The sequence below is a fragment of the Rhynchophorus ferrugineus genome, unplaced genomic scaffold, assembly GCF_030347505.1.
Source record: "Rhynchophorus ferrugineus isolate W39M unplaced genomic scaffold, kcgeb_rfMv2 rfM2, whole genome shotgun sequence".
NCBI lineage: Eukaryota > Metazoa > Arthropoda > Insecta > Coleoptera > Curculionidae > Rhynchophorus > Rhynchophorus ferrugineus.
This window is the reverse complement of record NW_027472581.1, coordinates 39,095,488-40,248,920: the sequence shown is the minus strand read 5'-3', so window position 1 is coordinate 40,248,920 and position 1,153,433 is coordinate 39,095,488. Positions and strand designations below refer to the sequence as shown.

General features: G+C 31.1%; 8 protein-coding genes, 1 long non-coding RNA gene and 1 other non-coding gene across 33 annotated transcripts; 4 read left to right on the top strand and 6 right to left on the bottom strand.

Moving 5' to 3' along the window:
* Window positions 1-29,527: 29,527 nt before the first annotated feature.
* Window positions 29,528-29,986, bottom strand: LOC143192071 (uncharacterized). Its single transcript, XR_013004702.1, has 3 exons — window positions 29,847-29,986; window positions 29,682-29,790; window positions 29,528-29,587 (listed from the first exon to the last, which is right to left on the bottom strand). It is a non-coding gene; the product is annotated as an uncharacterized LOC143192071 (long non-coding RNA).
* Window positions 29,987-188,858: 158,872 nt separating this feature from the next.
* Window positions 188,859-788,271, bottom strand: LOC143192070 (ATP-dependent DNA helicase Pif1-like). The gene is made up of 2 exons (XM_076397559.1): window positions 788,201-788,271; window positions 188,859-189,894 (listed from the first exon to the last, which is right to left on the bottom strand). Exons 1-2 carry the CDS (start codon window positions 788,214-788,216, stop codon window positions 188,987-188,989), a joined length of 924 nt encoding a protein of 307 aa, XP_076253674.1. The 5' UTR covers window positions 788,217-788,271; the 3' UTR covers window positions 188,859-188,986.
* On the top strand, window positions 398,276-832,985 carry LOC143192067 (TOX high mobility group box family member 4-B). 20 transcript variants are annotated; one of them, XM_076397549.1, is made up of 12 exons: window positions 470,295-470,321; window positions 569,207-569,255; window positions 654,825-654,855; window positions 818,838-818,915; window positions 824,059-824,178; window positions 824,542-824,712; window positions 824,976-825,212; window positions 825,747-825,862; window positions 829,797-830,112; window positions 830,176-830,547; window positions 830,646-830,818; window positions 830,904-832,985. In XM_076397549.1, exons 4-12 carry the CDS (start codon window positions 818,904-818,906, stop codon window positions 830,968-830,970), a joined length of 1,584 nt encoding a protein of 527 aa, XP_076253664.1. In that variant the 5' UTR covers window positions 470,295-470,321; window positions 569,207-569,255; window positions 654,825-654,855; window positions 818,838-818,903; the 3' UTR covers window positions 830,971-832,985. The 20 variants fall into 20 exon arrangements, with proteins under 20 accessions (XP_076253655.1, XP_076253661.1, XP_076253663.1 ...); XM_076397550.1 differs by lacking the exon at window positions 569,207-569,255; XM_076397540.1 differs by lacking the exons at window positions 470,295-470,321; window positions 569,207-569,255; window positions 654,825-654,855 and adding an exon at window positions 398,276-398,751 and having other exon boundaries at window positions 824,994-825,212.
* On the bottom strand, window positions 742,784-742,855 carry TRNAE-UUC (transfer RNA glutamic acid (anticodon UUC)). The gene has a single exon. It is a non-coding gene; the product is annotated as a tRNA-Glu (tRNA).
* On the top strand, window positions 784,812-788,850 carry LOC143192066 (uncharacterized). The gene is made up of 2 exons (XM_076397537.1): window positions 784,812-785,356; window positions 785,459-788,850. The coding sequence occupies exons 1-2, from the start codon at window positions 784,942-784,944 to the stop codon at window positions 788,788-788,790; spliced, it is 3,747 nt and encodes a 1,248-aa protein (XP_076253652.1). The 5' UTR covers window positions 784,812-784,941; the 3' UTR covers window positions 788,791-788,850.
* A 1,595-nt stretch (window positions 832,986-834,580) lies between the features above and the next one.
* Taf2 (TATA-box binding protein associated factor 2) lies at window positions 834,581-843,912 on the bottom strand. Its single transcript, XM_076397475.1, has 18 exons — window positions 843,732-843,912; window positions 843,607-843,659; window positions 843,384-843,547; window positions 843,096-843,330; window positions 842,713-843,044; window positions 842,495-842,663; window positions 841,152-841,380; window positions 840,842-841,041; window positions 840,578-840,786; window positions 840,283-840,522; window positions 840,052-840,201; window positions 839,890-839,989; window positions 839,667-839,836; window positions 836,195-836,571; window positions 835,781-836,000; window positions 835,401-835,722; window positions 835,055-835,261; window positions 834,581-834,999 (listed from the first exon to the last, which is right to left on the bottom strand). Exons 1-18 carry the CDS (start codon window positions 843,790-843,792, stop codon window positions 834,766-834,768), a joined length of 3,672 nt encoding a protein of 1,223 aa, XP_076253590.1. The 5' UTR covers window positions 843,793-843,912; the 3' UTR covers window positions 834,581-834,765.
* A 16,434-nt stretch (window positions 843,913-860,346) lies between these two features.
* On the top strand, window positions 860,347-1,131,381 carry fng (fringe). 2 transcript variants are annotated; one of them, XM_076397535.1, is made up of 10 exons: window positions 860,380-860,707; window positions 864,714-864,959; window positions 900,188-900,236; window positions 916,419-916,521; window positions 1,002,178-1,002,325; window positions 1,065,883-1,065,968; window positions 1,101,832-1,101,902; window positions 1,113,837-1,113,931; window positions 1,117,826-1,117,908; window positions 1,129,499-1,131,381. In XM_076397535.1, the coding sequence occupies exons 1-10, from the start codon at window positions 860,405-860,407 to the stop codon at window positions 1,129,563-1,129,565; spliced, it is 1,251 nt and encodes a 416-aa protein (XP_076253650.1). In that variant the 5' UTR covers window positions 860,380-860,404; the 3' UTR covers window positions 1,129,566-1,131,381. The 2 variants fall into 2 exon arrangements, with proteins under 2 accessions (XP_076253648.1, XP_076253650.1); XM_076397533.1 differs by lacking the exons at window positions 1,101,832-1,101,902; window positions 1,113,837-1,113,931; window positions 1,117,826-1,117,908; window positions 1,129,499-1,131,381 and adding exons at window positions 1,076,884-1,077,052; window positions 1,077,358-1,077,499 and having other exon boundaries at window positions 860,347-860,707.
* On the bottom strand, window positions 977,540-981,365 carry LOC143192065 (galactose mutarotase). The gene is made up of 7 exons (XM_076397536.1): window positions 981,111-981,365; window positions 978,650-978,820; window positions 978,440-978,599; window positions 978,169-978,387; window positions 977,987-978,117; window positions 977,730-977,927; window positions 977,540-977,671 (listed from the first exon to the last, which is right to left on the bottom strand). The coding sequence occupies exons 1-7, from the start codon at window positions 981,258-981,260 to the stop codon at window positions 977,591-977,593; spliced, it is 1,110 nt and encodes a 369-aa protein (XP_076253651.1). The 5' UTR covers window positions 981,261-981,365; the 3' UTR covers window positions 977,540-977,590.
* LOC143192062 (galactose mutarotase) lies at window positions 982,734-986,548 on the bottom strand. Of its 2 annotated transcripts, none has more exons than XM_076397531.1 (9): window positions 986,282-986,548; window positions 984,281-984,408; window positions 984,071-984,223; window positions 983,863-984,020; window positions 983,616-983,803; window positions 983,447-983,556; window positions 983,215-983,385; window positions 982,964-983,157; window positions 982,734-982,888 (listed from the first exon to the last, which is right to left on the bottom strand). In XM_076397531.1, exons 2-9 carry the CDS (start codon window positions 984,399-984,401, stop codon window positions 982,805-982,807), a joined length of 1,179 nt encoding a protein of 392 aa, XP_076253646.1. In that variant the 5' UTR covers window positions 984,402-984,408; window positions 986,282-986,548; the 3' UTR covers window positions 982,734-982,804. The 2 variants fall into 2 exon arrangements, with proteins under 2 accessions (XP_076253646.1, XP_076253647.1); XM_076397532.1 differs by having other exon boundaries at window positions 986,312-986,452.
* Window positions 1,131,382-1,144,554: 13,173 nt separating the features above from the next.
* Orc5 (Origin recognition complex subunit 5) lies at window positions 1,144,555-1,147,179 on the top strand. 3 transcript variants are annotated; one of them, XM_076397528.1, is made up of 2 exons: window positions 1,144,555-1,144,711; window positions 1,145,773-1,147,179. In XM_076397528.1, exon 2 carries the CDS (start codon window positions 1,145,784-1,145,786, stop codon window positions 1,147,116-1,147,118), a length of 1,335 nt encoding a protein of 444 aa, XP_076253643.1. In that variant the 5' UTR covers window positions 1,144,555-1,144,711; window positions 1,145,773-1,145,783; the 3' UTR covers window positions 1,147,119-1,147,179. The 3 variants fall into 3 exon arrangements, with proteins under 3 accessions (XP_076253643.1, XP_076253645.1, XP_076253644.1); XM_076397530.1 differs by having other exon boundaries at window positions 1,144,587-1,144,783; XM_076397529.1 differs by lacking the exon at window positions 1,144,555-1,144,711 and adding an exon at window positions 1,144,795-1,144,948.
* The last annotated feature ends 6,254 nt before the right edge of the window (window positions 1,147,180-1,153,433 follow it).

Sequence of the window (1,153,433 nt, the reverse complement as noted above, 5' to 3'; positions counted from 1 at the left end):
GTTTACACCCAACCAAATCAAACGGTTTCAAGTTTTCCAAAATAAGCTCCTCAGGAGAATCTTAAACGCTCTATGGTTTGTTAGAAATAATCAAATGCTTAGGAAAACTGACACTCCAGAAATCAAGCACTTCATATCTCAATCATTCCACAAACAATAACACAGTTCAAGCTCTTCTGAAAACGCGCTTGTTCGAGAGCTGGTCGACATGTTGGGAGATTAGCACTGTTGGGAGATTAGATTGTCACCGCCCCTCCTTTTCCAGGCTGAAACGACCTCATCCGTTGCTGCAGTCATAACTTTTGCCCCATACGACAGTATCCGGTCGTGTGTTAACTCAAGTTCGTGAATCAATAGAATCGCCGGGTCTTCGTGCCCAATAACGGCTGCCCGATCAGCGGTTGCCAATCCCCAAATTTAATGCAGTAGCAGTAGTGATCCACAGGGGTCAACTGTGAGGCGGTTTCAGTTTAGTGTATTGGTAAGCCCAGAGGCAGTCCCACATAACCCGGTCCAACTTGTCACTCCAGGGCAAGTCTCCGCGACCAGGTATGCGTCATGCATTCCACCGCCTTTAGGCCAGAACAAAAAAAAAAGAAAACCGGAATGCAATTTACCCACATCTCTGGAACTATCGGACTGAAGACAAATGTGTATCAGTGAATTAAACTACCAACTTGAGCAGGTTTGGGTTTGATCAATTGTAAATGAACTTTTGAGAAAAATTATTAAAATAAAAATGCCTGCTAAATCAAACATATTTAAGTACGATACCACTAGGCTATATTGTGGGTCAAGTGGAGATAACCGTTTGCATGATTCGTAAATTATTTCTGAGACTAACATGTTATTTCCTTCTCAAAGTTAACTGAAATGATAGGAGAAATGAAGTTTAATCGCAAACAATAACAAAAAATACTTATGTTTATTTGTCAGGATATTTCGAATGGTGATCTTTCAAATGAAGATTTTATCAGCTATTTTGTCGTCATTTCCCTCTGACCGGATCTAGTGCCTAAGGGCTCTGAAACACGGTTCTAGCATTAAACCATGAGTAACCAAATTGAAGACCATTAAAAAAAACATTGGTTTTGGTCAGCCTAGTTACCATGACTGAGAGTTCACATGGAATACCATAATTACAGCTGTTAAAAATATACCAATAGATTTCGATCCGTCATTATACCGTCGCGTTTGATTACCAAGGCGAGTTTATTCAAGTAGAATGATACTAGCGGACCCGACACATGTTACCCTATTCAAATATTGGATGGAATAATTCATTTTGAGAATAAAATAAGTGTTATAAGATTATCGCAATTACAAATTCATAAAGATATTCAATTATTGTTATTAATAATATGGCGTTATTTTGACGCTTTATTTTTTTATAATAAATTACCATCTGGTAGCCCACCAGTATTCACTTGTAGTTCTCCATAGAAACATGAAAGATCTTAGGAATAACCACAGACTTTTCTAGTTAGCTTTCTACTCTTGCCAAATGAAATAAAAAATATTCTGAAATGACATCGCAGCGCCTCCAATCGGATCCAACTCTGAATCTAAATTAACCCTAGGACCAGTCAAACATTTACTAAAGATATTATCAAAATAGGTTCAGAATTTCAAAAGTTTAGTGGCATACACATACAGAAGAATTATATATGTGAAGATTATAATATAATATTTAGGGATTCTTTTCAGTTATTTATTTTTAATATATATTTTAGACGTTTTTAATATAGTACCAAACCACATGAAATATTTCACCATTTCCTTATCTAAAAAAGCACACAACTTGAAAAACATACATTATAAAAAACATAAATCAACAAAAAAGCCGATTTAACGCACAACACTGAAATTTGTATATGTGTATTTATAACATTTTCATTAGATACGCTTAGTACAATCTTAATTTACAATTAATTTATTACTACCTTTCCTATGTACTTGGATTAATTCAGAAGCAAGACGAGTGCGAGAAAATAATAAAATGTATTCCTCAATTATAAAATTATAATAACTTATAGCTACAGTTTACACTAAAGGTATACACTTTATATAAGTTCGTATGGTTTTGTTCGCTTCAATCTCCTGACATTCTGCGCGCTGTCCAGCAGTTGTGTTGTTTCCACGTTAGTATGATTTAGCAATCTTCTTTCGTATTTCAAGACGAAATCTTGGACAACTTCGCAAATCCATTTAATTTCCAGGTCATCGTGCAGTTCTTCGTTGGTTACGTAGCGATAGTCATTGGTAATCAAAGAACCTTGTTTTGACAGCGTTGTATGACTAGTTGATTTTAATTTTTAGTACAACCTCATATTTGCACTCTATAGGCCCAAATTGGCGTTATAATTGTATTATAGATCAACCTCTTTGATTTTAGGTCAAGTTGTGAGTATCTTCCGACTAACCAGTATAGTTGCTTTATTTGGGTCCCAATCTGTTTTGCTTTTTGTCTAACGTGATGTTTCCAATTTAATCTACGGTCAAGATGGATTCCAAGGTATTTAGCTGATTCCGCTTGAGGAATCGGGCATCCATTGAGTGACAATGTTAAGTTTTTATTATTTCGCCGCAATACAATATTAACGTGGACAGATTTGGAGCCATTAAGTTGATTTTTCCAATATTTTGTCCATTTGTAGATTTTGTTGACTGCAACCAACTTGTAGTTGTACTTTTTCTATTGTCCTAGGCAGAGATATATCATTTGCCATAATAATTGTGTCATCAGTAAAGGCTCTTTTAAATTAAAAATATCCTTAAATCATATCGCAGCGCCACCAACTAGGTCCAATTGTGAATCTAAACCATCCCTTGGACTACTCAAACACTTATTAAAAATATTATCAGAATAGGTCCAGAGGCTTAGGAGTTTAGTGGCATACACAACGGTAGAATTATATATGTGGATATTATAATATAATATTTAGAGATTTCTTTCATTTATTTATTTTTAATATATATTTTGAGACGTTTTTAATATAGTACCAAACCACATGAAATATTTCACAATTCCATTATATCAAAAACCACACGAATTGAAAAACATAAAATTTTCCAATCTTTCGTCCATTTGTAGATTTTGTTGACTGTAACAAACTTGTATTTGTACATTTTCTATTGCCCTAGGCAGAGATATATCATTTGCCATAATATTTGTGTCATCAGTAAATGTTCTTTTAAATTAAAAATATCCTGAAATCATATCGCAGCGCCACCAACTGGGTCCAATTGTAAATTTAAACCATCCCTTGGACAACTCAAACACTAAAAATATTATCAGAATAGGTTCAGAGGCTTAGGAGTTTAGTGGCATACACAACGGAAGAATTATATATGTGGATATTATAATATAATATTTAGGGATTTCTTTCAATTATTTATTTTTAATATATATTTTTAGACGTTTTTAATATAGTACCAAACCACATGAAATATTTCACAATTCCATTATATCAAAAACCACACGAATTGAAAAACATAAATTATAGAAAAACATAAATCAACAAAAAAGGCGATTTAGCGCACAACTTGAAATATGTATATGAAAATTAAATAAAATTTACATGGGCATATGGCCATTCAATTATAATTTGATTTATTACCACTTCGAGGAATGTGTTTTCTTTCACATAATTGCCACATATTTTAAAGGGATTATACATCGGGTTTAAATTAAAGCAGGATTGCAATCCCTATGGAATCGTCAAATATATCATTGGGTGTTCATACGTGAGATCTATAAATCAATCCGCAGCACATTCTATATAAAGTAATTACGCGATAAAATTTAACCAACTATAAATTTTCAACTCAACAATGTAGGTAGGCTGGTGTAGGTTTCGCTTATATTTTAGATAATGAATATATTGTTATTGCTTTAAGACATTGAATTAATGTCATTAAAGTATGTCAATTTTAATTTTAGAATTGTGTGTATTCCTTTGTAAATTCTAGGTATTTATATCAGAGGGAAAAACATCCTGTTTAAACAATATCATCTACCGTAATGATGTTACCATTTCTATTTTATATATTTGATTTGCTGTTGCGGTATCTGATCTTCATGCAATGAGTTCAATTTGAAAATAGAGTTTTCAATAATTCAATATAGAAACTCTGAGAAGCCATTTATATAGAGATACTTGCAAATTTTCCAACTGTTGAATATTTTGTCTATAAAATTAAGTTTTCTTGTTTTGTTTCAAAGTTTCCATTTTAACAAACTAAAATTTATCTTGACTGAACATGGGCTACGGGCCATAGTCCTCGGCATTAAGCCTACCGACTGGCGAGTGACCAACTTAGAGAACATCTCAGAGAACATCCGGTCTGATTCAGTCTGGTAAAGGGGAAGCTATTCCTTGTCGCATTTTGCTTTTGTTTATTAATGGATATAATTATAAGCAATTACAAAAATAAATTTACAAACATGCTGCAATAGGATTCGAACCTGCAATTATTTCAACAGTTTTGTCGCCTGGACTACTGCGCTAACCAAGCCGGTAGATGGATCTTTGTCATCAAATAGGTGACATTTGGTTTTCAAGGATATTCAATAAGTCAACGGAAATAATTATTTTCGAAATGACTGACAAACCAAACCAATACATTTTAAAAGTGATGATAATGACAGTCAAGGTCTATGGTCGGTCGGTGTCCTCATAACTTACAATTTGTCTCTACAGTGACTTAAAACTAGGTATTTATCTCGGAAGAACCATTGGCCTTTAGTCAGTCTCTAATAAAATAAAAGTTAAGTGTAGTTTAAAGCTTTTACCATTTAGTACACTTCACTAAACAACTACAAGAAGTTTGGTTCTCTTGAGTCTTAATTCTAGTTCAGTATTATCCAAGATATAGCCAAATGTTCTTGGGTGCTTCAACTTTTTTTATAAATTTTAAAAACTTCTTTTAACATCAGCAACTGAAGAGATAATTAAAATTTTCTTCCAGATAACCAACACAATTTTTTTAATTTTAATTCGAGGTCTTTTCTTTTTCTTTTGACATGCTCCTCCCAAAGAAGCTTTGCATAAAGATTTATTGGAATTATTAGTATATGAACAGTTTGAATGTAGGTGAACTTAATATGGATTGATTTAGTCTCATTAACATCTATATGCATATCTGGGTTAGCTAATTTATATTATTACTTGCATGTTATAGTTTTCTAGTTGATTCTTCGCTATTGTCTCAAATAGCAAGTATTGCAGTATCAGTAGCAAATATAGCTATACTAATATTTTCCGTTTCTAAAGAAAATTATCCAAACACTACTTTGCGGTACACCTGATTTTGTTTCTATCATGGTTGAGTAAGTTGTTTCTATTCATTGTTGCTTCTTCTTGTTTAACTCTAAACATTCTGGCTGAGATGTGAGTGTTTCAGAGTTTACTATATTGCTTCGGTAATATTTTACGGAATTTATCGAAATATTGCACTAAGTTGGAGAATATATCTTTTTCAGTAACATACATATTTTCTAAAAGTTATAGAATATGAAGTTAATAATGAAATAAAATATATGTAGTAGATATTAAAATCCGTATATAATTTCCTTTAATTAATTAAAACATGCTATCTGCGTAATGAAATTTGCTGGATAAAGATCTGGCAAATATGGTGGATATGGTAGAATTTAGCATTTTATTACTTTTTTGCATTAATACGAACATGCGGTCAAACGCTATCGCGAGCAGAGATCGCGCAGTGGATTGATTAATGTCGGATGCGTTCCCCGCAATTTTTCCTGTTTTAGTTTTATTTTGTCTGATGTTACAACAGAAGTTTTTACGAAAAAAACATATAATTATAAACTAAGAGAGTTGTTAAGGAGCACACTATATGCAGATGTTCGTATTAAAATATATGTATTAATGTAACGCTTAAACGACAATTTAATAAATCAAAGCAGCCGTCCCTCTTTGAATACAGTTAATTATTCCTTTATAATTTTGCAATTTAGACGCTGATTATAATAATTGCGTATTTATTTTTCTGGAAACATATGTTGGTTACAAGGTACTTGCTTATGACTCATGAAGGTATTAATGTACACCGGTTATAGATAATGGTGTTTCCTTAGACAATGCTGCACTTTTTGTTCGTAGTTATATTACATAAAATATAAAGGTGCAGTTATTTAATTCTCAGATATATATATATATATATATATATATATATATATATATATATATATATATATATATATATATATATATATATATATATAGTTATATTTGATATTGATTGCTTCATTGCTTCTTTCTTGCTTCTAATAAATCAAAAGTGTCAAGTTTTAAAGTTAAAGTCAAGTTTCGGGACAGCAAAAAACAGACAAACAACAAGCTGATCAACTGAAGCATTTCGAAAAGAATGGAATCTAATTTCTGATTCTGATCATAAGCATTTCAACAAGGACCATTGGCCAAATAAAAGTCAATCAGTTTTCAAACTTATAGGGTTTCAAACAATAACAAAAAATTAAAATAAATTTCAGTAGACTAGATTCAGCAACTTCAAGTCTACCTTTTATTGAGTACAGACTTGAACGAAAAGAACGTTCGGGGTCTGCGCGAGACCATGCGCGAAGATTCGGCATGAATTCGGCGAAAATTTCTCCGCTTGAGGTGATCGAAATCAATTCATGGCACGTTCGGTTCATCGTGGAAAGATTCGGTCCCCAAAAAACATTTAACGGTTTTGTCAAGTATTGTTTATAACCATAGTTTTCTCAATGGCATGCCAAAATAAAATGACTTGTGAATCATTTTTCGACGACACGTGTAGTGTTCTTTTCCTAAAAAGTCGTGTTTATTGCTGAAATAATATGTACGATCTAAGCGTTTTTAAAACAATATGAAATTATTGTAAGTATGGCCGGTAACCTAAACAAAGTTATGGCATAGTAGAACATACGAATGATACTGAAATTCAACCAGTTTAAAGATTATGGTAAGAATTTGTCATGAAACTATTATATCTATACGATTTATTATAGATTCCTGAAGAGATTTCAAACAATTACAATTCTGCAATGATTACAAAGAAATCCAAAATCACCAGAAGATATATTCAGTCCCAAGTGAAAATAATGTATATGTGGAAATTTCACTACGAGGTAGACATAATAAAACCTTAACCTAAGAATATTAAAAAAAGTGAATAAATGGAGTCATCAGGCAATCCACCTTTTAATGATAGAGAGAGGAATTATATAAACAGGCGTAAATTTGTATTTATTGCATGGTATATGATTATAGTCTAGAAATTTAATTATCATTTTTGAGGTGAAATATTTGTTTAACCCTCTTCCTATTATTTCAGATATGGCCGCAGTGCAAGATGATTTAGATGGAAGAGCCGCAGTCCTTATAAGCAGATATTATGCTAGTATCTTTTCAAATTATAAAGTAAACAATAAACTTGCAAACTATCTTGAAAAGAATGAAGCAGTAACAACTAAAAACTGTAGTGATATATTTGCTGTCTTAAAAATAGCATAGATAAGTGGCTCTAAAATTACAGTTTTTAATGAGTTTTACTTTATATTTATATAGTCTGAACAATAATACATGGAAAAATAATATTCCAATAACTCTTGGCAAACTAAATATTTTTATGTTATTAATAATTATTTTATTTGAGATTATTATTAAACATCTCTTCTCTCACCAGTTGTGAAATACTTTTTCCATATTATTTGACTAGTTTTGTACTATGGAAAATATCAATTAATATAATTCGCTTCAATAAAAAATAAGAAAAACTAGTAATAGTGTTGACACGTTTTTTAAGTATCATTTGCAAAGTAGAAATCAAAATTAAATATTACTTTATAACAAGGTTTCTGTAAGCGGTATTTATATAACTATATGTATTATTATTATCACTACATAGTATAAAGGAAAGTCGCCTTTTCTGTCCCTATATCCCTATGTGCGTTTAAATCTTTAAAACTACGCAACGGATTTTGATGCGGTTTTTTTCAATAGATAGAGTGATTCAAGAGGAAGGTTTATATGTATACATGCATAATATACTAAGGCAACATTGCTAATTTTAGAGGTTTCTAACGTGATGTCGTAAATTAACCTATTTTTTAGGCTTATTTAGCAATTAGCAAAAACACTGCCTAACCCTACGAGTTAGATCAAATTAATGTACTACAGTATTGTACACCATAAAAAGGTCTACAAAAAAGTCCGCGATGGTATATGTTTATCTTTTAGGGATAACCCACATTAACCATTTTTATTGTTTACTTTTTACGTGAGAAAATGACTTATTTACGAAGCTAATTTAAGCAATACGGCATTAATCCTTATCGAATTAAGTACCTTAAATACAGTGTGCAATTAATATAGATCAATATGGTTCCTTACAGCATGTAAATTAAACAAATATTTTCGGAGATTTTACAAATTTAAAATTTGCGTTTAAAAATGTGTAATGTAATAAAAATTGTATGAATTTAGATATTCCAAAGATAGCCGGAAATCTTCATAGTAAGTATAGGGGAAGAGGAATTGTTTTACTCCAAATTTAATGCGTGCAGGCCAAGGGCAGTAATGAATGAACCAAAAATACTGGATCGATTTTAATCATGTTTTCATTGAGTGACATAGGCATATATATTTTATGCCCATGCAAAGTCGGAGCGGGCCGCTATGTTTTTATATACAACGTTCATATTTTTTCTGTAGTGTATTTAATTTAGTATCAGCATTGCACCCGTGCGAAGCCGGGGCGGGTCGCTAGTTAATTAATATATATTAAACCCATATTTATGATTCAAAACCATCTTTATAGTAATAATTAAAATATAAATCAGGGTTATTTTCTCGAAACAAAAATATATGTCTTTCATAATCCCGCCAATTTTTCCTACGTTCGCTCGAATAGCCCGATCCACGGCTCCTAGAACTGCGTTCTGTTCGTCGACAAGCGCTGAAAATCATTGCTGCGAACCCTGGATCTCAGCAAAGTGCTTGCGCACTACGACTTTGAGTCAATTTTGAAACCTGTTCCTCACTGATGACCTGAAGGTTCGCCGTATTTAGTTCTGCTCATGCGCATTTTCAATTTTCTTACGAAGTTTGCCCCGAATACTCAGGTCTGTAACCACCATTACATTCTCGAACTGCGAGCTTGTGCCAGGAGTTCAAGAATTAAGAAACGACAGAATAGTTATTAATCCAACATCGTTTATTTTTTGATAAAATGTTTCTTACCTTGTTAAGTAATTTGATTCCGGTTAAAAATTCCGGTTAAATGAATTAATAGAGAGCTTATGACTTTTAATTTTTTTTAAATTATTTTCTAATTTAAACAAGAACTTTTAAATTACATGAAAACTGTTCACTGTTTCATTGGAAAACCCACTGCCATATTAGTTTTTTTTTATAAAACATACACTGTTTGTGCTTTTACTAATAAATAAAAAATAATCATTTATGATGGGCATCATCATGAAATAACCATTCAAATTGCTTTTGCATATCAATATATATATATATATATATATATATATATATATATATATATATACTTTTTTCTATACAACAAGAGGTCTAATTTCTATAAAACAAATATTCTCATTCTCAATGTGATCTTTAAATAAGAGTTCTGTATGCTTATATATTATTATAATTTAAACCAATGCATAAATAAATTTCAGCAATAATCTAAAACCTTCCACAAATATTTGAAAATATGTATTCAAGCACGTAAAATCTGACAAGGAACAATTATCCTAGGTATGCCTGTATTGCCTTAAGCAATAGGTTCAGTTTAGATAAACTCTAGTTTATAGTAAGAATGCTATAAAATAAAACATCTTAATATTTATCAAATACATCCTGATTTTTGTTTTATTTTTCTTAGGGAACACTACAGCTAACATTTGTGGAATTTATAAGCAAATATACTAATGAATCCGACTACCCAAAATGGTATGTAAATTTTGTAAACTCAACTTTTACCATAAGTAGTTCTGCACATTGTTACTTAGTATTACAGTACATTAGTACATTACTACAGCTAGTCCTTAATTTTTCATAAATATCTCTTACTATTTAGGTATTACTGAGAAAATACAACACTTTCCTTGAGATAATTTAAATTCTGCTCAGTTTTAGGAAGTATTGATTGAAACACTGATATATTTACACAAAATAAACTAAAATTATAACACGGCTGGTAAGAAGAAGTCACTCAGCGTTCCATCAATTTTAATTATATGGCCATATAATTACCAAAACATCCCCAAACCATCACGTTATCACCAGCAAGTTTAAATATTAGACACTGATTGGAACACAAAAAAACGTCAATTATGTCTAAAAATCTGAAATTTGGACACATTAATTTTTTTCCAATTTCAATTTTATGTATTTTAGGCTTCCAGTCTATTTCTCTTTTGAGTACTAGTTGGTCTCGATTATTGGTTTTTAGGCATCCTCTCAGTTCAGTTTACTTAAGTCTCTTTACAGATGTAGTTGAAAGTAGTGGTAATTTGAGTTAAATGTCGATTTTGTTTCAATTACATTACAACAAACTTGTATTCCGACTTTGTTGTAGTTTTGCGACGTCCAGATCTCTCCCAGTTTTGATCCCATTTAGTAGCTCGTTTTCGGGTAAGAGTATAATATTACAGGAAACTTCAACATTTCCTGGAATTTGGAACAGAGATGTGCTTTCTGGATCGAAATAGATATAGCGCTCCGTCGTTCAAGAGCAACCTGTTACCTCTTTTTCCACTTTATGAGCTAATAAACTGTTGCAACTGTCACATGAACTTCACGAAATACACTGTATTGTGAAATTGAAAACCCATATTTAAAAGTTTATATTCAGTACAATTCTGAATAAAGATTCAATATAAAAGCAGTGACTAAAATCATCAATTCTAAGAAACCAACAATTTATAGTATAATAATAAAGAGACATATCATTGTATAGTATCGGTAGCTAGTAATTTTGTTAATAATGGACTCCATTACTAATATATTTATATAAATATTTATTGCAGTATTAATTATATAAACTAAATATTTTTATCAAAAAAATTGAATCGACATCAAAAAATAAATAACAAGCTCACTAAAAATTAAAACGTAAACAAACTTTGGTAGTAAACTTATAGACCGGTTGGAGGCACATCTTGTGGTATTTTTCCTGGTTTAAGAATCACTAATATATTAGCTACTTTCCAGATGCTAGGGAAGTAATTAATTCGTAACATAGCCTTAAATACATATGTTAATAGTTTTATACCCTTTTCTGATAGTTCTTTTCAAATTTTACCGGTAATTAAGTCATAACCATGAGCTTTTTTAATATTAATCTCTCTCATTATTATTTGTTTAACTTTTTTGACTACAATATAATAATATAATACGAAAAATATTTTATTATTCTCTTTTTAGTATTAGATATTTACTCAATAAATTACCCAGTAATTCTATAAAGTATTACAATGGATAGTTCAAGTAAAAGTGCAGCCAGTATGAGGAAAAATACGAATAAAGAAACAATGATTAAAAATAAGGAACGTCAAGCCTCGGGGTCCGCTAAATAGTCCAGGTAATTTGACAAATTCTTTAACCAAACTAGAACAAAATAGTTGCTGCGCCCGTTGGGAAAAAACCCGCGACCTTCGCGTGTGAGCTTAAGGTTCTAACCATTACATCATAGAAACAGTTGCCAGAAGTGTTTCTACGACTTCTCATATGAGATGTTTAGTGCTCAAGAAGCAAACTGAACGACTTATACACTGAACTACTTCTGATTTTTCGTCAGATCAGTTCAGTAATAACATTATTCACAAATATCTGATTATTTTAGATAAAAAAATATGTGCAAACTTTGTATGTGCCTTTGAAATTTGAGGGTTTTCTTCGATTTCCCCCTTACTCCCATCAGATCCTGACTAGGTTCCAATGAGATCACCTCGGAAATGCACTATTTCGAATAAAAAAAGAATTCTGAAAATCGGTCCATAATTGACGGAGAAATCGGCGAACATACATTAAAACAAATATATGCAGCCTAATATAAAACAAAATTAAGTAGTGACTGCTGTTTTCTATAAAAATAAAATCGTTTTCTAGTAAATTAAAATAAAGTTCTTCCCCTTTTATAGATCATGTTCATGTGTTTTATGAACAAACATTGTCGATTGCAATATCCCTTATTTGTACTCTTACCTGTTGAATAATTGTTTTCATTTAATATGTTTCCAGTTCCTTATCGTGGAATATTTTGAACTGACATTTTTTGAAAAGTCGAAGGTCGACATCACCAACAAATACCCATGTTTCTATCGAAGCAGCATATTTAACGGAAGTTTCCAAAATAATTGATTACTGCCATTATTATTTAGAGTCTCTTACAACTAACAATATTCAAAATATATATTAACAACTAACTACGACATAATATTCGAAAGTTTCATATTGAAATTCTTTCATAATATCAAGTTTACACATTTAAAACCTGAAACGAAACCACCCAGAAACTCCTATCTAAATATTCATCCATCTTTCTCTAGAACTATGCAGTGTATTTTAATTATGCAAAAGCAATTTGATTGGCAATTTAAAAAATGCACGTGCATAGTTCACATCATCGCCGCGCAACGTTCGTTCTCATTAAAATGCAAATTCGCAATCCAATTCCGTTGCTGTTTGTTCGGAATTACTTGAAAAATACTTGTACTTAATTACGAAACAAGAGAGTTACATGTAATACGGCTGTGGAATGGCGCTCGGAGGTTATCCTATTCAAGGGCATTGTGGTTATTTCAATGTTGTTTTTGTTTTTTTGAAAGTACAATGGTACGTCTAAACTGAAAGTTCGAGAGACAGGCAATTATAAACAATCTTTATATATATTAAAACGAATTATGGTTAGTTTTTGTAAATTTAATACATTTCATACGATAACAGGATTTTCTATGTCTGTGTTGCTGAGAGTCATAATTTAAGGTAGGTCAAACGTCTCGATAATGTAATTAAATTTATAATTGGCGATTTTAATTTATAGGGCAGATGAGGAGTATGAGGACCGGCTCGATGAAGAGTAGTGATATATACAAGTCGCACTGGCCAACAATAAAAATATTTTGAACTTAAAATAATAGATAGTCGTCATAGGCAGTAATAATTAAGCTGATCTTTAGAGAAACAAATTACCTTTCTCATTTTCTATATTTTATCATATATTGTATACAGTTTCAATGGAAAATTCATTTTTCGTTGTTGATATACCTGTTAATGGCCAAATAAAGAGAATTTAGCTGCTTGAAGGCAATGAATTATTATAAATTAATTTAAATTATTAAAAATTAAAAAGGAATAATAATGTTTGCTATATTTGTGGTGACTTAAGAAAGCAAGTTGAACAGTTGTTGACAAAGACTGCGATACATCTTGGCTTCAAGATAGTTGGTCCGGTGCTTCTCTAACTTTCCTGTCCTGAAGTGAGAGCCTGGACTGTTTTAAGAACATACATTATAAATTGTGAAGTGTTTCAATAGTTTACTTCAGAAGTGGTGATTTTTATTACTGATGAATATTAAATATATTCAAACCTACATCAAACCCCCTATGTCTAGACGTCTAACACATCATCTCCATTCACTCTTAATATAAATACGTCGCTTCAGTGCCGTAACAGTTGCGCGATATAACACCTCCCTTCTAATGAAACGATCACGGGATGTACGTAGTCGTTGCAACATCTGTACAGCTTATAGTTGTAAAATTATTTGTCAGTATCGCCTGTATCTTCTTCCGCCAGTTTGCTTTATTCTGAATAGCAAATTTTCTGTCCAATATTCTATGATATATAGTATAGAATAGTTTCCCAAATTGGACTGGCTTTTAGTTTTTTGGCTCCAAATTTCAATAGTTTATGGTTCAAAAACGGACCTACTACAATCTGCCTTTGGTGGTCATACCTCCTGATCTGCAAGCTTTTGACGAAATTCCAGTAGACTATTTTAGTTCGCAGCAACAGTTTGTCTTTGGTAGCCTTACAGTCTAAACTGTGCATATGTCCACAAACAAGCCGTGAATTGGAACACTTTGTACTTCGTGGTCTCTGAGTAGCTTAAGTTCACCTTTTGTAACTGCTAACTAAGCAAATGCGGAATAATTTTCATTTCAAAGCCAACCTGTCTTCTTGACAATTCATTTAATTCCGGTTAATTGAATGAACTCAAAATAGAAGCTTTCCTATGATCTTTCCCCTATCCTACTATCTGTGCCAGTTATAAAATGTCAATTATTTTAAATAACAGATACTTTTGATTTACTTGAAAGATGAGATTTTTTAGCATGTCAGACGGGTACGGATTAAATACTGTTTTAAGTGTTTAAAAAGCAAGAAGAAATCTTCCGCTTTATCTTTATCATTCCTAGCCCAGGTATTGTTATCAATTTTAATAGATGGATTATATTGTTGAGGATCTCTTTTGTTACTTTCCAGAGTTTTGATTTTGTCCGTTATTTGTTAGCTCTTTCAGCTCTTTTGTTGCCTTGATGAATTTTTTGTCTTGTTTCCTTCTGTTGTGATTTATTGCCAGGTTTTCCGCGTTTTCTCTTTAATTGTAGATGATATATAATTAAACTTTTGATATGTCTCACTATTGGAAGTGACAGGATGCGTATAGTTTGTCTTGTATAGTTTTTGTTATATTTTTTGCTGCAGTTTCTGTATCTCTTTCTGTTTTGAGAGTTAAATTTAGGGATATTAAACTCTCTAGTTTCTCTCTAAATAATGACCAGTTACTTTTAATGTTATGCATAGAAGGTAGCTTTGTTTGTTGAGAATATTATATTGTATATAATATATTGTTAAATTCGCTGTTATAATAACTGGTGAGTAATCACATGATAGATCAAACATGATTCAGCTTTGCACATTTTGGAATATTTTTCTCGCGAATCCCTGTTGCTGGACATTGTTAAGCGCATCTTTAAATGTGATGTACGTACTCAGCTGAGATCTTAACATAAACATGCCGTAACAGTTGCGCAATGTAACACCTCCCTTCTAATGAAAGGATCAAAGCGATATACGTAGTCGTTTTCCCACCTGTACAGATTATAGTTGTAAAATTATTTGTGAGTATCGCCTGTTGCTTCTTCCGCCAGTTTGCCTTGTTCTGAATAGCAATGTTTCTGCCCAATATTCTATGATATATAGTATAGAATGGTTTCACAAAATGAACTGGCTTTTGGTTTGTTGGCTCTAAATTTCAATATTTTATGGTTGAGAAACTAAGCTAACATAATCAGCTTTGGTCTGATCTGCAAGCTTTTGACAGCTTCTTCAAATATAAATATTTTTTATCAAATGTGATGTACTTGCTCAGCTGAGATCACTGCAACTTCAATCACCTCACATACTTTGACGCTCCGACCGTTCATCTTCATTCCATGGATTGTATCAATGATTTCTGACGTGAACAGTGAATGAATGAATGAACAATTAACTCAGAACCTTGTGATGGATTTTCGGTAATTATTTGTTGAACAAAAAATAATGCTTAATCAGTATAGGTATCAGTAACTTATGTCCATTATTGTTACAATTCAGAAGGTTGCCTGCTGTTATTGACTATGAAACACAAACTAAATCACAAACCTCGCTCTAAACTTTACTGCCCGGGAAATTTAAGAAATCACTGACCTATCCAACTGCCTTCTTATAAGTAAAGTTTCTTGTATATATTTTTCAAACTAATTGTTTGTAAGGATACCGAAGTAATCTTGGATTATGACCAAGGTACATATTCACCGCAGATAGTGGCCCAATGGTGAATTGCCAATTTTGATATATAGCTATTTTGAATACAACTGTTTAATTAAATTAAGTTTTTTGTAAAATTATTTTAAATATGGCCATAAGATATATAGAAAATGATATCAAGGCAAACCAAAATTTTAATAATATAAAAAACAAGTTTTATTAGACTAATATAAATAATTAATGTTAATTTATATAATTGTATATTAATATTAATTAATATATTATCTATTTCCTTGTGCTTGTTATTTGCCTTTTAATGAGCTAACCGTTTAAATTATGTGCGAACCTGTTTGTATATAAGTGCCTGGAAAGTGTATCTGTAACCAAATAGTAAAACTAATTTTAAATAAATAAGAAGAGCAAAATTTACATCTTAATGGGAGTGTTATCTCATTGTATATCTACAGGTTTAATTTTTATATATGCTTCATTCAATTATATAGAATACTAAATTCCGTCTTGTTGCAATGACCATAATTTATTTAATATAGTTTTATTTTATTATGTTTATTGATACTAGTTATAATAACTATGGTACCGGCTTGGTTGGCGCAGCGGTAAAGGCGACAGGACGGCCCTCCTACTGTTGCGATAGTCGCTGGTTCGAATCCTGCTGGGGCATGGTCGTAAATTTATGTTTGTGATTGTTTAACATTTGTGATTGTTCTTAGGTAAGAGTGCAAAATCCGACAAGGAAAATAATCCCAGTCACGCCAGTAACCAAGCTGGGTAAGACCGGATGTCTTCTGGGATGATTTTTAAGTTGGTCACTCGCCAGTCAGTAGGTTTAATGCCGAGGACCGTGGTTCGGAGCCTACGTTAAAATGTAGGTCCAGTGCAGATAAACCCTCGTTGGTAAATATATACAGTTAAATAATACTTGGAAATATAAAAATAAAAATTAAAAAATTTTAAAAATATTAATTAACAATATGATTTAGCATTTTAATAATAATATCTAAAGATAGTAAAAATATAAATTATGTAAAAATATATATTATAAAATTATATGTATGCGTTATATATACTTTGGATAATCTGTAGATACCTGAATAAAACTACATTACTGATAGAAATGTATAGACGACAATAAAAGTAAAGTTATGCAACCGAATATACAGATGCCTGCGCGCCCTCTTATTGTCTCGCGTAAATGTAGAAGCAGGGAATATTTTCTTAAATTTTTTGACGAAGCAAATATGTGTACTATTAAAGTTATATTGATAAACATTTACGAAAAGTACGAAACTATACGTATAAGATATACATAATCAAAGGTTGGGAACATACGTAAAATAAATTAATCTGATATTTAAATATATTATTTAGAATATTTTTTATATTCTATATATATATGATTATCCGCAATATTACAGATGTTATAGATTTGTCATTGTAATCCTATACAGTAATTTAAATTTTAATGGAATTCTAGTTTCCTAATAAATATTTGAACTTAATAAAACAAGGTGACAAGAGTGTTGATAATGCAATTCAATAAACTTCATCCCAGAACGAATGATAAATATTTTTGTTTGGAGAATAACGTTGCCCTTTATATTCAGAAATGATTTATGCAACAATCCCCTTAATCCTACCGAATTCCCATCTCCAACCCGTCACTGTTCTTTATCTAATCTCTTATTTTCCTTTTCCGAACAACATCTTACGTCTTCGTCATTTCGTTTTCTTTCTTTTTCTCGGCATACAGGAGCAGAATCTTTGCTTTATGCCACGGTTCGTTAGTTTTGAGTGCCTGAAATTTATTTGATGTTGATGTAGTTTAATTTTATTTGGTAGGTAACTTTTGCTCTATCTTTTATGTAACTACCGCGAACAAATTAGTGTTTGAGGAAGGAAATGGCTGTATGTGAATATTCAGCGGGTATTTCTTCAAGCTGTTTTTGGATATTCATCGTTTTATGGATATTTTCTTTCGCTTTCGCTAATAACGTTTTGTTAGAGATTTGGTGCTTATATAAGAATTGTTAACACGTTTTTACCATTACCATTTGTTTATTAATCGTATTTATAATATCATCATATTACGCTATACTGTCAAAAGTTTTAATCGAACCTAAGTAGTCCTTCTTAGTCCAATTAAAGCCTAATTAATTTTGTTGTTTGATCTGAAGAAATCCGGAGCCTCTCAGATGTAATTCTTGTTTTCATGTGAATCGAACCCTTTCAACCTATTAGAATTGGAGGGCTGAAAATTATATTTTGTACGTTCATTATTGTGATTCTCGAAGATTATTGGGATTGTGATATTACTCCAGCATACTTCATCTATCGATTTTATTTGAAATAGTTTAAAAATTAATACAACGAGTTCAGTAGTTACCACAGATCGAAAAGAACGAATTACAAGCCTTATTAGTAATACACTTTTTTTTTCAGGAAGGAGCCTTGTATCAATTCGATTTTGACTGATATCTGAAGCTGATGAAATATATTTGATGGGTATCAGAGTGTAGCACATAGTACAAATATTTTATTAATAAATTAGTAATTAGAAAACGACAGTTAACATATTTATCACCAGCTTCAAACTGATCAGTTGGTAGTAGTTAAAATAATATTGTAAATAGATAAATATGTTTAGGTACGTATTAATTTTGTGTATATAGTTGAATATAAAATACGTATCGTATCTTGGATAAATAATATTTTTGATTACTTTTATTTAGTTATTACAACGATTATTATGCACATCTTTTATTCTAAGACGTAAGAAAAGTTTGATTACTTTTTACTTTTTAGTGAGTTTCTTATTTATTTATTGAAGTCGATTCAATTTTGTTGTTAAAATATTTTATTTTTCTCTTTTTAGTATTAGATATTTACTCAGTAAATTATGAAATGTAAGTATTACAATGGATAGCCCGAGTAAAAGTACAGCTCGTATGAGGAAAAATAGGAACAAGGAAATAATGATTGAAAATAAGGCACGTTTCAGGTTCAGTGGTCTGCTACCTAGTCTAGGTGATTTGACAAATTTTCCAAACTAACAGAAGAGAAACAGAGAAACAATTATTATATATATAACGTTTCTACGACGTCTCTTATGATCTTTAGTGCAAAAAAGCAAACTGACTGACTTTTACACTGAACTACTTCCGATTTTTCCCAACACCACTTCAGCAATAGTATTATACATTAATATCCTATTTATTTTAGATATAAATTATGTGAAAATATCGTACGTGCCTTTGAAATTTGAGGCTATCCCTCGATTTCCTCCCCTTCCCCCTCCATATCCTAACATGGTTCCAACGGGACCACCTCGGGAGTACAATCCTTGGAATAAAAAAAGAATTTTGAGCATCGGTCCATAATTGGTGGAGAAATCGGCGAACATCCTCCTCCTTTTTTGAATTCGGTTAAAAATGGTTTCCAGTTAAAAGTTCTTGCTTGTGTGTTGAATATTATAATTTAAAGCGATAATATATATTATAACATTTTTAAAAATGATGATTACATTCCGAGAGAATAAGTATCAATATTAGAACCAAAGCAAAACAAATAATATGCAACCACATTAAGCTACTAATTGCTAAAACGCTATTTGGGTTATTCTATGTTGATATCGATTATTATTGCTTGTAGAAGTGGCGGTATGTTAAAGAAGGGTCTCAAAACCAATATTGTTTTACTTACAGGTAGTTTGAATTTTCCTGTTTCATTTAAAGCAAAGCAATTTCAGATCACCTCCACTCTTATTGACTGTTTTTCAGATACCTGATAAGAAGTACTTCATTTGTAGAAGCCATAGTTTTATATTTCATTTCTAAATATAGTTTTTGACTAAAACAGTTTAGATGTGAAGTATAGAATTGAAATAATTGATAAATGAATTTTAATTATTAAATATGTATCACTTCCAATGCTACTTATAACTAAAGGGGAAAATATTGACTAGCCATGGAGAATATGTAAGAAAACAATAATGTACATGATTTCTCTTGATATATATTTAAAATTACTTATCAAAAATAATGGTCCTTAAAATAGATGTGTGTTATCTGGCTATATGTAACATATGACCAAAATATCAGTACTTAATACACAATTTATATTGATTTTAAATAACTTGTGGTTAAGAGCGCTTAGTTTCTTCTTTTGTTCTCTTGTGCAAAAATTACTGGATCAATATCCATGAAAACATGCTTTTAATTATCAGATCATTCCCAAGTGTGTTATTAAAGGGAAAGAGATAGAATTCTAAATAATCTGGAAATGGTCGAACCTAAGATAAGAGTGCTAGAGATGAGCTCAGGCCGATTAATCGAATAAGTTGATTGTAATTACCATTACCATTACTTCTAATTAACACTTTTTGACCTACTGACACTGATAAAGTCTCTGATTTACGGTATGTTCTACTGCAAGAAAAGTTTCACAACCTAATAGAAATAGAAGACAACTTTGATTTAAAATAAAATTCTTCAGCCGCTACGTTAAGAGGTAATGTAATTAGAAGGGAAGCTAGCATCACATTTAGTAATCAAACTGCCAATTAGAAAACCTTTCGAATTGACGAATCTTTGTACATATTGCACAACATTAACATGAAAATCCCTTTTAAAATAATAATCAAGTACCTTATAAAACGTATATAAAAACACCAAAAGGATGAACAAATATATAAACAATCCATTAAACAACGACACAAAATAATTTCCTAAGAAAACCATAAAAAAAGTTTGATCTCAAATATGTTTCTATCAACTTTATCAACAAATCTTGAGATTAAATGGCACTACTGCACTACCAAATCCATATTTACAATTCTAAATTTACTAATTCAATAAGTATGTATGATGTCAAATTATATGTGAAAAACAATTTTAAGAATTAAAAGTTAGCTGCGCTAAAATATATTTTATTTTGACAGATTTAGTGGCTTCTTGGAAAAAAAACATTTAAATACACAATAAAATTTTTATTTGCAGTTAAGACCTAACAACCGAAAGGGCCATATCATGGGACTGTGGGGTTTCACTTTGTACATTTTATTTATTTCTGATGTAACATATGATATGAAAAATTTTGTCGAGACCTAGGAATCTCTAAAGTCAAAGTAGAAATCAAAAAGATCACGGGGAAACATGAAGCCAAATTACACCTCCATATAAACCTAAAGGCTCCTCACCTATTACATGGAATCTGAAGAGAATCTAATAGAACCTAAAGATTCTAATATTTTATGACTAAAAGGATTAAAGTAATAGAACAAAACTACAGTTTACTGAATAACTTATGGCAGCTAATAATTGTTAGAAATAAATTAATGGTTGGTTTAGGAAACCAGTTTTAATATAGAATTTAAAATAAATTAAACAAGGTGATCTTCCCAGTTTTCCAAAATTATTATAGTGTTGCTCATTATGAATATCTTTCACAGAACTGTCAAGAAGATGTGCCAATTAAGTTTTCGTGAAATTATTCATTTAGAAAGGCCAGAATTATGATTTAATAGCGCTTAGTCTTATATAATTCCTATGATATAGATATTTTCCTATATCACTATAATTCCTAATAGATGGTGGAGTATCTTCGAGGTGTTTCTAATGTAATGTAACCTTTGAAAAATTTGTCATAATTATATTGTATTTAAGTTAGGTTATAAAGTGTTGCGAGACATAGTCGATGCCTCATATTACGTCTCCAACAAACTGATTCCACGCGATATTACCTTAGAACACATAACGAGTGTGATTCGAAGTGTTAGTGCAAAGTACTCTGAAAGACTGTAGTGTGTGTATCCCAATGCACTCGCCAAATAGTTAAATGTGCTCGATAAGAGTGCGTAGGCTCAAACGCAAACTATCATACGAACTGATTAATACACAGAGAGTGAGGTACAATAATCTCTAGAATAAGTTAGAATATTCTTTAGAATAAGTTAGGGTAGCCTTTAGAAAAAGTTAGAATAGTATCTAGAATAAAATTTAGATTATAAATTTGTACAGCAGATCACTTACTGAAGCGACCTTCTACATGTCGGTATAGCTATATTATATAATAGATATCATAAAATTATACTTATTAAAATTGTTGAAGTTCTAGGAGATTAATAAAAAAAAAGTTAGATTAATTTGAAAATAATGCGCGCGAAATGAACTTACTATATGTTGTCACAGTAATACCTTTTTTATTAAAATTTACATAATATTGAAATTGAATTAATTAGAATATTAACAAACCTATAATTTACACCGGAAATATACAATTCTCGCATATATGTATCTCTCATGTAATATCAATCTCTGTAAATACGAGTTTGATTAAATATTGGCTAAATATTATTGACATATTAACGAGAGAAACTCCTAAAACTTTCAATATACCTACATTTACGTATACCCGTATAATAAATGATACAAATTGTTTAATGATATAAATAAATATTTATAACCCGGTTCATTACCATAAGTTGGTAAACTATTACAAATCAATATAATTTATTTAGGTCAATATTTAAATTGATATATTTACAATAGATTTTACGAACTAAATCTATTTTATCCTCTCAAGCGCACAGTACATCGAATGTTAATCAAATTAAATTAAATATAAATGACAGATACATGTGTCGTATTTACTGAATATGGTCTTCTTTGTCTAAACGAGACAAATGTATTGATTAAACTTGGGGCAGTTTTCTATGAATCTATATGTATAGAGCAGTGATACAATGAAACCTATGTAATTTATTGAGTTTTCTATTCTTCAGGGTATAGATCCATCCAATTAATATATTATTTTAAAATGAGAACATCCATTTCATTAGAATGGAAATATAATTTTAATAAATATATATCCTTTATACAAAGCAGCATTATAGCTTTCGGTTGAATATGAATAACGAGTATCGTTTTTTTAGTTCCTTATTGGTAATGAAATGACTGAATATGAATATGACAGGCAGTATAGGATATCTTCTTCAATCCTCATTAGGTCAATTATTGGTGCTTGCACTTGTCTTCATTATGGTTTAGTTTTATTTTTGCCTTTATTATTCGCAGATAAATTAATCCCTTTGATCTTGAGACAAGTTGGAATTATCTACGAACTAAACAGTACAGTTCTTTAATTTTCAGTCTGGTGTTTTCAGCATTTTTCATAACATGATGTTGCCACTTTACCGTTGCTGTAGGTGCCTATATTTTTTGCAGATTCTTTTTGTTCCCATAAATGATACAATTGGGTTTCGCTGAAACGAAAAATTAACATGGAGTTATTTCGAACTTTAAGATGTATTTTTCAGTCTATAAACCTTTCATGAATCTTATTGATTACCAAAAGTTGAATTTCTATAGCTCTAGACAGGGATATATATTATTTTACAATGAGTGTATCGTCAGCATATCATCTATTTAGTACCTGATCTAGTTATAGTATTTCCTTTGTTTTTGAGATATTGGCAGTGTGAATCACAGATATAGGAGTGGTCCTATTGGATAATTCAGCCAAATTAGAAATCTGTTATATTTGTAAGTAACTTAATACCTTTTAACAGTAGTCTTTGAAACAATTTTAGGAAAACTTCCACTGGAGACTCCATCACTATAACTATTTCAAGCTGCCAAATAGGTGTTGTATCGATTGCAAATTGTATAACGTTCGGTTGAAATAGATTAGCTAGACATTGTGGAAATAATCCAGCTTTTTCGTCGCTCATTTATTTTGGTTATTTCTAATGCATAGTACTCGAATAACTGGTCGTTTATCGACGATAGTCCTGATTATATTATTCTAATTACCTCATATTCTTATACCTCTTCCTCTTTCTTCTATCACATCCCCAATTTCCAGGAGGTAATTCAGTTTATGACCTGATTTGTCTCCTATTACTAGTGTAGTTTCTTTTGCAACTGATAATTATTTTCATTAGATATCATATTTGTTGTTCAAGATGGTCTATAGTCTTACGATTAATTTGATTTATTCCTGTGAATTTTCTAGTCATTATATCACTTGTAGGTAGATTTTTTTAGGATTATCGCGGTGATAGTGTGTTAAGATCTTATGTCTTAAAAGCTTCAGTTTTAATATGAATTGTTGAATTGCCTTTAGAGATGAGGAAATCCAGTAGGTCTGGTTTTTTATTATTACTGATGCAATAATGAGTTTGTATGTTAATGGTATGTTAATGATATTTCATTTTCATTTCCAGTTGTTATTAATCTTGAACCTTAAGCTGTATGTTTAATATTAAACTCTCCTCCTATGATAAAATGTGGGTCTAATTTTGCAAATAAATTCTTTTATTATTGTATCATTGTATCGCTTGGTGGACAATGTGTAGCTATACAAAGTATCATAGCTTGTATTTTTCCCCTATTATTTTATTTTGGCGGAAATGTTGAATATTTTATTTTATAATTAAAGCTGTTGCTTCTCGAGCACGGTCGCTAGGCTAGCAGTTAGAATTTTAACATAAATTTTGTTGGAAAAATGTGTTTCCGATTCGAAAGTTATGTCGTTGTATTTTTTGAGGCTTGTAGTTTTCAAATACAGATCATTTTGAACTTGGTCAACTCTTTATCTGAGCAGGGGTTGTACGGCTGCGGTACTTTGCAATTGGCATAGTGCCCTTTTCATTTCAAAATGCGCATGATGCTCCATGTTTTCCTTGCTTTCTGTTTATATTTGTGCGGTATTTACCATGTACACTTCACACATCATGTTTCTCTGCTACATATGTTTTGGATTATCCAAGTCGTTGGCAGTTTGTGATTTAGGAAATTCTAAGTTTCATGCATATTTATGGAATTCCAAGTCCGGCAGTTCCGTTGCTTTAGACAAATTCCAAAATAAAGATAAGCCATTATATTTTTTTCATATTCATGAATTTAGAGTGAATTTTTTAATTATATCTTACATTAGATTTACTCAGTACAATCTTAGTTTTCAAATTAACTTGTTAATATTTTATGTTATACTGGCATCATTACATATACAAAACGAGTACGGGAAAAATATATCAGTATGTATTTCCCAAATTATTACTTAAAGTAACGAGCAACTTATACATTATAAAATCCGCGTGATATAGTTCGCTTGAATCTTCTGATTTCCGTTGTGTTGTCCGGTAACCGTGTTGATTTCACGTTGTGATTTAGTGACCTTATTTCATGTTTTAAAGCAAAACATTGATAAACTTCGTAGATCGATTTAATTTCAAAGTCATGGTAATTACACTTCGAAAATCCAAATACGCTTTATCAATGAACGATAAACCAATCACTCTAATTTTAGGTCAAGTTGGAAGGATCTAGAAAAAGGACTCACCAGTACAGTCCTTTAGTTTTAAATCTGATGAGATTCTGGGTAAAGTTTTGTTTGATGATTAAAAAATGAGGAAGAAAAAAAGTCTAAGGACTTTTATACTAATATTGATGACAAAGTACCCATATCAAGTTAATTAGGCTGAACCTTTTAAATCAAAACTGCATCAATAGAATGTTCTTCAGAATCGTGATCCTGAAACATTTTTCATTTTAATAAATTGAGATCAGAAGATTAACCTAAAACAAGTTCTTGTGATATATTTAATGATTGATGAGCTAATGGTTTCGTTGCTTTCTGCATAGATTTGTGAGGTGTTTACCATGTACACTTCATACATTTTGCTTCTCTGCTCCAGATATTTTGATATATCTAGGTTATTAGCAATTTGTGGATTTAGAAATTCTTACCATATTTTGTAATAAGACTACATCCTACTAAGTTTGTGATATTGTAAACAGTTAATATTTTTTTTAATTAATAATCTCTTATAGTGGAGACCAAAAATTTGTTAATATATATAGGTACGAAATTCTATTTTTGTTTTGTTTTCTTCACTATTGATTTTTTTTCTGAACGATATTACGCATATAAAGTCTTATAGGCTGAGGATACAAGAGAATACATTGAATATAGAAAACATCAATCATTTATTATCGAATGACCAAATTTATTAAATATACGAAATAACGTTTTTGCAAGACATAACAATTCTATTGTTTTAAATTGCAGTTAGTGTTAAAACAAAGCGTATAAATAAGCGATAACTACTAATTTTGTCGCAATACAAACTCAGTGTTTACCACAAAGAGAGAAAAGATATAGAAAATAAATGCGCCTATAACGAATCCAGCAGCAGACAGCAGGTTACTTTAAAAGACTGCACACAAAGTTGGAAGTCAGTATACGTAATAATATGTTTTTTGTCCGTTAGATTTAAATTAATAATAATATCGTCATTTAATATCGTTGTGTTTAGTTCGACTGTATACTACCTACTATGCTCTAGGTACGAAATTCGATTTCATTAAATTTATTGTTTATATAGGCTGAGCTTTGAGGAGAATATATTGACCAACGATTATCTAAATTTGTTTCTTATCGAACGATAAAACCTATTAAACCAATAATATAAATTGTTTGCTGGAGATGACAATCGTATTGTTTTAACATTCAGTTTCCAGTGGTGACCGCCACAACCCTTTACTATTTTCCAAAAATAGTAGTGAATGTTCAGACAAACAATCGCATCGACAGCCACACATTTTGACTGACCAACCGACCGGACGAACATTCCTATACCAGCATTAATGAACAAGTTAGCAGCTGTGAAGATAACGTTAAAATAGCGTAAATAATAAATCTCTACCATTCTAATTCATGTAACCATGTTCTAAAATAATTTTAATTGTAAGATTACCAACGATAAAAACAATTAATATGCAAGCAACCGCAAGATATTATACCGATTGTGTTAAACCAACGGGTATAAATAAGCGGCAAATACTAATGTTGTCGCGATAGAAACTCAGAGTTTACCACAAAGAGAGAAAAGAAAACCAGCGGCGGACAGCAGGTTACTCTAAAAGACTGCACAAAGGTCGAAGTCAGTAAAAGTATTAATGTGTCTTTCGTCCTCTAGATTTAAATTAACAATAATATCGTAATTTAATATCGTTTGTGTTTAGTTCGGCTGTATACCTCCTACTACGCTCTAGGTACGAAATTCTACTTCATTAAATTTATTGTTTAATAGGCCGAGCTTTGAGGAGAATATATTGACCAAAGAATACCTAAATTAGTTTTTTATCGAACAACAAAACATATTAAACAACTAATAAAAATTGTTTGGTGGAGATGACAATCGTATTGTTTTAACATCCAGTTTCCAGCATTAATTAACAAGTTAGCAACTGTGAAGATAACATTAGAACAGCGTAAATAATAAATTTCTCTAATATCTAATTCATAAAATAAATCTAATTCATGTACCCATTTTCTAAAATAGTTTTAATTGTAAGATTACTAACCATAAAAATAATTAATATGCAAGCAACGCGTATAAATAAGCGACAATACTAATGTTGTAACGATGCAAACTCAGAGCTTTCCACAAAGAGAGAAAAGAGTTTGAGAAATAAAAGCGCTTATAGCAAAACCAGCAGCGGAGAGCAGGTTACTCTAAATGTCTGCACAATGGTCAAAGTCAGTAACAGCATTAATATGTCTTTTGTCCTTTATATATAAAATAAGAATGATATGGTAATTTAACATCGTTGTTTTTACTTCGACTGTATACCACCTATAACGCTCTAGATATCAATATAGGCTGAGCATTGAGGAGAATATATAGATCAAATAATACCTAAATTAGTTTTTTTATCGTACGACAAAACATATTAAACAACTGATATAATGTTCTTGCAGGAGATGACAATCGTGTTGCCTTAAAATCCAGTTTCTACTATTAATTAACATGTTAGCAAATGTGAAGATAACGTTAAAACAGCCTAAACAATAAATTTCCACTACTATGATACATATAACCATGTTCTAAAATAGTTTTAGTTGTAAGATTACAAACGAGAAGGTTAAGTAATTAAAATACAAGCAACTGTAAGATATTATAGCGATAGTGTTAAAACAACGCGTATAAATAAACGATAACTACTAATATTGTCGCGATACAAACTCAGAGTTTACCACAAAGAAAGAAAAGATATAGAGAAATAAAAGCGCTTATAGCAAAACCAGCAGCGGACAGCAGGTTACTCTAAAAGACTGCACAAAGGTCGAAGTCAGTAAACTTTCCTGCGAGAGAAATAAAATTTCCCCGTGTAAATCGAACTCGCAGAGCGGTTCTCGACCGACCATTCAAGATGACCAATTTATAGGTACAAGTTCGGTAAGTTATTGTACACGATCGTGCGGAATATTTATTCTGATTCATTCGAGCATAAAAACGTAAAGAATAACTCGGATAATTACTTTATTTCGATCGGGGAAAAATGGCAACCAGTCCAGTTTTTCGATTTAATTTGTTGGTGGGAAAGAAATGAAGGCAATCACACTGCACAGTAAGAAAACATATTTATTTTATGGCAGTAATAATTCGTACAATCAATAATAAGGGTACACAAAAAATGGTTTCTGATGAATAACGGATATTTAGTTTATTGAATTTGAGTTTCTCCCTTGTATTTATCCGTTTCGTATATTTTATGGAAGAAAACTGACTTGTTTAGCTGCCTTAATACAATTTATTTTAGTGGTTACTACCAGGGGTGTGCAACTGCAATGGTAAGTAGTGAGGCAAAGTTTCGCTTAGTCCAATCATTGGCGGCGCTGACAACGCGAATTTGATTGGTTAGTTTAAAATAGTTATGTAGAAACCTGTAAGGAAAATACTTTGCTTTGATTGGTCTGCCATTTCCCCTGATTATTTTGTGACGTCACATTTATTGGCCAATAGAATTTAAATAAAAATCAAATTTAAATTTTAAAATTAATTTATTAAAATAAAATCCTATACAAATATACATAAGTGTAAATAATATAAATATATATAAACAAAAAGCAAAAAAAAAACAATTATGAACTCTATTCTAGGCAATATTAAAATATCTATAATTCTTCTATAAGGCCTTCCCATATATGTTTAGTGCCATCAATTTTATGGGATCTATTAGAGTTCTAACTTATCTTGATATATTGAAGGTAAACTTTAAATCCTTTCCTGTTCATATTACATTAACTTTATTAAACCAAAAATACAATCAAACCTCAGAATAACTTAAAATTTTGTCTTGAAAATCATTATGGATTGAACAGTCGAAACACTAAAAATTTATGTGTTTTTTAAAAATATTTAGATTTTAGAGTATTTAATCTGTGGAACTACTTAATATAGAATATAGACAAATATTGCATGTTGTATCTTTTTCAGAAGTCTTGTTAAATAGCCTGAAATAAGACTAAAATACAATATTAGACTTTTGTTTTCCTCAGAGCAAAATTCTCTGGAACTGAAAATATAGACTCAACTGGTGATTTAACAACCTCAAGTGGTACTAGATCTCCCGTTAAAAAAGAATATAAGTTATCTAACATGTTCATCTTCTTCACAATTTTCTCCGGGAGAATGATGTGAAAAAATTGAAATGATGAGCCCTTTTAAAAATTTCTCGAACATACTAGGGGAAGGATGCTATTTCTACCTCTATGACCTCTAATAGATCCAACAAAAATCTTTAAGCAATCTTGGTTAAGATTTGTTAAACAAATGTAGTAATTTGTAAATTTAGAAAAAAATAGATTTCTTTAAGTTAATAAATCCCCTAAAAGTAGCAATTAAATTTATAATTGATGGCACCATAACAAATATTTTCTTAGCAAGGCAATCAAATTTAAATATATAATTCCTCTACTATAAAATGATTGAACACTGATTGTTCTAAAAAGTTAAAGTATTGCAAATATTTTAGGGATATTTTACAATTAAAAGTAGTATTTATTATTACTAATTATCCAGTTATATTAATTATTACCTTCTTGTAAGACTTCTTTATGTAGAGACATCACACTGACAACATACGCACAACTTGGTAGATTAATTGAATTTTATTACTACTAACATCTTCATAAGTTTTTGAATTTCTGTAAACAAACAATATATAAACAGACATGTAGTAGATAGATAATTTTATATGTACCTGATAAAACCAATGATGGATATGCATTTACCCAAATACCTGTTCGTGAAGGAAGGATAATTCTAAATTTTTCACTAATATGTCCATAACAAACACCATGACGTTGATATATTTGCATTGTGGTTTATCCAGGTAACTTACTACTATTTACTTGATCAACCCATTTTTGGAAAGGAGCGAGATCATTCTTTGGGAAACGATGTCTAATTTCCGTAGTAGAATTTTACCCCGGTACACTACATCTTTTACTACACTGACGTATTGTCATCAATTTTTATATTATTACCCCATAATAATTAATGTAAAACAGAAAATATGCACAACGTAAAACGAAAATTTCGTGATCTAAACAAAAACCATAACCTACAAACAACAAACATAAAAATGGACGCCGATAGAAAATGCTGATTTCACACAATTTGATCGACCAATGACATTTCATGTTAGTGGCGGCACCTGGAATTTAAACTGCCAATCACAATTTGCGATCGCAGCGCTACAGTTGATTGAACTAAACAAAACATTTCCCCAAGGTCGCCTATATCGTGAAATTTCTATTTTTTCTATGGTTACTACATACACTTTCATTCATTTTATTATACTCAATTAGTGTCAGTTAATACATAATTTTTATTAAGAAAATAGATCTACGTTTGTCTGTTATATCGCGCTAAAGATACGGACCTGGTTGTTCAAAAAATTTATTTACACCTCACTGTGAAATGTGATCGGCAACGTTTAATATAAAGGGTTTTGTTTATGTTAAAATAGAATTAGTTCGATGGAATTGTCTGTGCAGTCATACCAAGAAGTCGCCACTTCCATCTTTTAAATTAAAACCATTTTTTTATTGGTTTCTAATAGCCCCTCCAAAATAGCAGTGAACTTGCGTCATCCCGACGTCAAATTTATTGGCAATTACATTACATACACTGCATATATTTGTTTTGAAAGTTAGGCCATATGTTACCTTCTCCTTTCACTCTAGTTAAAAGTGATAAAATGTTGTCGGATGCGTCGGTACATGTAACAGAATAAACCTATAAAATTCGCCTGGTTGTCAAATGTATGAAAAACTACAAAAAAATTATCAAAAATCAGTGAGAGGTTATAAATCCGCAGACGGACTATTGGTACTTGTTACTTGTTTGCGATTTGATAATTTGATTGAAAGTGCCAAAGCGAGTAGTCAGAGTCAAAAACAGATTGCGTTTCTAATGCTTTACTGGCCCCACTGTAAAATGCGTTGGAGATATAGTTATTAACACAATTAAATATTAAGCTGGAACTTTTACTGGAAATATTTCTAGCGTGTTACAGCTGCACTGAATATTAATATGGACAATGTGACTAGAATAACTTAGAAAGTGAACAGTTATAGCGTTAGGATCATCAAAGAAACTGTCAACATGTGAAGTGTGTGACGAATCAATATCACCTTGATTTTCTCTCTATTCGCAATCAAATATATGAAATGTATGGAAAAACTGAATATTTTTTTTCGATGTTATGTCTTTTAGATAATGAGAGTTTAAAACTATTTATTGATTTAATACAATTTTCAGAAGAAGCTCAATCTGGGTCTATTTGGTTCCCCTAAAACTCCGGAATATACAGCTCTTTGAGCGATGCCGATTATCCTTTCATACGCTATTAGGAGATATAAGTATTATATAGACTAATGAAACTTCCATCATTGCTTTTATTTGTATTTAGTATAACGTATATATGAAACATACATATTCCAAAATTGAACATTTTTCCACGCATAACAAGATAATGTTAAAAAGACTGTAAAGAATACAAAAGTTGGGAAAAAATATATAAGTTAATATAAGTAAAAATATATAAGACTGGTTTTTTCAGGGATAATATTTAAATAGGAATTGTTTAGTTTCTGCATTGGAGCTAGTATTTTTATCCGATGGCGATTACCATGGAAAAATTAACCAGATTTTCTTTGGTCTGGTTTTGGAAATCAATTGTTAAAGAACTTGAATAACTAATAAATAATGTTAAGGAAAATGCACCATACCATACAACACCAGTGGAGAATATTCCAATAACCATATCGAGAAATTCTGTCATGAAGGAATTATTTGCAAAATATGTATTAAGTTTTGTATTGTTTGGTACCATAAGTTTCAAATTGTTACTCAATAATGTTATGTCAATAATGTTATTACTAATGTAAATGAAATATTTAAGTGAGTTTTTTGTGATTTATTTATTTATAGAATAGATCTGAAAAAAAATACCATGCAGATCAAATGGCTGAACAATATGGTCACGGCGTATTATACCTTCATCCCTTTTACCGTATTCAAACGAGTTAATATGGAGTGTGGCAATAAATTACTAACAATAAATATGCAGACCCAGAGAGATATCCAGAAATAGTCCAAAATTACTTTGAAAAGTCGGAATGAGCATTGTCTATTATAACACCTTTCGATTACATAAACTTCATCGGACACATGGAAGAAAAAATTAACACGAGAAGAAATCGTGAATCTAGTGTTTGATAGATTGGGAATCTATTCGGATTGGGAAGAGACAATGGCTGAAGGAAATTTTATGAAATAATATATGAATTAGATCTATATGTATGCGTAATATTAAATAAATTATATTTGATAACATTAATTTTATGTTTAATTAATTTGTTTATTGTTTTATATTTTTACGAGAGCTGGCCTACCAATAACATCTAACCTACCGACCGCAATAAACACTACTGTTGCGACATGTGATGACGATATAGCGGTTAAATCATTATGGTTAAAACATGGCGTATCACAGCAAATGAGACAAAATCTACCAATGTAGCTTTCACCCTTTATAGAGGAACTTGTCCCTCAGGAAAATACATTATTATGAATTCCCGTAATCAGACAATGTTAAATATCTGGGAAAGCCTTATGATTGACGTTTAATATTGAAAAATATATAGTGAGAAAACGCAAACAGCTTGGGCTTAAACTAAACCAAATGTATTGGTTGAGGATTGGCGTAAATCTAAATTATCCTTGGACTTACAAGGTTTTGCTGTATAAGTCAATAGTTAGACCCATTTGGACTTATGGTATTAAGTTGTGGCGTACTACTAGCAAATCTGATTTAGCTTTCCTTCAGAGGTTCCAAAATAAAATATTTCGAGTTATCGTCGAAGCCCCATATTATGTCTCCAACAAACTAATTCAGCGCGATTTCCCTTTAGAACCTATAACGACTGCGATTCGAAGTGTTAGTGCCAAGACTATTTACGTTTTTTATATTCTAAAGTCAAAATAAACTGAAATTCAAATTTGATGCGACAACTGTGTGATGTTGTGACGCCATAAATTTTGTTGGTCTGAAATCACTGTTATGTTGGACGAACTACCAAGGGAAGAAGACAGGTTGACGATTGACAATCGTTACGAAGTTATTCGAGGTAAAAAGTCTGCAGGAATTTTGGCAGATATTAACAATTCGGGGCGTGGCGTCACGAAAGTTGAACTGCAGCAAGATCTTCACCCATATACTACTGAAGCATGAAGATACCGCAATTTCAAAAAGGAAGTTTGAGAAAATTTAGGGCAATTCAGAAGAACATCGTCGGCAAACTGGCGGACTTAGGTACACTTGATGCTCTCAAATAGTTTTACTATAAATGTAAGCTGTCCTGATGGGACAACATCATATTTGTTCTTCGCTTTTTTCAACAAAGAAGAAACGCCGTAAATACGTCTGACTTTAAAGTGATTAGAATTAACGGTTTCAGTTATATTAAAATATTATTGATTGATCAGTATTGTTTGTGCAGTCGTTCCATAAAGTAGCCACTTCTTTCATTTAAATTGAAGTAGTTTTTAAGTGAAACAAATGTTTTAGTTTTAGCTCTATTCATTCTATAACTTATCTATATATGTAAATCTACTACTGTTGTCATCGCTGCAACAACGTTAACGTCAGTTTTTTGAAGTTCTCTCGGATTTTGGTCTGAATGTATGGTATTCGGTGTCTCTTTCATCTAATTCTTTTACTAGAACTTTAAAATGCTCCGCTTCGAACTATTGTATTTTTATTGTTTCATAGCTCACTGTTTTAATTGTGTTGTTCGTATCAACGGTTTTCAACAGGTCATGGATGTGTTTTATTACTCCTATCTTATAGAATGTTAATGGTGGTAGTTAGAACTTTTTCAGGGCTTGGTTGTATATTTTCTTCACTTCCTTCCGCCAGGTTGCTAAAGCTGTTTTTTTTTCTCTATTGGTTTCTGTAACCAATAGTCACTGATTCTTGTTTGTTTCCTCGCGATTTCTTCTTCTGGACTTCTCAATCGGTTTTTGTTAATGACTGTAGTCCATTCTGATGGTGGAGTTTGCGTTATTGCTGATTGTTCTAATCTTATATCAAAGTGTGCAGGTGATTTGGTTGAATTGCTGTGGTTTGCCATTTTTAGATTTTTTATATTTTATTTTACTTACTTCCGGAGGTTAAAAAAATAAAATAAATTCCTTGTTTATTTCACGCACTTAATTTTTCACTTACGTTATTTTTTGCACTAATTTTTGACCAAAAATACTATAAATGAATTTCAAAAGGACTGTTTTAAAATAAGGGAAATAAATTTAAAACACTAATAAAAATGAGATGCAGTCTTTTTTTCTGGTCACTTAAACACGTATTCACTACAGTTTCGGTCTGCTGAGAGAAGGATAGCCCCATCTGTTCTGCATGTTTAATACTCAATTAAATAACCGTAATAAAATGCTGGGTTTTTTTAAAGAAAGGTATCTTTCTAGAGCTTGGAGCGTATCGAAAATACGTCTTCACCCTACGAAGGTTGGAACCGAACAGGTGTCGAAATGATATGAATTTAATTTTTGATTTAAAAATTCAGATCAGCTGTGATGAAATAAAAAACAAGTGTGATAGAAGGGAACTCGGGGGAAGGAGTTCATCACGAACAACAGTATTGTTTGCATATTCTATTGTTGTTAAAACACAAAATATGTAATTATCGTTTTAATAATTAATTTGTGATTATTAGTTGATGATTACCCATGGATTTTATGAAAGGTTTTCTTATATGAGTATGAAAATGTCGTTAATTTTCAAAAAATTTAAGCGTATTATCCTCCTTTACAAATGCATCTTAATTAATGTATTCTTCAGAGTAAATTTAGGTCTTTCTCACACAATTTTTGAGATAATCAATTTATGGCCAGAGCTCTTACATTTCAAAATATGATTGTCTTCATTCATAATCGGATGAATAATAGTTAATTAGGTTGCACTGTACTTTTGTCATTGACGGTGTTTACAATGTTAATAGAATGGATGAGTTTATGCAAATACTCCAAGTTAATCATTTTTCGACAAAGAATACAGCTCGAAGTAACAATTCCGAAGATTGTCTAAACACACTTTCACGGCACCTATAACCAATTAAATTTTACTTCATTAAAATTGTTTTCCTTTTATAATTTTTTTTAGGTTTTTAAGACAATCAAAGGGAGTCAAATCTGGTAAATATGAGGGCGTTACAACACTTTGAACTCTAATTTGTTGAAATGTAATTAATTGTTTCACTAGTGTGGGGCTAGTGAAAATGAACAAACCTATTTTTGCATTCTAAAAGACATATAATAATAAGACAAAAATAATTTTACATTGCTAAACCAGGTAGTTCTGTTCCTTTAGACCTTTTCCAAAATGAAGCTAAGACTCTATCTTATTTTCAGATTAATGAACATAAATTGATATTTTTAATCATATAATACATTAAATATAATCAGTAAAACCTTTGTTTACTAATTAATTTCTTATTAGTTATGTTATACTTGCACAAATACACAAGTAAAACTAGCGCGTATATACGTATCGGTATGAATTTCAAAAATACTACTTAAACTATAATTAAGGAGATCTATTGGATATCTTCATATATCCATTTAATTTGAAGATCATTGTACAGTTCTTCCTTGGTGAGTATTGGTAATTAATTAAAAAACTCTATTTTGGTGGCGTCAGAATATCTTCTGACTAACAATACAGTTCTTTGATATAGAATGTGATCTGACTTGCTTTTTGTCTAATGTCTAAAGTTTTGCCTCATGAGCAAAATGAAGGAAAAAAGAATAGAATAATTTTTCACAGCCCTTAGACTAATATTAATGAAATCATTTCTACCCAAACTGAATCAGTCAGAACTTTTTGAATCAAAATCAATCAATAGGATTTTCTCCACCATCATAATCCTGAAACATGTTTCAGTCTAATGAACTGATATCAAAAAATGAACCAAGAAAAAGTGTGCATTTTATAAAGATCGATGAAGTGGTACTGTTTCATATATTGTGATTATTTTCAATATCATTAGTATATTATTGTAATGTAATTGTAACATTTTAAATAGAAATATGATTTAGATAAAATTGCCGTTAATTCTGAAGTTCAATTTTTCCAGGAAATATACTAAAATTATTTACATTGTAATGTAATTAGTAGGTTCTTTCTTATTATTCGTCAGTTATATATAATATACAAACCTACAAAAGGAACAAATAAGGCTTATTGTTAAAACAATCATAAAACTAACCTAACTGTCGAAAATTTCTATTAGGTTTCAAACAAATTGCTGTTACAGTTATTTTTATTATTTAATATTCAGAAGTATTACAAAAGAAAATTACTATTCAATTCATATAAAGCACTTGTATATACAGCAACTTTAAAGTATTTATTATTAGTGTTTATTTAGTTTTATGATGTTTATTTCTTCGTTTTCGAAATAAGTAGATAAATTCACACCGAACCGTTAAGTCACGTTTGCTGTATAATTCATGCGTTCAGCTCGGACTAATCCATTTGTACTGATTAAAATAATAACCAGCTTTAGTTTCTAGTGCTGTAAAAATTTGAAAAGGCAGGTGCGCGATGGATATTAAAATTGGTATGTGAGTGGTAGAAAATATTAACTGTTCTTACACTGTAGGATAACATCAACCTGACTACGAATACATCGATGTTTTTTGCTTCAAAAAAGTATTCTGGATATGCTTATATACAATTTATTGTTGCACAGAATTATAAACAATTAAATTTATATCTCCGATGCACTTATAATCAGTTGGAGAAAAGTAACCCTTTTTCATATTTTTAAAGCGATTTTTTTCATGCTAGTGGTCATCCTGTGCTAAAATATATTTTTACAGTATTTCCAATATAAAATCAGAAATGAATTTCATATATAACATTAGTTAACATAAAAAATGTTTGATTAAAATGTATGCAAACTATCTCAAGAATTAACACTCGCTAACAGTTTGAATGGTATTTTATAAATATAAAAATGGAATAATAAATAAAGGAATACTTGTACGTATATTAAAACAGTGAGTATATGAATAAAATAATTTTGGAATTGATATTTAACTTTAGCATATTAAAAGAATGTATTTACAATCATTAAATTAACTACTGATTTTCCAAAACTTAGGTCAATGAAGTATGTAATCAAAATTATTGATACAAGGTTATTGCATTAATTGCATTAATCGTTAAACACCTTAAAATTTATCAATGCTTTAAAATGTTTACAAATATACTGTCAATAATTACAAATTTCCTCTATATGTTCTATGTGTTCCGTCTATGCAAATTATGTAGTTAGTTTCATTTTCAATCCTGCATATGTTCATTACTTCATTTATGGATTCATATTATTCTTATCTTTTATCCATGTTTTTCACCTAACATATACAATACGAAAACAATCAATACTCCAGGCTGGATTTTTTTATCTATTTTTTTAAAAATATATTTTAAAGTTAAAGTTAAAGTAAAACATTCATTTTAACTTTTGAATACAAATTAACGTATTTATTACCTACAATATTCGGTTAGTGCTTTGTTAAGAATTGCATTTACTAATGAAATTTGAAATTAATCAGAAGTCAATACTACTAAAATCTACAGAAAAATCTTAAAAGGCTTATGATAGGAAAGGATATGATATATTACAATGATATATTATGTCTCTAGAACCATGTCAATTAATACAGTCCTTAAGCAACAAATTTTTTTCTTTTTTATTTTTCATCATTAGATATAAAATTAAATCAATATTGCAATTTATCAAATCTAAATATTTTGTAAGCAAAGCTAATAGACGATTCCTGTTATTCTTGAATTTTGTTAATTTGTGTAGGGATGATATATTCACATTTGTAGAGTTTTTCTTTCAGTCCTATATACAGCTTGCGATAAAGCATGTATATTAATATGTTTTCTTTAAAAATTTTTTTATTATAGCACACAAACTATTTGAATTGCTCACTCTTTGAATCCAAGGAAGGAGCTCAAATAGTTCTAATTTATTCTTACATAGGGAAAGAAAGGAGCCAAATAGTAATAAAAATTGTCTGGTATGATAAATGAATAGTTAGGTCGTTTGCAAACTTGTTATTATCACTATGCGATAATATCAAATCTGACACAAAATAATAATCTCTCAGTAACCACATTTTTTTTGTTATGTTTTAGTGTCCTCTTTTAGTATATCTAAAGAGGGTAATTGATTGAACTCTGTTTAGTAAGTAAGCTATATGTACTTAAAATCCAATAGATTACACCAAATAATAAAATCAATCAAAGAATATCCTGAAATAAGGGCAAAAAAATTTCCGTAATCGTTTTCATTCTAAATTATTTTTAAATATATTTATAAAGTTATACATAAATATGGCTACATTTTAGAAACTTTTATTTATCTATAAATATTGTATGATTAAAATATATTCTATAAAATTTATTTTTCATGTTAAGTAGCACTTAATATTACAGCTCGTAAATAATTGGTAACACTCGCTTAATACCACACGATATTGTAGCTTTAAAAGAGACATCTGCTTTAAGCCATAATATTATCATTATTAACATCATCATTTTTCTTTTTCTAAAAGATATAAAAATAATATAAAGATGATTGGTTCAAGAGATTTACTCAATCTTGGAATGATCCAGTTTGGTATAATTAAAATTAAAAGTTAGTTATATAATTATGAAAATACGCAGGCTAATATTAATTTAAAACTGATAGATGTGGTAAAAGTTCACTTACTTGGGTTACTTAATATAAGGTAGAGTTCTTGATAATTCGAATGATATTTGAACTAGGGATGGCGAAAAAATATCGATATATAGTTTTTTTTTACAATGTCGTTAATTGTGGCCGATATATTGATATATCGATATTTTTGTAAGCCGATAATTTTCTTTACTTTTCCAAAAAAATTTATTATATTTCTTAAACATTACAAAATTTAAAATCATTTGTTGTATAATGATCTGCTTTAGATTGCTCTCAACTGAGTAAATTATTATTTTTATGTATGTTTATATCATGTTATGTCCATTGCCGTATGCCGACGCAAAAACTCGGGTTTATTACGCTTGATCATCTTCAAACACTGCTCCGAATCATCAACTCGTCGCTGTTTTTGTTCAAAAGTGAATTCGCGGGGCACCCACTTTGCATAAAGTTTTCTCATACCCAAATATTCATGAATGATATCATGTACACGTTCAGTTGATATCTTTAAAGTGTCTGCTGTTTAGTTAAATTTTATTATTTTTATATAATTTTATTATTTAGTTAATTTTATTAGCCTAATAACTGATAGCCACTACAGCAAATGCGAAATAGCCGTCTGGAATGCTAATGGATTACAGCAACATGTCAGGGAGCTTAAAATGTTTTATATGAACAAAATATTGATATCATGATGGTATCCGAAACACATTACACGGATAGAAATTATTTATGGATTCCGAAATACAAGCTGTATCACACAAAACATCCAGATGATAAACCACATGGAGGAACATCTATAATTATCCGTGAAAACGTAGGACACTGTGAAAGAGATAAATTCAACGAGGAATATTTACAAGCCACCAGTGTAATTATTGAAGAAGTGCATGGGCCATTAACAATTAGTGCTATGTATTTTCCACCTAAACAAAACAACAAGGCAGAACAATACCACGGTTTCTTTAACACGCTGAATAGATTCATTGCCGGAAACATGTTAGGTGGGGTTCTAGACTAATAACACCAAAAGGCAGAGAATTGGTCAAAGTAATGAAGGCATATAATTTACAGCATATTTCTACTGGTGAGCTAACATATTGGCCGTCAGAAAGAAATAAAATTCCCGATACAATAAACTTTTGTGTTACGAAAAATATTGATACCAAAACATGCAAAGCTGAATCATACTTTCGTTATCACTAAATTTACCTTTCAAAACAGAAAGAGGCACAGAAATAGCAGCAAAAAATATAACAAAAACTATACAAGAGGGCGCATGGTATGCAACACCTAATAGAGCGACATATAAAAGTTTAGTTATACTTATATATCATCTACAATTAAACAAAAAATTACTGAAATGAGAAAACTGCGAAAAACCTGTCAACAAATCAGAACAGATGAAAACAAGAGAAAATTCAACAAGGCCACAAAAGAGCTGAAAGAGCTAATAAATAAGGAACAAAGTCAAGGAATTTAAAACTACTTAGAAAACTTAACGCCAACTGATGCAAGGGATTATTCTCTGCGGAAAGTAATAAAAAAGATTAGAAAACCTCAACAACATAATCCACTCATTAGAATTGATAACAATACCTGCCCTAGGAATGGTAACGATAAAGCGTACATTTTCTCTAAACACCTAAAAACTGTATTAAATCAATTACCGGAAGAATGTTGAAAAGGCTCTCAGAAAAGTGCATCAAATTAATAACATTCATATTTAATACCATGCTAAGACTTAATTATTTTCCTAGCACTTGGAAAGTGGCTCAAATCATTACGATTCTTAAACCAGGGAAAAAATCAGAAGACGTCTCCTTTTATCGTCCTATAAACCTGCTACTTGTCATCTCAAAACTTTTCGAAAAACTATATATTAAGAGATTAAAATTAATAGCAGAGGAGAGAAATATTATTCCAGACCATCAATATAGCTTCCGTAAGAAACACGGAACAACAGAAAAAATACATAGAGTGGTTAACCAAATTAAGAAAGACTTAAACGATAAAAAATATTGCTCTGCTCCATTTCTCGATATTTCTCAGGCCTTCGACAAGGTGTGGTATACTAGACTGACTAATAAAACACTTTTAATTGCTGAAATCATACCTTTCAGACAGACGTTTTATTGTCAAACAGGGTGACGAATACACTGACCTACAGCCCAAATATTCGGGTGTTCCTCAGGGCAGTCTTCTCGGCCCATTGTTATATCTTATGTATACAGTTATATCTTATATATACAGCGACCTCACGAAACGCTACTGTTGCAACATATGTTTTATCATCAAACGAGGATCCAATACCAGCCACAAAAAATCTCCAACTTCATCTTAACAAAGTCGAATTGTGGTTGAAAACGTGGCGTATCAAAGCAAATGAGTCAAAATCTACCCATAAGACATTCATCCTTTGCAAAAGAACATTAGTTGGAATAAACATATAGTGACAAAACGCAAACAGCTTGTGCTTAAACTCAACCAAATATATTGTCATATGTATTGCCAACTGTATAAGTCAATACTTAAGCCCATCTGGACCTATGGTATTGAACTGTGGGGTACTACTAGCAAATCTAACATAGATATCCTCCGGAGGTTCCAGAATAAAGTGTTGCGGGTCATCGTCGATGATATCACGTGTCCAACAAACTGATTCGACGCGATATCCACATAGAATCCATAACGAGTGTAATTTGAAGTGCTTGTGCGAAATACTCTGGAAGACTATTAGTGCATCCTAATGCACTCGCCAAATAATTAGATGTGATGACAGTGAAGTGCGTAGGCTCAAAGGCAAACTGCCATACGGGCTGGATAATAGACACATAAATGAAATTTAACAATTTCTAGAATAGTCATTAGAATTAGTTAGGATAGACTTTAAAATAAATTAGAATAGTATCTAGAATAAAATTTAGATTATAAGTTGTACAGCATATTACTTACTGAAGTGATTTTCTACATGTTAGGATGGTTATATTATATAACGGAAATCAAACAATAATACTTATTGTCCACGGGCAGATTGTTGACGTTCCAAGAGATTAATAAAAAAAAACCGGTTCATCAAGACTCTCGGATCGATTAATGTCACCAGACCGATTTCGTAGAATATTCAATGCATTATTAATCGCACTATATAACAGCCAGACGTATGCAGACCATTCCAATATCTATACTCAATAGCTTCACTAATTATAACAAATTATATGATTGAATTAGCAAACTATATAGGTAAGAATTTAGATATTAAGGTAAAACAGAAATATATAACTAACTGGTTCTCTATAGATAATTATTTAAGTCATTATGAATGTATGATATTCAATTTTTACAGCACCATCTTTGTGTAGTGATAAATGATAGAAATATCAAATATAGTTTTCTTAATGTGGAACTGTTAATGTTTTAAACTACTTCAACCTGGTATCCAGAACGCACATTATCAGAATACTTATGGCGTCGTGTTATCTAAGCGTAATAATTAATGGTTCATTTTCTGGAAGGATAACGATCTTGATGGATGAGAGTACAGTACTTATCAAGTTAGAAAATAGGAATGTTTTCCAATTATTATATTTTTTAAATAAAGGTGAATTTTTGATATCTGTGTTATATTTAAATCGAAATTAAAGATAATAATTGATTACAATAACTTAATAATAATAATAAATAGTTGATTTTCAAACAAAAATGTATGGAATTTAATTAGACTTTTTAACTAATTTAACTAGTTGAAATCTACGAAAGCCTCCTATGGAAAATACTATTATAATTAATGATTATTTAGATATTAAGGATACACTCTCATGTTATTAATGTCACTATTATTTAATGTAATTTTAGTGAGTATAGTTCTTCACACAACACATACTTCTCAATTATATTCGTATTAATACAACACACCGAAAAAAAAATGAACACATAAATCATAACTTCTGCCATTAATTAACCTTTCAAAAAAAATCAGCCTTATCTAAACCGAATTGTTGTTATTAAAATCATCTAACCAACAATCTTCTTTCGCCCAGCCCCGCAATTATCATGGAACTAAATCAACTCTCCTGAGAACAACTGCTCGATTATAGCTCATTTCTTTTTGTAATTCTTCTTCGTTCTGCATTATGTTTTTTTCGTTTTCGTCGTAATGAGATATTCTTTTTGGTTTGCTGACGTTGCCAGCGTTGCCGCATTGATCTTATTTTCTTTTTGATTTGTTACTAACTCTCTTAAACTTATATTTTTATATTTCTTCGATATCTGCTATTCATATTCTTCATTACTTAATATTTCAGATTATTTTTTAAGTGTTGCAATATGTACGATATGTACTGCTTTCAGAGTATCATTTAATTTGTCTTAGATTTTATAATAAGTTACTGAAAATATTTTTATATTATTGAAAAGTTTATATCACAGAAAAAAGTATTTTCCTATTATGTTTGCCTTACAGTATTATTCCACTATAGGCCATCGATAGAATTGCTTAAATATATATCTGGAATTATATCTAGGATTCCAATTAGATCATTTTAGATAAAACTCTAGCGAGAAATTCTCTCTTTCATTTAATTCGTTAGTGCCAAAGTTTTTGGCCATGTTGAATTGAACAGTTGTTGAATTAAACTTTAGATGTGTTTCATCTATCCATTTACTACAAATCAATCTATTAGATATAGTCTTTTGAGATTAGGGGATAGTCAGAAGTCCAATGTGTTGAGAATAGTAGATATGCAATCTTCTTGCATAATAGTGTTAAAAAACGAGGGATTTCACAATTTCAATCTCTTTGAAAGTATTATTTCAGCATTACTATGTCAAACGACGCATAATATCCTTTGTTTTGGCCCAGCGGAAGGAAACCATAATGAACAATATTATTTTTAAACATTTTTAATTTCGTTAACCATAGATGTTTTTTTATATTATAGATGTACATCTTCTCAACGATCTATCAATCACAAAATCATTTAACCCTGTATTCAAGGGTATATTGTGAATTATACGAGAGCAATTCATGATATATTAAAAACCAAAGGGCATTTCTCTATTCTTTGTGCTCTTAAGAAATAGTTAATTTTAAGCTTTTATTTTAAACAGCGCAACCATTACTTTGCATTAAAAAATAAATTAATCATACTGAAATGGTACATTGAAGGTAGATGGGAGTAGTATAAAAATAGTGGGAGTTATGTAAAGTGAGTTCTGGTGAGAATCTCTTATTCTGGATTTGATTAAAAATGGCGATTCTGTTTTGAAATCACTAGCGGCTTCATGTCATCTTAACGAGAATCAACAGCGTTGATCTAATACTTCATTAACTTAAAATTTTCTTAATATACGTTGTTACTCATGAACATCAACCGGCCTGATGCAAGTACGTTGATGATTGTTCTTTGTGGGGTTATAAAAAACTGGTTGATTTGATGGATACATCGACTTTTATTCATCCTCCTCAAGGTCCTATAATGCTCACTGATGTGACTGGGATAGTTGTTCCTTCTCAGGTTTCATATTGTTACCGGTTCATATATTCGATTTCGTTTATAATCATAAACTTAAATGCCCATTCATGGTCCGAGATCCGAGTCCGCGACAACGCAGCAGTATTGTTGTTTTTTATTACTTTTTGGATTTAATGATTAAAATTTAAGACTCATTATGTGCTATGCTATATTGTTATTATTATGTAGAATTTCTATATATGATTCGTTACTTATTTATTCAGGATTGCTGTTTTGCATTGAAATAATATTACATCGAAAAAAGTAAAATGCGTGAGAAACTATCGATGAAGAAGACATGTGTTGAATTAATTGTTTAAATGGAAGCGCACACAATGCTTGTCGAAAAAAAACAGTTCAATACTGAACATGTTTTTGTAATTCTTTGTTGGCAGTTCGACGTAAAACGCCATATGAAAAAGCCGTAGTTTTTGCAAAACTCAACACAACACTAATTCAATTTAAATTACAAGCGAACCTAATCAAAACAAACCGGTTGGAAGGCATCCTCTGTTTTATTGCTCACGCACTAATTTAACGACTTTTTAATCTGTACACAATTAAAATACTTCTTAAGTTCGAACAGTTATTCCACTGCTTTTAAACTCTAATAAAACCATTTATGGGTTTTTAATTCGAATTTTTCGATGGCATCAATCCGGCGTTTTAGTGCCTTTTGGTGCTAATCGGTTTACTGGATATTTATTGCTCGACAAGAGTGCTTTTATTGACAAATATTTCGAGTATTCGATTTTATTTCGAGGCATATCAGACGTTCCAGATTCCAAATTTATTTTCAACGAAAATGTTGCAAATATTCGGTTTTCAATTTAAGAAAAAGCCCTTCACAAACATTTTTTACCAATTCCTTCTTGTTTTTCAATACATTTGAGTAATCATCTTATAGTCAATATGATTATTATTTTGGACTGTCATATTTTAAAGTAAGTTGAGATCCCATATTCGGATTGTTAGGAAAAAAAAATCATTTTAGAATTTTTAGTCGTTCTACTGAGTTTACAAGATATTTAGAAAAATATTTGTTGTTTTATTTATGTTATGCAACGATCACCTTTATAAATCGTTAGTGGTATATAGGCAAGTTATTTTACTATGAAGATGTAAGTAAATACGGTTTTCCATATTTTAGTTTCTGATTCCGGCTATTGCCATTAACACATTTACATTTATATTCCTGGAACTATCTGCACTAAGTGTTATATATTGTATTTAGATCAGCTTAAATCCTTAATCGTCGATAAAGAAGCATCCCACATCATTTTAAACAACTGATATCATGAATTCAATCATGGCCAAATCACGATTGAATACGACATATCAAAAGGCTGTCTAAAATCGATTGTTGCGCCAAAAAGCATCGATGTTGTACGTGATCTTAAGCAAAATTATCATATGACGTAGTGTAAGATATTATAATATATATTATAATTATTATTGAACGCGGCATAATCTGATAAATAGATTCATGTCATGTATATTTTCGATATTCGATTAGTATTTTTTTGTTTGCAAAAACCTTTCTGACCAAAAACCCAAACGTGACGAATGGAACCAACAGAACTTTACGATACTACAAAATTGTTCAATAAAGGAGAGCTTCAAAGCAAATGGTTGACTATTCTTTGGGCACTGGTCACTTAGTAACAGTGGCCTAAGAGCAATATAGGACCTGAATTATGCACGTCAGTTCGTTTGATGAAAATCGGAATCGGTAGAAAAAAATCGGAAGAGTCCAAAGGGATGTGTATGATTTTCTATTGTAACAATGTAAGTAAGTGCTCACACATCGGCCTAAATGATACAATTTTTTACCAGCCAAAAGAGAGAATTAATAGGTCCTCCGCCGTACAATCCTGATTTGGCACCCAATTACTTTTTTATTTTGAATTATTCTCAACATACCTGACAAATACATATTTTGGAGAAACATCAATTGGATTGGAAATTGTACTACGAAAATTTTAACGGCAGATATTTTGAGAAACAACAAATTCAATTTCTATAATCTATTTTTAATAATCAGCCTCTATTTTATCGATCGATATTATATTATATAGTCAGGCCAAAAATAGAAATAGTAAATCTCGTACCCGTATTTCAGTCGAAAGCCTTATTCCACATTTTCAGTTAATATATTTAATTATAATATATGTATTTATACGGGGAACATTTTATTTCTTTTATTATATATTTTAAAGTCTCCTTTACCTTTACCAGCAAGGGTACATCTGGACTGGACCTACTGTTTAACATGGGCTCTGAACCACGGTCCTCTGCATTAAGCCTACCGACAGGCGAGGGACCAAATTGGAGACCATCCCAGAAGACATCTGGTCTTACGCAGCCTGGTTAGTGTCGTAACTGCGATGGTTATTCCTTGTCGGATTTTTTGTTGCCTATACTATATTTAATTTGAATACTAAAAATGTTCTGAAGAAGACTAAGGCATAAAATAGATTAAAAAGCTAAGATTAATAAAAAATTAGTTTCAAATAACAGGTCAATTGAAAAGTACGCAGCCTATCATAATAAAACACATTTTTTGGCAAAATTAGTTTTTTTATTCAACATAATTCCCTTCAAGGGTGATACACTGATTATAGTGACCCTCCATTTTTTGAATACCATTTTTGTAGTGAGATTTGTCTTTTGCTTCAAAATAGGCCTCAGTTTCGGCTTTTCATTCGACGAAAATTTCTTCCAATTGAGCATCCTTTTGAGATCTGAAAACATAAAATAGTTGCTGGTGGCTAGATCTGGAGAATACGGTGGATGAAAAAGCAATTTGACGCCCAATACATGGATTTTTGCCATCGCTTTCACTGACTTGTGACACGGTGCATTGTCTTAGTGAAGCATCAGTTTCTTTTTCTTCAAATGCAGCCGTTTCCGGCAATTTCGTCCTTTAAGCGATCCAATAACACTATGTAATAGTTGCTGTTGATGGTCCTTCATTTTTCAAGGTAGTCAATGAAAATTATTCCATGGGCACCCCAAAAGATAGACGTCATAAACTTGCCAGCTTTTGCGTTTTGGAGCGGGTACATCGTACTCGGATAAGTGGCGATTGGACTTTGGAGTGAAATTATGGAGCAATGACTCAAAAACTCTGGTTTATTCCGCTTGATCATCTTCAAACACTGCTGTGAATCATCAACTCGTCGTTGTTTTTGGTCAAAAGTGAGTTCGCGCGGTACCCACTTTGCACAGAGCTTTCTCATGCCGAAATATTCGTGAATGATATGATATACACGTTCAGTTGATATCGCTAGAGTGTCTGCTATTTGATTCAATTTCAATTTACCGTCAAGCAAAATCATTTTGTGGATTTTTTACAGGTTTTGTGTCGGTAACAACCTCTTTTGGGCGTCCACTGCGTTCACCGTCTTCGGTGCTCATTTCACCGTCTTCGTTGCTCATTTCATCAAGTCTAAACTTAACATACCAATCCTTGACGGTTGATTTTCCTGGGGCAGTATCCGGAACTTTTGCTTGAACTGTATTTGTTCCCTTCAAAATTGCAATATTTTATCAACACGCAAAATTCTTTTTTATCTATTTTTTTTCAAAATAACAAAAGTTTCTTCACTCAAAATGGTATAATTCATAAACTAATGATCCGAGAGCTGTCAAATTTATACACCCATCTTTGGAGGGTTAGGGTTAACTAAAAAGCATATGGATTTAATTCTAGTAGCGCCATCTATGTGTCCGGGGACTTTTCAATTGACCTGTTATGTACATTTCAGAAAAGAACGTTCGGAGTGTTGATCGAAAGTTGACCAGTGAACTGAATCAGTACTTTCCAAATTCATTCAGTGTGCGCTTTTTATTACATTTTATTCCTCTTCATTTTCCTAATTCTTCTCTTTTTCTTAATGTACACGAGCCAGTGCCTTTTTTGTTTTAATAATAATTTTTCACATGCGATTCTGGCAATTCTGTCGTCCATTCTAGAGATATCTCTGTTTCTGTTTCATTCCTTATTTTATCATGCATGTTCTCTTTATATTTTCGCTTCTTTCTCTATTAAAGAATATTTTCAGACAGGTAATTGCATAGGTCATAAACGATCTTATCGCAGCCTTGTTACTCCTTGATTTGGTTTCTATTCTATTCATCATGCTAATTTGCTGCCGCATTTAATCGGCAGTGTACTTTAACCGATGTTTTAGTAACTGTAGATCGTTTTTTCAATCGGTAATACGGTGTCGTCGGTGTAGCACAGAACAGTAATGATAATGGCATATTCTGTAATCTTTTAGATCTGACCTGATAATGTGGAGAATAAGAGGGTTCCGAAGAGGGAACAGGATTCCCATTGAGGAATATCCCGGAGCTATTGGTTCGTCAGGACCTCTTTTATTTTCAAACCGATTTGGCTAATATATGTTATATATTTTCTATCATTTTGATATCCATATATTAACATATCCAAATATACAACAAGATAATCCACATAACTTAGTTTTATTGAATTGTTTCTTGTGTTATCTGCCTTGCTACAGAAACCATAATATCTTCCTCATCTGAAAACTTGCGTTTATCTTCTAAATATGTTATTTGTTTTATTTTCCACGACTTTTGTTCCAAGTTTTAAGTTTTAGTTTAAGTGAAGTACTTGTTACACATTATTTGGTAAAAACATCAAATCTACATTATTTTAAAAATTTCATTAGCTCTCAAGTAGATAAAAATTATTAATTTTTATATGGCAATTTCCTGAAACAACAAAAATGTCATAACGACTATTTTATTGCTAATAAAAGGCCATTTTATATACCTGAATGTATATCCCTGATATGTGACATATGTATACCGATAAATAATTATATTGCAAATTAGACTTAATTGCAAATAGGATATTACATCGGTCTAGATTATTCTTGTAATCGTTTAAAAATGTTAATCGATTAATTTAGAATAACTATATACCGCATTACACATGTTCACTTCTATGCCTTTAATATACATGTAATTACAGTAAAATAGATCGAATGATATCTAAAAACCAGATGAATGTGTACCTATCAATTCCAGTGGGAATATCTTGGATTATATTACAATTACAGACAAGATTTCAACTGTCAGTCGGAAATTGCTTACAAGTTATGGCATAAAATATAATTAAATACTTGCAAACAGGTTAAAAGATGGTACAGTTGTTGCAAATATTTTTAAATTCTGACTCTCAAACTGTCTTCATTCTTTTCTGTTAATTCTAAAATTTGTATCAAGCAATAATCATTTGGTGATTGAATTAAATCTCATAATGGATGTAAATTGTAAAAAGTCTCGAAGGAAAGGAAATATGTTAAGCCAGCCATTTATCATGTTAATGTTAATATGTTAAGCCTGTCATTTATCATCATAGTTATCCATTATCTCCTGTTAATCGAGCACAAGTTAATTAGCAGCTACCTAAGCGGAGGACCAAAGATTCTTAAATTGTGCATTTCACAAATCATTTCAGAGTAAGATTAGCCCGCGAATATTCATAATTGCATCAATTGAATCAATTAAACGCATGTACCATAAGGTAGGTTCTTGGACCAATATTGTATATGCTTTATACTACTGATATTCCTAAATGCGAAGGCGTAGTAATGTCTGTCTTCGCTGATAATACTGTCTTAAAAGTAGTAGCACTAAGACTGTTCATTTTCATGTAAGTATATAATGTATACTTTTACAAGAATCTTAAATCTCTTTTACAACGTGACGCGTTGAATATCCTTCATGGCTAAAAGTAAATATTGTACTCTAATGTTCAAGAGAAATCTATTTTCGTTTTGCCATTTTGAGCCCATATTAACTGTGAAACTACTGTTTATTTTGTGATGATTTTTGCACTCAGTGTCTTATTGTATTGCCGTTCAATAAGTCGTCTTCTTTCCATAAAATAAAACAGTTTTTCAATTCAAAAAAGAGTTTTTTATTTTAAAAATATTTATACACTTCAAAACTTATATAGAATATTGTGGGAATACACAACCTATACAGTTTATGTATGTTACATTTAGGAATTTATAAATTTATTACAGCTACTTCTTTTAGAGTCGGGCTTGAGACTGCTTTTGATGGAGTTAATATCAAAATATTCATAAAATAATAATGAAGTCAAAATCCTTGAAAATTATATGTATAATATGTAACAAATTTTTACATTTTTAAAGCACAAGGAAGCTATATTTATGTGAGGAATTAAAAGTACTTTCATCTATATAATGACATACAGTAGATAGATAGACTAAATAACATGAACAACTGACATATACAAAAATAGATGTTCGATTACCACTTGCTTTTAAAATCGCAATTCTTCGCGGAGTTGATTTGTAGAGTGTATGAATAGTTTGCAATAAAATTTTGTCCCATTCTTGTACCAAAACATCCTCCTATTGCCTATCGTAGGCTAGTATTCGGGTTTTCCATTGTAGAAAACAATGTAAGTGATAATTTATCGGACTATATCACATTATTCCATTCAAGTTCTAGGTTTCATGATAGTTGCACCACTTCTTTCGCAGCAAGGTGCTTTCATAGCAGCCCTTCCGTGACTGTTAGCTCTCTGGGGGCCCAACTATACTATTTTCTTCAAAACAGTATTATTCAAGTGATTATTGAGTTCTTGTGACACTTTTGCAGCGGTGTTATTACCTATATTTGTTACTGTATTTGTTTAGCCGCGGTCTTTTTTAATCTTCGTCGGTGTCTGAAACTTTAAATTAAAGTTTCGCTCAGTATTCTTCTTCTCCCATGATATTTTACGCTGTCTTGTGTATACTGTTATTACCATGGTTACTGCTGCTAGTGAAATATTAGCAATCTCTGACAGAACACATATTTCTTCGATTGCTTGTTTTAATCATCCAAAGCATCGCATTATTTGCACGAAAGCAGTTTTGCCAACATGCAATCAGGAAAGAACGATATATCTTTTGAGGCTATCGATGAATCAATCGATATTCTTGGTATCTTCATAAGAAGTGAAAGACTGCTCAGATAGGTCACTTATATGTCCGAACAAGTATAGTCAACAAGTAGTCAGCAAGTATTAGGAACAAGTAGTCAAAAGGCCTAAAAATACTATCGATTGGGTAGCACTTCCCATTGTAATAATAGTAAGTTTGTATGTTTTCATCGGCATTGTAATATGTGGTCGAGCCTTGTCATGCCTGTATCTTCGTCCGCCTGTCTGCGTTTGTTGATCTTCTAATTAACATTATTTATACCGAAATTTCCACAGTATACCTCTGCAGAGTAATTTCCTAAGTTTCGGTGACTCTAAATTCCAATAATTCTCGAGAATTAGAAACTGAAATACTGCAATCCGCCTTTGGTGGCCGTAGACCCTTCACTGCGATCAGTATGCTGGGAATCCACTGGCTAGGAGATCTATGCAAAGCATGGACTTACTTATAATGGTTTATGGCTAGGAGACTTTGAGAATTTAAAATCTATTAATTAGGAACTATTACCTTCAGGAAACACTGATGCTTTGAAAAATATCCTTAGTTCCTAGCTTCCCGTTACAATCATCATAATTTAGGGTTTAAGGCCACTGACATAGTATCTGACATTTAGACAGGAGCGTTCAGTTCAGGGTGAACAGCCACCAAAGGTGGATTGTAGTAGTTCAAATTGTCAGCTGTAGGCTAAGGCCACCAAAATTTGCAAAAATATTCAATAGCAAAGGATAGGACGACAGTGCGGGCGACATTCAAAAATAATTTTATTAGAACTTTAGGGTATGTTATATGGCTCGCTGAATGGAGGTAAAACGAAATTAAACACATTGTGTGACCGTTATTTATTGTTGTGAAATAAAATGTGGAAAATAGAAGATATAAAAAGATGCGGTGCTGGGCTTACCTGATGATGAGGTTTGGGCAGTAGATGGTGGCACGTCTGAACTGAACTATTTGTGACTGAACTCTACAATACTCCCCCTATCAGAATTTTACATACAATTTGTAACAAAATAGATAAAAAAAGGTGTGATAAAAAATATGTATGCTGGTTAGTAACAGCTTTGAAACATGGATATGATAAAACAGAACTTATTTATACGGTTGACAAAAGGAAATATACTGACGTGTGAATATTGGTACGGTTGTGCGCTGATACGGCTTCGTATCTGGCTGATATATTTCGGTTCTACAGATACCGTTGCTTCAAAGTCCCTTTGGCACTTGAATGTAGTTTATTGTCGACGATGATATCAAACTATTTTTCGAGCAGGGCTCCTGTAATTGACGCTGTGTGGTATTCGATATTGCGACGACATGGTAGCTTATTTTCTTCGACGACGAGACGTTGGCAATTCTGGTACCTCGACGAAGACGTGACGAGTCTACGGTGACTGCAATCGGCACCTAGCTTCTGGGGCTTTTCTGTGACTATTCCTTAGTCATATATGTTATGGTAATCGAGAAGAAACAAATTTTGCCGGTATCCGACCGAAGCTGCTCAAAGCCTTTCAAAACAAAATATCTGCCAATAATAGTTAGACTGTGTGCCAAGGAAGATATTATGATTTAAATATAGCGCCTAAAGAAATGTCTAGTCGAAATGCTGATGATTGGGTAGTGATGTCAAAAGCTCTAAGAGTTTAAAAGATTCTCAAAGAAATACAATTTGGGAAAAAAATTAAAAAATTGAAATGGAAATAAGGAAATGAATTAAAAGCTTTAATGTTCTAGCACTAAAATAATCAAATATTTAAAGGAATGTAATGTTGAAGGAATAAAAGTGAAATGGAAAAACAATCGTATTAAAATTACTGAACATTTTATATAAAAAAAGAGATAACGGTAACATAAAATACACCATTTTGCACGTACTTCTCATTCACGAGTCCCAACCCAATTTCACGAAAGATCATATCGGAATGTCACCACTTTAGGGTGAATATATGACTCGGTGAATGGAGGTAAAACGAAATCAAACAGTTATAGTTTACATGGTGTGACCTTATTTATTGGCAATATAAAAATTCGGAATATAAAAGTGATCAAATATATGGCAGCGGTGTTACCTGTAAACGATGTTTGGGCAGTCTATGGTGGCACATCTGATCTGAACTATGGTCAGTGACTGAATAAATGAAAGTACCCTTCAATAGTCTTCCAGATAAACATCTCGAGGGTCCAAAACTTTGGTTATCGTGTACAACTTGGCGCTGATGGCACCCCGTGTTCAACATCAGGACCCAGAAATATAGGGTATTTTTGTAGACCGTTATTCCACGATGTAAAATTCGACGTGGCTCAAGGTGGCTACAGAAATATAAGCTGTCCAGATGGTACAACGACCACGTCCATTCCTGTGCTCGTTTCTTTAAGAGATTTTGTCTGTTGGCGACCATTACTATAATTATTCGAAGGTGAGGTGGGGTGAATTAATATAATTTGTGTCTAAAATCCTTTTCTATTGTACAACTTACATCCATATAAGAGAGCACCTATTAATCACTGAATGTTAAATTTGATTGATAAATTTACGCGATACACCGTTTTCACTACATGTGGCTTCTACTAGTGGCTATACATAGAATACTTTAGTAAATATATGTTAAGAGAATATAAATTTAAGAAGAGAGAAGAAAATTTAAGAACAGATCCTAGAGAGCTATAATGATTTTTTTTTATTACTCTTCGTGAGTCCACAATCTGCCCTATTGGCAATAAGTATTTCTTCTGTTTATATTATATATACATGGCATGTAGAAAATCACTTCATTAAGCAATCTTCTGTATAAAATATTATCTTAATTAATTAGTCTTATTCTAATGCTTATTCTAAACTCTACATATGTCCAGTAATCAGATCAGGTGGTGTTAAACGTTTTAGTCTACGCACTTCACTATCACGTCGCATATTTAGCTGATTAGCGAGTACATTGGGATGCACTGACACTCTTTCGAAGTACTTCACACAAGCACTATAATGATATAAAGCTCATATAATGCAAATATGCTATCGTTATCTCACAGCAATTAGTGTAATAACATAAATCCGATCTACCACTTTAGGGAAACAGAAAACCAACCCAAAATAATTAACGGCAATGATATCTCTTTCTAATTTCCCTTTTCTGTCGCCGACGGCGAAACCGTAGCAAATTCATAAACGAGAATCCAGACAGCTCCAACCTATAAAACGATCAGCGAGTCCGTTAAAAAACCATGAACGAACACCTAACACGTAGAGCGGCAGACGGTGCACCGAGGCACGCGACGAGTTCGTCCACAAGAGGGTTATTAGGGTCGGGTTACTTCTCGGCGAAGAGCCGCTCCGGGGGATGGGGCGGCACGCGCCGCCTGTACCCTCGGTGTCGGATCTCAGCGTGGAGAAAAAAGGTTGCAGCGGTCGCCCCGATACGACAACTGACAGTTCAAAGTCAGTAGCGCAGTTTTACGCGACAGTAACACGCTCAACGATTTAAGAGTTCAGACAGTAACATTTTGATTGAATATATTTTGCAATAATAAAATTTATTATTTTCTCTATATATTAATCGGTTTAGCGAAATTGCCTCCCTTTTTGAAGAAAACGGGGGAACCTGGAGGTGTGAAATTTGGCACGGCAAAAGCTTATATCGAGGAAGAATTTTTAGGGCTCAAATTTCTTTGTAATGCGCGCCGCATATAAATATATTATAAATATTGTAGCGACCTTGAGCATGTCGAATTTTACATCGTGGAATAAAGGTCTACAAAATACCCAGAAATATAATCCCAGATGTTGAACACGGGCGGGGTGCCAACTGGAACCCGACAACGAATAGGTGGCGGCAACCCCGAGACGTTTATCTGGGATATTATTGAAGGGTATTTCGGTCATTCAGTGCTCAACCCTCGTTTGGTTAAGACGTGCCACCATCGACTGCCCAAGCCTCGTCTTCAGGTAACTCCGCTGCCATCCGTTTTATTATTTGTATTTTCACTTTTTTTTATATTGCCAATAAATAACGGTCACATTATGTAAACACCACTGTTTCATTTCATTTTACCTCCATTCACCGAGCCACATCATTTTACCCTAAAGTGGTGACCCCGACGTGATCTTTCGCAAAATTGGGTTTGGACTCGTGAATGGAGGGTACGTAGAAAATGGTGTATTTTACGTGACCGTTATATTTTTTTTTTGTTTCAAAATTTTAAATATTTTTAATTCGATTCCTTTTCAATTTTACCTTCAAGATTCATTTTCATTTTATTCCGATTAATTTCATTATTTCCAATTCATTTTTTAAATTTTTTTTTTGTCAAAATTTTTATTTCACAATCTTTTGGAATATTTTTGCATCACTGCTTAATCATCAGCGTCTCGGCTAAACATTTCTTTCGGCGCTATGTTTAAATCATAATGTCTTCCTTCGCTCGCCGTCTCCGTCATACTGGCAGATATTTTGATTTGAAAGGCTTTGGGCAGCTTCGGTCGGATACCGTCGTTATTTGTTTTTTCTGAATTAACCTAACGTATGTGACTACGGATTAGTCACAGAGCAGCTCCAGAAGCTAGGTACCGATTGCAGTCACCGTAGACTCGTTATGTCTTCGCCGAAGTACCAGAATTGCTAACGTCTCGTCGTCGAAGAAAATAAGCTACCACGTCGTCGAACAGTCGATCCTCCCACAGCGTCGATTACGGGAGCCCTGTCTGAAGAATAGCTTGTTTTCAACGTCGTCGATGGATCACATTCAAGTGCCAAAGCGACGATGATGCAACGGTATCTGTAGGACCGGAAGATATCAACAGCCGTACCAGATCGCAACCGTACCAACCACAACCGTTTCGAACTATTATATTTTTCAAAGCCCATTTTACACAGCACATTTTGTTTGAAATAATTTTATGTAAAATTCTGGCAGGGGAGTATTGTAGCGACCTTGAGCATGTCGAATTTTACATCGTGGAATAACGGTCTACAAAATACCCAGAAATATAATCCCAGATGTTGAACACGGGCGGGGTGCCAACTGGAACCCGACAACGAATAGCTGGCGGCAACCCCGAGACGTTTATCTGGGATATTATTGAAGGGTATTTCGGTCATTCAGTGCTCAACCCTCGTTCGGTTAAGACGTGCCACCATCGACTGCCCAAGCCTCGTCTTCAGGTAACTCCGCTGCCATCCGTTTTATTATTTGTATTTTCACATTTTTTTTATATTGCCAATAAATAACGGTCACATTATGTAAACACCACTGTTTCATTTCGATTTACCTCCATTCACCGAGCCACACCATTTTACACAGCACATTTTGTTTGGTATATATTTTTTTTGTATTTGATATTTTTTCAAACATTTTTGTATTTTTGTTGCTTGAAATAATTTTATGTAAAATTCTGGCAGGGGAGTATTGTAGCGACCTTGAGCATGTCGAATTTTACATCGTGGAATAACGGTCTACAAAATACCCAGAAATATAATCCCAGATGTTGAACACGGGCGGGGTGCCAACTGGAACCCGACAACGAATAGCTGGCGGCAACCCCGAGACGTTTATCTGGGATATTATTGAAGGGTATTTCGGTCATTCAGTGCTCAACCCTCGTTTGGTTAAGACGTGCCACCATCGACTGCCCAAGCCTCGTCTTCAGGTAACTCCGCTGCCATCCGTTTTATTATTTGTATTTTCACTTTTTTTATATTGCCAATAAATAACGGTCACATTATGTAAACACCACTGTTTCATTTCGATTTACCTCCATTCACCGAGCCACATCAAATTACCCTAAAATATAATAAATAAATAAATTACAGACGTCAAATCGGTGTCAAAATATATAAACAAATATTTTATGGTTTGGCCGACGTCTTGTCAGCTCCAACTCCTATACCGTAGATTATTAATTACCATATCTAAACGAACTACGGACTACGTAAATTTAAAATAAAATCTGGCAACCTTGTACCGAAAAATGCCGGCATGTAATTTTAAATAGGCCGGCTTCGTTGGCGTTGCAGGGCATGGAGATGTACTTTATTTTTGTGAGTGCGATTGTAAATGTTTTAACAGGCAACAGTAGAAAATCCGACAAAGAATAACCATCCCAGTCACGCCAGTAACCAGACTGGGTAAGACCGGATGTCTTCTAAATTGGTCACTGCTCAGTTGGTAGGCATAATACCGAAGACCGTCGTTCAGAATCCATGTTTAACTATAGGTCCAGTCCAGATAAAGTTTCGTTCGTAAAAAGGAGTTTTATGGTACAGGTGCGTTTAGATAAAGACAAAATATTCGACGATTTATTTCGGTACAAATGGAATCTAATTATATGCAGATGAAATATTTATTTTTAGACGAACAGATATTAAATAATAAACAAGATATTAAACACCAAACAATATCAAACTATAAGAATTTAAAAAAGAAAGAAATGTACGTGGCAGGGTTACCTTCAGGTGTTACGAACAGTCGACACGTCTGATCACTCTCAGAGACAGGAACGGAAAGCACCTCGAGGCGTCGCGTCATCCCCTAGCTTCACCACCTGAGGTTGCCACGTCGTACCCTCTGCCTGTACCACTTGTTGCCACCTCACCGTGGGTGCTAACTTCAAATATGTGCAAGGCCTCTAGTAGATCTGTGGGCTGCTACAACCCATTTCTTATGTTTTTAGCGATACACTCCCAAAAGACCGACGTTAATTTGCCAGTCTATATATTTTTAACTTCTTTAGCTTTTCGAAACCGCGTGCCAGTCAATTCAAATTGCGTCGATCTGAAAAAGTTGTTATCAAGAGGCACTCTGTTCGGCGAATTGACCGGTTGTGATAAACTTCTCATTTGCGCTGAAACAGTATATCCTTCTTCAGTTTTGCAACATGTGGTCGAGCGTAGTAATACAAGACGATGGTCTGCTATTCACTATTTTTGGTCTTTCTTGCAACAACGCTTCGTTCAATTTTGTGTTTAGGAAATAATATGGCTCGGTTAATGGAGATATATCTTTTGAGGCTATCCATGAATCAATCGATATTCTTGGTAACTTCATAAGAAGTGAAGCGCTGTTCAGATAGGTCACTCATATGTCGCAACAAGTACTAGTCAAAAGGCCTGAAAAATACCATGGACTGGGTGGCACTTCCCATTGTAATATTAGTAAGTTTGAATGTTTTCAGCGGTATTGCAATATGTGGTCGAGCCTTGTCATGCATGTATCTTCGACTGCCTGTTTGCTTTTGTTGATCTTCTAAATGACACTATTTCTACCAAAATTTCCACACTATACCTCTGTAGAGTAATTTCCTAAGTTTCGGTGATTCGTAATTCTAATAATTCACGAGAATTAGAAACTGAAATACTGCATCCGCCTTTGGTGGCCGTATACCTTTCACTGTGATCAATATCCTGGGAATCCACTGTCTAGGAAAGCTATTCAAAGCATAGACATTTCTTACTTATAATGATTTATGATACTGATAATGATTTTTACGATGACTTAATAATCGATTTATTTTTAACTTCTTTAGCATTTCCAAACCGCGTGCCAGTCAATCCAAATTGCGTCGATCTGAATAAGTTGTTATCAAAAGGCACTATGTCCGGCGAATACGCCGGTTGTGATGAACTTCTCATTTGCCCCGAAACAGTATATCCTTCTCCAATTTTGCAACATGTGGTCGAGCGTGTTGTGGCAAGACGATGGCCTTGCGTCTGTTATTCACTATTTTTAGTCTTTCTTGTAACAACGCTTCGTTCGTTCAACGGAGATAGCACGAAATATAACTCTAAGAGTTACATTATGTGATCATTATTTATTGATATTATAAAAATATTGGAAACACAGCAGAGAAAAAGCATCCAGCATCAAGCAACTTGGGCAGTCGATGGGGGAACGTCTGAACTTAGCGATGGTCAGTTACTGAAGGAATTGAATTATCCTTCAATAATCTCCTAGATCAACGTTTCAGGGTTACCAGTTATTGTTTATTGGACGTCGCTGTTGGCACCCCGCACGTGTTCAACATCTGGGATAATATTTCTGGGTATTTTGTAGGCCGTTATTCCAAGTTGTAAAATTCGACATGCCTCAAGGTCGCCACATTTTAATTGACGTCGACAGACACCTGCAGTAACTTTTTCATTCGGATTTAGCAGCTCATAACATACTACACCTTGCTGATGCTGAACCCTTGCCAACAATAAGTAAATGCGAATATGTTCGTTAGATAAATTGTAACGACCGCTACGACTCCTTAGGCCATCACGCGTACGTCTACATTAAAATCAAAGGTTGGCAACGCATGTGATTTTCTCTACCCCCTTGTAACAGTACCACTTCCATAGCCCTTCAGTGCATCCTTTACCCAACCTAACTTCCTGTCCATCCTCCCGTGGAACACCGGTAGTATTTAATACATGAAAGAAAAAGTTTTTATCCAACCAGTATTTCTGGTCCCGTGCGAATTCCTTCCATAAAAATAGTAGTGAGCGTTCGTATAAACATTCCGACACATTTCGACCGACAAGACCAACATTCCGACAAAACAAGTAGCGCCATCTATTATCGAACACCAATCTTGTTGAGCACCTATTATAGAGTAATATATTTTTTTAATATTAGCTAGTTCAGGCACATTATATAATTGAATTGGCTCTTGTCGGGGTATTATTAGCTTTAATATCGGTTTTCACTTTTTTTATGCCAGTAACCCTTTCGCAGCAGCTGATCGTAGCACGCCTTGACCCTGACCATTCTCAACCTACGCTCCCAAACCTATAAACATTTTCCGGCGGCGATTTCAACAAATTAACGCGTTTAATCGCTGCCGACAGCGGTCGGCGCCGACAAACGAAATCCACGCCATAAATCCGATCGGCCTCGATGTCACGGACCCGAAACAATTGACATCCGCACTCACGCAATCAACGCGACTCGGTCGAGGAGGCGGGCGGCACGCGACCCGATCGTGGGAGGCCTTGATGGATGTTGTGAATGAAACCCTAGTTTGACGTAAAAAAATCAAGGTTACTATGCCAGAAGCGATAGGTATTTTTGGTGTTATCAATGGTCAGTGAAACGGGCAGGGCGGTGTCAGAAAAACGTTGTTTTTTTTTTCGGTCGTTTGGATTTCGAGCCGATAATTTAAAACATTGTGGGTGAACACGTAACAATTTCAATTTTTGAGTATACGCAAACATTGAGCGCGTAATATTTTTATTTCACAAGGTTTTTTTTGTATAATTTAAGGGAGTGATATAAATTATATTAAAAAATAATAAATGAGTCAGTACACTGAACAACACAGTATGGTTGCCGATTAGTTACTGACATTTTATCTGCGTCATAACTGGCGCTCGTTTTTTTTTGGCCTGAAACTGTGTTGAGGAGTGAGACTCTAATCAATCCACTAAATCCCACTCTATCAGCTGATCCCATGATCCTTGTTATCATACCATAAATCTCGCGGAATCTGAGTTAACCATCTGGCGAGAAGAGGTCTAACGATTGGATATATTAGTTAGTCTTCGAAAAATATCGACTTCAATGGAAGAAGGGCCACCAATAGCCGGATGGGTTAATTACGCCAGAGACGAAAAGTGGATAGATAACTGGTTGATTTGAATGATCATGGCGGGTGCAGGTTGGTTAAATGAGGTCAGCTTTTGGACTAACGTCCTGCTCATCTGGTTACTTTACGCAGAGATTCTGAATTTCCTGCGTGCCGGACGACGGCTACAACTTGTATAGTTAGCTGTATGTGAGCCTTCGCAGTTATTGTGATGTCCGGCGCACTTGGCATATCGGTTAAGGGACGCTCTGAACCGAGACCTGGAGTAGCCAAACAACTGGCAGTTATATTACTGTACTGATTGCCCGTTGCCTTTCTGGAGTTCTACTTTGAATCGTATCATTATCTTATTTGTCGTGGGGTTGCTGACTCCCTCATCAAGGATTCAGCCTTCCTCCACGCTTGAGCTTGGAGAGCAGCACTGATGTCGTTATGCTCTCGCAACTTTTCTTTAAGAAAATCTACTTCGCGTTTGAGGTCGTGATTTTTCTTCATCACGTCAACTAATTGGGGATTATGCATTGCCCGTCTTTTTGCTGATTCATCCTTGGAGTCATATGGTGAGTCATCCAGATCCTATCTGGGGATGAACGGGGTTTCGGCGAACGTGGCGCCATGACGGTGGAAAATTTTGTTCAGTACACTACTACTTCTATAGTTCTACTTTCTATAGTTCGTGGATTGACGAATATTTGGCCCGAAGTCTGAACTGTTTCTCTTTAATGAGATATCGAGACATTACTCTTTAGATAACTTTTTATAACAAATTGACATTTTGTGAGTGATCTAATTTTAGAGCGATGTAGTAATCATAAACACTAGTCAACATAAAAACTTAGTACATAAAGTACCTAGTTTTTTAAGTCATCGTAGAGACAAATTCTAAGTTAGTCGGCAACGACTAGTGATATATTAACAATTAAACAATTAGTTTGATTAAAACCTCATTAATTATAACCATAAACCAAAACTATTTTTACGTCTGCTATAGAAAAACAAACAAGCTGAACATATAGGTTTTCAATTTTATTTTCAGTAATAACCTTACCTACGTAACAGTTTTTCAGAAGATAAATTTTATTTTATTTCCTAATCATAACAAATCAACTCAGAAATAAAGCACAGCAATAAAACAAAAACGAAAACGTGAGAAGCAAACGATAAGGGTAACAATCGAAAATTAGCCACAGTTTTCCCGGATCGTAAAAAGCTCGACCGCGTCCAAAAACGGATCGACCGTCTTCTGGCACATGGCTTTAACAGCAGTTAACAGGTGGTTTTGGATTAATGTCCTGTCGTATAAGGCGGGCGCGTCCTGTCTGGACCCAAAACCGGCAAAGTGGATGGAGAGGGCTCAATAACTGACGGCAGGGTTAAGGACGATATCGACTGGTCATCAGCTGACTTCGAAATAGAATCTTCTTATGGAGGGACTTGTATGGATAGACCGTAAACCCATTTTCGATAGTATCTACGTTGAATATATATGAAATAAAAGACCTTTTCAGTGTAATTTATGTCACTTTTACTACGAAGATTAATATAATGGGATGATAATATGATTTTTGAAATTTAAATATACAGGGTTTGTCACAAAAGTTTCCCGAATGTTTTTTTATAAATTTTATTATTCATAAACAACAAGATATATAAAACGCTTTAATATACGTCTCTTTCGTGATATTTGACTCTTCTTTTCACCAGCTAGATTTTATTTTATACTGGACCTACTGCGTAACGACCGGGACCTACTGGGCTCTGAACCAGTTGGGGTGTTTAGCATTAATCCCATCAACTAGCGAGTGAGCAATCATGGAAATCATCCTAGAAGGCATGGGGTCTTACACAGTCCGTTTACTGACATTTATTAGAATTAGTTGTCGCAACTGTTGTTAGAATATTATGGTGGTATATAATATTATGGTACAATTATGTTACGAAAGCTAAATTCCTATTAATTTCCTATTAATTATAATATATTTTTAAATAAATCAAATTAGATATCTCTATATATTAATTGGCTTAGCGAAAATTTTGCAACTCTAAAATTATTTTATAAAATTTTTAAAATCAAAATCTGGCAACGTTTTACTGCAAAATGGTGGTTAGCAGTTGTTAAATTTTGGTGGTCAGTAGAAAGTCAAATTCCGAAATTTATCATTTGAAACTATACTAAAACGGAAAATGAGTATGTTAAAACATTCTTATACGAAGATAACATACTTCCGCCATCTTATCCCTAGCTACTCCACTTGTACCTCTCATAAAATCGTTAATCTTCTTTCCAGAGCTGGAGTTAGTTTGTTGCATCCTCTCCTTATCCACTACCTCAATTTTCCCCCTTGGACCTTCACTACGCCTTTCATAAACACATCATTCAGTCAAGTTTTATAGAGAGAATATTGTCCTTGCCTTGGGATCCACTTTCAATGCATTTCTCCACAACTTACACTAGCCGCAAGGACATATATACCGATTGCTTTAAATCTTGAAGCGGGCTTGGCAGTGCATTTGTGCTGGGCATTCCGTTTCAAGCTCTCTGAACAAGGTTCAATATTAACCGTTCAACTATTTGCTATAATCAAAGCTTTATCCTACATTACAAAATAATACTTCAAAGAATGACTAATTTTTGCAGATTTCCGAAATGCCTTCGAATGCTCTCTGGAACAAAATTTCAACCACCCTGTAGTAATCGACTCACTGCAGGACAAGTTTACATAACGTTTGGCATATCGGGAAATGAGCGAGCGGACAGTGCCGCTAAATCGGCAGCCTCCTCTCCCCTCCCTATCACCAATATTTGCATCCATACTAACCTTATCCCATTAGTTTCGTGTTTTACCAGGAATGACGTCGTTGGGCCCAGCAGGCCAACCACAATAGGTTCTTTGAAGTTAAAGCTGATTTTTTCTACTCTCCACGTTTCTACCATTCGTCACCATGTTGTAGCTCTTGATCGACTGAGATTGGATCATTGTCGTTTCTCGCACGGTCATTTGATGATTTCGAGCCCACCTGCTCACTGTGAGTTTTGTCAACTTACCCTTATTTCATTCTACCAGATACTGAACGACTGTCCACGACTCACCCAGATTAGGCTACAAAACTTTAGAACTTCCTTAACAAGAGCAAACGAGAGAGACTCCTCGGATTTCTATTCTAATCGATTTTCTTCATAGAGTATTAGCTTATGCTAAGTTAAGTGATGCTGACCAAATGAGCATTACCACTTCGGTATGGGTGCTAGTGTGTGCTGGCTGGATAGAGTCTCTACTTCATTATGGTTGTGTTTGTAGTAATGTATTTATGTCCATTTTTAAATTGCATATAAACTATTTGTGCCTTTAGCCCTCCCTCTTGTTGGTATTATTTTATTTTATTCATTAATTTGTTATTTAATATGTACACTTGTCTGTCGCGGTTACCTTTTTATTAACACCATACTGTTGTACAGTCACGAAATGATGACATCCATAAAAGTGACAGAAAAAGTTATTTAATTTTAATTAGTGTCATTTAAGATTTTGTGTTATTTTCGGTTATTCACGTATTGTTGGAACTATTAAAGAGTTATGGCGAGTTTGGTTTTAAAAACGAATACTATGATCACGCTAAATTATATTTTACATATATTGTAGACGTACGCAAAAATTTTATCGCAACATAGATTAACAAAATGAGAATAATAAAAATCATCTGTCCTCTTTGCTTACAAGACAATTAGAATTTTTAAATCCGCTGTTGATTTAATTCGAAGTCTGGTAGACAAAGGAGAGCTAAGAAAAATTGTACCTACTTAAGGACTGAGAATAATTGACACGGTTTGGAGACAGTATGTTATATCAATATACTAGGGGTATTTCTAAAGGTTATTAAAAGTATTTTATAATTTTTAGTGTAGTTTAGTATTTAATACCATTATTATTTTAAAATATAACTTCGTATTTAGCTTCATATTTTTTACTATCAACAGTGAAATTAATGACATAATATATTTTTTTTAGTGATATTATTCCTTCCTTAAATTTTTAAAATATATTTTCCTCGTTAATGTGTATAATATATCCAAATATTTTCAACATTTTCTTATATACCATGTAAACAACAAGCACAAATTAGACTCTCATTAAGTATGTTTATCAAGATATAACAAACAAATTTACGTAATATAATTCAAAATAAAGTAAATTAGATTTTATAAGAAAATATTTTGACTTATTTTAATTAGCAAATATACGAGATTATTTGAATAATAATTAAAATCTTCTATACATTTTTTGTTAAGTGTATTTAATATCCTTAAACTCCTTACGTTTTTTATCTATTATATTATATGGATATTGAAAAATATATTTATTATATTTTATTTTTATTTTAAAAACTTAATTTGAAATTGTATTATGAAATAATTTTTTGGTTTGATTAAAGCGAAACCTATATTCCTGTGAAAGTATTCTATATCCATCAAAACAAGTGGTTACCATAACAATCTAGGTCTAATAAAAAGGGTATGATTGAACTCTTTTGCAAAGAATTGTTCTATACGTCATAGTAATTATTCCAATAGTTACTTGCAAATATATTTTTGACACTGGGTCGTTTTGTGGCCCATGTATTTTTGTTTTTATTGAGTTATCGCTTTTCAAAAAATGGTTACTTTCAGCATTTCATAAGATAACTTCTGATCTTATCAGATAGATCATTTATTTAATAATTCTTCAAATTATTCTTCTGTACAAATATTTATTTAATAGCGCTTTCAAATTCTACAAATTGTTCCGTACTTACATTCCGTAATAAAACTCCTGACAATTGCACATAGTCAGAAATATTTCTTAAAATAAACGCCTCCAAATCCTCATCTATAAACGATCTAATTTTCAACATGTTTTTCATAAATTACAATTAATACATGAATATATTTTAGATAAATTTTCTTCAGAAAACAGCAATGCAGGTTTTACTTGTTGCAACCTATACTCATTGTTGTTGAAGATTACTGAGAATAAAAATACTGATTAGTTTTGTTCAAGTCAAGGTTTATGTTTAAAGGAAAATACAACATAGAGAAAGAGAGATTTTTGAATTTTGGCCCGAAACCAGAACGCATAATTTGTTATGCATGTCCAGCCCGGGAGACTTGCCGTTGAAACCAAGCAATTTTGCCAGATCCCAAATATATTTATTTTCAATTGGATAATAAATGTATGTCAATTATGACGTTCTTGGCGAACCGAACAACGCGTCAGGTTTAGCCTGAGAAGTTTTTTTAGGAAAGTTAAAAATCGTTTTGGCTGCGCAAGAACTTCAAGAAGATTTTAAACCTGTACAGGACAAGAATTTCACTTAAAAACATAATAACAACATAATAAATATTTTATGGGTGCAGGTAGGATTCTAAACCTACAGATGAGTGGATTTAGAAGTTTTCATATCGCGTTATCTCTTTGAATAGTGAGCTGAATTAACATAACATAGATCAACTCAGCCTTCAGTCGAAAAATAGACACAGGCTTTGTCATGCTATGGGATGACCGCCTTGTCGACAATGACCGGTGATACTCATAGGATGTATCGCAACTTACGGAAAATGATGGAATCCATTTTCTGATGGTAGTTTATAAGCTTGCTCTAAATGTAGTGTATAGAATGCGCACATGAAGAAAGTAGTGTCATCTATTAGTTAGGAATTTTGTTGTTGGTCTTCGTGAAGCTTTTGAAGCATACATGATTGCTCTCCTAGTAAGTTTGCATAGTAGATAGTCTGTAGTCGGTGGGTGAAAATTTAGCTCCTTTTTCCAGACTCGACGGCGATGTACATATACTCTAAAGTTGCAGAAAAATGTTGCAGCCCGATAATAGAGTTGACTATGTTAACCAATTCAGCAATTTAGCTGGGTTATGGAAATTTTCTCAAAACCCGGTGCTTTCTTCGAAATGAGCTTGCTGATAGGATCTATTTATTTCGGAGATACAAGGCGGCTGAGAAATTGGACTTGGAGGCATTGAAGTCTGCATTGAACTTGCCATTTTTGTGTCAGTGACCATAAAAGTCAGTGTATCCACTGATTTTAGAGGGACAATAGCTTTTTCAATGTTCCTTGTGAGTGCTAAGAATGAATTATATCTTGCCCAGACACCGCACAAGTTGAAAAGATATTTTGGTTGCAAATTTGCAATAAATGTAATTATCTGCTGTCAAAACTATGCATAAACTTTTAATTAGGCAAAAAAGAATAGTCCACTATTATTATTCTATGTTTATATAACTATTTTATTGTTTATTGATATATATATTTTGAGATATATATTTGAAATTTGTGCTTAAAAATATTTGGTTTCTAGTAATTTACGATATTTGTTTCAAGCGTTTATATAAAAGCTAAAAAGACCAAGAAAACGAATTTCTCTCATATTGTGCTGATACCGGGCCGAATTTAGCTCAGATATTGTGATCGTAAAACTTTCGCAAATAAAAACGCTCTCAGAGCAAAGCAAAAGTTATTTTGCTTTTACTGCAACGGCGTAATTTAAAATTCATTTTAAATTTTCCTTTCGAAAGTTTGTTACCTACGTTGCAACAATTTCTTTGCGAATTTAACTTCGCAGAATATATTCATTTTTAGAATGTCTATATACTTCAATCGACGTATTTTACATACAAATACAATTTTTGATGTACTTTATTTGAAGAGTCTAGAATTCCATTACCTCCCATTTACGTATAAATTGAACAGAAAATTCATAATATTTTAAATTACAAAACACACTCCTGAGCAAAACTGGGTCGCCGGGAAATATTGCGAAAATCGTTTCCCTACCACGATTTTGTTGGCCCAAATTGGATTTGCGCAGAGAACCTTAATTAAAATATCTCGTTTTAGATAAAAAGGAAATTACAACGGAATTTCAAAAAGCCTTGATTTTATTAGCGATAATCTGTTTGAAAACTAAGCTTTAATTCAGAAAAATACACGAATTTCAACAAAACTAATAAACTCTTATTAGTTAAAATATTACCGCTGTTTCTTTATAATTCTATTATTAATCTTCTTACCTTTATTTTGTTTATATATGGTATATCGTCAAAATATTTGTTCTTAGAAAAATTTTAGTTGTTTAAAAGAGATTCTAAAAATGTAATATAACATTATTTTCATGTACATTGTGTGTTCTCAACTATTTAGCACTAAACAAAAAATCGTATATTCCAGTATGTTTAATTTTATTAACATATGTTATAAATACATTTACATAATTAGTTAGCAAATTAATAGAGTAAATAAAAACCATTTATACTTCATCAAATATCTCATATTTTGTGAAAAATAATGTGTTTATGCGATAATTTCTTTTATATTTTTTCTAAAAAAATAACTGCTGTACTCTGTGAATTTTTAACCATTTGAGTGTTGAGTGCTGATATTGAAACGTGTACCCAGTAAGAAAATTTTTTGCTGGTTGATGTGTTAGAGAAAGAAAAGTATGTTTTATTTGTAGTATATATATTATTTATATGTTTGCCTTTTTAACCGACCTCGAACAAGGAGGAGGTTCTATGTTTGGCTGTATAATTTTTTAATGTATGTTCGTCGATTTCTCCATTAATTATGGACCGATTTTCAAAACTATTTCTTTATTCGAAAGAGTATTCCTCCGAGGTGATTCTGTTGGAATCAAGTCAAGATCTAAAAACTTATTTAACCTATATATTTTGTATTCGCCAACCTTCATTGCCGCATGATTTAAATTTGCGGTACTTCTGGCTATTTCCTAAACGTAAAAAATGTTTGGACAACATAATTTCCAATTGATTGAGGAAATTAGTAACACTACTAGATATATAATTATATAACAGAACATAATATTTTTGCTATTAATTTTAAAATATATGGTATTTAACTAAATATACATCATAAGTATACATCTTATATTCGAAGTTGAAAATTATTAGTTCTCAGAATATTTACATTTACCATACCTTATCCATCTTAAAGGGAGTTGGCTTAATATCAATTGCTATAAGCACACCTGTGGCAACGTGCACTAGTTTAGAATAAATTTAATATATCACACAGTATGAAACTTTGTATCCATTTTAAGACATTATATATAACACGACTTAGTCTCAACATCAATATACCGAACAATAGTATTATAGATATTTGTCATAAACTAAGTATTTCTGCTAATTATTACATGTTAGATTGATTTCATGAAATTTTAATATTAATAGTAATTAAAAAATTATTATTAAAAAATATTAATTAAAAAAAAATGAAGATCTTTACTTAATAATAAATTTCAATTTAATTTCAGATAAAAATATTAAGAACATGTTGACTTTTTAGCTTTTTAGCTTGAAAATAAAGCTTTCATATAATATATATTTATAACGCTTAAAATTCGGAGTTGGTTTAGTCATTACTAAAATCCATCAGAGACGAAAATTAGTCAATAATAAACATAAATAACGAATATTATGCGGTATAACTGAAAAGAGAAATAAAAAATATTTTAATTATTTTGTAGTATTGATTAACAATATATCTATGTTTTATAGTTTCACTTTCACAGTAATAAATTAATTATGTGCAGATATTCTGATTTTTTTTTAAATATATATTTATTGAGAAAAATTGGTACAACATATATTAATTATAATATTTTTCATTATTATCAGTCTCTTTCCATCTTCCCATCTGTCCAAATGACAATGTTATTTTTGCAGCAATCCAATCAACACCATTTTCATATTTCTTCAGAAATTTGAAACTGTGTGCCAGCCAAATCATGCCGCTCTGCTCTGAATAATTAGTAATCAAGCAACGTTATGTCTGCTGAATACGCTGGTTGGTTCTATCTGAAGTGTTGAAACAATATATCACAAACCTTGCAATGCCTGATCGAGCGTTGCCATGCAAGTCGATTGTTTTACCTCTTTTTTGCTAACAATACGTCGGTCCATTTGTTCACTTAACATCTTTCCGTCTTCCCATCTGTCCAAAGGACAATGTTATTTTTGCAGCAATCCAATCAACACCATTTTAATATTTCTTCAGAAATTTGAAACTGTGTGCCAGCCAAATCATGCTGCTCTGCTCTGAATAATTGGTAATCAAGCAACGCTATGTCTGCTGAATACTCAGGTTGGTTCTATCTGAAGTATTGAAACAATATATCACAAATCTTGCAATGCCTGATCGAGCGTTGCCATGCAAGTCGATTGTTTTACCTCTTTTTTGCCAACAATACGTCGGTCCATTTGTTCACTTAACATCTTTCCGTCTTCCCATCTGTCCAAAGGACAATGTTATTTTTGCAGCAATCCAATCAACACCATTTTCGTATTACTTCAGAACTTTGAAACTGTGTACCAGCCAAATCATGCCGCTCTGCTCTGAATAATTGGTAATCAAGCAACACTATATCTGCTGAATACTCAGGTTGGTTCTATCTGAAGTATTGAAACAATATATCACAAATCTTGCAATGCCTGATCGAGCGTTGCCATACAAGTCGATTGTTTTATCTCTCTTTTGGCAACAATACGTCGGTCCATTTGTTCACTTAACATCGGTAGACGTCAACAATAACCGTTTCATATGATTTTGCCTAGTGGTAATACGTTACACCTTACTGATCCATCTGTACAGTAAGACTGTTAGCTATGAATATGTCGCTTTGATGTCGATATGGATGGTTCTATTGGACTAGCATATAACTTCTTCCGCTTGGGACTATCGTGGTAAATGTTTTGTGTTGTAATAGGATACTTTTTAGGCACACGAATTTTTGTCCATAGATACAGCTGATTAAAATACATGTAAGCAGATACTAACTTGTCTAAATAACTAGTAACAGTCTAATGATATAATATGGCTGAAAATATCAAAACATAGCTAAGAATTATGACGCCCATTTGTTATTTCAAGAAAAAAAAAACAATAAAAGTGTGTTAGTTAACAACGTATTTATTGGTTAAAATCCCTGAACAGTATAAAATCACTTCTATATTCGTATACCAAGGCTGCTGTAATCCCCTTAAAGTACAACAGTGGATATATACAAATCCTTAGTGGGCCAGCCCGTGTCGCCAGCTGTTGGGAGACAATTGAAAAAGTGGCAGCATGCTATCGAAAGACGTCGTCTCGACGCCTTTGGGGCGTCACTTCCGATAAAGGAAAAGCAAAAGGGTATTTGGAACGACACGAGTTGAGATGTTTTTTGGCATTTTCGATCATGGGTGGGAGCAATTTTATGGACTGTTAAATCTATTGTGCTGATAAAGAGGCGATAAACCTAATTGAGAAGTTTATGTTGATGTAGAATTTTCGATTATTCAATAACAAACCGTTCTTTAAAGATATTAGAGTTTAATACAAACAAACATTTAATATCTTTATATATTGTTGGAATATTTGGAACTATGATATCATCAATTCACCTGGACCAATTCTTTATTACCCTTAGTGATTCAACAATCATATCTTCTGATAATTATTATATATATAAAATATTGAAGATCTCTTTAGTAAGTGATCTCTTGTGTAAAACATTTTATTTTAAATCATGCTCTAAAATAAATATCTGTACATTAAGAAGATTAGTTGTAAGTTAACGGTTTAGTTTACCTCTTTATTGTTGCCATTCACATTGCGGTTCTTTGAAAATCTTTCGAAATAGTTATTACTATATTAGATTTGCTAGAAGTACCTAGTATTAATAATTTCTAGTATTAATTTGTACATCAATATCTTGTTATTTATCATAGAGATAATTTCTATTTACGTCAGGCTAACCAATACATTTGTTTTCGTTTAAGTCCAAATCGAAGTTCGATATATTTGGTATCCCCCGCTTGGAATTGACTATTATTTATATGCACGGGTGGATTGACTGTTCCTTCTAGGCAGGTCAAATGTTGAATTGGTAGATTTAATGTAAATGGTTTTAATAAGCCAAGTTTTCAGGTAGATTTTTACATAATTATGGTGTATTTGGAGTCTCCCTGATTCTGTAATTGGATCCTCATTGGATGCTAAATTTACCGCGTGGTATACGTATGCTGATAGATCAATAACAAGAGGCGATACAATACTAGGCCCAGTACACTATGTTATAGATACTTTTACGGTACTTATATATAAATATATAATGGGTCAATTGAAAAGTCCCCGGCCTGACACATAGATGGCGCTACTAGAATTAAATCCATATGATCTTTAGTTAGCCCTAAGCCTCAAAAGGTACACGTATAACTTAACAGCTGTCGGATCATTAGTTTGTGAATTATATCATCTTGAGTGAAGCAACTTTTGCTATTGGGAAAACTACAGTTGAAGTAAAAACTTGGTTTGATGCCGAGTTTGCAGACACTGCCCCCAGGAAAATCAACCATCAAGGATTGGTATGCTAAGTTTAGACGTGGTGAAATGAGCATCGAAAACGGTGAACGCAGTGGGCGCCCAAAAGCAGTTGTTACCGACGGAAACATTTCAAAAATCGGCAAAATGATTTTGAATGACCGTAAATTAAACTTGAATGAAATAGGAAACACTCTAAAGATATCAACTGAACGTGTACGCCATATTATTCACGAATATTTGGGTATGAAAAAGCTCTGTGTAAAGTGGGTGCCGCGCGAGCTCACTTTTGACTAAAAACAACGACGAGTTGATGATTCGGGGCAGTGCTTGAAGATGATCAAGCATAATAAAGCCGAGCTTTTGGGTCGTCACACGATGAACCCGCTCCAAAGCGTGGGAAAACGCAACAGTCGGCTGGCAGGGTTATGGCATCTGTATTTTGGGATGTGCATGAAATAATTTTCATTGACTACCTTGAAAAAGGAAGGACTATCAACAGCAACTATTACATAGCGTTATTGGACTGTGTGAAGGACGAAATCACCGAAAAACGGCCGCATTTAAAGAGAAAGAAAGTGCTGCTTCACCAAGAAAATGTACCTTGTCACAGGTCAGTTAAAACGACGGCAAAAATCTATGAATTGGTCTTCGAATTGTTTTCTTATCCACCGTATTCTCCAGATCTAGCCCCCAGCGACTATTTCCTGTTCTCAGATCTCAAAAGAATACTCGATGGGAAGAAATTTTCGTGGAATGAAGAGATCGCCGAGACTGAGGCCTATTTTGAAGCAATGGACAAATCTTACTACAAAAGTGCTATCGAAAAGTTGGAGGGTGGCCATAATCAGTGTATCACCCTTGAAGGGAATTGGGTTGAATAAAAAAAAAATTTTGCCTAAAAGTTGTGTTTTACTATGGTAGGCCGGGGACTTTTCAATTGAACTGTTATGTTGTAGTTCAGTCATCTTATTTTGTGGTAATCTCCCTATTTTTATATTTATATTATTAATTATCACATTTAGTGCCTTTTGAGACACGGTTTCTCAAAAATTGTTGAGATTATAGATAATACATTTATAGACCGGTAGTAAATGCTAATTGTAGCTACTTTCCAAATATTAAAGAATTTATTCTTTGGCAATATTACATTAAATATTAATATTATTAATTGTGTACCCTTTTCTCTTCCGGAAGCTCTTTTTTGCTTGATTTCCGTCATATAGATCATGCAGGATATTTAAACAGCATTTTAAATTGTCTCCCTTATAATGTACTCCTGATCAGTCTGGTAAAGTACGAGATTATCTGTAAATAACCTAAAGGTAATACGAATATTGATGATATCTATCTAATAAGATGAAATATATTGATACAAGGAAAAAATCTAGGGCCTATACAAAATAGTGGGATTTTTTAAAGATAATTCTTTAATATTATTTGTTGACTACGTTATATGTCCATAACTAGATATAAAATATTATCAAACATAATCTTTTACTAGTCACTGATATATTCTTCTGTTTGAATCTAGTTTATTTAGTTTGATGTTAAATATCATTATAAAATATAAGTTAAATTTTAATTAATATTATAGGCATATATTATTTTCTAGTACGAAATCAAAATTCTCCTTTTGTAACTGCAATATTTTCCATTGTAACTTATTACTCAACCAGATTAGTCTAAGGTAAAGCTGTAATAAATTTATTAGAGAAGATATATATAAATTTCTATAGAATCAAAAACAAAACTAAAAAAATAAACACACCAAATCTCTCAACATCCGATCCAAAAACTCTCACTATATGTAGTCTAAAGTCCTCAAGACAGCGAAAATTGTAAGGATTTATCAGAATAGAATCGGATTTTCGCTTTTTAATATCTGGATGAAAACCTACCTCTTGAATTGTTAATATGCTTTATTAAATATGTATTTGAGGTAAAATATGGGTGTTTTAAATATTTCCTTATTTTCCTTATACTCTATATGTTTTAAAACACAAGGTTTATTATTAGGTATAAGTTCAGAGGGGCAATGGTTCGGGTAGGTCCGACGAAAAGTTATGACAATGGCATGGATCAAGATCCTATAAAGGGATCTGAAAATAGAAGACTAACATTGTCCAGTTTTCCAAAGTCGAACATTATTCTGAACGCATGTGGTGGAGAGATTTATTGACGGATGTTCGAAGTCCTGCAGCTCCAAGAACGGCGCATTTAACAATAAGTAGACACTCTCCCTGAGTTCCGGTTATGATTTGATGATGATAAACACGGAGAAAATAGAATTTAATTAATACATTTACTGATCTATTTCCTTTAAATTTGTTTTTTTTTCTCAGTTAATTATGTACCATGAATATCCGAATTTTTCTCTTATAGATTTATAACTCTAATCTCCATGTATCTTAAATACTACAGTTTACAAACAAAATAGTGTCTGCAATAGTGTTAGCATATATATTCCATATATATTCTATTAAATCTACATATTTACATACCATATTTTTTAATACCCGCTATATATGTATATATTTCACATTATATTCTATTGTGCAAATTTAATATACTATACAAAATAATATCAGATAAAATCTTACTTTGCCATTTTTTGCTATTATGTTAGATTTGAAAATTAAATTAATTTTGATCATTTTTATATGGTTATTAATAATCCATATATTAATATTAGCTAGGTTTTTCAATGAATCATGTAACTACTATCCAGTAACTTATTTCGCTTTCGGTTTGGTTGGCGCAGTGGTTGACAATGAAAAAATGCCACGCCAGAAACCGGTTTGTGTAAGACCGGATGTGTTCTGAGATGATCTCTAAGGGTTGCTCGCCAGTTGGTAGGCTTAATGCCGATGGCACAATCCAGATAAACACTAGTTGGTAAAAATGATACTTTAACATATGAAAAACAGCCTTTTACTAAGATAATTTATAAATTTTCAATAAGTCGTAGCCACATTTGTATTTTTAATTTTATGTTGTAATTTGGCTGAATTTTAATTATTCGTTCATCTTGTAAATGATTGAGGAGAAAGAAAATGAGCAGTCTGTTATTTCAATAATAATGGTATGCATTTGGCAATTTATTGACTTATTAATTGAATATTTTAAGTAGTTTGAAATAAAACCTTCATAAATTTGTTGACTCAGCTTTGCTTCGATTTCTTCAGTACCTCTTGCTTCTCATTGGTGATTAAAAGTGTGCCTTTCCTGAGTTTCGTTAGATTAATTTTACCATTTATAATCAGATAGTACCTTAAAATATGACCATGATATTAGCACAGGACTAAGTTCTAAACTAAAAGTAACTAAGTAATAATAGAACTCAGATATAGCAGCATTAATGCTGCATACAAAGGAAAAACCAGAATAATTTTTAAAAAGTCGCAAAAATAAATCGCATATATGAATGTATTATATTTCCATTCATATTTATTTTTGTAGGTTCAAAGGTCCAACATATCATATATAACATCATCAAAGGATTATACGAAAAAAATACGATAAAAACAAACTCAGTGATTACAGTAATTTTTGTTTCTTATTCGTCTGCCATCTCGGACGCAATCGTTCGAAAATAAACAATTTCTTTACGGGTTAGTTCGCCTCGGCGGCTCTTTTCTCAAGGATATACCCCAAAAAGTGGCGGCACGCCGTTGAAAGACGGCATTTCCACGCCTTATAACTTCACTTTCGATAACGGAAAAGCGGTCCGGATTTGGTGTTACCCCATCTGAGACGTTTTCCGAGTTTCAACATGCGGATCGTAATGATTTTATGGGTCACTGAACGCTTTGATGCGCTTAAAATATATGAAAAATATGAATTTTATTTTATTTTGAGTTATATATTGTGATAAGAAGTACAATAGCTTTTACTTTATAGTATTTAAATTATATAAAATGCTTGATATGTCTTATGAATATACTTAATTGTAATTACAATGGGTCTTGGTGTATGGTTATTCAATTTTATCTCCTCTTGATATATATTAGATGCTTAAAAAGAGGCATTTATTAAGATAATATTTTTTCCATTCTTTTAGCAACATGACGATACTACATGAAGTTGATTATGCATCATTCAATCAATAACAAATATCTGCACTTCTTCAACATTTTGAAGCCGTATATTAATCATTGCATCGATCTGAACAAGCCGTATTCAGAACACGCCATATCTGGCAAGTATGCTGGATATACCAATTCGAGAGGCAATAGTTCATTCTTCCCAACTTGCCCTCGAAGGAAAGCAATTTCATTTCAGATGAGCAATACGCTTTCCATCCCAAATACTCTGCCGTTATTCAGACTCATAGGCTGGGCGCAAAAATAAACTGTGGTTCCAATCAACGTGACCGACGTCCTAACCAGATGACCTAACCTCTAAATCATTTCTGTCAAGACGATCGTTCCAGGTGAAGATCTCTCTGTGAGATATTCTCTCCAGCCGTTCTATTTATCGACTATCGACGCAAGAGTTCAAGATTCCCCTCTGGCATCCGGTTTATTTGATTTTTTCCTTTCAGATATCCCTAGAAGTTGTTGAACCATAAGTTGAGGTAGCTTTTTACCCGGACGACACTGCTTACTTTGCTTTTTTAAATATACCACGCAAATCCAAGGCAGACTCCAGAAATAACTCGATGAAACATAGCGGTTACTTTTCTGAAGGTTGCAAACCATACAAAACCCAGGCCAACTTTCTCACAAGAAGCGTTTGCCACAATGAATTTAAAATTCTAGGTCTTCTCTTCGACAGAAAGTTTAAGTGGAATTCCCAGATTCAAGGAATCCTCCAGAAAGCTCAAGGTATTGTTAATCTGTTATTTCTGCTCATCAACCGGGCCAGATGGCATCATCTTTCAACAAAATCTCTCCTGTACAAGATGTTGGTTCCATCAGTTATTCTACACGGCTCCAGTATCTATATCAAATACGTCTCACCTAGTGAGGTAGGACGTCTTCAAGTTTTTCAGAACAAAATTAGCAGAAGAATGATCAATACCACTGGTTCGTTAGGAATAATCAAATTCATAGAAAAACAGATGTCGCCCAAGTTCACGATTTTATAGATTTTATAACTACGAGCTCTAGTCGAAATATTTTTCCACATTTAGTTTCTCGGATAATAAATGTATTAGCGAGCTGGTCGGTATTTTGAGCTAATAACAGATCTGGTTTTTCATGGCCTTTTCAATCGCATTCAACACCACCCCGTCATGTTCTTGCTCCCAATTGTCTCGACCTTTCCCATCGAGCGATTAACTCAGATACGGCGAGCTGCATGGTGTGATAATGACGCCATGTCCTTGCACGGCCCACGTGCCTCTTAACACAGTTACCGGTAACGGGTATCCCCCTTATCAACAGTAAGAAGTGTCATTTAGGATCATGGGATCAGTTGATAAAATAGCTTAGTGGGTAGATCAAAGGCAGCCTACACATAACCAGTCCAACTCGCTTATTCCTGCGTGACTCCGGGACCAGGTACCTGTTACAGGATTCCCCTTCCCCGTTTCAGGTCAAAAAAAATGATGTATTCTTCACAACAGTTATCTGTTACTCACTATTGCTGGTGTAAAAGTTTTCGATGGATTTGTTCAAATCATATATAATCAAACATACATAACAAAAGTACAAGTTCAGAGAATGACATTTTGTATATACTGAATAACTTAATAATAGTAGAAGAAGAAAAATAGAGACGAGGATTTGTAAAGAGTACTCGACTTTGCCAGTTTATGTTTAAGTGCGTTGTTGATTTACACAATGTATAAGAGTTATTAGATGTGACATTTTAGCAATGAAGCGGTGACATGTGAACGGCTATACAAAATGACAATGAGGGTTTACAATGTTACCATTTCAAATTTAGCATTGGGGATGGAATTTCGTGTGTCGAGTCATTGAAAATGTTGCAGATTTTTGATGAAGATACTTTACTAAATACAATTACAGTATATTCTAAAGAGATCTATTGATATGCGATGAAAAGCTGCTTATTGATTTGACTGATTATCCCATTTTGTGTTCTATTATTGTTCTTGTGAGAAGGTAAGTTAATATATAACGAATTCTATATGAGTACTGTACGACATTTAAAATAGAAAATTTTAAACATTTTTGTGGGAAAGGCTCTTTCAGGATACTTTCATCACGGCAACTCACCACCTCTCATGATTATTATTGTGAAATAATACCTGCCAAAAACAAAAAAAAAACATTTAGCCAGTGAAACATTTACTTCATATGTTCCATTGCCAAATTCTTCCTATACTAAACTCAAATTATCACTTCCAGTAACCCGTTTTCAATCGACAGAAAACAAAAAGAGAATTGTGGTGGATAACCGGGAATATCTCTAAATAATATATTGACAATTGGATTATCAATATGTTCAGTAAATTATTTTAGAATGGACTTGCGGAATATAAGGAGCTGTATTATAATACATATATTATAATAACTGAATGTTGCCTGAAAAACGAAATGTTGGTGTCATATCCATTAAAATTTAACAGTATTTGGAATATACAAATTTAAAAGCAGTAAAAGAACAGAAAACCACAATAATTGAAAATGGACACATTGGAACTAATTTACAGAATCTGCTCTATAGTGTAAATAGTCTTTTCTTCTGTAGTTTAAATGCATTCAGTGAATCACATTTTCAATCATATAATGTTGAAATTGGCGATCAGGGAGAATATTCTATAGTTGTGAATTCTTTTTCTGAATTTTTGACATAGCGGCCGATGTATTGTCATATAGTACTCATAAATTTCTAACATTTTTAACATTAAGTTGCTGTATTGTGTAACAATATATAAAAAATCAGCTATAGCCCCCTATTAAGTCTTCATCCCTTGTTTGAGTGATATCTCAAATGAGAAGAAGCTTTCACAAATAAAAACCCTTGAAACATAATTTAAGTTTGAAGAAGTCTATACAAATTAAATATGGGACTTAACATCTATCGAGCACCTATATAAATCGAGTAAAATATAACCCCATTTATTTAGGATCTACTCATTAAAAAAAGGAATTAGGATCATTTATGTTAATTAAAAACTGTTGAGCTTAAAGTTAGACCAGAGCAAACTATTTGACTCCAATGAAGAATATGTCCAAACGTATCCATTGCAAATAAAATGCAAATGTGCATTTATTTAAATTGTAATTCTAGAATTGCTAAAATATTGCCTATTATTTATGTATTTAATAAAACACAAATTACCTATCTTAAATTGGCTTTAAGAATTTTGAAAATATGGTAAATCTAATGAAGTTATGCATTGTCTACAACAATTAGATACTATTTATCTTTCTAGCAAAACTAACAACTATCGCTTCATATTAACAAATTTATTAGATTTGCTGCAACATAATATAAATTGTTCTTTATCTCCGACGATCGCGCCGTAAAAGACATAAAGTAATAAAGATGAAAATTAATTACACACCTAATGGAGCGAGTATAAACCCGTTCGCTTTCTAGTGAAAAAAAACCATGGAAAACTCAAGAAACAAATTGAACGACAACCTACAATTGGGCAGGTGTGCAGATCGGTAACTGAAACAAAGCAACATCTAGTCGTGTAAAATTTAATTAAAAATAAAGCAGCGAATGTATAGACGATGTATGGAAGATGTCTGTTGAAATTATATGGCCAAGCACTTCCTCATTGCGGGTGTTTATAATCATGGGATCTCTGATATTTGATTTAATTAATTTCTACCTAATTATATATTTTCATTGTGTGGAATAATATGATTATAAGATTGATGATTGAAACCCTACATCATTGAAAGCTTGGCTATATGTTATTATATAGGCGCATATTATAAGAAGGGCACAATATATTTTTTTAATGTTTCTCTTCTTTATGAATTAGTGTAGATATATATAAGTGCTGTACATATTTTGATCCGATATATATATATATATATATATATATATATATATATATATATATATATATATATATATATATATATATATGTATATATATATACAATGACAAAGAAAGGACTGGACGAACAAAAAAGTTTAAGACAATATAGTGCAGGACTTGTAGCGCGAAAATACAGCTGAAACCCTCTAAGGAATTTCAGAGAGCAGCCTAATGATGTGATGAGAATTATTCAAAAGAAACGAAAATGTCAGTAACATGAATTGACTGTTATTTCTTCTTAACATGAAAAATTTTCAGAATATAAGCATTTAATGCCCAAGTTCAGCACTTTCTAAATCACCTATTATTAACCGACTTCGAAAAAGGAGGAGGTTCTCTATTCGGCTGTATATATTTTTTAATTTATGTTCGCCGATTTCTCTGTCAATTTTTGACCGATTTTCTAAATTGTTGTTCAAAAAAACTGATCAGTTGGAAGTAGTTAAAATAATATTATAAATAGAAAAATAGGTATAGGTAGGTATTAAGCTAAATTTTGTGTATGTAGTAGAATATAAAATTCGTGTATTAGATAGGTTAAATAAGGTTTTTTATTTTTTTTATTTAGTTGTTATAACAATATGGTTTTGCTTATTGAATCTTTCAATATATCACAACCATAAAGTTTCTAGAAATGTTCACTCCCTATAATTCATCATAGTCCAATCACCAGATGTTAAGTGGCTTCTGACAATATTTAACATTGATAAAACATATGCTAGTTATGTTTTTGCACAATATAATATTGAAAAAAAAATTATTAGACTAACTACGTTTATTTCTTTTGCTTCAATAAATAATTGGTAAATAACTACAGCTCTCCATATATAGTCAATTAACGTTTTAATTTGTTCTTTAATTTTTTAATAAATAAATTAGAAAGATGGGAGAAGAGATGGAAGTCTCAAAATTGTTATGAGTTGTAATGAAATAAATAATTGGAAGTTATCTCTTACTATATGCCTTATTCAACAAGTAAGTTATTGAATGGGCATAAAAGTGTGGAAAAGGGAAAAGTCGACAAAAGGATAGAAATTTTATTAAGGTCATATATATTTAAAGTTTAAATAAAAATTAACAGTCAATATTATAAGTAGTGTCTATAAATAACCAGATTATTATTTACAAGCAGATGCTGAAACCAATGTGGCTTTGTATTATAGAATTGTGGGGTTGCACAAGATGGTATAACATCATAAAAAAATATTTCAGATCAAGCTGTCTGTGTCACATTTAAAAACTCATACACTCACAAATGTTGAGAAGACAAGTTCATATCATATATACGATCCGTTATATATCAACAAATTAATCTCATTCTGTTTATGGAATATTATATTATATTATATTATGTCTATATAATATTACAATGAATTAGAATAACTGCAACCAAAAATACACGGAAATAAAATAAAACGAATTGGTTTTATCTGTAAATCTTTTGTAATTTCCATTTTAAATTTAAAAGGGAAATGTAATCAGCTTTTTTATTATTATTATTTTCATACCGTACCATCCTTCATTCGTACAGTAATAAAAGATGTAGGAGCTATAAATTAGAAAATTAATTATTTTGCTTGATGGGCGATACCTGCCTCATGTCTTTACATAAAAGGAAGAAAACGTGACAGCAGAAGAGTTAAAGAAGCAAACTGCAAGAACTACAACTGGACAGGTGTGCAGCTCATTGCTGATACAAAACGCCTGTTAATAATGTAGCAAATAAAATAGAAAATATTCAGCACATCAGTTGGGCGTAGATTATATTGATGATATATATTTAACACGAAGTAACTGTAAGATACGTTTAAATAAAACAGATGGGATTTGGATAAAATGTAGTGTAAATGATTAGATAAATATTATTTTAACTACTTTGATTGAGAACATATATATTAAGTCTATTTACAAACTAAATTTTATCTAAACTATATTTACTGCTAAACGTGAGTTTAAATAAATATAGTATGCCCTTAATTTAGATTATGTAGATTCTTTTATTTTGAGGCTTTATTGTAAAAAAATTGGTAGAGTTATAATGTAATCCGTTGATATACCTGGGCCATTTTAGGGTCAGGTATATCAGGCCCCATTTTTTGGCACCTTCATAAGAGGTGAAGCGCTGTTCAAGTAAGTCGCCACTCATATGTCAGAACAGGTAGTAATCAGAGAGATATATAGAGAGCAAGTACTGGAGAATATGGCAGCTGGGGTAAAACTTCCCATGTTAATATTTGCAAGCATGTTTTCTTCAGTTTTGCAACATGTGGTCAAGCAATGGCATGCTGAACAACAATATTGTTGTATCTTTGTTCGTATCCCGGTCATTTTTGTGGTAGTGCCCAGCTCGAACGTATCAACTGTAGTCAATAACGTCATAGATCCACGTTGATGGTTTCATAAAGTGATGCTTTCAAGTGCTCATGTTCGAAATTGTTTGGCTGTCCAGATCGCTCTTTATCTCCGGTGTCGAAATTACCAATTTCAAAACGCCGAAAACGGTATTAACGTATTCAGATCGATGAAGTATAGTTACGATGCGCTTCACATAGCATTCAATGCTTTCAATTGATTTTTCCTTCAAACTAAGGTAAAAAGGTAAAACTTCCTGCGAATGCGAGCTACTCAGGTACAAATTTAGATATTTTTAACGCAGTGAAAAATATTTTTTGTTTATATTTCGAATAATATTATATATATATATATATATATATATATATATATATATATATATATATATATATATATATATATATACAATAATTCACACACAAAGTGAAGCCTGTTAGTGAGGCTTTCAATCCAACTTAAATTAATTCATAGGCCTGATGTTAACCAACTCGCTACATAATATGTTATACGATAGTTCTATTTTATATGTCTGGTAACTTATAATTTATATTATATTATAGAGTTTCCTGTGGCACATAAAGGTTATATTTTTTATATTCTGAACCTTTTTTACTAAGGTTTACTTGCACTGAACTTATTGTTTAATGTGGTTTCCCAACCATCCTTCGGTATTAAGCTGACCAGCATTTTTTTTTGATACCGACTTTATTAGGTGTGCTTGGTACAATCTAAATTATAAATTAATTTGTTACTACATTTCAATTGTACTTGAACTAATTCACAAGCAAGACGACTGCGAGATAAATAAATCAATATGTATTCCTCAATTATAAGATTATAATAACTTAAGCTATAATTTAGACTAAAAAGTTCGTATGGTCTGGTTCGCTTCAATTTTCTGATATTCTGCACGTTGTCCGGTAGATATATTGCTTCCGCGTTAGTCACGTTAGTATGATTTAGGAATTTTCTTTCGTGTTTTAAAGCGAAATCTTAGATAACTTCACAAATCCAGTCAATATTCCAGTTTATTTCCAGGTCATCGTGCAGTTTTTCGTTGGTTACATAGTAATAGGCATTGGTAATTAATAGAAGAATTTTGTTTTGACAGCGTTGGATTACTAGTTGATTTGAATTTATAGTGCAGTCCCATATTTACACCTCATAGGTCCAAATTAGTTTTATGACTGTCTGATAAATCAATATTTTTGATTTTAGATCAAGTTGAGGGTATCTTCCGACCAGAACCAGACCTTGAACCAGTATAGTTGTTTTATTTTGGTTCCAATATGTTTTGCTTTTTGTCTAACATGATGTTTCCAATTTAATCTACCATCAAGATGGATGCGGAGGTATTTAGCTGATTCTTCTTGAGGAATCGGGCATTCAATGAGTGAAATAATTAAGATTTTATTATTTCACCACAATGTAAAATTAACATGAACAGATCTGGAGCTATTAAGATGAATTTTCAAATCCTCCGCCCATTTGTAGATATTGTTGACAGCCACTTGTACTTTTTCTACTGCCCTAGGTAGACATATGTCGTTTGCCATAATAATTGTGTCATCAGCAAGGTTCCAAATAGTGTTTCTTTTGTTGTTGGGATGTCAGCAGTGTAGAGCTGATATAGGAAAGTTCCTAAGACGCTACCTTGTGGAAATAGTTTTAAATGTCGAGAACGCCATTTCGAGCGAGACTCTAAATTTTTTCCTAAAATATATGACTACGGCAATTGACAATAGTTTCGTGCTAACAATTTGCTCAGCTTACAGATTAATCCCAAATACCGAACCCGATCAAAACCTTGTGAGACATCCAGGAATATTGCAGGGCAGTATTCCTTTTCCTCAGATGCTTTTTCAATACAATCTCAAATACTTTTACTCAAAAATTTTTACAGACCTGTAAGATTCGACTTGTTATGTAGGATTGTCAGGTTTTTTGAGCATAATTATTTCTGCCACCTTAAAGCATTCCTTAACATGTTTGAGTCTTAAAGAGGCATTAAATATATATGTCAGCATAATGATTGCTTCTCGTTGCAGTTCTTTCAATAATCCAAGCGAAATGTTATCTATTTCAGCTGCCTTTTTAGGATTGATGTTATTAATTTCGGAGGCAATTGTCAATGAAACAATTAGATTTAGATCTTCATCAGGTTGCTAAAAAGGAGATTTATCCTTTGTAGATTTCATATCATTAGGTTGAAACATGTTAGCTTGGTATTGTGCGAACCACTCAGCTTTTTGATCGTTGCGTCGAACCTATTCATTTCGATCAATCTTAATTGGCGGTACTCTAATAATTCGTCTTTTAAATATTCGAATTGCTTTCCATAGCGAATAATATTTGTCCGCTTCTGGGTCTAATTCATTTACATATTTTTGAAAGCTATTTTGTTTATATTCTTTGATCATTTGGTTCGTCTAATTCTATTAAGTTTTATTAAGACGTTTTGTCTGCAGCATTTCTGGTTCTGTGTCATACTCTTCTAGCTTTTCGCATTTCTTTTATCATTTCTCTAATTTGAAGGATGTAAGTTACTTTATATTCCGATTTCTCTCTTGCTATTTGGGTAACATTTTTTGCAACCGACCGAATTAGTTCAATTATATTTTGAGTTTGTTGCTCAAGATCATCTATACTTGTAAGTCTTACTTTTAAACTGATTTGTTCCTGCAGTATTAATCTGAATTTGTCCCAGTCAATACATTTGTTGGTAAGATTAGTATTATTTGTTTTTCTTAGTCGACAGTTAAAAATACTGGAGTGTGAACGGATGTTTTTCTGTACTAATTTTATTTAATGAGATTTGCCTTTTGAAATGTGGAAATCGTGCAGGTCTCGGACTTTATTACTGTCTGTGGCGGCAATTATTTCAATTTTATAAGAGTTCTAGTAATCTTTCTAAAAATTTTATTTCAGTTACGCATCACAGAATACACAGAATAGCCACCATCGTCAAATCGATTCTAATTAAATTAAAAAAGGTTATTTGCTTTGAATCCCAAATTTTTTTCCTATTGGTAGCATAGATTATTTTTTCACTGTGAAATATATAATATAAATAACCTAAATAAATAGATAGGGCGCCAATAATTTTAAATATCGAATTACTGTATAATGGTTAGAAAGCGTTAAGTGACATCAAAGTTTAGTAACGCTTTTAATCGGTTAAATTGAAGATTTAATATGGCGATTTTTTAAATTTTCTGCTTTTATTTATAACGGTAGCGTCATGTTGCAACATTATTTAATTTCATCCTACACCTATTCCCACAATCATATCCCTAAGATATTTTCTGAATAACCTTTATAATTTTTAAAGTGATGTTTGATACACCTTTAGATTAGAATTGTTTAACTACATCGGTGTTAGGAAATACGAGGATGCTTCTTTGCCTCTATTAAATCTGTTGAGTCAACGTTTACAGTTTTGTGAATTTTGCGAGGTCTAATAATACATAATAACATAATAACTTTTAAGCTCATCGGTAATTTTGTCTTCGGAAACTGTTGATAATATCCCATATGTTCCACTTAAAATTATATTACAGAACATATGGTATTTAATTAATTATTACTCCTATATCAGAACCTGGAGATGAAAAATTGATGTTTCCAAAACAAATTTAATGACTCTGTAGAAGACAGGTATATTAAATTGGACAGTATCTAATTTCCTGAATTTGTGTGAAGTTAATTTATTTATATTCAAAATTAAAACTATGTCCCAAATTAGCACCTATGACAGTTAGCAACTTTTTTTTATATATTAATATTGATAAACTAATATGTGGTATTTTTCACAACTTGTTTTATTATTATAAAAATATATATCACCTCAATAACTTAAACGGTTGTGTTTATGTAAAGTATCATACATTCATATCATGCATTAGAATATTTAATATTAAATATAATAATAGTTTTTTCTTTTTGGCATTTGATATTTGATACCTCTTATCGGTCAAAGCCACTATGACCGACTTTTCATAATAGCCAATTGTCCTTATCCATAGTAGCGCATTTCCATAGAAAAATATTCAGCCGTTATAAAATGATTTTGTTGAACAATATATTTTATATACTAAACAAAGGTCATATGTATAATTAAAAATATATTTTACTAATGTAGGTTTCATTCTTTTTTATATTAATACATGAGAATGATACAACTGATAAGTGTGAAATAAATTTCTGTTGATTAAGATTAAAACGCTGCTTGATAGCGTAATTTCAATTCACTTCATTCGTATATTGAAATCGACGGAAATATACAATATAATATTGTTTTCAAAATTATTATTACAAATTGCAAATAATAACAGTAATATAATAACATTTATCAGGTAAATATAAATTAATAATTAAGGAATAAATTAAGGAGAAATTATCGTCAGAACAAAAGTCTTATATATAATTAGCTCAACCACATTCAAAAAAATTTTAAAAAGCATATTAAAAAATTGATAATTATATATCTCTAGAAATCCAAATGGTCAACTATAGTAATTAATGGAATTAATTATTCCAAAAAAAACTTGGTTGGCTTCTAAAATAATTGTTGTGACCAATAACAAGTATCTTGCTAAGGACTCTGATGAAAAACTCGGTTTGAAGAACCATATTATAAATTACTATCATTACCAGAGGTTAAACTAATTATGGTAAAGATAATAACACACTTATACACTAAACAAGTTCGAATGGTTTGATTTGCTTTACTATTCTGATTTCCTGCATCTTGTTCAGTAGCTGTGTTGATTCCACGTTGCTTTGATTTAGAAACCTTATTTCCTGATTTAAGGCTAAATCTTGGATCAATCCGTATATCCTTTTGATTTCAAAACCATCGAGCATTCGTTGGTTATGTAGCAATAAGTTAATCTGCTTTGCTTTTTGTTTAACATGATGTTTCCAATTTTACCTACCATCGAGATGTATTCCGGTTATATAGAGGTATTTAGCTGATTCTGCTTGAGGTATCCGACCTCCGTCAAGTGATATAATTAGGTTTTTGTCATTTCGTCCTAACGAAAAATTAAGGTGGATGGATTTGGAACTATTAAGCTGTATTTTCCAGTCTCTAGTCCCATAGTAGATTTTGTTTACTGCTACTTGTACTTTTTCTACAGCCTTAGACAAAGATACATCTTTCGCCATGATAACTGTGTCGTCGGGAAATGTTTTAAGTAGTGTTTCTTTTGTCGGTATATCAGCACTATAGAGAAAATACAGGAGCGGTCCCAAGACACTACTCTGTGGGGGAAAATATTTTGATTAACATATACTGTACGAATTTTTTTTAATAAACGATTTTTTAAATGATCAAAATAATTACAAGGCAAGCCTAATAGCCGAAAGAAATTGCAGATTAGTCGGTAACAACTATTAACAATATATTACTAAAAATGTAATATGAGTGTATCGATCTCTATAAATTAGTAAAATACATAACGTTATCTAGTTTCCAAGAGAATGGATTCATTTAAATGGAATTATTAATAATCCTTAATAGAGTATAATAAAACAGCGGAAAAGTAGTAAAACAAATTCAGTTATCGATGAATGGCGTTCCTTAATGCGATCCCGTTGGCATTCCCGATACTGCCATTAAAATTTTATATTGGAAAACTTAATAATCTAAATCAGATACTGAAGAAGCAAGCAAAGGCCGATATTAAATTAAATCGCTACATCAATTTCGCGGAGAAATTGCCGTGAATTTTTAAATTTCATCGAATTTCAGGCGAGTTAATTTGTTACACAATATCGAATGTTACGGCCGTATGTAAATTGAGTTTGTGAAACTATTAATTTTAATAATTTATCGGGAATATTTTATCGATAACGCTGTTTTACTGATATATAATTAATAAGCAATTTTCTAATTTACTTTTAATTTAATTATGGTACGATCAATGTAACATGAAAATGTATTTTAACATTAACGAAATGGGTAAATAAGTATTTTAGGATATTGCTGGCAAATCGATTTAATACATTTTTATTGGTCGTTACACGTTATTAATTAAATTAAACAAGTATATCGTCGATTTTGTTAGGATTTCAATATAGCTATTGTCTATGTATTATTAAATTGGACGAACGATTGCCGATATAGACGTCTTTGAGCTAATATTTTAAGAGAGTTACATTGCTTTTGTATCATTTGTAATTGCAGGTTCCGGTAAATCAGTTATGAAATAAATAAAATGTAACTGTATGAGGCTCAAAAAATTTGGTGGTTGCTTGGGCGCCGGTCTAAATTAATATAACACAATAAACTGTTATTGTATAGACACAATTTGAAGCTAATATGGACCTACGGTCGGCTAATATGGGGTCGTGCATAGAAATATATCAGCAAGATTTAAACTTACCAAAATAAAGTTCTTCGTAGTACTGTTAACTATCCATAATGTATTAGAAACGAGAAGATCCCCAAAGATCTAAAGGTAGGGAAACATTACATTTGCTCGATAACAGTGGACTTACCCGGAGGTTGTTATTTAAGTTAAGGTCTGATATCTTATGTTAAGTACAGACCTGAACCCCATTTATATAATCCTTGATATTTGTATTGTATATAATCCTATACAAGTTTCGATTGGCTAGAACTGCACATACGCATTTGTTCTAACCTAGCCTGACACTTTTCACAACTACGCGTCCTTTTCTATATACGCCTTGTTTACCACAGTTGTGGTTAAAACTCATTTTTAGGTTTAATTTTATATTTACATTTTGTTAAGGTAATGTAACTACTTCGTAGGTAAAATTAGCGGAAGATAATGTGAAACTAAATGAAAAAATTATGAATTATTAGTAAAATACAGAATTTGAAGATTATAGTAAAGGTACTTATATCTTTTTAATTTTACAGATATTTTAAAAGGCGAAAAAAGCTAAATGTTTATATGAAGTGTCATGAATTTTCACCATAGTGTAAATATAAGGTATACTTAATAGAAAGTGGTTGGAATAAATTGATAACATAAGACCTAAAGCTTTGAGATTTATTATTTCTTTCGGTTTATGTAATTCCTCAGAGCAGATAAATAACGTCGAAATATTACATCATTTAACAAATTTTACTGCAATAAATGGAATAAAATAAATAATAAGAAAATGTAATCTAAGCAAAATAAAAAAAAATATTAAATCAAATATTTGAATCAAAATAACTTTGGTTTTTGTTAAAGTCTCTTAAACACTATCTCTATATTATTAACACTATCGATTTTAGATTCTTAATTGACTGATTTCGAATCTGTATATATTCGACTCTGTATGATTTTCGAATCCGTATGTATTGTGGTTTTTAAACTATTCTCGCAGATTTGATTCATATTTGCATCGTATATTTTGTTCTAATGTTTAACTTCAAATTTGCCTGAGTTCTGTTGAACTATATGTATTTTAAATTTATTTTTTGTACATTTTGCTCTTTTTTGAGCCCTAATAATTATATATTACTAATAGTTGCTAGCGTTTGGTCTTTCAATGTCCAAAATCTTTTTCCAAATTTTCAAATCTACAAAATCATCTATTTATTTTTAATAAATTGTTTAAAGATTCTATTGCCATATTTGTATTGTTTCGCAATATTTTTGAAATATCTGTAAAATCAGGAAGATATAAGTATAAAAACAAATAGACAGAAAACCTATACAGACATGACTTATTTCATTCTTACCTTTACTATAATCTTCAAATTATAAGTTCTGTTTACAAATTATTTAACATAAAAATATACTCTTTGTTCCATAGCAATCTACAAGATTAGCGTTATAGAATGATAATATTTTACTAATAATTCATAACTTATAATTCATTTTCACTATGAGCTAGACATAACAAAACAATAAATTAAGAATATTACCTTTATTTTATCGCACAAAATGTTTAAATGGAGTCATCAGACAAGGACAGAGAGGAGAATTATATAAACAGTTACGAATTTGTATTTACTGCATGGTGTATGATGATATTCCAGAAATTTAATTACTGTTTTGAAGGCGAAATTTATATATATATATATATATATATATATATATATATATATATACATATAAATAAATAATATAAATATATATATAGATAAAATATATATATATATATATATATATATATATATATATATATATATATATATATATAATAATATAAATAAATATATATAAATTTTGTTGTTGATATACGATATGAAATGCTTACATTAAACTAAGTATTAAATAGAATTTAAGTAATATGATAATATTGTATTTTTGCACCTTTTTCCAATTGCTATTTCTAGTATAATATGCTCACCTTCATATATGCACCGAACAATAATACTCTGAGATATGATGTTCCAAAAACCCTTGGCGAACTTAATTTTTTATGATATTAATAATTATTTTACATGAGATTATTATTAAATGGCTTTTCTCCCACCAGCTGTGAAATAGTTTATTCGTTATTATTGGACAAGTTTCGTACTGCGGAGTATTCAGTAATCAATTCAATGAAAATAAGAAAAGCATATGTCATATTTTTAAGATATTAATTCATTTTTATAACACTTTTTTGATAATTTCCATTTGCAAAATAGAACAGGATTATTTTCTTAAAAATCTCTGCCATTCATAATCCCGCCAATGTTTCCTACTCACGCCTAAATTTGTTGGCCCGATCCGCGGCTCCTGCAACATTCTATTCGCCGCCAAGCGCTGAAAGTCATGCGGCTAACTCTGGAACTAAGCAAAGTACAGGCGCACTACGAACCTGAATCAATTTTGAAACCTGTTCGGCATAAATGGTCCCAGATTTTAGTTTTGCTTATGGGCATTTTCAATTTTCTCTTTAAATTGACCCCGAATATTCTGGTCTACATCCACCATTAGATCTGAACTTCAAGAACAATATGAAGGAAAAATTACTACATAGTTGTACTTAATGATGCCGTACGCTTTTAAATAAAATAAATGTTACTGTAATTTGCCCACTAACCCACAATTTGTTACCACAGCACATTAAAAACTTGATACACATCTAGGAAAACCCATGGGTCCTTACATACTCTATCTCATCTGCAGTAATAATATTCATATAATTTTTACAAGCGTTATACAACAGGATATAGAACTCTCTATTCGCTAGTTTTAAAATATATATGTATATATATATATATATATATATATATATATATATATATATTATCAATATTATATTTATTATATAATCAATAAATATGTGTATACGGACCTAGTCGTTGCAAAAAATAGTCGCTAGTTTTTGCCGTTAAAATAAAACAGTTTCAAAGTAAATTAAAATTATTTATTCATTATTATTTATATTATTATTCATATTATTTTTTCAATTGGGGCAGGTTACTGTATGGTTGCCATATTGTGTTGGCATGTATTTAACCTATTACCTATGATGCCAAATCATCATCACAAATTACACGACTAAGCAGCACATCTAAGTGATCATTGTTCGTTAGGAAATCAAAGTTGGCTGAAAAATCCTCTTTATCGACGAGAAGCATTTTCTAATAACTATAAATGTTAAGAAGCATAATTGCCATATATAGAGTGCCCCGAGCTAACGCTACGCCAAATGACAGTAAATTTGTAAGCTATTGATATTTTGCGGATATTTGAGCAGCAATTAATAATAACATATAAACTTTATTATAATCGTTGCTTTCATGTTTCGTTCGTCATATTATAACCGAATATCTAAAGATCTCTACTAATTATTTACTATTTTAATACTTTATATTACTATATTTATATTTAAATTACTTTATATATGTTATTTTAAATATGAATTTTTGCCTGTATTTTTATTTCAACGTATCCTATTTTTATTTTTCTAACAAATTTTTGGACCTGATTTTAAAAGCTAAAGCTGATGTTTCTGATCAGATATTTTTAAACAACTTGTGTTACTATAGACTTATTTCTTTCCAATGAGAACTGTCTGGCCAATAAGGAATTTTGTTTTGTTTAAATGTATGTTTTGTTTTCATCTCATAGTCTAAATTGCTGAGGTTTTTCTAGACTGAATCTATGCCTTTAAATAGAGTGAAGTAGAGAGCCCCGCTACTGTCAAATTGTCAAATTAATATTTAATATTTTATTTATAAAGCTATATATATTTATCTGCTGTTATATAAACTATATATAATAAAATTGTTTCTTTGTTCTGACAGTTGAAATATGAAATAAAGGAAAAATATAACATATTTAATAAGGTATGCTATACAATGCATGTTTGTCAAAGCAAACTACTATATTCTTTTAAAAATGTAATGGACTACATACAATTTGTAATCGTCCATTATTTATAATGTTTGTTGTAAATATATGTATTCGAAGTTTAAATATTTATATATTTATGTTCAAATATTTATTAGAAACATGTGTTTTATTAAAATTTACTTAATTTAAATTAAAAATTCTAATAAATTATAGTTTTTTCAAAAAATATCTCAAAAATATCTGTTAAAACTATACAATTATAAAACAAATCCACCAATAGTAAACATCCTAAAGTAATACATCAAATATAAAACCTTCATGTACACACATAACTTCCCAATCCATATTAAATGTAATTCTCAGTCAATCAATAGTCTATTTAAAATGTACTAAAAGCAAGCACAGACAGAAGGAAATTAATAGAAAACGAATGAAAATATTTGCAAACACATGTTTATCGAGTTGTACAAGTTGACAATTAAATTAAACGCTTATAATTGATAAATACTAACAGGTATTGAAGGTAAATATAAAAATATGGTTGGAGAAGATAAACTGTTATTAGACAAAGTAAATTTGTCTTTCAGCGTCTAATTTATTCCATTATTCAGTATAGCAAATATTAATGTTTGTCTTAGTAAATAATCAATTAAGGAGATACAGATTAACATTTACATTGCTAATATTAATACCAAATATAGGAGCAATCATTGCACATTATGAAAGACGATTGGTATAATTAAAACATCATCATATAACTGATAATTATCAGAGTGATTCAAAACTAACTCCTTGATAATTTATGTTGTTCAATAAATACGGTGGGCAAAATATATATGTAAAATCAGTGAAACCAAATAAAATTGTTTCAACATACAACTTATTTGCTGGATTTTGCTCAAGAATAATTTTCTAGGAAAACTCATTTAACGAAAAGTTATAAGCTGCGGTAGAAGTATATTTTACAGGCTCTTGACTATATAAAATACATAATCATTGAAATAATTATATTAAAGTTACACGAAATGGTATTGAAAACTAAACTATTTTTATAAGTATAAAAGCGTTTTTTTAAGTTCCGTTTTCCTTAGACAACCTTGTTATATGATTCATATTTTTATAATATTTTTACAGTGAGTATGGTATGTAATAATGACATATTTCATGATTTATTTACATTAAATATAGGTTTAAGCAAATAAACGGAAATAGGATTAAAATATCAATATTAGTTTGCCATAAAGTCGCATAATCTATGATGTAAATTTATTACGTTCATTCATTACAACATTATTTATGTTAGGCAAGTTACATACACGCCCATAGAATCGAATGTAAATAGTTTATTATCAATATTTTATTAACACATATTTCTACCAGTTAGTGTCATAATATAAGCACAATTGACGAATTTGACGTGGCGAGAATCCTTTAGAATTTCAGTTATCATTAACATATTAAGAATGCCTAAGCGCATCATATGTTGGGGATTTGTGATTGACTTTGACATAAAATGCGTATTTGAGATTTTGATATACAGGCTCGTTGTTATTCTCTAATATTGTCTAATATTATCTAATAACATATAACATCGACCACTAGCCACAAAATTATAAGCTTATGTAGATAAACTGCGAATTCAGAATGCAATTATTTCTCGTGTCATACTCGATAGGAAAAGGAAAAAATTACAGTACCCATCTACAAGATTACCTAGGCAAAAATAGACGCCACCGACATATAATTTTTCATGTCTGAATGCCTTGAGTATAGTTTAATGGCGATCTTACTATTATCAGTTCTATCGAAGAAGAATAACCCCTTCAATAATCTGCAATATATAATATTCTAATGGAAACAAGGAATTGAATCATCATATGAATGGTTAATATGCTCCATACTGCCAGACCTTCAACTCCGAACCTGATAAGAAAGGAACATTAACACAAAATAAATGAGAACATCCTTATTCAACTGGCAATGGAAATTCTACGTTCATTATGAACAAACCGGTTTACGTCCAAATTATGGAAAACTTCCTAAATGATACTCACAAACTTTTGAAAATGGACCCAATCATAAGAATCAATAAACCATTATCATTCTCCTAAGAGAAACTGTGGAACAGTGGTGAAGACGAAAGGACGGTCCTCCTACTGCCCCAATAGTGATAAGTTCGAATCACACCGAACACAAACGAACTTAAGTTGGTGATTGCTATTCTAAATATCTTTAGGCAACAATTTAAAATACGAAAAAAAATAACCATCTGACTCGAGCCAGTATCCAGTCTGTGTGAGATAGGTGATATATCTTATGGGACGACCTCTAAGTCCGTTATTTGCTAGTCGGCGAACTCGATGGCGAGGGCCAAAATTCAGAGTTCATGTTAAGTTAGGTCCAGTCCAGATGAATATTCCATATGTCTGCCCCAAATGTTAGCAATATCGTTCCAACCTGCGATTTTGTTAAATATCTACCTAAAATTCTTCAAGAACTAACATTCTTGTTCGGTTTGATTCCCTCCTTTTTCCAAAAACCCCTATCGCTTTTGGAACAATTCTTTACTTTCATCCAGATATTTACAGTTCGACAAAAAGTTATATGAACAAACATGCGCCACTGCTACGGATTTCCCCATATCAACGATATCATAGCTAATACAAATTTTACACTTCTAGGTGCCAGAGTTTTCTTCAAAAAGGAAGACAAAAGTTTCGCTAAGCCGATTAATATATAGAAGAAAACACAGGAATATGTTGATTGCATTAGCTCTTGTGTTATTATTATTGTTATTATTAGCAGCACATTCATTCTAAGTTACCAAAGTATCTAAAATATCTGTAATTTTTATATAAAAGGGCAGTTTGATAAGTCACTAACTTTTAGAATTTCTTGTGTCGGATAGCAGTTGATAGCGGACAAAAGAGAATCACCGAAACCAAGGAAACCTGTTAAATACTATGGTCAAAAAATGGTTGTATACCAGCATTAGTGACGCAACTCAAATTGATTATCTTGAATAGAGTAACATGATCACCGGAATATATTATTCAGTGCAATTGGACAGATTTGATACCGATTCAAAGCAAAAACAATAAAATTTGGCGAAGAAAATAGTGTTTTTCTATCAAAACAATGCACTAGTGTACACGCACGGGTGCAAAAAAACATAAATTGGGCTACGAATTGCAACCCAACTCAGCATATTCTGCAGATTTAGCTCCCAGTGAAGAAATGCCTGAGTGGTTAAGGTTTTGGGTCGAGTGAAAAGGTGATCACTGAACGAAAGGCCTGTTAAAGAGCCTTGAGGAAACCTATTATTTGGAAAAATGTTGAAAAATGGTTTGAGTATGAAAATGTATTGGAGTTAAAGTGATGGAAGGAATAATTATTGAGAAATAAAACCCTTTTTGAATAAATTAGAATAAAGTTCTCATATGTATTTTACACAAATGTGCCATACTTGCTGCTAAAGTTGACATCGAATAGGGCACCCGGAAGCATGAGTGATACCTTTGCAACTATGTTGAAATTAAATCAGACTAGTGTTTGTTTAAGGAGCAATAATAATGATAGCTAGGATTTCGTAGAAATTGGTATATGTTTCAAAAACTAGGTTCAATAAGATTGATTTTAATATATAGATATCTAACAGATAACAGTACGATAGATATTTAACAACATAATCAACTGCAAACTATTATATTCTATAAAATATTTATAGATACACTGTAATTTCATTTTTAGTATCATAGGTTATGTAAGAATAACAATTAAATCCATTTTGATTTGCATAATATTAAGTAACCTGTAAACACTTAATCAATTTTCCTATATTATCAGGGCATGTCATCTAAAAACTTCAAAAAGCAAAAAAATATTAGTTAATAGTATTCTATTATTATCATAGTGAAATAGAGATTTAAGGTTCATAGAAAATATTGGCGAAATCGCGTTTCGCGACGTCCAACATGTAGATGTCGCTACCTTTAACATATTACTTGTTTTATTCCCGCGATCCGCGACGGGATCTGATTGGTTCATTTCGTTCTACGGTTTGTTTATTTTGTACGCCATTTTCGATTTGCCCTATATAGAAAACAGTGAAATAATTATTATTTTATTTTATTAGTATATACAAGTCGGTAGTTGAAATGCATTCTCGTTCTAGAAAGTGTCGTGTGCCCGGACGCACTGATAGTGATGAAATGCATCATCGTTTTCCGTTAAAAAAAGTACCCGGGCATCTTTAAGAAATGAGTAGAAGACATTATAAATCCTAAACTGGTTGGGATTAAACATGAAACAGATTTATGATCCTTACCATGCCAGACATTTGTGTGGTACATTTAAATTTTCCTTTAAGTACATATGAACAATTTAGTGATGGCGAAAATAATACCACGAGCCCAGAATATGTACAAATGGAAGTAGATCAAAATCAAAATGATATAGAAGGTAAATTGGTGGAGTCAGTTAAATTTCCGTTCATAATTGTTACCATTAATTTTTAAACTATTTCCATCGTTTCAGGCCCACTATCCAGGTGTTCAAAGGAAGTATCATCGACATTTGAACAAACTCCAGAAGGTAATGGTAAAGTTTGTATTCATTCAGCCAGTATCCCCCTTTCTGCTTATTAATTACTTGACTCTATATCTTCAGTCCAGATGTTCCTATAACGGCAAACAAAGTTTCACGTTGTACCGTAATGTACATCTCAGGTTATTTAGTAAAATTTTTGAAAAAAGAAATTAAGTGTGACATACAATTATAAATAAATCAGTAGATCCACAAATTGAGACTGATTCTATAGAGGCAAGACAATAAATATCTCGTGCACCAGAAAAATTGTTTTATTATACTGTCAGTAGGTTTTTGAGCTATATATGTCTTATTTTATTTAGCCATTTTGCCACGTCGATAATATAACAAAATTTCTGTCAAACGTTTAAAAAAAAGTAAATTTAAAACCGTTCAATTGTACATTCCATAATGATCTTTTGGATAAAATATTAAGAGTACTAACAATATGTGCTATATACTTTTGAGTATAGCAGGCGAACAGAATATTAAGAGCGAGACTCAAAATTTGCCTTCAGTATAAGAAAACAAAAAGACAAATATGAAAAAAAAAAGACGGAAGAGATAATTTTGCTTTGCAATGGAAGTTTTTTGCTTACGGTTTTATATATATGTATATAATATTTATATTTTATAGATATATTTATTTTTATATTATATTTATATTTTGTAGATAAATTTACATTATATATTTATATTTATTGTTATAGATTATATTTATATTTATTTATTTTTACAGATTATATTTATATTAATTTATTATTAAATATTATATTTATATTTAATTGAATTTTAATTAATAAATTTATTTTAGAAAAAAATAGTTTTTTATTTAAATTTTATTGGTCAATTAAACATGACGTCAAGGCTGTCTTAACATCAAAGGTTGACTAAACACGTAGCCATCTTGGAGGTAACCGTAGCAGTGGTTAAGGCGGCAGTGCGGTCCTCGTACTACTGTAATATTGTAGGATGTGCTATATATTAAGTTTGTGATTGTAATTGTAAAGACAACTGTCTCTAGCCAGCAATGTAAAATTGTAAGCCAGGCTAGATAGGACACAAATATCCTTTTCAGAGTTCACGTTAAACAGTTGGTCTAGTCCAGATAAACCCTGCCCTGGTATTCTCCTGATAGAAAGGAGATTTTAAAATATAATTTAAAAAAATTAGATACATTTTCATATTATACAAATTTTAGGGTTTATTAGTATTATATTAAATTATAAAATATTTTAATTACCACCTAATATCAGCGCGTTAAACTTTTTCATCAACGCCTATACTCCAAAATATTATAAATTTTCATATTATATCGAGAACACAATATTGATAGCACGTATATGATTATTATCAAATTACGAGGCAATTTCCCAATTTTGTTAAAATTTAATTAAGGTGTGATCAATAGAATTGAAGCATGTTCAAATATTTATTAAACGTGTTATCATAGTTTGAAATTACCACGCTATTTTAAGACTAATGAATAAATTGGGTAACCATATCAGTGACACTTGCTTTAAATACAAGTATGTTATATATATATATATATATATATATATATATATATATATATATATATATATGAATATATGTATATGAATATATTATTTATTATGCTATGCATTGATAGTTTCCATATATAAAATGAAAAGGAAGGTGTTTCATAGATATCAATTATGAAATGTTTACGGTTTAAAATCAAAAACTTCGGTTTTACTTGGATGCGTGTCATGGCGACTCCGGTTTATACAACACCATTGGTTCAATCAATCAATTCAATACTTTAATGTAAACCAGACCCTTATTATATCAAATCGATTTTTTAAGTATATTTTAAATAAACTACGAAAGGGATGTACGTGTTTGATTTGCCGTCTAAGCAGATTACAGCTGTTGGTAAATTAGCATTATTTTTTGTTATTTCATGTACCAATGTCCGTCAGTATTATTTGGATAGTTTTCTCGATTGCACTGTCTTTACCAAAATTTCCCTGATATAGTCTATGGATTCCTAATTTTTGGTTATAGCGCTATGCAGTTGAGCTAAGGCAATCAGTTTTTGTCGACCATATACCCTGTACAGGTAGCTTCTAATAAGTCTGTCCAAATTCTAGTAAGTTATGTTTCTTTCGTTGCCTTGAACTGTGGTGCTGTGCCAGGAGTCCACGGACTTGAGATATCTTTTAAAGCATTAATTTTTTCTTATTTTAATAGTATGTTCTTAGGAGGCACCGAGAATTTTCAATCCACCTTTGTTGACTTTATAGCTTGAATTGTAATATATCAAGTAGTACCTTGAATATTCGAATCATTCGATCCATTTACTTTTTAATCGCAACATATATGTATTATTTGGTAAGTACGGGGGCAGTAAAAAGTAGAATTGGGTAAATATCGAGTTAGTGTAGATGTGACAAATAATATAAAGGTGTATAAAGTATAAAAGAGGAATGAAATAGGAAAAATCGTGATCAAATATGATGTTCTAGGTTAAGTAATCTATCATCATATATCTACCGGCAGCGCTATATACTATGGAATGAAGTATCTTATTCCAGGATGTTTGTGTATTTTTCATAGAGATGCAAATCTATGACGGTGTCAGTTTTGCAAAATAAAACATTGGTAACTTTGAAGCTTGATGTCAGTAGAGTAGCAACACTTGTTAGAAAAACCGGTAGTGACTTTCCGGTGCGTCTGGTAAATGGAGATTAACAGGTGTTTCTCATTTGTTTACATTATTAAATCAAAATAAAATGCAAGCATCTAATAGAATAATTTTTAAAAAAGTACCCAGCGATGCATAATTAAATAATAATATATATAATCGTTTCAATAAAGGCTTTTGTTTAAAAAGAAATTTACTTGATATTAATTCATATATATTCATATTGATATAATTAAATTGTTCTCTGATATAGAGTTGCCTAATAAATCAAAAGGTAAACTTACTATTAAAGAAGACGGTACTCATTATTTACTCTATCGTCATACAAAAAAATGCCGTGTTAATTTCTATAAATTGTATGTCTTCATCGTGAGTTCAAACGTGTACGTAAACTTTTCCATTAGCGGTTTAATTGTTTTAATGCCTTTTTTCCTGTGATACTGACATTTTCTCCGCGTATTTCATCCAGTGGATAATTGCAAACGGCAAAACGGGTTAACAATTAACACAGAACATCTGAAATTACCGACCTGAAAAACTTACATAGCCAAAACCGCTAACATTGCGATGTTTTCCTTTCGGTTGGAAACGACCTCAATCGTGAATTTATCGCTTCACCTCACAGGCTCATACAAATACAAAATAAATATGTTTTCAATTTCCCGGCGAACAATAAATTTTTCAGTTCCCGAAGTTTTCCCTTATTTATCTCTATACATGTATAAATCAATACAATCGAAAAGTAATTTGGGAAACAGCATTTTCAACTGACGAACTAAAACTTTTAGTTTAAACTGCAAACAAAATCGACCAAATCTTATTTACAAACTTTCTTTGAATGGCTGCTTCTCCCGTCTTCTTTTATCTTTTAAGGCCAGTGGTGTGCTATTATTTCATTTTATCGAGATATTTTTATTTCAGTTCGTTGTCTTATTTTATTTCTAACTGACATTATTTTAGTGCTATTTTAATTTTCATATTTATTTTACCAATTGAGAATCGCTGTTGTTTTTTATATGTATACATTTTATTGTACGAAAGCAATTACCTATTTATTCGGGCAAAAAATGTTTGCAACTACTATACACGAGCTTGAAAAATTTTTCGGGTAAGGGGTAATGTATCTTTTTTGGAGGAAACCCATGAATCAATACAATTTTGAATATCTTCGAAACGACAGAAATACTGTCCTGGCTATACATGATTATCCAAAGGAGCAATATTTGGTGAATACGAGGGGTGGGGAAGGATTTTCCTCTTGATCCTATTGTGGATGGATATTGACATGTAAAAACATTGCAATGACATGCCTATTTTAAAGTAGTGGCCGATTTTCTTTTAATATCGGGCTTAAATTCATTAACTGGGTTCGATAAGGATTGTCGCCCAGTTATAATAACCTATAATATGCTACCCCGAGCTGATCCCCCGTATGCAATAAGACCTTCTCCCCAGCTTGTGTAGTAACTTTCATAGTAAAACCATTTTTCTTGTCTTGTTTCCTGTCGATGGACAGTTGTAACATGTGAGAAAACGCCGTTCAACATATCTTCTAATCGAAGATAAATTCCAAATAATAAATGTAGTATGTATATAAATCCTGATAACTTTCTGTGGTTTCTTAGTATTTGATGATTCATTAAACACATTAGGCTACGGTGTAACACGAGGCTACTTGACTAGGTCTAGAATAGAATTAAAGTTTATTGTGATCAATCCAAATTACTAAATCCATCAGTAAAAGACATTCCCTTCTAACTGTTTATCTCAGTATATAGCAAGTTAGTTAGAATACAATGTCAAGATTTTGTCCTACAAGTCAAAGGCTTCACAGGCAATGTGAAAAATATTTGTCCGGATGTCCTCGATTACGTTGTGGATCATGACGAATACCAAAGTAAACTGCATTAAATTCACACCTACACTTAACCTAATCAATAGTGTTGCTAGGTGTTAGTATTATCTCCAAAACAATATAATATATGTTTACTACCATGGAAAGTATCAAGCGTCAAATCAAACGGTACACCAGGACATAAAATAGCCTTACGATTCGAGCATCGGGAGAATAAATTTAACCTACCTTTCTAACAATTAATTAATTATTATACTAATTTGACACTAACTTCATTTTAATACCTTTGCATAATTTTCCTGTTGTGTATCTGTGTTTGCCCAATTATTTCAATATGAACTTGTAACATATTCTTTGAAAAATGCTTAATTAACCAATAGACCAATATCGAACTCCTCTGGATTTCTGTGGCCCCGTTCTATAGAAGCCGACACTACCCTAATATGCTCTTGCTCCCAATTGTCTCGACCTTTCGTGTCGAGCGACTAGCGACCGCAAGCTGCATGGTGTGATAACGACGCAATGTCGTTGTCTGGCCCTCGTGCCTCTTAACGGTGTTACCTGTCACGGAAACCCTCCTTACCAACAGTAAGAAATATCAGTTAGGGTCATGGGATCAGCTGATAAGGTGAGTAGCTCAGAGGCAGTCCCCACATAACCAGTCCAAGTCGTTTATTACTGCGGGTCTCCGCGAACAGGTATCTTAACAGGATTCCTCTGAAATCAGGTTTCGCGTCCAAAAAACATATGCATGTTATAGGAATGTTCGTTTTTGTGTTTATTTTGAATTGATGTTTCACAAAACTCACTCATTTCGTGGAAATACAGAAAACACTGATTGATTTAAAAATTGTTTATTTTTTGTTAAAGACTACATGTGAGCGATGGGAAAATGAACATGATACTAGGATAGATGAAGGTTAGACGGACGTGATACAAAAAAGGAATTACATAATAAAGGTGAAAGAGGGAAATATTATCCTGTTGGTCATCCGGAACCGTATGGTGTCAACCCTCTGGTGTTACCAACTTTAGAATCAAGCATGGGCGTACTTGTATGTTAGTGGCCTAAAGAGTTTCAAAGGTCGCTACACTATATTTTTATCTGCGATAACTCTTGGTGAAAATACTAAATAGTGGTGTAAACAACTCTTAAACAACTACGGACAATTCCATAGTTTTGATATTTTTCTACATAAAGTGACTGCTTTTCATTTAGTACTAATGAGTTATTTTGACATTTATTACTTTGTTATTTGATTTAAGCAAATCTGATATCAGAAGCCACCAAAAAGTTTTAAAAACTTATGGTGATTCTGCTCCGTCATTTCTCAATGGTCTTTTTTAATTTCAACGTTTTACAAGAACAAAGTAAAATTTCATGGGTTAGGAGAACAATCTACATCAATAGCAAAACAAAATATTTATGATCATAAAGTCTTTAGTGAATATGTTTCAATCAACAAGGGGTAATCTTGAGTGAAATTTTTAAATACATGCAGGCACCCAAAGTTAAAAGCTTGATTCTTTGCACCCTATATTTTTTGAGTTTGGTTTTAGCAAGTAGAGTTTATCTATACTGGGTCTAGATATCGGTATTAACTGTATTGACGTGAATACTTAATTCATAGACCATCTTAGAAGGCATCATAGCCTAGTTACTAGTGCAACTGAAACAGCGCATTTTTTACTCTATGGAGAAGCAATTATTAACATAAAGTTATATCCGTGGTCGTTTTGGATATTAATCGACTAAGATGTTAACATAAAGATACGACGAAATATTGTCCTCATAAATATCGGAAAGTGGAACGCCACTGAATAAAAATAACATTTCCATCCTCCTTCCCCAAAGTACCTCTTATGTTAGATCCTTTTAAAAATAACATTTTTACGAAGTTTCCTTTTTTCTCCTGAATTAAATTTCGCCAGTAAAATTAGATTTTCCAATCGATAGTAATTTAGAATCGGTACAAAATGTCGAAATTGAATGACCCATAAATCGTTTCTATTACCAATATAAAGTTTGATAATAGATATGCAGATGCAGGTGCGTTTCGACGTAGAATAAATTTATGACATTTTAGTCTTCTGAATATAGTGAAATAAATCAATAAATATCTTCAATTTAAAATTAATAGCTTCAATATAAATCATGTAATTATGAGTAATATAGAAAGCATCATTATAATTATATAAATATATTGGACAATATACCGTTTTAAATAAATATTGACAGGAAAATTCGACCTAAATATGTCGAGTTTGGTAAAAAGTAAACATTGCGTTAATTGAAATTTCAAGTCAACTCTCGGTCAAATGTGTTATTAGAGCAATTAAGTGACTTAACTGGCGCAGTCTATAGGATTCTTGAGAAATCATAAGGCTGTACTCTTTTAAATATATTCAGTTAACCGAAATTAAATTAGTTATTGGTTGGTCGGACAGGTTGAGGTTGGAGTGGCAACCGTTTCGCAGTTACTTGAAGAATTCCTTGGTGTAACTAAGTCTACTTCAGGGTAAATTATCGCAGCTAAAACTGTAAGGTCACAAAAGTGGCTTGAAGGTGCTCAAAAACGCTTAGCAATAAACTATTCTAAGTAGGAAGCATTCAAGCTTTCAAAAACACATCACAAAAAACGCAAGCATCACAGTTCAAGATATTAGGCTACCAAATGAAGTTGCAATGAACTAAAATAATCTATTGGAATTTGGGCAGAAGCTCCCAGTTTTGGGGGTATAGCAACCAAAAGCTGCAGTTTCTCAGCCAAAGACTACTGGAATTTGGTGTCACTAAAACTCTATATGTCATGTAAATCAATGCAAATTTGAGCAAAAACAGTGTTTTTCAACTAAACCAAGCGTGACTATGTTTTTGTGTGACTTCATGATGTGATGAGTAAGACGTCTATTTACACAGGTTAGGTTTATATTAAAACAGGTTTAGACCCTTGGAACTGCTTGGAGCTTGTGATTCAATAGGCACCACAACTTTCTATAAAATAAAAGAGTAAGTTTAATGTAAAATGAAAGTTTTCTTTTTTTTTCAACCCTTCACATTACCTTTTTTTATATAGGTAAACAATATTAGTAGGGTTGTTCTTATCTTAGTATATATGTTATGTGATGTTTACTATAAGTCAAATATCTTTTAGACATGCCAATGTAGAATAAGTGCCAAAAACTGGAAATAATACAACATTTTCTTTAATGATATATTTAAATTGTTTTTACCTTAGAATAATAATAATATAATTTTATCTTTTGGTTTTTTATATATGTTAATGTTCTTCACCCAAATGTTGTGCAATTCAGATATTATATTCTAAATGATTACGTTACAGCACAACTCTGTCTTTTAGTGGATATTTATATAGCACTCCAATATAATAAAATTTTATTCATAGAACAGGGCATCAGCAACAAGCACCAATTATGTAGTATTTTCGGTTCGTATCTCCTATTTAGTTATGTAAAAAACTTATTTGCGGTCACATGAAATAAAAATCAATTTCAGATTATTAGATTCATAGGAACTGGCAGGATTACATTTTTAACTATGAGAGCAGACGTAGTAAGACGTAAAGACTACAAAATAATAATAATTAAGTACAATATGTTTGATTAAATGTTCGTATAATGCATCTTCTCGCAATCGCTAGATCTTCGTGATATTGTTTAATCACATGTTTTTATTTACAGTTGTGTCATTTCGCCATTTCCCTATTCACGTGACTTGTTTTCGTCAAGTTTTTATTTATTTCATATCAAAAAAAAAACGCTTCGAGAACGTATTTTTATATCGATGAGGAGCCAAGACAGCTTACAGTAATTCCACAAATCGAAATCGATAATTGGTTCTACTATAAAAAAAAAACATTGTATTGAACAGATGATTTTGAAGGGGACAAAATAAATTTAGAAAAATTAATTAATTAACCTGTTTGCTTTTTATGTTAAATATCTCACTATTTTCTATATGTTTAGAATGACAGAAATGCAGACAGAATAGAAACCGAAACAAACAAGAAAATCTAAGTATGATGTACGGAGCTGCAACACCAGATGATTATTTTTCTCATAAAATTTTATGTACCTAAATACCATATAAAATTAATATAATTTAGTAATTATGATCAATTAGAATATATATTTTGAGATGCAAGGATAAATGTAGCTGTAGAAATAAAAAAAGGAAAAGGAGTCTAAGCTCTAAAGACTTCTTTATGAATAAACAATTATAATCTCAAACTAATTATTTGGGAATTTAGAAAAGTCAACGGTGATATATTCAGTCGAAATTCTTAGCAAATTTAGTTTAGTAGGGAATTTGAGATATAAAATTAAAAATTTTCTCAAAATTATTTTTTAGATAATTAAAAGGTTTCGTCGACTTTTCAATCAATTGTCAATTTGTGTTTTTCTTTTAATTTTGTTGCTAAATCTTCTTTGTTGCTTTCTTTAACGATATAGCTAAAACGGATATAACAGACCATTTCTAATTATTTTTGAAACCTTAATTTCAGTCGAATGACCTCGATTACCTCACTCAAAACTGTTGGTATAACTGTGTTTAAATTTAGCTATCCAGTAAAATCGTGTTACATCAATTGTTGTGAAAGTGTATATTCAGGAGATTTTAAATGATAATAATTTTTACGTATAATAATTTTCAATATATTGACAGGCATATTGCTTTTTCTTAGAATTATTCACATCAGATAAAATTACAAGACACGAATGTAGAAAATTACCTGAGAGTTCCCACTTGATAATTATACAGGGATCCCAATCAAGTCGAGTTGTAAAATAGGTTTATGATGTTTCGTATTGTTTCAAGCTGACTGTCAGATATTTTGAACAGAAGTCTATTTTAGCAATTAATCAGTTATGCAATTACTTACAGATGAAAATCCATCAACTGCCATTGTGGAAACAAAGAGAGATAAATCTATTATTCTGATTTTATATTGTGTTATACCGTTGTTCGTTGATGTACTACCTTTTAACAAGTCGGTGGTAGAACTAACAGGTGGTACAAATCGGTGGAATAATCTCCACTCCACCTGACGTAGACCAGCCCCAGGGGACGCCTATCATGCATCTGTCTCCTTTGTCCATTTGGCTGCGTTTACATCTAACATTAAACTAAAATACACGTACATAATATGAAATATTAAAGTAAAATTTTAACTTTCTTGGTCTGCTTTGTTATATTTTTACTTTGAAAAACATTTTCTTTTGAGGTAATAGTAAAAATTATAATTAACAAAGTATTATTATATTATATTTATATATAATAACTACTTATCTTAAAGTTAATTATGTAACGTAGCAGCCAATGAACAAAATGAACATTATAAGAGACATGTTATGGAATTTATATGTCTGTAATAAATTAAATGGGATTTTTAGGTGGTTAAAAAAACCATAAGGGGTATAATATTCAGAAATCTAGTTTTTAAACTTTTTGTAAAAGAAACTTTATTTTACCTTACTATTTACGAATAGATATTGTCCTAAATATATTAAGGTAAATAAATGTATAAAGTTATTACTTTTGAGTAACTATATCTATAAAATCTACAAAACTAAATGTTGTTCTTGTTGTTGTTCTTGGTAAATTTAGTCTGTGATTTGTTTGCAATTTCGTTTATTAAATGATTTACAAATATTACCCAAACGAAATCTTAGGACTTTAAAACAAATACAAAGCAGTTAGTTTTCTTCTTGTTTGATTATCTAGGCTGTTTTTGATAAGTGACAACAAAATCACCACTTTTAATGAATTAATGCAAAAACCGACAACAAATATATAATAGGGCAGCATCACCTTAAGTACCTAAAAGTGTTTGATGGGTTTTGGCAGGAGATATCATCAAATCAATAGAAATATGAATAACGAAAATGCACTTCTGAGTGAATATGATTAGCATCTGTATACACTCAATCTATAATACTAAATAGAAAATTGTTATTTTATATAGGGAAATATCAAAATCGAATTCAAAAGTTAGATTAGTGTTTTTTAAATATTTATTTACATTAATACTTCGCATTTTCACCAATATATTGATGGCTGATAACAACATATGCAGGTATATAATGTATTAAATAAGTATAGCTATAAATATATTGAATATTTTTAATTTTTTCTTGTTTCGAAAGCTTTGAGGTTATGTCTCAGTTAAATCTAATAATACTTTAGTTAGTTATATTTAGAGAGTGCTAATTAAATTACAAAAATATATTTTCATATTTTTGGATTTTCGCGGCTCTTTTTGATGAATAACTCGATGGATGTTTCTTCTAAGTATATTACAAAGCATACAAATCGCCGCAACTACGTCAATTCTTTAACATATTTTCAATAAGCTCATTCCTTGTTGGCATTCATAACTGATGCAGATTTACATAGCAAAGAATAAAAACTAGTTTTAATGTCATTATTTCACAGCTCGCACCAATTATTACTCATTCAGGTATAATTCAATTATTACTATTTTACCATATTCCAATAATAGTACATGTAATTCTGTTCTATTCTACATATGAATTCGTAGAATTTCTTGGGAGAAAATATGAGAACCAGTTTTAAAGGCAAAACGATCGATCCATTTCTATATTAAAACTTATGGTATTGAAAATGACGAAAAAACTACATAAAACGTAGATTACTGCTACTTACTGGCGACATCTCAATGCTTATTAAATAATATCTTAATTAAAGTATAATGTATTGAGGGGGTTGAATAACTTGAGTAAACATAGCCACCCCTATAACTAATAATATTTGGGCTTTCTCAAACTGACTTCGCACATTTTTGACAGGCAATGTAGTTTATACGGAGACCGGTTCAGGTACCTTTTTTTACTTTTACTCATGTCAAAAATATTACGGGATTTTGGTTCCAGTCACGCAACAATATCCAGTTACATACTGGGTATGGTCAACAAATATTTCGAAGATTTATTGAGTCATTTTATATGTTTTTATATCAGGGAAAGTAGAGTAAAGCGTATACGGCATTATAATGTATTATGCGAGTTCTGGCACGCTATCTTAAAATTTTACAATATAAAAAGTTTATTTTTATACATAATTGGCGTGTGAGTATGGCATTATTTTAAATTTATACAATTGTTGGATCAGTTAAAAATGTCATACTTTTTTCTATTATTAGACTGATATAGTAGTAACGTAACTTAAAATATACAAGTTGATAAAAATATATCTTTGATTTTAAAAATACTGATTTCGATAAAGTAGGTAAATAAATCACACAAAAAAACATTAAATTAGAAATTCTTGAATTTTGATTATATAACAATTTCCAAATTAAAATTCCCTCCATATTATATTACACCGATGATAGAATATAATTTAATTCATTGACTAACTCTAACATGTCAATGGAAAAGTCCCCGGTCTAACATAGTAAGACAACTTTTTGCCAAAATTAGTTTCTTTTATTCAACATAATTCCCTTCAAGGGTGATACACTGATTATAGCGGCCCTCCAACTTTTCGATACCATATTTGTAGTACGATTTCTCCTTTGCTTCAAAATAGGCCTCAGTTTCGACGATCACTTCTTCATCCTTTTGAGACCTGAGAACAGGAAATAGTCGCTGGGGCCCAGACATGGGGAATACGATGGATGCAATTCGAACGTTTTCATTGAATTGTGACACGGTGCATTGTCTTGGTGAAGCAGCACATTCTTGTTCTTCAAATGCGGCCGTTTTTCGGCGATTTCGTCCTACAAACGGTCCAATAACGCTATGTAATAGTCGCTGTTGATTGTCCTTCTTTTCTCAAGGTATTCAAGGAATCAGACGAAATAACCTTGCCAGCTGACTGTTGCGTTTTCCCACGCTTTGGAGCGTGTTCATCGTGTACAGTCTACTTGGTTGAGTGTCGATTGGACTTTGGAGAGAAATGATGGAGCCATGTTTCATCCATTATCACATATCGACGCAAAAACTCGGGTTTATTACGCTCTATCGTCTTTAGACACTGCTCCGAATCATCAACTCGTCGTTGTTTTTGGACAAAAGTGAGCACGCGCGGCACCCACTTTGCACAAAGCTTTCTCATATCCAAATATTCGTGAATGATATGATGTACACATTCAGTTGATATCTTTAGAGTATCTGCTATTTCATTCAATCTCAATTTATGGTCATGAAAATTATTTTGTGGATTTTTTATATGTTTTTGTCGGTAACAACCTCTTTTGGGCGTCCACTGCGTTCACCGTCTTCAAATGCTATAATCCACAAACTAATGATCCGACGTCTGTCAAATTTATACACGCATCTTTTATGGGTTAGGGCTAACTAAAAAACGTATGGATTTAATTCTGGTAGCTTCATCTATATGTGAGGGCGGGGACTTTTCATTTGACCTATTAAGAACTTATAATATTTAAGAGAAACCATTGGTTCCTACTTAGCTTCTGTAGTAATAATGTCATGTATTATTTAACACTGATATTATTGTTCTGTTAAATATACTTTACTACAATACAAGATCAAATGATCTTTATTCTTACAAGTCTGTCTTGCTCGACTGTTATCCAATAGTTTTAATACTTCGGATTAACATGACAATCTCCTCTCAGTCTGTCCTCATGTATATGCAATTCTCTTGATCTCATGAGTAGCAGTCCGTATCTGAATTTTTTAACTGAACATTTTTTAAAATTTCAAATCTAGTTTTATTTATTTTCTTTTGAATATGATCCGGAAAGAATCGTAACTTAAATAATGACTTTGCGGATTTTTAATTATAATGGATTATAAAGTAACAATTTGTACAAAAATAAATAAATAATTTATAGATATATGTATAAAGGTATTAGTGTTATTATAATAGTTATTCTTAATATTCCTAAACATTGTTCATTTAGCTTGTCTCTTCTAAGACATTCTTTATCCTGTATTAATTTTTTATATAATCAGAGAGTTGTTAAGGGATAGGGGATGATTATATTGTGTTAGAAATACTGAAATTAATATAAGAATTTCAAGTTGTTTCAGTTTGCGAACGAAATGCTTAGAGTACTATCTCAAATAAACTCTTATTTCATACTATCTGAATTTATAAAATTCTAACCATATAAAACCTTGCCACTTGTCATCTGTAGATTAAGTTATTAAACAAATACGAAGAAAAAACCTCTGCGCATATGCACAGCCTTTAATGCTGTTGAATCTGATATCCCTTTTCAATTAGCCTCATTAGGTGTTTTACAAGTAGAGAAAAATATATTGCCTACAGTAACTTATTTGCTCTAGATCGGCTCTACTCAGTTTAGTAAAATGGAGAGAATAAACATGTTAGATTTTATATAAAAATAAGGCGTATTGGAGTTTACGTTCTAGCTTTTCAGAATATATTTTGCAGTTTTATTTTCTTAGTTAATACTAGTCGTGCCGACTAACTTTAACAATTTGTCTTTAGAATGATTTAAAACTAGATACTTATCTAGAGAGACCAATTGGCACGTCCTTATTTTCTAATAAAATAAAAGTTAGTAGCACTTTTTAGTGTTTAATACACTCCATTTAATACACTCCAATGCACAATTACACAAAATCACACCATTTGGCTGTCTTGAATCTGCGTTCTGTTTCAGTCTTATCCAAGAATTGTAGTATTTCGGTGTTAAAATCGGAGTCTTGTTGCGAATCTCTTATTATTTTCTATATTTTTATAGTTGGAATCCGAAGGTCTTGGTGTAAGTAATTTTTTCTGTAGTATCTGGGTGCATCTACAGTACTTCTAAAATACATGTATTATAGTAATATTACTTCTCACAGAACAACCCCGTAACTGAATTTCTTTTGATTTTTTTTTGTTCTGACCTAAAACCATGGAATACATGACGCATATCGGGTCGCGGAGACTTGCCCTGGAGTGACGAGTTGGACCGAGTTATGTGGAACTGCCTGTGGACTTACCAATACACTAAACCGAAACCGCCTCACAGTTGAATCCTGTGGATCGCTACTGCTACTGAATTAAATCTGGGGATATGGCACCCGCTGATCGGGCAGCCATTATTGGGCACGAGGACCCGGCGACTCTATTGATTCGCGAACCTAAGTTAACACACAACTGAATACTGTCGTATGGGGATGAGGTCGTTTCAGCCTGGAAAAGGGGGGCTTAGCGGTGACGCGATGCTAAGCTCCCAGCATGTCGACCAGCTCGCGAACAAGCGCGTTTTCTGAAGAATTTGAGCTGAGTTTTTGTTTGTGAAATGATTAAGATAAGAAGTGATTGATTTCTGGAGTGTCAGTCTCCCTATGAATTTGATTATTTCTGACAAACCATGGAGCGTTTAATATTTTCCTTAGGAGGATATTTTTGAAAATTTGAAGCCATTTGACCTAGTTGGGTGTAACAAACTTGAAGTAGACATTAGATCCGTAGAGGAGTACGCACCGAATTAACATTTTTGTTAGGGGTTTGCTATACCCAAATATTTCTGGATTGCTTTCTGGATTTGGAAATGCCAACCGAACCGCCGGTGGAAGTGAAGATCTAGGTACATTATCCAGCTATGGAATTATTGCGGTGTCGATCGTAAGTTGCGAGACGCGCAGTGCGTAACGCTTCTTATAGAAAATGATGGCCTTGTTTTTCAGGGGGTTGATTTGCAACCTCCACAATTTGAACCACTTTACCGCATAATCAAGCTGCTTCTGTAAACGCTCATGGAGGCCATTCTTCGAACCTGGAGGCCGTGAATAAGACAGTGTCGTCAGCGTAAAACGCGACGTCTATGTGCTCTTTTCTCGGCAGATCTGAAATAAAGAGATTAAATAAGGCTGGGATCAGCGGGAAACCTTGAGGTACGCCAGCATCGATTTGTTTTCGACTGAAAAGTGTTTTCCTGATATTGACCTGGAAAGATCTCTCCGAGAGATAGGACCTGATGAGAGCGGGAGGCCTAACCGCACGCGTTTTGCGATCAAACCGTCGTGCTAGATCTTGTCGAAGACTTTGGTTAGGTCCTTTCTTTTGATCCATACAAGTTTTAATATTGGCATCTACAGATACTTCTACTTATTATGTACAGATAATTATTTTTACTTTCCAGTAACCCAATTTTTTTTTGTTATAATACAAGTTCCTTTCTTTTCTTTTGGATAAACTCCTCTGATTATATTGGAAATGTTTTATTAAACTGTTCCAAAGTCACCATTCTGGTACATATGTATGAAGTAGCTCAATAAGTGTAATTTATTATTATTATTTATTTTATGCAAAATAACTAAATATTAAATAACATAATAATTGAGATGGACATTTTAATTATTTGTAACTAGACAGTAAATCATGATATATGAAATAAACAAATTAAGAGATCTTTTAGTTAAAGAAGTTTTAATATCACCTAAAGGCATTTGTGGATATTTACTTATAATTATTGTAGACATACTAATGCAATTCTGTATTTTTTTAAATAAACATGCGAATAAATAGCCACATTCGACATCAAGTACAGCCCTGCCAACATACTCGATAAAACAAATTATATACGCAAATTTGATTATTCAAATCCCTTTGGAAATTTATTTTGAATTTTCCTTTAGGAATTGCAAATAACAATCAAGAGAGAATATAAGCAGAGCAAGGGAAGAAATTGCCTATTCTCGACTCTCTCTTACGTCGAGGTTTATTTCTTTTCAAAGGTAGTCCAAACACGTTGGCGAACCAATCAAAATTCGGAAAGGTAACGCGTATGTTCTGCTTTTATAGTTAAAAAGTCGAAATAATGTATTTCATTCGTTTAAAATGATGTGTGGGTTTTATGTGAGTTAAAGTAAATATTCCAGTTTGGTTATGAAAAGGAATTACATTTACATCGAATGGAAAATGTAATATGGGATATAATAAAGAGTAGAAAAAGGTTCTTGTATTATTATCTGATATATATTATAATTTAACATGTTGTAGGTTTTTTTTGCGTTTTGTAACAGATCAGTTGAAAAGTTCCCGGCTTACCATAGTAAAACACATTTTTTGGCACATTTATTCAAGACAATTCCCTTCAAGTGTGTTACACTGATTATAGCGTTCATCCAACTTTTCAATACCATTTTTGTAGTAGCGTTTGTCCTTTGCTTCAATATAGGCCTCAGTTTCGGCCATCACCACTTCATTAGACGAAAATTTCTTCCCAGCGAGAATTCTTTTAAGATCTGAGAACAGGATATAGTCATTGGGGGCCAGATCTGGAGAATACGGTGGATGAGGAAGCAATTCGAAACACAATTCATGGATTTTTGCCATTGTATTCACTGACTTGTGACAGGGTGCATTGTCATGGTGATGCAGCACTTTCTTTCTCCTAAATTGCGACAGTTTTTCGCCGATTTCGTCCTTCAAACGGTCCAATAACGCTATGTAATAGTTCTTGTTGATGGTCCTTCCTTTTTTTCAAGGTAGTTAATGAAAATTATTCCATACGCATCCCAATATACAGACACCATATACTTGCCAGTTGACTCTTGCGTTTTCCAACGCTTTGGAGAGGGTTCATCGTGTGCAGTCCCCTCGAATGGCTATCTATTGGACTTCGGAGTGAAATGATGGAACCATGTTTCATCCATTGTCACATATCGACGCAAAAACTGGGGTTTATTACGCTTGATCATCTTCAAACACTGCTCCCAATCAACTTGTTGTTGGTTTTGGTCGAAATTGAGCTCGCCCGGCACCCATTTTAAACAGAGCTTCCTCATACCCAAATATTCATGAATGATATGATGTAGTTATGACTATAGATGATATGACACGTTCAGTTGATATGCTTAGAGTGTCTGCTATTTCACTCAGTTTCAATTCGGTCATTGAAAATCATTTTGTGCATTTTTTTAGTGTTTTCGTCGGTACCAACCTCTTTTGGGCGTCCACTGCGTTCACCGCCTTCAGTCATTAGCATGTCAATCCTTAATAGTTGATTTTCCTGGGGCAGTGTCCCGAAACTCGGTATCAAGCCATGTTTTTGCTTCAACTGTATTTTTCCTTTCAAAAAGCAATATTTTATCAACGAAAGTTCATTCAAAATGCTATAACCAACAAACTAATGATCCGGCAGCTGTCAAATTTATACACCTAACTTTTGAGCGTTAGGGCTAACTAAAAAACATATGGATTTAATTTTAGTAGCGCCATATATGTGTTAGGCCAGGGACTTTTCAATTGAACTATAACTTTAATAAGAAAATATTACTGTTCTCATATACGATATATTTTTACGTATATTTGTTTGGCATACGTTCATGAGATGCTCACATAGGGATGTCGACGACAAAGGAAAATATCGTTATTTCGATATATGGGAGAAAAAATACGAATCATTTAAAATTAGGTGCCAAAATGCTATAAACCTTAAAAATTATGTACCAATTTGAAAGGCTTATTAAAAGTAATTATTTCTTTTTATAAATTTAATGTTAACAGTGTTATCCAAGAATTGTTGCATTTCGGTGTTAAAATCGGAGTCTTGTTGCGAATCTCTTATTATTTTCTATATTTTTATAGTTGGAATCCGAAGGTCTTGATGTATCATTTAATTTGTTTGAAAAAATATCCAAAGATATTGGCTAAAAAATTATCGATATTTTTTGAAAACTGATTCTTGCTTCTGATAACAAACAGCTCTACCCAGTATCTACATATAGATCATCCAATATTCCTTTAAGTTTATAATTGTTTCGCTTCAAACACCGTTTCTGTGCTAGAGCAGAATCCTTTAAATAAATACTATTTCAAGTATAAAGAAATAATTTTTACCTCAAATGTATTTAAAATAACAGCATAACATAAAAATTAGGTAACAAGAAATTTCCTTAAAATTATACACAATTGTAGAAAATAATATAATCTAATTATAACTATAAGTTTTTACTAAAAAATATTAGTTCGAAAGATGCTAATTCCGTCAATTGTTCTTACTTTTATACCTACACCACTATACTAACTCAGATACACAGTTACAACATAGTTAGGGGGGCCAATAAAAGTTTCCGTCGTATATACGCATATTATGTGGTTACGTCCATTTAATTTTTGAAATTTGATTGATATGGTGACCTATACGGTCACCTCACGTTTTTTAATTTTATAGATATCAATATTTACTGGAAATACAACTGATTTTCATAGATCTAAACAAGTATTGATGAACAGGATTGGTTGGTGGAAGTAGAATGAAAGAATAATTCATGTGCATCAATAACTTTTAGTATTTCTTGTCTCGATCGTCGAATAATAATATTTGTATTCCAAGTTTGCGTAGATATTCATCATCTTCATTTATTTCTTCTAAATATTCTATTTATATTGAATTATATCAATTTTCTTGAAAAAATCACTGTTATTTTACTCTCAAAACCGATACTCACGCTTAATAATTTTGGTTATGTTAAAAAAAAAGAAACATATCTGTTTCTAATGTAAGTATTTATATTCAATTAATAATTTTTAATAGGCGCATTGACCTTATATCTATTTAGGAAACGGTTATTAACGCCATGAAAAATTCTTTAAAACTAATTACTATGCCTAATATATTGCTAAATTAGAGCAAATAAATTATTTATTCAAAGAAACTTCAAATAACTAAATTTTAAAACTAACATAAATTGTAAGGTCAATATATTTTTAACATTTCAGAAAATAGACTGATTGTAAATGGGCCTCACTATTTGAAATGATGACATGAGATAAGTTGAGATAATCGCTTGAAGAGTTCTCAACTGCCCATTGATGACACAACTATGGTTGACACATGGTTATTTTGATCCATTTTCAATAAATTCATAGGTTTTCATTTTCTATATAACCACTACATAATGAGAACGGAATTTTTATTATCTTCAGACTAGTAGGATAAAGATCAGTACAGAAAGGAGTTATCAGCAACAGAAGAGACACATAATTTCTATAGACGTAGCTCAACTTCTCAGGCATCTCAAAAGAAAGACATATCATTGTAAACTCATCAAGATTATTAAATCAGTAAATTAGAGCATGAATCATTTCAAATTCTAACTTCTTTGTCAGATGCAGCACTGAGTTCTTTGACGCTTTATAAGATTCTCTCTGTTCTCTCCTGGGGAATGATTTTCATTAAATAGATATGTAACAGCAAGCGTCCATTTAACATTATAGTTCCATTTACATCAGTAGACTGTTTTGAAGACCCCTTATATGTACAATACGTAAGTTAAAAGTTTATCTTTGTCTGGATATATAAAAATGAAAAATTACAAAACTTCAATAATACCATCATTAATTATGTAAAGGTAAATTATTAAAGTCCGTTAGTCTTGAAGTATGTTTATATTACAGGCCAATTCTTCAAATATAACATTAATGGATAATCAGATAAAGTACCATTAACGTTAAAATACTTAGTGCATTGTCGGCGGAAATATATCTGTCTATCTAACAATGATCATCATTATATACTTCATCAATTACGTTCTTAAGTTTCTGTTAGAGCATAGATAACTTTTTAATTAAGCAAATGTAAATCTTTATCAACCATTTAAAATTTAACTGCACTTAAATTTTTGAACTTGAATGATTAATTGAGAATGTTGTACTGTAAATGCAGTTTTGCATTAATATAGCATAAATATTTTTGTAGTGATTTTATATGCATGTATTTCGATCAGCGATATCTATTAGTGAAAATGTGAACAGGTGTCAATTTAAATAATTAATAGTTAAATAATATAATCTAATTGTTAAATTCGGCTGTTTTGATATTTCTCTACACAAAATAAAAGTATTCCATTTAGTATTATTGAGTTATTCGATATATACAAACACTAATTTTGAAATCCTCAAAATTGCATTTTCAACATTCACTACTTTTGTTGTTTAATTTGAAAAACACTTTTAGATACTTATGGTGACGCTGGTCCATTATATTCCAAAAACGGGTTTCAATGATTTAAAATATATTATTTTAAAATCAATGACAAAGGACGGCGTGGGGGAGCAAAAAAGTTAGAAATTGGAAGAGTTACAGCGAAAACCCTGGCCAACCTCTTAAAAAACTTTCAGATGACATTTTCAGATACTCAGATAACAGTTGATAATTTACTAATACAAGATCTTTAGATGCGGTGGAGAAATTCCTAAAGAAAAAAAAGCAACAACATGAATTCACTGAAAATTATTTAATGCTCACCAGGAATGAAAAAATCTCTATGAGGAATCGTATTTTAGTCTAAAGCGCAAGAATTATTATGGCACATTATGGTGCAGGTGGGATCAATAAGGTCTAAGATATTATAAGCTGCCAAAACCCATGAATGTTTCGTCATGCTATTTTCATGTCAAAAATATGGGAAAAAATTGTAGAAAATGATGAGAAATATTTTGATTTATGTATATTGTATAACTTTCTCAATTAATGACTTTTTGAAGTGAGAATATGATCAGCACTCAAGTAACTAATAGACCAACCCTACAGGGATCAACAGATGTATGATTCGAACATACAACAGCTTCATTAAAGTATACCGAGCATTTCATTTAATAAAAAATATAATGTCCTTCACACCTTTTACAGTGATTTCCTAAATTTTAATGTTTCCTTTACACAACTTCAGTTTACATAGGCGACTGTATACTATAGACCATGATGATTTTGTTTAAGTTCCAATAGGCTAGACTACGGAGTTTTTATGCAATAATCTAGATAATTATTTTTCAAAAACTGCTTTATAGCTTATACTTATGATACAATTTATTAAATTGATTAAATAGATTAAGTCAAAAAAAAATTGATTTGAAAGAAACATTGACGGTTAATAATTTACTTGTTATATTTATTCATACACTATTTTAATAATTTTGTATTGTAATTAGGCATTCTAATGTGTATCTCTATCAGTGGTATGATGGTCCACAATGTAGTTAGACATCTGATTCTGATTGTGAGGTCGAAACATTTTAGAGAATTGTTGTTAACAAGCCGGTATATTTTGAATATCGGAAATACCTGTGATTTATTCACAACAATAAGACTACTCTAAGGTATGTATTTCCTATATTAAGGACCTTTAATTATGCCTAAAATGTAACTAACTTAATAACGAGGTAAATAAAACTATTTGTTTTGTTTATTGTGTATATGTGTCTCTAGACATTTTGTTGTGTTTCAGTTATCAAATAATATGGAAAATTATACTTAATAAGATATGATAGGTTTAGTCGCACAAGTGTGCATGAAGTCAATATATATTTCTACTTAATCAAAAAGATTTGAATGTCAATCAACAAAACAAAAGAAACGTGATTGAAACACTATTGAACGACCATATATTGCCAAGGTTCAAATGAAATATATTAATTAAATTCACCCCTTCAATAAGAATCAATCAAATCCCATCTCATAGTTAGTTTACAAAAATCCATTATCAAATATCTGATTGCTTATACATCAAAGAATTTGATGCGCTATACTTCACCAGGATGAGGGTAACTGTAGTACCTCATGAAGTATTGCAGTTGAACGTGCTTAAAGCTCGTAAAACCATTATTAATATTAACATATAATTTACAATTTGGGCATTTTTTCTACGCAAATATTAGAAGGTATTATGGATTCACAGATTCTTTCACAATGTTCTATCATCAAATGTATACAATTTAAAACATTTTTGTGTTGCAGATACTATCAAATGTATGTAAAATTAATATTATGGTAGCACTGTCAAATAAATTTGTATATGTATCTGCATCATAACATCTTTTAGTAGGTTTTTCATTGATACTGTTTTGATTTGTATTAAGAAATAAAGAGCACTTGATTTTATTAATACTATTCTCCCATTTGGCCCCTATACAATCAAAGGGTATCTTTAGGAATTATTATCTACATTTATTAATTTTCTGGTCAAGTCTGATAGTATTTTTACCGAATATAGTTTAATATTCTATCACAATTTATGGTTAGTGTGTCTGGAATCACTTCACACACTGGCATCGATTTATCAAATTCTAATATTCTTTTTCAAATTATTATTTAAGTTAGAATCATTATAGACGAATCAATCCTAAACAAATTTAGATGATATTCCTTGTTGGTTTGGCAGCTGTAAATTACGCCAATATTTCTAGCGCTCTTGTGATTGTTGTTTGATTCAAAAAGGCAAATTTTGAAATTGTGTATTTTTATTAATTGTAAGATCTTACCGGTTACTAATTAATTTAATATTAATTTAAAAGTCAATGTAATTTTAATAATCTTCATATACTACATTATTATAAATTCATATTTTTGCGATTAGTCGTTGCAGTCATCTAACCTATTTCCAAATTTAAATAATCTATGACCTAGGATTTTTTATGTTCATAAATTAAAATAGTTTACGGTCATGAGAGAGAAGTGTTGCGGACACTAACGTATATACAACCATATATTACGTGTATATTTTAAAAGAATTTCTGAGAAAAAATGCTTCATGTTTTTTCCACTCCTATTAAAGATTGCGAAACGAAAATGTATAAAAATATAATATCAGGCTACGTACGAAGATGAAAAGAAAATAACACAACAGAAAGGGCATAATTTGATATAGAAGATATGGATGTGAATATTACATTTCTCCAAAGTAATATATGGAAAGATAAATTAGAATAAACATTGGAAGGGGGCATTATTCGTTTTAGGAAGCATTGAAAGTTGGGCCGGTGAGTCGGCTTGTTTACAATGTAAATCACAGTTATTTGTACAACACAGAGCGTTTTATAGCGAACGACCAAAAATAAACTTTTATATTTATCTATTAAAGGGGGAATTTCCAACGTATCGTTTATTTATATTTTATTATCTAAATAAATCATTCGTTGCGGATTGATTTATTGAGGCAATATCGCAAATTCAATGAACATTTAGATAGCAAACAAGGAAATTGAACGCGTTTCTATTTTATTACATTTTAACCAAATATAGAGTTACTATTCTTACCATAATTGGAAGTGAAAGTTATTGGATTTTATGCTAGTATATATAAAAGTATCATTGAGTATTTATGAGCGTTGGGAACTATCGACTGAATATAGTTGAAACAGTCGATAGTCGCAAAACAGTCGAATCAGTCGATAGTCTGAAGCGTCTGAAAATAGCAATTAATATTTTCAGTCAAATGCACGATTCGACATGATTTTTTTCCTGTATAAATTATGAGCGAAGAAAGGACAGAGATAATTGCTTGAAGCAGTTAATTTTATATGTGATTATATTTTCAAACGATAATATAAGCGAGACGTACATATTCCTTCACGTACTAACTTTAAAAAAGGAAAGGAAAAAAATAATTACTGAATACAATTAAACTTTAAACGAAATAGAATTACTTTTATATTTGAATGTTCTGTGGATCTATAAAATTGAATGGATTTTTTTTGGAATAGAATGATACCCCAATGTAAACGTTTACTGCATTTTAATGTTGTATACGCTATTTTTAAATAATATATTATAATAAATATAGACAATTCAATAGAACTTAAACAAAACCTAAAAACAAAATATGTATAATAACCATAAATACTACATAAAAATTAAACCCATACCTAAATATAGAAAAAAAACTAATCCATGACATAATTAAAAGTTATCTGAATCAAATGATAAAAATGCTTAATTTATTATTAAAAAGAAATATTTTTTAACAAAAATCAAGAGATTAATCCAAATATTTATCCAAATATTATTGCTATAAAAACAGACAAAATATTTTAACAATCTTGAAAAATATCGTACCAAAATGCTATAATATTAATATACTATATATTGTTATTTACAAGCAAACCACCAAAAAAATCATAAAACTACATATATTACCTATAAATCTATATAATCATAAGTTGGGTACATTTCTGTCAAGGTCGCGGCTAGGACGACAGAGCCAGAACGTTAAAAATCAGTCGAATGAAACAAGTCGAACCAAAAATAGTAAACTAAAAGTACGACTGAAACAGTCGATAGTACATAGTAACAAAATCAGTCGGGCCGAAAATAGCGACTGAAAACAGTGGACTGAAACAGTAACTGGTAAAAAGTAGTAAAATCAGTCGAAACAAAAATAGCGACTGCAACATTCGATAGTAAAAAGTAGTCAATTACTAAACAGTCGATAGTCAATTTCAGTCGATTGTCCCCAGCACTAGTATTTATCATAAATAAAATGTATAAGTACGTAATGTAAGAAAGTTATAAAATTTGTAGATTATATTACAATATAAATGAAAACTTTAATTCCAAATGCTCATCACATGTCAGTCTTTCAATGTACCACCTCCCTCTTGAAGAAACGATCAAAGCTGTATATGTGGTGGATGTCCCATTTGGACGGCTTGCATTTGTATTAATTTTTAGGGAGCATTGATTGTACATTCCAATACAGTAGTAGCGCTTCCAAATAGTCTCTGCTTGAGCAACTGAGCTAATTTAATTCGCCATTGCTTGACATATACTGCGAAAGGCAAACTTCTGCCCATTCCAGCAAACTAGATTGGATCACAATAACGTCAGTTTGCCTTTGGCAGATTTATATCCTGAAATACGATGCTTGTACTAGAAATCCACGAACTAGAAATGTTTCCCAGAACATGGATTTTATCTAATTATAATTACTCACGATTTGGCGACTTTGAGCAAATTAATTTATTTCTGGCGAGTTTACAATCAGACCTGAAATACTTTTACCAGGACTACAACAATTTAATGTCAATTAAGGCTTTGGATACCTGGAACAATTATCATACCATCCTGTATAATTTTCCTAATTAATTTCTATTTAACTGAATGAATTCAAAATTGAACAGCCTTATAATGACCCCGTAATTCTACCGACTACACCAGTTTACTTGACATTTATTATTTGTTTATATGGATACCATATTATATATAAGTAACAGGATTTATATAATGAACATAACCGAAAGATCCTGACTCTCCGATAGCCTCAAAATACTCATCTTTGACAAAATAATAATTTGTATACAATAAGGCTTTAAAATCATTATTTCTAATTCAATCATCTAAAGCTAAATAAGCTCATCTAATTTTGAAGACAAAAATAATGTTAATTCTTTTCAAAATTAAGTGACCTATATATATTTATCACAAAAGAGAGGCAATTATTGCTTTTATAAGAGACTAATTTAAAACTCGCTTCTATAACCAACCAACCTGTACATTGAAGTATTGCAATATTGTCAGTGGTTCACTCATAACTGCTCACTGTTAGGTCTGATTTTGAGCTTATTATAGATTATGCTTCCTTTTCTTTTTGCTCCTTTGTTGTTCGCGTATTGATCCTGCTCGATTCACCCTCTCAGAAAATTTGAACATTTCATATCACCTCTCCTCTTTTGATTGACGGAGATACAAATGCGCACAATCGAATTAAGGGATTTGTATTAACAACATAAGGAGGCCATGTAATTTTCAAATTTTTATTACATTTAGGATTTAGGACTCACTCAAAACAAGTTCATCAAAGCCTGTCTCTCGATCTCCAGAGGCTCTCGTCTTGCCTTTTTTCTTGTTATAACGATCCACTATTGGACACCCATATGGTAGCAATCGTTTGCTAATATTGTTTCGGGCGACTCCAAGTACCACTGCCCTAGATCAAGAATTCCTAAAGATCCTTTTGGGTATTTTTCTTTAAATCTCTGTTATATAACTCACATACAAATTATTTTTGTCAATGTATTAGGAGATTAAAGGTTTTACCTAAAATTGACACCTTGAATATTTATAAAATTGGATGGACAATAGATCCAAAACTTCTGGTAAATTATTTAGTAGGTCGTTTGGTGATGGAAATCTGGATCTCTCTCAAGGAAAGAATTCTATCTTTCGTTCTACAAGTCAAATTGCTAATATTCGCCCCTTTGCTGATGACACAGCTCCCTTTTGCTCCCTATTCCAACATTATGGAGAATTGTTTTGATAATATTGCTCAATGGTCCGTCTATTGATTATTTAAAGATAAAGAATAAACTTATAGATAAAGAAACTCTCTCAGTTTCATTCTCTTAAGATCCTGAATGTTACAATTAGTTACTGCCGCTCTTGGAAAGAACACATCTTAGAAATTTTCTAGAAAAACTTAAACCAAAGACAGTTAGGCATCTTAATATTAAGTTCCTATCCAACAGGAAACTAATTATCTATTAATCAGTGCTTGAAATCTAAGGTCTATAAATTATGTTCTTATATAAGTTCTAATTTGGTATATAGGTTATAGTTAGGTTCAAACTATATTGTGGATGCTTTCTAACTATGTATTAATGTATAATTAAGCAGCACTTACTTAACCGCAAGATAATTAAAAACTTTGCCTTGAAAATGGAATAGTTGGACTTTAAGTCTAGTGCTATAGATATGATGAATCACATCTAGTGAATCACTTAAATTTCGAAAATGAGACTAGCTCTCAAAGAAAATGTTAGAATCAGGATTCTATTTACAAACTGCTACGTCATTTCTGCCGGAAGAGGAGGAAGCTATTGTATTAATAAAAGTTTTAAATCAGCTATAACGGTCTTGTGCATAATGTATTACTGCTAAAGAGTTTTCCTTCAATTATTGATTTGTTAATTAAATTTTCAAGATTGTTGTTGATAGATAAAGGTCGTATAATTATAAGGATCAACAGGGAAATTATACTATCGGATGTATAATACCTGTTTCAGGTTTAAATAAGTTGAAAAGAAAATTCGCCAAGAGGCCCATTAAAAGAAAATAAAGCACTAATTGACTCGCGAAGTGAAATTCAAAGTCTCTCGAGTTAATAACATCGAAAATTAGGTCCGAATCAAAAACGGTAAATCAGCAGATTTTGTTGGTGTATTTATATCCAACGAATCCGTTTAGCAGAAGCAGGAAAATCAAATTTAATCACTTCCAGTAGAGGCCGGGAGGAATCCAAGACGCAAAGCTTTACAAGACGAACCCAAAGAATAACATCGGCCAAATTAGAACGGATTCATTATTAAATTTCGGCTGCTGTCTCAGAAACTTTGTTTGTATTTAATTACGGAATAAGTTTTCGAAATTAATTTGTTTCATAATGGAGGGTGTTTAGTTAATGTAATAACTGTGTTATTTAAATAATAATTAGATTTTAAAATTTTGAACATTATTCTGTTTCGTGATGTTTTTCGTCCCGCTGGAATTTGATTATGTCTCGCGTATCTACAATGGATTCTGATGCAAATTGGATTTTAGCTCTGTGTTAAATAAACACTTTTGTCAGATACGACATAAGGCAAACGAAGTTCGATTCAATTGGTACCGGAAGTTAACACGTATTTTTCTTTTACATCCTGTATATAACTACTACAATTTGCTAATTTAACTGTACGATGTAAACATGTTTCAACACTATAATTTAAATGTTATTATTGAGGCCTTAATCGGAAATAATGTGCTAGATCTCAAACAATTTAAAATATTCCGTTGTATTATATATTGACTGTATTAAATAAAAAAAAAAATATAATTAATGTAAATAAAAGGTATTTCAATTCAACAACAAGTAATAAGTAATTAATCATATGTAATACAACTGCCTAAAAATTAATAGATAAAAACCAAAGTATTGAGAACAAACAGATTGCCTTGTATTTGCACATCACAATACGATCCACTTACAAGTCAATACCAATCAAGTTAAATGTAGAACTTCAACTAATAGACTAGTGATATAGGATCAAGCCAAATTAAACTGATATGAACATAACCTACCGATCAGAGGATGCGAAATTTGCAAAAAAAAAGAAACTGGGTATGTCTTAAAATCCAGGCAAGTGCTGGAAACGCTATGAAAAAATGCATTAACAAAATTCACTAATTATATTAATGCAAAATTATGATTAAATTATGTCCTGGACGTTTGGCAATCGGTTAAAATTTTCCTGATTCCTAAACCTGGAACTCACCTAATGAACTAATATATTACCAACCAACCAGTAATATCAACCACTCCTACCAGTAATATCCAAAGTGTTTTAAAATTTGCCCGAAGAAAGGTTAAAATCAAGTATGGTTTGTTCCAGTTCACATACTTATAGTTTTCCAGATATAGGATATAAAATTTTTCATATTAGGCTCTGTTTTTTCATATACGCTGTGACGATCCCTACGATCGGTAGGGCCACCATGCATTCATATACAGCAAGTTTACAGATTGACAACACTGGTGGATTGGTACCATGCGATTCCCTGCTATAAAAGTCCACCACGAAAAATTGTAGCGAGTGTTCGGAAAAACCAGACGAACATTCCTACAACGCCAAAATTAAAAATAGGTCTTATGAATTAGGGAAATTGCTCCAATTCACACACCAAGTATTATTTAGCATGCAGATTGCGAAGTCATTCGCCAAATTGAATTATATCTTATAGTTTCCGAGATACAGGTTATCGAAATTTACGACACACACGACAAAATTGAGAATTGGTCTTTTGAATTATAGATTTCGTTCCGGTTCACATACCAACTAATATTCTAAATATGATCCATAATTAAATAATTCCTATACCTCAGCCGGGATGTTTAGGGTTAAGCAACAAGAAACTTAATCAACAATGTCTGAAAAGTTCGATCGTGAAACCAAACTAGACTGTCAAAGTAGTCCGGTTTTCAAACGTTCGCAAAATTATTCAAAATGTTAGTCATAATTACTACAGGTTATAAACCGGCAAATGTTATTTTAGCGCTTTGAATATTTTGTTAAATTTTAAATAGCTGCGTAATATATCGTATTCATTTGTTTGAAAATGCCGAAACCAATAGATGGTCTGGGTCACAAACTTATTGTGTTTTCAGTAAGTTATTTCGAAAAGCAACGATATAATAGAGACCCCCTTTTCCCGTAAATTCCATTAGAATGATAACTATTGATGATATTAAATACTATAAGTTGCTGAAATTTTATTTAATATGTTTTTAGTGTGTTGCTGCTGCGCTGAATATTAGTGTAGATACTGTGACTAATATCGCTTTCAAAATCAAGGACAATATGTTAGATTGAACTGAGAAACCCCGTCTACATACGAAGTGTGTTACAAATCTTGACCTGGATATTGACTCTATTCGAGATCAAATTTACGAAATGTATAAGAATAGTGATTATACAAACTATTTTATCGATATAAACATGTTTTAATAAAATAATTTCAGAGAAAATTGTTAGTCTGGAAGGTATACATAAAAGAGTTAGGGACATGCTGGTCACGAAGGATATTCCATCAAGAATAGTTTGAGTATATGGAAGGAAGCATTGTCGACCATAACACCTTCGGTTTGGATTAACTCGATAAGACATACAGAGGAAGAAATTTACAAATGGTGGAATAGTCAACATGTTTTAGACAGATTGGAAATTAACAGTTTAGTGATTGACTTCGACATTGACTGGCAAAATGACAGTGACTGAAGGAAACCTTCAGGATATGTGATAATATCGTGCGATGCTGAAAATTCCTGAGTTATGAGAGTGGAAACAATTAAAGGTCTGCACACAATTAATAGTATAACTGCAGAGAATGGTATTGTAGGGTGTAAAAGATTTGTGTCCATTCACATTGTTCAGAATTAAACACTAGCATTAGGTTAGAATGTAATGTAATGATGAATAATATCTGTTTTGTAGATATGGTAAATGCATTAGGCAGATTTCAGTTATTAATTTTAATTAAGAATAACGTACACAGGTAGTAGCAGAAGAAATAAAAAATAGAGTGATACCAAAATGACTTGACAACTAAACACACTATCGAAGGAAATAAGAACTAAACGTAAAAAGGTAAATATGCTCTCAAATGAAAGTAAAACACATTACTTTGATATATAATTGTTAATGAAATGGATTAGGCCTCCAGGGGGATACCATTACATAAAAAAGCGACTAGAACTCTACTTCATGGGTGGTGTGGAAAAGAGTACAATGTAAATATAATAAAATGACTCTAACCTAAAAACTATTATATTAGTGTTCTTAATTGTAGTTTAAATCCATCGATAATATATGCATTAGATGTACTATAATGTTAAAATAAACTATATGTGTTTGATAACATTTTTGTTTCATTATTTTATTTAAACTAGAATTTTGTTGTGTGTCAAAGCCAAACTGAACTAAAACACAGAGTTGATGCGGTAATATTGTGACGTTTTGACATCACAAATTTAGATGACGTATGACGTCTCAAGTACCTTTTTTCATGGTTTGTTAATAAAAATATACAGAAATATTTCTATATAAATATAATATACTAGGAAGATATTTTTAGAACATAAAAGTGGGAAACGTGAAAAACAATTTTATAAATAGATTTAGGTCTTTGTAAATATGCCTTAGTTTGGTGCAAGGAAAGCTTTCCCAAGTAAGCAGAGATTAATGATGATAATATTGACTGAATTAATGGGCTGACATAACGATCTGTATATAACATTAAAAAACCATTTTAACAACCATTTTAATAACCATGTTTAAGTTAAATATGGTGATAATGTGTCTCATTCCTTAAAGCTTGGACCTGTTGTTGAAATAATTACCTATATTTAATAGTATATGTGTTGTTCTCCAGTGCATTCCTCTCTTCCTCTTGAATATAACATACTTTTTAAGTACGGGTTTCTTGCGTTGAACTTTACTAACATGTTGTCTCATTATTAAAGCATTCTTTTAAAAATTGACCTATACTCGTAACAAAAACACACTTCTTATTTGACATACTTTAACCACGTTCCGTTTGATTTGTACATACCTAGACTATGTAAGTAATTTCATTTATTAACCGTATTTCACTAACGTTCTTACTTGTTCACGAAAGTTAATTGTACTTTTAAATAATTGTTGTTAGGTTTGGTTCGGAACCTTGTATTCTTTTTTTTTGTAAGCATATTTTTCACAATGGCATGCCAAAATAAAATATCTTGTGAATCATTTTTCGACGGTACGTCTAGTTGTTCTTTTCCTAAAAAGCAATTTTTATTGCTAAAATAATATATACCATCTAACTGTTTTTAAAAGAGTATCAAATTATTGTAAGTATGGCCGGTTACATAATAAACAAAGTTATGATAAGGAAGAAAATACGAATAATATTGAAATTCAACTCGTTTGAAGTTTATGATAAGAATATAACATGAAACTCTTATGTTTATACGGCTTTAGTATTATATTTATAGATTCGTGAAGAGATTTCAAACATTTACAATTCTGTAACGATTACATTAATGATTAATGATCCAAAATCACCAGAAGATATATTCAGTCCTTAAAGAAAGAATGTATATGTGTAAATTTCGTTATGAGGAAGGCATAATAAAACCTTAAATTATAAAAATTATCTTTATTTGGTGGCACAAAATGTATAAATGGAGTCATCAGTCAATTAATTCGTCAAAAATAGGGACAGAAATTCTATAAACAGGTATGAATTTGTATTTACTGTATGATATATTTTGTATATATTTTATTACTATTTTGAATATGAAATATTTGTTAACTGGGTTTAAATTATTTCAGACACAATGGCTAAGTAGTATGAAAAAATAAAAGGTGACAAGCGCAAGATGATTTGGATGGAAGACAGTCCTTACGTTATAAGAGGATATTATGCTAGTACAATTTCAAATTATAAAGTAAAAAATAAACTTGCTAACAAGCATATTTGAGACATATTTTGGAAAAAGTGAAGGAGTAACACCTTGAAACTAATGATATATCTGCTCTCAAATGATTAACATAGGTAAGTGACTCTTTTCTATAAAATTACTGCGTTAAAAGAGTTTTACTTTATATTTTAGGTTGAAGATATGGTTTTTTTTGGAAAGAAGTTCAGAAGCGATTGTTGAGTGTAATGGGTGGTTATTTTTACAAGTTGATGTGTTATCACATTTTTAAATGTTTGTATTTTTCTATGAATTAAATAAAATTAGTGGGCAAAGTTAATATTTTCATGTTGTTAATAATAATTTTATATGAGATTATTATTAAACACCTTTTCTCCCACCAGTTATGAAATACTTTTTCCATATTATTTCACAAATTTTGTACTATGAAGGCTATCAATAAATATAAGTCCCTTCAATGAAAGATAAGAAAAGCAGTTCATAATTTTGTCGCATTTTTTTGTAATTACCATTTGCAAAATAGAAGTCAAATATTGTTTCAGATATCATAATAAGATTTCTGCAAGTAAAATATAAATATTTTAATTTTTCGTGTTTTTTATGGCGTTTTTATATAATTATATGTGTTATTATTAATTATTAATAGATATAAAACACATATTTATCACTCAAAGACATATTTGTAGTAATAATTAAATTACAAGGAAAAACAGGGTTATTTCCTCGAAACCAAAACATATGTCATTCATAATCCCGCTAATTTTTCCCACGTTCGCTCAAATTTGTTGACCAGATCCGGGGCTCCTGGAACTGCGTTCTGTTCGTCGCCAAGCGCTGAAAGTCATTTTGGCGAACACTGGAACTAAGCAAAGTGCATGCGCACTACCACTTTGAACCAATTTTGGAACCTGTTCATCACGAATGTTTGCCGCATTCAGTTTTTCCACGAAATTTGTCTCGAATGCTCAGGTCTGTACCCACCATTAGACTTCATTATGGGTTTTCTGTGACTAAATTTAGTAATGACCAACATTTTTACAAGAACTTTATATCAATAATATTCTCATCATTATAGCTAATGGATTTATTAGTACAGTTACAAAAACAGCACTTGATGTTTTAAAAATTCGATGTAATATCTGGTGAATTCATATGGGTTTTATTTGCGTTGGAATAGAGGTGAACCTGCAGTGTCGTTTTTGTAGTAAAATGTAGTTTTTATACCGATTTCTGTTGTTGAAATAGTCTTTGATGGTCCTAGTTGCATTGTTTTGTCTTGTCTAAGGATTGTACGGCTACTTTAAAATCATCCAGCTCACTTACAAACCATTATTTTTGAAGTAGCAGATTCATTTAATGCACTTATAAATTCAGTATTAATTTTCATAACCTATAAGATATTTTAATAAATAATAAATATAAATAATATGAATACGAACAAGAATACAGAACATACAATGGATAGAGGAAATAATATGAATACCAGCATTATAATGCCATAATACATGTTGGTAACACTATTAAATAATATGACGCGTATGGCTTATCCAAATATCTTCTATGCCAAATATTTTTGGTTATATTTCATTGAATTAGGTGATTTGTTCTGCAACAATGAAATGTATGATCTCTGAATAGTTGTTTAAAGTTTCACGGGATATTATCGATAATAATGACAGCATACAAGAAAAAATAGTAAAACTTCATCAGCGATGAGGCATATTGGTCGAAACCCAAAGTTAACTGTCAAAGACCGGCGACTAATAAAAAATATTAATAATATACAATATGAAACTACCGCGGCAATACTGATAACAGGGCTCAAAACTCAATTGAGTAATACTGTCTCAACACAAATAGTATGGGAGCTCCACAAAACTAAACATTCTGAAGGCTGAGTTGCGGGAGAAGGAGTGCAACGATCACAACATTTGAGTACTTGATGCTTGTAAGACTGTAGTATAGTCCGATGAGTCACCCTTTAGAGTATCTCCTAGGCATGACCGTATTTATGTACGAAGAACCCTAAAGGAATCCTACCACCGGGCTGCCTACTTTCTAGAGATAAGCATGGAAATCCATTATATGTATTCAGCTAATACTCATTTGAACATTAAGGGTAATAATTGCGAATTAATATCTCGATAACCTCAACGATGAATTTTTTACTATAACTAGCATATTGTTGCCAGTCACAGTCATATTCCAAGATGATAATGTGCCCATCCACACAGCCGAAAATGTTCTGTCTTGGTTTGAAGAACATTAAAGTTTCATCGAACATATTCCCTGGTTCGCGCAATCGCTAGACTTGCAGAGCGGAGAGTGAGTGGTAGAATTTCATCTCCAATATCATTGAAGCAATTCATAGAGAATGCGCAAATGTTGGAAACTAATCAGACACAATTTCGAGATGAATTGCCGGTGTATTAACAGAAAATGGTGGCTGAACATCTTATTAATAAATAAATATTATGTATATTCCCTGTATGTCGTTTCTTTTTTACGTTAATTTATATGGCTCGGTGAATAGAGGTAAAACGAAATGAAACAGTTATAGTTACATTACATGTTATTTGTTGAAGTTATATAAAAAAAAGTGAAATTACAAGTAAATAGAAGGGAGCGGCGCTGGATTTACCTGAAGACGAGGCTTGAGCAGTCGATGGTGGCAAGTCTGAACTCAACGATGGTCATTGACTAAATGATCAAAAGTACCTTTCAATAATACGTCTTGGGGTTGCCAGATCTTTGAAGTCGTTTACTAGTTGGCGCTTCTGGTACCAACTTCCGGTCCAACATCTGGGATAATATTTTCTGGGTGTTTTGTAGGCCGCTATTCTAAAATGTAAAATTCGATATGCCTCAAGGTAGCTACATTTTCATTTTTAAAAAGTCACTTAGATATCAGATGTAAATACATGTAAAGAAGGAATTAAAAATATATATTACGTCTTTTTTATCTTCTTATTAAAGGTGAAGTATTAAAATGGCATGGAATTCTTAATTCCAATCTGGAGGAACTTATAGTGCTTCGCTAACTTATTGTACAACCTGATATTATTATGTTGCACAGTAATGATAGAGAATGCACATTTATCGATACTCCGTTAATTTTTTTCTTCTTTTTAGCAATCGAGGCACGCAATCGGAATATCGTGAACACTACTGACTTGTTTCAGGGACAATCGGTAATCGGTTACCGATCTTGCGGTCACCAAATTTATGGCGCCCGGGCCTTCCAGGTCCATCCGCAAAAGGTAAAAACAAGTGTAGTTCAGCTGATAAGCGCTAATGAACCGATGTACTTAAAAGGGCGGTATTTAACGAGCCTGCTCAATTAATAGTTGCGCAGATAATGCACCTTAACAGTTTTCAGTTGCCGTAAAGTTTACACGGGACCGTTTTTTTTTGTTTGTTTGTTTTATATCAGATCGATACGCGATCACTGCAAATGGCAAACTTTATTATACCAAACGATAATATTTATATATGTTAAGATATCAAATATAAGATATCTTGTAGCCATATAAAGCGTGATTTATTCTGCTGGCGTTCTTAATGGAGCAAACTTGAAGGTGAGTATTGTTAAGCGTAAGAAATGTATAGGTGTTATACTGCTATAATATAATGGAAGAAATATTTTCTTATCGCATTCAGTAAGTGCCTTCTGCCATAATATATCAAATGCTTTTTCTCGTTTTCTCTAAAAAAGCTGGTTAGGTTCTTAAAATAATTTGAGAATTGTAATATATTGTTTGCGTATAGTATTTTTAACAATTTTTCTTTAGTTTTTAGTAAAATCGCTTCATCCTTTTCGCTTATTTTATATAATAAAGCTTCAAAAAATAATAACTAAACAAATAGCAAATTACGTACGTAAATTTAACGTATTCTTAGTCAGATTATATAACATTGATCAGAACAATTAATAATCGGAAACTAAGTATTTATATCTATGATTTACAGGTATTTTATAGGTTTCAGAAAAAAATCTGATGCATTGGAATCTTTCAGCATTATTATGTCGTTTTTCTGTTTACATCATAACCGCTTTACTTTCAACGTTCAACTTAGTACAACGTAGATATAGTCTATTTAAATTTTTTTTTGTACACACCTCATCAAGGTGTTTAATGTATTGCTTGCTGCAATTTGTAAATTCGTTTCAGAATCAGGCAATATTTTCTTTCTCGTTTATTTTAAGTAAAAAGGGAGACAATGCTGTCTGATTTATTCGAACACGTTAACGAATGGGCCTGTCAAGGTCGTCCGATTGTCAGGCGTATGCAAAATTCTTGAAAGCAATAGTGATAAGAGGTTATAATTCTAACCTATAAACTATTGTGGCTCTACAATTTACTGTAGTTTTTAGATGTACTATAATGTTAAAACAATTTATATTTAATAAAATTTTTGATCAGTTATTTTATTTAGATTAGAATTTTGTTGTATATCAAAGCTCAATTGAACTAAAACTCAGAGTTGATGTGGCAACATTGTTTTGACGTCACAAATTTAGATGACGTATGTACAAAATAACTTTGAACAGACTATAGTTCGAAACTATAACAACGTAATATTATACCTCTTATAATAATAGTAGATCCATATACGTTCTGGGTAGAAGAATATAAGTAATATTATGAGAGAGACAGAATAAAAATAAGAAAAAATTATGAGGTGTTAATGAAAACTGCAGAGCAGAAAAACCCAACAAGTCTTTAATGTTCGTTGGTTTTAGTTTTGGGGCTTTACTTAGAACTCAGTTACCTCATTCCAGATCTAAAGTCGTCATAGTCGTCATAACGAAGTGACTTATAGAATTAGTCGTTTTTGCGAAAACTGTTAACATGCTGCCTTATAAGAAAAACATGTATTATGTATAAAACATTGAATATGTATACATACATTTTATTGGCATATGTTATATGTGAATTCAATATTTTTGTGTTTAAAATGTCTCCTTTAACTACTCTTGTTGACACAAAATATGTATAAATCGTTCTATCAAGTAAATAAACCATTTTGATTGTTATAATAGTTGGAACATCATTGATAGGTTATAGTACTTTTTGGGCTTTTTTTTTCAAATGTTTAAAATATACTTTTGTTCAGCTGATCAGGACTTTGTTGCTTATAGTAATCACCATATGTAAAAAGTCAACATTAATACACATAGGTTTTTAAGGTAAATTTTCAATATTAGTGAGTTAGTGATCATGACTTTTAACAGCAAATTTTAGACATGAAAAGTAAATCCGATTTCCTGCGTTATAGTCTCGTGATGACAGTACATTTGAGTTGAATAATATATCATATAAAATCCATATAGAGCTATAATTAACTGTAGAGATTGAATAATATTAATATATTGATGAATGAATGGTAGGTAGGAATGAAACAAATATTCCCAATAAAATCAAGGTTAATACAGTTTTGTTGTGATATAATTAAAGACATGTTACTACACTATTGTGATGAGAAAATGTTAAAACGTAAAAATTATGGAGCTCCTAATTGTTTTATTTTTTTCTATTTGTCTCAAAAGGCGGAAATTAGGTGTTGACAAGCCGTGTATAAGCAGTGACTTTATAATCATGATTATATGGACACAATTGTTTTAATGCAGATTCGTCATTCGAAAAATTATATAAAAAATTCAAAATATTGATTCATATCATTTTCAACTAATTTTATCTGATTTAGCTCCTTGGATCATATAATTTATAGTCCATAAATTCTAAATCAAAGCAAGGCCCTCTTAATTATGAGGTGTAAAAAAGTGGTTGAATTGTGCCATGAAAGCTCTTTTCAAGTATTTCCAATATTATTTAAAGCAGTTGGAATCGACTTACTAATACTAGACTTAAAAGGCCTGAAGATTATTATCACACAAGAAAGGAGCTGAAACGTATCTTTGCGACTTAAAGCTGATGAAAACCGAATCCACTATAAGAATTGTGAGCATTAAAATCATGGGTTATGCCGAAATAAACTAGAAATATTAGTTGAGTATCCAATTGACCTTAGCATGATATAATTTTAATCATATTCGACAAAACGACACAACTTATCAAAGTAGAGATTCGGAAATGTATATCCATCGTATCGTATTCTCCATATATCAATCTGCCCATTAATTGTTTCGATTAATATTAAGGACTAAGAATTCAATTCATTTCATATAAAGCTTGAATAAGCTTTTGGGTTGATTTATGGATCATATTTAAAGACAGTTTCTGTTTTTTTTGTTAGCAATGGAAAATATATTTAATCATAGGTTTGAATATAATTTTAAATAAAAATTAAAATGTATTACAACGCCTAGAATATTTCGTATCTTTCTATTCCTTTTACATTCTTCTATTGCTTAACCAGATAGTTACATATGCTAATTTATCTCTTTAAATATAAATCGATCCTTTTAGAATGTTCAGTTCCTAAAATGCATTTACATATAATCTTCATTCAAGCTTGCCTCATTGTCTCCTTCTCGTGAAAGAGGATTGCAATACCAGACATTATACACACTAGCGTTCTAATATTATTTGCCAGTCGCATACAACCTATACCATCAACGTACTTGTTTGCCAGTTAAACATATTATACAAATTTAATAGTGTACACTATCAGATCGCTTAGATTATCCATGTAATTTAACTTACCCAATTCGCTGATATCGATTGCATCAACAAAATTTGCCGATGCAGTCTCTCATTGCATTCCCCCCCTCCCCCTCTCTTACCATCAATGTAAATGTGTGGGGGTAGAAATTTGATGGATTTGCCAGGCAGGCCTATGTTACATTTGTCTTTTTGATTCGAACCAAAATCCGAAATGAAAACCTCTAAAGAGCTTTTATGCTGAACGAATTATTAAGTAAATTAGATTCTGCTGATTAAAAATAGAATAAAAGCTATTTTTTGTTTTCATTTGTAGGTAACCAAATATGGTGTCCAATAAACGAAGTTTTGTGGAGGTGAAAAATGGATAGCTCAGAGAGAATAATGGCAGCACTGATAACGATAACAAACTCCATTGTCTTACAAGTGACAAAAAGACTACCAGTTTCAACCTAAAGACAACAAAAATTATGTTATGTCTATGTAATAGCACTTTAAAAATATATTCAACAAACCGAAATATCTGAAGAAATTCAGGAGAATATCAATTCCTATTTGAATTAACCAGTGTGAAGCTTATGGGGTTGCCCATAAGATTATACATTACTGGGGGTTATTGGTGGATGACATTTAGAATTTAAATAAATCTAGTCATATATTTTATTTTCAAATACTCTGATCATATTCTACATCAAACGACACAGACATACAGTATATATAAGATATATCTGGCAATATTCGATACATTATCGAAAGAACGATGGTAGATAGACAATCACTTTTTACAATTCTTTAGAATTTCGAAATGGCGTACAAGTTAAGCCATTCTACATTCGAATAAGTGTTATTTTAAAGGCGTAATGAATATTGGACAAGGTGGGTGGGGCAGATCTTCTCGTTCGAGATGCATCACTGTATGCTTCACACCTCTGTATGCACTTAATAACTGAATTTAAACGAATTTAATAGTTAAGCTTTGTTGTTTAACAGCCCTTTTTATCGACAATTTTCATCAATAGATATGGCTGCCAAAATAGATACAATTAGATCATACAAAGTATCTAAATAACATATTTGGATCGCATTATTTTGAAGAGATTAATTTTTATTTTTACATTACAGTTTTATTTGTTTATTTTTATTTGTTTTGATTTTTTATGCAGCAACCTGTGAGTCGAGAAATTCTAGTGTTATTGAAAAACATTAAAAACCGACACATGATAGTTTTTTTTGTCATATTATCACATTAAAGTTAATATAACTTCAGTCAATTGAACTCCGCGGAAACTGCCTAGATTGATTAGCGAAAACATCTGATTTCTAAATACTGAATTTCTATGAATGATTTCTAAATAATTTAGACAAGACGAAGAAGATCGACATGTAACATAAAGGTCGACAAGAATATATTTGAAATTCATCCTACCATGAATTTCGTACTCTTCATCTTCAACACCCTACAAACATTATTGAAAAGAATCTAAGCATAAAATATTAGATAGTCTATCCAAAGTTTTTTAAGTAATGCGTCATATATATTTGTGACGTCGAAACATTGCTATGTTGCCGCATCAACTCTGAGTTTTAGTTCAGATTGGCTTTGACATACAAGAAAATTCTAATCTAAATGAAATAATTGAAAAAAATGTTATCAAATATAATTTATTTTAACATTATGGTATATCTAAAAATTACAGCTAGTTATATAGCCACAATAATTTATAGGTAAGAGTTAAAACCTATTGTATTAAAGAATTTAGCATTCGTCTGCCGGACGGCGACAGCTTGTCAGACGTACTCAAAATTATTCAAAATATAAATTATTACTACTACAGATTAAAAACCAGCAAAAGCTATTTTAACGCTTTGACTATTTTGATAAATTTTAAATCTATCGTAATATGCAATATCATTTCGTTTGAAAATACCGAAAACAATAGGTAGTTACGGTCACAAATTGATTGCGGCTTTAATAAAATATTTGGAAAAAGGAACGAGATAATGGAGGCCCCCTTTTGCTTATAATTTCCGTTAGAGAGGTAATTATTGATGATCTTAAATAACATAAGTTCCTAGAATTTTATTGAAAATATTTTTAGCAGGTTGCTGCGATGCTAAATATTAGTATGGGTACTGTGAATAACATGGCTTACAAAATGAAGAATAATAAGTTAGACTCACCCAAGGAAACTCGTCTAGATACAAAGTGGATGACGAATCTTGACCATCTTGACATTGTCTCTATTCGAAATCCAATATACTTGAATATTTCAAAATGGTTTATTGTAGCACTCTTGGCAAGACTGTAACAAAAAATGTGTAAAGAAAACAAAAATTGATGGAAAAAGGTAAAAGTTACAATAGCATTTGGTTAGATTTTGTTGGTTATTATATTTATTAATAATTAATTGCAGATATATTGCTGATAGAGAAGGATATTCCATCAAAAACTATTTGGATATGAAGCATTGTCAACCATAACACCTTCGGTTTGGATGGACTCGATAAGACATACGGAGGAAGTAATTGATAAATGGTGGAATCGTGAACATGTTTTAGACAGATTAGAAATTAACAGTTTAGTGATTGAATTGGACAGTGAGTTGGAAAATGAAAGTGACTGAAGGAAACTTTCAGGATATGTGATAATGCTGTGCGAAGCTGGAAATTCCTGAGACAGAGTAATGAGAGTGGAAACAACTAAAGGTATGCACATAATTAATTGAATATAATTACAAAAAATGATTTTGTAGGGAGTAGAAGATTTATGTGCTCATATATGATTGTAATTGTACAAAATTAAACATAAGCATTAGGTTAGAACGTATGAGGAGAGAATGGAAATTAACTGTCTCGTAAATATGGTAAATGCATTAGACAGAATTCAGTGATTAATTTTATGAAGAACAGTGTACACAGAGTAGCAGAAAAAATAAAATATGCAGTGATACCAAGATGACTTGACAAGTAAACACACCATCGAAGGAAACAAGAACTAAATGTAAAAAGTTAAATATGCGCTTGAATGAAAGTAAAATACGTTTCTCAGATATACTATTGTTAATTAGGTGGATTAGACCTCCAGGGGGATAACACTACATAAAAAAAGGAAGTATCTCTACCTCATGGATGGTATGGAAAAGAGTTCAATGTAAACAAAAACTATTAAAAGCTATGTAACCTAAAAACTATTATACCAGTTTCTTAATTGCAGTTTTAGAGTCCTTCAATAATATATGTATTTGATGTACTACAATATTAAAATTAATTATATTTGATGACATTATTGTTCAATTATTTTATTTAGATTAGAATTTTCTTGTATGTCAAAGCCAAATTGAACTAAAACTTAGAGTTGATGCGGCAATATTGCAATGTTTCGACGTCACAAATATCTATGACGCATTACTAAAAAAACTTTGAATAGACTATATATAACATTTATTATGTTACACATCATAGTTATTACAAAGATTTTTCATATTGAGGCATTTCTCTTTCAAACCAAAACAAATGTTCAGTCTACTTAAAAGATTGTGAAAAATGCGAAAAAAGTTCGTGATCAAGTTAAAGATAGTATAATAACTAAAAATAACAACGAATAAAAATTTAAAGATAAGTTTTTTGAGACCCTTGAAATGTCAAGGATTGTTTGCTTTTGCTTTTTGGTAGTTAGTGTCTGAAGAAGAATTAAAACCTGAAACCCGTAGGTAATCATTAAAGATAAAACAAATATAGCAATAATAATGACATTTAATATCGTTGAATTGACCCTTGTAATATTCGAAATCCTATTAATAATTAACTAGAAAATGATTATAAAGGAATAGTCGAAATTAAAAGAGATAAATATAACAACGTATTTTTGTTTCGACAACTTTTAATAACTTTAGTTATATGACAAGTTAAAAATCATAAAAATAGACTAATATAATGTACATTAGTTTTATATTTAAAAATTTAAAGTTAATTAAAATATTTAAACTGATTTAATTTAAATAAACACTAAAATAGCTCTATAATTTAGAGTAGCATTTGATACTATTTAAAATCCTTTGATCGATATTTATGTATATTGCAAAAACAATCTTTTTAAATTGAAAATCGATCTTTTATAATTTAATGGAAAAAATACTAAGCTATATTTGTTCCGATAGGCAATACAATTTTAAAACATCATGGGGATTATTTGACTTTTTACGATGCCGTAAAACTTGCTTAAAATGTTTTAAAACTGCTATTAATGTTAAGTTCCCTCTTTTATCAGGCAGTACTTATTTTTATTTATAGTTATTTATTTATATTTTTTAATATATGTTATAATATCACTATAATTTCATCGATAGATATAATAGATTAGTTGAGTCTAGGGTTGCTAATACCAGTTTATCCAATTCTTCAATAATCCAAGTCAAGTTACCCAAATTCGGTGAAAAAATTTGCTGATTCCTCAAAATTTCAAATTATTTTAATAAATTAAACAAGTTTCACCCTTTAAATATTACTTATTTATTATTTTTTCGTTCATGACTTGTAACTGTAATATTATGAACTATAACGTTACAAATTTTTCATATTTTTCTATGAAGGATTTTGCTTATGGGCCTTCACACTGCCGCTTCATTTTCATAATAATTTCCCTCGTTGCCATTATGGACAATACAGTGTCTATATTAAGCCGATTACGGTTCTCTATTTTTACACTTTTGAGGACACTAAATTTTCGTTCATCCGGTTCATTGAAAAACAGTAGTATTGGCAATTTTTATGTTTGGGAACAAGTATTGTATGATCGCGTGAAATGCAAACCAATCTTGATCAAAATACAGCATAGCATGAGCTCGCCACTTGTCATCTAATTTGTGCTTAATTGTGCATCTAATTTAAGCTCTGTAAATCGTTCAGCAATGGCATCAGTGACTTCATTTATAGCTATTCAACAGATAGATTTACAGCGGATATAAAAGAAAATAAAGCAATCGTAACGATGACTGAACTCAAATCGCTTGATAATGTCTGAGGTCAATGTAATATATAATTCTTGGAATATTCTACATAAAAATATGTAGTGTATAATATTCTACCTCGCAATAGCAGTGCGAGGCAAACTTTCATCTTGTTTTAAATTTTGCATAATTTCTCCAGCTTTTAATCCAATAAATATTTCGTAAAATTGTCATTTTGTCCACATAATGCCAATCCCCAACCAACAAGTTGACAACGCTGATTGGGTCCTCCTTTTGACTCGTAGATGTAGGAATATTCGCTTATTGTTTATGTGTATTTGTTTATTTGTTTATTTAACCCGTCAGCCTCTTGGGCTATTTATAGTGGATTACAATGTGTTATGAGACATTAGGTGCTATAGGAATATTAAAAGCAGATATAAATTACATAATAAAATATTTAAAATAGTTATTTCTTTAATGGATGTTACAAATGCTGAAACAGATCTGCGTACTTCAGGTAGCTAATTAGCGGGTTCAGTTGCTCAGTGTGGGCAAATTGATCCAATATTCTCGGTATTTTTAGTTGTCTCCTCAGATCACTGTCAGATGTTTGTGACAATCCAGAAGAATGTGCCTGACGCTAAGCTGAGGCTCTCATAGATCACACAGGGATGGGCTCCATCCCTTCAACAAATATTCATAAGTTAGTTACAGTTACCTATTAGTAATCGTGCGAGGATACTTGACTTATATGATGATGTTATTATAATTGATGGACTGATAAACGATTTTCTTGATTTCCCATAATTTGTTATTTTTTGTGAGAAGGTCCCAATCCAGCTGGGTTAACTGCCTATAGAGGTCCTTCATGTAAGTTTTGGCATATGTTTTGCCAAATAGTTTATTTGATTTGATTTACTCCTCTTCCTTGCTTGTCAGGTGGTCGTCTCTTTCATTACCGGGTATACCCCTATGAGAGGGGACCCAAAGGTATGTTATTTTTGCTCCCCTATATTGTCTGTAGCTTTCTAATGTATGTGACCAGAGTGTGAGCTCTGAGACTGTAAGCTCTTAACTGGACTAGTGCGGAATGCTCCCAATATGATTCTCATAGCGGCGTTTCAGACGGGACCCAGTTTCTTCACGTATGAAGGGGTTGCGGTAATGTAGCACTGGCTTCCATAGTCTAATTTGCTTCTGATCAGCGCCTGATATATCTTGCTTAATGATGTTCTCTGTGCTCCCCAATTAATACTGGAGAGGGTATTCAGTGGGCGTATGACTGCCAAACACTTGTCCTTCATATGATTTATGTGTGGGAGCCAGTTGAGCCTATGATTAAACATCAAGCTAAGGAATTTTTGTTCGTTCTGGTTACACTACTACTTTTGTGGAAGGATTTTGCACGAGAACAGAAAACACTGATTGAATAAAAATTTGTTTATTTTAATGATAAATACTAAAAATGGTCGACGGAAGGATGGACATTATTTTATGTTAGGTCAGGGTTATACGGGAGTGTTAAGGAAGAAGAAGAAACAATAAAGAAGGAAGAGAAAAAGAGACGTCTTCATGTCGGTCTTTTGTCTTGGTCTCAAATCTTTGAATCCAGCGAAGATGTATTTGTGGTGGCCTAAACGGTTGTAGCTGTCGCTATAATTCCACAAATTTTGATTATAAGTATTTTCAGATCATCCTTATTAACAACTATTTGGATTATTAAACAATTAGTTTCAATGGTTTTATTAATTGCAACGATCCCCCAATGTTAGGATTACCTTCATGGGATGAAAACAATTTTCCTTTAAAGTATTCTATGAGTTGCGACAAGGGCTTGAAGAGGTTACATCTGGCTATTAAAAAAATCCATACTTTAGTTCAGCTATTTTAGAGATTGCTTTTCAAATTATGTGATTAAGTACATTATATTGATAGAACATATATTTTCTTCTGTAGACCAGCTTTTATTACATATTAAAGCTTACTGTTTCAACAGTGTCATAATAATTCATTAACTTCACCACTAAGATTATCAAGTAAATCAAAATAAAAATCTTCATAAAATTTTATTGAGTAAAATGTGTTTTAGAATAGTAAGCTTGGCAGTTCCAAAAAGGATGGGACATACACTCTTTTCTACAATGAGTTTAAAGGTAAAATAAATTTATTATGTACAGAATAATATAATTTTATTGGCGAAATCGAGTGTGTTTCAGTCACTATATTTTATCACATCTGTTATCCTTATCGCACACTTTTAAGTGGGTGAGAATATTGTTTCTCCATAAAGCGTTCTCGATTTCAAATCGAATCTTATAATTTATTCCGCTTCCAATTCCCACTGGGTGCTTGATTTATGTCCGTCATTTATGTGGAAAAGTATAATTATATTTGTGATATATGATCACTTATATTATAAAAGTCAGTATAGCTTTAATATTTATAATAGCCCATACATTTTATTCCGATTCGAAAATTGGAAATTAATAATTGGAAAATATATAGACATCATGAAATATTATATTAGTTATCGTTATATTAGTAAGAGGTCTATAATTAATATATACATGCGTTATGATTTGTGAAAGGGTTTAAAATTTAAAAATGATTAGAGGCGACTTGTTGAACGGGGATATTAAAATATGCCTATCAGTCTTAAAACATGTGATACTTTGCGCTTGCCGCTATACCTCAAATACAGTCCGTGGCTAGGACCGAAATAGTTGCATGATATATCACATGTATGTTTGTACATTAGTTTTAGTTACGTCAATTTTTTAATTTTTGGTGGCTATCTAATTAAGCCTATAAAGACAAGTGACCAACTAACCAACCAAAAAAATCCACAAAATGATTTTGAATGACCGTAAATTGAAATTTAATGAAATAACGGACACTCTAAAGATATAAACTTATATATCATATCATTCACTAATATTTGGGTATGAGAAATCTCTGTGCAAAGCGGGCAAACTCACTTTTGACCAAAAACAACGACGAGTGGATAATTCGGAGCAGTGATTGAAGATGATCAAGTGTAATAAACCAGAGTTTTTGTGTCGATATGTAACAAAGGATGAAACATGGCTCCATAATTTCGCTCCGAAGTCCAATTGACAGCCATTCAAGTGGACTGTACACGATGAAACCTTTCCAAAGTGTGGGAAAACGCACCAGTCAGCTGGCAAGGTTATGGCGCTTGTATTTTGGAATGCGCATGGAATAATTTTCATTGACTACTTTGAAAAATGAAGGACCATCAACGGCGACTATTACATAGTTATTGGACCATTTGAAGGACGAAATTGCCGATAAACGGCCGCATTTGAAGAAAAAGAAAGTGTTGCTTCACCAAGGCAATGCACCGTGTCACAAGTCAGTAAAAACGATGGCAAAAATCCATCTACCCACCGTTTTCTCTAGATCTGGCCCCCAGCGACTATTACCTGTTCTCAGATCTCAAAAGAATGCTCGCAGGGAAGAAATATTCATCGAATGAAGAGCTAATCGCCGAAACTGAGGCCTATTTTAAGCAAATGGCAAATCGTACTATAAAAATGGTATCGAAAAGTTGGAGTCCTTGAAGGGAATTATGTTGAACAAAAAAAACTAATTTTGCCAAAATAATGTGTTTTACTATAGTAGGCCGGGGACTTTTCAATTGACCTGTTACGTTTAGTTGTCATTTATATCAATGGCCTCGAAATCAAATGAATATACCAAGTGCTTCCAGATTTCGCCTTAAAACTTGAAATAAGGTTATATAAAGTGGAAACAATTCAGGACAAAACTCAGGAAATCAGAAAATTGAGGCGTACTAAACCACTCGACCTTATCTACTGTATAAGCGTTATTCTTCATTTTAACTTAAGTAGTTTATTTTTATTTCAATTTGGGAAATACATAGTGATGTATTAATCCCATACTCGCCTAACTTGTGTATTAATGCAGTAACTAATTTGTAAATTAAAATTGTTCAAAACATATCTACGCATATCTATAGCAATAATGGTTCAATGAGTCCATACTGCAGTATTGTAGTGAAGCATTCGTCTATGTCGGGAATGATTCCATGTTTTTGTTCTGGAAATTTCTATATTAACGATGAAGTTCTCCCTGGCCAATAAGTCGTTAAAAAATTGCTTTCTAAACGGTTTTACAAATTGTTTGGTGCCTATAATATTTACTAATAATAAACAAAGCGATTGAAGCGGGGTTAAAAAAATATGACCATAAATGATCAATAGGAAATCATCATATGTCGTCTAGCGTTGCCTTCTCTCTACAAAAATTGGAACCGTAAAGCTGGTTTCAAAAGAGGCTTGTGAAAATTACTTGATTTCGTTTTTCCCCGACAAAATTCAGAAAATCTACAGCTATGAAATTATGGGTTTATCAGGAAATTGACAAAAGGTCAGCGATATATGTTAAATGGCACATATATTTGGTTATATATTGGTTAGTATCTCAAAATTATGCGAATAAATTTACTTTATTTCCAAAACATTTTAGCAAATTATCGTATAACACAGATAAAAGAAAGCTGTTAATTAAAATATCTGTGTTTAACGCGCCCAATAAATTATCCGAAGTTCCACTTGATAAAATAAAACTGAAATTCTAATATTAAGTACTCAAAGGGAAGTAACATATATAACTAAATATATCTGAAACATGAAAGCATTTAATTACTAAGGCCCATAAATAAGATTTACAATTATCCTTTTCTACATTAACGACAAGACTAAATCAAATGTGCAATTGTAATTGGAAACGGAATTAAGCATAAATCTAGATTACTAACCGAATGGAAAAAGCCCCATGCGAAAGCAATTTCATAGCCCACTTAGACGTAAGGAACACCCGGTAGACGTGAAAAATGACGAAACAAGTCGATATTACGGAAAGGCGTACACATGCGCCGCGAAAAACGAATAAGCGCAAAAAAAGTCGACGGCATAGAGGGGAAACGAATGGAAATTTTATTCGAAATAAAGTCTACTATTAAAACTTTCTCGAGGATTTTCCTTATGAATGTTAATAATTTACTTTGCATATATTCAATGAGATTCTTTGTATAACGTACCATAATCCTGATCAAATAAGTTTAAATATATGAAAATTCAATTGAATTATAGAAAAATATTGTAAACAACAGCTGAATTTGTTTAAGATCCAATTAAAATTCTACCACAATATGTATTAAAATGATAACAAATAAATAAAAATGAAATTTCTATGCTCTAATAAGCAATACGAGGGTAGCTTTTTAAGTCAGTTAGTTTTTATATGAAAGTTATTTTTCGCAAAAAATGCTTTTATTTCCAAACACAGTCTTTTATCTCAATACATTTAGCCCAAAGTTTTTCCAAATAATAAGTTTTCCCAAAGACCTCAAAATAGGTCTTATTTGAATACTAATTTTAGATTTTACGAAACAGTGGTACAGAATATACTACAAATTCTATTTAATTAAAAAAATTAAAAATTTTATATATACGAAATACTTGGCTTCGGTAAGACGTAAGCATGCCGTTTTATTATTCAAATAACCACGGCCTTTTCTGTCACAATAGTCTAATTCTGGACAATCACGGCATATGCACAAGAATTGGAATTTGCAACGTTGACAGCTCTTTTAAATTATACGTATATTTCAAGAAAAGATTATATTCTTCAGAATATAATAAATTATCTTGAATTACCAAATTAACCCAATATTTCCGTCACGTTAAAATTTTATGGTACATTTTTTATCGCCTATAATATAAAAAGTGTAATGTGAAGAAACTTTTGTGAATTTATTTCATATTAAAATAATTTTGAAAGGTGAAAAGAGAAAATAAAACAATATGTATTTATTAATACATAAACATTAAAGTAAGGAACTAAAGTTATCGTTCTTGTAAATTATTCGTATATTTGAAGAGTGTAATATATATTGGCCAATTCACAAATTTACATAATTTTTTCTCTTAGAACCCAATTTCAAATTTAACTAAGTTTATTGGTGCGATGCCCATCTTCCATAATATAAAAATTATAATGTGAAAAACCTTTTATAAAAATATTTACTATTAAAAGGAATATGAGAAAATAAAACAATATGTAAGATACCAAATATAATTTATTTATCAACATATAAAAACACAGGTAAACATTTATCTTTACAATTACTCAAATTAGTGACAAATTATAGATTGACATTGCATGAGAACTCTGTTAAATATATGATTTATGTCGATGCAAGAGCCAATGTAGGAAAGAAGCAGAACAACTAGGGGAGGGGGGTGTGATGATAAGTGTCATGTAATTCATAAGTGATTCGTAACAAACTCCTCTTTCAATACATGTTGTAGTTGTAGTTGTAGCTTATATAACAATACACACACACACTGTATTTTTGATTTCATTTAGTTACTTCAACACTTTGGTTGGTTTGTTTGGTGAATATTATAAAATCTTTATGAGTCAAGAAATTAGGTCTTTCCAAATTGCACTGTATAAATAATCACGGAGTTCATTATCATTGACATTTACGACAATAATGATATTTATTGATTAAATTATTTTGTGGATATTTGACAACAGTGACGACCAGTACCGCCACAAATCGAATTTTATACTTTTAATTTTATACTTTATGCGGTTACACGTTCCGATGCACCAGAGAGTATTCTGTCCCTTTGTAAGTAGGGTAAAATGATAAGGAAAAATCTGCTCCAAGTTTTAAACGAATTTTAGGATTTTACAACTGCATTTGGCAGTATATTCAAAGTCCCCTATGATGTGTATTGGCTGTTATTGAAAGGATCATAAATGTTATGTTATATTGTGCATTATATTATTAATAAACTATTATATAATGTTACTTAAATATATTCGATTCATGTCTTCCTAGATTCTGTTCTTTTAGTTTTTGTAGCTCCTCGATGTCTTAGTAAATCTAAACAAAAAATCAATTAACATCAAACATAACTTTAGTTCTAATCAATTGGTTTAGTAATGATTAATACAGTATATTTATATTTTATAGTTTTATAATTATTAGAGATTTTAAGGTACAACATATGATGTTAGTAAACGCATGGAAAATTGCTTAAATATTTATTGGTATTATTTGTACTATTGAATATATAAGGTTTCTTAATAAGGGCGGATCGACGTTGACAACGTCACGTCGCCATTCTACGGAATTCTTGGAACGACGTACCATGGCTATATTGTCCAATTTAACGCTCAGGTCACTACCTTTTTGTATTCTGTTGATTTTTCCATGTTTTGTGTTTGTTCAGAGAGCTTTCCATTTTTGTTTCCTTAAGTTTATTTCTAGTTACTCCATTTATTTGTAATTTCAAATTATTTATTTATTTATGTATCCGTTTATCTTTATCAATTTTATTTTCGTCTATTTTATTATTACTTCGTGTCTTTTCCATAATTCTTAAATTACTATAAATTAAAGATAATAGTATTTGTTGGCTGTAATTATAAAATATAAATTAATATAATAATATAATAAAAATAAATTAAAACTACTTTAAAATCCATATTAGCTTTTACCTTGTGATTTCATTGTACGTTCACCATAGCCGGAGCTAGGAGAAGAGAGTGCACAACAGCAAGAATGTTACTTATTTGACGTTTTGGCTTTACACTAGCGAGGTTTGCTAAACCTAGTGGCAGCATCTCGTGTTTCCTTTCCTTGATATTTGAGGGCATGCAATGAGAATGTGTATTATTACAATGAGAATGTGTACAGGTACGTTTTCATTTCGTTTTCAGAACTGTCACCCGACTACCCGGACATAAAGCATAATCTCGCACGTTGAGAATTAGCTTATTAATAATTTATTTATTGGTCAGTTATTGTATATAGTAGGTAATATAAAATCATTTATTTAAGATGTTAACTTGTTTTATATTTTTCTATATAATAGAAATATAATTTTTATTTTACACCCTGGGTTTAAATTTAGCCTACAAGTGTTGTACTAAAATGTGCAATATTCAAAGTAAAACTTGAAATTTAACAAATGAAGCTGTACTGAACTTATTCCCATAACACCATTGTGTTCATCTGTCCTCGCTGATGTTTGCCACCTTGCTGACGCTTTCATGAAATATAATGAGTGTTAATAAAATTACTTACTTAAAATACTTTAGTAACATACTTAATAATTATTGTCAACACAATTTTGCTTAATCTAGTCATTTGTTACGGGTATTCATAACGAATCAGTCCTGGCATAGCCATAACCTCAGTGAATACTACATCTGTCGGGATTGTAAATCCTTATACCTTAACATTAAGCTTAAAAATAAATGAGTAATTATATTAAAAAGGGCATCCTATTCAAAATTAGATCTTGTCAGCAGATATGCTCGTATAGCTAGCAGAACGATTTATGCAAACAGATAGGGTTATGGGGATGGTATAAGAGCAAAAAACTAACAACTGTTTTGTTTCTATTCAGTAAAAGTTCGTGTATTTATCGCGGTATGACTTATATTACATTTTATAAATAATGTTACTTTATTTAATATTGTTATATTATTTCATTTAAGAAAGTACAACTTATAGGTTACTTATTGAATATATTACCGCCACCACTGATTATGCTGTATGAGCACTTGCTTTACACACTGTCAATTCTCCATATATCTCTGCCATAAATGAGCTAATATAGATCAAATGTAGTAATACACTTTTTTAGAATATCGTTTAATAGGACTAGCTAACTGATCCCTCTTGCGTTGCCTTGTATGAGCAATGTTTTTTTTATTTTGAATCTTTTGATGTCTCAGCTAGTTACACTTTACAATGGAAACATTTAAAGTAGAATGGCATGTCGTTATTTAATTGCAGATAATTGTCGAATATTAAAACTTCTTTATTTAGTAGACAACGCCATCTTTGTTTCGATCACATCATTTCGATACCTCTGGTCCTTGATTTAGAATTGGCAGGGAATGTAATATATTCCAACAATGTGTTAGCAGAAATTTTGTCATTACATTAAAAGTTGCTATTGTTGGTGTTAACATATGTATACTTTCATCAGTATATACCGACCGATACAACTATTAAACGACATTTATCAAACTCTTACGGTCAAACTATCAAACGCGCAAAGTATAAATATTTGTAAGTTTTCTTAAAATTTCCATTACTTTACGCAATTTTCGCAATTTTTCCGTAAGAATCTCCTATGCTGTATAAGGAAACTTGCAAGAAAAGATAAATAAAATCGGTACAGTCGTTTTCAATTTATGCTGTGGGATATAGGGATGCATTTTTACAGATATAGATAGATAATGCCAAACCCATAAACTAATAAAGAACTCTTGTGGAAATAATTATTTCTATTTAATAGGTGAAAATGAAAATCAGATTAACTGATTTAATAAAGAAAGTTCTTAATCTTCGTTAATGTCAAAAGCGGTAGTTTATTTAATTTTTAACAATAAAATTAGATGAAAAAAAACTAGGAGTAAAAGTTGTCTGAGTAAAAATATATAGAAATAATCAAAACAATTTATAAATTCACTATATCGCGAACACCATACTTACCATACCATAATCAGAATGTTGGTTGTGTATGTCTGAATGATACCACTAATAAATAAAATATTATATATAATTAGTATACAAGCTGTAAAAAATAATAGATAATTATAGATCAAGAAATATTGAGTTAATTTTATGTTTGGTTAACAGTACGATAAAACAAAACGTTATAAAGCAGCTTTATTTTCTTAAAGCACTTCAGTAGTTCATCTGGGGGGGCTTAAGGAAAACGTCTCCCTAAGAGAGCCCGTCAAAGTATGTCTTAGACAAGGTTCCTGACCTGCAACTTCTACGCAAAATATTTATTTGTGAAAAATACAAATAAGGTTATACATAGTTTCATATAGTAAGTATCGTATACATAGAAAATATTATTTTTATATATAATAAAAATTATATATTCAGAAATTAATAAATTAATCATTCAGAAAATGTAATAATTAATAAATCGATGAGGAGGCTTCGTTTGTTTTTTGATATCTCTTGTAGGGAGTTATTAATAACCGAAACTAATTTTCTAATTACTATTAGATTTCTAATATTCCTTCTATAATAATTAATTCAGTGTATGTGGTAGCGTTATTAATATCATGGCTTGATATAGAATAATCAATTTATCACGACCAAGATAAATATGGCTGTAACTTTGTTTTATTATAAAATAATTTTTTATACTTGTAATTTTTTCAATTTGGTAGTATAGAATAGGACAACTGTTAAATTGCTCTGCTATTTAAGCCTCTACCGTAATGCCTGCATCTTTTATAGGTCTATGCCTTTTGGGATATCCAGAAGAAACAAATTTTCAATTTCTTCTTATTCAAGATAATAGAGATTCTTTGAAACAAATATACGAACAAACCTTGAGATTTTACTTAGACGTATATAAATAATGCTTTTTTTATTACTATATTTGCTTATTTATATCTAATTGTTATATATAAATTAGTATAAAATAAATATTTTAAAAATATCTTAACTGATTTTAGTGTTATCAGTACTATTAAAAGTGCTGTACTTAGTCCATAAGATGCATGCGATGAGATAATTAAACTAAGGGCTTCATTTGTATTAAAATAGAACTAGCTCGCAACAGGGTCGTTGCTACTTGTTTCCTTTAAAGTCGAATAGTTTTCAAGTAAATTAAAAATGGTTGTTTCACTCTTAGAATTTATTTAACAAGAAACTAAACAACTTAACAAAAAAAGAATATAGCTTGACGTTGAAATGACAAACTTTATATATTTACTCGAATCACTCATTGCAAAGTTTTAATAGACTTTGAGCAAAACTATCGCAATTCAATCTGTAACGTCAAAATCAAAAATTAGGCAACATCCATGCATTCAGGAACACTTCTCGTTGGTAGATTCCATTGGTAAATTAGACACAAACATGGCTGTTCAGGGTGTAAGGCCACAGAAGACAGACCGAAGTTGCTCTGAACTAAGTATCGAATGATCTTTTGCTGCTGTTACATGAGATTAATGGTATAGACATTTTGGGGGCGGAAGTTCTTTACGAATTGGATGCCGATGGAAAATTCGAGAGGGTTATTTGAGTTCTTTATAAGTCACGGGGTATTGAGTAACGTGCGGATTTTTTTTTGACTGAAACACTCAGAGAAGTACTTTTACCAAACCTGCGCTCTATGGAAGCAGAGTGGTCGCTTTCTGGGAAATGGAAAGTTTGGCTGTTATAAAAGAGCTATTTTTGTCTAACATCGAATATAGCAGATTATACACGCCATTGCATTTGCAGATAGCGTATTTAATGCTGGAAGACCACTGGACTTTATGATTAAACTGTAGACAAGATAGGTGACTTTCTGGAGCCACAGGATAGGGACATTTTTCTATTTGTAGGTGGTACGCACGCTCTCCGACAATGGAATAGAATAGTCTCGGTATTGCCCAGGTAAATCTGTAGTTGCCAGAACTTGTACTACACGATGGAATGGTTGAGCTGAGTTTGAAAGTGGTTTTGTTTGTTCCTGAGACAGTAACTTGAACGATGAAGATTACACGATTTTGTCTAAAATATACTGTTTTCGATTGCTGCAGCAAGGGGAAAATCGGCCTTGTATGAACAGGGTTGGTTAGACGAGTGAATTTTGCAGAACCCCGCCGGAGATTTGTTTCCGAAAAAAAAAAGATTGCCAATATTTACTTGGAAGGATATATCTTCCAAGTAGGAGTGTATTAGGGATAAGGTGAGACCACCATGCCTAACTTGGTCGAGGGCTTTGGAGAAGTCTATGATTACAGCTCCGATCCTTTGACCCTTATAGATAACCGAGTGAGTGGCGACGGCGACGCAGATAGTTTAATAAAGGTTGAAGTTTTGGCGCTGAATCCAGTCTACTGAAATTAGGGTACCCTTAGACAAAAGTTGCTCCACCGTGAGCTATTGGAATTTGGTAAAACACAGTGCTATTCAGAACAGCATCAAAAGCAAATTCACGGATTAAGATAAGGTGGATTCTCACAAATAATTGAAGTGTCAGAGCTGTCCAGGCGGGAAAAAGAATAACACATATTATATTGACCATTTATTCAGGAAGGATTTGTTATATAGCCGAACTTATCCAGCTTGGAAAGTTCGAAAGACGTTTTTTTTTAAATGAAATTTGTGTGTGAAAAAGTGCATTAAGAGTTATGTTTATATCAAATATAATTTGTTCGACCATACTCTGTACAGTGATTCCAGAAGTCGCCAATTATTTATGTTAAAAGGATATCTACTATTCAAGTAAATTATAAGCTTTTGTTTACAAATGTGGGTATCATAACATAAATAATAATGTATCTCCTCTGATTCTTTGGTTGGAGGTGGAATAATATATTGTATAAATATCACCTATATATACTTTATTCTCTATTATAGAATAAGCATATTTCTATGGAATGGAGAGCTATAATAAAAATCTGTCGATGGACGAAAACATTTTTTTATATTGAAATGAATTACGACAGGGAAAATATTTTTAGGCTGTAATTAGCGGGAGCTTATTTTTGACATAAAAATAATATTTCAACTGCCTGGATATAAAATGTTATATTTAATTTAATTTACGTGGACATAAAGCAGCATTCATTCTTTGCCGTTAATAAATTTCCCAATAATTAATTAATAAAAATTCAATCGGCAAAATAAATACTGAAAATTTCATCTGATAATTCTGCCGGCCGTATAAAAGCAGAAAAATATTGTGTGAACAAAATATAAATTTACTTTTTAATTAAAATTTTAATTTAGTATAATTCCGGTGACGACCGACCGAGAAAAACAATATTTTGAAATTTTAATTAAATTTTCAACTCTCCTCTACTGAAGATGCCATAATTATTTTATTTATTAAAAATAAACAACGATTTCACGAGAATATTAAAAACATATTTACTTTAGAGCCACTATCAAACAATAAATGAAGAGAATATTGAAAACAGTACCGATATTCTCCCATTATCTAATAGTCCTATTATTGCTGTCATAATCACATGTTCGAATCACTTTCAGGACCGACTTTGAAAAAGGAGGTTCTATATTGGGCTGTTCTCACATATTTTTTATCTAAAACAATCAGACATAATCAGATATAGAAAATCCGATGTCAGAACAAATCCATTCGGTTTGCTTTTTAAGCACTAAATATAGTATATAAGACCTCGTAGAAATGTTCTAGACCACTGCTTCTAAGTTATAGTGGTTAAAGCGTTTAGCTCCCGAACGGATGCCGTAGGTTCGATTCCCGACGCGGACAATAAAGTTTTGTTCTTCTAGTTTAGTTAGAACATTTGTCAAATCACCTACGGTAGGTAGCGGACCCCGGGATCTGAAGCGCCTTAATTTTCAATCATTGTTTTTTATTCTTATTTTTCCTCCTATAGGCAGCAGCTATACTAAATATTCGATTTAAAATTGTACACAAATGAAAGAGGTTTACCTGAAATAACGAACATTTTAAAAAATTAAGATGGACCGTTGGAAAAAATGCATAAATGAGTATATTTTTATCAGAACTAAAATTATGTGTTAACGATGCAGGTGTATTAAATAATTTTAGAATATTGACGGAACATTTTCACTCACGAAAAATTGGGAAAAAATCAATTAAGAAAAAATATCCGCGGGATCGAATCCTGCTGGGGCATGAATTACTGTTCTGAAACTGTACTTTATATTTGTGATTATAATTGTAAGTATCTTCATAAGCACCAATGGAAAATCTAACAGTGACTAACCATCCCAGTCACGCCAATAACCAGGCTGGGTAAGACTGGATGTCGTCTGGGATTTTCTCTAAATTGGTCACTGATCAGTCGGTAAGCTTAATGCCGACGACCTTGGTTTGGAGCCCCCGTTGTACTGTAGGTCCAGTCCAAATAAACCCTCATTCGTAAAACGGAATTGGAGCGAGGAAAGGTTGAGAAGCTACCAGAGAGAAATAGTAAATATAATAACCGTACGGATATATGCAAATCGTATACCGTACCAAACCAACAGTCAGTAACCACCATGTGTTTTTAAAGAGTTGTTCTTAATAAAGGTTATTATTATGCAGTTTTAAATAGATCTTTTGAAAAAATCTGGATATATCAATATTTCTCTTTCAATGTTGGTACATTTTAACGATTTTTTTATATTCGTATATCATTATAAAATTCCATGTATTGAAAGTGTATTTTTTATATGATATCTTTTTCCAACCTATGTACCTTAAACACAAAACTCTTAATTCAAATGAAAAGGTATTTTACTTAAGTAAGGAAGAGGCGACTTTTCGGACGACAATGTTAACGACGCTAACGACCTAAAAAATATACTGGATCATAAACTGAATTTCTTATGTCTAGATGTCCCTTCTATCACCCCTATTCAGTCACATAAGCATATCGTAGCCAGGCCCGCTAACAAACGCATGATGTTACCTCTTTCCTGAAGAAAGAAACACAACGATCGAGGTGGTCGTTGTCTCGTCTGAACACCTTATAGTTTTAATAAATATTATTTGGTATCGCCTGTACCTTTGTCCTCCAGTTTGCTTTGAAAGATCTTCGAAACGACACTACTTCTGCCCAAATTTCCACTCTATCCTATGGAAGTATTTTCCAAGTTTTGTGACTCCAGATAGAAATAGCCTAGGGCTGAGAAACTACGCTACTGCAATACGCCTTTGGTAGGCTTTCACCCTGAACTGCAAACTTCTGTATAAATTTCAGTAGACTATATTAGCTCACAGAACGTCGGTCCGCTTTTGGCAGCCTTACATCTTGAACTGCGATGCTTTTGGTGGAAATCTACAGATTAAGTGTATTTTTCAAAGCTTGAATATTTTCCAATTGAAATAGTTTATGGCTAAGTGTCTTTGTGCACTTTCAATCCACCCTTTGTGGCCTTACTTCTGCTGCTTTTGCCCAAACTCCACCTGAATACACCAAGGAATGCTTAAAGATATTGCGAAACATTTACCAACCCAATGTAAACTTGTCTTCTTTTTTATAATTAATTTGATTCTTGTTAATTCAATGACTTCAAAAAATAACAGCGTTATGATTTTCTCGAAATCCTACCGAGTGTACCTGTTTTAATAGGGCAACAGCAATGGGAACTACTTTGTACCAGTGACTATTGTCAGTCGCTATTTTCGGTCAGACTGATTTTGTTACTATTTGCTATCGACTGTTTCATTACTTTATTTGGTTCTACTAGTTTCATTCGACTGAGTTTTAATGTTCTGGCTCTATTGTCCCAGCCGCGACCTTGGCAAAAATGTAATATTTATGCTTATGTAGATGTATATGTATATTTATATGTTTATATGTAAAAATTGTGAATGATAAATAGTAAAGTGCCCTTGACTGTTTTTACGGCAATAATAGGTAATATTTCGATTACTCTCTCAATTTTTATTAAAAACTATTTCCGTTCAATAATAAATAAAACATTTACTTTATTTTAAAAAGCTCTAGTAGCTATTGTGCGATCATTTTTAATTATATCATGGATTTTTTTCTATGATTAGGTATATGTTTAATTTTTATTTGGTATTTATGCTTATTGTACATCTTCAATTTTTAGTTTTTGTTTAAGTTCTATTGTATTGTCTATATTTATTATAGTATATTATTTAAAAATAGCAATTAACATATTAAAATACGATAAAATATTTATGTGATATTATTCCATTCCATAGAAAAAATCCATTCCTTTTTGCAGATCCACAGAACATTAAAATATAATAGTAATTCTACTTCCTTTAAAATAAAATTATTAATTGCTTGTTAATAGTATTCAGTAATTTTTTTTCCTTTTCTTTTTTAATGTTAATACGTGAAGGAATATGTACATTTACGTCTCGCTTATATTACCATGGAAAATATAAGCACATAAAATTAACTGCTAGGAACAATTATCTCCGTCCTTTCCTCTCTCATAATTTATACAGAAAAGGATTCGTACATCTTTGTCTGTCATTACGTATTGGAGTAAACCGCCCAACCGCACGTTTAACTGAAAATAGTAATTTCTATTTTTAGTCGCTAGTTTTTTGACTCTCGACTACCTCGACTGTTTTCAGTCGATAGTTCCCAGCGCTAGTAAATAATATAGTTTAGTGCAAAGACAAACTAAAATTGAATAAACTATGTATACTTATAATCTTGAGGACTTATTATGCAACGAATTTAAACATGTACGCTTAATTTCTTGATAAACAACAACTATGCGTTTAATTACGGCCATAAATCCTTGTTTTATGTCTTATAATCGTTTAACGACGACCAGGAAAAATTACTGAAAACGTCATCAAAGACCGTAATCTGTGAGCCATCCCGCGCGATAAAACCGTAAAACAGCGGGCGAAAGTGGTTGTAAACAAAACATTAACCTTCCAGCTGCAGTCCCAACCGCAACTCATCCCAAGAGTCTCTTTGGCGTCCCGCGTCAAGGGCACCACCTGTTCGACATCGGGAACGATGCCGCCGGCACCGCCTGCAAAGTATTCCCGTAATTAACGTTCGCGATGGGTCCCGTGGTCCGTTTCGTGGATGGACACTTCGGGGATTAAGAATAAAATACTCATCACTAATTGGGGTTTGTAAAACGGTTTAGATTTTGACAATCTTTAATTTAACTTTCTCAAGATATTGTGAATATATATCAACAAAATAATATGAGTACCTGACATATACACAATATTTATTTACAAATAATGTGTAGGTATTAATAATGTATTAAGCTTTAATTTTCTTTTAAAATTACTTTTCCAATTACTTAGAAATGCCTTACTTTTTGCTCTAAAACTCCCGTTAACGGTTCAAATTTACTGAGGTTTGGCGATCGTGATGACCATGGAAAAAGGTTTCATAACATTCCCAAACTCCTTAAACCAAGACTGAACGTCTTTTACTCTATTGGGGTTTTCTATACATAAACCTAACCTAATTACGACATTATTCCAATTATCCAGGTTAGTTCAAGTTTTATGATTTTCTTCTTTTGCAATTTACCATTGGCTTAGGGTTGCATCACAGACCTTCCATGACTGCTAACTTTGTGGAGCTCCTGCCGTATTGTTTTTCTCCACAATCCTTTTTAATGTGCATCAGTCTCTCTCACTTAACTTTGGGTTTCGTGTATGATTCCTATTCACCGATGGTATTTTACCATGTTTTTTCTATGGTGTCATTATCATAGATACTGTCGCTCTTGAAACATTAAATAATTCATTAAAAGATTCTGAAGTCTCAGAGATCACACATTTCATTGATCCTTTGTTTTAACCGTTGCAGAACAAAATATATAATATACCAAAATATTACCATCAAGATTTGACATCTAAACTGAGCAATATATACGCATCGCATCGCATTATTCACATGAGCGAAGAGTCACTTATATGTCACAAGATGTACTATACTGCATGTTGTTCATATTATTGCCTATAACCCTTGTAGATATGATAAGAGTCACATATAATCGTCTAAAATAATGTATTTATCTAGTTATATAGAATTAATTATATTCAGATTCTAAGCATTTTGCTTTAAGCAAATTGTTATTTAATTGTTTCACTTGCGTTTATAAAGCCATAGAATGAAGTGATTTCAGACAGATTTCAATTTAAGACACATTGTTGATTATTATGACTATTTTCTCAGTATTACAAATAATATAAAAAAATGTTATTATCAAGTTAACCTAAATGCATTTTATAAATTTAAATTATAATATATATATATATATATATATATATATATATATATATATATATATATATATATATATATATATGTATATGTATATATATTTATTATATAACATAATTTCTATTAGATGGCGTTTGAATTAAGATTAATTTACCTGCTAAGTGTATTCTAGTGGTGAAATAATACAATGCAGTTGTAAACGAAATAAAGTAAAACCATCAAAATGGGCTTCACAGAAAACTAAGTGGTGAATTTATATTGTGATTATTATATTGAAGTGTTTTATTTCTTCGAGCCAGAATATCTTACTATATGGATATGCTTTATCATGTGATATGTAAGGAAATAATTTGTTAGGAGTTTTTTTATAGAAAGCTAGAGCATTAAAAATTGAGTATGAATTTAGATGTCTAAATATTAATATCTTACAAAATGTTACTATACATAAAAACTTAATTAATCATTCATCGTTCGAACATATCGGATAATTATATCAAGTTTTTGACATATATAGAATTTTTGTATTCGGTTTATAACTATAACAATGTTAAAAATCGTAACTATACAATTATGATTAAGTTGAAAGCATAATAACTGTACCAGATCTCGTTTTTATAGGTTATTTAGATGTGGTGTTCATTCGTTTATTTTGCTAATCGTTCACTCAATTATGATGTGTATATTTATTACTTATAGAGAAAGGAATTCATTATAGGCGATTACATTTTTATATAATTAGTAAAAATGTATTAAATATATAATATTTTCGTGTTTCAAGGCAAAATGTTGGATAACTTTGCAAATCCATATGATTTCCAGGTCATCGTGCAGTTCCTCGTTGATTACGTACCGATAAGTATTGGTAATTAAACGAAGAACCTTATTTTGACAGTTGTATGACTAGTTGATTAGAATTTTTAGTGTAACCCCATATTTGCACCCCATAGGTCCAAATTGGCTTTATAATTGTCAACCAGTATAGCTGTTTTATTTTGGTTCTAATGTGTTTTACTTTCTCTCTAACGTGATATAATAAAATGAAAGCATAATAGGTACTAGATATATCAATCCCTTTTCTGAAATATTAATTGCTTTTTGATGATAAATTATATACGTATTCATAATAATAAAAATATGATCGTATACCTATCGTATAAAAGTAGTATTAATCTAGGTAGAATTTAGTATTATTCTCATAATATTATAATAAGTAGATAAATCTAAAACTAATAAAAAACGAATAAAGAAGCGACGAAGAACATGAACCTTATGGGGACAGTGTTCATGCATTTAACTAATGCTTTCAACAAAATTCTACTGCCTTCTTTCACGTCTGGTTTAATGGTGAGTACACACCTGCATGGGTGGGTTGGACTACATTTATATATACTATATATATATATATATATATATATATATATATATATTTATATATATATATATATATTTATATATAAATATATATATATATATATATATATATATATATTTATATATATATATATTTATATATATATATATATATATATATATATATATATATATATTTATATATATATATATTTATATATATATATATATATATATATATATATATATATATATATATATAGAACGCTAAAAAAATCAGGATAAATCAAAATGTTTATATTTTTCTTGCTAGAATCTGGTTATGAAATATGAATTAATGTTTATATTGGATTTCTATTTTTCAAATGGCAATTATTAAAGATTTGACATAAAAATCAAATAATATCTTTAAAATATTTGTTAAAACAAATTATAAGCTATGTTTTATATGTCATTGAATTGAAAGGAATTACATTTATTGATACCTTCCGTAGCACAAGGCTTGTTAAAAATATGGAAAAGCTATCATTTAACAAATACTAGAAATAGCAATTGAAAAATGTTGAGAAAATACAATAATATCCTATTACTATTAATTTTATTTAATTCATATGTTAGAATAAAATATAAAGTAAAACCCATTAGACACAGTAATTTTAGAAAAGAGTCACTTAACTGTTATGTTATTTTTTAGACAGTAGTTATCATATGCCTGCGGTTTCAAGGTATTACTTCTTTATTTTATCCAAAATATGTCTCAAATGGGTATGTTAACAAGTTTACTTTTTAGTTTATAATTTGAAAATATACTAAGAAATAAAGTTTTTCTTCTTCTATCAATAGGAAAACGGGCTTCACAGAAGTGTACTGATTCAACCGTTAAGCACGAAGGTGTTAGCGTGATGGCGTGCGTAAGTAATTAGTAGCGTGAACAAATAATTAGAAATAGGGATGGTCATTTTGAAGAAACCAAAATTTAACGAAAAATGAATTTTGTTGTTTAATTATACTAAATATTAGTCAGGTGGTCAGGTTAACATTCGAGAGTAATTAATCATAATATATGTTCTATTTACTTTTTTTAATTATCTTAATATTTCCAAACTTTTGATCAGCAGAGTATACTGGCAATTTGTAATAAATAGTTCACTACGACATGTGTTAGTTAAACTAGGAACTTTTCAGCCAATATGTTATATGACGTATCTGAAGTGTTACATAAAATAGTTCTTAGGTAATTTCTAATTTCTTGTATATTAAAAAGAAACCTGTTTAATGACATTAATTTTATAACATTCGTAATATCTCCTACAAGTTTACATTTAAAATCATAAATTTGATTTCGTCTTATTTCACTAATACTATTAATTATACCTATTTCAAAAGAATTTGTTGATTTTAATGTTACGAAACGGTATAATTGCATCACGAAAATATTAATGCAGTAACTGAGATATAAAGTGAAAGAAAACTAGTAAATGCCAAAACACAAGCTCGTAATAAATTACTGTAGGGTAAACATAAATAATACATAACGATCTGGAATTAAGGCATCTTGTAATATCAAAAATATTACAAATTAGCTGTTGGGGAATAGGTATGACGTGGTTTTTTGTTTCTCAACTGAAAAATTATACGATCTTATTATTAGAATGGAAAATGTGGCGAATTGTACCTAGCAACCAATAGTATTTACGTTATATCAGGCATGATATTTAATTTCAAAGGTTAATTTATTTAAAAAATATTCGCTATAAATTTTTTACAGACTGGTTCGCTTTCTGTTACACGTTAAGCCATTTTAAATAACCTTAATGTCGAATAATATCACAAGCATATAGAAAGTGTTCGAAAATAGGTGATTGGTGCATGTTGGCAACACTGTTTCCATCCAAGTCTTTTAAGTTAAATTTCAAAGAAACTAGCGACTGATGGAATATGTTGATTTGGGTGAAAATATCGTGGTATTCAACTCATCATCTCATTCACATCACAGACCGGATTACTGAGAATGTATATCTCGACATGCTCGGTGATTCCAAGACGACAATTCATCTTTACGTAGAGTCAAGAAGATTATCTTGAGAAGCATCACAATGTGATCAAACATCTTTAATGTCCAGGACAATCGCTGGACCTTAACATAATTGAACCGTTTTAGAGAGTTTTATGAAGATTTCATTGAAGCAACTTGCGATGTTTTGGTATAAAAATTGAAATTGAACTGCATCTGTTGTAAAATTAAGCGGTAGATCAACACTTAATACATTAGTAAATAAATATTGTGAATATGAGTATTGAAGGTAGGCACGTGGTGAAGTTGACAGAAACTTACGGGATTATTTATTCGAGTAATTGACTACTTACAGTTGACAAAACAGCTACTGGAGGGAGCCCGAAGAAAGAAGACCGTCGATTTTTTTTGGGCCTGATTTACCAGCTGAAAAGGTTTCCTTGTTGATGTTAACTCAATTTATAAGAGAGGATTGCCCGTGAAGGCGCTTTATTTTGGGGTATGAGGACCTTTGGCGGCATGAAGAACCATCTTTGGGGGATAGTCTTTGTGGGGTTACCTGATTGGTGACACCTCTGACAGGAATCTGATGTGGGAATTGTTGAGGAGAGCTGAGGTTGCATGGAATTTCTTGTATAAGGAGAAAACGAACCGTCTTATTTCTGGTGTGTCAGTTTCTCCATGAATTTGGGTATTCCCGACAAATCATAATTTTTCGAACCAAAAGAACCAACCAGAAATTGCCTGAGAAGTTTATTTTGCATTACCTGAAGCTTTTCCACTAGTTCCAGCTTGATAAACCTATACCAAGTGTTAGATCCATATAACATGACGGGTCTGATAAGCAGCTTGTAAAGCAAAACTTTAATCATCGGAAACAATTTACTTTTTCTACAGATGGGAGGGTCAAGCACTGTGGCGACACCGTAGCCTTTGGAGATTGCTTTATTTATCTGTGATGACCATATGAATCTATAGAGATTGCTTTATTTATCTGTGATGACCATATGAATCTATGGTCAAAGATAAGGCCGAGATATGTGGCTTTTTGTCGCCACGGGATTGAGACTTTTTCCACTCTCAGCTGGTAGGCGCGGATGTCTCTCTGATTGTTAAAGATTATGGCCTGGGTTTTTTGGGGGTTGATTTGCAACCTCCAGAAATTTAACCATTGGACTGTGGCATTTAATTAAATTTGAAGTTTTCTTTGAACATCTTTCTTCATTAGAATGTCTGACATGAAGAGGTAGAATAATGCTGGAGCTAATGGGAAACCTTGGGGGACACCTGCTTTGACTGATTTAGGACTGAAGAGTATATTACCGATCTTTACTTGAAAGGATCTATCGGACAAAAAGGAACGCAGTAAAATTATCAGGTATTCGGGTAAACCTGCTTCGATGGCTTTGTGTATTAGGCCGTCGTGCCAAACTTTGTCAAATGCTTTTGTTAAGTCTAAAAAGACCGCGCAGAGCTTGTGCTTTTTCTTCATGGCGAAGTGAATTACTGCGGCCAATCTAGTGGTCTGATGTGCACATGAATGTTTGGCTCTGAACCCGTGTTGTTCATCTGGTATGATATGGTTTTGCTCAGTGAACCGGTTGAGTGCAAAAAAGATCGCTCTTTCAGCAATCTTGGACATTGAACTAAGCAGGCTCATGGGCCTATAGTCTGAAGGCGAAGAATCTGCTCCTTTTTTTCGGAATAAAGACTATTTGTGCATATTTCTAACTTTTTGGGAAGTGTTGCAGCCGATGATGGAATTTATGATGTTGGTTAATTCCGAGAGCTGCTTGTGTGGGAGCTTTTTGAGCTGGAATACTGAAATTTCATCTTATCCAGGTGCCATTTTGGGTGTAAGATTGCTGATGATTTTTTATAACACCTTTAGTTAAACTAGATAGTTTTGGAGATAGTTTGGAGGCGCTATTTCCCCTAGATGTGCCTCTCTGATGACTTTTTTATTTCGAGTGGCACCACTTCCTTTTTTAAAACGTAGGCATTCTATTTGTTGTTCGAACGATTCGACCAGGAGCTCGGCTTTTTCTCTGTATGAGACTGCGAAGTTTCTTGACCCTTCAGATTTCAGGGGAAGAACGCCTTTTTTGACTTTCCCTGTTAGACTTTTCGAGATTCTCCAGATATCTGCGGGTGCGTCAAGTCTTTCATTGAAGATCCGAGCTCAGTCGATCAATATCAACCCTTGCCTGATTAGTTTTGAGGCTGCCCCACGAAGGGTGGTGTGCGTTGAAGTCGCCGCCAGTATTTTGGCTACGTCGCCGTCGAGCACGGTCTGGAATTCGTAGGGGTCGTAATCCGTGCACTTCCGATTCATAGAAGTGACTTTGACTGGCCTGTCTGATAGAACAATTGAGATTGAACTTGATTCAAAACTCTTCGTATGTTGTGACGGTAATAAGATGTGACGGATTCCCTTTTTAATTAAGATTGCAGTTCCATCACCATTACCAGTGGTTGTATCGTTTCTGTAGATTTTATAATTCGGTATCGGAAAACGGATGGATGGTTTGAGGAATGTTTCCTGGAGCAGAAGTATGTCGATGTTGTGACTGGTCAGTACGTCGACAAGTTGCTCTTTCTTGTTGCGTACTGATTGTGCATTCCAGGAAATGATGTTTAGGGATCTGAGAGGCCTAGTGTCCATTCACGGGCATGAACATTGCTGTGATTTGCGCGGAAAGCGCTTTGAAGACGGATTGTTTTAATTCCTCAAGCTGCGATTGAGGAATCCAAATTTTTGCCTGTTGGCTTGCCTGTTCGGAGTTAGTCAGATTATTAGCGAGTCGCCTACCTCCCCCGTTTTCCCAGGCTGACGTCTGGGGTGGAGTGGGCTCGGTAGATGGTGCTGATTTTAACGACCTTGTTTTTGGTGATTTGTTTGTTGATCTGCAGCTATAGCCAGAAAATTTGACTGTATGTGGTTCACCGCAATTGCTGCATTTGGCTGGAGATATCTCTTCTTTTTCGCAGACCCATGTCCCGTGTTCCCCTGCGCTGTTCAGGTATCTGGGGTTTGCGTTTGTGTGAGTGGCCAAAAGTTTGCCAGTCAAAACATTGAATTGGTTTTCCTGAGCTACGTTGGGCTTGACCCTTGATTGATTGGTCCATGAAATATTTTAAGTTGAAAATATGGCGTCCCTCTCTCGGAACCACCATATTTACGATAGGAATTGGGTTGCCTGATTTGGTTTTCCAACGTTGGATAAATTTGTGAAGAAACCCGAGAGCTTCAAGCTCAAATTTAATTTCATCTATCGCTACAAAAATTGCCAGACCCCTGAAGATTGTCCGGAGTCATCTTTCCTCCGAACGATTGGTATTGATATTTCCGCTTGTCTAAAATTGGTTTGGGAACCGGCTGTTTTGGTGTCTTGAAGTTGGCCGGTTTAGCTGCTTCGCTGGTGCTTGGTATGGGAGTTAGCCATGGTATTGACAGTGGTTGGTTTTTTCTTGGTGGATTGCTGGCGTCATTATCTGTCAAAGTCGTTCCAGTTTTCTGTGCTGTTTTTGTTGGTTCCTGTTTGTCCTGTTCCTGGAACCGTGCACTCTCCCTGCGCGGCTCCTCATACATTTGTTTCCAATTGACTTGATTATGATTATTCTGATTATCGCCGGCTACTTCCGGTAAGCCTATTTGACTTGCCATCATTCACCAGTGTTTCCACTGGGTTTTTGGTTCTTTTGTTTCGAATGTTTTTTTCACTCAGAGAACTGAACCGTGCTCAACGCAGGTAGGGTAAATAGGTAGCACAAAGGTGTGAACTTGTTCACGCACTGACGGTTGCTTGTCGTTGTGTGACTCTTTTCCTCGGTGTTCATGCAAATTACTGTCAGACTGTAGACCGTCGAGTATCTATGTCGAGGTTTTTATAAGTCTAGCTCCATCCTTGGGTCCTTGATTGAGGGAGGGACTTGGGTGTTTTCTCTTTTAGTGTTGGGAATTCCATAATTCTGTAAAAACCTTTTGTCTCCTGCATATAAATCCTCACACACACACACATATATATATATATATATATATATATATATATATATATATATATATATATATATATATATATATATATATATATATATATATGTGTGTGTGTGTGTTTTATCTGTATTTTCTATAACTGAAGTTTCAGCATACTTATTTCATAGTATATATATTTCGTCATTAAAATTATCATCAATCTATTGCCGACGCTCAGCGAAAAGTCTACTTCTCTATATAGGTTATATCTATACACAGCAATTGGAGCCGCTAAATCTTCTCCACTGTTGATTATAAACTATAACTCTTTAGATCTCAACTATACACTGATTTTTTCATCTTAATCGAATAATTTAATTTTAATATGATCTCGGAGAAAAATTACTAATGAGCAGGTTAGCATGTTATCCAACATTTAATAATAATTTTGTTTTTTCCCACTTTATTTTCAGGCTATATAGTTTCTCAAAGTGAGTTATATTCTGAGACATACTTTAAACATGAATAACTATGTCAGCAAATATAGGGCCATCGTTGGCTAACATCACATTGGTTAAAAAATTGATAGTATTGTCATCTAAAATATGTTCCTATAATTGCCTTCATTACTACGTGTGAACCATATAGTACCGCTTAATCTCTTTCCACCTTTAGATATATTTCTCGGTACCACCTTATCAGTTCACATCCCTCTTATAATATTAAATCTTCATATTTGGCTGTTTATTGTATTATTCATTGTGTTATTTAATATTTGTCATTTATATTTTAATTATTTCAAAAATATTTTAATATATGTGTTAGAATCGCTCGAGTATTTTTCTGAAAATATACCACTAAACCAAAAAATTATTTTTTTTAGCATTTAATAACATTAGAGGTTATGTGTTTATTCAGTTGAAATCTATATCAGCTAACTCAGCTTTTTCCTCACTTAAATATTTGAAATTTTGAAATGGGGCTTAGCCTAAGATTTACTTCCAAATAATATTTTGACTGGGATCGAAAGAACTTCTCGAAAGAACTAGTGTGTCGATAAGAATAACTTAAAAGATGTGATATAATATGACGATAATTTAATGGTACCAAATTTAAAGTACATTGAAAGGAAAGGTTAATTTAAATATTTACAGTTTATTTTCATGATTTATTAATAGTAACTGTACTGTGATGGCAATCTAATTCAAGAGTTGGGTGGTCTCCCATGTTCATGTTATTATAAACTTGTCAGAATAGAATAAACACAAATCGTTGAAAAACTTTGGTGGCTTTAGCTACCTACTCATATATTCATCAATTAACGTATATTCACCAAAGTAATCTGTCATTAAGGTTATTTTTTATGGTGAATTAAACATTAAATTATTAAGGAATTTATAAAGAGTTAAGGAATCCTATTTTTAATGGTCACTTGGCTTTAAGGAGCAATCTTTATTAATTACTTAATATTATAAATTAATTCACATATTTACGAAAAGCAATGCCTTCGGTATCTAATCTCAAAAAATCCCTAACCCTATATTTTAATCGAATTCATTCTAGCCGTTTTGAGAGAACATTAGAATATAATTGTAAACAAGATTTGCTCATTTAATAGTATAATATAGATTCAACTCATAAGAAATGAGGTTTTTTAATATGAAGTGTTATCTAATTATTAATTATATGATTTAATATAGAAATGTAGAAACAAATATTGTACCTAAAGTTACTTCTAATTACTAACTATTTCTGCACTGTTAAAATAGAGAGTCAAACTTTTAAAAGAATGTCTCTCAATTGATATAGTTATTTACTAAATATGTTTCAATACTTTGTATGTTATGAAATGGAAACCTTTTATTAATATATAGTATCTTAAAAACTCTGATGAATTGAAAAAAAAAATTTTTGCATTTGCAGTATTACAAATTAATATCCGCTTAGTAAAAGTTGAATGCCACTCGATGATAATTATAGAATTTTGTAAAATATATGTTATGCGAAAAATAAATACGTTTCTATTTTATTATTTGGTAATGACTGGTTCTCCTTCATTCAATATTTCACCGATTTTCTATATGCCGTTATACTTTTTTGCAATTAAGTAAAACCTAAATAAAGCTAATTCCATTCACCGCGAATGATTAATAACAACATCATAATTGGCTGAAGGAAAAGCAAGCAAACAACAACACAAAAAGCAACGACCTATAAAAACAATCTCATACACCGTCATTAAGCTTTTAACCTAATCATAATTCTATGGTCGACGTTTTTAGATTGTCAGTCATAAAATGATTTAAAAAATTGCATCTTTATTGAAAAGTGAAATAGTAGGTTGACGTAAACGCATTTGGCGTATTATTGATAGATCTAACTAACATTAACCTTTTTTAATATAGTGCAAGAGAAGGTTTGTGGTCAGTCTATAATTGAACGCTATTATACGGGGGTTTAGTTATAATTATTGATAATAAAAAAATTGCTACAAGATTTTTTATTAAAAATCTAATCTAGTTTGCTCCCTTCCGTCCATAATGTAAAAGCTTTCAGCTAACTGTATTTGCAGCTACTAAACACTTAAGAAGCAAATCGTACCTTGATGTCTATTAACATATATCGCTTGCATTAGCTGGGCCTTTCGAACATTGTATCTTATACAAAATATAATGTTATTTATGTGACTTACTTCTTTTATTATTTCAATTTGTCATCTTTAGTTTATGTTCTTTGAATATTTTCAAGTTTACTAATTTGAACCAACTTTTGGACCCAAAGACCCGACGAGAAGGTCTTAACGTTACTTGAAGATTTGTTCTAGATTTTAAGTTCGCGCATTGTGGTGGTCATCTGATGAAACAAAAAACATCATTTTAACTTATTTTTTTGTTGTGATTGTATTTAGAAACGTGTGAAAATGCAAGGACAAATTATTTATATCGAATCAAAGTGTTTCTGTCACATTTACGGATGTTATATGCTCTGTAAATGTTGCAAAATCATAAAAAATATACTCAAAGATGCATATTTTCAGCACTTTGGTTTTGCTGTAATAAACAATGATAAGTCATGAGTCCACAAATTGCTTTGTCACGCGTATAGAACAAAGCGGTACAAGTCATACTTGGTGATAATATATACTTTTCATTTTCTGTGCCAACATTATGGAGATAACAGAAAAATCATGTAGATGATTGCTAATTTTGCTGGATTAACGTTGTCGGTATTGTTAAGGAAGTAATAGAAATGTCGCTTTGATAATATCTGCATTTTTATAGTGATGGTGGTATTTAGGGTTACTCTCGATTATTGCCGGTCAGCGTTTGATGATATTTTGTTGCCGCTACCTGGCCAATGGTTTATTTGGAACATAGAAACACCTATATAATAGGCCATTGGTTGAAAGACATGGAAATGTAGTATGCTTTCAAAATAGACGTTATACAATACCACCTTAAATACATTGCCCATATTAAGATCGCCCCGGTTCGCTTAAATTGTAATTAACAGAAATAAACTAAGTAGTGGAAAGTAAAATGTTTCATTAATTTGCAAGTAATTTTAGCTGAAATTGTCAGCTGTGAGCAACGAGGATATAAAATGAATCAATAACTTATAAGCAAATAAAAGGACTCCTATGGTAGTTCTCTACGAGAGCTGTCGAAGAAGTTCTCCAACGATGTAAAAAGAACTAGGTATTTTATTAATAGGTGTAGATGCAAAAAAACACGGTATAGATATCCTCACATATCATTAGTGCCAAAACCAATTTCATGTACGGGCAAGTCGTTTCCAAAACTGCCAAACAAAAACAAGTTTAAAAAATGCTTAACTCCCAATGAAGAAGCAGTATGTGCGACGTTTCAAGGCGTTGCTCACTATTTTATTGGCAAAAACAAATCGATAATTTGTCACAAAATTTCCACAAGAGTGGAGATCGAATGCCTCTCAAAATACATTTTCTGTATAAAGATCTTAATTGAGTGGCAGAACTGCCAAGCAAGGGGAGTGGCTTTATCAAGATATAGAGAAACTCGAAAGGATTTTGGGACGAATGCATGATGCGCGATACCTCTGTTCGTTTATTATTTAAACTTTTTAATTCTGTAGCCATCGCTATAACCGTTTACTACAACACGAATTCACCTACATCAAGTTCAAAGGTTATCAACGCTGGTGGATTGGTACCATGCGGTTCCCGGCTATAAAGGTCATTACGACGACGTTTCTCTCTCTCTTTTCTCTACCCCTTATAAGAGTACTGCTTCTATAGCGTTTCCGTACTTCCTTTACCTAACCTAATATACTATCCATTTTCCCGGCAAACACAGGTATCATTTTAGATCGAAATAAAGAAGTTTTCATTGGTCCAGTATTTTCTGTTCTCGTGCGAATTACTTCAACAAAAATAGTCGTGAGTGTTCCGATAAACGACCGCGTCGACAGCCACACAGGACGACCTCTTGGTGGATCTACGAAACTAGAAATTGGTGACCCCGACATGATCGAGGTGCCTGAACATCACATAGTCGACTTTTTCCCACGAGACTAGCGCGATGGAGGAAGACCACAGAAATCTATCATGTAAAACATCAATGCATGAACACCCTTGCAATATGAAACGGGACACGTAAGGCACCACACTTATAGGTACCGTAAATCAAATCAGAATGCCCCGAGACGAACTACGTCCTGCTACTCCTTCGATGGCATTGGACTCCAGACTAAGGTTGGATCCCTATCTAACAAACATTCCCCAGACGAACATTGCTACAATTCAATAAATTACTGTGCATGGTCAAAAATAGCAAAATAATGAATTTATTGAAAATTTCGATAATTAGAAACAATTTTTAAAAACGATCCGTTGATTTGGTTTCTGTCCGCCAATTTACTTGTGATACCTACGCTCTCATTATTGTAGTATTTTCCCTATATTCATGTACCTACATTTCTATATGACTGATATGGCTTTGGTCGTTTTGCAATGTCGGCCTAAAAAGTAATGAGGAAAAATTTGGGGCTTGAGATTAGAGAAGAGACATAGGAAAAATTAGCTAAATCATTGTAAATGTTACTTTCTGGGCTGCAATTAATTTTATAAATATAATGATGTGATAAATTAATTAATAATTTATTTTGTAAATACAACATTTATTGCATGCTCTCATTGTATGAAGTTTTGTATAAGTTCATAATGTTTTGATATCGTCATATTCCTCTGTATACAATTCACAGTTTATTCACACAAAATTAAATAAAAAATATTTAATATAAAGCTCAAAAAACACGTAAGGACTCTTGTTGTTCATATCGGTCTGTTTATAAACTGAAATATGATGAGGGAATTAAATGCTTCCCTCATCATCTTAAAAAGGGTAGTTAATTACCTCGAACTAGAAAGGTTCTCTTGGCCTTCTGCATTGCCCTATATGGTCCTATCAGACTAAAAGTATTAAATTAATACCTTATAGAAAACTTGTTCTACTTTATAATGTAGGGATGTTAGCCGCGAGGAAAAGTATTGATATCTCTAAATGCGTATATATCGATATATCGATATTTTTTCGACATGCCTACCATAGTGTATCTAAGATATGAAATACGAAGGGGCAAATAAAAATTATTATTGAAATCGCAACATTTATTCAATAGAAAAAAGGCGACTTGTTGGGTTTTGATGCAAAACGACAATGAGCGTTTTTATCTCAATCGTTACACCATGCAGTCTTAAAACATATAGTACCGTCCATAGCCCGTGAAGTAAGGACCACAGGGATGTACGTGATCATTATCCCGTCTCGTAATCTTATAGTTCTATTAACATTATGTCTGAGTATTGCCTGTGTTTTTGTCCGCCAGTTTGTGTTATATTATGTTAGGCCACAGCAACTTCAGTTCGCCTTTGGTGACCTTACAGGGATCCACGGGGTGTTTTCAAAGCGTGAAACATTCCTAATAGAACTAATTTATAACTAAGGGTTTTGTTACCGTACATCTTCAGCTAGGATGCCTTTACCCGAACTAAATTTAGCTGCACCAAGGAATGCTTCGTCTGACTGCGGAAAGATTGCCTTGGATTGACAACCTAATAGTCTTCATGTTTAGGAAACAAACCATCTCATCTAACTCGTTACATCATTCAGTTTTAAAATAAATGGTGCCGATTTCCTTGCCAAAAAATGTCTACGCCTTTTTAGATACTTAGAACTTCTTTTCATCAGCGACTATATCGCTCTCATCAGAGGACTAGAGGATTAGATCAATTGAAATGTTTCAAGTGTTATATTAAACGACAGGCCTCTTAAACACAAAGCTTGTATTGCATATTAACTTTAATAATTGTTTCACATGGAATCATTGTAATATGCCTGAGGGTGTTTAACGATTTTAATTATAATTGGTCTGCTTCAAAAACTGCCCAACGTGACCGCCAGTACATACAATCGAAAGCAGAATGTAAATCAATAAAAAGAACAATAGCCGGCTTGGTGGCGTAGTGGTAAAGGCGATGGGACAGTCCTCCTACTGTTGCGATAGCAGCGGTTTCGAATCTACTGGGACATGGTCGTAAATTTATGTTTGTGATTGTTTACAATTTCTGATTGTCGTAGGCACGAGTGCAAAATCCGACAAGGAAAATGATCCCAGTAACCAGGCTGGGTAAGACCGCAGATGTCTTCTGGAATGATTTCTAAAGTCGGTAGGCTTAATGCTGAAGACCGTGATTCGGAGCCCACGTTAAACTGTATGTCCAGACCAGATAAACCTATAGTTGTAAAAGGAGACTTTAAAATATATTAAAAAAAAACGACAATAACATATTTTTACTACTACTTGGTCCAAATTGCTTGCGCTGCTCGGCTTATTTTTTGCGAGCTCTTTTTGACATTTGATAGCAGGCTTATTCTTCGGCTTTTATAATATTTATCTGTTTTCCAATTTTAGAACATTTTTCACCTTATTTCTGGTGACGGTAATCCTCGCGATCGCCTAATTTGCTGAAGCAAATTGTAAAACCCTTAACATAATGTTTCCCCACCCATTTCGATCGTATGAAATAAACCCCTAAGCAAATGTTAATCAACTTAATACCTTTATATTAAAACTTAGCAACCAATTAAAAATTAATAGCATTATTACGCACATTTATTAGCATTTTTATTAAAAAATACTTCTAAAATTCAGAACTAGTTCCAATTAATATTAGCTATAAAAACGTATAATACCTTAATTAAAAAGAATGTATAATCCTACACAATAGGCGTCACGCGAAAACTACGGCTATCTTAACCGAACATAGTGCGAACAGAGGCTTAAATGGTTTTTGTTTTATTTTTATCATGACCTAGTTAAATTGCCGTACATAGAATGTTGTAGATTTTATGTAATTAGCTGCTATTGATTTTTTAAACTAGAATTTTTGTTTCCCTTTTATTAACATGTTTCTATAAACAGCGTGCGACTTAAGGTTCCGAATAGGGATTGCTTTTTAATTATAACATATATTACGACTAAAATGGGTTTTGTTTGGCGTTTGCGTAGTTGTACGCGACCTCGTTTCTTGTTATCAATTGTGAACAGTTTGTACTATATTGTCTCCATCAATTATATTGGGACCGATCAATATGTAGTACTTGTTAATAACTATTATTATGTATCGTGAGTCCATTTGAAATTATCTTCATTGATCTCAACAGATGTTTTGTTTTGAGCTAATTGTTTTATTTTTTGCCGGCTTAGTTGGCGTAGTGGTGAAGGTAACAGGAATATCCTAATACTGTCGCGATAGTGGCGGATTCGAATCCTGCTGGGGCAAGAATTTACGTTATGTTTATGATAGTAATTGTAAACGCCTTTATAAGATACAGTGCAAAATCCGACAAGAAATCTCAATCACAGCAGTAATCAGGCTGGGTAGACCGGATAGCTTTTGGGATGTTCTCTAAGTTGGTCACTAGCTAGTCGTTAGGCTTAATGCCAGTGGCCGTGGTTCAGAGCCCACATTAAGCAGTAGGTTCAGTCCAGATTAACCATCGATGGTAGGATGGCAAGGAGACTTTAAATTATATTTAAAAAAATAAGGAATTATTTTATTTTACATCTGCTAGAAGGTTTACAATACAGGAGTCTACAAAAGGGTCAAGGCTCTGAAAATAGTTGAAAAGGGCATCTTAATCATCTGAAACTACAAATGTTAATCTGTGATGTAGCTATTTGGTAAATGAGAGCTTTAGGGATAAAAAAATATTATAAATCTGGTACTAAACGAAAAATCGAATACAGAGGAAATGGATCGCTTCATATTCCTATTGATATATTAACTTCGGGTCATATTTAAATTAAAAAAAGCTTTTCATATTATATGTATGAACTACATAACAATAATGCATACTTCTTTCTTTTCTCTGCTCTGCTTCCTCTTTCTACAAATATCTAGTTTATTGCTAGTTTTATCTAAGTCATTGCTTGTATCTGTATTTTACTTTGGATGCATATAGATGCAATTTCTTATAACGAAAGAATGTATTTGTTATTATCATGTTATGCAAAGATAGATATGAAGCATTCTTCTACTCTTGTCATTTCTTACATCTTCTCCGTATTTTGCGATTATTAAATTATATGTACCACCATCAGTCCTTCCTACTCTGCTTCTTTTAATACATCTTTTAATTAACAAATTGTATGTGCCATGCCCTTAATTTTTGTCGTCATCGTCATCTCAATGTCTTCTCAATGCAATGCACTGCAACTACCTCATTTTGTTCCCATCAAATCTCATTTGAATACCTCTATCCTATTCTCCTGTTGTCTCTTTCCAGTCCATGTTCTATGTCCACCATTAACATATTACTTTATAATATCTTTACTTTTTGGTCTATTCCTATCTCTTCTAACATTGTTTCTTATTTTTTCGAAATATTTATAGCTAATAAAATTTTATATATGTGGAAAGAAAACAGACAAGCACAATTTTCTTTCGACATCTAATAACGTAGCACCTAATAACGTAACTGACGCGTAATAACGGAAAACGGATAATGAATAACGTAATTGAATCACGTATTTAAATGGCACATTCTTCTTACAAAGCATACAAAACGGTATAACTATTTTTATAATTCAGAGCAATATCTTTAATTTTTGACGTGGGGCCTTTCGTCTTTCCTGCAACTGTTACAACATTTTATGTCTATTCATGGAATAATAACATGCAACTAATAAAATTAAAAAGGCATTTGTTGAGAAAAATGATACAATTTATATTTATCAAAATATTTTCCATTATTTTCTAGCTATTTTGGCAACATGATGATAAACATTTATTCATTTTCATATTTCTTCAGTATTTTTAAAACCTGTGCTTGCCTTGCTGGCCAATTTTTGTGGCCAACCGTTGTCATATAAGAGGGTGACTTTGCATCTGTTAATCGATATTGTAGTTGTTTTTTGCAACATCTACAATTTGATGGATTGTACTATTTGACACTATTTACACACCAATATTTGGCCGTGAATTTTCAACTTCAGTGCCAATGGACTTGGGAATGACATAGCAGATCCGCTTCTCAGCGTCAGTCACACTACACTACAGAAAATAGTTGATATGTTATATAAGTTCAATTCGTGTGGTACCATTTTCCCTCCCTATTTATCTTTCTCATCGCATACAAACGTCTAGCAATAGTTGAGGATTCAACTACTAAAAAATAAAATTTTGAGCTGGATTTTCTTCCAATAATCCTTATGATTTATTGTCTTTGAATACTTTTGGGCCTCCAGACCGTTCTTGGTTATTGACATCAAAATCACTTTAATAATCACTCAACTTTTAAATGGTTGAATCCAAGACCAACAATATGAATATGGCAGAGCAGCATCACCATAGGATTTTAAAAGAGTTTGATGGACTTCAGAAACCGGTTTTGAGTACTCCATGAATACCATTTGTAAATATTAAATAACTAAATAATACTAAATAGAAAAGCAAAATGATTGAATTTTGTATTTAGATTACGTTGCGTAACAATTGTTTATATTGAAATTTCCAGACACAAATCAGTCAATTTTCTTCAAAAGTTGTATTGAAAATCTATTGTCTATTCATAACAGTAGTGACACACGTGATCAACATGTGTCTGCCGAAAGTTGTAAATTCGTTTTACAGTCAGACAATATTTTCCATCTCCTTTTATTCTATTTAAACAGAGAGAGAATGCTGTTAGAGAAGTTCGAGAAGTTGTTTTAATGCTTTATTTTAATAAATTGCAAATTACCGGAGTTTTATTGAAAATATTTCTTTACGCGTTGCCCTGAATATTAGTATGGACACAGTCACTAAAATATCTCAAAAAATAAAAAACAATATAACCTTAAATTCACCAAATAGGAACCGTGTTTATGAGAAACGAATCGAGATCAGCTTAATGTATCAGACATCAAATATACGAAATGTTTAAAAACAGTATGTAGTTTTTTTCAAATAAAACATAATTTAGTACAATTATTTCAGAGAAAATGGTTAGTCTGGAAGATCCATAAAGAGTCAAAACATATACAGCTATTTGAAAGATGTAGAACAGCCCTTCATACACTGTTGAGTAATATAGGATTTAAGTGGTGTAAAGATAAACCACGAAGGGGTTTATTCGATCTTCTAGAGAATGCTTTTAAAAGAACGTAATTTTCAATTATAACAACTAACATATAATTATAACATGTAATAACATTTATAACAAAATCAAGGAAGAATTATTATATCAATTTATATATTTAAATGAGACATAAATATTTCAGAATGGTACATTGGGTGGCTCATGGCAAGATGATAAAATATATAGTGTAAAGACAACTAAACTTGATGGAAAAAGGTAAACGGTGAAATAATTATCAATTATGTTTTGTTAGTAGTTCAGTTCCAACCTTCGTAGGGTGAAGACGTATTTTCAATACGGTCCAAGCTATAAAAAGATACCTTTCTTTATAAAAACCCAGTATTTTATTACGGTTATTTAATTGAGTGTTAAAAACGCATAACAGATGCGGCTATCCGTCTCTCAGTGGACCTAAAGTGTAGTGACTACGTGTTTACGCGACCAGACAAAAGGACTGCATCTCATTTTTATTAGAGTTTAAAATTATTTCATCTTATTTTACAACAGTCCTTTTGAAATTCATTTATAGTATTTATAGTAAAAAACTAGTGCTAAAATAACGTAAGTGAAAAATGAAGTGCGTGAAATAAACAATGTATTTATATGCACACTGCACACTTTGATATAAGATTAGAACAACAGCAATAACGCAAACTCCACCATCAGAATGGACTACAGTCATTAACAAAAAACGATTGAGAAGTCCAGAAGAAGAAATCGCGAGGAAACAAACAAGAATCAGTGACTATTGGTTGCAGAAACCGATAGAGACAAAAAACAGTTTTAGCAACCTGTCGGAAGAAATTGAAGAGAACATAAAACCAAGCCCTGAAAAAGTTGTTCCCAAACCACCACCAATAACAGTCTATAAGGTAGGAATAATAAAAAACATCCATGATTTATTGAAAACCATTACTACGAACTACAAAATTAAAACAGTGAGCTATGAAACAATTAAAATCCAATTGTTCGAAGCGGATCACTTTAAAGTTCTTATAAAAGAATTAGATGAAAGAAACACCCAATACCATACATTCAGGCCAAAATCCGAGAGAACATTTAAATTCGCATTAAAAGGATTACATCACGGGACGGACTTTAACACCATCAAGCTAGCACTAGCTGAAAAAAGCCACGAGGTCGTAAATATTCACAATATACGACATCACACGACAAAAAAACCTCTGCCTATGTTTTATATAGACATAAAACCTAATGGAAATAATAAGGCGGTGTATGAAATCACCAAATTGGAAAATAATATTATTAAATGCGAACCACCACATATAAAAAGAATTATACCACAATGCACAAGGTGTCAAGCGCACGGGCACACAAAGACTTACTGTCGCAAATCATATAGATGCGTAAAATGTGCAGGAGAACATAAGACAGGAGATTGTACTCGTAAAGTTCGCGATGAAAAAGTGAAATGTGTTAACTGTAACGGAAATCATGCAGCGAACTAAAAGGGTTGCGCAATTCACAAGCAACTACAGCAGAAACTCTATCCTGCCTTAAGGGAAAAAAGGCATCAACAAAAACAATCCACTACTGCCAATCTACCCACCAGAACAAGTAGACATAACTTATGCCCAAATAGTTGAAAATGGTTCAGCACAAAAACGAGAGACAATATCTCAACCTACTGAAACTAGCAACATCTCAAGATTAGAAAATATGATGGCCAAACTAATGGATCAAATGAGTACGATGCTTGGTCTACTCACAACCGTCGTAAGCAAACTTGCCTAATGCCTGAAACCAATAGCTACAAAATCGCCGTCTGGAATGCCAATGGGCTCCAACAACACGCCAGGGAACTAAAAATGTTCGTAATTGAACAAAATATTGACGTTATGATGGTTTCCGAAACACACTTTACGGACAAAAATTATTTGAAAGTTCCTAAATATAAGCTTTATCATACAAATCACCCTGATGATAAAGCACATGGAGGTACAGCTATAATAATTCGAGATGATATAAAGCATTTCGAAAAAGAAAAATTCCGCAAAGACTACCTGCAAGCCACCAGTATAACCATAGAGGAAGCCCATAGACCATTAACAATTTCTGCGATTTATTGCCCACCCAAACATAACAACAAGACAGAACAATTTCAAGAATTCTTCCGTACGCTAGATAATAGATTTATAGCAGGAGGAGATTATAATGCAAAACATTTAATGTGGGGTTCAAGAATAATAACCTCAAAAGGTAGAGAACTGCTCAAAGCCATAAGGATAGATAACTTACAACATATCTCTACTGGTGAACCAACATATTGGCCTTCAGACAGAAATAAAAAACCAGATAAAATAGATTTCTGTATTATAAAAAATATTGATCCAAAAAAGTGTCAGGCAGAATCATGTTTCGACCTGTCTTCTGATCATTCACCAATAATAGTAACAATTTCTTCAAAAATTACCATCAAAGATAAACCCCCTTCTCTGTGCAATAATAGAACTAACTGGCCCTCATTTAGAGAAAACTTAGACCAAAATATCTCTCTAAACTTACCGTTACAAACTGAAATGGATATAGAAATAGCAGCAATAAATCTTACAAAAAATATACAGGAGGTGAAACATTTCCAAGAAAAAATACACATATATCATGTACAATACAGAAAAAGATAGCAGAAAAAAGAAAGTTACGACGGAATTGGCAACAGCAAAGGACTGAAGAGAATAAAAGAAAATTTAATAGGGCCATAAAAGAGCTGAGAGATCTAATCCAAATCGAACAGAACCAACGCATTCTAGAATACCTAGAAAACTTGACATCAACTGAGGCTACAGACTATTCGTTGTGGAAAGCAACAAAAAAGCTTAGGAGATCCCAGCAGCATAACCAACCTATTAAAACAAGCGAAAATAATTGGGCGAGAAGCAATAAAGAGAAGGCCGACATTTTCTCAAAACACTTAAAAAATGTTTTTAAACCTTTCCAGTTTCAGCTACATAAAGATGACGAAAATAAAATTACTAGCTTTCTAGATTCGCCATTTCAAATGGATTTACCGCACGAGAAATTAACGGTCAAAAAAGTTAAACATACAATAATGAGAGAGATTAATATTAAAAAAGGTCCTGGTTATGACTTAATTACTGGCAAAATTTTAAAAGAACTATCAGAAAAGGCTATAAAACTATTAACATATATATTTAATGCTATGCTACGAATTAATTACTTCCCTAGTATCTGGAAAGTAGCTAAAATATTAATGATACTTAAACCAGGAAAAATACCAGAAGATGTGACCTCCTACCGACCTATAAGTTTATTACCGATAATCTCGAAAGTTTTCGAGAAGTTATACATAAAAAAACTAAACTATATAATAGAAAAAAGAAAAATTATTCCAGAACATCAGTTTGGCTTTCGCAATAAGCATGGGACTATAGAACAAGTGCATAGACTTGTAAACCAAATAAACGCTGACCTAAATGCCAAAAGATATTGTTCGGCTGCTTTCCTAGACATATCTCAGGCTTTTGACAAAGTATGGCATACGGGCTTGCAGGTTAAACTAAAGAAACTTCTCCCTCATCCGGACTATCAGCTACTAAAATCGTATCTCACTGACAGACATTTTATTGTAAATCAAGCGATGAACATACCGAATTAAGTCCCATATATTTAGGAGTTCCGCAAGGTAGTGTACTGGGTCCAGTACTGTATCTTCTGTATACGGCTGATCTGCCCACCACAAAAATAACTACTGTGGCAACATATGCAGACGATACAGCAATCTTAGCATCCCATGAAGATCCAGACACAGCATCAATAAACCTACAAACCCACCTGGAGCAAATACAATTATGGTTGAAGACATGGCGCATTAAAGCCAATGAATTAAAATCCACGCATATAACGTTTACCCTGCGTAGAAGAACATGTCCACCAGTAAATATCAATCATCGTCAACTCCCCCAAGCAGACCATGTTAAATATCTTGGTATGCATTTAGGTCGACGCCTAACCTGGAAGAAGCACATACTCTCTAAACGGAAACAACTAGGACTAAAATTATATCAAATCTATTGGCTCATCGAGCACAAATCCAAGTTATCATTAGATAACAATATATTGCTGTATGAGTCTATACTCAAGCCCATTTGGACATATGGAATTCAACTATGGGGTACCGCTAGCAAATCTAATATATCCATCATTCAACGGTTCCAAAATAAGATGTTGCTTGCCATTGTTGATGCTCCGTACTATATTTCAAATAAAGTGATACAACGCGATATTCCTCTAGAACCTATAACGAGTGTAATCCAACGTGTTTGTGTGAAGTACTTCGAAAGAGTGTCAGTGCATCCCAATGTACTCGCTAATCAGCTAAATATGCGACGTGATAGTGAAGTGCGTAGACTAAAACGTTTAACACCACCTGATCTGATTACTGGACATATGTAGAGTTTAGAATAAGCATTAGAATAAGACTAATTAATTAAGATAATATTTTATACAGAAGATTGCTTAATGAGGTGATTTTCTACATGCCATGTATATATAATATAAACAGAAGAAATACTTATTGCCAATAGGGCAGATTGTGGACTCACGAAGAGTAATAATAAAAAAAAATGTTTTGTTAGTCATAACATTTATTAATAATTCATTGCAGACATAGTTCTTTATGTTCGAAACAGGAATAGTTTTATTCTTGGTGAAGAATTATTGTTTTCCTCTAAGTCCTAAAGGGGCTACCATAGAAAAATCAACCATAACTTGTTTTTGTAGTAGCTTGAAAAGAAGCTTTTAAAGAACTTGGAGTTATGGTAAAGAACCATTAGTTATTGTTATGTACAATGCACCATATCATAGTACACTGGTGGAGAAATTCCCAAAAATTGCTTCAAGAAAGCCTGCAATTAAGGAATGCCTTAAAGTATATAAAATAAGTTTCGAGGAAACCATGTTAAAGAATGAATTGTTTTAAATTGCCACTCGGTAAATATATATGAAATATTTAATTGCACTTTATGTAATTTAATTTTTTAGAAATAAATCTGAGAAAAGATACATGATAGATCAGATTACTGAACGTTGAGGCCACAGAGTATTACATCTTTCTCCGTATCACTGCATATTTAATACAATTGAGTTGATATGGGTTAATGCAAAGAATTATTGCAATAGACATTTAGGTCGAAAAGGATATTCAAACCACAACTATCTGAATTTATGGAAAGAGGCATTGTCGATAACAACACCTTTGGCTGGTGTGAGCTAGATCAGACAAATTGAAGAAGAAGAAGAAGAAATTGACAAATAATATAATGTTGAGCAAGTTTTTGATAGATTGGAAATAAACAGCTTATTAACTTGATTAGTGTTTCTAAAAGTAACAGTGATTGAATAAAACTTTATGAATGTTGGTTTTTGATTCAATGCTGACAATTACCAAGACAGGGTGATGAAAGAGGCAACAATAAAAGGTCAGTATACAATTAATATACTTTAATTGTAGGAAATTGTATTATAGAATGTGAAAGCTTTATGGGCATGTGTGTTTTTGTTTAGAATATACATGAACGTTTGGTTAAAAGGTATGAGGGGAGAAATAATAATAATAAATAATAAATAATATATCTGTTTTGCTGATATGGCAATTGCCTTAAGGAGAATGCAGTGATTAAATGTATTTCTATCAAGAAATATGTATACAGGTAGTAACAGGATAAACTAAAGAGAAATATTATAATATCATTATGACTTTACAAGGAAACATTGCATCGAAAGAAACAAGAAGTAAGCGTAAACAAATATGCTCTCTAATGAAAGTAAAATACATTACTCTTCAAAATGTACTAAAACTCAGAATTGCTGCGGCAACATTGCGACGTTTTGACAGGTCAAGTGTGTCACTACTGTTTTGAATTGACTATAATTGATGGAGTATAGCAAACGTTCATTCAATCAAATATATTATTAAACAATTTTCCCTATATTAAAATGTATTTAGATAAATAAAAATACTTTTTATAAAGAGGTTTTTAAAAATTAACTAAGAAAATATTAACTACAAACATAAAATTCTTCTGTTTTATTTATACTGTGTATTTTAGCAGCGGATATGCCAAGAACTCCTCACTCAACCCAGTTTTACAAATTCCGTTAGTTTTGAAATCATAATAATTTCCAGTAAACTGCTTTGTCGTATTCCCAAGATTCGTAAACAACGAAAACTTTATACTAAAGCCGCTTTAATATCATCCCAACTATCTGTTTACAAAGAGAAAACTAATATTAAAGTATTTCCTTAGTCCAACACAAATTTGTTTACCATAGCAGAGCGATTTTAATATGTATATTAAATATTCGTCTTGTATGTATATACACGTACATCTACATATACATGCAGATATTTTATTAGATCGCAATGGAATTTTTATTAAGCTCGAAAAAAAAACGATGAGAACATTGTAGGAAACTTATTCCGTTTTTATTACATCATAAAATATATAAAAATGTCAAATATAATTTTATTATGAATTTTAATAATTCTAGGGGAATTCTGAAACATAATTGTTGATACTATAAAATATGAAATATGTTGCTAAGCATTTTTTATGAGTATGTATCATGTTTTTACTTCTGTTTTATATAGAAATGTACGATATGAGTTATTTTTTAGATATTTAAGTTTTCTACATTTTTCGGTTGTCAAGATTCTGATATGAGATGAAGTTATATCATTATTTCAATAATATTATAATGATTTATTGTTCAACGTTACTGTAAATTCACGTTAAATTTTTTGGCAAATTTAAGTAAATATACAATTTTTTAATCTCTCTACCATCATTTATTATATATATATATATATATATATATATATATATATATATATATATATATATATTTTAATGTATCTTCGCCAATTACTCCGTTTATTATGGACCGATTTTCAAAATTCTTTTATTATTTGAAAGTGTGCACACTCAAGAAGGTGGTCCCATTAGAGCTATGTCAGGACCTCATGGTGAAATCAGGGGAAATCGTAGGAAAACCTCAAATTTGGCAAGGCACGTGCAGAGTTTTCTCATATTTATTATCTATAATAACCAGATATTTGTTTATAATCTTATTGCTGAATTAATGTGACGAAAGACCAGAAGTCGTTGAGTTCAAAAACGGATCAGTTTGCTTTTTAAGCACTAACTATATTAAATGAGAAGCCGTAGAAATATTGCAGCCAACTGCTTCTATGGTGTAATGATTAGAGCGTTCGGCTCACATGCGAATGTCGAGGGTTCGATTCCCGGCGGGGGCAACGACTTCTTGTTGCTGTTCTAGTTTGGTTAGGACAGTCATCAAATCACCTAGGCCCGGTAGCGGACCCTGGTGCCTGAAGTTTTCCTTATTTTCATCATTTCAATCATTGTTTCTTTATTCCTATTTTACCTAATACGGACTGCTTGGCTTTACTTGGCTTACCCATTGTAATACTTAATAAAATAATTGCATAATTTATTGAGTAAATTTCTAACACTAAAAAATTGAAAGTCCGCTCAATTTTTTAATTCGCCGGCTTGGTGGCGCAGTGGTAAAGGTGATGGGACATGCTGTAAAATCGGACAAGGAAGATGATCCCAGTCACGCCAGTAACCAGGCTGGGTGAGACCGGATGTCTTCTGGGATGATTTCTAAATTTGGTCACTCGCCAGTCGGTAGGCTTTAATGCTGAGGACCGTGGTTCGGAGCCTACGTTAAACTGTAGGTCCAGTCCAGATAAACCCATAGTTGGTAATAATCCATAGACTTTTTAAAAAAAGAATATATAAATATATATATATATATATATATATATATATATATATATATATATATATATATATATATATGTTTTTAATTGTTCGTTTATTTTTTTAATAAATAAAGAAGTCACTAAACAGTAAAAAATAATTAAACTTAGATTTTAAACACAAAAGAAACATTTTAAACCAAAATAAGTACATAATAATCCTTGTAATAACTAAATAAAAATAAACAAAATTCTTATTTAACCTATCTACTATATGTATTTTATATTCTACTATATACACAAAATTTAGCTTAAGATCTACTTAAACCTATTTATGTTTATATATATTAACATTTATTTATATATTAACTACTACCAATTGATCAGTTTGAAGACGGTGCCGAGCCAAAATAACACAAAAATAATAATATAATTTTGTGATATATAGACAAAATTAAATTACCAAATTTTTTTTCTACCAGCTAGAACCAAATGGTATTTTGCTGATGTAGTTTCAGGTTCGGGATAATGAGTGTTTTGCAGGCGACAGAGACCCTGGGTTACGACTGGGATTGTCATAGTTGGTTTACTACCGAGGCTTGTGGATGGATAGGGATTTAGTCAAGGTGTTGTCGTGTTCTAAGACGCCTATGGAGAACCTTACACTGAACATATCCGTGAAATTCTTCACAAACAGGAGACTAGGTGAATGTTGACGTTCGTCATAAACCATGGGGCATTGAGTAACGCGCGGACTTTTTTGGATTGGAACACTTGGAGTAGTTCAAGTTGTCTCTCAGAGATATACCTGTAGCACACCTGTGCTCCGTAGAGGCAGATTGGATGGACTAGCATTTTATACTTTCTGGGGCATTGAAAGTTTACCTTTTGTACAGAGGAGTGGAAATAGAAGGCTGTGCACCCCATTGCCTTTGCAAATAGAGTGCTGTATTTGAGCTGACCATTGGAATCTGTGGTCGAACTGGAGACGGAGGTATGAAACTTTCTGGAACCAGGGTATGGGACTTAATCAATTTCGAGGCGATAGGCGCGGAACTCCTTGTTACAGTTTATCTGCAGTCGCCAGAATTTGTACCACGCAATCGCCTGGTTTAGCTGGTCTTGAAGTGTGTTGCGGATAGCGTCGGGACTATAACCGGTTGTGAAAAAAGCGGTGTCATGTGCATAAAATCCTGTGTGTGAAAGTTAGTGTAGTGGGAAATCAGCCATATAGAGGCTGAATAGGGCTGGGGCTAGTCGAGCACCTTGCGGGACTCCACCGGAAGTCTGTTTACGAGAGGAGACTGCATCACCCATCCGCACTTGAGAGGACCTACCATCGAAATATGAAACTATCAGGAAGATTAGGAAGATTAGGTCATTCGGTAGACTAAGCTGTTTCGCTTTGAATATTAGACCGTGGTGCCATACTTGATCGAAAGCTTTGGAAAAATTTAAAGACGTGGCTCGAATTTTTCGACTTTCCTTAACGCCTGGTGGATTGCTGCTGCGATGCGGGCAGCTTGATGAAGGAAATTACCAAAAAAAAAACAAATCAAAATTAACATAACTTTTTGGGTTTGAAGCTGTTCAAAGTAATCCCTTCTCACAGGGTCATCACTTGGTACACCGGGAAGTGAGCGCGTTTATAGTGCGGCTAAATTGGCAGCCTCCCCTCCCCTCCCTATTACGGATGTTTGTGTCCATACTGACCTAATTCCATTCGTTTCTTGTTTCACAAAGAATGAGGTTCAACGTCGTTGGGTCTAGGAGGCCAACCACAACAGGCTCTGTAAAGTTAAAGCTGATTTTTGCTCCTCTCTTCGCGCTCCTTCCCTTCGTCAACATGAAACGTTACTTTGAATCGACTGAGATTGGGCCACTATCTTTTCTCGCACGGTCACTTGATGACTTCGAGCCCGCCTGCTCACTGTGAGTTTTTTCACCATGCCACTATTTCAGTCTACCACATACTGAACTACTGTCCACGGCTAACCCAGATTAGAACTATGTATGGGCTGCAAAATTTTAGAAATGCCTTATCAGGAGAAAATACAGACAGACCCCTCGAATTTGTACGAGAAATCGATTTTATCCATAGAATCTAGCCTATGCTAAGTTTAGTGTTACTGACCAAATAACCATAACCACTTCGGTATGGGTTCTAATGTGTGCTGTCTGAATAGAACCCATACTTCTTTACAGTTGTGTTTATAGTCCTGTATTTCTGTTCATTTTTATATTGTATATCCACTACTTATACCATTAGCACCCCTATTGGTATTATTAATTTTATTTATTTATTAATTTATTATTTTATGTATACAGTTTATGTATGTCCTCGTCCCCTTTACATCAACACCGGACTATGGTATAGCCGCGAAATGACGACACCCGTCAGAGCCAAAGATGGTGACGATGACGATGTCACAAAGACGATGCAAATAAATGGATCAAATTTGATATATTTTATGATTTACATAAGTAAAACCTCGTTGGTACAATAAAGTAGAGGTTAATCTAAATTGTGGGTTTTGGTAAAAACATCAAAAAGATATTGAGATTCACAAAAACCAAAATAAATGTAGGTCTAGAATAATCTACTCTTTGCTACGACTTCTATGTTTCCATATAAAACGTAAGCTCTACTCCTATTGGTGTATTTCTAACTTATATTTTTGATGAAAGAAAATATATTCATAAACAAACAGATTCCGTATTCCCAGAAGATTGGGTAAGTATTTTATTATTCAGTTCGTGATTTATGAACCAATGTTTACGAAAATAATTACTAATAGTTCTGCATATCCAATTACTATATTTCAAGGATATTGATAGTGTTATTGATTATACATTACATTATATTAATACAATTCAAACTATAAAGAAAGAAGATATTTTATTACCCGATCATAAACATGTTTATCAAACAAAACGATTCCAATATCTATATTAAATATATCCCGTCTACTTGTTTATGAAAATATCTATGTATAAGTTTGTGTATATTATTAGATTGGAAGGAGAATTTTATTAAACTAAAACAAATAAATGTCGGAGTCAATATATTAAATTTTATTAAATCGTAAAATAATATATAATATTATACGTTAAACATAATTTCATTCTGAATATAAATACGAAGATGTTATTGGGTATTGAAATAAGTTTCAATCAATTTTGATTTGTGGCTGTTTTAAATTATATTAATAACTTAAGTTTATTTACTGGATTATATCAAGTTAAACTAGTTATTAATATCTTCAGGTGGAAATCTATGTTATTTGTGAAAGATAGACAGTATATTTAATAGGTTCCTGCCGTGAAAGAAACTAATTGGTTACTCCAAGGTAGTAATATTCAAGAAACCACATATTCAACACCATAAAGTAACAGTTTTAAGGCAGAAATATTTTGGAATTAAAAAAATTAATTTAATAATGATAATGAATTGTAATTAGATAAAACTGGTGGGATAAGGTCCACTTGAAGTGACTTTGGATGCATATAAGATATATTTTAATCAACAATTTTGGACATGTGTATAGTGACAATTCCATTATGTTTTTTTCACTGTTATTTGCTATGACTATCTTATTCTGTATGAATTTGACAGCAACCTCCAAGGGCTATTTGAATGCAAAATCAATTAATGTTTAATTCGAAATTTCACTCAAGTCGGTGCTGAGCCAAAACAATACAAAAATAAAAATATAATTCCTACCGACTTCAAAGTGATCAGTTAGTAGTAGTTGTAGAATATTGTAAATATATAAATAGGATTAGGTAGGTATTAAGCTAAATTGTGTGTATATAGTAGAATATAAAATACGTGTAGTAGATAGGATAATTAATGTTTTAGTTTATTTTTATTTAGTTACTAGCTGACCCGACAGACTTCGTCCTGTCAAAAAGATTTGTAATGTGGCAGTTTTTGTGCCTACGTATTTTAAAAAATTCTCCTGAACAGAACCATCACCCTGGTGATAGGGCGTTGTGAATAAAAAATAATTAAATAAAACATATATAAGGATTGAAAAGTAAGTAATCGCTTTATTGTTAATCATGTGAATCATAATTATTATTATTATTATCATTGTAGTGCTTTGTGGTATACGATGTTTTTTGTTTGATTACCTGGCGCATAGATAAACAAATCTGATGGTTTTCCAACACGGGAACAGGCAACATAAAATTGACCATGTGAGAAACATGGGTTTTCTAGATTAATACCACAAACATTTAATGATTGCCCCTGGGACTTGTTTATAGTCATAGCAAAAGCAAGCCGCACTGGAAACTGTAGTCGTTTAAACTCAAATGGCACATCAGTCGGAATCATTGGGATGCGCGGTATGAGAACATCTTCTCCTTTATACTTTCCTTTGAGTATAGTTGCTTCTATCACATTGTTTAGTAATTTTTTTATCGCTAACCGTGTACCGTTGCAAAGACGCGGTTGTTTGATATTTCGCAACATTATAACCACCGATCCAACCTTTAATTGAAGATTGTGAGGTGGCAATGCTGGCAAATCCAGCGAGTTTAAAAATTCCGGTGGATAGTTGACTACATCATCTTGATTAGTAGCCGAATCAACTAATTTATATATCCTCAATTCGTCTGTAATTTGTTCTTGAATTTTGAAATTTAATTCATTTACATCTATGTTTTTTGCAGCCAGTATAGCTCGTTCGCTCAACCAATCATGGTTTCTGTAATTTTGAGAAACATCTGGAAACACCTTCTGAATAAGTTCATCTTTTGATCGAGTTAACTGACAAAAACTTTGAGGAAAGTTAATGCAGCCAGTCAACATGTCTATAGGAAATTTGCCATTACCAATGTCAATGAGTTGTTTAGAGAATATGTTTCCAGATTGGTCATTTTGCAACTCGACACGCATATTCTTGCTTAAATGAAGTACTTTGACATGTTTCCACAAATTGGAGGACTTTAGACATGCATTGAGTTCATCAGCTGGCGTTGATCGTGGAATCACTGGCAATGTTTGACGAAAATCTCCTGCTAATAAAATCATTGCACCACCAAATCGGTTATTATTGCTACGTAGATCTTTTAAGGTTCTGTCTAAAGCCTCCAAAGATTTTTTATGTGCCATCGTGCATTCATCCCAAACAATCAATTTACATTGCTGCAAAACAGCTGCAGAGTTCTTCGAAACGTTGCAGGTTGGAGTTTCATTGCTTTGCATATTTAATGGCAATTTTAGTGCTGAATGGGCTGTTCGACCACCTTCAAGCAAAGTTGCTGCGATTCCCGACGAAGCGAGTGCAAGTGCAATTTTATTTTGTGAGCGAATTGTTGCTAATATTAATGAAATCAAAAAAGTTTTTCCTGTACCACCAGGTGCATCTAAGAAGTAAATCCCTCCAGTTTCATCATTTGTTACTTTCATAAGAGTTTCAAATACATACTTCTGTTGTTAATTTAACAGTGGAAGATTTGTTTGAATTAATTCTTTCAAAGCGTTGAGATCATACAGTCTTTCTCGATGCGACTCTTGGTTAAAAGCGTCATGCATTGGACGATTGGGCGCGGTCAGGCCTAATTGAATTAATAGTTTGTTTGACATTATCAAGCACATGTCCTCAATTGAAGTCAATGCTTCATTGTAAATTTCTTCACTGATTTGTATATTTGGATTTCCCATTCTATTCCGTATTTGATACAAAATATCATCACACATATAACCTTTGTACTTCATCCACAAATCAATTGGGTTTGATGGGAAGCATGTAGATATGATTATAGAAAACATTGTTCGTATTTGATGAGCGTGTGATGATATTACAGCATCAATGAGAGTTTGAACCCAATGAGCGTCATTTTCAAGCAATTGCAAACATTGACAGGCTTCTCTGTAGGATCCACACAATTCACCATCAACAGTTCGTAACTGTTGGAATGATGTTGGGCCACGTACATTGACTAATAGCAGTCGTAAATAAAAACATTCATCATTGCTTGGATGTACTGAATAAATCCGGCCAATCGCATCGGTGGAATAAACATCTGTATATCCTGGAACTGGTTTTCCTTGTTTCCGTCGTATAAATCTCCTTGAGGATTGATTCCAGGTATAATATTTTGGCATTTCAGAATATAGCAATGTTTGTGCGAAATCATCGTTTTGGCATGTCTCAAAAAAACTGGTTAATGTAGTAGATGGTGGCTGAGCAGCTCTTTGTACTGCGTTCTGTGCTGTAAAATACACTCTTTGTCCATTTTCTAAATGCACAGCTAAGTGAACAACAGAAGGGTGTCTCTCATGAATAGGAAAAGAAAATATTCGCCAAACTGCTTCATTACTACTGACATAGCGACCCATTTGGTATTGGGTAACTTCATCATTAGAATTCTCTGCACCAATTCCAATCACAGCCATATCACTCCCTTTGGTTACATATTTGCAAATGTATTTAATCGATTTCACTGAATGGCAAGATTCAACGTTGATGTGTGCTTTGAATGTCTTTGATAAAATGGGTGAATATGGAACAATCCAACGATTATCTATTTCAATATCTTGTTGATTTAATTTGACAATTGTTGATTTTCCATTGTCTCCTGTCGATCTGCGACGATACAATGGATAACCGTCATGACCAGTAATTGTTTCCGATATTAATGTCCGTGGATATCGTTTTGAACATTTACCATCCATCATACACGGTGAATTTTGATTAAGAGTTCCACAGGGACCATGTATCATGTTTTTGATAACTACCTCATGCAATCCAGGATCTACTTGTACATTAGGGATTTCAGCTGATATCACTGCATCAACTTCATTTGGCCTTATCTTTTCAACCAACCAAATCAAAATGTGTGCATGTGGCAATCCTCGTTTCTGCCACTCCACAGAATACATCCAGCAGCGTGTCTCACCAAACACATTATGTTTTACGATAAAATTCATTAAAGATTTCAAATTTTGTCTAAAGACTCTGGCTGTAATATCATGACGATCAATGGGTGATTGCCCAGGGAATAACTCCTGCTTAATTTCTATCCATTGGGGATTGCATGTAAATGTGATGAACAAATCTGCTGTACCATAATGACGAACATACGACATGGCATCTTGAGCATATTCGTGCATATGCCGAGGGCTTCCGATGTATGTTGCTGGAAGAATAGTCATCCGACCGACATTCTGTGTATTTCCATCAGTATTAATCGCATCTCGAAGGTGAATATACTCTTCAGATCGGAGTTTAGTTTGATTCAACCTGATGAATGTTAATCTCTCCGTTTCAATTTTAACATACATGTCAACAACATATTTGTGATATAATCGCCGACATTTCAATATGTGATTATCTTCATTTTCCCGAATCATTAGGCGGTATGAATAATAGTTCATTAAACTGACTTTTTTGTTGGTTTCAGAACCTGTAAACAGATTTTGTTTTAATAACATTCAAATACATAATATAGTGACTGAGATATTATCGCCATAGCTAAACTAATATTTTAGTTACTTGTAATGGGATTTATCATTTTTATTGATAAATCGTAGCCATCTTCACCTTGCCAAACTATAATGGGATATTGCAGTGCATCATATGAGCGGTGTGTTTCCTTTATACGTTGTAATTGATCATTCCGACGATGTAAAACAATATCACGGGATTCCAAATTTTCTCCAACTACAACGATAGCAACTTCATCAATAGTTGGTGCATTAAAACGTCTTGTATGTTGACCTGCAGGTGTTTTATCAGCTCTGATTACAATTTTGTGATTATCGGATGGCATCAGATCCAGGGCAGTTTTAAACAATATAATCAATTGATTGTGTTGACGAAATAAAGTTTGTAATTGTTCTACAATAGACCTCTTTACTAAATTGTTATGTGCACAACGCAGATCAATTTCTTGTGGTGAATTGCCCATAAAATAAATTTGCAGGAATTTGTTGTCGCTATCTGACACTGGTAACAGTGAACCTGCTCTGTGATATATTTGCCCTTGTATCTGTAAATAAAAAAATATTATGGTGTGGTATAAATTAATGGATTGTCAGTGATCAAACTTAAATAATATTTGATCTTAAAAAGTATATATTTAGTTTTAACTAATATCTATCAAATATAAAATATAATAAAAGTGTCACTGAACCTGAATCACCATATAATATGATGACTAAGTGATATATTTCGTAATGATTAAGAAATTGAAGATTAGTAACACGTCTTAACTTTGGTGACAGAAAATTTTGTTCGCTAAAATAATTATGAGTAACTGCTATAATACATACCTTGAAAGTTGGCATAAAATTTTCCCGAACTGCATTTGTTGCCCCAAATGAAGTCATTTGAAAGCAATTGTTATATTGTTGGATATGTGTCAAAAAGTGTATAGAATCTGTTCCTATTCCTGAAACCAATGAGTACAATGGTTCTGGTGGTGGATCCAATGGTATCAATTTCACTTTACCATTTGCGCAACACAATCCATTGGCTTCGTTTTTGTATTTTAATGCCTTACAGTGTGAGCAAACCAAGTTCATAGAACCAATAACAACACATTGGTAGTTACTGTAGTCAATTGACACATCGTAACTGAAAGCAGCTCGATTCAAACTTGCGCGATTATTAGTTGAATGTCGCGCTCGCGCTTCACGCGTTTGTGATATCCGAATTCTTTCACGTTCATTTCCGTCGTCACGTTCTTGTGCAGTACGATTAGATCGGTAATTAGCTTGGTTTATAGCATTTCTGGTTCTTCTACCTAAATTGCTTCGTCTTATAGGAGGCATATCAAATATAAATTATTTAAATTATTTTTCACTAATCACGAACTAAACAAACACTAACTAACTAAACACTCTGCACAAAACACGATATACGAATTTGTTTCGTGTATCAGTTGACAATTCATCTGTCATCTGTCAAAAGTCATCTGTAACAGACAACTTTTTTTTTAAATTTGATATGACTTGAACTCAAATCCTTTTAAGCCGTACGAATTATTTTATTTATTTAAAATTTGGATATTAAAAATAATAAAACACTGTTGGTAACGCGATTTTTGTTTGACTGATGTAATGACGTGGAAACTGATGCATTTTATCTCGCGTGCCGAAACTAATACAAAAGAAACGCGAGTTTCGGAACGCGACATTAAACTCCTCCAACTATATATTCTGTGCTCCAACGCACACACGCACATTGTTTTGATAGATATGATCTTTAACGTTAGGAACACACCTACATTGCTTAGACAACAGTGAGTGCTTGTAATTTAATATGAACTTTATACCATAGCAATAAAGCTCAAATTGACTACGTTTTAGTTACAAATCATTTGTATGGGAAAAAGAAAAGGGCTATTTTTAGGGTTTTTTCCAGCAATAATTCTAATTTTTCTCGCCGTAAAAACCATCCTTGAACTTCAACGAACATTTTAAAAAAAGATTTGGCCAAATTGGTCCAGGCGTTGTTGAGTTATGCGCTTATCAACACATTTTGCGATTCATTTTTATATATAAGATTACAACGATTGTTATGTATATATTTTATTTTATTATATTTTATTAAAATGGCTTTTTTGGGTTATAAATCTAAGTTTGATTATTTTTTATCTTTTAATGAGATCCTTAATTATTTTTTGAAGTCGGTTAAATTTTTTGTTAAAAATATTTTATTTTATTATATTTTCATTAATGGAAGATTTTGTAGTCTCATATGTACCCCAATATGAAGACCTGTTCAGCATAAACTCATCTGCCCACAAAGATCTTCATCAATTTATCACTTAGCGTCATCTCCACTAGTTGCCCTCTCTTCTAGAATAAAATTTTCTACTTATAACAGATAATTCTTTTTAGGATCATCTCTAAAATGTAAATTTCCATTATGTGTTTGTTTTTATTTTTTTATCTCATCTCTCCATCACCATCTAAGTCCCAAATATATATTGTGTTTCAGCAGAAAGTTTATGGACAATCGCTGTGGCAATGATGTTTCTCTTATCCATTTGATAGATATAAACCTATTTTTAGGCATATTTTTTCAATCTCTTTTTTATAATCAATATGAAATTAAATACATTTTCCGCTAATTTATATCGATAATTTAAAACTTAATTCAAAACTCTCATAAGATATCATCATTAGAACTTATTCAAATTTCTTCATATTCATTCATTCATTTGTTATTCAAACCACTACTGTTCGGATTTTAAAAGTTCCGTTAACGTACACAGTGAACTGAAATGTATTATTGATGGTAAAGCCGAATCTAGACAACAGTCCCTTTTTTACACATGCTCCTTTGTCTTGTTTTTGCTAAGTTTTGCTGTTTGTATATTCAAATTATCAATATTTATGGTTATCATTTCTTCCACATTATTATAAAATTTAATATTAACAAATTAATTCATGAATATGTTAAAGCACAGGCGCTAATAAATGTACATTTTATAATTTTTCGAGAAAAGTGATCCAAATCCAAGAAACTTATAAAATGCTTCTACACAATCGTAATAGATATGTATTAATTATTAATATGTAATATAATATATATAATTTTCATAAAGGGTCTTGCGAAGAAAATTTAAAGGTGGTTGAATCATAATCGAAAAACTATAACAATTCTTCATTCTAGTAGTATTTCCAATAATAAATTCAATAATATATGCTGAGATTGTCAAAATTACAATTTACGTTTAATAGTTTGTATACATACATATATCCGGACAAAACTCAGAGGAGGCCATCTCCTACCAGTCTATAGTTTTATTATCTGTGATATCAAAAGTTTGTGAGAAACTATACATTAAAACTCTTACTAGATTAATTGGATTTATTCCTAAACGTCAATTCGAGTTTCGTGATAAACATAAAAATAAATGCTAAAGTTATTATTCTATTGCATTCTTGCATATATCTTACGATTCTGATAAACCATGGCAAGCAGGACTGCACATTAATCTAAAGGAGTTTTACCTGGCAGGTAGACAGTTTACTATAAAATAAGATGATGAACCCACTGATGAACCAATCTATTCATCTAATCTATTCCACAAGGCATTGTTGCAATATATGTAGAGGACCAGAAAGCATCAAGACCAAATCAAGTAAACTCCAAACACATCTTAATAAATGAAACTGTGGATAAAAGCTTGGCTGATTAAAGTCAATGAAACTAAACCTACCCAAGTAACTTTTATCTTTAGCAAAAGATCATGTCCGCTATGAATATTAATGATTGTTAGTTCTCACAAGCGGAGAATGCTAAATATTTTGGCTGGCATCTAATTCCATATCTAATTTGGAAGAAGCACAAACTTATTAAATGAAAGCGACCTGAATTTAAAATAAAAAAATATACTCGTATGTTAGGCGCAAATCTAAGTTATCCTTAGATAACCATATATTACTGTACAAATAATAAAATGTTTAGACCTATCTGAACTTACGGAATCCGAAAGTTCACTCAAGTCGGTGTGCCGAACCGAAACAATATAAAAATAAAAATATAATTTTGTGTCATATACATAAAATTAAATTAAGAACAAAACAAATCTAATTTGCTGCTCGTACCGAATTCAAAGTGATCAGTTGGTAGTAGTTATAGAAAAGTGTAAATATATAAATAGGTTTAGGTAGGTATTAAGCTAAGTTGTGTGTATATAGTAGAATATAAAATACGTGTAGTAGACATTAAGATAGCACATATATTGCTGCGCAAATAATAAAATATTTAGGCCTCTCTGAACTTAAGGAAACCAATTATAGGCACATCTAGTATAGCAGTAATTTAACGGTTTCAGAAGTCTATGCTCCGTACTCCGTGTGCGTTTCTGACTTATATAGTAGACTTATACGAGTATAATACTCCGATGAACTGTCAGTGCATCCCAATAGCACTGTCAATCAGCTAAACATGAATAGTAACAGTAAAGTATAGTATATTCAAAAGAGTAGTGAACCCATTTCATCTCGATTGATGACGTAATGTTGCTGCAACAACTCTTAGTTTTTGTATATTTTGACCCTGACATATAACAAAATTCTAATCTAAGTAAAATAATTAAACAAAAATGTTATCTAATATAATTTATTGTAACGTTTTAGTATCTAATGCATATATTATCCAAGAACTTAAAACTACAAATAATTATACAGCCACAATAATTTATAGGTTAAAGTTGTTTTATTATATTTACATTGAACTTTTTTCGGCTCAAATATAGGTAGAGTTCTAGGCGAATATTTTTATGTAGTGGTATCCCCCGAAGGCCTAATCCACCTAATAAGCAATTGTATATCTGAGTAATGTGTTTTACTTTCATTATGGAGCATATTTACCTTTTGCGCTTAGTTCTTGTTACTTTCGATGCAATGTTTCCTTGTAATGTTATTTTAATATTACTATATTTCCCCTTATTTTGTTCTGTTACTACCTGTATATATCTTTCTTGATAAAACTAGATTTAACAACAGCATTCTCCTTGAAGCATTTGCCACATCTGCAAAACAGTTAGAATTATATCCCCCTCATACATTTTAAGCAAACGTACATGTATATTCTGAACAGTTAAACATATTAATTATATACTGACCTTTAGTTGTTTCCTCTTTCACCACCCTGTCTGTTTAATTATCAGCATTGAATCATAAACCAACATTCATAAAGTTTAGAATCACTACTTACTTTTTGTCAATTTCTGCTTCAATGTGTCTGATCGAAGTTCTCCAATCTGAAGATGTTATTGTCGACAATTTTTCTTTCCATAAATCTAGACAGTTCGATAATAAAACATATTTTATGTACTTTAAACCATCCCTAAACAGCAACCATTGTTAATGCATTTGTGGGGATATTCTCCACCAGAGTGCTAAGATATGGTGAATTGTCCACAACAATAACTCATGATTCCTCCAAGTTCTTTAAAAGCTGACTTTCAAGCCATTGTAAAAACAAGTTGTGGTTCATTTATCCATGATAGTAATCCTTGCACTTGGAATTTTTTCTAAAATAATAGTATTAAATTATATTTCGATTGGAAATACTACTTATGGTTTTTATATATTTCGTACATATGATCGCTGATATAGCTAACATCAAGCTGATCTTGATTCGTCACTCGTTTCGCCTAAAGACAGTTTTTTTTTGCTGAATTTGAGGTTATATTGTTTTTTATTTTTTGAGATAGTTTAGTAAATGTGCCTGTACTAATATTCAGTGCAGTTGCAACACGCTCAAAAATATGTTCAATGAATGTCGCGGCGATTTGAAATTTATTAAAACAAAATATTAATACAACGTTTGTCGTTTTATGACCCCTAATTACAATATTTTAATTACAATTTTGCAGACGTTTGACAAACGGACGACTTTTGCAGGCTTATTCGGTTACATGTTACAACTTGTCAAACAGCATTCTATCTATTTTTGAATAGAATAAAATGAGAAGGAAACTATTGTCTGATTGTATAACGAATTTACAACTTTCTACAGGCACATATTGATGACGTGAGTTCACTGCTCTTTTAAACAGATTATATGTATGTATGTGCTACGACATGTATGTATGACGAGTGATTTTGAAGATCCTCCCAGAAGACATCCAGTCTTACACAGTCTGGATACTGGCGTGACTTGGATCATTTTCTTTGTCGAAATTTACACTCTTTCCTAAGGACAATCACAAACATAACGACCATACCCCAGCACGATTCGAACCCGCGAATACCGTAAGAGCAGGAAATTCGTGGCATATACCACTGCGCCACCAAGCAGGCGGTAACAGTGAAACGCGTTACTAAAACGTTTACTACCACTTGATCTGATTAATAACATATATGGACTTTATAGCAAGATTTAGATTAAGATATTTTACATAAGAGATTCATATGATTCCTTATAATCTTTAGTAAAAGTAAGTAGAACATTAATTTTATTTAAATAACTATATATCAAATATTTAACACAAATTTAAGCCCATAATATAAATAAATATAAATAAGAAAATATACTTAATTTAATATGTAATTATAAGCCGTATATGCATTTTATTTAATAGAATGAACAGATGAGTACTGTAGCCATCATATTACATTTTATTATGCTTAGATAATTGCTGGAAGAATATCCAATTTGGAATAAAATATGCAATTCATATAAACACAGATATGTAATAAATTTTTCTACGAGTTGATATATAACTGTTATTTTAATTAGCTATATATTAAATTCTAATTAGGTATTTAAAATATTTTATTATAATATTATATTTATTTAAAAAAATTCATATAAAAATATCTCTTTGCTATTAAAAATATTACAGATTTTTCTTTATTTTATTATGCCGTTAATTATCAACAAAATTAACATATACATTTGAAATTAACGTAAATTGTCTATTATGTAACCAGAAATGTTAATTCTGACCTTATAGTTTTTTATTACCGTTATTAAAAAGTTAAATGCTAATTTTTATTGTATTTAGCTCTATTTCATTCGGTTGAACTAAACTAACTTATCTAAATTGGGCATCTAATTTATGAAGAATTATTGTAAAATATCCGATGCGGAAATATATAACAAGGTAAGACAATTTACTTATTATTATTTTTATATACCAATACTTGGTTTTCGTATTTACGTGATCGTAAGAGTTGTTAAGGGTTTTTTAAGGTCTTCGATCGGCATTGAATTTTAAGAAAACATTGTTTCTATTTTAAACCAAAACAGGGAATCCTACGCTTTTTATATGGACTCAAAATCGTCATAGTCATACATCATCAGAGTCTTCAGTCATAGCTGCGGTTATGTTGTTAGCTGTCGCTAATAAAGAAGTTATATTTACCGTTTATTAGATTAAATAATTTAAATTAATTAAATATTAATTGAAAAATTAAGAGCTTTCCTGAGTTAAGTTAAGTCAAGTTTGAGAAAAAGTATCTCGGTTGAAGCTACTTTGCAGCTTGCAGAAGTAGGATTGATGGTGCTGAAAGACCCGCGGCAATAAACTAATAAAATTAGAAAACCCCCATATTTTAGAAGAACATTCCCAACCCGTGGATTGCAACACATGCACAGTTCATGTATAAGAGTGTAAGGTTGCCAAATGCAGACTGAAATTGCTGTAAACTGACATTGTCTACTGGGATTCGCACATAGAGTCCATCTAAAGTAGCAGTAGACTCACTTCATCCAACTTAATCAACATAAACATCCGCAAGCAGACAACGTTAAATATCTGGGAGTACATTTTGATCGTTTGACATGGAAAATATATATAGTAAAAAAACTCAAACAGCTTGGGCTTAAGCTAAACCAAATGTATTGGTTGATAGGTAAATGTAAATTATAATTAGATAATAAGGTTTTACTGTATAAGTCAATACTAAGGCCTATTTTTCGATACAAATCTAACATAGATATCCTCCAGAGGTTCCACAATAAAGTGTAGCGAATCATCGATGCCTCATGCCCCCCAAGATTTAGATTATAAGTTTTATAACAGATCACTGACTGAAGTGGTCTTCTATATGTCAGGATGGTTATATTATATAACGGAAATCATATAATAATAGTTATTGCCCATGAGCAGATTGTTGACATTCTAAGAGATTAATAAAAAAACTTAATCAAAAATGTCGCAATGTTGCCGGATTTAACTTGGACTTTTATCTTATTCATTCTAACGCAAATAAAATAAAATTATTACATTATAGTTCATTGTTCATTGATACTTTGGATATACTATATGCTTGCTGTTCAAGGTGTACGGCCACTAAAGGTGGATAACGGCAGTTGAGATACTCAGCCGTAGGCTAATGAATTCGAAAACACCTAAACTTCTATGGAAATTTTGATAAAAACATGCAGACGAAGGTACAATCGATATTTCCAAATACTTTTAAGTATAAGCTGTTCGGATGGGATTACATCCCACTTACATCCCTTTGAGCGTCACCTCCTACCTAAAATATATCGCGTAACTGATACGGCACTGTTTGTTCAAAAAACAAGATTGTGTGTTTCTGTTAGATTCGAAGATGTGATAAGTTTGGTGTCTAGATACGGGGTTTATGTTAAAATAGGATTTAGTTTAATAAGTCACCACTTCTTACTGATTTAAAATAATCTCTACGGTGGGAAATGAGCATTTCATATGATTATTATATGGCATTACATTATACGATATTGCACATGACATGTAGATAATTACTTCATAGAGTGATCTTTTATGTCAAGTATTATCTTAATTAGTTAGTCCTATTCTAAATGTTATTCTAAAGTCTTTAAATATGTACTATAACAAGATCGGATTGTATTAAACGTTTTTGTTTGCACACTTCACTATCGCGTCACACATTTAGTTGATTTCAAGTACATTGGGGTGTACTTACACTCTTTTAAAGTACATAACGAAAGATTTTGAATTACACTTATTATTTGTTACTAGTTTATGAGTTACTTTATTAACATCGACAATGGCACAACATTTTGTTTTGAAACCGTCGTATGATGGCCATATATTAGACTTGCTAGCAGTATCAGAGAGTTGGATTCTATATAATCAACTATTATTTATTATTACTTATTGTTTTTAAACCTTACACATTTTTGTAACTTATATAATTTTCTTTTCTTATTATAATTTTTATTAGCATTTACGTACTAAAAGATTATTTTATTTCACGTCACCTGGACTATTATTTACCACACTGAGTTTTATGCAGAAATGGGGTTTTATTAGATTATGGTACTCCAAAACTTAACAGCTATTGTTAACGCATCATTCATTGAAGAGATACGTTTATCTCAACGCTCCTGCAATTTATCAATGCCCTTTCTTGTAGAAAGCTGTATTTTTATTTCTTTTCATTTCACTGATAGTTGCCTACTCAATTGATAATCAATTTGATTATCGTATAATATGTAGGTATGTAGCAGTAGATCCATAAGTCCAGAACTATAATATCCATATTTTTGAACAATGCACTTGAAGAAATAATTGAAACTTTGCTTTTAGACCGCTGTGTGAAAACACACAGTGATTCGAAAAGTTCTAATAGGTAATAGAATACCGATGAAAACTATTTTAGGAACCCCTTAATCTGCTTAATTTAATTAAAACTGTTCAGCAAACACGAATGATTTTGGATATATAATGAATATAGTTTTATATTTTATCATATTTTTCAGAGGAATTCAATATTTTTAAAAATATTTGACCTATTCTCTAATTGTTACTAACAGAGTTGAGAATCAATTGCCTGAACAACTAGAAGTCCCAACAAACTCACACAGTCACTTTCTCCAGCCTCAATATTGTCATTTTAAGGGTTTATGACGGTTATCCCTTGTCTAAGATCTTTGATTTTTCCTATTATCATACATGATATATTCGATTTTATTGTGTTATATTACTAAATTTATTAAGCTAATTCGATTTACCATATTATCTTAATTAGTCAGTCTTATTCTAAATGTAATTCTAAAGTCTATAACAGGTCAGTTGAAATGTCCCCGACCTACCATAGTAAAGCACATTAGCAAAATTAGTTTTTTATTCAACATAATTCCCTTGAAGGGTGATACACTGATTATAGCGAACCTCCAACTTTTCGATGCCATTTTTGTAGTACGATTTCTCCTTTGCTGCTAAAATAGGTTTTTATTGGATTATTGCACTCCAAACTCTACTGCAACTCACTAACTCAACTTTTGGAGTTGCATGATAGCTATTATTAACTATTATCCATAAGTTCAGAACAATGCACTTGCAGAAATAATTGAAACTTTGCTTTTAGACCACTGTGTGAAAATACAAGGTGATTCGAAAAGTTCTAATAGGTAACAAAATACCGATGAAAAATATTTTAGAAACATTTAGTCTGCTTAATTTAATTAAGACCGTTCAGCAGACACTAAGGATTTTGGATATATAGTGAAGCTATTTTATTATATTTTTCGGAGGAATTCAATATTTTTCAAGATATTGACCGGTTCTCTAGTTGTTATCAACAGAGTTGAGAATCAATTGCCTAAGCAACTAGAAGTCCCAACAAACACGCACAATCACTTTCTCCAGCTTCAATATTGCCATTGTCAGCGCTTATGACAGTTTTACATGACTGGTCTAAGATTTTTTATTATTCCTGTTATCATATATCATCTCTTCGATTTTATTGGGATATATTAATAAATCTGTGAACCTATGTCGTTTTACCATATGTAAAAGGTCTAACAGAGTGTGTAGCGAATTGAGGCATGTCGAATTTTACATCGTGGAATAACGGTCTACAAAATACCCAGAAATATAATCCCAGATGTTGAACACGGGCGGGGTGCCAATTGGAACCCGACACCGAATAGCTGGCGGCAACCCCGAGACGTTTATCTGGGATATTATTGAAGGGTATTTCGGTCATTCAGTGCTCAACCCTCGTTTGGTTTAGACGTGCCACCATCGACTGCCCAAGCCTCGTCAACAGGTAACTCCGCTGCCATCCGTTTCATTATTTGTATTTTTTATATTGCTTTTATATTGTCAATAAATAACGGTCACATAATGTAAACACCACTGTTTCATTTCGATTTACCTCCATTCACTGAGCCACATCATTTTACCCTAAAGTGGTGACCCCGACGTGATCTTTCGGAAAATTGAATTTGGACTCGTGAATGGAGGGTACGTGGAACATGGTGTTTGGTATGTATTTTACGTGGCCGTTATATTTTTTTTTGTTTCAAAATTTTAAATATTTTTAATTCGATTCCTTTTCAATTTTACCTTCTAGATTCATTTTCATTTTATTCCGATTAATTTCATTATTTCCAATTAATTTTTTTAAATTTTTTTTTTCTCAAAATTTTATTTCACAATCTTTTGGAATATTTTTACGTCACTGCTTAATCATCAGCGTCTCGGCTAAACATTTCTTTCGGCGCTATGTTTAAATCATAATGTCTTCCTTCGCTCGCCGTCTCCGTCATAATGGCAGATATTTTGATTTAAAAGGCTTTGGGCAGCTTCGGTCGGATACCGTCGTTATTTGTTTTTTATGAATTAACCTAACGTATGTGACTACGGATTAGTCACAGAGCAGCTCCAGAAGCTAGGTACCGATTGCACTCACCGTAGACTCGTCATGTCTTCGCCGAAGTACCAGAATTGCTAACGTCTCGTCGTCGAAGAAAATAAGCTACCACGTCGTTGAACAGTCGATCCTCCCACAGCGTCGATTACGGGAGCCCTGTCTGAAGAATAGCTTGTTTTCAACGTCGTCGATGGACCACATTCAAGTGCCAAAGCGACGATGATGCAACGGTATCTGTAGGACCGGAAGATATCAACAGCCGTACCAGATCACAACCGTTTCGAACTATCATATTTTTTACACAGCCCTTTTTGTTTGGCATATTTTTTTTTTTTTGTATTTGATATTTTTTTTGCAAATATTTTTGTATTTTTGTTGAAGTAATTTTATGTAAAATTCTGGCAGGGGAGTATTGTAGCGAATTGAGGCATGTCGAATTTTACATCGTGGAATAACGGTCTACAAAATACCCAGAAATATAATCCCAGATGTTGAACACGGGCGGGGTGCCAATTGGAACCCGACACCGAATAGCTGGCGGCAACCCCGAGACGTTTATCTGGGATATTATTGAAGGGTATTTCGGTCATTCAGTGCTCAACCCTCGTTTGGTTTAGACGTGCCACCATCGACTGCCCAAGCCTCGTCAACAGGTAACTCCGCTGCCATCCGTTTCATTATTTGTATTTTTTATATTGCTTTTATATTGTCAATAAATAACGGTCACATAATGTAAACACCACTGTTTCATTTCGATTTACCTCCATTCACTGAGCCACATCATTTTACCCTAAAAGTGTATTGAAAGTTTAGTTCCAAAAGTATATGCAGACTGCAAATATATATCATGCTGGGCATTTTCAAGAATTTCATCAACTTTTTCAGTGATGAGACCACCAGAACTTTGCTCATTTTTCATGAAAATATTACAAGAACAAACCATTTCCGCAAGGCAAACCTTAATTAAATTTTTCCGTCGAACACAGTATAAGTGTCCTCCAAATTGTAAGTAATAATAATATTCAGTTTTTTTTCAATATTTTTCTAAATCTGCAAACACATTTCAAGTCTCTAGAGATAAGTTTCTTTGGCCTTTTCTGATTGGCACCATCTCTGAAAATATGTCGCGAACGTCCTATATTCGTTTATATATACTATTCGTTATATATACGTTTATACTATTATTCGTAATTCTAGTTTACTTAATATTTGTACTTAGAATCATAGGAAATTACCTCTTCAATAGCAAGAAAAATACTAAAGTCCATAATAAAATTACATTCAACATTTTATATCCTTTTATGACACAATAAAACCGAATAAATTGACTACAATATTCGTCTTTTTTGGCTTAATAAAAAGTCCATTTCGAACGAGTAAAATATCGGGGAATATACATAGATATTTATGATACGATATATCTAAATAGATATTAATGTGTATATTGAAATAAATCTGTTCACTAAATATGCTTGCTATAAATTTTTTAAAAAATAATTATCTAATGTCATTTCATTTTTGAAAGTAAATACTTTGGATAAAAAGTATATTGAACTTTACCTGTTCTTTTTGTTCTCATTTTATTTTCAAGAACATCGTCTGTCCAAACCCTACTTCGGATTGTACGTTTGTGGTTATTTACCATAAGTAATATTTATTCGAACCCGCGACTATCGTAACAATAGGAGGAACGTCTTGTCGCCTTTACCACTGCGCCAAACAATCATCATTATTGAAGCGTTGATAATCTGAAATGATATTGGCGGTAACTCCTGTTTAAAAATAACAAAAAAATCCAGGATATGGTTTTGAGTTAACAATATATCAAAATATATATAATAGTTGAATAGTTAAAATAGTAGATTTTGGCAAACATGGTCCGAAGAAAGAAATATTATGAAATTGACTTGCAAGATCATGTCTACTATTTTTTAGTGCGCAAAAACAATTACAAAGTTTTAAGTTGGCAATACTGTTTTCGATTAAATCTATTTTGGGTGCTGTCAAGTATAATATGTAAATTTATTTTGAAAATAATGGTTGTATTTTGATTTGATATCTTCCTCCGCCATCATGTATAAAAATTGCATCTGCATCTGTCCATTCTGTGAAAGAAATTGACAGGTTAATTTGGTTTCTAAGGTTATTAAACCCAACTGGTGTTAGAATTCAATCCACATGATTACCAAAAAAGGCGCAGGTTCATAATTGGGTGAATATATGAATTGGCATATTTGTTGTCGCATTTATTAATTAAAATAAGCTTATTAATGTTGAACCATAACTATATCCAGACTGTTTAATAAGCTTTATGGGCTGGTAGATAAATTCGTTCGTATATTCATAAGAAATGATGTCTGCCAAAATGTTTAACGGTGAGGTTATGGTTACCAGTTTTCAGTTCTAGGTTACTAGGTTACTGTGATTTAAAAAAAAAACGATGTGATATGACCCTCAACTTAGCAAAGAAAACATTTGGTAAATGCATATCACGTTTTAGGTAACTACATTGACACCCAGAGGGTAATTTAACATCTCCGTAATCTTTTTCCATCCTTTTTTCTCTTTTTTTTTTATATTGCCAGCCAAAGGCTAGGTGTATATTCTAGTATTCATACTTATCCTCCGGGTTTTTTTATTTATAATCTATCCTAAGAAGTTTTGAACATTCGTCATGAAGATGCTTAATGTATTGCCTGTCGCAATTTGTAAATTCGCTTTAAAATCAGAGAATTTATTCCTTCTGTGTTCCTCCTATTTTGTTCTAGTGCACAAAATGCTGTCAGATAAGTTCGAACATATAACCGAATAAGCCTATCAAAGTCGTCCGGTTGTCAAACGTATGCAAAACTCTTCAAAACAATAGTGATAAGAGGTTACAAACCGACAAACGTTGTTTTAAAGTTTTGCTTGTTTTAATAAATTTCAAATCGCTGCTCATTATTACTCTGATTTAAAATGGCGAAGCCAGATAGAACAGACTGCGTTTCTAATCAGTTGCTTTAATTAGGTTTTATTAGCTATAACGTTTATTAATAATTCATTGCAGAATATATTCATCGACAAATAAAAAAGGTTAATAAATATAATAATAGTTTTTGTTTGGTTAATAAACCGTTTGGATGAACTCTATCAGACACATTGACGAAGAAATCGACAAATGATGGAATTGTGAACAAATGTTAGATAGATTAGAAATTAACAGCTTATTATGAAACTTTTTGATCATGATATGATTCAATGCTGCCAAAGACAGGGTGATGGACTGGTAACAGCTATAGTGTATAAAAAGTATATAATTAATTATTATTACTATAAGAAATGTTATTGTAGAGTGTAATTGATTTATGTGCACAGATATGTGTGTAATTGTTCAGAATATACATGAGAATTTGGTTAAAATGTGTCAGGAGAGAAATAATAGTAACTGCTTTGCAGATATGGTAAATGCATTAAGGAGAATATAGTGACTATATCTAGTTTTATCAAGAAATATGTATGCAGGTATTAATAGGACATATTAACGATAAACACAGTGATATCAAAATGTCTTTACAGGGAAACACTGTACCGTAGGACACAAGAACTAAGCGTAAGAGGTAAATATGCTCTCTAATGAATTACAATTGTTAATTAGGTGAATTAGAGAGGGATACAACTAGAAACGCGCCTAGAACTCTAATTCATAGGTGGTATGGAAAAGAGTTTAATGTAAATATAATTAAACATAACCCTAACCTACAAACTATTATAAATGTGTACTTAATTGGAGTTTTGAGTCCTTCGATAATATATGCATCAGATCTGCCATAATATTAAAATAAATTATATTTGATAACAGTATATTATTGTTTTTGTTTGTATTTTAACTAATGTATTAACATTAGAATTTTGTTGTATGGCAAAGCCAAACTAGTCCAGTTTGAAACTCAGAGTTGTTACGGTAACATAGCGAGGTGTCGCCGGCACAAATTTAGATGACGTATGTTCAAAACTTCTTTGGATAAACCATAAATACAAGCGTTCCTATATAGGTTAAAAAAGGAGATCATAGTTTGAATATACGCCCATTCTAAAGACATTTTGAAATCTTGGAAAGTGGAAAAATCAGATAAGAATTTGAATAAGAAAAGATAAGATTATGTCGAAAAACAAAAATCTATCAAATCAAATGTTCTCATAAAAATCTCAATATATTTTTTGTGATAAATATAGTAGTCTAATACTAGCCCGTTGCTGATTCTAACAAAATCCGGTCATCCACTGGTGAACGTGAATAGAGTTAGAAGATCATGTCGAAAAAAAACTGTCTAATATAATATGCTTGCATTAGTTTCTTTAGTAATAAAATCAATATGAATAATGTAATTTTTAATAAATATAGAATACATAGCAAGTCACAATTACTACTATAATTTTCTAAATTTAAACATATATAAGTGTATAAAATAAAATGTTATGGATGCCACTTACAATATAAAACATTTTCCGTAAAACATTTTCCCAATATTATGTTTCATATCTTTTCTGTCGTTGTATCATAGTAGGCGAGCCCCCAACAGGGGCCAACGCCACCTTTCGATCTCTTCCGAGCGTTCACGAGGAGGCAGCGACGTCTCTCCCGAGATCGATGAGACGGGCGGCGTCGTTGCCACGTCTCGCGGTCGGTGCATTCCTGGCGACGGTGCCTGACGTCGCGGCGCCCGGCAACGTCGGGTGACGTCACCCTAAGACAGGGTCCCATCGGGGCCCTTGACGGCGTATCGAAATTTTTTGAGGTTTACTATGTTTTGTCTTGCGGTCTTAAAATCGACATCGGTAGGATTTATTTTTAAGGTTCCTTCCCCTTTAGGTTTTATTTTACTTTTATTAGGGTTTCAAGATTTTTCGTTTCGAGCTTTTTACGCGAGACTGATCATCGTAAAGAACGTGACGTTATTATATAAAAATGTATTATTGTTGCTGTTAAGAAACTAGAACATTTATTATTGATAATTGTTAATTTAATGTCATGTTCATCATCGTTGTCATCTTCTCCTTTCTCATATCCGTTACTAATTGTCACCAGTGTTGACGTGTTTCCACCGGATTATCTCTATGATCTTGATCAAGAAGTCGGTTCCGCCACAGAATTCTGTAAGAATTCTTACTTCATTCAACCAACATATCGAAACCTTTGTAATCTGCGTTTTCCTACTAGTTCACTGTTTACTGATTGTCGCATCTTGATCGACAAACTTATAGAAAATGTAACCGAAATTGAAATTGCCTATGAAATACTTCAATCTTATAAATAATAAAACTATTACAGCTTTTATATTAGGTATCCAAATAAAACTCTTACATTCAGCGGAAGTTAAAATTAAGTTTATAATAGGGATTAAACTAATAGAAGTCTTTCTAATTTTGTAAATATTCTAATATGTAAAATACAGATGCATGTTTATGGCTTATTTTCTATTTTTTTCATCCTCTCCAGACTGTTTGATAATTATTGGTTCCTTATAATTGTTTTTCTTGAATCCTTTTAAAAATGAAGTAGATAATGTTTCATCGAAAACTCTTCCCGTAATATATTAATAATTTTGCTAATAATTCAGCATTAAATGTATGCTACTGCTAACAATGTTTTCACTAATAATAACTGCCTTGTTTAACGTGAAATTAGTGACGACGTATGGTTCTATTTTATGTTGTTCTTTATAATAACTATCGACGTAAAAATCGGTATTCAAACAAAATTATTACTATTATACCATAATTTTTCCTCGAATTTAATTATTATTAACTTATAGTCTAAATTTATAATTTGTTTGAATAAACATAACTATTAATTTTGTTTTAGTATAACTTCAAATTCACGTGATTATAAATGTTGGCTACTTATCAAGAGATGGTCCCGTTTGTTATAATTTCTAAGTATTGTGGGAATAAAGTAAATTGGTACCACAAGTTGTTATATTTTTATGGAAGTTTATAAAAACATGCTTATCTGTAAGTGTTTGTAAAAATTGTTTCGGTATCTTCAAATATAGTGATTTATATAGTGACGTTAAAAATAAATAATTTTTGGACCAGCAATAGAAATGGAGAGACAAAGCTTTGGAAATATTTCTAAATCGACATCCATGCAAGACGCAAGAATAATGGAAGCATTAATTTTTGATTGATCGACCATTTCCGGATGTTTTTACGTGATCAGCAAAGGCTTCGAATAATACTAAAATTATGATGCTACAGGATCTGAGAAGTGTGTTATATTAAACGACAATCTACAATCTAACGAAGGAACTAATAGTCTAGGCTATAGATAAACATTCACTAGGCTGAAACAAGATCTTGCTGAATATCACATTGCTACTTGTTATTGGGCTTCCAAATATCAGTGACTAATATTCATCATAACAAAACTCGACATCGTGTTAGAAACTATTTGGAACATATCGGAATGGAAGTTCGTACTTACTGTATTAACCAGATCTAGGTGCTTCAATCACTTATACTCCACTAACACTATGGCTACTTGAATAATGTATGAAATTAAATCTATCAAATAAAACAAAATATATGTAATATTAGACCTTTAATTCATTATATTCATAATAGAATGAAATATTAGGCATAAATGAAAAAATGGGGTACTTGGGAAAGATGAGGAATTTGTTTAGTGTCCATAAAACTACGCATATACGTGTCATATAAGTAATTTACACGTAACGTAGCTGGAACTACGCTGGGGTTTAATAAAAAAATATATTATGGCAATTGCCTTTCGGGTACATTTTCTTTTAGATTGAGTGATATGTTAAATGCCGGTCTCACATTATATTATCTGTATTCATTTTTGTTTTCCTTATATTGTTAATTATCCCAGTGGCAATCGCGACGAAAATAAATGTGCGAATGTGCGAAAATGCGATGATACTATTGAAAGACATGAACAAGCAATAGCGGATGAACAACTGGCATAACGTAACTAGGAGGTTCAATAACATTGCGGAACAAAATATATTTATGCTTTAATATAAATATAAAATGACTCTTATTAAATTGTATTCTATATTTCAATTGACCATTAATGAATATTATTATGAAAAGCTACTGTAAAACAGAAGGGGTTAATAGTCGTTATTAACTGGAAATTGTCATTCAAAATAATTTACTTAATTATTTTATTCATTTAGGAAGATTCCCAGAAAAGTGCCCAGTAATCTGTATTTAGAAATACTATCAAACTGAGATATTGGCATTACTGAATGCGAAATCTTCCTTAAACTGAAACCATATCTTTCATATCTTTTGATCTCGAAGACTAACCTGTTATAAATCTGAAAACACATGATGAGGTTTAAAAAATAAGTTTTTATAACTGAAATTGTGTTATTAGCTAAATGCATACGAAAGTAACAATGTATGCTCAGACACATTCTTAGATGTAGCACAAGCCTTCGATAAGGTTTGGCATGAAGACCTTGTTTATAAACTACAGAAAATGTCCCCGAAAAAGTATAGCGCACTACTAAAATCGTACATTACAGCCAAAATGTTGTTTAAAGCTAAACAAAAAGTAACTTACTCTACAATAAAAGAAACTAAAGCAAGTATACCACGAGGAAGTGTACTCGAGCCAATGCTTTATCTACTCAACTTTTGTGATATACCATAAATAGAGAATATGGCTACAATTGCTGATGATCCTGCTGTTACAGCTGTCGAAGACAATAGTGAAGAAGCCACACGACACAGAGGCAATTGACCATATAAATAATTGGACACAAGAGAAAAGAACTGGAATTGAAATATAGGAAAATGTATTGGCTAATGGGAAGAAAATCAAAATTATCAGTACATAATAAATTACTACTATATTAGCAAATACTGAAACCTATATGGACATACGGAGTTCAATTACGGGAATATTGTGCAAAAAGGGACATAAACAAATCACAAATTTTTTAGAGTAAAGTCCTGAGAAATACTATGGGCGCACCCAAATACTACAGGACTGACTACCTACAGCGAAACCTTCAGATACCCAATCAAGTTACCACAGTCAAGAAATCAAGAGAATTGCAAGGGGGCATGAGGAAAAACTCCACTCTCATGAGAATATTGAAGTATTGCAACTTTTGGAAACCACCAGGACAGGACACAGACCCAAAATAATCAAACCATCTGATCTTTTGTAGTGTTGTATAATTAGGTGCATGTAATAAAAAATACAGCAGTGAGATGTATAAATATTATTTCACCATAGACTGAGATAGGGCCAATGGGTCTATAATTTGTAATTTTTATTACAATTAACATGCAAGGTATTGAATAGATCTAAAGTTTGTTTTATAAAATCTTATCTATTTACATATCGGTGTGGTACAAACTGATATTAATAATTACACAGAAGTTGAAATTGTATATTTTCATAAATGGAGGCTTATATATTTCTCGAATGGAGCTCAGTTTCACACACTAAACTAACAAACAGATAAAACTATACTATTTAATAAATGGCTTTTTACAATAAAATATTCTTTGCAATATGTTCCATAAAACGTAATTCTACGCGTATAGAACTTGAAATATATTTCTGGTATATATATTTATACATACCAGAAATATATATATATATATATATATATATATATATATATATATATATATATATATATATATATATATATATATTATAATATATAAATTACGGGCCTGTCACTGCAGCCCTCATTGATTATTTCTATTATAAATACTAGACGAAGAAAAAATGCGTTCCTATACATCATCTTTTTTCTCACCCGGACATGTTTTGCGGGCCGGAAATTTCGTTTTGTAACTTTTCGAGGCGAACTTGAGTTATTTCAAGCTGCATCACAATGGCATTTTTGCATGCCGTCGTCTCTGTGTCGATATTTTTAATTAAATTTTTCAGATGTTTAGACGCGATGGTGTTGTTTTTCCGTTATTCGTTTGTTTGAACTCCATATGCAGTAGAAAATAATTAATATTTGATTGACTCCCAAAGGGCAGTGATGCCTTTGGTAATTACCTTTGTTATTTATTTACATTAAAGCGGGGGTGGTATACGTTGGAGAATATCGTAGGAAATTAAATTATTTTACCTCTTTTTATAAATATATGAATACTTCTAAACAACCGACATTGTTAAAAGATTACATTAATGTAACACAATTTTTTTTATATTAATGGTTCATATTTAAATACTTTTTGCTTGTGTACAGTGAATTAAAATACAAAATATAAAATTTAATGTTAAAGTAATGAGAAAAAGTAAGAACTAATACAGATATTTGATACGAATATTGTTTCAAAGTTATTCGACAGGCCATGGAATAACATAGGCACTCAAATGTCCCGGACATTACAAAGAAAACGCGTTTTTAAAATTCAAAATTGGCTTCATTCTACAATGTAATCTTCATCAAGAGCCACACAATCATTCCAATGCTGCTCTAACATCTCAATACCACCTTTGTATTACGATTTATCTTTTGCCTCAAAATGGGCTTGAATTTCAGCGACAATCTCTTCATTCGAAGCAAAATTCTTACCGCTGCGTCGTTTTTTAAGATCTGCGAATAGCTAGTAGTCGAGACCGGAGCCAAATCTGGCGAAAAAGCGGATGTGGGCGCGATTGTTCAGAGCAAAGTTCAATTCATGTAGTTATGCCATTGTTTTAATTGACTGATTTGATTTGACTTTTGATCAATTTTCACATTAAAAGCTTGTATATATAAACGAAAATGTCTTCATTACATGTTAATAAAAATATTTTACAATACCAATAATCGATCAATTCGTGCACTTCGATATTTCGAAAGTGTGTCTGAGCTAAACCATGATAAATCGATATGAACAAGCGGTAAACAGAAGGCGCAATAAGTTGCGAGTGTGTACGGTAGAATCTCACATTTGAGTTGCTACAGTGTATCCTTCAGAATTCTTGCAACTTGTGACCGAGAGTTGCCTTGCAAGGTCAGGACTTACTCTGTTACTAGCTGTTGATTGACCATTTTGCTTCAATACCTCGTTCAACTGACGTCGGTAGATATGTGGAGTAGCAAATTCATTAAGCTCATTCGGTACACCCTCCTCATCTCATCATATGCACAACAAGATGTAATGGCCATGAATATCCTGCTTTGGTGTCGATGTGGATAGCTCTTTTTAACTAACTCTTTTCTTTTTGCACTTGTCATAGTTTCATCGTCACTTTTCATCGATAATCGCAATACGTCACCGAAAATTGTTTTATTTTATCACGGAAGCAATGACACCGTGATGTTGAAACTCTTTGCAATTTCATTGTTTTTAATAGTTTGGGTAGGGTTTTAATCCAATAAAGCTTGCAACTCATTGTCTACAAATATTCATTAGAGCAAAAACCGACAACTGGAATGGCGGGAGTATCACCAAGTTGTCAAACGTGTTAATAGGCATTAGCAGCAGATTTCTTTATTTCAAAAAACAGGAGGAGCAACGGAAAATCAATTTTGAGCATTTCATCGCTACCGTCTGTATGTACTGAATAATTCTATAATATTATACTCAAAACTATCATTTTATATAGAAAAATGTAAAATATTAATAGTATTTAAAATAGGTATTGATGTCGCTTATCGTGTAGGTATCTAATAGAGGCATAGATATCAGATAATTGAGAATGAACAAATAACAAAAAGTCTAATTACGAAAACCACATTAGATGTGGCAATAAAATAGAATCATTGTAATTACGAACACCAAACTGACGAAGATCTTTGTTTTATAAAAATATTGTGTTAGCTTTCTTTTCTTATGTTTTCGATTTTTTTTTGTAGTAGCCATTCTCTTTCAATGCATTTCCTTTTTCTTTCATACATTTCATTCAATGATTCGAGAATAACATAAGTGTCTTCACTAAGACCATTTGAATTTACAATTGTTCAAATGAGTTGAAATAATAAATAAATTACGTATATCATACAAAGGTGCCTACGGCTACCCTGTAGTAACATTAAGCTTTCAAAAATTATTTAGGCATCGTTGACGCAATAGTCAAGGCAATAGGAACGTCCTGTTAAAACTGCGATAGTCGTTCGAATCCTGGTTCGATCATGGATGTACTTTATGTTTGTGATTGTAATTGTAAATGTTTTTATAGACAGTGGAAAATCCTACAAGGAATAACCATCCCAGTCATGCCAGTAACTAGACTGGGTAAGACCGCATGTCTTCTGGGATGGTCTCTAAGTTGTACACTGACCAGTCGATAGGCTTAATGCCGAGGACCGTGGTTTAGATCCCACGTTACACTGTAGGTCCAGTTCAAATAAGCCCTTGATAAAAAGAATATTTTAAGATCTTAAAAAAAAATTATTTAGATCTGTCGACAACTATCCTTTACACTGGATATTTATTAAGTGATATTTTAGAATCATTGTAACTAAATATGCTATGATTAAATAAATAATTAATATAAAAATCTGTTCTTTAACAGTGATATCTAAGAATATGACGTAAGTGCCTACCAAAATCTCAGAAATAAAATAACTTTTAATCTCTATTTTTAAAACTAAATTTACTAACCAAAAATTGTATCAAAAATATTCGTGTATTTTAAAAAGAAATTTCTTCTTCAAGAGAATCTCCGTAAAGGACACAGTTTTATCGGTCGTTTGGCCTCGCCAAAGACAAAAACCTCTTGGAAAAACACAATTTACCTTAAATAAACTCAACTACAGTTGAGGGGAAGATTCTTCTTTGAACAAAATCTGCCTATATATTATGTCAATATATTAACTTTAAGACCCATACACCGCTCGAAGGGTCCGGTTTTCCTTTTTTTTTCCTTTTATTTTTGACTCTCAAACAAATTTTCCATCGGGGAGCCGTTCATTTGCGACAGAGAAAGAAAAAAATCGTAAAACCCGGAAGAAATGGAAAAGAACTGTGATGTTATATCGGCGAAAGGAGAATCCCGACTTTCTAATTAATATTCTTCTTAGGCAAAGTTTACAGATAAAAGAACCAGCTGAATGGAGTTTTAAAAGATATTTAATTTTGAATGGGAATTAACCCTTTCTGGCTGGCAAGGGATTTTAATTTAAAGGGTAATTATTTTCTTTAATCATTTACATTGTTATTTAAATGTCTATTATCACTGTCGCTTTTTAAAAGAGATTTTGAATATTTATTTAAAAAATATATTTAATCTCATTTTAAAAGAAAATTACAATTGAATTCAATTATAAACTAAATTTGACTTTATTTTTTTTTACATATTTTAAAGTCTCCTTTTACCAACTATGGGTTTATCTGGACTGGACCTACTATTTAAAGTGGGCTCCCCGGCACGGTCCACGGTATTAAGCCTACCAAGTGACGAGTGACCAACTTAGAAATCATCACAGACGGCATCCGGTCTTACCCAGCTTGGTTACTGGCGTGACTGGGATTATTTTTTTGGTCGGATTTTACACGCTTGCTTAGTACAATCAGAAATATTAAAAATAACAAACATAAATTTACGACCATGCCCCAGCAAGATTCGAACCCGTGGCTATCGCAACAGTAGAGCGACCGTCCTGTTGCCTTTACCTCTGCGCCACCAACCCGGCAATTTGACTTTATTAAAGATATACATAGTTAACAAATAAAATATATTAGTTGATCAATTGCTGATTAGCAATATTGTGTATGTGTGTATGTGATAAATATTTATGTAGGACATACAATGTACATACGTACAGTATAATTAAAACTACGAGTAGGGAACTATCGACTGAAATTTACTACTTTTTACTATGGACTGTTTCAGTTGCTATTTTTTGGTTCCACTATATTCTACTTTTTACCGGTATTTTCGGTCCGACTGATTTTGTTACTATTTACTATCGACTGTTTCAGTCGTACTTTTAGTTACTATTTTTGGTTCTATTAGTTTCATTCCACTGATTTTTAACATTCTGGCTTTGTCGTCCTAGCCGCGCCCTTGAAACAAATGTACCCAATTTATGCTTATTAATATATGTAGTTTTATGAATTTTGGTTGTTTCCTTGTAAATAACAATATATTGTATATTCATATTATAGCATTTTGGTACGATACTGTTAATGTAATATTGTAAAACGATTAAAAATTGGAATGATAGATAGTAAGATATTTTGACTGTTTTTATGGCAATAATTGGTAATATGTCCATTATTCACTCGATTTTTGTTAAAAAATATTTGTGTTTAATAATAAATGAAGCATTTATATCATCTCATTCAGACCCTTTTTAATTATGTTATGCATTAGTTTTTTTCTATGATTAGGTATATGTTTAAATTTTATTAAGTAATTATGGTTATTATAGATATTTAGTTTTCAGGTTTTGTTTAAGTGTTTTTCTATTTATTCTAGATTTTATCAATCGAAACTAAATATAGACCAATGCAGTAAATATCTGCGTACCAATGCTGACCCTTTTCTGACCTTGATTGCTATAACTAAATACGCCTTGACTTTGACAGTATAATAACTATATAAACCAAACAGTCAGCAGATAAACATAAAATACATATTAGTATTTTCAACAATTAGTATTACATCTAAATTATGTAAAAGCGAATTTTATATGTTTATATTTTCTCGATATTTTTTTCCTAAAAGGCATGTGCCAAGAAATCACAAATCATTCCGAATTTCAATGTGTTATGGTACTTAGAATTCGATCTGGCAGTTCGATATTTTAGATCTGTTAATTTGGGGTCTTTTATAAATTTTTTTAAAGGTTTGAACGAAAATGTAAAGGAACTGGGTGGGATTGTCCTTTTTTTAATTGTAAAGTTTGTCGCATTTGCGAATACTTATATTTCAGATTCACTAAAGATCTATTTGATTAATCAAATGGTGACTTTTTTTATTGATTAATTGCAGACTGACCTTTAGTTATTTCCTCTCTTATCATCCTGTCTTGGTTCAACCAACATTCATTAAGTTTAAATCAGTCACTGTCACTTTCAGAAACACTAATCAAGTTAATAACTAAGCTGTTTATTTCCAATCTGTCAAAAACTTGCTGAAGATTCTACCATTTGTCAATTTCCTCTTCAATGTGTTTGATTGAGCTCACACAAACTGAAAGTGTTATTTTCGGCAATGCCTCTTAACATAAATCCAGACAGTTCTGATTTAAATATCCTACTCGACCTGAATTTCTATTGCAGTGATATGGAGGAACACATAATACTCTGTGGCCATAACACTCAGCAATCTGATATACCATGTATCTTTTCTCAGGCTTATTTCTGAAAAAGTAAATGACATAAAATGCAATTAAATATTTCATATATATTTACCGTGTAACAATTTGAAATAGTTCAAACAAAACCTAATCGATAGTTATTCCAACGTTTACCTTTTTCGATCAACTTTTGTTGTCTTTACAATATGTTTATTGTTGTCTTTACAATATATTATGTTTCGATTGAAAAAACTACTTACCGTTTTTTACATTTCGTATGTTTGATCTCTGATACAGCTAACAACAAGCTGATCTTGACTTGCCACCTGTTTCGTATCATAGAAAAAATAGAAATTTCATGCTATAGGCGACCTTGGGGATATGTTTTGTTTAGTTCAATCAACGGTAGCGCTGCGATCGCAAATCGTGATTGGCTAGTTTAAATTCCTGGTGCCGCCACTAACATTGAACGTGATTGGTCGATTAAATTGTGTGAACTCAGCATTTTCTATGGGCGTCCATTTTTTAGTTTATTGTTTGTAGGTTTTGGTTTTTGTTTAGATCAAAAAATTTTCGTTTTACGTTGATATATTTTCTGCTTTACATTAATTATTATGGAGTAATAATATAAAAATTGATGACAATGCGTCAGTGTAGTAAAAGATGTAGTGTACCGGGGTATAAATCTACTACGGAAATTAGACATCGTTTCCCAAAGAATGATCTCGCTCCTTTCCAAAAATGGGTTGATCAAGTAAATAGTAGTAAGTTACCTGAATAAACCACAATGCAAATATATCAACGTAATAGTGTCTGTCACGGACATTTTAGTGAAAAATTTAGAATTACCCTTCCTTCACGAACAGGTATTAGGGTAAATGTATATCCAACATTGTTTTTATCAGGTATATATAAAATTATCTATCTACTACATGTCTGTTTATATATTGTTTGTTTACAGAAAATCAAAACTTTCAGATTTTATTTTAATAAATTAATTTTAAAAATTAAATTTGATTTTCATTTAAATACTATTGGCCAATAAATGTGATGTCACGAAATAATCAGGCAAAATGGTAGACCAATCAAAGCAAAGTATTTTCCTTACAGGTTTCTACATAATTATTTTAAAATAACCAATCAAATGCACGTTGCCAGCGCCGCCAATGTTTGAACTAAGCAAAACTTTGCCCCACTACTTACCATTGGAGCTTCACACCCCTGTTTCATATAAACATGATTCCTTTTTCATGAATTTAAGGTTATATTGTTTTATATTTTTTGAGATATTTTAATTAATGTGCCCGTACTAATATTCAGTGCTGCTGCAACGGGCAAAAAATATTTTCAATAAAGACCCGGGCGATTTGGAATTTATTAAAACAAAGCGTTAAGCAACTTTTGCCGGTTTATAATCCATAATTATAAGAATTTAAAGAATTTTGCAGACGTTTGACAAAGGGTTGACTTTTGTAGGCTCATTTGGTTACATGGTCGAACTTGTCAAACAGCTTGTCTCTTTTTACAGAATAAAATGGGAAGGAATATAATGCCTAACTGTAAAATGAATTGACACTCGTGCCACTACTCTTTTGAATTGACTATATTTATTATTTTCCATCTATTATTCTTCATTTATTGTTCTCTATTTGTTATCTATTCGTTATATTCATTATGCTCTACTTAATTATTTATACATTCATCGCTATCTATTTTTAACCGCTAATTTATTTATATATAATGTTATTGCTGATCTGATGTGGTGGAAAATCGATAGTAGTTCAATGCAAAAGTCATTCAGTTTGCTTTCTAAGTAACATCTGTAGTATATACATGTTCCAACCAAATCTTCAAGCTAATTCTGTGGAGTAATTGTTGTAGAGTTTGGTTCTTAATCAAGGTCGCGGGTTCGATCCCAGCTCGGACAACACTTTTTTGTTATTCTAATTTAGTAAGGACATTTGTCAATTCACCTAGGAAACGGACCCCAAAGCCTGACGCGCTTCTTATTTTCAATCATTGTTTCTTTACCCCTAATTTTCCCCATGTGGTAAATAAAACAACTGCGTACTTTATTGAGTAAATATCTAACACTGAAAAAAGAAAAACAAAATATTAAAAAAAATAAATTGAACCGACTTAAGAAAATAAATAACGAACTCACTAAAGTTTAGAAATTATTCAGACTTAACTTAGATTTTTAACGGATAAAAAATTAAAATAAAATATATACATAATAATCGTTGTAATAACTAAAGAAAAAAAAAACAAAAACCTTATTTAACATATCCACTATACGTATTTTATATTCTACTATATACAGACAATTTAGCTTAATAACTACCTAAACTAATTTTGTAACTTGTACTAAAAATTAAATTACCAACAAAACAAATCTAAATTAATATAACTGTTTGAGTTTGGTTGGGTTCTTAATGTTAAATTGCGAAAAAAACAAATATAATTTGTTGTTTTGATTTATGGTCAAACTTCGATGACTGGCAGACCACTAGCATTAAACAAAATATTTTTAACAAAAAAATTGAACCGACTTCAGAAAATAAATAAGGAACTCACTAAAGTTTAAAAATTATTCAAACTTAGATTTTTAACGGATAAAAAATTAAATAAAAGACTGACAGACCGTAAGCATTAAAATATTTATGAAAGTATTTAATCCTAAATAGTTTTACGGCTACAAATTAATGTTACTAAATATATGAATGGTACATTTATTTTGTTTAATATAATAAATTCAATAGAACTGAAAAGCGTATTTGGATCTCGTACTTCTGTAAAAATAAAATGTTAGAAATGTCTGCAAATGCCAGAGTCAGTTTATTTATTTAAATGCGAGGCCGTCGCATAAAACAGAAGTCAGTGGAGCTGTGTGGCGAGATAAAACTAGTGTGCGGTCAAAAAATCTGCCGTCGAATTTGTTGGTTATTATTTATTTAGGGTGTAAAAAAGCCGCGCTGTTTTAATATTAAAATCGAGCAAACGGCAATTTAACTTTTTCAGATGGGTGCATTATGCAGCGCTATGAAAGCGGAAGAAAAACAGTTAATTTTTAATGGACGCCAGTTGACATGTTTTGAAGAGACTATTTTGCCGACTACTTTTTTTAGATTGGCGTCGAAATAAAAATAGAACTGCACAAAAAGCATGGGGTCGGCTTTAGAACGAATATCGAATTTTAACAAAATAGACCAAATACTTAACAATATGTACCTATAATTTGTTCAATAAAACAGTGAACTCTAGTCATCTAATTTGATGATGCCAAAAGCAATGTTGCCGCATTAACACTCAGTTTTAGTTCAATTTGATTTCAATTAAACAAAAATATTGTTATCAAATATAATTTATTTTAACGTTATAGTACATCTAATGCATACATGCATACATTATCGAAGGACTAAAAACTACAGTTAATTATACATTAATATATCTTGTAGGCTAGGGTTGTGTTTTGTTATATTTACATTAAATTATTTTCCACACAATCTATGAGTTAGAGTTCAAGGCCTGTTTTTTATGTAGTGGTATCCCCTGGATCACTACCACTACATGTTGTATACAAATCCATCTATTTAACAATTGTATACCGAAGTAGTATATTTTACTTCCATTAGAAAGTATATTTAGCTTTTACGCTTTGTTTATGTTTCCTTTGGTACAGTGTTGCCTTGTAATGTCGTTTTGACATCACTGTATTTCTCCTTAGTTTGTTGTGTACTACCTGTATACACTTTTCTTGATAAAATTAGTTTTAATAACCGCATTCTTCTTAATGCATTTTCCATATCTGGAAAACAGATGGTATTATTTCTCTCCTCACACATTTTAAGCAAATGTTTGTGTATTTTCTGATTAATTAGACACATATCTGTGCACATAAATATTTCACACTCTACAATAATATATCCTACAGTTATCATATCTTAATTATACACTCATCTTCAGTTATTTACACCCTCATCACCCCGTCTGGTTATAGTCAGCATTGAATCATAATCCCACATCCAGAGAATTTCATTCACTCACTGTCACTTTCTGAGACACAATTAGAGTCAATAGCTAAACTGATTGAGAATTTCTTCTTCTGTGTGTCTGATCGAGTCCATACGAACCAAAGGGATATATACTACGAAGATGTTATTAAACATGTTTTTGGGAAAATGGCGAAGGCGAGGAATTATATCTAATATATAGAATATATATAAAGGCATCAAAGGTTCGCCAATGTTTCAAATGTAACATAATTTAAGTTTCTACTGTCTAATTTTTAATTTATTCCTTGTGCAACAGTATAAAATCAAAAAATAAATAACCATATCGGTGAGGCCAGTAAAAAGCTAGGTAAGTTCGAGCCACGGTCCTCGGCAATAAAGAGAGGTCATTTCAGAAGACATCCGGTCTTACCCAGCCTGGTTACTGGCATGACTGTGATCATTTTCTTTGTTGGATTTTACACTCTTGTCTAGGACAATCACAAATTTTAAACAATCACAAACGTAAATTTACAGCCATGCCCCAGCAGGATCCGAACCCGCGGCTATCGCAACAGTTGGAGGACCGTCATATCGCCTTTACCACTGCACCACCAAGCCGGCTGATGTAATTTTTGTTTTATATGCAAAGTGCTGCTGGACTTTTTTGAGCAAAAGATAAACTAGAACAAGAAAACTCTGTTTTTCGATTTGAAATAAAAGATTAAGTTTTCGAATCGAATATTATCTTTTATCTTCAAATGATTCCCAATTTTTATTTACTCGGAAAACAAAATTACAACACTATCTTTTGTTAAAATGTACTAATTGCATTAGAGTTTAATTTAAAATATGTCATAAAAAATAATGACACTTTTCAGATTACTATATTTGCTTGTCTTTAAAACATATTTCAGCACTCCCGTTACTATTGTAATATGTGTTTGGTTATTGCTTTTTAGTTTCATAGAACTATATTTCAACGTCGCGGAACGATATACCAAGAAAAATATATTAGACTAAAATTTTTCAACACTAGTCACTAAACAATGTATATGCGCTTGCGTAGTGCTTGCCAGAAGAGCGCGTGTTCACTCAAACTATTAATTCAAATAAATAAAAATGCACATGTCTGTAAACTTAAATTATCTTCAGTTTATCGTATCCTTTAAATAGTAGGTGCTGTCCAAGCTAGTCCAGGAATAGCTCCCAATCCCCGAGAAATCGACTCTGTATAAAATGCTAGTCCATCCAGTCTGTCTCTTCGGAGCACAGATGTGATACTGAGGTATGTATCTGAGAAAGAACTTGAACTACTCCAAGTGCTCGAATCCAAAAAAGTCCGCGCGTTACTCAATGCCCTATGGTTTATGAGGAACTTCAACACTAACCTCGAATCAGACATCCCGTTCATGAAGAGTTTCACGAAAATGCTCAGTGTAAGGTTGTCCCTAGGCACCTTTGAACACGATAACAATTTGATAAAATACCTACCCATCCCCAAAATTCCAGTACTTAACCAACTACGACAATCTCAGTCGTAATCCAGGGTCTCTGTCGCCCGCAAAAGTCCATTCGGTTCTAGCTGATCATTCTCGAATAAGAACAAAAAGAAATAACAGCTAGTAAAAAGGATACTCTAAAATAAAAAAATTATCAACACAAATGTGGATAAAGACCTAAAATACATTCACTAATAAAAATATTCGAGTTATATATAAACGTTTATACGGTGTATTTTTTTCAAAAACGAAATATATCTTCCCTTATAAAAATATAGACGATATAGGAAAAAAGTGTATTTTTATTTTTATTTAAATTATAAAAATAAAGCATAATAACGATAAATAAGAGAATCTCTTCGGGTTATGTTTCGTTATCGTGAGTTTTCTGACTATTTCTAATTTCGTTTATAAAAGGTAGTAAAACGATATTCAAAAAACGACAAGCTTCTGTGAAAACTAATACTCCTCTGTAATAAAACGCTCCATCAAAACCCGAAAACGTTTATTCGTTTAGGCAGAATTATTTATTATTGCTCTATATTTCACTAGATAAGGTATATTGGATTTTGCAAGGCCCGATGGAATCCAATAAGTAAATACCAGAGGGTCGTTCTTTCTAAATGAAATGTGTAATTCACGAGAAAAGGAAATCTTGAGACTAAATTTGTATGTTTTTTAGTTCAAGTTTTTGTCAACATTTTATTCTCAGTCACAGTTATTTAAAACATAACCGATTTTACTAAATACATTAATATATTATTTACCAATATTTGAATATAATCATTTTTTTAATAATAATAATAATCAAATATTAATATACTTAACGAATATTTTGCCTCAGTTTTTGAGGAAGACTGAGTACTTGGAGATCTGAAATTTCTTACGGTTAAAGTTTATATCGAGGAAGAATTCTTAGGCCTAAACTTTTTGTAATATAACAGGAACAAATCGAGCAAACAGGAATAACTGTCAGATCAGTGGCAAAATATATAAACAAATATTTTAGGCTGTCGCTGACGCCTTTAGGCGTTGCCAGCTCCAACTCTTATATACTAAATTATTCCTCATTTCTGTTGTATGTAAAGCAACTACGGTCGCATAATTTTTGAAATAAAATCTGGCAACGCTGTACCATAAGAGGCCGGCAGTCAAATTTGAATCGGAAATCAAATTCCTTGATTTTACATTTGAAATGACATTTAAATAGAAAGTGAGTATGTTAAAACATAATGAAAAATGTTAATTAATATTAAGCAATACGATTTACGATTTTGTGCTATTTTAGGTTATTCCCGTATTGTTAGAACTATTAAAGAGTTATTGCAAATTTGTATCAAAAACGATAAAGTATAGTTTGGCCACACAAAATTATACTTTATATTTTTGTAGAGAGAATAAATTATTATGTCCGCTTTTTCCGCGCGAAAATTTCATTCCAATGTAGATTAACAAAATACGAGAATGCCGACTTGGTGGCGTAGTGGTAAAGGCGACAGGACGGTCCATCTTCTCTGCCATAGTCGCGGGTTCGCTGGGGCATGGTCGTAAATTTATGTTTGTGATTTTTTAATATTTGTGATTGTCCTAGGCAGGAACGCGAAATCCGGCAAGGAAGATGATCCCAGTCACGCCAGTAACCAGGTTGGGTAAGACCGGATGTCTTCTGGGATGAATTCTAAGTTGGCCAGTCGCCAGTCTTAATTCCGATGATCGTGGTTCGGAGACCACATTAAACTGTAGTTCCAGTCCAGATAAAATCCTAGTTGGTTAAATGAAACTTTAAAAGATAGAAAAAATATGAGAATAACAAAAATACCTGTCTGTCCTCTTTATTTGCAAGATCTTTAGAATTTTGAAATCGGCTTTTGATTTAATTTGATTGAAAAATTGTTCTTGGTTAAGAACTGATGGTGATTGATATATTTCTGGAGGTTTTTTACTAGATGTATTCTAAAGGTTATTAATATTTTTCTGTAAATTTTATTTGTATTAAATTCTGATTCATTTGTAGTTTCTTTAGTAAATTCATTTGTTAACAAAGGACTATCCGAATATTGCAGGTAATAAATAATTAATTCTGCATCAATAGTTAAATAAATATTGCAGAGAATATTAATAATTTTAATTCCTCAATTGTTGGTGAGTTGTTAGTTCCTGCGTGAAACATAAGACACAGTAGAAAGCAGCCAAAATAAATTAAAGATGAGCTTAATGCAGGGTGAATAGAACAATGTAGGTGATATATTATAGACCTAAGTTTCAAAAAATCAATAGTTTAATGACTATAAATAAATTTCTTCAATATACATTTTTAAATTGTAAAAAATAAATTACCAATTGGGTTCGTTATTATTTTAATACACATGCCAAAGCCAAATATCAATTTCGAAATTGTTTTATTCACAAATTCTTCGTTTAAATATACAAACATTTATTATTCCATATCTGTGCAACAATGTACAACATAAAAGTAAAGAACGCTCATGCATACATATATATGATGCTTTGAAGTTGTTACAGTTCTAAAAATATTCATAGATGTGATACTTTGTTATAATATAATGTTCAGTGGTGTAGCTATTTAAACTTATCAATACTTTGTTGATTAGTGAAACTTCATGAAAATTATATTTAATTAAGTGCCACTTAAAAGCGGTTAATTAAAAATCCGGCAACGCTGTACCACAAAATGCCAGCAGTCAAGTTTGATTCGGAATACAAATTAGTTCTTGAGATGAGTATTAGTTATTTTAATATGTTTTAAAATATAGACATTTATTATTTTAATTAATGTTATATACCAAATATTTTCATCATCCTATATTGAAAAGATCGTGAAAACAAATTTTAGTAACATATTTTTAAAATATTACCTTTATTCTGCTATGAGAAGAACATCATTAACTTAATGTATTATGGTCCAATTTCGACCATAGGTCGATTACTTTTATTTATTAATTTATTTAGAACGAAATCGTGATTAAAATTATTTAAACCAAAGCCCTATTTACATTATCCGGCGATCCTGGGAAATACAATTAAATCCAAGGTATTCGATTCAACGTTGCCACCTCGCCATATTTCCTTTAATTCTGGAATTGGTGAGGCATCTAGTATCACTATATCGTGTATATATGATATAAACTATTACATATATACTTAATAACTGTGTTTTCTGCTATTCTCATCATTTTAAAGATAAATATTTATAATTTTCGCTTAATCTCGGCAGTTTTTATAACCTTTGAAAGTTAGTTATTCTCACTATTTTGAAGATAGATATTGCCTTAGTTTTTAATTAATTTTAAAATTTATAAGTTAACAATTCATTATTATTCATTGATATTATTATTTTACATATAGTTATATTTAAATTAGTAGTTATAGATACACCGTTTTTATTATTTTTGTGTATTATGTATGTACATTATAAGGTTTTGTAGCAAGACACATGATTTTTCTCTAATAAATCGAATATTACACTCCGCCATATTTCATATTCATATCAACTTTAGTGCCAGCGGAATATAAATCCCAAACGAAATAAGTAAAAACCTAAACAGTAAATAGGATTACTGGACTACATGTCACAAGATGTTTATCTCATGTATATCTGGATACACAGGGGGGGGGGCTGCAGGATAAACTAAAGAAGCTTCTCCCTGATCTAAACTTTTAAATACTGAAATCTTATCTTATAGGTTGGTAGTCTATATATCTTGGCATGCATCCATACCCTTGTCTAACTTGAAATAAATACATACCTTCTAAACAACTTGAACTTGAGAACTTGTGACCAAACGAAATCCATTGGCTTTTTGGGCGCAAATCGAAGTTATCTTTGATAAAAATATGCTCTGCAAATGATTACTTAGGCCCATTTGGTCCTATAGAACCCAACTATAGAATACTAATAACAAATCTAATGTAGCTATAAATTCAGTTCCATTATTCTCTATCTTAAAATGTATTTTGTCATTATTTCTATTTCCTAATTACATTCTTGCACGTAAGGAATTTAAATATTTATTTGGGGTAGTTAGTGGATTCTAATAATGGATAATAATGTACAAAAACATATCAGAGGATCAATATATTTTTGATGACCATTTTCTTGTTTTAAAGTTACAGACAAATTATACATAATTTGTACAAATGACCTTTGGAAAACAAGCTAATATTAACATTTAACAAATTTACCGAAAGAAGAAAAACCAAATCAACAAAAGAGAAAAACTGAAACAATTATATCAGAACCGAAATATAAGTATAATAAACTGTTCCAAATTTGGAACAGTTTATTATATCGGATTTACAACATCTAGCATTAACAGAAAAACCAGAACAGTTGCGAAGCAATAATAAATATTACGAGATATATTTTCGTAAAAAGTAAATTTATATTTATGATAGATGAGCTTTACGAAAATATATTTTTTTTCTTGAAAGGCACAAAAAGGATATAAAGAAAGTTTACAAACAACATTAATTTTGAAGGCATATTTCAAAACTGGTTTTATGAGCAGTTGCTTTCTTAAAATATAAAACTGATGTATATAGGGTGATCAAGAACAAAACAGCTTTAACCAAATGTTATTGCCTTTAACTGTTAAATTTATATATGATGATTTAACAACTAGTTTTTTTTGTAACTATTATTTATAACTAGGAAATAAAAATTTGTTTAAAACAAATAAAAATTGCTCTATATTTTTAATTAAAAAAACTTACTATAAAATATTTTATCTCTCAAGGAAATTAATTTACGTACTTCTTATGTAGACTTAATATCTAAATCAATTTTTGGGCATTTTATAAGCATCATCTCTATAATACTAAATATACAACTCTGTGTAAGAACAATGAAATCTACTCGGAAGCAATGTAAGTATCTTTACGATATATCTATATTTGTGATAGGAAATAGAAGTTGTTTTAATTTGAGAGAAAAATGTTTACAGAGCAAAAATTTTACTCCTCTTTTATTCATAGTTGCTGATATTATTGATGGCAAATGTGGATGATTCGAATCTAATATGCTCAACAATAGGTTTATATTTAAAAAATATCGGTCTAACTACCCATTAGTTCTCCAGAATATAATGCAAAAACCGAAATCAGATTAAAATACGATTCAGTAAAATATCTCTAGTGTTATTGTTTTATTACCAAGTAGTTATATTTAAAGCACTTGCAATTTCAATATTGTTAAGAGTACTATAACATAGCTTATTTGAGATCTTCATTGTCAAATGTATCCCATCAGAAATTAATTACGTAACCGCTGAATAACAATACAAAATAATGAAATCGAAATATTCAGTGATATTCAAGGATATGTATATGTTGATTTTGGTCGCCAGTCTCACTTTATTCAGCAGTATAACTTGCTTCTATATCTTATATAAGCTGGTATTTATATTTAGTTTAGTTTCCATACTATATATTTTTCTGAGATTATAGTTGTTTTACCCACATTATTATATTACTCGAGTTTATTGATTAATTTTTCATATTACAAATAAGCTGCAGAAGTTACTGAATCAATGAATAGCTTGTAATGGTTTTATTAACCTCTTTTGGATATAAAGTGAAGTAATATATTATTATTTTTTCTTACGTCAATCAGATTTTAGCTTCATATAGTTGACAGTAAAAAACTTTGTTGTGAATATTGTTAAACCTCCAAACAAGTATTTCAGGAAATTTTATCCAGGTGAGTATTTATTCTATTATTTATTATAATTTTAGAAATTGGATCCAATTCTATAGTAAATTCACTATATTAGGCAAATTTCAGCGGGCATAAATAAAAATTCCGAGGCATTACTCGATGGTCCTTGAACAACAAAACTGAAAATTAAGAAAATTGAACACGAAATATTGATATTTGGCACGACTTAAGATTTTAAAGTATGGAAAAACAATTTCAATACTATGTAGTTGCTTACTAGCGATCAGGTGTCATAGGGTTATATCAGATTTTTAAATTCATTTAAAACTCCTCATAAAAATCTACCGACTTTGTAATACAATTACATCTTGGTTTTATTGTAATGAAAATTATTGTATTTCTTAATATCTAGTTGGTGGAATAAAAATTCCTCGGTATTAACTTTATTAAATATATTATAGATGACATTAATACTTATGAACTTATCAAAATTTCAACTTGAACTTAAAGGGATATCTTAGATTAACTTATGAATCTAAAAAAATTTGTTCCATGTATATATGTATATATATATATATATATATATATATATATATATATATATAATTTTCAGGAACTGGCAATGTTTTTAAATAAATTTAGTAGGGCGTTACTAGTCGTTGCTGACTAACCTACTGTTTGTTTTAAATCTAGGTATATATCTAGAAGGTCCTTAAGACCTTAATTACGACCTTTGTTAACTTATTAATAACGTATTAATACTGCTCTTTTTCTATTAACATCACCTCACTACATTCAACGATTCCACCTTTATTTCATTCTAAAACCATTGCATTAGAGATCATTATTACTTGCAATTAATACGTTTAGAAATGAAAGAAAAATTGTCATTAGGAAAAACAGAAGCACCGCTATGTAGTTATGCGACATAATAACACTAGGCAGCTGTAAATCGTGAAAAGCACAATAAGAAAACTTAAAGGAAAATTCCTATTCAATTCAATCGTCATTTTCATCAAATATTAAATATTTAGATTACGATAGGCTTTGACTGATGCCGTCCAGCTAATAGACTGAATTACACTTCCTTTTCCTTCCATGGATTCAAAAAGTGATCCTATTCCTGAATATCTATCTTTAAGATACGCGTCGTTTTTTTAAAGTAGAATTTTGGAACAATTTTGCAATTAGTTGTTCTGATAAATAATTTTCTAAAATAATGCCAAATTCGATTTTTGACAAAAAAGCTTCTACACAATTAAAGTGTATCTTAAAATTAATTAACAGTCCATGATTATTCAGATAATAAATTCCATTAAGTACATGGCTACTACGGCATTATTGCAGTGGCCATTAAATCAAGAAGCCGATTTTTTAAGTACACCAACAACCAGACTGAGTAAAACATGCGATTGTCTCATGTCTCCATGTTCAATAAGTTAAAATCCAAAATTCTTAGTAAGATACAGCTACTAAAACAACATTTAAAAAACATTAGCCATTATAGTGCCATTACAGTAGGTCCAATTTTTATCAGAATATATTTATATTATTGACAATAGTATATAAAGAAAAAGACAAATATTAATCGAGCAATGTAGGTATGAAAATTGTGTCCTATTCAAAAATATTCATAAAATGTAGATACTAAAATAAAATTTTAAAAAATGTTATCAATTATGCTATATTACAGTAGGTCTAACTCTTATCAAAATATATTCATATTATTGCCAAGAGTATATCACGAAAATGGAAAATATAATTTTAAGCATTCATCGAGCACAATGTAGGTATGAAATTTAATTTAAATGTTGCCAGAAATATATTTTAAAATATAGCGTTTTACCTACGCTACTAGAAGTTTATATTAAGTTTCTCATATAGATACGTCATTCGTTCTTCTATTTTCCTTCTGTCCCTACACGGAATATCACTCTATTCAATAAAGTTTAAATTATAAAAAGCTGCGCTGATGCACTTTACTATTCTTGAGCTTCGAAAATAAAAACCTATGAATTTTTAAATTCGTATCGTTCGATAACGCCTATAGTTTTTTGTATTGTCTGACAACACGATTTTATGGAAGTCATAGCTTTATTTGTATGCAGGTGTGCATTTCATATTATATAGAGTGGACCATCTCTTTATTCTTGTGGTATTTCGCACTTCAATCTATCTTTTTTATTAATTCCGATCTATAGTCTATTCAAAAAAATAGTGAACCCACGGGATCTGAATCGATGACGTCAAATCGTCGAATTTTAGTACATTTTGACTTTGACATATAACAAAATTCTAGTTTAAATAAATTAATGAAACAAAAATGTTATCTAATATAACTTATTTTAACATTATATTACATCTAATGCATATATTATCGAAGAACTTAAGACTACAACTATAGAGTTACAAATATACAGTTGAAATAATTTATAGGTTGTTAGTTTATTATATTTACATTAATCTTTTTTCCACACTAGTTTCTACACTAGTTTCACACTAGGTAGAGTTCCGAGAGCGTTATTTTATACAGTGGTACCCCCGAAGGTCTAATATACCTAATTAATAATTCTATATCTGAGTACTGTATTTTACTTTAATTAGAGAGCTATTTGCTGTTTAACCTTAGTTTTGGTTTCCCTCCATGTAATGTTTCCTTATAAAGTCATTTTTATAATACTGTTTTTTTTTCTAAGTTTGTTCTGTTACTCCCTGTATACATATTTCTTGATAAAACAATATATAATCACCGTTAGTATTATTTCTCTCCTCATACATTTTAACTAAACGTTCATGAATATTCTGAACAATAACACATATACATAAAGCTTTCACACTCTATAGTATAATATCGGACAGTTAAAGTATATTAATTATATACTGATCTTTAGTTGTTTCCTCTTTGATCATTCTGTCTTAGTAATTGTCAGCATTGAATCATAACATTCATAAAGTATTATTCAATCACTGTCACTTTCATAATCACTACTCAAGTGAATATCTAAGCTATTTATTTCCAACCTATCAATACTGATTCATTGATTTGCTCACGATTCCACCATTTGTCAATTTCTTTTTCAATATTTCTGATCGAGCTCATCCAAACCCAAGGTGTTATTATCGACAATTCCTTTTTTCCGTAAATCCAAAAAGTTCTGGTTGGAATATTCTTCATGACCTGGATATCCATTGTAACAATTCTTTCTAATATCCCATATCAACTCAATTGGATTAAATATGCAATGATATGGAGAAAGGCGTAATACTCTGTGGCCATAAGGTTCACCAATCTGATTTACCATGTATCGATTTACAGGCTAATTTCTAAAAAAGTATATTACATAAAATTTCATTATTTCATTTCTATTTATTTTTTCTATTTTCTCTTAACCAGTCAGATCTTCTTAACCAGTGTACTATGATATAGTTGATTGTCCATAACAATAGCTGATGGTTTCTCCAAATTCCTCAAAAGCCGATATCAATCAAACCACTGCAAAACAAGTCATGGTTCATTTCTCCATAGTAGTTACCCTTGAACTTAGAGGAAAACACTAAATTTGCACCTAGAATAAATCCATTTCTGTTTCCAGCATGAAGATGTCTGCAATGAACTATTAATAAATGGTTTGACTAACAAAACCTAATCGCTAGTTATTCTAATGTTTACCTTCTTCCATCAACATTTGTTGTATTTACACTATAGTTATTATTATCTTACCATGAGTGACCCAATGTACTATTCTGAAATATCCGTGTATCATCTAAATATACAAATTGTTATAAAAATTCTTCCTTGATATATATCTTTCAGCTTTTTATGTATACTTTCCAGACTAACAATTTTCTTTGAAATAATTGTATTAATTTATGTTTCGAACTAAAAAACTTACTGTTTTTATACATTTCGTATATTTGATCTCTGATACTGCTTAGATTTTCAATAAAAACCGCAGCAAATAATATTTAACAGTAAAAATGCTTATCTTTTTAACACATTATACTGGCAAGAGGGGCCATTATTATCTAATTCCTGCAAAAAATAACTGTTTACATATATTAATTTATTAAAACAATGCGTTAAACCGACGTTTGCCGGTTTATACCTCGTAATTATATTATTTTGAAGACTTTTGCATGCATTTGACAAACGGGCGACTTCGGCAAGCTCACTCGGTTACAGGTTAGAACTTGTCAAACAGCATTCTATCTCTTTTCAAATAGAATAAAATGAGAAGGAAAATATTGTCTTACTGTAAAACGAATTTACAACTTTCTACAGGCACATATTGATGACGTGAGTCATTGCTGTTTTGCGTAGAATATATGTTAATGTTTAACTTAAAAAATAAAGTTGCTAAAGAAGTAGTTACTATCAATTAAAATTTTGGTAGTACTGTGAAATACATTTGCATCAATATCTTCAAATTGTTATCATAAAATGTTTCGCTAGTCTTGATAATTGAGCTTCACTGGCCATAATTTTGTCTTCATATATACAGTGCTTATTTTCATCAGTTTTTGTCTATTAAAAGACATTTTAGGCGACTATCACAACAATTGTCCACTAGAAATACGGATTAGTAGTACGCGTGGCTTGGTGTGTGCGAACTAGTTGTATGAAAGCACCTAACTCCTATACCTCGTTCTAACTTTATCCTTTTTCTTTTTTTTATTAGAAATTAACTTTCCATCAACGGTGTCGTTCACAGTAAATAATAATACACGTAATAACATAGTAATTATTACTGTTCCTTGTGATAAATGAAATAATATACAAAAATTATGTAGATATAACGCTATCTATTGCAATTATATGTTATATAATTAATATTTCTTGTTTAACTACATATTAGATAATCTAATACGAAATATCAATGTCTATTACGAACATTTTCGTTTATACAACTTAAACTTTGTTGGACGTAAATATATAATGTATAGTTATTATATAAAAGCGGTTTTAGTTTTGGCAATTATACTAAGACGCCACAAATTCCAAACCTAGTACTTTAGAGTATGGCAGTAACTTTATCTTGACTTATTTCCTTCGTTGTTTCCCTTCTAGCAATTAATTTGGATTACGTAGCATTTCTTAATGTGTGTTCGTGTACAGTTTTCCCAGTTTCAATAGAGTTTCTATGGATTTCCTTCTCTTTATTAAATTGGGACCTTGCTTTTTGTACATCTTCTTAATAAGGCAGTATAATTAATATTAATTATCGTGAAAGTAGTCAGGGTGATTTATTAAAACTTGCATAATTTGCTTTTAGTAGCATATTGATGTTATATATGTACGCCATAATTTACGTATGACTTAAACGTTGTCCTTGTCATATATATTTGGCAAACACGTTTATTGATCATATTTATTGTATTTTTATATGAATTTGTTCCATAAATTCAGTCCCAGTTCGTTGTCCGTCCTTCTTGGCTGTATACATGTGATATTAAAATGCAAATACTAAGAAGACAATAAAGCTATTTTAATTTTGAATTAACTTCGACTAATATTTTCTTTTTTTCGGTTTATGTGGAGTTAACTACTATATATAAAACTTATAAATTCACGAAGTAGATATAAGGAATAATGAGTTTTATGATTACGATATTATAATTGGATATATGTTATATCACGCGACTTATACGGTCCTGGCTAAGAAGACCGTGTACTGGAAAGAACAAGGCCATGTATTTATGTTAAGGCTGAATGGTGTGATAAGTGCTACATTTAGAAATAAGAGTTTGGCTTATGTTACAATAGTGTTAAACTCTCAGTATCGCCGTTTAACAAGTCTCTGTAGTTGGAGTTCTAAATGGAGTTGGGAAGTCATTCCTTGCAACAAGACTGCTGAGACTGAAAAACGGAAAGTGACGGACGAAGGAAATAATTGTTTTAAAATTATTAGAACAATGACCACACCATCCCTTAGATCGTTTCTTTAGGAGGCAGGTGTTATATCGCGTGACTGATATGGCTCTGTATATGTAGACTCTGTGTTTATATTTCATTTAATGGAGTGATCAGTGGGTCTGGTTTAATCCTCGTCGTTCAACAGTGGCCAATTCTTTCCCTAAAATAAAATTGTTTTTTTAAAGTAAATTAAGAGTTTTTCTTATTTTAAACCCTTCTTATCTTATGACTCAAGTTAATACTTACGGTGCTATTTTTAGAAAAACTAGCGATCGCTCTGTGGCCGAAATATGACCACAATGTATTAAATTAATCATATTTATCTCATAATAGAGTTAAAGGACTAATGTATACATGATATGTAACTAACACTTGTTTATTATGTTTCACTCTGGAAACTCGCCCTTGCTGATAGCTCATCTTGTCGATATAGTTTGTCTTCTATGGATTTCATTTATCTATTGCTTTCTACTTTTTCTTATGTGACACATGGGAACTAACAATTCAACAACAAATGAGAAATGAAAGTTCTATGAAACTATTTTATAACTGTTAAGTTTAACTCAACCAAGGTTAATATACACGTTAACTTATTTATTACCTGAAATATTCGGTTATATTCGGTGTAGTATACCTGCATTAACAGTCCTTCAGAAAGAACAATTTTTCTTCCTTTTTTTTCTTCATCAGATATCAAATTAAATCAAAAGTTTATTTCGAAAACCTAAATATGTGGTAAGCAAAGAAAACCGACGATTCAAGTTATTCTCGAATTTTATTAATTTATATTGGAATGATATTTTTATTTATTTATTTTTTTTTGGCCCGGAACCGGGTAGGGGAATCCGGTTACGGATACCTGGTCGGGAAGACCCGCAAGAATAAGCGAGTTGGACTGGTTATGTGGAGGCTGCCTCTGGGCTACCCACTAAACCCCACCCTATCAGCTGATCCAATGACCCTAACCGATACTTCTTACTGTTAGTAAGGACGGTGCCCGTAACCGGTAACACCGTTAAGAGGCACAAGGGCCAGGCAAGGACGTGGCGTCGTTATCACACCACGCAGCTTGCGGTACATGAGTTAATCGCTCGCCGGAGAAGGTCGAGACAATTAGGAGTTAGAGCACGACGGGGTAGTATCGGCTGTGATAGAATAAGGCTACGAAGAGCCGAATGAGTTATTGGCCTAAAATATCGGCCAGCTCGGTAATACATCTATTGTCCGAGAGACGAAGAGTGGAGACATTTCTCGAATAAACCTTGGATATAAAATCCTGAACTTGGGGGACGTCTGCTTCTCTATGAATTTGATTGTTTCTGACGAACCAGGGGGCATTTATTATTCTCCTGAGAATTTTGTTTTGAAAGACTTGGAGACGTTCCACCTGGCTAGGGGAGACGTATTTTAAATAGACACTGGAGCTGATATTTTTATATAACCGGTCATGTGAATAGCCCTAATCCTCAAAAGATGCGCGTGTAAATTTCACAGCTGTCGGATCATTAGTTTGTGAATTATAGCATTTTGAGTGCAAGAAAAATGGATGAAAGGAATTTCGCGTGTTGATAAAATATTGCTTTTTGAAGGGAAAAAATATAGTAGAAGCAAAAACTTGGCCTGATGCCGAGTTTCCGAACACTGCCCCAGGAAATTCAACCATCAAGGCTTGGTATGGTGAGTTTAAATGTGGTGAAATGAGCACAGAAGATGGTGAACGCAGTGGGCGCCCAAAAGTGGTTGTTACCGATGAAAACAGCACAAAAAATCCACAAAATGATGTTGAATGACCGTAAATTGAAATTTAATGAAATCTCGGACACTCTATCAATACCAACTGAATGTGCTCATCATATTACTCACGAATATTTGGGTATGAGAAAGCTCTCTGCAAAGTGGGTGCCGCGTGAGCTCACTTTTGACCAAAAACAACGACGAGTTGATGATTCGGGCCAGTATTTGAAGACGATCAAACGTAATAACCCGAGCTTTTGCATCGATATGCGACAATGGATAAAACATGGCTCCATCATTTCACTCCGAAGTTCAATCGACACTCATCCGAGTGAACTGCACACGATGAACTTGCTCCAAAGCGTGGGAAAACGCAACAGTCGACTGGCAAGGTTATGGCTTCTGTATTTTGGAATGCGCATGGAATAGTTTTCATTAGCTACCTTGAAAAAGAAAGGACTATCAACAGCGACTATTTTATAGCGTTATTGGACCATTTGAAGAACGAAATCGCCGAAAACGACCGCATTTGAAGAAAAAGAAAGTGCTGCTTTACCACGATAATGCACAGTATCGCAAGTCAGAGAAAATGATGGCAAAAATCCATGAATTGGGCTTTGAATTGCTTCCACCGTATTCTTTAGATGTGGCCCCTAGCGACTATTTCCGGTTCTCAAATCTTAAAAGAATGCTCGCTGGGAGGAAACTTTCGTCGAATGAAGAGGTGATCGCCGTAACTGAAGCCTATTTTGAAGCAAAGGCCAAATCGTACTACAAAAATGGTATCGAAAAGTTGGAGGATCGCTATAATCAGTATATCACCCTTGAAGGGAATTATGTTGAATAAAAAAAAGTAATTTTGCCAAAAATTGTGTTTTATTATAGTAGGCCGGGCACTTTTCAATTGACCTGTTATGTCGAGTTTTTCCTTCACACCTGTATACAATTTCCTATAAAACAGACACATTAATTTGATTTCTCTGCAAAAAATGTAAAATATAACCTTACGTGCCCATAATAATCTTAATAGTTCTTTATCCAAGTTTACCATAGCTCTTTAATAATTCCAACAATACGGGAAGAATTGAAAGTATTCCTAAATCTTAAATAACACCACTTAAAATTAAATAACATCGTTTACTAATGTTTTAGTTACTTACTTTCCATTTTAACATCGTTTCAAATGTAAAATTTAAGGATTTCTCTTCTGATTCGAAATTTTGCATTTGGGGCACAGCGTTAACATATTTCGATTTAAAAAATTCCGCTTAAGTGGTTGATCTACGTACAACAGAAACGATGAAGAGTCTGCCGTATTTAGCCAGTTAAAACACTCACTTAATTTTAGCTAACACTAATCTTTATTTTATTTTTTAAAACTTAAAAACCGTTAACCCCAGCGACATTCGATCCTAAGACGTTATTGTCAGTGAGCTAAATTTTTAGCCCATACGGCTACCTGCTGAGTTTGTTAATGTATTTTGTGTCACTGATCTGACGACTCTTCCTACTTGCTTGATTTGGACTTTTTTTCGTTTTATTGAAATATATTTATTTTTAGCGCATATAACACAAACATATTAGACCTAAAGTTTCTTCCTTCATATAAGCTTTAGCCGTACCAAAATTTCAGGCCTCTGGGTACTCTCGTTTTCTAGAATAATCAGAATAATGTCCAAAATATCGGTGAACTCATTATAATCACTTTTTAAGATTTGAAACCCACCAGAACATAAAATTCAGTTTTCAATGCAGGTTTAAGATAAACAACTTCAATGAAATAAATAATTTCGATCATTAAAATCATCAAGCACTACTAACATATACTTATTTCACCTCAAAGTTTAAACCAATTTAAATGTATTGCCAAAAAAACTGAGGAGAAATCTGGTTGATTGTGTTATAAGTATTTCGCATTCATTACGTTCACGTGATTCATTTGCGGTTTCGTTAGCAGTGAAATTTTCTTTTGATATGCGATATGATTTTGGTTTATGAACTTATTTTCACATTTGTGGCACCACGAAATTGTCCACGAGGTAATTGACATATTCGTTTCCTTTAGTTACAGTGTTCAGGAAAGGAAACACTATTGCGGATGTTAGAAACGAAGGATAAAAGATATTTTGAATGCCTAGAAAATATACTGGTTTTCTTCCGAGATGTTTAAAAAGAGAAGTTGTTCTCACAAAATTGCTAAAATATTGTTGATTATTTAGATTAACTAATATTTTACCCCATTGTCTAATGATAACGTAACAGGTGAAAACAGGCAAAAATTTGACTTATAATTGATTGTGCGCCAAAAGTTAACTATAGTCCATCCAATAAAACGCCAGTGCACGTCAACCAAATTTATGACGTCGACGGATTTTTTTGCATGAAATTGGACTTTACGTTTACAACCTTTGCTTTGATTTGTGGTTGTATATTGTAACTGGTGATACGTTTATTTTATAAGGGTCTCATTTATATTAGAACAAAATAAAATTAATTAAAATTAAACCGGCAGGATTGCTTATTCGGTCTTTCGTTAAGTAAAATAACAGTTTTAAAATGATCTTTTTAGATGTGATATGATTTTGGTTTATGAACTTATTTTCACATTTGTCCCACGAGGAAATTGTCCACGAGGTAATTGACATATTCGTTTCCTCTAGTGACAGTGTTCTGGAAAGGAAACACTATTGCGGATGTTAGAAACGAAGGATAAAAAAAGATATTTTTAATCTCTAGAGAATATACTGGTTATCTTCCGAGATGTTTAAAAAGAAGACTTGTTCTCACAAAATTGCTAAAATATTGTTGATTGTTTAGATTAACTAATATTTTGCCCCATTGTCTAATGATCACGTAACAGGTCAAAACAGGCACAGCTTAACGTATAATCGATCGCGCCAAAAGTCAACTATAGACCATTCAATAAAACAGCCAGTGTACGTCACCAAAATTTATGACGTCGGCGCATTTTTATTGCATGAAATTGAACTTTACGTTTACAACGTTTGCCGGTTTAGAATTCCTAATTATTATCATAAACGTTTTGAAGAATTTCGTGGAGATTTGACGACATGGTTGAATAGCACCGACTCAAAATCGAATATTGTAGTCTTTTTATCTAAAGTAAAATGAAAAGGAAAAATCCGCTCCGAGTTTAAAACGAATTTTACATTCTTACAAACTGCAGTGGGCAGTATATTCGACGTAATCTCTGGCGTGTATTCGCTGTTTTGGTGGATGCACTGTATTAGGGAAGCAGTTATGCGTCTACTTATTCGTCCGTCGCGTCCAAAACAAAACAGAATATTCTTGTTAGCTTCTAATTACCGTATGACCCCCTCACACTATATTTCATTATTCATTTTATACTGTACTTTTTAGAGGATTTTTAACATGCTACTTGAATAAATTGACATGTATTCAAAATATTTATCTGTCGGCACTGGATATTCTAAGAAATCGCTTTGGTTTGTGGTTGTATATTGTAACTGGTGATACGTTTACATTATAAGGGTCTTGTTTATGTTAGAACAAAATAGAACGAATTAAAATTAAATCGGCAGGATTGTCTATTCGGTCTTTCGTAAAGTAAAATAAAAATTTATAATTTGGTCGTAAAATAAAATAGCTTTAAAGTGAAATAAATGTTGGAAAAATATGAAAATTTTTAAAACCCCTTTCAAAACTTATTTATATTGCAGTCAGTATTCATAAATTAAAAGATATTTTTTTTCTTATAAATGATAAATTTTTCTGGGCTTATTTTTATTTATTTTCAAATATTGATCCACTTTCTATTACTTGTGATAATTGAATCGCTTCCTATTTCTGGAGTAATCTATTAGTAGAGATCGAAAGACTCATTTCAATGTATTGTGATCGAATCAATTATCTTTTTTGGCTTTTTTACAAAAATAAATTTTTTGTATAAAAATATACTTGTGGTCGTTCCTTGTTGTCCAAATTATTGTCGACGATTTTGCTCATCCAGGGCCTCCCATTTCCTAAAATGCTAAGACGTTTTGTTATACCGAAATAGTTAAATAAAACGGCAAACTCTATATAGAGATATAGATAAGATCCATTGAAATAGAGGCTCAAGTCGACTCTATCTTCTGCAATAAAACACTAAGTATAGCTAATGAAAATAATTTAGCTAGTTACAGGAGGGACAATTTTGAAATATAATAACAAAATAATTGAGTCAAAAAAATCTGCCGATGAAATAACTTGTAACGTTTAAAATCAACGAATTAAGAGGATTTATTAAAGTATCTTTGTACAACCAAAGACGTATCTCCAACATTGCCGGTTAAACATACATTCAATTGTAGACCAATTTGCAGTAACTCAGCTACTTGCACCGTTTTGTTGAGTCTCTGTGTTGTTCGCGTCCTCCTTTTTTCCCAATCGATAATTCCCCTCGGACTCAGACGGTGTAACCATTTTGCCCCGGCTGAATAAATAGAGCACTTGAAACCGATTAAACTTACAAAACTTGTTTAATTTACGTCTAATTGAAATTTTAAATTAGTTGCAAAAAGTTTTATTATCGTATTGAGTTATTTCGACGGAACGATGTGGTTTAAACTTTCTATTTTGCGAATATATTAAGAAGTCTATGGAATCGGTCTCCGCATTATCACAAGTAATTCGGGGTTGTATATTCTGGAGTAACTCGGGACCTCTTCGTTCTATTTAAACTTCTAAATAATGTTAAATTCACAATTATTTCGGGTTTAATCTATTCCCATAGTGTTGTTTAGCTAGATCAATGAGTTACGCATATTATGGTATGTGTTGTTATGAATTAACAATATTTAATAAAAGTATCAATGTTCTTCCTATGAATATCACATATTGTTATCAACATTATTTCATCATTAAAATAAATTATAACTTTTGCCCTTGATATAATTGCTCAAGTAAAATAGGTATATTGTGGAGTCGATCAACGACTGATCAACAGCAAAATGTGAATAATAAACAAAATTATTTGTTAAGTAACCAACTGTGTTAAGTCTTGAAGACTTTACACATTTAATCGCTATATGCTAATTTAAAACGCCCAGGTAATAAAAAATATGGAAGCATATAAACATACCTGAAGATGTAAAGAACTATAAAAGGGATTTATAAACATCATCTATATATCTATAAGCAACAATGGTATAATAACAATGTCTCCTACATATTTTGCTACGCAGTCCGAGGATTTCCTAGCTTTCTTTAACACATTGGGTAATATATTTATCATCTGAAGAGGCTATACTGCTTACTATCTAATCAGTATTGATAACACCAAAGAGCAAAAATTATTCAAATCAACATCAAACCTACAATATATCTCTACTAGGAAACTAACATTTTTCCCATCAGATAAAAAATTCTGATATATATAAACATACAAAAGATTTATATATAGATAAGTATCAGTATTTTTTTATTTATTCACTACATTGTTACTAGTAGTTGCTAACTAGCTTACAATTTATTTCTACAATAACTTAAATCTAGGTATATATCTAGGAAGACCCATCAGCTCTTTCTTAGTTATTGTTATGTATAAACACCTTCTGATATCCTATTACATGTGCCTCACTTCACTACACTAAACAATATCAAAAGGTTTCATTTTTTTAGGTTAGTTTATTGTTCAGGTGTTATGCAGAACAGAACACTCACTGTGAGGAGTGACAATCATTATATAAAGGTATCAGTATAAGTAATCAGTTCTATAGTACCTGGGTGCATCTACAATACTACTCAGAACTTGTGTTACTATATATTGTATTTATATTACTTATCGCAAAACATCCCTATAGCTGAATTCATACATATTTCTTCCAACAAAGTCTTGCGTTAAAAACAATAAATATAACAAAAATTTATAGAAGGCTGAGTACTATGCGACTAATAACAGTGAAGTATATTAAAGCGAAAACCACATATCAGCAACAATTTAGCAGAACATTGCAAGAGGAAGAAAGTCAAGAAACTATTGGCAAAAAGTAAGAACCAAAGAAAACATTTAACCAACAATAGAAAAGCTGAAAAAACTGATCCATAGCTAACAAATTAAAGAAATATTTGGATAGTCTGATGTTAACTGAGGCAACAGAACTATTCACTACAGAAAACAACTAGAAAACTCACAATACACCAACAGCATACATGACAATAATTGGGGTACTACGAACAAAACCAACATAATGAGTATCAAGTGCCAGTGTAAAGTACCCTGAAAGAGGGTCAGTGCAACCGAATACACTCGCTAAATCAGATTAATAGACACATAAAATAGATACATTTCAGAATAACATTGAATAGTAATTAAATTATAAATAATACTAGTTTATAAGTTTGTACAGAAGATCATTTATTGAAGCAATTTTCTGCATATCATTGTATAACATTAATCACTGGTTTGTTTGATTTTTGTTTAGGAACGTATTCTTTTTGGTTTTATTTACATCCTACAGTTATTCGTCTTCTAGTTCTTCAAATCTATTGTTGGTTAGTATTACTAGATCTGATCTACCTCTCTGTTTATTGTTGGGTTTGGTTTGGTTTGGTTTGGTTTGGTCGGTTATATATTGACCTTGTTTCTCTCCTTTTGATTCTCCTGAAGGGAGTTTTGTCTTTTTGCTAATTGTTTTCCTCATTTTTCTCGTACTCGATTGGATTTATCGTTGTATATTTTACAGTTAGTTTATCACCTTCATTTGCCTTACTGGTGGTCTTCATCACGTATTTTTGATAAAGTTGACGGGGCTGACATAGCTGAGAGCACGATTGTATTGAGGACATGGTTTTTATATGGTTTATTATCTGAAATTATCTAAGCTAGGCTTTGATTCTGTTTGTATTTCATGCATTATTTCAGACCCGTGACAGTGGTATTATAATCGGTTATTCAAATATTCAAATAATGTATCAATTCAATTCAGTAATAAATATAGAGAGCTGAAATTAGCAAGACATATTTACCAGTTAAAACAATGCATTAGAAATTAAATAAATATTAGAAACAAACATCTCAACGTAATTTTATATAGATTGGACGAAATAAATCTGACAAAGAGACTCCTATAAAGTATTTATTAAAACGTGAAATGTATAAAAGGTGAAATTTCCAACTAAAATATTGGTTCAGATCAAAGAACCAACTTTCATTGGAAATTCGGTTTCGAAAATATCTCTCTTACAAAGCAACTCGATCTGAGAGATGTGAGGGTTGGCCAACTGATATTGCAAGATTTATTGGCATTAGGGTAGCGGGGAAAAAATGAGAAAAGGATGAAAAAAAGGAGCCAAGTTCAATTTGGCCAGGACAAACGGCTGTAGGTTCTTAAAAGTGTTTTCTTTTCGGCGTTTGCCATTGTCGTTTAAGGCTGGGGGATGATGTCTCGGCTGAAATGATGTTTGTATAATCGTTGAGAAAATTGTGTTTAAAATTTAGGGCCTACAGAAAGATGTTATTTAAGAAATGGATTTTTCTCAGGAAAGCGAAAATGTTTATTATATAATTTTCGTAATTTCGTTTACAGTATTGTATACTCTTTTTATTAAAGGACCCTTTGCAGTGTGGTAATGTATTCAGAAGAAATATATTTGAAGTCTACATTTATAAAAGTTATGTGAAGAGATAAATTCAAATTGTGATTTTTATGATATATATTAAAGAGTCGTAACATTTAACAGTAATGTTAGGTACTTGTATGTATTCTCATAATTTTTTGCTTTAAACTGACATAAAAAATTAAAACTTGTAATTTTGCGTTGGTATATAATACATCTACTGAATAAAACTTTCCAGAATATATAGGACACAGCTTCTGAACATCGATCGTTCTAATATATGCGCTTGAAATTCAAACAGCTAAACATAACAATCAAATGGCTGAAACTACAAATTAATTCATACAAAACACAAAGGATATTTTTTAAAAAGTTATGTACCTCGGACTTCATTATGATCGCGACTTAAACTGGTCAGATCATGTCCAGCAAACTATTTCAAAGGATTACAGCGCATCGATAGCAATATTCCCCCTTATGTGTAGAGCAGGTATGCTATCAGTCTCAATTAAAATTAAAATCCTTGTGTATAATGCTATGGTTCCATTTTGGCATTTGGTTCGAAAAAATGATTTTGATTCTTCAATCCTACTAAGATCAAAATATTGCAAGAGTTTTAAAATAATATGTTGAGGAATGCCCCATCGTATACCAGAAACTACCAAATGCATCTAAAACCGGAGGTGCCAATCGATTTCGTTTTAGTTAGTTATGGCTAGAGGGCTTCCATAAACAGCAAAAACTGAAAAAATATCCCAGAACTAAACCAAATTGTGCTTTAATGCTTAAATACGACAAATAATTTTAAAAAAGAAAGGACCAAAATGACAAAGAAGAAATTTTAGTCCACAAGAATCCCTTACGCCTATTTATGTTAGCCTGTTAGTCGAAATAAAAATCGAATTTAATACCGCAATGCAAAAGATGCCAGTTGCAAGCTAATACACAGAAATTCTGCAGAAGAGATGTGTAAAACGTTGAGGCAAACATATCACCACAGAATGTAGAAAACCCAAAGAAGCTAAGGCGAAATCTGTCAGCTGTAATGAAGCGCATCGGGCAAGTTATAGAGGATGTGTAGTTGCAAAAACACTACCAGAGAGGAGAAATAAAGTAGTTCAAATTAAATCTGAAGAAACATTGGCTGAAAAGAAACAACCAAAAATATATAACCAAGCTAATGGTGAAACCACTTATGCCCAAAATATTAGTCAAAATAACCAAAACAGGTACAAAGGAAGATGAAGCAACCACCAACGAATTGCTATATAAACTAATAGCAAGGCAAACAGGAAAAAATGATGAATATTTTCCGAAAGAATAGAAAAACTATAATTGAAAATAATTAGGCCAGAGGCTCCAAGAACCAGGAATTGCAAATAAAGATATCCGAATAGCAATTTGGCATGCTAATGGAATACAGTAACACCACGTTTCCCTACAAGTATTCTTAGATATGAAGAAAATAGATATTTGTTTAATATCAGAAACTCATTTCTCAAAATCCTTTATAAAATTTGGTTATTATTTTAGGATATAAGTTTTATCCTACCATAGATCCAACAAAGACCGTAAGAAAAGGAAGTGCAATAATAATAAAAAAAGAAATTTGCTACCCATTGATACGGGGGTTACAATAGCCGCAATTTATTGTTCTCCAAGATATAATCAAAAAAGGAAAATTATTTGAATGTCCTAAACAACCTGGGAGAAAAATTTATAATTGGAGGTGAGTTCAATGCAAAAATACAAGATGGGTAACCAGAATGACAACAGCTAAATGTAATAAACTGCATAAAGCAGCTGCTGAACTAAGATGCATGTCAATTTGAAAACCAATATATTGGCCGACTGATCAAGAGAAAACACTAGACCTATTAGATTTCTTCATAGTAATAAACAAAACATCCAACTATATAAAAGTCGAAGAAAATTTAGAGCTAAGATCAGATTCGGAAACAAATAACAAGAATAAGCTTACTCTACAATAAAAGAAGCTAAAGCAGGTGTACCACAAGGAAGGGTACTGGGGCCAATGCTTTAGCTACTCTACACTTGTGATATACCACAAATGGAGAATATTACGATGGTTACATTTACTGATGATACTGCGATTATAGCTGTCGGAGACAATAGCGAAGAAGCCACACGAAATTTATAACAGACAAGTGACAATAATAAATTGGACTAAATAATTGGACCAACGTTTGAAAAATAAAAAATTAACGAAAGTAATTATGTGCATGTGCAGTTCACCTACAAACAGACCGTAGAAGTGCCAATAACATTAAATAATATATCATTCAATATAGCAACAACGCTAAATATTTCGGAATGAATCTTGATCCAAAACGTCGCTGGAAGGAAAATATAAAGAAGAAAAGAAAAGAATTGGAATTGAAATATACCAAAATATATTGGCTAATTGGAAGAAAATCACAATTATCAGTACATAATAAATTATTATATAAGCAAATACTGAAACCTATATGGACATATGGAGTTCAATTATGGGGATTTTCTGTCAAAGAGCGACATAAACAAAATACAATTTTTTCCGAACAAATTCCTGAGAAGTATTGGGGACGCACTCAAATCTACAGTCAGTCAAGGAATCAAGAGAATTTCAACTGTTGAATACCACCAGAACAGTACCCAGATTCAAAAAATCAAACCAGCTGATCTTGTGTAGTGTTTTGTAGTGAGGTGCATATAATTAAAAATGTAGCAGTGACATGTATAAACATTATTTCACCAGACAGTGAGATAGGGCTGATGGGTCCTCCTACTTATATACTTAGATTTAAGTTATTAAAAAGACAAATTGTAGGTTAGTCAGAAACGACTACTAACAATTTAATAATAAAATAATAATAAAAATTTTTATTGCGAAAAATTTCTTTCGGTTTCAAGTATAGTATCCAGATATAAAACAAATAATAATAACAAATATATAACGTGAAATAGGATTATATAAGATAATTCCATTTATTATCACGTTTTTTGGAGGAAAGCTCTAGAAAAAAAACACGACGGGAGCTTTTCAAAAACGATATTTTCCGGTATGGGTCTCCCAAAGGCCGCCAGATGGAGCGCGTCTAATGTGCCCAATACGGCGTGACCGTGCGGGACGTTTCCTTTTGCCACGCATCAACCTTTTGCATCACCGAAAGAGCCAATCCGCGCGGAAACAGCCTTTTTAAACAGAAAATGAACTATAAAGCGCGTTCAAATATGATTACCAGTCAGTCAATAACTTCAAACAATGTTTATTTGTTGGCACGTTCGCCGATCGTTCTTTGGTCGGCTCCCAGACCGATTTTTCCGCCTATCTGGCTGGACGCTCGGCCGCTACATCTGACATGCATCCGGTAATTGAATTTTGCAGCTTATTTTGCAAGGCACTTTTTTCTTCGTTGCTGCTGCGCCACAAAGAAATTCCGGTAATGTTAATAGAACCATGCGACATAAAGGCAAAGCCAGTTCTTTTTCATTTAACGAATTTTCCAGGTTCAATTTGTTTGCACGGCTATATTTTTAGTTCGTATTTCCGCTTCGTAATTTTTGGATAGGGATAAAGGAGTTATTCTAAGCACTAATTTGCTGCATTTTTTGATGAAAATACATGTTTATATTATCTGCTTATTTATGATATAAATTCTGAAATCATTTTTTTTGCAATACATAAAGTTCCTTTTATATAAAAGGTACTAAAATCAAAATGACAATAAATTATAACTTAATCATTCTTTTATGATTAGAAAACACAAAACGAGCGATAATAGAATGTATAAAAACTCGGGAGAATTGGTGAAAAAAGGGTTTCTCAATCAATTTTTTTTATTACGAATAGAATTATAAAAGGTTTACCGGGAAACAAATCGATAAATGCAAACTTATTATTGACTAAATTGCATATTTTTTTATTGTGTCAAAGAAACGAAGCCAAAATGTTATTGCCTTTTTTATTGACCTAAAATTGCAGATGATATTCAATATAACCCAAAACATTAGCTATTATTTTTCATATTTTTATTGGCAATAATCATGTTGGCATATATATGCAATATCTGTTTGAGAATGAAGTATGTTCCAGAATGTGTTAAGGCTGCTCGAATAATTCTGCTTAAAAAGCTGACAAACCGGCAAAACAAGTACTTACAGTTGGATTTTACGGGCTTATTTCTCTGCAACCTCCGATATCAGAATTATTTAAGAAACTGCTGTTAAATTGTATTAAACTATTTATAGATATACCAGATTTCCAGTGTGGATTTCGGAATCACCATTCAACAATCGAGCGAGTAAATAGAGCAACAGCGGTTATTAAAAAGACATTTGAAGAAAATAAATACTGATCTGCAGTATTTCTGGATATTCCACAAACTTATGACTGGGTATGGCCTTTGGGATTAATCTACAAAATGAGCAAATTTCTACCGCGGAATTACTGTCGACTCCCGGAATCGTATCCTTTTGAAAGAAAATTTAGAGTCATGTTTTATACTGATACTGATTTATTCCAATAACAAAGAAACACTACTTGGATCATTTGGATAACACAGCTATAATGGCAAAATATGTATCTCTGTCTAAGGCTATAGAAAAAGTACAAGTAGCGGTCAACAAGTTTTACAAATGGACTAGAGACTGGAAAATATAGCTTAATAACTCCGAATATGTTCGTGTTACATTTTAGTTGCTGCGAATTCACAAAAATTTAATTATATCACTTGACGGATGCTCGATTCCTCTAGCAGAATTAGTTAAATAACTCGGAATATATCTTGTTAGTATGTTAAATTTTAAATGTAATGTTAAACAAAAAGCAAAGCATATTATACTCAAAGTCAAAACCGATTAGCGCAAGAATGGTTAGTCGGAAGATATGTTACTCTCCACTTGACCTAAAATGTTTCACCCAAAACAAATTTCTATGCTTAATTACCGATGCATATCGCTATGTAACTTAGAAAGGGCTAAAGAGCACGATGACCTGAGATTCAATTGGATACTTGCAGTCATCCAAGATTTCTCTCTAAAACATGAAATAACTTGGAAGCAATACAGCTACTGGACAACGCACAGGAAATCAGAATATCGAAGTGATTTTGATCAACATCAGTTAATTTTTCTTTCAAATTGTGGAGATCAGTAGAAGATGTTCAACACTTTTCTGCTTGTATTTTATAAATTTGATCCAAACTTAAGTCCATTCTTAGGTAACGCCATGCTGTATAACCAAATGTAACAACAATACATTAAGCAGTCAGGAATTGCAGAATAAAATACTGGAAAAAAATATCAGGGCCATCCATCGAGAGAGATCTTCAGAATTCCCTTCTGCCTATTTTACCATAATTTAATTTTTTTAATCTATTTATTAAAACTAGTAATACTACTAACAATTAACTTTTGTCTGACTTAACCTACTAACAAACAACTACAAATAACATATTTTCCATTGAATCATTTTTTGTTCAACCATTTGCAAGATCAGAAGGGTTTTTTTTGTTTGATACATCTAATTACATTACCCACTTTTAGAAATATGGACGCTTCCGTGTTGACGTAGTTCCGGTGTCTTCTTTGAAGGGAATAAGTAAATCTCTGATATTGTCCATAACCATATCAATTTTTAGGTCGCGATGGAGGTCATAAACGCGTACATACCAAGATGCTTTTACAATACACTATTACATTCATATTCAGATTCATTACTTTATTTTGGAACCTGTGAGTACTTGGATATTGAAGTCAGTCTTCCAATCTATCTAACATCTGTTCACAATTTTATCTTTTATTAATTTCTTCTTCAATGTGTCTGATCGAGGTCATCCAAAACGAAAGTGTTATTAATCATTCCTGTTATCAGCAGAAAGAAATGTATGTCTTATGATTTAACCAATTGTTATTCCAACATTGTGACCGAATGACCCAATATCCCATTTTGAAACGTGATGACGTATGTTAAAATCTTCTTTGGTTAGACTATATATTTTCTCATTATATTTATATCAATTATTTGCAACTTTTTACAGTCTTTCTGGCAAGATGACGATGCCGTGTCAAAACAGCGATGTTGATCTGGCAGCAATCCAATCATCAATTAATTTTTTTATTCTCAAGCACTTCGAAAGGCTGTGCCAACTAAGTCGTGCTGCATGAATCTAAACATGTGATAATCACAAGGCCTTACGTCTGATGAGTACACAGGGTGCGGGAGAATTTATCATTGAAACTCCAACCGCGTATCACTCACAACTCTTAAAACGGTTTGTCCAGTGTTGTCATGCAAAATAATTACTACGCTTCTGTTACTCTTTATTTCTGCCTTCGTTAAAACAATACGATATTCATTCTGTTTAATTGTCATTGGTACACATAGTCAGTAACATTTTTATTCAATTTCAGCAGCTCCTAATACACTACACCCTTCTGATCGCATTTTATCCACAGCAAGACGTTATGAGCATGAATATAGCGCCTCGGTGTCGATGTGGATGACTCTCCTGGACTAACCCATTACTTCTGCGCTGGGAATTGTCGTAGTAAATTCATTTTTTCATCAGTAGTTACAATTCAGCTAAAAATAAAATTTTAACCCAATTCGTCTCGTAACAATTTTCCTCTTTTTAGATATTTTCTATTGGATGCAAATGTTCGAAATCAGTTCATCAACTTATAGGCTGTCTAAAAGTTTTTTAACCGTTTGAGGTGGGTTTTTTTTTCCAATAAGTCTTGCATATTTAAACTTAGAACTATCAACTTTAATTCGTTGAAACCAAAACCGACATGATTTGATGACGAGATATTACTAAGCATCACCACCAAACTTTTCTAAAAGAATTTGATAGGCCGCGCTTGCTGATTTGCTCTAATAAAATATCAATGATAATTAATGTCGAAAATTCAATACTGAGCATGATTGACATTTTTCTACATTGAACAACTTCATAACACTTAATGGAAAATTATTATTTTATGTAGAGGAGTACCAAAACTGTCAAATTTACCAGTTTTACTGGCATAACTAACAGTTGTTTACATTGATACTTTGTATTTTCATCAATAGATTTCATCAATAAAATATATGCAAGCACAAAGTGTCTAAATAATGCAAAATTATCAAATCACATTTTAAAATTGATTTTGATATTATTTTTAGTGATAATTATTCTACAATTAGTTGTTTTATCTATCGAAGATGTAATTATTATTTATTATCTAGTATTCTAATTAAATAACACATATGGCTCATTATATTTAATTTGAACTCACAGCTCCATTGTATGAGTATAAATACTTAATGATTTACTAATTGGAAATGGCAATTAAAACGTATATGTAAAGATGGTGGTACTTAATTACTTGACAGATCGTAATGAAAACATCAAGAGTAACTAATTAATCGGTACCTTCTAACATTAAGCCATATGTGGACATCTGGAATAACACGTTGAAGATAAGAAAAACGCAACATATAAAAAAAGTGGAACAACATTGAAAGACAAAGTATATTATATAAACAAAAAGATTAACAATTAATTATAAGATCATTATTATATTGAATTCTGAATTAATTAAAGTTTAATTACTGAATGACTGTTAAGAAGCGCATTATTTATAGGATTAGCTCGAACTAGGTTAATCAATATTTGATTTCCGTTTCTTGCTTGTGTAAACCTAATTTATATTTTATGCCGGCAATAAATAATTAGATGAAAACGCTATTAGCTGAAATGGAATTGGTTTGGATTAAGCAAACACCGTTTGCATTGCTTTTTTAATTCGAGGCAATGAATAATATATACATAATTGCATTATTCATTAAGTATTAAATTAAATATCTATTTAGTTAACAAGAAGAATGTTTTTTAACAAGAAGACTCTATGGTACACTCTTTGCAATATTACGTCACATACTATTTTAAATATACGAGAAAAAACTTCGTCATTAGGCTTATCTCATTGCGTCAAATTACTGCTAGCAGGGATGGAAACCACTGTCACTAAAACCTCTGTACTAATATAATATGCGTTTTCTTTTAGCGATTTGCCATATCATGTATAATTTATGAATATTGCGTCACTCAATTTTGTAACTATATTTGTGATAATACTGCATCATTAGGCTCTTCCATTACGCTAAATAACGGGGATACTTTCAGGTATCGAACTAATAAATATTTCGCAACGTCCAACATGTAGATGTCGCTGCTCTTAACGTATTAGTTGTTTTAATCACAATACTATGAGCCGCGACGGCATCCGATTGGTTCACTTCATCTCTACTGTGCCTTTATTGTTTATTTGTTTTGGCCGCTATTTTCAGTGTACCTAACCTAAGGAGCAGTGGATTTAGATTTTTATAGCGTTTAGAGATTAAGTTATTAGTTCATTAGAATTTATAAGATGGTACTATAATAAGTAAAGTGAATTCTCGATCTAGAAAGTGTTATGTACCTGAATTCACCGATAGTAAAGAAAAGTAATATCATTTTACTTCGAAGAAGCATTTGGCTGCCATTAAGCTATAGTTGATAATGTTAAAAATTCCAAACTGACTGGATTAACCATCAAAGAAATCTATAATCGTTACAGCTTATTATGTTGTAAATTGAGGTACGTTTATTCATATTAACAGTCATATAAAATATTTAATTAATTAATCATTACATTTATAGCTTCTGAATGCAAACCTTTTAAGAGAGGATTAACCAAAGTTCAATACATTATGAATTTTTGTGCAAAGCGATTCAGAAATTGTGCTTAAATTTTATTGACCAAGTAAGAATAAGTTTGTTAAAGTGAATTAAAAATTTATTAATCACCTTAAAGGGTTTCATTTCATTAAATAAACAAAAATGTGTCATTAACCGAATAAATATATTTACTTAATATATTATATTAGGCTACTTAGTCAAGATAATGTGTATTTTTTTGGACTATTTCATGGATTGAGGAAGTATGTTTGAAGGAAGTTGTGAAGAGGATTAATTCCATACTAACGGGGATATATTACCAGAAGTTGGGAAAATGCAACTTCTTTTTTATTGACATCTTTATTTTTGCTTAGTGCAGTCTTAATTATAAATTAATTTATTACTACATTTAATTTGTATTTGGATTAATTCACAAGCAAGATGAGATATGAAGAAATGAGGCAAGGCACAGGAAATTGTTTTGTTATACTGTCGGTAGTTCTTTAAGATATGTTTTTAATTTTACCTCACGATATTACTCTGTCGATAATAATAACATATATTTTGTCAAACATCTTTAAAAAAATTTAAATTTAAAATTTTTTAATGATTATTCAGATCGAATGTTAAAAATAATATGCACCATATAGTTTTGGATAAAACAGATGAACATAATCTGAATAGAGAAATATTCAAAATTTGCTTTCAGTAAAAAAAACAAAAATCCAGAACTCTAATATATCTTATCATATTGATGGCCTGAAACAAATTTGAGAAAGGGAAAAAACAGAAGAGATAATTTTGATTCGTTCCAAAGTTCTTTGTTTATGATAATAGTTATATTTTATAGATATATTTATTTTTATACTATATTTATATTTTATACATAATTTGAAGTTTTACAGAGTATATTTATTTCATTCATTGAATTTTATTTAATAACGTGATTTCAGAAATTAAATTGTTTTTTAATTAATTTTTATTGGTCAATTGAACGTGACGTTAGGGCACTCATGTGCCAAACTTTATCAAAGAGCTTATCAAATATCTTCAGAGCAAAGTGTTTACCTTACAGGTGTTTGTAATGGAGATTTAAATTGACTAATCAAATTACTTGAAGGGCCGATTTAACCCCATCTGGATGTTGGGCAAAGCAAGACTTTTCTCCAGCCTATATTATGAGACACGACGCTAGCATAAAGAATACCACAATATACATGTTTTCTCATACATTAGAAATATAATATCTTTCTATAAATCATAGTGTTATATTTGATAGTTTTGATATTTATCTACATAAAATCATAGTTTTCCATTTGATATTATTGAGTTATATGTCTGTGTTTGATTTAAAGCAATTTGCTGCCGAACTCCATCAGCACCTTTAGAAAGTGTTTTTAATAATTATTTGAAATTGAAAAACCAAAAGAGTTTAAATACAATGAATTGCAAGCTTTTGCTCAAAGAATCTTCAGATAGTTTATGAATCAACTATTTCCAGAATACTTTATCGGATGGGAAAGAACCAAAAATGAAAGGGAAAATGGCAGAATTTTCCAAGAATTCCATTTCGTATATTTTCAATATCGCGGTTTTATTGCTTGCCAGGTAAAAGTGGAAGAATTTTCTGTGGCTTATTGTTACTAGCAAAACTCTAATATAAATGCTTATAAGTACTTACTTTGATACAAGACTTACTTTAATAGTCTATTTAGCCATTTAGACTTACCACAACAGTTACTACAACAGTCAGAAGAGCAAAAAATTATGGATTAGTCGGAGAGAGAGTCCTGATCAAAACCGAAGTTACATTCATGGGCATAAAACCTTACTGTGCATGCTGCTATTTATAGGTGTAATGCGATCTGCTAAAACGGAATTATTAAATAACGCATTCAAGAAAAGCGGCTAACAGAAGCAAAATCAACTTATTACAATTACTTCTCCAGATTATTACATACAAGATGGGTGATTAAGGTTTAACTGAACAGTATAATTATTTTTATTCTAAAATTAAAATTGTTTGATATCGTGAATATTTATAAGTGATGAATATACAAAAACCCATACAATTAATTCACACTTCTAAAACTAATAACCAAGTTAGAGCATTATATTAAAAAGACTTAATGACCAAAGAAAATAATGATTAATATCCTGAAATACGGTTCAAAATTAGGGTCGAAAGTAAAAGTTGCATTCTCAGCATGAGGGTACGTAAAGGGGATGACTATAAAGTAATCTCAAATGAGAAGCAGAATTAATCTGAGAGCAGGTACCTTTCCTTTTCTAGGAAGTAGCTCCAAGATGTATGTGAATATTGTAACGACAACTCCATATGTCACAATTAAATTTTTAATTACTTGCGTAATTATAATCTCCATTTTCAGCGTCAACAAAGTACTATAACAAAGTTTTAAAATAAAAGATTATTAATATGAATACAAGCCCGTTATTAATGCTATTGATGTCACATTTCGTTTTCGAATAGTGGCATTTACAAATAAGTTTGTTTTTAAAAATCATTAGCCATTATCAAATTGATGAAAGAGCATCATTAATCTTCGAGTCAAATTTAATTAATGAAAAACACTTCCCCTCTGGTACACTTAGTTCTCACCCTCTTTTCTGACAACTTTCGCAATAAAACAATATTACGAACGACTTGCTTGGATTTAACTTTAAAACCTTTTATCATAAACAAAAACTTTTCGATTCTGTTGTTAATGCCTAAAATTGTTCCTAAAAATTTTGTTTTACTTTCTCTTATCGTATATTTTTTAATTGTTTGCGATTAAAATAAGTATTACATTTAGCAGAGCTAATTTAAAATATGTTTTCTAATGGTTTCAATTATAATAAAAGAAATTGTTTAATTTAATGTTGTTGTATATTTCCTATAATATTATGTATTATCAATAGAACGTAATGGTTACAGTTTAAGTAATAAGGATATTAAATATGTTATGCAGATTTAAAATCGGGTTCAATATGTCCTAATTCAGATATAATAATATAGAATGTGGTTTCAACAGCTATGTATCAGCGGATGATATGAAAATGGATCGGTCTAAATGGATCCTAATTGGTTCAAAGTAAACATGCGCATTTCGTTAAAGTTTTATTCTAGTAAATTACTAAATACCCAAAAGGCTACGTCATACTTTAACTTGAGATTCTAGAATATTTTGACCTTCTTAGAACTCTTCTTAAACAAAAAATATAAATGTATATACTCACTATGTGTAATATTGAAGGTTGTAACGACGGTCCATGCAGAAGAAGAGAAATATTATAATTAAGACTGGCCTTGAGATACTACCGCAATAACATATGTAATGATAAATCATTGATTCTTCAAAGAGTGATTGTTTAATGTAAGTTTTGGTTAGTTCTAAACGAAAATTATAACAGCGTTGTCTTATTTTACTTACACTATACATATGACATACCATAAAAAGAAAATGTTGATCTATATATGCTCATGAAAATGCTGTACTTGAAATCAGACTTGCGAAAAAGTCATCAGAAATCAACACGCAAGTAATAATAAGTGAACCCAAGTAAGGGGAATAAACGTGAATGAGAGTAAATTAGTATATATAGAATTCACCTACAATCAAACTCTTCACATACCAATAAATATAAACACTGTAATTATCCCATAGAGTAACAATGCTAATTCGAGAATAGAAAAGAAGTCGAATAATAATATACTAGAATAATATACCAAAAATGTATTGTTATCTGGAAGAAAATCTAAATTATCCGTATATAATAAGTTTCAAATACTAAAACCTATATGGACCTATTGAATTCAGTTAAGCGAGCGTTCTGTGAGGGGCAATATCAACATAATACAAATATTTTAAAATAAAGTCCTGGGAAGTGTTGTAGATGCACCCAGATACTATAAGAACAATTGCTTAAACCGAAATCTCCCGATTACAACTCTCTTAAAGGAAGTTGTCCTCCACTCCCATGTTAACACTGAAGTGCTGCAACTGTTCGGTAACCCCGAACTAGACGCAGACTCAAAAGAACCAAACCATGTGATCATGTGTAGTTATGTAGACAAGTGCACTAAATGCTAGGAACCGCTGAAAAGTGCCAATATTTCTTTTATTATTATTTATTTTATTACAGACTAAATAAGGGAGAATTAGAGTTCTAGATAGTTAGAGACTAAATAAGTTAGTCGGCTAGGATTAGTAGTAATACATTAATTTTAAAAAGTCCTTGAAGAATTCAGTGTGTACAGACGACAATGTATAACTGCATATTTGACTTTCATAGCTTTTATTGTTTAATTATAAGAAATCTGCCATCGAAACCCATTTAGAAACATTTATTTTCGACGATTTAAAGTGATGATAAAGAGTGGCCTTGAATTTTAACACAAAAGAAGAAAATTCTGTGGCGGCTTGTGACGCTGGGAACATGCAAAGTATATCGACTACAACAGTTACAGATGTAAAAAGTAATGGGCTAATTCAAGAGAGGTGTCCACATTGACACCGAAGAAGAGTCACTGACATAAAGTCTTGATGCACATAAGGTAGGATTAGCACGAGCTTCTAATACCGAATGAGAATGTCAGTTAAAATATCTACTGACGACAAAATAACAAATTGAAGTATTGTTGCAAAAAAGTGAAAGCTCGGCAAATCGTTTTAAATGATGCACTTTTGCAGCTCTACTGTTATTTTCCACTTATTCAGATCAACGTAACATGGCTTAATTGACACACGATTTCGAAATATAGTCAATTCAAAACAGTAGTGACACACGTGACCTCTAAAAACATCGCAATATTGCCGCAGCAAGTCTATATATATATAACAAAATTCTAATCTAAATAAAATAATCAAACAAAAATGTTCTGTATTATAATTTATTTAAACATTATATAATGCATATATTATCGAAGAACTTAAAACTACAATTAACTATACATCCACAATAATTTATATGTTAGAGTTGTATTATTATATATACATTGAACTTTTTCCACACTAGTATAGGTAAATTCTAGGCGCATTTTTATGTTGTGGTATCCCCCGAAAGCATAATCCACCTAATTAACAATTGTATATCTGAGTAATATATTTTGCTTTCATTAGAGAGCATATTTATGTTTTACTTGTTTAGTTTTTACGGCTTAGTTCTGGTTTCGTTCGATGCAATGTCTCCTTGTAAAGTCATTATGATATTATTATATTACTATATTTCTCTTTAGTTTATCCTGTTAATACCTATATACATTTTTCTTGATAAAACTACATTTAAGTCACTGCATTCTCCTACAAAATGCATTAATTTGCCATATCTGCAAAACAGTTAGTATTATTTCTCTCCTCATATAATTTAACCAAATGTTCATCTATATTCTGAATAACAATAGCACACATGCTTATAAAGCTTTCACACTCTATAATACAATTTCCTACAATTAAAGTATATTAATTGTATACTGATCCTTAGTTGTTTCCTCTTTCACAACCCTGTCTTGGTAATTATCAGCATTGAATCATAAACCAACATTCGCAAATCCACCATATGTCAATTTCTTCTTCAATGTGTCTGATAGAGCTAACACAAACCGAAAATGTTATTTTCAACAGTAACTCTTTCCATAAATCCAGACAGTTCTGGTTTGAATATCCTTCTCGATCAGAATATCTAACGTAATAATTCTGTGTAATACCCCATAGCAACTCAATTGGATTAAACATTCAGTGATATGAAGGAAGACGTAATACTCTGTTGTCATAACATTCAGTAAACTGATCTACCATTTATCTTTTCTTAGGCTTATTTCTGAAAAAGTAAATTACATAAAAATATTTCATTTATATTTACCAAGTAACACTTTGAAATAGGTAATTCGTTAACATGGTTTACTCGAAACTTATTTTATGTAATTTAAGCCATTCCTTAATTTCAGCTTTTGTTAATGCTCTTGTTGGGATTTTCTCCACCAGTGTACTAGATACAATAACTGATGATTCCTCCATGTTCTTTCAAAGCTGATTTTCAGACTACTGCAAAGACAAGTTACGGTTCATTTCTCCATGATAGTCACCCTTGGACATAGAGGAAAACACTAATTCTGTATCGGAAATAAAACCATTCCTGTTTCCAGCATAAAGAACTATGTCGGCAATTAATTATTAATAAATATTATGACTAACAAAACCTATTCGATAACTATTCCAACGTTTACCTTTTTCTATGAACATTTGTTGTCTTTATACTATATTTATTATCGTCTTGCCATGAGCAACCCAATGTACCATTCCTAAATATTCATGTCTCATTTAAATATATAAATTGATATTATAATTCTTATTTGATTTTGTTATATATTTATAAAAATTGTATTCTTTTAAAAGCAATCTCTAGAAGTTCCATTAAAACCCTTCATGGGTTATCTTTACACCACTTGAATCCCATTTTGCCCTGCAGTATATGAAGGGATGTTCTACATCCCTCAAATAGGTGATATCTTTTGGCTTTTTATAGATACTCTCCATTCTAGCTATTATATCTGAAATAGTTGTATTAAATTATGTTTCGATTGAAGAAACTACTTACTATTTTTATATATTTCGTATATTAGATCCCTGAAACATCAAGTTGATCTTGATTTGTCACCTGTTTCCCATAAACACGGTTTCTTTTTGATGAATTTAAAGTTATATTGTTTTTTATTTTTTCAGATATTTTATGACCGTGTCCGTACTAATATTCAGTGCAGCTGCAATGCGCAAAATTTGAAATGTATTAAAACAAAGCGTTAAAACATCATTTGTCGGTTTATAACCCGTTATTATAATAATTGAAAGAATTCTTCAGACGTTTGACAAAGGGACAGCTTTTGCAGGCCTTTTCGGTTACATGTTCGACTTCTCTAACAGCATTCTATCTCTATTTTAATAGAATAAAATGAGAAGGAAAATATTGTTTGACTGTAAAACGATTTTACAACTTCAGAATTCACGTACGCGTACCTAATAAATAATATTAGGAGCAAAATTAAGTTTAAATTATTCAATTATTCATTAAAATAACTTGTAGAAATATTTCTGTAGCTTTAATTATTAGGTTGCCATAGTATTGGGGAATTTCACCGAGTATTTGAATATCAAGCTTATAGGTCTATCAAGTAAGTATACTATAGCCTCCTATACTATACTATATACCTCCTGTATATTGTCAGAATTTGGTTTCAAATTAGCATAAAATCATATGAAAGAAAACTTATTTCCAATTGAAGTGAGTGCAAGTGATATCGAATACGATGAAGTAAATTTGAGTAGTCGGTAATGCATTTAATAGTAAACTAAATATAGTTTTGGTGCTGCGGTGTACAATTTTGAATATTGATTGATGGGCGTAATTGTATTTGTATTTTCCATTAATACGAGTATGGTAACATATTATGGGCGAAGTTTATTCGATTTCATAGTAACAAGCGCAGTACGTTAAATGTACCGTACTGATTCGATAAAATAACATCGATTTGCAACTTGATCCAAATACGTGATTAAAATTGTATACTAATTATAGAAATATATGTTGACATTGTAAGATAATTGTATTATTTTAATATTCAGTTATACTTTTATCTTAATTAGTTGTACATACGCGATATCAGTTTTGTCTTATTAAATATAAAATGAGGAAGAACTCATATCAAATACGTTTTATTTTACTATTAGTACTTATTAATACATAATGTCCTCTTTTTTTTACATTATCTATGCAAGTATAGATATTTGTTGTAGACTTTATAGCACAACACCTCTATCAACTGTAACAAACTGTAATTTGCAAATAAACTTACATTTTTCAACGTGAAACTTGGTGACTTAATGTGAAATAATGAATATCAAGCATTTTGATTTTTTTAAAATTTTTTGATTTTGACAGATATTTACGAAAGTTCCGGAATTTCCCAGTGAAATATATAGTCTATTCAAAGTTATTTTAGTAATGCGATATTGATATTTGTGACGTCAAAACATTGCAATGTTGCCGCATCAACTCTGAGTTTTAGTTCAGTTTGTCTTTGACAAACAAGAAAATTCTAATCTAAATAAAATAATTTAATAAAAATGTTATCAAACATAATTTATTTTGACATTCTAGTATATCAGAAAACTACACTTAATTATACAGCCACAATAATTTATAGGTAAGGGTTAAAACCTAAAACCTCTTGACACTATTGCATTAAAGATTTTGCATACCTCTGACAAACGGACGGCAGCCCGTCGTCAGATGTACGCAATATGATTCAGACTATTAGCTATTATTACTACAGATTAAAAACCAACAAACGTTATTTTAGCGCTTTTATTATTTTGATAAATTTTAAATCGCCCGATATTATACGATATTATTTCGTTGCGAAAATGCCGAAAACAATAGATAGTGAGGGTAACAAATTGACTGCGGCTTTAATAAAATATTTCGAAAAGGAACGTGATAATGGAGGCCCCCTTTAGAGTATAATTCGTTAGAGAGGTGATTATTGATGGTATTAAATAATATACGTCCCTACAATTTTATTGAAAATATTTTTAGCGTGTTTCTGCCGCGCTAAATATTGGTGTGCATACTGTGAATAATTGCACGAGAAAACCCGTCTATATAGAAAATGGGTAACAAATCTTGACCATCTTGATATTGGCTCTATTCGAGACCAAATATTTGAAATATATAAGAACAGTAAGTACACAAAGTATTTTATCGATATAAACATAATTTAATAAAATTATTTTAGAAAAAATTGTCTGTCTGGAAAGTATACATAAAAGAGTTAGGGACATGAAGCTTTTTGAGGGATGTCAGCCATCTTTTCATACACTCTTACAGGGCATATTGTTTAAATGGTGTAAACATAACTCTGAGAGGTTTAATGCAACGTCCAGACATTGTCTAAAAAAGAATTTAATTTTTAAAGGCATAAAATAAAACCGAGGAAGATAAACCATTTGAATTTGTGTATGCTGATGAATCTTGAATATTTCAAAATGGTTCATTGTGGCACTCTTGGCAGATAGTAACAAAAAAGTGTAAAGACAACAAAAATTGGAAACAGGTAAAAGTTATAATAGCATTTGATTAGGATTTGTTGGTCATTATATTTATTAATAATTACTTGCAGGTATATTGCTGGTCGAGATGGATATTCCATTCAAAAACTGTTTGGATATGTACAAGGAAACATTGTCAACCATAATTATTTTGGTTTAGATGAACTCAATAAGGCATACAGAGGAAGTAATTGATAAATGGTGAAATCGTAAATATGTTTTAGACAGATTAGAAGTTAACAGTTTAGTGATTGATAGATTATTACTTACTATTGACTTTATTTATATTGAATATGAACGAATTAGCAATATTGTTAGTATTTTAGTAAATTGAATTAGTGACCACTTTATATTATTGAAACAAATTTGTTTAAGTAAAGTAAAAGCACATTTTTATCCCTATGTAAGCCGAAACCAATATAGATTATTAGATGGTTTGTGGCACAATTTTATAATTGTTTGTATATCAGATGGCATCATGTTAATGCCTACATAAAATATTTTTCGTGAAGAAACTCTCGAATGTTCCAAATTATCGTTCTTTCTATGGAAGGAAATATTTCGAGTCAAATTAAAACCATCCGGATTTTACTGCAAGAATTGCTAAGCACAGGTTTATGTTTGATAATGTCGTGGTATGTTTCTGTTGAGAACAGCTCTCATTTTCTCGACTTTCGACAGGAAATTGCATAATACTGACTGCAAAATGAGGTATAATTAAAATATATAATTTAAAGAGCTAAATAACTTAAATTAGAAGAACAAAACTTTCTGAACCTTTAACCGTTATTATGGGAGTCCATATTGAGCCAATTGAGAAGTTGAAAATACCAATGTGATGAATGATGAGTTCATAATGTGAATATGAATGTAAGTAAGCATATAAACTAAACATGTCCAAAATATATTAATATAAATATGTGGATATGAACAGTATTTCTAATAGATATGTTGAAGTTGTTATAATTGCGCGTATGTCAATTAACAAAACATTTGCACTATTTTAATATTAATGTCAATTCACAACTCTTCACAACATAATATTGTTTTATCAATATATATAAGATGACAAAACAACATTAAGTAACACGTTTTCACACCTGAAAACTTAAGAGAAAATCCGTCTTAGATAAGGCTTTGCGTTACTAATAGTAATGGTTACTTTGAAGTATTTTTCTGGGGGAATGAAAGATAGGGAAACAGCTAAATACTTGGAATTGGAAGGGAATCCTCATGTACATACCGTTCAGTGTTAAATATATTATAATATTTATAGTCTTACTGACTGATTGATATTGTTTGTTGTAATACACATGTAGAATAAAAACATTAGAAGATGGAATTAAGATCAAAATTAAAATGGCAAAGAGATATTTTATATGGTCTGAATGCAGCAGGAGAAAATGAAATTTGCAAACCTAACCGAGGAGACCCATACATAAATAATAAGTTGCAATAATGAATCGTGCAATTTTTTCTGATTTTGCATCGTTTTGAAAATTGCTACCCTGATACCCATTTAACTGTGATGGAAGCTGGGGGCCTGGTAAGAGCTAGATAGATATAGCGCACCTAGCTATGATACCAAGAACTATAAATTAATAGCAAATGGAAAATAGTGGTACTGAACCCTGAATGTCAGAGTTCCTGACAAACCATGGTCCATTCAGTATTCGCCACAGAAGCTTTTTTTGAAAGACCTGTAGTCGTTTCATTAGAGTTTGCGGGATGAAAAGGACGAACGTAGTAATAAACTATTATCTTGTCTAGCTGACGCTATCACATTATCTTTTGAATAATTAGCTGAAATTGGGGGATGAGTAAGAACCAGAAGAGAAAGATGATAAGAGAACAGTACCATGACTTTATGAATCTTTTGTCAGGATGGTGTCAACCCGTACAAGATGCCAACGGTTCATGGTAGATGAATGTACGGTTGTGCATTAAAACTTTTAAGATGAGGAATAACCCATACTTTGTTTGGGGGTATGTGGAATTTCGCATCTCAATGGGAAGAACTTGTCTACTCGGGTTCTTGATGAACAATACGTAATTCGTCTTCTCGGTATCTAACTAATCGATTAATTTTGTCGTAATTTCCAGCTTGGGTTGGTGTTTTGTGTTACTTATTTACTTCCATTTTGAATAGTCTTGTGGAATTATCGATCAGAGCGTGTACGATGGGTTTTTCATATAACTATTTTAGAGAACGTGTCAGGACGTATGTTTTATTGCTTTTGCAGAATTTTATATAATTTAGAGAAGAACAGTGCAACTATATATATTCCACTAAAACTACAAACGCCCAAATCAAGCAACCAGGAATAGCCGTCAGATCGATGACACAAAATATATAAACAAACTCAGCGGGTAGCCGTGGGGACTAAGAATTTAGCTCACCGACAATAACGTTTAGGATCGAATCCCACGGGGGCTAAAGACTTCTTTCTTAAGTTTATTAAATTAACTAATTAAACGATATTTAATACGAACAAAAAAGAAAATATATTCCTGCTTAAGGACTATTATTAATTAATAATATATAACTCTGGAGACATAATCTGTCATTGTAATAGAATTGATTCTAATGATTGCTGAAATGTTTCTGTAAATTTTAGTGGTATTGGCTTTCATCACTAAATGTATTTCTAAACAAAGAACCAGCCGAATATTTTAAGTAATAAATACATTAATTTGCGCCTTGAAAGTTAAAATGAATGTTGCATAGAATATTAACAGTTATAAAATAGTTTCATAGAATTTTAATTCCTCATTTGTTGGTGAGTTGAAATGAGAGTGCATTTGTAAACATTTTATTCTTTGCAACTTGTATCAACTATTTTGATTATTTTATTTATAGACCTAAGTTTTGAAAATCAATAGTTAATTTATTAATTGTAAATACATTCCTTTAATATACATTCCTTTAATATACATTTCCAAAATGGGAAAAATTAATTATTTCATTAGGTTCGTTATTGTTTTAATATACATTCTAAAGTCAAATTCAAATTCTCTATTTTAAAATACAAACTATATGTAGTGTGTTCTTCATATACTGTTGCATACTTATCTTTATAACATAAAACTAAACATCATGTTTGAAAGATTTATATTTGATTTTATTGATATTTATTGCTCTAAAGTTGTTACAGTTCAGAAAATAATCTTCCTTATGATACTTTTACTCTACTTCGAGAGTAACATGCTTAATATTATACATTGTGGTCGAATTTCGACAATGGGGCGATGACTAGTAATGACGTAAATAAAAAGCATTAATATTGATGAATACCACTTACTATTTACCAGCACTAAAGATGCACTAAAGAAAATGCTGCTATTTTTAGATTCATTCCATTTATTGAATATATAATATAAATAATATGTTTAAATCTCAAAATAATAAGAAACAATAGACCAGCAAGACGTCATGGTTTCAATAGTAATATGTTCCACCAATCATACTACTTGAAACAAATTAAAGTGTTTTCCTTTGATATATATGTTTGTCAATAAATAATTACTGCCATTTTAGGATTTAAATCCAGACCACTTCACGTACCAACCCTTCTTGATTTGGTTATTAACGTCAGAGGATTGTAAAAGGTTTTACTTCAAAAATAATTATTTCACCCCTCTATTCGTTTTACTTGAAATACATTAAATCATTACCCTTTGTGTTATATTAAAGTATGCATATATAATGGAAATATATATTTTCGAAGAGATTATGCTTCCTGTTCTCGAGTAACTAATTTTCAGTCTATCCAATTTTGCTTTTGTTTAATTAATATGGAAACTACATATAAAAGCGAGACATATTTAAAGCTTGATGAAATGTGTTTTTCAGATATTAATATGAGAATTTGTACTTAAATTTTATTTTATTATTATATTCTCTCTGTTTTACCATGTGCGGGATAATTCTAAACTAAAAAACATATGGATTTAATTCTAGTAGCGCCATTTATGTGCCAGACCGGAGACTTTACAATTGACCTGTTATTAGTTTTAAGGTTTTTTTTTTTAATTTGACGCATTATTGTGAAATATCAGTACAATATATTTTATTCAAAGTATACTATTTCCTATCTTTCAGGCAAAGTAATTTTTAGATTATTCTCCAAAATTATTATACAAGACTGCTCAGCAAGGTTTTACAATTTCGATTGGAACAAGTGATAAACGAACAAGTAATGAAAAGAGCTAATGACAGGACAGAACTTTATATTTAAAGATTTTTAGGTAGAATTTCTACACAAATTAAATGACCTTACATTTCCGCCCAAATGGCTCCTTTTTTTGTCAATATTTAGCACGTATGCGACTACCGATGTTCCATGTTCAATTATTTTATCTTTTCTAACTATTTTAGAGTCACCATTTGTAACACCAATTTCCTTTAAATTAAACAAACAAAAAATTTCCAGAAAATGGTAGTTTGTATTCTAATACAAATTGAAATATTCAAAGTAAAATACATATTGTTTATAAGTGACTTGAAATTAAATTATTAATTCCAGATATAAATATGATTACGAATGCCAGATATGATATGAGTGAATCACAATTATAATAGCTTATCCTATACAGCATACAGCATAATAAACGAATAAATAATACGAAAGATTATTTTGTATAAGTGAAATTTGGTTTTCGTAGTTATTTCTAAGCTAATTATTTATTTTAGGGATAAGTACGAAAACTAATAACAAGTAAGGAACATATATGGGAAAATAGCTATACAGCATACAGCATAATAAACGAATAAATAATACGAAAGATTCTTTTGTATAAGTGAAATTTGGTTTTCGTAGTTATTTCTACGCTAATTATTTATTTTAAGGATAAGTACGAAAACTAATAACAAGTAAGGAACATATATGAGAAAATACAGAACGGTATAGTTCACAAATTAGGTTAACGTTTGTTTACGTTAGAGGGCATCTGACGACTCATTCGCTAACCGGAGCGGACGTAGAATCGGGACCCGATAATGGGATACAAAATGTATACTTTTTGGATACAAAGATATATCGATATATCGGAGAAAAAAAAATCGATTATATGTATTTGCAACAAATATAAAAAATATCGATATTTTTCAAAAAAAATATATATCGATATTTATAAGAAAAAATAAAAACAGTGAAATATTAGCCTAAAATTTTTTTTTAACTTTTAGTACGATTATTCACCAAACTTTTAAAATTAAGTACCAATTTTAAAGGTTTATTAAATATTATATTTAATTTATTTTGAAAAAATATCGACAAAAAATATCGATTTTTTTTCAGAAAATATCAATATATTGAGTTCATTCGTTTACGTGCTCGAACCGATCATACAGTGTGTCTCTTTTTAAGTAGAATAAAATGAGAAGGAAATTGTTGTCTGACTCTAAAACGATTTACAAATTACGGCAGGTAATATATCTTGATGGCGTATGTACAAAAAACTTTGAATAAACTATGCATAAATAGATAATATCAAATAAAAAATTGCTTTTATCTGTACAACACTTGTTTATAATACTTTTATTAAAATATCGCTGATAAAAATACATTCAATCAGTTCATAAATAAATAAAAATAAGTAAATGATAATGATACAGGGGGCATAGATGTACTTTATGTTAGTGACTGTTAAACATTTTGGTTCTGCCTAAGCAATAATGTAAGACCCGAGAAAGGACAACCATCTCAATAACGTCATAACTAGAAATCTTCCAGTAAGATCTCTTAGTGGATCACTCTCAAGTCGGTAACATAACTTACGTATGATGGTTTATAGATTTTCATCAAAGTTTAATATGTTGTGCTTACATCTCATTTACCAAAATTTCGAGAATCCAGCAAACTATGTTTTAATAGGGAATATCAGTACTACTCATTTTAAAATGATGCTATAAAATATATAACATGCTTCCGCCTATTTCAATAACCGATACAACAGTTAACTGTAGCTTCCATTCGCAAGCATCCTTTCATATTATTTAAATCTCTTCTTTTTGAAGAATTACGGATTGATTTTTACAGTTCAGATGATTAAACCTAATCCTTCTGGCAGATATAAATAGATGCAGTTTATAGAAAGGGAAATGGAATTCTATATTTCGATTTTAATTTAACTATTTGAAATAAAAAGCTGTAAAATACATGGAAAATTGGAATATTCCAGGTTGGTGAAGAATCAGCCTTGCGACATTTCTTCCCTTGAATATAAATCAGATTATTAAACACAATTCCGGGGGAGGCAAGTGGATTTATTCCAGTTGGCAACGGTGACAAAAACGTCCATAAGCAAAAGGGAAAAGGATAATGGCAAGGGGCAAAAATTGAAATGCCGGATACGAATCGTGCGTCTAATTGAAACTTAAACAAAAACAATGCGGCTCCTGACGGTTTGGCAAATTGCTGCTCTGTATGACAGGACACGCTTCGTAGGCTTAACGATTCTGATTAAATTTTAGTTTAATTTGGCGGTTTTTGTTCGACGGAAATCTGGAGGAATTGGAAACGACAGTGCCAAATAAATTGCAATACATTTGTTTGTTGATATACCTTCTGGATGTGGATTGATACGGTTTAATTCATTTTGTAATTATTTTCATCTAATATATTTTTGATATACCACAACACTTAATAAAGATGAAATATATTTAATGTTATTCATGAATTAATACTTTTGAATTGCAAATTTTATTTTAAGAGCATCATATCTTACATTGACATTGATACTTGTTTGTGTTCTAATAATAATTTCGCTTTAAAAAAACATTTATAGATAAAAAAATGATGCAATATATTTTGTGCCACCTTTTATGACGTTTTTCTGCTTTCTGAAAACATAGCTGTGTCATGTCTAAAAAACGATGTTAGTCAGGCAAGCTATGCTGCATCGATCTGAACTAGTGGTAATTAGAAAGCCCTATGAGTAGTTAGGCTAACTCTTGCAACATGTGGCCGAATGTTGTCATACAAAAAGATGACTTTGCGCTTTTCTGTTTGTCAAATTGTCCATTTCGATCTGGATATATCTCCTGGACTAGTCCTTAGCTTCTTGCACCTGGTCTTAGTAAATCAAATTTACTTCTCCAATCGCAAAACGCCACAGAAAACTATTCTTTTTTTACCTGACAAGAAATGAAACCATACGTTGAAACAGTTGAAATGATAAGAATATGAAATGACAAGAACGTTTGAAATAGTTAAATTTTAAGCATTATTTTAATAATTTGGAGATATAATTAAACCCTCTTAATCGACGGTGTTGGGCCCCATAATGTAATTATACATGACAGAAACATCTTGGAAGACGGGATCCAGCCACGATAGTTTGATTATCCTTAATTTATTCACAACAATAAGCTTATTCTAATAAAATAATATGGAGGTAAATAACACTCTTGGTAACATTTGAGGTTAGGTTTTTATTGTGTATATGAGTCCATATAATTTTATTCTTTTTCCAGTTACCAAATAATGTGGTAATAATATCTAGTTTCTCATACATTAAATACTTCGATGGGGTATACTACGTTAAGGGTTTTTGGCACATATTTAATTGAACAATGTGATTTTATTAAGTTTTGACAACCTGCGATGTGTGTTATGTCAAACAGAAATTTCAAACATTTCGAACAATATTTATGTACAGACAATGTATGAACCAAATGTTGTTACTACATTCAAGTAGAATTAAAGAAACTAAACAGAGATCTATTTTACGAATTCATAGGAGAACTTGATATGTAAAAGCATGTCTAAACTTAGATATTGTAAGTACTTGATGAAGTATTGTAGTTGCGCATGCTTTTTTTTGGCCTGGAACTGGGTAGGGGAATCCTGTTACGGATACCCGGTCGGGAAGACCCGCAAGAATAAGCGAGTTGGACTGGTTATGTGGAGGCTGCCTCTGGGCTACCCACTAAACCCCACCCTATCAGCTGATCCAATGACCCTAACTGATACTTCTTACTGTTAGTAAGGAGGGTGCCCGTAACCGGTAACACCGTTAAGAGGCACAAGGGCCAGGCAAGGACGTGGCGTCGTTATCACACCACGCAGCTTGCGGTACATGAATTAATCGCTCGCCGGAGAAGGTCGAGACAATTAGGAGTTAGAGCACGACGGGGAGTGTCGGCTGTGATAGAATAAGGCTACGAAGAGCCGAATGAGTTATTGGCCTAAAATATCGGCCAGCTCGGTAATACATCTATTGTCCGAGAGACGAAGAGTGGAGAAATATCTCGAATAAACCTCGGATATAAAATCGTGAACTTGGGGGACGTCTATTTCTCTATGAATTTGATTGTTCCTGACGAACCATGGGGCATTGATAATTCTCCTGAGAATTTTGTTTTGAAACACTTGGAGACGTTCCACCTGGCTAGGGGAGACGTATTTTAGATAGACACTGGAGCCGTATAGAACGACTGATCGAACCATCATCTTGTACAGGAGAGATTTTATAGATAGAGGAAGCCTGCTGGCTCTGTTGATAAGCGGGAGCAGCAAATTAACAATACCTTGACCTTTATGGAGGGACTTTTGAATGTGGGAGTTCCACCTAAATTTGCGATCGAAGACAAGACCGAGATAGGTGTCTTCTTCTGACCATGGGATTTCGGCGTTCTCGATTTTAAGACGCGAAATGCTCGGTGCAAAACGCTTCTTGTGGAAGAAGATGGCCTGGGTTTTCTGTGGGTTGACCTGCAACCTCCGGAAATGTAACCACTGGACTGTCTCATCGAGTTGCTTTTGGAGTCTGCTTCGAATGTGCGGTGCTACTCTTGAAGAAGCAAAGTAAGCAGTGTCGTCTGCGTAAAAAGCAGCCTCAACTTGTGGTCTCCTAGGGATATCTGAAAGAAAGATATTAAATAGAGCGGGTGCCAGTGGGGAGCCTTGTGGAACTCCTGCGTCGATGGTTTTCCGGCTAGAGAGAATATCTTTAATCTTCACCTGGAACGATCGTCCTGACAGAAATGATTTGATAAGAGCTGTTAGGTCATCAGGTAGACCCAATCAGATGCATTTCCCCACTAAGCCTTCGTGCCAAACCTTGTCAAAGGCTTTGGTTAGGTCCAAGAAGACCGCTCCAAGTCTTTCACGTCGGTTAAAAGCACAGTTGATTTTTGCGGCCAGCCGATGGGCCTGATGAACGGCTGAATGTTTAGCGCGGAACCCGAATTGCTCATCTGGAATGATATTGTTTGTCTTCGTAAAATCATTGAGAGCATAAAGAATTGCTCTTTCAGCCAGCTTGGAAATGGAACTTAGTAGGCTGATAGGTCTGTAGTCAGAAGGTGATGACTTAACTCCTTTTTTAGGGATAATTGCGATGAATGCATGTTTCCATGTGGATGGAAAGTGTTGCAGCCTCAGAATGGCGTTAGTTGCGCATGCTTATAAGATTGTAAGGGTATTATTAAAATGAATTTCAAAATTATAATTTGTGCATTTTATTTACTTAAATATTAGAAGGTAATTTGATACGATGCGGATATGAGCGTATTGTATACGGATAGTTTAAGAAAATCAAAAAAAAATATTTCCATCATCAAATTAGTATAATTTAATTTTTTTTGTTGTAGTTGCTATCAACTGTGTAAAATAGATATTTTTTTCCACACGTATTTCCAAATTATCATCATAAAATTTTTCAGTAGGTTTGTCATCCCTTAGCAAATACAGGGCACTTAATTTCAATAATTCTATTCTCACAGCTCCCAAGTGGCGATTGTACTATTATTGATTGTACTCTTTAGAGTTGTTACCTGAATTTCTTCATTTCCTTGCGAAATGATATATTGATATTACTTTTACTTAATGCTCTTCAATATTCTACCACATTACGTTGTTGGTGTGCTCGGAATGCTCAGGCACTTCAATTCTAAAAAAATTCTATTATTCTTTTTAAAATTGAGTTTTATTTCTGGTAAAATCTTCGAAGAATCTAGAAACTGCTAAAATATTATTAAACGATTATTACAGATGCGATACTCTTAGATCTCTAAAACACAATCGATTTCTTGTACAAAGAATGACTGACACAATTTAACAGTTGGTAACTGATCTTTTATATACCATATTGAATAAGTTTATAGACTTCGAACAATTTATTAATAGTAATTGGTTTTATATTTCATGTTATTTTTTCTAATGAATGCACCCAAGAAACAATTATGATATATTAATAGCAATAGCACAGAAGAAAATAAATAAAATTAAACATAATAAAACGTTATTCTAATATAATGATATAAATGAATATTAAAATTCTGAAATGCTATAATCGCTGGATTGGAATATTTAAACATTCAAACAAAAATGTATGTAATATTACTATTACAGTTAAAATTATTTTAAAAAATATTTAATAACAATAGGTTAAATGAGCGCTGTAAATCATCTGCAGGTTTGACAAAAAATTAATTTGTACTGAAACGTACCAGAACAAATGTTTCTTTAAAATGTCGCCCATGTCCTTTAAACACATGTTATTATCAACTCAGATACGCGATCAAAGCTCTAAAGCCATATCAGCGGAATCACATATCAACTTAAATATGCCGTTACAGCTGGTGTCCATTAAATAGCGATCAGACCGTAGTAGCAGCAGTCTAATCCTATCGATGTGACACAGTTGTTAACTACCGTTCGATTAACTACTGCCATTCGCCAAAGTGGGACTGAGTTTAACTAGACCAACAAGTAAAAGTTGTATATACAAGCTATCATAAAGTTATTTTAAAAAACGTTCGAATAAATAAAAAGTGTTTTAAAACTAAATCAATTGACATAATGTTCTTGTTTTTACATTAATTGGAATGGCAAATAAAAAATTTATGGATTCTTATCTTTGATACATTTTATTAGTTTTAGTACTTTAGTATATATATTTAACTCTTTAGCCTCAAATAATATTTTTTATGAATAATTTATCTTTAATAAAAATGTAAATATTAGTTTTTAAAATATTATTTAAGTTATAATTGTGTATTGTATATTGTATTGTATAATTGTATGTTATATATATATATATATATATATATATATATATATATATATACACTGGTAAAAATTAAAAAAAATAGTTTTTAGCTATGTGAAACTATGACAACATATTGATAAATTCTTTTCAGCATCATCAATCTACAATTTTACATGTACCTAACATTTTATTGGTTATAAAGTTATAATATCTATAACTATTAGATAATAATATATTGATAATACCTTTATATATATTATTTTTATATGATACTAATTTTTTATTTAAATGGGTATTAATTGAGAAAATTTCAAATATTTAATATTCAAGGCAAAATATTTTCTTCAACTTTCAGTCATCAACTGCTAAACAGTTTTAAGGTTTGAGTGTGGGATTACCTGCAATATTCTTGAATATATTTCTTTGCAAACTTTTTTCTCCCGCTCTTTCTTTCTTTTCACTAGCAACAAATTAAATTTGTTTTGTTCTTAATTTAACTTTTTTGTATATATCCCAATATTTTATAATATAATAATATTATTTTTATATTGTTTGGGGTAGGAATCGACTTCAATCTGATCAGTTGGTAGTAGTTAAAATAATATTGTAGATAGATAAATAATATTAGCTAGGTATTAAGCTAAATTGTAATAAGTTTATTGTTTATTTTTGGTTAGTTATTACAACATTTATTATGTACATATTTTATATTGAAATGTTTTTTTGTTTTAAAAATCTAAGTTTGATTATTTTTTAATTTTTATTTAGTTCTTGAAGTGTGTTCAATTTTTTTGTTCAAATATTTTTCCCTTTTCAGTGTTGGATATTTACCCAATAAATTACGCAGTTATTTTATTAAGTATTACAATGGATAGTACAATTAAAAGTGCAGACCGTATGAGGAAAAATAGCATTAAAGGAAGGATGATCAAAAATAAGGAACGCTTCAGGACCCGGGGTCCGCTACCTAGTCTAGGTGATCTGACAAATGTTCCAACCGAACTACAACAAAAAAAGTTGCTGTTCCCATTGAGAATTGAAGCGGCGACCTCCGCGTGTGAGCATAACTTTCTAATCGTTACATTATACAATCTGTAGTTTACTTTGTTTCTGCAACGTCTCATATCATAAGACTAGTGCTTAAAAATCAAACTGAATGATTTTTACAATTAGAAGAAATTACTTCCGATTTTTCGTCATATGAGCTCAGCAATGACATTATAAACAAATATCTGATTATTTTAGATAAAAAATATGTGAAAATTTTATACATGTCTTTGAAATTTGAGCATATCTCTCGATTTCATCTTAAACACCTCTCTTCCAACAGATTCTGATTTGGGTGCAATGGGACCACCTCCGAAGTGCACTCTATCGAATAAAAAAAGCAGCAATTTTATTAAAAATTTCAATGGTCTCGAATTCTCAACATATTAAATCTTGGCTCCAGTTTACATTCTATGATGACATAGAATTATTAAGTTCTATCATAAGATATTTTTTTAAATTTTTTTATTACTCTTCGTGAGTCCACAATCTGCCCTATTGACAATAAGTATTTCTTATGTCTATATTATATATACATGGCATGTAGAAAATCACTTCATTAAGCAATCTTCTGTATAAAATATTATCTTAATTAATTGGTCTTATTCTAAAGTCCACATATGTCCAGTAATCAGATCACGTGGTGTTAAACGTTTTAGTCTGCGCACTTCACTATCACGTCGCATATTTAGCTGATTGGCCAGTATATTGGGATGCGCTGATACTCTTTCAAAGTACCTCACACAAACACGTTGAATTACACTCGTTATAGGTTCTAGAGAAATATCGCGTTGTATCACTTTATTTGAAATATAGTACGGAGCATCAACAATGGCACGCACCTTATTTTGGAACCGTTGAATGATGGATATATTAGATTTGCTAGCGGTACCCCATAGTTGGATTCCGTATGCCCAAATGGGCTTGAGTATAGACTCATACAGCAATATATTGTTATCTAATGATAACTTGGATTTGTGCCCGATGAGCCAATACATTTGATATAATTTTAGTCTCAGCTATTTCCGTTTAGGGAGTATGTGCTTCTTCCAGGTTAGGCGTCGATCTAAGTGCATACCAAGATATTTAACATGCTCTGCTTGGGGGAGTTGACGATGATTGATATTCACCGGTGGGTTTTTCTACGCAGCGTAAACGTTATATGAGTGGATTTTGTTTCATTGGCTTTAATGCGCCACGTCTTCAACCATAATTGTATTTGCTCCAGGTGGTTTTGTAGGTTTATTGATGCTGTGACTAGATCTTCATGGGATACTAAGATTGCTGTATCGTCTGCATGTGTTGTCACAGTAGTTATTTTGTGGTGGGCAGGTCAGCCGTATACAGAAGATACAGTACTGGACCCAGTACACTAGCTTGCGGAACTCCTGAATATATGGTATTTAATTCGGTATGTTCATGGCCTTGATTTACAATAAAATGTCTATCAGTGAGAAACGATTTTAGTAACTGATAGTCCGGATGAGGGAGAAGTTTCTATAATTTAACCTGCAAGCCCGTATGCCACACTTTGTCAAAAGCCTGAGATATGTCTAGAAAAGCAGCCGAAAAACATCTTTTGACATTTAGGTCAGAGTTTATTTTGTTAGCAAATCTATGCACTTGTTCTATAGTCCCATGCTTATTGCGAAAGCTAAACTGATGTTCTGGAGTCTTAATGTGATAATATGTTTATTATAGTAATATTTTCTGGATCACTAAGGGAAGCTAAATTATGATAGAAAAATAACAGAATTATAACAGAATAATAATAAGTGAAAGGATAAAATATAAACCATGGCTTACTAAGTTTCTACCCATATGATGATTGCATAGTTCTTGTATCTAGAGATGTTCTTGTAATGCATTGATGCTGCAAATTTAAACTATATTAGCACAATCCAGATATCACTATCTCTTAAAGGATATTTCAATGTGTCAATTTCGTAAAACCGAAAATAAAATATTGATGACATTACGTCCATATTCGCCAAAACTTTTTAATTTACGGTTATATTAGTTTAACTAAATCTATTAATCTGAAATTATTCGAATTGGACGAAAATAAAATTACCGCCACTAATCTTCGCGTCAAATAAAACGAATAAAAGTAACTTTTTCAACTCCGGCCTCTCCCTCTTCTCATATAACTTTTGCGATAAAACAATATTATTAACGGCTTGCCCGGCTTTAATTTGAAAACCCTTCATATACAAAAACTTTTTTTCGATGTTGCTGCTTCGGAATTTTTAATAAAGAGCCGGCTTTATCTAATAATAGCACTCTTTCAATTTATTTTGGCCGTTAAGTGGAAAAATAATTGATTTTCAGGAACTTTTATTAATTAAATTTCGGTTCTTTCTCCATTTTATTTTGGATGTATCCATATCTCTTTTTGAAACTGTCCCAAAGATGTTTCGCATAATTGAATGTTCCTCTATTAAAATTAATATCTAAGGTCATTAAAAGAGAATGAAAGAAAAAAAGATTGTTTTCTCTTTAGATTATATTTAATTGGCGTTATGGATTTGTGACTAATTTTATAAGAAAAACCTAAAATCGTGTTAGTTCGTTTGCAAGTCTGACTATAGAAAGATGAATGGCAATAGTTTCAGATTAATTTTATTTGCGCCATTAAGTAGCTTTGTGATGGGTAACACTGACATTATTCAATCATGTTGGATTATATTTTAATTGACTACCGGTTTCGTTATACGCTCAACAAACAGTTTAACTACGACTCCGATGAACAAAGTGTAAAAAATCAATTGCGACACGAACTTCTTGCCGAATCTAAAACATCAGGAGTTTCAAATAGAAACAACAAATAAATTCTCAGCACTAGCATACCTAAATGATATTGATATATGATAAATATAATATATATATAGAAATAAAAATGACATTTTTTAATTAATTATGTGTTATATTAGGTATGCTTAGAAGAATCTTAATTTACACATTAATTTATTATTACTGTTCTGTTGTACTTGTTTCAATACACAAGCAAGACGGATTTGAGTTAAATACATCAGTTGTACAAGTTAAAAGCACACCATAACATACAAGTTTGTGTGGTTATAGCTAGTTGGTTAAACTCTCTAGTGCAATAACATATTTGTACCCTATAGGTCCCAGTTGACTTTAATATTGACTGATAAAACAAGCTCTTTAATTTTTTTTTTAACCAGTACAGTGGCTAGATTTTGGTCGTAATCTGCTCTCCTTTCGTCTCCAATTTAAGCTAACATGAAAAAGGATGCTGCGATATTTAGCTGATTTTGCTCGAGGAATCAGGGATCCATCAAGGGATATAATTAGGTCTGTATCATTTTGCTGCACCATAAAATTAATATGGAAAAATATAGAGATACTAAGCTGAATTTTCCAGTTTCTAGTTTATTTTAGATCTTGTTGACGACAGTCACTTGTACTTTTCCTGGAGCCTCAGCCAGAGATATATATTTTACCATAACAACAACAGTGTATATATCAACAGCACACAGAATAGGGCTAGTGCCAGACACTATCTTGGGGAACTCGAATGAATGAATAGGCTTATATCTTGATAATGCCGCTTCATACGAGATTCTAAATTTTCTTTCCAAAAAATACAACTCCAATAGTTGCCAATAGTTCCGTGGCAGCAATATGCTCAGCTAGTAGATTAGAACCAAATGCCATACCCGGTCAAAACCTTGTAAGATGTCTAGAAATATTGCAGGGGAGTATTTTTTTGTTCAAATGTCTTTTCAACAACCGCTGCTACTCCATGTGGTCGATTGTTGAGTAGTAACTTCGAAATCTAAACTAAATTTCTATAAATGGTTTATCACCTTTTAGAGGTAGTTCTTCAAATTATTTTAATATCGCAGAAATGATGTATTGATGGAACAAAAAATAAATATATGAAACAATTGTCGAGTGTGCCATTAAATTTTGGGTAAAATATCCGACGAATATTTGTTTACATAAAAGGGAACGCAAAAATTGAAGTCAAGAAGGAATTGAAATGCCGTGGCCGCCTATTTGCCGATAATCAAAGTTTGCATCTTCGATTTGGAAACATGAATATTGGAGGTCGCAACAAACACTTAAGAGATTAGGCAGTACAAGTACAAGTACAAGAGAATCAACCAATTAAAACACTCAAAAAGCAGATGCAACCCTTTGCAAAGTCATACGATGAGTTTCTCGAACAATGAAGAATGTTCTTTTTTGCAACTCTATAATGATAACCTACCACAAGTTTAGCAACTCCACCAGAAAGTGATATTCTAACAATGGACAAATTGCGAACGACAATAAGATCATTAAAATGTGGTAAAACTGCTGTAATCGACAATAATACGTAACCACGTAAAGAATGCTTTAAGTTCAGATTCTGTTTACACGTAGGTGGCGATCAAAGAGATTACCGTCAAGATATAAGAAAGTAATAATTGTTCCTATTCTGAAAAAAAAGCGATAGTTAACATTGTAAGAGTTATACGTATAAGTTTCCGATCAATTATCGCGACCATGTCCCAGCAGGATTCCAACTCCTTAGTGCTCAATCTCCCATGGGAATCTGCCTTTATAAGTAATATCAAGTTTGTTAATATAGATGTTACGGCTTACTGTAGGTCTTAATAATTCACTTAATACCGAATGATTTAAAAAAACAGTCACAGAAAATATTCATAATTTGCCTTAATGTTTCGCCTATATAGTCTATTCAAAGTTTTTTTAGTAATGCGTTATGGATGTTTGTGACGTCGAAACATTGCAGCATCAACTCTGAGTTTTAGTTCAGGTTGGCTTTGACATTCAAGAAAATTCTAATCTAAATAAAATAGTTCAACAATAATGTTATCAAATATAATTTATTTTAACATTATAGTACATCTGATACATATACTATAGAAGGACTTAAAACCACAATTAAGAATACAGATTAATTAGTTTGTAGGTTTGATTTATTTTGTTTGAATTTAACACTTTTCCACATCACCCATGAGGTAGAATTTTTAGGCGCGTTTTTTTATATAGTGGTGTCCCCCGGAAGGCCTAATCCACCTAATTAACAATTGTATATCTGAGAAACGTATTTTACTTTCATTCAAGAGCATATTTACCTTTTTACATTTAGTTCTTGTTTCCTTCGGTGATGTGTTTACTTGTCAAGCCATCTTGGTATCACTGTATATTTTCTGTCTTTTGCTACTATTTGTCACTTTCACTTTCCGACTCACTGTCCAATTCAAGAGCATATCATCACTACACTGTTCATTTATAATATGTTTAAAATATGTTCATGATTGCACCATTTATCAATTACTTCCTCTGTATGTCTTATCGAGTTCATTCAAACCGAAGGTGTTTTGGTTGGCAATGCTTCCTTCTATATATCCAAACATTTTTGATGGAATATCCTTCTCGACCAGCAATATATCTGCAATTAATTATTAATAAATATAATGACCAACAAAACCTAATCGAATGCTATTGTAGCTTTTACCTTTTTCAATCAATTTTTTGTCTTTACAATTTTTTTTGTTACTATCTTGCCAAGACTGCTACAATAAACCGTATCGAAATATTCAAATTTCATCAAGATACACAAATTCAAATAGTTTACAGAGCGATTTAAAATTTATCAAAATAATCAAAGCGCTAAAGTAACATTTGTCGTTTTTTAATCTGTAGTAATAATAACTAATATTTTGATGCAATAGTGTTAAGAGGTTTCAACTATTACCTATAAAATATTGTGGCTGTATAACGAACTCTAGCTTTTAAATATACTATAATGTTAAAATAAATTCTATTTGATAACTTTTTTGTTCAATTATTTTATTTAGATTAGAATTTTTTTGTATGTCAAAGCCAAACTGAACTAAAACTTAGTGTTGATGAGACAAAATTTTTGAAAAACTTTGAATATATATTATATATATATATATATTATATTATGTTAATTAACACCACAAATCGTCCCTCAAATTTCAAACAATTTTGAAGTAGGTTATCTTGAAAAATATCGAGTTCCCAATGAGGACACCAAGGCCAGGTATATAAATAGCAACTCCCGCTTAACAAGAAAATATTATTTGCAACACAAAAACATAAGAATAAACATTAAATAAGTCTACAATGTTTACTAAATGAATTCATTTATTATGAATACAATACAATATTAATAATTAAAACACATCTAGAGTGCCTGTGCAAGAGACGTGCCCCGCCGGTTTCAGATATTTGCACGATACAAAATGCTTATTTTAACATCGAATTATTTGTATTATACTTTGAAGCTTATTAGAACTTTAGTGTATGCCGACTAAACATTAATTATACTTTAACGCTTGTATTCGAAATGTTTATTGTTCCGACATTAGTTCAGACTTGAAAGTAATTTCAAGAATGTAAATATTTTCGTATCGTCTAGCTATGGATATGTTATGTTAAACTTTTGTAATAAGTATTTCGAAACAATTTGGTAGCTAATGGAAATTCACTATTGCATTAATGCTGAACAATCAATAATTTTTAAGAGGCTATCGTTCGAATATGTTGCAAATGGTTGTAATAAATTATTTAGACGTAACATAGAAAGGCTAACGTTTCCCATTTAATTTTATTTTTATGTATTATTGTTATTTTAATGTAAACTTGTTTTAATGATATTACAAGTAAATTACGAATGCTCTCCACTTGTTTAATGATAAATACTTCTGGTTAATGAATTAATGGGCATTGTGAAAATGTTGAACAAATAGTATAGGTATATGAAAGTTCTTAGAATATTGAGCATATTAGTAAATCTGCCAATGATAACTTTCAAAAGGGGGAGGGAATTTTTCTTGCATTCTGCAATAATGGCTCCCCTATGGTTTAGCAATTCTGCCAATATATAACATATCAGAAAATGAATTTGCTGAACAGAATTATAAAAGTAAAAGGTAAAACCTCTGGAGTCGATCAAGTGACAGTAATTGCGGGAATACATTATTTTCATGGCTGTCTTATGAATATTTCGCGAGTAGAGATAGTAGCAGCGCCAGCATCGAAAAAAAGCAATAATTGCTTCGGTATTCAAAAAGGACATTGCTAAAGTTATCGAGGAACCACACAAATGAGGTTTCGAACAACTACAACCTACGAAGAAACAAGCAGAGCTGGGAAGGTTGGATTTAGAGCGAATCCAGTTGTATTGATAAGATTTTGTATTTCGTCAGTTTATAGAGCAACGTATTAGACATGAGAAGAATGTGATAATTTTTATTGATTGTTGTACTGTTTTCGACTGTATACACTGACTATCACTTTGAGCAGCTTTGAAAGCTGAATATGTTGATTTAACTTATAAGCTCTAACCATAAAATCTTCAGGCATCTTACGATAGTTCCATTACTATGTTATTTAATTTGTCAAATTCTTTTAAGATCATGATGGAGATGTCGTCTATGGACTGTTTTTAAGCATAACAGAGTATGAAATTATGCGAAACATCTATAAAACGAGACATAGCATTCGATATAATAAAGAAACTTCTTAACTGCCCTATTGGTCGCTGATAGTAGTGATGGAATTATCTGACAGAGATGTTGAGGTTTCAAGCATACTTCACGATATAGATCGCATTGAGGAGATGGCTTAGTGAATTAATGAAGAAAATGCCAAAGTGTGGACAACAGACAAATCGCCTGCTATTATAAATATTAACGGTATCTAGTTAGAGTAATTGGGTCTAACTAAAGAGAGTTTGGAATCAATAAGATAAGAGAAGAAAGTAGCTTCTATTGCTGAAGGAGTGTTTGCTTCTCCAAAAGGTTGCCTGTGAGTACTTTATCTTGCCAATATTTCTGTATGACTCGAAGGCCGGGATGCTGTTACAGTTTGACTTTTATAAGCTGTTGTCTTTCAAAGACAACTTTTAAAGGTAAATTTTACCTGCTTCTCTCCGAGATTATTTTAGTAATTAAATGATTCGTTTAAAATGTAACAACCAGTGTACAATTGATGCACATATCAAGAGACCCATGCTGCTATAGTTTAGCTATGCCTGTCGAAGGAAAGGTACTTTCACAGATTTTTGTCACATATATTCCACGGAATTCTCTGTCAAAACCGACCATTTGATCAAGTTCAAAGAAAGCGATTTAAAAAATAGGATACTAACATTGTCCGAGATTTCAAGAATAATTTTTCTCGGCATCACCTTGAACATATTGAATTGAGAAGTAAAGAAATTGAGAAGAAATTATCTCTATGCATCAGTTATGGAATTAGCTATATGAAAGTGCTAATGATGCCGTTATCCTTTTGATGCATATTTATTAAGGACTACATTAGTAATTAAAAATAATACTCTTATAATACTGAAATTCTAAGGTTTATTAACCAAAATTTAATATAAAAGAATGCCGTGGATCTATTTAATCTTGACCGTACCATAAAAAGATAAACCAAATGATCAGCTATAAAATATAAATATAAATATACACATTAATGTTTTTAACTGAGATAATAAAAAAGACGTCGAAACTGAACAGTGGTGTTTACATTATGTGACCGTTATTTATTGGCTATAAAAAAATTTGAAAATGCAATTAGATAAAACGGATGGCAGCGGTGTTTCCTGGAGACGAGGCTTGGGCAGTCGATGGTGGCACGTCTAAACCAAACTATGGTTGAGCACTGAATGAATCGAAATACCCTTCAATAACATCCCAGATAAAAGTCTCGGTGTTGCCGCCAGCTATTCGTTATCGGGTTCTAGTTGGCGCTGCTAGCACCCCGCCCGTGTTCAACATCTGGGATTATATTTCTGGGTATTTTGTAGACCGTTATTCCAGGATGTAAAATTCGACATGCCTCAAGGTCGCTACAATACCCCCCTGCCAGAATTTTACATACAATTACTCCAAGCAATGAAGCAAAATTGTACAAAAAATACAAAAATGTATGAAAAAATATCAAATACAAAAAAAATTATATACCAAACAAAATGTGTTGCATGAAAAAGACTTTGAAAATATGATATGATAATTCGAAAGGGTTGTGGTTGGTACGGTTGCGATCTGGTACGGCTGTTGATATCTTCCGGTCCTACAGATACCGTTGCTTCATCGTCGCTTTGGCACTTGAATGTGGTCCATCGACGACGTTGAGAACAAGCTATTTTTCGGACAGGGCTCCCGTAATCGACGCTCTGGGAGGATCGATTGTTCGACGACGTGGTAGCTTATTTTCTTCGACGACGAGACGTTGGCAATTCTGGTACTTCGGCGAAGACATGACGAGTCTACGGTGATTGCAATCTGTATATAGCTTCTGGAGCTGCTCTGTGACTAATCCGTAGTTACATACGTTAAGGTAATTCAGAAAAAACAAATAACGACGATATCCGATCGAAGCTGCCCAAAGCCTTTCAAATCAAAATGTCTGCCATTATGGCGGAGACGGCGAGCGAAGGAAGACATTATGATTTAAATATAGCGCCGAAAGGAATGTTTAGCCGAGACGCTGATGATTAAGCAGTGATGTAAAAATATCTATGACTTCAAAAGATTGTGAAAGAAAATTTTGACAAAAAAATTAAAAAAATGAATTGGAAATAATGAAATGAATAGGAATTAAATGAAAAGGAATATTGAACGTAAAATCTAAAACGAATCGAATTAAAAATATTGAAAATTTTGAAACAAAAAATATAACGGCCACGTAAAATACACCATGTTTCACGTATCCTCCACTCACGATTCCAAATCCAATTTTGCGAAAGATCACGTCAGGGTCGCCCCTTTAGGGTAAATGATATGGCTCGGTGAATGGAGGTAAAACGAAATGAAGCAGTGGTGTTTACATTATGTGACCGTCATTTATTGGCTATATAAAAATGTGAAAAATACAAATGATAAAACGGATGGCAGCGGTGTTACCTGGAGACGAGGCTTGGGCAGTCGATGGTGGCACGGTTAAACCAAACTATGGTTGAGCACTGAATGAATCGAAATACCCTTCAATAACATCTCAGATAAACGTCTCGGTGTTGCCGCCAGCTATTCGTTATCGGGTATAGTTGGCGCTGCTGGCACCCCGCTCGTGATCAACATATGGGATTATATTTCTGGGTATTTTGTAGACCGTTATTCTACGATGTAAAATTCGACATGCCTCAAGGTCGCTACAGCATCAATTTGAACTTGGGTAATGATTATTTGGCAAAATGTTACGATCAAAAATAATCATATCGAGCTCTTGTCTTTAAGTGCCGAAAGATAAGAATGAACCAAACTATATATGTTTATTATCTTTAAAACCGTCTGAGAAATCGAGCTATACGACCAAAAAGTTAGCCGGCTTGGTGACCCTCTGGTTAACGCTACAGGACGGTACTCTTCTCTACGACTGTGGCGCTGTTGCGATAGTCGCAGGTTTGTATCCTGCTGCTTTATGAAATATCATTCTAATATCAAAACACAAATCTGTTAGGATGATGTATATATGTAATAATGTTTCAACCTGTATTAATATCTAGTGAAAACAGATATAGATATTGAAATATAATATGCTTATTATCTTGTCCTCTCCCTTGTAAACATTAATGTTGGAGACAGGTAACAAGGACTTCCTCCCTTCTAATCGGTCCCTGAAGACCGCATTTGTCCTTGACCTCTTAAATTCCCACGTACCCCGGCCTTGTGATAAGAACAGCCGGCAAAAGGTCAATGGGTAAGTCGGGTCTGAGGTCAGGGTTGTGATCATTGACCTCCTGGGGGAATCCCGACAGCGTGCACGGGTTTATCCGCCTGCCATTTTCACCAGCAGGCGTGTTGTAAAAGCGGCGAGTCTTTCCGGTGCTTACAATTATGCCTATGTTTCAGGCTAGCTCTTTAAATATTTTGTTGTAATTTTTTTTTTCTATTTTCTATATGTTCTATATATTCTTTATTATTATTATTTTAGAAATGATAATAGAATAGTTGGAATTTTAGTCGCAATGTTACAAATGTCTAAAATCTGAAATGCTGGAATGTTATGGGTACAGGTAAGTAAGTAATATTACTTGAAAACCACAAATATTATTATTTATTGTGATGTTAAATCGATTCCGCAATTTAAGTAAGGCTTGAAGCTTTTATATGGAGCTTCTTTCAACGATTTCATCAATTTGTAGTTAGCATTTGGGGAGAATATCTACTTCTTCACTAACACACTGTTCTCGATGCGGTTTTTTAAATAAATGAAATATAAAAAGAGATAAATCTCAAACAAACAAGGTTGTTCTTATATCAAACATTTAATTTATTTACTTATAGTAATATTGCTCGTAGTTTTAAGTAATGTTTTTCGATAATATATGATACCTTTTGCCATAATTTCCACGTCCGTCTCTCTATACTCTAAGTAAGTTCCAGGAACTGCCAAATATTAATGGAGGTATTAAGTAATAAGCGATAACATAAATTAGTTAGACAGCTATTTCAAGGGAATTAAGGTTTGGAGCGGACATCAGGAAATAAGTATTACGTTCTTGAATGTAATTTAACCATTTTTCACTTTCAAAAGGCATATCCTGAGGAAAATTATTCTCCATAAATTTTACGTATTTTGTTGGTCTGGCAAAGATCCATTCACCGATCTATCTTGACACTAATTCAGAATTTCTAAACTGTATACTAGTCAAGCTATGCTGTATCGATCTGAACAAGTGGTAATCAGAATGAGCCATATCTGGTGAGTACGCTATCTACGACAGAACTTTCCATTTGAGCTACAACAGTGTATCCTTTACGAGTATTGCGACGTGTGGGCGAATATTGTCATGCTAGAGGATGCCTTTGGGTCTATTACTCGCTATTGCTTCTATGCAATAATAGGTAGTTTAGTTTGTCCAATATCAGTATACATCTGTAGTAACGGTTTCATTCGGCTTTTGCGGCTGGTAATGCATACTGAGACTTAACGGTCATTAAAATGCCAATGATTAATGCCAAACCCATGATTAATTGAGATTGTTGTAATATATCCATTTTAATCATCAGTTACTACATAGCACAGAAAACTCTTCTTTTTCACCTAGAAAGCAATGAAACCGCAACGTAGAGATGGTTTGAAATTTAATTTTCCCTCTTTAGATATTTTCCGTTGCACGTAAACAATTGATTCATCTAGTGCTAAGCTGTCTACAATTTCTTCAAGAGTTTGAATATGGCTTCTCTCAGTAAGTCTTGTCATTTACTGTCTTCTAACTATTCTAATTATTCAGGCCATTATTTGTCATTCAGATCAAAATCACCATATTTAAATCAAAGAAACCAAAGTAAACGAGGCAACAGAAGTTTCTAAAATGTTTGAAAGGCTTCAGTAGCAAATATCTTCAAATTAAAAAACAGAAGTTATTAAATTCTAAAATTAAATTCTGAGCTATCCATGATTAACGACTTTATACACTGAATAACTCAAGAATACTATATGGAAAAATGCTATTTTTTATGTCTAACCCATCGAATTTTACAGTTAAATTAGATTGTTTAACAGTTGTTTACATTGTACAAAATACTTTTTATATTAGCATATTATTTTTTATTAATGGGCATCGATAATCAAAATACATGGAAGCATATAATAGTATGTCATAAGCACTGGCATTTTCTTACTGAGAGAATCTTTACCACTTTAATCTTTTACACTTTTACACTTACTTTACCAATAAGCTATCAAAATAGGTATCCAAGATACAAATAAAATTTGGGTTATATTCTCTTGGTTCACCTTAAAACGAAAGAGGTGTTTCAGCGATGAAACCTAATACGAATGGTCGATTGGCAGGAAGTCGAAATATCGTTGTTTCCGTGTCTGTTTTAGAGTCAAAGGACATCTACTAATAAGTTTAATACTTATAAAATATCACTCTCAATCTATTTTGCAAATTGAATGTTTAATATAACAATAAAATAGTAGTCTCTTGTACGTTTTGTCTCAAGTATCTCTTGTGAAATTAGTAATGTACGAGCAGAAATGTAATTAATTTCAGGAACTTAAAATTGAAGTAATATATAAATAAACAAGTATTCTATGTAACAAGAAATAATTTAAGGTGTTGGACTATAAGTTATGTGGCCTTTGGTCTTGTTTTCGAGTGGCATTCTCTCAGCGGGCGTCGGTGGCGTCTGCACGCCGGATTTCGGCAAAAAAGGAAGATAAGGGTTTCCATTGAGGCGCCTCGGGCGGTCGGCACGCTACGGAAAGTGTTGACAAACACGGCAGGCACGCACTACGACGTGCTTGCTGTCCCGCAGGAGATCCCGATCACCTGTTGTCTGGCCCCGTGCTTGAGGGAAAAAGGCCGGATCGACAATTAAAGGGAACTGTTCGTTTCGGGTCGCTGTCGAGGGGCAAACTGCAAATTAAGGCAATAATTGCCATTGATTTTTTTTCCTCGGATTTATCTCGCCCTTTTTTTCCTCTTAACTCGTATTTCGGAACACTGTTTGATTGTTTTCTATAAGCTTAGATTTTTTAAAATCAGTATCATTGTTAATTTAATTTCAGCAAAACAATAACGGCACTCCAATACATACATACAAAACGTACAACGAATATTTTACCAAAAGTCTTTGACGAATCGAAAGATAATTGAACTTTGTATTTAGCTGCTGTTACAAGGGTAACCTGAAAAGTAATGCAAACATATTTGGAAGGCAAACAAAATGGCATCGTCCGTTGCATTAATTTAGTTTATTTTCAGTAGCGAAAGTATGAAGACTTATTTAAGTTTTAGTAAATCGTGTTAAACAGATTAAACAATTATTTCAGATTTTCGTATAAAATAAATATTAAAAACTTTTTATCCAGCCGTACATGTAAGGTTCGCTTAGGCAACTGCTTCTCTCCCACGTCTAATCAAAAAAATGGTGTTCCTAAGGGATCGGTTCTTAGTTCTACGTTATTTAATATTGCCATAATTTCTATATCCCATGCTTTAAGTTCAGACGTTAATATTCGTCTTTTGTTGATGATATAACTCTCTTTTGCTCCTCGCCAAGTTTGAGCGCTACATCCAGTGAATTGCAAAATTTTCTGGATATTATCACTCATTTGCCTGCTTCTTCAGGTTTTAAAATATTAGCCTCAAAACCATTTGTTCTCCATTTCTGTAGGACTGTCCAAGACATCATGTCATCACTTTGGGTAATAATGTAATGGAAGCTGAATCATCTGCTAAAATATCAGGCATCAGGATGGACTGCTATCTCTCTTGGAGAGAGTACACCGAAGGCGTTAAATCTAAAGCAACTAAGTATCTTAACATAATTAAGTACTTACCCTGCGGAAAACTGGGCATCTATCAATATTTAATATTAAAGACCTATAACGCTATTACCATATCCAAAATAGATTATGGATGCTCCTTATATAATTCAGCACCTACCACTTATTTAAGATTAATTGAAACAACAAGAAACATCGCCTTGAGAATGACACTGAGAAATTTTAAATCTAGTCCGATAACTGGCATTCAATGCCTCACTTCTGTAGGACAACTTAAATATAGAAGAAAGAGACTGACTCTCAAAGAATAATTAAGAGTTATTGCTCCGACTGGCGACAGCTGTGCAGTCACGAACACTTATATGATCACTGCCTCCAAAGGACGAAAATGTTTCATCACAAAGATATGAGAAACAACTGATATACCTCCGATTATACAGTCAGTATGTTTCACATCTGAGCGGCCGTGGACTATATCCATCATCAAAATATTTTGGTCGTTAATGGCTTACTATAAGCAAAATTTGAGTTCGTTAGTATTTCAGAGATTATTCCTTCCAATATTGTTAGAGAACCGAATTGTAAAGTCGTTTATATAGATAACTCTAAATCCTCTTTATGAGTAGACGCTGCAATACAGTATAGGTTACAAAATAAACTATATAGTCTACCTTCTATTTTCATTGTACTTATAGCTGAAATGTTCGCAATAAAGGAAACCCTAAACCTCGTTATATTACTTAGTAGTCATGCTGAGACATGGCTTATATGACTCCCGAAACTCGCTTCAAGCTACCGATGAAGTGTTTTCGGGTGAGTATGTGTGTTCATTTGTGAGCAATCAAGGCATTTAGTAGATGATGTGGCGTCAGTTCGTAAACCTCTGACTTTATTAAATACAAAAAAGGCTCTAATGGCAATTTCAATCAAGAGCTTTCGAAAAGGCTCTCTAATATAGGTATGAGAACATAGTATCTATACATCAATAATACCTCGAGCCAAATTAAGGAGTAGAGAATCATATACACCATGGGGCTCGAAGGGTTGCCCTAGAAGTTGCCTGTTTCATACTGATGTACCCGGACTAGCAACTTGTAGAGCAATACTTTGATTGGTAGGGACAACTTACTCTTTACATCGCAAATTCCTCAGATTTATTACATATTATTAACAAATTTAATAAATAAGCCTATTAGAAATCAAGATGAAATAAACAAGGAAGCCGTTGACTTTAATATCGAACAATTGGGTTTATTCAATATGTGCATGTGTGCTCATAAACAGTATCGAATGGAACGCTGCAAAACCGCAAAAACTATTACACGTCAACGATAAAGTGAATATTAAGTACGAGAAAAGTTTACGACACTAAACTGGGAGAGAGATTAAGTATTGTACTTTTGATTAATTTTCATATATGTCTTATTCGTATTCTACAAGCGAAAGCACTATTCAGCATTATCTTGTATTATGTAAAAATGTAACATATTGGCAACAATTCGTTTGTATTTGTTTTACTCATCAAGTTTGTTACCTACCCGTTTAACATTTTTCATAAAAAGCTAGCTCGATTATCGACAAGGAAGTTATCCAAAGGTAACTTAACCTAATAAATCTATCTGGAGTGTACTGATTTCTCCATGGTCGAGATTATTTCTGATGAACCATTCAATATCATCCACTGTTATATATCACACTTAGAGAGATATAAGCTGCGGTCAAAATATAAAAACTGTTTCCGACTTGGGATCCAGATCATTGAACAGATCTGACCAAAGCTACAGTAGAAACTTGATTGGAGCGGCAAACTTGTCTGGCAAATTGTATGTAGCAGATCACTTCTTACAGCAGCTCAAACCACTTGAATCTACTGTTCGAGTCGAAAACGAGATATGTCACCTTATGCTACCACTGTCAAGCTAGTTAGTGGTTGGCTATATAGTAAGAGGCAAATACATGAAGAGGGCTGGAAAAAGGGGGGGGAGCCCTAGGGGACACCTTTGGGAGTTTAATTTAGGGATAACTCTTCTTTGATATTAATCTGGAACAACCTGTTCTCTAAGTATGATTAATTAAGACGTCTGTATGAGGTGTAGCTTGATTGATTTTGTAAGCAATCTCTGATGTTAGACTTTATCGAAAGATTTAATTAGGTTCAAAGAAAGACCGCTCGGACTACCTTTTTTACAAAAAAAAATATACTATGAAGTTTAGACAACTAAAACTAGTAGTAGGTAGACCTGTAGTCCGCAGAAGTGATTTTTTTTACATGTTATTGCTTTTTAACGCCGTTTTGGAGATCAATTGGATTGTATGTTGATTGTGTTTGGGAAATTTAATATTTAATTAATAAAATACCGTTAGAGCAATAAGTACATATTTTTATATATTTAAGAAAGGTAATTTTGGGACTTTCCAGCAGATCAACAGGTCTGGTATGTTTTTAATACTTAATTTATTACCACCGCTTTCTATGTTTACTGAGCATGGGAATTACAATAATAGTTTATTCCTCCTGTGTACAGGGTAGGGTTCTCGGAAGATACAATATGATTTTATAGTGGGTGTGGAATATCGGCCACAATAAATAGTGCGAACCAAGGTATTTTAGTCTCCAATCTCCCAGAAAGCGACTCTGAACAAAATGCTAGTCCGTCCAGTCTGCCTCTACGGAGCACAGATATGGTTGTCTCTGAGAGATAACATGAAATATTCCAAGTGTTCCAATCCAAAAAAGTCAGAGCGTTACTCAAGGCCCCATAGTTTATGAGGAACAGCAACACTCACCTCGAATTAGGCATCCCGTTTGTGAAGAATTTCACGAACATGTTCAGTGTAAAGTTCTCCATAGGCGCCTTAGAACACAACAACACTTTGATTAAATCCCTACCCATCTACAAACCTAGGTAGTAATCCAATTACGACAATCAAAATAGTAACCCAGGGTCTTTGTAGTCCGCAAAACACTTCACTATTCTGAACCCGAAGCGACATCAACAAAAGACTATTTGGTTCTAGTTGGGTTATCTTGCAATATGAAAAAAAAATTTTTAGTCATTCACATAAAATTCACATAAAGTCTTGTTTCAGACCTACATTAAAGAGTCAACTTAGAATATTTACATTCTAGAATATTAATATTTATTTGACGATTAATAAGTAATCATCTGCAGGTTGTCTTGGTTCGCTTCGATGGTTATATTAGATAAGGAACTGTAAATAATTATTATAATAACATAAGTATTTAAAGTATACAGTTTCTTTTATTTACATCGGAGTTATTTGTGGTCAAGTTGGTGATTAGGAATACAGACAGCGATAATGATAATAGATATCCTAGTATAATACGTCGGACTCGTGAATCTCTTGACGTCAGATGGAACTTGTTCTTTAATCGTACGAACCAGTGCATCAAGGTCTTTAGACATACTGAACTTCAGAATTTTACATGGTCCTACGAGCCGGATTTTTGGGTGAAGACATTAACGTAGATTTTGTTATTTTGTAGACTAGGCTTGGTGACACATTAAAATTTAATTAAATTTATTTCTATGAGTATTTTATTGAAGTTTGATCATCCTCCTCTGATGGAAGTAATTTAACTAGGAATAAACAAGAATTTTGGCTCTCTTAAGATTTGTTATCGAGAAAATATGTGTCCCCGGAAGTTTGAGAAGGGAATACTTTCCCATCAGAATATCGATATCGGACCTAACTGATAAGCGTTTACTGCTCTTCTCTGCAAGTGTTCAACGCGCTCTATATTTCCCTATATTAAATTGATCAGTGATTCATGTCTTCGGGGTCTAAGCATTTCCTTCAGGTCGGCGAGAAGAGCGGTGTTTTAAGGGAATTAAACTTAAACTGAGCGATAGGGTTGTATGCGTTTTGTACGTCGTTGTTGGATTTAAAGATTCCTATCTCGACTTTATCCGAAAAGTCACTATCATAGATTAGGCCATTCAGAAATATTTGATCATAGATGTTAAATATATGAATCTTTTAAGATGCTGAGAGGAAATGTTAATAACATGACTAATCTAAGAGATAGGATTACTGAAATATTTTCGCAGTATATTTCCTGAAGAATCTAGGAAAATAAATCCATAATTGTTGGCTGATACTGCCAGTTTACAACACATACCGTAAATTATTCTACAGCGCATTGAAAACTTTTGCAAGAGCTTTCTATCATCAAAGTTATAGGTACTATTAGAAAAATTATTTAAAAAATGAGATTGTTGATTTTAAACACGAGAAAATAGTTATTCAAAACAAGAATATCCATTGTATTAAAAATCACTGGTAGTATCTCCACATGTCTCGTAATAATTAGATATTGTTATAATGTTAACCAATATCATTAACAAATACTACACTATTACAACTGCTCTAAGACTAAGCATTCCTAGTTTTATGATGGTATCCAAAAAAATAATACAGTAGATGTAACTTTATTAAGATCTTTAAACTCCTTTTCTCAGCATATTCATATATGTATAGTATGTATAGTATAGTATAATGAAAGAAATAGAGGATAGTTAAATATCATCTAAATTAACTCGCAATATCATTATAATAATAGATCTAAAATATGAAGAAAAAAATCATTCCAATTTCTTTATTTAAATTAATATCCTTTCTATAAATACCTAAAAAGTTCCGTTGAGTATATGCACCCGCCTTATGCACTGCTCTATTTATTTAATGCCAAAGAAGTAACGTTCAAAAGTTTACGAGACGTACATCGCTTGCACATAAACAATTTTAATACATTTATTATGTTTATAGTTGAATAAAAACATTTACCTGGAACCACATCCAAAGAGAATATTGAAATTAAATAAGGGGGCTGTAAATATGTTTAAAAGGGGAGTATAAAAGCACTTTATGTCTCTACAAACTTGAATAGTTACGGCATCGCCACGTTAGCTGCTGCTACACGCTACGTTGTATTTTACCTTTTGCCGCTGATGTAAACCCTCATTATCCACATAAAAATTTATGCTTTTTTCACTTTGAATGTACGGAAACCAGTAGCAAAAAATAGCTGCGGGGTAATTTATCTGATTAAAATGCGATGAAAGGTCGTAGTAATTTAATTGAAAGCAGATGAACTGAAAATCATTGATAATATAGAAAAATGATCAGATATACACCCTTTGAAAGCATTACGTTATTATCCATTCGAAAATAAAAGTGTAAATGAATACTGAATAATTGAGAATCTATTAGTTAAATGCGCTATTTATAATGTTTACCTTCTGAATGCTATTTTTTATTACTGTGAATGATAAACAAATTATTAGCTTTTCTCAATGGAAACAACAAAATTACCATTTATATTGGATACTCCCTCGTATTTAAATAAAATAGTTAATTGAAACATGTTATTATTATATTTATTGATAAAAAATTTAAAATGATCTTTTAACTAACTATTTAAAAATTAGGTATAACCGAAGCAAAAAATTATCAAAATGTATCTATCTAATATAAAATATTTTGTAATGTAATTAGGTGTTTAATTTTATAATATAGTCCTCACACAGTTTTTTTTCTTTAAGAAGCAACAATGACATTAATCGATAATTAACCTTGGAAATTTTATACATTGCTTTCCATAACTTTGTGCTATGTTAGAGCTAATATATAAATTGCATTGCAAAAATTAATTTGCTGGCTTTGAGATTGAATTGAGTCTTCACCAATGAAGGATGGTCCACATCCACAAATTTTCCAATTTCTTCTTATTGAAATTTGCAAGGAGTGGAGCGCCCAATATTTTGTTTGTCAGTTACCAATGTAAACTCTGCTTGTCTGGAGATTCTATAACTTAGATAGGCTTCGGTCTTTCGGAGTTCTAAACGTTAGAATCGATACTCTCCTGTTCACAACATACTTCTATTTTAAATATAGCTTCAGCTAATATGAATCTCGAAAATTTAAGTCTTGCATTATATATATATATTTTTTTTTCTTTAATAGAATAGTCGTAATAGAATATTTCGGTTAAATTAATTTAACAATATATAAAATCCTAGAAATATGTTTTTTATTACATACATTAGATACGCTTTTTTTCTTATTACAAGATGACCAGCTAGAACCAAATGGTCTTTTGCTGATGTCGCTTCGAGTTCAGGATAGAAAAGTTTTGCGGACGACAGAGACCCTGAGTTTACTGGGATTGTCGTATTTGGTTTAACTACCGGGGTTTATGGATGGATAAATGGGATTTGATCAGATTGTTATGGTGTACTAAGGAGGGATTCACGCTGAACATGTTCGTGAAGCTTTTCATGAACCGAATGCCTGATTCTAGGTCTGAATTCGCGTTCCTCATAAACCATGGGGTATTGAGTAACGCGCGGACTTATTTGGATTGAAAGAGACGTACCTGTACCACATTTGTACTCCGTAGGTAGACTGGGTGGACCAGCATTTTTTACAATCGCTTTCTGGGGGATTGGGATATTAATTTTTCGGCAGGGGAGTGAAAATAGTAGGCTATACACACCAGTGCCTTTGCAAATAGCGTGTTGGATTTGAGCTAACCATTGGAACCTACGGTCGAACTGGAGACCGAGGTATAATACCTTCTCGAAACAGGGGATAGGGACTTTTCCAATTTGGAGCTAAATCTTTGCAATTTTGAAAATTGCCATTAAACTAAATTTGGAAAAAATATTCGCACATCTGTCCTGCTTCCACGTTGCTTTGAATTAGTAACCTTATTTCATGTTAAAGGTAATTTTGCAAAATACTTGACTTAGAGGTCAGTATGCAATTCTTTGTTGATTATATAAGCATAGGTAATTAATCGAATAAGTTTGTTTTGACAGCGTTGGATTATTGGAGATAGTAGCGAGTCTAGTAGATGTTTCAGTGCAATCTAATATTTGCACCACATTAGTTCGAATAGGCTTTATAATTAACTGATAAACCTATCTTTGTAATCTTAGATCAAGTCGGGAGTATCTTTTGACTAATGAGTACAGCTCATTAATTTGAGACTGATCTGCTCTGCTTTTTGACAAACTTAATGTTTACAAATAAGTGATTAAATACTAATATATTTGGGACTAATTACTACGAAAAAGGAAAACAATTGTCAAGCCTTATTCTTGCTTGTTATTTTTATATGTGTAGTCAGTAATATCTAACCGTATCTTAAGTTATAAATTAGAATCACAGTATTACCTAAACTGCCAAATTTTAAAAACGTTAGTTTTCATAATTCCCATTAGGACACATTATATTATATATAATGATATAATATTATATCATTTTACATACTAAATTCTATTATGCATCTTAATTAACTTTTGTTAATTATTTGCTTGAACATATTTACATTATTGATGAGAAATTCTATATTATATAATTATTTTCTGATGAAAATATCATATTTATTTAGCAAATATTATGTATTTAGCGCGTTTAGATTTTTCACGAATGAATAATTTTCTCCCATTTTAATATTATATAATAGCCTTTAATTATACAGATCACATCTAATTTGAAATTGCATGTAATTACAGTTAATATTTGTACAATTCCCATGTTGAGATATTACTTTCTATTTTGAATTACAGCATAATATTAATTTCTACAACTATGTCTTTACATCATGAAAATTTTCTTAAGTATTAATAATAATATGTTAATAATATAATAATATTGAAAATATAATGCAGCAACTATGTAATATTGTTCATAAAAACATAAGTTTTATGTAAAATATTCAAACATAACATTTGAAATCTATACATTCCAAATTTATAGCCACTTCGAATTTCCTTCATAATTTTTGTTTTCTTTTTAACTATATATTTAATTAATTTTTTTCTATTTGCTGAAATACATTCTTCACAAGCTTCAATTTTCAGCTTATTTCCTGTTCGCACACGAAATTTCATTTTCTCTTATAGCTTTCGAAACATGTTCTTCTGAAATTGTCTAATAAATTTGAGTAATTATATATTCTAAAGTAAGCAACGTTCATCATTGATCACTAATTGTGTATTCACTAATCAAGTACAGTTTCCTTCCCCAGTTATTCGAAGTGTGTTTTGGTCTAGTTAAGATGGATATGGTCTAGAAAACTGGAAAATTGGACAAAAGGTGGATTGAAGCTGAAAGGTAATGAACCCTAACCTTATACTATTCCAAGTAAGATACATGCAAGCTTTGAAAAACACCCCTAATCCGTGGATTCCTGGCACATGCACCATTGTTCAAGGTATAAGGCCACCAAAGGCACACTCAAGTTTCTCTGAATTAATCTAGTTTACTGAAATTTGAACTGAAGCTTGCCTTTCATGGTGAACAGCCATCAAATGTGGATTGCAGTAGCTCAGTTTCTTAATTATAAGCTATTGGAGTCTGGAATCACCAAATCTGGGAAACCATTCCCTAGGAGGACACCGTGGAAATTTTGGTAGAAACAGTGCCATTTCGAAGATTTTCAAAGGCAAGCTGGCGGAAGAAGATACAGGCGATACCCAAACACAGTTTTACAATAACTATAAAGGCCGCAGTAGGAGGTGCTCAACGACTGCTAGTTATCGCTAGCAGAATTTGGATATAAAGTTACTATATTCAGAAAATTAATATGACATAATAAATGTAAATTAATGATAAAGGGTTTTGTAAATTTAACTATTTATAATATAAAATAGTTTGTACAATTTTTATTAAATTATTTATCTAACTAATTTTTCACCTCTACCTTCTATTTTTGTCACATTTCATCAAGGTTATTTGTATCAGGGATAATTTTCATAAATTTATGTTGATAGAGTATGCGCAACATAAATGTTCAATAGCTGCATAATTTATAGTTCGAAATCTACACCCCCTAGAAAACATATGGCGCTACTTACACATATTAATTATTATATTTTAATTAATGAAATATTTAATATACATTATCAGGCATAATCATTTTTATTAAAAGTTTTATAACAGCTTCTATATAAAAAATATTTTCCTAACTAAATTCCGAGAGAGTCGTCTGTTAAATAAACAGAGACTATTAGTACGTCTCGGCCTTAACAAATTTTAATTATGCATAATAATAAACATGTCGTGCACAATCTTAATATAAATTATACGGCTTAAAATATTAAGCAGGAATGTTGTCTTAAAAAATGGATATATAATAATCATCATTAGCATAAATATGCTAAGATAAACTAAGTAATATTTGCTTATTAATAAAGAAAAACAATGATGTAATAACTCACATCAATAGTTTCGAAAAGGAATAATAAATTTTAGCACATTTGTTCTATTTAATTTATTTTGTAACATAGTTTGAATTTTTAAAAAACGTGTGTGCCGCACAGTTGTTTATACCAAGGTTAAAACCATTTTATATGCTAAACAATTTATAGTCAAAACTGTTCAAATTTAGTTTGTATTACATTGTGACTTTACATAAAACTGTTTTTGCAGAGATAAGACAAAATTATTATAATCATTTTTAGTCACATAATTATCAGTTACAGCATGGCAGCATAGACCTTCATGGTGGCAGTTCAATATTAAATCAGTCACATAGCTTTAAATGGAAGTCAGGTCGCGAAAAAAACTTCTGATGTCAGGGTAATTTCAATTGAAATACACAAATTGTACAACATGCTATTTAATGATCCAATTAACGATTACAATTGAACAGAACCAAGGCTTTTTTTCAATTAATCCTAAAATATATTCCAGAACAAGACCCCACGTCGAAAAACATCCACACCTCGACTGAACTTAAAAAATTCTCATATTGCAATTGAAATATAATACACGTCCCACAAACTGCATTTTCTTTGGCCTGAAACTGGGAAGGAGGATCCTGTTACGGGTACCTGGTCGGGAAGACCCGCAGGAATAAGCGAGTTGGACTGGTTATGTGGAGACTGCTGATCCCATAACCTTACCTGATACTTCTTACTGATAGTAAGGAGGGTGTCCCTAACCGGTAACACCGTTAAGAGGCACAAGGGCAAGGACATGGCGTTGTTATCACACCACGCAGCTTGCATGTGTTAATCGCTCGCCGGAGAAGGTCAAGACAATTTGGAGTTTTTTGGAGCACGACGAGGTAGTGTCGGCTGTGATAGAATAAGGCCACGAAGAACCGAATGAGTTATTGGCCTAAAATATCGGCCAGCTCGGTAATACATCTATTTCCCGAGAGACGAAGAGTGGAGAAATATGTCGAGTAGAGCTCGGATATAAAATCGTGAATTTGGGGGACGTCTATTTCTCTATGAATTTGATTATTCCTGACGAACCAGGGGGCATTGATTACTCTCATGAGAATTTTGTTTTGAAAGACCTGAAGACGTTCCACCTAGCTAGGTCAGAGGTATTTTACATAGACTCTGGAGCCGTAGAGAACGACTGATCGAACCATCATCTTGTACAGGAGAGATTTTATTGAGAGAGGAAGCCTGCTCTCCCGGTTGATAAGCGGGAACAGCAAATTAACAATACCTTGACCTTTCTGGAGGGGCCTTTGAATCTGGGAGTTTCACATAAACTTGCGATCGAAGACAATATCGTGATAGGTGGCTCTCTGACAATGGGATTTCGGCGTCCTCGATTATAAGACGCGAAATGCTCGGTGCAAAACGCTTCTGGTGGAAGAAAATGGCCTGGGTTTTCTGTGGGTTGACCTTCAACCTCCAGAAATGTAACCACTGGACCGTCTTATCGAGTTGTGTTTTGGAGTCTGCTTTAGATGTGGGGCGCTACTCTTGAAGAAGCAAAGTAAGCAGTGTCATCTGCGTAAAAAGCTGCCTCAACTTGTGGTCTCCTAGGGATATCTGGAAAAAAACTTAAGTAAAGCGGATGCCAGAGGAGGACCTTGTGGAACTCCAGCGTCGGTGGTTTTTCGGTTAGAGAGGGTATCCTTAATCTTCACCTGGAACGATAGTCCTGACAGAAATAATTTGATAAGAGCTGTTAAGTCATCGGGTAGACCTAATCGGATGCATTTCGCCACTAAGCCTTCGTGCCAAATCTTGTCAAAGGCTTTGGTTAGGCCCAAGAAGACTACTCCAAGTCTCCCACGTCGGTTAAAAGAACAGTTGGTTTTTGTGGCCAACCGATGGGTCTGATGAACGGCTGAGTGTTTGGCGCGGAATCTGAATTGCTCATCTGGAATGATATTGTTTGTCTTCGTAAAATCATTAAGAGCATAAAGAATTGCTCTTTCAGCAAGCTTGAAAATTGAACTTTGTGGGCTTATAGGTCTGTAATCTGTCTGTAAGAAGGTGATGACTTAGTTCCTTTTTTGGCCCACTACTGTGTATAGCTTTATCGCTGAGAATTGCAATCACATTACGTACTCTGGCCGTGACCCTCACTGTCGTGTGAACTAACAGTAAAACATTTAATGGGCGAGAAATTGATATTTATTTATTAAAAAGAATAGTTACATGTGATGAAAAGGTTAATTACACGCAAAATGTGTAAAAAAGGACCTGGTAGAAATCAGGAGAATTTTCCCCAAAAGTTGCAAAACCCACATAGATCTGAAGGGAGGTGATGCTGACTTGGAATTTACTTAGAAGGTGTATTGGGATCAGAAAGAAATTGTTTATCATGACCGGTTCGAGCCTTGAACCTCGAATATTATTGCATTAAACCAACTCTCTACTGCCTACAACTAATTAGAGTGAAGTAGCCGATTGAAAAAAAAATCGGAGTTAGTCTACAGGAAAAGTATTGCCTTCCGTCATGACAATGTTAGATCATACACCTTGACAGCCACCATGGAAAAATTTACAAATAAGCTTTGGTCATATAGCCGTATAGTCCTAATTTTAAAATAAATTCTACTAATAATGTAAAACTGACTTAATCAACTTTAAAATGGTCAATGTGCCAGGATCCTAATCCTATTGATACAATTGTCAAAGGTTTGAAGCCCACCAGAGCTTGTATTTTATGTGTATTAATGTTTATAATTATAATTGCCCACACTAAAATGTGTAAAATCCGACAAGGAACAAACATGTGAGTTACACCAGTAACCCGACTATATAAAACAAGATGTTATCTCATTGTTCACTCATTCTACATCCTCTTTACATTGATTACTTGATTAGTAGGCCAGCTAATAAGCTTAGGAATAGTATTATCGGAATATCTTATGTTTATTTCGTTTATGCTTACTTAGTTTTATCTATCTTATCTAGACTGTAGCTACTTGTCCTGTTGCAATGTAAAAGTAATCTACTTAGAGGCGGATTAGCTAAATCAAAAAGCAATATTTTTGTTCAATATGTATTAAAATCTATAGCCAAACGGGAAGAATAACGAAGTAGGATATTATTGAATATTACTTTATATAATTACTTAAAATTTGTATTATTTTGGAGTAATTGAACATGTTTGGTAACAAATAATGTGAAAAGTTTACTTGATAAATGTAACAAAAAACCTGATATTAATTCATCATTAATCCATAGTTGTGTTTACTTCTTTATTAATAGGCTGCTATATTGATACCTCTGACTCTGATATAACATGCTTTAATCGCAATCTGATAATGGCTAGTTTTAATTAGTATTCAACAGTTTTAATCACAAAAGACATGTCTGAATGCACCCGTAAATATTTGATAACCAACAAAAATACCGATCCTTTATGACAATGAAGCTATTGATGACAGTGACACTTTTTAGGGGAAAACTAAATGGTTGCTTCTACTAACTTTCTCGTAACTCGTTAACCAAATCGGTCCAGCCGTTTTTTACTACTTAAATACGAATTACACATAATATAGCATAAAGTATATAATTAAATAGTTTATCCAAAGAAGTTTTGTACATACGTCGTCTAAATTTGTGGCATCAAAACGTCGCAATGTTGTCCTATCAACTATAAGTTTTAGTTCATTTTGTCTTTGGCATGCAATAACAATCTAATCTAAATAAAATAATTAAATAAAAACACTGTTAGCAAATATAATTTATTTTAACACTAGAGTAGATCTAATGCACATATTATCGAAGGACTTAAAACTAAAATTTAGTACACAGTTATAACAGTTTGTAGGTTAGGGTTGTGTTTTGTTATATTTACATTGAACACTTTTCCATAACACCTATGAGTTAGAGTCCTAGGCGCGTCTGTAGTTAGTATCCCCTGGAGGCCTAATGCAAGTAATATATTTTACTGTTATTAGAAAGCATATTTATCTTTTACGCTTAGTTCTTGTATCCTCTTTTACAGTTTTTCTTTGTAAGGACTTTTGGGTGTCACTGTATTTCTCCCTATTTTGGCCTGTTAATATCTCTACACATCTTTCTTGATAAAACTGGATTTAATCACTGCATTCTCGGTAATGCATTTGCCATATTTGCATAATAGTTACTATTATTTCTCTTCTGGCATATTTTAGCAAGTGCCAGGTATATTCTGTTAATTACACACATATCTGTGCACATACATTTTTTACACTCTACAAAAACGTCTACAATTATCATATATTAATTATATTCTAACCTTTACTTGTTCCCTTTCTCAGCACCCTGTCTTAGAAATTCGCAGCATTGAATCATATCATTTTCGGAATGTTTCATCTTGTCAATTTCTTCTTCCATGTTTCTGATCGAGTTCATCCAAACCGAAGGTGTTATTAACATTTCCTGTTTCTAGCGTGAAGTTCAATATATCTGCGATGAATTATTAATAAATGTCATAACAAATAAAACCTAATCAATTGTTATAACGCCGTTTACCTTTTTCAAACAACTTTTGTTATCATAACACTTTCATTCTTATTCCCATCTTGCCATAAGTGACCATTGGGTATAGCGGTATCATTCTGAAATATCCATGTCTCATCTAAATACATAAATTGATATAATAAGTTTTGCTTTATTTTATTATAGACTTTTAAAAATTGTTATTCAATTAAAAGAAATATCCGGAAGTTCCATTAGACCTCTTCGACACCTTTCAGACTAACAGTTTAATTTGAAATAATTGTGTAAATTATGATTGTATTGAAAAACTACTCATTATTATACATTTCATATACTTAGTCTCTGATAGAGCTGATTGACTGATTCGTCATCCGCTTTGTATGAAGACGGTTTTTGTTCGGTGAATTCAAGATTGTATTTTTAAGTTTTTGTATTATTATAGTAACAGTGTCTATATCAATAATCAGTACAGCTGCCACACGCTAAGAATTAATTTCAATAAAATTGCAAATGAGCAAATTAATATTTAACATAAAAATACTTACCTATCTAACGAATTCTCTCGTTCCTGTTCAAAGTAAATGGTTAGAGACGAAATCTGTTCTGTCTGGTTAAGGAATTTTCAATCAGAGTAATAATAAGCAGAAATTTGAAATTTATCAACACAAGCAAAGCATTAAAACAACATTTTCCGGTTCATAACCTCTCATCACAATTGTTATGAAGAATTTTACATGCGTTTGATAACCGACCAGGCAACCGGACTGCTAGTTCGGTTACATGTTCGAACTTATCACACAGCATTGTGTCTCTTTTTAACTAGAATAAAATGAGAAGGAAACTATTGTCTGATTCTAAACCGAATTTACAAATTGCGGCAAGAAATACGTTAAACATCGTGTACAAAACTTCTTTGGATAGACTATAGATACAATATTGCTATATATAGTATCGAAAAAAAAAGATATTTATTACCTCACCAGTACCTCACAAAAGGAACACAACTAAAAACCGTTTACAAATTTTGCTAAAGTTGTGTTGGAGTCAGTCCAACTCCTATTGAAGGAAACATTTTGAACAGTGATTTTCAGTTTTTATTGTATTAGTTGAACAAAATAGCTTTTCACCTATATGTTATATTTATTATCGAAATGACGAATTATATTTACCCAAAATATCATAAATATTTGCGGTTATTCTATAGCAAAAACAAATCTGTTTACATCATTTCTCCAAAATATAACGAATAGCACAAAAACATAATAAAAATACCTCCACCTTATTATAAGTTTCCAGAATGTAATATCTCTGGCCGGGCAGATATATGAAATATTTTATATTTTATGTCATAACATATTCGAGTTCCATAAATTTCATCGTGAATTTAATAAATTCCAATTTTCCACCCACCTATATTTCTACATATCTCGTCCAAGGTTATAAATACAAGTCGATAATATCAAAATTTAATCAAGTTTTATAATATGGAGGGAATAATAATGTCTATCGAGGCTTCCATTATCTGTTTCAGGTATTGTGGCGTTCAATGACACGAAATGAGTTTATTTGCTCTGAATAAGGATTCCTCTTTCATTCTCTTTCTCTCCCCCTGTCAATCATTCGAACATTTTTATATCTTGACAATAGAACATTTTTAGCTGCCTTTAAAAAAGATGTATTGTCAATATGGCAGCGTTATTACTTTTTTTAGATTGAGATTTATTATTTATATATACAGTAAATCGATCGTGAAAGGGAGCTTTAATGATGGTTTCAGAGAGAAAATGATGACTGTTAAAAGAATATTGATGATTACTGACGTTAATTGAAAATAAGAGAATGCAGTTTAATTTGTAATTGAAATCTACACAATTAATGAGTATATTTATTTCAGTTTAACATTCTACATTTTTTAACATTAATTATTAATGATTATACGTTATATTTAAAAGAGCAACAATAAATCATTAAAAACAAATATCAGTAGAATCATTTAAAATACACAAACTATATACAAACTGATTAATACTAGGTTCATTTATCTATACTAGATGGTTTGATTCGAATTCTGCTTAGGGTGTGAATAATTTTACAAGCATTCAAGCGGTGGCATGTCATGTTGCTATGTCACATCCATTTTTTAATTGGTGTCAATCGAGACACTGCCCTTTCATGGCAATATTATTCAAAACTTAAATGATTTCGATTGATTATCACTTGGATAGAAATCACAATTTATAAACCGCCTAAGATCTAAACGGTTCTAAAATGTTTCTCAATATATTATGAACAGTATTTTTCTAGACACAGGTTTTACTAGCTTCTATTATTCCTTTTCAGAAATCATGAAAATTTAGATTTAGTCTCAATTACTTCCTGTGAGAAAATTAAGTTTAAATAAATTAGTTTCCTGTCTCCTGTAGTCTTGTAGATGTTTATATATTTTTATTATATCTTATCCTTGTAGATATGTGTAGATATGCTAAGTTAAGAGTAATATTTATACACCATACACATTGATGTGGTTTGGTACATTTATATCTTACGATTTCTTACGCATATTCCAGTAGCTCTGTTGTTTCCGTGTTGCTGTCATTTAGTAACCTCCTTTCGCCTTTTAAGGCGAAATCTTGGATAATTTCGTAAATCCATTTAACTTCCAGGTCAATGTACAGGTCCTCGTTGGTCTAGGACTTAAAAATAAAGACCAATCTTTTTGATATTGGGCTAAATTGCGGCCAAATAATATTCCGACTCACCAGTACAGTTTTTTAAATTTTTCCACTGATCTGCTAGTTTATTGGCTAACATGATGTTTCTATTTTAATCTACCATGGAGATTTATATTTAATATTTTTATTTTTATCTACATTAATTTCTATTGAAATTCAAAAATGTCTGGTATATCCATGAAGATTTTTTTTCGGAATTTATTTTATTAACATGAAACTGATCTTAATAATCACTTGAAACTAAGTACTTATTTAGAAACACTCATTTGTTCTTACTTGATTTTTAAAGTCTCTGTTGTCAGTATTAATTAGAACTTCGCTGTTTTTTTTAAATAAATACATGTTACTCCACGAGCTTAAAGGGCTTAGCTTTCTTGTATATCTAATACTCGTTCGTATAGCAACTGCTTAATATGTTTGGATGATCAGAGTTAATTTCCTTTCTGATATATTTATCGTCTCTTCAATATAAACCTTACAACTAAGTTTTAATGAATATTTAACCCAAAATGCTTAGCAGTACTTCAGATACAATGTTAGTGTTATTGACAGTTATTATTATATGAGGATTATATTTAGGTGTATTACTTGCATGTTACTTCCCTCTGCTTGTTGTTTCTTACTTAATGCATTTGTTAAATCAGTAGTAAATATAAATTTAATTTTTAATACTCGAGACTGTAGCAAATACTACTTATTCTAGGTCTTCTATAAGAGGTCAGTAGTAATAAGACTTCTTCTATAAGAGGTCAGTGAAGAAACCCTGCGAATACAGAACTTAAACTCAAAAAAAGGAATAGCAAGTTAGTTGTTAGATGGCGTAATCTATGAAATGTTGAGACAATATGTATTGTAATTTACTGATATATATTTTGTCACGTTTTTTGTGCTATTAACTATATATTTCATAAATGTTTGTATCAGCTTGATCCAATAGGCTACGCTAAATTTATTGTTTTGCTGGTTTGAAGACAAATGAAATGAAAAGCCTTTTCCATATCAAAGTGCTGAGGTTAAGACTTGTGTCGGTTGTGCTTTCTACTTTCTATTATTTACTGATTTATGAACATGAACTTACATCGCAGTTTTTGGGATGTGTTCTCACCAGTGCTTGTTAACTTGGTGGCTAATATATTGTGATGTAATGACAAACAAGATTTCAATGATTTTTAAAGTTACAGTGTAATGTGTTTCTTTTCGTAATCGGTGAATGAGAAAAATATTAGGCTTTTTATTTTGACTATTAAATCAATAGAGCTCAGTCTGGATATCTTATGAAATATGGAATATTAAAATGGTGTCAAAGTCAGTTCTACTGTTAGCAAATAAATGGTATTCAGCAAACTTATCGAACCACCTAATGTTACTATTCAATAGTGAAACATAACACGATTTAAATTAAATTCGACACAAAAGGTAAAACACCCGATATTTTTAGCAATGCAAACTAAATATGTGCTATTAATAGTAGCGAGAAGAGACAAGGGGACGTTATACACAAGAGAGCTTTTCACTTTGATGTATCAACGCTGTATCAGATTTAAATACTTTATTAAACTTTGTCAGCTAGTTTAATAAGTTTGTCAAGGAGCTTAGAGAAAATGATATATTTAGTAATAGAAAATAATATCCTCCTTTTGTCTTTTACAAATTTAGTTTGGATCCAGTTTAATGAGGTTTTCTGTGCCATTATAATAAATTTCAGTTTATTCTGTCTTTTGTTTTATTTATTCGCAAAAGAGAATTTTGATTAAAGTTTAATTTTACTGTAAAGTCTGCATAATAAAGTTTTATTAAATTTTATTTCGCAAAGTCTATAAAGTTTAATTAACATTTGGTTTTGTTTAAATACAGTTTTAGAAAGTTTCGGGTTTTATTTATACAGTTGGGATATTTTTACGTCCGACCGAGTTATATATAGCTATTATTTTTGTAGTATTTGCAACTTTACTCATTATCAATGCACTGTTTATTTATTAATGTTACACATAATTTGCGAACTTTGGATTGTTTTCAATTCATACAATAGCGTGTACTATTTCTGTAGGAAAATCTCGTTTTCATAATTACATAACTTAACGGCTGAAAAGTCTCAGGCCTTCTCGGGGAAAACGCGATTTTTTGTTCAAAATTGACTTTATTCATCAACTTAATCTCCATCAAGAGCCATACAATCAATCCATGTTGATGTTTCATCCATTGTCACATATCGACAGACAAATTCCGGTTTGTTATATTTAAACATGGCCAAGCACTGTTCAGAATCATCAACATGTTCTTGTTCTTAATCAAATTATTTCGAATTTAATCGAATTATTTCATAGAAAATTGTTAGTCTGATATGTACCCATAGAAAACTTAAATATGCAGCTCTTTGACAGGTGTAGAACATACCTTCAAATATTGTTGGGAAACAAAGGATTTAAATGGTGTAAAGATAACCCATCAAGATGTTTAATGGAGCATCCAGACATTGTGTTTAGAGGATTACAATTTTCAAAAGCATAAAATAATATCAAGAAAAACTTGTTTTTCAATTGCGTATTAGATAAGACAAACATATTTCAAAATAGAACATTGAGTCACTCACGGCAAGATAATAATAAAAATAGCATATAGATAACAAAAGTTGACGGAAAAAGTTAACGTTAGAATAACATTTAATTAGGTTTTGTCGTAATAGGTATTGAAAAGATATTGTTATAATGTTTAAATGTATCTTATATAATTTATTTTTTTTTAGAAATAGGACTGAAAAATGACACAAAGTAAATCCGATGGTTGAGCAATATGAGCAAAAAGTATTATATCTTGCTTCCTGCTGCTTATTCATTCGATCTGAACTGATATGGGGCCGATAATGTTATACAATCAAGAACTGTCTGGATACATCGAAAGAAGCATTGTATGTGTACATAATTGTTCAGAAAATGCTTGAGCATTTGCTTAAAATTTATAAGGAAGGAAGAGATAACGACTGTTTGGTAGATAGAGTAAATTTATTAGGAAGAACGCAGCGGTTAAAATATTTTTAGGAAGAAAGATGTATACAGGTAGTAACAGAAGAAGCTAAGGACTAATACAGTGATATCAAAATGAATTAAGAGGAAATACTATAACGAAGGAAACGAGAACTAAACGTTACAGATAAATATGCTCTCTAATTAAAATAAAATATATTACTTGGATATGCAATTGTTAATTAGGTATTTCAAGCCTAAGGGGGATGTCACTACATTAAAAAACGCGTCTAGAATTCTACCTCATAGATCTTGTGGAAGAGAATTAAATATGATTACAATAAAATACAACCCTAACCTACAAATTATTGTGACAGTATAATTAACTCTAGTTTAAGTCCTTTGATAATATATGCATTAGGTGCACTATAATGTTAAAATTAATTATGTTTGTTTTATTATTTTATTTAACTTAGATATTTTTTTATATAGTATTTTATTATATGTTAAAGTAGAAATGAAATAAAACTCAAAATTGATGCGACAATATTACGAAGTTTTGACGTCACAAATTTAGTTGAAGTGAGTTCACTGTTTTATTTAACAGACCATAGTTACACACCCATCGTTTAACATAGATAATCAAAATATAATAGAAATCTGTAATTCAAAATTCAAGGACAATTACGTAAACATATTAGTTAATCATAAAAATAGACAATTTAATTGTTTATATTAGCAAATATTTTGTAAAATGTTACCATAGCTGATTTTTAATGCTCCAAACAATATCTTATATTTCAGATAGTATTTTTATTGCTAAAACAAAATCATTGAAGAAATAAAACTTTCTCGACCAAGAAAGTTATTCATATCGCGCAATATATTTCTAAATTTATTAAAATGTCCATCATATTAAAAAAAAATAACCTTTGAATAATATATCTTGCAACAATATAAAAGAGAGTTTCCGAAACTTTTTTAATAAATTTTAAACTTCTTATCTCACATTTTCTTCCTCGGAAAATTGATATTTCTGACGGGAAGTTTTCCTTCTTTCTGCACTGACGAGAAAACATGTAATTAAGGTCCCATAACTTGGTGAGAAGAATTTTTATGAAATTGTAATTTTTTAAAGTTTTTACATTATATTTAAGCTTTGTGCCTCTTAAAATGGAAATATAATCAAATTTAGGCAATAAAAAATATTAGAAATTGTTTTAGTATCCGAGGCACTTTCTGGCTTTCGAACTCTATTACAGTTTTAGATTAATTGAAATCTGCAGATATGAATTATGTATTGAAAAATTTTAATAAAGAAACTTTAATTCAAAACACTTATAGGCTTCAAATTGTATATTTTTGTAAGAAGTAATGTAATTTTATAAGAATAGTAAATTATTTTTTAAAGATATTCTTAGAGGATGCTTTATTATTTTTTGAGTAACACCTGGTGAAAAATTTATTAACATTTTGACTATTAAATAATAAAAATATTATAGCGGCTGAACATTTATTACTTGACTACAGGTTAACCACAATCACAATGAGGAGTACATATTTTTTCACAAGCTAATAATTCAAAACTATTAACATACCGGCATCCCTGAAGATATTCGCCTTTTCGCATGTTACTGGATTAACTCAGATAAATATTCCTTGACGCCGTAAAACTACAGCACCAGAATTATAAGTTACGTGAATTTTTAAATTAACACAAATATTTAGATCTATAAACCATTTGTTTTAACTCTGCTTTATGATATGATAATTATTAATATTATGATTGAATTGGTTATCGAATTATATTACTGCTGCTAGGTTGTAGGTTGTAATACTAAATCATGTTTCGATATCCTAAAGAGTGTTCTATTCAAGAAATTTGAAGAAATCGATGATTTCCTTATATTTTCAAAGGTCAGCCCTTTAATTACACTATGTGAGAAGTTGTTTTTGTTCTACAGCATTAAATAAAACGGCTTTTTTGGCAATTTATACCTTTTGGGAAATACACACTAATCACGCACTAGCTTTGCACGTATATTAAGTACAACGGAACAGTAGTAACAACTTAATTTGCAAATTAAGATTGAATTAAACATATCTATTGTAATATGTAATTAATAAAAAATGCTGAACACAAAAACTTAAACGGATTCTTTTTAACACTTAACATACCATTTGAAAGGCAGTATGCAAATTTTAAATCATATTTATTTATTTATTTATGTTATAAATTTTATTAAAAAAAATAGTAATATATATTTACAAATAGACAATCGATCAAAATAGATCAGGTTTAACTGGTCAATAGAATAAATAAACCATACATTCTGAAAGAAAATGACGAAATATTAAGATTTCCTCTTGTAAACAGCTGAATTATCTTTTATTTCAAACCAGCAGAAATCTGATAACATTTTAACATTATATCTTCCTTGATAATGCTCTTCTAACTGTTTTATGTCCTGGTGAAAGCGTTCACCTAGTCACTCACCATTCCGCGATTTGGGGGGGGGGGGTTCGAAAGGCAAATGCAAGAAATATCTTTCTTTCTGTGAATGAAAGACCTTTCTGCAGACGTCGTTGTTTAAAATTTGTAAGGAATCATTCACTAAAAACTCGGCATTTTCAACCTTAAGATTACCTAAAAATCCATGAATTACTAACTAATTACTGTTAACGTAAGATTTATCACAAACAAAGTCGGTTCATTTTGCCCAATCTTTAACTTCATATTAGTTTTTGGTGTCTCTACTATCACAGAGACAGAGAAAACCACAATATTTCGTAAAACCTCCTTGTTGTTAAAGCAATATCGTTACAACTTTGAAATCAGCACAATATTTAAGTTGTATTCTTTGATTATATTAAAATATTTTACTAACTCTAAAATTAGTTTCAGGTTTTCATATGTTTCTTTTAAAATCACTGAATATGCAATAGGTGTGAAAGAATATCGACTACTATTGTGGAGTAATACAGTTTTTAAGCGTAAATAGTATTCATACTATTTCTTAGGAACATGGCGTATTAGACAACCATATCAGGCAGTGTTTCTAACAATGAAATAACAAATCCAAAACACGTAATCTTATTTATGTTAGAAATATTGTATTACGCAGTGTAATATATCGTTAAGGGGATTTTTTAAAATTTAAATTATTTTCGGATATATAGCTCTCTTATGCTCCATACAGACGAAGGGGAACGAATGAGATTCGGCGTTGGATACCGAAAATTCCTTGGCCGTCGATGAAACGTACATATTAAAGGTGTTGGCCACAGAAAAAATATCTATATTTCGATATATCGATTTACCGGACAAAAAAAATATCGATGCCTTTTTGCAATAAGTTTAAAAAATATCGATATTCTACCGAAAAATTATTGATATTTTTAAGAAAAAATAAAAATAGTTAAATATTAGGCTAAAAATATATATTATTTCCAAATTTCTTATATATTAGATAAACCTTTAAAATCAAGTACCAATTTTAAAGGTTTATTAAAAATGATATTTAATTTATTCTAAAAAAATATCAGCTAAAATATATCGGCCAAAAATATCGATATTTATTTCAGAAAATATGGATATATCAATATATCGATATGTCGATGTTTTTTTGAAGTAAAGGAACTAAGAATGTATGAGTAGCATAAAGTACCATTGTAGTATTTAGATTGCGCGTAACTTTATCAGATACTTTAAACTTTTCTCTTTAAATGTTTTAAGCGTTTTCCTTGAAATTGCTTTTTTCTGAGGCAGCTGATATGATATCTCAAGTTCCGCTGAACCGATTTACATTCTTTTAACTTCACTTAAAGATATGCTTAAAATGTATGGCTCTAGACTAGAATGCCCCCTTAGTAAGTGTCAGTTTCATGGCTGTCTAATAAATTCGTGTGTAATATCAATATACAGGGTAAACTCTACGGCTTTAAAATTTCACCGATATGCTTTACGCTTGTTTTCTTGTGTGAGATGACGCTTTGTCTTGGCGCTATAAAAATTATAATATGTGAAAGGGTTTGGAGAAAAGAACACAATTAACTAATCTCACTACTTACACTATACAGGTAGTCAAAAAGGCAGCCATGGTCGAATAGTCTGGGCAATATTATATAGCAACTTTCTCCTAAAGAAATATCCACAGGAATGTACGGTCATCATTCCGTCTGGACAACTTACAGTTGTAAAATTATGCTTGAGTATCGCCTGTACCTTCGTTCGCCAGTTTGCCTTTAAAGATCTTCAAAAAGGCACTCTTTCTACCAAAAATTCCATGGTATCCCTCTTTGGAATGGTTTCCCAGCTTTGTTGATAACAGATTCCGATACTCTACTGCTAAGAAACTGAGCTACTGCAATCCGCATTTGGTGGCTGTTCACTCTGGACTGCAAGCTTTTGTTCAAATTCCAGTAAACTAAACTATCCAATCGCAACAACTTCAGTCCGTTTTTGGTGGTCCTTACTCCTTAATGTGTGATGCACGTGCATGATCCATGGACTAGGGTTGTCTGTTTAAGCTTGAATATTCCTTCCTTGGAATTGTTTTTGACTATATTTTATTGAACACATTCAATCCAACTTTTCCGACCTTACAGCTTCATTTGCGATACTTTTTCCTGAACCCCACCTAACTACACCTACAACGCTTCGAGTGACTGCGTAACTGCGAAACCATTCCCAATATTCCACATTAAGCTGTCTTCTTATCATGATAATTAATTTGATTTCGGTTGACTGAATGTATTCAATTATCAGATATTCAGATTCAGGGAGCAGCTATAAGGGCATCCTATCAACTGTGCCAGTTATAATATTATATGTTATTTATTTATTTATTTATTGTTTTTTTATTGCCAACACAGTGTTGTCTGTGTACACTTGTAACTAATTATTCTTCTTATACTAGTTGCAAAATTATATAAAAAATGAGGTTAAAGTTCTACATTATTTGAATGTCAGTCAGATATTTAGTGTCTTGTATACTAAATGTTTTGTTAAATTATAGTTCACAAAGCTAGGAAGTAATTATACACGTTTGATTGAATCATGCAATTTTATAATGTTCTTTAAACTTGTAATAGGCATAACTAGTTTAATACAATTTAATATAGTTTAAAAATTCACTTTGACAGAATCATTACAGAAAAAATAATATAGTGTTGGATTCACCGGAAGGAAAGCGTATAAATACGAAGCAGGTCACGAATCGAATCAAGATCACCTTGCTGTTACATCTATTCGAGATTGAATTTATGGAATGTAAAAAAGTGAGTAGTTTTTTTCAATATAAATTCAATTTAATATAATTATTTCAGAACAGATGATATTAGCATATATGACGCTCATTTAGGGCTGTAATTCTTCCGCTCATATACTGTTAAGAAACAAAGGATTTAAATAATGTAAAATGGACCCACAAAGAGGTTTAACGAAACTCCCAAATACATTTTTTAAAAGCATATAATAAAATTAATGATTAACATTAGTTGTTTCAATTTGTGTACAAATACTTCAAGATCGAGCATTAGGGCACCATTTGCAAGACGCTAATAAAAATATTGTAAAGGCATCAAACATGAAAACATGAATCATGCGTTTTTAATATGGTTTGAATATTAGGTCTTAAAGGGCTACGACGACTATAACTATTGTTATGGACAATGGTGCAAAATAGTGGAAAGTGGATCGGCAAATGCTGGAATTAAGGAATACTTACCATATTAAGGCTCAGGTTCAAACCAAGATATTAAGATTGTAAAATATAGTCGAATAATTTCGGACATCGGTCATAGTTACAATGTCTTAGAATTTATATAGCATAGTCTGAGCATAGGTTGATTACTTTAAAATAAACAAAAGAATTAATGAAAAGTTCTATGACAAGATATTAGGCTATTTCAATTATGCACTAGAAAACTCTCCTACCGTCAAAATTATATAATTATAATATTATTGCCAACATTTCAAAGAAAATACCGATAATATAATAGAACGATGTCCGTATTTACATAAATACCATGAAATCCGTACCCTAGGCAATATGGCAGATAAATACCAAGTAAAGCAGTCGATGGTTGTAATTGTAAACGTTCATGCAATAAATCTTCTATGACTACAAGCAAATAACCTACAAGTAACTCATTTCGCTATCTTTTAGTTTTTTGCTCCGTACAAATTACAATCTTCACCGTAAAATACGACCAAACCAGCCTAACCTTAACTTTATAGATCAATTATTTCTTTATAAATGCACGCAAACTGACCCTCTTATATTATGTATGCCCTATGTATACACTATTCAATATTAGAAGTAAGTAATTTAGTATTAAGTAAAACTATTGAGGCATTTTTAGTTTTAATATTTCTTTGGTTTATCAATGGCATAGTAGCGAAATAATGGTTTTAAACTTCTCTACATAAAATAAAATAATTTAATATTATTACATGCTAACCATGGATTGCTCAAAATTATATTTTTTAAATCTATTTTATATTAGATCTGAAAAATCTGGTGATTTAGCCCATTAAATACTTTCTGGAAACCTATAGTGATTCGGCTTCATTATATCCCAATTGTCGGTTAGGATTATAACGATAATAGTTATAAGGAACAGCCTGCAGGGCCAAACAAGTTCGAAAGCAATGAATTGCATTGTGACTGGCGGTGAGAAGTCGATCTATGATAATCCTGATCGCACAAAATCCGGGAGAACCACCCACATCGACACCGACGTGGAATATTTATGGCCATAAGCACTAAGTGTATGGTAGTATTAGCAAAATGTAGTATCCTGCACGCTGCTAAAACCGAATAAAACTGTTACTGCAAACGTTTGCCGATGTCAATTGAACAGAGTGAACGACTTATTGTGGCAAAAAAATACCAGCAATGTACATTTGAGCAACAAGCGCAGAAGATGCTCTTGAATGATTACTTTCAGTTAGACCTTGTAAAAGCTGTTAAGGATAGACGATGAGTCCAATAATTCAATTTAAACTCAGACACTGGCACCTAATTTCAAAATCTATTGTGTCCGGGTATTAAAATAATTGGTTTTTATAAATATATCTTTACAACAAATTTACAATTATCAGAATACGTGTTAGCACCTAATATTTATTAGTTTTTGAGCTTCAAATATGAAGATTTCAGTAAATCTGTCAACTCATCGCATACTAACAGTATTCAAATTTGATGTATCATATATAAAAATTTAACTAAAACTCTTAACCTAGGATTCACTGGCTTGAACTGAAAAAAATTGGATTTAATGGACTTATAGCAAAAATATATGAAAAAAGAAAGAAATGGTTTGAAGAAGTCGTCCATTAACCTAAAAAGATTAGCAGAAGCTTAGTTATTTCATTAGGCATTGTGTGTATTATTTTATTATTACTAGAAGTATACCCAGTTTATATTTAACTTTCAAGATTCAAACCAATAGATCAAGATTCGAACCATTTTAGACAAGAAAAGAGGATTTTGAGGAACTATCATTAGAAATTACTCATATTTTTCCGATATTAAAGTTCGTAGATATTATTCTGTACTCTATTGTTTTCTTGATAAATTACAAAACGTTGTACAATCTAGCGCAGAACAAGAAATTTGGTCAAAAACCAATATTTCTAATGTCTAATGATATTAATTAGCATCTATATTAAGACAAAAATATTTAATATATCCTAAAATACAATAAATTAAAATGAAAATTGTAACTTCATAATTATAATTTTAACGCTAAAAAAAATTAATAAATTAAAATAGTAACCTTTGCCCTTTCTTACTTAATTATTATATAAAACCGAATTCAATTTAGCAGATCCAGGGAGAAATTAAATCTTTTCTTGTAGAATTAAATATAAAAAGAAATTCATTAAACTAACATTTGAGCGAATGTATTTTACATACTAAAAATTAGTTGTTATAAAATTTTTAGTGTATATTAAAATATAGCATATTGTTGTATCAAATAACTGAGAACAGAATTTAATAATAAGATAAGACGGAGTAAATATAATACTCCTAATATAAACATCATAAATATCCTGCGCTATATATGAAAATATATAGACACATATTCGTTTCGTTTGTAATATTATTAAAAAGGAAATATAGAGAAAAATATATAAAACTTCCTAAAATATTATTTGTATACGATATTATTATGCCGATTATATATAGCGATCAATGTATAAAAAATTGCTATAGGCAATTTAATAAACATTATAAAACATGTACGCTAATTTCTAACTTATACATTGTAAGAAATTTTTATAACGTAGAGATAAGATTAATCTAAGTTAAAAAATAGTTAACCTATTGATGAGATTTGGTCATGATCAAAGTTATCATGAAAACGATTATTATATAAGTTACTTTTATATCAATTAGATTATTTATTCAAGAGCTTCTTTGGACCTACTTCCAAAGATTGTCATGTCAATGTTTAATCAAATCAAATGTTTTGTCAAACATACTGTGAGTATTTTGGAAAGCTTTATGGAAGTAATGGCCTTTATCATGGTATTATGGTTAGATTTAATATCTAACATGCATTTTTTTCAGGAGAGCATTGGTAAATTTAATTGAAGTGTTGTCGCCAAGTTATGCATAGTCAAGAAATGTAGGATGATTTTGGCAATTTTTGTGATTTACTACTTTATAGGTACACTTTTTATAAATTAAAAGATTTGAGGCAGATTATTTTTATATGCCAAGAATGTAACATAAATATGCTAATTTAATGACTAAAACGTGTTAACTAATTAATGCTCACACAACTTCCATCGATTTCTATTAAGCTTTTAAAAAGTATTGAACTTTAACATACATGAACCATTAAATATATCGGATAATACACATATAACTAATCACATTTATATTGTAACTTATTTTGACCTTGGCCTTCATACGAGAATGTTGGTATAGAATGGCCAGATCCCCTTAAAACAAAAAACTTAGCCATGATAAAATTAAATTGTAATGGTTATACTATAATTAATCTTCAACTAACTCTTGTAGAAGTCTGTTATGTTTCTACTATCGAATAACTAACTAATAATCTACCTTACTATCTTTTAATTGTAGTTTAGTGGATACAAATTACAATCATTAACTTAATATGCGCTCGGCTGAGAAACCTTAGCTATATCAATTATTTTATGGAAAATATTAGCGACCACACCTACTCTAAATATAATTAATATAGCCGATGGGAAAAATGATCAATTAGGTTACAGAAAAAGCAATTAGGTTTTATTTTTATTACCATAATATCGCATATATTATTTCGAGTAGAATTTTCAAATAAATTAAATGTTATATTACTGCAATATTTCGTATAAAGATATAAAAATAGATGATATATGTTAGTCATATAATAGAGAACTCATGATATATTTATGTAGATTCTTATGGCTTTCTTTAATCAATTATGTGTTATTATGGGAAATTAAAACAGCTTAAATCAAAAAACAATTTATATAATTGAAATAATTTTATGGTAATTTACTTATTAGATATTCTATGTATTTTATTACAGGAAATTCCTTCACCAAAGCTTATGTTTTTTAATTTTATAAGTATAATTTAATAGGAAATTGTTATGTAGCTTTTTACCACTTTGGCATAAAGGAGGAATTACGTTTCTGTGTACTTCATTTTTAACACGATTTGTTGAAATATATATTATCAAACATATATTAGACTCCATATATGTTAGTTTGCTCGCTTGCTTGTATATTTTCATATTTCATATATAGATTAATGTAACGATATATTCATTTATATTTTATTATTTAAATATTAATGAAGGAGATTATATACACACAAAAATATAGCATTTCGTTACGTATATAACTTACATTACGTTAGAATGGGTTTTAAATAAACCTGAGACAATCAGTATATTTCTCACTGTTTCTCAAGTTTAATGTCAAAAGTCTATATAAATCGAAAGTGTATTCATTTAAAAGAGATATTTGTATTAAGTTTCTATATACATGGCACCGTTAGATAATATTTAACAATATATGTAATAATTCTTGCTTGCAATATTACCACGTACATACTTAGTCCTTAGTATTTTGGAGTGGTACTCTTTGGTTTCTATGTACTGAAGTTGAAGGCACATATTCGCCTAGTTCAAAAGAGACTGTGGAGAAACACATGTTATAATTTTTAGTTTGTAGACCTCGAATCTCATATCTCTATTTATAATTATTTTTTGATATTATAATGTAACTGCTGATTCCAATCATGACTATCGTATACATGTATGTTAAACTTGTATATCTAGTGGTATTAGATCAAAATGAGCTACTATGAGCTACCTCAACCTCACTAAACCATAACTGGGGAACGTTACTTTTTATTATTGATATAATAGCCCAATATATAGCCCAATTCACTAAATATTAGTTTTTCTGACTACTTCTGACACTTATTGTAGACGATGAATAATAGCCAAATAGCGATACACTTGTAAGATATAAGCTAAACAATGGGTCGACTCTTGAATCTTCTCAAAAATGACGAATTTTTCTACGCCATATCAGTAAAAAAATGTTGGTAAATTGCATTGAATTTTTTTAAAAAGCTACAACAATATCAACAATATTATGGTACAAGTAAACCTTAATAATTATTGGTACACACAATAACTCTCTTACATCATTTGAGAAACTATAACTATTTAAGGGGAATATTATTAGCGATTATTATTACTGTCGAAAAAAAAATGCAAAAATCGATTAAATGACACTTAAAAAATATAAAAGGTTATAGTGTTGAAAGAAAATAATGCTCTAGTCTATTAAAATAATATAAAAATGTAGGCTTATGGAGAGAGATATCCGTGATTCTAGCTAAACGTTTGAATACGTTTAACTACGAAATATTCGAATATGTTTAAAACCATTAGAAATAATTTGGAAGTAATGATACGACAATAATTAAAAGTCATTGATAAGAATTGAACCGTAAGCTCATATATACGATAAAATAAACAGATAACATTAGTTCATTTCTGTATCTGCCGGTATTAGTTAAGCAAGAACTTAAATTAATCATTGGCTGTTATTTATGACGGGTTCATATCCTGCCGAGGCATGGTTGTAAATGTGTGTTTGTGATTGTGATTATGATTGTTCGTATTTAAGAATGTAAAAGTCTTCGGTCATTCCAGTAACCAAACTGAAATGAAAAATGGTGAAAGATGGTCACATGTCCTAAAAAAGAGGAGTGTGCATAAAGAAGACTCTAAACGTTAACAAAACGAACTGTTAATCTAAATCAGGTGGTAAAACGCAATCAAAACAAAATTATTTTACAATATTTCACTGCTACACTATACTACATCTGAAAATACATGAGAAAATATATTTGAATACATTTAAATTGAATGTTCTACTCAAAATGCCGTATTCACTAGACTTTTTGCTATTTAATATTTAAATTCAAATAATTTGTAAATGTAAAATCTGACAATGAGTAAGGAAATAACAAGACCGGTGAAATATTATTGCAGGTACAAATTTTTAAAAATTATCCGTATTTGCGACACATGTATATTAAATACGCATTTTTCATCGTGTCTAATTAATTTAATCCCAACATTACAACCACATGAATAGTCCAATTTTTATTCAGAAATAAATTACTCTATATATTGACGTGGCCGCCATATTTAATTGTTATTTACTGCTGCCAGCCCTTTCAAATGACTCATTATAAAATGAAAAGGGGAACAGGGAATGTTAGGGGAATATAAAACTGCTTATTTCGAAATAAAACGAGAAGATATGTTCGGTAAGATACATAAAAAATGTATGACTATAAAATTTAAATGTATGGATAATCAATGATTTTAATATTATCAACGATCAACCTTATGTGATATATGAGCTAAATCATTGTATAATGTACTCTTTTCTTTATTAAATAATGAATATTGAATGAATAATGATTAAATTTATTTATATTTTTATTTAACGTTAAAAATATGAAATGAATTTATGCTAAATTTTGAGTGTTTTAATTAAAATTTTAATGGAATAACCATTAATATTTTTTATATATTACATTTTAATAAGCATCATCACATATTTTCAAAGATATTCACATTATTTTTATAATGTCCTTTTTATAATATTTTACTGTAAATTAACACATTTCTTGTAGTATGAAAACCTTATTCATATCGATCGATTTTCCTTGGAAAATGAAAAAGGGAACTCCTCTAAATATCAATTATGGCTGAACACGTCAATAATAAAATATTTCTTTTTCAAGACGAAAGAAAGAAATAAAAATAGAATCTTAAAATAGATTTCTATTCAATTTAGTTTTATTCCATTAGTATATATATTTTTACAAATATACTTTTTTGATGAGTTGCTTTTAAAATTGTTAATATATATTTCATTATGATTTCTAACGATTAGAAAAACATATTTTGGCTTGAAATATACTAAATATAATACTTACATTGTTCATCCAAAGTTTTCTAATATTCAGCAAATTCCTGATCATTTTTGTGAATTACGGGAATTCGCTGAATTTTGCTTCCGCGGCTATTATCACCTGTTTATTACGTCTTAGGTATGTAGAGTATCATATGGCTACATTTTTTGAATTGCTAGAACAAGAAATAGTCAAAGAGAGCAAAGTATTGCCGACTAACTTCCTTTTCGAGCTACAACCGTGTTTCCTTCATAACTGTTGTAATGCGTTGCCGAGTGTTGTGATGCAAAAGGATAAGTTTGCGTCCGGTCCATAACTCGCTATTGTTGGTCTTTTTTGCAACAATACGTTATACAACTTGTTCAACTATCGATAGACACCTGCAGTAGTTTTAGTCGCTTTTAGCAGCTTGATCTCACCATAAACGCAATAAAACTTTATGGCTACCAATATTTCGCTTCGGTGTCCATGTGGATGGAATTCCTGGACTAACTTCTATCTAGTGTGCTGTACGTAAGAAATTTAGAGTTTAGAGAAATGTTTGATGGGTTTCGATAGCAAATTCCTTCAGATCAAATCACACAAATAATGATTGACGAAAATGGAATTTTAGAATTTCTTGATCAGCGTGTGCATACATTGAATAATTCCATAATAATAGTCTGTATTAATATTACGCATTTTCATTAATAGGTATCGTCACTTAATATCACTTAATATGTTATTGTTTAAATTATTAATGCTGTTTCATTAAACCCACCAACGAACATTGAAGCTCCTTGCTGATATATCCAATTTTAATCATCATATTTATTGCTATTATAATAATTATATTTATCAGTTACTGCTCCTCTCGATTATCTATTGTTGTTCTACCATAATAGTTTGTATTTGATCAAAATTTAATTAATATGTTTATAGATTTTGTATTTATAATACAAATTCAAATTAGTTTAGTCATTCTTTGCAGTTTTAATATTATTAGCTGCAAATACAATATTATTTCCTTAGCGAAACCACTCTAATAATCTAACAATAACTTTTTGATTATTACTTTTAATTATTTAAAATTTTTGTGTTTCTATAAGTAATTTCCTTTCACATGATTTACCGTTTTAGTTTTTCCCCTAATGAATCATTTTATAGAGCGCTGAGCAATAAATAATATTTAGAGAAGGCGTAGCCACCAGCATTTTCCATGAAATAAGTGATCGATATCGCTAAGGTTTCTCAAGGTAGTGTATATTAAGTTAAAGATTGTAATTTGTACTGGGTAGAGAGGAATTAATAGATAGTATATTTAATTATTGATGAGTTCTTATAAAACACTTACAAGAAACTTGCATCGGAAATACTTATTAATACAACTTTCTTTATAGCAATAAATGTATTTAATTTTATTATATTGGGCGTTTGAATTTGTTCGTTTATATTTTTATTCATACATCATCTATGGTAACAAGTAATAAACGTAATGATCTATCTCTACTAAATAATAACTCACTCAACACTCAAGGCCTGCTCACTAGCAAAACTACAATTTAACTTTATTAATCAAAACGCTAGACTTGAAGTTTCGCACTATTTGTTTAGAAGCTTAGGAGCTGAGGTCATGTCATCTATATGTCAGATTTAGCCTTCTTCCTCATATTGAAATATTATTCGCATCCCAGCATATATTTCTATTCAAAAGATTTTTCTTTAAAGCTTAGAAAAAATATATTGTACTGACACAAAAGCCTTAATGTCCAATCTCACAGCGTAACATTTTGCATCCACCAATGTTAGCATAAGTTATTCACTTGTTTTCTTGTTTTCAAACAGACTCTAGACTAATTTGTCCTTCCAATGTAACAACATTAATATTCATTATTTTGATATATAAATGATTTTCGAGGCTTAATCCTTTTCCACCCATAATGTCTGTATTGGTTAGCGATGATAGTTTCAGATTTTTATTGGCTATATAGTAATAAAATTCCTCTGTCATTTCTGTTCGATACATACAATTTTTCTATGTAAATATATAGTAGCAAATGATTCTTGAACATAGCGTGAACAACCTCAGCTGTAATATTCAGTTATCTTATCTGATTTGTAAAATAAATACAAAATTATCAGTCTTTCTTCTTCCTGCTTTTCTTTTTACAAGATTGGATTAATATATTTTAATATAATCGAAATTATCGAATTATAAGTTGTATATGACTATATATGACTATATATTTTATAACAACTCGCCTCATTTCAAAGGTGATGAACTATATTTTCAATCATTATAATTTGTCTTAGTTTGTACTATCGTTATTATGTTAGTGTGCTGAAAAGTTTACATAAATTAATGCACTATAATCTATGAATACTTAATATTAACTTTCCAACATTATTCATCATCATCAAAAAGAAGTCACAAAAATTATTTCTGAAAGATCAGACAACTCCGGCAAGCTTATTTGCCAGTGCAGTGTTATTTTGTCGTTGTTTGTTAAGTTCGATTCGTCTTTTTAAATTTAATGCTAATGCAATTTACCAAGGGATGCATATGCCGAACAAATAAATATTTATTCATGATAACGAAGCAATGTTAAAATGTAAATTGGGGTGTTTCTATCCCTCACCGACATTTGGAATAATCAATATACTAGAATTTGTTAGGGTGTGAAAGGAAGCAGAATAAATCCTCATAATGTAGCTTCGCATATTTCTGTAGCATTAAATTAGATATTGCATATAAATATTGAAATTATTGTACATTATGAACTAATTCAGCTATAATTTATTCTATAATTTTTAGACATTTTTAATACATATATATATATATATATATATATATATATATATATATTCATAGTTCAATCATTGGTGCAAAAGAGATTCAAAATTAGAGTTTGCGCCTGTTGAACGTTATTGATGGTTTTCTTTGAAACAAAATGTCGTTCAATTTGTCGTCGGCAGAATTCTGAAGTAAAAGATTGAATCGGTTTTAGCAGCTGATAATAAACCACACTTTGTTGATTCTACCATATGCCTAGCAGTCACAATACGATATAGCAGATTTTTCTCTTTTGGCTGGCAAGCAATGAAACATTGATGTTGAAATAGTCTGAAATTGAATTTTCAGTTAATTTCTTTGGTTCCCTTAGTCTGGATCGATGAAGCCGCAGGTAAATATCCGGAAAATGTTGATTCATTAAGTGCCAAATTATCTGGAAGTTCTTTGAATGTTTCAGCAAGGTTTTCGTTCAAAATTCTTGTATGTTTAGCCCTCCTGGTCGTTCTTTGCTACTAAAACTAAAACTGATACCAAGTGTCAACAACAGGCTAGCGTCATCATAAGTTCTAAATATTGGATAACACTATAAAACTAAGACAAAATATATTATTTTATGTAGAAAAGTGTTAAAACCATTGAATTTAATAATTATATTAGATTTCACCAATAGATATCGCGTATCAAAATACATGCAAACACCTAATAGAACGGTTCGTCTTCTAACGTCAATTAAATTATTTGAATTAAAAACCGTTAATATTTATTGAACAATAAATGAAATGCAACAAACGAAAATAATCGTAGGTTACATTGTAAGACATTTAAAAAAATTACAAAACTTTAATTATATATAAAATTGAGATTTCACTCTTGAACAAGATATATTTATCATCAAGATAAATGAAATATATACGAATAATGAAGAAAAAATAGTAAGTAGTAGCTGTATGTAGTATATGTAGTATATGTAGTAACTTCTGTTATGTAGTAGTCTATTGAAAAAAACGGGTACAGGTAGGTGTTCCAAAATCGAATGTTATGAAAATAATGTTACGCATCAATGAGCATAAAGGGAAAGAATAGCCAATACAGCTACATTAGTGACCTGCTGATGATATGCCAAAATCTAAATAAAAATTTCAGAATATATATTTATAGTAATTTAATATAATTATTTTTATATCTTGTATTATTTCTCATTTAAATAAAAAGAAACTATGTAGATATATAATATTTGACGTCTTAAATAAATATATCAAAAACATTAACAATTGTTTATCTATGGTAGTCAATGGTAGGTAGGCTTAGAAAGAAGATATCGGTCTTTTAGAAAAAAAAACGAATAAGTATTTTATAGTGTAGAAATATATTACCATTAGTATGAAAATTAAAATAAATGGTGGCTATTTCCATTTTTCCCCCTTTAACCTGACAGAGAAGCGCCATTAGCCATGAATAAAATAAAATAATAACCAGAGAACCGACAGAAAAAGGAATTCGACGTCGATATGTTTAAAAAGTTCTTTGATGCGCCGTACAAAGGAATTGTGTTATCCTCTGTTGTTTCATATTTAATCAAAACTGATGAAATGCTTTATTCCCCATTTCCGGTTTAATTTAAAATTATAATTAGATTTCTAAACATGAAAGGCATCCGCGTACTGATTAAAAAGGTAACTTTTTTGATTGTTAATAATAAAAAGCTGAGTACAAATATTAAAAATGAAGCGGAAAGAAGTAGACCAACTATTTTATTAATGTAGAATCGATATGAATTAGCAAAACAATCATATGTAGTTATTTTTAATCATATTCAATATTAAAATATCAATAACAAAGTGCAAAAAGCTAATTTAAATGAAATATAATTTCAGTTAGACTTAGATTTTGTTGCAATAGGTCACATTAGCAACAAAAATGTTAAATATTTTGTTTTAATTAAAACGCAAAAATGTAATATCTATAAATGTTGTTTTCCTATATAATATCTTATAGATAGAAGGAAAATAATTAAATGATCTGAAACCTTAGCACTTGCGTTAGTGTTGATATATTTCAAATTGGTAGAATGTTTACTTTAATATAATTTTAAGATGGAACAATATATGCATGGAAAAAGTAAAACTTTAACCATATCCACCGAATATATCAATGATTTCCTCATAATTCTAGAACTAACATATTCTGTTGACCATTAGCTCATATTTTGCCAAGATTACTGTTTGTATAACATTCCCCAATTCCATCATTTAATACATTTATTTCACTTTTAAAATAGTTTTATAAATAAAATATTGTTTAAGTTACTTCCTTCACCTTTCTTTTGCGAAAATGTACACTGCATCCCCTAAATATTTTTAGAAGCAATTTTATAAAGTAGTGAGAAAAACAATATGTGGACATATGTTACTAAACATTGACATTACACTCTCCGATTGGTTTCCAACTTATTAAGGCAGATTGTTTCAGATCAGTTTTAATTAAAACGCAAAAATGTAATATCTATAAATGTTGTTTTCCTATATAATATCTTATAGATAGAAGGAAAATAATTAAATGATCTGAAACCTTAGCACTTGCGTTGGTGTTGATATATTTATTTCATTTTGGCATGAACGGGTTGGTTTTATTGTTTTTGCTTTTCATCACTTTCAGCTTTGTGTCGTACCTGAGATGTTTAATGTATTGCATGCCGCAATCCTTTGGCCATCTGCGTTTTGTAACAAAGTCTGTCCAGTCATACTCATTTGTAACTCAAGAACAACTAGACCGATTTTAATAATCTCTGTTTGTTCGGAGACTAATCCGTCTTCGTTTTGAATAGAAGAATAACCATTAAAATATTATAAAAATCAAGTAAAAATTATAGAGAAAATTAATTCTAAAATGTAAAATATATAAACGAAATTTGTCAGAAAACAGTGCCAAATGGCATAATTTATTCTGAAAAGATATTGAAATACACATAAACACATATATGTTTTAAATGGTACTTTAGCTAATTTCTTGGCAGTTTTACTGACTCTACGTTTCTACCACTACTCTAATTAAGAATAAAAAGTGATAAATTTCGTATAAATAAACTAGAGTGAGATCAATAAAGCTATCTGAAACAATGACGAAGTATTCCATTTTTAAATTACTTGGATGTGATAACTTACCACCGCACAATTTGCAAGTGAAGGTTGGTTCAGTAGTCATTATGCTTCGAAAACAACCAAAACTATGCAATGGAAAGCGTTTTGTGATAAGACAACCGGTGATTAATATGATTCACGTGAAACGAGAATTCAAAGTTGAGAAAGATGAGGGATGATTGAGTTGAGACACAATGATGTCAACAAATATGCTCTTGAGTTTAAACTAATCCAATTTCCGAGTTGTCTTCGCTAATCCTTGAGGTCAGGGTCAATCCTTGAATGTTTGTGGCCTGAATCTAAAAAATGTATGTTTTCTCATGTTCAGTTGTATATTTGGCATATTCACGGATCGGCAAACCATCCGCTTTATTATTCTTGCATCTGATAACAAAATGGAAAATATTGTAATCACTTAAGATGCTTAACTGAAGAGAATCAACACACGCAGAGAAAAACATATAGTCTATACAAAGCAGTAGTGACACACGTGATATGTCAAAACGTTGCAATGTTACCGCAGCAATTCTGAGTTATAGTACATATTGGCTCTAACATATATCAAAAGGATAATATATAAAATAATCAAACAAAAATGTTATGTACTATAATTTATTTTAACAGTATAATACATGGATCTGTCTAATGCATATATTATCGAAGAACTTAAAACTACAATTAATTATACAGCCACAATAATTTATAGGTTAGAGTTGTTTTATTATATATACATTGAACTTTTTTTCACACTAGTATAGGTAGAGTTCTAAGAGCTTTTTATGTAGTAGTACCATCCAAAAGTTTACTCTACCTAATTAACAAATGTATATCTGAGTAATGTATTTTACTTTCATTAGGGAGCAAATTTATGTCCTACGCGTAGTTCTTGTTTCCTTCGATGCAATGTTTCCTTGTAAAGTCATTATGATATTACTATTTTTCCCCTTAGTTTGTCCTGTTAATACCTGTATACATCTTTCTTGATAAAACTACATTAAAATCACTGCATTCTCTTTAATCCATTTGCCTTATTTGCAAAACCTTTAGTATTATTTCTCTCGTCATACATTTTAACCAAACATTCATGTATATTCTCAACGAAAATACACATGCTCATAAAGCTTTCACATACTGAAACACAATTACCTACAATTAAAGTATATTAATTGAATACTGACCTTTAGTTGTTTCCTCTTTCAACACCATATCTTGGTAATTGTCAGCAGCAGTCATAAACCAACATTCATAAAGTTTTATTCAATCACTGTCACTTTCAGAAACAGTAATCAAGTTAATAAGCTGTTTATTTCCAATCTATCAAAAATTTACACAAGATTCTACCATTTGTCAATTTCTTCTTCAATGCATCTGATCGAGCTCACACAAACCGAAAGTGTTATTTTCAACAATACCTCTTTCCATAAATCCAAACAGTTTTGGTTTGAATATCTTCCTCGACCTGAACATCTATTGTAACAATTCTTTGTAATACCCCATATCAACTCAAATATAATTAAATATTTAATTATATTTACCGAGTAACAATTTGAAATAGTTTATTCTTTAACATGGTTTCCTCGAAATTTATTGTACTTTAAACCATTCCTTAATTGCAGCCTTTGTTGGTGCACTTTTTGGGATTTTCTCCACCAGTGAGACATGTATATGGTAGATATGGTGCATTGTACATAAAAATAACCGATGGTTCCCCCAAGTCCTTTAAAAGCTGTTTTTAAAACTACTGCAAAGACAAGTTAGGGTTCATTTCTCTTTGGTAGTCACCCTTGGACTTACAGGAAAACACTAATTTTGCACCAGGAATAGAACAATTCATGTTTCCAACTTGAAAAACTATATGTCTGCAATGAATTATTAATAAATCCTAATCCTAATCGACTAGCAAAACCTAATCGATAGTTATTCCATCATTTACCTTTTTCCATCAACTTCTGTTGTCCTTATATTATATAAAATTATCATCTTGCCATGAGCGACCCAATATATATTTCTGAAATATTGATGTCTCATTTAAATATATAAATTGATATAACAATTCTTCCTTGATTTTGTAATATGTTTTTAAAAATTGTATTCTTTTAAAAGCAATCTCTGGAAGTTTAATTAAACCCCTTCGTAGGTTATCTCTGCAGCACTTAAATCCTATATTATCCAACAATGTACGAATGGATCTTCTACATACTTCAAATAACTGTATATATTTTGGCTTTTTATGGATACTTTCCAGACTAACAATTTTCTTTGAAATAATTGTATTAAATTATGTTTTGCTTGAAAAAACTACTTATTGTTTTTATACATTTCATATATTTTTTCGCTGATACAGTTAGCATCAAGCTGATCTTGATTCGTCACCTGTTTCGCATAAACATGGTTTCTTTTTGGTGAATTTAAGGTTATATTGTTTTTTATTTTTTTTTGAGATATTTTGGTGAACGTGTTCGTATTAATGTTCAGTGCTGCAGCAACGCGCAAAAGAGTATTTTCGATAAATACCGCGGCGATTTCGAATTTATTAAAACAAAGCGTTAAAACAGTATTTGCCGGTTTATAGGCCGAAATTATAATATTTTGGAGAATTTTGCAGACGTTTGACAAACGGACAACTTTTATATGCTCTTTAGATTACATTTTCCATATTCTCTAACATCATTCTAACTATTTTAAATAGAATAAAATGAGAATAAAATATTGTCTGACTGTAAAACGAATTTACAACTTTTGATAGACCTATTGGTCACGTGTGTCATTACTGTTTTGAATTAACTATAGCTTCAATAAAGCTAAAGTCTAAGACACGCAGTTATAATACCTGGATTTGTAATTTTATTGATAATTGTTTTGAATCACATATTTGATACAGCTTAGCAAAATAGTAATACGACATTCAGCTAGTTCCAACAAAAATCACTAACTGCCCATTACATATATTTCACAAAAAATTAATAAATTAAGAATGTTATTTTACATTAAATCAACTAATTTTTACTATCCGTTAAAGAAAACGATTTAAAAGTAATATCATTATAAAATATTTTCTTACTTCTCAATATAAGAATGTAGAATTTTGGATTCGCATACATCTTCTATACAAAATTTTAATGATAAACATTCAAAGTGCATTTTTAACCGTACAATCGACCTAAGCCAAAATAAATCTTCTGCTTTACCTTTGATCGTAAAATTTACATAAATTACTCCCAAAAGAAATAAATAAGACTGCTAAAGTAAAATAAGGAAGATGCGTCCATAACATTAGAGAAAAAGAGTGAGCTAAAGAAAATAATATTTTTCCATCTCGTGCAGACTTGTTCCGAATACAAAGTGTGCATTATAGAGGGAAATAGAGCGCCATCTTTTATCCGTCCCCGCACACCCCGGCCCACCCTCTTTTCACTTATATTTCAATTTTCGTACTTTATATAACAATGCGACCATGTAATATTTAAAATTACTTTTCGAAATGTTTTACATTTAGACGATGAATGGTAAAAAGCGGATGCTTTTGTTTAAACAGGACATTAAAACGGAATAACAAACGTCCTATGGTATTGTCATTTTTCAAATTTGAAACAATTTGTAGGGTATACGTAAAACAATGTAGGCTTGAATATAGAAAGGGTATTATTTATTAATGCATATTGAATTATATAAAAATGCCACTCTTAAATTTGATATACATTAAAGAAACAAATAATAAAATGAAACTAACAGTAATGAAATTACAAAAAATTGTCCCATTTTACAGACGAAATAATTATTATAAAAAATAATTTCGATATTTATTTACAAAACTAACTTAGTTCGGCACTCACATTTATTACAATCACTTTATAGACAATCTAATGTAAAATAAATTACCGATACATGTTATAAGATAAAATAATATCTTCTGCTTGTGTCTATTATGTTTTTGTGTACTTCCAGGTTTCTAGTGAAATAAAAGAAGAGTGATCTAACACGAAAAAACGAACTCAAATCAAGAATCTCTGACATCTTGAAGATGATATATAATTATTAACCAATGTATGCTAGTAATCGATAATTATAATATACTGCATTTGTCTAACTACATAGGATTAATGTATTTTCAAAATTGTCTTTCATATTTAGATTGTGATTGATAATGTACTTGATATAATATAATTAAAAAATGGAGCAATCCGCCTTGATAAGTTGGAAACCAATCGGAGAGAGTAATGTCAATGTTTAGTAATACAGCCTATAGAACAATGTAGGCTTGAATATAGAAAGGGTACTATTTATTAATGCATATTGAATTAAATAAAAATGCCACTATTAAATTTGATATACATTAATGGAACAAATAATAAAATGAAACTAACAGTAATGAAATTACAAACAATTGTCCCATTTTACAGACGAAATAATTACTATAAAAAATAATTTCGATATTTATTCATAAAATTAACTTGGTTGGGCACTCACCTTTATTGCAATCACTTTATAGACAATCTAATGTAAAATAAATTACCGAGGTTTCTAGTGAAATAAAAGAAGAGTGATCTAACACGAAAATACGAAGTCAAATCAAGAATCCCTGACATCGTGAAGATGATGTACTTTAAAAATTGTATTTCATATTTAGGTTCTGATTAATAATGTACTTGATATAATATAATCAGATAATGGAACAATCCGCGTTAATAAGTTGGAAACCAATCGGAGAGTGTAATGTCAATGTTTAGTAATACAGCCTATATTAATAATGCCGAAAATATGGAGATGTCCACATACTGTTTTTCTCACTACTTTATAAAATTGCTTCTAAAAATATTTAGGGGATGCAGTGTACATTTTCGCAAAAGAAAGGTGAAGGAAGTAACTTAAACAATATTTTATTTATAAAACTATTTTAAAAGTGAAATAAATGTATTAAATGATGGAATTGGGGAATGTTATACAAACAGTAATCTTAGCAAAATATGAGCTAATGGTCAACAGAATATGTTAGTTCTAGAATTATGAGGAAATCATTGATATATTCGGTGGATATGGTTAAAGTTTTACTTTTTCCATGCATATATTGTTTCATCTTAAAATTATATTAAAGTAAACATTCTACCAATTTGAAAGTTCCCGAACAGCTAGTATTAATGCTTATCACATTTCCAACAGTTTAAAAACTGGATACAAAGTCTACATCAACGTATGCACATGTGCTTTTTACTAAACGCCGAGTAACTGATGCAGTAATCAACCCAGTACTAGTGAGGACTGAGGAAATGAAATGAAATGACTGAAATTATATTATTTAAGAGAAACCTAAATATAAAAAGTTGCAAATAGATAATTTTAGTACAACTTTATGCTTTGGCGCTTAAACACGACGTTAACTCAAAGGTTATCCTGTATATTTGGTAACATATATAAAGCATAGTTATAAGAAACTTCTCGAAAGTATGTAGATAGCGATTTAGGAATATTTCAGCTAATAATTGAACAAAATAAATAAATAAAAAAAGGCCATTTACTGGGAAGACAGCTAGTCAAACATACATATAGTTTATCCAATAAGACAGCCAATGCATGTCATCAAAATATATGACGTCATCACGTCACAATGTTGCGGCATTAACTTAGTATATTTGGTTTGCAATATTTGCTGATTTATAACATCTAATTATTATCACTAATGGTTTAACACAATTTGAATTTTATAATGTGATTTCGTTAAGGTTTCGACGCATTTATACCTTTTTAACCATAGTAAAATGTGAAGGAAAAATCCGTTCCGAGTTAAAAACGAACATAATATTTTTACAAACTACAATTGGCAGTATAGTCTACATAGTCTATGACGTGCATCGGCTGTTTTGTTGAAGGACTATATACTCATCTGTCTTATATTCCAAGAATATCTCCTTAGATAACAAACTCAGAAAAAATTCAGAATGAGTAAAGAATTTAAATGAAGTAATAAGTTCCTATACCTAAACACAACGGAAAGTGAAACAGAAACAGATAAAACCACAGAACCGCATTGGCAAAGAAAGGCAACACAAACTTTATATTTAAATCAATCGGGAGGTACTTAGACTATTCCAAACCTCAAACTCAAAAAGTCTCCCTTAAAGGTGATAGGACTATATAAAATCGAATCTGGAAAAATATAAATAGCAGATAATCAAAAAAGAAAAACCATAAAAAAAACCTTAAGTAATATGAACTACTCAACTCAATTAGCTTTGATCACATGGGCTCAAGGACCTGATTTTTTCATAAAACTAAACTGATGTGAGGCTATTAAATTTTTTCTTGACATAATTCCTTTTTCAGGAATTTTCCAAATACCTTAGTTGTTGCCGATGGCACTGAAATAAATCTGTAAGATTTTAGTCTCATTTGGCTGCTTCTTCTAATTTTAGGATCGTAATAATTTCAATATTCTTCCAAACATCTGACACAATTATTAATAGAAATGACTAAGTTCATTAATCAAGCTGTCAAGTTTTATAATTTATTTTTTGCAGCTAATAAGGCCTAAATAAGTAAAATAAGTTTAGTATATGTAGTCTAGTGTAATAAAGCATATCTAAAGTAATACAGGTCATAGAGGATGAGAAAATACACAAAACTGACACCGTCTTCATCAAAAGGCAATAACATTATTATCAATTTCATTGTTACAGCAGGTTAACATTGTAAAAAATTAGGTTGAACATTTTTTAACCATCAGCCATAAACATAACAAGAGGACAGTCGCAACAAACTTTTAAAGTGTTGTATAGTACAAATTTATAACATTGTGTTTCAGTTGGAATATAATTTGAAGTACTATTTATTCCAGCCTTGATGCAGGGTATAATAGCCTTGTTCAGGTTGCATGTCACCAGAAATACACTAAACTTTAACTTCGTAAAGAAACAAATACAAACTTCAATAAATTTTGTTTACAACAAGAACTCATGTCTGATAATTTACAAAATTGAATTATGAAATCAGACAGAGGAAAGTTTATTAAGTTGGGAAACTTTTAGCTAACTCAGAGATAAAAACAAGTTGCGAAACTTTTTGTCTAACAATTGGCCGAGGAAAATTTTGTTCGAACTTATTAAATTAGGCCAAAGTATTACGGGCAATATCATCTATAAAATATCGTTTCCCTTATAGAAATTATTCGATAAAAATCATCTATATGTTAAATAAAAATCGTACATTCCTGTACGAAGAATACCTTGCATTATTTCGTAGTTACATAAAGTATGAAAATTGATATGTACGTAAAAATGCTTTGGTTCTGGGATGGCAGAGAAAAAGGGTAGCTGAAAGATGGCGTTCTATTTCCTTCTCTAATGCACACTTTGTATTCAGAACAAGTCTGCAGGAGATGGAAAAATATTATTTTCTTAAGATCACTCTTTCCTTCTTAAGATAAAGGCGAATATTTCTCTCTTTTCCTTAAAAGACTTATTTATTTTTCATTCGTTATTTTGTCAATTTATCTTTTCGAAGATTTTTATTGGTCGGGCAAGAATATAGTTTCTGCAATTGTGATATGAAACTCATTGTTTATAAATAAATAGTAGAATGTAGTTAAAAATAGTAAACCATTATTCAATTTTTTATTTCCAAATCTACCGAAATATCCTAGGAAGATGATAATATAACTAATTTTTCCTTTTGTATATTGTGGTATATATATATATATATATATATATATATATATATATATATATATATATGTGTATTCTATGTGTATATGTATTCGAACCACTATATCCTGGAATATGGAACATGGCAACCTAATTCTAGGAAAAGCAACAAAAAATAACTCAAAGTTTTAAAAAAATTATAAAACATAACAAAAATATACAAAAATGCCTAAAAAGTAACTTCTCAATCTGAATGTACAGCTCCCGAAAAAAACATAACACCGGAAAACAAGTTAATTATTATATCTAATTTTGCACAGAAATGTGCATTGCTCACCATCTTGGTTATGTGACGTTTAGCTCAGTTTCGCTTTAACTATTGTGTTGCGTAGATGTCCTAATTTTATTCTTTTTAAATATACGCCACAAAACGAGCAGAAATAGTGACAATATTTATTGAAAATAATCGTTCCTTTATCGCGACTCAGCGGAAATGGTGCCAAAAATATCCTAAGTCTGTCTGGTGAAATTGAAGAAGAAGAAATTGAAATGGAAGATTTTGTCTAAATTGATAATGAGCGATCAAGTCCATTTTCTTCTCGGTGGCCACGTCAATAAACAGAATAGTCGGTTTTGGGAAACACAGAAACCTCAATTAATTCACGAAACATTATTGCATCTAGTAGAAACAACTCTGTGGTATAGTAGTTATGCTGGAAACATCACTGGTCCCCATTTTTTTGAAAACAACCAAGGTGTTGCAGTTACTGTTACTGCTGAATGATGGGAAGAAATTATATGAAATTTTCTTGTGCCTGAAATGGAAGAGCAAAGACTAGAGGACATATGGTTTCGGCAAGATGGAGCCACAGCACACACAGAGCGTTCAACTATTCAATTATTAAATGACGTTTTTTCACGAAGACTACTTTCGCGAAGTGGTGATTTAGCATAGCCAGCCAGATCTCAAATTTTAACAGCACTAGACTTTTTATTATAATTCAACATTTTAAAGGCACGAAATGAAGATATTCAGCATCAGATGTTGCAGGATGTCACGAAAAATGCCTTAAAATTAGCCGAAAATTGTATGGCGAATCGCGGTCACCATTTCGCCGATATAATTTTTCAATTATAATGCATAGAAAATGTTAACTTACTTATTCCTTTCTTTGAGCAAAGTTATGGGCAATCATGGCATCAAAAATGGTAGCGGGACTTTTGCCACGTTGTATTTATGGTCATGCGAATATATAATAAAAATATATATAAACTATAATATATATATATATAAATTTATAATTAGTAGCATTAAAACATAGTTAATTAAACCATAAAGATTGAATTGAACGCAGTAACAAGTATTAAACCCATAAAATATTCACTTGTTTATCGAATGTTAAACCTAATTCAATAATCTAGAGTTTTAATTCTTGTTTAAAATAATATTGTGTTCAATTTAAGTTTGCTCCAGTTTCTGAAATATGTTACCCACGAGGTATTAAAACAAAACTGTATCGATCGTTTTGCTTTTAACATATTCAGCAACCACTTTACAGACATCTTCGCTTAGAAACTTTTGAAAGCATGTGCTAACGATATCGATTTTATGGTAGACTTTTAAGGGTAGCTCATAGCGAAATTGTGAAAGTTATAGTTAAATGAAATTATTGTTATATGCGAACAATAAATTGGTTGTTTTACAGTTCTGGTTCATATTTAATTTTAGTTATTCCATTTTACTTTTATCATAGATTTTATATTTAGATGTTACAAACTTATTACAAAATATCTAGCGTATTTCACCTAGCTCCCTCTATTAGAGTTCCATATTCCATAAAAATATAATAATAAAAAAAAATTTACATAATTAGCTTTAATGTTTAATTCAAAGTCTTCTAGTTTAAGAATATATTTACGATAGAATATATATATATATATATATATATATATATATATATATATATATATAAACATTTTAGTCTACGTAATTCACTGTCATGTCGCTCATTTAGTTGATTAGCTAATATATTAGAATGCACTAAAATTGTCTTAAAATATTTAGCAATAACACTTTAACTTACTTAGTTTATATGTTTAAAGGGATTTGGTACCGAACATCAACAATGGCCCGCGACACTTTATTTTGGAACCGTTGAGCGATTGCTATATTGAATTTGTTCACTGTACCCCATATTTGGAATCTATATGGTTTACATGCATCTATAACTTGTTACCTAATAGTAGAGAGTATCGCCTGTACTTTTGTCCGCCAGTTTGCCATTGAAGATCTTCAATAAGAAGAAGAAGAAGAAATACCACTATCTCTATTCAAATTTCCATGGTTTTTCTCTATGAAATGATTTTCCAGGTTTTGATGATTGGAAATTCGAATAGTCGACAGCAGCGACTGAGATACTACAATTCGCCTTTCGAAACTACAAGTTACAGCAAATTCGCTCGACCTTTGGAAATCAAACTTTCGATAATTACAGCAAAATGGAATATTTTTGCCGTTTAAATTGTTGCCCCACAGAGAGAAAGAACCTAATACTAACACACCAGTTTGGGTTTATTAACAAGCTTTCAACAATTGACCAGGTCCATAGAATAACAGATGTTATTGAAAAAGCCCATGAAAGTAAAAAGGTATACTCAGCTATATTCTTAGATGTAGCACAAGTCTTCGATATGGTTTGGCATGAAGGCCTTGTTCATAAAACTACAGAAAATATTACCAAAACAGCACACCGAAATATTAAAATCTTACATTACAACCAAAAGGTTTAGAGTTAAACAAGAAGGAGCTTATTCTACAATAAAGGAAGCTAAAGCAGTTGTATCACAAGGAAGTGTACTGGAACCAATGCTTTATCTACTTGTGATATAACTCAAATGGAGAATATTACGATGGCTACATTTGCTGTTCGTACTGCGATTATAGCTGTCGGAGACAATAGTGAAGAACCCTCACAAAAATTACAACAGGCAAGTTACAACATAAATAATTGGACACAAGCTGGGAAAATGAAAATTAATGAAAGTAAATCTATGCATGTGCAGTTCACCTATAAACAGACTATCATTCTATATAGCAACAACGCTAAATATTTCGGAATGAATATTGATGCAAAACTTAGCTAGAAGGAACATATAAAGAAGAAAAGAAAAGAACTGGTATTGAAATATAGAAAAACGAACTAGCTAATTGGAAGAAAATCACAATTATCAGTATATAATAAATTGATATTATATAAGAAAATACTGAAACCTATATGGACATACGGAATTCAATTGTGGATATATTCTGCAAGGAGTAACATAAATATAATACAAATTTTTCAGAACAAAGTCCTGAGGGGTACTGTGGGTGCACCCAAATACTATAAGACTTATACTATAGGATTACCTACATCGAGATCTTCAGATACACACAGTCAGTCAAGAAATCAAGAGAATTGCAAGGGGGCACGAGGAAAGACTCCATTCTTATGAGAATATTGAAATATTGCAGCTTTTGGATACCACCAGAGCAGGACACAGGCTCAAAAGAATCAAACCATCTCATCTTGTATAGTGTTGTGTAGTGAGGTACATTTATCAAAAAAAACAGCAGTGACGTGCGTAAACATTATTTCGTCAGAGATTGAGATAGGGCCGATGGGTCCTCCTAGTTATATATCTAGATTTATTAACATAATATAACTAATAATATTACAACTAATAAAGACAAATTTTAGGTTAGTCGGAAACGACTAGTAACAATATAATAATTAAATAATTAAAAAAACTATTGCCTAATTACTTCTAAGAAGTAATTCTATTAATTGTGATTTTCATTGCATTATTATTTTATACAATTAAAGTTTCTAAATAGAATTGTGATAAGTATGAAACAGTTTCTTTTCTGATATATTGCTTCTTATGCCAATGAAATAAATACCAGCTGTCAGCTAAATGGATTTACAACAATGCAGCTCCCATATTTAATTGGCAAACATTCTGCGGTAATATAATTACGAGAAAATGTTCAAATCGATTCGAAATTATCGCATAAACTTTTAAACATGTAACGCGCCCATTAACAGCATCCATTAAAGCATTAGCAATACAAAAGTAAGATAAAATAACACTCACAGGATATAATAAAACAATGGGAAGATAGATGTGCAAGCCTCGCGAACGATAAAGGAATAAAATTGCATTATACGAGTCGTTTTTCAAGTCATATATCAAAAATTCAATCACGGAATTCTTCCGGTGAATGTATGACAATGTTTTATAAATTTTCCATTCCAGTAAAAGAAGTGGAAATATTGCGATCGTTTCCTACGTACATAAGTCACCATTGGAATTATACATTTTTGCCTCAATATATAGTTCTCACGTTACAATTCAATTATTTTAGAATAAAATATATTTCTGGAGGCAAGAGTCAGAAAATTAATTTATTATATGATATAAAGATAATAGTTTTACTGTACCCAACAAGCTTTGGAGGTTTGATATTACCAAATCACAGGGTTGATTGAAATATAAAATATAAAACCAGCGAAAAATATGATTGAATATTCAATATAATATTATGATTAGAACAGTTAAAATCAAAATGAATATATTTCTGTTTTCCTTATTAGGTATATTTTTTACTATAACCTAACTGGTTAATTGAAAGTCTCCGGCCTGAAACATAGATGGCGCTACTAGAATTTAATCCATGTGTTTTTCACCCTAACATGTGTTAGCCCTAACCCTCAAAAGATGTGTGTCTACATTTAGTATATATACATATATTATATAGCATTTTGAGTGAAACAACTTTTGTTGTTGTGAAAAAATGGATAAAAAGAAATTTTGCGTGTTGAAAAAATATTGATGTTGAAGGAAAAAGATACATTTGAAGCAAAAACTTGGCTTGATGCCGAGTTTCCGGAGACTACTCCAGGAAAATCAACTATCAAGGATTGGTATGCTAAGTTTAGACGTGGTGAAATAAGCACCGAAGACGGTGAACGCACTGGACAGAAGAGGTTGTGACCGATGAAATCAATTAAAAAGTGATTTTTAATGACTGTAAATTGAAATTAAATGAAATAGCACACAGTTTAAAGATATCAACTAAACGTGTATTTCATATTATTCACGAATATTTGGATATGAGAAAACTCTTTGCAAAGTGGGTACCTCGCGAACTCACTTTTGACCAAAATCAACGAGGAGTTGATGATTCGGAGTAGTGTTTGAAGATGATCAAGCGTAATAAACACGAGTTTTTGCATCGATATGTGACAATGGATGAAACATGGCTTCATCATTTTACTCCGAAGTCCATTGCACAGTTATCCGAGTGGACTGCACACGATAAACCCGCTCGAAAGCGTGGGAAAACGCAACATTCGGCAGGCAAGGTTATGGCGTCTGTATTTTGGAATGCGCATGGAATAATTTTCATTGACTACCTTGAGCAGGGAACGACCATTAACAGCGATTATTACATAACGTTATTGGACCGTTTGAAGGACGAAATCGACGAAAAACGGCCGCATTGGAAGAAAAAAGAAGTACTGCTTCACCAAGACAATGCATCGTGTCAAAGGTCCATGAATTGGGCTTCGAATTGCTTCCTCATCCACCGTATTCTCCAAATCTGGCTCCCAGCGACTATTTCCTGTTCTCAGATCTCAAAAGAAAGCTCACTGGGAAGAAATTTTCGTCGAATGAAAGTTGGAGGATCTCTAATAGTCTATGTATTACCCATGAAGGAATTATGTTGAATTAAAAAAATTTAATTTTGCAAAAAAAATATTTTTGTACTATGGTAGGCCGGGTATTTTGCATTTGACCTGTTATTTCAATGCGTTTCACTCATATTTTGGTTTAATCATGTGACTTTTGCCTTAGATAAAGAACGCGTTCATCAGTGAATATTATTAACTCCCTCAGAAGGTTGATGCTAAAAATTTTAACACGAATCTAGACCAATCCGTAATTTGGAAAAAGTACATGATTGTTAAACCAAAACAATTTTTACTTAAGCTGAATTAGATCTGTTGACTTATCTGATTACTGTACAAACCAATAGTTAGGCCTATTTGGATAGAATACAACTACAGGGTGCTTCTAGCAAATCCAATATAACTATCAAAAATAGGGTTCCGTCCCATAGTCAATTCCAGTATCCAAACTACATCGCTAATGAAGTGTCCAGTGTAATATCCCCCTAAAACCCATAACGAGTGAAATTCGAAGCCTTGTATTTTTCACTGAGTTAAAATTGAGTAATTAAAACGTTCAGAACCATGCGATCTGATGCTGAATAAAATATTTTATACAGGAGATCACTTACTTTAAAGATATTCTTCATATCATGCATATAATAATTATCATAAAAAATATTTGCTGATTGGGTATATTGCTCTACTGAAGTCAATTGAAAAAAATTATAAAATATTTTTGATCATTATGTCACTATTACTATGTTTTCCTCAATCATAACAAGCGAATTGCATTTCGATTATTTAAAAAAATTTTCTCAATTATCTTGATTATTGGGATATATGGATTATACCTAATATTAATTTGAAACATCTAAGGGCATTTCATACCAGTGTTGTTCAGTTACAAATTATGTATGAATCATAATACAATATATATTATTTGCAATAAACATCAAAATACATAGTTCAATTTTAGTGAAAATATCGCAGTAGTGATACAAACCATTCGATGAGATTTATATCATAATCATAATCATATAAGTTATACGAGTATAAGTAAATTTTTGTTTTCCTTCCCTTTATTTGTGGATTATGCCTAGCACTAATTAGTACATTTGAAATAAGTTATACAGGTAAATAAAATATACTTGAGTACTTAGATAACAATTTGTGTACTTTTTTATATATTTGTTGTATCTCGTAATAATCATTTGGAAGTGGAACACGCCATATTTGATAACATAATAGCTTCTGTTGGAAATATCTTTTACTATCTACAAAATAAAGATGTCTTCTAAAATAGCCTATTATAAATATAAGGAAGTATGTCACAAAACACAGTAAAGTAAATGGTGTAATAAATATTCCAAAACAACAAAAATCCCTAAAAGAGAAAACACGATAAAATTTGATATAGCTTACTCGAATTTTACGATATTTATTTTATACAGAGCCTTCGAAATAATTCTCATAAAATATAGATACATCTTGAACAAATAAAATGATATATTCGCCAATGTATAAATTCTATTACTAAAATATCATTTGAAACTATATTTTCATTTAAAAGCGACATAGAACCATTTCGACGGCGTCTATAAAAGCTTTAGTGCCATCAATAATAAAGTAACCCGTTTATATTCTGACTTCAGTACTCTTTATTATTTCATGCAGTTTATGGGAGACCATAAAGCCGTACTTAACAAATTGCCTTCATCCTTGTTAGATGATGTGTCTTGTAAATAATTGACATAGTAATCAAGGAAGAATAATACAAGCTAATAAAAACGCTAACAAATTGCTCATTACGTTAATTTATTACTTCTTATTATATTATTTATTTTAATTATGCTTAACAATAATTAATGATGTTGTTTAATTAAAGTTAATAATGAATTTACTAAGTGGCGCAAGTAAATTAGTAATACTCATGATACCCAATATACATCAAATTACGATCTATATTATTTTAAAACGAAAAATATTCGACATTTAAGGATTAGTTGAGAATAATTTTAGCAAGTTGTTATAATTGCCAAAAAAGAATTTGGCATAAAAAAACAGGAAACCCACTTTACAAGCATTATATTTTTCTGTTCAATATGTTGTTTGAAATATTTTAATTTAATTTTATACTCAAAGAGTTTCCAACGAAAAGAAAATCTTTAATATCAAGCACAAAAACGAAATGCGATTTATATTATAGAAATAAAAAATTTGTTATTATCGTCAAAACGAAAAAAAAATCATTTTATAACTAATTTTAAATGAGATTTGAAAGGCTATATTTTATTTTTTGAATAAGATCTATATTAATGTTAAAAGGAAAAAAATAGCATGTTTTAAGGTTAGTTTGAAGGAACATTCAAGGATATTACTCTAATAAGAATCATTTAAAAGATATTAAAAAAATTGATAAAACACAATTTAAATAATATTGTTCTACATGTTGGTCCAATATAAATATTTCTTTTCCAATAGATTGGAAAGTTATTATAAGGTTGTTGGAGAAATATTGCAAGAAAAGAGAATAGTTATTGTGCATGTTGAACTATTTTGTTGGTGAAATTACTTTAATTAATTCTTTTCAAAGAATGAAACAAAATACTTTACACCTGACATGGTGAAACTGTCATGTCATTGCATCAAAGCCGAAAATGGATATTAAATGAAACAAATAAACTGTATAGCGTTACTTTCTTAATATGTAATTAAGGTGGTTGATTAAACATAATCATAATAGAGTTGAATAGAGGGTAGATAGGTACCCTATTGATGAGAATTGTTGAGATTCGTAGAGTTGTTACTCTTAAAAAAGGATCTTTTTTTCCAAAATTAATAAATATTTTAAATGGAACAAAATTAGGTTATTGTTTAAATTACTATCTATTTTCATATTAGATAACACGATATTTTAAGATACTCTAATTAACATTATGAAACGTATAAAACAGGCAGTAGTATGTAAACATAATATAAAACAACCTCATCCATACATACATCTTTACACATTGTTAGCAAACAGCACTTTTTTTGTATGTACTTTAAATTCTCCTTTCCACCAACTAGGGTTTACCTGGACTGAACCAACTGTTTAACGTGGGCTCTGACCTCGGTCCTTAGCATTAAAGCTACCTATTGGCCAATGACCATCCTTACCTTCCCAACTTTGTTACTCGCGTGACTGGGTTGGTTATTCCTTGTCGGATTTTCCACTGATTGCCACAAAAACATTTACAATTACAATCACAAACATAAAGTTCAAGAGGATTCAAACCCGCGACTATCGCAGTAGTAAGAGGACCGTCCTGCTGCCTTAACCATTACGCCACCAAGCTGGCTAAAACAAGATTTTAAATGACGTAAAGGTAACCCACGAAAAGGCCTGCACATTAGTACTTCCAGATATTGTTTTAAGACAATATAATTTTTAAGGGCATATAGTAAAATCAAGAAAGACTTGTTATTCAGATGTATGTATTTAGATGAGACCTAAATATTTTAATAATAACACACTAATAGCATAAACACAACAACAGATGGAAAAAGGTAAAAGTTATAATAACATTGGATAGAGTTTAGAATAACTGATTTTTAGAATACCTTTTGCTTGTCATAATATTATATTATAAAATTTCATAGCAGATATACTGTTCTTCATGCTGTAAACAGGAATTATTTTAATCTTGGGGCAAAGTTAGTGTTTCTCGGCAAGCTCAAGGGGGCTACTACGGAGAAATAAACCATTTTTTTGGCGTTGGTTTGAAAATCAGCTGTTAAGAAAGTTGAAGCATTTGTCATAGCACAGCGGTGAAAAAATCCCAACAAGTGGATAGTCAAATGCTGTAATTAAGAAATTGCTTACAAAATATTAATAACTTTTAAGTTAATAAATAAAATTAAGTTTTAAGGATACCATGTTAAGGAGTTAGTTATTTCAAATTCTCACTCAGTAAATATAAATGAAATATTAAATTGTGTCATATAGTTATTTTTAATTTTTTAAATATAGACCTGAAAAGAGTTTCCTAGTTGGTCAGATCGTCGAATAATATGACCGCAGAGTATTATATCTTGTTTCTTATCACCACATGTTCAATCCAATCGAAATAACATGGGCTGTGCAATAAACTACAATGAACGTGCAATTCGAGAAGGAGTTACAAGTGATAACTGTTTGCATATAGATAGAGAACAGTGTAGAGAATAGGAGACAATGATTGTCTACAATAAAAATTTCATTCTAGATGAACTCCGTCAGGCGCACAGAAAGTGGCAGTAACTGAATGAAACTTTCAGGATAGGGAACAGGTGATGGAAACACTGCAACGAAGGAAGAAAGAAAGAAAACAGTAAATATGCTCTTAATTGATAGTACAAGTACATCACATGGACATAGAAATGTTATTTAATTTGCTTAGGGCTCTAGGGTATAGTAATACATAAAAAACCGAGCCTAGAACTCTACCTTATAAGTTACGTGGAAAAGAGTTTAATGTAGATATAATTATTTTGGCTGTACAATTAACTGTAGTTTAGATAATAATTGTAGTTCCTAAATAATATATGCATTAGATGTACTATAATGTTAAACTATACCATATTTGAAAACATTTGAGTAATTAAAACATTCAGAACCATGCGATCTGATGCTGAATAAAATATTTTATACAGCAGATCACTTACTTTATTGATATTCTTCATATCATGCATATAATAATTATCTCTACTAAAGTCAATTAAAAAAATTATAAAATATTTTTGATCATTATGTCACTATTACTATGTTTTCCTCAATCATACAAGCGAATTGCAATTATCTAAGGGCAATTCATACCAGTGTTTGGCTGTACAATTAACTGTAGTTTAGATAATAATTGTAGTTCCTAAATAATATGTGCATTAGATGTACTATAATGTTAAACTATACCATATTTGAAAACATTTTTTCCATTATTTATTTCCATTATAATATTGTTATATGTTAAAATTTTAATGACGTGAATTCACTCTTATATTCAACAGATTATAATTAATTTTACCTATTTTAAAAACTTTATATCGAATAAGTATTTAATTAAATAACCTATTAAATATACTTATATATTTATTTGTAATTAACATTTATAAATATAAACGGTAAACAACATTCAATAAAAGATTGTGCAGAATTTTTTATAAAGTTATTTTTGAGCAACGTTACATTATTATAGAATTAATTAGGAAGTTCGCTTATATTAGCGAGATAAATTAGTATTTCATCCTCAACATAATGTTTACCAGCATTCCTCAACTTACAATATAATTCAATTTTAATTTATATTCACAGTAATCTACCCAGTTTACTCGGTTTTCCTTCAATATAAAAACGAATTAATGGTTACAAAAAGTGCTTTTAAATAAAACTTTGTATCTAATTGAAACCGTCACGAGGCGGGAGCATTTGAAATTCTAAATCAATAGTCCTTAAAAAACGCGGTAAATAATTTACCGTGGCTTTTAAAATAATTATATTAAAGTTTAAAATGAAAATAAAAGCCTTTTTAGCAGTGCATCAGACCGTGAATACCTCGCAATAAGGGTTTTTTATTTTTCCTTTAGAAACTCGCTGCAAGGGCAAATTTTATCTCCCCAACAGAGTCGGATTTAGCAAAGTTTTAAATTGTATGCAATCAAAAAATATAGCATGAGACTTAAGTCAGTTGCGTTTAATCCCTTTTTTGAAATTTTATTTTAAAATCTTACCAATTCTAAACGAACTACTTGATTAGCTAGTTGAAAACTACTTAAAAACTCATATTCGCCATAACTTAATTTTATATAATCACCGTTTGTTTTTCAGAGTTTGGATTAAATCCGTCAATAACAGCTACATAAGAATTACCATTTCGAAAAGATCAAAATCTAAACACACAAGATTTCAATGGTGAACTAAGTTTATTTTGTGTTTTTGTTGGCTGACAACAGTTTCTGTAACAATTTTAAATAATGAAATATTTTGCATTTGATTGTGCAATTGGTGTCTTTTATGTTTAATTCCAAAGCAGTGAAAACAAATTGTTTGATTTGAATTTAGCAGTATGGCACGTAAAGTAATAACTGAATTTAACTGTCATGGCATACACAGGTTATAAAACGTAGTTTAAAAATAAAATATTGTATTGACTTTACTTAAAACTATTTTATATCAAAGAAATGAAGAAAAGTGAAGTCTGGAAGAAGGAAAGATTGGATAGATGGTACAAACGACACAGCCAGTTTAATCTTACTTCAAAAAAGGGGACCATTCTAATTTCAAAAATGTCAGAATCCATTTACCATTTACCAGTTTGCCTCTTAAGGTCTTCTGAATAGCGCTGACTTTTATCCAAATTTCCATAGTATAGTTAGCCTACGTATGGAACGATTTCCAGGTTTTGACAACTCCAAATTCCAACAGTCTACTGCTGAATTGCAACTGCAGTTAGCTTTTGGTGATCGTACACTCTGAACCGCAAAATTTCTGTCCAATTTCAATAGACTATATTAATTCACTGCAACTTCTTTCTGCTCTAGGTGGATTTTCACCCCGAACTGCAATGGTTTTGCCAGGAAACCACGAAATACGTCAAGGAATTCCTCGAGTAACTGCCGAACGATTGCCAATTCAACGTCAATCTGCATTTTTTTTGATAATCTGTTTAATTTTTTGATAAGTAAGTGGATTCTGGTTAATAAAATTATTTCAAAAGAGAACAGGCTTACCATTTCGCCATAATCTTGTCGACTGCGTCAATTATGAAACAGATATGCTTCAAAACAAAAACTTTGAATTTACTAAAAAACTATTTTATTTTAATGAGAAGAAGCGACAACTTATTGAATAATATTCTAATATTAACAAGACTCTTATAATGTAAATGCATCAGTGATAGTCATACAACACATCGTCATCAAAACACCACATTGGTTTTTTAGATTATCCAGTGCTGTATTAGTTGCACTATGCTATATGTTACAACTACAATACATTCAATTCTAGCTCACTACCTTGCTGGAAAAGAAAAAAACTCATCACACCAACTAATTACATATTATCCAAATACTGGTAATTGTACAAAGTATAATTTCCCTTTAATTTGTACCTATGATCTCAAGCCCAATTCTTCAGCTTGGCTAATGCAGAGAACATCATATTCCTGTATTTCTACAAGATGGACATCCATTACTTTTGTATGATATTCTTCAAAATAATTCATTCTTCAAATAAATCATCCTCTTAAATATATCCAATCAAATACCACCACCAGCCAGGTTGATAACTACTTTTTTGTAATTTTGATGCATTTCTAAAAATCTTTCTTCAGAGAATGTAGTTATATATATATTCGCAATAAAATATGTATTTGAAATTAACGCTTTAAAAACTTTTGGTTATTTTTTACAATGTTAATACCCATCTGCCAGCTTGGTTGGCGCTCGTAAATGTAAAGGCGACAGGACGGTCCATCTACTGTTGCGATAGTCGTAAATTTATATTTGTGATTGTTTCACATTTGTGATTATCCTTAGTGCGTGCAAAATCCGATAACGAAAATGATCCCAGTCACGCCAGTAATCAGGCTGGGTAAGACCGGATGTCTTCTGGGATGATCTTCAAAGCTGGTCACTCTCCTGTCAGTAGAACTTAATGCCTAAGGACCGTGGTTCGGAGCCCATGTTATACTGTAGGCCCACTCACTAAAAAATCCATAAGGTTGATGTAACTAAACTCAATACACATACATACTTACATATTTGGATTTACATAACGTTTTTCCAAAAATTCTTCGGTGATGTCAAGTTTATATATTTACAAAAAAGAAATTATATTCTTTCAAAAGTTATTTAAAATTAATATAAAACCTTTGAAAAACTGAACGACTTTGCGGCTTATTTTGCCGCTGCAGCAACTCCATAAAGCAATTTTCGGAATTAATAGTTTTTCCACTTCTATGAGTCTTGGAATGTAGAAAAATAGTTCCTAAAATCTGAGGTACCTCAAAACCGTCTCAAATATCTACGAGAATTTACCTGCTCAAGAATCATTAGAAAATTAATAAATTCGACTAATGTACAGGCTTTTTTTCTCGTCATCTGCTTGTCTGATTTAGATCACTATAAGTTTTTTTACAAACATTCTCACTTATGGTAATCCAAATCCCCACTTGATTTAGATGATTGCAATATACTACGACATAAGTTCATCTGCATTGCTTTGCCGAATCTATGATTTATGTTTATGACCCATATAAATATAATATAATATACAATAATATATATATAATCATCCAAATACCTTGCATAACAAAAAGGAGGATTTGCAATCATACATCTCTTGGCAAAGGCCTGCATATTTTGACCCAAAGACAAAAAATCCAGCTTTTTATAGATATTCTGTTGGATTATTTTCCATTCATAACTTGACAGGTGACAGTCACATAATTTTTTCTGCTACATCACATCATTATGAACTTTACAATGGCAAAAAATGTGGCTTTGTTGCAAAAGATAATCGAACTATATAGACTTTTCATTAGACATGTCAAATGATATCTGAAACATTCTTGCTATTGTTATTGAGTTCAGCTCAAGTTGTAAGGTATGGAGGATTTGTAGGCGCCCAAAGCACTTTAATCATAAATAATTTATAACAATATAATACATAATTTTTGGCATAATCATGACAACTCATGGCTTGAAACCTCCAAAGTCAAACTAAAGTTGCTGTTAATGAACATAATCTAATAAAATTTGTATAATAGCTAGCAGTTTAGAATGCGCGGACATTAAAGGCAGATTACAATGCCAGGTGCTCAACAGTCCAATTGGAATTTGGAAACACCGAAACTTGTCAAACCATTTCAGGGCTTATATGGAAATTTTGGTAAAAACAGTGCAATTCGGAAGATCATCTTTGATTTTCAAAGTCACGGACGAAGTTACTACAGGCGATACTTACAAATAATTTAACTAGACCCACAAGGTATCCAGACAGAAAACGACCACAACACTCCTTTATTTATTGAGCACGAATATGATACTATAGGAAATCGGTGTGGTGTCTAGTAAAGTAATCTATTTACGTTATAAGGATTTTGTTTACCTTAAAATAAGATTGAATAACAGTGCCGTTTGTGTAGTCGATTCAACAACTTCACTTTTTAAAATTCGCTTAATAAAAACTTCACTTCATAAATTTCATTTTTTTTAATTTTTATATATATTTTTATACTATATATGTAACATATATATTCATAATTTTCTCATTTCTAAATTAATTTTTCACTTTGTGTTACTTACATTTAATATTATTGCTAACATTGAGCTATAACTAATAAAGGTAAACTTATGTACTATCTGTTTACAGAAGATCCTCATACAAATTTTAATAACTTTTTATTTATAAAAATAATTCGATACTATTTAAATCAGCCAAACACATTCTCGTGTATACAACTGTTTGCATATGAAATAAAAGAACCGTAATTACATTCAAAAATTCGTATTCGATGTTTCGGCTAATTTATTGAGGAAACAAAACCTTTTTCAAACGTTAAACGAATTACCGAAATTAGAGAAAAAAGTAATGCTAGAGCCGGCCCGCTAAATAGACAAGTTAAAAAACGACTTTTTCCTGTTTCCTGTTCCAGGCAACATATAAATGGATTAAAAAGCGAGGCGCAATTGTTATGTTTGGAACTAAAAACAGTTTGTAGAGATTAATTCGAATGTACAAAATTAGGCAAGATTGATTGAAATGTGTAGAGAGTAATTTTTAATTGTCTGCATGTTTTATATGTTTAAAACGAGTTGAATTACCTACAAATACAATTATAGTTTTACGGTTCCATGTTTGAATGTCTATATATAATTAGGTACTAGTTGTATATTCTATATGCCTGTTATATGTTTAATTTCATTTGTAACTTGAATTAGAAAGATTTATAACACACAACACAATGTATGATATATTTATGTAAGTTTTGATACTGATAAGAACAAAAATCAAACATGGAACTCTTATTTAACTCGGTAGTGTAACGGTACGCACGATACTATCGACTCATTCTTATTTTAATATAATCTTTTATTCTAAACACCGTATTCATCACATCCGAAATAATATCGACGCCGTGCAACACCCACCTCTTGAGGCACTGACCAAGGGGATGTGTGTGGGTTGTCTCGTCTATGCAGCTCCCAGTTATAACAATATTAGGTATGAATATTACCTCTGCTTTCGTCCACTAGCTTTTCTTTGATTGTTAACCACATTGCTTTACACAAATGTTCATGACATATTGTAAACCACTGTATGATGAATAGTCGAGCTTCAATACGCATTTGCTGGTGGTACACCGTTAGCTGGGATGCTTCTACCAGAAGCGGACAGACTAGGATTGTTCTTCAAAGTATCAATATTTTGCTCTTGGCCAAAGGACAACGTCAATCCCCCTTTTCATGACCTTACAGCTTAAACTGATATACTTTTGTCCAAACCCCAACTAAGTCAATTGAAAACCAACCAGTCCCATTTTCATAAGTTGCATCTGTATATAACTTATATCTGTTGTATAATGTTTTATACGTATGTATGTTACAAACTTAATCAATGCAGCATTCTCAGACGTTTAGAAGATGACTGAAATTATCACTGGAAAAATCCTGAAAGATGATCAAATCTAATGAAATTATCAAATGAACTAAATACCTACCCTACTGCTACCACTAATACCTGGCTCCTGTTGAAAATAATAAAACCAATTATAGCGAGAAATGATATCTAATACCAGCCCACCAGTTTGAATCTAATAATAAAATTGTCTATAAATATAGAAATGTATCTTAAGCTATATTCTTAGATACAGTTTAGTCATTTGTTAATAAGCGAGATAAAATATTACCAAAGCAATACATTGAATTATTAGAATCACCCAGACCGAATGTTCAGTCAAGCCACGCAAATCAACGGTAGAACAAAAGGAATCCACTTTACAATTATTTAAAGTAGATTATTTACAAATGTGATATACCACAAATTCAAATAATAATGATGGCTATTTTGCTGATGATACTGACTCTGCCGTTGGAGACACTAAATAAACTCACCACTAAAGGAACTCACTAAATATTAAAAAATAATCAAAGTAATATTTTTAAGACAAAAAACATTTTAAAATAGAATATGTACATAATAATCGTTGTAATATCTTAATAAAAAAACAAAACCTTATTTAACCTATCTACTACACGTATTTTAAATTCTACTATATACACACAATTTAGCTTAATACCTACCTAAACCTATTTATGTGTTTACAATATTATCTTAACTACTACTAACTGATCACTTGGAAGATGATGCCGAAACCAAACAGTTACATTAATTTTGATTTATTTTACTGGTAATTTAATTTTTCGTATATATCACAAAATTATATTATTACTTTTGTATTGTTTGGGCTCGGCATCAACAAAAAGTTATTACCACCGCCGGGATCGAACCGGCGACGTCCGTCTTTCCTTACCTTCCCCCCAACTAATCCTGATCTGGTTCCAATGGGACCACCTTGGAAGTGCAGTCCTTCGAATTAAAAAAAACTCCTACTTTTTCGAAGTCGGTTAACAAAACTGAATAACCTTATGATGGCTTATATGATTTGGTAGGATTGGAAAGGAATTAAATCAAGATAATCAATACTACTGCTAAATATATAACTAATTAATTTTTGAAATTTATAGAAATTAATTTGGTGTACAAAACAATAAAATAAGCGAAACTACTTTTTTCCTAACACTTTATATTGTAAGTATCTAATTTGGCTGTAAAATTGAAAATATATAATAAACTGTAAATATTATTTATATTAGTACTACTGTATCTTCATTAAATAGCTATTTGTATTTATTATTTCATATAGTTAAATGCATGACATCAAGAGCAATTTATAGAGATCCGTATAAATGCACCATACTAGACAAGATTTATTGAGATGAGTCACTGGCTATATATAATTATTTGAATTAAATTGAGATGGGTTGAACCTGCTGGAAATATGATGAAATTATTAAAATTGCGTTCTTAATTATTGCATTTAATTACGTATCTTCTACATAGGATATATAGGATATATTTAATAGTTTTCTAATAAATTTCACTATTATTGTTTATTCCTTATATGTTAATATTTTATGACACTATATAACTATTATTTTATAATGGTGGGTGCAGATCATTATAAAACATATATAGCAGCATACGGAGCATAACATAGGGCTCGAGCTGATTCTGCGCATTCATAAAAACATGCATGCGCAGCGAATTAGGCTACATTTTGGCCTTTTTTCATTAATGGGCCGAATCCGCTCGAACCAAATATTCAAATATGTACCCGCCATAAGAATATATATTTCAAGAGACAGTACAATTCAATTAAAGAATATATTTTAATACTGTTATACCAGATACTATAACCAGATATTCTGTCATTCAAATTTCTTCAAAATTGGCCTATTGGCCGTAATTTTAATGTTATAAAAATTAATAATAGTCTATCATTCCATCTAACACCATCAAATTCTATAGGTTATGCATTTGTCAGCTACGCGCGACTTATCATCTATTACTATAATATACTATGTTAAATTTAGATAATAGAATAAAACTTAAACAAAGCCTAAACACAAAAGATATACAATGTCCATGAATACTAAGATTCGTAGAAGAAAAACTAATCCATGACATAATTAAAAGTGATCGCACAATAACTACTAGAGATATTAATAAAAAAAAGTAAATTAATGATTTATTTATTATTGAACGAAAATATTTTTAACAAAAATCGAGAGAGTAACTGAAATATTATCTACTATTCCCATAAAAACAGTCAAAAGTATTTTACTATTTATCATTCACAATTTTAATCTTTTTACTCTATTATTTACAATCTTGAAAAATATTGTTACAAAATGCTGCTATGTTAATATAAAATATATTGCTATTTACAAGCAATCTACCAAAAAAATAACAAAACTATATTATATTACATATAAATCTATGTAAGCATAAATTGGGTACATTTTTGTCAAGGTCGCGGCTAGGACTAGAGAGCCAGAAGGTTAAAAATAAGTCGAATGAAACCAGTAGAACAAAAATAGTAACTAGAAGTACACGACTGAAACTAGTATAAAGTAATAATAAGTAGTAAGTAACATTAGTAGTCACTAGTAAGAAGTATCAGTAGTAAATCAGCCGAAACAAAAGTAGCGACTGAAACAGTGGATATTAAAAATTAGTCAATTACTCAACAGTCGATAGTTAAATTCAGTCGAAAGTTCCCAACGCTAGTATTGATGAATCAGAAAGAGAAATATATCCAAGAGAAATAAAAATTGTTATTATATGAATTAATTTGCATTTTCAGTGCCAGTGATCGCAAACATAGTTTTCGTACCTACTAAGCAAAATTCTGATGGTCTCTTACAACGATGAAAAGTAAATATATTGTGATAACCTAAAGTGAAAAATCATTGATTGCTCTCGACATTTTTCTTTTTTTTTCTAGCTGCTATTTTTGTTCGCATAATTATTTCATAATTACAATTATTTTAGCTATTAACTTCTCTAGGCAGCGAAATAATTCACCGTTTCTGGTGTGTGCCTTGGGATTAGCTGCTGGGCAGCAATGCCTCTGGCAAGAATTTTAGAATTATGGGCTTGTACTGAGAATGTTATGTTTTTTTTGAAAAGCTATCTTATGTATTCTTAAATTGCTAGAATGACAGTTTCTCGATGTATTTGGGTATTTCTGACAAACCATGGAGCGCTCAGAAATTTGAAATTTGTTTTACACTAATTGAAATTTAAATATTTTTCATTTTCAGTTGGTCAGCGCGAATTATTTCTTCTTTGGAATATAACCACCTCCATTTTCTGTGGGTTTGTTTTCAACCTTTAAAGAAGATTTCTGTTTAAGAATTTTTACCATTTGACCGCGACTTTTAATTAAGTTGAGCTACATCTACGGAATTTGCACTGGGGAAGAAGGTCGTATCGTAAGCAAATTGAGCGGTCACTATTCCTTTTTTCATCAGAATGTCTGACATGAATTTAGTTTAACATTAATTGAAAAGAGTTTAAGCTAGTGGGGACCCTTGGGGTACGCCTGCGCTGATTGTTTTTTAACTTGAGTGTTTTCCCAACATTAATCTGAAACAATATGTCCTCCAAATTCCAGGTATCACAAATAGTGTTAGAATACTTGTGCATGGCATCTAAGACATATATCCTTGGAAGGGACTTAAACTATTTTCGGAAAACTTAATAAACAGATGTTTTAATACAAAAAAATTATCAAAACAAGCAATTATTCGTAAGCATTGCTCCAAAACAACGTTTGCCTATTTATATGCTCTTATTTTGCATATCACTAATGTCTTGAACAATTTAGCAGACATTTGACGATAATAAAAGGTATTATTATTCATACAAACATGAATAGTATTATTTCTTGAGCAGAGTTAGTGATTTCTCCCAAGACCAACAGCAATGGAAAAATGAATCATGAATCATTCAAATCAGAGTATTTGCTCTGATTTGAAAATCAGATGTTAAAGAACTAAGAGAAACCATCAGTTATTGCTATGGACAATGGGATACTCCATGCAACATATGGATTGGCAAAGGCTGTAATTAAGGTATCGCTTGTACAATGTAAATTCAGTTTTTAAGATGTCATGTTAAACTGAAGAAGTATCTCAAATTGTTCGTAAATATAAATGAAATGCTTAATTATGTTTTATATAATTACTTCTAACTTTTTGAGAAATAGGCCTGAAAAAAAGATAGGTAATAAAATTAGATCAGATGGCTGAGCAATATGGCCAGAGTTATCTTCTTCTCTATCTCTATATATTCACTTAATTGTTATGGGATGTGTCCAAAAATTACTACAATAGACCAGCCAGTTGGTTAAGTTTTAAAACCTAGAACTATATGGATGTATAGAAAGAAGGATTGTTTCAATAAGACCTTTCGGTTTGGATGAACTTCATCAAATATACAGAAGAAGAAACTGCTAAATGGTAGTATTGTGAACTAGTGTTAGATTGAAAATTAACAGGTTAGTTATTGACTTGAATAGTGACTTAAAAAGTGACGGTAACTGAATGAAACTTTCTGGATGTACTATTATGAATTAGTGCTGACAATTAAGACACGGGTGATCAAAGGGGAAAAACTAAGTATGAGTGTATAATTAATGTAGCATAACTGTACAAAATCCTATTCGAGTGTAAAAGATTTATAGGCATAGATATGGGTGTAATTGTTACAGCATTTAGTTAAAATGTGTGAGGAGAGAATACTATAATTTTGGTTAAACTAAGGAGAAATGCGGTGAAAGGAAACAAGAACTAAACGTATAAAGGTGAAAATATTCTCTAATGAAAGTTATTTGTAAAGTTCCACATTACTCGGATAGTAATAAGAGTGTATTCCTATATATTTTATAACATTTTAAGAGAAAATAGACATTTTTAGGGATATGTGACTTTATTTTATACGGTAGGCCTTTATGAAGCGCGCGTCTCAAGCCTGCGTAATATCGAGAGAGACACGAGACCATACACCTTTATTTTTTCTCTGGAGGTTGCAAATCAATCCCCTGAAAACCCAGGCCATCATTTTCCACAAGAAGCGTTACGCACTGCGCGTCTCGCAACTTAAGATCGACACCGCAATAATTCCATGGCTGGATAACGTCACGTACCTAGGTCTTCACTTCGACTGGCGGTTCGGTTGGCATTCCCAAATCCAGAAAGCAATCCAAAAAGGTTCGGGGATAACAAACCTGCTATCTTCTCTGATCTGCCCTTCTAGCAGACTTCCCATCTCCATCAAATGCTTATTTTACAAGATGTTAATTCGGTTCGTACTCCTCTACGGATCTAATGTCTACTTCAAGTTTGTTACACCCAACCAGGTCAAACGGCTTCAAGTTTTCCAAAATAAGCTCTTGAGGAGAATATTAAACGCTCCATGGTTTGTCAGAAATAATCAAATTCATAGGGAAACTGGCACTCCAGAAATCAAGCACTTCATATCTCAATCATTCCACAAACAACAACTCAGCTCAAGTTCTTCTGAAAACGCGCTTGTTCGCGAGCTGGTCGATATGCTGGGAGCTTAGCACCGCGTCACCGCTAAGCTCCCCCCCTTTTCCAGGCTGAAACGACCTCATCCGTCGCTACAGTCATAACTTCAGGTTCGCAAATCAATAGAATCGCCGGGCCCTCGTGCCCAATAACGGCTGCTCGATCAGCGGGTGCCATATCCCCAAATTTAATGCAGTAGCAGTAGTGATCCACAGGGGTATAATAGAATTATAATGTTTAAATAAATTATATTTGATAACATTTTTGTTCAAATATTTTATTTAGATTACAATTTTGTTGTATGTCAAAGCCAAACTGAACTAAAACTCACAGTTGATGCGACAATATTGCCACGTTTTGATGTCACAAATTTAAATGACGCATAGACAAAATAACTTTGAACAGACTATCTTCACTTATCTCTTTTAACAGATATTGCGACATTTATTTATATAATATTACGACTTTTGATGCCTGATTAATTAGGTAGATTAGTGATAATGAATATAATAAGTCTATCCAACAAACGATTATGGCTGTAAAATTAACTGTAGTTTAAGTCTTTCTATAACATAAGCTTTTGATATACTATAATCTTAATATTAATTATGCTTTTGTTTCCTTATTTTATTTACATTATAATATTGTTGCAAGTTTTATTGGATATATTATACATTGTCACAAGGTAGTCAAGAGGTCTAGTGCACATCGTATACATACAACTTTTACATTAGTATTAACGTAAAACTGTTGAGTGCAAAGGGAAAAGAGCTTTTAAAACGACCCTGGTAAGGTAAAAAATACCTCGATCCACTAACCAGGCAATTGCAAATAGCCGACGATTTCGACACTACGTCGCCCTCTGATCCTAAGACAATCGGTCCCGCGGGCGGCGACGGCGGCGGCAACAGGCCGCCAAGACCGAGCGGGCGGCCGCACCGGCACGTGCCTGACGCCCGTCCCGCGTCGCCAATTGGCGGCACCGCGGTGTCACCGGCATAATGGCTGTATTTGCGTACGGCCGGCGGCGGTGGTGGCGGCGGCGGCAATTCCCCGCGCACCCCTCGCGAAACACAACACCAATGAAAAGCATTCTGCCGCCCCCGGCCCGCGCGCGCACACCCTCCGCCGAGCTATTACAGTAAGAAAACAGACATATAAAACTAGGAGAGGGTTAGAGGCGCGCGAGGGGCGCAAAAATCAATATCCCCGGGGCTGCTAAATCACGCTTATCAAGAGCACTTCCCCCCACCCCTGGCGCGCGCCACGCCGTCCTCCCCCCACTACAAAACATTCAATTTGGCCGTCGAGTTAAGGCGAAATGGATTTTGCACCGGCCCGGGTCGGGGCGAGGGGAGAGAGTTTCTGCTGCTGCTGCTGCCGCCGCCGACGCCGCCACCACCATCGTTGCTTTTGGTCTTGAGGTCGTGCGGTTGGTTTTGTTACACGAATGCTTCCTTTCAATTGCGATTCAGCGTTGACCTTCGTTTATCCATTTCCGTTAATAAGGCAATTACCAATTTTCTTTACAAATAATAAGTCACGTTTAATGAGAAATGAGTTGATGTCTCACATAATAATACAGCCATAATAGTTGGTAGGTTATAGTTGTTTTATTATATCTACATTGAAATGTTTCCTCACCACCTATGGTGTGCTGCTGCCGCCACCTCCACCGTCGTTGTTTTGGGACTTGAGGTTGTGCTGTTGATTTTGTTACATGAATGCTTCCTTTCAATTGCGATTCAGCCTTGACCATTGTTTATCCTTCTCCCTTAATAAGGCAGTTACCAATTTTCTTTGCATATACTGAATCAGGCTCAATAGAGTCAAAATAGTTGGTAGGTTACAGTTGTTTTATTATATTTATAGTGAATTCTTTTCATCATCACCTATTAGGTAGAGTTCTACGCGCGTTTGTTTATGTAGTAGTAGTAAATCGAAGTAATTTGTTTTATTTTCATTATGGAGCATATTTACCTATATAAGGTTAATTTTTTTCCTTTTTCAGTCATTTTGTTGCCGTTGTATTTCTTCTTAGTTTCTTCTTCTACTACCTGTGTACATTTTTGTTAATAACATTAAATCTCATCATCGAATTCTCCCTAAGAGATTGCCATATCTAACAAACAGTTAGAATTCATTCTTTTTTCATATATTTTAAACAACTTCTCATGTATATTACCATTTTTCACAATATCGTAATTATCGTAAATTATATTGTTCAGTAAATAAAATGAAATGCTATTATACATATCATTTATTATTATTTATTATTATTTGCCGTGTAATAATTTGAAATAATTCACTCTTTAATATCTTATCTTCAAAATTTGATTTATATTCTGTAAGTAGTTTCTTTACTTACAGCATTTGTTAGCCCACTTGTTAGGATTTTTTCTAGCAGTGCGTATGATATGGTACATTCATTGTCCATAAAAATTACAGATAACAGTAACTATATGTCAGACAAAGTATCTTATTACAAATAATTGATTTCGATTTCGAAAATTGCATGAATTAATGTATTGCTTTATATCGAATCTAAACCGATGGAATCAATAATTTTAGAGAAAATAAATTTTTTAATAGTAGAGTAATCTTTATTAATTACTAATACGATAATATAAAAATTTGCCACAAATGATAATTAAATCCTAGCAACCTAACAACAAAATCTGAATATGTTAATTTCTTGAGCGGCCTTTTTAATTTCTGATCATGTCATGAAGCTTTTCACTTCCTGTATAAAATCACATTAGTCAAAATGCTTAAAAGATTGGACTCAAAATTAAATAATTGCACTGGATTAGTCTATTATGAGCCTATTTGGGCTTATGGGGTTTAAATATGTAATCGAACTAAAACATCAAACCAACTTGTAATCCAACGGTGTTAACATAACCAGCGAATTATTACACGATGACCTCAAAATCAAATTCAATTCTCAATTCAATCCAATTTTCTTTAATTCCCAATAACATAGAATCAATACAGCTACTAGACAACATGCATGAAATTAGAAGACTGACGCCAGCCAAATCCTATATACTTGTATAAATGATCAAACTTAACTTTAGCTTATGTAGTCTAATTTAACTTATACCGATGTATTGAACCCATACTCGTCCTGTTGTATATTGATGATTGTTAGGTAACATTTAGCAACAGTAATAAATTATAACATCGTACTAAGCATATCTAATGTTCAATGTAATTAATAAAAATAAAATGTCCTCTATTTAAATTAAAATATTATATAATACGATAAATTAAAAAAAATTACTTTCAACACTCGAGAAACGTTACTCATTTTCAATAAATTAACAATTATAGAAATTTTATCAGATAGAAAACCCTTCGACCAATCGGATACACTTTTTTTCTTTCCGACTTTCACCATTTAATTTGGATCTGTTGCCCCAAAAACCCCAAGTTCAGCAAAAAAGTTTCTATTGCTCGCATCGGCTAATTTCAGCAAAGGAGATTGATTTAAGAAGTTATATTAGCAGGACTCACCGGATTAGAGTTAAAGTTAAACCGTGCCTGAAAACTGCCAAGGAAGCACAATTAATGACTGATGAAAATATAATATTATCATAAATATATTATGAAATGCTTTAATATTTTATATTTTTAACTTAATAATTTTTCTATGTATATTATTCACGTATATTAAATATATACTATATAAATATAGTATATACATATGTTTGTCTAATGTTTAATGTAACGTATAAAATCCAATGATGGTGTGCTTGTGCAAAAATGGCCAATGTAATTAATATAAAACGTAAATAAAATCCCTATCTAACGTAAATTGTTATTTTAATAACAGACCTACTTTTGTAAACTCTTAGCAATTGTAGGATGTCAAGAACAAATATTTTTTCCCTGTTCTTCAAATTATAGTCTCACAACAGAGGATCTTTTAACAGGCTAAGATGCGACCTATTTCATTTTACACTTGTCGTCAGCACTCACGCCAGCAAATTCTCGCCAATTCGGATATGTTCATTTTTTTTCGGTCCATTATGTATTTATCTTTCTTTGCTTTTCAGTCTTGTTCAACGCAAACTACGATCTCATGCAAAATATTGTACAGGCCTGTGCTTCAACTAAAAAAGTGTATAAGTATCTTTAAAATTTAAACTGTTAAGCGTTAAAGCTTTTCTTAAACTATATTAGATGGCGCGAAAGACTAAGAAAGAAAAAATTTAATTCATGCAAAGTCAAATATTTATCTAACAACCCTCAACCCTAAACTGTAAATTTAATCAAAACATCACTATTTCAACGCAATAATAATAGCAAAAAAATCATATACTTTTAATATATAGTGCCTTAAACTCTATCCTGATAAATTTACTGCAATATGACGTCAAATTAATTAATGCAAATAATAAACAATTCACATTTAAGCAACAATCTAGCTACTAAGCGAAGTATACACTATTTAAACAATAATAGCTAGGGGATGAATCATTGAACGGATGAATTGTTAATGCTTTACAAAGATATTTTATTTTGGTTCTCGGGCACACCTATTAAAATTGATTACGGGATAGTAAACTTTACAATTAAAGGAAAAACAACAATAAAATACATTATATATGCAGTAGCTATTATTGCTTTGTTAAAACAGCTTCAATTGTATTTGGATCTGTATTATATTAATATATACACTTAATTTGTTATTACATTTTGTTGGTTATTATTAAGTCTGCTCAAGTGAATACGAGCGCTGAAAGAAAAGAAAACATCATTTTTACGACGATATACTATTTGAGAATTTATGGACTATTTAATTGTAAATAAATGGATGACTAAAATAAATTTGTTTAATTTAACAAATCCAACAGCTTTTCAGAGTCCATAGCACTAACACTTTGAGTCACACTCGTTTTGGTATTTACGGGGATATTGCCTTAAATTAGTTTGTTGGAGACGTAATATGGGGAATCCACGATGGTTCGCAACATTTTATTATGGATCATAGGTCCAAATGGATCTAAGTATTGACTTATACAGCAAAACCTTAACATCTACGGATACCTTATATCAACAGCCAATATATTTTGTTTAGTTTAAACCCAAGCTGTTTGCATTTGTGGCTGTAATTTTTTATGTAACATTTTATAAGAGTCGAACAAAACACATTCCCAGACATTTAACATTGTCTGCTTGAGGTAGTTCATTATTATTCATTTTTACTGGGGAACCAGACACATAAGAATATGTTGCAACTGTAGTGTTTCATGAGGTCGGTAGCTCAACAGTATACAAATTATATAACAATGGGCCCCATGGTTATGACAGTGTCCTTACACTGCTGTACACCTGAATATATCGGATGTAGATCAGTGTATTCGTTATCCTGTTTCACATTAATATGCCTGTCTGGCAGGTATGATTTCAGTAGTTGAAAGTGCCTGTGGGGCAAAAGCTTTTTCAGTTTAACCTGCAGTCTAGTGCGCCACACTTTGTTGAAGGCCTGAGATATATAGAGAAATGCAGCACAGTAATGTTTTTCTCTCATTTAAGTTTTTGTTAATTTCGTTATCTAATCTGTGTATCCGTTCTGTTGTTCAGTGTGTATTACGGAAGCCAAATTGATAGTCTGGAATAATATGTCTCCCTTTTGTGATAATTTTGAGTCACTTAAACTTTAAAGATTATAAGTAAAAGGCTCTAAAAACAATGCGGGAGTAACCGAAAATAAAACAAAATCTTAAAAAATACCGTTTAATAAATCTTAATAAATCGTTTAATCATGTTTTAACATATTCATTTCCCGTCTTAATACAACACTTAATTTACAATTTAAGGATTCTTCAGATTTAAAACTGCCAGCTGACATCTTGCAGGACAACATGGTGCCCAAAATTCCTTAAAAAGTTTAAAAAAAGCAAAGTTTTCTCTAAGCCGATTAATATATAGAGAGTCACATATATGATTAATTTTAACAACATATAAATGTATGTATCTAATGTTGATTAATATTTTACATATATGTTAGAATGTACCCTGTATGCTTAGATATTTCCGCATAATGTTATTGTCAGCTAACAGAGTAATCTGGCGAAGTTAAGTGACCGACACGTAATGATTGTTTCCTTCATAAAGTGTTCGAGGGTTGGAGGTCCCGACAAATCCCTAAGCCATTAAACTGGCTAATAAAACATGCTCGATCCCTAAATAATTCACCAGAGCGGTACACCTCGCCCGACCAGCCGCTTCCGGCGGGACGTTTTAACCGGAAACAGACAGCGCTTCGGTCGGGAGGCGGCGAGCCGCCAGCCGCCGCACGACGTGTTGATACGGGCGTGCTGCCGCCACCGCCGCCGCCGGCTCCGTTTTCGTGTCACGGGTCCCGTTGACGACCCATTCAGACATCTTGATCCCTTTTACACGGATTGTTTACCCTTGACGACGACTTATTCTCTTTTTTTTTTCGGTACGGTGCGCAATTCAGCATTTTTACGGCACGCACTTTTCTCGTGAATCAGCTGGATGACAATAAAACGACGGGAATATCTCGGGGCGAATTTTATTTATGGACAATCGTTTCGTTCTGTTGAAGACGGATGTCGGGCCGAACAACAAAATATTTAGATAAATTCTTTTACAATAATGTTACGAGATTGTTAGATTCAAAATTGACAATAAGGAACTAAGTTCTTCTTTATTTACAGCCTTTTTACATTTCTAAAGACTCTGAGATTTGACAAATAAATAACGTGACTTTGAAATACAGAGGTTATTGCTTGATATTGAAATTGCTGTTAATATATAACCCCTTATATCTCAAAAACTGGACATCTTTTATATACCCTTCTAAGTATGTTTAACATCACACAAGAAATACACATAACTAGCGCCAATTTTGTATCGTATTTGACCCTGTCATTCGTTTTACTTTAAAATAAATAATGTGGGTCTTAAAGGAAGAAGATATCGTATAAGATCGTATTGTCACATTTGTCTTGTGTCTCAAACTCAACTGTCACCAAAGCCCAAGGCTAAAAGAAAAGTTGAGCCAATAGTAAAACCATTGAAGCTGTAAAAGCAAAGAGAGATAAACAAATGTGTTTAAAACGCCGTTAAACTTTAGTGTGTACCAAAAACCACCCTGAATAAGTTATTCACAATATACAGGAAGAGGAACGGTCTATCAATCTCTCTTTGTGGGGGGTCTCGTATCGCACCTTCATGTTCGTAAATGTCTCATAAGTTGACAGTGAAAAATAATATTCACATCCGTTTAGAAAGAATTTAGTCGGAAATTATAACTTAAATTACAACGCTGCGACCTTGCGAGAAACGACAGTGGCCCAATTTCATCGATTCACAGCTACGGCATGGTGACGAAAGGAAGGTACGTGAAGTGAGAAGAAAAAATCAGTCTCAATTAACCTCAAAGCGCCTGTTATAGTTGGTCTCCTAGACGCAACGACGCTAAACCACGTTATTTGTGAAACAGAAACGAATGGAATAAGGTCAGTATGGACACAAACATTCGTGATGGGATGGGGAGATGAGGCTGCCGATTTAGCCGTACTATCCACATGCTGATATTCCCAGTATACCAACGTCGGAAGGGATCCACAGTAATCTTGTCCTTATCCCATTCAGATAGAGGTATAATTGACAGTGAGTCGGTGACCAAGGGATAGTTAAACTTCTGTTCCAGGAAATATTCGAGAGCATTTCGGGAGTCGGTCAGGTTTAGCCATTCTTTGAAGGATTATTTTATGATGTAGGATAAGGCTTGATGATGTTTTCTTTTTGCTTTGAAAAATACTGTAGCAATTAACTTGCCCTCAGTGCTGCTCAGTGCTAAACTTGTATTCTGTGTCATTCATTGAATCTCTTGTGAGTTGTGGGCACATATAAAATGCTTAAGATATTATTGTCGTTTTATTCTTTATGGCCTAGATTTTCTGCTTTGAATTCTACAGTCACACTCGCTTTAGATATATTTATATATAGAAATGATTTGTCACGTTCATTTAAAATCCAAGCCATTATTGTCAAGGAGATATCGTTTTTCCACCTTTTTCATGGTAGTAGTTTGAAAGTTTTTAAAAATATGATTTAAAAAAAGAGAAATAAAATTTAAAAAAAGATAATAAAAAACAAATAAATAAAAGTAATACGCTCAATATATTCCTTTGTTTCCTTTAAAAAAATTTTGACCGATCTGATGTTCACTGACGATAGTACCATATACGCCGATAGAATTGTTAACGCATTTCACATTCTTCATGATATAGTTCATATGGCTTGAGAATTAATGAATAACAGCTCAAAGTATTGACAATTAACTGCTTCTGCTGAATCATCTGCTCGTAAATCGTAAATTTCTCTCAATATTTCTCTAACTCACAGAATTTGCGACAAGATGTTGCTAAAAGAACAGGTCCGGAAAAGATATATCAAAATCACAGGTAGCGATTTTAAAATAATACACCAGTATAATTGAGTAATAGTATAGTATAGATACAGTACAAAAAAGATGTGATTCTAAATCACAGATAGCAATTTTAATTTTTTTTTAAATTATTTAATTATTACATTGTTACTAATCGTTTCCGTCTAACCTAAAATTTGACTTTATGATAACTTAAATATAGGTATATAACTAGGAGGACCAATCGGCTCTATCTGATTCTCTGGTGAAACAATGTTTATACATATCACTTCTGTATTTTTTATTATATGCACGTCACTACACAACACTACACCAGACCAGATGGTTTGATTCTTGTGAGTCCGTGTCCTATTCTGGTGGTATCCTAAAACTGCAATTCCTCAATATTCTCATGATAATGGAGTCTTTCCTCATGCCCACTTGCAATTCCCTTAATTTCTTGACTGACTGTGGGGATTTTAAAATAATAAATCAGTATCATTGAGTAATAGTATAGTATATTTGATACTGACAACTTTGATAATGACAACTATCTATTACATTCAAGGTCACCATCTTGTCTCATCGATTGGCGGAGATTTACATATGGTTTTATAATTAGCTGTTATGATAATAGCGATGGCATTACTCCCACCCTCTGCAAATGTAATAATCATCTTCTGTCATTGACCAGAACTCACATTTTTCCCTCATAAACCTTAATCAATACCACAAACACCAAAATTTGCACTAAAATTAACCAAACGTAATAACAACCTGTCACTAAAACTGCAAAAATTATAATTACATACTTATAGGATAATTAGTATGCAGTTTATATTTTGTAAAGTATGGAATAATTCAAGTAGTTAGCAAATAGTTGTTTGACTAACGTATAATGATCGTAAAATTGCGGAAAAATATTTATTTACAAGCGTTAATTTCCTAATACTTGTACATAACACTTGAGGCTAATTTCTTGATACAGAACATAAAATATTCAAATTGTTTCTTAAAATATTTCAGATGTGGTAAAAGTTAATTTTTAATCACATATTTCGACGGTCATACTAGGAACAAATATGTTCATTTGTATTGAGCAATCTACAGTTGAAGTATATCGACTCTAAAATAAAAATAATAGGTTAGAAAAAAGTGGTGTAGGTATAGCGATCTTGAGGAATGTCGAATTTTACATCGTGGAATAACAGCCTAAAAAATACCTAGAAATATAAACCCAGATGTTGAATACGAGCGGGGTGCCAACAACGCCAACTAGAACACGAATAGCTGGCGACCCCAACAATCTGGGAGATTATTGAAGGGTATTTTGATTCATTCAGTTACTGATCATAGTTCAGTTCAGACATGCCACCTTCAACTGCCCAAGCCTCGTCTACACATGGGTTTACGATCGCCGATATTTTTAACATTTGTTTGGGCTATTTCACATCTGCCGACATCGACGCGGCACCAACACGACACCGACACGGCACTGTATTTTGTTTTTATTATTTTCATTGATCTAGTCTCATATTGAAGACTTTGATTCTACTAATTCAATTAATGTTACAGTATCATATTTAAAGCTAGACATTTTCCTGTTTTAGCCTTAAAAATATCTCTGTAGACAATAAAAACTGACGCCGACAAGAGTGGACCGATTGCTGCCCGCAGACATGTTGGTGCCGGCACCGACATCGGCACGACACCGATAGGGCATCTACACGACGCTGACACCACACCGACACGACACCGATATAGATGGACACGTAATCTCACGTAAAAAAAATGGAACCCGTTCACACTCGCCGATATGTCGGTATCGAGTCGTTGCCGGCACCGACATGTCCGCGGGCAGCAGCAGCCGGTCCATTCGTGTCGGCGCCGATTTTTATTATGTGCAGAGATATTTTAAGGTTAAAAGAGGAAAATGAGGAGCTTTGAATATGATATTGTAACACTAATTGAATTAGTAGAATCAAAGTATTGTATATGGGACAAGACTAATAAAAATGATAAACACAAAATACGGTGCCATGTCGATGCCGTGCCGGTGTCTGGTCGGTGCCGCGCCGGTGTCGTATCGGTGCCGGCAGATGGGAAAACGCCCTTTCTTACACATTTTATATTAAATCAATAAATAACGGTCACATAATGTAAATACCACTGTTTCATATCGTCTTAGCTCCGTTCACCGAGCCATATAAGTATACCCAAAACAGATTTTTTTATGTTATTCAAAGCGAGTTTATTCATACAAAACAGTTCAATTAAAAAGCCACCGCTCTACCATAGTAAAACAAACTTTTTGGCAAAATTAGTTTTCTTTTTATTCAACATAATTCCCTTCAAGGGTGATATACTGATTATAGCGACCCTCTAACTTTTCGATACCATTTTTGCAGTACGATTTGTCTTTTGCTTCAAAATAGGCCTCAGTTTCGGCGATCGCCTCTTCATTCGACGAAAATTCCTTCTGAGACCTGAGAATAGTAAATAGTAGCTGGAGCCAGAAGCCCAATTCATGGATTTTGCCATCGTTTTCACTGATGTGTGACATAGTGCATTATCTTGGTAAAGCACCACTTTCGTTTCTATCAAAAACGGCCATTTTTCGGCGATTTCGTCCTTCGAACGGTCCAATAACGCAATGGAATAGTCACCGTTGATGGTTCTTCCCTTTTCAAGTTAGTCAATGAAAGTTATTCTAAGCGCGTCCCAAAATACAGACGCCATTAACTTGCCAGCCGACTGTTGCGTCTTCCCACGCTTTGGAGTGGGTTCATCGTGACTACTCCACTCGGATCAGTGTCAATTAGACTCGGGAGTGAAATGATGGAGCCATATTTTATCCATTATCATATATCGATGCAAAATCTCGGGTTTATTACACTTGATCGTCTTCAAACACTGCTCCGAATCATCAACTCGTCATTATTTTTGTTCAAAAGTGAGCTCACGCGGCACCCACTTTGCACAGAGCTTTTTCATACCCAAATATTCGTAAACGATATGATGTACAGGTTCAGTTAACCAAACCATCATGTATATTCTGAACAATAACACATAATTCTGAACATGCTCATAAAGCTTTCACAATATAATACAATTCCCTACAATTAAAGTATATTAATTGTATACTGACCTTTAGTGATTTCCTCTTTCATCACCCTGTCTTGGTTATCGTTAGCATTCAATCATAAACCAACATTCAGAAAGTTTTATTGGATCACAGTCACTTTCAGAAATACTAGTCAAGTTAATAACCAAGCTGTTTATTTCCAATCTATTATAAGCGTAAGATTCTACCATTTGTCAATTTCTTCTTCAGTGTGTCTGATCGATCTCATACAAACCGAAGTTTTTATTTTCGACAATGCCTCCATCCATGAATCCAGGCAATTTTTGTTTGAATATCCTCCTCGAACTGTATATCTATTGTAATAATTTTTGCAATACCCCATATCAACTCAATTGGATTAAAAATGCAGCGAGACATAATATTCTGTGGCCATAACATTCAGTAATCTGATCAACTATGTATCTTTTCTGAGGCTTAGTTCTAAAAATGTAAATTACATAAAATGCAATTAAATATTTCATTGATGCTTCCTCCAAGTTCTTTAAAAGCTGATTTTTTAAACTACTGCAAAGACAAGTTATGGTTCATATCTTCATGGTAGTCACCCTTGGACTTAGAGAAACACTAATTCTGTACCAGAAATAAAACCATTCCTGTTTCCAACATGAAGAACTACATGTCTGCAATGAATAATTATTATGACTCAAAAAACCTAATCGATAGTTATTCCAACGTTTACCTTTTTCCATGAGCCTTTGTTGTCTTTTCTTTTTCTTCTTTTATTATTATCTTGCCATGAGCAACCCAATGTACCATTCTGAAATATTCATGGCTCTTTTAAATATATGAATTGATATAATTCTTTCTTGATTTTGTTATATGTTTTTAAAAATTGTATTTTTTTAAAAGCGGTCTTTGGAAGTTCCATTAAACCCCTTCGTGGGTTATCTTTACACCACTTAAATCCTAGATATGTATAAACTATAATATATAATAATGAATATAATAGTATATAATAATGTATCTTTTGGATCTTTGTGGGTATTTTCCAAACTAACAATTTTCTCTCAAATAACTGTATTAAATTATGCTTCGATTGAAAAAACTACTTACTGTTTTATACATTTCGTATATTTGATCTCTGAAACACCAAGAATACGGTTTCTTTTTGCCGAATTTAAGGTTATATTGTTTTTTATTTTTTGAGATATTTTAGTGACCGTGTCCAAAGGCGCAAAAAATATTTTCAATTAAAACCTCGGTGATTTATTAAAACAATGCCTTAAAACAACGTGTGCCGGTATATAACCCGTAATTATAATATTTTGAAGAATTTTCAGAAGTTTGGCAAACGGGCAACTTTTGCAGACTCATTCCGTTACATGTTCGAACTACTCTAACAACGTTCTATCTCTTTTTAAATAGAATCAAATGACAAGGATAATATTGTCTGACTCTAAAATGAATATACAACTTCAGACAGACATATATTGACACTCGTGTCACTGCTATTTTGAATTGACTATATGTGACTTTTAAGACACCTATTAGTAAGACTTACAAAAATTACTTACCAAATATATAATTAAATACAATAAAATGACATTATTGACTTGCCATTGTATTTTAATAGAGATATACTACGTTGTTGATGTCAATACAGATTTAGACAACACAGACATTTAATCCTTAACCACCCCCCTTTAATTTAATCTTCTTCCCGTCTCTTCTTCAAAGAGTGTATTATATATCAGAGAAACAGCATGAAAGTGCCGGTATCTAAGTAGAAAATGTACGCGGTATTATATTACTTTTAATGTACAGTGTTTAAAATAAAAATATATCAATGCATAGTATAGAGGAATAAATTCAGAACTTAATGAAATCAATTATTTAAATAACTAACTTCATAAATAATATATATTATACGAATTTCTGAACGAACAGATAAACATTTATTTATCTCCTGTTTAATGGAAAAATCCATGAGTATAGTTTTATGAGTATAGAATTTCGAAAATCCAAAAATACATTTTCAATTCCCTTAGTATTCGAAGTTAAGCGTTCTAATATATTCCTACTAATAGAACATGGATTGAAATGTTGGAAAGTCGAAACTAAATCAATGACTTTATCCCGAGAGAGCTACGAATCGACGCCAAACTGTTTAGGATCGAAATCCTCCCGGAATAGCTTCTGTCACATTCGGGTCCCTTAAGATATGTTTTACTAGTCCACTTAGTAAACTATTCTATAAAAAGGAAATGTTGATTAGACACTATTTTTCGAGATATGTAAGATATTTATATTAGACAATATATAATAGCAACGTATAAAAATAAACATTTCTTGTACATAAATATTTTTTTTCTCGTTTATTTTTATCACTAAAATATAGTTAAGGCCACTAAGGTTATTAACTTTAGTATGAACGTCAGAGAACCAGATCTATAAGCTTTTCTTCAATAAACTGTTCAAAAGCAATCTCTTTTTAAAGATCAGCAATAATCTGTCATCTGTGATGGTTTGTTTCATCTACCTGTCTTCCATTACTTTTAGATTAAGTTGGAAGCTCTCTCCCTCTGCCTTATTATAATTTGCCACATTTTCATTAAATCTGTTTAGGTGCAACTGTTTGCTAATATTTACTGCTGAAGTATTTAAACTCACCGATATCTTTTGCAAGATTTATTTATACCCTCACTTGGGATTATTTAATTGTTTATAAAATTTTCTATCACAAAACTTGTCCAAGCCTTATCAATGACCGAAATTTATTAAATATTTGAACAATTTTTAATATTCTGCTTAAGAATTGACTTACAAGTGGGTTTGAAAAGCTTGATGAATTTTTCAATCATACCTAACTTGAGATATATATAAATAATGATATACGGCGAATGGATAAAATCATACGAACACTTGACATTTACATAATATTTGTTTATTAATAAGGTGTTAAGCCACTATTTGCTTTTAACACAGCAGCAAGTCTTCGTAGAATAGATACGTAGAGTATTTCAATTCTTTCCAATGAAATGTTGTCCCGTTTTTGTACGTAACTATCCGCCAGTTGCTTCAATGAGCTTGGGGGTGGAAATCTGATTCTGTCTACCTGCTCTTGAATTCATAGTTACTCCCATTTTCAGCGAAAATGTCTGATGATATTCTAAAGGTACTCAAACCATAATTAAAAGATTTCGGCTATATGTGTGGGCATATTATCATGAATATATTTAGCAGCAAAATACTAGTCTTAGTAAGAACAAACCAAAACTAAATTATACTTGGGTGAAAATATCATGATGAAATTCCTTAGTTAGACCAGGGATTTATTAAATGTGCTATTACAGTGATTTAATAACTATTACTAATTATACAAAAATATAGCCGATAGATTAATACTAATTATCACCTAAACATATTTCTAATTAATTTTAATTATTATTTTATACCCCTTTAACGGTAATATTTCGCTGTTAACAATTCGTTTAAAAATCAGCACAAAACATTAACTTCGTCTAATCAATTCGAAATACTTAAAAACACAATAATTTCTAATTACAGCCAATAATTTACACTAATATAAATTAAGATATTAATAATCATATTACAAAAACGATATTTCAAATTATCCAAGAACTATTAAGTTTGCTCATATAAAAAAAACAGAAAGAACTAGCTGTAATAAACAAAGAACACTCAACAAAACAAGAAACCGCATAATTAAAACCAACTAATCGCTAAAAACACTAGTGGTAAAACCCACAATTTATGGCAATACAATTTCTATTGCCAAATAATGTTTATTGGTTGTATAAAAAAATATTAACTACATATTTTAAAAGGTTGGTGAACGGTACATCTATTTGGACTCTGAGGTCATTGAATAAATATAACTTTGAAAAGAAAAGGTTGAAAACAATAACACCCGAACCTTACTAGTTTAATGACAAAAGAGATTGTTAGAATATTTAATGTATGATTCGAAACTTTCTAACCCAATTAGATAATACCTTATTTTTAATTACATGGTACCTATACGTCCTATATCTTTCTTTTACTAACTAGATTTAAGCAAAACAAATAATTTTAAAAAATTAACCTATATCTGAAAAACAAAATTATTTCATCTTGGTGAAATTATCACTTAATTTATTATGTAAGACGATTTTGTCAGTTTTTGGCACAAAATATCTTTGCTTCGCCTTGAATATGTTAATGAAGCTTCCTTTTTAATTAATACTTCAAATGCTGCATTGTTTTTTGTTAAGTTGCATTTCTCAATGCAAAGTATTTAGAACATATTAAAAAGATTCTTGATATGAGCGAATTGTGTATTAATGGACAGTAAAAATCGTAGATAACAGTGTTTGGGATGGGGAATGGGAAGTCTTGAACAGTCTCAACTTCCATGTTTAAGGACTGTCGCAATAATAAAAAGGCGAGGTGATCAGATTATTTAACACTCCGTAGGGCGTAAAACATGAGGGAAGTTTTGCACCGTAATGGGCATTGTAGAGGAAAAAACCATAACTGTATAATGATGTCATATGCCACCGGTAGGCGTTTTTGTGTGAATTTATATCTGAAAATAGAAAAAAAAGTTTTTCATCCACTTTTACTTCCTGGGGAAATAATATATTTCAAAAAATGGTGAACATAATAGAATATTATAGAATAGTTGAATTAAGTTAATTAATGGGTACTAAATGTATCATCATCCTCACATCATCCTAAAATCATAAAAACTGAGATTAAGTATGCCTACCACACTTTTGATCGCAACAACTTTAATTGAATTGGTGGGAATATTGATGGTTATCTCCAATAAATCTACAACTGTTTACTTTTGTATAACCATGTATAAACAGTATAAAAACTTGTTCTAAATTCGTTCTCCGGGTGTCATCATCATCATCATCAATCCAAAGCCAGCACTGAGGAGAACCCTTTACTTCTCAACCAATATGCTGTTGGTTGAGACCTTAGGAATTCATTCTTTACTAGATCTTGTCACTGTTGGCAACCGGTGGCAACCATTTAGACCTGAGACAATGTTTGTCTCTTATTTATGCCATTGACATTAACATTAAAAAGCGATACTCCACCGTCAATAAATTGATATTTTCTTTATAATTGTCAAGCCATAAAGATACGCGCTTGTAATTATATTACACAAAGTGCTAGAAGGTTCAATATCTGTTTTAGGGAACATCATATCAATCAAGGAGTTTGTATTATATCTGAGGCAATGGTAATAACAATAAGATAATGCCAAGACATTAAATTTTTCCTGTTTTATCAGTCTAAAGGCTGCTTTCAAACTAATTTAAATTAATTACTAATATATCTGATAAAATATAAATTACTGATATTCATTTCTTAAACAAAGTGGAAATGGATGTTCACTAAGAGCTGTTTTACGGCGAATCAAATATTGAAGGGAATACTGAATTACCTACGTCATCCTTTTTTTTTTTTTAAATTAGATGAAAACCAACAGTAGGGTGTTAAATTTTAATCATTTCCAAAGCCCGTAATCATCTTTTAACTGACTAGCCTTCTTTTGTGCCATATTTTACACTATTGCTATGCATAAGGGAAATATGAATTTTCATCCAAAGATACATACGGGACTATGAAACAAATATTAAATAGATGGCACCAGATCACTGTTCTGTAAGGCTTACAACAGCATCTTTTACAAAAAAATCTTCATATATCAATAACAATTAATAAAAAAATATATATATCGAATCAAAATTTACAAAATATGCTCACATAAAGCTGAATTTCCTTATTATCTTCATAAATAAAAATGAAAAATGTTACCAAATAAAAAGCCTGTAATTAACAGGATATTTGCCTCTCACCTCATGTTTGAACTAGCTGGGTTACGCATCTGCTTTGCTTTAATAAATATTGACGAAAATTTAAGAGTGTAAATAACATTGACTTGCAAAAAAAAGAATTCGTCATAAAATCAACATAAAATGTTAAATAAATATTAATTATCATTACATTAAAATTTTGTATATTTTTGAATCTATAAATATATAATGTGTATGTTATTTCAATAAATACATATTAACAAATTAAAATGGAATTTTTAAAGACTTCAATTCTCAAGCTTAAATCAGATTTGATTGGATATATTAAGAAAATATGTGTACAGTAGTTCTATATGTGTACAATAGGATCTTTTTTTATCAAGAATTTAATATTTATTGTGAAAAATGGCATTCATCAGTACTGGCTTTGTACAGTCATTCCGATACTCCTATAAGTTTTCTATTGCTTTTTTATAAAGATAATATATTTGCTTATTTTGGACTGTTTTCATTTGATTACTGGTATAGCAATAATTACTTTTCAGGTATGCAGCATTAGATATATTATATGTTTCATACTTTCAACTAGAAAACTGTTTTATTGGAATTAAAAAAACTTCAAAATGGTGAATCATTCATACATTATTATTTTTAGTTCAGAGTAAGTTCATAAAGTGTTTTCAAAATTATTGTCTGGTCAAAAGACCACAAAATAATTAAATATATTAATATAATAATTAAAATGTAATAATATTTTGTCCAAATTAATTTTAAAATTATAACAATATATAACGTAATTAGACTTCCTACGATCTCAATTAAATTCAACACACTAGCCAACGATTCCTAATTGATTTTCTTGGTACGCAACTACATACTATTTGGCTCAACAGCAAAATATATCCCTACTTAAACACATTTAGTCAAGGATAATTTTTTAACCATTAACGAATAAATAAATTAATTGTCAATTTTACCAAAGTAGGCTTTACGTGCACTCCGAAATATAGGAAAATTCCCATGACAAGTGTCTTATAATAAAATATCGATTTCTAAGGAAACAAATTATATATTGTTACAGGATTTTGTTTTGAAACAATATTAGTATAGTAGTTGACGAACACAGTGTTAAAAATGATAGTACATGAGATAATTAAGAAGAATAGACATAGCAAATAGAAATCGAAGAGTCAGTAGAATACTAACAAATAGCAAACCTAAATTTACTAAAAAGAGGTTAGGAGATGCGTGCATATATTATGCACGTTGATGGATATACCGTATTAACGAACAACATAATAAGAACAAAAGGAACACCTGACGGCTTGGTAGCCGCAATAGTCAAGGCAATAGGATGGTCCCTCCTAGAGATATCGAACAAAAATCAGTATATCGATAATTATTCCAAAAAATATTGATATTTTTGAGCAATATTTTTTTGATCGATAAATCACTATATCGAATTTTTCTATATTTTTTAATTAAAGATATCTCTTAAACCTTATAAAAAATATTATAACATTGGTAACTTAGTTTAAAGGGTTTGGTGTACTTTGGTACTTAGTTTTAAATGATTTTGGTGATTTTTAAATATCGATATATCGATATTTTCTCGCCACCTGACACCCCTAAACCCTCGTAGTGCAGAAATAGTCGCAGAATCAATTCTCACCGGGAAATGATTATCAGTTTATGTTATCATTGTCCATAAGCAAGAGTATGTAAACCAATAAGGAACACCATCCCAGTCATAACAGTAATCAGGTTAGAGAAGACCGAATACTTTCTGGAATAGTCACTAAATAGGTCACTTGTCCATCGGTAGGATCAATGCCAATGACCATAGTTCGGAATGAACACTATGAAGAATTAATCTTTTCTAAATATAAAAAATAAAGAGTAATTTTTTAAATAAATTAAAATATATATTGAGATAAAGCAAATATGACATGGATAAAAAACGTGTAAAGTAGTTCGAGAGTTAAAAAAGCTTTGGAGCAGGATCATTGCGTATAGTCCACTCGAATGACTGTCGATTGGACTTCGGAGTGAACTGATGGAGTCATACTTCATCCATTGTCACATATCAACGCAAAAACTAGGGTTTATTACGCTTGATCATCTTCAAACACTGCACCGAATCATCAACTAGTCGTTGTTTTTGGTTAAAAGTGAGCTCGCTATACCCACTTTGCACATAGCTTTCTCATACCCAATTATTCGTGAATGATATGATCTACACGTTCAACTGATATCTTTAGAATGTCTGCTACTACATTCAATTTCAATTTACGGTCATTCAAAATCATTTTCTGGATTTTTTAAATGTTTTCGTCGGTAGCAACATCTTATGGGCGTCCACTGCGTTCACCGTCTTCAGTGCTCATTTCACCACGTCTAAACTTAGCATACCAATCCTTGATGGTTGGTTTTCCTTGATGTTGAGTTTGACGTCTTTCAAATACGATGTCTTACACAATTTCTCTATCTTTTTCTCTTAGACAATATTAAAAATTAGGTCATTCGTTTAAGATACGACAATTCGTGTACAATTGAAAATCAAAATCAGAAAACTCGCAACGGTAAAGCTAAAATCTCTAATATATGAATAACTATATACTCGTAAATAAATAAATATGTAGGAATGTTCGTCGGGTCGGTCAGTCGTTCGAAATGTGTGGCTGCCGCTGCGATTATTTGTCAGAACACTCACTACTATTTTTAATTTAAATTATACATGTGTTCGACGGGAGAATTGAAAGGATATTAGGTTAGATAGAGGAAGTGTGGTAGCGCTGTGGAAATGGTACTATTACAAGGGGACGGAGAAAAGAAAGGAAAAGAGAGCGAGATGTCGTCGTGATGGTCTTTTATAGCCTGGAACTGCATGGTATCAATCCACCGGCGTTGTCAACCTTTGTACTTGTTGGTGAATTCGTGGTGGCCTAAAGGGTCGTGACGGTCGCCACATAACTCCCCTCCTAGTGGAACTGCCGTGGAACGTACTTCTATGTGGTGCAAGTTCCGGAGTGCACCCGCAATCACGCAAACAAACGCCCGGGGACTGCTGATGAGATGGGGATCCCAACCTGAGCGAGGAGTTTTACGGGATCAGCTGCCATCGGAGTTGTAGCAGGACGTTGTTCGTCTTGGGGCGTTTAGCTTTGTTTGAGGGTACCTATAAGTGTGTTACGTGTCCCGTTTCGTGATGCGAGGGTGTTCATGTGTTGATGGTATACATGATGGGCTTCTGTGGTTTTCGTCCATCAGGCTAGTCTCGTGGACCATGTGATGTTGATGGGTTCCGTTCCTCGTGCTATCTTTTCATGCTCGTGTCAAGCACCTGTCAAGTGATTTATGTTGAGTTGATTTACCTGTTGGTCACTTTGATCACGTCGGGGTCACCAATTGTAGGAATGTTCGTCGGGTTGGTCAGTCAGTCGAAATGTGTGGCTGCCGCTGCGATTATATGTCAGAACACTCACTACTATTTTTTGAAGGAATTTGCACGAGAACTGAAAGCACTGGTTGAAGAAATACTGTTTATTTTTAATATTATATTATACATGTGGTCGACGGGAGAATTGAAAGGATATTAGGTTAGGTAGAGAAAGTACGGTAGCGCTGTGGAAGTGGTACTATTACAAGGGGACGGAGAAAAGGAAAGAAAAGAGAGCGAGACGTCGTCGTGATGGTCTTTTATAGCCTGGAACTGCATGGTATCAATCCACCGGCGTTGTCAACCTTTGTACTTCTTGGTGAATTCGTGGTGGCCTAAAGGGTCGTGGTAGTCACCACAAATAAATAACTCTCTTGGAATTGTGCAATCACTTCTCCTAACGTCCACTGTGTACAAGGGAAAAAACAGAGGCAAACACGCTAGATACGGTGCTACGACAGGAACTACATTTGGTTGCATGTATGTATGCCTCAACTGTCAATAAACCCTAACTATAAAATATAGCCAACAAACAACATATAATCGATACTAGGAATAATATCGATAATAGCGAAAATCGAGAACAATAATAAACTATGCTTGGATGAATTATGACATGCGCACACGGTACGAAGGGAAGGTAACACAGGACATGCCAGCTCATGTCCTAACACCAGTAATAATTAACCTGCAATAAGATCAAGGGAAGCAACGCGTGAAATCCTGCCACTAAGGCGACAAATTCTACAATTAAAAGAAGTGGCAACCCTGCCTAGCTTCTTTACATTATCGTTCAAAATTTTAAAAATAAACGTAAACAACCCAAAATTAAAAGGTCCAAATTATCGAACTACGAGATGGAATTCTAAGTACCGTAGCTATTCCGAACGGTTGATGATTTCCTTGAATGAATTTTACAAAGTCAAAGTTGATGCGACAACATCGCGACGTTTTGACGTCATAAAGTTAGATGTCGTGTTCATATGTTGTTATAAAAAAGTGTATTCATAATCAAAACACAGCTGAAGAAACGTAAAATCGAAATATTTTGAAAATAATAAACGAGCAAATCAAACGGAAACGCTCGACGACGTCGAAAGAAAGCGAAATTTCGCACGTGAAACCGATTGCAAAATAAAACGACGAAGACGACGACGACCAAACAAAAAAAGCGGTTGTAGCCCGAAATCGCGATAACCAAGAGGTGTTGCGAGCCGAGTCAAGTCGTTATGAATGAAAATCCCCGGAGCGGCCGGCGGCGTCGGCGGCGGCGGCAAGCCCGATCGGGAGCAGGAACAGCAGGAAGCGTGGCACGCCTCGCTCGCCGCCGCTTTATTGCCGCCGCCGTCGCTTCGAAGATCAAAAGCAGATTGTCGCCGTTACCATTTCGCAAAGTGTCAAAATATCCGCATCGCGTACTACGACGTGGCCACTTGGTGGTTTTGTGGCTCGTGGCCCACGCCAAGGTCGTTCGTTGCACTCGAGACGACGGTAGTGGCGTTATTTCGGCCGCCAGCGCCTTTGAACTTGACAGCGGACGCGCGACCAACACGGTACTGCCCACATTCTTGCCATTATTAAATGGATGTGAATCACCAGCACAGTATTGCAGTTAACTAAAAGGTTTGTCAGTCCGCAATATGATTTTATGTGCTCATACGCATTTTAAATTGTTTACAAAGATTTTTTATACATTCAGATTTAAAAAAAGTGTTTAAGTTTTCTATATGTGACATAGGCAAAAATTCTTTCCTTCTCTGTTCTGCGTCATGATAATCATGTTTCGGAACAATAAAAAACTTCGTTGTCCATCTTCCAGACTTTTTTTTATAACATCTTTATTAGATACGCTTAGTACAATCTTAATTTACAATTAATTTCTTACTACTTTTCCTATGTACTTGGATTAATTAACAAGCAAGACAAGTGCGAGAAAATACATCAGTATGTATTCCTCAATTATAAAATTATAATTATTTATTATTTATTAATTTATAGCTATAGTTTACGCTAATAATACACACTAAATGTTCACACAAGTTCGTATGGTTTTGTTCGTTTCAATCTCCTGACATCCTGCGCGCTGTCCAGCAGTTGTATTGCTTCCACGTTAGCATGATTTAGTAATCTTCTTTCGTGTTTCAAGGCGTAATCCTGCACAACTTCGCAAATCCATTTGATTTCCAGGTCATCGTGCAGTTCTTCATTGGTTACATAGCGATAAACAATCGAAGAACCTTGTTTTGACAGCGCTGTATGGCTAACTGATTTGAATTTTTAGTACATCCCCATATTTACACCCCATAGGTCCAAATTGGCTTTATAATTGTATTATAGATCAATCTCTTTGATTTTAGATCAAGTTGAGAGTATCTTCCGACTAACCAGTATAGTTGTTTTATTTTGGTTCTAATGTGTTTTGCTTTTTGTCTAACGTGATGCTTCCAATTTAATCTACCGTCAAGATGGATTCCAAGGTATTTTGCTGATTCTGCTTGAAGAATCGGGCATACATTGAGTGATATAATTAAGTTTTTATTATTTCGCCTTAATGCAAAATTAACGTGGACAGATTTGGAGCTATCATGTTGAATTTTCCAATCTTTTGTCCATTTGTAGATTTTGTTGACTACCACTTGCACTTTTTCTATTGCCCTAGGCAGAGATATATCTTTTGCCTAAATAACTGTGTCGTCAGCAAAGGTTCCAAGAAGTGTTTCTTTTGTTGTTGGAATATCAGCAGTGTAGAGCAGATACAGGAGAGGTCCTAAGACGCTACCTTGTGGAACTCCAGCCGAAATATTTTTAAATGTCGAGAACGCCATTTCGTGCGATAATCTAAATTTTCTTCCGAATAAATATGACTCCAGCAATTGATAATAGTTACGCGGTAACAATTTGCTCATCTTACAGATTAATCCCAATTGCCAAACCCGATCAAAAGCTTGTGGGACATCCAGGAATATTGCAGTGATCTTCTAAACTGTTTTTTTTTAATGAAAGGGCTTCGACTTGTGGGCGCATCTCCCATCACTCTAGAATAATCTGTTGCTAAGACTTGTTATGTCACAGGAGGATGAGCCTCTCGTGCTGTTGCCCTCTTATTCCATTCAGCGCCAATGCTTCCGATCGATTGTATACCGATCTTTTGTATGTTACGCAACTCTCCTTTGATTCTTTACGCTGTAATGCTGAGGTCCATTTCAAAATACTGCGTAGTAGATATACAACATTATTTTCTAGTAATTTTTGTGCCTTTCAATATTCAATAATTATTCCAAATTTAAACTTCAATATTCATTTAGGACAACTACAACATTATTAGCCTTCTTACTATCTCATTAAAATGCAACATAAAGCAAAAAATGGCTCCACCAAAATATATTTAGCCAATGAAAATGTGTTAAGTATTATCTGAAAAATAACAATTAACTCACTAAAGTTATTATTATAATATTTTGTCTGAATACCTAGTTGTAGACGATTGCGAAGAAGTAACACGAAAACTACCGCAGGCTAACGACAATATAAATAATTGGACCCAAACTTGAAATATAAAAAAACGAAAGTAAATCTGTGCATATGCAATTCACCTCAAATCAAACAGCTTAAGCAACAATAGCAACAAATACCACTACCATTCCATATAGTAGCAACGCCAAGGGTCTCGGAATGACACTTGATTCAAAGCTTTTCTAGAAGGAATATGTTAAAAGGAAAAGGAAAGAACTGGAGTATATATATATATATATATATATATATATATATATATATATATGTATGTATATATATATATATATGTATATATATATATATATATATATATTTATATATATATACAACTAAGTCAAAATCAAAGTCAACTACATCAAAGTCAAAGGTTGGCAAGGCTGGTGTATTGGTACCATGCAGTTTCCAGCTATAATACAGCACCATGACGACGCCTCGCTCTAAAAACAGTCTGGAGCAACCGTGGGTGCGTTAACACGTTCAGACCTTCGCGATACCTACTTACCCTATCCGCGTCGAGAACGGTTCAGTTCTCCGAGTGGAAAAAAAAATCGAAGCAAAAGAACCAAAAACCCAGTGAAAACACCGGTGAATGATCGCAAGCCAGATAGGTTTGCCGAAAGTAGCCGGCGATAATCATAATCATAATCAAGTCACTTGGAAACAAATGTACGAGGAGTCGCACAAGGAAAGTGCACGGCTCCAGGAATAAGTAGCCCATCTCTCCACACAAATAGAAGTACTGACAAAAACAATGGCCTGGCCATGAGCAATAACAACCCAACAAACAGGAACCAACAAAAACCAGCACAGAAAACCGGAACATCTAATATCAACTTGAAAAGAATGAGCGATCAAGAATACACAGCGAGAAATGAAACAACAGATGACGAAACCAGATCCGAAGACGAGTTCCAAATAGCCAATAGCCGAAAGAAAAAGAAGCTTACATTAATGAGGCACCAAGAGAAGAAACCAAAGTTAACCGGGCCGACTGTGACAGATAATCACACCAGCAGTGCACCAAGAAAAAGCCAACCCCTGTCAAGGCCATGGCTAACTACCTCACCAAGCACCAGCGAAGCAGCTAAACCGGCCAACTTCAAGACACCAAAGCAGCCAGTTCCACAAAACATCAGCTGAAACGACGGAGAGTACCGTATGCACGACGGAGAGTACCGTATGAACACTTATCTCCTGTTCAAACACGACCGGCGAAGTGGTTCTATCTCCACGCAACCGCCTTCGCCGTTGCCATCAAAATCAAAAATACCGCCGGTAGTATTACGCGACCAGCGATATTTCTCCGAGTTAAGACGAATAACAAGCCACATTCAAATAGACATTACTCAGACAAAAAAGGAGGGTGTCTTCTTTTACCCCCAACAGAAAAGGATTTCCGTGATTTGACTAAAATTTTAGACGAGCGGAAATATCATTATCATTCGTTTTGCCCTCCGGACGAAAGATACCCCCGGACAATCTTCAGGGGTCTGGCAAAGGTAACACTATTTCTATCGTAAATGTGGTGGTTCCGAGAGAGGAACGCCATATTTTCAACTTAAAATACTTCATGGACCAATCAATCAAAGTCCAGGCCCAACGTAGCTCAGGAAAACCTACTCAATGTTTTAACTGGCAAACTCCGCAAACCACTGTCAAGCAAAGCCCAGATGCCTGAAGTACGCAGGGGAACACTAGACGAGGGTCTGTGAAAAAGAAAACACATCTCCACTCAAATGCAGCAATTGCGGTGAACCACATACAGCCAACTTTTCTGGCTGTAGCTGCAGACCGGCAAACAAAATACCAAAAACAAGGTCGTCAAAACCCCAGCATCAGCTACCGACCCCGATCCACCCCAGACGTCAGCCTGGGAAAACGGGGGAGGTATGCAACTCCTTAAAAACCTGGCCAACATTCAAAAATTTCGTAAAAATCGCAGCTTGAAGAACTAAAACAATTCGTCTTTCAAGCGACTTCCGCGCAAATTACAGCAATGTTCATGCCCGTGAATGGACAATAGGCCCCTCGGATCCCTAAACATCATGTCCTGGAATGCACAATCAGTAGGCAAAAAGAAGGAGAAACTTGCTCACGTAATGACCAGACACAACATCGACATACTTCTACTCCAGGAAATATTCCTCAAACCATCCATCCGTTTTTGATACAGAATTATAAAATCTACAGAAATGATAGATCTACTGGCAATGGTGGGGGAAACGCAATGTTAATTAAAAATTGAATCCATCACTTCGGGCAACGGTCACAATCCCACCTCCGCAAGAAAATTACAACACAGCATTGCCGCCAAATATCAGGTAATTAATTCGCCACAAGAACAGACTCCACAGAAGAGCTCGTGCAACCCTAGACCCCGACGATAATATGTAGGGCAACAAGGCATCCAGTCAAGTCCGTGAGACAGTCAAAGTCTGGAGAGAGAAGTGGGATTCATTTCTCTTCAATCAAAGATTTGACGCGCCCGCAGATATCTGGAGAATCTCGAAAAGTCTAGCGGGGAAAGTCAAAAAATATATCTCCCCCCCCCCTGAAATCTGAAGGGTCAGGAAATTTCGCAGTCTTAGACAGCGAAGAAGCCAAGCTCCTGGCCGAATCGTTCGAAAAACAATTGGAATGCCTACCTTTTGAAAAGGGAAGTGGTGACACTCGAAATAAAAATGTCAGCAGAGAGGCCAACAATCTGGGGAAACTAGCGCCTCCAAACTATCTTCAAAACCATCTAGTTTCACCAAAGTTATAAAAAATCATCAGCAATCTTAAACCCAAAAAGTTAACTGGATACGATGAAATTTCCAACTCAAAAGGCTACCAGACAAGCAGTTCTGGAAATTAACCAATATCATAAATTCCATAATGCAGCTGCAACACTTCCCAAAAAATTAGGAAACATGCACACATAGTCGTGATTCCGAAAAAAAGGAGCAGATTCATCGTCTTCAGACTACAGGCCCATCAGCCTGCTTAGTTCAATGTCCAAGATTGCTGAAAGAGCGATACTGTTTGCACTCAACCGGTTCACTGAGCAGAACTATATCATACCAGACGAACAACACGGGTTCAGAGCCAAACATTCATGTGCACATCAGACCACTAGATTGGCCGCAGAAATTCACTTCGCCATGAAGAAAAAGCACAAGTTCTGCGCGGTCTTTTTAGACCTAACAAAAGTTTTTGACAACGTTTGGCACGACGGCCTAATATACAAAGCCATCGAAGCAGGTTTACCCGAAAAGCTGATAATTTTACTGCGTTCCTTTTTGTCGTATGGATCCTTTCAAGTACAGATCGGTAATACACTCTCCAGTCCTAAATCAGTCAAAGCAGGAACCCCCAAGGCTCCCCATCAGCCCCAGAATTATTCAATCTCTTCATGTTAGACATCCCAATAAAGAAATATGTTGAAACCGCCCAATACGCGGATGACACAGCTTTCTTCACCAGTTCTCGTTCTGTAGATGCCGTTCAGATAAAACTTCAAATTCAATTAAATGCCACAGTCCAATAGTTAAATTTCTAGAGATTGCAAATCAACCCCCAAAACAACCCACGCCATAATCTTTTACAATCAGAGAGACATCCGGGTCCATCAGCTGAGAGTGTAAAAAGTCTCAATCCCGTGGCGACAAAAGGCCACATATCTCGGCCTCATCTTTGATCGTAGACTTGTGACCGTTATCACAAATAAAGAAAGCAATCTCCAAAGGCTACGGTGTCGCCAGAGTGCTTAACCCTCTCATCTGCAGAAAAAGTAAATTGTCTCCGATGATTAAAGTTTTGCTTTACAAGCTGCTTATCAGACCCGTTATGTTATATCTCCACCTTGGTATTGGTTTATCAGGCCGGAACTAGTGAAAAAGCTTTAGGTAATGTAAAATAAAGTTCTCAGGCAAACTCTGACCGCGCCATGGTTTTTCAGAAATACCCAAATTCATCGGGAAACTAACACCAGAAATAAAACGGTCCATTTTCTAATTATTCAAGAAATTCCATGCAACCTCAGCTCTCTCCAACAATTCCCACATCAGATCCCTGTCAGAAGCGTTCCCAATCAGGTATCTCCGAAGACTATCCCTCCAAAAAACCGTTCTTCAAGCCGCCAAAGATGGCATTACCATATCCCAAATAAAGCGCCTTCACGGGCAATCCTCTCTTATAAATTGAGTTAATATCAGCGAGGAAACCTTTTCAGCTGGCAAATCAGACACAAAAACGGCCCCTCCCTTTTCTTTTCTCTGCCCCTTTGTAATAGTACCACTTCCACAGCGCTACCGTACTTCCTTTACCTTACCTAATATCCTGTCAATTCTCCCGTCGATCACATGTATCAATTTAAATCGCAATAAACAAGTTTTTATTCAACTAGTGTTTTCAAATTCTCCTGTGAATTCCTTCCACAAAATAGTAGTGAGTGTTCGGACAAACAATCGCATCGACGGCGAAACATTCCGACCGACCAACCAGACGAACATTCCTACTGTACATATAATACAAGTTTTCTAGAACAAAGTCCTAAGAAGCAACTAATTGCACCCAGATGCTTTACTAACACCACCATACTTACTTTACTCTTGGATGAAATCATAATAGAGCAGAAACTCAAATAAATCAAATCATTTGATCTTGTATAGTGTAGTGTATTGAGGTACATTTAAGAGAAAAACAGTACAACACATACATATTATTAGACCATAGACATAGAGACTTGAAGTAGAAATTATGATCGATGGGTCCTCTTAGATATATATCTAGATTTACGCTACTATAAAGACAAATTATAGGTTAGTTTGCAAGAACTAGTAACAATGTAATAAACAAAATTTACCTAGAATAACTTTTCTATGATATATTGACGCACAGTTGTACAAATATGCTACATCAAAATCAATATAATTATATTAAAATTTAATTCGGTTGGGTCCACTAGGTGATGTAGTAGGCTGCGATCGCCGATTCAAATCCCATTCGATATTTGGATTTTTTAATTTACATTTACATGTTTTAAAGCCTGAAACATGAGTATATAATTCGACAAGGAACTGAATGTAGGTAAAAATGAGACACTAAAATATAGTTTAAAACACATTTAATAGGGAACTACAAACATAAATAAAACACAAATATTCCCGGCTTAGTGCCCGCTTTAGTATGAGAAAAACACACAAATACTTGTGAATTGAGTTAGGTAATCCTTTAATAAATAATCTAAAATAATAATCTGAAACAATAATTTGTGTATCCAAACTCACTATTTTGTAAATGCATTTAGAAATAAATTAATTAGAGTAATAATTTGACGGAGAAAATGTAGGCAGTCAATTAACCGATATCATTATTTTATTCAATTTAGGCACTGAAGCTGCAAATCAATATTGGCACAAAACGGTATTAACCAAGACTGCATTTACCATCATTGTTGATTGAATATTACATTAAAGTAGCCTGACAAGCAACATTCTACAAGAGACATGAAATTGAATATGTTACATTATTTGAACAGATTATAACGCAGAAGTGGAACATACAAAGCATATATATCTGAGATAAAACGGTAATATATACATCTATTTATATTATGTTTGGTAATATCAAATGAAAAACATTACTCAATATTATTCTTTTTTTAATACAATATATTTTACTAAATTCGTTTAGTACAATTTTAATTTACTAATTAATTTATTACTATTGTTCATATCAATTGATATAAATCAATTTGTTACATTACTGATGGTATACACCATTCAAGTTCATGTGTTTTGGTTTACTTCAAACTCTGATTTCCTGTGCATTATTCAGTAGCTGTGTTGCTACCACGTTGCTGTGATTTAGAACCTTACTTCATGTTTTAACACAAAATCTTGGATAACTTTGTAAATCCACTTGATTTCTAAGTCATCATGAAGTTCTTTGTTGATACGTAACAATAAAAATACATCATTCGGCCAAAATAAAACATGACTTTGGGGAATCTCATATTGCACAGCATAAGTCCGAATATGATGTTTACATGATAGTTTATGAGTACAAGTTCAAAAAAAAAGATTTTAAAATATTTTTAAGGAAACAAAAACTATAAATACACTACAGTAGAATTGGGACCTTTATATCACATCTTTCCAATCCACATACTTAACCATAAACTTAACCATGCTACCTAATGTATTTAAATTATACTAGTTTTCTAAATAGCTATTGGTAATCAATCAAATCAAATTATCAATACAAATTATCTATATATATAAATATATATATATATATATATATATATATATATATATATATATATATATATAAATCTCTTGAGGGAAGCTACAGCTACAGGAAGCTATATATATATATATATATATATATATATATATATATATATATATATATATACAATATATACAAAGTATAAAACACATGTTTATTATTATTTGTTTATTTAATATAGACATACAATCAATTATTTTTAAAATTAATGTACCAATAATATTTTACTGCATACCTTCCTTCCTTTGGAACGTACACCTGTCAGGTTTTATTAACTTTATTGGATTTAGTCAACTGTGTTTAACCTTTATAAATTATCTTTGTCATATTCGACAAGAAAGACCTTTAAAGTCTATAGGTCGAGAAGTTGCTGCGTCAACCTTCGATCGGTACAAGGTCTACAACGGTCTCAAACAATGCAAGATAAATTAAAACTCTCTCTGATGTGTTCGAGTATATTCAAAATTATTAATACCGAGAAAAAATGTTTCATTGTTATATTATCTTGACCTCTCATGAAAAAATTGGAATGATCTTTTAAATGTTGGGATGAATATCGTTGCATATAGTTTAACATTTAAAGGCGTCATAGAATACTGTTTATTGTCTTATGTTTTCCTTCTTAATCTCTAAATCCATTTTTTTGGCATGTAAATAATAATCCCGATTCAAAGGTTTTGAGAGAGACTGATTTTTGAAATTAATATATAATTTATAAATTATGTCCGTTCATGCTATGGAAGGAGAATTTTTGAGAAGTAAAAGTGTTTAGGTATGTTTTTGTTGGATGTATGTAAATTATAGAAAATTAATTCCAGTAATATTAAAGTAGTTCCAGCATTTAATATTGTGTAAATCGTAACCATCTCAGTGACTCACGGTTCGCCAAAAACTACTTGACGTTAGTCAATTGGATAAGTGAGTAACTACTGAAATACTCATACTTCTTTTGATGTATTTCTTCCAATTCCTTTGATCTCCTCTGCTCTACTCGGTTATAACCCCATCCGAGCCTCTTCTTTCTAAACATAACGGCAAATATAATCTACTCTAAATTGTCAATTATGAAATACTTAGGATTATGAACCAAACGCGTACGATATATATATTAGTACTGCATATTAATTATTTACATTATACATACTTTTATAATGTTTTTCTATATCAAATAGAGTTTATTCGTAATAAATAGGTTTTAGTAGTTAAAACATACGTTATTTTGTCCTATCTTAAAGTGAGTTAATATAATGCAAGTACCTCCAGATTTGGATTAACCATATCGAGAAAAACCTTATTTTACATCTACTTTAGATTTACCATTCCATATGTTCCATAATATTTGAAATTGGTACCAAAGAGCAATTATTCTAATTATATTATATGAAATATATATAAATTAGTAAAACAAAACTCATTAAACGAAATCAAAAATAATAATAATAATGATATTAAATGTAAGCCAATCTGTACGTTATCTTGGTGATCAAGTATTGATTCAGACCTTTACCTTTAAAAACACACTCATTCGACGTATAAAAAGATGCTAATTAGCAGTAGATACAATATTTCACCTACTTATTTTGGCATAAAGATAGAAAAGTTGAAGGTGTTTGAAACAATTAAGACTATGAAAATTTAAGAAAATATGTTTGAAAACAAGGTCATTTACCATTAAAAATAGCTTTGACAGTAAAATTATTTTATCAATATGCTGTGTAAATGAATATAGAGTTTAAATATATTCTAATCGCTGAAATAAACAGATAGAAATGATTTGTTTAATGTGATGGTATAATAAATACTACCATCCTCACTCTACCTACCTCAATCTTGTTGAAATATAGTTAATAAGTGGCGGTGAAGTGACCGCATACATATCAGTAGGGAATCACCGAATTTTCTATGAAAAAATACCCATAATTTATGAGATGTGAAGGGAGTTGAAACAAAAAAACTATTAATTTACTTTCAAATAGAGAGGAAATAAATATGGTCATATAGGGAGAAGGCCTTTTCTGGTTATCTGACTACCGTATTTCTGTCATTCTTGATGAGGGGCACACAGCCGAAGCCGAAGAATGAATTAAATAACTTCTATAAATGTAGCGGTAGTTGAAGAGCGTGCCTCCTAAAGAGGTTATGAAAGAAATAGGAACTACTAAGGAAGGAAACTCACCCGGCTACGATCTTATTAAAGCAGCTTTTCTTAAAAATCAATTACACGATGGAATGATGTGCCTCGTCAAAATATTTAATTCCTACTTTAATCTCGAATATTTCCTGGACAATAAAAAATGCCCAAGTCGTATTGGTGCCCAAACCAAGTAAAGCACCACTGGATAAAACCTCGTACAGACCTACAAGCCGCCTTCCAATAATTGGTAAAATAATGGAAAAACATATTCAAGCAGAATGAAAGAGCACCTAAAGAACATAATCCCCGGTCACAAGTTTGGACTACTTAGGGATTAAGGAACGGTCGTACCAATACACGGCAATGATATAGGTTACCAGTAGATGCCTGTAAAATAGACTATACTGCTCTGCTACCCTTTTTGACATAAATCAAGCATTTGACATAGTCTGGCATGATGGGCTGGCATACAAATTATAAAAGATGCTTCCGCATTCACATTATCATATAGTATGATTCTACCTCAATCAAGAGGCTTCATGATCGAGTATAATAACAAACTTTCTGATTTGCATAACATAAGCGTGGGTGTCCCACAGAGCAGCATACTGCAGATCTCCCAACTAAAAAGTACACAATGACTGTGACCTACGCCAATGACACTGTCGTCCTTTCGGTATATTCTGACCCAAAAACTGCTTCGTTCCGATTCCAATGCTATCTGAACGACATCGAAATCTCATTTTACCAATGGAGAATCTAGGTGAACCAAGCCAAGTCCACTCTTGTCTATTACACTCTGAGAGGAAAAACCTATCCGTAAAACAAATTGACAGCGGCCTCCGTACTCTGTATTAGTTAACGAATCGACACTTCTATTTAAGTATTGAGAATAAAATGGTGGTACACAATTCTATCATCAAACCATTCTGCATTTACAGCATTTAATAATGAGGCACAGCAAAAAATAGCAATATATAAATATTGGAAAGGTTTCGGAGCAAAGCGTTGAGGAACAATATTCTTAAAAACATGAGTAAAACAAGAAGTAATAAATTATAGCAAAGCGTATAAGAGAAGACTTGCGCAACAAATAGACGAGCTGGCAGTGCAGGTGAGTGGAATAATTGTATAACAGCACCCAAAGCTTAAGAGATCTCCAGTTTCACCAACAGATTCATGTAGAATGGTGAGAGCTGTGCCCATAGCTTGAAGCTCTCTCAATAATAATACAATAACAGTCTAGTAGATGAACAACACAGTGGCTTATTGTTTTGAAACATATTGTCATAGTGCAGGAAACCCAACCCTTCTTTCGAGATGTTGAGTCGTTTCACCCGTCAGTCTTCAAACACATGGTTCCCAACATACATACGATCAAATTAATAGTAGCATATATATTCCAAATCAATATATATTTTGCCCACGTGTTACCACTATAACTTATTGTAAAAAAATAATCACAATATTAAACATTTACTATTTTTGTCATATAATAAATGGTGTACCAAGATTTTAATTCATGATTAATTAAAACCGACTATCTATTGTTAACGAGCCGTTTTCAATTTACCTCCATTCCCAAACTAAAATAATGAACGAAATATGAGGTATATGATGATTTTTCTCTTGTTTTATGGAACACACAGTTTTCAAGCGAATTTTTACATGAAACGAGCGACTAAGCATAATTTTTCCTGTTGTTTTAAATGGGGAATTATTCATGCAAGTCACTTATTCCCTATCATGTAAAACGATTCATTGTTGTATTACATCCTCTAATAATTTCTCGTATTTTCCGACCCGTATGTTCATCAGGCTTTTAATAAACAAAACAAACAAAAAGCATTTTTTGACTAGTCAGTGTTTCTACATTCAGCTTGCGTCAATGTATACTTAGATATCAGAACGATTTTCTGCCAGTGGCGTATGTTACATAATGTACAACCACTAAAATGCATTTTAGTATTACTGTATAATAATAAATTATTTTTAATTAATTTAATTATTATTCTTTTTATTATGTCATTATTTTATTATCTTTAATGTTTTTTTTTTTTTAAGTGATGTTATTTGGAAGCAATTATCCTATTTACTAATTTCACGCAAAAACAACTTCAAGTACGATGTGGTCCCATCTTATAGTGTTTTAATGGTTGGCATATTTAATAATAGAAATGGCCGGCTTGGTTGCGCTCTGTTGAAGACGAGAGAACGGTTCTCCTACTGTTGCCATAGTCACGGGTTCGAATCCTGCTGTAGCGTGGTCGTAAATTTATGTTTGTAATTGTTCAAATTGATTGTCATAAACAAGAATATAAAATCCAACAAGAAAAATGATCCCATTCAGGCCAGTAGCCCAGGGTGTCTTCTGGGACGTTTTCTGAACTAGGCCTCTGGCCAGGTTAAGGTGTAGGTCCAGCCACTAAAAAATCTAAGAGGTTAACGTGACTAAAAACAATATAACATTTAACATTTTAATAATAGAAATGAAACATATCCGGATACACCGCAAAGACTGGCCGATTCACATTTGTACTTAAATTCATGATAATGTTATCTCCATCTATTAGCTCGAAGACGTTGATTGTGTTGCTCTTTTTTACTTAATTTTTTTAAACTAAATATAGGTAATTATGTTTTTCAATTAAAATTAACACGAATGTAGACGAAACTTCACTAAATAATTCTACATATAGCATATAGCAGTTGCCGTGAAAAAGTCACTCTGACAGATATACCCCAATTAAAATAAATATTTTAGAAAATATCTTGGAACTTTATCGCAGCCATCTAATGAGTTTAAAACAACTTCATCAAAATCGATCCAACCGCTCTATTGCATTCATACGGACCGAAGAATTAAATATTTAAAGATAAAGGTGAGAAAAACAAAATTAAAAAATTAAGTAACATTGTGTGCATACAAATAAAAATGTATATATTATAGCAGGAACTGATTCAAGTAAGAAAGATTTTAAGAGGCAGAAAAAGTTGCGTGCAGAACGGCAGCAATGGTGCAGAAAATCCGAAGCGGTTGACAAGTGCTGCTCGGAAGGGTTAAATACAGGTTAAAACATCAATTTCGTCGACGTTTAAAGTAAAAAAGGGTCCGGGCAAGACAAATCCGTGAGCGACACCAAACCAGGAACCGGGGCCGGAAGAGAACGACACAGGATGCAAGTCGGCCGCCGGGGTATGTACATTTAGAAAATACAGACATTCCAGACATATATAAACCTTCCCCAGTCTTCAACAAATATTTCCGAATCAAAATTAGCGAAACAGATTCAGACATTTTCTAGTTTTAGTGGCAGTAAAGAACAACAATTAATTTTTATGTATGTACTACCAGTCTCGACAGGCTTTGTCCTGTTCAAACGTCATTTTTCATAAAGCCTGATTTCTAATCAAGTTTATCGACCAAGTTGTAATTTTTATTTCAACGCATGTATGGTGATATCAAGCCGATTCATTAATGTATGATTTGTCAACAATAAAACATTTATTTCAGACCAGGTTGGATTCCACGTAAATGTAATCTTCCTACGAGCTTTCCATTTAATACTTTATTTGATTTAATAATAATATCGCAGTTGTCGTTTTATAATCTATTGGAAACGGTGTTGAACAACTGAAACAATTAGTTATGATTTTGCAAAAACTTCCACAAATTTTCCACATTATCTCCCACCCCGGTTGTCGTTCGACCTTCGTAGAGTAAAGACGTGTTTGGAGCGACGGTCAGTGTAATAAATTTGAAAGTGTACTACCTGTGCCACAAATGCGATTTTAAAAAATAAGTAAAAACCGTGACGACAATAACAGTGTTAAAACTGCGCGTTAAATGTTTAGTGAAAATGTGTTTAAAACGATGGTCACTGCAATAAAGTAACAAAGGTAAAATTTTGGGGGCTGTTAAGGGTCGGAGGTGCATCATCTGTACCACAAATGCGGCGTTATAACGGTTCTGAAACAAATACCGGTACTGAAATTTTTGTAAAAACGTGAATTAAACTATTCATTAAATAAAAATGATTAATAGAGAGAACCAGAGACTAAATGAGATGGAAACACAATCCTCAACGTCAGGTGAAGCTTATCTGGCACAACAGAATCAAATCTTTTGTCAAGAAAACCATAAGAGAACGCAAAATGAGCAAGCTCTCTATAATGCGTATATTAACGAAAAAACAGCCCGACGGAATCTGGAAATTGCACTAACAAATATGCAAAAACAATTAGATGCACTACAACTCCTAATAAAAAACCAAAACACATACAATCCAACTAGCATTCCCGTAGTGAACCAGTGCACTGAAAACAAATTGCCTGTAAACTATGAAACAGACGAGGAAGAATTGCAAAAAGAAGTAGGCTGGATAACAGTTAAAAGAAATAAGAAACGAAAAGCAAACTACACACCTGAAGCTTCACCACAACAACCAAAAACCATTAAAGCACAAGAATTGAATAAAGAAATAAAAGTGCCGAGACCACCTCCAATTATAGTAAGTAATGTCACAGACTTTGACTTGCTATATGAAACAATGAAAACAAATAATATACTATTTAGAGCAACAACATTAAACAATGGACAAATCAAATTAAACGCCGAATGTCGTAAAACTTTTACGAAAATTGCTGAGTGCTTGGAATTCCTAAAATTACAATGGCACTCGTATGAAGATAAGCAAACCAGAGACATTAAAGTAATGGCAAGAGGGCTTCCACCGACAGCTAAAACTACTAAAATAGTGGAAGAGTTAATAAAAAATGGACTTAAATGTACTGACGTCACAAATATCCTGAAAAAAGAACGAAATAAAAATAACAATGGAGAAATAGTTGTCCAGAAGAAGCCTTTACCACTGTTTATGTTATCATTCCAACATAACACGGACATAAAAGCAATTTATGAAATTAAACAAATTCTAGGAGTCGAAGTAAAAATAGAACCTCTTAGAAAGGCAAATCTTGTGCCACAGTGCAAGAGATGCCAATTACATGGACACACACAAAAATTCTGTAAAAGGGAACCAAGGTGTGTAAAATGCTCAGGAAAACACATCACGGGAGAATGCAAAAAACCCAAAGGAACAAAAGCGAAATGTGCGAATTGCAATGAAGCGCATCCAGCAAGCTACAGAGGATGCGTAGTTGCGAAAACATTCCAAGAGAGAAGAAATAAAATCAGTCAGGCTAAAGAGCAAAAAACAGTGACTCAAAATAAACAACCAAAAATGTACAACGAAATCAACGATGAAATGACCTATGCTCAAAGCATAAACCAAACCGCTCAAAAAGAAACAAAAAAAGAAGACGTTACAACCAACGAACTGCTATTGAAACTTATAGCAAAGCTGGACAACCAGGAAAAGATTATTGAATCGTTTTCTGAAAGATTACTTAAACTCGAAAACAATAGGGCGGTGGCCTCAAGAACTAAAAATGGCAAGTAAAGACATCCGCATCGCAATTTGGAATGCTAATGGGATTCAGAAACATCACGCTGACCTACAAGTATTCCTAGAATTGCAAAAAATAGATATTTGCTTAATATCTGAAACCCATTTGACAAAGGAATCCTTTATTAAATTTAGAGGATATTACTTTTACCACACCATTCATCCAGCTAACACAGCAAGAGGAGGAAGTGCAATAATAATAAAAAATAATATATGCCATCATCAAGAACCCGGACTCAGTTTAGCAGAAAATCAGGTAACGGCAGTAACTGTTATATCTAGCAAATACAGGGTTACATTAGCTTCCATATATAGCCCTCCAAGATACAACCAAAAAAAAGAAAATTACTTGAATGTTCTAAACAACCTAGGAGAAAAATTTATAATCGGTGGTGATTTCAATGCTAAAAATACAAGATGGGGATCTAGAATGACGACAACTAAAGGTAATGAATTACATAAAGCAGCTGCTGAGCTAGGGTGCAGTTACATGTCGACAGGAAAACCAACTTATTGGCCTACCGATCCAGAGAAAACTCCAGACCTGTTAGACTTCTTTATAGCTAGAAACATAACCACTAACTACATGGAAGTTGAAGAAAATTTTGACTTAAGTTCAGATCACACACCTGTGATTTTGACGCTGAGTGAAAACATTATAAGAAAACAACAAAATCCAACATTAACCAACAAGAGGACAGACTGGGAAGGATTTGTTGAAGAAATAAACAATCGAATTCAACTAAATGTTCCCCTTAAGACAGAAGACCAATTAAATTATGAAACCGAAAAATTCGTTGCAGACATCCAACAGGCTGCTTGGAATAACACTCCAGAAATTAAAACTTCAACCAAAGGAATAAATTACCCGAAAGAAATCAAGGAAATGGTAGCTGAAAAACGAAAACTACGGAAAAAATGGCAGCAAAATAGAACACCTGAAAATAAGAATATCTTAAACAACATAACACAAAGGTTGAAGAGGGAAATTTTGGAAATTAAAAACAATTCCATAAATAACTATCTACGAAATTTAACAGATGACAAGAACACAGACTATTCGCTCTGGAAAGCCACTAAATACCTAAAACGATCCTGTCTACATAGTCCTCCGATAAGAAACATGCATGGAAGTTGGGCACGCAGCAACCTGGAGAAAGCAGAAGCATTCGCTGACCATTTAGAGAAAACTTTCAAACCAAACGAAAGTGAAATTGAACATACTTTACCGGACATAGACGGCGAAAATTCGACAATTCAATTAACAACTCCGAAAGAAGTCACCAACGTTATTAAAACTAACATCAAGCCAAATAAATCACCAGGCTATGATTTAATAACAGGGCAATTGCTGCACAATCTGCCAAGAAAGGGTATTATAAAGCTCACTAACTTAATCAATGCAGCATTTCGACTGAAATATATCCCAGACGTTTGGAAAATGGCTGAAATAATAATGGTTCCAAAACCTGGAAAATCACCAAATGATATAAAAGCTTATCGACCTATCTCACTGTTACCGATGATAGCTAAGGTATTTGAAAAGCTCCTCTTGAAAAGATTAAAACCAATTATAGAGAGAAAAAACCTAATACCAACACACCAGTTTGGGTTTATTACCAAACATTCAACGATTGATCAAGTGCATAGAATAACAGATGTTATTGAAAAAGCCTATGAAGATAATAAAGTATGCTCAGCTGTATTCTTAGATGTAGCACAAGCTTTAGACAAGGTATGGCACAAAGGCCTCGTCCATAAGCTACAGAAAATATTACCGAAGCAACACACCGAACTATTAAAATCTTACATCACAGCCAGAATGTTTAGAGTGAAACAAGAGGAAGCTTACTCTACAATAAAAGAAGCTAAAGCAGGTGTACCACAAGGAAGTGTACTGGGGCCAATTCTGTACCTACTTTATACATGTGATATACCACAAATCGAAAACATTACAATGGCTACATTTGCTGATGATACTGCTATTCTTGCTGTCGGAAACAATAGCGAAGAAGCAACCCGAAAACTACAACAGGCTACTGACGCTATAAATAAATGGACCCAAATCTGGAAAATACAAATTAACCAAAACAAATCTGTGCATGTTCAATTCACCTATAAACAGGCCGCGCTTACACCATTGACCATAAACCACACTGTCATACCATACAGCAATAATGCTAAGTATCTCGGAATGACACTTGATGCAAAACTACGGTGGAAGGAACATGTCAAAAAGAAAAGAAAAGAACTTGAGTTAAAATATAGAAAAATGTATTGGCTAATTGGAAGAAAATCTCAATTAACTATACATAATAAATTACTTCTATATAAACAAATATTAAAACCTATATGGACATACGGAATACAATTATGGGGATGTTCCGCAAAAAGCAACATAAATCTAATACAAGTTTTCCAGAACAAAGTCCTAAGAAGCATCGTAGGTGCACCCAGATATTACCGGACCATTTATTTACATCGAGATCTTCAGATACCGACTGTCAATCAAGAAATTAAAAGAATTGCAAAGAGACATGAGGAGAGACTTCACTCTCATGTTAATTTCGAAGTATTACAACTCTTGGACAACACCAAAACCGGACGCAGACTCAAAAGGACCAAACCATTTGAACTTGTGTAGTGTGTTGTAGTGTAGTGCAGTGAGGTGCATTAGAAAAAACTCAAAGTGTTAAAACAATTATTATTATGTTAGAGACTATGTAGGACTGATGAGTCCTATTAGATATATACCTAGATTTAAGCTATTATAAGGACAAATTGTAGGTTAGTCGGCAACGACTAGTAACAATGTATATAATTATAAAAAAAAAAAAATAAAAAAAAAATAAAAAAAAAAAAAAAAAAAAAAAATCTCCCACCCCTCCATCTGCTCGATGTTATTGTTTAGTTGCGTGTGTTTGTTGCTCTTTGTCACTCACATAATATATTTGCAAAACTTTTGGACCAGCATCAGGCACTGAAAACATAGAACTCATTTTAGGGTACACTTGGCTCTGAATTTTGATCTTGATTCAGAACTACGATCATCCTTATTTTTGATGTTTTTTTTTGTTTCAAGTGATGTTATTTGGAAGCAAGAACTGAATTTACTATTTCACCCAAAACAATTTTAATTACGATGTTGACCCAGCTTATAGTGTTTTAATGGCTCTGGAGGCATATTTAATAATAGAAATTGTCGGCTTGGTGGCGCAGTGGTAAAGGCAGCAGGACGATCCTCATAGTGTTGCGATAGTCACGAATTCGAATCCTGCTGGGTCGTAAATTTATGTTTGTAAATGATTAATATTTATAATTATCCAAGGCAAGAGCATAAAATCCGACAGGAAAATGATCCCACTTACGTCAATAACCAGGCTGAGTAAAACCGGATGTCTTACTTTTATTTAAATTAATGTAGGTATTTATTATCATCTTAAGTTAAAATTAACACGAATGTAGACGAAATTTCACTAATTCATTCTACATATAGCAACGGCAATTATTGCGGCAGTTGCAGCGAAAATATCACTCTGACTGATATACCCCAATTGAAAAAAATTCATTTTAAAAAACATCTTGGAACCTCATCCATCTACTGAGTCTAAAACAACTTCATCAAAATCGATCCATTTGCTCGATTACATACACACGGACCGAAGAATTAAATAACATATATAAAGGTGAGAGAAACAAGATTAAAAAATTAAGTAATATTGTGTGCATACAAAAAAAAACTATATATTATAGAAGGAACTGATTCGTCCATGTAAGAAATAGTTTAAGAAGCAGAAAAAGTTGCGTGCAGAACGGCAGCAATGGTGCAGAAAATCCGAAACGGTTGACAAGTGCCGCTCGGAAGGGTTAAATAAAGGTTAAAAGATCAATTTCGTCGACGTGTAAAGTAAAAAAGGGTCCGGGCAAGATAAATCCGAGACCGACAGCAAACCAGGAACCGGGGCAGGAAGAGAACGACACACGACGCAAGTCGGCCGCCGGGGGCCTGTTACGGGGGCCCGTCGCGATATTATTTATTCCTTTTTCATGGATTTTTGAGACTCGACGGCCGACGCGGGCCCTGCCGCTTCGCGCCTCCTTGGCGCAGCTCTCCTCCGGCGCGCCGGGGAGGGGTCCGCGTCCGTCGCCGCGGCGTTGGCCCGCGCCGTATTCCTCGCCGATCCTCCTGAGTGTTCTGGTCGCGGAAACTGGCAGAGCTCTGTGGGACCGACGTGCGCGACAGGCCGTCCGTTCTCGTAATTGTCGGTGTGTGACCGGCCGCGCGTTGCGCCCGAGTGGTGAACGCGACTGTTGTGCGTTGCTTGTGCCGCTCTCTCTCTCTCTGGATTATTTATTATATTAACCATCATTTTGGAGTCCAGGACGTGCCACACACCCACAACGCTGGAACATTTAAAGCCGGTTGTGGCTTCGATCACGACTCTCATCGGGAACTGTGATAGTATGGAGGCCACTTACTGCGTCGGGAGTGATGTTGATGTTTGCCGGATGTTTGACCAGTACTTATACAAGGTACGACTTTGATGCTTTCCGCTCTAGTCCCTATCCAATTCGAAACTGGTTCATGCATCTAGTGCACTCAACAAAATGACAAATATAAACCTCCCAAATGAATAAAATGCCATTAAATGTAGAAACGATATACCCCCACAACACGCACTACACATCCTTCAAAACTATCCCATTCAACAAACTATTCAAACACATACATAAATAATCAAATAAAACGAAAACAAAGGCTCCCACGTTATATAAATAAAATTGTATAAACATTCAGCTCAAAACATAACAAGAAAATTTGCATAAACAACAACATTAACTCTGAATCTCTTCATTGATTAACCTTATTTAATTGTATGATGTTTTTAATTAATTTATTGCAAATATTTCAAAATAAGAAGATAAAATTTAAAAATGATTAAAAAGTAGATAAAATTGCTGAGTTCGGTCCTGTGCACTTGCTTCTAACTCCATCTTGGAAACTATATCATGTCTGGTTACAATATGGCTGCAAATGAATATGTGCAATATGACAACTCCATAAACATATTGTAAAACACAATTTGTATTTAAAAAATCATAAGTGAATTGTAACATAACCTATATAATAATTATTTCATTTTAATAATTTAAATTGATTTATAAACATTACTGATAAGTTTCTTTAAGAACAACTCAATTGGTACCCAATATATATTTGATATTGATATAGTTGTATTGGTATTATTATATTTTTAATATAACATAGGACATTGTCACACAGTAAGTAATTGGAATACCCATTTGATGATATGCTTTATATAATAATTGTTCTATTAAAAATAAACTACTACTAAAATGTTCTCCTGTAAATTCTCGATAATTCTAAATATTTTTAAGCAATTCCAAATAGAATCCAATCTAGTTTATTCCAGTTATTCTTGTAACAATCGCATTCATGATGCATATGATAGATTAAACATTTAAGAGATTAAATATCGTATTATTTTCTAACAGAACAATATATACGAGAAGCATGCCGCAACGTGGAGAGTTCAGGGATTAGTGAGGAAATTACTGGATGAGGATGCAAGAATATTTTGCAAGATCATTAAATATTAATGAGATAAAGTGCATAAAGCATAAAGTGACAAAGAGTATAGTAATTTAAGTGACCTTATAAACTTGGGAGCAATTTTTACATCAAGGGAATGAAATTGATAAAAAGTGAGTTGAAAATATTGCATTTGAAAATTTATGCTATAGAATACGGGGATATTTAAAAAAGAAATACCTAGAATAACAGTAGCGTTATTCTCTAGTAACTCTACTTCCAGCTCCATTTTATTATCTAATGATGTTTTGCCACATGTTGTGAAGCCCTTTAAAGATATATTGGACATGCTTCGCCGAGATGTCTATTCGCACTTCACCGTATTCATCACACATCTCACCTTCCAATTTATATTGGTCAATATACAAGAGATGTCCAAAAGATGGATTATTTGTCAAGAGATGAAGAAAATAATCATAAAATATATTATAATTTTATTTACTATTTATTTATTTATTAACAAGGTTTTCAGACACCATTTCATTTCGCGGAATAAATTCTGTGAATAATTTCATTGAGGATGCCGATATATTAATTCGCAATAATTCAGCCAGAGAAGTGAACGAGAAAACCTGGTCATTACCAAAATATTGCTGTCCAAAACATATCGGAATCATGCTTCCTCCATGCTTGACTGTAAAAACCAGGCAGTCCGGATCGTAAGTTTCTTTTGGGGTTCTCCGTACATAAACCAGGCGATTTATAACAAGCAATATAGGCGATGATTGATCAGACCATACCACATTCTTCCAATCCTCAAATGTCCAGGTTTTATGATCATTGCATCATGTTATCACGTTAGCTTTGTGAAGTTCCCATCCTATTGTTTTTCTAGGGATAGTTTTACTCAAGTGACAGTTCTACAGTCACTTTTGCCGAGGTAGTTTTATGTTGTCTCTCAGCAATTATTTTTAATGTTCGTCGGTCTGTGTCAGCTAACTTTAGATTTTGCTGACTTCGTATTCTTCTTCGATGATTTTTCACTATATCTATGTCAAAAACCATGTGTACTGTCACTCGTGTAACGTTAAACAAGACTGCTGTTTTCGTCGCGATACAATTTTTAAAAAAATCACATTTTTAACAGAACATAGTTGTTTAACATAGTATGTTTTAACGCATGGATATTCGACATCACCCATAACACGCGTAACATGATTTATGAAGAACGTTTGATTGTGCGAATCTATACGAGTGAGATGTAAGCATAAGTACATACCATTCTGTTGAGTTCGTGTTGTTTTTTTAGAGGCGATACTATTCTATGCCTCTTTTTTTTAATGGTTTAATTGTGATTATATAGTGGAGGAGTTAAAAATGTTGTCATGACTACTCTGTCCAATGTTGAGGTACCATTAGTGGTTTAATTTCAGGTTGTTATTCTATGATTCAAATATAGTGGAAACTTTCGTATTTAAGTACTATTATGCGATACGCAACAATAACTTATGGGTTACTGTATCAGCTAGTGTCTTCTTGCGTGTAGAGTTTTAGTTGAATATTTCTGTTGGAATCTAAATATACTGTTATACGACTCTTTAGTTTTTACTAAATAAGACTTATCTAGAGTAAAGCTACTACTTAACTTGATGTACGAACCATTAAACCTACCCACTGGTAAGTAACCGGTACAAGGATCATCCCGAGAGACATCCAGTCTTATATAGTGGTATTATGGTGAGGACATTTCCTCAGATTTTATATTTTTGTTTATAGATGACTTAAAATGATGAGTGAAAACTTCAGGTATACCATATTAGGGTCTTCCTCTCAGTTTGACACTGACCTACCAAGCTAGGTCAATATAAGCAATTTTTGGATATAGACAGGAAAATTTTGATATTTAATAGAGTATTTACTGCTAGAGATTTTACCCACGTATTACTTAGCTTTGCGAAATTGAACCAGGGTCACCGACATCCATTAATTGCCACAGTGGAATATATTATTTTTGATTGATTTATAGAATCTGCGAATATCCAAATATCTCAAAAGTCATCCAAACTTTCACCACTTAATTATTAAGATGTCTAATGGAAGTTATTACCACTGAATACTATATATCCCATTTTATATTTTAAGTGCAATTAAACAAGGCATAATTAATAATTTAATAATTAAGGCATTATTACAACAGAACTGACCTAAATTTCAGAAGATATTATTATAGAGATTATAAGACGCCTATATAAGCAAACCTGAAGATGAACCTGAACACTTAGTAAAAAACAGAAATGAAGAATAGGTTTATCGCTCTAAATTTGTTTTTTATTTTGTGGCGTAATATTCCTCAACTTCCTTACCGCTTCATTGGCCTTTACAATTTTCAGAAAATTATTTTACATTAAAGAATATTTTCGAGTATGATAAGTAGCAAATCTAGAGCGCCAAATCTATCAAGACCTTAGCTAGATAATTCTAGATAAGCTCATTTATCTTCCAAAATAATATTTTTACAGCAAGTTTTGGTTCTGAAACAGTTTTTAGATATCCTCCTAGGAACGATCTTCAAGGATTATATTGTTACTTAAAAAATAGCGACTAGGCTACTTGAGACTTTCTACACCTGCGATAGTGGCATATTCAAATCCCGCTGGGGCATGTTTGTAAATGTATGTGTATGATTATTTATAATGTTGATTGTCGGCAGGCAAGATCCGAGAAGTAAAATTATCCTAGTCATAACTATTGGCAGTCGGTAGGCTCAATGTCCATGTGTGTATATATGCTACCTATCTTAAGGTTGTCTATCAAAACCTTTGTTCAGCACTGGGCCCAGTTATTGAAAAATCCAAGAGGTTGACATTACCGAGCCTCCTTAAAACCAATTGGACATTTTACTTATGAAAAATGGATTATTAAAATGGCACCGAATTGTTAGTACAATATTAACTAATAATTGCTTGCGTGAATTTGTTGAACAATCTTGGAGATAAAAATATAATATCCAGAAATATTGCATATTCAAAAGAAATTACATCAAAAATGAAATAAATAAAAATTCGATCCTGCTAACATAAATATTAATAAACCTATTCAAATAACTTTAACATAGTATACAAAAATCTAATTTCAAACGTATATGAAATTTAATTTGAAACTCTGCCAACGAAATTATTAATAGGCAATATATCAAAATTGTTTACATACGTCAAGAGTCTATGATCTGAAGTTAATGGCTTTGCGGAGGAATGAGCCAAAATTGCTTGTATCTTGAATGCGAGCTTTAGATCTTCGAAGGCAATTTTATTAATGCCGACAGATGATAAATCTTCCAAATTTAATCTGGATAATAATAATTTTACAGAAAAATAATTCGTACAGCATATGTTGCGGAACAATCGAATTTTACTTAAATTTAGATAATGTGCCGTCCTATGTTATTTTAGATAATGTTATATATAAAATATTTTTAACAACAAAATTGAACCGACTTCAAAAATTAAAAAAAGAACCCACTAAAAATTAAAAAGTAATCGAACATCGATAGATCGATAATCGATATCGAAGAATCGATAGATTTTTAAGACAATAAAACATATTTAAAAAAATATGTACATTATAATAAAAATAAACAAAAACTTTATTTCACCTATCTACTACACGTATTTTATATTTTACTATATATGCACAATTTAGCTTAATACCTACCTAAAAATATTTATCTATTTACAATATTATTTTGACTATTACCAACTGAGCACTGCGAAGTCGATATGAGCAACAATTTAGACTTGTTTGTTATCAATTTAATTTTGTGTAGGTGATACAAATTTATAAAATTATTTTTGTATTATTGGGGCTCGTGAAAGTGATCAGTTAGTAGTAGTAATATTGTAAATAGACATATATGTTTAGGTAGGTATTAAGCTAACTTATGTGTATATAGTAGAATATAAAATACGTGTCCTAGATAGGTTAAATAAAGTTTTTGGTTATTTTTATTTAGTTATTATAAAGATTATTATATATGATATGGTTAGTGTTTGAAAAGCAAACTGAACGGCTTTTGCACTGAACGTCTTCCAGTCTTCCATTACATTAGTTCAACAATAACATTATACCCAAGTATCTGATTATGTGAAAATGTTGTACGAACCTTTGAAATTTGAGGATTTCCCTCGATTTCCCCCTTCTCCCCTCCAAACTTTACTTAGCTCCAATGGGACCACTATATATAGTATATATATATATATATATATATATATATATATATATATATATATATATATATATATATATATATATATATATATATGGTTAAAAATATGGAATTTGCCAAATATTTATATTCTCTAATTACTTTATTCGTTATTCTCTAGATAATAGTTGAACTGTTTTCTCGAATGTTGGTCTGAACGATAATAACTCTATTTTTTCATAGTAAAGACTATTCCCTGATTGAAATGTTTTCTCAGGTTTTCTTGTATCTACTATGATTCGTGATATAGCATGGGCTACAATATATAGATATAATTAAATATTATTGTTCTTTGTGCTATTTGTTATAACTTAGGTATTAAGTCAACGATATGCTAAAGAGTAACAGTAGTCTGTATAAATAAAAGAATATGCTATATATAGAAATATGTTATATTGAAAGAACATTTTTGAAACACTGTTGGCAGTTAAATATTTCTGGATATTTTATATCAGCCAAACCGCAAAAAAACAACAGCTCCTAAGTTAGTGCAGAGATTTGCTACTAAGTCGAACTAATATTGATACTGAGACGAATTATGTTTCACAACGAGAACATTTTAGTTTGTATACTTGCCGCAACTCCTTCGTTTGTCCTGAGATTCCATGAAGACGTTAAAATGAGCATAGAATATTTCCGCAGCCTCCAGACTTTCACTTTCAGGAACAAATACACATATTGGAGAAATTTTGGGACCAAATATGTAGTCAATGGAGACTATATATAAAAATTAAATCTATTTTAACTGAAAATCAGAGTCTCTTGTCAGGCCGAGAATTTTCCATATTAACTTTGTAAAATATTTATTTCAACCTAAGAGATGGAATAGATTTGCTGAAAATCAAATAACTTGTAAGTATGTAATGGAGGAATATGCGCTCCTTAAAATGACGTATCTAAGGTGGATGTAAATGGAAAATCGAATGGGTAAAATAAAAGTAGATCAGCAAGGCCAAGAAATACTATATTTCCTTACCTATGCCTTTTTAAAATGGTTTAAATATTTCATTATTAAAATGGTTGTAACTATTAGATTTACATCTTTTTAATCATTATATACTTTCTGTTTTTTATCTTTTCATTGAGTTTCTGGTAAGATAATAAATTGGACAAAAGTATTACACGATTTTTTAAAATATCTATTTCATTTTTTTTACTAACTAGGATTTATCTTGACTGCGCCTACTATTTCACGTGGGTTGCAAACCACTGTCCTCGGCATTAAGTCTACCAACTGGCCAGTGACCAACTTGGAGATCATCCCAGAAGACATCCGCTCTTATCTAGACTGGCGCGACTGGGATCTTTTTCCTTGCTGGATTTTACACTCTTGCCTAAACACAATCACAAGTGTTAAACAAACACGAACATAAATTTACCCAGCAGTATTCGAACCCGCGACTATCGCAACAAGAGGAGGGCCATCCTGTCGCCTTTACCACTCGTCCAACCGAGTCGACAATTAAAAAATTGGTTGAACTTGGTTATGAGGAACTTAGATATATAGTCTATTCAAAGTTTTTTTCAATATGCGTCATCGGAATTTGTGACGTCAAAACTTTGCAATGGTGCCGCATCAACTCTGAGTTTTAGTACAGTTTGGCTTTGACATACAAAAAAATTCTTATCTAAATAAAATAATTCAACAAAAATACTGTTTTCAAATATTATTAATTTTAACATTAGAGTACATCTAATGCATATATTATCGGAGGACTTAAAACTACAATTAAAAACACAGGTATAATATTTTGTAGGTTAGAGTTGTTTTATTATATTTACATTGAACTCTATTCCACACCAGCTATGAGGTAGAGTCCTAAGCACATATTTTTAAGTATTGGTATCCCCGTGGAGGCTTACTCCACCTAATCAACAATTATATATCAAAGTAATGTATTTTGCTTTCATTCGAGAGCATATTTACCTTTTTACATTTAGTTCGTGTTTCCTTCGATGGTCTGTTTACTTGTCAAGTCATCTTGATATCACTGTATTTTTTATTTCTTATGCTACTACCTGTGTATACCATTTTTGATAAAATTAATCGTCAAATTCTGCCTAATGCATTTGTTATATCAACAAAACAGTTAGCATTAATTCTTTTCTCATACATTCTAACCTAATGCTCATGTTTAATTCTAAGCAATTAGAATCATATCTGTGTCCATGAATCTTTCACGCCCTACAATTCCATTTTCTACAGTTATATTCTATTAATTATGTGCATACTTTTAGTTGTTTCTACTCTCATCACTCTGTCTCAGGAATTTCCAGCATATCATATATCCTGAAGTTTCCTCTAGTCACTTTCCGAGTCACTGTCCAAGCCAATCACTAAACTGTTAATTTATAATGTATCTAAAACATTTTAACGATCCACCATTTATCAATTACTTCTTCTGTATGTCTTATGGAGTTCAAAATAATAACTGATGGTTCCTCCAGGTATTTTAACAATTGATTTTCAAACTATGACAAAAATATGTTATGGTTCATTTCTCCATGGTAGTTGCCATTAGATTTGGAGGAAAACACTAATTCGGTACCAAGAATAAAATCATTCTTATTCCATACATGAAGAACAAAATATCTGCAATTAATTATTAATAAATATGATAATCAACAAAACCTAATCGAATGCTATTGTAACTTTTACCTTTTTCCATCAAACATTGTGGTCTTTACACTTTTTTATTACTGTCTTTATTATTATTATTATTATTATTTTGTTACTGTTGGTATGTCTTTTAAAATTTAATTATTTTTAAGGCAATGTCTGGAAGTTCCATTAGACCTCTTCGACGGTTATTTTTACACCTTTTAAATCCTATGCCCTGTAAGAGTCTATGAAAGGATGTCTTATATCACTCAAAAAGCTGTATGTTTCTAACTCTTTTATGTATACTTTCCAAACTGACAATTTTCTCTAAAATAAAAATTAAATTATGTTTATATCGATGATATACTCCTTTTGATATACTCCGTTTGTGTACTCCTTGTTCTTATACATTTCGTATAATGAATCTCGAACAGAGTCAATATCAAGATGCTCAAGTTTTCGTACTTAAATCTAACGTATTGTTCTTCATTTTATAAGTGATGTTATTCACGGTATCTACACTAATATTCAGGGTAGCAGCAACACGTTAAACATATTTTCAATAAAATTGCAGCAACTTATAGTATTTAATAGCATCAATAATTACCTCTCTAACGGAATTTAAGGGCGAAAGGGGGCCTTAATTATCACGTTCCTTTTAGAAATAACCTATAAAAGCCGCAATCAATTTGTGATCCTGAGTATCCATTGTTTTCGGCTTTTTCAAACAAAGTGACATGATATATTACTGAGCTTCTTAAAATTTATCAATATAATCAAAAAATAACGGCAAGGGCTAAAATAAGGTTTGCCGGTTTATAACCTGTAGTAACTATAACTAATATTTTGAATAATTTAGCGTACATCTGATAACCGGACGGCGTCCGGCTGTCAGACGTATGCAAAATTCTTGAAAGCAATAGTGATAAGAGGTTTTAACTCTTACCTATAAATTATTCTGGCTGGGTAATTAACTGTTATTTTAAGATATACTATAATGTTAAAATAAATTATATTCGATAACATTTTTGTTCAATTATTTTATTTATATTAGATTGTTTTTGTATGTTAAAGTCAAAGTGAACCAAAACTCACAGTGATGCGGCAACATTGCGACTTTTTGACGTCACAAAATTGAACTAAAAAACTGTTAATTGGAATATTTATATTTTTCGATATTTTTGCCAATAAACTAAACTGTTCAGTACTTTTCAAACACTGTCTCTGTTGTACAGTCTTCGTCAAATATTTACACTATCAACTGCTTACAAGTACTTTTTGATTATTTGAATGAATACCCTGCATGTTGCCTGAAATCGAATACAATTCATTAAGTTGTCATTTGTTTCATTCCAAACTGTACTAAATTTATATCCTAATTAAATTATTCCAGTAGCTACTATATACGGAATGTAATTAATATCAAATCACAAGTGCGTGTTTTTACTTTGGAGAGAAAAACATATTTATAAAATTACATATATTAGAAATATGAAATAAAACTTTTACAGATCATTTCTGGTTAAAAAATAAAAAAAAAATCTCTTTATTTCGACCCTTTTTCATTTTTATTTACGAAATAACGTCTCAGAAGGGAAATAGAAGAAATATGATGTTATCTTCTGGGATAACTTTAAGATATATTTCAGCAATAAATCCAAGGCAGAACAACCAATTTTTCAAAATTTCATAATACAAAATGCTCTCATATTTTTTTTTATTACAAACTTGTTAACAATGTTGATCCAATCGTTTATAAATTATATTTCATAATGTTTATGGTCTAAGTTCATATCTATATTAAATAATAAATATTTTAACTATGACTTATGGTATTATAGTATCTAATTCCCATCGATTTTTTTATTTATTATTTGTTTGTATTGGTTTTTTAATTTTAAAAAAATTTTTTGAAAAAATGGTAAAATATAAATTAATAAATATATTTCCCAATATTTCTACATCTTTTTCAATTTTTTTTTGTCAACATGGTACACTATGTCGAAAGAAACGTGTTGGTTTAACAGCGAATCAGTCATGGATCTATATTCGCACTTCATCATTTGGAAACCGTATACCAGACTAGCTACAGTGCATCGATCTGAACAAGTGGTAGTTAAAAAGCGCTACGCTTTCGATTTTTGCAGTTTATAATAAACTACTGCTTGCTGATATCTCCATATACACATCAAAGCTCATGGCCATAAATATTTAATTTCGGTGTCGATTTTGATGAATCTCTTGAACACAATAGTTTTTGAGCTGGCAATTTTCGCAGTGTATCTGCTTTTCATCGCCAGCTACTTTTCTACGGTGTTGTTGATCAAACGTCATATGTTTATTAAAAAGTCTAACACATACTCAATATGTCCTGAGTCTGGTATGTAGACGACCCCACCTTCCAACCTTCCCTCCAACTTAACCAGATTACATGTTTCATGACAACTTGGTGATGGTTTAAAAGTTACAGTAATTTTGGTTACATACGGAATGATTTAATTCAAATATACACTTTTTGCATCGATATGGAATGAAAAACATTAATCCACTACCAGTCGTCTGAATTAAAAAGGCATTAGCTGAATAAATGGTGTCCAAAGCGACCAAATCAACTCAAACCTTAACTGGCAAAGCTATGTCCTTTTGATTTTGAAGTGGATATAAAATTGTGTTCAACGACTACTTTAAAATGGCACAAGTAAAAACGCATGGAGTTGTTGCATCAAATGACTGAAGAAATAGGAAAAACTGTCCCCAAGCAACAGAAAAATATAGTATTTCACCAAGATAATGCACCGGGACACGATTTCATATAACTAATGGTTCAATTAATTCCTTTGTTACATTAAATATAGTGCTGACCTGGCCCTTAGTTACTACTGGCTATTCCCAAAAAATTCCAGTTCCAGTTCCAAAAAGTTCCAGTGAAAGAGATTTGGCTCAAATGAGGAAATTGTTGTCGCCAAGAAGAGCCTATTTTGAATGGAGAGACTAATACAAGACAACAGAAAGAACGCTGGATTTAAAGTGTTACTCTTAATGGGGCCTATCTCCATCAATCAAGTTTAATTTTGTCTAGAAATGGTTGTTTTGACTTATTGAGTAATTTTCTATATAAATTTAAAGAAAATGGATATTGAATCAATGATATTTATTTTAAATTTCTATTCTAAACAAAAGCTCAAAACTGAGATTAGCGGTTTTTTTCTTTAGGTCCTTCTTGAAGAAGCATCATTTCTATTATCGAGAGTTTAATTTTTGTATGTTTGCAAAAAGTTTTTTATTATATATTACATTGTTGAATATTGGATGTTTAATATTTAATCGTTGAAAACATGTATTATTTTTTGAATACTAATATGTTTATAAATTCTTATATGCGAAAATGTTTTATACGGGACATACGTATATTAAAAAGTCCTTTGATGCTTTAATTTTTGATATGTGGAAAAATAGTAATAATATTTATTTTAAAGTGATGTTCGGTGGCATTGATTGATGGGTAAGTTGTTTTTGTGGCTCTTAGATTTTATTTGTGTGTTATTAAATGATTAATTTCTCTTTTATTTTGATCCTTTTTAACAAGTATATATATCTCAAGGTCATTGTAGTATTTTGAACAATTTTACTTAATTTAGCTAGCGCTAGAAATTATTCCACGATACTCTTGCTGCTCTTTGACCTACTGGTTCCCTTTCCTCTTATTTTGTAACTATTTAGAATATAATACATTATTATAAACTCTATCCTTCCACAACGTTAGCTTAGAAGACGATACTAGTTAATGCCATTGAAGTTTGTGATGAACTTTTTCTGCCAACCATATGGCCAAACTACTACAACCTGCTCTATTAGATCTATTCTTGCACTGAGTATTGATTATTACATTTTATTAGATCTGTTTTATTCAAATCTCAATCAACTTTTAGGTTCGTACCAATGTATTATCCAAGACTTGCTGTTCTGTGGAATGTGCTTCGACAAAATCCCATTCATCATTCTCAATTCATCATTTTTAAAAACTAATTCGGCATTTGTATAACAAACAAATTATTCTCTGTATTTGCTTAGAATTATGTTATCAATATTTTAGTTTACTTCTATTTTTAAAACTTATTAACTGATAACCTCTAAATATTTGGTCTTCACCACATATATTCATCAAACTTCTATTTTTCAAATATTGGGAAAATACCTGCTTTATTTTTGTTTTTTATTTCATTAAGAGTTGCTGGAAAATTATAATGTCAACATCGGTGTTGATTCTTTCCTACAGCGCATTCGTTGATCATCAACTCATGACATCTACCTCCTCTAAAAAGGTTCATTAATCAGTTTTATATAGTTTTTATTGCATATATTCTCGTTATGTTATATATTTTAAGTTTTATAAACTATTAAAATAAAAATTGAACCGACACCAAAAAAATAAAATAGCCGCTGGTTCGAATCCTGCTGGGGCATGGTCGTAAATTTATGTTTGTGATTGTTTAAAATTTGTGAATGTTCTAGGCAAGAGTATCAAAATCCGACAAGGAAAATGATCCCAAACACGCCAGTAACCAGGCTGAGTAAGACCGGATGTCCTCCGGGATGATTTCTAAAATTGGTCACTCGCCAGTCTGTAAGGTTAATGGAGGACTGAGGGCTGTGGTTCAGACCCCACGTTAAACTTTAGGTCCAGTCCAGATAAACCCATCGTTGGTAAAAGGAGACTTTAAAATAAATATTACAGAAGTAAAAAAAATTAAAAATAATGAAACTTTCATTTTTAACAAAAAAAAACGTTCTAAACAAAATATGTAGATAATAGTCGATGTAACAAATAAACAAACATTTAAAAAAAACCTTATTTGACCCATCTATTACACGTATTTTATATTCTACTATATACATAAAATTTAGCTTAATACCTACCTAAAAGTCAGTAGATCAAATACGCGCAGTAGACAGGTGAAATAAGGTATTATTTGTTTATTTTTATTTAGTTATATAATCGATGTACTATTATGTATATATTTCATTTTAATACGTTTTTTTTGTGTTAAAAATCTAAGTTTGATTAATTTTATATTTAGTGGGTTCCTTTTTTTCGTTTCTGATTTGATAAATGTCGAATCAGTTGAAAATTAATTAAAAAGTTGTTGGCTCCGTCGGGAATCGATCCCGCGACCTCCGTAAGCGAGCTGAACGCTCTATCCATTACGCCATAGAATCAGTTTTCTGCGATATTTCTACATCTTTTCATATGATATGGTTAGTGCTTAAAAAGCATACTGAGTGGTTTTTACACTGAACTACTTCCGATTTTCTGTCACATCGTGATTATTTTACATGTCTTTGAAATTATAGGTTTTTCTTCGATTTTACCCCTTCCTCCATCAGATCTTGACTTCGTACTAGTGGGACCTACTTGGAAAGAGTGCACCTTTCGGATAAAAAAGAATTTTGAAAATCGGTCCATAATTGACGGAGAAATCGGCGAAAATACTTTTAAAAAATATCGTCAAACGTTGAACCTCCTCCTTTTTTGAAGTCGGTTAGAAAGATAAGTTGGTATGACAAATATCAGTATAGATTATTTCATCAATTATCCTGACTTATAAATCGATTTAATCAAATGATTCTTAATTTTGAATTTAATTAGTAATGCTTGCATGTATATTCATCATTGGTACCAAAATGCGTCTAATAGAAATGAAAATAAAAATGAAACACTATTAATACAAATAGCTTAACTATTAAATTTGATGATTTTGACATTTTTCTAGTTAAAATAATAAATAGTATAGAGAAACTTCAAATTATCGTTTACCATTGTAAAGGTAGTTTCATTCAATGGTTTTATCAATTATTCATGTACATACAGTACAGATGCTATACATAGAATGATCAAAACTGCATTTTCGATGTTCATTACTTGTATTGTTTGAATTGAAGACCTTTATCAGATACCCAATTATCAAAAAAAAATGGAAAAATGCTGGTTCAAAATGCTGAAATGTACTTAACTTCAGATGTTACATGTACTTTATAATAAAAAAATAATATGTTACAACTATATAATACCGAATTCCCATATGTCGCAGAATGTAGTTAATTCAAATTATCTACAATGTCATGACAGCGAATACTGTAGACATAAAAATCTCAATCAGTTTTTCTCAATTGTTGGAGTAACAAGAATTGTTAAAGGTCGAGGTAGATCAAGATTAATAGCGCAATATTACTTTTTGTCACTTTGCTATGCGCAATTTGTTTTGATTTATTTCCAACTGTTACGTACACCATATCGTTTTAATCTCTCACCATGGCGATGTTAAATCGTTTAAATTCTTTATTTCAGCTGCAATGCAGAAATATTTTTGCACATAGTTAAGTTGAGTTGGTATTTTTATACGACTCTCGCGCAAAAGATATAAAGCCAGCTTTATGTTATTTGCATTTTTGGTTTGTAATAGCCATCTTAAATATATGACATGCTACAAAAAAAAGACAGAAGCGTTATATGTTCTACGTCAAATACTTAATCTTCTAATTTTAAGAACAACAATATTTGTTGTATGTTATTTCTTCATGGCGACAATAAAATGCACAATTGTATGTAACAAAGTTACCATGAAAGACATGCCAGAAATGACTAATAATTGTATACTTAAATAAACGTAGAATAAAATTTAATTAAAGCTTTACAACACCTTTACCGTATTGAAGTGTGGAATGCAAGAAATTTTCTGTATTTGTTTGAAAGCCATAAAAGATTTACAGAGAAATAAATTAGCTTAGATAGTTGTAACATTTGTATATAAACGTAAAAAATTAACTTGCTAACAAATGTTTACAAAAATTAAGTGCTGAATTTGAAGATTTTTCATTTCATGTTGTGTGTGTCCTTATATCGAACCAAATCAAGATTGTTGAAAATTTTAAAAACATTTCGTAATTAATGATAGAACCGCCACCAGAAGATGAAGCTTGAGACGTAAAATATGTTTCATTTCAAAGATAATATAAAGAATTTGTGAAATGTTTACTTTAGTAGGTCACACAATATATGTGGTAACCAAAAAGAATTAAATCTATTATTAACATCGTTTTATTTTTCGAGTAATTATCAAAATATTCCATTAACAGACAAAAATTGTACCTTAAAAAAGAGCATCTTGTTAGGCATACTGTCTCAGATATTGACATCATTCTATAAATGTAAATCCCCCAATTTTTTATTAATCTTGAAACTCTAAAGATGTGTACGATTGAGAACGACAACAGCAGTCATACCTTATTAATATCGTGAAAGGACAGAATTTCAAGGCTGTTTAGATTATTCGATATTTAAGTATTTTAAATATTTTAAATGGAACAAAAACTGAAAAATCTAGAAATGTTATGATTCTCAATGATAAAACTTTCTCTAAGTTTGTTGCTATCTCCAACAAAATACAAAGCTTTTTAAGCTTCAAGTTGGTTCTAACATAAAAAAAAAAAACTGTCTGTGTGTTTATTCACGTCATTAGTATTAATATTTAACATATCCTATTGCATGTTGGCAATATAGCTTGGGTGTAAATAAGTTCTTCTTGTTCTACGATGATTAAAACAGTGAATGATAAATCTATGATCTCTCAAACTCCGAAAGAGAGCAAATTATTGGTGTGCGGTTAGTGGTATCGTCTATGATGAAAGCAGCTGAATTCTTTAACGTTTCACGAGCGATCATAGCAATGACAACACACACAAATCTGGTAAGACAGCATCGCAGGTGAAGAGGAATAGTGTGTAACAGCCAAAGTTAACCGACGGACATAAAAAATTGCAAAAGTAACAGCAGAACACTTAGCTAAGTGATACCGCATCGACAAAAACAGTAAGGGTTGCGAATGAGAATCGCTTTATAATAACGCTAAACTGTCAAAGTAATGATGCATCGATCATATAACCTGGACACTTGATGCTTGGAAGAATGTGTGTGTGTGTCCCATGAATCTTCATTTTTATTGTTTCCTGTAGACGGCCAAGTTTATGTATGTATAATCCCAAAAGAACCTTATCATCTAGATTGCCTGCTTATGGAAGTTATGGCAAGAAGAGTGAATAAGAATATTAGATTTCCATCTGCTTAATCATTCGAACAATTTCCAGATGTTTTGGTACAAGAATTGGACGCAATGTTGTTGGAAAATATTCAGGGACTTCAAGAAGAATTTCAGCTGTTTTACAAGTAAATTGTGACGCAACATTTTATTAATAAATATATATTGTGTATATATCAGATGTTCATAAGATTTAATCAACCCCCTGCATATCTTTTGCCATAATGCTTCATCATCATATGTTTCAAGCACTATTTATTTTCTTGTTATAATATCTACGATGTAGAGAAGATACAGGAGTAGACCCAAAATAGTACCCTGTGGAACTTCAGCTAAAAAGGGTTTATATGTTGAGAATGCCCCTACATATGACATTCTATATGTTCTTACGCCTACAAAACTTGTCGGGTCTTTGAAGCATAATTATGGGTATCTGCTTGAAAAATCTCGGAACATGCTTCATTCGAATTAAACAGGTATTAAATATATACGTCAACATGATAATTTCTTCTTTCTGGCAGTTCTTTCTATAATCCAGGTGAACTATCATCAATTCCAGGAGCCTTTTTAGGATTGAGATTATATAAATAATGATAATTAGTATTGATAATTGATATTAATGATAATTGTTAACCTGCCAAAAAAATAATATATAATTTCCAAAAAATATGTTATATTCAGCTGAATTTTATTTTTGACTGATAATTTAATTTTTATTTCAATATGTAATTTCCATATATTTATTGATTCATCTTTGTACTCTATAATAATTGAAATTCATTCATCAACTGTCTTTCTCTCCATTATGAAATTGTATTGTTCATCATATAAAAACAAAGAACCCACTTGAAATTTTTTGTTTGTTTCAATATGGCATGTTCAATAACATATTAAAAGAGAATAAACCAATTGTAGTAACGATCGATTATAATGGATTTTAAATTTTGAAATGTCACCGTATTTCCAATAAACCATTTTTATTAATTGTATGATAGACATGAAATTGTTCAAGTGTCGTATGTTAAATCCATCTAAAAAATATACTGTTTTCGGTTTTGTTTATTTCTGTTTCATTAGTTCGTGAAAATAACAACCGAAACATACATTGAAATATGAAACAAATTTTCGATAGTAGCTTTAACCGTATATGATTTAAACAAAAGTTTATTAACAAAAATTCGTTAAAATAAAAAAAAACTAATGCTGACATTAATTTGTGAAATATTAAATACTACCTGTCATAAACCGTAATTAAATTAATATGACAAAGATATTAGCAACATTTATAGCAAGTGAGCTCGTTACGAACATTCTGTATAACAATCTTTAACATTTATATATCTAACCAATAATGTTTCGTTGCTTTATTAGATGCCTTCAAGATCAACTGTTTATGTGATTTTGTGTGTTGCGTTTTCCCACGCTTTGGAGCGGGTTTATAGTGTGCAGTCCACTCGGATGACTGTCGATTGGACTTCAGAGTGAAATGATGGAGCCATGTTTCATCCATTGTTACATATAGACGCAAAAACTCGAGTTTATTACACTTGATCATCGTCAAACACTGCTCCGAATCATCAACTCGTCGTTGTTTTTTGTCAAAAGTGAGTTCGCGGGGCACCCACTTTGCACAGAGCTTTCTTATTCCCAAATATTTTTGAATGGTATAATGTACACGTTCAGTTGATATCTTTAAAGTGTCTGTTATTTAATTCAGTTTCAATTTACGTTTATTCAAAATCATTTTGTTGATTTTTTTAAATGTTTTCGCCGGTAACAACCTCTTTTGGGCGTCCACTGCTTTCACCGTCTTCGGTGCTCATTTCACGTCTAAATTTAGCATACCAATCCTTAATGGTTGATTTTCCTAGGGCAGTGTCCGGAAACTCGGCATCAAGCCAAGTTTTTGCTCTAACTCTATTTTTTCCCGTCAAAAAGCAATATTTTATCATCACGCGAAATTCCTTTTTATCCATTTTTTTACAATAACAAAAGTTGCTTTACTCAAAATGCCAGAATTCACAAACTAATGATCCGACAGCTGTCAATTTAAACACGCATCTTTTGAGTGTTAGGGCTAACTAAAAAACAAATGGATTTAATTCTAGTAGCGTCATCTATGTGTCAGTCCGGGGACTTTTAATTGACTTGTTAATATGGCCTATTACAGATATTCAACGATATTTTGGTTATATTATACTCTACAACAAACAAACACTAGTATATTTTCAATTGAAATACTCCATAGGCTGTTAATAAACCACTTATTTCTTTATTTTCGCTTTTAGTTATTATTATTATTAATACTCAAATCAAATTCGAGTACTAATTTAGGCAACTGCTATCGTAAATATACAATATTTTCTATTACATTACACGTTGCTCTTGACAGCTCTTGTACATTATCCTATATTAATTTTCATGTTTGGAACTTCAATAGAATGCGAATTATGTTTTTAATAGGACATAATTTATATTATGGTAAATTTATTCAATATATCATGCGCATATTTTAGGTGATAAATTTATTTCGCAGAACATTTTGACAGAAACATTGGTGGTTTTTATAAAATTATTCTTTATGTTCTGCTATCATTAATCAAATCATATTTATTGCCATAGAAAACAATACATATTCATGATATAATGTCATAATATAACATATTTTTATAGTCGTGAAATAATTTTTAAAATTTAAAAATATAATATTTTTATGATCCATTGTATTTTTTAATATATTAAAACCATGTGCGTTCTTAGTAATATATTGTATATTATATATTTAAATATATAAACAGCTTTAACAGTGTTAACAGAAAATAAATCATGTATCTAATAGGATACAATTTATAACTACGTAAATAGATATAGCGCATATTATTCACTGTATTATAGCTGATGTGATAAATATAAACGTCAGAAAGGTTTGACAGAAACATTGGTGCTTCATATCTATTTAAAACATAATCAATTTACCTTCCGACCATCAATTTAGCTCACGTAACCCATAGCGACGTAAAACAATACATTTTCATGATGTCATGAAGATAAAATCGTTAAAATCACGATAAAAGGAACATTAGCATACGGAATCATTTTTAGATCTGTTCCGTTATAAATAAAGTCAGAGAGTGTATTATTTTTTATTACTCGTTCTACATTTGTGAAGCTTTCTAAAAAATACATTTCTTTTTTAAAAATATATTGTTATAACAGATAATGTAAAAAATTCATATATAAACTTAAGAAAACTAAGTATTTTTCATTTCCATTCAATACTACCACTTGGTGCATGTAACTAAAATACGACGGCGATTCAATAAGTCTATAAAAATTTCAATTTAGAATAACTTTCAACCAAATATTAATATGGTACAGAATAATCAAAAATATTGCGGCCATTATGCAGAATCAACCGCTAGACTAATAGGGAAACTATAAAAAAGGGATTAACGTTATTAAATATAAACCATCTTAACTATAAATATCTACTAAGATAGCAAGTCGTGGCGTATTTTCAGGTTTGTTATTATTTGACAATCAATTTCGGTATTGCATAAGCCTATTTTATAAACTGCATTTAAACCGATCTGTATATAGTAATTTTTCCTTTTCTCCCATTTCTTCGATCAATCTATTTTTCCGTTTTAGCATACCCCTGATGTCTGTATAATTTCTTTCACAATAAGCTTCAAAGGCAATTCTTTATTTGAGAAAATTTCTTTGCTTGGAGATTTATACTGAACCATCCTATAGTTCAGATTTGGCCTGATTTTGCTTTTGTTCATTTTATATATTGTTTTGTATTTTATCTAAAATAGAGACACATTTAATACCAATACTACTACAACTTTTAAACCAGAGGCCAATGTTGACATGTGTCATTTGAAAGTGAAGGATGGTGGATGATGGTGGTCTCACATATGGTAGGCGTGGAGTTTATTGCGTCTCTGCTTCCCTTCCCTAAAATCCCTTTCCGTAGTAAACAAACTTTACTGGTTTTATTACAAAATATAAATAATGATTTTTTTTTAATTCACTTCAAAAACAAAAAAGTAAATAATTTGGCATTGGTCGCTGTTGTTGAAAAATCTGTAATTAACAAAGAATAAAGAAAAAGAGGCCGCATCCTCTACTAATACTAAAACTATATTCTAGTCTAGGGGAATCAAAAACGATACATATTTTAAAAAATCTAATATACCTTCACTAGCAAAGCTGAAACCTTCTCTTTTTCCCAACAACACTGCTCTTTGCTCATTTGCGCTTGTGGGATAAATTTGGAACCTTTAAAGCATCTAACAGTAGTCTAATATCATTGAGACGCCTCATTTTCCGTGGTATCTTTTCATCATCTCGTTAGTGTCCAAGTGAAATTATTCACTTTGATCTTCACTCACATTTCCCAAAGTTTTTAGCCGGAAATGAAGAAAATGTACTTTTAGACTCATTCGGAAACTTAAAGCTTTAAATGTTTTTAGCATCCCTTTGACGATTTACCTTCCTTCACCGTTGCGTCTGAGAGGACTGGACACTTTAAAACTATGATTTTGAAGCAATCCCCATATTTGGGAATTGATTTTACAAATTACTTAATCAAATCGAGCTTTATGTGTAGCAATGGTAATAGAACTTCATGTTCATAGAGGTACCAATCCTTCTTTCATTCTTCTCACCAGCTTTAAATTCTCTTGGAGACCATCTCTTTTTAGTCCAATAGTCTTCAATAGTCAACAGTAGTCTTCATAATTTAATTTGAAAAGAACCAATTCCAAGCTGTTGTGAGTTTTTGTAGATGTACGGAATGACTTACAGAAGTAGAAGCGCAAAATTAGCCGTTGTGGACCAATATTGGAACAATAAACCAATTCGTCCTCTTAGGCAAAGCGGGGAGTAAACTTTTTCTAACCATATCTTAGCCAGAAGGAATACACTCCAGTCAGAAGTAAGTTCTGACTTTTGAGCTTTGAATCAAGCAACTCAGCAGAGACTGGACTCAAGTATCTTACCAAATAATTTAAGTCTCGTTGGGAAAACAATTTCGGACCTCTCTCACCTTGGCAAGTCATCGGGTTCAAGTGCGATATCTCGTCAGAACTTGCAACTGACGATATGGGTTTTTTTCCATATTTTGTTCGTTTATAGCATACCAAAATACATAGGAATCACTTGAAAACATCAAGTAGCTTTTTTGTTATTCTGTTATTAGTTCTTACAACCAATAGGGCAACTATTTTAACACTTTCAATCTTAATGGAAAGAAGTGGATCTTAATTATTTTTCATTAGTCTATTTAACCTCTTATCACAAAATGATAAGCATGATCAATGACTTTAAATAAAGTTATGTAATACTAAACCTCTACCTAATGTGAATATATTATTTATCTACTTAATTATATTTAACAAATATAGATATTATAATGATTCTTAAAAACCCACAGAATGTAAAACAATACATTTTCATAATATTGTGGAGATTTAATCACTAAAACCATGATAAAACAGACATCGACACAAGAAATATGATCAAATTTATTCCGAGATTAACAAAAACGAACAATAATTTCAATAAAAATAAAGGTTCCCCAGGTATTTTTATGTAAATACGTTAGTTATCTATGCTTTGAATCGCCTCCGCCTTTAGATAAAATAAATATAACAGCTGTTACAGAATTTCTACCTGCTTCACAAAGTCACTTTTCATCTGCCCTGATATAACATTATACACAACGATGACTGTTTCGAATTATTCCGTGTTGTAAAGTTAATTTTCAGGGTAAAAGATTTTAATCTTATGGGAAAAGGAAGTATAAATTGAGTTTTATATTGTTCGGGTACACGGTAATTTAAATAGGTTCACCGTTGTGATTTTCATTATTTGAGAAACAACTGTTAAGAGAATGCTTTTTTCCTGATTCTTATCGAACAAAATATTTCTTTTTAATTCTATAAAATCCATGTCTAATTAAATTATAATTATAATTATATTATTATTATTATAAGACTAAAAATTTAAATAATTTGAACATATGATATATGTTTAAACGTGTCATTTTTTATATATCACCACATCATAAACTGCTATAACATTATTTTTCTTACTTGTATAAGTGTATATGTTAATTTTTTCTGTGTAATATATATGTAATATATATTTAAGTATTTATTTGTAAATAGCCAATCCAAATGCTGTATAATTACTAGCGTGGAAGTTTTTATGCTACTTATTGACACACATTAGTAACAACTTTATATTATGGATGGCGCCACTGGTGGCTAAAGCTATTAATTTCTAATATTCTTAGGTTTGTATGAAATATTTCTATGTTTTTTATGTTTCTGCTCGAGAATAAGGTGATCAATATACTATCCACTTATTTTCATATACTTTTTTATAATTACACTTTTTATTACATTGTCCGGTAGCTTGGTAGTGTTTAGTACAATTCTTAATTTACCAATTAATTTCAAACTGTTGTTTTGTTGTACTTGCATCAATACACAAGCAAGATCAGTGTAGATCATTGCTAGACCAACTTCCCAAATTAATATTAAATAAAACTACTCAAGAAGTTCGTGTGGTTTGATTCTTTTCTTATAGCGTTTCCAGTAGCTGTGTTGTATTCCACATTGCTGTGATTTTGAAAACTTGTTTCATGTTGCTGCTCTTCATTGGTTAGGGCATCAAGGACTTGTTTGCCTGTTTTGGTAGCATTGGAGTACTGGATTACTTGTCGGTTTGGTGTTTTAGTGCTACCTTATATTTACGCTCCATAAGTCTAAATGTGTTTTATAATTGACTGATAAACCAATCTCTTTGAGCTTGGGCCAAGTTGAAAATATCTTCCCTCTCGAGTAGTTGTTTGATTTTGGGGCTGCTCTGTTTTTTGTCTAAAGTTATGTTTACAGTCTAACATACCATCGAGTATACTGCTCATGTTGATAATTCTTTAAGAATATCCCAAGTGATATAATTAGGTTTGTATCACTTTGCCGCGACACAAAATTGGCATGGACAGCTTAATTTTCAGCTATTAAACTGTATTTTCCACATCACTAGATTTATAAATTTTGTGGACTAGAACTTTTTCTATAACCTTAGGCAAGATATATTCTCTTTTGTTGTTGGTATATTAGCAGTGAAGAGCTTATACAGGATTTATTATTATTTATTATATATCGAAGAAGTGGATGTTATGCAACAAAAACATATTTGTATTATTAGGCGCTTGCATGTATATTAATCAGCCTATCAACTGTTATAATTTGATGGTTTTCACATCACTCTACATAAAATGACATTTTCCAATTAATATTATCGAGTTATTTAGTTATTATGCAAACGCTAATGAAAAAAAAAAAAGATGTCCAACATTCACTACTTCTGTTGTTTATATATATGTATATATATACTTTTAGAAACCACATATGATATGATCAATGATAAAAAAGGTATAGAGAATGAAAAACTCGAAGATGCAATCCATTTGTATCAATTACAAGGTTTTTGGACGAAAACCCAGTTAAAACTACCAACGAATAAGTTATATATAGTATAATTAGGATACTTAATAATTAAAGTAAAGTTCAGGTTTCAAAATATAGTTCAAAATATGTTTCTTATCAGAATTGCAGATTTTTGCTATAAAGTCTGTGTAATCCAATAGTAAAAATGTTGGATAGGAGAACACGAAGTGGAATTAATTAAAATAACAAGTCTTTGAGGGAATAACATATTTTATTTCAGCACAGTTAGTTATTTATAAAGTATAGTTGTTGTAGTAAGCGGTTTTATCAGTGATTTGGGCGGAGCCTCGCCTTCAAACTAAATAATAGACACATACATAGCGAATATTGAGCATAAAAATAAGGCAATTATTATTTTCAGCAAAGCGATAACCTGACGAACTTTCAAAGTACCCTCGTAAAGTTGAGGATAATATATTTCGCTAGATTAAATAGTTCGACACAAATGAAATGTAACTTTTTGAAAAATACATTTTACTGCTCTTTAGTGCTCGCACATCTTGCCATGTATTTAATTAAACGCAAGCGAAGTGCCATAAGCAAGGGTATTAATCCAATATGAAAATCTGACTTGAAGTGTTTATGAGACAGTCAAGCACGACTTACAAAGCGAATTACCTCGTCTTCTTGCCGAAGAGATCCCTCCGGCAGGGTTAAAGCCCAACGGCGGCCTGAATTTATGGTAATTGCCGACGTATTAAGGCATATAATTAGTGAGGTGCGTGAACTACGAAATTGATCTCCGAACGGATATGTATTGGTGAGGAGAAGTGTTGGAGTTATTGTGTAAACGACTGCAGGGGACTGTTGATATATGTTATTTAGTTAAATGTGTAAAGTTAATTAAGGTAAATTTGTATGCCATTAAACACAAATGTATCCTATAACAATTTAGCTTAATGTAGTTTGTTTTAAAAGGTTTAATCTGGATATATTTAATTATATGGATACAGAAAAGACATTAGGTCTTACTAAGAGCTGTTTTGTGGATAAATTCGTCTGATATCTTATCAAGAATCAACGTGGTTACAACTTAGTTTTACTTTAATGTACGTTTTAATTTAATGTGTCTAGAAAACTATTATCTGCCTTTTATTTTGTTAGTGCATGTAGTCAAGCCGTCTTGTTAATTTATTATAAAATATTAAATTACATTATTTTGAGAGAATATAAGTAAGCGGCTTAAGAATCCATTTTAATTTTCCCATTTGCCAAATCGCGCTGGAGAAAAACGAGTTGTCGTAAGGATCAATGTCTGGGGTATACGACGGATTTGTTCGAACTGTGGGGTGGTACTAGTAAATCCAATATAACCATGCCTCAAAATGGCAGTGAAAATATTCTGAAAGAGTGTCAATGTATGTCCAATGTGGGAAATACCAGTTAAGTGCGTAGACTAAAACGTGTATTACCATCCAACCTGATTAGTAGACACTTAAGATAGTTTTTATTAACCGACTTCACAAAAGGAGGAGATACTATGTTCGGCTATATATTTTTTAATGTATATTCGCCGATTTTTTCTGTCAATTATAGATCAATTTTCAAAATTCTTTATTTATTCGAAAGAGTGCCCTTCCGAGAGGGCCCCTTTGGAACCAAGTTAGAATCGGATGAGGTGAAGAGGAGGAAACCTCAAATTTCAAAAGCACGTGCAACGTTTTCACATATTTTTTAACTAAAATAATCAGATATTTGGGTATAATGTTATTTCTGAACTTATGTAGCGAAAAATCAAAAGTAATTCATTGTAAAAGCCATTCAGTTTGCTTTTCAAACACTAACCATATCACATGTAAAGTCGTGGAAACATGGTAGGCAACTGTTTCTATGGTGTAATAGTTTAACTTTGTTTTTTCTAGTCTGGTTGGAACATTTGTCAAATCACTTAGACAAGGTAGTGAGCCTGAAATATTCTTTATTTTTAATAATTGTTCCTTTATTCTTATTTTTCCTCATACGGATTGTACTTTTACTTAGGCTATCCATTGCAGTACTTAATAAAGTAACTGCGTAGCTTATTGAGTAAATTTCTAATACTAACAAGAGAAAAATAAAATATTAATACAAAGAAAAAACGTAACCGACTTCAAGAAGTAAATAAGGAGCTCACTAAAGTGTAAAAAACAATCACACCTAGACCTTTAACAACTAAACAAGGGCTTTAAAATAAAATACGTACGAAATAATCGTTGTAATAACTAAATAAAAATCTATTTGAAGTCGGTGCCGAGCCCCCAAACAGTACAAAGATAATAATATAATTTAATGTCATAAACATAAAATTAAAAAGGAACAAAACAAATCTTATGACATATAACGGTTTGGATACGGTACCGACTTGGAACTAATTTTAATTTAGTTATTACAAGGATTATTATGTACATATTTTATTTTAAATCGTTTTTTCTTTTGGTTGTTATAGTTTGATTATTTTTTACACTTTAGTGAGTTCCTTATTTATTTATTGAATTCGGTTCAATTTTTTTTGTAAAAATATTTTATAATAATATAAGATAGTAATTAAATTAAGTACCAATTTTAAAGTTTGTACAGGAATAAAGTACTTATTGCCCATTGAGGAGATTGTGGAAAGTTAAGAGAAATTTATAAAAAGTGGTATGCCGAACTTTTAGCATAATTTCCCCAACTGTAATATATATATTCCAACGATTTTTTAATTTTTGTTTTCAGTAAATGTAGTTGGGATGATCAGTGAGAGTTATTACTTCTTCGTATATCGTCTTCATATATTGTTTTCCGCCAAATATTTATTCAAAATATTTGTATAGAAGGTTACAATAATAATAGTTTGGCGACCGCCACGACGCTTTAGGCCACCACGCATTCAGATACAAGTTCAATGGTTGGCAACGCCGGTGGATTGGTACCATGCAGTTCCAGGCTATAAAACCATCACGACGACGTCCGCTCTCTTTTATTTTCTCCACCCCCTTGTAACAGTAACACTTCCACAGCGCTACCGTACTTCCTTTACATAACCTAATATCCTGTCAATTCTCCTGTCGACCACATGTATCACTCAATGTTAAAATAAACAAATTTTATTCAACTAGTGTTCTTAGTTCTCATACAAATTCCTTTCCAAAAATAGTAGTGTGTGTTCGGACAAATAATCGCATCGACAGCCACACATTTCGACCGACTGACCGACCAAATGAACATTCCTACAATCGGTGACCCCGACGTGATCAAAGTGCCTAACAGGTAAACCCGCTCAATATAAGCCGCTCGACAAGTGTTTGACACGTGCATGGAACCCATTCCAACATGGAAGGATAACACGAGGAATGGAACCCATCACCATAATATGATCGACGACATCCCACGAGACTAGCCTCACGGACGAAAACCGTAGAAGCCTATCATGTATAACATCAACACATGAACACCCTTGCATCACGAAACAGGACACGTAAGGCACCACACTTATAGGTACCCTCAAACAAATCGGAAAGCCCCAAGACGAACGACATCCTGCTAGTACTTCGATGGCAGCTGATCCCGTAAAATTCGTCGCTCAATTTGGAATCCCCATCTCATCAGCAGTCCCTGTGCCTTTGTTTTCATGATTGCGGGTACACTCAGGAACCTGCACCACATATAGGTACTTTCCACGGCAGTTCCACTAGGAGGGGAGCCATGTGGCGACCGTCACGACCCTTTAGGCCACCACTCATTCAGCTACAACAAGATCAAAGGTAGGCAACGCCGATGGATTGGTACCATACAGTTCCAGGCTATAAAAGACCATCACGATGACGTCTCACTCTTTTTTCTTTTCGACACCCCCTTGTAACCGTACCACTTCCACAGCGCTACCGTACTTCCTTTACCTAACCTAATGTCCTGTCAATTCTTCCGTCGAGCACATGTATCATGCAATGTCAAAATAAACAAGTTTCATTCAACTAGTGTCTTTTGTTCTCGTGAAAATTCCTTTTCAAAAATAGTAGTGAGTGTTCGGACAAACAATCGCATCGACAGCCACACATTTCCACCGACTGACCGACGAGACGAACATTTCTACAATAGAATCTAAATTCGAAAGTTTTTGCATCTCTTTTAGTATAAACTCAATAATGCCCCCTTGGCTAATTTTTAGATGTAATTCGATTTGCAATCAGAATCCAATTCAGTCCCACATTATTTATTAGCCTCTTATTTTGCTTCAAGGTTACTGTTATTAATTTATATATCATACTGAGTGATGAAACACAGAAACAAAATTGCTCACTGTGGCTAATGGAATGCCAAAAGCTTTTAATAACATAAATATCTTTCGCGATGATCTAAAACCACATTCTGTGTTTTTAGACAATATCTGATATTGATTCAATTTACGGTCACCCTTTACGTGGATCAACTTCAGGTATTGTGCGGTCACTTATAATGATCAAACCCATTTAAAAACTATTTTTATTGTATAAAAAATAATAAATATAATTAATATTGCTAATTACTTATTAGCAAATGATTTTTCAAAATATTCTCAAATCTGACTCAAGAAATTAAGTGCTCTAAAAACAATTCTAAAAACATAATTGAAAATTTACAACAACACGTTGACAACGTTTACTTTCCAAAATATAAATAATATCCTTAATATTTATAAAATATCCTTAGTTTTTAATTACGTACCTACGAACTAATTTAACTTAATGTCTAGTTTTTATAACTAGACAATTGCTTCATATAAAAACTACAAAAATATAGATGGATCAAGTTTATCAACCAACAAATTACAAAAGGTCGTCTCGAACGATAATCCCTAGAGACAACTGATCTAATTTATTTCCTTTTAGAGAGGAAATTTGGAAATAATTTCATTAATAGTAGACTAGGTTTAATGGCTTAGTGTCATGAAGCATATATGGGAGGAAGTCTATTAGTTTTTCATGGTTTATTAATTAATTATTTCAAAAATTTCAGAAATTAGTATTGAGCTTATAATAAATTATTGTAGAGTGTTTGATATAATCAACTCTATATCTTATTTCCATATATATTTTTATGTACTCATATGCATATTTATATGCAGTAAGGTAAATAATAAATGTAATGTCCTGAATTATCAGGAAAATGTTAATAAAACTAACACATTTTCCTTAATTTTATTGGTAAAATATATTATAAGCCTTTGTTAACACTGCAGAAATGTGAAGAAATTTAGGAATCAGTCTTCCGCTCATAAAATATTAATTAGTATATTTTTATGTGTAAAAAATAGAAGAGCATTGAAAATTGTAACTGGATTAAGCCAGCTTTATGCTTTTCGGAGATAATTTATTATGTTTGGATATCTTTATTCAGGCACCATTTTAGTTGCCAGAAAAATTACTGTAAGCACAGTGAATGAGTTCGCAGAAGGTATTTTAGGAAATAAGTATAAGTTCTCTATGTAATGTCGAGGCACATAAGGGTGGTTATTGAAAGCCATGATTATTATATATAAATACATTGCAAATCAGTTTTCTCAAAATATCAGAGCTAAAAAGACCGACATCATAATCAGCGACATATTCTGTTCATTCGTCTGTGAAGACGCTCTAAGCTGCAACGTTTCCTTGAACTCTTTATGGTATATTTCATTGGAACAGTTTTAAAGCTTTGATTTCTGCTCATTCTAATAGTCTATGGCTCATATCTTGAACTGTGATTATTCTACTCAAATTCAAGTTGAGGATAAGGGGTGTCTTCGCAACTTCATATTTTTCATATATCAGTAATGTAGTGTGTTTTTTATATAATCAGGGTTTTAAAAATTCCAATAGATGACAACTAAGGATACTTTGAGCAACCTCAGTCCGCCTTTGGTAGCTGTGCAACCTAAATTGCTAAGCAGTCAAGTACTAGAGACCTACCTCTAGGTTAAAGAATACTTTGAGTAGTTTCAAAACTAGTAGCGATTCGACAAGTTATATTAAACTTCAGATTTACGCGACCGCTCCTCATATCTTCCCCACACTCAGCAGGGACTTTGCACGGACCCGTTATTCAAGACTATTAGGGAAACTTTTTCAGTTTTATCCTTTTCTGTATGTCTTTTTATGGCAGGCAATCATAGGGTCGTATTGCTCAATTAGATAATCTTGTTATTTTTATCCCTCAAGGTGTATACCTTTTGAGGAATAATATGTGAGGTGATTTAGTTAATGTCCTAGGTAATTTTACTCGGATTTGATGAAGTTCCTATATATATATATAGTTCCTATATATAAGGGACTCTGAATGGATACTTTTTGGCGTAGTATTTCCTAACCTGATATTTTAACTGGCCATTGTTTTTCCATTGAACTAAAATGCCCAAGAAAGGGAATGTTTGGATGTTGAGAATTTAGGTGAACTGGGACACTGGTTGGTTTTTGTTGACTGGTTGAGTTTGTTTAGCCCATAAATTCAACTGACAAAAATGCCGTTCACATATATTAACAGGTAAACACATATCGTGTGGTGTTAGCACTTTGTTTTCAAAATGTTTTATGAAAATATTAGCTGAGATATGGACCCCACCAGAGCGGCGACAGATGTTTCATAAAACTTCAAAGGACTTTTCAAAATTTCATTCTTATTGTCAAACAATATCTCTTGGATTGAGCAGGTAATCCATATTTTGCAATAAAATTAATAAGCTTTTTAATTTTGTACAGATTGATACCTATTAACTCTGGGAGACAGTATCTGGTTCATTAGGTATTTTTCTTAGTTCCTTTCTTCGTGTCTTTAATTTCGCTTAATTGAGTATAATTAAAAGAAGAATTCCAAAGAAGAAGAAGAAATTCCAGAAGTCTCCAAAATAATCTTATATAGTGTGTCAGCTTTTACATATATAAGAATACAATAACATTTTTCCCTTAACTAAAATATATTGTTTCATGAGAAAAAACTGTATATCCTGGACTATTCCAATTCAAGTTGCGACATGGTCGTAAATTTATATTTGTAATTGTTTATAATTATGATATTCCAAAAGGCAAGAGTGTAATACCAGACAAGGAAAACGGTCACGCCAGTAACCAAACTGTGTAAGACCGGGTGTCTTTTGAGATGATCTCTAAGTTGGTCACTCGCCAGTTAGTAGACTTAATGCCCAGGACCACGTCCGGCCCAGATAAAGCCTCATTAGTAGATAGGAGACTCTAAAATATAACAACAAAATTTATAGACCCTTATATTATAGATAATATGCTTACTGCATTAAACCAAAAACTTATTCACATTGCAAGTGACGTTGCAGTCACACGATGTAAGTTTAGTCAGATTAACATCAACATATATTAATTAACCAAAAAAATGTGTACAAAATTTCGACGTAATTATTAATAATGTGTCCAATAACCATCAAGTAATTTACAACATTTATTAGTTATTAACTTTATGATACGAATTGTTTATTAGGTATTTATTCATCAAATCGACGTGAACATTTTTGTTGAATCTATCTGTTTGTCAAACAAGACAAACTTGATAACAATATATCGCAGGTAAAACATTCATATCTTATATTATCGTTATGTCAATATCAAACAAACTGCATCATTGAAATTTAACATGGCCCGTAAACGTGTGAAATAAACAGAACATAATAAAATATTTGTAAATATTATTAGTGACATTCATGTATTTGTTCTTTTTAATGCCTAAACTGTATATTAGATAGATGTTTGTTTCATTATTTCCAAGGTTAATTAATACACCATAAACAATCAATAATATTTATGTTAACTTGGTGATATTACGCAATAGTTGAGACACAACTATTGAGCTAAAATTAATTTTTAACTTAATTCGAATTATTAACAAGTTCCTTTATACACGTTCTTAGTTATCAGTATCTGTATCTGCATACCGTTCTTTTACTAATGTAATGCTAAACATAAAAGCAGGGCAAAATGTCATTATGAATTTACGAATAAGATATCGTACTTCCTTTTATCACTATAGGTGAAACTGAACCACCTAAGAAAATATTAGCTTCAGATTCTTGAAACAGTATCTTTCTAACAAGTTTTGCTCCTTTTTCTCGCCTGTCGCATGTAAATGTTTGGAAACGGTTTATTCATCAACTGCTAAGCTGTTTGAATGTCCTTTGAGGGATTGACCTGTCCTCATATCATATATAATTAGAATATGACCGAGCATCATCATCCTAAAATACCAAAAAATGTGAAATGGGCTTCGGTAACAAATTTTTTTAAATCAAACAATAAAAGTAATTAATGTTGAAAAGGTAATTTTGAATCCTTCCATGATTAGCGTTTGCATACACTAATTACTCAGTAACACTAAATATGTAAACTGTTATTTTATGTAAAGAAATGTCAAAACTATAAAATTTGACGGTTAGAGTGGGTTTATTATGGGTTTTTTATAATGATAATTCTTCACCAACAGATATCGTTGGTAAAAATATATAAAATAAAAATATATGCAAGTACCTAATAGATTGGAAATTAAAAAATAAAAACTAAAAAAACATTCGAGTAACACTTGCAAACAGTGAGAGTATCAGCAAAAAGTATTGTTATGATGTTCTTCGTTTTATCACTCTAGATGAGACTAAAGTTCATGATACTGGATCCAAAACAAGAGTTGCAGAGTCAATTCTACTTTTTTATTCAAAGGCAAATTGGTGTTCAATTTTACTTGAAACAATCCAAGAGAGTGTTAACCGAACCTTTTGTAAATTGGCATTATTTCAAAGGTTTTTGAATCAATAATCACATATATTTTATTATAATATATCAGATCTTACGACTAACTTACAATGTGGTTTTAAGTTGAAACTTAGAACTACATATAATTCTAGCATAACCATCCTTACTTAGTCTAGTCCCTTACTTAGACTCTTACTTAGTAACTAGTCCCTTATTTAGTCTCTGCAATAGTACTAATCATAATTTAATTAATAGTGATGGTTCTTTTATTAAATAAACGTTTATTGCTTCACAAGATTTGATACCTTCAAGCCTCTTTGCTCTGTGAGTGCTATCCAATTGCAATTCTTGAGTATTAATATGAGAGATATGAGTGTTAATATGATATGAACCTTAACTTTTGATTGATTTACTGAATTACAGTTGGTACCTGAAGGTATCGGCGCAACTAATAATTTCTGTAATATCTGGGTGTATCTATGATTATATTTTGTTCATATTTGTATTCTCAAAACATTCCCACAAACAGATTCCGTTGGCACATATAGGTTTAGGACCTATTTGTATTAGAGCAACTTGTTATACATGGACATATGAGATTTTCTTCCAATTAGCTAACGCCATTAACATTCCTATATTTCACTTTTTTCGTTTATTTTTAAGGTGCATGGAGCTTGAGATAATAAAATTGAGGCATAATTTACTTTAATATATTTTAAATGTGTGTGTGTAACATAACGCTTTTCAGAAAAAAAGGAGATGTAAAGAAGAATATAAAAATTTAAAGAATAAAATATATTATATAAATACTTAATTGTTTACAACTTGGCAGAATTATTGCTGAACCGATGCTGCAACAACGGTCTTGATCAAGTTAGCAAAAAAAATAGATATTTAATATATTTATACATGCCATGTAGAATGCCAAATATCAACTCAGTAAACAACTTTTTCTTATACAGTCCATTGATCTTATCACAGATTATGTAATATGCATATCTCAAACAAACACAATTCTTGTCTAATATTCAAAAATTCACACGTTTGTATATTTAATGCTTTCATCTAGTATGTCTGTTCAAAAACTATCAAACAGTTTTTGAACTTAACAATTGTGTAGTGTTATACTGCTTAAATTCTACTAATGCAAATGGCGATTTAGTGATAAGTGGTGATAGTAGTTGTTCTTCAATGTTTAATTGCAATTTCAAGAACAATTTTTTGTTTATTGAAATTTTCAATTATATCCCGAATTAATATTAAATTAGGCTACTTAAGCTAAAGTTACAAATAGAGAATGTGTTAACAAAAATAACATTCTTAATAATCTTGAGTTACAAATTATTTTTACTATTGTTCTGCAGTCCTCGCATCAATACAGCATCAAAGCAAGTAGGGAATATATTCATCGCTATATATTTCAACATTTTTCTGATATTGATTTGATAATGATAAGATGGCACATATTGTATGAAAAAATATGCTGAATTTTGAGCGAAACATCTTATTTTAACAAAGAGTAAAATATTTATTTTGATAAAAATGCTTGTTAATTGTCTTTACATATATCTTGTACAATTCAGAAAAAGATAGCAGAAAAAAGAAAGTTACGACGGAATTGGCAACAGCAAAGGACTGAAGAGAATAAAAGAAAATTTAATAGGGCCATAAAAGAGCTGAGATATCTAATCCAAATTGAACAAAACCAAGGCATTCAAGAATACCTAGAAAACTTGACATCAACTGAGGCTACAGACTATTCGTTGTGGAAAGCAACAAAAAAGCTTAGGAGATCCCAGCAGCATAACCCACCTATTAAAACAAGCGAAAATAATTGGGCGAGAAGCAATAAAGAGAAGACTGACATTTTCTCAAAACACTTAAAAAATATTTTTAAACCTTTCCAGTCTCAGCTATATAAAGATGACGAAAATAAAATTACTAGCTTTCTGGATTCGCTTTTTTAAATGAACTACCGCACGAGAAATTAACGGTCAAAAAAGTTAAACAAACAACAAAATAATATTAAAATAGCCCCTGGTTATGACTTAATTACTGGTAAAATTTTAAAATAACTATCAGAAAAGGGTATGAAACTATTAACATCTTCAGGAAAAATCCAGAAGATGTGACCTCCTACCGGCCTATAAGTTTATTAGCGATAATCTCGAAAGTTTTTGAGAATCTATACATCGAGAAGCTAAACTATATAATAGAAAGAAGAAAAATTATTCCAGAACATCAGTTTGGGTTTCGTAATAAGCATGGGACTATAGAACAAGTGCACAGACTTGTAAACAAAATAAACAGTGACCTAAATGCCCAAAGATATTGTTCGGCTGCTTTTTTAGATATATCTCAGGCTTTTGACAAAGTACGGCATACGGGCTTGCAGGTTAAACTATAGAAACTTCTCCCTCATCCGGACTATCAGTTACTAAGATCGTATCTCACTGATAGACATTTTATTGTAAATCAAGGCGATGAACATACCGAATTAAATCCCATATATTCAGGAGTTCCGCAAGGTAGTGTACTGGGTCCAGTACTGTATCTTCTGTATACGGTCGGTCTGCCCACCACAAAAATAACTACTGTGGCAATATACGTAGACAACACAGCAATCTTGGCATCCCATGAAGATCCACTCACAGCATCAATAAACCTACAAACCCAACTGGATCAAATGCAATTATGGTTGAAGACATAGCGTCTTAAAGTCAATGAAACAAAATCCACCCATGTAACGTTTACACTTCGAAAGACTGTCAGTGCATCCCAATGTACTCGCTAATCAGCTAAATATGCGACGTGATACTGAAGTGCGTAGACTAAAACCTTTAACACCACCTGATCTGATTACTGAACATATGTAGACTTTAGAATAACATTTAGAATAGTACTACTTAATTAAGATAATATTTTATACAGAAGATCGCTTAATAAAGTGATTTTTTGCATGCCGTGTAAATATAATATAGACATAAGAAATACTTATTGCTTATAGGGCAGATTTTGGAATAACATAGAGTAAAAAAAATGTCCCTACAACTGTAAAAACAGATTGCAAGTTGCTGTAATCAACACACAATGTGCTCAAATGACGAAACGTTTCTGATGTAGGTTATAGTTATAAAGGTCAATTAGAAATGTGAGATGGAGCCTAAGAATACTTAATGTTGCTAAGGGTCAAAATATAAATAGCAACCCTCGAAGTATATCGATTTTAACCATTTGTAGGAATGTTCGTTTTATCGGTCGGAATATGTGGCTGTCGACTCGATGGTTTATCGGAACACTCACTACTATTTTTGTGGAAGGAATTCGCATGGGAACAGAAAACACTGATTGAATAAATACTTGTTTATTTCATTTGTTAAATACTACATTAGCCAGACGGGAGGATTGATAGGATATTGGGTTAGGTCAAGGAAGTAGGGAAGCGCTATGGAAGTGGTTCTATTACAAGGAGAAGAGAAAAGAGAAAGAGACGTCATCGCGGTGGTCTTTTATAACCGGGAGATGCGTGGTACCAATCCACCAGTGTTGCCAATCTTTGAACTTAATGTAGATGTAATAGTGGTGGCCTAAATGGTTATATCGGTCGCTACATCGCTCCTCTCCTAATGGAGCTGTCGTGGGACGTTCCCCATGTAGTACAAGTTCCTGAGTACATCTGAAATCAATGATCCAGGGACTGCTTTTGAAATGGGGATCCAAACTTTGTCACTAGTTTTATGGGATCAGCTGCCATCGAAGGAGTAGCAAGACGTAGTTCGTGTTGAGGCGTTCCGATTTGTTTTAGGTACCTGTAAGTATGGCGCCTTACGTATCCCGTTTCGTGGTGCAAGGGTTCATACGTTGATGTCATGCATGATGAGCTTCTGTGGTCTTCGTCCATCGCGCTATTCTCGTGGGATAACTATTTGATGATGATATTCTTCGCGTTATCCTTCCATGAACGTGTCGATCACGTGTCGAGTGCATCCTTTTAAGCTGGTTTATCCTTTAGGACTTCGATCACGTTGGGGTCACCAATTGTAAGAAAATTCTTGTCGGTCGAAATGTGTGGCTGTCGACTCGATGATTTATCGGAACGCTCACTACTGTTTTTGTGGAAGGAATTCGCACGGGCACAGCAAACACTGATTGAATAAAAACTTGTTCATTTCATGTGTTAAATACTATATGTGTTCGAGGGGAGGATGGACAGGATATTAGGTTAGGTCAAGAAAGTACGGAAGCACTATGGAAGCGGTACTGTTACAAGGGGAGGAGAAAATTGACATTGGCACGTCTTGGTGGTGGTCTATTATAGCTGGCATCACATGGTTTCAATCCACCAGCGTTGCCAACCTTTAAACTTGATGTAGGCGGTATAGATGTAATAGTAGTTGCCTAAATGGTTGTAGCGGTAGCAACACATTAGTGTTCAATTTCAGTTCAAGTTTAGTGTAAAAATTAGGTAAATTTTGATAAATGCAAAAATGACATGAATTAACACAGCTAAAGACATTATTTATTTTCCAAACAAACGTATTAAGAAAGTCAATATCATTTAAAATAATAATGGTACAAAACCAACTGAACTCATTCCACTCATATTTTCGAAAGTCGAAAGGCGGATAGTATAGCCGTTGTTGAACATTTATTTTAATTACCAATTGCGATAGCATCTATTTTGAAAATTTTTGTTATTCGGTTGGTTTTATTAAGGACTTCCGGCAATTCAATACGGCCGAGTATTAAATATAACAATTCATTTCACTCGAAAATATGCCGCATTCGTAACACTCGATATTTCCGAAATGAAACAAATAAATAAATAAAGACGATTTAAAAATTGCCCGAATCTATCTGTTGTTATTGCAAATTATTATGTAAAGCCGGTAAGAAATCTACGTGAAGCAATTGTTTACTTTTATTTAAATGGTAATTTGTAAGGATATGTTAAGTAGGTAATAAAATCCATGGCCCAGATATTTTCTTAATAAGCAGTGTTGAAATTTGTTTACACTGTATCTGTTTGCGCAATAATCAAATAAGAAATCATGAATTTAACATGATGGTATTAATAACTCTCCATGTAACGATATAATAAACGATATAAAAACTGAATTCATACAAGTTTACTTTCAATTTTATTTATAGAATACTGCGAATTGATACATTTAGTCAGTTCAGCAATTTAATAAAATAAAACGTGAGGAATTGGTTAATAAAATTCAATCAAACTTTCATGTTTGCAGTGTAGTTTTTTACACTGGCAATCTTCTGAATTGACACATCTTAAAAAATTGTTTATGCCAACTAGGTTTCATCTTAACTGGGTATGGTTCTCACCGTAAGTTCTAGTACTTGGTCGTGGGTATTTAACCTACCAACTCGCCAGCAACAAGAAAAGGCCATCCCAGAAGATATTATCTAGTCTACTTACTGGTGTTAATATTGTTAATATGAAAAATCACGATCATAATTTAAAAGCATTCAATACAAAAAAGATAACCGCAGCAAGCAAATTGGTACTGCATTTGTATTATGAATCGTGTCACTGATTGATGATATAACTTTCCAACATTATTTCATAATTTAGAGGGGTCTAACATAAAAAAAAAACTTTCAAGCACGATAGTTTTGCCAAAATCCAAATAACTCGAAACCTACATGCATCACAACTTAGCCAATATATTTAGCACTAAATCATTCTACCTATTTTAGCATCTTTATCAAGCTATTTGATGGTTTATTTAAGCACCTGTTGCTCTATATTTAGCTCTAAAGATTACCGAGTTCTGCAAAGAATTGTATAACAGCTATGCAGCTTTTATGACTTAATAGTGTTTTTGATGTGCTGATTCGAAAACGACTTCCTATTTTTCATAGGTCGACACATTTCTTGACAATTTTCGTAACTTAGCGTAATACAAAGTTTACATAGTTTAACAAAACGAGTTTGTTGTATATGTTAAGTGGCTTTACATTAAAATAAAGAGAAAATACTTGAACAATAATTACAAGAAATGTATTTATAAACCCTTAACGATACATTTTTGAATTTAATGTACGGTAAATAACACACACTAAAATCTTTTCTTTCACTTAGTGAAGCTCCTGTGTGTATACTTTCACTCGTGAAAATAATCTGGAAAGTATTTCTGAAGCGTCCAACATATCATCGGGATGCTCCATATAGCTTTTTTTTGCTTCTGTTTAATATCCTGGCGAAATCGCTCATCTTCTTTCTCACATAATCCAAATTTTCCGCAAAATAGTTAGGTGGGTGTACAAATAAATGTACTTTTAGGTTCACTATGCAACCTATATCTTGAAATGCTTTTGACTTTGATTTACCACAACTTTTTTGACATTTTACTTATATTCAGGCTTTTTATGATTGTCTAAAAATTTCTCAATGGCCTCCTTAAAAGCAATTCACCATTCATTTTGGGGATCTGTCATGGTTATGATGAATAGTGGATCCTTCATATTAGCTTCTGATAGGCGGGAAAACTATGAAATTATGAATATGAAGAATCATAGTTTTCATATTTTAATCTGCGAAGAACCAATTCCAAGTTCTTGTAGGTTTCTTTGGGGCCGAATTGATTTAAAATTTCTATAACCAATTCGTCCTCTTGGGCAAAGTAAGGAATAAACTCTTTCTAATGATATCTAAATCAAGAGGAAGTCACTACTGGTAGAACTAGGTTCCCGCTTTGAAACCCTGAGTTCAACAGCATGTTTGACTACCAAATAATTTAGTTTGCCCTGGTAAAACAATTTTAGACTTCTATCATTTTCTAATTTAGAACTTGACACGCCATCGGATTCAGATGCAGCACTATTTTCGTCAGAACTTTAAATACCAGCCAACGTCGTAGGGGCCTTGAGCATGTCACACCAAATCCTGACGTGCTAGATATTTTTCATATATCATTTTCTTTTTCAGAATACGAAAATACATAAAAACCAGTTGCAAATACTTAAACGGTTGTTTGGTTGCACTCAGATTAAAATCTCATCGAATAAATATTAAAACTTAACTGTATTTAAAACGCGTGATAACAGAAACATATAGTGACAAGGTTCCAAAGCATCCTGGTGCAATAAAGAAGTCTGAAGACGAATTGTGGACGTGTTTAAAGAAGCGAAATTGGAGAACTCTGGAGCAGAATCTATTAATACATGCTGTACAAACCGGAAATTCAGATATTCACAGATGAGCTAAATGAACAAGAAGTATTAATACAAATATATTTTTTAAAAAAAATTTAGATTTCAAAGTCTCCTTTTACCAACAAGGGTTTATCTGGTTTAACGTGAGGTTCGAACCATTAGTCCTCGGCATTAACCCTACCCACTGGCGAGTGACCAAGTTAGAATTCATTCCAGAAGACATCCAGTCTTACCCAGCCTGATGACCAGCGTGACTGAGATCATTTCCCTTTTCGGATTTTACACTCTTGCCTAGGACAATTACAAATATTAAACAATCACAAACATAAATTTACGAACATGTCCCAGCAGGATTCGAACCTGCGACTATCGCAACAGTAGGTGGACCGTCCTGTCGCCTTTACCATTTCGCCAACCAAGCTGGCTTTTAAACATATTGATTTTATTCATTGGTTATAAGGGGCGACAAAAAACAATAATATAATGTTGTAATAATTTTCATCTCATTTGTTTTGTTGGTTAGTTAGGGATATCCTCAAGAACAATGACCTTTAAGAACCTTTCTGAAGCGTTATTCATATCAAAATTAAAACTCGATTGGATCAAAAAAATCCATGACAAAACATTTCTTTCATCATAATCGAATTCAGTTCAGACGTCCAATTAAAACTTTCTAATAAAAGAATTGTCTAATTCTGTACAAATATCAAAATAAAAATGTGACTTCTATTATTTGTGATTGTTTCGAAAGATTAACATAAAAAATTAACATAAATCAATTTCAGATAGTGATCGTATTTGCATAAATATTTAACCGTCATAGAATAATGGCATTCGTATGGATTAATTGCTTTTGAATGTATTTCTTAAAGAAGGCCAACAAAATTTACGAACTACAAAAATAATGTGTTTTTATTTCTTTGTTTTTTTAGTCCTATTTACTATTCGAATTTTAATTATATGTGTTAATATGAGTTAATAACGAACTGTAATAAATTTGCGAGTTGCCTAATTTTTAAAAATGTTAATTGCTTCAGGAAACATCGTTAATAGTGTTAGTAGTTATATAAATTATATTTTCCCAGATGAGACAGTTTTATGATATAATTAACTAGTTTTTTTTAATATTCAAAGGTTCTAATGTACTATAATATAATTTATAACGATAGATATTAATTTTCATACAATTCTTTTATTGTATGTAATAGATCTTTTCAAATCTGGACCAAATAATGTTGGTTATTATAAAGGGTTTTGGGTTTTAAAGAAGTCATTTTATAGATTTAAAAGTTTAGTGAACTTTTATTTTGGACGACCTACTGTTGCGATAGTCGCGGGTTCAAATCCTGCTGGGGCCGAAAAATGGTCGTAAATTTATGTTTGTGATTGTTTAATGTTTGTGGTTGTCCTAGGCAAGATAGCAAAATTCGACAAGGAAAATCATCCCAGTCACGCCAGTAACCAGGCTGGGTAAAACCGGATGTCTTCTGGGATGATTTCTCAGTTGGCCACTCACCAGTCTTTAGGCTTAATGCCGAGGAACATGGTTCGGAGCCCGCGTTAAACTGTAGGTCCAGCCCAGATAAAGCCCTATTGGTAAAAAAAACATATATATATATATATATATATATATATATATATATAATGTATTTAATTGAGACTAAAACAAATTGAAAGAAAAATTTTAACCAAATAAGGAAGTCCTTCCATATGCCCTAGAAAATAACAGATATACTAATTAAATATATTACGGCTATAAATTAGATTTAAAGGGTTCATAACAAATTGTGTTACTGTGTATTCATCGCCGATATTTGTAACCAACTTCACGTTGAAGCCTCACTGACAAAGGCTTTTTAGTAGGTGTCATTTCGTCGAAATTTGATTTTTTTTCTAACTGCGTCAAAATTGTCTAAGTTTGTACAATGAATTTGTAAGTTGTGTGAAAAATAGCGGCTATCAATGGATAATACTTTGAATAAAATACGAGGGGACATCAAATATAAACGGAAATTTGACTATTTAGCTCAGCACGTAATTCCGATCTATAGGATTCAATGCGAGTGTTCTTTGGTTCTTTATGAGAAGGGAGACAAAGCAATGAAGATGTAGAGGAGTAGGTAGGCAATTGAAGCAATTTTTATGATGAAGGATTATTCAACCTTCAAAATCGGTTTCAATTGAAAACACATTGACATTGTACATTGAAAAATGCTAACTCCTCAATAAAGCTTCAAATTAAAAAATCTAATTTATATGTTTAATGCTAAAGTCTGATAAAAAGTCTAATAAATTCTAGACTTCGGTTTTTTAATCTTCGATTTATAGTGTCTGCTACTCTCAGACGGTTTCTAACATTAATTAGATTGGTAAGGCGATCTTTATTATTCCATATACCATGTTTGACGAAAAAGTTTAAGATGAGCAAATTGTTGTCACGAAACTATTTAGTAGCAATTGCTGGAATCGTACTTTTTCGAAAAGAAATTCACATATCGTCCTATATTGACAGGAGCTCCGTAGGGTGTCTTGAGATATCTTGAAAAACCATTCTTATACCTGCTTTACACTGCCGATACCCAACAACAACAGAAATCAGTACTTGCTACATTTGGTAAGTTGGTGCTACTTACAACACAACAGCTTAAAATATGTCTGCGTCAATTTAACGGCGAAAAAACTTAAACCTGATTATTGCAGTTGAAGCGTTCCCAATTCCTCAAGTAGAATCAGTGGTATACCTCGGTACCTATCTAGATAGTAAATTGAATTGGAAACATCATGAATGGCTTATCTAGGGTATTTAATAAAATAAAAGATTTTGCCTCATTAGATATTATTTTTAATAATAACCTTTTATCCATATAAGTTTTAAGTTTATTATCATTATTTATATCATTATAAATTTCAAAAGTAATTATTGGTGTTTTATTAAAATGAATTTCATTATTTTATAAATATAATCACTTACTAACTGATATACTGCAATCAATATTCAAATGCACCTCAGTTCAAATCATCAAATTTAAAATTGTATTAAAGAAATCGAAGATTGTATGATCCCTTTAGCAACCCATGTTCAGTATAAATGATCCAGTCAAACTAAACCTTGTATATAGTGTCTAGAAATACAGTAAAAATATTTAGTTTAGCGCTTATATAGCTAAAAAGTGATTAATTACGTTGTTCGTTCAACGTGCTAGTTACATGTAAGTGATTACTTAATAAATGAATAATGAGCTAAAATTAATACTCATATGCAATGACGAAATTATTAACAAGCCAAACCAATGAGCAAACATTGTAATTATATATTTCCTGGTTATTTCTACTTGGCTTAATTTAATTTATCCATTCACTTAGTTCTAATTGGATAAAATAAGTTATCCTGTTGTTTAGGAGTTGGTTAATATACTTTCAGTGACATATATCGATAACAATATGAATTGTGCCTTTTACAACTTGCTCATAAAAGTATTTATTAAAATAAATAAATGTAGGATATGTATTAATATTCGACCTGATTATATTATCATTATAATGTATTGATCATCATTAATTAATTTCTAAATATTACATGATCTTAATAATCTCCATTTAGATCACCCGTTAGTTATATAATTAGTGTAACGACTTTACCATATTAAATATATTTAATTTTTATTTATACTGTTTAGTAACACTGCGTGAAATTTTTTTTGTTCTATTACATTAAATATAATGGCTTTTTTGTCAAATTCTACTTGCTGAACACAAAAACTTAAACGGATTTTTTTGTAATATGTACCATTTTAAAGTTATGATAAATTAAAGTACTATAAATAAAAACAATATGAAAATTTTAAATCATATTTATTTATTTGTATTGTTAATTTTATTAAATATAAAGTAATATATGTTTACAAATAGACAATGAATCAGTAAAGGACAGGTTTAAGTGGCTAATAGAAAAAATGAGCCATATATTCTGAAAGAAAATGACAAGATATTAACTATTCTTCTTTTGAACAATAGAATACTCTTTTATTACAAACCAGCAGTAATCTGCTAGCATTTTAGCATTCCAACTTATTTGATAAAGCTCTTGTATCTATTTTATAACCTGGAAAAAGCGTTCATCCTGTTCGTCACTCACCATTCCATTATTAGTAGGGGAGGGATGGTAATGGAAATTGGAATGTAAGAAATGTATTCTTAAAGGCATTCTACGCCCCATCGTAAAAATGTTTGTTTATTCCATTTGTTCAAATCCATGATTTACTTTCTTAGGGTTAATCAAGCCCCTAAGTTTTTCGCTGTAAGATTTTCATCGAATTCATTGTTTTTATGAGTTTTCTTATTTAAGGCCAACAAAAGTGATTTTTTTAATATAGCATTATTTAATTTAGAGAAAACAGTTTTTAAATACAATATTCCTTTACCATTATTATCCTTGACCTTAACAAAAATTTTAATTAAGTCAAGTTTTACAGGTAAGCATGAAGGAATCACATTTTCTTGTGGAACTAAAGGTTGATATTTAACATTTGATTCACCACAAACAAAGTCAGTTCTTTTTGGTAAATCTTTAACTTCATAGTAGTTTTTGGTGTCTCTACTGTCCCACAAATAGAGAAAATAACAATATTTCGTGAAACATCCCTGTTGTTCAAGGAATTAAAAATACGTAACATTACTTGTTTTAGAAAAACTGTCAATTTAACCACCCAGTGTAATCGAGATTATTACATTGTCAGTTTTAAAAGTATTATTATAAATAAATATGGTAATGATGTAACCAAATTGCATACAAAAGTCACTAAGAAATAATTTGCAATACCTGCTCAAGTTGTTAGAATATCTCGAAAATATGTTTTAGTAAAACAATTAAGCGCTTGTACAATGACCAAATATATTCATGAGAACGATCCTGTAAATTCAATTTTCAGGCATTTTTAATTATTTCTATGTTGGTTTCGTCGCTAAAGTTATTTATTATATGATTATTCTGTAGGCTCAGGGAAAAGTAATTTGGGTTTTTCTTAATAGACGGCTTTAAGGTTGTGCATTTCTAGTACACTAGAAACTTATAAGAAATTTCTACTATGGTTTTCACTCTATAGTCTAATCTATATATAAATTTATAAATAACATAATTGCGTTGCAAAGTAAAACATTTAGCTGAACAATAAAATCGTTTATAATTCGTTTATAAAATTACATTTTAGGGACAAAAGTTTTTTTCAAAAAAGTATATTTAGATATGCAAACATAATAACTTATTTTGTCTTGTTTTCATTGTATAATTAATGTAAGGAATTTTTATAATGACATTTTTATTATGTGATAAATTATTCATACAACAGTTAGTTATTAGCTAATAAAGCAATAAAAATCTCCAAAATTATAATCTCAACACGTTTCCTGATAAAAAAAACACTATTGTATCAAGGCTTAAGTACTGGTGTATAACAAACATTCATAAAATTAATTAATCTACAAATATTACTTAACCAAAATGTTAAACTGTCAGTTAACTCTTACTACTTACAATTTTGCAATGCCAATGTTGTAGCCTTTACATAAAGCAATCAAAAACTATATATTGGCACTATTATAGCTTAATCAATCACCTATATCCAAAATAAGTTAATTACTTTTATGTATATCCTAGTATTATGTAACTATAAATTATTATTTTAATAGTATTACGTCTATTAATCTTTATTAAAAACAAATGGCATATAAGATTTAATTATATATTTTGAGATATAAGGAATTATATACGTTGTTTGTTTTTTTGTTTTTCTTTTCCTGATTAAAATGATTCATGTTTCCAGTTTCGAAATTAGATTTTATTCTTTCGTTTTTGCATATAAATCGATTTTATTTATAAATGTATAGATGACTTTGCAAAAATAGGAGTTTAAAAATGTTTACAATATAGTACTACATTCTTCCATAGCTGTAAATAAAGGTCAATTCAAAATCTTGACAACTGTCTGGCGTCCAGTGTATCGGTGATATTTATACATGAAAATGCGAGGTTTTAACCAAGTAGACTGTTACTGTTAAACAACCTAACCCAAGTGTTCAATTTTTGACATTATTCTATGTAAAATATCAGTCTCATTTAGTATTTTAAATTAGTCACGGTCTACAGACGCTTATCATGGTATGCACAAAATTATGTTTTTAACATTACTTTTTTTACTAGAATTAAATAAACCTACTGCCGAAACCCATTAAAAAGTTTTGGAAACTTGTGATGCTGCTTTTTCTTGATTTTTTTATATTTTATTAGTTTTCATAGAATCATTTTTATTATAAAAAAATTATCATAACACATGTTAGCATTTAATAATTGAGCCATTAATATAGGATGCAACTAGTAGTGAATGTTTAGCGCAGGCTTGAACTATTGATATTTGATATCAGTATTTGACCTTAATTGAATGAAATTTTTGGATACTTGGTAATTGAATTCTAAATTGGGTTTTTTCCCAATTAAAAATATTGCTGTTAAAATATTATACATTGTGTTCGTATTTTTCATTGTTAATCACTACTTTATTTCCGTCCTTTTTGTAATATCTTTTTTTATAATTACAAAATTATTTTCTTATCCTTCTCAATTTTACGTAGTGATTAGTTTTCTTTTAATCAAATCAAAATTACTTCTAAAACATCACCAATATAAGCTGTTGTTGATAGAGTATATTCGCTGTAAGTTTCCAATAATACTTGATGATTATAACAAGAATATAATTAAATATTATATTCTTGAGACCTGCATCCCTGTCCAATCCTGCCAATCCTAGTTATTGGCCTGATTGTCATCAATTTCCTTGTCGAATTTTACTATTTTACTCTTGCCCAAGAAAAATCTCAAATATTAAACAATCACAAACATAAACTTACAGCTATGCCACAGCAGGATGTAAATCCTCGACTATCGCAACAGCAGAAGGACCGTTCTTCCTTCACTTCATGCGCTTCATGTTGCTTTCCGCACTTCATACCAAATTAGGAACTATATTAATAAACGATGTTCAATTTTTCCTTATCAATAAAATAATAAACTTAGTAAAAATTTGTACGACCTTTTTGATAATAGTATAATTTTCATAAAAGCAAAACGGTGACCCTAATAATGCTCTATAAAATATAGTGTACATAGGTTACGAAATATATTTATATATAAAGTACTCCAAAAAATATTAAAATATCATACTGATATGTAAATCATTACACAAATGTATAAATGAAAAGCAACGTCTATAAAATATTCTATATAATAAAGATTAGATTAAAGTATTTGTTAATAAATCCATCATGCTCTAATATATTGCCACTATTATGTCCGTAATAGCGTCATTGAATTAATTCTCACGTATCGCAAAGCCTATCGTATTTACCTTCATTTTTATCACTAAATGAAATAACCATGTCTTTATTTGGAATCCAATTCAGATCTAAATGTATGCAAATGGTTTTTTTTCAGATGAATTTAAAACCAGATTGTGGTGATTATCTTAATTTAAGTTGATTCACTACTATATATAGTATGAATAATGTGCTTTGGAAATTTAGAACACATAAAATAAATGAAAATTACTTAGGGCGTGTTAATGAAAAAATTAATAAAATTGTTGTCGTGTGGTGGACGCTGCAGTAAAACTAAAAGCTTTAATGGATAAAATAATAAAAGTTTTGAACCAGTAGTTATTGTTTATTTACAACAAATGTATGTAGGTTGGTTTATAATATTTTTTAATTTCTTTTGAAATACTTATATTACATGAAACTTGACGAATTAGGTTCCAAATTATATTAAAAAAATTAAAACTGTTATAATTATGAAACTTTAATGTTGATTATATGGAAACAATAATATATGGAAATTTTAAGGTGTTTATATGGAGTATGGTGATCTCAAAATCTACTTGACAACAAAATAATTCTTTAATTCTCTGTTGTGAGAAATAAACATGTGGACAAACTGATTTATGTGACGCGAAATAACCAGCAATTAAATTTAGAATGGAAAAAATTAAGTTATTTAGTCCAACTTAGGTATTCAACGTCCTAATAATATTTTTGTAAGATATCTTCCAAGTAATATTTATATACTTACCAAATTCACATTCAAAGGCATTTTTTAATTCTGATCATCTGTCCGATATGCAATATGAACAAGTTGACCTCCTAATCATTAATCATTCATAACCACGTAAACGTTAAAAGCTATCTGAATTTTAAATTATGAGAGAAATTAAAGTGGAAGAACAATATGATTTAAAAACCCGTATCAATTATTTGGCATAAACTATTATGTTTTTTTAGAAGAAAACAGTCTACAATTCAACTATACGAGGAGATACAGGCAGAGAGCGAAATTAATAATTATAAATTAATCTCTAAATCATAAATATATCATAAAATATACCCTAAATCGGGACCAAAACACAATATCCGCAGTCACAACCTCATGCTGTGCAACTAATAGTATCAGCAAGAAAGCAGTACCATAATTGTAAGTCTCCAGCATTAATTGAATAACTCGAATACAGAGTTTTTATACAAAAGGCCAACAATAATGAATAGCAGACTCAAAATCATTTCACTGTAATATTTTCGACCACGAGTTGTGAAATTAGAGACTGAAAAGTGAGAAATGTCTCTTAGGAATACAGATGAAAAGTTTTCACCTATCAGTGCTTACCAGGTTAATGAAGAATTCCTAAATTAGAGGTGTTGGCCACCTAAAAAATTATCGATATTTAAAAAAATATCGATATATCGTTTTCGATATTTTTAAAAAATATATCGATATTTTTAAGAAAATATAAAAATAGTGAAATATATATATATATATATATATATATATATATATATATATATATATATATATATATATATATATATATAATATATATTATTTCTAAATCTCTTAAAAGGTAATAATGTGTTTGATAAACCTTTAAAATTTAACAATTAGTTGCCAAAAAAATGATAAACAATTATAAAAAATAATCGACTATATTTTGATAAACCTAACCCCTGCCAATTTAATTTGATAAATACCTACTGAAACGATCAGAATAGTAACAATCACTACCTGTTCTTCAATAAATAAGATAACAAATAATTGTTTATTAAAATTTTTTGGTTATATTTTAGAGCCTCCTTTTTACCAACTAGGGTTTATCTGGAATGGACCTACTGCCAGTGACCAACCAAAGATATCACCATAGAAGATTATTAAAAACATCCGGCCTTAACCAGCCTGGTTACTGATGTCACTGAGGTCGGTTTCCATAAATTTACGACCATGCCTCGGAAGTATTTTTACCCCAGATGATAATAAGGAAACTTTAAAATATTAAAAAAAGCTATACATACATCATGGATACTGTATGCTATATCTGTCATGTTATCATTTTGGTATGCTTATTTCAGTTTTATATCTATTATTTCTTAGGGTCCCCAATTTTTCTTACAATTTTTCTCTTTTACTTTCATTTAATTATCAATAAATTAAATCGCTTCATGATTGTATATAGGCAAATGAAAATTTAGATTACTTACAATCTGGGACTGCTACATAATTAGCAGTAAATCATCTGAAGGCAGCATAAACATGTTATTACAGAATAATGTAATTTTCTTGTTGCTGTCGGATCGAACAATAAATAACTCACAACTCTTTATTATAAACTGGTAGTTCAATTCCTATTACATTTCTTACTTTTTATTTTGAACATATTCTGAATATTCATACTTATCGTACCATTATATCTATATACACATCTAGTATTATAGCTAGAATGATATAACGATGCATCATTATAATTCCTACTGATATTACATCGTAGGCTTTTCTTTTCATGGCCACCATCTTTCCCACGAAGTCTGGGAGATTAACCAAACATTAATAATATTTCAGTGTCACTTATGAGGTATTTAAAATGAATTAAACTGATAGCATAATTATGATTTAGAGTAGAGAGTTTGCTTGCTTAATAGGAATTAGAGACCGCCATTTAATGATAAGTGTTCATAATCTGGAAAATATTGAATGAGCTCTTATAGATTTTATTGCTTCTAAGATGTTTCTTAAATATTATTGATAATATATCTGAAAAATCTGAGATATTAGGGAAATTACTGAAAAACCTAGGTAATAGTTGTCTAAAGTATTGGTTAAAAATCCTTATACATTTTGAAATTATTTATAAATTTCTAATGTATTATGAAAAAACTATAATTTTATTTTTCGATTTTTGACTGACCGTTCCAGAATTGATACTGAACGTTTGTTGTATGTTGTATACATACAATATAAGATCTTTTAATAGTACTTAAAATAATATATTTTAAATAATAAATATATTCAAAGCAACATATTATTAAGTCAGTTCAAATGAGAGTGGCTCATATTACACTTTTACTTCACTTCAGTGACAACATTTGGTTCATATATTGTCTGTACATATATGTTCATATATTGTTCGAAATGCTTGAATTTTTTTTTACATAACATACATTTCAGACTGTGAAAACTTAATAAAATCACACTGTTTAACCAAATATGTATCACTTACCTTTAACAAGGTGAAGTATAGCCCATACAACTGTTTGATGTATAAGAAACCATATATTTGGTATTAGCTTTTCGTAATCTGACCATGATTGGGTTTGATTTACACTTGTTGAAGGCTTCAATTTATTTAATATTTTCTTTGTATTTTAAGAATATATGATCAGTAGTAAATGTTTAATGAGTTCAGTTGGAAGCCCATTTTCTTCTGTCTAGATGTCATTCAAAACTTGTAGAAAGATATACGAAAGATATAAGAAAGATATAGATGTAGAAAGTTATCGATGTTCAAAATATATTGGCTGGTTTCCACCTTACAAGATTTATCTGTCCTAGATCGAAAATACACATGTTATTGTTTAGTTTTTTAGCGATCTACAACTGCATTAGGTCCCTTGACACTATCGATCACTGTAACAGGTCAATTGAAATGTCCCTGTCCTGACACAAAGATGGCGCTAGTAGAATTAAATCGATATGTTTTTTAGTGATCCCCAAACCTCAAAAGATGCATGTATTTGACAGCTATCAGATCATTAGTATATGTGAATTATATATATATATATATATATATATATATATATATATATATATATATATATATATATATATATATATATATATATATATAGTGAAACAACTTTTGTTATTGTGAAAAAATTTCCGGACACTGACCCAAGAAAATCAACCATCAAGAATTGGTAGCTAAGTTTAGACGTGGTGAAATGAGCACCGGAGACGGTGAACACAGTAGACGCCCAAAAGAGGTTGTTACCGACGACAACATTAATTTCCTAGAACTTCAACAATCTGCCCGTGGGCAATGACTAGTATAATATGACTTCCTTTATACAATATAACTCTACTGACATGTAGAAGATCGCTTCAGTAAGTAATCTATTGTACAAAGTTATAATATAAATCTTATTCTACATAGAGTGCACTAACAGCCTTTCACAATACTTTCCACTAACACTTCGAATCACACTCGCTATGGGTTCTATGGGGATATCACGCTTCGTTGGAGAGATAATATATGGCGTCGACGATATCTATGTTAGATTTGCTAGTAGTACCCCACAGTTCACTACCATAGGTCCGAATAGACCTAAATATTGACTTATACAGCAAAATCGTGGTTTAGACAACATTTGGTTTAGTTTAACTTCGAATTACTTGCGTTTTGCCACTATATGTTTTTTCCATGTTAAACGTCGATCAAAATGAATTACCAGATATTTAACGATGTAGAGTAATATAGTGATCCAAAAATAATAATATTGAAAATGTGTGCCGTACTTTAGTATCGTCACAGTGGTAGAGATACCCAACAGCAATTTTACTTAATTAAACAGAACAATTAAAGCTAAAACTAATTTTTTTTAAATTATGTCAAATAATAAATGTAAATTTATTTGATTGCTTTATTAATATTAATAAAGGACTTTTTATAAATGTAAACAGGAAATTGTTTACATTTTATCCTGCCCCCTTGGACCAGCTCACAAAATAATTAACGTTAATTGCAAAATTAAATTAATCAAGTAATTTTTTATCAGGAGGACGTAATCAGCGAACGAATATAAAGTTTTAATTAAACATTTTGTTAACGAGTGATTTATGGAAATGAAATGGGAATTTTAATAAATATTCTGTTTTCGTGTTTTTATTGTTAATTTATATAACCATGAAAGTTGCTTTCTCTATATTAATTTCGACGATTTACATTTAAACGACGGTGAATAATGGTTGCCGCATAAAAAAGGATATTTATCTTGTTTCAATTCAACTATTATGTTAACGATGTATTGATGAAAAATAACAAAAAATAAAAATCGTTTTCTATTTATAGATGTTTGACGCGCGTTTTAAACTATTTCCCAACTTTATACGTTTTTTATTATTGTTTGGAACAGTTTATAACAGGTCGTTCTAAAGATCGGTTTTTGATAGTTTTCATTTTTCGATTATTCGATTTTTATCGCATTCCTATAAAATATTAAATTATTAAAAATTGAAATATAATGTTTATTTATAATTTTTAGTGTCTTAGTTGACTGTACATATATATTTATTAATGTATGTTCGCCAATATCTCGGTCAAGTATGGACCGATTTTAAAATTTTTTTTTTAATCGAAAGAGTGCACTTCCGAGATGGTCCTATTGGACCCAAGGCAGAATCTGTTGTTGGAGGAGGAGGGGCTGTGAATCGAGGGAAACCCTCAAATTTCAATGGCACGTACAAAGTTTTCACATATTCTTTAACTAAAATAATTAAATATTTGTGTATAATGTTATTGCTGGGCTAATGCGCCCGAAAATCTGAAGTCGTTTAGTTCAAAAGTCATTGTTTGCTTTTTAAGCACTAACCATAGCATATGAGAAGTCGTAGAAAATATTGTGGGCAACTGCTTCTACAGTGTAACGGTTAAATCATTCGGTTCTCGACCATAGGTTTGATTCCCGTCAATATTATTTTAACTACTACCAACTGATCACTCTGAAGTCGGCACCGAGTCCAAACAATGCAAAAATAATAATATAATTTTGTGAAATATACATAAAATTAGGTTACGAACAAAACAAATCTGATTTGTTGCTCGTACCAACTTCAAAGTGATCAGTTGGTAGTAGTTAAAGTAATATTGTAAATAGATAAATATGTTTAGGTAGGCATTAAGCTAAATTGTGTGTATATAGTAGAATATAAAATACGTATAGTAGATAGGTTAAATACGGTCTTTTCAAATTTCTATTTACTTTTATTAAAAATTTAAGTTATCTTTTAGTGAATTCCTTTATCTTCGGTTAAGTCGGTTCAATTTTTTGTTAAAAATAATTTTGATATCTTTGCTTGGAGATAGGAAGGGGCAAAAATTTAAAATTAACGGTATTTTCCATATTGTATTACCTTAAACATTTATTACCCAAATACTGTTACATATTTATTAGGATAAATCATCTGTATCACTATGCACAACCTTGAACCATCTTTTGGATGGATTCCAACATATTCCAACATACAAAATCTTCACCTTCGTCAATAATTTTTTTTCTGTCGCTGGGGAATTATTGAAAATTTAAAAAAAGCGCCGTTCAAGAGATCTAGGCTAGGGGGGGGGATCGAGGGAAACCCTCAAATTTCAATGGCACGTACAAAGTTTCCACGTATTCTTTAACTAAAATAATTAAATATTTGGGTATAATGTTATTGGTACTTTTTAAGTCCTAACCATAGCATATGAGAAGCCGTAGAAAATATTGTGGGCAACTGCTTCTATAGTGTAACGGTTAAATCATTCGGTTCTCGACCATAGGTTTGATTCCCAACAATATTATTTTAACTACTACCAACTGATCACTCTGAAGTCGGTATCGAATCCAAACAATACAAAAATAATAATATAATTTTGTGAAATATACATAAAATTAAGTTACGAACAAAATAAATCTGATTTGTTGCTCGTACCAACTTCAAAGTGATCAGTTGGTAGTAGTTAAAACAATAATGTAAATAAATAGATTTAGGTAGGTATTAAACTAAATTGTGTGTATATAGTAGAATATAAAATACGTATAGTAAATAGGTTAAATAAGGTTTTTTTTAATTTTTATTTACTTTTATTAACAATCTAAGTAATATCTTAGTGATTTCCTTTATTGTCAATTAAGTCGGTTTTTTTTTGTTAAAAATAATTTTGACATCTTTGCTTCTACTATTAGGAGCATAAATTGAAAATTAACGGTATTTTCCCAAATTGTATTACCTTAAATCTTTATTACCCAAACACTATTACATATTTATTAGGATAAATCCTCTATATTACTATGCACTTACCGCGTATCTATTGTCAATTGCTGGAGTCATATTTATTCGGAAGGAAATTCAGAGTATCACACGAAATGGCGTTCTCGACATTTAGAAATATCTCGGCTTGAGTTCCACAAGGTAGCGTCTTAGGACCTCTCCTGTATCAACTCTACACTGCTGACATGCCAACAACAAAAGAAACAATTCTTGGAACCTTTTCTGACGACACAATTATTATGGCAAAAGATATATCTTTGACTAGGGCAATAGAAAAAGTGCAAGTGGCAGTCAACAAAATCTACAAACGGACGAAAGATTGGAAAATTCTACTTAATAGTTCCAAATCTGTTCACGGTAATTTTGCATTGAGGCGAAATAATAAAAACTTAATTATATCACTCAATGGATGCCCGATTCCTCAAGCAGAATCAGCTAATTACATTGGAATCCATCTTGACGGTAGATTAAATTGGAAGCATCACGTTAGACAAAGAGCAAAACACATTAGAACCAAAATAAAACAACTATACTGGTTAGTCGGAAGATACTCTCAACTTGATCTAAAATCAAATAGATTGATCTAAAATACCATTATACAGCCAATTTGGAGCTATGGGGTGCAAATATGGGGTTGCACTAAAAATTCAAATCAACTAGTCATACAACGCTGTCAAAACAAGGTTCTTCGATTTATTACCGATGCCTATCGCTATGTAGCCAACGAAGAACTGCACGATGACCTGAAAATCAAATAGATTGGCGAAGTTATCCAAGATTTCGCCTTGAAACACGAAAGAAGATTACTAAATCATACTAACGTGGAAGCAATACAACTGCTGGACAGCGCGCAGGATTACAGGAGATTGAAGCGAACAAAACCATACGAACTTATATAAAGTATATACATTTAGTGTAAACTATAGCTATAAGTTAATAATTAATAAACAATTATAATTGTATAATTGAGGAATACATATTGATGTATTTTCTCGCACTCGCTTTGCTTGTTAATTAATCCAAGTACATAGGAAAAGTAGTAATAAATTAATTGTAAATTAACATTGTACTAAGCGTATCTAATAATGATGTTATAAAAATATATTACTATGCACAACCTTCTTTTGGATGGATTCCAATATATGGATTTCATCCACGCAATCTTCATCTTCGTCAATAAATTATTTTCTGTCGTTGGGCAATTGTTGGAAATGTAAAAAGCGCCGTTCAAGAGATCTAGGCTTTAAAACATATATTACATATTGTAGCCAAAGGCAAGATTTTAGTTGATGTAAAAGAGTTTGCTAAGTCACATCTAATAAGTGGGTCAGTTCTGGCTGTTCCTGATATCGTCCATTAGCTCTTTTAATTCCGTTTCTTCAAACTCTTATACCACTCTGGGGCGCTTTTTGTCTTCCTCAGGTAAATTACCTGACTTAAACCTCTGGAACCATTTTGGAGATTTCTTCTGACTGATACACTCGTTACCATATATGTATTATCTACTAATAAATTACACATACTCATTTTCACTAACTTGGACGTATATCATTCTGCGTCTAACCCACCGAATAGAGAGCCTTCGATATATAATAGATCTCGCAAAGTACAAGTACATTTTTAATAACTTTGTTTATTTAAATACTAGTTAACATTTATAAAAAAATTCATAATACATCACAAAACAATAATTTTCCACATTTAGGTCCAAAATGATCTGGTAGGTCTAAAAGGCCAAGAATTTACCTTCCTGCTCGAAATCTTCATGAAGATCACAGGAGGTTTTCTGAAGTTTAAAATTATTTTGTTTTGAACAACCTGCAGCAACCTACTGTTTCTGCGCTAGAGCTAGAGCTTGTTTGGAAAATAATTAATTTTATTTGAGCCATCCTATCCTGAAAAATAACACCCATTTTATGACTTTTAAACAAACATATATTAATACTATTATACATTAACCTTAAATGTTAAGAAAAAACGCCATAACAACAAAGGTCCTTATAATTGTACACAAAAAATTGAAAAAAAATACAACCTGTTCCAAACATGTCACAAAATTTCTGTAATCGGTCTTTTAGTAATTCGGACGCGCAAAACATGTTTTGTGGGTGTGCCCATTTTACTTCCTATTTCTATTGGCGCCAGATTTTGTAAAACGGCGGGTTTCAGTTTGCTTCCCTAACATTTTCTCTATTCATTAATTACTACTAGTTCTCTTCATCGTAATTTTGTTAGTGCTATTTGACAATTCCTAAATTTTGATTGTGAAGAAAACTAGCAACCATCAGTGAAGGCACTCGCCAGCCTCAATATTATCACATGTTGTTGTTTAGATTTTTACAGGAAGAAATCCGAAAATTCTAGATTTGAAGTAAACGAGTCTAGTACTCAGTCTATTCACTTTCAGTATTTTAAGACATGTTATTTGAATTAATATATATTTCTAATCATAGATTTTATTAGTTTTTATTGTAATTATTTTTGAGCTTACGTATTTCATTTGAACTCTTAAAATTATATACGTAATAATTAGTATTTATATTGAAACCATTTATGTCTCAATTAGACGAGATCCAGTCCCTAACGAGAGATTTACTCGTGATTCTTGGTCATTTATGTTTTTAAAATTTATCTAATATCTATGCCCATAATATTTTTAAATAAAAACAGCAACCTATTAACTGATACAACTTATATCATTAATTAATCCATTATTTAGGGACATCAATCACAATTACACAATGAAAACAATTTTCCATTATGTTTATATTTGGCATTGTTACTTCTTCCATTAATACTTTTGGGAATATCTTGCACAAAAACATGGTCCAACACCTGAAGTATCTGAATTTTTTTTTCACATCAGAATTTATTCTATGTCAGAAACTTGGCCTAGATTAAAACTAAAATGTATTTAGATTTTCTTCGTTGGCTTTCCCAGTTATATCTATTGTCCAACATTTATTCGTAAAATGCAAAGAATAATAGAGTTTAGTAAACTTAAATTATACAGTAATGACGGAGACATTAAATCCCTTTGTCCTGTTTTGAATTATTTTCTTACCACTAAGATAATCACTGTAATAAATAATCTTGAAAACCACTTCTCCTATATTAATTTCAACGATTTACATTTATATTGCTCTCAGCAATATTATATATAATTTAATACCATATGCTATTTGAATAAAATGGGGATCATGTCCTAGTTCTACTGCAATATGAACCATTGTACTAACAGAAAAAAATCAAAAGTTAATATTATGACAATCATGTTTCACATAACAGAGGCATAAAATAATTGAAATGATATCTAGAAATATGGCCCCATTATTTCGTCAAAAAAGAACATAAATTTATTATTCGGAGTTATTAAAATTATCTTATTTATATCTCGATGGATTTGACAGTTCTCATTAGGAATTTAATGATGTTCCGATAAAGGATTTTTTATGGTTGTTTCAACACAACTTGGCCACCGACTTAATCAGTCCCATTAATGAGGGTCATACATCAACTGCAACCTTATTAATTGGCTTGACGCGTAAATTTCGAAATCGAAGTCTTAACATCGCATATCATTAACAATCTCGATTTTATTCTTTTGTTGCAAGCGTTAATTAAATCTATTCTAGATTAGTCATAACGATGATTATTCACTTTCACTATTACTAAATAAATTGAAGGTATTTTGTAGTTATAAACAATAATCTTGTCTGCTGGTGGTTTCACAGATTTCAAAAACCTTCGAATTTCATCCTCAACCATATGCACAATGGATATCTTTATTTCGAATTCATCACCGCACATCAACAGTGTTTTAAAACGCTTTATTCTAAAACTTTTAATCAATGTATTTCTTTATAATTTATTTATTTACAAAGAAACAATTTATTGTACATTGAAAATTCGAAAAAAATGTGTGATTTTTTTAAAAATTACATCTTACATTAGATATGTTTAGTACAATCTTAATTTACATATTAATTTATTACTACTGTTCTGTTATACTTACGTTAATACAGTAAGGAGATTACGGGATTAATATATACTAAAACTAACGTTAATAATAAATACACTTAACTAAACAATTTTCTGTGATTTGGTTTGCTTCAATCTTCTGATATCCTGTGTGTTGTCCAGTAGCTGTATTGCTTCAACATTGCTGTGATGTAGTATTTATTTAGAATGTACTTCGTATATCTATTTGAGTTGGAAGTCATCGTGTAGCTCTTCGTTAGTTACGTAGCAATAATCATTGGTAATTAATCGTAGAATTTTGTTTTGGCTGCTCCGATGTTATTACCTACCTATTTTTCTCCGTAGATATATAGAATATATTATTCATTGACAATCACCAACTATCAAGCAGCTCAGTAAAAAGTCACTGCTGTAAAATTAATGCAATCTTGATCAAATATAGGTCCTTAAGGCAGTATTTAGGCCCACTGATTTAAATCGATATACTTTATTATTAAATTATAATTTTTAATGAATTATATTGCTAAATATTATTTTGTTTTCTTCCAACACGTACTCTGATAATATACACTTAACAATCTCCCATGTTTCTTGATTAAAACTGAAAATATTGTACAATGGTGCTTGGTAGTACAAATATTTTGTCATTGTTTTACCCATTTGGCCATCGCCTGTATGTTTTTATTGCCAGAATATAAATATAAAATAAAATCATATAACATAATTACCACAATATAAATTGAATTTTATTATCATCTATATATTTGATTATTATCTGCAGAGTAACTTTTAACTCGCTCATTAAGATTTTAAAAAGAAATTCATTAGCGAAGAAAAATTAGTATCTAGCAAAAATTGGAAATCGAAGTTATTCAGAGTATACAGGCCATTAACATGGAAATCCCAAAATTTCATTTTCAACATTCATTACTTTTGCTGTCTGATTTAAGGAAAACTGCTGTCGAAGCCTACCAAACACGTATGGAAATTGATTGTGATTCTACTGCCTCATATACTATATGTTGGTTTTAGTTTGAACGATTTAAAATTGGTAATTTTGATACTAAGCACAAAGCTTGCACAAGACGAAACAAAACATTTCGAAGGCAAAGAGTTTCAAAACTTATTTGCTTTAGTGGCCTTTCACCTTGAACGGTGAAGCATGTGAATCCACAGACTAGACGTGTTGTAACTTGAATGTTTCTAACTTGGAATAATTTATGGCTAATGGTCGTTGAGCACCTTCAATCTACCTTTTGTGACCTTATTACATAGCGCCCCCAAATTACTAGTTGTTTAGATCAATATAATATATCTTGTATGGCATACTTTGCTTAGCTTGGATTGCATCATTGACAAACCAACATAGTCCTTTCAACACGATTCCCCCATAGTTCCAGAAAGATGAGAAAGGTAGAAAATTATAGAAAATATTGTGATTATTAAATATTGTGTCAATATTCCCAATAAAGGCCTTTATAAATATAAGAAATAACCAAAATATTTACTTACATATTATACTACTAACTAGAAAATAACAGTAGATAACAAAAGGTTGTATTGTTTGAACTTTCAATACACTGCATTTGTTGTTAGTTTACTTGTATATAAATCTATTAGGTAAATTAATTTTTAAAAATTGCTTTAATATGATAAGTTGAAAAATAATATCCATAGAATCAAAAATAGAATATACCCTGTATATTAATTTAAAGAAAACATGGATATATAGATGATGTAGACATAAAACAATAATTTTATTTTAAATATTTTAATATCAAAAACAAAATTGTATACATACATTTCGCATATTAACACAACAAACAACAGAATTGGAAGTCCTCTATGACTTCTGATATGCGCTATAATATGCAGCATATATATTGTGATTCAAATAATGCAGAATATATTAACTATATATGAGCGTTCGTAAATCATACGACGAGTTGGACGACTATGTTTGAAACATTGTGTTTATTTTTCATTACGACGGCCTTCCAATGTTTTCAGGGAGATATTAAAAAATCAATACGTCAAATTTTTAGAGAGACGCTGGGGGAAAATCTAGCAGTCTGCGACTCGAACCATAGGCGTGTATGATTTTAAGTTTTATGTCATATAGGAAATAAATATTTCAAAATAAATAAAGGATTCGTTTTGGATTCGATTGGTTTCTTTTTTTTTAAATATTTGAGTCTCCTTTTTACCAACTAGGGTTTATCTGGACTGGACTTACTGTTTGACGTGAGCTCCACGGCCCTCGGTATTAAGGCTACCGACTGACGAGTGACCAACATGGAGATAATACCAGAAGGCCCAATCTTACAAAGTGTGGTTACTAACTTGACTGGGATCATTTTCTTTGTTGGATTTTGCACTCTTGTCTAAGGGCAATCAGAAATGTTAAACAATAACAAACATAAATTTACGACTATGCTCCAACAGAATTTCAACCCGCGACTATAGCAAGAGGACCGTCCTGTCGCCGTTACCACTACGCCAAACAAATCGGAAAATTAGTTTCTGTTAATTGATAAATATAATTTTATAAATATATCCAATAAATTAGTAAGTACTTAAATATGTGATTAAATTTTAATTAAAATTTGATTGTTTCAAATACATTGTAAATTAATATAGTATATAATATTAACAAAAACAAGTATAAAGAATATATTGAAAATTAGTTTGTGTTTTTCCGTGTATATTAGTTTTATTACTTCATTTTTTAATTTAAAATAATATAGTTAAATAGTTTTATATTTCTTTATCAGTCAATTAGTCATTCTTACCATTGTTAAAATTATTGTTATATTGAATAAGAAAATACATACTAAGTAATGTTTCTAAGGAGAATTGTATTTTTTTAAAATCCTTTGCGAGACGCCCGCGCGCTCCTGGTTCCCGGTTGAGTGGGGGAGGAATGTTTCCAGCTTTGGCCATTCAGGTCGTTGACATTCCTCATTCCTGCTGTGGAATAACCTCGGTAAAATGCAATTTATTGACGTATAATTCGATTGAATGGTGAAAGATTGAGTGAAAGGGTGCGCAGGATCCTTTTGATAAGGGTAATTAAGTATTAATAACATGGAGGGGGTCTTGTTATTTAAAAGAGAAATTCAATTTTATTTTTCGCTTCAGTCACCAGTGTCGGCTAATGTTTATAAATTGGATTTCTAAGCTTATCAGTTCGAATTTACGAAATCGAAATGTCATTAGCATGAGTATTTAGGGACTTTTATTAGCGTCATTAATGAAGTTTCAAACAGCTATTGCTGACTCAGAATATTAAACCACCAGGAAATTCGTTATTATATATTGTCTAAACAGGGCTATTTGTCATTATTCGATATGTTACATAGTCCCCAATACTAGAAGGACCCATCGGTCCTATAGTTTCTAATAGAGTGTATATTAACACTGTTCTTTTTCTATTAAATGCATCCGACTACACTACACTACTCAAGCGCAAATAATTTTATTGTTTTGGGTCTGTGTCCTCTTTTGGTGTTATTATAACTCTTTGCGATTCTATTGATTTCCTCAGTGACAGCCACTATCTGATATAACTCTGCAATAACTCTGAGAACTTTGATCTGCAAAATGTATGTTGCAGTTATATTATTTTTCGCAGAACATCCCCATAATTTATTTATATTGCGACTGGCCTGTCGTAATTTCTGGGTTGCTTTTTCGCTATTACCTCCTACAGCAAAAATCGCAGCATCACCAGTAAATGTAACCATCGTGATATTTTCCATTTGTGGTATATCACTTAAGTAAAGTAGGTAAAGAATTGGTCTGAATACACGTCCTTGTGGTACACCTGCCTTAACTTATTTTATTGTAGAGTGGGCTTGCTCTTGTTTGACTAAATATTCTAGCTGTAATGTAAGATATTAATAGTTCGGTAATAGTGATAGCCTGTAGCTTAATAAAACAATTGGTTCTTTAAAGTTATTTTCCCCTTACTTGACTACAAACAAGATCTTCGATTTTTTAGGACTTAAAATCTAATGGAACCAAGTCAGAGATGGTTACGTTATGATATAAATTATGTGCTATATAAACTAGTTGTAACATGTTCGTCATGTGCTTTCTAAATATAAACACTGAAAGTCGAAATACTGCAATAAATAAGGAAATTGTTGTTTTCTCAAAAGACTGTGAGATGTGATGGTCTAGAACTAGATTGGGTTTTTATTTTTAAATTCTACAGGTTTCATATCAGCTAGGCTTCATGTTAGTTTGGAAAATATCAGAAACAGTTTCGTAAATTGCCAAATCAAATTGCATCCTTCCATTAATGAACAAAATATACCATTATTAATATTATAACATATTTAAAAAACAATACCCTATAAACTGTGTGAACAATTCTCACATTAGTTTATTACTATATAAATTACAGAATACACGGATAAATTACTTCATTTCACAGTAAACAAGGTATATTAATCATTTTAAAAATATTAAACGCCTACGTTATTTTAAATGAGAAAATGATTTAACGCTATGTCCTGCTTAATGACAACAGTTTTACACATCTACCTACACTTCCTTATTGATTGGATATATCTTTATTTCATTTATCGTTATGTTTATTGGAAATTTATACAGTATCTTAATGCGGGAAAAGATTTATTTCTATGTTTTATTAATGTAATTCCATTAAACACATTTTCCAATGGCTAGAAAATTGTGATCTCGAGGGAAGCAATAGCGGATTTATCATATTTCCACATCTCATTTATATTTAGTCATAATATTATGATGATAATGTAGAATTTCTGGAATTTTGTGCACAAGAAAGGAAATATTTGTGGCAAGCTTTTTAATCTACCATTACGCAAACCTCCGGTGTTAATTTTAGACTGGCTTGTAATTTTTTTAAATAATATTGTAATAATTCCAGTTATATTTAAATATATTCTTAAACAGTTCTCTGTTGTGAAGTTAGCACACTGTTAAGGTAGCCGCGCTGGTCTAAGCTTAAAATAAGATCATTTGTAAGGTTGGTCCATAGGTAAGAGTGTACAAAGAATAATCGTTCTAGTTACACCAGTAACCAGGCTGGATAAGACCGAATGTTTTCTGGGATGATCTTCAAGTTGGTCACTCGCAAGTGTGTTTACTTAATGTCGAGCACCGTGCTTTCGGAGCCTTCTTTAAGCACTAATACAACCCTATGCCTGCAAAAAACATATTTTTTAACAATAGGCATACAAAACCAAGACCTTTACCAAGAAGTAGTCGGAGTTCATGATAACACCACATGGAAGTATATTTAAAAAAAAATTACAAAAGAACGGTTGTTTCAACAAAAAATTGTTTTCAGACAAAACCCACAGATAGACACATCAATGAATAGATGTTTTGGTATAATATATGCCACTAAAAAAAAGGACAGAGTATATACAGATATACATAACTCCTTAGAGTTAATATTCCCATGATTAGATTCCCTTTCTAAAAAAAAACTTCTAATTTATTTTTTTAATATATATTTAAGTAATATAAAGTCTCAATTTTACCAACGTTTATCTTGTCTGGACCTACTGTTTAACGTGGATTCCTAACCGCGGTCCTCGACATTAAGCCTACCGACTGGCAAGTGAACAATTTATAAGTTATTCCAGAAGACATCCGGTCTTACCCAGCCTGGTTACTGGCGCGACTGGGATAATTATCCTTGTCGAATTTTCCACTCTTGCCTAAGGACAGGGACAAATGTTAAACAATCACAAACATAAATTTCCGAACAGCAGGAGCCTTTAACTCTCACGTCAGCCAAACCGGCAATTTAATTTTTAGTCGACTAATAGCGACGATATCTAATATTTCAAAACTTATATAATTTATGCACTGTTAAATATCAATAAAAATATATTACACAAACGGTTTAAATTATTTATAATTAAATATAAAATACTATTTATATATATTTTGTTATGTTTAACGATTTATGGTTGGATATTCACATACTAGTCATTCCCTTTGTTATTATCATCAGTCATCATGTAAGACTAATAAGATTGTCTTATAAGAAAAATATATGCTATTTTTCTGGATATTAGGGTCATAAATAACGGCTGCATTCTCTATAGCATGTTGATTTACCTTATTCATCATGTTCAAAAGCTTATTCCCTGTTTTTCTTTTTTTCCCATTTAGTAGCGTTCTTTATTGCCTTCAATTTTCTCACTTTATTCATTCTTGTGATTCCCATAAAAAAAACTCTTATATTTTACCAAATTTTATATATAAATGAATAACAGCTGAGTTATTATATCCATTAACGATAATATAACATAACATAACGAACAAACGTGACTCCTATTAAAAATAAATATAAATTCTGTAATAAAGAAAGTAAATACGTGCAATTTTGTTCTAAATAATTATATTTTGAAACAAATGTCTTAAACGAAGAATACTCTTTTTACAAATATATATTTTTCGTTTCTATTGTCAATCTAAATAGTTTAAAAAAATGGGAGTCCTTTTCTAAGAAAATAAGCTAATATTAACACTCGTTCCCAATTTTGTTGGGTACTTCTTGTTATATTTTTAACACAAAACTAGTATTCTATTTTCTGATGAGTTTCTTTTTCCATATTTTTTCTAACTGTAAACTTGATAAATTTATAATCACATACCATCTATATTATATATACAGCATCTATACAGCTTTACCTTGACTATACATCAATTTTTCTTTTTAGATTATACTAAGAGATTACTGTATGTTTATATCTGCTAATTAAATCGTAAATATGTTATTAATAAAAATGTCACTGGTAAACAGTAATAGTTAACCCCAAATATTATAGTTGTATATTGTAGAAACAGAAACAAAAACACTAAGAAACATCTATTCCAAAAGGACTGTTTAAATGATTTTATAAGCAGTTGCAGTTTATCTGGAATATTTTTGACATTACAAACCCCACGATACTCCCAATTATAATTTAATTTAATAAGATTACGAAAGTATTAAAATAACAGCTTCGGTTAATAAACTTTATCATTTATATAATATATGTATTAATGAAATTTCAGTTATCTTGCTAGAAATTACTAAACTTCACTTTGATTTCTTACCAGAATCTTTATGCTAACTGGTAAATTTCAAGCTGCACATCCAAACAAAAATACTCACAGCCGACTTGTTTGGTGCAGTGGTCAAGGCGACAGGACAGTCGACTCCTACCGTGGCGATAGTCGCGTGTTTGAATGTTGCTATAACATGGCCGTAAATACATATTTGTGATTGTACAAAAGGCAAGAGTACAAAATTCAACAAGGGAGATCATCGTAGTTACACCAGTAAGCAGCCTCTATCAGAATCAGGATCTTCAAGTTGGTCACTCACTAGTCGGTAGGCTTAATGTCTAGGATTGTAGTTCGCACCCCACCTTAAGCAGTAAGGTTCATTCCAAGTAAACCCTATTTGGTATAAAGGAGACTATAAAATAACAAAAAAAGCAATACTCATGAAAAAGGTATTTCATTATATTTTGTTAAATTTCACAATAGTGCCTCTTTAATCATTATGATAATTAATTAGCCATTATAATTCATTAAACTCTATCTAACCCAACATATATGTTTCTATCTTAATCAGTTTAATAATTTTCCCAGCATTATAAAAAATGTAACAAAATCTTTTAACGAGCTGATACATTTTAGAAGAAAAATGGCTGCCTCACGACTAAGACAAATGAAGGCCTTTTGAAGTTATATCGGAGTTAAGTCTGATTTACTGATTAATTATTTACCAGAATTAAAGCAACAAACTATTTGAAAGCTTTACAGTCTTATAAGCACTAATTTAAAAGATTAACCATAAAGATTTCACTTAAAAGGATTTTATATAAAATATCGTAAGCCCATAAATTTCTTGCTTTAACAGTAAACGAGGCCTATTAATTATTTTAAAAATATTAAACGCCTACGTTCTGTTGAAATAATAAAATGATTTAATACCTTTTCTTCTTCTTTAGTGACAAATATTTTACACCTGGGCATACACTTCCTTATTGATTTGCCATAGCAGTTACTGGGGATATTTATGTATTATTGCGGTTCTATAATATTAAGATTATATTTTAATTTATTTTTGTGGTTATTAAATTTCTTGAGTGTAACTTATGTTTTAGGTGTTGGCACTAAATGTTATTTTAAGGGTTTTACCAGTATTGTAAAATTAATTTATTGCCTTTTATAGATGATTACCTAGCAATCTAGTCTACACGAAACAGTTTTTATTAAGCCTCCTCTTTAACTATATTTTATTTATAAGATTTTTACATTTAGATAATTACATTTTACATTAGTTAAGCTTCAGTCTTAATTTATAAAATGTATTTATCAGTGCTGTTCAGTTGTACTTGCATCTATATATAAACAGGACGAGTAAATGGGTAAATACCTTTATATGTATTCCCCAAATTAAAATAAAACTAAAAGACTACTTAAGCTAAAGTTGGGATTAAACAATTTCATTTCCTATGTATTATCCAGTAGCTGTATTTATTTAACGTTTCTGTGATTTAGAAATCTTATTTCATGTTCTAAAGCGGAATCCATCGTTCGATGATTGCGTAGCGAAAGGCATTGGCAACTAATCTAAGAAATCTACAGGTTTGTTTAATGTTTTAGTACAAGCCCATATTTATACAAGTCCATACATATTAGTACAAGTCTACTTCTGTAAGTCTACAAATCATGGAGTTTTTCCATCGTTTTCACTGACTTGTGACCAGGTGCATTGTCTTGGTGAAGCAGCACTTTCTTTTTCTTCAAATGCGGCCGTTTTACGGAGATTTCGTAATTCAAACGGTCCAATAACGCTATGTAATAGTCGCTATACTAAAAATATATGGATTTAATTCTAGTACCACCATCTATGTGTCAGAGCGGAGATTTTTCAATTGACCTGTTAAAAGCCTTGTAAAATAACAACCTTACAAGAAGTAAACAACTTTGGAGTAGGAATGCCGAAAAATTATAGATATATTGATATTTTTTGAAAAATTAAATCACTGCCAATTATACTCAAGAGCATTGTCACCCTAGAATTATGAAAATCCCCCAATTCCACAATTCTTAAATTGAAAAATAGGTCTTTGATAACCACCGAACACTTTTTTAATCGCCATCAAACGAATTCAAAATTCAGACGACCAACTGAACCCTACCCTACATTATACCTGTATGCCTCTCAATTTTTATATCAACGACTAACAATAGACACTCACCTTTATAATGTCACCATTTTAATTTGCTTTATCCTCATTCACCCAGCCAAATATCCAAGAGACCTTTGTATCAAATTAATACCAGCATATACTATGTTAAATAATCCCAAACATAGAATGTCGTTGTCTAAACCAAGTGAATCGTTTACATCAGTTGCAAATCCGATATTGTGCTTGATGGAATCAGAAAAGACACTACTATCTACTTTAACTACTCGATGCACATAAGATCACAATTAAGGATAACCACCATTTATAATTCAAATGTTTTAGCTATGCAATATACAATGTTATTAATAATACTTTTCTTATTAAACGTTTTTTAAATTATCCCACAATGAGTACGTTTCATGTAATATATTCCAACCTTCTATATAATCTACCTTAAACTATTTATAATCTACTATATAGTAATATCTACCTTTAACTACAACTAACTGCAAGATATAACTAAAACTAACTACAAGAACTTAACAAGTGACCCATAGAATAGAAACAAATCTAGTGCTTTATATATTATAATCACTTATCATTTATAGCAAGAAGCCTAAAAGATTACCCAAAGGCATTTGTGCTATGAATTGAAAACTATGAAGAGATTTTCTAAATATAGAATTTTGGGCCATTGTAAATCATCAGAAATGATTTATTTTGGAAGCAGGGTTAGACAGGATAAGGAAGCGTTCAAAAAGTTCTTGATAACAAATATTACCCTGAGATCATAGCCATATGATGCTTATTATAAATTACTATCAATCCGCCTGAATTATAAATTACTATCAATATATCTATTTTATTTTCTTTTTTCTGGTTCGGTTCGTTCTGGAAAGGTATAGACATTAGATGGATAACGTCTATTCTATATATGTATGATATATCATTTTATTTAAAATTTTCTCGTAAATTTTGAAATGCTTGATTTGATGGCACTATCTTACATAATACTATAGACGTACATAAAAATCGAAATAGAATAAAATCTAAGTTATATAACTTTTACTGGTTGAAAAAGTTTGCAATGAACCCTTAAATATTCTGTTACTTGACATTGGTTTTTTTTTTGGGTCTGGTTTACCAGCTGAAAGGGTTTCCTTGCTGATGTTAACTCAATTTATAAGAGAGGATTGCCCGTGAAGGCGCTTTATTTTGGGGTATGATGACCTTTGGCGGCATGAAGAACCGCTTTTGGGGGGATAGTCTTCGGGGTTATCTGATTGGAAAAGCCTCTGACTGGGATCTGATGTGGAAATTGTTGAAGAGAGCTGAGGTTGCATGGAATTTCTTGTATAAGGAGAAAACGTACCGTCTTATTTCTGGTGTGTCAGTTTCCCGATGAATTTGGGTTTTTCTGACAAACCATGACACGTTCAGAGTATGTCTGAGAAGTATATTTTGCATTACCTGAAGCTTTTTCACTACTTCCGGCCTGATAAACCGATACCAAGTGTTAGATCCAGATAACATGACGGGTCTGATAAGCAGCTTGTAAAACAAAACTTTAATCATCGGACTTTGACATTGGGTTGTGTCTACAGTTTATATATCAGCATTCAGAATACCGATGTAACTGCTTCATTTTACCGACCATGTAAATGATAAAAGCACTTGGAATAAATGGTGTTTCTAATATAGCTTAAGTAACTAGAACTATGGAAAGTCGAGTGCCCTGTAAGACTCAACAAGACAATTTTTTTATGTTTATGTTCAATTCCACAAAGTGAAGGGAAATAACAATCTTGATAAGTTTCAATGTTGAGTTCAGGGAAACTTTATTTATAATTTATACTTCATTTTTTCAGTCTAAAAATAGATTTAACTTGACCGAAAACAGAAGTGTCCTATAGTAATGTGGTATAGTGAAATTATATGATTTTCGCTGTAATATAAATATCTCTCTAAAAGAGCATAATTATGTAGTTAATTAATTTGATTATTATTAAACAATCAAAAATCAATTCAAATTTGAAGCTGTAAAAATATTAAAATATTAAATAATTTTTGCCTATAATCTAATAAATTAAATATCCAAATATATGTATGGCAGAAGAATGAGTATAGATATAATAAATAAAAAAAAACTGTAACTACGCCACTGAAGAGGCTCGAGTAAAACATCTTAAAAAAGGTCTTGTATAGAAACACAATTTAAAACTTAATTTAAAATAAAACATTTAGAAATAAACCCGTTTTCGTCTGGAACTAGCGGTAAAAAAGACCTAAAAAGGTCCAAACTGGTTATTGAATAGGGCATTTCAAGAACCCAGACAGCTTAATAGGTTCCTACAGTGGGGGCGTTTAAAATAACAAAGCTTATTTATTTCTATACAAAACGGCTTTGAAATAATGCCAGTCTATTAACGGTCATATTTTAAAAAATTGAATTGAGGAAAAAAACACGTTTAGATTCGTGTCATATTTTATGGCAGGGCTATTGAAGCTTTCTAGTTTCAGTCGTTCTAGAAATGTTTAATAGCATAGCGACTGAGAAATATTATGTAAATAAAGTGCCTGTGTATTTATTTGAAATAACATATTCATAAAATAAATTAAGTTTGTTGCAATGTCCTTATTGCTTTCTATTTCTTACAACACGAATTTGTTATTACCAAATTGTAACTAAAAAAAATATTAATAAAACAACAATAAAAAGTTAATAATATTTTCTACATATAAGAATTATTGTTTTATTTTTATTATATATTACGTGCTTATGACAAAGCGAATATCTTAAGAAATTGCTGTTTTATATATGAGAATATTCGATACCAGTAATGTGGTAGTGGCTTGGTAGTGAAGTCGGCTTGACGTTGACTGTCCAGTTGATGAGAAAGTTGTGGGTTCGAATTTTGCTCGAAGAAAGTGCAAGATTAACTTAAAACTATTGCTATAATTAACGTGTATAATGTTGTTTAAGATTGTCTACAGACTTAACAGATAACCACTCCAATAACCAAACGGAATTTGTCAATAACTCAGTGGTCTTAATGTATAATCAGGCAAATTAATCAACCAGTTGTCTGAGCTAATTATCAAAAATTGTCAAGAGCTATATTCATTGAAGCTGATAATATGAAAGACATAGGACAAGAGAAGCAGTTTGGATTTTGAGGCAAACACTTACTAATCCACCTCCCGGCGAAATAAACTGCATTTTTCATGAGAATAAATTCATAAGGGTAGTATTCTTGGACCTCACTAAGCATATTCAAGGCATTATAGCTTGGTATTTCTATTGATCTTTCAAACATGATACATTCATATTTGGAAAACCGATCATTCCAAATCCAAGTTGGTAATTCTTTTTCTACTTCAAGATTCATCCAGTATATAACTATCCTTATTTTTATTATACAATACACTAATTTTTTTATGAAAAAGCAAATATTTTTAGGAATCGCTGAGCATATTGTATTCATGAGCATATTCGATAATTTATTAACTCAAAGTTAGTTAGTTAGTAATGTAGCAGCGGCTTGGTAGTGAATTCTTGGGGTAGTAGCACCGTATTCTCCAGATCTGAACACCAGATCTCAAAGGAATACTCGCTGGGAAGAAATTAAGTAAAATTTATTCTGCCCTCTTTTTAGGCTCTCGATCGCACAAACTATGGCCTAAAAAAAAGTTTAAATTGCTTTGTTTAAATAAACTTAAATTACAAAAGAATAGAGGAGTATAAATGGTTAGTTGTAACCTTCACACTTTCAGGTGGCACCAACTTTGCGTTTCCTTGACTTGGTGTTTGAATGTTCTTGTGGATTGTGAAGAATATGTAAACTGTAGATGATTGGTTAACATTGAGTTTCTTTGATGACCTCTCTCATCATATTGCATCTACCAATAACCTTCTGTTCTGAACAATGGACTAATAATGGTTTTCCATCGTGCTAAATAAACTAGAGGCCAGGCACCAACAATAAAACTTGATCACACAATGATCGTCAGTCTGCCAAAGAGACCCAAACGTATTGTCATAATGCTGTAAATGAGTGAATAAAGAATAACACTGAAAATTAAATACTATTAGTATAGAATTATTAATGTAACACAATATCTAAATATTCTAGATTTTTTGTTATTTTGATCTGATCGACCGTATCGATCAACTCGAAAATAATGGACCGCCATTAGAAAGGAAAGACACTGTAGTTTCATATAGTTTATTCTTTTCTGTGGTATATTCTATGTAGGATAGTGCGCATGCGCCAAATCCGGAGATGTGAAGCATTGCATTCTGTCATACGCAATGTTCTCTTTCTTGTAGATCTCCTGTGAAGTACCAGTCTATATTAAAATTCTTGTGTATCAAATATGGTACGTTCCATTTTTCTGTACGGTTCGCAAAGTATGACCGCGTTTACTCAAACTAACAAGAATCATGCAAGATAAATAAGATGAAAAGTGATAAGATAAGAAACATACAATGTCTCGCAAAAAACTAAACATATTGATAAAAATAATATTAAAAAAGTTATATAATAGTAAGAAAGTCAATTTTACATAAAATTGGTAAGAAAAAAATTTAATTGTTTATTTTGTTTTCAGGTATGAATGAACTACTAAACCGCCACCTGCTGGTAAGTAACCTAACAAATTTAACCACAGGAATCCAGCTACTATTACGTGCCTTCATATATTACAATAACTAAACAACTAACGGCTAATTTTGCTCAATAAAAAATGAGGTCAAAGCATTTCTAAAGCGATATTTTTATCACACGACCTCATTAGAATTGTTAATAATAAATTATGTATTAAAAATAAACCGGAAAAATCTAGGGCCTGTTTGTTTTTTACGTCATAAACGGTGCTTTGTACCTATTTTTTTATATTTTCGTCTTGATATGTTATTTTCCGTAGTAAACTTTAGCGGACTATTTCGAGTGTATATTTCGTATGTAAATTAATCTCCTTAATGGTTATTTTGGGTATCAAACGCATTAGTGGAAGTAAGATTAATATTGCAACAGGAATTTATTGTTTCGAATATGAAATATAGCTTGTGCATTAACACATTTAACGTTTTGGATAATATTGGTATTCATGTATTAAGCAGGATATGCATAATAATAAATATTAACAGCAATGTTTTAATAATGTGTATTGTTATACTAATAAATTGCAATAATTGAACTTAGTTTCTGGAAGTAGTATGTCAATTATATCGAGTATTACAGACAAGAGTAATATAAATTTCACCTCACATTCATAAAAATTACTTAATCGCCTTTAGTGTGTTTATATTATTTTATTTCGATTGCAAAAATGTGATCTTCCACTCCATTCTTCCGAAAGGGATGTATATCAGCTCTCTAGCACTTCTTCGACTAGAGAAACTGTTGTCCCTGTAGTATATAATATCTATATGACTGATATTTCGAAAGCTGAAACAGTAAAATCCGCGTTATATGAGGGTATCACTGCCTTCTTTCTGCGCGCTCAAACACATACGTTGCAAATTGTTTAAACTGCAAAGTAATCCAGAACAAGGCCAGTGACTATTCTTTACCATTAAAACTTCCTCACTAAACCCAATTTGCTATTTGAAAAATGTTTATTCCGTGTTTATCGTACTCAGACTTCATTTCCATCGCCGTCTAAGATGGTAAGATTAAATCAACAACATAAATATACTTCAGTGTAAGGCATCGATAATAATAATATAATTCGATTAATTCCCATCCTGCAATTCCTAATATCATACTGTTTTGCAACCCAGCATTTTGGGGTTATCTTGACCAAAAATTAATAATGTCTCTTGGTTTGGGTTCCCTGTCACCATCTTATTGTTAGTGCTAGGTTCACTTGTTGGTGTAGTTTATTTTCGAAATCCGCTATTTGTATTAATTATTAGTTTCCTATAACTGTGATGAATCCGCATTTTATTAGCAATTAAAAACGACTGCAAGGGTTAAAAAATCACATTTAATTACTCATAAAACACTACAACCAACTTGATGTTTGTTCCACAACCAAATAGGTCATGATTAAGATGGTCTACGAATACGGATTAAATTTTTACAAATGAAAGGGATAATTGACTCAACTATAGTCAACTATAGTAATATACACTAATGATCATAATATATTATAATATAAAATAACCGATAAAAGTGTTTTAACAAAGCTTTAACAGCTAATAAAATAGATACTCTTCTGATACTTTCAATCTAATGCCAACATCTCGTCCTTATATCGGTTTCTGATCAACAGTAATGATTCACATTCTTTCCATGTACAATTATTAGGAATTTATAAATCAGTGATCTCTGAATGTTTCTTCATCTTCTTATTCAGATTATGTATTTTCTTAATATTAACATATGATATTTTCAAGCAGCAAACAAATATTAGTTTCAAATAGGTCATTTGGTTTGTTCAGTTGGCATCAGCAGTAAGAGTTTCATTTAGTTTTAGCAGCTCATCTGCACAACAAGGCCTGTCGATGTTGTTGGTGTCGATGTGGATGATTCTCCTGAAATAACCCTTGCTTTTTTGACAATCTTACACATTTCATCGCCAATCACAATACGCAACAGAAAGCTATTTTCTTTTTTCTCAAGCAACCGATATTGAAACTGTTCAAAATGGTATATTACTTCGTGTGAAAGCCCATTAAATGCTAAGCTGTATGAAAGTTCTTTGAAAATCGATCTGGGTTTTTGGTCTAATAAATCTGGCAAATTACTGTCTTCGAGATTCAAGTATTTGTCGTTCACATCAAAATCACCCCTTTTAAATAGTTTAAAAAAAAACGATAATTACGATATGACGAAGCAACATTATCATAACTTTCCAAAAATGATAGATTGCGAAAATATAATTGTGAGCTTTCTACAATTAATGCCTGTATACTGAATAAGGCAGTACTAAATGGAAAATTGTTTATGTAAAAAAATTTAACAGTTCAGTTAGGTTGTTTAATTGTTTAAATTGATACTTGATCTTTATCAATAGATACCGCTGATCAAGATATCTTCAGGCACCTAATATATATATTTGGATAATACAGTTCATATTTCTTTACTTACCAAAATATCATTTTTACTACTGTGATCAAAAAATAATAAGAACAAAAAAATGCAGTATCAATTTCGGACAAGCTAGACCGCCAACTGTGAATGCTATTTGAGTGTTTGCTTCAATCTACTTGCCTGAACTTGCCCGTTCGATAAATCTTGATTATCCCATCACGATAATATGCTGTTCTACACCGTAATGTTTTTCACAACTTTTTATCAAGAATTACATTAATTCATATCACATCGTTGGACTTCTGCTATTCTATAAGGAAGTCATTTTAAAGGCTAATCAACTAGGGTTCAACAACTGCTTCTAAGACGAAGGAAGCATTTAAACAAATAAATACATTTCATTGAAGGGGGAATTACATTGATAGTGGCGAGATAAATTTGGAAGAATAAATAACGTGTTATAACACATGGGCTGAAAAAACTTCATGATAATCTACTCATAAATTTGTGAGTTATTGTGCTAAGAGTCACACTACTTTTGTTATTTTCAAAACAATGAATCAAAAATAATGTCGTGTAGTTTTGCATCACTTCTACATGGGAAAATATAACGTTCAAGCGAAGCAATGGCTTGAAAAGTGTTATAAGGACTCCGCTCCATCAAAGACTAAAATGGAACGCTGGTTTGCTGACTTCAAACGTGGTTGTCGAGATACCGATGATGCAGAACGCAATAGACGTCCAAATGAGGAGGTAGCACCAGAAAACATAAAAAAAATCAAAAAATCGTTCTGAATGATCGAAAAGTGAAGTTTTGTAAGTTAGCTAACATCCTAAAGATATCGACAGAAGGTGTTGGTTTTATATTCCATGAGCATTCGACTATGAGAATGGTTTGTTTAAAGAGGGTGTCGCATTTTCTCACTGTTGGCCAAAAACAAAAACGTGTTGATGATTCTGAGCAGTGAAGCCCAGAAGCACAACAATCGACTGGAAATGTTATGTTATGGTATTATAGGATATGCATGGTGTAGTATTCATCGACTCTATCGAGACAGGAAATACCTTCAACAGTGAATATTATATAGTGTTATTGGAGCGCTTAAAGGATAAAATCGCAAAGAAACGACCACATATGGCAAAGAAAAAAATGTGTTTCATCAAGACAACGTGTCACAAGTCAGGCCAGAGGCCTATTTTGAGGCAAAAGATAAATCGTTCTACAAAAGTGGTATTGAAATGTTAGACAGGTGCTGGAATTCTTGTGTGACTCTTGATGGAGATTAAGTTGATGAGTAAAGCCAATTTTGAACAAAATAACGCGTTTTCTTTTTTACGCCCGTTACTTTTCAGTCCATGTATTATAACAGAACTAGAACAATTGATATCAATCTATATTGGTCTATAATCTAATTAATCCATCAATTAACCTCTACTTAATTCTTTAACAAATGAATATTTAAAAAAAAATGACATATTCTATATTTTAAATGTATACGAATTTATTTAGTCATATTGGCTATCATAATTTTGTTCACCCTCCACCAAGGTTGGGCAAAATGTAACATGTTCAGCTTCAATCATGTAAATTACTCCGTCCTTTGCTACAATCAACTTTTTTACAGCATTATTTAAAGTAAAATTCTATTATAACGCGTGAAATGTCATTTATATTTGATATTCCCACTAATATTTGGTAAGCCTGTTGTAATGTGCTTATATTTGTTATAACACAATGTGAATGAAATATATTTCCCAGCTGATAACCTTTTGCAAGTCATGGAAGGCACTTTCTTTACCAGTATCTCGATTCTTGTCTTGTCCAATGGAATCAAAGGTCGGTCAATTTATATTTACTTTAGATATTTTTTTATATATTGTCGATCATTTCCGTTTTATTCTTGATATAAAGGTTATCATTATTTCTCAGATATGTTCAATGTTATTATACTATATATTGTAATCGAAGAAAATGTTAAACTAGAGTTAATGTTTAGTTTTATCGTATTGTCTAGCTGCTTTCTATTTTGGTTACAGGAATTTTAAGCAATATATGTGATATTTATATCTATAACTTTAAGCAAATATGGATCCTAATGCAAGCAATTATTGACAAATTCTTCAACTTATTCATAAAAATACAATTAAGAATTTCACTCAACTAAAGAACTTTGAGACAGCAAGAAATGAAATTAACACACATCATTTTTGGCTTTTTACTAAACGAATAACACCTATTGAAAAGTATATATAGTCTATTCAAAGTTTTTTTAGTAATGCGTCGTGGATATTTGTGGACAGTTTGGCTTTGACATTTAAGAAAATTCTAATCTAAATAAAATAATTGAACAAAAATGTTCAAATATAATTTATTTTAATATCACAGTACATCTAATACATATATTATCGAAGGACTTAAAACTACTATTAAGAATACATGTATAATAGTTTGTAGATTAGATTTGTTTGGTTTACATTGAACTCATCCACACCGTCCATGAGATAGAGTTTCTAGGCACGTTTTTTATGTAGTGTTATCCTCCTGGAGGCCTAATCTACCTGATTAACAATTGTATATCTGAGAAACGTATTTTAGTTTCATTCGAAAGCATATTTACTTTTGACGTTTAGTTATTGTTTCCTTTGATGGTGGGTCTTCTTGGCAAGTCATCTTGATATCACTGTATTTTTATTTCTTCTGCTATTATCTGTGTACACCATTCTTGAAAAAAATATTAACTGAATTCTATCTAATGCATTTGCCATATCTACAAAACAGTTAATATTCATTCTCTCATATCATAATAATCACATCCGTACACACAAGTCTTTCACGCCCTACAATACTATTTTCTACAGTTCTATTCAGTTAGTTATATACATACCTTTAGTTGTTTCCACTCTCATCACTCTGCTTAAGAATTTCCAGCATTGCACAGCATTATCACATATCCCGAAAGTTTATTTCAGTCACTTTCACTTTACGACTCATTGTCCAATTCAATTACTAAGCTGTTAATTTCTAAAACGTGTTCAGGATTCCACCATTTATCAATTACTTCCTTCGTATCGAGTTCATACAAACCGAAGGTGTTAGGTTGATTCCGAACCGAAGTGGTTGGGTTGTTATATTATATGGGTTGTTGTGTTATATCTCTAATTAACTATTAGTAAATACAATGACAAATGACAGCAAAACCCAATTGAATGCTATTGTAACTTTTACCTTTTTCTATCAATTTTTATTTTCTTTACACTTTTTTTGTTACTGTCTTGCCAAGATTGCCACAATGAACGATTTTGAAATGTTCAAGTTTCTTATATTATTTTATGCCTTTAATTGAATTATTTTTAAGGTAATGTCTGGAAGTTCAATTGAAACTCTCCGAGGGTTATTTTTACACCATTTAAACCCTATACCCTGTAGGAGTGTATGAAAGGATGTCTTACATGCATCAAAAAGCTGCACGTCCCTAATTATTTTATGTATACTTTCCAGAGAGACAATTTACTCTAAAATAATTTTATTAAATTATGTTTATATCGATGAAATAATTTGTGTACTTACTATTCGAATAGAGCCAATATTATGATGGTCAAGATTCGTCACCCATTTTGTATGTAGACGGGTTTTCTTGGGTGAATCTAACGTATTATTCTTCATTTTATAATCGATGCTATTCACAGTACCCACAGTAATATTCATCACGGCAGCAACCCGCTAAAAAGCATTTTCAGTAAAATGGTAAGGACTTATAATATTTAATATCATCAATAATTAACTCTCTAACGATATTTACCGGCAAAAGGGGGCCTCCGTTATCTTGTTCCTTTTCGAAATAACCTAACCTAAAGCCGCAATCAATTTATGACCCTGAATATCTATTGTTTTCGGCATTTTCAAACAAAGTAATATGATATATTGCGACTTAAAATTTATCAATATAAAATAATGTTTACCGGTTTATAACCTGTAATAATAATTGTAACTAATATTTTGAATAATTTATATACACCTACTTATACATATACATGTACTATACTGTATAAATATACATATACATCTGAAAACCGGACGGCGCCTAACTGTCAGACGTACGCAAAATTCTTGAATGCAATAGTGACAAGAGGTTTTACAACTCTTACCTATAAATTATTGTATAATTAACTGTAGTTTTTAGATATAGTACAATGTTAAAATAAATGATATTTGGTAACATTTTTGTTCAATTATTTTATTTAGATTAGAATTTGTGTGTGTGTCATAGCCAACTGAATTAAAACTCAGAGTTGATGCGGCAACGTTGTAATGTTTCGACTTCACAAATATCCACGACACATTACTAAAAAAACTTTGAATAGACTATACGTTCTCATCATAAGAATGAACGTAAATCAACTGTGTTTTATTGTGTGAGAAGGCATTTTCTAAAATGGATTTAATGGCGAAATTGAACAATCATGGTCGTAGATCTGTTTAAAATTAATTATCATAACTTATAATCCTGGTTAATGTTTGACCCAGCACAAGAAATTCCTAATAAATAATATTATTACTGCGTCTCATTACTTTTTAGTCTCATATATCAGGAATTTTAACTTTTGTTCTTTGATCGCTGAACATCAATTTTATTTTTAAAATGAATAACGCTATTCCACTACCATAATATTTAATTAATTTATTAAGTTTTAGTTGATCTCAAGTTATCGAGTATCAATATAATCAAGAAAAAAATATATAGAAAAGCTCTAAATACATTTTTAATATTAAACCTTGAAATATAAAAAGCAATTCTCCTATTATATAATCAGTTTTAAAAACCTGAAATTCTCGGTTAGCAACATTAATACTCCTATAAAGACAAATGAATCCATCGCAGTTACAGACACACCAGATTTGATTTATTACAGTTGATCAAATCAATTTATTTCAGAATATTAATTAAATATCCGAATTTCCTTGACAGACGTTATTCATTCAGACATATCTCATTCAATTATCTATATTATTATGTTTCTACTATCGTAGACCATTTTCTGCAGATAATTCCATTTAATTCAAGAAAGAAATATTCGTATTCATGATGTAATAATGTTTTTATTACTGGTTGTTTAGTCCTGTTTATTTGAAAGTTTTTTTAACTGTCTGGAAATTATTGCCGTCTTTGTAAGGAATTTGTATTTGTAAGAATGTTTTTCATCCTAATTATTTATATCATATTTTTGCCGTTATTATTTTCATATTTTATACCAGTTGTTTATTTTTGTTTAAAATTCAATAAACCTGTTTATAAAAAAAGAGATCCTTGATATAGTATAAATTATATATGGTAACATAACTTTCGTCGCTCTCAATACTGTTGTGTTATGTTCAACAATATTCTAGAAATATTTATAATTAATGGTAGGTACGATTTCCATACAGTGTGAATTTTATCGGCAGAGAAACACCAGTTCAAAACAGCATTTTTCGGGCCATTTTAGAGATTTACTTAAATTTGTTCAATAAAAATATTTTCGCAGAGAAAATTTTCTGGATATATAGCGGGTCTCTAGTATCGTTTTACTATAAGAGTATTAAATACAACTTATATATAAGGTTTTTCATTTAAGCAACCATCGTCATTCTCCATTTCTAGATAACAATTATTGTGATTTTGGACTCCACACGTTTAATCTACCAGTTTCTCATGGACATGACACTATTTCTTAAGACTTTCACTTAGAGTTATAGTCTATTCAAAGTTTTTTTTGTGAATACGTCATCAAGATGTTTAATGTATTGCCTGCCGCATTTTGTAAATTCGTTTTAAAATCAAACAATATTTTCCTGCTCATTTTATTCCAGTTAAAAAGATGGCGTATATACAAAATGACTTTGGTCGCACTATATATAATTTTGCAAACAAATATATACATTGACGTAAAACCTATTGATTGTAGTAATAAAGGCAAATTTAAAATTTAGATGCTTGGTGGGATTTCAATATTAAACTAGAGGAAATGAGTCGAAAACACGAAATAGATGAATTTAGTTCCGGAGAAAAAGTTTGAGGTCGGAAATGACTTGAATTAATGACTTTTTGAATTTCCCGCGCATTAGTGCTGTCCTCATCTGCCACCTATAAAATAAATAATAAAAATAAGGCTAATAAAATATTGTGAGATTTTGAGCAAGCTGCATCATTTAGTTTGTGACTTATAGCCATTTATAGCACTGTAGTAGCAGACAACCTCTCAAATTTTAACAAAAATTAAAAAACTGATATTCGCTTGCTGTCTAAGCATTATTTTTTGAATGAAAAAAAAAACACCACCGGGGCCAATTAAAAGCTGCATTAACACTGTGGGTGCCTTCAATTTAATTTGTTGGAAAATGCTGACGGTGAACGTTCAGGTCTTACCCAAAAGGAGGTCACTCCAGAAATCGTCTATAAAACCCATGGAATTAGATTGGACTATCGGAGAATGAAATTATGTGAGGGTGTAGGCATCTTAACTAAGCGGGCACATCACATTTTACATGAATATTTGGATTCTTGACTCAAAGAAGTGCTTTGCGATGTTCATCCGTAATCCGAAAATGTTTTTGGCTGTTCCGAATTATGAATACGTCACAAAACAGACAACAAGTAACAATCAAAATATTTAATTTATTCGGGTGAACGTGCATCAAAAATTGTGTGTCGGTCACAATTTTTCATTCATATGAAAAGGATAAAATGATTAACTGTCGAATATTATTCAGAGCTTTTGGACAGATTTGCATGGGTACACACTTGTGTTTTCACCATGGAAAATTTTATAAATTGAGATTTGAACTGCTACTAGAACCAGCATATTCTCCAGATGTATCCACTGCGACTATTTCCACACTTGAAGGAATGACTAGGTGGTAGGAGATTTAAGTCAAATGAACAGGCCACCACAAACGTGAAACAAACGCCTGTTTTGAATGCTTTGAGAAAACGTGTTATTAGCAAGGATTAAATGTATTGAGTTAAAAGGATATTGTACTGAGAAATAAAATGCACTAAACTAAACTAAACCAGTAGCAAATAATAATTTTATAAAATGTATATAAAACATGCACTGTAAAATATATTTTTTTATTAATGTTTACTTGTTTCTTATTCAGAATATCTATTCATGTAGTGACATAACATTTGTTTTGTATCATTTAAAATTCATCTTGTAATGCTCATTTTATATTCAATATTCTAACTATTGATTCAGATATTAATCATTTCGGTTGCTAAATGATACTTCATGGTTGTTTTTTATAACTAATTTATAGCAATAATTTTAAAGGAACACACAACAACTTTACACACATTAAATTTAAATGAGCCATTCGAATTGAGATTTAAAAGTCGTAATGTTCGATAGACATTTTAAATTTATTTTCGTTGATGACAACCGCATATAATTATAATTATAGATTGTTTCGAATAGTAATATATTTTTTGCATTTCTAGTTCTGCCTTTATTTAAATGCGAATTGAAAATTATCAGTTAGTTAGTATGCACGATCTGTATTGTTTATTAATTTAGATAATTTTATTATCATGTATTCTACATATTAATAAATAATTTGTGATGTATCAATTATGTGTTTTGCATTCTGTGTATTGTTATGATGAATATTCAACCTTATATTAATTTTTTACTTCCTTCTCAAAGCCAATAAAAGTTATATAATTGGTTTTTAATGTTACGGTGGAAATTAAACGAATAATAAACAACATTGCAAGGATGACATTTGATAATTTCTTGTTGAAATTGCCTCGCAGTGGATTTAAAATATCCTAAAGTTGATCTTACCATTCTGATATTAAATTAGCATACCAAATAGTGCAGACAGTTTTCAAAATTGAGTTCGTTTCAGATATATTAGGTGTACCGGAAAGTCATCACCGGTTCTAACGACATAATTTTCAAGAAAATGGAAAATGTATTTATTCAAAGTATTGGTCCTTTGATTCTTTAGTTCTTGCACATCTTTCAGGAAATTTAAGGTTGCCATCCCAAAAAAAAACTGTTTTTTTAACTTCTGGGGAACTGGCGAAGTGCTGCTCTATAAACGTCGTCCCATTGATGCAAGAAGTTGATAACCGGACGGGGCAAGGTCTGGAGAGTACAGTGGGTGCGATAATATGTCTCATTCAAGTGCTTTCAACGCTTCCTTGGTCGGTTTTGCTTTATTTGACACTTTACCGTGCCTTTTGTCTCATTCTGGATGTTCTTCGATCAATGTATGGCTCAAATTGTTCATTTGTTGCCGGTATTGATCACTGTTAATTTTTTAACTAGGTTTCAATAGTTAGTAATAGACCAAAAACATAATATTGTCTTGCGACCTAGACGGTTTAGCCTTGTTATCGATCGGCCTGCTTCGCCTAGTGACAGCCATGATTTTTTGCACCTAGGGTTTTCAAAATAAATGCACTTTTCATTTCACTGTGTTAATTTCCAAATATGAACTCAAAAAAAGCACCTTTGTTAATGGAGACTAAAAGAAAGCAGATATTCGTAGTTCAGTATCTGCAATCACTAATACATCTAAGAATTTAACATACATAGATTCAGTATAATTATTGCTAGAGATTCTTAACAAAAAATCTACGATATTATTAATTGTAGTAATATTCTTGACATCAGTTTTAATAAAATATTTCAGATATGTCATTAAACTTCAATAGTATTAAACAAAAATATTTAGTGACAATCATAAATATTTCCTTAATTTTCTAACTTTCAAATTCTAATCAAATATTCCGACTTAAAAATTTAACATTCCTTCGGATGGTTTTTTTGAATGTTAACAGCATTTAATGAACTCGTTGAACAAGATAACTATTCTGGGCACATTTTTAAATAAAATAAATGATCCAATCGCATATAATTATTCAAATGAAAACGACTATTTAACTCCGATTACTGATTTATAACATTTTTAATTTACATCGTTTCGATTCAATGTTTATCAATCGTACTTTACTAATCCAGTCACAGTTTGTTCTCCACTATTATGAAACGTAAATCAATATGCTAATATGAATTATTCGTGATATTTTCTTATTTACCGGTATTATAATTAAATCGTTAGATAAAATGTACGTTCAGCATTTTAAACATTGTCAAAGTAATTTACTATTAGTTAATACAACTGTATTATATACAGGCTTCATATAAAAATAATATTTGCTTTATATTATATCATAGTATATGTACATTTTCAATATATAAATTGAACTGTATAATTGTTTTTATACTTAATTATTTTGAAACTATTCATAAATATTTTTTATTATTACCTTTTAGAGCAATTTATTTGTTTTTACTAATTTGCTACGGGTTTAAAATTACAAAACACTTATTCAACGATAAACACTTCGTGTTTATCATATGTGTCACCGTTTTTATAGTTCACTGAGTTGTACTAAGAGCTTCACTGAACTAGACCAAATAGTTTTATTTTCTTTTATCTTCTGACTAAGCCATCATCATCTAGAAACTGAAAAACCTCAACATTCACACAGTCCTTGATAACGTTACCGAAAGTGTTCTACCTTAAGATCTTTATGTACATCGTCATTAGGAATGTACCATGGAGTATCAACAATACCTTGCAGTACCCTATTTTGCATATACCCTAAATCATAATATAATATTTATATTGTTTTGGCTGGTGCGATCCCAGAGTTGAAGCTTTTTATATACTAATAGAGCTGAAAATCTATCCAACAACCATTTTTTAATTCAGGTTGAGATCTTCGCATTTTTTAATAATTATCTAGGTTTAATATTTAATTTTATGTTAAATATCGAGGGTCTAAACTTAAATAAAAACACAAACTTACCAAGGAATGACTAATATGCTTGTTCCTTGTTTAATTTTACAATATTGTTTACAAACAATCACAAAAATGATTTAAAAACAACCACGTGAAATATAATTTGATCAATGGTTTTTTAAAGATTTAGTTAGTTTAGTATATAATTAGATTACGTTCAAGCTTTAGAATCAAATCACTTAGCTTACGCTAAACCAAGTGTAATACTATCCTAAACTACATCGCAAAATATTGTATCCTTAAAGTCTCAACAATTGCTTACATTTTGGATTTTTTTATTTTATAATGTAATGGAATAAAATGGATCAACATTTTAGTAAAACGTTATTTATGATTTTGTACAAATTTTACTACACATTGCTAGAAATTGCCTTTCCTCCATTCTATTTAAGCAATTCTTTAAAGTTAATTTTGTAACGACAGAAATGAAATTTATTTCTTCATGATCAAGCGAAGTATCAAGAAATGGCTAAATATTTAAATAGAGAAATGCCATGCTACTGAAGCATGTTTTCTTCACTAGGAGGTCCCGACGTTTTTTTTCAATAATGCTGTGCAAGTCAGGGATGTCAAAAGTGTAAAAATATTGATCTATGGATATTATTTTAAGTTTGTTATTTTTAATTTTTTTATTATTCTATTATTTTCAAGAGCAAAAATATTCTTTAGTTCGAAAAAAGATCGATTTCCTCGAAAAACACAGAAAAAAAAACAAATTCCAAAGTGTTCGATTATATGATTCCAGCACTTCTTAAATGCTAGGCAATCTAATTTTTTTGATAATTTTGTCTTATATAAAAGATCTTTTAATGGGAGAAACAGCGTGTTTTCATCTGTGTGTATGTGAAAAATTAAACATCTAACTTTATGAGAATAATTTTATGATAAAGTTAATAAATTATAATTTTATAGGTGTGATAATAACTTTTATTAACTGCTTAAAGAAAGTTTTTTTATTAGTTATTAATTTTAGTGCTTTTTAGTGGTCGGACTGATGTCTTTGATTAAGTTAAAAATATTTATTTAAACTTTCGAGCAATTTTCACGTTCTTAATTACTATTTTAATATTCCATCGGTGTGTTTAGTTTTATTGTTCGGACGAAGGTTATTATAATAATTACATATTGGTGGCTATAAAAGCTTTCTGATTATAACCCATAAAAGGTCAATATTTGCAAGGCTTTTCTGTCAGTTAATCGTTTGGTAATCGTTCTAGAAACGCTAATTTCGTACCACAGAGAAATAATTTTAAAGCATTTTCGATTAAAATAGTTAGTCAAATACTGTAGAGAATTGCAATTTTGGTCAGGTTTATTACAATTTTCTGTCTAATTTATATTTATATTTCTAGATACAAATATTATATTTTAACATACAGAAGCTGGTATAATACTGTAGCATTACTATATTAAATATGGTATTTAGTTTTAAAGCTTTCGCTGCTTACTAACAAACAACATGTTTTTGAAATGAATTATATATCTAGGAGATTCCAGTGATTCTACTTACCCTCTATAGTCTCTCTATAATATTTATATATTAAAGAAAGATCAAATGGTTTCATTTTTTGAGTCTTTGTTCTGTTCGAGTGTTGTCGTAGAGTTGTAAGTTGCAATGAGAGCAGCCCCTCTTTCTTCAAGGGATTCTCTTGATTTCCTTGGTAACCGTCGATGCTTACAGGACTTTGTTCTGCAAATGTTGTACTTTATTCATATTGCTTTTCGCGGAACAGAGTTTGACATTAATCATTCGGACTAAGAGATAAGAGTTTAAGAGGTCAATGCATTACTTTTTCAGGTTTTAGTTCACTGTAATATTTTTTGAATTTTATGAATGAGACTACCCAATCTTATCGAAGTCTTAGGCCACGTATAAAAATGTAAGTGAGCGGACCTACTATCTTTTTAGGTAGTAATTTTTATAAAAATAACTTTAACGTGTTTTTTTTAACACGAAATTTTACTTCAATATTAACATTGTCCTTCCATCCATAAAATGTCAAGTAATATCAAAAAAATGCCAAAAATAAACAGTTTTAAACAAATTTTAAAATATTTTGTAAATAAGAAGGGATTAGGAGCTTGTGCTACTTTAACCTATTTAGCTATATGTCTAATGGACCTTAGTGTAGATTGACATCAATGGTAGCAGACAAATTTATAGTATTACTATATTTATTTTTAAAAAATTAATTGCCGTTATATACCCTATTTTCTTCTGATATATAAAGTACACTTTAGAGAAATACGGTTTAATTAATTATAATTTTACTACCTAATTAGACCGTAATAGGAAAGCCTTAAAATAGTTCGAAATTAATTTTCCAAAGAAGACCAACAATTAATACGAATATAGATCTAATAAAAATTAAGTTTAATACATATCATTTTTCCATATACGTTTTATGTAAGCCATATAAATGTCATATATTTATTTAGTATTTGTACTAAATTCAATAATTCTCACATCCATAAATTGCTTATAAAGTTTCAATATATATTTCATGCTGGTGGTAAACTTCATCATGTCCTAATTCTAAATTATAGTATACAATTTGAATTGACCATTAATCAAAACACAAGATTAATTACTGAAAATATTACTTAAGAGTTTATATTTGAAGCTATAGTCAAGATGTACAAAACTTTTCAACGACAATCTATTTCATTGTCATCAAAATCATTGTTCTTGCATCAAATTCAGTTAAGATATCAGCCACCAGGATTTTCTAGCTTGATTCGGTATCAATGTCATCAATCGACTCAAAGCAATTTCTTTGAATCAGTTTTTGTAATATAAGCGATAGTCAGAAATCTGACAGGGAGGTTTAGGAATGATATGGGCAGGATATTTGATGAGAAAATCGCGAAGAAGTAATAATACTACGTGACAAGATTTATTTTCCAGCCTCTTGATGGAAATAGTTTCATGCAAACTACACATCCATTCACACTAGTATATTATATAGGCAGTATATTAAAAGATGATCATTTTGTTCAATATATGACGATTTCTGATATTTTGGAGTTTGTACTAAAAGCACTTATCTATTTCTATAAATTATGTATCAAAATAACTACGATTTTTCAATATATTTCCAAATGAGTACAGTTTATCGCGTATTTCTACTATGATAGAATCACCTGCATAACTGACAATACTATTTTAAATATTAAAAAGGTTTGCGTCGCATATTTTCTAAAGCCACAATTGAAGCAGTGTTCGATTGTTCTTTAAAAGGGTAAAGAAATAAATCGTTGGATTCTTTTTGAATTAATTCACGGCAAAATGAAATATTTCAAGCAAAGATTATGTTTTAGTTCATTTTTAAGAAATGAAACGAACGTTGAAATGAACGTTCTATGACTTTTGTTTCCATACAATAACAGCAGTTTAGCATAATCCTGAAATATAAAAACTATCCTACTACTAAAAGATAGACAATACCGATGAACATTATCACTCTCTATATTGTCGGATTCATTTGATGAGAATAACACGATTGTAATTTCATACCACTAATTTTTGACTACTAAACCATGATTTAAAAAGCTTGTAGATTTTTTGCTAAATGATTTCCGATGCTCTTTGTTACTTCAAAGGTCTTTCTAATGTTAGTAATTCGATTTTTTTTTTACATTCCTTTGATGCATTGTTTCAATTGTTAAAATAAAGGTTAACATTATTCTTGCGGTTATTGTAATAATATATTGTATTAGCTGAAAAACTTTCAAACGTTAATTTAGAAAAGGTTAAATTTAAATTTTCAAGGATATTTAGTTGTGTTATTTCATAAATATTTTATGATTGCAAAATTGCTGTGAACTATAAAAAATAACAATTACTGAACGGTATTAGTTATAATTATCATATACATTTATGTTAATAAGGCAATTTATGAAGAGAAATATATTTTTAGTAAAAAATAATTTCCATAAAAATCGATAGTATATAGCAACGCACGGAAATAAGAAAGTAAAATAAGGGACAATAGATCTAAACTCAGGAGTTAAAATTAACTTAACATAATTAAAATTTTATTATATTTCATTAGTTAAATAACATAAATAAAATTAACTATAATATTAATAATTTGAATGAATGAGAAAATATCAGGCATATAGAACATCAAGATGGGAGATAAAAATGTTCCAAAATTAAACAAATTAGTATCTGAATTGATGCAATATTTTCTCTATTTACCAACCTTAGCTCCTTCTAAATTTTACCTGTAATCAGATCACGAATACATTACATATTTCAAAGGATTTTTTATCACAGACGGGAAATGTAATGTATAAGAAGTGTAAGTAAGGGTATTTGAAATATGATATAAATTATATACATTTAGATAAATATGATATGATAGAATATGAGATATGAATATAAATATGATACAAATGATATGATACAAATAAAATTTGTTCCAAAATTAAACAAATTAGTATCTGAATTGATGCAATATTTTCTCTATTGACCAATCTTAGCTCCTTCTAAATTTTACCTGTAATCACATCACGAATACATTACATATTTCAAAGGATTTTTTATCACAGACGGGAAATGTAATATATAAGAAGTGTAAGTAAGGGTATTTGAAATATGATATAAATTATATACATTTAGATAAATATGATATGATAGAATATGAGATATGAATATAAATATGATACAAATGATATGATACAAATAAAATTTGTTCCAAAATTAAACAAATTAGTATCTGAATTGATGCAATATTTTCTCTATTTACCAACCTTAGCTCCTTCTAAATTTTACCTGTAATCAGATCACGAATACATTACATATTTCAAAGGATTTTTTATCACAGACGGGAAATGTAATATATAAGAAGTGTAAGTAAGGGTATTTGAAATATGATATAAATTATATACATTTAGATAAATATGATATGATAGAATATGAGATATGAATATAAATATGATACAAATGATATGATACAAATAAAATTTGTTCCAAAATTAAACAAATTAGTATCTGAATTGATGCAATATTTTCTCTATTGACCAATCTTAGCTCCTTCTAAATTTTACCTGTAATCAGATCACGAATACATTACATATTTCAAAGGATTTTTTATCACAGACGGGAAATGTAATGTATAAGAAGTGTAAGTAAGGGTATTTGAAATATGATATAAATTATATACATTTAGATAAATATGATATGATAGAATATGAGATATGAATATAAATATGATACAAATGATATGATACAAATAAAATTTGTTCCAAAATTAAACAAATTAGTATCTGAATTGATGCAATATTTTCTCTATTGACCAATCTTAGCTCCTTCTAAATTTTACCTGTAATCACATCACGAATACATTACATATTTCAAAGGATTTTTTATCACAGACGGGAAATGTAATATATAAGAAGTGTAAGTAAGCGAATTTGAAATATGATATAAATTATATACATTTAGATAAATATGATATGATAGAATATGAGATATGAATATAAATATGATACAAATGATATGAGACAAATAAAATTTGTTCCAAAATTAAACAAATTAGTATCTGAATTGATGCAATATTTTCTCTATTGACCAATCTTAGCTCCTTCCAAATTTTATCACAGACGGGAAATGTAATGTATAAGAAGTGTAAGTAAGCGAATTTGAAATATGATATAAATTATATACATATAGATAAATATGATATGACATGAATATGAGATATGAATATAAATATGATACAAATGATATAAAGCAGCTTCCTAAAACAATTCTATTGCAGTTCGGGAAACAATCTTTCTACAGGTCCTGATGAGTACCCCAGTGTTACATTATATGAACATATTTTTTTAATATTTGCATAACGTTCAAGAATGCTTTGTGCTTTTATCGTTTATGACTCTGACTAACTGTAACCCCATTTTTGTCTGTGATTTATCGCTGCCTCTATTCGCAAAAAATAATAAAATCATCATATTCTTTACTAGTACTGCAACTCCTGTTACTGCCAGGCATTATTTCATGTTTTCAGTAATTTGCCTCTACGGCATGAATTGCAAGATATTGAATTATCTGCCTCTCATGCGTTGTGACGCTTTTTGGCAACTAACGCCAATGTTGTAACTAGAGCTAAAACAATATGGCTCATTTATCTGGCCTATAAATAAATTTTAAAGGATTTAGATTAGGTGGTGTTTATACTGTGTATTAAATCGCAGTGACTTCTTAGACTTCGACAAGGCTTCATTTTCAGTATTTCGTCGAAGTTTTAACAAACACTTTTTTCACTGCGTTGAAAATGTCTGGAATTGTGTCAAGTAAAGCGCATTTGCGGGAAGTTTTACTTTCTTACTTCAACTTGAAGAAAAAGGCAACTGAACTGGTTATCGAATGCTGTGTTAATCTTATGGCAACCATACTCAGGTGATTCCAACATGTGAATACTGGTTTAAACGTTTTAAAAGTAGTGATCATCAAAGGTTGACATCAAAGGTCAAGAACGTTCTGGACAGCCAAAATTAAGACAAGGATTTAAATACATCACTCTATGAAACCAGGAATGGGTATCTTAATGAACTATAATAGATGCATTTGAACCTAGAACTGTTCGAAAAATGGCCGGAATACGAGCAAAGACACAACAATGTTATTTATCACCATGATTATTCTCGACCACATATTGCAAAACCTGTGAAAACGTACTTGGAAACACTAAAATGGGAAGTGTTACGCCACTAGCCGTATTCTCCGGTCCTTGCTCCTTTTGATTACAACTTCGTCCGATATATCAGTCGTGACCTGCCTGTATAGAGATTCACATACAATAAAAAGGATCAATTCGTGAATAGCATCTAATGGTACATCGTTCTTTTAAGATGGAAATTGTACATTGCCTGAAAGATGGGAAAATGTAACGGCTATCAATGGACAATATTTAGAATAAAATAAATTGTATATACTTAACACGTTCACTGCCGATCTGGGATCGAATACTTACCCTAGAGTCCGATTTTTTTTTCTGATTAGAATATTAAAATATTCCTATTAACATTTTATAACGTGTGTCCAGTCTGGGTTTTAATATTTTTTGACAATTTTTTTTGTCACGCACCAGAGCTTGATCGGTGTTGTGGTCAAATTTAATTGCCGATGGCCGCATAATGCTCGAGCGCCTGACGAATGAAAGGAGACAGAATAGGAAAATACATTGTTGATTAGAATATGTAATTTAATATATCATAACAAAATTATATATATGTTACTACAAACAAACAAAATGTCTATTCATATAAATTGAGGAGTTAATAGAAATAAATGAACGACCATAAGCTAATACAAATTTTCACTAAAAATCACAAAATAAATAAAAATCCTATTCAAATAAATCATAGGAAGTCACTCCTGACTAATCTTTGCGCAGTTTAAACAGTAACCAGGATATCCAGGACATGTACTGCATACATAAAATATGCCCTTCCTTTTTTTTTATAAATATCAATTTTTACATTGCTTTCTCATTACCTTTCCTGCTTTATTCTGCTCTCGTATTTTCAAAACATATTTACTGATAACCGCTTTGGATGGAGCCTTTAGTAACCTTTTTATTACAGACCATCAAAAGTCGTAAATTGAAATACTACTGCCTGAATATTTATTGTAGAGTTAGAACATGTTTCATGTCTATTTTTCGAGAGAAGGCATTGACATATCGATATTTTTTCCCGTTATATGCAATTCTGTAATATATATGAATCAAAAAGGAAAAATCAAAACCAAGCATGTAAATGACTCAACTAAAGTCTTCAGATAATGCCGATACAACTGTACGGACACACTGCGAATGCCGAACTAAATACGAGGCTTAGAAAGTCTACCGCACATCTAACGCGCCGGAGCGTAATTGGCGTCCAATGAAAGCATCACATTAGTAGCTAGGGCGTTATTGGCAGCGAACGTCTTAAAGGATAGAAATCCTTTAAAACTAGTTTATAGGCCTGATGTTTCAAATGACCGTTTAAAAATTATCAAATCTTCTTTCTAAGCTCTATTTTAGTTGTCATGCAATAACAGTAAAATGCTTCAAATTGCTTGCATAAAACGATGGAAAATATTTTCATTAATATATGTGATTTTTCTCAATAACTGCCTTTTCGAAGTTGGCAAGTTATCATACATTCAAGCACTCGAAATTCCCTTGTTAATGTATGTTATATTGTTGGTATTCCCAACTTAATAATACCATAAATTATAATTACTGTTACCACTTCTACAAAAAATAGCCGTAACATTACCAAGAAACGAATTTATTTAAATGAAGTTCTGATATTATAATGTATAAAAATCCTATTTCGGTTATAGTTCATTGATTTAATTTTTTAACCGACTTCGAAAAAGGAGGAGGTTATATTATGTTCGGGCGTATATATATATATTTTAGTATACGTTCACCGATTTCTTCTTCAATTATGGACCGATTTTCAAAATTTTTTTATTCGAAATAGTGCACTTCCGAGGTGGTCGCATTGGAACCAAATAAAGATCTGATCTGGGAAAGGGGGAAATCGAGGGAAACACTTAAATTTCAAAGGTACTTACAAAGCTTTTACATATTTTTTTAAATCTAAAATAATCGGATATTTATGTATAATATTATTACTGAACTGATGTGACGAAAAGTCGGAAGTCATTCAGTGTAAAGGCCATTCAGTTTGCTGCAAAAACCATGTAGTATGAGACATTGTAGAAATGCTGAGGGAAATTGTTTCTGTAGTGTAACAGTTGCAATGTTAAGCTCACACACGAAGGTCGCGGATTCGATTCCCAACAGGGGCAATAACTTTTTTGTTCTAGTTTGGTTGGAAAATGTGTCAAATCACCTAGACTAGGTAGCGGACGCCGGGACCTGAAGCTTTTCTGATTTTCAATCATTGTTTCTTTATTCCTATATTTCTTCGAACGGACTGCACTTTTACTTGAGCTATCTGTTGTAATACTTGTAATAATTAATTAATAAGTGTAAATATGTATATAATAGTCGTTGTACTAACTAAATAAAAATAAACAAAAACCTTATTCCTTATACCTTAAACCTTATAACCTATCTACTACACGTATTTCATATTTTACTGTATACACACAATTTAGCTTAATACCAACCTAAACCTATTTATCTATATACATTATTATTTTAATTACTATTAACTGATTGGTTTGAAGTCGGTGCTGAGCCCAAACAATTCAAAAATAATAGTACAATTTTACGACATACACAAAATTAAATTACAAACTAAACAAATCTAATTTTTTTTCTCGGCACCGACTTCAAAGTGATCAGTTGATAGTAGTTAAAATTATAAATAGTTAAATAGGTTTTGTTAGGTATTAAGCTAAATTGTATGTTTATGGTAGAATACAAAATACCTGTGGTAGATAGGTTAAATAAGGTCTTTGTTTATTATTATTTAGTTATTACAACGACTATTATGTACTTATTTTATTTTAAAACGTTTTTTTTGTGTTAAAAATTTAATTTTTATCATTTTTTACTTTTTAGTGAGTTTCTTATTTATTTTTGCAGTGGGTTCAATTTTTTTGTTAAAAACATTTCAACATATCGATTACCGTAAGAAATTATTTATTAGACTGATTTTTCTCATTTACACCGTATGTTATTCCTAAACGACAAACATCGAAATTATTACAGCAAACAATAACAATTAGTTTTCTTTCGAACGGTATAGTCAATTGGGGACCGATTTTTAGCATTGCGCCGCACGGCCCGTGGCAACACTCCATTTTAAACACACATCGACTGTCAAAATTTATTGGTTAACATAAATTCCCGCTGCACAGCCAATATTTATTGTTTCTACTAGTTTATTTATCGGTCGGGTCCATGATTTATTTGCATGAATTACATCTACATAATGTACTAGGGTGATTTATTGCTGGTGTTCCAGCCGACGTGGTATGCTCTCGGGCTTTGCAACAGAGCAAAAACGCTGAATTATTAATAATTGATGTTTTGTTGATGCGGAGATAAGTATCCGTCGAGGAGAAATACAATTTTCTAGTTGTTCGTCCAGATGTACGGTCATCGATATTGATATAAATGACAAGTGATATCGAGAGCAAAACGAACTGGAACAATGCAGCGAAGCGTATACGTACTGCATTATTCATGATCATTATATTCTATTATTACTGCATTTGTTTCATCAACTTATTTCAGTTTCTACTACGATTGGGTCAAATTATCTCTGATAACTACAATTCTTAAATAATAGAGATAGACATAGGCTCTATTTAAGTTACTGATAATCTTATTATCACTTTCAATGTCTTGAAATGGTTTGGGTTATGTTCGAATAGATTTAAATTGTCAGTGTCGCTTTGTATCACCGTTCAACAAGTCGCCCATTCTTTTCTCAACTAAAATAGTTTTTAAAATATTCTAAAAGATGTATTGTTTTAAAGCACTTCACATTTTATAACTTCTAAATTCATTCACATTGTTCCGAAGTTACTCGAAACATTTTTGGGGTAAGTTGTATGACTCGGTGAATGAAGGTAACACGAAGTGAAACAGTGGTGTTTACATTATGTGACCATTGTCTATTGGCAATATAAAAATGTAGAAAATACAAAATAGATACAATGGATGGCAGCGGTGTTACCTGGAGACCGGCTTGGGCAGTCGATTGTGGCACGTCTAAACCAAACGATGGTCGGTTGCTGAATTATTGGAGATACCCTTCAATAACATCCCAGATAAATGTCTCAGGGTTGCCAGCTATTCGTAATCGCGTTCTAGGCGGCGCTGCTGGCACCCCGCCCGTGTTCAACATCAGGGATTATATATCTGGGTACTTTGTTGACAGTTATTCCACGATGTAAAATTCGACATGCCTCAAGGTCGCTACACATTCCTTGGTGTAAATAAATGAAGTTCGCTCAAAATTATCACAACTGAAGCTGTAATGTCGCAAAGGGTGGATTGAAGACGCTCGGGGATATAATCCCAGATGTTGAACACGATCGGGGTGCCAGTAGCTCCAACTAGTACACGATAAAGAATGCCTGAGATATTATTGAAGAGCATTTTCATTTATTCAGTGCGTATTGCTGTGAAGTAACATAATCTATTGGAATTTGGACAGCAGCACTTTTGGACTTGCAGTTTAGAGTGAATGGCCACCAGAAACGAATTATAGTAGCTCAGTCTCTCGTCAGTGAACTATTGGAATCTAGAATCACCAAAACTTGGAAAACTATTCCATAAGGGGAGTAGAAACAGTACCATTTCGAAGATCTTCAGGGGTAAACTGCCGAACGAAGGTATATATTTTATTTTTCACTTCCAAAGAGGGAAAATTGCAGCACAGGTGCATTGAAAACTGTTTATAGTGTTGAGCACATAAGTGGACTCGTTTTCACAAAATTTTAGCGCTGAAATTGTACCTTGTACCCGCTTGGGCGATCATTGAAAGTGTCTATCAAATCTTAAACATCTGGAGGTTGAGTGAAATATTTAAATCTGCGACATCACTACGGAACTAACCATCGACCACAATAGTTTTGAAGCACTTAAATAAAACTGATCCAAAAAGATGCTTGAGTTCCACATGAACCAACAATGAAGAACTTGATGGATCGAGTTGTAATTTATGAATCACTGCTGACACGGTTCAAAGTCATGCTAAAAAAAAGGATAGTTATGGTCGATAGACAACGTATGTTAGTAATGTTCAAAAAAGATCGTAGTCGAAGCCCAAAGAAGCTTCACAAACTGTCTCATCAACACACACGAGATCAATAATGGTGATCAGCATAAGCTACTCAAACCTAGTCAAGCCATTAATTGTCCTCTCTACGATCAACAATTAATGCGATTGAAGAAACCTATGAAAAGCATGACTAGAACTGATCCTTAGAAAGGGCTTTTTTTCGCTGCAGCGCTTTGCTGTACTATACTACTCTTGATGGAACCCACCAAACCTCACTAATGACTTAACTAGTTCCAACACAACAAGAATCATTTTCTTCTCTGTTCTTGTTATCATTAAGTGTTGGCATATATACATACCCGATGTCGCTGAAAATGATATGTTATAAATTAGACAACTAACATAACCACTATATATAAAATTGATGCTGTTTGGATTTATAACATTTAAAAATTTAACCTTATATTCTGCACTTACCCTTGTTCTTCCATATTTTAAAACCAATGTACATTAAACCGTCAAGAATAACACAACAATTTAATTATTATTACTATAGAATTATTTATGTAACACAAAATCTAAATATGCTAGATTTTTTTGTTGCTTTGACTTGATCAACTGTACCGATCGACTCAAAAAGAATGTACTGCCCTTAGAAAAAGAAGGTTTCCTTTTCTATGGCTTCCTATGCAGGATAGTGCGCATGTGCCAAATCCGGAGATATTTGTTTAGCAATGTATTCTAAAAAAATTTATTCTCGATTTTATCCTTGTTCTGGAAATCTGTTTCTGGTATCTTCTGGTTCTGGTATCTTGTTTCTGACCCGTAATTTGATGTAATTTTTTCGTTAAAAAAATTCAGTATTTCTATTAAACCTTAATATGATCTCTTTACATATTATATTAAATAAATATTTTCCAAAATCACTTCTGACCCGTAATTTGATGTAATTTTTTCGTTAAAAAAATTCAATATTTCTATTAAACCTTAAAATGATCTCTTTACGTATTATATTAAATAAATATTTTCCAAAATCATATATGAGTCAGCTTAATTATACAATATTAGACAAAAAATATATAATTATTAGGACCTTTTTAGTATTTTAAAAATCGATTTAGAAATATATGTAATAATATTTAAAAAAAGGTAGGTAGACATGACACAAGGTATCTCAAAAAGGAGTTATTGTTTGTTCAGCTTACTGCGTAAACGCAATGTATCCGAGGGGCTGTCGATCGGTAGCCTAGCTCTTGGGCTCTTGGGATTCCGGATTCGGAAACAGTTTTACCCAAACGATTGATTTTGCAATTTATTTAGTTTTGCAAAGTTTTGCAAATCAGCTCATTCCTAACAATCCGGGCATTTTGGAAGTGTATGTGCATGGATCATCATTATACCGTTTTTTGTATAAACACTTAAGAAACTTCTTTGGTACAAACATCATCAATTCAAGATGCTAATCCGAGCGTTTAAAATCAATTAATTAAACATTTTTCACACACACGTTCACAAGAATCTTATATTCAGATGAAACTTATTCTCATTTTAATGGTTACGTAAATAAACAAAATTGACATTGCTAAAGTGCAAGATGAATTTTATATTATTGACGACAATATTTCTAAATATTAAATTTCCAAAATGTGTACTCAATATAATAATTCAAATGATACTTTTTTAAATCAACCGTCTAAATAAAAACTTTCTTCAAGATCACTTTCCATAAAGAAATCAAATATGCAAACAAAATATTAAAACAAGTTAATATTAGCGCCTCTTGCAGATATTGTGAAAACTAAAGTAATTCTAAATTTTAAATCGAAAAGGTAAATTTAACCTTTCGTTATTCATTTAATTTTCAAGGATATGCAAGTTGCGTTATTTATTAAACATTTTGTAACTGCAAAATTACTATGAACTATAAAAACAAAACAGTTAGCGGTAACAGTATAATTTATTGACATATTGTTTGCTTAAGGTGATGAAATATTATAAAATTTTACCAGGTGATTCAACAAATTTCTATTTTTTTAAATTAATTAATTAATATATTGTTACTAGTCATTTCCGTCTAACCTACAATTTGTCTTTATGATAGCTTAAAACTAGATATATAAATAGGAGGACCCATCGGCCCTAACTCAGTCTCTGGTCAAATAATGTTTATACATGTCACTGCTGAATTTTTGAATATGTGCACCTCACTAAACAAGATCAGATGGTTTGATTCTTTTGAGTCTGTGTCCTGCTTCGGTGGTATCTAAAAGTTGCAATATTTCAATATTCGTATGAGAATCGAGTCTTTCCTCATGCCCCCTTGCAATTCTCTTGATTTCTTGACTGACTGTGGGTATCTGAAGGTCTCGATGTAGGTAATCAGTCCTATAGTATTTGGGTGCACCCACAATACCTCTCAGGACTTTGTTCTGAAAAATTTTAATTTTATTTATGTTACTCTTTGCAGAACGTCCCCATAATAGAACTCCGTATGTCCATATAGGTTTCAGTATTTGCTTATATAATAGGAATTTATTATTTAGTAATAATTGTGATTTCCTTCCAATTAGCCAGTACATTTTTCTATATTTCAATTCCAGTTCTATCCTTATCTTCTTTATATGTTCCTTTCAGTTTTCATCGAGATTCATTCCGAGATATTTAGCGTTGTTGGTATATGGAATGATATTGTTATTTAATCTTATTGGTGCTTGTACGATCTCTTTATAGATGAACTGCACATGTACAGATTTACTTTATTAATTCTTATTTTCCAAGCTTGTGTCCAATTAATTATATTGTCACTTGCCTATTGTAATTTTCGTTCTTCTTCACTATTGTCTCCGACTATTGTATGGTACTCTTCACTATTGTATGGTATAATAGAATGTGTATCCTCTAAATTTTATAAAGTATATTTTCCGTTTGTGGTATACCACAGGTGTAGAGTAGATAAAGCATTGGTCCCAGTACACTTCCTTGTGGTACATCTGCTTTAACTTCTTTTATTGTAAAATAAGCTTCTTTTTATTTGACTCTAAACACTCTGGTTGTAATGTATGATTTTAATAGTTCGGTGTGTTGTTTTGGTAGCATTTTCTGTAGTTTATGGAGATACCCTTCATGCCAAACTTTATCGAAAGCTTGTGCTACATCTAAGAATATAGCTGAGCATACCTTTTGGCGCTTTTTCAATAACATCTGTTATTCTGTGGACCTGGACAATTGTTGAGTGCTTGTTAATAAGCTCAAATTGGTGTGTTCGTATTAGCTTTTTTCTCTCTATGATTGATTTTATTCTTTTCAAGAGGAATTTTTCAAAAACCTTATATATTGCTGTGATATAGGCCTATAGGCTTTTATGTCGTTTGGTGACTTCCCAGGTTTTTGGATCATTATAATTTCCGCCATCTTTAAAATGTCTGTCTGTTAATCTCAATGCTGTATTGATCAAGTTGGTGAGTTTTATAATTCCCTTTCTTGGTAGTTTTTGCAGTAATTCTCATGTTATTAAATCGTAGTCTATTGATTTCCTGGGGTTAATGTAAGTTTTAATAACTTTGGTTAACTCTTTTGGCGTGACTACTTCAATCACCGAATTTTCAGCTTCTACGTCCGGCAAATTATGTTCAATATTAGTTTCGTTTGGTTTGAAATTTTTTTTCTGGATATTCAGCATATTCTTCTGCTTTTTAGTGTTTGTCACGTACCGAATTTCCACATAGGTCTCTTATAGGTGGACTGTGTAGACATAAGCGCTTTAGATATTTTGTGGCTTTCCAGAGTGAGTAATCAGTTTCTTTATCATCTGTTAAATTTCTCAGATAGTCATTTTTGGTTTTGTTTTTAATTTTCAGTATTTCTGTTTTCAGTCTTTGGGTTATATTGTTTAAACTATTTTTATTTTCAGGTGTTCTGTTTTGTTGCCATTTTTTTCGTAATTTTCGTGTTTCAGCTACCATTTCCTTCACTACTTTTGGATAATTAATTCTTTTACTTGTACTCTTAATTTCTGCTTGTTGAATATCTACTACGAATTTTTCTGCTTCAAGATTTAATTGTTCAGTTGTCTTGAGGGGTATATTTAGTTCAATTCGTTTCTTCAATTCTTCAGCAAATCCTTCCCAGTCTGTTCTCTTGTTTGTTGACGTGGGGTTTCTTTCTTTTCTTATTATATTTTCGCTCAACGTCTGAATCACTGGTTTATGATCTGAACTTAGCTCAAAATTTTATTCGACTTTTATATAGTTCGATGTTATGTTTCTTACTAGAAGATATCTAACAGGTCTGAGGTTTTATCTTGATCAGTCGGCCAATAAGTTGGTTTTCCAGTTCACATGTAACTACATCTCAGTTCAGTAGGTGCTTTATGCAGTTCATTGCCTTTAGTTGTTGTCATTCTGGATCCCCATTTTGTATTTTTTGCATTAAAATCATCTCCAATTATAAATTTTTCTCTCAGGTTGCTTACGACATTCAAATAATTTTCCTTTTTTTGATTGTATCTTGGAGGACAATAAATTGCGGCTATTGTAAACTTGTATCTGCTTGCTTTAATAGTTACTCTTGTTACCTGATTTTCTGCTGTACTGAGCCCGAGTTCTTGATAGTGGGAAATGTTTTTTTTTATTATTGCACTTCCTCCTCTATCGGTGTTTGCTGGATGTATGGTATAATAGAATGTGTATCCTCTAAATTTTATAAAGTATTCTATTGTTAAATGTGTGTTAAAAATAATTATTTACTTATTATTATTATAATTATGTACTCGTCGATGGTAATAAATTTTTCGATTAAACACCCGTAGTCTCTTTGTATATTAATTTATAATTTGTTGAATTAAATATAGTAATTATATATTGAAGAATGTTCAAGAAATAAAGAACTGATTTCGACTTATTTCATTTAAAGTTAAACATTAATTGTCACATCTTTAGGGTAAATGATGTGGCTCGGTAAATGGAGGTAAAACGAAATAAAACAGTGGTGTTTACATGATGTGACCGTTATTTATTGACAATATAAAAAAATGTGAAAAATACCAATAATAAAACGGATGGCAGCGGAGTTACCTGAAGATGAGGCCTGGGCAGTCGATGGTGGCACGTCTAAACCAAACGAGGGTTGAGCACTGAATGAATCGCAATACCCTTCAATAACATCCCAGATAAACGTCTCGGGGTTGCCGCCAGCTATTCGTTATCGGGTTCTAGTTGGCGCTACTGGCACCCCGCCCGTGTTCAACATCTGGGATTATATTTCTGGGTATTTTGTAGACCGTTATTCCACGATATAAAATTCGACACTCCTCAAGATCGCTACAATACTCCCTACCAGAATTTTACATAAAATTACTTCAAGCAACAAAAATTCAAAAATGTATGAAAAAATATCTAATACAAAAAAAATATACCAAACAAAATGTGCTGTGTAAAATGGGCTTTGAAAAATGTGATAGTCCGAAACGGTTGTGGTTGGTACGGTTGCGATCTGTTACGGCTGTTGATATCCTCCGGTCCTATAGATACCATTGCATCATCGTCGCTTTGGCACTTGAATGTGGTCCATCGACGACGTTGAAAACAAGCTATTTTTCGGACAGGGCTCCCGTAATCGACGCTGTGGGAGGATCGATTGTTCGATGACGTGGTAGCTTATTTTCTTCGACGACGGGACGTTAGCAATTCTGGTACTTTGGCGAAGACATGGCGAGTCTACGGTGACTGCAATCGGTACGTAGCTTCTGGAGCTGCTCTGTGACTAATTCGTAGTCACATACGTTAGGTTAATTCAGAAAAAACAAATAACGACGGTATCTGACCGAAGCTGCCCAAAGCCTTTCAAATCAAAATATCTGCCATTATGACGGAGACGGCGAGCGAAGGAAGACATTATGATTTAAACATAGCGCCGAAAGAAATGTTTAGCCGAGACGCTGATGATTAAGCAGTGATGTAAAAATATTCAAAAGATTGTGAAATAATATTTTGACAAAAAATTTTAAAAAATGAATAGGAATAAAATGAAAAGGAATATTGAAGGTAAAATCGAATTAAAAATATTTAAAATTTTGAAACAGAAAATATAACGGTCACGTAAAATGTTCCATGTTCCATGTTCCACGTACCCTCCATTCACGAGTCCAAACCCAATATTGCGAAAGATCACGTCGGGGTCACCACTTTAGGGTAAATGATGTGGCTCGGTGAATGGAGGTAAAACGAAATGAAACAGTGGTGTTTACATGATTTTTACATGGCAGTCGATGGTGGCACGTCTAAACCAAACGAGGGTTGAGCACTGAATTAATCGCAATACCCTTCAATAACATCCCAGATAAACGTCTCGGGGTTGCCGCCAGCTATTGGTTATCGGGTTATAGTTGGCGCTGCTGGCACCCCGCCCGTGTTCAACATCTGGGATTATATTTCTGGGTATTTTGTAGACCGTTATTCCGCGATGTAAAATTCGACATGCCTCAAGATCGCTACACATCCAATAGTTTGTGTTTTCTCTTATGTTATCATAGTCATAATCATAAATAACCAACAAAGATATTCATGTAATTTAATGAATCATGTTCTTATCGCCACTACATGTATAATATATGAAATTTGTTGTATCTCAGCAAAAGCTTTAAACAGAATTACCGTTATAAAACTATTAATATTGTAATAGCAAATAGCAAGGAAACAATTATATTTAAAATCAATTTCAACTTTGCATTATTATGTAAAAATGTATAATAATTACCAAATAAAAGCTTTCTTTTTTATGGTTTAATAAAAACTGAATTGGTTTTCAGAAACATAACTTGTTATTTTATGCTAGGTAATTACGTAACTTAATACATTTTTTATTGACACATTTTTCCACGAAAAGTAATAGCAAGATATTAAAAGTAAAGATATATTTATACGTGACTCAGTTTTATAAAGGGGTTCATAAAGCTAATATTGATTGTTAAAAATAATATGGAATTCTAATCGTTTCTAGAAATATTTTTATATAAAAAACGCTCCGAAGTATTATTTTGCAACAGCGATCAGCGTTTCTATATCGACGAATCAGTTACCAATAATTAATAGTGTTGTTAATTCTAAGCATGGTGACTTGCGTTGGGAACTATCGTTTCAGTCATGTACCTTCAGTTACTAATTTCGGACCTACTACTTTGATTTTTTTCGGTATGGCTTTGCCGGCCTAGACTCGACCTTGTAAATAATGTATCGAATTTATGCTTACATAGTTTTATTTTTTGTTTGTAGTATGATTTTAAATAACAATATAATGTATATTAATATGGCAGCATTTCGGAACTCTACTTGCAAATTTTGACTGCATTTATGTTTTCTTGCCTTTTGAAAAATTTTCATACTTCTATTACTACTGTACTGTACTGTACAGCACACAGAATCAAACCATTATATCCGCCCTTTCCTCTATCAAAATCAGTACAGGAAGGAATTGATACATCTCCGTCTGTTACAAACGGAACCTCTATTTGACTGAAATGATAATATTGTACTATATTCAGTCGCCAGTTTTTTACTATCGACTAGTTAAATTATTTTGCGACAATCGACTATTTTTAGTCCCAACACTAATCATGACGATCAATGCAAGTTCACTTAATAAGAGTAACTTAGAAATATTGAACAATTTCATTCAAAGTCAATTCTAAGTTCATCTTGGAACATGTCAGATTTCACTTCTGCCAATATTGACCAGTGATGACCCAGGAATATTTTCCTAATGTTAACGCTATGTATTAATGTCATAGTGGTCAAGAACACTGTGACTTCGATACATTTTTTTGTTCTCTTTCTTTGTATTCTTCACCGAGATATAAACTACCATAAACATATGTTATTAGTTATACGTAATATAAATATTTAAAGTATTTGTAATCAATAGAAGTGAATCTTCGAAGTCTAATGTTCACGTCATAATAACTAATGAAGGGAGAACATAATGACTTTGGAGATCAATCAAGGGTTTACATTTGTTTGTTTTCATTGTACAGGTTTATGTTTAAACTAGGAAAATGGTTGTTAATTTAAGAAAACAAAATAAGATTTAATACGTTATAGACTCCATCCTCCATTCATTAGAAAAGTCCATTAGAATCGACAGTAATGAAATATTATTCAAGATATTATTTTAAAATATGACAAAGAGGATAATATTTGAGATAACATTTGATAGGAAATTATTGTTCCACGCCTACTTTCGATAAGCTTTATATATTTTCAAAGATAATACCTTATATGATGTTAATAAAAAAATAATTAATGTTATAGACTGCAATTTGACGTTAAAATTAAATAGGAGGTGTAAAAATTCAAACGAGTGATGTATATACAGCAAGAAAACGACTGTGATTGCAATTGTAATTGTAAATTTTTGAAAAGGAGTATAATAAAAAGGGTAACGCTCTACCAGCTCTGAAAAAAACTTACTCTTTATATGAAATGAATAAATTTAAATGAAGTATGCTAGTTTTTCAGAAGGAATTTTGTTGAACTCTATTTATTTTTTATCTAATAAAGAAGTTGGATGTGCGAAAAGTTCACTTAAAATTTATGAGCTAAATAAATATATTTAATTAATGCAATTAACAGGAGGGCCATTTGTCGTTCTAGATACTATTGCTTTATATCACCCAGACAGCAATATTCCATCGAAAAATTGATAAGTATTTCGAGTATATCGAATATTTCATTTTCAAGTATATTCGCAAAACAGTAATTTTCAACGAGGCTATGTGCGAGTGATAACGAAAATGAGGAATATCTGGAAAACGTAATGAATAACGAATATAACATGTGACCAAATGTAATATTTAAGAAAATATTTTATGACGACTTTTTGATCATATTGATTGTTTCAATGTGACCGCATTAATTTCATTCGCTAACGCATTCTTATATTTGTTTCATCCAATTTACGCCATCACTTGCTCATTTTAATTTTTCTTGGCCAAACGATTTTTTTGCAGAATTTGATAAACAACTCACTTTTCTTCGAGTAAACCAAGCGTAAATTTTCTTGGTTCAAAAATAGACATCACTGAAAAACCAAATGTTATATATATTTAAGCAAAATGACGCGTAATGACTTTTAACGGAAATATGTTAAGTGCTTGCATGTTTTATGATCATTTTGATATGAAGATCACCTCTTTTAAATCACTTGGTCCTAAAAAATTTTTAACGTGCTTTAGCACCAAATTTCAAAAAATTTTAAACCAATCAACCAAAGTAATAAATAAAATAATAAAATAATAATAAATAAAATAATAAAATAATAATAAATAAAATAATAAAATAATAATAAATAAAATAATAAAATAATAATAAATAAAATAATAAAATAATAATAAATAAAATAATAAAATAATAATAAATAAAGTAATAAAATAATAATAAATAAAATAATAAAATAATAATAAATAAAGTAATAAAATAATAATAAATAAAATAATAAAATAATAATAAATAAAATAATAAAATAATAATAAATAAAATAATAAAATAATAATAAATAAAATAAGAAAATAATAATAAATAAAATAAGAAAATAATAATAAATAAAATAATAAAATAATAATAAATAAAATAATATTTTCAGTATTCCATGATTAGCGTCTGTATACACTAAATCAATAATACTAAATGGAAAGCTGATATCTTATGTATGAATATGTCAAAACCATAAAATTTAACAATTAGTTCAGTTTTAACAGTTACTTATTGATATTTCATTTCGCCTTTTGAAAAATGGATATCGATAACCACGCAAGCACCTAATAAATTACTCCATCGGTTGTAGATCTCTAAAAAATTAATACAGTTTGTACACAACTGCATAAACTCGGTATAAGTATTATAAGAAAACGTATCCAAATTTCATTTGGTTATTTGCTTCCTAAATTCCATAAAGAAAATTAGACTTAGGCTTGACCTAAAACCAATTCAAGCCAAAGATTATTTATTACAAATTAATTATTAAAACCATTTTAATTACTTTATAATATATAATTCATTCCAATATCGACTAAATAAATTAATTCGTTCTAATATGATGGAAATTATTCACGAAAGAACCCAATAAGGGAAATTGTTTATTGGATCAATATTCGATGAAATAGTAAAAACAACTGTATTACTGGTCGAGTCACATTATTATTTATAATTAATAGACCGATATGATCGTTTATTTACGTTGTCCATAAATGGCGAAGTCAGTGTGTCGTTTGGGCACAAATTAACTCCAATTAAAATCAGCTATTTATCAAACAAAACAGAATAATAACGTGGAATTTACAGGAAAATTTTGCAATAAATTTAGTCGAGAATAAATTGATGTTCATTAATAGGGTTATTTTAGGTGGTCTTAAATTAAATTGTTTACACATTTTTGGTCTGCGATCTAGTATGAGTTTCATTATTTTAACCTTGTCATTTTACGAACAATTAGCATTATTAGGTTGTCATGGTTGAACGGATATTAATAGATATGTGAGTAAGTAAGGTAACGAAGTATAGTTCATTCGGGAAATTTTAATGTTTATAATTAGAAGATTATAAATAACAGTTTGGAAAATTTAATAAATTTAACTTTAAATTGTAATTGATCTTTATCCTAGTTAAGTTGTTAAACATCGTGAAATTTTTTAAAATTTACATGTTACACTAGATATGCTTAGTATCATCTTAATTTTTAAAATTAATTTATTACTATTGTACGGTTGTACTTACATCTATATCCTAGCAAGACGAGTGTGGGATAAATACATCAGTAGATATTTCTGTTGGTTTCTCGACTCTGAGTGGTCTTGTCGGCTTCAATATTCAGACTTTCTCCATGTGGTCCAGCATTGTGTTGTTCTACGTTGCTGCAATTTAGTAACCTTATTTAAATTCCTAGTTCTTCTTTGATTTCGTAGCGATAAAATAGGTCGTAAGCATTTGTAATTAATCGAAAAATTTTATTTTGACGTGGTTGGATTATAAGTTAGTTTGATGTTTAAGTACAATACCATATTCCCACTCCATAGATCCAAATAGGATTTATGACAAAGCAATAGCTTTAATTTTAGGTCAAGTGAGAGTATCTTCCTATTGCTTGGTTTTTGGTCTGATCTGCACTGCTTTTTTGTCTAACATGATGTCTCCGGTTTAACCTACCATCGAGATGGACGCCGAGGTATATCGCTGGTTATACTAGAAAAATCGGATATCGCCCCAAAAATTTTAATTAAATTTTATCATATCTCCGCAACGCAAAATTGATATCGACAGATTTGAAGCCATTATTATATTTTCTGATCCATTTTCCTGTCCATTTGGGGATCATGTTGACTGCTGCTGGCATGTTTTCTACAGCCCTATGGATAAACATGTCTTTAGCAATAATGACTCTATCATCAGCAATTATTGCTTGATAGCGATAGTGATTAAATTTATAGAACGGTCCTCCAACTACTGCGATAGCAGCTCGTCCGAATTTGGAAAATAACATTTTTCAAATATTTACACTTTTAAGCCGGTCCATTTTTATAACAATTAGTGTTACATCTGGTTATGCTTCACTGTCCGCTCGTTATCTTAAAGTAATTTGTTTCAAATAAAAAATTTCAACCATGGATATTAGTGTGTCATGTGCTATAACTTTAAATATTAAAATGTTGTAGCTTATTCCGTAACATACAAAGCTATTTGCACTGCGACAGCAAGCTATTGGTGCGGCTAAATAGACTGGCCTTCTTTTTTCAAGAGTGAGACGGGTTGAAATACCACTTTAGGCATCGATAGACTTCACGAATTATTAAAGATGGTAGCTCTGTTAAAACTAGTATTGGTCATTATCTAGTAATTTTTCTTTAATGTTATTCTATTTCTCAAGTCCTGATCTAAGATTTCAGGCCCCAACTTCAAAAGCGCTTGATTATGTTACCCACTGGGGCACCACAAATAACTTTAAAACTCAGCGGTTTTTTTACATATAGCTTAGCTATACCAGTTTAAAAGGTATTTTGTATCTTCATCCTCCGATCGGTTCAACTATTATCGAGTAATTGTAATATGTTGACGTTTTTATATCATTTAATTTTATTTCAAAAACCATTTAATTTCGTCTCAGACCGTAGGTATTTCAAAGAACTTTACTTTCAAAATTGTTTTATGAATAACAAGTTCTGAATATTATGGCTCATTATGACGAAATGAAATAGTAATAGTTACATGCCATGTGGCCATTATAAACATAAAGAAAATACAACAGAAAATGGCGCAGTGATACTTGATAGACGCTTGAGCAGTCACTGGTGACACATTTTAACCGAATGATTGAGTTAGTAATTGAATGATGCAGAGTACCCTTGAATTATGTCATAGGTCAACGATACGGGCTTGCCAGTCATCTTTCGTTGGTAGTCGCTACTGGCACCCTTCACGTTTTTAACATCTGAGATAATATTTTCTGCTATCTTACTATAGGCTGCTATTGTAAAATTTAAGTCGGAATGCCTTAAGGTGGCAAAATAATAATACGAATTGTCAACAACCACTACCACTTTACCTTTGAAAGATATGCTCATTCTGTCAATATTAATCAGAGATGATTCGTGTTATTTTCTTAAGGTATTACTTGTAAGAAAATACAGAACGACATTGTCGACAATCACTATGCAGATTCATTTTCTAATCGAAGCAGATGTGGTATCGGAATCGAGCGATGGAAATGCTGAGATGTACACGATGTTGATGGATATAAAGGCCAGTGCCATAATTGGAAAATATTTAGTTTCTTAGAGTCTTCTAAAGAGTGACTTGTTGTCTTAGGTTAAAGACGAATGTTATTGTAATCACCGTTGTAATACCTTGTACGTTATCAAGATAGTGACCATTATATTTTGTTGAATGTCTGTATTTTATTTACCTAGAAATAAAAGTATTTCGAACAAATCAGAAGTGGGATTTTATTTAAAATACGCATAAGGTATTGTTATTAGATTATACTACCTTTGAATTGTGAATATATATTGTGGATGTGAATATTTGTCGAATAAGGAGTGAACGAGAACTTTTGCGAAGTGATATTTTGGATCAATCGGGATAATCTAGGACAATCTGAAGTACAGGAGGTGCAGAAACAGCTACGATCGATCGATTCAAAGTTTTCTGACAACAACAGTAATGTATGAGTTAATGCACGTTCATGATGGCGATCATGTGATATTAACGATGAAGATTATTATTTATCTAAAAATAAAAGTATTTTTAACACTATTTGTTCATTCAATTCAATCCAATTAAAGCAAACATTTTTGAATACATTTTCAGCTGCAATTTCTAGAATGACGAATAAATGCGGCTTGACGATTTGTTTTAAAATTGAGATTGTAGGAAACGGATCGGACTTCGTTCGTCGCCCAATTACGTGAGGCGCGCGAGACCGCGGTCTGTTTACAGATTGCCGCCGTCGTCTCGCAGGAGATGCGGCCGGTCCGGCCTGAGGCCGCCTCCGCCGTAGCCCCTCGATGGCGGCACGCGACCGCTGTCGGCTGGAGCGGCCCACGTCCCGCCGAGCAGCGGCAGCCTGGCGTGACAGTTGTGGGAAGCGCCGGCCGTAAACCGTTCGCTAAATCGGCAATTCCGCCGCTATTAACACGTCAGAGGAACGGGCGGTCGGCTTTCCACTCCCGAACGCCGATCAAGAGTGAAAGCCGAGGATAAATGGGGGTTTCGCCGCATCGAAATACACAAAAATCAACCGAAATCGATGCACGAAGCTTGTAACCGTCCGATATGGACTTTGAGTAACCTTTAAACAATTTATTAGTACAATTCATCAACCTTTCATATTCTTATTTACATTTACTTACTACAAATGTATAAACAGTCAACAGTGTAAATATCGAATTTAGGAAGAGATACAGTACAGACCGATACATGTCATAGAAATATATGCAAATAAAAGCAATAGAAGCAAACGACCAACGAAAGTTTTTTCAAATATTTACCTGCAAAAAAGTCAACATATAATAAAACTCCTAATAACGCAAAATAAATGCTATTTATTATTTATAGACAAGTTGGTAAAAATATCGTTTGCATTTATTATTCCAAATGGCCATTATAATGCATCAAATTATTTAAAACGGGCTATTTAGCAAGTTAATGTAGCTTTGTATTTTAAAATATTCACAACTGAGTTGTTTTTCGTGATTGACTCATAAATTTAGAACTAACTTGGCAATAACACAATGAAAATAAACTGAATCTATTTTGATGGGTGTAGTCATTCTTCTAACAATATAATTTATTTTAAGGAATTAAATTGTCGACATTTTCGAAAATATCATGAAAAATTAGTTAAAATGAACAAAAATAAAACTTTGTTTTCATAGGACTTTAATTTAGTGGTTTAAGTAATAGTGTTTTAAGTGCTTCGAATCACACCATCTCAGAATCTACTCAGCCTGAATGACTTGACTGCAATTATTATTACATGTCAGATTTTACAATATTGTCTACAAACAACTACAAATATCCATTCCCGTAATGTTTATTTATGATGTTCTTGACATTGACATGTACGATCATCGATATACAACTGTTGCGGCTATAGAGGTAAAATCTTTTAGTAATTAACAGCATTTAATCTTTCTTGTCTTCAATCAATATTGCCACATTACTAATTTATTCTGCTATACATAGGCATTATTATAAAAAATATAAATGTAAGGAAAATCCAAGCAGAAAAAATGAAATACCTTTGAAGAGCGAAAAGACCAATAACGTAAGGACGTAAAGAAGAAAAATTACAGAGCCTGGAAGAGGTGTCAAGAAGATACTGCAGCAAAAAAGGGAAAGACTTGATTGTAATTGATGATTTTGATGGCAATTATAATTACCATCAACGAGAAGAGCGAGATTACAATTGACTTTAGTATGATGTTATATATTGAAAGACACGTTTTATAATATAATTATAAAGATTGAAAAGGAAACATGAATAATTTCACAATTATATTATATAATTAGTAATCATTTGTGTATTATACTGGTAATTTAATATATTAATATGTATACTTTTTCATAATGAGATATCTGAAAGTATTTATAATAACTCATTTAAAAGTATTATCAATATCGATCAAGATCAAGATCAAGATAGAGGAAATAATACATTTAAACTAATTCAGATGTCAAACGATAATATCGCCAGCCATTGAATTCGAATTTATGTTTGATGGGAAATAAATGAGAGAGGATTGCGTCTAGTTAGAATCATGAAAAAGTTCATCAGCCCCAAGGCATTTGTCTTAAAATCTCCACAACCATAAAATATCGATAGATTGTTTGACAGGCCACAGATAATAAATGGACAGCGCCTCATCAATAAAGATTAATTTCGGAGATTACCTTTCTTCGCTGCGGAGTTATCGCTTATAATAATGGTAAATTTGCAATGTGGGGTTTTATCAGCTCGAAGCCCGTAAAATCGGTAAATCGGTTAAATTATTGTGGTAATTGGCGGCGATTTTATGGCCTATAATAGCAGAAAATTTAGTTAGGGTTGCCATTTAGCTAGACCGCTTAATCGAAAAAGTAAAGAATAACATAAGCTGTTTATTAAAGTAATTTAATAATACGTCCAGAAGGTATACTTTGCGAACCTAATACTTGAACAATATGAAAAATGGATTCAGTAATGTCAAAAATTATGATTATAATGTTTTTATGTTATTTTATGCAATTGAAAAATATGATGATTCTTGTTGTTGGAGACAACAGCGAAGAAGCAACCCGAAAATTACAACAGGCCAGTTGTAAACTTGGAAAATAAAAATTAATCCTAATAAACTAAATATTTGCATGCACACTTTGCCTATAACCAGACTGCATAAAGCCCATTATAATTTCATATAGCAACCACGCTAAGTACTCCGGACTGATTCTTGATGCAAAACTTCACTGTAAGAAATATGTTACAAAGATAAGGAAAATACTAGAGTTTAAATATAGGAAAATATGTTGGTTAATTTTAAGAAAATCATAATCCATTAAAATTATAACCATAATGAAAAAAGAAACCATATGAAACCACGGAATTCTATTCAGTGGATGATCCGCGAAAAGCAATGTAAACACAATATGTTCCAGAACAGTGCTAAAAAGCATAGTAAATGTACCCAGATACTACAAGACTGATTGCTTACGCCAATACCTTTAGATAGTGACTATCACTCAGGGAATTAAAACAATTGCAAGGAAACATGAGGAGATTCATCATTCATGATAATATCGGAGTATCGCAAATCTTGAATAACACCAGAAGACAGACATAGACTCAAAAGAATCAAACCATTTGATCTATGTAGTGTAGTGAGGTGGATTTAATATGGGCCATTAATTAGAATCCAGCCCTCTGGGATATTTATAGCGCCAATACTATATAACTTCGAGATTTGGATATTGTTCAACACATTCAAATGCGATGGTTGAGACAAATTATACATGCTTTTCTTCAAGCAAGATGTTATAATCAGTTCACATTTGAGAATAAAATTCAGAGTCACAGATTGCAATGGTTTCGACATTTCTTCGGAATGAAAGGTTGACGAATCCCTTCGGAATGACGAAGTATTCTGCTGCTAAATCGATTATTCTATGTAAAACTCAGCTAGCCGCTCCAAAACAGAAATGAATCAATGCTGTGGTTGATCGTCAATAGTGATTTAGTGAAGGTTACAGCGTAAGATATGTTTTGTTGGGGCATCTCTACGTTTTCTATATTTAACACCCCCTGCTTGCTCCCAAATTTCATTAATATGTGCATAGGACTGTAATTCATAAATTAGAGGTTTACTGGAACAAATGTTGTAAATTTGAAGGACATTATATCGGACAATTAATGTATTTCAAACCATATATCAGTGTTTCTCTTTTAAAACAAACTAACTAAAGGATTTTCTTGAGTTAAGTTTTTCAAATATATTATTGTACTTTGATATCCAGCCAGAAAAAAATGGGGATAAAAACAAAATTCAGAATAAATTTTTATCAGATATTTTAAATAAACTATCAATTCAATTAAAAGCCGGCATGGTTGGCGCAGTGGTAGAGGCGACAGGACGGTCCACCTGCTGTTGTTATAGTCGCGGGTTTGAATCCTGCGGGGACATGGTCGTAAATTTATATTTGTGTTTGTTTAATATTTGCGATTGTCCTAGGTAAGAGCGCAAAATCCGACAAGGAAAACTTAGTTATAAAATGAAAATGTTAAAATTCCTGAGGTACCTAACATATATATTAATTTAGACAATTTTAAATATATAACATTATAACACAATTATTGGTAGGATAGAACTAAAATAAAAATATAAACACTATGCGGTGGTCGTACTGCATTAAACTATAAACTCGTAGAAATGCTTGACGCCAGTAATCACAACCGCTAGAGATTCAATAAAGAAAATTGGATTTCATCAGAGGACATGTTAATCGCACGACTACCGCCGCATACCCGTTGACACTACCCATGAACTGACACGCCATGAAAACCGTCCACATCTGTGACGTGGGCTGGTTCGCGTGCCAAAGCTAACTACGATTTCGCACGACGATTTACTAGAATCATTTCAGTTGGCATACAAAAAGCGGTACTGTTATGGCGCCCGTAAACATCATTAGGAACTTATTTTTGTTGTGTTGAACGGTAAAATAATTGACAATAAATTTAATTTGTTAGCTACGGATTTGTTATTATCGAAATTCAATAGATTTTTATTGTATAATAACAAAGAGAAGCTTCTTTCTGAACTTAAAATACTGAAATAAAAAAGGGGCATATAGTCTATCCTATAAAGTAGCCCATGAAAGTCATAATCATTTATGAAATCATATTGGACTTTTGATTTACAACGTACGGTTACAACTAATTATTATCACTAACGTTTTTAAGTTAACGTTAACGAAGAATTATGTAGACAATATCAACTTTTCAAATAAATTTTGTATAGTTTATTCAAAATAACAGAAAACTCACGTCATCACGATGTCAAATATATTGCCTATCTCAATTTGCGAATTCGTTTTAAAATCAAGCGGTAGTTTCATTCACATTTTATTCTAGTTAAAAAGAGATACAATGCTGTCTTATACGTTCGAATATGTAACCGAATCAGCCTACAAAATTCGCGTGGCAGTGGTAAAGGCGATGGGATGGTCCTCCTACTGTTGCGATAGCCGCGGGTTCGAATCCTGCTGGGGCATGGTCGTAAATTTCTGTTTGTGATTGTTTAAAATGTGTGAATGTTCTAGGCAAGAGTGTAAAATCCGACAAGGAAAATGATCCCAATCACGCCAGTAACCAGGCTGGGTAAGACCGGATGTCCTCTGGGATGATTCCTAAAGTTGGTCACTCGCCAGTCGGTAGGCTTAATGCTGAGGACCGTGGTTTGGAGCCCACGTTAAGCTTTAGGCCCAGACCAGATAATCCCATAGTTGGTAAAAAAAAAGACTTTAAAATATATAAAAACAAAACAATTTTTTGCCGATTTTTTTGATATTTTTTCAGAATAAATTAAATGTTATTTTTAATAAACCTTTGAAATTGCCACTTTTGGTACTTAAAAAATTTAAAGGGTTATATATATTAAAAAATATATCGATATTTCGAAAACAATATATCGATATTTTTTTCGATTGCCAATTCCCCTAACTTGATTTGAACCTCTGGAACCATTCCCAAGACGTACTTTTTCACTAGTTCACTTGTTACCATCTATCTCTATTAGGAAAAAATATTGACAAATGTTTTGCATTGAGTTATCAAATTCTCGATCTCCATTTAGAGTTGTAGTTTAACGCTGGCACCATCTTATGTAAAGGGGCGGATATCAATTTGTAGCCCAAATAGTATTTTAGATACTACAATAATATAATAAATAACGAAAATATAACTTAATATACGGAATAAATCAACATCTCCACTAATTTTTCGTGTTGTTATAAGCACCGAAATAATTATACTGGCGAAAGTTATTATCTGAGAATGGCCATTTACAACCTAAACGTTTTTCTTCTTAAAGTGTTATCAAATAACTTTAATAAGTGGGCGTTTTCCAAGAACAAATTTTAATAAAAGGAAACGATTATTCCGGAGAAACTTATTAAAAATGCTAACGATGTATTTTTCCTCCAGTTCGGTAACGCTATTACTGATACTAATTACAGCAATTTGTCATGAAATTAATTTAATTAAGGAAATAATATGAGTCTAATATATTTCAGCAATAACGAAGATAATTCTGTGTTTGTCGTGATATTTATAATTTTTCGTAAATTAAGGTAATTAAATTCTAAACTTTTCGCTGTAATTTAAAAATATATATTTAATATTAGTAAATATAAAAGCCAATTATTTAGTTAACAAATAAAGTAAAACCTGAAACCTTATAACATATTAACGATGAATATTAATAAACTTTCAATCTACTGTATACAAAAAGTGTAGTTTATGCTATTTGTCCCTAAAATTTTTATAATATTTATTATTTTAATTTTTTTTTATATAAGGTAGTGTTAGATAATAATTTTTGCAAAAGATATAGTGCAAAATTTGAGCATTCAGTAATACAACAACAGAAATAAGAATAATGAGTATGAGTTTGAATAAGCCCAAATAAAATTATAGGTATTAAGATGTCCAGTCTAAAGGCTAATATTGATATTGCATCTGATCTTTAAACCTGTGGGAAAGCATTAGCATACATTATCAACAACTTATATTTAAAGATATTTTTCTTTATATTATACTTTCGTCCCCGTAACATAATGGACACTCCAGCAAAAATTATTTGGCATTTTTATAGTATGAGGGGAAATGAGATCATTATTTCGCTTTTAAAAGGTCTTTATTGAGAAAAATTGTATATACTACAATATATATTAATCAATATATTTTTCATTACTTTCTACAACCTTTTCCCATCTTTCTGATAACATGACGGTACCGTATTGAAAGAACGATATCGGTTTAGTACCGATCCAACAATCGACCTATTTTCGCATTTCCTCAGCATTTAAAATCATGGGCAAGCCAATCCATGCTTAAATAATCCTGAGCAATGGTAATCAAAAGGCGCTCTGAACATTTAAGTTCTTGTAATTTAAGTATTTTGCTACAATTAATATATATCCTGGAAAGTAATAAGTTGAAACACTTTCACACAACAGGTTGAGATTTATGAAAGGCCAATTTCATTTTGACATAAGATATCATTAAATGCCTTTATCGACCTGTGGAGTAAGGAATATGCACGTAACTTTAAAAGTTCTTGAAACTTCACAAAAAGTGAACAACTTCGACAAACATTATTGAAAGCAAGACCTAAAATGCTTTTTAGTAACTCTTTTCACGCTATCATAGACACAAATAGCTATTGTTTGGTTTAGGTGCATTTATTTTCTTATTTGTTAAATTTATAATGATTAAACTATTATATATAATAGCTACTAATATTGCATAATAAAACACAAATATGATTTTCACACAAAACGGAAGCAATAATATAAATAAATAAAATAGAAACATTTTTTTCAAGCAATAACATTTCTTGACGTGAATGTATAAACAAAATTACTTGGTTAATATAAGATTTTAATTACTCACTGTCATTTAATTGATTAAATAAAATATTATTTGATCTTTTCATCATTGATCATCATGATTCATTATGATTGATTATGATTTCATCATGATTCCGAAAAGATCATGGATCAATCAAATAAATACATGGCACGGTGGACATCACCAGTAAGTGCCTGGAAAATGGATTGTACTGCTCTGTTGCCTTTTTGGACATAATTCCACCCTTTGACAAAGTCTGACATGCTGAACCGGCATATAAATGAAAAAATAATATTCTACGTACCTGTTACATACTCTCGTCCTACCACAATTGAAGGAACTTCTTGATAAATCATAATCACGAATATTCTGCTTTGCATGAAATATTCTCGGGTGGTCCGCAGGGAAACGTATTAGGACCGGTGTTATGGCTGATCATCACTGCGGACCTTCCAACTAGCAAGAATACAATGACGGCGACGACGCTGCCACTCTCTCGGTGGAATCTCCAAAATCTCCGGTGCAAATGTTCCAACTTCAATGCCATCTAAATAAAATAGAGAAATGGTTTATCCAATAGACAATAAAGGCAAACCAAACCAAGTCTACTCAAGTTTCTTAAACTCTGTGAAGAGAAACCTGCCCGGCTGTAATATGATATAGCGAAAACATTTCACAAGAGGAACGTGCAAAATATTTGGGCTTTTACTTGGACCGTAAGTTAACTTAGTAGAAGCACATCTTGGTAGCATAAATAACTACACAGCGGACTCCGTAGTGTAAATCAGTTGACAGGTCGCCACTCCCATTTAGCCTATGAGAGCAAAATTATGGTATGCAAATCCGTCATCAAACCAATCTAAATATACGGCATGGACAACCATGGTGCACAAAAAGTAACAACAACATTGAAATATTAGAAATATTCCAGGCAAGGCTTTAAAGAACATGCTCAATATTTTTCAAAGCATAAGCAACAGGTACGTGTCTGGATCTGCGTGTGCAGACAAGGTAGGAAATAAGTCGGTACTGCATGAACTCAGATCAATATCAGAGAAGATTTGCGCAACATATAAGTGAGCTGGTATTAGCGCTGAGTGTAATAAACAGACACACACAGCACATCAGACCCAGGATATACAGATTGAAGCTGTCACCCAAAAAAAAATAACAAACAGTATAGAAGATGGACAACGGAGTGAAACTGAATATTATGAAAAAAGTCCATCAATTAAAACTGAAATTTGAAATCAATTTGAAAAAAAAAGTCAGAATCAGCCTGTTTAGAAAGCATGACCGAATATCGCTTTATTAATTGATTTATCTTTAAAACTGTCAATAATTACTTAAAAATTATTTATTATTAAGAGAAATTAACGTCATAATAAACATTACGACGAAAAATAATATTTTTTATTAAGAAAAAAAACACGCTGAATGGGTAACTATGATTTGTATATGCCGTTAGTTTTACGAAAACAAACTAAATCATGATATGGTTTCGTGATGTGTAATCGGAAACCGGTCAATCAGATCTTTGACGATAATTACGGTTCTTCTGTAAGCAATACCTTGCCGTACATCTCTAACCCTTACTTTCGAAACTTAATTAAATTCACGCCGAGGTTCTCATTAAGGGATTTCGTGCTGCTGCCACACTAAGAGGAGCTAAGAACTCGAGACCGGCTCGTATTTATGCAACGCACGTCGCGGAAATATATTTTCACTTCATACAGACGATCAGGACAGACAATGAATTTTAATGGCAGCATTACCAGCCGAATCTTTACCAAAAATAGAAAAACAACTTTGTGAACTGTGCGCTCTAACTAAAATTGCTTTCTAGTTCGATTTACATCCTCTGTTTCCTGTAGAAACATTGTTCAACGGCTAAGAAAATATTTTAACTCCATCGGATTTTTTACTCACGATTGTCGACGTTCTATGAAAACTATCCGCTGTTACAAAAATAGTAAATGAACTGATACAATAGGTATTTGATGTTAATGTTATTCCTGCTTAAAAGAGCATATAACAATGACATTATAGTAGGTTAAATCTATTAAAGCGTTAATACTTTTAGTGATGAGAACATACTTTTACTTTAGTTAAAATGGTTAAAATATTTTACTCTTTCCTTCCAATGCAGAGCTTCTGGATTGCCGACGTTTCGCGCTTCAGATAGTATCTCCAGGCCAAGCACTCTGATACTAAGGCTTTCCAAACTAGGTTATACCATTAAAACAAGGGTCCATAATGGCGAGTGATAAACCGATAAAAACCCAGCTTCTTCATGGTCCGGTGAATGATAAAAAATTAGGAGGATTGTATGACAGATAGGGTGAAGAAAGAAGAATCTTATTCAAATATGATTAAGACTTTATGAAGTTACGACATGTTGGATCAACTTAGACGCAAAGGATAATATCGATCCGATATTCTACAATTAAATGAAAACTTTTATCATAAGCACTTTGCTCATCATATATTGAAATAGATACTGATACTCTAATTTTTTAATAACTGAAAACTTGGTGTAACTATATCCTCTTGAAGAGACCTGGCATGGAAGAGGCTTACGTAATCGCAAGTCAATCCGAATTTCACCTAGAATAGAAGAATTTCAGAGCGCTAAATTCAAAAGAAAATAGTAATAGTATATCACCAAAATAACTATCAACTATACTAATTTTGATATGTGGAGGATGAAGGCATACTTTTATTTTATTTATCAGTTATTATTTATATTATTTTATATATCAGATACTGATGATGGTTTCTAGGCTGTTCTGATCCCTCAACCTTCTCAGTTAACCAGCATTAAATTTCGATATAGGTCTTCATTTTGACATATAGCATTTACAAAACAAAAAATTGAACCGACTTCAAAGAATAAATAAGAAACTCATTAAAAATTTAAAAAATAGTCAAACTTAGATTTTTAACACAAAAAAAATTTAAATAAGATATGTACATAATAGTCATTGTAATAATTAAATAGAAATAAATAACAGCCTTATTTAACCTGTCTAGTACACGTATTCTATATTCTACTATATACACACAATTTAGCTTAATACCTACCTAAACCTATTTATCTCTTTACAATATTATTTTAACTACTTTGAAGCCGGTGCCGAACCTAAACAGTAATATTACTTTAGAATTGTTTTATTGGTAATTTAATTTTTGGATATATCACAAAACTATATTATTATTTTTGTTATTTTTGTGGGCTTGAATAACATTTTGGAAAGCTGATATTTCGACACATTTATTCTCTCGTAGGTGAGTCTAGCTATAGGGCTCTGCGATATAAATAATTTAATTCTCATCAAATGTTTGTCGTAGTTTGTTGTACTATTTTACTGTTGAAAACCTAATTAATTTCCTCTTACTACGATGAGCGATAAATTTATTAACTACATAAATTTATGTGAACCTTAAATAGCTAATTCTGTAGCTTTCTCGATATGTGGATGTATTATTCATGTTGTTTACCCATAACTTAATATTTCCTTCGTCGAATGAAAAATTATATTCGATATAGCGAAAATAAACTTTATCCCTATCATTACGGTGGAGGACATTGATTTACAGAAACAAGCTTTTACAGAAACCACCTTCTAAATCGATTTCCATAAATTCGATTCCGGAGGATGTTGCCAAAATGAGGTCGGATTTGAAAGCTTATCATATTTTAACTGGAATCCTCTACTGTAATTTTATGTCGGAACATTTGCCAAATTTATTCTGTTGTCATTATTGATATTGTTTCATTCGAATTGAATATTTCGTTAAAGTTCCATAAAATTATTTTTATAACCTAACTTTTTTTAGCAACAAAACATTTTTTAATTTGATTTCCCACCCTTTCTCGTATATATTGTGCTGATCCAACGTATAATTTGATTTTAATACGTTGGAATCTCCGAAAGGACATATTATTACACTTCTACAAGTTTCGATGACCATTGTCATTTATTCAACTACTATTAGTTCAATAAATAAACATATCTTTTTCATTAATATAATATTTTTAATAAAAACGTTGAAACGACTTTAAAAAATAAAGAAGACCCACCAAACATTAAAAGATAATCAAGCTTAGATTTTTAACACAAAATAATACATTTTAAAATAAAATATGTATATACATATATTATATTATATTATATTATACATATATTATTATATAATAATCGTTGCAACAACTAAATGAAAATAAACAGAAACCTTATTTGACCTATCTACTACACGTATTTTATATTCTATTAAATACACACAATTTAGCTTAATACTTACCTAAACCAATTTATCTATTTACGATATTATTACCAATTGACCGCATTGAAACCGGTGCCACCGTAGAGGCAATTGTTTGAAGTATTTCTACGTTGTTTTATATGTTACAGATAATGCTTAAAAAGCAAACAGAATGGGTTTTTGCTCAGAATGACTTCTGATTTTCCGACAGATCAGTTCAGCATTATACACAAATATCGGATTTCAGATAAACTATACGTAAGGACTTTGTACGTGCGTTTGAAATTTGAGCGTTCGATTTCCCCAATTCGCCACATTAGATCCTGACTTGCTTCCACTGGGGCCACCTCGGAAGTGCACTCTTTCGAATAAAAACATAATTTTAAAAGTCGGCCCACGATTGACGGAGAATTGGGCAAACATAGATTTAAATATGAATATATATATATATATATATATATATATATATATGTATATATATATATATATATATTCCTATCAGTAAGTAGTCCTATTAGTAATCTGATATACTTCTTTTCAATAATTCTGTAAGCTCCCACTACAGCTGTGAAAACTTCATTCATTGTGTATTTTCTGTTATATCATTCACTTCAAGCTTACCGACTGGCGAGTGACCAACTTTAGAAATTATCAGTTATATTTATTTTTCCCATGGATTCTTCGATCACACCCTAATTCGATCTTCCTAATTTATTAAATATAATTATTTTCATGTTTATCATTATTAACTTTTAATTTTAATAATTATCAATGTTAAATTTAACAATGTAAAATATAAAATCCAAAAGTATAATTTATATAATGAAACGCTTAATAATTAGGCTATAGCTCAAGAACCATTTGTTAAAAATTCATCGTGAAACTACATATTATCCCCAATAAGAACGGTTCAAATCCTTTGTAAAGCCATTGGAATTATGGCGTTTACAACGTCCAATACTTTCTTGTATCCACCTCATCATAAAGCTATTAACTCTGAATAGCCCTAAACAGCAGATGTTCTCCTTTGTGTCGTCAGTTTCCGTATATCGGAAACTGTCACTGCCCATTGAAAGGTACACGAAGATTCCTCAAACATTATATGATATTAATATTGTTACATTGATTTTATTAATTCATGTATTATCACTGATATTTTATATTATTTATTTATTCATATAATGCAAAAAAAAAACAAAAATGGCAGAGAAAACAAAAAAAAATTAAGTCGATTTTAAGAGAACATCCAATACATCATTCATTAATATGAATTAATATGATATGAAGGATTATTAGGTTCATTATTTACACAATAACATTATTTTAAAGTTCATTGATTAGTCAAGATAAACTATATAGACTTATACTGTTAGAAATTAATACATAAAAATAGGTAAAACAATCAAACTGGAATAAATGGAGATAATATAATTGATATCAGTAACAAAAAAATATAAAGAACTAATACCCAAAAAATCGCAAAGCCTTACCGACGTCGTCTGATGAATATTTATTTGAAAAAGTGGTCTTTTTATTATTTTAAATAAAGAACTAGATAGGCACTTGCTTTATTTTCTTACAGATCTATAATTCGTCATAAACAATTTATTAGAATATAAAATTATTTCTATATATAACGAAGCCAACCCAAAAATTTAATTTAATTTATATATATATATATATAACAATTTAATTTATATTTATATTTTATCCACCAAAAAGCGATTCTATATAAACTGCTAGTCCGTTCAGTCTGCCTTCTTCGGAGCACAGACTGTGGTACAGGTACGTCTCTGAGAGAGAACTTGAACTACTCCAAGTGTTTTGACACAAAAAAGTCCGCCCGTTACTCAATGCTCCATGGTTTATGAGGATCGTCAATATTGACCTCGAATCAGGCAAATCAGTGAAGGGTTTCACGAACATGATCAGTGTAAGGTTCTCCCTTAGACTCTTTAGAATATGATAACAACTTGATAAAATCCCTACACATTTACAAACCCCGGTAGATAAACAACTACGACAATCCCAGTCGTAACCCAGGGTCTCTGTCGCCCGCAAAACACTTTTCCAACAGTCTATGTTACCATCGTGTCTTAATGGAAGTTATGGTTTAGTTAAGAAAACATGTACAAGATAGCTTCCATTTAAAAAAAAGGTAATTTTGGTTTGGAGTGATGAACTGGTGTAATTGGTCAATGAAGACTTATATCAAACTCCTTAAGAATTATTTACACCTTTGAAAGTTAATTTTATTAATAGTAAGTGACGACCTAAAAGATTTTAGAGTTATAAACAAAGAAAAAGTTTCCTTACGAATACCAGGAACATTTAAATGCCTTCCGTTTTGTGACCTGTAACTCAAAGCCGAAGAGCATCAAATTTTAGATTTTCAGAACCATTTGGATGACATTCATATTCGAAAGAGTCATGTTATACTCTAAACCGCTAGAACCAAATAAAATCATAAGTCATGAAGTTCGCCACTACTAACATATACTACTACTACTAATAAAACATAGCTGTTACAACAGTTTTTCAGCACCATTACTACTGTAAACTTGTAACTCATCAAACCGGTTAAATTTACAAACAGAATCTCTTGTATATTACTCCACCTGATAGTAATATATCTACGTCATAGATAAGTGCTAATTAGTGCTTTTTTAGTTAGAAAATTTTAAATACAAATCTAAAAACATTAACATAAATTTTAATTATTTTTCCAATTGTCTAAAGTTATCGTAACACACCTATAAATTATAATACAAGTTTAAACTTCGCTTACATCATTCTAACTCATCTCAATATTTTTATTTTTAATGGTACTTTTCACGATTCTCAATTGGAACTTAAAAAATAAGGTCAATGCTCCATTCATTTAATGGTGATTAAATCAATTGAAAGCCATCAGATTAGTCACGCCACATTATAATTTTAATAACTTTTCCGTTCTAAAATACTTCTTATTGTGATGTAATGGTTTAACATCAGTTAGAATCATTGTGTCTTTCATTTTCAGCTGTCTTACCGTCAGGAATATTTCATTATTAGATAAGATTAAGTGAAATTTTATGGCCATTTTATGGTGTGTGAATTTCTATCAGTGATGAGCTTAACGTATTTGTTTTATTAAATTATATTTATTGAGTTTTTGTAATAGTCTATTGATGGAAATGTAAAAGTAAACAATAAAAAGTATCAAAGAAAAGAACTGTGAAATAACTTAACCGCCGGCTTGGTTGGCGCAGTGGTAAAGGCGATATGACGGTCCACCTACGGTTGCGAGAGTCGCGGGTTCGAATCCTGCTGGGGCATGGACGTGAATTTATGTTTTTAATTGTTTAATATTTGTGATTATCCTGCGTAAGAGTGTAAAATCTGACAAGGAAAATTATTCTAGTCACGCCAGTAACCAGGCTGGGTAAGACCGGATATCTTCTGGGATGATTTCTAAGTTGGTCACTAGCCAATCGGTAGGCTAGTCCAGTTCAGATAAACCCCTAGTTGGTAAAAGGAGACTTCAAAATATATAAATTTTTTTTAACATTTTTGTCATAAAAAATATAATAGTTTTCCATTTAGTATTATTGAGTTATTTAGTGCACACAGACACTACAGACGTTGATTATAGAATACTCTAAATAGCATTTTTGCAATCATTACTTTTGATGTTTGATTTTGAGAATTCTGCTGTCTGTCAATATTATAATACGACCTGGAGGACCAAAATAGTTCAAATTTTTATGAATTTCTAAGCTTCTTAGACGAAAGCCCATCTCAAATTGTCAAAGAATTGTCAGGTCACTTTTCAGTTTATGAATCATGAATCAACTTGTCAGAAAGATGAGAAATTTTTTTTAAATATACATATATTTTATGTATTAAAAAACAATTCATTACCTTTCATTGCTGATGAGGTGCTCAATTCCAGTTTTTTTTTGCTTATTTGTTGGACTTAGGTATTTTACTGTGAAATACCTAAAAAAACATATTATTTTTATTATTTTAATTCACACCCTACATCTATGAAATAAAATATCCGCGTTTCCTAAATCGTTATAGCTTTTTACCCTTTTTAACAACTCTAAAACTACTCTAAAACTAAATTTTTTTACATTGTTTGTGAATTTCTATATATATTTGAGATTATTTTAAAATAACTTTATGTGTCGTAAATATTTTTGTCCAATGGGTATCAATTGATCACAATTTCAGTTAGACTACGGCTCCCACGTTTCATGAAAATTGTAATCAAAATTCTATCCTTTTTTTCCACCATCTGCTACTTTTCTTAATAATAATGAAAAAATATCTAGTACCTGTGCATCCGCCTCTAATCATCCCCATTCAACTTATTCTTCAACAATACCGTAATCTCAATGTCGCATCATCGTCATCGTCATCACTATTTGACCGTAAAATGTTGTTAAAGTAACTGCCGACTAGACAATAACGGTGACATTTACGTCCCATTTTCCTATTTCACGATGAAAGGTTATAAATAAAACGGTTTGATATGGATCAGAAGTCAAGGTATTTCCGAAAGGTTACCACAGTTTCTGTAAATAGAATTGGAACACGGGGGTTGAGATGATGTATGGTCGGTTAAAAAGTTAGGTCACGTGGAAGAAGCCATTAATCTTGAGAGAACATTGGCAGCTGATTATGTCTGCATGATGTAGATTTCGTATATTTTCATTTATTTTTGATGGTTTTTCTTTTTGAAGCATATACTGTTGTTTCTGGTTATAACACAAATCATTTATTATTAAGAGGGTATTCTAACCTAGAGCGAAATAAAAAAATATTTTTATTCATCAGTTTTTATTGCATATTTATTAAAATCAAAACAGCAATACATTTTTACTTTTTACATTTTATAAAAATATTTTTATTCATCAGTTTTTATTGCATATTTATTAAAATCAAAACAGCAATACATTTTTACCGCGTTTTTTGATATTTCCAAATTTTTCAATAATAGTAAAGATTCGTTATAGTTGTACTCTTACTTAGAACTTGGAATATCAAGCCAACCGTCGAAACAGTAGTTTCAAGAAAACGCATTTAGAGTCGTTTTTAGATGTTGCAAATTCCTAGACTAAAATATCGCCTTAAATAAAATAAGATTTAGTTGTTTCGTTTTTATCGTATTTTGATAGCATCAATCTTTTTTTATTCAACAGACCAAAGGTCATCTGTATAAATTTCAACCCTCTGTTACAGATATATACAATCTCAGACTTGAATTCACGATGAAAATTAATGATATGTATTTAAACCAAACCAAATTATTACTATAAATATTAAGGGAATCATTCTATACTCTCCAAATATGCATTTTTTATTTTACTATTCTATTATTTATACATATCATGTTTTAAAAGCAAGAATATATTTTGTATTTTTATTGCATCCTTAATAATTTCATTTAAACGCAGATATCGTTTAGAAGAGAGATGATTTATATATACAGAAATTATTGAGGTCATAGTTATATAGAAGCTTTTTCAATAAAGGTGGGCCGATATGCAACATGCGGTGTATGATATAATGATGAGATAAAGAGACAGACGTCGGATGCTTGATTAATTGGTCATCACGAATTTGGTGACCAAATATCGAAAGTAGACTTTCCGAAACGTAATTATGTGGCTTATCAGGGTGAAGTGTGAAATATCAGCATCAAACTTACCTGACACCAAAGATAATGCAGAAAGGTGAGTAGGAAATGTTATCCACAGCGGATTAAACTACCCAAGAACAATAAGTGTTTTGTTTTCCTTAAGATAAAAATTAATTAAAAAAAAATATATAAAATTCGGTGATATATAGTAATTTAATATTAGAAAATATGTTGTTAATAGAAATAGTGAAATAAAAACAACGCCATATAAAACAATTACAAGTAACAATGAGAATATTAGTTTAATTCTTCTTTTCAAAAAATATAGCTTCAGTTTACATGTCTAACATAGTTTAGCTTTGTCGGATTATTTCGCAATCAAGGTGGAACACATTATATTAAACAACTAAAGGTTCTAATAAATTATGCACTAAAAGATCATGTTTGGATTTAACCCTCCAGTTTTCATATACGTGATCTCATCCATTCATCTCTGTATCTAAATCCAGTCTTATCACTCAATCTGTTAATTTTAATATTTGCAATATTCGCTTCAATTTAATTAATGGTTGTCACTATCTCAATTGTTTATTTAACAGCTTATACTGATGTTACCAGATATATAGCCCCAACTGAACAGCGTATATTTTGTTATTCATAATTTGAATTATTGTAGTATATCAGTTTTCGTCACCACCCACAATAATATAAAGATCAACTACATTTTTGACATTGAAGCAACTCTTCAGACACGCATAATCCTAGCATTTAATAATTTTCCATATACCTTTTGTAATCATCCAGTAATATATAGATTTTTGTTGTCCATGCGAAGGTTCTCAGTGGTTTCAGGTAGATATTGTTTTCTGTTGGGGGAAAAAAATTTCGGTTTTTAACGATTTCCTTTAAAACGAATTTATTCATATAATTTTCAAACATTAAACAGTGATATGTATATGCTGTTTTGATCGATAGTCTTCTGTAACTTTTCTCATAATACCATAATTCCATCACTGTGAACCTTCGTCTTTTGTAGCCTTTTTTCATGTTAGCAATCAGCATCATTAAGAGATTTCTTCATTCATCATTTTTTTCATCGCCAATAATCATTCTTTTCAAAAAATGTTTCAGCAGTGAATCACAATAGAACCTAAGCATCGAGATTGTGTATCCGGTCTTGTATAAATGGTTCAAAACTGCTTTATAGTCCATATTCAATTCCATGAGCATGCCGGCAGATGAAATATGTCGATTTTTCATCTACTTCTGTAACGATTGGCCAGCCAGAAAGAAGTTCATTTTTAAGGCCGAAATATGTGGAAAGAAACCAATTCCAACAGTGGCGTTCCATGCGAACCGCAGTTCTCCTTTTAACAAACGAAATATGACAGCTTTTCGGAATCCTCAATTTGCAAAGCGCTGTAACTATTTACTACCTTTATATACCACCTGTTTTCTTTCAAAAGCGCTATACTATGACTTCATATGATAAGTATTACAATTTTTAGATTATAATTAAATAATAAACTAGATGAACCCTAAAAATGTCAATATTGCTACGAGAAGCAGAATAAAACATCCACTCAAAAGCTTAATGCTGTGTCTATCGTGCTTTGTACTCTACGGAGCTAAACCGACAGAAAAAAAGAAACTACGTCGTATACCACCACATCCTTTATAACACGAGCCAATCCGATCTCAATTAACGGGCGGCGGGCTGTCGTTCTTTTTTCGGGCACAAAGTCGCCCTCTAAGCCTTCCGTCGGCTTCCTGATCGTGTCGCAGTTTCACCCTCCATTTAACCGAAATCCTCAACCTGCGGCCGTTGTCATCGAACTAACTAAGCGTGGCACAAGTGCCGAAACCGAATACGTCTCGGCCGACAGATGGTGCCACTTGCGGCCGTGAGCTCAATCAGATTAGGTGGAATGGTCCGGCCGGCTGCCGTCTTCTTCGTGGCCGACCGTGGCTAGACGGGTGGGCCTCATTGGCCGTATTGGGTTACGTCTTGGAGCGGGAGCACGTTTTTTGCTAAGAGTAAGTTCCAGTTCGTAAATAACTTCGAGGTTAATTGTATGTTTGTAAACATTTCTCGGAATAAACTGACATTGGCTATTAACAAAACAGTGTTAATTAACTAATCAATAATAAGATAAGTTTTAATTTACGTATTATAAAAAGGTTCAAAAATATTATTAAATCTTAAGTATGTGGAGAAATTTAATTACAGCAAATTATCTAAAAAATATATAATAATTTAATGTTAATAAGTAAATTCAAAGTTTTGCTTTTAACCATAACAGGTCAATTGAAGTCTCCGGCCTACCAGAGTAAAACAATTTTTTTTAGAATTTTTTAGAATGTTTATAGCGACCCTCCAACTTTTCGATACTATTTTTGTAGTACGATTTGGCCTTTGTTCCAATATAGGCCTCATTTTCGGCGATCATCTCTCCATTCAACAAAAATTTCTTCCCAACGAGCATTATTTTGAAATCTGAGAACACGAAATAGTCGCTGGAGGCCACATCTGGAGAATATGATCAATGAGGAAGCAACTCAAAGCCAAATTCATGGATTTTTGCCACCATTTTCACTGACTTGTGACACCATTCATTGTCCTGGTGAAGCAGCACTTTCTATTTCTTCAAATGCGGCCGTTTTTCGTCGATTTCGTCTTTCAAACGGTCCAATAACGCTATATAATAGTCGCTGTTGATGGTCCTTTCTTTTCAAGGTAGTCAATGAAAATTATTCCATGCGCATCCCAAAATACAAACGTTATAACCTTGCCAACCGACTGTCGCATTTTCCCACGATTTAGAGCGTGTTCATCGTGTGCTGTCAATTCGGATGACTGTCGAGTGGACTTTGGACTGAAGTGATGAAGCCATGTTTCATCCATTATTACATATCGACGCAAAAACTTGGGTTTATTACGCTTGATAATCTTAAAAACACTGCTCCGAATCATCAACTCGTCGTTGTTTTGGTCAAAAGTGAGCTCGCGCGGCACCCAATTTACACAGAGCTTTCTCATATCCAAATATTCGTGAATGATATGATGTACACGTTCAGTTGATATCCTCAGAGTGTCTGCTTCTTCATTCAATTTCAATTTACAATCATTCAAAACCATTTTGTGGATTTTTAAAAATATTTTCGTCGGTAACAACCTCTTTTGTGCGTCCACTGCGTAATTTCTTGAGTAAATATCTAACACTAAAAAATTAAAATAAAATATTTGTAATAAAAAATTAAACCGACCTCAAAAAATAAATAAGGAAATCACTAAAAATTAAAAAATAACCAGATTCTTAGCACAAAAAAAAACCTTTTAAAATAAATTATGTACATAATAATCCTTGTAATAACTAAATTAAACTAAACAAAAACCTTACTTAATCTATCTACTACACGTATTTTATATTCTACTATATACACACAATTTAGCTTAATACCTACCTAAACCTATCTATTTGCAATATTATTTTAACTAGTACTAATTGATTACTTTGAAGTCGGTGTCGAGCCCAAACTATACAAAAATAGTAATATAATTTTGTGACATATACACAAAATTAAATTACCAACAAAACAAATCTAATTTGTTGCTCGTACCGACTTCAAACGTTTCTTGTTAAAAATATTTTATGAATTAATTACGTTAACCTCGATTTACTTATTTATTTTGACAAAAACAGATTGGCGTTGGATGACCAATTTTTCGCAGTAAATCGAAGCATTGCTGGACATAGTTTAATATAGTTCAAACAAAACTATGACAATTTAAGATGTAAGGTTAGCAAATATGATTTGAATGATATGAGCTATGGATTATTAGAATTCAGAAACTTTCCTTGGATTGCTGGGACAAGTATCGCAGATTAAGGTCTAAGGTCACTAAAGATAAACTCAAGTTTCCGTGAACTAACCTAGTATAGTTGTTGTGTTGCTCAACTGTAATCTGTTGAAATTTGAGATCAAAACTTGAGAAACCATTAAATTCCATTTAGGCCATAACGTTAATATTTGCTTAAAACATTGCAATTCAGAATAAATCACAAATAATTTTACTCCAACTGTAAGCTGTGGTGCCCACTTACATTCCATTAGTAGTTTTTTTTTTTTGGAGGGAGGTCTTATACAGCGTGGCCGATACGGCCCTTTGGTAAAAAATAATGCGTTGTATGTGATCAATTATGTTTGAGATGTGATGAGGAGGAAGGGTTTCGTTTATATTAAAATAATGTTAGGACGGCAGTATTACCTGTACAGTTAAATTTCTTATATGACCATTCCTTATGACCCAATCAATAGAATTGTAAATTAGCTTTAATAAGTTTGGAATTGGAGACAACAAAATATCATCGATTCTCGACAGCTTATTTTTATTGTGCAACATGATTTGAATGGGAATATAAAGTGCCACATAATTTAAAATTCGTAAATCAATTGTTCCATTTGCATTTGCATAATCTATGTGTATTTCTTAAAGTTAAATACTGTCAAAAGTACAAAATGTAGGTACTAGATATAAACATTGAAATATAATTAGGTATGATTTTAGGGTAAATGATGTGGCTCGGTGAATGGAGGTAAAACGAAATGGAACAGTGGTGTTTACATTATGTGACCGTTATTTATTGGCTATACAAAAAAAATGAGCAAAATACGATTAGATAAAACGGATGGCAGCGGTGTTACCTGGAGACGAGGCTTGGACAGTCGGTGGTGGCTCGTCTAAACCAAACGAGGGTTGAGCACAGATTGAATCGAAATACCCTTCAATAACATCCCAAATAAACGTCTCGGGGTTGCCGCCAGCTATTCGTTGTCAGGTTCTAGTTGGCGCTGCTGTCACCCCGCCCGTGTTCAACATCCCAGAAATATAATTCTGGGTATTTTGTAGACCGTTATTCCACGATGCAAAATTCGACATGCCTCAAGGTCGCTACAAAAGGTTTAAGGCGATTTCGTACGAATTTATAATTTGATGAATTCACACTTATATTGAAATTAATTATTTTATTATAGAAGGAAATTAAAAATGTTGTTGTCAAATCTCTACAAAATTCTTGAAAGCATTAGTGATATTAATTAGAGGTTATAAACTGGCAAGCGTTGTAAAAACTGATGGTGTGTAAAACTTAGTGATGCAGTCAAAGTTGATGCAACAAAATTGCAACGTGCTGACGTCATAAACTTAACGTGTTAACGTGCATGGGCTTTTTTATTGGTATCTAGTTTATTTTCACGTCAACGTTTTCTCGACAAAAAAAACGAACTAAATCCACGTCCATAATATAAAGCTGCTTTATGTCATCTTATTCAATTTCATAGATGGTATATAATCATCAATAAAATTAGTCTCGTACTTATGCAAATATAACATTCCACGTAGATATGGCCGCATACTAAAACTGCATATTTCTTAAGTTCTTGACATTTCCACGAAAATCCATTTCTTGCAAGTGATATTACCAACAACCATTCACAGTTAGAAAATAACTTTTCGGTACATATTTCGTGCGGTGAACCACTAAACACCCCGATGAAATAGTGTATGAAAACTACGATCGCGTGGCTTTATACCAGATCCACAGCGACGATAAGCCGCTACAAACTTTTCTAATGGTTTTATGCAGATTGTTGACCCGTGTCCTAAGCTTTTTTTTGTTCATTTTTGGTGTACATTATTTCCTGGCCCATTTGCATTCTAATAGAATAGAATTTGTCGGTCGGCCACGACTGTTTGTTTTTCTTTTTATTTTATTTTAGTTCGCAAAAGAATTAGGATAATCGTTGTTGACATGAAACACGTATGCAAATTGCGCCTAATTTATATTATTAATAAGTCGGCTTTATTAAAAGTGCTTTCAGGAAGTTCATGCTCCGGATTATTAGCAGTCCGCTCATGAAAATGGAAATTTATTATTTATTTAGTAACGTTTTATTTATTACTTTGGCTTTGTATTTTTCAGGGTGGGGAAATGTTGAATGAATATTGAACGCGGAGAAAATATTATTAAATTCATACATAAATTCATTTTTAATGAAACGTTCATTTTTATTAAACACTCAATTATTATCTTCCTCTTTACTTACAATTTCGTCCTGGGTGTTTTTTTTTTTGGAAGGGTATAATCAATTTTTATTAAAAAATAAATTTGTAACTTTACTTTGTAAAAAGGGACAGCTTTAGATGTTTTATACAAAATAGCTTTTAATACATTTATGCAAAAATAATAAAAATAATACTGTTTATGGCATTTAATCTTAAAAGAACATTAGTTTTAAAGTATGGAAAGTGGCTAATTTATCTAGTCTACCTAGGTACCGCTGATTAGAATGAATAGATGGATGCTTGCATTTATAGGTATCTAGCAGCAGAATAACCTGGAGCTGCGGTCGGATGTATTTTGAAATGATCTTCACGTTGGTCACTCACTCGTTTTCTACGCTTTCTCTTCGGCAAAGAAATTGAACATATACAAAGCTGTTATTTTAATTCAACAGCATTTTATGCTTCAAAATTTTCACAAAACTGCAACTATAAATAGGTGTAGTTGTAGTGTATGTGTAGGAACTTAAATATAAACAATACTTCTCGTATTTTTAAAATATTTTTAAATCAATTCTAATTATTGTTATTTATAATAAATGACCGTATTTATTATATCAAGTATTTATAGATTTTAGACGATATGCCTTTGTTATATTGTATATCATAATGTTACCACAGTAATTTTTTTAAATTACTTAAAAAATAAAGCCTTCGGAGAGACAAACTGAAAAACACATATGTAGCAACATATACATAACACATTATTATAGAAAACGAGCTAGATATAGACAAATAGAAAAGTTAGGTAAAGTAAAGGTAACATGTTAAACTAACATGTTCTTTTACCGGAAGGGATTAGAAGAGAAGTGGATAAAAAAAGAGTAGAATAAATAAGGCCTTAAAAATTAATGTAATATTGAAAATATTGGGTTATTCAACAAATATATAATTCTATAAAAGTAACTTTAAATATTAAATTATTTAAATAGATAAAGTATATGTTTGTTGAATACATTATTTAAATAATTTAATAGATAACATTTTAGACATTTTTAAAACTTTATTCAACATAATCTCTTGTTAGATCTATATACTTTTTTTCCGTCATCTTTTTAAAGACAGACAAAGTAAAATACGTTATCTCTTCCCATATTTCCATCTATTTTCGTTTCATTCTATTCCATTTTAACCATCAAAACTATATAGGTATGATTGAGACTTGGATAGCTAATTTTTATGCCAGAATTATATCTTTACTAGGAAAATGATAAAAGATCATGTATTAAAACGGCACGTATATTATTGATTAGTATTTAAAATACAAAGAATAAATTCGGTTTAAAAAAGTGAAATTATTTTTTCCTGAGGCTATTATTCCATTAAAATGAATAATATATTTTGCATAATAAAATTTAATTATATATCAACTTATAAAGATAAATGCTATAAAACGGTGATTAATTATATGTATAATGGCGTGCACTGAATTTCAATATTATTTTTATGGTGGCAATAGTTGATTCTGTTACATATTTATCGTTGATAAAGCAGAATTGCATTACACGTACATATATCAATTTTAACATCACATAAATCATAGCAAACCTTGATTATAAAATATAGAAATGTAAATAATTTCAGCTTGTTTGAAAGTACATAGCGCAACTAGCATAATTTCAACATCTCCATTAACTTATAACTAATAACATATTAAGCAAATTTTAATTGATCGTAAAGAGAAAGTAGATAAAGGAATTAAAATCAAAACATAATATTATATAAATCGGTAATCGATTGTAGAAAACCTTCAGATCAATTTAGATTTAGATTGATTCGGATTAGGTCGATTTCAAAATACTAAAGGCATTAATGCAAATGCATTTTACTTACATCATCCAGTAAATCTATTTTATATTGAATAGCCTAGATAAAAACAAACTTTACCTCAGAAATAATGTCAGTTGTTTCCTTGTGATGAGCTAGGTAGTAGGTTGTCATGGTTTCCAGTTAGAATTAGACCTCTACTTTACAGATGTATCAATTCAAGTACCAGTGGTCACCCAGTGGTCGAAATTCAACCACAACAATGGTAAAGAGAATAATTTGAAAATGCTATTACGCTATTAAAACTTAAAATTAAAATACTTATCAGAATATTAAAATATGTACAAACTATCTTAACAACTAAAATCACTAACTTTTTTTAATTTAATTTAATAAAATTTAAATTCCGTTAAGGTTCAAGATTTAACAAAGTATTTATAAATTTAAATTACTACTTCACTGGACATTATAGCAAAAATATCATAAGGAGGGTTAATTTCAGATCTGTAATAACTTCAGAGGATCAAACATAAGTATATATGTTATGACCTTTCTTTAATTTTATGTTATAAACATAAATATGGAATAAAATATGGAATAATAGATGAAGTAATACATGTCGCCATATTAAAACAGAGAATACATGAATAAAACAATTTCGAAATTGATATTTGAGTTTCGTATGTATAATAAAACAATAACGAACAGAATTAGGTAATTTTTTTTAGAATTTAGAAATTTATAATAAAGGAATGTATCTGTAATCATTAAATGAGATATTAACTTCTCAAAACTTAGGTCTATACAGTAAATAATCCAGAAAATGTATACAAGATTCAAAAAATGAAATGTCATATAGTTACAAATCTTATTGTATTAATGGTCAATAATTCAAAATGTCTTCTATTTGTACTATGTGTTTCATCTGTTAAAATAATGTAGTCAGTTTCATTTTAATTGCTTTATATTTAAAACAGTAGTTCTTTATATTTAAAATAGTAACTTTTTCCTATCAGTAGACGTATTTATTTTATGTAATTCTGGAATTGCAATTGTGATAATTCTTGTCCTTGCAGATAGCTCACCTTTAATTTGCGTTTTATGGCTTTTGTTAATCTATTGCTTTCTACTTTGTCTTCTATCTCACGTGGGGACTAATGACTCGGCGAATCTTTTTTTTATTATCTTGCATCATATCGACCAATAAACAAGACGAGTACTCGATTTATACATCAGTAAGTATCTCCTAAATTAAAATAAAGTAAACTACATACGCTAAAGTTAACAATGTAGTATTATACTAGCACTACTACAGGTTTGTGTAGTTTGGCTCGCTTCAAAGAAACATTTTTTTAATAACATTTTTATTAGATACGCCTAGTACAATCTTAATTATACATTATTTTATTACTACTTTTCATTTATACTTGGATTAATTCACAAGCAAGACGAGTGCGAAAAAATACATCAATATGTATTCCTCAATTATAAAATTATAATAACTTATAGCTATAGTTTACACTAAAGTTATACATTTTATATATATAGTTTGTATGGTTTGGTTCGCTTCAATCTCCTGACATCCTGCGCGCTGTCCTGAACTTGCATTGCTTCCACCTTAATATGATTTAGTAATCTTCTTTCATGTTTCAGGAGAAATATTGGATAACTTAGTAAATCCATTTGATTTCCAGGTCATCGTGCAATTCTTCGTTGGCTACGTAGTGATAGGCATTTGTAATTAATCGAAGAACCTTCTTTTGACAGCGTTGGACGACTAGTTCATTTGAATATTTAGTGCAAACCCATATTTGGACCCCATGGGTCCATATTGGCTTCGTAATTGTATTATAAATCAACCTCAACCAACCAATTTTAGATCAAGTTGAGAGTATCTTCTGACTAACCAGTATAATTGTTTCATTTTGGTTCTAATGTGTTTTGCTTTTTGACTAACATGATGTTTCCAATTTAATATACCGTCAAGATGGATTCCGAGATATTTAGCTCATTCTGCTTGAGGAATCGGACATCCATTGAGTGATGTAATTAATTTTTTATTATTTCGCCGCAATGCAAAATTAACGTGGAGAGATTTGGAGCTATTAAATTGAATTTTCCAAACTTAGAGTTAGAGTTACATATAAGAGTTAAATTAGAGACTAAAATATTAATTCATATATTTTGTGTCACTAATCTAACATCTATTCCTGGTTACTTGATTTTGCGGATATTGCACAAACATTTTTGGCCTTAAAATTCTTCCTGTTTATAAGCTTTGACCATACCAAATATCCCGCCTTCAGGTGCCCTCATTTACGTCAAAAAGGGAAGCAAAATTTTCACTAAGCTGATTAATATAACTATAAGATATATATAGATACAGTATTTCATAATATCGGATATATTAAGTAAATATATATGCTGTTAATTATTATAATATTAAATATAATTAGAATTATTTAGGTTGTAATAGAACATTATATTGCAAATATCTATTTTATTAGTAAAAATAACGGTACGTCTAGAATTTGAACCAATTTCCTGGTTGGAAGTTGATCGTTTGCGATGTTTGCATTCTCACAGAGCTTCTTTGAAGCTGTTTGCTAGGTGAAATATGCGCTGGAATCGGTAAACAGTCTCTTTAATGTTTTAATCAAAATAGTTTTCATACCTTTTAATTTTAACTATCATATTTAGATCAAACGTTTCTCTTAAAGTGAATCAGCGCCGCTATTAGATCCTATTCCGATAGCATATCTATCTAAATTGATTTCAAGAATTGTTCTCAAATCGTAATGCGAAGCATTCAACAATAGCCATATGTTGTACGTATCGATTGAACTTGTGGCATTTTTAATTTTCTCTTTATGTTGATAGCGGTCTTCAAAACTACGAATAATTCTGGACGTAAATTAATTTAATGGAATTTAGTGGAATTATTGTATAAGTTAATACTATATTAGACACTTGTATGAGTTTTGATCAGCGATATCTATTAAAGAAAATATGAAGTATCAACGTATCAACGTATTTCTGGATATTGGATAACCCTTATCTTTTTAATGTTATTGAATTATTCACAATACAGAGTCTCTAATTATGGAAGGCTCAAAATTACATTTTCGACATTCATTAGACTCGCTCTTTCTTTTGAAGAAACTTGAAGGCGATGCTGCTCAAATATTTCAACGAATTAAAGGTAATGATTATTGGCAATAATCAAAAATGTCCGAAGATACTGAATAGCAAGATTTACTTGATGAAAATATAACACAAACTGCCAAATAACGTTCAGATAGCTTAGCTTGTAGTTCATATATTATATATTGAAAATGTTTACATGGCGATGGAAAATATCAAAAAGGAGGGAAATTGGCTGAAAATGTAACTTCGAGCCGTTTCAACATGACGGTTTCATTGCGCAGCCTCGCGGAAAGAATTTTTGACGATAAAGTGTTTCAGCTCGAATCAGAGATTTTGCCTAACCTTTTTTTTGTTAGCCTGAAACCGGGAAGGGGAATCATGTTACTAATCGGGGTCGGAGAGACCTGCAGGAATAATCGAGTTGGACTGGTTATGTGGAGATTGCCTTTGGCCTACTCACTAAGCCCCACCCTATCAGCTGATCCTATGACCTCAAGTGATACTTCTTTGTGTTAGTAAGGAGAGTACCTATAACCTCTAAGTAATGGCCAGGCAAGGACATGGCATCGTTATCACACGACCGTATCTAAGTTAATCGTTCGCCGGAGAAGATCGAGACAATTTGGAATTAGATCACAACGGGACAGTTCGTGATATAACAAGGCCACGAAGAGCCGAATAAGTTGTTGGCATGTTGGCATAAATATCGGCTAGCTTGGTAATACATTTATTATGTGAAAGACGAAGAATGAAGAAATATCTCGCATAGAGCTCGGATATAAAATCATGAACTTGGGGACCTCTGTTTCTCTATGAATTTGATTATTCCCGACGAACCAGAGGGCAATGTTTATTCTCCTAAGAATTTTGATCTAAAAAACTTGAAGACTTTCCACCTGACTAGGTGAAACGTATTTGAGATGGACATTGGAGCCGTATAGAACGACTGATCGAACCAGAACCTTGTTCAGGAGAGATTTTATTGAGAGAGGAAGCTTGCTGGTCCGGCGGATGAATGGGAACAGCGGATTGACAATACCTTGACCTTTTTGGGGGACCTTTGTATCTGGGAATTCCACCTAATCTTGCGATCGAAGACAAGACCGAGATAGGTGGCTTCTTATGACCATGGAATTTCGGCGTTCTCGATTTTAAGACGCGAAATATTTGGTGAAAAACGCAACATTATGGTTTTCCAGAGTAACATCGCGCTGAATTAAGTTGTTACTCGCAAAATATGGGGCATCAACGATGGCACGTAGTATTTTATTTTGGAATCTCTGAAGGATGGCTATATTGAATTTGCTGGTAGTACCCCGCAGTTCGATTCCATACGTTCATATGGACCTAAGAATTTACTTATACATCAATATCTTATTACCGAAAGACAATTTGGATTTACGGCTTATGCGTCAATACATGTGGTTCAGTTTAAGCCCAAATTATACACGCTTTATTATTATACATTTTTTCCAATTTCGGCGTACACCCAGATGCATTCCCAGATATTTAACAGTATCTATATGCAGGAGTTCATGATTATTAAGATTTACCTAAGTTCTATGCCGAGTGAACGTCAGATGAGTAGATTTGTTCTCCTTCGCCTTGTTACGTCATATTTTCAAGCACAAATAAATTTTGTTGAGATGAAGTTGGAGGTTTCTTTTAGCTGATATTGAATCCTCGGAAGATTATTAAATCACGTATCCTCAGAATATGTTTCCACAGTAGTAGTGTATGAAGACGTTGACGTCGACGGTCGTCTTCAAACCTATATATTCATAAACTATTGTTTTTATAAAAGCAGATTCTTCAGGCATATTTAACGTTTGGGTATGAATTTCACCAATCTAAATTAACTAAATTATTTTTGCACAAAATATTGGTAGAAATATTAGCAAATAGTAAATTCTAAATAACTTTTAAAAAGGCGACTTGGTAGCTGCAGTACTAGTTCAACAGGACGATACCCCCTACTGCGGAGAGTCGCGGTTTCAAGTCTTGCCTTGTATGGTTGTATATTCATGCTTGTGATTGATTGTAGTTATTACTGTACAAAAGTGAAAGAAAAGTGTAAGAGTGTAAAATCCTGGAAAAAAATTCTTCTGGAATGTCTAGTTCGTAAAAAGGAAATTTTAAAATATAATAGAAAAAACTTGTATAAAACAAAGAATTGAAAAATGGACATGATATTTAGTTTTAATGAAATATGGAACATAAATCAGACTTGTAATTTTTAGTTTTGTTATTGGAAAATATGCGCGCAAACTTCTTGAAGAACGACCTGATACTCAGAATACAGCTGCTCTTCAAAACATTCAATATTCTAAAAATAAAGTATTTTTATATTTTAATTATGGTTTTTAAAAATGTGTTATTAAATTTCTTTCTTAAACATTTTGAGAAATAACTTGTAATTTAAATTTTAATTAAATTTAATATATTACACTGTGTTAAAGAGTATTTAAATTCAAATAAGAATGTTAAAAAAACAACAAATTAAAAAAAATACTAATAGAAAGCTTTAAATTACGATGCCAGTATACTATCCTATTCACATTCCAACGATCTTAATAGCATTTTTTGATGTTATTTATGTCTTGGTGGAATTTTAAATGATACATTATTCTCTTTATAAAACAGCAGTACAAATTCTACGCTTATGTTAATCTTAAGCTTTCAAGATGTTTCAGATTCGGATTTAAAATAGAACAGTAGATATGTAAGGAATTAAGCTGTTTTCATGTTGGACTTAATAATTTCCATAAATGCAGCTCTGCTGGATTGTTTTATCTTTCTTTGTGGTTTTAATAGTTTTCATAAATGTAATGTGCATTATTATATTTTATTTTAGTTATGATTTATTAATTAAAACTAGTTAAACTAGCTAGTATTCAACAGAAACGAAATAAAGGTATTTTCTATAAAATAATCGATTAAAGAAGCACTGAATGATAATCCAATAGTAATTAGATATGCATCAAATTGCTATTGGTGAAAAAATAAGTGTTATAGTTATAGTGTGAAAATAGAAGCTATATTATACCATACTCTAGAAATATAAAAAGGTAATAATGACAATTCATCGTATCAATAGGCTGGCGAAGAAATGCCCCAATATAAAAAAATATATTAATTACTATCCACTATAATACGTAAAATTGCTTCAAAATGCACTGTAAGTACTGAATTTCAGTGATTTCCATCACTTATTTTTTATTATACTGTATTCCACCTTATACAGTATTCCACTATAATAACACATAATCTATAGAACCAGGCCGTTCTTTTTCATTGATCTATTATTAAATCGTTGAAGCCAAAACTGACAATTGGGATATAACAAAGCCTTATCACCATAAGTATCTAAACGTGAAGAATGTCGAAAATACAACTTTCAGCATAAGTAAACACTAAATAACTCAATAATACTAAGTGGAAAGCATAACAGTAATTAATGCATCTATAATTAATACATATAATATCGTTTTTTATAAAAATAATATATAATTACTTATATACTGTACCATATATATCACAGTCGTACTTGGTGTCCTCTTAAAAAAATAATTATTCTAATTTTTTTTATCAATCTCTTAGAACCTCAGCAATCTGCCCGAGGGGAAATAAGTATTATAATATGATTTCTGTTTTACAATATAACTCTACTGACATGTAGAAAATCGCTTCAGTAAGTGATCTGCTGCTCAAACTTATAATCTAAATCTTATTCTAGATATTATTCTATCTTATCCTAAACTATATCCTAACTTATTCTATAGACGATTCTAACTTATTATAGAAATTATTATATCTCAATCTATGTGTCTGTTAATAAGTTCGTATGATAGTTTACGTTTGAGCTTACGCACTTCACTGTCATCCCGCACATTTGTTTGTTTAATTATAATAATTGTTTGGCGAGTGCATTGGGATGCTCTAATAGTCTTCAGTGTACTTTGCAATAACATTTCGAACCACACTCGGGTTCTAAGGGGATATCGCGCTGATTTAATTTGTTGAAGACGTAATATGGGACTCGCCACACTTTATTCTGGTTACCATAGTTAATACCATAGGTCCAAATGGGCCTAAATATTAACTTATACAGCAAAACCTTGTTATCTAAGGATACTTTAAATTTACACCCTATCAGCAAATACATTTGATTTAGTTTAACCCCAAGCTGCTTGTGTTTTGTCACTATATGTTTTTTCCATGTTTAACGTCGATTAAAATGCATTCCCAGATTTTCAAAATTGTCTGCTTGCGGGATACTATTGTAGATAAGATCTATTAAATACTGCGTCATTATTATATAAAAGGATACTTATAACAATATAGAAACCTATTAAAAATTAAATAAAAGCATCAATGTTACTTTTTTAGATCTTAATCGAACAACTGTGTGAAACTCTATTATAAACATTCCTCTATTTAGGACATCAAATATAAACCTTTGAAATTATCTGTTAAACAAGAGAAACGTTATGGTAATACTGTTTATATCAATATCTTGATGATGCGTATTGTATGTTTTACGACAGATATTAGATATAACTGGTTCTTATGTTAAATGCTATTGCCGTAGGACAGTTATATAAAAATTCTTTGTGATATCGCATCTTGCGACATGTTTCTCAAATAAAGTTTCTATGAGACCACGCATAAATCGTTTGGAATAATCTGCAAATATCATGTAGAGCAAGAGACAACACAATGGTTCTGCATCGTATCGGTTGTAAAATGGGTTCGGTATAAATAATTCATAGTAGAAATGTCACATGAACGTGATACGACATAAAAGTCCCTAAGTTAAATGCTAACCAGCCCAATGGATGCTGATAGAGATCACATTGAGTGTAAAATATTAAACGTTTCTAGATATATATACAAGCATTGTTTTATATCCAACTAAATGCATACAGCTTATCGTTAAACGTATTTTATTTTAATATGAAATAAAGGTACAATAAACAGTTTCATTTCGATTTACGTCAACAACTTTATTATCATTAGGATATAGTAGTATTTTAATATTTTTGTTTTTATATCATATAATTTCGAATGCAATAAAAATATTATATAGGCTTATCTTATTTAGAATTATTTTTACATGGTAGAGATAATATTTCTAAAATTGATTCAATAATTGTTGTATCTTGCTTGCTATTAAATTATATCATACGTACTTAGTGTTAATACAAATTAACGTAGGACTGTCAGAACTTTGTGTTCAACGGGTACATTTCAAGGTGTTATAAGCAAAACAAAAGTTATTTCAGAAACCTATTAATTAAAATGTAATTTCTGTGAATTTTATATTTTATATAAAATATTTACTTAAGTACTTTCAATACATTCTGACCGATTTTAACTGAAAATATAAAAATATAAATTGAACTTGCTACTTGGAAGATCTATAGTTTTGTTGATTTACGCATGTCTCACCTATCTATCCAATTTTTTTGGATCCATCCTATTCCAAATGGTTCTAAAATAAAGTTTTATGCAATATTTAGTATCTTTTCAACAGAATTAATGCTCATATGACGATTATATTCAGCAATTTTCATGATTTTATCCACATTTTCGTCTTTACAGAATATAGTGTATATTTAACATAGAAGCTACCTAAATAAACACATTTTCTGTATATAGAATAAATGTGAAATATTGTATATTTTCTCTTTGCTGAGGTTTTCGTCTTTGACTCAAATTAAAACAAAATTGAGTCAATAATTTTTGAGAAAACCATTCACAAAACATTCAAATAATACGTTTAGAAATGGCAGTTTTCTAAAGCCATCTAGTCTTATCTAATGATAAAATAATCGATTTCCTTTTACTGGACCTAATAAAATCATATTATGTATTGATATTTAAAGATTTCCCTTAATTCCTTTAAAAAATCAATATATGTGGATCTATTTTATTTAATGGTCGTTAATGATAATTGGAGGTATTATGTTACTAGTTAATGAACCAAATAGAATATTGCATACAATTCTGCGAGTAGAATCAAGACTTTATCAGGTATTTTAAAAGAAAAAGCCTTAAAGTTCATATAGCAAACCTAAGAGAGAGCTTGGAACCTTCCGCAAATATTTATTTATGTTGGTATTGGAACCCCCACAAATATCCTGGACCGAAAGCTAGAACTCGGGAGAATTGAAATTTAGCATGACTGTAGACATCTCCTTGGGAGAATATTATATATCAGGTTGATATACCAACCAGGGCTACATTATAGAGTGGAAATATAGCTTCTGTTACCACAACAAAGAATAAAGAAGAATGTTTTTTCTATTTAGATTAAGAATTGTTATCACCTAAATGGATTAAATATTATTCCTATATATTTAGCATGTGCTATATGTATAGCATATATTACCATTATTGGACGGTCCTCCTACTATTGCAATAGTTCGAATCCTGCTGGTCCGTGGTCACAAATTTATGTTTGTGATTGTCTAAGAGGCCGGTAGTCACGCCAGTAGCCAGGCTGGTTAAGACTTGATGTTGTCCGGGATGATCTCTAAGTTGCTCACTCATCATTCCGTAGGCTAAATGCCAAGGACCTTAGTTCAGAGCCCACGTTAAGCAGTTTGTCTAGTCCATATAAACCTTAGTTGGTACAAAGGGAACTTTAAGATGTTTTTTATTTCATTAATAGAATATATTAATAAATTATATATTTATTTGCTGATAATTAATTAGTCATATAAGACAATAACAGTTGCAACGTTTAAAATTAAAAGAAGTGTTTTTAGAATTTACATAACTTTGGTACAAAAATACTTTTAATTTCTCACTTGTTTAACACACTTCTTATTCGTAAACAATATTATATTACAAATAAATGTTCAACATCCTGTCTAAAGCTAAATCGAACGAGTTACATTCCTGTTAGTATAAATCACAATAGAATCAAAATAGAACCTCATATTTCAAGCTAGATTATATCTGAATATTAAACATACCGAGAATTACAAATAAGAATGAAACAACTAATCACCCGGCATTCTCAGTAATTTCCTCAATGAATGCAAAAAAGGTATACTCATTTATTCTCATTCTTACAAGACCGCCCCAGGTAAATACATCATGGTATGAGAATGTCAGTGTATAAAAATCAATATAACAAAACACTTCTTTAAATCGATCTCGATTACGAATGCCAATCAAGATAACTTCAATCAATCGATATAACTGGGATTAAATAAAATTCCTGATTGACTACTTCAATTCGTTTTAAATTATTCAAATCAAAAATGTATATTGACTGAATGGTCGGATGATACATAAATTAATATATTGAGTTTATTCGTCTGCCATTATGAAATATTTCATTATAATTTCATTTTTGTTATCTTTGACCTAATTTATTGAAAGTTTTTTTAAGTTAGAAAGTTTAGATTAACTAACAGTAATGATTGCTTAAATACTGAATACAAGAAATGACTCAACTTTCTTTACTGAAAGGAATTTCAAGTCACTGTGTATAAAATTGGTTTGGTTTAAAAAATTGAGAAGGGCCATTAAGTTTCAACAATATATTATATAAAAGAAGGCAAAAGGAGCAGACCTCCCTAGTGGAGTAATTAAAACAAAACTTAAATTAATATAATAATACCTGTTGTTCTGGTCGATTTTTTGAGATTCACTTATTTAATTTTGGTTAAATCTGTAGATGCAATACGTTGACTGCTTTTAGGGCTGTTAAATTGAGTGAAACAAGTTAACAAGAGAGGTTTCAAAAGTTTAAGGACGGTGAGTTTGGCATTGAAGGAAAATCAACTCATGGCAAGTGTGTGAGAACACTAACTCAGCCCTACTATGATCGCTGCAAATTAAAATTAACACGATCAAATCAAGCATTGAAGATAATCTATTGTTATAGGAGTAAAAAAGTGATCAAGTCATTTTGCAGGATGAGAACACATGGTCACATGCCTCGCATATTCTAATCAGCTTGTCCTATTTAAGCAAGTACCTGGTATCGCTGAGTTTCTTTTTTATTGTCTGTTAATTAATTTCAAACTAGGAGAATTGTATACTAGATAAAGATGGTCTAAAGAAACTGTTTTTATTCGAACTGCTTTGGCGCTTAAAAATGTCAAAACCTTCTTGTTTCCAATTCAAATTATCGAACTGAATGTTGAGGCCATGCAATTTTGAGCCATTCCAGTCCATATACCAAACACCATTGTTTATCATGTTGCTTAATCTGTTTCCTTATTATCCTCTCAATTTCTCGCATGTGCACTTTCTCATACTCGCAATCTTTACAACTTGTAAACTTGCTTAGTACTAAACTTATTTGTAAGCTCGGGTTGGGATTTTGAGAGCACCTCAAAGATGTATTTTTACCATGAATGCACCATTGAATACATTGCTTTGATGTTCTCTTTTTTATTTCAATTTCTATATATAAACTTATACTTTGGTATATATTCTTATTTATATGCTTTAACAGTTGTGAGAAAGAACGAATCTAAGATGGTTAAGTTTATTTCCTAAGAAATTAAAAATATTATATCACTACATAGTATAAAATAAAGTCGCCTTTTCTGTCCCTATATCCCTATGTGCGCTTAAATCTTTAAAACTACGCAACGGATTTTGATGCGGTTTTTTTTTCAATAGATAGAGTGATTCAAGAGGAAGGTTAATATGTATAATACATGCATAATATACTAAGGCAACATTGCTAATTTTAGAGGTTTCTAACGTGATGTCGTAAATTAACCTATTTTTTTAGGCTTATTTAGCAATTAGCAAACACGCTGCCTAACCCTACGAGTTAGATCAAATTAATGTACTACAGTATTGTACACCATAAAAAGGTCTACAAAATAGTCCGCGATGGTATATGTTTATCTATTAGGGATAACCCACATTAACCATTTTTATTGTTTACTTTTTACGTGAGAAAATGGCTTATTTACGAAGCTATTTTAAGCAATACGGCATTAATCCTTATCGAATTAAGTACCTTAAATACAGTGTGCAATTAATATAGATCAATATGGTTCCTTACAACATGTAAATTAAACAAATATTTTCGGAGATATTACAAATTTAAAATTTGCGTTTAAAAATGTGTAATGTAATAAAAATTGTATGAATTTAGATATTCCAAAGATAGCAGGAAATCTTCAAAAAATAGCAGCGGCAGCCACACATTTCGACCGACTGACCGACCCGACGAACATTCCTACAATATGTATGAAGTGCACAAAGATTTGATTAGAGGATTATAAAAAGGCTCAACACTTACTGATCCATACAGATGAACTAATCGACCCATTAGTTTCTACAGGATTGAATGTAATACACGATTGACTCATTTGCCGTTCGAAGCAGTTTTAATCGTTGGTTCTTAATAAGTGTCTTCTCGAAGCCATGGTAAGAGAGGGAGACGATATTATCCAGTTTTTTCGTATCCTATCGCTTGTGTAAGTAATCTGCTGTACAATCTTATAATTTAAATTTTATTCTACATTTTATTCTAACTTACTCTAAGGTCTGTCCTAACATATTTCAAAGACTATTCTAACTTATTCTAGAGATTATTATATCTCACTCCATTTGTCTATTAATCAGGTCGTATGGTTGTTTGCGTTTGAGCCTACACACTTCACTGTTATCGCGCACCTTTAACTAATTGCATTAACATTTCCAAAGGGGTTCTAAGGGGCTATCGCGCTGAATTAATTTATTGGAGACGTAATATGGGGCATTGACGGTGACTCGCAAAACTTTATTCTGGAACCTCTGAAGGACAGTTATGTTAGATTCGCTAATAGTACCCCACAGTTCGATACCACTGGTAGAAATGGGCCTAAGTATTGACTTATGCAGCTAAGCCTTGTTATCTAAGGATAATTTAGATTTACACCTTATCAGCCAATACATTTGGTTTAGTTTATGTACAAGCTGTTTGCGTTTTATCACCATATGATTTTTTTCCATGTTAAATATCGATCAAAATGAATCCCCAAATATTTAACATTGCCTTGCGGGAGTTCATAATTATTCATTTTTACTGAGGCACAAGTTATTCTACATAAGGTGAATATTACATGCGTGGATTTTGTCTCATTTGTTTCATTGTTAATGAATGTACGGTTGTTTCAATCATGTCATAACAATCGCCACAATATTTTTTCGCAGATATGAATCGTTCTGTCAATAGAATTAATGACCCTATGGCCAGAGTAAATCGGATCGGTCATCCGAAATTGGCAGTAACTCCAGAAAAGACGAAGTTTCTCTCTCTCTTCATCTTTTGCATGAGTGTAACCTAATACATCTATTTTCAAAAACTAGATTAAAAGTTAATCTGTTTCGGGTGAAAACTTGAGTATTGTTTGGTTTGAATTGGCGCGAAATAGATACCGTGTTTACTCACAATGGATCAAAATCAACAATGCTTCGTGCAAGACTTCTGATTAGTGTAAGAGAAATAAAAAGATTTTTACGTCAACATGACAATGACAATGTAAACGATGACATCTAAGTCAGCGTCTATGACAGTAATCAAAGAAAATAGTCATCTAAAGCATCGAAAGACCAATCATACTACAAAGAAAGCAAAGAAGAAAGAACATCGAAAAGTTAGATGCACGTTGGAATAGATGTTATCGAATCATCAGACTGAGGCAGATCTCGCGTTATGATTTTAAACAAAATGCAAAAATTCTCGAATGAATATGTAATTTTGGTAACAATTAAATAAAAAATATATAATTTCACTTAACTAAGATGAATATTTACTTTTATTCAATGTAATAACGTAATGCATTAAATAAAATGTTTCTTCTTAATCAGCAGTATAACCTGACCCATTTCACTAAAGCATAAATACTTCGCAAAAATATACTTTTCTTTATTCCCATAAAAAGGTTGTTTTTGTAAATCAAAATGCGGTGATTCCGTTAAAAGCTCTTTTGTATAAAAATAACCTTAAAAAATCGACACTGTCCATAAAATTATTTAAAATATCGCCAGAATTAGGACCTTATTCATTTTTAAATATCGAGTTAGCAATATTGTAAAGAGTATTATACATTTTCTTGTTAACTGTACCCATAAAAAGGCATTTTATGAAGGTACTAAAACTTTAAAAGCGCGGTAAAAGTACATTGAGTACACATTACGATGAAATTATATCTATAAAATATTTATCTTCCAGTTTTTCTGCCTCCACCATTTTAAAAACTTTCGAGAAATATGATGTACTCAAAAATATTTTATAATTCACTGAGTATATTAATAATCATGCTTTACCAAACTCTTCTTCCTTATATAATGCATAAATATTTTCTTAAGAGTCATGTAATGAACTAAAGCAAAAGGAGTTATATTTTAAGGTCCATTGCCTTTCACCAATGAGAATTTATCCGTACTGTTTAACTTAAATTCCAACTAATGGTTTTGCAGTTACGTCCGCCTATTTTCGTACCAAATCAAAGACCATCCAATCTTATCAGCTTGGTTACTGGCTTAACTCAGATGTTTATTATTGTCAGATCTTATACTCCTCGATACTTTTGTTTATAAACAATCGCTAATATAAATTAATAATTCTTGGCCTGAGTAGGATTCGAACCCATAATTAGTCTATAAAATATTTTTAACAAAAATTGAACCGACTTCAAAAAATAAATAAGAAACTCACTAAAAATTTAAAAATCAAACATAAATGTTTAACGCAATAAAAAAACATTTTAAAATAAAATGTATACATAATAGTCGTTGTAATAACTAAATAAAATAAAAAAACAAAAGCCTTATTTAACCTATCTACTACACGTATTTCATATTCTACTATATGCACAAAATTTAGCTGTTTCTTTTGATTTAGTTATTATAACGATTATTATGTACATATTTTATTTTAAAACTTTTTTTTGTGTTAAAAAAAGTTTAACTATTTTTTAATTTTAGTTCCTTATTTGTTTTTTGAAATTGGTTCAATTTTTTGTTAATTGATTAGGCCAAGTAAAGGTGCAGTGTGTCTTAAGGATCGCTTCAGCTCCCGAGGCCCGCTAGCTAGCCTAGATGATTTGATCGAGCCTAAATCAGTTGTCTACAATATTTCAACGAGGTCTTATATGCTATAATTAGTACTTAACAAGAAAACTGAATGGCTTTTGCACTGAACGACTTCCGGTTATTCATCACATCAGCTCAGCAATAACATTATACCCAAATATCTGATTATTTTAGATAAAAATTACGTGAAAACTCTGTACGTCCCTTTGAAATCTGAGCATTTCCCTCGATTTCTCCCCCTTCTCCCCAACATATTCTCATTTGGTTCTAATAGGACCACCTTGAAACAGCATTCTCTCGAATAAAAAAATATTTTTTAGAATCGGCCCACGATTGACGGAGAAATCGGCGAACATACATTAAAAAAATATATACATCCGAACATAGAACCTCCTCCTTTTTCGAATTTGGTTAAAAATAAGAAGATCGCTTGACTACCATTTTACTTAGGTAACCAAATTATATTAACAATTAGAAAAAAGAATGTCTGCATATAAACCGTGTCTACACTGATTTTTTACATTAATGAAAAAAGTGTTAATTTTATCATTTTCTGAGAAATTATCATTTATTTTCTGATCACAATAGTACTATAATTGATTGTTATAACAATAAATGATAATTAATGTTTCCTTAAGTCAAACATCCTGGTCACTCATTAATACAAATCAATATATACTTAATTCTTATTTATTAAAAGTTTTACGTTTCTAAAATTCTTTTGACTTACGAAATATATTCGTCAAATATTTGACAGAGTAAGTGTGAAGTCCAATTTTATACGTAATTTAAATATCACCATCAATATGATAGAACATTTTATTCATATTACTTTTATGGAGTACAAAACATATTTTTATATTAACTTGTTTAACTTGGATAAAATTTAATAAAACTTACTTAACTTACTTAATGAACATATATTAAAAATATTTTTATAGATAATTTAGAAAATATATTCGGGATATTATCATCATAATTATTTTTCTAAGATAATATTACAATATAATGATATACACAATCTTATTTCCTTTAGATAAAGTAAATATTTTAAATATAATTTTAATCCTTTTTAACCTTCAGTCCAATTTATTATAGACAATTTCGGATTACAAGACTATTAAAAACATTTATTTTTATAGTAATAGGATATGATACAAGGTTAAGAGTATTTTAAATTATGGGATAATTATTCTGAAGGTGATTTTTGATAATTTTTATACGTTCCGAAATAGAGTTATGATTCCTATATCTCTTCAGAATCTAAACGTTCGATATTAATGATTTATCTTAATATATTAAAATTTTTTAATGTATAAAAAATTTAAAACTAAAATAAATGAAAGTTTGACATTTTTGACAAAACAAACAATTTAAGCTAATGTTAATACGGTACTATAATTAGAACTACTGAACTAGTTTACCAGAACAATATCAAATGAGTTGTTAAACAGTCTTTATGGTAAATGATGTGGATCAGTGAATGGAGGTAAAACGAAATAAAACAGTGGTGTTTACATATTGTGACCGTAATTTATTGAAGTAATATAAAAAGGTGGAAAATACAAAATTGATAAAACGTTCTAGCCATAGCAGTGTTACATGGAGACGAAGCTTGGGGAGTCGATGGTAGCACATCTAAACCAAACAATGGTCGGGTACAGAATGAATGGAAATACCCTTCAACAACATCCCAGATAAACGTCTTGGGGTTGCCAGCTATTCGTCATCGGGTTCTAGTTGGTGCTGCTGGCACCCCGCCCTGTCAGAATTTTACATACAATTATTTTAAGCAAATAAAAATACAAAAATTTATGAAAAAAAATCAAATACAAAATACTGATACAACAAACAAAATCTGCTGCATGGAAAGGGTTTTGAAACATATTATAAATCGAAACGGTTGTGGTTGGTACGATTGTGATCTGGTACGGCTGTTGATATCTTTCGGTACTACAGATACCGTTGCTTCATCGTCGCTTTGACACTTGAATGTAGTCCATCGACGACGTTGAAAACAAGCTATTTTTCGGACAGGGCTCCTGTAATCGACGCTGTGGAAGGATCGATTTTTCGACGTCTAGACGTTAGCAATTCTGGTACTTCGGCAAAGACATGACGAGTCTACGGTGACTGCAATCTGTACCTAGCTTCTGGAGCTACTCTGTGACTAATCCGTAGTCACATACGTTACACTAATTTAGAAAAAACAAATAACGACGGTATCCGACCGAAGCTGCCCAAAGCTTTTCAAATCAAAATTTCTGCCAATATGACGGAGACGGCGAGCGAGGGAAGGCATTATGATTTAAACATAGTGCCGAAATAAATGCTTAGTTGAGACGCTAATGAGTAACTAGTGATGTTAGTATCTCTAAGAGTTAAAAAATTGGAAAGAAATAAAAGTTGGACAAAATAATTTAAAAAAAATGAAATGGAAATAATGAAATGAAATTTAAGGTCCATTGTTCCAACACAAAAATAAAATTTAATGAGGAACAAATGTTTGAATGAATGTAATGCTGAACGAACAATAGTAAAATCGAAGAAGAATTATTTTAAAAATATTGAAAACATTGAAACAAAAAATAGAACGGCCACATAAAATACACAATGTTGCACATACCCTCCATTCACGAGTCCAAACACAATTTTGCGAAAGATCACGTCGGAGTCACCACTTTAGGGTAAATGATATGGCTCGGTGGATGGAGGTAAAACGAAATGAAACAGTAGTGTTTCCATTATGTGACCGTTATTTATTGAAGTAATATAAAAATTTGGAAAATACCAAATAGATAAAACGGATGGCAACGGTGTTACCTGGAGACGAGGCTTGGGCAGTCGGTTGTGGCACGTCTAAATCAAACGATGGTCGTTTACTGAATGATTGGAAATACCCTTGAGTAACATCCCAGATAAACGCCTCGGGGTTGCCAGCTATTCGTTATCGGGTTCTAGTTGGCGCTGCTGGCACCCCGCCCGTGTTCAACATCTGGGATTATATTTCTGGGTATTTTGTAGACCGTTATTCCCCTATGTAAAATTCGACATGCCTCAAGGTCACTATAGAACTATTGAACTAGTATACCAGAACAATATCAAATTAGTTGTTAAAAATTCTAATATTATCAAACAAACATATAATAATATGATTTTAACTGAATTTTATGCTTTAACTGTAAAATTATATAGTTGACAAATTATTAATTCAAAAATATTTATCAAAGTCAAATAAATGTGTAACTTTAGTAAACATTTGTTACACCCCCTGACATTGTTTTGATGTGCCTGTTAAAATTGTTTGCTATTTATTCCGCCTTAAACCAGGCATTATTTGGAACTTTAGCAAGTTTTATGATATAGGTGTAATATATTTTGCTCAAATTACAGCATCAGATAAGAAGTGACATAAAACTTTATAGCCTTAATAAATCAAATTCTAAAGAATACATCATGGCTTGCGTGCAACCCAATATTTACAGCAAAACAGGCCTTAATTTTTCTGGTTATTTATTATTTTATTAAAATCTGTGTTGTATATCAGTTATGTGATATAATAATATGTTATTATTTATATTTATTAGAATTGTTTTTATTCATTTAACACAGGAATAGAACAAGGAATTATTTTCAAGGTATTTGGAGATTTTTCACATGTTTTTTTCTGTATCATTTTAGTAAAAGTGCTCTTGAAGGGTATAAAATATATTTATAGAGGATTGTGGTATCTTAAGGTCCTAATTTCGATATAGATAAAAAATGACATCGTTGGCAACTAAAAGAATGAATAGATGAGAATTTATAAATGGTGAAAATAAATAAAGTCTAATTGCAGTGTGCAATTGTGTGTTGGAATGAAGATTGAAGTAGGAAACCTAAAGGATGAGTCAAAGGTATTTGTTAATTTATGAACAAGATTCAGGAGGATGTTAAGGTATTAGGACTAGTATGAACACCTTATATTGTTCCAAATTGCATAATATGACTACGGGTAAAGCCAAAATAGATCGAATACAGAAAAATTACCAAGAAACTTCATAATCATTCAAAACATGTTCAGCAATCCTCAACATCAAGTTCTAGAAGTGTAGTTTCTTGTTCTCTTGAGGTTCGTAAGTTTGAGGAATCGAGACCACACTTTGAATATCTAACCATATAGAAAAACTACACTTAATATAGCAGGATATCAATTTCTCTGGTTATTTATTATTTTTTAAAATCTGTGTTGTGTGTCAGTTGTGTGATATAATAAAATGTAATTATTTATATTTATTAGAATTGTTTTTATTCATTTAATACAGGACTAGAACAAGGAATTATTTTCAAGATATTTGGAGATTTTTCACATGTTTTTCTTTTGTATCATTTTAGTAAAAGTGTTCTTGAAGGGTATAAAATATATTTATAGAGGATTGTAGTATACTTAATGTCCTAATTTCGATATAGATTAAAAATGACATCGTTGGCAATTAAAAGAATGAATAGATGAGAACTTATAAATGATGAAAATAAATAAAGTCTAATTGCAGTGTGCAATTGTGTGTTGGAATGAAGATTGAGGTAGGAAACCTAAAGGATGAGTCAAAGGTATTTGTTTATTTATGAACAAGATTAAGGAAGATGTTAAGGTATTACGACTAGTATGAACACCTTATATTGTTTCAAACTGCATAATATGACTACGGGTAAAGCCAAAAATAGATCGAATACAGAAAAATTACCAAAAAACTTCACAATCATTCAGAACATGTTCAGCAATCCTCAACATGAAGTTCTGGAAGTGTAGTTTCTTGTTCTCTTGAAGTTCGTAAGTTTGAGGAATCGAGACCATACTTTGAATATCTAACCATATAGAAAAACTACACTTAATATAGCAGGATATCAATTTTTCAGATTATTTATTATTTTTTAAAATCTGTGTTGTGTATCAGTTGTGTGATATAATTAAATGTTATTATTTATATTTATTAGAATTGTTTTTATTCATTTAATACAGGAATAGAACAAGGAATTATTTTCAAGGTATTTTTATAGGAGATCCTTCACATGTTTTTTTCTGTATCATTTTAATAAAAGTGCTCTTGAAGGGTATAAAATATGTTTATAGAAGATTGTAGTATACTTAATGTCCTAATTTCGATATAGATAAAAAATTACATCGTTGGCAACTAAAAGAATGAATAGATGAGAATTTATAAATACTGAAAATAAATAAAGTCTAATTGCAGTGTGCAATTGTGTGTTGGAATGAAGATTAAGGTAGGAAACCTAAAGGATGAGTTAAAGGTATTTGTTAATTTATGAAAAAGATTAAGGAAGATATGAAGGTATTAGAAATAGTATGAACACCTTGTATTGTTTCAAACTGCATGATATGACTACGGGTAGAGCCAAAATATATCGAACGCAGAAAAATTACCCAAAAACTTCATAATCATTCAAAACATGTTCAGCAGTCCTCTACATCATATTCTGGAAGTGTAGTTTCTTGTCGTCTTGAGGTTCGTAAGTTTGACGAATTCAGACCACACTTATATCTAAGGATATCAGCCATGTAGTTGTTTAAGAGTATCGGGTCGTGTCTGAACTCTATGGAACACTAAACTGGTCTTAGCTGATGTCAAGCTTTACTTAGAATGTTCTGCCAGAGAGAAATGATTTAATTAAGGAGATCAGATCCTTAGATAGACCTCAACAAGTCGAATGGACCTGGAGATCAAGTCATCGTGTCAAACTTTATCGAAAAGTTTAGTTATGTCTAAAAACTGCATCAACCATCTGTTAAAAAGCTTGCGACTGATAAACATCAGTGTATATTAAACTCGGTTATATTTTATGTTGATATTCGCAATTCATTTTTCCTTTCAATTATCATACTACTTTGATTAAGGGCATAGATCTGATTGAGCCACTATAAACGTCCCAAAGTGGAGAAAAATATTAATGGCAATCAATATAACCCTATTATTAAAATTTAAATAGGTTATGAAAATATATGTTGGTGTATAAATGTTAATAAATATTTCTGTACCATTCGATCTGTTTGCCAAATAGGAACATCATCTAGATATTTGAATAGTATGTGGGGCTGATAAAGTGAATGGAATAATAAATTTTAATGATAGATTGTGTACATTTTGATATGAAACCATAAAAAACCTCAAATCATTTGAAATAAGACAATAGAAAGTTATTGTTTGAAACGCTATCTCATTATTATCTTATATGCAGGTTATATCTAGAGCTCTCATATCATTCAACGGATATTTCACGGCGAACATCTTCCAATTAACCTCATAAAATGTCAGCAATCAGGCCCAGTACAAGGATAAAGAAAAGCATTAACTGTGTACCGACCTTGAGGCATGTCGAATTTTACATAGTGGAATAACGGTCTACAAAATACCCAGAAATATAATCCCAGATGTTGAACGCGGGCGGGGTGCTAGCAACGCCAACTAGAACCCGATAACGAATAGCTGGCAACCCCGAGACGTTCATCTGGGATGCTATTGAAAGGTATTATCATTCATTCAGTAACCGACCATCGTTTGGTTTATTCGTGCCACAACCGACTGCCCAAGCCTCGCCTCCAGGTAAGACCGCAATATAACTTACCCTAAAACTGTTTTTGTTAATCGTAATATTCTATACATAACCAATACATTTTATTAATTGTCATATTATTAGAACCATAACAATTACATACAATAACGATAAATCTATTGACGTAACAATGTATACCTTAGTATTAAATCAGTACTATTTTATGAAATAGTTTTCATCCATAATGGTTTAATTAAATTTTACTTTCTAAACAGAGAAATCATCTAATCTTCAGACAAACTGCAACTGCCTTACGTCCAACTGTTACAAAGGACACTCAAGGACTCTACGGTCATAAATAATTTCATTACGGACCTGATACAAAGAACAGGTTGTCTCCTCCCACTACAACGACTCTACACGATACGAAAAGGTCAACGGTCATAAAATTATTATTTTCTCATAATAATCTCCCATCCATACATAACAATTATGAGATATTACAAACATTGTGAAGGAATGTTATTAAAGTTTTTTTTCTTTACGTTGCGTTGCTTGGTTGGATGGATCTTTGCTGGTTTTATTTGAAATTACTCGAAGAAAATGATTTGAAATTATTACAGGGGCTTATTAAATTGTAAAATGATTGACTTGTATTGAAATATAAGTTACTAAGACACACTGATTGTTAGTTAATAAATACTGTAGATTTTATGCAACAATTAATTTTCACCGTTAATATAATTGTATAATAACATTAATCCAGTATGATATTTAATTTCTAACATATTTTTGTTACATAGGACATAACGTAATATTAAAGTTAATTATTACATAATTAAATAAAAATATTCTATATTTAAGTACATCAACGGAGAACCAAAATTGATTGAGTATTAATATTTTCTCTGTTTTAAGTTATAACCACTTAGCTTTGTTTGCTATTTAATTAATTCCTAAAATTATCTTCTTTCAGTATATTTAAACCAGTATTTTAAGTAACAATTTTTTAAAAAAGTTTACCAACATTTTTTAATTACGCGAGGTCTGTTGTGACCGAAGATAGCATTTCGAAAACAATTTACATATAATTAAATGTTTGCATAAAATTGTAAGTACATTACTACTTCATTTCCTTAAGATATCTGCTCTCTCACGCATTTTTATTTTAGGGTTTTCCAAAATCCTTTTATAGACATTATCTATATTTGGAACAAGTGCCGATATTGGGCGACCAGAGCACAGCTTTGTTTAATTTTTTTTTAAATCACCAGGTGGTTTCAAATGTACTTTTTCCCATTAAAATCAATTGCTAATTAACACAACTATTTCTATCCATTGTTTTGTAGTTCCAAAATAATATTTTTCGATGAATTGCTTAAGCTTATCGCGACGTAACCAACGAAGAACTTAACGATGATGTCGGAGTCAAATGAATTTTCGAAGTTATCCAAGATTTAGCCTTAAAATATGAAATGAGGTTATCAAATCACAGTAGCGTAGAAGCAATATAACTACTAGATTATCCAGGAAATCGGAAGATTGAAATGAACCAAAGTCACAATAACGATACAATTTTTCATCCATTGTCGTATATTTCCAAAATAAATATATTCGATTAATTATCAATGCTTATCACTACGTAACCAATGAAGAGTGCACTATGGCCTTGAAGTTAAATGAATTTACGAAGTTATCCAAGATTTCGCCTTAAAACATTAAATAAAGTTGCTAAATCACAGAAATATAGAAACAATACAAAAAAAAAACAAAACAATATTCTTAACTTAAGTAGTCTAATTTTATTTTATTTTGGCAAATACTTACTGATTTATTTACCCATAGTCATTCTGCTTTGCAAGTACAACTGAACAAAAGTAATTTTATAATTTATGTTTGTAAGTAGAACTAATGTAATATGTAATTAATAAAAAATTGTTTTGTAATAAATAATAGTTTCATTTAAACTACTATAACTTGGAAATGAATGGTTAAAACGACATATTTTTGACATCTATCATTTGAAGTTTAATATTATTATTTGATTGTTAAGCTCCGTTGGAGTGATTCGTCTCAAGAGACTATAATTGCGGGTCGATGGCATTTGTTAATGTCGCCAACAATTGAACTTATCATTCAACTATCGCATTATCCGCCTGATATAGATCCGTTGGTATTGTTGACTCTCTGACTATTCACTGAATTGAAAACCGTCTTGAGGAGACTAAAACCAAATTTATATTATATATTATTTATATATTAACCAAACCAAACCAAATTGAATATTTTAAATGCTATTCCAGAAAAAAATTTAACTACTTTAAATTTAAAGACTATTATAATAAATGTATAGTGTCCAAACACTGTTCTGAAAGAATTACAATTACTATTTCATAGGTGTTTCCATTTTCTGATAAAATATTAATATATTAAATTATTTTTAACTTTGTTTGTAAGTGTATTTATAAACTTAAATATATTTATTAATGCTTACTAATTGATGTTTAGATAAAATTATAAATTTCAACCTTCAAGATAACCTTTCCTTCCAAAATGTAATTTAAATTAATAGATTAATATGTTTTTAACATACCAAATACGAATATAACACGTATGGAATGCACCAACTGATAAATAAATTTTATAATATAAAAAATAAATTTTATACAGAACGAAATATAACTGAAAATAATCATATTCAAATAAGGTCGTTAACTCAAAACTTTTTCGAATTCCATTTGAATATATACGATTTATTTCTGTGTAGCGCTGTTAATTTAAATTTATAATTAAAAATTAAGATTTCCGAATTAGGAGCTCATTAGTATCCAAAACATTATTTTAACATGGATCCCGAACCACGACCTTTGTCAAATATTTCTGATAGCAATCGCAGCCATTATTTCAAGGTAATTAAAATGTTTTTACGATTCGTGGAATATGTGAATCATATTTCTAAATGATCTAATATCGTAGCTGTAAACTTATATTACTCAGGGGAGTTTTGTTAAGTATTATTTTAGTTTTGTTTGTTTTTTTTGCTAGTTAATCAATGATTAACTTCATTTTTTAAAAACTAATCTAAAAACGTGCGGATTATTGAGAGATTTTTTTTGTTTCGTTTCAAATTATAAGATTTTTTAATAAAGGCAGGTTATTATTGCAATGGAACGAAATAAGCAGTATCTAGAACATTAACAAAATTATTTTCTCATTTTAAGTGATGCATGTGTAGCGTTATCGATAAAATAATAAATCATTCAAATGTCTACCTCGGCTTCAAAAATAGCCTGAATTATGTTGACGTTAAAGATATCAGGCGATTCTGTCTTAATTTTATAGATCTTCGGCTTCAGAAAATACTACAATAAAAGTCAGATCAATTCACCTCACCTTTATAAGGAATAATGATATCTTTAAAGGATTTATACGAATGCCCACCGCAGAGTCCGCTAGATGGTATTTAGCACCATCCTGCTGGAACCACATACTGTTTACATTCACATAAATCAACTTGGGCCAAAACAAATCGGTTATTATCAGTAGATTATCAAATCAGTACAAAATTCGGAACAGTAATTTTTTGTGAATGAATTACCAGCTGGTGATTCTTATAGAGGCGTCGTTCTATATCATAATCATTAAATTTTGTATGAAATTGGAATTCTACTAACTAATACTAATTTTAATAACAACGTTTTATCTAAACACACTGCGCTTACATCATATTTGGACATGTTACCCCATCATGCAACTTGTCACAGTCGCTGTGTCACACTTGTCATCTTATTAATATCATATTCGCTATTATATAACTATATGAAAAAAGTTAAAACGGTTTTCCTTTCTATTTATTATGCATCATTTAACAAGAGAACGAAGCAGTACATTTTTTTTTTTAAATAATAATTAAAATAGTTTAATTCCAATTCCTTTTTTTATATTTTGAAGCGAAATCTTGGATACCCTCCTAGAGTCATTTGGTTTTAGGGTCATCGCGCAGTTCTTCATAGGTTACGTAGCGATAACGATTGGTAATTAGTCCAAGAACTTTTTTTGGCTGCGTTGGATTACTACAGTCTGTTCAAAATTTATTTAGTAATGCATCGTGAATATTTGTGACGTCGAAACATTACAATGTTGCCGCATCAACCTTGAGTTTTAATTCAGTTTGGTTTTGACATACAACAAAATTCTAATCTAAATAAAGTAATTGAACAAAAATGTTATCAGATATAATTTAATTTAACATTATAGTACATCTAATACATATATTATCGAAGGACTTAAAACTACAATTAAGAACACAGGTATAATAGTTTATAGGTTAGATTTGTTTTGTTTACATTGAACTCTTTTCCACACCATCCATGAGGTAGAGTTTCTAGGTGCGTTTTCTTATGTAGTTTTATCCCACTAGACGCCTAATCCACCTAGTTAACAATTGCATATATGAGAAACGTATTTTACTTTTATTCGAGAGCATATTACCTTTTTACGTTTAGTTCTTGTTTCCTCCTATGGTGTGTTTACTTGGCAAGTCATCTTGGTATCACTGTATATTTTATTTCTTCTTAAAATTAATCACTAAATGCTGTCTAATGCATTAACCATATATATAACAGTTAGTATTAATTTTCTCCTCATACGTTCTAACCTAATGCTTATGTTTAATTTTGAACATTATATTGGAAGAAAAAAAAATTTAATTAAGGTTTTAAATATATTCTATATTTTTGTTGAAATATAATATCTGTATTTTAGTTCATTTCAATATATTATCGTCGACACATCAGTCATAATGGATCTAACCTAATTTTTTCTACGTTTCGTTTACCTAATTCCAAACCAGAACCCAAAAATATTAATTATCAGCTGTTTGTGTTAAAAACATCGAGTAACTCCGAGTCACTTCCGAATAATTAACAAAATTTACGAAACCGACAAGGCAAATAATTAAACGAAAATAATTACAGCCCGCACAATTTCGAATTTGTTAACATTATTAATTAACCATCCAAACAAGTTGGATTTACTGCGAGCACCTGTTTAAACATATTAATTGATAAAACGCTGTTAAAACACGAAATAACACACAAATTAAACGTGCTATTTAGCTAAAGTGTTTTTTTTTTTCGAAAACGATATTCAAACAATCTGGGCATCGTTTCAAATTTAAAATGGTTCCCCTTCATTACACGTATTTCTCGATAATATATAGGCCCTACTTATAAAGTCTGTCATAAAATAAACTTAAATAAGACATCTAAAGTGTATGCCCACATGTTAGTACACAAGTTCAATAATAATGAATAATTTTTATCAACCACTAACGATATAATAAAAACTCCGAATATTAAGTGATTGTTCCTGGTCCAGACCATTAAAAAGGAATATTATTTCGATCTTATAAGTAATTTGTGTAAACTATTGCTTATTGAACTGCACAACAGCTTCGGAGATTGGGAAAATGTCAAATTCATTAGACCTATAAATTAGTTATAAATGATCTTTTTTATTTAATTTGTAGCTTTATTGCGAAAAATCGCTAAAAAAAATTCCTATTTTATCCATAGTTTTGTGCATGGACAACTGCTACTTTTTCCCTTCTTTCGTACAATTTGCAGATTCCATCTCGAAAAAGCGATGAATCTTTTGAGGCTATCCACCAATCTACCGTTTCTTGATACTTTCATAAGAAGTGAAGCGCTGCTCAGACAGGTTAATCAGAAGGAGCAAGGTCTGGAGAACCCGGTTTCACCGGTTTTGCAATGGTCAAGCGTTGTCATACTGAAAAATAAAATGTTTTTTTTACTGGTATTCCGGAAGCTTTTCGCTCAGCTGGACTAAACGCATCAACTGTAGTCAATAGCGATCCGCAATGATGGTTTCATATAATAGTGGGTCCAAATTTTCGTCTTAAAATTTTTTTGGTTTTCCAGAACGCTCTTTGTTCTCGAAGTCAACAATACCAAATATAATTTGTCGAAACCAGTATTCACATATGTGAACATTCAATATTGAAATCGATAGAGTATAGTTGCCATAAGCTTCACACAGTATTGGATGACCTTCAGCCTCCTTCTTCTTGAAATTGAAGTAAAAAAGTTCCCGTAATTGCGATATACTCGGTACAAATTCAAACATTTTCAAACACGGAATAAAAAAACAACACTCTAATGGAATGACGCAAAATACTCAGTAACGCCATGTGTTTTAAATCCTTTAAAAGTAATTTATAGGCCTGATGTGCTCATTTTTTCCAAGATAAAGTGCATTTTTTATTACCTATTGCATTAGATGTGTGTAGTACAATTTTAGTTTATTAAAATTAATGTATTTCTATTGATATGTTATGTATACATCCATACACAAGCAAGATGAGTGCAGAAGAAACACATAAGCGTATATCTTCTAAATTAAAATTACATTATTAGTCAAAAAGTCGAAATTAAGAGTAATACTTACAACACTACATTATTTATTCTGGTTTCGTTCACTTTAATCTTCTGATTTCTTGAGGGTTGTCCAATAGCTGTGATACATCCGCGTTGTTGTGACTTGTAACTTTATTTCTTTGTGTTATTCAATCTCGCATTGCAGATAGTCCACGACATAGCTTTCATTAACATGTTGAAGGTAATGTATCGAAAAGGCCAATTAAATATATTTTAATTAGTTAGAATCAATGTTTGATTTCGACAAACTTATATATAAGCCAAGGTTTTCTCATTTAAGATACTATTAAAAACAACAACGAAGAATAGCTATTCATTAAAATTAAAACTACTTACTATTATGTTTTAAGAATATAACAGTTTATTACAAAATAAATAAAATGTATACACATCCCTGGTGCTATTGTAATCCATTACATTTTTATAATAGAGGAGACACACAAACCGTTCAGTTGGCTTAAGCCTTTTTTGATTTAAGTAGATTCCGTGTACTCTGTCTAATCCCAACAATTATTAGCAACTGATCAACTGGGTAAGTTGCTATATCTTACGTCCCAAGGTACATTTATCCACCTTAAAACATAATTTTTATAACGTTGTGTGATATGGCAAATGCTTGCACTGCAATACCCTCATTCTTTGGCCATTAGCTTTTTTTATATTCGAAATCGTCTTTTTGCCAACTAATATTAATCTGGACTGGACCTACTTTGCTCGAGATGGATTTTATGGACATCTGGTCTTATCCGTCCTGGTTGGTAGTTTAACTAGGATGGTTATTTCTTGTCAGATTTTAAACTGTTGCCTTGAAGCATTTACAATTACATTCAAAAACGCAAAGTACATTCATACCCTGCTAGTTTTGAACTAGAAACTATCACACTAATAGGAGGAGTGCCCTGTCGCCATAAGCACAACAGCTACCACCGCTATCATTTAGCAGATAGCTGTAAATATTTTGCCATTATAGCAATTTATTTAAATTTATATTTTGTTAGTTATACCCTCAGCATTGTGGAATTTATTATATATTTATTATATATATTATTTATTATATTTATTATATAGTATATATTGTGTGAATCTTCAAGGCGTACTCTGTCTCTAAGATAAGCTCCTTATATGATATTTGTTCTAATATGAATGTGAATATTCAGAATAATATGGAACAGTATTTAATTAGAAGAAGCTTTTATTCGGTAATGGATTATACGAGATTTACGTATTATTTTAGGAGATTTAGTAGATATAAATCTGAAGCATCTCAATGGTATGAGCAATATTTTGAGAATTACTTTGTACTCCAGAGCACCTAATGACAGTCGTATTCGCTAAAAATAAAATATACGACAAGGGATTTAAATGAATTTGCAGATGATTTCGCCATATTTCGGTTTCTTGAATAGCATTGGCGCCAAACAAATGTTAGACTAGCGCTTATGAAAAAGCACAAGTTTAACAATTAGAAATGTATTACAAAACATGCGAATACCACTGAAAGTCAAGGGATTCATACAAATACTTCAATTGCTGAATTTTGTTCTATCTGATTTTCTGTTAGTCAAATTTTACTAAGTCAATTCCTCAATATTTGTTCCTTTAAAATATATTGCATAACTAAATTGATTGTCATGAAAATAAATTCCGTAAAATTATCTGAAAATAATTATATTGTAATATATAATATTGTATTGCAATCAGACTTAATTAAACCCTACATATCAATCAGAGAATCATTAAAATTCATAGTCAAAACAATTTAAATTGTATCTCTTTCGTCAGTAAACTTAAATCAAACTGTCAATCAAAACAATTAACACCCAATAAACTTCAAAGTAACTTCGCCATCTCCGAATAACATAACCATGATAGACACCATAACCTTAAAAATTATTTCGTAGAAGTTGTTAGTAAAAGTAGGTAAGTTTCGAAATAACAACTACGAGGTTCACATCATTTTTATGGCGCCATAAAAATTGTTTAAAATTTAAGAGCAGCCAGGTAATGGAAAATTATTTCCTGTCATATGAAACATTTTCTTTTTAATTTCACACAGAAAGCTTTACGGTCCGTACATAAAATGTTTATTTATATATTTACTTTATATTTTAAGTGAGCACTTGACAACGGAATGATAAGCACAAACATAGTAAGTGCACCTTGTTTTAACAGAAAACAGATGTTTCGACCAGCAACTAAAAATCTAGTTAATTTTTTGCTCCACTTTTTTGGTTAGTATCATAGTTAAGAGAGTATTATATTATTCTTTGTGTTACATAGAATTTTTAGTATTTCAATTACATTTTATTATTAATTATCTATTAAATAAATGAAATAATTCCCGTTTATGCGTTCATTAAGGATTACCAGATGAGAAACCTCCGAGAATGCAAAAAGCTATTCGAGATTAATAGCAGTTGCGTGATCAGCTTATAGTTGAGCTTTTACGTTATACTTAACCTGAACAATGTCAATAACTAGTAAACTGAGTAGCAGGTAGTTTGCATTATTATTTGTTACTTTTTAGATATGTAATAAATATATTTCAAGAAGTTTTTTCTGCTGAAATTCCTTCCTATGTTTTATTTTCACAATTTTAGGATATTTGTTTTGAAGATTATAAAAATTAAACAGTGTATTTTGTATTTAATAGACTTTATACCATTTCTTGAACCTGATGTGAAAGATGTATAGTTATAAATCATTTCTATCAAATTTTAGATTGGAGCCTATATGTTAGTTTTAAACATGTTTTCCTAACATGTTAATCTATTTGAGACGAATATTCAAAAAAAAAACTACATATACCAGTGAAAAGGGGACAACGCAAATCTAGAACGTATTTGCTTTGAAGACTATTAAAATTAAACAGTGTATTTTGTATTTAATAGACTTTATACAATTTCTTGAACCTGATGTGAAAGATGTACAGTTATAAATCATTTCAATCAAATTTTAGATTGGAGCCTATATGTTAGTTTTAAACATGCTTTTCTAACTTGAAGCTTTATTATGAGAAACAAGTACAATGTATTTTATTCAAAGTATTGTCCATCGATAGCTGCTACTTTTCTCATTTTTCAGACAATTTACGAATTCTATCTCCAAAGAACGATTTTATTTTTTGAGGCTTCCCACGAATCGATCTATTTTTTCGAATGTTCATAAGAAACATTGCTCAGACAAATCACGACTCATATATCGGAACAAGTAGTAATTAGAGGGCATAAGGTCTGGAGAATAGGGCGAGTAGGGCAGCACTTTCCATTTTAATGTTTTCATGTATATCTTCAGTGGTTTTTCAACATGTGATCGTGCGTTGTCATGCTGAAGAATAATAAAATTGTTGTGTATTTGTCTTTCGTGTCAAAAACGCCACTTGCATGGCATAGTTGATATTCATACAGCATATTTGATCAAATATTCAGGCGCCTTTTTCTTCAAAATGAAGTTAAAAAAACTTTTCTAGAATATGCGATTATATCGGTACAAAATCAGACATTTTTGGACGCAATGAAAAAATGTTGAACGAACTGACATATACTGAAAATTGAAGCCATCACTGAGAGGCTTCAACATGAAGTTAGTTACAAATACACCCGATGCGATTTTATAAACAATAACACAATATGTTGTAAATTCTTTAATATCCATTTATAAACCTAATACGAAAGAAAAGCAATTAACCAATAACTTTGGTCTCCTGTTTCCTTCAGCTGAACTATCACATGCATATAGCTTTGCTGCCATATTAGTTATTAATAGAGACACTGTCCTTTTTAGGAACATTGCTTTTTCTGTAAATAGGTTTTAATTGCAAAATACAAACATGTCTATTTATTTGTCAAACTCACTGTTATAACATTTTGCAATATAATATGCATTGAATAGGAATAGCGATCATTTCATTAATTTCATTAGTTATTATATAGATATACAGGATTAAAAGATAATTCAATAATATTATCAACGTTATCAATAACTTTATCGCAACTAAAAGCCCATAAAATAAAAATTATTAATAATTTATATGGTATTAAATACTTAAAATAATTTGGAACTAGACTAAAATTAGATAGTAGGTCAGTTACATCTAAGCTTTGGTTTTTTTGACCTTCATATCTATCAGATTTCTATTATCCTCAGAAAACAATCAATATTAATGAAACTATTGGCCTATTACGAAAATAGGCTATACACAGAATTTTTTATTTATTATTATATTTAAATATTTTTTTCGAGGTCAAATCAGTTGAAGCATGACTTCCTCTAATGTTTCTTAAGCATCTCAGAATATAGCGTCATAAATTTGACGATTAAATTTAAGAACATTGCAGGACATCTTCAAATAAATTTTCCAGATATGTTTAGAGTTAATAAATCGTTATCATCGCGACGTTACAAGCCTATTTTAAACACAAATCGCTGTACATCTCCATCTACACGAAAACTGTTTCTGATACATTAAAATTCTTTAAGTGACTAATAGCCCAGCTATGCCGGAGCTGAAGAAAGTTATTTTTTCACACCTGCCAAGTTGTCAACGCATCTGCTCCTCCGGCAGATCGGACGTACTTGGCGAATCAACAGGTATCGGCACAACCGAATTTAAAATATTTCACTCTACATCTTTCCAATTCCCCGTACTGCCGTTGCAGCTGAAAGGGTCTGTGACCCCCGCATTGTACTAGGCCACCTTTGACCTCGACATACCACCTATAAATACCTGTTCTCAGTCGACTGGTTCGAGATGCGACGTTGCCACAGATGCGACTTATTATGTTGGTGAGACCGCGCGCTGATATTTCGAGACGAATACGTGTTATTGCCCATGGAGAAGTCCATTGTGATGGCCAGAAGGCAAATCACACGCCGATTATGCTGTTGTTTTACGCTTCGAACGAACACTGGCGTTTGGCTATTACGAGATCGAGATGATATAGTGAAATGTTTGAAAGTTCTGGAGCGAAATATATATTTTGTTAAGTAAATCTGATAATTAGCTAACCTTTGTCAGTAGTAAGAAGAACTTTAACCACCAATATACGATGGTTATTAACGTTTATAATATTTCGATTATATAAAAAATCAGTATTTAATATTTGTAGTAATATTGCTTTTTTCATCATTCAAATTTAAAAAATAATATTGGCTCAAACTCTGACATATTTGACAATGTGACTTTAATGTATCAACGATAAAATACTATAATGGATATAATCCAAATATTTCTTTTTAAAATCAATTAATAATCTAAAGTTACGCTTAATGCACCATCTAAAATTCTACAAAATTCTGTTTCACACTGCTTTCCATTTAACATCATAAAAATCATCAAACAAACAATAAAATGCTTCATTTAAAATGTGATCATTTAATCGATGATATGACACATTTTATACTCATTAATTTACACTAATTTAGTTACATTAGCTTATAACATTTAAATTATTTTTAGTCAATGCTTACATGCCTTTTGATCAGATATATCTACTCGAGAAAAAGCGAAGTAACAACAAGTAAGTAATTGTTAAACAAAAACATAAAATAACAGTTTTTGTTATTTAGTATTATTCAGTTACTCAGTACATACAGACGCTAATCATAGTGGCATATTCAAGGTCATAGAGTCTTTATATTCATTTGTATTAAAAGCAGTTAAAGCCGACCGAAAATCTTACTGCAGATATTTACCGAAATCAGTTGAAGAAATTGAATCAGTTCTTGCTGTAAAAATAACCTACAATAACCATTAACAGACGCAAAATCGTGCATTTTTGCTCGTTCATACTTCGAAATAGTTATACAGTTTAGCAATTCGAATAGGAAGTCCTGCCACAGGCAGCATACTCACCAGACATAGCGCCTTATGATTATCACTTGTTCAGATCGATGCACCATAACTTAGCTCGCACACAGTTTCGAAATACTGATGAATTGCGAAAATCGATCGATCATCGATTTTTACGACACGATGGCTGAAAAAAATTATAAAGAATTTGTTGATAAATATATATTGGCTTTTTAAAAGGAGAATATGATTCAAGTATAAATACAATGAAGCCCCTAATTTTTTAATCATAATCTATGAGAATGAAAGAATACCCGGATTCTCATTGTATTTCATAACACAGCTTATGGTAATGACATCAAACATTTTATCATATTATATAATTAGAAGATCTAGTCATTTATGATACTACAGAACTCCTTCTGCACCAAGATTTTTTTAATTCAAAGAACTGCACTGTTTAAAGTCACCGAGTGTTGGAAATTTTAACGTAATAAACATCGGTTCGAATGAACGAATATTTATTTCTGCGTTTTATATCTTTAGTAATTAATAGTGATGTCCTATTCACCGGAGAGTATGTAAAGGTTAAAAATTTAAAATAGAATAAACTAGCGTTGGAAACTATCGACTGAAACAGTCGAAACAGTCGATAGTCAGAATACTAGCGACTGAAAATAGTAATTACAATTCTCAGTCAAATATACGGTTCGACTTTTGCTCAATTCGTGATGTCAGACTAAGATGTATGAACCCTTTCCTGTATAAATTGTGATAGAGGAAAGGAGAGAGATAATTACTTGGAGCAACGGTGGTATAGGCAAGATGGCGATGTACTTATTCCTTCACGTACTAACTTAAAAAAAGGGGAAAAATAATTACTGAATGCTATTAACATGCAGTTAATAATTTCATTTTCGTTTTATCGTATTTTAATATGTTAATTGCTATTTTTAAATAACATACTATAATAAATATAGACAATAGAATAGAACTTAAAAATTTTAAAACTAAAGATGTATAATAACCATGAATACTAAATAAAAATTAAACATACACCTAATCATAGAGAAAAACTAATTCATGACATAATTAAAATTGATCTCATAATAACTACTAAAGCTTTTCTAAATAAAATAAGTGCTACATTTATTATTAAAGGGAAATATTTTTTAACAAAAATCGAGAGAGTAATTGAAATATTACCTATTATTGCCATAAAAACAGTCAAAAGTATTTTACTACTTATCATTCACAATTTTAATCTTTTTACCTTAGTACATTAACAATCTTGAAAAATATCGTTCCAAATGCAAATTAATATACAATATATTGTTATTTGCAAGCAAACTACCAAAAAAATTATAAAACTATATATATTACATATAAATCTATATAATCATAAATTGGGTACATTTTTGTCAAGATCGCGGCTAAGACGACAGAGCCAGAACGTTATAAATCAGTCGAATGAAACTAGTAGCACCACAAAATGGTAACTAAAAGTACAGGACTGAAACAGTCGATAATAAAGAATAACAAAATCAGTCGAACTAAAAATAGCGACCGAAACAGTCGATAGTAAAAAGTAGTCAATTACTAAACAGTCAATAGTCGAATGCAGTCGTTAATTCCGAACACTAGAATAAACATATCATTGAAGATTGTTAATTAATCTATTTGAGACGAGTATTAAAAAAAAACTACATATACCAGCAAAAAGGAGACAACGCAAATCCACAACGTAACAAACTTTAACTTTGTAGAAAAACGCTGAAATGTGAAATTATATTTCACTTCTTGTATTGACCAGATTTACTACAGATAGACCAGATGATTCTCACTTATTCCTATAGATACAGCATAGACGAAACGAGCAGCACTTCCATTTTTACTAAAATAAAATGGGGGATATGTTGTTCCTCATATAATTCAACTGCTATTTAAAAACCTATGAAGAAGAAATGTACAACTAGAAAGATGGAAAAAGTAGTATCAATCATTTTAATTTATTATAAATAAAATACCTCCTTGTTACTTTAAACTATTAATTAATTATTGTTATATAAACTGTAACAAATATATAGATAGCCCGAAACTATATTATAGAAATAAATTTGGCAATTCATTAATTTCGCACGACATCCTCATCAGTCAGTTAAATTATTGAGACGTGTGCCACGCCCACACCCAACAAATTGTTCAGACACTGCACCAGTAACTGAAACTTTCATTTAATTTTCATCATTACAAAATATATTACCGCTTAGAACTTTCACTTCTACCGATCTTATCAAACCCGATCTTATTAATTAAATTTATATTCAGAATTCACCTTATACTTGAATTAAACTGATTTGAATATTCAATTGTAACTGTTCTACCGAATATTATATTAATAAAACTTAAATATATGTAAATTTTAAAAATAAATTTGAAAGTATATAAATATTTATATGTATCCTCTTTTTTGTTTCAGGTAATATAAATAGCCGTCAACTGTGCAATCGAAAAATACATTTCCTTCGGTAAGTGGTTGCATTATCAGAAAATCTTTCCTTCAATACAAAAGGAAATAATTTAACTGCTATAAAAATCCGACATAAATCTTCAGAAAATATCGAGTTTAACTTGAAAGGCCCTTCATCTTCAACACCATATGGTGGTTTTGTTCTTTTATACCTTTACCCACTCTACCATGGTAACAGACCGTTTTCGAATACCTTCTTGTAGCGCAACGTTATTTTTATTCATTTAAATGGTAGAGGAAAGCAGGTAGACTAGATATATGTATTACGATTGAATATCCGATTGTTGTTTCCTTAAAAATATATTCTCAGAATTTTTTGTACTTTAAATTCTTAATTATATGAATACACATATATTAATATTTAATAATTTCTATTGAGATGTAACAAGAATTCGATTAGATTCTTCGTTCGATTAGTTCACTTGATATGCTCTTTCTCTGCTGTTTCAATCAAAATTTTAATTCTCTGTTTAATTCTATTGTACTCCTATTCTGTAAATCTTAGATCTATTAAATCTCTTAAAATTACAAAATAAACACACGAGTAACTTGTTATATTTGGTATCGCTACCTCAATATTATTTTTCTTGTAAAACTATACCAGGGCTATATTCTCATTTACGTGAACTATCAATTAACTTCTAGGGTATATACAACAGACAACTTATGAAACAGGAGTATTTGAGTTAGTTTCGACGTTTTAACACTGAAGAAATAAAGAAAAATTGCTCTCGAATTTAATTGATATAATCAAATGGTTCATTTCATCTAACACTTGTTCGAAATAATGTCACTGGTATAATTGAACAGCATATGAACTTTAATGTAATTGCTCCAAAAATGGCTGACTATTTGATAAACCCAAAAGGCCTGCCTGTTTATCATATTCAAATGCTGATAAAAATTGGTAAAATTATTGACTAACAATTTGGCAAATACATTAACAATAATTGACATATTTTATACCATTTTGTACCCTATTTTATCAAACTATAGTTTTTCAAGTGATAAATAACTATAATACACTTTTAAACTAAATAAACAATTGAATATTACATGGATATTCTTCTGTTGATTGGTTGATTGTAACTCAAAATCATGTCTGAATAATCAGTATATAGGGTGGCGCAAAAGCCTCGCTACCATTTTGATTGCTCAAACTTTGCTTGACTTTGCTCAAAAAAAATGTAAGTAAGTTTGGTTTCCATAAAATGTTTATTTGGTCTTTACATATTTTTTTCGTTATGATTGAAAAATTATGTCGGCTAAATGGTGACCGCGATTCGCTATGAATCTTTCGGTTCTTTTTGATGCATTTTTTATGACATCGTGTAACATCTGAGGCTGAATATCTTCGAAACGAAATTCGTGACGCCTATTGTCTTTAATATGTTGAATCATTTGGGGCTTCTTCACATAAACTTTTGATTTTTAAAAACCCCATAAGAAAAAGTCTCAAAAATCTCATTCAATATTCAATTCAATTATTGAATTTTTGAACGAGCTGTTTGTTCTGTGGCCCCATCTAGCTGAAATCACATGTTCTCTAGTCTTTGCTCCATTTCAGGCACAATAATATTTCGAATCATGTCTTGGTACTGTTCAGCAGTAACAGTAACTACAACACCTTAGTAAATACACAAAGGATTATGTAGTTATCTATCCCAAAAGTTTACTGAAAAATATTTTGAAAGAACTCTTGTGGATAAAGGTACAAACAGCACTTAAGGCCATTAATAAAACGTCAATAAATAAATGGCCGCTTCCCTTGGTCCAAATTTTGATTAATGCAGATGAATAGGATGTACATCGATGCCAAGTCGGTACTGTAATCCGGATAAGATAATGTTGTCACGCCATGTGTCGTGACATGTTCGCCGATATTCCTGAGAAACTCCCTGACGACAAATATTCTGCGTAAAATATATTGAACACTGTTTTTGCCAAGTTGAACCTACCCTATATAACCCTAATACTCAGCCAATGATCAAAATCTGGTTTTCCCTTGAGGTCCATAAACGCCCAACACTGGCTTCTGCGATTTTCTGGCACTCTCGGAATGTATTGTACTTCTCTACACTCTGATAAATACCGACCTTTCGTGGAAAGATACCCTTGCCAGTTCATTGATAGGGTGGTTGGTCGAGAACACAATTTTTAACTAACTAATAAAAAGTTTGGCACATGCTCTATATACATAATAATGACCTAAGAAGTATAACAAATATACCCATATGGTGCAGAAACAATTACTTATCCCAGACGTCCGAATTCGCAATAAGACATGAGAATTTCTACCAAGATTAAGGTAAAACACATACTCAAGAGAATAAAACCATTTAAGCTAATGCAGTATAAACCAGAGTAAAATCTTAATTAGTACATGAACCATATTATTTTTTAGAGACTAAGTAAGCGCCAGCGCCAAACATGCAGTAGGTCTGCTCCAGATAAACCTTATTTGGTAAAAAAAGATAATTAAAGAAAAAATGAATATATGCTGAGAAACACAGAATAGTATTATTTAACCTGTTATTGTAATAGCTTATATACATAATGTTTTTGTAAGAAAAACATCAATTTTATTTAATTTAATCAAGTTAACATTAAGTTAACTGTGGAGTATAAATTATATAATTATTTTAAACACGAAGAAAAAGTTGTCTCATTTAAGAATAGTTACTGCGTTAATTATCAACAAGCTGTTTTAAAGAAGGTTTAAAAATATGATATATATAATAAAATATATATATTAATAAATATTGAATAAATATATGAATAAATATATATATATATATATATATATATATAAAATAATATATATATATATATATATATAAAATAATATATGAATATATATATATATATATATATATATATATATATTATAGCCTTTATTAAGTAGAAAACATTTCCTGCACAAAAGCCTTGTTCCCATTTTTTGCTTTAACGTTGGGCAGTGGATTTAAAAATTGAGATATAAAATCCACCATAAAAATAGTGCTCAATAACGACTATTGTTAAAACGAATGTTTATTTTCTTGTAACGAAACCATAAAATATTTTATGTTTTAAGCAACCCCTGTTTGAAGTACAACCCTGTCACTATATAGTAAACAAGTCATATTTTAGCAGCAAGTAAACACACACCCATACGGTCGACTCTAACTCAGTAAATATTTTTATTGTTATTTACGAGTATGATAAAAACTTTATGGCCATTTAATTTATCCCCGTCTGTAATTAAAATTATTTTACACTAGCAGTAAAAACGGCATTCTCAACATTAATGTTATTTCTATAAGTTTTCAGTAATTATTTTATGACAGCCCGTGGTAATTACCGTTAAACGTGTGGGTATTTTAAACGTAAGTAGATAGATTTAAACTTAACGAGAACGTCCATTTGTTCGTGATACCATAAAACGAACTTTAAGAGACTAAATATGTTAAAGTTAAAAAGATTTACTGCTCTTTGTATTAGAGTTTAATTTTGCGAGCTCGTACATATATTAATTAAGTGCACACTTTAGTACTAGCAATTAGGAAGTGGGCAGCCAAAAACGTATCTAATTCATCGAAGAATATATCCATTTTGAAAAATATCAATACAACGAAAAAAAATATATCGGATTTATTTTGGCAACAACCAAATATCTATATTTTATAAAAGATCCATCATATTTTTAAGATAAATAAAAAAATATTGATATATTGGACCAAAACAATATTGCTAAACATATTAAAAAGTAACGGTACTTTTAATAGGTTTTCCAAGTCTACGGCTAAGAAAGTGAGCTACTACAATTTGATTTTGGGGGACACATCTTGAACACATACATCCACACACATATACACATCCTGAAGTGTGATGCCGAGAGCCTAGCTCAAATTCCACTTAACTACACCAAGGAATGATTAAAGTAACTGCGGAACGATTGGCAATCCAACGTCAACCTATCTTCTTTTCTTGATAATTAATATCAGTACGAACAATTTTACTTAAAAGTGTATTTAATTTTTTAAAAAGATTTAAAAGAAAGAGGAGGCCACTCGGCGATACAAAGCAACACTAACAGTAAAAACGGGTAAAAATCAACACGATATCTACTTTTATATATCTCCTCGTAACACCATTCTTAGCAGATGGCCCCTCAGACGTAATGCAGATCATAGCCAGGTAGTAGTAGTCGTATAATATCCCATACATTCTTTTATGGTATTACTACCCCTTTAATATTGTTCTTCAACTCCATATCGAGGATCCAAAGTTTAACTCATACTCACTTGTCCACTGAACATAAGTTTAAAACATACTTTTTTCACGCATAACTATATTAGTTCAAAGGGTCCTTATCTTATCAACCCCTGGGTCAAATTGGTTTTATGTTGGTGTTTTTCAACTTCGAGTTTTTTCGTAAACCATTTAATTTCTTCTCAAGCCATATGTACTCTAAGATCTTTGTGAGGGTACATATCATTCTGACCAATTTACACATGTAATTTTTATACACTACACACGGAAGCTAATTTATTCCAGATTATGAACTGCTTATCGAAATACCTTGATATATTTATAAAACCTTATTATTATGAATAGGCATTTTCAGATAAGAGCTTTAATGAATTTCCAATAAGTTGCATACAAAAATAAACTCAAGCACTGCATTTTTGTAGATCTAAAAGCAATAACAATTTTTTGATATTAGAATGAAAATTAATTATTTTGGATAATTCGAAGTTACTGATTTACATCATAACAAGGAAAGCAAAAAATAGCAAAATTGATCAGTGAATAAGTTATTTTTCATTATTACAAAGCTGCATCATTTTTTTCTTTGAAAACTCTACAAAAAATAAAATATTCTTATCTAATCCATCGTATAATCGACTTTTATGAAGGGCTTTATAAAAAAACTCCTAACCGATAAAATGTTGTCCATAAAAAATCCCGAGAAAACCGATTGTCCAAATATGTTTCATTGGTTTCTAAATTACATTTCATCCTTAACTAATTATAAAATGCATACAAAAACATACATAATATAAGAAAGCAAAATATAATTTTAATTAACTAAATAATATAATGCGGTAAGAACTTTCTCTTAATGTGTTTGCATTAATAAATAATATTGCATTAACAATATATTTTTAATTGACAGTAAATAATTTAGCTAATGTTAATATATATATAATCTGGGACAAAAAGAAACAAAACAGTTTATATCTAGAACTCGATAAATAAGGTCAGACAATTAGTGCTGAGTAAAAATAGCATGAAAATGTATATACATTACAACTGTACATATATAATTTTTATTAAAAAAGGATTTTAGTTCTAGGAAACTCAATATATAAAGTAAGTTTTAATGTTTCCTCCGTTGATATACTTCCCTGAATATAAATTAGACTCGTATTTCATATGTCATCTTTACTAGAGAGTTAAATAAGAATATGTAACCCATCTGAATTAATGGAGGAAATTATGTATAAAATATTAAGGCAGGCATACGTACATATGTTTCAGGACGTGACTGAGACATGAATAATATTTATAATCTCATGACTGAGATTAAACTATGAATATTCAGCTGGAAATGATTTCTACGATAAATATCAATATCAATATATTTTTTTAAAATTCTAGAAATATGTATCGACTAGGAAGATCACTCTCAATCTATAAAAAACCTATTTCTCCAGATTAACATCTAAAGTATATTATTAAGAACATGGAATTTATTCTAATTTTCTAAGAAAATCAAATTGATTTGAATATTTTTCTCAAGAAATATATTTCTTCGACTTTTTAGTTTCATCATACATTCTTCTTTGCAGCTATATTTGAAGGCTATAAATAAATAACTTATCTGATGAATACAGTCTGTATATTACATCAAAATGTTGGTATAGATAATAACGATTTATGGATCGGTGACTAATGTTAGAGAAAGGGAATCCGTAGTCTCTGTGTTATTCAAGATATTAAGTGAGTAATATTCAACTGCATTCCGATATAGAATCTCATAAAAATTTTATTTTGATTCCATTGCGTAATTTCAATTTCCACTCTAATAGTAATTTTTTATTTACGAAATAAAAATCGACAATTGCTTTATAAAAATTTATCAAAATAAATAATTCAAATTGCGATGTTCAAAATCAGTTCAAGTTGAAAATTGATTTCTTATACAATGTGGGGCAAAAGTCCCGCTACAATTGCCTATAACTTTGCTTTAAAATAGATAAGTAAGTATGATTTTCATAAAAAGTTTATTTGGTCGTTTCTATATTTCTTTTTTCGTTATGATTGAAAAATTATATCGGCTAAATGGTGACCGTGATACGCTATGCAACTTTCGACTATTTTTAAGGCATTTTCCATGACATCCTGCAACATCTGAGGCTGAATTTCTTCAATTTCGTGACGAATATTGTCTTTAAGATGTTGAATCGTTTCGGGTTTATTCACATAAAATTTTAATTAAAAACAAAACCGTAAGAAAATGTCTCGTGCTGTTAGATCCAGAGATCTGGCTGGCCATGCTAAATTGTCACTTCGCCAAATTAGTCTTCGTGGAAAAACGTCATTCAATAATTGAATTGTTGAACGAGGTGTGAGCGCTGTGGCCCCATCTTGTGGAAACCACATGTCCTCTACTTCCATTTCATGAACAAAAAAATTTCAAATCATGTCTTGGTACCATTCAACAGTAACAATAACTGCAACATCTTGGTCATTTTTAGAGAAATACGAACCGATAATTTCCAGAATGAATACCACACCATACAGTTGTTTTTAGTAGATACAATGTTGTTTCATGAATTAATTGAGGATTCTGTGTTTCCCAGAACCCACTGTGCTGTTTATTGACGTGGCCACTGAGAAGAAAATAGTAGCAATTTTTGGACTAATTGAATTTTGTACGGGAACATTTTCAAATAAAAATTCGCCTTAAACTGCGTGCAGAAATATGTAACTGCAAACCACGTCTCCGAATTAATGTTTCTGGAAACTCTGGAACATTATTGCGCACCAGAGCTACATTTTCAGCGTTACGAGATGTTTGTTGTCTTTCAGAACGAGGCCTGCCTGCTGACGTACCGTACTGACGAAAATTCTTCGCATGTATACGATAAATTGTGAACGATTATTTTTTAAAAATATTGTCACTATTTTTGTTTGTTCTTGTGGCGTATATTTTAAATTTAGCTATTAGTTTTTTTTTCTAGAATAACCAGTTGCTTCTGGCCTAATTTCATAAAAACAATAAACTAACGAATAATATCTGGGTAATGTGGAAACTCTTTTTCATTTATATTAAATGGATATGATGTAAGATTTTAATAATTAAATGTGCTACGAGACAGCCCTGCCAAATTTTATCGAAGGCTTGTTTTACATACGAAAATATAACTGAGCATACTTCTTAACTTCATAGGTTTTTTAAATGACATGTATCATTCTATGCACCTGATCAATTGTTGATTGTTAAGTTAATAATTAATCACAAACTTTATTAATGTAGGCTCTGCCCCTGGACCGGGCCACTTAAATTATCGTTAATTAAAAAAACAACTGAGACTATATATAAGGTCAATTTAAAAGTCCCCGGTCTGACACATAGATGGCGTTACTACAATTATAACTATATGTTTTTTATTTAGCCCTAACACTCAAAAGATGTGTCTATAAAGTTGACAGCTGTCGGACCATTAGTTTGTGAATTACAGTATTTTGAGTGAAGCAACTTTTGTTATTGTAAAAAAATGGATAAAAAAAAATTCGCGTGTTGATAAAATATTGCTTTTTTTTTTTTTTTTTTTTTTTTATAATTATATACATTGTTACTAGTCGTTGCCGACTAACCTACAATTTGTCCTTATAATAGCTTAAATCTAGGTATATATCTAATAGGACTCATCAGTCCTACATAGTCTCTAACATAATAATAATTGTTTTAACACTTTGAGTTTTTTCTAATGCACCTCACTGCACTACACTACAACACACTACACAAGTTCAAATGGTTTGGTCCTTTTGAGTCTGCGTCCGGTTTTGGTGTTGTCCAAGAGTTGTAATACTTCGAAATTAACATGAGAGTGAAGTCTCTCCTCATGTCTCTTTGCAATTCTTTTAATTTCTTGATTGACAGTCGGTATCTGAAGATCTCGATGTAAATAAATGGTCCGGTAATATCTGGGTGCACCTACGATGCTTCTTAGGACTTTGTTCTGGAAAACTTGTATTAGATTTATGTTGCTTTTTGCGGAACATCCCCATAATTGTATTCCGTATGTCCATATAGGTTTTAATATTTGTTTATATAGAAGTAATTTATTATGTATAGTTAATTGAGATTTTCTTCCAATTAGCCAATACATTTTTCTATATTTTAACTCAAGTTCTTTTCTTTTCTTTTTGACATGTTCCTTCCACCGTAGTTTTGCATCAAGTGTCATTCCGAGATACTTAGCATTATTGCTGTATGGTATGACAGTGTGGTTTATGGTCAATGGTGTAAGCGCGGCCTGTTTATAGGTGAATTGAACATGCACAGATTTGTTTTGGTTAATTTGTATTTTCCAGATTTGGGTCCATTTATTTATAGCGTCAGTAGCCTGTTGTAGTTTTCGGGTTGCTTCTTCGCTATTGTTTCCGACAGCAAGAATAGCAGTATCATCAGCAAATGTAGCCATTGTAATGTTTTCGATTTGTGGTATATCACATGTATAAAGTAGGTACAGAATTGGCCCCAGTACACTTCCTTGTGGTACACCTGCTTTAGCTTCTTTTATTGTAGAGTAAGCTTCCTCTTGTTTCACTCTAAACATTCTGGCTGTGATGTAAGATTTTAATAGTTCGGTGTGTTGCTTCGGTAATATTTTCTGTAGCTTATGGACGAGGCCTTTGTGCCATACCTTGTCGAAAGCTTGTGCTACATCTAAGAATACAGCTGAGCATACTTTATTATCTTCATAGGCTTTTTCAATAACATCTGTTATTCTATGCACTTGATCAATCGTTGAATGTTTGGTAATAAACCCAAACTGGTGTGTTGGTATTAGGTTTTTTCTCTCTATAATTGGTTTTAATCTTTTCAAGAGGAGCTTTTCAAATACCTTAGCTATCATCGGTAACAGTGAGATAGGTCGATAAGCTTTTATATCATTTGGTGATTTTCCAGGTTTTGGAACCATTATTATTTCAGCCATTTTCCAAACGTCTGGGACATATTTCAGTCGAAATGCTGCATTGATTAAGTTAGTGAGCTTTATAATACCCTTTCTTGGCAGATTGTGCAGCAATTGCCCTGTTATTAAATCATAGCCTGGTGATTTATTTGGCTTGATGTTAGTTTTAATAACGTTGGTGACTTCTTTCGGAGTTGTTAATTGAATTGTCGAATTTTCGCCGTCTATGTCCGGTAAAGTATGTTCAATTTCACTTTCGTTTGGTTTGAAAGTTTTCTCTAAATGGTCAGCGAATGCTTCTGCTTTCTCCAGGTTGCTGCGTGCCCAACTTCCATGCATGTTTCTTATCGGAGGACTATGTAGACAGGATCGTTTTAGGTATTTAGTGGCTTTCCAGAGCGAGTAGTCTGTGTTCTTGTCATCTGTTAAATTTCGTAGATAGTTATTTATGGAATTGTTTTTAATTTCCAAAATTTCCCTCTTCAACCTTTGTGTTATGTTGTTTAAGATATTCTTATTTTCAGGTGTTCTATTTTGCTGCCATTTTTTCCGTAGTTTTCGTTTTTCAGCTACCATTTCCTTGATTTCTTTCGGGTAATTTATTCCTTTGGTTGAAGTTTTAATTTCTGGAGTGTTATTCCAAGCAGCCTGTTGGATGTCTGCAACGAATTTTTCGGTTTCATAATTTAATTGGTCTTCTGTCTTAAGGGGAACATTTAGTTGAATTCGATTGTTTATTTCTTCAACAAATCCTTCCCAGTCTGTCCTCTTGTTGGTTAATGTTGGATTTTGTTGTTTTCTTATAATGTTTTCACTCAGCGTCAAAATCACAGGTGTGTGATCTGAACTTAAGTCAAAATTTTCTTCAACTTCCATGTAGTTAGTGGTTATGTTTCTAGCTATAAAGAAGTCTAACAGGTCTGGAGTTTTCTCTGGATCGGTAGGCCAATAAGTTGGTTTTCCTGTCGACATGTAACTGCACCCTAGCTCAGCAGCTGCTTTATGTAATTCATTACCTTTAGTTGTCGTCATTCTAGATCCCCATCTTGTATTTTTAGCATTGAAATCACCACCGATTATAAATTTTTCTCCTAGGTTGTTTAGAACATTCAAGTAATTTTCTTTTTTTTGGTTGTATCTTGGAGGGCTATATATGGAAGCTAATGTAACCCTGTATTTGCTAGATATAACAGTTACTGCCGTTACCTGATTTTCTGCTAAACTGAGTCCGGGTTCTTGATGATGGCATATATTATTTTTTATTATTATTGCACTTCCTCCTCTTGCTGTGTTAGCTGGATGAATGGTGTGGTAAAAGTAATATCCTCTAAATTTAATAAAGGATTCCTTTGTCAAATGGGTTTCAGATATTAAGCAAATATCTATTTTTTGCAATTCTAGGAATACTTGTAGGTCAGCGTGATGTTTCTGAATCCCATTAGCATTCCAAATTGCGATGCGGATGTCTTTACTTGCCATTTTTAGTTCTTGAGGCCACCGCCCTATTGTTTTCGAGTTTAAGTAATCTTTCAGAAAACGATTCAATAATCTTTTCCTGGTTGTCCAGCTTTGCTATAAGTTTCAATAGCAGTTCGTTGGTTGTAACGTCTTCTTTTTTTGTTTCTTTTTGAGCGGTTTGGTTTATGCTTTGAGCATAGGTCATTTCATCGTTGATTTCGTTGTACATTTTTGGTTGTTTATTTTGAGTCACTGTTTTTTGCTCTTTAGCCTGACTGATTTTATTTCTTCTCTCTTGGAATGTTTTCGCAACTACGCATCCTCTGTAGCTTGCTGGATGCGCTTCATTGCAATTCGCACATTTCGCTTTTGTTCCTTTGGGTTTTTTGCATTCTCCCGTGATGTGTTTTCCTGAGCATTTTACACACCTTGGTTCCCTTTTACAGAATTTTTGTGTGTGTCCATGTAATTGGCATCTCTTGCACTGTGGCACAAGATTTGCCTTTCTAAGAGGTTCTATTTTTACTTCGACTCCTAGAATTTGTTTAATTTCATAAATTGCTTTTATGTCCGTGTTATGTTGGAATGATAACATAAACAGTGGTAAAGGCTTCTTCTGGACAACTATTTCTCCATTGTTATTTTTATTTCGTTCTTTTTTCAGGATATTTGTGACGTCAGTACATTTAAGTCCATTTTTTATTAACTCTTCCACTATTTTAGTAGTTTTAGCTGTCGGTGGAAGCCCTCTTGCCATTACTTTAATGTCTCTGGTTTGCTTATCTTCATACGAGTGCCATTGTAATTTTAGGAATTCCAAGCACTCAGCAATTTTCGTAAAAGTTTTACGACATTCGGCGTTTAATTTGATTTGTCCATTGTTTAATGTTGTTGCTCTAAATAGTATATTATTTGTTTTCATTGTTTCATATAGCAAGTCAAAGTCTGTGACATTACTTACTATAATTGGAGGTGGTCTCGGCACTTTTATTTCTTTATTCAATTCTTGTGCTTTAATGGTTTTTGGTTGTTGTGGTGAAGCTTCAGGTGTGTAGTTTGCTTTTCGTTTCTTATTTCTTTTAACTGTTATCCAGCCTACTTCTTTTTGCAATTCTTCCTCGTCTGTTTCATAGTTTACAGGCAATTTGTTTTCAGTGCACTGGTTCACTACGGGAATGCTAGTTGGATTGTATGTGCTTTGGTTTTTTATTAGGAGTTGTAGTGCATCTAATTGTTTTTGCATATTTGTTAGTGCAATTTCCAGATTCCGTCGGGCTGTTTTTTCGTTAATATACGCATTATAGAGAGCTTGCTCATTTTGCGTTCTCTTATGGTTTTCTTGACAAAAGATTTGATTCTGTTGTGCCAGATAAGCTTCACCTGACGTTGAGGATTGTGTTTCCATCTCATTTAGTCTCTGGTTCTCTCTATTAATCATTTTTATTTAATGAATAGTTTAATTCACGTTTTTACAAAAATTTCAGTACCGGTATTTGTTTCAGAACCGTTATAACGCCGCATTTGTGGTACAGATGATGCACCTCCGACCCTTAACAGCCCCCAAAATTTTACCTTTGTTACTTTATTGCAGTGACCATCGTTTTAAACACATTTTCACTAAACATTTAACGCGCAGTTTTAACACTGTTATTGTCGTCACGGTTTTTACTTATTTTTTAAAATCGCATTTGTGGCACAGGTAGTACACTTTCAAATTTATTACACTGACCGTCGCTCCAAACACGTCTTTACTCTACGAAGGTCGAACGACAACTCTCATATTGCTTTTTGAAGGGAAAAAATACTGTTATAGCAAAAACTTGGCCTGTTGCCCCAGGAAAATCAACCATCAAGAATTGGTATGCTAAGTTTTAACGTGGTGAAATGAGTACCGAAGATGGTGAACACAGTGAACGCCCAAAAGAGGTTGTTACCGACGAAAACATAAAAAAATCCACAATATGATTTTGAATGACCGTAAATTGAAATTGAATGAAATAGCAGATACTATAAAGATATCAACTGAATGTGCACATCATATCATTCACGAATATTTTGGTATGAGAAAGCTCTGTGCAAAGTGGGTGCCGCGCAAGCTCCTTTTGACCAAAAACAACGACTAGTTGATGATTGGGAGAAGTGTTTAAAGATGATCAAGCGAAATAAACTCGAGTTTTTGCGACAATATGTAACAATGGATGAAACATGGTTCTATCTCCGAAGTCCAATCGACAGTCATCCATGTCGATTATACATCCATATGACTGCATACGATGAACCCGCTCCAAAGCGTGGGAAAACGCAACAGTCCGCTGGCAAGGTTATGACGTCTTTATTTCGGGATGCGCATGGAATAATTTTCATTGACTACCTTGAAAAAGGCAGTACTATTAGCAGCGATTATTACATAGCATTATTGGACCTTTTGAAGAACGAAATCGCCGAAAAACGGCCTCATTTAAAGAAAATGAAGTGCTGCTTCACCAAGACAATGCACCGTATTAGAAGTCAGTAAAAACGATGGCAAACATCTATGAATTGGACTTTGAATTGATTCCTCGTCCACCGTATTCTCCAGATCTGGGTCAGCGACTATTTCGTGTTCTCAGATCTCAAAAGAATGCTCGCTGGGGAGAAATGTTCGTCGAATGCACAGGTGATCGCCGAAACTAAGGCCTATTTTGAAGCAAAGGACAAATCGTACTACAAAAAATGGCATCGGTAAAAGTTGGAGCGTCGCTATAATCAGTGTATCACCCTTGAAGGGCGTGAATGTTGAATAAAAAAAACTAATTTTGGCAAAAAATGTGTTCTACTGTGGTAGGCCGGGGACTTTTCAATTGACCTGTTAATAATAATAGTACATGAAATAGTGAAAATGTATATGTGATGTAAATGGTATATATTATATTTAATAACAGCAAAATGGAAGAAAAATAAACTGTGTATAATAATAAACTTACTGTAGTTTAAAAAGTAGAATATACGGTATAAAATCCATTTATTAAAGTTATTAAAACAAACTATAATTTCGCTTAATTTACTATTCATAAAGTATGTGCTTAGATATTCCAACAACTGTAATTATATCGAACTGTTAGCATATGACTTTAATTAGTGTTTTTCCTTCGAAAAAAAAACTTTATCTTTGTTATTTATTACTTCCTGTTTTGTATAGATAAAACTACTTATTTTTTATGTATATATAAAATATTGTGCATATATCAACAAAAATATACCGAAAAAGTTGATAGTATAAATGTGCGCTCTATATTAGATAACTAACGACACACTTTTCGTAAACACGATCATTTTTTATATGTTCGGACCGGGACACAATAACAAAAATATCATTTATACCCTTTGAAAATCAATCAGTATTCACGAAGAATGATCTAGGCCATAAATAAGGTAAAGGCCATTACAATAAAATGTTAAGCATGAAGAAAAGACATCCACTAAATCTAGACAAAAACAGAAACTTGTTATATTTCTTTTGGCATTTATCGATTTCAAAATATCGAAATGGATCGACTCATGAAAACTGATAGACCATCATACCAAATATATTCCGGAACCAGTTCTGAATTTTCTATGGACGAGATTTTTTCGTTTTGTTTTGAAACCAGTTCGAGAAAGTTGACGACGACGTTGACGATTATTAACTTTGGCCGTATTAAGACTCCGATTACTATTAGATGGAAGAATGTGAATGTTATCTGAATAAATAAATATTTTATTTGATTAATTTATCAACAAGTTTTTTATGATTTAAAAGGCTCATTAATTATTTAGATGTTTTCAACGACGAGATGTATTTCAGTACAAGAATTACGGTGAGAAAACAAGGTTATTTCCAGTTGAAAAAACTTTAATTTAAAATTAAAAGAAAAGTACAATCTGTAATAATCTTTGAATACTCTAACAGTATTTAAATTACTTATAGTAGATAGGTAATTACTCAATTACTTCTTAAAATTATAATTGGTATTCCAAATACCTGACGCTGAGGTATTTTCTAGTAATTATTTCAAATACTTATGGTTTCAAAATACATTTGAACATAACTACATTTATCGATATTATTAATAGGGCATTCTGCAGAAAATGTTAGTCTTTAAAGTTAATAACACTGTGCCTGTACTGTACGTTAAATGATTAAGTTTCTTGTTAATTGTCACTTTAATTCTTAAACTGTTATTTTCATTATACTTCTGTGTATTAATTAAGTTTATTAGTACGAATATCACGATTGCTGATCAAATTCATGTACGTCTACAATACTGGACAAAATCAACGATAAAGTGAATTATGGATATGTGCAGAAGGCCCAAATCGGCTGACGTTACAAAATACTGTCCTGAACCATATTGGTGTCTTGCTACCACCTTAGTTAGAAAATGTATTGGTTGTCTGAAATATTGCAGTTCATGCCTAAGAAGCAGATTAAAAAAAAAACATGAAATAATGCCTCTGAGTAGCAGTACTAGTAAAGGAAATGATGATTTTATTGTTTTTGTGAGCAGAAATGCAGTTATACACACAGTTACAGACTTGGAATGCCATTGTTCCACGCCATTCAAATATAAAAATCGTGTTAATATAATATAATACAAGTTTGTGCTCACCAGGCCTGTAGAAACATTTTTTTAGCAGGTTTTATTATTTTCTTAACAAGATGCTGTTTGTATCCTAGTAGAATCCAGTGTTTATGAAAGGAACATCTTATTTTGCTGATTAACAGGCAGTGCTGGATTAGTTCTATTCAATTTACAGAACCTAACACCTGACTGTCTTTTTAAATTTGTACTTTGTATTTCTAATACGCGACTTTAAAATATTTTGTATTTCGTATTTTAAATACATACGAGATAGTATTTTGTAATTTGTTTTTAATTAATGCATCGTATTTCTCCCAGCTCCAACTTTAATTAGTTGTTTCTTCAAAAAAAAACATTATCTTTTTTTTTGTTACTTTGGCATATCTGGACATAAACAATTTTTACTTGGTAATAGTCACAAAAAACGAAGTGGATTATTTTGCACAGTAGCCCTTATTATTTGATGGAGGGATTTTATAATAACCAATTCATATAATACGTACAAGGATACTCTGAAATATAAATTAAACGCACTTTAGACCACGAATGAAATCACCTTCAGAAACGCATGAGGTGGCACGTGGAAGATGATGAATGCACGTGAAGATGAAGATATATAAGCCTGTTATTAACGACATTTTAACTGCTGGAAAGATGACCTTAGATTATCTAAATCGTTTAAAAGCTGAAATGAATTAAAAAATTATGAGCAATAAAATTCGAGGTTTTGAAATTGAAAAATGATCAAAATTGTTAAAATCCCACTCAAAATAATCAAGAAATTTTTCCACATCATTATTCTACAATTGGGATGCCATAATCTAATTCACCATACCTTTTTACATATAACAAAAGTGGCTATCAAGTAAGAAATACATCATACATGATATAGTCATGGATGACGGATATAAACCGAGAGCATTGTACATTGACGAAATGAAAAATGTGATGTGGACGTCTTAGAAGTCTTAGTATATTAGAAATATCTAATATACTCTGAAACTTTGATAGTGTCTGAAAATCTTTCATTTGATAAGTTTGGATTATATGGATATCGGATTTTCTTGTACAAACCTATTGTTGTACTACATAGGTCCACACTGTCTTCAAAATGTATTTGCACAATAATAATTTGTTGTGAAGTGATAATTTGGATTGTCGTCCATTCAAGCATCACGCAATGTTCTATTCCTTTCTTCTTATCATGCTATTTCCATTTGAACTTAGCAGCTAGTGTCATGCTCACGGATTTTGCTCTCGCAATAAATTTGGAGCAAATTATCACTGGAATTTAATTTTATTATCAATTTCTTGGTTCCCTCAGTAATATTATTGACAGCTGTTAGTCCAAGATAATTACCTTGTGATGCATCCGCATAAATGGATTTCAAATCTCGTCATCATATCTTACTCCGAACTGAGGCACAGAAATGTAAAATTTAAAAATTTGGCTCACCCGAGTCCCTCGTGTTATATATATCAAGTAATATAATAAGTTGCAGTTATAAAAAATCCTACTTCTAAATACTCAATCCTTCTCTCTTAAAATGTTATCTTAACAATGCAGGCTGTGCCAACTTACAAATTGAAACCGAACTGTCTATACAACAATTACAAGAAATCAATTACAATTATTTAGATTTCAAGTAACTGGGTAACAATATCGAGTTTTGGGTATTGAGTAAAATATCAGCCTCAGCATCCCACAGCACAATGGCAAAGCTCCTGGAGTTAATTAATAAGTCGACCAACTCCATGTGCTATTTTTTAATACAAAACTTATAATGTGTTATGAATTTCAATTTATTGATAGCCACAACACAATATATTGATAATTTATGGATTGTTTGACATTTGAAATTAATTAACTGAAAGTAGTAAAAATAATAATAAGAGACTATTTTTCAGAACAAAATATTCAAATTTTAAAGTGGCTTGGTTGGCGTAGTGGTCAAGACGACAGAGGTCCTCCTATTGCTGCGATAGTCATGGGTTCGAATCCTGCTGGGGCATGTTAGTAAATTTATGTATGTGGTTCTTTATAATTGTGTATGTCCTTAAGACAAGAGTGCAAAAAACCGACAAGGAAAATGATTCCAGTCACGACAGTGACCAGGCTGTGTAAGAAAAAATGTTTTCTGCGATGATCTCTAACCGCCAGTTGGTAGAATTAATGCCGAGTACCGGGGTTCAAGGTCTACGTTAAGTAGTAGATCCAGATAAACCCTAGTTGGTACTTATTATTAAGATAAGCTAGAACATGATGAGCACTTAAATAGTAAACAATTTAATAATGTTGAACAGCTTATAAATGCTATCCAAGAAAATTAGATCAAGTTTATCTAAAAACCTCTATGAAATGCTGCTGAAAATACTGATTGAAATTGTAAAAACAGAGTAGTGAAAATCTCCCTAGTAAAATTATCTATCAGTTTATTAGCTAACTCTACTATAGCTTTGTCACGTTATTCTAGCAGAAAATCTGTTGCTTACTTATAGGTTACCCTTAAAAAATCTATTACTAAACAATGACTGTCTCTTCGTAATATTTTCATGAATCGTAGAATCTAGAAGCTAATTTACGTGTATGAAGAGTTAAAATAAAAAATCTGTAGTATTCAAAAGTCTTGACCTTTTCAGCTATACTGTTCAACCATATTCAATGTTGCATAATATTACGGCATAATTATTATCATAGGTCACTAATAATCATGAAACAAACATTAAATATGCAATAAAATTATGGTCTATCCAATATATATGATATAGTCCAGGTGTCCTCTCAGCTTATGAATTATCCATCAAAAGAATCGCTATGCTCATAACTGGCTGAAGAGTATTTTATTATATTATTCTTGGAATTGAAATTACAACAAAGAAAGTTTGTATAAAATGCACCATACAATAATAATTTTATAGAAAAATACAAGGAATCATAAACACTCCGAAATCCAATTATTTATTTACAAATTACATTTCACAGTTTAAAACCCGTTTAATTCCAAAAACTACTTGTTTTTTATATCATTTATTTTATTGGGAACAGAACAATGAACTTTTCTATATGGAACTCTTAATGTTAGTAGCTTTCACCCAAACACAATTTAACATTTTTATCAACTAGAAATTACGCCGTTTTTGATAGAGAATGAAATATAAGTATATGGTAATAGTTAATATACCGTTAATTCTACATTGTATAGTATGACTTTTCATTTTGATAATTGGTGGAATAATATTTTGTTTCGAAATAATACTCGGCTTTGTTCACGTTCTCGAATGGTAATTTAAATTTTAAAATAACTTTAGTTATTAATAGAATTAGAGTTAAGTGCAAACACATGATATCTTGTGGTGCTAGTGCTAGAGTTAATTATTAAACGAGCCGTAATTATGAACATGCTTTATTTAATAAGAGTCATGTGTAAGTTATGTGGAATGGCTGTCGAAAATTTATTACTCAAATGTTTATTGTTTTGTTTTTTATGTCTAAGTTACATGTTGACACTAATTGAATTTTGTTGTCCGTTTATATTCAAAGAAGAACATTTACTTGAAATATAGGTCAGTAAAAATATTTACACTCATACGTACATCTGGTCGAACACATATGAAAAATGTTGGGAATAGGGACGTTCCTTAATTTAAGTTCGCGTTATTTAAGATTCCCACTATTGTGACTTTTTGAATGAATACTGTATCTGCATGGAGGTTTAACAGAGACAGTTTATTACATTTTCATTAATATCCACATACTTTCTTACTTAAAAAGTGATTTGATTTAAGGTCCCCAACATTATTGCTCATTAATTTCATTGAAGCATGTTCCAGAATGTTTAAAACATCTATAGAGATGATCTCTAACGGCCTCAAAAAATATATATAGAGCGGTCATAGAGAGTAATTTAAAAAATAGAATACCAACATTACCTGCGGCCTGAACGGTAGTGGCTGATAGTCAGTAGTTGCAAGATTTGGTATATTGGTCCCAATGTAACAACAGCAGACTATTGGTTAAGAAGTAGGCACACTCCTTGGCAGCCAGCTATAGATACATGATGATGATAACGCTTCATATGTTTTCATTTTCAGAAATATCAATGAGTTCTCTGGATTTAAATAATTTTTAGTAGTTTAAATGTCTAAGTTACATGTTGACACATGTAATTAAATTTTGTTCTCCGTTTATATTCAAAGAAGAACATTTACTTGAAATATAGGTCAGTAAAAATAATTACACTAATATGTACATCTGGTCGAAAACATACGGAAAATGTGGGAATAGGGGTGTTCCTTAATTTTAGTTCACGTTATTTAAGATTCCCACTGTTGTGGCTTTTTGAATGAATACTGGATCTGCTTGGAGGTTTATCAGAGACAGATTATTACATTTCCATTAATATCCACAGACTTTTTTACTTAAAAAGTGATTTGATTTAAGGTCTGCAACATTATTGCTCATTAATTTCATTGAAGTATGTTCCAGAATGTTTAAAGTGGCTCAAATAATTACCATATTCTTAAAAACCCTGACAAAACCGACGGAACAAGTTGGATCTTATAGGCCTATTTCGCTGCTCGCGATATCAAAATTGTCCGATAAACTGACTTTAAAACGTATTAAAGCATCTATAGAGATGCCAGATTTCCAGATTCGATTTCGAAATCACCACTCGACAATCGACCAAGTACAGAGAATAAGAGCGGTTGTTGAAAACGTACTGGAAGAAAAGAAATAGTGCCCTGTAATATTCCTGGACGTCTCACAAGCTTTTGACCGGCCGTTGGGATTAATATAGAAAATGAACAAATTGCAAAATTACTGTCTACTGCTGGAATTTTATCTTTTCGAAAGAAAATTTAGTCTCACATGAAGGGGCATTCTCAGCACTTCAATTTCGGCGGGAGTTCCACAAAGTAGTTTCTTGGGCCCACTCCTACATCTGCTCTATGCTGCTGATATCCCAACAACAGAAGAAACAGTACTTGAAACAGTTACCGACGACACAGTTATCAAGGCAGAATATGTATATATGTCTAAGGCTGTAGAAAAAGTACAAATAGCGATCAACAAGATCTACAAATGGTCTAGACACTGGAAAATACTGCTTACTAGTTCCAAATCGGTCCATGTTAATTTTGGGTTGCGGCAAAATGACAAAAACCCAATTATATCACTTGACGGATGCCCGATTGTGCATGCAAAATCAGCCAAATACTTCGGAATATATCTTGATCGTAGGTTAAACTGGAAACTGTTAGACTGGATTATGTTAGACAAAAAGCAGAGCTTAGACTCACTGTCAAGCAACTGTACTGGTTAGTTGGAAGATACTCTCAACATGACCTATAATCAAAGAGATAGGTTTATTAGTCAATCATAAAGCCTATTTGCACCTATGAGATACAAATATAGGGTTGCACTAAGAGATCAAATCAACTAGTAATCCAACACACCCAAAACAACATTCTACGATTAATTACCACTGCTTATCGCTACGTAACTAACGAATAGCTGCAAGATGACCTCGAAGTCAAATGGTACACGAAGTCCACAGCAAAGTGGAAGCAATACAGCTACTGGACAAGACGCATGAAATTAGAAGATCGAACCAAACCACCCGAACTTGTTTAGTGTGTATTCTTAACTTTAGCTTAAGTAGATTAGTTTTATTTTAATTAGGGAATACATACTGATGTATTAATCCCGTACTCGCCTTGCGTGTATATTAGTACAAGTACAACAGAACGGTGATAATAAATTAATTTGTAAATTAAGATTGTACTAAGCATATCTAATATAAGATATAAATAATAGAAAAACACATTATACGTGCAGATTGAGCAACACAAAAACCATTACAGAAAAAGCTAATCTTAACCAAAAAAAAAATTAAAAGTGCAGAATTATTGGGAGTGACACATTCATCACTAATCACTTGAAGAACGGGAATGATCCAAGAGCTAGAATATTTTGTGCCGTATGAATTGAAGCCAAAATACACTGAAATGTGTCGAATCATGTGTGAAATACTGCTCCACTGACAATATCGAAAAGGCTTTTTGTATCGTATTGTTACTGGTTATGAAAAGTATATTCATTACGATAATCCAAAACAAGAAAATTTATGAGGACTACCTGGTAGTACCTCAACATCAACGACAAAGCCGAATATTCATGGCTTCAAGCAAATGAACTATATTTGGTGGGATCAGCTTGGTGTGGTATACTATGACCTCGTAAAACCTAATGAAAGCATCAATGGGTTTCGCTATCGACTACAATTAATCCGTTTGAGTTGAAAACTACGCAAAAAACTATAATGATATATGATATACTGATAATGCTATCTTATTATATATTCATTTGTATTAAAATTTGTTTACTTGAAAAAGTTACTTTTTAACAACTATGTTTTTGAGAGGTTTGATTAACATATAACCCGAATTATAGCTCTCAAAATTATTCCTACAGCATGAGAAATATAAAGACCAGTAGAGACAAAATTCGATCCTTCCGAGTTTGTTGTTACGATGTTATTTCTTATTACATTTGACACTCTTGCGTATAGACAATTAAAAACATGAATTAAAAGCAGACAATAACCTTACCTAAGAATGATCTGAAAGATTATTAGGTATTATTAGGCCTCTTATAGTTATATTATATATCAATAAATCGAATACATTTGGCATGATGCCACATCTTTTGTCTTGTTACCTATGTATTTTCAATCCGTTAAAAATTGATTTCCGGGAAATGAATCTTTTAATATATCAATCTAATTTAAAGCAATTAAAACTGTTTAATAGTGTTTTAACATAATCATTTCTGATTTTACAGCGTTTTGATAAAATTTTATTATCATGTCTGTTTCTCGTTTTAGCTGGGTATTTCTGCCGAACACAAGAACAGTGAAAGATTAGCAGAGAAGCTTCTTTTGCTGAACCTGCAATTTATTGATCTTGGCTGGGCGGGGCTGATAAATCGTACCATGCGTTTGAGCTGTATGTATACAGATCGGATGAGCATCTTGTATAGCAAGATTTTGATCTGGCCAAATCAGTCAAGCTGCAGGAGTTCTTGTTTACCTGTAAAAGACAAAGAATATTAGAATCAAGCCTAAAATCCGGCTCTTTCTAGAGCATATCTTGCTAAAAACAGCTTGGAATCTATAAAGTCTTAAAAAGTCTATGTCCAGGTGTAAGTTTTGGAAATTAAATAATTAAATTAAGATACGACATTACTACTGATTTGAAGAACAAATCCAAATACGCAGATTTAATTGATTTTGACATATTTGTTAAATGAAGGGTGAATAAATCTTTAACGACCTCAAAAAACACATATAGAGTGGTCATAGAGAGTAATCTAAAAAATAGAATACCAACCTGAGGCTTGAACGGTTGTGGCCGATAGTCAGTAGTTGAAAGATTTGGTATATTGGTCCCAATGTAACAACAGCACACTATTGGTTGAGAAGTAAGCACATTCCTTGGGAGCCAGCTATAAATTGATAACGATAATGATAACGCTTGATATGTTTTAAATTTCAGAAATATGAATGAGTTCTCTGGATTTAAATCACTTTTAGTAGTTATTATTTCATATAAGTGGTAATATAACTGAAATGTATATCTATCAAAATAACATCTACTATATTAACTAAAAACATGTAAATAAATTTAAAATCAATTTACACCAAACAAATATACTGCATATTTCACAACAAATAATAACTTGAAATGAAAACAACTAACATTACATATAAAAGATGCTATTAAAACCTTATTTAAATATTTTTAAAGTCTCCTTTTTACCAACCAAGGATTTCAATGGACTGGACCTTCTGCTTTACATGAGCTTTGAACCACGGTCCTCGGCGTTAAACCTACCCACCGTCGAGGAATTAACTTCAATGGGCCCTTGTCTTGTTCTGCAGTGGTTTTCATTATCAGATTTTACCGGCAACTATCACTGCAATAGAAGAACCGTCCTGTCAACAACATAATTATTTTTTATGTAGGATTAAAAAGTTGCATTTAATCATAAGTGCTATTTCTAATACATGAGGTTCCTAATACTAAGTTGTTAAGTAATATAATATTTTAATAAGCTATTAGATCAATATCAAAGTCAAACTAAAGTATAATACGACTTTCAAAGGCATCTGAATGGACAAAATTGTCTAAAACATTTAGTTAAATCGAGAATAGAATAAAAAGACCCAAATATGCTAGAAAACACGACACGATATAAGATAATTTTTTAGAATAATAAATGTTAGACACCCCACACGTTAAATCAATTAAATATATACTGGAATTTTTTGCTGAGAACGTTTTATTTCAGCCTTATGAAGAGGCCTAAACATGTGTCGGAAATTGGAGTAATCTAAACAAAAGTCAGCTTTCTCAGCTCAGCTCATTGCAAAAAAAATATGGCTAGAAAAAATAATTTGCAACAAGTATTTATACATATGATAATTTATAACTATAAACAATCTTTATTTTATATAAAAATATTCCGTAAATTTAAATACAGCATCTAATATAATATTACAACTAAATAACTAATTACAATTTGAAAATGTTATTGATTCCCCAATATCATAATAGTGAGATATAATCACTATTTAGTATTTCTCAACATTTATTACTGATATAGAAAAAAACTACAAAATAATCGTCATATATGTGGTCATTTAACGTCTGTTTCTAATTCTGATATATATTGATTGCTTTATTATTACTTCACTTTCAAACATTCTGCAACCAGAATACATATCAATAGAAATTATTTCATCTAAAATAGCTTTTTGAATGCATATAATAATTTAATAAAATTAAACAAATTAAATCGAAATTAGTAAAAAATATATACACTCAACGAATTATACCTAAACTAAACTTAATTTTGATGATGATGTGTGAAAGATAATCTAATTTCTACAACATAAATATAATTAAATAACATATACCATCCGTATTGTTTCCATCTGTTATGGTTCGTTATTTTTCGATCTCATTTGGACAATTAAGTATAAGCTTCCAACTTATACGAAACACCGATACAAACTCTTTACGTACTTAACAAACTGCCTTGGCTTCGACCGACTTAAAAGGGTCCTAATTAAATTTTAGACCCTTTGTTTTGTTTGTTTAGGGAGTTAACTTGACCCCGTAAATTGTTATTTGTCCGTTTTCAATGTGAGTTTTGCCAGGCATTATACTCCGAAGTTAAATATTTCGTTCTAAGGTACACCAACGCGTTCGTATTGTGTATTTAAATGTACAACGACTATTTCCGGTCAGATAATTTCAAGAAATCATCTGATATATGCTAATTCCGTCAGTTTGTAATAAAATCTTACTCGCATTATGAATATTTCATTTATAAGGAAGCGCTGATATTAAAGGAAATTGCTACACTGAACACTTACAGGATTTATTCTGCCTTTGAGGCTAATGGATTTATAAATAGGGACTTAAAGCATTAATCACTAATTACTTTCTCGTTATTTTTCACAGTGAGTTAATATTTAATATTATAAGCGAAATTGTCTGAATGAGAAAATACTGGATAAGTACTTTAATCCGTTTACAGCATTAAAAGAACATTATAACTTGCATACAACCTATACATTATTAATGATGAGAATATTCAATTTATAAACTCCTAAAGGTTATATTATCGCGCTGATCTCCTGGTTTATTACGTGCCAAAAATGACCTGTTCGCGAAAACAGATTATTACCTAATTTAAATTAACATTTAAATTGAAAAAGGAAACCAAACAAAAGATAAAAAACCGGCCACTTTAAATTCCCCCTGCGAATTCGATGAGGTCGAAAATCGTTCGCCGAAGAACAATTTAAAGGGCAATAAAATGCTGGCTTCAGTTGAGAAAAGGGCATTATAAACGTAAGAGATAATTAAAACTTGTTGATAAAATTGTTAACAAGTAATGTACACAAGTTTTTTTATGTTCGATGATTCCAAATAGTTTCTTTTTAAATAAACTATTCATTAAATTATTAAATATCTTATTAAATTACCAATGCTGCAACAATATATATTGTATCTTTGACGAAATCGCTACCAGATTCTTAGTTAAAATATGACACCATGAAAGAATTTTCAATATTCATCCTGGTTATTTATATTACTGGACGATTTTGTATGGGCACAGGTCTTATTTATTACATTGTTTTAATAATTTTGTGTTATAATTAGCTATATATCGTGTATCGATGGTTTTAGGGTCCTTTATGTAATTATACGTTATTAAAAACTCCAAACAAATTGTATATTTTCGTACCAAAGAAAAAAAATTTGATTAAATCTTGCAAGGTGGGAAACTTCCAGTATAGTTTGAAAATAGGTAATTTATCAGATTATTTTAATTAAGTATTTTAAGTACCTTTAATTATGTCTAAAGTGTAATTACCATAATATCGTGGCAAATAACACTGTTGATAATATATGAGGTTAGGCCTCATTTATTTTATTTATTATATATATTAATCCCTATTAATTTTGTTCAGTTGCCAAATAATATAGAAAATTATATTTAATATAATATAACTGGTTTAGTCGTACGTGTACATGAAGTCAATATATGTTTCTACAAAATTCAAGTGCCAATTGGACAGAAGGAAGTGAGTTTCTAACTGAACATACACTACTTGTTCACTACTGAATGACCATATATTCTTAAAGTACAAAGAAATATATTTACTAAATTCAGGCCTTCGACAAATGTCCATCAAATTCCATCATGGTTAGAAGAGCCACTATTAAATATCTGGTTTTCACCAGGTTAAGGGTGAATATATACATATATATATATATATATATATATATATATATATATATATATATATATATATATATATATATATATATATATATATTTGAAAAATATGATTTTATCAAGTTTTTAAAGCACGTTGTGTGTATTATGGCAAACAGAAGTTTGAAATGAAGTCATAATAAGTGAAATAAGTCAAGTATATGTAACTAAGCAGAGATCTGGTTTAAAAATAATGAGAATTTAATACCATAAAGCATGTCTAAACACAATTTTTTTAAAGTACTTGAAATATTGGCGTTGATTAATTTATAAGTATACATGTTCAAAATTACACTTTGTGTATTATATTATATTATGTTTGAGTATTACCCAAATATTACAGGTAATTTGATACAATTCAGAGCTGCTAAGAGTTTAAGAAAATCAAACATCAATATCATCAACAAATATATAAAATTTAAACCTTTTTTTCTGTTGTAGTTACTATCAATTATAAACATGTATGTTTTGGTAGCCCTGTCAAATACATTTGCATAAAATATTTCAGTAGGTTTCGAATCGATTCAATTTTGATTTGTCTTAGCAAATATAGGGCACTTGATTTCAATAATAGTATTCTCCGAGTTGCGCTATTATCGGGAGACGACATTAAAAGACCTCGCCATCCATGCGTATACAAGTTTCTATTGGCTAGGACTGTACATGCGCACTTGTTTTAATCTAAGCTGACAGTTTTCACAACTAGCATCCTTTTCTATGTCATTTTTAGATTAATTTTGTCATAGGCAAAATTAGCAGCAGATAATGCGAAAATAAGTGTATAAGGTATGAATTTTGTAGATTGTTATGGAACAGAGGATATTTATGGTCATTTTTAGGTTAATTTTCTATTTATATTTTTTGTTGAGGTCAAATAATTATTTCGTAAACAAAACTAGCGGCAGATAATGGGAAGGTATTGGTAGAATGAATTATTAGTAAAATATTATCATTTTATAACACTAATTTTGTAGATTGTTATGGAACAACGGATATGTTAAGTAATATGAAAACAAAACTTATTTGTAGATTATTGTAAACGTATCTTCTGAAATCTGAGAAAAATATTATTATTGAAAAATTCAAATCTGGTGTAATAACAGAATTTTGTCAGACGTAAGACAAATAGATACCCCACAAATGCAGAGGCTAAAGGTCATCTATCCTATTTAATAAAAAAACAGAACATCAATTCAGTTAAAAGTCCTAATGAAAGGATCGGTGTCGATTTAAAAATAAGGGAATGGAGTGCAAGTGGAAAAAATTTTGCATTATTTTATAAACGAGAAAGTAATATTAATATACTTTTGTCTTATAATTGTGCTTTATGTGAGTATGGTTTTTGTTATAGGTGAAATGCATAGTATTCTAAAAAAATATTTTACTGTATGTTTTATGAATAGAATAATGGAAGAAAAATTTAAATGCATAGGTATGTGTGTAGCTGTCCAGAGTGTACGATAAAAACACTCTGCAATCATGTGCATTTTGTATGTATGTATGAGGAGAAAATGGGCACTAACTCTTTTGCAGATAATGTTTCAAGTGCTCTAGGAAAGCGGTCGGTGATTAAATCGCAGGACAAAGAAGAAACTAGAAGAATCTTGCAAGAAAAATATATACAGGGAGAAGCGGAAGAACCAATGACATAAAATGGCTTTGACGACAGAGTTTTCCGTATAATTAACACTTTGAAATCAATCGATCAACAATCACAACGCTCAATACTTAAGAACATAGAGATTCAGAGATTTCAACAAAAAAGTTATTTAAAAGGAAAACGAAGAAAGGAAACACAGCAATAGTTTCCAATACCTAAACGTAAAAAAGTAAATATGTGTTACTAAAAGTGCAATGTATTATTTCATTTGTTTTTCTTACTTTTAACAGTAAATATCAATCAGGAATATTAATGAATACTTGGAAATGTGCATTAGCCCTACAGGGAACACTACTATAAAATAAAAAAGACGCGCCTGGAATTCTACCTCTCATTTTTTGTGGTTCCTTTAATATATATTCTTACTTTTGTAATATTTTGTCATTATTTATCTGCTCCGAGGAGTTATATAAACCAACAGAAATAATAAATCACAAAGCTTCAAATACTATATTATCAATTTATTCCAACCACTTTCTATTAAATACACCTTATATTTACGCTATGATGAAAATTCAAGATACTTCGTTAGCTTTTAGCTATATTATAGCTTTTGTCGTGTTTTGAAATATCTGTAAAATCAGAAAGATAAATATATCAGGTATAATAAGAAATAGACTGAAAACGTATACAAACATGACCATATTTCATTATTACCTTTACTATAATCTTGAAATAAGTTCTGTTTCCATATTATTTAAGATATTCTTTGTTCCATAACAATCTGCAGAATTAGTGTTATAACATGATAATATTTTATTAATAATTCATACCCTATACACTTATTTTCGCATTTTCTGCTGCTAATTTTGCCTATGAAATAATTATATTACCTGAACAAAATGTAAATACAAAATTAACCTAAAAATGACATCTAACCACAACTAAAACTGTGGGAAGAAATGCGTGGTAGAAAAGGACGCGAGTTGTGAAAACTGTCGGGTTAGATTAGAACAAGTGCTATGTCCAGTCCTAGCCAATAGAAACTTGTATACGCACGGATAGCGAGGTATTTTACTGTCGTCTATTATCGGGTACTCTTTAGAGTTATTACCTGCATTTATTCATTTTGTTGCAAAGTGCTATACCGATAGTACTTTTACATAATATTCTTCAATACTCTACCACATTTCATGGTTAGTGTGTTTGGAATACTCATTCCCTTTAATTATATAAAAGGCCTTCAGTTTAATAAAACAGTACAGTTATTATCGACAAATCGATTATGGATATATTTAGGTTATTTGTCTTGATATATCTAAGTTAAATTTTTTCATTTATCTTTTCTTTCCGTTGGTTGCACAAAACCAATTTTTTAACTGTGAAATATATGTTAATTAATCCAAATAAATTATAAATTCAAATATCGAAATGCGGAAATGGTGATTAGAAAGCGGCAAGTGACGTCAATGTTTCGTAGTTCTTTGATAGGTGTTTGACCTAACATGGCGAATTTTGAAAATTTATGTTATTATATCTGGTTAAATCTTGGTAATCCCACATTTAATTTTAAAGTAAATGTATTTTTAATAAAATCTCTAGGGTATATTTTTATTATAAATCAATATTTTTGTTATTCCTTATTAGACATTTAATTAATTATCAGTTTAAAATCAATAAACTGATTCGTCAAACATAGTGTAGCAGTGATGAACATGATTGATATGATCAAACACTGGCTTAGTATGTTGTATTCCTATATCAAAAAAAAAAAATTATCACATCTGAACTGATGCCTGTGTTATACAGTACTTCCAAAGTTCAAGGTGTATAAGCTAATGTTAAAACTTCGATATTATGAGATTCCTGAGATATACAGTTCGGAGGTCCCACAGAAATATTCTTATTACAAAATAATAAAAAAGTATTACAAATATTGTTCTTTATTGCATCCATTGAGTGCTTGCATGTATTGTATGTGTGATAATTTTTTTTATTTAATTTTTTTCTCCATCTTTCTGGAGACTTGGAGATAACGTACCGAGTTAACTGATTATTGAGAAGCTGGTAATGAGAAGGCGCTATGCGGGGTGAATTTTTACATTTTTTGAGGTTTACATGCAAGAGGATTATTTTACGTATATTATTTAAAAATCAGCAATAGTTTTTTGCAACAATATGTTGTTCAATACACCGTTTATACAGCAAGACCTTATGGCCACCAATAATCTACTTAGGTGTCGATTAGGAACGTCGTACTATTTTCAATTTTCCTCGCCAATCAGAATAGGTCCCATGAACAACGTTTTTCTTCCCGTGAATCTTTTCCATCATATATAAAAGTCTAGAAACTTGATTTATCATCTGCTAAATTGTCTGAAAGTTCTTTTTGAGTTTGAGCTGGGTTGGCCCTATAAGTCTTGCAAATAAGTAGTAAATAAAAAAAAATTGATATATATATAAATAAATGTCAGAACTATTGAAAATCAACAACAGATATCGTAGATCATCAAAATACGTGCAAAACATATTGGTTTTACTATACAACTTATTTTAATGGGATTAAAAGTGAAAATTTGCCTAATTTACCTTAACATTAATGTGGAACTAAAGCCTGATATTCAAGAAAATAAAACCAAGGAGTGATAAGATTTTTTAAGTAAAATACCAACGGTTATTCTCTAAATTTATTTAATTTCCTTGAAAGTCATCCCTCATAAATATGTCTCATATATTCGTTTTTTCTTGAATAGCAATTATTTTGAAAAACAGTATTTTAGGTCGTACTGCATAGTTTTTCTAATTAATCAAATTTCTTATATATATATATATATATATATATATATATATATATATATATATAATAAATGTTTATAATTAATATTTAGTCTATTCGTGATAAAACATATTAGTCACGTTTTATACAGAGAAAAATTATTATTAAATATATTTTAGATACACAATCTCCACGAACATCTATCAGAAAAAATCGATTTGAAAAAGATTCCAACATTAAAATTAATAACTAAAAATAGATGGTTGTTTACAGATACGACGCTGAGTAACATTTAACTTTCTCGCCTGTAATGTAACTAAAAATCGATAAACTTGACATCAAACTGGTTTTTATGATCCAGACAAATCTGATATTTGTAATTGATATAAATAATCCTGCTGTTAGATTAATTCCTTGTGTCCCAGATTGTTATCTGTGGTGGCAATTAAAAGGTTGACTGCCGTTTATGTTAATTACTGCATATAAATTGTTTTAATGCTTTTTTCTTTGATGATGTTGGCTTATTTGGATGGAATTAAAAACTTAAAAGGATATTAAAAAGAAATTATTAAGGACTGCTTATTTGTCACGTAATAAATTATTATTAGCGCATATAACATGATATAATATTTAAAGGAAGTCAGAGAGACAGAAAATTATGGAGATGTTCTTCTGATCAATTTTGAATGAACTCATATTTTACTCTCGTATATACGAGGGACTCTCAACATATCCTTAGATTACATATTTTTAAAAATTTATTATATTGTAAATCATTTAAATGTAAGATTTCTTTAAATATATAATGTCTTGGTTTATATTAGGTATTTTTTTGATAGATGATCTTCTTTTTTATGATAATAAAATTCAAAAACTACTGCATTATGATCATTATCACCAAGCAAGACCGTGACTAGTACGAGTACATGTATAAAACCTTTTTTTTCAATCTAGTTTTGAGGTCTAAATCCTTAGATCTATATTAGAAGAGCAGTCTGTATTAGTGCAAAGTGACTAGATAGTAAAAACTAGCTGTAATGTACGTGCCGTATTATTTTAATTTATAAAATATACAAAAATGGTTTTAAGTTTCACTTGATCACTTTCTTCTCCAGTGTTACTGATCATAAATACTTCAAGGGAATTGATTAATAGTGATTGCAGAAAACGTTTTAGTCTATGCACATCACAGTCATCTCGCACTTTTAACTTAACTGATAACTATCAAGTATATTCATCAGTCTAAGTAAGTATAGGCATCAGTCTATGGGCACGCCAAGGTATGTGGTATTTTCTGCCTTGGGGAATTATCGATTATTACTACCTGCTAGTGGGCTTATGGATAAGGTACATGGATATTTGGTTTAACCGGTTTTAATACGTCAAGTTTTCATTCACAGCTGTATTTTATTAATTGTACTTCGAGATTTTTTCAAGCTATTCATGTCGTATCGCTTTCGATATACAGGAGACTTAATATTTAACCTAATACACTGCTTTGTGGAACTCTTAAATATATTGAATATAATTAAATCTTTTGACCTCTTTCGATAGTAAACTATCTATCTGTAAGATAAGATTTTAGTAGCTGACAGTTTGAATGTGAAAGAAGCTTCTTTGTTTTAACCTGCAACACTGCGTACCATATTTTAACAGAAGCTAGATCCAAAAATGGAGCTAAGCGACATCTTTTAGCATTCTTTCCTTTATTTATTTGATGTACCAGTCTATTTATTATATATATTCTTCTGGGTTTGAGAATCGTAATGACTTCGACTACTTTCCAAATGCTAGGGAAGTAATTTATCGGTAATATTACATTAAATATTACTGTTATTAAAAATAAATAAGTTGATACTCGTGAGGCTTACTGCATTTTGTTTTTATTTTATAGCATGATCAAAATTAAATATGAAGAAACGGAATTACTCAACAGAAAACGCGCCGCACGCTTTGGAATTATTCTTCGAGTTATGCGAATTTTCGAACCGATGCTATTTTTACTCCCGTTACAAAAACCTCTAGCACAGGCCATTCATTTATTCAAAGTAGTAAATCCATTTCCCCGCACGACAAACAAGGTAATATGCAAATATGTACGTATCTTAAAAACCAGATTCATTCTGGTACCAGTAATATCATTATTTCCACATATTTCTTAACAAAACAAACACTAAACCAACCACGTAAAGCAACAATAAACAGAAAAGAAACTAGTTCTCGTTAAAACAAATTCTAAAGACCCACAGTTGTATATACCTAAGACGTTTCTCGGAAAGCTCTACAATGTCCTAAGTACATATACACGACATCTTTAAACTTGTTTTATTGTTGTTCAGCCTGTTTTTTTTTTCAAAATGGCTTTTATGTCTTTACTGGGAAAATAATAACGCCTCATTAATATGTAGTAAATGTTTGCTGAGAACGAACGTAGTGAAATATTTCGTTAATTTATTTAAATTGTTATTGTAATGTTACGATTTAAACGTTTATCGAGCGAAAAGGAAAAAGGCAAGAACTGGAATGTACCAGTCAGCACATAACCACTCGCGGTATGTTAAGAATCGCATCGGGCTCTCGTGAATCATTCAATATGCATCAATAACGAGTAAAATACGTATAAATCATTGTGTAAGTGGTTGCATCAAAGTTATCTTTTAATGACAAAAAAAGGATACACATTAGACAGGATGACCATAATATATTCTGCTGATATAATTACGGGATTAATCTCTTAACTAAACTCTACTTAATATACTTTGTCATTTTAAAATATCAGGTGTTTGCAGGTATTATGATCAATGATATCAGCTGGTGTAGACAAAATAATATTTAATACAATTACTAATCATACGAATCAAAAAGTAAAGAATATAAGCAGAATTTCGGAATTTCTGTATCTGCTCTACACTGATATATCTCGACGATAACAGAAGACGATACAATTATTATGGTAAAACAAGGATCTCCGCCTAAGGTTGTAGAAAAAGTACAATTGAAGTCAACAAGATCTATAAATGGACCAAAGACTATAAAATATATATATTTAGTTTATAAATATTACCCTTAAGTTTAGTTTAAGTAATTTAATTGTATTTTAATTTATGCATTACATACTGATGTATGTAATGCCGTATGTAATAAATTAATATGTAAATTAAGATTTCACCAAGAATATTTAATGTAAGATGGAATTATTTAAGAAACCTATTGGTGGAAATGCGAAGTATCAATGTAAACAACTAACGAGCAACCTCATTTAACTATCAAATTCAATTGTTTAAGCACCTAAAAGCTGACGAGAATATTACCAGGGAGACCAGAAACAGATCCCTCTGCTAAGAATATAAAATAATTGGCAACTTGCAGGCACATATCTGGAGAAAGCTTAGCTATTGGTAAAGTCCTTTCAATCTCAGATAATCAACAAAGTCGATAAAATTCCCGACACCACTTGCCTTTCTGAGAGGGTACCTTACCACTCCAAATATGATTGCGATAATAATGCAGAAGCTCACTCTCCAAAATAACGCAGGGTACCGACAGTGTTCTTAGATTTAACTAGATCTTTCGGCAAAATATCATATATTCATGGCAAAAAATCGATCAGTCAAGTCAAAGTCGGTCATTCTTTCCCGTCTAGGAGTTCCATCTAGTCTGGCGTCCCACGCGGTTCTCCTTCCGCTACTATTCAATATCTATGGCTGACCTATATAAAATTGAAACAGTAAAATCCACGTTCTATGTAGATGACGCTGCCTTTATTTTACTCTTTCGATCATCCAAACACATACGCCTCAATCCACAAAAAACTTCTGACTTCATTTCGATAGCCCTCTAAGCTGATCAGATCAGATCCATCAAGCTACTGCGAAGGGTTACGGCGTATCAAGAGCACTATTCTGTCCCCTCTCCTAGCTAGATCAAGGAGGGAATCTATCAGAGTCAAGTAAAATCCTTATATATCAGGCTATGGTACGTTCCATTTTGCTAGATGAGAATATATTATCCCAGAACTTGAACACCAGCGGGTGCCAGCAGCGATGTTCACTAAACGATAACGAAGTTCTGGCAACCCCGAGACTTTGATCTAGAATATCATTGAAGGGAACTGTGGATCATTCAGCTACTGACCATCGTTCACTTCAGACGTACCACCATTGACTGTCCAAGCGTCTCTTTAGCTACCACTGCGCTGCTCTCCTTTTTTTTCTATTAATAAATTCTATATTTTATATAACGCCTTAAATAACGGTCACACCATGTAACTGTCAACGTTTTATTTTGTCTTACCTCTATTTACCTAGCCATAAACTGGCAAACCTCATAGCATGTCAGAAGTTACGAAATACATCAAGAAACGGGGTTGCCATTAGTCTCTGAATTCACAAACTCAATCGCCGAAATGTTTATAAAAGAAACTTACAGCATCAGTAAGACATTAATTCGTCCCATTCCGACTCCGCTATCGTAGGCATGTTGCCAACTGTGCAACAAAATACTGATTTGTAATTAAGAAAGGTACCATTCACGAGCCATTGTATAGAGAAATCCCTCTTGAACCATCTGTTCCTACCATGAACCCTATTAAAACCGCTAAATTCCACACTGAAAGCCCAAATAACAAGACTGACAAATAATCTATACAACCGTTAATCATAGAACGCTCAACATTGTGATTTTGGCATAGACACATGAAACACATTTTTTCTTGTTGAAATACATTTGAAGAAATCTGCTTCCAAAGTCGATCAGACAATTTTAGAAACATATGATAATGCCGCTTCCTTATATTTCAATTGTCGATTTTGGTTTTATCGATTTTGATGGTAGTGACGAATTTGTCAATATATATATAGATATTGTCCTGGATGGTCTGTTTTTAGAATTTTGTTTTTATTACTTTTATGTACTGACTATATTTGTTATATCTATATTCAATTTGATATTTTCATTCTTAACGTAAAAACATCAAATTACAAATTGTCAAGTTTGTAAAATTCTATGGCCCACCAGACATTGATATTACTTGCTGCAATGACCGGAGGATCTTCCTACTGCAGCCATAAACCTAGATTCGAATACCGCCGGGCCCGGTTTTAAATTTAAGTTTATGATTATTTCTAATTACGTTTAACTACAGGAAAAAGCGCAAAATGTGACAAGAAAAACTATTCTAATCACGTCAGTAACCAGGCCGGGTAAGACCGGCCTTCTAGAATGTTCTCTAAGCTGATCACTCGTCACATGGTAGAACCCACGTTAATCTTTAGATCCAGTAACTGTAAATCCAGTAGGTTGACGTCACTAAAATTAATATTTTCTTAAATCCTAATTTTAATATTTTTTTAACCTAATTTTGGATACTGATGCAACAAATTAAAAGTGAATATTAATATGTAATTATGTATCACACACTAATTAAGCTAATTAATCTTGCTACTATCCTAAAATTCATAACGGTATAATTTTTAGCTTCACACATATTACATATGTTATGTTAATATCAATAAATTAAATATTTATATATAATAATAAATAAGTTGTCAAATTTAACTGAAGATTAATCAATTTAGTTAATTTATAAATAATCTAAAATTAATAACAGTATAGTTACTAATTTCACACGTTAAACAACATATGTTTTATAAATAATCTAATAAAAAAAAAGGAATCAATAACCCTGAATAGGTTAATTAGTCTATATTAAGCATACACAATTCGAAACAACAAGCTTTATTTCGACTCACTTCCATTCAAAATACGTCCCAACTTCCTTAAACCATATTATACAATCGACGCTAACTACATAATAACAGGTCAGCTCAAATAGAACCTGTTGGAACAAAAGAAGAAAAAAAAACAATAAAAAATGTCGGTGTCATTGCACGATCTTTATTTTTCATTCGTCATTAATAATAACATCTCAAACGAAAATAGCCTTTCACCAAGAAACCCGACCTCTGACCGCGTTCAAAAACAACTAAACAAGGTAAAGTAAAAAAAAATCAACCCGACTCGTTATTCGAAAAAAATGCTTTTAACCGGAGGGTCATTATCTTATGAAAAAAACAACCAAAACATCTTTCTTTACAATAAAGCCTTACACATACATATATATACACACACATACACACTTTAATTTACCAGCAGACTTCTTTTTCTCCTCTCGATGACCTTGAATGTACAAGAATCCGGTTCTACTGGAAACACGACTGGGATGCTGTTGTAACACAAAAGGGCACAGGGCCGTAGTTAAATCCTTTCGAAGTGAAAGTCTTAGCCAACACAAAAAAGGCATTTAAATAACGTCTATCATTTCGATCTAAAGAACAATATTGTGAAGTATTTTAAATGTATTTCTTAGATTTTATAGTATAAGTAATAGAAGAAAATATCAAATGAAAGACTAGTGCAGTAAAAAATAGTTTATAATAGTATTTATTGATTCTATTTCCCTATATAATACAGAAAGAAAAAAATTGCTACTTTATTATTTCTCATGCCTATCGCTTGCTACAAGGATTTCCCTTTTTCGGTTAATTTTATTGCTTACCCAAACTGTGTCAAATTGTCAGATGTCTGATAACATGGCAGGTGAGGTAAATTTTTCTGTTAAAATTTCTCTTAAGATTTTAAAAAATATTTCGTAGTTAATTGACTTGAATTGACCGGAAACCATCATCTTTGTTGGGAGGTCCCCAGAAATAAAATGGCCTTATCATCTCAATAAGGTATTGTTTAAAATTATATTGAATTGTATATAATCGAATTTGGCTCGTTATAATTTTTAATTAATGATATTTCAGCTACCTAGAAACAAACAATTATTTTTTAGTAATCCGAGTTATTCATCAACATAACTCAACTAAATGTTCGATACTTTAGTTGTTGAACAATTAATCTCTGGTCTCAAAATATATTTATTCTTGCTTCACTAGAGCATTTTTTGAGGTCTGTAAAAAACAGTAGTTGGGAGACAGATCCGATGATTCTAAAAAATTATGACAACTTTCTTTTGTCTCTAAGACTGTTTTTCCACCTTTTAGATTTTAGTCATCGCATATAAATATCTGGAAACTGTTGATTTATCAATTTCTATGCTGTCTGAAAGCTTTTTAAGAGTTTGTATGCGTTATTCTTTCAATGAGCCTTGCCAATAAAATTCTTCTCATTGAGTCAAGCCTTTCTTTGTCATTGACATCAAAATTACGCCTTCAGAGACGTTGAAACTAAAACCTACAACTGGAATATGACGGAGCAGCATCAAAATAAATGTTTGATTGAGTATATAATACTAAATAAAAAACTGTAATAGGGAAATGTCAAAAAGCATCGAATTTAACAGTTAAAGTAGGTTGTTTAACAGCTGTTATTTCGCATTTTCATCAAGAGATATTCTGATCAAAATACATGCAAGTAGCTAATAATATTCATAAATCCAATAAGTCTATAAGACCATAGTGTCGAAGATCGGAGACTTATTGAGCGATACATAAAAACACAATTTCAAATAAGGAGGTCAATAAATGAAAGATCATGTTTCAAGAAATGTATCCATTACTATTAAATCCCCAAAAAATGCTGAATATATTTTCTTAGACTCCTAAAAAAATTTAACATTTTTTTGAAATACCTTATAGATGACATGGATAATAACGCGCTCCCACGTTACCGTTTTAATACAGCGTAAAAAAATAATCATTATACCTTATTTATGAGAAACAAATGACTAATCGGCTTTAGTTGGCGATTAAGTCATTCTACCTGGTAAAAAATACGACGATTATGACTCGTTCAAGATCGGGAATTTAAAAATTATGTCGTTAAGCTCCACAAAATATGGTTATTAATCACGAACGATTCTATATTTCTTTCATATTAAAGTCAATTAAAACGCAACGTACGTATTATGTTCGACGATTCAATTGGACGAATCTGTGCTAATTCGGAATATTGTGTTTAATGAAAACAATAATCTGTCATTGTCACGTATGATTAAAATGGCATAATTTGTTGAATAATACGGTACCGAATGTATTATATTAGCGATTCGTGTTAATAGAACCAAGTACTGAATTCGCAGGCGCACAAAAACAGTATTCGTAGTTATTGATTTGAATAATTAAATTCAATATTAATATGTGGAATTCTAACCAGCATTTATTTAATTCCCATAATGAATACATGGTTTTATCATTAAATCAGTGTTCATTTTATAATTTAATATCTATTTTCTAATAGAATTGGCATTTTATTATATATAATATATTAATGAAGTAGGAGAATTCTGATAATTATAGCAAATATTTAAAATATTCTTTAAAAAGAATCAGTCATAAAAGAATAATCATTGGCTTTAACTTCACAACTTTAACTGCTTTAAAAAGAAATAGCTTTTAAATGAAGATGAAACTTGATTAAAACCATAAATGTCTATAATCTCGTTTAAGATACATCTTGTTGTATGTTCGATGTTAGATCTTATCTATTTATACAAATTCTTTAATATTTCTTTATGAAGAAGCAGTTTATTTTATCTGTTCAAATAGCTTAAATATTGAGCAAGTTCAAGCTGATTATATATTTTATCATTCACAAATATTTTAATAACAATTCTATCAACTATATAAAAGTATTTTATGCATTTTATGTAACTTTTTCTAATTTTCAGTGAAAATGTTGATGTAAAAAATGGATGAAATTTGATTGGAATCTTACTTGCTCTTCTTGGTTAGTATATATGTTTCGCTCCAGCTGTTTTACAATATTTTAGTGATTTTTACTAATTAAAAAATTAATAAAATAGTAATTTATTTCGATATAATAATAATTAACTGTCTGATGTTATGCATTATTCTAACGTCATATATGATTTCATAATTGATTGACAATGGCAGTAATGTTTTTTAAATTTTTTGAACAATTCATTTATCTTAATTTTTGTGTTAGCACCAATTTAGCTATTGCGATATATTGAAATATTAACGAAAACCAAACTCATTTTTAAATGCTTAATATATTAAGTGTTTGAATAAATTTTCGCTGTTTTCAGTAGTTTTACTAGGGCTGCTTTAATGATGATATATTTATAGGTGGATACTACGACCAAGATACCTAGGGATAATAAGAAAAGGAAATTAGATTTTATATACCGGAGGAGTACCTTTTATTTAATTGTTAATAGTCGTTTAAAAATTGAGGCTGAAGAGATTTCAGCTTAGTATTGGGATCTGCTTAGAATAATTTAAAATGGCTACAGTTTAACAAAATGTGTGAAAGAAAATGTTTTGGCAACATTGCTTGCAAAGTTTAATATATGAATCTTATAAAATTTTATGTCTTCCCACGGTATTCCTGAGATATTGATTTTTCTGTCCTTCACATGCAGTGATGTATGAAGAATTCTGGGGTTAAATCACATGTGAATGTTATGGTGACGCTACTCTATTATATTCTAGTTGATGATTTTGATGGTCAATGACAAAGAACAACTTGGACGATCCAAAAAGTTCGAAGACAATAATTTACAAAACTTATGGGTGAAAACCCAACTCAAAACTTTTAGAATCTTTTAGAAATATTACTTCAGTCAATTTTAAAATCTATTTGTGATCAACGAATCGATGACCTCGAAATCACGATAAACAACAACACGATGACCTCGAAATCCAATGGATATACGAAGATATCCAAGATTTCATCCTATAATATGAAACAAGGTTAATAACTCACAGCAACATATAAGTAATAGAGCTACTGGACAACACGCATGAAATTAGAATTATTTTGAAAAATTCTCTTAAGACCATATTCTTAACGAATTTTGGAAATATGAACAAAAAATTAGTTTTACATATATATAGATCAGAATGCCTACTTAAGTAGTCTAATCTAATTTTAATTTGGGAAAAACATACAATATCAATTATCAGGTATATTATCTCCTTTATTATTAAAAATAATCAACAACTTGTTATCTCGGTATATATACAAATACTGTAAAAACAGTTTTAATAATAAAAATAACTTACAATATCAATATTAATCAGTATAATATAATGTATTAATCACACACTTTTATACAACAGATTAATAGCAATACATTCATTTTATAAATTAGCTTTGTACTAAGCATATTTAATGTAGGATTTTAATTAAAAACGACTCTCAAATAACTTTCAGACAGTTCAGCAGTTGATCAATAAACCGTTTCCAGGCACTTACATTGGTTGGGAAAATCAAAAAGAGAATAAAATGGCTACTACACGAATTGACTGAAAGTACATACAAGTGATATTAGACTTCCAAAAAATCAGTACTCATTTTTGTTGATAAAGCTATCGATCAGTGGCAATATTTTGTTATGACATGGCGTTGTATTTGTTACAACTGGTTACGACAACCTCCGCCCAAAATAAAAACAGAAGCAAACTTAAAAACCATCGCATCCTAAAAACTATGAAGATTCTTATTTTTTAATGAAATTCACAGTAAAAATTAGTTATTTATCATATGTTCTACTCAGTCAATCATTATTATGTATAATTTCAGAGAAAAGACTTACCTATATTACTTCAGTTTTAAGTGTGATAACCATTTATTATATTATCACTTAATAATATCTTGCAATTACACATAGTTAAATATCACGATTAATCATATAACCTTGTAAAAGTTCAATAAAAATAAGATTATTAGTTTGAAATCTGCCTGCAAATAGTAAAAGTACTGAAATAACGACCTTGGATATATGTCGAGAGTGAAAAAAAATTAACCGACCAATCGAGAGGCATTACATTTACGTTTTCTTTAATTCAATTGGATTTAATGAAATTCACATTTATATCTAATAAAGCTCACAATAATGGGAAACACATTTACGCATTTAATTAATTTATTATGGCAATTAAATCATTTATATAAAATAATTTTAATAAAGTTGCTTTCTATTGCAAGCATAAATAAATATGTATATTATAATAAAACGGTTTTCATTTAATGAACCCACTTACTGAATAAACAAAAAACAATAATTCATTATAATTTGATAAATAATTAATTTCATTTGCTAGATAAAATGGGAATTGCCAACTGATTATTTTCAGTGTTCGTAATTAATTTTCTGTATTTTGTATGCTACAAAAAGATGATAATGTTTGTTATTATTTCATACTGACAAAGTCATGCCGATAGTGCAAAACAAATTTCATGTCGAATATTTAATTAGTTTACAGTCCCATGCAAAATAATGTACGATTATTATAAATGACCAAAAAACAACTTTAACGTAAATATAAGTTTATAAGCCATTGCAATTTACCAATTTTTGGATTTAGGCTCTCCTGTAAATAATTTATTACTAATTTAAATATTCCTAATATTTGTTGATTACAATTAATTAAGAAGTTATTTTTTCTTTTAATAATGAGGACTGAACGTTAATTTTAATTTTTTTTAATTCAAAATTTTGTTGTGAAAAGTTCTGTAGATTAGTTATCACAGCTTTATAACAGGTGAATTGAAAACTCCCCGGCCTACCATAGTAAAACACATTTTCTTTGGCAAAATATTTTTTTTTACTCAACATAATTCCCTTCAAGGGTGATATACTGATTATGGCGACCCTCCAACTTTTCGATGCCATTTTTGTAGTACGATTTGTCCTTTGTTTCAAAATAGGCCTCAGTTTCGGCGACCACCTCTTCATTCGACGAAAATTTCCTACCAGAGAGCATTGTTTGAAAACTGAGAACAGGAAATAGTCGCTGATGGCGAGATCTGGAGAACACGGTGGATGAGGAAGCAATTCGAAGCCCAATTCATGGATTTTTGCCATCGTTTTTACTGACTTGTGACACTGTGCATTGTCTTGGTGAAGCAACACTTACACTTTTCGACAAATGCGGATGTTTTTCGGCGATTTCATTCTTCAAACGGCCCAATAACGCCATGTAGTAGTCGCTGTTGATGGTCCTTCCTTTTTCAAGATAGTCAATGAAAATCATTCCATGCGCATACCAGAATACAGACGCCATAACCTTGTTAGCCGACTGTTGTGATTTCCCACGTTTTGGAGCGGGTTCATCGTGTTCAGTCCACTCGGATGGCTGTCAGTTGGACTTCAGAGTGAAATGATGGAGCCATGTTTCATCGATTGTTACATATTGACGCCAAAACTGAGGTTTATTACGCTTGATCATCTTCAAACATTGCTCCGAATCATCAACTTGTCGTTGTTTTTGGTCAAAAGTGAGCTCGCACCGCACCCACTTTGAACAAAGCTTTCTCATACTCAAATATTCGTGAATGATATGATGTACACCTTCAGTTGATATCTTTAGAGTCCTCTTATTTTATTAAATTTCAATTTACGGTAATTCAAAATTATTTTGTTGATCATTTTTTAAATGTTTTAGGCGTCTTTTAGGCGTTCACTGCGTTCAAGGACTTCTGTGCTCATTTCACCACGTCTAAACTTAGCATATCAATCATTGATAGTTGATTTTCCTGGGGCACTGTCCTGAAACTCGGCATCAAGCCAAAGCAATATTTTATCAACGGGCGAAATTCCTTTTTATCAATGTTTTCACAATAAGAAAAGTTGCTTCACTCAAAATGCTATAATTTACAAATTAATGATCCTACCGCTGTCAAATTTATACACGTATCTTTTGAAGGTTGGGGCTAACTAAAAAAATATGGATTTAATTCTAGTAGCTATATGAAAGAAGAAAGAAAATCTGGTAAATGGTAGATGGTAGTAAATGAATCTGATATTTCTAAAATATAGTGTATATATATATATATATATATATATATATATATATTAATATATATATATATATATATAATTAATGAAAAACTAAATAAACAATTCATTTAAAATGTCCAAGATACTTAAAGAGCACTAAGATATTCAGACTAATTACATCCTTTTAAAAGGACGGCTGCATGAATAACAATTACTTCAGACGCATTACTAGGAAAGTAATTTTCACCTAATTTAATTCCTAACCAAAAAGCTTTTCCATTATCTATGTCCGATTCCGGAAATAGACAAAAAGGGGGCATTTATAAGCTTTTTTATTTCTTTTGACTGCATAAAAATGCAAATATATACAAGGAAATGTTCACATCTACATATTATTCAGGAAGCTTTATCTTAAACGTTTTATAAATCGCAAAATAATTTTATTATCTGCTCTTCTTTATAACAATTTAAAATATTTCAACTACTTTCACGAGAAAAAATTTTCTCGAAAAAAAATCTAATAGGATGTTACAATATGTCAGTTTTTTAAGCATTGATGTATTCTATAATAATACACACTAAGTTCAAGAAATCTCTTCAATATGATAATAAATAATTTGATTTAATTTAATATTTTTTTAAGCTAACAATAATACAGTAATAGTAAAATAATAAAAAGAAATATGCAAAATACATCTCAAGAAATTCAAAAAATCTCAACACTCAATATAACTTATCAATTATCAAATATTTTGTAGCTTGATATACTATATATATACATATACTTGATACTTAATATTAACCATATTACTCCAATTAAGCTAACAGTCTCCAATTAAGTATTATTTTGAAGAATATTTATTCATATAATATCGAAAACTTCTATGCATAAAACTGTTCCCTCTTTATAACTTATGTCTTATATTTTATAGGCTTATGTTGCAAATGTTGTGTCAGTATATATTTTTATATACTTAAAACCCTTTCTGATTTTTATCAAAGGACTTTTTAAAATTATTCGCACTTCTTAAAGAAAATTCAATGCTTCCTGAGACATTTCGATTAGAAACTATCCTAATTTATCACTTGCACCAAGACATTTACACTACTCAGGTTAGTTTAGTTTTCAAAATTAATTTGTTTATATTCAATAAAAATCTTGCTTATTAATAAATTATTCATATTGGTAATGTGCTTAAATATATTTATTTTATCATCATTCTCAATCGATAGCCACCACTCAGGAAAAAATATCTCTCAGGGGAATTCTCAATTAATACGCTGCTGTACCATGTGCACATCGGAGGACTTATATTCTTCACCAAATATTATCATTGTTACAGATGTCAGACTGTAACAGTGTAATAAAGAATAGTTGGCAAAAATTCGTTCTAAAGAGTCGGGTTTTAAAAAGAGAAAACGGAACATGGGCTAAGAACAGTCTGGAAAAGAGCTATTTTTGCTTGCTTCTATTTGCCAACCATTTGGAAAATAGTTTTCAACTAAATTAAACAGAAGTAATTGAAATCCTACCTCAAATAAATGAAGTAACCAATAAAGACATAGAACCAGTAACACCAAAGGAACTAACAGAAGAAATAAAAACAAATATTAACCCAAAATAAGCATCTGGATATGATCAGATTAAAGAAGAAATTCTTAAACACTTGCCAAGAAAAGCAACAGTCAAATTAGTTTATATATATAATGCAACTTTTAGATTAAAATATGTACCTACCTGCTGGAAAGTGGCAGAGGTGATCATAATTCTTATATCCGGAAAACCTCCAAATGCGATTTTATCATATAAACCAATATCTTTTTTACCGGTCATAAACGGACTTAAATCTATTATTGCAGAAAAGTACATAATTTCCCTGCATTAGTTTAGTTTCAGAGAAAAATACGCAACCGTAGATCAGGTACATAGACTTACTGATCAATTGGAAAAAGCAGTAGAATAAAATAAGATAGATTCAGCAGTATTCCTGGACGTAGCTCAGGTCTCCGATAAGGTCTGGCATCGGGGACTTGAACGTAAAATTAAACAACTTCCGCCCGAGCAATACTTGCTGTGAAAATCTTATATTATATAATTGTTTCGCATTAGATACGATGATCAATATTCAGAATTAAAATCAATGAAGGCTGGTGTACCACAAAGTAGCTTTCTTGGCCCATTGCTCTATCTCCTATATACTTATGATGTATACTGATAGTTGGCAAAACAGAACAAGAAGCTAATTAAAAACTCCAAGAGGCAATAAGTCAAGTCAATGCATGGACAAAAAGCTGGCACATTAGACTTAATAAAAGTAAATCAATGCATGTAAATTTTACCAATAAGCACACTGTTCAAATGCCAATAATTATTAACAATCGTATTATTCCATGCACAAACCTAAATACGAAGTTGCGATGGAAAGAAATTATTAGAAAGAGAAGAGAAGACCTGAATAGAACATTATATTGGCTATTTAGTAGACACTCTGGACTATCAATTCGAAATAAGTTGATGATATACAAACAGGTACTAAAGCCTGTGTGGACATATGGCATACAACTTAGGGGTGTGCCTACGAAAATTCCAGAATAAAATACTAAGGGGTATTGTCAAGGCTCCTTGGCATATAAGAAACACCGACCTACACAGAGACCTGGGAGTGAAGCTGGTAACAGACGAGATAAGAAATGTTGCAAAGAAACATGAAGAATGGCTTAATAACCACGAGAACGTCGAACCAATCCAGCTGCTAGAACAAAGTGGAATAGTGAGAAGACTTAAAAGGACCAAACCTTTGGAGCTAGTGTAGTATATTGGATTAAAAACAGTGCAGAGTGCGTTTTGTATGGTGTAACTAAGAGTGAACAATAATGAAAAAACGCCAGTGGGTCAAACTTGGTAAAACACCTTAGCTAATCTTATTCTAGATTAGTTGTTAATATATTAGCTAACTTTGGTTGTAATATTGTTCAATCCTTCTCGATTTATTTGGCTCTGCAGTGCAAAATCTGCCATAAGGAATTCTAGAGTCGTTTTATAGCCAATATTATGACCAAATGATATATATTTATCTCAATATTCATATTCACAATATCCTGTGACCTATTCCACATTACTGATATCACTTTGTTCCTGTTCTACGTTAACTAAGCTAAACCATTTCATCATTATACTATTTTAAGTAGTTCTAGAGATTTCCATCGAAATACATTATATTTTTCTCCGTTATTGATGCAGTTTATTATAATATATCTTGCAGCAAGCTTCTTATAGAGAAGTTGATTATTATTAATTATTAGTTATTAATATATAGGCAATAACACCCTACTAGCGACTATCTTTATCCGAGTTGGTTCACGTACAATTATCTTCTTCATCACGTTACAGTGATGTATGGAATTCATTATTAATTAAATCTAATAAAATCAATTCCTCCTAAAATCTTCATCCGTCAAATTAACTATTATATCATATAAAGGGGTATATGTTTTTGCGAGACCCATGTACTTTTTTAATCCGACATAAATTAAAATAATGACAATGTATCACAATGGGAACGAAAATATAGCCGTCTATTTCCAGCACACATGTTAACAGGGATAATTGCAATAAAAACAAGAAAACAACACTCGCATAAATCATATTTCAACACAGCCTCCGAAAGAGAAGAGAAAAAAAGATAATTACAACACTAGGACAATGAAACACGAAACATACAAATCAGATAAATATTGCATCAACTAATAATAACAATTATTGAAGTAATTATTCTTTTAAAACGGGAATATAACAATATATATTGCCGTGTCGTAACAATAAAGTAAATCAGAAAATTTCGCAACTGACTGCCCTGGATTTATTATTATTCAATATTAAAAGTTGTTTACGTCAACTGCCAGTAATTTATCGACTGAAAGTGGAAATGAAACGGTATTAATATAAACTACAAGTCATTTTAATGGTTGAAATGAGCTTAGCAGTTATTTTTAATAGTTTTAAGTTTTCTGAAGAAATATTTATTGAAAATCTTAAATACCTTCTCGAGAGGAATTTGTTAATATCCACTTTTATAGGATTTCCATTTAAGAGCAAGCTTAAATTAAATTAAAACTACTTGATTTTTATAGCTACGCTAATAACCTCAATTTATTCTGTGAAAAACCGGTCCATATTTAATAATCCTTTAGCTGGCAATAATTTACAAATACGGACCCATGCAGATTTCATAAAACATATTCAATACAAGAATTATTTCATTTAGAAAGTTTCTTAAACTAAAAAAGCATCTCTAATACAAAATGTTGAACTTGCTGAACAATCTATAAATTCGGTATTAAAAAGGCAAACTACTAGGCCCAGAGTTGTATTTCCTCTATACTATTGAACTGACAACAAATGTCACTACTATGGCAGCATACAAAGACGAGACTATAGGTGAAAACTAAATCTACCCGTATAACTTTAATTATTAAATTACACAACGATATTTTACATAGGAGATTAGTGAAGTTACTTACTGAAGTGATCTTCTACATACCGTGTATATAATAATTACGATAAAAAATACTTATTTCCCCTCTGGGCACATTGTTAAAACACTAAGGGTAATAAAAAATATATAGAAAGTTCACAAAATTGAACGTGGTTTTGTGGCAACCTCAACTTGGTACAATATTTCATTCTTATTGGCGGTTCATTGTTTCATGTTTTTTACTCTGAGATATTTTATTCGCAAAGAGTTCTAATTAAGAAATCAATCAAGCATATGCTAGATGATGACTATCAAGTTATTTCCAAAATAATCTATAATAAATTATGTAAGTTATCAAGGGAGTAGGCATTTATAACACAGTGATTTTTTCTCTGTCTTAATATCGCGTACACATCTATGAAAATTAAAAAAAATCGTTTGAATGTGACCTCCAAAAATAATATTAATTCTTCAGAGTCACAAATCTCCATATAACTTCAATTAATAAAAATAAAATAACAATATAAAAAACTTATAAAAATATAGAAATAAAAAAGCATTTGGGTTCATATGACGTCTCCATAGAAGTTCTTGTGAAGCTCCATTTCAAATCATGGGCCGTCAAAAAACAATTTATAACACTAGACATATTCTGGAGATTTTTTAAATTCTTTCCCGCTGGTTCTTTTTTTCAAATCCTACATTGAACATAACTGTTTATTAAATGACTGAATGTAATGTAGACTACATACTGCATTACAATCAGTATGCGTTGATAAATTTAAACAGATTAGATAAAAATCAATATTTACATTTTTTATGTTTAGACGAGGCCAAATAACATTCGACTCTATAGATACATATAGTTCCATGGATGGCAATACATGTAGTCTTCATAGATTAATTAACTAATTAATTTAATTCGAAATTCTGAGATAGATTAACTAATTATTTGAACAAATAATGAGTCCCAAGATAGTGTGTCAACTCTCGAATAAAGTTTTAAATTAGATAGCTATATAATAATATAAATTTAACTGGTGCATTTTGACTTTTAAATATCTAGTAAACTAAATGTTACGGAGTTTTATATCTTCTAAAGGTCAATCATAGAGATTGATTATTGCAAAGTGAAAACTTTAAAGCCGGTGTGTTGTATATTTATAAGTATTCTTGAACGAATATAATAATTTGCTTAAAAATATACCTCGTAACATAAATATCCGTTTTGATTCTGTGAGATACATAAACAAAAACATAATTTTAACTAAATACGATTTCAAAGTAAACACATGAACAATTATATAAACCAGGTTATTTTATTGCCTGCGAATAACTCGGTGGAAAATTTACTTCGTAAAATATCTTTTTGAAGTAGTCTTGAACGATTTTGCAATTTGTACATCGTTTAAGTTAAAACTACCCCAATAATATGTAGATGTGAACATTTCTCTGCATATATTTGCATTTCTATGCGGCCAAGAGGAAATAAAAAACTTTATAAATTACCTTTTTAGTTTATTTTTAGTATGCAACTTGGATAGAAAGAGAGTTACTTGAATTTAAATTTAGATTAAATATTTCTGGTAATGTTCCAATATAATCTTTACAAGCAGTGTTCCATATATGTAGTATTTCATCGTACTGTTAAATACTGAAATAAAATGAAATATTACAATACCAATAAAAATCCAAATGTTCATGTAAATTATTATTTATCTGCAATATTTTTGTTTTATAAATTGTGTGAATTAATAGTAATTTTATGAAAATTGAAAATGTTTATGCTTACACAGTTGTCTTATCCGGGTTATTGTCTTCCTGATTGGAGGCGACGTTTTGCAGTCCCAAGTATTAGGTTGCATCTTCAAGATGGAAGCTTTGATACCTAAGCTATCCTATATATTTTAACAGACGGGGTATTTTTCTGTAAATTTTCGTTAAACGTTAAAAAATAACTCAATAACCTATTCATAATAGGTTTTTGCTTTGATTTTAATATTTAATTGTATTAAATATTTGGCTTTATTTTTATTATCTTTCATGGTTGCTGTGTTTGTGCATTCAATAAATTTACATCACCATTTGGTTCTTGATTAGATATAAGGCTCTAAAATACAGAAAGGCTAATTAAAATTATATAACAGTTTTCTTGGAAGGGATTTACTTGTTGGTTGATAACCCATGATTATGCGGTACTACCAAAAGCAGATATAAAAGAAGCCACTGTATCCATAGGTAGGCCTTGGATATTATTTTGGTTTAAAATTTAGTTAACTCAGAAGCTGCAAACACCACAACAGAGTAGACTCTAAGAAAGATTGAAGCTGATAATGATATTGGGCGAAATAATTATAATATATAATTAACCACAGCGGCTACCAAACCTGCATTGTTGCCAACCTGCCTGTTTATATGCATTAAATTGTTTAAAAAATATTTGAATTTGCCAAAATAGAAAACAAATTAAGACAATTGCTACTGCAAACCAATTTTAAATCGCCTAACTTGTGCTGTTCTTATTGTTTACAAATATGACAATTTCAAATGTAAATTTAATGGTCTATAGGTAAATTTTTATTGATTTATTTTACAATTATTTTACTTGTTTTCGATATATATAAAAATTTTATGCTCACACTTATTTAATAAAAACTAAACGCAATAAATGTAATCAACTAACATTCCATAAACCAGTATTTAATTAGATTATTAGCCAACAAGTTCCTTCAAAAGTGCAGGCAAGTATGTTATAAAAATTGTCAGTTCCTTTTTTACCAACCAGTTATTGATGATGTAATTTATAGGTCATATTTAGAAAGATCTGATTAAATTGGTCCTTACAACACCCTCGTCGAAATAGAAAAAAAAAACGTGATTATATTATCTAACGTTAAGTAAGCGGTAAAACATGTTTATTAAAAGGTTACCACATATCTAATTTTGCTTTAAATATTTTCTAAAATAAACCGATCTGCATTCATTAAACATTATATATACCAGATGGATATTTTTAACATAAATATTTGGTACGTAATTTAAAAATAGACACAGGAATTAAAAATAATATTTTAATACCATATAAAAAATTAAATATTACATTATCGAAGTGACACTTTTTAAAATCAGCTTCCTTAAATACTATATTTTTCATTTGTATAATGACACCAGAAAAAAAATATTTGTAATAAAATATGTTGACATATTGTATACTCTCATTTTCTCTCATCCCAACTTACTTTTTAAAGTATATCGTATTTTATTAACAACAGTTTGTTTTGGAAAGTTTTTTAAGATAACAGTATGTATATTCATTATTTAATCATATATTATTTAGTAACTAACTTAGAAATGTTTGCGAGCCAGTAGCTATAAATAATATTTATGCTTTCACTTTTATAATGTATCTCACATCAATTTCCTTCTAAGCATAATAATACAAACGGAAATGTATTTCAAACTCTTTAAATTAACATTTTCTCTTTTTATTAATTTTATTGATCAGCTATAGAATCAAAAATACAGTTCCTTATTTTGTTTTCCTGTTTATTTCATGGTTAACCACAAAAATTCATTCAATAAATAACGCGTTTTTTAAATAAATGAGGGATTTCTTCAGTGTAATCAGTGTAAATAAAAATCATACATTTTGACGAAGTCACTTCATAAAAATATGTGAAAAAAGTGAAGTAAGTTAAAAAGTAACTTTATAGACACTAAAAAATGATGTTGTATCACATATATCTTAAGCGGATTATCATATTGAAAGCTTGCTTTGTCGTTGTCGTATTCAAATGTTGAATGTATAATCGTCTTACTAATGCTTACACATGATGAGGACGATATTGTACAATGTTGTAATTTCCTACAATAATGTTAAAATGGTTAACACAAAAATTGATTGAAAATGCCATTTCAAACCCAACATTTCGGTTTCATTGCTTTATTGACCAGAAAAGGAAAGTTTTCTGTAGCATATTGTGACTGGTAATGAAAAGTGGATTTACTACAATAATCTCAGGCGTAAGAAGTCAGAGGATAGTTCGGAAGAACGATCCACATCGACGCCTCATTCCAGATGAGCAATTCGGGTTCCGCGCCAGACACTCAGCCGTTCATCAGGCCAATCTGCTGGCCGCAAAAATCAACTGTGCTTTTAACCCACGTGAAAGACTTGGAGCTATCGTCTTAGACCTAACCAAAGCCTTTAATAATGTTTGGCACGAAGCCTTAGTGCCAGAATGCATTCGGTTAGGTCTACCCGATGACTCAGCCACTCTTATCAAATCATTTCTGAGAGGACGATCGTTCTAGGTGAAGATTAAGGATATTCTGTCCAGCTTGAAAACCATTGACGCAGGAGTTACTCAAAGTTTCTCACTGGCATCCGCTTTATTTAAACCTTCTTGTCTGTCAGATATCCGTAGGAGACCACAAGTTGAGGTAGCTCTTTTTACGCAGACGACACCGCTTATTTTGCTTCTTCAAGCGTAGCACTGCATATCCAAGGCAGACTCTAAAAACAACTCGATGAGACGGTCCAGTGGTTACATTTTTGGCGATTGCAAGTCAACCAACAGAAAACCCGGGCCATCTTCTTGCACAAGAAATGTTTCGCACCGAACATTTCACGCTTAAAATCGAGAACGCCGAAATTCCATGGTCAGAAGAAGCCACCTATCTCGGTGTTGTCCTCTATCGCAAATTTAGGTGGAACTCCCAGATTCAAAGGTCCATCATCAACCTGGCCAGCAGGCTTCCTCTCTCAATAAAACCTCTCCTGTACAAGATGCTGGTTCGACCAGTCGTTCTATACGGCTGCAGTGTCTATCTCAAATAAGTATCACCTAGCCAGGTGGAACGTCTTGAAGTTTTTCAGAACAAAATTCTCAGGAGAATAATCACTGCGCCCTGGATATTAGATGTTTTACCGAGTCGGCCGATATTTTATGCCAATAACTCATTCGGCTCTTTGTGGTCTTATTCTATCGAGGGTGACACTGCCCCGTCATGCTCGAACTCCAAATTATCTCGACCTTCTCCGACGAGCGATTAACTCAGGTAACGCGAGTTGCGTGGTGTGATAACGGCGCCATGTCCTTGCTTGGCCCTTGTGCCTCTTAAGGGTGTTACCGGTTACGGGCACCCTTCTTACTAACAGTAAGAAGTATTAGTTAGGGTCATATAATCAACTGATATGGTGGGGTTTAGTGGATAGCCCAAAGGCAATCTCCACATAACCGGTCCAACTCGCTTATCCCTGCGGATCTTCCCGATCAAGTATCCGTAACAGGATTCCTCTTCCCAGTTTCAGGCCAAAAAAAATCCACATCGACGCCGAAGCGGAAAACTCGTGGCCATAAAATCTAGTTGTGCATATTATAGGACCAGCAAGGTAAAATGTATTTCTAGTTGCTAAAACTGAACGAAAATATTGCTGAAGATGTCTACTACGTCAAATGGACAACATCCGCTTGCATAGTAATTTTTGGTCACACATTTCAAGAATTGTGGAGGTATGAGCATACTCATCAGATATAGGGCCTTCTAAAAACTACTTTTTCATATTGAAGAAACATGGCATGACTGCCACACTGTTTCGAAATGCTAAAGAAGTGAAAGAATGGCTCAACGATAGGATAGCTGCTAAACCAATTACTTTCCTTTCAACAAGATCAATCCTCTCGACATGCTATCGCCATGTTGCTAGAAAAATAGGAAAGCGTTATAGAATACGAATAGAGTGTGTTGAAAAATATTAATATATGTTGTAAAATGTCTCACAAAAGCGTTTTTAAAGTACAACACATTTTTCTTCCATATACTACAAGAATGTTAAATTTTACGATACTAACCGTAATTTCAAGGTGGCCACCCGCTTAGCGCAATCTCCAAATATAAAATGCAAACTTCATATTACATATACCTTATATACCACATTGAAATAACAAGGTAATTGCTGTTATTATGTGAAACGCTATTTTACTGTTATTTTTATTGTCTTGATATAATCAAAAGTAAAGTTATTTAGTGAAATATTTACGGTATTTATGCAAATCAAATATTAATAGTGTAAATACATAATGGTATCATACTAATGCTGGGAAAATACATGCACTACGAACCATTTTTCTTTATGAATCATTAATGCGAAATGTTTTAGAAAGGGCAAAATCGTGTATCGTATTTTTTGTATGTATGATTTAAATACATGAAACATTTAATATTATTTCCAGTAGGATTGAATGTAAAACATCTATCTACAATCCGTAAATTGCCTGATATTATTTATTCACAATTTCATTCAAGGCCAATTAACAAATGTTCTTGATTTAAATCTTGTTTAGTTCGAATGCTATGTCATGTCTGTTTGTATCGTAACGTAAGTCGTGATTGCAAAGCTATTTTTCACAGTGTATTGGTTGTACCACTGCCACTTAAGCCATGTTACATTACAAATTTACTCAGTCTTGTTTCTATTTGTTAGTGGGCATTATTATCGACGTCATTGAAAATTATCCAAGTTCAAGATACTTAGATATTGTAATTAAACATATTGCATACTGCTTTATCAGTTCTCTTTCAATATTGTAACATGTGAAATATTCAATTTACTACCATAGGAGAATGTAGATATTACTGAAGTTTATAAAGTGATGTACTGGGAGGTCAACCAGACAAATATTAATTAAATGATTATCAAGCCTATGTAGACATTTATTTTCTTTATGTAATTGGGAAATGGATACAGTCGAATAGTTAAAAACTTTGTCGAATAATATAAAAAACAAAAGTTAATTAAGAAGCAAGTGGGATAGCAATGTTCAAAAGACTTTCTCTTTTAACGGAAATATTTTCCTCTTATAATTATTACTCCTATTTCATAATGTGTATCGCCTTTGAGTTTTATCTATTATAACTTTCTGATACCATGGATAAAAATGGATATAATGAGGATATTGATCCGAAGAATCTTACTTTTCTATTTATATATTCCAAAATATGTTAGATTTTTCATTTCGGCGATAAAGCAGAAACCTTATTACCTCACTTGAGGGATGCCCGATTCCTCAGTCAGCATCAGAGAAATACCTCAGCATCCATCTCAGTAGTAGATTAAAATCAGAATATTAAACCTTTATAAAATGTATAAATTTTACTACTAAATTCAGCTTCTATTAATCTAAGTTAACTTTAATTTCGGAAACGAAAAACTATAAAAACTAAAAACTGATGTATGTATCGATGAGATAATACCCGACATACTATGGGTGTAATTAATTTATAATTAATATTATACAAAGCGTATCTAATAAAAGGTAAATTTTAATAAAAATGCCAGTCCAAAAAAGTTATACTACACCGGTATAACTAAATAAAATCCCTAAAGGTAATGCCCCTTGGATACATTTTTCACATATTTTACGAACACAATGTATTTCGGGCGTTTTTTTTGAGTTTATGAGTTTAAGAAATAATCAGACCAATGAAGTTAATATAGTGTTACCGGTTAGTGTTAAAAACAAGTGTTCCGGCATATAACTCCAGTATATAATTCCGACCTCTTTAAACAAACAACGTAAATAGACGACAACGATTTTTACATTCTACTCGCATTTCATCGCGTTAATACTATATTACATTTATATTGATAATATCTATAACCATCTTACCATGAACATAGAATATTACACTACACAGTATACGAATATAATACTATACAATATGTCAAAATTATATAAATAATAAAGTGTCTGAAATTGGTTAAAAATATATAGTATATTAAAAATAGAATACTAATTTCTGTAGAACGTTAAGATTAGCATTCTTCCGTTCTTCCCTTTTCTTCAAAAATGTCTAAAGAAGCAGCAGATCAGAAAAATATCCTCGGAAATCTACAATCATATTTGCAGCTGTTTGTTTAAACCGAAAAGGTCTTATTCGTAAATCTGTAATTCGCCAAGGAACAAAACATCAGTACTATTTTGTTAATTTCTTAATTATGTATTCCAGTAAAATAACGTAAAACTATATAATCCTTATATCAATATTATAGCATTTCCGGTTTGATTTTCTTTTGATTCTAAAATTGGAATTGAGACGTATCAAGATATTGATAATGCCCTTTACTGAAATATCCGGATATAATCCCATTATAGTTATCGTTAGTTTAAAAAAGCTAACTCTATTTCGGAACTAAGAAACATCAAAATAATTAGCTTGACAAAAATATGTATAGATCTAAGTACATTACTGATGCCTTGTGAAATTACTCAACTGGCATAGAGAGAAGGCTTGATAAAGTAAGATTAGTCGAGTCAGCGATTCCATTAAATTAAATAAAAAGCTAAAAAGAACATTTCGGCGCCCCTAAACCGTTTTATCTCGCAACGAAGGGGTGCAGAAATAAAAAAGGGGGAGGTGGAAAATGTAAAGGGAGTCGCGAAAAGAGGACTCGCTCCAACCTATTAGCAATAAATCATTTTCATAATTGGATTTTGGCACTGTAGCGAAATTTCATACCGCCAGATAATATGCTGCCTTTCTACCTTTTATAACGGCTCGTGTTGTCAGATAAAAGTGTCATTTGCCTAATGAAGGTTGTCAGAGTTGGTACGGCGGGGCAGCAGTTTGTCAAACCTAAATCATATATTTCCATCCGGATCTAAACTTTTAATTATTCGAGTCACGATACTTTTGAAAATAACAACATATGATATTCAGCATATTTTATAAATAAAATAAAAATACAATATTAATTTTCCTCAAATTATCATAAACAGTACTGAAGAGAATTGATAAGTCTTCTGTTTAAACTATATATAAACTAACTAAATAACAAATAATAGAATTTTATATATCTATTTATATATCTACCTATTATAGAGATAAAACCTAATACCTACTACTTCCAGTTTGGGTATATTAACAAACATTCAACTACTGGCCAGGTGCATAGAGTAATAGATGTAAATGAAAATCTATGAATGTAACAATTTATGTTCAGGTATATTCTTAGATATAGGATAAGCCGTCGATAACGTATGGCATGACAGTCTTGTTCAGAAAGTGTTACCGAAACACTGAACTACTAAAGTTTTACGATTTTTAAGACATTGTCAAAAGCTTTGGTTAGGTCCAGGAGGATAGCTCCAAGCTTTTTGTGTTAATGCGCGTGATGTGTGCAACGAGACGGGTGGCCTGATGGACGTTTAATTCCTTATATATCATTCAGCGGCATGTGAAGAACTGTTTGTAAAAATGTTAAATTCGTTTTAAACTCGGGAAGAATTTTCCTTCTCATTTTACCCTATATTCAAAAGTTGCAAAGATACTCTCTGAAGCGTCGGAAGATGTAATCCAATTTAAATCTATAAAATTTTCATGAAATCTGTCATTTCATATCAAATTTCATTTTTGGTACTAGCCAAGTCTGTTGTCAAATGTATACAAAAGTCTTCAAAAGACTACTGATAAAAATTAGGGGTTAGAAACTAGGAAACTTCATAAACCAATATTGTAAGTTAATGCAACAACATTGCGACATGCTGATGTCATAAATTTTGGTAACATGGCTTGGCTGTTTTTTTTTTTGTATAAACTAGGAATGCCGGATATAACTTATTTTTGGCCGATAGTTATTTGACTGCTATATCGATATTTTTTTTTAATTAAATATATACTTTTTAAATATTATAAAAACCCTTTTAATTATGAACATAAAACCATTAAGAATGTTATTTTTTAAAAGTATATTGAAAATATTGATACTTTTTTTATAACATTTTTATTAGATACGCTTAGTACAATCTTAATTTACAATTAACTTATTACTACTTTTCCTATGTACTTGGATTAATTAACAAGCAAGACGAGTGCGAGAAAATACATCAATATGTATTCCTCAATTATACAATTATAATTATTTATTAATTATTAACTTATAGCTATAGTTTACACTAAATGTATACACTTTATATAAGTTTGTATGGTTTTGTTCGTTTCAATCTTCTGACATCCTGCGCGCTGTCCAGCAGTTGTATTGCTTCCACGTTAGTATGATTTAGTAATCTTCGTGTTTCAAGGCGAAATCTTGGATAACTTCGCAAATCCATTTAATTTCCAGGTAATCGTGCAGTTCTTCATTAGTTACATAGCGATAGGCATTGGTAATCAATCGAAGAACCTTGTTTTGACAGAATGACAAATTGGCTTTATAATTGTATTATAGGTCAACCTCTTTGATTTTAGATCAAATTGAGAGTATCTTCCGACTAGTCAGTATAGTTGTTTTATTTTGGTTCTAATGTGTTTTGCTTTTTGTCTAACGTGATGCTATATTGATACTTGACCAATATTTTTATATTTTCCTTAAAATATCCCTTCACCTTTTATGAAATATTGATATTTTTCCTAGTGGTTGCAAAAAACTTTCGATATTTTTTTCACCGATATATCGATATTTTTTAAAATTATCTAAATAATATATTTTTTTTTAAATATCAACGTGTTGCAATATCGATATTTCTAGATATAGCAATCTGAGCTGTCTGTATTTTAATAATAAGAAATGTTGAACTGTATTTATATATCTAGAAGGAAGCTTGTTTCTGATTTACTAAATAAAAGTTGTTCATATTACAATATGCAATTAGAGAGTTCGCTATTTGTTACAAAAGTTAAACTTTGATCATCCAAGACTATAATGTTTTAACAAAGTAGTGAACCGTTCTTATTAGACAACCTTTTCAAGAATAATAACCATTTTGTTGTAAGAGTAATTGTAATTCTTATTATGTTCTTAGAACGATTGTTTTTATCCACATTAGTTTCATAAGAGCGCTCAAGTGTTCAGAATATTATTAGTTACGTAAATTATACGTTACTGAATTAAGACGTTATATTTATTCTCAAAATTAATTTTTATAAGCATTTAATTTTTATCTCATAAACATCGGGTTGAACTTATCGAGTTTCTAGAAACATCGGCCTTAATCGACCAAAACGACTATGGTGACATTTAACTAATTTACTATAAAAAATTATTTGTAGCTCCATTCGTGGAACCAGTTATTTTACTGTTATTACTATAAGAGCTTACCCTTTGAAAGTATATATTACGCCATTCTCATCTCAATGCCATCCTATACCTTTTTTTGGACAGGAAATTTGGTTTCATAAGAAAATTGTTGATTCACTCTAACTCTCCAAAGTCCATTCTTGTAACAGTACTTACTTCATTTTGGTCGAGTTGTTTGGTATAAAAGGTAGTCTAACTTCTATATTCGATTGCAAACAGTATTAAACCATTTATAAAGAGGCCTATAATAAGGTAAAGATTTATAGGGTATGAACATATTTTTCTAAAAACTTTGTCACACAACGATTAACTAAAGATATTATTATTCCAAAGTTACAAGTATCTTCTCTCTACCATAAATTACATCAATACGAAACTATATTATGTTAGAATTATATTAGTCAGATTAGACAAAAATCGGACCAGATCAGACTCAAACTCGAAGAACTGTGTTGATTAGTCGAAATATGGCTCCAACATGGCCTAAGATCAAAGAGATTGGTTTATCAGTCAATTATAAAGCTTGCCAAAACAAAATTATTCAATTGATTACCGATACTTATAACTACGTAACCAACGAGTGAACTACACGATGACCTCGAAATGACATGGGTTTACCAAGTTATCCAACATTTCGTTGTAAAATAGAAAATAAAGTTAGCACATCATAGGGAAACAAAACAGCTATTGGATACCGCGCAGAGAAAAAATATTGGGAAGTGTGGTATATTTAGTTTATCATTGTTATAATCTAGAAATATAAAAACTGAGAAGAGATACAAAAGTACGAGGTTTAAGTATTACCAAGAAAATACGTTAAAATAGATTGAACTATATAAAATAACTATTGTAGTGACCCAAGTGAACAGATATTTTTTGGTTAAAATATCTTTAAACTACATACATTATTAAAAATATCAAACAAGATTTAATTCACTTACCATAATTAGCAATGACATATAATTATTTAGTTCTAAGAATGAACATACATCTAACATAAAAAATATAAAGGGGTTAAATATAATGATTGAAATCATTAAAGTAATAAATTTAGTATAACAGAGAAAATACTATCTCGTAAATAAAGATAACAATAACAAGAAGTATAATCTTGATAAACTATCTAGCCTGATAAATAGCAGGAGGTTAAATGTGAAACAACCATAAATTTGAATTTATATCATTTTAAATCATTCCAAGTTCGTCCATCTAAAACCATCTGTTAAACACGACGATAAATCAGATAAGAAATGGTGAGCTGAAAATAATATTTTCCACAATTTCCATAATGTTCCATCGCGTGCATTACAAGTTTTAATTCCCTCCTTTTTTAACCGACTACTCAGCTGAAGAACAAATAGCAAATTTTCAACTTCCTTACTGGTACAATAAATTGTGAATTATTACCCATTAGAAAGTTTGTTGCCATGCAGTAGACCGGATAGCGCAAACCAATTTATGTAAAAGTAATTTTTAGGTTAATAGTTACATTGTACAAAAAAAATGTAATCTATTCAAATAAATTATACCGTTTTTTAACGGATATTGAAGTGTATTAGTTTCAATCGAACAAGATGGTCACTTCGAACTTTAATAGTTCATTTATTTTAATTATTATAAACGTTAATAAAAACGGGATTGCTACGAAACCAGGATATATTTCCTGTGTCATGATTATATAAAACAGCAATTTCCATCTTTTTCTACAACCTAACGATAGATTGTTAATTAACCATCTGTCCTATTAAATAAATAACATTATAGAGTACTAACGAAGATTCAAAATGTTTATTTAAAACCCAAGAAAATGGCTTAACGCATCCTTTAGAAAGGATTGTAATTCATTTTGTTTGATCTCAAAAAATTTAAAAGAGTATCTTAATGATATTTACGTTGATATGACCGTGAATAACAAAAATATGTTTGTACTATTTATCATTTTAAAGGAAGCCACCGTTATAGGTAATTCCAGTTGAACAACAAGAACATCCAGGCAATAAGCAATGAGGGCAATGCAATGACATCAATAAAAATAAACTTATTAAAGGAAAAGTCAGTTTAAACTCTCAAAGAATTTCTAGACAGCCTAGAAGTTGATACATCAACTGTTTCCATTATTTTGCATATGCTTTGGGAAGCAGCTAATTAAGCGAAAATATAATTTCGTGAGTAAGCGATTTCATTGGTTGCTAAACAAAAAGGAACTGTTTTCTGTGGCGTTTTGTGACTGGCGAGGTAGATCTACTGCAATAGTCCCTAGCGCAAAATGTTATGGTTTATTTCAGGAATCATGGGTGAATTCAACAAGGTGTAGGGTACACTAAAAGTACTAAAATTCAATAAAACTATTACTGCAGCTGTCTACCAACGTTCATTAACGTTTGCACTCGACCTTGAAATGATAATCGGATCGCTACCATATTGTCCTCTCAACATGGTATCGCATTGTTGGCTAAAGCATACGATAAAGATGTACAAAATTATTGAAAATATTTTAATTAACTCATTTTGTATCAATATTTCTCAATGAATGCTCGCACCTAATACTACGGAATATTGATAATCGATGGTAGAGATTTTCGATTTGGAACTTAAATTTAGAAATTAATTTAAGTAAATTTCCATTAAATATTAATTTCATATAATAATAATTAATTTGTATTATATTATATTCGCCACTTATATATAATCAACGTTTTAACAATTTTTTATCATATTACTATGGAGAATTGAATTGAATTGTTGAATTAAATTTTTGGAATGAAAAATCATTTCCTGTAAGCTCAGTTAATTGAAGACGATATCCTTGAAGGTAACACCTGTTGTCGTGATCAGTTATCAGCCAATAACTTCGGCCTAACACAAATAACTTTATATAATTGATCATATAACACTCAAATAATATTCGTTTTTGACATCTTGCAAGAGGAATCCATGGGGAAAAATATAATGATAATCGAAGAAAAAATATGTGTGAATCATTGAACTCATAATGTCAACAATGTATCTCAACAATCTCACTTTAATTTGTTTATTTTCCAATATCTGGTCTTCAAATATTTGGTTTGGTCTAGACACAAGTTTCATCGGTATATGTTGAAGAACAAGAGGTTATTCATCATTCTTCGCACACTATCTATCTTCTTTACACAATTTATTTCAATATATGATTTTTTCTGTATATGAGATCATCACTAAACAGCTCTGGGAAGCCGAACAAAAATTTTAATATAAAATTTAACTCAACTTGGTTGCTAATGTTTTCAATCTTTTTAAAAATCGAAAAACACACTCTTATTGTCGCTATTCTCTTAAAATCTGGCACATATAATAACAACCAACCTTACTATACTCCGTCCGTTTTCTATTTTAAACCACCAAATTAATTATAATCGACTGTAATCTAAATTATAACGAACATTAAATATAATTTAGATACTTTAAAATAATGGCACTTATAGTAAAACTATATAGTTTTTATTTTCGCACACAAATCTAGCTTTAATTGGTACTTAATATTCTATAGATAATTACATTTCAAATATATCAACCATTGAAAGTTGGAAATGAACATCTTGCTAGATATGAAACATTAAATCTAATATCCGTTAAAAACGGCAAAATTTATTTGAAAGATTATTTTTTCAAATAGTAACTGTTAACCCAGTAATTATATTATATTCTATATAAGTTGGTTTACGTTATTGCGTAGAAACAAACTTTCAAATACTTAATTCAAAACTTAGATAATATCAATAAAATAAGTTGAAACATTCATATCCTGTTGCAACAATTACAGCTTTGTTAAGTTATTGAAAAAAAATATTTCGGACTACGAAATTTGCTCTTTGTGTTTCCATTCTATTGCGTATTATATTTTGATGGCAAAGGATACGTAATTAACTTCGTTTATTGAGTACTATAGAATGCCACAGCACGCATAATATCATACATTGTTGAGACTAGAACTTATATTGTGAACAATTTTAAGAAAAATAACCTATGATTTTTTCTACCCTTATACTTTAAAAAAACCTCATAAAACCAATTTAAAGATACGCCTACATAATTCGATAGCTTAGAACAAATGAAACCTAAAACTACGAATATCATACAGCAAACTTACTTTGGCTAGTAGATCAAAGTCAAATAATAGTGAAAAATTTACAAGCTTATTTAAGATAGTAGGGTTGATCAAAAGTTATTGAGTACTGTATTTTTGTATATGTGGCAAATATATATGAAAGAAACTGATCTAGTGAGGGGTCTTAAAGATATAAAAAAATATAACTTTCTTGAACAGCAAATAAAACATACGATGTTATCAGGAGAACAAATAAACTACAATATTGACAAGCAGGACATATAGAAAAACAGAATTGATGATAGATGGCCCAAAATAGTCCTCAAACATATTACATACTATTTGATATGGCCACAGAGAAGATCATAAAATGGTTAAACAAAATACGCAAGGAGTTCACAAATTACGTTATTATTTTAATTTTGTGTAATTTTCATATTAAAAAGTGTTAGCTTTTGTTAGTGTTAACTATTATCAGTCGATTATAAAGTCTATTTGGACTTATGGGATACAATTATGGAGTTTCAGTAATCAAGCCGACTAGAATATATATATATATATATATATATATATATATATATATATATTCTAGTCGGCTTATATATATATAATATATAATATATAATATATAATATATAATATATAATATATAATATATAATATATAATATATAATATATAATATATATAATAATATAATATATATATAATATATATAGTAAATATATATATATATATATATATATATTATATATATGTATAATATATTTACTATTTTTTAAAGAAAATAAAGGTTCCATTATGTTTTAATATTTAAATTCTCCTCGTCGACATTATTCAATGTTGATATATAATTAGGAAATAATGAAGTTAGACGCGAAATCATCTAAATCATTTATTTTGCACTATTTATTATTTATTATTTATTATTATTATATCAATTATACTACTATACTACACTTTACATTTTAAATTATAGATATTTACAACGTACAGGGTATCAAAGTTTGCGTCCGAGACTTGTTGGCAAAATATTCACATGTCTATAAAATAGATAAAAGTATATCCACAGGCTATCCAAAGACATTTTGTACATAGGTCATCTAAATTTATGACGTCAAAACGTCGCAATGTTGCCTACTCAATTCTAAGATTTAGTTCAATTTGACTTTGACATACAACAAAAATCTAATCTAAATAAAATTACTGTTATTAAATATAATTTATTTTAACATTATAGTAAATCTAATGGATATATTATGGAAGTACTTAAAACTACAATTGAGTATAGATTTATAAGAGTTTGTAGGTTAGGGTTATGTTTGATTATATTTACATTGAAGTCTTTTCTATACCATCTATTAGTTACAGTTTTATGCGCGTTTATAATCCACCTAATTAACAAATGTATATCTAATTAATATATTTTATTCATTAGAGAGCATATTTACTTTTTCGATACAGTATTTCCTTTTAAAGACATTTTAATAACATTATATTTTTCCTTCGGTTGTTCCGTTAATACCTGTAAACATCTTTCAATTTTAATCAATAATTATCCTTAATGCATTTGTCACATCTGTAAAACAGTTACTAATATTTCTCTCCTGGCACATTTTAACCAAATGCTCCTGTATATTCTGGCCACTTACATTCATATGTGTGCACATAAATATTTTACACTCAATAATAATATTTCCTACAGTTATCATATATTCATTATATACTCACCTTTACCTGTTTCCACTCTCATCACCCTGTCTTAGAAATTGATATCATATTCAGAAAGTTTCATTCAAGTGAATAACGCTGTTAATTTCTAATCTACCTCACATTTGCTCACAATTCCATCATTTGTCAATATCTTCTTCAATGTGCCTGATCGAGTACATCCAAACCGAAGGTGTTATTAACCATTCCGGTTTGCAGTATGAAGAACAATATATCTACAATGATTTATTAATAAATGCTATGAAAAATAAAACTTAATCAATTTTTGTTCCAATGTTTACCTTTTTCCATCTACTTTTGTTGTCTTAACATTATTTTTATTATCATCTTACCATGAGTGACTATTGGGTATATTGGTCTCCTTCTGAAATATTCATGTCTCATCTAAATACACATATAGAAATAAAAAGTCTTCCTTGATTTTATTATATGCTATTAAAAATTGTGTTCAAAAGCAATGTCTGGACGTTCCATTCAATCTCTTCATGTGTTATCTTTACACAATTTAATTCCTATATTACCTAACAGTCTATGAAAGGATGGTCTACATTCCTCAAAGAACTGTATATCTCCAAACTTTCTACCGATTCTCTTCAGATTAACAGAGCTCACATCAAGCTGATCTTGATTCGCCAACCCCTTCGTATAAGAACACTCTATTTTCAGTGAATTTAAGGTTATATTTTTAATTTTTTGAGATATTTCAGTGGCCCTATCCATAATAATTTTCAGTGCAGCTGAATAAAAAACAGGGATTTAGAATTTATCGAAACAAGGAAAGCGTTCAAATAACTTTTGCCGGTTTATAATCTGTAGTTATTATACAATAATATTTTGAAGAATTTTGCAGACGTTTGACAACAGGACGGCTTCGGCAGGTTGATTCGGTTAGATGTTCGAACTTTTCGGATAGCATTCTCTTTTTAAATATAATAAAGTGAGAAAGAAAATATTGTCTGACTAAAACGAATTTACAATTTGCGACAGGATATGGATGTCGTTATAAGACTGCTATTTTAAATAGACTGTATTCTGTAGTTAATTTTTTTCTTCATACTCTGGTTTTTGTATTTTGTGTTAACATTTGTATGTAAAAATCTGACAGAGGAGATTGTAGTGACCTTGAGGTATGTCGAATCTTACAACTTAGAATATCGGCCTACAGAATATCCAGGAAATATCCCAGATATCGAACACGCGCAGGTTGTCAGTAGCGCCAAATAGTTAACCATTACGAAGATCTGGCAACCCCTGGCAATCAGCGTCGCTCCCTTTAAACTTTTATCAATTTGTATTTCCTATATTTTATAATATCAATAAATAACACCACAATCACATAATGCAACCAAAATTGTTTCTTTTTGTTTTACCTCCAGTCACCGAGCTATATTTTCACCCCAAATATATTATAATATAAATTATTTATTTCGATCTAAATATTAAAATAAATTCATTTTTACAAATTTATTGCTTATGGATAATCGATAAATGCAATAATTTTGTTATTATTCAATGTTGTTACTAACCCACTCATAATTAATTAAAAGTATGATACATTGATATTGATTGTATTGTACTAATCTGATAAAGAATATAACAAAATTAAATCCGAAATATAAAATGTATGATATGAAAATTAAAATTAATTACCAGCTATGATTAATAATCGAGCGTTTTTCTAAAATTATTCAAAAATAAAATGTATTTTTAAACGTGATCAAAATTATACCTACATGAATAGTCATAAAAGTGTTAAAATATGTAAACAGCATATCAAAAAACCAGATTTCTCAAATTCCTTAAATTTCTTATTTTATTATTTTTATTGAACTATTGCCTTCACGATATTCGGAAAATTTTTCATAAACACCTTAAATTAGCGAGGGCAGTTTATTGTTTTAATATGGAAATCGTTGTGGTTCTGATTTAATATTCATAATTCAGTCGGAAGGAGAGGTATGATTTCAGTGTGAAACGAAAAGGAAAATGCGACGATGCCAATCGTACTGTCCGTATTCTTCGGAATCAACGTATTATTTGGAGCATCTAATACTAGAGCCGGACATGCTGTTTCGTGAAATTATATATCGTTTATCTTCGCATAAATGCATTTCAAACTAGCCCGTAATGTTTGGAAACGGGATATCACTTTATTTAAACGTTCAATTAGCATGTCGATATACTACGTGACTTAGGCAAACGAGGTTAGCGCGTTTTTTTTTTTCATAAAACCAATTGATTTTATTTTCATCTTATAGTCACATTAAGATCACATTATTTCATTAACTAGAATACACGAAGTGTTGCTAAAAAAATATCTGATATTCTGATTACGAGTACTAGAAAATTAACAAAAATGTAAATTTTACAATATGACTATTTGTAATAGCCCACATACGTATCAGATAAAGCATTAGTCTCAATAGACTGGCTTCTATCCAGGAAAATATAATTCGACTTCAAAGAGTTTTGATTTATACAAAGATGAACTTATTTATTGGTGATGCTGATTTTCTTTTAAAAATAGGAAGTGGTAACATGTTCCAATATACTCATAATGTATTCCAAACGAAAACATTTCAAGTCTTCAACTTTTTTTTGTACATATTTTAAAGTCTCATTTTTACAAACGAGGCTTTATCTGGACTGGACCTACAGTTTAACGTAGGTTCCGAACTACGGTCCTCGGCATTAACACTACCGACTGACGAGCGACCAACTTTGGAGATCATCCCAGAAGACATATGGTCTTACTTGGTCTGGTTACTGGCATGACTGGGATCATTTAACTTGTCTGATTTTACACTCTTGTCTAACGACAATGTTAAACAATCACAAATCCGATTCGAACCCGCAACTATCGCAACAGCAGAAGAACCGTCCTGCCGCCTTTACCACTGCGCCAACCAAGCCGGCCTTCTCTACTTGAAGAGGAACATGAATGATGATTTGGACCGTTGATGGAATTACGCACGATGTGACACCTCTAAAAGAAAATACCCATCTCTATAATCATAGTTTGCTTTAGTTAGTTTCTAATCCTTTGGAAATGCTCTGTGAGTATTCATAGTACCTCTCATTGTCTTCTTCTTGATCTTCTGAACTGCAATATCTTTACATATATTTTCATGATTTTTGAACTCAACATATGAATCTCAATCGGACTAACTAGCTTAAGAAATGTTTCCGAAACATAAGGTTTTACAAGTTCGAAAACACCAATAATTCACAGCTAGAGAATCTTTCGCCTTGGGTGACCGTACACCCTGGACTGTGATGCCTCCGTTCCAGTTCCAGTAAAACAGAGTTAGAAAGTTTTTCTTCAGCTTCAAAATATCAAAATTCCAGGAATTCATGAACTGAAATGGTATTATTCAAAGCTCCCGTCTTCTTCCAGATTTCATTAGTCTATTTGTGCAAGGATGAAAACACACTTTTATTTTACTTAAACAATTAATTTGAAAAATACGAAGTGATGACATATTGGATCCACCAAGACGCTAACAATACTGCCGGTCTGATCGCATTGTAAACTAAATTAAGTCTTAAAATAAACATACACACATACATTTACCCCAACTTGTAAATAAACACTTGAAAATTAATATCGCTCCAGAAATGTAATAGAATTACCATCAGCGTACTAATTAACATAGATAACACGTAACAATACATATATGATGTCTATAACAGGATGAAATAATACAATGAATATAATAGAATGAAATATACTGCACATTGACGTAAGTGTTTAAGTCTGGATAGAAAATTACGGAAAATCTGTACGGAAAATGAAGAAACTTGAACGAACTCATAGGCCAAACTAGTAATAACAGTAATTATTAATTTAAGTTTGAGTTTGGAAATATATATAAATTTGTTTAATAAAAATTATCACAAGTGCAAAATAAATACATATATAGCAGAATATCCACCGACTGGATACTGCAGAAACATAAGCAATTATTTAAAACGAATAGCTAAACTTCAAAGGTCTCTTGACATATTGAAATAAATACGCTTTATCTATCAAATAGAAAATACAGTCCTATCACAGTAAGTAGCTGTTATTGCATTTGTAGTTGAGATGAATGGTGATAGCTGGATAAGACAGATTACGATGAGAACGATAAAAGAACGACGTAACCAGAAAGACAGCAACTTTTTGCATTTTTTTCCGATAGGAGGCAAAGTTCTCTCCGATATATTTATTATGTTAGGTTGGACAACCTGGAATCAGAAGCCATTGTTAATAGCTTATGAAAACTTGAAGCATATCTGACATAGTTTAATTTAAGCAACAGGGGCTGTATCCTTGGCCAAGAAACTGACACACAGATTATCGAAAAATGTACTCCCAATGATATAGATAATGCTGTAAAACGATATGGCATTTAATGTCTTCTACTGTATTGAGAGAAAAATAATTTTGTTTTCTAATAATTCCACATATTACATTTTACATTTTCACTGAATTCTAACTCAATTCTAACTTAATTCTAACTAATTTACTCAATTTTTAATCATTTTCTCAAACTATTTTTTCAATAAATTACATTATTAATAGAAAACTTTGCTAGTTGGGCAGACAAGGAACTGATGCTTATTTGTGATTACTTGCGTGTCACTTTTATTACATTAAAACATCTTATTAAGATTGAACAATAATATAAACCTGGCCTAAATGAAGACAATCAAACAGCCTCCATTCCTTTTCATCGAATTGCCAAAGGTGTGGGTCCAACATGTATAATGAGATACAAAAACTTTTAAATGGATTACTTATAGTCATTTTTTTAAAATTGGTTGCTTCGTTGTTATTATATATCAGGAGTTAAAATCAGAATTAATAGTTCTACCAAGTGGCAGCACCTTATAATAGACAAATCCCTATAGTTATGTGACTCAATTCCCAACATAACATATTTTCTAATCTTGCCATGAGAAATATGATGCGCGTTTGTTTTGATACATCATCTACAGCTACATTTACATTGTTTCTCTAGTAGAGCCTACTAATTACTAGTTATTAAAAATTATTTTATTACCAACCAATGGAAAATTAAAAATAACATGGATAATCGATCATTGTTCCGTCATTATTATTCTGATTTACTAGAATAATAAACAACTTCTATTTTCTTAAAATTATACAGCTTATTTTTTTAATAGGTTATAAATAATAATTCCTCCATGTTTCATTTTATGGTATATTTTATTTGTTTATAGCAACTATAGTAATACAGCTAATTGATCGCCGACATAATTATTAAACTCTACTAGCTATAATTAATTTCTATATTCATAAAATTATGTAGGAGTATAAATTAGTTGCATATTAACCTTGAAAATAGTTACCAAACCCATAAAACACAAAGTAGTTTTGATTGATTTATATTTGAACATAGGCGTATTAGGTATAATATTACATAATTTCATATTCTTGAATTTAATTTTGTTCATGAACTTCATATCATAATTGATATCGTATTAACATATTCATATTCATTAATACCTACACCATTGACAAACTTATGTTTATTCAATGGCAGTTGGAATAATATAAGCCATTAAAAAAACTTGTAATAGGGATTAAAAACGGTCGAATTATCTTAACGACTAAAAGTGCAGTCCATGCACATATAAGTGACTTAAATATTATTTAGAAAATTAATAACGAAAGAAAACGATAGGAAACGAAAATAAAAACGATTTTCTTTCAAAACTTCTTAAAATTAAAATAGTGTAAATGAACGTTTTACAATTGCTTCTATCGTTTTTTTCCATCTCTGTAAAAGTATCTTTTGTAGCCTTAATTATCAAATTGACTGAAACACCCTAGTCTTGTCATCATCAAGTTTGTTGGTTCAAAAATAATTTTTTTAACGTATTGCGTAATATATATGGAATTCCGACAACTTTCTGATCAAAATAGTAATATCAAAAACGATGTATATATAGTTTATAGATTATTTAACTAAACAAATGATATATACAAGTTATAAATATTTAGTTTATGGAAAGTAGTGATGACTTATTGACCACAGTATAAGTGACACTTTTGGTTCAAACCTATTCTAATATAAACAGACATAATACCGATTGCTTAGAATATCCAGTGCCCTATTAATCGCGCTATATAACATAAATACATAAACAGAAAACCAAATATGACATGTATGGTCAATGTATTGGATAACATAGAAAGTATCTTCCTATATAAATTTAACCAATAATATTTTAATTAATTTTAAATAGTTTTAAAAACTCATGGAACAATTTATCCTTTTCACTATGCCTACATTTAAAATATAAATTGTATTCTGATATTAATTATTTCCTGTTATCCTATTCTCTTTTTGAATATCTCTTACACTTCAATGAAACAAATATTTCTGATATATGCCCTAGCTAAATCCGGCTAGGCTTCATTGTGGTTCACCTTAAAATTAATTATTAGGAGAGTAAATAAATGCATTCAAGACAACATAGACAAAGACGCATTCCATTAAATATAGTTATTTATTACACCTTACATTAAATATATTTAGTACAATATTGATATACAAATGAATTTATTACTATTGTTCTGTTGTACTTGCATCAGTACAATCAATCAATCATCAATCATTGGGATTGTTCATTAGGCAATCGTGCAAAATCCGACAAGGAAAATTATCCCTGTTATGTCACAAGCTAGTGGGCAGGCTAAGACCCGATGTCTTCTGGGATGATCTCTGAAGTTGGTCATTCGTTAGTTGGTAGGCATAATGCCGAGGACTATGATTCGGAGCCCATGTTAATCGGTAGGTTCAGTCCAGATAAACCCTAGTAAAAAACCTGGTTGGTAAAATGAAGTCTTTGAAATACAATTTAAAAAAACAGTGTATTTTAATATTTAACATATTTGAAAACAGTGTTCTTCGAGTAATAATTTTTCTGGGTCTTCTGAGCATTATTTTATTTTCCAAATTATATTTATAGTATGACAATCAAAATTACAAAGTGTGTAAATGTTTCAGGTCAATTCGTTGACTCATTTTCGGTTTTTGTAAACACGAAGGACATTTTATAAACTAACTAAACGTTATAACAGAAGTATATGTAGAAATCAAAACGTATACTGAAACACTAGTGAACTACCAATTATATATTGAGTAAAAATTATTTAAAATTCTTTAATAGTATTCAAGATCTTAAAACCCATTAACTACATCTAATATTGCTGTTCATTAGTATTGACCTTTTATAATGTTTTAGCGGTAATCAGCCATATATTGTAAACATTAATGATGATGTCTATACAACACTCTGTATAAAAAAACATATTACCATCATTTATTCATAATAGGCTTAAATAAACATTAACGTATCGTTCCGCGAAATCTAGTTCACTTAATAATGGCGAACACTGCTTCTTCTTGGGCTTATAAACATTTAAATTAATAATCGCGCACCTGCTTAAACACAGAAACCCGCAACGTCGAACACGGTCAGGTATAGGTTCAAAAAACTAGCAAATGTCATTAACTCAATGGCAAGTTTGTTTGGATCGGCGTCCATTACCGGAAACATCCTCGAGGTGGCCTTGAAACAGCTGTGCGCAATAGGAAATTTAGGCGTCTACTGGATTTAAATTTTATTAGTTTTCACAGCGGATATATCGATGAACTCGTATATTAATCTGATGCTTTTATAACCGTCTAACATTTTTTGTCAGTAATAAAAGTTTCGGTGACAAAAAACTAAAGACCCACTCAATGTTGTCAAATTTATCGTAGATTCCTAAATTTTTGGAAGACAAGTTGAAAAAGATTTATCTGTGTATAACACGGTAGTGGGAATTTATATCAGTTTTAAACACAGCTACAAGTAATTTGAGCATGACTCATGGTGATAGATAAAACAGAACTCCCTAAATATGATGGGAAGTAGAAGTTGTTTGGGGGAGATAAGATATTAGATAAGAGCGAATAGATTTATACGTTAATTAAAGTTTTAACTCAAACATCAACAAGAATTAAATTTTAATGTTCTATTGTGGGGTCTCACTAATTGGATAATTGAAAATATTTCTATATTTTAGTAAGGTCATATTTCTCTATCAATTTTATCATATTTATCAATCTATCAATTAAACTAAAATCAATCTTATAATAAATTTAAATGAATTTTGAAAAGTGATAATATTAATATAATATAATTTGTTTTTAATAATTTTTAATAATAGTTATATAATCTAAGAAAAGGCGATAATAATAGGTTCAAAAAATAACTAATTTCACACTAAATCTCATTATTAAATTATAACATTACTAGCAATTATTGTTTAAATTGTACTAATGTTATTTGAACTAAAAGACCAAACATCCATATCATAACATTGAAAATTTGTGTACAATATAACCACAAAATGTTTACAGTTTTGTAACTTTCTTTTCAAATTTTAACATTATCCCCGGGAACTTTCCGTAATTTTAAAAATTGTGTGTTTAATGCTAGATTTGATTGCTTGTGGAGGTATGTAGCAATAAATAAAAAGTTATAAATTTAATGTATAAAATAATGGAACATCAGCATTATTATTAATTTGTAATTGATACGTTTAAATTGAATTATTGAATACTCGTGTTTGCCAGACATTACTCTTTCTGATTATTGCTCCTACTTATTGCAGACATAACTACTTCAAACAACACAAATAACTATATATTTATACTGTCATTATTTTATATCGAACAGTGAACGATAAACTCCCATCACCTTATAAATAATACAAAAGAAATGTATTTAATTCCAACTAAACAAACTTCTTTAATAAAACTAATTATTGTGTTATTATGGCTTGGGAAAATTTTTATAAATATCTTCACACCATAGGATATAGCATAACGTTATTTAACTTGCTAATGATATATTAAATATTGACTGATATCACTAATTATTCAGCATTTACTAATTATTATATTAAGAGAGTGTGTTAAAAGATACAGTTATAACACTACAAAGAAAAATATGCCGTATAAATCAAACAATGCATTAATTAGCTTTGTAGTTAAAAATGCAGGAATGAATGGAGAGATATTAAAGTCAGAAGAGAAAATTAATCTTGTGTTGATAAAAATTCGAAAATAATTCGAATGTCATATATATAAAATATGTTTATTACAATATTGTAATTGCATTTAAACATAGGTATAATAAATTATAATTAATTTACATATTTTTTCAGAAAGTTATATAAAAATCAGGAATTATTAACATTAGCAAGCATTTTAGTATAATCCTAAAACCATACATTATTATTAGTGTTAATGGTTTGAGGATCATTAACATGGCTCTTAACCTATCATACGCGTTTGAAGCCGTTTTTTAGATTTTCTAACTGAGTTCTTATCTGTTGGAAACTAAACATTCATTAATTCTAAACACATGAATTATTAGTTCGAACAATATATTTCAAAGGAACGAAAACTATAGATAATTAATTCCTCAAGTTCATTAGAAGATTTAGAAGTCTCTTTTTGAATTTAAACAAGATCATAATTTGATGTTCATATAACTTTATATGAATTTGTATTACTTGAAATTAATATCAATATAATTTGTAGTTACTAAAAATAGTTTCACATGATAAAGTATATTTCTGTAGATTGCGTATTAAAATTACATTGTTATATTTAATAAATATGATTGGTTTATTTAACTAGATATCGTGTAACTTATGTTATATGAACACTACTATTTATATAAGACTACACTACATATTCAAATTAAAACACTTATTATTTGTATTAAGAACTATTAATAGTTTAACTGTTCTTTTATGTTATTTTGTTAGTATCTGATTCTGAGCTCTGAAATTGTCAAGTAAGTAGTTTCATGTTTCCTAATTAATTCTATAAGTAATAGATCATCCTTGACTGATGATTACAAAATCGACAATATGGAATTGATATGATACTCAAACCTAACAAAATCACTACTGAATATCGCCATCATTTTTGATGCGTTGCGTTATCTGTTTTGAGTGTTGGTAAAAAGTAATTTGAAAATAATTTAAAATTACTTCACTCTCCTTATAATACCTCGGAAAAATATACCTCGTAATATCACCCAAATGTCTGAGGCCTGACCTAGTTATGCTATGATATTTAAACAACACGTACTATGTGTCCAAAACAAATCGTTTTACGAAAATGTATCATTCTAAAGAAAAGTATTGTGATAAGTGCAATTATTGTAAAAGTTATTTTTTATTAGTTACTTACACCCGAGACTTATTGAGTAATGTGTGCGTGTTTTGTATTATTATAGGTTATGATTTTACCCATACATTAGGTGTTGGTATGTTTTCTCATAATTTTTTTTATATTGTAAAGCCATTTACTGAGAATAATTGGTAACATATTTCCTACAACTCTTCCCATCTTTCTGGCAACATGGCAATACCGTGTAGAAAAAATGATGTTAGCTCAACAGCAATCAAATTATTGATACATTTTCGCACTTCCTCTGCATTTCAAAACTATGTGCCAGCCTAGTCCTGCTGCATTAGGCTGAACGAATAGTAAGCAGAACTGGACAATTGAGATGGAGCAGTGTGACCAAGCTTTGTAATTCAATACAATGTCTGTTACTCACTATTTTTTTTTTCGCTTTGACGGGTGTCGTCATTTCCCGACTATACAATAGTACGGTGATGATATAAAGAGGACGGGGACAGACATAAAGTGTATATATAAAATAATAAATTAATAAATAAATAAAATTAATAACACATACAGGAGGCTAAAAGTATAAATTGTGTATATACAATTTAAAAAATGAACACAAATACAGGACTACAAACACAACCATAACGAAGTAGAGGTTCTATCCAAACAACACATATCAGCACCCATACTTAGGTGTTAATGGTTATTTGGTCAGTAGCACTAAACTTAGCATAGGCTAGATTCTATGGAGAAAAACGATTTCTCGTAGAAATCCGAGAAGTCTATCTGTATTTTCTCCTGTTAAGGCATTTCTAAAATTTTGCAGCGCATACTTAGTTCTAACCTGGATGAACTGTGGACGGTCGTTAAGTATGCGATAGACTGAAATAGGGAAACGGTGACAAAACTCACAGGAGCAGGCGGGCTCGAAGTCATCAAGTGACCGTGCGAGAAACGACAGTGGTCTCAGTCGATTCAAAGCTACGGCATGGTGACCAAGGGCAGGAACGCGAAGAGAAAAGGAAATATCAGTTTTAACCTCAAAGAGCCTGTTGTGGTTGGCCTCTTGATCCCAACGACGTTGTACCTCGTTATTTATGAAGCAAGAAACGAATGGGATAAGGTCAGTATGGACACAAACATCCCTGTTGGGGAGGGGAGAGGTGGCTGCCGATTTAGCCGCACTGTCCGCGCGGTGTGCTTTCCCACTAAACCAACATGACAAGGGATCCACAGTAAACTTGTCCTGATTCTATTCAGATAGAGGGTACGGATGATTGACAGTGAGTCGGTGACCAGGGGATGGTTGAACTTCTGTTCCAGGAAACATTCGACAGCATTTCGAGAGTCGGTCAGGATTAGCCATTCTTTGAAGGATTGTATTGTGATATAGAATAAAGTTTTCAATATCGTGAATAGTTCAGCGGTCAAGGCTGAACTCTATTCAGAGATCTTGAAACGGAATGCCTGGTTGTTCACCACAAATGCACGCCAGGGCCGCTGCGAGATCTCGAGCCATCGGTATATATATGCTTGCGGTCGGGGTAAGACTGGAGAAGTTCACAGAACTTGGACCGAATAAGGTAAGGACAATGTTCTCTTTAATAAAACTGACATAAAGATATGTGTATTAAGGGTGGAGTGAAGGTTCAAGGGGGAAAATTGGGATAGATGACAAGAAGGGGATGCAACAAACCAATTCCAGCTCAAGAAAGAAGATCAGCAATATTGTTTTTTAAAGAAGACCTTATTCAATTGTTAATGGCTGTAATGTAATATATTAATGGTTCCGTAACATCTTCTCTAGCTTATGAACAAGACCGTGTTTATGCAAGACTTGGGGTACATCTAAGAATATAGCTAAATTAATTGTTTGTTAATAAACCTAAAAGATATCTGTAGATTTTAAATTTTTTCGCTGTACATTTCTGTGTATTTCTGTTATTTTCTATAAAAAAAAACCAAAATCGTCAAATTTAATTAGGTTAGGTTAGATTGTTTACATTGATAACGGGTCAATTGAAAAGTCCCCGGTCTGACACCTAGATGGCGCTACTAGAATTAAATCCTTTTTTAGTTAGCACTAACCCTCAAAAGATGCGTGTATAAATTTGACAGCTGTCGGATCATTAGTTTGTGAATTGTGGCATTTTGAGTGAAGCAACTTTCGTTAATGTAAAAAAAATGGATAAAAAGGAATTTCGCGTGTTGAAAATATATTGCTTTTTGAAGGGAAACAATACAGTTGAAGTAAAAACCTGCCGAGTTGTCGGACACTGCACCAGGAAAATAAACCAACAAGGATTGGTGTGCTAATTTTAGATGTGGTGAAATGAGTACCGAAGACAGTGAACGCAGTGGACGCCCAGAAGAGGATGTTACCGACGAAAACATTTAAAAAATCCACAAAATTATTCAGAATGACCATAAATTGAAATTGAATGAAATAGCACACACTCTAAAGATATGAACTTAACGTGTGTATCATATCATTCACAAATATTTTGGTATGAGAAAGCTCTGTACAAAGTGGATGCCGCGCGAGCTCACTTTTGACCAAAAACAATGACGCGTTGATGATTAGGAGCAGTGTTTGAAGATGATCAAGCGTAATAAACCCGAGATTTTGCGTTGATATGTGACAATGGATGAAACATAGCTCTATCATTTCACTCTGAAGTCCAATTGACAGTCATCCGAGCGGACCATACACGATGAACCCGCTCCGAAACATGGGAAAACGCAACAATCGTCTGGCAAGGTTATGACGTCTGTATTTTGGGATGCGCATGGAATAATTTTTATTGACTACCTTGGAAAAGGAAGGAGCACCAACAGCGACGTTACATAACGTTATTCGACCGCTTGAAGGATAAAATTGCTGAAAACGGCCGCATTTGAAGAAAAAGAATGTGCTGCTTCAGCAAGACAATGCACCGAATTGCTTCCTCATCCACCATATTCTCCAGATCTGGCCCCCAGCCACTATTTCCTGTTCTTAGACCTCAAAAAAATGCTCGCTGGGAAGAAGTGTTCGTCGAATGATGAAGAGGTGATCGCCGAAGCTGAGGACAAATCGTACTACAAAAATTGTATCGAAAAGTTGGAGTGTCGCTATAATCAGTGTGAAGGAATCACCCTTGAAGGGAATTATGTTCAATAAAAAAAACTAATTTTGCCAAGAAAAATGTGTTTTACTATGATAGGTCGGGGACTTTTCATTTGCTCATACTAATTACTCCGTATTTCCACCAATAGATAAGAGCTTATCAAGATACATGCAAACATCTAATATGGAAATGTTATGCTCAGCATGATCATTTACTTTAAATTGTGTTAATAAAAACCTAATCTTTGTAATACCGAAACTTTTTTTTGTAAATCTACAACAGGTATTTAATCCGAGGAATGGTTGATCTTAATTCGAAAATATACATATTTAGGAAATGTTCGTCTTTAATAATTCGCACGGGACTATCAAATTTTACGAACGACCCCCCCGAAAACTTTTTAATGTAAAAATTGTAAATTTCAGATTTTTACAGGCCTCGAGAGTTAAATTGCATTTGTTTCAAAATAATTTCATCTCCTTAGGAAAAGTTTCGGAAGTTTAAATTGGACAACGTAAACTAAACGAAGTTTTATGAGTTCCATATACATTATAAAAGTAGTTACCGAAAGCAAGTTTTCTTTTTCTGCAAGAAAGTTTCTCGGAAGGGGAGAAGTTGAGCAAGAAAAAGGGCGGAAACCGTAAAATCCCTCGAAATATGTTTAAAATAAGTTTTGATATAAGATGCATTCAGAGGAAAATGGATTCTGCCAGTCTGGTGGCGGAAGGCGACGGAACGCACAGCCATACATTTGTTAAGAAACGAATTTTCATATGAAAAGAATAAATAAAAAATAAAGTTTTGTCATTTTCATAACGAGGAAATATAGGTCCCCATTTTTTACAATGTGCCACTTAATCAGTATTTGAAAATTCCTGTGGAATGTTATTTATTATTTAAATTAACAGATTATTTTATTAAATATCTTATAAAATGTTATTTTACTAACTAAACTACATATGTACTGTACCCAGTACACAACATAGTCTCCCAAAAGTATACAGTAATTTTCAGCAATTCCATTCACATTTTTGCTGTTATAGCTGTTTTTATAGCTTCTGCTTCTCTAATAACAAAAACATAAACAACATGAATGTGTTTACACATTATAACTTTGATTTTGTTTTCAGGATACTGGACATTATAGAACACACAGCATTTTTCATACAACATATACAACATATTTTTCATTTGTAGCAGTACCGTACTCGGCAGACCTTTACGCACTTACCGAAACTACATGATATTGCTCAGTGTTTTCATATTATTTAACGTCAATAGACTTTTGTTCCTTAAATCTACAAAATTAGTGTTACAAAATAATAATATTTCACCTATTATTCATACTTTACAGACATATTTTCTTATGCTAATTTTATCTGTTAACTTATAAATAATTATAAACTAATCCAGAAATAATGTAAACATAAAACTACAAAAAATAGCACCTAACCGCTACTCTTATAAACAACAACGCGTGGTCACTAGGCACTGAAATGAATGGCATGAATACAGGAAATTTTAAAATATTTGAGAATTCGCAAGAGTATGAAATCCGTGAGGATTATTGAATGCTGTTCCCAATTTGGGTGTCCAGCATTAAGCTTACCGACTGGTAAGTTAGTAAAACCCAATATACAACTTAAAGACAACAAAACATTAATTAACATTAATGCAATTAATCAACAAATCCCATCTTTAGTAAATATCAGGCTGTCAGCTTCAGAATAAATAATGTCGTCATAGGCCTGCGCGTTTGTCGTTATTTGCAAGCAAAAGTTTAAAATCTGACAAAGAATAATACATCAAAGCGTTAAGTAAAGCTTCCAAGATAATATCGATGTAAGTCACAACACAGTAGTTGGCCTATGGTACAATTCACCTAGGCATAGTAACCATTATCTCTAATTTATATACTAATTATAAAGTACAATTATTTCAATTTAAATATAAAACAATAAGTGAATGCCACCACATCCTAATAACCAAACTTTATTAAAACCTACTCTGCTAAAATATTTTTAAATTAATTTCATTTATTAGCAATAAATTATAATATTAGTATCCTTTCTGAAGCCACCTCCTTCGGCCATAAGACAACGAGTTGACCAACTTAAGGACCATCCCATAAGACACCCAGATTTGTCATGTATCACTTATCGGTTTTAAAATATTAATAGAGACATTTACACCTACAATCACAAACATCCATGCTCTGTGGGATTTGAATCCGCATCTATTACAGCAGTAGGAAGAATAACATGTCGCCTTAACCATTGTAGCTATCGAGCTGGAACATAATTTTGATTTTATATATTTTCTCTAGCTTAAAATCTAATAATATTCATGAAAAATAAATTAAAAACAGAAATTTCTTTCTTTCCATCAAAATATTTTATGAAACAACACAATATATTTACGTGATGAATTTGTGATGTGTGATGAAAAGACATGGATAATTTTTTTTGATGAAATGAAGAAAGCACGCATTATAAATACTTATTATTTTTTATAGAATTATTTTAAACATAATAACATTTCCTATAATTTAATATTTCTAATTTTATATAATTTTACAGGATGTACAAAGTTTATTATATATTAGTTTATGTTAGTCAACATTGAATTTTTTTCATCACTGAAGATATGGTTTCAATGTATTTTGTTCAAAATATTGTCCATTATTAACTAGGACGTTTCCCTATATTTCAGACAACCTATTTTCTAGCAATAAATGCTGCTTGATGAGACCATGTATCTTCAATAATTGTCGTACTAGATTACTTTAACGTGTCTTTTGACATATCGTTTGCATTAGTTGGTGTTTATAACGTTCCTCAGTGATGGCGTCATTAGTGTAGAATAGGTCATAAGCGATCACTCCAAAATCACTCCATTAGAGAGCATATTTACATTCTGCGCTTAGTTATTGTGTCCTTCGGTACAGTGTTTCCTTGTAAAGATATTTTAATATCGCTTTATTTCTTCTTAGTTTGTTCCGTTTATGTTTATATACATCTTTCTTGATAAAACTTGATTTAATCACTGCATTCTCCTCAAAAGAGTTACTTTTCCTTCCCTCCTGACACATTTTAACCAAATGCTCATGTATATTCTGAACAATTACACACATATCTGTGCATATAAATCTTTTATACTCTACAATAACATTTCCTACAGCTATCATATTAATTTTATACTCACCTTTAATTGTTTTCACTCTCATCACGCTCTGTTTAAAATTGGCAGCATTGATTCATTTCATATTCAGAAAGTTGCATTCATGTGAATAACTAAGCTATTAATTTCCAATATATCTAACATTTGTTCACAATTCCAGCATTTGTCAATTTCTTCTTCAATGTATCTGGTCGAATCCATCGAACGTGTTATTAACCATTCGTGTTTCCAGTATGAAGTACAATATATTTGCAAAGAATTATTAATAAATATGACAAATAAAACCTAATCAATTCTTATTCCATTACTATTTTTCTTCAACTTTTATTGTCATAACACTATTTTTATTATCATCTTGCCATGAAAAATTGTATTATTTTAAAAGCAATATCCGGAATTTCCATTAGACCTCTTCGATACTTTTCAAACCAGCAGTTTCCTCTGAAATAATTGTATTAAATTATGTTTGTATTGAAAAACTACTCACTGCTTTTTTATACATTTAATATATTTAATCTCTGATAGTTCAGTGACCATGTCCATCGTAGTATTCAGTGCAGCTGCAACATACTAAATAATATTTTCCAAAATATTTCGGCTACACGTTCGAACTTCAACAGCATTGTATCTTTTTTAACTAGAATAAAATATTAAGGAAAATATTGTCTGATACCAAAATGAATTTACAAATTGCGGCAGCCAACACATTAAACATCTTGATGACGTATGTACGAAACTTCTTTAGATATACTATATATACATATATGTATGTAGTAGACAAAACTATATATTTGGTTTCAAATAAACATGTCGACGGCTCTCATTTACATTACAACTTCACATTTTCCAACACGTTTATATTTTATGGTAATACACAAACGTAAATTATAAAAGTTATTTTCATTTTATTTCTATAGTTGCTCCCCCTGTGCTTTTACTGGCAAATATTTTGATACAATGTTATTGTTAGTGTAGCGTTGTGAATATTCATAAAAGATACGGCAGTATTTTACGTGGTGCGAGCAAGGTGTAAATTTGTTTTGAAAGATGGCATAAACTTTATGATTTTTTGTATCCGTTTGGTTGGCTGTTAATTTCACGCCACCATCAGGCTTTGTACTTCTAGGATTGCAATACCTCTATACGTTTGAGGATAAAATTAAATAAAATAATATATTTATAATATAAAATCAGATAATATGAAAATATAATATAACACAGTTTATCATTGGAGTTATTGTTTTCCATTATCAGAATACTTAAATAAAATGTTTCCTGTACCAGTAATATGATTTATTCTGTGTGTTAAGCCCCCTTGATCATTTTTAGTTTATTCAACCAAATGTGATTAGGCCTTAAAAACTATTTTCTAACTTGGTGTGATTTTCATGCATATCAAACAAAATCAGAAAATATAGAAATAACAGCATTTTAAAGATAAAAGCTGTAGCGACCTTGAGGCATATCGAATTTTACATCGTGGAATAAGAGTCTACAAAATACCCAGAAATATAATCCCAGATGTTGAAAACGGGCGGGGTGCCAGCAGCTCCAACTCAACCCGATAACGAATAGCTGGCGGCAACCCCGAGACGTTTATCTGGGATGTTATTGAAGGGTATTTCGATTCATTCAGTGCTCAACCATCGTTTGGTTCAGACATGCCACCATCGACTGCCCAAGCCTCGTCTCCAGGTAACACCGCTGCCATCCGTTTTATTTAATTGTATTTTTCTCATTTTTTTATATAGCAAATACATAACAGTCACATAATGTAAACACCACTGTTTCATTTCGTTTTACCTCCATTCACTGAACCACATCATTTACCCTAAAAAGCAATAATCTTTTTAAACTGATTTTATTTTTATGATGTATGATTTAAATATATATTTATTATATGATATGAAATTGCGTTTATTCATATCATTTTAGGTCAGGGATATTTTAGTATAGAAAATTCTTCACAATATCAACATTTATATTTAAAAGTATTTAGTATGGTTTCTTTCTGAATGTTTTATAACTATAAACATATAATTCTTATTGATATTTTATTGACATTCGTTCTTATAGTATCAGAAAATATCAGTGTCAAGAGCATATGTCAACCAAGGCCTAACGAATTACATCAAATTCATGGTGATAATATCCGAAACTATCACACCAGTTACCCAAAAAGAACTAAGAAAGGCCTATGATTCCTTATGATTACCATCGGGCATCGATCTAATTACTGAAGAAATGCTGAAACAATTGTGTCATAAAAAAGCTTATCAATCTATTTAACTCAACCTTCAGATTGACTGACCTTCAACTGACTGATGTTAAGCCCTATAAATATTTTTCTAATTATATCGATATTAAAAACACAGACAAAAACACGTGAACATTCTTTGTTTCTATATTCTCAATAGCTTGTTTTGATGAGGATGAATAGTTTAAAATCAAGGAAATAAATTAAGACCTCAAGGTATAGGTCCCGACCTATCCTCTATCTGATATATACCAGGTATGTACCTAAATTGGATGCAATTATGATTGCGCAGTCGCGGATTATACAGCAGTGGATGAGAACCAAGAAACATCTATAAAGAAACGTCTGACAGTCGGCGATCAAATAATATACTGGACTTGATATGCCGAATAAAACTAAACTAGCTTAATTATGTTCCTGTCAACTTTATCAACAAAATACTAAAGAGCTCACTTTGATCTTGAACTTAAACTAGGGACCTTGGTTTCCCTGTGAATGTGGAAATTTTTGACGAACCATGGAGCTAACGAATTTATTTTAGAAGACCTGATGGCCTTCTGGTTTGAGACAGCAGGTTGGAGATGCCTTACCCTTTTTGGATTTGGAGAGTCCACCACATCCTTTTGTCGAAGAGCAAAATTAGGTACGTTGCCTGCTCCAACCATGGAGCTCTCGATCGTGAAATCAAAACCGCTTCTCAAAGAAGATACCGTCCTGAGTTTTTAAATGCGTTGATTTGTAACTTCCCAAATGTTAACCACTGACCTATCTCGTCGACTTACTTTTGCAATCTGTCCCTTATGCGTAGAAAGCGACTTCTACGTTGCTGTTCAAATATTTGAAGAGACAAATATTTCAAAATGTGTGCCACTTATGGATAATACGCAGGAGGTATAAAATGCAGGAGGTTTATAATTACGTTGTATTTTTACTACAGGTTATCGTTAGTTAAACAGTAGTGTATGTGAACTGATAATTGTTAGGAATAAATTATTGGTTGGTCTGGGAGACCTCTTTTGATAACTACCACTTTGAATTTTACACGCATAACAAGTCGTATAATATTTGATTTTGAAACTTTAGCCCGGTGAAAGGATCACACAGTATGGTAACAATCACTGTGAAAACAACTGTTAATTGAATATTTCATATTAAAATTTAAAAGAACCACTAAAGTATGAACTACGGACCCATTAATCTAGAAAAAACTGTTACTCGGGATTTTTGGAAATATAAACATATATTTTACTATTAATCAATAAATGTTGTCATGTTTGTAACTATATTATTAGCATATCAACCAATTATTTTATTTTTTGAGATATTTTACATATAATTTCAAATGCAATATGGCATAATGCCGTTACAAAATTTACAAATAATAAATTAAGTGTTGACTAATATCACTAATTATGTATTTTTCATTATTTATTATACCAAGTCAATATGTTAGAAAAAAATCCTGTTATAATACTATAGAGAAAAAACACGTTGAATAATAATGCAACGTATTAATTAGTTTTGAAGTTAAAATTACAGTGAGTGAGTCAGTTCAGAAAGTCAGTAGAAAATTAATAACTCTATATTATTATGTACCCAAAAAAAAAAGAATTATTGATATCGTGAAATGAAGTCTTAAATAATAAAGCGTTAATTTAGAATTAATATGGAACAAACTAATAATAGACTTTAGTTTCTCGTGACGCTTGAACATAATTATAATAAACATGCAACATTGAAAATACGACATAAAATAAGTCTATTGCTATAATTTCGAAATAAAAAAATCAAATATACAGTTGGAATTCAGTAAATTATATGCACTGGGAGCTTTATTCTATTTTTTTGCCTCTTTGTTATTCTATTATGGTAATTGCAACAAACGGTTATTAATTATGTTGGAAATATTGTTTGGTTTGCGGAACTCGGCAATTTTCAAACGAAGCAAATCATATTTTAAATTTTTCGACTTGAAGGTGAAATATTAATGGTGTGTAAAGTAAAAACAACGTCGGAATGTTTTGAATTTATGGCTTATTTTACTTTTCTCAACATTTACTTTGTATGTTTTATTGCTTTTACGCGTTAGAGTTTTCGATTTACTTTTGATGTATTGAATCTAAAAATAGATTAATTATTTCGCCAAAATTCATTCCTATCATTATACCAAAATTAACTAATATTTGTTTGTTTCAGGTAATGCTGCTCTTCTGTAATCACTCTGTAGGTAAGGAAACTAACAGAAATAATGAATATACTATATATACAATGATAAACAAGAAATTATAAACTAATATTTTAAAAAAAATCAGTTATATTGAACATTAATGGTAAGTAATATTGTGTAAAATAATATAAATTTTAAAAAAATGTTTTCTGTTTATTTATTCATACACATTGCTTAATATAAATACATTCGCACTTCTTTATATCACGTACTGTTTTTAATTTAATAATTTAATAATTATTAGTTGCAATATCATATAAAATGTGCCATAAAATTTAAAATAAACGACCAGTATCCGGCTTCGTTAGTGTAGTAGTAAAGGTAACAGGACGATCCTATGATAGTCGCGGGTTCGAATGCTGCTGGGGCATTGATGTACTTTTTGTTTGTAATTGTAATTGTTGTCTTTATAGACAACGGTGGAAAATCCGTCAAAGAATAACCAACCCAGTCACGCCAGTAACCAGGCTGGGTAAGACCAGATGTCTTATGGGATGGTCTCTAAGTTGGTCACTGCCCAGTCAGTAGGTTTAATGCCGTGCACCGTAGTTCGGAGATCACGTTAAACTGTTGATAATAAGAAGACTTTAAAAATATTTTAGAAAAAACGACCAGCGTACACAGAGTACTGACCAGTTGCTCTGCTTTCCTCATTAGAGACAAAACCACAGTATTTGGTGAATCATCTTACCAACCAAGTACTGTAGCTATTAATTTAAGACCAGTACATTTTTTCTTTATTTCGTTTTCATTGCATATATATTGTTGTAGTATGTTCTAATAAGTTCCATTCCTACAGTTTAATGTAAATAACATACAAATACAAGTCCCGTATGAAATCACTTAATTCTTGTTTTACAGTTAAATGCGGTTGGCTTACAGTATTTGATAAAGCGTTAACACTAAATCTTGATATTCAACTTGACTTGATTATTTGTGCCATTATTATTTGAAAATCAAATACATTTGAACATAAATGCATTTATTATTCGACCAAAATTTGCTGTAATCATAAAAGACTGTCTTGGTCATCAGTTATATCCTAATATATCCGTATCCCATACACGACAGAACTCACTGCACTATAGAGCAACATATGATCGAGTGACATTAAAAGACCCAAATTAGATCGGTTGCAGGATTTTAATTTGATGTATTTCACTATTCTTGCATGTCAACTCAAAAAGAGCTTAAAAAGATTTGATACGTTTTTTTAAACTGCCATCTGAAATAAATGAAGACATTGTAGTGTCATACTACCACACTTATTACAGAAAGCATTGGTTATCAGAAAGCATCACAACAGATGAGATCCAAAGAATTATAAATCTTACACAGAAAATAATGCCTAAGAGACAAATTATAAATATCATGAAATAATGCCGGTATTGTAACAGGAGTAAGAACTAGTAAATCAGATGATGATTCTAATTTTTTTGCAAACAGAGACATTGACCGACCAGAGACATCAAAAAAAGTTAGCTTCCTAACTGATAAAAGCGAAAAGACTATCTTCCTTGAACGCTATCTGAATATTAAAAATTTGTTCATGCAATATTACCCAATATTGGGTTCATTACTACAAGACCTGTAGTAATATTACTTAGTTTAGCGGGTTTTATTCATTCCCCAACAAGGGTCTTTACATCTGATAATACTTAATATATAGATAATATATACTAAATGACATAGTTGTTTGCAACATCTTTAAATTCAGCCACAGATTTTGTTACTAATGATAATGTTTACTAATATGGATAAAATGATAGTCATTTGAAAATGGTACGCACTTTTAGTACGTCAAATACAAGATATGACACAAAAACAAAAGATATCCATTGCCTACATATTGTATCTCAAATTAAACTATAATTGCAATATGTTTCACAGACACTGAAATTCTGGTATCATGTAACTTATACGTTATCAATATTCTTTAAGAAATAGTTATCATTAAAAGATGCGAAAAAGCGTTTAATGAGCTGTGAAGTTGAATGAAATGTTTTCGCGGTACTGTGCCATTTGTTAGCAATAATAAATAACAACCTAATCTAACACTAAATATAGTTTAGAATATTTTATTTACCAATTAGGGTTTATCTGAACTGGATCTTTTATTTAACACAAGCTTCTAACCGGAAACATGTCAAGACTCTAGTTCCACCTTGTTGCGTAACTATAACCCGTACACAAAAAGAGACAGTGCACGTCATTAACATTTATAACTTCAGTATATTGCAAAATGGCCGCATTAATGTGATATTGAATACGTTGGATGTTTTTTCTAGATACACAAATTAATAACGAATCTTTCTGAATTTTTAAAATATGTTATTTAAATTTGAAGTCCTATTAATTATGTATCATAAAACCCATATTTCTTGATAGTGTACGAATATATCGAGCTAATCTGTCTAACAGAGTTGATCTTGATCACTCACTTCGTATTTGGACGCTTTCTCTTTGGAGAATCCAATATTATATTATTTTTATTTTTTTATGATATTTTATCCACTCTACATATATTAATACTCAATAAAGTTGTATTATGCTAAAAACATTTCCAAGAAAACTTAATACTTAACACAAAACTTAACATTTAATAGTACCAATACGTACTTAATGGAAAGGGTCCGCATAATCTCGTTCCTGTTTGAAGTAATTAATTAGAGACGCCGGACTAGCTCTAGTTATTAACACTAATGTTTTAATTAATTTTGTAGACTAATTCAATAACATTACCTCTGTCACCTTTTAAGTGGAATAAACATTTTAAATCAAATCCGAGTTTAAAGCGAATTTAACATTTTTACTACAAAAAGCTTCAAATTGCGCTGTTTTCGACGTCATTTCGTCGAATTTTACACTCTTGTGCACATGAATTAAAAAGATTTTTAAAAATTTTAAAAAAGCAAGCCTAGAGCAAAGTAAAAATGAAACGTTGAAAGGCAAGTTTCCTCAATTCGGTAACTGCTCCAACGGCAGAAAAGAATCGAGACTTTCCATCGCATGCTTAGTAGATGATAAAATGGAGAGTCACTAAGACAATCTCCGGGCCTCGTTTCGACATCCATGATGAAGTGAAAAATTTATAGAGCAAGGATCTTGTTGTGTTTATTCTAGAATCAGCAAGGCGTGGTATAACAGGTTAATTGAAAAGTCCCGCCCTGACATATAAATGGCGCCACTAGAATTAAATCCATATGTTTTTTATTTCGCCTTAACCTATAAAGGTTCATGTATAAATTTGACAGCTCTCGGATCATTAGTTTGTGAATTATAGAATTTTGAGTGAAGCAACTTTTGTAATTGTGAAGAATATGGGTAAAAAGGAATTTCGCGTGTTGATAAAATATTGCTTTTTGAAGGGAAAAAATACAGTTGGGGGAAAAACTTTAAAAACTGAAAAAACTGTCGCAGGAAAATCACCCATCAAGGATTGGTATGCTAAGTTTAGACGTGGTGAAATGAGTACCGAAGACGGTGAACACAGGGGACGCCCAAAAGAGGTTGTTCGCGAAGAAAACTTTAAAAATATCTGCAAAATAATTTTGAATGGCCGCAAATTGAAATTGAATGAAATATCAGATACTCCAAAGATATCAACTGAACGTGTACATCATATCATTCACGAAAATTTGGGTATGAGAAAGTTCTGTGCAAAGTGGGTGCCACGCGGGCTCACTTTTAACCAAAACAACGAGGAGTTGATGGTTCGCTATGTTTGAAGATGATCAAGCGTAGGCATAATAAACCCGAGTTTTTGTGACGCTATGTGACAATGGATGAAACAAGGCTCCATTATTTCACTCCGATGTCCAATCAACAGTCATCTGAGTGGACTGCACACGATGAACCCGCTCGAAAGCGTGGGAAAACGCAACAGTCGGGTATATTTTGGGATGCACATGAAATAATTTTAATTGATTACCTTGAAAAAGGCAGGACCAACAACAGCGACTATTATATAGCGTTATTGGGCCATTTTAAGGACGACATCGCCGAAAACGGCCGCGTTTGAAAAAAAAGAAAGTGCTGCTTCACCAAGGCCAACCGTGTCACAAATCAGTAAAAACGATGGCAAGATCCTTGAATTTTGGCTTCAAATTGCTTCCTCCACCACCGTATTCCCCAGATCTGGCCCCCAGTAACTATTTCCTGTTCTCAAGTCTCAAAAAAATGCTCGCTAGGAAAAAAATTTCGTCGAATGAAGGGGTGATCACCGAAACTGAGGCCTATTGTGTGAAGCAAAGGACAAATAGTACTACAAAAATGGTATCGAAAAGTTGGAGGGTTGCTATAATGATACACTGTCACTGTCAATGATACACTGGTGATACACTGTCACCTTTCAAAGGAATTATGTTGAATAAAAAAAACTAATTTTGCCAAAAAAATGTGTTTTACTATGGTAGGCGGGGGACTTTTCCTGAATTGACCTGTTATTACGGGTTCCTTTGACCCTACAGTTTCGTTCCTTTGAATATATCAAAAATTAGGTTAAAACTGTTGCACAGCATGGCTATGACGTCCATGTACCGGTAATGTATCAATTAAAATAAATAGGTAATAAAAATATTATTAAAACATAATTAATTTCTATTTCGCCATTTGTAACAGTATAATTAGAAGTTTAACTGACTCATTGGGTTAAACTATCGCCCTTCAAAACGACCAGTTGCGAATCAATAAACAATACGTAGTGCAGCGATCTCGTTCGAAATAATTACCTCCAAATCAGCCATAAATACTGGCAATTTGTCCATTTCGTTTGCCACTTTCCGCAGGTCAATTTTACTTTCGTTGGCGGCCGACAAAATTGGCGCTCGCAAATTCCTAGTTAAAACGATCGGCCACCATTAACAATACATCAAATAAATGAGACCGAAATTCGCCAAAATATTGACAAAATCCGGATTCGGCCTCCGCACAAAGCCATCTGTAAATTTGTTAACGCGCGAGAGTATATTGTTTAGTTTTGCACGATAAAATGTCGAAATAGAGCGAATTATTTTATCGTTATTAGTATTTCTATGGGCCTGTTTGCTGATTACTATACCATAAATTACTTGATTTTATAGTTGGACGCGTGAGAATGTGCTCAATCTCATTTCGATATTTAAATTTTAATTTATATATTTTACGTTTTGCTTTGTTTTCTTTTGTTGTAATGTAAAAACGTTAAATATAAAACATTTGCAACGTTAGATATATTTTTGCTCATATTTATATAATTAATTATTTATACTTTGTATTTTATAAATTGGATACTGCTAAAGGTTTTTCCCTAGGGTATCATCACAGTTGATGTTAACATTACCAATATAGTGTCTGTTTTATATTACGTAGATTTATATAGCCAAATTGGGCTTATATTTTGTAATATTATTTTTCGGATTGGAATCGCAATCTAAGGGAACAAACGATAAGGATACTGCATTTTTATTAGTCCTTGAGTAATAAAGAAAAAGAGATGCTGGTATGCCAGATAAGGTTTTCATTATAACTTTTTCCTTGCTTCCTAAACGCTCGTGGTTTTTGAAAACCACCAGGAATTCTGCAGGAATCATCTTATATGAACCTCTGGAACCATTTCCAGTACATACTTTCGCTATTAGACTCGGTACCATATGTCCCTCTTATCATTTTAAGTACTTCATGTACGGACCATGTAAATGAATACTAATTCGGAAATGTAATGGCGAAGAATAGTTTTTCAATACCGCAATTTTCTGTAAATCGACGAGTACAAGTTTGTACTTCTAATAATATATAAATTTAGATAATTATGGCTAGTGAGAAAACTTAAAATCTCAAATAATTTGATTTTTTAATACCCATAGCGGTTCATCTAGTAAACCTGTCAACCTACCTAGTGGAAAATAAGTATTGTATACAGATTAGATTATATAGTCCATTCAAAATAGCAGTGACACGGGAAACGTCGCAATGTTGCCGCGGCTACTCTGGGTTTTAGTACATTTTGACCTTTGACATATAACAACATTTTAATATAAATAAAATAATTGAACAAATATTCAAATATCAAATGCATTTATTATAGAAGAACTTAAAACTACAATTAATTTTACAGCCACAATAATTTATAGTTAGAGTTGTTTTATTATATTTACATTGAGCTTTTTTCCACAATAGTATCGGTACGGTTCTAGACGCGTTTTTGTATATAGTGGTTCTCCCGAATGCCTAATCCACTTAATTAACAATTGTATATCTCAGTAATGTATTTTACTTTCATTAGAGAGCATATTTATGTTTTACGCTTAGTTATTATTATATATCTCTTTAGTTTGTCCGGTTACTATTTGTATACATTTGTCATATCTGCAAAACAGTTAGTGTTATTTCTCTACTCATACATGTGAACCAAACGTTCATGTATATACTGAACATTAACACACATGCTCATAAAACTTTAATAACATGCTCATAAAACTTAAACGAAATAATGCATTCTCTAACATGATTTCTTCGAAACTTATTTTATGTACTTTAGGCCATTCTCTAATTGCAGCCTTTGTTGATGAACTTGTTAGGATCTCCACCAATGTACTATATATATATATATATGGTAGATATGATGCATTGTACATAACAATAACTGATGGTTCCTCCAAGTTCTTTAAAAGCTGATTTTCAAACTATTGCAAAGACAAGTTATGGTTCATTTCTTCATGTAGTCACCCTTGGACTTAGAGAAACACTAATTCTGCACCAGGAATAAAACCATTCCCGTTTCCAGCATGAAGAACTACATGTCTGCAATGAATTATCAATAAATGTTATGACTAACAAATCCTAATCGATAGTTATTCCAACGTTTACCATTTTCCATAAACCTTTGTGGTCTTTATACTATATTTATTATCATCTTGCCATGAGCAACCCCTTAAATTTCTTTTTTAAATTTATGAATTGATATAATTCCTCCTTGACTTTGTTATATGTTTTTAAAAATTGTATTGTTTTAAAAACAATCTCTGGAAGTTCCATTAAACCCCTTCGTGGGTTATCTTTGCACCACTTAAATACTGTATTATCCGAAAATGTAAAAACGGATGTTCTACATCTCTTAAATAGCTGTATATCTTTTGGATCTTTGTGGATACTTTCCAGACTAACAATTTTCTCCGAAATAATTGTATTAAATTATGTTTCGATTGAAAAAACTACTTACTGTTTTATATATTTCGTATATTTGATCTCTGAAACATCAAGATTGATATCGATTCGTCACCAATTTAAGGTTATATTGTTTCTTATTTTTTGAGATATTTCAATGACCGCGTCCGTACTAATATACAGTGCAGCTGCAAGGCGCAAAAAAATTTTTCTATAAAAACCGCGGCGATTTAAAATTAAAACAAAGCGTTAAAACAACTTTTGCCGGTTTATAACCTGTAATTATAATATTTTGAAGAATTTTCAGAAGTTTGGCAAACGCACAACTTTTGCAGGTTCATTCCGTTACACGTTCGAACTTCTCTCTCTTTTTAAATATAATAAAATGACAAGGATCATATATTCTGACTGTAAAACGAATTTATAACTTTAGACAGACATATATTACACTCGTGTCACTGCTATTTTGAATTGACTATATATGATTTTATCTACGCAATTTACTGTATTCGCACACATTTAGCTGAATGAAAAATACAAACCAATATATGGTTGATATAATATATATTAATTCCTGTACACGAAGATCTCTTTAGTGCAAGGCTTACCTTATTTTGTAAAATCTGACATTTTTACTACTGAAGTAGAGTATTGAATTTACAAACAATTATCTATTTCAAAAGTTATAGAAGCCAGAACGAGCTTTGACATGTATCAAATTTCTAATTAAAAGGATTCGTCGAACAATAATATGAAATTGAAATTCTTTATTTGATGAAATTGCAGGAAAAGTTTTGTCATTATGTTTTGTTTTACTATGAGCCACTTTTCTAGTGACACAATTTACATAAATACTCTTTATTCTTTATACATTTCAAAAAATAATTTCTAAAATGTTTTGCATTTTTTGTCAAATGTGAGAAATCCCTTGAAACTGTTCATTACATCAACAGTTAAAAGAAAACCAAACTGCAAACACTCATCAAACGTCTTTGTAAAATTCCCATAAATATATACCCAATATTGGATCCCACATCTTCAAATTACTTAGTTTGTTTTCGATAGTGAATTAAAATCTACAACAGATCACTTAGTTTAGAAAAAAATTCTTAGAATGTATTAATATTCCTTATAATTTTCTTATTTTATGTATAATTGTTTTTAGAATTTTATGTCATCACAACAAATTAAATATACAAGTCAGAAATAAAATGTTTAAAATGTTACATATGTATACAGATATGGATTAATATTAATGATGTCGATTTGTGTAATTTCTTTAGAAATTTAAAATGCATTTTTAAATAATCCAACAAGGAAACTAATGTCAGTAATGCCAGCAACCAGGCTGTGTAACACCAGATGTTTTCTAGGCATCCTATGCCATCTAGGTTCTCTAAATTGTTCACTTTCCAGGCAGCAGACTTAATGCCAGGGGCCGTGGTTTTATAGAACTCTTTTATCTCTCCATATTAAGTAATGTATTTTATTTTCATTGGAGAGCATATTTAATTTTTTACATTTTACCATCTCACATTTCCTTGTCAAGTCATTTTAATAAGAGCTTATATCTTATTTTCTTCTGTTACTACCTGTGTACATTTTTCTTCCAAATTCTACTGATTTCTTCTGTATATTCTGATATCTGATATCTGATATCCGATCACATTGCCCATCTAATATTCAATATATTATTGCCAATAATATTTTCAGCAACTTATTATTTTACAATATCAATATTCACCTTTATAACGTATTTTAATGGCAAGATGATGGCTTCATAATTTCGTTCATGGTCGAAGTAACTGTTTAGAAATATAATCTATTTGTGATTCTGATAATTTAGTGGATTTGGAATTTCGAATCAGAGTATTCGCAAATATTCAGCTGTGATTTGAAATTTATCAAAACAAGTAAAGCGTCAAAACAACGTTTGCCGATTTACAATTTCTAATTATTATCACTAATGTTTTGAAGGGTTTTGAAGATATTTGACAACCAGGTGAATTTTATAAGCTGATTCGATTACATTTTCAGCCCTCAAACAATATAAAATTAATAGTATAAATTTATGTCATAAACACAAAATTAAAAATGAACAAAACAAATATAATTTAATATAACTGGGTACAGTATCGATATTTTTAATTTATACATTCTTCTAATTTTTTTTAACACAGTATATTGATATCCTGTTAAGGCTTAATACTTTACCTGTCGACACGACTTGAACTTTTATATAATATTATCAAATTTACTGCCTTATTAAGATATTTATTTACAGCTACGGCAGAAACTATATCCTGCATTAAGAGAAAAATGGCATCAACAGCAACAAAAACAATCCCCACCTACGAGACTACCCACCAGACCAAGTCAACCAGATATAACTTATGCCTAAATGGTTGAAAATGGTTCAACACAAAATCGAGAAACCAACTCACAACCTACTGAAACTAGCAGCATCATCTCTATATTAGAAAACATGATGGCCAAATTATGGATTATGGAAAATGGATCAACTGAGTACGATGCTTGGTCTACTAAAAACCGTCGTCAGCACACTTGCCTAGTGCCTGAAAACATTAACAACAAAATCACCGTCTGGAATACCAATGAGTTCTAATAACACGCCAGGGAACTAAAAATGTTCGTAACTGATTAAAATATTGACGTTATGATGGTTTCCGAAACACATTTCACGGACAAACATTAGTTGAAAATTCCCAAATATAAACTTTATCATACAAATCACCCTGATGATAAAACTCTGGAAGTACAGCCATACTCATTCGAGATGATATAAAACATTTTGAAAAAGAAAAATTCCTCAAAGACTACCTGCAAGCAACTAGTTAACCTGCAATTCAAGAATACCTAGATAATTTGACACCCACTGAGCTTACAGACTATTGGTTGTGGTAAGCAACAAAAAAGGTCAGGTGTCCCAACAGCATAACCTACCTATTACAACAAACGAAAATAATTGGGCTAGAAGCAATAAAGAGAAAGCCTACATTTTCTCAAAACACTTAAAAAATGTTTTTAAACCTTTCCAGTCTCAGCTACATAAAGGTGATGAAGATAAAATTACTAGCTTTCTAGATTCTCTATTTTAAATGGACTTACCGCACTATAAATTAACGGTCAAAAAAGTTAAATAAACAATAATGAGAGAGATTAATATTAAAAAAGCTCCTAGTTATAACTTAATTACGGGAAAAATTTTAAAAGAGATATCAGATAAGGGTATAAGACTCTTAACATTTATATTTAATGCTATGCTACGAATTAATTACTTCCTTGGCATCTGGAAAGTAGCTAAAATATTAATGATTCTCAAACCAGGAAAAATACGAGAAGATGTGACTTCGAAAGATAATCTTGAAAGTTTTCAAGAAACTATACATAAAGAAGCTGAACTATATAATAGAAAAACGAAAATTATTCCAGAACATCAGGTTGGGTTTCGCAATAAGCATGGAACTATAGAACAAGTACATAGACTTGTAAATAAAATAAAGACTGACCTAAATGCCAAAATATATTGTTCGGCTGCTTTCCTAGATATATCTTAGGCTTTTGACAAAGTATGACATAGGAGATTGCAGGTTAAATTAAAGAAACTTCTTCCTCATCCATACTATCAGTTACTAAAATCGTATCTCACTGATAGATATTTTATTATTCATCAAGGCTATGAACATACCGGATTACATCCCATATATTCAGGAGTTCCGCAAGGTAGTGTACTGGGTCCACTACTGTATCTTCTGTATACTGCCGATCTTCCGACCACAAAAATAACTACTGTGGCAACATACGCAGACGACACAGCAATCTTAGTATCTCATTAAGATCCAGTCACAGCATCAATAAACCTAAAAACCCACCTGGAGCAAATACAATTATGGTTGAAGAGATGGCGCATTAAAGCCAATGAAAGAATATCCACCCATGTAACGTTTACCCTGCGTAGAAGAACATGTCCACCAGTGAATATCAATCATCGACAACTCCCCCAAGCAGAGCATGTTAAATATATTGGTATGCACTTAGGTCGACGCCTAACCTGGAAGAAGCACATACTCTCTAAACGAAAATAACTTGGACATAAATTATGTCAAATGTATTCGCTCATCGGGCGCAAATCCAAGTTATCATTAGATAACAAGATATTGCTGTATGAGTCTATACTCAAGCTTATTGGGTTGTATGGAATCCAGCTATGGGGTACCGCTAGCAAATCTAATATATCCATCATTCAACGGTTCCAAAATAAAGTTTTGCGTGCCATTGTTGATGCTCCGTACTATATTTCAAATAAAGTGATACAACGCGATATTCCTCTAGAACCTATAACGAGTGTAATTCAATGTGTTTGTGTGAAGTAATTCGAAAGAGTGCCAGCGCATCCCAACGTACTCGCCAAGCAGCTAAATATGCGACGTGATAGTGAAGTGCGTAGACTAAAACGTTTAACACCACCTTATCTGACTACTGGACATATATAGACTTTAGAATAAGCTTTAGAATAAGACTAATTAATTAAGGTAATATTTTATACAGGAGATCGCTTAATGAAGCGATTTTCTACATGCCATGTATATATAATATAGACATAAGAAATACTTATTGCCTATAGAGCAAATTGTGGAGTCACAAGGAGTAAAAACAAGATTAATTAAAGAAAAAAATTAAGATATTTCTCTTACTATTATTTTTAACATGTGCTTTACATAGCAAACATTAATATTTTCATTTAATTTACATATTGAATAGAACTACTAATATAGGAATGAACAACTAATTAAATAAGGAAATGTAAATACATAATAAAATAAATTATGAAATTCAAACGGTTCGTTAAATTAAACTGGTAACATTAAGGAAATTACCTTATCCAGTTCAGAAATCAATTCTTGTGGTCCACTTAATTATTTACGTAACAAGATAAAGGTCCAATTTGACATTTTACGATGGATATGGCCATTTGGAAGTGAAAGCGAACGAGTTAAAGTTGCTTTATTGTTAGTGATTGAGTACGAATAGAAAGCAAATAATATATGACTGTGAAACATATCCGCAATTGATTTTTATCGAGGAAATAACTGAATTATGTTTTGCATTGCTCGAGTAGGAGTACCATACAAACACATAATATTGCTTTCTTATTGTTATTAGATAATATTTAACATTTGACTTAATATTTACAACTTAACTGATAAAATAATTCTACCAGGGTAATCCAAAAAGTACTCGGCCACAACAGAAAAAAAAACAGGATTTTCAAAGCTTTCATTTTATTTCAGTTTTATTTTATTTAACACCTAGTTAAATTCGACCCAATATTCAAAGTTTGCTTGTTCATGTAACTTTAAACAAAAGTAATAGTTCGTCACTGAATATTAAGTTATGTGCTCTACGGCAGGGGTATCGGCAGCCGAGAAAAGTATCGATATTTGGGTATGTAGATTTTTGAAAAAATATCGATATTTTTTTTACAATATATATTTTTGAATCTTTTTTACAATTAAGTACCAACGTAAAACCAATCAGATGTTTTTTTTATATTTTTTAAGAAATATATCTAATTTTTTTGAAAAAATATCGAAAATATCGGCTAACAATTTTTAAAAAATATCGATATATCGAGTTTTCGGCATCCCTACTCTACGGTGCCTAGGAAAGTCTTTCAATGTTCCTTCAGTGCAAGTTTTTCTTATAAAACTTTTCTTGTAACAATTTTCATTCAAAACCTGTACTACTTGAATTTTGCTATTTGAAAGAGTGAAAGTGTATTTTTTTCTGTCAGTTAAAGATTCGTTGAATGTTTAGAGTACTATAGAGAGTATATCATGTACAATCAATAACACAATTACACATTGGATGCACGTTTTCTACTGATGAAATAATAGGTGCAGGTCCCGGTATTGTTTTAATAGTGCCTGATTTATTGATTTATTGAGAGTTTGAGGGAACTAATTTAATTTTTTTACCAAATGAACAAAGGGGGTATCTCATAATTAGGAATGCACTGATCACTAAACTTCCTAAGGACACGAATTAACCGCTAACTAATATTTTAGCGCTTGCCAATACATACTAGTGAATGATGTGTGTGAAGTACTAGTGCATTGTTTTCATGAATTAATAATCGTTTTTTAAAAAAATTGTATTCTTAATTTCATCACTCAAGCCCTACAATAAGTCCACCAGACTTCTGATTCATTGGTTTTTCTTATTTGAGGACAACATATGAAATTAAATGTAGTATTTTATATTAGAGGAATGAATTTTAGGTTAGTTTTTTTTTCAATTGAAGTAAACCAAAGCAAACCATATTTTTACAATCATTTTTTTACTAAATAATTTTTAATGTTAACATAATGCATAAAAAAGGAAAAAGTAAAGAAAAAAGTAAAAATTATAGAATGATAGATGTCTACATCTTTTTTGGAACCGTTTCTCTTCTTCCCATGCAATTTTTTAATTAATCTCTTAGAACTTCAATAATCTGGTCGTGGTCAATAAGTATTATTATATGATTTCCGTTATACAATATAAATATCCTGACATGTAGAAATCGTTTCAGTAAATTATCTGCTGTACACACTTATAATCTAAATCTTATTCTAGATACTATTCTAACTTATTCTAAAGTATATCCTAACTTATTCTAAAGACTATTCTAACTTATTCTAGAGATAATTATATCTCACTTTATATGTCTATATCAGTTCTTAGGGTAGTTTATGTTTGACCCTACGCTGTCACTACTACTGCCATCGCACACATTTAACCGTTTGGCGAGTGCATTGGGATGCACTAAGAGTCTTTCAGAATACTTCGCACTAACACTTCGAATAATACTCGTTATGGCTTCTAAGGGGATATCACGTTGAATCAGTTTGTTAGAGATGTAATATGGGAATCGACGATAACTCGTAACACTTTATTCTAGAACCTCTGAAGGTTTTTCCGTCGATCAAAATGCATTCCCAGATATTTAACGTTGTCTGCTTGCGGGAGTTTATAATTATTCCTTTTACTGAGGAACAAGTTTTTCTACAAAGGGTGAATTTCGCATGGGTAGATTTTGTCTCATTTGCTTTGATACGCCACGTGTCCAACCACTCTCGTGTGATGATAAGACCGCTGCATTTTCAGCATATGTTGCAACAGCAATGTTTCTTGAGCTCGGTAGGTCAGCTGTAGATATAACAATGGGCCAAAAACACTGCCCTGCAATACTTTAAATAAAACTTTTTTTAACTATAATATTAGATTTTAAGAGAACTTCCAAACGAAAGTATTATATCACATAAATATAATCTTCTTCATGGTCCAAGTTGCATTTTGATACAATATGATTGTATATGATCATCTAGCAGGTAAATTTCAGCTTTATGATATAAAAGTAATAGCTTGCTTATTACTTAAATTATTCTGAAATTGCTTGCGTATATAATTAAAAGTATGCTTAAACCAACCACAAGCTTATCATTTTTTTACAACTAATCTTCAATCCACACATTCAATCCTTTATGGATATATTTTCTTCCTCAGTTTTGTAGTGTTGAAAAATTAGCTTTCTAATTAATTTATGAACAATGAATTTAAAATTCTATAATATCACGCAGAATTAATATTTTGTTGAAGTGTACCTCAATACTCATAATACCAAATACCAAATAAATAAATTGTTAATTAATTGTTATAATTTTTAACTACTTTTTGTTTCAATTTTTTTAATAAATTTTCTTATAGCATTCTTATATAATTTATACACAATGTGAAACAATTTAAAAAATTAAAAGGTAGTATGTCCCCTTAAAAAAACAGTACAAAAAATTAAAAGCGTTAGCATAACTATTAACGCCAACATTAAAGGAACATTATGTAGAAAAAATATGTCTAATTGATTTATGGCTAATCAATCTGATATTTTTCATTTGTTTCTTTACTGTTATTGTTATTTCTAGGATAATAATGAAATATCGCATTAAATTAATTAGTTATTTTATTAAACCAATTACTTTTCGAACATATATCATTAACAAAGAGAAAGTAACTATTTTTAGAAACACAATTGAACGTAGAACTTTTATTATAATTTAATGTATGGCGAATAAAAGTATAACAGGAAATATTATTATCGATCACCAAAAGAGTCATTCACCTTTCGGGTAATGCATAATCGCGGGTCGCTAGAAAAATTAAAACATTAATAAATAAATAAATTATAAGTACGAAAGCACACATAATTAAAATTCATGGGGACATAAATATAAATAAATGGATTAAACTGGCACACAAAGTAGACGTAATTAAAAGTATAATGAATATTAATGCGTGCTGCCCGTCTCTACAAAAGAACACGGCGAATCTCCCGGATTTATATACCTTTTTGCGATTTATAGTTTCGGTATGGCGACGCCGAATGAAACGAGATCTTTATGACGCCCATCCGTTTTATCTTTTTCATTAAAATATATATCCGCGGTAATTGAAAAGAGATAAATGTTGTGGGAAATTCAAAAAATATTCATCTCTTTATAACTCATTTTAAAAAATGTATTCCGCGTAACACATAGACTGAAATCTTCTCGGTGAATTTAATAGAAATATTTTCAGCCATTTTGTTCAACTCTACAACTTTACTACAATATAATAGTCTTTCCAGTATATCCATACTTTTATGTATAGAGCAGATATCTGAATTAAGTCTACTGAATCACGTAGGCACCTCGGAATTAAGCCTACCAACTGGCAGTGATTCATCTAGAGATGATCCCAAAAGGCATCCGGCCTTACCCTCTTACATCGCCTGTTTACTAACTTCACTGGGATAATTTTTCGTATATTTCGTGTTTAATGTTTAAATATCACAGTACTCATTTACCTTGGAAGTTACAAAACCAAAAATGTGTTATAAAGTTAAATTCAGTCATACTTTAAATTAATTAAAATTATTAAATTATTTAGAACATCTTCACGTTCAATTATAACAGTAGAAATATGAATTTCTGAATATGGTCATACGATTCTTGAAGACTATCCAATGGAAACCTTGGGAGTCTTCAAAGCCAAAAAGTTTAACAACATAAATATAGGGGCAGACTACTAGATCTGGCTTTAAATGATCATCGGTTATCCGAGCAGCATTTGGTATACACCATAGAAATCTTAATGGGACAAACATGTTTAGACTAAATAAAACTAATGATAGACCAAACACATATTCGAATGAAACATTTTCTGCAAAATCATTTTATTACTATAAATCAAGGTTAGATCTAATCTAACCATAAGTTTGAATGAAAAGAAACCAAGCGATGGTTTAAGCCCGATCAGTACTTTCCAAAGATAGTTATGATCTAGAAAATGCATAGAAATTCATTTTAGCATCAGTTTTTTTGTTTGTAAAAGAAATTCTGTTCACCCTTATACTAGGTACTAGGTACTTATTTAAAAATTGTTACAGCTCAAGCCATTCTCAAAATTATTAAATTATAGTACGAATTGCTATCAACATCAACACTAATTGCCAACATTAAATCTTGGGTCGTGGAAAAAAACAAATAGAGATTCAGCTAAATTCTATTAAGTACTAAAATAAATAATATAAAATCATAGAATAGGAACTTTCTTATCAAACAACAACGCTTACTAGACAACTTGATAGTTGTCAAATATCTGTATGCTTTAGAATTAACTTATATCCTATTAACTTATTTCCTTTTAAATAATATAATATCTTCCTCTTTTACTTATTTCTCAAAATTCGTAGAAATTGCCGGAATTGTAACCAATTTACTTAAGAAGTAGAATACGATATAAAAATACTTCCTTAGAAACTGAGTACATTTTACTCGTTTTAAAGAATTTTTGTTTTTCATGGTCTTTTTATAGGATTGATTTCTACTTTTTTTACTTCAGTTTTTCTTAATTTAAAATTAACTATTGAAGGTCAAAGTTAACACTACAGATTGAGAATATATCTGTAGCAACCTTCAGGTATGTCGTATTTTACATCGTGGAATAACGGTCAACAAAGTACCCAGAAATATAGCCAGCAGGGTGCCAGCAGCGACAATTAGAACACGATAACGAATAGCTGGCAACCCCAAGACGTTTATCTGGAATGTTATAGAAGGGTATTTCCATCATTCAGTAACCAACCATCGTTTCGGTTAGACGTGCCACCATCGACGGCCCAAGCCTCGTCTTCAGGTAACACCGCTGCCATCCGTTTTATCTATTTTGTAATTTTCACATTTTTCTACTATTCTACTATTCCGAGTTCGACTAGACCTCTTTATGGAATATTTTCAAAAATTCACAATTTGTACTTTTGATGAAAGTATCACAACGTCCACATTTTATTCACAGCCGACAGTAATTGTTAATGGTTTGTCCACATTATATTTTGATTTGTTTTGTCCCATTCTTGGCCCCTCGAAAATTTAATAGCTTTATTCCAACACATATAGTCATAAAACATACTTTAAGAATATAAATAGTAAATCTATTTATTAGAATCCATTTTCTATTAGAATTATTTTGAACTTGCATAGTAGGATTTATTCAAGTTGCAGAAATGAAATTATTATAAAAGAAAGACCTAATTGTAAAAAGGTTTTTTTTTGTTCAACAAAGAAGCCATATTGTTTCATCTGAGAAGTGAATGAGTGAGTTAATAGTAAAAAGAGAGAGAAAGAAGAAAACAGATATTATGATCACTGAATTCAGCGATGATTCTTTAAACTCTTATGTTGATTGAAAATGTATCTAAAATAGAATTGAATAGCTAAACTTCAGAAAGTAAATAAATAATTACATTTACAATTATCATTTGACATAAAAAAAAACATAGCATAACGCACTAATTCATAATAAGTAATATAAATAATACGGATAGACCCAAATATGGTAATTTGTAATCCTACTTTATTTGTTTATGATGGTAATTTGTTATTCACAAAAGAGAAAGTATATACACATAGTAAACAGTCGCTTTTCAACCAGGGAACTTTGTAACTAACAGGGCTTTAACCAATTAAAAATCAATACAAATCTATTCAAATTCTGCAGCATGACCTAAATATGCTAGCATCAATTTAATTTTAGAATGTTTGTTTTCGGTATATAATATAATAACATCATTAACCAAATATGCTTCATCAACGCCATTGAGAATTGTTTTGAAGCAACTAAGATTAAAAACAAGCTTTCTATTGGCATCAATTTACTTCTAAATTATTTTAACTACTTTTAAGTATTCATGATCATGCTAATTTAAGTATCATAAAATATACCAACTGTATTAATATTAGGTGTTAAATTAATACTACAGTAAACCACAATTTTTAGATCTACGTAATATGTAACGTTAGATTAATAGTGATCGTATGACTTTTTAAATTAATAATTCGATCGTAAACTTGTACGGAATTAAGTGTTATGACCTAAATGTTCCAACATCAATTTATATTTCGGGATATTTATATTCGGAATAAAATTTGGCAGAAAGCTTTTAAGTAAAAATATAAAGTGATTTCACTGACCTACTAAATTTTATTTTGTGTTCATACAATTTTATTTTTACAATACATCAATAGTCGTAAGAACATTCGGATTTAGAGCAATTGAACTAATTTATAAACATCATTTTATAAATTTATCCTCCAAAATAATTTACTTCTATTAAGAAGATATCTAGGCCATGTTAACAGAGATAACGCACTATATTTTTTCATTTGTTAATTGTGATATTTGTAACAGATTGCGTTATTAATACTATTTCGTGATCAAAGTAAATTTTTAATATTGTTCACCATTTTAAAATTTTTATATTGCGTTCCAATCAAAAACTATCAATAGCTGGTTTCGCTAGCGCAGTGGTCAAGGCGACAGGACAGTCCTCCTTCTGTTGCGATAGTCGCGGGTTCGACTCCTGCTGGGGCATGGCTCCATGGAATGTCTTCTGGGATGGTATCTCTAAGTTGCTGACTGGCCAATTGGTAGGCTTAATGCCGAGGACCATGGTTCGGAGCCGACGTTGAACTGTAGGGTCTGTCCTTAATATTGATTTCTATATCTTAATTAAGTGTAAATTTAAAAGCCCTGAGAGTAAGATGAGATAAAAGTAACATCGCACGAAATGACAGTAAAACATATCAAAAGATATTGAAAAGAACTTGTGAAATCTTGTTTCAAAGTTATACTATTTTTGACTGAATTTTTGTCGTCACATGAATAGGGATCATCACAGAAATCAAAAGTCACAAAAAACCAATATACATCTAATGAAACAGGAACAATGCAATTCTAAAAATATATTTCATTTAATATATAAGTCGAGATTGATATCTGCTGCTCGATATCGATATAAAAAAAGACAAACCATTATGATTGGCATCAACAGTACCGGTGAAAAACCAGAACTGGAATCACAGAAAATTTTGCTGCTTTATGTAATATTAATATTTAAGCAAATGAAAGCAGATCTGTGTGCCAAATTAGTTAAATACCGATCCAATAAATGGAAAATCATTGAATTTATATCCTGCCTAATGGCTCTTTCTTTTTGCCCAGTAATTACTTATCTACATAATATTTATATTCTCATAAAGTAGGAAAATATCAATGTAAATGGAACTTACAGACAGTATTCGATATATTAAAAAGTAATTTTTATTGCAAAATAGTATTTTACACATGTTAAAATGAACGAATGTGTTATTCAGTGTTTATTTTATTGAAATTACATTAAAATTTATCGGTGCATTTACTGAAGCTATGAAAAATAATATAAATGATTTGATGTGACTGTAACTGTTAATCTTAAACCATTAATAAGGCTCAGAGAAATTGAATTCCTGGACATTTTATTTAAATGGGCTTTTCAAAAGCATTTTTACAATTGTTTATCTCCAAATTTTCAACTTTTATAAAATTTATTTTCAATTGAAAATGTTTTTCAAAGAGAAACTTTCGTATACATTTTAAATACTAACGTCATATATGTAACATTTTGATCAATTGTCTTTTACGACTTTTATGGTAATACCATAATTACACAACTGTAAAGCTTCTAGGATGTCTAGGGGAAAACTAAATCAAGTAATTTTCACCGGCATCTTTTGAAACCAGATTTAATCAAACGGAATAAAGTCCAGTGTGTAATAACTCTCCAGTGTATAACTGTCCAGTGTCCAGTAACTTTTATAAGTAAATTAACTTTTCCTTAACTTTCCTTTTTTAACTTAATAGGTATTTTTCCTCTAAAGTTTCTAAAGCCTTTCCTATTGATCAATTTAGTATGAGTTAATTGTATGCTTTACCTCTATTTGAGCCATAGTCAGGAATTATTCTTGAATTTTACAAAAAACTAATAATCACCTTCCTAGGTATGAATGCAACCGTATTTCAATCTTCTCTGCGCTTCTTTTTCACACATTATTGTCGCACGTTTCAAAAAAAACTTTCAAGAAAATACCAGGTCTGCAGAGCTAAAAATAATTATAAAAATCAGTTATTAATACCAATTGTTACAACATCCCGGTTTTAACTACATTTATCTCTATTACTTAAGAATCAGGATTCATCAATCTAAGATGTAATAGCATCTGCGGAAGAATGGTTTGGCTGATTTCCTTTGCTGGCTTTTAACTTCGAAAATGGAATTCATAAACCATAACAAATCATAGAACATACTTGTTTGTTTGTGAAATAAAATCGTTCACCAGGCTTTATACTACCGATCTTAGTTTGGTAACCTTTATATATAATTTTTATAATTTCTATAATATCATAGTAGATATAATACGAAACATCGAACACAAACAAAATAAATATATTATAAGCGCCCCGGTTATTTCGATGAATAATATTTATAACGAAAAATCTCCTTAACAAGCAAAAATATTTCCATTATAATGGTAATGGAAGCATGTTTCTTTTCATCAAAAAAGAATCGACTTTCATATGTTATTAAAATTTTAGCCATTGTAAGCGAATAAATTAAATTTTCCATACATAAAAGATAAATTCTGGCTTGGGTTTGAGATTGTTTAGGGGTTGGGGGAACGGAAAAGAGAAGGGAGGTTAATGGCTTTTCCCCCATTCCAGGGAATCTCAAAATGTCAAGAGATATATTACGATATTCGTAAAATGATTTATTTATTTCCAGTTAATTGTATATTTATTTACAAGGCCTTCGGATTAAAGTAGATATTCTGATTTATTAATGTTATTATTACGGAGGCAAAACATTTTCAATTATGGCGATTACAAAGCAGTTATTTTTATCAATATTAAAATTTTAATTAAATCCATTAGGGAGTACTCGCTATTTAATAAAACACTGCGAAATCTAGAAAATGTTGTCAGTGAACTGTAAGAGTAAATTTTATGTGAAAAATACTGTTGCGTAAGAAATATTTTAACGTTTACATATAAATGCTTGGCATTTTGAGTAAATGCAATTCGACTTCAATGATCAATCAATCAAGCTACCTACATTCCGTAAACAGTTGACTTTAAGTTACTTGTTTATTCTATATATTCACAAAGTAAACGTTAACTTTTATTATAGCATTAAATCCCATATTCAATTTCTATTTTTAACGTCAATTTGGATAAATGATTTTTATATACATTTATAAAATACAAATGAGCTTAGGATAAAAAGTAGTAATATTTATCATTATAGAAAAGATTTATTTATGATAAAGTTTCATTTTAGCTTAACAGGTTCTGCTCGAAAACTTTTTATTTATAAATTACATTATTACCCATTGCGAGTCACGAGATATTCGAACCCGCCTCCATCTATATCTCATTGTTGTTCTAAACATTTAAGTCTATAACAACTGATCCAATTCATAATAAAGAACTGTTAATTTATAATATACTTGTATTATGGTATAAGAACATATAGATCGTCCTAATTTAAATTATATTTTGAATAATCTTCATTCATAAAATATAATACACAATGACGGTAGAGTAAACAAAAGTTTGTATAATCAAAATTACAATTGTTCTTTGATAAGATAAGATTGTCCTATTTTATTTACATTATTAAAATTATTGCACAGATCATGGTTACCTTAGCAACAAGATTCTCAATATTTTACGCACCTGCATGTATTTTGATCAATATATAGACGTTAATCATAGAAAATTGAAATTTATATTTTCTACATTATTTCATTTGAATAAATCTACTGCCGAAACACATCAAACACTTTTAGAAACTTATGATGAAAATCCAGCTTATACTCTCAAATATCTTCCAGACAAGTTAGCAGTTGACCAATCAATTGTCTCTAAACATTTAAATGCGACAGGAAAGAAGTAAAGGGAAAGAAAACCATTTTTGAAATGAACGTTTCAATATCACAGTTTGCTTGCCAGACAATAAAATAATAATTTTCTGTGGCGTACTGTAAAAAATTGTGATTACAATTTCCGTAAAAAGTCGATATACTACGTTAATTCAAAGTGTAAAAAGTTAAGATTGTGAAATGCTGAAATGCGAAAATGGATCAGTAATTGGATCGCCATGTTTCCAGAAAGATGAGAAAAAGTTGTAGAAAATGACGGAAAATATTTTCATTAATTAATTATTTTTAAGTAAAACCCAATGAAATACTAGGCGAACTTATAATTTATTTATTATAACATTAGTTTTTGTTAACGTTAAATTATTTTTTATGTTTATTATATATGTATATATATATATATAAAACATACATACAAGGAACAATGCAATATTATCATTAAAAAAAAGTAAAAATCATTAAAAATGTAAATATCGAGATTACAGCAATTACCATTACGGCAAGTATCTAATATGTTCTAATAATGTATAAACTTAAAGTAGTTCAGTAGTCAATAGATTAGTCTTGACTATGTTTTCTCTTGTATAAAAAAACGTAACAACATCTTAAGTTGTTTTACATTAAAATTTAAAAATAAACTTTATCGCCCTCATAAAAAGCCCATAATTGGTTAGTTTACGAGTTTATAAAACAACATTACCCGACATAAAAGGAAAAGAGAGAGAAAAAGTAGTTCGATGCTGCTGTCTTTTAAATGCGAAATAAATGTTCGAAAATCCAGTCGACATTTTGATGGCCGCCGGAACAGCAAACGAAAATAAGGAACAAGACGTAAAAGCAAAGAATGGTCGATAAAAAAGGGATTTATTTAATAGAAATAAACATGACAGAATTTCGAATCTAATTAAGGACTTGGATTATTTTCATGAAAATAAATTGTAAGCTTAGTTAATATTCCTGTCAAGGAGATGTGAAAAGCTTCCAAAGTTAAATTAAAGTTTTTAATACTTTTTAAGAGGTTTTCTTTTATTTGTCGAGATAAGGATATTCAAGACTCAACGAAGCGGTTTATAGAAAAAAAAAAGAATTACGTTTCAAAGAATTAAAAATAATAAAAAGTTATGTGGGAACATATCATGTTCCATCCACCAAGTGGTTAAGCAGGTAAACACTAAGGCGATTTGGTAACTTAACATGTTCCTCAACAATAACGAGTTTATTTAAGGTGAAATGTGAGATATCTAAATTTGCTGATGTATCCTTATCTAGATATATTAACGTTAATTTAAAAAACTCTCACGTTATCTATTACATTTTCTATAAAGTTACTTAACAGCTTTCTATTTATGTACCTGCCAAATAGTTCCTTTAATAGCATTTATTTTAAATATTTAGAATATTTTAGTGTTACAGGCTTTACAGTTAAAATTTTAATTATAAGAACCAATGAAGTATTTAGTTAAATGGGTTGAATACACTGTCAATAGTTTTCTATAATCTATTTAGTTTGATTTTACTGTTATTTAGACTATTATATTTAATGTCAAATTCAAATTTTGACCCCCTTAATGTTAAAGGTATTAATTAATAACTAATTAGTTTTTAATTATATTAGTGTTAATTTTACAATAGTGTAGCAGTGAATATCCAATCATTCTATGGTTACAGGGGTACTAAAAAAAAGAGAGCTTCATAAGCCGGGATCTTACTTACAATGCCATTTATATTTATAATTATTTTATCGTTTATAAATTTATCATCGCTAAATATAGATTTGTTTACCTACACGCGAATATTCTTAACCATATTTTTTTCTTTTTATGTAATTTTTTTATTTGCAATAACTTTCACTGATTATTTCTTAACATAATACAAATCCTTATATATCATCAAATTTGACTCTTGGCTTATTTTGATTTTGATATATAACAAAATATTAATGTAAATAAAATAATGAAACAAAAATAATTTATGTAAATATAATTTTTGTTAACATTATAGTATATTGTTAACGAACTATAGTTTATAAACGAGTATTCCTCAATTTTATTACATCCTTTTATTACATCCTTTTAAAAATTGTATTCTTTTAAATGCAATGTCTGGAATTTCAAAAGCAATGTTTCTCGTATGTTGTCTTTACACTATTCGAAACCTATGTTTCTTACTAATGTATAAACGACTATTCTACATCTCTCAACGAATAGTCAATATTCCTCATATTTCTAAGGATACTTCCTACTACTAATACTACTAAAAAACTCACTTCTTTCATACTATTCATAAATTTGATTCGAAATACTCGAACGAATTCTCTGTATACTCGCACGCTTGCTCTTTGGCGAATCCAACATTGCATTGTTCCTTTTTTTTAAGTTTTTTGTCACGGTGCACATATTAATAAGGTGTAATATAATAGGGTGTATTAATAATATTCAGTTCAGCTACGACATGCTAAAACAATTTTCAATAAAAACTTCAGCAACTTATTTTGATAGTATCAATACTTACCTCTCTAATACACTTTAATTTCTTGCCACTATAACCTCTAATTTTAACTAATATTTTGAAGAATTTTGTAGACATTTGACAATATGGCAATTCGGGTACAGGTACCGACTATCTCCTTTTAACTTAAGTTTAAACCGAATTTTACAGTTTTATAAACTGAAATTGGCAATATTCAATGTCGGCTAAGTTAATTTTCTGTTTGATTTGCCTGACTATACTGACTATACAAAAATTAGTTGAAAATGGGTTTTCGAAATATTTGTCACTTTCCTCAATTCTTAGATCATCGGGTTATAAGCAAATAAAACACTAAGTATGGGAAATTTTACCTTTACTTCTTTCAATTAAAAGAAACGTAATAACAAACATACCTGAACCCTACCTGGTATTCACCTCGACTGTTTATCCCTTCTGGTTAACTTATATGTGTCTAGCCGAATAACATAACCATTTAACATAACCAATTATTATTTATTTTAATATACGGATACATTTTGGAATGTCTATTAAAATTACAACAAATATTTAAACACAGTTTTTTAGTACAAATTTAATATGTGGCGCTATCAGTAGAAATCCTTGGAGATCATAAGGCTGTTTGCATTTATTTCATTCAATGGACCAAAATCAACTTACTTGTTAGAAACAGATTATTAAGAAAAGAAGACAGATTAAGGTTAGAATGACAATTGTTCCACGGTTAAACAGAGTCCGACGAAAAGTATCGCAGTTCAAGCAATAATGTCTCAAAAGGTAGTTTGAAGATGTTCCGTAGCCATAATCTATGCCAATTAGGAAGCGTCTATGATTTGACAAAAAATCATTGTCCCCTAATTCTTCATCCTTGACACAAGCATTTTAATTCAGAGTACAAAATTACCAAGTGCGGTCTGAAACTGCTGTGAGCTAACATAGTCTACTGAATTGGAACAGAAACTTGCAGTTTAAGAAGAACGGCTACCAAAGCTACTGCTCAGTTACGCAACCGTATATTATTGGAATATTGAGTCGCTAAACTTGGAAAACCTTTCCATATAGGATATAGCATGGAAATTTGGGTACAAAAAGTGCCTTTCAGAATATGATCAAAAACCAACTAGCACTTGAAGGAACAGGCGATACTCACAGATAATTCTCCGACATTTATAAACTATCCAGGTGGGACAACGTTCAGGTACATCTCTTTGATTGTTTCTTTAGGAAGGAGGTGTGGAAAATGAGCGATTGTTTATGTTAGATTGACACAATTACAAGTATTAACTAATGTGTGTAAGTGTAAAGTGAAATCAAGAACAAAAATATGGAACAATATATTTGTAGAAAATAACCTGTCAAGTCAAAATTGTGTTCTTAGTTTTTTAATGCATTTTTATGAAAATAATAAACTCAAACTCAAGATCCAGTCTTGTTTATACTGCACATTAACAGTTCACCTGAAGCAATAATACAAAAACATTACGTTCTTATATAACTCGATTGAAAAACTGAGATACTTTGTGAAACCACCTAATACATATTCAATTTAAATGCAAGTTGAAGTGAAAATTCATTACTGGTTAGTTTTTGCTAACGCCTCTTAACACACTTAACTGAATCAGGTTTCCACTGTCACCTACTTAATAGTCTGTCTAAAATAAAACCGTACATAGTTATGAATAATGCATGGGAATATTAAATAAATATTGTACTTTAAATTGTTGAATTTGCCCACGCTTCATGCCATTGCTGTGGAATCATTTATTTTACGAATATAAATTTCGTTCGTTTAGTGTTTATTGGGTGGACAAATATATATGTTAAAACCTTTTTATGCTAAGTATAATTGTAATTTAAAATTACAACTACACATAAATAGATATGTATGCATATAATGCAGTGCATAATAAGTGTGATTGAATGTAGGAATTGACAGTTGAATGTATTTTTATTATCTCTCCAGTGGGCATTTAAAATATTTTATGAGCGGTTAACATAATCTATAAAACTAATGACCGTCCTGTGGTCGAAATTCAACCACGATTTATTAAATTAATTAATAAAAGTAAACACAACATTTTCAATATAAAATAAGAAGTAAATGTATTTGATGTATAACATTAATTAAAATAATTATAATGTAATTAAATCTAATTTTCAATGAGTTTCAATAATCAGCAAAGTATTGATTAACTTAATTATTATACCTCTAAACATTATAAGTATCATAAGATTATTTTCGAAACTATAGCAACTTCAGAGCATCAAATTTAAGTATACATTATCTTTCTTTACTTATGTTATAAACATACATATAGAATAATAAATAAAGTAATATATTTTTGTATATGAAAGCAGAGAATAAATGAATAGAACTATTATTCGGTACTAGACTTCAACATGTACATTAAAACTATAACGAACAAAATTAGATTTTTTTCAATTTTAGAACTACAGTAATTACAATCATTAAATTAACTATTGATTTTTCAGAACTTAGCTATATAGAGTAAAAAATAAAAGAGATTATAATCAAAATAATTTAAATAAAGTACAAACAATAAAAAAATATATGTGTTCCATATATGCAAATTATGTAGTTAGTTTCATCTAAGCTGCTGCTTATATGCATTACTTTATTTGTGTATTCATATAATCGTTATCTTTTATCCATATTTTTCACCTAAAATAAATATTGCAAAACCAATAAATACCCCAGGTTGATTAAAATAATAATTTCATTACCTACATTTTTAAATTAAATTGCATCGATATTTGCTTATTTGTTTCACTCTTCGATCTCATCTTGCAAATAGCTTGTGGCTTTTGTTTATCTGTTGATTTCTACTGTCTTATGTCTCTCGCGGAATCTAACAACTCGCCAACAAATGAAACTCTTACCTAATTGTTAATATGCTTTGCAATATTCATTACTGCTTTGTTAAGAAATGCTTTTAATAAAGATACCTGACATAAATCAGAATTTATTACCACTAAAATTTTCACCAAAATCTTAATAATCTTTAGAATTGTCTCTAGTATAATGCCCCCGGAACCATATTAATTACTGTCAGTTCTTAAACAAGAACAATTTTTCTTAGCTGATTTCGGTTCACCAGATATCAAATTAAACAAAAAGTTCATTTCAAAATTCTTGTTAATCTATGTTGGGGCGAAATTTTCGTATATGTTGGGTTTTGCTTTACGGCTGTATATACCTTGCGATAACAGACACATTAGTTTGTTCCCTCTACAAAAAATGTAAAATATAATTTTACGTGATCATAGTATTAATCGTTTTTTGTCCAAACTTGCCATTGCACAAAAATTTTAGGTCTAATTTTCTTCCTTAATATAAGCTTAAATTTTGGGAACTTTCACGCCTCCAGGTGTCTCCGTTTTCATCAAAAAGGGAGGCGAAATGTTAGAATGTATGGAAGAGTCATAAAAGTTAACATTATTCGATCTTTAACAATGAAAGAAAGTGAAAATCAGAGTCATAAAATCATTTCAGTATAGGTTGTATTAAATTGATATATAAACAGAAATACGAAATAGATAGAAATACAAATAGAAAAGTCAATAGCAATTCGTTTGTTTTGCTTTTTATTAATAAATCATTAGGTCTCAAATTTAAACCCAATCCTCATCTTCAATCATGTTATCTATTATTTGTTCTAGATAGTAGGTCCCTATCTTCTTATTATTAATTTAAAGTTCCAACATAAAGTATATAGATCTACGTTAAATTATTGTAGGGAATTTACAGCCATCAAACTAAAATATTTCATACTACCCATGATTTATTTTTGCTAGCGAATATTGTCAGTATAATATAATAATATAACAAAGCTCTGTAACAAAATTCAATTTAATCAAAGTGATTTAGTAACTTGCATCTAAAGAGTAAATTGAAATTAAAAAACTGTGTTACAGTATGATCGATTTATTAATCTATATAATTTTTTTTTGTTATTACTCTTCGTGAGTGCACAATCTGCCCTATTGGCAATAAGTATTTCTTATGTCTATATTATATATACATGACATGTAGAAAATCACTTCATTAAGCAATCTTCTGTATAAAATATTATCTTAACTAATTAGTCTTATTCTAAAGTCTACATATGTCCAGTAATCAGATAAGGTGGTGTTAAACGTTTTAGTCTACGCACTTCACTATCACGTCGCATATTTAGCTGATTAGCACATTACATTGGGATGCACTGACACTCTTTCGGAAGTACTTCGCACAAACACTTTGAATTACACTCGCTATAGGTTCTAGAGGAATATCGCGTTGTATCACTTTATTTGAAATATAGTACGGAGCATCAACAATGGCACGCAACACCGTATTTTGGAACCGTTGAGTGATGGATATATTAGATTTGCTAACGGTACCCCATAGTTGGATTCCATATGCCCAAATGGGCTTGAGTATAGACTCATACAGCAATACCTTGTTATCTAATGATAACGTGGATTTGCGGCCGACGAGCCAATACATTTGATATAATTTTAGTCCCAGTTGTTTCCGTTTAGACAGTATGTGCTTCTTCTAGGTTATGCGTCGATCTAAGTGCATACCACAATATTTAACATGCTCTGCTTGGGGGAGTTGACGATGATTGATATGCACTGGTGGACATGTTCTTCTACGCAGGGTAAACTTTATATGCGTAGATTTTGATTCATTGGCTTTAATGCGCCATGTATTCAACCATAATTGTATTTGCTCCAGGTGGGTTTGTAGATTTATTGATGCTGTGACTGAATCTTCATGGGATGCTAAAATTGCTGTATCGTCTGCATATGTTGCCACAGTAGTTATTTTTGTGGTGGGCAGATCAGCCGTACAGAAGATACAGTACTGGACCCAGTACACAACCTTTAAGAACTCCTGTATATATAGGATTTAATTCGGTAGGTTCATCGCCTTGATTTACAATAAAATATCTATCAGTGAGATACGATTTTAGTAACTGATAGTCCGCATGAGGGAGAAGTTTCTTTAGTTTAACCTGCAAGCCCGTATGCCATACTTTGTCAAAAGCCTGAGATATGTCAAAGCAGCCGAACAATATATTTTGGCATTTAGGTCAGCGTTTATTTTGTTTACAAGTCTATGCACTTGTTCTATAGTCCCATGCTTATTGCGAAAGCCAAACTGATGTTCTGGAATAATTTTTCTTTTTTCTATTATATAGTTTAGCTTTTTTTCATATAATTTCTCGAAAACTTTCGAGATTATCGGTAATAAACGTATAGGTCGGTAGGAAGTCACATCTTCTGGTATTTTCCTGGTTTAAGAATTATTAATATTTTAGCTACTTTCCAGATAAATCTATATAATGAAAAACTTCTCAAAGTGTTTTGACAACTGACATGGTATGTTATGTTATTTTATTAAAACTTGAAAATTAACTATAATAAATTTTGCAGTTAATTATCTTCAAACTTCTTTGGTCCTCTTATATTTTGGTCCATGTGAATTACCAAACAATTAACATAATAATGCAAGAACTCAATAGTACCAAATAAAAACTTTTATTTTATATAGAGAAATGTCAAAACCGTTGAATTTAATAGTTAGTTTAGGATATTTAACTTGTTTAAGTTTACCAATTGATACCTTTCAACAATAGATATATCTGATCAAAATACATTCCCTGCTTAATATTTAAGAGAAATAACTCATCTGATTTGGTACTTCAATAGTTTCAGTATTCTTTTGATGATGATATTGAATTAAAAATGAAATAATACAAACATATTTATTATAATACATGATCTAAAAATAAGTAAAAACCCTCCATTGAAGTTTCAGATAATTACTTTGCTTGTATCATCATCAGTCATTAGATATAAAAAAGTGTCAGAAACGTGTTTAAACTTCATTAATTGAACAAATTATAAAACCATTCAGTAAATATAAAAGTAAATTTATTTTAAATGAAATTATTACGCCCCTATAGAAGGAATGAAGTTATTGTGTTTGGTATCGGCGTAATTCTAATTGTCACTTTCATTAACGTTATCGTCTCTCGATCCCTCGCCCAACCAGTAGTCGATTGTAAAGTGTTTAAAAATAATTATCGCACCCTGCGCATCCGATTAATTCATCTTGTGTGTCTCTAATGAATGAAAACATCACAAGACGTGAGCTTCCTTTCCGATCAATATTTAGGCAACGTTCTCCCATTTATCTGATAACAGCCAAGGAGAATACGTCACTGGCTCAACTAATTTCCATAAAAGTTCTAATCAGTCTTTCACCACAAATAGTATGTCAGAAAGTTATTAATGCTGTAAGATTATCTTACATGAATAACTTATTAAGGTAATAGCGCACGCTTGTATAAGTAATGAGGAATACGAAACCTGATAATTAATTTATAAAGTGCCACGGTGTTATATCGCGCGGGAAAAAAAATCATTCTACTTATCCGTTCGTAGATCGGGAGCCGAGGACGTTTTATTCCGAGATACATGTGGTAAACGTGTGATATTGTTGTTATTATTAGCATTGGGAACTATTGACTGAAAACAGTCGAAACAGTCGATAGTCGTAAAACAGTCGAAACAGTCGATAGTCAAAAACTAGCGACTGAAAATAGTAATTACTATTTTATCTAAAAATTATCCATCAAAATTAATAGAATAGATTCAGCTTAGTAATTAGTAAGTCGAAATAAATAATACTACAATACTTTTTCTACATAAATCAACTTCTAAAAATAAATACAAAACAAAAACCGACCTTTATATCTAGTAGCTTTTTATTCTGATTATGGTATTACCTGTGACTAATATCAGTATGACTAATAAACTTGTTGTACCGAAGTCGTTTCACATCCTATGCGTATTTAGTGTCCTGGTTGAAATATTATTTATATTAACATAAAATTGGCCTAGTAACAATATATATATATATATATATATATATATATATATATATATATATATATATATATATATACATATATATATATATATATATATATATATATATATATATAATTAATATAATTATTATATATATTATTATCTATATTTACTGAAATTTAAAACGTATTTTAAATATTATTAATATTGTTCAAACAATATCGGCTGTGGTAGAATTGTAGGCTTAGTCACTTTACTACTAAGGTGACACCGATTTGAATACTACAAGGGTATACACATTTTGTGTTTATTTATTAGGTGTTTGCTTATATTCTAAAAATGTTATCGCTTTAATAACGTAATTATTGAGAAAAATTGCTACAATACAGTCTAATAAAAATATTTTTCTTCATTTTCTGCGATTTGTTCTCATCTCATCTTTTAACATTTAGTGCTAGCGTGTATATAGAACGGTATTGGTTTAGCAACGATACAATCATCGAGTCATTTTCGTACTTCTTCAACATTTCGAAATCAGTGTTCCTGTGGCAATCAGAAGCCACTATATCTGGTGACATAGCCATTACTATGTCGCTTCGGTGTCGATATAGATGGCCCTCCTGAACTAACCCATAACTTTTTGCTCTTGGGGTTATCTTAGTAGATGTACTTACCATCACCGGTTTCAATACTCTACAGAAAACTGAAATGAAAACAGAAAAATGAAATCGGGAGATTGAAACGGTTTCAAATTGCATTTTCAATCAATTGGTATGATAGCTTTTGGATATTTCTTATCGCATGTAAATGGTTGGAAACAGTTGATGATGAAGTTCTTTGAGAGTTTAAGCTAAGTTTCCGCCCAATAAGTTTTATAATTGATTGTCTTTTGTCGAATTTGTTTGGTTCTCCATGACGTTACTTGCCAATGAGCATCACTTTTAAATCGTTGAAACAAAACCTGGCATAAGAAATATGGTATTGTGGAATAACATCACCATAAGTCTCTAAAGGTATTTTATGAACTTCATTAACAATTTTTTTCAAAACATACAACAAAATTATGAATAGAAATAATGTCCATAGCGCAATTTTGACAGTTCTACCATTAAAATCTATATTCACTGATTAATTCAATAATATTAAATAGAAGACTCTTATTTGATGTACAGATATATATAAAATAAAACCATAATATTAGAACCAGTGAATTTAGCAGTTAAGATAGATTGTTTATCAGTTGTTTACAGTGATACTTAGTATTTTCACCAAGTATCAGTAATGAAAAATATATGAATAAAATATATGCAAGCATCTAATGTATAAAACTAAAAAAACGGCTAACACCGAAAACACTGGGCTATATTTCTAGTTCATATATCATCTTAAGCAGCAGATCAGTCCAAATAGCGCTTAGGCTCACTACTAGCTTAATAATTATTATTTAAGCAATAATGTCTGTTAAGATTCCACCTGATGGTTTAGATTCAAATATATTTAATATATTTACAAGTGGTTTCTTTTTTCTTCCTTTATATTTATTTAGCCTTAGTATACGAATACTTTTATAAAACTTTAAGAAACTTTACACCAATTTTACATATACCTTCTGACCATTTGTTATTTTTTTACTCGGTTTGTAGAAAATCACTTCATTAAGCGATCTCCTGTATAAAATATTATCTTAATTAATTAGTCTTATTCTAAAGCTTATTCTAATGTCTATATATGTCCAGTAATCAGATCAGGTGGTGTTTAACGTTTTAGTGAACGCACTTCACTATCACGTCGCATATTTAGCTGCTTAGCAAGTATGTTGGGATGCACTGATACTTTTTCGAAGTACTCAATTAATTTAAAAATCTTTTTAATACAATAAAATATTTTTAAGTTATTTCATTTTAAAGTTATTTAATTAACATTGATAAAATTTTATAATATGTTCAATAAACTATAGATTGACAATGGTTTATTGTGTTATCCCAACAGTTTTGAATATTCTTCTTGGGTTTTACATGCATCATTATCGAGTAATGCTTTCATATCCTCAACTTCATTTTTTCGGCTGTCCATTGTCCATGATACTTTTGGCCTTCGGTGTCCTCAAAACCAACATTCACATATTAAAATCGATATGGTTTTCACAAACTTTACCCAGCATTCAACCACCTTTTTCTTGAAATTGAAGTAACAAAGTATAACTTCCAGCAGTACAAATTCAGACATTTTCAACGCACTGAAAAAATTTTGGTTATATATAAAAAAAATAATCAATAAAACCACCTAAATAATTAGTACAGTTGCTAATAATTATTCTGCCACCTGACACACTATTTTAAAAATTTAAAACGTGTTAAATATATACTGACCGAGTTTTGAAATCAACTTCTGTTGAATATAACATGTCAAAATGATAAGCAGTTTCATACATGATATATAACTATCACAATAATCTATTAAAACATATTTTGTAACTCCATCGTTAGAATGGGAGAGAGAGATGAAATACACGAAGAAATATTATTTGACATATCTGACCAGAGATCGGACGCCGGAGATGTTTTATTCATCGAAGTGGGCGTTTCACACGACGGTTGTCATTAGTATTCGCCATGTCAAGCGCATCTGATTTTATACTACTAACTGAGAAAAGCTTATCTTGAACATATATATTTCAGAGGTACAACTGAACATGTATCGGCCACCATTTACATAAAAACAACTAAATGAATGTCTCACATCCTCAGATGGCAGTGTGTTAATTGATGAGCATACAAGGGTTAGTTTATTGTAGTCATTTTTATTAAAAATATTATACCCCAACGACAGATCTTCACAATGTTTCCTTTATGTTTCCATATAATTTACATTTAAATACAAATACAATACAATACAGTTAAAGTAGTTTGTAATTTTTTAAATTTTTTACTTGGTATATTGTGTTTCCCAAAATAAAAGGAATAAATCCATTTTCTAGAGACTTTTGAGAACGTTCTTTATATATATATATATATATATATATATATATATATATATATATATATATATATATATATATATATACACCAGTAATATATATATATATATATATATATATATATATATATATATATATATATATATATATATATTACTGGTGTGACTGGGACGATTATTCGTCCCAGGATTGTCGGATTTTCGACTATTGATTATAAAAACATTTACCATTACAATCACAAACATAAGTACATCCATGCCCTAGCAGGATTCACACCCGGGACTATTGCAACATTAAGAGGATCGTCCTGTCGCCTTAACCTCTGCACCATCAAGTCGACTGATACCGATTTTCACTAACATATTTCGTATATTAGATTTTTATCATCATGCATAGTCTATTCATTTGACCGCCAAAAAATGTTGAAATACAAATAAATCATTAAATATTTTTAACAAAAATATTTATACAACTTACTAATGTATTTCCTTCATATCATTAAATCAATAGCAATTATTATAGTAAAATCGAGGACATTTCTATTATTGATTGTGAAATCATGAAGCCATTTTTTTACCTGGGATATTAGTTTGAAATTACTTTTGATTTCTTTCACATTTTTCTACGAGTTTAAAAGCTATAACATATATGCACCTTTCACGTGCATATCTTGCCAATTCATCAAGCACGCAAGTAAAAACTTGTTCATATATCCAATAGTACAACAGTAATTAAATGAAATGTTTTTAATTTAAGTAACTGTGGTCATAGTAGGTAGTTTTAAAAGTTGTGTAACGTTTTATTTGATAAAAATTGTTTTGCGCATATTAAAAGAGATACACAAAATACCCGACTGCAACGGTTAGCATAAGTTAAAGTTTTAAAATAACTCGTACTTAGTAGTTTTTTGAGTTCTGAGGGGGTTGAAAAGAAAAAGAAACTTTGAGAAGAAATATCTTTTAAATTACAGTTAATTGTAGAGACACGATAGTTTGTAATGTAGGATTGAGAGAATCAGAGTAATGACAAATATTAGGTAGCGATTTGAAATTTATCAGAAAAAAAAAACCCGAAACAAAGGTAGCGATTTGAAATTTATCAGAAAAAAAAAACCCGAAACAAATTTTGCCAATTTATAAAGACTAATCTTTATTACCAACGCATAATTATTTAGCAGGAATTTAATAACTAGGCGAATGCTATAGGCTGATTCGATTACATGTTCGGACGCATCCGACAGTATTGCATCCCTTTTTAACTAAAAAAACGGAAAGGAAAACTACGATCTAATTTTAAAGCGAATTTACAAATTACATGGCAAGAAATTCGTTGTCGTGATAACGTGAGTTTACTGTTATATTGAACAAACTATAATATTGTCGTTTCAAAAGAAAAAGTTATAAAAGAGCATAGATGAGTTTATCTACATCATGAATAAAGGGGACCGCATGTAGGCGAACTTCCTATTCTAACTTTAAAAGGATCTTCTCAATCACAAGAATAACGTGGAGTAGAGCGTTGTCAATAATATAATTATATATTACAATATAAAATATAACTTCAGTTTAATCAATTGTTACCTGTGGCTATAACGAAAAACCTTTAAAAAATATAATATATCGGCATAGATATAACAGGTCAATTGAAGAGTCGCCGGCCTGACACATAGATGGCGTTACTATAATTAAATTCATATGTTTTTTAGTTAGCCCTAACCCTCAAAAGATGCGTGTATAAATTTGACAGCTGTCGGATCATTAGTTGGTGAATTATAGCATTTTGAGTGAAACAACTTTTATTATTGTGAAAAAAATGGCTAAAAAGGAATTCTGCATGTTGATAAAATATTGCTTTTTGAAAGGAAAAATACAGTTGAAGCAATAACTTGGTTTGATGTCGAGTTTCCGAACACTGCCCCAGGAAAATCAACCATCAAGGATTGGTATGCTAAGTTTAGACGTGGTGAAATGAGCACCGAAGACGGTGAACGCAGTGGACGCCCAAAAGAGGTTGTTACCGACGAAAACATTTAAAAAATCCACAAAATGGTTTTGAATGACCGTAAGTTAAAATTGAATGAAATAGCAGACACTCTAAAGATATCAGCTGAACGTGTACATCGTATCATTCACGAATATTTGGGTATGAGAAAGCTCTGTGTAAACTGTTTGCCACGCGAGCTCACTTTTGACCCAAAAAAAACAACGACGAGTTGATGATTTGGAGCAGAGTTTGAAGATGGTCAATGGATGAATGATATATTTTGGGATGCGCATGGAATAATTTTCTTTGACTACCTTGAAAAAGGAAGGACCATCAACAGCGACTATTACATAGCGTTATTGGACCGTTTGAAGGACGAAATCGCCGAATAACGGCCGCATTTGAAGAAAAAAGTGCTGCTTCACCAAGACAATGCACCGTGTCATAAGTCAGTGAAAACGATGGCCAAAATCCATGAATTGGGCTTCGAATTGCTTCTTCATCCACCGTATTCTCCATATCTAGCCCCCAGCCACTATTTTGTGTTGTCAGATCTCAAAAGAATGCTCGCTGAAAGAAATTTTAGTCGAATGAAGAGGTGATCGACGAAACTGAGGTCTGTTTTGAAACAAACGACAAATCGTACTACAAAAATGGTATCGAAAAGTTGGAGGGTCGCTATAATCAGTGAATTACCCTCGAAGGGAATTAAGTTGAATAAAAAAAAACTAATTTTGCCAAAAAAATGTGTTTTACTATGGTAGGCCGGGGACATTTCAATCGACCCATTTTTCCCGTTTGGTGCAGTCTTAAAAACAAATCTTTGTACGATTCTTAGCTGATCTGCAAGCCCCTATTGCATTGGCGTTGAGAATTTTTCCAGTCATCCTGAATTTACTGCTGAAATTTTTTTTTATTATTATTTAATTAATAAATTGTTACTAGTCGTTTCTGTCTAACCTACAATTTGTCTTTATGCTAACTTAAATCTAGGTATATATCTAACAGGACCCATCGGCCCTAACTCAGTCTCTGGTGAAATAATGTTTATAGATGTCACTGCTGAATTTTTTAATATATGCACCTCACTACATAAGATCAGATGGTTTGATTCTTTAGAGTCTATGTCCTGTTCCGGCGGTATGCAAAAGTTGCAATATTTCAATATTCGTATGAGAAATGAGTCTTTCCTCATGCCCCCTTTGAATTCTCTTGATTTCTTGACTGACTGTGGATATCTGAAGGTCTCGATGTAGGTAATCAGTCCTATAGTAATTGGGTGCACCCACAATACCTCTCAGGACTTTGTTCTGAATAATTTGTATTTTATTTATGTTACTCTTTGAAGAACATCCCCATAATTGAACACCGTATGTCCATATAGGTTTCAATATTTGCTTATATAATAGCAATTTATTATGTACTGATAATTGTGATTTTCCTCCAATTAGCCAGTACATTTTCCTATATTTCAATTCCAGCTCTTTTCTTTTCTTCTTTATATGTTCCTTCCAGCGCAGTTTTGCATCGAGATTCATTCCGAGATATTTAGCGTTGTTGCTATATGGAATGTTAGTGTTATTTAGTTAGTTAGTGTTATGGAATGTTAGTGTTATTGGTGCTTTTACAGTCTGTTTATAGGTGAACTGCACATGTACAGATTTACTTTATTAATTCTTATTTTCCAAGCTTGTGTCCAATTATTTATATTGTCACTTGCCTGTTGTAATTTTCGTGAGGCTTCGTCACTATTGTCTCCGACAGCTATAATCGCAGTATCATCAGCAAATGTAGCCATCGTCATATTTTCCATTTATGGTATATCGCAAATGTAAAGTAGATAAAACATTGGTCCCAGTACACTTTCTTGTGGTACACCTGCTTAACTAACTGACTGACTCTAAACATTCTGGTTGTAATGTATGATTTTAATAGTTCGGTGTGTTGTTTTGGTAGCATTTTCTGTAGTTTATGAACAAGGCCTTCATGCCAAACCTTATCGAAGGCTTGTGCTACATCTAAGAATATAGCTGAGCATACTTTTTCACTTTCGTAGGCTTTTTCAATAACATCTGTTATTCTGTGGACCTGGTCAATTGTTGAGTGCTTGTTAATAAACCCAAACTGGTATGTAGGTATTAGGTTTATACTGCTGAAATTAACATAACTTTGAAATGATCAAGTTGTGTAAATCAAATTGATCAAAATTGATTGATCAAAATCATTCGATATTATGAAACTATAGGTCAGTTTCTTTCGAAGAGCACGAAAATATACTTATTTGAAACATTATTTTAAAATGGAACAAGAAACCTGAAAAATTAAACTATAGGCCTAATAGCTATAGAAATAAATTATCAGAACGCAGGCATAGAAATAAGCAGAAAATCTATATCGGATGACTTTTTTCAGACGCAAAATATCAGTTTTGAGACGAAAAGTATCAATCTTACATCAATTACTCTATTAATTATATTCTATCCAAATTAATTCAAAGTCAATATTAACATATTTGAAATCAGACAAGTCATTACTTTTTAATACAATAACGTTCAAATACAAACACTGACCGGTGTGCTTGTAGTTCTAGCAATAAATTCCCAGTCTGCAAACATAAAAATAAACAGAGAACCCGTATCTGATGACGTTTTACACGGGCAAAAATGCGTCCGCACATTTCATTTCAGCACATGCACGTAATTTTACCACTTTGATTGCAAAGATACGAATATTCATTATTTAGTTATTATAAAGTTTTAATTAAAACGTCATGTTAACAGTAATAAGATGTCGTGACGCGTATATCCATTATTATGAAGTGTATATGTTGTTTCCATGATATGTTTTGGTCGTTTTGGCATTATACCGGCTTGCTATAGTGTATTTGTTGCTCTTGTTTCGCGTCTGCTGCGTTTTATCATTTATTTTCTGATTATACTCGGATAAATCTATAGATATCCACTGGCACGTAAACAAATGAGTGACATTGAAATATGAGCAGATAATGGAGGTATTTGCGTGAATAAAGGTCACATCATAGAATATTTCACTTCTGGTTTATACGAAACACCATATACGGATTATCTAACAAGGTTTATAGCAGTAATACGATAAAATATAATATTCGAAAGGAACATTTTACAAGTAACTTTCAAAAATATAATTATCATTTGCTTTTGTTTGGCAATTCTTACAAAATATACTGTAAAATAAAATAATTTTAGTTATAATAAGTATATATTGACTTTCTTATCAATTACGAATAGTTATTTAATTAAAAAACTTTCCAATACAAAACTGTTTGTAAAACCCAAATATTTATAGAAATTTACATTGCGTAATAACCTACTGTTTATATAACGAGGTACAGGTCTTAACGTTAAAATATAATTATAAATCTTATATGTTATATTAATACGATTAAGAAATATTTGAAATGCTTCTAAGATTAATATTTAGGATAAGTTATATGGCTCGGTGAATGGAGGTAAAACTAAATGAAACAGTGGTGTTTACATTATGTGACCGTTATTTATTGAAGTAATATGAAAACGTGGAAAGTACGAGATAAAACGGATGGCAGCGGTGTTACCTGGAGGCAAGGCTTGGGCAGTCGATGGTGGCACGTCTAAACCAAACGATGGTCGAGTACTAAATGAATGGAAATCCCTTCAATAACATCCCAGATAAACGTCTCGGGGTTGCCAGCTATTCGTTATCGGGTTCTAGTTGGCGCTGCCGGCACCCCGCCCGTGTTCAGCATCTGGAATTATATTTATGGGTATTTTGTAGACCGTTATTCTACTATGTAAAATTCGACATGCCTCAAGGTCGCTACAATACTCCCCTGCCGGAATTTTACATACAATTATATTAAGCAAATAAAAATACAAAAATGTATGAAAATCAAATCTAAAATACTAATATACCAAACAAAATGTGCTGCATGAAAAGGGCTTTGAAACATATGATAAATCGAAACGGTTATGGTTGATACGGTTGCGATCTGGTACGGCTGTTGATATCTTCCGGTCCTACAGATACCGTTGCTTCATCGTCGCTTTGGCACTTGAATGTGATCCATCGACGACGTTGAAAACAAGCTATTTTTCAAACAGGGCTCCCGTAATCGACGTTGTGGCAGGATCGATTTTTCGACGACGTGGTAGCTTATTTTCTTCGACGACGATACGTTGGCAATTCTGGTACCTCGGCGAAGACATGATGAGTCTACGGTGACTGCAATCGATACGTAGCTTCTGGAGCTGCTCTGTGACTAATCCGTAGTAACATACGTTACGGTAATTCAGAAAAAATAGATAACAACGGTATCCGACCGAAGCTGCCCAAAGCCTTTCAAATCAAAATGTCTACTATTATGACAGAGACTGCGAGCGAAGGAAGACATTATGATTTAAACATAGCTCCGAAAGAAATGTTTAGTCGAGACGCTGATGATTAAATAGTGATGTAAAAATCTCTAAAAGTTCAAAACATTGTGAAAGAAATAAAATTTTGACAAAAAATTTTAAAAATATTGAATTGGAAATAATTAAATGAAATTTAAAGTTCATTGTTCCAGCACTAAAATAAAATTTAATGAGGAGCAAATCTTTGAATGAATGTAATGTTGAAGGAATAACGGTAAAATCGAAAACGAATCGAATTAAAAATATTGAAAATGTTGAAACAAAAAATAGAACGGCCACGTAAAATACACCATGTTGCACGTACCCTCCATTCACGAGTCCAAACTCAATTTGGCGAAAGATCACGTCGGGGTCACCACTTTAGGGTAAGTTATATGACTCGGTGAATGGAGCTAAAACGAAATGAAACAGTGGTGTTTACATTATGTGACCGTCATTTATTGAAATAATATAAAAATGTGGAAAATATAAAATAGATAAAACGGATGGGAGCGGTGTTACCTGGTGACTAGGCTTGGGCAGTCGACGGTGGCACCTCTAAACCAAACGATGGTCGGTTACTGAATGAATGGAAATACCCTTCAATAACATCCCAGATAAACGTCTTGGGGTTGCCAGCTATTCGTTATCGGGTTCTAGTTGGCGCTGCTGGCACCCCGCCCGTGTTCAACATCTGGGATTATATTTCTGGGTATTTTGTAGACCGTTATTTCACTATGTAAAATTCGACATGCCTCAAGGTCGCTACAAATACAATCTGTAATACTAGATTACTGATCTTTACTATCTACTTAAAGGTTTTAAACTGTATTTTATTAATTCTACTTCTATTTATGAAGATCTAATAATAAACTTATTACTAATGTATTGTTAATTGATATTCTAGTACCTGGTACTTTCCATTTTTCCAAATTAATTGATATAATCAGCTCAGTATGTTATAATAGAGCTAGCTGTCTTTATATTATTTAATCTACCTGAGAACGTACCACTCTTCATAATAATAAAGCAAACTTTTAACTTTTTTCAAAGATTATATATTTTCTAAACTTAAAAATAAACCATAACTGCCTTAAATCCAATAGTATATCTGGCATATAGCAGGTAGTTAATGAAAAATTGTCATTTTTATATTTAATATTTTAGAAAACCTAATTATTTGGTGATGCTGAAAAGTGTTTAAACCGTTCATATTTCCCCAAAATGGTTACGGGTGGATAATAATATGTTAAACGCAGGTATTATTTCAACAAGAGAGTGGCAATTGATGGATCCAGTATGTAATATCGCATATTGTTAAAACAAATCTGTCATCCATCCTGGAAAACTTTACACTCTTAATGCAAAATATTACCTTATATTAATTGCTGTCACTCCTTCTTGTTGAGAACTACTACAAGTTTTTCATTTCATAACTAAGGTAAATCAAAATAATCTCTGTAATACTGCTGGTTTATTAGGATAATGATATACTTTGTCATCTAGTGGAATTATTCGGCCATTTATTTCTTCGATCTATCTAACATTTATTCACAATTCCATCACTTGTTAATTTCTTCCTCAATATGTTGATCGACTTCATCCAAACCGAAGGTGTTATTAGCCATTCCTGTTTCAAGCATAACATACAATATATCTGCAATGAATTATTAATAAATATTATCACTAATAAAACCTAATTAATTGTTATTCCAACGTTTACCTTTTTCCATCAACTTTTGTTGTCATAACACTATTTTTATTATCATCTTACCGTCAGTGATCATTGTTATATTGGGCCCATTCAGAAATATCCATGTCTCATCTAAATACATAAATTGAAATAACAAATCGTCCTTCATTTTATTATATGCTTTTAAAAATTGTATTATTTTAAAGCAATATCCGGAAGTTCCATTAGACCTCTTCGATACTTTTCAAACTAACAATTTCCTTTGAAACAATAGTATTAAATTATGTTTGTGTTAAAAAAAAAGTCACTGTTGTTATATATTTAATATATATTTCTTTTTTTCAAGCTTGATACGCCACTGGCTTCGTATGAATACGGTTTTTTTTTCGGTCAATTCAATATTATATTTTTAATCATACCAATATTCAGTAAAGGTGCAATAAGAAATCGCTGCAAATTAATATTTAACAGTAAAAATGCTTACCTCTCTAACGAATTTTACTGGCAAGAGGAGGCCTCCATTATCTCGTTCCTGTTCAAAGTAGCTTATTAGACACGTAATCTGTTCTATCTGGCTTCGGAATTTTCAATCAGAGTAATAATAAGCAGTGATTTGAAATTTATCATAACAAGTAAAGCATTAAAATAACGTTCGCCAGTTTATAACATCTTTTCACTGTTGTTTTGAAGAATTTTGCATATATTTAACAACCAGACGACTTTGGTAGGCTAGTTTGGTTACACGTTCGTACTTATCAGACAGTATTTTGTCTCTTTTTAATTAGAACAAAATAAGAAGAAAAATATCTGATTTTAAAATGAATTTACAAATTGCGACAGGAAATATATTAAACATCTTGATGACGTGTGTACAAAAAAACCTTTGGATAGGCTACATGAATACCAACGTTCTTACAGGTAGGTTGCAAACTGTAAACTGTAAAATAAGATCAAAGAAAACAATACATTAAATCAATTTTTGCTGATGATACTGCAATTAAAATATAAACATCAGTAAATGTAGTAAAGATAATTTAAGCAAGGTATTGCATAAAATAAATGGATTTGAACCAGACTAGATATGCTGAAATAATCTAAGTGCTCTATTATACAAGTAAATAGACAAAAAATAAAAAATAATTAAAAATAAATTAAATAAAGTCATAGATGTTCAAGCTAATAAACCAAAAATAAATATAACTCTTACAGTATATTTCAGTATTAATGAATTGAGCGCCAGTAGCATTTATTTATATTTAAACTTTTCAGTATGATTTATAATAGCCAAAAGCAATTTTATATTTTCGAATGAATTAAAACAAAGATTTCCTTTCATTCCAAATCATTTCGTAACTTAATGAACGACCATTTATTTCTTATTAACGTTTCCTTTTTGTATAATATCAAGAATATTAAAAGAATTATCAAGACAATAGCGATAATTTTCAATGATATTGAGTCTATTTATCTTTAAATTTCAAAATCAAGCGAACAAAAGAACAAATCAACCTTATATCTATTTATTTTATCCCATTGCTTTTACCGCATTCATCAGGGATATCCCCGCCTCTTCTTCTCCCTTTTATAACATGTTTTGGTCGTTTTATGTTCCCTTTCTTTCCGAAAAGAAGTCCTATTACAGATAACAATAGTTTTAATGGCTTTTAAATCAAAACTTTTCCATTAGGCAACGCCCAATTTTCTAATGGATAGTTTTTGAGTGTTATTTTTATAGATGATATTACTACGTGAAGTTTATGAATCACATTAATTCGACTTTTTTTTCTCACACTCTTTCCTTCTCCTTATTGATTTATAGTGCTAAGATTTTTAAGGTCTTTAAAAAAATTAAGAAAATTAATTTCTTCAGCAAAGTATGGCATTATAATATTTTTTAATTACATTGGTATTTTACCATATTTGTTTAATTAATTACATGTTACATTAGATATGCTTAATACAATCTTAATTTAGCACTTAATTTATTAATACTCTTCTGTTATACTTGCATAAACAGACAAGCAATGCGAGTATGGGATCAGTATATTATCAGTATGTATTTACCAAGCCAAAATAAAACTAAACTACTTAAGCTAAAGTTAGGAATACATTTATACACTACACAAGTACGTGTTGTTTGGTTCGCTTTAATCTGTTGATTTCCTGCCTGTTGTCCAGTAGCTGTATCGCTTCCACGTTACTGTGATTTAGCAACATTATTTCATGTTTTAATGGAAAATCTTCGATCACTTATGTCGTATATCCATTTGATTTCGAGGTTATCGTGCAGCTTTTCATTGATTACGTAGCGGTAAGCATTGGTAATTAATCGTAGAACTTTGTTTTGGTCGATTACTAGTTGCACCCCATAGGTCCAAATTAGCTTTATAATTTACTGATAAACCAATCTCTTTGATTTTAGTCAAGTTGGTTGTATCTTCTGACTAACCAGTGACGTGTTCAAGTGATATTTCCAATTTAACCGAGATGTATGCTGAGGTATTTATATATTATATATATTATTATAGATTATATTTGTAGAGTATTTAGCTGATTCTGCTTGAAGAATCACGTAACCGTCAAGTGATATATTGATATTAGATTTAGATTTTTGTCATTTCGCCTCAACGCAAAATTAACATGGGCAGATTTGAATCAATTAAGCTGTATTTTCCAATATATAGTCCATTGTTTGTTGTTCTTGGGATATCAGCAGATACAGTAGTGGTCCCAAAACACTACCCTCCCTCCGAAGTAGGTTTAAGTGTTAAAAATGCCCCTTTATGAGAGACTATAAATTTAATTCAAAAAGATATGATTCCAGCAGTCAACAGTAATTCCGCGGTAGGAATTTTCTCAGTTTATAAGTCAATAGCAAATGCCATACCCGATCAAAAGCTTGTATAACGCCCAGAAATATTACAGAGCAATATTTATTTTCTTCGAATGCCTTTTCAACAACTGCTGTTACTTTGGGCACTTGGTCGATTTTAGAGTGGTGATTTCGAAATTCAAACTGGAAATCTAGTAATTCTATAAGTAGTTCAATATGTTTTAAAAGCAGTTTCTTGAATAATTTTGATATCGCAGGTAGAAGCGAAGTAGGCATGTAAGACCCGACTTGTTCTGACGGTTTGTCAGATTTTTTCAGTATTATTATGCGAACATCCTTAAAACATTCCGGAATATGCTTCAGTCTCAAACAGGCATTGAATATGTAGTATACGATCACCGTTGGTATACAGGACGTGTGCAAAAGTCTCAGTACTTTTTACAAATTGCAAAATGCATTGATGAGGAATGCTGTGGTTATATATGAAGTATTATTCGTAAAATACTTTCTCTACAGTCTTTTCCTCCACCATATCCACTACGGTATGGAACTTTATTGATGTTTTAGAGCATCCGATAATTTTGCCTTTGTTGGTGTGACGGTCTTCAATTATGGAAGTTGAGGGCCCATTCAAGACTGTTCCTTACAGTTTTTACTGTCCATCATTAACAAATGCGCTCATAGGAAACATTTATCTAATAAGCTCTTAGTATGCGTTCTGTTATTATTATGGTTAGCATGATTTTGGGTCAAAAAAGCCAGAACATCATCACAAAAAATTCCACGGCTCTATATCAATTAGTTTGAAGGGGTTCATTTACTTAAACAGATGTATATTGGTTAAGATACTTATAGTTAATATTTTGGCTTAATGTAAGGTTTGTTTACTACTTAACTAAGAGAGGTGGGAGTATTTTGGGTGTACGCATGGAAAAATTAATACTTAAAAAATACATTAATACCAAATAAATCAACCTAATAACTTGACACTGATTTTATAAACAAGGTAGCATCTCATGATTGTGACGTGACTGGGATCATATTCCTTGTCGGATTTTACACTCTTTCCTAGAACAATCACAAATATTAAACAATCACAAACATTAATTTACAGCAGGATTCGGACCCGCGACTATCGCAACAGTAGTTGTACTGTCCTGTCATCTTTACCACTGCGCAACCAAGCCGGCTCTTACTTAAATTGATAGCACTCAAGAAATATGAAAAAGGGAGATAGCGCTGTAGACAATTTTGATTATAGCAGCCAGATCAAATATTCTATTCTCAATTAGGTTACAGCTTTTTTATAATGTACATTTATATATTTTTTTAAAATTTTTATTTATAAACAAACCAATGAATTGCAGCGATATTGCGTTCTCAGCTCTTTCTTGCAAAAAGCGGGCAAAATAATTCAATATGTATTGAGTCAACACTCTATATACTACCCTATGATGCAAGTAAAACATTCATAAAAATTATTTCTTTCAAAAATTAAAATAAATTCTTTAGTAATAAAAATTGTTAAATAATTGTCAAAAAATCTGAGAATTAATCCCAACACCTAATGTAATATCAATGTATGATATTACACTCTCGTAACATGTGTTATATATCGTTTTCTTTAACAACATGTTGAAAAAAGCGAAGCAGTTACTCATTTATCATTTAACATATGCCAAGAGATTATGTATATGAAACACAATATAGTCCATATTTAACAAAGAAATGTTTTTACTTGATACGTAATTAGTATTTATAATGCAAATTTCAAAATTATACATCCCGATGTTAGTTAATTCATCAGCACCCGTCTCGCTCGAACTCTTTCGTTCTCCCTCACTCTCTGTGTTGCTGATCCGCGGCAACTTCTTAAAACAAACCCCCTTTATCAGGCCTAGTTCTTAATCGTTTTTATCCCGCTTTAATTTCCCCGCAAGAATTCTCGAGTTTGCAAAAGACGATAACTTCGCAAAAGAGGTTTTGCTTTAATCTGCAGTTAAGTAAATCGAAACTTAATCCTTTAATACCTGTTTTGGTTCGAGTCAAAGAAGTTTCGAAAATTAGGGGGACGGGGGCGGTGCGGGGCCCCAGCTTTGTTTAAGTTTCTTGTTTTCGGTTGTCGTAAATCGTAACTAAGCTTGATTGATTTAAGTCATCAATCATGCCGTTTACTTTAAGTCTTTATACTTCCGCTTCACATCAAAAATGCAGATGACGTCAGCTTGTAATATTGTTACATGTCGTTCAGATATATATGTTAAGATACGTGTAGATAGTGTTGGGAACTATCGACTGATTAGTAATTGACCACTTTTTACTATCGACTATTTCAGTCGCTATTTTTGGTTCGACTGGTTTTACTATTTTTTACTAATGACTGTTTCAGTCGACTGTTTTTAGTAGATATTTTTCATCCGACTGATTTTTTTACTATTTACTATCGACCGTTTCAGTCGTACTTTTAGTTACTATTTTTGGTTCTACTTGTTTCATTCGACTGATTTTTAACACTCTGGCTCTGTCATCCTCGGCGCCACCTTGACAGATATGTACTCAATTTATGCTTACATAGATTTATATGTAATATATGTAGTTTTATGCTTTTTTTGGTAGTTTGCTTGTAAAGAACAATATATTGTGTATTAATATTATAGCATTTTGGTATGATATTTTTCAAGATTGTTGTATAAATTCAAAAGAGAATATTTCCTCGGAGTTCTACCGAGTGCGATTTAGAGTAAGATTTATTTTATCAAATATCAACAAAATTACTAGAATATAGTAATTTTGTAATTTTCAAAGCTCACGTAATGATAGATAAGGTAAAATGTTATTGGTTATCTAACATTGGTAGGATATGTTAAATGTGTATATATCAATATTAATATAATGGTTCCTTATTGTTATTAAAAAATATGTGTAGTCAAGAAACTGCAAGAAATGAGTACTAACACTCTTATAACACACTAATACTCTAAGATAATATTATACATGAAGTATATAGATGCTACTAGAGGAAAAATTAAGTTACGAGAGAGTAATCCAGACGTATAAGGTATATTGAGAGCATACTGGAGCTGTGAAAAGACCAAATACAAAGAAAATACGTCAATACTACATGAATATACAGAATTGAATATATCGCTGCTGTTACTTCAGTACCAAAATATACCATATTTGACATAAACCTTGTTTCTTTTTCTCTTGTTAGTCACTCGCCAGTCGGTAGGATTTAATGCTGATTACATTTTAGAGTCTCCTTTTTACAAACTAGGGCTTATCTGGACTAGACCAACAGTTTAATGCGAGCTCCGAACCACGGCCCTCGGAATTAAACCTACCGAGTGTTGAGTAACCACCTTGGAGATCATCTCAGAAAACATCCGGTCTTACCCAGCCCGGTTACTGCCGTGACTGGAATCATTTTCCTTATCAGATTTTACAAATAGTTCTATGTCTCCGAAGTTCTAGCTATTTTTGGTATCCGTTAACAAGAACATTGTATAAATAACCATCCCTAACTGTTCTCACTTTTTAGTTAAATCTAGAAGTGGTTGATATAATTTCTTGTATTTGGTATGGCATAATTATTTACCTTCACTTTCTGTAAGTTATATGTAAGTGTACACGATGTTGTGAGATCAGCTTGATTATACGTTATTGTACACCTACATTATCAAACCATAAAATTGAAGACACTGTAAATAATCCATACTAGTGAAGTATTACGTAGTATCTTTTAATAAAAGTACAAGTACACGTATTCGACGTCTATATTACATTTATTTTCCCATGTTTTAATACAATTACTTTATATAGATTTAATACAGCTTCTCATAAATTAAATGCTGAGTTAGAAATAACATATTTTAATAACAGATGCTTTCGTAAAACATTAATTACAGATGTAATTAAAACAATATTGAAATAATTTGGAAACCAAATATCCTTTGTATATTCAAACTAATTTAAACCAACAATATGAACATTTAACTTCGTTAAAACAAGTTTCTATTTTGCTACATAATTTTAATCATCAACCTATTATATTACCTAAGATAAATAAAAGGTTTACATTATGTTTAATATATTTTGTTAATATAAAGTTTGTTATATATAGTTCGCGATAAAACAGAAAACTTTGTATATTGCACAAGAAAGTTAATTAGAATTAATAAATCTAGTTGGAAATCTAGGGCTTATTAAATTACGTATTAACTCTAGCTAGTTTTGTATTTGTACAATATTCTGTCTAATCCTCTACGATTTAGAGTTGTAACAAGTTACCTACATTACGTAAACTTTATTAAATAACCGAACTTGCACAAAGTTGGATGCAGCAGTTCTGAGTTTGTTCAGCAGTTAATGCAACTTTGGATTTAACGAAAATCGTCTTCGAAAACTGTAATTATGAAAGTTTGGATGTTTAGGTTAAATTTCGAAAAATGCCCCAGACAATTGCTTTATCGTGGTTCGACGGAACAGTAAATGTTATTTCATTCATCATTTAACTGCGAAAGCTAATTGGGAAATAACTGAACTAACTATCATTAGCAACGAAATGGGACACTGGAATTGTAGTAACGAGTGGCATGTTCAAGAATAACGCACCTCTGTTAACGTGCGCAAGCTTACTCTGTGAACATTATACATATTTACGTTTAATTTGCTCTTAAACACAACACCACAGCTTAAAAGCTCCAAGTCTCACTATTAAAAATATATTTTTAAGCAAACTTCAGTTTATAAACATTATTTAATATTACTGCCTTTTGGTAATACCTAAAATCTTCTGTAAAACATGAACAGAATAAATTAATGTATTTAATAATATTCGATTTTCAGCTGCAAGATACGCTATTCAAAATAATTTTAAGGGCTTTTTCTGATTGTTTAAACGACCATCGTCTACTTTTGTAACGAAATATTACTAGTAGTCTCCGTAATAAATGTTAAATTGCATTTTTGTATAGAAAATATTATGTTCAAATATAAATATTTGTTGACTAAATTTAAAGAAAATCATGGTAAAGAAATTTATATTGTATTGTGTATTAAGTTACAGTGTTAGTATGCGTTAAATCATAATAGCATCTGGCTTCACCTTTCAGTATGTCTCATTTCGTCGAAGTGTGAACAGAATTTGTTTTCATCGCATATAAAATGCATGAATTTGTACCGAGTCTATCCCATTTGCGGGAACTTCTACTTTTTACTTCAGTTTGAATAAAGAGACAGCTGAAGGTCATCTAATGCTATGTGAAGCTTACGGAAACCATACTCCATCGATCTCATTATGTGATTTCTGATTTCGACATTTTTAAAGTGGTGCTTGTGACACCGAAAATTAAAAGCGTCTTGGACACTCAAATATTTTAAGACGAGGATTTAGAGGCATTACTCGATTAAGCCATCAATGGGGATCGTTATCGATTACGATTGATGCATTTGAACCTAGCACTGCGCCGAAAACGGCCAGCATATGAGCAACGACACAACAATATAATTCTTCGACATAACAGCGATGAACTACATGTCGCAAAACCGGTGAAAAAATACTTGGAAATACTAAAAGGAAGTGCTATCTCACCCGCCATATTCTCCAAATCTTGCTCCGTCTGATTACTATTTGTTCCAACATGAGTTGTGACCTATCTGAGCAGTATTTCACTTCTTATGAAGATACCAAACAATGAATCGATTCGTGGGAAAGATTCATCATTCGTTGGAATCTGTAAATTGCCTGAAAGATGGGAAAACTAGCGGCTATCGATGAAAAATACTTTGGATAAAATGTATTATACCGTATTGTATTGTATAATAAATTTCAAAAAAGATCCTTTAAAACCAATTTATAGACCTAATTTATACTATCAACGATCACAATGTTTAAAAATCTAATTTATTTATATTTTGATACTTATAATATTTGCCAATACTAATTAACAAAATTTCCCAAAATCTGAAAATACGAAATATAGAAAATTCAATATATCACTTGTTTCCTAAAACTTAGCATATAAAAATACAAAATACGGGCATGTTTTTGAGATTATTCAAATTATATCGAATTCTACAGGAACAAATATTTTAACAGCTACATAATTAGTGCTATAAGTAACATCTGAGTCGAATTCATATTTAAATTTGCTTAAATCTCACAGTGTCACAATAATTGGCTTTAAACAACTCCCAATTCATGTTTTTAGTGAATTAATATAGTAAGTTGATCCATAAAAACGAATATATTAAAGATCCACATCAAAAATCATCACATAGAAATCGTAGACATAATTTTATTTAAAAATGTCAAACTTTAAATAAGAAATGTCAGATAACTTTGTAATATAATAATGAAAATAATCTCAAGACAAATGCAGGATATAAATATAATAGATAATTAATAATACAATAAAAATTCTGTAATATAAATACTTCATCAAAAATTTTGACACATCTATTACGAAATTTAACAACATATCACAAACAGTGGCTTTGTGTTTCAATAATCAGAGATTTACAAAGATTCTTAATTATTTAGAGATATCTACATTAAATGTCTGGTCATATTACAACATCAAAATCTTGTCAGATATTAAAATATACCTTCTATTTTTTTACTACGAGATTGTTTTAGACGAATATAAATCTTAAAAACTATAATTTACCTTAGTAATTGTAACTGATGGCGCTGATTGATCGACGTTTAACGTTTAAGTTTATTTCGAAATTATGTAATTATTACACTTATTGCAAAACAAACACCTACATTTATTTGGACTTTCGAAAACATACCTAGAGTATTATTAATTAGTTGACTAATGACAGTCCCTTATAATAATCTTGATAATGCTTAGAATAACTGATTAAATTCTATAACAAAGTTATAGCGTTTTTAAATACCAGAACCAATATAATAATGGATAAAAATAAAATTAAACACTTCTTGATGAAGAAAGATACTGTTAAAGTGACTTGACAAACGCCACAGTGAATTTTCCCAAAGAAATCAACTGTTTGTATCCGGTCATACAATCGCCAATTATTCCGAAAGCCAAAAATGTAGAAAAGACCACAAAATAATTTTGACAAAACATAAACCTTGATCTTGTGTGAACATTTGAAAATGCGTATGTCGTCTGAAAGTTAAATGGCACATTTTTTGACACCAGACCGAAAACAGTGACAGATCAACGATTCAAAATATTATTTAGATAAAATGAAAATAATATCTTTCTTACTTCAGTGCCTGATAATTAATAATTTCTTACTACGCACCTGTATCAAAAAGATCATTAGCTGAATAGTTAGGGTATTTTTACGCGTATAATAATTGTCATAAAGGCATTAATCGACTATCTTGGAACCGTAAAACGATATAACAAACATTCAATGACTTTATTGGGTTGATTCAACGGAGAAATCAAGATGAAGAATCAAGAAAATCATCAGATGCAGAAGAAAAACTGCTACTTCGCACCAAGACGACGGACCATATCAGAAATCGATGAAATCGCTTCAAATTACTACTTAGTTATTACTTAGCTGCATTAGTCATACTCTCCAGATGTGACCCACGGAAGCTACTAACTTTTGCTGACTTTAATCTGACCATAAACCGGCTTCTTTGGCGCAATGGTCAGGGCGACAGGACGATCCTCATACTGTTGCGATATTCGCGGGTTCGAATCCTGCTGAGGCATGGATGTACTTTATGTTTGTTATTGTAATTGTAAATGTCTTTAGACTAACTGTAACTAGGCTGGGTAAGACCGGATGTCTTCTGGAACCAGATTAAAATTTTATAAAAAAACCCTACACGTTTCATAATTTTTACCATTCTTAAAACAGATTATGTTAATTACGAAAGACGAATTTATAAAATGAATATATTATGAAGTTACAGCTTAATCATCTTAATGGTATTGAAAAGAAATAAATAAAACATACTAAACAAATTATTAATGATAGTATGATGATCTTAAAATAATGAAACAAATTCCATCCTTTGTCACGATGAATATTTCACTAAAAATAACATGATCATTAAAGCTATAAAACGGCATACATAATCATCCTAATTACCATGCACCAAGTTCATCTGAGTAATGACTCAGTGTGATTCATAAGAAACGACGGTTAAATCTAAAAATTTATTGAAAAATAACCTTTGATGGCACTAATTAACATAATATGGTATATGGAGATAATCATAATTTTATTAATACTATTAAAATGTTTTATTAATACCCGAATGACTGAACTAAATGGCAATTAGCCTGATATCTCATATATGACATATATTAATTAAAAACCATAAATAATATTTTAGAATTTGTATTAAACTGATTGGTATAGCCTTGATTTACTTGCAATAATCAAACTATTACCTGTTTTGATCATAACATTCATTAATACGTTAATTTTATATTATAAACTGGCATAAGGATATTTTTATTTGTCCAATAATAATCTGGTTGAAATTACAAGAAAATATTTTATCGCTCCATTAAAAGTTGAATTATTTTTTAATTAAGTTCTGATGTATCATGTCAATCAAATTGAAAACATAAAATATATGAAGAAATATTGATTATAAAAATATGTACCGTAAAAAAAGTAAAAAAATAAGTTCGTGGAAATGAAAATCCTCCAATGCACCCCACAACTTCTTCTTGGTCTTCTATTCATTTTGTTATAAGAGGTAATTAAAGCAATCTGAGTTAATTGTTTTATCAGTTCGGACGTAATCCACGAATAAAATTTTATTTTACAGTACCACGCAACCTGCTTGGTACCTTAGAGGCTACACTTCATTAGTTTCACATCACACCTTAGCAGTAATATTAATCGTTATGTTACATCTTCAGGGTGGGAGCTCTGATACTGCAACTCCAACTATGGTATACTATTGAAGCAAGTATTTGGTACGCCTGAATGATCGTTAAATATATATAAAACAGGTGGATGCCAGATAGAGTTGGTCGTATAGCTTGTAACTTGTCTTTGATGAAATTAGTTGGTTTTAAATATCAAAACCTTCTCGATCATTTTGTTTATAACAGCCTTGTGTAGTGGCTAAAACTACTACTTTATTAAACTGAATATTGTAGCCAATAGTATTCAGCCAAAAGAAACTGACCGTGTGTCCACATCTCAAAGATCGTTGATATCCTTTTTTATTAGAGTCGCTTCAACACTTTTATGTTGACGTTTGTGTTGTGAGACTTTAAACATATATTCATTTAGACAAAAAAAAGCAGGATAAATACGTATAAAATAAATATACGATACAAACACAAACTGAATAATTAAAATAATAACCAATCAATATATAAAATGATATAAAACATATATAAATAGTATAATTTTAAAATTAAACAATAAACATATAACATATAAACCTTATAACATAAAAACACATAAAATAATCATAATGTATACAAATATAGTTCATAATAGCTAATATAATAATATATAAGGCAACTTGGATTAAATAGAATATTGTAAATCGATTTCGTGTAGATAGTTGAAAAGTTTATTGATGTAGTTTGTAGTAAATAGCTGTAGTATATTTGCCTATCTCGGATAGACTTTATGGGAGAACCGACAATGTCCTATCATTAACCTATTTAACAAAACCTGTTTATACTTTTTAGTAGACAATATGATATTCTTTTATACTTATCATCCTCCCAGTTTCCCCTATGGCAATATTCCACACTCACAAGGAAGCTTGTATACATCTGTTACTTTTAACTGATCCCTTGTCCCATGTGGTTTAAATATAGCTTTGATATTGTGTTTCCACAGTACATTTCCAATGATGTCTGTTGTTTCTTGAAGAAACTATAAAGGAAACTTTCTCTTGTTCTTCTGTTTTAGTTTTTATAGAATGTATAATTAATCACTTTAATCATCGTTCAGTCATGCGACACCCATTATGCATACAATTTTGACAACTTTTAAATTAGATCTAATTTAATCATAGATTTTTTTGGATAGGTTTTTATGCAAGATGAAATTAGGTTTTTATGCAAGATGAAATTAGTTGAGCGTGATGAGCTCCGTATGTGACATTTGTAACTTATTAAACAATCTCGTGTTTACCGATAGAATTATCTACAATACAGCAAATAATTGTTTTAATAACAATTATGTAGCATAATCCTTTAATAGTATTCTCTAACATAACATATAAAAAATATGCTCTTTAATATTAAAATATCGGTACATAGTTATTCTTCAAAAATACTGTTTTTTTTCACTAATGTTTTCAGAAACTTTAACCAAACCCAACTGTTGATGATAATGTCACTCACTACTTCTCAGCTAGTCAAGTATTGCTAATGCACAAGCGCAGTTATTCTACCACCAAAGTAGAACCAAATAGTGTTTTTTAACTGACATCGTGAAAATGGAAGATAAATAATACAAATCAAAAACATACAATGACAAGTATAATTATGGAGATTTTACATAAACAGAAACAGCTGATGCCAGCTTGGTTGGCGCTGTGGTAAACGCGACAGGACACGCCACCTACTCTTGCGATAGTCGCGGGTTCGAATCCTGCTGGTGCATAGTCGTAAATTTATGTTTGTGATTGTTTAATATTTGTGATTGTCCTAGGCAAGAACATAAAATCTGTTAAGGAAAATGATCCCAGTCACGCCAGTATCCAGGCTGGGTAAAACCGGGTGTCTTCTGGAATGATTTTTAAGTTGGTTAAACAATAAATTCAGTCCAGATAAACCCTTACTGACAAAAAAGGAATCTTTAAAATATTAATAAAAAAGAAATAGCTAATGGAATGTAGCAGAGAATCACCACCAACAATTTTTACTTTTTTAATTAATTTTCCAACAAATCTTGAAATGATCATTTAAAATATCAGTATATAAAAAGCTGTTTTAGATGAGAATATCTTATAATTAAGGAAAAAAACTATTTGAATATAAGAATATTTATATTAATTCAAACTTATAATCCTAAAATTATTTCAATGTAAGTAATTACTCACCGACATAAACGACATAACATTATTATTGATCCAGTACAATTAAACATAAAACATTAAAAATAGACCATTCTGGTCGATAAAACTTTATCTACCACCCAATACAATAGAACATTAGCAATATATTATTTAGATCGCAATTAATTTTAAATTACCTCGGCTAATTTTTAGTTCTAATATCGGTTTTTGTTTTCGATGCAATAACCATAGAACGTTATAAATTAAAAATAAATTACATATACCAAAATAACGCTTTATTTCATCAACCAGCATATGTTCAGTTGGCAATTTTCTAAGAAATGTTGTTTTTATTTTTATCATTAAATAAACAGGTGCGGCACTTTCGGTAAAAATAAATAATGGTTATTTTACAGTACATTGAGATACCATAAACAATTTAGTAGTTTATTTTAGAACATAAATTACCTCAAATATATATAGGATTTAAATTATTGTTAAAGAAAGTGAAATTTTAACAATATCGTTGCTATTTGTATGTTAATTTATATATATTTTTTATTTTAGGTATGTGACATGCAGTTTTTTAATGCACAATATCAATATCTAGACCAGATATTAATTGGTTATGTAAGTATAAATGTTTACAATATTTATTAATATATAGGCAGAGCAAACTATTTAAACTTTTAATATATTTTAAAAATAGCAATGATTCTTAAAAAGTGACCTTGATTCTTAAAGAAATAGTGTTGTTTAACCTTAGTCATCATGTTTAAATTCAATAGTTATTGTAAAAGTCAACGGGAATTAAAAAGATTATATTTTTAGTTTTTATAAATACATTTTAATATACATACAATATTTCGAAAAGTGTTTATTAATATTTATAATACAGTGTCTATTATTTACTAGCACTGACATTACAATTATTTATTTATTAATAAATGTTAAATAACAAGATTTTTATTACTGAAATAATATGTATTTTTTTATTTATTTAATAAATTGCTTCTAGTCGTTGCCAACGAACTTAGAATATAACTTAAATAAAGGTATATATCTAGGAATACCCATCGCCCCAATATTAGTATCTGGTGTAATAATGTGTATGTATTAACACCGCTCTTTTCCTATCAAATGCACCTCACTACACTATATAGTTTGATTCGTTTGGGTCGGTGCTCTGCTGATTTTAACCAAGAGTTGTAATATTTCAATATTGACAAGAGAATGGGGTCTTTGCTCATATCTCCTTCCGATTCTCTTGATGTCTAGTGTGACAGTAGGTATCTGAAGGTCGCGGTGTAAATGTAAGCTATCGGTCCTGTAGTATCTGGGTGCACAACAATACTTCGCAGGATTTTTTCTGGAAAACTTGTGTTATATTTATATTACGTTTCGCCCTAAAATTGAATTTACATCCCTATAACTGAATTCCGTTTGCCCATATAAGTTTCAATACTTGCTAATATATAACAATATTATTAATCAGCAACTAATTAATTTCAATCATTGAAATAAATGACAAAAAATGCACAATATTAGACTACCAATCCATTCATATCTTAGAATGTCTTGGAATATAATATAATCTTAGAATAGTATTCAGTAGCTTATTAGTGGCGCTGTAGAAATATTTCTATCTCAAAACATATAAAAAATATAATAAATAATAATATTCTAAATTTAGAATTAAATTCTAAAGAGGAGTGTTTTCCTTCAAGCTGATACATTATATGATTATGACAGATTGGAACACGGCTTCATTATATATACTTCACCAGTCTGTTCGATAGTTTGCCGCTGATGCCATGTCTCTTATTGCAACTCAACATAAGGATATGAACCATCTTCCACCGTATCCAACTATCTCGTGCATAACTGGAGTCTTTCTTGGAATAGATTCTGGAATGGAATATTTACAACCATTTCATCATTTACGCTTTTACCACACTGATAATTATTGATATATTATATATAGATATATAGATATTGTTGATCATAAGGTCACAAGTTGCAAGAAGATATAATTTGGACAAGATATAAATGTTGGAGCAATCTAGATTAGTGAAAATGTCAATCCAACAAAAAGTCTCGAGAAAGTGATTTTTTGGATTATTTAGCCCTCATTTCAATCCAATCAATCAATCCTCAATAGATTCATAATATCTCAATCCCCCAATATATTTGCTGCTAATAGACAACCTTTTTTTGAACTCAGACGCTTCGTATATGGACTGGACCAACAGTTTAACGTGGGCTCGGAACCACGGTCTTCGGCATTAAACTTACCCACTGGCGAATGACCAACTTAGAAATCATCCCAAAAGACATTCTCATCCCAGTTTTATCCAGCCTGGTTACTGGCGTGACTGGGATCATTTTCCTTGTCGAATTTTACGCTCTTGTCTAGGACAATCACAAACATAAATTTACGACCATGCCCCAGTAGGATTCGAACCCGCGACTATTGCAACAGTAGGTGGACCGTTCAGTCGCCTTTAGCACTGCGCCAATGAAGCCAGCGCAGGTATTTCTGTTTAAAAATTTAATTGGAAATATTACAAGATACGATCAACTGAATATTGCAAAATAACTTGATCGCATTTTTACTTATATTCTTCTTTCTTGATTTCAATTTTCCACATAAAATTCGTTGTCCTCAAACTTATGAAATCACCCCCAACCACGTGTCATGAAACTAACATCAACACCCCTATATATTTCTAAAAAAATACTGATACAAAAATATTAACATTTAAAGGTCACATGGTCTTCCGTTCGAAACATAATATGCTTCATACATGTATATTTTTCTGAAAGTAAAAAGGTTTTTAATTGATGTTATTTCGAAATTTTACTACCATTTACCTAGATCGAATAATTTCATGTTGTTTTACATGCGGATGACTAACGGTTTGAAAAAACTATCGTGATTACACTAATTAGAATGACCTTCGTCGCAAATAGGAATTATATTATTAAGGTCTATTCATTTTCTCGAAAAATGGTGGTTCGTAAAACCATTAATTACGGCATAAACATACTTCAACAAGCCACACCTACATATATTTTATTTAACGGAAAGTGGAGCGAGTAGAGTGTTTTAGTTGTAAATTGTTGTTGATGGTGAAATGTATCTTTTTTGTAGGAGTTCTAGAAAATACCTGGGATATTTTACAAAACTGCTATTAGCGGTAAACACAATTTTAAATTTTAATTTGAAAGGAACGGGCTATATTACCGGACGAGTATACCAACTAATTGCATATAAATCTCATTTTAAATGTAAAAGAAGCAATAAGGAGGCAAATAAATGTTTTAAAATAATTCTCCGGCCAACGTTATCAGCGCATTGAATAGAAGTCTTGGAATTTTATATAAAATACTATCATTTATATGAAATACTGCGATGGCAGCGTTAAAATAGCGACGCAGAATGAAATCTGCAATGAATTCGTACTACATAATGTTCTGTCTGGATGCAATTGACAAGAAAATTAATGTAACATGCTCGGAATTCACTGTTCAAAAAAGATTCAAGAAGTCAATAAAGAGTCTTAGAGATAACACGTTAAGTTAAACTTGAACGTATGCGTGGTATTTGAACTATACATTACACCCAGACGTAGCACTCCAATTTAAATAATAGAGCGATTACTTAGAATTAATTTTCAGCCTCAATGTTCGAGAAAATGTTACTCTAGACATTTACTTTCATTTAGATTATAAGATTTAGCTACAATTTATGTAAGAAATGGAAGTGCTGTAGTTGTATTGATTTTATTTTCTACGTTGCATTAATATATCGAATGTGTAAGTATAATTTTTTATATTGATTTATTTTTCACATTAATATTTTCAATAAAAATGTATGGGAGTTAATAAATGCGTTTTAAATACGTCATCATAAATGTTACCTCTTTGCTTATAAACAATTAATGTCTAAATTGTCAGCTTGATTAACTCAGAGGTCAAGGCGACAGGATGGTCTTCCTACTACTGCGATAGTCGCAGGTTCGAATTATGCGATAGTCGCAGGTTCGAATTATACCAGGCCATAATTACAAGTGAGTGTTTATGATTGTCCATAAGGCAAAATTGGAAAATCCGACAAGGAAATTCATCCCAATCGAGCTAATAACAAAGCTGGCTAAGGCCGGATGTGTTCTGAGATAAGTTAGCCACTTGCCAGTCGGTAGGCCTAGTGCCAGTGCACCTGGTTCAGAGAACACATTAAGGATTAGGTACCGTCCAGAAAAATCAAAAAAGGGAGGGTCTAATATTAGTAAAGAGCAGATTAATAAAAATAGGACGCTTAATGCTATTTTCTATTATTTTAATCATATAATTATATTTTAATGAACCATTTAACGTTGTTTTCATTCAAATATGCCTGTCCTGCTCTTTTGTATCACCTTCTAACCACCTTAAACACTCAACTTTATATTTCGTAATAAAAATATTTAGGTTGCCTTCAGATATTATATCTCAATACTCCACCATTAAGGGCAATGATGCATGACTTCTTCACAAAACATATATTTCGAAAACTTTCTTGAATACAAAAATTCTATGAGATGTTAAAATTTGTAAAGCAAGAAATTAGTGAATTGGTTTATACATTTATGCTCCATTAACTTTTAACTTCCACCTTTTTTATTATCTATTAAACTTTTATCTTCTGTATTCTTTCTAAGGTAATATACATTGAAATCGGGTTTTGTCTGAATCAGAGGAGTTATAGGTATCCCCTTCACAAATATCAGCTCTGTTAAATGTAATACAAGATAATACAATATTATAATCGAAAAACAATTTTGTATACTATAATATACAGTGTTCAGAAAAAAATTCATAAAATAAAACCTTGTTTACAAACTCACTCCAGTTAGAACTGATGTAGTTCCGTGAACTGAATTATGAAGAAAGTATTTTAAGAAGTTTAATTTTATTACAAAAACGTTTTCAATTTTAGATATATTTCTTAAAGTCAAATATGATCTAAAATTTAAATTAACAGGTCAATTGAAAAGTCCCCGACCTACCAAAGTAAAACACATTTTTTGGCAAAATTAGTTTTTTTTATTCAACATAATTCCCTTCAATGGTGATACACTGTTTATAGCGACCATCCAATTTTTCGATAATATTTTTGTAGTACGATTTTTCCTTTGCTTCAAAATATGCCTTAGTTTCGGCGATCACATCTTCTTTCGACGAAAATGTCTTTCCAGCGAGCATTCTTTTCAGAGCTGGGAACAGAAAATAGTCTGGGGGCTAGATCTGAAGAATACAGTGGATGAGGAACCAATTCGAATCCCAATTCATGGATTTTTGCCATCGTTTTCACTGACTTGTGACACGGTGCATTGTCTTGGTGAGGCAGCACTTTCTTTTCCTTCAAGTACGGACCTTTTTGAATTTTTTTTTTGCTAGCCGGCTGTTGCATTTTCCCACGCTTTGAAGCGGGTTCATCATGTGTAGTCCACTCGGATGACTCTCGAATAGACTTCGGAGTGAAATGATGGAGCCATGTTTCATCTATTGTCACCTACCGATGCAAGAACTCGGGTTTATTAGGCTTGATAATCTTCAAACACTCCTCCAATTCATCAACTCGTCGTTGTTTTTGGTCAAAAGTGAGCTCGCGCAGCACACACTTTGCACAGAACTTTCTTATATCCAAATATTCGTGAATGATATGATGTACACGATCAGTTGATATATTTAGAGTGTCTGCTATTTCATTCAATTTCAATTTGCGGTCATTAAAAATCATTTTGTGGATTGTTTTATTGTTTTCGTCGGTAACAACCTGTTTTCGGCCACCACTGCGTTCACCGTATTCGGTGCTCATTTCACTACGTCTAAACTTAGCGTACCAATCCTTGATGGTTGATTTTCATGGAGCAGTGTCTGGAAACTCGGCATCAAGCCAAGTTTTTGATTCAACTGTATTTTTTTCCATTCAAACAGCAATATTTTATCAACACGCGAAATTCCTTTTTATCCATTTTTTCACAATAACAAAAGTTGCTTCACTCAAAATGCTATAAATCCCAAACTAATGACCCGACAGCTGTCAAATTTATACACGCATCTTTTGAGGGTTAGGGTTAACTAAAAATCATATGGATTTAATTCTAGTAGGGCCATCTATGTGTCAGGCCAGGGACTTTTTAATTGACCTGTTAAGTTGGCACAAAATATTGCTTATATTAGTTGACAACTGGTACTATTATTTAATATAAATAAACTTAGTAAGCAAGTATCTCACAATTGATATAAAAGTCTTATTAACAATAACTTTTACATGATTTTTAAAACAGGTAATTAGTGTATTTCTTCAAAGAGAATATAGCACTTTTCAACGTCCAATTATTCCGATGAATTGCCAGCAAATAAATTGTCAGTTGGAACGATATTTAACCGATTCTTATAATAATATACTGAGAGATGATTTATCATGATTATTCTATTCTTATATAACGGAATGCATCTGTGATATTTAGATATCTTCAGATATTCAATAGTTCCAGTTTTTTTTGTGCCACTGATATTCCAATATATCTATTGATAATATAAATTTTGATAAAATTTAATTGAAATATACATTAAATTTGTCATGTGTTAATTAAAAACAAATATAATTTCGGAAATATATTAGAATATCATATATTGCAGCTCTATGTGATAAAAAATATGATAATTAAGTGAATCTAAATATTTCAATTTAAACTAAATTGTAATATATGTTTAGTATTTACGTTAAACAGTAGGCCCAGCCATAACAGTCTGATTTAAATAATCGAGTCATTCGCTTGAGTTAACTTCCATTCGAATTTCAGATCACGGATTTCAGTGAATTAATTAAAGATGGAGAAACTGTAACTGGAAACCCGTCAAAGTGGAGATTTCTGCTTTTGTTTCGTCCATCTCTGATTGTTGCTTTTAATTAACAGAAAAACTGGGTAATCTCGTCATTGCTAATATATGTTCTCCGTTAGTTGTTATTTTATGTATCGAAAAACATATCTCAAGCAGCAAAATTAACCACAGCAGACTATATAAATAATTTGTAACATAGTTGAACTAGCTTAATTTACCCTTTTAGTAATTTACCCTAACTGGAAGTATTTTTCAACAAAGACTAATGAATAGTATAAGATATCTATGAAGTAACGAAAATATTTTTATTTGAAAGGCTCATTATGTATTAATGCTCATTGTTATAACTTTTATCATTTCGAAATTGATTTATCTGATAATGCCCGAAATACTTTTTAAATGTCAATATCTTAGAACTTGTGCATTCTAAGAATAGAAATATATCATTAGACATAAGTCCACTAGGTCTTCAGAATAATGTAGCTAGCTTAAAATAATACCCGTATTATCAAGTTCAATGAATAATTTTTTAAAAATATATTTTAAAGTCTCGTTTTACCAACTATGGGTTTATCTGGACTGGGCCTAAAATTTAATGTGGGCTCCGAACCACGGTCCTCAGCATTAAGCCTACCGACTGGCGAGTGACCAACTTTAGGTATCATCCCAGAAGGCATTCGGCCTTACCCAGCCTGGTTACTGGCGTGACTGGGATCATTTTCCTTGTCGGATTTTACACTCTTGCCTAGAATATTCACAAATATTAAACAATTACAAACGTAAATTTACAACCATGCCCCAGCAGGATTCGAACCTGTGGTTATCGCAACAGTAGGAGGACCGTCACATCGCCTTTACCACTACGCCGCCAAGCCGGCTCAATGAATAATTGAAATTTAACTATGTTTAGTATTTAAGAATGCTTAAATTTAATGTTAATTTACTATAACTACTTAGTGTCCATTTCTTCAATTAATGACTTTGTTAGTAGAGGAAAATTTTATCAAACTGGATATGAAATTCCATTCCCAATAAAGTATGAAAAGCTTTTAGATTATGTAACCTTGATTGATCTATTATTTGATTTTTAATACTTCAACAGCCTACATGAGAAACAATTTGTTTTGAAAAATGATTTCGAAAATTTTAGAAATTATTACATTTGTCAACAATTACAAATTCTAAATCCAACATAAACATGTTTTATCTAAGTACCCACATAACAATTTATCATTGTTCTTTTTATAACATGTTATCATTAATTATTTATATTAATTACACTAATTCAATTCATTACAAAATTTTTAAAAAATAAATAATGCAAAAACATAAAATTAAATAGCGAACACTTATTATTAAAATATGTAATAATTAGATTTCTCTTATTTAATTGAGTTTTTTAGAATAGGTTAATTATTATTTCTAACACTCACTCACTCTAACTTATAATTCACTAACTTTTATTATACAAATTATGGGATGATTATTTTCTCCCGGACAATAACATAATAAGCCAATATGTCTAGAATTAAGCCACTCTTAAAGTGACCAGGAAAATCAACTATTGAAATTCCATTCTCCGTTGTATGTACGCCTATGCTCACTAGAAATAATTACAGTTGTTAGTCCTTTTTACCGAAAAAAATATTAGATCATTGAAGCTTTCCTGATGGGAAAACATATTTTACAGTACCTTTATGATTGCAAACTGAAACTTTTAACGTGTATGTGTAATTTAAACGTAAAACAGGAAGTAGACAAATAGCGATAAGGCCCCATTAAATATGGACTTTATACATACACCTCAGTTCGTGGTTATCAACGCTAAGAGTTATCGCGTATTATTATCATTCAGAATTAAAATTTTCAGCGATAAACCTAATCATTTCCTAACAAAAAGGGGTCTTTGATAATAATTTTAAACATTATTCAACAACATACATTTATTATATTGAGAAATTGGTATGTTTTATGTATTAATAATATATATTAAAACATAACATTACGTTTTTTTTATAAATGGTACTATACTGAATTATAATTCCTATATATATATATATATATATTTATGTATTTTTTAATAAAAATGGATTTTTGGTAAAAAGGTGATAATAGAAAGAATGACTTGTTTGTATTATTTAATTAGCTTAATTCATTGATGCATAATATTAAGTGCTTGTTGTGCCAGCCAAGCCATGCTGCATCAATTCGAATAAGTAACAATCAGCAGGCGCTATGTCTGGTAAGTTCATTGGGTATGAAACAACTCTTGCAATGTGTGTCCGAACTTTGTCATGCAAAAGGATGACTTTACGACTTATTAAGTTTCCTCACTTCTTCAGCATTTGGAAACAGTGTGCCAGTCAGATCATGCTGCTTAGATCTTAATAAATAACAACCAGAAAAGGTTTGTTGAGTAAGCTGTTACTGGTCTTGTTGGCAAAAATCCCACATGATCCCACCATATGTACAGCAAGACTTTATGGACATAAAAATTCTGCGTAGTTATCAATAAGAATGGCGCTACTGCACTACATTTTTCGTAGTAGACCCAGTTTTCATCGCCAGTCACAATATACTGGCAAGCAATGAAACAATGATCTTCAAACGGCTCCAAATGGCATTCTAAATCAATTTATGTAGTAGTCCTTTCCCACCCTTTTGGATCTCTTCCATCGGATGTAAATATCTGGAAACACAACGCCGATAAATTGAATATGAGAAAGTAGCATCACTATAAATGTTTAAAAAGATTTGATGAACTGGATTTATGTAAAAAAGTAATGAATGCAATTTGAAGTATTCCATGACTAATGCCTGAATATACATCGAATTGAACAATTGGCTTAGATTTTTTAACAGCTGTTAGCACTTATATTTTGTATTTTCGCCAATAAATATCAGCGATCAAAATACATGTAAGAACCTAATATTTTCAACAAAAATATTCGGGAACTATTTAAGAATTATTTTTAAGTGTTTTGATTCTATTGATGTCTTTTATTAGTATAAATACACAATACATTTTTATAACAGTTTTACATTAAAATGATAGTTAGAAAGCTGACAATCAGAGAAGATACAAAAAAACGACTTGAGACTTAAACTTCGAGCAATAAAATTAAATCGTCAGCATCTAAGGATAAATTTTACCACCATGTTGTTAATTTTTTATAATAGTTTTTCCACGCTATCTTAAACTATAATTAATTAAAAATATAGAGACAATAGTGTATGTTCAATCTCAAGTAATAATGTATGAAAAATGCCGTAGTATTTTTCTTGAAAATAGTCCTGTCATGATTACAGGCTATAAATAAACATTTTACTTTTGCTATGATATTAATTGCTATAGATATTCTCGGATAAGTAAATTCTGCATGTTCATACATACGTCCTGCAAAACTAATATCGGAAAAACCTTACAACAATTAGAAAGGAGGTTAAAGAAATATAATTAAAATTTTTTCCATAAAAAAACAACCGTCAATTTATGAATTTTCAAAATAAATTCATTTACCGTACGTATTTTCACCGAAAATATAAAGGTAGTGTACAAAAATTCGTTACAATCTACACCGAATTTTTTCTCATACAATCCCTATAATTGAATATATTATAAATACATTAAGTAATTTTGAATATGTCAATCAAATCATCTTGACTCATTACATTTTTATTTTTTTATAAGATTATAATTAATTCTTTCCACCCCTAAGATAATCATTCTATTAATAAATACAGTGTGTTTAACATATCCTTCAGTACTATCATTTAATTGGACCAACTAAATCTATACTATTTACATAAGAGTTTCCTGTTATAGTATAAATTGAAATGTTAATTAACTATTAGGCAACCCCAAGACTTATTTAACTGTTGAAGGATTTGTACAAACAAATTTACACTAGTAGAGAAATACCATTGATTAACTTTTTCTATTAGTGCAGGCAAAACATAAATACCAACGTTAATTTGGTTAGATTATGTGCGAAATACACGAACTATCGGCAGTAACACGGTAAAATTGGGAACAACAGAAATCGTTTTATCGAGCTGCCAATTAAGCAAACCAGTTAAAATATTTACCGCTGCTCTGAAGTGGACATATGGGAGTTTATTTCCCATTGTATAAGAACCTTTGCCAATCTGGCACTTGTTTGCCATTACAGCTGCCTCTAGCCAGTTCCATTCTTTTAAAAGAGCTGTTCTGAATTGCTCGCATCTGCTATTTATATAAGTAATTATAGTCTAATTGACATATTAAAACTTCTTCACTATTAATAATCGTCCTAGAAAAACAAAGCGCTCTTCAAGCATATGAATGATTTTCTGATGATTATATTAATGCATACAATTTGTGTAACAGTAAAATTTTAAAATAATCCTCTTAATTCAAAGTGGACATGGATTTCATTTTAATTCCTTCAGTATATCATAAGAAGTAATTTGTTAAAATATATTTTAGAAAGGCAGTATAAATGAATAAACATCTAAGATCATCTTTTACAGAGTATTATTTTAACTGTCTACGTTCCCGTGTATTCTGATCATTTTTTACATGAAAAAGTATTTATTGTAAAAAAATGCTACAATATATATTAATCAAAATATTTCCCATTATTTTGCACTACTTTTTCTCGCCTTTCTGGTAACATAATGGTAATTATGTAACATAATTAGATGCTGCGCGGTATGCTTTCCACCGAAAGGTCGATTTCGTTACAGTTCATCTTTCATTCGAAGTACATTACTTGAACTGCTGCACTTGTTCCAAAGAGATCCCGTTGAGATTTACAATAAGCGATCCGTCAATTGTCAAAACTTTGTTCTTTCCTTCATTAATACTTAAGTTCTGAGGTGCCAGATGTATCGTGAAGATTGCTAGAAGAGTCAACATCCGTATTCGTATTGTAGCATCATATTGTCCAAACTTGACGAAAAAACGATATTACATGCGTTAAATAGCTTCACTGATGCGCGCCACATAATCCCGAACGAAGAATTCGGTTTCCGTGCCAAACACTGAAGCCTCCATCAAGCTGCGCACGTCGTAGCAACCATCCATCAGGCACTTATAAAAGGTCGCAATACCAACGCCATCCTTCTAGATATATCCAAAGCTTTCGATCAAGTATGGCACAACAGGCCTGTCTTTAAAGGGGTTGAACTAGGTCTACCGAATGACTTAATTTCCCTGATCCACTCATACTTGGAAGATAGATCCTTTCAAGTAAAGATCAACGATGCAGTCTCCTCTGCATCTCTTCGCAGGAGTCCCGCAAGGTGTTCCACTAGCTCCAGCCCTGTTCAACCTTTACATGGTTGATTTCCCACTTCACAAACATTCACACACAACATTTTATGCAGATGACAAAGCCTTCTTCACCACCGGTTATAGTTCCGACCCCATCCACGACAGATTTCAAGTCCAACTCAACCAGGTGATTGATTGGCACAAATTCTGGCGGCTGCAGATTAACCCAAGCAAAACTCAGGCTATTCTGTAACACCGTAAGAAGAACTTTTGTGCATACCGTCCCAAATCGCAAAAATTTCTATCCCCTGGCTCCAGGAGGTATCATACTTCCGTCTCTAGTACGACGGTTCCAATGGTCAGCCTAAATCCAGCACGCTATTTGCAAAAGCAATGGCGTGTACAGGCTACTATTTCCACTCATCTTCAGAAAATCAAACTCTCAATCCCCCAGAAAGCAACTCTGTATAAAATGCTAGTCCGTCCTATCTGCCACTACGTAGCTTAGGTGTGGTACAGATACGTCTCTGAGAGACAACTTAATATCACTAATCCAAGTGTTCTAGTCCACAAAAGACCGCGCGTTACTCAAGCCATATGGTTTATGAGGAACGGGAACACACATCTCTAAGCAGGCATCCCCTTCATAAAAAGCTTCACGAACATGCTCAATGTAAGGTTCTCCCTTGGCGCCTTAGAACACGAAAATAATCTGATCAAATACCGACTCATCCACAAACTCCGGTAGTTAAACCAAATACGACAATCCCAGACGCATCCCAGAGTCTCTGTCGCCCGCAGAACCTATCTATCCCAAACCCGAAGCAACACCAGCAAAAGACCGTTTGGTTCTATTATCTAAGTCTCATTTGTATGATCTTCATAAACACCTTACTGCCAATTGATAGGCGATTTATATCTCTATAGTTATTATAAACACGCTGTCGGGTTGTTGGTAGGGTTGATAGATCCTGTGGTGGTTCATGATAATAAAGTTGCATGAGGTACTCCCTCCATCGCTTAAGACGCTCAATGTCTCACTTTACGAAGGAAAAATTCTAATGTGACCTGATTATATTGTCGAATAATTCCAATATCTAACTTGTAGCAAAATTGTCCTTCTCAATAGGTTACTGGAAATTATCTGTGAATATACACATATTGCGTATTTCAATTCAATTATCGATGTAGATTTTACTGAAATACTTATTATTAAAATTACCATCAGGAACTGCATCTTGGTTACGCAATGTTATTCCACATTTGGGCCCATAGTAATCTACCCTGTCTGAAATGCAAAGAATAAACCTTCCTGTGCGAAGACTTCGTGGAAGAACTCATAAGAATTTTCCTGAAGTCATTCATTATTTACTTTAAAAACTGCTTACGCGTTAGCATAATCCTTTGGGATTGCAATGTTGCCGCATTAACACTGAGTTTTAGTTCAGTTTGGCTTTGACATACTACAAAATTCTTATATAAATAAAATAATTGTACAAAAATTTATGTAAAAACCACAGTTAATTATACACAATAGTTTATAGGTTAGAGTTATAACCTCTTATCATTATTGCTTTCAAGAATTTTGCATACGTCTGACAATTGGACGACTTTGACAGGGTCATTCGTTTACGTGTTCGAGCATTATGTCTCTTTTTAATTAGAATAAAATGAGAAGGAAAATATTGTCTGATTCTAAAACGAATTTACAAGTTGCGGCAGGCAACATATATATATATATATATATATATATATATATATATATATATATATATATATATATATATATATATATATATATGTATATATATATATATATATATATATATATATATATATAAATAAAAAAATTATTAACTATAAATATATAAATACTATTTTATCTTTCATTATCGTTATTTGCTCCTTCACACTGAAACTGGTTCCAGTGGACACACTGGAAGTATGTGCCTGTTAATATTTTTGCTTGTTCAACGCAAAAATATTTTGAAGCAAGTTATAATTATTTTTACAATATTATTGTAAAATTTGTAGATCGGATAATTAACACAGCTTTAGGCTAACGGTTTAAATTAGCTAACTTGGGTTATTTCTCCCAAATAATAAACGTATCGTTTTTATTTCTGCACATATACTGGATATACAATACTTTTGACTTAAGATAGGTTATAATCAAATAATAGTGATTATAATTAAGTCACAAAAATGCTGAACTTACTCTACACCAAGCACACAAAAAATTAGCATTGTGGTGACGTCAGGCCTCTTCTTCTTATCGTGAACTGGCCACAGAATAAGATTGACCAAAAACGATCAAGGGCACGCAGAAAAATAGACAGCAGATTAATTCATCTTTCGACGTCCAAGCATCTTACATTCAATCAACAATCATCCATTCAAAAATCACACATTCATACATTTTCATTAGTTAATTAGTTGTATAAATGTTAATGTTATTAATAAAATGTTAAGGGAAACATAGTTTTATTCAATAAATTACACCTCCATAGCATCATAAGAAATGCCTAATGCATACTGAAATATCAAATCCCTTTGTAGGATAATTCAAACGAACCAATCAAAAAGGTGATGGCTGCCTTGGTAAGACCATGCAAAACATTTCATCGGTTTCGCCTATTTAAGTCTATAATACTCTATGGTTAGAGTTCAAAGCACCAAATACCGTTAAAATTCGGTCTGATCTGCTGGATTCCAAAAGTTTACCCGAATTTGTAAGTTTGTGTAATTGAGGTTATTTTAATTGGTAAATATAAAGAATTATTTATTGTATCGTCGTAAATATTAGTGAAAATTTCATTGAACTTCGTCGACTAATTCCTATCAAAGGAAGACCGCGACGAAACAAAAGGTTCTGTCAACTCTCGCGCCGGCATTTGACATTCGGCCGTCAGTGGACGACTGTGACCAATGAATCAAAACTACAAAGACAATTTATGGGGAAATATTGAATGTCGTCGACGACGACCACTGCCCAGGTATGTTTAATAAATGGACAAGGACCGATGGCCGAACGTTCAGCGCATTCGAACTCAAAGTCGATTGTTTATTGATGACGGATCGGAATTAAATGTTATGGGAAATTGTGTGTTTTATAATGGACGAGGACGGGCGACGCTCGTAAGTCAACGTTATCGAGAAACAAGCGAAATTGAATTAGGGCAATATTGAATATAGCGAACAGCTGTGAGCAGTATGGTTCGGATTTTTCTGGTTTTGTTTATTTTTTAACTAGATCGTTAAAATTTGCAATTTTATACAACGTTGTTTCACTATCTTTAGAAAAGTCATTCATCGCCTACATAAACGGAGTTCCCATAAACGTAAAACAAATCGCTCGTAGGATGGTAATAAATCATTAGAAAAAGAAAAATCAACTACTTTAAGTAGATCTAAAAGAAACAGAATCTAAAACAAGGGCTGAAGAGTCCCGGCCATATCAAAGAAAATACGACTTTTTTTGTTAAAAATTGGCTTTAGTCATCAACGTAATCTCCATAATAAGCCAGAAAAACGCATCTCTAACGATTTATCTTTGGCCTCAAAGTAGACCTATCACCAGTTGCTGGTTACTTAGTTGATGATCGTTTTGATTCCGGAGTGAAGTGATGGATCCATATTTCATCCATTGTCACATCTCGCTGAAAAACAACATAACATGACAACAACAAACATGAGCTGAAAAGTCCCGGCCATAGCAAAGAAAACACGGCTTTTTTTTTTGTTCAAAATTGGCTTTAGTCATCAACGTAATCTCCATCAAAAGCCACAAAAACGCAGCTCTAACATTTTAATACGACTTTTGTAGAACAATTTATCTTTTGCGTCAAAATACACCTATCCCCAGTTGCTGGTTACTTAGTTGAGGGTTGTTTTGATTCCAGAGTGAAGTGATGTTTCATCCATTGTTACCTCTCGACGCAAAAATTTCAGTTTGTTACGTTTTAACATGGACAAGCATTACCCAGAATTATCAAAAAGTTCTTGTTCAACATTGAGTAAACGCGACCCCTTCTTTGAATAGATCTTTCTCATAGGCAAATGCTCATGCAATATAAAACCAACTCATTATTTTGATATCTTTACAATGTTAGGCTAACTCACGCAACTTCAGTTTTCGATCAATTAAACAACATTATAATTTTAAACATTTTCTGAATTTTTATAATTTTCGTGTTTTCTAGTATCACCACCTCATTTGGCCGTCCACTGCGTTCTGCATCATCGGTGTCTCCACGACCACGCTTGAAGTCAGCAAATCAACGTTTTATTGTAATTTCTGATGGAGCGGAGTCCTTATAACACATTTACCATCAAGAATCAATGTAAAATTAAAACACTAAATTGTTTTTGATCCAATATTTTGAAAACAACTGTAGCGACCTTGAGGCATGTCGAATTTTACATCGTGGAATAACTGTCAACAAAGTACCCAGAAATATAATCCCAGATGTTGAACACGGGCGGGGTGCCAGCAGTGCCAATTAGAACCCGACAACGAATAGCTGGCGGCAACCCCGAGACGTTTATCTGGGATGTTATTGAAGGGTATTTTGGGTCATTCAGTACTCGACTAGCGTTTGGTTTAGACGTGCCACCATCGACTGCCCAAGCCTAGTCTCCAGGTAACTCCGCTGCCATCCTTTTTATCATTTGTATTTTTCACATTTTTTGATATAGCCAATAATTAACGGACACATAATGTAAACACCACTGTTTCATTTCGTTTTACCTCCATTCACCGAGCCACATAATTTACCCTAAACAACAAAAGTTGTGTCACTCTTAGCACAATAACCCACAAACTTATATCATGAAATTTTAACGACTTTCTTTTGAAGGATAGTACTAACTGAAAAACTGGTGAATGCAATAAAACTAGCGCCATCTATATGTTAGACCAGACACTTTTCAGCCCATGTGTTAAGAGTATCTATTAGGCCAATAAATTAGTTTTATATGATTTTTTAAAATGAAACTTTATTCTAGAAGTCTCTCGGTACACTGTAATTTATTCAAAGGCATATTGCTTATTCAGGTGTCTTTTGAGGTTATCCACGAATCAATCTTTAGGAGTTTATATTGCTCGATGATTGGAGGTAGAACGAAATAAAACTGTGATAGTTACATTATGTGACCGTTATTTACTGACGTCATCAAAATATAGAAAATATGATAGAGCAAAAAGGGAGAGCAGCGCTGGTTTACCTGAAGAGACACTTGGGCAGTCGATGGTGGTACATCTGTACTGAACGATGGTCACATGTGCAATATCTGGGATAATATTTTTCGGGTATTTTGTAGACTGTTATTGTAAAAGGTAAAATCTATCTACTTCAACGTCGCTACAAACCCATTTTTTACTCAGACAGGTTACACAGAGAAAGGTCTGGGGAATATGGCGGGTGGGATAGCACTTCATATTTCAATGTCTCCCAATGTATTCTCACTTGTTTTCCGCAGTAATCTTGTCCAAAAGTTCATAAACACGCTTGGCCTATCTTTTGAGTTCGCTACTACAATCCCGATTCCAACCCACTAATTGCACATTACAAGTCCCAAGAAGACTAACAAATATTAACAATTAAACAAACTAAAAATAAATTGGACAAGGACCGGTGGCCACCGTAAAATGTACTAATCGGTATAAAAGAATAATTAATTATTCTGGCATTTGAGAAAATTGACAATTAGTGTTACCAGGGTTTATCAGATTATAACTGTTAGATATGATATGTGCCTTCTTCTTAAGCTAATTATTTTGCATCTAATAATTCACTTAATTCAATATTCATGTTTATATTTCTGTAGGTTCAAGTATTAGTTAGAACTAGATAATATTTAGGTTATATTCCACTAGTATACCAGGTGTACCGGAAAGTCATTACCGGTGTTTCTAACACATATCGCTTGACTTAAGTATGCATTAATTATAATTTGACACATATGTCATTTTATTCTACTGACATAAATTTTCAATGTTATACATATTATATTTTGTGAAAGTAACACTACGTTCCTTTTCTTATTTAATCAAAAGAAAAAAACGTAAAAAATCATCGTTTACTGGTAGAAACGTACGATGATCATGTTCTTAAAAATATGTGAGGCGTGGTTTTGAAAATGCAATAGTGGTGATTTCGATATGCAAGAAAAATAGCGTTATAGTAGACCAAAAAGGTTTTAAGGATGCGAAATTGCAAGAGTTAATGAATGAATACTCAACCAAACTCAAAAACGATTGGCCGAAGTATTAAATGTAGCCCCAGAAACGATTAGCGATCGATTACGAGTAATGGAGAAAACACAAAAGATGGGAGGATGGATGCCACATCAATTGAATGACAGGCCAATGAAAAATCGATGTGAAATGCTGTTTGAAAAATATGATTGGAAGTCATTTCTGCACTGAATAGTGACGGGTGATGAAAAGTGGATTTGTTTTACCCTTAAAACCCTAATCGCGACAATCATGGTTATCACCTGACGAAGCCAACTACAAGGCCAAATCGTTTTGGTCGCAAAACATGCTCTGTGTTTGGTGAGACATGAGTGGCGTGATGTATTACGAACTGTTGAAACCTGATGAAACAGTTGAGACAGTTTATAGTGATCGCTACCAGCAAAAAATTATGAATTTGAAAACATGGATCAAACAGAATTGACCCGACACGGTAAAGTAATTTTACAGCACGATAACGCTCCGTTTCGTAGAGCAAAACTGCTCAAGGAAGCGTTGAAATCACTTTGATGTGACATATTATCGTACCAGCCGTACTCTACAGACCTTGTCCCGTCCCGCTATCAACTTTTAGCATCTATTGGACGCGCGCTTGCAGAGCAGCATTTCATCAATTTCGAAAAAGTAAGGAAATGGCTTAATGAATCGTTTTGCTCAAAGGACAAAAATTTTTTTTTGGGATGGCATTCACAAATTGCCTGAAAGTTGGCTAAGATGAATTGAATAAATGCATTTTTCCATTTTATTGAAAATTATGTAGTTTTTTTATTGAAAAAAAAACGGTAATGAGTTTCCAGTACACCTGGTATATATATATTATACTAATACTAATTAATTCCAGTTATTATGTGCTTTATGTGAATAAAACAACAATAAAACCAAATTAAATGCTGAATATTTGATCAATATGACATTAAAACAGTAACAATAAATTTCGAAAGAAACTTGGCAATAAGAATGAGAATACTTTAGCCGAGCACACTTTTTTTGGCGACCTTCCTACATTAAATATGCATCAAAATATATCCGCAAAGAACGTTTCACCGTTACACTGTGGGCAATTAATCACTGAAATGTGCAAATATTCATATTCGTTTTCGTTATTTTTTGCAATTTGGTTAATATGGCGCCATTCGGTTCTCCATGATCGCCCATTAAAGGTGATTTAGTAGCATATATTAGACGAGCATTATCAATAAATCATTTTATAGACGAACTTTTTCGGTTTTTTGTCGCCTCGTATTCGAATTTCCTAAATAAATATGAAATCAGGGTATGTTAAAGTAAAGTAGTGTAAATCGCAAGTATAATTGTAACAAAAACTTTAATTAATTGGTATTATATTCAAACTAATTTTAATATGAAGATAATAATAAGATTTCCATAATGGTCATAAAATCAGAATTTAAAAATAAGAATAATATATTCTTAATGTAGCAACAAAAAAAATAGTAACATTTTTGAACATTATTATTTTAGATGTGTTTAATCATATAAGTATAATTGTCATTTATAATTAATACACATAGCACATTGTTTCACCTTCCACAAAGCACCTCCTTTAAAAGCATTCAGACAATTCTCTCTAGAAATAACATTAAGAGCGACGATCTCTTCTTCTGCCTGGATTCTTCTCTTTGGTAAATAGCTAGGAATTATAATATCGTTTCCTCAAAAATCAAAGTTAAAAAAGTGTTCCAAAATAAGATATTGAGGATTCTGCATGTCCAATATTTTCAAGAAAAGTTTAAATGTATAATCAAATACATAGAAAAACAGAACCGTCATTAATATGTAACTTTACAAACGTAATTATCGAAAAGTCCATAACAGAAACTTCTGGCATCGATAATAGTTTAATTCAATCAATTTCCGGTCTGCTATCATAAGATTATATTGTACAATTTCCTATAATATGCCGATTGGCAGTTAAGAAAAGTTCTCATCCCGTTAATTATCATTACTATAGAACTATTAATGTAACACAAAATCTAAATATTCTAGATTTTATTGTTGTTTTAACTTGATCAATTGTACCGATCGTCTCGAAAAGAATGTACCGCTATTAGAAAAGGAAGACAATAAAGTTTATTCTTTTCTACGGTTTATTCTATGCTGGAGAGTGCGCATGCGCCAAATCTGAAGATATTTGTGGAGTAATGTACCCTGAGTAATAACGCTCGAGAAGCCAAGAGAGGTTTAAAAGAATATTTAATCCTGGATAATCATTATAAAAATATTTCACTACAATTCCTCATCATTAGAGTTGCGAATTAAACATGACGTATGTATATAGATAAACTTGAAACATGAATTATAGTATTGTATTGTATTATATCAGAAAGTAATTTTGTTACCTGCCAATACCCTCCCGCAGCTCTTATATATTATTATATGCCGAAATATTGAAACTCTAAAATGGGACATCCTATCTTACCTGCGATATTCTCCAGATATTGCTCCTTTGTTCCTCCTCACAGGTTCTGCTAAACAGCTGTTTAATTTTTATGAAGATATCAAAAATTGGTTTAAATCTCGGATATTCTCCAAAGAAGATGAGTTTTATCGATGTGAAATTATCATGTTACCCAAAAGACGGGCAAAGGACTAGTTTTTGTATAATAAATACTTCGATTTTAAAAAATAACAATTTGCGCCCTTAATGAAATATTCAGAATAGAGAAGTGGACTTGATTATATTATAAAACTGATAAACAACTACATAAAATTATATAAACCAACTAAACATAATACCAGTATAAAATCTGAAAAGCTGAAATATATCTATTAAACCGAATTGTATAGAGCGCGTTTTGTTGAGCCGGCTTTCAATCTAAACAAAAATATCTGCGATTTTAATTAAACTATTTATTTATATCCCAATTTGGCTTGTTCATTATATTATAATTTATAGCGAGTATTTAGCAATGAAATTAATGTTGTGGAATGAGCTATAGGCTAAAATTTATGGATCCGGCAAAATCTCATTAAGAATGAAGTTGTTGGGTTTGTTTTGGGGGGTCGTAAAGGGGCGGTGGTGGCGGCGACTTGGGGGTGCAACTCGACCTTAAAACAGGGTCGGCTTCGTGCTGAATATAATTTTTTGTATTAATTATAATTATGTTATTGAAGCGACAGAATTTGGTATGAATAACAGGTCAATTGAAAAGTCCCCGGCCTGCCATAGTAAAACACATTTTTTGGTAAAATTATTCTTTTTTTATCAACATAATTCCCTTCAAGGGTAATACACTGATTACAGCGACCCTACAACTTTTCGATACCATTTTTATATCTCAATTTCGACGTTACCTCTTCATTCGACGAAAATTTCTTTCCAGCTAGCATTCTTTTGAGATCTGAGAACCGGAAATAGCCGCTGGTGGTTAGATCTAGAGAATACGGCGAATGAGGAAGCAATTCGAAGCCAAATTCGTGGGTTTTTGACACGGTACATTATCTTGGTAAAGCGGCAGTTACTTTTCCTTTAAACGCGGCCGTTTTCGGTGATTTCGTCATTCAAATGGTCCAATAACGTTATGTAATAGTCGCTATTGATGGTCCTTCCCTTTCCAAGGTTGTCAATGAAAATTATTCCATGCACATCCCAAAATAGAGATGCCATAACCTTGCCAGTAGATTGTTGCGTTTTCTCACGATCTGGAGCGAGTTCATCGTGTGCACTCCATTCGGATGACTATCGATTGGACTTCGGAGTGAAATAATGGAGCCATGTTTCATCCATTGTCAGATATCGATGCAAAAACTGGGGTTTATTACACTTGACTCATCTTCAAACACTGCTGCGAATCATCAACTCGTCGTTTCTTTTTTTGGTTAAAGGTGAGCTCGCGCGGGACCCAGTTTGCAAAGAGCTTTCTCGTACCCAAATATTTGTGAATGATATGATTTATACAGTCAGTTCATATCTTTAAAAGTGTCTGCTATTTCCTTCAATTTCAATTTATGGTCATTCAAAAATCATTTTGTGGATTTTCGTCGGTAACAACCTCTTTTGGGCGTACACTGCGTTCACCGTCTTCGGTGCTCATTTCACCACGTCTAAACTTAGCATACCAATCCTTCATGGTTGATTTTCCTGGGGCAGTGTCCGAAAACTCGGCATCAAACCATGTTTTTGCTTCAACCGTATTTTTCCCTTCAAATATCAATATTTTATCAACACGCGAAATTCCTTTTTATCCATTTTTTTTTCACAATAAAAGTTGTTTCACTCAAAATGCTATAATTAACAGACTAATGATCCTACAGCTGTAAAATTTATACACGCATCTTTTGAGGGTGGAGGCAATACAACTGCTGGACACCGCGCAGGCTGTCAGGAGATTGAAGCGAACAAAATCATACGAACTTATATAAAGTGTATACATTTAGTGGAAACTATAGCTATAAGTTAATAATTAATAAATAATTACAATTTTATAATTGAGGAATACATATTGATGTGTTTTCTCGCACTCGTCTTGCTTGTGAATTAATCCAAATACATAGGAAAAGTAGTAATAAATTCATAAAGCGTATCTAATAAAGATGTTACAAAAAATATTTTGAGGGCTAGGGCTAACTAAAAAACATATGGTTTTAATTCTAGTAGTGCCATCTATGTATCGTGGACCGGGGACTTTTCAATTGACCTGTTATAACGACTATATTTAATCATGATCCATTTTATCGAATATAAACGTTTAACGTACATGTGTCAAGTAACAGCTGTTACAATTATTAGTATTTCTAAAGATATTTTGCTCGTCATGCCTTTCTTTAGCACACTAACATATTTATGCCGACGATAATTCCACCCACACTTGCATCTAATATTAATATTCTGATTTATTTTTGGCTTTTTGTTTATGTATATGGATTATTTTGCGAGCTTTATAATTTACTTCTACATATCATGTAGTACTAATATTTATTTATAATAAAAAACAGTTTTCAAAACATGTTCTATAGTTCTTCATTATTACATTCTAGTATTAATTCAGTTTTATGAGTTCAAGTCAATTTTTATGATATTGTTCTTTACTTTGCTAATCGGTGTTATTTTCAAATATATCTCTCAAAAATCTCCAATTTAAGATAATTTTTAGAAAACCGAATTTATTTATGAACATACTATTTCTCACTCGCACTTCAAGCTCCCGCCCGCCTCCATTTTTGATACTATTTTTGTAGGGTGATTTGATTTTAGTCACTTTTGGTGATTTTTTCGGCTGCTATTTACTCAACTAAAAATATTTTTGATCCATATATATAACAGTGAATCTATGTTTAATTATATTATATCATTGGTAGGTATGCATTAGATTCCAGAAGTCATACCGGTCTGACATCATTACTACCATTTTATATCAATCTCGAATGCCCTAACGATTTTAATAAACTATATCATCATATTATTTCCATTAAATCCTTGGAACTTTGGATTGGATTTAAATGAATAAAAGATTTTAAAAAGTGTATCTTTAAATACACAACATACAACAATACTTGGGGTGACCCAATATTATCAAAATTTAGAACATAATTTGCACTAAAGATCTAAATCACTTGATTTACTTATAATGGAACCTTAACTATAAAATATAATAATAAAAGTAAGTACACTTAATCAGACAAAAATTACTATTTTTTAAATAAAATGCTTGATGATTATATCTAGAGTATCTTTTCTTAATTGATATTTTTGAGGACTTAATATTTTTAATTAATTAATCCTAGTTATATTTCATGGCGTTCAACAGCTGCGATGGTCTCAAGGGAGTATTCATAATATTCTCAATTTCATTTTATGAATGATCAGAATTTGTCTGAAATGTCATAAATCAGCATTGTTTGTCTATTGGCTAAACAATCATGAAAAATTACTATAGATCATAATTAATACAACTTTCCTTCACAATGATTTTTCAACAGTGCAAATCTGCATAGAAGTGCTTAAATGCAAATATACCTTGCAAGATTCATCAATTTTACCACAATGATCAATTCTTATAATAAAAGCTCAATATGTATTCCTTGTTTTTTTATTCGATAATTTATTCGTAAGAATATTCGCTGTAGCATATGTATTGTTGTATTTTTCCTAATTATCATCAGTTTTGATCACAAATAAAAAAGCCTTTGCATCACAAAACTGACTTTAATATGCTGCTTATCTCAAAATGATAACAATATAATTGTAAACAAAATGCACTATAGAAAATTGGTAACTGATTTTTGTTATTTTTATTTGCCAGACCACATACTCGATTTGATACCGTTGGGCTATTTTTAATTAGAATATTTTTTTAATAAATATTTCTTCAACGATTCATAGACAATAATCGATCGATATTCATAAAATAGTCACCGAAAAATAAAAGAATAGGCTATTGCCAAAATAACCATTTAAGTGAAGTGAAATTGTGTTTCATAAATTATAAAATGCTGTACTCTTATGAATAAAGCAACAATTACTTTCAAGTGTTTGCAGATATAGTTTTAACCGCTGACGAAAACCAATAAATGGCCCACTCTATATCAGGAACAGAATAAGTTCTCGGAGAACTATGTTGATCGCTTTTATTTTGGAATATGATTAATCTTGTTTTGTTGTAAACAATAATTTTGATATAAATAGTTTCGATGGCATTGAACATTTTTATATAGTTTTATAAATAGAATAATATATTCATGGACGCAAAACTCAATATACATTATATCGATTAGAAAAGTATATATTTTAAATTTGGATAATGCTTCAATGGTTAATGCGAGTTAAGGGGGAAATGTTGATCACATATTCAATTCGTTCGTTCACTCGATCAATATACGGATTTAGTAGTAAAACGTGCACTGAAGCACTGAAGTGTGCAAGATTGAAGTACAGTATCCACTTTGATCTTTACAAAATTCAATCAGTGAAAGCTTTAAATGAAAATCATAAAATTTTAATTAGATAAACTTCAGTGAAAAAATCTATTTAAAATATAAAATCCAACTAATCCAAAAGAGAGACATCAAAGAGAGTTACCAACTCCAAAGGAAGTTACATAGGTGTTTTTATTCTTACGGTTAAAGGTAGGTATGTCGGCGCGGCGAAAAATATCGAAATTTTAAAAAATATCGATATATATTTTAAAATAAATATCGATATATCGGCAAGCATAAAATATCAATACTAAACCACGCAAAATTCACTTACTAATCGAAAGGCAGAAATTCCACAACAATAATTCGATACTCTCCTTCAAAAACCCTAGATTTTTAATATTAATATTTTACTTTACAACTAAAATTTTCTCATTCTCTCATTTACAACTATCAATACTTCTATGGAATCAATATTGGGAGGTGAAAAACATTAACAATTTATACAGAAAGTAAAAAATCAGCTGAAGTTATAAATATTTATGGTAAATAAATACTTATAAATACAAAATATTGTATTTATATAATGAAATTATGTTAACAGATAAATAAAACCACTAAATGCATGAATCCGCCATGAACAAACAGTAATCAGAGCAAATTACGTAAGGGTAAAGTCATGGCTGCTATGAGGATATCAAAAGCATCAAAAATTATCCCTATTTAAAAAATATACTTTATACATTAATTATCCAAATAAAAAGTCACTGATCTGGAAATTATAACTTTTTTTGAAAAAATATTTTTTTTTAATATATTTTCTATATTTGAAAAAATATTTTTTTATCAATTTTATAGATTCTACATTTCCACAACAATCTTAAGACACAAATGTCGCTTATTTTTTCATTTTATCTGCGTTTCCACACACTATAGACTTTAAAATTCATAATTTTGGTCTTAAAAGCTTAACTTCATGGTGTAGTAACTGTATACTGACGTCATATAATAAAAGCGTTTTTTCCTTCCTTTCTCTCCTGCCGAAATAATATATTTTTATGAACTAATACATATATTAGTATATTATAGAATTACATTTCAAAATTGGCGATAATCTAAATTATTTTTATTTTATTTAAAACAAAAATAATTATTTAAAAGTATTAATATTAATATATAAAATATTAATATATAATAATAATAATGTTTATTTTATTTAAAATATTTTGAAATTAGTGTTTTTCCATGTAGTGTATTTAGCCTACATACATAAAGTGAACTACATACTAATATGAAGCATTTAAGCTTATCAGTTTTAACTAGTTTAAATATTTACTGAACATGTGCAAATTCTATACGCAATAAACATGAAACTTAGTATCTATAATAAAGTTACAGAACACAATATGAACAATCCAACTCTGCAAGTATCACGCTGCTTTAATATGTGAAACATGTAATTGATTTTATCACAGTTTATCCATTATTACCGCCCTATCGAAGTAATATCTAGTAAACGGCGCCTATGTTGGCTAGAATTTCCACCCGGTCCCCTCACCCCCGGATGTTATGCAATCGATATGGAAATTTGAATACTTCGAATTGTACGCCAAAGAATCCAGTATTATAGCAAAGTCGCCCATTGAATAGCCCCCCTCCCGCCAAACTCGACGCCAATCCAAATAAAACTTTGAAATGAAATTTCCTTGTTATTTAATTAAATGGCAGTAGTTCTACTTAATTAATTACAGTTGCTAAGATTTATTCCTGTATATGTGTATACTTCTTAGTTGAAGGAAAGACGTTGGAACTCTGTACGGATCCAAATATCTGTTAGATTTGGTAATTTTCTCTCTTGATTGATTTTTTGTATTGTTCATATTCAATGTCTTTTATATTGACGTTTATCTGTCGTATCTTATCTAGATCTAGCTTCTCTGTTATCTGTTGGTACTCCTAGTTGTTGAAGCAGTAAAATCCGCGTTGTATGCTGAAAATTAATTCACAAAAAAACAAACGATTATTTTCTATTTACTGAAACCAATTTGCTGGTTAAAAAAGTTCCCATTCCATAGCTATACAAAGTGACATAGCTTACTTCGCCTCATTTCAATCGATGCCAGATCAAATCCAGCAAGCCACTGCTAAGGGTTACGTCGTATTGAGAGTACTTTTCATTGTAGATCACGCTAAACTACACCCCGTTTTTTTATATAGTATGCACTGTATGATCGCGTTACATTAAACCGACTAAGATCAATAAACTGTAAGTGTCCAAAATAAGATGTTGAAAATGCTTTCAATGTCCCGTGATATATCAGAATAATTTAATACATCGAGAGATTAATACTAATAATTAGAGTAATCTAATAGTACAATTAGTAACTGAGTTCACAAGAAAAATCACGTAAGAGTTTATAAAAGGAAACTCCAGCATCAGTAATAAATCAATTTGGTCCACTGGGAACACTGCTACCATAGCTATGTTGCATAATTTATAGCAATATACTGATTTATAATTAGGAAAGGTATTTATATCATTCCCGAGTTAATGTTATCCAGAAATTAATAAACGCGCTTGATTCATCCCTTTATTCTATCCGATAAATTGCACACTACAAGTCTGAATAACAAGACTCAAAAGAAAAATCTTGCTTATGTTACTAAGTAATGATCAATTCCAATTTCTGCTCTTCGTCTTAGTCTTGTATTTATAACTTTTTCCGGTTTCCCGTCCCTACTAATATATAATCTTTGATGGGAACCTCTTGGTGGTGAGTATTCTGGGATCTGACTAGAACCTTCGATAAAGTATTGCATAGTGGCGTGACAATTTACAATAATATACACATTTGTAATCAAGAAAGGTGTTCATACCATACCCGGGTTAATTTTGTGCAAAAATTAACAAATGCTCTTGACATGATTCATTGACAATTTTGCTCCTGTTTTCGCTCTCTACCAATACATAGTTTATGAAGAATTCTTCCTCTTTTTGCATATCTTGTATTATGATTCTATTATGATACTTATGATTTTTATTAATATACATACTTTTAATATATAAAATTATATTATTATTTTTATTTAATTTTTCTTTCTAAACTTTTCGGTTTTCTCATGCGTTCTCTATGTTTCTTGTTCCAACTTTTAATTTATCATACATCTTACTCCGGCCAATATTTTCTTTGATCAACTTTACTGTAAATAAAAGTATACCTTTTACTCAGTATTGTCTCTTATTTTGTCTTTTCAGTTACTGCTGGTGTATGTAACTCATTATGCTCAAGAGATTTCAGTGGGCGTTTTTGTCGAAACTAGATTTTTCGGGACGACTGGCATGGTGTCTCAAGTTTTACTAAATCTATTTACTTGAGATTTGGTGTAAGCCTTCTATATAAATTATTTTATGGTTCTATGTTACCACATAAAAGCTCTGACAAAAATAGATTTCTACTAAATTTTGAATCACTCAGAAATGTTAAAAAGGGGTAACAAAATGCTTCCTTTTATCAAGCATCCCTAATTTTTTAATTAATTTGATTAAATTAACTTAATTAAACCGTCTTTAAACTAGAATACCCCCTTAAATATAAATTATATTCAAGAGAAAATAAATCTATATGACAATTCACTGTATTAAATGCAATTTGAAGCAAATGAAGTTACTAATAGAATTCTTATTTCTATGTATATTCGTATATACCACTATAGCTCCATTTTAATATATATATATATATATATATATATATATATATATATATATATATATATATATATAATACAATATAAACTTGGTCGTTGATAAAATAAATATCTTTAATCAGTTTTATATATATAATATATTATATGCAATAGCAACATTATGTTTTTTAACCTAAAACAAATGCAAATCATTCGTCATTGTACATATTTTTATCATACTGGTAGAATTTTAAATTTATTTAGTTCTTCCTCATTTTAAGAGTTAAAAAACATAAACGAGGACACATAAAACATAATCGACGTCAGACTATAACGTTAATATAAAATATTTATGCTTTGCATAATCACTTGCAAAGTCACTTGATAATACATCTCCATCTGGCTCAATGGCCATGGTAAGACTAATCTGAATTGAAAATGTTATTCTTTAATTTAGAATTCGTTAATCTTCACATTTTAAAACCTTAATAAATAAACACACTAATAATCGTACATGTTATACGTATTTTACGTAAAATAAACTTACAACTGCAACTAAAATATCATAAAAGCAATATATCTAATACGATAAATTTATCATGAACGTCAAACTGTGACTCTAAACAATGCAGTATGGCTGCAACATCGCTATCCTGAAGAAAATCATATATCCCAAGAACCATTAGCCAGGGTCTAGACCTCTATATCTTTTGAAAGAAATTTGCCATTCAAGATATATTCAGACAAATATCAAAAATATAACACCCTCCCAAAGAATAAATACATAAAAAATATCAACAGACCCAAATATGCATAACAATCATCATTGACTATTAAAACGTCACGAACACTATTTATTATTTCAAGATAGAGCTACGGTTTTCACAAAATGCCATCCAAAATATGGGACATATATAACTGTTACGAAATAATGAATGCATTTTGAGCTATTTTAATTCAAAAATTTAAAACATACATTTATATTAAAAGTAGTTAGAAAACATTAAAGAGGGATGTTTGGGGTTAAAAACAGTCCCTTAAATACTCTGGCCAAATTCCAATAATTACTAATATTAATAACACCAACTTGAAACAAACTATTTATTTTTAATTAGTTAATAGAGCATGTTAATTAAATATTTTCTTTCAAAAATATTTTATTTTTTGTATTTATACAAAACATTAAGTACAAGACATATAGTAAATAATAAACTATATTTTTAATATTAGGAATAAATAAAAGTTCTTAAACATAATTCAGTTAGTAACAATTATCCTTTAAAATATTTTAGTACGCTCTAAATTGAAAGAATTGGCTACTAAAAATAAGAACGTTAACAAAACATGTGTTGTAATGGAGATCTAATGAAAAACATGTGCTTATGTACGCAAACAAAACAAAACGATACCATATGCATATTTTAGTTGGTTTTGCGGTTGTTATTCAAGAAAAACTACCAGAAAATCGATAAATTAATTACCGCAAATAATCGGCCACGCCTAATAACTTTAGTCATACCTTCAACACCTTCAGGTTAAGTAATAAAATCCGTTCAGTGTTCAAGGACAAACCACGGATAATACGGAATTAAAAGCAGAACCGATGAAAAATCAGACATTATATTGAAAACGGTATTCGTTATTCATTTTGTATGTGAAAAAAATGCAAATTGAAATTAAAGTTTTTACGTTCATTATTTTATCATCATAAGACTGCACATAATCTCCTCAACTCAATACATAAATCTCTTTAATCCGACAGTATAGTTTAATAACATAAAATAAACTGTGGGAACTGTAGAAAAAAATCGTTATGCAACATTATATCCCATACAAAGATTACGGGCTGCTATATATTCTTATTTCTTTAATATAATAAGGAATAATGAACGTGGAAGAGTAACATCCACAAGCTGTTGTATTTTTTAAGAAACCTATTTAAAACACATCAAAACTATTGGTTAGCAAAGGCCAGGGTTTTTATATCACTATTATCATATTTATTTCAATAGTTTTTGATTCACTGAAGGATAAACCAGATTTAATGTTTTTTACAAATGCTGTTTGCAGTCCGTTTGATATGGATTATTTTACGATACAATGATTTTACTAGTATCAGTCCTGATGAAGAACGATTTTTAAAAATAATTTATTTTTATCTATGATATTTCTTCTATTATTTAAATACAATTTGCTAAAAAATAAAAAAAAGTTTTCCGATACCGGGAATCGAACCCGAGCCTCCTGGGTGAAAGCCAGGTATCCTAGCCACTAGACCATATCGGATGTGTTAGAATGTATTTTGGTTCTTATATATAACTATCATATACAATTTATTATTCTAAATAACATTTTATATTTAAAGAATAATTCATTGTACCAATATTTTAAAAAAAGATCTATATAATCAGCAAGTTTTCATGCGTATATATATTATTTTATTACAAAACTCTACGTGCGATTAATTAATGAATTGGAAAATAGTGAATACAAAAATTTAACATACTTTTTGTAACATAATTCGAGAACTGTAATGTACGGTCATAATCGAACATCACACTAACTCATCCCTTCGCAAGGGGTAGTATGATTATCAAATTGTACAACATTACGGCTGTTTGGTTCCCCTTGTCTCCTGTCATATTATGGGCTGGATGATTGACATTAAGTAGACCAGCGCTATACATTGATTTAAGCGGTCTTTTCATGTGCTTTTGTTTTCTTTAGGTTTACAATAGAGTAACAATGCCTCAGATCCATAATATGTTATTATAGCAGGGTCGGATTAAATGAGAATTTTAATTTTTTAATTTTTTATTAATATTAACTAGAACATCTAACAATTTCTAGTGATTCAGTATGAAAAATTGCTCGAAAATGTTTATAAATAATTGGGAGTTAACTCATCAACAATCTAACTATTATTAACAATGATAAACAATTGAAAAAATTGATTCCAAAACGTATCGAAACCCCGGATTATTGAAAGGCGTTTTTAACAAAAAAGAAAGAAGTATTTGCATTTCATTATCACCATAAATGATCTATTAATATAAATCCAAGCGTAGAATGTCATGAGTTAAGACCAAAAAAATATCAACATCTTCAAAGCGAATTATCTAGTCATGCCTAAATTATATTTGTTAGACCATAGTAGAAGATCGCTACCGAATATAATTAATGAGCTAGAAGCTTCCATTGAATGACGTAGTGCCAGAACACTCTGAAACACGGAAGCAGATTATTCTTCAACGTGATAATGTCGACCCATACGTTTCAAAAATTATTTTCTAGTATTTCAGTCACTTATGAAAAAAATTAAGAATGGGTCACTTCATGGATTGCTAGAGACGAGGATATTAATGTATTGATAAATATTTTCTCTATGGAATTTTTAACAGTTACTAATGATAAAACATGACAAGGAATTTATTTTTTAAATAAACCAAAAACGAAATAGTTGTACCCAAATCGTTCATTGATACAATGGACTTAGTACTCTTTAAACTCGTTTCTATTTTGGTCAAGTAACTGGATTCTTTCAACATAAACATGATTATAAAAAGAAACTTCCTATTTTTGTACAGTGTGTTCAATAACATTACAAAATGTTAAAAATACATCTAGTATCTACATTTGAAATATTAAACTATTGTATATATGTTATATATGTATAAATATATTACTTCTACTATATGTGCATTATTGTATATATTATAGAACAGGTTGTAAACAGAAGGGGCAAGGTCTGGAGCATTTGGTGGGGGGAGTTGCACTTCCCATTTTAACCTTTCCAAGTATGTTTTCACAGGTTTTGCAACATGTGGTCAAGTGTTGTCATGTTGAAAAATAACTTTGTCCGTTTTGTTTGTTTTTTTTTTTGTTCACACTTCAGCATTACACATGCTGAAAAGTAATGCCAGTAAGTAAAGGTTCAACATGATGTTGAATGGTATTGGTACCCGATAGGATTAAATACACAGTATCACCATATGTTGTAAATCCTTTAAAATTAATTTATAGGTCTATAAAATAGTATAGAAATTTTTCACAAAAATGTTAACTTTTGGTTATTAATTTCAATCGTTGTAATGAAATAAATATTACCTTAAATAATGTAAATGCATAAAACAAATTTTACAGTTTATGTGATGTAAAAAAAGTGTTAATAATCCACGTTCAAATGAAACAAACTTTTTTTTGAATCATCAAAAGCCCGATGTAATCTTGTACCGCCATAGAACGAATTTGTTCTGGAAAAATATGTTAAATGTTGTAATGGAGTAGAGATAAAAAATATTTGCATAATATAATATTCCTCATATTTAATCAGAGAGCAGTAAATCATCCTCCTCAAACACACAATGATAATGACAAAACCTCCAGAAATGTTTACCCGATCTTATCATTATTTCAATTGAATTTTATATTGTAGGTTTTAAGATTTACATGATTTATGATCGTTTTATTGTCGTTTTATGTGTTTGTCCTCATTTAGAAAGTAACAATACGAAATTTAATAAAATTATTTTCTCTTATTCAAAACGTAGTATTTGTTTTAAGATAACTCCACTTACATAGTTATTTGGAAGAATTATTGTTAACAATGGACACAAAATTGTTATTTCTAATACTCAAAATCGATATATTCAAAATAATTCAAGTATTATATCAATATTATATTAAAGTGTATATAAAAAAAATATAAATTATTATATATATATACATATATATATATATATATATATATATATATATATATATATATATATATATATAAACATATAGTAATACAAATCACCTACGATCAACAAAAGAGATGACACCAGTCAAGTATACAAAGTTAAATATAATTATTTAATTAATTAAATTAATTGTTAAAATACTTTATTTCGAATATTAATTGTATGTATATATAGGCTCTGTGATACAGAATAGTACTTAAAATAGAATTTCTTGCCCTTCTCAGTTTTATGTACTATGTATTTTGTGTATAATGGCTAGTATTCATAGGGGATTATCACCTCAATTATAGAGGTATTATTTTAAGCTATGAAGACTTCCTCAACTCCCATTTTAGACACAGGATGACACTATTTATCAATTCCTGACTATAAATGGAACTTGTCTTTTTCACTATGACTCCAAATCAAGAAAATGGGACCAGGAGAAAATGTTAAAGCCAAATTTAGAAATGTAAAAGATATGGTGTTGACAAATTACCTTCAACGTGGCAAAACAATAAACCAAAATTATCTATTATTATAATGTTTTGGTCTAATTAGATCTAAATCTTCGTGAAAAACCCATTACCATGTTGCGTTCACTTCACTTTTTATTATATTCTCTCAAGTCACGTGTCTATTCCACTCATAATTTAGGTTTTATATTATATTATAAACCACTGGAATGGTTTCAAACTATTGAACAAATATACCATTTTAATTTCCACGTTTCTTCGTATTAACGTACCGTATTTTCTTCCAAAACTAACTGTGCATATTTTTCTTGAGGAAGTCAACTAATGTCTTCTTTATATTTTTACTTAATAACTTTATTTTTCAATCCGCTTGCTATATCATATGCAACTAGGTTAATATTTTTTTCATGCATTTCAACAAGATGCACGTATTAACATTATATATTTTTATTGTATTTTTTGTTAATTATACCTATATATTTTGTTGTACAATTTTACTTTATTATTGCTATTATTGCTCAATTTATTTGAAACATATGAAAATAATTTGTATTTGAATATTTACTATATTCAATGAATCTAATAGAAAAATTAGATAATTTTAGATATCAGTTAAATAAAACTTAAGGAAAATATTATTAAACTTATTAAGCTACGTACCAGAAATGTATTATCCCAGAATCTATTCTGCTGTTTATGAAGTCTGATTTGTTGTGATTGACGTGTTGTTGTTTTAGGAGATTTGTAATATATAAAGTGTCTGTTTAAACCTTTAAAGTGATGCACCTTACAATAATATTTGTGTGTTGCTTGAATTCCAATTATCAATTAAAAATAAAATATTAGTCCATCAATAAGTCTAATATAAACATACTATCTTCAAATGTAGTGTTGTATCAAGAAAATTAATTCAAATTATCTTCCAGTACCCTGAAATTGGATTTTAAATAATGGTTTTAACTCTTTGTGGTTATTAAGATATTGAAGCGTAAAGAAATCATGACATTTAACTAAAGTAGGGATGTTGGCCACCGAAAAAAATATCGATATTTCGATATATCAATATATCGGAGAAAAAAAAATTCATATATTTTTTGCAACACGTATTAAAAATATCAGTAGTTTCAAAAAATATATCGATAGTTTCAATAAAAACTAAAAATAGTCAATATTAGCCTAAAAATATTAGCGATATTTTTTATGGACTTTTAAAATTCAGTAGTAATTCACCTTACAATTAAGTACTAATTTATTAAGAATTATATTTAATTTATTTTGAAAAAATATCAAAAAATATCGGTTAAAAATATATTGATATATCGGCCAAAAATGTATCGATATTTTTTTCAGAAGATATCGATATTATTTCTGCATCCCTAACCTAGAATCATAAGAGAGATACTCATTTTTTAAACTATCAAATGTTAGTGCTAGAACTAACGAGATCCATACGTACTAAATTAATATAATAATTTTAAATTTCCGTAAATTAGGATAAAAGTCCGAAGCTAATCCGTATTAATTTAAATAACATTTTAAAACATTTTCGTAATAGAAACAGTTTCTAAATATCACCACAAATACCAGGAAAACATATCATGACTATAATTAAACTAAATATGTAATACTTGTTAATCAAAGTTGTATTACTTATGTACATATATAACCGTAAAGAAAATAAACAAACTTTAACCATATGTAGATTTCCATGAAAATCTATTTTTGTATAATTTTGTTTATAACAAACAGTATAAATATTTTCAGGAAAATATGAAATAGTTTTCTAGAGCTGAATTTTCGATAGCAGACATTTCGAAACCCTTCTCAATCCATCCCTGTAGGTTATTAGAGCGGCATTCATTCACCACCCCCCTAAAAAATAACGAGTATTATAACCTTCTGTTTGGTTTTAATATAAATATAGCGAGGGAATCGTTAGAACCGTTTGTACAGAGTATTATAGATAAACAGCGAAAATGGTCCAATTGTTTTGCTGCTGTAGTAAGCCGAGCGTGTAAATTTGTGATCATTGTACCACGTCGAATGATAATAAGATAAGCTGTGCTATATTGAAGTTCTGTTCTGAGTGGTAATAGCACTAGTTACAAGGGCTATTGAGTAAGAGCTTTCTTTAAAATGGTCTTTAGGATTTAACATAATAATCGAGGAAAAATGCTTTTGAAATAATACATGACAATAGCAGAAAGCAAGAGTTTTAACGTAGGTTGAAAAATACCAATCTGACTTACAAATTAATCATTTAATGCATATCATTAAATCTATATATAACAGGCTGCTGACTGTGAGATGTCGTGGGCGAAGTGTTTGCATTATAAGGGTTTCATTTATTTTAAAAATATTTTGGTGCGGTGAAATTGTCTCTAGAATCGTTATGATTTTTTCATAACATGAAAAGTTAGTCACTTCCAAAAGAGGATTACAATGGTTTTAACAACATTAAATATCTAAACAATGATAACAGGGATATACGCTACGATAACATATCCTTATAACAATATACGTTTAATCAAAAGATTGACTCATCATTATCATCATTATCCTCAAAAATTATGAAGAAATCAGATTAAGATAAAAAGTTAGAAGGGTACGACACAAAACCAAAAATACTACAGGCAAAAGAATGTTTAATAGAACCAATAATTAGATTGACCAATAATTGACAACCACCTCAATATTAAAAGGGATCCTAGACTTGATTATATTTCACCTTGATTATTGAAAGAGCTGCCACGAAAACCAATCATCCTGTTAACATGTATATTTATTGCCTGTTTGAAACTGTGTGTGTATGTGACTTTACTCCGAATATTTAATGTAAGATGTAATAAAAAGTATCATCATCACCGTTTACCATTATTTGACTAGCACTCGGAGAGAGAAAGAGAAAATGTCGAAAGAAAGAGTCCACTGTAGCAAAAAGATCTCACCACCACTGAAAATCTGCTACAGATCTGCTACTGGCTTTGTTGTTAACGTTCTATTTTTATATCTCTATCTATCATTCTATCATCTACAAAATGTCTTTTAAAGGCACAGGTTACAACATTTTTGTCATATAGCAGGCAGAATTTGAATTACTTAAAAATACAAGAAATAATTATTGGTGATTTCAAAAAAAGTAATTTAATCGAAATAACTCTACTAAACTATTTAATATAATACATATTAAAAATAAAATTTTCATGTTAGTTCTTGCACATATAACATAAAATCTCACAAATAAAAATTAATTATAAATAAATTATTACGTTTGCACCTTTCGAAAAACTATAGTAAAAGTTGAGAGCAGTAAACAGCAGAGAGGCAATATTTCCCCCTATTTCGCAAGCTGCTACAAAGAGGTGATTCAAAGATGAAATAACCACGATTAATTTAACCAAAGTATTCTTACAGGGTATAATCCTGCACTGTAAATGTTATAAAAACAAGAAAATTGTGTGGTATGAAAATTGAAACAAAATTAAACGAAAATTAATGCAATAAAAAGTCAGAGATTGGAGATTATATCTACAAATAAGAAATATTTGTAGATGTAATATTTATATATAGAAATTTAAAGCCGCATTTTTAGTATTCAAGTCTTTCGAAGTGTAATTAACAAGTTTTAAAATTTATTTTATTATTTTTTTGAAATTAATTTAAATCTTTTTATTTCAGGTAAGGTTTTACATATTTTTCGTAATATTATCCTCGTAAACTATGTCCCAGCAACTGGTAAGTACAGTTTTGTATTTATATACTTCAAGAAATAATTCGAAAATATTTTGAAATTAACATATCTTAATAGTTAAACTATTAGGAGCACAATTCATTTAAACTGGACATCTATCACCTTCAAATATTAGCGATTTTGTATCAGCATCAGATATTGTTTTCCTTTTCCTTCCTATCCTTTTTTCTATTCGAATTTATCCGCTTAAGAATTATCAACATTTGTTTCACTTACAAATTTGAAAAAACCAGCTGATCAAACACATCCAGTGATTTTAAAAATATACAGTGATCAACAAACAGGTAATATTTATAAATGTAAACGAGTGTCCAATTCTGTTCAAATTTATATCTAGTGTTTCTTTTACAGTAAAATAGGGTATTTACTACATGAACAATATTATACTATATTTTGAAGATTTCTTGGTACAATATTCAATACAAATTATTTAATTGTCAGTCAAAAGATAAGAATAAGATATAGATAATTTGTATCGCATTCTAATAAAACAGTTTAGTTTCTGTAACTAACCATTTAATCAGCCAAGAATGACACAACAAATTTCGCAATAAGCAGCTTTTTGTCAATGTTGATTTTATCTTAACCGACTTAATTTAAGTTCGCTGTATTATAAAATGAACCTTATTGAAATAAAAAAATTCGTAATTAGTCCGAAACAAGGTATGTTCGCAACGTATTTTGATTAAATCTAGTTTAATTATACTAATCAGAAATAGCTGTAAATATAAGCAAATATTAAATAAATTACGAAATGTAATGTATATTAATTATGTACGTTCTAATATCTCATGATTTCTATATATAGGAACTGTATTATTCAATTTAGGTTTTGGTATTTTCAAAAACAAGCATTACATTTCAATACACTTCGATTTGAATGCACTTCTGTTTCAATGGATAGGAAATTTTCTGAATATTTGTGTGTCCTATTAACCTTTAAAATTATTAGGTCACAGCAACTATCTCCATACAATAAGAAATATTGGTTTGTTACTACTATTTCATTAAGGCAAATTTATCATATTTAATGGTTATATTCGTTTGCTACTTAAAATGTATGCTAGTTAATATGTATTTATTCTGTTTTATTAAAAACAGTAAATAATGTAGTTCATAACTTCAAATACCTCACTTGTTCATTCAGCTCAGTTTATTTGTTATAGATATTTTATGTTCTATTATTACCCTCAAAAAGCCTCCAAAGTACCCCTTTACGAGCTTCCGACTGATTAAATTGGTTTTCCACGAAATTACTGTTGATGGTGAGAAAAAACCGGAACTCGCAACTTGGAGAATAAGCTTGAAGATTAAGCTATTGAAGCAATTACTAGTTTGCATTGAATTTAGCGATGATGTTCAGAAAATGTGCTATCTTTATGAAAAATCTTATTTTATTTTCTAAACCGCAACTTTTTTCATGATTTTTTGCTAGCTTTACCATTATGGACATATCACTGTCTCTATCACATTATTGAAAATAGATTGAAAAGTCGAAATGTCTAATTAAAACCCTTTCTTAACTTATTGTATTGATTCAGGAGGATCTAAACTCTTAAACTAAATTAAATTAAAATTAAGCATAGATAATCTTCAACCTTACGTTTCACCAACTTTACTTTCCATCCACACTTTAATAACTGCCTTTTCTCACTAACACAATCATTTTTTCATTTTTATAGCCGCTGATATTCAAATATTGAATTTCGAAATCAAGAGTTTCTATCAACTGCTCCAGAACTTAACCAGCAAATAAGTGATTGAGTTGATTTTGTCGTTGCAGGCCTAAGTATCTTCACAAAGTTCTTTAAGACGTGGACTGCAAACGGTCAAGTTCATGGATACCAGAAGGAATTGAATATATCAGTATAAACAACAAATATTCAATTTAACAGGATGATTTTGTAAATACGCATGGGAAATTGGAGTGGCATATTTTAATAATTCATCATATTATCATTTTCACTTTTAAACAACACTTTTAAAAAACATTGTCACAGTATCTATTAATAAAAATAAGTTCCGGGGCTTTTGCAGCTTTTTTTCATCTTTGGTGAAACTATATCGATTCAATTCCTCACATCGATATAATTAAAATGTTGCGGCAGAACTTCCCATTCGATCTACAACAATTTCTCAACCCTTGTAACGTGTAACCGAGTGTTACCATACAAGAGGATGACTTTTGCGTCCGACTGTTTGCTTAGTTGGCACTGGAAGATATCTGTAGTAAAAGTTTCATTCTGTTTTAGCAGCTACATCTCGCTGATCCCGCTATATACCGAGCTAGACCTAATGGCTATTCATAGTCAGCTTCGGTGTCAATGTAGATGGTGCTCCTGGACTAACGCATGACTTTCTGCACTTGAGATTGTTATAGTAGATGTACTTTTTATGGCCAGTCAAAATTCTTTCTTTGCCAAGCAAACGAAATGAAACCGCGATATTGAAACAGTTCGAAATAGCATTCTTAATCAACTAGTAACGTTTAGTAACCATTTTCTGTCTTTTTTGATGTTTCCCAAAAAATTATCCATCGACTGTTAAGTTGTCTAAAAGTTCTTTAAGAGTTTAAGCTGGATTTTAGTCCAATAAGTCTTGAAATTCATTGGCATTGAACGTTTTTTGATCCAACGTTTACGTCCAAGGTAATATTTATCATTAACATCAAAATCACAACACCATCAATCGCACACACAAAAGTAATGAGTGTCGGAGATTCTATTTTAAGCGTTCCATAAAACATCTGGTTCAATATAAATGTGTAAACCATTAAGAATATAATATAGCAACTGAATATATCCAGCTATTTTTATAATCGCTATATAGAGTTTATATTAAATCATATTGCTTTACCTTGTTTAGTCGTCTAACACTGGAACAATATAAATCGTACATAAACAGCCAATATTACTATTGTTACCATCGTCTTTCTCTTTTAGCAATTTTGGTGATCGTCTAGTAAACTGTATTAAGTCATAGGCACCTACATTTTAATAATACTAGAAAATGCACCTAACACAATACATTTTTCTTAGATTAAAATTTTTACAAGTATTAAAATTACATCATGTTACATAAAAAAAATATGTCAGCTATCCTATTTTACGATGTAAATGTCCAAACATAATAATAAGTACTGAAAATAAATAAACTGAGGTAAATGTTATGTTTAACTATTATATTTGTATATATTTTAACTACCATATTAATGAAAACACTTGGCAACACTGTATCGACAAAATTGTCACAACTAACAAATATTACCAACTAGTAACAATTTCATTGAATATTATACATATAACAACTAACATCCCACTATATATCAAACGAACTAATCGAATTTCTAAGCTACATCACCAATAATTGTATAAATGTCAACAGTTTATCTTTTAAAATATAAATAGTACGGACTACATGCACATATGTTGCTTTTGGTGCAACATACATTAATACATTATATAAATTCGGTTTGAAAAACTTGAAACACACATGTGAACTAATATTTATTATCGTCATGACACAATGGCTGTGTTATTTTCGATATATTAAAATAGCAGCAGTGTGATGTCATTGAAATATTTACGCCGTAATTTAACTATGATGTATTGTTATTTGTACTACAATTCCTTCATTATATTTTTAAAATATTATACATAGTAACTTTCAATGTTTGAGATATGCGAACAAAATATTTATTCTGATAAATATTTTGATTGTAATATTTTACAAAAGCTACATGGGATTTTAGAAAGTAGAATTAGTACAGGTATTAAAATAAATATTATCTTTTTAAAGATTATTAAGTGTTAATAAAACCCTAAACCCTCTCTCGATGTTTTCTCTCAAAATAGTAAAAATTGTGGTGTAGCTAAAACCTGGACATTATTGATCTGAATGTTATGACCGGTAACTATCCAGTGTTCAACCAAGACTGACTGGATTAATATAACTTAGATGTGTTTCTTTAGAATCCTTCCAAAATGGTCGGTTGTTCCTTGAAAAACGGCAATATTGTATTTACTATACGGAATCTGTATATACTAATGAATTCTGAATGTGTGATCTTTCTGGATTTGTATCTGTTTGTGTTCTCGGTCTCTATGATGAAGTGTTTGGATTTTAAAATTTCAAATGAGTCTGGCACTACTTGGGTTGTGAATTTCACTGTACCAAAAGACAAGGGTATCGTCAACATATCTAAACCAGATAAAACGTTTTGATGGAGTGAACGCTAGTGCTTCTTTACACACTTTTCCTGGAACTAGAAATATGTGGAAAAAAGATAGATTTTATAGTGTTTCATGAAGAGGAACAGTGGTTTTATAACACAATAAAAATTATTATGCGATTATTGCTAATCATTAATTAATCTGAATTACAGGTCCTATTTTTTAAATGATTGCTGTTAAGGATTAATGATTAATAAATGATTAATGATTAAATTATTACTGTTAGTTACTGCTGCTTGTTAATTCAGTGGTGATGATGCTCTGACATCAAAAAAACTATCGCAAACAAGTTAAAAGATGTCTTTACAATTTAAACACTATAGGATGACTTTTTAAGGAAATTTTAAGCTGACCGATCAGAGCAGAACACTGACCAAATCACCATTAATTTACCCAATCATAGTTAATTACTATTGAAAGATCCTACAATTTAAATAAGTCCATATTTTATTATTTCCCTTACTTTTGATGCGAATAACATTGTTTCACGGTTTCATTAATAAATGTTTTATAATTCGGAATTATCTCCGATGCCTGTTTGGACCTGTTTGGACAATCCAATCTCAACCTCAATTTGCTTTTTATATAAGTGTAAACTAATAAGGAGCGAAATAAAATAGTAATAAGGAAATAAGTAATCAGGAACTAGATATTCAATACTATTGAACCAGGAACTCCAACCCAAAAATCTCTCAAAAATTCGTTGTGTATTTTAACATGGGTAAAAGGGGCCGATCTGATACAAGATAGCTAATTTATGACGATAAATAAATTATGTACTCATGCCACAATAATATCACTAGCCAAAAGCCAATTTAACAAAAGTTTAAGGAGATATACCAAATGTCTAAAAAAGTTAATTGTCCTGTAGGTCTTTGTTTACCATAAAAGAGGAAAACAATCAATATTATATTTTTCTATAGACAATCCATATTTTTAATTAGAGTACATCACTGTAGCAGTAGAACTCACCTTGCCACTGCGGCTACCAAATCTACCATTTTAGGATAATTGTAATTACACTACGTCTTTTTTAAATTGGATTAGACATAAAATTATCCAAGCTTGAGTTATCAGAAAATAAATTATGAGAATATTTATAATTCAACAAGATTCCTGCCACATGTCATTAAATTAAATATATTGTGACATATTGTTGCCACAAAATTAATTTGATAATTTATTGTTATTAAGATAATTATTCTGATCAAATCCTTGCTGCAAACATGTCACGTTTTTGTTCCTTTATGTTAAGTTTATTTACTTACAGTGATTTAATATACCAGTATATGTGTTCAGTCACTTAATACTTAATTTAATCTATTTAGAACATATTACTTAATGTAACAATGGTACAATAAGTAACCACAATAACCTTTGCTTACTATTTAATGAAATAAATTATAGATAAGAAATTTATGGATTCTTATTTAATAATATTTTTCATAGTCATTTATCTCAATCTGAAAGAGAATCAGAAAGATCTAATTTAAACTCTGCTGTTCTATTATAACCAGAAACATTTTTTAACTCTTGTTAGTACCATAACCTTCTACACCAATTAGTTACAAAATTGCACCTGCTTACACAGTGAATTAACAACTGTCTCAGTCATAGTGATTCAGTGATTACGAATTGTTTCAACGCCAAGCTTATTCGCCAGATTTAGTTCCGTTATCTCAAAAATTATTTAATGGAAAACTTGACCGTGTTGTGAGCGAAAACTAGGGTATCATTAGAAAATAGTATTAAAATTGCAAATACATCTTTTAACTAACAAGTAAATAATAATTCTAAAACTATAAAACTAAAATCGTCATTACGCACAATATCTGAGTAAAAATTCACTAATATATGCCGAACTAAACACACCACTAAGCAATTAAAATCTTAAATGTAGATAAATGATTTGTTTTAATAAAATAATAATCCAAAACTTCATGACCATACCAGATGTTACTATTATATAATTCAGCATCAATTTATGACAAGATGCAAATTTCTATTGGCTCTTCCTGTTGTTTTGAACGTTTAATACAATCAGCATGGTTATTTCGTCTCGATGCTCTCTTTCTTTCTCTCTGTCTGCGTCGCACTCTCATCCTCTCCATCTTTTATACACACTGGCTTAATTGGCCAAATTATTTGTTTAAAAAGTTCCAGAGCCTGTTTGAACTTCGATGTTAAGTGGTATTAATTTTTTTTAACTTTATTGCTTCTAATGGTTGGATATAATAGTAGAGAATAGCGTTTAAAGTTCATCTGATATACAGGAAACAATTAGGTTATTTTAGCTTCAATATGTTTATGTTTATCCGAATAACTAACATTCATTATAAGGTTGTATATTTCTTTATGTTATTAGACCACTTTCGAATATCCTATTTGATTCACTTTTTAGCACCACTTTCGTATTTATCAAATTGAATTAGCACAGACGAGCTAATTAAAACAAATATATATATTTTTATTTGTTCTATATTAAAACTAATCTCTCATTTTATAAATATTAGTGTATTTTTTTATGTCTACGTATATTGAATGCAATTTTTCAAGATACGATAATACTAATACGATAATCTTAAGTTGTAATTCTAACCGAACATGAATGGAAATTTCTGTATGTGATTGTTTGTAATTAGGATGATCCGTAAACAAGTTACTATTAAATTCGTCAAGGAACAAGCCTCTTAGTCACGCCAGTAACCGTGCTGGGTAAGACCAAATATCTTGTGGGGTAGTTTTTCAATTAGTTGCTCATAGGACCTTAGTTCAGGGTCTCCAAAATATAATGGAAAAAAATCACAACTGTCTTAATTGTAACAGGTGCTTACTTATTTAAATTAAAATAAGACCCAAGCTGTTTGGCATGATCACTACGCTCACTGTAAAATATCCAACAGTATATGATCACCGTTTTGAAAAAATGTTCTATAACCTTTGTTTTTTTTTGAAATCCTCAATATCATCTATAGCAATATCCCATAATAGTTTCAATGGGTTTGAGATTTCCTAATCTATCTTTTTTTACTTTCAGCTTTCATGTATTTATAATTTGGCTTTTTGTAGCGTTGAAATTACTCATTACACATTTATTAACTGACAGGGACCTCAACATAAGTACTTAAAGGTTTTTTTATGAGAACTGATTTTCGTGATTGAAGAATGTTTAATTATTTGTTTTATATTGAAGAAAACGAAACAGCCCACAAATTATGACAACTATTTATATGAGGTTACGTCAATAGATGCCAAATTGGCATTAAGTATATGATATATTAATAATAATTCGATAAAAACTACTCATTGTCATTATAGATATTTGCACAGAAACAGAAGCAATCAGAATAAAGGTTATAGTATTTCAGAAAGAGAGGCAGTAACAGACGTTCTGATCTCTTCTAAATACTTGCCACTAAATTGATCAATTAAAATATAATAGATCAGAAAGCTATTAGTTTCAGTAAATTTTGGAAAATAACTATTTATGAACAGCGTTTAGCGTTTTAGCAATATAATTAACACAAATAACACATTAAAATGGTTCAGATACCTGTAGGTAATAAATCACAGTGACCAGTGCTAACCATTATTTTCTATTAATCCTTCTTGAACAACTATTTTAGGGTGAAAATCTATATACCAGGTATATTGTATTTCCCATTCTAATTAGTATCTGTCTCTTCATTATATGAATAAAATTGAATTAAGTTTTTTTATTAATCTCTTAGAACTTCAACAATCTGCTCCACAACTCCACAGTTCACTACCATAGGTCCAAGTGGGCCTAAGTATTGACTTTTACAGCAAAACCTTGTTTTTATCTAATGATAATTTAGAGTTGTATTAGTAGTTGCCCAGTAATTATATTGCTTCTACATCGCTATGATTTTGTAACCTTCTTTCGTATTTTATAAAAAATAGTCATGGATCTATTTAATTTGGATGCCAACGTTGATTAGTTAACGAAAGTCATTAGTAATTAGACAAAAAACTTTGTTTTGGCTGTGTTGAGTTACTAGTCCATTAGTTGTCTTATTGAAACCCTATATTTAATCTCCTTGAGCCCAAATATATTATTGACTGATAAATTAATATCTTTAAAATTCCTAGTATTTTATATGTTTATATTTGCCAAATGTTCAAGTATATGCCGTATTTTTGCTCTTTATATCAGGAGTTTTGTCGTTCAATAAGAAAATTGCGATTTTATGGATTTCACTGTTGCATTAAGGTCATGGGAAAGAAATATAAAAATTTTGATTTTTCAGACTGACCATTGGGAAAACTTGACGACGCTGCACTTGAAACTTTGTGTCCAAAAAAACATAGTGTCAAACCCGAGTATTTTCTGCCTAACAAGTGCAGTTGCTTAATTTTGAACCTTAAATCTGCCCTGAATCTGCTCAGCTTTTTGCCCAACCTGATATTTCCAATTGAATCTGCCATTTAGATGACAGCCGAGGTATTTCTCTGATTCTACTTAAGGTATTGATCATCCCTCAATAGGTAAGGACAAAATAAGAACAACATTGAAGGAATAGAATAAGTCTCGTTAACACTTCTAGTGGTGTGTGATCTAAACATATAATCAACAATACATTGCGTATTAGAAAAGCCGTTGTGCACAACATCTAAAATGTATTTTAGTGATAAATGAACTAGTTATGAGTTAATGGTTTATGCTAAAATACAAACGAGGAAATGCATTGTTCCGCCACTGCCATTCAAATAAACTAACATCGAATAAATCTTGCGAAGTGGGGATTCGGGCGGGGGTTAAAGGGGGGCGAGAGAGAGTTGCAGCCGGGTTCCGTCTACCCCCTCACCATCCCCCTCCGCCCTCCTTCTCGCACACTCCGTCTCTATCCTGCCCGCGCCAACTTCCCTGCCCCCGTCACGGCGCCATTTTAAACTCAAACTCGCAATGTTTACTTTTAATCTTCATTGTTCAAACTTCAGCCGTCTATTTGTTTTCCTTTTTAGAAAAACAGAATATTAATTAAAATTATAATTGTGAAACACGGGTACTAAACAAAAAAGCAAATATTTACGTTTCCGTCGTTGACCGGAATTTTTACTTCGCTCCGTAATAGAAAGGATTCTTTTTTTCTCTCTTTCTTTCTCGTCGTTCAAACTTGATTATTTGCTAGTCGGAGGTATTATTAAATATTTAACGGCCTCCATAACAAGCTTTAGATTGCAGCGAAAAGCTTACTTTTTTTAACTGATAATATAAAATATAAAAATATACAAGTTATGAAACCTAAAGGGTTTAAAACAAACGCTTTTATTTTACTTTAAAACTATTTCATTTTTTGGAACAGACGGCAATAATATTCTAATGAAAATGAAATCCTATATCTAGACACCTCACACATAACATCTCCCAGACTAGCATAAACGTACCGTTTTTTCTCGAACAACCAGGGCCGTCTAGAAAGCTGATAATACTAGTAACATTACTTGTGAGTATAGCCTGTAGTTTCGTCCGCCAGTTTGTCTAGTATACGGCAATCCTTTTGTGATGGTCATATGCCCTGATCTGCAAACTTCGGTCTAAATTCCTGTAGACTACGTTAAATGACAGCAATTTCAGTTTTCCTCTGGTGGCCTTATATTCTTATGCCATGTACTTCTTATGCCAGTAATTATATTCATACTTCACATACTTTAAAACTATTTACATTACGGAAAGGAGTTCAATCTTATTATAATGTCAATGAAACCTTATGTCTAAACACCTGACCACCTCTCCCAGGCATAAAAGTACACCTATCCAGTATATAATATACGTATATAACATGTGAACCGTTCACTTGAAATAACTTTTAGTTTTATGAAAATATTTGGCGACTTATTAGACCAACATCCGAAATAATCGTGCCTTCGTTCCATTATAATGTAAATGGAACCCCGTGTCATGACCACTCACTCATTTCACCTCTCATTACGCATACGTAAGTACGTAACGTTTCTTCTTAAACAAGCAGTGCCGTATAAGTCGCGTGACATAATGCCTCTCTCCTAAAGAACCGATCAAAGAGATGTATGTGGTTAGTGTCCCATCTGAAAAACTAGTGTTTGTAGTAAAATTATTTATGTATTAGCCTATACTTGTTCCCGCCAGTTTGCCTATGATGATCTTCTGAGTAGAACTGCTTTTACAAAAATTTCCATAGGATATCCTATATGAAGTGGTTTTCCAAGTTTTGGTAACTACAAATTCCTATACTCCATTATTAGGAAACTGAGCTACTGCAATATGTCTTTGATTGATGTACACCCTGAACTGCAAGCTTCTGTTCAAATTCCAGTAGACTATGTTAGTCCACAGCAACTTCAGTCTGCCTTTGGTGGACTTACGTCCTGAACTGCGATGCTTATGTCACTAATTCACGTGCTAGGTGTATTTTTCAAAGCCTGGATGTTTCTTAATTCTAATAGTTTATAGCTAGAGAGTTGTATGCACTTTTAATCCACTTCTTGTGACCTTGCAGCTTCCACTGCAATAATTTTCCCTAAACTCTATTTAACTACGCCAAAGAATGCTTTGAGTAATTAATTGAAGTAGTCATCCAACCTGTCTTTTTCTGGATAAATAAAAAATTAATTCAACGGAAATATGCCTTAGCCTTTATCTCCTTAGAATCCCACCGGCCAACGCCATTTATATCAAGTGTAGGGTTTAAAAAGAAACATATTCATTTTGTTTTAAAAGTATTTCGGTTTACGGGTAGGAGTGGACCGAGATCCCAAACGATATTGCCTGAGCAATCATATTCTAATGAAAACGAAACCTTATATCTAAACCTCACACATCACATCTCTGAGTCTAGCATAAACACATACACAGTCAAAAAATATAACAGATCAGTATTAGATGTGATAAGTTCAAAAAATATCAACATCTTTTCGTACATTTAAGGACTATAAAATGTTTGGTTCTTAGTTGCAAAGAAAAATACTAGTCTCTGTAGATATAACCATCTGTTTCAAATTTGGGCCGATTTATCGAAAAAAAAATTAGATGACAACATAAATAAACAAATAACCGAATGAAGGAAATTTCGAGCCACATGATAAAAAGTAAAATTCTCATTCCACCAATTTCAATGTTTTCTAAAAAGAAACCTTTGGTTGGGCAATAAAATTACACAAAGCAAGAAAGCACCTTTTCGGTACTCGTAGACTGGTAAATATGTCGACAGTCTAATTAAAAACCATTTGCCAACCATTAGATATGCTCTTTCAGGTATTTTCTCAACAAACTTTCGATCTATTATGCAGATCTTATAAATTATACAAATTCTTACTATCATATTTAATTCAATATAACCAAAAGATTATCATTGTATTAATGTAAAAAACTATGGAATACTCGAACCAATTCAAATCTCTACTCCAAATAATTTTTCAAAATTTAAAGAAATAACATAAAGTATTTAAATTATGATAATTTCCAAAACACTGTTTAAAGAAACCTAATATTACTCATAGGAAGCGCATGGTTTTACACATATTGATATTATAACAATAGAAACATGGTATCATGGATTTAACTCTAATAATACGCAGAAGCAGTTTTTAAATGGTAAGCATAATCAGGGATGATCCATTAGTCAAATTAAATCAGTCTCAAAATTAAATAACTCTACTGGTAAATCTAAATATACTATCAACTTGAGCTAAGTTCAAAACAAATATTGCATTGGAATATTATTGCATCTTGCTTGTGAATTCATTCAAGTAGAAAAGAGAAGTTAGTTATAAATAAATGTATAATTAGTATCTATTGAAAGATGTCATATTAAAAAAATCCGTGATGAAAATGACTGTAACAAAAATTGAAGACAGAGGATTTGCTTAAACCGTATTTATTTTCTATCAAAATTTAAATGTATGAAAACAAGAGAATCATATATATATATATATATATATATATATATATATATATATATATATATATATATATATATATATATATATATATATAGACGCGCAACACTTGCATAATAAGCAAACATAACTAGAATACATATTCATATACACATACATAACATTACATATTCCTAATATAAATCAAATAACATATGACTTTCAATGATTAATAATGCATAGAAATTAATAGTTAATTAATGAATGTAAAAGTACCCCGTCCCAATAATAATATTTTAATAGAACCGACCGTCCTTATCTGGGCGTCCATTTAATTATATTCTCAAAACTTTTGATTGTGTCTGAAGCAAAACGAGAAGTATTAAAAAATGTTGAATTACAACAAAAACTAATTTTAACTTTTTAATTAAATTTCAGGGCCCGCCGGTCGCATGCAAGTAGTTGCGCCGTAAATTAACTAAGTTGTTTAATATATGGCCCGCCATAGTTTATTTCTGTTGCGTTTTATTGTATATTATGTTCGTTGGTGCGGACGGTCTGCGCCGTTCGATTTCAATATTTCTCCCGTCGTTTCGTTCCACTTCTGCAGCGAAATACGGAAATGTATTCTTAAAATATAATATTGCAAATAAACATAATTGGATTTCAAATGAAAAAGATATTTAGCAATGGATGTTCGTTAAAAAAAATAATTTCTAACTTGAGAGAAAAGAACGTATACTAGTTTATTGTTACATTATTAACTGCAATAAAATACAAGATAATAGTCATAAAAATAAAAGTACCAAGCGTACCAGAAAGTCATTACTAGTTTTTTTCGGAACAACCTGCATGATTTTCAAAAAATATATGGAAATATGTATTTATATTCATACTCTCCAAACTGTAATGTTGCCAACGCTATGTTTAATTTTGCACATGGACATTTTGCGATTGGACCTTTTATTAATAATATAATTAGACATTTATTGTATTCCATCTAGTACACATGATTCAAACTTGCTTGCCTTACAACTGACTACAACATTTGTTTCCATTAGCCAAAATTTCAATGCATATGCATAAATTTTCAATAAATCTTATCCTTTTCGATCCTTATTCTTATATGGATTTAGTTATAATCTTAATATAATTTAATAAAAATTTTATTTGCTTCTTGTGAGTTTTATGTTTTGTGTTGTTAAAGTTTTATGTGACACTAGACTCGATACATTTTCAATAAATAACAGGTTAATTGAAAAGTCCTCGCCCTGACCCATAGATGGCACTACTAGAAATAAATCCATACGTTTTTTAGTTAGCCCCAACCCTCAAAAGATGCGTGAATAAATTTGACAGCTGTCGGATCATTAGTTTGTGAATTACAGCATTTTGAGTGAAGCAACTTTTGATTGAATGAAAATGGATAAAAAGGAATTTCGCATATTGATAAAATAATTATAATTATATAATTTCTTGTAATATTTAAGGTATTCCCACGCCTTCCTTCATGGGGTAATTAAGTGATAACGACCAGAATAAATTACGTTAAGTTATGATTTGAAGATAAATATATGTGTCTATACAAAAAACAATTTTTTTTTAATTAAAGACCAAAACAATAAGACTAAGAATTCAAAAATAACTATATATTTTCAAGATATAAGTTTTCTGGCTGTATTTGTCTAAAGCTGTTTAAATTATCAATGGAATGGATCTCAAATCGAAGCTCAATCTTGCCTGCGTCACAAACACACTGGTAGTTGCAAAGCAGCAAATGAGCTTACAATCGACATTGAACTAATCGAATGTTGTGAGGTCAAATTATTTTTTTATTGTTTTTATATACTTATAATAAATTACGTATTTTCTTTATTAGAATGCTCTCCCTAAACTGATAACATATATTAATAAAAATAATCAAATCAGGCGATCAATATAATATGCCATCATCAGCGAATAGAAATATCCTTGAGACTAATTTGAATATATAAACAAATCAATTAACATTGTTTGTATTTGTTATTATACTATTTCCATTGCTATTTTTTCTATGAATTCGATTCAATTCAGCTGATAAATAATTGCGACAATTTAAGGCCAAAGGTTAATCGTAAAACGGATTAAAGTAACTAGTGAATAGATACGTATTTCAGTTCAGTATTTATATCATATATTGGAATGTATTCGGACTAATAATTTTAAACATTCTTTTCTATATTATATTACAATTACTGAGAAAACTTGGCGCAATCTATTTTAATCAATATATTTTCTATAGTTTATTATACTATTATAATAATATACATTATAGTAATAGTGTTAATTGCTATTTTTAGATAATATACTATAATAAATATAAAGAATATAATAGAACTTAAACAAGACCTAAAAACTAAAGATGTACAATAACCATAAATACTATATAAAAATTAAACATGTACCTAATCATAGAAAAAAAAAACTAATCCGTGATATAATTAAAAATGAACTGAATGAAATGATATAAATGCTTTATTTATTATTGAACGGTAATATTTTTAACAAAAATCGAGAATGTAATCGAAATATTATCTATTGCTATAAGAATAGTCAAAATATTTTGCTATTTATCATTCCCAATTTTAAACTTTTTACCCTATTACATTAACAATCTTGAAAAATATCGTACCAAAATGCTATAATATTAATATACAATATATTGTTATTTATTACCAAAAAAATCATAAACATACATATATTACATATAAATCTATGTAAGCATTATTGGGTACATTTTTGTCAAGATCGCGGCTAGGATGTTAAAACTCAGTCGAATGAAACAAGTAGAACCAAAACTAATAACTAAAAGTACGACTGAAAGCAGTCGACTGAAAAAGTCACTGGTAAAAAGTAGTAAAATCAGTCGAACCAAAAATAGCGAGTGGAACAGTCGATAGTAAAAAGTAGTCAATTACTAAACAGTCGATAGTCAATTTCAGTCGATAGTTCCCAACACTAGTTATAACCTAACTTAATAGTTGTTTACAATAATACTTTGCATTTTTATTTATAATCAAAATGTATGCAAGCGCATAAAACATTGTATATATTAAATGTGAATTATTAAATGAATGTAAATTAATTTAGTAAAAGACTTTTTTATTAAGACTATACAACAAAGGTAAAACTAATTGTGAAGTAACTTATACTACTAAGATATCATAAAACGCATTTTCTAAATTACAATTTATACTTTAAACTAATTCTATGAAAACATTTACTTTTATGACTTTGAGGAAAACAGTAGCGGATCCAATGGTAGTTAAGGGGCTCAAACCACAAATTCTCAAAAATTTACCATAAGTAACGTAAATCATGAACATCATATACACACAAGAACATAACATTTTCACGACATGTTTAAACTTCATAGTAAAAATTATAATTTCAATTAATTTTTTTAATTAAAAATAAATAGATATATATCGAATAAACAAAACTGAATTATACAGCTCCATACTAGAAAAAACAATACTTGACTTGGCAAATTAAATTAAAAAGAATAAATCAGCTAATATTTACCATTTTAATACCAATTAGCTGATATGATAACATGGCAGTCGTCTATTTAAAACAATATATTTACAATAACTGAGTATGACCTTCACATATTAATCTACATATAAAATATGGTGATCAATGAAGAGTTATCAACAGTCACGGAAAGAGAATCAACAAATAACCAAATGTTAAACATCCTCAGGTTCAAGAGAATTAAAAGTAAACCTTTAAAGTTGAGTTATAATTTAGTTTAAAATATTTGTTTTAAAAATAACTGAGTATAATAGATTGGAAATATCTAAAATAATATTTCCAATATAGTAATCTACTGTAAAATAAAATAATTAAATACATCAAATATATTAAACGTATAAAATCAATTGTTTAACTCATACACAAAAGAAAGAACACTACACCACTGAAAGAAAATATAATGAAACGAAAATATAATGCGATACATTCCCCCGCAGGGTCAAAGGCCCCATTTAATGCCAGAGAAGAATGAGTAATAGAAGGTGTCAATACAATCAACCGGAGTCTTTAAACCACCCCCCAGAAAACGATTTCTTCAAGGGAGGGTCTATTAAAATGTTTTATGTCTGTAATTATATAGTTTTATAGGAATAAATTTGTAATAACGATTTCGCGGAAACATTATTCTAATAAAAGTGCACGAAAAAGAAAAAATAAAGAAAAAGGGAAAAAAACATTCTCCTTTTTTTCCCGTCGTTCGAGATTTATTTCCCTAATGGAAAATGTCGCCTTTGGAACTTTGATTTATAGGAAATTTCAAAGGTTGAATACAGTTTTCGCCGTTTCTCTTTTGATATTTAAATGTTACATCAATAATACATCAAATATGAAAGAAAAAGAAAATATCACTCTATATTGAGCTTTATGATACAACATTATGATATGTCAAGGCTTGGAGTTCGGCAATATTTTTCCTTATTTCATCCAGCCAGCTTTTACTCGTTTTATTTCAAAACGTTTACTGAATACTCACTTTTTTTCGACATATTTTTTTTATCAAAACATCGATAGATCACAAAATCGAATAAAATTATACATTGTTATGCAATTCTTTAAGAAAATTTTTTTTGTAATATTTTATTTTTTTATCTAATCTAGAGTTACTGGTTTCGGCTTTCGCCTCGCAACTAGGGATGTCAACCGTGGAGAAAAATATCGATATATCGATATATCGGAGAATAAAAATATCAATATTTTATAATATGTCTTTAAAATTACGTAAGTACCACAAACTATTTTTAAAAAATTAAAAGGTTTTTTAGTGTTTAGAAAATATCTTTAATTATTTTTTAAATATCATTAGATCGGTCAAAAAATATCGACCAAAAATATCGATATTTAAAAACATATATATCGAAAAAAATAATAAACCATTGACTCGTATTGTTATTAATGAAAAGTAGATATTTATTGATAAACTATTAAAAATTGAGATCAGATAGAGTACTTCAAACTTTCAAATGCATTTCGATTTTGTTTTCTCTGTTTAACACCTTTATTTAAACAATTCCATCTTTGTTCAGACAAATCAACTTCTACTATCGCATTTAATTCTTCTATAGCTATATTCTTATCAAAATTGTGTCATTTTGTGGAAGTTTAAACAACATTCGTGAAGAAGTGCTGCTGAATGTCATGAAGTACTATTACAGTAAACCTACTCAATTACTAAAACATATGAGAAGTGGATAAGAAACCTATATATAAACAGCTTCTTCAAATGCTCCTCGTTTCTATATATGTCAAATAACCTAACCAAGTAGTGGATCTATTTTTTATAAAGGTATACGAAACTGAAATGGTATTTCGATATTTATTTTTTTTTAAATTAATACTTTGATGAATAATAATACAAAAATATATTTTATTTCACACACATTTTTTTGGATATGTAACTTAAAAAGTTGTAGATCAATGTTAAAGATCAGATATTGAAAATTATTGAAGTTATTGAAGATTAATAATTACTGAGAATATTTTGATAACATTATCTAAAACACTTTTGAATAGAACTTATATATATTGCAATATTTTAGTAACTGAAAACAGTTAAACGTGAACCAACTCCATTTCTGGATACTATTGAGTTCCAATATCGTTTAAAAAGTTTCTTCTACCTATAAACCATAACTAATAATGGTATTAGGTTACCAAAAGCTTCTTAAAATATTCTTTGCGTTCTTTCTTGATATCACAGTAAATCATAAATATCTTGGTCCAAAAGTTACATTGTTCCAAATTGTCTTGATATCTAATCCGACATTCAGTGCCTTAGGTATGTAATTAATTAAGGCCTGTATTTATCATACTTAGTATAATCTAATTTAGGTCAAATATACATAGATATTTTGTTGAATGAAACGTTACAATGATTAAGCTATCTTCACTCATCCCTCTCTCATAAAAGTCCTTCCTTGTCTCTATTCTCATTAAACTGGTACATTCGATTGTCACAAGCCCTCCTTGAGCAAAATAGTTTGTAATAGACAGGAGCAGACACCTTTCTACGAACCAAGTCTCCTAGAGTGTCTACCAACTCTCTATTAATGTATATTAGGTCTGACGTTTTCTTGGCGAAACCCAAATTCTCTCATGGTGATCAAAGTTGGCCGCTACTGTGCAATTGCTTCCTTCAAACTGTCAGAACTGTACAGAACTAAATTCATTTGACGATCCCACTAAATGTACAGCAAAATATTTTGGTCATTAAACTTACGTTGGCCACAGTTTTCTCTTCTAGTTGTCGTATCCATTTTTCCAAAAATGATCCACTTTTCATTGCATACTCTTCAGATATGCATCAATTTAGTTACGATTCACAGATGGAAGTTCGTTCTTTATCCAATCATTCCAAATAGATCCTCCTCGGCAATACAAGCAGTGCTTGGCCATGTCCATGATTTTATCCACATTTTCAGCAATTTGCTTTTTAGAGACTGATGCATCTTTAACATCGAAATTACTGGGAAAAATCGATGAAACTACAATTGCGCTTAATTATCGGCTACAGTATTACAACTAAGAACATTATTACAATTTTCACATGGCTTGCATCTTTGACGTAAGTTAAAAATTGAACCAACTATTCACAGAATTGTTTAATAAATAATTTTAATACGAAATATTAGCTTTCTAGTGGCATACACAATGTATTAAATATTTCAAATGTCACTTTAAAAACTAATTTCTCTATTATTGTAAATAATCTAAATTATAGTAAATATTATATTTTTACTTAACAATATTTATGTCTAAAATCATTCTAATTTAAATCAAATATAATATCGAAATACGATACTCATGGATGGCATTTAAACATTCTAATTCGCATTATGTAGCTGTACCAAATACAAAACCATTACAAAAATAAAAGATTACATAAACGTCTATTAAATTTATATATTAAGCTTTTATAACCACTTTCTATCTTTTGCTCCTACAGCTATTAGTATTCTATTAAACGTTACTTAAATTTGGAACCTGAGATTGTACATTTCTCAGAGTACAATTTCGAGAATATTTTCACACCAGATCGTTGACCTAATTCGAACGAAGACAATTCGTCTTGAATCTCGGAACGTTTCCTTCGATTTTTATATTTAAGTCAATACATGGAGAAAGTCGAATAATAAGAACAGTTATCGGAAGTGAACTAAATATTTATCTACAGTGAAACCTAATAAAGGTAATTGTGTTTCTAATTATTATTTAATGGTTGCTAGTAAATGGGTAATGTTTTATACTTGTATGATATTTAATTATATGTTATTAAAATGATCGTTAATGATTTTTATAAAAACTAATTCTGGTAATTTAATGGGTCAACGAATATCAGCAGAAAGGTTTTATAAACACACAAGTTAAAAAAATAAACTAATATAAAACTAATTGATCCCTTGTTTTGCTTTTCATAAAATAGATCGATCTTTATATGAAATTCAAATAAAACTAAATAGGAAACAGTAATATACTAGGTAGAGTATTATTAGCTTTTATAGCCTTCTTTAGTTTCCAAAGTTGTCTAGTAGTACGAGCAATTATATGTTTTATCTCTAATTTATCGTTTATTTATCGTACGTTTTTATCGACATATGTTTCAGATGCCTTATATATTATTTTATGTAATTAATAAAGTAATTATCTCTCGGATTAAATAATAAAAATGTCAGCTATAATGTTAAATTGATGGGAATTGAAATATTTAATATGTTACTGCAGATTAGTTTATTCATGGGAATGTATTTGACAAATGTTTTTCTTGAAATTTTCAGTGATCAAATAACATCGTTGTTGTACCATATTATATAAATTTACTTTTATAGGTGCTTTTATGAATTCTTAGTCGATTTTAATGTCTAAAAACGTTCTACTATCTCCTTCAAACGTTAAAGACTAGAGGTTTATCGATGGTTCTCATAATGATGAGCGTTACAGTTATGCTACTTCGAAATTGTTGAAACCTATACCCACACTATTTTATGTCTTGATTATATTCACCATTTAAATGTCCCAGAAAATATGATTTATTTTATCTAGCTTTAGCCAGAGACCAAATACTGAAAATGAAATAAACTAGAATGAAATATTTTATTGCGTATTCATCAGGATTTTCCTCAAAGAATCTGAAATTTCTTTCCAAATTTGAGGTACAATTGTTTAATCTTCTCGAAAATAAATTTTAAAGCCAAAAATGATCATCTTAAACAGAAACAAAAGCATCTTATATTATATATACTTAGTTTCTTCTACAACCCTTAGCAGAGATATGAATTTTGCCTTAATGACTGTAACGTCAGCAAACGTTCGAAGCAGTGTATCTTTTGTTATTGGAATCTCAGCATTATAGAGCAGATATAAGAATGGCACTATCTTGTGCAACTCCAGCTGAAAAAAGTTTTTCAATTCAAGAAAATTCAAGAAAATTCCCCTTCATGCGAAACACTAAATTATCGTTCGAAAAGGTGCTTTTTGCTTATCTTGTGGACTAGCCTCAAATGCCATACGCTGTCAGAAACTTGTGAAGCATCCAAGAATATTGCAGAGCAGTATTTCTTTTCTTCTAAGGCATTTTCAATAACCGCTGTTATTTTATGCACTTGACTGATTTTGGAGTGATAATTTCAAAATCCAAATTGGAAATCTGGCATTTTTATAGATAGTTTAACATAATTTAATACCAGGTTCTCAAATGGCTGTCGCAGGTAGCAGCGAGATAGGTCTATAATACCTAAATTGTTGTGCAGATTTATCAGATTTTTTAATTACAGTTATTGGTGCCCTTTTAAAACATCCCGAAACATATTTCAGTCTCAGATCACCATTAAATGTATATATATTTTCGTAGTAGTTCTTTCAATAATGCAGGTCAAATATCAGCAAGTCCAGGCTGGATTCGCAGCACTACTTTCTGAGTATTATTGTGAATCTAGGCCATCCCAGGCTCCACTCAAACACACACAAAAGTTCGTCATTATCAGTCCAACGGTTTAGGAGAACTTAAGTTAGAAAAACAATTCTTTAATTAGTTATGATTTATATAATTTAATTTTCAAACGAAAACACGGATTGTAAAATGTAAAATTATAATTTTAAATATATAATATATATCTTTAATTAATATCTAGTTGCAATTCAAGACATATTATTAGATAATTAACTAGTGCCATAAATATAAGGTAAAATTGCAAAATATATAACTAGTAATTAATTACATAACATGACATTATTTTTAACGTGAGTTTTTACTTCGCGTTGATTGTTCTCTAGAAAAATTATGTATTTCATATAAATAATATTACAAATAATATAACATATTATGTAAAATAATTATAAAATCACACTTTCACTTTATTTCTATCTATATTACAAATAATATTATTAATAAATGCATATATTAAAAGAATATCAAAGGATACATAATTTATATTTCAATTTCTTGATTTTTAAATAACAATAATAAATATTTTTAATTAATAAGAAATACAATTAATGTGTAATGTTTTATTTCCTATATTTTAATTTTATTAACAGATGAAAATTTAGAATAAAAAAAAATTCTTATCAAATTTCTGTTTAAATATATTACATTCACTTTTAAAACACAATAAAAATACAATTAAATAAAATGAAAACATTTTATTTAATTTTGATTTTACTTTATCACTCATAAAATGAATTTTTCCCGACTAAATCAATCAGAGATAAAAAAATACACAATCATATTATGGACTTGGAAAGTTTTTCAGTATAATTTAGTATTTCGGAAGTAATTTTCTATTGATTTTTTCGGTTGGGGAAAGGCCGCCCCTGATCCCATCCGTCAGTCACAAGAGCTGGATCATTAATAATTTCCGTCATTCTGGAAGAAAATAGGATTTTTCTGTTAGGGCGAAATCCTATTTATTTGAAAGATGTAAATGTCAGCTCTTGTTTAAGATGATTTTTATTTTTTGATTGTTTATATAACGAAGCTTCGGAAACTAAATCCCCGTGATTTATAATTGGAATTGAATTGAATTGAATTGCTGTTAATGGCGGACGATGAGTAATGCCTTTTAATGTATCTCGATTTTGTTTTATTGCATATTATCTTTAGTTAGAGGCTTATAAATTGTTTAATTTAGTTGATTCAATCTTTATTAATGATGGTTTAATGAATCCTGTTTTGTATATAAATCAGATTGGGTATTGTGTTTTATCGTTTTCTTTATCAACGTTACAATAATTTCAATTACTTATCTTTTATTAACTTGAAATAAGTTTAATCTATTCGAGTACTACTTATTTTGTAAATATTCGTTACTTCTTTATTACTAATTATAGATATTTATTCCTTTATTCCCTATAATTTTTAAACAAAAATGGACCGGCTTGGTGGCGCAGTGATAAAGGCGACAGGGCGGTCCTCCTGCTGTTGCAATAGTCGCGGGTTCGAATCCTACTGGGCCATGGTTTGTGACTGTTTAACATTTGTGTTTGTCTTTAGGCAAGATTGCAAATTACCACAAGGAAAATGATGCCAGTCACGCTAGTAACCAGGTTGGGTAACCCAGGTCTTCTGGGATCATCTCCAAAGTTGGTCATTCGTTAGTCGATAGGGTTAATTCCGAGGACCGTGGTTCGGAGCCTACATTAAACAGTAGGTCCAGTCTAGATAAATCCTAGTAGATAAAAAGGATACTCTAACTACTTCCCTTAGAATTTCTTGCATGGAACCTTTCCGATAAAAAATAAACAAAAATTGCTAGGAGCTACATCTTATGATCCGTTATATAATTTTGATTAAAAAAATGTTTCAGCACATCGACATTTCTGTAATTATATTTGTTTTAATTATTATAAAATGTTAGACTATAACTTTTTAAACATTTTAAATTAATTAGTAAATTAGGAAGAGCATTGAATCATATAAGATATTCAACACATGTCATGCAGATATTTTACCTGAAAGATATCTTCCTTTCAGCAGGCGATATACAACAAACAAAATTAATTTACTTGTTGATCTATTTAATACAGTATATTGAAGGCTCATATTTTTTAAGATATTAATTGTATTAATATATAATGGGTATAATATATATATTAAATAATAACAACATTTACCTTGAAATAAGGCTCGTAGTTAGAAAATTTGAATTGTATTACTGTGACATATAAACTGGACGTATTCCAAATGTAATATTAACGCAAATTCTGGCTATATTTTTCGAAAACATGTTATAAATAGAGTTAATTGATTGGCGATAGCCGCCACAAACCTCTATAACGGTATTAATAATTTGGATCAAACATATAAGGACATAGATAAGAGAATAGGATGTTTTTTTTTTCTAATCAATATAGAATCAATTAAGAGGAAGCCAAAGTAAACGAAGTGTATATGAGAACGATGCCAATTCATATATTTCAATTAATGATTTGCAATTTGTCAATCTAGACCAACGCCAACGCTAACCTATTGCTTAAGATTAAATGATTCAATCCCAATTATTTTCCCTAAACTTGGGATTTCAAATCAAAGGTACGGAGCACTATACAAAAATTATATAGGGCTGCAGGGCCCTAATTAATATTAATTGTTAATTTAAAATGAACGGATTGTGTAATTATTATTAAAAAAATTAATTATACTACAATGAACGTCGAATTATTATTATAAATCCTTTGTTTTAATTGCTTTACTTACCTTGGATTATAATGCTTAAAATTAACATAATTAATATGCAGTCATTCTACGGAGATCAATCTTGCTAAATTAACATGACCAAATATGGTTTAAAATGACCATATATCTTACGTCTTATATATGTTGGAAACATAAAATCTAAGAAGAAATAACACATCTAATTGTTCTCAGTTTGCTTTTAAATTTGCTAAAAATAAACATCTGTCTAAACAATTAATTTTTTTAAATAATATTGCTAAAATTAACTTTTTTGAATGTGAATGCTGAAGTTATTTGGATACTATATGAATATATGAAATATTTGGAACAACAATTATTTGTATATACATGCATATATACAAGGGTCACTAATTATATTTCGAGAACTGGCAACACTGTTGTCATGTAAGAGGATATGACGATATACGTACTCAGAACATTTTGTCGCACGGACGCTATTTGTTTATTTTATATTTAGTTGAAAATTTCGTCTCGGCAAAAAATGGAACTGAATCGTGAACATTTTCGTGCGATGTTCTTTTACGATTTTCGACGTAAATTATCACAACAAGAGTGCATCAATCAACTTAATTTGACTTTTGGCTGTTGTTTGATGAAGCTCCATCAAAACTACCGTGTATCGCTGGTTTAGTGAATTCAGTCGTGGTCGTAGTTGTCCGTCGCTGTCTGACGAGTTTCGTGAAGGTCGTCCAAAATCAGATGAACACTTGTGTGAAAGTTATATTCGCGTTGGATCCCACACAATTTGACAATCACTCAAAAAAAGGCTCGAGTCGATTGGTCTTCGAAAGAGGTTTATAAAATCGTGACAGTCGACTGTATGGGTGTTCCAAGATGAACCAAATTCAACAAAAATTGCTCGCGCACGAAGCACTTCAAAGAAAATGGTGGCCTGTTTCTTCGGGAAAACTGGTCATATTGCAACAGTACCTCTATAGAATCATAGAACAGTAAATTCTGATTGGTACACAACCATTTGTTTGCCAGAAGTCTTCGGTGAAATAAGGAAAACAAACAAGAGACGCCGGATTGTTCTTCATCATGACAATGCGAGCTCTCACACATCGGCTCAAACAAGAGACTATTAGAACACTCAATAAATTCAACGCAAAGCACTCAACAAATTGATGGGTCATCCGCCGTACAGCCTTGATTTGGCACCCAATGACTTCTTTTTGTTCCCATCCGTGAATAGTAGAATATCCGTAGAATAAACTGCGTGGTCAACGATTTTCATAGCCCGAAGAATCTACTGAAGCGTTAAAAAATCATGTTTTGAAGATACCTCATTCGGAATGCAATCGATGCTTTGAAAATTGGTTTAAGCGTATGCAAAAGTGTATCGATCATCGTGGCCAATACTTTAATTATATTCGCAGCTTAACTATTTGTTTTTTTTTCCTATTCCCTAAATATAAATAGTGACCCTCGTATATATAGTAGTAATTTAAAGCAACCATATATTGTTATTTACACTTAATTTTTATTTACAATTAGATAATTCTTATAATGTTATAATACAGTTGTTTCTTCTTCATAAATTGTCAAATTTGTAAAACACTGAACTTCTATTTCTTCTTCTATTTAATGTAATTATTTCTCCATTTTACCTTATTTTAAGTCCTTAATGGATTTTTCTACTTTAACTTAACATTTGCTTATAACATAAATTATTGAGAGCAAAAAATCAGAGTAATAAATTATTAAACTACTATATGTTGTAGATAAAGAATACTTAACAAGCCAATTATTGTTTTTCTACAAGCGGAAGTATCTAATACATCATGGTAAATAAACTTTTCATCGTTCAGAATGCACCACGCGGTCTAATAACAACACTTAAGACAATAAATTCACGTTATACAACTATTTTAGACTTACGTAAACCGCCGGTTATAATTTTATATCTAATGTATAAATAACGCAACCGTGAAACTTTCTCTTTGTGTCACGTCGACGTATTTGTTTAATTATAAATCCCAGTTCAATTTTGTAACGTAACGAGCAGAATTTCTGCGATTTCCCATACGCGAAAATTCCCTTCTCTTGTCTTTAAAGGTTATTTACGTCTGTTTATTATTATCTTGTGCATATCTGGATTCAAAACGATACCACTGAAATGTCAACACAATTTAACAAGCATTTCAGAAAAGAAATTACTTCGGAAACATATTAATTCCGATTAACAACCGATACAGGGGATGATTTCTGTTAGAGATAACTGTCGAGAAAAATACAGATATATCGACGACGTCGATATTTTTTTTAAATATCGATGTATCGGCGAGCAAAAAACATCCATATATATTTTTACTAATATCAATATTTCTTCACTCCGACCCTACTCTTCTACTAAAATTCACTTGATGACTAGGACAGGAACAGCAAAGCAAAAACACTAGGTTTTTGAACATCAATATTTTAAATTGTAACTGAACTATTCATATAGTTGTTAAAAAATATCAGCCATGAATAAAAAAATGATTAACCAAATAAAAGAATAAGGCTAATTAAAAAATAAAAAGGGACCGGAAATACCAAGCATATACAAAATGGTCGGCTTCATAGTCGAAGAGGTGATATATTAAATTATATAAAATATATTAAATAAAATATATCATATATTTAAAATATATCATATATTTAAAATTAAATAAGAAAAGTGAAATTCACCCCATTCGTAAGTAAAACACTTATGTCATGAGAATATAATCTAATTATCAAAAACAACTTAAAATATATTTTACTGATTTTCGAGCTGGCAATTTAAAGGGAAAGAAGTCTGTCAGATCAAGATTAAGTGAAGACGGTGGTGGTTCGATGGTATTTGCTGGGTTATATAAAACCTGGGTTATATATATGAGATTGAAAATTCAAGACTTTTATTTCCACAAATTCATTTCCTTTTTTGCCGAATTTACTTCTTAAATTTAAGTGGCGATTTCCAGTGACTTGTGCATCTTTCACTACATTCTGCCTTTGAAAACACTGTACCACCTGTTTTTTATGAAGTCGATTAGTGCATAAAGATTCTGAATCACAAAAACACATTTCAAATTCTCCGTCATTAGAGATAAAAATTCTAAAAGGATAAAATGTATTTAATTCATAATATACGAAAGAGTTTAAAACACTTAACTATTGTATTTTGTGGAAAGAAGAGGCGAATTGTTGAACAGCTATATAGAACGAGGGTTTTTATCTATCACAAAACAAGCCAAACCCCTATCTCGACGTCTGTTTTTAGACATTCCACTTGTTTAATCCTAACACAAGCAGTTGCTCATGGCTGCGTTTCCTCAAACACGGTGCAATCAGTAGCCAGTGCTATAACAGTTGCACGATGTAACATTTATCCAAGTAATTTTCATCACGACATATAATCATAATGATAATTCTCTCATAATGATATATTTTTGTTTTGATAATATATGTTTGTTTCCTCTGAAACTGATTTTTTTTTTCAATATAACTCACTGTAATATATATGAATATTGTATATAATATAATAAATTTTGTCAGCAAAGCCATGATTGAATTATTTTGATAACCTTCAACTCTTACGGTTACATTTAAGATCATTTACCCGGTTTTAAGCAAATGCAAATACAAGAGTAAATACAAGAGTCATGATCAGTCAATTCTGGCCTCTTTTGGTGTAAAACGAAAACCAAGCTAACCCTAACGGCGCTACGGTACTCGCGGGTTTGTTTATTGTAAGAGAGCATAGATGGACTTTATGTTTGCAATTTAAATGACCATAGGAAACAGTGTTAAATCCGACCAGGCATGACTATTCCGATTACTCCAGTAAACTGGAAGGGTAAAACAGGATATCTTCTTGTCTTGATGTCTATAAGTTAACCATTGGCGAATTAAGCTTAATACTGAGGACGTAGTTTCTTCACTAGCTAAATAGTTCAAGAAGCTGGAGTTACAAAAATTCATCTACGTACATACAAACATTTCTTGGTATTTCAATTTTTAAATATAATTGCTCAATCAGTGCTGGAAACTCAATTTTTCATAAAAACTTTATACTTCAATCCGATAATAAAAATAAATTTGTTTGCAAATTGTTAGTATAAAGTTTTAAAAATAGAGCTGTAATGTGAAATAAGATATTTAGGTTATCATGTTCTAATTCTATGTACTACCTTGACCGGAATATTCTTTACTTGTTTCCAATAAATCAAGGAAAAATTATACGCCGTTTTTATTTTACTGCATTATATATATATATATATATATATATATATATATATATATATATATATATATATATATATATATATATATATATATATATATATATATATATCAAAGTTCATATTATTTTCGGAGTTACAGCAATTTTTGTAACATGGTAACTAAATTCATCGTCTGAAGCGTATCGAACAATAGACGGTAGATATTGTTCGTCTACCTGAGGAGTATTCTCGGGGAACTCAAATAAACTAATCTCCCTATATAATTGAAAATTCAAAACAATAATGAATGATTAAATTCATTAATTTACACATTTGTTCCAAAGCAGATACAGGCCGGTACAAGGAGAACTGAAATTTCAAATTATTTAGCTGTAAGCTTTGTACCTGGAGTAGCCAACGCAGCAACAGTAGCAATTAAGACCTTAACCGTAGTTTTTAAAGTTAAAAGTCAATATTGAAAAGATATCTAATGTATATTCAATGACTAAAACCGCTAATTCTAAGAAATCAACAATTGGCGGTATAGTAACCTTTTGCGGCCATAAAATATGTGCCGTCGGTCTTTTTTCAAAATAAGGAACAATTGATAAGAAACTAGTAATTTTATTGATTATTGTTACAAGCACGGTCGTAAAAATAATAAACTCCAATACCAACTTGTTTATTTAAGGATTTGTTACAGTATTAAGTCAACTAAAAATAAACTTTGGAACGATCGTGTAAAATTTGATGGAAATCTTCAGAAATCACCAGAAATGTTTACTAGAAAATTTCCTATTTCATTGGATATAGTGAATGATTTCTCAAAAATAGATTCTTTAACACATCAAAATCCATCAAGGAATGATTGATGCAGAAATGAAATGAATGATTAATCGAGAATGTCCAGTTATTTCTTTAGCGCTTTGTTACGGTGCAGCCTGTATTATAAATGTGGATTTTTTCCTATCTAGTATTAGCAGCCAACTAATATTAATATTTTTATTAAACTTCTTGTTAGCAAATAAATATGCTACTTATTACTAATAATAATCACGTCCAATCTCGCGCAACTCAAATATTATTAAATTATATCTAATAATTAATGATAAGGGCCATTATTCTCTTCCCGTAACAGATGGCTATATTTATTCCATATCTAAAAAAATATAACTTGGACACCTGCCTTGGGCTGACATAAATTTATGGCTCCCCCGAACCATATCTCTAAATGAGATTCCGCAGTGTTTCGGGAGAAAAAGAAAATTGAAGGAAACATGTTTTACGCATTCTATAAGCATTTATAGGTTATAAAAATAATAATAACGATAAAGGGAATAAAGAACTTAAACACAAAGAACCGAGCATTCGAGTGGCGATGAGAAAAATGGGGCGAGAGAGACCAGGGAAAAAAACTGAATAACAAAGGAACAAAACAATAATAAAATTGCGGTTTGATTTCTATAAACACTGATAAATCTCGACGATTGAACGTCAACGTGAACTAATAACAACTTGTTAACTAAGTAATTTTCTTCACAATCAGATTTTTATATTTTCCGTGACAGAATTGGGTCGGCACGATCTACATTCCTGATAAGCCCCCGAATGAATCACGGCAATGCATTTAGCCAACGTTGCGATTTATATTACCTAATCCATAATAATAATTGCTCTTAATTAGATATCTTATGTAAAAGTGCATTAAGTAATTGCCAGATATTTATTAAGAACATTGCGCAATGGCCGTTAAATTGTTTTTTAATATTTTTTCCACGTTCGTTGTTTAATAATTGCCTTTTAAAGGAAAGTTATTCTCGTTATTATTGTCTTGATGTTACAACACCCCGTGTGGGACTGTATTCTTGTATTTCTATATATGCCAAACTTTACTTCACTTGCAATCTTATCTAGTCTTTAAAGAAAAAGAAATGATATTTTGGCAGCATTGTAAATTTGTGTTAAGTAATATACAACTTTGATGTTGTGTTTCTTATAATTATGGGCTTTTTGAACTGGTCATATACTTTTTTATACAAGGTATTGTCTCTATTAATAACCACCAAATTCAGTTATATTTCGAACATCGAAGAAATAATGAAATAAAACTGGTCATTTTTTAAACTGGCACTTTTCACTAATATAACCCGTTCAATAAAACAGTGAACTCACTTCAACATCACAATGTTACTGCATCAACTCTGAATTTTAGTTAATTTTCATTCTCAGATATAATAAAATTCTAATCTAAATAAAATAATGAAACAAAAATAATGTTATCAAATATAATTTATTTTAACATTGCAGCATATCTAATTCATGTATTATCGAAATTCTTAAACTATAAGTAATTATACAGTCATAATAGTTAATAGGTTAGAGTTGTGTTTTTTTATATTTACATTAAACTTTTTTCATTCCAACTATGAAGTAGAGTTCTAGGCTCGCTTTTTTAAATAATGGTATTCCCTGGATGCCTAATCTACATAATCGATAATTGTATATCCAAGCATATTTACCTTTTACGTTTAGTTTTTGTTTCCTTCGGTGTAGTTTCCTTGTAAAGTATCATTGATATCAGTGCATTTCTCCTTAATGTGTTCTGTTACTGCGTGTACATATATCTTTCTTGATAAAACTACATTTAATTGCTTAATTCTTATTAATGCATTTGCCATGTCTTCAAAACAGTATTTTTCTCCTCATACATTTTAACCAAATGCTCATGTATATTCTGTACGTTACTTTCGATTATATGCTTTTAATTATATGCTCACCTTTACAACACAGTGGTTACAACACTCAATCACCCTATCTTGGTAATTGTCAGCACTGAATCATAATCTCATATTCAGAAAGTTTCACACAGTCAGTGTCACTTTCAAAATCACTATTCAATTGCTCCTTTTGTTGCATTTACAGAATTTTTAATATTATCTTGCCATGAATGGCCCAATGCTCCATTCTGAAATACTCATATCTCATTTAAATACATAAATTGAAATAATCTTCTTAAGTCTTCTTTATATTTTTTTTAATATCTGGAAGTTCAGTTAGACCTCTTCATGGATTATCTTTGCATCATTGAAATTCTATATTACCCAATAGTGTAAGAAGAGATATTCTTCATCCCTAAAACAGCTGCATATCTACACATTTTCTACAGATACTTTCCAAACTCCAAACAGTTTCCTCTGAAATAATTGTATTAAATTATATTTATATTGAAAAACTACTTACTGTTTTTATACATTTCATATATTTGATCTCTGATAGTCTTGATTCGTATGAGGACGGATTATTTTCGGTGAATCCAAGATTATATTATTTTTAATTGTTTGGGATAGTTTAATGAATAGGCCCAGACTAATATTCAGTGCAATTGCAACCCGTTAACAAATATTAATAACAAATATTTGCACCAACTTGTTCATTGCACCACGTAAGTTCATTGTTATTTTGAATAGACTATATAAATGCTAGTCCGACTATATGCTATTCATCGCGATGGTGATAGCTAAAGGCAGGAACATCTTACTAGTAGATTATTAATTTTATTATTCAGTTTGATTTTTGCAACGTGAAATCAAGTAGTTTCATATTGTAAAATCTGTCTATTGTAATGTGTCGTTTTACTTCAGCCATTTATCTTTTCTGTGAGTTTTTGATTTCCTGAAGTTATTAAAATATCGCCAATTGCATGACGTCTATGGTTAATTTATTTTATATTATTAATATTATTATTACTAATATTACCAACTAATATTATGAAACATTTTATCGGTAAATAGTTCTAAGGTCCCATAATTCGAAATAAAATTAAAAATTATTTTAATTAAAACTGATTATATCTATTATAATCTATTATTATAAATATATATTATTGGCAATCAAAATAAACAAAAACAATTGACGTTCCTTTTGCTATTAAATATAACAACAACAGTAAATCGGTAGATTTATTATCTCCATTCTGACGAAACAAAACCAAACCAACACAACGGTTGCGGTTACTCTAATGAGCTTGTTATTACTGACCAAGATTTAATGTATATTATTTGTTTATAAAGCAAGATTTTACAGAAATCACAAAAAGGCTTTGCACATCTGTCTGTCATACGTCTTATTCATTTATATTTTCCTATAATTATATAGTCTTGATAGTAACACAATTTGTCTTTATGTTTAATAAAATAATTTATTCAAGAATTCTATCTTTTTTACAATTCCACGATTAAATTCCAACGTCTGCAGAGTTTATTCATCGTAACTTTCAAAAGCAGGCAAGTTGGAATTTAAACTAACATGATTATTGTAACAAAAACCATATTCGTTTTTATCTCATTATAAAAAAACCTAATCAATAAACTAAAAGAGAAACTATAAAAATAACTAAAAGTACAGAAAAAAAACATTCTAACTGATTAATTTTACCTTTCGAGTAGAAACGTATGTTGCAATTTTTTTTACGAAATAGAAATATTTTTAATTAATACTGTCTTAATTTGTACTAGTGTAGAACAGTTACCATATATATTAATTTTAAATAAATTTAAATCTAAATTACTTAACATTTACCCACTAATAATTACTTACTATCTTTCATTTATTCTACGTCAAATATTCTAAAAATATAACGTTTAATTAATAGTAATGTTAGATGTTCTAGCTCTGAAGTAAAATGGATTTTAAAATTAATTTGTATGCAGAAAACATTCCAGAAAATGGTTAACTAATTATGTCGTTTATGCCTTACACATACGATTGTTTGCCTTGTTAAAAATGTTAAAAATTATTTAATCTTACTTAAAAGCAATTATTGTAATGGTTCACTCAAATAAGTAAACATTATGGTGAAGCAGTCAGTTGTTAAATATTTATTTTAGACATATTTCAAACAGCTTGATGGTTATTAAATAAATTAATGTTACAAAATTATTTGTTCTTACTATTCATAGGATAATTCAATCATATTTCTTTGTTATATTACTTTATTTGATATTACTGTGGGATTTGTACTACCTGCCTTCTCAGCAACTGATTGATGAGTTACTCGAATGGTTATTTTTTTGTCGAATCGCTCCTAATTATTATACATATTAAATCTTATCTCTTACATTGCTTTTCATTTTTAATGAAAATAACTTTGTTACACTTTAGTTTTACTTTGATATTTGTTGACGTTCTATGAATTTTCTCTGCTTTGCATTTCAACTAAAATTTTTGAACTTTAGAATAGACCTGTTTAGTGAAAATAAACCTTTTTTTATTAATTACATCTTACATTAATTTACAAATTAATGTATTACTACTGTTCTGTTGTACTTGCATTAATACACAAGCAAGGCGAGTATGGGATTAATACATCAGAATTTTATATATTTCCCAAAATAGAAAACTAAATGCTACTACATTGAAATTGTTTTTCTTTTGCATGACTAATACATCTTCTATATATCAAATATTATTTGCAATTTTAAAAATAATTTACATTATTTTTAAAATATATAAGTGTAATTAATAAATAATTTAGAAAATAATTTACTTTAAACTAACTTCACATATTATATACAGCACAAGGTGTACTATTTCAAAATGTATAATAATGACATTGAATTATAATAAATTAGTACTACAGGCCCCAACTGCAGTTACTCAGCAATACACCCAAAGAGCAACGAACTTTTAATATTATAAAATAACATTCATGCTACAGTTCAAGTGAACAAGTCTATCCAGTATAATAGGAACAACTTAAACTTGTCTTGTATTTAATCGAGTTAGTATTAATTTTTAAACGTATGGTAATTTCGAATTGTAATTGAAATTAAAGCAATTAGCATTTAACAGTATCTGAAATATTGTTTAAATTCAATATCATTAAGAACTTTTAATTAGTCAAGAAGATGTGTATATAAAACTAAAATCTTATATATAAAAATGAATCGCAAAATGTGATGGTAAGCGCATAACTCAACAACGCCTGGACCAATTTGGCCAAATCTTTTTTTAAAATGTTCGTTGAAGTTCAAGGATGGTTTCTACGGCGAGAAAAATTAGAATTATTGCTGTAAAAACCCTAAAAAAAGCCCTTTTTGTTTGAATTTGTTTCGTGTATCAGTTGACAATTCATCTGTCATCTGTCAAAAGTCATCTGTAACAGACAACTTTTTTTTTAAATTTGATATGACTTGAACTCAAATCCTTTTAAGCCGTACGAATTGTTTTATTTATTTAAAATTTTTTATTTATTTAAAATTTAATTCAAATTTTAAATAAATAAAACAATTCGTACGGCTTAAAAGGATTTGAGTTCAAGTCATATCAAATTTAAAAAAAAAAGTTGTCTGTTACAGATGACTTTTGACAGATGACAGATGAATTGTCAACTGATACACGAAACAAATTCGTATATCGTGTTTTGTGCAGAGTGTTTAGTTAGTTAGTGTTTGTTTAGTTCGTGATTAGTGAAAAAATAATTTATATTTGATATGCCTCCTATAAGACGAAGCAATTTAGGTAGAAGAACCAGAAATGCTATAAACCAAGCTAATTACCGATATAATCGTATTGCAAAAGAACGTGACGACGGAAATGAACGTGAAAGAATTCGGATATCACAAACGCGTGAACCGCGAGCGCGACGTTCAACTAATAATCGCGCAAGTTTGAATCGAGCTGCTTTCAGTTACGATGTGTCAATTGACTACAGTAACTACCAATGTGTTGTTATTGGTTCTATGAACTTGGTTTGCTCACACTGTAAGGCATTAAAATACAAAAACGAAGCCAATGGATTGTGTTGCGCAAATGGTAAAGTGAAATTGATACCATTGGATCCACCACCAGAACCATTGTACTCATTGGTTTCAGGAATAGGAACAGATTCTATACACTTTTTGACACATATCCAACAATATAACAATTGCTTTCAAATGACTTCATTTGGGGCAACAAATGCAGTTCGGGAAAATTTTATGCCAACTTTCAAGGTATGTATTATAGCAGTTAATCATAATTATTTTAGCGAACAAAATTTTCTGTCACCAAAGTTAAGATGTGTTACTAATCTTCAATTTCTTAATCATTACGAAATATATCACTTAGTCATCATATTATATGGTGATTCAGTTTCAGTGACACTTTTATTATATTTTATAATTGATAGATATTAGTTAAAACTAAATATATACTTTTTAAGATCAAATATTATTTAAGTTTGATCACTGACAATCCATTAATTTATACCACACCATAATATTTTTTTTATTTACAGATACAAGGGCAAATATATCACAGAGCAGGTTCACTGTTACCAGTGTCAGATAGCGACAACAAATTCCTGCAAATTTATTTTATGGGCAATTCACCACAAGAAATTGATCTGCGTTGTGCACATAACAATTTAGTAAAAAGGTCTATTGTAGAACAATTACAAAAATTATTTCATCAACGCAATCAATTGATTATATTGTTTAAAACTGCCCTGGATCTGATGCCATCCGATAATCACAAAATTGTAATCAGAGCTGATAAAACACCTGCAGGTCAACATACAAGACGTTTTAATGCACCAACTATTGATGAAGTTGCTATCGTTGTAGTTGGAGAAAACTTGGAATCCCGTGATATTGTTTTACATCGTCGGAATGATCAATTACAACGTATAAAGGAAACACACCGCTCATATGATGCACTGCAATATCCCATTATATTTTGGCAAGGTGAAGATGGCTACGATTTCTCAATAAAAATGATAAATCCCATTACAGGTAACTAAAATATTAGTTTAGCTATGGCGATAATATCTCAGTCACTATATTATGTATTTTAATTTTATATTTGAATGTTATTAAAACAAAATCTGTTTACAGGTTCTGAAACCAACAAAAAAGTCAGTTCAATGAACTATTATTCATACCGCCTAATGATTCGGGAAAATGAAGATAATCACATATTGAAATGTCGCCGATTATATCACAAATATGTTGTTGACATGTATGTTAAAATTGAAACGGAGAGATTAACATTCATCAGGTTGAATCAAACCAAACTCCGATCTGAAGAGTATATTCACCTTCGAGATGCGATTAATACTGATGGAAATGCACAGAATGTCGGTCGGATGACTATTCTTCCAGCAACATACATCGGAAGCCCTCGGCATATGCACGAATATGCTCAAGATGCCATGTCGTATGTTCGTCATTATGGTACAGCAGATTTGTTCATCACATTTACATGCAATCCGCAATGGATAGAAATTAAGCAGGAGTTATTCCCTGGGCAATCACCCATTGATCGTCATGATATTACAGCCAGAGTCTTTAGACAAAAGTTGAAATCTTTAATGAATTTCATCGTAAAACATAATGTGTTTGGTGAGACACGCTGCTGGATGTATTCTGTGGAGTGGCAGAAACGAGGATTGCCACATGCACACATTTTGATTTGGTTGGTTGAAAAGATAAGGCCAAATGAAGTTGATGCAGTGATATCAGCTGAAATCCCTAATGTACAAGTAGATCCTGGATTGCATGAGGTAGTTATCAAAAACATGATACATGGTCCCTGTGGAACTCTTAATCAAAATTCACCGTGTATGATGGATGGTAAATGTTCAAAACGATATCCACGGACATTAATATCGGAAACAATTACTGGTAATGACGGTTATCCATTGTATCGTCGCAGATCGACAGCAGACAATGGAAAATCAACAATTGTCAAATTAAATCAACAAGATATTGAAATAGATAATCGTTGGATTGTTCCATATTCACCCATTTTATCAAAGACATTCAAAGCACACATCAACGTTGAATCTTGCCATTCAGTGAAATCGATTAAATACATTTGCAAATATGTAACCAAAGGGAGTGATATGGCTGTGATTGGAATTGGTGCAGAGAATTCTAATGATGAAGTTACCCAATACCAAATGGGCCGCTATGTTAGCAGTAATGAAGCAGTTTGGCGAATATTTTCTTTTCCTATTCATGAGAGACACCCTTCTGTTGTTCACTTAGCTGTACATTTAGAAAATGGACAAAGAGTGTATTTTACAGCACAGAACGCAGTACAAAGAGCTGCTCAGCCACCATCTACTACATTAACCAGTTTTTTTGAGACATGCCAAAACGATGATTTCGCACAAACATTGCTATATTCTGAAATGCCAAAATATTATACCTGGAATCAATCCTCAAGGAGATTTATACGACGGAAACAAGGAAAACCAGTTCCAGGATATACAGATGTATATTCCACCGATGCGATTGGCCGGATTTATTCAGTACATCCAAGCAATGATGAATGTTTTTATTTACGACTGCTATTAGTCAATGTACGTGGCCCAACATCATTCCAACAGTTACGAACTGTTGATGGTGAATTGTGTGGATCCTACAGAGAAGCCTGTCAACGTTTGCAATTGCTTGAAAATGACGCTCATTGGGATCAAACTCTCAATGATGCTGTAATATCATCACACGCTCATCAAATACGAACATTGTTTTCTATAATCATATCTACATGCTTCCCATCAAACCCAATTGATTTGTGGATGAAGTACAAAGATTATATGTGTGATGATATTTTGTATCAAATACGGAATAGAATGGGAAATCCAAATATACAAATCAGTGAAGAAATTTACAATGAAGCATTGATTTCAATTGAGGACATGTGCTTGATAATGTCAAACAAACTATTAATTCAATTAGGCCTGACCGCGCCCAATCGTCCAATGCATGACGCTTTTAACCAAGAGTTGCATCGAGAAAGACTGTATGATCTCAACGCTTTGAAAGAATTAATTCAAACAAATCTTCCACTGTTAAATGAACAACAGAAGTATGTATTTGAAACTCTTATGAAAGTAACAAATGATGAAACTGGAGGGATTTACTTCTTAGATGCACCTGGTGGTACAGGAAAAACTTTTTTGATTTCATTAATATTAGCAACAATTCGCTCACAAAATAAAATTGCACTTGCACTCGCTTCGTCGGGAATCGCAGCAACTTTGCTTGAAGGTGGTCGAACAGCCCATTCAGCACTAAAATTGCCATTAAATATGCAAAGCAATGAAACTCCAACCTGCAACGTTTCGAAGAACTCTGCAATGGCAAAGGTTTTGCAGCAATGTAAATTGATTGTTTGGGATGAATGCACGATGGCACATAAAAAATCTTTGGAGGCTTTAGACAGAACCTTAAAAGATCTACGTAGCAATAATAACCGATTTGGTGGTGCAATGCTTTTATTAGCAGGAGATTTTCGTCAAACATTGCCAGTGATTCCACGATCAACGCCAGCTGATGAACTCAATGCATGTCTAAAGTCCTCCAATTTGTGGAAACATGTCAAAGTACTTCATTTAAGCAAGAATATGCGTGTCGAGTTGCAAAATGACCAATCTGGAAACATATTCTCTAAACAACTCATTGACATTGGTAATGGCAAATTTCCTATAGACATGTTGACTGGCTGCATTAACTTTCCTCAAAGTTTTTGTCAGTTAACTCGATCAAAAGATGAACTTATTCAGAAGGTGTTTCCAGATGTTTCTCAAAATTACAGAAACCATGATTGGTTGAGCGAACGAGCTATACTGGCTGCAAAAAACATAGATGTAAATGAATTAAATTTCAAAATTCAAGAACAAATTACAGGCGAATTGAGGATATATAAATCAGTTGATTCGGCTACTAATCAAGATGATGTAGTCAACTATCCACCGGAATTTTTAAACTCGCTGGATTTGCCAGGATTGCCACCTCACAATCTTCAATTAAAGGTTGGATCGGTGGTTATAATGTTGCGAAATATCAACCAACCGCGTCTTTGCAACGGTACACGGTTAGCGATAAAAAAATTACTAAACAATGTGATAGAAGCAACTATACTCAAAGGAAAGTATAAAGGAGAAGATGTTCTCATACCGCGCATCCCAATGATTCCGACTGATGTGCCATTTGAGTTTAAACGACTACAGTTTCCAGTGCGGCTTGCTTTTGCTATGACTATAAACAAGTCCCAGGGGCAAACATTAAGTGTTTGTGGTATTAATCTAGAAAACCCATGTTTCTCACATGGTCAATTGTATGTTGCCTGTTCCCGTGTTGGAAAACCATCAGATTTGTTTATCTATGCGCCAGGTAATCAAACAAAGAACATCGTATACCACAAAGCACTACAATGATAATAATAATAATAATTATGATTCACATGATTAACAATAAAGCGATTACTTACTTTTCAATCCTTATATATGTTTTATTTAATTATTTTTTATTCACAACGCCCTATCACCAGGGTGATGGTTCTCTTCAGGAGAATTTTTTAAAATACGTAGGCACAAAAACTGCCACATTACAAATCTTTTTGACAGGACGAAGTCTGTCGGGTCAGCTAGTATTATATAAATGTAAATTGAAACAAATAGAGAGAACATTGATTAATGATGAGCAATTTAAGTATAATTAAAAAACAGCAATTAAAAATCAATTTGCAATTTTAATTACAAGTCGATTCCAAACAGTCAACACTAACATCTGTGTAAGTACGTTCGTAGAGTTAATCTGTAGCGAAATACACAAATCTTTACACGTTTACGCCTATCAGAGTCATTGTACGATGAAAGTGAAGTAACACGCGTTTCATGAGATAAATCTAAGAACTGCCCGACAGAACAGATTAATCTTATTGCAAATATGATCGTCAGATGAATGAGTTTGTTATGATTGATTCCAGTGAGATTTTTATTAAGAAATTGTTAAATAATTACAGATAATGGTCGATATAAAGGTGTACAATATTTATTAATATTACTCTGTATTCGAAGAAAATCTTAAAATGGTACAATGTCTAAAAGCAATATTTTCATCGCGTTCATAATTCTGCGACTGAAGAAGGTATTTTGCTCACTAAATTCCTCATATATATTGAGGTGATTAACAGGTCAATTGAAAAGTCCCGGCCTGATCCATAGATGGCGCTACTAAAATTAAATCCATATATTTTTTAGTTAGCCCAAACCCTCCAAAGATGCGTGTATATATTTGACAGCTATTGGATCATTAGTATGTGAATTATAGCAGTTTGAGTGAAGCAACTTTTGTTATTGTCAAAAAAATAAACCATTAAGGATTGGTATGCTAAGTTTAGACGTGGTGAAATGAGCACCGAAAACGGTGAACGCAGTGGACGCCCAAAAGTGGTTGTTACCGACGAAAACATAAAAAATCCACAAAATTATTTTGAATGACAGTAAATTGAAACTGAATGAAATAGCAGACACTCTAAAACTATCAACTGAACGTGTACATCATATAATTGAGAAATATTTAGGTATGAGAAAGCCCTATGCAAAGTTGGTGCCGCGGGCGCTCACTTTTAACCAAAATCAACGACGAGTTGATGATTCGGAGCAATGTTTGAAGATGATCAAGCGTAATAAATCCAAGTTTTTGCATCGATATGTTACAATGGATGAAACATGGCTCCATAATTTCACTTCGAAGTCCAATCGACAGTCATCCGAGTGGACTGCACACGATGAACCCGCCCCAAAGTGTGGAAAAACGCAACAGTCTTCTGGCAAGGTTATGGCGTCTGCGTTATGGGATGCGCTGAAATAATTTTCATTGACTACCTTGAAAAAGGAAAGAACATCAACAGCGACTATTACGTAACGTTTGAGCCGTTTGAAGGTCGAAATCGCCGAAAAACGGCCGCATTTGAAGGAAAAGAATGTGCTGCTTCACCAAGATAATGCACCGTCTTAAAAATCCATGAATTGAGCTTCGAATTGATTCCTCATCCACCGTATTCTCCAGATCTGGCCGCCAGGGACTATTTTCTGTTCTAAAATCTCAAAAGAATGCTTGTTGGGAAGAAATTTTCGTCGAATGAAGAGGTGATCGCCGAAACTGAGGCCTATTTGGAAGCAAAGGACAAATCGTACTACAAAAATGGTATCGAAAAGTTGGAGGGTCTCTATAATCAGTGTATCACCCTTGAGGGAATTATGTTGAATAAGAAAAACTAATTTTTCCAAAAATATGTGTTTTACTATGTTAGGCCAGTGACTTTTCAGTTGACATCTTAGTAAGTCAGTGGATATATCACGGTAATCTACTTCTCTGGAACTGTTTCTTGAATGTCCACTGAACATATTAATCAAATAACTTCATTTTGTTAACACAAACTAACCTAACCTAACCTAACCTAACGGTTTTGAAGAAAATCACGCAGAATTAGCCTTAAGCGTCGCATTTGAAATACTTCATGCTTGCAAATGGATTCATTCAAATAAGCATTTCAAAGGTAGTAAAGAAAAAGCGTATTTTACTCTTGTTTAGCTTATTATTTCAACAGCATATGCCTCTTTATAGTGTTAATTAAATAATACGCACTTGCGAAGGCTATGAGATAAGATTTACTTTTCTTCATATATTTTCAATTATATTACTCTACAATACAATACGATATCCATATTCTACAATACGATACGATATCCATATTCTACAATACGATCAGTATCATAGAATATGGCAGAAATTTCTACCTCTGTATCAACAAATAAAGTGTTATCTTCAGCGACCATCAGATTTCTCAAGAAATTTGTGGCATTGTACCGTATCTCACATCCCTTTCTTAACCGACTTCGAAAACAGAAGAGGTTCTATGTTCGACCGTATATTTTTTTATGTATGTTCGCCGATTTCTCCATCAATTATAGACCGATTTTCAAAATTATTTTTTTATTCGAAAGAGTGCACTTCCGAGATGGTCCCATTGGAACCAAGTCTGGATCTGATGAGGGAATAGGGGGCGATAAATCAAGGGAAACGCTCAGATTTCAAAGGCACGTACAAAGTTCTCACATATGTTTTATCTAAAATAATCAGATATTTGTGTATAATGTTACTGCTGAGCTGATGTGACGAAAAGTCATTCAGTGCAAAAGCCATTTAGTTTGTTTTTTAAGCACTAACTATAGCATTCCCGACTTCAAAGTGATCAGTTGGTAGTAGTTAAAATAATATTGTAAATAGATAAATAGGTTTAGGCAGGTATTAGGCTAAATTGTGTTTGTAAAGTAGAATATAAAATACGTAGTAGAGTATATAAGGCTTTTGTTTATTTTTATTTAGTCATTACAACGATTATTATGTACATATTTTATTTTAAAATGTTTTCTTGTGTGTTAAAAATCTATGTTTGATTATTTTTTCATTTTTAGTGAGTTCCTTATTTATTTTTCGAATTCGGTTCAATTTTTTTATAATGTTCAATACTTTTTAAACATTGTACTGAAGAATAGCGAAGGGACGACGTCTCCTTGTGGTACATCGGCTTAGGTTTAAAAAATAATTTTCATTCACACACAGCTATACGACCTCAAAATAAAATTTAAATATTAATTCTATATAACACACAGTATGAAACAAATAGCATACCAGCATACTATCAATATCAAAACCTACAGCCATTAAAATATACCTTTTTAGTGTCAAAAATATAATTGTCAAAGCAAGATCCCAAAAAGACAATCGAGTCTAAAACTGTGTGCTAAAGCCCATTAATCACCTATAAATATTATAGTTATCAATGCATTCCTTCATAAAAATAAGAATTAAAGTTATTTGAGAAGTTGTTGACAATGTGCACAAATATGAGGATAAAATTTGCTCTCCGTATATTAAAATTAATTTATAAGAAAATTAGTTCATAACTAACCTAAAAACGCACAATCAAGAGACAGGAACCAGTTAAGGTATTGCTGAGCAATGCTGTATTAATTTTCAAGCTTTTCAAGGTCCAAACCTAGTAATTTTTATATCTACGAACATTCACAATGAATCAACAATATTTTCAAATTAAAGACTATGAAAAACTAAGTTTTAAACAAACAGGTTTGTTGCTCTCCATACATAATATAAATTTAAAAATATCTAATTATCTTTTACGTATTACTACAAATAAATCATCCATATAATATTTTTTAAATTTGTACTATAAGGTAATATTTTTAAATATTAATAATATTGATATAATTATTAGTAAATGTATCTGTACAAATTAACTAATAATTGTTTACTTAAATTGTGTGTTATATCATTAAAAAGTAATTATTGAGTCATTAAGACTAAACATGTAATATATTTTTAAATAATTCTAATAGTTATTGAGCAATATTTATATCATATCATAATAGAAGACGGCTATCTGCTAGAATTGCACCTAAAATTATTTATAAGGAATTATCACATGAATTTAATTGTATTCCAAGATTAATTTTGTCAACTCAATGGTTCGAGCATTTGTTATGGAAATGAGAAATATAGTCGAAGAATACGTTTTACTGTATTTGTTATTTAAATTTAGCCTAAATTATTATTCGAAATACATAATTCGTTGCTTGTTGTCGCTTATATAATGTTGGTTGAATACAATAATACAGAAATATGTTACTAATATAAATATTTCATTCTACAGAATTCGAAATAGTGATTTAATTTCCTTAACTGTTATATGCAAACAAGATTGTGTTCTAGTTAGAATAAGCAAAGGTTTATATAACAATTTAATTTAATAAACACTGAAAATAAACGTATTCTTTGTATTAGTTAGGCATTGCTTAATTGGAATAAGCTTTTGTAGAGGAATTTTCAATTTTTTCCTCCCTACACTTTTTAATAATATAATAGTTATCACTATGTAATAAAGAAACGGCAAAATAACAGGAAGCAGAAACAACGAAAACATTGCCATACATTAACATTATTTCTTTTCTCATTATTATAAATTAAAAACGCTATAAGCGCTGTATTACTTCAATACCATTTCAATACTAGTGTATATACATTTTTGTTAGCATTTTTCATATTAGGTTTAGAGCTTAAAGTAATTCTGAACAACCAGTTACATATTCATCATCATCACTCCATAACCGACGCTTGGTGGGGATATAATTTTCAACAAATATGTTGCTGTTGCTGCTGCAGTCCGATCATGGAAAACAACTAATGAGAACGAAGAACGTCTTTTTCTCAGTGGGGTTCCTCTTTCTACATTTTTGCTTGGAGTATTTTCTCTGGAAGATTTCTCTGAAATGTCCAATAGTAGTCTGACATCATTGAGACCATTTTCGTTGATATCTTCTCCATCTTTTTAATGTTCTAGTGAAATCGTTCACCTTATTGTTCACTCACATTTTCACACCAAATTTTCCGAAAATTAGTCAAGATTGAAATGAAGAAAATGTACTCTAATATTCTCCTGTGGTTCTCTTTATCATTTTTTTGAGGATTTGTTTATAGTTACACTCTATATAACATATTTTCTGTATAAAATCTATGACCTCTTTAACAGCCAGGTTTTTTGAAGATTTGTCATGGTCGTGATGAATTGTGGATTATAAGCAGTCTAATATCTTGTCCGACGAAAACACCTTCGTTCACCATTGCTTCTGAGAGGGAAGCTTTGAGATTATGTATTTGAAGCAATCTCCATCCATAGGAACTGATTTTATAAATTGCTTCATCAATCCCAAATTGTTTATCTACACGAGTTTGTACAAAAGTGGTAAATTAATTTTATGTGGGGGTAGCAATGTTTCCTGAAGGATTTTCTTTTCACCAACTAAAAGCTCAGTACGCGGCTTCTCTTCCCTAAGTCTTTTTGGTCTAGTGATTACTCGGTCTCTACTATCCTATAAACATATATGCAAAATGAACTTGGTACACCTGTCAGCATGGCCTTCATATATTAATTTGTGAAGAACCACTTCTACTACGAATGACGTATAAGAATGGAAAAATAAAAACCGCCTTTTTCTTTTCGATGAATCTATTATTGTACCATACAGCATACCAAAATCCATAGAAATTGGTTAAACAGCTTTTTTTACAGACCTGTGTTATTTAACAAATATAAAAATACAAATTTTAAAAAGCATTTGATTTCTAAATGTTGACGCCACATGATTAATTTGTTTTATTCTTACAACCATCGCAACCAAGTTTCCAGACAGAATAATTTTTAGGACTTTTCTGAAACGCTGTTGGATTCAACATATCGAATATAAACATAATTATTGTTAAAACAAATCATCATTAAAATTACATTAATTATTTTATTTTCATTGTCCAAGAAGCTTGAAGATGATTCACGTTACCAACATTAATATGTATTTGAAGTTTATCAAAGGAAATTAATTGTATACAGAAAGTAATTCCTGTAAAATTAATAACGATTATATTAAGTTACAAGATGGATCATTAGAATAAATCTTGCCATTGTCGGTGTTATTTCATTAACACCTGGCTTTATTCTAAACGACTGATTACGACCTGAAACAAAAACAACTAATGGAAACGAAGGACGTCTATAATAATCCGACGCGATCTCGCCATGAACCATCATTATAGAAACACACTGGATGAATTAAATAATTATAAAAATCTAAATTAAATGAAAACTGCGTCGTAATCGGCTGTCTCTAAATTGAATAAGTCCATTAAAATTAATTACAGGCTACAATGTTGCGAAATTGTGTGCTGATGTCGGAGCTACTCTTTTTACGGATGACGGCCAGGTGGAGATGTGGATGATTTATTGGTGGAATGAGCTAGGAGAATCCACTGACGAGCATTCATTTGAAAAGTAACAATCAGTTTCCTTTGTTTGGATGCATGCAGTTCCGTTTCTGGTGCCTTTGACCCTGGTAGTTTTCATTAAATTGTTAGTTGAAGCCGTTACCAACAGTTTAACGTTTTAACACCATTTTGCAAGCAATAGCATCGTTATGAAGTCATTGACCATCAATTAGCTTCAATCAATACGTTCAATAGATGCGTTAACGCTAAAAGACTTAAAGAAAATACTTTGTATTATATTGTAGAACTCTCAAAATATGTATTTAAATTTAAAATACATTTATTAAATTTTTCATATTAATATTGATAGTTTAATGCTTTTTTAAATTAAATTTTGAAAGTTTTTAGGGTATATGATATAGCTTGGTAAATGGAGGTAAAACGAAATGAAACAGTGGTATTTACATTATGTGACCGTTATTTATTGGCAATATAAAAAAATACAAAATACAAAATAGATAAAACGGATGGCAGCGGTGTTACCTGGTGACCAGGCTGGCACTCGATGGTTGTACGTCTAAACCAAACGATGGTCGGGTACTGAATGATCGGAAACACCCTTCAATAACATCCAACATAAACGTCTCGGGGTTGCCAGCTATTCGTTATCGTGTTTTAGTTGGCGCTGCTGGCACCCCGTCCGTGTTCAACATCTGGGATGATATTTCTGGTTACTTTGTAGACCGTTATTCCACGATGTAAACTTCGACACGCCTCAAGGTCGCTACAAGTTAATGACGAAATAATTGATAATTATGAAAAAATAACCATATAAGATTCAATATCATAGGTGGTCTTGGAAAACTGAATTGTGTATTGAAAATTCACAAGTGCCATTGTAATGGTTCAGCTTTTACATTAATATTACCTACGTAGACTATACCAGAAGAAATCTGGTCTTACCTAGACTGATTACCGGTGAATTTTTTCTTGTTCCAAGAGGTATAAGAGATTTTTTGTGTCATAATAATCTAAAACAATTATCTAAAATAGGAAAAATGGCAGATTTCTATTATATTGTAGAACTCGAAATACGTACTTAAATTTAAAATGTATTTATTTAATTTTTTACATTAATATTAATAAATTTGGTTCATTTTAAAGCTTTAAAGTTTATAACGCAAACAACTGATAATTGTGAATAAATAACTAAAGATTCCACATCATAGGTGGTCTGGAAAAATTGTGTTGTGTATCGAGAAGTCACTAACGGTATTATTATTCTTGATTGTTGAAAGATTTTCATTAATTACATCTTACATTAGATATGATCTGTGCAATCTTAATTTACAAATTAATTTATTACTACTGTTCTGTTACACTTGCATGAATACACTAGCAAAACGAGTACGGGATTCATCATTATTAATCCCGTACTGTACCAGTATGTATTCCCCAAATTAATTGAAAGAAATATTATTCATACGTTTGCTTTTGACAGTTCCTTATTATTGTAGCGAAATTTTATTTGTCAAATAATTAGTTAAACTGAGAACTACCACTTAAAAATCTTTTCCTGATCATGAGTATATTGTACATTATAGTACATAATCACAAATCTGAGTCACCAATACTATACAAAAATATTCTAGGTAACTACTTTCTCAATGTTACTCTCACCGGATATGTAATCAATGGTTTGGTATTTACATTAATATTACTAACTTAGAAAGCATACCAGAAGACATCTGGTCTTACCTATTCTGATTACTGGCATAATTGGGATACTTATTTCTCTTTCAACGATACACCCTTGTCTGCAGACAATAGACAGACCATCCTGTAGCCTCAACTTTGAATGCTCTTTGTTGTAAGAGAGAGTTATTTGAGATTGTTTTTTCTTTTTCATAGCAATCTAGAATATTATAAAAATTTTAAAAAATTATCTCAAATAAGAAAAATGACAGATTTGATGTACAAAAATTGGCAGTAAATTGTAGGATTCAGATGTCATCTTAAACAGTATATGCTTAGGGCGATAAAAATTATCAGTACAAGAAATTTTACATTTTAACATTATAATCAACAGGATATATAGGATAAAATATATTTATACTATACAAATTTTTGTAAAATGGGCAAAATGTACAAAATAATTTAAATTTTTGCCTATATACATACATTTTATTACAATAGATAAATATTATTAGCGATGTCTATTTATGAAAAAGTAAAGTATTTTTAAAGTAGTATTAATTAATTTTAAAACAACCTAACCTAGCTGTTAAATTGGATGGTTTTGACATTTCTGTATATCAAAATAATATTTTCCTTTTAACATTATTAAATTAATCAGAATATATAGAAACCAATTATGGGATGTTCATAATTGAATTTTTTAGAAACTTATCATGATGCTACTCCGTCATATCTCACACATCCCCCCAAACTCCCAAAGAATTTTCACACAGCTTATTAATTAATAAATCAACTGTTTCCAGACTTTTACATGCTACGGAAACGATCCAAATGGATCCTAGCGCAAAAAATCATGGTGTAATCCAAGAGCTCCATCCACATCGACATCGGAGCGGAATATTCATGACCACCGTTGCAACTAGAATATAGCAACACACTGTTGCACCCAGCATATTTACCGGATATAGCGCTTTCTGATTATCACTTGTTCAGATCATTCAATCAGATCCATTACCATTTCATACATTATTCACAATACCATCATTCAGATTGTTTACCATGAGATGCAGCATAGCTATACTCAAACACGGTTTCGAAATTCTGAAGAAATAAAAGAAGAAAAATTTGAATCAATATTGTTCTTTAGAGATGGTATTGAAATATTAATATATTGTAATTTTGTTTCTTAATAAATGTCTATTAATAATACATTCAAATGCCTAATATATATTCAAACAATAAGTTAGTAATGATAGTTACAAGATACAAAGAAAGTTTATAAATACTTGCAGAGAAAAACTAAATTATTGCCAATACTTTTTTCCAAACCCATTGGACTAGGTACGAATTAGTAATTGCATATATTTTCTTAAGCTATAATATTAACATACAAGCATCTATTTTAATAATCAATAACTTGTTTTCTTACCTAAGAATTTAAATAAATAATAAAAATAATAAAAATCGATTAAACAATTCCTTTTTAAAACATTTTTTCGTTATACACACAACAAAATTTCCATATCGTTGTATCTTTTTTACATGACAATGCACACGGCTCACATATTTTTAGTTAAATTTATTCACGAAAATTTGATGCAACAACAACTTCATTTCCTTTCCTAACAGTAAATTATTCCACTCTTTATCTTTTTTTTTCCACTCTTTAAAAGTTTATATTTCGATATAATATTATAATAATAGAATCATTAATTCTGGAGCACAAGAGAAATTTAATATTCTCAGACATATTTTTCACTCTACTATAGTGGCCTTATTTATAAAAGGTATTGTGTCGATAGTAAACAAAGGTGGGCGTAAATACCAGTGAATATAGAAAATGGGTATAGCTTGGCTATTATACAGATAAAGGTCACTATCCCATATAAAATATTGTATACATTATTTTTAATATTGAAACTAAAAATTATTGTTATATAAAAAATATATCACGATTTATAAAAATATAGTGCTACTGTAATCAAAAAAAAAATTAAATTTTATTATATTTATTTATTTCATCCCTTTCAAATAATTCAATGCTGTGATACCAACGATTATTTCAGTCTACAAAAAAAACGGCTGAATGCTCAATGATTTTCAAAAAAATTAGCAACTCTTAATTCCGCTCTTTTGACTATTAGCTTCGCACAAGCTACAAATAAAAATAAATAAAAGATTGTGGAAAAAGTAATTTCTGTTTTTCCTGACACATGGTTTTGAAGTTGCAAATCGCCAATAACACTTATTCAAGGAAGCCATGTCATAGCGCGTTTGAAGACGTACCGTCCATAGCACATTCTAGTCATCAGTCTAGTCATTGAGACAAACATAACAACACTACACATATTTTTAATAAAGCGCCAAAAATTGACGGAGGTTAACTGCGATATGTCCATCGTACAGCCCGGATTTTAGACTCCTTGACTAACAATTATTCCAATCTTTGAAATACTCTTTTATTGACGTAAAGCTGGATTCAAAAAAGGTGTGTGAACATATGATTCAATTTTTCAACCAGAAATATAACGTTTTGCCAAAAAAGTGATAACAGACCATCGATCAAAAATGCACCATACCATTGAGTTGTGTTTCACTGTTATTGTATTATTTATATACAGTTATTTATTCATATAAATAAATATGCTTTGAAAAACATTTAAAACCCCGATTTTTATCCAATCCATTAACATTCATTGTTTGCAAACCTGTAGTCAAATCAACATGCACTTATTATGCAATTACGTACACAATGTAATAATATTGTAAGCTGTATTTTGAATATATAGCAATATTTACACTCAAAATTCAAGAATCTGTCTTTTAATTGTATGTCCAATATTTTAATAAGACAATTATATTAAGTTTGGTTAAGAACATTATCCCTCTTTTTGCTATTTCATTACTATTACCATATTGTTATTCATGTATTAATGTAGGCCCAATTATGATAAGCACCTACTACTGAGAAGGATACTAAAATGTGATAAACAAAACCAACAAAACAAAGAACATATTTAAGACGTACAAATTTATATCTTAATAAAAAATAACAATTATCTCAAGTTATTTTCTAATGTAATTTTACAAAATTATAAATAAAGCACACATAAATAATAGCATACATATTTTACATCTAATTTTTATCTTACATATTATTGGCAACACTTCTTTGTTGAAGATCAGTTCGAGTTGAGGTAACGGATTTTTTTATTTAAAAAGTTATTGTTGCATTATTGCATTATTTTTGTAGTGTTACATATTTGTATACAATACTTTAATCACAATACTTTAATCACAATACAATCTAGATGCATATTTTTAATAACTGTTGTTAAATTATTATTTTTTATTTATTTTCTTTTTTTTAATTACCATTATTAAGTCGTATCTTTCATTGATTGCCCCAGTAGAAGGTTGTTTCATTTGGAGATTTATTTTTTGTAATTTTTGGAAAGTTTTTCTAAGAATGAGACCATTTTTTTCTTTACTAATTTTTCGATTAGTTTACTCAAAATCCTTAACTTATTTGCTTCTTCATTTTTCCCTATTTTCTTTATGTATTTTTTGAATACCCCTCGTTTCATTTATAATTTCTACCGCCTATCTTGATTTTCTTGAACCACAAATTATCTATTACTCATTCATCTTAACCTCTTCTTGCTTTTGAGCCTCTATATCTAATATACTTTTTAAGCTTAATAAAATTGTTGCAGCTTTTTTATTATCATAACCTAAATCATATAATTAAAAATGAGCTCAAAATAGTCTCTATAACTTCACCAATGGACCTGGTATCTTTAATGTACAGCTATGATAAATTTATCGTACTGTATAATTTCTTTATATGACTGAGTTGTTATTTTATTGCTTCATCGTCTCATTCCCATTTAGGGAAAGTATATTTTTTGCTTTTTTTTAGTTCTCGCCAATCTATTTAACCATTTCGCTGATATGGACATTCAAGTCGTGTTTTCTCTTCGTCGTTTTCTTTGGTCGAATGTTATTTTTATAGGATGCTTTACGTTTTTTCCTGCAGGAAGAACCTATTCAATGTTTTTTCGTGCTAATACAACATTCGAAAAATGTTATTGACATTTATTAAACGGTTTTGATTTGCGTCCATTTAAAATCTAAATTTAGATTGAACTTTAATAATAGATCCATGGTTAAATTGTTAAATAATCTAAACACTTTTTTATGTTCATGGGACTAGTTATAAAAACTTGTTTACAAAATGACGATTATACACGGAACTACTCTAAAGAATCTTGATTATGGGACCCGATACATTCACTATTAAAAAATTAATTATACTTAGCTGGACGAATCACAGTTTAATAACAAAAGAAAATATAGAACCGCTATTCATCCTAGATGATGAAGATTGATCTAGAAAAATTTTAAAGTACACATTAACTATATAATTAATGCAGATCTTGTTTCAGTGAGATTTTATCTCGTTGCTTTGCTTGTAATACACCAACTCTATTTCTAACGGCAGTGAAAAAATTAATATATTTTAACACCAAGCGTCATTATACTGACATTCTGACACTGTAATAATATTAAGGTAATAAAGAAGAAGAATTATAAAAAACTAAGTATATTTTGATTATAATTTAAATTAATATTTGTTGCTAGTATTGATATCAAATAAAAAATAAGTACATTTTTAATTAAATGACCTCACTTGCATTCAAATATCATAATAAAAATGTTTTAATTGTAATTTAAATCGTAATTGTGTAAAAAAAATTATTGCAACAAATCCATTTTTTTAATACAATATCACAAGATTTTTCATTTTCAAAATTTCGTTATAGAACATTTTATAAAGAGTTCTTTTATAACTATAAGATTGTTCATTTCTCAGTTCTCAAAATTTCTTATTCCATAAAAAAATAGGGTTTTATGATTTTAAAGTATATTTCACAAATAAATGTTGTGATCCATTATTTTAGACTTCGAACTTCGACTCTATTTTGACGATTCCGATGACAAGTGTTTTACATAATACTATAATTGCTATAAGTGTGGAAAATAGGTTGGATATTGCAATTATTGTCTTGGTTTACAACGATTGCCGGTCTATAGCTCCTATCACTAATATTTCGAAGAATTTTGCAGACATGTGGCAACATGGCCCACCGGTACGAATTTTATAGACTTATTCGATTACAAGTTCTGACGCATCAGGCAGCATTTTATCTTTTTTTAACTACACTAAAATGAAAAGGAAGAATCAATCCACTCCGAATTTAAAACTCTTTTTACATTTTTACATACTACAATTAACAATATTTTCGATATTATCTATGACGTGCATTGGCTGTTTTACTGGACGGTTTATATGTAACTGGTGGGCCATATGTATATGCAATTCACAAGAAGAACTGAAGAAGTGAAGTTGTTGTTTAAAGATAAATTCTATGCATAGGTTTAATATAGATTTTTATGTAATTTTATTGACGTATAAAAGTATATAAATATTCCAGATGATACTGGCATCAATTTCCATTTCAGTTACTTTATAGCCATACCTTCAAACAATCTCAATCAAACTTTCTATGGGTGCAAGTTTTGGCAAACAGTTCGACAATTGAGTTGAACTACGAAATGCCAATGTGTTACGATGTTACCACAAATGTACTTGGACACTCTAGTTCACTGTACTATTCTTTTCTATAGACTTTAAGTCTCGACCTTGTTGATCCACGTTAATGAAATACGATAATCTTCTGAACGGTCAAAGTAACGTAGCGATGACAATGTAATAATTAAAGTTTATTAATTTTGAAGCATTGGTTTACACTATAACTCTAAAACTCAGAAAGTTTATACACAAACAATAGTTGAAAGGATTTTGTCTCTATAAACTCCAGGTAAGTCTACTGGTGTCACTTGGTGTTTTTCGGAAGCCGTTTAATTTCTTCGGTGGTCGTTGGTACCTCAAGTCTTTGTGGATGTTAACAATGCTCGGAGAAACATTGTTTTACTAAATTTGGATCATATTAATATTGAACTTCTTTGTGCACTCCATAGTTGTACAAATATGTTTATATAACAATAATTTGTTGTCCAGTGATAATTCGTATTATCATCCAAGCAACTACCACATTTTTTGAGCCTTATACAGAATTTTGTAGCATATAGAAGCTCGTTTCTTCTTAAAATCTTCGTAATCTTTTTGATATTTAAGATTCTCCTTTTCATAAACTAAAGCTGGACTTTGGACTGGACCTACTACTTAACGTGACTGACGACTGACCAACTTAGAGATGGTCACAGAAAACATCCGGTCTTACCCAGCCTGGTTACTAGTTTGACTGGGATGATTTTCTTTATTGGATTTTGCACTCTTGTCTTATGGACAATCACAATTATAAACAATGACTAACATATATTTGCAACCATGACCCAGCAGGATTTGAATCCGTGACTACCACAACAGTAGGAGGACCGTTTTGTCACCTTGATCGTAGTGATCGCAAACCAACCTGGCATATTGTAAATTTAATAGATATATTCATATTTCCAAAATTAATATTGGTCGTAAAATCAACTTGTAGCGATCTTGAGGCATGTCGAATTGTAGATCGTGGAATAACGGGCTACAAAATACCCAGAAATTTAATCCCAGATATTGAACACGGGCTGGATTCCAACAGCGCCAACTTGTACACGATAACGAATATCTGGCAACCCCGAGACGTTTATCTGAGAGATTATTGAAGGGTACTTTGATTCATCCAGTCACTGACCAGCGTTCAGTTCAGACGTGTCACCATCGACTGCCCAAGCCTCGTCTTTCACATTTTTATATTACATCAAAAAATAATGGTCACACCGTGTAAATAATAACTGTTTGACTTCATTTTACCGAGCCATATAAAATAATTTTTCTGGGAAAATTCATTTTCATTTAAAATAACAGGTAAGAAAAATTGTTGATTTTGTACAGGGGTGAGAATTTTAACACCTTCAGCAAATCGTTATCCGAAATGGTAGCTGTAACTGAGTTAGGGTAAATGAAGCACAATACAGAAACAAACAATTTTTTTACTAATACTGCTAGATAATTCCAATTTTGGTTCCAAAAGGATATACGAACAAATGAGCTTTTACGCAGTCATTAAAATTTGGTAATCGCATCTATAATAATTCAATCTCTTTGTAGTACTATTTTATAAAGATTTATTAAAAACAACAATATGCAACAAAATTGGATTTCGCAATCGGATAATGCAGATAACTCAACATTCTTAATGATGGGTAAATTAGTCCATATAAACCATATTTAACAAATAACAAACTTCTATATCTAAATATCAGTTGAACTAAATCTACTATAATATAGTTTTAAAAACAACGCAGGTCAGATATATCAATGAATCTAAATAGTTTTAATTTAACAACATATCAATCAGTGTTTTGTATAAATATCACGTCGAGATAAAAGACAATACCCTTTTATAAAAAGAAATATCCCAGTGCTGATGACAAAATGGGATAGTATTGTTCGGGTTGAACTTAAAATTCTTGAATATGTAAATTCCTGACTATTAAAATGTCATATCTTAAAAACGAGAGCAGTTCTCATTCCATTGCATTAAGTAATAGATCATTTAATGTACCAAAAAGAATCGTGGGAAACAATAATATGTATACACTTATTTTCGCCCACGAATTCATTGTGTCAAGTGTATCAAAATGCGTGAATGTTAATATTTTTTTAAAGTACTTTACTATAATATAGGGTAATGTTTACTGATCATCTGATCTGATTCCTCTAAGTTAACAATGATTCTTTTTATAGTACATCAATCACTTTTTATAATAAAAGATTAATGATAGAGTTCGAAAGTCACTAGATACTATGATATACTCAATAACACATGGATTAAAATAAATACCAACTTATTAGTCAAGTGGATTACACCTGTCCTCTCAAGAATACTTGAAGTTAACATCTATGGACCGTGAACTTCGAATAAAGCAATCTATATTTTTCGTTAAAAGCTAAAAAATCAAAAAACCTTTATAATTATGATACCTCGCGATATATCACTGATGAGCCAGAGATTAAAATATATACCGGAAGTTGATGTTGAATGGGCTATCCAAATAATTCTAGGCGAAAAGTAGTAAAAGCCAACATATTTCAGAGTCGTTGATAATAACTCAAGATTTATAAAAAAACAACTCAGATAGTTCTTTGAAAATTTTAATGTTATATATAAATATTATCGTTTTCCATTATAAAGTAGATGAATGTCAGTGAAAATAGGAGAAATGACAAAATATTTTTATAACTAATAAATATCTAATTGAAAAATATAAATTATATTGACACTGACTTTATTTATATATAGATATATATTTTTGAAAGAACGTGCTAATTAGTATTAAATACAAACAAATATCTTAAAATATGACAAGGAATAGCAAACGATTATTTTTTAAAAATTTAATTTTAAAGTGGCTGTTTTAATGAATCAATAATTAAAAGAATTATTTGATATATATTAACATATATAATAGTTAGTTAAACGAGTTTTATTTATTTTGTATTATTGGAAATCTCATATAAATAAAGAAATTGAGATAAATATGATTGATTGTTAGTTTAAAGTTCATATTTATTTATGTTAAATATCTTGTTATACGGAAAATGCTCGTGACATAATTGAGAAATTGGATACATCAAGAGATGTTGAGGCCATTGACATTGTTGGAGAATGAAACCTGTTAAATTAATGTTATAAAAATAATATGTCTCATAAATTGGTTTAACAATTACACCGTTATATCTACATTACAAAATTTCCATAAGTTTAGTCGTATTTTTATTTTTGTTTTTGTGATACTACGTGAAATACTGCGTACTTTTCATATAGGGTTCATTTATTACGTAAAACTCCCCTTTCCTATTCAATGTTATTTTTTCAAGTTGATGTCAAGTTCAAGGCAAAAGTTGATTTCAAAATTCTAAATATCTTTTGAACAAAAAGGACAGAGGATTCTTGTTACTCTCGAATTTTGTTAATCTATGTTGGGAGACAATTTTCGCATATGTCGGGTTTTTCTATCACAGCTGTATATTACCTCCAGATAAGGCAGACACACTAATTTGTTGTGTCCACAAAAAATCGAAGAAAACGCTCAAATATCAAAGGCACGTACAAAGTTTTCACATATTTTTTATCTAAAATAATCAGATATTTGAGTATAATGTTATCAATGAGCTGATACGGCGGAAAATCGGAAGTCGTTCAGTGCTAAAGCCATTCAGTTTGCTTTTTAAGCACTAACTGTAGGATATAAGACCTCATAGAAATATTGTTTATATTACATTTTACTACTGCTTCTATTGTGTAATGTTTAAAGCGTTTAGCTTCCAAACGAAGGTCGTGGGTTCGATTCCCGGCACGGAAAAAAATTTTCTGCTGTTCTAGTTCAGTCAGAATATTTGTCAAATCACCTAGGAAGCGTTCCTTATTTTCAATTATTGTTTCTTTATTCCGATTTTTCCTCATACGGGCTGCACCTTTACTTGACCTATACATTGTAATATTAAATAAAATAACTATGTAATTTATTGAGTAAATATCTAACACTAAAAAGAGAAAAATAAAATATTTTTACCAAAAAATTCAACCGACTTCAAAAAATTAATAATAAAAATTATTATATTATTATTAATAATTAAATTAATAATAATATAATTTTGTGACATATACAAAAAATTAAATTACCAACAGAACCAATCTAAATTAATATAACTGTTTGGGTTCCTTTGATTTCGTTTTATTGGAATTTATTTATTTGTGGGGCATATTATAGAAAAATTTTAGGCCAAAATATTCTTCCTCAATATAAGCTTATACATTTTGTATATCTAAATACATTTTGATATATATATTATCATATATTTGAAGAATTTGTTGTAAGAAAGAATACCAACTACATGACGGAATGAGAATACCTTAGATGTAATATTTGAGGTCATCTGGTCTTACCCAGATTGTTTAGCAGCGTTGATCCTTTTCCGTTTTTACTCTACTTTCTAAAAAAATTATTTTTCATTCTTGGAACATTCCTTCAATTGCTATAAAACTTTAAGTAATTATGATTTTTAATTATTGTTTATAACTAACAAAAACAAAATGTATTTTTGAACGTTGGCAATTTTAATGTAGTGCCTTATAAATATGGATTTTACCATCCACTTTACGCCGTCTATCCACAAACAACTTTAACTCACCCGGCGTGCATTAGTTAAAAGAAAAACTGAACAAATATTTCAGCTCATGTTTTAATATTATTGTAATATACTTCGTGAAAACAATGGGAAACAAAAACGGAAACATTAAGCTTCCACACCACTATTTTCGTTTAATTTCTATCAAAACAGTAATAAATGTACAAATATTTAGAATGCGTCCCTGCCGCTTGGGCCATATGGGTCTCACGTTGTTTGTGTTTGAAATGACGTTGTTATGTTTTGAAATGGCATTTACATGGAAACATTCTTTATTGAACTGGATGTTTATAAATCATTTGCTATTCTTATTGGAAGGGACGAACATTTTTCTATACAGATTTTGTTACGGCCGATCGATTTGATTTATGCTTTATTGATACAGTTTGACGTTTTGTCAGGTCCAATCCAACATATATTTATTGTAATTCGATGTTTGTAATGGGTCTCAAGCGATGTAATAAAAACGTTTATTACGAATTGATATAATTTCCTCATTCTTTCTTTGTTGGATCGATACAATATGACCTCATGTTGCATGATAATATAGTTTTACATATTTTTAATCGATAAAGTTATAACTTATCTATCTGTACATACTTATGTACCGATACATGCATCTTTTTTAAAATGGCGATTTCGACACCTGGAATTCATGAATTGTCTACTTTCATCAGTTTTTTTTTATCATTTCTACCGGGTTTCTACCTAATTATTTAACATAGTAAAAAAAATCAAAAATATTATATTATATATTAACATGATTTTTCCATTCTCCGATGATTAATTTTTGTACTTTAGTACACGCTGGTACAATTACAACCTCAATATATTTTACAATATTTAAAAGTTGTTGAGTTATAAAACTTGCATTGAAGTCCATATCATTGTCTTAAGATAAAGCATTAAATTGGTTCCAAATCTTTCCGTGTTTATTTTGCGTTGCGACGAATTGACAAAGCCTTAATTATATTATTTGACGGATGCCCGATTCCTCAAGCAGAATCCGCTAAATACCTCGGAATATATCTCGATGGTATGTGAAACTGGAAACATCATGTAAGACAAAAAGCAGAGCAAATTAGACTCAAAGTCAAGCAACTATACTGGTTAGTCGTAAGACACCCTCAACCTGATCTAAAACCAAAGAGATTAGGTTTATTAGACAAATCATAAAGCCTATATGGACCAATGGAGTGCAAATATGGGGTTGCACTAAAACATCCAACCAACTAGTAATCCAAGGCACCCAAAACAATGTTCTACGATTAATTACCAATGCCTATCGCTACGTAATCAACGAATAGCTGCACCATGATCTCGGAATCAAATGGATACACGAAGTGATCCAAGATTTCGCCCTAAAACATGAAACACAGCAACGTGGAAGCAATACAGCTACTGAACAACACGCAAGAAATCAGGAGATTGAACCGAACGAAACCATACGAACTAGTTTAGTGTATAAGTGTATTTTTAACTTTAGCTCAAGTAGATTAGTTTTGTTCTAATTTGGGAAATACATACTGACGTATTAATCTCGTAACGCCTTGCTTGTATATTAATGCAAGAACAACAGAACAGTACTAATAAATTAATTTGTCGGCGATTTTTCGATTCTTCAAACGGTCCAACAACGCTATGTAATAGTCGCTGTTGATGGTCCTTCCTTTTTCAAGGTAGTCAATGGAAATTATTCCATGCGCCTCCCCAAATACAGACGCCATAGCTTTGCAGCCGAATGTTGCGTTTTCCCACGCTTTGGAGCGGGTTCATCGTGTGCAGTCCACTCGGATGACTGTCGATTGGACTTCGGAGTGAAATGATGGAGTCATGTTTCATCCGTTGTCACATACAGACGCAAAATCTCGGATTTATTACGCTTGATCATCTACAAACACTGCTCCGAATCAACAACTCGTCGTTGTTTTTGGTCAAAATTGAGCTCGCGCGGCACCCACTTTGCACAGAACTTTCTCATCCCAAATATTCGTAAATGTTATGATGTACACGTTCAGTTGATATCTTTAGTTTCAGTATCTCTTTATTTAGTTTCAATTTACGGTCATTCAAAATCATTTTGTGGATTTTTTAAATGTTTTCGTCGGTAACCGCCTCTTTTGGGCGTCCACTGCGTTCACCGTCTTCGGTGCTCATTTCTCCACATCTAAACTTAGCATACCAATCCTTTACGATTGATTTTCCTGGGGCAGTGTCCGGAAACTCGACATCAAGCAGTTTTTGCTTCAACTGTATTTTTTCCCTTAAAAAGCAATATTTTATCAACATGCGAAATTTCTTTTTATCCATTTTTTTCACAATAACAAAGTTTGCTGCACTCAAAATGCTACAATTCACAAACTAATGATTCGACAGCTATCAAATTTATACACGCATCTTTTGAAGGTTAGGGCTAACTGAAAACATATGGATTTAATTCTAGTAGCGCCGTCAATGTGTCAGGCCGGGGACTTTTCAATTAACCTATTAATTAAAAGTATTATTTGCTTTATTGTTAGAATACTGAGTTCTATGTAATATTGGAATTTAAGTATCATGTACTCAACATATCTGAGAATAACTAAGCTAAACTGATTTTTAGTTTTAAAAATTATAACCGTTACTAAGTCTAAGCTATAAGGCTCCAACGTATTAATCCTAACATTATAGTGGTTTTCTCTACGTTAAAAAAAATTAATTCTCGTATATTATTTCTCTCAGATAAGGGAATATGCCAATTAAAAAAAGCTTATTTTTGCAAGATATGACATGGATGGGTACTGCAAAGTTCCATTTAAAACGAGACGTATTTCCTGGTTTTTAATATAAGACCACCAAATATATTTAAATGGTCTCCCATTTTGATTATACAGCTTATCTTGGAACGAATCAAACGGGGTTTTTCTAGTGCAATATATATATGATATATGACAGTAATCCCTAATGTAATTTTTTATCTCGCCCTCCCCTCTCTGGCCCGTGGGGGACAAGAAAACGACTATAACAATTTTATACAGCGAATTTACGGTTTCATTCGGAATTCATCCAACCCCAACCCCTTAGCCCGACCCCCTCCCGCTCTCATTCAAATAAAAATCGTATATCATTTCGGGGGCGACAAGAGACAATTAATAACTTGGTTAAATATCGGCTCGACGTTCACGATTTTCGTATTCATAGCTCCTGCTCTCTTGTTCGTCCAAAAATTAAAAATCTAAATAAAACATAACCATCGTTCTTTTGTTTTTGTTGCGTTGCAGATCGCGACCGGCCATTGTTTCTGGATTTATTGCTTCGACTTTTTCTCTCTCTGTTCCTCTATTTCTCTCTCTCCCTCGCTCACTCTACGACGACGTCAACAACAACAAAAAATCATCATAAAAAATAAAATAAAAATTGCCGCCACAGCAGCAGCAGCAGCCACGGCCTTTGTAGCTCCACTTCGGACTTTTTCGGACCTCGAAAAATTGATATTGTTGTTTTCTACGAGGAGTTATTGCTCACCGACTGCTGCGTTTTTTATCGGTTTAAATTATGCGAGGTTTCATTTTCATGGAGCAGCTTTTGTTATTGTCGGAAAGTAATAAAAACTTTGAGGAAGTTAAATGTTTTCCTATTTCTAATTCCATGGAGAAATTGATTAATTGTGACTGCAGTGTAGCGAAATGATATTGCATTATTTATATATATGTGCAATTCGATTTCTAAATTTTGTTTAAATATTAGGTATTTTATTCATTAAATAAATAATGTTACTATATTACAAATTATCCAATACCCAAACATCGCGGGTTAGAATATTGCTTTGGGATTGGATACTTGTACTTGTTTATAGATACGTTACGAGCTGAAATGAACTTGTTGATGTTCATCACACTCACCCGTTTATACGTTTCACAAAATTCTATAAACATGTAGTTTTTCTTAGTTCGGAGCTCATATTAAGCCAAAGTCCAGCGAAGGTCAAGATTAAATGAGGTTGATACATTATAGAAATTAATAAATAAATATAAAATAGATAATTACTCGCAATCCAACATTTACACAAATTAACGCTACAGGTACACACACACAAAAGTATAAAATATATGATAAAATTTAAATACAAGAAACAACACCTTCCAGGCTATATTTAGTAACTCCAGAGATTCTTTTCAAACTTGTTAACTATTACCCTGCTATATCAGAGACCTTGATAAATAATTTACTATAGTGTAAAATAATATGATCTTGTTAACCAATTAACATAACTTTTAATGACTTATCCAGAAAGTTCGTGACATTTTGAATGATTCTTTGGCTCTAATTTACCCTCTAAGGTCTTTAGAGCTAAATTCTTCAGTCTGTTTCCTTACAAATTCATCAATATTTTATTAATTGTATTGTACCATTTATTGAAAAATACAAGTATGGACTCATTGGGAATACTAAAAAATATAGTACGTGATACAAAAGATACTGCTGTTGATATTTCTTTCTGATACCGAGTTATACAAATAAACAATTTGATGATATTGCCTCAGAATAAACGTCTGTGAGATTGACATTGTCTAATTCCATGTGGTAGAACAACTATTAACAGTAAAATATTTACGCAAAATTAAACTTAATTTGGTGCCGTTGATACCCAATAATACCCAACTCTCCTCATAAGACACGAGGATCTTACAATATTAGCTTGTATATCATCATCATTCCATAAGATGTTGGAGAAAAGTGTCTATTACTCAACCAATACGTTGCTCTTGATACTTCAGGATTCGGAATTATCTTAAGAAAGTGCCTTTGCCAATCCAGTCCAATATTTTCTTTGAGTTTGATGGTTACGTTATATATACAGTTATATCCAAAATGTCACACAGACTGAAGACTGTAAGGAATTATGCAATCCATGTCAATTTTACGTTGCGGCAAAATGATAAGAACCTAATTATATAACTTGGTGGGTAACCGTTCCTCATTCATAATCAGCGATATACCTCGTCATCCATATCAATAGCAAGTTAAATTCAAGAAACATCACGTTAGACCAAAAGCAGAGCAGCTCAGCTTTCCAACTTCATCAAAGGTCAAAGAGATTAGTTTATCAGTCTGTTATAAAGCATATTTGATTTATCTTTCAATCTAACGATATCAAAACAAGTGTCTTTGATTAATTATCAATACTTATCGCTACGCAATCAATGAGCTTAAAATCTAATGTTTTTGTGAAGTTATCCAAGATTTCGCCTAAAAACATGAAATAAGCTTACTAAATCACAGAGACGTAGAAAAAATACAGCTATTGGTCAGCACCTAGGAAATCTGAACGTTAAAGCGACTCAAACCAGATAAAAGTTAATAGTGTATAAGTGTTAAAACTTTAAGTTAAATAGCTTAATTTTATTTTAATTTGAAAAATACAGTCTGATGTATTTATCCTAAACTATATTATATATACATGTATATATAATATAGACATAAGAAATACTTATTGCCAATAGGGCAGATTGTGGAATCACGAAGAGTAATAAAAAAAATTTATCCTAAACCGATTGTGTTTGTATATTTAATACAACAGAACAATATTAATTTTATAAAACTTCAAGAGGAAATTATTTAAAAAACACAAATATAATTATATAGTATGATTTTTCATAAAATGGCTGAACATGAGAAAGTTTTAACAAACTAACAATGATGTAACAGCTAAAATCATAATGAATAGAACATACAGCATAAAGAAATTGTGACAGATAGACCTTAACAGTATTTGTATGGATATCACGTCACAAAATAAGTCAAGAGAAGACCTAAAATGCAGCGCCTAGGCTATATCATAAAGTTTACTGGGGCCAATTGGGGGAGAAAAACTGTACACAGCGCAGGTTGTAAGTTTAATGAAGACACATGCTTCCCACGTCCAATCGATAACGTATGAAATGAAACAATAATACAAAATAAAATAACATTTTTCAATTTTATTTAACACTGACAAAACACAAATCAAAATCAATAATTAGAAAACGTATTTGCCATTAACAACAATAATAAATACGTTGGTGCTTTTGTACTTTCTCTTCGTTGGATAATTCGTTTTTCACTGTTAAACACACAGAACCAGCATATTAACAAAAATATTCGACCATTAATAAAACACCGTTATGCTGTTTATTTAACTTTATTTCCGAACTTAAAAATACAATGAAAGTTTTTTTTCTCTCTTTCGAGAAGCAGACGTGTCAAATTAGAAACCTGTTATTCATTATTATTCATGTATTTCATTAACATTAACAACATTTATAATTACCGAGTTCCAAATACCTTAATTTTTGATTAATATTCAGAAAAGTTTAGAAGTATTTTATGAGAAATGGACTGAGTTTGAATCAGCTCTTAATTAATCATTTAAAGGAATAATTAGTCGGAATTATATTTAATGAAATACAACATGTTAAATTGCATTAATTCTTTCAGAAAATAATTACTATGGGAAATTAATTTAATAATATGACGTGGTTAGATTTTCTTCAAATAAAGGACAGTGGCGTACTGGTGGATGTTCCATTTCGTTTTAATAAATACATAGCAAAATGGAATTGTGACCTATAGACCTTGATTGTCTTTATATAAAAATCACGTCACAAAATATATTATATAAGAAAGATGGGAAAGATGTATAGAATCAAATGGCCAGTATTTTGAATAAATACATTTTTGCATTTTCTTCAAAATTATGTAATTTTCTTTCGAAAAATCCGATATCTGGTACATCGTCATGGTAAAAAAGAGCTTTAATCGCGATACGGTACATATTTCAACTTCCTGGTTAATCGTGTTCCTTTTCAAGTCTCTAGGGGAATCACTGTTTCTGAAACACTACAGCCTTTGGATATTAACAGCACTCCTTAATCCTTCCAGATAGATCTTCTTGGTATAACCCTATATATGGATGTCATATGTCGATTTAATCGTTGCTTTCTTCCCGTTTATATGAGCTTTCCTTCTCTAATTCTAATTCTAACATGTATTTTCACATAGACCGATTTAGCTTGATTCGAGCCAATTCTCCTTTCTTGATTCAATTTCACTGTGACTTCCTCGCGGTCTTTACTTTATGACAGACGATACTCGAAAAGTACGAACTGTAATTGTTGCCAAAAACTCGCTGGTATACATCATGTAAAAGCTCAGTCCCAAGACAGTAGTCTGCAGCACTCTCACTTTTATTTCTTTCAGTTCCAAGAAGGCAAAGTCATATTTAACACTAAAGGTTCCATCCGAAATATTAGATTAATTTTGTACACGCTCTAGGCAATATCTTACTTAATTTACAATTAAGTCCCTCAAGCCACACCTTATTAAGAGCCCGCGTCAAATCAAGAGAAACAATACAGACTCTTTCCTCTTATAACCTTGCAATTAACAGGTCAATTGAAAAATCCCATTGTTTTTTAGTTAGCTCCAACCCTCAAAAGATACGTGTATAAATTTGACAGCTGTCGGCTCATTAGTTTATGAATTATAGCATTTTGAGTAAAGCAACTTTAGTTATTGTGAAAAAAATGGATAAAAGAATTTCGAGTGTTGATAAAATATTGCTTTTTGAAGGGAAAAAAATACAGTTCAAGTAAAAACTTGGCTTGAAGCCGAGTTTCCGAACACTGTCCCAGGAAAATCAACCCTCAAGGATTGGTATGCTAAGTTTAGACGTGGTGAAATGAGCACCGAAAACGGTGGACGCCCAAAGAGGTTGTTACCGACGAAAACATTTAAAAAATCCATAAAATGATTTTAAATGACCGTAAATTGAAACTGAATGAAATAGCAGACATTATAAAGATATCAACTGAACGTGTGCATCATATCATTCACGAATATTTGGGTATGAGAAAGGTCTGTGCAAAGTGGATGCCCGCGAGCTCGCTTTTGACCAAAAAGAACGACGAGTTGATGAATAAACTCGAGTTTTTGCATCGATATGTGACAATGGATGAAACATGGCTCCATCGTTTCACTCCATAGTCCAATCGACAGTCATGCGAGTGGACAGCACACGATGAACCCGCTCCAAAGCAAGGAAAAACGCAACAGTCAGCTGGCAAGGTTATGGCGTCTGTATTTGGGGAGGCGCATGGAATAGTTTTCATTAACTACCTTGAAAAAGGAAGGACCATCAACAGCGACTATTACATAACGTTATTGGACCGTTTGAAGGACGAGATCGCCGAAAAACGGCCGCATTTGTAGAAAAAGAAAGTGCTGCTGCACCAAGACAATGCACCGTGTTAAAAATCCATGAAGTGGGCTTGGAATTGCTTCCTCGTCCACCGTATTCTCCAGATCTACCCCCAACGATTATTTCCTGTTCTCAGAGGGAAGAAATTTTCGTCGAATGGAGAGGTGATCGACGAAACTGAGGCCTATTTTCAAGCAAAGGGCAAATCGTACTACAAAAATGGTATCGAAAAGTTGGAGGGTCGCGATAATCAGTGTATCACCCTTAAAGGGAATTATGTCGACAAATATCCGGGGACTTTTCAATTGACTTGTTATAAGCGTAATTCTATAAATTTTGTCTATATTTGAATATTTATTCCTCAAGCCAAATCGATACGCTAGATATTGTTATTATCTATTAATGGTTTCAGTCTTTTAATGGATCCAGAGATAATTCTGGAAATATCTCCTTAATAACGTATTTGTACCCGGCAGTTGAAATGCTCTCTCTGTCTAATTACTGTCTTTTACTATAGTTAATACTATAGTTATGATGAGCAAAATAAGTGACTCTAACCTATCCGTAAAGAGTAGAGAGGGTGTGGACATACAGGTCGAGGAGATTCTCGATTTTCGCGAAGAAGAAGTGTTGGCGGTGTACTTTCTTCCTCTTCCTGGACGCCGACCGCCATCAGAAACATTTGACTTCGTAACATTGATCAAACGAACAATTTCATATTTGACATCCTCAAAAACCTCGCAAAAGGGGTTAGCACGGAGTCGAAACTTAACACAGTGGTTCATAAACACATGGAGAGAACCCGATGAAACAAAAATTAATTTATTATGATGCAATACTTTCGTATCAGGATAAAGTTCATGCAATTTCTTGGGACACCCTTTATATAGGCGCCACTCATTGAATTACCCGTTTCGTTATTATCATGTTTAATATGCAAAAAATCTGACAAGAAATAATGATCTCAATCTTACCATTTAATAAATTAAGTAAATCCTGATGCTATCTGAGCCTGATCCGACGTGCGAGACTGACGTATTGCCAAAAGAATTGAGAATACGCTAGTTGAAGACAAATTCAAAACAATCAAGTCAAGGATTATTTTACGCATAGTTACTTGTCTTCTTCTTTGCCCAGTAGGCTTTGGAATTCCTAGCGAGTGTCATCGTAAATTCTATTCAGTTTTACTATTTGTTCTGTACACCCTAAGTTCGAAGAAAAAATCTATAAAAATCAAGACATAATAACAAAACAGTTAAATATATAATTAGCCACAGACAAATTTATTTTCTCTTGTTAATAAATCCACAAAATTTTACATTTAACTACGTTATCGATGGCGATAAAGTATATCTGTGGTAATTTCTGTTGAAATTAATTAACATAGAAAGCACCAGAGCAAATACAATTCCAAGTTAATTTATTTTCGACTAGATAATGGATGTGTTGTGTACTGATAACTTCAAAATATAATTAATACTCGTTTTGTAATATACCAGGTCGTGCAATAACTTCGCGGATATCAAACAAACATTTTTCGAAACAAAAAGTGTATAAATAGCAACAAAAAATTACTTTAGTTCTCTATATAACGTCCTTCAAGTATTTTAAACTTATTTCGGCCATCGTCCAATTTATGTATTCTCTATGTTAAACGAAATCATTTTTCCCACAAAATTTTTTACCCATTTGGAAGCTGCTAGAATATGTTTTTTTTGTTCATTTTGGTTTTCACAGCTCATTGTATTTTTAAAAAATTCATACAATAATGAAATTTTAATTATATAATATTATATAAAATAATAAAAAACAACTTACAACAACAAAAAAAGTGTTAATGAAAATCATTGAACATCAAGTTTGTCAATATATATATATATATATATATATATATATATATATATATATATATATATATATATATATATATATATATATATTATAACAAAGTATTTTGTTTAGTACGTACATCCTCAACACGTGTATTTTAAATTAAAAAAATGATCATAATACATGCAAGCACCTGATATTTTATAAAACATATATAGCAAAATATTTGCCCAAACACACCTAATAACAGATTTAAATTTTATTTCCATATAATTAACATATAAAATGATATATTCCCAAGAGTTTTGATAGGCTGTATATTTTTAAATGTAATTATACATTCTAAAATTACGACCCTGCCCGTTTATTTTTCAAAGGAAGCCATAACATTATATTCTGTTTGTTTAGGATGTTTTCCTATTAAGATATAGTGTTGTGAGATATTACACAGCCAAAAGACTTCATAAGATTACGTGACCTCACTAAACTCAGTTTGTTGGCCTGGTTTCACTTCAAAAATAAACAATTATCCCAAAAAATATTCCTCTTTGTTTCCGTCCTATTAAAACATTAAAATAGTCGTATTATCTGAGCGTAAACTCCGTACAAATATTTTAAAATAAAACTGAACCCAGTCAAATTTCCTTAATACATCCCAACAAAGTAGTATCCCATTATCCGCTCCTCTTTAAATCTACTTCAATTAACGGACCTCCATCAAAATTTCTCATTTCAGAATACAACACTGTTGCCGTTTTACAAAACAAACCCAACGATTTAATCTTACAACATGACTATTATACGGAGTAAAGAATATCTAGGGAAAAATATGGCAACGTTACGATTGCCCCAAGAACGAACGCCGTGTTGCCACGTCTTCTCGCCGTGCAAGTGCATCAATATTTTCTAGGTAGACGTTGTCAAAACAACTCTATATCTTTAAAATTCCCGATAAAATTATTGCAGGACACCATTTTCATTATTCTCAAAAATATGTAAATAACTAATTTCAATTTTGTTAAAATATACTTATAATAAAATGAATCCCATTATATTCCAGTTTCATTGACAGCTTTTTTTAGAAATCAATATCTGCCAAAATTATATATTACCCAGAAAATTATAATAGTATTGTACAAATGATTTTAAATTTCATAAAGTATTGCTGGGAATTTAAGCTGCGCGATATGGCAACGTCGGGCGCCTGGCGATGAGGAGAATATATTCACGATTCACGATGCACAGACTTGCGTTGGTCGTCGAGCGCGATGTAATCGAACTTACTCGGCAGTTCTTACGTGAATTCGAATTTAAACAGTCTGATTTAAATAGACCATAGCAATTAATTTAATTGGATTTTAAATTGTGAACAATTTTTTTCGTGATTACTTGTTCGGTGGTTTTGTGTTAAAGGAAGTTTTATATTTAACGGAAAATTACGCGTCGTGTTAGAAAGATATTTTTCGTGGAGAAACTCGAGTTACCTTGCGCCTTCGCCTAACTGTGAAATGTGCGAGGTTGGTTTTTAAAAACACGGTTTTATTCAATGTTCTTTAGTGTTCGAAAATGTGTGAATGTGCATTTAGAAATTAGTGCTTGCAGTGGTAATAATTTGCATTTTTGTGTCTTTTCAGAGAACAGAAAGCGTTGATCTCTCTCTGAGTATACCACAGTCGAATTTTCAATCTAACGGATACGATATGGGGGACCAGGTATGTACATTTTTCAAATTTTTTGTTAGAAGTAGATGCATACGTGTTGAAATAAAATAGAAAAGCTATTATTATTTGTGAAGTTAAAAAAATGCAGTAGATAAAACAATTGGTCGGCATCTTCTGTTAAAACCGCTCTCAACGAAGGCCCTAAATTAAATTTTATTAGTCCGTGGACAATGAATTACACTAAAGTGCGCCATTATGTAAATTTATTTGCATTTCACCTGCCGTTAAATCTTCCGTCTGGCAGCTGGGAATGAGGGAAAAACTTTGAACAGCAAAGTGAATATTTCCATTGAAATAAATCGCTCTGCTAGAGGCTTAACTATAGTAGGACCGTGATTTAGTCTCCCTACTAAACTTTTATTCAAAAAAGGCTAAAACTTGCATAAAATTAAATATAAAATGTCTGAAACGAAAACTTGAAAACGGAAATTAACGATATTCGAAAAGACGCCGGAGTGAAACAAAATGCATCGGATGAAACAGATATTTTCTCGTGAAACTTTTTCCATTTTGCATAATAACTTTTCCATTTTCACCGTCCGAGAAAAACGTAAACAGATACACTCTATGTAAAATGTATCGCAGCACTTAAAAAGTTTTTGATGTTTGAAGCTGTTGAAAGTATTATGGAAATGCTTTCTGAATTTTTGATAAAAAACTACCTGAAACGCTTTGTATTTCGTTCGTATAACTTTTTTAAAAGTATACATACATATTAAATTGTTGTTGTCATACAGCTTATATCTGGTATATTGTGATAGTGCTTTTAATGCGACGGTAGAGCATACACCAAATTTCTTGATTATTATATTTTTTACACTATCCATGTTCAATTATATAATTTGTATAAACATCTCATTATTAAAACTAACTTGGTTATTTAAATATAAAGCTTGAAATAATAGTTTTACATATAATATTAAATTCTCTTACTGTTATTTTCTTAGGTTCATAAAATGGCGACTAAAACCTACTAGTTAAAAAATATATTGTTTTTTAAGGTTAATATAAATCTAGGAAATAAATGAAATGTAATAATAAACTATTTTTATTTAAATATTAAGGAAAAAATTAGCTCTAATTAAACTTTGATTAAAAAGGTGTCCATAATTTTGAATATTACTGAAAATTTAGAAAACTCAGATTTTAAAATCTTTTGGATTACCTTATATTCATAAGTGTTTCAGTTTTTGATTTATACGTTATATACAACTATTGCTAATATCAGTAATAATAAATAATTCATGTATAATACGACATATGTGTAATAAATTCGGATATATCATATTTTATCAAAGATTACGAAAATATGGAACTACTATATCAAGAAGATCATTGCTCTCTGAAATAGGACTCATATTTTTGAGATGGAGGAATGAGTTCAAACTAGTAGGTTTCTTTTTTAAAATGCCTGTCTTATCTGCCAATGATAAATTACAACTTCATACATGGAGGAAAACATATAAAGTAATTTACTTTAATGCTGCTTTCTCTCTTTGGTAACATAATTATATAAACCTATTTTAAGTTTACTAACATTAACCAGATTTGAAACTGTGTAGTTATTCAAATAACATTTCGATATAGAAGTCGGGTTAGATGTCAACTTTCCCTTAGGGACTATACCAAATTTCACATTTATTAATTCGTTTTCGTTATTTTTCTTCCTCTACCCGCATGGGAATAAATCATAATAAATAATTAATATATAACGTTTGGAGAACAATAAACAGAGAGAACTTTCCAAATGAAACAATAATAAACATAATAGAATTCAATGTTATTGTAATGTATGAAGGCAAACGTCGAACAATGGCAGTAAAAATAGCGTTCTTCCGTTCTGTATAATAATTTTACTGTGTTTACTTTTAATTTCCATTAATCAACCATTTATTACGGAATATATCAGTATATATTTTCCGATGTTATTTAGTCTTTAAATTTTCATAATTTATACCGAATAAAATTAAAATTATAACGTAGAATATGTATATACAGTATTTTTATTTAAGATTAAAAGTTTGAGCATATAAAATGTTACTGAAACTTGATTCAGTGTTTAATGTAATAACATAATACTTACTGTCGTGTAAGGTATAATCAATAATCTGTTCATAATGAAGAACTTAATTTAAAATTATTATTATAACTTTCTCGTTTAAATTGTCTATATAATGTATTATGCTGATGCTGCTCAAAGATTTATAACTGATTTCTCGGAAGTTATGTAGATTTCAGTGACCCACATGGGCAAGTTTTGAAAATTTGCATAATCGTCGCGTTGATGCATCATCGCTACATTGTAATCGTTGCATTTAAAAAAATGTTTCAAATGATTTGATGCTTTTAACATTTAATACGTATTATTCGTGTGTATATATATTTTTGAGAGGTAGACATTAATATCCATTTTATTACCACAAAATATACTATTTTATAATGTTTGGACTCGGATTCCACAAGAAATTTACTATTTTATTTCGTGTCCATACAGTTGTGATAGTAATCGACGATTTGCACTGTTAAATGCAATTTGCATAAAACGCTTCTGGTTATTTTTTGAACTGTTTTAAGTTTATAACAGTAATTTAAGCTCGTGATTTAATATCAAAGCTGTAAATAGAACAGAATCGTACTAAACCAGCATTAAAATTACCCGTTTCGCGTAAAATGCGACAGGTAAACTGATAAATCAACTGGCAACGTATAATTTAATTAACGTATTAAAAGAATACGGTTAAATAATGTCGGATTTTTTTTTCTATTCGAATGCTGGATATTATTTTTACGGTTAACTTTGAAGAGCTGGGTTTATTGCCGATAGTGAGTTTATAACCGTAATTTGTTATCGCAACTATGCATTATACCAATAGCACTGTTAATCTTTAATCTCTTCTCGAAGAAGGACTCGCGAAACGACATAATTTACGATGAAAAGGGCTCAAAACAACTCCTCGCTAATTTACTGCATACTAACAGCTCCAATTTAAAATCGAAACAATGTAATAAACTGTATTAAAACTGAAAGCTGGTGGGAGACCACACACCGCGCATCCCAGATAGCCATGAATGAAACTTAAATGATTCGTTTAAAAATTCTTGAACTGAAATGGCTATTGGTGCTTTACAATATTCTAGCGGTGCTTAGATATTTTTCATTATAAAAATATAATATAAAGGTGCAATCAGTTTCTAAATATCCTAATTCAACCGAACAACTAATACAACATATTTACCAAATGCAGTAAATATTTAATTTCCTCCTATGAAAATAAGTGTCAAAGAATTAATTAATAAAAGAATAATAAAAAAAGAATGTATTTCAAAATTCCAGCGAAAACAACGTTTTTGTTCATTTGAGTATCTGATGTCAACCGTGGTCCTAACCTTAAATTTCGTTTTCTCAATACCCATTAAAGGTAAGTATTTCGAAGGATTCGAAAATGTTATTTTGATGTCTTATTTTGATGGATTCTGTTTATAAATAATAATATACATACATACATTTTATTATTAGAATTTCGTGAAATTACGAGGTACGAAAAGGGTCTTTAGTATTTTCGCAGCACTACGTGAGTCATCGAAGTCGCCATTAATGTTACCATAATTTATTACTCATTAACATTTGTAAAACATATTTTATTATTCATAGACCGAAACGAGCAATTAGTTGTACCCAGAAAATGTGTAGTAATAAATAATCTCAAGGAGAAACTAATTTTCAAATAAATATGTTGTAAAATTTTTGATACATCATTAATAATCTTAAGCAAGAACCAATTAAAATATGTCAGTATTTTTAAATTCCACGACCTTATATTAGATTTCTACTATTGGGAATAAAAACATTTTCGCTTACATATTTTTATTATATGATAAGTAAATTTAAAACCAACATGGCTTGTTCGTCGATTTTGCTCTCAAGAGATGCATAATAGTAATTGTGATTTAATCTACGACGTTCTTCATTTTTGTTGGTAAATATACGATGTATATACAGCACTCACCTTGACTTGGCCGTTGACCTGTATGAATCTTCTTTATGCTTCATATTATCAATCATCGGATCTTCAAGATGAAGCAGTACCACGACGAACAAAAGAATTGCGGGAAAATATTTGTATTTAATGCGGAATATTGTACCCACATTTATTAAAATATGACGTGGCTATTAACTATAAAAGGTTTTGATTTTTATAAATTTAATTCAATATATACTTGGAATATTATATTGGCACTGTTGATTAAAATACTTGAGTAATTATTAAATATTCGAATAAATATTATTAGTTTTTAAAATTAAAAACAGTAATAAACTCAAAGTTTTGTAGTCATTTCAATATTAATGAATATAGTTTACTTTTCACAACATTCTGTATTTCATCAAAGTAAGTCTACAAATTGCAGAGAGAATATTAACTGAATTAATTTTTTATGCAAATAGCCGTTAGTTTTATAAAAGTATTTTTCGCCACAATAAGTACTTTTCTATCGAGGAGTGATTACTTTTTTTATTCAATTTTCACTCCGAAAATTTCAATTACTCCGACCACCACTCCCCATCCTAACCCCTCACCTTATTCCTACATTCTTACCGCCCCACTCTACCAGCAAAACTTTTTAACAGCTTTGCCGCAAGCCGGTCGAACTTCGCAAATTATTCATTGTATTTAATTAGGCAAAAATAATAAATCCTGAAAATAAAAATGAGCCCTTCTGATTTATAATGTTCATATAATTCTTCTTTATTTTTCATACAAAGTTATGGGCCATATTTCTTGGCTGCCAAATAAATTACGTACAACGAGTATTCAGCTCAACTCTATTAAAGTTAGTTCGGGGGGTCGCCATGCAATGGAGCCACTATTCGGGGAGGCAGTCGGTTTCTTCCGACCATCGACGTTCGTGAGGAAGATGACGAATTCAAATATTTCGATAGATAACGTTTAATAATTTATAAGGAATATTTTCAGTTCTGAATTAAATCAGTTTTTTGTTATCTTAAAATATTCAAGTTTATTCTGAAAATTTTAAAAATTATATAAATTAAAAACAATAATAGCATAAATTCAAACAAATTTTATAGGATAAAACTTAAAAATTTTGATTTCTAATTTGGTTATGTTTGTTTTAGACATTTCATACGCCTAGTTTTGGCGATGAAGAATTTGATATACCGAATATTAATCCACAACAGCAACAGCATGCCCAGCAAGCTCATAATGAGCAGCAACATTATCAGCCGCCCATGCAGGTAAGCAGCTGTGTCTCTAAATTATGTTCTCTTGCTCTAGGTTGTTTTATGACATAACATGACAAGTCTTTGCGCAAAAAATTTGTATATATATTTCGCAAATATTAATAACAATGCAATCGATGTAATATATTGTTTAAAACAAATTTACCATAATAGATACGTAAATCACGCACTTTTTGACAAACTAAATAAATTTTAAATGTAATTGTCGATAAGAAACGTTATTAATGCAATAAAAATAGCTATTCAATTTTATTCAACTAAAACTGTATGATACTATGCTGTATTGTAGTATATTGTGTTGTAGTAGTTAAAACAGTAGTTATTTCATATAATTTCAACCTTTTTGTACTATTTCAGGGTATGCAGCAAATGAATCAACAAATTAATCAACAGCAAGAGGCTATTGGGTTGCATGACCCTACTGGAGGATATCAGCAACCACTTTATCTGTCGGGTCCTGATCATGGCATGGTTGGTCAGCAATACCATAGTCCTCAACCGAATTATTCAATGTCGCCCAGCCAACAAGTAAGATATTTTCTTTATTTCGGCAATGTAAATACATACATCAATTATAATTGTTATAACTATTTGCGGAATCATTATTTACTCATTCCTAGAATTACTGCGTTTTTGTAATATAATTCTAATTGCTAGTGGAAATAATTATACCATCATGATTAACAGCCCGTAACTCAAATAAATAATACCTGTTTTTATTTACATTGTTTTTAAATATAAACTGTTGCTTTTATCTACTTAAATAAAATTCAAAATAAACTCATATAAAGTATTATCGTTCACCACAGCAACAGCATAACAATCAGCTGTTAATGATCCATCAACATCAACAGCAGCAGCATCAGCAAATGATGATGAGTCATGGGCAACCACCCCCTGGACCTATGGCTCAGTATGGGGCTTCCCCACAGCATCCTCAGGGAAGAGGAAATAGTCCACCTGCGCCTCCAGGACAAGAGCATACTACTAGTGATGATAGTGATGACAGCACTCCTCATCCTGCAATGGTATGGGTTTATATGCTTGTTAATGACTATTAGTATTAGTATAAATTTATACAGTTTATGTATGAAGTTTGCTGAGGCCGTAAATGTTTTCTAACTATATTCATTGTATTTTGATTTCTTTATAGGTTTTTATAAATATACTAAAGTCTAAAATTTTAACAACTAATAAAAAAATTAGGTGTGACCATAAAATGTAAAAATTATATTTTAAACCAATATTTAACTTCTTGATGTATAAGATACAATGATGCTATATTAAATATTTGTAGAATATTTTAAATTCTGCACCTACATAAAACATATTCGACATAAACACACCATAATAATAACAAGGTCATACTTTATAATAAAATTCTAACAAACAAGTTATAAATAACTTTTTATGATTATTTTTTATCGAAAATACTAATTGTATATTGGACTTACATAAATATACTTAGAAGCAAATTCTAAAAATATAGGTGCAGTTAATTATTAATAATACATTTCAATCATCCTGACTAATATTTTTAATACTGTTTTTGTATGGTTCAGATGACACCAATGAAAAGACCCAGTCCAGAACCAGCAGACCAAGGTTTAGCAAAGGCACAGAAAAAGCCTAAAGTGCAGAAAAAGAAGAAGAAGAGAGATCCTAATGAGCCACAAAAGTAAGTGAAATTACTGATTTTCAGCTAATTTGGCTCAAAACCTTATTGACAGTAGATCCTTTATAATCATATTTTTTTGCAAACGGGAATATTACTATTTATTATTCTGTACATTAAGATTTGATAACTTTTTCACTCAGCCTGCTTAAACTCATTACCAACTTTTTGATTAGGCAACACAACAATCTTCTAACTTTAGCACAAAACTTTGTCAAATCGAAATAAATCTCATTTCGTCGTTATAAATTTACAATTTAAAAAATAAAATCCTAAATTAGGACAACAAATCTTTTAAAATTCAACGATGTTTCTCATTTAAAGTTGTTTTCTGGAGTTTGAAAACTTTAAATTCGCGTTGATTGTAAGCCCTAAAACAGTATTTGTGCAGCTTCCTTGTCTGTTATTCGTTGTATTCGCCCATGAAATAAAAAGAAACGGATAAAGAAAAGTATGAGAACGAGACTCAGTGACGGAGTATGATCGACGAGGGTTCGTCAAACAATTGGCAGTGACGTAGGTACATAACTTGCATATCTGGCATAAAGGAAACGGCAGATATTTTCCTCTCGGAAAAATCTAATGACTGACTTTGTGTAGGAATTTATTAGAGAGTGAAATTTCTAATTTAGTGATCCCATTCAGTTTCCACGCCGCTGATGTGTGGGTTGGGGGAGTGGAAATACTCCAGCTAAAATAAAAGATCGATTTTAAAGGGAAACACCAAGAAAAATGGCTGTTGGAAAATTCCATTTACTCTGAACAAACATGTTGAGAATGAAATGTAAAGAATAAACGGAGCTAAAATGTTTTTGAAAGGTTTTCAAATTTATAAATATATTTCTGTATGCTGATATGTTTTAGAAAATACTTGCTTATTTTCAGTAATAAAATAATAAGCAATATAATAGAGATATGATTAAATATTATATACAAGTTATTATTTATATAAGAAGTTATAGAGAGTTCTGTACTGTTTGGTATCTGTTCTAGAACAAATATTTTCTACTTTATTTTTCTAAAATGATTTCGAAATGTTTTATTAAGTAACTAATTGATATTAGACATAAATAATATGAAGTACATTTTGAGCTAATTTAATTTTACAAACCGTACATCGCACATTAACGATATTGAAAGGAGCTTTATCAGTAGGTCTGTCGTAATGTGTTCTCTGCGAAGCGAATATTCCAACCCCCTTTTTGTACAATTTCCACCCCAAACCTGTTTTAAAATGTATTGAGGGGTAGTTTACGGTGCGTTGGGGGAACATAAAGGCATTTTCAAAAGATTTTCTGTGTCAAAAAGCCGTAAGTGTTATAGAAATAAGACATCAAAAAAGATATATTGAGGAGCTAGATGGATGGGGAGTTATTGAAAATGTTGGGGCAGTTATAAAGGGAGAAATATAAGCGAATTATTAGAAATTGGATATGATGTATAGCTTATCTCACATATTAATATAACATTCATATCTAAAATTGCTTTTGAATATGTTACACTCTTTCAACTAAGAGTATTTTTTAAATCTATGCTTTTAATCTTCAATCAAATCAAGATCAAATATCTGACATCTAATAGGAGAATAGACATAGAAACTATTTTCGCATATTTTATTTTTTATTCTAAAGTATAAAATATGGTTAAGAACCCTAGTTTCTATTAATATTTCTTTGTTCTCCCTCCTAAAATATAAAGCAAAAAGTGAGGTAATGTATGAAAACATCCATGGTATAAATGTATGCTAAAATATTCAACAAAAAATATTAGCATATTCCATTCGAAAAACGTCAATTTCAATCTCGAAAACTTGCAGTTATGAACCGTTCTCTGAAACATGTCCACCGTATATTTTAGCATAAAAGCCAAAACTCATTTTATTAATATTTAACTAAAACTACTACTTTGTTAAAAAGATACACAGTAACATCTAAAAACTTCGAAATGTATTCAATGAATTATTTATAACGCTTTAAAAGAATCCATTATAAAATTCAGACTTTATCTGCATTTCATTCAGTTTTTAAATTCAGTCTATCCCCTATTCTTTGCATAAAACTTTGGTCTTTGCAACTTTTTTCTGGGGCCGTTACATTTTCAGTTTTATTGTTATGCTCACTTTATCTTTCTGTTTATCAAAAGCGTTCTAGATAATAAATTATGTTAGATGGAACGGAATGAATTTAGATATTATCTAAAGTGGAATTTTCGACTTTATAAACACAATAAAAGGGAACAAACAGTTGTGACCTAAACATTTTTATATTTATTTTAATTTTCTCTCATTTTCCTAATTTACATTTACCTGTTTTAAACAATGATACATTAAAAACAGCACGTATCAGATGTCAATCAAATGAAATCTGTGAGTTTATAAACCTAATTTCTGTGTTCGTGACTGTACATTATACTTGTTGATGACATTTAATCATTTCTGAATTAAGACTAATTTTTTTAAAGTCTGAAACATTTTTTTTCAAAATGTCAGGATAATATGCAATCCAATCCATAAATTATGAAGAAATAACATTTTTAATGCACCTTACGGCTATTATAAAGGTTATTTATATATAATTATATTAAATATAATGTTGTCTTTAAGTTACAAGTTCCGTACTAGTATGTGTATTTCGTATTCGTATTTCGTTAGGTACGTTTTCCGTACCTAATATTCTTCCTTATATTGAGAATTATATTTATAATGTTATAAATTAAAAAATTTATTTAATTTTGTTTACACATTATTATGTATTGAGACCTAATAATTTTATTTCTTTTTTCTGTTTACTTTTATCTAATGAAAATTAATATAGCTATTATCTATAATATTATCTGTCAGTTGAAGAAAACGTTTAAAACATGGTTTAAAACATAGTTTAAAACATTTTTGTTGTGTGAAACTGAACTGATTTCTTGTGTATATAACCTATAATATTTATAATAATTAAGTTGTCAGAGATAATAAAAGTAAAAAAAAATAACATACTATATATGATAATACAAAAAGAAAACCATCCTAAATGATACCAAAAAGGAATAAAATAGCACCTTAAATATCTCATAAAATGCCGATGTTTCCACTTTTAAATCAACATTTTTATTTCGCATTTTTACGGCATCACATAAATAAAGATAAACAGGAAGTGGGCGTTTTTGGGGCAATGAAACATTTTTGAAATTGAGAAAAATGTTTTACAGCTTCTCCTTCACTTCAAAGACTATATTGCCAACATAAGTTAATCAACTAATATTATTTCCTTGGTCTTGCCTACTTTCGGCTTTTTTATATTTGGATGATATATGTTTATTCATTTTAAATATGCAAATGAATTTTATTTTAATGAATGGAAATATAAGATGGATATATAGATGTTACTAACTATATTTTTTATATTACAATGTCAATTTATATAAAGATATTGGTTTGAAATGTGACTGAATTTTATTTAATATGGAATGCCAGAAATTGACTCTCGCTAAGATAATGCACTAGTAAGATGTAATATTTCAATAAAAAAGGGATGTTCTGAAAAATTGGCCAATCATAAAAAATGCATATCGTATGAGCAAGCTTTGGGGTGGTTCAGCCATAATCCTGTCCAAATACTGCAATAAATTGTTACAGCAAATTTTCTTCACATCGAATGTTAACTTTATGGGGCCATATAATGTCTTTTTCTTTTTGCCCTTGAAGATAAACGGAGGGTGATGTCGTTTGAGCGTTTTAATGGACTATTTTTATTAAGGGGGTAGAAAAATCAATGGGTATTTTGTATTCAGTTGTTGTCTCCCTTGTTTGTCCTAGCAATTTTTATGTAGTTTATACTGCACTTTGATAAGATTAATCAAATTTTATATGAAATTAATAATATTGTTTGTCAATATTTTTCTATAAATAGAAATTAAAATATTTTTCATTTGTGTTTCCTCATTTCAGACCAGTATCAGCGTATGCTTTATTCTTCCGTGACACCCAGGCTGCTATTAAGGGTCAAAATCCAAATGCAAGTTTTGGCGAAGTATCCAAAATAGTAGCTTCCATGTGGGATGCTCTCGATTCTGAACACAAGAATGTGTACAAGAAGAAAACCGAAGCAGCCAAGAAAGAATATCTTAAAGCACTTGCCGCGTATAGGGCTAGTTTGGTGTCAAAAGGAGCTGGTGAAGGTGAAGGTGGACCTATGTATGGAAATTATGGCAATTATAATGCCGGGCCTCCTGGAGGTTCTCCTTACGGGGGATATCAACCACAGGTATGTCTTTGAATTTGAATTAAACGAGATGTATGAATTAATCGGTCAATTAATTTTTTGCAGGGTACAATTCCATCCCCACCAATAACATCTGGAGCACCAACACCTCCATCCCAGTCTCCTATTAATAAAAAACCTCCACCTATGATGGGTGGTATGGGTGGTGCATCTCCAGTGCAACAACATCCCGGTATGATGCCTTCCCCTATGGGAGGACATCTTACCATGCAACAACATATTCAGCAGCAGCAGCAGCAACACAACAGCTATTTGCAACAGGTTCCACAACAACAGCATATACCGGTCTCTCCGCATCCTCAACAAGTACCAATGTCACCACATAACCCGCACATGCAGCAACAATCACAACAAAACCAACCCCAGCAACATATGAGTCCTCCGCCAATGGTTTCGAGTTCACCACCCGTTTCACAAGTAGGTATCGTAATTTTTTAAATATATATATATATTATACATTGTTGCCGAATACTAATATAAAAACAAAAACGTTAAGTTTGCCGTTTTTGACATAGGCTGGACCTCCTTCAGCTCCCCCATCTCAACCCCAGCAACAAACCATGACTTCCGCACCTATGAGATCCCAACAAAACTCTTGCATACGCCACGGGTGCCCCAACCCAGCCATTACCAATCCTGAATGGGAAGATGAATATTGCAGCAATGAATGCGTTGTAAGCCATTGCCGGTAAGTAACTTCTATTATAACTGGTTATGTTAAATGGTATTGTTTCCGGAATTAAAATCACTAACATATATACTTGTTATTATAGGGATGTTTTCTCGAATTGGGTGGCAGGCAACAAGAGCCAGCAGCAGAACTTCTCGACAGTAAAATAAACCAGAGACTTAACTAGGGGACAGATGCAAACGCGATTGGTTAAGAATTATGATAGCAATACACATACCCGATATAAATCAAGAATTCTAATTAGAGCTAGCAAGTTTGTATGAAAATTTTGTTAAGAGAGCAGTATCGATAATGTTAAAATTGGATAAGTGAGAGGCTAGGCTAAGCAAATTGTAAATAAATTGATAATCACATTATAGATGGACAAGTGAGGTTGTATTGGCAAGCAATAGGAGCAATACGATTTCGTCACCAGTAGGTTACTCAAAGAGGAGATGCTATTGTAATCATGGTATTATATTATAACTTGTACTATATAAGTAATTATTGCTGTTGCAAGTCAGACCAAAATTCCAGCAGCGACTAGACTATATTAAGTTTGGTCCGCCTTGTAAAATCAAAATGATAAAAAAACACTTGTTACGTGCTATGTAAACTGCATGCTATTCTCTTGGAAACTGTAGTTAGACGTGTCCAAAGTACATATAATTCAAACAATACTTAGTTGCGTAGTTAGGTCTTTTATCGTAAATTCCTCTAATTACGACCTTTTTGGGCAACTGTTCAGATGCGGTTTAGTTGGGATTTTGGTGTACCGTTACGAATTTATGTGACAACAAAACCTCGAAGTGCAATTTTATGTCCTTGGATTAAATAGTAACTCATAACAGTAACCACTTTAATCACTTTATTTAGCTGAGCTAATAAATTCAAATAATCTAGGAAAATATAAAAATAGATCATTCGCTCATTTCTTACGGTTGGTCCCAAGAAGAGGAAAGTTCCTTATTAAATCGTAAACCTTTTCTGGATTTTAAAGAATACATTTATACCAGATTCGTGAATTGTATAAAGTATAAATAATCACTGTAAATATAGTAGTTATATTTTAATTTTGGGCATAATATGTGGCTGGGAGTCAGCAAATTATGGTTTTCCGCATAATTTATTCCTTTTTCCTAAGCTAAATTTGTTTTTTGCAAAACCACTACACGAGAACAGTCGCAAGAAACTATTTTGGTGATGGAGTAAATTATGCAAAAGATCGACAATATATTTTAATGTCTATTTCCGTTTTGTTGTACATAGATTCCTAAAACTTAGTGAGTAGTACAATTATTTTTATATCATTGACCAATCAAAGTTACGCTTTTTTTGTCGATGTATATAAATTTTGCCGTTGTTAATTTTATTGTTATCGATGTGACAATGGAAGGAAAATTTCGTGCGATCATCCTACTCTAGTATTAAATACGTGCTGAGGGATGTACCGATTTTTTGGTATTAAATTGTTTGTGTTATTGTTTTCAAAGCCAATATCATGTTTGATAGTTCGAAGAGTGTTAATTTCGTTTACGCTGCAGCTGCAGCAGACGACGGTTATCTCCATATTTTTAATATACAGGGGATACGCAACTTCGAATTATCAAATGCGTTTTTATTATTCATAAAAGGTTTTACCAAATCTAAAGCAAATTTAAAAAATCTTTAGGTTCGATGAATCTTTACCTTTATATTCTTTAATTAATTTTATCTTTTTATACCATCTAGACTGCTTAAAGGGCTCGGATAAAAGCTCCTATTGTGAATTTTTTATTTTTTAGTATTTTGTTTTATCTTAAGATGTTTATATTTTAGTTAGGCATTTGTTGTAACTTAGTTTAACTGGTGCAAACTTCTAGTATTAACCGCATTAAAATAGAAACTGTCAAGATATTTATACAATCTAGGAAACAATTTTGAAATTGAATTTTAGAATTTTGAACATCTATTTTAGCATGGTTAATACCAAAGATTTTGTAAATGTTGAAAAGAAATAAAATGAACCGAAAAAGTATCCAGTAGTTGTATAATATTAAAGCCAATATGAGCTTTAAAAATTATTTAAGTACCTATAATTTACGTTTCACTATTACATTGTAAATAACATAATATTTTATCTTGACAGGCACACACTATACTATGTAATCAATAATTAATATTTAAAATAAATAGATTCTACTCCGTTCTGGGTTTTATTTCACGTTCGATACTCATTAAATTCCATCTGCGCAGAAGCCATGAACTAATAACCTTATTTGCAGAAATAGTATTTCTAAGTCTAAAATATACTATAAAAGTATGTTACCATATATAATTCAAACGCCTGTATTGAATTGTTATTAGATCTGTGTATGTAGAAATTATATTTTAAATTATTTAAATATTATTTAACGTTTACAAAAAGTTATTAACTACTGACTTAATTTTTTTTTCATTTTGGTTATTTATACACATTGTTTAATAAACTAACAACTGTACTTTTTCACATACATTATCTACTATTATTATTAAACATTTTAAAATAAACTTCCGATAATTTAAATACCAGAAAGTTTAGTTAAAGAAAAATATTTACTACAAATAATATGTACTTTACGTTTTACGTTGGGAAGTATTTTCTCGCTTTAAACACTAGCAATAATATTCTAACATAGCTACATTCCAACGCTTCAAAGACATTTTGAAAAAAGAGAAATGAAGATGGAAGCAACTTATGTTTTCATATACAAATGCATTTCTCGTTTTCGGTTCTGTGATTAAGTAAAATACTTTTTGTTACATTTTTTAAGGACCTCCATGCGCATATTCTTTCTAATATGTATTTTCACTGATAGGCGTATTTGTGAACCAGTAAAAAAATTCTTTTCCTTCACCATTTTTATCTCTTGAGTTCACAATATCTCCATTATGCCGTTTTATAATTAGGGGAGGTAAAATAATGTTTTCGGAGTCAATAAAAAGCTGTAAAATTTACAATCAACTTCCCATTCACAAATTCCCTTCATTTTGTTTAATCTTTAATCAAATAGCTCTAATGAGTAGCTCTGCTATCCCATACACAAAAACTTAGTGAATTCACCAAACAATTTAATAAAAGACTGGTGTTGACGAATACTTCATAACTTTAAGTAACATTATCTTCAGACTCGTTTTCGAATCATTACATAGCATTTTTAATTCGCCGATTAAATATGGGATATTGTTACATATATTTTCTGAATTACAGTACCATTCTTGTAGTCTAAATACCAGTATATCAGCTTCTCTAAAACGATAATATTTGCTAATAAATAAAATAAAATGAGAGTTGTTTAAAAAAGTTATTGGTTTGGCCTTCAAAACCAGCTATAATAGAAACAAAAGACGTCCACTGCCTATATACTGTAATAGAAAACTACCAAAAACTCGTCAGTGTTATGGAGGTTGTTTATAACAATGTTGCGATCAAATTAACATGTATGAGAGAGAAGAAAATAATCGCAAATTTATCCTAAATAATTAGTGGAATATTAGAAACAAAATTGAGATTGCTTATAATGAAGAACTATGGAGATGGAGTTGTTATTAAATATAATCCATAATGCCTCCCTCCATGATGTAGTCAGTCATAGGCATCAACCATAGAAGACATATAAAAACTATACCTTAAATAAATATTAAGTGTTAAAGATTAATAATGTACAGCTAAAATGTGTAATTTGGATATTTAATTTAATTCTCAAAATCAATTGTATAAATTTAATAAGTTTCAATAGTTGGTAAGAATAATGCAAAAAATTAAATAATCCTGCTTTAATTGAATGTTTAGTATGTAAAATACAAATCATAAATTGTGTATATAACTCTACAAAAAAAAACAATACATTAAAATATTCCTTATTTACATAAATGATATTAACTCTGTGAATAAGTGATAACTAATATAACTAATGAAATTATATTTCATAACATAGACATATTTTTTATGGATACATTGGTATGTCGCCACTACCCATACTAGCAGTGTTAGGGCTAGGAGTAGAACTACCTGAACTTAATGTTTCTTCTTTAATTGATGCAATAGTAGATGTTAGAAGGCTTTCTTCTTTAATCTTAACTTTATTTGGGTCCTTTTCTTTCTTCTCCTTGTGTTTGTGTTCGTGCTTATGCTTGTGCTTATGTTTATGTTTCTTCTTATCCTTCTTTTTCTTCTTCATCTACAATTCATGCAATTATATAAACCACAATTTGCGTTAATAACATTATCATTACTTTAACGCCAGAAGAATCAGTCTTGTCTTTATCTTTATGCTTTCCACTACTTGTACTAGTGGCATCTGTTTCCTTTTGAAACATACCAGGCTCAAAACCAATTGGACCACTTTGACCCATTCCTGGTAACGACACTGAATTATCTGAGTAATATTCTTGTTTAGGTACAGGAATATCACTCATTTGAGCGTCCAATATTGGTTCTTCCTGCAAAATATAATTCTTAGTTCACACCTTCAATCATTCTATAAAAAGATCTAAATTTGAATTGTATTATGTTAAAAATATCATATCGTAAACTACCATATGTTTAGCTAAATACATAATTTATAGACAATATGCAAACCTTTAATTTTTGATCAATCACTACTGGTACATCAACATTCATAGGAACATCCATGTTATTATCTATTATAACATTAGATGATGTACTTTCTTTTATTTCAGTCTTTATTTTTGGCATACATGTTTCCTTCTTAATATTTGGATTATCGGCATGAGCTAGTTTTGGAATTGCAGTTTTAATTTTTTTAATATCTGGTTTGGTGAGATTCATTAATCCCGCCAGTTCTGTGAGCGGCAAACACAGCGGCCGTTTAGTACCATATAGTGTATAATATAAGTCTACTAGATCACAACGAAGACGTGTATCATGAGATAGACCGCCACTAAAATTATTCAATGTATTATTTAGTGCTTCACATAACACAATATTTACAACTTTACTTTATATTAGCCCATATTCTTTCAACCAGTGCTGGATTATCTAGACGAGATTTAAAACCCCTTTTGAATGGTGGATTTTTAACAATAATTTGACATAATTTATGTCGCAAACCAGGATCAGGATCATTCTCTAAAAGATCTAGTACATAGGAGAGATCCTCCGATTTTCCATCTGCTTTTACAAAGTCCACTAAGCATTCTAAAGCAGCTAATCTCACGTCTAAAAAAGAAAAAAAAATCTTATTTATAGCTGCATAGAAATGAAAACTGATAAATCGTGAATAGTAATTTAATCGTAGAAAATCTGACAAATATGCAAATAATATTTTGTTAAAAAGCCAAGATGGTAGTTGTCTTAATTTTTATAATAAGTTGGATTGTTTATATGCTATGGTTATTCAAAAACATGCTTACCTATAAAATGTCCATATTGAGAATAACTCTTAAATAATAGAGGTCTGCTTGGCAAATGACCAAATTTTTGCAATTTTCTAATGGCTTTCAAACATTCTACTGAAAGTGTGTATTTATAGCATGGCAATGCTTTTTCTAAATTTAGAAGTCTTGTAATTTCTTCCAAAATTAATTTTGTTTCTGTACTCAAATTTTCGGCCGTTATCGGAGTTCCTTGGGTCACCACTGACACAACAGGTGTTACAGTATTACCCAATGCCTCAACTAAAGCGGCCCTGTAATAATTATCCGAAAATCTGTTCTTTCCATTATCATTATATTTGAAAAGATCTAGTAAAAATCTGATCACATCTGGGGGACATATTCCATGGCTATTTCTGAAATTAATTGAAAAAAGTAAAAATATTATATAAAACATTAATTTTATATCAATGATATATATCGCAAAATGATCTATTCATATTCTGAAGTCATAACATTAGTCCCAAACGTTTCGCCATAGTAAAACACATTTTTTTTGGCAAAATTAGTTTTTTTTTATTCAACATAATTCCTTTCAAGGGTGGTATTTTTCGATACCATTTTTGTAGTTAGTACGATTTGTCCTTTGCTTCAAAATAGGCCCCAGTTTCGGCGATCTCCTCTTCCTCTTCGACAAAAATTTCTTCTCAGCGAGCATTCTTTTGAGATCTGAGAACAGGAAATAGTCGCTGGTTGCCAGATCTGGAGAATACGGTGGATGAGGAAGCAATTCGAAGCCCAATTCATGGATTTTTGAAATCGTTTTCACAGACTTGTGATACGCTGCATTGTCTTGGTGAAGCAGCACTTTCTTTTTCTTCAAATGAGGCCGTTTTTCGGCAATTTCGACCTTCGTCTAATAACGCATATACATATTAAATAGTCGCTACTGATGGTCCTTCCTTTTTCAAGGTAGTCAATGAAAATTATTCCATGCATACAGACGCCATAACCTTGATAGCCGACTGTTGCGCTTTCCCACGCTTTGGAGCGGGTTTATCGTGTGCAGTCCACTCGGTTGACTGTCGATTGGACTTCGGAGTAAAATGATTATCATCCATTGTTACATATCGACGCAAAAACTCGGGTTTATTACGCTTGAGCTTATTATTAAAAGTAAGCTCGCGCGGCACCCTCTTTGCACTGAGCTTTCTCATACCCAAATATTCGTGAATGATATGATGTACACGTTCAGTTGATATCTTTAGAGTGTCTGCTATTTCATTCAATTTCAATTTACGGTCATTCAAAATCATTATGTGGATTTTTTTTATGTTTTCGTAGGCAACCTCTTTTGGGCGTCCACTGCGTTAACCGTCTTCGGTGCTCATTTCACCACATCTAAACTTAGCATACCAATCCTTGATGGTTGATTTTCCTAGGACAGTGTCCGGAAACTCGGCATCAAGTCAATTTTTTGCTTCAACTGTATTTTTTCCCTTCAAAAAGCAATCTTTTATCAACACACGAAATTCCTTTTTATCAATTTTTTTCACAATATCAAAAGTTGCTTCACTCAAAATGCTATAATTTACAAACTAATGATCCGACAGATGTCAAATTTATACACGCATCTTTTGAGGGTTAGGGTAAAAGTAGGGTTGAAGGTTAGGTACTAAAAAATGTATGGATTTAATTCTAGTGACGCCATCTATGTGCCAGGCTGGGTACTTTTCAATTGACCTGTTAGGTTCGAATCATTAGCGATATTTTAGATATTAATGCGATTCTGCTTTCAAGGCTTTTATTAATTTTTATATCGTACAATACTATAACATTTTAAATTAATCTGCTCCCTCCATACTATTTCAGATAATCGAAGATGTTCTAAAACATTTGCAGTTTTTGTGTGTTCTCTTATAATATCTCAAATAACTATATGTAGGCAGTATTGAACTAGTTTTGATAATGATATGTTGAATTATTAGAATATTGATCTACATTAAGCTAGAAATGTTTTTTTTAATTCGTTCAGAATTAAACATTGTATATTTATAAAACTTTTTTCATAAACATGCTTTAGCATAAAATATGGGGTAGATGTGGAGGTTGCAGAAACTGGTATATTAGTTTTTAATATACTTCCCATATTGTCTTAACTTCAGCTTAAGTAGTTTAATTTTATTTTAATTAGGGAAAAACATATTAATGTATTTATCCTGTACTCGTCTGCAAATATTGATGCAAGTAGAACACAACAAAATAATTAATATGAATAAATTAATTTGTAAATTAAGATTTTACTAAACATCTAATGTAATCATGTAATTAATAAAAAAACATTATGGTTATAAAAAACTTCAAGGAACTTGCAGAAAGCGACATTTGACAAAATTTCTCTCTTCAAAAAAGTATTCTATAATAAATGCTGCTTTGAAAATAATGTTACTTTTTACTTTTCCAATTTAATGCGTATTTTATCAAAATAATATATCTCTGCTTGTACATTTTTTTCCTTATATGTTAGAATATTTGGGAAATACATTCTGATGTATTAATCCCGTACTCGTGTATTAATGGAACTACAACAGAGCAGTAGTAATAAAATAATTAATTAATTGTATATAAGTATTGTAAGTACATCTAATGTAAGATATTAATAATTTTTTATATATAATTATTATATGATTTATAAAAATATTAATTAAAAAATCTTAGAATATACGCCTAACGTGAGCTTGGAACCACAGGCTTAGAGATAAATCTACCGACTTAAAGACAATCCCAGACGTTTTAGCCAGTCTTACACGTTAACGGCGTGACTCGTATAGTTGTTCCACATCGAGTTCTAGGCTGTTGTGTATGGATAATTCCAATTACAAACCAAAACCAACAATATGTATATCCATGTCCTTGCGGGATTCGAATCCCTAACTATCGCTGCTGCAAGAGGACTATCTTGTCGCATTGGCCACTAACTACCTACCAAGCCGGCTATTTCATACAACATATTCACGGATTGTTTTCAATCTAACTGCATTAAATTTTATTTTTTTAATAATATATATTTTTTATAAGCTAGACATTAAACCTTTTATTCTAAATTCTGATATGACCATAGTTTTTGTGAGGGACTTATTTAACTGAATTGAAGTGACCGATGAGAGATGGCTATAACTACTTCTTAACACCTTTCAACTTCCTCTGTCAAATTTCAAATAAAAGATTATGGTACAATTGCCATATATGGTCTTTTCGTATTTGAATAATTATAGGACCTCCCGCCAATCCAATGCTGCTTCTATAATACCTCAACAGTTTAAATGTGTGACTCAATAGTGCGAAAAATATTTTCTTATACATGAAGATAAAAAGATATAACTGACAACAAGCAACTCTAAAAAAGAGTATTATCTGAATACATAAAAACTTAACTTTGACCAATGTGACCATATAACCTAGGTCTTTCAAATGTCCTATATTAGGTAATATAATTTGAGATAATATTTACCTTACACCAGCCATGGCTAATGGAATTGTCTTTTGTAAATGATAATGCTGAAAATTTTGAAAATTGTTCTGTTTAATTATATGAGGTGCAGCAAAAGAGCCAAAAAACTTTCTAAATATAGCTAACATTGCAGGGGGACCGGCCCAACTAGCTACCATAGCATTGGCAACCTATAATAAACATAAATAACATATATTTGCTTCTACATTAATTTTTATACTACCTTTGTTAAGCAATGAGCTGCTCGGCATCTCACTTTATAATAACATTGTTCATTTTCTATTGTGTGTGTTAAAGCTGCTCTTGTTGGTGGAGTTGGATATCTAAAACAACAGATATTTATTTTACCAACATTAATTCGATTGAATTATAGATAAAAAATAACCTTTCCAAAGCTGTAATGGCTTCAATTTGAGCTGTGACATCTCGTTCATGTCTTAACTGGTATTGCCACTGATAATCAGGTTGTTCAATCACAACAGACCTTAACAAAGTCATTTCTGGGTCCAATCGTATCCATAAAACTGGAGAATCGCTAAAATAGTAAAATACTATAGAATTATAACAGTAAAATTTGTATTTTGTATTTATAATTTTTATCAATATTATAGCTTACTCCATTGCACTTAAATCCATATCAACTTCTTCTCCAGTACAGAGAGGAATTTTCTTTTTTTTATTCCTTCTACTTTTAGAATGGCAAGTAATGTCTGATTTAACTACTGTATTTTCAATCTGCAAATTATGCTTAAATGTTCCATCTAATTCTTGAAGGGTAACTAATAAAGGCCCGACATATTTTCTTATTCCAGTTTGTGAAGTAGCATCTTGACGTATTTCTACTTCTATAGTATTCCTGTGGAAAATGTTAATCTTAATTTAAAATTTTAAAAAATTGCATGCAAAAATACCTTTTTCTATTAAATACAGATGTCAAATGAAATTTTGCATGACCTCCTGTTCTTACCCATTGATCAATGAAAACTGCCATATCCTTACCGGTTACTGTAAATATGGCTTTTGTAAATACATTTGTACTGATAAGCATATGGCCCCATAATCCACTCCCTATTTTATTTGAAGCTGCATTTGTGGCAAGTGAGAGTTGCTTATTGAATACCTATGCAATATTTTAATAATTTCCATGCAATCATGATGAAAATCTGATGTATTACCTGAAGCAATAATTCCTGTCCTATTCTGTGCTCTAACATTCTCATCACTAACATAGCTTTTTTATATGATGCTTCAATATACATTGGAGACATTGTATGGAGATTTCTGATTGAGAAATAAAATTTCTCTTCATGCTTATTTTGAGATGATTGTGCCATATTTGACCCTTCTGGAGGTGGTGTAGGAGGCTGACTTGGATCTTTAAAAATATATATATTAGGCATCCTGTTTGGGTATTTTGGATAAAAATAAATTTTTCTTTAATAATAATGTTTACAAATGATATAATGATTTCAGTATAGTACTTACCTAAAATAATTCCACCATATTCTTCTTCATATTTAACAACATCCTGAAGCATACTATGAATCATTTCTCTATATTCATTATTACCGAAACTTTTTTTACAATAAAGGCCACATAAATATTGACTTATTCCTTTATTTAACCACATGTCGGACCAATTCTGCATTGATATAAAACATCCAAAAAACTGTTCAGCAATAGCTTGAGCCATTGATTTTCGTGTAATATATACCTAAAAATAATAATAATGTAGCTTTACACAAGTGTCTTAATACTAATAAATCGAATCAATGTAAATTAAAAGTTCCTTCAAGTAATCTTGTAAAGATGAAATGATTGAAGTGTTCTAAAATATCAATATTACAATAATAACCAGTGCCGTATGATATTTTACTAATTACATTGTTCAAAATATAATATCAAACAAGACAAAAACCTATAAATCCATAGATGATGTAATGAACCAAAATGTAAATTACCCCAAAAAAATTACTATCCAGTTTGTACATTCTTTTATTAAAAATTGGCCTGTTCGTAATTTGTCTCAATAGCACTTCATGTTTATGTAATAGCTCCAGGCTTTCAAGGAAAAAGATGGTAAACAGCCATCAAGTTATATTAGAAACAAATAGTGATGTAGAGTTGCCACATATCCGAATGATTCCAAAGGATATGCTATTCAAGCACACAGGCTTACAATTTCTGGTGTAACTTGTATTTTGTAATGATCAACAAGACGCAGAGCCGATCACTAAGTGTCGACTAAATTTCTAAAATTCATGCTTCTGGTAAGTAACTACATGGCTTTCTCAAGAATCAGAAACCTTTATTGAATATTCACTGACATTTTTGTATATTCACTAGGCAGAAAAAGATGTACATCCAAAAGCAATAAATATATTATGAAACAAAACATTCTTTACTTTACAGAAGACTGCGACGCACGGGATATATAAGTAATAGTAAAGTTGATATTCATTTATTTAAAATAATTGTAATATCTTAGAGCTATTTATATTGAATGCAGGATAATTAATTGGTAATTAAGTTATTTTCAATTACTTAGTTATTAATAATATTAAGATTACTAATTAATATCCCTCAAGGCTATTGATGTTTCTCAATTTGCAAAGGTTACTGGTGCAGGGGTGAGTGCTCAACATCAATATAATCTAATAAGGCTTTCAACCCAGGTAAGTGACATGATGAATATTATTATTCCTGGTTATGTTTTACTTTCCTAAACAATCAGAAACATCCATGCCCTAATGGGGCTCAAACATGTATCAACTGAATAGCTTAAGAAGCATGTTTACTACATATAAAATATAGTGAACTTATATTACCTGATCAATAATAACAGCTGAGTGTAACAAATTGACACTTAAAATACTCATAGTAGCATAAGAATGGAAATCTTCATATGACTCATCTACAAATACCTGTTTATAACAAGAATAAGGATATCTATTTGAAAGAGTTTCTTCATAAAACTCAAATGCTTCATGCATGTAACTAAAATTCAAAATTAAAGTATTATTTCTGAAGTAACTTAGCAACTCACCGAGTAGTAACTTTTAGAAGTGGTAATAAACCCGGTAAACAAAAATGTGTAACTTCATGCATATAAGGATCAACATAAATTTCAAAAGGTCCAACTGCTAAGGAAATATTTGGAGCACATGTTGGAACGTTTAAGGTATAATGATATGTTTTTCTTCTCATATCTGGAGTATATACTACTTCTATTAAATCTCCATTTGATACTGCTGTCATTTCCTCATCCACTGTAAATTCTAACTTCCAGGTACAAGTTTCTGCAAAACTATCTACACAAGGAAACCATAAACGGGAAGAATTTTGATGACCATAGGTGAATAAGTGAACTCTTTCTTTCTAAATAATAACAAAGTTAATAACAATTTATTTTATAGAACAATGAATTACCTCTGCAGGTGTTAACTCTTTTTGGTCCTTCTGTTCTCTTTGAGGGACTACAAAATGAATGCCCCCTTGGGGTTGCTCCAAGGAAAATTCAATTCCTACTCTTAATGCTGTTCCTTCAGCAACCAAATGTGAAGCTTCATGTGGAATTGTCACAACTAATTCACCTGCACTGTTGTCAGGATCTGTTTTTAGTGCAGCAAACAAATGCTGAAAGGTATATACACCCAAATTTCTCCTAAAATATATTAATTCTCAATAAAACTCTTTTTGTAAAAGTGCAAGACTTACGTATCATTATCAAATTGACATACATCCAAAAAAGGATCAAAATATTGAAAATGAGCTTCATAATGGTCATTAAGGAATACTTTGTAGATCCTGCATTGTTTAGCATTTAGTTTGAGAACTCTTAAACTATCCTTCAAAGGGACAACAGTTAGCTCAACAAACCCCTAAAACAGTTAATGCAATAATAAAAACATTACATACTATTAAAAATGCACTTCCTTACAATTATGCTTTTCCTTTCGAAACTTATCCCTGTTAAGCTTAAAATCTGATGAGCTAAAGGTTTGATAAAATTTATTGTATGTTATGTTATGTATCAAATAAATATCAATCAAGTAAATCAAATACCTAATTTAAAGGGTCTAATAGTATCGCCAGTTTTTTGCTCCGTTGCTGTTTCCCGGTCCATTATATATACAATATATTAAAAGATCTAAATTAATATAGTACGATATTAAACATTATAGTTTTATTAATTCATTCATAATCAGCATAGAGTAAATCTTTGATAATAAAAAAATTTAAGGTTAATTGTTTTGTATTTGATTCTCTCCCAAAATACAGAAAACTTTATTGGTTGGCGACATCTCTTGACGCTATTGAATATTGAAATGTTTAAAAGACTTCCTGTACTAATGCCGTCAATTAAGTAGTGCAATGCTTATAGATGGAACTAGGCTATCACATTTTTAATTTAAATTATCTAGAACTTATTTCAATTTTCTGTTAATGACTGCTGAATATTGCTGTTATGTTTTATACATTATTATATTTATGTGTACTTTTATTAAATTATGTAAACTGTATAAATATATAGAATATGTATAATATATAAAATATATTAAAATATATCCTGTTTTAAAATGAACTTTAATTTGTTTTTTTTATAAAATAACATTTTGATTTAATACATAAATGAATAATAATTAATATTAAATAGTAACAAGACAAAAATTCTCAGAAAGGTAAGTTCGATTATTTGTTGGTTTCTTCTTGATCGCTATAGAAATAATTTATTTAAATATTTGAGAATTATTGTTGCTTTATTCATTGATTCCTGTTATTTAAACACTCATCCAACAGTCACTCTTTCAGGGTACAGTAGCTCTCATTACAGTAGCTCCCAGTACAGTAGATCACATTTAAATTAACGGAGCCGATGATTGAAATAAGATCAGAAAAAATCACTAACATATCAGTCAGTACCAAGGACGGCAGTGTTGTCAATGTCGACATAATAGTATCTTATTGAATTTGTTTAACGCTTTAATCATTTTAGTAGTTAACTGAGAGATAATTTTCTCTAACTACATATAAAAAATTAATTCAATCTAATTATGTAAGGTTTGGTAAGTGATTTATTTTTTCAACTACTTTTCGTTTACGTCAACAATGAACTAATTTTTTACGGGCAAACTTTAATTTATTCAAGATACTATAAATCACCAAAACTGAAATGAGATTTAAGGTGGTATACACAATTGAACTAACGGATTTATTTTTATATGATGTAAACTATTTATTCCCACATTTTCTCGTAATTGTTGTTATAACTTTTTTTCTTACTCTGTTTACTAGTGAACATTATTCATGTAACAGTGAATTAGACACGATATTAAGGAAGATTTATATATAATACCTAAAGAATTTGGTATAATAATGACCTAATCATTTTCTAATTTTCAGTAAAATGTCGCTATTTTGTTTGTCGGTTTGTAACCTTTAATTATTATCATTGTTTTAAATAATGTTGAAATCATTTGAAAACAGTGTTGACCAGTATCAACACAAATTGAATTTTATAGACTAATTCAACCACAAGTTCCGATGCATCAGCAGAACGCTGTATGTCTCTTTTTAACTAGACTAAAACGAGAAGGAAAAAAACTCCGAGTTTGAAACAAACTTCACAATTTTAAAAACTACATTTTGCAGAACCTTTGACGTCATCTGTAATGTGTATTAGCTGTTTTGTGGAAAGGACTATAATTTGTATTCTTTATAATGTAAAAAATGTAAAAATAAATAAAGTCTAAAGAATCATATTTTTACCAGGACCTGGTTTGATATATTTCTATCAACCGAAATTGTTGAGATATTTTTAAAACAATAATTTTGAATTACATCATAAACGTTGTTTTATTTTGACTTTTGATTACAATTTGATCTAGTATCCTTTAATTATTACAATCTCCGCACTTCGCAGAATAATTTTATATTAAGCAAATATTCTTAACAGATAACGGATAGTAATTTTCTTTTCTATTTTTTCGTAAAACCCAAAAGTTGTAAATGGGTTGTCTTAAGATAGTATTAGAAGAATCAGCGTCTGGCGAATACGATGGTGGAGATAGGATATATTAGCATATCTCTTCTGGCTCTAACACATGCTCCATATGCTTTACAGTATTGTAGTGTCAGTGACAAAGTTAGTTGATCTTGTTCAGTATAGGAGTACCAAAATAGATAATGATTGGCTTACGTGGAATTTTTTGATACAGAAGATTTCATTTTAAAGGCTCTATACTGCTGATATCCTAACAACAAAAGAAACAGTGCTTGGCACATTTCCTGTCATCTGGCAACAGTTATCTCTCTGTCTAGAACTATGAGTGGCTATTAATAAGAGTCCCAAATGTACTGGAGACTGGAAAATATAGATAATCATCTTAATATCTTTTGAGTTCCGGCGAAACAATAATAGAATATAAACCTAATTATATCACTGGAAGGATTCCCAATTAATTGAGTAGAATCAGCAAAATACTTCGGCTTTCATCCCAATTGTGAATTAAATTGGAAACATCAGTTTAGGCAAAAAAGCTGAGCAGATCAGACTCAGTGTTAAACTGTGCTGGCCAGTGGGCAGGTTTTTTCGCCGCAATGCAAAATTAGCATGGACAGATTTGGAGCTATTAAGCTGCATTTTCCAGTCTCTAGACCATTTATACAAGGCTCACTATTTAAATTTCATTGGATTGGCAACATTGTTGTCATGTGAGTGCATCTGACGGTTCCATCGTAAAGTTTGACACTTTTGACGATTTACGTACTCAAATATTTTGTCGCACGGATGCTACTTGTTTATTTTATATTTAGTTGAAAGTTTCGTCTCGGCAAAAAATGGAGCTGAATCGTGAACATTTTCCTACGATGATTTTTTACGATTTTCGACGTGGATTATTACAACAAGACTGCATCAATCAACTTAATTTTGGCGATGAAGCTCCATCAAAAATCACCATGTATCGCTGGTTTAGTGAATTCAATCGTGGTTGTAGTTCGCTGTCTGACGAGTTTCGTGAAGGTCGTCCAAAACCGGCTGTTATGCCGGAAAACATCGATGCTGTGTGCGAAATGATTAAGCAGGATCGTCATGTCATCTATTGTGAGATTGAGGCATCCCCAAGCATTAGTTCCAGCAGCAGATATGCGATTTTACATGAACACTTAGCTGTACGAAATGTGTCTAATTTAGGAAATCATATTGATGCCTTTATCGCCAACTTATCTTGTTTGTGAAATAATCCAAGTAGAATAAAGAGTAGATATTTAGCATTAAGGTTTCAAGTGCTTTTCAACCAAACCAAATCACAGAAACTTATATAAAGTGTCAATTGATTTTAGCCTAAGTAAATCTAATTTGGGAAAACATATTGATGCCTTGATCGCCAACATATCTTGTTTGTGAAATGATCCAAGTAAAATAAAGAGTAGTTAATAAATTAATTTATAAATTAAAATTGTACTAAATGGATCTAATTAAAGTTGCAATAAAAACTTACTAATTTCTTTCTATTCGATCACGAGGTATTGATGTTCCTTCTTTTTTACCAGTTTTACGTTCTTAGATATTTAGCATTAAGGTTTCAAGTGCTTTTCAACCAAACCAAATCACAGAAACTTATATAAAGTGTCAATTGATTTTAGCCTAAGTAAGTCTAATTTAGGAAATCATATTGATGCCTTTATCGTCAACTTATCTTGTTTGTGAAATAATCCAAGTAGAATAAAGAGTAGATATTTAGCATTAAGGTTTCAAGTGCTTTTCAACCAAACTAAATCATAGAAACTTATATAAAGTGTCAATTGATTTTAGCCTAAGTAAATCTAATTTGGGAAAACATATTGATGCCTTGATCGCCAACATATCTTGTGTGTGAAATGATCCAAGTAAAATAAAGAGTAGTTAATAAATTAATTTATAAATTAAAATTGTGCTAAATGGATCTAATTAAAGTTGCAATAAAAACTTACTAATTTCTTTCTATTCGATCACGAGGTATTGATGTTCCTTCTTTTTTACCAGTTTTACGTTCTTAGATATTTAGCATTAAGGTTTCAAGTGCTTTTCAACCAAACCAAATCACAGAAACTTATATAAAGTGTCAATTGATTTTAGCCTAAGTAAGTCTAATTTAGGAAATCATATTGATGCCTTTATCGTCAACTTATCTTGTTTGTGAAATAATCCAAGTAGAATAAAGAGTAGATATTTAGCATTAAGGTTTCAAGTGCTTTTCAACCAAACCAAATCACAGAAACTTATATAAAGTGTCAATTGATTTTAGCCTAAGTAAGTCTAATTTAGGAAATCATATTGATGCCTTTATCGTCAACTTATCTTGTTTGTGAAATAATCCAAGTAGAATAAAGAGTAGATATTTAGCATTAAGGTTTCAAGTGCTTTTCAACCAAACCAAATCATAGAAACTTATATAAAGTGTCAATTGATTTTAGCCTAAGTAAATCTAATTTGGGAAAACATATTGATGCCTTGATCGCCAACATATCTTGTGTGTGAAATGATCCAAGTAAAATAAAGAGTAGTTAATAAATTAATTTATAAATTAAAATTGTGCTAAATGGATCTAATTAAAGTTGCAATAAAAACTTACTAATTTCTTTCTATTCGATCATGAGGTATTGATGTTCCTTCTTTTTTACCAGTTTTACGTTCTTAGATATTTAGCATTAAGGTTTCAAGTGCTTTTCAACCAAACCAAATCACAGAAACTTATATAAAGTGTCAATTGATTTTAGCCTAAGTAAGTCTAATTTAGGAAATCATAATGATGCCTTTATCGCCAACTTATCTTGTTTGTGAAATAATCCAAGTAGAATAAAGAGTAGATATTTAGCATTAATGTTACAAGTGATTTTCAAGGTTTGTTAAAAAATCTTCTTCCAAACACTTGTTCACAGTAGGAATGCTGACAAAATATCGATATATCTATATTTTTGCAGCCAATATTTTTCGATATTTTAAAAAAATATTGATCCTCCGATATATCGATATATCAATATATATATATATATATATATATATATATATATATATATATATATATATATATATATATATATATATATATATACACATATATCGATATTTTCTTGCCGGTCTACAGCCCTAGCCTACAGGCATCCTTATTGAAATCAAAAGTTTTATATAATGCGTCCTCAAAATTAGGAACATGATCGTAACGTTCATAAAGATCATGACGAGTTTAACTGAATAGACTTAGTTAATTAAGAGTTAGTTATTAAAACTCATAAAAAATAAACTAAAAAATATTATAAGTTGATAAAACTGTACGACACTATATTTTGTTATTAAAATAATTCTTCGGCGAAGAGAAATAACCCTCTTTTCTTCTACTCGTATAATACATACGTTTTTCGATTCCCTTAGTTTTTGACAGTTTCTCTTAGTTTATTCAAAGCATACCCGATAGGTTACCACATGTCTCTAGAGAACTATATACAATTTCAAAGGGAAATCGAATTTTAATCGCCTTTTTTATTCGGGACCTAAATAAGTTTTTCCATTTACTTTTTTTTTGGTAAATCGATTCGAGTTTATTCAATTCAGAGTCCCATCAATCTTTTCTGCAAGGAAGGCTTGTCACAATAATATTCCTAAATTATACATTCAAATTCGATTTAAAGATATAATGATAGTCGTGTAAGAAATTTAAAATTTTTATTTAATTAGGTGATTGATGATTGAAAGCAGTGTTACGATAAAAATTTATTTGTACATATATTTGAAATTGAGTTACTCTTAATTTATTGTAACATTAGATCTGCCTTTGACTAAAAAAAAAGAAAACTGGATCAAATTGGCATATGATAGTGAATTTCGGTACCTAAAGCATTAATTTTATATATATAGTGTATCCAAAGAAGTTTTGAACATACGTCATCTAAATTTATGACCTCAAAACGTCGCAATGTTGCCGTATCAACTCTGAGTTTTAGTTCAGTTTTGGTTTTGGCATACAACAGATTTCTAATCTAAATAAAATAATTAAATAAAAAAAATTATATTATCAAATATAATTTATTTTAACATTATAGTAGGTCTAATGCATTTATTATCGAAGGATTTAAATAAAACTAAAGTGATGTACGCAGTTATAATAGTTTGTAGGTTAGAGTTGTGTTTGATTTTGATTACATTACACACCTTTATTCCATACCACCTATGAGTTAGCGTTCTAGGCGCATTTTTATGTAGTTCTATCTCCTGAAGGCCTAGTCCACTTAATTAACAATTGTATGTTCAAATAATATATTTTACTTTCATTATGGAGCATATTTACCTATCACGCTTAGTTCTTGTGTTCTTCGGCACATCCTTTCTCCTTAGTTTGTTTTGTTAACACCTGCATACATATATCTTGATAAAATTAGATTTAATCACTGCATTCTCCTTAATGCATTTACCATATCTGCAAAACAGTTACTACTCTTTCTTTCCTGACAGATTTTAACCAAATGCTCATGTATATTCTGAACAATTACACACATATATATGCGCATAAATCTATTACACTCTACAATAACAATTTCTACAGTTATAATATGTTAATTATACACTTACCTTTGCTTGTTTCCACTCTCATCATCCTGTCTTAGAAATTGACAGCATTGAATCATATCATATTCGGAAAGTTTCATTCAAGTGAATATCTAAACAGTTAATTTCCAATCAATCTAACATTTGTTCACGATTCCGTCATTTATAAATTTCTTCAAAACGAAGGTTTTATTAACTATTCCTGTTTCTAGTATGAAGTACAATATATCTGCAATGAATTATTAATAAATATTATGACTAATAAAACCCAATCAATTGTTATTCTAACGTTTACCTTTATCCATCAACTTTTGTTATCATAACACTGTTTTAATTATCATCTTGATAAAATGAAATAATAAGTCTTCTTTAATTATATTATATGCCTTTAAAAACTGTATTCTTTTAAAAGCGATGGAACTTCCGGATGATCCATTAGACCTCTTCGATACTTTTCAGACTTTCAGACTAACTAACAGACTCTCAAATAATTGTGTTAAATTATGTTTGTATTGAAAAAGTACTCAATTTTTTATACATTTCATTTATTTAATCTCTGATAGTGCTAACCTAAAGGTGATCTTGATTCGTCACCCGCGTGAGGACAGTTTTTTTCGGCGAATTCAAGATTATATTTTTAATTTTTTGAGATTTTTCAGTGATTATGTCTATACTAATATTCAGTGCAGCTGCAACACGCTAAAAATATTTTCAATAAAAACGGCAGCAAATTAATATTTAATAGTAAAAAAGCTTATCTCTCGAACGAATTTTACTGATAAGAGCCTTCATTATCTTGTTCCTGTCCGAAGTAACTGATTGAAAACGCTATCGCGCAACTTATCAGACAGCATTGTGTCTCATTTTACCTAGAATAAAATGAGAAGGAAAATATTGTCTGATTCTAAAACGAATTTACAAATTGCGACAGGCAAGACATTAAACATCTTGATGACGTATATTCAAAACTTCTTTGGATGGACTATATAAGATTTCCAGCTGGTATTAAATATGGAAAGTCGAATAAGTAATATATTAGTAATATAATTCCAAGATAGGAAATATAAAAATAATACGTTTTCCAGCAATACCTAGCAAAATTTTTAAAAAAATCTTCCTGAAATATTGATTTAATTTCTGCAGCTACGAGGAGAAGAATTCCGAAGGATTGGATTCGCAATGTTATTAAACCCAATGGCTGTTCCTTATCGTTGGCGTTAAAATTATCACTTTTTAATTGTTGTCAAAGCCATAGTTGGGATATGACGGAGCTATATTACCATAAGTTTCTAAATAACTGTGATAGGCTTCGACAGCAGATTTCTTCGAATCAAACAACAAATAATTAAGCATTCTCTAGTTAACGTCTGTACACACTAAAGAACTAAAAAACTACATGGAAAACTGTTATTTTTATAGATATATGTCAAAACCATCATGTTTAACAGTTAGGTTAGGTTTTTAATAGTAGTACGTTGATACTTCGCAATTTTCATCAACAGATATCACTGAGTTATGCTATTTTTTCGAGCAAAACTATCCTAGTAATGATGCTTATTTTCATTTTGATGCGTTTATTGTTGTAGTTGCCGTAATGCCGAAATTGCAGTATTTACAATATGCCACTGTTTGGTGCCGATTTTGGGCTAGGAAATCATCATCATTGGATCGTGGTTTTTCGAGAATGAAGTTGGTCAAACAGTAACTGTTCTTATTTTATGATTATTATGATTATATTTAATGATTTTTTAAGTAACTTATTTTAATAAGACGTGCCACATAGTCTGTAAATCAATTCAATTGCTGTGCGAGACATTTCATGATTGTGTATACTCTCGTTTCGGTGATCAAAATTGACTTCCTATAATGTGTTATACACTACTTTATTTCTTTCATAGAAATATATATAGTCAAACGTCTATAAGAAGAAGCCATGTGTTAAAGGAAGAGATTCAAGGGGGCGCAATGTTAAGAAAATTCGGTATTATTTATGCAAAATAATTATGGAACATTTAGGTTTATGTATAATAATTTGGTATATGTAATATATCCATCCTATGTTCTTTATGTTTTAATAGAATAATAAATAGAAAAATTACAATTAAAAAAGCGGTTGTGGCTATTTCTTGACAATCCCAAATGTTATTCGACAAACGTTGGTAGTTTCCGCTTGATTATGCGACGTTGCCATTTACAAGCAGTCGAAAACTATAATCTATCGAATCAAACAACCACTTTGGATTTGACACAAGTGTTGGTAGGAGCTCTATTTTCTAAACGTTATGTTGTTCATGGTTTATTTGTTTTAATTATTATCAAACCATCGATTTTCGAACATTGTCCAAATTTGTATTATAATACTTTTAATCTTAATAGACATATGAGGACATTCCATCCAGTAATTCCATATCATTTAATTTCAATTTTAATTTTGTAAACTGAATTCAATTTTATACCAAATTCATTTTATTTTAGACATAGTTGACTCTGTAGAAGGAATATTACAGATAAATATGACTCGATGTTCTTTATGTGAGTATATTTCATTAAAATCACGGTTCGTTGATCATATAGTCATTATACAACATTAAAATTAAACAAAATACGTTAAAGTTTGACTTGCTTGAAGATTTTCAAGGTTGGAAGTTTCTATATTAGTGAAAATGAACAAATTATGCTCAAATTTAGAAGTGACTACTTCTAAATTTGAGCATAATCGATTATGAATTCATAAGAGTATATCAAAGGGTGGGAGGTGAGGAAATGAAGGATAATATGGAATATTAAAAGAATATAGCCATGAATGTATACGTGTATATTCTACTCACAGGCTTAATGAAAATGAATTTAAATTGTATTTCTTGATTTTATTGAATCCATTGATTGAGTGGTTTCCTTGCTGTTTTTCATATCGAACAGGTTCAATGAGGAGACAATGAAGGTATTTTTTAGTGCTGTGCAATATATATTACTGAGTAAATTTAAAGATAAATTGAAGAATATATTTTTGTATATTGATAAATAAACTATATTTGTTACCTCACATACTGTTTTATCTTCTTTTTTTCCTTCTAAAATCAAATATGTTTTTATACCAACACCAACAAAAAGTTATATGGCTTAGGCATAAAATATAAACTGAAAATAATAAACAGAAAACTTAGTTAAATTAGTTGGTTCAAGTGATATTATACTCTTCCAGTATACGAATAATTTACAAGAACCATAACTTTAACTGCATTTTTTTTTCTCTTTTTTCTTTTCAAAATTATTTTAAAAAGAAAATTTTAAATTGATATTTATAAAAGGTTCTTCATATTATTATATTTTTATATTATAGGAGATGAAAAATTTACTAAAATATTTTAAAGTGAGTTTCAACAGAAATATTAGGTTAATTTGTGATTTCAAGACAATTTATTCTAATTATATTATATTCTTCAAATGTAGGTATACATTCCGACAACTGGCAACGTCGTAAATTCAAAACCTTGTGCGCATGCGGGGATTCCCCACAACTAGACTCTTGTTAAAAAACTGTTTCTGGCTTGATAGCTGTAGTGGTTAAGGTGACATTATAATCCTCATGATGTTACAATAGTCGCGGGTTCGAATCCCACAGAGCCTAAAATTATGAGTTATGTGATTGATATAGTAAATATCAGAAATTATGCAGCTGTTTAAAGTTCAACCTGGAATAACTGTCCCAGTCACGCCAATAATTAGGTTGGGTAAGATGGGATCTTTTTTGATATGATCTCTAAATTGGTGACTGTCGAGGACCATGGTTCAGAGCCCACGTTAAGCTTGTCTAAAGTTAAGTCTAGTTTAGTCTAAATTAGTCTAGTTAAGTCTACTTTAAATAAACTCTGGTTCGTAAATTATATATATAGACTTTAATATATAATTAATAAAAATGTTTTTATTTAATTCCATTCTCTTGTACATTTTAGGATACTTTACAGTTGAATTTTACAATTTATTTTCTTTTTAGTAAATTTTATCTTTCGACTAAATCTCGATCTCACCAAATATGGATATAATAGTTTTCTTGGAATAGTTATTTTATGATAGTTGTAAATATTATTAAATATCATTCTCCTTAATTAAATATGTCAAAAAGTTTATTTATATTCACTATCAATTAAAATTTCTTCAGTATTAAACTATAATATAACATATTAATTACGGTAAGATATTTTAACATTTTCCATTTTGAGTTTAAAATTTATCTTGTCTGAAACTCCCATTTAAAGATGTAATCACCAAAAATTTTAAATATAAACTTAACATAACTGTTTCAGGAAACCGTAGATGATGGACGAACAAAAAATATAATACTGGTAAGTGAAACAAATTGGCGGATATAAAAAAAAGTTGTAAAAATTGCTTATTTCCATGATTCCACACTTTACACATTCTATCATTAGAGTAGTTTCCGAAAATATCTCTTTATTATTTTTTCGTTTAATAAAAATTGCTTTCCATGAAACAGATGTAAGAGGAGTCAGATTTTAGAAGGAAGTAAAACTGGCAAATCTAACGGATATTGAAATAATTTGTACAACAATTCAGTGAATTTAGGGATGGTGTTTCAGTTGTGAGTAGATACGTTTTTTTTTATAAACTTTTCATTTTCACTACCTATTAAATCGGGTTGGTCTAAAAGATTAAAATAATAATCCAATGTTTTGCCATATTTTACCAAAAAAAATCTTTTTCAATTTAAACACAGCTATTTTTATCTCTCTTTATTCAAATTCATGATGATGAATGATTCATAAAATTAAACATTCTGATGATTCCATGCCTAAAATATTTTAAATAATATTTAATCCAATGTCAATAATATTAATATAATCCATATAGAGTAATAATAACTCTATACAAATAATTTCAGAATTGTTTTGCGTGGTCTCAGCAGGAAAGCGCTGAGAACGTCATTTCGATGAATTTCATTGGTTAGTTCAAATTACCATTACAGGCACCTGTAATGTATATTTTATTAGGAGAGCATTTCATTGGCCGACAATTTCATGCGCATCCGTGACTGACGTCACATTCTACTGACCAATTTTCAAAATTTCAAATTAAACCAAAACGTAATTTTTCAAAACCATTTATTAATATAAAATTCTATATAAATACAAATAATTTACAATATCATAAAGCTAAAATATAACTACATAATGAATAAATAATGTATATAAATAAAAAAAAGTTAAATGTGTATATATAAATGGCTGCAATCTAATTGAAAACATAACATATCTTGTGGCAAATATAATCAAAATTGTCTATAGCTCTTTTTTCCATTTTTAATATTTCTTCTATTTTTTTCTTTCCTCACATTGAAAGTAGAGCAGCACATCTGAAAGTCTTTGTATATTAATATTTTACTTACTAGTTCAACACAAAAATGTATTGTGAAAAGATATAATTATTTTTACAACGTTATTGTGAAAATTATGGAACGGGTAATTAAAACAGTTCAATCGTATGATATGCGTCAGAATGAAGAAAACATACCGAAAAGTAATACTTAGCAACAAAAATTAAAATGTATAATATATATCAAAATTATTACAGTGCTCTAATGGTAAAATAGACGAGTTAAATCGACAGCTTAAACATATATTATTAACAATATAATAAAACAGGCATGGAAATCTCTTGTCTATAAAATCAAGCTCATCTTGTTGGGCTACAAATTGTATTATATTATTTCGTATTAATGTATTTTATTAATATCCTTGTTGAAAAGGTTATCTTGGTTAAGGTGCCTTAAGCCAAAATATTAAATAAGTATCTTGACCAATATACATTTGTTTCAAGTAAATGAACCCTTTCAAATTAATTAGGTTGTTAATTGATGACACTTTACAAACAGCTTTTTAAAGGGTAACAAAATCTTTTCATGTAGTATAACCACATTTACCTTCAATGTAATTTTGCCATCATCCCATTAGGACACAATTTGTGTTTAAACTGTGTGTAATAATCCCATGATTTCTCCTTTTGTACTCCTGTAAATAATAATATATAGGAACATAAATGCTTTATATAAATAATTGTATACGTACCAGGTAAAAGCAAGTTACACCCACACATCCTTAATCTAGCTAACTTGAGTTGTTTCTTCCAAGAAAAACTACGTTTGCTTTTTTATTTCCGCACATACACTGGATACACAACACTTTTATAGATGAATACATTATAATTAAATAATAGTGATTATATTTAAGACTCAAAAATGCTGATTGCATTTTATGATAGACACACAAAAATGGCGTCGTAAATAATCTGAAACGTTATAGAAGTTCCTTTGTAGGCCAATTCAAATGAACCACGCAAAACTTTTCCTTTGTTTCGCCTATTTAATTAAAACGTCTATATATACTGTATGATATAATCCGATAATATCATTACAATGAGTTATTTTATTGTTAATCCCTTTGTCCCTTCGGTTATTCTGACGCTCAAAACTTTACTTCAAATATTTTATATTGAACCTAGCAAAATGTCCCGTTTCTATTAAGTATTTGGTCTTTGCATGCATTTTGATCAGTGATATCTATTGTATTATCTGCAAGTATTAATGTAAAAAACTGTTCAGTGTGATTATTTAACATTTCTTGACATAAAATGACATTTTTCCATTTAATATTAATCAGCCATACAACCTCAAACGCTTTTAGAAAATTATGGTGATACTTCTTCGTTATATCTAATCTAATCCAATTGTTTCAATTATTTAAAAGTGGTGATTGTGATGTAGTGCAAATCAAGGTCTAGAGAGCCAAAACAGTTCGAAGATAATAAATTGCAAAATTTATTAAACGATAACCCAGCCCAACTTATTAAAGACTTTCAAGTCTTTCAAGACATCTACAAATCAAAAGATGACCCAAAAGCGGGGAAATGGGAGTCGAATCCATAAAAATTAACTGAAAATGCCATTTCTAACCCTTTCAATAACGGCATTGCATTTGGCGTATTATGACTGGCGATAATACGTGAAACTGCTACAACAATTCTAAGCACAAAATGTCACCGGTTAGTCTAGGAGAGCCACTCATATCGACACAATAAGAGAAATATTCATGGCTACAAACTCTTGCTGATATGGTGGAATCAGCAGTGTATTACGAGCTACTAAAACTGAATGAAACTGTTACTACATATATTTACCGATGTCAATTAAATAAATAAATGACGTATTGTCACAGAAAAAGAGCAGCTAACCTCTATTATTTTGCTAGACGTTTGACCATACGTTCCAAGAGTTGTTTTTTTTTAATATTTCAGTGTCCTTTTTATCAATTAAAGTTTATGGCATACGAACCACGGTCATGGGCATTAAGCCTACCGATTACAGAGTGACCAATTTTAGGAATCATCCCTGAAGATCCCAGGTCTTAACCAGCCTGGTTATTGACGTGACTGATGTGAGGTGATGCATTCTTGCCCAATGAACAATTAAAATTATAAACAATTACATAAATAAATGTTTAGCCATCCCCTTGCAGGATTCGAACTCATGACTAGCTTAAACGTAGGGGAATCGTCTGTTGCCTTGACCACTGTGTCTACTAAGTCGGCTTGCAAAAGTTGTGAGAAGGGTGTGCACTGTTGCAGCACAGATAGAATATTCTGCCATACCTAACGTATTTACCAGACATTGCTCTTTCTGATTATCAATTGTTCAGATCAGTATAGCAAAGAAGAAATGTTGAAGAAATGCGAAAATGAATCGATGATTGGACTGCTGTCAAACCAACATCGTTCTTTTAACACAGCATCGCCATTCTCTCAGAAACATGGAAAAATGTTCTAGAAAATGATGAAAATATACTAATTTTTCTCTTTCAAATTTATATTCTGTATTTTTGTATTGCCTTCAGAGCCGGTACAATTTAAGCGAATTAACCGAGTTACAAAACAGTCTTTTGGAATGAGCAGATTTATTCTTACATTTTAAAATCTTTAATTTTATTCAATATTAAAATACTCTGACAAAGAACAAAAAATTAAAACATATTATTGGATATAATGATTGGTGAAATATTAAAATGACGTCCAATTTTTAATTCATCGTTGTTGCGAATTCATTCAATTTATTGAAGTCTAGTTGGTAACCAAGATTTTAATTAAAAAAAGATAATATTCTAAATCTATAATATCAAATTAGGACAATATTGCTACGTTTATTCCTTCGAAGGTATTTTCAAAAAATTATCTTTTTAACCGACTTCAAAAAGGAGGAGGTTGTGTTGTTTTTTATGTACGTTTACTGATTTCTCCGTCAATTCTGGATCCATTTTCAAAATTATTTTTTTATTCGAAAGAGTGCACTTCCGAGATGGTTTTTTATTAGCCCTAACCATCCAAAGATGCATGTATAAATTTGACAGCTGTCGAATCATTAATTTGTGAATTATAGCATTTTGAGTGAAGCAACTTTTGTTATTGTGAAAAAATGGATAAAAAGGAATTTCGTGTATTGATAAAATATTGTCTTTTGAAGGGAAAATATACAGTTGAAGCAAAAACTTGGCTTGATGCCGAGTTTTCGGACACTGCCCCAAGAATGATTGAATGATTGAATAATTGAATGATGCCAATCCTTGATGGTTGATTACCATCAAGGATTGGTATGCTAAATTTATACGTGGTGAAATGAGCACCGAAGACAGTGAACGCACTGGACGCCCTAAACAGGTTGATTCCGACGAAAATATTTAAAAAATCCACAAAATGATTTTAATGACCGTAAATTGAAATTGAATGAAATAGCAGACACTCTAAAGATATCAACTGAACGTGTACGTCATATCATTCACGAATATTTGGGTATGAGAAAGCTCTGTGCAAAGTAGGTGCCGCGCGAGCTCACTTTTGACCAAAAACGACGAGTTGATGATTCAGAGCAGTGTTTGAAGATGATCAAGCGTAATAAACCCCAGTTTTTGCGTCGATATGTGACACAGGATGAAACATGGCTTCGTCATTTCACTCCGAAATCCAATCGACAGTTATCCGAGTGGACTGCACACGATGAACCTGCTCCAAAGCGTGGGAAAACGCAACATTCGGCTGCAAGGCTATGGCGTCTGTATTTTGGGATGCGCATGGAATAATTTTCATTTACTACCTTGAGAAAGGGAGGACCATCAACAGCTACTATTACATAGCTTTATTGGATCGTTTGAAGGACGAAATCGCCGAAAAACGGTCGCATTTGAAGAAAAAGAAAGTGCTGCGTCATCAAGACAATCCACCGTGTCACAAGTCAGTGAAAACGATATCAAAAATCTATGAATTGGGTTGCGAATTGCTTCCTCATCCACCGTATTCTTCAGACCTGGCCCCCAGCAACAATTTCATGTTCTCAGATCTCAAAAGTATGCTCGCTGGGAAGAAATGTTCGTCGAATGAAGAGGTGATCGCCGAAACTGAGGCCTATTTTGAAGCAAAGGGCAAATCGTACTAAAAAAATATTTATTACCCTTGAAGGGAATTATGTTGAATAAAAAAAATAATTTTGACAAAAAAAATGTGTCTTACTATGGTAGGCCAGGGAGTTTTCAATTAACCTGTTATTAAGCTAAATTGTGTGTATATAGTAGAATATAAAATACATTTACATAGGTTAAATAAAGTTTTTAAGGTTTTGTTTAAGGTTGTTTATTTTTATTTAGATATTACAACGATTATTATGTACACATTTCATTTTAAAACATTTTTTTGTGTTAAAAATCTAAGTTTTATTATTTTTTATTTTTTAGTGAGTTTCTTATTTATTTTTTGAAATCGGTTAAAAATATTTTATTAAGTTATTAAAATCGAATTAGACCAAAACACATTAATCAGCAACATCCTTACTATTACTATATTACTACTAGAGATAAAAAGTCCTATTAAAATGTAAATAATAAATATTAACATTATTATTAAATCAAGACACATAACCGTGTCTAATTAAATCTTTAAAATGATAATTAAGTTTCAGTTTCAGTGGTTATTCGCGTCAACACACCGGCTTCTTTGACTCGATGCGGCAACACCGCCACTACCACCATAACCCGCCAAACTGAATAAACACGAAACATGGCTTCGGTACAACCAGTCGTGTTTATGTACTGTTACGGGTCGAATGTACAGTCGGTGCTGGTCTACGGGTACATTCCTAACCTCTTCGTTTGTTTACATTGACCGTTTGTGTAGTTTTTCATGGTTTCGGTGGTTGATTTCGTCGTATTCGTTCGTAATAGACTGTCACCAATGCGCAAACTGGATAATGAACAGAACTGAAGAGATATTTCTGTTAACAGAGACCAAGAAGATGCATTTTCGACACCGAAAATTATTTCAGACTCTTACATGTGTAGTGTTGTTTTTGTATAGTATACTAGTTCTTTATCACAGTTTTTATAAAGGCGTTAGTAATGCTCAGAACGTGAGTATTTCACTTTATTATATTAATGTATTTGAAATTAAAATTTGTTACTATATCCCACGGAATATTAACATTTTGTTTTTTTATTATTGTTGTTAAAATTCACTAAATAAAAATACATATCTTATATATTTTTGTTTTATAATTTAATCAGGGCTGAACGAGAACAACTTGTTTTACAACTGTAACATCAACAGGTGGTGTTATATATGTATAGCCTTTTTTTAGATATTTTATATAGGTTTTTGTTTAATAAAATTGAATCTATTATATATAGCTGAATTTTATTTTTAACAGTAGTAGGAGGTTTAAGCTTCATTTTATTGAAAATTAAAATAGCTAGATTCTTTATTAAATAGTGCAGTCCATTCGGTTGAATACATTTCTGTTATCGAAAATGTTAATGGATCATGGATTGATCATTATGTAATCATTGATCACATCTTATAAACCGTCGAATTAAAAAAATTAATAAGAAAAAGTCTTCTTTTAATTGCTGTTAATTCAAAAAATATTACCACAGTGAGGACGATGGTGGAAGAGGACAATCAAATTAATTACCAATGTTTTGACCTAAACTATATTATTTAATATTGTTAGTAGTATTATTAGTATTAGTATTATTAGTATATTAGTTAATATACCTTTGTAACCTTGTTTTTTTCTATAATGTAATAATTTAAGTGCAATATTGTCTTATGTTCTTAATGATTTTTAAAACAGTCTGGCCGATATCCAATTAATTTTTTTTGGGTATTGTACAGATGTAGACAAATGTCCCATAATCGATGGAATTTCGAGATTCAAATACCTGAAAACATTCTCGTGATTCCTTCGGTCGGAAAAAGCTTAACGGACACATCCGAGATGTTTTAATGTCGGTGTAGATAACTTCCAACACTTGGGAAGCAACCAGGATATTTATTGCCAAGTTGACAGAGAATTACTTAGGTTTCTAAGGATCTCTAAGGCACATGGAATATTATATTACCAAGGTTTCTTAACTCAACTACATAAGAATTAAATAATAATTGTCTTGGATGCTGTAAACAAATAATTAAATATCAAATAGTGATTAATTAAAGTTAATTAAAATCATCTAAAAATATTCCTGAAAAAAATATTTACTATAAAAAATGTTTATAAAATAAAATATTCTGTTATATTATACTGAATATATAATACTGAATAATTTATTTACTAGTATAGGTTTACTGGTTTTACCAATTTTTGTTCTGCTGTTGATTGATGTGTTTTCAACCATTCAATGTATTTTAATGGTTACTACTGTTCTCAAGATATAAAGAATATATGAACAAAATATAGCTTATTGAGTCATAGATAAATAATATAATTGTCTGATCTTATTATATATTTTAAATTACAAATAACAACTTCTACTTACAGGACTTGATTGCGATTTAATTTTTGTGATTGTGTGAAAATTAGCTTTTATTATTAAATAATTATCAACCAACTGATAGTCGCTAGAGACTATATTAGTTCGTTCAACAAGTTTATGCAAATTAAATGGATATGGAAAACGGATTTTTAATGGAAATTTTTTATTAGTTTCAGTAAAAATCTGGAGAATGAGATGGGGGTTGGAACGATTCTAGCTTTAAATCAATGATTTTAGCGTGGGTTTTTATTGTCAAGAAAATGTTGGTTTTGATCTTGGAAAATGATTTTGTTTCTGTAAATACAGCATTTTTCATGAAGTTTTGAATCCAGATAAGAGGTATTCCGTGGACAGAATTATTTTTGCATCCCAAAAATCTAACACTTTTGTAACCGATTTTTGAACGGTAATTCGTTTTAGAACCCGAGGAAGTGCCGGATTTACACCACTTTTTAATCTTTTGTTTTCATTCAAATTCTTTGTAGTAGAGACAAGTCTCGTCAATCGCATCCATCCTGTTTTGCAAACATTTTTTAATTTAAATTTCATTTAATCATGAAATTGTTGTTATATTATTAAGGAACCCTTATACAACAATATAATATATAAGCATTTTGCTATATATTATATATATTAAGACAACTGAATGTAAGATGCCGTACATGTCGCTGAAAGACGCTTAATATTTAAAAACAATACACATTTTCTTTTTTGGTTATGATCATTCATCAAGTAGTTCACCAAAACTATCATAATTTAACATATTTGCGGAATCTTATATCGAATATATCTAGTGTTTCTAGTATTGTGTTATTATATAATTAAAATCTAAGGTAGGGGTAAACAATTTGGATATTTTCTAATAGATGTTTTTAGAGTTGCATATCTTCATATAATTCTATTTCAATGAAGCTATGTTTCAAAGGTAACAGTCTATAGAATATTCTACATATAAAATTCTATATATAAAAGTAGTAATTCGTTTACTCAATGCAAATTTTTTGCACTTTAAAAATGGAGTTAACCTTCTGGATGGATATTTTCGTCAGATTTTGCTTCTTTACTTACAGAAAAAAAAATTAAAAATTCATCGCAGGTTTATCGAAAATTGGATGGTGGTGAGTATTTAAGATAACGACAGATCCTAAGGTTGGTTTGTTTGTTCCTATAATTTAAATTTTAAAGATGAGCCTTTTTTTGTCCATAAAATCATAGAAATTCCTAAGCATATTCTATGGTCAAGACTGACATATTTCATCTCATTTCTTCAATTTTACATAGTTTGGTTGACGCAATGGTAAAGGCGACAGGACTGTTCTCCTACTGTTGCGATAGTCGCGGGTTCGAATTCTGCTGGGGAATGGTCGTAAATTTATGTTTCTGATTGCTTAACATTTGTGATTGTCTTAAAGTAAGTTTGTAAAATCTGACAAGCAAGCTTAATACTTGGACTTCTCATAAATTAACAGTGAAAGATGGCTGGGGATTTTACTTGTAAATCGCTACTGAAACGAAATCGAGTAATTTTTTAAACGAATCACTACAGACGATGAATAGTGTATGATAATAATGTGGGAAAAGCGCTGTGGTCAAAGATTTATAAGTGGCTGGAAAAGGTTTGGTGGGATTGGAAAGGAATTGTTTATTTTAAAATGCTCTAACTTGGCCAAGCCTGGTCAACAACTAAACGGTTGACATAAGCGATTAAGAAAATAGGAAAGGCGTTGCCTCCCATCCCAACAATATTAGGCCACACACATCTTTAAATGACTCGGCAATAGTTGGATAGCTGAGAAGGGTTCTGATGAATCCACCTAATAATCCGAAACTTATCTCGTTCGACTACCATTTATTCTGCTTTCTGCAAAGCTCTCCTAATGGTGGTTTAATGGCTGGTTAAAAAAAGGTTGTGCAAGTCATTTGGTTCAGTCTTTCGCTCAGAAATATCAGAATATCTTCAGTGTTTTATCGAATTTATGTATCACTTGTACAATCTTTGTTTCAGCTTTTTCACCTTTTTGTTATGTTTTAGTATGAGTAAATATGAAACAAGAGAATTATAAATCGATTATTTAAAAAGATTTTTCGAATATATCATATTCATTATTCATTCTTTATTAAAATCTGTGAATTATGCCCTACAGTGGTCAGGCTTCTAAGTTTAATAATTAATTCTTTCAATCATTAAATTTATCTCCCACGGCCTAACGTCCGTTCTGTCATTCCAATACAGTTTCTTTTTATTTTAAACTGACTTTCACACGCATAAATTATTTTAATAAATTAGTATTTTAATAATACTAATAACATCAACCCTAATAGCAATAAACAGTTTTAACTATAACGTGTTATAAATTGAATAATTGGTCCATTTTATTTACTGATTTACTGAAATTTTACCATCCCGTCGTTATTTATTAGCGGCTTTCGTAACTGTACCGGTGAAGAAATGACTTTTTGTGAACTTGTAGCGGGAAAGGCTTAATTGGCTCTCTAATTGAGACTAATTATCCTTCTACAAGAATTAGATGAACGGAAACAAGTGTTAGGTTTTACCTGGAGGAAACGTTAAAAACTCTCTAATTGTTTTATTCTCGTTTACAGGACGAAGCAAAGAGCAAAGTGGTCGTTAAGAAGCACGTTTTCGAGCGTACTTTGGCTCAGGAATCGTCGTCCTACGATGGATATAGCGTATCGATGTCAACGGAAATACCTTCAGCAACGGCTACCGTTAAACCGCCCACCATTACTCTGGATGACGTTTTCATTAGTGTGAAAACCACCAGAAATTACCACAACAGTAGGCTGCCCATTATTCTGAAGACGTGGTTTCAGTTGGCTAAGAAACAGGTAAATAGTTTGCACCGTTTTAATTTACGTACGTATGTCGCTCCATGAATTTTATGACGATATTTGGAAGTGGCGAATTAACAGATAAATTATTTCTACCCGCACCGGCAGATTGGTGTATACGGGTACCAATAACGTTTTATAAAGACGTTCGACCTTTATTATTAATGCAAAACTATTCATTGGAAGAATTGTTATAATGAGTGGAGGATTCTATTAATTTTATTTTTAAAGTTTTCTGATGCATCGCAGAAGGTTCTTACGGAAAGAAAAAGTATTTAAAATTTGCGTGTTTGATCGTTTGACAGTTGACAGTGTGACAAATGCCGTTGAACAGTTGCATCGGTCGGCACATATCGATCAAAAATGTATTGATTAATTTCTTTACGCACAGTACACTTGATCTGAAATTTTATCCCGTTTGGGTTTGTTTAGTGTCTTTTTGTTCATTGTAGTTAGTTCACCTGACAAACCAACAGAACAAGATCGATCTTACAGGCCTATTTCGCTGCTACCTGTGATATCAAAATTATTTGAGAAACTCCTATTAAAACGTATTAAACCATTTACAGAAATACCAAATTGCCTACTACTGGTATCATATCTTTTCGAAAGAAAATTTAGAGTCGTGTATAAAGGAGCATTTTGAACACTTAAACCTATTTCGGCTGGAGATCCATAGGGTAGGGTCTTGGGACTCCTCCTATAACTGTATTTTGCCGACGACACAGTTGTCATGTCAAAAAATATGTCTCTGTTTAAGGCTATAGAAAATGTAGTGGTTAACAAGATCTATAAATGGACTAGCGGCTGGAAAATACATCTTAATAGCTAAAAATACATCTATATTAATTTTGCGTTGCGGCAAAATGACAAAAACCTAATTATATCACTTGACAGATGCCCGATTCCTCAAGCAGAATCAGTTAAATACCTCTTTAGGATAAATGATGTGGCTCGGTGAATGGAGGTAAAACTAAATAAAACAATGGTGTTTACATTATGTGACCGTTATTTATTGAAGTAATATAAAAATATAAAAATAAAAATGATAAAACGGATGGCAGCGATGTTACCTGGTAACGAGGCTTGGGCAGTCGATGGTGGCATGTATACACCAAACGAGGGTTGAGCACTGAATGAATCGAAATACTCTTCAATAACATCCCAGATAAACATCTCAGGGTTGCCGCCAGCTATTCGTTATCGTGTTCTAGTTGGCGCTACTGGCACCCTGCCCGTGTTCAACATCTGGGATTATATTTCTGGGTATTTTGTAGACCGTTATTCCACAATGTAAAATTCGACATGTCTCAAGGTCGCTACAATACTCCCCTGCCAGAATTTTACATACAATTACTCCAAGCAACAAAAATACAAAAATGCATGAAAAAACATCAAATACAAAAAAAAATTATATACCGAACAAAATGTGCTGCATGAAAAGGGCTTTGAGAAATATGATAATTCGAACGGTTGCGATCTGGTACGGCTGTTGATATCTTCCGGTCCTACAGATACCGTTGCTTCATCGTCGCTTTGACACTTGAATGTGGTCCATCGACGACGTTGAGAACAAGCTATTTTTCGGACAGGGCTTCCGTAATCGACGCTGTGGGAGGATCAATTGTTCGACGACGTGGTAGCTTATTTTCTTCGACGACTAGACGTTAGCAATTCTAGTACCTCGGCGAAGACATGACGAGTTTACGGTGACTGCAATCGGTACCTAGTTTCTGGAGCTGCTCTGTGACTAATCCGTAGTCACATACGTTACGGTAATTCAGAAATAACATATAACTACGGTATACGATCGAAGCTGCCCAAAGCCTTTCAAATCAAAATGTCTGCCATTATGACGGAGACGGCGAGCGAAGGAAGACATTATGATTTAAACATAGCGCCAAAAGAAATGTTTAGCCGAGACGCTGATCATTAAGCAGTGATGTAAAAATATCTATGAGTTCAAAAGATTGTGAAAGAAAAATTTGACAAAAAATTTAAAAAAATGAATTGGAAATAATGAAATGAATAGGAATAAAATGAAAAGGAATATTGAAGGTAAAATCGAAAACGAATCGAATTAAAAATATTTAGAATTTTGTAAAATACACCATGTTGCACGTACCCTCCATTCGCGAGTCCAAACCCAATTTTGCGAAAGATCACGTCGGGGTCACCACTTTAGGGTAAATGATGTGGCTCGGTGAATGGAGGTAGAACGAAATGAAACAGTGGTGTTTACATTATGTGACCGTTATTTAAAAAATGTGAAAAATACAATTAATAAAACGGATGGCAGCGGTGTTACCTGTTGACGAGGCTTGGGCAGTCGATGGTGGCACGTCTAAACCAAACGATAGTCCAGTACTGAATGAATCGAAATACCCTTCAATAACATCCCAGATAAACGTCTCGGGGTTGCCAGCTATTCGTTATCGGGTTCTAGTTGGCGCTGCTGGCACCCCGCCCGTGTTCAACATCTGGGATTATATTTCTGGGTATTTTGTAGACCGTTATTCCACAATGTAAAGTTCGACATGTCTCAAGGTCGCTACAAAAGAATTTGATCCTCATATAGTCCACAAGCCTCGTACCGTACAAAATTTTCCATTTTTAAATACTGTGATTTTAGGCGAGAAACTGCAACAAGAACAGTCCGTTCCGCAAGATCACGTTAGCCAAAACTGCGTCACGGCACGCCGCGAAGCAATATAGCGCGGTAGCTATTGTTCTTCAAACCCACAAAATCTCGCCGTGACTCACGCTGCGTCACCTCACCAAGCTGCGTCCGTTTTTGCGCCTGGCCTTCTGGTTGTAGGCATAGGAATCCTTAGACTGTGCCCTTGTACTTGGACAAATTGTAGATGTAAATAAGGCATTTTATTAATTCAGTATGATATTCAGCTATCATTCTGATATTTATATTATTTTTTAATTATTATAAATATATTTTTGAAGACAATATTAGATAGATTTGGTTTTTTTTAATTTATATTGAGATTAAATTATTTTATAGGACTTTATAATATTATTCGCTATAAAATTTTAATTTCGCTTGAAAAATATGATGTGCAATAGTTTTACTATTTTTATGGGGTATTTTGTAAGTGATTTAGCCGTATGGGGCATTCGAAAAAAAAGTATTTATTCTTATATTTCCTTCTTCCATCGGAATCTTCTTAGAGGAGTGAATGTTCTCGTTAACTTGGTTCAATTCGGCTGATTTTTTAACCGTCATTCTCAGTCTGTTATATTGTATTAATAATCCCAAGTACTTGAACATTTGTACAGTTGATCCATCCGGATGCCACTAATATCTACAATTGCTTGCGTCTGCTGTTAATTCTATAATTTTAGCTTACATGTTATATATTGTAAATTGAAATCATAACTCGCAGCATTATTATGTAAATATATGCAAGAGTATATTTTATTTATGTGTTCATAATGTCTCTGCTCTTTGTTATTTGTTGTAGACAAAATTACGATATCCTTTCGACCTGAAACCATTTCTTTTTTGTTTTTGTGTACATTTCAGGCGTTTCTCACGGGTCTTTCCCGCGTCTTTATCTAAATATAAATATTTATATTATATTGACTTAAGAAACTATGAGAATCTTACGAGGCAGTATTTGAAAGGTTCGCAATTTCTTGTAAATTTGCGCAATATGATATGTCATATATTTAGTACAGAATTTATCTCGCCGTGTACACACAAAAGGTGGCAGATGGTTCCTTTTTAATAATAATATTGAAACTTCGAAAAACACCTGTACACATTTAAACATTATTTTACAATTAAACCAATTGTTAATTATTAGTGTTTTTTTTTCATGAATATCAATAGATATTACATCAGTTTTTATAATCATTGTGTTGTTGTTTGGGTAACAATTCTTACTATAATAACAGTCTAAAAAATAAAGAGTAATTATCGAATTTTAATAAAATATCAATTATTTAGCGACTCATATGGCAGGTTACATCATTCTACTGGAAAGTTTAAATCGTCTAATAGTGGTCATGAAATATTACTTTGTATGTATTTGTAGCGTTCCCCGTTTGCCATAATGCCATTACCATTTCCAACGCCATCATTCCATAATTTACACCAAATAGTTACTCTCTATAGATTCAATTGTCATAATATGGAGATTCCCAATATCCTAAATTCGTTATTATACTTTCTCTGTCTTTTTAGAGAATATGGTATATTTGTATTTGTAACTATACGTTTGAGTACTTTTGTTAATTGGTTTCTACCAAGTCACAATGTGTACGTGTACTCACGATTCAATTACGTGGTTGTGCGTTTGATTTATTTTTTTTTCTATTAGGTTAAATTACATCAAAATATATGTAAAATATAAAGCAAAAATAGCGCCCATGTATGTTTATTTTTATCTATTAATATATTATTACTAGTTGTTGTCTCTAGTAACTTAAAACTAGGTACTGATCTAGGGAGACTCATTGGCCCTTATTTATTATCTAATATAATAATAATATATCTATAATAATATATATCTATACCTAATAAAACAAGAGCTAGTACACAACATCATACAGTTTGGTTTTCTTGAATCTACGTTTAGTTTCTGGTCCAAGAGTTGCAGCACTTCGGGGTTTACACAGGGGTGGAGTCTTTCCTTATGTTTTGTTGCCAATCTCTTAATTTCCTCTATGGCAGTTGGAATCCGAAGGTCTCGGTGTAAGTAATTATTGTAGTATTTAGGTACGTCAACAATACTTCTTAGGTCTTTATCATATTGATTTGAACTTTGTTATATTAGTTGATCACTTATTATTGGTATACGAACAGTTTAAATAAGTTTATTCAATAAGCACTGATTTACTTCCGTTTTTTCATATCTGGGTCCACTTATTTATATTATTCATTCTCGCTTCACGTATATGGATGTAACACGCAACTTGTGACAATGTGACAAAGTTTTAGGTTTTCGAGTTAACACTTAATTTCTCACGTCGCAAAAGTATTCTAGTAATAAAAGTCATAACATCATTCAAAAAAGAACTGAAAGAGTAAAATAATGCCATACATACAACTCTTAGTAAGAAAACATTATGGGGTATAAGGGGTGCGTAGCGCAGTAAGTATGAAGTAAAGGGAGTTTTGCAGAAATGGAAACAGATAGGCCAAGGCTCGAGCTATATGGTGAAATCCATAGCCAATTCCCCTCGCCATCTTTGATAAGTCGCTGAAGATTTATGTGGTCTAGCGTTACTTGTGATGGCAGTAGATTGTGATCAGTTCTGCATTTTTTCTCTAATCGCCTGTTGCAAATGAAGCTATTTGTTTTAGAAGTTATTTGTTAATAGTAGAATATTTAGGTTACGTTCAATCATCTTATCCATTAATAACTTTATCCTTTTTGGTATCAATGCAGACTATTGTCATGTGGAATTCAAGTGTGGAGGTTCTCTTGGTATCCAGTCTAAAGAAAATAGTTTAGTTTTTTCCACTATATAGTCTGCTGTAAGTACTAGTGGATCCAACAGACATGGTCCTGTCTGAGCATTGGTTTTCTGTTTTGGATGGAATAATGTATTAGATGATGTACTGTAAGACGATGATCATCCGAATACATGCAACCAATAACAATTCAATTAGCGATTTTTTATATGTTCTTATAATCAAAAAATGTTAACATATTAAAATAATCCATCCGCCTATCGGGTCTAACTGTCAATCTAAACCATTCTCGAATCAACCAAAACACACACCATCAAAATCGGTTCAACTTTTTAGGAGTTAGATATACACGGACGTAATAATAGTATGTACTTATTTTATGTACTTTAAGCCATTCCTTAATTAGCCTTTGTTGATGCACTTTTTGGGATCTTCTCCTCCAGTGTACTGGATATGGTGAATTGTTTATATCAATAACTGATGGTTCCTCCAAGTTGTTTAAAAGGTGAATTTCAAACCACTGCAAAAACAGGTTTTGGTTAATTTCTCTATGGTTAATACCCTTGGACTTAGAGGAAAACACTAATTCTGCACCAGGAATAAAATTATTTCATTTATATTCGTGTTTCCAGCATGAAGTAGTTCTTAATGACATACACTTATGTCTGAAATGAATTATTAATAAATGTTATGACTAACAAAACCTAATCCATAATTTTTTCCATTAATTTTTGTTGCCTTAACGCTATATTTATTACCACCTTGTCATGAGTGACCCAATGTACCATTCTGAAATATCCACGTCTCATCTAAATATACTTTGATTTTGTTATGTTTTTAGAAATTGTATTCTTTTAAAAGCAATGCAACATTGTTTTAATGTTTTGTGGTTTATAACCCGTAATTATAATATTTTGAATAATTTTGCGTACGTTTAACAAACGGATCAGATAGCATTATGTCTCTTTTTAACTAGAATAAAATGAGAATGAAAATATTGTCTGATTCTGAAACGAATTTACTAATTGCGCCAGGCAATATATTAAACATCTTAATGACGCATATTCAAAAAAACTTTGAATATACTATATATATGTACTGGTCCTATAGTCGTATATGAATGATTAACCATGAATTATTTATGCTCATGTTTCTAAATATAAATGATTCGTAAAATGAAGAAAATTGTTATCGGCATGTGTGTTGTATGGACAAGTTAATCGTGAAATTCCCGTAAAAATATGTTCAATATTCTTCCAAAGGAGAATTCAATATCACTCTTCTTCGTCCTTTTCGAGATATTTTATTATATTTCTCAGTTCTGATAAATATTTCCAGATAAAAGGTTTCGGTTCCGGTTAAGTAGCTTTGCGCAGGAAAATTCCTTTTCGGGATGAAAAGTTTCTTTGCCGCATCGCACAAAGGGCTTCGGCTACGTGCGGTTTCGACAATAACTAAGATACTTCTGATGTTATTTTGCCTAACAATAAGTCGATTTTTTTCGGAATCCGCAAGTCTACTTATAAAATCAACTCTGATGTGATTAATGTTACGTTATTTTTCACGGTTTAGACACCTGGTTTTCTCTCTTAAGAATCTTATTTTCCCTCAAAAGCAATTTAAGACTCTTGAACTTCTTGATTTGTTGTTGTTTTGAAAAGGGGCCCTTTATTTTACATGAAGAAAAACTGTGTAAATCTTATTATTCCCTGAAGTTTTTGCGGATGTCGGCTGTGAATTACAATAAGCGGTTTATAGCATTAACTTTTCTTGTGTAACGAACTTTATTATGTTATTCAGTCAGTATTGCGTTGTAGTTTATATAATACGTCAAAAATATAAACTAATTGAACTTATTAGATTTAATATTTTGAAATTAAAACTTTTTCTCACTCAGTTTTTATGTTTTTTTTTAATTTAGCAAAATTTGTTATTACTGTTTGAAGAATAACAATATTTTAAAGTCAATCCTATATTAATTGCTTATAATTTATTGTTACTTCTTCGTGGTCTTTATGTACAATATGGTAGTATCGTCTGTAAATGTAGCTATTGTATGGACAATGTAAAGGACCGGTCCCAACACACTACCTTGCGGCACTCCCGCTTTTATTTATTTCAATTCTGAATAAGCATCCTCATACTTAACTCTAAATACTCTATCCGAAATATACCATTTTAACAATCCTGTAAATTATCTCGGTCATCCTGCTTAATTTAAAATTAAGTCCCTCATACTGCATGTTATCAAATGTTTTTCTTTGAAGCCAAATTGATAGGCTCGATTTATGATGTTATGCGTTGTTAATGCTCCATCTTTTATGTTAAGAATCTCCTCAATTAAAAGTGTTTTCAATCGGTTGAATAGTCAGTTTGAGGCGTTTGGCATATCTTCTAGAAACTAATTATATCTTCTAAAATTTGAATACATTATTTTTGTCACTAATATATATTTATTACTATTCAAAGATTCGACTAAAAAAATACATAATATTACATTTATAATACATAACATTATATTTGTGCTAATTATTACTAGTGTAAAGCTATTCGATTATAGGCAAACAAAAGTATTGTAGTAACATATGTAGGCCTTTCAATAAAACAGAAAAGGCACGTCACAGATGATGTCGATATACTGTCAAATGCAGTTTGTAAAAATTTTTATATTACCTTAGTTAAAAGGAGACCGAACTCTGTCTGGTGCGTCGAAGCATGCAACCGAAACAATCTGTAAAGTTCAATATGGGTTGATAAGTTGTCAAATGTTTACAAAATTCTCCAAAATATTAGTGATTATAATTAGAGGTTACAAACTGACAAACATTGCAAACCAAAATTCTAATTTAATGCGACAATATTGCAACGTGCTGACGTCATAAATTTTGATGAGAGTATTGGTTGTTTTATTGGATGGACTAACAGGTCAATTGAAAAGTCCCCGGCCTACTATAGTAGAATACATTTTTTTGGCAAATTTTTTTATTTTTTTTTTATTCAACATAATTCCCTTCAAGGTTGATACGGTGGATGAAGAAGCAATTCGAACCCTAATTCATGGATTTTTGCCATCGTTTCACTGACTTGTGATACGGTGCATTGTCTTGGTGAAGCAGCACTTTCTTTTTCTTCAAATGCGGCCGTTTTTCGATTTCGCCCTTGAAACAGTCGTTGCCAGCCGCCTGTTGCGTTTTCCCACGCTTTGGAGCGGGTTCATCGTATGCAGTCCACTCGGATGACTGTCGATTGGATTTCGGAGTGAAATGATGGAGTCATGTTTCATCTATTGTCACATATCAACACAAAAATCGGGTTTATTACGCTTGATCACCTTCAAACACTGCTCCGAATCATCAACTCATCGTTGTTTTTGGTCAAAAGTGAGCTTGCGCGACACCCACTTTGCACAGAGCTTTCTCATGTCCAAATATTCATGAATGATATGATGTACACGTTCAGTTGATATCTTTACAGTGTCTGCTATTTCGTTCAATTTCAATTTACGTTCATTCAGAATCATTTTGTGGATTTTTTAAATGTTTTCGTCGGTAACAAACTCTTTTCAGCGTCCACTGCGTTCACCGTCTTCGGTGCTCATTTCACCACGTCTAAACTTAGCATACCAATCCTTGATGGTTGTATTTCAACTGTATTTTTTCCCTTCAAAAAGCAATATTTTATCAACACGCGAAATTCCTTTTTATCCATTTTTTTACAATAACAAAAGTTGCTTCATTCAAAATGCTATAATTCACAAACTAATGATCTGACAGCTGTCAAATTTATACACGCATCTTTTGAGGGTTAGCGCTAACTAAAAAACATACGGATATAATGTTAGTAGCGCCATCTATGTGTCACATCGGGGACTTTTCAATTGACTGTTATATGTGGTTTTTAAGACAACAGTACTGAAATTTATCTACATCATTAAAATAATTTTATGATTATACAGAGATTTTTTCGAGGAGAAGAACCTATTTCGATTCGTTTAATAGCTCATTAAAGATCACAACTGGGGATCATTATTGAAATTGTAACGTCTTAATCTAACGTATATTAATAATAAAATAAGAAATAAAAGTATTATTTAGCCGGTAGTCGTCTGTGATAATTTGAATACGAGATATCGGAAAAATAAAATAAAGAAACTAACCGTAACAACAATTTAAATACCGACGTCGTCACAATCCATGTGTAAAGCTTTGTTACATCATTGCTAGTTGCATAATCGGGTTTATTCAATCGAACCGTCATTATCTGTTTGATGATGCTTGACATGTCCCAATGTCAAACTATACTACCAAGCGTACGAATTCAAAATAATAAAAACCTTCAAGGATCTGACATACCTGAACGGTTTAACGACCCGTTGGAACGCAAATTTTCATTAAATATTCATATCAAACGTTTACCGTCTTTTCTGTATTGTTTGGTTAACTGTCAGTAATATCGTAGTTCAGAGAGTATTTTGGAACGATTGGTTTGATAAAAAAAATGGTTACATTAGAAAAAAATTCAAACGGATTATTTATTATTTATTTTTTCGTCCTCTTCAAAGTAACTTTGGATACATTTTTACATTGTCAAAAGTTCGGTGTAACTAAATCACGCGAATAGTGCGAGAAGGCCTTTATCGCGATGAAAAACTATAACTCATTGACACTAATTATATATAATAGCACTTATATAATAGCAATTCATTATGTACTTTTTTCCATTATTTATTATTGAACGGAAATGTTTTTAACAAAAATCGACGGAGTAATCGAGATATTAGTTATTATTGCCATAAAAACAGTCAATAGTATTTTACTATTTAACATTCACAATTTTAATCTTTTTACCCTATTGCATTAACAATCTTGAAAAATATCGTTCCAAAATGCTGCTATATTAATATACAATATATTGTTATTTACAAGCAAACTACAAAAAAATATCATAAAACTATATATATTACATATAAATATATGTTAGCATAATTTGGGTACATTTTCGTATAGGTCGCGGCTAGGCGGACCGATCCAGACGGTTAAGAATCATTCGAATGAAACTAGTAGAACCAAAAATGGTACTTCAAAGTACACAACACAGTCGATAGTAAATAGTAACAAAATCAGTCGGACCGAAAATAGCGACTGAAAACATTCGATTGAAATTGTCACTGGTAAAAAGTAGTAAAGTCAGTCGAACCAAAAATTGCAACTGAAACAGTCGATAGTAAAAAGTAGTCAATTACTAAACAGTCGATAGTCGATTTCAGTCGATAGTTTCCAACACTAGTTTCGACATTTACATTTAGTATTTATTGAGTTATTCAATATGTACAGAGATGGTAATCATGGAACCTTCAAAATACACTTTAGATAATCATTACTTATGTTGTTTGATTTGAAGATCTTTGGTGTCGAAGTCCATCAAACACTTTTAGGAACTTATGGTGATTCTGCTTTCTTATATCCTAATTGTCGGTTTTTGTTTCAATGATTTAACAGTAGCGATATTCAATAACAAAGAACTCAAATCTGAATGTGATCTGATGATGTGAATATTGAATAAATTTTATTCAACTGAAATTGAATCAATTCATCATTCAATCATTCACAAGTCATATGGCACTGCATAATCATACAAGAATTAATTAAATTCTAGTGTTTGCTTTTATTTTAGTATCTACATATAATATCAAGAATCTTATTTAATATTTAATCTAAACATACACATATATACTGTCCATGTTTCTTTTTGTAATATTTTATTTCATAAAGAAAACTTGCCTGTATATGTATCAGATTACAACAATATTTTTCAATGAACTATTTGTTATCGATGTCTCCTGTTGCAACACAGAACGTGTCAAACAATTTAATTAATATTTATGTCTTTAGTTTCACCATACAGGTCAGTAATAACGCTGTTTTTTTATTTTGAAGTGTAGAAAAGAAGACATTATATTATGTTAATTGACATTTTAATTCAATATTTGTTAAATCATATTAGGATGCATAACATTAAGTATGTCTATGGACGAAAAAAAATTAATTTGAATAAGCGGGTGGTTTCAAGCTCCTAAATAATATTAAAATATTGGGACGGTTATATAAAAAAAAATAATATTTATTTTTTCTGATAATATGAAATTGTATGTAATCCTAAAAAATAGATAAGAATGCCGAAAATAAATCAATTAAATATGCAAAGATTGAAATTTACACGTGTATAATTATTACAATCTTACTTTCTGTGTTATTTTCTTGAAATATATATATATATATATATATATATATATAGTTTTTTTTCATAATTTTGATTTAAATGAAATGAAGTGAATGAATTGAAATTCAATTAATCTGTTAAATCTAGCTATACTATTGACACTGTTATTTATTTTGGAATCTGAAATAAATAACGTTATCTTTAGTATCCAAAGTAAATTCATATGCAGATTTATTAGATAACGGTATTACTTATAACGGTTTGATATGAAAACAGAAAAATATAGATTTTTCTCTAGTTTTAAATAAATATATTTCTTCCTCTAAATTTTTTTGATGGGCCAAACATAACCCAACCCTTCACAAAACAAGATCTAAAATTTGATTAGCATTAACAATCCTATATTCAATTTTTACCAACCCCGATTCCTGACAATAAATCACACCTCATGATTTATTACGATACACCGGCCGGTAATTAGGAAAGGTCTTCGCACCATTTTAGAGGGTCCTACTGCCATGAAACTTCTAAACTTCCATAACCCAAAACGGTTTTTCCCGTCTTCCCTAATTTATCAAATGATGGTAATCAGCGCATGCGTAAAACTGGCTATATATATCTTACAGTTTCTAGTACTTCATTTTTAATGTTTAAATAAATGCGAATTCGAAATTAAATTGTGCTATTCTTGCTACATAAAATAATAGTTTTCCATTTAGTATTATTGAGTTATTCTATATAGATGCTGTAGCGACCTTGAGGCATGTCGAATTTTACATCGTGGAATAATGGTCTATAAAATACCCAGAAATATAATCTCAGATGTTGAACACGGGCGGGGTGCCAGCAGCGCCAACTAGAACCCGATAACGAATATCTCGCAACCCCGAGACCTTTATCTGGGATGTTATTGAATGGTATTTCCATTCATTCAGTGCTCAACCATCGTTTGGTTTAGACGTGCCACCATCGACTGCCCAAGCCTCGTCTCCAGGTAACACCGCTGCTGGCATTCGTTTTATCTAATTGTATTTTTCACGTTTTTTTATATAGCCAATAAATAACAGTCACATAATATAAACACCACCGTTTCATTTCGTTTTACCTCCATTCATCGAGCCACATCATTTATTTTTTAATGAGCTTTTAGAAACCTATGATGCTTCATGTCCTAATTGTTTATATTACCTTTTTTAAAAATGGAAGATTTATTTGTAAAAGTGATAATGAACGGCTTGGAGAACCATTAAAGTTGTAGGATAATGAATTATAAGATTCAATGAACAAAAATTCAGCTCTAACTGTCAAAAAACTCTCAGATAGATTAGATATTTTCAGAACAATTAAATAAATTGTATCTAGATGTTTATAGGTGATGGAAAAGATCCAAAAGGAGAGAAAATGGCTATTATACCAATAGACTGAAAATGAAATTCTGAGTCGTCTTAACGTCACTGTTTCATTTCTTATAAGGAGCAAAAAAGTTTCCTCTGCAGTATTGTGATGCAATGAAAAGTCAAAAACTCGTGGGTTCCTCCAGGAGTGATATTCACATCGACGCTGAAACAAAATATTTATAGCTGTGAAGTCTTGTTGCGCAATGTGGTTGTATATTTTACAAATGAAAATGTGACTACAGATGTTGATCGGTGTTTTCTGAAAGAATCAAACGACGTATTATTGCAAACATTTCAGTAATTGCGAGTAAAGGTCGCAACATTATTACCTTTGATAACAACGCTCGGTCGCAAGCGATAAGAGTTCTGAAATATACAGTATTGCAGCTGAAATGAGTTCTACCATACCAACGTACTCGCCGAATATGGTCTCTTTTCCCAGAAAGATGGGGAAAATGTTTTCATTGATATATATTGTATCAATTTTTCTTCGTAAATACCTATTTAAACCGAAAAAATGATCAGTATACATGTAGGAAGTTTGATACAAGCATGTCTCCTACGACAGCTTGGCCAATTTCTGGTCTTTTAATCTAAGAAAGTTCGTAGAGTGTTCTAATGTACACAAATTTGCTTAGTGTAAGGTTCTCTGTCGGCATCTTACGTCACTCCAACCCGTTGATTGATAGATAAATTACGACAGTTCTCGTAGTAGCCTAGGGTCTCTGTCACCTGTACTACTTGAACTACCTTGAACTTTAAGTAACATCAACCATAAAACATTCGGTTCTTGTTATCATTCTAAAACAAGATAAAATAATATCTAATAACAATAAGTTTGGATGTAATTACAAACCGATAACAGCATTTGATCACATGCTACAAAATTTTGGAAACTTCACTGAAAAACGATAACCATCATATTCGTCAGATATTCTCCTTTTGATTACTACATCTATTGAGCAGGATGAGTATAGTGACGATGTGAGTGTAAACAGTATATTTTAACTCAGCTTCAAATATAATCAATCAAGTGTCGTCGAGTGCCTGAACATCTTGATTTGAAGTTCAAAGGTGGTTGGATACAAGGATCCAACTTGAACGGAACCATCATGTAAGAGCCTTATCAATTGGACATTTCTTTTGGATTGGACGAAAAATTACTCGTTTTCATTCAAGCTGTAAGCCAAAGGATACTTGAAGCCAACTTAGAAACCGTTAAATTCACAGCTTTCCAAAAACTTACTCGTTTTTATTCCATTCGCTGTATTTGTCCACACCATTTTCTTTTTAAATTTCTTGGCATGTTAGTTAACTTTTTTATGAAAATAATTTTTAAAGAGCAAGATTCTTCGATATTATTAGGTTATTTTTTATTGTCTTGGCGTGGAATTTAAGTGCTGTTACCACTGAGAAAAATATTGTATATATTTTTTTACAATAAGGTGTTTAATTTAAAAAAGTCAATATCAGAGAAAGAGCAACATAAAACTTTACACTAGACTTATAAGCAAGCAAAATAAAACAGTAATTAGCATTTAAGAATTACCATTTCTCTTCATTTCCACACGAACTTATTGCTTTCACTGAACAACTCAAATTGACCCTTGTCGTTTCTGTAATTTCCCCCGTCTCCACATAAATCTAATAGTCCCAGAAAGGTTTCAAGAAAAAAAGTCATTTGAGTTAAATGGACGGGGACATAAACTGACTGAAAAGTTCCCTTTTTTATATTAAACTTTCAGAGTTAGTAAACCGAACTTAAAAGACATTCTGACATTTTCAGATGCGAAAGTAAAAGTGCCTCAAATGGTATTGAATATGTGAATTTAAATGCGTGTTCGTTTCTAGATTTCATAAAAATGTATGGTATTTCTATCCATTGTTCTCGTATAGTTCCATATTTATGTGATAGTCTTATATTAGTTGTTAAAAATTAGAAATAATTCGTAGCATTTTTTAATTACAAAATTAACATTGATGATAAAGAGCATTTAAGCTATCCTAACAAATTATGTATGGAGCTAATAGTAGTCCAAGGGAGCAATATCTGAAGAATATAGAGACTGAGATAAGACTTTTGATTGTTCGTCAATATTTTTGGTTTTCGGTTTTAAGATGTGGATGGAAGTATTGTCGTATTAAAAATGTATTTTGTGGTGTATTTCGTATATATTACGTATAAATTTTACTCAATAGAGGTTTCCAGTTTTGTTTGTTGCTGATTTCTTTTGTTTATCGAGCACTTCTAATTCTTCATCGATAAAATTTTCAGGTTGTACAAGTCTTTCTTCAGTCTGACTTATATGATAAAACTTCAATTATTATTATTTATTCTTTAAGTAAAATAAATTTTCTTGAAATGATTTAGTAACACCTGTTTACTGGTGGTAAAATAATTAACTCTATGAATAATTTGTATGTAGACTAACTATTACATAATGCCAGTAAAATATGAACTTTAATTTATAAATTATGATAAATTAGCATAGTTTTGGCACATTTTAGAATTATTGTAAAGATTATTCAGAAAACCATTATTTTGTTATATATCATGGGTTATATAATCAGCAAAACTTCTACTTTTACTGGTTAACTTTTGGTCGAAAGTATAAAATATTCGTTCCTTCCCTCTGCTGTTCAGTCCATTTCACATTAAAATATTTACGAATCTAATTCATCTCCAGAATTATGAAATGTATATAAATTTGTTTGCACAAAAAAAATTGTTTGCACATGTAATGTATTAACGCAATATTACTATATCTGATTTGTTTGTCGAAACAGTTAAAAAATGGGTTTTTGTGTGTCGTGTAAATTATAAAAAGTAGAAGCAGAGGTCTTGTGGAGAAGTGAATTTACAATATGTTAATAATAGAGTAATTTATTATTTAATAAAAATAATGAAGAATAATTCACAAGGTGATTTCTTCTGTTTAAGTTATGTAATATTACATTGTATTTGTCAAAGTAATTACTGTATACAGTCTTAGTTCCGAATAATATTGATGTTAATCGTGTTTAAATTGTAGCGATTTTACACCTTTTAAAAAACAATTTACTGTTAATTAGATGACTTTATTATAAACTTTTATAATTTTTTATAATAAAATTATTCACGGAACTAACATATATTCATTTAACTTTTATCCATGGCAAATCTTATTTAATCATTTAATATTCAGTTTTATAACACTTTTGGTAATCATTTAAATAGTTCAATCTATTCGGAGCAAAATCATTAGTTGTTTCCAGTCACTAAAAATATTTCGGTGCCCTTTATTTTTTTTAATCCGTAGTAGCAAAAAACCATCAACTCTAGACGAGTGCACGTGTATTTCTGTCGTCATGGCTCCGCTACCACGACCAAAAGAGAGCCCATTAGTGTCGGCGTAGTTCCCCAGGTCTACGCCGCGGCCCGTTGAACAAATAATTTACACATGGAGTCCTCTGGAGAGTGGTTCTTGAGCATTCGATACTTGAACCACTTGTGTTAGCACATGACATTGTACAGGACCGGTGTTTTTAATTCGTATTGGCGGCGTCAACTTCAAAAGACGCATTGTGCTTTGTTTCCATTTAGAAAGTGTTTTGATCTTGAAGTTGTTTTGAATCAAACAACTTTCTTTGCATTTTTTCGATCTTATTCTATCACCATTTTCATGTTGGTGGTTTAAATATTAGAAGCAAATTAGTTGTATTGTTCGTTTATGCATTGCTTTGTGTTTCACCTAATAACCTGTCTTAATTTTTCACATAATTTAAATCAGAAGTAAAGTTTTAAATCAATTAAAAAAATTGAATTTTAAATTATGTTATTCCAATTACATGTTTTCAATTACATTAATTCATATGCCTATCTATAAAGGTCTTAATTAACATGATGGTTTTTTTTAATAGAAATATACCTTTAATTAAGATATTTGCTTGATTGATATTATTAATTATACTTAGGAGAATAAATGTAGGTGACCGGTTGTTGATTTTTAAAACAAAACATTTAATTATATTCTCTGATTTGGTGTTTTTACATTTTACACCTAAAATGTGGTTATTACTTTATGAATTGTCATGTCAATTAAAAATTAATAAAAATAAAAGCAGTAAAAAAATTGAGAATGCTCTCGATGGTTAAAAACAAATTTGGATATAATATTGGATCGATTTATATATCACTAGAGAAAAGTCTGCAATTACTATTTTTGATGATAAAATTATATATATATATATATATATATATATATATATATATATATATATATATATATATATATATATATATATATTCGAGCTAAAATTATTTCCAAAAATTACAGGTTTTCGCTCTATTGGTGACATCGACCAAATATGTTGGTTTTGTTCATTATTAATCAATATTTTTTTGTAAATCTTTATAGATATGGAGAATCTTTTTGGATATATAGTATCTATATAGAGATTGAAGTGACATTTTTATATTTTTGCATTTTTTTTCTGTGTTACAATACACAATTTTATTTCATACAATAATTTCAAATGTTTGTATAATGTATATGAAGAAAATTACTAAAATTGAAACATACACATAAAACAATTTGACCAGATTTACAAAAACTTGCAGTTTTTTTAAGGTTAATTAAAAATAAGAATCTGTACGTTTATATATCAAATTGCAGAAGTCATTTTAATTAAAGTTAAAATACGAGTTTTCTGTTCGTTGTCGATGTTCTTTTTTGCAGTGTGAAACGTGTCAAATAGTTTAATTGATGTTTATGTCTTAAGTTTCGCGCTACAGGTCAGTAATGACGTCTACTCTCTGTTCTGAAATAGTGATAAGAAATTATAAGGCAGAATCTCAAATTTTAAAAAATATATGGTAATATACAGCACGAATTGCATATTAAAGAACTCTATTTTATTAACTATTTTAACTTTATTAGGTAATTAGGTTTAAATAATTACATAGATGATATAGTGTTGACGATCTTGTGCAGTTTGTTGTAGTAATTTTTTTATTAAAAATGGTTGCTTTTACGTTTTGTTTTGAATTAAAAAAGTAACAATTCAGTCTCATCAAACAAATTGCTTAGTTATGACTTTTCAGTTACTACCTTTTCATGAATACTTTGTTCTTTTAATGTTACTATCTACTGCCTGCAAATGTTTGTGTAATCTATCTAATTATCCCTATGTCACGCACTGCGTTGAGAAACTTGGATGATATTATCAGGTTAAGCCAATCTTGATCCAGGCCCAGACGGATATAACAATAAATCATCTAAAAAACCTCACTAGCAAGCAACTATCTGAACTTGCCAACATTATCAACTCCATCCTGAGGTTAAAGCATTTCCCGAAAGTCCTCAAAACATGCGCTTGTCGCTGGTATTCCTAAAAAAAATGCCAAGTCTAACCCTTCTATCTACAGGTCTTTCAGCCTGATTAGTTCACTCTCCAAACTTGCCAAAAAAGCGATATTAAACGCATTAAACGTTTTCACAGACGTACATCACATATTCCCGAACGAACAATTCGGTTTCCGTGCTAAACATTCATGCCTTCATCAAGCTGCCCGCGTCTCAGCAACTATCCACCAGGCAATGATAAAAGGTCGAGAAACATGAGCCATATTCTTAGATGTCTCCGAAGCTTTCGACCGAGCATGGCACCACGGTCTAATACTTAAAGCTAAACAGCTAGGTCTACCGAATGACCTAATATCCCTGATAGATTCATACTTGGATGGTAGGTCATTTCAGGTGATGATCGGTGTCGCAGTCTCCTCTCGTAAACAAATATCCGCAGGAGTCCCGCAAGGCGCTCCTTTAGCCCCAGGCCTATTCAACGTTTATATGGCTAATTTCCCGCTCTACAAACTATCACAGCATATCCCACACAGCATTTTATGCAGATGATACCGCTTTCTTCACAATCGGATACTGTCCCGACGCAATACGCAATAGACTCCAAGTACAACTGAACCAAGCGATAGCGTGGTACAAATTCTAGCGGCTTTAGATTAACCCGAGCAAAACTCAGGCTATTCTGTTCCACCGCAAGAAGGAGTTTCGCGCCTATCGCCTCCAAATCGATAAAGTCCCTATCCCATGGCTCTAGAAAGTCTCATACCTCGGTCTCTAGTTCGACCGCAAAGGAAATGGCGTGTACAACCTATTATTTCCTCTAATCTGCAGAAAAAGCAAACTCCCAATCTCACAGAAAGCGAGTCTGTATAAAATGCTAGTCCGTCCAATCTGCCTCAATGGAGCACGTGGTACAAGTATGTCTCGGAGAGACAACTTGAACTACTCCAAGTGTTCCAATCCAATAATTTTAGCTTTGTCAACTAGTGTGGATGTCATTAAGGGCATTGGTATTGGCATCCAAGTCTGTATTATCTGTCCAAGACATGATGTTTAGTATCCGCACTTTAATGTTTTTAAATTGGGCTTTTTGTTTAAGCCTTTTTCGACCAAGAATAGGTTCTATTTCTCAAATGTCTTTCATGCTTGTTCAATAGTATTTTTAGTTTCCTTTTTATGATTCAGTTCTATTCTTTGCTATTTCAGGTTTATTAAAAATCCCTTGTTATTTAGTTTGATATTTATTTGGCTCGAAGTACAGCTTACTTTCATCACTTTCGTCTTTATTCAGTTTGTCATATTCGAGTTTGACGGGTTGATTATAATCGAGAGTTTGAGTAGCCACTTTGCTGCCGAGCTTCATTTTTCAGATTTGTTAAACTAATTTATCGTGTTTTGCCGAATCAAACGCTTTTTACTAGGTGATGAAGCAGATATATGTATATATATATATATATATATATATATATATATATATATATATATATATATATAGATACATATATTAGGATATTTAGTATAACAGAGTTTATAGGTAAAATATTGCCAATCTGCGCTTTATTTTTGTTGTATAATCTTGAAGAAAGCGTTTAGTATATGGTTCATTAGGTTGACCACTCTTTAATCATCACAGCGTTGTCTGGTTGCTTTCCTTGATAGAGTCATAAAGGTTAATTGGATACAAAGTCAAAAGGAATTTCATCACTGTCGTGAATTTTATTAAACTGGTTCGGCCAATTCAGTTTTTAGTTCTTTTAGGTATTCTTCAGGACAACAGTGATTATTATTTCTGTATTATGATAGATTTTAGATATTATTCTAATTATTATTTCTAATAATCACTGTTCTTTGTTGAGATGATAAATAAAGAGTGGTTATGTTGAGATAAAAATATTGTATAACTGTTGCACTTAGTGGTTCAACAATCAGCTTTGTGACAATATGATATGAATCACTATAAATAGTCTTATGATTACTGATTAGCTTACTGATCGCTGTTGTCACTACTTTGAAATAGATGTGTGTTAGACTTACTCAATGCTTTGGTCTAACAGCAGAAATTTTTTTTCAAACTAACCAGTCTGTTCAAATCAAAGAAAGAAGTCCAGCTAAGATGTTTGGTATTATACTCTTCCCTCGGCCGGAGGATTTACTGAATTGATTGAATTGGTCAGTGTTAATATATCAACTTATGGGAATGCTCCTCTACGCAAGATAAAAGGTACATTGATATATGTTGCTTTATTGGATTTAATGCGCCAAGTTTATAATTACAGTTGTATTCTATTAAGGCGTCTTTTGAGTCCATTATCTTATTTTATAATTATAATTATATAAGTAAGATAAGATTTTATTTTACGCAAATGAGGGAGAATATATTCTGGGCTATTAGTAAACATATTTCGGACAACATGTTACCAACTGAGATATTTAAAAAAATATATTTACAAGAATAACTTTCACACTTCCTAAAAAGCTCTTAATGTTGAAATTTTGTTGGTCAATGGCCTCATGTCAATCATATTTTTATTATCAATATTTTATAATTACAGTTAATTATATAAAAATATTGATAACATTAAAATCACTAAAAAGAAATGTGTTTATATATTAAATATTTAATTTGACAGAAGCTATACAGTAGTCTCGAACTAGCTCGTATATTTTAAAATGTAGTGTTGTTTATGTTATTTCGAGATGAACAAACAACAGAAGTTAATGATCGCATAGTTTAGTTAAATACTAGATTTCCCTTCCCGATTAAAATATCTTCAAACCAAACAGGGAAAGAAACGACGTTCTGCTACTAAACCAACACTATAAATTCATAAAACGCCATGATTTATTTTCATTTTTTCCCGTCTAAGACTATAAAAACAACGCTGCTGTTTCTTCAATATACTTTTAATGGACTTTTAAGTTTATTTGACGATGCTCGAAAAGCTAACAGAACGTTTATAAAAGCACATTAGGATCTGGTGAAGTGTCGAGATGTTTATATAGGTGCAATAAGAGAAATATTTTTTATTGATTTATTTCCACACCTGTTACTTCACGGTATACGTTTATTGTTGTTCCGTTTAGTTGTTTTATCTAAAATATACAGACGTGTATATTTAATGACAAGCTAGCCAATTTGATGGGGGTTGAATAATCGGATTACAGGGAGAGGAATGTTATTTTCTGATAGTGGTAGAACTTTATTGAATTACTAAATCCTGTAAAAATATTAAGATCAAAGGAAGGTTAGGTTAAAAAGTATATGTTTATTAATCTTGACTGATGATTATATGGTTTTCTTCGGTGACTACAATAAGATTTTAATGTTACAATATGTTTATAAATATATTAATTTTATATTTATATTTATATTAATTAATTTTAGATTTTATTAACGTTTTCATGTGATGTAATTTATATATTACATTATAATAGTAGTAATCAATGTAAAATACTACTATTTTTGTATTATTTATTAATTATTTTATTCATAAAGAAGGAAATTATAGCCTCGTACTTTGATCATTACTAAATTGCATATGTTCTGCTAGTAGGTAGATACTGCCAATTAATCTCGTAGTCCTTATTATCATTTCACACTGCGTTAAATTTAACTGATTGGTAGCTGCAGTTTAGAAGGACTTAACGTTAACATGTTGAATTACGTGGTGACTAGGTGGATATTGCTTTATGGGAGACATATATACACATGCCGCACTTTATTTTGGAATCACTATGTTTATATCTGTAGAGCTTGAAAAATATCTATGGAAAATAAGAATAATATTTGTACTGACACAATTTAATCTGGGATCCATCAGGTATTAATTAGAATTACCTCTAATTTCATCATTTATTTTTACTATTTTGAATTGGAACGGCATTTTTATTATTCAAATTATTTTCACTATTTGCAATTGTTGTACAATATCTAAATTAACAACATCTAAATATATGATATTATCAGGTTATTTATTATTGTCTTGGCGTGGAATTTAAGTGCTGTTACCACTGAGAAAAATATTGTATATATTTTTTTTACAATAAGGTGTTTAATTTAAAAAAGTCAATATCAGAGAAAGAGCAACATAAAACGTTACACTAGACTTATAAGCAAGCAAAATAAAACAGTAATTAGCATTTAAGAATTACCATTTCTCTTCATTTCCACACGAACTTATTGCTTTCACTGAAGAACTCAAATTGACCCTTGTCGTTTCTGTAATTTCCCCCGTCTCCACATAAATCTAATAGTCCCAGAAAGGTTTCAAGAAAAAAAGTCATTTGAGTTAAATGGACGGGGACATAAACTGACTGAAAAGTTCCCTTTTTTATATTAAACTTTCAGAGTTAGTAAACCGAACTTAAAAGACATTCTGACATTTTCAGATGCGAAAGTAAAAGTGCCACAAATGGTATTGAATATGTAAATTTAAATGCGTGTTCGTTTCTAAATTTCATAAAGATTATGGTATTTCTATCCATTATTCTCGTATACTTCCTTATTTATGTGATAGTCTTATATTAGTTGTTAGAAAGAATTCGTAGCATTTTTTAATTACAAAATTAACATTGATGATAAAGAGCGTTTAAGCTATCCCAACAAATTATGTATGGAGCCACTAGTAATCAAACGGAGCAATATCTGAAGAATATAGAGACTGAGATAAGACTTTTGATTGTTCGTCAATATTTTCGGTTTTCGGTTTTAAGATGTGGATGGAAGCATTGTCGTATTAAAAATGTTACGTATAAATTTTACTCAATATAGGTTTCCGGTTTTGTTTGTTGCTGATTTATTTTCTTTATCGAGCACTTCTAATTCTACATCGATAAAATTTTCAGGTTGTACAAGTCTTTCTTCAGTCTGACTTATTATGATAAAACTTTAATTATTATTATTTATTCTTCAAGTAAAATAAATTTTCTTGAAATGATTTATTAACACTTGTTTACTGGTGGTAAAATAATTAACGCTATGAATAATTTGTATGTAAACTATTACAAAATAATCGGCCCATTTCACATTAAAATATTTACGAATCTAATTCATCTCCAGAATTATGAAATGTATATTAATAATAAAAGATCTGCATGGCTCAGTAAGCCTTCCAGTTTGGTTTGTTTTAATTTTAAGCAAAAATATTGCAAACTACAATAACGTGGTCAAATAGAATTGAGTGATCTTTTTCTAGATTTAGGTTTGCCGAAGGAGGCCGCAACGAACTCACATAAAAAACATTTTCTTTGTTTTAATTCCCTATATTAAGAATATTTAGAATCTAATTGTTTATGAATGAAAAAAAAATTGTTTGCACATGTAATGTATTAACGCAATATTATTATATCTGATATGTTTTTCGATTCAGTTAAAAAATGGGTTTTTGTGTGTCGTGTAAATTATCTCTCGTGTAAATAATCTCGTAGTCCTTATTATCATTTCACACTGCGTTAAATTTAACTGATTGGTAGCTGCAGTTTAGAAGGACTTAACGTTAACATGTTGAATTACGTGGTGACTAGGTGGATATTGCTTTATGGGAGACATATATACACATGCCGCACTTTATTTTGGAATCACTATGTTTATATCTGTAGAGCTTGAAAAATATCTATGGAAAATAAGAATAATATTTGTACTGACACAATTTAATCTGGGATCCATCAGGTATTAATTAGAATTACCTCTAATTTCATCATTTATTTTTACTATTTTGAATTGGAACGGCATTTTTATTATTCAAATTATTTTCACTATTTGCAATTGTTGTACAATATCTAAATTAACAACATCTAAATATATGTTATTAATAAGATATAATTCAAGTTTATTTATTACATTTTATTAGTTAGCTTGTATCTTTTTGCTTGCTATCATTTTTTACCGTGATTCAGTTTGAATAAATCTAAAATAAACAGATAGTGTACCTTTATAATGTTATTTCTTAATGCTTATGTGTAGTTAAGATCTGCTTATAAGAGTGTTGAAGGACTTGTAAGTAACTACCGCAGTTTGAAAATTGGACTTAATAATCTTTTTCGCACTAGTTATAAAAATAACTTGTTCACTTAGCCATCAATAAACAAGATATTTACAGAGATCAGTCGGCATCTTTCTATTCTCAAACCTCAACATTTTTCTATTTTGCCTCAAAGTGTTTCAGATATCAGACAAATATAAAGTAATATTAGTCACTCTTAAAGCGGTGAGATTGGTTTTGGTTTTTAAACAATTTCTGATCGAGAGTTTGGAGTAATATTTTAGATGTCATTGCGAATTCATCCCAAATAATACGTTAGCGTTCTGTAATACTTTTCCACTTTCTAATTGCTAAGTTTATATGCTTGTGTTGTTACTAGAATGAGTTCCACAGCGAATGTCTCATTATTTTAATAATCAATAGGTTATTTCAAAAAGAATGAATGTATTCCTACTCCTACCTGTTAAGTAACCATACTACGGTGGCATTCAAATGGTTTTGCAAATTACAGGTTCTAAGTCACAAAATTTTGTAAAAAAACTGTTGGTTTCACGCTTCACAGTTGCTCTAAATATCTAATAGGTATATGAAAAAATATACTTTTCGAACCTAAGGTTGAGTCATTATTTTAAAGTTACCAGTTCAATTCGCAGTTGTCAAGACACTGTCAACAGGTCGTCAATAAGCAAGAGTGTAAAATTCTACAAATAATCTCCATGACAGTTACACTGGCAACCAGGTTGGGTAAGACCGGATGTTTTTTTGGGGTGGTTTTTATACTTGTTAAGCAGTAGTAGTCTAGACGAGCCTAGTTTGTAAAGAGGGTACTCTAAAATATATCGAGATAAATCTCAACCTGAAGTTTAATTACGGAAGAGCTATTCCCGGCTTTTACAGAATTTTCACAAATGAACATTGTCATTTATATCTATATACATATTTTACTTCTTCACCTGCTTACTCTACATTAATTAATATGTAGTTAGTGAGATACTGATTTGTTTTCGTCAGTATGAATTGCAATTAAATTAGAATTATTTATAAGAAATATCATCTGGGACTATATTTCTAAGTATTTTGTAAACCGTTATTACACTATGTAAAATTCGACAGGCCTCAAGGTCGCTACAATACTTCCCTGCCAAAATTTTACATACAATTATTTTAAGCAAATAAAAATACAAAAATTGACAAAAAAAATCAAATACAAAATACTGATATACCAAACAAAATGTGCTGCATGAAAAGGGCTCTGAAACATATGATAAATCGAAACGGTTGTGGTTGGTATGGTTGCGATCTGGTGCGGCTGTTGATACCATCCGGTCCTACAGATACCGTTACTTCATAGTCGCTTTGGCACTTGAATCTGGTTGATCGACGTCGTTGAAAACAAGCTATTTTTCGGACAGGGCTCCCGTAACCGACGCTGTAGGAGGATCGATTGTTCGACGTGGTAGCTTATTTTCTTCGACGACGAGACGTTGGCAATTCTAGTACCTCAGCGAAGACATGACGAGTCTACGGTGACTGCAATCGGTACCTAGCTTCTGTGACTAATTCGTAGTCACATATATTAAGGTATTTCAGAAAAAACAAATAACGACGGTATCCGACCAAAGCTTTGCCTTTTAAATCAAAATGTCTGCCATTATGACGGAGACGGCGAGTGACATAATGTCTTCCTCATTATGATTTAAACATAGCGCCGAAAGAAATGTTTAGCCGAGACCCTGATGATTAAACAGTGATGTAACAATCTCTAAGAGTTCAAAAGATTGTGAAAGAAATAAAATTTGGACCATAAATAAAAAAAAAGAAATGGAAATAATGAAATGAAATTTAAGGTCCATAGTTCCAGCACTAAAATAAAATGTAATGAGGAACAAATGTTTGAATGAATGTAATGCTGAACGAACAAAAATAAAATCGAAGAAGAATAGTTTTAAAAATATTGAAAATGTTGAAACAAAAAATATAACGGCCACATAAAATACACCATGTTGCACGTACCCTCCATTCACGAGTCCAAACCCAATTTTGCGTCGGGGTCATCACTTTAGGGTAAATTAGATGGCTCGGTGAATGGAGGTATAACGAAATGAAACAGTGGTACATTATGTGACCGTTATTTGTTGAAGTAATATAAAAATGTGGAAAATACAAAATAGATAAAACGGATGACAGCGGTGTTACCTGGTGACGAGGCTTGGGCAGTCGACGGTAGCACGTCTAAACCAAACGATGGTCGGGTACTCTATGAATGGAAATACCCTTCAATAACATCCCAGATAAACGTCTCGGGGTTGCCAGCTATTCGTTATCGGGTTCTAGTTGGCGCTGCTGGCACTCCGCCCGTGTTCAACATCTGGGATTATATTTCTGGGTATTCTATAAACCGTTATTCCACTATGTAAAATTCGACATGCCTCAAGGTCGTACAACAGTTTTAAATTATTTTGAATTTAAATCCCATTAACATTAAGTGCTTGCATGTATTCTGATCATATTTTTACATTATTTAGATATAAAAATTCAAATAAAAACATTGATCATAAAGGTTGAATTTAGTGAGAAAAATTGGTAAAACATATAATAGTTAAAATATTTTCCATAATTTTCTAAAACATTTCTCATATTTGTGGCATGGCGATATGAGCAGCTAGACTTTTGACCATGAGTGTTAGGCTCAAGGCTCGATGTGGATGACTTTCCAGGACGAATCTTGATTAGTAGTCTAATGACATTTTCTGTTTAGAATTGTTGTATCAGATCCATTTTTCATCACCAGCCGCAATACGTCTAGAAATAGTTGATTCTTCAGTTATTGTATGTTGGATAAAAGTTCTTTGAGAATTTGGCTGGGTTTTTGTCCAATAAGTTTTGCAACACATTTTTTTAACTCAGACCATTACTTTTAAAGCATTTAAGTGAGAATCGATAATTGGGAAATTCAGAGAATCGCCATAAGTGTCTAAAAGTGTTAAGTGCAGCAGATTTTTCAAGTCAAAGGTAAAAATAAAATTAATGAAGTTTTTAGCGTCTGTATATACTGAATAACTTAATAATTCTAAAGGATAAACTATTCTTTTATGTAGATAATTGTCAAAACCATCGAAAAGTTATTTACATTGATACTTGATGAGATATCACTCATCAAAAGACATGAAGTTCCTAATACATAACATTTTAAAATATAAGTTTAAGTAAATTCTAGTAGATTACTGAAAATGAATTTATATTAGATATTTTATGCAAAGATGAAAAAAGTTTCTTAAAGAGTATTAACAAATTATATTTCAAATGGGCAGTCGATACGGAACAAGTTTTATTCTTTTTTTAAATTGTGTGCATTCTAAATTACTTATATATGGAAAATTTTTTTGATTATTTAATATTCAATATGTTTTAAACTATATTTAATTTTCCATAATAATTTTTATTTACTTCTGTCCTGGCACATTTTGCTTTCAATAAAAGAAGACGACAGCACTGAAATAATGTAAAAGGTAATATAATGTTCTTAAATGACATCTGTCAACAACATAAAACGTATATTAGTGATTTTTTAACACAAAATCTGTATGTTGTTCGAAAATTCATAGTTGCAAATAAAATACATTGTGCTAATTTTTCTGAATATAGATTTACAGTATATTCATTGATTGCCTCTATTTTATGGCTGCAAATCATATAAGCACCATGTGCTATTGATTAATCCGCTTCAGACAAACAAGTCAGGATCTGATGGGGTAAATCGAGGGAAGTCCTCAAATTTCAAAGGCACGTACAAAGTTTTCACATATTTTTTTCTCTAAAATAATCAGATATTTGTGTATGATGTTATTACTGAACTGACGCGACGAAAAATCGGAAGGAGTTCAATGTAAAAGCCATTCAGTTTGATTTTTAAACACTAACCATATCAATCAGACGTCGCAGGAACACTCGGAGGTCGCGGCTTCGGTTCCCAACGGGGGTACTAACTTTTCTTGTTCTAATTTGGTCCGAAAATTTGTCAAATCATCTAGACTAGGTAGCGAACCCCAGTGCCAGAAGCGTTCTTTGTTTTCAATTATTGTTTATTTATTCCTATTTTTCCTCATACGGGCTGCACTTTTAATTGGGTTATCCCTTGTAATACTTAATAAGATAACTGCGTAATTTATTAAGTAAATATCTAAGAAAAATCTATCTCGAAATCTATCTATCCATCTCGAAAAATAAATTTTTTTAACAAAAAAATTGAATCGTGTTCAATAACTAGATAAAAGTAAACGAAAAACTTGTTTAACCTATCTACTATACGTATTTTATATTCTACTATTACACACAATTTAGCTTAAGCCTGCCTAAACCTGTTTATCTATTTACAATATTATTTTTTGTATGTTAAAAATCTAAGTTTAATTATTTTTGAGTTTTTAGTGAGTTCTTTTTTTATTTTTTGAAGTCGGTTCAATTAAAAAAAAATTTGAAATAAGTGATAAACAAATGTTTGAAGAATAATATGTGTGGTAGGACACACAAAGTGGTTAGATCTCTATAAATTGCCAATTTGTACACCTATTATATAAACCAAATAATATTTCTTCTGTTTGAAAATAAACTGTTGAATTTATAAGGAAATATATGTATCTAAACTATGTTAACAACATAATTAATCTCGTATAGACTCCAAATATAATCTATACCGGATTTAACATTTTATCGGCTCTTCCATAACGCTGTTGTGTCATAAAAACGTTTATCCCATTGAGTCAAACAGTAAAAAAAGAATAACTGTTCTTTTATGCTTGTAAACCAACCGATACGTACACAATAACTCTTCACCCCAATTGACGATACCGTTTTATCGAATTACAAATCAATCTATAAGAGACAGTCGTGTGTCAACAACTGCCAAACAAGTCCGCATTGTTACAGCAATAATACTTATTGAATAATGTCGCACGCGTAACTCCCGTGCATCCGTGGGAAAACGGGGTTCTTTGTACTCCCTTTGCATACGCGGTGGTGGTCAAATGAGAGGGTCTTGAAATGGTGGCACAATACAATCCGTATAGTTTATGATATTCATTGATGTGGTAAGCCAGTGGCGTGCAGTACATCATGATATCGATGGCAATTTATGACATTAGATTAGTCTAGGTTGCTTAATAAGTTCTCGGAATAGATCTGAAATGTTGCAATAATGAATGGAGTTTATTGTTTTACCAGCATGGACGTAATGTATGAGTAAAAGCTCCTTTACATCCCAAAAGATTGACGCTAACACAATATAACATAGTTTGGTGTCGAAGAAACAACGTTATCGTTAATCGTTTGTTTTAATTTTTTTCATTTTGATCATGACGGTAGATATAAGCGATGATACGATGCACTGTATTCTATTTATACCTTGTTGATAACTAGAGCTAATGTGTTATATTCGAATGCGTTTTGGTCACATTATTAGCACATGCTGCACTTATTGTTACATACACACAAATTTAACGACATGTTCAGAACTTTTGCAAAATCTCTCCCAATCAATCAACTGGTTACTGTCTTGTACAATTCCCAGACAGATTACAGGCATTTGACCGGGTATGACATATGGCACTAATCCACAAGATGAGTAAATTGTTACCGCGGAATTATTGTCAATTCCTTGAACTATTGTCATCTTTTAAACCTATTTTAGTAGCTGTAGTTTCGCAGATTAGTGTGTTGGGATCACTCCTATATCTGCTCTAGTTTGCTATCCTAACAACAAAAGAAATAGTATTGGGAAATTTTGCCGACAGCGTAGACATTGGGGAGCCTAGGGATATAAAAGTACAACTGGCAATAAGGTGCCTCTATCTAAAGGCTGAAAAGTACAGCTTGATTACTCGAAATCTATTTATGTCATTTTGCGTCGTGGCAAAATTACAAAAAACTAATTATGTCTCTTTAGGTATGTTCAGCTCCTTAAAGAGAATAAGCGAATATAGCTTAAATTTAAAGAAATTAAAAAAAAGAAGCTGAGCAGGTCAAGCTGAGAGTCAAAAAACTGTACTAGTTAGTCGGAAGATACTCCCAACTTGACTTAATGTTAAAGGGGTTGGTTATCATCAGTCAATTATGGAACTTATTTTGACTTATTACGGGATACAAATATGGGGTTGCACTAACTGACGTCAAACTGACTAGAAATCCGACGCTGAAAAATAAAAGTTCTAAAAGTAGTTCTCTTAAAAATCATTGTTTTTATAGTATTATTATGCACAATTGCCATAGCCTCTGAAACATACAAATATTTTAGTCAATGAAAAGTCGCCACCATGTCAACTCTTAATGGTTTGTAAACAAATATTCATCATAATTAACATTATAGTACATCTAAACACTACCGTTAATTATACAGCCACAATAGTTTGCAGGTTAGAGTTATAATCTCTTATCACTATTGCTTTCAAGAATTTTGCTTACGTCTGAGAACCGGACGACTTTGATAGGCTCATTCGTTTATGTGTTCGAACTAATCAGATAGCACTATGTCTCTTTTTATCCAGAATAAAATGAGAAGGAAAATATTGTCTGATTTTGAAACGAATTTACAAATTGCGACAGGCAATACATTAAACATCTTAATGACGTATGTACAAAATAACTTAATATTAATAGACTATAGTATATTTGTATCAAAGTAGTAGCTGATCCGACAGATGTTATTCTATCAAAAGCTATGGAAATGTGACAGGATCATAAACTAAACATACTTTTTTTCTGATTGAGTTCTTGTGATGGCGCTAGTTTATAAATTGTACATTTCGTCATGCCATTAGTTTTCAATAATGGTCATTAGTAATAATTCTCTCGATTTCATTTTACTTTTCACGTTATATACCGTCTTTGGAGCAATTAAAGTTCCTTTTTTGAGTTGAAACACGCACAAAATATATCAATTAGCTAAACGTATTTATCGAGGAATGGCTATCTACTGAAAAACAAATATTTAAAAGCAGCCAAGAAAATATTTTTAACAAAAAAATTGAACCGCCTTCAAAAAAGAAATAAGTAACTCACGAAAAAGTAAAACTCTTTTTTAGTGTTAGATATTTACTCAATAAATTACTTAGTTATTTTATTAAGTATTATAGTGGATAGCCTATATGGATAATAGATTTTTCTTCACGCCAATTCAGCAATAACATTATACCTAAATATCTGATTATTTTAGATAAAAAATATGTTAAGACATTGTACTTGCCTTTAAAATTTGAGCTTTTTCTTCGATTTCCCATCAGATCCTGACTTGGTTTCAATGGGACCTCTCCGGAAGTGCACTCTTTCGAATAAAAAAAGAATTTAAAGTCGGTTAAAAATATTATTCACTAATTGATAATCCAGTGAAAAGCTATGAAATTCAGTTATACTAGAATTGACAGCTTGAAACAGTTGTGAAGAAAAAATGTCAACACATTAAAATAGTTTATATCAATTTTAAGGTTGCTTTTATAATAGTTTTAATGAGTATAAAAAATGATTTTTATTTTTTTCCATGATATTTTTCCAATTTTTCTCGTTCGGATCTCGGAATTGGTCAAGCCGTTAGTCAAGCATTTAGTCATACATTTTTATTTATATATAAATATATTTATTTATTTATTATAATCTGTGAGTTATAAAGCTTAAAATAAGTAATAATCCGAATATATTTAAAGTTCTTATTAAGTCTCTTCTTAGACATCTTATTATAGCATAAAATACTGAAACGAATGTAAATACTGAAATGAATCTATTCGATTTCTTATATTTTGGTTATGAACCTTTGAACTTTTTTTATATCTCTTCGGTCTAACTACAAATAAGAGAATAGGAAATTATCTAATCCAAGGTCATAATATTTTAGGGTAGAATGATGTGGCTCGGTGAATGGAGGTAAATCGAAATGAAACAGTGGTGTTTACATTATGTGACCGTTATTTATTGGCAATATAAAAACAATATAAAAAATACAAATAATGAAACGGATGGCAGCGGAGTTACCTGTTGACGAGGCTTGGGCAGTCGATGGTGGCACGTCTTAACCGAACGAGGGTTGAGCACTGAATGACCGAAATACCCTTCAATAATATCCCAGATAAACGTCTCGGGGTTGCCGCCAGCTATTCGGTGTCTGGTTCCAATTGGCACCCCGCCCGTGTTCAACATCTGGGATTATATTTCTGGGTATTTTGTAGACCGTTATTCCACGATGTAAAATTCGACATGCCTCAATTCGCTACAATATTACGTAAAGTTCGTCGATAAATCACTGAAATTATAGATCTTTGGAATTGAGTCACATTTAATCGCTAGACTTTAACAATTTCTATTCAGTGCTGGTTTTAAAAAAATTTACCACCAATCTTATTCTATTCATGGCTACGTTTTAAACTAATATAATGGTCTTATTTGCTTTAGCTGCATATTTGTGATGGTGTTTTAAATATTAAAACAGTTAACAGTTGAAACGCTATATCTTGTTGTAGAACATAAAAAATCGAAAGCAAACATCAAAGAATTCCAGAATAACATTTCAATATCATTATCGGTATATTGATATGTTAGGTAGACAACAAGACGCCATGAAACTTAACAATACATTATTACGATTTGCAATGTGTATACTGGTAATTTGTATTCTAGTTGATGTTCGTAATGACATACGATATTCTTGATATTCTCTGAAGTCCTATTGTTTTCGATTAGAGATCTTTTAACATCTAAATGTATATTTTATACGAATCTACGGTATGCATCATGATACAGATTGTTTTCTAGTATTAGAATTGTGAATCATTATCTAGAAATTTTCAATAAATGTGGTAATATAATAATATAGGTACGACAATTGTTTTTATAGGTTCTTCCATAAAGATGTATTTTTATATATTTTCATCACCTGTCACAATTTATCGTAAAAATTGTTTTTATTATCAGAAAAATAGTGAAAAGTATGCCTTCATTTGACATGTTGGTGTATGCGGGAGACAGGCAAGTTTTTGAATTTCAGATTTGGTGCAAATATTTTCAAATTACTACTTGGATTACTGATATGGTCTTTTGCGTTGAGTTTTTATCTGTTGGAGTTCGATTTGTCATGAAATGCGCCATGAGGCATATTGTTGATATGAGCTTGAAACACTACAAAATAATTCGTTTGCAAACGTCAACATGATTAGATGTTTGCATATATTTTGATGAACGATATCTGGTGGTGAAAATGCTATATATATATATATATTAACAAGCAAGCTATTAAATTCGATGGATTTTACATTTCTCTACATGAAAGAACAGGTTTCCACGCTAATCATGTAACGCTCAAAAGTGTATTTTCGAGATTAATTACTTTTACTCTGCGAAAGGCCATAAAATATGTTCAGAAACTTATGGTGATGCTGTTCCGTCATATCCTCATTGTTGATTGTGGTTTCAAGGGTTTAAATATTATTATCTTGATATCAACAAGGGATAGCCTGGTCCAAAAAAAAGAAGAATTTAATGACTGCTGCACGAACTGACTGAGAATGTCATTTTCAAATGTTTCAAGATCGTGATTTCGTTGTTTGGCAGGCAAAAAAGAAAATTTTTCTGTGGCGTTTTGAGTCTGACGATGAGAAGTATAGTTACTATGACAATCTTAAGTTTAAAAAGTCATAGGTTAGTCCAAAAGAGCCATCCACATCGACATCCAATATCTATGGTGTTAATAATTTTGCAATTGATGGAATTATCAAGGTGGAGTGTATTACTTGCTATTAAACCAAATAAAAATATTTCTGCAGATGTTTACTGGCTTTTCTTGTCAAAAAGACGAGATGTTTCCAGTAATAAAACCAAACTTATCCCTTTGCTTTATCCCAACGCTTAATGACAACGATAAAAGGTTACAGTTACGGTCTATAAGAGTTGTGATGCATTGGTGTATGGTTTGGCTGCCACACTGGTTCAATGTGCAATAATAGATCGATGATTGTGTCTCTTGTCAGTCATCGTTCTTTCCACTCGACATATTAACTTTTTGTCAGTAAATGTTTTTTTTTTTAATTATATAACCAGAATACATGCTAAAATATATAATTTTTAATAAAGCTTTGAAGATTCATCACGAATTATGCAGTTTATACTTTTTCCATTTGATTGAAATCTTTGCTGATAGTAAACTTTACATTATTGCTAAAAATAAGCTTGTGCGATTTGAAATTTATAAACATATTTCATTTAATGATATTAATAATGAATTTAATATATTGGTGAAAAACTTCTTTGAAGTTTAAATATAAATTCTTAATTTACCCACTATATTTGACAGATAGTACCCGCTCCGATTTTCACTTGAATTTTATATTTATTATTATATAACAAGCATTTCCATTTTTATAAATATATATTCTAGATAGTTTTAAAAATTGCATGCTTTTATAATACGTGTTTTTTTTATTGGAATCCAGATATATGGCAGAAAATAATGATTAGCAATTGTCTTAATAATAATATATTTAATTTTAATAAGAAAACCTTAAATTTACCAAAAAATTCCACGAAAGTAATTCACATAATATTTTATATAATCATATTGGACTTTGTTTCTGAATTATTGAGATATTTAATTAACTACGCCACTGGGTTAACTAAACACCCTTACCGTGCATATCAAGCTAAACAAAGGTTAGAAAATTAGTCCCACGGGACTAGATGGTAGATCATAAAGGTAAAATAGAATGGCTATACAACGATCTCGTCCATACTATGAATGGGTTTAAAACGTTTTATCTATAGCATATTTTGTTAGTAATTATTTTTAAACGTTTTACTGATCTCTTTGTTTTATTTACAGACATGGTTTTTTACTGATAGCAACGATGCAGATTTCCAAGCCAGGACAAGTAAGTAACTTTAAAAAGTACTTAAACAATTGAAAATGAATATGTTGAATAATGTAATGTAAGTCCCATATTGGACATAATGATGATAGATCTGTTTTATCCTACTTGAGCCTAATTTCCTGCATTATTAAAGTTGATGTTCATTGAAATATATTGTTTGTCGTTATTTTGTTCATTATTGAATTGTTGGTTTGGTACAAAATTACAATGTTTTTCTTTTGAGCATCTTAGAACGTATACTAGGACGTTTGAGTGAGTATAATTGGTATAACATTTTTACGATTTCAATAACTCTAATAATGGTTTTAATTTTAATTTTAATATATAATCGTTATATATTTAACACAAGAACATACCTACTATGCAATATTCGTTGTGCTCTATTCATTGAAATGCATACATGTTGTAAGTTAGGAAATTGTAACACAAGGTATTTTATTACAAGGAAAAGAAATGTTGACTTATTGAATTGACAATACTAATATTACTGCCAACCCAAACCTATTCAAATTTAAATTTAGATTGTAAATACTTCATTCCTAATATTTTGAATTAGTTATTTTTTAAATTATCCTAGTTGGATAATCGGTAACTAGTTTAACAATATTTCTAGTGGCCCAATAAGTATTTCTTATCCGAATGTGATCTTCTGTGCAAAATATTTTACAAATCTTATGCTAGAGTCTATATTTGTTCTTAAATTACAATGATTCTGGATTATAGAGCGATATTGCGTTGTATCACTTTATTAGCACGTAATATTTTGTTCTCGAAGAATTGATGACTATATTGGATTGGATTTGGTGTCAGTTGGATTCCCTAGGACCAAATGGGCCTAGGTATTAATATATACAGCAACATCTTGTGAGTGGAAGTTGCTTTCCGTAAGCAATTATGTGCTTTTTTTTCTCTCAAAGTCTAGAGGCGTACCTAAGTAATATTAAGTCAATATATTTAAATATCCATAGATTGGTATTTGGTTGGTAACTATAACTATAATATATTCATGGGTGGGCATGTTTTTTTACGCAGATATGCAACTTCAGTTGTATTTTATTTATGTGTGTAAGTCTTTTGATGCCGTTTTTGTTAAACTTTGGAGATTGTAGAATAATATAGGTAATATTATAGGCCGGTAGAAAATTACTTCTAGTTTCTTTTGATTTGATAATTATAGTGATTTCAATCACTTTCCAAATGGTAAGGACAATTTTCAATGCACGTAATATTGCATTGAATACGATTTTTATTAACTGTGAAAGAATTTTTTTATAGAAACTTATTATACAGTTATTAGGTTATATCCCGAAGCTTTTTACGGCAATTCACTTTTATTACTACTTCGTTTGTTAGTATATATGAAGTCAGTAATTTTATTTTCCTCATCTGTAGATAGGCCAGATTGGAAGAGCATAAATACATTTTTAAGTGATTGGAGATTATTTAAACTGTTTTTTAACCCAATTAATGTCATTATTTTTAATGTTTAGGGTAAGTTGATATGGCTGGATAAATGGAGGTAAAACAAATGAAAAAAGTTTGCATTATATGTCCGTTATTTATTGAAGTTATATAAAAATGTGGAAAATACAAAATAGATAAAACGGATGGCAGCTGTGTTATTTGGTGACGAGGCTTGGGCAGTCCATGGTGGCACGTCTAAACTGAACGGTGGTCAGTTACTAAATGATGGAAATACCCTTGAATAACATCCCAGATAAACGTCTCGGGGTCGCCAGCTATTCGTTATCATGTTCTAGTTATCGCTGCTGGCACCCCGCCCGTGTTCAACATCTGGGATTATATTTCTGGGTACTATGTTGACCGTTATTCTACGATGTACATGCCTCAAGGTCGTTACAAATGTATAAGTTATGCTGTTCGCGCCTTTTAAACTTTCTTGTTCTTTTCCATAATTAATATTCTGTTGCCTTAGTAGACGTCAGATTTTCTTGAAGTCCCTAAACCTATTCTAGTCACCTCAAACTTTTAGATTTTCAGTTACTAGACTTTAGACTGTGACCTCAGCCATCGATTACTATTAATTAATAATAATTTTTTGATATTAATCTTTCTCAATTTGTAAAACCTTCCTATAAGTGATCCGGCTTTATATAGACCGGTTACTGACATGACTGAAATGATCGGTGTCAGCTTGTATATTATTGCCTATAAATAATTACAAATATGTTTACCCGCATCATCAAGAGTGCCATAAATATAGTTTTCAAATAAACTTTTCAAACCAAACACTCCTGTTTTTGTTTATGAACCAGCTCTGATTTTTTATGTATATAATCTAATATATAGTAAATTTTATTTATCCAATTATGTTTAATTTATAAACCTAAGGTTTAATATATTTTTTTACTTCCCTACCTCTCACTTGTTATGCTATTAGTAGAAAAATACTTAGCTGTAACTAAACTTTTTACCGACATATTCTTTAAATAAAATTATAACTTCAACGCATCGACATTTTTTTCTTGGACATAGAGCATTCTCGCAGTTTACCGTAAATCAATTAGAACGGTGATGTCAGTCCTGTTAACTTCTGGTGGGCGCCATGCCTGAGGGTCAGTACGACTAGACAAGCAACGTGTGTAGAGGGCGCCTCTAGTTTATTTTCTAATTATTTATTGGTTCTTTTATACAGTCTGGCGAATAAAGGAAATAAATCGTCATATCGTATTAATGGTAATGAGAAAAATAAATATCAATTGATCCTTTTATATAGGATCTGTAATTATATATGAAATTGGCATAACGTAACATTTATCAATAATTTTTCATTCTCCATTCTTCACTATGTTGTTTTTTTTCTATTATTTTACACATATCTGTTAATGATTTATTAAAAGTGCTATCACGAAAAGCAATAATCATGTTTACACATATATGCATTGTTTGAGACTGAACCATGTCTTAGGGTTTCTCGAATAAATATGCATAAAAATTATTATTTCGCTAATAGTAGCTGCGATATCAAAATTATTTAAGAATCTGCTGTTAAAACGTATTACACCATTTATAGAAATACGAGGTTTCCAGTTTGGATTTCGAAATCACCACTCGACAATCGACCAAGTGGACAGAGTAACAGCAGTTGTTGAAAAGGCATTCGAGGAAAAGAAATACTGCCCTGCAATATTCCTGGACGTCTCACAAGCTTTTGACCGGGGATGGCATTTGAGATGGCAACACTTAAACCTATTTCGGCTAGAGTTCTTATATCTTCTATCTGTCTTATAGGTCCATATCTGTTCTAAATCATGATATCAAAAATCCAACAACAAAAAGGCAGTACTTAGAATATTTGCCGACGACTCAGTTATCATAGCAAAAGATGTATCTCTATTTAAGGTTGTTGAAAAAGTACAAGTAGCGGTCAACAAAATCTATAAATGGACTAGAGACTAGAAAATACAGCTTAGTAGCTTGAAATCTATCCATGTTGACGGATGCGCAATTCCTCAAACAGCCAAATACCTCGGAATATATCTCGATAGTACGTTAAACGGGAAACATCATGTTAGACAAAAAGTACAGTAGATTAGACTCAATGTCAAGCAACTGTACTGGTTAGTTAGTTAGTTACTTTTAATTACTCTTAATTTGACCTACATTCAAAGAGATTGGCTTATCAATCAATCAATCCTATACTCAATTTGGACCGATGGAGTGCAAATATGGGATTGCACTAAGCTATCAAACCAACTAGTAATTCAATACACCTAAAACAATGTTCTACATTTAATTACTAATGTTTATCGCTACGTAACCAACGAAGAGCTGCACGATGTCAAATGGATACACGAGGTGATCCAAGATTACGCCTTAAGACATGAAATATGGTCGCTAGACAACACGCAGGAACTCAAAAGATTGAAGCGAATCAAACCACAACAACTTGTTTAGTGTATAAGTGTATTTTTAACTTTAGCTTAAGTAGATTACTTTTATTGTAATTTGGAAATATATACTGATGTATTAATATCTTAAGCGCCTTACTTGTGTATTAATGCAAGTGCGACAGAACAGTAGTTAAAAATTAATTACAAATTAAGATTGTACTAGGAATATCTAATGTAAAATGTAATTAATAAAAAAATATCTGCTAATGTGTGTTATGCATGTATGGACCATAACATTTTTGAAATGGTAGCCTCAGCCCATGGTGTTCCGAATCAGTTTGATTTAATTTCCAGATACTCTGTTGCATAGATATTTTAGAAGTAATAACCATAACCTGAAAATATCCAAAAGTTATCCATAAATATTAACTATCTATTAATAATTGTATTATTCAATTAAAATGAAATAAAATCTAAAATTGCTTGTTTTTTGATCAAAGATATCTATTTTTGAAAATACGGTATGAATGAAAATTAAAGTTTGAATGTAAGCAACTGTTAAATTGGATGGTTTTGATACTTTTTTACATTAAATAACAGTTTTTCATTTACTATTATTGAGTTATTAGTATATACAGATGCTAATCATGGAGTGCTGAAAGTTACGTTTTCAGTGCTTATCAAACACGTTCACACACTTATGGTGATGTTGATTGACATTTTTGGTTTCAATTATTTAATAGAATGATGTTAATTACAAAGAACTGCCTATATACCATCAAATTTCAAGGACAATTAGAGTAGAATGTGACAAGTAATCCATTTTGAACCATTTTAATATAGCGGTTTCATTGCTTGTCAGAGAAAAAAGAGATTTCAGTAGTGTATTGTGACTAGCCATGGCAAGTGAATATACTAGAATGATTTTAGGCGCAAAATGTCATGAGCTTCTCCAGGAAACCATGCTACATTCAACACTGAAGCGGAATATTCATGACAATAAATTGTATCTGTTACTTGCTGCTAAAACCGAATGACTCTAAATATTTATATATTATTCCAAACTGTTACTCTAAATATTTATCAATGTTAATTGGACATATTGAACGACATATTTTATTATAGTTTTCGTTCATTCGTTGCAAGAGTTGTGAAGGTAAGTTCTATCAAACCCAGCGTATTTACCATACACAGTGCTTTCTGATTACTGCTTATTCAGATCGATGCAGCTTAACTTGTCCGTCAGACGAAATGTATAGATGATTGGTTGTCTGCTAAACCAATATCGTTCTTTTTACACAAAATCTCCATCATAAATGTGTAAAAACTTGTAGAAAAGGATGATGTAGAATATTTATATATATTGTATCGATTATTCTCAGCATATGCATTTTAAAGTGAAAAAATTGTCATAGTACATACAAGTCTATGCAAGTTTCGAATATTTTTTATAAAGGTATTATTTGAACAATCAACATTACCGAAGTTAAAGCGACCGTGATAAGATATCAGACATCTTCGCAGGAAATAATAAACCCATTCATTTACGTAGTAAGCAGCATGTGCACATTTTCCTATTTTTTTTTCGCTAGTAGTGCAGGGTCATTGTCACATATTCATATGGCTTTACGGATTAGTTTGCCTTTTTCCATATGTGACGCGTGAGATAATATGAAGTCAGTGCTGGTGATAAAGCAGGCAATGTCAAAGACCTGTTCCACGAACGTAAATTATGAAAAATATGTATAAATAAAAATAAAAATATTCTATATGAAAAATATTATTTTTCATATAGAATATAGTAAATGTGAATTATCATAAAGATTATTTAAAAAATGTAAATCCTTAGAGCTCGAAAAATATTAAGAAATACAAATATTTTGAAGATCGAGAAATATACTCCTTGTGTTTTTTGAAGAAGAAGAATGCAGAAAAGAAATTTACAACACATTTAAAAAAAAAACCTCTAATGCAAACCGGAAGGTCTAAATGACGTCATTTTTCATTTTCGCTTTTCTGTAAGTTGTTAAGTTTTCGAAAATTTACTGGAACTAACATTCATTCGCATCGTATCTTCAATTGTTTCACTATAAACTCTATTGAGGAAATTTATTTAACAATCCTTACATCTACCGGCATTTTATAAAACAATTACTAGAGTAATTTTTTCCCTAACAGTTCTGTATTCATATATGACCACAATTAATCAAATCTTGCAACTGTTCTTCGCCGATCCTTGTTAAAAAAGTCAGGTGAGGCTTGTGTTATTCCATTTCTTCCATTCTGAAGTTCCCACCTGGTTTTATTTTAAATCCATTGACAACTGACTTGATGAGATCTTTTTATATTTTAAAAGCATGTAAGTCGGTCCAATTTTTTTGTTAAAAATATTTTGCTTTTCTCTTTTTAGTGTTAGATATTGACTCTTTTATAGGAAATTACGCAGTTGTTTTTTTAAGTATTACAATGTATACCCAAGTAAAAGTACAGCCTGTACGATGAAAAATAGGAATAAAGAAATAGTGATTGATAGTCTAGTTGATTTGACAAATGTTCCAATCGAACTAGAATAAAAAAAACGCTGCACTGTCGGGAATCGAATCTGCGACCTCCACGTGTAGGCTCAACGTTCTAACCTTTACACCAGAGAAACACTTGCCTACAGTTTTTCTACGATGTCTAATGTGATATGGTCACTGCTTAAAATCCAAACTGACTGATTTTTACACCGAACTACTTCCGATTTTTCGTCACATCAGTTCAGCAGTAATATTATACCCAAATATGTGATTATTTTAGATAAAGAATACGTGAAAACGTTGTACGTGCCTTTGAAATTTGAGGTTTTCAAATCATCTCCATTTCCCTCGTTTTCCCCCCTTTCCCCCCATCAGATCCTAACTTGGCCCTAATGGGACCACCTCGGAAGTGCACTCTTTCGAATAAAAAAAAGGAAGTCGGTCCATAATTGACGGAGAAATCAGCGAACATACATTTAAAAAACCTCCTCCTCCTTTTCTGAAGTCGGTTAAAAATATACTTATCTGTTAGCATGTTATGGTCAATATATATTAGTAGAATGTGTACTTTCTATACCCCTATATATTTGAGTTTTACCATGCAACTTCGGCACAAAGTAAAAAAAGTTCTAGCGAACAAAGGGGGCGGAGGAGTCATTTCCTGGGTACGCTACGAGTCGTACGTCCTCGCAGGTGCTCTCCATGGTCGAGTGGGTGCATAAATTTTGCCACTTGGGGCTATTTCTTTGTGTTTCGACTGTTAATAGTGCAGTCGCGTTGTTTCACGGTGTTATCGTCAAGACCGATCGCCAGTTTATCGTCTTCGCCATGTCCGTGTCTTGGGACGAACTTATTCGCAACCCATACATTATAATATTTGCCCTATCGGTATCACGTATCTCTCCGGAAACTATTTAAAACACTCCCAGCTATCCTCACTTTCATATGCACGAACAAAACTACGAGTAGTTTACTTGTTTGTCTTTGCTTACTTGCAAACCATGTCTAAATTTATGTTATTTTTATTTATTTCGATGACATATCTTCTAAAATTTATTTAGATATTTCTGATTACCTTTGGTGAACAAATAAGCGTCTTATATCCAATAAAATAAGACGCGCCTAGCTAACTAACTAGTGGTAAAATTGATTAAAACGTTATGTGAAAACGTTGGTCATCTTTTCCTAATATTAACCTTAAAGCCTAAGCGATTTTGTGTTAGCATCACATTTTTTTTTCTGTTTTTGACCAAACTTTATTTGTTTGATTCGAAATTTTTATTTTGCTTCTTTAATTTGAAAAAATGTACATATTGCTGCAACATCTTTTATTAAATACTCTTAGTACAATCTTAATTATACATTGATTTATAACAACTTTTCATTTGTACTTCCACAGCAGTGTGAATTGGTTAGCTGGAAAGCAAGACGAATGCGAACTTATACATTTTATATAAGTTCTTGTGGTTTCGTGCCTTGCACTCTTTTGATTTTACATTGGTGTGATTGATAGTAATTAATTGAAAACTTTGTTTTGGCAGCGTTGGGTTACTAATGGGTTTGATGACTTATTGTAGCTTCATAAGTTTCCTGAATAGGCGTTATGTTGTAGATTTACACTTTGATCCTAGATCAAGTTGGGAGTATCTCATGATTAATCTGTAGTGTTTCCTATGATCTATTATCTAGATTGATGCCAAGGTGATCAATTAAATTCCTTTATTTTTGCCGAAATGCAAAATTAACATGGACAGATTTCGAGTTATTAAGCCGTATCTTCCAGTCTCTAGATATATAGATGAAATTGATGGGAGTGAAAATCGTAGGACTCCTAAATATGACTTTCAAGGCAAAAATTATAACAGTTTGTAACCTCAAACAAACAGTAGAATAGGTTATTTTGTAATATAACATTAAAATTGGAGAGATTCTTGGATTGTTCCAAAAGATGAAAGAACTTTTTTAACATGATATCTATGTGAAATGCTTTCTGATAGATGAAGCATGTAAATGTAAGGCAAGTCCTTTAAGAAAGTATATTGCACCAATTTTTCTGGAAAAGCTTCAAAGCTACAAAAAAAACTCAATTGTGCACCCTAAGAGAATGCAAATTCATCGCATCAAATGTTTTAAATAATTAAATTTATTTAGTTTTAATTAATGATAAAAATCGTTGTATACTTTTATCAATCCAACAAAGAAAACCATTGTGGCAATGTCAGTAACCAGGATGGGTGTCCGCATGTCTTCTGCGAGAGTCGCTAAATAGTATAAACCTATTGACTCGCTACTCACTAGCGAGTCAATAGGTTTATGCCGTGGAGCGTGATTAGGAGTCCACGTTAAGTAGTAGGTCTCAGTTATGAGAAAATCTAACTGACTTTAACTCTACATTTTAAAAAAATCATATTATTTTTACTATATGAAAAATATATTTTATTATAGTTGTTGGATAAGTTTTGTTTCGTAATATTAGTAAAACTAGAACTGTAAATATTTTTAAATCGCTTCTGCTTTATTTATAGAGTACAACCTCCGATTAATGTCTGCTGCGTCTGACTTGGCAGTAGCCTATTCTATTAACCCAATTTTGCAGTAAGTTGCGGATTGTGGCTATATATCATGAATAACTTGATAAAACTGATATTTAAAATATTATCAGTCAAATTGTAGCGGCATGGTGACTAATGAATGCCCCCAAATCAGATAATATATATATATTTCTGTATTTTAAGAATTATTAAAATAGATATATTTAAATAGTAAAACACATACCAACATTTTTCGCTTTGCAGAACCTATGGATTATTTGTATACTTTATTAATATGAAAAGTGGTAATAAGGTATTTTTAACAAAAAAATTGAACCGACTTCAGAAAATAAATAAGAAACCTAGTAAAAATTAAAAAATAATCAAACTTAGATTTTAACAAAAGAAAACACATTTTAAAATAAAACATGTACAGCATAATCGTTGTAATAACTAAATAAAAATAAACATAAACCTTATCTCACCTATCTACTACATTTATTTTATATTCTACTATATACACACAATTTAGCTTAATACCTACCCAGACCTATTTATCAATTTATTATATTATTTTAACTGTTACCAACAAATCACTTTGAAGTACCGAACCCAACAACAAATTAGTTTTGTTTTGTTGGTACTTTAATTTTGTGTAAATGTCACAAATGTATATTATTATTTTTGTATTGTTTGGACTCGGTACCGACTTCAAACTGATCAGTTGATAGTAGTTAAAATAGTATAGTAAATTGATAAATAGGTTTAGGTAGGTATTAAGCCAAATTGTGTGTATATAGTATATTAGTGAATTAGTGTATATTACTATATGAATATAAAATACGTGTAGTAGATAGGTGAAATAACGCTTTTGTTTATGTTCATTTAGTTATTACGATTATTATGTACATGTTTCATTTTAAAGTGCTTGTTCTGTGTTAAAAATCTAAGTTGGTTAAATTTTTTTGTTATTTTTTTTTCTCTTTTTAGTGTTAGACATTTATTCAATAAATTATGCAGTTATTTTATTTAATATTACAATGGATAGGCCAACTAAAGGCGCAGCCTGTATGAGGAAAAATAGGAATAAAAACAATGATATACATTATTCACATTTCAGGCCCAGAGTCCGCTGATTTGATAAATTTTCTAACTAAACAACAACATAAAGTTGTTGTCACCGCTGGGAATCGAACCCGCGACCTCCGTTTGGATGCTAATCGACATTACACCATAGAAGCCGTTGTCTATAATATTTCTACGAGGTCTTAGATGCTATAATTAGTGCTTAATAAAAAATTATTTTTCCATCACAAGCAGCGCAGCTATAACATTATATCCAAACATCTGTGTACGTGCCTTTGGAATTTGAGCGTTTCCCTCGCTTTCCCCCAACAGAAATATTTAGAATAAAAAAATAATTTTGAAAATCAGACCACAATTGACGGAAAAATCGACGAACATACCTTTAAAAAATATATACAGCCGAACATAGAACCTCCTCCTTTTTCGAAGTCGGTTAAAAACAATAGAAAACGCTGCACAAGTTCGTAATCAACACATTTGAATCATCGGATGTGTCAAACACAAGTGTAGAAATTTGAAATAACATTAAAATGTGAAATGTAATGTAATAAGTGCATGTTAAGTTAAAAATACAAATTACATTTAATTAATAACAGCTGAGATACAAGGTTTATAAATAGTATTTATTTGAGTTTATATTCTTAGTTAATAATAAATTATAACTCATTTATAATATTTGGCATTAGTTGATTTTTACAAATTATAGTGAGCCATTTTCTACGCAAATAAGGATATAAAAACGGATATAGTGTTATTTATACAATTTTAAGATATTGTTTATATCTAGGGTTCCTTTCATACTAAGGTTAAGAAATTATATGATGATGCTGTCATTACATTTGTTGGATAGTCTAGTTGGATAGATGCCTGTAAGACGCATATCTCAACATTATCCCGAAAATGCGAGATATAAACATAGGTATTTTTAAGTACTCAATCAGAAATTTGCGTTTTGAAAATGGATATTCTAGAAGGTTATATTCATAGCCGTTGTTTCGTTATATTTTGCTTTTTTACTACTGGAAAGGAAAATTAGTTTGCTCGTTTTTGTTTTCTAAATTTTGACGTTAAAGTTACTTTGGTTGACCGATCGTTAGAAAACTCTATGGACATATTTGAACCCACAATGTTAGTATAGAACTAAACGTCAACCGTAAAACAGTTTTCAACCATCTACATCATCAATTTGAAAAAATTATGAAAATGGGGAAAAATTTAATTTCTTTCTTCCTAACTCATTATGTTGGTCAATAGCACTAATAAATATAAAAGTACGTGATGACTAATATACATGAGAATCAATGCATCATTATATCTACTAAACATTATTAAGAGCGAAGAAGATAAACCTGAAAATAAATTTTATTCCCAATATCCGCAAGAGGAGAAACTGCAGTAATAATGAAAAAGAACATTTCTTACCATCAAGAACCCGGGTTCAGTACAGCAGAAAATCAGGTAACAGCAGTAACTATTAAATCAAGTAGATACAAGGTTACAATAGCCGCAATTTATTGTCCTCCAAGATACAATCAAAAAGGAAAGTTATTTGAATGTCCTAAGCAACCTCGGGGAAAATTTATAATTGGATGTGATTTCAATGCAAAAACTACAAGATGGGGATCCAGAATAACAACAACTAAAGGCAATGAACTGCATAAAGCAGCTGCGGATCTAAAATGTAGTTAGTTACATGCCAACTGGAAAACCAACTTATTGGCTGACTGATCAAGAGAAAACCCCAGACCTGTTAGATTTCTTCATAGCAAGAAACATAACATCCAACTATATAAAAGTCGAAGAAAATTTTGGGCTAAATTCAGATCCCAACGTTAACAAACAAGAGAACAGACTGGGAAGGATTTGCTGAAGAATTGAACAAACGAATTCAACTAAATGTTCCCCTCAAGACAACTGAACAATTAAGAAGCAGATCTTGAAGCAGAAAAATTCGTAGTAGATATTCAACAAGCTGCTTGGAATAATACACCAGAAATTAAGAGTACGACTAGAGGAATTAATTATCCAAAAGAAGTGAAGGAAATGGTAGCTGGAAAACGTAAATTACGAAAAAAGTGGCAACAACACCTGAAAATAATAATAGTTTAAACAATATAACCCAAAGACTGAAAAGAGAAATACTGGAAATTGAAAACAAAACCATAAATGACTATCTGAGAATTTTAACAGATGATAAAGAAACTGATTACTCACTCTGGAAAGCCACACATTATCTAAAGCGCTCATGTCTACACAGTCCATCTATAAGGGACCTATGTGGAAATTGGGCACGTGACAGTCACCAAAAAGCAGAAGCATTTGCTGAATATCTAGAAAAAACTTTCAAACCAAAGGAAACTAATATTGAACATAATTTGCCGGACATAGAAGCTGAAAATTCGATGACTGAATTACTCAGGCCGAAAGAGCTAACTAAAGTTATTAAGACTAACATTAACCCCAGCAAATCACCAGGCTATAATTTAATAAGTGGAGAATTACAGCAAAAACTACCAAGAAAGGTAATTATAAAACTCACCAATTTGACCAATACAGCATTTAGATTAAAACATGTCCCAGGCATTTGGAAGATGGCGGAAATTATAATGATCCACCATATACCAAACCAAATTATAATAACCAAACGTAATAAAAGCCTACAGACCTATACCACTACTGCCAGTAATATCTAAGGTTTTGAAAAACTCCTGTTGAAAAGAATAAAACCGATCATAGAGAGAAAAAACTTAATACCAACACATCCGTTTGGGTTTATTAACAAGCACTCAACAATTGACCAGGTCCACAGAATAACAGCTATTATTGAAAAAGCTTACGAAATTTAAAAAGTATGCTCAGCTATATTCTTAGATGTATAATATATAGATATACACAAGCCTTCGATAAGGTTTGGCATAAAGGCCATGTTCATAAACTACAAAAAATGCTACCAAAACAACACACCGAACTATTAAAATCATACATTACAACCAGAATATTTAGAGTCAAACAAGAAGAAGCTTGCTCTACAATAAAAGAATCTAAAGCAGGTGTACCACAAGGAAGTGTACTGGGACCAATGCTTTATCTAATTTACACTTGTGATATACCACAAATGGAAAATATTACGATACTGCGATTATAGCTGTCGGAGACAATAGTGAAGAATTCTCACGTAAATTTTACAAAGTACAACAGGCAAGTGACAATATAAATAATTGGACACAAGTTTGGAAAATAAAATTAATGAAAGTAAATCTGTACATGTGCAGTTCACCTATAAACAGACCGTACAAGCAGCAATAACAATAAATAATACTTCCATATAGCAACAACGCTAAATATATCTGAATGAATCTCGATGCAAAACTTCGCTGGAAGGAACATATAAAGAAGAAATGAAAAGAACTGGAATTGAAAATCATAAAGACAAATTGTAGGTTAGACGGAAACGATTAGTAACAATGTATTAATTAAATAATAAAAAAAATCCCAATATAATTCTCAGGTGTAATTAATATTAAAATCTTATTAATTATATAATATTTTTTGCATTTGATTTATTTTCTGATAAATTGATGTAACGATTATGAGTGTTCTTAAAATAAAGCTGACCCATGAAAAAAAAGCAAGACCCATGAATATTTAATATTTTAGCCCTTCTTAAGGCCAATTTATTAAGTAAATTAAGATTAAAATTCTTTTCTTTATTCCATTAATTAAGCAAGTATCTCCATTAATTTTCCAAAGGCGGATTTTCTGCGTAACCGGAAAAATTGTCTTTGTGGCCTTTTGTGTTCCGGGAAAATTTAATAATGATGTTAGGGTTTCATTACAAATACATTTTTTATATCGACAGTAGCATTTTAGTAATGGTTGTAAACAATAATGTAATTATCTCTTACTTTGTTTTCGTTGTTAACTATAAATCTAATTAATATTTAGAGATTATATAGATAAACATCGGCATGGGAATATTTCTAGGAACTACAGCTGTTTTTTATTTTGTTTATTTAAACAGGAAAATATAGTTTATTATCGGCGGTATTTCTAAGTGGGCGTTTAATATTAAAATAAACCTGTTGCATCTGTTGTTTCTCTTTCTTTTTATTAATTATTTTTAACGGCTCTATTTATATATATAGTGAGCCAATAGTTGTTTTTTTTGTGAATTGCTTTTAATGCACTTATACCAAGTACAGGTGAAATAGAGCATGAACAACCGAGAATGTGTGGTAAAATTGAATAGAAACATATGCTACTGTTAAGCTGGCCGTTGCAGCCGTTTAACTGAATTGTTTCTCATAAATAATCGAATAAGTACTCTTCCGAATAATGTAACAGTTATTTAAAAATACTATTTGCAGGTGGAGTTTCAATAACTTTATCAGACCTATATCACCATCTAACATTTGTCTTACTGTTATATGATTGTTAAATTAAGAAAAAAACAATTTTATAATTTGAGATTTATCATATTATTCTTTATTAAAGTATTGTAATACTATTATGTATTATCCAAAAGTCAGAGCTATCTAAAATCTAAATGTCTAATCTTATCTGAGTCTAATTAATGCTGAAATAATTTTGAGTTGGTTTCAATTTAGCATCAGGTCTCTTCTTTAAGCCAGGTCTTTTCTCAGGTTTTTTTTATTGAGTTCTCCCAAAAATATATAATAATAATCTGAGTATGTCGTGAAGAAACGACTTACTTGTTATTTTTCGAAAATGTTCCAAATGTTGGGAAATAGAGACACTTAAATGGGGTTTTGATTCATTGCTAGAGTCGAATGCTTCACCTAATGCACATATTTTTTGAAAATCCACCAAATTCTACTAAGTTTCTCAGTTAATCGACAATCTATCAAGATCATGCCGTGTACTTGTTCAGAAGTAATTCTGAATTTGATTTTGAACTATTTGTTTTATGTAAATAATATTTTATGTTGTTTATTGTTAAAATGCTTAGAACATATTGTTTAAAAATTTATATTTTTTAATATATATATAATATATAATAAAAATATAATTTAATTTTTATAGAATAATATAATTTTTTCTTAGATATGCTTAGTACAATCTTAATTATAAAATAATTTATTACTATTTTATTTTTATTTTTCCTTTGCACTTGGATCTATTCACCAGATTGACAAGTGCAGTTCTTAACGTCTTTCAGAGTAAATAAGTTAGTATTTATTACTCAAATTAAAATTAAATAAGTCTAACTGTGGCTAAAGTTAATGATAATACTTATACACCTTATACTTCGTTTGGTTAGATTTTTTGTGCGTTGTATTGTCTTCTTTCATGATTTGTAGTAACATCTTCGATAGTTTCAAGTCAAATTGGGAATCCCAACTACCAGTATAGTTGTTTATTTTTTAGTCTAATATCCTCAGTTTTTTTCTACAGCATGATGTTTAAAATTTAATCTACCGTCAAGATGTTGATGGTATATGGATGTTGGAAGTATTTTGGTAATTTGCTTGAGGTATTGGGTGTCCCTCAAACGTGTAAAATTTATTTATACAAAGGCAATATCTGGTCTATTCGTATATTTTGTTGACTATTATTTGTAGCTTTTCTGTAGTTCCAAGCAGATATATAACTTTGACCATAATGATATTTATCCGAATGTGTTCCATTTATTGTTTCTTTTGTTGTTGGGATATCGACAGTGTAGGGCATATATAGGTTCAAAAAATCAGAAGATGTACAGAATAAACATTGAGAATATAGAAGATAAATTAGTGAGTGTTCAAATTAGTTCTACTACAAATAATATTAATTGGACATTAGAATTTGGCGAATAATAAATGCGTCAATAATTGGGGCAACCTACAGATTTCTTCTATTTAATTAATCCAATGTGTCTGTAATATGAGTTATTAAAAAATTGTGGTTTCCCAAGTTCCTAAGGTGCTCATAATCATATTCTGTTTTTGGAAGGTTAAGATCATTTTCATATTTTTAGCGTTTTTATTTCAACGTTTTACTGTTACATGGTACAAAAAAGACTTATTTATTTTAAACATTTGTTATGAAAAAATGAGTTTTTATTATAGAGAATTCATTTCTAACAACACTATTCTATAGCTATATATCTTTTCTTTTTTTCTCCCCTTTTGTTTTCTTTTTTATATATCTTTCATTAATTTTTGATATTAATATGCAATTAACTTTTTTCAGACGGCCATATGATCAATACCAACTGTTCGTCTTCCCACAACAGGAAAGCGCTCTGCTGCAAGATGTCAGTCGAGTTCGATACGTTCCTGAACACCGATAAAAAGTGAGTACTACGAAAAAATTGTCTGTACGATTGTTTTTCTTCGTGGCATACGCGATCACTTCAACCAGACGTTCAAAATTAACAAATGAACTGCCAGAAAATTTAACCGATTACGTAATAGTCAACAGCGAGAAGGCGCCGCATTAATTAATAGAACCATTAATGTCCGTATCGGTTAATTTAAATTATTCCGAAAATTTCGACATCGTAATAACTCTAATTTTTGCCAATTAATATATAACGCATTCAATTCTTTTTTTTTAGACTGGTTTTTAACAACCAGTCCGTTTGTCATTAGAACGGGCTACTATTCTGTGCTATTCAACAAGAACAGGTATTCTAGACCGGCATTTTCGTTAGACCGTGTAGTGGATGTCATTACGTAATTGTTGACGGTAGTTTATAGAACGCTGGTAAAGGAAGTTCAGTATCTCGTTGCCGCTCCTAGCAGGAAATTAACAATTAGACTGTGTGAAAAATATTCATTTGTGGGAATATGAATTTGACCATCTAAAACAATCTATATATTCAAATAATTTTGTGTTTTAGTAAATAATTATATGACGTTTGCAGCTATAGGGTATTTTTATCCCACATGATTATATCATTTGTATTATTAGGAAGAATTATTCTATAATATTATAGGCTACACCATAATTGATATCATGATAGCCTTTCTGGGATGATTTCTAAGTTGGTCACACGTTAGTCGGTAGGTTTAATACCGAGGACCGTGGTTCGGAGCCCACGTTAAACAATAAGTCCAGTCCAGATAAACCGTATAGTTGGTAAAAAGGAGACTTTATAATATTAAAAAAAAATGTTGACTGCATTTATGTCATGTTGACAACTAATAGGTCTTCTGATTAACTTTTTCGATTTACAAGGTCTCTCGATGTTTGTTAAAGCCTTTTGAATGTCAAAACGTCTTTTATTGAAGTTTCAACGAATAATAATTTTAAAATATTCCTGATTAGTGATAAGTAGAATTATTATTTTTTAAAGGTTGCCATGGTTAAATAACCGATAAGGATTGATTAAGAAAATAGGATACAAATATAGTATATGCAAAATTAGTGTATATTATTAAATATATTCCATATATTACTAATTCTAATAATACTATATTCCTTTTTTCAATTGATTCACATATATACACAGAACAAGTAGTATTCTCTAGTTTATGCATATATGAAATATAAAAATAATTTTACATCATTCAAAATAAAACTGTTCTTTTGAACGTAATAGAAACCAGCAATTATCTCTTTCCTTTTCTTTCCCAAAGAAAGTTAGAGAAGGACTACGCACATCTCCGTCTCACTTATGGCACGGTTGTAGAAAAACATTCGTAGGTGCATGTTGGAACGAAATAGAAAAAACCAATTACTTTTATTATATTGTCTTTCTAACTTTCCAAATATTAGAATGCGATGAAACATATTTGGGATCATTATTCTATTTTTTTTTGTCTGCTTATTGCCAATTTAAAATTATTTAAATGTTATTGATCTATACAGCACAGATTATAAAATAAATTATCTCCGTCCTTTTTTCTCTCATCATTCAATTTAACGTTAAGTTATACAAAATTGGGATTGTGAAAAATATTATATTTATCTGATAAAATATACATATTATTGATGATAATTGGTTTCATATTTTAAGTCGTTTTATGCCATATTTAAAAGACGCAAAACTTTGTAATGGCAACGGAAATATGTATTTAAATTATGGACAACTATATAACAACGTTTTTCAAAATTTTCTTTTGTTGCAATTTGTTTTTATCCAAGTCAATAATTTAACGTTTGTCGGTAAACTTTCAATAAAATAAGGTTAAATATTTACTTACCATCTATAAAACAGGTCCAAATATCGATACGATTTTCAATCATTTCGTGTATATTTTGTCGTAAATAGTATGTGTAAAAGTATTTATTTTTATTTGTGGTTCACTCATTTTTATTTTGATTAATGTTGAAAATTTTTACAAATAATATATAGAGAATTGAAATAATATTGCTGGATGGTCAGCAAGGGATAATCGTAAAGGATAAAACATGATTTGTACCAAGCGAAATTAATTCTTTGTAATTCTTGCTTTATCACAAATGTAGTTTTCCGGAATCGACTCAAACCTTTCCTAAATATAGGCGTGTGTTTTATTCTTCTGCTTTCTCCTAATCCTTGCAGTATATTTTAACGCCTGAAAATGGCAAATTTGTTTTTGTATATTTTAGTATTCAAGATCTAATGGTTTTTTTGTCGGTTGACAATTTTTGAGAATTATTGGAAAATTAGTTAATTAGTTGTAGTTATAAGTGTTTGTTATACTTTATAATTTTCATATACGTTTGATGATCATTATCCTCACAATTTCTTTTGTGAAATATAAGCTTTTAAATAATTTTGACACGATGCCCTGTTACATTTGCAGATGACACTTATCTCAGTCTATTTAACTTGAAAATATCTATTATTTTATGGAGTTAATATTCTAATTGAAAAAATGTCATCTAATTAACATTATTCTGGAAGAAAGTTGAGAATTGGTTTCTAGTCACCAGGAGAAACGATTAAGGATCATTCTCTCGAATAGTTTGGATAGGTAGTCTGTGAGGGAGGTAGGTCATTGCTATGTCTTATGTTTGTTTTATATTTGATACTGCTAGTGCATAAAACGTAGGTTAATTTTTCCTAAATTCCATAGATAGTTATTTCTATATAGTTAATAAAGGGATCTTTATCAATTGAGAAACATAGAAATTGAGAAATCTTGAGCTCAAACTAAAGAAAACCATGTATAGATGATGGATGACCAACCAACTGTATATGATGGATGATTAACATTAGTAGATACATTTATTTTCTTTCAAAAAATATAGATTTGCTTTCTTTCTTACAATATTTGTTAAGTGAATAAATATCTTAAATTCAGTTTTTTTTCTATGAAATAATACATGTGTCCCGGGCCTAACACGTAGATGGCGCTAGTTTTATTGCATTCGCCGCTTCTTCAGTTAGTATTAACTTTCAAAAGACAGCTGTTAAGATTTCATGGTGTTCTACTCATAAGTTTGTGAGCGATTGTGCTAAGAGTGACACTACTTTTGTGGTTTTCAAATCAATTTTGTGTTTAAATTTTACACTGCTTCTTGATGGGTAAAAATACCCGCTAATAAGGACTCCGCTTCATCAGAAACAACAATAAAACGTTGGTTTGCTGACTTCAAACGTAATCGTAGAGACAGCATAGGTCACTTGCAGAACGTAGTGGACGTCCAAATGAGGTGGTAACATCAGAAAACATCCAAAAAATCCACAAAATCGTTTTGAATGATCGAAAAATGAAGTTGCGTAAGTTATTAACATCGTAAAGGTGTCAAAAGAACATGTTGGTGTCATATTGCATAAGCATTTGACTATGAGACACCTCTGTTCAAAGTGGGTGTCGCGTTTGCTCACTGGTGACCAAAAACAAGAACGTACTGATAATTCTGAGCAGTGTTTGGCTATGTTTAAACATAAAAAACCTGGATTTTTACTTCGATATGTGACAATGTATGAAACATGGATACATCGCTTCACTTGAGAATCAAAACGATCGTCATCTCAGTGGACAGCAACTGGTGACAGGCCTATTTTGAGGCAAAAGGTAAATCGTTCTACAAACGTGGTATTGAAATGTTAGAGCGGCGCTGGAATGATTGTGTGACTCTTTATAGAGATTACGTTGATGAATAAAGTCATCTTTGAACTAAAGAAACGTATATTCTCTGTTACTCCCGGGACTTTTCAGGCCATGTGTTATATTTTACATTTTAGGGAATGGACATGATTATTACAATTCATTGTATTTCATTAAATTTAATACGTATTCGTATTATTAGTTAATTGACCATACTATTTTCCATCAGACCATCGAAGAACTCGAAAATATACATTGTTTTAGTATGTTTCATGTTAAATTATATGCGGTTCCAAGGATTTAACTTGTTTTATTTACGACCTGAGCGAACAAAAAACAAAGGGTAAAAAACACGCCATTCAAAAACCCCATTGTCACACCCATTTCCAAGTTTCATAATGAAATTTTTAATTAAATATCTGGGCCAAAGTATAATTAATATTTCAACGTTTTAAAGAACCACGCCGAGTCATTCTGTGGACTCATCACTTCCCGTTTACGTTTTCTTGATTGTTTTGTAACTAATTAACGACATCCCTTATATTTTAGTGTTTTGTGGGGTTTTCTTAATCTAATATTTGGGTTCGATATTCGTTTATTGTTTTTACGGAAATACTAAATCTTAAAAACAATTATAATTAGCATTTGGTTTACTTTTTCTTGTTTTGTTTTCTTTGATTGTTTCAAATTATGCTAAATATCTAGATTCATAATCAGAACATTCATCTTTTGATATAACTTAGACTGGACCAGTTATGAATAATTAAGATAATGGGAAAGAAAATTACCAAAGGTTTTTATGTGCAATATACTACTTTGGAGTAATTCTTTGTTGTTTGGGTACCAAAGATATATAACCTTTTAATTAGTGTTGGGAACTATCGACTGTTTAGTAATTGACTACTTTTTACTATCGACTGTTCTAGTCGCTGTTTTCGGTCCGACTGATTTATTATTATTATTATTTATTTACTATCCACTGTTTCAGCCGTGTACTCTTAATTAATATACTACTCTTAGTTAATGTAATAGGGTAAAAAGATTAAAATTGTGATGATAAATAGTAAAATACTTTTAATTGTTTTTATGGCAATAATAGGTAATATTTCGATTATTCTCTCGATTTTTGTTAAAAAATATTTCCGTTCAAAAATAAATAAAGCATTTACTTTATTTAAAAAGCTCTAGTAGTTATTGTGTGATCAATTTTAATTATGTCATGAATTAGTTTTTTTTTCTATGATTAGGTATATGTTTAATTTTTATTTAGTATTTATGGTTATTGTACATTTTTAGTTTTTATGTTTTTTTGTATCTATTGTATTGTATATATTTATTATAGTATATTATTTTAAAATAGAAATTAACGTATTAAAATACGATAAAATATTTGTGGGGTATTATTCCATTCCATAGAAAAATTCCATTCCTTTTTACAGATCCACAGAACATTCAAATATAAAAGTAATTCTTCGTATAAAATGAAATTATTAATTGCATGTTAATAGTATTCCATAATTATTTTTTTCCTTTTCTTTTTTAAAGTTAATACGTGAAGGAATTTATACATCTCAGCCTCGCTTAAATTACCGTTGAAAAATATAACAGCTCCAAACAATTATCTCCGTCCTTTTATCTCTCACAATTTATACAGGAAAGGGTTCGTACATCTTCGTCTGACATCACGAATTGAACTAAACGCATTTGACTGAAAATAGTAATAACGAGCACTATTTTCAGTCGCTAGTTTTTTGACTATCGACTGTTTCGACTGTTTTCAGTCGATAGTTCCCAACGTTAAATAAAACCCAACCCAACATTTAATAAAACTATTCATTTACCAATATTTAGTATGTTAATTTAAAAGGTAATTTAATTGCAGTTTAATTTTATTTTTTATTAATATCTAATTTGCTTTATGATTGGTTATGAGTAGTAGGAGTTATGTAGCAAGCCATCAAGTTGAGCGAGGATCAAGTGTTGATCCTTATTGGTATAATAATTGTTAGCAAATTTGATGTGATGCTGCATGAAATTTAGTTATTAAACCATTCAATTTTCAACACCTTTCCGTCGGATATTAAATTTCCGTTCCTGTTACATTTTATTTGAGGGGCTTGGAAAATTTTAATGGATAAATAAAGTGCGTAGGTGTAACAATTTACTTCAGTATAAAGTTTCAAGTTTTAATTGGTGAGAACTTACACGTCATACATATACGCACCGCTCTATTTTAACACACACATACACATACACACAGCGATGTTATGTGTGCAAGTGGAAAATAAACATGAAAGGTGAAGTTTATATGTGTTTTTTTAAGGTCTTAACAAATTTGATCATACGAACTTCTCTGGAGTAAGAATTCCAGTTAAAATTAGTAGCTTCTGAAGACTTGGTCGTATGAATTTAGAAGACATATTATGCAATCAGTTATTTTTGTATATTTATTTTATTATTCGCATTATTCTTTGGTAAAATATTTTCTTCTGCACATATTAAAAATGTTAGCTACTTCGTTATGCTTAAGTATACATTTGTCATTTCATTAAGTTGGCGATGGAGAGATATGTTATTGCAAAGTAAAAACTTTAACAATGCAATATATGATTATATAGCATTTTTTAAATATATCTTAAAGTTTCCTTTTTACCAACGAAGGTTTATCTGGACTGGACCTACTGTTTAACGTGGGCTCCATGGCCCCCTTCATTAAGCCTACCGACTGACTAGTGACCAACTTAGGTCTTCCCCAGCCTTATATACTGGCGTGACTGGAATGGTTATTCCTTGTCGGATTTTCCACTGCTGCTTATAAAGACATTACAATGACAAACATAAAGTACATCGATGCAACAGCAGGATTCGCAACTACCACTATCGCATTCCACTATCACAACAGTAGGAGGACTGTCCAATCGCCTTTTGCGGTTGGTGCTGTATTTATATTAAATATTAATAATTTAAAGTAAAATAATTTTAATTTTATTATATTATTATAAAATTTTTTAAAAATAAGACCCATATTTTTTAAGCTATTAAATATATTTTTACTATTTATTATAAATGCATTAAAGGTTTTTCCTTTAAAATGAGTATGAAATTCCATTTCCTTTAAAATGAGTATGTACAAATATTAAGTAAATGAATTTTAAAATCATGAATCATAACATGGGAACTTTTCCCACACTGATGTTTATTATTTATTTTGTTTATCTTAAAGTCTGCGTTTTATTGCCACTGTTTACAAGTGGGAGTTCCAGATTTAAAGCTTCTGAAGGTCTCTTACTGTTCTTTTATTTACTATTTTTAACATGCCTTTTTCAATCTAATTTCTTATACGAAATGAATTAAGTTGCATCTTTGTTAATTGAGTTTGGAAGATTTCTTGGAACTGAAGTTGTCGATCGGTGTATTTTTGAAGTTCTTGTTTGACCAGGTGTTCATTGAATTCGAACTAGTATATAGCCGGCTACAACGTTTAAGCAACATGAACCCATTTTTTGAGGCTCATATTTATCTTTTCGATTGGATATAATTTCGTATGATAATTTTACCTTTTAATTTACTCATTTAATTAAATTAAAATGGATATTTAAATTTAAGTTTCAATTAATTATTTATGTTAGTTTTAGTAATGAATTCAGTGATTTAAATCAAAGTAGTTAATTAAGTTTAAATTAAGCACAAACATTTTAATTTATTTTTTTATACGAGAGTATCACTCAATTATTTAAATTAACGTAATTAGGTAATTAAGTTTATATTTATTTCTCAATTATTTTCTCATGTTAATAATGAAATCATACTCGATGTTATTTTATTATGTTAGAGATATTATTCTCTACTAAGAGTATTTTGTTTTGAAATATTTTGACTGGAACTGCAAATTATGTATACTACAAAACGGTTAGTACATAGTAAAATAATGGCATTCAACATATAAATAACTTAAGTATATGGAAGCTTTTTTGATGAATTCGGGACGTTTTGTTGATTTTTTTCGTATTATTAAATTAATTTTTGTTGAATTTACAACAGTTATTCTTTCAATACTTGGCTCATATGCTTCACTTGTTTGCTATAATAATTTATTATTATGGTTTCTATACATCATTTGCGAAAATTCGATTGACCAAGGTGATATTTATATACTGTAGGAAATTAACTTCTAAGAAGTTTACAGTAGGTTCTGACCTTCAGCCGCCTTTTTTTCAAATCTAAGTAAAATTGTGAAACTTTCCACAAATGCAATTTACTCTGTTTAAATTCAGACATTTTCAGCGGATTATAATTTTTATTTACACTTGAATGAAAAGTCTGTCAGTGAGGCTTCAACATGAAGTTGATTACAAATGCATCTGTTGATCCGAACTCTATTAAATTTAATTTATTGGTCATAATTACTCGTAGAGTTTTACACAATTATCTCTATAATTACAAACCTAAAACATCCTGTTGCTTTGATCACTGATATATAATCAATAGTATATATTTAGTTGTTTAGTAATTTGTTATCTATGGAGGTCAAGTACATTGATTATGAAAGGTTTTATCGGGAAAATTTATCAAAATATGAACGTATTTTATGCAAATTTATAGTAGCATAAACATGAATTAAAAACACCGTTTGTTTAACACAAAAGTAACAATGATCCGTCTAAATATCATTTCCATAAAAGTCCATTTTGGAAATCGAAAACCAACATTAGGATATTGCCAGTGAGAGCAGTCGAATTTCAATCAGATGTAAATTAGTTTTCGCTACGCGTATAACTTTTCAAAGTCCTGTTCCCCCTATTACGACAAAGTTAATTTCGTTCTCTAATCTCCCTTCTGCAGGTCCTGCCAGACGATAATCCCTTTTTGCAACTAAATATCTACAAGTATGAGTCGGGCAAAATGAATGCGTAGAGTTGAAACGACAATGGGCGTCTGAATGTGGTACTTTGTTACTTGATGTGAAGCTGCATATAATTTTCGTATCAAAGCCAACCAAACCCGCTTCCACCTTTTCTCTTCGGGGATTATATTTTGTTATAGACAGGAGACGTTTTATTAGTTCGCCGCGATGCCTGGAGAATGATAATGAAATAGTTATGTGCCAGTTTGTGACTCTAACTGAAATATTTTCCTAGTAAAAATATTAAGTATAAGTAGTTTTTTGTTATTATTAATGTTTAATGATACAAAACTGGACATTATTAAATAAAACACTTATATTATTAATTATTTCAATTAATAAAATGAAATGGCATCTGATTAAATGTATTATACACAAAGTCTTTTCTAATATTGATTTATTGTTATATTATAGGCTGTATTTAAGTAGTTAAGCATTGTTTCTACTAAACCATATCTGCATTAATATTATCTGTGAAATTTGCATTTTAATTCTTAATTTTCAGATGATACAGGTACATTGATAACTTTAAAAATTAAAATCAATTTTAAAAGACGCATAACAATTATAATTCAATTTGCTCGAGATATGATATTGAAGGAGCTCTACTGTGAACTGGTCCTTGGTCCTGTATTTAATGCCGTTTCCTTGATTATTGAAGCGCCTTTACAATTTGGACGATGTAAATGATTTGGAAATGGCGATTAGAACTTAAATGATAAGTTGTTTACAAAAAATAAAAATTAATAAACTAAATATCAAAAAATTTGAAATTGATAGTGCAAAAAATGTTACAGCCAAAATGTGAGTATATTCTCTCAAGGTCGACGCCCTGAAGAACTACAACCAATATACGACTGAAATATTGTTGATCCTTGAAAATCATTAGTATTATTTAAATTGAATAACTTATTTTCAATGAATATATTACTTTTTAATTTTCTTCTTATTCGGATTTTTTATTTGGTATTCCTGTGTATTGATTCTAAATATAGATCAAGATCAACTGATCATTACAATTAAGAGCAGACCATAGTAATTTAACATATGATCTGGATACAATTTATGTGTGATCACTGACTTCTTACCCTTCATATCATCTGTAAATTATGTAGTTTTTATATAATTAGTTTTATTGTTTATATTGTTTTAGAAAAAAGCTAAACAAGTATAAAATACTTTATCAATGCTACTTTGACTATTAAGATTTGCATTATCCTGAATAAATGGCACATTATAAATAGCCTATGATATTATGGGATCCAATAATATGTGAATATTATTTTATTTATGATTTTTATTTTCATTTTAGTTACTCACAATGTAGTCTATTTAATATAAATATTTCCTTGTTTGATGACAACTTACAAATTGGTGTTACAAAATTATAATATTTTACTAATAATTCACACCCCCGATTTTCATATTGTCTGCTGCTAATTTTATTAACAGTTGCTCAACCCCTTAGCAAGAGAAAAATTAGTAGCAATAAAAAGCTTCACAATCGTAAAAAAATTCAGATATGTTGTTGTACTGTTCTTATTCAACAAATAATAACAACATTAGAGCCTAATCATATATTTTCTTTTTTAATATGAATAATTTTTTGTACTAAAAATATATACAATAATTAACTAATGAAATGAAATGCACGTTAGGAAAACTATATGAAACAGCTAATAATAAATAAAGAAGACAGACTTAAATTGTTCAAATTGTTTTGTTTAAAGGTACACTATATTTGAAGTGTGTTGTAATCTTATTGAATTCAACTCTATATTGGCAGATATTAATGTATTGACTGTATATATAAACAGAGAAAGAATACATAGTAAGACTAGATCAATTTTTTTAGAAAAATTCAAAGTTTAAAGAATTTTTTTTAAAAACATGTATAATATCCAAAAATGAGTTTGACTTATCGAAGGTTTTTTTGTTGTAATAGACAACTGTCGTTTTTTTGTCGTCTGCAATATTCGGGCTATACTGATGGATGTTGTTAAACTTCTTAAGTTGATATAGTTACGGGAAAGCAAATTTTAAATCCATCATTTTAATAGCCAACTATATAAGTGTTTTTGACTGTTTTCGGTTACATACTAGCACGATGCAACTCCGTTAATGGAATTTATATTTTATAGTGATTTAATTAAATTTCCGAACACTATTTAATTTTATGGATTTCTATAATTAAATAATCTCCAACATTACATGCGATCGTATAGGAAAAGTAAACAAAATATCCCCGTCTTGACGTAAAAACAGTAATTTATTTTTTCGACTGTGAACATCTGTTACGTAATTAACCGAATTAGAATTCCAAATTTGTATTAAACTGTGTCCTTAATCTTAAAGGAAAAAAAATACGCCTCCTATCCAGTTAGGCTATCACGATCTGGTCGAGCTGTTTTTATGGTTATTAACTCTTTCATTTTTATGTTCCGGACACTGGCCATCTTCGATACCGGCTTCTTTATCGGTAGATGCTAATCTAGCCTGAAATCCGTGTAGCGTTAAGAAAAACCTAAGTAATGGACCCGAAAACGTATAAAAGATCAAAGAAAGGTCTTTCACCACGAGAAACTAGACAAGGCGGGCGATAAAAATTAAGCTTTAATTTAATTAGTAACCGTATCTTATGAGGTGTGACCATACGAGGGAGCGCTTGAAAGTTCTCCGGTGTTCCCGTCGGTATTTCCTTTAAATTCAAACTGGTTTGGAAATATTTTATCGAATTACGAAAACGGTGTAAATTTATTTGCTCGAAGATTATATCGGTGTTCCAAGAAGTTTTTCGATTTAAATTTAAATATATTTACTGTGTTTTTTGTTTAAATGTTCGGTATGCTGAATATATTTTGTAATTTTATCGAGAATTCTGATAATTTTCAAATTAGGCAACTGGAGAACAAGTGAAACATTTTTTTGAATTTTTTAATGAAACGGAATGTGACTGAGGATTTTGAAATCATTATATTTATGCCTGAAAGAAGAAGGAATCTGATTCCTTATTTTGATTAAAAAAGGTAGATGTTTTTTCACTATGTTGTAGTTATTGGTAACATTAAGTATTGCCAATAGGTGCTCGCTAATTTGTTCTAATGTTGTGGTACTGTTCGAACATGGCATTGAAACAACTGATATTATTTATGATCGATTTAGCTTCCAAATTCTGAAATATTGGCTTGATACAATGAGGATGTCCTCGGTCTCCTTAAGCCCGCGAATTTCTAGGCTCGATTCGTTGGAAGCAGGAGGTTTGACACCTCACATACGAGGTTGTTGAGATATGACGGATATTAGCGTCTACCGATTTCATTCCCTATTCCTATTATTTTAACTACTACCAACTGACCAATTTGAAGTCGGTGTCGAGCCCAAACAATACAAAATTAATATATGTTTCTACTACGTGTTAAATTACGAACAAAACAAATATAATTTTTTGTTCGGCATCGACTACAAAGTGATCAGTTGGTAGTAGTTAGAATAGATAAATAGGTTTTGGTAGATATTAAGCTAAATTGTGTGTATATAGTGTAATATAAAATACCTGTGGTAGATGCGTGAGATAAGGTTTCTGTTTATTTTTATTTAGCTATTATATCGATTATTATTTACATATTTTATATGAAAACGTTTTTTTTGTGTGTTAGACATCTAAGTTTGATTATTTTTTGCTTTTTAGAGAGTTCTTTATTTATTTTTTGATTTCAATTTTTTTGTAAATTTTTTAAATTTTAATGATTTACTATTGTGGAAACTGTATTTCTTGTGGTCTGAAATTATATTTACCTTAGTTAATAAAAGCAATAGTAAATAGATGAAATACTAATAAATGAGAGATACATTTAATTATCTAATTATTTAAAATTTGATGAATAATTTTTTAAATTGTTCTAAACCGTAGCATTATAATAAAAGTTGGACACTATGGAGGATATTGGCTTTTTGTCTATAAATATCATTCCCTGTTGCTTTTGGGCGATTATATCTAGTTTCTTCTAACAATTTTGCTCTTTCGGCAGAACAGATAATTAGGGATCGGAAGTTTGGAAGTCTGTTTTTTTGAGGGTGTCAGTTAGGGATGAAGGAATTTTATCCAATTTCTTTTATTTCAAAGTTACTCTGTGTAGAGTTTTGATATCTTTGATCTTAATGGGTTCGTAGGAATAAGATGGTTTAAAATTTTTTTATTGCTAAGTGGTAAACCGTTTCTTAGCTCCAATGAGAGAATGATGTTTTTCATTTCTCATTTTTAGTATATTTGCATATATTTGTTCTTTTTTAATTTACGATTGGTCGGTTGCGAGCAAACGTGATTCAGCTATTTACGTTTGATCTCTAAATCATTAATATTGTTTTAGTACTTCGGTATTTTTTAAAGTTTCTGATGTAAATGTTATTGCTGAATTCTCATTTCTAAGCCTATTTTACTTAATTTTGCCGATAATTAATGTCTTTGTTGAAACAATTTCTTATTCCGATGGTTCAAATTTTTGATTCTAATTACTGAACTAAACCAAGCCTCGTAAATCCATTCAAAGTTCCACAATTAATAAACGCAACTGTTGTATCCTTGGGATAAATACGGCTCATAATATAGTCTGAGAAAATGTTTAATTGGATTGTGTTTTAAGCCATTTGTTATGACACCAAACCGCATTTGGAAATATACAGCGTAATGTGCATACTTCCCTATTGTGTGCTATATTCGAATCATTTTATGGCCTAATTATTAACGTTTCTAAGTTTTAAAATACCACAAAAGTTATGTTGTTTTATTGTTGACGATAATTGGAATTAATATTGGAATTGCTTTAAAGCACAACATAGTTATAAATAGTACAAATTAAAAGAGGTATTTATTTTATATAAACCTTTGATTATATTAATAAATTTCGTTTTGATTTGACTATGTTGTGTGTTATATATAAATTGTATTTAGCATTAACTTAGTTGTAAAAATAACTAATAAAAATAAATTAGAATATTAGTTGTAACATTAGATTAATATATGTACAACTTTAAGAAATTTTAATGATGCAGATTTATTGCAGTTATACTTACTAGTTAGTGCTTTATACACTCCCAGTTTTATTCGTAGTTACATTAATATCGATTATTCACAGTGAGTTGTAGCACTAACGACCTTTTAGCTTTGTCACGATTAAATGACAGTTTTGTTTGCTGGTCATGACATTCTATTTCATTGTAATCAGGCTGATTTCAGAACCATTTCATTCTACCATATTTAACAATAATCAGATCGGTCTCGATTGATTTTGAATTTCATTAATTAAATATTTTCAATAATAGATTTTGAAAATCTCGTTACTTTAATTTAAAATAATATACTCCCTTCTATTTGCGATATATATATATATATATATATATATATATATATATATATATATATCGTGAACCTTCTTGTTATATTGTTGTTGTGATAACCAAAAGATATTCCCAATTTTTAATATCTGTGATTAATTTAGAAATGAAACATGTGCCAAAAATATAACACACAAGAAATACTAATTTATTCATTAAAATTCGACATAATTGTGTTAGCGTTAGGGTTTCGTTCATTCTTCATACGTTAATTGATAACCTTGAACTCCTTCAGAGAATTTTATGACTCTAATCATATAATCAGGCGAGGCTGTGTTGGGTGAGTATAGACGGACCACTTGTTAATTTTCTTTGCTAAATTATGTTTGAATTATATCTGAAGCTGTTAAGTTCCTTTTTTCATGCCCAAAACATGTCAAAGTAGTATGAGTGATTTTAAAATAATTGTCAGCCTTTTGGCTCAAGCTTCTAAGGTTATTAATTTTTTATTCATGAATTTCTTGATTTTATTGGTATTTTATCAATTGTCATTGTCGGTCTTTCAAAGAAGGCCTTTTAATATCATGTGTATATATGAATTCTTCACTACCATAATATTTTAAGTGGTTCAGTATACAAAATTTCATTTAACATATACAGTTTAAGGAAAACTTTAAAATTTTTATAAGCTGGTGGCAAAAGAAATCAATGTTGTCATCATGTGTAGCAACAACTTGGCTTGTATTTCAGACAACAACTCAATGCTGCCAACAAAAAAAAAACGTAATGATATCTTTTCACACACTTTTGAATCCTTTGAAAAGACACATTTTAGATATTTTTATATAGATATGTTATATGTTATGTTTAGACACATATTTATTTCAATGAATAGATAAAAATATTGTAATATCGAACATGTTAGCGTAGTTCATTTGGTCCATTGATTTTTATTTGGATTGTCGGAATTTTTCCCCACTTTTGATATATTCAGATTTTTCGAAGCGTGCACGTCGATAAACATTGGGTCTGCTATCCGTTTTTGTTTATTTTTCCTGCAAACTTCAGTATTACAATCCTCTGATATATTGTAGGTTGTTTTCCTTTCGAAAAATATTTCACTGATTTTTCGTTTAGCAATAATATGCGTTATGTTATAAAATGTTATTATCTACCGCAAATTTTGTGTTGTTAAAAATATTGAATCAGGTATTATCGTATTAAAATACTTAAAATTAAAATACTTTAAATAATTACAAAATAAATCTAGACTAATGACATGTATACATTATAAATGTGGCAATTCTATAAACATATAAATATTATTGAATAAAAGGGTATATTAGATGTGATTTGTTTGATGAAATACAGAATGATGAATCCATTGCAGCTGACTCGATATATTATATGGGACTCAGAATCAGTTACAGGAATAACCATGTAGATTTAGTGTGTTCTTCCTAGTAAAATAATATTTAATATTTAACTACTAGGTAGTACTATCTAGAGTACTTACGGGCCGTGTTGGTTGCAACTGTACCTCAAATTAAATTATGTGCAATTGGAGATGAGCAATATTTTATTTCTGCATACTTTTATCGGTGATTTGACTTGTCACTGTTAACAATATTGAAGAGAACACTGGGACTCAGTCCTTATATTACTATTATATTTGTATTTCTTTAACATGAGTAATCTCCACAATAACATAAAGTGCCTTTGCACACTTTTTTGTATACTTTTTATACTTTTCCTGCATTATTTTCACAGGCTTAGGATCATTATTATGTCTATAGTATTTGAAGTATTTTAATTTTTTTAAATTTTTTCTAGCTCCATTATGAGGGTTGCTATTTATATTTCTGGCCTTGGTAGCACTAAGTGTTTTCGGACCTGATCTGACGACTATGTAATTTGAAGGAAATATAAAATCATAAAGCTTAAAATTTTATAATTATATAACAATTTATTTTACACACTTTATTTTCTCTTTATATTATAATATTTATATTATATTTAATCTTATATTTATACTGTATGATAACATAATAACTAATTATACTAAATAAATATAATAATATCTAATTAAACGTCAACTACTGTATTAACACATGGGCTCAGAGACCGGGTGTATCAAAGGAAACGCATTTTTTTTGCTCAAAATTGGCTTATACACCAACGTAATCCCCATCAAGACCCATACAATCATTCCAGCGCCGCTGTAACATTTCAATACCACTTTTGTAGAACGATTTATATTTTGCCTCAATATAGGTCTGTCATCAGTTGCTGTGCACTTCGATACAATCATTTTGATTCCGGTGATGAATCCATGTTTCATTCATTATCACATATCGACGAAAAAATTCCGGTTTGTTAAGTTTAAACATGGCCAAACACTGCTCAGAATCATCAACACGTTCTTGTTTTTGGCCAACATTGAGCAAACGCGGCACCACCTACACGGTTGTTTGATATTTTTACGATGTTAGGATACTCATGCAACTTCACTTTTCGATCATTCAAAACGATTTTGTGGATATTTTTGATGTTTTCTGGTGTTACTACCTAATTTGGACGTCCACTACGTTCTGCATCATCGGTGTCTCTACGACCACGTTTGAAGCCAGCAAGCCAGCAACAACCTGTTAACACGTTTCAAGCCATTTCTTCCCTTGAACGATTGTTTCCTGTCATGAAGCAGTGTAAAATTAAAACACGAAATTGTTTTTGATCCATTGTTTTTAAAATAATAAAAGTTGTCTCACTCTTAGCACAATAACTCACAAACTTTTGAGTAGAATATCATGACATTTTACCAGATTTCTTTGAAGGTTAGTACTAACTGAAAATACAATAAAACTAGCGCCAACTATGTGTTAGGTCCGGGACTTTTCGGCCATTGTGTTAGTTGGAACGCTGTTTGGAATAATTGGATGATTGAAACGCTCAAAATTGTATTCTCGGTATGCATTACTTTTGTTGTTTGATTTGAAAGACTTTGCTATCGAAGCTTATCAAATAATTTTATAAACTTGTGATGATGTTGCTCTGTCATTTCCTAATCGTCGGTGTTGGCTTCAGATAGTTGAAAATGGAGATTCTAATATCAATGAGGGCCCAACGAATAGGATATAAAAAGTTCGAAGAGAATTAGTATTAGGTTTACGAATTGAGAATCCATTGCAAGGCTTATTGGGCGAAGTTCAAACTGTAGGACTGACCAACTTTTATATAGCTGAAGACATGAATCAAAGATGGGAAAGAAGGTACCACACGAATTGATTGAAAGTGTCTTTTCGAATTGTTACAAAATTCCTTTCATTACTTGCCAGGCAAGAAATAATTACTACTTATTCTTGTGGAGGCAGCATGGCTAGGCTAGCACATGGTTTCGAATTGCTGAAGGAGTACGAAAACGCATCCGTGATTGTATTGCTACCAAACCAACGCTGTTTTTTCGACACGGTGTTGCCCTGATGCAAATGTAAGAAAAAATTGTAGAAAATTATGGAAAATATTTTAGTTAACACATATTGTATCAAGAGTTCTCAATAAATATAATCAAATTTTAGTTATTAATATTTTCGAAAACTATATCTACGTTCAGATGTATTTTTATAAGTCTTATTTTAATATTTTGTTAAAGTCAATACAAGTATTATATATAAATTCATAGTCTAGCCAGTCAGACTGCTTATTTTGATAATATTGAAGCTCGCTTAAAGTAAAAGCAATACAAACAATCCATGATCATGAAACGCATTATTTTAACGCCCTATCTTCTTAATAAAACAACTGGACCACCTATACGATTAAACAGAACCTGTTTTTCCTTTTGTTAAGTAAGACCTCCACGAAAGCATTTTCTGTAAATCGTCGATTTTTCGAGACAGTACTTCATAAATAAACCACTTAAATTTCACTGGTTCGGTGATATCTTAACATTGTTTTTATTCAAATCCATTAGGTTGAGTCGGGCCCACTCACCAAAATTACCGAATCGATTAAGACGGAGGGCGTTAAAAGTCGCGACACAAAAACCGAAGCAATATGGGGACCTTACGAGAAATCCATACGCAACGTTCATAAAATGGAGATGTGATAGCGATAGAGACGAAAAATAAAAGAGCCGAATACCGACTGCCTTAGAATAGTTACGTCCTGTGACTTTAAGAAAGCCATTTGCATGGAAACGGTCAAATTATTTAGATATCGAATGGTCTTGTTTAATTTGATTATCTATATAACGGCTCCACTTCATTTCCAAATAAATTTTTGGATGGTTTTGTGTTTTTTTCTCTGGTGTAAGAATGGATATTTTTTATTATGAGTGATTTATACGTCGATTTATTACGAGTTTCTTTATTTCGGGACTATTTCAAATGTCAATAACCAATTATTTGTCGGATGATGAAAATTTTATTTATGTTCATGGGTATTTTCCTAGATATAATGAAGATAATTTAATATATGTTTAGAGGACATCATAATTTCCAATTACAACAGACGGTATTTAGACCGAATTGCAGTTGTCTATTTATGAAGGAATCTATTACATGTGGAAAAGGTACAATTGTCTTTTTATTGACTTTCGCTCTGATTTCGAATCAACATTGGATAGCTTTGGAAGCTGAACATGTCCGCTAAAAGTTGGCAAACTTCTTCAGGAATCTTATAATTCAGGCGTCTTCTGTTAACTATATGAAAGTGTTAAATTGATGTACCACTTATACAATATAGACATTTACAAGAAGATGTTGTCTCTCTACTTTGTCTGGCTTTCGATATGAATCTCTTTCACCGATCTGATGTTCGTTAATTTGCTGATACAGACGTTGAGACTTCTGTCATTTTTCGTAGTATAATTTCATTGCAGAGCTATATTGCTTGTAATTCCCAATTGGATTAAGTTAGAGCAAATGGAGGATTTGAAGTGTTAGGGATCAGTAATACAGGAGAAGAAAATGTCATCTACAAACGAAAATAATAAGCCGAATCGGCTAAGCTGCAGAAATGTTTTCATCTAAGATGGTAAATGTGGAAGAAAGGAAATATCATTCTGCATTGCTCCGAGACTTGTTACAATCTGATATCTCCAAGTTTCTTTCAAATGCGATGCCTAAAGCAAATTCTACATGTGTCTTTCTGACATTGTATTGTCGATCGAAAAAGTGAACGAATTCCTCACTTACTTCTATGACAAAATCGACCTTTTGGATGGAAGATAGGGCGAACAGCTGCGAAAAAGACATAGGCCAAAATTATAGAAAGCAATTTGAGAAATAGTGGACTAACAGTGTTCGATAAAACAACAGCTTACCGATCGTCAACTGGGGCGAGATTTAGCGAGGAATTTAGTCCTGCGGTACCAACAGCAGCGTATTGCTTGAGACCTAGACACTCTCCCTGATCGCCGGCTATGGATACATGATGATGATGATGATGATAGTGTTGGGCGGTGGTCCGCTGATGTGACAGTAGCGTATTCGAATTCCTCTAATGTAGGGGTATTTTATATTTATGTTTATAATTATGCGGAAATAGTAAAAAATTATAGGTTTCGATAAGGAACAACTATTCCAATCATGCTAATAACTAGCTTAATCAGTAAAACAGGTATATTCTGGGATAGTTTTTCCATTGATCATTCGCCAGTTGGTAAAATTGAAGCTTTAAATATGTAATACTTTTTAATTGCATAACAGTAATAATATGAAGCATAATTTATATGACATATGAGTTTGATAAATGATGCTTTTTAATAATGAATTTAAATACTACCAAAAAGATGAAACGTATTATTGATGATGAGGGATAATCTAAGGTTACTAATTATACAAGTATATATTGTTTTGGACTTGAACAACCAAAAAATGTTTATAAGATAAATTGGGGGGCTGAATCGAAATAATCAGCCCATTTTTAAAAGTTTTTAAGTTTTTTCCTAGATGTCGAAATATTCAATAAATTTATTATTTTACTATTTTGGACCATTAACGGCAATTTATTGAATTAAAAAGTATAAATCAGAGATAAATATATAAGTTTTGTGGGAAAAAATCAAGATATGAATGCAGAAAATGTATTTCGAGAAACATTAGAGCTTCAATCTTGTGGTAATTTTGTAAGAAATTTTCGACTACGTACTTATAAGCCGGTGATTTGTGGTTACCGACAAAGTTGTAAACAACATTTTGAAACGATGTTCTTGTTATTGCTTCATCAGACGGTAAACATTTTGTAAACTTTGCGTCAGCTATTAGATTTTGAAAATTAGGTCCGACAAATATTCCTTCCATCATTTTTGCGTATGAGAGTTTTAAGAACAACTTGGTTAAGTACTTAAAAGCTCGTCCTTCGTGATTGGGCGCTTTATCAAAGTTTTTAACCAAGTTTAATGTGAAGAAGTCGAGTTGTGGTTGAGTGAGGAGTTGTGGTGAGGTTGTATCGACTTTGCAATGTTGTCTCTGCATTTTCGCATGTTCCGAAGCGTAAAAATAAGTTCCAAATGACGTTTAATACAACTTCGTCAGGTGAACGCCGTTATATAGAGTAGTGTAGCCACCATGTGCAAACTGGAAAACTGGAAACAATCTTGGCACATTAATTGAAACTCTGAGTTCAGGGCATCCAAATTTGTAAACTATATATTTTAACAAGTTTGAATTCATCTCAAGAAATATTTCGCCTTTTTACAAAATAGAAATTTCTTTCTTTTCTTAAATTCATTTTAAAAAATAGTTCGTCCTACAAAATAAAATTTTTACATATTAACAAGTACATTTTTTAAAAAATCTAGATAATATCCCGTATTTTTGGAAATAATAAAAAGTATAAAGCATTGTTAATAGTACTGGTTTTTATTTTTACTACGAATGCGGCTTATAATTGTTATATTATCTTCTAGCTCATCATAGAGCCTAAATACCAACACATCAGTTTGGGTTTATTATCAAGCACTCAACAATTGACCAGGTCCACAGAATAACAGATGTTATTGAAAAAGCCTACGAAAGTCAAAAAATATGTTCAGCTATATTCTTAGATGTAGCACAAGCCTTCGATAAGGTTTGGCATGAAGGCCTTGTTCATAAACTACAGAAAATGCTACCAAAACAATACATCGAACTATTAAAATCATACATTACAACTAGAATGTTTAGATTCAAACAAGAAGAAGCTTACTCTACAATAAAAGAAGCTAAAGCAGGTGTACCACAAGAAAGTGTACTGGTACCAATGCTTTATCTACTTTACACTTGTGATATACCACAAATGGAAAATATCACGATGGCTATATTTGCTGATGATACTGCGATTATAGCTGTGGGAGACAATAGTGAAGAAGCCACACGAAAATTACAGCAGGCAAGTGACAATATAAATAATTGGACACAAGCTTGGAAAATAATAATTAATGAAAGTAAACCTGTACATGTGCAGTTCACCTATAAACAGACCATACAAGCACAAATAACATTAAATAACACTATCATTCCATATAGCAACATTGCTAAATATCTCGGAATGAATCTCGATGCGAAACTTCGCTGGAAGGAACATGTAAAGAAGAAAAGAACAGAACTGGAATTGAAATATAGGAAAATGTACTGGCTAATTGGAAGAAAATCACAATTATCAGTACACAATAAATTGCTATTATATAAGCAAATATTGAGACCTCTATGGACATACGGAGTCAATTACGGAGATGTTCTGCAAAGAGTAACATAAACAAAATACAAATTTTTCAGAACAAAGTCCTGAGAGGTATTGTGGGTGCACCCAAATACTATAGGACTGATTACCTACATGGAGACCTTCAGATACCCACAGTCAGAAAATCAAGAGAGTTGCAAGGGGGTATGAGGAAAGACTCCATTCTCATACAAAATATTGAAATATTGCAACTTTTGGATACCACCAGAATAGGACACAGACTCGAAAGAATCAAACCATCTGATCTTGTGTAGTATTTTGTAGTGAGGTGCATATATTAAAAAATTCAGCAGTGACATGTATAAACATTATTTCACCAGAGACTGAGTTAGGGCCGATGGGTCCTCCTAGTTATATACCTAAATTTAAGTTAGCATAAAGATAAAATGTAGGTTAGACGGAAACGACTAATAACAATGTATTAATTAAATAATAAAAAAAATATTCTAGCTCGGAAATATTATCGAAACTTGGTCGCTAAAATATCAACCAATAGCCAATCTGACGTCGCTGCGTCGATTTGGCGCCCGAGTGGATAATTTTTGTAAAAATCTAATTAATTCCGTTAAAAGGTAAAAAAGTGTTAAGTCATATCCTTGTCGAAGCCACCCATGTGGAAAGCGATACAAAGGCGAAGAATAATTATCGGACATAAAAGGCGTTTTATTAAGAGGAACTTTTTTCCGTTCCATTATTAGAATTACTTTTTGACATCGCGCCGATAGTTGGGTGGGTTGAGCGCGAGGCAGGTTTCCCGAAAAAGGTTTGCTTTAATACGTCTGAATAATCGTTTAGCGTTTTAGACCCTGCCGATACACCTTTAGATTTTTTTAATTTACCGTTGCTGTGATAACATTGTGTTTCATTTCTTGTAATCAATCATGGATTTTTGCCATCGTTTTCACTGACTTGTGGCACGGTGCATTGTCTTGGTGAAGTAGCACTTTCTTTTTCTTTAAATGTGGCCGTTTTTCGGCGATTTCGTCCTTCAGACGATCCAATAACGCTATGTAACAGTCGCTGTTGATGGTCCTTTCTTTTTCAAGGTAGTCAATGAACATTATTCCATGCGCATTCCAAAATACAGACACCATAATCTTGCCAGCCAACTGTTGCATTTTCGCACGCTTTGGAGCGGGTTCATCGTGTGCAGTCCAGTCGGATGACTGTCGATTGGACTTCGGAGTTCGGAGTGAAATGATGGAGTCCTGTTTCATCCATTGTCACATATCGACGCAAAAAATTGAGTTTATGACGCTTGATCATCTTCAAATACTGCTTCGAATCATCAACTCGTCGTTGTTTTTGGCCAAAGGTGAGCTCGCGCTGCCCCCACTTTGCACAGAGTTTTCTCATGCCCGAGTATTCGTAAATAATATGATGTATAGGTTCAGTTGATATCTTTAGAGTGTCTGCCGTTTCATTCAATTTGAATTTACGGACATTCAAAGTCATTTTGTGGATTTTGATGTTTTCGTCGGTAACAACCTCTTTTGGGCGTCCACGGCGTTTGCCGTCTTCGGTGCTCATTTCACCACATCTAAACTTAGCATACCAATCCTTGATGGTTTATTTTCCTAGGGCAGTATCCGGAAACTCGGCATTAAGCCAAGTTTTTGCTTCAACTGTATTTCTTCCCATCAAAAAGCAATATTTTATCAATACGCGCAATTCCTTTTTATCCATTTTTTTTACAATAACAAAAGTTGTTTCACTTAAAATGCTATAATTCACAAACTAATGCTACGGCTAACTGAAAAACATATGGATTTAATTCTAGAAGCGCCATCTATGTGTTAGGTCGGGGACTTTTCAATTGACCTGTTAGTACCAGTATTATTCCATACTGTCTGACATTAGCCTACTCAGCTAATAAGCAAGGCTGAATAATGTTTGATACCAAACACCGATCTATTTTACTTAATACCATTAAATAAATAAATATTGTGTTATACATTATATAGCTTATTATAATACATTTATTGCAGATTTCAAATAATTTAAAAAGCATTAATATAATGGCGTAACTGTTTTTAGTTTAAGGAAATGATCAACACGTAAAAATTTAGCTGTTTGATTTTATCGATCCCTCTACACGGGCACTTAATAAACAACTCCACGTATAGGAAACATAAATTTATGTTTATATCAAAATAAATTATTACCTAAACTGCTCGTATTTCGACAACAAACATTCTCTTGGAAAATAATTTCATTAATTTAAAATGTCACCTTGGTGTCTATATACGGTTATCGTCTCGTCGATTAACAGAAAAAGCACTAAAAACCACTTCTCGGAATTTTACCCTATAATATCCAAACTTTATTCAAATTAGATTATAAATCTCTCTATTAGAGAACGTTATCCTGATTGGTGTAGAGCAAACGATCTTAACGAATACGTGTTCAACCAGTCATTAACATCGAAAACATGTTTTTTTCATCAGAGCTATTTTATATGGCTAACTTGGTATTATAAAACATGACATCTGACGGAAACTTTGTAATATATAACAAATTTACATATATTTTTAATTTAATTATGTTATAAAGGTTGAATTTTGTCTTCTGAATGACTGTCAAATAATTTGCTGAATCTGTGTTAATTTGCCTCTCTTGAGAAATGAAAAATCTAGTTAATTATCCAAAAACAAATATAATACTGCAATATTTTCTATGTTAGTTTATATTATGGTATATATGGACTTAAGTAAATGGTTGAAAGCTCTTTTATGAGGTGACATATTGGGTTTTTAATTAAGGATGTTGTGATATTAAATACCTACTTTGATATGTTTAAGAATCTAAATGGTTTTGTTTTGAAAATTTAAACAACGCAATTTTTGTGAGCCTGCCCTGCATTTTTCTCTTTCTGGAGGTTAAAATGCATAATATACCCACTTCCTAGCCCCTCCATTTTCAATACGCAATAAATTCGTAATGGAATATCGCGACTATGCGAAAAATTAATTAGTTAATTATTTCTAAAATTTTGTATTTCTAAAATATTATCTAGTAGACTTTTTCCAACTTTTTATCTTGCTAAGTGGTGAAACAATATCAATAGAGCGATGTTGGTTTGGCAGCTATCCAAACATTTATCCAATTTCCCCCTTATTCAGCATTTATAAACCGGGTGCCAGTTGCATAACAGGTCAATTGAAAAGTCTCCGGCCTACCATAGTAAAACACATTTTTTTGACAAAATTAGTTTTTTTATTCAGCATAATTCCCTTCAAGACTGATACACTGATTAAAGCGACCCTCCAACTTTTCGATACTATTTTTGTAGTACGATTTGTCCTTTGCTTCAAAATAGGCCTCAATTTCGGCGATCACCTTTTCATTTGTCGAAAATTTCTTCCGAGCGAGAACAGGAAATAGGAGTTTTGGAGCGGGTTTATCGTGTGCAGTCTACTCGTATGACTGTCAATTGGATTTAGGAGTGAAATGATCAAGCCATGTTTCATCCATTGTCACATATCGACCCAAAAACTCGGGTTTACTACGCTTGATCATCTTCAAACACTGCTCCCAATCTCATCGTTGTTTTTGGTCAAAAGTGAGCTCGCGCGGCACCCACTTTGCACAGAGCTTCCTCATGCTCAAATATTAGTGAATGATATGATGTACACGTTCAGTTGATATCTTTAGAGTGTCTGCTATTTCATTCAATTTCAATTTACAGGCATTCAAAAACAGGTAACAACCTCTTTTGGGCATCCACCGCGTTCACCATCTTCGGTGCTCATTTCACCACGTCTAAACTTAGCCTACCAATCCTTGGTGGTTGATTTTCCTGGGACAGTGTCCGGAAACCCGGCATCAAGCCAATTTTTTGCTTCAACTGTATTTTTTCCCTTCAAAAAACAATATTTAATCAACATGCGAAATTCCTTTTTATCAATTTTTTCACAATAACAAAAGTTTCTTCACTCAAAATGCTATAATGCACAAACTAACGAGCCGATAGCTGTCAAATTTATACACGCATCTTTCGAGGGTTAGGGCAGACTAATAAACATGGATTTAATTCTAGTAGCGCCATCTATGTGTCAGGCCAGGGACTTTTTAATTGACTTGTTACAGTGCCCAAGTCGTAATCATAAAGCGTTGGTGACATTTTCAGTCAATGTGTGTGGTAGTATTTAATCATGTTATATCTGTTCCATGACATTTAAATATTTCGAAACAATTGATTAACTTCTAAGCTCTTTGAAAGTTCTTTGAGTGTTTGAGCTGGGTTTTTGTTCAATTAGTTTGTACAATAGCATTGTCTTCAAACTTTTTTGCTTCTTCGTTATACACATCAATAGACAGATATCCTTATTTTTAAATCATTGAAACCAAAACCGTCAATTGGGATATGGCAGAGTAGCATCACAATAAGTTTCTGTATTTTATGGGCTTCAGTGGTAAGTTTCTTCAAATCACATAACGAAATTAATTAATGTGGAAAATACAAGTTTAAACATGATTAGCGTCTATATACATTGAATAACTCTAAATCCAAAAACACTGATAATACTAAATCGAAAACTAGTTTATTAAGAGGAATGTCAAGACCATTGAATTTAATAATTACGTTAGTTTAAGAGTTGTGTCCATTGATATTTCGAATTTTCATCAATGAATACCGCTGATAAAAATACATTCAAACAGCCAGTAAGCAAATTCTTTTTAGCCGACTTCAAAAAAGAGGAGGTTCTATGTTCCGGTATGATAGGACGAAAAATCGGAAGTAGTGCAGTGTATATACTTTTATTGGTCTATCTATTGTAATATTTAATAAATTAACGTAATTTATTGAGTAACTATCTAATACTCAAAAGAGAAACATAAAATATTAAAAAGTAAAAAATAATCAAATAATAATTACGAAAAAAACATCTAATTTGTTGCTTGGCACTGACTTCAAAGTGATCAGTTGGTAATAGTTAAAATAATTTTGTAAATAGATAAATAGGTTTAGGTAGGTATTAAATTAGGCTAAATTGTGTGTATATATTACGATACGATAGTTACTAAGATTATTATGTACATATTTTATTTAAAAAAAAATTTGCGTAAAAAATCTAAGTTGAGTGTTGTAACTGAGTTCCTTATTTATTTTTCGAAGTCGGTTCAAAGACTTACATTAATAATTTGGTTTAAATAAAAAATATCAGTCGTTTCAAATTATATTGAATTGAATGCATCTACCAATAGAAAAGAGGGATGTCTAAACAATCAAAAAAACTGCTTCACATTTATTTCTTCTCACTTAATGTCATAATCGAACTTCATCAAAGTATCTCTGCCATTATAATAAATATATGATCGATGTATTTCGATTATATGGTTCATAATCGAATAACATTAAAGAATATTACGTATTTTGTGCTACTAACCGTTATTGAACAGAACGTCCCCTTTAGTTCGCTTTTTCCCTTTTATTAATATTTATTCTACGTAGCTAATATAAAATTAATAGCTTGCAGAATTGAAAACCTTATCGTAGTTTCGTAGAAGTGTTCGACAGATGCGGCGTAATACGTAATGAATTTTAAATTAATGGAGAACGGCATTAAAAATAAAATCAGGTTTATCCAGGAAACTGAGGAGATTAAGGAATTCCGATGAATTTTTCGAATTAATTGGGAGCCTTATAATTGGACGACGATATTTACAGCGGCCACATTAACAGACCGCAGCTGTCAACGGAAAATATACTGTTATGCGTTTTTTTGTTTTCGTTTTGCGCTTGCTTCACATCACTGATATTTTACTGAATAATCTGCACCTGTCCCCGATGATTCATTGATTATGAGACCTCTATGATGATTCATGCTTTAATTTTAATTGTTCTGGTTCGATCTGATGTCATTTGGTAATTAAATTGCTTGTTACTAAATATAGACAAATTGCAATAATTAAAAGTACTGAAATTAAAAACGTTTTAAAGTCAGTGTTATTTTAATATTTATCTCTATATTTCTTCTAAAGTTAGTTTAAGTTAATTTATACAGGAATTATTCAAATTAACTCAATCAAATAAGTACTATTAATAAGATAGTCATTTTGTTATAATTGTTGTTGACTAAATATATTTGTTTGTTAGTTTAAAAAGTTTAAATACTAACATATTTTATCTAGGTTAACGTATTAATACAATGGTTGCCTTTTTATATTTGAGGGTGATTTTGAGTTAATATAATGTGTGACGAGAAAAAATAAGAAGCAATACAAACAGTTCCTTCTAATTAGGATACTGTGAATCAAATGTGCACATGATTATTAAAATAAAAAGTCTTGTTCAATCAACAATGTTATTGTTTGGTAGGTTATGGTTTTATTTTCGCCTGCCAATAATATCTTACAGTTCCGTTGTTACATCAAAATGTATATATAGGAAGAATCTCAATTAGATAACAAAAAGTGCTTCGAAAATTATTTAAAGCAAAATTTCATGTAAGAGTGCATTTATTTTCATTAATTATATTTAACAACAATTAAGATTTTCTTGTTTAATCTGAAATCTCAAAATATGTATTTCAACAGCTATATTATTGTTCCTTTTTTATACTATTCAAATTATATATATTTTGGTTGTCATAATTCTTGGGTCTATGTTTACTTTTCGTTACTGCGTCAGTTAAATAGCCCAAATGATTGACATGTTTAGGGATTCAGGTACTAATAGGTCAAAGAAAGTCACATTTTATCATATTTTTATAAAAAGAAATAGGAGGAAGTAATATGCCAGTAAAATGATCTATTTTTGAATCAGTAAATATCACTGAATTATAATCGTCTATATTAGCTTTTTAATGACTGTTAAATATAATATGGTATATTATGTAGGTAATAGTAAGATCTGTTTCGCATCTGATTTATTTCAGAGTTTGGACAGTATTGTAGCTAATTATCGTTAATTGTTTTTACTTTTCAGATAGTTTATAATGTTTTTGTTTTGATTACATTCTGATGTTTCTCTCATAATGATTAAGTATTGTTCAAATTAAGGAAAAATAAAGGGCGGTGCCATAATACGGTATTGTGGGTTTTTGCAATTTTTAAATTAACGTCATTATATTGTTTACGAACTGATACTTAAGAAGCCTGCAATTTACCATTAACCTTTCAATGGAAATGGCTGTCGTACTAAATCAGAACGTTGCATCGACTTTATTAAAATCGATTATTCTCGCAGTTTTTTTACCGATGGTGGTTGGCGTCTGCTCTGACCGCAGGTCTATCCGCTACGCCTCCGTTATCAGATTTCGTAATTTAACGCACCCGTAACCGATGGAGCGCGAAAACGCTTTAATTTTTTTAATGGTGCGGTTTAGCATATTCTCTTACCTGCAGTTCTTCTGCGGACCATAGAAAAAATCAGACCAGTTGTTCGTACTGAAGTAGGTGTAGAGTATTATGTTATTACAAGTTTAGCCATGTTGTAAGGTAATATAGCAGACAAGTGATTATATTAAATACAATATTTATAGAAATTGCTTAGGTTATATTGTAGTTGAGTTATATTGTAGTCGATTTCAATTATTATCGAGTGTTTTGCGATTTTTCTGATAGTCATGATACCTTCGGTTGAATTTCAGAAGTCTTTAATTGAGGAACAAGAGCGGCAGTGATCGGAATAAGTAATTGTGTAGTAATAGAACAATAAGAAAATGCTATGTGTTGATTATATGGTACCAGAATCGTCTGTTTCCCTGGCTTACAAGATATTTAGATTTTCGAAATTACAATATTTAATTTGATTTCTAGAAAAAGAAAAAAAGGAGAATTGTTCTTGCTTAAGGACTGTTATTATTTAATATGGTTCTGGAAACATAGTTTATGATTGGACTAAAGGTAATTTTAAAGGTTTTTAGTATTTTTCTGTAAATTTTGGTGGTTTTGACTTTTGATTAATTTCTGATTTGATTAGTAAATGCATGACTTAACAAAGCATTAATCAAATAATGCAGGTAATAATACGTTAATTTCTACATCAAGAGTTAAAATGAATATTATGAATATGAAATGAAAGCTATAGAAGACAAACTAAAGATGAGTTATCTGCTATTAAAGATAAGGACTATATGAATATATAAATATAGTAATGAAAATATGCATATAAAATATGTTTTAAAATTAAATTAATTACATATTTTACATGGATGGAACACATAGGACAAAGAGAAGAAATTATGAATTATTAAAAGTACACTTGTAAACAGTTTAAAGCACATATGAATATCAAGGTGTTTAATGATTGATGCAATAAGATATGTGACAATATCACATTTTATTCTTTAAACTACTGTTGGGAACAATCGACTGAAATCGACTATCGACTGTTCAGTAATTGACTACTTTTTACTATCGACCATTTCAGTCGCTATTTTTGATTCGACTGTTTTTACTAGTAACTGTTTTCAGTTGACTGTTTTCAGTCGCTATTTTTGGTCCGATTGATTTTATTACTATTTACTATCGGTTCTACTAGTTCATTCGACTGATTTTTAATTATCTACTTGTGTTCGTTTTTGTTTTAAAATAAATTATGATAAATTTAAATTAAAATAAAAGTCAAATATCAATTTCAAAATTGTCTTATTCATATATTTTCTGTTTTAATATACAAACATGTATTACATTTATTATTCCATACTTATGTTTATAACATAATAGTAAAGAAAGATCACGTATACTTATATTTGATGCTCTGAAGTTGTTACTGTTTTGAAACTAATCTTACTTATCATACTTTGCCATAATGTTCAGAAACGTAATAGTTTACAATTATTAATACTTTGTTGATTAGTGAAAGTTAATGGAAGTTAGATTTAATTAAATGCAATTTAAAAAATGTTAGTGGGTTTTAGTGTTTGAGTTTACATATATTTTAATATAGAGACATTTATTAGTTTAATTAGTTTGATGTATTGAATACATTTCTGATCTTATATTGAAAATACTGTGAAAACAAGTTTTAGTAACGTATAATTTTTAAATTAGTCCTTTTACTCTGTTATGAGATAAACATGATTAATTTAATACATTGGGGCCGAATTTCAATCACGGGGCGATCACTAACTATAATTAATCGTGCCCGTTAATATAAAACTTTCGATAATGCGAGCCACGTTTGATTTTAACTAGTTCACATAAACGAGCGTCAGCTGTATTTAAATCTAAATTACATTTGTTTGATTTTAAGAATTGAATATACGGAGCTCAATGTCAATTAATTATTATTGTTGAATCAATAATTTTAATTGAACACGTCTGTATGAATGACGAATAATCCCCTTTGACGACCAAGATTGATTGTAGAGATTAATAATAAATACACCCTCATGAACCCGACAAAAAATGCTTGAGGACTTCGGCCGTCTCCCCATATTCCGGCGTGACAAATCTTTACTAAATCTCACCTTTTTCCATACAATAAACTTCGACGTTCCGAAATGGTTTGTGACGGAAATTTCGGCATCGTCACTACGTCTAACGACTCGTTTATAATGATTTAAATCCCGCATCGCGTCAACTTTAAATCGGGTCTACATGTAACAGACCATTCACGGGGAATTATGCCATTCGCAACGTGAATGAGCGATGGTGGATACGGACTCGACGAACTATTCAGACTGTTTTCCTTCGTAGTCTACGTGTCTGGCGTGGATGATGGGCTCGACAGACAACATCGTTCGTATTCGAGAGTTTGGTTGAATTTGAATAGATTTCAGAATTCGATTGGTGAATAGGTAAGATAATCGTGATGTCATTCGGATCTTGTTCTAAAACATCATCGTATCGAGAGTGGTTAGTTACATTTCAATAGAACATATTTCAGTTTCACGTGTTTCAAGGAATATTTTTTATTATTTAATTATTACATTCTTACTAGTCGTTTCCGACTTACCTACAATTGCCTTTATGGTAACTCAAATCTAAGTATATAACTAGGAGGACTCATCGGCCCTATCTCAGTCCCTGGTGAAATAATATTTATACATGTCGCTGCTGTATTTTTTATTAAATGCACCTCACTACACAATATCAGATGGTTTAATTCTTTTGAGTCTGTGTCTTGCTATGGTGGTATCCGAAAGTTCCAATACTTCAGTATTCTCATGAGAATGGATTCTTTTCTCATGCCCCCTTGCAATTGTCTTGATTGACTGTGGGTATCTGAAGATCTCGATGTAGGTAGCCATTCCTGTAGTATTTGGGTGCGCTCACAATACTTCTCAGGACTTTGTTCTGAAAAATTTGTATTTTGTTTATGTTACTATTTGCAGAACATCCTCATAAATGAACTCCGTATGTCCATATAGGTTTCAGTATTTGCTTATATAAAAGCAATTTATTATCTACTGATAATTGTGACTTTCTTCCAATTAGCCAATACATTTTCCTATATTTCAATTCCAGTTCTTTTCTTTTCTTGTTTATATGTTCCTTCCAGCCAAGTTTTGCATCAAGATTATCTATATCTCATATAAGTTTCCATACTTGCTTATATAATAGAAATTTATTATATTGATAATTGTGATTTTCTTCTAATTAGCCAATGAATGATCCTATATTTAAACTGTAGTCCCTTCTTTATCTTTTTTATATGTTTCTTCCAGCGTATTTTGAGATACTTAACGTTGTTACTATATCTATCACTTGCCTCTTGTAATTTTCGTCTTGCTTCTTTGCTATTGTCTCCGAGAGCAAGAATCACAGTATCATCAGCAGTGTAGCCATGGTGATATTTTCCATTTGTGGTATCACATGTGTAGTGTAGGTAATAATTGGCTCTGATACACCTCCTTGTGGTATAGCTGCGTTAAATTTGTTTTTTTGTAGAGTAATTTTCCTCTTGTTTGACTCTAAACATTCTGGCAGTAATTTAAGTTTCTATAACTTAGTGTATTGTTTTGCCAATATTTTCTGCCTTATCCGAGTCTTGTGGATACATGTGATAATGAACTCAATTGAACTGATTATATCTTTTTACCTTCATAGCCTTCTTAAATTACATTTGTTACTGTATGAATTTGGCCAATTGTTGAATGTTTGTTTATAAAAGCGAACTGATGTGTAGGTATTAGGTTTTTTCTCTCTATAGTCAGTTTTATTCATTTCAATATAAGATTTCCAAATACCTTATATATTACTGGTAGCCCTGAGATAGGCCTATAGGCTTTTACTATATTTAGGGATTTTTAGGGTTTTAGAGTTGTATTTATTTCAGTTATCTTCCAAACGACACATTTGAATCGAAATGCTACATTCATCAAGTTGGTGAATTTTATAATTCCTTTTCTTGGTAGTTTTTGCGCAACAATTGTTTTGTTATTAAATCATAACCTGGTGTTTTATTTGGATTAATGTTAGTTTTAATGACTTACTTGGTTACTTCTGTCGGTGCGACTAATTGAATTTTCATATTTTATGTCCGGAAAATTATAGTCAATATCAGTTTCGTTCGGTTTGAAGATTTTTTCTAAATGTTCAGCAAATGCTTCCGCTTTTTGTTGATTGCTACGTGTCCAATTTCCACCTAGATCTCTTGTAAGTCGACTGTGTCGACATGATTGTTTTACGTATTTGGTGTCTTTCCAGAGAAAATAATCTTTTTCCTTGTGATCTGTTAGATTTCTCAGATAGTTTTCTTATGGATTTGTTTTTACGTTGCAGTTTTCTCTTTTCAACCTTTGGTTTATATTGTTTGGAATATGTTTATTTTCAGACATTTTATTTTATTGTTTTGTTTAATTATAAGTAGCCGAAGTATGTTTCATGGCAATAGTTTGTATACGTACGAACTTTTTACCGTTCCAAACTGAGACTGGTTGATTTTGGACCAAAATTTCGTTTGTAAGTTCATATTTACACCCTATTAGCTCTAATAGACCTTATAATTGACAGATAAACTAATTTCTTTGGTCTTAAGACACGTTGAGAGTACCTTCAAACTAACAAGTAGAGTTATTTGGGTCTAATCAGCTCTGGTTTATATTTAACGTGGTACACGATCACTAGTTGGGGATTATGAGAATAATATTATTGATATTATTGCTGAGACTCACCAAAATAACTGCTGTACTTCATATATGTCACAATATAAATCAATTAATATGTTAAAGTTTAAAGATTTTTATTCATATGATGATGATTCATTAATTAATCTCCAAAATTAATCGTAAAATTTTCTCTTATATTCTCTATAACTTTTTATGTTTGATTGATGACTTATTGACTTCTTATCTTCTTCTTTTTTTGTTTTAAATAAAAAAAACTAAACAAAATAATGGAAAGTATTAATTTGATTATCATTCAGACTAAAAGTATATCGTATAACATATATAAGTATTCTATTCAGATATAAATAACATGACCCTCGCCACTCTCAATATTTAATGTTGAACTTGCCTTTAATGTACCGAGGTCGATTCTGCAAATCAGTGTCTTCACAACGGTAACCTTAACTCAATCGGCGCTTCCTTCTGCCCTTCCGTGTCTGTAATAGTCCTTTTAGGCGGGACTTACGGAGCTGTAATGCGCCCCATCGGAACAATTCCGAATTACAGGTTTCACGGAACGACAGCAGGGCTTCGTAGCAGGTGTTTGAGCTCGAGAAAATTGCAGCGAGTTTTTCGAATATAAATTCTTGCCGGTCTGCTCATCAGTCTAGGGAGCTTGTTTATTTTAGTTGGGTGAACATAGTTTGGAATACATACATTTAGTAATTTTGATCATTAAGAAATACTGAATGGTAAGTTCATCACCATAAAAATCTTAAAGCTTATTAATGACAAAAAAATTTAACCGATTTCAAAAAATAAATAAAGAACTCACTAAAAGGTAAAATATAATCAAATCTAGATTTTTAACATAAAAAAACATTTTAGAATAAAATATGTACATAATAATCGTTGTAATAACTAATTAAAAATAATCAAAAATATTATTTAACCTATATACTATACGTATTTTAAATTCTACTATATACACACAATTTAGCTTAATATCTACCTAAACCTATTTATCTGTTTACAATATTATTTTAACTACTACCAACTGACTACTTTTTTGAAGTCGGTGCCGAACCCAAACAGTTATATTAATTTAGATTTGTTTTGTTGATAATTTTTTGTATGTGTCACAAAATAATATTATTATCTTTCTATTTGGGTATTGTGTTTGAGCTCGAAACCAACTTCAAAGTGATCAGTTGGTAGTAGTTAAAATGATATTTTAAATAGATAAAGAGATTTATGTAGGTATTAAGCTAAATTGTGTGTATATAGTAGAATTCAAAATACTTATAGCGTATAGGTTAAATAAGATTTTTGATTATTTTTATTTAGTTATTACAACAATTGTTATAGTTTATAAATCTAGGTTTAATTATTTTATACCTTATAGTGAGTTCCTTACTTATTTTTTGAAATTGGTTCAATTTTTTGTTAAAAATATTTTATTTTTCTTTTTTCAATGTTAGATATTTACTCAATAAATTACGCAGTTATTTAATTTAATATTACATTGGGTACGCCAAGTAAAGGTGCAGCTTGTATGAGGAAAAATAGGAATAAAGAAATGATTGAAAATAAGGAGCGCTTCAGGCCCCGGGTCCGCTACCTAACCTAGGTGATTTGATATGAATGCTCTAACTAAACAACAAAAAGTTATTTTCCCCACCATAGAAGCAGTTATCTATAATATTTCTACGAGGTCTTATATGCTATAGTTAGTGCTTAAAAAGCAAACTGAATGGCTCTAGCACTGAACGACTTCCGATTTTCCGTCACATCAGCTCAGCAATAACATTACACCCAAATATCTGATTATTTTAGATAAAAAATATGTGAAAACTTTGTACGTGTCTTTAAAATTTGAGCGTTTTTCTCGATTTCCCCCCTTCCCCAACAGATCTTGATTTGGTTCCAATGGGATCACCTCGGAAGTGCGCGCACTCTTTTGAATAAAATAATAATTTTAAATAATAAATCATACATCGTAAATAGTTCATCTTCAGCTTCTAAAAATACTACATCTTCAGAGGCTTAGTTTAAATTATTATGTGTTCTAAAAACTTACATTAGATATATGTGGTCTTATTAGTTATATATTTTTCGTAATTTTTCGTAAAAGGCTCCTTTTACCAACTAGTTTATCTGTACTGGACCTGCAGTTTAATGTAGGCTTCGAATTACGGTCCTCGGTATTAAGCCTACCGACTGGCGAGTGACCAACTTAGAAATCATCCCAGAAGATATCCGGTCTTACCCAGCCTGGTTACTGGCGTGACTGGGATCATTTTCCTTGTCGGATTTTGCACTCTTGCCTAAGACAATCACAAATGTTAAGCAATCACAAACATAAATTTACAACCATGTCCCAACAGGATTCGAACCCGCGACTATCCCAACAGAAGGTGGATCGTCCTGTTGCCTCTACTATTGCGCCAATCAAGCCGGCTACATCTATTTTTCTTTTGCAGTGGGATTTATAAGAAAAATTATTATAGGATAAATAATAAATCAGTTTTGTATTTGGAATATTAAAATAGAATTATGATTTAGTACCTTCTTTCATATTTTGCGACGAAGTCATGGATCCATTTGATTTCGAGGATTAGTAATTGATCAAAGAACTTTCTTTTGCATTGATTAGTAGTGGGTTATTCACAGTTTTATATTCGCACCCCATAAGCCCGAAGACTTGATTATTGACTGATAAATCAATCTCTTTAATATTTGTATAAAATAATGGTTAATAAAATCATTCATTAGTTTCACCTTCATAGCTTTCTTAATCAGAGAACTCACTGTGATGAATAAAGTCATCCACAATATGTCACAGTTCAGTAGGGATTTTAGTTTTCTTATATTACTTAGACTTCATTTGAAAATAAGACTGGTATATTAAGGTTCTTTTGGCATACACTAAACATACTTGTGTGTTTTCTGGTTTCAGTCATCAAAGTGCTCCTCCTAGATAGACTGAATTAATATCACTTGATTTGTTTTTATGTCGCTATTTGAAGACATAGGTCTATAGGAGATTCGACGGTACGTATATACCAAAAAAGTTGTATTTTGCGATTGAATTAAAATTTATTATAAAAAATATTTTGTTTCTAATTAAGTATTTTTAATTAATTAATTTTTATTTAAGTATTTTATATTTAATTCAGATTTTGTGCAAATTTCACTATATTCTCTACATTTATAATTTAAGCCTTCTTTTTTGGATTGAAATTGATGAAAATCTGCATTAGGTACTTCAATATTTGCAGAAAAAAATAATTCAAACACTCTTTCATTAACACTTAATTATTAATGCCTGTTGAATATACCAAATGTATTGATTATTACGTATTTATTTATGCGTGGGCCCCGTAGTGTGGGTATGAGATTACTATCGGCGCATTTTTAATGTTGAAAATGATGTATAGTCAATAAATTATTTTCATTAATTTCTTAATTCATTGGAATAATAAGGCATATCTACAGAATATTATTAAACTTTTTTTGAAACTTTTGGCCGAAGTCAAACCAATCGTTTATTTTCTTTTATTTATTACGGGTATCGGTAATTAATTTTAAGATTTTTTAAATTCAAGAACTAATTAAGGAAAATTATGTATATGAATATTTTTCAATACACTATCCTGATTTTAATAATTAATAAGATATACTATCGATCAAAATAAGTAACAATAGGATTTGTCCATTGATAAGTATGATTCTTATTCATATTTCTTTTCTTTTTTTTTGATGATTTTTATGTAGCTGAGAATATTTATATATAGTTGTGTGTACTATCCAGCTTTTAAGTATTTGACAAGTTATACTGTCGATCAAAATAAGTAACAATAGTATTATTTAGTAGTGTATAGTATTTTTCAATTTAATTAAAAAAAAATATATCAAGACATAGTTATTTTGCAATATTACTACTTTCACTCACATACAAATCATCATCAAAACAAAAATATAAATAAGAATCACCTTTAGTGAATAATCTACCTATAGAATTTTTTAGAGGATTCTTAATATAAATCTGTGTCATTTCTTAGTCTCATTTATTTCTTCATTGGAGCGGATTTGTGATAGCTGTATACATGTGTGCTATGTAGTTTTAATTTAGTAATTAAGTAATTAAGAATCGACACTGGTAGAATCTGATGCTGTTAGATCAACTTTTATGTCTGAAACGACAGGGTTAGCCCAACAATAAATTTTATTTTTATTATAGCATCAATGTCACCATTCTAAAAGACTGATACAAATCCACACATCGTAAGTATTCCAGATTCTTTAAGGATTAAAGAGTGATACCATTAAACTAACGAAAAGGTATTTACGGGTCTAAAGAAATGGGCATTTCAAAGCGTCAATCCGCTCTACCAGCTACTACCAAACTGGTATCGATAATCCTGATACCGAGGATGTCTACAGCTTAAAGCGACTTAAGAAAAACCAGACTAGAGGCTCGATATAAATTGTCCATCATATATCGAACGGAAATATTGATTGGTTGTTAGTTTCTATTAATGTTGGCTTAGATTGATTGTTAGTATAATAACCAACGGTCGATGGAATGACGATATCGTTAGGAACATTATATATAACAAGTACTGCTACGCAATTAATTAATATTTTTTCTGATATGGACGCTGGGCTATCAAGCTGACCGTAGGATGAAATAGTTCAGTTCATTAATATCGTAAAAAACGTAATAAATCATAGTTTAATATGATTGTATTTTATCTATCTAGACAACTTTATATCATTAATGATGTACAAGACGATTGATTTAAGAGCTGATCTAATTTTACAACAAAAATAAAGATATTCAAAAGCTATTAACATGTTCTGTTATAGGAATATATAATGAATGTTAATTATTTTATTTTCTGTTTATTTTAATATGGTAATTTAAATTTTTATATGGGAAGTTTTGCTTAGAAATAGATTGCCATTTTTTTTTGGTCATTTTCGGACGGTTCGTTTTGGTTTTATTGGTAAAGCATTTATTCATTACAAACAAGGCTCCGCCTATTATTAATATTCCGTCTATAAATAGTAATTTAGGCATTAATTATGAAGGAATGGTACCTTATAACTTATTCAATTATATTGTTTATTTTATATCGTTGCTCGTTATTTAATATTTTATTTGATCCTTCTTGAGGCAAACTTGTGAGAATATCTGGAAATTACTGCTGGTCATATAGGATTCTTAATTAAGCGTCCATGTATATTTTTACGAATTTAATTGAAGAAAAAGATAAATAAAAGTTCGTACAAATCACGTAAATAAATTGTAGTCAGTCTTACTTTTTCGACGAATACATATTAGAAGTTTATTTATTGCATTATATCTAAATTCACGATATATAAAAGCATATTTTTATATATAATTTTATAAGGAGATTTTATTTATTTGTAAACTATATATAAAAGTGCAGAGGGCTTTATTAGTTTTTATAGGTTTAGTAATATATAATTTATTCAATAAAAAATGTTTAGCACACCTAATATGCCACTTTTAAGTAGTTTGTTTTATATGCCGGCGTTAATTACTTTATTAATATAACAAAATGTTGTATAATAACAATGGATAAAATCCTTTATGTTAATATCCAACATATAATAATATGAAACTTAGGAAATTGTATGCGTTCTCTCAATATATTTTTCCAATAAGAGAAGGATTATTAATGAAGATAATTTATTAACTGCAACTAATTTTTCCGGATTAAATGTTACTTCTACCCACACAAAAATAATAATTAATTAATTCTAAATTTTTAACAGTCACGTTAGATAAATTAATGTTTTCCAAGTTTTATTAGTAAATCTATACTTCTAACATAGTGAGAAATATATTACTTCATAGTCAAAGGATTTTCTAATTTAATATGCAGCTGTATTTATTTTTTATATATTTATTAAATGACTTATTAAATAAAATATTCGCCTGGGTGTTTAAATATCATTTTAGGCATATCTCTATGAGAATATTTATAACCAATGTGTAAAATTTCACGCCGTCATGTCAGTATTGACTGTTTTGAGATAATCGTTGGTCTATGTCAGTTACTCTATAGTCAATAAACATTCCGAGCTCTTAAATATAGGTGGCTCAGGGGGTAATAATGAAGTTTCAATTAATAGTGTAAAATCGTAATATATATTACATGTTATTAATTTATATTCTGTTGCATATGTTGATATACGAACGAGTCGTGTGAATTCGGTACCTTGGTTTCTGTTGAGTTATGCTCCAGATAACACTATTTTTATTATTATTTTGCCATGAGTGACCATTGGGTATATCAGTCCCACTCTGAAATATCCATGTTTCATCTAAATACATAAATTGAAATAATAAGTTTTCGTTCATTTTATTATATGCTTTTGAAAATTATATTCTCAAAGCAATATCCGCAAAGTTCCATTAGGCCTCTTCAAACTAACAGTTTCCTTTGAAATATTATGTTTGTATTGAAAACTTACTTACTTTTTTATTTCATATGATTTTATTCATTTCATATATTTAATCTCTGATAGAGGTAACATCGAGCTGATTTTGATTCGTCACCCGCTTCGTATAAGGACGTTTTTTTTTCGGTGAATTTAAGATTATATTTTAATTTTTTGAGATATACCAGTTTTTATACTAATATTCAGTGCAAGATAGCTGCAACACGTCAAAAATATTTCCAATAAAAATCGCAGCAAATTATCTCCTCGATTATCTCGTTCTTGTTCAAAGTAACTTATTAAAGACGCAATCTGTTCTATCTGGTTTTGGAATTTTCAATCACAGTAATAATAAGCATCTATTTAAAATTTAACAAAACAAGCAAATCATTAAAATAACGGGTACCGGTTTATAACCTCTTATCACTATTGTTTTGAAGAATTTTGCATACATTTGACAACCTGACTTTGGCAGGCTAGTTCTATTACTCGTTCGAACTTATCAGATAGCATGGTGTCTCTTTTTGATTAGAAAAGAATCAGAAGGAAAATATTGTCTGATTCTATGTTGTTGTTGCTAGTAAAATTTGTATCATCATATTGAATAATTTTATTCTCAACTATGTTGAAAAGCAGTAGAGAGATAGCATCTCCTTGGTTAACGCTGGCTGGGATTTCTAATGCATTCTGACAAATCATTTCACACTCGTACTTCTAAAGAAATTATCATAATATAACTAAAGAAGTTTAATAATCTTAATGGAACATATTCAGCTTTCATAGCCGTCCAAAGTGAGTGTCAGCGCATACAGTCGAAAGCAAAACGAAAACCAATAAAAACGACAATTGCACGGTTTCCACATCTAATACGTTCCTCCATAAACTGGCATTTATGTAACATGAAATATATGTCTGAAATGTATACATTTATACTTTGAAATAATATTCCTTTAAAACTAAACTAATTAAAAACTAAATTTAGTAAAATAATGGACTTCGAGTTTACTTGTCTCGAATAACGTGTCATTCTATTATTTCGGTCGTTTTGTACATTATAAAATCCTATTTACGTGCCCACTCAGTGTCACAGTGGTCCATGTGAAGAGCAAATTTTATTTCCGGGGTTTAAAGATAACAGAGTCGGTAGGAAGTTGGAACTGCTGGATTAAGGAAATCTTCTGGCGAGAATTTCTATATAAAATCTTAGTATTACCTTCTATTTTAAATATGCTGTAAATACGTAGTTTTAGTAGGTCACAAAAGATAAGTTTGCGACTTTTTGTTATTTTAGATAAATCTGGAGAGTTTACCCAGACTAATCAGTTAGTGTCAAATACTTTCATTTTAATTAACTTATTAATACCGTTAAATATAATAAACATTTTAAATAATTATTAACCAAAAATATCAGTTAATTCAGTTAATTTTTTATTACTGGGTCTATCTGGTATTAGTTCTAACAGGTCAATTGGAAAGTCTCCCGCCTGCCATAGTAAAAAGCATCTATTTTGCAAAATTAGTTTTTTTTTATTCAACATAATTCCCTTCAAGGGTGATACACTGATTACAGCGACCCTCCAACTTTTCGATACCATTTTTGTAATACGATATGTCCTTTGCTTCAAAATAGGCCTCAGTTTCGGCGATCACCTCTTCATTCGACGAAAATTTCTTCCCAGCGAGCATTATTTTGAGATCTGAGAACAGGAAATAGTCACTGGGGGCGAGATCTGGAGAATACGATGGATAAGCAAGCAATTCGAAGCTCATTTCATGGATTTTTGCCATCGTTTTCACTGACTTGTGACACGATGCATTGTCTTGGTGAAGCAGCACTTTCTTTTTCTTCAAATGCAGCCGTTTTTCGGCGATTTCGTCCTTCAAACGGTCCAATAACGCTATGTAATAGTCGCTGTTGATGGTCCTTCCTTTTCAAAGGTAGTCAGTGAAAATTATTCCATGCGCATCCCAAAATACAGACGCCGTAAGCTTGCCAGCCGACTGGCTATCGTGTGCAGTCCACTCGGATGTCTGTCTATTGGACTTCGGAGTGAAATGATGGAGCCATGTTTCATCCATTGTCACTTATCGACGCAAAAACTCGAGTTTATTACGCTTAATCATTTTCATTTCAATTTACGGTCATTCAAAATCATTATGTAGATTTTTTTAATGTTTTATTCGGTAACCTCTTTTGGTCGTCCACTGCGTTCACCGTCTTCGGTGCACCGCGTCTAAACTTAGCATACCAATCTTAGATGATTGATTATTCTGGGACAGTGTCCGGAAACTCGGCGTCAAGTCAAGTTTTTGCTTCAACTATATTTTTCCCTTCAAAAAGCAATATTTTATCAACACGCGAAATTCCTTTTTATGCATATTTTCCACAAAACAAAGGTTGCTTTACTCAAAATGCTATAATTCACAAACTAATGATGCGACAGCTGTTAAATTTATACACGCATTTTTTGAGGGTTACCGCTAACTAAAAAACATACGGATTTAATTCTAGTAAGGCCATCTATGTGTCAGGCCGGGGACTTTTCAATTGACCTGTTATAATGCACAGGAAATATAAAATTTTAATTAGTAATGTAATAACGTTTGTTGTTTTAACGTTTTTTTTCTTCTATATACGTGAAGATGAATGTTTGTTGTACAGTACAGTAGTAAACAGTAAAAACATGTAAACGAACAATTAATATGAATAAGAATGTATATGATTGTGATGACATATCATGAATAAATCATTTCAAGTAAGTAATAATATTATTTTAATGGTATTCAGTAAACTTACATTATATTCAACTTGGGTTTGGTGAATGATCCTTTTGTTGTTGCTATAAGCGCGTAATTAGTAATTAATTTGTAGTATTTTATAAGTTTTTATCGCCAATTAATATACGTAATAAAAGCTTTATTTACTTGATTTAAAACTTAATTTTATAAAACATTAAAATATTTAAAAGAATATTAATAATAGTTAAGCTATCTTTTCTAAGACAATTCGTATTAATTCAATAACTTTCAAGTTTTTTCTAAATTAAATTATTTTAATGTTTTTCTTTTTTGTTTAAAAAATGGATGTGGAGCTGATTCAACTATGTAGAACTATATTGGAACTAAAATAATAATATGACTATAAGGCAGTATATTTTTTAAATATATGGATTGCTTAATTATTTTATATTAATAAAGATAAAGAATTTAATACAAAACCTTTATACATAAATTTAATACAATTTTCGTGTACTGAATCGGTTTGCTAAAGATTTTAGTTCTGTATATTTAATTTATTATGTGATCTAAATGAAAAAGTGGAATATATGTAGTATTTTAATTTTAATACCTGATTATCATTATTATAATGGATTAAATTGAATATCTCTGTATATAAAGTGTCTATATATTAAATATCTCAAGCATAAGTAAGCCAAATGATCCAATACAATAGAAACAAAAAAAAAGTTACAAACACTAATTATTAAATATATTGTAAGTAGTTTTAAATACCGATGTTTCTTCATTAAATCAATTTTTAGTTATTTTAGTTGATTGTGGAAGTATTGGAGTATTTTCCTTCCTCAGCTACAAACAACAATTTGATGTCGCTCGAAATAATTTGAATTATGCGTTGAAAAATTTATCTTTTAAATCTCATTCTCTACGGCGCGAGCCACGTTTCGGTTCGCCGTAAAACCGCACCGAAGAAATAACGAAATAAATTCGAAATTTTCCACAGTTCTCCGTTACTCAGAGTTATATCTCAAATAAGAAAAGGGCCGTTTTTGTCAAGAAAGAAAAAAGAAAGAACGACCTCCTGTAATGCTATGGGAAAACTGCTTATTATGAATAAATTTTAAAATTGTGGCCTACCATATATATAGTTTAATGTTAGCAATAGAGAGAAAGCACTTCCAACTCCCCTTCCTTCTTTAACAATTCGAGAACAAGTTTCTTGTTGAAGTTTGGTTATCTCAATTGAACGATCGAAATTATATTTAATTTTCTAAAAAAATTATTACATTTAGATATACTTAGTGCAATTTTAATTTCCAAATTATTTTATTACTATTGTTTTATTGTACTTGCATCGATACACAAGCAGGATCAGCATTTTCTAAATTAAAATTAAATTAGGTTACCTAAACTAAAGTTAAGAATAATACTTATATAATATACAAGTTCGTGTGGTTAGGTTTACTGCAATCTCCTAATTTCCTGTGCCTTGTTCGCTAGCTGTACTGTTTCCCCGTTGCTGTGATTTAGTAACCTTACTTCATATTTTAACGCGAAATGTTGGATATCTGTATAGATCTGGGACACTTGGAAATGAACAAGTAGAGGCCGCGGCGATGTCTTCTGTCCACTCTCATCTGCCAATCGAGAATCTATGTTTCCATACTGATTCCTATTCCATCATCAGAACCTTTACCAGGGATATAGTGCAATGAAGCTGGATGTTTGAGGAATCAATCAAAACCAAGAAAGAATCAAACAAATTCTTTGAAATCAAAAGTAACTTTTCCTTCCTGTTTCTCCCACCCTTTCCTATGCAGTGAAACTCTGTCGACTCAGACTGGGACACTATTGTTTCTCGCACGACCAATTGATGTCCCCAAGCGCTCCAGTAAGCTGTGAATTCTGTGACTCCATTTCTTGCTTTCACCTTTTGAAAGATTGTTATCACCTTTATTCTATTAGAAGAAGATTCGGACTCAATGAATTTAACTCATATGAATCATTCCGTTGTCTCTCAATAATTATCGTTTGTCTTTGTATCATTCAAATGTTTTACCCCTATTTGTCATCCTGAACGTTGACATTAAGTCCAAATTTTTATAATTTTTTTTCTATTTATGGATTACCCCCATATGTCATACCTGGTCATTATTTTTTCTTCAAACGCCTCTTCAATAACCGCTGTTGCTCTTCTTCTTCAGTACACTTGATTGATTGTTGAATGTTGATTTCTAAATCCAAACTGGAAATTAGTATTTTTATAAAAGTTTTAATACGTTTTGACAACAGTTTCTGAAATAATTTGAATACCTCATTCATCGCTTGTTCGGCCCTTTATAAATTTTTTAAAATCATAATTATTTGTATTACTTTAAAACATATCGAAATATGATTCAATCTCAAACAGGTATTAAATATGTTTGATGATGATTGCTTTTTTCCAGGCAGTTATTTCAATAATTGGGGAGAAATACTGAAATATTTTACTCGATAAACTAGTTGTACAGCTATTTCGAGCCAATAAAAATGTGCTGAATTAATATATAAAATATATTAAGAAAATATTATCTGGATAATTCAGATTTTTACTCATTACCGTCTACCATTAATTTCGATTATTTTAAATAGGCAGCACTTGAATAGTTTGTCGTTTAAATCTGTGAGTTAATTCGAGTTCTGCTCTCCATAGTGTATAATTTTGTCTGCTTCCAGGCTTCATTCACTAACGTATTTTTCGGCGCAATTCTATTTATATTCCTTAATCTTTTGATTTGTGTGATTACTGATTCTAATAAACAGTCGTTTGTCTGTTTCATTTCTGGTTATGTGTCATTCGTTTCTAACTTTTCTTCTTTAATCTGTCTTATCTGTAATTTCAAGGAGACAATTTACTTCATGTTCTAATTCTAATTCTAATTCTAATTCCTCTTGTTGTTGGGGTAGTTTTTTTGCAGCTGATCGAATTTGTTCTAGGGATTTTGGCCGGATGATAAGAATTATCGATATATTGATTTAATTTAAAAATTTAACAATTTATTTAAAGAAATATCTATTTATCGGCAAATAAAAAAATGATGAAAATGAAGGGGAGAGAAATATCAAAACAATACTTCGATACATGTATTGAACTTGTTCTACTCCAGTCCTACTTTTCCACGCAAAATTAATTAATTAATTAATCATCTGTTATTGAAAGATTAAATCGTTACAAAATATTTTCGGGTAATGATTTACTGAATACCATTTTAAAAATAATAAATTATGATAATTTTAATAAACTTGATATTACATAAGTAAAAAAACAACCTGAAATTACCTCCCGTAATGCTGTGGGAAAATTGATTATTTCGAATAAATATTGAAATCGCAACAGGGGCGATATCTACCACATATTGCTTAAGTAGGATAACAGGGGGCAACACGCTTCGACCCCCCATCAGCGCCCGAACCGATGACGATCGACATTTTTTCTGATGATTATTTTATATCTACCATTCGTTGACAATAATACGAATTAATTTATTTATTTATGCAAATAACTGCGTGATAATTAAAAACAAAGGCCGAATATTATTTAGGTATATAAAAACCATTTTTTCTTCTTGGTGGGTAAGAGGGTAATAAAAATACAGTGGATTTACGTTGGAAAATTGAAACTTGTACTGAACAGCAGGCGAGTAATGGAAACATTTTTGGAGCAAATATAAATTTTTATTTGGTCTATATTCTTTGATATTTTCATATTTGTATCAATGCTGCCTCATTAAGATATTCATGGAATAATTTAAAAATGTATCGTATAATTTTACTGCCAGCACTTTTTTTGGTAAAATCTGATTTAGTTTCCGATGCAGTGTAGCATACTTATTAAGTGATTGTGGGATTTTGAGGATGGAAAAATATGTGTATAATAAACACATACTAATAAATAATGATTAAAATTATAAAAACGTTATTTTTGATACTAATTTATGTATCATGTATAATTTTAATTTACATAGATTATTAACCTGTAATTACAAATGAAGTATTCTATAATTTTATTGTCAATATATTTTTATATAACTTTGATTTAGTTTCAACACTATGTTGAATAGTTATTAAAACATTCTTGAATAATATATTCAAACAAATAAATTGCGTTGACTATAAAAACATTAATATAATTATTTAATAAACTACTGCTATTTAAATAATAATTTTTATTATGTTTTTATATACCGATGTGTTTTTATTATATCATAATTAATTATTAAGCTATTTTTATAGAAAATACCCCTCCCATAAGACAATTAAGGAATTTATAATTATTTTTTATTTTAAATGGTTTATATCTTGATACAATTTTTTGATGATATATATATATATATATATATATAATTATCAGTGGTTAGAGTAACTTATAGTTCGGGCTATTACTTTTTTTACTACATTTTTAACATTTCTTTTTTAACAGCCAGATATGGACTATCTGGACTGGACCTACTACTTAACATGGACTCTATTTTAACCATGGTCCTCGACATTAAGCCTACCGACTGGTCAATAACTGACTTAGAGACTACGCTAGAAGACAGTCGGTCTTATCTAGACTGGTTACTGGTGTTGTTTGTTACTCCTTGTTGGATTTGCACTGTTGTCTAGCGGCATTTACAACTACAATCACAAACCTAAAGTACAATAGTTGAATGGGAATGCCTACATGATAATAATACTACTGCGGTTCCAAGTCGTCTGTGGCTATTACTGTTTTGAATTTATGTTTAAATTTAAGTATTTTTGTCTATACGCAATGGTGTAAAATCCGACAAGAAACAATCATCTCAGTCACGCCAGTAACTAGCCTGAGTGACACCGAACATCTTCTGGAATTGTCTTTTAAGTTGGCCAATCATCAATCGATAGGGTTAGTATCATAGTTCGCAGCCAATGTCTCAATCAAAATAAATCTTAGTTAATAATTAAGAAAAAATTTGAAAGGACTTCAAAAATAAATAAAGAACTCACTAAAAAGTAAAAAATAATGAAAGTTAGATTTTTCACACAAAAAAGAACAATCTTAAAATAAAAGCTGTACATAATCATCGTTGTAATAACTAAATAAAAATAAACAAAACCTTATTTAACCTATCTACTATACTAATATAATAAATAAATTAAATATATCTTCAAGCAATCACTTCGTTTAAAAAAAATCCATTGAATTTAAGTATGCTCATTTAAAGCAATCATAAAGAACCCAAATTTTTTCAAATAATGAGGTGTTATGATGATAGGTCAGAATTAATAAATTTTATGTCTGTGTCTCGTTACTAATTACTCTCCTTCTTTGTACGTGTCTTATTGGTAGATCACGCACATATTAGACATATCCCTTTTCCTTAAATTGATAATTAATTTTAACGACTTTGGAGCCTTACATAATGCTTTTTAAAATACTCTCCATAATTTCTTTTATCGCATTGAGGTTTCAAAGCCTTCTTTACTTCGAGCACCTGAACTTTTTACACTCCAATCAGAACATCTTCATATATCGAGACAAGTTACCCTTAAAATGTATTTATTGAATGTGAGAACAAGATAACTTAAATAAAGTGCATTAGTTATCAAATTAAAACACAATTTACATACACTGTCAATTTTTGACAGAAACCTGACTGATTCTTGATGGTAACCACCAATACTTTATCTTAACTTGACGAATTAAATTTATTGATGTGCTGTTGTTTAGTTAATTCATATTAAAAGTTCAAATATATTTTGAAACAAATTAAAAACTATTAAAATATATGTATTTATTGCTAATCAGTTATTATATTTTCTTCAAACAATTTAGAATTTCCCAGTGAATATTACGTTCAATGATATGTTGTTTTGTAAATTTGTTTGCTTTATTTGTCTTTTGTTTGCCTTAAAGTTGTTCATATGTTTGTTTTGTATCAAGATTTATGTTGATAACTGATATTTTTATTAATTACATCTTACATTAGATGTGCTTACTACAATCTCAATTTACAAAATAATTTATTACTAGTGTTCTATTGTACTTGTAATAGACAAACAAGGCAAGATTAATGCATCAGTATGTATCTACTTTTGCTAAAGTTAAGAATACTCATATACACTAAACAAGTTTGTGTGGTTTGATTCGCTTCAGTCTTCTGATTTCCTATGTCCAGTAGCTGTATTGCTTCCACGTTGCTGTGATTTAGCAACCTTATTTCATGTTTTAAGGAGAAATCTTGGATCATTTCATGTATCCATTGGATTCCGAGGTCATCGTACAGCTCTTCATTGATTACCTAGCGATTAGCATTGGTAATTAATCGTAGAACATTGTTTTGGGTGCGTTGGATTACTAATTTGTTAGATGTCTTAGTGCAACCTCATATTTGCATCTCGTAGGTCCAAATTGGCTTTATGCTTTATCGCTTTGGTTTCAGGTCAAGTTGAGTGTATCTTCCAAATAATCAGTGCTGTTGCTTTGCTTTGAGCTTAATCTGATTTGCTTTTTGTCCAATACGATGTTTCTAGTTTAACCTACCATCGAGTTATATTCAGGTAGGTATTTAGCTGATTCTGCTTGCGGACATTCGTTAAGTAATATAATTTTTTAAAGGTTTTTGTCATTTTGCTGCAACGCTAAATTAACAGGGACATATTTGGAACTATTAAGCTGTATTTTCCAGTCCATGGTCCATTTGTATATCTTGTAGACCGCTACTTGTACTTTTTCAACAGCCTTGGACAGAGATAAATCTTTTGCTATGTTAAATGTTCTGAATACTGTTTCTTTTATTGTTAGTATTCAACAGTATAGAGCAGATATAAGAATGGTCCCAAGACACTGTGGAACTCCACTCATAATAGGTTTCAGTGTTAAGAATGCCCCTTCATGCGAGACTCTAAATTTTCTTTCGAAAATACATGATTCCAGCAGTAGATAGTAATTCCGTGGTAGCAATTTGCTCATTTTGTATATTAATTCCAAATACCATAACCAGTCAAAAGCTTATGAGACCTCCAAGAGTATTGCAGGACCGTATTTTTTTCTTCGAATGCCAATGGGATTTCGAATCCCAAACTGAAAATCTGGCATTTTTTTAGTTTTAACTGTTTAATTAAGTTAAATTATTTGACAAATAATTTTGATATCGCAGGTAGCAGTGCAATAGGCCTGCAAAATCCAAGTTGTTCTGCTGATTTGTCAGGCTTTTTAAGTATAATTATTCGAGCAACCTTATTTTAGTTTTAAGCAGGCATTGAATATATGTCAACATGATTATTGCTCTTCGTGGCGGCTCTTTTAATACTCTAGGTAAAATATCATAAATTCTAGGAGCCTTTTTAGGATTGAGAAGTCAAATTTACAGCTAGATCGGGCTTATAAACAGATAATCTATTGTAGATTCTATATCATTCGGTTGGAATACATTAGCTAAATGTTCTGTGAATAATTCAGTTTTTTCATCGTTACGTCGAACTCATTCATTTTCATTATATTTAATAGGCAGTGTCTAATAATTGGTCTTGTTTTGTCTACAACATTTCTGGTTCTGTGTCATAGTCTTCTTGCTTTTAGTTTTTCTTTTATCAACGTAATTTACCTCTATCCTAATTTCTCTCTTGATGTCGGAGTAAACCGATGATGAGAACAACAATATTAATGCAACTTATACATCACGGTAAAATATTAAAAAATATTTCCTGTTATTTCCGTGAAAGGAGTTTGGAAGAATTTACTGAATTATTAATCAAATCGAGAACCGTTTCTTTCACGGGACCGTATTATACCTTTAGATTAATTAGTGTAGGAGAACAACAAAAGAAACCGATGAAAAAATCAGGTCGATCTAGATCTCCGACACTTAAGTTTTTTTACCGAGTAAAAAGAGTGCCATTGTCTGTCTATATTACCATTGTTACTCCCGGAGCAGTCTGTCTAGCCTAAATTACTACCAACAGATTTCAAAACGTCTGATGGTAGATAACACGCCCATCAATCAAGCCGGGAGCATAAAAAAACATCCGCAGGATACGAAAGTTAAATTGTAAGAAGTATAACGGAATGATGTTGCGTCCGTGGCGGCGGGTAATTTGATTTAAATGAAGCAACGCCAATTTTTAATTTTGTATAATTTTGACGTTGGGTGTGTTTAATATGCTACGAGGAATGCACGATTTCACCTGGTGAAGGTATCTTGATTTTATTTAAAAATACGATTGCATTCGTAATAAATTAAATATATTTTCTAGTTCAGAAGTTATGATCTAGAAAATAATTTTAACAAGACAACTTAATATTCTTTTTTTCAATATTCTTGGATGTACAAATAAGTAAATATTTTGAAGCTTTGTTGAGGGAAACTACTGAAATGAAAGGAGGTTCGTTATCCAATGTTAATTACAATTTTTTTCTAGAGGTTCTATGTTTGACTGTATATATATACTTTTAATGTATGCTCACCGATTTCTCCGTCAATTATTGACCGATTTTCAAAATTCTTTTTTTATTCGAAATAGTGCATTTCCGAGTTGATCCCATTGGAACCAAGTCAGGATTTGATGGCGGAATACCGGGAAATCGAGGGAAAACCTCAAATTTCAAAGGCACATACAAAGTTTCCACATATTTTTTATTTAAAATAACCGGATATTTGTGTATAATGTTATTGCTGAGCTCATGTGATGAAAGAGCGGAAGTTGTTCAGTGCAAAAGCCCATTAGTTTGGTTTTTAAGTTCTCTCCATATCACATGGGAAGCTGTAGAAATATTGATCACAGGGACCACGCGGACGACGCGGGTTCAATTCCCGGAACGGGCAATGATTTCGTTGTTGTTCTAGTTTGGTTAGAACATTTGTCAAATCGCCTAGGCTAGGTAGTGGACCTCGGGGCCTGAAACGTTCAGCGTTCACAATTTGTCTTAATACCTACTTAAACCTATTTATCTATTTACAATATTATTTTAAGTACTACCAACTGATCAGTTTGAGGTCGGCGTCGACCACAAATAATACAAAAATAGTAATAGTAATAATTTTGTGGCAACATTCTTTTTGTTCTTTTTAGTACCATTGTTTCTTTATTCCTATTTTTCCTCATACGGGCTGCTCATACCTTTACTTGGCTTACCCATTGCAATATTAAATAAAATAACTGCGTAATTTATTGAATAAATACCTAACACTAAAAAGAGAAAAATAAAATATTTTTAACATAAAAATTCAACCGAATTTTATAATAAATAAATAAAGAACTCACTAAAAATTTAAAAAATAATAAAAATGAGATTTTTAACACAAAAAAAATAAAAGAAATTATGTACATAATAATCGTTCTAATAACTAAATAAAACAATCTACTACACTACAATTTAGCTTAATACCTACCTAAACCTATTTATCTACTTACAATATTATTTTAACTACTACCAACTGATCACTTTGAAGTCGGCGCCGAGTCCAAACAATATAAAAATAACAATATAATTTTGTGACATATACAAAAAATTAAATTAGCAACAAAACAAATCTAAACTACAATCATATTAGTTTAGATTTAGGTTCGGCACCGACTTCAAAGTAGTCAGTTTGTAGTAGTTAAAATAATATTGTAAATAGATCAATAGGTTTAGGTAGGTATTAGGCAAAATGGTGTCTATATAGTAGAATATAAAATACGTGTAGTAGATTGGTTAAATAAGGCCTTTGTTTAGTTATTACGACGATTATTATGTGCATATTTTATTTTAAAATGTTTTTTTGTGTTAAAAATCCAACTTTGGTTATTGATGAATGTAATAATATCTTTTAAGTATATCATATTTAAAAATATAATTAGTTTCCATGATTTTCCTAATATTTTTTATTACAAATTCATGATAGCACTATGTGCAAAACTAATTTCATTTGATACAGTATATAGTATAATTTTAATACCGTTAAAGTTTTTTGGCTTTTTGTGACCATAAAAAATATGAAACTATAAAAAATTACATTGGTTACATTTCGTATCATTAAATTTGAATAATGGTGTTTGATAAAGATAGGGTTGAATTCTTAATTGTAACATAAGAACTCACTTCAAGCCGTATGAAGCAAATTATACTTTATTTGATTAAAAATAATGACGTGCTACATTCTTATATGTTCGTTTCCTTCAGCAACAAACGCCATCTGCCACATTGTCTTCCTCGAAGTGTAAAAGCGTCGGAACATGAAACTTCCCTTAACCAAAACGTTAAAAATAAAAAAGGCACGAAAAAGCTTTAGAGCTTCGTTCGATCAAGTCGAGCGATGACGCGTCGAACCCGCAGGTATTTCACAGGTGTTTGGGCGGCTAGAATCTTCCGATAAGTCGATGGAGCCAGGTGAACTTCAGTTTATAGACGTATTTTGACGATTTTTTCGGTTTCACTCTATCACCGTCTTGCGGTATTACTGGACCGAAATGAAAAAAAATCTGATACGGGACACGCACCATGCCCTTAAATGTTCCTGGGCCAGGTGGTCTTTAAAGAAGAGAATGCAAAAAATGATACGCTTCGGGCGCCTGCTGAAGAAAAATGGACGATATTTATACGGTGTTCGAACAAGGCTACTGACTGCTGGGTATATAATTTTAAGTATCGAGATGTGTGTAACTGCTTATTACGTAGCGGACGAACGTAACGTTGTATTCTGAGGTTTGATAATATATACGTGATCATATAGTTTTAAGAATGACTCAACATAAAAATAAGGTAGCCTGAAATGTATTGAGGAATGATTGCAATCAACTATGATTTGTTAAATTAACTCTTACACTTAAAAATCATGAAATGGCTTTTCTGCAAGGTTTGCGGTAATTTATTTTGTTAATTTTCCTGATTTCGTATTATTCAACTAAATTGTTTAATTTCTTAGCCCAGTGACTAAACTAAGGTTAGTCTTTTCTCTTTGTGTTGGTATTTAATATTCTTAAGTATTTTGTTTTTTAGTTCATTATTTTCATATGAATTAGAACATCCTATAGGGATTGATTTTATCGCTTTACTTTTGCTAAATAACTAATTTGACTGAATACCTGTAGTAATACCTAGAATAATATGTGCAGTATTTTACTTTAGAAAATTGAAAAACCTATTATTTTTTCTTATTTTCAAAAGTTAATCTTTCAAGAATATGCCTTTAAGACGATTTTTGAAAACTTGTCTGTTTTTTTATTTCACTTGAAGATATTTCTAGGTCAGAAATCTCCATTAAATTTAGTTTTTAACCATAAGAATTTGAAAACATATTGAGGTAACATTAAATTTTGGAATTTATATTTATATTATGTTTTCACTAGGAAAACTTGTCTTTCCTGAAATAATCATTTCTTTAAAAACAGTTAGATTTTATTTTACATGGATATTTTATTATTAAGTTTTGTAATATTGCTGTTATTATGCCTTGTAATTGAGTGCATATTACAGGTCCTATTACAGGAACCTATAGCATGGGTTGCGTATATTTCTGATAGAGCCTTTAGAGGCTATGAGGATACCTATTTGGGATTGAAAGTTGTAGTGTCCTAGGATAGGGTGTTGGAACCAGTCCTTTACCTGATGTAGATCGGTAATCTTTCAGAGTTAAGTAACATACTACAATAACTACTATAGCTAAGGACTACGATGAAGCAATAGAATTACAAATATTAGTAAGCGAAATTAACAATTGGACCGAGTATCGGTTTGAATGAGTCTAAATCTGTCCACGTCAGTTTTACATACAAGAAAAATCAAGACGTCCCTATCAGAATAAATAATATCCAAGTACCATATGCTGACACTGCAAAATATTTAGGAATGATACTGGACGTTGGAAGGTTTATGTAAAGAAGAAGAAAGCAGAACTGGATATTACATTTAGAAATGTATTGTCTATTTCGAGGAGACTCTGCTTTGACATACAATAGATTATTGCTGTATAAGCATATCCTTAAACCCATATGTATATGTGGCATCCAGATATGATGTTGTGCTAAGGAAAATAATCTGGACATAATTCTAGTTAGGTTTTCATTTCAGCTCTGTGGTTATAAAAAGTGCTTACAGCATAAACTTTCATTTTACTTCCAAATCATTTTATCTTAACGGAGAGAAAATCAACTGCGATTATTACATAGCATTATTGGACCGTTTGAAGCATGAAATCGCCGAAAAACAGCCGAATTTGAAGAAAGAGAAAGTGCTTCTTCACCAAGACAATGCATCGTGTCACAAATCAGTGAAAACGATGACAAAAATCCATGAATTGGTCTTCGAATTGCTTCCTCATCTACTATATTCTCCAGATCTGGCCCCCAGCGACTATTTCCTGTTCTCAGATCTCAAAAGATTGCTCGCGGGGAAGAAATTTTCTTCGAATGAATAGGTGATCGCCGAAACTGAGGCCTATTTTGAAGCAAAGAACAAATCATATTACAAAAATGGTATCGAAAATTTGGAGGGTCGCTATCATCAGTGTATCACCCTTGAAGGGAATTATGTTGAATAAAAAAACTAATTTTGTCAAAAAAATGTGTTTTACTATGGTAGGCCGGGGTCTTTTCAATTGATCTTACTATGGTAGGCCGGGGTCTTTTCAATTGATCTGTTACATTAAACTAGCTGATTTTTTTAGAAGAATCAAGTGCATATCTGTCACGTTATATATATGTTTCTAGTATTAGTTTTCATTGTAAGACATTAGGGGATGAAAAAACACTTCATTGATACGGAAGTTGCAAGGTAATTTGATACGAATCCGGTGTATTAATTACTTTTTGTGAGCACAAGGGATTGATGTGTTAATGGTGTTAAATGACGAAGGAACAATATTATTTTGCTGTTTCCCATGTGAAAATATAGCATATGCTATGCTATATAAATCACGTATATATTTTGTAAGATATCTTGATTATTTTTATAATTTTCTGGCCTGGAGACATATATATATGTATAACATATATACTGTTATTTGGTTTGAATTAAGGTGACTATTGTTATGACAAACAATTTATCCACACATTTAGTGCCAGACACATACTTGTTTCATTAATTTGCTAACTACCATTATGACCTATAATATGGACATATTAATATAGAGGATTATATACTTGTACCAAAATGCTTTTATGCATCCACTTGTAGTTTTTTCGCATTTTATATTTTACCAAAATTATACATTCCTCAACATGCTATACAATTTTACCTGCTATCCGTGATGGTATCAGTGATAGTAAGTGTTTTAATTTCAGATCTTTCATAGGGTAAAGGAGGACATTTATTAAGCAGATATTTCTGATTTTAATTTTACATTTTGAAATAATTATTAGTGAATAAGGCAAAGTAATTGTTAAATTTCTAAATTATTAAATTAATATTGCCGAAAGAATTTTGGAAACTTATGGTGATGATGTTTCGTCATATTCAAATTGTCTCTTTTGGTTCCAATTATTTAAAAGTGCTGATTTTGATGTCATTGGCAAAGAACGCCCCGGTGAACTAAAAAATTCCAAGACAATAGTCTTAACGTAAAAGACGAATGTCAAATTGTCAAAGAATTTTCAGTTCATGAATCGACTGTTTCTATTTGCATGAATGCGACGGGAAAGTTTAAAAAATTGAAAATATGAGTTAGAACCATTTAACTATCGCTGTTTTATTACCTGCTAAACAAAAAAGAAGAGTTTTCTGTGGTGTTTTGTGACTGGCGATGAAAGGTGATTTTACTATAATAATTCCAAGCGCCAAAGGTCATGGGTTAGCTCATGAGAGCTATTCACATCGATATCGAAGCAAAATATTAATGGCCATCAATCCCTGCAGCAGATATGGTTGAATCAGCAAGACCTAGTATAACTTGAGCTGCTAAAATCAGCAACGGCGACTGACAAATGCAAAGTTATGCTCTAACTTGGCAAGGGCTGTACGGGGTTCTGCCGCACCTAGTGTATTCACCATAGAGGCCCCTTCGCTGCGGATCGCTGCCAAATTAATATTCTTTTTGTGAAACAGTATTGCCATATTGCCATAAAGATAATAATAAGTTGTAAAAAATGATGAAAAATATTTTTTTAAATATACATATATATATATATATACAAAAACAGTATATGACATCACTATTATTACAAATTTCTAGCAATTAAAAGGAAATATCGAAAAATTATCGTCAAAACCTTCAGAAGGATTGAAATTTTTTTTTTAAGAATGCAATATTATTAAAATTCGAACGTCGTTTATTTTACATTTTGTTCCCGGTCATAAGTGAACTGGATTGACATCACGAGGTATTTATTGATCAAATACCATTTTTCCCCATTTATTCACTTTCATTCATCGATTTCAACAAAAACATCCGCCGGTTTTATAATCCCACCGGCATCGATTTAAAATCCGTTTTTTCCTTCGCTCGTCGTTCTTCCCATTCCCCGTTTGATTCCGCCACTGAAAATTGACACAGAAAATAAGTGGCACTACCGATTTTTTTCCATCTGATCTGAAAATCCGGACACGATCGCTCGTTTAACGGTAACGACCTGTTGCGCGTGGAACCTGCAATTTCGTACATTAACTCATCTCCATATCTTAAACCTATTAAGAGCAACCGGCCGTTTTTAATCGAAACAAACAAAAGTCCAGCAGCCATGGGCGTTCAAACTGTTTCGAGATAATTGCAATGTGGTCGGGTATCAAGACGAGTTAAAAATAAACGCCCCATCAGATTTCATCGTGACGCTTCTGATGGGGTTGATGATATCAACCTGGTTGTTTCGGTGTATAGGCGTATCAAAAATTGGTCCATATTATTAGTAAAAGTGTCTTCAAAGTGATTTTTGTTTAAGAACGTAATCACTCGTGTAAAGAGGATTTTTTTGCCAGTTTTCTAAAAATAATAACACTTCATGACAGCAAATATGAGATATTTTTCAAATACAAAGAATCTGATCAATCTCACGTTTTCTTATCAAGGTCTAGTTAATTATATGGAAAAATTAATGTGGTGTGGTGTGTGTTGTTTTACGTATCCCGTTCATTGTTACGAAAGTCTACGAAAGTAAAAAAGTATGCTCAGCTATATTTTTAGATGTAACACAAACTTTCAATAAGGTTTAGCATGAAATGAACTGAGAATGAAAAATGAAATGAAAATCATGAGAAATGAAATGGGCCAATGCTTTATCTACTCTACACTTGTGATATACCATAAATGGAGAATATTACGATGGCTACAGTTGCTGATGATACTGCGATTATAGCTGTCGGAGATTATAGTGAAGAAGCCACATGAAAATTACAAGAGGCAAGTGACAATATGAATAATTGAACACACGCTTGGAAAATAAAAATTAATGAAAGTAAATCCGTACTTGTGTAGTTCACCTACAATTAGACCGTACAAGCACCAATAACATTAAATAATACTATCATTCCATATAGAAACGACTCTAAATATCTAGGAATGAATCCTGATGCAAAACTTTGCTAGAAGAGACATATAAAGAAGAAAATAATTGGAATTGAAATATAGGAAAACGTATTGGCGATTTGTAAATGTATTGTATTGTATTGTATTGGAAAATATATTGGCTAAAATCACATTTATCTGTACATACTAAATTGCTATTATATAAGCAAATACTAAAACCTTTTGTATTAATGAGACTAGTTGGTTTTAGGCAAGTTTTTTGATCGACTGATTGACAATTAGAGATCAGAAACAAGTATTTTTTCAAATTGAATTGCTTTAATTTTTAAATTAATAAAAGATTAAATTTAATTAAAATAGAATTATTGATCAATATTAATAAAGTTGAAGAACAATATACAAATATTCTAGTAACTGAAGGCGGAACGAGATCAAGATTTCAAGGTTTCTTTAATTAAATATATCTATAATTCAGAGATATATGGCTGCTGAACTGCGTAATGTTACTTGCCAGTCTATTCAGTTGTTATAAAGTCATTTTAACAGTGTCAAATAAGTTATTTCGCTTAATATTAAGATACGATCTTTTATTGTAGCTAACGTTTAAGATAATATTTTTTTAATATTAGATATTTTTATTAGTTACACTTCAAGTGCGTGAAACGCATTTCATTGGTAAACCGAAAGCGTATTTCGTTCAAAAATCAAATACTGCGATAGTGGTTTTACTGCAGTATACTGAATGCATAGAGCTAGTATGGCCTTGCGTCCGTTATTCACTGTTGATGGTTTTTGTAACAATACAAGTCATCAAATTTGTTCAATTAACATCGGCAGAAATCTGTAGTAAATATATCATTCGGTTTTAGCAGTTCGTAATACACTAATCAGGGCGGAGAAGACCGAAGCAAGTTTCAATGCTTCGATCTAGATGTGGGTGGTTTTTCTGGACTGACCCATGCCATTTTAGGCTTAGAATTGTCGTAGTAGATCCGTTATTATCACCAGTTATCGTACGCTAGAGAAACCTCTCCTTTTGCCTTACCTTAGCTGCCTATTTTACTGTTCTATGAAAGTTTGAGCTGGTTTTTCATCCAACAGTTTCTGCAATTCATTGTCTTCGAACTTTGTAGTGTTTTATGGGATTTGGTATCAGATTTATCTAAATCAAATAACCAAAGAATTAATGCCAAAAATGCAATTTTGAACATTCTGTGATTACCGTCTGTAAACATTGAATAACTCATTAATATAAAATGGAAAATGGTATTTTACATAGAGTCATTATCTAAACCATAGAATTTACCAGTTAGTTTATGTAGTCAATATTGTTGTCTATTATATAACAGTTTATATTTATACATTGCATTTTCAATATGTTAGATATCGCTGATAAAAATATTATCAATCACGTAATATGTTTATTCATTATTTAGTTTTTGATTTGTCTAACTTTTTGGTAAATTAGTGATCCATGTATTAATTAAGCAATCAATCTAATAGGTTAATATTAAATTAATACTTTTTTCCCGTATATTTATAGCCATTTTTATCCTGTTGTTCCAAAATCTATTTCCAATTGAATAAGATTGTGTTGTTTGTAGATGTTAATACTGTAAGGTACTTTTGATTGAAGGTATCAAGACTTTAACTTATGCGATATATGTGTTTATATCTATTTGATTTTATCTGTATATATATATATATATATATATATATATATATATATATATATATATATATATATGTATATATATATATTACCTAACTATATTAATGTATTTTCTTGCAAGAGAAGTTAGGGTGTCTTCAACAATATATATTTGTAATAATAGTGGCAGAAACCCATTATCCAATGCCGTACAAAAACATTAGTAGGGAATCAAATAATTATTGTGTTATCAGATTTCTCCATCAAAATATCGCTTTTATGTTTTGTGCTACCCTGGATACCGAATCACCCAGCAATTATCTTAAACGATTCAACGTCTACTGCTCCTAAACACCTTTATATTACAATAATATTAATTTGTTTAATTTGATATAGTGTAAAATTTGCCTGATTAATCTTATTAATCTTGACTTATTTTTTAATATAAAGTTTGTGTGGATATTTTGACAGTTGGAAATACGCTTTTAATCTTATTTTGTATCATGTATTTTTTTGTATTCTATTGTGCATATGTACGTTATTCTGGAAATATATGAAATAATGTAGGACCAGATGTTGTAAAATGTTACCAATATTATGAAGTTATTGAATAATATAACCAAATAAATTTTTAACGAGTATCTTTGTAATGATATCAAGGCATAGTTCTTCTTATATCAAGATCCTTAATCTAAAGTCTTACATTCCAGATATTGGTTTCTTTTTAAATGTGGTGAATTTTATGTCATTTTATTTAGAAGAGGGTGTGTTTTTATAATATTTTTTTTGTCTCTTCGAAAATTTCACTATTGTGCTTTTGGGCTCATTGTAATACTTGAAGTGTCGTCTAGTGGTGTCGCTGTATATATATATATATATATATATATACATAGTTCTAAAGGAAATTAAAATGTTGTATATATATATATATATATATATATATATATATATATATATATATATATATATATATATATATATACTGTATTCTATGTATTTTCTATGTATCTATGTATCTATGTATTTATAAATTTGGAGACTAAATATGAAAAAAAAATACAATTACATTTTTATCTGTATATTGTTAAGTTTCTCATGGTACTCTATGTTATTTTAATTTTTTACTAAAAATCTGAACTTTGTCAAATGGTGATATTCCTCACCTGGATTCAATATAACCTTCGGGAAATGTTCCTGGAAAACATATATCTAGTTATATGGCACCGCTAATATTTCCTCTAAAATTACTTACATGATTGACGGCATCTGGATATATTTGCGTTTCAAAGCAGAAAGCTCCATGTTTTTTATAAGTAGCCCCTTTTCCTTGGCTGCTCTCATCTTCAGGCATAAAATTACCAGTATAAAATTGAACGCCAGGTTGGTTGCTGTATACCTCCATGACTCTTCCACTTGGTGGATGGAAAGCTTTCGCTACGAATACTACATCCTGTAAAATAATTCGTTACCTCACCTTGAAACTATCTTTATGCCTAATGTAGTGTGTACCTTCTCAGAAATTCGTGTGACACAGAAATTATGATCGAATCCTGGGGCTTCCGGAACTTTAGTTATCACATCGCCCAAAATTTTTGGAACACGCAAATCAAATACTGTCTCAGACACGGGGATCAAATTTCCTGCAATATTATACATTATAATAACTTCTCCTATTTAGTGAGTCTGACAACCTGTTGGGATAGCAGTTTCATCTACCTCAGTATACGCATCAGCGTTGATGGTTATTTGATGCTTATAAAGTTCCTTAGCTCCAGTTCCATGTCCTGCTAAGTTAAAGTATGAATGATTTGTCAAATTTACTGGACACGGCTTTGAAACTACTGCCTTATAATCAATTATGAAATCGTTATCTGGAGTGAGCTCGAACGCAATTGTTGCAAGCAAGTCTCCTGCAAAATATTCATTTTATGGTCATATTAAACTCTCATTATTATATAATACCCGGATATCCTTCTTCTTTGTCAGCTGAATGATAAGTTAAAATTACTTTGCTCCTACTGATGTGGTAGTTCCATAAAACCTTATCGAAGCCTTGAAGACCTCCGTGTAAGTGGTTAGGTCCATTATTAATAGCTAAATTATATTCCACATCCTCAACAGTCTGTAAATTTACCGTTGAATAATATTACGCTTAAAATATCAAGTACATACCATTTTTCCTTTTGCTGTTCTGTTAGCAACTCTACCGATTGTTGCTCCATAATAACGATTTTTCGAACTTAAATATTCTTGGATAGTATCGAATCCTGTGACGATATCATCTATTTTCCCTTGTTTATTAGGTACTTTAATTGATGTAATGGTTGCTCCATAATTAATTATCTTGAATATGAAAAAAAAACAATTAGGTAAAAAGAATAAAATAAAAGGTCTATATGATAAGAACAATATGGGCATTTATTATTTTTAAATATTATTATCAAACGTTGGATATAGTATTTTTTTGCAAATCTTATGCGTACAAGCATTTTTACTTTTAGATATAAGCATACTCTTCGAAATACAGCTTTATGATAAAATAGATTTAAATTAATTTTTAAAATTGTCAATTGTGTTTGAACGATTTAAAAGTGTTGCAAGAACGACCTGGACGACCAATAGAATCCGAACCTGCTGAACGAAAACCCAGCTGAAACTCCCGAAGGACTTTTAGGAACTTGACGAATCAACAAATTGAAGGTGCAAAAAAGACAATAGACAACAGCAATATCGAATGAATGCAATATTTTTTCTTAAATATCAGGTGTAATATTTTTTTATCGATTGAATAAGTGCAAAATTTACAATTCTTGTACACAAATATATAATTAATTGACACTTATATATATATATATACATATATATATATATATATATATATATATATGTATATATATATATATATATATATATATATATACATATATATATATATATATATATATATGTTTAATTTTTTTGTTAAATATCAGGTGTAATATGTATAATAGGTGTAATATTTTTCAATCGATAAGATTGAATAAGTGCAAAATTTACAATTCTTGTCAACAAATATATAATTAATTGACACTTGATGATAAAATATTGTAGGCATAATTTTTATCACATATATCATTTTTAAGAGCAGATATAATATTTAATACAGTATGTTTTTTTTTTATTGTCGACTTACATTAGTTGTTTATTAATTGCCTTTCTAGTTATTAGGTAATTAAGTTTAAGCTTAATTTAAAAAGGTATAATTGTTCCAGAAAGAAAACAAGCATAACATCAAGTTTATTGATTTTAGATATATTACTTTGAGTTTCCTGCTGATTTGAAATTCGGTCATGGGTGTTTTTAAATTATGTTTGAGATTATCTGTAAGGTAGTGTGTAATTTTACACGATATGCGACAAGTCAGTCCGGTAAGCAAGCGGTAGTATCATGGTTCGAAGCCCATGTTTAACAATAAACTGTAAGAAAATAATAATAATATATGTTTTTGTTAATTGAAATTATTAACTAGATCAAATATTGCCGACAGGTACAAAAATATATACAAAATCCATAAATCAATAGACATATTGATTTGTGGATTTTGTATATATTTGAGAGATAACTTTAAGAGGTGTTGACGATAAGCTGTTAATTAATATTTGTATACCTGTATATAACATAGTATAATACCTAGGCTGGAACACTTAACCTAGGTATTTTTGAATATTAAACGCTTTTTTATTTTTCAAATCATTGTTCTTTATTTAAGTTTATACTAACTGACAAAATAATTATTTCAACTATATTATATACTATTTATATTATTTCAATGTATTTAACATTGAAACTTTGAACTTTGTGAATAAAATTTTATTTAAAAACCTAATGGACCCTGATCAAAATTAAAAGATTTATTTATCTTACGGATTAACATACTCATTCATTTAAGATTCTCAGTTTCTGCCGCTCATTGATATGGTCCTAGTTAAACATAACTTCCAGTGTCTTTCTAAAATATATAGTATCTCTATTTGGCTATCAACTCACTAATCAATAATGTGAAAATCATTTTAATTAAAATCTGACCTTATCTTCTGTAGTTCTAGAATAATTATTAATTTTTTAACTACACTTCTTCACTACCTTTTAAATACAATTTTAAATAATTAATAATTAAGTAATTTTTACACGTTTTTATTGAATTTTATTGACTTATAACATATATTTATTAGTGCCAGATTAAAAATAAGAAATAAATTGATTCCTTCATAGTTTATGAATAATTTTAGTGGTGATTTTGAAAATGCTGAATACCAAATGTTCGATTAATTAAAATTATCTATAAAAAACTGAAAGCAATATTCGGCAAAGTGATATTGAATAAGTACAAACAAATAAGTACTTCAATACTTCCCACTTGTATGGATACCGATTTTCAAATTGTTTGACTTGTTATTTTTAATAAAATTTATAATTATCAATAGTTAAGTACAGTTAGTCATCGATATAATTTTAATTACCTCCAAGGTTTGACACAAGGATGTAACATAAAAAAATATATGTAATTAATTACTATTAGTACTACTATTTAAATATTATTATTCGATTTTGCAATTAAATTATTTATATTAGATTATACATATATGCAGCTTACCTGAACTGATACTTTGTTACTATTGGTCCATGTAAATCGTGTAACCGCTTTAGTTTCTCCCTTTTGGTTTTTGTACGCCCCAAAGCCATCTATCTTTAAAGTTACCGAAGCTCTGCTCACCGACGACGTACTTACTGATTCAAAACTCATTGTCGAAGTTGTCTTTCAAAGCCGATCAGTTAGCTAGCTGTTCATTTATCTTACACGGCAACAATCGCAATGTGATTTTCAGTTAATTGTGTTTTTGTTTTACTCCAATTACGTCACTTATCAATTCAATTTGAATTACTATGCCGTAAGCGTACAGTGGCGCATCAATATTCAAATCACGATGTTGAAAAACAAAAACAAATTTAATATTTTATATGGTTTGTTTTGTTTTTAAATTATTTTTACTTTAAAATATTCTAACTCGTTATTCATACTGATTTTAGAACATATATGTAATAAGGTAAGATATTTCATAATTATTAATGTATTTTTGTATCACTCTGATGTAATGTTCGTATTTCTTGATAACGATAACATTTCGATATGGTCTTATATTTATCTCTTGTATATATATTGTTCCATTATATAGAGATATATAATGATATTTTATTTGTTTTTCTTGCGATTAATTTACCAGTGTCATAGGCCGAACAATTAAATTATTCTGTATAATTTTGTTTATGCTGTTTATTTTATGGTTTTATTTGCTGTGTTTATAATTTTTTGGTAGTTTTAGTCAATAAGGAAGTTAAATAATATTATTAAGAAATGTTCTTGTTTACAAATTTAAGTGTAAGCTGTTAATTAACCTAACCTAACCTAACTTTTATATTCGATGGTTTTAACTCGTCTGTATATAAAATAATATTTTCCATTTAATATTATTGAGTTATTTAGACAGACGCCAATCATGGAAACTTCAGCGTTTTTTGAATTCATGATAATACTGTTGTCATAAGGCAATTCTTGCAGGGTTAATAAATTATCAAAATACTTTTAGGCAGCTTAGTAGCTGATGAGTCAGCTGTTTCCAGATTTTGATATGTGATGAGGAAGATCCTAAGTGAGTAAAAATGGCACCACACGAATTCATTATCACAGTTGACGATGAATAGTCGATCTACTACGATAATTCTAACCCTAGAAAGTCATGGGTTAGTCCGAGAAAGCCATCCACGTTGACATAGAAGCGGAAGCCTTGCTGTAGATATGGTGGGATGAGCAAGATGTGTATTTCGAGCTGCTGAAATTAAATGAAACAGTTGCTATAGATGTTTATCGATGTTATTTAAACAAATTGAATGTGTTTTTTAAAAAAAGAGCAGCTGCAGTGAGTGCTAGTAGATCCTCTTGCATAATTCACTTATTGAAATCCCTAGCTTGGCTAGCAAACGATTTTGAAATGCTGAGGAAGTGCGAAAATGGATGATTTTTTGAGGCGGTATCATGTTAAATGTGGGCAAAATGGTTGGAAATGATGGAAAATATTGCGATTAATATATATTCTACTAAGGTATCTCAATAAATTCCTTTTAAAGTGAAAAAAATTATCAGAAAACATGCAGGCGAGTAATATGTAGCGTAAATTTACTATGTCTATAATGATTATATATAGGTATATTAAAACAAATATTTTGTTACTAAATAAATTTATTGGTACGAAATAATTTATGATACCAACGTAAATTTATTATTTGAAACAATTATGATTTATTAATAAAGAATCTATATTCCACAGTGTGGTGATATAATTTCCCTGGATACAACTCAGCAGGTGGAAAATTTTTCTGAAAATGTTTAAATGTATTTACATACATACATACTTACATAAGCATATAATGGATTCCTATTAGTTAACTTACGTGATTAACAGCATCTGGATAATTCTGTGTTTCAAAACAAAATGACCCGTGCTTATAATAGTACGCACCACCTTTTCCTATCAATCGATCCACTTTGTATGAATCTCTTATGTTACCTTTGGGATCTGGCGGAATATGGTTTGATGTATAAAACTGTACTCCTGGTTGATTGCTGTATATCTCAAGGACCCTTCCTGTTTTAATAATTTTCATTTGTCACATAATTATTTAACTTGGATTTCAAAACAGACCTGTTGGGGGATGTACAGCTCTGGATACAAAAGTACTGTCTTGGCTAGAGCCTTTATTGACACAGAAATTGTGATCGTATCCCAGATAACCCGGTATATTATTAATGACTTGTCCAAGGATTTTTGGAATTCTTAGATCAAAAACGGTACCGGCAACAGGCAATAACTTTCCTGAAACATATAAATTTATTACATTTTTTAGATATCTTCACTAATATCGTACAAATCCTACCAGAAGGAATCGAGTTTTCATCAACTTCGGTAGTATAGTCGGCATTTATTGAAATTTCGTGATTATACACTTCTTTAGCTCCAGCATCATGTCCGGCTAAATTAAAGTAACTGGAGAAGTGAAACAAAGTGTTGTTATTATATCAAAAAGATGCTCCAATTATGCTTACGAGTGATTAGTTAAGTTGACAAAAGTCGGTTTTGTTGATGTTGATTTGAAATCAAATAAGAATCTGTTATCATTCGTTAGTTGATACGTGACACTTGTTATAACATCTCCTGGAAAACCTTCTTCGAGATCTTTCGACAAATAACTAAGTGTGACTTTAGTGCCATCAACATGATAGTTCCAGTTAACCTAAATATTAAGCAAAGCGATGTATGTTAATTATATGTAACCTAAGGTATTTTACTGACCTTATCGAAACCAACAAGTCCACCATGAAGAGTGTGTTTTCCTAAATTGGCAGTGACTTTGTAAATTTCGTTATCAATTGAGATTTGAGCGTTTCCTATGCGATTGGCAACCCGACCTACAGTTGCTCCAAAATATGGATTTAAGGGGTTTTGATATCCTATAATATATATGAATTATATGATTGGAATAGTAAATATCTGGATATACCATTAATGTCATCAAATCCCATAACAATATCATCAATGGTACCATTTTTGTCTGGTAATTTTATTGAGGTTATTGTAGCTCCATAACTGATCACTTGGACAGAAACTCCTTGTGAGTTACGCCAAGTGAACCTAGATACCGATTCAAGTTTTCCTACGTAAAAATAGCATTAAACTATTTTATATCCAACAACTTACTAACATAATGTACCAGTTTTTCGATCTTTGAAAGTACCAAATTCATCCTCTTCCAATTCAATTCCTTCGACTTGATGATATTTACGGCTTGTTATCTGATTAGCTACAGGTTCTTCATCATTTGACACAATCATCGTTTATCTATAAAGGTACGTTTTAATATTATTGAAATATTATGGATGCCATTTGATTCTAAAAATTATTCACTTTCAATATCAAATTTAATTTATTTAAATGATCAAAAGAAATTTTCGGTATGTGGAAAAAAACTAATTTTATTTTACGGATTATTCTCCGATATAAAGCTTATTGTTCGGCATCTATTGTGTAACGAAAATTACATTCAAACCATTGAAACTTTATTCTAATGCTAGCAGATTGTTCTATCTAAAAATTAAAGTCGACTATCCAAGCGAGTAAAATATTATTACATTTCTAAATTAATGAAATCATTTGCAGTTTTTACATTCTTTTATTATGCTAATTAATAAAATATACAGGACTTGAAAAATTACTAATTATGATTAATTTAAACAATTTTAAAATAACAAAACAGATAAGCAAATAAGTTAACTTTACATGATTTTTTCGTAATAATTGGCAGTTGAAAGGAATAATTCAAACAAAATTAAAATTATCAATATATAGTTTGTTGTGTTTTTAAATTATATTTACTTCTAAAATATCCTAACTCGTTATTCATGCTGATTTTATAACATATATGTAATAAGGTAAGATATTTCATAATTACTAATGTATTTTTGTATTTCTGTGATATGATGTTTGTATGTCTTGATAACAATAACATAACATTACGATACAGTCTCATATTTATCTCCTTTATATATTTTTGCATTACATAGAGATCTATAATGATATTTTATTTGTTTTTCTTACGATTATTTTACCAGTGTCGTAGATTGAACAATTAAATTATTCCCTATAATTTTGTTTATTCTGTTGCGGTTTCATTTTCTATATTTATAAATTTTTGATAGTTTTAGTCAATAAGGAAGTTAAATAATATTATTAAGCAATTTTCTTGTTCAGTGATATATTGATGAAAATGCACAATTTAAGTGTAAATGGTTAATTAATATAACCTCACTTTTAAATTCGATGGTTTAAATACGTCTCTATATGAAATAACAGTTTTCCATTTAATATTATTGAGATATTCAGTATATACAGATGCCAATCATGGAAAGTTCAGTATTTTCGATATCCATTACTTTTGTTGTTTAATCTAAAGATATTAACTACCGAAGTTCGTCAACCATTTTTTGAATTCATTAATAATGCTGTCATATCCCAATTGTTGGATTTAGTTCCACCAAATTAAAAGTACTGATTTTTTTCATTGATTTCCTTAAAAAAGGAAGGACCATGAACAGCGACTGTTACATAGCTTTATTGGACCGTTTGAACGACGAAATCGCACAAAAACGGCCGTATTTGAAGAAAAAGAAAGTGCTGCTTCACCAAGATAATGCACCGTGTCACAAATCAGTGAAAACGATGACAAAAATCCATGAAGTGAGTTTCGAATTGCTTCTTCATCCACCATATTCTTCAGATCTGGCCCGCAGCGATTAGTTCCTATTCTCTGAGAAGAAGTGGTCGCCGAAACTGGGGCCCATTTCATACCACATGCCCAAATCATACTACAAAAATGGTATCGAAAAGGTGGAGGGTCGCTATAATCAGTGTATCACCCTTGAAGGGAATTATGTTGAATAAAAAAACAATTTGCCAAAAAATTGTGTTTTACTGTGGTAGGCCGGGGACTTTTCAATTGACCTGTTATTAACAGTAATTTACGTTAAGGTTTGTAGTATTATTGAATAAATAAATATGAATACAAGTTAAAAATTAAACCTTTCAAGTTTCAGGTTCAAGGTAACGTTATATACGATTCATACAACTTGTTATCTATAATGTGGATTATTGTTATCAATCTTCGATAATAAACATATCCGAAACTACAGTTTCTTGTTTTAAACACTATTTTTACCTGAAATAATTCTTTACGAAATTAACCTACCGAACTCACTCGAACTTTCCCGATACTACCACTTCAACAAGTACGAAAACACCGAATGGTATGCTAGGACGCTTCCCGTTATGCTTTTTATTCGCCCGCTAATGATTAAAGCAGTGGTTTCTTTATTTTATCCGCGAAACCGCATAAATTAGAGGTATCGCAGATAAAATTATATTACAAAATATTTGTACCACTAATGTCCGTTCACCTTCGTCTTACTTTGTTTCGTTTATGTTTACAATACGAGCGGTGTTGTCGCGAAGTATTTATGACAGATGGGACGACCGAGTGGGAATTTAATCAAGTATGCGCGGGCGATAACGAAGTTATTTTTAGTTGTTTGTGAATGTATTTTAAACTAGTATTTTTGGTCAATATTTTATTACTGAACTGATCTCTGATTTCTTTTATTACGAGCGACTGTAACAAAACAGACAAATATTTCATTCAATCCCATATGTTAGAATTGTTGAAAATTGTAAATTGTTTATTACAGAATCATTGTTTAATAACTCAATTTTTCATTATGTTCTTTGTTTTCTTTTGTGGTGTCCAATTTCATATAAAATTCTGTAAATGAATTATTGCAATGATAAATTGATAAATACTCAAGTGCACAATTGCATGATGTAACATACATATACCGATTAAATTTTTTTCTGTTTCAAATACTAAATTTTCATACTTTTATGTTATTGGAGATAGCGATATATAATGAATGTTTGATAAAATTTTAATTTTGATGTTTTTATGTTGTAAATACCGTGTTTTAAGTGAGAATGATATCTATTAGTTCTATATAATTTATATATATATATAATATATATATATATATATATATATATATATATATATATATATATATATATATATATATATATATATATATATATATATTATAAAGTTTCCTTTTTACCAACGAGGGTTTATCTGCACTGGGGACCTACTGTTTAACGTTGGCCCCGAACGGCGGTCCTCGGCACTAAACATTGACCAAGTTCTGACTGAAATCATCCCAGAAGACATCCGGTCCTACCCAGCCTGGTTACTGGCGTGACTGGGATCATCTTCCTCGTCGAATTTTGCACTTTTGCCTAGGATAATCACAAATATTAAACAAACACAAACATTAAATTTATGACCATGCCCCAGCAGGATTCGAACCTGCGACTATCGCAACAGTAGAAGGACCGTTCTGTTGCCTTTACCACTGTGCCAATCAAGCCGTTATATTTTTAATTTTGAATATACAATGAGAGCACCAAAAAAAAGACGAACAGAGAGCGTCTGCCTATTTTCAGACCTAGTAGGGAGTTCTTCCGCTAGATGAGGTTAATAGAAGGCTTCGCGAGACATATGTTTCCCTCTCCCTCTCGCAACATCACCTTGCAACAACTCTCTTGCACACACAGTGTCGCTATTCGGCCAGTCATGATTATATGTCATTGCTTACCCTTCGTATTTGGCCAACCTAGTTACGTGCGACTTTTTCCCGTTATAATGATATTGGACGATATTAAAGTTAAAGAGTTCCTAAGATGCCTCGACTAATAGGAAAAGGGCTACTATAGTTGATAAAAAAATGTATAATAATAATCCTGTCTTTTGCCTCTCTTGCTTGTCTAGTTATGGTAACAAGTCAAAGCATAACTCATCTTTTGATGTTTTTAAGCGATATTTAACAAGTTCGTGTTTCCTAAATAAACATTTTTAATATCGGGATATCTGGAAGCTCGGTGAATATAGCAAGTGGATTAGCGCAATCCATTTCAGTGTTCAGTCGTATTTTCATATTTAGGTCGAGATTGATAATTTATTTAATAAAATATAACTGGAAAATATATCTATAATATAACTATAACTATATCGTTATTTAAAAAATTATTATTACCACCGAAATTATTATGGCCAAGGAAATATCGGTCTTAATTTTTTTTGCTAAACAACTCAAACATATTTCTTTAATATCATATTTATTTGAACTATTAAACTTAAGAACTTAAGAACTATTTTGATATTTTCGCGACTAATATTCATAGTTATAATTAAGGAATTTTTTTCCATGAAAATTATTATTATTATAGAATTTTTAGTTTTTATGAAGTTTTAGAAAATTTGTCATTATATCAATTGTATATATATATATATATATATACAATACAGAATATATTCCTTGAATCATGAATAATGACGACAACTTTAGCATTGCTTTGACGTTGAATCAACTTTTCATGTACAAAAAAAGCTCATCATGATCTCTTCGCTTCATTTTCTACGTTACCCAATCAAATACTTGTTATATTGACTGCCTTTAAACTTGAGGAAGCCTGCTTAAGCAACACTCAATGCTTCAGTTCTAGTTTTCAATATGCCACATCAATTTTGGTTTACTATTGCTTGAAATCCTTATATCCAAGCTTTTTCATTTAAGTTTTTTTTTCTATGTATGGTTATTCATTTTTAATATGTTGAAACTCATCTTTATCAATGAAGTATACTCATTATAAGTTCAGTTCTATTTCCTTTGAGTTATTATAAAATTGAAATGTTTATATGTTGAATGTTTCGTAATTCAAAATCTTCGGAACTAATGAGAAATGTTATTAGGGCTATAAATTAGTTTTAAAGGTTTTTGTTTTAATTTGAACGATGTATCTTTTGAAGAACTTCTCTTATCGTCTTATAAATCTGTTACCTGTGATCTTCAAATACCTGTTTTTGAAGAACTATTCATTAAGAGATTGAAAATAATCACAGAAGAGAGAAATATTATTCCAGAACATCAATTTGGCTTCCGTAATACACGCGTAACAACAGAACAAATACTCCGATTAGGCAACCAAATTAACAAAAACTTAATTTTTTTTTAATTAAATTAATACATTGTTACTAGTCGTTTCCGTCTAACCTACAATTTGTCTTTATGCTAACTTAAATCTAGGCATACCTATTAATCTAGAAGGACCCATTGGCCCTAACTCAGTCTCTGGTAAAATAATGTTTATACATGTCAGTGCTAAATTTTTTAATATATGCACCTCACTACACAACACTACACGAGATCAGATGGCTTGATTCTTTTGAGTCTGTGTCCTCTTCTAGTGGTATCCAAAAGTTGCAATATTTCAATATTAGTATGAGATTGGAGTCTTTCCTCATGCCCCCTTGCAATTCTCTTGATTTATTGACTGACTGTGTGTATCTGAAGGTCTCGATGTAGGTAATCAATCCTATAGTATTTGGGTGCACCCACTATACCTCTCAGGAGTTTCTTCTGAAAAATTTGTATTTTATTAATGTTACTCTTTGCAGAACATCCCCATAATTAAACTGCGTATGTCCATATAGGTTTCAATATTTTTTTATATAATAGCAATTTATTATGTACTCATAATTGTGATCTTCTTCCAATTAGCCAGTACATTTTCCTATATTTCAATTTCAGTTGTTTTCTTTTCTTCTTTATATGTTCCTTCCAGCGAAGTTTTGCATCGAGATTCATTCCGAGATATTTAGCGTTGTTGCTATATGGAATGATAGTGTTATTTAATGTTATTGGTGCTTTTACGGTCTATTTATAGGTGAACTGCACATGTACAGATGTACTTTCATTAATTCTTGTTTTCCAAGCTTGTGGTCAATGATTTATATTGTCACTTGCCTGTTGTAATTTTCGTGAGGCTTCTTCACTGTTGTCTCCGACAGCTATAATCGCAGTATCATCAGCAAATGTAGCCATCGTGATATTTTCAATTTGTGGTATATCACAAGTGTAAAGTAGATAAAGCATTGCTCCCAGTACTTAAATGGTCAAAAATATCGCTCCGCTGCATTTCTCGATATATCTCAAGCTTTTGACAAGATGTGGCACACTGAACTGCAGGTTAAATTGAAAAAGCTTTTGTCCCATACGTATTTTTAACTACTGAAATCATACCTCACAGACTGTCATTTTATTGTAAAACAGGATAACAAATACACTGATCGACATCCGATATATTTTAATCTACTTCCCTAACATTCTAATTGAATATTCGATGTAACAAAACCTGACAACGTATTTTAATTTTTATTTCATCGAAACCAGTGTTCCTTCAAATTGTCGTCGCGAACAATTACGGTCTAAAGACCACATTAAATCCCATTCGTGACATTCAATCACAGACGTATCAAAGTTGAACCAATTTACTAATTGGAAACAATCGCCCAGAAGCGGCGGCCGTCACAAAATGAGACCGTATTTATCTAATTATGCCCATTAAGTAGTTTCTATGTCAACATGCTCGTTAGTTCCAGTTTACTCTCCCTTATTTAACTTTATTAAGTGAACGGCTCAAACACTGTATCAAAAGCAGCCATTGATATTGGTTTATTTGCCTTAATAACCTAATCAACATGATAATGTTATGGTAATGTATTCAGATTTTTTATGTGCCTTTTCGATTTTAATTTCGAAGACATTTTTTTGTCTACGAAACTCATCGGCGATCGTCTCTTACCGGACGGGGCTGAATACTAAATTCGAATATGTGTCATTAAATCTAGCCGGCCTTATGTAATTTAGTTTCTAAGTAATTTTCCTACTGTTTAATGACCGTCGGACTTAATTTGATATGAGCGGTAACCTTTTTTTACTGGGATATTATCTCTTAATGTTTCTTTTTAACGGGCAGGTAATTTGGAAGAAGCAGTTTTCGATTTGATTCACATTAAGATTTCTATGGGCAGTATAAAAAGTAAATTGGTTAAATATGGTTTGTTAATTATATGTGCATGTATAGAACGATATTTGAAAGTTACAATTTTAGAAGTATTTGCAAAGCCTATTTCAATCAAAATTGTAATTATATTATAAAATATAATTTATGATTTTTTGGACGGCCAAGCTGTGAACAAGTATATTATTTGGAATTTTTGACAACCAATTCTTGGTGTTTTCATCACAATATTTCTTCTTTATATTTTCGCCAAAAATTCGACTGAAATTTGTTTACTTTTAAAGATATGGCCTATACATAATTTTGAAAGGATTTACATGGGTGTAATTAACAGGTCAAATGAAAAGTCCCCTGCCTACCATAGTAAAACAAATTTTTTTAGAAAAATTATTTTTTTTATTCACCATAACTCCCCTCAACGGTGATATACTGATTATAGTCACCTTCGAACTTTTCGATACCATTTTTGTAGTACGATTTGTTCTTTGCTTCAAAATAGGCCTTAGTTTCGTCGATCACCTCTTCATTCGAAGAAAATTTCTTCCCGGCAATCATTCTTTTGAGAACAGGGAATAGTCACTGGTGGCCAGATCAGGAGAATACGGTGGATGAGGAAGCAATTCGAAGCCCAATTCATGGATTTTTGCCATCGTTTTCACTGACTTGTGACACGGTGCATTGTCTTGGTGAAGCAGCATTTTCTTTTTCATCAAATGCGGCCGTTTTGCGGCGATTTCGTCATTCAAACGGCCCAATAACGCTATGTAATAGTCGCTGTTGATGGTGCTTCCTTTTCAAGGTAGTCAATGAAACTTATTCCATGCGCATCCCAAAATACAGACGCCATAACCTTGCCAGCCGACTGTTGCGTTTTCCCACGCTTTGAAGCGGGTTCATCGTGTGCAGTCCACTCAGATTGTCGATTGGATTTCGGAGTAAAATGATGGAGCTATGTTTCATCCATTGTCACATATCGACGCAAAAACTCCGATTTATTACGCTTGATCATCTTCAAACACTGCTCCGAATTATTAACTCGTCGTTTTTGGTCAAAAGTGAGCTCGCGCGGCACCCATTTTGCACAAAGCTTTCCCATACCCAAATATTCTTGAATAATATGACGTAGACGTTCAGTTGTTATCTTTAGAGTGTCAGTTATTTCATTCAGTTTCAATTTACGATCATTCAAAATCTTATTGTAAATTTTTTTAATGCTTTCGTCGGTAACAACCACTTTTGGACGTCCACTACGTTCACCCTCTTCGGTGCTCATTTCACCACATTTAAACTTAGCATACCAATCCTTGATGGTTGATTTTCCTGAGACCGTATCCGGAAACTCGGCATCAAGCTAAGTTTTTGCTTCAACTGTATTGTTACGTATCAACACGCGAAATCCCTTTTTATTTTTTTTTTCACAATAACAAAAGTTGCTTCACTCAAAATGCTATAATTCACACAAACTAATTATCCGACAGCTGTCAAGGGTTAGGGCTAACTAAAAAATATATGAATTTAATTCTAGTAGCGCCATCTATGTGTCAGGCCGAAGACTTTTCAATTGACCTGTTAAATTTGTTGCATTGGGTACATTTGTAACTAACTTCATGTTGTGAACAAAAAATAGTTAGAGTGGTCATTTTGAGACCGAAGACAAAGAGCTTTCTGGACCGAAAATTGAAGGTGAGTGACGGCATTACACGATAAAACGTACACGTAGCTATTGACTACAGCTATAATGCCCTTGAGCCGACCACTGATCCAACTGTGTTATTCTTCAACATGAAAACGCTCGACCACGTATTGCAAAACCGGTATAAATATATTTGGAAGCATTAAAATGGGAAGTGCTACTCCGGCCGTCGTATTCTCCAAACTTTGGCTCTTGTGATTACTACATGTTCTTGTAGAAAGAAAAAATCCTTTGAAACTAATGTATAGGTCTGATATTGTAGAAAACATATTCAGCACCGTTTTGGTAGGCTAGATTTTTTTCTATTATATCTTGGTATAAATGCATTTTATATAAATTTAGAACAACCAACAACCCATTAACGTTTTATTTCATCACATTAGTATATTAAATATATTAGATTTGTTAATTAACTTTCAAATATAAGTAACATAAGTAAATGTTGTAATGTTTACAGTCAGAAAATTAATTTTATTTTCTTTATTTTTTAAAAAAATTTTCAAAATTTTCTGCAATTTTTATAATGAGAAATGTATTCCACTATGAAACAATTTAACAATTTTAGAGCTATCTGAAATCTTCAATCCATTTTTCGATTTCGCTGAAATTGGTTATACAGGGCGATAAAGCCCACCGATGTTTTACCGGCGATTTGGCATACTTATATCGTTTTTATTCCTACTAATAGCTTATACAGGATATAATAGTTAATCTGACAGTTGTTATATTTAAAATATAATAATTGGCATTAACCCAATAATTTAATTTTAAATGGGAATATACTGAAATTTTAATTTTTTAAAGACATTAAAATAACATATGTAAATTATACCCCTTTATTCCATATTAATGAAGTGTAAGTGGTAAAGGTTCAACTACTGTTGCTGTAGTCGCAGGTTCGAATCCTGCTGGGGCATGGCCGTAAATTTATGTTTGTAATTCTTTAATATTTGTGATTGTCCTAGGCAAGAGTGTAAAATCCGACAAGGATAATGATCCCAGTCATGCCGGTAACCAGGCTGGGTAAGAACGGATGTCTTCTAGGATAATTTCTAAGTTGGCCACTCAGCCAGTTAATGGGTTAAGGGCTTAATGCCGAGGACTATTCCCATTTACAGTTGGTAAAAGGAGACTTTAAATTATATTTTAAAAAAATATATATTAATGAAATATTTGTATATCAATTATGAAAATATATGTCAAATAGCCTTTTGAAATTCATTTGAATTTTATGATTCATCAAAACAAACTATTAGGGTGTTAATAAATTTAGTGTTTATTTTGTTGTAATACTTTTGAGAATTAAATTTAATTAATTAAACTAAATATTATATAGCATCATTCAATAAATAATTAAAATATTTTATAATAAATAGCAGTATAATAAGTGATAAAATTCACATATCAATTTAATCACAATTAGCTCTTGGTCTTTTTGGTGAAGTTGAAGGTATAAATTCATTTGCTTCAAAAGAATTCGTCGAATAATATATGTAGTAATGTTCAGTGCTGAAACATCTGCATTTGACTTCTTTGAACAAAATTTTCGCACATATATTTTTATTTTAATATATATAGTTTTATTATTTATAAGTTTATCTATTTCAAAGATTTTTCATCGTCTGCTATGTGAATTTTCTGAACGATATATCGTACTTTTTAGTACATATTGTGAGATTTAAATTGTTAAAATATTAAGACCCACTTAAGACGATTTTTCTATTTGCGAGGTGTAACGAGTGATATGTTTACTTCATAAGGGTTTCGCTTATGTTAGAGTAGGATTGATTCGTCAGTGTGTCGATTGATTCGTCAGTGATTTGTCACCACTTCTTTCCTTTAAAATAAATACGGTTTCTTCAAAAAATTATTTAGCTTTCAAATAAATTAAAAGTTTTTGTTTTACTTTCCAAGTCTATCTAGTTTTATTTACGACTATTACTTTGTAGTAGAAATTAATTTTTACTATATTATATTTTAATGGCGTTATTTTACAATTATAGTTTTTATGTCAGGCGTAGTTTTGCGATGGAGTAGCCCATGAAGCGAATTAAAAAAACATCTGAAAATGCCTGCATTATAACTATGCCTTTAGTTAAATGGAAAATATATCGCAAACAGGATGTTAGAATAAACCGGAACCCGTTTTTAATTAAAGTATATTGTACGTATTTTTGCAAGTTATAATGAACTTCCGTCTGATATTATTTCCGGGTAGTGGTGTTACTGATTTAATAATGCCTTTATAGCGTTGATCTACTGAAGTCAAAATAATTTTTAGCAGTTACCTTTAATTTTGTTGAATCTAATTTAATTCTTCTACTATTTATTTCACTATAAATTATTCGCATAGTATTGCAACATAGTTTCAATTTCATTCTTTGAAATATTTTGTTGTAAAATTATATCAAGTTGATTTATTTTGCTTTGTTATGACAGCGCAGTATCTTTGCATAATACCGTACAGCTACACGATGGGAAACAATAGGTTTTATAATATCCGTGGTCGTCATAGATACTGTCAAACAATCGACTCTCGAAGACATTCCAACAAATTCTTTCCGTAACTACTGATTGATGACCAGTCCAACGTAGATTTCGCTTCAGATTAATCTACAGGTATTTCAGGGAGATCTCGTTTCAGATGTAAATGGTTCGTTGGTCAATATCGATATATCTTTCTTAGTACTAAGTGTCTGATACAACCTGATAAGTCGAAGTTGACACTGGAAAGATTCTGGTTTATCTACCAATTTATGGTATTTAATATTATAACGCTGTAATAGAAACAAAGCAAACTTTCTATATTTAAAAAAGTTATAATAACTTATAAAACTAAAATATTCCATTAAGCATAAAATTTTTCTTTTTACAGGTCAATTGAAAAGTTCCCTGGCTACCATAGTAAAACACATTTTTTGTCAGAATTTAATAATAAAAAAAGTTTTTTTTTATTCAACATAATCTCCTTTAAGGCTGATTCACTGATTATAGCAACCTTCCAACTCTTAGATACCATTTTTATAGTACGATTTGTCCTTTGCTTCAGTTTCGGCGATCACCTCTTCATTCGACAAAAATTTCTTCCCAAAGAGCATTCTTTTGAGATCTGAGAACAGGAAATGGTCGCTGGGGGACAGATCTGGAGAATACGGTGGATAAGGAAGCAATTCGAAGCCCAATTCATGGATTTTTGACACAGTGCATTGTTTTGGTGAAGCAGCACTTTTTTTCTTCAAATGTGGCCGTTTTTCGGCGATTTCGACCTTCAAATGGTCCAATAACGCTATGTAATAGTCGCTGTTGATGGTCTTTCCTTTTTCAAGGTAGTCCTTAATAAGTTTTAAAACATTAAAGTCCACTCGGATGACTGTGGCTCGGACTTCGGAGTGAAATGATGGAGCCATGTTTCATCCATTGTCACATATCGACGCAAAGACTCGGCTTTATTACGCTTGATCATTTGCACTTTGCACAGAGCTTTCTCATACCCAAATATTCGTGAATGATATGATGGACACGTTCAGTTAATATTAGAGTGTCTGCTATTTAATTCAATTTCAATTTACGCTCATTCAAAATTATTTTGTGGATTTTTTTAATGTTTTCGTCGATAAAAACCTCTTTTGGGCGTCTACTACGTTCACCCTCTTCGATGCTCATTTCACCACGTCTAAACTTAGCATACCAATCCTTGATGGTTGACTTTCCTGGGGCAGTGTCCGGAAACTCGGCATCAAACCAAGTTATTGCTTGAACTGTATTTTTCCCTTCAAAATGCAATATTTGATCAACACGCGAAATTTTTTTCCCCTTTTTTCACAATAACAAAAGTTGCTTCACTCAAAATGCTATAATTCCCAAACTAATGATCAGAGAGCTGTCAAATTTATACACGTATCTTTTGAAGGTTAGGGCTAACTAAAAACCATAAGGACTTAATTCTAGTAGCACATTACATATTGCAATATAGATAACTTAAAATCATAATATATATTTTCTCTGGTAGTGTTAAAGATGATATTAATAACCAAACATCATCTTAACATGTTAGTAGTGGATATTTTTAACGAGCCGCTCTAAAATATGTTTGCAATTGTAATCAATAACGTTTTTCTTGCTTTAATTATAATTTCCACTCCTAACAAATTTTCGTCAATACATACATTTCTCTAATTACACCTATATTTATGAGTGAAAATTTTCACCGACCTTTTATTAATGAGGCTACACTGAAATCGGTCTAATTTATTTCCCTTATTGAAAGTAAGACGTTGATGTAATTGTTTTGACTATGTCAAACTGTCAAAACCAAGAGCCGGCAATTTATTATGTCTCTCGGGCAGAAAAAGACGCTTACTGGAGGGTAAAACGGTGGTTTCGCCTAGGGTTCGACTCGTAAAAACTAACGGTGGGGATTCTCTTTGAAACCACCGCGGTGTTTTTGTTATTTTTTTAGAATGCGCATGTGCATTAAATACATTTATATTTAAAGATATGTATGAGGTAAAATTAGGCCAATTGAATTAAAATACTGAAATGTTGTTAGAATGTTGTTATATTATATGGAGAAATATTTTAATCTTGATTTTAAATTAAAAAGGTTTAAAATGTCTAATCCGATTAAACTAAACCAGTTGTAAAAATTGTAACAATTTATTATTCGTTAATTATATGTTCCATTTGGTTGTACTATTATTTTTCTGTTTTTTTTAAATCCATATGTAACTCCGAGATTAATTGGATTAGTACTTTAAATATTTTTACACATATATATTTTTTTAAATTAATTACATTTTACATACGCTTAGTACAATCTTAATTCACATATTAGTTTATTACTGCTGTTCTGTTTTACTTTACTGTCAAAATTCTATAATTACACTTTGTGTTAAATATATTGTCATTAAACACCATTAATTTTATATGGTATTTGTTATTTTGTGTCCAGATGCATTATATGATAATTATTTATAGGGAATTGTTTGGAATTAATTAAGGATTAACTAAGATGGTCCTCGGGCGATGCTGTGATAGTCATTGGTTCGAATCCCGCAGGGCATAGTGGTAAATGTCTTGAGGCAATGTTAATTTCGACAAGGAATATCCATTTCAGTCACGCCAGTAAGACCGGATGTTTTCTGGGATGGTCTCTACATTGGCCACTGGCCAGTTGATTTAAATTTAAGGTGTTAAAATAAAATAGAGTATTTTATTGTACAATAACAATACTTCAACTATCTGTCGTTTAATATAACGGATATAAACATTGATTTTCATGATATCTCGATTTTTTAACATTGAGTAAGTTGCTTTAATTATAGTTTTCTTCCTTACATCTTAAATAATTGTAATTAAAGATTAATTTAATAAAATTAGTGCTTTATTTCTGTTATGCAATTTGATTACAATTATGTTATTTGATTACCTAAATTTTTAACTAAACAATAATAATATAATATTTAATAATATTATAGTAATAATAGTAATAATAGTAATAATAATATTTATTAAGGATATAATCATTAATATTCTATATGTTATTTCTAATAAAGAAGGTGGTTAATGTAAACTAATTCAAACGAAGTGCAATTTATATTATCGGAGTATTCAGATTAACGAACGTTATTTAAATTTTAAATAATAAACGTTTTATTAAAAGAACGATTAATACATGTACATATTTTTATGACAAACTAAACAACTAGCCGGCTTCGTTCGTGCAGTGGCCAAGGCGACAGGACTCTTCTCCTACCGTTGCGATAGTCGCGGGTTCGAATCCTGCTGGGACATATATGTACTGTTATGTTTGTCATTGTAATTGTAAATGTCTTTGCCCAGTAGTGGAAAATCCGACAAGGAATAACCATACTAGTTATACCAGTCTGGGTAAGATCGGATGTCTTCTGGGATTTTCTCTAAGTTGGTCACTGGCCAGTCGGTAGGCTTAAGCCGAGGACCGTGGTTCGGTGCGCCCTCATTAAACTGTAGGTTCAATCCGAGCTGGTCGATATTTTAGGCCAATAACTCATTTAGCTCTTCGTAGCCTTATTCTATCACAGCCGACACTACCCTTGTGCCTCTTAACGGTGTTACCGGTTACGGGCACCCTCCTTACTAACAGTAAGAAGTATCAGTTAGGGTCATTGGATCAGCTGATAGGGTGGGGTTTAGTGGGTAGCCCAGAGGCAGCCTCCACTTAACCAGTCCAACTCGCTTATTCTTGCGGGTCTTCCCGACCAGGTATCCGTAACAGGATTCCCCTACCCGGTTCCAGGCCAAAAAAAAAAGGTTCAATCCGGATAAACCATCGTGGAAAAGGAATAAATATATTTAAAAAAAAGTCAATAACCATTTCAGCAGTGATAATTATTTTTTAGCTAAAAGAAAAATAATTTGCTATATTTCCACAATGTTTCCATTATTGAGCTTTGCGTTATTAATTTAAACGTTCCTCAAATAGTTGAAATAATCGACATGTTTGTCCTTTTAGATCTTTTTAGGTAGAATGAGTAATTTTTTAAAGTTTTGCTTTAAATAATGGTTATGTGGGTATATAGAAACTATATAATGATATGGATAAAATCTTATAACGAAATTAACATAAATATTCCCTCGGTCGTATTTATTGAGTACAGGATGCAGAAAATGACGGTATTCTAACATTTAGCTTCCTGTCGTTTTATATTCTACTACTAGTCTAAGCAAAGTAGTTATAATAAGGGCCTAATAGGTTCTGTTACGTACAGGAAAATATACGGGTACGTTTTATGTCGATGTTAATGTTGCGGTATAAATTTCCCTGAAACAGGATTTATGGGTTAATTTTTTATGATTACGGAAAAGAAAATAACTTTAGCGAATTATATTGTGCAGGCCATTTGGCCGGAAAGAAGCTTTTGGAATAATGCCCGGGACACGTTTGGTCTTTTTGGGTTTTCAGTTCGTCGAAAAATTCAATGTTTATGGTAACATCGGATTAACGAATAGAGTAGAAATTGCTAGAGTAACCGTTATTTTGGTAAAATTCATTCTTAGATTCTATATTTAACGTATATGTAATACCCTTTACTAGAAATATTCGTTATAATACTAGTTATTTTAAAAAATATCAATATATCGAATTCCATATTTAAAAACACATACTGATACTGATTTTATTAATATAGCTCTACCCAAATAACACTGAAATCATTAAAATTGTCATTAAAATTACGACATCACAATGTCGCAATATTGCCACAAAAACATTGACTTATAGTTTATTTTGGCTTCGCCAAATAAAAGAATTCTAATGTAAATAAATGAATAATGAAACAAAAATAATGTTATCAAATATAATTTATTTTGACATTATATACATACTCCGTTAATATATACATACATAATATATAATACTAATGTATATATTAGGGGAAGACTTAAACTACAGCTAGTTAGACATTATAGTTTGTAGGTTAAGGTTGTTTTATTATATTTACATTTAACTCTTGTCCACATCAACTATAAGGTAGCATTCTAGGTGCTTTTTTCAACTGATAATACCAGTTTGCCACAACTTCGAGATATGGAAGGGAAATATAAAATATATTCTTAATTTTTTTTTAATAATAGTATCGAGTCATAAACACTAAACCTAAAACTTTAAATGACATAAAGGAACCATAAAAGGTTTTTTTAAGTTCATACTCTTTTGGCGTAGTTACAAATATTTCTTAGAAAGGTATCTGAGCTTAGACACTGGAGAAATATCTATTTAACGTCTTATACAGTTTCTTTTTACAATAAATGACCTTTTCGCAGTTGTATTATTGTATTATATTCGGAGGAACGAGATTGAGGTCTTTTTGCTCTAATTCGCTGAAATGGGAGCAAATTGGATTCTGGGGTTGAACCGTATTTAATGCTATTAGCCCGTTCTCATGAAACATAAATGTTTCGCCATTTTAGAGAACGTCAATGGAAAATGATATGTCGTTAAAATATATTTTTCGTTCGAACTTTAGACCGAGTTAATATATTTTCAAGAATTTGAATAATGTTTTATGTTCGTATGTATATTTTTTTTTGTAATGTATGTTCACCGATTTCTCCGTCAATTGTCAGCCGATTTTCAAAATTCCCTTTTTATTCAAAAGCGTGCACATCCAAGGAACATTGGAATCAAATCATCATCTATTGGTGGAGAAGGGGGGGGGGGGGACTCTAAGGCAACGCTCAAATTTCAAAGGAACGTAAAAAGTTTTCACATATTTTTTATCTAAATTAATCAGATATTTGGGTATATAGTTACTGCTGAGCTGATGTGACGGAAAATCGGAATATGTTTCTACGCTGTTATTGTTCGATTCTCAGCGTCGACAATTATTTTTTGATGTCGATAATTAGAACATTTCTTAACGGACTGCACCTTTACTCGGCCTACCGATATTATATTAAATAATATAGCTGCGTGGTTTATTGAGTAAATATCTAACACTAAAGAGAAATATAAAATATTTTTAAGAAAAGAATTGAGCCGACTTCAAAAACTAACAAAAAATTAAAAGATAATCTTAGATTTTTGACACAAAACAAAAACATTTTAAAATAAAATATGTACGTAATAATCGTTGCAATAAATAAATAAAAATAATGAAAAACCTCATCACCTATCTAATATACGTATTTTATATTCTACTATATACACACAATTTAGCTTAATACCTACCTAAAGCTATTTATCTATTTAGGATATTATTTTAACTACTACCAACTGATCACTTTGAAGTTGGTACCGAGCCAAAACAATACAAAAATAATAATGTAATCTTGTGACATATACAACAAATTAAATTACTAACAAAACAAATCTAAATTGATACAACTGTTTGGGTTCCTTATATATGAAGTCTGTTCAATTATTTTGTTAAAAATATTTTTTGTTTACTATTGTTATTTGGTCAAATCATAGCTTTCTTTGTAAGCCAAGTTCGGACAAAAATAACTTTCTATAATCTGAATTATAGGTGGTATACAATAAATCATGTTGCTGTTTGCATGAAATAATGCAATTAAGCCACTCCCTATCATGCATAATCATACCTAATCATCAAAATATGATGAATTAAATTGAGGTCAACTAAATTACATTTTTCTTTGAGATGGCTTTAATATTCGTTTCAGAACATGATGTCGAATTTATGTAAATCGATTTTGGAGATTGAGTTTCGAAATACTAATATTTTTTAGTATTTGATGTTAATCGAATGTTGTGTTATCGTTGAAACAATCTTAACCGTTAGGTAACTGTTGTTAAACTGTATCTAGACCATATAATAGATTCGGTCGAATTTCCTATTTTTCTGCTTGCGATTTTTAGGGATCTTAAAAAATGCGCTTTAAGAATATTGTTAACTATATTTTATTTATTTATATATGTGATATATATTATAATTGTTATTTTGTTCTTTCAGATGGTTTTGTCATTTTGATGATGACAATTATGTAAATGTTCCACGTCTGGTCAAGTATCTGGCAGACTATAATCCTATTGAAGATTGGTATTTGGGCAAACCCAGTATTCAAGCACCATTAGAAATTGTCAACAAAGATAGGAAAGCGGTAAGTGAATTAATGTTGTATCATTAATTATTTTAAATAATGGCTAATTCATATATCGTTTTTCCGAAATTTACATAATATTTATATATTGTAACATTACAATATGTAAAATTTAAAAATAAAAGAATTATGGCCTTTGTAACTTATATTTATTTAAAATTATTAAACATTTAAAATAAGCTAAAAATGAATAATTCATAAATTGGTAGAAGCATCCGTTCTGTTTCGTAACAAGAACTGCATCCAATTTACAATATATTTGCATAAATCACAATATGGTATAATTATAGTTTTGGGTTATTTTTTTATGTTTTATTTATTTTGAGCATTATTCAACATTAGTAGACTTCTATATTGAGAGTACCGTAGTTCTAATTGGAAAGGGTTCAATCTTTATTCTGGTAGTGGCGTTAATGGAAAGCTGTATTGCGGCTTGTCGATTTGTTGTTTATTTTATTTGGAAAAGACAAAATTTTTAAGAAACTGCTTGATTATGTTCAGATTCCTCTTCTGGGCATTATTCTAAATTTATTATCCGGATCCTATTCCATCTTTACGTGAGCTTTCCAGAGTAATTTCGTATCCAATATTGTTCCCAAATATTTTGCTGCCGTAGTATATAACACTTGAATATTATTTATTCTGACAGATAAGTATGGATTTCTCTTATTTGCAACAGTCACATGAACAGACTTAGTCCCATCTGAACTGAATTTTCCATTGCTTGATCCAATTGTTAATTTCGTTTATTGGTATTTGCAATTTCATTATTGTTGGTTTTTTATCTTTGCTTACAAGCATGATGTCAGTATTGTTGGCAAATATAACTATAGTACTATGTTCCAAATTATTACGTTTAGCTTGTGAACTAACACTAGTGCGTCGTGTTAAAATCTTTTTAACAAATTATCTGCTTCAGTCTGCTGATCTTAATTTTTAGCAGTGATAATTTATTAATCGACAGCGAAGAAAGTACCTTATATTGCGAAGCTGTCTGCTATCAGTGAAAATAATATTATGTTTTTTGGATTTTAGATAGTTGCTACACAATATTTATTTTAATGATTTATAGGAATTCAACGTCTCTTTAATATTCTATTTTTTATAAGAGAATAACTAAAAAGGAATTTGTGTGAAATGACAGGCAAATAAGTTCGTATTTAAAAATATGTTCATATTCAATAAAAGTGTTATCATTAATTTACATAAATCTTACAACTGATAAAACAATAAACACATATATTTATTGTAAATCTTTTCATTTAAGTGTCATGTAAAGAATTGTGAAAGAGATGGAAAAAAATTTCATTAAAATATCGCCCCAACCTTACACATCGCTAAAATCAATGATTTAAAGCACAAATAGTTGCAACATTCAGTGTACATTCACCAGTAACATCCGCAAATATTCATGCATGGTGGATATTCTCGATAGCGGAAACGAGACAAATGGACATAATCTGAAAATCTCTTTTAACACCCGTATATGGAGAGAAAAACCGTAACCAAGATCTAGTTGACCGCTAATTTGATGCAGTCAATACGGCAACTAAACTGGAACAACTATAATTGACCTAATATCGTGATTAATTTAGTTTTCTCGTTGAAAGTAGATTACTGTTTTTTTTATTCTAAGGATACTTAATACCAAGAAAGGTAATCAGTCTACTGTTTGATGTTAGTTATTTTCTCTGAAAATCTACTAGCATTTTACATTTCTATTTAATGATTTTATACTGCAGGTGTTCTAAAAATGCTTCTTTTATTTTACTAGTTTTTAGTTTGGAGTTAATTTAAATACAGTTTCCTTATTTAGGCATCATTCTAACTGTAAAATTAATTCAGTTATAGTTATTTTCTATTAATTCTATTAAAGATATTATTTATATATTATTTATTTTTTTATTAAAGTTTTTTTCATGTGTTATGTTTACAGTTTAAGAAATGAGATATTTTATTTTTTGGTTTGATTTAAACATGTTGCTATTATATGCCTCTTGATGACTATTTTTGACACCCTCATTGATGTAGATGGAAGATTCTGTCTGGTGCCATTAGTTGGGTGATGTAATGCTGATGTAATGATTAGACTTTTAACAAATAACGATATTGAACATTTTAATAGTTGTATAAAACGATATTGTAATGTTGCATTGGTCCAGCCATAGCCTGGGTTATGTTGACTTTAACGGAATCGGTCGATTGCGAATTATTGGCATAGACTTGCGACCTGACAACTGATGGAAAATCACAGAAAAAAAAATTAAAAGGATTGCACCTTGCTTAACAATTTGAGGAAGTATTGCTGTAAGCTTATTTCCTATTACGGCTGTATCTATTGTGCGGCATTGACCAATGATGTCGCTGGTCAAAAATTGGCATCTATCATTAGTTTGATGAATGATGTATTTTGAATGTATTTCTTTGTAATGGACGTGTTTTTTTATAACATAAATAGCTTTTGATTTAAAGTTGGGCCCCTAAAGTACACTCATTTAGATAATATAGTTTTTTGATTTGAGCTGGTTGTCCCATCGTTTAACTTGTCATGTGCCGTGATTGGACATCAGAGACTGACTAATAAATAACAACATAGTCAGTCTAAAATTGTTTTATTGTATGTAAAGATAGTTTTAAATGGTTTATTATTTTTAAAAATTAAAATTGCTTTATTGTTTATTTAAATACCCAGGAGATGGCTTTACCCGGCCCAATTTTGCCATTGACTTTTACTACTATTAAAGCTAATGCTATCCCTGCCGAATTTGTAAATCGCCAGAACTTAATAAAGTTTCGTTTTTCGTGAGTAGCTCTCTACTAATACATTCACGTGCTCCACATCTTTTTTAGTTAACCTAATTATGTCAGATACTTCAGTAGGGCAGTTCCAAATTTCTATATTCTTAGGGTGAAGACGTATTTCCTCAACACGTTGTAATTTTTAGAAAAACATTCCCTTAAATAGTTCAACATACTTATCAAATGAGGAGTATTTGGACTTAAACTAAATCAAATGTATCAGCTTGTCCCAAGTCTCATATCGAAGTTCTTAAGAAATCGAAGAACAAGGAACTGCTATACAAATCAATACTTACACCCATTTGGACATACGGAATACAATCATGGGGTATGGGAACAATCACTTCGAAAGAGTGTTACAGCAGTTCAGTGGACTTGCCAGCTCACCTGAAGGTGAGGAAAATAGCGAAGTACGTGGACTAAAACGTTTACTACAATCAAATCTAATTAATGCACATATGTAGACTTTAGAGCAATATTTAGTATACCCTTACACCCATTTGGACATACGGAATACAATCATGGAGTATGGGAATACAATCACTTCGAAGAGTGTTACAGCAGCTCAGTGGACTTGCCAGCTCACCTGAAGGTGAGGGAAAACAGCGAAGTACATGGACTAAAACGTTTACTACAATCAAATCTAATTAGAGCACATATGTAGACTTTAGAGTAATATTTAGTATATGAAATATTGGCAATTATTATATAGTTACTCCAGTAAATATATTGAATGAGATGCAAATGCCTTCTGGAATTACTTCTACGGTGCCACTCATCATTTGATAAGCATTAACAGGTCAATTAAAAAGTCCCCGGCCTGACATATATATGCGCTACTAGAATTAAATCCATATGTTTTCAGTTAAAACTAAAACCCTCAAAACATGCGTGATTGTGATTGTGGATTATAGCATTTTGAGTGAAGCAACTTTTGTTATTGTGAAAAAAAAATGCAAAAAAAGGAATTTCGCGTGTTGATAAAAGGGAAAGAAATTGTGACGAGTTGATGATTAGGAGTAGTGTTTGAAGATGCGTAATAAACCCGAGCTTTTGCATAGATATGTGACAATGGATGAAACATGGCTCCATCATTTCACTCCGAAGTCCAATCGAGAGTCATCTGAGTGCATGGGCATGGGAAAACGTACACAAACGCAAAACGGTGGGCTGACAAGGTTATGGCGTCTGTATTTTGGAATGCGCATGGAATAATTTTCATTGACTACCTTGAAGAAGGAAGGTTCATCAACAGCGACTATTATATAGCTTTATTGGACAGTTTGAAGGTTACAAGTCAGTGAAAACGATGGCAAAAATCCATGAATTGGGCTTCGAATTGCTTCCTCATTCACCGTATTCTCCAGATCTGACCCCCAGCAACTATTTCCTGTTCTCAGATCTCAAAAGAATGCTCGCTGGGGAGAAATTTTCGTCGAATGAAGAGATGATCGCCGAAACTGAGGCCTATTTTGAAGCAAAGGACAAATCGTACTACAAAAATGGTATCGTAAAGTTGGAGGGTCCCTATAATCAGTGTATCCCTTTGCAGGGAATTATATTGAATAAAAAAACTAATTTTGCCAAAAAAATGTGTTTTACTATAGGATGTCGGAGACTTTTCAATTGACTTGTTAGGTATTATTAAATATTCAGAAGGGTGTCAGCAGAGTTCTCTAAACATTTAAAAAGTCAGATTTTAGTATTACTCATATTAAAATATATTCAGTTTTCATATTATGAGTGTATTCAAAATAAAGGGTTAGTTAATTATCATCTTACTTAATGTCATAATGGAATATGAAAGATCTAGTTTAAATAAATAGCCATTTGTTTGTAGTCACAGATTTCATTAATCTTAAGGTACATAACTGCATAAATCACCATAATAGCATCCCTCAAAAGTAAAATAGTTTGCCCGGAAACTTTTTACGCCATGAGTTATTATCAATTTCACCGTATTTTATTTATTACTAAGCTTGGAGTGAATAATCGCAAAATTATTGAAACCTATTAGACCGTATTAACGGAATATTTCAAGACTAATAGGAATTGAAGTCGAATTAACTTTTTTTATTCCAACTAGAGAATCGCGTTTTTCCGCCTATTCAGGTTTGCCTTTCATCTCAATGGATTGTCATTAAATTATAATTAAGAGCCGCGGAACGTCTAGTGGGCACGGCCTTTCGCCGCTACGAAATCATTATCTCGGATTAGCACTTCATCGAAAGGTTTTTTTTCATTGCGGCGCCTTTGAATAGGCCACTTGAATATTGGCGAGTAATTTCGAAAAATTTCAATAATTAGCTCTCTCGTCGAGCGCCGTAGCATACCTAACTGGAAATTAATAATTGGAAATGTGACGATAATGTACGCTCGTTCACATATAGCGACGAATTTAGACGGGACAGAACTTTGTCAAAGAGAACGGGGCGGAGCACAAAGGGATGAAGTTGTTTGAACGTGGTACCCACATCCTCTTTAAAGGTGGTTAATAGGTTCAATAGTCCCATATAAGTGATGTTTAAGCAGCGTAATTTAAGTAGCTCATTAAAACGTCTAGCGAACTATGCATATACATCTCAATCAAAACAAATTTTGAAACTGTCGTATATTTAACTATTATTTTTTATTTAAAATGAAATAGTCTGTTAACGTCTTTAACTATATTTAAAATATTTCTTACGTAATGTTTTTACATATTTTTTATCTAGAATAATGTGATATTGGTGTATAATGTTATTGTTAAAATGATGTGACGTAAAATTGGAATTAGTTCAGTGTAAAAGTCAGTCAATTTACTTTTTAAGCACTAACCATATCATATGAGACGTCGTAGAAACGTTGTTGTCAACTGTTTCTATAGTGTAATGGTTAGAACGTTGAGCTCACACGCGGAGGTCGTTGATTCGATTTCCAATAGGGCAGCAACTTTCTTTGTTCTAGTTTGTTTGAAACATTTGGCAAATCACCTAGACTAGGTAGCCCTAGTCTAGTTCCTTATTTATTTTTTGAAGTCGGTTCAATATATAATTTTTCACGGAACTAATTCAATATATAACAACGGACTTTTCATCGCAAGTCGCAATATGCTACAGAAAACTTTTCTTATGATGTTGAAATGGTTCAACTGGTAGCCACTTTTCTTGTTTTAGATTTTCATCATTGTTTGGAAATGTCTGCAAAGATTTGATTCATCATGATGTTGATGATGTTGGACAGGGTTCAATATCGATCTCTGAACTCTCCGCGATATTCAAGGCTTTATCCTATATCACAACACAATCCTTCAAAGATTGGCTAATCCTTACTGATTCCCGAAATGCTCTGGGACATTTCCTCGAACACAAGTTCAGCCATCTCCTGCTCACCGAGTCATTGTCAATCATCTGTACCCTTTATCTGAATGGCTACAGAACAAATTTACAGTGCATTCCTTCTGATGTTGGCATAACGGGAAATGAGCGCGTGGATAGTGCGGCTAAATCGGCAGCCTCCTCTCCTCTCCCTTCAGAAATATTTGTTTTATCCCATTCGTTTCTTGTTTCGCCACGAACGAGGTACAACGTCGGTCACCCAGTAGGCCAATCACAACAGGCTCTTTGGAGTTAAAGCGACTTTTTGCTCCTCTCTTCGCGTTCCTTCCCTTCGTCACCATGCCGTAGCTCTGAATCGACTGAAATTGGGTGAGTGTCGTTTCTCGTACGGTCACTTGATGTGTGAGTCACTGTGAGTTTTGTCGCTTCAAATGGCGATGGGCTTCAAAATTTTAGAAACGCTTTAACAGGAAAAAATACAGACAGAGTCCTCGGATTTCTACAAGAAATCGATTTTCTCAAGAAATCGATAGACCAAGTAACCCTTACGACTTCGGTATGAGTACTAATGTGTGCTCTCTGTATAGATGCTCTATTTCGTTATGGTTGTGTTTGAAGTCTTGTATTTGTGTCACATTTTTAAATTGTATATACACCATTTACTTTTAGTCCCTCCTATTGGTGTATTCTAAAGTCTCCCTTTTACCAACAAAGGTTTATCTGGACTTGACCTACAGTTTAAGGTGGGCTGAACCACGGTCCTCAGTATTAAGTCTACCGACTGGCGAGTGATCAACTTAGAAATCATCCCAGAAGACATCCGGTTTTACCCATCCTGTTCACTGGCGTGACTGGAATCATTTTTCGTGCCGGATTTTGCACTGCTGCCTAAAGACAATCACAAATGTTAAATAATTACAAACATAAATTTACGAACATGCCCTAGAAGGATTCGAACACGCGACTATAGCAACAGTAGGTGGTCCGTCGTATCGCTTTTACCACTGCGCAAACCAACCTTTCTTAATTTATTATTTTATATATTCACTTTATGCCTGTCTGGGTCTCCTTAATACCTACACCTTAAATGACGACATTCGTCAAAGCAAAAAAAAGTAGTTAATATATTATTAGTTCTTTCATATATATAGACTGATGAATATTTTAAACCTTATTCTGAAAATGTATTAGAATTTTTAAAATTTTGGTTTTTGTCCATTTGAACGGTTTTTATTCTAAAGTTGGTAGCACTCAGTGATGAGGCTCAGACGTCAAGTGTGAATAGAATAAGGCATCGAATATCGATACACGAATAGAGCAAAAGAAGAGACATATATCTCAGAAGTTAGATTTATTATCATGACTAATATAATTTTATTAATAAGTAATTTAATAATTTTTTATTTAATAGGGTTTATTTAGGGTATATAAGCTTTAAGACATCTCTTAGGACCTAAAGGAACTCAAACTATGACAATCATTCACAAAATAACCAGAACTCGCAATTTGGAAGAAAATCGTGAGTCATAAATTGGTCCAATTCGAAGCAATTTGCCATGAGGAAAGAAATTAGTTCTGTTATTCCAGAATTTTCTGATGAACCATTTGGAAGTATTTATATAAGCTAAAACGTTTATGATATCAATACAATATTGTATTAAAATATTACTTTAATCGGTTACTTTTTAAAAAGAATTATTTGCTTTTCAAATTTTGTTAAGTACTTTTTTCGCTTCTTGTTGGGGTAAATGATACGTAGATTTCCTTGAAATTTGTAATTATAGCATCTGCTCTTGATGCAACTATCTTTGTAACTTTACAATTATATCTAACGTTTCACGTAATTACTGGCTGTTGCCCCACAACTTGTACTGTATCACCAGCTCTCTAATTTCTCTGCCGCCTGCAGACAGAAAGGCCTTGCGTACCGCCATATACTTGATGAATGGGTTTGTGCCATTCTACACAATTCCCTTCCAGCGTATTGGACTAGCTTGCAATGAAACGAGGTTGCCGCAAATGAAATATTTTCTAGCATTCTAGGTACGGTTTCAGTACACATGCTGACCAATTAGAACAAGTATTTAAGTATAATAATTTAAAATCGTAAAATCCAAACTGATTTATTTTTGTACGATAAATAACCCTGATGCTCATTGTCTTTAGTACTGGCGACGATCAAATCGGTTTGTGTTAGTTTAGTATTTTAATTCTTGTACACGTAGATATTTTTATCGATAACGGAAGGCCATTCTTGGAAGAAATTGTTATTGTAAAACGACTTGTTGAAGGTGTGTGTATTGATTTACAAGTGTTATTACCTTTGTTTTATTGGTTGTACAAATTAAATAAGAAATATAGTTCTATTTGGTTACTACCAAGATATTTAATTTTGAACAGAAATGTATATTATGTATACAATATTTATTTTATTACAGTACATTTTGAGTGACCTAATTTATAAAATCGACGATTATTTTTATTCTTTTATATTTTGTATACTACTAACCACAATTTTCTGCAATATTTATAGCAACATTTCAACTTCACGTTGGACAATAGTCACGTTAATAGTATAATATATAAGGTGTACGAATTAACTTGTTTTTAGCGTATTCCTAAGAAATCGAAAATAATTTTAGCTTCCTTAGTACACATAGACAAAGAAAACTTTTTTTGTTCAAAATTGACTTTATTCATCAACGTTATCCCCATCATAAGCCATACAGTCATTCCAGCGCCGCTCTAATATTTATACTACTAATATTTATTCCACTACCACATTTATACTACGTATGAAGTCAGAAAGCCAACGTTTTATTGTTTTTTCTGTTCTGAGGGGGCAGAATCTTTATAACACTTTTCAAGCCATTGCCTCACTTGCACGATATCTTTTCTCATCGAATAGCAGTGAAAAATTAAAACACGAACTTGTTTTTGTCCATTATTTTAAAAATAACAAAAGTAATGTCATTCTTAGTACAATAACTCACAAACTTATGAGTAGTATATCATGAAAAAGCAGTGAATGCAATAAAACTAGCGCCATCTATGTGTTAGGCCTGGGACTTTTCAGCCCATGTGCTAAGATCTTAAGTGCTATTCGGCTAGATGATCTATCATACTTCAAGATTCACCGCACTCGCAGGGATATTTACTATTTACTCATGCCTGGTACCACGCGATGTTTTTTACAAGGGGTACTTTTGGTTAGATAATATTTTAAGATTAACTGGACGCCTACAACATTTTTCAGTTAGTTTGTTGAGATAATAGAATTATATAATATTTAATGAAGACAATTTGCATCAAACAATATAGAAATGCATTAGTAAGGTGTAAATTATTAGTAAAATGTTAAAATTTTGTTTGAAGAACATTAATAATTGATGATCAGAAAATTGCTATTGAGAAAAAGGATATTTATGTTAAATAGTATGAAAATACAATGAATGTTTGTTTGAATATGTTTGAATCAAGTTTTTCAATATATTAGTAAAGGTAATAATGAAAAGTGGTCATATTTGAATACCCTAATACACACTAAACTTTGTAGATTTTTGAAAATATTAACAACTGGTATAATTAAGATAGATTAAGATAGTATTCCAAATTGTATGAATTAACTGATAGATTAAATATGATTCTCGTGCACACTGCCTCATATAGGCCTACCTACTAAAAGACTACCTGTATCTATCTTGTATAATATATGGATTCAATATTGTCGAAGTTGATATACGTATGATTAATAAATGGATTAAATGTTAGTAATTCTTGATAATTATTGAATATTAAGCAAATCTAATTGTTTATTGTCAATAAATATTACTTTTCCCTCTACTTCTTATTCGGAAAGTAAGAATATTTTTCAGATTTTATTTTTTTATATTAATAAGTCTTAATTAATGTCTATTAATTGAGAAGTGATTTGATTCCAACTAGAGCCTGATCAGCAGAATTTGATATATTTATATGTAGACAATACCAATACTGAATACTGATTTCTTATCATTTCCATCAGTTGCAAATTATAGTATTTAAGGTTATTTTTATTTAATGTTTATTTATAGTTATTAAATACAAATTTAATTAATTATAGTAATTATAATATTTAAATTAATATGTATATTTAATTTTTTTATAACGCATATCTTATATTATCATTCTGGTAAAGGTCTTTAGAACAGAATTGTTCGCACTACCTTTTGGACAGTTGTGACTTGTTGAATAAATAATAAATTAGGAATTAGCTTTAATAGCGAAAAGGTTGGACGCCTAGAAGGCATACCCACTAAAAAAAATTATAAGTAAAAAGGATGAATGTATGTTTAATCCTGAAAATTGTTCAATATTGTTAGATTTCAATTGTTCATTTAATACATTAGTTTTTCGTCGGTTTTTTATTCATAAAATAAGACGGCTTTTCAATTTTATAATAATTTTTTGATATTTCCATTATTTTTGTTATTCAAGTATGATGTTCTGTCATGTTGAAATATTAATATTATGTTAGGGTTAATTGATTTCAACTGAACTAACGCCTGTTCAATAGATGTATTTCTATATTATTTCGGTACTGATTTCTTATCCTTTCCATAAGCTTTCCATAAGAAAATTATGTAGTTTTATACAGCTATACCATAAATTATATTATGACAGTGAACTAATTGAAAATAATATTTTTTTATTACTCTTCGTAATTCCATAATCTGCCCTATTGGCAATAAGTATTTCTTATGTCTATATTATATATTCATGGCATGTAGAAAATCACTTCATTAAGCAATCTTCTGTATAAAATATTATCTTAATTAATTAGTCTTATTCTAAAGTCTACACATGTCCAGTAATCAGATCAGGTGGTGTTAAACGTTTTAGTCTACGCACTTCACTATCACGTCGCGTATTTAGCCGATTAGCGAGTACATTGGGATGCACTGACACTCTTTCGAAGTACTTCACACAAACACGTTGAATTACACTCGTTATAGGTTCTAGAGGAATATCGCGTTGTATCACTTTATTATAAGTATAGTACGGAGCATCAACAATGGCATGCACTTTATTTTGGAACCATTGAATGATGGATATGTTAGATTTTCTAGAGTACCCCATAGTTGGATTCAATATGGCCAAATGGGCTTGAGTATAAACTCATACAGCAATAACTTGTTATCTAATGATAACTTGGATTTGCGCCCGATGAGCCAATATATTTGATAATATTTAAGTGCAAGTTGTTTCCGTTTAGAGAGTATATGCTTCTTCCAGGTTAGGTGTCGATCTAATTGCATACCAAGATATTTAACATGCTCTGCTTGGGGGAGTTGACGATGATTGATATTCACTGGTGGACATGTTTTTCTAGGCAGGGTAAACGTTACATGTGTGGATTTTTTTTCATTGGCTTTAATGCGCCATGTCTTCAACCATAATTGTATTTGTTCCAGGTGGGTTTGTAGGTTTATTGATGCTGTGATTGGATCTTCATGGGATGTTAAGATTGCTGTGTCGTCTGCGTTTGTTGCCACAGTAGTTATTTTTGTGGTGGACAGATCGGCCGTATACAGAAGATACAGTACTGGATCCAGTACACTACCTTGCGTAACTCCTGAAAATATGGGATTTAATTCGGTATGTTCATCGCCTTAATTTACAATAAAATTTCTATCAGTGAGATACGATTTTTGTAACTGATAGTCCAGATGAGGGAGAAGTTTCTTTAGTTTAACCTACAAGCCCGTATGCCATACTTTGTGTCATACTGATGTCTGAGATATATCTAGAAAACCAGCCGAACAATATTTTTTGGCATTTAGGTCGGTGTTTATTTTGTCTATGCACTTGTTCTATAGTCCCATACTTATTGTGAAAGCCAAACTGATGTTCTGGAATAATTTTTCTTTTTTCTATTATATAGTTTAGCTTTTTTATGTATAATTTCTCGAAAACTTTCGAGATTATCGGTAATAAGCTTATAGGTCGGTAGGAGATCACATCCTCTGGTATTTTTCCTGGTTTAAGAATCATTAATATTTTAGCTACTTTCCAGATACTAGGAAAATAATTAATTCGTAGCATAGCATTAAATATAAATGTTTTATACCCTTTTCTGATTGTTCTTTTAAAATTTCACCGGTAATTAAGTCATAACCAGGAGCTTTTACAATTATTAGAGAGATTACTCATTATTGTTTGTTTAACTTTTTTGACCGTTAATTTCTCATGCGGCAAGTCCATTTGAAATGGCGAATCTAGAAAGCTAGTAATTTTATTTTCATCATCTTTATGTAGCTGAGACTGGAATGGTTTAAAAACGTTTTTTAAGTGTTTTGAGAAAATGTCTGCCTTCGCTTTATTGCTTCTGGCCCAATTATTTTCGTTTGTTTTAATAGGTGGGTTATGCTGGTGGGATCTCCTAAGCTTTTTTGTTGCTTTCCACAACGAAAAATCTGTAGCCTCAGTTGGTGTCAAGTTTTCTAGGTATTCTTGAATGCCTGAATTTTGTTCAATTTGGATTAGTTCTTTCAGCTCTTTTATTGCCCTATTAAATTTTCTTTCATTCTCTTAAGTCCTTTACTTTTGCCAATCCCATCTTAATTTTCTTTTTTCTGTATTGTAGATGATATATGTATATTTTTTCTTGGAAATGTTTCACTGTTAGGAGTCGCGGAATATGCTGCCTCCTGTATACTTTTTGTAAGACTTATTGCTGCTATTTCTATATCCATTTCAGTTTTTAACGGTCAGTTTAGAGATGTTTCGGTCTAAGTTTTCTCTAAATGAGGACCAGTTAGTTCTATTATTGCACAGAAAATGGGGTTTATCTTTGATGGTAATTTTTGAAGAAATTGTTACTATTATTGATGAATGATTAGAAGACAGGTCGAAACATGATTCTGCATGACACTTTTTTGTATCAATATTGTTTGTAATATAGAAATCTATAATATCTGTCTTTTTATTTCTGTCTGAAGGCCAATATGTTGGTTCACCAGTAGAGATATGTTGTAAATTATCTGTCTTTATTGCTTTTAGCAGTTCCTTGCCTTTTAAAGTTATCATTCTTGAACCCCATTAAATGTTTTGCATTTTAATCTCCTCCGGCTATAAATCTATTACCTAGCGTACTGAAGAGTTCTTGAAAGTGTTCTGCCTTGTTATGTTTGGGTGGGCAATAAATCGCAGACATTGTTAATGGTCCATGGACTTCCTCTATGGTTATACTGGTAGCTTGGTAGGTAGTCTTTGCGGAGTTTTTCTTTTTTGCAGTGCTTTATATCATCTCGAATTATTATGGCTGTACCTCCATATGCTTTATCATCAGGGTGATTTGTATGATAAAGTTTATATTTGGGAATTTTAAAATAATGTTTGTCCGTAAAATATGTTTCAGAAATCATCATAACGATAATATTTTGTTCAGTTACGAACATTTTTAGTTCCTTAGCGTGTTGTTTGAGCCCATTGGCATTCCAGATGGCGATTTTGTAGCTAGTGGTTTCAGGGATTAAGCAAGTTTGCTGATGACGGTTGTGCCAAGCATCGTACTCATTTGGCCATCAGATTTTCTAATCTAGAAATGTTGCTGCTACTTTCAGTAGGTTGTGATGTGATTTCTCGATTTTGTGCTGAACCATTTTCAACCATTTGGGCATAAGTTATGTCTGGTTGACTTGGTCTGGTCGGTAGACTTGTAAGTGTGGATTGTTTTTGTTGCGGTTGATGCCTTTTTTCTCTTAAGGCAGGATATAGTTTCTGCTGCAGTTCTTTGTGAACTGCGCAGCCCTTGTAGTTCGCTGGATGATTTCCGTTACAGTTAGCACATTTCACTTTATCATCGCGAACTTTGCGAGTACAATCTCCTGTTTTGTGTTCTCCTGTTTGATTTGCGGCAGTAAGTTTTTGTGTGCCCGTGCGCTTGACACCTCGTGCATTCTGGTATAATTCTTTTGTATGTGGTGGTTCGCATTTAATGATATTGTTTTCTAATTTGGTGATTTCATACACCGCCTTATTATTTCCATTAGGTTTTAAATCAGTATAGAACATAGGCAGAGGTTTTTTTGTCGTGCGATGTCGTATATTGTGAATATTTACGACCGATTTACGTGGCCTTTTTCAGCTAGGGCTACCTTGATGGTGTTAAAGTCCGTCCCGTGATGTAATCCTTTTAACACGAATTTAAATGTTCTCTCGGATTTTGGCCTGAATGTATGGTATTGGTTGTTTCTTTCATCTAATTCTTTTACTAAAACTTTAAAGTGCTCCTCTTCGAACAATTGGATTTGTATTGTTTCATAGCTCACTGTTTTAATTGTGTAGATCGTAGTGATGGTTTTCAATAGGTCATATATGTGTTTTATTACTTCTACCTTGTAGACTGTTATTGGTGGTGGTTTGGGAACAACTTTTTCAAGGATTGGTTGTATATTCTCTTCAATTTCTTCCGACAGATTGCTAAAGTTATTTTTTGTCTCTATTGGTTTCTGTAACCAATAGTCACTGATCCTTGTTTGTTTCCACTCGATTTCTTCTTCTGGGCTTTTCAATCGTTTTTTGTTAATTTGTCCATTCTGTTTATGGGGTTTGCGTTATAGCTGATTGTTCTAATCTTATAACATAGTGTGCAGGTGATTTGATTGAATCGCTATGGTTTGCCATTTTTAGATTGTTAATATTTTATTTTATTTACTTCCAAAGATAAAAAAAATAAAATAAATACATTGTTTATTTCACGCACTTCATTTTTCACTCAAGTATTATTTTTTCCACTAATTTTTGACCAGAAATACTATAAATGAGTTTCAAAAGGACTGTTGTAAAATAAGGGAAAGCAATTTTAAAACACTAATGAAAATGCAGTCTTTTTGTCTGGTCACGTAAACACGTATTCACTACACTTTAGGTCCACTGAGAGACGGATAGCCGCATCTGTGACGCGTTTTTTACACTCAATTAAATTACCGTAATAAAATACTGGTTTTTCTTAAAGAAAGGTATCTTTCTAGAGCTTGGAACGTATTGAAAATACGTCTTCACCCTACGATGGTTGGAACCGAATTATGAAAAATAATATAAATCTAAAATTAATTAAAAAGTACTTTCTAATCGCTATCTTTATTAAAAAAAACAACGCATGGCACCGGGTATCGAAATGATATAAATAGGGAAATTTTTAAAAAATGGAGCATGCCCAAAAATTACGCCGGCGTTGCATGAGATTCGAATTAACTTTAACCTCGGTAGGGGCCTTCGACTAAATCATTTTTTAGATTTTCGTAGGTTTCATTTTGCGGACGTTTTTTTTTTTGTTAAATATAAGGGTGTGCACTTAATATTCATATTTTGTTAGATATATAATTTGTAAATAATTAATTTTAATTAAATAACTTTAACAAATAACTTAAATTTTTTCGAAATATTGAAACCTTTTTTGGATTTTATAACATATTAGTTACCGTATCTGTAGTACCGTATGTAATGATTATCAGATAAATCAGCGGTTGCGTCGAGATATTGCCTTCCAATGACCAGCGGTTAAAAGTTCTTTGGCCATTGGGCGGTGGGCAGGAAGCAGAGATGCTCGTTTGCCAAATTACCGGTTCGGTCGGCACACGATATTGTAAATTTTCGAATATTTGTGGTCTTGCCGTTTTACATTACATTTTGGTTTTGCTGGGATTATGATGAAGGGTTTCGTATACGGCTTATTATCTCAATGATGATATTTAACTTGCACTTATATGATGTATGAAGATCATTAAAAAATAAAAATGGTATTATTGCGTGTTACAAATTTTAATGCAAATCGCATTGTGTTTGTTTTGTTAACGGAATTTTTGTACCATGACTTTGTTTTCTTTTGTTTTATATTGTTAGGTGTAACATAGAGTGCGTAAACAACCAATTCAGATGTTTAAATACTATTTCTCATAATATAATATTTATAAAAAGTTATTAGGTATTTGTATGTATTTTTATCAGGGATATCGATCGAACAACAACATAACCTAAACGCTTTATTTAATGTTTTTGATATTTCTATTCACAAAATAATAGTTTTCCATTTAGTATTATAAAGTTATTCAGTCTATACAGACGCTCATCATGAATCGGTTACAATTCCATTTTCGGAAGAAATTTTTTTTCTATAATTGGAAGAAAATGTGCTCCAATATTAACAACAATAACAACAGTTTTTGGCTAGTAAACAATTTTAGAAACTTATCGTGATGCTGCAACGTCAAATCCAGTATAGGTTTTGGCTTCAACGATTTAAAACTGGACTAAAATGGACCAAAAAAAATCGAAGACAGTGAATTACATGTTTTATTGGGCAAAACCCGATCTCAAGCTCTCAAAAAGAACATTGTGACAATTAAAAGTTGATGAATAAACTCTTTCTGTCATGTCTATATACGATCCAAAATGAAAGAAAATGGCTACCGTACGAATTTACTAAAATGCTATTTCTAATCGTTTCAGCAATACGGTTTAATTGATTTTTAGGCAATACAATTCGATGACGGATTCCGATTGCAGATGGTAGGTGAATTTACTACAATAATACCAAGCTCAAAAAGTTAGTTTAAAATTTTGTTAGACCAGGAAAGCCATTCACATCGAGACGGAAATGGTATATTCGTGGCCATAAAACCTTGCTGTGAATATGTTTGGATCAGCAAGGTGTAGTGCATTATGAGCTGCTGAACCTGTTATTGTACATGCCAACTAATATTTATTGAACGAATTTAACGATGAATTGTTGGAAGAAAGACTAGCTAGTAATAGAAGCGAAATCATCCTGTGGCATGACAACTCTCGGTCATAGTTGCAGGAGTTGTAAAGGATACATTGTTGCAGCTCAAATGGAAGATGCTGCCGCACCCAATAATCACCAGACATAATGTTCTGATTGGTGCAGTATGACTTGATGGTACACGTTTTCAAAGTGCTGAAATAGGGTGAAAATAGATCAATAGTTGCATCGCTGCCATATTGCCAGAAATGTGGGCAAAAGTTGATCGATAATATTTTTATTATTACACCCATTTTCCTCAATAAATACGTTTCTAAAGTGAAGAAATTATCACAATATCAGCAAGCATCTAATAAAAAATTATTTTCATTTGAAAATAATATACACAGGTGTGTCATATGCACTACATAAAATAAGAAATTCGGTCGTATAAATAGGCTCTATTCTTATCGTTCACTGTGCTTCGCACCCTCAGAAATCGCTTTTTCATTTAACAATGCTGCCTCAATATTTAACTTTACTAAAGAATTAATGACATATCCATTCATTGAAGAAAACGAAGCAAAAAGTCTTAATAAAGCCTAGAAACTTGAGCAATTTTTGTGATATAACAGGTGACTAAATTATTACTTCACAAGTTTATTGTCATATTATAAATATCCACCTATAAGTTGTTTATTTATCATTACAAACTTCGTATTGGGAAAAGTGTGAAGTAAACTGATGAACTGAAATTTTGTTTTGGCGTTCTATAATAATAGTTTAGAAGTTTCGCTGCATACCGTAGTTAATTTCGCCCTTTCCTTCCACCTTTTATATTGGATATTTAAAACCTTATATAACTTTTGCACATGCCTAACATTTTGAGTTTCAAAAATGTTTGATTTATATCTTCAAAATACAGTAAGAACCTTATTTAAAGCTTTATACAAAATATACCATTCTGTCTCTGCCGAAAATCTATGAATTATTCAACGCGTAGTAAGTTTGTTGTCCATTATTTATGCCCCACAGATTCGGCATAAAATATTTACAAGATTCATGGATCAGCTGATAAGTCTAGACATTTTAATATAGAGTTATAATGGTTTGCTACGCATTAACCATTTTACGTTATCTGTCACCGATAGTTTAAAATAACATAAACCATTTCAGTTATCGAATGTTTCACAACTTAAAGGGTTAAAGTAAATTACACTGGTGTTGTTCAGTGGGGTGAATAGCTAGGTAAAGGGAATGAAAACATATGTTTAATAGAAACATATTTTTAACAAAAAAATTGTAAAAAGTAGCAAATAACCAAACTTAGATTTTTAACACAAAAAAAACATTGTAAAATAAAATATGTACATAATAATAATTGTAGCAACTAAATAAAAACAATCAAAAACCTTATTTGACCTATTACTACAAGTATTTTATATTCTAATATATAAACACAATTTAGTTTAATACCTTTATATAATACTTTGGAGTTTGATTATTTGTTACTTTTTAGTGAGTTCTTTATTTATTTTTTGAAGTCGGTTCAATTTTTTCTTAAAAATATTCAATTTCTCTCTTTTTGTGTTAGATATATACTCAATAAAGTACGCAGTTATTTTATTAAATATTACAATAGGTAGACCAAGTAAAGGTGCAGCCCGCATGAGGAACAATAGGAGAAAAGAGACCATGATTGAGATTAATACTTCTACGACTTATAATATGATATGGTTAGTGCTTAAAAATCAAACTGAATGGCTTTTGCACTGAATTACTTACGATTTTCCGTCACATCAGTTCAGCACTAATATTATACACAAATATCTAATTATTTTAGATAAAAAAATATGCGAAAACTTTGTACATGCTCTTGAAATTTGAGGGTTTCCATCGATTTCCCCGGATTTCACCATCAGATCCTGACTTGGCTCCAATGGAACCAAATTAGGATCCTCGGAAGTGTATTCTTTGGATTAAAAAAATAATTTTGAAAATCGGTCCATAATTGACGGAGAAATTGGCGAACATACATTAAAAAATATATACAGCCGAACATGGAACCTCGTCCTTTTTTGAAGTCGGTTAAAAAATAGTTGAGGATGTGCAAGCAAGAAATTGTTAACCGTATAACTACTAGAAGTGTTCGATTAGAATGGAATTAATCATTTTATTCAATGCTAAAACTAAAATGCTCTGTATTTTATTAGAAGGATATCTCAAAAGATTATAAAAATGATACATGTATACTCGCTGAGGGCAGTTGTCGTGAATCTACACACTGCAATTTTTTTAGTATTCAAGCACATACCGATTAGAAGTATTCCGTTCTTCGCGCACTTAATTATGGGAAGCTTAAGAGCCTTCTAAATTGGATCAATCTCAGCCTCAAGCTCTAACAGTAGTTGTTCTATCTCCTAAACAACTAGATCAATTAAAAGAAAGCTTTATGGAAACGCTATTAAAGTTTACAGTTTTGGTGATTAGTGGTTACTAAAGGTCCGAAACGTATCTGACACTCATTCTGGTTTTAAGTCCTACTAATTTCCGGGCTTAAAGGGCACATTAATCCTTTTTTACTCATTCCATAAAATTTAAAGCGCTAACTGAATATTATGGGCAAAGTAAATAAAAAATATTTTATAAAAACCATCTTTCAGAAAATCTAAAATAATCTAAAATCTAAAATATGCCTTTGTTTTATTTTAAATATTGAACAATTGTGAAAATATGTATGCTGTTTCCAATTAACTAATTCCTCAAATTTATATAGTTAATAACAGCTTAATTTTTAACAGTTTCCATTTTAAGTAAATGACATTGGTACTTTTCACTAAATGGAATAACACATTTGAAACACTTGGCACACGTGTTTAGTAGAAAAATTATTTAAGAATATCTTTTTATTACCTTTAGATTTCGATTCTAATAGGTTCAAAAATCTTCCGAGTGGGCAACAAGTATTTTTTCTATTTATTATTATATAAATGACATATAGAAGACATATAGTCAGAGTTGCTAAAAGTACTCAAATAGTTGGATTCTCTAGGTCCAAATGGGCCTAGCTATTCATTTGTACAGTAATACCTTGTTATTAAAGGATAACTTCGATTGGAATCCGACAAGCCCATATATTTGGTTTAGTTGAAGTCCAAGTTGCCTTCGTTTAGCAAGTATCTGTTGCTTTCAAGTTAGATGTTTAGATACACGCCAATATATTCAGCATCCTCTGCTTGTTGGGCCCTGGCATTTATTAAGATTCACTTTTACGTATGTTCTTCTATGTTTTATTTTACTAAGATGCTTTTGGAATTCTCTTCATGCTATCGTAGTAGATCAGCATTATAGGGGAGATACAATACTGACCTAGTACACTGCTTTTTGGAATTCCTGAAGTTGTAGTTCAGTGTCTCCATCATCTTGATTTAGGTTAAAATGTAAATAATAAGTATTTAATAGCTGAAAATGTAGATGACGGAGAAGCCAATAGTCCTATGTGCTATACTTAATGAATAAAATGAGTGGGCATAAAAAGGACATTTTTTAACTACTGGATATGTTATTAATGCATTCTATAGGAAATTTACTTTGTTATATTTTAAGAAGTTTGGCAGACAGACGTTTAAATATATCTTTATGAAGTATAATATGATCATATATTTAATCCAGTCTGTTTTAAATTGCCATACTTACTTGGTACACTTAATAAAAACAATACTTTTGCACTACCTTCAAGAATCTAAATAATTTAGGGTTGTATTTATTCGCATCTTGAATATTCTGGATTTTTTTTGTTTCAAATTTTACGATTTTTTTAAGTTTCAAATTAATGTTCATTTATTAGGGAAGATGAATTTCTATAAATGTTTCATCATGGTATCCAATTATCCATCCAGCCAGCCAATTATAAAATTAAAAGTTAGATATTGATAAAAGTATACATTAACATTTTCAGTGGGTATTTTATTTTCTAAATTAGTTTTATTATATTTTGCATTATAAAAAGCCATCTTGCCTGCAGTAAAACGAGAAAAGGCAAAAGTCTTTCATGTTAAGGAATTTCTGCATTTAGCTATAAGTTTCGTCAAGTTTAACCAAGTATAATTGGACAGATAATGAATGATGCTGAAACTAATTCCGCCTATTTCTCAAAGTCGGAACAATTAGCAACAATTTCATTCCTGTTTTCCCTTTTGTCATCTCAGACTTGTTGGTGATTAGTCTTTTATAGTGTTGTTTTAGTATTCGAAAAACTTTCCCTGTCTCGTACTAATTAGCCGTCGTTTAGCTCGCCGTCCAATTGCTTTCTTTGCCGGGAAAATTTTCAAATAAACGACGGCTTCTAAACATTTTCTCGTTCCCCTCGAGCGTTTCCTTTTGAAAATACAACTACGTAAAATTGTTTTTATTTTCGGCATTCTTATTCATACTCGCAGTAGCTTATAAGTATTTTTAAAGTGCAGTTTTTCAAGGGAATTTCCGTAATAACTGCAGTAACGATTTGCGCCGTTTTCTCGAAACAAACTTTCTCGGTTGCTCCGCTATTGAGATTTTTCTGCACTCTATTTACAAATGCCAAACTGTCGGCTTTTCGACGGCCCGAAGAACGAAAACTCAATCTGATCCCGTTTCGTTCTTTAGAAATCGAAGAAAACTTTTTACCGATAAGGAGTAGTTTTCATAAAATTTTAGTTTGACTAAAGACGAGAAATATGGGTATTGACTTGGTCATACTTATATATTGATTTTTTGTTTAATTATACACAATAATACCAAAAACAATATAATTTTCATTTAGTTGGCTTAGTAATATTAATAGTGCAAATTGAAAGTCGTCCTTATTAGGCCTATAAATTAGTTTTAAGCGATGAGGTGGTCCTTATGATCTTGTCGCTTTGGTTTATTATAATAGATAAACTTTTCTCAACAAATCTTGCCGGATTTGTATTTTACACATGACCAAGCGCTTTTCAATGACACCTGGCTTCAATTTATACAGCACAAAATACAAGCGTTTGGTTCATCCGCTTTTTTGTTCAATTTGGATGCGGTTTATTCCGCGTCGACAAAATCCATCTTCGTAGAAGGCGTTCAGGAATCTACCGATGTTTTTCTTCAAAAGAATAAAACTACTGTTCGGCCAAATCATGTGCCATTGCCAGATATAAATGATCAGAAGGAATCATGTCTTTGTCATAATAAAACCATTTTTCGTCTCCAGCATTCTTTGTAAAAACTGCTTAGTTTTCAGCAATTTTAAGAATTTTTTGTATTTGTTTTTGAACCATTCCGAAGACTTTCAATCGATGAAATTGCTTGTTTAGTAATCTCTAATCAGTGGGTAAGTTCTTGCTGAGTTTGAAAATCAAAGCAATCAAATAATGTTCTTTCGACGGCTCTTTTAATTTCTTATCGCGCGCTGAAATCTCTTGATTTATGCTCTGTTATCGCTCTACGCGCTACAAGTGCAGTTTTCACAATTTAAAGCTTACAGTAACACTTTCCAGAAAGGACGCTTGTTGGGCTCTAAACTAGTTAGTTTGCTCTTTTAGATTATATCACACTACATTTAATCCACAAATGTAATGATGGGGAGTTGTGGAGAAATGTTTTGCAGAAATAGTAAGGAGTATAAGGATAAAAGTAATGAGTTTATGAAACAAAAAGTAAATACATTTTTATATAACCGAAAAATAAAACAATGTTTTTGATATTTCATTTAATTTACTTTTAACCATATTGTTTAATTATTCTCCTTAATCCAGGCGGTTCTGTTGTTTTGCAGGCTATGTCACCAGCAACTACAGAGGGTAATCTAAAGTATATTTTATAACGCATATCTATTTATAAGCAATCCGGTAATTCAATTCAAATTTCAGTAGATTTGATCAATTCACAGAAGCTTCAGTTCGTTTTTGGTGGTTTGGATGGATTGGAGACGTAAAGCATAAATGTTTGATATCTCAAATAGGTCATGACTATGGGGCTTTGAGCATATTCAATCCAATTTTAGTGATTTTATTCCTTAAATAGGGATACTTATGACCGAACTTCATCAATAATCAGCATTATGATCTCATCAGAATTCTACCGGTTGCACCAGCTAAGAAACACATAAGATTTGAAACAAAAACATTTAATTTAATATAAGTATGGCGAGTGGCCATTTGTAGGAATGGTTGGATATATAACGCAGATATATAATCTCATTTTAATATAAATGAAACTCTTATAATATAAATACTCACTATATCTCACAGTCACACATACATTCAGCGTTTTCCTTGCTAATGCATCATTTCATCGCCGACTTCAGTACTCTGGTGCCTGTAAGCCTATTGGCACAGAACTTATGTTTCAAATAATATTACCAAATAAAGTGGTTTTTAACTAACTTGATCTACGAGGCAAGTTCCAAATTTACATGTATTTTTTGAATGAAACTGTTTTTCATATAATGACGCTGATGATGACTATTCTAACTGATCTGTAATTGATTTGTTCATACTAGGAAACAGTGATAAATTACATGATCTTCAGGTCACCGATGTACTATATATTATTAAATAATTCGTACTATATTAATTATGATCCTGTCTATCCCCTCCGGAAGAAAATAAAAATGAGCATTCAACTTCATCGTTTGCCAACGCGTGGTCATACTTCGATGCGCATGTTCCGACGTTAAATCTTTTATTTCTTTGTGTTTCTGCTCGGCCGCTTTTGGTAGTTCCTCATGCAACGCCCGCCGTCATAAATCTTCCACGATTAAATGCAAGAGTGTATTTAACGGCGACCCAATTGACCCGGTAGCGGTCGCCGAACCACGCCCCAACACGCGAAGATTATTTTTTATTCCGTATGGCGTATAATGACTTTTACTATCTCGGAATTATCTTCGGCGTGGTCCAGTGACGTTCTTAATCCTTATTCTTTTGTTTATTAAAGAAACCGAATAATATAGGATTATGTTGATCTATTTTAAATAGACATTCTAATAATATTAGGTTGCATGTGTATAATACGGTTCTGACTATACGACGAAATACGTTCAGAATACGTGAGATTATATTCAAAAAATAATGAAGAATTTTTCCCTTGCATTTTTATTTTTTTCCTCCAAGCAAACCAGGCAATATTGCATTATGACTGTTTAAATTTCTTCCAATTATTGATGATAAGATACATGGTCTGGTAATGACTGAGATGTATTCGGGATTAATAATTTATAAGACTATTAGGTGGCGGCATGTATTTTAATCAACGATATCTATTGGAGAAAGTGCGAAGTATCAATATAAACAACTTTTAAATAACCTAATCTAACCGTTAAATATAATGTTCGATGGTTTTGACGAGTGAGTTAGATGGCTTTATTGAGTTATTCAGTATATACAGATGCTAACCGTGGAACGCTAAAAATGGCATTTTCGACATTCATTTTGTTTGATTTTCAAAAATCCGGTGCCACATCCCATAAAACCTTTTTAGAAACTTATTCTAATACTCTACTGTCATATTTTTTAATCAATTTTAGCTTGGTCATATGATGAAGTGGAAACGTTTACATGCAATAGGTATGATTTAACAAGCATGAAAAATGTTAACCACGTGAATTGAAAATATCATTGTGAACCATTTCAATATAAGAGATTTATTGCTATTTAGGCAAAGAGGAAGAACGTTCTGCATTGGGACTGGCGATGAAAAGTGTTAAGTATCTTAAAACATATGCGTTCACTCAGCTAAGTAAAGCAATGAGTGAAACGTAGGAAACTTAAGCATAAATTACTAAAAACAAACTAATGAGAGTTGAAGAAATTCTATTATATTCTTGTCTATCAATAAGAATTTGGAATTTAGATTGTATTATTATTGCTAAACTTAAAATTTGTTGCGGGACTCTATGATAACATTATATAACATTTTTATATTGTATTTTCGCTAGTAAAAAAGAATAGTTTTCTGTGATATATTGTAGCTGATCTACTACCACAATCCCAAGCGCAAAATGTTATGGTTTAGACCACTAGAGTCATCTACATCCACACCGAAGCGGAATATTGATGGACATATGATGATTCTCATTACCATTAGTTCAGCAGATCCATACAGTATGGCTTGGGTAGTAAACAATTGTGAAATACTGAAGAAGCACGAAATTGGATCGCTGCTACACCAATATCGTTCATTTTTTGAAGATATTGTACCATAAATTCACTTATGGACCGAATTCAAAAATATACCAATAAAAAATATGCCACCATTGTGAAGTGACAAGTTCTTCCAAATTTTGTTAACTTGCTAACTAATTATCCATTAGTTGATCAAATAAAAATGAATTATTACACATTTAAGTAGCCATTTTTATAGAGTCCAATGGTATTGGTTTGATATTCTTATGTAAGAAATAATATTGTTGTTGATACTGTAAAATTATTTTTTTACATTTTTTACATGTTTCTTGAAATTATCAATTTCTTGTCTATTATATTTTAATCTAGAGTGTGTGTTATTTTTTTTTATAATAGATGTTCTTTTTCTTTTTTTTTCAAACAATTTATAATCAATGGGAGCAATCAATCGAGACATTTTAACATGTAACTACAACTTCTTTTTAGTATATTGGGTGTTTCATAAAGTTTTTAATAATATAATTAATAATTAATACGGTTTGTTTATCAGTGTATTAAATTATTTTTCAATTTGTGTTATGACATTCTGTTACAGAACATGATTAATTAAGCCTGATAATTAATAGTAAATTGTAATTGGTTTTACAATTTATTGGCTTATAATAATTAATCTGATTGCTATTGATTCTCCGACACTGAGAATCTATTAAAACTGCACCGTTCTCCTGCCAGATACGCCCTGATAGGTTCAGTCGCAAAAATATGAAAGGCCTATTGCTGGTAAGTGTTTCAGTCACGATTTCCGAATCGTACTTTGTCATGGCGAGCGGCATATCTACCGAACCGCCGTATCGTTGATCAGAAGTGTGCTGCAGTACTTCCTCGTGTCAGTACTAGATGCCCAAGAGCGGGCAGCATACACACGCCCTCCTTTTCCCGCGAGGTTATATCTTTTTACAGAATGTACGGATGTATAAACGTTAAGAAATAAGGTGTAAGGTTTAGAAACGAATACTTTTATTTTTCGCCTTAAAAAGACGGGAAAATACTTGCTCATAAACATAAAAGTTATGATGCTGATACTGCCGTCTTCGAATGCATCAGTCGAGCGGAAATGTAGTGGCCTTAAAAATTTAAAAATAGAGAATCGCAGTGGGCTAAATACAGATACTGTAGTGTCTTTAATGGCAACAAGGGAAGGAATTAAGACCTAGGGCTTCAGCGTTAAATTTAACCAATCAAGCATAATGCTTGCAAGAAAAATATGAAAAAAGCATAATGTTATAATTCATACTTTATTCAGTATTATGAAAATATTTAAAATAAGTATTATTTAAACGATTGAGACTGGTTTCATTTGTTAAAATAATTTTGGGTGGAATTTGTGGGGAATCAGCACATTTTTCTTCACAATTTGGAAAATTTGACTTGGATTATTCAGGAATTTAATAAATTGACATTGACAATCCTGCCCCTGACTCTTATTAGGTATTTTATTTCTACTGCTTGTTTCTTACTTTTATCTCTCTTTGGCAATAGCCACGAGTTGCAACCAATTTACTTAAATCTTATGTATTTCTTAGTACCGAAATTGCATCGATTATATATCTAATAAAATAGCAGAAATGATATATATAAATTAAAATATCATGTTTATTTTTAATTAAGTTGCAAACTTTGCTGACAGTAATATTAATATATTAAAATCCGAATATTAGATGCTCTTTGTATTTCCTTTGTCTTCTCTGTGTAAAGTTTCTTGGGTATCCGATGAAGTGACCAACAGTAATCGCCCATCAGGCTGATATTTCATCGTCCCTAGTATAATTGACATACATATAAGTTTTAAACTTATCTATCGTATTAGATATTATAATTTTATAGTTGGAGGTTTTAACTTCTTTAAATGCAGGCCTCATTTTTTTTGTACTCATTGCTGCTTCGATTTAAGCACATCATTTAATTTTGCTTTTGATAATTCTAAGTAAAACTTTTATACATTTTTTAATTAAAATCAGCTTAATAAGTGGATGTGGTAGAAGAAGCTTTTTGGGGTTTACCAAAATTTTAAGCAAGAAACATTTTTGTTTTTTGGGCAAGTATTGATCCTTTAGATATAAAACACAGAAACATTGTAAATTCGCAAGGGAGCATGAGGGTGCCTTCTAAATTTCTATGCAGCATCTAATCATAATATCGTTCATTTTTTGCAAAATTATGTTAAGATTCTTTCTCATCATCTATGATGGCTTATCCAACATGATATTTTTTTAAATCTGGGATATATTATTTAAAACTTAATTCGCAATATAATTTTTAATTTATCTTATAATAATAACTACACAGGTTGTTGCAAAAATGTATGCAACTTAATGAGACTAGAAATAGTTGGGAAGTAATATTTGCGCTCTTTAAAAATCTAGAATGCCGGCCTTTGGTATGCGCTTTATGTTCATGATCTCATTAAAACATTTTCCACGTTACAGCATAACCATTACAATTCTTCAAATATACGGACAACGTTAACGATTCAATCTAACAGTGGACATATTCGTAATTAAAATCGCGCGACCGGTTCCGTGGACGCGCATAAAAGAAAGAAACAAATTAAGAAAACAGAAACATCAATTTTGCGAAACAAAAAGGCATCGTGATTCAAATTCCCGCAGCAGCTTGCGGATTATCTCGGTAGGCTGCGCCAGAGATTGATCGTCACTTGTCAAGGGGAAAGGCGAAAGCAACAAAAAAGTATAAAAATTAGACCACTGCAGCGTTGCCGCAATTAATCTTGTGGCTCGGCTGTCAGAATGGCAATTATTAAGGTGTTTTTATATGTTTTAATTCACTGCTACCCAAGTATCTTCAAAATATTTTTTATTGAAACGTTTATTATCAACATTAAATTATTTTCACTAATTTTAACAATTTTAATTAACAAGCAGTTTTGTTCCTACATATTATAATGTGTTTTTATTTTATGAATTATTTTGCTTCAACTCAAAACAATATATCCAACCATAAACTCAATGGCATTATATTAATGATGAAAATAACATATCTCTTTTTTGTACATATATATATATATATATATATATATATATATATATATATATATATATATATATATATATATATATATATATATATATATATATATATATATATATATATATATATGATTTCGTTTTACAGATATTAGCTTTGGGAACTCTTACTTTCTTGTTGAATTTAATGATCTAATAACTGATATTAAGAGTTATCGAGTGTTGTTGAAAACATCTGGTGAAAGTATTCTATAAAGATGTGAACACTAGGTCCTTGCATGTATTTGTTTTTGAACAACTGTTGTAACAGCTAACTGTTAAATTCGATGGTTCTGACATTTATCTACATAAAATAGTATATTTTTATTTAAGTTATTGAGGTATTCATTAATGTACAGTGACGTCGAGAGTATGATGCCATGAAACACTTTTAAAAACTGATAGTGATGCTGTTCCATCACGTCTTAAAGGTTGTTTTTGTTTTAGCTGATTTAAAGTGATGAAAGTTGGTTAGTATTGTGTTGTTTATGACAAAAAACGACTGATAGAAAACAATTAGATAACTGTCAAAGTATCTTCAGACAACTTAGTACTCGGTGAATGAACTGTTTTCAAATGTTTACCTGCGGTCGGAAAGATCCAAAATGAGAGAAAAGGACTCCCATACGAATTAACTGAAAATGCTATTTCTGTTTTCTGAACAGTTTCAACATGGTGCTTTCATTTCTTTTCGGCAAAATAGAAAGGTTTTCTGAAGTGTGTTGTAGCGGACGGTGAAAGGCGAATTCGCTATGAAAATCTCAAGTGCAAGAAGTTATAGGTTAGTGCAGGAGAATCAGAGAGAGTTAGCGATCGAAGCGCAATATTTATAGCCATAAAGTCTTACTGTGTATATGGTTGGATCAGCAAGGTATAGTACTATGTTACGAACTGCTAAGTTAATATTGCAATAAAGACCAGCAATAGCGAGAAAAGTTGCAGAAAATGATTTTGAAAGATGGAAAATATTTTGATTACTATATATTGTACCAATTTCTTTCAATAAATTCCTTTTTAAAAAGAAAAATGATACATGAAAGCGCCTAATACTTTCCATATTGTATAACAAAAATTTGAGAATGTTGGTGCAGATAGTCAAGCTGAATATGTGTGATCTTTACTGAATGTAGCTGATGTATTTTAGATGGATATTGAAAGAAAAACAGTCGTTATACATTATAAGTAGAAGTGGTACACAAAATAACTGAATTTAAAATATGACAACCTTCCTAGGCAACACGGAAACTCTGGTAGCACTAACTCCATCAATTGTCAAGACATCAAAGACTTCTTCAAGCATCTTGTTGCATTTACTACATTGGAGTGTAGAATAATTTGATATTCGCCAATACAGGTACAGAGCATGTGATTTGAGAATTAACGACCAAACTATTGACAACTGACGGATCCCCTAATATTGTAAATCAAAACGGTATTCAGTTAGAGAGTATGTTGAAAGAGTACGTGGAATCAGTAATACAGGAGAGATCGGCAATAGTAGCGAGATTAGGTGATTAATAAGTCTTTCAGCACTAACAGCAATGTATTTTTTTTTAAAGTAGCGATTTTCTTGGAGCGTCGGCTACAGTTTGATGATGATGATTATAAAATGTCATCAAATAGTGAGTCATTTTTCCAACGTAAAATTTCAATATTATCAGAATCTGATAATTTATCTAGGGTTTAAGATAATAAAAAAACTATTTTCTTTACATTTAAATTTCCAAATAACCCAAAATAGAAATAGTATAAAGAAAATTGTATATAGTCTATCCAAAGTAGCAGTGGTCTTACATCATCTCAATTTATGATATCAAAACATCGCAATGTTGCCTCATCTACTCTAAATTTTTGTTTATTTTGGCTTTGACATACAACGCAATTCTAATCTATCAAGTCATTTCTTCTTCAATGTGTCTGATCGAGATCACCCAAACTGAAGGTGCTTTTAACCTTTTCTGTTATGAATTATTAATAGATGTTATGACTAATAAAACCTAATCAATTGTTATTTCGACGTTTACACATTTCCATTAATTTTAGTTGTCTTAAGACTAATTATTATGATCTTGCCATGAGTGACCGTTGGGTATTTAGTCCCATTCCATATTCATGTCTCATCTAAATACACAATTTGAAGTAATAAGTCTTTTGATTTTATTTTATGATTTTTAAAATTGTATTATTTTAAAAGCAATGCCTGGAAGTTCAATTAGACATCTTCGATACTTCTCAGACTAACAGTTCTCTCTGAAATAATTGTATTAAAGTATGTTTATACTGAAAAAACTACTCACTGTTTTTATACATTTCGTTGATCTTTGGTAGTGTTAAGATCAAACTGATCTTGATTCGTTACCCGCTTCGTATGAGGACAGTTTCTTTTCGATGTATCCAAGATTATGCTTTCTATTTTTTTATATATTTCAGTGACCGTGTCCATACTAATTTTCAGTGCAGCTGCAACACGCTAAAAATCTTTTCAATAAAAACTGCAGCAAATTATATTTAACTGTAAATATGCTTACCCCTCTAACGAATTTTATGACAAGGGGGCCTCCATTACCTACTTCCTATTCGAAGTGACTGATTAGAGATACAGTCTGTTTTGTCTGGCATCGGCATTTTCTATCAGAGTAATAATAAGCAGCGATTTGAAATTTATCAAAACAAGCAAAGCATTAAGACACCGTTTACTGGTCTATAAGTTCTTTTCATTATTATTTTGAAAAATTTCGCATACGTTTGTCAATCGGACGACTCCGACAGACTGGCTCGTTTACGTGTTAGCATTATATATCTTTTTAACTAGAATAAAATGGGAAGAAAAATATTGTCTGATTCTAAAACAAATTTACAAATTGCGGCAGGCAATACTTATCAAACATATTGATGACGTATGTTCACATCAACTTGGAATAGACTGTATGTTTAACTTATGCTTAATGATAAATGTATTTATACAGGTGTAAAAATTGGGTAACGACCAGCTAAGGATTTAAACAAGGACCGTGGAGCGGGAGAGGGGGATGTATTAGAGCTCGGTAGTTATTCGTGAACGGCCGCTTTTATTGGCCGTAAAGTTGCGGTTGAAAAATTCACGACCGGGTTAAATTATACGTCTTACGGGAAGACATTTTCGGCGTGCAGAGAAAAGTAATATTACTTTCGGCTGTGACGGAAAGCACCTATATTTTATTGTTTTTTTTTTCGTCGGTTTAGGGTGAAAAACGCAGGTGCCGTTTTTCCATCGTGTCACATCTTTTGTCATATAGTCTACACCGTAAAAATAAATGACGCACCAAATTGTGTTTATTCGTTAAGATTTGGTGATATATTCACGTAAAGTAAGTGGTTGTTTACGTTTTATGTGGATCGTTAATTTTAAAAGATTACTAATACATTTTTTTATTTATTGATATATAGTGACATAAAAGTAGGTATTTATCTACGAAGACCCATTGTCATATTTATTTAGTGCCTAATAAAATAAAAGTTAGTAGCACTTTTCAGTATTTATAGCATTAGTGCAATTCACTACGCAACTACTCAAGATCACAGGGTTTGGTTCTCTTGAACCTGTATCCTAGTTCATTATTGTGTAAAAGTTGCTGCATTTCGGTGTTTGCTCGAGTCCTTACATAAGCCTTGTTTTGATTTTTTTAATTTCCTCTATAACAGTTGGGATTTGAAGGTCTCAATATAAATAATTGTTTCTAATAATAGTATCTGGGTGCATCCACAATAGTTATCAGGACTTTGTTCTGAAATTGTATTATATTGATATTAGTTCTCGTATAATGAATATTAGTACTCCCATAAGTGAATTTCGTGGGTCCATATAGGTTTTAGTGATAATAAAACTAATATTATAAACTAGTAAGTAATAATATAGTTTTCAGTGCGTGTAAAATGGCAGTAATTTATTAACGAAAATACTTTATTGTTTTCTCCGTTTTTTCTGCTTTTTAGGTATTCTCCGTGTTTATTAATATACTTTTGCATAAAATTGAACCAATCTTCGTAACACGTTTTTTACTCTGATTGAGGTACCTCCAAATATGGTTTTTGAATGTATCAATAGTTTCTTCAGGCCTCGAAAAACGTTAGCCATGATATTTACGTAGCATTTGGAATTCACCGTCAAAGAAACAAACGAGCATTTGCACGAATCACTTGTTGAATTTGACTCGTCTTGGAAAACCTACACACTGAATTGTTGTTTTGTTTGGTGCTCATACGTAGAAATCTAATATTCGTCACCTATGTAGATCAACATTAATGCATCGCGCTTGTTCTTCTTGGCTGATTCTTTGCAACAATTGATACGAGTTTTTAAGGTCAAAGGATGTGGGATCCAATTTAAACAAATCATTTTCTCAGCTGAATGTTCATGCAATTTCTTAGTGATGTTCGTCGTACGGATGACTCAATTTCACGGTAAGTCACATGACGATCTTACGATATCATTTCGCACACAACATCAGTGTTATAGGGGACAACTGATTTTGGACGACATTCACGATTCGTCCCTGAGCGAACTGCGGCCACAATTAAATTCGCTATACCAACGTTTAACGGTAGAAATACCAGATGAAATCTAACAATCGTTAGTACTACTAAGGCTCAAAATATAAGGCAAGGGCGCCCTCGCAACAATCCAGAAAGGTATTTCATCTTTATGAAGATGAGGGAATAGTTCTGCTTCTGTTGCGATAGGTTTGACATACGTTTATATTTTATATTAGTTGTTGTTTATAATTGTGTTTCTACATAATAAAGAAGGTAAAATTTGGCAAAGGACATTCATCGTTATATCGCCAGTAATCAAGTTTGGCAAAATGAAGATTCTAAAATATTACAAAATTACATATAACATATGAAAATGAGTTAAAATGTACATGCAAGTTTGGTTCTTTTCGTGGCAGAACATTATAACAACTTCGATTAAAAATTATTATTCAGTTCTGTGTATATTGTTTTGTCAATTATAATTTTCATTAGTTATTATTTCATCTCTATTAGGTTTCGATAGTCCTAAGTTCGACAAAACGGATAATATAAAATCTTTTTTTTTCCTATAATTTCGTGTCTATAATATATTAGTGCTTCATCACTTCCTCGTAATAGTTGAATGAGTATCATTTCGGTAAACTGTAAAAAAGTTGCTTTGTTTTAACCATATCAGGCTTTGTAACAACAAATCACAATTTGTAGGAAGAGTTTTTTTTGTTTTTCAGAAAAAATCAGCTAATTGACATCGATTTTTACGGGAATCATATGCGGAATATCCGTATGATTCATAAAAACGAGACATTTTTTCAATATGTATGTATAAAGTATGAATGATGGGGAAAAGTTGTATCTAACAATGGTCATTTGAATAATTATATCAACTAGCCAACGAAATTAGACCGTAATCCGTTAAGTTTATAGTCTGCTATCCTACGTAACCTTGTTAACATTCCTTAACATTTATATTATGAAAAATATGTCTACGGAAATCGAATTTATTGAAAGGATGGTTCTCTTTTGAAAGACAGAGGAAATAATTTTGCTATTTTGAATTCATGTTAATCCTCTGGCGAAGAAAACCCATGGTTTCTGTGCTTTTACACTATTTATAATGATGTACTGTTATAGTTCCAACAATACTATAATAATTAATAGTAATACAGAAGTTTTCAGTATTAAAAATTAAACAGTATTTTTTTTAAATTATCAAAATTATTTAATAATAGTCAGTAATGTCTTGTTTCTATAAAATTGCAATGCCTGCATTTTTTACTTAAAATTGCTGACACATTTCAAAAATCAATATCCTATATCGAGTATTCGAAATCGAAATACAGGCATTAAATAATTTTTTAATTATGATTAAGGGGGTTCTGATCTAGAATTTCGAAAAAGTTGTAAAATCAATCGTAGTCAAATTATGGATGTTTGAAAAGACGAGAAAGACGATTTCCGATTTTTTTTAAATAAAAAAATATTCTTGAAGTAATCAAGTTCAGTAGAATTTCTTAATCGTGTCGAAAAATGTGGTTTCAAGAAGAACATGTTTGAAGTTTAGCTTTAGATGTCTCGTCATTAAAACAGCTACATTTCCGAAAATTGTTTAAGTTTTGGGGCATATTCTTAAAGAGTTAAGCTTTTAAGAATTTGTATTCAAAATATTTGTCAAATTATAAATTATAATTCTGTATTATATAATTTCATTTAAATATTGTTAATTAAAATTTTAGTAGTATCATTTTCTGTACACATATCCCGTCAATTATAATTTTCTTTGAATTCATTAATATGACATTCAGCGGTCTGTCTCAGCCCACAACACCTAGATCTTTAATCGATATATTCCTTCACTGGTAGAGAAGTTTCGTTCTGGATGCGTAACACTCTTCAACGAATTCGATAAGGAATCGTTGAGGAATTTTAACAAAGTCCATTCGTCAATTCATTACGCAATTTTTTTTAATTTGAACGATGCTCCTGTCACAGCCTAATCAGATTAAAACGTCAACCGCTTCTTAAATCCGAAATTATCTGAAATCTTAATTATTATGTTAAAGCTGTCGATTTTTTCTCTCTCTTACTGGCTTCTCTTGCGACGGTATTATTAGTCGGCTACACTTGCATGAGATTTCTTAAGAAAAAGTGGTCGGTTATGCTATTATCTTTATTATATGTAGATCGATTTTCAGCTCGTTTTTTAGTTAGAAAGCTGTTTTTTTTAATTGTTAGCTGTTATGTTTCTGCCTTTTTTTTATATTATTATTGTTTAATATTTTATAAAAAGCTTTTAGTTTAATAGTTATATGCCCAATACATTTGCGGAATAACATACATTCATCAGTTGTAGAACTAAAAATTTGATGCCATTTTAGTATACTGTCTTTCATAACAAGCAAAAAATATCAGCAATTTTCATAATTACATTTAATTTGGAAGTTAATAACCAACTGTTTGAATAAACAGTAAGAATCGTGTTCATGTTGGGAAATTAACGGATAAGGTGTTAGCGTCCATTTTTGTAATGTAAAACAATTTTGTTCGTAGATTATTTCCAAACCGGTAAAACAAATATACTCAAATTATCATTGTAACCTTTTGATCTCTTTAGATGTTCATTAAAATAGACACTGTTTATAGTTGCTTTTACATGACTTAGATTTTTTTATTAAATTTGTTGAAGAATTGTTGGAATAAGAAGTGGAAGGTATTTGTAACATATATAAATTAAAGATATTTTAAGAACTACAAATCTGTTAAGTTCCGAATTTATTGAACTATCTAGTTTTTCAGCAAATCGTTTTCTTTATTTGTGTCATTATTTTATATTCCAGCTAATTTTTTTCTTATTTCTATTTAATGCTAATACGATAGTTGCCTTTTATAAATATTTTTACATATATTGAGTTTGATTTGAATAAAGTTTCTGAGTGCATCTATTGTTATTCGAAATATTGTCTATGGGAAATAATCATATGCGCTTGAGCCAATAATTGCTTGTAAAGAACCAAGAAATAAATTAATTATTTTATAAAAATATAAATGTTTATGGATGGCTCTCCAGAACTGACTTTTTGCGTTTGTGATTGTTGTGTAGATTCAACTTTTTAAGTCCAATGACAATACGTCACAGAAAACTCTTTTTTTTTCTTGGTAAAGCAATAAAACCACGATATTAAAATGATTCAAAATGGCAAATGGCATGGCAGCAGTCATTCCGTTTGATCACCATTTTCACCCCTTTTGGATCTTTCCCATCACATATACATGTCTTGGAACAATTGACTTATTAAGTGATTGCCTGTCTGAATGTTTTTTGAGAGTTTAATCTGGATGTTAGTCAATAAGTCTTTATATTCCTTGTCTCCGATATGTTTTGGTCATTCAGAAGTGATAAGTATGAAACATTTTTATTAGATACGCTTAGTACAATATTAATTTACAATTAATTTATTACTACTTTTCCTATATACTTGGATTAATTCACAAGCAAGACGAGTGCGAGAAAATACATCAATATGTATTCCTCAATTATAAAATTAAAATAACTTATACTTATAGTTTACACTAAAAGTTTACACTTTATATAAGTTCGCATGGTTTTGCTCGTTTCAATCTCCTGACATCTTTTACACTGTCGAGCAGTTTTACTGCTTCCACGTTAGTATGATTTAGTAACCTTGTTTCGTGTTTCAATGGTTCTTGGATAACTTCGCAAATCCATTCGATTTCCAGGTCATGGTGCAGTTCTTCGTTGGGTACGTAGCGATAGGCATTGATAATCTATCAAAGAACCTTGTTTTGACAGCGTTGTATGACTAGTTGATTTGAATTTTTAATGCAACCCCATATTTGACCACATAGGTCCAAATTGGCTTTATAATTGTATTATAGATCAACCTCTTTGATTTTAGATCAAGTTGAGAATATCTTACGACTAACCTGAACAGTTGTTTTATTTTGGTTCTAATGTGTTTTGCTTTTTGTGTAACGTGATGTTACAATTCAAACTGTATAATGTAAATATATATATATATATATATATATATATTACTTATCCACAATACTCGTAATATGTAACAATTGCACTTTCATCTAACCTTGAAATATTATCGATTTTGTATGAGTATATATTATTTTCTTTTATTATTTTCCTTTTTTTAAAACTGAACCTTTTTAGCGATGAGGTGAGATAAGTTGTAGTAGTAGTATACAAATCATGAGTTCAACATCGAAACAAATTTAGGAAGAAATAGGAAGGCTAAAGAAGAAGAATTACAATTGGTAACTTAAACTAAAGGAACACATCATGCGAGATCGTTGTAGAATATAATTAATGTGTTTAACTTGAGCTTTGAAAGAACCAAATATTTTTTCTTTGCAGCAATGTAATCAAGTGATTTTACTATAAGAAAAATATTTAAATGGACAATACATCTTATACAGGATATTTTTTGACATTCCTCTTTGCGAGTGTATACTTATTTCGAGCAAAAGTGCATGATCTTTCTGAGTAATCTGTCATATATAAGATACCAGAAATTTCATTCGTATATACTAAATTAAAAAAATGAAAAATGTGATAGCTAGCGATTGACTGAACTACTACGAAATTGTAATAAGAAATGAAAAGTACAAAAAAGTTAAAAAGTAGTTTTTAAGAAAATATAAAAGTTTTCATAATTAATAGCGGAGACCTATTTCTACTTAACTTAGGTACTATATTGAGAACAGATATGCTAAATTACCGTTATGAAAAACTAAAAAATGCCATCCTTTTTCAGTTCTTGTAAATTATATGTGTTGATTTTTAACATTTAATTATAAGGAATAAATATCGGAACTATAATATTATTCTACTTCATATTTAGTTCATGTTTCCTGGAGTAAATACTCGTATACGCTGCATATATTAATATTCAAACGTCTCCATTCACAATGTTAGTATAGAAATTAGATGTAGAACGTCGTTAATATGATAATTAACATCTCTCTCTACCTGAATGAAGCGATCGCATTTTCATAATCGCCCGTCATCGTATGTCGTCCGCATTTAATTAAAATGAAAAAGCAGCACTTCATCCACCAACGAATTAAAAGCAGTTACCTGTACCAAGATTGTTTTATACCTTAATTAGGGGGCTTCATTAATGTAGACTATAAAACAGGCCAATCTTAATCGATAGGACTCTAGATATTTAAATAAGCTAAACGTAAATACTTTACAAAATATTTTTATGTAATTTAGATAAAATATATTTTTACGTCAGTACGTATACGCAATATCGAGTTCGAATTCAGTTTTCAAGACGAGACAATTAGCTGTAAAAGAAGTTTCGTATAGTTTTATTTTACGACTTGTAGCACCTGTCCCGCTGGAGCCACCGAAAATAAACCAATCGAATCTGTAATCTTCCAACCACTGGTAGTAACTTTTTAATGGCAACTTTTAATTTAATTGGGTACTGAGGAACATAAATCAAAGCCGGCTGTACGGTGGCCGAAAACAAGTTGTATATTAAATTAAAAACAACGGTACATGTATATTGATTTCTAGCTGTCATTATTTCATGGCCAGCGTTGTGAACTGCCATGTATTGTGAACTGCCAAGGTGCTTGTATATGCTTTGATTAGCGATATCTATTGGTCACAATGAGAAGTACTAGTGTAAATAACTTAAATATTTGTGTTTAAATAACAGTTTGCCATTGAGTGTTATTGAATTATTTAGTGAAATTTAAATTGCATTTTCAATATTCATTACCTTTGTAATTTTATTTAAAAAAATGTGCTAGCCTATCAAAAACTTTTATGCATCGGGTTACTGCTCCATCTGTCTCTAACTATCGATTTCGGTTAGCAGTAACAATTTTTATGTCATTAACAAAAAATAGTCTGGGTGTATATATTTATTGGACTAAAACCCTGTTCAAACTCTCGAATCGTCTTCAGACAACTTAGTAGTTAATGAATAAACCTGTTGTCAGATGTTTATATGCAGTTTAGGGTTAACTGATATGGCTCGCTGGAGGTAAAACGAAATGAAACAGTGGTGTTTACATTATGTGACCATGATTTATTGAAGTAATATAAAAATGTGGAAAATACAAAATAGATAAAACGGATGGCAGCGATGTTACCTGGACACGAGGCTTGGGCAGTCGATGGTGGCACGTCTAAACCAAACGATGGTCGAGTACTGAATCGATGGAAATACCCTTCAATAACATCGCAGATAAACGTCTGGGAGTTGCCAGCTATTCGTTATCGGGTTCTAGTTGGCGCTGCCGCCCGTGTTCAATATCTGGGATTTTTCTACATACTTTGTAGACCGTTATTTCACTATGTAAAATTCGACATGCCTCAAGGTCGCTATAGCAGTAAGAATAAGAGTTTGTTTAAAAGTGTTTAAACACTGCAATTTCATTGCAAGATTTATTATGACTGGCAATGAAAACTGGATCTACTATAATAGTCTGAAGTGTAAAAAGTCATGGGTTAGTCCATAACTGTGGTTTTTGATTATTTTTATTTAGACATTATAACGATTATTATGTACATATATTATTTTAAAATGTTTTTTTTTGTTAAAAATCTAAGTTTGATTATTTTTTAATTTTTAGTGAGTTACTTATGTATTTTTAGAATTGTTAAAAATATTTTTTAGTATTTCAAATATAACCAAACTCGCTCGGTATTTTTATGTGTTAAAGCGTTTGGTTTAAAATGATAGATTTATACATCATGCACCTAGTTTAAAATATAATTCGAGATTTAGAGACCAATATGTTTCTTTCTATTTTATTAGGTGCACTTGATTGAATTGTAAGGTTGTCGCAATCGAAAAGAAATGTCCGATCGCAATTTTAGTAATACCGTTGATTTTATCTGTCGCACAACCCTCGTCTCCAAACAAATTTCAAAACGATAGCGAATATTCTACCTCTGACCTTCGGAAGGGTCTCCCTTCGGCCTGTAAATCTCTTTGTGAGAGGCAAGGGTTTTATGCCATTTTCTCTATCGCCCCAATTGGCAGCAGAAGTGGATTAAGTAAATATTAGTCTCTGTGACTTACTTAACATTTTTGCTGTCTGTTTTCTTTTAGAATTGCCGACGAAGCTTTAGATTTAAGAAATTGGGTTTATATCTTCTAACACATTTTTATTAAGCATGAACTTCTTAAGATTATTACCATATTAAGTAGTTATATTACTTTTAGAACTTCCTGGATATAGATATAATAATAATTGTAGTCTTTGAAATACATGTTATTGTATTATTGCGCCGCGGGATCTATTGGGGTATATTCGAATTATCAATGGAAACAACTGTTAAACAATCTAGCTTATGTGTTCAATTGTTTTTAACATTCCTCTACATAAAATAATTTTTTTTCATTTATTTAGTGTATAGAGACGTTAATCATGGAACACTCAATATTGCATTTTCAAAAATTCCTTATTTTTTATTACTTTGAGTGCCAGAAGAACACAAGAAAACAGCATTCGCCTCTTTAACATATTACGTTTAGACTATATAGAATATATTAACCTGAGTTTCCGAAACATGTTTTCAATTGATTTGATTGTATAATTCTAAGAAAAGATACTTTCATATAAGTCGAATTTAATGAGCTAATTATTCGAGAGTCAACTTTAATTTTATTATCTTCTGCAGTAACAATTATATCATTTTTAGCCAGTATATATGTTTTTTATATTTATACAACCAGTATACCTGTTTTTCTTATAAACCACATTTAGGCAAATGGTAATAAAGCTTTTTCATATATGAGATGTTGAGAAACATAATGGTGTTCATTACGCTATTCACATTTTTGGAAAACTATATAAAACTATATTTGCTATAGAATATTGATCTTTATCAAAAAATAATTTTTAACCTTTTATAAGTAGAAATATATAGATTTAAATTAAAGTATTCTTTAGTTTATTGTGAATCAAGGTAGATGGCATGACAATAACATACATTTAAATTATTATATTTTAATTATATTTTCAGAAAAATTTGGCATACTCTCTCTCACAACTTAAATGTTTTCATTAGCTTTTTAGCAGCCTTTAATATACCTTTAAATAGTTGCATGGTACTAATTTCCCGTTTTTAGAAAATGTTCCAAATGTTTACTTTTACGGGATATTTGACAGTTTAGTTTATTGCATGAGTGCAAAAAGAACGTGTTCAGAAGAAGCTACGCTTAAATAAGTCTCCTGTTTTAACGGACTTCGAAAAAGCAGGAGGTTTAATGTTCGACTGTATATATTTTTTATTTTATGTTCGCCGATTTCCAAAATTCTTTCTTATTCGAGAGAGTGCACCTCCGAGGTGGTCCCATTGGAATCAAGTCAGGATCTGTTGGGTGGTAGGAGGGGAAATCGAGGGAAACGCTCAAATTTCAAAGACATGAGACACGTACAAAGTTCTCACATATTTTTTACCCAAAATAATCAGATATATGTGTATAATGTTATTGCTGAGCTGATGTGACGGAAAATCGGAAGTCGTTCAATGCAAAAGCCATTCAGTTTGCTTTTTAAGCACTAACTATAGCATATAAGACCTCGTAGCTATATTGTAGATAACTGCTTCTATAGTGTAATGGTTAAAGCGTTTAGCTCCCAAACGGAGGTTGCGGGTTCGTTTCCCGGCGGAGATAGTAACTTTTTGTTGTTGTTTAGTCGGAACATTTGTCAAATCATGACTCCAGAGCCTGAAACCCTCTTTATTTTCAATAACTGTTTCTTTATTTCTATTTTTCCTCAAACACACATACAGCACTAATTTCAAAGTAGTCAGTTGGTAGTAGTTTAATTAATATTGTAAATAGATAAATAGGTTTAGGTAGGTACTAAGCTAAATTGTATGTATATAGAGGAGAATATAAATTATGTGTAGTAGATAGGTTATATAAGATTTATGTTTATATTTATTTAGTTATTACAACGATTATTATGTACTTATTTTATTTTAAAATGTTTTGTTCGTGTTAAATTTATTTAAAATTTTTAATGAGTTCCTTATTTATTTTTGAAATCGGTTCAATTTTTTGTTAAAAAATTTATTAATGTAGCGTTTGAATAGTACCAATTTCTTTATTGTGTTACGATATTTCATATTATTTATTAACCAGTATACGTCTTTATCTGATTTTTGATCTTTCATTTATTGCTTTAGATGAGATTACTTGTTATTACATGATAATATTTAATCAATACTGCTTGCACACAACCCATTAATTATGATAATTATACTCTATTGTTGATAAAATCATTATCTTTTATTTTTTTCGTGCACAGAGTAACCATTTTACAGAAGATTAACTTTTTTTCTTATTCCAGAATAATATTTTATCCACCACAAATATTTTTTTATAATTTATGTGTACATTATTGCTAGTTGTTGTTATATATATATATATATATATATATATATATATATGTAATAATATTTATGTATTAATACTGCGGTTTTGCTATTAATTATACCTCACTATATTACACTCTACAATATCAAATGACTTGATTCTTTTGAGTCTCTGTCCTGTTTTGGTGTTATCCAAGAACTGTATTACTTCGATGTTGACATGAGAATGGAGTCTGTCCTAATATATCGTTGCAATTCTCTTGATTTCCTGGGTGACAGTGTTATTTATTGTTATTGATGCTTGTAGGGCCTAATTATATGTGAACTTTACATGCACAGATTTGTTTTCGTCAATTTGTATTTTCCAGGTTTTGGTCCTAATATTTATATTGTTACTTGCCTGTTGTAATTTTCGTGTGGTTTTCCTATTGTCTCCAAGAGCAAGAATCTCAATGTAGTCATCAACAAATGTAGTCATCGTGATATTTTCCATTTGTGGTATATCACATATGTAGAGAAGATATAGACTGCTGTAGCTTCTTTTATTGTAGAGTATGATTCTTCTTGTTTAATTCTAAATGTTCTGGCTGTAAAGTAAGTGTTTAATAATTCAACGTGTTGTTTAAATAACATTTTCTGCAACTTATGAACAAGACTGTCATGTCATACTTATTACAAATCTATCTAATATATTTTATAAATTTAATAATTAACGCAATTTCTGAGAAGGATCAATCGAGTACTAAAACTCTATAGACAAAGCATCTCTGGGAAAATTAGTCTCTAAGCAAATAGTTTTCAAAACCAGATTGTGCTTTTCAAGATTTTACGGTGAAAATGAGAATCACTACACAGTTGAAAACCAAAAATGCAGATTGCAGTGATTTGGACAGTTTTTCGAGTATGCAATGATCAATTTCCGTGTGAACTATTCTAGGAATTTGACGTTTTGAATGGAAGGTGGAACAATATAATCTTCTGAGGAAGATTACTAAACTTTGAGACCGTAACACTTACGGTCAAACAGCAGAATATTGATTAAAACTCTTACATAACTCATAAGTTGAATATGTTGAATGCAATTCTTATCGGGTGTATTAATTAAACTATATCAGAGTTTAATTTCATTCAACCATGGATAATCGTTCAGATGTATAGATTTCTGGCATCTTTCTTTTTGTTTATTTAATATATGTAGCTCCATTCAACTTTTTTGACATTAAAAATGAGTATTGACCACGGCGTATATCTACAGGTAGATAGAGAGAGAGAGAGAGAGAAAACAAAAAAAAAGGATAAAATAAGAACTGATGATTTATTATAGTTATATCATTTCAGTTTCGACATAAAATACGATCGATCAAGGAATTTCCATAGAAGCAGCGATTGCTGTCTGCAAGATTAAATTTATGACTGAACACTGCAATCCGGCGTTGTTCTTTATTTTTTGCCGTTTTCACTGTTCTTGCTCGGCCTTAATTATAACCGGTACGACGTAAAATTTATACGCGCAAGGTGAATTCTAGAGGTGCCTATAACCGCTGTTCGATGCCAGGTGCATTCAATTAATAAAAATTTATCGACTGCATCACGGAAACTATTAATAAGCGCGAGCATTTAATGTCCGCTAATATTAAAACTGCGGCCATGCAATCTCGCTTCCTTTTTTTCGTTGTCGAACATAGTTGAACGAACGCTTTGGTACCGAAAGCGATGTGTTTTATGAAAACATGTCAGCATACGCCATTAACGGCTTTATTCTTAATGCATATTTTGCAATAATGGTATCAAACGAGTTTTTAGCCATTCTCGTTGTCTGAAATGTTTTAAATTATAGTCTATTCAAAGTTTTTTTAGTAATGCGTCATGGATATTTGTGACGTCAAAACATTGCAATGTAGCCGCATGAACTCTTAAGTTTTAGTTCAGTTTGGCTTTGAGATAAAAGAAAATTCTAATCTACATAAAATATTTGAATGTAATTAAATATAATTTATTTTAGCATTACAGTACATCTAATACATATATTATAGTATGACTTAAAACTGCAATTAAGAACACAGGTATAATAGTTTGTGGGTTAGATTTGTTTTCTTTACATTGAACTCTTGCACACCATCCATGAGAAACGTATTTCACTTTCATTCTAGAGCATATTTACCTTTTTACGTTTAGTTCTTGTTTCCTTCGATGGTGGGTTTACTTGTCAAGTCATCTTGCTTTCACTTTTATTTATCACGTATATTTTTTTTATTCCGCTACTATGTGTTTGCACCATTCTTCATAAAATTAATCACTGAATTCTGTCTAATGCATTTACCATATCTACAAAACAGTATTCATGCTCTCCTCAAACTTTTTAATCTAATGCTCATGTTTAATTTTGAACAATTACAATCACATCTGAGAACACAAATCTTTCACGTCCTACAATACCATTTTCTACAGTTATATTCAATTAATTATGTGCATATATTTAGTTGTTTCCACTCTAATCACCCTGTCTCAGGAATTTCCAGCATTATCACATATCCTGAAAGTTTCCTTCAATTACTTTCACTTTCTGACTCACTGTCCAGTTCGGTCACTAAACTGTTAATTTCTAAAACATGTTCACGATTCCACCATTTATCAATTACTTCCTCTGTATGCCTTATCGAGTTCATCCGAGCCGAAGGTGTTGCATTGTTTTTAAGGTAATGTCTGGAAGTTCCATTAAACCTCTCCGAGAGTTATCTTTACACCATTTAAACCCTATATCCTGTAAGAGTATATGAAAGGATGTCTTACATGCCTCAAAGAGCTGCACGCCCCTAATTGTTTTATGCATTCTTTCCAAACAGACAATTTTCTCTCGATAAAATAGTTTGTTTACTTACTGTTCTTTTGTTTTCGGCATTTTCAAACAAAGTGATATGATATATTACAGGGAAACTTAAAATTTATCAAAATAATCAAAGGGCTAAAATAATGTTTGCCGGTTTATAGCCTGCAGTAATTATAACTAATATTTTGAATAATTTAGCGTACGTCTGACAACCGGACGCGCGGCCTTTCACTGTCGCGAAAGCAATAGTGATAAGAGGTTTTAACTCTCTTTTAACAAATTGTTGTAGCTGTATAATTAACTGTATTTTTTAGATATACTATAATGTTAAAATAAATTATATTTGATAACATTTTTGTTCAGTTATTTTATTTAGATTAGAATTTTCTTGTATATCAAAGCCAAACTGTACTAAAACTCACAGTTGATGTGGCAACATTGCAATGTTTCGACGTCACTAATATAAATTACGCATTACTAAAAAAACTTTGAATATACTATATATATTTATAGTTGAGGAGTATATTACACTTAGTGTAGACTAAGTAGTAGAACAGTAGGTTACCAATATGTTTTCTACTGGAGTTATCTTTCATGCCATATACTGAATGTAAATTGAAATTTAGATTTTATATTTCTATACTTTTTAACAAGTATTATTTTATTTAAATAAAAAACATTAATGAATACATTACTCAAGGCATTCTCCGTCGGGAACTATAATATCTTCCTATCCTTTAATTTTTAAGCAGTTTTTGAACGTCGATGGAGATCATACATGCCATGTATATAGTTCCTCTAAAATAGCAGTGAACTCACGTCATCATGGTGACGATTTAATTACCTATGGTTTGTAAATTTGTTTTAGAATCAGAGTGTAAGTATCCTTCTCATTTTATTCTAGTTAAAATGAGATACGATGGTGTCTGATGCGTCGGAACATGTAATAGAATATAACCGGCCTAAAAAGGTACCTGCTTGTCAGATGTTTGCAAAATTCTTTAAAATATTAGTCATAATAATTATGCGTTATTAAGTTAATGCGACAAGATTGCAACGTTGTGATGTTACATTAGATATGCTTAGTACAACTTTAATTTATAAATTGATGTATTACTACTGTTCTATTGTACTTTTATTAATACACAAGCAAGGCGAGTATATGATTAATACATCAGTAATCTACTTAAGCTAAAATTAAAAATACACTTATACACTAAACAAGTTCTTGTGGTTTGGTTGGCTTCAATTTTCGAATTTCCTGTGTGCTGTCCAGTACTCTATTGCTATATACGTTGCTATGTATTGCTTATTTCATGTTTTAAGACGAATTACTTCGTGTATCCATTTGATTCCGTGGTCATCGTGCAGTTTTTCGTTGGTTACGAGGCGATAAGCATTTGTAATTAATCATACAATTTTGTTTTGGATGCGTTGGATTACTAGTTAGTTTGATGCTTTAGCGCAACCCCATATTTGCACCTCATAGGTCCAGCTCCACAGTTAACCTTATTCAAAACTGGATATACTTGGGATCTTGTTATAATGCTCTTTAAATAAAGATAAAATGAAACCTTTTTAGAACTATTATTTGCATATATTTAAATAAATATTTAAAAAAAGTTGATGTTAAATAACCGTAATTTAGCATTAAAAACAAAAACGTGCACACGGAATATCTACATGAAATACTGCTCCGGTTTGCGAGTGAAGCGAATGAAGTTTTTCGCCTTAAAACCCGCACCGGCTAAATATAATTTAAGAGACACGATAAATAACGTAAATGGGCAATCTATGCAAATAGACCAGCTCACTGACTGCGGCCGTTTTGTCCGATTCGTTTTTAAATTTCTGTGACCGCCGCAGCCCAATTACGATGATGTTTCTCGCTCTGCCGAAGGAATCAAAACCCGATATCGCCACCATTAATAACTTGTCGCTTATTCATTTTTCAAAGGGGCAAAAATTGAAAACGATAGTTGACGCTGTGGGTGGCGCAACGATACCCATTAATTATCAAATGGTGCGGTAAGGAAATATTGATACAAGCGGATAGAATGTGAATCGACGAAAATGTTTTGATTGATAATGTTGTAGGAGTTGTAATGATATCTATCATAAACTATTATACCTGGCGACGACGAGATTCGTTGTATACTTGAAACAAGACCGACCTGAAATAAATTACACACGTACAGATTCATATTTTGATTAACGACAAAATAAATTATTAACCGATTGACTTCAACGTCATATATTCGTCATATTCCCAGTTGTTACGCCAGTTATTATATTATTTGTTACAAAAAGAAGTTAAAATTATACTTTATATTTTATAATGTATTGGATTAAAGACTGGAAAATACAGCTTAATAGCTCCAAATCTGTCCATGTTAATTTTGCGTTGCAGCTAAATGATGAAAACCTAACTAAATCACTTGAGGGATGCCCGATTCTTCAGCATAATCAGCTAAATATCTCGGAATAAATCTCTTTGGTAGGTTAAACTGGGAACACCATGTTAGACACAAAACAGAGTAGATTAGACTCAAAGTCAAGCAACTGTACTAGTTAGTTGGAAGATACTCTCAACTTGACCAAAAATCAAAGATATTAGTAGATATAAAGTCTATTTGGCCCTATGGAGTAGCGCATCAAACATCAAGCATCAAACCAATAGTAATTCAACGTATCCAAAACAAAATTGTATGATTAATTAACGAAAAACTGCACGATGACCTCGGAATTAAATGGATACACGAAGTAATTCGTCTTAAGACATGAAGCAAGCAATACATAGCAACGTGGAGATAATACAGCTACTGGGCAGCACACAGGAAATCCGAATATTGAAGCAAACCAAACCACAAGAACTTGTTTAGTGTATAAGTGTATTTTAATTTTAGTGGTAGATTAGTTTTATTTTAATTTGGGAAATAAATACTGATGTATTAATCCTATACTCGCCTTGCTTGTGTATTAATAAAAGTACAATAAAACAGTAGTAATATATTAATTTATAAATTAAGGTTGTACTAAGCATATCTAGTGTAAGATGTAATTACAAAAAGAAATCTGTTCGGGTCGAAGAGTTGATGCGAATGTATTGAGAAGTGTTACATTAAATAGTAAATTCTTCAAAACTCATTTGATATGCTATATTTTGCACTCCGTCACTCTATGAGAGAGATATATTAGATGTGGAAAGTTATTAATAGTCTGCTTCCAGGCACTTTGGGTACCTTTCGAAACTAAAAAAGTTTGTCCCCAAAATTATTAAACATCTTCAGGCATCTTCTGGTTCCATTAGCTCTGTGCAAGTACGAATAATGATTATTATTTATTGAACATTCGAAGCTCTGTGACATCAAGAGCAGCGTATAATTTTAGTTATTAGGATTATTTCTCTCATTTTTAATTTACTAATTCCAATGAATCTCGTAACCTATAGGTCCAATCAATTTAAAGGTCTTTCAGAGGACTTACAAAGTACCCCTTCAAAGTACTAATTATCTCTATCGATTATGTTAAATTAATTGATTTTTTTCGAAAGAAACTTTTTGAACAATAATAGTAGCTGAGTCAAATTGATTTAAATCTATTGAATAAGCTGAATGCTGAAAGAATTCGCATCCTTGATTTACTGATTTTAATCCTGTTTTTTTATCATTTTGGGTAGATGCTTTATCTTCTTCCTTGCTGGATTTTTTATGAATTTGATCTTAGTTTATTGGTTTATCGCTTGATTCTTGACCAAAATACTTTCTGAATTCCAAAAAACTGCATTCGCCAAAAAAGCTTTTTTAGTTAATTTCTGAACGTGAAATCGCTTCGGAGCACATCTCCTTAATAGCTTGTTTTGATACTGAATCCTATTGATAGACACTGATTTTTTATATTTTAATTAAAATTAAGTGTTAAAATGGTCCTCAATATTTGGTTTTACTTTTGAGGAATATGATACTTCGCTACCTCATTTCCAGTGTTTTGTTTCTTGAAAACCTTCTTCCATAATCTAACATGTTCATTTAGATTTATTTCTGTGATGTCATGTGTGATAATTGGAAAATAGCTACTATTTAATTAGTAATTAAAATTGGAATATAGTAAACATTCTCTTGTTTCTTCAGGTCTTTCTTTCAAGCAGAGACATTGTCAAAAGTGACAGACAGATTGGTCAAATATAATTAGCTTGATGGTTGATGAGGCGACAAGGAATGAAAGTATAACGGAGCTATTTTTTGAAACAAAAAAAGATAAACAATTAAAATAATAATAAAATTAACTCATTTTAAAATTTTGTTTAGAGTGAATAATTATTATATAGATTAAGTCAATTTTATGGCAAGTTTTTATAATTCTGTATCACTTCAACAAGAATATTTTTCCCAAGACTATTTCCTTAGAAGCACCGTAATAACTGAAATGAACAAATAAAATTGCAACGAAATAGGGGCTGCGAAGTCAAATACTTCTTTACGAATCGTATCTAGGTCGTTTTTGCCACGTGTAACACCATCATCCACTAACTTATTTTTATTATCCCATTCTTGCCACTTTTCTTTTGAGCTTCAGGCAAAGGATCATCAAAGATTACTTCAGAAATTTGTTTTCCGATATCCAATAATACAAGAAAATAATACAACCACCTAAAACTAGATTTATTTATTTATCAATAATTATAGGTTTAAATATTATACTAAGGAAAAGAGCGAAAGTAACAATATAAAAATAATTTAAAACGCAATCTTTTAGAGAAACAAATGTAGCAAAATATCAGCGGTTTTATAGCCACAGTTCTGTCTCTGTTTTATGTAACATAAATGACATTAAGTAAGTAAATTGGTTATTTTCCCGTGGCAGTGAAATAGATATTTTTAAGATAATTGAAATAGGGAGTTATCGGAAGGAAAATTGCACTCTGATGTGCACTGAATCCTTACGGGCCAGCATTGAGTCCTGACGGCGTGATTTGATTATTTCCTGCAGAGCAATCATGCGATTCTTATTTCATTGTGGACTGGATTCTAGGCGAAATTCATTTAATGTTTGAACAATTTAGATTAATATAGTGATTCAGGACATTTATAAATCTAACCTGTTGTTATATAACTTTGTTCGAAAATAAGTTGCTAGTTTTAAATATCCTACATCTTGGTTATATTATGTATATTGCACTAAATTTGGTAAATAAATTACTGCTGTTGCTCGAACTAGTATTTTAGAGCAATTATTGTATTAATTAACGTTATGTGAACTCATTCGACTATGTTAATTGCCATTCATTAACGCAGTTTTCTGGTTTAACTATCGAGTTCTGAAAGTCGCTACATACTAACCATAAAATTTATGGCGCATTATGGTTCTTTTTATGTCCTAGTTTTGTCGATATATTTAAGGTCAAAGTTTGACTACAATATGGGTTTTATGTAATATCTCGATTCGTGAGCTATAGTACGTATAAAATAATTAAATTGATGTTAGTAGTCTACATATTATTTAATAAAATATTGGTAAAATTAACCAATATAATATAGTTATGTTAGGTCCACGAGTGAATTTTGTGCTGAATGTTGATTTATCGAGTGCAATTTTTATATTCAATTGATATAACGGGTCAATTGACAAGTCGTCGGCCTACCATAGTAAAACCCATTTTTTTGGCAAAATAAGTTTTTTTTATTCGTCATAATTCCCTTCAAGGACGATAAACTGATTATAGCGACCCTTCAACTTTTCGATACCATTTTTGTAGTACGATTTATCCTTTGCTTCAAAATCACCTCTTCATTCGACGAAAATTTCTTCCCAGCGAGCATTCTTTTGAGATCTGAGAACCGGAAGTAGTCGCGCAACAGTGACAAGGAATAACCGTTCCAGTCATGCCAGTAGCCAGGTTGGGTAGGACCAGATGTCTTCTGGGATGGTCCCTAAGTTGGTCACTGGCCAGTCGGTAGGCTAATCTGGACTGTAGTATCAGTCCAGATTAACCCTTGTTGGTAAAAAGGACATTTAAAAAAATATTTTTTTAAGTTGTACGAGCCGATATATTTTTTGGTGTTTTCATAATATGTATTATTGAGCAGAATCATGTGGCATATATCGATGGAAAACAAGATATTATTTTCAAACATTTGTTTCGGAAAATACATTTGATTGCATACTCCAATTGCAAAATATTTTTTGTTATAATATAACAACTTTTATTAAATGAATTAACATAGCTTATAATGACCATGTTCACTATTTCTAATACTTGACAAATTTCATCAGCATCTTTCTTTAATAAAATAAATTATATTTTCTTGACGTCCATTTCGATAGATTCAGAGCTGTAAAGAGTTTGTTGTTTCTTTAAAAACATTTAGCATAAATATTGTCAAAGAAGTGTCCATTATGATATATCGTAAGTTTCTACAGTTATTAGAGATCATTCAGAATTAATTCAGAGTTATTGTGCGTACTGGGAGCATATTGAATGTGTATTTTTAATATTTAGAATGTACAGATGATATCACAAACGAATTACAGCTATTGAAAGAAGTACGTCTACGCACGAGAAAATATATTACATCAGAATTGTGTATTGTATTAATCAATTTATCAAATGATATTCGTTTCACTAGACCAGGCGTAAATTGGACATCAATTCGAGCCCCAGTCATTCTTCTTCGTCGAATTACGAATGGATCACATTAACATCAGTCTGTATTTGAATATCCTCTACAGCAGAGCCAAATTTCGGCATTGATATCTCGACGGGTCGGACGAAACATCGATTTAATTAAAACTGGAAGCCGCGGATGGAACGATGCACGATGGAAAATTGACGTGTTAAATATACTTGTTTAATGTTTGGTTTTCAATAATGGTATTGGTGTGACGAGGGGCTATTTTGCAGTAATAGGTAATATAATGCCGGAGATTCGCCATCGTAAAAGCAGTTTTACCATTTAAAATATTTGTTTCGGTTATTTATTTTATGAAGTTTGATGGTTTGAATATTGACGTGTTAGGTTTCTGTGTTTCTGATGTTTCGAGCCTGTAGTTTAATATGTATCCTTAAGGAAATATTAGGTAATTACTTTATTATCATATATCTACATTATTTTTCAAATAATTTTATTGTTTTACTTTAATGGTATATTATTTATTTATATTTTTAAATATTTACAATGGACGGACAAATAATGTAAACACCATACATACATACTATATTAAAATATTAATAATATGTTGAACCACTATTTGCCACAGCTGCAATTCTTAGCGGAATACACTGTCTGAATAGTTTCCAATGGATTGTTGCCATTCATGCACCAAGACATCCTCTACTTGTTTCAATGTTGTTGGAGATAGAAATATTCTTCTCACTCTCTGCTCTAAAAGCCCCATTAACGGTTCAATTATATTGGGATTTGACGAGTGTGTTGGCCAGGCAAGATGTTTAATAGTATTCTGTATCTAGTCGTATCAAGACTAAACCTTTTTGGTTGTGTGTATGTAAGTAATAAATTAAAAAATAATATTAAAATTCATTAATATTACAGGGGAAAATTATAAAACAGAATTTTAATAAAATATTTTATTTAAAGGCTAGTTAACATTTGTTTAAAATATTTTCTAAATACATGAAAAAAAAACTAATATGACAACTTGCTATTATATATACAACTATTTTCTAATTGTACATTATTATTGCCCTAAATATTATAAAATGTACTTCAAAATAGAATATTTAAATGTATTAAAGATAGTAATTAAGTGTTGCAATTTTTAATTATGAGACCTCTTTTTTATGTATTTTTATAATTACTTGATTTTACCCTATTCATATGATATATAGCCATGCAAAAATGTTTATTTTTTCCCTTTGCAATCCTATTTACTTTTTATATCCACCAGAACAAAGAAAACCTAATTATTACTTTTATTATTATATTTCCCTCGTCCAGATGTTGAACACAAGTAATAGTTTTGTAAAATAGTGACATTTGCTGGCACAACATATCATCTAGAATTTAATTTAAATTTGCTTTGGCACATACTTTTGGCAATGCGTAACAAAAGTCTGGAGATGGCTTCAAAACCATATGAATTAAAATAAATTCCTGGTACCGTCAGAGAGCATTTGTCATACTGGCAAGAATAGCTTTAGAAATAGAAACTGCTTGTTTGTATAAATTCCGGGCTTCTGGAGTTAATATAAGTTGTCGAGTAACATTAACTGCAGATAGTATCTGAGCTCTAGATTATATAAAATAAGACTTATAGAAAATAGCAAAATAATAAAAAGATATTACACACACTTCCTTGTTCTTTTTGGTAGTGTATGGTCTGGCTCCCGCTTGCCTGAAGTTGAAGAAACCTATTCATCTATTTCAATATAGCCTATATAGACACATAATATACTTACTATAATAAAAATATAATATAATATAATATAAATTAAAATATAAATAATATATAATAAAAATTACGTTAGCCCACGTTAAACTTTAGGCCCAGTCCAGATAAACCCATAGTTGGTAAAAGGAGACTTTAAAATATATATAATTTTTTTTATATCGTATTATAATTATAATATTCTCTACTTCATTATGGTTATGTTTGTAGTCCTGTATATGTGTTCATTTTTAAATTGTATAAACACTATTTATACTTTTAGCCCCCCTATTTGTGTTTTTAATTTTATTTATTTATTAAAGTATTATTTTATATATACACTTTATGTCTGTCCCCGTCCCCTTTATGTCAACATTGTACTATTGTATAATCGTGAAATGAAGAAAGCCGCCAAAGCGATTAAAAAAAATTAAAGAAATACTCAAAATACAAAAAAATTTATATAAATAATTTACTTTTTCTATAACAAAAATATAAAAATTTTGTTTTATCGAATGTAATTGAGAATAATAAATTTACCATGTTAGTGGTTCTCTTTTTTAATTTAACTTTTCTCTTTTGAATTAGTTGCAGCCTAATAACTGCAGTTGTGCATGGGTACAGTGCCTACGTATTAAGTTCTTAAGGATGCACATATAATATTTATTTCATAGTTACGTGGCTTACTTGGAATAACTAAAATAAGTGAATGTTGATTTAAAGATCTTCGTGAATCTGCCATAACTGAATCATGCAAATTGGCTCACTGAGTTAACTCAGGGGGTTATCTCGCGAATCAACGAATATCGTATTGAGACGCAATATCTGAGTACAAAACTTCTGAAGAATCTCAGCGTACAAATTACCAGTCTTCTATAGCCAAGTATGATTCCATAGCAATATCGCGTTTCGCCATTAATCTCTAGACTCTTGTTGGGCGTCCTAATCTCTAAAATATGAAATTTCCCAATATACACTATGTATATAATAAGAATTATAACTTGTATTTAATATAAATATTAAAAAATCTGTTAATAAATATTACATGATTTTCGATAACTGACACTAGCCGAGCTAATATTATTATTTAAAGCGTGTAGTAAACAGATTGTTAACAAATATATTTATCCCGTCAAAATGCCGGTGGTGGGAGGGGTGAGGGGAGCTTTAATTAAAACGATGTAGCGTCTGTCCGTGGAGATGCCACTGGTGAAATTTTGGTTTAGTTGCAGGGCATATTCTAATAGAGAGAGGCAGTTTAGCGAGTGTTTCGTAATTTGATGAACTGGAATGGCTCAGACTTATATTGCCATTCAATTAAGCGGGCCTCGTCTATTAAGATGATTTGGTAAATGGTACAAACCGCGAACATTTTGCTTTGGTATGTTATTGTTTTGGATACAGAAAGTAATTCTAATTGATAACCGATTCTTAGTTGATAACAGATGTCAGTTAAATCAAGAATTCCTCTAATAATTACAGTTATTTTCTGTGACGTTTTTAATTTTTAATTAATTTTTATTTGACCTTTTTGATTTAATAGTTAACAAGAAAACTAAAATTTTATCAAATATTGTCATAATTTAGCATCTCATTAATATAGAATTAGAGCAAAAAGACATAATGCCTAAATTACAATAAAATTTACACCAAATATATTATAGCAGACTTTATTATAACAACTGTTCTTTAGTAAATTTCATAAAATTAATGGTTAAGTTACTTATCTAGGTTACATTTTTACCTAGGTTTATTTCAATAATCCTATGGTTAGATGTCATCATTCTATCTAACGATAAAGTCATAGAATTATAAAAATTACTAAAAATTACTTGAATTCACAGAGATAATGATACTGAATAATATTTTGTTTAAAGCAAGCAAAAGCATATATTTATCGTAATACAGAGCAGGTATTTCTAAATTTATCTACATAATATGTTTAAAATTAATATCTTACAAGTTAGTAAAGTATAAAAAATATCGAACTATAAAAAGTATGAACTACCATAAATGTATAGATATGCTTTCTATTAAATAAAGCCAGATATTGGAATGTTCTTATTTTTTTTTAGTTTTAAAACAAAACTTATCTGAGTTTTGCGACAATATCTATTGATCACGTTGTCCAAGGTCTCGAAAAGGCCAGACTTATATGATATAAGAATTTCTATATAAGTACACTACTTCAAGTAGGAACAATTGGCTATTAGGAAAAACGTGCCGCCGTGACTTTGACAGGTAATACGTAGCAATAAGGTCAAAACAAAAATCGAACTAAAAAGCGTGATAGTTTTTTTGATATTGTTTGCGAGATAGTACGTTAATTTCTCTCCTCAAACATATTAAGTTGTGTCAAATATTTAATTGTATTGTGTCACTTTATAGAAATCTGAAATGAATATACAAATACCTTTTTGCCGGGTTTAGATTATAAAACATACAGTCTAGGGCAATTTGTGTAGGGTCTGGAAGATGATATTAAGCTTTGGTACATCAAGGAAGACTTATCTTCGCTAGAAAAGAAATACATATAAACAAAGGCTTAATAGATTACCTGTATTGATTAGACACTGTTAATTTACTCATTACTGCCTGCTCGATCCTGTCTAAGTTATTTCAGCCTTTATAAATCGGCCTTTTTTTTTATTTCCTTTTTTCGTGTACGTAGCTTTGTTTTATATTGGTTTATACTATATACGCTATATGTGCTTATATATGTTATATCTATTAGTTATTTATTTTTAATTATTTAATTAATTAATTAATATTTATTATTTTACTATATATGACCATATATTTGAACCTATTCATGGATTGACATATTAGTATTTTGAATATTTGTTGTCGTTTGGAAAGGGTAACATACAGAATACCAACCACATCCACACCGAACCAGAATATTTATGGCCAAGTTTTTCTGCGCATATGATGAAAGCAAGAAGAAGAATTAGGGTATTACGAGAGCTAAAGCCGAATGAAACTGTTACTGCAGATATATTCATAAACGCCAATAAGAAATAAAGAAGTTGTAGGAAATGATGTAAAATATTTTTATTAGTATATATTACAGTAATTTTACTAAAAAAATTGTTTTTTTTATGAAATAATTATCAGAATACGAACAAACCCCTAATAATAATGCCCCTCTTATTAAACAATAGATCTCCTGTTTTAGTTTAAATAAGTTTAAAGCTTGCATAATAATGAATTTCAAATTCTAATGATTTTTGTTCGTTATCAAAACATAGGCAGTAATGTGTTGGCCCAAGTTTAATAGACAAGATGATATTATTATTACAGCAAATCAGATATTAAACACATTGGTAACGAATTCATTTGTGCCGTCACAATTTTCATCGTCCGATTGATTTTGGGGAACGACGGATGAGCGCTTTAATTAAAACGATGTTTGGTTTGTCGAGATGGCAATGGTGAAATTTTGGTTTAGTTGCGAAGACTAATCCCATACAGACTGACGTTAAAGAGGCCAATTACAAATTTGATGAGCCGAAAATACCAACAGTTCATAATTGGATTTTAGTTTATGGCGCCGTTGTGATAATCATGTGTGAATCGTGTGCCATACAGTGAAATATCGAGTGTTAATACTATAATTAAAAAAATATTCCAGAAAATAAAATAAAAACTGGAACTAAGTAATTCTATGACTTTTTTACAAATCTAAAAATGATATTAGAAAATATTCAGCGATAATATAAATCAAATAACGTCGACTTTACTATATAAGATGCGTTATTCATTTAGATGTACATTATATGGGGTAAGTTGATACTTAAATAATATAGTTGATAAATAATATTATATTAGCTTACTGAATGTATACCATTGTGACGTAAAAATAAGTCATACTCATTTGATAAAGAAATCCTCATATAACAGGTCAATTGAAAAGTCCTCGGCCTACCGTAGTTTTTCACATGTTTCCATAGTTTCAAAACACATTTTTTTTGGCAAAACTAGTTTTTTTATTCAACATAATTCTCTTCAAGGGTGATACACCGATTATAGCGACCCTCCAACTTTCCGATACCAGTTTCGGCGATCACCTCTTCATTCAACAAAAATTTGTTCCTAGCGAGCATTCCTTTGAGATCTAAGAACAGGAAATAGTCGCTGGGGGCCAGATCTGGAGAATAGGGTGGATGAGAAAGATCAAATATTGCTATGTAATAGTCGCTGTTGATGGTCCTTCCTTTTTCAAGGTAGTCACTGAAAATGATTCCGTGCGCATCCCAAAATACAGACGCCATAACCTTGCCAGCCCACTGTTGCGTTTTCCCATGCTTTGGAGCGGGTTCCTCGTGTGCAGTCCACTCAGATGACTGTCGGAGTGAAATGATGGGGCCATGTTTCATTAATTGTCACATATCGAAGCAAAAACTCGGGTTTATTACGCTTGATCATCTTCAAACACTGCTCCGAATCATCATCAACTCGTCGTTGTTTTTACTCAAAAGTGAGCTCGCGTGGCACCCATTTTGCACAGAGCTTTCTCATACCCAAATATTCGTGAATGATATGACGTACCCGTTCACTTAATATCTTTAGAGCGTCTGCTATTTCATTCAATTTAAATTTACGGTGATTCAAAATCATTTTGTGGATTTTTTAAATGATTTCGTCGGTAACAACCTCTTTTGGGGGTCCATTGCGTTCACCGTCTTCGGTGCTCTTTTCACCACGTCTAAATTTAGTATAACAATCTTTGATGGTTGATTTTCCTGGGACAGTATCCGGAATCTTGGCATCAAGTTTTTGCTTCAACTGTATTTTTTTCCTTCAAAAAGCAGTATTTTATCAACATGTGAAATTCGTTTTTATGCATTTTTTTTCATAATATCAAAAGCTGCTTCACTCAAAATGCTGTAATTCACAAACTAATGATCCGACTGCTGTCAAATGTATACATGCATCTTTTGAGGGTTAGGGCTAACTAAAAAACATATAGGTTTAATTCTATTACCGCCATCTATGTGTTAGGCCGGGGACTTCGCAATTGGCCTCTTATATTAATACACTTCACACGTGTACTTTTAATTGAAGGAGGGTCAATGGCATCATTTATAATCTACACATTTAAAAAATATTTTACGATTTATGGCGAATATTACGAAATGGATATATGTTTCAAGCAAATATTTTACCAGATATATACAGTATTTTGGGTACACGAATTGCACATAGATGGCGTCATAGCTGATAGCTGGTAGCTTCTGTTTTGGGACATCGTAAACAAAAATTGCATGAAAGAGGTAACAAAAGGCAGATGACTTTCGAATATCGGCAATAAAGAGCAAGAAATAGAAACTTTTGTGTCCTATCTATTACAGGTGCACATCAGAAATAAAAAAACTGTAATTAAGATACAAAAAAAATGTATTGTTTGATGAAAATCTAAATTATCCGTACACTATTCGTTGCTGCTGTACATGCAAATGCGGAAACCTATATGTAAGAGAAGTAATTTTAACATAATACAAGTATTTTAGAATAAAGTCCTGAGAAGTATTGTGGACGAAGTATTCTATTGGACAGTATTGTAGAAGTATGCACCCAGAGACTACAGCAACAAATACTTGCATCGATACTTTGGTTTTCCAACTATCATAGTGGAAACTAAGAGACTCTTAAAAAGATGTGACTACACCGATCTAGGATGCAGGCTCTGAAGAGAACCAAACTGTGTTATCTTGTGTAGTTTTATGGTGAAGTGTACTAAATGGTAAAAATACTGGAAAGTGCCACTAACTAAAACTCTCTAGAGACCTTATGGAGCCAGTGACAATCACCACTGAGATCACATCTAGGCTATTTTGAATGTATTTTAGGGCTTTGTAGATGGCCAGCAATTCGACAGTAAAAGTGCTTGCCAAAGAGGGCAACTTAAAATGTTCTTCGTTTAATGTTGAAGTATATGCAGTTCCTGTATATTCCGTAATTAATTACTCTAAGATTAATTAGTGAAAGCGGTATTACTTTTCCGGTAAACAATCATGAATAAAAATTATTAGAATTCAATACGCCAGCTTCATTGCATTGCATTCAAATGTATTGTAAATAAGTACATTTCTCTGAATAGAGCCGATAAATAACATATGGCTAGTCTTTTTAAATTCTGTTTAGGTTAATTACACAACAGGTCCTGTAACTGTACCCGATACACAGACACCGATCGGCAAACCTAATAGTTTCTCGTTATCTGGCAATGTAATGCGGGCAATGCAGAAAAGTAATATAAACTGGCCGATGTTATCTTTTCACGAGGCGATTTGAAAACCAGCCGAAGTAATTTCCCCGTTGCACAGTATCGAAATTGATTTCTCCTGGTTGGGCTCAATTAAGATGAAAGTTTAATCAAGTGCATGGATATCGATTTGCGTGTGTATGTACTTTTTTATGCAGTATACGTGGATAGCATAACGCTTTAACGTACCCGTTTTAATTGGTTCGAGCACTCTTAGACTCGTGTCATAAATTACTTAATATCGGGCGTAGTAAATATTTTATTTAATTAGACGTTTTAGTAACCAAATTTATGACCTGTGGGATGTAATAAATCGAACTAAAAAGTTAATAATTTTTTTAGTGTTTTGTAAATGTTTTATGGTACATTAAGAATTCTATTGGGCCCTCCTTTTTACTTAAAATGTTATGAATTATAGTCAAATTTAATTTTAGAGTTCAGGCTGATCAAGAAATATTAATTAATATTTTAAATGAAATATACCTTATTGGGACAGCTCTGTAGTTTTATTCACATTCATGTCATTGCCTTGTCATCTTTGTTTATTATGTTTTTACTATTATTTTATTAAAACGTAAAGAGCCTTCTTATTTTAATTAATTTTTCCTACTTTGCGGATTTTTAATTATGAGTTTAGAGAGACTTTCCAAAAAGAGCGTAACGTTGAAATTTTTTTTATTATTTAATTATTACATTGTTACTAGTCGTTTTCGTCTAACCTACAATTTGTCTTTATGATAACTTAAATCTAGGTATATAACTAGGAGGACCCATCGGCCCAATCTCAGTCTCTGGTGAATTAATGTTTGTACATGTCACTGCTGTATTCTTTTATTATATGCACCTCACTACACAACACTACACAAGATCAGATGGTTTGATTCTTTTAAGTCTGTGTCCTGTTCTGGTGATATCCAAAGCTGCAATATTTCAGTATTCTCATGAGAATGTAGTCTTTCCTCATGCCCCTTGCAATTCTCTTGATATCTTGACTGACTGTGGGTATCTGAAGGTCTCGATGTAAGTAATCAGTCCTATAGTATTTGGGTGCGCTCATAATATCTTTCAGGACTTTGTTCTGAAAAATGTGTATTTTATTTATGTTACTCTTTGCAGAACATCCCCATAATTGAACTCCGTATGTCCATATAGGTTTCAGTATTTGCTTATATAATAGTAATTTATTATGTACTGATATTTGCGATTTTCTTCCAACTAGCCAGTACATGTTCCTATATTTCAAGTTGAAAAATGATGTGCTAAAGTATAATTTTATTACAAATTTCCACTATAATATGTTATTATTATAATTAAATACATTTCTGAAAGAAATTTTAAAATTGCGTAAAAATGAACAATAATATTCTTAATGTGTTGAAACAATTATGTAGATATTTGGAGTTACCAATAACAATACCAATCCTCAATCAACTTTAGAATCCCCGTAGATTGGGGAATTCCCCACTAAAGGGCAACGCTGTTTCCATCACACTGGTAGGGTAATATTTTTCGAGATGTTTGTAAAAATGATATAAGAAGTGGCAAATGTTTATGTTTTAAGCTTTCATTTAATTTAGAAAACGAATGGATAGGTGTATATTGTTAGGGTTTTTGTGGATCCAAAATGTCCTCACTTTTTATTATTGAAATAAAAATGTTTGAGTTATCTAAATTATCTTTTCATCTTCACACAAACCAAAACTAATAGATTATATTTTTAAAGGTTAAGGATATTAATTAATTTTTCATACATTATTCTTATATTAAATTAAATATTATAATTAAATAATGTGTCGAATAAAAAATTAATAATCCATTAGGCCTATAAATCAATTTTCAATGATTTACAACGGAAGGTCTTACTGCGTATTAAATCGCCTCGAGTATATTTGTAACCAATTTCATATTGAAGTTTCCCTGAAAGGCTTCATTTTTCAGTATATGTCATTTCGTCGAAGTGTAAACAAAAATGTTCAGTTAGGGTTTTTAGTGCGTTGAAAATGTCTGAATTTATACCGAATAAATCGCATCTGCTGGAAGTTTGACTTTTTTCTCCAATTTGAAAAAGGAGGCGGCTGAAGGTAATCGATTTCAATGGGTGAATACCGGTATCGGTATTTAAACAGTTGTGATTTTAACACTGAAGATAAGAAGCGTTTTGGTCAGTCAAAAAAATTGAACACGAGTATTTGAAGTCATTGCTCTATGATGGTCCATCTAAACCGCTAGAATAATATGCAGAATTGTTGGGAGTAACACAAAAAATACTTCTAATCGCTTAAAGAGTACGGGAATGATTTACATCGTATTGCTACTGGTGATAAAATGTTGCCCGACCACATATTCCAAAACTGTTGAAAATATAATTGGAAATATTACAATGACAAGTGCTATTCCGCACGCCGAATTCTCTAAACCTTGCTCCTTGTGATTACTACTTGTTTCGACATATCGTCGGAGAAGCGCTTAATTTCTTATGAAGATACCAAGAAATGGATCGGTCCGCGGATAGCCTCAGAAGATACATCGTTCTCTCCAGATGGAATCCCGAAAATCGCCCGAAAGATGGGAAAAAGTAGCGGCTATCGATGGACAATAGTTTGAATGAAGTGCATTATACCGATTTTCCACAATAATGCTTTAAATAAAAAAAATCATTTAAAACTAATTTATAGGCTCATATTAAAGCATAAGGAGCAATTTAGTATAGTTACAATGTATTATATTTATTATACACGGCTCTTTTGTAAGAAACAAATTAACCTTAAAATAATAATGTAGTACAAGCTAGAACAGAATATATATTTGTACAATATACGGTATAGTAACGGTAGCAATAATCAATAATATCCCAATAATGGACAATGTTAATTTTCAAGAGGAAATGGCGTTCAGTTAATTAAATCTCGGACAAGCGCAACAAAACGAGCGTCAATAAGATTAAACAAATTAAAACGACAATCTGTATGAAATAATGGGGTTCTAAATTAAACATGTGCCGTCAAATCGAAGCCATTATAGTATGTAGTTCCAGTATGCAGGATGTCCTCTGGGTATTATTTGCTGCGATTCGAGTTAGTGCGGTTTTTCATGTTGTCATTTTTTTCATAATGTGTATTATTTTTAAGATACTTACTTGCTTCAAATTTTATTTTGTTAATACGGTTTATAATAGTACGGGAGCTAGCAACGTAGATAAAACAAGAATTCCAGGTAAGCTAATCTTTTGACGTTTGATCTCTTTCACTCTCTCGGTCAGCACCCGACCAGGCGGCAGGATTTGCGTTTATCAGTGCACATCATATCTGTACAGGTGAAAATACTCTAGTTTTAAATTAATTAAGTATGGATTTTTTCAATGACTTTTGATAGGTCTAACAAAAATATTGAATTCATTGCCAGAGTTTTTTATGATTACTTATAATGTGTCCGACGCTACATTTTATTTATATAAACAATTTCAATTTATTTCAGTATGGGTGTAACTGTCATATGACATTATTTAAATATATATTGTTAGTGTTAAAGAATAAGCAACACTGATTAAGTCCAGAAAATAAGGTAGGTTGAGTGATGTCAGTAGGGGCGTCAGCCAAGAAAAATATAGAGATTTCATATAATATATAGTATAAATATATATATATATATATATATATATATATATATATATATATATATATATATATCAATATGTCAGGTTAGCTTGCCTGAAATTCTCGCTCTAAAATGTTGCTAGCATTTTTAAATAGACACAATCTTTTTAGGAGTTACAAAGTTAGATGCTAATAAATAAAGGAAAGAATATATTCTATATTGTTTCTTTTTTCGATAATAAAATTTGTTGTTTGAATCTGGCTTTTGGACAATCCCTTGGTATTGCATTATTGTATAATTATCTCTAAGGATGCAATGTTTTTGTTTTTCCTACTTAAACAGAGTAGTACTGACTTAAAACAATTACAGAAATTACAAAAATTTATTCAAAAGTACTTCGTCAATTTTGTTAATTGTTTTTTAGAATTAATTTCTGTTAACTAATTCAAAAATAGTTATTTATTAGCTATATCAAGTATCTAATCATTACTATATTTTATTTCAGCAAAAAGTTCGATTTTGGTTTGCAACTGGAGGCGCTGGATTCTGTCTGAGTAGAGCATTGGCTTTAAAAATGATTCCATTAGCTAGGTGAGTTAACTATTTATTATTAAGCACTAAAAATAATAGATTTACTACTTAATATTCTCTAAGCCCCTGTCTAATATATTTTATCGATTTACAATTCTATCTTTTTGCCACTAAGTCTAATATAAACATTAGAATTTTTATATATAGATTTTATATATCAATATCGAAGGATGTTGAACTCTAAACCAACAAACATCAAAATATTATGAATTTGTACCTAGCTTCATACATACACTAATAATGAGTCTTCAAATTATTTGAAATCAATAATATATATATATATATATATATATATATATATTATAATAGCAATATCTTGTCATCATCGTTCGTTCTTTGTAAATAATTTGAATTGACAAATAAATGAAAAAGTGAATTTTAGTATCCTATTGAATATTCATAAACAGGGTATTTCGTTGTCTCTGATATTATCTTCGCATTACACTGTGATTTTAAATTTGCTGTTAACTGTATATTTGTATATTGTTGAATTCTTTCAGAGGTCTGATAATGAATTTATGATTTGCGATAGCCAATATTTTCTTGTACAGGAACAATTAAAAATAGTTTAGACTCGTAGTAGTTTTTATCCATTTTCTAGTAAGAACTTGTTTCTGATTTAGTAATTTTGCCGGATTACATTTTTCCCATTGAAGATATCTGATATATTTGCTGAAAAAATAATAATAGGAAGACTGACATTTTTGAACGAATCTGTTTACGAAGAAGTAAGATTATCCCCATAACAGTTACAAATTGAGAGCATTAAATATCAGGTATGATCCTTACTTTTATATTATAAACATAAATATGGAATAATAAATGAACTAATACGTGTTTGTGTATTACAGTGGAGATACATACATTACAGGAGTTCATATAGAATAAAACAATTTTGAAATTGATATTTGACTTTAGCCTGTATATTAAAACAATAACGAATACAATTATGTAATTTATTTTTTACAATTTAGAAATGTATATATTTAATTTTTAAAAACTCAGGTCTATAAAATCAATAGTCAAAATAATTGATACAAAATTCAAAAAATAAAATGTCATAATAATCACATATTCTATAACATTAAATATCGTCGTTAAATATTTTAATATTTATGAATGCTTTAAAATGTTTACAAATATAGTGTTAATAATTTATGATTTTTTCTATTTCTCATAGGTGTTCCATCTATGCAAATTTTAACTGCTGCATATTTTCTTTACTTTATTTATGTATTCATATAATCTTTTATTTATTCCACTCTTCGATCTCACTCTTGGACATAACTGATCTTTAATTTGCCTTCTACGGCTCTCGTTTATCTACTGCTCTTCTACTTTGTCTTGTGTCCCACATGGAAACTAAGAACTCACCAACAAATGAGGAATTAAAATTCTATGAAGCTATTTTATAGTTGTTAATATTATTTACATTTTTTTTTGTTAAGAAATACATTTACTAAGGAAACCTGAAGTGACTCAGAAGTTAATACGAGTAAAGTTTACAGAAACATTTTAGTAACATTTAGAATTACCTCTAGTACAATGATATACTATCTCCAGAATCATATCGATTAGTATCAGTCCTTAAGCAAGAACAATTTTTCTTAGCCGTTCTCTGTTGATCCGACATTTCCGAAAATTTAAATGTCTTGTAAACAAAGAGACGGATAATTCGTAGTTACTCGATTTTTGTAAATCTATGGTAGTGTAGCGACCTTGAGGCATGTCGAATTTTACATCGTGCAATAACGGTCAACAAAGTACCCAGAAATATAATTCCAGATGTTGAACACAGGCGGGGTGCCAGCAGCGACAACTAGAACACGATAACGAATAGCTGGCAACCCCGAGACGTTTATCTGGGATGTTATTGAAGGATATTTCGATCATTCGGTAACTGACTACCGTTTATTTTAGACGTGCCACCATCGACTGCCCAAGCCTCGTCACCAGGTAACATCGCTGCCATCCGTTTTATCTATTTTATATTAGATCAATAAATAACGGTCACAATGTAAACACCACTGTTTCATTTCGTTTTACCTCCATTCACCGAAACCCTAAAGTAGCATGAAAATTTCGCATATGTCGGATTTTTCCTTCTCAACTGTATATACCTATCGTTAAAGCGGACACATTAGTTTGTTTTCTCTCGCAGAAATATAAAATATAATTTTACGTGATCATACTATTTATAATAATTGTTTATCAAAACTTACCATAACTCTAATAGTTCCAGTAACACAGAAATAACCAAAAGTAGCATAAAATGTTAAACAACTTAGTGGTTTAATAGTTTTGTTAGACTCATTTTCCGTTTTAATTTCATTTCAAATATAATATAATATCGAATATAATTTACGGATTTGTCTTCGGGTGCAAAATAGCTCACCGGCGGTACAACATTGACGGATTTTGATTTTAAGAATTAATCGTCCGTGGTTGAATTACGTAGAATAGAAATGACGAATAAATATATCGTATATTGCTGCGTACAGACCGGATCAACGAAGGACAAGGTTGGCCTTCGATGAAACGTGCATATTGTATTTGGTGTTAGGAGCAAACGTTCGTTGAACGTGAATCCGTATTTTTCAACGGCGCCGGAGATTATAGTGCATCCAGGGACATTTATTTACCTCGAGGTAGTTTTGATAGAGATAATAATGGAATTGTCCTAACGGAACCTTTAACGTCTTATTTGCCCTTAAGGAACGTACTTCGAAGAAGTGCCCTTGCCAATGAAGAGGTACGAACTGAACATGCAAAATACTTTGCAACAATAGGCCAAATGTAACCATATATAATTTAAGTTGGATTTTACTAATGTAATGCCTTAGTACACTACTATATTAATTACTAATTTTTGAAAACATATTTATATTCTAAATAAGCACCAATTTGTTGCGAAAATAATTTAAATAGTATGTGTTCTTACAATATTCTCGTTGGTTACACGAGGAGTTAACTTATCGCGAAGGAACGTGATGCAAATCCAAACCATTTTGATTTATAAATCTCCTCAGTACTGGAACCTGACCTGTTCCTATTTTCACATCTTTTTGCTCTCTTCTAAATGAAGTCAATAAAGATTTCGTCTTCTTTTTCATATCTGTTACATTGGTATCAAGTATTTTCGAAATGTCTGCCCAATCATTCTTTTTTGTTTTATGTTTATATTCCTAATGGTTAGGGTTCCAGAGACGAGGCTTTTCTCTTTAAAAGTCTATCAATAAAAACAACTTATCGTTTGATCACTCTTTTTTTTTCATTCGCCATGGTTAACTACTCAAAAACAACACTAAAGCACGTACACTGCCTTCACTGCCTAAAAACGCACTAGCAGCCGTTCATTCGTTGACTGTTGATTATCTAGTACCTACCGTATAGACCGTATTCGTCGATTCTATTCATTACTCTTGATGTTACCGATACTCTACGGATTGCAAGCGAATGCCAGCAAACCTTCGTAGGCCGTCGTCAAATCGTTCAAACAGAACTAAAAATATAGCCGCCTTGGTGGCGTAATGGTAAATTCGACAGGACGGTCAACCTACTGTTGCGATAGTCGCCGGTTCGAATCCTACTGGGGCATGGTCGTATATTTATGTTTGTAATTGTTTAATAATTATTATTGTCCTACGCAAGGCTTCCAAATCCGACAAAAAAATGATCCCAGTCACGCCAGTAACCACGCTGGGTAAGACTGGATGCCTTCTGGGATGATTTCTACCGACTCGCCAGTCGGTAGGCTTAATGCCGAAGACCGTGGTTCAGAGCCCATATTAAATTGTAGGTCCAGTCCAGATAACCTTCTATTTGGTAAAACGAGACTTTAAAATATACGTATATAAAAAAAGAACTAAAAATATCCCAACAAACCCATTCGTTGTCTTTCATTGGCCCGGTCTGTACGGAGCATAAGTGTTGGGGCTGGTAGCGCGTCAGCCAGAACTACAAATATATGTTCCTGGTTGCTTGATTTGAGTATATTTAATTTTTTTGGAATGTATTTATTTGTAGCGAATGTTAGACAATAATTTTAGGCCTAAAAATTCTTCCTCGATATAAGTTTTAACCGTGTCAGTTTCACACCTCCAATATGCCCCCATTTTCCTCAAAAAGGGAGGCAAAATTTTCGATCAATATATAAATATATAAATTTACATTCATTCATTCATATTATTCATTAAAATTATTTCTGAACGGTTATCTAGTTAAATAAAAGTGTTAATTAACTTAGATAGATCCTCTTGACGCAGTAATTGATCCGTAGCGAATGTTGCAGTTACGCCATATAAATCGATCCGAGAGTTGGTAAAAATTCAGGCCAATCTTGCCAATTAAATTTATTAGTTGGCGATGGACGACGTAGTAGTGCGCGGCTCGTTATCAAAATGCCTCTCAGGGCCCGTCCAAACCGCACGGAGGGGGCTCGTTAGGAAAATAGTTGGACGGGACAGGGCAGGGCCTTGCATGTTTCGAATAGTCCGCGGGGTTGGCGGCCAACTACAATGGCGAATCACCGTCCTAATTTCGCCGCTTTTTCCCAATTAGGAAATATTTTGGCCGGCCTCCGTTAACTATTAAAGTATCTCGACAATTCTGACTAAGATTCGGCGACTATTTGATGGCCGACCGAAAAAGCGGTATAATTGTCAAAGTGTCGTGATTTAGACCGACGCTTTTTGCTCTAATTGAACGTTCAGTGCTCTGAACTTACGTGGCCTGGAAGCAATTACGCTAAATGTACTCCTTTGATAGTACATTGTTGTTCGATCAATATGATGATTTAATCGTAGCCTATTGTTAGTTGTCAATGATTGTTTAGCCTTAAATAGAAGACAAATTCTTACTTTTTATAGTTGAAATGATATTATCACGAAAAGGGAATAAGTTACGAAATTATTAAATGATATCAGAGGCTGTTTTTCTGATAATCTATAAAAAATTAGTATTCATGAAATAATTTTTTACCGATAGTAGGCTGAGGGGGATTAGTTCTATTATAATTACATAACCTAATACCGAACTGTATTGTGTATTTTAAACACACGGCTTAAAAATACTTTTTTTATCGAATTTTAATTTCATGGAAGACAGTATTTTATAGCTTGTGTTTTATTTTATATTATAGATTTTATAGATATGAAATTAATTCTGTAACATTCTTGGATATTGGTGGATATAAGTACTAATTTAAAATTACTTATCGAATGAGTCTCCGCCATTCGAAAAAATAAGACGTCATCAATAACTTATTTTAAGATTGTGTAACCGGAGGTCATATCGTAAGATTATACGAATATAAATTATCCTTAATTTTTAATTTGAATAAATCTGTAAACAAGACACAATTGCTCCAAGAAACACGATGATATGAAATAAATAATTCAGAGATAATTAAATTAATTCACTATATATTTTGATTAATAATAGTAAAATAGGTACTATTAATTAATTTTAGAATGTGTATTTAATAATTTATGTACGAGAAACTCTGTTAAAGATTATGCAAACTTGTTACTTCTTGTGGTATTCCTAGCAATTAATTTTATTTACTGTAGAGCAAATACTGGTTTTCTATGTAAATGCCTCAAATTCAGGAAGTTGATATTGTAAAAAATGTTTCCAGACCATGCTTTTATAAAATTGTAAGAATTATGAATACCAGAAGAATTAGAACACTATAATTTATTGTTGAATGTATCAAATAGTTCTAGATTTAATAGCACGAGTTAACTATATTTTATGACTATTCACGGACTTTTTTGTTTATAAATATATTCGAAATATATATTGTAATTAGGAAACCAGTTTTCTCTATAATTGGATCAAATAATAGGTACTTACATGTATTCTGTTTATTTTTCGCTTTCAAAAAGCCGGAGTAGTCCGTCAGTAGGAGCTATGTCTGGTGAGTTCATTGGGTGCAGCGGACTCGTTCACTATTATTATTACGGCCTTCTTATGCGGAAGCGGAACTTTTCGTCTGCCACTCGGTATTGCTGGTCTTTTTTTGCAACTGTACGTCCAATTTGTTCAACTGATGTCAATATGCATCTGCAGAATCGGTGTCATTTGGTTTTAGAAGCTTGTAATATATTGCACCTTGTTGATCCCACTCTGCGTATAGCAAGACTGAATGAATACTCCGCTTCGGTGTCGATATGCTCGGCTCTCCTGTACTAACCTATAATTATTTACTTTTATGATTGTCGTAGTATTTTCTCTCTGCTGATTATCTCAACTGCTAAGCTGTTTTAGGGTAAATGATGTGGCTCGGTGAATGGATGTAAAACGAAATGAAACAGTGGTGTTATGTGACCGTTATTTATTGAAGTAATATAAAAATGTAAAAATACAAATGATAAAAAAAAGGCTGGCATTGTGATCTACAGACTAGGCTTGGACAGTCGATGGTGGCACGTCTGAACCAAACGATGGTTGGGTACTGAATGAATGGAAATCCCCTTCAATAACATCCCAGATAAACGTCTCGGGGTTGCCAGCTATTCGTTACCGGGTTGGCACTGCTGGCACCCCGTCTGGAATCTCAACATCTGGAATTATATTTCTGGATATTTTGTAGACCGTTATTCCACTATGTAAAACTCGACATGCCTCAAGGTCGCTACACTGTCTGAAAGTTCTTTAAAGTGTGAGCTGGAATATGAGAAGCATTGAAACCTTGTAATCCATTGCCTTTAAACTTTTTTGGTCTTCTAGACTGTTCTTTGTCATTGATATTAAAATCACCACTTTTATGTCATTGAAACTGACAACTGAGATCTAACGGAGCAGCTTCGGCATGTCTTCAAAAGTGTCAAAAATGATGAATGTCGAAAATGTTATTTTGAGCGTTCTATGATTGAGGTCTATACGCCTAATAACTCAATGTCACAAAATGAAAAACTATTACATTTTATAGAGAAATGTCAAAACCATCGAGTTAAAAAGTTAGTTCATGGTAAATATTGTTCACATGACTGGAAACTAGATTACTAAACAATCGACAACTTAGGATGAATCATTTGTTATATTCCTTCAACTAAATTTTATGGTTCTTCAACATTTATTAGAAATAACTTTGAACTTAATTCGTTAGAATAATCTCAGGTGTATAACACTAGTGAAAATTTTAAAAATTACATCGACTGTGCTAAAATTCCCACTGTTTTCTAATATGTTATAATTGTGTTACCCTACAAGTATATATACTTTATGAGTATTTATATTATATTATTCTGGGATTTCTCCATATGTGATTCATCATTATCATGTTGTTTTTTGTTTATTGAGTTTCTGTTTGTATAATGATTTTTCTTTCAGTTTTTGGCCCAAATGCATCAACTATGGCTTTTAAGGAACCACATAATGTTTATTTTGGGTTTGGAAATTCCTTTTCTTCAATTTACTTCAGATGATCAGTTGACTAGTACTTTCTTTATCAATTGCGTCGAATCCACCACTTTTGTAGTATCGGAATTAATATCTACGCATTTTGTTTGGACTATACATTTCATAAATTTACTGCACAGCTGTAATTCAAGTTTGAAAATTAAAATATTGGTGCATCGTTATTCCACATCTTTGCAATTAACACATGTTTTGTACAGGTTCCTGCAAAATACTACCTAATAAAAGTAAACCTTAAATAACAAAGCTTTGATATTATATAGCTCAAGTATTCTGTGCGATATATCATATATTACACAATACAATAAGAAATCCTTCAAAATTAATTCACAATCTTAGTAAACGTTTGATGAACTTTCATAAATAATTTAATGACTTAAAACTAGTGTTATATTACTAAACTAATGAACTAAAAGATACAGTAATATTTTCTATTCTTTTTAGATGGTTTTCTAATTCTTATACCTGTGGTACAAACAAAAGTCCCCTTTTTTTCGTGCAATAAGAGTCTGGAGAATCACCATAATATTCTTGCGGTCCGCCTTAGCCGCGTCCTAAACTGCTTTCGCGAAACCCAAACTCCTTCCTAATTGACAGCTGATTAGATAGAAATAAAACCATTAATTTGGACCGGACGCGGATTCCAGAAATATCGCCCGGCGAATCAGAGTTAATGAGCTTGAATGTTTTCGGCCAATTAGGGAGTGTTCCGCTGCGGCGGTGGAGGGGCCTGGACGGCGACGGTTCTTGCAAAAAAGGGACAATCGGACTCGGTGAGATGGCGGAATGACAAACGACGATTACGTCGTTGGGAGTCATCGCGATGGAGACGATTGTGTTGTTGATATTTCCCCTGTCCCATTATCATTGACTCTATTATTTCATGTAATATATGACGGTTTTATTCTAAACAATTTTAGGATGATGGAAATATATTTTCAAATGCTTTATTATAACAATTCATTAAAAACGGTAGTATTCTGTAGTTTTTTTTGTTTTTGCCTAACCAATTTGTGTAATTTATTATTATTTTGTATTATATAATTAATAGTTTTTAATAGATATTTACTATCGGATTTTTATTATAATTTATAAATTAATCGCAAATGATTTAAAACAGATGGTATTACTGTGTATTAAATCGTATCGGGTACAATTATAACTAACTTCATGTTGAAGCCTCACTGAAAGACTTCATTTTTCAGTATGTGTGATTTCCTGTCAACAAACATTTTTTTCAATGCATTGAAAATGTCTGAACAAGTCTTAGTAAGTCGTATTTGCGGCGGTTTTACTTTTTACTTCAACTTGAAAAAAAAGGCGGCTGAAGGTCATCGAATGCTGCATGAAGCTTATGGCAACCGTACTCTATCGATTTCAAGATGTGAATACTGGTTTTGAGGTTTTAAAAGTGGCGACTTTGACACCGAAGACCAAAAGCATTTTGGGAAATTGAAGAAAAACTCAGTTCGAAGAAGAACAGAAAAAATTGAAGACATTACTCGATGAAACCATCAATGGGGAGCGCTATCAACTACAATTGATGAACTTGGGCGGAGCACTGCGTGAAAACGAATGAAAACAATCAGCATGACTATTCTCGACCACATGTTGCAAAACTTGTGAAAACGTACTTAAACATTAAAATAAGAAGTGCTATCCCATCCGCCATATTCTCTAGATCTTGCTCCTTATGATTACTATTTGTTCCGACATATGAGTCAACTGACTCAGCAGTGCTTCACTGCTTATGAAGATATCAAAAAATGGGTCTATTCGTTGACGGCCTCAAAAGATACATGGTTCTTTCGAGATCCTTCGGCTCTTTTGAAATCCGTAAATTGCCTTATAGATGTTAAAAAGTAGCGGCTATCGATAGCCAATACTTTTACAAATACACTTGTAAATATATTGTACAGATTTTCCATAATCAAGCTTTCAATTTGTAATAAAATACTTTAAATTTATAAATTTAATTAAAATAAGTAAATGCATTTTTATTAAATTTGTAGGTCTGATATATTAAAATTTCTATCCCATTCTAATTGGATTATATTGATTATTTGAAGTAAAAACACCTTCAATATGTGAAAAATTACGTAACAAAGGTTGATCAATATCACTACTTTACTCTTTACTAAACTAACCCATGACTTTTAATGCTAGCCATTGTTATAATATATCTATTTTTCAAATTTTGAAATAGCAGTTTCAATCAATTCGCGTAGTAACCATTTTGTCTCCTTTTGAATTTCATTATGTTAACTACTCAGCTCTCTGACAATGTCAGCTGTCTTTGAGAATTTGAACTGGGTTTCGACCAATCGATTTTGAAGATCATGGGCTTTAACATTTTTCTGACCCTATTGCCAAGACTTTAATTCCTTTAAATCAAGACCGACAATTGAAATATGATGGAATAGCATCATCTTAAGTTTCTAAAAGTATTTTATGGATTTAGACGATAACGTTTACACTTAATAACTCAACAATTATAAATTCATATTTTATGCAGAGAAATTTCAAAAAATTGTTTATAAATTGTTTACATTAATATTTTGCTTTTTCATCAAATCTAGCTATATCTAGTTGATCAAAGTACACACAAGCATCTTCTATATTGATCTAAAATTGAGCTGATCTTTCAATAATTTATTTCTAATTCTTTAATTCTAACATTTCTTAAAACTAAAACTTATCTACTACATTTCATATGTTGATGTGCTGAAGTTATGTTTTATTAATTATACATCTTTTATATACATTTGTACAAACTACTTTTTGGGGTATGGTCCCAGATATGTCAAATTATCATTTATATTATACCAATCATTTCAATTATATTCTATTATTATTGTAAAGGATGAAATGTTTGTTGGTGAATTTGATGGGAAAATATTAGAGCCCGTTGGGTTTTATTTTCCTTAGTTTGGTTCAAGATATTAAATATGCGCTGATTAAATATGCTTTGAGATATACCAACTTTTATGTGCGGCAAATTAAAAAATATTTTTAACAATTATTTTTTAAACAAGATTAAAATTTAAACAACACTAAAATTAAACCGTCTTCAAAAAATATCAAAGGAACTTACTAAAAGGTAAAAAATAATCGTAGCTTAATACCTACCTAAACTCGTACCGACATCTGAGTGATCAGTTCGTAGTAATTAAAATAATGTTGTAAATAGATAAATAGGTTTAGGTAGGTATTAAGTTAAATATGTGTATATAGTGGAATATAAAATACGTACAGTAGATATGCTAAATAAGATTTTGTTATAATGTTTTTTTGTAATTTTGTTATAATAATGTTTTTATTTAGTTATTACTACGATTATAATGTATATATTTTATTTTAAACTTTTTTTTTGTGTTAAAAATATAAGTTTGATTATTTTTTACCTTTGAGTGAGTTCCTTATTTATTTTTTGAAGTCCATTCAATTTTTATGTTATAAAGAAACTATAATTGAAATTAAGCAACTTATTCAGGCCCCGGGGAGCGCTACCTAACCTAAGAGATTTGAGAAATGTTCTAACCAAACTGGAACAACAACAAACAGGTGTTGCCCCTCCGGGAATTGAACTCGAGACCTCCACGCTCAAACCGTTACACCGCAGAAGCAGTTGTCTACAATATTTCTACGGCTCATATGATATGGTTAGTGCTTAAATAGTGCTTAAAAACAATATCAACAAATACAACAATGCAAACAAATAATATGCTACTAAGGACGATTGTAAACATTTAGATGATCAAATATTGTTTTTTAAGGATCTCTTTCTTAAAACGTGTCATTAAAGTACAAAAAGCACTTTTCAAAAATTGATATTAAATAAATTTTTTTTCTTATTTGTATTTTTATAAAATCATAAGTATTTGGTATTATTATATATGGGACAGTACATAAGATAAATAATCTCCACGTATTAAATGACATATATACATTTTTGTCGGTTTTCCAGGATTATTCTACAGAAATATGGCAGACTTTCAAGTAACGGAAACACGAAAAAGAAGTAAATTGAGTAGTGATAAATTACATTACAGAACGCACGAGCAGCACATTTCGGATGCAGCAATCACGACTTTTGTGTCTTCTTCGAATCCCAAATCCGACAATTTTGTCGATTAACGAAGTCGTCACTGTAATAAGTTTAATTGTTTACAATATTTTTTTTCGATAAATGTTGATGTCCAGTAATCCATTCAACGAAGTCTCTTCACTGGGCATGGCTTCTAGGATACGCTTTTTATGACCCACACTAATATGTTAAAAGGAACTCGTTTATTTATATTGTACGTAGTAAGTTTTTATCTTAACATCTTGGTCGGATATAAAACATGTTCTTGGCTACTTAGATATAAATAAAAGCGTTTTTTTATTGACAGAAATCTGTTGTATTACTTAAACTCCAACTAAGTACTTAGGAGATATGTCGTGTAACACGCTAGAAACGCCGAGCCATGCTGGCGTAGGCGGTAACATCGATAGCGCTGTCCGGCATTGAGAACGGTTCTCACCTACTTATCAGATCTGCTCGTAATTAGCATTTTAACAGTTCCAAGTTCCAGGAGTATGGTCAGTGGAGCAAACGTAAATGCAGTGCATGCTAATTTTATTTACTTTTCGTGAATGTTCTGTCACTGGATTTTACGACAGCATAACTTTCGATCTTAAAAAAATGGTAGTTAATTTAGATCAAGAATTTATAGGTGAAATAAAACATAGGAGATCCTAATTAACTAATCCTACTATATATCCTTAAGTCCTACTATATATTACAAAATAACCGAAATTATAATTAAATAGTAATCAATATAGAATACAAGAATTGATTATGTAAATTGTAAAATGTTATCAACATTTTTTTATGGATCTTAAAAGTGATCTCAGAACACCAATTGCTCCTCTGGTCGGTCGGTCGGTCGGAATGTGTGACTGTCGATGCGATTGTTCGTCCGAACACTCACTACTATTTTTGTGGAAGGAATTTGCACGCACCTGGACTAGACTAGCCAAAACAATCTGGTCAACGTTGAGTACCAGGGATGGAAATATGTAGTGATAGTTCTGATGGTTAGCAATAACTAATTTAAAAATGTCAAAGTACGAGGAGCCGAGATACAAAGATCGGCTTAATGCAAATACTCAGATAGTTCTTTTAATAAGAAATAGAACAGTATAACAATAAGTTATATTTCCATATTAAACAACAACTTACCAAATACACTGAAAAAAATCAAAGTATCGAATCTAGAAAGGAACGATATTGGAACGATATTCACACTATACCAAACATCTTAACAGCCCATGAATGAACCAATAGTATTTTCAAAAGTCAGGTCAGTGACTAAATGTTGGAAATCAGGTTCGCTTGTAATACTTTATTTCTTTCTCATGCCTACTATTCTATATTATTGATCCGAAGTTCTGAAACACTTGCACTTGCTTGTTAACTGTTACATTTATGTTTTATGGCCAATAAAAAAATGTTACAGTTATAGTTACAGAAATAACAGTAAGAAGATCAATTTTACTTTTTTTTTAAATATTTTTAAGTCATTATATTGCAACGATAATGTAAGAATGATATTATGACAATAATATTGTAAAATATAATAGAATAAAAAGCGGTTTTGAATATATTTGAATTATCACGATATTGAGTTTTTATTTTTTTCTGTGTAAGGAAATTTCTTAGTTTATTCTTTCTTAATTTCTTGAATATTAACATAGCTGATATTATTTATCGAATAAAGAATATAACATTATTACTAGTGTACCATTGAAATTAGTCGAAATGTTAGAATCTCTTTTTATAAAGTCACTAAAATCATAACTGAGAAAAAATATAATATAGAAATAGATCACCTATCATGCGATTGTTTTTTTCAGAACTCAAGAAATATACCAATAAATTGAATTCCATGACATAATGTTGTATGAAAATTTTAAATATTGAGATTTAAAATGAAAATTGTACGATTAGAGTAACGATAAAAGAATAATTATTTATTCATGATATTTACGTAACTAAGTGAAGGAACGTGCTGGCCACTCTTTTCCGCATACGAGAAAATGCCGATTTCATTTACTTTATTTAGAAATTATGCAATTCATTGGTGTTAATATATTGGATTAGTTAGTATCGTTGACAATATACCTATAAGGAAGTTTTACTCGCAAAGCATTGGATTACTCAATAAGTTTCATTTAGTAATATTTAATTTACGAAAAAATCTCTATTGCAGTTATCAGCTATATTTATTATTTATGATTTACACGTCGATGAGCAATATTTCTTTCTTCGATGGTTAAGATAGTTCGATGTCCTTGACGTAATTAGTCGTAATGTTTGATATGTATAAAAAGTTATGTTAAGTTAGAATATAGGCAAGCAAGCAAAACAAGAATGTAAGCGTCTAGGATAACATGCGTAGTGTGTAGAAATAAAATAAGTGAGTAAAGTCCATAAACAGTTGAAAACACAGTATATTATTTGGTGAACCGAAATCGCTGGTTAAACGTCCCAACAGTTACGCTCTTTTCAAATAAATGTGGCATAGGACTTAATTATATATATATATATATATATATATATATATATATATATATATATATATATATATATATATATACCTGTGATGATTTCTCCTCGTATATAACGTGAAGGCAATGTTGGACTCGTTATACGTAATTGTTTTAAAAATATATTATTATATTTATTATACTGTTATATGTGTCAGTCATGTAGTTTGATTGAATATCATAAGATCCAAACACAAATTTCAGTATCAAGTTAATATATGTCAACTAAAAATTCCTGCAAAACTATTGTATTCTGGTCTGGTTCATATCAACACCATAAATATAGTACAGCTCGTTGCCTTGACGAAAATCCTAGAACATTCTATATATATTCACTATAGGATATGTTGACATTTTTATGATCTGGGGGCAACTTTATTAAACTGACTCTCGTATCTAGGTTCTAATAAAATATCTTCCAGTTATACCGCGCGGTTTCGTTTTAAGCTAATGATTATTTATGACACTCTACAAATATCAATATTGTCCGGTTATCGTTTTATGCAGTGCAAGTTGCATATCTCGGTAGTAATATGGAAAAAAACAAAAGTTTATCTTTTGTTCATTCCAAATAACTTTAGTGAAATATCTGATACTTATATTGCATCAAATAAAAACAATCACGTTTTATAACATTAATAAAACAATAATAGTAACAGTTCATATTCGTACCATTTCTTAAATCCCTTAGTGGTTCAGCAATGTGCCAAGTAGAAAATCGCGCCAGTCAGTGATCTCTTAATCGACTTGTGCGATTTATAATTTGATAAATCGTATTTTAGAACTTGAAAATATGTTTTAGTCTACTTCCTTCACTATCATCACATACATTTAACTTAATGGTGAAGGCCACTGTTATTTAGGAATAATTAAACGAAACAAAATAAAATAATTAAAAAAATTATAAAATATAATACTTAAAAAAATTTTGAAGCTCTGTCAGATATCAATTAACAAATGACAAAAAAGATATAGAATCTTTTCTCTCTTAATTGTATGAAAACTCTGCTCAAACTCTCAAATACCCAAGTTTCACAGGGTTTAGCCGTCAATGAGTATTTCCGGTCCTTGAGATGGGAAAGATCTAAAAGAAAGGAGAATAGATATGACCCGTAAGAGTTGTCTGTGTGTGTTGCACTGGATCAGCAAGATGTACATTTGCGTGTACAAGCTACTATAATTGAATGAAACTGTTACGTCAGTTGAAGAAATTGAATGACGTATTGTTGCAAAAAATGGCAAGAAATAGTGAGTAACAGACGCAAACTGTGCTCCTGCATGACAACGCTAGACAAGACTTTGCAAGAATTGGGACGGATAATGTATTTTGTACCAATTTTTATCAATAAAAGCCCTTTTAAAATGAATAAATGATCAGAATACATGAAAGCATCTAATATGCATAAAGATAGAATCCATTTTATTATTATAAAATATAATCATATTTGAACATAGTATAATAGAAATTAATATATCCTATATAAAAATAAATAGCGTAGTTCCGTCATTTTAATATTAAAAACCATTAAATACTCCTTTAGAAATAAATTGTTTATTTATTTATTTTTCTTTGTTAGTCTCAAAATAATATATAAAATCACATACTTTATTAGGTCAACAGATGAATATCATTTAAAAACACTTCATGACCGCGCATATTTCCAATAAATTCCAGGTATAGAAAAACCGGGGTTAATCGTAAACAATTCACAATTTGGCAACGTAATCCTTACTAAACAAAAATCCGAGATAGGGCAGACGCTACGACAACCCTCTCGTAATTTTCGGCTATAATAACGGCCCTCGACTGTCACGAGAGACGATACGCCCGGTTGCCATCTGACGTTCTTTATCTTAGGTTTCATCTCATCATGGTCTGACCTGTCGCCCGAATGCTTTTGTCTAGCGAGCGATCGCAGATGCAGGCATATAGGATGAATTTCAATACAGACCTTTTCATATCTGAAGAGGTAAAAAAGAAAAAATGTATTTGGCACGTATTGAAGTTATTCCATCGGATAGATAGTTTAGCTTCGATGGTTCTATTTTTATATAAACGTTTTGATATTTATTTTATGATAATATTAGAATTATTTAATTTAGTTTACGGTATTATTAGAAACACGTATACTCGAATCTGTAGTGAGTAGATGATATTTGATAATAAAACTATCGGGATGATTTATGGTTTATTCGGTATTAAGGATTCATTATAGGCTGATGTTCTATAATTAACCCTAATGACTAGTGGAGCTTAGAGTATCTAATAATTAATTGGATAATGAGCGGTTCTCGATCAAAGCTTCATATAATAAAATAAAAATTCAACGTGTTTCCTTTACATTGGAATGGAATTAAACCGGCAATGTCCTTTGTGCAGTCGATCGAACTTCTTCGTCGCTATTTCTTTCCGTTGAGATGAAAGGAGTATTAATATGAAGCATAGCAATTTTTTATATTGTTAAATCGAAGTGTCGTCTTTTTGTATATTCATTGTTCTTTGGAAATTGAGTTTAAAAGTGTTTATATTATACAAAGACCTGAAAAAACATTACTTCCATACAAAATGCAACTACTATACGAAAATAGTTTTTTTGGAGTATCGTAATGTAAAATGGATCTACTGTGACAATACAAACCAAATAAGAAGCATGGATCAGATAGATTAATTCAGAAGATTATCTGCATTTGGTGGTATCTGACGCAAGAAATAACAGGTTAATTGAAAAGTCCCCGGCCTGACACATAGATGGCGCTATTAGAATTAAATACATATGTTTTGAAGTTAGCCCTAACCCTCAAAAGATGCGTGTATAAATTCGACAGTCGTCGGATTATTAGTTTGTGAATTATAGCATTTTGAGTGAAGCAACTTTTGTTCCTTTGTGAAAAAAATGGATAAAAAGGAATTTTGCGTGTTGATCAAATTTTGCTTTTTGAAAGGAAAAAATACAGTTGCAAAAGCAAAATCTTGGCTTGATGCCGAGTTTCCGGACACTGTCCAGGAAAATCAACCATCAAGTATATGCTGAGTTTAGACGTGGTGAAATGAGCACCGAAGACGGTGTTATCGACGAAAACATTAAAAAAATTCACAAAATAATTTTGAATGACTGTAAATTGAAATTGAATGAAATAGCAGACACTCTAAAAAAGCTAACTCTAAAGATATTAACTGAACGTGTACATCATATCATTCACGAATATTTGGGTATGAGAAAGCTCTGTGTAAAGTGGGTCCCGCGCGACCTCACTTTTGACGAAAAACAACGACGAGTTGATTATTCGGAGCAGTGTTTGAAGATGATTAAGCGTAATAAAGCCGAGTTTTTCCGTCGATATGTAACAATGCATGAAACATGGCTCCATCATTTCACTCCGAAGTCCGGTCGGATCGACGGTCATCTGAGAGCACGATAAACCCGCTCCAGAACGTGGGAAAACGCAACTGTCGGCTGTCGAGGTTATGGCGTCTGTATTTTGGGATACGCATAAAATAATTTTCATTGACTACCTTGAATAAGGAAGGACCATCAACAGCGACTATTGCATAGCATTATTGGACCGTTTGAAGGACGAAATCGCCAAAAAATTACCGCATTTGAAGGAAAAGAAAATGCTGCTTCACCAAGACAATGCACCGTGTCACAAGTCAGTTAAAACGTTGGCAAAAATCTATGAATTGGGCTTTGAATTGTTTCCTCAACCACCGTATTCTCCAGATCTGACCCTTAGCGACTATTTCCTGTTCCCAGATCTCAAAAGAATGCTCGCTGGGATGAAATTTTCGTGGAATGAAGAGGTGATCGCCGAAACTGAGGCCTATTATATATATAATGGTATCGAAAAGTTGGGAGTCGCAATAATCACGCTTGAAGGGAATTATGTTGAACCAAAAAAAATTTTGGCAAAAAATATGTTTTACTATAGTCGACCGGGGACTTTTCAATCGACCTGTTAGTATAGTATCAACAACAATTTGAAATAATTATTGTTACAGAAAAGCTCAAACAGTGTGCAAAGGTATCTGTTATATTGTTCGACAAAAGTTTGGAAATAATACATGCGAAAATGAGTAAATGAAAGGATACCCTCGACAATAGTATCGTTGTATAGTTGTCTAGGTGTGTCTTGTCAAAAAGGAACAAATTGTAGAAATGTGTAGTAATTTTAATCAATATATAGTATATTTAATATTATTAAACTTGTACTGGGTCAAGAAAAAATAATCTTATCTATACAGTGTGATAAAGCTTGGCTATTGTGCCGATCAGGGAAGATGTTTTATCATATTCTGATGCTCTTTAAAAAATAATATTTTTTGCAGTGTGCAAGGGTGCATTATCATTTTGGAATATGACTGTGTTTGGCAGAAATTGCTAATCGTTTTAAGAAGTTCATCATTGTGGATGTCGCGATATTCATTTGCAGTAATACATATTGCTGCCGAAATCATAACGGAACCTGCTTGACTGTATGAAGTAGTCAGCCTTGATCGTAGGCTTCTTTTGGGGTTCTCCATATAAAAACCCTGTGGTTTATAGAAAATGTTGTAAACTATTATTCATAGGAGCCATACCATATTCTTCTAATCCACAACTGTTCAGTTTTTTATGAAAGGTGCACCACTTCTTTCGTATCTTAGCATTGGTTTCCGTTATAACGGGTTTCATACTCTCAACCCTTCCATGAATGTTAATTCTTGGACCGCATACGAACACTTATTTATGAAGTTTACCACCATTTTCATAATAATTTTAGAATAGTTTAGAATATTTCTTAATAAATCATTTAGGCAGGCAATAATTACATCATTTTAACATACTGATAGTGTCCATAGACCCACTGAACTAAATGAGCAATAAATAAAAACCGTAAAGCATATCACAAAAACGAATTAAATATAATTTGTTGGAAATTTTACTTTGTCTATTGATTTTGACAAAAAGAACTGCTCAAAACCTTGAACTCTTATCGGAGACTTACGAAAAACTTTGAAATATACCCGGTGAGAATATGATTATAGTGAGAGTGTTGGTATCACCGTTTTAACAGTAGTAATTTCTGGAAACTCTTAACAACTGAAAACATTCAAAAACGAGCAATTAAAAGTTAAGATCAAAAAAGTATTTATTAAGTAAAAATTATTGTTGTTTAAGTAGGAAAATGATGTTGCAGTATGACACTTTAGGGTAAATGATATGGCTCGGTGAATGGAGATAAAACGAAATGAAACAGTGGTGTTTACATTATGTGACCGTTCTTTATTGGCAATATAATAAAATGTAGAAAATACAAAATAGATAAAACGGATGGCAGCGGTGTTACCTGGAGACGAGACTTGGGCAGTCGATGGTGGCACGTCTTAACCAAACGATGGTCGGTTACTGAATGATTGGAAATACCCTTCAGTAACATCCCAGATAAACGTCTCGGGGTTGCCAGCTATTCGTTATCAGGTTCTAGTTCGCGCTGCTAGCACCCGCCTGTGTTCAACATCTGCGATTATATTTATGAGTATTTTGTAAACCGTTATTCCACTATGTAAGCTTCGACATGCCTCAAGGTCGCTACAACACTAGTTGTGATTATATTATTAAATATGTTAAAGCCACATAAAAGCCTTTAAATGACCTACTTACTGTAGTCATTAAATATTGCTCGTGCCACTCATATCACTCAATCCGAATACAACCATTTTTTGCTTTGCATGTGCAACTTTTCATGTACATTTGTAAACACACTACCTTGCTACACTACAATCAGCTATTTCATGGAGCATGTTTGTACCCAGTATCACCTATGTTGATGCCACCTCTTCTACACATAGCGTATCAATCTATTTTTCTATTTTTCGCTAAAATCTTAATAAAAATACCATTCTTGTGTAACGTAATAACTAAAAAGATCATTTAAATGTTCTACTGCCCAGAACATATACGTTCGGCAGGGATATCAGATCATTAATGTATCACATCGGAAATCTATTGAATGATGTGTTAAACATTAGAGAAAAATATATTTGCTTAAAACGACCTGAAATTACTATACACAGTGCTATTTTATCAATGATATAACATAAACTATTATGTAACTATTGCTGCCAGTAATATCTAAGGTTTTTGTAAAACTCCTGTTGAAAAGAATAGAACCGATCATATAGAGAAAATATCTAATACCAACACACCTGTTTGGGTTTATTAACAAGCATTCAACAATTGAGCAGGTCCACAGAATAACAGGTATTATTGAAAAAGCCTACGAAAGTAAAAACGGATGCTCAGCTATATTCTTAGATGTAGCACAAGCCTTCGACAAGGTTTGGCATGGAGGCCTTGTTTATAAATTACAGAAAATGCTACCAAAACAACACACCGAACTATTAAAATCATACATTACAACCAGAATGTTTAGAGTCAAACAAGAAGAAGCTTATTCTATAATAAAGAAGCTAAAGCAGGTGTACCACAAGGAAGTGTACTGGGACCAATGCTTTACCTACTCTACACTCAATAGTGAAGAAGCATCACGAAAATTACAACAGGCAAGTGACAATATAAATAATTGGACACCAGTTTTGAAAATAAGAATTAATAAAAGCAAATCTGTACATGTGCAGTTATAAACAGACCATACAAGCACCAATAACAGTAAATAATACTATCATTACATATAACAACAACGCTAAATATCTCCGAATGAATCTTGATGCCAAACACCACTGGAAGGAATATATAAAGAAAAAAAGAACTGGAATTGAAATATAGGAAAATATGCTGGCTAATTGGAAGAAAATCACAATTATCAGTACATAATCAATTGCTATTATATAAGCAAATACTGAAACCTATATGGACATACGGAGTTCAATTATAGGGATGTTCTGCAAAGAGTAATGTAAATAAAATACCAATTTTTAAGAACAAAGTCCTGAGAGGTATTGTGGGTGCACCCAAATACTATAGGGCTGATTACCTACATCGAGACCTTCAGATACCCGCAGTCAGTCAAGAAATCAAGAGAATTGCAAAGGGGCATGAGGAATGACTCCACTCTCATGAGAATATTGAAGAATTGCAGCTTTTGGATATCACCAGAACAGGACACAGACTTAAAAGAATCAAAGCATCTGATCTTGTGTAGTGTTGTGTAGTGAGGTGTATATAATAAAAAATACAGCAGTGACATGTATAAAAATTATTTCACCAGAGACTGACATAGGGCCGATGGGTCCTCCTAGTTATATACGTAGATTTAAGTTATCATAAAAACAAATTGTAGGTTAGACGGAAATGACTAGCAACAATGTAATAATTAAATAATTAAAAAAAAATTTAACTATTTTCTGCACAGCATAAAGTTGTTTTTATAATTAAATTTTTATCTATTATGAGATATGTCATTTTGCGAACTGGCTCCGAAAAGTATTTCGTATATTTCTGCCAAAAATAGATTCTATGAATGAAGTTCGGGACCGTGGAAATATATTTTATTTATGTCGGCCATTTTAAGCGCACTGAATGACAATTTTCAAAAACTTTTCACCGAAGTCCGAAGAGATATAAACTTATTAGGTTTCCCAGTTATTTTTCATTCTATTTCCCACTATCTACTGGTTTCGGCTCTTGCATCACAATCTCATTTCCCGTCCCGAATTTTTCCGCCCTCGTCTATTTTTCCGGTTGTTCGTCTCCTTTTCCGTCAGAAATTGCATTTTGAGGGGCCCTTCGAGACAAATGACGGATGGCCCCACCAATTGAATAAGGATCATACGCTGATACATTATTTATATACACATATCTGCCTTCTCCCAAATACGAAACCGTGATTTAAAAGGTTTTCCATCGGAATTTCTGGTAAACAGCGAATAAAAAAGTGATTTGGGGTGGAATAGAGTCAATGTGATCGAGGAATGTAAACAAAAATCCAACGACTCTGGTAAAATAAAGCAGTGGTGGGAAAACAGTGTGTTTTTCGACTTTGTTTCATAAAGAAACCAAGCCCAGCCATATACGGATGCAAGATTGAGTGTATTTTATAGGTATTTTGTGTGTATAGTAGTAACATATTAGATAATATTTGGTGTATGATTTAATTTTTACCGATTTATTCTTTGAATTCAAAATTATAAACCTGAAAAGTGTTATTTTGATCAACTGCAAATTGTGGGCTTTTATAACTTCATTTCGCTATATAAAACTGCACTCTAATGTAAGAATCTTACTTCTTACCTCATTTGCACATACACCGTATATCTCAAACTTAATATAACAATGCTTAAAAAATTGGCATTGCCATATTAAACACGTATTTTCATACTTCATTTATTTTCTTCATTTATGTTATTTTAACACACTAATGGATAAATAAAGTAATGGTAAAACTAACAGAAAAATTAGTTTTCAAATAATTGACAGCTACAATTAGGCAAAAATTAGTCCATGTGCTCTTTACTATATTAAAATCTAATTCTATTAATTTTAATACCACTTATTATTTAATGCTATAAAAATAGCATACATATACTACAAACTATACCAACTACAAAAAAGTCGATTACAATTAACGGAATCAATAATTACTAAAATTAACAAAATATAAAACTATCAACTATTAATGGCCTAATGACAAGGAAAATACAATGCATTATTATATAAGAGTATGGGTAAGTTATTGTTTTGTAAATATAAAGATGTATTGACTGAGATGCCTTTCAGCTTTACGATACGATCATCCATTCGTTTTAGGCTGGTAAATGTACAATATGTTAATCTAAAGCTCAAGGTAGTCAATTCATTAATGGGGTTTGTGCGTACCTATAACTATATTGGATGTGTTTAATCTAAATGATTTTGGTCTTTTTATAGTAATGTTTATTTATATGATTCTTGGAGTTTTTGTTCATTGTTCAAATATGTATATTTATTTAAATATGGTGTTTGTATAAAAATAGAAGGCATATAGAAATTATTTTTATTATTTCATATTATTCAATAATATTTTAAATAAAATGTGTTATTTCAAAAAAATTTTCAACGTTTATTTCTCTCCTTATATATAGTTTCAACACTATATCAATTATTTATCATATTTGTGTAGTTTTATTTATAAAAATAATGATAATGTGTAATATGATACTTTCATACAAATAGAATAGCTGGACATATATTAATTATATTTTTATTATTTCGTTTTATTCAATACTTTTTTTAATAAAATGTGTTATTTCCAAAATTTTACCATTTTTGTTTACTTCCTGAACCTATTTACGTGTTTCAGATATTCGACATTAAATATAATAAACACGTAATGTATCCTATAATAAGCAGCGATTTGAAATTTATCAAAACAAGCGAAGCGATAAGACAACGTTCTTATCACTTTTGTTTTACAGAATTTTGCATACGTTTAACAACCTGGCTGGTTCTTTTACGTGCTCGAACATATCAGTCAGTATTGTATCTCGTTTTAATTAGAATAAAATGAGAAGGAAAATATTGTCTCATTCTAAAACGAATTTATAAATTGCTACAGGCAATACGTTAAACATATTGAGGACGTATGATCAAGCAACAGCAACTTTGGATAAATTATACATATTGATATCTATACATTATTGTTTCATCTATTCAATTTAAAATTCAGTCATGCATCTAATCATGTGCTGATCTCAATACGGAAACAAAACACTGCCAGCGTATTCATTACGTTAAATCAACCAGAACCAATAACGGTAAAATATGGATAAAACAGGAAAAAAACCGTAATGCTTTGATTACACGAGAAATCGGGCACAATTCAAGTGCTGTTATTGCATAAATTATTTAGAAATCTATTAAATTCCTTAGTATACCATTTATTTTCCGATCATCGTACTCATACGTTTCCATTACGCCCAATATGTGCGGTTTTCACATCAATAACCTCGGTCAATAGTAAAATAATTCTCGCGTAACAGTCTGGCCGCCGCCGCATGCCTCTTTCTGTTGGCCACGACCCGATATTTTCCGTGATTAAAAAGTCCGATCACGATAATTCTATCTTATTATCGATTTTTTAACTCAATTTCGCCAGATACGGTAAGTTCCTGATCGAATAGCCACACCTTTTCAATGCTCCATCGAGTCCAATTTCGATTTTTTACATTCAACAAGCTGATGTAAGGTCAAATGTTATCTGGTATACGGTTGAGCTTTAATTAATATTTGCAAAGCGAGTTGTATGGAAACGGTTATTATAACTATTCATGATTATTACAACACGATGTAAAAGTTTTACAATTAAGTAAGTAGGATTAGTAAGTGTATCCTATATATTTGTGGGTACAAAAAAGTAATTGTATATTTTACATGTACACATCTGTTAAATATAATAATTTTTATTCTGAACACACGGCAATGTATTATCCATAAATATATTGATTAACGACTAATAAAACTTTCATGAAAATAGTTTTATTACCTTTAATATAATTTCCTTGAAAATCAATAAATTTTTTTTCTCATTTTTTTCTTTTTCAACTTATGTCTGATTAAGATATTTCCAAAACATTTATTATGAGCTCATTAGATACTTATTTGGGTTTGCAATAATCTTTTCTTCAAACATATCAAGTCTTCAATTAAAATGGTACAAAAATATCACTATATACCGAAAGGCCGATTTCAGGATTTTAGGCTATGTTAATTGATAATGTATAATTAATTTATTTTTTATTGCATAATATTTATTGAATTTAAGTTTCAATATTGAATTACTTTTTTGCTTTTTTCTGGCACATCAAAACTCAATTATTCAATGAATTTGAATTAGAGCCATTTTCCATTCCATCGTCCAGATTAATGAGGCAATTTTTTCTTCTAACGCAGTTGGAATGTTAAATGATCGTTAGATGAATGACCATTCGGGAATAGTATATAAACATCGCATCGATACCAAGTCGAGCATGATAAACGACCATCCTATATTCAATTGTGACAAATGTCTGCAAATTTACGATTCCTGTCTAGTTCCGACTGATTTAATGGCCATCGAAGTTGCAAAATACCACTGAAGCTTCCTTCTCTGTATTCCTCTTGACCTATATGCAGTCGAGGCAATTTTATTGAAAGGTTGTTACGTTTACGTCAATTTTAAATATTTATTGCTATTTTAATCTCAGTAATGTTATAAATTGGAGAATGTTAATAATTAAAATTAAAATTCAAATAGAATCATTGAAAGTTATTGAAGACAATATTCATGAAATCGTGAAGTAAGTATTGATTTCAATACAGTGATCCAAGAGTACCTTGATCAACTGAAAAAAATAAAACTAATATACTAATATACTTAAGTTAAAGCTAAAAATATACTAAACAATTTCGTGTGGTTTAATTGGTTCGCTCCTATCTTCTGATTTCCTGCGTGTTGTACAGTAGCTGTATTGCTTCCATGTTTCTGTGATTTATGAACCTTATTTCATGTTTTAAGGCGAATTCTTAGATCACTTCGTGTATCCATTTGATTTCGAGGTCATCGGTCTTCATTGGTTACATAGCGATAAGCATTGATAATTAATTGTAGAACTTTGTTTTAGGTACGTTGGATTACTAGTTAGTTTGATGTCTTTTTGAGGCTCCGCTTGTTGTCTAACATGATGTTTCCAGTTTAACCTCCAGTTTTACCCTCAATTGGGATATATTCCAAGATAAATTAACTTAAGTTATAAAAATTCTTTGCCGAAAAGACCAAAACTTATATAACATAAAAATGTTGTTTGCATAACCGCGATAATATTAGCTCAGAAAATCACGGAGTTTATCTGGTCATACATTATTATAGACGGCAAGGTGGGAACTTCATGATATGCATTTGGAGTATTAAATTGGGTATAGTTTAATATGCTACAAAAGGAGTGAATAGAGCAGATAGCTGTCGATTAAGGTAATTTATTTTAACTAAATATTGAAGGGCAAAGAAAAACGATCAACGTACAGATAATAATGGGATATGTTTATATCTTATCTGTTGATACAAAAAGCTGAATCTGTTATTATTTAACAACAAACTTTAGTTACGTTGAATATTGTTGATCATCAAAGCAAACCCGAAGATATAAATACGAGTAATATATCAATCATGGTATCACATCACATATAACAGCGGTAAATCCTAACTATGAAGTCATAGTTTTTATTCACTAGATTTCGTAAAGTACCCTTATTATATTTTTAAGCACAGACAACATTTTTAGGAGAAAAATTGATATCAAATTTGAAATAAAATTGTTTAAGATCTTTTATAAATATCTATATTAAAAGTACGAAATATATATATATTTTTTATTTAAGTATATATGATCATATCTACTGTCAAAGCTTATTATTATATTTTTAAAATTATGTTGGACAAAAATCTGGAGGTAGCTCAGACTAAAGAACTATACTGATTAGTCGGAAGATACTCCGAACTTGATCTAATACCAAAGAGATTGGTTTATCAGTCTATTATAAATCCTATTTGGAATTATGAGATTCAAATATGGGGTTGCAATTATTGATATCAAACCGACTAGTAATTCAACGCTTGCCCAAACAAAGTTCTTCAATTAATTATCAATATTTATTGCTACGTAACCAATGAAGAGCTGACCTCGAAATCAAGTGGATTTACAAATGACGTGGAAGCAATGTAGCTTCTAGACAATGCACAGGAAATCAGCAGATTGGCAAAACGTAGGAAATCAAAAATGAATTTGCATAGTATATAAGTGTTATCCCTAACTTTACTTCAAATAGTCTAATTTAATTTTAATTTAGGAAATATATACTATTGAAAATACACTTGCTTGTGTATTGATGCAAATACAACGGAACAATAATAATGAATTAATTTGCGAATTATGATTTATAAATTATATATAATGTAAGATGTAATAAAAAAATGCTTTAATTTTAATGACAAACTACCAAAGAATAAGAATTGTAACTATAAATGTGCGAATTCAAAGAAATATAATATTTAAAAACATTGTTCTTAGAATAAGTGATAGATCGGTCTGCAAATATAAAAACTACCGTAAATCAATACTTCCAATATTTCAGTGCTTTGGGTTTGATTAACGGTTTTTTTCTATCGAATCAAATCTTAATTTCAATGCTGGATGGAGCCTTTTATTTCGCCAAAGTCTGCGACGAAAGTTATTTAATCCTTAATGAACGTAAAGAAATTTCCTTTGCTGAATCTGGATGCAATTTTTTCAGACCAGATTCGACGAAATAATGTCCGCTGAAGTAATCGAAAACAGCTTGAGACCGATTTCGAGGGCGAACTCAACCACCGTCTTACAAATTAAGTCACGTACCGAGTGGGAAAATCGTTCCATTAAAACAATTTAACGCCTGTCGACCACCATCGTTACAAATTGAATATTTTTCCGTTTTAAAACTATAAAATCGGTACTGCGGTTACGAAACGAAACTTAACGCTTAGGTTAACCAACTTAATCGGACACAAATTAGATTCCCTGAGAAATATTTCGAATTATGTTTTATTATGTTTATTATTACATAAGTCAAATTTTAAATAAAATGTTTACCAGACCTGAAATCTGAGATCAAAGACATCGTACTTACAGCCGATATCTCAAATACACAGTAAAGGATTCAGTTACAATTATTGAAATAAATGTGCCACTGTGAATAAAATAATGAAATAATTTAAGATGAATTGACATTTCTCTATATAAAATAACAGTTTTCTTTTTAGTATTATTAATTATTATTATTGCACTAATAATGGAACGATCAACATTACATTTTTCTTTTGCTTTTGTTGCTTTTGTTGTTTGATTTGACAAAAAGGCCTATCAAGCACTTTTCGAACCTTATGGTGATACTGCTTAGTCATGTGATATGATCTTGATATCAATGACAAGGAACTGGAAGAAGTGAAATGCAAAAATTATTGGACGAAAATCCATCTCAAACCCTGAAATAGTTTTCCATTCGAGCTGTAATCGTATCCTACGCAACTTTTGAAACGTATTTGTCACGCAAGAGATATTTTTCATACGTCTTCCAATTGGAGTTCACTTCGTGTTTAAAACTGCCATGGTAGGTCTACTTTTCATCACAATCTCACAAGTAATGAAACAATACGTCGTTTAGTTTGTTCAATTTACGTCAGTAGGCATAGTACGATGCAGTTTTACTCGGTTTTAGCAACTCATAATATACTACACTTTGTTGATCCAACCATATCCACAACAATACCTTAAGGTCATGCATATTCCGCTTTGGTGTCGCTAAGGATAACTTTTATGGGCCCTTTAAGGATGACCTTTTTATTTTTCATCGCCAGTCACAGTACGTCACATAATATTCGATATTAAAACCATTCGAAATAGCATTTTCACTTAATTCGTGTGGTTGTCATTTTCACTCTTTTGGATCTTTTCCATCACATTTAAACATCTAGGAACAATTGATTCATCAATTCGTAAGCCGTCTGAAAGTTCTTTGATAATTTGAAATAGGATTTTGTTCAATAATCATCTTTGCATTTCATTTTCTTTGAACTTTTTCTTCCAGTTCATTGCCATTAACATCAAAATCATATCATATGATCAAACAGTATCACCATAAGTTTGCCAGTACTCAGTTTGTACTCAACACCAACGTTATAATATTGTGTTCAATTAATAAGAACAGTTTTTGGGACGAAGAGTTCTTATGTTTAACAACGATTTTATTCTTTCGCATGGAAGATAGTAGGCAATTATTTCCAGCAGATTATTTAACGGTAACTGTCTTCTACTTTTCTAATTCTAAGGTTTGTTAATTTGTAGATCTCTTAAAATGTGTAAATATGCGATAAACTGATAATTACGAAACTTTAGTTTGTTCAACTCTAAATGACTAATGACCTATATACGCCTACATGAGTCTTAAATATCCCATGCATATAACATATGATATATATGAAGTATGTTTGACTGAAGTTTGATTGAATTACAATACTTTACGAAAATTAAAATCCAAATTAAGCAATCGTTTGCTCACTGTGGATATGCTGTATGATAAGATTGAAAATGATCCTAAATTACAGTAAACATTTGTCATTATATGTAAATATATATATATATATATATATATATATATATATATATATATATAAACCATAAAAAGTCTAAGTGACAATATTATTCGGCAAAATTAAACTATAGCCTGTTCAAAGTTATTTTGTATATACGTCATCTAAAATTGTGAGATCAAAACGTCGCAATGTTGCCGAATCAACTCTGAGTTGTTAGCTCAGTTTGGCTTTATACAACAAAATTCTAATCTAAATAAAATAATTGAACAAAAATGTAATCAAATATAATTTATTTTAACATTGTAGTACTTCTAAAACTACAGTTAATTATATAACTACAGTAGTTTATAGGTTAGAATTATAACTTTTATCACTATTACTTTCAAGAATTTCGCATACGTCTGATAACCGGACGACTTTGACAGGCTCATTCGTTTACGTGTTCCAACTAATCAGACAGCATTGTGTTTCTTTTTAACTAGAATAAAATGAGAAGGAAAATATTGTCTGATTCTGAAACGAATTTACAAATTGCGGCAGGCAATATATTAAACATATTGATGACGTATGTACAAAAAAACTTGCTATATATGTTATTCTTGAATATGCTATATATGTTATTCATCTAGTTATTTTGTAGTTTATGTAGTGCTTATTTCAATCTTGTTTTTATACTTAAGTATTTAGGATAACTGTGAATTAATTTTGAGGGGTTTTTGTACATTTGTACCTATTGTGAAAAGTTATATTCAACATTGTTTTTCAAAATATTATGTTAATATTAACTACTGCATTTTTCGCCATTTTGACATAACCCTAACGTCGAAAAAAACAACATGTCCTTTGAGACTCTTTATAACAATGGAGTTGCCACTCAACCAAACCATTAACACTACAATCGGTCATAACTGGAAAAGGCAAAGTCTTGTATATATGGATAAACAAGTTAGATTTTTTACTTTTTCATTTCCATGTTGGTTTTCCCGTATTTCGCAATATGTGGGATAACGCTGTAATGTTCCAAATTTTTATTGTGACATTTCACTTGCTATACAACGTAAATACAGGCCATAGATACAGGACATAGATCAAGCCTATCGTCACTTCATAATCTTCATATCTAATCATAGCGATTAGCGTTTTTTACTGATAATACGTTCACCGTAAGTTTCCAATAATACTCGATGAATTTTAACAATTCCCATTATATTAACCGGGAAGTATAGAACTTATTTTAAATGTTATTTTGTTAGCTCACATTTCCACAGAGCACCTATAAATATATTGCTCACTTTTCAAATTAGGCATAATAAAATGTAAATGCTAATCTGCGAAAATAAAATAAAATCAGCATTCGTCAATCGTAATCCAAGATTCTAGTATAGTATATGTTCAATCAATAAATTATCTTATATTTCCATTTCTAAAATATTTATTATTTAAAATATAACAAGAAAACAATTAGCTATATATTTTAAATTATCAAGCATTATAAAAGTCTAAGCCAGCAAAACGTATTAAATATTTTATGAAAATACTTATCTCGTGTAACGTCTCATATTTGAAGTGTGAAAGCTACTTAGCATAATTGGATAATGTTCAAAGTTTCAACCGTTCCAAAGCACTGAAACTTTCTTGAATCATATATTCAGTATAGCTGTGTTTCCATTTTATAAAGTTTGGTCCTATTCCAAAATTTGATCACCATTTTCGCTCGCCAACTCTCCCAAAGACACTAAGCCTATTTTAGAGATATATTCGAAAGTAAACAACATAAAAATAATTAGGTAGTTCTATATAAAATAATTTTATCATTACAGATACATACATGTTCGTATTATGTTTCATGTATATATTATAATTAATATATTTTTGAATTGATAGTTAACTAAATTTAATATATGTGTTTATAATTATTATTTTAATTTTATTTATATTTATTATTATTTCAATAAAAAATAATATTCAGCGTTTAGGAAAACTGAATTTGTTTTCCAAGATGTTTCCTTCAATGTTTACCATATTTTAACTTCATAAACGATTAAATAAAAGCTTTAATAAGCATATTGTTGTATATATATATTGTAATATGAACTATAGTTGTTGGGGTGCATTGTGACTTAAATATAGTCTGACTAATGTCAGCCTATAGTTAGGTCGATGACGAAGGTCGATGAAGATATTTTTAAAAAATCTAGTTTATTCATTAACATTTTTTCGTTCATCTTTAAACTTTTTAAACCATTTGATTTTGGTCACTTTAGGTGGTTTACAGTTGTTACTATCTACTCATCTAACGATATTTTTATTTCAGATGTGTAGTAGTAAATCCAAATTTTATCCATTGCTATTCATATGTCACATAATAATTTATGTAACAAATATTTTTAGTTCATTGGAACAGCTTAAAAATACTCTGAGCAATTCATAGGCTGTTGTGTTTCTCCCTGTATGCATTGTTTTGAAAATAACAAAAACTATTTTAGTAATGCCCTATAATGTAATAATTGGTAGGACATGAAATTTTGAAGCTTCAACAATAACATATGTATTAGACTAAATGTCGGACTGCAGACTTAATAATCTTGTCCCAAAAAATTAAATAAAATTAAATGTTTCTTTCAATTCACAAGACTCTTACTAAATATGGATTAAAGAAAACGAATATCACAAAGAAATAAAATTAACTCTATAAACAATTACCAGATAGTCGGTCCGTAAATCCAATAAGACACCCTAACATTATTATTCAATCAGAAGATTATATTGCTGTAAAAGTAGTATACTGACCATATAATTCTTTTTTAACAAATCAAAATCTTTAAAATTACTCATCTCTAATTGGCTCAATTTATGCAATTGATTATATTTTTCTGCAAAATCATTATCATGTATTTTGAAAGCTTTTTTAATTCTTTTTCTTTCAGTTTGTTTTTATTTTCGATTTCAGACTCATATATTTGGGATGTATAAGTGCTGGTAAACTATCTGAACGTATATTTATGGTTCTGCAATGTAATATGTTTATATAGAATCATGTATACTGAAATAATTACTGCCGTAGTGAAAAAATCATATTTTTAATTTAATATAAAGCCAACTAGGTTATTACGTAGATCGGAACTAATTAAATGTACTATTCTATATGTTATTCTTATTTTTCCTAAAAATTCCTAAACTCCAACTTTAAAAATATGATTTAAGGAAATTTATTAGTTATGTAAATTTATGCAGTCAACTAACCGTTTGTTCGAGCAAGGTTAAAAGCCGTTTTCGTCAATATTTGATCAAATCATCCGTCAAAGAACCCATAGATCTTAAAATTAACGTAGAACCCTTGTTTTACAAATAGACCGGGACGTAAATTAGATCGGGTGAGAGATAATAAATTACGAGATAAATTACTGCGATCGGTGAACGACACGACGATGGAGTGCTGCACGTATCGCTATCTGAACAGGATCAGATCGGCAAGATCACGAGGCACGTGGTGCACCTCATCGCGAACGGGGGGTCATAAAGGTGAACTTTCTGACTTGCCGTTACAAACATCGTTGTACAGTAACTCAAATATAATTATTGCATAAATACTAAAATATATATCTGAGATGAAAACACACTTTTATTTAATTTAAATAATTTTATATTAAGATTAAAAATTGATGACATGTTGGGTCCAGCTTATTACTAATTAACAGTGAAATTACAATTAATATATGAATTTAAGTTAAAAAGCTTTTCACCAGTTGAAATGTAAAAGCACCGTACCAGTGGCATGACGTAAAATTTCCCTGCAGAAGAAAATGTGGAAAATGTTGCCCTTGCTCGTAGCTTGTTTTGTGGAGCTTACACTTTTTTCAAAACATTTTGCTGATATTCTAAACTACAATATTTCTAGCAAATTTCAATAATTTTCATGCTATAGTAGAGTAGTTTTCTAAACTTTCGTCAAGTTCACGGCTAATAACACTTTTAACAACTTCAATCCGCCTGTGCTGGCCATATATCCTGAGTTGCTATGCATTTTCCAAATTCGAAATTCTAGTAAACTAAGGCTAGAGAAGGTGTCTTCAATCTGAAAATATTCAGAAACACAATCCAGGAATCCACGGCCTAAGCGTTTTTCAAAGTTTCGATCTTCCACCCAAAATACAATCATTCTCAGCTGAGTAACTGATACCCTGAACTGCAAATATCTGTTGAAACCGGGGACTATGTAAAGGGACGCTTTAAGTAGCTTCCGAACGATTATCGATTTAACATCCACCTCTCTTCCTTTCTTTCTTGATAATTAAATCTTTATGATCTCTTCAATATAACCATTCCGGCTACTCCAGTTTGCAGAAACAAAAACTTCCAATTTCTTCATATTTGTGTTTAAACTACTTTCAACCACTTAAACTACATGACATGTAGATGGTGTCCCAATTGTTGCCTTCTGGTATAATAAATAAATCGGCTTACTCCTAAAATATGTGAATTTTGATCTAAAAATGTTTTTCTCACATCAATTTGCGTTTTTATATTGGCTTTAAATAAGCAAACTTTTGTAAGTCGTATTAAGAAATGGTGTATGTTTTTATTGAATTAACACTACTGGTCTTTACTAGTTTCAGCAAATAAGAGACATTGCTAAAAAAATCCCCCTGTAGTATTATAATAATATTTTGCCTGTTTGGTGGCGTAGTAGTAAAGGCGATAGGACGGTCCACCTACTGCTGCGATAGTCACGTGTTCGAATCCTGCTAGGGCATGGTCGTAAATTTACGTTTGTGAATATCCTAGGCAAGAATGCAAAATCTGACAAGGAAAATGATCCCAGGACCGCCAGTAACCAGGCTGGGTAAGACCGCATACCTTCTGGGTTGATTTCTAAGTTGGTCACTCGCCAGTCGGTAGGCTTAATGCCGAGATTCGGAGCCCAAGTTAAACTGCAGGTCCAGTCCAGATAAACCCCTCCAGATATATTTTAAATATAAGAAATACGAAATAGAAATATTGTATATTTACCCTGTACCAGGCTGATCATATATTATCGCCAAAATATTATTCCCATTTTTTATTATTTTTATTACAAAAAGAATACTTGCTTTACATACAACAAAATATTACTTTATATTACGTTCAAAGTCAATTTATTGCAATAAACTCTCGATTAATTTTAACATACTGACAGTAAAATTGCAAAATATCGGTTATGGTAAAATACATATGTCGGTTATATAACAAAAGAAATGGGATCCACCGATCAAATTAGAGACTTTAATATTATACAATTCAATATTATTCAAACATTATTGTTATTAATATTCTTAATCAAATTTGGATTTTCTCCATTACAAAGTTTTTATCTTATAAAATACAAAGATTATATGAATACATAAATGAACTAATGAAAATATGCAGTAGTTAAAATAAAACTAACTACATAATTTGAATAGATGGAACACATAGAGCAAGTAGAAGAAATTATGAATTATTAACAATAGTTTTATTAACATTTTCAAGCATTGATAAATACTAAAGTGTTCAACAATTAACGCAATAAGATATGTAACTATGTTATGTAAAATTTTGTTATTTGAACCCTTGTATCAATTATTTTGTTTATTTATAAAGTAATTAAATTAATAAGCTTAAAACTTATTAGTTAATTTAGTTATTGTAAATACATTCCTTTAATAGAAATTTCTAATTTGTAAAAAAATACCTAATTGCTTTCGTTATTGTTTATATTAAAACAATGCTATAGAATAGATGAGATATTTAATATCAATGCTTTGTTGATTATTCTGACTTAATGGAAATTATATTTACTTCAATACAATTTAAAAAAGGTGAGTTACTCTTTGTTTTTGAGATAGTATGTCTTGAATTAATATTGTATGTCAAATATATTTCTGATCTTATGTTGAATACACTGTCAAAATAAAGTTTAGTAACATATCATTTTTAAATTATTCTCTTTACTCTATTATGTGGAAACATTATTAACTTAATAAATAGTGATCGAATTTCGACGACTGAACAATCACTAGCAATTATAAAAATAATAATAATTAGAGTATTTCAATAATATAGATTGATATTGAAAAATAATGAAACAAGTTGTCTGTAAGGTCTTAACGACTCGTTTAAACGGCCCATGCCGTGACCAGGGTTATGATTGTAATTTATTGATATATATCTTCAATTTTAGAAAGTCCCATAAGAAAAAACCGGCCGATTAAATTACATACTGAACGAAAAGCTACAGTGAAACTGCCGATGCTGTCTTTGGTGCCACAGCAAAGAGTAACTTTTTATACTTGCTTACTACCTGGTTAATTTAGTGTAGGTTGGCGTCATTCCATCTACGTTTGTTAATAATAGACCTTTATATAAAAATTTATCGCTAGAAATTATTTTAAAGCGAAAACTGACATCTAAGCTAACATTCAATAAGGTCGCCAAGGGCTACCAACATCAACCCGTCCTTATTGTAAAATCCTATGTTATATAAAAAAAGAATTAATCGAGTATCGGCGAACTTAAGGGTTTACTTTCGTACGATTATCGGTCGAGGCAGTTGAACACACAAAGCCTCTTCCAATATCGAATGAATGTGTAATTTTCTTCGGGCGTTTTAAATACTCATAAAAGTTTTATGTTTGGCCAATGTTTCTGATTAGTTTGTTCGTAAAAAGTTTGATTGTGTTCGGCGTATCCGAATTACTTTGGATTTCTTTTATCGGCATATTTAATATCGATTGACTTATTTTGATTTCAGCGATGGAAAATTCATCAGCATCGGCGAACGAATCCGACTTCCAGACGATGTTACAATGGGTTATATTATTGGTAAGTTATCTTATGGCATATTTTTTATTACCCTTAGTGGTTCAACAACATCTTCAGTTGGTAATAAGTATTTTTACTGTTATTATTGCATACGTCACATGAAGAAGATTAGAAGTAATCTCCTGTGTAAAATATCTCGTTCTGAATCTTGCTGTAAAGTATATGTATTGGTAAACATTTCCTATCACTTTACTATTATCACTTACATTTAACAATTGTCAAGTACAATGGGGTACACTGACAATCTTTCTTTAATACTTTACACGAACACTTTGAATTCTACTCGTTGTGGTCTCTAGAAGGATATAACTCTGTATCATTTCATTGGAAATGCAATATCTTATTTTGGAACCGTTGAATGATGGTTATGTTGAATTTGCCAGAAGTACCACATAGTTGGCTTTAGCAGGATGAAATTGATTTAAATAACGATTTGTACGTCAATATCTTATAATCTAAAGATAACTTCGGATTCCTCCGTCTGGTGGAGTTACTAGTATTCACTGTTAAAAGCAAAAATTTAATGTGTAAATTTTCTTCCATTGGCTTGAATATGGCAGATTTTTCAGCCGCCGTTGTATTAAAAAAAATAATTTCGTTTAATTCTATTCGAACATAAATCAAACTGTGTCTAGACTCACTCATTACTACCATTACCATCATATCACGTCTTCGAATACACAGGTTTCATATACAGACCTGTTAACAGTCGCGTTATATAACACTTTCCTACTATATGAACGATCATAAGAATGAACATGGTCATTGTCCCATCTAGACAGCTTATATTTATTGTAAATTATTTTTATGTTCCTCTATCAGCCAATTTATTTTTATTAATCTTCTAAATGCAGATGCTGCCTAAATGTATGTGGTATTCATGTATGGAATGGTTTTCCAAGTTTCAATAACTTCAGATACCAATAGTAACTTATCTTAGACTTAAAACTGAGCTACTTCAATCCTTCTTTGATAACCGTTCAGCCCGAACTGCAAGCTTCTATCCAAATTCCAGTAGACTATGTTTGTTCACAGCAACTTCAGTCCATCTTTGGTGGTCTTATTCCCTTTATGACTAGAGATCTTTGAGTACCTTCAATTCCAATACTTTTGCTCAAACTCCACTTAACTACACCATTTCTAGGTTAGAATAACTGCGGAACGATTGCCAATCCAAAGTCAATCTGTCTTTATCCCTTGATAATCAATTGGATTCCGGTTAATTCGAAATTCCTACCGACGTGCCAGTTGTAATGAAAGAAATGATGAAATGTTAACAACTCAAAAACTATTAATTTACCATGAAATACTATTTTATTAAACATATGTGGTACATGTACGTCTGTGAGAGACATCTTGCAAGAATGCAGATGCATCTTGCAGAATTCCAGTCTACAAAAATCCGCGAGTTACTCAATGACCCATGGTTTTATGAGGAACATAAATATTCACCTCGAATGAATGAATAAATGAATCCCGTTCGTGAAAATCTTCACGAATATGCTCAGTGTAAAGTTCTCCCTTGACGCATTAGAACACAAAAAAAACATTATCAAATCCCTACCCATCCATAAACTCCGATAGTTAAACCAATTACGACAATCCCAATCGTACCTCAGGGTCTCTGTCACCCTCAAAATATCTTTATCCCGACATCAGCAAAAGGCCATTTGGTTCTAGCTCATCAATCTGGAATAAGAAATAAAAAACTCGATGGCCTCTTCTTTCTCCGGGCTCCCTCGAGTAGCTGTGTCATCAGCTGTAAATGTCAATCACTCGAATAACTCATAAATAATCCTGTTAATTTCTGTCTCTTCATCATCTCTAGGTGACCAAACAACCAAATTTCAGCCTAGAAAGCACCATTTGCGACGATTTGCTTTTAATTATAAAAAAAACTGCAACTGAAGGACATAAAAAGAAACATATGGCAACGAAAATTGATGATACCAAGATGTTATGACATCCTCAAACGGAGAAAGTCTTAGGGATACCCCAGTCACATTTTCACATCTACGATGAAGCCAAATTTTTATGACGCAAAGGTCTTGGATATATGGTGAAACCAACTCTAGCCACGAGTTTATAATACCGAGAGAAATTATTACAGGAACATTCTATTGATTCGACTTATCTTTTTGTGTCGGACTTTCACAAAGTATGAAAATGGAAATTTAAAATCAGACTTCCAACTCCCCCCCCCCCCGCATTCTCCAAATATTGCTCCATTATCATCTATAGGTGGCAACGGCATATGGTCTGAATGAAGAATTCATTCGTCTTTTTTAATGATATCAAAAATCCTCCTCTTAATATTCAAGGTTGTGGTACAGTTAGCCAGTATATTTATTTATAATGCCAAGAATGTTATTTATATTACAAGAAAGGATAGCATAAAAATGTATAGCCACATGACATCATTATGTTAGCATCATCTCGAGATATAAGATGCAGCTGCCGTATAAATTATCAATTCAATTACATATTTAGTGCTGTTTAGCGTAATATTTTTTCCAACGTAAACAATTTTGTAGCACAATAGCCGAATAAAAAACCCAACGTTCATAATATGGTTCAATTAATCGATCCATCAAGAGTAATGCGTTTTTAAGTGGATAATTCACTTACAATGCAATAATGCCTCACAAAAAGGTGGCACTATTATGAAGTATAGGGTGGCGTGAGCTAAGTGCTAAAGTGCTGGTTAAACCAGGCAAAATAAATCGAGCCTCCAGCCGACGATTCGAACATGAACAAAAATCGAGAATCGCACATGCATTATGAATATTTTAATATGTTCGCTCTCAAACCATAAAATTTAATGAGCGCTGTCGTTTATTTTTTGGTATTATTTTGTCTCGTCATTTAATTTTACTAACGCCACCTAGCTGTTGTGATTTCAATACTTCAAATTCAGTATCATGAGGATTATTCCATAATGTGTTTATGGATAACTAGATACTGAGTCAATATATGTTTTATTTTATAAAATTTGCCATGTACCAATCGATATTTTACTAAAATAATTCAGACTAAAATAACAGCTGAAATAACATTGTATGTTATGTTCATTATTATTTCCATCGCTATCTTTTTATTTTTCAACTGTATATTCGTATCTCTGGACTAATTTGTTTTCTTCAATTGTCTTGACACTTTACTTCTGTCTGATAACACAAGCATTATCCCAGATCCCTGATATACTTGAACTTCATATTATTTCTTAATCATCATCTTTCTCTATTCTTTAGTTACTTTATGTTTCACTATCGCTATATATACAAGACATGGACAAAATAATATAAGCAGCTGACATGTATAGAAAATGTATTTATTAACAGAGTCAAAACACCATTTAGTTTTAAAACAGCTGCTATTATTCTCGGAGTAGATTCGTAGAGTCTATCTTAATAGCTTACAACGGAATGGTTCTACTACCTAGGTAGGTACCTAATTCTATTACCAAAACATCCATCCACCAATTGCTTGAATAGTATTGGAAATGAAAATCACTCTTCACTCTCTGCTCTATAACGGTACAATTATGTTGAGATCTGTCCATTGTGCTGGCCAGGTAAGATTTGTAATAAAGTTAACGTAATGTTCCTTAAATGAAGACTGGATACTTTTTGATGCGTGTATGGACGCATTACCTCTTGAAATAGGGCAGTGTTTCACAGCAATATGCTAGTCATACTAAGAATTTCATCATTGAGGGTGTTGAAATATTAATTTGCAGTAATCCGGGCAGTGATGTCAATGAGGTCTGTTGAATACCACGATATTGCCACTCAAACCAAAGCGAAACCTGTAAGAAGCAGACAGTTCAGATCGTAGGCTTCCTTTGGGGTTCCCCATATATAAATAGTAGCGGATCCACAGACATGGATTATGAACGATATTGCATGATGTTATTATGTTATCCCCTATTCTATATGTGAATGTTATGTTATCCATCCCCTTTATTCTGGCAATATGTGTAGCAATATATACCTGTACGTAAGTTATGGTGTTTATTTAAAATTCTTGTGTGCAGCACGCAATATAACTTTAATACATACAGTGTTAATAAGATAATTTTCCATGAAATTTTAATGAACTATAATAGTCCTTTTGCTACAGATACAAATCGGCAATCAAATGCCGAGGGTATAGTAATTATTTCTGGATAAATCATCATGAAATATATAGCTGTATAATTCATTGAAATATAGTACTGCAATATTGTTTACGGTACACATTTTGCTTTCTTACTGAATTAAAAGAACGAAGCGCCCTTAAGGGAAATAACTTATATAAATAAATATTTTCTAATATATAATCTAAATCTTACTTTCAAACATTTTTCACATAATAACAATAACAGGGACATATTTTAATCAAATTAACACAACGAAATATTAGTACGGTAATACAACAAATGCTGAAAACCTCCTTAATCCATAGTTGATAATTTCTAATCATCCGCAATCAATACTCAGTATCTTAGCGATAAATTAATACAAAGTTAATTAGGCTTTACACATTTTATACACACTTGGGCTTTACGTACAAAGGTTTTAACTACTCGTACTTAACTGCAGACGACATAGCAATTTATCACGAACATTATTATCACAAAATGAATCAAAGCTTTCCACGGAAATGCCTTGATTCCCTTTCGCCGTGGATCATAGAACCGCACATTCTTAGTGCTTAACTGACTAACCTTAATTTAGGTGCTTTAAGTGACTCTTTCACATGAATGTTCAGCTGATATTAACTTGCTCTAAACTTTGGTTAAGAGGTTGGTTTCTGGGTGCCCATAGAATCGTATTCTTGAACTATTACAAACCTGTAACTTTTTCAAAACTCAAATATATATCTCAATGTTTCTCCGTGATTTCTGGCCTTTACATGTAAAAACTGGATATTACACACAATACAGTTATAAAAACAGCCATGGAGATATTCTAAACAAGCCGAGTGGAGAGAACATTGGCAGCAAAAGAGAAATACTCCTGATAATATAAGCCAACTCTCTTGTTCAAATCAAACCTACCACATTTTCATAATTTTTTCGCAAATTATGCCAAGAACTTTTCAATGGAAAATATTATGACTTTTATCACAAGTTCTAAAAGATTCGAACCAACTCAGCTCTCAGAGCTCAGGCTCGAAACGAAAATACTATGTTTGATCTGTATCAGCTAGCTTAGAGTAGGAGCAGAACTTTAAGCTTCGCACGATATGACACTTGAAATCATTTAGCCAAGTTCCAATCCCGTCAGGGTATGGTTGTAAATTGGTAATTGGTTGTATAATTACCATGCCAGTCACGTAATTATTATGTGAACGCCGATCTTAAAAATTACCAGATGCTATTGGGTATAACCAATAAAAATCAATCAATTTAATAGTTTATGAAAGTCATTTAATAATAGTAATCTTTGTAATATCTTCCCTTAATTGTATAAACTCTCATATAAATATAGTCTGCACCAATGGAAACATTTTTCAAATGGTATAAAAGTTATGATTAATTAAAGTTTATCCGAGAGACAAAGTCATATTATCAATTTTATTTCGCAATAATACCGAGAGTTGCGGTTGACTGGCAACTTAATACAAGTAATTTAAAGTTTAGCAAAGTTAAAAGTTTATGATCGAGATCTATTTTCCAGATAAAAATGCAGTTAACTTTTAAGAAAAGGCGTTTTAGTATAGAGTATGTCCATTATGTGAAACTCTTTTATGACCCCATTAAAATTATTTTAGAATTTAGTAAGTAATGTCGGTCAGTTAATCTGCAAATAGGTCAGTTGTTGAACATAAATGGTATGGCGATCATGAAATAATAAAACGTGAAAATATTTGTGTTTTTCATTATTATTCCAGGAATAAATTTGATTTGGTGTTTCCAAATTTTCTAGATTAAGCATTGCTTGCATGAAGCTTACATTTTCATAGTTCTCTGAGTAATAAAAAAATCAGGAGAATGTTATACCAGATAGGATTGGTTTTAGAGGCTTTATCTTGGTTGGAATTATTTTAGTGTCTCTAAATCTCAAAAACCTCTCAATTTTTCTCTCAAAAATAGTCTTGTGGAGTAGGTAAAATATAGATTGAACTAAATACATCCAGTATTCAGCCTAAATTGACTGGACGGTCTGTTCATAGTTCATATATCGTTTAGTTAATTTTATCCGCGAACTTATAATCCTCCCAGTTTCTCCTACATCCTACAGGGAATCTTATATATACCTGATATATCGTCCTGTGTGGCTTAAATAATCGTTTTTACTATAATTTCGTTAGTACTATTCCAAGGCGGTCTCTTGTTATATGAAAAAATGGGCGAAATGCTAAGGAAACTTTTTCAGTTTTATCATATTCTTTTCCATTTTTGCAGCAGGTGAGCTATTGGATCTTATTGTACATTATCGGGATCTTTTTATTGATATCCCTTAAGCTGTATTCATTTTGAAATTTTTGAAAAGACACCTTTGAGGTGATCAAGTTCACTCTAAATAATCAAGTTAAGATGTGATTAAGGAAGACCTGTGAATTAAGAAATTGAAAATGTCATGATGAATTGGTTTCCTGAAAACCTGATATTTAGTGTCCTTTCGCCTAACTAAAATATCTCCATCTCCATGATCAATTGGATGGTAGAGATTGTCCCACCTATGATTCCAAATGACAGAGCATTACGTCCGCATATCTAAACCAGATAGTAGGTTTTGGTACGAAGCGGACCTGCCTTGTAAGGAAGAAGTGCCTTATTTTCAAAAAATCCCATCGAAAACCTTTTTAAGATTTTTTTTATTATATCTAAAGTATCCTTGATGTGTCCTATGAACAATCGTATAAGTATTAAAGTTAAAATAATTTCACACAAATTGTTTTCTGCGAAAAACCTGGCAACAGCTTAGAACAGAAGGAAACAAGAGAAAATTCAACAATCTACAATCTCAATATATTCAGATGCTCCACAGGGCAGTGTCCTTGGTCCATTGTTATATCTATTCTATACAGCTGACATACCGACCTTAAGAAATACTACTGTTGCAACATGTGCTGATGATATAGCGGTCATATCGTCACACGAGGGTCCAATATCAGCCACAAGAGACCTCCAACTTCATCTAAACAAAGTTGAATTGTGGTTGAAAACAAAAAATGGAGTATTGGCTGATCGGGCGTAAATCTAGATTATCCTTAGATAACAGGGTTTTGCTGTATAAGTCAATGCTTAGGCCCATTTAGCCCCTTGATATTGAACTGTGGGGTACTGCTAGCAAATCTCTCATAGCTATTCTTTAGAGGTTCCAGAATAAAGTGTTGCGAGTCACCATCGATGCCCCATATTACGTCCCCAACAAACTAATTCAGCGTGATATCCCCTTGAACCCCATAACGAGCTTGATTCAAAGTGTTAGTGTAAAGTACTCTGAAAAACTGTTACTGCATCCCAATGCACTCGCTAAACAGTTAAATGTACGCGATGACACTTAAGTGCGTAGGCTTAAACGCCATATCAACTGATTAATAGATATATGGAGTGGGATACAATAATATTTAATAGAATATATTTATATTATAAGTTTGTACAGCAGATCACTTAATGTAGCGATTTTCTACATATCAGTATAGTTATATTGTATAACGGAAATCATAAAAGTATTTATTGCCCATGGACAGATTGTTGAAGTTCTAAGAGATTAGTAAAAAAATATGTTGGTTTTTTATTACGACAATCTACGGACACAGCAGTGGTTCTTCGCGACAGTTCCATCGATACGCCATATGTTTTATTTATGTTTTATTTGAAATCGAAATTTACAACTGCTTTGAAGACTTGAAAAAACATTGACATTAATGAATTATATTTCGATTATTAATTTGGACATAACATATACTACTTCAAACTATAATCCGTAACAAAAAAATCAGGAAAAATAGAAAGAAATCCTATTTGATGTTCCGTCATTCTCAGTTCTGATAGCCGATTCTTATTAAGTTAATTGTGTCTTAAAGATCATCTACCCTATCGGCCATTATCTTCGTCAAGCCTATTACAGAAAGAAAGGAGAAAACGTCAAAAGAATTTCTCGCGCACCTGCTCCGCTCGTCAACTTAACTAGGTGTGGCGGGGGCAGTAGCTTCAGTCTGGACGGGCCCAGAAAAATACACAGCCTCGTCACGGCGCTAAATTGAGGAAACGTCAATTAGATTAAAGACCACAATTGCTCGGAATTGACTTGGGCCCGCCCGGTTCACAGTTTCGCACACCCACATCATATTTGTCTTTCGCCGCTGCAATTTCGACCGCTCCAATTTAAACGATGAGATAATTGACGTTCTGAAATCTTCGTTGTATGTTGATACCATAGACGCCGTTCTTTAGGGATCAGGGAGATTTTCGACAATCATTGATAAGACTTACCTAAAAGAAAATTAAAATTACCATTAAATATATCAATAGCATCTGTCGTAAGTTTACTCTTTCAGTCAAATTCAGGTTTAATATAAATTCGATCAAGATAATGGATCAACAGTAAATCAAGATGTTTATAGACCTATTTATCTAGCAGCATTTGATCGGATAAGTATCTCAATTGGGACTCAATATCAGTAGGTTAAAAATAGCAATTAACACATTAAAATACAATAAAGCATTTGTATTTATGGGGTATTATTCAATTCCATAGAAAAATTCAATTCCTTTTTACAGACCCAGAGAACATTCAAATATAAAAATAATTCTACTTCGTTTAAAATTAAATTATAAATTGCATGTTATGTATTATAATTATAATAGTATTCAGTAATTACTTTTTTCCTTTTCTTTCGAGGTTAGTTCCTGAACGCATATATACATATATACATGTCCGTCTCGCTTATAATACCGTTGGAAAATATAACCACATATACATTTAACTGTCCCAAGCAATTATTTCCGTCCTTTTCTCTGTCGCTATTTATACAGAAAAGGATTCGTACATCTTCATCTGACATCTCGTTGAAGTTTTCCAATAGTTTTCTAGCAATTCTTTTTTATTATTTTCTTGTCACTTACCAAATTTTGCTAGTAGAGTTATCTAGTAATTTATGGATACTGGTTAGTTTAAAATAATAGGATAATATACTCTTTTATCTCATTTCAACATGTAATATTCGTTCAATAAATAGAAATTTTAGGTTTCAATTTCAATATAGCAGATAAATGTAGTGTTTGAAAAGTTTTGAGCATTGGCGGATTTTTTGTCAAAATGGCAGAAAAAGTTTATACACAGTGATGATATTTTTAAAAATACTACTTCAAATGAAATTAATTTACTGATTACAAAAGGTAATTTTTTCATAAAAAAATTTAAAAAGTTAATTACTTACGTAATTGTGGGTACAGACCTGATCATTCGGGACGAATTTCATAGGAAAATTGAAAAAATGCGCATGAGCTGAATTCGGCGAACATTTGTGATGAACAGGTTTCAAAATTGGTTCAAAATCGTAATGCGCATGCCCTTTGCTTAGTTTCAGTGTTCGCCACAATGACTTTCAACGTTTGGCGACGAACAGAACGCAGTTCCAGCAGTCGATGATCTGGCCAACAAATTTGAACGAACGTGGGCAAAATTTGCAGGAATATGAATGACATATGTTTTGGTTTCGAAAAAATAACCCTGTTTTCCTGTAATTTAATTATTACTATAAAGATGTCTTTGAATGATAAATATGTGTTTTATATCTATTAATAATTAATAATAATACATATAATTATATAAAAACCTTACTAAAAACACGAAAAATTAAAATATTTATATTTTACTTGCAGGAATCTCAAATAACATTTAACTTTGATTTCTATTTTGCAAATGGTAATTACAAAAAAACGTGTCAAAATTATTAATTGTTTTTCTTATCTTTCATTGCAGGGAATTAGATTTATTGATACTCTCCATAGTACAAAATTTATGAAATAATATTTAAAAAGTATTTCACAACTAGTGATCGAAAATATATTTGATAATAATTGCATATAAAATAATTATTAACAATATGAAAGTATTAAATTTGCCAACTAATTTTATTTAATTCCCAGAACAATGCAAACATTTTAAAATGTGACGAACACATCAACATGTAAAAAATGGATGGTAACCATCCATTTAACGCACTATAACTGAACAATCGCTTCTTAGCTTCTGTCGAAAAAAACTACCATATCTTCGACCTAAAATATAAAATAAAACTCATTAAACACAGTAGTTTTACAGAAAAGAGTCACTTAACTATGTTATTCTTTACACAGCAGATATATCAATAGTTTCAAGGTGTTAATTTTTTCCAAAATATGTCTCAAATATTCTTGTTAGCAAGTTTATTTTTTATAATTTGGGAAGATACTAGCATAATATCCTCTTCTAAGGACATATTGCACTTGTCAGCTTTTATTTTTTCATACTTTCATAGCCATTGTGTCTGAAACAATTTAAACCCAGTTAACAAATATTTCACCTTCAAAATAGTAATAAAATACATAAAATAAATATAATAATATATAAAATACATCATACAGTAAATACAAATTCATATATGTTTATATAATTTCTGTCCCTTTCATTAACGGATGAATTGCCTGATGACTCCATTTATACATTTTATGCCACCAAATAAAGGTAATATTCTTAATTTAAGGTTTTATTATGTTTACCTCATACTGAAATTTACACATACATTCTTTTCTCTTGGGACTGGATATATTTTGTGGTAATTATGGATCATTTTGTAATTGTTACAGACTTGTAAATGTTTGAAATCTCTTCACGAATCTATAAATAGAATACTAAAGCCGTATAAACCTAAGTGTTTTATGTTATATTCTTACCATAAACTTCAAACTAGTTGAATTTCAATATTATTCGTATTTTCTTCCTTGTCATAACTTTGTTTATTATGTTACCGGCAAGATTTTTTAGAACTAAATAACTCAGCGTAAATAATATTTGCGTTGAGCGTTTTTTCTATTACAATTGTTAAATTGCATTAAATTACATTGTAGGTGGTGTAATATCATTGGGTCATTGACCTTTGGTGTGTATGCAGATAGTATTTTTGTTATACAGTTTTGAATCCTCGGATTCATTATTAAGATTATTATATTATTGCTGTTATTACTAGTGTTATTAACGTTATTACCTTGATAAAAAAATAGACTTTAAATACCAAAATCTTTTTTATACTCTGCTATAAACTCATGCGCCTTGCAAGTCCATGGGTGCATAACAAACCAAACAGGGCAATTGCATTATAATATGAGTTAAGTTCTTAAGCTATGAGCCATGCAAAGTTAAGAGCTTCTCGCAAATGACGCTGGACACTCAAAGAAAAGTTCATGTTGATAACCTGGTCTGGATCTAAGGAATTTATGATGAACAATTTTTACATCTTTTTATTTGTTGTTCTAATATATTTTGAATTTGAACTGTTAAGCAATAACTGTTAAGTTCACTGTTAAATTGGATAGATTTGACATTTCCTTACATAAAATAATAGAATTCCATTTGGTATTTTATATTTACTTAATGTATTTAAACGATAATCATGGCACTCAGTCATGGCGATTGTTTTTTTTTTTGAAGAAATCTCTTGCCCAAGCCCACCAAAACACTTTAATAAACTTTGGGCTCCATAATGTCGCAATTGTCGGCTTTGGTTCCAGTATTTAACTAAAATAGCGATTTTGATGTCAGTGACAAAGAATAATTTGGAGGACCATAACAATAAATTTCAAGACTTCATCCGTGCATTTAAGAATTTTGAGACATATTTCTGCGACGTATTGTAACCTAATACTATAATATTATTATTGCCTCATAACTTATATGTCATAATAGTCTGAGATAATAGATAATAGAACTAATTAAATATTTGTTTGTTTATTTTCAGAGCACTTACTACAGAAACAGTTGACAGTAGTCGATCAGTTCCATTCACACTTGGAACCAATGAAATTTATCCATCGTGACATCATAGAAGATCAAGTGAGTATTTCTGAATATTGTTAAAATCCATACATTCTATTAAATATATTTTCTATGTGTCTTATTTAAAGTTAATTTATTTTCATTTTTCATATGTTTATTAAATATTTTTGTAATTAATGTTATCTTTTCTCCATTGTCATAAGTTAATTTATTACCAGTTTTAACTACAGGATATATTTGGTAAAGATAAATGTAAATCTATAACCGTTATTTTTTCATATTCGTACACCATACGTTAATTAATATCCGTTTTTGATGTCTACTATAAATCTTTCTATAATTTCAATGAATATTCATAAATAATAGATACATTTTGAACTGATATATTGAGTTACGCTCACGCATGTTCTATATGTATTAGGCCCACGGCGCTTTTCATCGCTTCGTATTTATAGCCGCAGCAGATCTGGAAAGGATATTTCATTAATGATTTAATTGCGTAAGATGAAACTAAGTATAATTCAAGTACATTTCAGATAAAAATTATTTTAAACAATAGAAAATTAATAATCATCATTATCATCATCTGTAACATACCTAATCTATAAACAGTCGACGCGTTTTACTGTTCTTAAGGATAGAATATTACGTCATATTTTATTGTGTTTTTTATTGTATTGTGCTTGTATTTTGACGTCTTTATAACTTTTAGCAGATATGTTTATTATTTACCCAATACTTGATAATCGCGGTTAATTGTTGTTTTTAGCGATCGACTGTAATTTACTAGGTTTTATTAAATTGCATTATGCTTTTCTAATTCCCTCGTATACATTTTACGGTGTGAATGCTCGATTTTGCTCTTGATATTAACACCAATAACCAATTAACACCAATTAGATTCTTTTTGTATATGCTTTTTTTGGTGGAAGCGGGTCCATTTGTCACATAATATTATTGCAAGCTAGTTTATTAAAATTATTATTTTGATATAGATCATCAAATATAGAGGTGTTATATCGCACGACAAACAGGTCAATCGTCAAGTCCCCGGCTTACCATTTAAAACACATTTTTTTCTGGCAAAATTAGTTTTTTTATTCAACGTAATTCCCTTCAAGGGTGATACACTGATTATAGCGACCCTCTAACTTTTCGATGCCATTTTTGTAGTACAATTTATCTTTTGCTCCAAAATAAGCCTCAGTTTCGGCGATCACCTCTTCATTCGACGAAAATTTCTTCCCAGCGAGCATTCTGTTGAGATCTGAGAACAGGAAATAGTCGCTGGGGGCCAAATCTGGAGAATACGGTGGATGAATACGGAAGGAAGCATTCGAAGCCCAATTCATCGATTTTTACCATCATTTTCACTGACTGTGACACGGTGCATTCTCTTGGTGAAGCACCACTTTCTTTTTCTTCAAGAGCGGCCGTTTTTTGGTGATTTCATCCTTGAAACGGTCCAATAACGTTATGTTATAGTCGCTGTTGATGGTTCTGCCTTTTTCAAGGTGGTAGTAGCATCCCAAAATACAGACGCCATAACCTTGCCAGCCGATCTGAATCATCTACTCTAATAAAATAATATTTAATTATTCTGATTTGTTTATATGTGATTATTGAATATTTCTGATCATATTCGAACAAATGTAATTGAGCAATTAATTGTAATTGTAATGTAAAAAAAAACATTTATTTTAACATGTTTTATGTTGTAACACAACATTTAAATCTGCGATTTTCTTTTTTCTTTCTTTTCGTTACATTCTTCTAGAACGATTTATTTTTGATCGCCTTAAAGGTTTTCATTGATTACTTTTTACTTAGATACATAAGTAGCAGATCTATGTTTCTTATTGTTATGCATTGACGTAATACATTATTTTTCATTTGATTTCATATCGAATTTTTTTTTTCGTCTTCTATATCTATGTATGCTCAAAATCCCATGTAAAAGTGTAAATACAATATTCTGATACCTTAGATATATCACGCAACTTGATGTTAAGGTTTTTTACAACTATTTTGTGAGCCTTTTGTGTGCCTGGCTCAACTGAGCGATTTACAAATTGGATGAGAATCGTTTTTTTTTATGGTCTATTCAGTAATTATAAACTCGAAAAGATGCTAGCTAAATGTATCTATTTTCGGATGTGAGCCACCGAGAAAAATATCGATATTCTGTTATAACGATATTTTAAAAATTATCGATATATCGGAGAAAAAAATATCGATTTATTTGCAATATATATATATATATATATATATATATATATATATATATATATATATATATATATATATATATATGTATATATACATTTTTAATAAACATTTACAATTAAGTACCTAAATTTAGTAAAAAAATTAAGTACTAATATTTAAAATTAAGTACCAATTTAAAAAGTTTACTAGAAGTAATTAAATGGTTTTCTTAACTTTAGATAGGTTTTTTTTGAAAAATATGGAAGAATATCGGCTTACATATATTAAAATACAAATATAGGTCAAAACAAATATAGACTAAAAATATGGATATTTTTCGAAAATATTGAAAAACTGATATATCGATATTTTTTCGACATCCCTATATAGAATCTCGACTGTCGACCGAATGTTATAGCCGGTATCCAATGTTCAGCCGAAGCTGACTCGATCGTATGTTCATATCACAGGCATTATTAGTGTTCTTTTTTATTCATGTACTTGATATCATCTCCTATGCGCACGTTTCCATACTTACGGAGACCTTGTACACTTCTGTTATCTTCAGATCCCTTTTAACTTTGGGGTTAAGTAGCGCCTAATACAATTTCTTATGTGGTTTGGAAATAACTTTGTTATTATTATTTTTTATTTAAAATCAAAATATTTAAAAATTAACAGTAGAAAGCGTTAACTGTTGGTATTAGATAACAAAAAGAAATATCTCTAACATTTATCTATGTACAGGCGTACAACAATCTGATCTGATTTTATCAGATCCTCAAATAAAATTAAAACTTTTTGCATGCCAGACTAATTGAATCCACTAATTGAACATTGATATAATATATTTTATTATATCTCATTCGGTCTGATTTTTATGTTATTTTTTTTTTTCATAAATTGCAATAGAAGTATTTCAAGATTATCATGATCAACATGAGCGGTATGCAAAGTCTCGAAGTCGTAAATCGCCAAACTGCAATTCACTCCCATCCTTCCCCATCAGTGCTGCGCTAAACAATCGATGATGCTCGCTATTATTCTTCCTGATAAAATATGTTAAACACCGAAATACGACATTCGTGTACGAACAAACTATTTTAAAATGCCGCCGAAATACTCTCGCGGAATTATGTACTACTTGAATAAATTTAAAATTTTATGACAAAAGCCCGACTGGAAAAATCTTCTCGGCTTTAAGCTTTCACGTTACGTCTTTACGACGCCGTTTAAAGGCCGACTTCGCTTTTACGGTTTCACTATCGCGCCCATCAACTATCCGAAACTCTCAAAGTCATATTAACTTTACGTTTTGTTTTAATTAGAGTCATATTTTTCGCAATACCCACTTAAGACACCCACGAAAGAAAACAAAATCGCAATATATCTTACTCAAAGAGACGAAGATAAAAAAGTAATTTTACTGCGGGATGGCAAATCTCATCAGTTGCAGGAGGACTCCTATCGAGTCGGTTATTGGGGCTCGTTCTCTTGTTATACTTTTTGCCGCCTTTATATCCTTTGTAAAACAATGTGAAAATCTGAAGGTGTATTACCGGGTGACTAATGGTACTGTAGCGTTTTAAGGGAGCCCGTCAAGAAAAAGCATTACGGCCTACTTTTATTACATACGCTCGTATAGATGGTATATGAAAAGAAACTAAAAAGACCGACTGAAAGGAAATTTTTCATTATATCCGGTGGATTACAAATTATAGTAATGGTACTTTTTTGTTTCAGATTTCTTTCAGTTACGCAAAGATTAAAGAGGAGTGGAATGTGGTCAAAATCGACGGTTTCGACGAGAAATATGACCAAAATAGGTAATTTACTTTCAAATATTATTTGTTAAATTAGATTTTAAAAATATTAAATATGCATTTTCGTTGTGAAATTTTTGTAAGTATTATATATCAATTCAAATTTGTAGTGTTGTTATATTGATCCCAGTCTGCTTAATTTCAGCCAGTTTTATTTTCGTACTAAAAATAAAACTCTCCTACTTATACATTATCAAATTAAATATCCGCAGATAGTTCCAACTTAAAATAACTTTGTTTCAAAAATTCTTGACACCGCAGTTAATTTACAGATATATTAGTTAATTTAAATGATCGAACATTCAAAGGCCAAAGGTCCTTAATCAAAGGTTAACCTTCTAAACAATAAAATATACTCACACTCGCTAATTACTGTTTTGAAACATTCATGGGCAGAAACCAATTGACAATGCTAAAGCTAATTGGTATTACCCGATAGGATCTTGAATTATCTGTAACATATTATTAGCATCTGCTATATGCAACTTTTTGCTTCGCCAATGTAGGGGTGTTGGCTGCCGAAAAAAATTACGATATTTCGATATATCGATATTTTAAAAAAATACCGATATATTTTTTGCAAGAAGTATAATAAATATCGACATTTCCTAGAAAAAAAAATAAAAATAAAGAAATATTATGCAAGAAACATATATTTTTGCGAAGACATTTAAAATTAGGTATCAGAATTCACCAAAACGAAAAATATCGGCTAAAAAAATTTCGATATATCAATATTTTTCTGCATCCCTAAGCCAAAGATCACGAACTTTGAAAATATAGGAAGGAATATGTCTCTTACAAAAATACCTCATTCTGTATATAAAAACGTTTTACATAATGACAATAAAAATAAACACTATCCAACATTTTTAAAACAATATTTCAAGTAGCATTGTTAAGAAATCATATTGAATATATAAGAAAAAATATTGTAATAGTGTAATAGTGTTGCATTTTAAAATATCACTATAACTTCTGCAATTACCACTTAACCATGCTAAATTTAAAAACCTTAAAATTCAAATTAGACCTCTGTGTATTTTTTGAAGTATCCTTTTTACCAAGGTTCTGTTCCTATTAAGCCTACCGACCAACCGGCCAGTGACCAACTTAGAGACCAACCCAGAAGACATCCGGTCTTACCCACCCTGGTTACTGGCTTGACTGGGATTGTTATTCCTTGTCAGATTTTTCACTGTTGTCTATAAAGACATTTACAATTACAATCACAAACATAAAGTACATCCATGCCCCAGCAGGTTCCGAACTATCGCAACAGTAGCAGGACCATCCTGTCGTCTTAATTCCTGCGCCACTAACTCGGCACTTCTATATTTATATTATAAATGAGACGGCAGATGGTTAGTTTTATTTTTGAATTTTGTTAATCTAATTCAGTATATTTTTTTTATTTTCTTTCAACAAAGCTCGAGAATTTATTTGTAGTCATTATAAAATATAAAACGTTTTAATTATTAAATTAATATGTGTTTATACGGTCTTATACTTGTTACAATATTTTTTATCTGATCTTGCCTTTGTTCTTCCATTTTCCGATGAATACAGGAATAATCAAAAGTAGAGTAGCAGTTTATACAATATTACTTAATAAATTTAAAAACCCATTAATAACTAAAACATAATTCTCATATGACACAAGCAACTCCATGAAAATGTTACAGAAACAGTGAATCTACTGTATAAAAGTAAAGCTAGCAGCATCGCCTGCTACTAGTTACAAACATAACTAATAAAATGGACGTGGGTCTGGCCGAACAGACAGGTATGGGTAATTTTTTTCCTATTTCTAGTACATGTTATTCATACATTATATGAACTTCTTGTCATGTAAATTTAACTTCTAAAAACTCATTATAACAACTTTCAAATTTATAAATCCTTCCTTGACTGCTATGATTAATTCGTTTGATGAAATTATGCGAAGATCTAAAAGTTAAAGGAAACTAAATCTGGTGAATAAGCTGTACTTTCTTATTTGTGCGAGTAGATGCATTAAATTTTTCATCTGAGTTTTTTACAAATTTTTGCATGCAACTGATAAAAAAGATTACATGTTGCGAGTTTATTATTTTGCCACTTTGTAGGTGAATAAACCTAAATAAATGTAGTTTTAAATAGAAAAAAAACTGACGGCTACATTTTCTTGGTCGACTTTGAAACACTAACTCGGTTTGAAGTCGATAAGCCTGGGTTCATACAAACCAGTAGGCTAAATATTAGCTTGTTTTAATTCAAAATCATCATCATTCTTTCAAAGCTTTTGTGACTACATCTAGAGGAAACTACCCAACTTCAAACCATTATTTTGAATAAAGCAGACTCATCAGACCATTTTACCATTTTAGTATAAATTTTCATAATTTCCTATCTTTTTAAAAAAAAAAAGTTAATTATAGGCACCTATTTTAATTATATTCTTAAAAAAGAAGTTTTAGCACTTCCAGTTAAAATTTCAATTCTATCATTGACAAAAAAATAAATTATACCTAATTTAAATATTGTTTAGTTGGTAAAGTCTAGCTAGGGTCTGGGTAGCTTTGCTCATTATTGTGATCACAATGTTATTGTTTTTCTTTCTGCCGCAGATATTACGCTTAATATTAAATGAAGTACAACTCTCAGGAACTCAAAGCCCCATTTCAACGACTGTGCTACATTTTCTTTGTTCTCGTCTCCATCTGATTCATCACACCATGTTACTTTATTATTATTCTCACTATTTCAGAGATTGTTTTCAATTAATTTCGTCTTTTTACTGTATGTATTGATAAGGATTCTTTATAAAATTAACTGGTTTACATGCAACATTTCTTTGTTTCTCCTTCTTTTTTAATTTTTTCCAGATTCAATATTTTTTTCTATTATCTTATTTTTTGTTCTTAAATTAACAATGTTTTTTAGTTCTTTTAGTTTTTAGGTCTTCTTGCATTTAGGCATTTACCTGTATTATTATAATATATATTAAGAATGCATCAACTGGAACTTATTGGATGTAGCAACTAAATTATTTTTTTATTATTAAATTAATAGGTTGTTACTGGTCGTTTCCGTCTAACCTATAATATGTCTTTATGATAACTTAAATCTAAGTATATAACTAGGAGGCCCCTTGGGCCCTATCCCAGTCTCTGATGAAATAATGTTTATCATGTCACTGCTGAATTTTTTAATATATGCACCTCACTACACAACACTACACAAGATCAGATGGTTTGATTGTTTTTAATCTGTGTCCTGTTTTGGTGCTATACAAAAGTTGCCATATTTCAATATTCGTATGAGAATGGAGTCTTTCCTCATGCACCCTTGCAATTCTCTTGATTTCTTGACTGACTGTGGGTATCTGAAGGTCTAGATGTAGATAATCAGTCCTATAGTATTTGGGTGCGCCCACAATACCTCTCAGGACTCTGTTCTGAAAAATTTGTATTTTATTTATGTTACTCTTTGCAGAACATCCCCATAATTGAACTCCCTATGCCCATATAGGTTTCAGTATTTGCTTATATAATAGCAATTTATTATGTACTGATAATTGTGATTTTCTTCCAATTAGCCAGTACATTTTCCTATATTTCAATTCCATTCTTTTCTTTTCTTCTTTATATGTTCCTTGCAGCGAAGTTTTGCATCGAGAACTAAATGATAAATATATAACTCGATATGGATAATCTCAATATTTAGTTTTTTAATTTCCTTTAAAGATTTCAATGTTTGTTAAGATTTTAGTCGATTTTAATGCATATCTCCAATTATACTGTCAGTGTCGTCACCATGTCGAGCCTCTTCGTAATTAATGCTAACATATTCCGCTATTAATCCATTCAGCATTGTGAATATTTATCACTTGCATCTCCGGAATGAAATCAAGTACATTTGAAATTTTAATTTAAACAGAGTATTGAAGTAAACATTTAATAGTATTTCACAAATGCGGCCTTTTTCTCTTTAAGCTTAACCTAACGCATTAATAATATGCTTAAGAATATACATTTTTCAATCATATTAAAGTAAAACTATAAGAAAATTTGGATTTTGTGATAGTTTTACTAGTGAATAAATCGTATTTTGATACGATAGAAAAATATATAGAGAAGGCTCACAGCAAATTTCAAGAGATTTATAAAACGTAAATTAATTTTATTTCATATATGTATGGATTGGGAGGAGCATTTTTGTTGCGTCAATCTCTGGAATTTTTTTGTTACTGTGATTTAATGCGGATTCCAGATCACGGAACTCAGCCTAGTTACTGCCGTAGTTGTTGTCGATTTTTTTTGCCTAGAGAAAATCACAATCAAACATAAATTACATTCACGCCCTGGCAAAATTAGAAGCCGGGACTGTTACAACTATTGAAGAACCATCCTGTCACCTTGACCACTGCAACTGTCAAGTCAGCAATATTTTTTATCAGAATCAATAGATATTTAAAAATACAGTCAGGTATCAGTAATTTTCCTGAAATTGTTTATTAAACAATGAAATGAAAAAATAATATTACGCCGTATACATTTTGAATATTTTTCGTTAGTTTAGGCGTAAAACACTGAAATTAAACGCTCGTCTGACAGAGTGAAATAATTAGTTTAAAACCGTAGCACATTCAAAAAAACCATCACATTTTTTGCGGGACAAGCCTTCTGTTAGCCCGTTTATATTTTTATTATTTCCGGGCTTAACGTTTGTTCCCAGCAATTAGGCTCGTAATTTACAACTCCCCAGCCTGTACCTCGCGTTCTACTCATATTTTTTTATCACTTTTTTTCGCTGACACAAAATGTCCCTAATTCATAAGAGGTTATTTACGATTAGTTGGTCCGTTGGAATTGTCTCATAAGACTTGAATAATTGAATAATTTAACGCGCTGATATTTTTGATACATTATTATTAGATCAATATAGTCTGTCCTAAGTTATTTTGTACATACGCCATTAAAATTAACAAAAATACTGTTATCAAATATTATTTATTTTAACATTATAGTAAATCTAATGCAATGTTTGATTATATTATTAAAGACAATTTGATGTCACTATATTTCTCCTTCGTTTGTTCTGTTAATAAAAGACTAGATTTAATCACTCTATTATCTTTAATGCATTTGCCATATCTACAAAACAGTTACCATTCTTTCTCTCCTGACATATTTTTACTAAGTACTCACGTATATTCTGAACAAATATACATATATCCGTACACATAAATCTTTTTCACTCTATAATAAGATTTCCTACAGTTATCATATATTAATTATATACTCACCTTTACTTGTTTCCATACTCATCAGCCTGTCTCAGATATTGGCAGCATTGAATCATATCATATTCAGAAAGTTTGATTCAAGTGAATGAGTAAGCTGTTAATTTCCAATCTAACATTTGTTCACAGTTCAATCATTTGTCAATTTCTTCTTCAATTTGTCTTATCGAGTTCATCCAATCCGAAGGTGTTATTAACCATGCCTGTTGCCACGAAGTGCAATATATCTGCAATGAATTATTAATAAATGTCATGACTAATAAAACCTAATCAATTGTTATTCCAACATTTACCTTTTCCATCAAATTTTGTTTTCATAACACTATTTTTAATATCATCTTTCTATGAGTGGGCAGTGGCCATTGGATATATTGGCTCCTTTCTGTCTCATCAAAATACATAAATTATAAGTAATAAGTCTTCCTTAATTTTATTATATGCTTTTAAATATGTTATTGTTTTAAAAGCAATATCCGATAGTTCCATTTGACTTCTTCGATATTTTTCAGACTAACAGTTTCCTTTGAAATAATTGTATTAAGTTATGTTTGTATTGAAAAACCACTCACTGTTTTTATACATTTCATATATTTAATCTCTGGTGGAACTAACATAAAGCTGATCTTGATTTGTCATCCGCTTTTTCAATCAGAGTGATAATAAGCAGCCATTTGAATTTGAATTTATTAAAACAAGAAAAACATTAAATTAACGTTTACCGGTTTATAACCTCTTATCACTATTGTTTTGGAGGATTTTGTATACGTTTGACAACCAGACGACTTTGATAGGCTGGTTCGGTTACACGTTCGAACATATCAGACAGCAAGGTGTCTCTTTTTAGCTAGAATGAAATGAGAAGGAAAATATTATCCGTTTCTGTAACGAATTTATAAATTGCGAGAGGCAATACATTAAACTTCTTGATGACGCATGTACATAATAACTTTGGATAAACTATATTGTAATAATCTTGGGTATTTATTAGTTTTCTGCATGTATTTTGATCAGCAATTTTTATCGGTGGAAAGCAAAGCAAACTGTTTAATAAACTAATATAAGTGCTAAATTTGGTGATTTTAAGATTTCTCTACATAAAATAAGTTTTTCCTTTAGTATTATTAACTATATGCAGACCCTAATAATGGAACACCCAAAATTGTATTTTAACCGACGACCAAGCATGATTTCTTTTGTGTTGTTGCTCCGTTATATCTCAATTGTGGGTTTTGATTTCAATGACTGATAGAAGTAGTGCTTTTGAAATAAGTGGCAAAGAACGGCCTGATGAAGGATCGAGAAAGCTCGAAGTTAATGACTTATTGGATGACAAACTGGCTTAAAGAACTTTCATTGAGCCTTGCAGTTGATAAAGAAACTGTTTCGAGACGTTTAAAGCTAATATTGAAGATAAAATTGAGAGAAAATGACTACTACATTACGTTACACGTTTACCAGCAAAATGAAGGGTTTTCTGTGGCGTGTGACTGACGATGAAAAGTGGATCTAACACAACAATCTCAAGCGCAAAAAGTCCTTGGTTTGACCAAGGTAATTGGTAATAATTGTAAGAGTAATAATAATTAATAAATAAACCTTGGTATAAGCCACACCTCCGAAGTAGAATAGTCATAGGCATACAGTCTTGCCATGCATATGGTGGGATCAGCAAAATGTAATGCGTTACGAACTATTAAAACCTATGAAACTGTTACTGCTGATATCTATAGAAGTCAATTGAAGAAATTAAACGTCGAATTGTTGTATATGACCTGAAATATCAATACGCAACTTCATCATTTTTTATGACAAGGCTTGCCCATGATAAAAGCTATGAAGCTATCAACCAGCGTGCAGGTAAAGCACTTTCTTATTACCACTTGCATAGATCAACGCAGCCTAACTTTCATAATTCTAACGAAGATGGGAGTATCGTAGTTCATTATTTTATCGTCATCATTTTGTACATCCAAATGTTGAGAGCCAAACTATTATTAATTCAACTATGTTAGAATTTTCAAGTTCCACTAAGTTTCAAGTATCACTATCCTGAAATCCAAAAGGTGTCTGTCATATATTAAGTTATGAAATGTGTATAAATCAGGACAAAGACGTAGATTTTTGTAATAATATACAACAGACTCGATCAGAAGATTAGTGAACAACCTGTGGAAGAAAACTTGTGGCTTGAAAAACTGGAACAAAAATTGTAACATATTATTATAATATATTATATTAATATATATTATTATACATATTATTATAATCTGTAAGGATGCTACTGAGAAACCTCCTCGTATTTTGTGTTTATTAATGTGAAAACCTCGCTCTGGAATCAATTAAAATGTTTTAGCGATATCTAGAATTCAGTCTTGAATCTAAAATAATTCAGCAGATCTTTGATAGGCACAAGATCGCAGGAAACCATATTATGCTTTAAGAGAAGAGAGAACTAAACAATTACACAGTAGTTATGACTTTGAAGCGAAGCCAACTCTGTCGAAGACTTTAAAAATACTTATCGTGCTAAATAAAATATTGAGACAATACTAATTTGTCCTTTCAATGTTAAAATTATTCAGAGCTTATTTTAAAGTGCCAAAAAGTTAATAGATATATATACAGAAGATAGACACAAAAGCTAATATAAGATATCTCATTTACACATAGGTTTCGCCCTACAAAACACAAAGAAAAAAGTTTGCTCATGTTATTCAAGGAAGATGAATTTAGCAAGTGTTTTCAAGAACCAAATATAGGATTAGACAAATGTATTGTTAATGTCAGCGCCACAGTACTTTGAATAGTATTAACTGAATTTTATTCAAAAAATACTTTAAAATTATAATTAATTTTTCAATAAGTTTTAATAATTAATTCGAAATATTAAAATTAAAATTTTTATAAACATTAAAACAAATTAAAAAAAATCGTTTAAAATTTCGTTTTCTCAGGTCATATTTATTTTCAGCACTCGTATATTTTATAAATATTATATTTAGTACTGAGTGTAATTGTGAGCGAATAATTTACGCAGCCTACTGTTTTTAAGTATGTTTTGTTAAATCCCATACTTTGATATAAAATGGAACATGTGTTTATAGTTTAACGCTGTTTCAAAATTATAACAGACAATGTTCCATTAATTGAATAATATGTATGTCGTGTATACATGGATTTTTTAATGTTATTACATAAATTCGAATCAATAGTTCGATTTCCAACCCAACCGATTTCGTGATAATGAAATTTGTTTCATTTCCATCAGGATTTTATTCAAATATTATACTAAATCATAGATATTATATATTATTTATATTATTTTTTTGTTTCTAACTATGAATTTTAGTTGAACAACAAATTTTGAAAATTTTATTTAAATAACTTTGCTGCTATATACATCTACCCTATAGATAATGCACCATCATTAATAAATCCATATCTGATTTCCTAAATAAATCATCTTCATGAAAAAGTTATTAAAACGATATCACATTTATATGTTGCTTTTTAATAGAGCAAAGTACCATTCGAAGAGCATAAAAAAAGTACTCCTAAAAACTTGGGTGATAAATTGGTATTGCATCAATAGGCTTTTAGTTATCTTTCCGATTCCAAATATTACTTTTTGCATATTGGGATGATGACTAATTTTTAAAAAGTTTCTGTAGTATTCTAATGTACTTATTATTTCTTAAAAATAAATTATTTCTGCAGTAAATTAAGGTTTCCGAAGAAAAAAGGTTTTTTGTGTTTTAGACTTAAATTCACGCCAAAACTCGACTATTTTTCCTTTTCATATGAAGTTAGTATACGGTTAGTAAATAACAAACATTGTGCGCAAAAGCATCGAATTAATTATTTTTTTCTGTTAATTATGAATTCTAAAGTATATAAGTGGTGTGTAAAATGATCAACCATCATAACACAGTTCGCACAGAATAAAATGATGTTTTCATTATCAGCTTTTTAAAACAAAATTATTCAAAATAAAGGTATACAACTTATGATGTATCAATAATATGTCATTAATAATAATAATAATAATAATAATAGTAATATTTTTTTAATTTATCTATAGTATATAGATGATTTATAATCAAACAATAAAATTGGTTAAATAAAATAAAAAAATTAAGAAATAAAAGGTTATAATAAAAGTTAATACTCACTTTCAGGTAATATTTAAAAATAAATTTTCAGTGACTTTTTTTTTATTTGTGTGAACTTAAATGCTTTGTTGCACAAAATTGTATAAATTATGACTTAGCTACGCGTTTTTTACACTTAGCTAGCCTTTTTTCTCATATTTCCGATGGTATTTAAATACCCCGTCGAAAAGATGATATATATTTTGTTATATTAAAATTAACTTCATGAAAATCGAGATGTTGTTAGTCTATCAGGTCTATCGGAACAAGTGATAGAAATAGAAGACAGAATAGTAAGTCATATTGGGAAGGAACAACGGTTTTTTTAAAACTGAAACTAAATAAACAGATCTAATAAATTACCTCTGCAATTGCGTTACATGTTTTAACAATAACCCTCCCAATAAAAAAAACAATATAGGCCATAAAAATTAACAGGTCAGCATGTCGTAATATTTCCGCATTAAATTATACTTTTTATTTACAACATTTGTCGGTTTATATCTCTAAGTCTAATTACTAATGTTTTGAGAATTTTGGCGACACAGCCTACTAGTACCAACCCAAATTGAATTGTATAGACTGATTCGGTTACACGTTCTGACGCATTAGGTAGCATTAAAATCTCTTTTTATTTAACTAAAACAAAATGAGAGGAAAAAATCCGGTGAAAAGCGAGGTTAAAAAAAAATTTACATTTTTACAAACTGCAATTGGCAGGATATTCGACGTTATCTATGACATGTTTCAGCTGTTCTATTGGACGGGTTATATATAGATGCATAAATATGTACTTCCATATAATGTTCATTCGTGTTAGGTTTATTTTACTATATGGTTTTGAAAATATAACAGCGTTTCAGCGATGTATACAGAGAATTAATTATGATTTGTGTACAAACCCAAAACTAATTACTAATTTTAAAACACTAATGTACAACCAATCTATATGCTATAAAGTGCGACTGATGCGCCACTGGTTTTTCAGAAAAAAAAACGGTGTGTTTACGACTGACTGTGAGATGTGTTGAGTGAAGATTTTGTAATCAAGTGATTTGTTTATATTAAAATTCAATGGCATCATTGGATTGGTAGTCTTTTATTTGTCGATTCAATAAGTGGCCACTTATTTCTGCTAAAGCAAAATAGATCTCGAGTAAATTAAAAGCTGTTGTTTTGAACCCTGTAAGTTTCAAAACTCTTTTAAATTTATTCTGTTAATCGGAATAAACTTTCTTATTAGAAAAAGAAGGCCGGTTAATATTGGATTGGTAATTATTCTGCAGTTACTTGAACTCAGCTTGCAGATCAGGGTGTATGGCTATCAAAGACGTGTTACACTAGGTGCTTCGGCACACCGACACACATATACCATAAACATTTTTAGATCACAAACGCAAATTGACAAACAACAGTACAATAGATACTCACAAATAATTTTACAACTGAAAACCATCTAAATGAGACAACAAATATTTGCATACTTTTGATCGTCTCTTCAATAAGAAGATGTTATGTATATGCCCTGATTTTTCGGAAAAAGGCTATGTGTTTATTTCTGATTGTGAGATTTAATTAATGAAGTTTTTAAACTAGTAGCCGTTTCAATAAGTTCCATTAACATAAAATAGTCTTCAAGCAATTTTTTTTATTGTTTTAAACAAAAAATATTGTTTCCATATACATAATTTCATAATAGAAAGCCAAGCCCGAGCTTTAATCTTTATATTGTTACTGAAATGTCGGATGTCTGCCAAAATTGCGATCTAAAAAAAATAGAATTATTTTTATTTAAACATTTTGTTACTTTAAATGACGATTTCAATAATTCTAATTTTTCTGAAATTTTTCTTTTAAAAGTTGCGTTTTGAAAAAAGCTGTAACGGTGACATTAGCAATTTTCCGCTCATTTATTATTGTGTCACCATTCTGCTCAAGCGTTAGAAATGCGGTATACACGAAAGTGCATATTTAATAGCCCCCGAAACGTATGTTTTAAACACGCCCGTCGTGTTAAACGATCCCGGTTGCCATGTCATACTTTTCCCAAAAACGAACAAAGCAAAAATGATTTAATTCAGCACCGGACCATTTGGCACGATGACTGGCAGCCGGCCCATAATTCTTCCGCATGACGTCACATTTTTCTTTGCAGGTTTTTATCGCTACATTGTTTCTTGTTCCCGCGATTCAGTTTTTGTCCCAGCAGGAGGAAGAGGTGAGACGGCAACTATCAGGCGAAACACCAATAGAAAAGTGATCTGAGATATTCAGTACGGTGATTGGCGAGTGGACGGCTCTTCAATGGGAGATTATTAATTGGTTCATTTCAAGTGGAGTTATTGATAGTTGAATTGTTACATGTATAAATTGTATCAATAACTTTATGTTGTATATTTTGTTATCAGTAACTTTTTTTACTTTTATTGTTAAGTCTTTTTATGATATTTTATTTTTTATCGATCATTAATTGTATAGATTGAGATTTGATATTCGTATAATTTTAGAGATTTTGCAATTCGAAGAAAAGTAACTTACAATTTCAAATATAGGATGTAATAAATCAATTCATTTAAAGATTTATATTGACATATATTACGTACGTCTATAAATTTTATCCATAATGTACCAGACGTCCATGCAGTATTACATGAACTTTAATTCTTTAAACTGAAATTGACTCTATATCATGAATTCAGGAATTCATTCTATTTTTTAAAGAGTTTTTCGGTACCAATTAATAAAACTTTCGGATAAAATCGTTCCCTTTTTGTTCGTTATATTGTGCTAGCAGCAATATTAAACCTTATATCGTAAGTTAACATCCCCATTTAATATAGACTGAATAGATTACAAAATCAAATTGGTAATAGGTCGAATTATACTCAGGATTCTGAATTTTTTCAATTATCAACTTGTAATGAGCTCTATAAATATTAAAAATTCTTCTGACGAATTGGTGGGGATAACTTTTTTATAAGATTATGATATAATATATGAACAATATATGAAATATAAGTACAGCATACAAATGCACAATATGAAATATTATTGTCTATAAGGGTTCATATACATATCGAAATATCTTGTCTATATTAGTACCTTTTACCATTTTGTTCGTCCCGAACTGTATTTTATTAATAAAATATATAACAGACTTATTGCACTTGATAAGTTAGATATTTACAGAAATATTTAAAATATTATAAAAACGTTACAACGCTGACATACGTTAACGTGTGTAACACATATTATTAATGTAATATTCCAGAACTTCATTAAATTAGCTTAAAGCTGCTAATTACAACTACTTGTTATTTCAGTGTTTAATTTTTCGAAATGTAGAGCTATATCGTCAATATTGATACATGCGCATTCATGTTACACCTATGCCAAGATGGCATCATTTCTGTCTGATCTTACAAACCCAAATTAAAAGTGAAATATCTTGTAATTGTAATTCTATGAAGTTATGGAACAAAACTAATATATTATAGTATATATACATATAACGTTTTTTATAACAGAGTTCATTCGCTAATCTGATTCATTTGTTTCCCAATTACAATCAAAATCCACATCTGTGATCCCACATGTATATATGTATGTATAACAAGTTGTATATTTATATTTAGACATTTCTATACCATGACTAGTCTTATGTGAAAGCTACCGAAATAAATTTCGTTCGCCTAAAAAAATCTGAAAGATATATTTGTGATATTAGACGGGAAAAAATAAATGTTTCTACGAAATAAATTGGGTAGCTTAAAAAATTATAGGTTAGATTTTATGTGTGATTTATTTTTTCTAATATAATTACTAAATATGTTTAGTGATGTATGATTTGATTATTAATTATACCATGTGTAATATAAGGTGCAATGTGGAAACAAATCGTAGATTTTAAGTATTGTAGTTTGCTCAATAAGTGTAAATTATAAATACTGTAGATAGTATGTGTATGGTAAGCTCAAAAGCGGCACTGTAAAAAACAATTTTGTTGAATTTGTAAATAAAAATCACGTTATGCCATTATTTGTCTTTATTTATACTTTCCCATACAAATTCGATTATGTTTAGGATATAGGCAGGTAAGTTTAAACTTTTATCCATATAAGTACTTGGAATTGCTTATCAATTGACAAACCATTTTGGTAGCACAGGATTTTATCTTTTTTTCTAATAATCTTTGATCTGCTAATATAATATTTGTAACGAGCAATAAAAATATCGATATATCTAAGAAAAAATAGAAATTTTGATATATCGGCCTAAAAAATATCAACATTCTTTAAATATATTTAAAAGTAGCCATATTTTTAATAAAACTTTAAAATTATGTATACATTTTAAATCTTAATAATCTGTAAGATCTTTTTTCAGAAAAATATCGATATATATCGATCAAGAATATTTTTTCGGCATCCCTAGTTAGATAAATTGAGTAGCAAACAGCATAATTTTTAGACTCTCTGAGAATTATACGCAACAGATTTCGCAATTATTTTATAATATGTTATATTTACCGTTCTGTGCTAATTTTGAGTAAACAACGTGCGTTATATTCATCTTCTTCAGCAACAGCACATATTTTTTCGTTTTTCCAATACTTTTTCCAAATAAAAAAATAACAACGACAAATCTTTTTTAGACTTTTCAGTAAAAATAGAAGAGAATCATTATCATATGAACCGTTAGATTGAACATCTGAATCAGCATACTTTACAGAGCCTTCGTCAGAACTTGAAGAAAGAAAGAAAAAATTCATTTCAAGAAGTTAAACCTTTTATTTTTTACTACTATTAAACCTTTTTCTTTTATTTTTGGCTTTGTTTATTTTCTAGTTTATTTATTTAATTCTCACATTAGAGCTTTTGTTTTTATGCTTATTGTTTTCTATTTTTTCGGTGAAGATACACCTTTTTCCTCGTTTTGTTCCTTTCTTTGGAATCGGTCCTCAGATATTCCCTATATTGGATTGGGATCATCGAATCGTTCAATTTATCAAAGCTTCAGGTACTGTAGTCTAGTGTGTTGATTGTCCATTCTGTTGACTGCCTGTTATCTGTGTAAATGTTCCTTTCTTCAAAAGGAACTAATAACTTCTTAAGGAACTTCCAATACTCCAAAACATGTTAAACTTTTCCCAACACTTTATTTTTTAAACGCCAATAAACTGAAACTCAAAAGAAACATATAATGACTCATCGTGAAACTTCGTAAAAAAATATTGTTTCATTTATTTGTATGTATTATTACTAGTCATTACCAACTAACAATTCGTCTCTCCAGTGACTTATAACTAGGTACTTATCTAGGAAAACCTATTGGCCTTACTTGGTCTCTAATAACATAAGAGTTAGTAACAGTTGTCAGCTTTTCTACCATTATGTAACAGTTGAAATCACAATTGACAGTGGAAAGACTCGCTGTAAGTAATTATTCCTATACTATGTATAGAAATATTTATAATATATATAGGTGCATCCGCAATACTTCTTAGGACTTTATTCTGAAATACTTGTATTATATTGATATTGCTTCTAGCAAAACTAAATTCCATTGGTTCATATAGATTTTATTATCTGCTTGCACATCAGCAACTTATTGGGTACGGGTAATTTATATTTTCTTTCAAATAACCAATAATTTTTTTGTATTTTAATTCGAATTCATTTCTTTTCTTTTTGATCTTTGTCCTTCCAACAAACTTATGGGTCAAGTTTTATCTTAAAGTACTTAGCATTGTTACTATATGGCATAATAATATTATTCGTATTTATTGGTATATGAACAGTTTGGGTTCGTTAATTCAAGATATACTGGTTAATTCTAGTTGATTTTTATTCTCTATATACGGCTCCACTTATTTATTTTATTACTTGTGTGTTGCAATTTTTGATCACTTCTTCACTATTGTCTCCAATATCAAGTATCACGGCGTCATCGGCAGATGTAATCATAGTAACATTTTCTATTTGCGGCATGTCACATATGCATAGTTGGTAAAGAACAGGAAGAAGACCAAATCCGGTCTTGTCCTTCCTAATCCATGGCTTAGTAATATAAAATTGTTTCATTTAAAACGTCATATCGTAAGACCACCGAATTAGATGAAACTGAGTGCAGAATAACACTTACTTATCAAGTCTTCGTTGACTGTCATTTTTTCCCATCGAATAGCAAAGTTTCATCATTGTCTTGAAAAGAATACATGTACACAGGTTGGCAATGATTGGTCCCATACTGTTCTAGGATATAAAAGATTACATTGTCTCTCTCACTCTTCTCTTCTTGTATGTTTACTATTTCCACATCAGATATCAACTTGAACTAGCCTAATTATCCAGTCAACCTCTCATCGTCCGTGTAAGTGTTATATCTCAAATAGACAAATTAATTCAACCAGTATTCAATCAATTCTGCTGCTATGCAAATTCCTTTCAACAAATAGTAGTAAGTGAAAAACAAACAACTCAACATTCGTACAATAAGCATATGTTGTGCCATCTAATTGATATTAGCGAAAATTAACTGGCACCCCCTATAATTGTTAATAATTCTAAGGCTTATCATAAATTTTCAAACAAATTACTACAATTAATAAAGATTTTACAGAGCATTTTATATTCACATAATTTCACACTCACAATAACGACTTTATCAGGGTTTAGTTTTAATCCTGTTAGACTTCAATGGTTGAAATTAGATAATTAAGGCGCCATTCTTGGAAAAATCTCTTTTTTCTTCGCGCTTTAATTTCATTCTAGACTTAGTAATTGAGATTTAATTGAACAAAAGCTACATAAACTAATTTTGATTTGTACTTAATTAATTCAATTGTTTGACTATGATGGATAGGTGATGGTGTTCTTTTATCCGAGTGTTATTAGCGTAATATACCCAAATTTAATATTCAATTTAGGAACTAATATCTTGGTTTATAATTAAGTTTAAATTAATAACCGGCTTGTATTAATGTTTCATTCCATCTCTCTCTTTGTTTGTGTGTGTGTTAAAATGTTTCACACTTCAAATAATTTTGTATAACTTTATATGGCTACGAAAATTAATTTTTTTGCCATATTATAGATATTATAGATAAGCTATGATAGTCATATACTATATTTAATGCATTTACAACTAAATTGAATTCAATCGATTGGTTTTACTAATTTTTTAGTTACAATTAAGCAGTGTGACTAATTAACATTTAGAGCTATATTACCACTGGCAAATTATAGCGTTTCTGTTTTCTATAGAATAGAATAAAATAGACCTAACTAACTCAAAACCAAAATGACACCGTCAAGCAATCACGACACGTACATAAGTATAAATTTTATAGCTCACAAGTCATCAACTACAGATTTTCCAGAATAAGACCCATTTTTGTTTGTCACAAACACCCAAAATCGCCAGGGAACTGACATTTCGCTTAGTCCAGAATTTTATTATTAAATTATTCACGGAGTCACAATTAAAATACATATACTCGGGAAGTAAGTTTATTAATGAGCCTAATGACTTATTAGGCGTCCACTAACAGTTGTCCTGTTCTTGTTGTTTTATCATGTTGACTACACTCCTCCCCACCGAAATTTTAGAATCATACGATTCGAGTTAGATTTTTTCTTTAGCTCCCACCAAGCCCTCATATCTCCTAAGGGTAATCCGGTTACAGATGACATTACATAACCAACATTCCGAAAATAAAATATCTTCTGATATTTGCTGTTTTAATCCATTACAACTAGTCTAGCCGGAAAATGGACCGTTTAGTGTTTGATGTGTTCCTTCTATCTCCGCGTGAAGCACGTAGATCTTGTTGGACTTCGTTGATCTATCACCTCGGGGCCCCCAATTGTAGGAATGTATGTTAACACTACTATTCGTTGGCAGGAAATTGTACGGGAACACAAAACATTGGTTGATTTTGAACTTATTGGTTATAATGTTAAGTTACAATTGGTCGACGGAAGGATCGGCAGAAAAATTAGGCTAAGAGCAAGGTTGTTCCCTAAACAATAAAGGAAAGGAATATAAATAATAAAGAAAATGTGATGTATCAGTATAAACAATTGTTAAACAATCTAACCTAACTCTTAAATTTAACGCTTTTGATATTTATCTACATAAAATAACAGTTTTCTTTATTTCTTTTATTATTATTGAGTTATTCAGTGTATATAGGCGTTTTACTTTTGTTTGTTGATTGGAAGGAATCTGCTTTGGAAAACTATCCAACAATTAGAAGATTACGGTGACGCTGCTCCATCATATCACAACTTTCAAGTTTAGATTCAGGGATTTAAAAGTGATTGACATAATTATTCATTATTAAAATATGAGAGTCAACGTTATTAAATCCACGCATACAGTTACATTTTCTGGCGCATTCACAACTGATTAGTTTGATGTGGATTTTGGTCTCCTGAAATACAGTAAGTGTTTTATATTACACGCTAGAAGTTTAATTTTAAGGGATTTACGTTACCGTGTATTAAATAGCATAAGGTACATTAGTGAATAATTTCATGCACAAGCCTCACTGACAGGCTTCAATTTTAGATATAAGTGTGAACAAAATGTTTCGGTGCCTTGGACATTTCTGAACTTGAAGAAACATGAGCGTCATTGAATGTTGTATGAAGCTTGTTTCTGGTTCCGACGTTTTAAAAGTGGTGAATATGACACCGAAAATAAAGTATTATCTGGACAGCCAAAAAAAAATTAGGGCGAGGATTTGAAGGGATTACTCGATGTAACCATCAATGAGGATCACTATCAACTAAAATGCGTTCGACGTGATGCGTTTGAGTCGAGCACTGCACGAAAACCACAGAAAACTCGAGGAAACGCACAACAAAGCTATTATTATTAACAACGCTCAACCACCTTTTATAAAACCGGCGAAACGCACTTGGAAATATTAAAATGAGAAGTGCTACCCCACCCGCCGTATTCTCCTGACCTCGTTCCTTTTTATTACTACTTGTTCCGACATATGAGTTGTGAATCTGTCTGAGCGCCTCAGTTCTTATGAAAATACCAAAATATGGGTCGATTTGTTTGGAGTCCGTAAATTAACTCAAAAATGGGAAAAGTAGCGGTCAATCAATAGACAATACGTTCATTAAAATATGCTGGACCGATATATCACAATAAAGCTTCAAATTTAAAAAAATGCTTTAAAACTAATTAATAGGCTTATAGTAAATGAGTTAATCTGAAAATATCACTAACTTAAAAACAATGCAGCACTAAATATTGTTCAGTCATTCTAAATCCGGGACTATGTTGCAATAGCAAATACATGACGTTATCAAAAGATATTTACAAAAATAAATTGATACAACTTTTATAATTTTCCAAAAATGAAATAATCTTCTAAAATAAGAAAAACAAAGGTAGTTTCCCATTTAAAAGTTTTCATCTAGACGACACGCGTGACGACAAACATCATCGCCTCGTATTTGACGTCGTGGGTTTTTCGATCTCACTCTCTATATACGTATCCTTTTCTGTTCAATCACCTCTTTCTCTATCCGGCTGATTTCCCAAATGGAAAACTTTGGACTGGCGCCGGAAATGCCCAGCGGTGCCATCCGTGTTTTTCCGTGTGGAAAACCAACCTCTCACTCGCACCTGATCCGATTGCGAACGACACAACTTTGCGCCATCATATGGAATAAGATGTTGCCTTAGTCTATCGAGAATGTGATAGGAATTGAACGAAATTTTTCTTATAGTAACCAAGAGGATCTAAAAAAATATAATCAAGTTGACAGTATGTGTAGAAATATGATTTTAAATTATCTCTGCAGAAGTTATAATATGTGAAACGGTTTAGAAAACAAAAACCATTGGCAGCGCCTGATAATTGTGTTTTTAAAGATATTTTAAAGTATCCTTTTACCAACTATGGATTTATCTGGACTGGACCTACTACTGGATGGTTTAACGTGGGCTCCGAACCACGGTCCTCAGTATTAAGTCCACCGACTGGCGAGTGATCAACTTTAGAAATCATCCCAGAAGACATCCGGTCTTACCCGGCCTGGTTACTGGCGTGACTGGGATCATTTTCCTTGTCGGATTTTACACTCCTGCCTAAGACAATCACAAATTTTAAATAATCACACACATTATAATAATAATTTACGACCATGCCCCAGCAGCAAATTGCCTGGACGGTTGCGTTTATTTTCTCGTAGCTCATGATATCAATAATATTTCGAACTGGAATAATACTGCGTTCAAATGTATCTATAGCGTCTCTTATTCTAGTACGTTCGATTTTACTTTGCTGCAGTTGATTAAAAATTATTTTTGTTGGCTGTTGCTCTACAGACTGTGTTGCTGGAGAATTGATCTTCTATTTCATCCGTATACTCAATGATATGTTGTCTATTTTCGTACACATCGTTAATAGTCAGTATATTCTAACGGGTTGGCGCCCATGGAGGATCCTTCTGTTCACAATTTTGTTAAACATTTCTACTCATTGGGGTGAATTATAAAAAAAAAAGCCAGAAATATCTTGTACATTGTTAAAAAATTCAAGTACTTGCTTATTTATAGACACAATCAAATTTAATTGATGTGCATAACAGTGTACATAGTGACCAAGATATTTTTAATTAATGCTGGAACACCTGCATGTTGGCCGCTCATCACCGCTGCTGCATTATAGCTTTGTGCGATCAGTTTGTTGGGTGAATTTTTAACTAAAGTGTCTATAAGGCTTAAAATTGTTTTAGTAAATGTTTCTGCCTAACATTTTTCAAGAATAAAGTGATTCCAAAAATGCTCAATTGGCTCACCATCGCGAATATATCTAAAAATAACTACCTATAAAAATATATATGACGAGTTATTAATTTCCTTAATTAATTTTTCACGACAAACTTCAACTATACACTCTAACAGATCGCAACACTTAGAGTTGCATCTAGCTCAGCCTAAAAATGTAAAAGACAACTAAATATCGTCGGGTTCCGGGAAGTATTGCTCTTACCATGTTCGCGAAATGCTCCACAACATTTAATGCAATCTATAATTTTTGATAAAACATACATATTCTTTAACAGATTTTCACTATGTCTCTGTATATTTATCTTATACGCCGAATATAACTAACTATAATAGTAGATGATCTTAGTAATGCAACGCAAATGCTCTAGATGGGTGACCTCTATATCCGTCCAAGCTTTATCGCCTCCAAAAGAGAATCGATTTTTCGCATTTGTTTCCATTTTAATATTTTTATTTCGCCCTATTGGTTCCTTTGTCTTTTAACTGTGTCATTTAAACTTGTTGTCTTTAGAGTCTGTTTTCTGATCACTGCATCAACACCTCCATAAGCTGAAGTTTCTATACTTAAATACTTAAATTTCATTTCTTTCTGAGTAATTTTGCCACCACCTTCCAATTTGCACTTTAATAGTGTTTTTAACTTGATAACATATTTAGTTTTCTGGAGTGTTAGCCTGATATTGGCAGTGATTTGGCAATGTAGTTAAACCGATGGAATAATTGATTGTCTTCATTCAATCGTCATTGGGTTGTTGGAAATGTATTTTAAGAAAAGAAATGTTACGCTGAAATATTCCTACACTCCTCACAAGCCTTTGACTGGGTATGGCATTTGGGATTATGTGTAAAATGAGTAAACTGCAACCGCGACGCGGCACTATTGCTAATTGCTGGAGTCATATATTTTTGAAAGAAAATTTGGAACATATCCATACTTAAATCTATTTTATTATACAAGGCAGTGTCTTGGGACTATTCCTGTATGTGTTCTATAGTGCTGATATCCCAACAACAACAACAAATAAATAGTACTTGGAACATTTCCAGACATATTTATTACGACAAAAGATATATCTGCCTAACAATATCTAATAATTGATTAGAGATTAGACATACAGTTTAATATATAAAAATCCAACTGGTCCAAGATTTGAAATATGAAATTAGGTTACTAAATCACAGCAAAGTGGAAGCTAGATGCCTACTGGACAACATGCAGGAAAGCAAAAGATTGAAGCGAACCAAACCACATGAACCTTTATAGAGTTACTTTTAACTTTAGCTTAAGTAGTTTAGTTTTACTTTAATTAGATAAATAGATACAATATATATTAATCCAGTACTCGCCTTGCTTGTCTATTAACGCAAGTTCAACAGCAGAGCAGTAATAAATTACTTTCTAAATTAATGTAATTAATAAGCCCCAGCAACGGAAATAAAAGAAATTAATTATCTTTGACATATTTATTTTTATTTTGATATAAAAGGCAAACAATTGAATGTGAAAAAAACGAAAACGTATTTGACTATCTTTATTAATACGAAAAATCATATCCTTAAGAAAAACGTAGACATTAACAATCAACAGGGAAACGTCTAATCCCTTTACGCTGGCGAACGTATTTAACCTAATAGCTCTTTGAGGTTATTTTGATTTAATTACCGGCCTGTTATGACGATCAAAAGCTTGGGTCGCAATATGGGGCGCCAACCGAAGCTCGCCAGTCCTCTTATGGTTATTAAGCTTTAATAGAAACAGTATATTTTTGGAGGAATATCGCCTGGCTCTATCATTACCGGCCGTAGTTAAATAATGTATGAATATACTGTACATTTGTCTTTTCAAGGTAATTCCTACACAACTGATAGTGCATATACTCGGGTCGTTCTTTGGAATTAAAAACATAACATAGGGACCATTGAGCTTAAAGCTCCGCGATTTTTAATAATGATACGGCATACCAACTCCGGAATTTATGTAGTAACTTAATTAAAAATTCATGTTCTAGTTGGAGGTCTACGATATAATATAATATACTAGAAGTACCCGGATTGTGTTACGTTTAATGCCATGTAAAATAAGAGAGTTGTGTTTGGTTTGGTTATATAATATGCTTATAGAAGTGTTTTTGGACACTCAACTAATAAGACTATGAATAACTGAATCAATGAATGTTGAATAAGTCAACGTTTCCAGACCAGTAAAAAAATTAATCTATAGTCTATACAATAAAAAAGCCAATGCGCATCAAAAACATATGACGTCAGCACATCGCAAAGTTACATTGACTTAGCATTCTGTTTCACAACACTTACCGGATTTTAGCCTCTAATAATTGTAACTTCTAACTAATGTTTTGAAGAATTTTGTACACATTTGAGAACAGTGTCGAAGACTACCAACTCAAATCGAATTTCGAATATACTAATACCGTTACATGTTCGGATACATCAGACAGCATTCTGTCTCTTTTTAACGAGTATAAAATGAGAAGAATCTTAGGAATATTACATTTTTATAAGGTGACGTACATTGTCTGTTTTCAAATCAATGTTTTCCTTCTCATTTTATTCTAGTTAAAAAGAGATACAATACTATGCGATACGTTCTAACACGTAACAGAATCAGCCTATCAAATTGGCCTGGTTTTCCAACATCTGCAAATGCATCAAACCTTTAGTGATAATAATTACCGGTTATAAATTGGCAAACGGTGTTTTGCCTCCTTTGAAGGAGATAATATATGCATTAGATGTACTAAAATGTTAAAATATATCATATTTTACATTATTTTACTTAATTATTTTATTTCATTAAAATTTTATTATCGAGCCAAAATGAACTAAAACTGAAAATTGATGCGCCAACACTGAAACGTTTTAACATAATAAATTTAGATGACGTGCGTTCACTGTTTTATTGAACGGGCTATATATAGTCAATCCAAATTGGCAGTGAACTAAGGTAATCTCAATGTATAACGTCAAAACGCCGTAATGTTTTCGCATTTAACTTTGACATTAAATTATGTTTATATTGATTATGATTATATTGAAAAAACTACTAATTTTTTTATACATTTTATGCATTTAATCTTGAATAGCTCTAACATAAATGTACGTAGACCGTTTTTTTTTTCTGGTAAATTCAAAATTATGTTGTTTTTTTTTAAGATTATAATCATAGTGTTCCTACTAATATTCAGTGCCGCTGCAATATAATACAAATATTTCCAATAAAAACCAGAGCAGCTTAAGATCTAATAGTGTCAATATTTACCTCTCTATTTAATGCATTTTAATGGTAAGAACGGGGACCCACATTACCCTCGTTCCTGTTCGAAGTTATTGATAGTTGACGTAATCTGTTTCTGATTAACTATTTGTTAGCTTTGACATTTTTAACCAGAGTAATCATAAATAATAAGCAGCGATTTGAAATTTATCAAAACAAGCAAAGTGCTAAATACCGTTTTTCGGTTTATAACATCTATTTCTTAAATTATAGTCACTTCCACATTATAAGCTCATATTATAATAGATGTTTTGGAAAATGAGGCATTTGACAATCGAACGACTTTTGTAGGCTGAATCGGTCGCATGTTCGAACGCATCAGGCAGCATTGTGTCTCTTTTTAACTAGAATAAAATGGGAAGGAAAATATTGTCCAATATTAAAACGAATTTACAAAAAACCATAATAGGGAATCGTTATACATCTAGATGACATGGACATGGTATGCCCAGGGTTGGGAAATATTTGTATTACTTGTAATTAAAATACCTAATTGAAATACAAATACATATTTAGTACTTGTAATTTAATTGCTTTTTAATAATGTAATTTATTATTAGTATTTTAAATACCTGAAAGAATTCAAAACCTCGCAATTGATGACTTACAAAAATTACAAAAATCATGAAATAAGGGACGTAGAGATGCCGATATATTTTTTTCTGAAAAAATATCGATATTTTTTGTAGACATATTTTTATCCGATATATCGATTGTTTTTTAAACATTTTTTTCAACGAAGTATAGATAGTTTTAAAAATGGTATTGATCTTTTGTTTTTGGATATCTACTTAACAACTTTGTATTTTATATTTTAAATAAAAATAATTAAATTACTGTCGTTTGTATTTTATATTTAAAATATATACGTGTTAGTATTTTGAAATTTGTATTTTAATTAAAATATGAAATATCGATAGTGTTTCTCACTGAACTGAATTTTTTTCACTGAACGTCTAGAGCCTTTACAAAATCGTGGAGAATTAATATAAATATTTCGACTAAAAGTGATAAGTAAGCCTATTTTTAATACCAAAATATGACCGGCTTGGTGGCGCAGTGGTAAAGGCGGTGGGACGGTCCTCTTACTGTTGCGATAACCGCGGATTCGAATCCTGCTGGGGCATGGTCGTGAATTTATGTTTGTGATTGTTTAAAATTAGTGAATGTTCTAGGCAAGAGTGTAAAATGCGACAAGGAAAATGATCCCAGTCACGCCAGTAACCAGGCTGGGTAAGACCGGATGTCTTCTGGGATGATTTTCTGAAGTCACTCGCCAGTCGGTAGGCTTAATGCTGAGGACCGTGGTTCGGAGCCCACTTTAAACTTTAGGCCCAGTCCAGAAAAACCCATATTTGGTATAAGGAGACTTTAAAATATATTTTTAAAAAATACCAAAATATTCGATGGGAACTGGGAACTGGGAACATACCTTATTCAGATAATTTATAACTTCGTCTTGATTCACTACAACATCGATGGAGTTTGTTTCTGTCTCTCTTGCTATAACATTTTGATTGCTATAATTGGTAACATTGACATTTCTGTTCTATCTGCTAATATAGCATGCTTACTGAGCCATTAGTGATTTTAGTTCTGTGCGATATTTTGGAAAATTTGTGAATCATTTCATCTGTAGTTTCCGTGCGTTTACAAAGGTTTGTTGATTATGTGATATCTTCTGTGGATTCAGTGATTGCAATTTTCTAATTTTTATTTTGGGTTCCTGTTAGCTTTGCGAATAGTTATACATGTACTGACTATAAAATGAGATATCTCTTCTCTCTTCTTGATCTCTCTGTTTTTATAACAATTAAATTTTACTTAAAATAGCAACGTTTAAATACTTAAGATACTTATACACACATTTTTATTAGATATTATCTCTATCCAAAAATGTTTTCTAGAAATTTGTAGGTGGCTTGCTTATGTGCCTGGAAACAAATCTCAACGGCATCCAGTTAAGGCAATTGAAGGAACTTAACTACTTGGGATCAATAACAGTAGTGAAAGAAGTAAGATTTTTTTCTATAAAATAATTAGCGTGGAAAAGGGAAAATATCACATCCAGATTAAAATTCGTCTCTTTCAAACGCTTATTCTGCCAATTATTCCTCTGTATGGCTCGGATATTTCCACATTGTTGCAGTCTAATATCTGTAAATTTGAAGTCTTTCAGATGACAGGCTTAAGACAAGTGCTATGATCACTGCAAACTGAGGAACAATTTTAACGATCTAGATAACAATGACGGATATGTTTATCGAATTTCTTCGATATTTCTGTGGTAGAGTCGACCTTTTCGATGGAAGACACAACGAGCAGTTCCAAAAAAAGACATGGATCAAATTAGAGACATATCTGAAAATAAGAGACTAACCCTATACGATACCAAAACAGTTTTAACTGTAGGTCGATAGTGGCGAGATTTTGGCAGAGAGAATTTAAACTACCAACAACAGCACATTGGTTGAGAAGTAAACATTCTTAGCAAACGGTTGTTATGGAAAATAAATACGTTTTTAAATACATTCACTTTCTCTATTTCATATAATTCTAAAACTTTATAAAATAAGAGCATAGAGGATTTTCTTTTCCTTTTTTGGTGGGAAAAATATAGGTCTGAAAATAATATATAACGAAAATCAGAAACTTTATGACGAAATCGTCAGTAAAAGAAGCGATATCAATTCCTTGCAGTCCACCATCTGCTCTAAATTTATATTTTTCTTATGCTCCTTTTTATAAGTTGGGGTTTTCAAGATCAATAATATTAATTATTAATAAAATAAATATGGGCTGTTTAAAACATAAAGGAATATATAATTCATTTAGCAAAATAACTACAAATTAATATATAGTTAATAAAAAAATATATTTGTTACATCCCTCTAATTTGATTACTTTAGATTATTAGATAAATCTCAAAAATATTCAAGATAATTTAATTTTAAACGATATATATGCTACAATCTACCGGTGAGTATTAATACTAACTTGGTCTAAATTATTTTTCTTCTACAGTAAACCTTTTAACAGACAGCGAATATGTTTCTCTTTCACTCTTACTCATTCCGACATGAACTACGCCTGTCTTCATTACGGTTCCCGCTTAAAACTTAATATTCCTTATTTATTGGTTAGAGTTTTTATTTATGTTTTTTTTTTGGTAGTTTTAAGAAAGTTAAGAAGATTACTACAGAAAAGCTGTAATTCAAAAGTGGAGTTATCCATTAAGTGATTAATAATAAAGTATGTTTAGTGTTATAATAATTATATCTTTCATATGTGGGATTTCTAACCTAAAGGTTTAGTCGTTTAATGGTAATTTGGTGTAATCATTAATAAGTCTGCAGTTTATAGTTAAATAATATATATGTCAATGTTTTCAACAGTAATAAGTTAATATATGAGTGATCTATTAGCTAATAATCTTGTGACTTGAATATATTTTCTAGACTTTATGATGAATGCGCCGAAGGAAATAATGTAAATAACACTAATATATTTTAGTTTTTAGTAATATTTTCTCATAATTGTTAAGGCTCTGTTAATAGTTACATTAACTAGGTCTGAATTCTACAACGATGTTTACCTCCAGTAAAAACGAGTAATAAAAATATAGTAATTATAGTAATATATATAGTAATTTAGTGGGTGCCTGGGAAATAAATTTATTATATAATTAATATAAAAGATCCTGTTTCTTAAATATAACTTTAATAGAAGTAAAATAATCACTGTTGGAAATACCAGCTTTTTGCTAACATTATAAAGTAAATGTAACAGTTCACGTTCACATTTCATCATAATAAAAGCGTTAACCAAGAATAGAGAATAAAATATCAATTTCAGTTTTGATCTCAAAATTAAACTACTTTTTCGATAACATATTAGACATATACAAAAAATAAATATCAATTGTATGGAGAAATGTTTGGATATCCATTGCTTCCAGTAATTTTAAAACTCCTAATGCAAATTTAACAAAACAAGTAATTATATATTTAGAAAGAGAGAATAAACTCTTCAATCATTTTAAATGGATATATAAATACTTCAACAAAATTCAATTCAAAGAACATGGATTACTTTTTCATGTGCAAAGTTATTTAAATACATTATAATAAAACTTTCTTAACAATTTTCAAGGGTAGTTTTCTTTGATCCAGTATTAATATCCAATCAATTTCTGAAGTGAGTATTTCCCACCTCGTTTTATCTCGACTCATTATCACAAATCCAAGCCAACGTCTCAATCGGTTCGGATTAGTTTGGCCAGAATCCCAATTAATGTCGTTCCTTTGTTTCAGAAATTTTATCAATGGAAGCCAAGCTGCTCGCGCTTCGCCAAACATTCCCAGGGCGGGAAAGTCAAATCGACCAGCTCCGGAATTTATATGGATGGGAAAATGAACCTTTAGCGCCGTCGGTATACATTTATGGTGGTCCGAGCACAGGGAAATCTGCAGTTGTACTCAAATTTTTTGAAACGTTGGAAATTAGGCATGCGAATGTGAACCTTATAGAATGTTATACTGCTAAGATATTGTTTGAGTCGATTTTAAATCAGCTTACTGGTCATCGCCTGGATCCCAAGGTTGGAACACCATATGCAAAGTGTGATACCCTGAAGGAATTCATTGAACATTTACAAAATGTCGATAAAGAAATTAATTTAAGTAGATGCGTTGTTATTTTAGATAAGGCTGAAGAATTAAGAACTATGGACCATAATTTATTACCCAGCTTTCTCAGGCTGCAAGAATTAAGTAATTTATCACTATCTGTTATTTTCCTTTCTGAGATTGTGTTTGAAAAATATTACTTTCGACTAAATATTATAGAACCTATCAAAATACATTTTCCCCAATATACCAAAGATGAACTACTTGAAATATTGTCATTCGACTTTGATCTCGTGCGAGAATTAATTGGAAATAACTTCAGCCAGCCAATACAGTTCGACATCGACTTTTTTCGAAACTATTTGAACGTATTTTTATCGGTTTTCTACAGAGCTTGTAGGGATTTAAGTGAATTAAGACATATGAGCCGAAGAAATTTTTTAAAATATTGTGAACCGATAACACGAAATGAGTTTACAATAAAGGATTCAATGGCTCTTTGGAAGCATATAGCACCTATTCTAAAGAATTCCTTAGAAGTGCTTTATTTGAGAGTTTCCACTGATGATGCGTCAAAACCTATAGAAAATTTTGCTCATAGTTTAGAACTGCCTTTTTATGCTAAATATCTTCTAATAGCGGCTTATTTAGCTAGTTATAATTCAGCTAAGGATGATAAAAGGTTGTTTATGAAGTACCATGGAAAAAAAACAAAAACACAAAGAGATGTTAAACAAAAAAGCAAGGTGTCTGAAAAACTTAATACTCAAATGGGACCTAATGCATTTACACTTGATCGGTTGCTAGCTATTTTCTATTCAATCCTTCATGATAAAGTAGGTTTCAATAATCATCTACTAATACAAGTATCTAGTTTAGTGGAACTCCAACTATTATCTCTAGCTTCAGACAGTTCTACATTGGATGGTCGAAAATATAAATGCAATGTTAATTTTGATTGTATTCAAAGTATTTCTAAAATGGTCGGTTTCAATATACGAAAGTATCTCAGTGATTTCAGTCATATGTAGTTCTAGCTCACGTTTCTAAAATGTGTAATTATATATTGATGAAATAAAATTTTGTTAAGAGGCTAAGTAATTTAAATGTTACCAATTTTAAGATAAAACTTTAAATGATAGTTCAACATTATTTTATGACTGTTCTAATATATAAATTTATTAAATTTAGTTGTTATCTTTTAGAAATTGAATTACAATAAAATACAACAAAGGGTTTGAAAACATTTTAATGAAAAACTACATTACGAAAATACTTAATCCCGAATACTAAAAAATTGTTATTTAAATGAAAATTTCTTGTTAAACAATAAGCCTATATTTTATGATGGTTTTACATAAGTAATGCAATTAATAATTTTTAGTGAAAATAGGCTTAGCAACAAAATATATATATTAACAATTAATAGAATCAAGGTTTATTGATCTATTTACAAAGTTTACCAGCTACATCACATACAATTAGCTACATACCATATTATTTATACAGTTGAAAATATTAGGCAGGCATTATATTATCTTATTCGATGTTAAACATGTAATAATGATGCTATTTTCTGTCTGCATTTAAACTGTTGTAACTTTTACTGGTCATTTTTACTATGAGGGCTCGAACTTTTCCTTTTTTTAGATTTACTTTCTGTTTTAGCCTCTTCGTTATCTGTTGGGCGTTTATTAATAGTTTCAGGACTGGCACTTAATGTTGTTGCAGGTGGTTCCTGTGTTTCACTTGAATCACAATCTGAAAATTCTTGAAGTTCTCTGTCATCTTTTATTTTTCGTTGGCCTCCACGCTTTTTATCTTCGTCTTTGAATTCCCCGTTTTTGAATTTCTTAAACCAGAATTCACATGTCGAAAGCGATAAAGATTGTTCACCATAAGTGTCAACAAGCAACTGGTGACTGTCAGTAACACTCTTGTTTTGATTATAATATAGAAGTAACGCTTCGCGTATATGTTTCCTTGTAGGAACATAACCGAACATTTTTAATGAAGTAAACAGAATATCTCTATTCAAGATAATCAAAGAAAGTTCATATTTTAACCAGGCACTTTAACTTCAGTTTAACTACTGCTGCTGCACTGCTGCCAGTTCTGATTGATTGATTATTGAAAAAATAGATTAAAAGACGCTAAGATGATTATAGTGCACTTTAATTTGATAACAATACTTTTTTATAAATTAATATACAAGGAGTAAACAGTAATATACACTTTTATTTACAAAACAAACGTCAACCGATAGAAAGAGATATAAGCACCGTATGACTTTTGTTCACTTATTCTCATCTTTATGTAGCCAATAAATTTGTGTTGCCAACATTTATTGCTATTTGTTTTTCTGGTTGCCTAGTGGCGTTAAAGTAACATCATAGTAATAAATTTGGAATTGAGAGTTCATATTTCTTCATATTCTTTAAATTTCTTGTACTTTATATAATCCTTTCCTATCTATAAAATCATAATTTTTCTAATGTTATTTTTATATTATCTATATATAATTTGTTGTATATTTTAGTTTTCATATCTTTTCCACTCATTAAATGTTTGAATAACTCCTGTTTTTGCAATGTTTTGACGATCTTTATTATAATTCCTACAACATTTTAATTTTATTTTGTGACTTTTGATCTTAAATATTTAATGTACTGTGCTTCACATAGATATTCAGTTTTTATTATCTTTCAGTGAAATTTTATATTAATTTTTTTGGTTGATTCTATTTGGTGGATTTGGAAAAGAATTATGCGGCATGAACTTGTCGCGCGACCAAAGCATTAATTGGATTTTCTACAACTAGGACAATAGAATCATGCTATAAAAATACCGCCAGAATTAATTCATAGAAAAGTTAGTGTCTTCTATTACGATAACTCTATATATTTAGTAACTTGGTAATAGTCATAGAGAAAGAGATATTTAACTTCATAGGTTTAAATTATTTTATTAGATTTAAATTGACCAATCAAATTACTTAAATGGCCCATTATGGCTCCCTCTGGATGTTGGGCAAGGCAAAATTTTGCGCTAGAGTCCGTTATTGAGTTGCATCTCTATTACTCTATGGTAATATTTGAGAGATTGGTTGGGAAGTTTATATACTATATAGACAGGACCTTGCTCCATCCGACTACCATTTGTCCAGGTCTATGTAAAACTGTCTTAATGATGTCAATTTTCTTTAATATAAGTTTATAGAACCCACTTGCTTCAGTTTTCCACCAAAAATCTTAGAAATTATAGTTTTGCAAAAATTTGAAAAATATAACCTTGATTTTCATATAACATTGTTGTAATTGCAAATCATTTACCTAAATTAATTTTTAATGTTACTGTCAAAGTTCATCTTAGTAAATTTATTTTATTAAGGAACTATTTATAGGTCTAATTTAAAAGTAAAAATATAAATGGTAAAATCGTCAATAAGCTTATCTGAAAATATTATTGTATAGTTTTTTTTTATATTATTGATCATGTTCAGTTAATAGGCCAACAAAAGTCGACAAGCATTCTTGCTGACTAATTTTAGATTTTAGTAGTCATGTTTTATGTGTAATCTGTTGCGATGAGACCTTCCACTATGTTCATTTGATACGGCAAAAATATTTTTGAGGGAGAAATTTAATGGCCTATACAAAACAGGTTTTCAAGTATTGGACATTATTATGAGCTTTTTGGATTCCAATGAAATTCCTTCACTCCAAATAATTGGCGTTGTAAATGGAATAATTTAGGATCAGTTAACCAAGATTAATTATCAAGAAGACAGGTTAACGTTGGATTGGCAATCGTTTCGCAGTTACTCGAAGCATCTCTTGATGTATTTAAGTGGAGTTCGAGTAAAATTATTGCAGCTGAAACTGTAGGTAGTGAATTGAAAGTGTTCAAAAACTCTATCCCTGTTTCATTAACTCCCGGAACATGGGTCAATATTCCGGATTTAAGGCCACTAAAAACGGACAGCAGAAATTCTCAGTTTCTCATTCGTAAACTATTGGAATCTAGAGTTACTGAAACTTGTACAATGGAAATTTGGATAGAAATATTGCTCTTCTGAAGATTCTTTCAATAGTAAGACTAGGTAAACTGGCGGATGAAAGCACAGGTGGTACTTAAAATTAATTTTATAACTATAAACTGACCAGACAGAACAACGACCACGTGTATTATTTAGGTCATTTTTTTAGAAGGAAGGTGTTATATCGCGCAACTGATACGGCCCTGGCTACGGACTGCGTAATCGGAGAAACGCAGCAATATTCAAATGCTTGTGGGGCGAATTTAAAAAAATAATGTCAAAAAAACGTTGAGAAAGAGATCGGTTTGTTTTATAATGAAAAGTGTAATGAATATATTTGAGTGAAATACTTCATAACTTATAACACACGCGCTGAAAAGTCCCGCGCCTAACACATAGATGGTGCATATAGTATTACTGCATTCATCGCTTTTTTAGTTAAAACTAACCTTCAAAAGAAAGCTGTTAAAATTTCGTGACATGGTACTCACAAGTTTGTGAGATAATGTGTTAAGTGTGAAACTACTTTTGTCATTTTCAAAATAATTCATAATCAAAAACAATTTTGTGTTTTAATTAAAGATTATTTCTTGATGGGAAAAATACTGTTGAAGCGAAGCAATGACTTGAAAAGTGTAAGGATTCCACTCTATCAGAAAAAACAATAAAACGTTGACTTCAAACGTGGTATTAGATATACCGATGATGTAGAACACAGTAGACGTCCAAATGAGGTAGTAATACCAGAAAACAAAAAACAATCCACAAAATCGTTTTAAATGATGTAAAAGTGAGGTAGCGTTAGTTAGCTAATCGTGAAAATGTCAAAAGAACGTATTGCTTTTATAATACATGAGCATTTGACTATGAGAAAGCTCTGTTCAATATGGGTGCCGCGTTTTCTCTCTGCTGACCAAAAACAAGAACGTGTTGATGATTCTGAGCAGTGTTTGGCCATGTTTGAAATTAAGAAAATGGAATTTTTGCGTCGACATGTGGAAATGGATGAAACATGGATCGATCACTTCACTCCGGAATTAAGACGATTATCATCAGAGTGGACAGCAATTGGCGACAGGCTTGTTTTGAGGTAAAAGATAAATAGTTCTACAAAAGTGGTATTAAAATATTAGAACGGTGCTGGAATGATTGAGTGGCTCTTGTTGGAGACTACGTGGATGATTAAAGCCAATTTTGAACAAGAAAACGCTTTTTGCTTTATTATGCCCGGGACTTTTAAGCTTATGTGCAATACCAATAGATCCAATACAGAGAGATTCTAGCAGGTAAAAAGGAGACTATAAAATAAAATATATAATGTAAAACAGAAGATTCTAAACAAACATTAACATAGCATGAAAATATTTTATATTTTATGAAATGTATGTTTGAGTTTTTAATAATGTTTGAATTTAATAATTTCTATCTTAACAGGCATTAAAAAAATTGAGTAATAAAAATGATACTTATAAAATATTTTCGTAATTTTTTTAAGCGGTGGCATTATTTGACGCAACATCTAATCAATTCCTGAATAGTATCTACCACCTCTTTTATCCCGACTCATTATCGCAAATCCAAGCTAACGTCTCATTCATTTCGGATTAGTTTGGCTAGAATCCCAATTAATGTCGCTCCTTTGTTTCATGGGTTTTATCAATGGAAGCCAAGATGCTCGCACTTCAGCAGACATTCTCGGGGCGGCAAAATAGGGTTTTGACGCCATCGGTATACATTTAGGGTTACCCAAAGGCGGCGAAATTTCAAACCGTAATCAAATTATTTTTAATATTGAAAATTAGAAAGATCGACATTATTGATTATTATACCGTAAATATATTGTTTTCATCTATATAAGATGAAAGAAGATTTGAGTTTGTGCCAAAAAATAAGAAATAGTTTGTAATAATATAATTTTAAAAAGGTTCTTTGAAAAAAATATATATTTTTTTAAATAACATCTTTATTAGATACGCTTAGTACAATCTTAATTATTATTATTATTACAATTAATTTATTACTACTTTTCCTATGTGCTTGGATTAATTAGCAAGCAAGACGAGTGCGAGAAAATACATCAGTATGTATTCCTCAATTATAAAATTACAATTATTTATTAATTATTAACTTATAACTATAGTTTACACTAATAATACACACTAAGTGTTCACACAAGTTCGTATGGTTTTGTTCGTTTCAATCTCCTGACATCCTGTGCGCTGTCCAGCAGTTGTATTGCTTCCACGTTAGAATGATTTAGTAATCTTCTTTCGTGTTTCAAGGCGAAATCCTGCACAACTTCGCAAATCCATTTGATCTCCAGGTCATCGTGCAGTTCTTCAATGGTTACATAGCGATAGGCATTGGTAATTAATCGAAGAATCTTGTATTGACAGCGCTGTATGACTAAGTGATTTGAATTTTTAGTGCAACCCCATATTTGCACCCCATAGGTCCAAATTCTCTTTATAATTGTCTTATAGATCAACCTCTTTGATTTTAGATCAAGTTGAGAGTATCTTCCGACTAACCAGTATAGTTGTTTTATTTTGGTTCTAATGTGTTTTGCTTTTTGTCTAAAGTGATGCTGAAATATATATATATATATATATATATATATATATATATATATATATATATATATATATATATATTTTAGCCGATATTTCTCGATATTTTTACAAAAAAATTATTAATATTAATTAAAAAAGTATTAATTAATATATTTCTTAAATTATAAAAAAACATTTAATTAGTTTTAATAACCTTTTTAAATTGGTACAGTATTTTAAATATTAAGTATATTTTGGTACTTACTGATATAAAAAATTATATATATCGACATTTATTCCCGGTGGCCGACACCTCTACTACAATCTATACAAATCTAATTTATCAGCCCGATATAGCTGTAAATCCGATTTCTCCAATGAAAGTTGCCACGGAAATTATGAACAACGTCAACCTTAAAAAGGCTCCTAGAGTTGATGATATTTCACCTCGGTTATTGAGCGAGCTGCCAGGAAAAGCAATCATCATGTTATCATACATATTCAAAGTCTGAAGTATATTCTAGAATGTTTTAAGATTGCTCAAATAATTACCCTTAAAAAATCTAACAAACCGGCAGAATAAGTTTGATCCTGGCCTGTAACTGTTTCGTTGCTACCTCCTATATCAAAATTATTTGAGGAAATGCTGTTAAAACGTATTAAACTATTTATAGAATTACTAGATTTTCAGTCTAGATGCCGAAATCACCACTTAAAAATCGACCAAGTATTCTGCGGTTGTTGAAAAGGCTTTC

What these genes read in the sequence shown, in the direction of transcription:
- fng (XM_076397535.1), top strand. Translation starts at nt 860,405, where the DNA reads ATGTACAGTCGGTGCTGGTCTACGGGTACATTCCTAACCTCTTCGTTT. An exon ending in GCGTTAGTAATGCTCAGAAC is followed by an intron (nt 860,708 to 864,713) that starts GTGAGTATTTCA and finishes TCTCGTTTACAG; the next exon opens with GACGAAGCAAAGAGCAAAGT. An exon ending in TTCAGTTGGCTAAGAAACAG is followed by an intron (nt 864,960 to 900,187) that starts GTAAATAGTTTG and finishes TTTTATTTACAG; the next exon opens with ACATGGTTTTTTACTGATAG.
- Taf2 (XM_076397475.1), bottom strand. Translation starts at nt 843,792, where the DNA reads ATGGACCGGGAAACAGCAACGGAGCAAAAAACTGGCGATACTATTAGA. An exon ending in ATGGATTTAAGTGCAATGGA is followed by an intron (nt 840,202 to 840,282) that starts GTAAGCTATAAT and finishes TTACTATTTTAG; the next exon opens with CGATTCTCCAGTTTTATGGA. An exon ending in CTGATTCTTCTGGCGTTAAA is followed by an intron (nt 835,000 to 835,054) that starts GTAATGATAATG and finishes CATGAATTGTAG; the next exon opens with ATGAAGAAGAAAAAGAAGGA.
- Orc5 (XM_076397528.1), top strand. Translation starts at nt 1,145,784, where the DNA reads ATGGAAGCCAAGCTGCTCGCGCTTCGCCAAACATTCCCAGGGCGGGAA.
- LOC143192066 (XM_076397537.1), top strand. Translation starts at nt 784,942, where the DNA reads ATGGGCAATTCACCACAAGAAATTGATCTGCGTTGTGCACATAACAAT. An exon ending in AATGATAAATCCCATTACAG is followed by an intron (nt 785,357 to 785,458) that starts GTAACTAAAATA and finishes ATCTGTTTACAG; the next exon opens with GTTCTGAAACCAACAAAAAA.
- LOC143192065 (XM_076397536.1), bottom strand. Translation starts at nt 981,260, where the DNA reads ATGAGTTTTGAATCAGTAAGTACGTCGTCGGTGAGCAGAGCTTCGGTA. An exon ending in GTAACAAAGTATCAGTTCAG is followed by an intron (nt 978,821 to 981,110) that starts GTAAGCTGCATA and finishes TTCATATTCAAG; the next exon opens with ATAATTAATTATGGAGCAAC. An exon ending in TCACACGAATTTCTGAGAAG is followed by an intron (nt 977,928 to 977,986) that starts GTACACACTACA and finishes ATTATTTTACAG; the next exon opens with GATGTAGTATTCGTAGCGAA.
- LOC143192067 (XM_076397539.1), top strand. Translation starts at nt 398,683, where the DNA reads ATGGAGGCCACTTACTGCGTCGGGAGTGATGTTGATGTTTGCCGGATG. An exon ending in GATACGATATGGGGGACCAG is followed by an intron (nt 818,916 to 824,058) that starts GTATGTACATTT and finishes TGTTTGTTTTAG; the next exon opens with ACATTTCATACGCCTAGTTT. An exon ending in ATTATCAGCCGCCCATGCAG is followed by an intron (nt 824,179 to 824,541) that starts GTAAGCAGCTGT and finishes GTACTATTTCAG; the next exon opens with GGTATGCAGCAAATGAATCA.
- LOC143192062 (XM_076397531.1), bottom strand. Translation starts at nt 984,401, where the DNA reads ATGATTGTGTCAAATGATGAAGAACCTGTAGCTAATCAGATAACAAGC. An exon ending in TTTCAAAGATCGAAAAACTG is followed by an intron (nt 984,224 to 984,280) that starts GTACATTATGTT and finishes ATTTTTACGTAG; the next exon opens with GAAAACTTGAATCGGTATCT. An exon ending in TGAAAACTCGATTCCTTCTG is followed by an intron (nt 983,386 to 983,446) that starts GTAGGATTTGTA and finishes TATATGTTTCAG; the next exon opens with GAAAGTTATTGCCTGTTGCC.